The sequence below is a fragment of the Hyperoodon ampullatus genome, assembly GCF_949752795.1.
Source record: "Hyperoodon ampullatus genome assembly, chromosome: X".
NCBI classification, from domain to species: Eukaryota; Metazoa; Chordata; class Mammalia; order Artiodactyla; family Ziphiidae; genus Hyperoodon; species Hyperoodon ampullatus.
Window position 1 is genome coordinate 7,879,547 of NC_136913.1, and position 1,152,970 is coordinate 9,032,516.

A 1,152,970-nucleotide genomic window follows, 5' to 3' on the forward strand; every position below is an offset into this window, starting at 1 on the left:
GGGACCCAGAAGATACTAGAAGGGTGGAGAAACGTGAAAACTAGTGCAAACTTTTCCTATTTCAAATACTTGCAAGACTGGCCTGTTACCAAGAGTTTGGCAACCCCTTCTCCTTCTATGGTCCGTCCTGTAGAACATGGAAGCATGTCCTCAAAATGCAGAACTTAATCAGATTGGTTATTCTTTTTTCCGTTATTTTATTATTATTATATTTTTTTGCGGTACGCGGGCCTCTCACTGTTGTGGCCTCTCCCGCTGCGGAGCACAGCCTCCGGACGCGCAGGCTCAGTGGCCATGGCTCACGGGCCCAGCCGCTCCGCGGCATGTGGGATCTTCCCGGACTGGGGCACGAACCCGTGTCCCCTGCATCGGCAGGCGGACTCTCAACCACTGCACCACCACGGAAGCCCCAGATTGGTTATTTTTTTAAATAGTGTTTTAGTCTCAATCATTGCACCACTTCTCACTGGAAAATGTTCTGGGTTTCAAACAACAAACTCTTAGAGCATAAGCATTCCTAGACTGGGGACTGCCTATGAGTTATTTTTTTCTATTGAGAAAAATTAATTGACTATTTACTAATTATGGTAAATTTATTTAAACTAGGAATTCATAAATTCCTACAAATGGATATGTGGGTAAAAATTAACTAAATTTCACAATTACAAATCATTTCTCAAGTCTCAGTTCAGGAAAGTTTTGGCTACCATCAATTTATTAAGCAGATTCTTATCCATATAAATATAGCTGCAGGGACTGTATCAGAATCACGTTTGCAGCCCCAAGGTGGCCTGACGTATAATAATCATTTAGAGTAGTTTTACTGAATTAACTAAGGAATATACTCATTCTGTAAGTAGTCAGTAAATGTCCTTGAATGATATAAGAAATGAAGGAGAGCCTTTGTATTATTTCTCCTTTTTGACTATTTCATCATAAATATTTGACTGTATGTAAAAATCTACTACTAATGATCAGCACCTCTTCCTTTTTTTTTTTTTGGTTGCCGTTTTTACTTAGAATTCTCTTTCATAGCACAAAGCACGTAAGTTCTTAGAGTTTTGTTCTGTTTTGTTTTGCTTTAAAGAAAGTCCCTGCTAAGCATTTTTTTTTCAGTGCCTCAATTTTCTCACCTCCTTAACGCCACGTGACCTTCTGTAGGCCATTAACTAGCCTGCTCTGTGTCAATGGACTATCTTCCTCTGGCAGGGAAAAAAGATCTTGTGGATCTGGAAGACTCCCTAATATTTTGTCCTTTCATTTAAAGGAATTTCTAGAACCTGCCAGTTCATAAAACTAGGCAAACAATCTTCTACAACAGAACCCCTGAGATGAGTTTCATGTGAAATAAAAGGAGTTAGTAATGAGGCAGAAAGCATCCTGTCGATAAACTGTCCCATATCTTAATGGAGATTAGATTCCTGTTTGACCTGGCTTTGTGGAGCCCTTTCTTTAATCTCAGTGTATTTGATATTCTCTTCCTTGAATGAACTCCGTTTCACTGTGGCTTTGGTCACAAGATTAAAGAATCACTAACTAATTGTTCCAAATAAGCAGAGCAATTCTCTCTGATTCTCATCCCGGCTCCCAGCAGAGGCGTCCACCGCCTGGCCTTCCATCATAGACACTTCAAGCCTGACCTCTGCAGGTGGATAATTGAAATGCACACTGCCCAATCAGATCTGGGTATTTCTTTTTAAAATCCCACCAAGTTCTGAAAACACAAACATTCCTATGTGCAACAGGGAAACCGATATAATATGTTGGACTTCCCTTTTGTTTTATAAGTGGCTTTTTGAAAGTAGCAACCTCTTGATTGAAAAGCATTTAAATTACATCTGCAACATACGCTGGTTGTGGTTAGCCATTAATTCTTTTTGCCTACTGAGAAAAATCCAAATGATTTGGATGAACTATGATCCTCAAACCATGCAGGCTTAAAAGTGCCCTGATCAGCCCCACCTTTTTCTAATCAAACAAATTACTCTTTGTCCAGTGACCAAATCCCCCTCTTTCACCAATGCACGGCCCAGGTTGCCATAGTTACCTTGGATGTCTATTTACTACACGGGATCAAAGCCAGGAGACATAAACATACACACGTAGCCTTAAAACTTGCTGGAATGTCTGAGGATAACATGCAACTACCAATTAAAGGATTTGCTCGCGGCCTACGCGGTCCCAAGCCAAGCAAACTGTGAGTACAGGTCATAAGGAATGGCAAGGAAAAGCCAACTTGAAAAAACGATTTCCACACGACCAATAAAGATCTTTAATCTGACAGTAAGTCACGATTATAACATTCCCTGCCAAGGAGACACAGTAGGGAAGAAATGAAAATTCTAATGTGTGTTGAAGATACTGGACCTCCAAACCATGTGCAAAAACTTAAACCCCGTGCTATGCAGCAGCAGCTTCCCAGTAGCCATCCATTTTACATTTGGTAGTGTATGTACGTCAGTGCTACTCTCTCTCACGTCGTCCCAACCTCCCCTTCCCCCGCTGTGTCCTCAAGTCCGTTCTCTACATCTGCGTCTTTATTCCTGCCCTGCCACTAGGTTCATCAGTACCAGTTTTTTTAGATTCCATGTATGTGCGTTAGCATACGGTATTTGTTTTTCTCTTTCTGACATCAGCTTGTTCCTTTATGATGACCTAGAGGGGTGGGATAGGGAGGGAGGCTCAAGAGGGAGGGGACATGGGGACATATGTATACATATAACTGACTCATTTTGTTGTACAGCAGAAACACTATATTGTAAAGCAATTATACTCCAATAAAGATATTAAAAAATAAAACCAAACCAAACCAAAAAAACTTAAAACCCTACAATGTCTGGTGAAATGTCCGGTTAGTTTCAGTATCTTTCTAGTTGGTGTCATAGAAGCTGCCTAATCTCAGTGTCGGGACAAATGAGAACAGAAATGCCTTTTACACTTTTACACGCTTGACTTTCAAATGAAGGAAAACATAAAACATACTTGGAACACCATATGCTGGTTACAGAAGATGAGAAGGGAAGCTGTAAGAGCGTTCCCTTCTAATCCCTAGATTCCCTGTTGATTCTGAGCCTGTACAAGTAGCCTGTCTTTTCTGGGTGGGTAGTATTCATCTCGGACTTGTACCTAATTTGCTGTGTATCTCTAGACTTCAACTTTCTCTGCCTTCACCTCACCAGTTGTTCAATGAACATCAAAATGCCACCTCATTCTCTCCTGGGGACGTGGCAGAGAATAAATAGATCATGCTCGTAAAGGACTTTCTAATCCTCAAAGGAAAGATGACTACAAAGACGTTCATGATTAAACCAGATGGCCTTGGGCATTTTAATTCCAATCTGAAGAATGCAAAACGGGCTACATCAAACTGAGTCACAGCTTCGTCGTAACAGCAACATCCTAGCCTTGTAAGAATTCAGCAGCTGCTTAAAGCGCTGGCTCACCGCCTTATTCTTTGCCTTCACGCTCTAAGGCGACTGCAAGGATGTTTCAATCCATCAGAAATAGAGTGAGTACCCTCTTCTCTTGGAGTGTTTTTTAAAATCATCTGGATACTAAAAACACAAACTATATCTGGTAGGCAATTTTGTCTGAAGAACCTGATTTTTTTTTTTTCCGGCGTGAGAAAAGAATTATTTGTTCTCATTTGTATAGACAATGGGGGGCGTGCTATTTGAGGATATTTGCAGTTGTGGGAATGCCACAGGCAAACCTGTTGTTTTTGGCTGGACTGCTAGAACAGGTGGCCGTGCCTTTCCTTTTGCCTGGGAACACAGCAAATTCCTTCTCAAGGAAGTTTCAGAAGTTTCCCATTTATGATCAGAGGGCAGAGAAAGGTTGGCACACGCTTTAAAATTACTTCCTGATACAGGCAAATAGGGTTCAGCCTTTTCTTCTGGCCTAACTCAGCGTGACCTTAGGAACACTCAAAGAATACTATCCCTCTGCACCATTCTTTGGCCGCCAACCTAGCAGAAGGCAAAACCCCTCTGAACCTCATCGCCGGCCAGGCAGCTTTCTAATTCTGCTGGCCATTTCTGGCTACCCGCTGTGGCTAGTCAGGGGCGGGGGTCTCTCGGCTGCCACGCCATTGTTCAGCATTTGTGCAGCCCTAGGGACGGATCACTCCTCAGCGAAGAGATTGGATTTCACTGCTGAGCTGATGACACATGGACCCGTTTGATAGTTAACCCTGCAAATCCAGCTGGGGCTGCCGGGCTGAGATGACAAATTGGCTGGTAGGTGCAATTCACCCCACCTGGATGCAAGTTTTCCCCCAAGAGAAACTCAAATCAAGTTAGGATTAATCCAAGTCAATAACTCCACCATCTCCTTCCCCTCCACATTCTTGTTCTGGCTGTTGCGGAACAACGTGTCAGATTCCTGAAACGCTGGACTGCCTAGATTCTTTGGATGGGCCATGACTCTTCCCCCCTCCTTTTTTTCCCCACCTCCCATCCCACCCCTAGCCCACCCTCTTTTCAAGGACTGCACAGGCCAAAAGCTTATTGGACATACAGAGTTGTGGGATGAAAAGCTGCTGGGAGTTCCCTGGTGGCGCAGGGGTTAAGAATCCGCCTGCTAATCCAAGGAACACGGGTTCGAGCCCTGGTCCGGGAAGACCCCACAAGCCGCGGAGCAACTAAGCCCGTGCGCCAGAACTACTGAGCCTGCGCTCTAGAGCCCGCAGGCCACAACTACTGAGCCCACGTGCCACAACTACTGAAGCCCGCGCGCCTAGAGCCCGTGCTTCGCAGCAAGACAAGCCACCGCAGTGAGAAGCCCACGCACCGCAAAGAAGAGCAGCCCCCGCTCGCCGCAACGAGAGAAAGCCCGCAAGCAGCAACGAAGACCCAACACAGCCAAAAATAAATAAGTAAATAAATAAATTTATATTTTAAAAAAAGCTGCCCATTCATTAAATGACTAAGGAGTTACTCCATGTGTACCCTTAAAACTTCACTACCGGGCTGAATTCCAATTCACACGAATGCCAGAAGGAGCCAGGCATGGGAAAAATCATGCCAAGCTCGGGACAGCACGCCTCTGGCATCAAGCACAGGGAGTGCCTCCATTCCAGAGGAATCGTGTGGGAACAGAGATTCTGAAAAGTGAGCTCAGACACCACCGAGAGGACAGGTGGCTCCGCACTGGATCAAATGACTTCTTTGTTCCAGCCAAGGACCTTTGTCAAAAATGTTCTGCGTTCCTCTTTTTCCTTTTGCTAAATCCTTTCCATATAGGCTTCTCGCTTCTTTTCCCCATCCCATCGGATTGCTCGGAAAAAGAATGGGGTCAGACCATGAGTTTGCAGAACTTGAAACTGATCGGCGGCCCAGTCTCCAGCAAGGCAAGAGCACTTCACTGGAAACACACACAGCACTTGCCGGTCCAAGCGTGCTTTTCTGCGCTCACTGCCACTTGCCAAGCACACTTGCTTAGCGAGCAGGTGAGGGGGCAAGAAGGCAGAGGGTCTTTTCAAAACCTGAGCGTACGGTGAGGGCTCTGCTTCACCGCCCCCCCCCCCAGGCTGCAGGAAACGGACAGAAAGTTCTAACCCCCTCACTCCAGCCCCTACACGGAAAGTTTGCTTCCTATGCAAACCACTTCCCCCAAATCGCACAGGGTGGCCAGCACCCAACCCACTTAGAAGAAAAAAGTGCAGAGCTTGTCTGGGGGTAATATGGATGCTAACTTTTCCCACCCACATTTACTAAGAGCTGGCCAGAACAATATTGCTCCTCTTGGAATTCTCTGCCCTTGCCAGCCTGCTAGCATGTTTTTCCAGTCTTTCAGCCCTTTCTATGAGCACTGATCTTGATACTGAAATATTGACATAAGATTCTTCTATAACTTTGGTTGAGTTATAACTCACACGCTTTTCTTGGCTTGGTACACTCGCTTCTTTCTTTTCTTCCTGGCAAAGCTATAAACCTCGGCCTGGGCTGATAAGGCATTTTATCACCATGCCCCGCAGCCACAGAAGCAGCTGCTGGTTTAGAAGTCTTTTCAAAGACTCATGGAAGTCATCCCCGAGCCGTTTCTCAGCTCACTACTTTCAGGGCTGTCTTCTCGCGTCCAGAAGCAATAACAGTTTCAAAACTGCTAGAACATAAAAACAAATCTGCATTTTTCTGGAAGGACTCTCTGTACTCATTTCGGGCTGGTTCCGCCTTCTCAGCCATAAACACAGTAAGTGCTCAGGATGGGAAGCCAAAATGAGATATGAGGCCCCGTGTAATTCTCTTTCAGGATATTCAGTTGTCTTTATTCTCACCAAAAGCACAGGAGAGAGGGCTCAGAGCTCGAGATACATCCTGAACAATAACTTCCAGCCGCTGCAAACTGGAATTGATTTACATATTCTAAGAACCGCTCTTAAGCCCTTTACAATGACTGCCTGACATCACCAATTCCCATGGAGAGAGGTGGGGGGAACCTCAGGAAATCTGCTCCTTGGGTTCCTTTAGGAAAATGCAGCCCCGTCTTTCCGCCAAATGGAAGGACTGGGCCAGGCATCTGCTCATCCGGAGTCACATCCCAGGGGTCCCAAGCGGCGCCCTCCCTCTCCACCCACCCGTGCAGCCCCCCGGAGCTCACCTGCCTCATGTTTAGACTTCCATCACCCATCCGGCAGGGAGCGAGCCGCCTCGAAGCCCACGCAGCGGTCTTCCAGGGGGAAACACCAAACCCAACAGAAGCCCGCAAGACAAAAGCAACTCAGCGAGATCCCCCGGCAGCTGGGAGCACGTTTTCTTCCTCTTTTTCTTTGATCTGTTGCTACACGCACTCGGCCCAAGACAACGTCAAGTTTCTCAAGCTTTGCTTCCTAGCCTATGAAAAGTCGGGCGCAGGGAAGCGACGACCGCCTGGCTCTTATTTCAAATCGGGTCTCAGAGACGTCGTAGGTGGCTGGCTGGGGCCCCGGAGGAGTCTCGCCAATCAGGAGGAGGAGGTGGGCCCTGGGAGCCGGAGGGGCTGTCTCCGCGAGGATTCGAGAGCTTTCAGGATTGCAAGGATTGGAAGCAGCTGGAGACAGCCTCCGAGCTGAGCTCCCGAAGTACAACATGCGTTCTATTCTTATCTCACAGCTCTGGGTCTGCTCAAAGCTTAACTAGCTTAAGGCCTGGCCTTTTAAGAGCTCCGTAAAAGCACGCAAGCATTTGGAAGGGGGCAGAATCAGCCAGAAAAGTGCACACTCAGGGGTCAGACGGATTCTGAAAAGGGAATCGTGCCCCAAACACTGGGGAGGAAACCAAATTGTTACTCAGAACACCTGAACCGAAACCGGCACTCAGCGGAGGAGGGTGTCGCCCACCTGATTTCCATATAGATGAACTGTAGAGCCATCTAAGAAACACAGATCTTAACGGGAACGTGCACACAAATCTGAAACACGGCAAATGAGCAAGAATCTTTATCTAGTGACGGCCCGAGGCACAATTTTAAATAAAATTGTTATTAGAAAAACAGGCACTGATGTTTGGTTAAGAAGAAAAAAATTTTAAAGAAGTGTGTCTACCTTTCACTAAGGTTCACCTTACCTACAAGGTTGATCTGGTGAACTTACTAAAAGGGACGAACTGGACATCCTCTCAGCTGGATGGGAGGACAGCTAGCTGGCTTCTTAGCAAACTTAAACCCACACTTAAAAAGCATTTCCAGGGCTTCCCTGGTGGCGCATGGTTAAGAATCCGCCTGCCAATGCAGGGGACACGGGTTCGAGCCCTGGTCCGGGAAGATCCCACGAGCCGCGGAGCAACTAAGCCCCTGAGCCACAACTACTGAGCCTGTCCTCTAGAGCCCATGAGCCACAACTACTGGGCCCGCAAGCCACAACTACTAAAGCCCACCCGCCTAGAGCCCATGCTCTGCAACAAGTGAAGCCACTGCAATGAAAAGCCCGTGCCCCGCAACGAAGAGTAGCCCCCGCTCGCCACAACTAGAGAAAACCCACACACAGCAACGAAGACCCAACGCAGCCAAAAAAAAAAACAAACACAAAGCATTTCCAAAGTTTGCTTTCTTAGTTTCCTATAAACAGTAGCTCTTTTCAACTCTTAACCAATATGATCTATGGGAACCTGCCTTTTGGGTGGCAAAAAAGTGCAAGCCGAGCAAAGACTACTTTGTGTAGCACCAGTGATACAGCTTTTTCCCAAAAAAGTGGCCAAAATTTTGTGAGAATAATTCAAGAAAGAAAAAATTTTCGTATCAGAGAGGGGAAAACAACCCAACTTAGCAAATAATGAATGGGCAGCTTCAGGTGTGTCATCTGTATGGGTTCAATAGATGTCAGCTGTGCCCAGTGCTGTGAAAACTTGGCAGCCCAGTATCTGGACCTGGAGGTCTGTGACCCCGTTCCAGATGCCCCCCCCGCCGCTACCTTAGCAAGTTAAGGGACCACCTAGTGACACAAGCTGACTTCAGTCCTCCTCCTGTATTTACTACAGAGCCCTTGATTATGACCTAGACCAGGGTTTCTCAACCTCAGCACTACTGACATTTGGGGTGAAATCATTCTCTGTGGTGGGCACTGTGCTGTGCACTGTGGGGTGCTTAGCAGCATCCCTGGCCTCAGCCCACCAGATGCCAGGAGCCCTTTCACAGTCATGACAATCCATAATGTCTCCAGACATCACCAAGGGCAAAATCATACCCAACTGAGAACCACTGATGTACCTGCCTTTGAAATACTGGTTCTCAAACTTAACTGTGCAAAGAAACCTCTGAGGACATTGTGAAAAATACCAATCCCTGGGCCTCTTACTCCAAGGGAATCTTATCAGTAGGTCTGAGGAGGAGCCTGGGAATCTGCATTTTATTCCAGTGCCAAAGGACGCTGATTCACTTCAAGAAATACTGTACCTATTCCTGCCCTAGCTATGCCCTCAGCCCCAGGATACAGGAAACTACCCAGGGCTGCTGCCATTACATATCACTGGAGTTCAATCCCAAGGCATATCTATTTATCACCTTCAACAGAAGCTTCTCACGATTGCATTTGCCTTCAGCTGTCATCACCTCCAAGGCAAATATGAGCTGGGATTTCCTCCTGCAATCTCTGTGCCCTGTCAAAGTTTCATCCATCTTTCTTCTCCTTTGGCCCGTTCCCACCCCATCCTACAAGGTCAAAATGTCACCACTCTTTTATGGCTTCCCCAAACGCCCCAAGACAAAGTAATCCCTTCTCTCCTCTCTACAGTTTATAGACACTGAGTGATGTGCTGGTAAATGTTTCACAACCAGCTCTCAAAAAAAAAAAAAAAAGCCAAGATTTGTTGTAGCCTTTGCCCATTTCCACAGTGTTAACAGTCCCTTGTTTCCCACAGTAAGGACCCTAAACACAGAGGTGGGAAGAGCTGTGCTGAGCCAGGAGATGGTAAGCACCAGCTTGAGCAAACCGTGATACATCTCTGCTGTTTCACATCTAAGTTGTACCGTAACCTTCTATTCTTCAATTTGTCTCTCTTAGCAAACTATAAAACTCTCGACAGCAAGAATGGCATCCTATTCATCTTTGTAACCCAGCCAACTTCATCGTACCTACGCGCCCACAGCGCAGGAGGAAGTCAACAAACATGTGTGGAAAGAGAACGAAAGGCTTCTCTGAGAAAGGGACACCAATGTGACTGCAGCCAATGCCATGTTATGGAAGGGAAAAGAATCTCTTGGGAAATTAAATTATTAAAGTTACATTTTTACCATAATTTAATATCTATTCTGTACTTATGACAACAATAAGCATAATGCCATCTTTATCCTAACACTCCCACATCCAAGGTCAGAGTGCAAGAGAAGAGACCAGCCTCCTAAAACAGAACCTTACCTTTACCTTCATGGACGTATTTGTGAGACAGTCTATTTTCTACGTTTTCATATGAAGGCATCACACACTTCTGAATCTACATAATCTTATCAGCTATACATGACAAGATCTCTAGGAGGAATCTTATCAGCTATAGATGACAAGATCTCTAGGAGGAATACATATATGATCATCTCTGGGAGGTGCATGAAAGGGCAGTTCCCCTGGTAAGAGATACAGTGATGGACTGACGGTTCTCTCTCCCATCTTCTCATTATGCATAAGGGCAGGAATGCCTACGGTGGGGTTATTAACAAACACTACTTATGAGTACCTACTCATATCTACTACATATGAGTATGAGCGAAGCATTTTGCCAGGCACTTTACAAATATGCACCATTTCATCTGCACCAAAATACCAAAACATAGACGTCACCACTATCAGGCTAAGAATGAACACACAGGATCGTTGAGGCAAAGAACCCAAGGTCTGATAGTTATCAATTGCTGTACTAGGAATTAAACTTACGTGTTTGGGATGAGAATTACTCTGCTTTTTGTTATAAAATATGCTGCCTCCAGAAATGATTCCTAAAACTCTTAAGAAGGGGCTTCCCTGGTGGCGCAGTGGTTAAGAATCCACCTGCCAATGCAGGTGACATGGGTTTGAGCCCTGGTCTGGGAAGATCCCACATGCCATGGAGCAACTAAGCCCATGCACCACAACTACTAAGCCTGTGCTCTAGAGCCCGTGAGCCACAACTACTGAAGCCCGTGTGCCTAGAGCCCATGCTCTGCAAAAGACAAGCCACTGCAACAAGAAGCCTGCACACAACAACAAAAGAGTAGCCCCCGCTCGCCGCAACTAGAGAAAGCCCACGCACAGCAACGAAGACCCAACACAGCCAAAAATAAATAAATAAATAAATAAATAATTTTAAAAACTCTTAAGAAAAGGGAACAATGTAAATAAATGAAGTCTACTTTTTCATTTACAAATAACCATAGTTTTTCAACATTTCTAATTCAATAAATGGCCCTTTAGAGGTTGTCCATTAAGTGAGGATTAGATCCACTTATTGGAAACAGCGTAAGCAAGTAAACTGAAGCAAGTAAAGAAACGTGCTTCACCAAAGGTTCGGATGTTCTGTTCCCTGGTCTGTGATTAACAGCATTTGCAAATGTCAGCTGAAGGGATGTGGTAGTCTTGGCAAATCTTTCTTAAGACAGCAGCTGAGGTGATGATCCTGTGTAGTTAAGTGCAGGTTTGGTTATAAACAGACCTCCACAGCAAACATAACATGGGTTCCTGGGCCAGTGGTCTTGGACAGGCCCTACTGGACATGGATGGACACTGGGATGACACCTGAGAGGACAATTAGCAGTACCTGTACTACCTCTTTCGGTGTTCTGTTAGGTCAAAGCATATGGGATTATGTGTATATAAAAAATGGCTGACTATTAGTAACTTCCTATAGTTTACTGAAATATGTATCAGGACACATCATCAAAAGTCAATGAAGGGCTTCCCTGGTGGCGCAGTGGTTGAGAGTCCGCCTGCCGATGCGGGGGACACGGGTTCATGCCCCGGCCCGGGAAGATCCCACATGTCGCGGAGCAGCTGGGCCCGTGAGCCATGGCCGCTGAGCCTGCGCGTCTGGAGCCTGTGCTCCGCAACGAGAGAGGCCACAACAGTGAGAGGCCCGCATAGCACAAAAAAAAAAAAAAAAAAAAAGTCAATGAAAACCAAGCTGAAGTTGCCTACTCAGCCACCTGGAAAATGCCTGCTGCAAGGGCACAGTCTTGAGGGGCAATGAAAAGACATTTTATTCTCCCTCAGAAGTTCCAGAAATCCAGGTGTTTTATGCTTATGGCAGCCATGGAAAATCTGAGGTGATTAGTGTAGGTGATTTAAGTGGACAAGGACATGAGTCCCTACTTAGGAAAAACAAAAAGAAAAGAAAGAAAATCCCACCTATAGTTCTTATAGGATGTCATAAAAAAGAAACAAATTTCTACTCACTGGGTACAAGTACTCATTCAGTGAGTTTCTTTCAGTCGGTTAACCAAAGCAATGTGGCATACTACAAGCATGGGTTGCAAGTACGATTTGGAGTCCATTTTTGATGTTAATGTGGCCACAAAACTGGCTGATAGATGTCACGTAAACCAAATGACATCTCTAAGCCCAAGGTTTTTCAGGGGACAGTTGGGCAAATTAGGGACTGAATATTCACGTCCCTCCCCAGATTCGTATGTTGAAATCCTAACCCCCAATATGATGGTATTAGAAGGTGGTATCTTTGGGAGGTGATCAGGTCATGAGGGTGGAGCCCCCATGCATGGGATTAGTACCCTTGTAAAAGAGACCCCAGAGAGCCGTCTTCCCCTTCTGCTACCTAAGGACACAGAAAGAGGATGGCCGTCTGCAGCAGGAAGTAGGCTTTCACCACACCCAGAATCTGTCAGAACCTTGATCTTGGAACCCCTGGCCTCTAGAACTGTGAGAAATATATTTCTGTTGTTTATAAGCCACCCAGTCTATGGTACTTTGTTACAGCAGCTCAAATGGACTAAGACAAATGAAATCATATATGGGGAAGTCTTTTGCAACTATCGCTTACTGTATGAATTTGGATGACAGACTCTGGAAAGAAGGGAAGAAATGTGTGGATACAGAAACAGAACAAATAGACAGACCATGAGGAAACTTTTAGGAGAATATATCCTAAAGGGCAGACTTTCAGACAGGACAGGGCTGACTAGTCATCAGGGCTCAATTTTAAATAAATTGAGCTTGACATTTCATCACGTGAAAATTAAGGAGTTAAAACAATCATGTTACCTTAAATTTTAACTATAACTTACCATTTAATAATTCTATGCTTTTAGAGGTGAAATATTTTGACATTGTTTAGTTTTTGTTGATTAACTATGGCAATCCTTCGTTATTTTCCTCTTAACGATCTGATAAAGGTTCATGCATGAATTTAGCAATGGCTTTTGTGTAATTCCCCTACTGTCAAAAATTCTCTACACTCCCAATTGAACCTTCTGCTTCATGTCAACTTAATAATATCTTACTTCTCAAGAGTAATTCTTCAATTTCTGAATCATCTACTTTTTTTTACTATAATCTTACATTTAAATTTTTTTTTTTTTTTTTTTTTTTTTTTTTTTTTTTTTGTGGTACGCGGGCCTCTCACTGTTGTGGCCTCTCCCGTTGCGGAGCACAGGCTCCGGATGCGCAGGCTCAGCAGCCATGGCTCACGGGCCCAGCCGCTCCGCGGCATATGGGATCCTCCCAGACCGGGGCACGAACCCGTATCCCCTGCATCGGCAGGCGGACTCTCAACCACTGCGCCACCAGGGAGGCCCACATTTAAATTTATAAGAGAAAAATTATTATAATAATTTATCTTTTACTTGTCTTATTAACCACTTTTCTAGATTCTGAGGTCATTGAGGCCTTTATCAGTCTGGGTTCTTTAGAGAATCAAAACCAACGGCATATTTAACATATCTATTGAAATGTATTACAAGGACTTGACTTATGTGATTATGAGTACTGGTACGTCTGACATCCATAGGGCAGGTGGATAGGAGCTCATTCTATAGTTATCAGGCAAAATTTCTTCTTCCTCAGGGAAACCTCAGTTTTGCTCTTCAGCTGAATGGACAAACCCACCAACACTATCAAAGATAATCTCCTTTACTTAAAGTCAACCGACTATAGATGTTAACCACATCTACAGAATACCTTCACAGCAACACCTAGATTGGAGTTTGATTGAATAACTGTACTATAGCCTAGCCAAGGGACTGTTGTATGTCCCTTCTAACAAGTAGCACAGACGATATGATCAATCAGTCAATAAAAAATGTTCACTGAATTGTTGTGAATAATAGTAATAATAATAATTTAAAAACCTCCACTAGTAGAAGTTTCTCTTCTTTCTAAATAATGAAACTTTGCTCATAGATTTATTATACACTTATCAACTGCAACACTAGAAGGTAGGAGCTATAAAGTTTTGAGATAAAATATGACCTTGGGCTTCCCTGGTGGCGCAGTGGTTGAGAATCCGCCTGCCGATGCAGGGGACAGGGGTTCGTGCCCCGGTCCGGGAAGATCCCACGTGCCGTGGAGCGGCTGGGCCCGTGAGCCATGGCCACTGAGCCTGCGCATCCCGAGCCTGTGCTCCGCAACGGGAGAGGCCACAACGGCGAGAGGCCCGCGTACCGCAAAAAAAAAAAAAAGATCTCTAACTGATAATTGTATACCAAGTCACACAATTTATCAAATAGCAGGATAAAAGGCAATTATTTTCATACAAAGACTCAACATTTTTGCATCCCATGTATTCTTTCATTGGAATCCACTCAAAGATGTGTTTTAGCAAAAGGAGGGAATTAACCAAGAAAGATAAGACAATGGGAGTCAGAAAACAGAGAAACCAACACAAAGACAAAAAAGTCCAAGAGGATAGATGCAGCAGTCTTAGAAAGGCCCGAGGCTAAATTGTACCAGGAGGATGGAGGCTTCCTGGAGGTGGGTCACCAGGGAACAAAATGATACTGAGAGATCACATTTGAGAATGAACAGATATACATAAATATAAGCAAAAGGTGAGGCCATCATTAACTCCAGGAAAAACAAAAGAATGCACAAAAAAGGAAGCATAGCATAGCATACTACTGTGGCAGAGACTACGGGTGTTTATTTGGGGGCAGAAATGTGTTCAGCTGAAGAACATTTCCCAGCCTCCCTTGCAGGTACGGGTGGTCATGTGAAGCTATTATGACCTATGGAATTTTAATAGAAGCTGCTGCGTAAGGCTTCTGGGAAAGCCCTTTAAAGGAGACACAGACCGTATGCCCTTTGCCCTTCCCAGACTTCCTCACCAGGAATACGATTGCAATGCCTGATGTAGTGGGACAATTCTGTCGCCATGAGGATGCAATACATGGTAAACCTGGAAAACAGGAAAGGTAGAAGGATCTTAGATTGCTGATGACATCTTGGAGTCTCCTAATGAGCCCTTAACTTCACGTTTTGTGAGAAAAATAAACTGCTAATTTGTTTGAGCTAATGTTTTGGAATTTGTGTTACTAGATGAACACAATTCCTAACCGAAATGATTATATTAAGAGGAAGTGGGGTGGGGATGTGTAAGAGAGGTAATTCCTTTTTGATAGATGTAGGATGTTAAAGATAATGTCTAAAGTTCATAAACCAAGAAATAGTAGTGGGCTTCCCTGGTGGCGCAGTGGTTGAGAGTCCGCCTGCCGATGCAGGGGACACGGGTTCGTGCCCCGGTCTGGGAAGATCTCACATGCCGCAGAGCGGCTAGGCCCGTGAGCCATGGCCACTGAGCCTGTGCTCCGGAGCCTGTGCTCCGCAAGGGGAGAGGCCACAACAGTGAGAGGCCCGCCTACCGCAAAAAAATAAAAAATAAAAAATAAAAAAAAGAAATAGTAGTAAAAGTACATTATGGAAAATATGAAAGTACATACCAGAGGAAATTTTACAAGTTGAAAGTGATTACTCCTAGAATGGAGTGGGATGGGGTAGGAATAGCTATTCTTCATTACATGTCTTTAGTATATCTGTACTTTGAACATGTATTACTTTGATAAAAATTAAACTAGGGGCTTCCCTGGTGGCGCATTGGTTGAGAATCCACCTGCCAATGCAGGGGACACGGGTTCGAGCCCTGGTCTGGGAAGATCCCACATGCTGCGGAGCAACTTAGCCCGTGCACCACAACTACTGAGCCTGTGCTCTAGAGCCTGTGAGCCACAACTACTGAGCCTGTGTGCTGCAACTACTGAAGCCCACATGCCTAGAGCCCGTTTTCCGCAACAAGAGAAGCCACAGCAATGAGAAGCCCGTGCACCACAACAAAGAGTAGCCCCCACTCGCCTCAACTAGAGAAAGCCTGCGTGCAGCAACGAAGACCCAACGCAGACAAAAATAAATAAAATAAAATTTAAAAAATTAAACTAATTAAAAAGAAACAAAAAGATATTCGCTGGTTATTAACTCAATTTCCTGTCCTCAAATTCACTTCCTGTAAACTAGCAATATTTTATGATTATCTAGCCCATAGTAGACCAAAGAGTCAGAGTGAAGCTTTAGAGAAGTTACACGCCTGATGGCCCATTCTGAACCCGAAGTGCAATGTCACCGCCTCATGCACATATGATCTGATTGGCATTTCTTCTCTCTCCCACCACAGATTTAACATACTCAGAGTTTATGACTGATTTGCCATGTGTAGTGAGGAACACATATATGAGTCCTGATCCAAACTGTTTTCAACAAACCTTCTTCTAGATCTCCAGGAATGAAGATTCTACAAACCAGATGTCTTAATAATTCATTAGACTAATCAAAACCCCCATTTTCTTCTTACTTCGAATTGGCATCATTCTTGATTTAAATCCTTTTTGGGGGGGCTTAAGTATGGCTAGGAATAGCTGGTTACTGTTCTTCATATTATTACCATTTTACTCTTTATCCTTATTCTTTTATCGCTCTGACTTTTCTTATATATGAAAATGATTTCTTACTTTTATCATATATGAAGAGGATTAGTCTCTCAAACCTTTAACATTTTAATGCCCGAAGCTGATTTTTAAATTAGACATAAAGATTAAAAAGAAGTAACTTTTGTGAATCAGAGCTCAGTTTGCATATGTTAGAAACAAGCTAATCAGGCTGGTTCATTGATAATTACCTGGACAGAAGGTGAACAGAAATTTTAATCAAAAGAAGCTCCGAACAGGACTTGAGCTCCTTGCTTGTAAAAAGACAATACTTTGTCCCTTAGATTGGCACTTCTCAGACGCACAGAATGATCGCTGAAATTGCTGTATTTTTTGCTGATTGATGAAAACCCGCTCCCACTTCACATGTAATATCAATACTTGCTTTAAGATGGCTTTAAGATGGTAAAGATAAAAACTACGTAAGGATCATGGTTTACATGTCTCTTTCCTTTGCTAGACACAGATCAGGGGTATGTTTTACTCTTTTTTTTAAGAGCCAAGGAAATAATATTTGCCCTTATTTCCTTATGACTAGACAGCTCATCATGAGCTTTTCCTCTGCTGGAAACCACTATGAAAAGTCACACGTACTGAGGTAGGCTTTCCTATACTAGTCCCCTGATGCAAGCTAAACGTATAGAGTTATGGCAAGGAAACAAAAGCAGACGGTGAACACTAGTGCCTTAGCTTTCTCCATATTTATTAAAGAGTCCTAAATGTCTGAGAAACTGCATTCAAACGAGGCTTCATTGTACTTCTCCTTTAACTTACTAATTTACAAAAGGAAGGACTTATATTGCCTATTTTATAAAGTGTCGCTATTTGAAATCATCTTAATGGGAGTGATTCAAATAACATCATACAATGAACAAGATAACTATACTCTTATTCGTAGCATTATCTATGTTGTATCAAAAAGACCTACTGAGGGGCTTCCCTGGTGGAGCCGTGGTGAAGAATCTCCTTGCCGATGCAGGGGACACAGGTTCGAGCCCTGGTCCGGGAAGATCCCACATGCCATGGAGCCACTAAGCCCATGCGCCACAACTCCTGAGCCTGTGCTCTACAGCCCGTGAGCCACAACTACTGAGCCTGTGCACCACAACTACTGAAGCCCACACACCTAGAGCCCGTGCCTCGCAACAAGAGAAGCCATCGCAATGAGAGGCCTGCGCACGGCAACCAAGAGTGGCCCCAGCTCGCCACAACTAGAGAAAGCCCGTGCGCAGCAACGAAGACCCAACGCAGCCAAAAATAAATAAAATAAAAATAATTTTAGGGCTTCCCTGGTGGCGCAGTGGTTGAGAGTCCGCCTGCCGATGCAGGGGATGCGGGTTCGTGCCCCGGTCTGGGAAGATCCCACATGCCGCGGAGCGGCTGGGTCCGTGCGCCATGGCCGCTGAGCCTGCGCATCCAGGAGCCTGTGCTCCGCAACAGGAGAGGCCACAGCAGTGAGAAGCCCGCGTAACGCAAAAAAAAAAAAAAAAAAAATTTAAAAAAAAAGAAAGACCTACTGATATTTCCCCTAAACTATATCTATGTGGGGAAAAGATCATCCTGTTACGGTCATCTTTAGAAACCAACCAATTGGTGATACTTACCTTCGACTGGGCAAACTAATCTAACCCAACTAAAGGAACTTAAAACAAGCTGATACACCACACAGTAAGAGGTCTTAGTTAAACCTTAAATTAAAAAGTGGATACCTGCACTAGAGAGACATGCTATTTCATCCAATAAAACCCACCAGGAGGTATGTATGCTGAGTAAAAAGGGAGGAAACGAAAGGATCCCGTATCTATCATGGACCAGTGATGCATCAGGTCCTCTTGAGGATGCAGCCAGTTTATGGTTTGTATATGGGAAATCGGAACACATCTCTCTGACGCCAAAACCAATGCTCCTTCCAGCACGATGCTGCCACCTAGTCCAGATCCACCTCCCAAAGCTTCACACTGCACCTTCGAGATAAGCTAGGAGTTTACCATCACATTTGAAAACAAACTGAAGCATTTTCATGACTTTTTTTTTTTTTTTTTTCGGTATGTGGGCCTCTCACTGCTGTGGCCTCTCCCGTTGCGGAGCACAGGCTCCGGACGCGCAGGCGCAGCGGCCATGGCTCACGGGCCCAGCCGCTCCGCGGCATGTGGGATCCTCCCGGACCGGGGCACGAACCCGTGTCCCCCGCATCGGCAGGCGCACTCTCAACCACTGTGCCAACAGGGAAGCCCCACTTTCATGATTTGTATTTACCTTGAATGGTTCTCTAAATTTAGACTGTGTTCACCTGATCATTTGTAGTTAGGTGCTAAAAAAATATACATGTCTATTGACAGGAGATTCCTCATTGAAAAAAATGTCGCTGTTTGCGCCATGAAGGGTAGGATGTGGATTTTAGGGCTATTTCTTTAGGACTGTGAATGAGGTTTCCCTTCTCCATTCAAAATTCCCCAATGGATTTCCCGATGGAATACATTCCTGTGATTCATTTCCCCAGTTAGGAATGCAGTCCATGAAGTGTTTTTTTTTTTTCACCTCACTCAAAGCTAATTTGTACATTAATGCTTTAACCCTTGATTTCATTAGCAACACATAGTATCTGTAGATCTCTGTGAATGGATTTTCATCACTCTCAGGGCATCCAAAGATCTCAAGTGTAAAGACAAGCGCCTCCTGTAAGAAAAAGATAAAGCAGAAACTAACACACCACTGTAAAGCAATTATACTCCAATAAAGATGTTAAAAAAAAAAAAAGAAAAAGAGGCTGAGGGCTTGTACGCATTAACCTTGTGCTAACAAAACATGCACTGGTACGCCTTCCTTATGCTCGAACGGCCAATCACTCATCCAACAAGCATTTACTGAGTGCCTACTATGTGCCAGGCGGTGTTCCAGGCAGTGGAGGAGCAGGCAGACAGGTGCAGACAGGCTGAAGGCTGCCCTCATGAGCGTGCCTGTCAGTGAAGGGAGACAGAGGTCAGTCAACAAATAAATGTAAAGTGGGTCTGATGGTGAAAGAGGTAAAAGAGCAGGGAGTACTGGTGGGGTTGGGAAGTTGATATTTCATAGGGTGATATTTGAGCAAAGTTCTAAGGAAGGAAAAAAACCCTTTTCATGAAGATGGCGCCGAAGGTGAAGAAGGAAGTCCCTGCCCCTCCCAAAGCTGAAGCCAAAGCAAAGGCTCTGAAGGCCAAGAAAGCGGTGTTGAAAGGCATACACAGCCACAAAAAAAAAGAAGATCCGGACGTCACCCACCTTCCAACGGCCCAAAACACTGCGGCTCAGGAGGCAGCCCACATATCCTCGGAAGAGCGCCCCTAGGAGAAACAAGCTTGACCACTGTGCCATCATCACGTTTCCCTCACCACCGAGTTAGCCATGAAGAAAACAGAAGACAGTAACGCACTGGTGTTCATTGTGGATGTCAAGGCCAACAAGCACCAAATTCAACAGGCTGTGAAGAAGCTCTATGACACTGACGTGGCTAAGGTCAACACCCTGATCAGGCCTGATGGAGAGAAGAAGGCATATGTTCGAGTGGCTCCTGACTCTGATGCTTTGGATGTTGCCAACAAAATTGGGATCATCTACACTGAGTCCAGCTGGCTAATTCTAAATATAAAAGTTTTCACTATAAAAAAAAAAAGTTCTAAGGAAGTGAGAGAAGGCAAGACTTTCAGCCTTGACGATGGACGGGGAAGTCATCCAGGCAGAGGGAACAGCGACTGCAGAAGCTCTGAGGTCAGGGCAGAGTCAAGGCAACGAGCCTATGGTGGATGCAGTGAGTGAGGGTGACAGCAGTAGGAGCTGGGGTCTCAGGAATGTGTCTGACTGTGTGTGTGTGTGTGTGTGTGTGTGTTTTGGGGGGCAGTGTTTGTAGGTCATGTCGGGTCTAGCAGATCACGGGAAGAGCTTTGGGTTTCCCGTGGAGCAAGATGGGGAGGCGTGGAGGATTTGGAGCCGAGGGGTGACTTTTTAGAGTTCAGTGTGACTGCTGGGAGGACAGCAGCCTGTTAGACAGAAGGGAAGTCGCTGAGGAGGCTCTTGTGGTCACCCAGGTAAGCGATGGTGGTGGAAGGTGTAACAGTGGAGGTGGGGAGACCTGGCTAGACTCTGGATGGTGATTGTGAAGATAGAGCCAGTGTGATCTGCACACACAGGAATGTATCAGATAAACAGAGGAGACTAGGATGACTTCCAAGTTCTTCGCTGGAACTGCTGGAAGAATGAAGTCCCCACTGACTGAGATGGGAACGCCGTCAGGGGAGCTGTTGGAAGGAGAGGCCACCTCCCTGCCTCTGTCTCCTGTGGGAGGGGGAGTCCGGAGGCCGTGGAAGATGGTCCAGAAAGAAAGCAGGTCCAGGGATATATGAACCGAGCCAAAATGTTTATGCTACACATGGAAAAAACCACCGCCCATAAGTACTTGGTTTATTAATCCCATTCAACACAGTATAGTACACTGGCTACGTGCACTGATTCTGAAAACGGCCTCAGTCCAAATATCAACTCTGACACTTAGTGACTGTGAATATGGCCCATTGCTTATTCTCCCTCAAAGTTATGGTGATTTGAATGAGGCGATTTGTTTACAGTTAATGTTATTTAACTTTTACGGAGTGCTTACTAGATGCCAAGTGCTTGTGAACACGCTGAATTCTCCTTTGCCCCGAGGAGAACAGGCACTCGTATCACTATCCCCACTTTCTGAGAGAAAACTGAGGCACAGACGCAAAGTGTCTCCCCAAGGTCCCAAAGCTAAGAGGCCACAGATCCTGGTTTATGTCCTCAGGCTGACTAGCCCCTGAAACCTGCTCTAAATCACAGAACTATGAGAATGCAGCACACACTAATCGCCCACAAATCGTGGCTTGTATTACAATGAGGTGACTACCGAAACAATGAAAACACCCAATGGTCAGTTTGTACGACTCCACTTGTAATCATCATGTGGCTCGGTTTCTACCAGGCCTCACTGACTCCAGCTGTATTTTGGGTACACAGCCTGTGTTCTTCTGTCCATGGAACGCACAGATATGCTGAAGGCTTTGCTGAGAAAATCAGAACAAAGCATTCATCATTTGAAAGTTCCCTTTAAAACCCTCCTACACTGTTGGTGGGAATGTAAACTGGTGCAGCCACTGTGGAAAACAATATGGAGTTTCCTCAAAAACCTAAAAAGAGAGCTACCATATGATCCAGCAATCCCACCCCTGGTCATATATCCAGAAAAGACAAAAACTGTAATTCAAAAAGATACATGCACCCCAGTGTTCACAGCAGCACTACTTACAATAGTGAAGACATGGAAGCAACCTAAGTGCCCATCAACAGATGAATGGATAAAGAAGATGTGGTACATGTATACAATGGAATACTACTCAGCCATAAAAAAGAATGAAACAATCCCATCTGCAGCAATATGGATGGACCTAGAGATTATCATCCTAAGTGATGTAAGGCAGACAGAGAAAAACAAATATGATATTACTTATATGTGGAATCTAAAAAATAATACAAATGAACCCATATACAAAACAGAAACAGACTCACAGACATAGAAAATGAACTTACGGTTACCTAAGGGGAAAGGGAGGGGAGGGATAAATTAGGAGACTGGGATTAACAGATACACAGTACTATATATAAACTAGATAAGCAACAAGGATTTAGTGTATAACACAGGGAACAGTATTCAATATCTTGTAATAACCTATAATGGAAAATAATCTGGAAAAATATATATATCTGAATTACTTTGCTGTATACCTGAAACTAACACAACATTGTAAAGCAACTATACTTCAATTAAAAAAAAGTTCCCTTTAAAAACACCCATGGCACAGGAGTACTTAAGAGTCAGAAAACCCATCACAAGTGTGCAAATGTTGGTTTCTCACTGTCATTAATGACATTCAAGACTGTAACTTACTTGTGTGCTCCAGATATGGACTAGGAAACACTCGCTCAGATACACTGGCAAGTAGCTCCAGGGTAGGCAATGACCTTCAGACGCTCCCAGAGTTTTGTCCTCTCTCCGAATCTTGGAGGTCTGGCTTCAGCCCCAAAGTGCTTGCAGATGGGCCTGTCCTGCACCTCTGCACCTTATTTCTTCCAAGTATAGTTTCTAAAACCAGTTTTCATTTTATTGAGGGCATGTTTCCAGATGTGTTTTTAAATTAATCAGTGCTACTAATAAAAGACAACATGACCCCTGAAGCTGCTGGCAAATATATTCCATCACCAAATGTACTATTTTAAGTCTCATGTGTCTAAAAAAGCCTAAGTGGACTATGCCATACTTATTTTTTCTTGTTGCGTATCTTGGGCAAGTCAAACTCTCTGAGCTTCAGTGTCTTTACTTGTACAACGAAAGCATGAGTTGTCTTGTCTGCCCACTGAAATCACGGGGAGGAGATTTAAAAGATACTGGTATTGTCTTTCTCTTTCTGAGTTACTTCACCTAGTATGATAATCTCTATTTGCATCCATGTTGCTGCAAATGGCATTATTTCATTCTTTTTTATGGCTGAGTAGTATTCCACTGTATATATATGTACCACCTCTTCTTCATCCACTCATCTGTTGATGGACACTTAGGTTGTTGCCTTGTCTTGGCTATTGTGAATAGTGCTGCTATGAACATACAAGTACCATATGATAACACTTATATGTAGAATCTAAAATACAACACAAATGAACCTATCTAAGAAACAGAAACAGAATCAGGGACATAGAGAACAGACTGGTGGTTGCCAAGGGGGAGGGGGGTGGAGGAGGGACGGAGTGGGAGGTTGGGATTAGCAGATGTAAGCTTTTATATAGAGAATGGGTAAACAACAAGGTCCTACTGTATAGCACAAGAACTATATTCAGTATCCTATGATAAACCATAATGGAAAAGAATATAAAAAAAGAATGTATATATATGCATATATATGTTTAACTGAATCACTTTGCTGTATAGCAGTAATTAACACAACATTGTAAATCAACTATACTTCAAAAACAAAAACAAAAGATATTGGTGACTGGGTCCTACCCCCAGAGACTCTGATTTAATGGATCTGGGCTGGGCTTGGGCGGAGAGATTGTTAAAGAGCTCCCCTAGGGAACTAGAATGAGCAGTGGGGAACCAGAGGTCTAGATCAGTGGTTCTCAAATTCAAACAGGCATCAGAATCCCCTCGAGGGATTGTTAAAACACAATCACAGGGCCCCGCCTCAGAGTTTCTGATTCAGCAAGTCTGGGGTGCGGCCTGGAAATGTGCATTTCTGCCTAGTTCCCAGGTGGGGCCGATGGTGCTGCTTTGGGAACCACTTCTCTAGATCAGCCCCCTTCTCCAAACTCCCGCCCTCAGGCCAAATCCTACCCACCACCTGTTGTTGGATGGTCTACCAGCTGAGGATGGTTTTTAACATTTTCAAATGGTTGAAAAGAAAATCAAAAGAATTCTGTTTCCTGTCATGTGAAAAGTATATGAAATCCATACTCAGGGTCCATATATAAAGTTTTATTGGAAGGCAGCCACACATCATTAAACCAAGCTCGGGGTCTTGCGTGACTGCACTGCTACGTACAAAGTCAGCCCTGAATGACACTGGCTACTGCAAGCTCCAAGCCTGATGTGTTTACTGCCTGAGGCAGATCACAATATGCCACCCCCAAATATACCACTTTGGCATCAGGATTATTTTGGGCTGAAGGCAACTGAGAACCAAGAGATGTAGGCAGAGTTCTCTGCCCTCCTCTTACCTGTCTAAAATCAGGGCATAAATTTCCCTTTGAGTCAGGTCTCTCCCACCCCACCCCCTTCGCCAGGGAGAGAAGAGTGACTCTTATCATGGAAGACAGAGTGTTAACACCAACATGAGTTTGCAGAAACAGACTGCACGAAAATAGCCCTTATCTTCTAGGAGCCCCTCGATCTCTCTCTCCTAGTCACTTCCTCACATTTTATTGTTCCTTGAAGCCCAAACCCTCCTTTCTTTGTGAAAAGGGTCCATAAGCCCTCGAGTCTGACTGCTTCTTTCAGTTTTATTCCTTTTCTGTGAACTCCAGTGCACGTAAATGTTAACACTGTGTGTGCCATTTATCCTGTTAATCTGGCTTTTGCTAGTTTAATTCGCAGGCCCCAGTGAATAAACCTAAGAGAGTACAGGAAAAGTTTTTCCTTCCTGACACTCCTTACCCGAAAAATGGAAAAAGGTGAAGTCTGCAGGATCTCAGTTTGTCATCAGAGATGATCAAAAGGCCCACTCCTGACTTTTCCTCGCAGCCTATGGCACACAACGCGACCAAATAAAGGCCACTCCATCAGAGAGAACCTCTTGGAAACAGGATGACTTAGGTCAGGTCACCTCACAATAGAAAGATTGTGGACTTTTACATGATCTTGTGTCCTTTCTGGTAACAAATACCCGTGAAATGACCACCAAAGATCCAGATGCAGCAAAAGCCTCAGGCTAATACCCATCGTGTATGCTAAACGAAGGCTCTTTCTAAAAAATGGTAGGCATGCTATGGCCAGGAAGAAGATGGGGTCTGCTATTTCTTCTTAAATATCTGAAACCCGAAGTTATTTCATGGCATTTTCATAAAAAAATCCCATATGTAAGAACCCTTTGGTGATAAAGAAGGCATGAAAACACATTCTACTGGAAATAAGCACATACGTTGTAAAACTTTCTTAAAAGCCTTTCTCCTCCCGGATCATGCCCCTAATTAAATTTAAACCCAAGTAAAATCATCCACAGTTAACTAATATGGTTTTATTTCTCCCTGTTTCTTTGAAAAGATGTGTATCTTTTCAGGTAACTATTCCCTTGACAAAGAGGTTGCTATGGATACATTTTTTTTTTAATTGAGTGCTGGTATTTTAAAGCCTGTGCAATTTAGTGAAGTCTACCTGGCCTGAGGGTTATACTAATTTAAGTGCCTGCTTTAATGTTCACAGTTTTATCTTAATACAGCTGCTCTGTGCCTTTGACATGTGGTGTTCAGGAGGGGCTGGAGGCGGCGTGGGAGTTCCTTAAGGAAAAACCAGTAAGACAAATATCACACGACCCACCTAACTGCAGTTGAATAAGTGGATGTTTCACTTGCCTGGAATTTGTCTGTTCTCGGCACGTTTAATAATGAGTCACGCTCTGCATTTGCAAGGCGCCCAGGGCCCAGGGCCACGTGATGACTTTCTGTGCCTAAGTCCCTCGTCTTTGTTCAGACAGGCCGCTAATGCATCCCACAAAGCTGACCTAATGCTACTTCAGTGGGTCTCTTTTTCTTCGGCGGCTCAGCTTAAACGTGATATTTAGGAAGTCGATTGTCAGGCACGCAAATCGAGAGAAAAATATGCCACATTAAATCATGATGGTTTAATAAGGCTTTACTCATCGGCAAAAGACTGCTGGTTCTCTCCTTAGTTGAGGCAAGACAAAAAGCGGAACCTGCCACAGAGAAGGAGTCTAGCACTTTCACTGGAGTTCCGCCTTTGTGGAAGCATTTAGTGAAATAGGACCCAATTTGCATATTGTGGCTGTCATTATTCTACCCGAAAATATAAGCGACTAGGTATCCTACTTTAGTCATGAACTTATTAGGTGAGGATCGCTACCATTATGATTCAACTTGAGGGGAAACAGCAAACATTTCTATGAATATAATGGCACCAAACATTCAGGAATGCTTCCTGGTACCTCAAGAATTTCTTTTCAGAGCAAAAGAAATCTTGAAACTTTCATCTGTTACTAAAAATAGAAATTAATAAAATACATATTCATTTTCCTTCAAGTTCAATTGGTTTTCTTCTGTAGTCTATAGAAAAGGAAGCACATGTAAGAAGACATATACTTAAATGACACCCTTTTCAATCAGACGTGGAATCGTGCCAAAAAAAAAGTCTAGAATTAAAGAATTGCAGTGTTGAAATTCTCCAGATCATCTATACAGTGATGACTTTGCCTGCCACAGAACTATTAATTCGGTATTTGTCAGGGCTGTAAAACTTTACATCTTTATGTAGTAACTTGCTCTCATGGAAGTATACTAATTAGGGTGACATGCAACAATAACATACAACCAGTTGCTTTCCATGGGCTGATGGGTGCCTACCACAATCGTGCCTTTGCTCAAGAAGACTGAAAGCAATTTCACATGAAGAAACTGGTTTCATTCTTCAATTAACAATTGAAATCAGTGCTTAGTTGTCCAAGATTAAATACAAAATACATTACAGGCACCGAAAGCATTTTTAATCCTTTGTCCTTAACTACAGATACTCCTTTGTTTAACTTTTGGTTTGTTTTGTTAGATAAAGAAAAAGACTTAAAGGAGAAAGACAGAGATTTAAAAAAAAAAACAGAGGGAACAGCATGAAAGCAACTACACAATGTTGGTAAAATGTGGGAGAATAGAAACCATGTGGAAGTATGTATTGTGGAATAAAGTTTAAAAAAAAAAACTTCAGAAATCTTCTTTGAAAAGACAGTAACAGAGGAAAACACTGATGAAAAATTAGCAAGCGCCTGTAGGAAAGCCTTGCCCAGTTCTTTTTTACTTAAAAGAAAGAGATCAAGATGAAGAGTTTAAAAATAGAGAGAAAAGCAAAACAGTAGAGTTTTTGTCTTCCTCAGTTCCTCCTCTTTACTGTCATTAATCAACTACTCCAGCAGCTGACCACCAGGGAACTGCACTGAGTGAGGACAATTCAAAGCAATGGAAGCCAAATCTGTCCTTACAGGTGGCCCCATTGGGATTTGGACCCAGAGTGAAATGAGGATAATGATCTCAGAGCAGCCTCTGGTGGCTGAATGTCAAAAGCTCAAGAAGTCAGAGGCCACCTTACTGGTGTTCTTGAGATTTTGTGCAAATGGAAGCTGCTAACTAAACAACTTCAAGGCAGTAACCCAGAATTGACTTGGTGGAAATTGAAATTAATTCACTAGTCTCAAAGACTCTTACAGATGATGGGGAGATTAGATGCTGACAAACTGGGCTATTCTGACAAGAGGTAGAGTTTTCCTTATGTTTGCTCATCAACTAAATTAGGAGCTTGGCATTTACATACACACACTACCATATGCAAAACAGATAACCAACAAGGACCCACTGTAGAGCACAGGGAAATCTACTCACTATTGTGTAATAACCTATATGGTTAAGGAATGTGAAAAAGAATGGATACATGTGTATGTGTAACTGACTCACTTTGCTGTACACCTGAAACTAACACAACACTGTAAATCAACTATACTCCAATAAAATTTAAAAAATAAAGTGTTAAATACAAAATTACCTCCAACTTTCCTAGTATTTCAAATAAAGGATGGACCAGAAGTGACTGACACTCGAAATTTTAGTTTTAATTTTAAGCAACGGACGTTTAGGCAATCCAGATATTTTCAATTCTTAAAAAGCTCTGTGTCTGTAGGAGGGAGGGAGGGAGTGAGTGTGTGTGTGCAGAGATCTGTCCATTAGAAGCATTTGGGTGCATTTTCTTGTCACAGCTGGAAAACATCTGTTGAGGACAGAGGCTCATAAATTCCATCTGGTAGGTTCCCATTGAGCTATCTCATCTGGGATGTTTCCAAGGGCCCCTTTTCAAAATCTTGAACCTTACAATGTCACCTGTGTCAACTGTCATGTCCCAAAGAGTGTTGCCATCTGTGGCATCCTGTTTCTGAGCACATCACATTGACACAGCAGGTTAGAAGGTTTTGCTCAGAAAGAGATGTTTTATGTTCTCAAAAAAGGCTTGAAGGTTTCCAACAGAGCTAAGGTGAATATTCAAACACATATTTTAAAACTGGTTTCAATAGGGGTCAGCTTTACTTACTGTTAGCAATAAACCAGCAGTTTCCCAGCGCTGCTAGAAGCCATGGAATTCTCGTAAGACTACGTCAACCTGACAAAAACCCATGGTAAATTCTGTGTGTACAGTGTTGAAACTATAAAGCCCACTTATTGCTCATTCCCAAATAAGTATCCCAGTTCAAATATCACCCTTTGAATGACCTGGGCTTGCCAAAACCGGGTAAGATGGTTCTTTGGATACAAGTTCACCATCTTTTTAAGTCTGCTGGCTTTCCAAATAAAGTCTCTATTCCTTGCCCCACAACCCCCAAAGAATGATCTGGGCTCCTAATTAGTGCCCCCAAATTAGACAGCATCTGTTTAAAAGTACACAGAATTAACAGTAATGTACCAATGTTAATTTCTTAGTCCCGATGAATGTACCATGGCGATGTAAGATGTTAACATTAGGGGAAGCTAAAGACTTCCCTGGTGGTCCAGTGGCTGACACTCCGTGTTCCCAAAGCAGCGGGCCTGGGTTTGATCCCTGGTCAGGGAACTAGATCCCGCATGCATGTCGCAACTAAGAGCTTGCGTGCTGCAATTAAGAGTCTGCATGCTGCAACCTAAAAAACAAAACAAAAAAGATCCTGCATGCCCCAGTGAAAATCTGCATGTGGCAACAAAGATCCCATGTGCCGCAACTAAGACCCAGCACAGCCTAATAAATAAATAAATATATTTTTTTAATTAGAGGAATCTGGGTGAAGGGTATGTAGGAACTCTCTACACTATCTTTGCAACTTTTCTGTAAATTTTAAAATGTTCTGAAATCAAAAGTTTATTCTTTAGAAAGTACAGAAATTAATATGGGCGAATACACTGAGGGGAAGTGGTAAAGGATGGTCAAAATTCTCTCACAGGAAAAAGGATTACTAATAGGCAATCATTTATTGTTGTCTGTTATGTACCGGGCACTAAACTATATGCCTTAACATTAAGTCGTTAAAATGGGGCCCTTTAAGCACACTGATAAAGGAATACTGTTGCCTACTCTGATTAACAAGAGAACCAGTTCTTAAGGAAAAAATCCCAGACACGTGATGTTTAGCTTTCAGGAGGAGAACCTTCCTTTATCCTTCCTCTCTGTAATCTCCCTGTTTCCTCCTTCCCTGGGGTTTTAGGCCCACTTCAAACCCTATCTTTATTCCTTCCCTCCATGACATTTCTTTGCTATTACTCATATGCTATTACTCAACTGTACGGAATAACTGAACGTCCAATTATTTCAATAGTCAAATGTTTGAATTTAGAGACAATAAAAACCAATACTCAAATATTTAAACTGGGAGATCTCTAATACATATTATTTTCCATATGAGAAAGCAAGGATGTGGTCGACGTGTTAACCCTAGTTAGAGCCAACCTCAGTCTGGTCACGAGGCCCCATTGTGAATTCTCTGGACTTGATGAGTTCCTTTTCAGCATTTGTCGAGTAACCTAATTAGTATCTCAGCTATTCTTAGCTCCAGAACAGGGTCCGAAGTTCCCATGACAGTCACACAGCACAATTTTCAAGCGTGACACAAAAACAATATTCCCTTCCATACTCAGAAAGTGAAAGATGCACAGATTACAAGCGTCAACAGTAGGTCTCCAAAGCCCAGTTTCCTTTTAGATCTCTCTTGCCTTCCTTGTAATTCCACTGAGACTGTCTGTATCACTCTTTTTTTTTTTTTTTTGCGGTACGCGGGCCTCTCACTGTTGTGGCCTCTCCTGTTGCGGAGCACAGGCTCCGGACGCGCAGGCTCAGCGGCCATGGCTCACGGGCCCAGCCACTCCGCAGCATGTGGGATCTTCCCGGACCGGGGCACGAACCCGTGTCCCCTGCTTCAGCAGGCGGACTCTCAACCACTGCACCACCAGGGAAGCCCGCTCTCAGGCTTTTTAACCAAAGCAAGTACGGAGGTAAGGCAGTGCCATGTGGCTGAAAGCCCCAGGGAACAGGTAGTCAGGAACGCTGTCTCCAATTCTTTCTGCCACCAGCAAGCTTTGGGCATCCCAGGGCAACCTGGCTCACTTCTCAGAGCCTCCAAGTCCTCAGGGGAGCAGCAAGGGGTTGGACTTGACTCAGATAAACCACTAGGGTTTACTGAGCACCGTACTGGACGCCTCTTGGGCACCATGTCATTCCTCTCATTGCCCCCTCTTCCTCCAGCCCCTGCCATGGTGACCATTTCTACATGGGCTTCAACCAGTTTCCCTTGCATGTAACAGATGGTGTCTTGCCTCTGGGTGTACCAAGGGCCTCTTGATTCCTGCCTGAGGGCTTTTCTGACTGGGCATGGGACTCCTGTATCTCAGCTCTTCTGGATACACAGATGGAAGGACAGGGAGGCAACTCTCACAGGGCCACACAAGACTGCTGGGGCACAGGAGCCTCTTGTCCCACAGATGAGTTCTGAGACGTACTTGATAAGCAACTCAAAACACTCCCTGGGATAAATCTCCTTTGCCCATGGGAGAAGCAAACTTGATAATGCCCTTGGCCCAGCCTTCCCACCATCTCTGTGACTCCCCAGTCGCACAGTGCTGCCCCCTGAGACCACTTCCCATACAGACTTCCTGCAAGTAGACTGTGCTTCAGGATCCGCTCTGGGGGGTATCTAGGCTAAGACACCAGCCTACCCTACATCAGACACTGTCATCCTTTTCTGCTCTAAATTTGGATGGTTCTGCAATTACTTGCTGGAAGATTTCAGTTCTGCCCAGTGGTTCTTATAATGAGAACAGGCTGGGAAGAGGCTGAGTGGCCAGGATAACTGAAAATTACTTCCAGCTTTTTGCCTGACTTCGAGAGGCCACCGGGCATAAGGTTCTGGTACAGTCCCAGGGTGTATTTGGCTACATCACGTGGTGACCTAATATAAGTGGAAAGGAAATATAACAGAGAGTAATTTAAACAGAAATAGGTTAATGAGAAAGACCCAGAAACGGCTCCTCTTTCTTCCAGTCCCTGATGTTAAGCAAAATGTTAAAGGAAGGACATTTCCACCTGCATTTCTGCTCAAAACGGAAGTTTTTAAGTTCAGGAGAAAATTTTCTAAAAAAACACATTTTTGCAAGTTGCCAGAAAATGAGACAAGTATGTCATCTCTCCCTTTAGAACAGAACGAAGGGACATTAACCCTTGTTGCAAGGGGAGGGAGAGTATTTTTGGTAAATCAAGTTTGGAAAATAAGTTAAGCAGGCTCTCTCTTTTCTAGATGGCAAGTTTTCTCTGAACCTTGAAAATAATATATATTGTGATTCTTTGAGAGGGAGACTCAGAAAGCATCACTTCCCCAATTTATTTTTCCACAGGTCATTTTCCAGGACAAGAAGCTGTGGAATAGGCTTAGAGAAATGAAAAGAAGGCTGTCTTTTTTGGCATGACTTGAATGTCTTCATTGGACGATGTAATAGGTAAATACTTGAGGCTTCTTCTCTCACTATGATCTTGATATAATACTACTAGATAAGATGTACAAATGACCTGGGCTTTGTCTGGTGAATTAGGCTTTATACAGCATTGCCTCACCTCACCTGCACCCTTCAATCTAAACAACAATCCGGGAGGTAGGCAAAACAGGGATCCTTACTATTTAGCAGAGGACATCAATGTTCAGCATTTGCCTACGTTTACTTTTTTTTATTATTTTTTAAATTTTTGGCTGCGATGGGTCTTCTTGCTGTGCGCGGGCTTTCTCTTATTTCAACTTCAAATGGCGAATTAAACTGTAGAAGTGTTGGCGTAAAAAAGTGCTACTGATTGGAACTAAGATGGCGGAGCAGAAGGACATGCTCTCACTCCCTCTTGCGAGAACACCAGAATCACAATTAGCTGCTGGACAATCACTGACAGGAAGACACTGGAACTCACCAGAAAAGATACCCCACATCCAAAGAAAAAGGAGAAGCCACAATGAGACCGTAGGAGGGGTGCAATCACAGTAAAATCAAATCCCATAACTGCTGGGTGGGTGACTCACAGACTGGAGAACACTTATACCACAGAAGTCCACCCACTGGAGTGAAGGTTCTGAGACCCACGTCAGGCTACCCAACCTGGGGGTCCGGCAACAGGAGGAGGAATTCCCAGAGAATCAGGCTTTGAAGGCTACTGGGATTTTTTTTTTTTTTTTTTTTTTTTTTTGCGGTACGCGGGCCTCTCACTGCTGTGGCCTCTCCCGTTGCGGAGCACAGACTCCGGACGCGCAGGCTCAGCGGCCATGGCTCACGGGCCCAGCCGCTCCGCGGCATGCGGGATCCTCCCGGACCGGGGCACGAACCCGTGTCCCCTGCCTCGGCAGGCGGACTCTCAACCACTGCGCCACCAGGGAAGCCCGGCTACTGGGATTTGATTGCAGGACTTTGACAGGACTGGGGGAAACAGAGACTTCACTCTTGGAGGGCACACACAAAGTACTGTGCGCATCGCAACCCAGGGGAAGGAGCAGTGACCCCAGGGGAGACTGAACCTGACCTACCTGCTAGTGTTGGAGGGTCTCCTGCAGAGGTAGGGGGTGGCTGTGGCTCACCGTGGGGGCAAGGACACTGGCAGCAGAAGTTCTGGGAAGTACTCCTTGGCGTGAGCCCTCCCAGAGTCTGTCATTAGCACCACCAAAGAGCCAGGTAGGCTCCAGTGTTGGGTTGCCTCAGGCCAAACCACCAACAGGGAGGAAACCGAGCCCCATCCATCAGCAGTCAAGCAGATTAAAGTTTTACTGAGCTCTGCCCACCAGAGCAACAGTCAGCTCTACCCACCACCAGTCCCTCCCATCAGGAAACTTCCATAAGCCTCTAAGATAGCCTCACCACCAGAGGGCAGACAGCAGAAGCAAGAAGAACTACAATCCTGCAGCCTGTGGAACAAAAACCACATTCACAGAAAGACAGACAAGATGAAAAGGCAGAGGGCTATGTACCAGATGAAGGAACAAGATAAAACCCCAGAAAAACAACTAAATGAAGTGGAGATAGGAAACCTTCCAGAAAAAGAATTCAGAATAATGATAGTGAAGATGATCCAGGACCCCGAAAAAGAACAGAGGCAAAGATCAAGAAAATGCAAGAAATGTTTAACAAAGACCTAGAAGAATTAAAGAACAAACAAACAGAGATGAACAATATAATAACTGAAATGAAAACTACACTAGAAGGAATCAATAGCAGAATAACTGAGGCAGAACGGATAAGTGACCTGGAAGACAGAATGGCGGAATTCACTGCTGCGGAACAGAATAAAGAAAAAAGAATGAAAAGAAATGAAGACAGCTTCAGAGACCTCTGGGACAACATTAAACGCAATAACATTCACATTAGAGGGGTTCCAGAAGGAGAAGAGAGAGAGAAAGGACCAGAGAAAAATATTTGAAGAGATTAGAGTTGAAAACTTCCCTAACATGGGAAAGGAAGTAGCCACCCAAGTCCAGGAAGCACAGAGAGTCCCATACAGGATAAACCCAAGGAGAAACACACCGAGACACATAGTAATCAAATTGGCAAAAATTAAAGACAAAGAAAAATTATTGAAAGCAGCAAGGGAAAAACGACAAATAACATACAAGGGAACTCCCATAAGGTTAGCAGCTGATTTCTCAGCAGAAACTCTACAAGCCAGAAGGGAGTGGCATGATATACTTAAAGTGATGAAAGGGAAGAACCTACAACCAAGATTACTCTACCTGGCAAGGATCTCATTCAGATTCCATGGAGAAATCAAAAGCTTTACAGACAAGCAAAAGCTAAGAGAATTCAGCATCACCAAACCAGCTCTATAACAAATGCTAAAGGAACTTCTCTAAGTGGGCAACACAAGAGAAGAAAAGGACCTACAAAAACAAATGCAAAACAATTTAAGAAAATGGTAACAGGAACATACATATCGGTAATTACCCTAAACATGAATGGATTAAATGCTCCAACCAAAAGACACAGGTTTGCTGAATGGATACAGAAACAAGACCCATATATATGCTGTCTACAAGAGACCCACTTCAGACCTAGGGAAACATACAGACTGAAAGTGAGAGGATGGAAAAAGATATTCCATGCAAATGGCAATCAAAAGAAAGCTGGAGTAGCAATACTCATATCAGATAAAATAGACTTTAAAATAAAGACTGTTACAAGAGACAAGGAAGGACACTACATAATGATCAAGGGATCAATCCAAGAAGAAGATATAACAATTATAAATATATATGCACCCAACACAGGAGCACCTCGATACATAAGGCAACTGCTAACAGCTATAAAAGAGGAAATCGACAGTAACACAGTAATAGTGGGGGACTATAACAGCTCACCTTCACCAATGGACAGATCATCCAAAATGAAAATAAATAAGGAAACAGAAGCTTTAAATGACACAATAGACCAGATAGATTTAATTGATATTTATAGGACATTCCATCCCAAAATAGCAGATTATATTTTCTTCTCAAGTGTGCACAGAACATTCTCCAGGATAGATCACATCTTGGGTCACAAATCAAGCCTCAGTAAATTTCAGAAAATCGAAATCATATCAAGCATCTTTTCTGACCACAATGCTATGAGATTAGAAATGAATTACAGGGAGAAAAATGTAAAAAACACAAACACATATAGGCAAAACAATACGTTACTAAATAACCAAGAGATCACTGAAGAAATCAAAGAGGAAATCAAAAAATACCTGGAGACAAATGACAATGAAAACATGACAATCCCAAACCTATGGGAAGCAGCAAAAGCAGTTCTAAGAGGGAAGCTTGTAGTGATACAATCCTACCTCAAGAAACAAGAAAAATCTCAAATAAACAATCTAATGTTACACCTAAAGGAACTAGAGAAAGAAGAACAAACAAAACCCAAAGTTAGCAGAAGGAAAGAAATCATAAAGATCAGAGCAGAAATAAATGAAATAGAAACAAAGAAAACAATAGCAAAGCTCAATAAAACTAAAAGCTGGTTCTTTGAGAAGATAAAAATTGATAAACCATTAGCCAGACTCATCAAGAAAAAGAGGGAGAGGACTCAAATCAATAAAATTAGAAATGAAACAGGAGAAGCTACAACAGACACCGCAGAAATACAAAGCATCCTAAGAGACTACTACAAGCAAGTCTATGCCAATAAAATGGACAACCTGGAAGAAATGGACAAATTCTTAGAAAGGTATAACCTTCCAAGACTGAACCAGGAAGAAATAGAAAATATGAACAGACCAATCACAAGCAATGGAATTGAAACTGTGATTAAAAATCTTCCAACAAACAAAAGCCCAGGACCAATTGGCTTCACAGGTGAATTCTATCAAACATTTAGAGAAGAGCTAACCCCCATCCTTCTCAAACTCTTCCAAAAAATTGCAGAGGAAGGAACACTCCCAAACTCATTCTATGAGGCCACCATTACCCTGATACCAAAACCAGACAAAGATACTACAAAAAAAGAAAATTACAGACCAATATCACTGATGAATATAGATGAAAAAATCCTCAACAAAATACTAGCAAACAGAATCCAACAACATATTAAAAGGATCATACACCATGATCAAGTGGGATTTATCCCAGGGATGCAAAGATACTTCAATATATGGAAATCAATCCATGTGATACACCATATTAACAAACTGAAGAAAAAAAACCATATGATCATCTCAATAGATGCAGAAAAAGCTTTTGACAAAATTCAACACACATTTATGATAAACACTCTCCAGGAAGTGGGCATAGAGGGAACCTTCCTCAACATAATAAAGGCCATATACGACAAACTCACAGCAAACATCATTCTCAATGGTGAAAAACTAAAAGCATTTCCTCTAAGATCAGGAACAAGACAAGTCTGTCCACTCTCGCCACTATTATTCAACATAGTTTTGGAAGTCCTAGCCACAGCAATCGGAGAAGAAAAAGAAATAAAAGGAATAGAAAATGGAAAAGAAGAAGTAAAACTGTCACTGTTTGCAGATGACATGATACTATACATAGAGAATCCTAAAGATGCCACCAGAAAACTACTAGAGCTACTCAATGAATTTGGTAAAGTTGCAGGATACAAAATTAATGCACAGAAATCTCTTGCATTCCTATACACTAGTGATGAAAAATCTGAAAGAGAAATTAAGGAAACACTCCCATTTACCACTGCAACAAAAAGAATAAAATACCTAGGAATGAACCTACCTAGGGAGACAAAAGACCTGTATGCAGAAAACTATAAGACACTGATGAAAGAAATTAAAGATGATACCAACAGATGGAGAGATATACCATGTTCTTGGATTGGAAGAATCAATATTGTGAAAATGACTATACTACCCAAAGCAATCTACAGATTCAATGCAATCCCTATCAAATTACCAATGGCACTTTTTACGGAACTAGAACAAAAAATCTTAAAATTTGTATGGCGACACAAAAGACCCCGAATAGCCAAAGCAGTCTAGAGGGAAAAAAACGGAGCTGGAGGAATCAGACTCCCTGACTTCAGACTATACTATAACGCTACAGTAATCAAGACAATATGGTACTGGCACAAAAACAGAAACATAGATCAATGGAACGAGTTAGAAAGCCCAGATATAAACCCACGCACCTATGGTCAACTAATCTATGACAAAGGAGGCAAGGATATAAAACGGAGAAAAGACAGTCTCTTCAATGAGTGGTTCTGGGAAAACTGGACAACTACATGTAAAAGAATGAAATTAGAACACTCCCTAACACCATACACAAAAATAAACTCAAAATGGATTAGAGACCTAAATGTAAGACTGGACACTATAAAACTCTTAGAGGAAAATACAGGAAGAACAGTCTTTGACATAAATCACAGCAAGATCTTTTTTGATCCACCTCCTAGAGTAATGGAAATAAAACAAAAATAAACAATGGGACCTAATGAAATTTCAGAGCTTTTGTACAGCAAAGGAAACCATAAACAAGACGAAAAGACAACCCTCAGAATGGGAGAAAATATTTGCAAATGAATCAATGGACAAAGGATTAAGCTCCAAAATATATAAACAGCTCATGCAGCTCAATATTACAAAAACAAACAACCCAATCCAAAAATGGGCAGAAGACCTAAATAGACATTTCTCCAAAGAAGACATACAGATGGCCAAGAAGCACATGAAAAGCTGCTCAACATCACTAATTAGTAGAGAAATGCAAATCAAAACTACAATGAGGTATCACCTCACACCAGTTAGACTGGGCATCATCAGAAAATCTACAAACAACAAATGCTGGAGAGGGTGTGGAGAAAAGGGAACCCTCTTGCATTGTTGGTGGGAATGTAAATTGATACAGCCACTATGGAGAACAGTATGGAGGTTCCTTAAAAAACTAAAAATAGAATTACCATATGATCCAGCAATCCCACTACTGGGCATATACCCAGAGAAAACCATAACTCAAAAAGACACATGCACCCCAATGTTCATTGCAGCACTATTTACAATAGCCAGGTCATGGAAGCAACCTAAATGCCCACTGACAGACGAATGGATAAAGAAGATGTGGTACATATATATGATGGAGTATTACTCAGCCATAAAAAGGAACAAAATTGAGTCATTTGTAGAGACATGGATGGATCTAGAGACTGTCATACAGAGTGAAGTAAGTCTGAAAGAGAAAAACAAATATCGTATATTAACACATATAGGTGGAACCTAGAAAAATGGTACAGATGAACCGGTTTGCAGGGAAGAAATTGAAACACAGATGTAGAGAACAAACGTATGGACACCAAGGGGGGAAAGTGGCAGGGGTGTGGGGATGGTGGTGTGATGAATTGGGCGATTGGGATTGACATGGATATACTGATGTGTATAAAATGGATGACTAATAAGAATCTGCTGTATAAAAAAATAAATAAATTTAAACAAAAGATAAGTAAGTACTAGGGAGGTAATATACAAACGAGTAATATAATTAACACTGTTGTATGTTATATATGAAAGGTGTTAAGAGAGTAAATCCTAAGAGTTCTCATTACAAGGAAAACATTTTTTCTTTTTTTTTTTTTTTTTTACTTTAGATGATGGGATGTTCACTAATATTACTTTGGCAATAATTCCATGGTGTATGTAAGTCAAGTAATTATGCTGCATAACTTAAACTTAAAACTCGTATGTCAATTATATTTCAATAAATCTAGAAGGAAAAAAATTAAGTGATGGGCTTCCCTGGTGGCGCAGTGGTTGAGAGTCCGCCTGCCGATGCAGGGGATGCGGGTTCGTGCCCCGGTCTGGGAGGATCCCACATGCCGCGGAGCGGCTGGGCCCGTGAGCCATGGCCGCTGAGCCTGCGCGTCCGGAGCCTGTGCTCCGCAATGGGGGAGGCCACAGCAGTGAGAGGCCCGCATACCGCAAAAAAAAAAAAAAAAAAAAAAAATTAAGTGATAACAAAAATTAAAACAAAAAAAAGTGCTACTTTTTTTTTTAGAAAACCTTAAACCCAAATGGTAACAGATGATAAACTGGAAATGGATGAATCAAAGGCATTTAGTACCCATGTTACCAAAAAGAAACAGGTTATAATTTGGGGGGGAGGGGTGGTTGTAGGCTTAAGAGGCATCTGATTCCATGTGTCCAAAGCATGTAGTGAACCTCAGCAGAACAATCCTGTCCCTTTGTGTAGGTAACTATGGAAACTACAGTCAGTGCCATTCAAATGTGGTCCTGGATGAAATCACTGAGCAGCAGAATGGTCTTATGTGCAGGTAAAAGAGAAGTAGAATTATCACAAATGACTCAGCCATGTTCTTCATTCCTCATTTTAGGGATCTCCTCCAGTTGTCAAAAGTTACTTTTCCTTTCATCTTGTACACATCACTGTGTGCCTCTCATCTTTCTGAAAAAGTATTGAACAAAATTCCTCAGTAATCTCCAGCCACAGGTTCTAACTATTCCAGTTATGTTTTATTTTTACCTTCACCTCTGGCAGAAAAATATGAGACTCCACTGCCATTAGCATTTCTAAGATTTCATACAGGTACTTATGAGCAGCATAAAAAAAGATTTCTCTGAAGCTTTCCCTCTATTGTATATCTGAGCATATGCTTTTGTAGCTATGCTTTTGTTACAATGCCTCAATGACCATGTAACTTTGGGTAAGTCCCAAAACTGCTTCAGTTTTTTCATGTACCTCTAGGCGTTAAGGTAAGAATTAAATACAACCAATCATTAAGTAGGGTACAAACATGAAGTCTACTATTCTTTTCTTTTTTACGTAAGTGTAGTTGATTTAAAATATTGTGTTAGTTTCAGGTATTCAGCAAAGTGATTCAGATCTATCTATCTATCTATCTATCTCTATATCTATTCTTTTTCAGATTCTTTTCCCATATAGGTTATTACAAAATATTGAGTAGAGTTCCCTGTGCTATACAGTAGGTCCTTATTGTTTACATATTTTATATATAGTAGTGTGTAGATGTTAACCCCAAATTCCTAATTTATCCCTCCCCCCTACTATTCTTGAATATAGGACATTGTGCTACCCACTGGAGATTCAAAGCTCAATAAGAGGCTCTTTTCCCTTGACAAGTTGAAAACCAAAACCCAAAAACCAAGTAAGCAAGTACAATGTATCATAATATTGTGATCAATAGTCTATTGACTATTAAGCAATGATATGTACATTGGCCATATACTAAACTGGCCATCAGAAAATTCACTTTTAGTCCTACCTCTACCCTTATCTAGCTGTGTAAGCTGGAAAAACCAGTTAACCTGTTTGGGACTCAGTTTATCCATCTGTAAAGTAAGGGATGAATTAAATAATTTCCTAAGTCCTTTGATTCAAACCTATGCTCGAGCATTTCTCATTTTATCTCTCATTTCTAATACTTATTAGAGGCAAGACTGTATCAGGAAGACACTTGTGGTTGACCGTCCTATAGCCATTGCCCCTTAATCTTGGCTAACAGCACCCTCCCCCAAGGCTTGTCAGGTCTGGGGCAGCAATATATTCAGGGAGGTGTGCTCTCCTCAACTCCACGTGATGATGTGGAACTGTCAAAGCCACAAAAAGGGGGGATGTGTGAAGAGTAACTCTACTTCCTGCCTTTGGATATGGGGGAGTGAGGAGGTGATACCTGGAGCTAGGGCAACCATCTTCCAACCACTTGCTGATGTAAGTCTACTCAGTGAGGACGCAGAATGGAAAACTGAGACACATCAGGATTCTTTTTTTTTTTTTTTTTTTTTTTTGCGGTACACGGGCCTCTCACTGCTGTGGCCTCTCCGGTTGCGGAGCACAGGCTCAGCGGCCATGGCTCACGGGCCCAGCCGCTCCGTGGCATGTGGGATATTCCCGGACCGGGGCACGAACCCGTGTCCCCTGCATCGGCAGGCGGACTCTCTACCACTGCGCCACCAGGGAAGCCCCATCAGGATTCTTGATGACACTGTCATTCCAAGAAATTAATCAATCCTTGAACTGTGCTTGAATTTGTGTGTGAGAGATTTTTTAAAAAAAGAAGAAGAGGGCTTCCCTGGTGGCGCGGTGGTTGAGAGTCCGCCTGCCGATGCAGGGGACACGGGTTCATGCCCGGTCCGGGAGGATCCCACATGCCGCGGAGCGGCTGGGCCCGTGAGCCATGGCCGCTGAGCCTGCGCGTCCGGAGCCTGTGCTCCGCAACGGGAGAGGCCACAGCAGTGAGAGGCCTGCGTACCGCAAATAAATAAATAAATAAAAGAAGAAGAAGAAGAAGGAAAAAAAGAAAATCTCTGTTGTTCAAGCCACCCAAAGTGCCCAACTAAAGACATGCAATCTGAAAAGCTGAGTTATGGTACTTTGAAATGTTCACTAACCACAAGCCAAATTTAATACTGTAAGAAAGAGAATTCATTTCAGACCAATAAGAGGATACGATGAGTGATTCAGAGAAAGAAAAGCCCCTTAACAAATCTGATCTTCAATTTCCTCATCTGTAAAATAGAATCTAACGTATGTCTACGTCATTGAGATGGTAAGGGCATAGTAAGAATCCACTAATTATTGTTAACTGTTGTATTATACATGAGAAATCTGGTATGGCAGAGATTGCTATATGGCCACCAAATCGTGTTATATTTTGTTTTTCTTCCTGGACACACAGGAAGACCATTTCCCCCCAGTTTCCCACATGAATAGGTCTCGATCATGTGACTGAATTCTGCGTTGTGGGAAAAAGTGATGCAATCCGCCTGTGGCTGGGCTCCTGTTAATAGTCCACGTGATCCTCCTGCTGGCTCTCCCAGTATCATATTACTGTTGAATTTCAAGGCATGAGACCAAGTCTTCATATTGGCCACTAGATGGACATTGAGTAGTTTTATTTTATTAAAATATCTAACAAGATTTACTTAAACTTATGATGATCTCCTTTCACTCATGTTTTCTATTTTCCATTTTAAAATGAAAGGCAAGTTAATAGTTAAGAAAGCTAGCTCAAAATCTATATAAAATTAAATATGGGGAAATGGCTTTAAAAATATCAGGTAGGGGCTTCCCTGGTGGCGCAGTGGTTGAGAGTCCGCCTGCCGATGCAGGGGACACGGGTTCGTGCCCCGGTCCGGGAAGATCCCACATGCTGCGGAGCGGCTGGGCCCGTGAGCCATGGCCGCTGAGCTTGCGCGTCTGGAGCCTGTGCTCCAAAACGGGAGAGGCCACAACAGTGAGAGGCCCGCATACCGGAAAAAAAAAAAAAAAAAAAAAAAAAAAAAAAAAAATATCAGGTAAAGTTTGCAAAATCCATGGACAAATTCTTCCCAGGGAAACAAAGCAGCTACCCCTCTAAGTAGGTGCATATAAGTGGTATTATTTATACCTAAACATCGACTAGGAAGAATGCCCGTAAAGAAAATGATGTCCTTAGGCACATACATTTTTTTACCCTTTTCTCAAGCACAGCCTAGACATCTTATCTTCTCCTGCAGCTTGTAGCACACACTCTGCATTTCCACTCTGTCTGGCAGGGCTGGTTTTAAAGGAAGATGTGGGGTTGTGAGAAAATGCCAAAGGAGAAATCCACCTCTCCTTGTAGTTGAATCGCATTTACCACGAGATATGAGCAAGTAAATGTGTGTGCCTGCAAATGGCAACATAGTTTTCGTTTTATGAGTTGTATCATGTTTATAGCAACTTCTTCTTTTTGTAAGCAGGCACAAGAACAGAATTACAATTTTTATCCATCTAAGTAAAAAAATGCCATGGAAATAATTTCTATATATGTTACCTAGAAGATAAAGTCGTCTCCAGCATTTCCCAAAGAACTCTAGCTGGCATTACAATTTTTTAACGTGAACCATGTAATGTGGAATACTATTAACATAGGAAATGATTTAAAAATTTTAGCTTAATGAAATGGAATGTACATTCTCATTCGAATTTGGTTTTGCATTTCACTTGAAACAGGGCTTAAATATGAATTTACTGATTTCGATATAGCTTGACTTTGAAAATGGTAATTTTTGAACACTTAATCCTAAAGGGTCCACCTCACTGGAAGATTGAAAAGTAACAGTCCTCTTCAGCAATAGTATGCACTTCATAACTTTTAAAAATGTATAGTAAAATAAACTGATATATATTAAAAGAAATATATATTAAAAGAAACAGAAAAATACAGAGACTGCATACATGTTTAAGATAAGATTATGAAAACAAAAGATGTCAAAGAAAGTTCACTGGAAACTAAACCCACTGTCACTAGGGGGTGAAACCTCTGTGTTGATAGGGATACTTTAGTGGAAAATTTTCAAAAGCACTACACTACTTATTTGCTCAAGTCACTTATCTCCAGCTTGATTTTTGCCTCAAGAGTTTCACATCTAAGTGAGTGTGCTTGAACACATCCAGGGACAGGAAACTCATTCCCTTCCTTGCAATCCCTTCTACAGTTGGGCAGCTCTATAAGTTAGAAGATATACTGTCAGGGTAAGTAAATCTAGCTGTTACAACAAAAGACCCCCAATTCTCCATGGCTGGACACAATAAGAATTTAGTTCACGTTCATATCACAGTCCAACATGGAGTTGCTGTCCCGATTCCTCTCACGCACCCTGGCTCCCAACCACCATCTTCTAGGGTCTCAGAATTTTCCCCTGGGTCTTCTGCGCCTGGCTGGCTGGCAAGCAGGCAGGCAAGGGAACAGAGAGCATGTGGAAGGTCTCAAAGGAGGCTCTAGAGGTCAGGCCTAGAAGTAGCGTACATCAATCTCACCCACGTTTTATTGGCCTGACATAGGCCAGTGGTCCCACCTGACTTACAAGGGGGGCTAGGACATATAGCGTGTCAGGGTCCCAAGGCTGGAGATGAGCTCACAGACCTCTGAGAGCACTAGCTGTGTCTGTTAAGGAAAGCTATCCTTCCAATGAGCTAAAGTGCTTCTTGCAGTAGCTTCTCCCTACAGAACCCAGCTTAAACTTGAGTCATACTGACTAAGTTTAATTCTGCTTTTGTACAACAGCCCTACAGATATTCAAAGACAGTCGTCATGCTTCTTGGTTCACTTTTGTTTTGGGGCTACTCCTACAATTAGCCAACTTGTTCTCATATGGTCTGTTTTTATGTCCCCACATGATCTTTTGTTTTTCTTAGCTCCAGTTGTTCTATAGCTTGAGTAAAAACTAAATGATACTGCAGTGCTTGCTTCGGCAGCACATATACTAAAAACTGGAATGAGATGGAGAAGATTAGCATGGCCCCTGTGCAAGGATGACAGGCAGATTTGTGAAGTGTTCCATATTTTTTACGTGGATGGGCCTAGAGACTGTCATACAGAGTGAAGTACGTCAGAAAGGGAAAAACAAATATCGTATAATATTGCTTATGTGTGGAATCTAGAAAAATGATTCAAATATTTGCAAAGCAGAAATAGAGAAACAGATGTAGAGAATGGACGTATGGATACCAGGGGGAGAAGGGCGGAGTGGGATGGATTGGGAGATTGGTATTGACATATATACACTACGATGTATAAAATAGACAGCTAATGAGAACCAACTGTATAGCACAGGGAACTCTACTCAGTGCTCTGTGGTGACCTAAATGGGAAGGAAATCTAAAAAAGAGGGGATATATGTATACGTAGAGCTGATTCACTTTGCTGTACAGCAGAAACTAACGCAATACTGTAAAGCAACTATACTCCAATAAAAATTGATAAAAAAATACTGCAATAGTGATCCCATGGCTGCCAAGCTACATTTCTTCCTTTTTGCACTTAGTTTAATGATAGAAGGACTGACATCCTATTCATTTCACGTTGTTGGATTTGAATACTGTGACTAGCCTAATCCAAACACATTTGCTCCTATCTGTTCCATCTCTGGCCCTTTAAATATGTGACATCCCTAAAAGCAACTGAGCATTTTAGAGCCAGCCATGAACACAGCCAGATGCTCAGACCAAAATCTTTGTAGTTATCCACGGTTTGTTTCTTTCTCTCAAATCTGACATCCAATTCATCGGGAAATTCTGTCAGTCTCACCTAGAATCTGATGACCCCTCACCACATCCCACTGCTCTGGTCCAAGGCACCCCCATCTTTTGATTGCACCCCTGCTGTAGCCTCCTAAGGCGTGCCTGCTTCTACCCTGCATTCGGCCTGCACCCCCTCCCCAGCCTATTGAAAGCTGTCGTTCTATTGAACTCCTCTGCTCAAAACTCTTCAATGGCTCCCATTTGCACACGAGTAAAAGCCAAAGTTCACGCAACACCTACAAGCCTCTACAAGGTCATTGCCTGGCAATCCATGACACACACCTCATGCTCCCGTGTCAGGGCCTTTGCACTTGCTCTCCTCTCTGCCTGGGATTCTCTCCCCCAGGAGGACAGCATGATTTGCACTCCTTTCGGGTCTCTGCTCAACTGTTATCTTTTCCAAGACACTTCATGTGACAAGACAACTCCCTCACTCCTCTTTCTGCAGCCTTCTTTGTCTTCATAGCATCTCTCACTACCTGACATATTAGACACCCGTTGGTTTATTGTCTGTCTCTCTACATTAGAATATAAGCCGAATGAGGACAGGGACTTGTTTAATTGACTTCTGTAGCCTCAGCATTCAGAATAGGGCTGCATACATTGTTGGTGCTCCGTAAGGTTTGCTGAGGGAGGCATGAACGCTTTACTGCCCTCAGCTTCCGGCTTCGCCCCCCGCCTGCCAGGTCCCTTGGCTTCATGTGTTCTTTTCACAGTGAGGTTACCTCCTGTCCCTTGAATTTGTACTTCAAAGTGTGAGCTGTTTCCCCAGCCTTATATATTACCCTTCAAATGTATAAATTAATGAATAAAATGTAAGCTTAATTAAGGCACTAAGTAGTTTCAACTCTAAGTTAACTTAGGCAAGACCAAGGCAGTAATTCTTGTGTTTTATTCCTGCCTTGTGACCTAGAAATCAACTCCTGTGCAATAACCAAAATTCTCTCTAAAACATATTTTCAGCACTAGGCATTGGTTTCTGTTTGTTTCTAAATTTATTTATTTATTTTTTATTTTATTTTATTTATTTTTGGCTGCGTTGGGTCTTCGTTGCTGCGTGTGGGCTTTCTCTAGTTGCAGCGAGCCGGGGCTACTCTTCATTGCAGTGCATGGGTTTCTCATTGTGGTGGCTTCTATTCTTGCAGAGCACAGGCTGTAGGCGCGTGGGCTTCAGTAGTTGCGGATCGCGGGCTCTAGAGCGCAGGGTCAGGAGTTGTGGCACAGGGGCTTAGTTGCTCCACGGCATGTGGGCTCTTCCCAGACCAGGGCTCGAACTCATGTCCCCTGCACTGGCAGGCGGATTCTTAACCACTGCACCACCAAGGAAGCCTGGCACTAGGCATTGTTAATGCAAAAATCAGCACAGCACATTTCTCAGAAAATATTTGCTCTTAACAATGGAAGACAAGGTCTATACCTGCCTTAACCTTTCTTTTATATCATCAACCAAAAAGGTAGAAATAGAAACCTACATTTCTTTAAAGAAAAAAAGGAAAACAGGGCTTCCCTGGTGGCGCAGGGGTTAAGAATCCGCCTGCCAATCTAAGCCCATGCACCACAACTACTGAGCCTGAGCTCTAGAGCCCGCGAGCCACAACTACTGAGCCCACGTGCCACAACTACTGAAGCCCGCATGCCTAGAACCCATGCTCTGCAACAAGAGAAGCCACCGCAATGAGCAGCCCCGGCTCGCCACAACTAGAGAAAGCCCACGTGCAGCAGTGAAGACCCAACAGAGCCCAAAATAAATAAATTTAGAAAAAAAAGGGAAACATTGTTTTTCCAATGAAAAATCCAAGAATTGAAACATGAAAAAGGAAATTATCAGAAAACTCCCCCCCAGTGTGAAAACATAACAAAATTTAATTATTTTGTTGATGGAGGTTAAAAAAGACAGTGATAGGTTTTAAGGCCTTTTGCCAAAATCTACTGTCATTCCTAGCCATACCTTTTAAGGTTTTCCTCCGTGGGAATGCAAAAGAAATTTATCAAAAAATGTCTGTTGTGTAAGTCGTCCCTGCCAAGCATTCTCCTTGAATAACAGAAAATTCTACCAATATTTTAAGAGAACTGTTCTTTAGCTTCAATTAACCACACTCCTTAGTGAAGCATTATAAAGATCTGTGTATCATTTCTACGGTCATTCAGACAATGAATATTTATGGAGAGCATGTTTTATATACAGAGTTTGAGAAGAGAAAAAGATTATTCTCGGGGAGGGTAAGAGGGAGTCCTGAGAGGGAGGGGATATAGGTACACGTATAGCTGATTCACTTTGCTGTACAGCAGAAACTAACACAACAATGTAAAGCAATTATAATCTAATGAAGATGAAAAAAAAAGATTATTCTCAGCAGAGATAGTTCTAGCAAAGATGGAATTTCTGCTGGGTCAACTGAACCTTTAGTGCATGTAGATAGAGACATTAATATAGTTATAGTTACATATAGATATAAATATAGCAGCAACCAAAAGGAATTTGGTCTTATTCTACCTAATGAATTTATTCATGTACTTCCTCTACCTTGAAAATATTACCTAAATAGGGAAAACACTTTTGTCATGAGAAGAATTTTCCCTTCCAATAGCATTAGCTACTTTTCCTTTCTTGGGTAAGTCAGTTATTTACTTAAGAACAATTTATGGGGCTCCTACACATGCCAGAGTGGGTAGGGCACTGGAGATATAAAAATGTATAAAATCCCCGAAACCCACAGTAGACATGGGGGTAGAGTCGAAGGGCAACAATAGGAGTATGTGCTACAGAAGGCTCACTCTGATACATTCATTCATTCAACAAATCTTTATGAAGTGCCTTCTATGTGCCCGGCACTGTTCTAGATGCTTAGGATACATCAGTGAAATAAACTGACAAAATCTCTGTCTTCGATGTGCTGCCATAGCATGACAGAAAGAAAAGAAACAAGAAACAAAATAAATTATATAGTATCTTAGAAAATAAGCCCTGTCGGGAAACAGAATATGGTAAGGGGCAGTGGGAGTATTGTCGGCAAGATATGGGGTTTGTAATCTACACAAGAAGTCAGAGAGGACCTCTTAGGAAGGTAATATATGATCCTCTCAACTTAAGTAATGTACATTTGTGGGGTGACACCAGTATGCAGTGGAAAACCTTGACTTTAGAGTCCAGTTGGCTTGGATCAAAATGTGTTCCATGTTATTTAACAATCTGAGTCTGAACTTCCTCCTCAACAAAATGGGAACAATAACACTTCCATCACAAATTGTGGGGAAGATGGAAACAATATTTGCCAAACCTCTTTTTTAAAACATACACCTGAAGTATAGTAAGTACGCAATCACTTTAGACCCTGGACTTGCCCTACGGGCCATGAGACAGCCTGCTCTGTATGGCTTCCATCTGTGGAAAGAGCCACCCATCTTCATCCCCCAACACGCAGGCCAGGTCAGTCACCTTTATTCCCGGAATTTTCTTAATTGGGTCTAAGAGAAAAGAACACTTTTCTCTCAGGTTACGATGTAGTGAGGATGTGAGCCCAAGAGCTGAAAGTGACCAGAGAGCCCCTGTCTTGTCAAGACAGCTGGCCCAAGAGATTGAAGTGGGTAGAGAATGAATAGAAAAGACAATAAGCAGAGGCTGTATCCTCTCATTGTTCTATTCCTAATTCTGTGGGTCCTCAGCTGCGCTTCTCTAGTAGATTGCAAAATGTGGCCACAAATTCCATCAAAAAGTAGAATCTATCCACTCCTTGAATCTGGGCATGGTTATACAGTTCTTGTAGGTCAACAGGACACGAGCGAGCGTGAAGCAAGTAGAGGCTTAAAAAGTGTTTGTGCTTTGGGAGCTGCCCTCTCTTTTTTTTTTTTTTTTTTTTTTTTTTTTTGCTGTACGTGGGCCTCTCACTGTTGTGGCCTCTCCCATTGCGGAGCACAGGCTCCGGACGCGCAGGCTCAACGGCCATGGCTCACGGGCCCAACCGCTCCGCGGCATGTGGGATCTTCCCAGACTGGGGCACGAACCCGTGTCCCCTGCATCGGCAGGCGGACTCTCAACCACTGCGCCACCAGGGAAGCCCGGGAGCTGCCCTCTCTTGCTGCTGGGTACCTTTCCATTAACCTATGCAATGGTCCAGGCCAGCCATCTAGAAGATGAGAGACATGGAGAGCATAGATCATATAGACCATGTAGAAGCATCATAGCTGATGCTTCCTAGACCAACCAGTCCGCAGACGACCTGCCAGCTGACTACAGACACGAGTGACCCCAGGTGAGACCAGCAGAAGAATCACCCAGCTGAGTCCAGGTAATTGCTGGCCCACAGAATCATGACCTAATGATTGTTGTCTTAAGCCACTAAGTTTACAGATAGCTTGTTATGCAGCACTGGATAGCTGATACACTCCTCTCGCACACACACCCAACACAAACAAACTTTCCATTTCTTTCCCTAAAATAAAAGATTTTGTCTTTTGCCATTTACAACCAAAAGACATCTGGACTAAAACGAAAGGGCTTCCTGCGTTCGTGTCAGTGCCTTGATGTTCTGTGCATTCATTCAGTTTATTCTGTGACTCGAACTAGGCCCCTAAATCCCAAGCTTCTCCTCCCAACCCCCATGTTGCCATTACCCACACGCTCTGTCCTCACAAGTTGCCAAAGAACCATCTCCTCCCTTCTCTCCATGCCCAACACCTGCAGGTTGGACCCCTCCCCATGGCCTTGGCCAAGGGTCTGTACCTGCCACTTCCTGTTGGCTCTTCCCAACGCCAACTGCTTGATGATGCGACTCTCCATCTGTTACTGATCATCGGACCTACGGCCACCACGCGTCACTTGTCTGTGCAGACCTCCTCCTGCAAAGAGGAGAGCTATCCGCCTGCCAAATACTGACAGCCAGCTTCCTCCTTGGATGTTCTGTTCCATTAGGCCCAGATTCCCATGCTCTTACTCTTCTGGCTTATGCTCTGTCTGAGATACAGCCGGGCCTGGCATGTTAGGTGAATCTCCATGAGCTCTCATATCCAGATGATAAATTGTAAACAACAGAAGTAGATGGTGATTTGTAAAAACAAGTCCTAAGGAAATACTCTTTCTTTCTGGTGAAAGAATATTGACAAGGCTGTTGCAGGGACCTATGGAGTCTGTGTGCTGCCTTTGGGGTGCATAGACAGTGAAGATGGTTCCGAAAAGTATGAACTGGATAGGTCAACGCTCAACTCATATTCCCTTAAGCCTTTCCATTTCTGTGCCTGGTGGCCTGACAACTGCCAGCCCCTACATCTCTTTGCTAGAGAGCTTTCTCCCGTGCTAGAAGCAATGTTTGCTTGCTCTGGCAAGGTCAGAGGTACTGGCGAATTCAAGTCTCCCACCTCTGGCCCTGTGCAGTCCTTACCTAGTCAATGACCACAGTTGGGGTATAAATACCCCAACTCCCTTGTCACTTGGCTGGGATACCTCTGAAGAGTCTGTTTGACACTGCTCCCAGAGTTCCCCAGTAGGATTAAGCTTCAGGTGCCCACAGTGATAACTTACTTGAAACACATTCTTTATTGGTTTCCTTCCCTCCTTTGTCTCTCACCTCCAAATAAATCACTTGCACTTGAAATTTTGTTTCAAGATCTACATCCAGGAGAACCCAAACAAAGACAATAACCCACCTATTGAATGCCCTGAAGGACAGGAGTTGGATCTATGAAGGTGACGGCAACAGTTTAGGGGGAAAAGAGCCTAACGATGTGATGATGGACAGAACCAGCCACTTGGATGGTAAAGAGGCCAAGAGCTGCCACTGGGCCCCATTTGCCCTCTGTTCAAGAGTCTGGGTGATTTTCCTGACAGTGGAGTAACTGAAACAGGCTGAATATAAGGGAAAGTTTTGGTTATAACCTGCTTCATCTATAACATGGGCATCAGTCACTTTGCCCAGTATCCACAGGGCAATAAACTTGTGGCATTTAATTTCTTTTCATGTGGAGCTATTCAAGCATTACTCTGCAGATTTTTATGGGAGAGCGATACTCTGATATGATTCTTTGTCTAAGAGCAAAGTACAACTGAAACAGATAACCAGGGGTGTTCCAATAACTATGTTCAAATATTTATGCAACATTGACTTTTGGAGCACACAGTTAAATTGCTTAGTTCTTTTGCCAAATGCCTTCAGACTTCATTGACTTTTTTTGGAATTAGTACAAAAGCAGAGATTATATCCAAAACTTGTACAAGGATTCTGTGTGGTCCAGAAAATGATGAGTCTTTACTGGTACATATGAATTAAATATTGAACATGTTTACTTTTCATCTTTTGGGACCAAGTGAGCAACCAAATTGACTGAGGAAAGGCTGCTACGTACATACATCGTGGACCTATTCTTCTACCAAAGAGCAGAGAAATGCTTAATAGTTCTGAATGAGGAACCGTGTAAGAAAAAAAGTGATTTCAGCATCTGGGAGACAAGGCTGACCATCTGAAGAGGGCTCCCTTTGCTCGCAGCCAGTATTGTTGTCACTGCTTTGTCAAGAATTCTGAGACCCTTCGAGCGTTGACAGGGAGGGTAGGAAATCAAATCTCTCTACTTAACAGAGAACGTATTAGAACCGCTTCAGAATTAGCCTTGGCTTGGCTTTAATGAAATTTCCCTATTGTTCAGCAGTGGCCCACCAGATCCACAGCATTCAAGTGGTAGCCCTTTGCCTGTAAAAAGCCTCGCAAATCAGAGAACCTACAAAATGAAGATGATGATTCCTCTTCCCCGGGTTCACAAAAAGACTCAAACCTGCTCAGCCTTTGGAGTAGGCTAAGTATTCGAGGCATCCCGACTCACGAGGACACGCTTTATTCTCCAATGCACAATTTAACGTGTAAAATGCCTATGATATCGAGCCAGAAATTTCTGCTATGAAACTCACCAGCCCTGCTGTGCTCGAGAAATCAGTTTCAAGAATGGCAGAGTAACCAAGAGACGTGAACTGGAGTCACTCGTCTCTGGTGTCGCTGAAGTGTCTCCAGTGGGATTTTACTTGGAAGGTCTTCCCCCTGAGGACTTCTCCCCAGGTCTGGTTAAATTAATTTGCCTTCACTGGCCTGAGATAAGAGAATTATAATTGCTTCTCCACTCGTCAGCCCTTTCACTCTGCACCCACACACAATCTTTGTGTTTCCAACCCTCCTGAATGTATCACTGCAATATCCACATGACTTTCTAGTTGACACCAACATGTGCATAAAATCTGACCCTCACAGCTCACCTTTTATGAGTGAGTACACACTCACTCTCTTTGTATTCACCTCCCTTTGGCCTAACAACAGTGTGCCCAAACTTACAGTCTTCAGGGCACCGGTCAGTGACGCAACGTCGCAAACAAAGGATCTCTTGATTCAGATTATACCAATGTCAAGTGCTGAGGTGTGTAAATCATTAACTGTGTTTTCACTGGTGAGTCCAGTTTGATCTTTCATTGCCTGGTGACCCCTGGGGTCTGCGGCTCCCCAAGAAGCAGGGACGTTTAGGATTTTTTATTACCAGCTCATAACTAATTTATAGATTACTATGGAGTCAGGTGCACAGATTCAATGCCTCATCTATCACTGTAAGTAGCTCCAGTGTTAAGGGCTGGCTACTTCCCAGCTATCAACGAAAAGAACAGAGATGAGGACAAGGGACAAGACCCATATGCCACAGAAGGGATATCTTTCCGAAGAAGCACGAATGTCTCAAGGTACAGAATTTACTACTTACAAACGACCAAGCTCTCTATCTCCTAAAGGTAAAACCCACTGTACGTCGCATAGTAAAAAAAAAAAAAAAAAAAAAAAAAAGATCATTAAAATTATGTTTTTCCTCTCTGATTTGCCTTCTTCAGTGCAGTTTTTACCAGAATAGCTGCATTAGACTCAAACTTGTAGGAAGTAACTATTGCTTTTTAAATAAGAGAGGGCTCTTTCTTAACTGGAAAATTTTATCATGCCAGGAAATGACCTTGAAAGAAAAGGAAAACACTGAAGCCTAATTACAGCTTTGATAACACATGTGCTATGTCTTTTGCACAACAGCATTGAGCGTAGAGTTTATTTCCTTATGATTTTCTAAAGTGTGGTATTATGTGCACATGTTGATATGTGACAGAAAGAATTGAAAAGTGCAAATGCTAAAAGGGCTGTTTACTACATATCTTCAAAGAAACCAGCGACCTAGGGATGTAGAGTACATTCCTGAGCTCTACGTGGTTTCCTCGACAGCATTAAGAGTTTTCCGCGAAGATACTCTGGAATTCCATCTCCATCACAGCCAAGTATATATTCCCACCCTCTGACCCCTCAGTCACGTCCACAACTTTGACACACAAAGCTCGTTCTCCCAGAGCAAAGGAAAGATGGGCTGCGTAAATAAAACCTAAACCCAGTGGCATCTGAAACAAGGACTAGTGGAATAAAGAAATCTCTGAACATATTCATAAGTAGGGTTCCTTTATGGTATTTTCTCTGTCTCAGGGACAGCACCGAAGCTGTGCCACATTCTGAAACTGTTGCTATGGCAAAAGCGTCTTGTTTTATTGACTATGGAGCACATTGTTATGTTTAAGTCATGTAAATGATCAGGATACAAAGGAAAGGGCCTCGGCTGCCCCAGCTCAATCACGACAGCGCTGGGGTCTCTCCCCCTTGACACATGCATTTACACAGCCTGGGAAGGCATTTCTTTCAGAAAGCCTCACTTGCTGGGTGTTGCTAACTGGTCTTTGGAGACATTTATGAGATCTCCATATCTTTGAGAATTGATTCTGCAGGGGAAAAAGAATTCACAATGATGAAGCCCTTGCTTTTGTTTTAAGGCCAGGATCTTTCTATAGAAAATTTGCATTCTCTACCTATGAACACATTTTTGTTTCCAGGCTGCTGGTCTTGTCTAATACTTCAACTTTCTATCAATTTCTGTCACTTAGAAGCAAAGTAGGAGAGTTTCTCTTTTGTTCCCCACTTATCTCTCAAATGTGTGTTTTTAATTAAGTATTTTACTACAGCATCAATTCACACTGATTAGACATAATTACAGAAACAAAATATGCAGAATACATTTTAATAATGCCTGCCACCTCTGAAGAAACAATGAGGATCTCATTTAATGATCTAAGTGTTGTTTGAAAGCAATGCAGAGTTAAAAAATAGTAATATATTTTGAAAAGGAGCTTAATAGTAATTTTGGATACAAATGTAATCTAAAATGCACCATTATCTGGGGTTTCAATACATGTAATTAAAAAAAAACCATTGAGGGCAACATTTGTTTACATGAAGAATCAAATGACACTCTTTAATAATTAAAAGCTTGATCCAATGAAAACAGTTTCAATTGTGACACTTGAGACAAGCTGTGATAATTTGCAGCCCAATTTCTCAGGGAAATTTTACCACTATGAAAATCGATTTTTGACAGTATTCTGTCAGTGTCGATTTCCAGGGTTTGACACTATATGCACTTATGAAGAATGTTATCATTGGGGGAAGCTGCATGAAGTGTACATATGAATTCTCAGTACTAGTTTTGCAGCCTTTTGTGTCTTAAACTATTTCACACTACAAAACAGTTAGAGCAAAACTCCATTTTTGATGCCGAATAAAAATGTATTTTTCCGACTTGTAGAAAAATGTGCTGTCTCACTAGAGCTTAGATAATTACAATTACAGAGCCATATGACATATTACTCCCAGCACTTGTGTAGGGGTCTGGAGTCAAAGGAGTTTTGGACAATAAGTTAACTTTCTCAACAAAAATTCTATTTACTCCACATTTTCAATTCACTCAGAAAAGAATTCTGTAAACAATTATAAGTGAGCGCTCTATTTACTTTTACTGCTTCAGATGTCCTTCCACAGTAGTTATTAAAACAGTATTTACAATTCCCATAAACCTAGTTGTGTCACTGGATCTCTCACTTTAACTTTGTTGTTCTCTTTTTAAAAACTTGGTAGTTAAAATCCTAGTTTTGCATTCCTCCTCTTCAGGAGTGAAATTCAGAGATCAAAAACAAAGAATATAAAACATAGCACAAACCAAGATTATACCTAATGTAAACGTCTGTTCATATTTCACTTGGGTGTAACCGCGTGTGTCTGTGTATGTGTGCGGAGGTGTGTAATCATACAATGTCAGGATCAAGAGAATCATAGGAATCACCTAATTCAACCTAAATATTAACATATTAAACATACATATATTTGATATTTATAATACATACTGCTGGTTATATAATAAGTCTTTGCCTTTCCATGGCATTCTTTAAGGGGCCATGATAGCACACACCTAATTTTATCCTAATATTATTCTGTGAACTTACTACAGGTCGTTACCATTCTTCTCACTGAGAAAATGGGCAGCTAACTTCTAAAGAGGTCCAACCGCTAGCTTACTCTTGCAAGGCATGCTAAGGTGAGGTTGGGAATTAAAACCCAGACTCCATACTACTCAGCCATCAACAAGAATGAAATAATGCCGTCTGCAGCAACAAGGACAGACCTAGTGATTATCATACTAAGCGAAGTAAGTCAGAAAGAGAAAGACAAATACCATACGATATCATTTATATGTGGAATCTAAAATATGACACAAATGAACTTATCTACAAAACAGAAACAGACTCACAGACATAGAGAACAGACTTGTGGTTGCCAAGGGGGAGGGGGTTGGGGGAGGGATGGACTGGGAGTTTGAGATGAGCAGATGCAAATTATTACATATAGAATGGATAGACAACAAGGTCCTACTGTAGAGCACAGGGAGCTATATTCAATATCCTGTAATAAACCATAATGGAAAAAGAATATGAAAAGGAATGTATATACATGTATAACTAAATCACTTTGTTGTACAGTAGAAATTAACACAACAACTATACTTCAATAAAATAAATGAAAAGAAAAACAAAACCAGATTCCACATCCTTGCTCAAGGTACTTCATTCTGAGCCACAGTCTCTAAAGCCAGGGTCATGATTAAATTATCTTGTTTGGCATCTCCAGTAGTGCCACTTGGTGAAAATATTTAATTAAAACAATAACAGGAGTTAGTTATCTTTTTTTTAAATTTAATTAATTTATTTATTTTTGGCTGCGTGAGGTCTTCGTTGCAGCGCACGGGCTTTCTCTAGTTGTGGCGAGTGGGGGCTACTCTTCGTTGCCGTGCACGGGCTTCTCATTGCAGTGGCTTCTTTTGTTGCGGAGCACGGGCTCTAGGCGCGCAGGCTTCAGTAGTTGTGGCGCACAGGCTCAGTAGCTGTGGCACGCAGGCTCTAGAGCGCAGGCTCAGTAGTTGTGGCGCACAGGCTTCGTTGCTCCGTGGCATGTGGGATCTTCCCGGACCAGGGCTTGAACCCATGTCCCCTGCCTTGGCGGGCAGATTCTTTTTTTTTTTTTTTTTTTTTTTTTTGTGGTACGCGGGCCTCTCACTGTTGTGGCCTCTCCCGTTGCGGAGCACAGGCTCCGGACGCGCAGGCTCAGCAGCCATGGCTCACGGGCCCAGCCGCTCCGCGGCATATGGGATCCTCCCAGACCGGGGCACGAACCCGTATCCCCTGCATCGGCAGGCGGACTCTCAACCACTGCGCCATCAGGGAGGCCCTGGCGGGCAGATTCTTAAACACTGCTCCGCCAGGGAAGTCCCTCTCTTTTTTTTTTTTTTTTTTTTTTTGCGGTAGGCGGGCCTCTCACTGTTGTGGCCTCTCCCCCTGCGGAGCACAGGCTCCGGAGCACAGGCTCAGCGGCCACGGCTCACGGGCCCAGCCGCTCCGCGGCATGTGGGATCCTCCCAGACCGGGGCACGAACCCGCGTCCCCTGCATCGGCAGGCGGACTCTCAACCACTGCGCCACCAGGGAAGCCCAAGTCCCTCTCTTTTTAACTTATAATAAATAAAAGCATTTTGGAACACTGGGCTCTGTATCATAACTCCTTTTCTTTCCCTAACAGCTTCACTGACATACAATTCACATACCATAGAGTTTATTCATTTAACGTGCACAAGTCAAGGTTTTATCTGAATATCCACAGAGTTGTAGAACGAGCAGCACAATCTAATTTACAGAACAGGCTCAGCTCCCATAAAAGAAACCTTGTATCCATTAACAATCACTCCCTACTCCCCCCACCTTCCACTCCCAGCCCCTAACAACCACTAATCTACTTTCTGTTTATATGAAGATTTACTTAATCCGGACATTTCATACAAATGGAATCACAGAACATGTGATCCCACATAACTGGCTTCTTTTACTCAGTGTAATGTAGCATGTACCAGTACTTCATTCCTTTTTATTGCTGCGTAATATTCCATTCTATGGATTTGCTACATATTATTTATTCCTTCATCAGTTGATGGACATTTGGGTTCTTTCCACTTTTTGGCTATTATGAGTGATGCTGTTATGGGCATTTATGTACAAGGTATTGCGTGGACATATGTTTTCATTTCTCTTGGGTCTATACCTAGAAGTGAATTGCTGGGTCATAAGTTAACTTCATGCTTAACTTTCTGAGGAACCGCCAGAATATTTCCAAAATGGCTGCACCATTTTATATCCCACCAATAATTCCTTTTTTTAACCTGAGCTAACGAAGTCACTCTGAGGGCTTATGTTTTGACTGTTATTAGTAAACTCCAAAGTCCCTTCTTACACTGGCCAGTTGAAAGATGGGAGAGTGTATTTGCCTCACCATGATTTCAGAAAAGTGATCAGGAATTAGAATGGGAAGCAAAGAAATTAAGGATGTGTTTATCAATTCTACATCTAGAGTGTGAATTACTTTTCGGCAAGGAAAATTAAAATTTTAGATGACAACAAATACACATCCACACAAAATTCAATTACCCTACAAAAATAAAAAGAAACCAAATCAACCAACCAGTCAAACAGAAACTCCCAATGTGCAGGCATTTGCTTCTTTATCTCCTGAAGAATTAGGAGATATCTGAACTGTTTTTACAGTTTTGTAGTTTTCAATAGCAAGAGATATTTTGGGCTATAAAGACATCCATGCAAAAGCCCTCACACCTGCTTCCTGCCCACAGACACACAACTATGAAAAAAAAATCTCCAGAGATGCATGAATAAACCTTTTATAATCTCAAGGATTCTTAAGTTTCTAGACAGGGATCAATACAGACTTTGGCTTTTCAGACAAGCTTGGACACCTTCTGGAATTTAAAACACAGGCTTGGCCCCTGACAAATCAAGTAAGAGTCTGGAGGTGAAGGAGGTTGCTTCTTTTGTGCACAAACCTATCAATGCTCTGACTAGCTCTTTTTGTGTGGCCAGAAAGGTGCGTGCCAGAGAGGGATGCAGAAGTCTCCTGGCTGGCACTGCTAGGCAGCTGGGGCTGAAGTGGCCATTTTTCCTCCTTCTTCTTGATTCTTATAAGATCCATCAGTTGGTGCTTTTGACTTGTTCCTGTCTGTGAGCTATGTGGCTGGATTTCAGCGAAGCCAGTGTGTCACTCGCAACCATGATAAGTAAACAAACGTTCTGGCTGGGGAACCATCTCCAGCAGGGAGAGCTGGAAGGTGTTGAGCGAAAATGGAAGAGAAGCAGAGGAAGAAGGGATGAGTAAACAGAAGAAAAGAGGAAAAAGAGAGCGTGAAATAGGGAAAAGTGCGTCCTGGGACAAAGGTCAGAAGGGGGGAAGGGTGGCAGAGAGCAAAAAACCAAGAGCTAGGAGGCGTCCTTGGGCTGAGGGTGTTGGCAAGTACTATTCTCCTGGGATCATCCCTGTTCCCACTGAGGTCTTCATGCCCTTGGTTGGTACAGTGATTCACTGGTAATGCCCAACTTGAGTTTGCCAATGACTTCAAACCTCAGCAGGAGTTACCAGTGGTTTATAGCTTTGCAAACTGAAATTGACACTCAACATGCCTTTGATAAACTGCAATATTACAAAGAACAGAGAAGAAATCCCCTCTAGGTTATAGAATAGCACAAAAAGAGAAAAATCAAATTTTTTTAAATGGGAAAGGAATAAACAAAGCTATCCAGCTACCTAATAGCAAGCGCTGATTGTAGAAGTAAGGTGAATATGGAGATACACTAAAGTATTAGCTACCCAGCCTGCAGAAATCTGGCCATTCAAACTATTTCAAAGGTACTCTGCCTATAGTTCCGAGCGCCACAGTTAAAGAGGGGTGTGGAAAACTTGGCAAGACTTCGGGGGAAAGCCACAAAGAAGATCAGAGAGTTGAAGAGAAGGGGTCTGAGAGGTAAGAGTCAGGGAGCTGGAAAAATTCAATCTGGAGAAGAGAAGATTAAGGACATAATTGACTTCTGGTCCTCAGCTACTTGAGGAGCTTTCCATAGGCAAGTTGGCCACCTGCCCTCCATCGCCACTACGGACGGACAGAGAGGCAAGAGGCTTAAATAGGCAACATGGGGGATCTCAGTTAAGTTTAAGGAATTCCCTGACATGAGAAACGGCAAATAATGAAATGGGCTCCTGATCATGGATGGGAATAAGGAATATCCTCTAGTGTCTTAAAAAAGAAGTAAGACTCTCCTAGGTGTGGGATGGCTTACAGACCTTGCTACCTAGAGCTGGCGGTGGGATGATAGAGTGGGTCTATTCTAACATTCTAGAACACAATCTGGTTTGACTTCAGACTCGTGTATTCATCATTTGCCTGACCAAATTTCTCACATTTCTAGGGCTTGACACAAAACACCTTGCCTGGCATACTACTTTGAGATATAACCATTTCATCTGTGAAAAAGGACACTGGAAAAAAATCTTTGAAGAGTGGGAATTTGTTGAGGGAAACAAGTCAGCTAAACAAGACTCACCAGGGTGGGGGTGGGTAAGGCACCTCGGAGTGCATGCTGGGATTAGGGCTAATTAAGATGTTGACTGAATCTATGCTAATCATGTCCCACCAGACTCTGCTGGATTAGTATGTAAATTGGTAAACTCTGTTCTGAAATTGCCCTACCAGCTGAGGTCTAATTACTGACTAGACATAACAAATAATAATGGGATTTGTATTTTAGGATGTTTAATTATGGAAATACACGTCTGGAAAAAATACCAGTTGTACTGCACAGAAAGAGAATTCATAATGCTTTACCCAAAGTTTATGAAATTTTACACCTTTAATAAGAGCACCGTGCACTAGGATGGGTGGGGGACTCCTTTCAGAAATCTAGCATCTGGGAAGGGAGACCAGAATCCCAATGATTAATTCGCTGCTTGAGTAATTTCCCCAAAGCTTCTCAAAGACTAATTGTTTCATTGCTGATACACAGCATCTTGTGAGCTTTTAGTTCTATCACCAAAAGAACTGGAACTCATCCATGAAGAACAACCAAGACGCTACGGATTTAACTCAACTACTCCGTAGCATGCATTCGGATGCAATTAAAAGCAACAGGCCAACAATATTTGTAGGAAACGAAACCCCGAACATAGTTTTTCTTCCCAGAAATTATTCTGTGATATGGTAATCATTAAATTTATAAATCAGAAAATCATTAGTCCAATTCTGAAGCAAGAGTGTGTATTTCATGGTTTCAGAGAAAAGCAGCTTAGGTCTAGAATTCACTGAATGGGTACCTCGGGACACAAACTTCTTTGCAACTATTCACTGCCTCATTCTGTGACCCACCCTTTCCAGAAAATAACTCACATAGGAACAGTTATAAACAGAGTTTTAGACAGAGTTGTGATAGCTCTGTGTGCCCACCGTATTGCTATTTCTCCCATAATTTTAAAGGCACATGGGTGATCATTAAATCTTTATTAGGCTTTACATCATGAAATAAATTATTCATGTTGTGCTAATACATTCTGATATCTTTACAGCCCTTCTGCCCACATTTAGCTAAACAAACCTCATTTGCATAACATTTTTATTTTAATTTAGGACAGTTTTGTTATGAAAATATAAGGCTTAAATGCCTATTATGTCCCAATTACGTGCCAATTTCCCACACTTTTCTTGGGTCCATACGGTGCATGACTAATGAGGGAAAGTTCACGTAATTAACAAAGACGGATGACTTCCTTTCACTCACAAGAAGTTTTAGAATGTTTGCTCTTGCTGTTACCTGGCAAGAGGATGGGTATTATGAAACAGATTCGGTGAGTAAGCTTGTGTTTACAGCAGCTTCAAGCCTCTATATATTTGAAGTCACACAGGTATATGGAAATTAAATGTGTTGAGCACCTTAATCTGAATTAGTGAATATAAAGCGTTAACTTATCTCTGTGGGGCAGAACCACAGGGAAGAATAATACAGTATTACTGTGACCTGAGGATCTCTGAACTCTGAATGGAAATTCATTGAACACAATAATTTTTCATTGAGGGATCAGGCTTTGCAGATCTTACTGGCATGTTGATAACTGTATTTATTTAGGTTGCAATTATGGATTTTAGCTTCTCTGCTCATTAGTTTTAAAAATATAAGACACGCTAGGAGATGTTTGATTAGCTAACGGTGGATGCAAAAAATCTGAACAAACTTTCCCTTTCGATAAGATACTGAGTTCTCACCGTCAAGCAGTGCTAATAAGTATGCATGATGACATCTTCCTGTAGGCAATGTATCACTGAAACATTATTTTAAGTGCTATTTCCCAATGCCCAAAGGCCCCTGTCAGCAATTATGTATTATTTACTATTAAAACTAATCGTGACCTACTCTCAGCATTGATCCCAGGGTCAGGTACTCTGGGATGATCATTCTAACTTGGTCCCCTCCTTGTCAGGAGTTTTGGGAGAAGTCAACATGGGGTTAGAACATTTGGAAGGTTCACAGAGAGTGTTTTGCCAACACGTATGTAAGCAGAGTGTAAGCCTGAACAGATGTCATGTTGAATGTAAATCTCTCAGCCACTGGCTAGCAAGCTGTTGGGTAAACCTCCTATTTTTTGGAATTCTCACTTTGAAGCAAGTTATACAATTGTAGAGCGTTATCCTTTCAACAAATGGGCTTTGAAATCCTCTTTCAATAAAGCAAGCTGCGGATTATTTTGATAAATAGGACTATTGATCCCCAAATGTGGCTAACATGGGAATAGGACCAAACTCTCCTAGTCTGCTCTTCCAAATGAAGAAACATCATGGGGTCCTTCTCCGGCAGCTCTGAGCACCCAACTTAGCTCAGTAGCTTGAGAGGCATGAGAGCCAATCTTTCGGGCTAAAGGGCAGAAACCAGGAGTTCAAGTCCGGCTGTGCCATCTCCAAGACTCTCTTTCCTCCCCTAGAAAGAGGAGCCTTCTGAACAAGAGTTGCAGGGAATAAATGAAAGCAAATGTGTGCCCAACACACAGTAGATACCAAATCATTGTTTGTGAAATAATCATCCAGTAGAAAAGGTTAAACACATCTAAAGAGCTTCCCTGGAGGCGCAGTGGTTAAGAATCCGCCTGCCAGTGCAGCGGACACGGGTTCGAGCCCTGGTCCGGGAAGATCCCACATGCTGCGGAGCGACTAAACCTCTGTGCCATAACTACTGAGCCTGCGCTCTAGAGCCCATGAGTCACAACTACTGAGCCCACGCGCCGCATCTACTGAAGCCCGCACACTCTAGAGCCCGTGCTCCGCAACAAGAGAAGCCACCGCGATGAGAAGCCCACGCACAACGAAGAGTAGCCCCTGCTCGCCACAACTAGAGAAAGCCTGCGCACAGCAACGAAGACCCAACACAGCCAAAAATAAATAAATAAATAAATTTATAAATAAATAATAATTTTTTTAAAAAATTAAAAAAAAATAAAATAAAAAATAAAGACCACCTACAGTGAGCGATACTCAAATCTTCACACACACAAGGCAGCTCTACCCAACAGACTCATCAATGATAACGATACTGAAGAAGAACCATATTACGGACCAGGGCTTTTCAAAAGATCTAAACATTATTTTAGAATTCCTGAGGCATTTAAAAATTGTATTTCAAAGTCTGGTATACTGAACCCAAAGCCTTTAAACACACACCAGCAGAGTGAGAAATGAGACCTTGGGGTCCAAATGTTACTCTGGTACCTCTCTCTGCCTAAATTTCCCCATCTATAAGGCCAGTAATTTTATAGCATTGTTGTAAGGATTAAATGGAAGAATGTACAGAAAGTGCATAGCACATGGAGGCATTGGCATAACACCCCTGCATCTGACCGTCTCAACCTTCTCATCGCCTTGCTCTTTCCCACTTCCTTTTAGAAGAAGACTATATCCTTGTGGCAGATTTCTCCAGAGGGCCTTGGGAGCACTTCGTTTTTGATCATGTATTTTTTTTACGATTGCAATATGGTTTTCTCCATGTGGACATAAAGTCTCAAACAGCAGGGAAATAGGATCTTTCTCTAAGGTTGCCGTTATGCCTAGTTCAGTGATCCATACCAATATTTTATTTTATCACGCATCACATCCTATCCCCGTGGCCTTCCCATGGAAATGTACGGATAGCTCTCATACTAAACAGCCCATAAAATTAAAATTAGTTATTAAGTGAGGCAGTAGAGTGTTATAATTAAAACCGTGGGCCCTGGAGCCAGACTACTTGGCTTCAACTCCCTTCTCTCCCCATGCGAATTGCTCAAACTTGGGCAAAGTATATAATCTTTCTTTCTCTCAGCTTCTTCATCTGAAAAATGGGATGATAATGATACTAATATCTACCTAAGAGGGTTGGTATAAAGAGTAAATATAAGGTGCTTGGAGTGAAATAAAGCACTCAATAAATATGAGTTCTTGTTAAGACCATCACTGGTATCTTCATAACTGGGCTTTTTTTTTTTTTTTTGCAGTACGGGCCTCTCACTGTTGTGGCCTCTCCCGCTGCGGAGCACAGGCTCCGGACGCACAGGCTCAGCGGCCATGGCTCACGGGCCCAGCCGCTCCACAGCATGTGGGATCTTCCCGGACCGGGGCACGAACCCATGTCTCCTGCATCGGCAGGCGGACTCTCAACCACTGCGCCACCAGGGAAGCCCCATAACTGGGCTTTGAACTACATGAGCAAAGAGGTATTTCTGGCCACCACTGTATTCCCAGCACCCAGCCCAGTGTACACACATCTTCTCAGAGTCACCCACCCAAGTTATCCAAGTCACAAACCCTTTCCTCTCAGCTGTCCTGCCGACACGCTCTTTTTATCTCTCAAACTCTTCCCCGTCCCCTCTTCTACAACTCTTCTGTCCTGCATCCTAGCTGGCATCTTAGTTGGGCCTCCATTGCCATAGGACTCTCTCTGTAAGCTTCCTAACAAGGAAACCTGATTACTTCACCTTCTCCACTTGAAATGTTTCCGTGGCTCCTCCTTACCTACAAGATCACAGAATAAATAAATATCATGTAGCTATAAAGAAATATTCAAAAGGGTGGGAAAATCAGAATAATGTCTCCCCAGTGATGTCCATGTTCTGATTCCCCAAACCTGTAAATATGTTATATGGCAAAGGAGACTTTGCAGATGTGACTGAGGATGTTGGGATGGGAAGATTTCCTTGGATGAGCCTGGTGGGTCCAATGTAATCACAAAGGTCTTTTTAAGGGAAACAAGGAGACAAGAGAGTCGGTGTCAGAGAAGGAGACGTGACGATAAAAGCAGAGAAGTCGGAGGGGTGTGAGGCCACGAGCCAAGGAATGCCGGTGGCCTCTAGAAGCTGGGAAAAGCACGACACAGATTCTCCCCTAGAGCCTCCAGAAGGAATGCAGCCCTGCTGCCATCTTGGCTTTAGACCACTTCAGGCTTCAGACCTCCAGGACTGTAAGAAAATAAATTTGTGTTGCTTTAAGACACTAGATTTGTGGTAATTTGTTACAGCAGTGACAGGAAACAAATACACAAGGCAGTTGGATAGACAGTGCTGACTAAATAAATGTGTTGAGGTCAATCAATGACTATACTATGGGTGCGCCAGACTAAGGCACCAATACACCTAGAAGTCTTTTTTATTCACGACATGCCACTGTTTCCTCTCTCTCAACTCACTGCTTTAGAAGGGGGCTGGGATGCATTTCCCAGGTTTCTACAGCTGTGTCCTTTCCTCAGCTTCCCTGCAGGAGGCAGGAAGTGAGGCCTAGCGGGGTGGGAAACCCACATGTCTATACAGATAGAGGAGGAGACCCACTTGCCTCCCAGCTTGCCTGCTGAGACCCCTACTAGATATATGGTGAAAACCAGGGTAGGTGTGGCCAAAAACCAAACCAAATTGACTCATTTCCCCTAACCAAGCAAACCTAATATGCTGCCTTCTGCATTTTAATATGCTGTTTCTACTTTGACGTTTCAAAAGCAGTTTTTACACGTAAATACACACAGCACCTGTCGAATCCCTACATACATATGTTGGCTGTCAGCTCATAAAGGAAGCAGGGAACAGGGTGAAACTGTCAAGGGAGATTCTCTGGAAGCATTAAGTAAGCTGTAGGGAATGATCAAGTGATCTGGGATCTGGGAAGAAAGACATGGGTGTTAAGAGAGTGACACAGAAGTGACTAAAAAGTACCTTTGTGGAGCAAGGGACAGATCTGGGTTTGTGACCTCGGTAGTCACGTGACATGATTTCATTCTTAGTTCTCTGGGTCTCAGCGTCCTCATCTTTAAAATGGGCATAATAATACCTATTTTGCAGCACTGTTGAGAAGATTAAATGATAACATGCTCGTGAAGATGCCAGGGCAGTGTCTGCTTACATGGTGGATTCAAGAAAGGTTCCTTTCTTTCCCATGATGCCCTTTTCCGATTGATATTATTGTAAACAATGTACTTTATTATAATATATCACTTAACGAGAAAAACATTTCACAAAAACCATCTAACAGAAAAAAAGCTAATAAGTCAAGATAAAAAATGAGAAGGAACAGTCATTTATAAGCTGTAAAGATTAAGCTTGTGAAAATGTTTTGGTCCATATTTTCCCAACTTGCACCATGACCGGATTAATTCACGAGAAACCTGACTTTTGAATTCTTGAAATGCCCAGCCGTGAGAATAACACACAGTGGATCTTGTGCAGTGTGAGAGGATTATTGATTAACTCAGCTCCCGGATTCTAAGTAGCCAGTAATATATTTTAAGGCATCAATAATTCAGAAGAAGGAGCATTTTCTGTGGTTGCTGAAACCACATTTGCACTTGAACCAAGCAAACAATTGTCAGAGCAGCAAAAGTTGGTCTCTTCCCTTCTAGCCGAGGCCACCTCTGCAGGGAGCCCCAGCAAAATACAGTTTTTATCTCTCAGAGCAAATGTGGGCCACAGGGGTGACACCCAGACACTCAATAAACAGAGGCCAGATGAATGACAGTTGTGTAAGGTCGTAGTGAAAAATGACCAGCAGAAGTATTTTAAAAGATCAACCTGGAAAGAAAATCAATTCTAATAAACTCGACACTCTCGGCTCAAATATCATGAACCTAAATAGTCCTTGAAACTGCAATGAGCAAGCAGCAGAGAAGAGTAAATAACATTGATCAAACCTGAAAACCTCCCAGGCACCCTCTGAGTTCACAGATAAATTGATTAGCTGTTATCTCACACCCAGGACCCCCAAATTAACTGCCTGCATTCCGTAAATAATTCCTAGGCAAAGATAAAACTGTTTGGTTAAATTAGCATTTTCAGCTGAAGAAGGATGAAAACAGAAGAAGAATGAAAACCAAAACTGAAAGGGAATTGGCTTTCATTTTTTTAAAGAAAGCATATATTTTTCAGGCATTCATATGAATATGCGTGCAAAGAAACTTTATTTCAATAGTTATATACTTAGAAAACCTGATTGCTCTTAATGAAATAAATGCCACACATGTTCAATTTTTGAATACTCTAATAATCGGGTCATTTTAAGATGGCGCAGAATGAAGGAGACAAAACTCTAGGGGCCTAATCTCAATTGAGGTTAAAGTTGCAGACCTGTGTAATGACTTGCTGCTGAATCATTTTACTTGAGTATCGTTTTCATGATGTACAGATTCAGCTGGAATGATCATAAGTGTACTGTTTGGTAAATGTTAAGTTTAGAAACTAAACATCTACTTTGCAGAACTTTGCACAGCTTGCGAAATTTTTAGTTTTATTTTAATGAGGAGGGGAAAAAAGGCCGTCAGCTACATCAGGCAGCAGCCAAACTTTGTCAGGGAAAAAGCACCACAGCAACGATGTCCACCCCTCCTGTGCTGTGGACAGGAGAGGCAGCAGGGTTTGCAGGAATTTGGTTCTCAGCTCTGGGGACAGGCTTCTGGGCTTGTCCGTCACAGAAACAACAGCTGTCTGTCACTTATATCTTCCCCATGCGTACACCAGCTTGGAGGACTTCAGTAGTTTGTTTGAGGGATAAATGGGCTCCAGCTGAATTCATATATTTCTAGCTCAAGTTTACCAGGATATATTAAAAGGAGATATATATGTATATATATCTGCCCACAAATACCAAAATCAATTCTAAAAATAACAGAATGGAATTAGGGAGTAAGACATAACGTTTGCCAAATAAGGCCACGGGAGCGGGCTGATTCCTTGAAAACGCTGAAGGAGCCTTGCTACCTATTCTTTCTGATTCTGGGGCAGCTTTGTCACTGCTTTCCGATTAGAACACCGGCTGAGTAATGAATAGAGAATGTAAGTTCTTCGTGAGTGACTCAAAATTCCATTTTCCTCATTTTAGTGGGACCACTGTCCCCTTATCTCACACTGTCTAGAACTTACTCTTGGGACTGTTTGCTTGATCAGCAGTGGTTTGGGTCCACCCGGCCCTAGTTACAAAACAGGTGAAATGGGTGTCCTCAGAAATGGGCGTCCTTCCTTTCTAGAAAGGCCTGATTCTTCTCCCACCTCCGTGCAGTTATATCCTCAAACGAATCCAATTTAGATATAACTGCTTTAAAAATACGATTATCCTATAAATAGCTGCATTCCGATACTGAGTATAGGGTCTGCGTGTGTTTTGTTTAAATCAGTTGCTCAGAAGTGATGCTAGTCAAATTTGGGAAAAGTCAAATTATGCTCTGGCTACCGGCCCTTTGTGCAGGAAACAGCGCCTTTCTCCTACGTTAGCCAGAGACAATGCAGGCTATCCCCCAGAATCGCTAACCAATTTCCCTTTCTTCCAACACCGGCACTTTAATAAAGCAGTTAGAGTAGCATCCCAAGAGCAGTAGGAAAAAAAAAAAAAAAAAAAAAAAAAAAAAAAAAAAAAAGGAGCCTTACCAGTTTCTCCTACGGTAGACGAGAGAAAACCACCCCCAGCTGCTCTAGGCCGGGCAACTGGGTTTCTTAGAGTCACTTGACTGAGGGGACCAAGAAGACGGAAGTCTTCCTTCGCTCTGTTTGGTTTCTCCCCGGCAAGCCCTCCCAGGATCTTTCTCACAAAGCGCTCTGCTATTCTCTAATCCCCTCACAAGGAAAACCGGCACACACACCAAATGACCTCTGCAGAAGCGCCTCTCCTGGGGAGTGGGAGGAGACGGGGTGAAAGGGGGTGTTTGCTGGCAGTGATTCCTGCGAGGCGGATCCTCAGACAGGCGTGGGACCCGGACAGCAAGTACGGAGCCCGGGAGCGGGATGGGTCCCGGGCAAGCGTGGGGATTCGCGTTTCCTCTTTCTCGGTTCCCTCGGAACGCTCAGGGATGGGCCAGGCAGCTCGCCTAAACCTTCACCTGACTTCTACACTCGTTTCTACTCCCTCCCAGGACAGAAGAATTTCAAACAAGGTAGGTAGAAGTCGGCTAGAAGCTGCCCAAATCTAGCTAGCACTTTCAAAGCCCTTGACAGTGTACAGCAGCTGCTTGTTTCTCATGTATCCCCAAACTGAAAATAAATGGAAGACATCGAGAAAAGGCAGAATAGCAACTAGGAAAACATGGATGGACATGCGCTAGCGAGGATCCTGAAAATGACCGTTCTGACCAAAATGCATTTTTTTAAAAATCATGTTTTAAAGATAGTAATGAAAAGTCAGTTGCTAAGTTGTAAGGCAGGACCTGTTTTAAGATCTAAAGTTTACCTTGTCTTCCCAAGGACAGGGGTCACCCTGGTATTTCACAAAAATTTTCGCCCCTTACAACTCCAAATCCCCTTCTAACCGAAGACAAATAGCTTGCATATATCTCAGAGATGCTATAATCAATCTGGAATTCCTCCCTTTCCCCTCAAGTTTTGAAAAAGAAGACTTACCTTTCTAGGGTGTCATTTGAAACCCCGAAACGAATAAATCAACGAGCAGACGAGCAGATGGCACCCTCTACACTTTGCAGTGAGGGCTGTCTGCCTTGGGGTCATTATTTCTAAGGAGACGCTGCTGCGCGGGTGCCTCTGCTCGGCAGCATGCCACTCGGGCCTTTGAAACAAAATGAATCGGCTTCACACCACCAGCTTTACTACATACTAACACTCCAGAATGCCCCAGCTGGGGCGGGCTGCCTCTTTCCGTAGTGACCCTGCACAGAATCAGAAGTGACGGTTTGATGGATGAGTTTCCCAAGAGACAATGCAATCTGTGACATCACGGTTCTGTGTGCACCCCCTACCCCAGGCCCCGTCCAGCCTCTCCTCTCTCGATAGAAAACTGCCCCTGCTTGGTGCCAGTGCCATCTCAAAAGCAAAAATGAGCCCGGGGTGCAAAACAAATGCTATAACTTATCTGTCCTTCTCCACTTCAATTTTCTGATTCCCCTTGGCTGGGGAAATGAAAGGAAGACTGAGATATGAATGGTCTGGGGAGAAAATTCAGACAAAACCAAACAAAAGCGCAGAATTCAATATTCTAGAAGTTTATCACCTGACAGCAAAATAGTAACCTTCAAAAGGAACATTTTATTTTTCCTACCACTATTGAACACTTCCACAGTGACACTGATGTCCTTCTGTTACACGTGATTTAAGAGATTTTACAATGAAATTATATACAAACAACTGCAGAGATATTTCAAGTTCTGTATGAAGACTTTCAGACTTAACCGCAACTCACTTAATACCACATTTTTCTTGATTATAAAAGATTTTCCTCTTCCTCACTCTCAAGTAATATATAACTCTTGAATTAACCTTGGCTATTCGCTCTATTCTGTGTTTTAGTTGTTCTCTGAACCAGTAAACGTCACCAGTCTTAACATTTAAAGTAATGCTTAGTGGCTGTATCAATGTACATTCCCACCAACAGTGCAAGAGGATTCCCTTTTCTCCACACCCTCTCCAGCATTTATTGTTTGTAGATTTTTTGATGATGGCCATTGACACAGCCACTATGGAGAACAGTATGGAGGTTTCTTAAAAAACTAAAAATAGAACTACCATATGACCCAGCAATCCCACTACTGGGCATATACCCTGAGAAAACCATAATTCAAAAAGAGTCATGTACCACAGTGTTCACTGCAGCTCTATTTACAATAGCCAGGACATGGAAGCAACCTAAGTGTCCAGCGACAGATGAATGGATAAAGAAGATGTGGCACATATATACAATGGAATATTACTCAGCCATAAAATGAAACGAAATTGAGTTATTTGTAGTGAGGTGGATGGACCTAGAGTCTGTCATACAGAGTGAAGTAAGTCAGAAAGAGAAAAATAAATATTGTATGCTAACACATATACATGGAATCTAAAAAAAAAGGTTCTGAAGAATCTAGGGGCAGGACAGGAATAAAGACGCAGATGTAGAGAATGGACTTGAGAACACGGGGAGGGGGAAGGGTAAGCTTCCCTTACGAAGAAGTGAGAGAGTGGCATGGACATATATCTCTACCAAATGTAAAACAGACAGCTAGTGGGAAGCAGCCGCATAGCACAGGGAGATCAGCTCGGTGCTCTGTGACCACCTAGAGGGGTGGGATAGGGAGGGTGGGAGGGAGACGCAAGAGGGAGGAGATATGGGGATATATGTATACATATAGCTGATTCACTTTGTTGTTATACAGCAGAAACTACTACACCACTGTAAAGCAATTATACTTCAATAAAGATGTTTAAAAAATAAAATAAAAAAATAAAAGCAAAAAAAATAATTAAAAGAAGTAATGCTTAGTAAGTCCATTTGAACTTCTAATACAAACGTACTTGCAAATAAAAGCTCTAATATCTTTGCCACTCTCATCATTGCCCTATTTTTTTTAAAGATAATTTTAAAGATAATTCCTTTTCACCCATTTAAATTTCAGATGTGTGGCACAGGACAATAAAAACCCCAGAAGATATCTATATCTATATTATGTCTGTCTCATCTACCTCATCTATTTATCTATCAATCTATCTCATCTATATCTCTATCTGTATCATCTATATCTATACTCTTTTTCTAGCTTATCTATCTATCTACGAATGATCGGTAGATCTAACTATATAAAAATCAAAATCTTTGGTGTGGCATAACACAGCATAAGCCAAGTCAAAAGAAATGAAGAGCCGGGACGGGGGCCTCCCTCCTTTATGCTTAACAAGTGGTTCAACTTTGAAAAGAGAAAAACCTACCACCCAAAAGAAAAATGGGCAAAGGTTATGAAACAGAGGTGACATATAATTGGTCCTTAAATGTATGGAAAGATGTTCTTTCTCACTTGCAGGAAGAAATGCAAATGAAAACTACACCAACATATCATTTGTCACCTAATAGAGTAGACGAAATCCAAAGGTTTGGCCTCATACACCCTTGGAGAAACAGGTACTCTCATAGGTTGCTGGTGGGAGTACAAAACACTACTACAAATATGGAGGGGATGTGGCCATAAGTAACAAATTTAGAGATGCATGTACCCTTCCATCCAGCCATACCACTTCTAGGCATCTATTCCACAGAATCACCAGTACAAGCATAAAATGTCATACGTTCAAGCAAAATAATGGAAAGCCCAGCAGTAGATTGATTATTCCATAGTACGGCTACATAGCAAAGTTCTGAACAACTGCAAAAGGAAGGTCAGATCTCTGTGTACTAGGGTGACGAACACCCAGGTCATTGAAACAAAGTGTAGGAGAGGGCATGGGGCTGTGAGAAATAAGGAAGGAGCAGTGGGAGGACTAAAAGTCCTAACGTAGGGCAGGCTAAACTGTGGTGTCTGGTAGATTAGGTATGTTAAATGCATTTTTTACTAACGATATTTTCAGCTTACATTGGGTTTATCAGGATGTAACCCCACGGCAAGTTGAGGAGGATCTGTAGTGTGCCAATCCCAGACAGAAAAGGCTAAGTAAACACCGAGGAATCTCATGTCCGTTTCTTCCCTCCTCCCCCTCCTCACTTCCTTTCTCTATAAAAACCTATTTTTATTAGATTTGTATTTATCCTTCCAGAGTTACCTTTTTTTTGTAAATACAGGCACAGGCATATAGAGACTTTTAGTCCTACAGTTGGCCAAAATCATCTAACACCAAGTCTATATTATAATAAAGTATTGAATATCTCATGTAATGTATTGAATACTGTCCTGAAAGTGAAAGCCAGAATGGTTGTCTGGGTCCAGAATGGTCGTAAGTGTATGGGTTGTTTCCGCTCATGATCGTGGGGCTGAGTGCGGTGGGCCGCTGGCCAGCATCACGAGAGACAACTGGACTGCATATCGCTTGCCCGGGAAACGATCAAAGTTCAAAATTCGAAGCACGGTTTCTACTGAATGTGTATCGCTTCCATACTACCATGAAGTCAAAAAACCATGGGACTTCCCTGGGAGTCAAGTGGTTAGGCCTCCATGTTTCCACTTCAGGGGGCGCACGTTCGATAGTCGGGGACTATCTGTATAGCCTAAGGACCCCAAAGGCCCTCAGCCTGGTTTTGAAAATAAAGGGTTATTAGAACACAGCTATGCCCATTCATGGCACGTTGTCCACGGCTGCTTTCCTGCTACAGTGACAGAGGTGAGTAGTCACAGTAGCGGACTGAATGGCCCACAAAGCCTAAAATGTTTACTAGCTGGCCCTTTACAGAAAAAATTTGCTGATCCCCACTCTGTGTGATGAGATGACTTTTAGCATACTGCAAGGGACAGTCTTAAGAAGATGAGGTAGATATCCCTGGTTTCTACTTTAAAAGATGTTAAATGGAGATCAGAATACTTGTGTTCAAGTCCTGGATGTCTCTGTCTGGTTACTTAACTTCCCTGGACTTGTTTTCATCATGTGCAAAGTGATGACCCCTGGCTTTGTTGTGAAGATTAAATAAAACAATGAAACAGGGCTTCCCTGGTGGTGCAGTGGTTAAGAATCCGCCTGCCAATGCAGGGGACATGGGTTCGAGCCCTGGTCCGGGAAGATCCCACATGCCATGGAGCAACTAAGCTCTTGCGCCACAACTACTGAGCTCATGAGCCACAACTAGTGAGCCTGCACTCCAGAGCCTGTGCTCCGCAACAAGAGAAGCCACGGCAGTGAGAAGCCCGCGCACTGCAACGAAGAGTAGCCCCCGCTTTCCGCAACTAGAGAAAGCCCGCGCACAGCAACGAAGACCCAACACAGCCAAAAAGAAATAAATAAAATAAATACATTTTTAAAAAAACCAATGAAACAAATATGAAAGCACCTTGTAAACTCTCAACTACTATACTGACCTAAGATTTATGTTTAATATTATTATATTAGAAGGTGATAGGTAATACACATATACACACATAATCAGTATAGACAACTGATATTAGAATAGCCATGACATTTAAAAAATTTGCAGCACTTAACAAGAAAACATTGCCTTTAAACTTTTCTCCACTTAACATTTCTAGGTAATCTTATACTTATATCAGCCATGGTCACAGGATAACTCTCAGCTCCCATCTGTTCTCCACAACTAGTCAAGTCATTGCATCTGATCATCTGACAATACTGACTCACAGGTAAAAGCCTACTCAGGACAAGGTCTTCAGACTGCAGTAGAATTATTTGGTTTTCAGAAAGCTCTCGAAATTTTGAGACTTGAAGATATCTTTAAGTTCTAGTAGTTAAAATTCATCTAACAGAGGTTATCTTACTATGAAGTATGGCATACTAAGTGTATTTGGGGTCCATCTGGGGACTATATGTGACAAATATGTACTCAGATTTGAGGAAGAGACTCCCACCCTCAAAATTCATGTTTGCATAATCACTTTTTCTTCTTTGAATGTATTATTTAAAGAAATTTTTTAAAAATTTTATTTATTTATTTTTGGCTGCATTGGGTCTTCATTGCTGCGAGAGGGCTTTCTCTAGTTGCAGTGAGCGGGGGCTACTCTTCGTTGCAGTGCGGGGGCTTCTCATTGCAGTGGCTTCTCTTGTTGCGGAGCACAGGCTCTAGACATGCAGACTTCAGTAGTTGTGGCTCGCGGGCTTCAGTAGTTGTGGCTTGCGGGCTCTAGAGCACAGGCTCAGTAGTTGTGGCGCACGGGCTTAGTTGCTCCGCGGCACGTGGGATCTTCCCAGACCAGGGCTCGAACCCATGTCCCCTGCATCGGCAGGCAGATTCTTAACCACTGCGCCACCAGGAAAGCCCCTGAATGTATTATTTTTAACATAAAAACTAGAACTTCTTTTTGTTAGAACTATCAGTGGTTTTTCCTATACTCAATGATCTCTCCTTTTCAGTTAACGAATTTCTAGTAACTGATTTTGTCAAAGTATTTTAACTATTTCTAAACCATACATATCTGTGAGCCTCTAAAAAGTGAACTCCTCCCAAATTGCATCAAAAGCCCTTAAAATATGCACATCATTTGACATGCACCTCTACTTTTGGGAAATAATATTGAGGAAATAAGGCTACACATACCACTGTGTTCAGAGATATACATACAAGTGATGTATAAATTAGCAAAGCAACAACATCAAAGTACTAGTAAAAAAAGAAATGTCCCAAAAGAAGAAATCAACTACAAAAGTTGTGGTATGGTCATTCAAAGGAATATTGCTATTCCTGCTATCAACTCCTATATAACAAACCACCTGGAAACCTAGTGGCTTAAAACAAGCCACGTGCACCGTGCCCACAAATCTGTGATTTTGGAAGGGTCCAGCGTGGACAACCGCCTCTTCTCTACTTGGCATCACCTGCTGTGGCTTGAAGGATGGAGGCTGGAGTCATCTAAAGACTTGCTTACCACATGGATAGCAGTTGACAGTGGGTGTTGCCTGAGACCTTAGTGGGGGCTGGTGGCTAGAACACCTACATACAGCCTTTCCTATGTGGCGTGGGCTTCCTCAAAATATGATGGCTGAGTTCCAAGGGTGAGTGTCCGAAGGGAGGACTAGGTAGAAGTCATATCCCCTTTTATGATCTCTCTTGGAAATCTTATGGTGTCACATCTGCTGGATTGAGGCGGTCATAAAACTTCACCCAAGTTCAGGGTAAGGGGACGTAGACTCTACCTCTTGCTGGGGCATGACAGGTCCAAAAAGCGAAGGGGTGATGGAAAGGTTGTTGTCATCATTTGGGAAAGTATAATCTGTCATAATTATGCAGTCATTAAAATGATACAGCAGATCCAATTTATTGACATGGAAAGACATTCAAATGATACTGGATGCTGAGTTGCTAAAATAGCCAATATGGTGCCATCCACTAGAAAGAACACTGGCACATAACTGACACTCAACAAACACTGGTTGAAGAAACTGTTGTATACAAATGAATTATGTTTTATGCTTGCATCTATATTGAAAACATTCTAAGAGAAGCTACATCAAAATGTGAACATTGGTTATATTTCTGTGATGGGATTACAGTTTCACTTTTTTAAGATAGTGAGTTTATAATATTGTTTTAATGAATGTTCATAGAAAATTAAAAGGTATTTCAAAATGAACCTCAGAGGACAATAATCTGAGTTGATGGTCAGAAGGGTTGCCCTATTTTTTTTAAAGATAATTGAAAGCTAATTAGAATGCTCCCTGCCAAGCACTTTTTCTTTTTTCCGCTTGTTGGAAGAACTGATTGTTTAGCTATCTGTAAGCATTTAATTGATGTAAAGTATAATATTTAAAGAATTTAAGGGACGTAAAAATAAAACTTTCTCTTTCCTTTGTAATAACAAAAGAGCACCAGGAACATAAAATACAATTATTTCAAAATATAAGATACCTCATTACAGTAATTTGTCTCCAAATTAGTCATTGGTGAGAATAACAGTAATCAATTCACATTTTCATCACTGAAATAGTAGGCTATAGTTCAGTGGGGACCAGGACATCAAAAAAGAAAAACTGTGGTGTGCATGTAAGGCACCATGTTACACTATCACTACCTTTTTCTTGAACATTAATATTTTTAAAATATACGAAAATAGAACTTATTTTTGGAAGTAAAATTGCTAACTTCTCATATAGCAAATACTTTGAAAGCGCTGCTTAACCAAGATGTTAGAAATGACACATGAACCAATGTGAACGTACAATTTTCTCTTGTGGTGGGAGAGCGAAGTGTCAAATTTGGGCAATGGATGAAGCTGGATGAAACAAACAATCCTGACAGAATGAGAGTCATTTGTGTGACACCAGAAGAATATAGTTTTAGCTGAACTCATAAACTGGTTTAATAGTCATCAGCTTTTAGTAAGCCTTGTCATGTTTGTATCCAATTGTAGTCATTTCCTTTTACTTGACTCCAATTGAAATCTCTAATATTTTATGCTAGAGCTCTAACTTCATCCCTTGAAAGGTCACTCCTCTGAAAGAATGCATGGGTGAACTCAGCTCTGATTCTCTAGAAGCAAAAAAAGTTCCACGATCAACTCTTAATGACGAAATCATTAACATCCTGAATAAACACAGTTCATCTTGTCTCTGGAAGCTAGGATCTCTGAGCCTCCTTTTCAGAATCGGATCATTAATCACTTGAATCACAGGCGCGCACACACCCACACTCACACCCACCCCCTCCCACCTCCAACTCCCACAGGCAAGACATTATTCATCCAAAGAGTCAATCATTTCGTCTTTCCAAAGAGTTTTTGTGTTTTGTTTTTGTTTTTTCAGTTTGTAAGTTAATTGCTTCAAGTAATAAATGCTCAATGTGGAACTGTGGATATTAAAAAAAAATCTAAGAAAAAAAATCACCTATAATTCAAAACCGAAGTGATAACCACTATTAAAAGTTTGCTATACATATTTATAGATAGATGGATGATAAATGCTAGAGATAACAAATTGAGTTCATACTGGATATATATATATATATACATATATACATTTTTACATTGTGTTTTTCAAAAAATGTCATTATTTTTGAATCTTTAACAGCTTTACTGAGGTATAGTTTACGTATCACAAAGTTCACCCATTTTAAATGACTTTTAGAAAAGTTATCAAGTTCTGCAACCATCACCAAAAGTCCTTTTTAGAGTATTTGCATCACTCCAACAAGACCCCTGTGCTTCTTTATAGCTTATCCCCATTCCTACCCCCAGCCCCAGGCAACTACTTCCTATTTCTATAGATTTGTCTGTTCTGGATACGTCCTATAAATGGGGTCATACAATACGTAGGTCTTCTGTGTATGGCTTCTTTTACTAAAAAAATTGTTTTTGAGCATCATCCATGTTGTAACATGTACTATGACTCCACTGGTTTTTATCCCTAAATAGCATTTGTAGCTCTTCATCAAACCTAGCAAAAAGACACTCAGGTTTAACCACTCTTTGGGTCTTCATTTCTTTATAAGGGCTCTCGTGTCATGTAAAACTTTTGTCAAATAAATATGTATGCTTTTCTCTTGTTAATATGTCTTTTGTTACAGAGGCCCCAGTCAAGTACTTAGAAGCGTAGAAGAAAAAGATATTTTTCCTTTCCTCCAAGAGTTGGTTGATTCATTCAACAAATATTGATCAAGTGTCTACTATGTGCCAGTCCACTGTCCTAGATGATGAGTTCACACTAACATACAGGAAACACAGTTGACCCTGCTTTCCCGGGGGTTAGAGTCTATTTGGGAAGAAAAACACTCAACTTGAGGGGATAATACAGTGAATAAGAACTATAGAACGAGAGGTACAGGTAGCATTACAGCATGGAATAGCAAACACCTAACCTCTTCTATAGTTCTGTGAGCCCGCACTTGGAACGCCAAAGTTGGTATAAAGATTATTTTAAGATGATGACATTTGAGATTCAACAGATACAGAAAGAAGTCTTCTTGGAGTTTCCCTTATTTGACTAAAAGCAGAAACTTAGGAGAAATGAAGACTACCATAAATTCCCTCTTGAGGGTGGCTTCTACTCCCAGGAGACAGACCAAGAGTAAACCCAACATAAATCCCCTCTTGGGGGGAGTTCGTAGTCATGCATAAGCAAACATTATCATAAACTTTAAAAATCTCCCATTTGTTCTTCTAAAAACCCATTTGAGTTTCCAAAAAAGACCTATTGGTTCTTGCCCACATATGTCTTTACTCCCCACTCCATTTCGCCTACTAAATTAGGTATATAAGCCCCAGATTTTAACCACTCCTTTGAAATACTCATCACCAAGCACTCCCATGTATGTGCACAGCACATGTATATGAAGTTTGTCTGTTCTCCTGCTAATCTGTCTTTTGTTAGTTTAAATTCTCAGATCCCTCCCAATCACAAACCTAAGAGGGCAGAGGAAAAGTTTTTCCTCCCCAACAGTTTTTTTTTTTCCCCCAGAAGAATCAACTTTGGTGATGAATAAGTAGGAATTAGCCAGGTAGGGTAGGAGAGATGATGGAGCGTGCTCCAGGGAGAGACTTGCACAAAGACCAAGAAATAAGAGAGAACAACACGTGGGCCCACAGAAGGAAATTCACCAACACTGGAATGTGAATTTCACAAGGGAGAGTGAAAAAATAGATGGAGTCCAATAGATAGACAGGGGCTAGACTGCGCTGTCCAACAGGACAGCCATCGGCTCCACGTGGCTAACTGATCAACTAAAATGCAGTGAGTCTGGCTGAGATATGCTGAAGATGTAGAAGTACACACCGGCGTTCAGAAATTTAGCATGAAAAAAGAATGTAAAATATCTCGTTAATAATTTTAAAAACACAGATCATATGTTGAAATTATAATACCTTGGCTATATTGGGTTAAATAAAATATATTATTACATTGAGTTTTATTTGTAATGTTGCTACCTGAAAAGTTTTAATTACACATGCAGCTCACGTGATATTTCTACTGGACAGCGCTGTTCTAGACCAGGGAGGCCCTGAAAGCCAGGTTAGGATTTGTTGGTATATCGAAAAATAACATCGGCTCTAAGAGGTCGCTAGCAGCAATTTCGCCCAGCTACATCCTGGCTAATAACTGTGTTGCCTGGAACAAACAGGAGGCTGACCTTTGCCCATAATCAAGCCAAATGTTTTTTTAAAGAACAGTTTTTTGAGAAGTCATTACTAGAACAATTCCCATCGACCTTTACTTTCTTATACATTTGCTACTAACTCCCTCTGTTTCAAGAAGCATAGGGCCTGGGGATACCCCCCAGGTTTCCAGTACCATTTATCCCATTTATAAAAGAACTGGGAGATTGGGAGACTCCATTTATTTCAGAAATCTACCAGGTGGTTTTGCTTTTCAGTTAACAAAAATCTGCTACTTCCTCCAAGAAATAGAAACAATGGATTAAGAGGGCTACTCTCAGCGGGTGAAAATGCTGACTTTATTCTACAAAGGGACACCACAGCCAGCTCTTAATGGCCCTTTAATGATCCATCCAAGGATCAACATTCAAAGGACTGGATCCCAGAATGCCTCAGGGGACGTTTCCTAAACTCAAATTACAAGTCCAAACAAAACCCAAAGAAACACTGAAAGAAACCTACAGAAGCTTGGAACAGGGGAATTTGGGGATGAGAATTGTCTCTCAGTATGCAGAAGCTTTCAAAATAAGGCGAGAGAGATGATTTATACGGGACTGCCTGTGATCACTCATCACTGATGAGGTTTTTTTTCCATGACAAATTCACTTTGAGTCTAATAAAAAAAAAAGAGAAGCTCAAATATCTTTCCTGATGATTCAGTATGTTTGTTTAAAAACACATAAGACTCTTAAGAATTGATTGAAGGCTTTGGTCTCTTTCTACATATCTGGCATGGTGTCTGCGGGTGTCCTGTGCTGGTGGTTTGTTTTTGGAGCCATGGCTGGGAGGCAGGGGGTGGGTGTGCCCTGACTTGTGCCACATGGTGATAGAAAGCAGGTTTTCTCCATCATGACACTATTGACATTTGCGGCTAGATCATTCTCTGTCCTGGGGGCCGTCCTGTGCATGATAGGATGTTTAGCAGCATCCTTGGACTCGACTCACCAGATACCAGTAGCTTCCACCACATCCCGCTGCTAACAACCAAAAATGTCTCCAGACTTTGCCACATGTCCCCTGGAGGTCAGAATCGCCTTCCCCCACCTCCTCTTGAGAACCACTGATGTAATCCCTTAAAATACAGTATTTATAGAGACATAGACTTCAAAGCATTGATGTGCATTTTCCCGGTTTTTTTTTTTTTTTTGATGCAGACCTAGACATGTGTGTTTCTAAAATCTTTCTAACAAGTTGGACAGTGTTGGAGAGAACACGTTTTCCACTGAACCCTGACCCTGTCAGGCGAGCTGAGAGTCCAGCCTCAGTCTGCAGGGATCTTTTACTGGGGAGGCTCCGGTCACACGTCGACATTCTGTTGTGGCGAGTCCTGCCCCCATCCTCTGCAACGATCCCAAAGAAACAGAGAAACAAGATAGTCTCATAACCCCAATTTGTGTTCACCCTTAAATGAAATAAAATGGCCCATCTTAGTGTAACACGGAAGAGCCAAATCTGACTACATGTTGGATGTGTTTCTTTTACTTTAACCTTTGCTTCCCGTTGCTTTGGTTCACTAAAAGGATACTGTCTATACATGATGGCCTGCCTCGGGGAACCCCGCCCCTCCGCCTGAATGTTAAACTAAAGTGCCTTTGTTCAGGGGAACATCCAGACCCTGTCCACCTGTGGATGGCTGCAAGAAAGAAGAAATGAACACATCCCCTCCCCGAGGCTGCCCGTTCCAGGGGAAGTTTGCAAATCTTACGGCCTTTTTACTTTACTTTCTCATCTCCTCCCCCTCTCTGCCATAAAAGAAACTGGCATCCAAACCCCGATAAGATGGTTATTTTGAGACTCTAGTCTGCCATCTTCTCGGTCTGCCGGCTTTCCGGAGTCTTCCTTGTCTCAACACCTCACCTCTTTATTGGCCTGTCCGCGAGCTTGGACTCGGTAACATTAGTTTTTCAAAAATGGATCTCATTTAAATGGACAACCAACATCTTGACAAATGCACAATTCTGGTTAAGAGCACACATTTAATAGTAAGGTAGACTGAATTTATATGGGTGTGCTCTTGTGAATGTTGTCCTAAAAGTGATTCAGAAAGGGTAAGAGCGGGTATAGCTCAGTGGTAGATCATTTGACTGCAGAAAGGGTAAGGGGTGCCATTTTGTACTAAGGGGGTCAACATCCTGAGTGTCCCCCCCTATTCACTTCTACAATCATACACCCATTGAAAAGGAGCCGAATATGCTATCCCAAAATATGCCGCTTGGGCATGATGATGACTTTGAGTCAAAGGCAATTGAGAAACAGCAGAGAGAGAAAAAGCTCTCTACCCTCCCCTATTTGCCTAAAGGCAGGGCATACATTTCCCTCTGTGAAGATGTCTCCCCTCCACGCTCGGGTATCAAGAAGAGGAGACGACTTACCACTGGAGATGGCAGTGAAATCTGCATAAACAAATCTTACTGAAATAATCCTTATCTTCCATTAGTCTCCTCCATGTGTTCCTCACAATTTACCGTCCCTAGAGTCCTGAAACCCTTCTCCATTGTCTTGGCACATCTCCACCAATTTATAGCACTTTGTTAAAATAGTAATATAAGCCTCTAGGTCTGATAGCCTCTTTGGGGTTTTCACTTCATTTCTGTGAGCCCCCCATCTGCATATTTAATAAACCTTTTTCTCCAGTTAATCTGTCTTTTGTCAGTTTATTTTGCAGGGTCCCAGTCACTGAACCTAAGAGGGTAGAGGAATAAGCTTTTTTCCCTCCCTGACTCCATGTTGGCACCTGGAAGAGGCCTCCCATGTGGACATAACAGGTCAAAACAACAGGTCATGCTGCAATTGTGCAAATAAGGGGGACTGATACCTCCTATCTAGAACAAGTTTTACTACCACTTTTATCCCACCAGTGGGCCTTGCCAGTTTTAACCATCACTAAGTAACTAAATCCCTGGACCATCCTCCCCCACCCTCCTACAAAGAGTTGCCCTTTTGAGAAGCAGCTCCATTGCAAACTGGAGTCTGCAGCTTGGGGCTCTACCCCTGTGACTTATGCTCAGAGGCTCCCATTAGACCCATCACTTGTTTCTGTAGTCCTGTTTTGATAGGTGTGGCTGGTCTTTCCCCAGAGCAGTGTCCTGCATTTGCCCCTACCCTCTGAGGAACTGTACTTCCTAGTGGTGCCACACTCAGTCTCCGTGAGGCAAAATAAATTTCTGGACACCACAGAGTCTATAATTTAACTCAAACGACCACAGATATACTCTTTGAATATGTTAAAGAATTGCCTAGATCTTTTCACTTAACAGCATGCAGTTTTTAGATAGACTCCTGGATGCAGACTAGGTAAAGTGACTAACTCGGTACTTTAGTCAAGTTTTTTTTTTTTCGGTACGCGGGCTTCTCACTGTTGTGGCCTCTCCCGCTGCGGAGCACAGGCTCCGGACGCGCAGGCTCAGCGGCCATGGCTCACGGGCCCAGCCGCTCCGCGGCATGCGGGATCCTCCCGGACCGGGGCACGATCCCGTGTTCCCTGCATCGGCAGGCGGACTCTCAACCACTGCGCCGCCAGGGAAGCCCAGTCAAGTTTTATTGTAATGCAGCTGAAAGGTAAATTTATCCCACGATGTAGCAAAACACCATTATACTTTTCCTCCTTTTTAATATATTGTACATCTCATGGACTGTGTGAAATATGAGTAATAGAAATTGGGGTAAAAAGACATTTTTAGAAAGTTCTTTACATTTAGGAAAGTGGGATTTCAAGTAATGGATTACAGGGCAAAATCTTACATAGTAGCAGAGCAAAGAAAGAGGGAGGTAGCTTTAAGGTATCTTAGGGAAAGAATTAGACTTGCCTTGGATAGATAGAATTAAAGGAGAATCAATATTTTTGACTAAATAATTTAAAAAAACACAACAGGTCACTGTTACTCTGTGATGCTGTGAAGCCTACCCATGCAATGGAAATGTTCTTTTCCAACACTGGTGGGAAAGTAAATTTGTAGACTTTAGCAGTTTTTTAATGTCATCTACAAAAAACTTTTTTGAAACTATGGAGACAAAAAAATCATTTTTTTAGACAACTAAAGAGAGGCTTGCAAGCCTGAACACAAACCATTAAGAATGCAGTGCTGGAAGCTCTGTTTTTTGGGGTTTTTTTTGCTTTTTTTTAATGTAAAATCCAGAACAGGCAGACTATCGAGCTGGAAAAAGAAATTAATATAACCTCACAGGCAAGAAGAAAAGCAAATACTCATTCTAAAGCAGCTGCTGTTCATGCAAGCAAAGGTTAGAGCAACAAGGCTATTTTCTAACAAAGTGTGAATCCCATTAGTGCTGAAGTGTTATCCACTCCTTAATCCTTACATCTTAGCCTGAACAGATTTAGGATTTTACTTCCATCATGATCTCGAGACCGGTAAATAGGACCCACAGAGATGTGCAAAAATGTTGAAACCATTCAAAAGGCATTTTCGTCTTAGTGTAAGACTTTGACATACACACAATAGGCAGTGGCCAAAGTCTGCGCAAGTACCTCTTTAGCATGCTTAGGTGGACAAAGTACCGAGCTGTGCCCACCCCCGTTTCCCAGATTCCCTTGCGGCCCCCATTGTCTCTTCCCAAATACACAATGATGCCATTTCATGATTGGTACATTAGATGCGGAGCACTTGGAAAAGTTTCTCTGGGGAGCTCAGAATTTAAATTTATTTCATTTAAAGAAGAAGAAGAAGGAAAGTAGAGGAGTTGCGGCAGCAGCTAAAAAAGTAAAACATCTGGAAATTATCAATGACTTACTTAGTTGTGTGCCCAATACCAAGGTGATATACTAACTTTAATATTGCAGTCCAGTGGACATTGATTGTTTATTACAGCAGTTCATCTGCAAGGATCTGAAATCAAAATGCTTGCATATGACTTTTTTTTTTTCTGTATCAAGATCTGTCAAGTATGTCTCCTAAGCCAGACTGTGTCATCGAGCAGAACCAAATAAAATCACAAAATGAAGTTACCTATTCTCGTAAAGAAAAATCCAATGTAAGAAAAGCTCATACCTTGGCAAAGATTTTCAACATGGTTGCAATCAAGTCATTTTCCAATTTTATAAGTAAATAACATTGACCACATGAAATATTCTGCCAGAAGTATACATAGTCGCGATGACTTTTCTTTATTAAAGGTGTAAAGCTAAGTGTTCAAATTTAAAATTATTGGACTTGGGTTTCAGCACTTAAATGTATGCGGTGAATGGGTAGGATAATTATACCACGATGTGTTTAACACAAAGAACATTTCTATCTTGAGGAAAAACTTTCTGATTCCCAACTGCACAAAGCTGTACCAACTTGCCAAGAATGAAGATATAAAAAAAAAAAGCTTACTGGAAATAACATTTGGTTGTTCACATTAGCACTGAAGACAACTGTGGTTTAGAAATTTCCCCTTTTTTAATTATAGCAAGTAAACTATTTTGCCAACTCTCTTTGGGCAGCTCAATTTTCATCCTAGCTGACTAGCCTGAAAATGAAGCTGTCAAGAGCCCTAGGTTAAAATTGTTTTTCTGAAAAGAATGTGTATTATATAGCATGTCTCCAAAAATTGTGGAGAATCTGTTCAGAAAGATACGTCGTCTTCAAACTGAGTCTGATGCATAGTTTTATTGCTTAAGGTGAAGAAGATCCATATGAAAAGTTCTTTTAAATAATTTAAATCATATATACATCAGGACTTATTTTAGGTATCTTACTTACTTGCCTTTAAGTACACACCATTTTCAGAATCCATGACTAAGCTGAACACATGCCATTGTGGTTTTTTTGAAAGCAAACTAGGTTTGCACCAATACAAGTTCTTTCCCGACATTCACTTAATCACCAGGAAAGTTCTTTGGTAGTTATGAAAAATTCTATAGGACAGTTTACTCTTTCCTGCAATTAATGAATGTTAGGAACTGAATGTCTGTGTCTCCCCAAAATTCATATATTGAAACCTTAACTCCTAATTTGACTGTATTTAGAGATGGGATCTTTCTGGAATTAATTAAGGCTAAATGAGGTCATACGGGTGGGGCCCTGACCCAATAGGATTAGTGTCCTTATAAGAAGAGACACCAGAAAGCTTGCTCTGTTTCCACGTGCATGCACTAAGGAAAGCCCATGTGAGGACACAATGAGTAGGCAGCAGTCTGAAAGCCAGCAAGACAGCCTTTACCAGAAACCTAATCAACTGGCACCTTGATCTTGGACTTCCCAGCTTCTAGAACTGTGAGAAATAAATGTCCGTCATTTAAGTCACCCAGTCTGTAGTATTCTGTTATGGCAGCCCGAACTAATACAATGAACAACACAATTTAGTAGCACAAATATATTTTAGTTAGAATCTTGTCATTACAGTAGGATTCCTGGAGCAAGCACAAAGGATACTGGGATTTAAGAAGGAAAAGTAACCGAAAATCACACCATAAGCATCTTTAGCCTCTAATCACTTTTACTGCTTCACACTCAAACGGTACAGTTTGCAATATCCACACAATTAAAAGTGATATTTACCTACCAGCTTATACGGTCTCACTAAGCAACAGCAAAACATAAGGAGATAGTCATAAGTTCATTATACCCAGAGTCAGGATTTTGAGCCATTGAAGGCAATGTTTAATACATTCTTTTTGCAACACAAAATAAAGGTGATGGATAATTCACAAAATAAAATAAGACGTGGCCTAAGAATTTTAGAGGTGTTTTGAATCCTCTCTTCCAATATAATTTTCTCATTTTAAAAATGAGAAAGACCAAAAAGTAGAAACAACCTAAATGTCCACCAACTTGTGAATGGATAAATAAAATGTGATCTATCCATGCAACGGAATATAATTCGGTAATAATAAGGAATGAACTATTGATATACACAACAATATGGATGAACGTTGAAACATTATGGTAAGTGAAAGAAGTCAGTTACAAAGGACCACATATTGCATGATTCCACTGATAGGAAATGCCCACAAAAGGCAAATCTCTATATACACAAAAACAATTAGTGGCTGCCTGGGGTGGGAGATGGAAACAAGGAGTGACTCAGTGGGCAAATGGAATCTTTGTGGGTGATGGAAAATTTCTAAAGCTGGATTGTGACGAAGGTTGCACAACTCTGTACATTTCTTAAACTTATTGAATTGTACATGTAAAATAAGTGAATTTTACGGTCAGCAAATGATATTTCAATAATGCTGTTTTATAAAAAACGAAGAGAGGGGGCTATGAAATGCTGAGAAACACACCCGCGGTCACCCATCTAAATGAAAACCCAGGGCAAAGCCTCAGAAGATTCAGATCTTCATTTAGATCTGTCAAAACTTTAGATGTATTTCGACCTAGTCTATTAACATACATTCTTGATCTCTCTAGTCTTCAACTGGAAACCGAGTTAAGGGAAAACAAATACAGTGGGTGGTTCTTCTAACTCTGAGTTTTCATTCAGTAACTCTAGCATATATAACATCAATTTTTTTCCAAATTAGAGTAAATATTATTTGAGATGGTAAAATTGAGATCAGAGTGTTCTATTAAGAAATTACTAATACAGGTAGGTTACCATTTTTTTAAAACAAATAACCAAGTATACATTCTTTTAAGATTCCAAGACTCTGAACAAACTTTGTGGAGGCTTTTCAAATATCCATTAGTACTAGCATGAAAACGGAGGCCACTTTTCTTTCTTTATATTGATATGACACCAAGTTGCTTATACTGCACTCTCACCCCCTTCCAGTGCATGTACACACACACACACACACACACACACACACACACACACACACACACCCCTCAGGCTGACTTTTCCCTTCAAACCTTGGCTGGCCCCTCTTCCTTGAAAGCTATAACCATCCCTTTCCCACCTCGCTTTCCTCCTCCGGTCTGGGGAAATCCGCCTTTCAGATTCAGGTCTGATCTTGCCTGCTCCGGAATCCTGCTCCTCTTTCCCATCCACAACCCCACTCTTCTTCCTCGTAGCACGTTAAACACCTGTCCTCGAGGTATCACTCACATTAGACTGTGCTGAGATATGGAACTGTCTCTGCCTCTAGACAGGAAAGCGCAGGGATAATAAGATCTTAGTCATATATGGATGTTAGGGTCGAGGATAGAAGTTAACACACCGTAGGTATTCAGGAAGTGTCACAAAAGGGAAGGAAGGGAAGGAGGGAAGGAGAGAAAGAAGGATGTGACGGAGTAACTCGTGCATGGCTGCCTCAAGGATTCTCTCCATTAATGCGCTTATTTGTTTTGTGCACTTATAGCTCGACCCTTTGTCCACAGCCCTGATGAGCCCCAAATCACTTCCTGTCCTGCACCTCAGGACCACTTCTCCTGCCATTGAAGGGAAGAGGCTCATGACTCTGAGGGAGAGAGCGCCCTCTTGGGAATCCCCATCAAATCAGAGGGGGATCTGGGGCCCCAACGACTCTGAAAATACTTTAGAATCTTCTCAACTTAGGCAGCTCGGAGGTTTACAAGTGGGCGCAGCAGGGAAAGTGAACTTCGGACGCTGTAGGCACGTCCCGAGTTTAGCCCAATTTCCCGAGATCCTAAGGGACAACCTCAGTGGAGTGGGGGTCCTGATCAGCATCACAATGGTGATAGTGACAGTGACAGGAATATATAGTATGGGCTACTGATTACGTAAAGGTTTTACACAGCTTACCTCACGGGACCACCCAGAATAAATACAATTTTGGGTACAATTTGTTCCCATTTTATTGCATTTATTTTTTGTTCCCATTTTCAAGATGAAGACACAGATTCGGGTGGGAGATGTAACCTGCCCAAAGTAATAGACTCAGCAAGCGATACTTGAAACGCTCTTCTCCCAGATGGCTGCTCCCTCTCCCACGTTTCTTTACCTCTTCTCCACTGTCTCCTTTCTACGTGGCCTCACATGATCTCCTTATTTAAAACTGCAGCCTCCCCCAAATGCCCTCCTTGTTTATTTTTCTTCATTGCACTGACCACCTTCTAATCCTTACGGAGTTCACACATGTATTTTTATAACGTCTATTCACAAACGTTCCCCTCCACAAGATATAAATTCTTCAAGGACAGTCATCTTTCTCTCTCTCTGTGTTGAGGGCTCTATCCCTGGCACCTAGACCGGTGGCCCGGCATACAGAACATTCTCCAGTATCTGTTGAATAAATGAATAATTCAACAAGGATTTTGATGCCTTGTTGTGCCTTCTCAATGATTTTTCCAAAAGATATTACACCATTTCACATTCAACTTGTTAATTGCATTCCACTTTCGAGCTTTCACCATTTCCAATTGGTAAATTTAAGTGTCCTACAGAGAAGTTCGCTGAAGACAATACTGGTGCCTTCAGAAGGTTAAATTTGCAGAGAACTTAATAGTGTGAAAATAACTGTTAAAGCCTGACAGAATATTAAATGTTATATATGCAGGTACACTATCAAATCTGGATTTTCCTTTTTCTGAGAGTTAAAGATGTGATATACTTAATCTAATTAACATGAATACTCCTTTATATATGTATTATATATTTTAGGGGCTATCTCCATTGAAAAATGATGTATTTGTTTATCTCTAATTCTATCTCTCTGCTAGGCACAATGATGACGCACCCTCAGTGTCTGAACTGAATATAAGTTAAGTTCTCTGGGGGTAGAAATAGTTGCCCCACCACTTTGCCAAATGCAGCAGCTTCTAAAGTATGCTTCCTTGAGATGCTTCTCATTAAGGATGTCACTAGACCATGAACGTCTGCCATCATAAAGCCTCTGGGAGATCTGTACAAAGACACCTGTATAACTTCGCTCAAGTGTTTCCTCAATTTATGTGACCATGGTACCTACTGTGTGTGGACATCTGGAATAACTCGCTTTGAGAAAGCTGGTTAAAAGCAGTTACTTAAAATGCCTTTATTACATCCTATACCAAATACCCCAACCATTCTCATCTCTGAGGGAGGGAGAGAGCGGGGGAGAAGCGAGAAGAAAAAGGAGAAGAGGACGGCTTAAAATCAGATATTTTGTTCATAATGATTTTTTCTGTCCCTTTGGTGGGTTCAGAATTGTTCCTTTTTCTTTTAAAATCGATACATAAAGACTCAATGCCAGTTTTATTTCATCTCCAAGTTCTGAAGAATGGAAATGAGATTTATTCTAATATAAATCACTAAAACAAATCTATTGCCAAAACATCTCTTAAGTACATGTTGGAGAGCTTTTATAATACAATCTGTATTGTGAGACCAGTTATTGCCTGTTGTACTAAAACCATATGGTGTTAGTTTCACAGGAAAAGAAGATGTAAAAGAATGCTTTCAAACCAGTGCCTAGTCAAACACTCGGCCCCATCCCCTTTCTTCCCCCAGTGCCTTGTCCAATAGACGCAGTAAGCTCTCTATCAGTCATCTCACTTTTTGAAGTAGTCACAAAGTCTTTCCTAACTGTTTATACTTTAGTTATTCTACATAATTATGACATTTTAAAGACGCATTTAGCTCTAAGCTTCACTTATTACGTCTTTAGCAGCTCAAAGTTTTCCTATGAATTTTATTCTTAAAAAAACGCAGTTCAATGAAAGCCCAGAGACCACTGCATCCCACCACTCCCATCACCAGTAGCTTTGTCTCCAGAACCTTCTAATGGTTGTTGTGATTTGCTTTTGTGAAGGCAGCAAAGCTCTGTCAAGCTGATATAGCATGTGAATATCAGTAAAAGTAACAGAGAATCCAAATGCTATTGTACTGACAAATATTACTGAAAAAGAAGATAAGTTGAGAAATATTAAACTCAAAGAATTAGAGAAAGAAAGGAAGAAAAAAAAAGAAAGGTTATAATCACCTAGCTTCCTTTCCTTTATGATTTTGTTTTGATTCTCAAAACATTGTTAAATTTAATTTGCTAAATCTTGTTAAGTATTAGATGAATGTTGGATAAGCTTTAATAAGAAATTTGAGGCTTCATTAAATCCCTTTGTTAGCATGAACCCAATGGAAGTTTTATAGCACTCTGGGGTGACTTTCTTGCACCTTAAAAATTGAGACAACTATGAAAACTGTACCTAAGTGAGTAAACGTGATTTCTCCCAGGCAGTACGGCAGTTAAGTTTGCTCTGAGAAATCCATACTCAATCCTTGCCAGGAGCATTGATGAGGTATTACCACAGAAGAAGCAGAATACAGTGCATGATTTTAAGAAGCTTAGAATCCAGTTGATAAACAGGGAAGGAACAAAGTTACAGTATTTGCAACTTTGATTTACAAGAAATGGTACAATATGGGATCAACGATTTTATCACCTGCTAAATGTGCTGGCCAGAGTTCATTATATGTTAGATGAAAGCTCTGGAAAGTGGGATATTGCCACCTAGCTCAATAAACATTGTCAATACCACATGAGAGGAACTTTGTAAAGCCCAAGGGGATCACTTTCACACCCTCTGATTTTTTTTTTTTGGCTGCTTTTTGAGTCTTCGTTGCTGCGCGTGGGCTTTCTCTAGTTGCGGCGAGCAGGGGCTACTCTTTGTTGCGGTGCTCGGGCTTCTCGCTGTGGTGGCTTCTCTTGTTGCAGAGCACAGGCTCTAGGCACGTGGGCTTCAGTAGCTGTGGCACATGGGCTTCTGTAGTTGTGGCACGCAGGCTTCAGTAGTTGTGGCTCGCGGGCCCTAGAGTAGTTGTGGCACACGGGCTTAGTTGCTCAGTCTATTAACTCACTGAACAAACTTTCTTTCTTTCTTTCTTTCTTTGTTTGTTTATAGCTGCATTGGGTCTTTGTTGCTGCGTGCGGGCTTTCTCTAGTTGCAGTGAGTGGGGGCTACTCTTCGTTGTGGTGTGTGGGCTTCTCTTGTGGTGGAGCACGGGCTCTAGGCGCACGGGCTTCAGTAGTTGTGGCTCGCGGGCTCTAGAGCGCAGGCTCAGTAGTTGTGGCCCATGGGCTTAGTTGCCCCACGGCATGTGGGACCTTCCGGGACCAGGGCTCGAACCCGTGTCCCCTGCATTGGCAGGCGGATTCTTAACCACTGCGCCACCAGGGAAGCCCTGAGCAAACATTGCTAAGTACTCACTTTATGAATGGCTGAAGTTGCAATGATGAAGAAAACAGACATGGCCCTTGCCGTCATGGAGCTCACAACCCAGCCTAGGGTTTCTCTTCTTCAGTGTTGTTGACATTTGGGGCTGGACAATTCTTTGCTGTGGAGAGCTGTCCTGTGCACCATAGGATACTGAGCAGCATCCTTGGCCTCCACCCATTAGATAGCAGGTTGTGACAATCAAAATTAAGTCTCCAGACATTGCCATATGTCTTCTGGGGAGGAAACTGCCCTGAATAAGAACCACTGCTCTTGTGAATACAATATTAAGAGTCTTGTGCTTAAGGAACTAGGAAACTCCTACTGAGCCTGAGGCTCTTTTAAGATACACACTTTGTCTTTAAAAAACAAACAAAAAAAACGCCAGACAGAGAGGGTGTGGAGAAAAAGGAACCCTCCTACGCGGTTGGTGGGAATGTAAATTGGTGCAGCCACTATAGAGAACAGTGTGGAGGTTCCTTAAAAAACTAAAAATAGAACTACCATAAGACCCAGCAATTCTACTCCTGGGCATATATCCGGAGAAAACTCTCATGCAGAAAGATACATGCACCCCTACGTTCATAGCAGCACTATTCACAATAGCCAAGACATGGAAACAACCTAAATGTCTGTCGACAGATGAACGGATATAAGAAGATGTGGTACATGGATACAAGGGAATATTACTCAGTCATAAAAAAAAGAGTGCAATAATGCCATTTGCAGCAACATAGATGGACCTAGAGATGATCATACTAAGTGAAGTAAGCCAGACAGAGAAAGACAAATATCCTATGATATCTCTTATATGTGGAACCTAAAAAAAGAAAGATACAAATGAACTTATTTACAAAACGGAACTAGACTCACAGATATAGAAAACAAACTTATGGTTATCAAACGGGGAAGGAGGGGAAGAGATAAATTAGGAGTTGGGGATTAGCATATACACACTGCGATATATAAAATAAACAACAAGGACCTACTGTACAGCACAGGGAACAATACTCAATATTTTGTAGGAAACTATAAGGGAAAAGAATCTGAAAAAGAGTAGGTATCTATAACTGAATCACTGAGCTGTACACCTGAAACTAACACAACACTGTATATCAACTATACTTCAATTAAAAAAAAAAACAAAACTCAGTCATCTGCCATAATGCAGAGCCTGACATGTAACTACCACCTCACAAAAAAGTTTCACATTCCCCTATTGAAGGCTTTCTTGGTGGAACTATCTCTAGTTTGGAAAAAGAAGTCAATAAGATTTGCTCCATAGGGAATTCCCTGGCAGTCCAGTTGTTAGGACTCTGCGCTCACACTGCTGAGGGCCTGGTTTCAATTCCATCCCTGGTTGGGGAACTAAGATCCCGCAGGCCACAGGGCACAACCAAAAACAAAGAAATTTGCTCTCTAGAAATATGTTTCATAGTCAACTTACCTGAAACAGAGTATACCATAAATTAATTACTATGTTTCCAAAAACATTGAAAGGGCTATACAGACATAGTGACTCATACTATAGTTGGGGCTAATTGTAGTTTTATAATTGGGCAGCTGAGGAAAGCATTGAATTGGGGGGTGCTAGGTTCAACATTGTCAGATTTATCCCAGAATTTTCAGGTTGCTGGTGGTATTAGCCCTGGCAGGTTAACTGTTGCAATCCAAAAATGACACAGTGAAAACTTAGTTCTCTACACCAGCAGTCCCCAACCTTTTTGACACCAGGGACCAGTTTCCTGCAAGACAATTTTTCCACAGACGGGGTGGCGAAGGTGGGGAGGTAGGGGCGGGTGGGGGGATGCTTCAGGCGGTAATGCAGGCGATGGGGAGCGATGGGGAACGGCAGATGAAGCTTCACTGGCCCGCTGCTCACCTCCTGCTGTGCGGCCTGTTAGGAACCGGGCCGGTCCCCTGCTCCACACTAAGACTCAGGGACCCAGGCTTCGATAGTGTGTGGATGGGGATGGAGGTTTTTACAGACTGTGACTAGAATTCTGATACCGTAAATCCCTTACATATGAATGAGTTCCATTCTGAGAGTGCGTTCGTAAGTCCAATTTATTCATAAGTCCAACAAAGTTAGCCTAGGTACCCAACTAACACAATCAGCTATATAGTCCTGTACTGTAATAGGTTTATAATACTTTTCACACAAATAATACTCTGGCTTCTGGACATCCTGGGCTTGAAATAAAGATACCGTACTACTGTACTCTCTACGGTACTGAACAAGAAAGTACACAAAAGCACAACCACTTGTAGAGGATGCACGCACGTGACGATATACACCAGACACGTGAATTAACTTACGTGACTGGACATGTGAACGCACGTTCCCATCTTTGAAAATTCGCAACTTGAAGTGTCATATGTAGGGGACTTAGTGTATTCCATTGGTAGGAATTCAGGTACATGACTACTGCTAGACGCAAGGGAGGCTGGGATATGGAGTCCCACTACGTGTCCAGGGCGGAAAGGAGAATTGTTTGGTGAACATCTAGCCATACTTGGCCCATATGGTCAAAATCATTTTCATTGCCCAAGAGCCATACATTGTCTCATTTTCTGATGTATAAAATCAGAATATGATATACTTTATAAAGATTCTGTGAGGACTAATGAAAGATGTGTAAGCATTCTTCACAAAGATTTTTTGCTACGTGTATATCTGATATCTAGAGAATAATACGCTATGCTAATTTATAGCCCCATTATGAATAGACACATTCTTAATCCCTGGCAGACATCCTGATGTGGTCAATCCGTTATCATTCATTACAGAAAGGAGAATGTGCTATGCCGTACAAGTTCATGTCCCTAAATGATACTGTAATATTTTCTTTTGCTCTCAATGTGTGAATTATTAAAAATAAGCTAGCTACAATGTCATCATTTTTGATTATATCAAAAACAAAGGCAGAGACAGGACTGCTTCCAATCTGTGAAGTTATTTAGCATTTAATATTCCCTTTGGGAAATCAATATGGTTTGGAGGAGATTATTTATATACCACTAGTCAAGTGTGGTTTAAATAAATGCAGCATATTGCTAGTGCTCTGTGAATGAATCTTTCAATGTCAAGACCTCACTATTGAATAAAGAGATATATCATAAGTCAGCTAACGGGGAAATGGTTAGCAGAAATTATCTGGTCATTTTACTGATATAGATGAATATCTTAGGTTCTATTTTTCTCGGATTTAGTCAAATCATAAAATAATGAATGTCTGGGCATTTCATGCCAAGCTATTAACATGTATTCATTATTTAAAATGTATGTTCTATGAAACTAATTTTATTTTAGGGGAGTGAAATGTAGGCTGCTGGTTCACACATGAATAAATAATCATGCTTTTCTTTTTATCCCACGAGGTAAAAAAAAAAAAAAAAAAAGAATTAATTGAATGACAACAAAATAATTCCTAACCTTAAGTAGTCAGGGTGCACTCTGCATGATTCAGGATACAAATCAGCATCCTGACTTCAAGCTTCATGCAAATGTGGGGCAGAGGAGGATGGTTAGCAGGGCAGAGGGAAAAAGGGCGATGAAGAGAAGTCTCAGGTCTCTGAGCTAAAGCACGTGTTGGTTAATTTCTCCTTAGGCTGCTTGACTCATATTAGGAAACAAAAATTCCTGGGAGAAATTGCAACTAAAAAGAAAGTGCAACTAAAGAGATCGACTTTTCCAAAGCAATCCTGGGGGGTATTTTTGGAGTGAGAACCCACAAACCTCAGTGTGAACAGAGAACCAACACTGGCTTTCCCTTTCCCCATTTATCTGATCTCCATACAATGAGTATGCCCTGCTTTAAGCACACAGAACATGGAACCGGAGGGAAAAATTCATTTATCATTATTAAATTTACAAAGGGATACCACTCTACTGCAACAGTCACTATAAAATGTATTTAACTAGTGACTTTTCCCCGGAGCCCATAAAAAACACTGTGGTTTATAAAAGTTATTTTCACATATTTACGTTGAACAGTATGAAATGGTCACTACCCAACCATTCTGACTGGCAAAAACGGCAGTTTCTTAAGGTCCAGCAATCTCAACATTTAGCTTTCTGAGAACATATGCTTTATAAAAAGTAAGCGGTGTCCTGCTGAGAAACCCTACAACACACTGGATGGGGAAATACTTAATGGAGTAAAATAATTCAAAGGGCATTATTTTGAGGTAATTAAAAATCCTCAATATTCTGACCTCCAACAGTCTCAAAGTATTGGAACATGACACTTTAAGTGTGGACCAAAACACTCAAGGAGTTCTGAACCTAAAAACTGACACTGTCAAAAAATCAACACTGTCCAACAATTGACTGATTGCACCGGTTTGCAGGAGGAATAACCAAAAAGACAGATCAGTCACTGGCGTCACAGAAGAAAAGGAAATTGTTGGCTGATGGTATCCTTCCTTTTCCACTGTTATAAGTATCGTGTGTGCAATGCACTGCATGGCTGATATCACAAATCTGAGTCTTTTAATATCGGGGAGAGACAGAACAGCAGGCTGCAGGCGGGTTAGGCGAGTTTTGCCCTTTCTGGCTCATTTGTCTAAGAAAGAATTTGGTGAGTTGACAAGTTTCTGAAAGTAGAGGAAAATGATTTGAGTGAAGGCAGCCAGAGGCAGTTAGCGAATTCTGACCACCATCATAGTTGTCACCCACCGAAATTTAAACTCCAGTCCAAATTTATACAAGTGGATTCACTTACGTGGTACAGAATTCACGTGCTATTTATTAACCATCACTGGGTCCTTTCTTCTGAACCCTGTACATTTTTGGATGGCAGGCCATTTTGGAAGCTGTAATCCCCTTGTGACAGATTATAAGAGCCAGGTAAAACTTTCGTATTTTGTTCTAACTTAGTAGACTCATCTTTAAGCAATGATGATTGTGATTCCAAAGACGAACTTCAGGAAAGGAAGCGAAAAAGTCAGAAAGTCTGGAGAAGGTGGGAGGAGGGAGTGTGTGTGGGATGTGTGGGGAGAGAGGAAGACAGCAGATTCTTCCCTTCTTTTTAAAAAAGTGATTTTTCACTTCTAAATGAGACAGCTCAATTTAACTGCCCCGAATTTATGGGTCTAACCATTGGGAAAGATTATGTGTCTGGAGTCCTCTGGGGAAAGGAGCTACCTGGCGGTCCAACATTCATGGTCAATTGTTATTACAGGTGTGGGAACTCATTGCTGGCAAAGAGAGAATTTCTAGGGCAGGAAATTTAGGTGGGGTTCTCCTTGATGGGGCGGTGGGAGGCAGCCAAAGCTGTGTGCCAGTTAAGGGTATAGGTAGCTACTGCAGCTAGGATTTTCTGCTCTGTACTTTAGAATTTGGGGGCGACCCATGATTTCTCTATAGAGATGCACGACCGATTTTATGTGTCCACTGACTTAATTTTGCCCAGAAGTTACACTAAAACAAGAAGCAGCCAAGTTTTTCTCTTTTTAGAGTGATAAGATTATCTTTTATAGTTTTAATTAGTAAGTTACATAAATTAACAAGTACGTTATTGGGCAACAATCATGTCTTTGCGATCAAAACCTGTGTATAGTGAACTGACCTAACAAATGCATGAGTCCCTTAGAATAACTCTGGAAAAAAGCTGTCACTATATTAACCAATTAACCAGTGAGTGATCAGGATAAATTGATGAAGTGAACACACACTGAATTATTTTTAAAATACTTTTTTTCTCTGAAAATTACTCAAGTAATTCATGGTCACTATAGAACGACTGGGTTGGCCAAAAAAATTCGTTTGGAAAATCCGAACGAACTTTCTGGCCAGTCCAATACTAGAAAATCCAGAGGAGTACATCAAAACCACTTATGAGCTAGCCCACCTTCCAAAGTCAACCACTGGTAGCAATTTATTTTGTAAACTTCCAGAGTTTTTCCCATGTAAATATAATATAATATAATATAATATAATATAATATAATATAAATATTTTTTAATATAAATATTTTTAAGTGGGATTATTCTATATATACCACTCTGCAATCTGCCCTTTTAATAGTATCATTATCATTTTTAACCACTATGTAATATTCCACTGTATGGATATGTATATACCATACATTATTTCAACTAATCCACTTTTGTTGGTCCTTTAGATTGTTTACAGTCTTTTGGCTTGAATATGGATTATTGTTATCAACATCATTTTATATTCACATTAGCAATTTGTCCAATTACTTCCTTAGGATAAATTCCTGGAAGTAGGATTGACTGGTAATAGGATATATTTTTTGGTGGACGTTTTAATAGAGAGGATGAAGTGCTTTCCTTAAAACTTGCATTCACTTGCAATCTCACCAACCGTATGAGAGTTATTAGTATGTTTTAAGAGTTTCCAGCCAGGCCATTCTCGACTTTGGAGGAGAAAAGGGCATATTTCCTAATTTCCTACCTTCTTTCCTTCTCTCCTTCTATTCCTCCCCCTGACAAACACTGATCCATCACCTACCACTTTCAGGCAGGGGACACCAAGTCTCCGATCTCATGAGCCAGCATGATCTCATCTTTTGCCCTCTTATGGAATCCACATAAATATCACTGAAAATTCCAGCATGTCGACCTCCAATCTCCCTTTCCCACATGGTTTTCACATCTGGAAGTAACACACATCCTTGATTTTATTCTGGAAATACTGTCCCTGGACCCGTGGGGGACAGAAACCAGCCATGTCCCATCTTCCAGCTGACGGCTCAACACATTAAGTAGCTCTTCCTCCCTTCTCCTCCTCAGTGATGATTCTATGGTGTCTCTTCACCACATCCCCACTCCCCAGGCCCAGCTCCAAAGCAGCGCAGAGACAAGAGTGCACGGGTTAAGCAGAGGCATCTGTCAGTGCCCTTCCTCCCTTATGCCAGACTATTACACTAATGAGCTACTTTCATGATGCTCTAAGAAGCCAGGATGAACAACAGTCTTTTTGCCAAGGAAAGTGACAGTTAATGAGAGTTTTCTGTATCGTTGTAAGTAGAAAGCCCCTAAGTAACTTTTAAATTAGTGAGAGGAACTTCAGAGCTCCCTCTATGCCCAGAGTGCTCTGACAAGTTTCAAATCCTTAACGGACCGCTTTCAAGCCCTTGTGATGTTTGGGCTTTTACAATGACTACTAAAGGCCAACAATCCACTCCAATAATTATAAATTAATAAAACACATTGAGCTGTACGTGACGTGAAACATGATTAAAACACTCCCAACCATACTGATCCCATAGACCATACTAGGAGCTTAGGAATTCTGGCCAGGCCTCTTTCAAGTGGTCCAAAGTAAAATTACACTGTTTTTTACTGGGGGTTTTCTTCTCTTTTCAACTATTTCCCTTCATGTAGAGAAAAAGAGAGAGCAGGGCATTCCCTGGCAGTCCAGTGGTTAGGACTCAGCGCTTCCACTGCAGGGGGCACTGGTTTGATCCCTGGCCGGGGAACTAAGATCTCACATGCTGTGTGACGTGGCCAAAAAATTAAAAAAATTTTTTAAAAAGAAAGAACAAATGTTAGGATCATTGAGTTGATGAGGCAAAGGGTTAAGATGCAATAGACAGCGTATGAAGATTTGCACTGGCCAAATGTTCAAAGTGAAGCTCAAGTGAGTTACGGTGGCATGTTCTTACGAGAGTACCTTCTAATTCTTTTCAACACTTCAGTGATTTTGTGAATGATTTAACTTAGTGGTTCTCAACCAGGGGTGATTTTACCATGAAGGGGACATCTGACAATATCTGGAACATTTTTGGTTGTCACAACTGGGATGGAGGTCTACTGGCATCTAATGAGTAGACACCAGGGATGCTGCTAAACGACCCTACAAAGCTTAGGACAACCTCTCACACCAGAGAATTACCAGCCCTAAATGTCAATGGTGCCAAGGCTGAGAAACTACGATTTAATGTACTTCAAATTCAGTTTGTTTGATTCAAAGTTGATATGTGAATAATTATTTCAAGCCTTATCAGCTGTGACAACATGTGATCTTAAAATTCAACTCTAGCCAAGATTATAGGTAGAAGCCTTCATTTTCTTTTTTTTTTTTAATTTTTTTTTGTCCATACCCCATGGCATGTGGGATCTTTGTTCCCCAACCAGGTATTGAACCCACACCCCCTGCACGGGAAGCACGGAGTCTTAACCACTGGACCACCAGGGAAGTCCCAAGCCTTCATTTTCATATCAGGAAACTTCTGTAGAGGGGTAGCTAGTGCCTCATTAACATTTGAGTTCTTCTGAAAGACCATTGTTGGGGAAAGAAAACCGTGAAGAGGAACAATGAGAAATGTGCCTTTTCTCTTTAAGAAACTACTGGATACATTTTTAGGTTCTAGAAAAAATCATGTAAAGTTTGGCTACTTTCCTTTGTAAACTCGTTCTAATTGTAAGGTGAGGGGTTAAGGAGGATTCCTATTGAAGGTAATTCCTTCAGATCAGCTGAAATCTTCTGCAAGTCCTGAAAGAACAAGAGACCACTATACGATGAGACTGTAGCTCAGTGGTTCTCAAAGTGTGTTCCCTGGATCTGCAGCAGCCACAGCAGCATCACCTGGGAACTTGTTACAGACGTAAATTCTGAGGCCTCACCCGGACCTACAGAACCTGAAACTGATGGTGTCTCACTGTGATTGACCACGTCTTCCAAGTGATGCTGATAACATGCCCAAGTTCAAAACAACTTTAGCTAAAAAAAAAAAATGTTGGCAAGATAGAGAAGACAGAGAAACAGAAAATTTCTTAAGGAAGATCTAGGTTTGTGTTACTCAAGAACGAATCAAGATATTCTCTTAACCTCAACAACTTTTTTTTTTTTTTTCCTGGCCGCATGCACAGCTTGCAGGATCCTAGCTCCCTGACCAAGGATCGAACCTTGGGCCCACAGCAGTGAAAGCTCATAGTCCTAACCAATGGACCGCCAGGAAATTCCCTTAACCTCGACAACTTAATTTAAAAGTACAAAATCTGAGTTGGGGTTTTCACTTAGAATCTCATTTCCAGGGCAGCCTGTGATGTCATGGATATGTAGACTTAAAGCTCATGAGCTGAAACCTGATAGGTGAAAAATGATCTCTTTATTGTATTAATTTGTATTTCCTTGATCACTAATGAAATTGAATACCTTTTAGGTGTAGGTTATTTACATTTTTTATTTTGTGAGTTGTCTTTCATATCTTGTATGTACTCTTTTATTGATTTATCTTGTTTATATGAATTCTGTCATATATACATTGTGAATATTTTCTCATTTGATGTTTGTCAGTGTTTACCGATTACAGTCGTAGAAATTTACAAATTTTATTTCATCACAAAAAAAAAAAACAAAAAGCTAACGAGCTGAGATAGTCCACAGATCTTTAGAGCTGAAGTCTTGCCACTTAGTAAGTTTTAGGCCAGGGGACGATAGGGGATACTCTCCTGATGACATTCCTGGGCACATTCAGGCTTTTCATGATTAAAGCTGGGGAAGAGTTCATACTTCCTATCACATCTGCACTCATCTCGGTTTCAAGTTTTGAAAAAAATGTCATCATTCATGTTGGCAGTTTTGGGCCCTGTGACAACGGGATTCAGGAGGCAGAGAGAAGAAAATGCTCAGTTTCCAGTTACTATTCTAGCACTGGCCTGGTTTAATCATTCTTTCTTCCCAGGTGCACCACTGTACTTAGAACACCTGGAATTTTATGCTCTGGCAGAATTCCCTCTTACAGACTCCATAGCAAGATGTTTTCTCTTTCCATTTTGAAAAGATTACCTTTAGAAGAAAATGCAAATACAATGAAAGGGTGAGAGGAAAGCCTTCTTTTGTGCCAGTCCTTGGGCACCCAAACAACCAGAAACACTCATGATCATGCCAGCATCCCAGCCTAGGGAAGAATCATGCCCTCCTGGAGCACAGCTTAAAGTGGAGCCCAGGTGAAGGTTGAGCAGAAGAGGGCACAGAAGACCCTCAACTCCAAGGGAGCCCTAAGTGAGGTGACTGTGGAACCTGGAAATCTATACAGATCCTGGAGCCTTCATGCCCAAATGAAGAATTCCTCTTCTAAAAGAAGTAGCACAGATTCATCTTTGACACTTGCTGATCTTGTGTAGAATTAGCACAGTCTGTTTATAATTCATGAGCAATCTATCTTTGTTCATCGGATCTGGAACATTCTAACATGGTTTGTGTTTCAATTGTCTTAGCGGCATTGCTGACTTAACTGTAGCTCATGCTTCCAGATAGCCATGGATAAAAGTCAGTCACAGGTAACACACCAAACAGCTTCATTTATAATACTCCAAACATTATGAAAAGAGAATGAAAATGAAACCATGTCTGGTAGGGCTTGAAAACATTTTATATCCAAGAAGTCTGCCAAGATGTGAACATGAGGGAACAATATCATCAGACCTAAGGGGGAAAAATGCTACTAAAGCAATTAGTGATAATACGTAGAATGCCAAGCTTTCATTAAATAAAATTCTACCGTTAAAATACAACAATTTCGGGAGGGAGACGCAAGAGGGAAGAGACATGGGAACATATGTATATGTATAACTGATTCACTTTGTTATAAAGCAGAAACTAACACACCATTGTAAAGCAATTATACTCCAATAAAGATGAAAAAAAAAACACGACAATTTCCCGAAGTGCTTATTGTTCTAATTTTATGTAATCAAGATATAATATTCTCTTTTGTATACTGTACATATTGTAATTTTTAAAGAAATAATTTAATCGGCATGCATTAGAAAGTCAGTTTTTTTCTCAAAAATGAAGTTAGATGTTGAGGTTTTCTTGTGTTAAATAGGATATTTTCTCTCTGTGTGTGTGTATATATATATATATATATATATATACACACACATATATGTATATGTATATATATATACACACACGTGAATAGATAGACTTCTCTATAATCAGAACTAAAGGACAGCTTTCTACAGTGTGAATTAAAGAGTAATTAATCCAATGCCATATACACAGGACTGAGTAATAACAGATGTACAAGGTCTGTATGTTTCAAACTCGGAGACAAATTCATATAAAGTATATTTTTGTGAGTTTCTGGCTTATCAGATCTAAAGATACAGCCCTCTTTGCTAATGTTTCAGTGACATCAATCAATCAACAAATATTTTCCATGGTCATTCTGTGCCCAAAACACAGGATCAAATTTCCCATCACCCAAAGTTCAACTTGAAACATAAGGATTATAGGGGCAAAAAAACTTCCTTAACAAATGATGCTAGCAAAAACTAAGAACTGCTTTCTTCGGCAAAGGAGATTAAATCTAAAAACATTTCTTTCTGAAAATTAAGGCCAAATCAATAGTTTTGCACTTCAAACAGAATACTTTCTTTTATAGGGTACAGGCTTGCTATTTTGGGGATTATGCAAAGAAATATTTTCAAATTGCCACACACACAGTTCTTTGGCCATATCTTTACACCGCTGAGTTAGGAAAAACATTTTATCCTACGCCAGGTGCAATTTTAAAAGTAAGCACATGGCTGCATAAAAATCATATCATAGATGATGATTCTTGTCCAGAGTTGGGAGAAAGGGGACACAAATTTCTCAAAAGCCCCTTCTAGTTCTCGTATTTTCTTTTGCCATGTAAAAGGATACACTCTGTTGGCTTATCCCACGGAAGTTCATACTGCTATTATAAATATATAGCAAATTATATAAGCAAATGTGAATTTGGAGTCTCAAAAATTCCTTTAGGAATATATGATATGATCTGGATTTTTAGTAATGCTGGCCACTTATTTATTATTAATCAACTGGAGATGATAAATCTTTAAATAGTCCCCGAGGACACAAATGACCATTCCAATGGGGGGAAAAATATGAGACAAACAGGAATTAGTCAATTGTTCTCTCCCACCAAATGAACCATGAAAGCAGCAAAAACACCTTCCCTGGTTGAGAAACATCCTGTAATTTAAGTTGCAGGCTTAATGAATATCAGCCCTCAAGGGGAAAACTGAAATTTATCTCATCATGCTAGTTTTTTTTTTATTATTTATTTACTTATTTAAGCAGAAAAGGAATTTCTGAGATGACTGGAAATCTAGCTCAGAAAATGCACAGGAACAAAGGGAACCTAGGCAGTCAGAAACGCAGCCCAAATCACGTTTTAGAATTTAGTTTTTCTGAGGAGAAAATCCCTGTAGCAACCTCTGACACTGAGAGCCCCCATTAGAAACGCAGAAGCTGCTGTTTCTGGAAAGTGTAACTGTCCCTTTCTTGCTGGTCACCCCCTCCTGCCAACCTTATCAGAAAGACTGTGTGTCGGAATTGAGGATCTAAAGAACCTCTTCTAGGGGGTCGCTTAAGTTGAGCTGGTAAAGAATGGATGGAGGTGTAATGGTGCCCTCTGCTGGAGAGACTCAGTAATGCTTGCTGCCCAGTAAGTTTCTACTGGGGCTGAAGTAATTTTGGGGGCGGGGGGTGAAGGGCACAAGGGTGTTTCTGGAACAAAAAGTCCTGAGAAGTACTCTGCAAAAAAGTAGTTGCAAAACCCCAAACCACATGAAATTAGCTTGATTCTGAGTTGACAGTAGAATTTGAAACCAGCTGTATTTCATCCTAAAATGTTAGCACTATAAACCCTTCATCAAACCTGGAGACAATTATTTTCTCACTATCTGGACAAGACCACATTTGTAGCGGCTGAATTTTTCCAGGGCAGACTTTGCTTTCCCATTTTCCTTTTGCAGAGCTCCCCTCTCACAGACTTGCATAAACAAGCCTCACTCGAGAATGAAGGATGCTCTGAGGTACAGCCTTGCTCGACCCTCCGTGATTCCCCTACTAAAAATCATCAAAGGAATTAGTTATGAAAGCACACATCACAATGGCCTTCCCAGGCTTCTTAGAAATACAGAGGAAGGCCACAGACTGATTTTAAAAAGTCATTTGAGAAAGTTTAGGAAAACAGTGGTATTTCATTCAAGGAGTAGTTTCTTTACCTCATTTACCAGTTCTGGACGCACAGTTTACATACTTAAACTACCTATCATTTAAAATAGCTAAAAGTAAATACGGGAAAGTAAAAGGAGACTGTCAAAGTGCACTGCATGCTGACCAGACTTTTGGTAATATGCATACGGTCGGCTTGACTACCTTCAATGATGTCTGCTAACCTCTGAGATACTAAGGAAACATCACTTAAATAGAAGTGATGAGTAAAAGAGACAAAACAGAATTGCTTCAAGGAATCGCAACACTTTGTCTCCTGGCTAGTGTGGCTTTTTTTTTTTTCTTGTTGTTGCTGTTTGTTTTAAAACTGAAGCCATGACTAGACACCCGAAAACCACGGCTTCGGTTGGGTAAGCGAACGGCTGATGGATTCATTCACTCAGTTACACACCTGTGAGGTTGGCTTCATGGATGTGCAACCTGTGTAGCTGCACAGGGCCCCGTGCTTTGAAGAACCGTGAGCGTGGTCTAATGCTCTACTGTCACCATCTTGAAATTCTTATAATTTGTAAACCAAGGGCCCCGCGTCCTCATTTTGCACTGGGCTCTGTGAATTGGGTAGCCTGTCCTGTACATGAGCTTATTCAGCAGGTAGTTTTGAGCACTGTCTGAGGCTGACCTTCCTCGAGAACACGGTGATGTCCAAAGTATGATGCTCTTGTCTAAGGAGCTTATAGTCTAAGAAAGGAGATAAGACAAGTCCAAGGACCATGAGAGCATGCAGCCGAATATAATAATTCAATAAAAGAGGTCTGGGCGCTCTGTAGTTCAGAGGATGATGGCCAGATCATTTCCAGCTGGGAAAACCCGAAATGCCTCATGAATGGGGTGTCATTTGAGCTGAGCCTTTCGAACTGATTCTTTAGTACTTATTTCTCGGCAGGAAAATAGAAAAACAAATAAAATAAATAGAGGAGCTTTTCCTTTCTGCCATCTGGTCCACTTTGTGGTTTTACTATTTTTCTTAGTCACCTTAGTTGACTTTGGACTTTTAATCACAGGCTTTCAGTGTTTTTGTACTCATAAAGTGTGGTCTTCCGTAGAGAAAAGAGTTTTAATTTTTAAAAATCGGGGGACGGGGTCAATTTGTGTGCCTCTCAGCAAGCTTCGTTGGAGATGTCATACGGAACCAATGGGGGGGCCTTCATTTTCCATGGAGGTTGCTCCGTTGTTATAGCCTCATGGCAATGGCTGTGAACTCAAAATGTGTAGTATTGTGTAAGCGATTCAGGGAACACTTCCCCACAGGGGTATAAATCTTATCATCTCGCTACAAAAAAAAAGGAACCCTCTTCTTCCTTCCAGGGATGATGTCACTGTGACACTGATGGTGCCAAGCCTCTATCTAGAAAGCCAACTACGTCCACTTTAGGGCCCTAAAGAAGCTCAATAAATAAAATCAGGCACCAAAGCAATAATTCGTTGTACCCAAACGTCCAGATCGTATCTCTCTCAACTTCCACAAGCGCCTTCCCAGCAAACTCTCTGCTTAAGAGAGATTTGGTTTTGAGGAGAGCAAAGAGAATACAAGAGTATTCTCTAAGATCTGAGGTAAAAATTATACACGTAGGGATAAAGCTGAATGTAACAATTAAAAAAAATTATTTTTAGGATATACTGGCCACGTTAAATATTAAAAGTGAATTAAAAAAATCTTCGTACATTAGTGGACGTAACCACATGCCATGCTTAGGGTCAACATCCTTAGAAAAAGAAGAATGTACTGCCTAAAAGAAATAATACCGTCAATGAAGTTTGCAGAGTATGCAAATATTTTTTCTTTCCTGCACTGTTTCATAGTTACTCTTAATATGTTCTATAATATATTCCTAGAATTTAGCCTCTTTAATTCTTTTTTTTTTTTTTTTTTTTTTTGCGGTACGCGGGCCTCTCACTGTTGTGGCCACTCCCGTTGCAGAGCACAGGCTCCGGACGCGCAGGCTCAGCGGCCATGGCTCACGGGCCCAGCCGCTCCGCGGCATGTGGGATCTTCCCAGACCGGGGCACGAACCCGTATCCCCTGCATCGGCAGGCGGACTCTCAACCACTGCGCCACCAGGGAAGCCCGCCTCTTTAATTCTTAATGGAACAAGGTAGAAGTTAAAAAAAAATCCACTGCATGTTTTTAAGCCTCTCATTGTGGATAAAGCTATGTAACCAAGGTACGATCCAATACATTATATGTTCTGACATTTTTCTTTCAGCCTTGCCTTATCTAAGCTTCATTTCTCACTAGATATTTACACCAGAGCCAGCAGCAGATAGTCTCTGTATATCGACGAAGCAGCGTTTGTCATTTCTTACAAAACTGATCATTTTGGCTTGCCCCATATAATACAATTCAGAGAGAGCTCTTAATATTTTAAGAAGCTAATAATCTAATTCCCTAGGAGGGAAAAACAGTAAACATTTAAATGACATTATTTACTTGTACTTTGTGACAAAATCGAGACAGAAAAGTAGGCATTTTTAACACTGTAGGTTGTATGACTCAGGTTAAGATCTAAGGTCAGGGATTTTACGTATTCAGTCTGTAACATAAAATTTAGTTGAGTGTTTCTTTCTCTGAGAAAAGAATACTAAAGATACATTTGACTCAAATTCAACAGCCAAGCCTGCTTGAATGAAACCACTGTCTGGCAGAATTTATGAGAGCAAAAGAAAACCGTGTAAGCAGCAGTTGGCTCTAGAAAGGGGTGGCATAACAGAAGCAAATCCAAGAACAGCAAGGTTTACCTTTGCCCTCATTTCCCATTTTAGGAACTGTGGCAGCATCACATGTTTCCAACTTGAGCCTTCTGGTCCTTATAACCACTACGCTTTGGCATTCTGGCAACTCGCTGACCCACATTTTTGGTGGCCCCACTGTGGTTCGTGTGGGTCAGGGAGCCAGGAATTGCTGACTAAACGCTTTCTGAAGCTTGTGGCTACACAGGAACCAGTGGGCAACGGTTGGATTCCTCTTCTGTGCCCGGAGCACATGACATAGTGGGACTGGGAAGGGGTACAATTAGCAGATGTCGCAAGACTGCTTTCTGGATCCCCATGGGATGCTCAGAAGAGCTGGAGCAAAGAAATAGGTCTGCAATCAAACCTCCATTTATGTAGTGTCTCTGTCATGTGACAGAATGAAGATTCATGCTGTGTCTATTTCACTGCTATTTCTTTTTCAACTCTGCCTTTGACTTATGAAGAACAGGCTCATCAGAGCCATGGGTGGATCCAAAAGAAATGAAAATTGGTCTTCATTCTGCTCAAGTAGAGGGTATTTTGTGACTTTTTTTAAAAGTTTTTTTTTTAAGACTTGAGAGCATCGTTGTTCTGTCGAAAGAAGTGGTTCTCAAAGTGTGGTCCCCCGCCAGCAGCAGCAGCGTGGGGAGGGGTTAGATGGATAGAAATGCAGCAGACTCCCGGGCTCCATCTCAGTCCTACTTAATCAGCATTCTGAGGCTGGGTCCCAACAATCTGGGTTTTACCAAGCCTCCCACGTGATTCTACCGCATGCTCAACTTGAGAACCGCTGATCTAGGGAATCAGCGCGGAGGTGACTTCTATGACAGTTAAACAGTGTTGCCCTCCCCCTGGGAAATGGGCTGCCTGCTAATGTGTTACCAGGGGCACTTCAACTTTGTATTTTGTCCATGACATCAGACCACTCTAGTTTAGCTGAAGAAAATAAGCCACCTGCTCCGTCAAATACTGTCATTTGGCTGGTCCAAATTCAAATTGCCCAAGGTTTTCCTAAAAGCCCAAAGCACAAAATATCATTTGTATGATTGAATAGTCATTCTTTGGACCATTCTCCATATATTGTTGTTGGTTTCTGTCCAATTAAAACGCTTATTTTCTCTCTGAAATAAATTTTTCACAATTTATAGGCTCAAAGACTTTTAGAATTGGAACGGATCTTTAGAATTCGTCAGCATATATATATATATTTTTAACCCAGGGAGAAACTCAGGCCACAGGATGAGGACTGTGAGAGGTGATGCAGAGGAATCTTCACGGGTTAAATGGGAGTAGGTGGCCAGCAGCTAAGCTATAAATTCCTCTACTGGAATCTGAAATCAAGGACCACATCGTATTCATTTCTCCTCTCCCTTCCATATCGCAGTTCTTGGAACAGCGTTGGCACGGTTCCATCAATGTTTGTTGAAAAACGATATGAAATAAAACGTGTGTTGCTTTTTTCCCTGCTCCTACAGGGATGAGGGAAGATGAAAATTACTTCAGTTTCTATTAAATAATAGGTTACGTCTTTGAAGTTACCAACCTAGGAGGCTGTGATCATATAAAATGGATTCTATTAACAAGAGGCCCAGGACAATGAGCGGGAATTACCAGGACTGAGATCTGTCGGAAAGGCTATTTGGAGATGTTTGCACAGCACAGGCTCATTACTATGTCTGGCTCAGGTCACTTTTATTTAGCACCATGAAAACAGACTTAGCTTATGATATTTTAAGCGTTTTAAACAAAGCGAGACTTATGCTATGGGGTGTGACTTTGGACCTTCCACTGGACCAGGTTTTCCCCAGATCTGCAGAGGCAAGAAACTGTTTCTTTATGCATCACGAGTGCAAAGTGGGAAGCCCCCTCCTTCTCCCTTCTTATATCACCAGGAATGAATAGGCAGCGTGTTTCCCATAATTCAGCAATAACTGGGCTATTATTCTTTAATGCCTCAGTTTATTAATGTAACCAGTATCATTCCTACCATGCCCATGTAATTAAATTACCCCACAGACATTTGATATGAAGCTCTCAATCCCCACAGAAGCCCAGGATTTCTATGCCCCTTTGTGAGTCCCTAATGAATGAGTGGCACAGACACTTCTGTCATCCACGTTCACTCACTGTCCCCTGACTGCTCTCCTGTGTCGCACGGCCTGGCTCCTGAAGACAAACTGGGGACCGTTCAAAAGTAGAGGAGGGTCACGTTTCTAACAGCAACAAGCACTAGGTATGCTATCACCTTCCTTTCTGTTTGTCCGGCTAAACCAGAGGCTGACCAAATTAAATTCTGAAACCACTGCCTGGGTGGATCAATGGTACATTCTTTAACATTGGCTCCTGAATGCTAAGCCTTCCTTGGGTCATGAGTATAAAGGGAAAATCAACTGAAAAAAAATTTTTTAAAGCAACCATTGTGTCCATCCAAAGGTATGTCACCTTGTGACTTTGTGAAAAGGAAAACAAATAATTTTACTTAATAATTAACTGTTTGATTTTAAAATTTTGCAAATGGAGCTATAATAATGAAGCTTCCTCAATGCAGATGCTATCCCAATCCAGTCTGTGAAAAGGTACCTGGGATTATTAATAAAATAATGGATTTTTCTTACACCAACTGTTTATTTCAAGCTATTAATTACAAAACACAAATCACGTGAAATGTTGTAGAACTTGGACATGAATTCTTTAAAATAATCAAAAGAGACAGTACAGTAGGAATGCCTTTATTCCTAGAAATGGCACTTTAGAGACTCTAGATGTTTCTAAAGACTTTTTAAAAACTGGTATTTTGCATTTAACAAAATGTAACACGATTATCTTAGTATATATTTGTTATGAGGAGACAGGCAGATTTGAATGCACACCTTGACACCTGATTTTTGAATATTTAATTACATACTTTATATATGGCAGGAAGAGTATAAGGAAATATAAGTGTAGAGGAATAAAAATTGAGATCTGATCTCAAAAACAATTACTTTGCTTTTACATGAAAGAAGCATCAAATCAAAGTATATGATGCCCACATTAAAGAGATTAGAAATGTTTCCAACCAACCAACCAACCAACCAACCAACCTTTTAGATCGGCTATTTGAGAGAAGAAATCACATCTTATTGGAATCTAGAAAATTTAAATGTGGCTAAAAACTGAGTAAAAATTACTCTCTTACTTTGACTGTTCTTTAATGTTAAAGTTTGTTTATATATGATCAACATAATTTTAATTTATGTGATGTCTCAACTGCACAGATACACAGAAAAAATATTAAATTTAAATCCTGAAAATATCTGAAGTGAAAAGAATACTTATAGTTATTAGTAACTATTCTGTTAGTCTCAAAAGAATGCAATAAAGGTACAAGAAAACATCTAAAACATACACCTGAAACTAACACAACATTGGAAACCAACTATATTCCAATAAAAATTAAAAAAAGAAAAGAAAACATCTAAAACAGAGGGGACAAATAGAAAACAAACAACCAGGTAGGAAACCTAATCTTAACAATACGAATAATTATATTAAGCATGAAGGGACCAAGCACTCCAATTAAAAGGCAGAAAGTGTCAGACTGCACCTATAAATATATATATATATAATTAATTATATGCTGTGTAGAAGAGACACACTTTAAAGATAAAAACACAAAAAGATTAAATGTAAGAAGACAGAAAAAGATATACTATGAAAACACTCAGCATAAAAAATTAGCCGAGCTATAATAATGTCAGATAGGATAGTCAATGAACATTTGTCAGAGACAAATAGGAACATTTCATAATGACAAAAGGGCAAATCGTCAGGATGACATAATGACAATAAATGTGTATATATTTAATAATAGAGCTTCAAATTAAATGAAGAAAAAGTGCCAGAACTAGAGAAGAAAAAGACAAATCCATGCTCCTAGTTGCAGATTTTATACCTCTATTTATTATTTACTTATTTATTTTTAACCATTTTTTTAAACCATTTTTAATTCAAGTATAGTTAATTTACAATTGTGTTAGTTTCAGGCATACAGCAAAGTGATTCAGTTATATATCTATCTATCTATTTTCAGATTCTTTTCCATTATAGGTTATTACAAGATACTGAATATAGTTCCCTGTGCTATACAGTAGGTACTTGTTGTTTATCTATTTTATATATAGTAGTGTGTATATGTTAATTCCAAACTCCTAATTTATCTCTCTGCCTACCTGCCCCTCTGCTAACGCCTTCCTAACCATGTTTGTTTTCTGTCTGAGTCAATTTCTGTTTTATAAATAAGTTCATTTGTATCATTTTTTTAAGATTCCTCATATAAGTGATATCATATAATATTTTTTTCTTTTTTCTTTTTTTTATCATATAATATTTGTCTTTCTCTGAGTTAATTCACTTAATAAGATAATCTCTAGGTCCATCCATGTTGCCGCAAATGGCATTATTTCATTTTTTTTTTTTAAACTTTTAATTTTATATTGGAGTATAGTTGATTAACAATGTTGTGTTAGTTTCAGGTGTAAGGCAAAGTGATTCAGTTATACATATACATGTATCTATTCTCTTTCAAATTATTTTCCCATTTAGGTTGTTACATAACATTGAGCAGGGTTTCCTGTGCTACACAGTAGGTCCCTGTTGGTTATCCATTTTAAATATAGCAGTGTGGACACGTCAATCCCAAACTCCTTAACTATCTCTTCCCCCCACCCTTCCCCCTGGTAACCGTAAGTTCGCTCTCTAAGTCTGTCAGTCTGTTTCTGTTTTGTAAATAAGTTCATTTGTATCATTTCTTTTCAGATTCTGCCTATAAGCAATGTCATACAATATTTCTCTTTCTCTGTCTGACTTACTTCACTCAGTATGACGATCTCTAGGTCCATCCATGTTGCTGCAAATGGCATTATTTCATTTTTTTTAATGGCTGAATAATATTCCATTGTGTGTGTGTGTGTGTGTGTGTGTGTGTGTGTGTATACACACTGTATCTTCTTTATACATTCATCTGTTGATGGACATTTAGGTTGCTTCCATGTCTTGGCTACTGTAAATAGTGCTGCAAAGAACACTGGGGTGCATGCATTTTCTTGAATTAGAGTTTTCTCTGGATATATGCCTAGGAGTGGGATTGCAGGATCATATGGCAACTCTATTTTTAGTTTTTTAAGGACCTCCATACTGTTCTCCATAGTGGTTGCACCAATTTACATTCCCACTAACAGTGTAGGAGGGCTCCTTTTTCTCCACACCCTCTCCAGCATTTATTATCTGTAGACTTTTTAAAAAAATTGGAATATAGTTGTATTTGTAGAGTTTTTAATGATGGCCATTCTGAACAGTGTGAGGTGACACCTCATTGTAGTTTCGATTTGCATTTCTCTAAAATTAGCAATATAGATCAACTTTTCACGTGTCTGTTGGCCATCTGTATGTCTTTTTAAAAAAAATTTATTTATTTTATTTATTTATTTTTGGCTTCATTGGGTCTTCGTTGCAGTGTGCGGGCTTCTCATTGCGGTGGCTTCCCCCGTTGCTGAGCACAGACTCTGGAGCGCAGGCTCAGTAGTTGTGGCACATGGGCTCAGTAGTTGTGGCTCATGGGCTCTAGAGCGCAGGCTCAAGTAGTTGTGGTGCACGGGCTTAGTTGCTCCGTGGCATGTGGGATCTTCCCAGACCAGGGCTTCAGCCCGTGTCCCCTGCATTGGCAGGAGGATTCCCAACCACTGTGCCACCAGAGGAGCCCCATCTGTATGTCTTCTTTGGAGAAATGTCTATTTAGGGCTTCTGCCCATTTTTTGATTGGGTTGTTTCTTTGATATTAAGCTGTATGTGCTGCTTGTATATTTTGGAAATTAATCCCTTGTTGGTAGCATTGTTTGCAAATATTTTCTCCCAGTCCATAGATTGTCTTTTCATTTTGTTTATGGTTTCCTTTGCTGTGCAAAAGCTTTTGAGTTTAACTAGGTCCCATTTGTTTATTTTTGTTTTTCTTTCCATTACTCTAGGAGATGGATCCAAAAAAATATTGCTGTGATTTATGTCAAAGAGTGTTCTGCCTGTGTTTTCCTCTAGGAGTTTTATAGTTCTACAGTATATATGCCTCTATTTAACTAACAGATACAACAACTAGACAAAAAAAGTCAGGTCTTGAAAAAAACCCAAAATATTTAAAAAGTAAATAACACACTTCTAAATAATCCATGAGTAAAGGAAAAAATCACAAGGAAAATTAGAAAGTACTTTGAACTGAATGAAAAACAAAGCTCAATATATCAAAATTTGTGAGATGCAGCTAAAACATTGCTTAGAGGGAAATTTGTAGAGTTAAATGTCTATAAAAGAAGGAAAGTTTAAAATCAGTGATCTAAGTTTATACCTTAGGTAGCTAAAAAAAAAAAAGCAGCAAATTAAATCCAAAGTAGTGGAAGGAAGGAAAAGTAATACATCACAAGCAGGAATATAAGGTTAATTTAACATTCAGAATCAATCAACCAATAAAATGCACCACATTAAGAGGAAAAAGGAGAAAAATCACATGATCATTTCAATAAAGGCAGATAAGGAGTTTTATAAAATTCAACATCCATTCAATGATATAGAACTCTGGGGGCTTCCCTGGTGGCACAGTGGTTAAGAATCCACCTGCCAATGCAGGGGACATGGGTTCGAGCCCTGCTCCGGGAAGATCCCACATGCCGCGGAGCAACTAAGCCCATGTGCCACAACTACTGACCCTGCGCTCTAGAGCCCGCGAGCCACAACTACTGAAGCCCGTGCTCCGCAACAAGAGAAGCCACCGCAATGAGAAGCTGGCGCACCACAGCGAAGAGTAGCCCCCGCACACCACAGCTAGACAAAGCCTGCACGCAGCAACGGAGACCCAATGCAGCCAAAAATAAATAAATTAAAAAAAAAAACCTCTGTAAACTAGGAATTGAAGGCAATTTTATCAACCAAATGAAGAGCACCTATGGAAAAACCTACAGTTCACATCATACTTTATTGTGAAAGATTGAACACTTTCTCCCAAGATCAGGAACAAGACAAAAATGTCTGCTCTAACCACTAATATTCAACAATGTACTGGATACTATAGCCAGGGCAGTAAAACAAGAAACGTAAATAAAAAGACACAAAAATTTAAAAGGAAGTAAATCTGTTGTTTGGAAAAAAATTGCATGATTGCTCATATAAAAAATTCTGAGGAACCTACAAAAAATTGCTCAAAATAATAAGTACATTTAACAATGTCACAGAATACAAGATTAATATAGAAATCAGTCATATTTTTTATAATTGCAGCAGGATAAAATACAGGGAATTGATTTAAAGATGTGCAAGACCTCGACTGAAAGCTATAAACTATTGCTGAGAGAAATTTTAAAAGACAGAAATAAATGGAGAGATATACCATGATTATTGCTTGGAAGGTTCAATATTGTTAAGATGTCAATTCTGCTCTAATTCATCTATAGATTTAATGCAACTCCTGTTAAAAGCCTCAAGGCTGTTTTGTAGAAACAGACAAGATGATTCCAACATTTACATGAAAATGCAAAGGAACAAGAATGGCCAATCTTTAAAAAAATAACAAAGTTGGAGAACCCACCCTACTTCATTTAAAAACTAATTATAAAGCTACAGTAGTCAACACAGTTTGTTTCTGGCTTAAGGACAGACTGAGACCAATGAAACAAAATAGAATCCAGAAATATATTCACATATATATGGTCAGTTGATTTTCAACAAAGGGGCCAACGTAATTAAGCGGGGAAAGGAACAGTCTTTTCATAAAATGGTGCTGGAATAACTGGAAAATAGTGTAAGAAAAAACAAACTTTGACCTCTACCTCACATTACACAGTCATTAAATCAAGATGTAGCATAGATCTAAACTTGAAAGCTAAAATTGTAAAGATTCTAGAAAAAAATCAAAGGCAAACATCTCATAACCACAAAGTAGAAATACATTTTTCACAGAAGAAACAAAAAATAATAAACATAAGAAATTGAAAATTGTGCTTCATCTAAATTTAAAAGTTCTGTTGGACTTCCCTGGTGGCGCAGTGGTTGAGAATCTGCCTGCCAATGCAGGGGACACGGGTTCAAGCCCTGGTCCGGGAAGATCCCACATGCCACAGAGCAACTAAGCCCGTGCGCCGCAACTACTGAGCCTGCGCTCTACAGCCCGTGAGCCACAACTACTGAGCCTTCGTTCCACAAATACTGAAGCCCGCACACCTAGAGCCCATTCTCCGCAACAAGAGAAGCAGCCACCTCAATGAGAAGCCCGCACACCACAATGAAGGGTAGCCCCCACTCGCCGCAACTAGAGAAAGCCCGCGCGCAGCAACGAAGACCCAAGGCAGCCAAATAAATAAATACATACAATTTTAAAAAAAGGGGCTGTAAAAAAAAAGTTCTGTTCATCAAAGACACCGTTAAGAAAATGAAAAGATAATATATAGACCAGGAGAAATATTTTATCTATCCACCTAGCCATCCATACACACACACACACACCTGACACATTAATTGTATCCAGGATATATACTGAGTTGGCCAAAAAGTCTGTTCACTTAATGAATACGTTGTTCAATAAAGTTCTTGGTGAAAATGAAATATGTCTTTTATTTTTACTTAAAACTGAAGGAACTTTTTGGCCAACCCACTATAATACCCCTCCAATTCAATAATAAAAAGATAACCCAATAAAAATGGGTAAAAAATGTGAAGAGCAACTTTACAGTGGAAAGCATATGAACAGAATAAGTACAGAAGAAAGGTTTTGAACATCACTGTTTATCATCAGGGAAATGTAAATTAAAACCTCAACAAGATATCATTTCATACCCATGGGAATGGTAAAGATTAAAAAGACATCACCAAATGTTGGTGAGGATGTGAAGCAACCAGAAGAATCTTCATACACTACTGGGGCGAGTGTAAAATGGTACAAGCACTTTGGAAAACTGTTCTGCAGTTTCTAGTACATATACCTATGCTGTTCCCAGCAATTCTGCTCTCAGGTATTTACCTAAGGGAAATGAAAACACATGTCCTCACAAAGACTTACACACAAATGTTTAGAGTAACTTTATTCATAACAGCTCCAAACTGTATATAACCCAAATGTCCATCAGAGGTGAATGGATAAATAAATTGTGGTATGTTCGTGCAGCAAAATACTACTCAGCTATAAAAAGGAACAAAAAATTGATGTAGGCAACAACATGGGTGAATCTCAAAGCATCATGCCAAATAAAAGAAGTCAGACAAAGAGAGTTCACAAGGCATGATTCCATTCATACGGTGGTGAAAGTGAGAACAGCCAATGCCTATGGGAAAGGGCCTGAAGGAACTTTCTTTGGGTGCTAACAGTGCTCTAGTGGTTGGACTTGTGCTTCCTTGGCATATGCATTAATAAAACTCATTAAATTGTGCCCTTCTGATCTGTGCAGTTCACCTTATGTCAGTTTTTACCTCAATTAACAAGTTTTGGTGATTCCTATCTTTTTCATAGCAGTGGTTTGTCAGTCACTGCTAGCTTATTTGAAATACAACATAGGAATCTTGGGGGTCAATTGCTAATCAAGGTCACTTCCATTTGGTATCTCTTCCCCTCTCTTTTCCACCAAGAGTCCATCCGACATAGCAGGGATTGAGAAACACAAGCACTAACATCATAGTAGCGGCCTCCAATTACATCCTAGTTTCTCTCTGTCTTTACTGCTCTTGTTGTTTATACTGTATGCCCTTTTTTCCCCTACCCTAAAAGAAAATCTATGATCTGTTCTCTTACAAGGTTAGGGGATTTTTGTTGAATTTTAAGTGTAGGTGAGTCTCAAGCTGAAGTTCTGTTTAAATTTCTTATTCTTCAAACTTCAAAGTATTCTGCCTTTAAAGGCAAGGGATTCCTGCCTATAATTTTATATACTTATTTATGATTCTTGAGGTACACCGTCAGGGTGTGCTACCTTCGAATATTTTTCTAACCTCTACCATGGAGTACATATTACACCTGAATTAAAATCAGTTGTCAAGGGTTAGCTGTGATATCCTTACTCTAAAATTGTTGGTTTTACCCTAATTATGATTCTCACACTGAGTTTGAAATCACAGGGCTTTTTTCTGAGTTGGGTGGGAGAGGGTGTTGTTAAAGCAGCACTTCCTAATGGCTCTATTATTGAGTTTTTCTTTGGAAAGAGCAGAGAATCATTTTGTCCTCGATATTCATAAGCCATGTTTGCTGCTGTTCTTGTTCAAGACTCCAACTCCCTCCCTTCCCCGAAGAGAGCCAAGGATGAGGCTGTTCACAAGTGTTACGGTTTGACGATGGAGGTGGAGTGTTGTTCTCAAGGTCACCAGGCCGTCTTCAGCCCCTGAACATGTGGTGGAAAGCAGAAGACATGCTGGCGTGTGAACTTCGTCCATTTGTGACCAGAACATCAGACTTCTGAATTCCAACGTGTTTTGATTTTGCCAGGGCGACCTCCTTTTCCCTGCTACCAAAGAATTCTTTGAGGTAAGGCTCATTTCCTCTTACACTTATTTGTGAGAGCTACTTAAGATATTTTGGTAAAATGAAAGTGCTTAAACCTAATTTCAACTTCAGCCAAGAAGTGGCATAGTATCTCTACATAAAATCAGAAACCCCCAGTTCCTCATTCTTTCATCCCTAACCATGGTTCGTGATAACATCCTAAACAGTCTTTTTGTATAATCAAGTATTTATATACAACCACAGGCTTTAGAGGATTTGTACATATATGTGTATAGTATAGATTCCCATTCAGATACAGTTTATATATATAAAATATATTTTGAAGAAATACATGTATAGAGTGATTGTATTTACATTGTATATATACGTGTGGGTATATATATATATCCTCTCACACAAATATGTAAGCACACTTTTATTTCAAAATAGTCCCTGCATTTCCCCTCCAGATTTGGGAAATAAAGAGTCTAAGAATATTGCTTTTCATTCTCAACAAAGAAGTGGGGAAGGGCTTATGAAAACCTTATTTTGAACCCTTCAAAAACATGCTTAGGAACAAACGTAAGCTCCAAGGATGAGAGCGACTTGACAGAATCGCGATTCTCAGAGGGCAATTTTCTCAGAATTCTCGAACAACTGGCTCCTACAAAGGCAAGCAAACACATCAAACACACACACACACACTGGGGCCCTTGTAAATGAGGCCCTCCCTATCGATGCTCCAGGGATGCTAGAAACTACTCTGTCCCTGGTTTCAGTAAATCTGCTCTCTGGATGGATCCTGCAGCCCCAACTTAAGCAGGTTTGGTGTGTAGATTGGGGCCAACCCCTCACAGAAAATGTCGCTGTTCCCAGTGGCAGAGCCTGGAAGGAAACATATCACAGAAGGTCCCTGCCACAGTCTCAGAAATTCCTCCCCTGTAGAGTGACGCTGATGGCAATGCGTGAGACAGACAGCGGGCAAGAGGCAGAAAGGAAGAGAGGGGGAGGGGCCGGGAGTGATGCAGTGGGGGGGCGGGGCGGGGGCTGACGGGACCGGAGGGGAGCGGTGTAGGACAGGAGAAGTGGAAAGGGACCTAGAGACACTAAAGATAGACCAAAACAGAACAAAGGGAGGGCCGCAGGGACAAGGACACACTTAAAGGAGAAGCAGATAGAAGGATAAAGGGGAGAGGAGGTGCAGATGTGCAGAGACACAGGGAGGGACAGAAGAGGGTCTGAGGGAGGCTGTGCAAGACGGGGTGTTGGTCTGTACCCTGCAGGTCTGCAAGCCCTGTACTTGCCCAGCCTTGAGACCAAGGAAAGAGCCCGGAGACAGCAACAGAGACATCAGTGGTCTACTGGATAGGGATCTTTAACACGCGAAGCAAGGTCCTGGAGTCTGTGTGCAGCAGACGGCGGGCAGGACATGGCAGCAGCCTTCACTACTCAGGAGAGAAGGAGGCTGCCCTTTATAGGGGGAACGGACGCCAGCTGGGCTCAGCAGTTACCCGGGACGAATGAAGCCCTATAATTAAGAGGGTTGGACAGTCCCACGAGTGAAGCAGGGACTGCTGAGCAGGGGATGTACAGAGAGCAGGAGAACAGCCATCTGGAATGACCTAACCATACGGGAGAGCACGCTGGCAGCTAAGCCACCAGACAAGGCTGCACCTGGGAGCAGCATGGGCACGGCCCAGCTGTGTGGTTGGACACCCCTGTGACCCATCCCTTGGACCGCTTCTCTCAGGAAATGCAAAATCTCAGAGGGCCGAGTCCAGGGAGCTTCGGGTCACCTCTCCAACCACCAAGCTGTCCTGATCTCATTGCAAACCTAGGTATCACCACTCCGGCCTTCTCAGTGTCTCGATGAGTTACAAGAGGCATTCTCTTTTCCCTCCCCAGTTATGGCTCAGAAGAAGGTCACACACATAACAGGAAATGCTAGAGTAAAGCCGGGGGGGGTGCTGGAGGGGGAAGCAGAAGCTGTAACCCTAGGTAGAATCACCCGCAGCAGGTCTCACTGCCTTTCACAAGGTCATGGGCAGATTTTACCAGTCATACCATCTCCAGCTGGTAAACAGAGGGAGGCCCTGCCCAGGAAGGATTAAGACCCAGACCCGAAAAGCAAATGAGAAGGTCTCTGGGATCAGGATACTTTGTCTGGAGCCTTCCTTCTCCAAGAAGTCAGTGGGCATTTCACCCAGAATTACCAGGTTTAGCAAATACACAGACAGATGCCCAGTTCATTCTGAATTTCACATAAACCATAAATAACGCTTTAGTAGAAGTAACACCGTTTGAAGATAAATATATCACACACAGAGAGGGAGAGAGAGACATGACACACTGAAAACGGGGGTGAAATGGGAAGGGGGAGGAGAGACAGTGGCAGAGACAAATGCAACATTTGGGACACACTGATACTAAAAAGTTATTTGTTGTTTGTCTGAAATACAAATTGAACTGGGCATCCTGTAGTTTATCTGACAACCTTGGTATCAGGTCTGTTTTTTCCCCTGTTATTTTCTTAACCCATTTTCACTAATTCTACTGTCTCATCCATCCCTTTTTTTTTTAAATTTTTTTTGGCGTTACGCGGGCCTCTCACTGTTGTGGCCTCTCCCGTTGCGGAGCACAGGCTCCGGATGCGCAGGCTCAGTGGCCATGGCTCACGGGGCCAGCCGCTCCGCGGCACGTGGGATCCCCCCGGACCGGGGCACGAACCCGTGTCCCCTGCATCGGCAGGCGGACCCTCAACCACTGTGCCACCAGGGAAGCTCTCTCATCCATCCTTTTTATATCTGTGGTTAATGACATCTATTATGATTTACCCTCACAGTGTAGCAATTTTCTGCTAAATACAAAAAAATTTCCTAAACTTTTGTCTGACGTGCCAGGGTTTTCTTTTGTTTTGGTTTGCTTTTCATTCTAGCATCTTTTTTTTTTTTACATCTTTATTGGAGTATAATTGCTTTACAATGGTGTGTTAGTTTCTGCTTTATAACAAAGTGAATCAGTTATACATATACATATGTTCCCATATCCCTTCCCTCTTGCGTCTCCCTCCCTCCCACCCTCCCTATCCCACCCCTCTAGGTGGCCACAAAGCACCGAGCTGATCTCCCTATGCTAGCATCTCTTTTGATTCAAGCAACATTTTGTCAGGAGAAAAGACAATGTGTTTACTTCTTCCAATAGCAGAAAACCTGGTATGGGATGGGAAGGACGTCAATAGGTTGGATAAGTTGTTGAGTGAAGATCCAGTGAACGGAAATAAGATTGAGGAGATTGAATTGCACAATGAGACATCCTGTTCCTGTGTGTGGGTAGCAGGGACTCCCTGTCCAGGAGCTATATTACTGCCTTCCTGTAGGAGTGGTGGGTGGGAAATGAGAATAAATGACCTCTAAGATTCCATCTAACTGGGACTTTTCTGGCATTGATTTTAAAAATGGGCCCATGTGTACTGTTAAGAGTCTTCAATCCATTGAAAAACTCTATCATCGAGCCTCATCATTCTGTGAAACACCTCCTATTTGCCTTTAGAAGAAATGAGCATAGAAAACTTGGGAACCCCCCAAAATGATTAAGCTAAAGTTTTAGCCTTCCCATCAAATATTCTCAGAGAATATCAGGGCGCTGCATGGACTCTGCGATGATCCCAGCATGTCTTGGGGAAGTGCCAGTGGGTGGAGTAGAATGTGGATATTGCAAGCGAAGGATAAACGTATGAAACTGTGGCAGCAGAAGAGTGAAGAATGCAAAAGGAAGATTAGAAACAGTAACTGGGACAAAGGGGACTCTGACCACGGAGAAACAAAAACCCTATTCAACTTGTTACTTGAACATGGAGTGCAGTGTATGCTGCAGCAATACTCTCCCTATCCCCCCGTGTCCTAGAATGTAGATTCTCTTTTCTGAGCATATATAGCCGCAGCATCGGAGAACTCAGGAGAGAATTAGCCAGAGGCTAGGTCTTGGAGGATAGGTTGCATCTGTTCTGAATATGTTCACGGCCCACGTGTGGGCACTGACCTCCTGTCAGAGAGGCCTCTGAAGTGCAACCCAAGAAGATGTGTTGACCCAGAAAATGTTTATACAAAGCTTACATACTTGAAATCTTCTGTGCCTTTGGCACAGCAGTTAAAGATATTCTAGAACTGTACCGCTATCACCTCTTTTTTTTCTTCCTTAATTTTAGAACTGGGATGCTGTAAGGCCTAAGGGGGAAAGATAAATGGAGAAAATCCAATATATGAACAGATGTTAACTTACATTTATGGGGCACTTCAGACTTTACACAGGGCTTGGGGTTGGCTATATGCTCACATGGGACCCTCCCAACACTGCAGTGAGGTAGGAATTATTGATGGCATTTTCAAGATAAGGAAACAGTAACTCAAGAAGTGAAGGTCCAGCCAGGGACCAATATCAGGGCTTTAAATTTTCAAGTTCCATGCTATTCTCGCTAAACCAGAGGTACCTTCCCCAATGCCATATGATTGATATGAGGTAAACTGACCTTTATGATCTTTCTTTGTGTCCAGGCAACTTACAGAGGTTAATGAAAAGAGAAAGAAGGGTAGTATAGTGATTAATTACTGAGTCCTGGAATCAAATCTCTGTTCCATCATTTATTAGCTGTACATCCAAGAGCAAGTTTCTTTCCTTTCCCAGCCTTAGTTTTTCTAACAGTAGAATAGGTTGAAAAATAATATTTTCTTCACTGAGTCATTGTGAGGATTAAATAAGTTCATATGTGTAAAGTCTTAGCATAGAAAATGCCCTCACCTGCACTTCCCTGTCAGTCCAGTGGTTAAGACTCCGCGCTTCCGTTGCAGGGAGTGAGGGTTCGATTCCACACCGGGGAACTAAGACCCAGTGTGGCCAAACAAAGGAAAATGCCCCCACCTGCACATACTGTTGTTAGAATGATGATTATCTCAAGGTGTGGATTATACTCTATCCTTCAGTGTTGACTTGCCCACCAATCTAGGATGTTGCTTGTGGAGTCTCGTTTTGTGGGCTTGCTCTAAGAGCATCAGGCATTTTGAAAGAAGGGATTAAGAGCTCCACCAAAAAGTAACTTATCGGGGCTTCCCTGGTGGCGCAGGGGTTGAGAGTCCGCCTGCCGATGCAGGGGACACGGGTTCGTGCCCCGGTCCGGGAAGATCCCACGTGCCGCGGAGCGGGTGGGCCCGTGAGCCATGGCCGCTGAGCCTGCGCGTCCGGAGCCTGTGCTCCGCAACGGGATAGGCCGCAGCAGTGAGAGGTCCGCGTACCACCAAAAAAAAAAAAAAAAAAGACAGCAGCCTTGGGCTCTCGGCTACACCCTGAATCACTGTACGTGGTAACAAGGTAGGACAAAGACATGCTTTCTTTTCTTTTCTTATTTCTCCCCAATACACTCTTTCTTTCTTAGGTGATTAAGAAGATTTCAGTCTTTGAAAATAATCTTTGTTCTTTTTACAGCTGTTAAGAATCTAGAGGAAGGTAGTTGCTCCAAGCCTGTCCACTGGGGGAAGGAGACAATTGTTCATAATCTGCTGAGCTTGCAGTAGGAACACCATAAAATACAGCCCAATGGAAGACTGATTCCACTGTTGGGAGTGGGGAGACATTCTACTGAAGGAGCTGTTTGTAAAATGAATTGTGTAAAATCATGTCTCAAGAAGAGGGGGGATTTAAGAAGAAAACTAATACCAAGTGACATTTAATTGAGATGCTTTGCCTTTCCAGGAAAATTAGTTGATGAATAAATATACTCAAGGTTACAATTGAGTGGAATGTCTGGAGGAATAAGTGGCTAAAACTAGCTATATTCAAGGGAATGAAAAAAGCATGTTATATTTCTATAAAGCTCTTGGTAAAAAAAATAAAAAACTGGAGGAATAAGCAAACGTAGGAAACATTTTGAAATAAGATGAATTTGATATTGAGGCCTCAGTCTTCCAACTTAGTTCCCTTTCCCCCTGTTCGGCTCCTGTTGCTACTAAGAGACCTCGCCCCATCTCTCTCTGTGGCCCAGTGCCTTCATTTCTCCCTCCCTCCTGTATTTTTTATATCAATTCCTGATCTCAGATGCGAGTCTGAAACCCTGGCATTTAAAGTTATAAAAACTGATATGAGATGACCATATTTCACCTCCTCTTTTCCAGAACTGCATTTTAATAGGGATCAAAGATTAATGTTAAAGTAATGATTTTACGTGGCATTCAAGACTGTGGCCAGAAAGTGGGAAGAGGGAATAAGGGAGTTGGAGGACGAAAGGACCAAAAGAAGGGTTTTCGTGAAAACACACTGTGTTGAAAATAAGAATCCCCTCTACACACGTGGAGCAAGGACCTGCCAAAGGCATTACGTGCTTACCGTAGAAGGTCGAATTGAGCCCTTCCAACAACCAACCGAACTAAATCTACTTTTCTCAGAAAGCAAAGAAAGGGAATATTGTGCAATACCTTATTATGACTTTTCTTTGGTAGTAACGTAAAAACACTTTAAATGGTAAAGACAAATTGCTTGTGGTTTAAACATCCAGAGGGCAAGATACTTTATCCCTGACTTCTTGATTTCTTCAAATAATTACAAATTATTCTCAGTAGAAAAATTAGACTCATTTTCTTCGCAAGTCTATGAGATTTTCACGTCCCCATCCTAACATAAGTGGCCCTGTGGCATTTCAAATCTCCAGTCATTGGAAAAATTGGTTGACTTTGGCAGTCTCTATGACTAATGCGTTAACTCCAACCCATCAAATGAACTAAAACCGAGTGTGTTTGAATATTTGGTCTACAGATAAGCCTATAGGGGACATTCAAACAAATGAGGTGAACTTGACTTTTCTGGTCCTTTCAAGATTACGTTCAGGGGAGAGGTTACCCAACAGTTTAGTAGAGCCAAGCCAAAAACATCCACTTCCAAAGCCTTCCTTTCAACAATCGACTGTCTTTGCATTTTGCTAAATTTTGTTACTTGGAATTAAAAGCTTATTAGAAGCAACTCTTCCCTGCAAGCTAACATATTCAATTACAGTCATCTGTTCTAGAGAACAGACTGCGTCTAGACAGAAGAATACCACTGTGGCTTAGAAGGAACATGATGCGTTACAGAGGCTGAATTCTAGGGCTGGGTGACCGTTTTTACGATCTGCGCCGGGAACACCGTTTGATAAACTGTTTCACAGCTTCCCAAATGCACGTCGGTACAAAACGACCTGAATGGCTACAGCTGAGAGCAAAAAAAACCCAATGAGATTAAATGACGAAGATTTGGTGGTGATGGGAGAAGAACGCGAAAGCCGAAGAGAAATAGGAAACAGAGCATTAACGATGCGAAATAAAAGCAAGCAAACAACACCAGATCAATAGAAATGAAAGCCAAGATTCCAAGCTTTGCAAGAGAAAAAAATTCTAGTTTTTGTTGCGTGTTCCAGGATCTTCACAACTGTGTTTAGGGCGGGGGTGTGGGATGAGTTATTATTCCCACGTACGTGGAATAAGAACAAGCAGTTGGCTGGCTATAAGAAATTCAACATCTGTCCTGGGAAGCTTCCTCCCAAACAGAACCATACTGAGTGCATACCACAGGCAAAGGAATAGGCTAGGGGAACTGGCTGCTCCTGATAGAAACTTGTAAGAAAGCAGTCTTCATGTTTTGAAACGTTTAGGCTTACATGCATGTCTAGCACTTCAGCGACTTAAAACGCAGTGGACATGTTTGATCTCAGGAAGAATCTCAGTTTAAATCAATTTTCCTAGGATGCGTTTACACGCGCTATAAATCATGCATGCTTTGCAAACCATTGCCGATAGGTAAGAATGGGATTCTGCTCCCCGAGGCACCACCCCTGGCCCGGCCCATGAAATTGATCATCATTTTGAGAGACTGAAAATACAATCATTGTCAGCTTTCTGGTTTCCAGGGCTTAGAAATCTGAGAAGGCAGGGCTTCATTTCTTACTACATTTGCCCCCTAGGTTGGAGAAGGAAGACGCAAATAAAAGGGAGGGCATGACGTACGGGTGGTTGCTAAGAAACATGCAACTGAACACAGGCTGCCACTTGATAATGGCCAGAGGGGGTGTGAGCTGTGATAACATCAGCCGTGATAGCGCTGCCTGTCACCCCAGCAGGGGCCAGTGCGGTGGGGAAAATGAAAAGGAAGGCAGTCTTGTTAGGGAAAATGTAAGAAGATCTGGAAAGGGAAATGAAAGTCTGAGGCCCTTCTCATACTGAGATGGTGCTACGGGTGCCTTGTGGGTCAAGGTTAAGCTTTGTGCTATTTTCTACTAGTAATGAAGGTGGACGGGATTAGGACTGATTCCCACTCTGCTACTTGCTCACCTGGTAGCCTAGAGCTCTTCTTTGAAAGACCGGGGCCCTGTGAGTTCATTGCTCAGGACTCCAAGAACCAACGCACATTCCTGACTTGATTAGCCCCATCAAAAGGAAAAGGGGACTCTAGCCCTGAGCGAACTAGCTACCTAGCTCCAAATAGCCATAGGACAGACATACTGTATCATGCAACTGCCATGATCAGCACAGCCCAATGGTCCAGAGTATAGCCTCTGGAGGTCTGGCTAACCTGGGTTCAAATTCTGATCCTTTCGCCTGGTGACCTGGGGCAAGTTACACAAACTCAAGTCTAGGACTACTCACTGTGCTTAGAGGTGCATAATAATATGCAGAGGCTAGTTTTTAGCCCAGCACCACGTGCCCCTTTTCTTCCAGTAACGGACCTCCCCTGCGCTTATTGTGGAGAAATCCCCAGCCAACGTAGGCCCTAGTGGGGTTACAAGCAAGAATACCAACACCTGCCAAACCCACCCCTGTCTCAGCTACAGTAACTGGCACAAGAATTTGGGCAATGACTCAAACCAGGTGGACCAGAATCTTGCCACTGGGATTTTAACTAGATCAGGGCATGGGGTTCACATATGTCCAGGGCAAGATCCTTTCTGTCCAGTGGTGAAGCTGGCAGGGCTACTGGCAATCACTTTTCCCATCACGTGGATAAAGCCGGTCTACGGAGGGAATGACATTGACAAGCAAAGACATGCACAGATGGGAGAAAGAAGTGCCCCAGGCCATTTGAATACCTGGCTCTAGTTCCTGAGTTCCCTGAGACCATCTTGGTTCCCACCTACCACGGATCTAGGTGACAGTTAGATGAGAAAAAAATCTTCAGCACAGTGCCTGACACAATGTATTCCATAAATGTTTATATGAAGACTCTCTCACGCCCGGGTGAAGAAGTTCATTGAACAGCTGCTTCTCACCCCATTTGTTAACTGAATCCTATGGAGAGTGGCCTGTCCAGGATGGAGGCAGGAGGACACGATGTGACTGATGTGACTGCAGAGTGATGATCTGCTGTGGAGTGGCCCCGCTGACAGCGATCACCCCCACTGTACCCCCCGACTCACTGAACCAAGTTGCTGCAACTGTCCAGATGTTCCAGCTTCCAGATGGACTTATTCTTAGTGGCCAAGAGTTCCTGGTTTTCACCAAGTTAAATGCAAACAGCTAAACGAAAAGGGCTGCACAAAAACATGACAGAGACTAGATCCTGGCCCCGATTCTGCCATGTGTAAGTTTAAGACTAAGCATCGCTTTGGGAAGGGGTGGAAATTAACACGTATAAGCTCTAGAGAGTCTGAGAACATGTGGAAGAGTTATGAATATTTTCCTAGAGGGCAAGAGAACTGGTATTGTGACTAAGGCCATTTCTACACATGCAAAGGAGGGAGAAGAAGCAAAGATTCAGTCCAGCAATTAACGCACTGAGCATCTTCTGTGTGTCCGCACTGAGGTTAGAGAAATTAACCACAGCTGTTATTCTTATGGTGTTCACAGTCCGACCCCTGAAACAGACCCAGAGACAAGGACTAAGAGAGCTGTGAAATCCCAGAGGAAGACGCAGTGATTTACATCTGGAAGAAGGCCAGGGAAGGAGACACAAAAGAGATAATGTGTGATCTGAGTTGTGACATTCAACAGGCAGAGAAGAGCTGGGAGGTCTTCGTGAGCAGAGACAACGTGGAGTCAGGGTGGCGGGACGGGGCAAGGCATGCTTGGGAAGAGCCGAAGAGGCAAAAAGGACTGTGGCTGGAACACAAGGTACATCGGCACTGATCTCCAGCTACGCAGATGAGGGAGCCATTGAAGACTGCAGAGCTTGGGAGGGAGGTGCTCAGTCTGTTAGTGGGCTCAGCGTGGGGACAGGGGAAGGCTGGAAGGGACAGGGGACACTAGAGGAAAGAAGAGCCATCCTAATCGTCGAGAACAGAGTTGACGAGGATTAGCACGACAGTGAGAGTTCACTTAGTGGCAGCTGGGATACGAAGGGGTTTTTTTTTTTTTTTTTTTTGGCTGCGTCGGGTCTTACTTGAGGCACGCGGGATCTTTCGTTGTGGCGTGCGGGCTTCTCTCTAGTTGTGGCGCGTGGGCTCCAGGGCACGTGGGCTCAGTAGCTGTGGTGCGTGGGCTTAGCTGCCCCGAGGCATGTGGGATTTTAGTTTTCCGATCAGGGATTCAACCCGGGGCCCCTGCATTGGAGGGTGGATTCTTTACCACTGGACCACCAGGGAAGTCCCTGTTTTTTTTTTTAAAGCAATCTGTGAGTCAGAGGATTCCAAAACATTCACAGTCTGTTTTAAAACTCAAAATATTTGTGAATTTCAAGTGAAAGCAAATCTTCAAAAATTGCAAATTCAAGACCTCATTGACCTGCTATATAAATTTGCCTAATTAAGGCAAGGGCTGCAGATGATAAGACAATAAAATGATCATTTGTGTGTGTATTAAAAATGTTTTCTCTAGGCTTTAAACTCATTTCTTCATGGAAAGCTTTTTCTCATTACCTTCCCTCTTCTGTGTATTTGGAAGCTACCCATTAAGTAGTAGCTTTGAACCCCAAATTTGTGGGATTTATTTTATGAGAAGACGTTTATGCATTTAAGATCTGCGCACACCTTTTAAAAATTTTTTTTTAATTTATTTTTATTTATTTTAATTATTTATCTTTGGCTGTGTTTGGCTCTTCGTTGCTGTGCGTGGGCTTTCTCTAGTTGCGGCGAGTGGGGGCTGCTCTTCGTTGCGGTGCGCAGGTTTCTCACGGCAGTGGCTTCTCTTGTTGCGGAGCACGGGCTCTAGGTGCGCGGGCTTCAGTAGTTGTGGCACGCAGGCTCAGTAGTTGTGGCTCACGGGCTCTAGAGAGCAGGCTCAGTAGTTGTGGCACACGGGCCTAGTTGCTCCGCAGCATGTGGGAATCTTCCTGGACCAGGGCTCGAACCCATGTCCCCTGCATTGGCAGGCGGATTATTAACCACTGCGCCACCAGGGAAGCCCGCGCACACCTTTTAAAAGTTCCTCACACTCTACCTTTCAAAACCAAAAGCTTCAGACATTAGGCCTGATCTTGCAGGAAAAAAAAGGAGGAATTTTTTTTTTTTTAGGTGTACCAATTCTTTAAGCTTCTGGGATCCATTTAGTGAGCTGGAGATAACAATGGTTCATGAGATTCTAGTGGCCCAAATCGTGAGGAACTTATACAGTCTTGCTGCCTCCGGGAATGATATTCATATATTTCCGTTGACAACTGGCTCCAGCTTCTCCCACCTGGCTGGCCTCTCCCCTGCTTGCTGTCCACAGGGCCCCTCTTCAAGCAGTCCCATTGTTCTCCGGCCCCCGCCCATCGAGTTGGCTGTCATGATGCTAAGATACAGAGCCAGCAACGGCAGGGCCAGGGCTTCACGGTCCCAGGCCCAGGTTCAATTTATAGCCCTTTCCCATGGGACAGAAAACAACTAAATGTGAAAACTCACCTTTGATTTATGAGGTGCACTTTGTGAAGTCTGAAATTAAACAGCAAGCAAGTTGAGATCATGCTGGTCAATGTTGCTAGCCTTAAAGATTTATATACTAGCCTGAACAACTCAGAAGGAGGTCTGAGTTACAGAGGAGTGCGTATTTATAGGTTATTGATGCCTTTACATTGAGAAAAAACTTCTCTTAATTTATAGGAATTGACTATAATGTTGGGTAGTTATCACCTGAGTAATTTATTGTTATGAATTAACCCACCCCCGAAAGCCAGTAGGAACTATAATAATTACAATGAAGTGAATGAACGGAAAACAAAGTAGGGTTTAGGGAGATGTAAAACCGATTTCAGGCTTATCAATACACACGTTGGTGGTCGTGTAGCACGTATGCCATGTCACCCAGAAGAAAAATGGCTTCATCCACAGTGTACAGTAGACGGTGGGTTGTAAGATAAGCAGGGGTCTGACCGCTGGTACTTTCAGCCTCGTTAATTCAATGTGCCAGAGAAACGTGTGACAGGGCATGTCGGTACCATGGGGATGGGGCTGGGAGGTACACTCTGGTGCTGTCATAAGGCAAGAGGGTCTTTGCTGCCGCTGCTGCAAGAGCCCCTCCTTTCTACTGCTCCTCTGCAGTCAGCTCTGGGGTCATGCATATTTTTCACTTCTGCAGAGCAGATTATTTCTGGAAGGTTCTGACCCTATCCTCATGCATAGCCACACTATGTAATGTGGAGTGTTTCTTATACCTTCACTGCCGGAAATGCCTCTGCTAATAGTCCACCACTTCCCCATCCTCTCTTTCAACTTTATCTGAAGTTCCCATCATAGGGGCCCTTCCTCAATGTTCGATTAGGCCTGAAAGAGCACTGTCTCCACAGGGCACTGATCAATTGCAGACAGTCTGTGAAGAGGAAGGCACAAAGGGTCCGAGCAGAGACGTCATCACCAGAAAGGGTAGACCAGGACCTCACTACTCCCAGCGCGGTCCATGGACCAGCAGCATTAACATCTCCTGGGAACTTGGTAGAAATGACGAATCCTGGGCCCCGCCTCAGACCTGCTGAGTCAGAGTCTGCGCTTTAACAGGATGATGGGACTGCACATTACGGTTTGCACTGACCTTGAAGAAAGAAGAGCAGTGTTGTTTGGAACGAGGATGGCCAAACCAAGGTGACTAAAGAGATGGTTGAAGATAAACTCGCTATTGTGCAAGGGAGCAATATTCTACCCAGTGATTACCGAAGCAGCGTGAGTATCTGACTATTTACAAATGTACATTTCCAGATCACGTTTCAGAGATTCAGGTTCTATTGATCTGAGGAGGTGCCTAGGAATCTCCATTTTTAGCAAACACCTGCGTGCTTCTCCTGGAGCTGGTTGTTTTCGGATCTCCTATAGATCACTCTGTGTCCCAACTAGCTACTACCTACCACTGCTTCTAAGCCACCATCGTCATAACTTCATGGGCATCAACGTCAGGATCTGGTCGCTGAGTAACCTGGGACCACTCTCAAGTCCACAGCCATCTTCAGACTTCCTGACCATGAAAACTTGAAATTATAGACCTGCATTTGCTGTTGGCCTGACTAGAGTTATCCAAGACAGCTGATGAAGTGTGAGTCTATATTTAGAAGCGTACTAGTGAGTATACTTTTGTTGAGGGGAAATGCCAGTGATTCCAGATGGGCAGTGGACATAGGGTTGTGTCCTCAGTATCACAGTCACGCCTGCTGCTGATGCTGTCACTTCATCAGAAAACGATACAAAGTCAACGCAGGATTTCTCTCAGTAATTTTCTCATTTAAAACAAAGGTCTCTACTTCCTGAAATAAGAAGGGAATTTCAGGCCTGATGCTTAATCAACGGTCAGCATTTGCCCTCCCTGTCCCCTCCTGAGGCTTCAGAAGAAACACCCGGCTCTCCACACGGGGCCCACTTCTCTCCTGGAGTCATAGGAAGTGCTGGCTTCTCTTGCAAAGGATTTTGCCTCACAGGGCAGCAGTTTGGAAAGAGTCTTCTCTTCCCTAAAAATGCCAACACAGGGACTTCCCTGGTGGTCCAGTGGTAAAGAATCTGCCTCGCAATGCAGGGGATGCAGGTTCGAGCCCTGGTCAGGGAACTAAGATCCACATGTCACGGGGCAAGTAAGCTCGCGTGCCGCAACTGCTGAGCTCGTGCGCCTCAACTAGAGCTCACGTGCTCTGCAACCCGTGCGCCACAACTACAGAGCCCACGCGCCCTGGAGCCTGCACGCCACAACTAGAGAAGACAAAACCCGCACGCCACAACTAGAGAGAAGCCTGCATGCCGCAACGAAAGATCCCGCGTGCCTCAATAAAGATCCCGTGTGCCGCAACTAAGACCCAACGCAGCTAAAAAACAATAATAAAATTAAAAAATAAATAAATCTTTTAAAAAAAAGCCAATGGAAGGAGTATGGTGCAGGGACCAGGAGTGTGAATTCTCTGGCCAGTCTGCCTGCTTCAAGTCCTACTAGTCTCTTACAAACGATGAGACCTCGGGCAAGTTCCCCTGTGCCTCAGGTGGGCCCCTAGAAATACCTCTGTCACAGAGCCGCTGAGAGGATTAAATGGGAAAATGTAAGGCGATGGACCTAGTAGATAGCATTGTCAACCTGCTCCCCAAAGCCCCTCCACCTAGAAACTTGCAAGAGCAGATGGTGGCCAACTGCCCAGACCCCTTCCTCCATGGCCTCCTGGGTACCCAGATTTCTCTGTCCTCTGCAGGGCAACTGGCACCCAAATGGGGACATTGTTCTCTAGGGCAGCCCATCAGATGAGGACATGTTTTTCTGCCTTTCTCTTGTTCCCTTCACCTTTCAGAGTCTAGAGTCCACTACCGCATGCTTCATTTGTTTCTTCAAAAGAAACATCTGCAAGGGCTTCACTCTAACAGGCCCAGTGAAAATGCACCTGAACTTCCAAAGGCCCTGCCCCACGCTCTCACCCCCGCCAAGGCCCCTTTCATGTGGCAGTCTCTAATCTAGAACCAGTTAGAATGAACAGACCCTCCTCCTCTGTAAGTCCTGCCCTTTTCGGCAGATGCCTGCCGAATCTGGCCCTTGTTGCCTCTGTTTGCTCAAATGGCTTTTGTCGTATTGAGGGGAAATGGGAATAGGACATGTGGTGGGAAGGGGTGGGTGGAAACAGAAATCTTCAAAGACAAAACAAATGAGCGCTGAGCCCCCAGTTCCACGTGTAACATCCGTGGGAGTCACGAGGTTGCCGAAACGGTGGCAGTCGTCCGCTAACTAGGAGGGTGAACGGTATGCGGTGCTGGTTTGGCTGAAAAGACTGTCTTCCCCAGTAAGCAAATTATTGATTATAAACTGTTATGATTCCATCGGAGCCGTTGTGGCCAACTGCATTATTCCATCTGCCTTAAATGTCTGCTGTGTTCCCATGCCAAAACCCTTATGAAATTTCCACTGGAAAAAAAAAATGAGTAGCAAATTCGGGTCTCAGTGCTCATATATAATTTCAGATTTCATTAATGGTTATTAAATATATGCCCTGAGGAAGGATAAAGTTCCTCATATGAATGGAAAGAGAATTGAATTTATAAATAAGGTGACTCTGTTTTCAAGGACTGTTCATTAGACATATCCAGGACATACTTTTTAAAAAAAACCTTTCAAGTGAAAGGTGTTTAAAATCTCACAGGATAAAAACGTTGGGAAAATGCAGTCTTGCTCAAAAAATTCAAAAAACCTCTAAGTCTGAAATATTGTTCTTTGCCTGGAATTTGAAAATGAATTTGGGGGAAATTTTTTTTTTTTTTTTTTTTTGTGCTATGCAGGCCTCTCACTGCTGTGGCCTCTCCCGTTGCGGAGCACAGGCTCTGGACGCGCAGGCTCAGCGGCCATGGCTCACGGGCCCAGCCGCTCCGCGGCATGTGGGATCCTTCCGGACCGGGACACGAACCCGTGTCCCCTGCATCGGCAGGCGGACTCTCAACCACTGTGCCACCAGGGAAGCCCCATGGGGGAAATTTTTTTTTAAATTGTAAAAATATTTTCATATTGGGGCCAAAAGATATCCACATTTAGGAAATATGGATGTATCTATTGGTAGGTGGAAAACTGGACGCTAAATAGAATGTTGAAATTTAAAAAAAAAACTCCTTTTAAGAACCACAATTATAAAAAGACGAATAGAGGCTATTTAAGTAATTTTGACTAAGTGAAGCCCTTTGAAGCTTTAGGCTACTAAAGCCACGTAACCTGGACAACATATTCTTAGGAGGAGTTGTCAAATGCCCAAGTAAGAAATTCAAATCCTTTTCAGACCTGTTGCAAATCTCCCTGAAAGCTGTACAAATGGCACAGTTTTAGCTTACAGTGAATAAGTAGACGGAGAATGTTTTTTTAATCTTATGAGTGCAAGTGAAGTATTTGCCTGAGTGCTAAACTCCTAAGGAGAGATACTGTTGAACTCAAGACATTTGTGTACCAGGTGAATTTTCTGACATCTATTTACACTGAATTGTCTTATTAGCCAAGAAGAGAAAAGATCATTTTTTTTTTGTCATCAGCTGGCCTGCTGCTGCCACATGAAGTATCATTAGAGATAAAATATACAGAAGGTCTTCAAGAGTAGTGAGTTCAAATTTCAGCTCTTCTCACTCAGAAATGAACTTGGTGTTATTTTCCAGCCCAAAAAAGAGCTTTTATAAATAACCTCAACACAAATAAACTGTTGATGCAATGAAGACAATTTTTCTATTTGAATTGTATGTCATGAGACCCCCTGAAATGGAATTTTATCTTTGAAAACAAATAATTCCCAGAGAGGGGCTGAGATAAATAAAACCTCCCTCCTGCCCTATCTGTGTTCATTTCTTGAGTGAGGTGCGTGTGCTGTGTGACGGAGCAGATGTGATTAGCCCGACCTGTGGGACCAGAAGGCCATTTTCTATTGACCCTGTAATCTCTACGATCAGTCTCAGATCTAGGGAACATTTCCCTCAGAAAATTCACATCATCGCAAATGAAAAGTCTCATTATTCAAAAACAATAATTATTCAGTTGTAGAATACATCAAACATAATTCTTATTTTTACTGTTTTCTAGGTATCCAAATTCAAAGAAGTTGGCCCCAAACATATGAAAATGTTGAGCTTTATATTATCCTAAAAGTTTTTTTCTTCTAAGTTTGATTCTAAGATACAAGTTCTTTTTTTTTTTTTTCCCTAAACCAGGCTGTTTCTCATACCAGAAGTGCAACGCCAGAGAACTTGTGGGAAAGGTTTGAAAAAGCCGTCTTAAAGTGACATTTATATAAGGGGATAAGCACGAAAATGCTAGTGTAAATCCTATCCAGCTGGTTATAAGGTGGACTGTGGTTGACGTTTGTTTGTAGATTGAAGATTTAAACAGAAATGCTTTGGAAAAATAAGCGAGAAGAAACATGAATGCAAATATGCCCTCTATTAGGCTACAGAGCAGTAAAAGGAATTCCTAGAGAAGATTGTAGAAAACAAGAATCAACTTCCCTCCCTGAAACAGTTACAAAAAGTAGAAAGTAGAAAACAATGAAGAATATTGAATCATTTCCACTGTCCAGTGTACAGATTTTTTTCAAGAGTTGCTGATAGGAGATGGTGGCTAATCTGGCAACGGGCACAGAAAAAAGAATTTTTAAAACAGACAAACTAAATGTCAAATGGTGCTTTCATGGAGCAAGGGGAGACCTGTCATTTCAGAGGGAGCACGAGAAAAAGAACAGATTTATCTGTTTCTCAGCAAAGCCATTTGGTACAAGGCAGACTAGAGCCTGGCTAAACCAGAATCTCGGCAACCCCCAAGCCAGGGGTGCTTATCGCCCGCATAAAAGCTCAGGTGGCAGCTGCGGAATCTCAGATGAACTAATAAATATGGAGCGAGCGAGCTGAGTTTAGCGGGAAAGAATGTCAGCAATTTACCAGTGGACGCCTTGGAGCGTGCCGTAACCGTCTTGTTACGGTTTTCAGAGAAACGAAGTTCCAGAAATTTCAGAACGGCAGAGAGGGCCCACTGAAGTCAAGAAATTCAAGGACAAAATTGGGGTGGGACAACTGGTGAAAAGGGGACATGGCTTGTTTTCATTCTGTTGCTAAACGCTTTCCCATGCTTGCACCCCCAAACTTACTACGAGAAAGCAGAAAAAGGTGTACTTTGTAAACAGTTTCTAATGAATTGACTTCCACTATGGTGTGAATCTGTCACTAATTTTCTTGGTGACGTGACACCACCTTAAGAAATGAACAAGATGTCCAGGAGATAACCCTGTTTCTCTGTTTATGCACACACTCAAACATAAAGTCTCAGAGGGAAGCAAAATTAAAAGCATACAGCAAACAGCCATTTATAACATAGAAGGTTTCTGTAGTCCGTATAAATAAAGCTTCTTTGGAAGGAAAAAAAAAACCCACGCTATGTATTTATGCAGGTGTTTTCAAACAAGTTTTTCAGATTATTTGATAATTATAACGTTATCATCTATGAACGAGCAGTGAAATTAAAAATCAGGGCATTGCATGTGTGGAGCAAAGCAGAGAAATTTCATGAGGAGCTTTTAATTCTGGGAGGAATATTTTGAATAGAGTATTAAGATTGATTGTATCTAATTAAGATGCTAAATCATATAGTGAACAAAAACAAGGGAAAACACTAGGGTCTGCGGACTTGCAGCGAAGGCCTTCAGGAGCCCCAGCTCCCTCCCTTCACAGACGAGGAACCTGAGTTCCCGGACATTCCTACCGTGTGAAATCACACACACAAGCTCGGGTCAAGGCTATGTATGTCCAGTCGTTTATTCATGTATCAAAAGGGGGAGATATGCACACATTCAAACACATAGAGAAAGAAAGGATGTGAAAACAATGCAGTGCGCGGTTGTGGGAATGTATCATTCCCCCAGGAAGAAAACACACACGCTTTGCAGAGAAAAGGAATTCATCAAAGTCGAGCCTTCCTGTTGTGCGCTGAAAGGTGGGGTGGCAGATAGGGACTCAGATGAAGTGAAAATGACAAGGGGGTCCTTAAACTTGAGCGTGCATCAGCTTCACCTGGAGGGCTTGTCAAGGCAGTTTGTTGGGTTCTACCTCCAGCGTTCCTGACTCAGTCTGGGGGTGGCCTGAGAACCTGCATTTCTAACAATTGTCTCTGTGGTGAAGCTGCTGGTACACAGACCACACGTGGATTTAGTGCCCTGCACTAGCACAACTGAGGTTGGGTGAAACTGGATTACTGAACTGATGGATGAAAATGATGCTCTTTTACGGGATCACATAAAATATGGTGTGTGCATCTATCACCTGCAAATGAAAGCAGTGACAAAGCCTGAGGTTTGTAGCAGTGCCATCAGGAAAATATTGACAAGCAACCATTAAAAAATTTTTCCAAGGAGGGGTTTAAATGATCTCCGTATGCAAGATCAATGGGATGGAACTTAAAAACACAGCTGTCTCAGTAATAAAAGCTAAATGAGTAATTACTGTAGTTGTGGAGGTGGATGCACGCAGTTCTAAGAAGTGTGGGAAATTTTTATGTCATTTTGGGGTTAAACTAAGTATTTCTGAAACTACTTCATTAGAAAAGAACTTTTTCATTACCGCAACTTTACATCCAAACTCTTCCTTTCTAAAGAAAAGTATTACGGAGTTTAAGCTGGACAGTCTTATTATTGGATTTTACTTTTCAGCAGAAAATGGAACTCTATCAGAATGAAGAAATTAATGTTCTGTTCAAGCCTGCTATTCAGAACAATGTAGTTATTTATAAGTCAGGTTTTCTATTTTGGCTAACTTAATATGTACAAGAAAGAAAAATAACAATCATTTAAATATAGATTTGGGGGCAACTCAAAAATGTATTAATCATCGTAATGGTGTTAAACCGTATTAATGTACATCAACTGCTCTCATAATTCACTTTAAACTTTGCATTAAAGACCAGTTTATCTATCAAGACAAGATACAAAGCTTCTTTGTTCTAAGTTGGTTTATTTCTTCTCTTGATTAACACTCATCTGAATCTGCAGGCCGTCGACAAAGAGTTTTGTTAGGTCTCCAAATGGCTGTATGTCTTCTTGAAAACAATCTTTTTTTTTTTTTTTTTTTTTTGAGGGGGATTGAACCCGTGCCCCCTGCAGTGGAAGCGCGGAGTCTTAACCACTCGAATGCCAGGGAAGTCCCTGAAAACAATCTTTAATAGTACTTTTTACCATGTCACGCTCCTCCACATGTAATTAAAATAGAAAAGCTGCAAAAATTTAAAGAATGCAAATCACAAACTATATCTGTATAACAAGCAGATGAAGTGAACTATTGAAAATCTGTACGCAGTTAATTAATTTTGCACTGGCCGGCAAATGATTACAGATGTTCCCCACACGTAACCTTTCCCATTTTGCATCCTTCATCCTGTAAAACGCTCATTTCTTTCTCAGAAGCTCCCAGATAGTAAATACTCCATTTTCAAGGGACGTGGACAACATATACATACATCATTCTAGTTGGGCAGTGAAGAAGGTGCCTGAAATCGTGTAGTATCTCTAGTCATTTTACCTTTGCAGATGGGTGACAAGACATTCCCATAGAGTCAACCTCTGCAGCACTTCCTCCTAAGCGCTGTTGCCCGGCTTTGGGCCCGGCTTTGGGCCTCAGCCGAATACTAGAGGGAGAGCAAGGGAGAGCAAGGGGGTAGGCTCGACTCGCATGTGGTGCCTCTAGGCTGTGGGGCAAGTGGCCTTAATGATTTGCAGAACTTCCTCCTGCAGTGTGAAGGGTTGGAAACACAGATACATCAAATCTGATTTCCCAGGTGATGTGAGATAAGGAAGACTTCTAGTGAACGATGCCCACGGGCAAGATCACCTTAGTCACTTTCTGCTCGTCTGCGAAGCCACCTTCCTTTACCTGCTGCCTTGGGAGCACCCGTGCAGTCTCCCTGCTCCAGGGAGTACCTTCACCTTGCTTTCCAACGCCCCCTCCTGCCCCCCCGCCCCCGGTTTCTCCTTAGTCACTTTTGTCACTGACATCACTGTGTCGCCCACTTGATGGGTGCGATTCTCTGCACCCATTCCATCTGCCCAACTTTCCAGGTTTAACTCCTCTCTTCTGGGCCACCTCCGCACTCAGTCCTCTAATAAAAGGAGTATCTGTGTGGTTGGTAAAGCGCAACTTAAAAACCGATATAAAAAGTATTCCAGGGACTTCCCTGGTGGTCCAGTGGTTAAGACTTCACTTTCCAATGCAGGAGGTGTGGGTTCGATCCCTGGTCCGGGAGCTAAGATCCCACATGCCTCGTGGCCAAAAAACCAAAACTTAAAACAGAAGCAATATTGTAACAAATTCAATAAAGACTTTAAAAATAGTCCACATCAATTAAACAAAACAAAAAAAAAAGTATTCTAGGCAAGTGAATTCAGCTGCCAGAAATATTAGACAAGAGTAAGCCTAATGGCACTGTTGGTGGGAATGTAAATTGGTGCAGCCACTATGGAAAATAGTACGGAGGTTCCTTAAAAAACTAAAAATAGAGCTACTATACGATCCAGCAATCCCACTCCTGGGCATGTATCTGGAAAAGAGGAAAACTCTAATTCGAAAAGATACATGTACCCCCATGTTCATCACACCACTATTCACAACAGCCAAGACACAACCTAAGTGTCCATCGACAGATGAATGTATAAAGAAGATGTGGTACATATATCTATAATGGAATACTACTCAGCCATAAAAAAGAATGAAGTAATGCCATTTGCAGCAACATGGATGGACCTAGAGATTATCACACTAAGTGAAGTAAGCCAGACAAAGACAAATCTGAAATGATATTGCTTATATGTGCAATCTAAAAAAATGATACAAATGAACCTATTTACCAAATAGAAATAGACTCCCTGACATAGAAAATCAATTTATGGTTACCAAAGGGGAAAGAGGGGAGGAGGGATAAATCAGAAGTTTGGGATTAACAGATACACACCACTATATATATAATAGATAAACAACAAGGACCTACTTATAACACAGGAAACTGTATTCAATATCTTGTAATAATCTATAATGGAAAAGAGTCTGAAAAAGAATATATGTGTATGTATAAATGAATCACTGTGCTGTACATCTGAAACACTGTAAATCAACTACATTTCAATTAAAGAAAAAGAGAAGGCTCAAGGGGAATCTGGGTTGGACCCTCAGCTGACCCACAAGGACACTTCTTCTCTCCAATGTGCTCCCTCACGGTGCTGCTGTGCCTGTTTCCCACAGGACTCCCCTTCCAGGATGCCCAGCCTCAAGGGTACAGTCCGCACACCATCCTGGGAAGCACTTTTCCAAACCAGTCTGCTTTTCTTTCCTTTTTTTTTTTTTTAAACATTTATTTATCTAGGCTGTGCCGGGTCTTAGTTGCAGCATGTGAGATCTCTAATGGCGGCATGCGGGGTCTTTAGTTGCGGCATGTGGGATCTAGTTCCCCAACCAGGGATCCAACCCGGGCACCTTCACTGGGAGCAGGGAGTCCGCTCCACTGGACCACCAGGGAAGTCCCTGAAACCAATCTATTCTTCGAATTGAACACTTTGCATTAAGTCATCCACCAACCACAGCCCTGAAAGATGAAGGTTCAGTGCATGACAGTGATGTGAGCCCTGGATAGTCAAGGGCAGGTGAAGGCTTTCGTTCAGGGGCAATAAAAGCACACGCTGTCTTTCATTAATGTACAACTGCTCACTCTCCTCTTCATTCTGCTGACTTACCTAGTTAAGTCCCCCTCCCCCTAAAGATACGAGAAGAATGGAGTATCACTATATACTTCATTCCAAAACTGTAAAATGACTTTTATTTTCTTGGGTATGCCTCAGATAACAAAGAAAATTTTAAAATTTACATTTCCTTTTTATGCTGTCCGCATACACATCTCATGTGCTTTTGTGACTGCATTATGTGCCGGGGGGGTGGGGGGTGGAGAATGTTAATATGAAGTTGTCTTTGTCTTGTCAAAAAATACAACAAAAACAAAGGGCTTCCCTGGTGGCGCAGTGGTTGAGAATCTGCCTGCTAATGCAGGGGACACGGGTTTGAGCCCTGGTCTGGGAAGATCCCGCATGCCGCGGAGCAACTAGGCCCGTGAGCCACAACTACTGAGCCTGAGCATCTGGAGCCTGTGCTCCACAACGAGAGAGGCCACGACAGTGAGAAGCCCGCACACCGCAAAGAAGAGTGGCCCCCGCTTGCCACAACTAGAGAAAGCCCCTGCACAGAAACGAAGACCCAACACAGCCAAAAATAAAAAATAAATTAATTAATTAAAAGAAGGCTCAACATTAAAAACAACAACAACAACAACAAAACCAAAAATAAACAAAAAAGAAAACTGGACTCATCTTGAAAAAACTGGGTTGCCCTAAGCTTTGGGTAATCATTGGGAAAAGTCCAGAATTATTTGCTCTTCCGGCAGAAGAATCTATAGAATATTCACACCAATCAATAATGCCTGCCTGGAAACTAACTGTCTAAGCTTCACGATCACTTTTATTTTCTGTTAATGACTGTGTAAGTACCTGAGAACGAACGGCAGGAAGTTATCACACAGCCGGCATCAACCATCATCTCTTACTCAGAGCAACTAACAGTAAGGAAATCATTCCTTTTACTAAAATACAGACTAGGACTTTCAAGTAAATTGTTACACAAGTCTAATTATGTAGAACCTGCATTCCATTCTTTCATTCCCCACTCCCCTTTCCCCCCCTCTAGTGTGCACACACGTGCACACACACACACACACATACATACTACACTTGTAAATCTTCTATAGATGGAGAAGATGCTGCTTTCCTTAACCGGTAAAGACCTATTTTATTTATTTATTTATTTTTTACAAATTTATTTGTTTATTTATTTTTGGCTGCATTGGGTCTTCATGGCTGTGCACAGGCTTTCTCTAGTTGCAGTGAGCAGGGGCTACTCTTCGTTGCGGTGCCCGGGCTTCTCATTGCGGTGGCTTCTCTTGTTGCAGAACATGGGCTCTAGGCACACGGGCTCAGTAGTTGTGGCTTGTGGGCTCTAGAGCTCAGGCTCAGTAGTTGTGGCGCACGGGCTTAGTTGCTCCACGGCATGCGGGATCTTCCCGGACCAGGGCTCGAACCCATGTTCCTTGCATTAGCACACGGATTCTTAACCACTGCACCACCAGGGAAGTGCCGAGACCTATTTATTTAATCAATGGTAACGTGCTCCACCAAGCACTGTCAGGGGCTTATTCTCTAACCAAGTACAATGAAGTGCTGGCTACTCTCGGGGCAGAGTTTTGTATAAAGTAGGACTCAGGTGGTTGAAAAGGGTCCAAGGAACTCTGTGAGGCTGTGTGTCCAGAATCCTCCACGTGCACCTCAGATGTTCCTGTCATGAGGTCTTGGTAGAGAACACTAGTTGGCTGCCTCTTTGGTTACAGGGTAATTACAATTGAAAACAAGCATAATTCTGGGCCTGGCTTTCAGATAATTGGAACTTATAACATTTGGAATAAAGTCCTTTTACTTTTCATCAATCTATGAGTGGAAGATTGGCTCTGATCCTTCACTTCTCCCCGTGTCCCAGCCGTGTCCCTGTGTCCCTGTGTCGCCATGGTACACCATGAGCAGGCTGTACTTCTCTGCCTCTTGACTTGGCCACGTGACTTGTTTTAGCCCAAGGAATGGGGTCGAAGTGGCACTGTGCCAGTCCTAAGCCCAGGATTCAAGAGGCCTTGTGTGTTTCCACTTGCTCTTGCAACTCTGCCATTGCCAGGAGAATGAGATGCCTGGGCTTGCCTACTGGTCCCAAGAGAAGAATGGGAGGCACTTGCAGCAGAGCCCTCCTCAAGCCAAGACCAGATAAGCCAACCCTCAGCTGATCAGCAGACTTGGGAAACATCATAAATCATCCCTGTTCTAAGCCACTACACGTGGGGATGGTTTGTTATGCGGTATTAACTAACTGATATATCATGAAATCAGTATCAGGCAGGTTTGGTTTACGGCACCAATTGGTAGTGGTCCATGTGATTATTTTTAAATGTGACATAACAATACGATCATGTTACTTGATATAATCTGGAGAGAATCCTAATAGAAACAGATTAGCTTTTCAGTCGAATGGCTCTATATTCATTCAAAGGGAATGTTCCCTCATTTTTCAGAGCCTCAGTTTGGGCATTTGTAAAGCCAGGATTATCACACTTACCTTGAAGAGTAGGAGTTAATGGGTAAAGTATGTCGTTTACCCAGCATATGGTAGAACAGTAAATGTTAGCTTTTTTTTTTTTTTTTTTTTTTGACCATGCTGTGCGGCCTGAGGGATCTTAGTTCCCCGACCGGGGATGGAACCCGTGCCCCCTGCAGTGGAAGTGCGGAGTCCTAACCACTGGACCGCCAGGGAAGTCCCTTAGCTATTATTTTTATTCAGTACAATGTGCAAGAGAAAGTCTATTTTATACTTGAGTCAGTATTTGTATTCCATGATTTTTTTCATCTTTTAATTTTTTGCTCATTTTCTTCTGGTTTCACTTACATAACTCCTCTCTTTTCCTTGCCTTAGGTCTTTTGAAAAATTCAAGTACAAAATCTGCCATTCTTTTTGCCCAGTGCCCAAAAGGGATGATTTATCAAAAGCGGTGAGTCCCACTGAGCTATTTATATTGCTCTGGACACAAGTTTCATGTTATGGACAAATTTTCAAACATTAAGTTCTTTTGAAAGAAAATCAAGCATAGAAGATCATTAAATGTCCTCCTTAAAAAGTGAACTTTTTTTTTCTCTCCCCTCTCTTCCATAAACTCCTTCAAATAAGTATTTGATATAATTGAGATGTTTTCTAATTAAACCCATCATCCACTCTGTGTAAAGCAATGACAACAAGAAAATGCTTGCCTTCCTTTCTGTTGTAGCTACAGAAGTTATTTCACTTTGCAAAGGATCGTCAAATGATTTTGCCAGGAGCAAGCAACCTTTTTCTGGAAAGGGCCAGATAGTACATATTTTCAGCTTTGTGAGCCATATGGTCTCTGTTGCAACTATTCAACTCTGCGGCTGTAGCACAAAAGCAGCCATAGACAATATGTAAACGAATATGTATGGCTGTGTGCTAATAAAAGTTTGTATACAAAAGCAGGTGGGCCATAGTTTGCAGACAGCTACTATAAACTATAAGACAAAAGTCATGCTGATATTAATGCAAAATGAGCCACACTAAAGTTCAGATATTTTCTTTACTGTAATATCCATACTATATGTAAATAGCTCTTGGGTTTGCTTTTAAATATCAGAACTTTTTAAAGCTTTTGTGTAGGATAATCATAAGGTCGGGTTTTATTCATGGTATCTATCCTCATGGTCCAAAGTTCCCCAACATTTGCAGGACAGAATATTTTAGCTTCAATCCTGCCGGCAGGCTGATTTAATTCAATTTCATTCTAATTATTCTGTATAGGACATTCATTCCGCTATTTCCACAAAGATCAACATTGGGTCTATGTAGCACCAATGTAATAGTATTTCCGTCTATTTGCACGTTGCTCAGTCCTGTTTTAAATGGTGACCATATTAGACAATACATTTCTTGTTTTCCAAATAAGAGCCAACAGGAATATCAAAGGAAATACATGTCTCCCCCCACCAACCAGCCCAATTTCATGTGGAATCTCCCTCTCGGCTTCCCAAAGCTCATCATTAAGGTGCACTGTGACACCACTTTTATTTAACTCCTTCTCATGTTAACAGGATCTCACACCAACCCAATAATCATTCTGGTTCACCCCCGTGAAGACTGGCTAACTAACATGCTCAGCCCATAAGAAACAAGTTAAAGAAAGGCACGCACGTCCACAGAGTTCACACGAACCCAGCTGCCCTGACACGCTATGGAAGTATTCATGTGCAAGCCGAGTTTGGTGTGCAGATGTTGGTGAACGGTTCATGAAGACGTCCACGAGAACATCAAGCCTGCCGCCCAGCGAACGAGCTAAAGGTGAATTTCTTCCAGGTTTCCATCGTTAAAAACGTTTCATTCACTAAGATGGGTTTCAGCAATCTCACAGTGTGACCTTTATTTTATCGGGTAATTTAATCTGCCCTTAGTGTCAAAGGGTGGTATTCTGAGATAAAGCTAGACTGCGCCGTGTATCCCTTTTGTGAAGCAAGATGCAGGTTCCTCTCGTCTTCAAGAAGAAATGATTTATCACATAGCATGTGATAGATCAAGCCATAAGATTCCCTTTCATCTCTGAGCCTGTCTATAGTCCCAGTTTTTAAGACTCTGGAGTTTCTCTGACTGCCCGGATTTTGATTATTTTTGGTTTCAAACCATTCTAACCAAAAATGTTGCCAAGGTGGGCTTTGAAAAAAAAATTCCAGTTCATCACTGTTAATGTAAAGAAAGATAGAGTCAAGAAATTCATGTGAAACTAGAGTCCTGGTTTGGACAATGAGTATGTGTAGAAACATCAGTGTTTCTAAAAGCTCACTTCCTGATACCGTATGAAAATAAACGGATGTTTTTAATAGCAGAATTTGTGTAACGATTGTTAATACAAAGCTAAAAGCTGACACGGAACCCTTTCATCTACGAAGCATGCTGCCTAATGTTGTGCAGGCTGAAAGACAAAGAAAAAAAAATCAAAACCCCCCCAAAAACGGTGCTCAATTCCCCAACGCAGATCTTCCTGCCTTAGGGTCCGAGCAGGGTGCAGACACTCAAAAACCCAAGGGGAGGCGGACAGGGCGCAGACCCGAGGGCACTGATAGGTTATGAGGAAAAGAACGACACAGTCATGGCACAAATGGTCCTATCGCTGTGTGACTGTGTTTGGTGGACAGTCTGTTGCCCTGAGCCAGTGGTTCACAACGTGTGTGTGTGGGGGGGGGAGGTGATTTTGCTCCCCAGAGGACATCTTGTAATATCTAGAGACACTTTTGGTTGTCACCACTAGAAAGGGGTGCTACTGGCATCTAGCGGATATAGAGGATGCTTAGGAGGCTACTACACATCCTACATGACACAGGGCAGCCCCACACCAAAGAATGGTCTGGTCCAAAATGCAGTAGTGCTGAGACTGAGAAACCCTGTCTGGCCTTGGAGGGTATCTGGGGGGCCTGTAGTGAACTGGTAGAGCACCAGCTCTCTCTAGGGGCAGCAGCTCGAAGGTTCCAGCTGATGTGGGCATGTGGGAACCTTCCATGCAGGAAGAGAACCAAACAAAGGACTGAGATTTATTCAGGATATGATGGAATGACTTCAAATTATCTTTAGAGCCAGATGAGAAGAATTAAAATATCTTAAGACTTGCTGCCAGAAGGACAACACAAAGAAAGCCAACTTCTTTCAACCTAAATCAGATGAAAGAAATAGGTAATGTAAAGGGGAGAGAAGAGGGAGAGGGATGCACTGGGAGTCTGGGGTTGGCAGATGCAAACTATTACCTTTAGGACGGATAAACAACAAGGTCCTACTGTAGAGCACAGGGAACTATACTCAATATCCTGTGATAAACCAGAATGGAAAAGAATACAAAAGCAGAATGTCTCGATGTGTAGAACTGAGTCACTTTGCTGCACAGCAGAGATTGGCACACATTGTAAATCAACCATACTTCAATTAAAAAAAAGAGTGATTAAAGAAATGTGTAATGAAATGGATTCAGGGTCACAGGTTGACACAGTGATTCTAAAACAAAGGATATCCATGGAGGCGCAGTGCATACACCCTGGCTGATAGCAGCCTCCCTGTCCTACACCCTGGGTCAAATCTCTAACCCAGAAGCTACCATGTTAACATCCTCAGTCAACCCATGATGGAAACTCAGTTGAGTTAATAAATGAATTTCATAACGTTCTTTTGTTTTAAATTTAGGAACACATTTAGTAACTGTAATGACAATCTGGGTATGTGATTGAAAGCATTTTTAATTTTTTTTTTTTTTTTTTGGCAGTACGTGGGCCTCTCACTATTGTGGCCTCTCCCGTTGCGGAGCACAGGCCCCGGACGCGCAGGCTCAGCGGCCATGGCTCACGGGCCCAGCCACTCCGTGGCATGTGGGATCCTCCCGGACCGGGGCACAAACCCGCATCCCCTGCATCGGCAGGCGGACTCTCAACCACTGCGCCACCAGGGAAACCCAACATTTTTAATTTTTAAGAGTATTTTGGCATTTTAGAAAATGGACATATTTGCTTAGTCAGTAAATATTTGTCAAATGATTAAATGTATTCGCCTTTTAAAAAAAATGATTTATTTATTTATAGCTGCGTTGGGTCTTCGATGCTGCACGCCAGCTCTCCCTAGCTGTGGCGAGCGGGGGCTACTCTTCGTTGCGGTGCGCAGGCTTCTCATTGTGGTGGCTTCTCTTGTTGTGGAGCGTGTGGCTTCTCTTGTTGCGGAGCACAGACTCTAGGCGCCACAGGCTTCAGTAGTTGTGGCACGTGAGCTCAGTAGTTGTGGCTCGCGGGATCTAGAGTGCAGGCTCAGTAGTTGTGGTGCATGGGCTTAGGTGCTCCGCGGCATGTGCGATCTTCCCAGACCAGGGCTCGAACCCATGTCCCTTGCATTGGCAGGCGGATTCTTAACCACTGTGCCACCAGGGAAGTCCCCGTATTAGCCTTTTGATTCAAATTTTAAACGTGAAATTGACTTTAGACTTGTGATTGTAAATTGAAAAGTATAACAGAATTTAACTGTTTGGTAAATAGTATTGGACTCTTAAGGTGAGCTTTCAATTCTCTAAATAAGTATGGATACTCCAGATATTTAACAAACTCAACCACTGAAATGTTTAAATGGTAAAAGTCTAAATATTTTAAAGTTTTAATGGTAATAAGTTGAAACATTTAAAGTTATAGTGGTAATGAACTTGAATAAATTATTGCATGTATTAGATTTACAAAAGTTGTTTAAGTTTTTAAAAAAGATTTTGCCTATTAGGGTTGTAAGTTTGCCCAGTTAGATAGATACTTGAATGGTTAAACAGAAAACAGAATATATTAACTTTATAAATGTAGATTACAATGTATAAAGAATTTTAGCTAATTAAATTTAGAAACGAGAGCAATTGTTTGAGTTTAGATTGTTTAACTTAAATTAATTCAACACTAATCAAAACCCTCTGTAAAATTATTTGTTCTTATTATATACAAAAATGTTACTTGAATTATAAGCAGAAAAAGAATATTTGTAAGTTGAACTTAAAGCTTGAGGGATATTTTGATTTTTGTCACTTAAATAAGTTAATTATCAATTTAAAGCCTACAAAACTGTATATAGCCCTTTAGGGTGGGAGGGAGGGAGACGCAAGAGGGAATAGATGCGGGGATATATGTATATGTATAACTGATTCACCTTGTTATAAAGCAGAAACTAACACACCATTGTAAAGCAATTTTACTCCAATAAAAATGTTTAAAAAAAAAGAAAAATGCCAGCCTTAGACATTTAAAAAATCATTAATAACAACCCAACTTGTCTTTTAGCAATCAAGAAATAATGTTAAATATTGAGCAAAGGTGATATGTCAGAAAGGTGCAGAACTTTCCAGGTTCCAAAGGTACAGGATTTCTGGAGCCAATCCTATGTACCCCATTTGCCTCAAGGAAACTGCAAAGCAGAGTTTGTAGCCCCTGGACAGATAAGGCAATGGTGCTGACTAGAATCCTTTCTGGAGGCTCTGTTACCATTAAACAGAATATAAGAATGTTAGTTCTGAAGGACCCTTAGAGATCCCAGGCCTCACCCTCCTCCTCACTTCTCCCCAGGGCTGAAATGGCCAGGACACCCACTGTAGAGGACGTTTCCAACAGGGTTACTCATACACCCTCCCCCGTCTGTTTATTTGTTAGCGTTCATTCTACAATACTTTCCCATTTTTATATAGCAGTTTCTACAGACCTCAGTGAGTTCCTTTTCTGCATGAGTAGATAAGCAAAGAGGTGCCATGAAGCAAAGTATATGGCGACAACGCACTTATGAGAACTGTCTGACAGTGCTGGGTAGGGGAGCGCGTTTTTGAGTACAGGGGGGGAAAGTGAAGGCTGGCATCTACTTTTTCCTCTAATTTCCTATCATTTGAAAATGATTCAAGACTATGTTCTGCAGTTCCATGATGTGCAGTTATTAAAAGAGGCATATGATTTTCTTTTCTTTTGTTTCCTGCTCTGAATTTAGACAATGTATCAAGATGATCTATGAGGACACCTCATAACAGCTAGAATCGGTATTTAGACAGAACTGATGACAGGATAGTAAGCTGAAAATAAAAGCGAAACCCTTTTAATCTTATTACCTAAAAAAAAATAAAACAAAACAAAACCCAGGAAGCTCTCATTTAGCGCTAAACCAAACAGCACCATCTGCTGGCTGTTTGCTAATAAGTGTTATCTAATCAGGGCCGCCGAACAAAGGTAATGGATAGGAGAAAAGGGAGAAGCGGGCTCCCTCCCCACTCTTAACTTGGTGTCCTGGGACTCCCTGTCACAGGCCCTCTGCAACACAAAGATGACAAGGCTTGCTTCTAAGAGCAAGCGTCCCCATTTCCGCTGGGACCCATTTTTTCCCCTTTCTTTCAATGAAGGACACAAGAACCAAAAATACCTTGGATTCAGCTTGGCCATCAACAAATACATTTCTAAGCAAACAAAGATTATGCTTAACTTCCTCATTTTCTTTTTCCCCCTCCTGTTCTTTTCAGTAAAGAGATTAACTACAAGCTCGCCAACCAATCAACGCAAACACACTGAGACTTTGACTCTTTCACGGAAGCTCCAAAAGGAAGGCCTGGGTGGAAGGAGGTGAAGGTAACTGAGGTGCTGCTAATCTAGCACCAAGCAGGCTGTTTCTACCCACTGGCTTCATGTTTCAATTCATACGGCATCAGGACTAGCTCTCAGCTGAGATGATATTGCTGGGCTTTTTGACTGTCTTGCTATTTCCATAGATGAGCTGGCCTGAACAATATTTATATTTTAATCAAATACAAATCCACATGAAACCGTCTTTTTCAGAGTTTCTTTTCCTGTGTAACGAAGTGAAATGAGGGGAAACACTGACCTGACTAATCAGATTCACCACTCCAAAGAAGCTCAAATGTCATCACTATGGCAACAGAACAGTCAGGGTCCACCCTCTCTCTTCCCTCAGACTGGAAACTGCATAGCGCCCTCACTAATGAAGGAACGTGGTGAACACACAAAAAACAGTGAGTTTGGGGCTATGAGGAAGGGTCTTAAGACTGATCAGCTTCACGAAACATTCTATCCTGTTTTTAGTTTTCTTTCTCCAAATTAAATTAGCCTCTGAGGACCTGCTTTGCATAAAGGATTTGCTCACTTGCTGGCTTACTCTGTGCTTTCAGAAGGATCCCATGTTACTGAGCCCTTTGTTCTGGGAAATGACAGGGATCATTTCTACTCTGGAACCCAAACTGGGCAAATCTCAGGTGAAGTAATGCAGAAGGTCAGTCCAGTGTACACATCGGGGGGGTAATTTTAACATATTAAGAAGGTATGCAAAAGACCTTCTATTCGTTAGAAGATCATTTATTGAAAATTCTGAATGAGTTTCTGACTAAACTCTTCCAAGGCTGGTGTTTATGTAGGCAATCAATTAGCTTTAGAACTCAGGAGAAATATCCCTTTCATCAATTATGTGCCTGATATTTGAGTTCCTTTTGAGGGAAAATTAACCTACACAGCTAGTCTAAACCCCTTCATTTTATCATAATTAACCATTTCTTTTTATCAATTCTTTTTTTTTTTTTTTTTTTTTTTTTGTGGTACGCGGGCCTCCCACTGTTGTGGCCTCTCCCGTTGCAGAGCACAGGCTCGATCAATTCTTAAAATTGTAGAAAATGGCTCAAAACTATCTTCCTTAAGATTCTTTTTACGTCTTAAAAACCTAGCTTTCACACAAGGAGGCCAATTTGCCAAAAGCTAATTTTCCAAGAAGCCAAATACATCAAATCTACCCATTGTAGGTTTAATCACTTTAATCGTTTTGAGTGGAATGTTGGATTTTAGTGATTGATATATATTTTCTGAAATGTAAGTAAATTAAGGGCAGCATAAGAATTCTAAAAATGCTAAAAGTCTGGCAAAAGAGAAATACTGTAAAATTCCCATATGGAAAACTATTTTTAATTTAAAAATTGGCATTTTTTATATATGCCAATATATATACTGTTTCAGCTACTTCTGATTTCAGTCTGTATGTTTTTAAAAGACACTCCCTGTTTTTTTCTAATTTAAACCATTTATCTAGTTTTTAATGGACTATCAGTCTTTCCCTACTACATCTAGCAATTAAAATTTTTTTAAATTGTAAATTAAATTAAATAGAAATTAAATTAAACTTTAATTAAATAAGTACAAGTAAAATTTAAAATACAAATTAAAAGGCAGATCAGATAAGTCAGCATTTAAAATTAAAAATGAAGTTGAAATTTAATTCAAAGGATTGACATTTAAATCCAAAAGCAAATATTCATAAATTGCCAAAGAATTCTATCATAGGTTTTGATTATACACACACACACACACACACACACACACACACACACACACACACACACATAATTTTCTTTAAACAGCTGAGATTTGACATGGGAGGTAAAATCATGTAAAGAAGTGGAAAGGGGGTATGGTGGTAACCCAGGAAGGACATATGAAGAGTTGAGTGAATGGTACCTCAATTTTGAAATACATTAACTATAAATATGTAATTGGACATGAAGGATTACAAAAATAAACTGGTTAAAACAACTAAAAATGCTGAAAGATGACCGCAAAACCAAAATATTTAATTTAAACTGAAAAATGACCAATTCTGATATTTTGATTATTGATAATGAAATAATACATTTCTGAACATATTATATTTTATTAATTATTAAATTATATAGAAAATGTACATCTAACCCATCATCAGATGCTACGGTTGAATAGTTGTGTTAAAGCTGTTTAGATACTCCTTGGAATGCTCTAATGCCATCTTTTAATAAATCAGGACATTTATATATTAGCTTTAGGTGAATGGACTGAGAATCACTGTGTGTGTGTGCATACATAAGTATGTGCGTATTTATGTGTGCAGGTTTTAAATTTAGCTATTTCTTACCTCTCCTCCTTTAATCATTGTGTTCTGACCAGTGCAGAGAATAGCAACTCTAATGATTTTTCCATTTTAGATGCTATGATTCTGCTAATGCAGCCTCAGAGTACATTGTTTAGTCCCAAAGTCACACTGTACCTCCTATCAGAGCTTTTAGTCAACTGATACCGCCAATTATTTTTTGCTAGAACTGATGTAAATTCAAATCGCCCTGATTCTACTGTTGTGCGGTTGAACTTTCTTGAACTCAAGCACTAGATTTTTTTCCTGGTTACACTGTATCTTGTTTTACACACTACATTGCATTGTTTGTTGTGTATTAGTTAAGTCTGTGATTTCTACCTCCCCCTCAGTCCTTTGCTCCATTTTGGCCTAAGGTAGCCTATGTAACAAATCCGTCACTGAAGAGTGATACATACTTGCTGAACACACTTGTCCTGTCCCCAGAGCAAATACTTCTAATACCTTCCAAGATTCCATTTATCCAACCCTTTGAAATTAATATTTTCATCTCTCCTGCCCTCATTTATTTGAAGTTCAATTATTGAAACATAAGAAAGATGCACTTACAAATGGCATTTTAGTAAAAACTTAATTAATGAACAAACTATGCCAAGTTAATTAAAAACTGAGATGAAAACAATCTGATAAAATCATTAATCTTCCTTAAAGTGTTTAATTAAAGCATAGAGTATATCTTCATTAATATGAATGTCACAAATACATGTTACAGTGATAGCTACACATAATCAACTCTAAGTTTTAGGCAGCTATCTAAAATAACAAAAAGAAAGTTTAAATTATTTGGGTATATTTCAATGGTGCATATATCCAGCATTCTGAGAACTCACGCTCACTCTAAACAAGATAGCAATAAAGAATCAAACCATAAAGAGAAGAAAACTTCAAACCCTCAACAATAAAGAAGAGACAACTTCTCTTCTTCAACTCTTGAAGAAGAGAAGAAATCAAAAGTTTTAAGTGACCTTCCCCATCCCAAACTCAGAATTCTAAAGGACACGAAGAAATTACGGATTTACTGAGGGAATTCTTCTGAAGTCTCTTGAGTAGCTCTTCCTCATGTTACCAAAATCTTTCTTGGAAATAATTATGGCCTCAATTATAAAACCTGATAAACTTAAGAAAAAGTTTTAGTGGCCAGTGTCACTCATAAACTTCAAAATGAAACATTAAAATAAAGTAACAAATAGAATCTTGTAATGCTTTGAAATAAAAATAATCCCCAATCCTGGATGATCTCTTTCAGAAATATTAGGAAAGCTCAGTTAATGGAAATCCATTGACGTAGCATTGTATCTTCTAATGAGAAAGAGATCATGTGAACATTTCAAGAGATAACAAAAGATATTTGATTAAAATGAATGCTTACTTCCTTAAAGAATTAAAGAAGAATAGAAATAGTGCCCATTAAGATGTCACTGAAGACCCGTCTTACCCTCAAAGCTAACAGCCACGCCCTAGTGCATCACTGTCTAGAGCTTTCTGTGATGACGGAAATGTTCTCTACCTGTGCTGACCCATATACTAGCCACTAGCCACTTATGGCTACTGAGTACTTGACATGGACATTGTGACTGCAGAACTGAATTTTAATTTCATTTATATCCATTTAAAATTAAAAAGCCACACGTGCTAACGGCCATTATAAAGCACAGTACAGCCCTAGGGGGTGTTTCTTTGTTCCAGGTGGGAGGGAGGGCAACAATGTACAGTGTAACCGTTATTTTTGATAGTTTAGCAGTTGCTGTTATCAATTATTAAGACATTTTTAAAAAATAAATAAATAAATTTTTAAAAGCTATAATTTTATGTAGATAGTATAATTTTCTATCTAAGCAATTAAAAGGAGTTACCTTTAAAAATATAGCCTTAATTAGGATTGGGTAAAAGGGAGAGAGAAAAGGTAAATTTCCAAAAGTCTGTAGCACTGATCTCCAACAGCAATACTGACACGCTGAAAATGGTGGAAAGGGAATGCCATTCACGACAGCAGCCAGAAAAAAGAAAAACCACCCCTATGTATTAGAGAACATGAGAAGAATATAATATGGCTTATCCAGAAAACAAGAGCATAAGTCTATCAAAGAATATCCTACACATATCTTGGGGGGCGCTTTTCTTCCAGATTTTCAGACTAACACTAACCTTTCAGGCCACAGAAGAAGAAAACTAACACTGAGTTTTGCTAGATGTTTTCTCTGTCGCTGCTCATTATAGCAGAACAACTGGATTCAATACTTACTTTGCACCTTATTTTATTTATTTTTTGGGGGGGGGGCGGTACGCGGGCCTCTCACTGTTGTGGCCTCTCCCGTTGCGGAGCACAGGCTCCGGACGCGCAGGCTCAGCGGCCATGGCTCACGGGCCCAGCCGCTCCGCGGCATGTGGGATCTTCCCGGACCGGGGCACGAACCCGCGTCCCCTGCATCGGCAGGCGGACTCTCAACCACTGCGCAACCAGGGAAGCCCCTGCACCTCATTTTTATGGATAAAGAAACTGAGGCACAAGACACAGAGCTAATAAATGGCCAACCTGGGGCTTAACTCTTTTTCCAAAGCCAGTCTCCACGGCGTGAAAACACATCTATTCTCTTTCTCACCTTTTCCCCACAATATCTGTCCTATTTCTTTCAGATATCTGCACATCTGATTTTTTAAATTTTTATTTTATTTTGGAGCATAGTTGATTAACAATGTTGTATTAGTTTCAGGTGTACAGCATAGTGACTCAGTTATACATATACATGCATCTATTCTTTTTCAAATTCTTTTCCCATTTAGGTTATTACAGAATATTGAGCAGAGTTCCCTGTGCTATACAGTAGGTCCTTGGTGACTTTCTGTTTTATGTATAGTAGTGTGAATATGTTAATCCCTAACTCCCAAATTATCCCTCCCCCGCCACCTTTCCCCTTTGAACCATAAGTTTGTTTTCTACGTCTATGAGTCTGTTTCCGTTTTGTAAATAAGTTCATTTGTATCTTTTTTTTTAGATTCCGCATATAAGCAATATCATATCATATTTGTCTTTCTCACCTTTTCCCCCCAATATCTGTCCTATTTATTTTAGATATCTGCGCATCTGATTTAGAATGCCTCATTTGGGATCACAGAGGGCATGAAGGCATAAAAGCAAAAGAAACTCCTATAACTGTTGCAAACATTAATTGAAAAAAGGAGTTTAGTGTTGATGCAGGGTATAAGCAGGCCCAGTTCACATAAAGGCCAATAGCCAACGCTGAAGCTGGTTTTTTGGAGCAGGGAATCCATGTTCCGTGAAACACCAATTATACTGAAGACATAGAACTCCGAGCGTGATTATTAATGCACGTGCTGGAACCTACATGTCTAAGAGAGTGCTGGTCCTTGGGAAGAGCCATCTTGGAAGTGCAGGTGTAAATTCTAATTAAGCTAAACTCATTCAAGAATTTCTGAATTACTCTTTTAAAAGTTCCTCCAGAGCCAGTGTACAAGTAACAATAAAATTAGCCTTATAGATTTTCTGTGAGAAAATAACAAAACCAATATCGTGAAGAAAACAAATAAAATTTATGAGGAATACCTTAACTTGAATTCTGGTACTCCCGGAAAAGCAGCTTTGATTAGAAGAGGAAATGGAGGCAGTCAAAGGCTTTCCTCCAATTCGGAAGGGGGCTTCTAGGAGCTTTCATGGGCTTTAGAGATTGGTGGCTTTGGCTCTTGATTACATCTAAGTCCACTTCAAATCTCAACAACTTTTATTTTCTTTGCTAAAGTGGTATAATTCTAACTACTCCTCTATTTGGCGTGGATGGTCTTGAAACTGTCTTCCAGCTCTAGAATGCTTTGAATCTTAGGAAGAAGCAAACTGCAATGGGAGTTTTTGGAGGTCCTGAATGGCAGTGAGCAGTGGGGCAGGGGATGGGGATGGAGCAAGGAGAAAATGAAAGAGAGAGGGAAGTGGTGGGGGGAGGGAGTGAGAGAGGGAGAGGGAGGGGGAGGGGAGGGGGAGGGGGAGGGGAGGGGGGAGGGGAGGGGGAGGGGGGGAGAGAGAGAGATGGGGGGAAAGATGACCAGGCAGGAGTTGGGAGTGAGGAAGGATAGAGAATGGGGATTATAGAGCATATGCGTATGAGAAGAGATGATCTATAATTAACTGAGCTGTAGGAAGGGCTAGTTGGGTGGGGAAAGAAGAGCAAGGAGGATTGGAAAGAAAGGAGGAAGAGGGAGAATGTGGGTCAAGAAACCACGCATTAGACATTTCCCGGCACTGGACACCAAAGACTACTCGACTCCGATGTGCTTGACTGCTACGTAGTGTGGGGGAGGGGAGGGGAAGGGAAGCAAGGAGGCAGGGAGTATCCGTGCATTTTCATATACTGGTCAGGTCCAGTACTCATTAAACTGAGTCATGAATGAATGATTTGCTTTGACATATCACACTGAGATCCGCAGGATGGAAGCACAGCATTAAGTGTTATAAAAGAGAATATTTCTGACATTAATGAAGGCCCTGCATCAGACAGAGACACTATAAATTTCCTTCTACCTGTCAGGGGAGTGTCCCATATGAGACCCTGCAAGGGAGCCTTCTTGGCCTCCCTGAAGACCAGCAATCCTCTGGATTCCTTATTGTGGATAATGGGACCCAATAATGCCAGCCTGTATATTCAGGTTGATTCAAAAACAAGTGACCCCAGGGAAAGAGAGATGTCTTCTGCTAATTTAATCAGCAATAGCTTCAAGGGTTCTTAAACCTCAGGCTCCTACACAAACAACTCCTGACAGGTAGACAATGGAGGAAGCCTATTCTCTTTTGAACAGTTGTGAGTTAGAGGGCCACATGGAAGGAAGACATTCAATTCCCACAGTAATTGTCCGGATTATCTAAAGGCGTTAAGGCTCGTCCTCTATTCCTTCTCCATCAGCATGAAGAAGGATTTCCAAGAGCCTTAACCCCCAAGACAAAGCAAAACACCAGTTTTTTCCCAAAGCAGAAAGCCAACAATAAATTGCACTCATAGAGCGATTTTGCCTTTTTTCAAGATGCCTTTCTACTATCCTGTTTGATCTTGGTAATATCACGAGGTAGGCGCAGGCCAAGTTATCAAAATGAGGACACAGATGTTCTAAAAGGTGAAGTGATTAACCTCAGGCCACACCAAACAAGTTAGTTACAGAATCCAGACAGAGCTCAGAAGGCTTGAGGTCTATTCCAATACTCGTGACAGCCAGAATATCCAATGTCCGGCTTCTCACCGGAATTAAACTTTGATTTAACTTTATTTGAATTAAGTTCTTGCAAAGGTGATGAAAAAAGAGCAACCAATTTAACCCCATACAATTACCGAGCACCTAGAATGCTCTAGATGCTACTTTTGTGGTTAGGTTACAATAAACTAGACGTAGTCCCTATCTTTAAAACATACTGTTTAGCCTGGGAGACAAGAAAACAGGGAAATAAACAATTAAATGAGTTAGATTTTTCCAGGTGGAGAAGGTGGCAATGGGAATACCAGTCCATTCACTTTTTTTCAATTATATACTCAATAAACTTACATTAAGCGGTCACTATGTGCCGTGCACTGTGCTGCCATGTGCTGAGCACACAGAGATGGAAAGGTACATGATTCCTTCTCTCCAGAATCTAGGAAATACATATGTAACGGCCAAACGCTGTGCAATGAGGTTATGTCTAGGGCAGAGATGCACATTTGAGAAGCAATGGAATCACAGAGAAAGGAACTGAAAATCTACCTGGGGAGTGTGAGACACTTCTGCTGAGCATGTGTATGAGTAGAGATCATCTATACTTAACTGAGCTGCAAGAAGGGCAAGTTGGGTGGGGCAAGAGCAAGGGAGATTGGTTGGAAAGGATGGGAGAAGAGGGAGAGTTTGGAATCTGACTCCGAAACTCCTAACACCCCGTCCTGCCCTTATGAAACTTATCACATAGCCAGAACAGGCCATATAAACAGAGAACCACAGTAAACCGTGGTAAGTGCTGCTGTGTTTGCGAAGTGCTGTGCTAACACATACTCTAGCAACTCCTTCTGCGTGAGCACGTGAGGAAGCATCGCAGTCCGGAGGACTGAGCTGGCCCTTGCAGCACGACCAAGTCTATCAGGGGGAAAAGGCAGAAAGCCATTTCAGGCAGATGAGAACATAGAAACAAAGTCTCCAAAGCATGAACATGCTTGGTAATAGGGATTGGGAAGTTTGGAAACAGGATCTGAGATTCGATTGAATAGAAGAACAGGACAGGAGGCAGGAAAGCGAAAGCTGTAGAACATATGGTACCTGGGAAATTGCAATGTAAGTGAAGAGAGAGGGGCGGAAGATGGCTCGGAAGTTTCTAGCTTCACTGGCTGAGCGGCTGGAGAAGCATTCATGGAGGTAAGAGACACAGAGAGGAATGGTTTGGGGGTGTGGTCGGCAGAATAATGGCCCCCAAAGGTGTCCATGCCCTCATCCCTAGAAACTATGAGTATGTTAGCTCGTATGGCAGAGGGGGTTTGGCAGATGTGATTAAATTACGAATATTGAGATAAAGAGATTCTTTTGGATTCTGGAGATTATTCAGATGGACCCAGGTGTACTTACAAAGGTCTTTGAGGAGAGAGGTAGGAGAGTCAGAGGTGGGGAAAGAGATATGATGACAGAAGCAGAAGTGAGTGAAGGGGGGGAGAGAGAGAGAGAGGGAGAGAGATTGATTTGAAGATGCTTTGCTGCTGGCATTGAAGATGGAGGAAGGTGTCATGAGCTAAGGGACCCAGGTGACCACTAGAAGCTAGAAAAGGCAAGGCAACAGGTTCTTCCCCAGATCCTCCAGAAGGAAGGCAGGAATGATGAACCATTTTGGAGTTTTTCCATTGTTTTAAGCCACTAAATCTGTGGGAATCTGGTACAGCATCAGCAGGAAACTAATATGGGAACAAATACGAAGATTAAGAATTCAATTTTACGACTGCTGAATCTGCGTACCTGGGTGCACCTACTTGGAATTCACATGAAAGCTAGAGTAAAACACATTGAATTGGGAGTCTGCAGTATATAGGTCACGGTGATGCCAAAGGGCTGAAAGGGGTTATCACTAGGAGCGAGAACCAGAAAGTGGCTGGAATTACACCCTGGCAAAGAGCAACCTTGAAGGATTTCACAAAGGAAAAGGCATCAGCTACAGAAATGAGGAGGTGGTGGGAGGGAAACTTCGAGGGCGCTGTGTCACAAAAGCCTGGGTGAGATGGCTAGCAAGGCAACTGTCAGTGAAGTTAAAGTCTATCTGAGGCCAGGTGGGAAGAGCTCAGAGAAGAGGGCGCTGGACTTGACAATATGGCAGGTCTTCGGTGACGGTGGCAAAAGTAGCTGCAGTAAAGCTGTGGGATGGAAGCCAGATCAGGTGGAAGAGTGAATGGGAGATGGGGAAGTAGAGACAATGGCAGTCCATGATTTCTAGGAGGTTCTCCTGAAAGTTGGGTGAACAGCAGGGTGAGAACTGGGTGGCTTGAGGGAGAAGCATTTGAGTACTTGTTTGCTTGCTACTTTTTGAAGTTGGGGGCTATCTGAGCATGTTGTAGACGGAGGGGGAAGATATTAAAGTGGAAGAAAGAAGAGGGAATGATGGATAAAGGCTGAATTCTCTTCTCTGGAAGCCTCCATTTTAAGAGTAACAATTTCAAGAGAGCCCATCTTTATTCATGTGTTTACTGTGAACACACAACATGAGACCAACTCCCAACAGCCTTTCAAATGTCCATTAGCTGAGAAAGTGAGATGTCTTCACAATCCTGTAGTTTTCACAACTTATCTCATGAATTTCTACCCATCACCAGGGCTCTGATGGTGGGAGGGGTGGAGAATTGACAGTAGGGTTTTTATTTGTATATGTTGCAGGGAGCATTAGAAAGAAGTAAAAAAAAAAAAAAAACTTAATCCAGGGGCTTCCCTGGTGGCGCAGTGGTTGAGAATCTGCCTGCCAATGCAGGGGACATGGGTTCAAGCCCTGGTCTGGGAAGATCCCACATGCCGCGGAACAACTGGCCCCGTGAGCCACAATTACTGAGCCTGCGCGTCTGGAGCCTGTGCTCCGCAATGAGAGAGGCCGCGATAGTGAGAGGCCCGCGCACTGTGATGAGGAGTGGCCCCCGCTTGCCACAACTAGAGAAAGCCCTTGCACAGAAACGAAGAGCCAACACAGCCATAAATAAATAAATAAATAAATAAAATTTAAACAAAAAAAAGGCAAAATTCCTTAAAAAAAAAAAAACTTAATCCAGGCACTTGGTCCTAAATAGAGAGAGAAATCTTCTACTTTGTTTTGGGAGTTATACTAAACGAATTGTTGAAACATTAATTTCAGCCAGGAGCATATTGTTAAATACAGCTTGGGAGGAGAGAAGCAATGAATCCAATCAGTCTCAAGGAAACACAGATGAAGGAAGTAACAATAAGTTCCCGAGTTCCTTTATACCAGGTTGAGTGTTTATAGTTTAAGCTGAGAACTGAATATTGAAATGGCCTAAATAAGTAAAAAAAAAAGTAGTTTTTAAAAATATCAAATCTCCTTTAGTTTGTGAACATAGGAGTTTTCAGTGATGTAAAATATAAACAGTACATTTTTCACTTTTTGAAAAATGTAAGGAGTAAGAGTTATATTTGAAAAATGAAATTTCCTTGCCTATCATCATAGAAATTTGCCCTAAACACCCAGGACAGTGATACCCTGTGATGTACAGGTCCATTAAAAATAATACTCTCAAGATGGCTGCACTGCTGTTTGTAGGTTTAAATCTGATGGATGTGTTACGCATCTTGAACAAGAAAGGGAACCATCAAATTCCTTTTAGCGACCTGAGGAGATTTCCCAGAGCCTTTCTAGTGCATTATATGACATTCATTTGTTGTTGCTAAAATTCCCCAAGATTCCATAACTCCTGTTAAATTCAAAGGTAAAGTCACCATTTGCTTTTGTGGGCTTAAAAGAGTTTCTATCTACACCTCCATATGTACATGGTATTGAGGATGATCTTTTGCATAATTAGTAATACTTTCCATTAAGTTTGGTCAGTGTTATCCATTTTTCCTGGAAATCTGATTTTTTATATATAAAACAACAATACAGAGGGAGGAACCAAGATGGCGGAGTAGAAGGACATGCTCTCACTCCCTCTTGTGAGAACACCAGAATCACAACTAGCTGTTGGACAATCATCGACAGGAAGACACTGGAACTCTCCAAAAAAGATACCCCACATCCAAAGACAAAGAAGCCACAATGAGACGGTAGGAGGGGCGCAATCACAGTAAAATCAAATCCCATAACTGCTGGGTGGGTGACTCACAGACTGGAGAACACTTATACCACAGAAGTCCACCCACTGGAGTGAAGGTTCTGAGCTGCACATCAGGCTTCCCAACCTGGGGGTCTGGCAACAGGAGGAGGAATTCCTAGAGAATCAGACTTTGGAGCCTAGTGGGCTTTGATTGAAGGACTTTGACAGGACTGGGGGAAACAGAGACTCCATGCTTGGAGGGCACACACAAAGTAGTGTGTGCATCGCAACCCAGGGGAAGGAACAGTGACCCGAGGGGAGACTGAACCTGACCTACCTGCTAGTGTTGGAGGGTCTCCTGCAGAGGCGGGGGCTGGCTGTGGCTCACCGTGGGGACAAAGACACTGGCAGCAGAAGTTCTGGGAAGTACTCCTTGGCGTGAGCCCTCCCAGAGTCTGTCATTAGCCCCCACAAAGAGCCCGGGTAGGTTTGCCTCAGGCCAAACAACCAACAGGGAGGGAACCCAGCCCCACCCATCAACAGTTAAGTGGATTAAAGTTTTACTGAGCTCTGCCCACCAGAGCAACAGTCACCTCTACCCACCACCAGTACCTCCCACCAGGAAACTTACACAAGCCCTTAGATAGCCTCATCCGCCAGAGGGCAGACAGCAGAAGCAAGAAGAACTACAGTCCTACAGCCTGTGGAACAAAAACAACATTCACAGAAAGATACAAGATGAAAAGGCAGAGTGCTATGCACCAGATGAAGGAACACGATAAAACCCCAGAAAAACAACTAAATGAAGTGGAGATAGGAAACCTTCCAGAGAATGAATTCAGAAAAATGATAGTGAAGATGATCCAGGGCCTCGGAAAAAGAATGGAGGCAAAGATCGAGAAGATGCAAGAAATGTTTAAAAAAAACCTAGACCTAGAAGAATTAAAGAACAAACAAACAGAGATGAACAATACAATAACTGAAATGAAAACTACACTAGAAGGAATCAATAGCAGAATAACTGAGGCAGAAGAACGGATAAGTGACCTGGAAGACAGAATGGTGGGATTCACTGCTGTGGAACAGAATAAAGAAAAAAAAATGAAAAGAAATGAAGACAGCTTCAGAGACCTCTGGGACAACATTAAACGCAACAATATTCACATTAGAGGGGTCCTACAAGGAGAAGAGAGAGAGAAAGGACCAGAGAAAATATTTGAAGAGATTAGAGTTGAAAACTTCCCTAACATGGGAAAGGAAATAGCCACCCAAGTCCAGGAAGCACAGCGAGTCCCATACAGGATAAACCCAAGGAGAAATACACCAAGACACATAGTAATCAAACTGGCAAAAATTAAAGACAAAGAAAAATTATTGAAAGCAGCAAGGGAAAAACAACAAATAACATACAAGGGAACTCTCATGAGGTTAACAGCTGATTTCTCAGAAGAAACTCTACAAGCCAGAAGGGAGTGGCATGATATACTTAAAGTGATGAAAGGGAAGAACCTACAACCAAGATTACTCTACCTGGCAAGGATCTCATTCAGATTCCATGGAGAAATCAAAAGCTTTACAGACAAGCAAAAGCTAAGAGAATTCAGCACCACCAAACCAGCTCTACAACAAATGCTAAAGGAAATTCTCTAAGTGGGAAACACAAGAGAAGAAAAGGACCTACAAAAACAAACGCAAAACAATTTAAGAAAATGGTAACAGGAACATACATATCGATAATTACCCTAAACATGAATGGATTAAATGCTCCAATCAAAAGACACAGGCTTGTTGAATGGATACAAAAACACGATCCATATATATGCTGTCTACAAGAGACCCACTTCAGACCTAGGGACACATACAGACTGAAAGTGAGGGGATGGAAAAAGATATTCCATGCAAATGGAAGTCAAAAGAAAGCTGGAGTAGCAATACTCATATCAGATAAAATAGACTTTAAAATAAAGACTGTTACATATAACCAAGGGATCAATCCAAGAAGAAGATATAACAATTATAAATATATATGCACCCAACATAGGAGCACCTCAATACATAAGGCAACTGCTAACAGCTATAAAAGAGGAAATAGACAGTAACACAGTAAGCGTGGGGGACTTTAACACCTCACTTACACCAATGGACAGATCATCCAAAATGAAAATAAATAAGGAAACAGAAGCTTTAAATTACACAATAGACCAGATAGATTTAATTGATATTTCTAGGACATTCTATCCAAAAACAGCAGATTACACTTTCTTCTCAAGTGTGCACGGAACATTCTCCAGGATAGATCACATCTTGGGTCACAAATCAAGCCTCAGTAAATTTAAGAAAATTGAAATCATATCAAGCATCTTTTCTCACCACAAGGCTATGAGATTAGAAATGAATTACAGGGAAAAAAACGTAAAAAACACAAACACATGGAGGCTAAACAATACGTTACTAAATAACCAAGAGATCACTGAAGAAATCAAAGAGGAAATCAAAAAATACCTAGAGAAAAATGACAATGAAAACACGACGATCCAAAACCTATGGGATGCAGAAAAAGCAGTTCTAAGAGGGAAGTTTATAGCTATACAAGCCTACCTCAAGAAACAAGAAAAATCTCAAATAAACAATCTAACGTTACACCTAAAGGAACTAGAGAAAGAAGAACAAACAAAACCCAAAGTTAGCAGAAGGAAAGAAATCATAAAGATCAGAGCAGAAATAAACAAAATAGAAACAAAGAAAACAATAGCAAAGATCAATAAAACTAAAAGCTGGTTCTTTGAGAAGATAAACAAAATTGATAAACCATTAGCCAGACTCATCAAGAAAAAGAGGGAGAGGACTCAAATCAATAAAATCAGAAATGAAAAAGGAGAAGTTACAACAGACACCGCAGAAATACAAAGCATCCTAAGAGACTACTACAAGCAACTCTATGCCAATAAAATGGACAACCTGGAAGAAATGGACAAATTCTTAGAAAGGTATAACCTTCCAAGACTGAACCAGGAAGAAACAGAAAATGTGAACAGACCAATCACAAGCAATGAAATTGAAACTGTGATTAAAAATCTTCCAACAAACAAAAGTCCAGGACCAGATGGCTTCACAGGTGAATTCTATCAAACATTTAGAGAAGAGCTAACACCCATCCTTCTCAAACTCTTCCAAAAAATTGCAGAGGAAGGAACACTCTCATACTCATCCTATGAGGCCACCATCACCCTGATACCAAAACCAAAGATACTACAAAACAAAGAAAATTACAGAACAATATCACTCATGAATATAGATGCAAAAATCCTCACCAAAATACTAGCAAACAGAATCCAACAATACATTAAAAGGATCATACACCATGATCAAGTGGGATTTATCCCAGGGATGCAAGGATTCTTCAATATACACAAATCAATCAATGTGATACACCATATTGACAAATTGAAGAAGAAAAACCATATGATCATCTCAATAGATGCAGAAAAAGCTTTTGACAAAATTCAACACCCATTTATGATAAAAACTCTCCAGAAAGTGGGCATAGAGGGAACCTACATCAACATAATAAATGCCATATCCAACAAACCCACAGCAAACATCATTCTCAATGGTGAAAAACTGAAAGCATTTCCTCTAAGATCAGGAACAAGACAAGGATGTCCACTCTCACCACTCTTATTAAACATAGTTTTGGAAGTCCTAGCCACGGCAATCAGGGAAGAAAAAGAAATAAAAGGAATACAAATTGGAAAAGAAGAAGTAAAACTGTCTCTGTTTGCAAATGACATGATACTATACAGAGAGAATCCTAAAAATACCACCAGAGGGGCCTCCCTGGTGGCGCAGTGGTTGAGAGTCCGCCTGCCGATGCAGGGGATACGGGTTCGTGCCCCGGTCTGGGAGGATCCCATATGCCGCGGAGCGGCTGGGCCCGTGAGCCATGGCTGCTGAGCCTGCGCATCCGGAGCCTGTGCTCCGCAACGGGAGAGGCCACAACAGTGAGAGGCCCGCATACCACAAAAAAAAAAAAAAAAAAAAAAAAAAAAAAAAAAAAAAAAAAAAAAAAATACCACCAGAAAACTACTAGAGCTAATCAATGAATTTGGTAAAGTTGCAGGATACAAAATTAATGCACAGAAATCTCTTGCATTCCTATACACTAGTGATGAAAAATCTGAAAGAGAAATTAAGGAAACAATCCCATTTACCACTGCAACAAAAAGAATAAAATAACTAGGAATAAACCTGCCTAGGGAGACAAAAGACCTGTATGCAGAAAACTATAAGAGACTGATGAAAGAAATTAAAGATGATATCGACAGATGGAGAGATATACTATGCTCTTGGATTGGAAGAATCAATATTGTGAAAATGACTGTAGTACCCAAAGCAATCTACAGATTCAATGCAATCCCTATCAAATTACCAATGGCATTTTTTACGGAACTAGAATGAAAAATCTTCAAATTTGTATGGAGACACAAAAGACCCCGAATAGCCAACGTAGTCTTGAGGGAAAAAAACAGAGCTGGAGGAATCAGACTCCCTGACTTCAGACTATACTACAAAGCTACAGTAATCAAGACAATATGGTACTGGCACAAAAACAGAAACATACATCAGTGGAACAAGATAGAAAGCCCAGATATAAACCCACGCACCTATGGTCAACTAATCTATGACAAAGGAGGCAAGGATATACAACGGAGAAAAGACAGTCTCTTCAATCAGTGGTGCTTGGAAAACTGGACAGCTACATGTAAAAGAATGAAATTAGAATGCTCCCTAACACCACACACAAAAATAAACTCAAAATGGATTAGAGACCTAACTGTAAGACCAGACACTATAAAATTCTTAGAGGAAAACATAGGAAGAACACTCTTTGACATAAATCACAGCAAGATCTTTTTTGATCCACCTCCTAGAGTTTTTGATCCACCTCCTATGGAAATAAAAACAAAAATAAACAAATGGGACCTAATGAAACATCAAAGCTTTTGCACAGCAAAGGAAACCATAAACAAGACGAAAAGACAACCCTCAGAATGGGAGAAAATATTCACAAATGAATTAACAGACAAAGGCCTAATCTCTAAAATATATAAACAGCTCATGCTGCTCAATATTTAAGAAACAAACAACCCAATCCAAAAATGGGCAGAAGACCTAAATAGACATTTCTCCAAGGAAGACATACAGATGGTCAACAAGCACATGAAAAGCTGCTCAACATCACTAATTATTAGTGGAATGCAAATCAAAACTACAATGAGGTATCACCTCACACCAGTTAGAATGGGTATCATCAGAAAATCTACAAACAAATGCTGCAGAGGGTGTGGAGAAAAGGGAACCCTCTTGCACTGTTGGTGGGAATGTAAATTGACACAGCCACTATGGAGAACAGTATGGAGATTCCTTAAAAAACTAAAAATAGAATTACCATATGATCCAGCAATCCCACTACTGGGCATATACCCTGAGAAAACCATAATTCAAAAAGACACATGCACCCCAATGTTCATTGCAGCACTATTTACAATAGCCAGGTCATGGAAGCAACCTAAATCCCCATCGACAGACGAATGGATAAAGAAGTTGTGGTACATATATACAATGGAATATTACTCAGCCATAAAAAGGAACAAAATTGAGTCATTTGTTGAGACGTGGATGGATCTAGAAACTATCATACAGAGTAAAGTAAGTCAGAAAGAGAAAAACAAATATCGTATATTAATGCATATGTGTGGAACCTAGAAAAATGGTACAGATGAACCAGTTTACAGGGGAGAAGTTGAGACACAGATGTAGAGAACAAACCTATGGACACCAAGGTGGGGAAAGCCATGGTGGGGTGGGGATGGTGGTGTGCTGAATTTGGCGATTGGGGTTGACAGGTATACACTGATGTGTATAAAATTGATGACTAATAAGAACCTGCTGAATAAAAGAATGAATAAAATAAAATTCAAAAATTAAAAAAAAACAACATTGTGAGATCTCAAAACTTTAAAAACAACAACGATGACAACAATACATTTTTCTAGAACTGGTTATAATTTGACTTATTGGATTCAGACAGTACTCTGGTATCTTTCACCGCTTCAATGTTGTTGTTATGAGCAATTGTCATTTTTATATATAGTACTTTAGACATACTAGGGTTGTACGGCATTCTCTAGATGTTGCTTTTGTACAAAATAAATTCCCCGTGTCAGCTTGAAAAAAAAAAAAAAAAGAGAAGAAGATGTTGTATAAAGTCCTCAAGGTGTTTCAAGAACTCGGAACCATTTAGAATGAACATATACACACTACTATATATAACAGATAATCAACAAGGACCTACTATATAGCACAGGGAACTCTACTCAGTATTTTGTAGTAACCTATATGGGAAAATAATTTGAAAAAGAATGGATATATGTATATGTATAATTGAATCACTTTGCTGTACACCTGAAAGTAATGTAACATTGTAAATCAACTATACTCCACTATGAAATAATAATAATAATAAAAAGAACTCTGAACGACTCCTAAATCTGCGAGCTGCACAGTACTTTTCCTAGGTGCTTTGGATTGCTAGAACATTGTTTATCTGTGCCATTTTAAATATCCATTTCACACACACACAGATAATCATCCTATGAGTCGCTCACCCAACAGGATGCTTTTCTGATGTGTGTGTAATAATGACTTATAAAGTACACCTCTGAGACAAGAGTCCACTAATATCCTAAAGAAAAAGCACAGAGATGAACGCAGCTTCAATCTGATCTGAGGGATAACAAAAAGGGTTTATATCGGCTTCTCGGTGGAAAGTGATGGGGGCGCCTTTTGTGTTTCCTGTTTTGGTGAGTGCCATTGCCGCTGCTCCAGTTCCTCAGGATCGAAACCACAAAGACATCATTACACCTCTCCTCTTCCTCACACCCCGCAGCCAATTAGCTGCCCAATCCGGTTGATTCTATGACCTCAACGTGTCTGGCATCTGACCCCTCCTGTCTGCCGCCCACAGTTCCTTCTGCCTGGATTCTGTCATGGCTTTGGTATTGGCAGCGTCCTTTCCCCATCACTCCTCTCTACCACCACCACATTTCTCTTCCTATGATTTGGATGATATAATTTCCTGGCTTACAAGCCAGGAGGAATCACTATTACAAACAGCATGAAGTGCAGGATCCTCAAGCTGATTCAAACTATATCAGTATGGCCCAGGGACCAGTGCGGTTCACCGTGGGGGGACAGAGACAAATAGGGAGTAATGATTGAGAAACCTCTCTAGACATTCTTTCCTGTTTTCCTATATTTGTTCTGATTCTATTCATTGAAATGTAATTATATATCTGTTGAATCTGCTAATTTAGTTTTCAAGTTTGTAAATTTAAGAAATATTTTAATACCTTTTTTGTAGTAACTCAGTTTTACTCTTGAAAAACATATGTATCAACAGAACACACACTGACAATTTAAAACTGATTGTGAAGCACTGTTCTACAATGGTGTTACACCAACTGTGGTTCCTGAACTGGCAGCATCCCCATCATCTGGGAGCTGGTTAGAAAAGCAGAATTTCAGGTCCCGCCCCAGACTTACCAACTCAGAATCTCTGGGAGTGGATACCGGAAGCCTGTGTTTTAACAAGCCCTCCAGGTGTTGACTAACATTTGAGAGGCACTGATTAACAATCTTTCCACTGCTCCTTCAACCCCCTGTAGCCCCTGGTGGCTATGAAACACTTCAAATGTGGCTACTACAATTGAGAAACTGAATTTTTAACTTTATTTAGTTTGACTGAAATCTACATAGCCACATGCAGTCACTGGCTGCCATATTGGACAGCACTGGTCTATTCCCTATACTGTATCCTTAAATGGACAGCTGCAGTGCCACCTCTGTGCCGTAGTTTTAAGCTTTTCAGTCCATCGAGGAAGAATTGTTTTCCAACCCCAGCACTCTCATAGTAATCTATTAAATTTCACCCATCTTTCAATATTTTCAACTCTTCCAAGAAGACCTCCAGGATCTTCCTTACTTAACTTAACTTCCCTCCTTGTTTTCTTTTTACGGTGTTTTTCTTTTTAATTCTCTTATAGAACTTATTACTCTCTGTTTTGTGCCCAAGTTACTTAGGGACGGGTTTGTCCTCCCCCAGATGGAGAGATGCTGGTTTCATCACCTTTTATCCCACAACAACGCCTACACGTTACTTTGCAAATGGGAGACATTCATCAACCATGTAATTGAATTAAACCTCTATGAAACCAGAAAGAAAAGTCTTCAACACCCACAATGCATCCTAGTGTTCTTAGAAGTCAAGACAGGATGAACTGGGAGACTGGGATTGACATATACAATAATATGTATAAAATAGATAACTAATAAGAACCTGCTGTATAAAAAATAAATAAAGTAAGATTCAAAAATAAAAAAACATCAAAACAAAATGTTAACATATACAATTTAGTTTAGAATAGGAAAAATGTTAAAGTCATGGTGAAGCATTTGTCACAGGATCAAAATCCATTGTTATAAAAATAAACACAATGCCTGCCTCATCATTTCTTTAGCAGCAGGAAAGCATTTTCCCTTGGCCTCCATCCTCTACCTCCATCAGAACTGTTCCTTAACTAAATTTGAGATTAGAAACAGACTCGTAGCTTTTTAAAAAAAATGCCACTGCCATATTCTTGGTGATATAAAAGCAGTTTTCCTATCAATTTCATGAAAGACTTTAGACTTCTGAGTGGATCAGCATTTTGCTACAAATAAAAAAGGTAATCTTTATCTTTACAGAAAAGGTGAGGAGAAAACACAATTAATTCTGCTTTATTTCAGAGTTCTATACTTGGTCCTGTTCTTACAAAGCTATAAAATTAAAATACAAGAAATTAACCACACCAAGCCAAACGTTATGGTGGTTAATAATTAAGTATATTCTGCCATCAATGTAATGAACCTCAATAGACTTTTATATGGATTACATACCCACAATGACTCACAAATACAGCACTGCAAAGAACTTACACTTCACAATGCCCTCACACAAAAGTGAATAGGAAACGCATGTTACTTTCTAGCAATGGGAATTGGCAGCATTCATATTAGATTTGAAAACCTGAATGTCAAATACAATTGACAGTTTTTGGTGTGCCTTTCATTATGGGAACTCACCAACTAACATCAATGCCAACTCCCCTTACAAGTTGTATTTTCAAAATTTTTACACTGTCTGATTGTGCCATGGTAGAAAAGCCCACGAATCAACAAGCTCCAAGTGTCCACACGTGACACATTTGATGCTCTTCTCAACCTGTTCTGAGAAGCCTGGAAGAATGCAGGTTTCTAGGCAATACTTTCTAATTTATTGTGGGCACTAATTTAGATGAAGAATAGGCTGGTAGTCCAAGATAAGATAATATATCACAATAACCCACCATTTATTAGAACATAATGGCAAAAAATATTTCAAGACGTGAATTAATGGAAAAAAAAAGATATCACGGTACAAAAAATATATTCCTAGCTATGTAAAAATAAAGTAAATATATGTGAAAATACAGAAAAATAACTCCAAACTGTTAAAACTGGTTTCCCTTGAGTAAGTAATGGTGGTGGGGCAATGAGGAATATACTTTTCATCAATCTACTTTATGTATTTTTGCTAGTTTGAATATTTTGTAACAAGAATGTTTCCGTATACTACGTGTATAACCAAAAGTAAGAATTATTTTAAGAAAATAACAAAAACGTTCTATTTAAAGAAAAGCAAAAGAAATATTTCTTTTCCTGACAGAAGATTTTTTCCTAAAATGTAGTATAACCCAAAGCAAGTTTTTTAAAAATGTTTTGTTAGGAAAACATAATAAAAAATTAAACAGGGCTCCCTAATGAACTGTGATTAACTCTTCTTAATGATAATGAATATTTATATAGCGCTTTATAGTTTAGAAATTACACTTTACATTCATTATCACAGTTATTAACTTAATGGTGAGACAGATTTCACCGTCATCATTTTACAGATGAGGAAACTGAAACTCAGGGATGTTAAACTATTTGGCTGTTACCACCCAGGTCATAAGTGGCAGGTCCAGATTTTGATCCAAATTCTGACTCCAAAGCTCAGGTGTCAGCCACCATACTCCCTCAACTCAAGGAGATACAGCTCAGAGAAACTGATTAACTGAACCTGATTAGAGAAGTTAAACAAGCGAATCTAGACAATTCATGACTTTGTCGAGTTTAATGGATTTATTTGAAGCAATTCTGTATGAAATAGTAATATTTTATACAGCCTAAACAGTCTGTAATAACTTCCCTCCATACTCTTTCTAGCGATCTTTTCTTTAATTAGAAGAACCAGCAGTGGGAGAGAATGACTTAAGTTTCCCTGGATCCCAATCCCATGCTCATGGTTGTATCACATTTTAGGTCCATTCACTGTTCATTCACTTGTTCCACAAATATGTATTGATCTCCCAATGTGTTGCTTATTATGTGTGCAGGAAACGGTGTCAGGGAGAATGAGGCATCATCCCTGCTTTGGGGGAACCCCACATTCCTGGGAAAATAATAACCCCATGTGAAAGAAAGAAGGGCAATACCAGTGTATGTGCTGATCTGAAGTAGTTCTCAAGAGGGGTGACTGTGCCACCCGGGGGATATTCAACAATATCTGGACACAGGTTGGTGGTCACACTTGGGGAAGTAGCATGTAGTAGGCAGAAGCCTGAGATGCTGCTAAACATCCTATAAAGCACAGGACAGCCTCCGTGGCAAAGAACTATCTGGTCCAAAATGCTAACAGTGCCAAGGTTTAGAAATATTTTGCTATAGCATATTACTCTTACCAGATTTTAAGTGAGGAAATTTACACCAGCTAAACAGAGGAATTTATAATTCCACAATAATGAGTGCATTAAAAATGTAAGTCATCTATTCTTGAATAAATGCCCTAATCCTATCTTTATCCGTCTGTGGGATTAAGACAAAGAATAACTTTTCTAGAAGTGGGCTAATAATACATAAGAGGATTCTCCATTTTTAAGGGAATGAATTCCTATTCCTTTGCCCCACCCTTGGCCAAGCTCCCATCATCTCTCCCTTCTGAGACTGCTGTGCACCAGGATCAGATTGTCTTCTGTTCAGCCCTCTTAACAGATCCCCACTGCACTGGGGATAACATTCAACCTGGCTTCAACACCAACAAGGTGCCTGTGACCTGGACCCCGACGACCTTGCACCGCCACCTTGTTCCCTCTGCTTTAGCCACAATGATCCCAACTCAGAGGCTTCACATATTCTGTTTCCTCTAAAGCTCCTCCCCCACCACTAAATCCTCAAGTTTCACATCACGACTTAAGCAGCATGCCCTCAAAAAGGCTTTCCCTAACTTCCCACTTCCTTTCATCCTCCCTTTCCTTATCCATTCTCCCTGCTTCTCCACCCTACTCTGTGCTCCTTGCCCCTGTGGCTCTGTATAACTCAAGCACCGTTGCTAGCAGGCTCCAGGTTGGATTCAGCCAATGGGAAGCAGCAGTGAGAGATCTGAGGGCTGGAGGAGATGGACATCCAGCTATTTCAACCTCCTTTCCTACTTAGGTGCCATTCTGGGAGAGCTCCTCCTGCTAGCACCCCGGGTCCTGCTCTCATTAAGCCCTGGTGCCACATCCTGTCCCCTTATCCGCTTTAGCTGATATGAGTTTCTGGTTAAGGTGGCATCGCTCCTGTGTCCCCTTCACCGCCCTCACCTCTGCAAGTGGGCCCTTCATTAACAAATTTTCCTCTGCACCACCTAAAGTGAATTTACTTACTGGCCAGCACTTGGACATTCATACACCTCAATCTAAATCACTACAGATTCTTTGGATTATTTTTCATACAGCTACTTCCACAGCCCCTGGGCATTTCTCCTCTGAGCTTGTATCATTTTATCAATGTGCTCATGGGTGGTTGTATTTTGATTCTTTGTGTACTATCTGCTGCGTGACCCAACACAATTACGTATGTTCTACAGGGATCATGGCTGCTTGGTTAATGACAGTTGAATGGATGAATTAAATGGCAGGCCATGTGATCACTGAAGACAGACACCTGAAACTGTCAGGAAATAAATCACTATTAAAAAACAATGTTAATATAAGGAATTTATGGATGAATAAAACAACATATGTGAAGGAAAACGCTTGAAGCTTTAAGTACATTCATGCACGCAGTCAACTGACATTTATCCAGCAACTTGCAGTGCCACGTTCTTCACTAGCCATTGGGAATAGAGGCATGAGAAGGAAACAGTCTGTTTTCTCAAAGGCTTATAGGCCAGTGGGGAAGACAGAAATGTAAAGGTAATGGGGCACCTGAGACACTTGAGCCAGGGGCACAGTAGGGTCAAGAAAGAGACTGCTATCAAAGGGGGGCGATTTACAAGGGAGGCATCTGGAAATAAAAAAAAAAATTAAGAGCATGTTTCAATTTTGTTCAGAAAACACGATGGCTCATATGACCGTAAATTCTTTGTTCCTCAAATTCAGGAAGGAAGAGAAGGAAGTAACATCCATGCCAAAAGGTTGCTTTGGGGTAATGTCTCAGCCCAGATAAAAGGGTCCAGTTCACGTTGGCAGGCGAAGATGCAACGACATGAAAATTGCCTGCGTTTTACTACAAGACTCCAAACATGTGGGTTCTGATCATAATGGAAACCCAAATGATGCAATCGTGGAAGCCTCCAGCTAGAGTTCCTGCATTTTCTGAGCTGAGAAAGGTTTACGTAATTTACCCGCTGTCAAGTTTGATACACATGTGTGTGCCACTGGGTGGCATGTATGGGTGTGTGTGATTACAATATGACATTTATAATCCTCAAGGTAACAGTTATGTTCACTAACATTCTTTCTGTCTTGAAATATTAAGAAATAGTCTAACATCTTTTTTCACTGAAGGAATACTTTTTTTTACCCTCCTGTCTAGAAGAAAACAATTATATCAACAAATGATTTTCTCATCTTCATGACTTTTGTCGATGAGTTGCCCCAGTCCAGAGAGGTCACGATGAGTCACAAATCATTCTGATTAGAAGCAAATAAACACTTAGGTCCTGTCGTCCGTCAGACGTTAGAACAGGGGTTGGCAAACTTTTGTTATAAAGGTCAGCTAGTAAATACTTTAGGCTTTGTGAGCCATATGGTCTCTTTCAACAATTCAACATGGTCATCATAACATGAAAACAGCCAGAGACAAGATGTACATTGAATGGGCATGGCTGTGTTCCAATCAAACTTTAGTTACAGAAAGAGATGGCAAGCCAGATTTGGCCTCTGGGATACAGTTTGCCAGCCGTGCACCAGAAGGAAAGGAAAGGGAAAAAACGAACTGGGAACAAGGGAGACAGCTCCAAAACAAGTGGGAAAAATAGAATCATTGATGGAAACACTGCAGTGGTACCAAGGAGAGAATGCTCTAGTTGTAAGATATACTAAGAGAATGATAATAAATCAATAAACTCTGACTTGCCATGTGAGAAAATAAAACTAATTGGTAGAATTTCCGACCAACTATAACTACTGTGCAAAAAAATCCTATTTTGACAAATATAAATAAATATATAGCTCAGACATAGGAGCTAACTATAACATAGATAAGCCTTGAAAACATGATGCTTGGTGAAAGAAGCCAGACACAAAAGGCCACATATTGTACGATTCCACTTAGATGAAACGTCCAGAAGAGGCAAATCCATAGAGACAGAAAGCAGATTAGTGGTTGCCAGGGGCTGGGGAGGAGGGAACGGGGAGTGACTGCTAGTGGGCACAGGGTTTCTTCTGGGGCTGATGGAAATGTTCTGAATTAGAGAGTTGTAATGGTGGCACAGCTCTGTGAATGTACCAAAAAACCCACTGAACTGGACACTTTAAAGGGTGAACTTTATGGCATACGAATTATATCTCAATTTTTAAAAAGGGAGCATGACATTCTCACTGAATGCCTCCATCTTTCCAGAAGGCAACATGAGGCAATATATTGGGCTGGCCAAAAAGTTTGTTTGGGTTTTTCCGTAAGATGTTACGGAAAAACCCGAGCTACCCTTTTGGCCAACCCAATATATTAAAAGTCCTACAAATGTGAGAAGCGAAAGAGAAAGAGGAGCTAAGAAGATGTGGAAACGGAAAAGCAGCAAATCAATCAATCAACCACGTCAGCAACTGGGATGGTCCTCTGTATAGCAAGTCGAACACAAAAGGGCGTCCACCACGTCCTGAGAGCAATTAAAAGGTAATACTTTACCCTTCCACCTCCCTGGAAAGTGGCCATGGATGTGTGATCTGTTTACCTGAGTTAACAACAGATTTGCTGGGACATAAGGTGATTATCGCTGGGCACTGGGCTGGGAGCTTTTCAGGCTCTGTGGATCCTTCCCAGGGTTCTGCAGGGTATGCGTTCTAAATTCCATTTCGCAGATGAGCAAACGAATTGTCAAAGGCCATGCTCTTTCCCCCATCCCTCCTGATTTCGCAGATCTCACGTGGGTGGTGCCTCTAGCAGGAGGTGGGTATCAGCCTGCCACTCACTTCCTGAATGTTCCTCAGTTGTGTTCCTTCCCCGAAGGGGGGTGCAGACGAGGCCCTGCAAACCAGTTCACAATATCGCCATCTGGTGCTCAGCAGCGGGCTCGCAGCTGGCCTTCCTGCTCTTTCCCCTGCCCGTAACTGCCACAGGGATCTATTTAAACCTTCAAACAACCCAGTCCAAAAATGGCAGAAGGCCTAAATAGACATTTCTCCAAAGCAGATATACAGATTGGCCCACAAACACATGAAAGAATGCGCAACATCATTAATCATTAGAGAAATGCAAATCAAAACTACAATGAGATATCACCTCACACCAGTCAGAATGGCCATCATCAAAAAATCTACAATCAAAAAAAAAAAAAAAAATCTACAATCAATAAATGCTGGAGAGGGTGTGGAGAAAAGGGAACCCTCTTGCACTGTTGGTGGGAATGTAAATTGATACAGCCACTATGGAGAACAGCATGGAGGTTCCTTAAAAAACTACAAACAGAACTACCATATGACCCAGCAATCCCACTACTGGGCATATACCCTGAGAAAACCATAATTCAAAAAGAGTCATGTACCACAATGTTCATTGCAGCACTATTTACAGTAGCCAGGACATGGAAGCAACCTAAGTGTCCATCATCGGATGAATGGATAAAGAAGATGTGGCACATATATACAATGGAATATTACTCAGCCATAAAAGAAAAGAAATTGAGTTATTTGTAGTGAGGTGGATGGACCTAGAGTCTGTCATACAGAGTGAAGTAAGTCAGAAAGAGAAAAACAAATACCGTGTGCTAACACATATATATGGAATCTAAGAGAAAAAAAAAAGGTCATGAAGAACCTAGGGGTAAGACGGGAATAAAGACGCAGACCTACTAGAGAATGGACTTGAGGATATGGGGAGGGGGAAGGGTAAGCTGGGACGAAGTGAGAGAGTGGCGTGGACATATATACACTACCAAATGTAAAATAGATAGCTAGTGGGAAGCAGTCGCATAGCACGGGGAGATCAGCTCAGTGCTTTGTGACCACCTAGAGGGGTGGGATAGGGAGGGTGGGAGGGAGACGCAAGAGGGAGGGGATATGGGAACGTATGATTCACTTTGTTATGAAGCAGAAACTGACACACCATTGTAAAGCAATTATACTCCAATAAAGACGTGAAACAAAATCTTGAGTCATCTCATGTCCCTGTCCCCCCACTAACTCCAGCTTAAAAAGTCAAGCTCTTCACCGGGACTTAGAAGGGCCCAGACTCCCTGGTTCCTTGGCTAATAGCACCCGTGCCGCGTCCTGCCCTTGCCCTTGGTGCATCAGCCTATGGGCCTTCCTTCACGTCAAGCTTCAGAGGCTCTGCCCGGCTGGTCCCTCTGCCTGGAATGCCCTTCCCACACTGCGTCCTCCTTCAGGTCACCTCCCACAGAGACTGTCTTTGTCTACTGTGCCCAAGTAGCAACAACTCTTCAATTCCTTTCTTCTTTCTTGTTTCCTCTTTCCTTTCTTTCCTTCCTCCTTCCATAGGGTGTAAGCTCTATGAGAACGCACACTCTGTGCTGTTCACTGAAGGATCACCTGTCCCAGCCCATTGAAGGCACTCAATTATTTGTTGAAAGAATTAATGCATGAGGATGAAACCTGGCAAAGGTCCTATGTTTAGCTAATGATTAAAGATGGAAATCCCACAGCACATAGCCTTGCCTCTGCGGAGCGCTAACCAATAAATGGGGGTTCTAATGACCACAAAGTTCCATGTCTGAGACAAGTTTCTGCTGGGAGAGAGTTTTTTTTTTTACAGACTCATAAAGCCCTGAATCATGTGGTTTACAGGGCAAGTGCTAATGCAGTCATAATTACATTGGTGTGAACACAGTGTCATAGAAATGTAGCAAACACAGACACAGGCGTTTAAGAGAAATCAGCTGCTCCCAACACAAGATCAACTGTCACATAGAAACCAGTCAGCAGGCACGCAGCTAAGGAACTTGAACTGAGTGACTGAAGGTGACAAATCCTATAAATCAGCGAGTAAAATGACAGCTGGCACTGACACCTCAGCATAACCAACTCACTACCCAGAGAGCTATGCATTTGGGGGAAATCTAGAAGTCATGGATACCACGTGCCCCGATACGGTTACTGCCATTCCTTTTTTGTTTAATTAACCCAAACACAAAAGAAGCATAAACATCAGTCTGTGGGTGATTTCTTTCTTTTCTCTTTGGAAGCAGATCAAGAAACAAGAAGGGACATGACTTCATTATACATTCAGCACTTACCTATTTTTTTTTCCCTTTCTAATCTCTGAAATAACCGTTGATCCATTAAGAGACTTGAAGGTGAAAAATGTCAAGCCTTTGACCTTTTCTTAATTCACACACATACTGAGCCAATGAAAACATACCCACACACCCACCCAGTCCATCTGCCCACAATTAGTAATTTCCATGGACTCCCTGACCATTCTAGAGCAAGGTTTCTCACCCGAGGCACTGCGGACATTTTGGATCAGATAATTCTCTGTTGGTGGCAAGGGGATGGGGGAAGGGGAGATGTCTTGTGCATTGTTCAATATTTAGCAGCCTCCCTGGCCTCCACCCACTAAATGCCAGGAGCACCCACCCGTCAGCTGTGACAACCAAAGATGCGTCCGGACATTGCCAAATGTTTCCTGGAGGGCAAAACCAACCCAGGTTGAAAACCGCTGTTCAACCAACAAGGACCTACGGTATAGCACAGGGAACTCTACTCAATATTATGGAACAACCTAAATGGGAACAGAATTTGAAAAAGAATAGATACACATATATGTATAGCTGAATCACTTTGCTCTACACATGAAACTGTCACAACATCGTTAATCAACTATACTCCAATATAAAATAAGAAGTTAAAAAAAAGCGACTGTACATAAAAAACTAGAAGAAAAAGATCAGCAAATGTTCTCTAATTATTTTCCTCTTTCAACATACGCTGACACATTTTTATCTCTTGGACACTATAAACTTATCAATCCAGAATGTGTACGCGCACTGCCCCTGTATCATTTGTTGCTGAGTCGTGGGCATTGCTCAGCATCTTACTGAAATGCCAGAAGGCCAGGACTGCTCTTGGAGGAAGACTCCCTGAAATTCAATGCAGAATGTTATGCCTTCATCGAGAACTGTATGCCAAGATTACACTTTTTTAAAACAACCAGGGCCTGTAAATGCCTCTAAGACTCGGCAGTATTTGAAATTGGTGGACGGATCTCACAACTGGTTTCAAACCAGACATTTAAAGATCATAATATTTGTACGAAGAGCTCTTTAAAGGGAAAGAAGAGAGCTGGTTTTAGTTTGAAACCAATGTAGAAATAAGTCGTTTGTCTCTGCCTTTTGCTAAAGTAACTAACCTCTCTTAATGACGATGTATTTAGATTAACAACAGAAAGAGCAGAACTAGCCCTGGTATCGGCCTTACAAGATTTTACATTCTGAAAAGGCCATTAATCAGCAAACAATCTCTAAAGACAACCTAAAGAAAATGTGTTCCAACTGCCTCATTCCCTTGTCTTGGTTATAATCCAAGGGTAAATCCTCCAAGTCTAAATCTTGCTACCCATAAAACTTCTTATCTGCCTTTACTCAGTAAAGGCCATCAACCAAATCTCTGTACACTGCTTTTCCCATGGAGGAATGAGGCTGTAAGTTTGTTCACTAAAAGGCACTAGGTGGAAAGAAAGACTAAGCAAGAAATCTGCCATAAATCTTCATCAGCCTTCTTGTGTAAAGCTGACATGGATTTAGACAAAGCTTTTCTTCAGGGTTTTCATAAACTTTATTATTTGCCCAGGAATAATTTATCTTAATTGGAAAAATGCATTTTAAAAGCTGTTGACAATCGTACATGGGTTATTTCACATTACACAGGAAGCTGACCAATGTAACACTTCTGTGGCATCGTCACACTATCGAGGGATTTTGTTTGCTTTCACAATTTTCTTGTACGATATTTTATGGGTTTTGATTTAGCGCCAGATGCACATTTGGTATGAATGGTATAATTTCTTTAAGAGGGTGTTTACAGAGAGATGAAAAGTAGATTAGTAGCATTTTTTAATCTTTATTTCCTGATGGGTTAATGATATGCACGGTGCAAACCCCACATTTTTATTGGGGCTGAAGAGAAATATATTTGACAGAGTCCATCTCAATCTAACTTGTGGTTTTGCTTTAAGCCCTCGATGTGTAGCTTGCATCTTGTGATCTATTTAATACCTTGCCTTTCTTATTAACAAAACCGAAACTAGGCCATGTTCAGGGTGGTCAGCTGGAAAGAATGTGGCTCATCAGAGAGGGCGGGTGTGTACCCAGCATTCTTCTTGAGGAACAGCAGGGCTCCCCATAAATGTGGAGCGTGGGAGGTCTGGGCCCCAAGTCTAACTCTGGACTAGGGGCTGTTTGAACTTTTATTAATGACAACTTAAACACCCGTCCTTTCTATAGGTCTCCCATCAACTAATTCAACAGCTGTTTGGGGATCATACTGGCATCACAGATGCAGTTTAAGAGGAGTCTAAATGCTTCCAAGTCACCTTCATGTAATTTCTAGAATAACCGATCATGAATAATGAGCATCTTGTAGTTATAAATCAAGGAAATTAATGATTTGAATACTACCTGAATAAAGTGTGCTATTGTTTTCCCTCTCGTCCCCCCATTCAATGGAGATGCATCTATCCATATACCTTATCTGCAAAAATGTGGTTGCTAATTTTCAGGTGACCTAACAGAAATTCATCCATGTAAACTACTGCACAGTGAAATGTCTTATGGGCCAGGCATTCACTGTATTCTTTCTATTTTCAGATGTTAAATACTACTTAAAAGCTAACCATTTAAGAAGTCTGAGGATAATCAGAGTTATATTTAGAGTGGGACCCAATAAATCAGGGCAGAGCATTTCTCTTCAGCTTGGCTAACTGTTTGCAGAGTGATTCATGGGGGTTTAACGATCCATTTGTGGATTTCAGTGCCAATATCAGCTCCCTTTATGAAAAAAGCCAAATTGACCAGCACCACCAGAATAGAAACCCTACAAGGAGCACTCCTATTGCATTATTTTATTCAGTTCTCCACTCACTTTACAAGGAAGGTGCAATTTCTCCCATTTTACTGAGAGGTAAAGTGATTCGCCAGAGTCGTGTAGCCAGCAAGGAGCTGAGACAGGCCTTGAAGGTATCTCCACCCAAGCATGTAGTCAGTGCTTTCCCCCCCACGGGGAAGAGGAAGTCATCGCCCTGAGGTGGGGAGCTGTTGGCTCCCACTGCGAGGACGTGGTGAATGGAACCACTGGTACTCCCATGCCAAACCAGACACGTGTTTGATAGGACACCAAAGCATTAAGGGCATCAGCAGTCAATATTAGTACCTGTGACTAAGTATCCTTCCTATATGTTACTCCCTCTCTGAGACAAACCAATATGCAAAACCCCATGCTGGATGCATTGCTTAGTCCTTAAAAATCTCACCCGTGCTGTCCAGTCAATCTGTTTTCTTCTCTAGCCTTTACCCATCAGCTGTTCTTTATTCTGCCGGCACTTTAAATGGCCAGAAAGCAGGCACTGAGCAGGGGCCTGGCCTTTGGAAGTGCCTTCGAGTACAGTAACAGAGCTGCACACTGGGGCGGTGGGTTCTGAAACAGCAGTTTTGTTTTGTTTTGTTTTTAATTTTATACCTTATTTATTTTTAAAAGAATTTTTTTGATGTGGACCATTTTTTAAAGTTTTTATTGAATTTGTTACAATATTGCTTCTGTTTTATGTTTTGGGTTTTTGGCCGCGAGGCATGTGGGATCTTAGCTCCCCGACCAGGATCGAACCTCCACTCCCTGCACTGGAAGGCAAAGTCTTAACCACTGGACCGCCAGGGAAGTCCTAACGGCAGTTGTTTTATGGTTGGCAGTGCCCGGGCTCCAGAGAGCATAGCAGGTGCTGCATCTGCGGTGGGCTTTGCAGATGGGGCCTTGCCAGCTGTGGCTGTGACCTAGAGAATTAATTCCTTATATTCTCCTATTAGAGCAGTTCTTCTCTACGTCTCCCCTCCCCACAGTGTGTCCCCTACAGGGTCCTTCTCGATTTGCTTTGTCACCTTACATTAAAACGTCCTGAATCATCTGTCTTGGCCCCAGGACTTGGAGCCCCTCGAAAGCAGATACGCTGCTCACTGCTGTGGATTGCTTAGTGTCTAACAACCGTGCCCGGCTCACGCTGATGCTCCCCGCCCCCACCCCGTCTCCTATTTTGGTTTCTATCTCCTGAAAGTTCTCATCTGAATGCTTTAAACTTCACTGACTCAAGCTTTACAACGGCACTTGACCACTTTGATTCCTCACTGCATTTTGCTTCTACTACTGATTTATTTTCCCTTAGATTCCTAGTGCAAGTCAGAAAGGTGAAGAAGACACATTGCAGACTCTGGAGTCTCTGGCAAGCTATGTGGTGAGAAGTACCTTTAATCATTCTGAGTTTACCATGATCCTCATTCCTATTTCTCAGGAGAGAGTGGAGTCAGGAGAAGGGAGGGAAGGGAAGAAAGGGAAGGAAGGAAAAGAAGTAAAGGGAAGGAAGAAAAAAAACAGCAAGGAAGTCCATCGGTATGGTCATTGTAGGAGCTTTAGAGACTGTGTTTTGTAAGCACCTGACATTTAACAACCATTTCTTAGTTGGCAGCCATTTTTGTGTCCCTGAGTCTAACCATGAATACTCCAGGGCCAAACAGAAGACACAACACATATTGGAGTAAGAGAAGATGTGCCTTGGATTGATTTTTTGTCACCATGATGGTAACTGGGTGAATTTTCTTCTTATTGGTGAATATCGTTGGAATTTTTATTTATAAGGTGAATTCACATTACATTTAGTTCTTGCTGGTGTTGGGATCAGCCTTCTAAAATACCTAATATTAGCAAGCAGCACTGAGATGAGGTCATCGGATCAACATTCACATCAGAGACAACCCCTCTCCAAAGCCCTCTCACCCACCAGGCCACCATTACTAAAATTACTGTGATGTGGCCACCTCCACCCTGCTTTCTGCAGACAGTTCTTTAACACAAAGTTTGTCCTCCTTCCTTTCTCCCCCTCTCAAGCAAATGTCAGTGAGGAATAATGGACAAGTAGACAAGCACTCAAAAAACTGTTTTAAAGAGAAATGTATTGAATTTGGGCAAAATGATCAATTATTGACCACCATGCAGAGTACGATGAGGGGCAACAGATACTGTAATTTGTAGGAAGCTTAGATTTCTAACCATGCATGTAGGCCAGAGCATGAAGGTAGCAGGGAAAATCTTATGAGAGTAAAAAGTCACAATCAAATCCCTTGGGCTATTTTATGAAAATATCATAAGTGAAAACCATCATTACCAAAAAGCATTCATTTACTGAGTTAATCAGTATATGGTTTGGGTGAGATATAACAAAAATCATGACAACTCAACAGACTTCCAGAACTTCCAGGAAGTTTAGGGTGCGGTTGAGATACCAAACAGACTGATTAAAGTCTCATTTCGAGCCATGAGGGAAGTGAAGAGATAGTAGTATGCCATGAACACTTTCACCCACCAGATGGGAGACCAGCAGGCACTCTTCCCACATCTTCACAACTGTTAGGCAAAGCCAGTATGTTTATCTCCATATTTCTCAAAGGAGAAATTGAGACCTAAAGAAGGCGAGAAACTACCAAAGTCCAGACTTATTGAAAGTAGCTGAGCTGGAATCTAAACTCTTTTCTGGAGCTAGAAGTCTTTTTGATCAGGCACAATAGGGTACCTAATTATACTGTCCTTCAAACCACCAAAAGTACTATGGTAGGCACCTCTAAGATGGTCTCTGATGGTCTGTACCTGCTGGTACTCATGACTTGGTAGCTACCTTCCCTTAAGTAACTTGCCTCTAACTAATAGAATAGGGCAACATCGAGGGAAGTCACTTCCATGACTGGTCAAAAAAAGATTGTGATCTCCATCTTGTTAGCAGACTCTCTCCCTAGTTGGCTTTGATGAAGCAAGCTGGCATGTTGGAGAGGCCCACATGGCAAGAAATGGAGCGTGGCCTCTGGCCAACAGCCACAAAGGAAATAAAGCCCTCAGTCCAACAGCCCTCAATGAACTGAATCCTGCCAACAACTACACGAGTGAGCTTGGAAGCATATTCTTCCCCAGGTGAGCCTCCAGATGAGACTTCAGCCTCAGTGGACACCTTGATCACAGCCTTGTGAGACCCTGAGCAGAGGACTCAGCTAAGGTATGCCTGGACTCCTGACCAGGAAAACCTGTGTGATAATGAATGTGTATTGTTTTAAACCTCTAAGTTCTGGGGCAATTTGTTAGGCAACAATACACTCCTAATAAAAGAGCCTCACAGGAAGGCCAAATAAAACCAATTGGCTTGACACATGTAGCTACCAGTTTGAGACCCACGGAATACAGTGATGCTATTTTTTCAAAGTGACAGATAGCTGAACTCCTCCACTAGGTCATACCCCCAAAATGGGCTAAAAACAATGCAGTGAACACATTGCCTCCTGGGCCTAATACCTTTGCTTAACTCCTGTGTCAAAAGTATAAAACAGAAAGGGTGCAACCATTAAGCAGAAAAACAATCAACGAATACATACATGTAATGAATTAATATAAATGAACAAAGAACAAGTACATATACTGAATGATGGAAGTTGTAGAAATGACTTTAACCAGGCTGGAGTTACAGAGAATTCCAACCTACACTGAGATTTAAAACCAGGGGATGGCTGAGTCATCACCTAAGGAATCATTTTGGTAACCTGGCTGGTTAGGCTAGCTCTGTTTGGTTTAGCTTCATCAGCAGGGAGCAGTCCTTTGGATTAGAAAGTTTTCATCTTTTTCGGAGCTTTTATGTTTTAATAAATGAATAATCAAGACTCAAATTCAAAAAATTTCTGGCCTGATTACATTTAGTAATATGAGAAATTAAGTAATTTCCCTTGGCTTTAAAAATTAGTCAAAGCTCATTTGGAATTGTTAAAATTCCTATTTATTTGATTTTGTTATTCTCTTCATCTATAGATTAGCCTTTATGTTCAATATCAGCTCCTTTGTATAACTATTAGAAGTGACAATTTATGTTTGACAATTTCCATACTAATGGGAAACCACAGCTCTAAACTTCATTATCAGAATGCAGACATTTATAACTTTCCATTCTGATGTCAATATATATTCATCATACTAAGTTATGCTCCATCAGCACTATTTCTTAGTACTTAGAACAGTCTCAGTTTGAATTCTTGTCAATTCACTTTCTAAACAAGTAGTCTTAACCTCCTAACTCTCAGTTTTATAATCTGTAAATGGGGATGAATATAAAGTCCTTGAGATGGAGATTTCCACATAAATTAAGTGACATAAGTAAAATGCTTATATTATGCTTGGCACATAATAAGCAGCTGTTACTGTATTTTAAAGATTTTCTCCTTGTCTTTGGTTTTCTGTGGTTTGAATATGATACGGCTAGGTACAGACTCTTTGGTATTTATCCTAGTTGTGTTTCACGAACTGCCTGGATTTATGGTTTGGTTTCTGTCATTAATTGTGGAAAATTCTCAGTCACTGTTACTTCAGCTATTTTTTCTGCTCCTTTCTTTCTTCTTCTGATATTCCCATTATGTGGATGTTATACCTTCTGCAATTGTCTCACAGCCTTTGGATACTATCTTCCTTTTTTTTTTCCTATTCTTTTTTTCTCTTTGCATTTCAGTTTTGGGAAGTTTCTATTGGCATATCTTTCAGCTCATGATTCTTTCCTTGGCCATGTACAGTTTACTATAAGCTCATCAAAGGCATTCTTCATTTCTGCTACAGTATTTTTGACTTCCAGCATTTCCTTTTGATTCTTTCTTAGAGTTTCCATTTCTCTGCTTATGATACCCATCTATTCTCCCATGTTGTCCACTTTTTCCATTAGAGCCATTAGCATATTAATCACAATTATTTTAAGTTCCTGGTCTGATAATTCCAAAGTCTGTACCATACTTGAGTCTAGTTCTGATGCTTGCTTTGTCTCTTCAGATTGTGGTTTTTCTTGCCTTTTAGAATGGCTTGTAATTTTTTGTTGAAGGTTGGACATGATGTGTTGAGTAATAGGAACTGAGATAGGCTTTATGCTGATCTGCCTAGGAATCAGGCTGTGTTTGTTGTAGCTGTAGGTATCAGAGGCTTCAACTTCCTTGAGTATCCTTGTTCTGTTTTGTGTTGTTTCTTCTCCTGTGGTCTTTGTGTTTCCCTAAAAACTCCTGCTTAGAGTCTGAGCATCATAGTTATTTCGCTTGTAATCCACTGTCATTAGACAGGAGCCCTATTAATGCAGTGGTAGAGTGGGGGGGGCATTCTATAATCCTATGATTAGTTCTTAATTTTTTACTGTGCCTGTGCCCGTGGGATGTGATCCTCACAAGCACTTCTTAGCTTTTGCTGTTCCCCTCAAGCAAGGTAGGAAGGCTAAAGAGGGCTGAAATTGGGTAATTTCCCTTCTCTCAAGTCAGATAAAGCTCTAGTAAATTCTTTTCTCTTGCTGGTGAGGTTTTTGTTGTAAAGAATGCTCTGGGCTTGTTTCAAAATAGTTACTTTTCCCCTGAGCTTATTTCAAAACTGTATTTCAGAACGGGTTCTTTCCCCCTCACTCTGCCCAAGCACAAGAGGATTTTTCTCTGATTTTCACCATGAGAATTTGGTGAGAATCCTAGAGGTGAAACGCGCAAAAGTATGGGGTCCCCACTTAGACTGAGCCTCCAGCAGTTTTTAACTCTCAAGCTAGTCGATGCTCAGCCACCAGCAATTCACTGAAGTTCTGGTTTAAGTGTTACTACCAGCTACTGGGTCCAGTGGCTTCCGCTTTAGGTAAACTGATTATAGTCTCTGTATTTGCCTGTCTCTCCAGTTTTGAGGATGGCACTTTGTCTTGTGAGTTCATTCTCTGATGGAGCTCAGTTACTGATTTTCAGTTTGTTCAGCCTTTTTCTTGTTAAGAGGGCAGAAGTGATGGTTTCCAAGCTCTTTACATGCTGGAGTGGAAACCAGATGGTTCTGCTGTTAAAATATTTTAAATTTATGAACGAGTTACACTCTTCTCAACTAGAGAGATCTATAAATCTAAAGATCTAGAAATCCAATTGTCCAAACGTGTTTCTATCACGGCACTCAAGTTCCTCACATTATCAACCATATCTTATTACATGAAACAAATCAGAAACAGGAAAACAATTGCTCCTTTTTCAAAAGTACAAACATTACCACAGTTCATTTTGAAAATATATTTTAAGTAATCTAACTGGCAATTAATGATCTAAAATAGGAAAGAAAAAAATTCTCTCAAATCAAAGGGGGAGGGATGGGGAAGGAATTCTTTTCCTACTTAGAACTGAAAGAAAAATATTTAGTTAGAATGCTCATTAAAAGAATCAGTTCCAGGAACTTATAAAAAAGACTGTGATAAATGACATATTAGTTTTCTACTGCTGCATAACAAATTACAACAAATTTAGTGAATTAAGACAACACTTTTTATTATTTCACAGTTCTGGAGGTTTGAAATCTGGACAGGCTCTCTTCGGTTCTATGCTCAGGGTCTCACAAGGCTGAAATTAAAGTGTTTGACAGCTAGGACTCTTATCTGAAGGCTCTGGGAAACAATTCACTTTCAAGATCATTCAGATTGTTGACCAAATTTAGTTCCTTGTTGTTGTAGGACTGAGGTCTCCATTTCCTTGCTGGCTGCCAGTGAAGGGTTGCTCAGCTCCTACTGGCTGCTCTTCCATCTGTACACATGGCTCCTTCCATCTTCAAAGCCAGAAATGTTGCATCAAATCTTTCTCATGCTTTGAATCTCTCTGTCTTCCTCTTCTGCCACCAGCCAGAAAGTGTTCTCTGCTTTTAAGGGCTCGTGGGACCAGATCATGCCCACCAGATAATTTCCCTATTTTAATAGGGAATAACATAACGTAGTCATGGGAGTAATATCTCATAACATCACAGGTTCCAGGGATTAGGGCAGGACATCTTTGGGGGGGCATCCTAAAAGTTCTGCCTACCACAAATGGGTATGCAGAGGGTTCTTAGGATGGGAAAAGTCAGAAATATTCAGCACATTGGAAATTTTTCTAAGAACTAGGCCAAGTCAGTCTGCAGAAGACAAGAAATGGGTAACAGGTTCTACATTTTTCAAAGGGCATGTGTAGAAGAGATGGTATATATATAGTCACCCCACAAACAAGAACGGGTAGCTACTGTGTGCCGAAGTATGTGTCAGATGTTGAAAAAGTAAAGATGAATAAGATCCATCTCTGGTCTCATGGAGCTCACAACCTGATGTCCAGAGAGGAGAAGCTGACACGAAAGCTTCTAAGGCGTTCCTGTCTGACAGACTTCTCTAGGATGAGCCTATGTTCCTTCTCTCTATGATGAACTTACATATGATAACCATCAAAACTCCTTCCTATGAGATCCATCTCTGTAATGACCTACCATGATGTCCCTTTTTTTGCTGCCGTTATCTGTGATGGACCTCTCTATGATGCAGTCAATCTACGATGCCCTTGTCTATAGAGCCCCTTCTGTGGTATTCCTCTTCATTACGCCTCTCTCCAGGAAGCCATCATCTAAGATGCCTGTTTTTAAGAAGCCCATCTCTGAGAAGCCATTCTCTTTTATAAACTATTTTTTTTACAGTGGTAGAATATTCATAACACAAAATTTCCCATTTAAACCATTTTAAAGTGTACAAGTCAATGGCATTAAGTACATTCACAACACTGTATTACCATCACCACTATTGACTTCCATAAGTTTTTCATCCCCCCAAATTGAAACTCTGTACACCTTAAATAACTACTCCTTATTCCGTCCTCTTCCAGCCCCTAGTAACCTCTATTCTCCTTTTTTCATTTTATTTTAAAAATTTATTATGCTTCTTTTTGACTTCGCTCCCTCAGCTTTAATGAGGTACACTTGACAGATAAACTTGTATATATTTAAAGTGTACAATATGATGATTTAACATATGTGTACATTGTGAAATGATTACTGCAATTAATGAACACATCCACCACCTCACATGGTGACCTTTTGTGCATGTGTCTGTGTGTGCATGGTGATAATGCTTAAGAGCTACTCTCTTAGCAAGTTTCAGATATATAATACAGTACTGTTAACTATAGTCACCATGTTGTACATTATATCCTCAGAACTTATTCATCTTAGAACTGAAAGCTTGTACCCTCTGACCAATGTCTCCCCACCCCTCAACCCAACCCCTCTCCCCAACAACCACCATTCCACTGTTTCTAAGAGTTTGACTTTTTTTGTTTTGTTTAGTTTCCACATACAAGTAATACCATCCAGTATTTGCCTTTGTCTGGCTTATTTGACTTAGAATAATGTCCTCCAGATTCATCCATGTTGTTACAAATAGCAGTATTTCCTTCTTTCTATGGTTGAATACTATTTCATTGTATATGTATATATATACACTATATATATGTGTATGTATATATATACACTATACATACACACACACACACACACACACACACACACACTACATCTTCGTTATCTATTCATCTGTAGGTGGACACTTAAGTTTTCTGTGTCTTGGTTGTTGTGAATAATGCAGCAGTGAACATGGGAATGCAGATGTCTCTTTGAGATGCTGATTTTACTTCCTTTGGATATATATCCAGAAGTGGAATTACTGGATGATATGGTAGTTCTAGTTTTAATTTTTGAGGACTCTCCATATTGTTTTCCATAATGTCTGTACCAATTTACATTCCCAGCAACACTGTACAGAGATTCCCCTTTCTACACATCGTGACTAACATTTGTCATCTCTTGTGAAACATAAGGATACAGTTTCATTCTTTTGCACATGAATGTCCAGTTTTCCCAACACCATTAATTGAAGAGACTATGCCAATTGTGTGTTCTTGGTGCTTTTGTCAAAGATCAGTTGATCATATATGTGTGGGTTTATTTCTGGGCTCTTCACGCTGTCCCATTGGTCTATGTGTCTGTTTTTATGCCAGTATCATACTATTTTGTTTAGTATAGCTTTGTAGTATAGTTTGAAACCAGGAAGTACGATGCCTTCAGCTTTGTTCTTTCTCAAGGTCGCTTTGGCTATTCAGAGTCTTCTGTGGCTCCACACAAATTTTAGGATTGTTTTTTTTCTATTTCTGTAAAAAATGCCACTGAAATTTTATAGGAACTGCATTGAATCTGTACACCACTTTGTGTAGTAGGGACGTTTTAACAATATTAATTCTTCCAGTCCAAGAACATGGGATATCTTTCCATTTGTGCCTTCGTCAATTCATTTAATCAGTGTCTAACAGTTTTTAGCACACAGGTCTTTCACCTCCTTGGTTAAATTTACTCCTAAGTATTCTATTGTTTTTGATGCTATTGTAAATGGGATTGTTTTCTTAATTTCTCTTTCAGATAGCTTGCTGCTAGTGTATAAAATCACAACTGAATTTTGTGTGTGGATTTGGAATCCTGCAACTTTAGTGAATTTATTAGTTCAAACAGTTTTTTGATGGAGTCTTTAGGATTTTCTTTACATACTTTTCCTCTCTCTAGTGTCCTTCTCTATGGCACCCTTATCAGTGGGATAAAATGTCCTTTAGGGGATGATATCCTTTTCTTAGAGGCATTTGAGTAGAGGCAAGATGGCCAGCAGTCATGGATACCATAGAGGAGAATTCTGAGGTCACTTCTGACTAGGATAGGACAGCAAAGTCCATCTCTGCATAGTGGCTTTGAGCTATTATTTCAGCATCTGTGATGTATTTTCACTGACTCATCCAGACACCCTCCATATTCATCCTTTCCTACGGCCAGTGGCACACTCCATGAAAAAATGACAGGGCACAGTTTGGTGTGCTGTTTTTCGTGAGGTAAATTTTTTTCTTTTTTTTTTAAAACCTGTTTTTGCTTCTATTTAACCATAGCTTTTATAGTGGTTACTCTGAGCCAGGGACTGTTGTAAGCACTTTATAAACATGAACGTATTAAATCCAGTTAATTCTGATTTTACAGATGATGAATTGAGAACAGAGAAGTTGAGAAACATGTCCAAGTTAACACAGCTGTTAAGTAGAGATGCTGGGATTCAAACCCAGGCAGTCTGGCTAAGAATCTATACTCTCAAGCATTGAGTTGAAAGGTTACTAAATTTATTTTTGAAGATTGACCAGGTACAAAACAAAGAGACAGTTCTTGTGCTTATTAAGGAGTCAAATCAAGTCCAGAGAGGGAGAGAGGCTTCCATTGATGGTGATTTTGACACAGAGAGTACATGAATGTGAGTGAGGAAAATTTGGGGTGGGAGGGTAGGCAAGGGGCTAGATCATGAAGAAGAGACTTGTCAAGGCTATTGAAATTTGAAACCATGAAGGATCAGACTAGGACTGATCCACAACGAAGTTTCATATGAAGAGTAGTGGAATGAAGAAAATGTAGATAATCTAATAATTTGTTCATAAAGCTAAATTTATTTAATATAAATGACTCCTCTTTAAGATTACATCCTGCTTATATTTTTTGATGGTAAAATGTCCATTTTTTGAATATTTTGTACGTAAGAAGGTTTTTTTTTGTTATTGTTATGTCATTAGTGGCAAAATTTAAAGTCAACAACTCATATTAGTCCCCTGACATTAAAAAAAAAGAATAAAATACCTAGGAATAAACCTACCTGAGGGAGGCAAAAGACCTACTCAGAAAACTGTAAGACACTGATGAAAGAAATCAAAGATGACACAAACAGTTGGAAAGATATACCATGTTCTTGGATTGGAAGAACCAATATTGTCAAAATGACTATACTATCCAAGGCAATCTACAGATTCAATGCAATTCCTATCAAATTACCAGTGGCATTTTTCACAGAACTAGAACAACAAAAAAATTTAAATTCGCATGGAAACACAGAAGACCCCAAATAGCCAAAGCAATCTTGAGAAAGAAAAACGGAGCTGGAGGGATCAGGATCCATGACCTCAGACTATATTACAAATCTACGGTAATCAAAACAGTATGTTACTGGCACAGAAAGAGAAATATAGATCAATGGAACAGGATAGAAAGCCCAGAAATAAACCCACACACCTATGGTCAATTAATCTATGACAAAGGAGGCAAGAATATACAATGGAGAAAAGACAGTCTCTTCAATAAGTGGTGCTGGGACAACTGGACAGCTACATGTAAAAGAATGAAATTAGAACATTCTCTAACACCACACACAAAAATAAACTCAAAATGGATTAAAGTTATAAATATAAGACTGGATACTATAAATCTCCTAGAGGAAAACATACGCAGAACACGCTTTGACATGAATAGCAGCAATATCTTTTTGGATCGATCTCCTAGAGTAATGAAGATAAAAACAAAAATAAACATATGGAACCTAATTAAACTTAAAAGCTTTTGCACAGCAAAGGAAACCATAAACAAAACAAAAAGACAACCTACATAATGGGAGAAAATATTTGCAAATGATGTGACAGACAAGGGAATAATATCCAAAATATACAAACAGCTCATGAAGCTTAGTATCAAAAAAACCCAAACAACCCAATCAAAAAATGTGCAGAAAAACTAAACAGACATTTCTCCAAAGAAGACATACAGATGGCCAAAAGGCACATGAAAAGATGCTCAACATCAATAATTATTAGGGAAATGCAAATCAAAACTACAATGAGGAATTACCTCACACCAGTCAGAATGGCCATCATTAAAAAGTCTACAAATAATAAATGCTGGAGAGGGTGTGGAGAAAAAGGAACCCTCCTATACTGTTGGTGGGAATGTAAATTGGTGCAGCCACTGTGGAGAACAGTATGGAGGCTCCTTAAAAAACTAAAAACAGAGCTACCATATCATCCTGCAATTCCACTCCTGGGCACATATATGGAGAAAACCATAATTCAAAAAGATACATGCACTCCAATGTTCATTGCAGCACTATTTACAATAGAGATTTATACATTATAAATATTTTATAAATTTTTACATTTATAAAATGTATAAATTTATTCATTAATAGGCAAGACATGTAAACAACCTAAATGTCCATCGACAGATGAATGGATAAAGAAGATGTGGTGTATTTATACAGTGGAATACTACTCAGCCATAAAAAAGAATAAAATAATGCCATTTGCAGCAACATGGATGGACCTCGAGATTATCACACTAAGTGAAGTAAGTGAGACAGAGAAAGACAGAGACAGTTTTGACAGAGGAAAGAGGGGTGAGGGGCAGGTTACAGTGGGATAGATAATTCTCATTTATCTTTAGGCAACTAAACTTGAGTGACCACACAGAAAAAATATATTTTGGCTCCTTACATGCATGTAGTTGCATTCTGCTGGTTGTTAGGTTGCCATATCTTTTTTTTTTTTTGCGGTACGCGGGCCTCTCACTGTTGTGGCCTCTCCCGTTGCGGAGCACAGGCTCCGGATGCGCAGGCTCAGCGGCCATGGCTCACGGGCCCAGCCGCTCCGCGGCATACGGGATCCTCCCAGACCGGGGCACGAACCCGTATCCCCTGCATCGGCAGGCGGACTCTCAACCACTGCGCCACCAGGGAGGCCCAGGTTGCCATATCTTTTAAGACACATGGGGAAGAGGAGTGACATAAAGAAATTAAGTAATTTTTTTTTTTTTTTTTTTTTTTTTTTGTGGTATGTGGGCCTCTCACTGTTGTGGCCTCTCCCGCTGCGGAGCACAGGCTCCGGACGCGCAGGCTCAGCGGCCATAGCTCACGGGCCCAGCCGCTCCGCGGCACGTGGGATCCTCCCAGACCGGGGCACGAACCCGCGTCCCCTGCATCGGCAGGCGGACTCCCAACCTCTGCGCCACCAGGGAAGCCCAGAAATTAAGTAATTTAAGCCACAGCTCTGAAGCAAAAATACTGGCAGCTCCAAAATTACTCATTTGTCGCAGTGAAAAAATCAGCCATCAGCTTTTTTACCACCCCCTCTCTTTCAGTTATGCCAAACTAGATAAACATCAGCATCCTAAAAATCTCCTCCCTGAGCATCTCTATGAGGGATCAAAGTAATGACCAGGGATGCATGTCTCCATCAGCAAGTCAAGTCATTCCAGTCCTGTTCTGCCTGTTCCGGAGTTGGGAGGACACCTGAGACTGGATTTTATGTCCTTTCCAGAGTGTGTGTGGCAAAGAACACAGGCCTCCCAGCTGCCAGCCTGATCTGCTCTAGGAGAACTCATGTGGGAAGCATGCCCAAGTCCCCCCTGAACCAACGGGGAGAGTTAATCACAAGCCAGGGCACTGTAAATTGAACGTTCACCTGTGATGACCTAGCAAAGCCAGTCTCCCTGCATGCCTCCCTTCAGACTACACGATTTCAGTGAGAAGGTTGTCTTTACAATCTGAAGGCCTGGAAACATTAAAAAATAAAAACCTGAATTGGCCTATTCCTGGAGACTAGTGCTGAGCCTACTGGGATAACATCCATCTGCAGGTTTCCCCCAGCACTGAAGACATATTTCATCCTATAGTTGAAAAACAGACTTGATTTAGATTCCATTGCATCAGAGCTTACACTTGGGTCTCTTAGTGGAGAGGTCTGGGCAATAGGGAGACGGTCTCGTTCTGAAAAAAAGACACTCCATAGACACTTGTGGGGAACGCTGCAAAAATGGAGCCAGGGTGATGTTTGAAAAAGGATTCTGAGACCTCTTGGTAGATTCTGGGGTTAGATTAAGGGATGTGAGGCACGGAGAGTCCAGACACGAAACAGAGCACGTAGTGGCCTCCCATCCTGGAACTAGCATTTGTGGAGTCCCACTGCAGGCTAGGCACTTGACGTATGAGTTCACTGAATCCTCTCCACATCCCTGAGACTGCTTATCATTACCTCTATTTGAAAGAAGTGTAAAGAAAGTCCAGAGAGAAGGGTAACAGAGCTGGCAAATGACCCAACGATGATTTGAATTGGAACCCAAGTCTGTCTGGCTCTGAGATCATATTGTTTCCTGTGCTCCACAAGAAACCTCGTTCCTTCCCTCTGAGCAGACGCCTATTGTCCTATGGGCTGAGTTTGGAAAGTTATGATGTTTTTGCCAGAAGGACAAAGCAACATAACCCAAGATCACATGCTATCAACTCAGGCATTTTCCTATGGAGTTTATGTTGTGAACTGGTAGCATCCTTTTCCTCATTTTCTCAGGGAATGCCTGGAAGTCACATGTCTCTGCTCAGGGTTACTTTAGGAAACCCAAAGGACAATGGGAAGCCCTCAGAGCCTGGCAAATTCTGGGCAATGATCCCTCTCATGCAGAGGTGGATCTACTTTTCCTGAAAAGGGTTGGTGAGTTGATGTTTTAGGCTTTATGAGTCAGTCTCTGTCGCAACTACTCAACTGTACTGTTGTAGCCCCAAAGCTGCCATGGATGATATACATCAATGAACAAGTGTGGCTATGTGCCAATCAAACTATTCATGAATTTCATATAGTTTTCACTTGTCACATAATATTATTCTTCTTTTGAATTTCTTTTTAATTAAAAAAATGTAAAAACTATTCTTAGCTCGTGGGCCGTACAAAAACAGGTAGAGACCTGGATTTGGCCTGTGGGCCACAGTTTGCCAATATCTGCTGTAGAGGATCATACTTTATTGTTTCATGTATGTTCCATAGTTTACTTCTAGAAAATTTACAAAAGTAGAACAGAAGATCTGCTTACAGCTAATTAACGAAAACTACTAAGTGTAACTAGGCATTTTAAATCATAGTAACACCGTATATGTATAACAGATTCACTTTGCTGTATACCTGAAACTAACACAACATTGCAAATCAACTATACTCCAATAAAAATTTAAAAAAAAATCCTAGTAACACCAATTTTGGGTTTCTAGAGTGGCTCACGGAAAATGAGGTTCTGTATGACTCTTTAAAAAAATTATCTCCTTAGGTTCTTTTAATCCAAAATTGGGGTTTATTATTATTATCTTTTTATTGGAGTACAGTTGATTTACAATGTTGTGTTAGTTTCAGGTGTACAGCAAAGTAATTCAGTTATACATACCTCCATTCTTTTTTAGATTCTTTTCCTATATAGGTTATTACAGAATATTGAGTAGAGTTCCCTGTGTGTATGACTTTTTTAAAAGCTATTTTTTACTTGAAATTTTCATTGAGGTAAATATAGATTCACATGCAGTTGTAAGAAACAACACAAAGAAACTCTTTGTACCACTTGCCTAATTTCCTCTTATGGTAATAATTTATAAAATGATAGTATAATATCACAAGGAGGATACTGACATTGATATAATCTATTGATCTTATTCAGATTTCCCCTGTTTTACTTGTATTGGTGTGTGTGTGTGTGTATTTAGTTCTATACAATTTTATCAAATGTACAGATTTGTGTATCTGCCACCAGGATCAAGATGCAGAATAGTACCATTGCCGCAAGGATTCCGTGTGTTACCCCTTTGTAACTACATACATCTCCCTCCATCCCTTCCATCCCTAACCCCTGGCAACCACTAATCGGCTCTTCATTTCTGAAATTTTGTCTTTTAAAGAACGTTATATAAATAGAATCATATAGTATATAACCTTTGGGGACTGGCTTTTTTTGACTCAGAATAATTCCCTAGAGATTCATCAAGGTTGTTGAATGTATCAGTAGTTCATTCTTTTTTACTGTTGTGTAGTGTCCCATGGTGTAGATGTACCATAGCTTCTTTAATGCTCTACCTGTTGAAGGACACTTGGGTTCTCTCCAGGTTCAGGCTAACATGAATAAAGTTTCTATGAATGTTTGTGTACAGGTTTTTTTTTGTGGTACGCGGGCCTCTCACTGTTGTGGCCTCTCCCGTTGCAGAGCACAGGCTCCGGACGCGCAGGCTCAGCGGCCATGGCTCACGGGCCCAGCCGCTCCGCGGCACGTGGGATCCTCCCGGACCGGGGCACGAACCCGTGTCCCCTGCATCGGCAGGCGGACTCTCAACCACTGCGCCACCAGGGATGCCCTGTGTACAGGTTTTTAAGTGAACATTGCATTTCTCTGTAATAAATGTCCAAGAGTGCAATTTCTGGGCTATATGGTAATTTCATACTATTACTTTTTAAAACTTCCCTTTGAGGGCTTCCCTGGTGGCGCAGTGGTTGAGAGTCTGCCTGCCGATGCAGGGGACACAGGTTTGTGCCCCGGTCCGGGAGGATCCCACATGCCGTGGAGCGGCTGGGCCCGTGAGCCATGGCCGCTGAGCCTGCGCGTCCGGAGCCTGTGCTCCGCAACGGGAGAGGCCACAACAGTGAGAGGCCCGCGTACCACAAAAAAAAAAAAAAAAAGAAAAAAAAAAAGCTTTTTAAACATTATTTCAAAAATACTCAATAAGAAATGACGGCATGGTAAGGCCCTTTAAAAATTTCCTGCCGCCTTGCATTCCCATTTTATAGACCCAGGAACTCCAGACTAGAGGACTAAACTGACCCCAAAAAGTCACAAGTTACAGAATGGTCAGTGCAGGGTAAGCCAGGACAAGAACTCGCTTCTGTCTTGCCATTTAATGCTCTCTTCCTATCACACTGCACCAGTGAAATTACAAATGGAAATGGCCAAAGGTGGGATGTCTCTCATCACAGAAGAAAGGACATAATTTTCTTGGCCCTTGGGGATGTTGTGAGCTCACATCCAACCATCCGTCCTTGACACGGCCCCACTCAATGGGATCTTGTGTGGCTTCTCCACTCAAAACTTGAAACTGCCTCAACGGTGTGGGCGAGTGATCAGGGACAGCAAAGTGTGAACATTACAACAACGTTTAATAATTCTCCCGGGTGTGTGCGTAAACTGGAAACTCGAATGCTCTGTGACCACAGCGAACAAACCCTTTTCATCAGGCCCCCAGGGGTTATGCAGCTGCTGATTCTACTGAGTAGAGAAGGTTGAACTAGTTTGGATAAGTTAACAATTCCTCCAACCTAAAGCCTTACCGGACAAGTTCTGAGGTCCTGAACGGTCCAAAGAAGAATTTATTTCATTTCTACATGAGTTGGGACAATTGGTTTTTTCACTCCAATGGCCATGACTAGAACTGCAGATTCCCTACATTTTCCCCTCTCTCCTCAGAATCTAGGAGGCATTGAAACAGTGTGTCCATATCTTAAACTGGTTCTCCTCAAAATACCTTCTTTGGACCAGCAGCATCACCTGCAAACTTGCTAGGAATGCAGACTCTCAGGCCCCGCCCCAAGACCGGTAGAATCAGAATTGCTGCAGGTAAAACCCCAGCCATCTGCTTCTTTACTAGAGCTTGCCTGGAGATGCTGAAGCTCACTAAAGCTTGAGCAGTGGTACAACTACTTCAAAACTATATTTCAAGTAGACAACGGAAACAGAAGCCATAGCTTGCAAATAAGTTTTAAAAGAAAACAGCCAACAAAACAGTTTCAGTCCTTTTCTGTCAATTACAGTCTTTACGAGGTCAATATTGATATAAGCATAAGCCAGAGTTGTTATTTCTGACACTCAACAGATCATAGCTCTCTTCACACATGCTATATGTACATTGTTTCTAATGAAAATGTGCAGTTTGTGCTTCTACTTAGCACCTATTTAAAATTCTTTATCAAACTGTAATTTCCTTGAGGGCAGGAAACGTGTGTCTCCAGAGCCTAATAAATGGTTGTTGAACAAATGAATGGTTTGTGCTTTCTATTATAGTGGTTTCGTCCTCCACTGAACAGTGCACTTGAAGGTTGTAGAAGATTCTGGAATTGCGAAAACATTCTGACTATCCTTAAGTATCCAGCAGATTTCCCTGAACACAAAGGACTTGCAGAAATTGTTGAATAAACAACCACCACCACCAATGAAATCACATCTTTGGTGTTAGTGCATTGACTCCAAATAATTTTACCGGGGACATTATTTCCATGTGCATGTGGGAAAAACTAATTTCATCGGTGCCATCTGGAATATTGTTTAAAAAATATTATTACCTACAAAATGGAACTTGAGAGCATGTCTGGGGAGGCTTGTGAGTAAACAAAGGTGCCCTGTGACAGAGGTACCTTCTTTCAGAAGGGTCACTCATGGAACAATAAAGCTGGCAGGCCCCAGCTTCTGCTTCTACAATTTTTCTAGTTAAGAAACCAAATTACACAGTCCTACCAGATGATCCAAATTCTGGCATTAAGGTTGGGATGTCTCAAGCTCTTTGTTTGAAGTGGAACCTTTAGACTGTTCTGCCTGTTGGTTATTCTGTCAGAGTAACTGACACGACCACAGAAAGGTATTATGACAAATAAGCACTCTTGAAGGATCAGATATGTGTAAAGGAAAACACATCTATACTTAAGGATCTGAGACCACTTAGCAAGGAAGATTTGCGCTCTTGAATTTTCATACAGCTCATCTGAAGGACGGGAAACTCTAAGTGTTCTCCTCAGTGCTCTTTTTTATGCAACACGACAAGAGCGATACAAATTTTGTAAACTGCCTTTCAGTAAAACAAGCACATAAATCATTCATCTGTGCCTAGGCATTTAAGAGGAGGAAAAAGTGAAATTGCGCGTTTATGAGAAGACTTCAGCAGTGAAGTACTTTGGAAATCTACAATTATTAACAATCGTAGGATGACTTCAACATGGTTTTCTTTCCCATCCAAAGAACATTTCCTTGAGAGTGACAGGAAGAGGAAATGGCTACAGATATTCATTTCCTTCGTGCAATATTGCTACCATCTTTGCCTATTTATAGGAACAGGATTTTGTTGTTGATTAGGGTTTTTGCCCTCTTGAAATGGGTCTTCAGGACATGTAGATTTCTAAAAGGACTAACATGCTGCTGATCCAAGAGGAGATACAAAACCAGTCTGGGTAAAATATCACCTTCCAAACAAATTTTAACTTTGTACTTAATTTGTTCAAGTATTTCACAGAGAATGTGTCACCAGGCAAAACTCTTAAAAACTAGTTTGGGGGCTTCCCTGATGGCGCAGTGGTTGAGAGTCCGCCTGCCGATGCAGGGGACACGGGTTCGTGCCCCAGTCCGGAAAGATCCCACATGCCGCGGAGTGGCTGGGCCCGTGAGCCATGGCCGCTGGGCCTGCGCGTCCGGAGCCTGTGCTCCGCAACGGGAGAGGCCACAGCAGTGAGAGGCCCACGTACCGCAAAAACAAAACAAAACAAAACAAAACAACTAGTTTTGAGCCAACATGTGTTACAAGAGTTGTTGGCAATCCCTGAATATTTTCGCAGCGTTAGTTCAAATATACTGAGTAACGTTTGATATACAAAGCTTCAGGCTGATCTAGTCTCAGGAAGATTCTTTAAAGTTATAAAGCTGTCCATTGTGAACTGAATGGACAGGGTGGTAGAAAATGAACGTCCACCTTCAACTCTGGCAGGTCCCTGTCTCAACATGCTATCAAGCCTTTTCATTAGTTATATTAACAAAGAGATCCTAAGTCCCGCCTAAGTCCATGGACCTCTGAAGGAAGTCTAAACAATTCTGAGCGATTTGGAGTAAAAGCAGTATTAACCAACAAAGTCAAAAGCTTGTTAGTGGGCACCCTCTCCCCCAGAGAAATTTGTTCTCCTAACCTCTATGCCATTTTGCACTTCCTAACAGGGCATTAACAGCTCGTGATGGTTCTTCAATGTGGGTTCTTCTTTTCTGTATCTTTCCTTAGCTGGGATGGGAAGCAACACTTATGTATTAGTTTTATTTTGGTTTATTTATAGGGGAATAATTTGCATCATGTGCACATCTGTGTGTGTGTGTGTGTGTGTGTGTGTGTGAGAGAGAGAGAGAGAGAGAGAGAGAGAGAGAGAGAGAGAGAGGGGGAGAGAGGGAGGGAGGGAGGGAGGGAGGGAGGACAGGAATACTGAGAAATATTGAAAAAGTTTGAAGACCACTCAGCTAGTCTTTTCAACTAATTAAATGAAATTAATTTGAACTCTAATTTATCTCCCTTCTCACATCCCTCTATTTGTGACTTACAGAACGCTATATTCTTTTTCTTAAACACTCCATTATAGTTGTTACATTTACTCTATGCAATGGCCTCAAATTTCTCCATCCCATTCTTCTTCTCTCCCCAGGCATGAGGCAGTGGGCGTGTTTTTTCCCACCCCTAACTGCTTCCCTTTGGTACACACTCATTTCCTCCCTTCCATTTTCACAAATTCAGTATTTGGAACCCAGAAAGAATAAGAAACAAATAGAAATCATTACAACCTAACATTTCCACATTTGTTCTGTCTGGTCTCTCAGAGCTCCTAATTAGTCTTGTCTTAATTCTTTGGCAAATTTCAGGAACTTTCACAATCTTCAAATTATCATCTTCCAATATTCTCACTTGGGAATTCCATGGAAACCTCCTGCCTCCATGCAATCCTAGGATTTCACTAAGAGCCATATTTTATGGAATGCCATGAGAGCTCTCACCTATCTGGCCTATTTTGTAACATTCTACAAGTTACAGGACCCGGTATGTACAGACATGTCCTCCCAAGCCTTTCCGATCAGTGGGCTAGGGAGAACCATTATAGTATTCATTATACCTTCTGCCAGTCTTTTTTCAAATCTGGGATCATAATTGATGGGTTTTATTTATCCCATTGGTAGAGCCTTTGTTTCATGGATCTCATTTTCTTGAGCAGTCCCACTGGCTTCAAACCCTTACTTGCCATAAAAGTAAGATAAAATTGCCCACCAAGAGGCCCTGGAATACAGCCAGTGTGTTGGAATTTAAGTGACAGTCCTTGCTGCCCTGAAGCTTATCTGTGCTGGACACGAGCATAGCCCGGAGGGCAAACAGATTGCCTGGCACACATCAGGGTAACATAAGTATGCAGGGGAGGAAATAGCGAACCCTTGCGGGGCAAACTGAACTGGGCAAATCCACAAAGCCATGGTCGGTGAGCACAAACCAGTAGGTCGGCTGTCCCATATTCAGTAAATGAAAATGTGAGGTTTCTTTTGACCTCATGTGCAGATGTAAACCTACGGTGCACACAACCCCCAAAGACAACGCATTCCACAGCAGGCCAGGGTCCTTGAGTCATAATGTCATCCTTGAAAAAGGTCAGGAAGGTAGAAAATATGATCTTTACAATTTTTGTGTACCTAAAGGGTCCGTGATCTATTAAACAAATGTAAACAGTGATGTTTTCAGGGAAACACTAAAAGAGTCTTTAAAAATAGTCAGTTGATTCCAGTGATTTACGTCATCAAGAAACAGACCATCTTAAGTAACACACGGGCAATAAAAGCGAGCAGATGTTTGTATTCTAACCAGGGCACTAATGGAGGTGCTACTGCACGGTATCAAAGTAAAGTCTGCCATCTTCAGAACTGCCCACTGGGGTTTTAAATTCAGCTGTGTAACTTTGACTCAACAACCGGTAAGCTTTCCGGGGCCACTCTGAACATCATGCCCCGCTGCAGGTAAGAATGAATAATTCACCGCTAACATGCTATGTCAAACTCATTTCCTGAAATGGACCTTGAAGCGTGTGATTGACTGTAAGATCCGAACGTGCCATAAAGACAATTCCTCGGGTTGCTGAATTACAAATATAAGTTATTATGAGCGAAGCACAGTAAAAATAAACGAGCGAGTCCAAACCCACAGGAGACTGGATCTGGAATTTCACGCGCAGGCTCTCTAAGCCTCGCAGTTAGGGAGTCAAGCATCGGGTACTTGGGTAAAGCTTGATAGTAGAAATGTATTCAGAAAAGACACCCTCTCCCTCCCACTCCCCTTCAGAAATTGAAAGTGTTCAATAAATATTAAGCCAGGTTCTTCTGGCTCAGTAAATGACTCCTGGGAGTATGGAAGGCATTTGGAGGATTAACTCTTTAGGCCACCAGGCTAGAATAATTCTAGGGCCACTGCCCTAGAATAATCATTTATTAAATCAGAAATAGCCAATCAGCTCTGGAGCACCTCAGAGCTAAGGAGCCGGGATTCCTGCTACTCTGGCGTTTTTTGAGTAAGGACATTTAAAAAGCAAATTGTGGGGACTTCCCTGGTGGTCCAGTGGTTAAGAATCCATCTTGCAATGCAGGGGACGCCGGTTCAATCCCTGGTCAGGGAACTAAGATCCCACACGCCGCGGGGCAACTAAGCCCGTGCGCCACAACTAGAGAGCCCGCCTGCCGCAACTACAGAGCCCACGTGCTCTGGACCCTGCGTGCCGCAACTAAGAGCCTGCGCGCCGCAATGAAAGATCCCGCATGCTGCAACTAAGACCCGACACAGCCAATAAATAAATAAATAAAGCAAACTGCGTTCACACTACTATTACAGAATATGACTAATTACAAAAACCAGACAAGCCCTGCCATTTCTAGCGGTCAGTTTCACCGGGATGAACCCCGCCAGGACGTTATTCCGCAGCCAGTCTCTGGCACCTACCCCTTGGCTGGCTGTCTTGTCACGTGGAATAGTGCCCCTTTCACCTGATTCCTGCTGTCTTCCATCACTTGCCCGCTTTCATTTCTGTGCCATCGAATCCTCTTTTTTATCAAGACGCCTAGAGAACAATGTCTTCTCAGCCCCACCGACTCAAGCACAATGACCATTTTTGTCTCGTATCATATTTCTTGATTTTTTAATGTGACCTCCTCATTTCTTACTTCCTTCTGTAGTTGGCTTTTCCTGCCCGTTTGCTTTAACTTTGCAAGCATTTCCCGTGAAGTTTCATTCTCACCCTTTCTTTTGTGTTTTCTTTCTCTCTCTCTCACTCTCTCTCTCTTTTCGGTCCCCAGTATTTTCTAGCATTGTGTGGCTTTTGCCCCTTCTTTTCTTGATCCCTTTGTCTCCCACCTGCTTGTTTGCTAGGCTTTTGTTTATAGATGGAGGGTGGACTTGGCTGGGGAGGGGAGAGCAGATTTTCGTTGCTTTGAGACCTCCTTTCCTCTATCATCTCCTGCTACTCTTTTCTTTTCCTTTCTTTGTTTTACCCCTGACCTCTTTGGACTTCCACATAACTTTTACATCATCATATTTGGTCTTAAAAAAAAAGTGACCTTTTCTTTTCTTATGTTTCATTCGACTTAAAAAAAATCAGTCAACAATGGCTACAGCTTATCCAAACTTTCAAAGGGAAACATACATTTGTATACACGTAACATACACAGATACATACACAGACACGTAGAGTGTCGCTATATCATCCATCGTGACTCTGATAGATAAAACAAGAACTGGGTGTACTAACAGTAGTATGTGGAAATATTCTACAGGAACTATGTAAGCCCTGAAAAGGTCTTGGAAGTAGCAATAAAAATTAATTTTATGATAAATATATTTTGGCATATAACAATATTCATGTTTCATTGGAATTACTACTGTTATGTATTGACATCTAAAGTTAACTGTGAAACTCCTGATCAACAGCAATAAGTTATATACAACACACACACACACACACACACACACACACACAACTGTTCTTTTCCCCACAGAAGGCAGGTCATTTAAAAATAAACTTTTGTATAATTTAAAACTCACGTATTGACTTATGCTACCAAAATACAGCCTGGAGTAAGCAGAGAAACAAATAAATCAAATGGACAAGTATATACAAAATAGAGTGCTTCAGAGATAACACGGGACAGATTTTCCTAACTAATTTATGACCTACAATCTGTTGGCAGAGACCTTCCTCCTCCGCAATTTCAGTCTTCCTGAGCAGGATAAACAGATCAGAAGGCCTGATGGTGTGCAAAGCTCACATCTTTATCTTTGCAAGGCCTTTATTTGGGGGCCTGGAAACAGAAGTTCTCACCATTTTTCATTCACTGTAATGTCTGATGTGCTTTCTCTTTGCTGCAACCTTCACTTTGGATCATTCTATCAGGTTCCTTCTTTATCTTTGAACCATTGGCAAATGATTTACTATTGGCAGGTCACTACATGCACAGACAAAGTGAACTCTCTCTGGTTTGACACTGTCTAGCTCCTGCTATTGCACTGTGACTCCTCAAACATCCAGACCTGGAGCAACTACTATTGCACATGTTAATTCGAAGTTTCTACCGAGTGCTCCTGCTTTGAACTCAGCAAAACTAAAGCCAAGTGGGTCTTTATGAAGTGAGAAGGCAGCTCCTCTGGGAGATACAATTCGGATTTAGAATCGCCTTTTTACATTGCTCTTATACCTTGAAAGGCATTTGCATCAAAATGGACCACACAGAGAAAAAATTATAAAGGCACGGAAGGTAGTTGAAAGAGGAAGGTCTTAAAAGCATGCCTAAGACTTCTAATTCAGATAACAGCTTCCACTCCACTTCCTTCTCCACTCCTCCCACACACCCAAATCCCTGCCGGGGTGCATACAGTAAACTCTCAAATATCCAGATGGAGGGGCTTCCCTGGTGGCGTAGTGGTTGAGAGTCCGCCTGCCGATGCAGGGGACGCGGGTTCGTGCCCCGGTCCGCGAAGATCCCACACGCCACGGAGCGGCTGGGCCCGTGAGCCATGGCCGCTGAGCCTGCGCGTCCGGAGCCTGTGCTCCGCAACGGGAGAGGCCACAACAGTGAGAGGCCCGCGTACCGCAAAAAAAGAAAAAAAAAAAAAAAATCCAGATGGAGAACCAAGCACAACTTGGTTATCCGAAAAGTCATACAAATGTGTCACATTCTTCCACCCAAACAAGTGAAATAACTAAATAAAATGCCTCCCACTCTCTCCCACCCGTTTTTCTGTATGAAAATAAGTGTTCCTTGCATGGAAAAATAACTGAATGGAGTCTGGATGGGACACTTAATCTTTCTGATAATTCAGTGAGAGATAAATGTGGCTATAAAGAGACAAAAGTGGGTCAAGAACAGAGGGAAAGAAGTGCAGCCAGGCAACAGGGGGAGACTTTTCGTAGTGACTAGGAGCCTGCAACACCAGAACACCTGCAGAGAGGGACGCTAATACCTGGTTTCCACGGGGGGCTTAACCCCTTCTGCCGTTTCACCTGCTCACTGTAGCGTTTTCCTAACCCGATGGCTGCAGCTTTCACTGTCTAATGGCTCCCTTTAATGAGGGAATATTTGGAAGCCAGAATGGAATTCGCTGAGGTCACTCAAGGGCAGCGGAATTACATATGTCGTATAAAATGCTCTCGCTAAACTGATGCTAGAAAAACAGAATGGGAAAGCCTTCACCCAAACCCTACAGGGAGTATGTAGTTAATCGACTGTGATCATCTGTTAGTGCAAACTCTCGGGTTACATTTTCCTAAATCCTATAGTCCTCTTACAAGTGATAAGGGATCTCAGCTGAGAAAAGCAGTGTAGCTTATTCCTGTATGGGATCCCTTAATCCAGGCTGAGAGAGAGGAGGAGAGGGGGTTGGAACGAAATAGAAGGAATTCGCTGGCCAACTGAAGCCAATAGCTGCCCTGTACATTATCAACAAGGCGAAACTTCACTAAGGTCAACTTACAGAGTGTTGAGACCTCAGCTGTCAAAACTCTCACACCCCACCCCACCCCCTCGCAAGTTCTTGAAAATAGCCACTCTTCCTCTAGGCTTCATTGCTGGTCCATTTTGGAATAATAATAGTAACTCATGTAGGTAGGACCTTCGATCGTATCTGAAGTTATGGTGATTATCCCAACAACCCTGTGAGGTGGATGTTTACGGCCTCATTTTCTTTTTTTCTTTTTTGGCCATGCTGCACGGCTTGCAGGATCTTAGTTCCCCGACCAAGGATCGCACCTGTGTCCCCTGAAGCGGAAGCGGGGAGTCCTAACCACTGGACCTCCAGGGGATTCCCCTCATTTTAAAGATGGGAGAACTGAGGTTCAGAGAAACTTAGCATCACAAAGCTAGTAAATGGATGAGCGAGGACTTGAACCCACGCCAAGACTTTCGGCCCCAAAGCTTGTGCATCTTCCACTCCATCAGGCTACAAATGATTCCTCTCTCTACTGTCAAACCAGGTCAACTTTCATTGTTCCCTACATCATTAATGACACCACTATTCCTCGAGTTAGGTGGACCAAATTCCTGGGAGTCTGCCTTGACGCTTCCTGGTCCCTCATCATTGCTCATGTCCCATGCATTACCCACTGCTGTCTATTTCACCTGTGAAATATAACTGAAATCCACCCACTTCTCTTCCTCTCTACCTCCAGGATATTAGTATAAGTTGACGTCATCTTTCCCTGGACTCCTCTTTTAGGCTCACACACCCACATTCACTCTGATGCCCTCCGATCTAGTCTCCAGGATGCTGCCAATGTGGTGTTTCTGAAAGACAAATGTCACCCCTTGTTGAAAACTCCCTGATACAGTCTGGCCATTTCCCACCCCTCCAAACACTGACTCACATCCCTTCCTACTACCTCTCAGTTGAAGCACCCCTTTCTTGGGGAAGCTTTCTCTGACTTCCCTTTATTATCTAAATCTTCCCAGTACCATCTCATGGCAACATCTAACTATAGAGCTTTGATTCTAGGCAGACGTTTACTCTTGTTTGCATGATATGTCATCAACGCTTGTCTCCTACACTAGACTGTTATGTACTTGAGTGCAGGCACCACTTCGGTCTTAGCATGTAGGGTGATGCCTGGTTCAAAGCAGGAATTTGATAAATATTGTTGAATGAATGTTGAGCTTCTCCTTTTTTTCTCTTTTCCTGCTTTCTTTCCGTTCCCATATCCTCATCCCTATCCCATTCCTTGTCCCATCGTCACAGGCTCTTGCTTTCTTACTTCATCTTAACGGGAAAGAAACCCACGCCAAAGCAGTAAATACGGCAACTACAATTGTTGCTCTCTCCAGAGCCATTAATTTCTACTAAAACACTCTTGACGCCTTAAAAGACAATTAAATCATTCTATAATGCTGAGATTTTAGGCATCCCTGTGGGATGGGGGAGATACACTCTATTTCCTGAGTTCTCGGGGGAAATGCTTTCCAGTTTAACAAGGCTGACATTGGGATGTATCTTACACTTGTTGCTGCCCAGGGAGTAGTCATGATACAATTGTCATTGCCCACCCATGAACCTTCTTGGTCATAGAAGTTCATATTTTTGTCACTTCTATTGAGTTCTAGGCATTATTTGAAACAAGCCCCCCACATTAGGAGAAGAGAAGTCACATGCTTGGCAAAGCCTCTCAAAGAAATGAAAAGGAGGAAGGGTTTCCCCCAGGCCAGAAGGAGATCGTCTTAGGGCTCAGGTGGGACTAGAGGAAAGCCGTCTGGACAGGCACCTAGGAGATCAATGGAACCCAGCAAGAGTGCTGGCTCTTAAAACATTTGTGGAAATGTGTCAGAAGGGCTAAAGAATGAGCGCACTGACAAGTGTAGTCTCTTGGTGGATATTCCTGGGGGTATGAAGGGATAACTGCATTCCCAGGTAGGACCATTTGAGGAAGGAACATAGTTCTGCTTGTTACCTTTTGGTAGAGACTCAGAGACAGTAGAGAAGCTCTTTAAAAAGAAATGCTGTGGGGCTTCCCTGGTGGCGCAGTGGTTGAGAGTCCGCCTGCCGATGCAGGGGACACGGGTTCATGCCCCGGTCTGGGAAGATCCCACATGCCGTGGAGTGGCTAGGCCCATGAGCCATGGCCGCTGAGCCTGCACGTCCAGAGGCTGTGCTCCACAACGGGAGAGGCCACAACAGGGAGAGGCCCGCGTACCGCAAAAAAAAAAAAAAATAAAGAAATGCTGTACTTTGGCACAGAACATGATGGCGTCGTGCAGAAAAGCACACACGACAACTCCAAATGAAAAGTATTTAGCAAAGTTGGAATCTTAAAAAGTTTATCCTGACTATATTTTCCATTTTATGTACGCACAGGAGGAACACATGATTTTTGTAAAACATTGCTCTAAATAAGCCTAGAAGAATTCTTTCAGTAAAAGTAGCATAAAATGTTTCAATGCTAAGAAAACACTGTTAGGGTCTAAATGGAAGAATGTTTTTTCCTTCTTAATGCCGTATCTTACAATAGAGGTTATCTCAAGTTCAATGAAAATAAGTCAGAAATAGAGAGTCACTTGATCTACGTTTTGATAAAGCCACTTCTGTGGACTGAATTGTGCCCCACCACCACCACCAAGTTCATATGTTGAAGCCCGAACCCCCAGTGCGGTGATATTGGAGATGGGGCCTTTGGGAGGTAACTACGGTTAGATGAGGTCATGAAGGCTGGATCGCCATGGTGGGATTAGTGCCTGTATAAGAAGAGGAAGAGAGAGACTGCTCTCTCTCCATCATGTGAGGACACAGTGAGAAGACGGCTATCTACAAGCCTCCAGAACTCTGAGAAATGCATGTCTGGGATTTGACCACCCAGTCTGTGCTGTTTTGTTATAGCAGCCTGAGCTGACTCATACACCTGCCCTGTTTCCCCATCAAACCAACACCGTATGGTCCCCACTTGCCTTAGCCAGGAGTGAACTTTGGCAGGGCACATCAGCCCACAGGACACATCCCGTCCACATCATAGGAGCGACATCAGATTAAATGTTATATTCCACTGGGGTGGGATGTGATGGGTGGGGAGTGGGAGAAAGAGTGGGATCTGAGGATAACCTTGGGGGCATAACACCTTAGAGAAGTCCATCCTCAAGACCCCTGGAAAACCACTGTTATGAACTGAAGCCAGGGAGATTTCTACTTATTGTTAATAAAACAAGTGGATCTTATCAATGAACTTACTAGCCCAGTCCCTCCCACCACTCCTGTTGGAAAGCTTTCAAGCTGTCAAATTAATGCATACCAAATGAGTATTTTTTGTTTTGCTTATAAAACGTGTTACTTAGGGGAAAACAGCTTAAAAGGGGGAAACTTATGTCTGTCTGAGATAACATAGATTGCTACCGAAGCCTTTAGAACAAGGGTCTCAAACACAAAACCTACAGGGGACAAACAGGTAACACAAATTAGAAAAGAGGACCTGGTACAAGACATTAGAAAGTATATCATGCTTCACTGAAAAGCATATTTTAAATCACCGACTGGGCAAAATGACATATGGGACACCAGTGTTCGTCTTCTACTTCTTCAACCCCTTAATTGCCTTTTTTTTTTTTTCCCCGCACGTGGGATCTTTTGTTGCGGCATGCGGGATCTAGTCCCCTGACCAGGGATCGAACCGGGGCCCCCTGCATTGGGAGCTCAGAGTCTTAACCACTGGACCACCAGGGAAGTCCCCACCCCTTAACTGTTTACTCGAGGATGCCTCATCCACCCCGACACATTTCAGATCCAACTAATATTGATTGGCCTCCTGCCCAGCACTGTGCTAGGTGCTTTCAATACTCATAACTGTCCAGTGAATTGTGTATTTATGTCTCCAGTGATAGATGAGGAAATTGAATCCCAGAGAAGTTTAAGATGACTTAGCCAAAGCCACCATCCACTACTTTGGAAGAAACTTGGGAAACACGGCTATTGTTTTGGTTCTTCGCTTTAAGCCAAGTATATCAGTTCGAATAAACTTGTTATCTGTTCTCTAGTAGTTTATGTACTGTTTTGTTCCCCAAGGCAATACATGATGACTCTGTCAGTACAGATCGAAATAGCTGCACAATTAGATACTCATGGGGGAGGGGGGAATAATTCTGGTTTAAATAATCAAGGTCTCTGTTGCAGAACAATAGCTATAAATAATGCAGTATTTCCTGGCTCGAGCTCTTTGACCAAAATTCCAATTCTGTCACATGTTAAAACTGAAACTGTCAAATTGAGGAGGTTCTGCTTAATTTCATGTCTGTCTCAAGTTCAGACAAGTGAAGAGCAACTCACAAGAGAGTGCGCACGCAGTTGGACCCAATCTCTATGCAGATCCAGCTATTAAGCACCCAGCATATCTGAGAATGCTATATTCCACAAAGCACTGCTATCCATTTCCATTTTCCTTTATTTATTATTTTTTTTTTTGTGGTACGCGGGCCTCTCACTGTTGTGGCCTCTCCTGTTGCGGAGCACAGGCTCCGGGACGCGCAGGCTCAGCGGCCACGGCTCACGGGCCCAGCCACTCCGCGGCATGTGGGATCTTCCCGGACCGGGGCACGAACCCGCGTCCCCTGCATCGGCAGGCGGGCTCTCAACCACTGCGCCACCAGGGAAGCCCTCCATTCTCCTTTTAAATAAAAAATAAAATTAACTGAACCCTGGGCAGTAATACATAAAGTAACTCAATTTCTCTGAAAGCTTCACTCACAGAAGATTCCCTTACATGTGATTTGCAAGCAATTAATTAAAAAATGGAAATGTACTTTTACATTTAACTAGAAGTCCTAGTCTAGTCGTGTCTATCACCTCGCCAGCCAAGCTTTCTTCAAATATAAATATATTTTAAATTGGTTTTGCCAATGTCCTAGATACTTCGAAAATCCTACTGGCGCAAACCAGTTATTGATTCACAGTCCCTGATTCTAAGCCTCACATCTACAACCCTAGAAGTAACAGCAGGTGCTCTTGCCAGCCTCATAAGAATTGTCACTGGACAATTAGTAATTTCCAGTGGTTAAAAGCCAGTATAAAAGCTCTCGAGTTACCTAGTACTCTGGAAACCTCTCTTCTTAATGCGGTGCCCTGGGAAGCCCTGACGATCCAAGAAAATGTGGCCTTGAAGAATACATTAGCAAAATATAAATAGGTATCATCCAGCTCCCTGTCATTTAGAGACGCTCTGCAGGGCATCTACCGGACACGTTCTGACCTGGAAATCATCTGGTCACTGAAAGCATGAACATCTTGACCTGTGTGTAACCTGTTTTCTGCCCACAAGTTGGAAAGCTCTGACTTCAACAGTGCCCCTCAGGACGATCAGCCAAAAAAGTGAGTGGTCGAGTACGTTTATAGCAAATCATATTTCAAATGCTGCACACCGTGCAGGCAATGAGACTTCTCTTTGCGGAAATGCTATCAGTTGCATGAAGATTTGGTTTAAACTCATCTGTCTCTTGTGTACCCGCTTTTCCTCCCGAGTACTTAGCATAGGACTTCAAAAGGCACTCAGTAAATATTTGCTGAATGAATGTAACAGGAATTAATAACACAAAATGTTTTTGAAAAGGTAATTGATGTCAAATGGTAGGCAGAGAAAGCCAGAGAAAGTTCACCAGGGATAGGAATGCTGTGTACAAATTTGGTACAGGGTCTAAGGAAAGAATTTACAATTGATAAATAACTTTTGAAACCAGGTTCTTTTATGTCATTGCCTCTGGACTAGGCCACACTGGCGGCAGGAGAATCTCAGCCAAACACACTGTGATAGCAGTTTGAGAAAGGGAAGAACAAATGATAACAAAACGTTAGAAAGGATGCCAGGAGGAAACACTTTGCCATCAGCTTTCCAGGAGATCTTTAAGAATAGAACAACAATGACAACGACAGCAACACCCGCACAAAGACTTATTTAAATTCTTTATAGAATAAAGGGGGAAAACTGGATGACATACAGAGGACCTTGACATCCCCACCGTAGCATGAAAGATGATAAAAATGAGGGTATTTTTCATCACATTGAGCCCCAAAGCTTGGGTTAACACAGTGTAGTTGAATTTTGACTGGCTCTATCTGTATTCTGGGCCTGGATTGTCAAAGACAGTTTCCTGGCTTTTACACATCATGACAGATATAGAAATTGACCCTATCTGTACAACATACTGGGGCAAATTGAGGAAGCTATGTGGTCCACGAATAGCCTTCAGGGGGATACGCCCAGCCCAGGCACAGCTAGATGACCCAGATGCCAAGAGGGGTCAAGTCCTGGGCATGTCTGCAACCCACTGATCATCTCTCAGTATTCTGTGGCCCACCTCTTGGGAAGCTTTGCCTTAGAGAATGTTCCTCGGGACGATCGGGCAAAAATGGGGCCATCAGGTAAATCTGCAGCAAACCATACTTCATACGCTGCACTTTTTCGGGGAGCCACAACACACATTAGCAAAGGACCGCACGGATGCTCCGTTACTCTCTTTTTCCGCCCCCAGGACTTTTCATCCTCCTTCACCAGGACACTTACTAACATCTCACAGACCTAAGGAGGCTGCCGAACGGTTCCAGCGTCCACACAAGCACGCAGCGCCAGTGACTCGAAAACGGCTAATGCAACACCACCACATCCTACCTGCCTTTCACTGCAGGATTAGTTCTGACACTGAAATAACTTAAATCTTCAAGAAGGAATCTTCCTGGAAGTCTATTAATGGCAAAGTGTTAAATACAATAATCACTATTACTGCCCCCAAATGAGCTACCGAGCAGCTAAAGGTAAGTAGATTCAGGAGTCAGGGCTCCCAGTCATTGACAGTAATTCATAAGACACTGGCAATGGGGAACTGTAAACAGGAGATCCCAGCACTCCTCACCCTAGGAGGCTTATCTACCTTTCTGGTTATATATTCCTTTGGCTGTTGATGTAATTACTGTATAATAACTGCGTACATATCAACTCACAGAAAAAATGGCAGACGTGCTAGTTGATTTGGCTTGGGGCCATCTCTTCGGCAGGGTGAGACAACCCGGTGTAAACATCTGTTACTAACCGTGTATTTTAACATAGAGTTTTGTGTCTCCTGGGTTCCTAATTCCCATCAAAAGCAACACAATATCAAGACTCCTGTTTTTCTGAGCAGCACCTAGCAGATAGCAAGCTTTAAAACATTTGCATTAGTCTTCTCAGTTCTGTTGCTTGTGTTATTCATTTTATTTACTAAGACATCTACTGTATTACACACACTGCTTTTCTCGGTTTCATTCCCACTGAGGTGAGCAGGTTTCATTTAAACTGTGTCACCGCGAACAGTAAGGCTTTTTCAAGTCGAGAGCGCTAACTAAAACTGGCCATAGCTTTTGTTTTTATGAATAAGCAGTTGCCAATCCCTGTATTAAACCAATAGCCTCACTAGGGAATGGACTATGACTTGTAATTTTTAAAAAAGGGGCCATTCTCTCAAATCTGCTTGTTTGCGCTGATTACTTTTCTCGAAATTAATTTAAAAAATAATTTCTTAATATGAGAAATTGGAAATTGGGTCCTTGTGCCACTTGCCTGCTCCCCAAACCCTTAGGATTAAGTCGCTGCGACAGAAAACGACAATATTTCTCTGCAAGATGAACAGTCAAATCGTTCAAACAAGCTCACTCAATGAATAAAACCACCTTGCCATAAAAAAATAAAAATTTGTACCCAATTCCAAAATCACTTTGGGTGGCTATACTATTAAAAAAAAATCGATTTTCTTTTCAAAAGTTTTACCTACGCCCCAGAACTCAGCTGGAATAGCTTTTTCTTCTTTCCCACTCAGTTGCCTCTGATAATTGACCATTCCCGAGTATTACTAAAATTCCCCTGCAAGTCTGTTAAACACTTTCACATTTCCATGTTTAATTACATTCAGATTTCAATTTTTGTCTACATACAGAATAGAGCCAAAATTTAACTCAATCGACTGCAATGTCTTTGACATAAAGACTTTATTCATCATTCTTGCCTTATGTATAAATAAGACACACGCTACTTGTCAAAATACAAGAGTGGGCTTCTTTACATTGTCTAGAACAAAGAGCCCCGCTCGGCTTCTTTCTCTCCTCAGTGTCTCAGAAGGTGTCCTTTATTACATGTGCAGGATGCAAGGATTTTGCTGCCGCATGAATGAAAAATGATACCTTCAGACTGCCTTTTTAGTGACAAATTGCACTTCTGCAGACTATCACACTGCCTGTGGTTTTAAGAACCCCACTTAGATTTACTATTACTTCCTTGGGGAACTCAGCCTTCTCGCAAAGCACCCCAGGGCTCATTTCCACTCTTTCAGAGTGCAACAAAGATGAGAAAGTTTGCTCATCGCGGTGGGAGAGACACTCTTGGCTAGTAAAAAAAAAAAAAAAAAAACACTCTCTGGAATGTCTAAGGAGCGAAAATCACTGCCTCTGTGGATTCTTGGGGTACAAAACAGGCAGGAAAAGTTGTCTGGAGGTATTTGCGAAGCATTGTGTTTGTTCAGGAAGGAGCTGTGGAGTTAGAGGCTGAGCGACGCCTCTCCCTTTGCTTCCTGGGTGAGAGCAATGAGGCGTGCCCCTTAGCAGAAGCAAGCAGACAGAGATCGGTAAGACTCACCGGCTTCCCCATTTTTCCTAGGACGGGGTTTTTGTTCCTCAACTGTGATCTGGAAGAGGCAAACCTGTAGGTCCTCCAAGCAGGCTGCCCGGCTCAGCTGAATGACTGGGGCGATCAGGAAGCTTGCTCTGTCCAGCTCGGAATCACTCCCCCTCTCTCCGGGCTGTGTGCTTCCACGCCTCCCAGTCAGCGCAAAAATCCGCCAAACTCAGGTCAGCCTAACAGGTTTCCTTATATAGGTAAACACGAATTGCATTCCTGGTGAAAGAAGTTAACTAGGAAGCCCGGTAACCTGGTTAACTCTACACACGCCAGAATGGCTCACAGTCAGCCAGCCTCCGTATGGTTTGGTTGCAGTACAAAGGGATTTGTGCGATTTAATTAAAATCATCTTTATCCCGGCAGTCTGTACAATTGGCTCTTCTAGTGTGAGTCAACAGCTAGTATTTTATATCATGAGCTACGACCGACCTTATATTATAAAGGCACTGTAGGGAGAAAAACCAAAGCATAGGATATAACTTGTCTCGAAATTATTTTCAAAGAAGCAAATAGAACATGTGATGGAAAATAACACGAACAAACCTCTGTCAAGTAAGACTCCAATGCCTTATTTGAGCAGAGTAGCTAATAGCTATTCAACTTTCCCAGGCCTTTAGTAGATAATGCAATAAGATCACTTTGAGTTTACTCCTTTTACAATGCAGTAATTGCTACTGTTTTTTTTTTTTGATGGGCGAAATGACACATAATGACATCTATTTATTCCCCGAAATAACCCTCCTGAGCACACATATTGAAGTGTTATTTGATGGTTTCAGGAAAGAAATCTAAGACTTGTGAATTTGCATAATTACATGGAAAAATGTTAAACAACCTCCTAGACTTCAGAAGATAAGAAAATGTATCTTTAAAAGTACTCTGCGGAAGGTCTAACTCTAGGCTCAAAACAGTATTTAAATGTAAGTGTGTAACACATCAATTGTCTAATAATTGGCCCTTCCCCCCTACATTTATCTACCATGGAGGAAAGTAATAATTCTTTTCAAGTCTAACCAATTCCACTGAAGTCTCAATATGAAGTACAGACCCAAGACTTAGTACCTGAGTGTTGGAGGTGAAGACTGCCTGCTAAAAAAAACTGATCTTAAAATGAATCACTTGTTCCTATTTCATCCACTGGTTGACTGCTCCTTGAGGAATGCCAACCTTAGCAAAAATAGCTCCGTGTTGCGTTTTAGGTCTCTGCTTGAGAAAGGGGAGAGAATGAATGCTTACACACTACGGAAGCCAGCACCAACACAAGCCAATGATGAAGGGCTTCTGCTAAGAGCAGGAGAGTGCAAAAACCACGGGGCAGGAAGAGTAACTACTCTTTGATTGCATTTTCCACCGGGTAAAGACTTTTCCATACAATTTCTCTTCATATCGCCACAGGAAGTGTGTGTTATTACTTCCTTTTCACGACAACAAAACTGACTCACAGAGATCAAGTGACTGGTCCAAAATCTCGGGATCCACTTGTGGCAGATCCCAAATCCCAGATCTTCTAGAATTTACTTCCAAGAGAATTTTCAAAAATCAAGTCAACTTGAAGAGAGAGAAGAACATTAAAATGGCAGTTTTCCACGTTCAAATATAATTTTTAGGAATCACATGCCCAGAGAGCTTAAAGGCAATACACAAACTGATTAAAATACTCTTTATAAAGTCATAAATTACTGCTAAAATGACTGCCTTTACATGACTCCAGAATGATCCTAAAATGAGATATTAAGTGTATTTCTATTGAATACAAATTTGGGTTAAAAAATATTATGAAAATATAACTTTGCAAATATTGCACACTTTCTTCTGCTCACAGTACACACATTTCTATTATATCAAGTTAAGACTCATCTTGACTGCCCAACTGGAAGGAATATTAGTGTTTTCTACTTATTGGGTTTTCACTAATCTTAAATAAAACTCTGTGTGCCATGCTAGGTAAATGGCTTTCACTAATATAGTCCATTTATGATCCCGCAGCCTTTAAGTTCTCATAATTCCCGCGGAAGCAAGTTCTGTTTGTGCAGGAACTTTAGACTTTATTAACATGTCGATGCAAGACAAAGAATGCATTTTTTTTACAGGGCAGGCTAAACCTTTAAGTGCCTTAAGCTGGCCTCCAAATTTGTTCTTACAATTCTAAGCAAACAATCATTTAGGCTTTAAACATAAAATGTCTTAGGCTATAATTATTGAATTGGAAGGTCAAAACGAAATTTGGATCTGAAAGGAGCCTGTTTCAAAGAGGGAATATAACCCTCTGCTAAATCCATTTTGGATGCCTCAAGAAATGGTTTGGGAAAGACTGGGTCACGGAAGCAGCATGAATTCAACCTAACCATAGAGGACCCCAATGAGAGAGTACTTACAGCTGAATAATTACACCATGCCAAAAAAATAGCACTTATGGGAAACTAAATAAAATACAAGACCGATTTGAAGGGCAGAAAATATCATTGTGGTTTAAAGAAAACATCAGGGGACAGATTTGAGAAATTCCCAATGACATATAACTAATGAGTAGTTGAGCTATAATTCAAATCTCGGTCCATCAGACTCCAGAATGTTCACTCTTTCTACTGAACCCTGAGTGTACCACACTAACCAAGAAAGAGCAAATGCCTTAGAGGCAGAAGATGCTTCCATTCTGGTTCCGTCCCTTGGTTGTGTGACCTTGCATGAGTTACTTATAATGTTTCTGAGCCTCACCTCCAAAATGGAAATAAAAATGGGTGCGTGTCTCACAGATGACGGAAAGTCATCGAATGCGGTTTTTAAAATCCTTCCACATATTTATTGATGCTTCTACGGTCCGGGCATTCTGCTAGGTTCTAGGAATACAACCATGAGCAAGTGAGGCATGTCCCCCATTCACGAAGCTAACAATCTTGAAGAAAAGCCTGTGCACATCTATATTATGGAAGGTGAAACTCTAATGGTTCCCTAAATTTCGTATAACACAAACACGTTTCATTGAAGTTCCACCTCAGTATAGAAATACTAATAGGCAAATGTCCAAGCTAGTGCTCTCACTATAGTTAGTGCAAGTTACTGTTACTGACCAGAGGCTGGCCTTACCATGATTACACTTGTTAGACCTGGGCTGAGCCAGCATGTTCAACTGAAAAACATCTTGAAGATACTTAGGAAGCTGGATGTACATGGAGTTATTTTATCATTAGTTCTGTATACATGAGTGGGATGGAAAAGCATAAAAAAGATTCCCTAAATATGTTAGCCAGCTATCTATCTATTAATCTATTATTCATTCACTTCTACGCACTAAACATTTAATTGGTGTGCCCAATGGATAAGGTTCTCTGAGGGATACACACAGAAAAGGATGCATAGAAAAAGAATGGTCCCTAGCTCTAATGGAGATTTCTAGAAAAATGGCACGGTGCTCAAGAGCTCTATCAGGCACAATGGGTGAGGTTATGCTCTGGTAACAAGCAACCCCCAGATCTCAGCAGCTTACAACAACAAAGGCGTGCTTCTCACTCACGCTGCAACTTATGCAGATCACTAGGGAGGGTTCTCCTATCCATAATCACTCAGGAACCCAAGCTGACGAAGGTTCCTTTCAACACGTACTTCCACGGCTGCTGAGACAGGAAACAGGGACTTGGTGAATCATGAAGTGCCTTTCAAAACTTCACTCCATAAAGGACACAAACTTCCAGTCACCTTTCATTGGCCAGAGCAAGTCCTCTGGCCCTGCTTAACTTCAGAGAAAGACAGGAGAACTAGAATACATGACGAAGACATGACAGCTATGGCAAATCATCCGGCTGGAGGGATGGATCTATTCAGTAGACATATTCATGACCCCTATGGCATAATGACTGGCACTTGAAGTTTGGAAATCACTGACCAGATCCAATTTCTAGAAGAGTGTGGGCTTAAAGGTGGACTCACAGATTAGCAGTGGTTCTGGCTGAACCTTGAGGGAGAGAGTGACATTTTAAAAGGATGTCCTGAGGCAGGCTCTTCTTAATATTTCTATCAGTTCCTTGAGTGGTGACATAAAAGGCAAGTTGATTTAATTTGCAGATGGTGCCAAATTGGATAGCTAACACCTCAGAGGATTGTATTATAATTCAAGATGACCTTGAAGAGTTGGGGGAAAATGACGTTAAGAAAGAAGCTTGTGTTCAACAGTGATAAATAGAAGACTGGAATGAAAGGTCTACAAAATGGATGGGAGAAAAAACATATTGAGCTAATACTAGCCTATAAGTTGAACATGTTCTGGCAGCTTAGCACTTTTACTTGTAAAGCCTTTGGCATGGTGGTATTAGCCTTGTAAGCACTGGAAAATAGGTGTTCTCAGAATACTACTTCACTGGGGATCCACATTTTCAGAAAGAAGAAATCAGAGCAAATTCAGAAGCAAAAGCAGAAACTTCCAAGAGACTAACTGCCCTAGGTCAGGAGTGAGCTAACTGTTACTGTGAGCAGAGAGATAGTAAATATTTTTCAACTTCGCCAGCCATAAGCTTCTCTGTTGCAACTACTCGATTCTGCTACTGTGGTCCGAAACAGCCATAGATAATATGTAAATGAATGGGCGTGACTGTGTTCCAGTAAAACTTTCTTTACAAACCTGGGCAGCCAACCCTGGGCTAAACTTTGCAGACCCCTACTCTCTACATGATGAGAACTGTCCCAGAATGGCAAGGTACTCACATTTACTGCAAGTGCCCAGAAGGCAAGAGGGACCCTATTTTGGCCTAGTTCGCTTAATATTGCTTTCCACACAGCTGCTAGTGAATAAATTGGTGAAATAAATAAAATTAAATTAGCCAAAAATGTTACTACACTGGTCTCCTTATTAAATATTCAAAAAGAATTGGACTACGTAATTCTTGAAAATGTCATGGAAATAAAATCCAAAATATAATTTATCTTCTCAATTTGTTAAATATTTATCAATTATATTGTCTTTTAGGTATAAAAATATTACTGGTGAAAAATATGATAAACCTTGAAAAGAAGGATTACAATAATGAAATTAAAGGGAAAAAAACTTGCAAAGCAGAATATACGCATAGAGCCCCTTTAATTTTTTTCCCAAGTTCTTTGTAACTAGCTGAGGTTGATAAAGCAGATGTTGTCTTAATTAGACACAGGTGAAAATGGAGACAAGGAGAGGTTAACTCAGTTGTCTAATGTCACCAAGCTAGTGATGATGGAGAAGAAAATAGGAGCCGGGTTCCCTGGGTTTACAATTCTAGACCATGATAAACACCAAATGCATAGGAACTCGGAAAAGAGAGCCAATACGAAATGCAATGAAAATCCTGCAGCGTGTCTTTCTGGGTGCCTGGAGGAAAGCCCAGCGCTCTAAATATCACCTCTCCTTCCCTCCCCCAGTGCCCCGCACCCCCTCCCTCTCCAATCTAGTCTGCTTTGCAGTCAACCCCACAGCCTATCCCTCCTTTGATAAAGCCCTGAAAGCTAAAGCCTAGTTATGGGTGATTGTGTGTCCAAACGCCCCTGAATCCTGATTCTGACGACTTCTTTCTACCGCCTCTGACCCTTCCAGTTTCTCAGCCTCTGCACTAGAGGGCGGGATCATTCTTAGCAATGGGGGCTGCCCTGGGCATTGCAGGATGCTCGGCAGCATCTCTGGCATCTTCCCAATGGATGCCAGTGGCACTCTCTCTCCCCTTAACCCCAAGTCGCGACAACCCAAAGTGTCTTCAGACATTGCCAAATGTTCCCTGGGTGCTGGGTTGGGGTGCAAAACTGCCCCTGGTTGAGAACCTCTGAACTAGATCACTGTAGTTGCTTTTTCTTTTAGGGGGATTTTAGTTCCCCGACCAGGGATTGAACCCGGGCCCATGGCGGTGAAAGCGCCGAGTCCTAACCACTGGACCGCGGGGGAATTCCCCATAATTGCTTGTTAATTGCTCTCCCTATTTCTGCCCTTGCCTCTCCACAGTCTATTCTTCACAGAGCATCCCAAACCATCTTGTAAAAATATACATCAGATCACGCCATCCTCTGCTTAAAACCTCTAGCAGAGGACTTCCCTGGCGGTGCAGTGGTCAAGAGTCTGCCTGCCAATGCAGGGGACACGGGTTCCAGCCCTGGTCAGGGAAGATCCCACATGCCGTGGAGCAACTAAGCCCGTGCACCACAACTACCGAGCCTGAGCTCTAGAAGCTGAGCACAGATTCTCCCCTAGAGTAATCCAGAAGGGACGCAGCCCTGGAGACACCTTCATTTTAGCCCAGTGAGACCTGTGTTGGACTTCTGACCTAAACACCTGTACAAAAATAATTTGGGCTGTTTTAAACCACTAAGCTTATGATCATTTGTTACAGCAGCAATAGAAAACAGACACACCTGGCATCTTCACGGCTAACCCCTAAAGCCTCAGAATTTATGCAAAAGTTTTCTCCAGGAAGAGGCCATCCATGATAAATGACGATCCGAAAGGACATCACCACCCATCCCACATCCAGTGGTTCCATCTCAATTGTCCTATTTTCTCAGCTTCATAGCTCTGATCACTATGGGACATTACCAAAAGGCAAAAACGATGACAAACTAAAAAAAAATAATAATAAATGGGGTGGTCTTTTTATCTGCCTTGGAACAGGAATGTTGGAGAAAGAACCAGGTTTGGATTAAGTGAAGAACGTTTATGTTGGATGAAAAGACATTCTTGACGGTAGTTGGAGTAATTGCACAACGAAACAGGCTGCCAAGAAGGGCCACGGAGGACTAGATCGTGGCAACACTTGCAGAAGAGATGAGATAACTCAAGTCGGGAGAGTAGGCGGAGCTCAGCCGAGAGCATTTACTTGATGACCTGCTTGTTCTTCCTCCAGCTTGAAAATGTGTGGAGCACAAAGCAATGAATCACAGGACAACATCTGCATGTAATTGCATTTCTGTTCCAATAATAAATGTTTCAACTGCTATGCTATTTATGAAAGCTGTTATCCTAAAGAGCCAAGTGGGGGAAATTGGAAACACAAACGCTTATCTTAAGAAACCTTTCCCTTGCAATTCAGCGTCCAAGTACCCAAACACCCAATTTGCTCTAGTGTATGAATTGTCCCGGGGAGTTGCTTTTCTGAAATTCGATTTGAAAGTGATTTTTAGGTGTCTAAGTCCCTGTCAAAGCCCTTTCTGTCACCCATGGTTTTTGTAATATTTTTTTGAACCCGAAGAGGAACAAAGGCTAGAAAATGGTTCATTATTTCCCGCACGGACTCATCGTCTGAATTTTGGGCCCAGGGTCGATGGGGGAGAGAAGGTGTTTTGCACTTTCTTTTCAGTCAAGATTGTTTACTCTCAAAACAGAAAATGAGAATGACAGATTCTCCCACCCACCTCACTCCCACAAACCTCCCCACCCTCCAGGATTTGGGGCCTTTGAATAACTCGCGAAATGCCAAGACAGTTTAAAATGATGAACCACCAATACAGAAAGGAACAGGAAATAAGAGAAACTCTGATTTCCTCGGATCAGCCTGCCCCTCGCCTCCCCACGGTGGCAGATCATTTTCCCATAGGCCCTGGTCCAGGAGAACCCGGCTCCTTCATTCAACAGTCCCCACGCCACCAGTGCCACCAGCAAAGGCTAGCAAGCATTCTGGCCTTTTAAACTTAGCTTGCAGGGAAGGCATGGTCCGCAAAATCAAGCAAGCTGAATCTGTAAACAGTTCGCTTTACTTGCAGTTGCGTCTGTCAGTTTGGGTAAAGCATGAAAACTCGGTCAAGCCACAGAGAAAATAAAGCCAGAGCTCTTAAAAGCCTGCCTCTTTGCATTTTGCTAGGCAGGTGTTTCAGGATGATGTCTTTGACAGTGGCTCTTTTAATGAGATGGCAAAACACCATGCAGGAGGGAAAATCCTCAAAGAGCAATGACCATGAGCAACTGCACAGTAATAATTCTAAACTGCTCCCCCATTTCCCAAGGTCTATCTCTTAACTCCTACCTGCTTAGCTCTCACTATAGTAGCACCGTTCACAACACCACAGTTGAATATCAGAATCAAAAGAAAACTTCGCACATCCGTTTAGGAGGACAAAAATGTATCACAGCTTTCCGAAGTTAGTTTTCATTAACTCTTTAAAACCCAAATCGATAAGAGTGGCTGCACTATGGAGTGGTTAGTATCTAGGCTGCCTAAGATATCTCTTTTTCCCACCCAGGGACCCTGACCTATGGTATAGATGAGGTTGGAGACAGGTATAGAGATTTTCATTCACTTACCAAGTAAGACTGATTAAATACTATGTGTCAGACACACATTCATATTTGGGGGTAGACAACAGCAACCTAACTAAAGGTTGGAAGAGTTTCAAAAGTTACGTTATAGTGAAACATACAAAAGATTGTATTTTCTTGTTTTTACATTAAGAGCAATGTGCATTTAGTGGCATTAGAAATCAACAAGAACACATAACCAGTGATAAGTGATGTGGATAGCACGTTACGATGTGATGAAAAGGGCACTTCACCTCCTTGGTATCCTTCCCCAAACCATGACCCCAGTCTAATCATGAGAAAACAAGAGATAAACCTAATGTCTTAGTCCATTTGGGCTGCTATAACAGGATACCACAGAGTGGGTGGCTTTTATAAACAACAGAAATTTATTTCTCACAGCGCTGTGGGCTTAAGCCCAAGATTAGGCTGCCAGCATGGTCAGGTGAGCACCCTCTTCTGAGCTGCAGACTTCTTGTAGCCTTACCTGGTGGAAGGGGCTAGGGAACTCTGTGGGGCCTCTTTTATAAGGGCACAAATTCCAATCATGAGAATTATACCATCACATTGGAGATTAGGATTTCAACATATGCATTTTGGGGAGACACAAACATTCAGACTGTGGCAGCTAAAATGAGTGACATTCTATAAAATACCTGACCAGTACTCCTCAAAACTGGGAAGGTTTTGAAAAGACAGAGAAACTCACAGCCCAGGGGAGCCTAAAGAGACATGATGACTAAATATAATGTAGTGCTTTGGATGGGATCCTGGAACAGAAAGAAGACATTTGTGAAAAAACTAGAGAAATCCAAATAAAGCCTGTAGTTTAGTTAATAGTAATATACTGGTGTTGGTTTCTTAGTTTTGACAGAAGTGCCATGGTAATGTAAGATATTAACATTAGGGGAAACCAGGTAAAGAGTATAAAGGATCTCTCTGTACTTATTCTGAAACTTTTTTGTTAACCTAAAATGATTCCCCCCAAAGTTCTTTAAAAACAAAACAAAACATGAACAACAAAACAACACACCACATTCATTTTACACTGTGGCCAGAGAAGGAAAAACAAGATTGAGAAAAGATCCATCCAAGAAGGACAGAGACCAGAGGCAGGGACGTACAAAGAGCAACAGACAGATACAGAAAGAGACGGGTGGGCTCCAGGAGAGGGTTAGAACTCCACTGCCTTGTTATGCGGCTCTCCGCTATTCTCTTAAGCTACAGGGATCAGAGAAAAGGATCATTCTTTAAAAGAACTGAGAGATTTGACATAGTTTGGAAACATATTAGCATACAGAGAATCTTCGCTGCCTTTTTCTATTTTTAAACATCAGGTATAGTTTTTTCTATGTGGTTCTGAAGGTTTTGTAGCTGTGTCAATGAATAGCTTTGGTTTACCAAGTTTTTCAGGAACCTCGGAGAGACTGATCACCAAACTCTCAACAATGAAAGCTGGCATTTGCCAAAGAGCTGCTCTCTGAGAATGCCACTCTCCCTAGTGTCCCAATGCCACCAGGGATACATTTAGAATTGGTATTTGACTTAGTCCTAATAAGCACTTCTATTTAGAAATCAATCTAGTTCTTGGTCTACTTGGGAATATATATGACGGGAAGCAAAGAAAGAAAAAAAGATAGTAAAAAAAAAAATCCCTAAAGTTAGGTTCTGTTTTTTTTTTTTTTTTTTTTTTTTTTGTGGTACGCGGGCCTCTCACTGTTGTGGCCTCTCCCGTTGCGGAGCACAGGCTCCGGATGCGCAGGCTCAGCAGCCATGGCTCACGGGCCCAGCCGCTCCGCGGCATATGGGATCCTCCCAGACCGGGGCACGAACCCGTATCCCCTGCATCGGCAGGCGGACTCTCAACCACTGCGCCACCAGGGAGGCCCAGGTTCTGTTTTAATGGTTGCACATATGAAGTCTTTGGGGTTCTCTTCTTAGAAGAGTTGTCCCAGTATTTCACAGGGGTTTCCCCGATCATATAACCCCACAGTTGATCTGAATTAATGCAGTATAAGAATTTCTGCTGACCAGTATGCACTCATTTACACTTTCTATGGTATTTGCTAAAAAGGACTTGAAACAGTATTAACATAAGTGAGGATAGTCTTGACCAGGTTAAGTGTGAGATATTAACAGCCAGTCAAAAGTATTTCATTAGTGTGCGCCCTGTATCAGTCCAACCACATATTTCGTGGATGGGCTACACACACCTAGGTCTCCAAATCTTTTATTGAGCTTGATCGGAGAATCCACATACATATTACATGGAAGAAATCTCTATCTACAAACTGACTGAGATTTTGGTAATGGTTGCCATGTTGAAAATGGGAGAATAGGGAGATAAGACCTGGGAAGACATCTCAGGGGACTGCATATTTCATCTTGAATTAATTTTATATCATAAATGTGAAGTTCTTGTGAGCTTGGATTTAAACTTTAATTCGGCAAATTACATAAACTCTTCGACAAGAGCCAGAGTTCTAAAGTGCTCGCTTATATTTGTTTTCTTTTTCCCCTTAAACAGCATACCAAATCTGAATCTGATTAAGTCTGCTGAATTTGTTATCAGTGCTAGGAACTATGTATTCTGTACAGAAAATTAACTTCACTTAGAAATGCATGTTTTGGTGGTTTTACTCCTAAAAAAATGCTGATTAGAAAAGCAATAAATCCTGGGAGAGGCCAAACTTCATTTTTCCCAATAATGAAAACAAGGCTGGATTTTGAGGGATGAAGACACAAAATGACTTTACATTAAATCTGCTGTCAGTAAGGGATGTCCTGGTTACTCTCTGCTGAGCACAGTACATGGCACTTAGTATATATCTAGCTTTCTTCCTATGTATCTACCTATCTATCTGTCTGTCTGTCTATCTATCTATCTCAAAGTTTCTCAACCTCAGCACTACTGACATTTTGGATCAGACAATTCTTTGTGTGTGTGTGTATGTGTGTGTGTGGCGAGGGAGCTGTCCTATGCACTGTGACAGCCAAATATGTGTCCAGATATCACCAGCTATTCTGGGGTGGAGGTGGGGCAGAACCTCTCTTAGGTAAGAACCACTAATTATTTCTATCTCTATGTACCTACATACCTATACAAAAAAAATGAACAAACGGGTTTTAGAGTAAAACATCCAGACTTCAACCTGGCATGACCAACTAAGAAGGTGAGGAAGATTAGTGGGATTTATCTCATATGATAAAATGCATAATATATATCTATTATAAAAATAAACTATAATACTATTGGGTTGGCCAAAAAGTTCACTCGGGTTTTCCCATAAGATGGTGTGGAAAAACCCGAACAAACTTTTTGGCCAACCCAATATGTAATAAATGCAAGACAATATTTTGGGATTCCCGTATGTTTCCCTCCCCTATGCCTTCTATCTACTACTCTTCTGCGTAACAGGTGGCAACACACTTTTTCTGTGCACACTGCTTTCAGATATAGCTTAGAACACATAAGTCAATTGTTTTGCAAAATCAAGTAAGTAAAGTCATAGCAGATCATAATAATCTGAAAAGCAAAGCTCATTTGATATATAAAAAGTAGGCTTTTGAGGGGAAAAAATGGGATTTTTTTTTTAATTTAAAAAGTTTATCTTTAAATATTAAGAGCCAGGGCCCCAGCTGATTCAGACCACAGAAATTAAAAAACAAAACAAAAAAAACCTGACCAAAGAGATTTGATTTCTGAAAGCAAAGACAGTACTATCCTATTTCCCATCTAAAAGATGAGGAAAAGACAACTTTACGGGGTACCCTGCCCACTAACCCAGTGGCTTGCACACGGTAGGTACTCAATCATTATCATCTAAAATAAATTATGGCACATTTTAAAGAACATATAACTGGTATATCAATACTTCATTCTAAACTTTAATCATAAACAAGACCATAATTAGAATAACTTGGATCACTTTCTTTGAATCAAAAGCCCAGGGTCTGCATTTTCATAATGCACCAGACTCCTCCATATACCACAGCTGAGTAGAACACAGACATTCAACTAGGAAGTAGACAGATGACCTTGGGTACGCCATTAAAAACTCTTTGAGGCTCTTTGATCCCATCATCTATAAAAAGGGAGAGAGCACAATTTCTACCTTTCAGGGTTTCTCTGAGGATGAAATGAGATCAATAAGACCAAGTGCCTTATTATAAACATTTAGTCATTTGCTTAACGCCCCTGGAGACTGGCTTCCGTGGTCAACAGCTTTGAATGCAGTACCGAAATTAATGTTCCTCCTGTGCTTGAATCAAGAACATATACGTGAAGCCTGCTGAGAAGAGTAAAATACATTTATACATGATATAAATGTAGATACAGTGGCAGCAGTGTATGCCTTACTCTTTCAAGGTAACTCTTCCATCCTATCCCTCCTTAAACTGAAAGAGGATGCATTTAAAAATATATGACTCCTTTTAACCCTGACCATTGTTTAAGGGCCCGCAGGACACATAATCCCAGGAGGTGGACAGAGAGGAGACCAGCTTCAGCTTAAAGTCAAGACTGAACTGTTTGTCCAGAGCTGCCCTGACTGACCCAGCTTACTGACCCTTGTCTAATTTCCAAAACATGGTGGATTTGACTATTCTACTCTGGGTTGGGTGACCACCGTTAACTCGACCCCTGGTGTAAGTGACCTCCATGGCCTCATTCTCTCACTGCCTCATTAATTCACTCGTTCCTTCTCTGATGAACTATATTCAAGTTATAGTTAAACAGTGACACTCAGTGTTGCAGAAGATCAAAGGATGATTCAGGAATTTACTGTGTGAACAATCTGCGCTCATGCATACACATATACACATAATACGGATGTATGTGACATAAGAAGAATCCAACTAATATGTTTCTAAAATTCAATGAGAAAAAGACTACAAATAGAGGCGTATGCAAGTCTTCGTTGAAGGGCATCTAATCTGGTCTTTGAGGCGTGGACAGAGTTTGGTCTTAAGGAGAGAGTGACTATATAGGTGTTCATTTTATAAAACTTTGTTCAGCTGAACATATACGCTTAACTTTAAAACATTTTAGCAGACTCTCTAATCATCATGTTTCTAAAGTTTGCACTACATTCTCTGCTCTTTTGACCATTCCAAAATATGGTATCTGAAATCTATATTTTAATTAGGCTAACAAAATTATTTTGTCAAACCACTTCTAACAATAATTGGGGTGTACTGATGAAATGGAAAACCGGGATTGGGATTCATCCATCTAAGTCATCTAAAACCCTGAAATCAAGATAATTTTCCCAAAGAAATAGAATCTATAGTTCTCTTCGCTTTCCTTGACTGAATATTTCCTCTTGTAACATATGGATAAGATTATTGGTCTCCCTGAGGTGTGTGGCTATTAATGGGAGTTACTAGGGCAATTTGTTCAAGTACTTTAATGAGCCCAGTGTATTTGAGATCAGTTCAGGATATCTTTCTTCCATGGGCAGACTGACCAAGGGTTCAGGAACTAGTTCATCCATCTCAGCATAAAGGGCCTTAACAGAATCTACGTAATGGGTGGAGGGTGAACTACTTACCCACAGTCCCCTGGGGGAAATTCACAATTAGATTGGTAAGTGGCTTGGAGAGCCAGGGATGGCTGTGGGAAGGACAAAGAAGAAGAGGTGGAGTAAGATATAGGAGAAAGTCCAACTACCGAGTGAGAAAATGTTTCAGTCGCTGGTGGCCTTGGAGGGTAAGAGATTACGAATCAGGGGATCCAGGGGTTAAGCTTAAATATGGGGATTTGTATATTCTAGTTATGTTTCAAAATCAACTTATAATAAATGACACAGACAAAATAGAACTGTTAAGGATAAAAGAGTAAGAACAAAATAATGAACAAAAGGAAGCAGTTGGATTAGAAAGCAAGCCAGCACAGTTATTACAACTGAATACAATTATTAGCTCTAAGACCCTGGTAGCCAAGGAAGAAAGGGAAACGAGACAAATTACACAGTTCATGTGACATACAGAAAGAGACAACCATTTCACCAGCATCAAGACATAGATATTTTATTCAACGGATCTTGTGGTAGACAGAATAATGGCCTCCCAAAGATGTTCATGTCCTAATCCCTAGACCTGTGAATGTTACCTTACATGGTAAAAGGGACTTTGGAGACATTATCAAGTTAAGGGTCTTGAGATGGAGAGGTTCTCTCACATTACTGTTGTGGACCCAATGTAATCACAAGGGTCCTTATATGGGAAAGAAAGAAGTAGGAGGGGCATAGTCAGAGAAGGAGATGTGATGAGAGCAGAAGAGGTCTCAGTGGTGCCACTGCTGGGAAGAGCCCAGGACCCAAAGAATGCAGGCAGACTCTAAAAGCTGGAAAAGGCAAGGAAACAGATTCTTCTCAGAAAACTTCAGAAAGAGCTAGCCCTGCTGAAACCTTGATTTTAGCCTAGTGAGATCTATTTTCAGACTTCTAACCACAAAATTGTGAGATAATAAATTTCTGTTTTTTTCAAACCACTAAACTTATGGTAATTTGTTACAGTGGCAATAGAAAATGAATACAGATTGTTTTTTTAATGGATCAAGAGAAAAATCATTAAAATATAACTTTTAGCTCACGTCTGTTGGAAGTAAAAATAATATGGCTGAGTTATATAACTTTCTGATGAGGCTGTAGGTATAAGAATCAAGACTAGAGACTTTGGAGTGATTTCTAAACCAGGTATACATCAGAATCAGAGAGGATGATGAAAAATTCAGATTCCCAAGTCCTCCAGTCTTGCTAAACAGACTTTGTGGCTAGGACCTGGGACTCTGTATTTTTAACAAGCATCTATAGTAGTTGTCATTATTGCAAACAAATTACTACACATTTAGCAGATTAAAACAACAGACGTTTATATTTCCCAGTTTCCGTGGGTTAGAAATCTAGGCATGCCTTAGCTGGTTCCACTACTTCAGGGTCTCCTAAGGCTGCAGTCGATTCATCAGCTGGGGATGGGGCCTCATCTGAAAGTTTGACTGGGGAAGGATCCACTTTCAAGCTCACCCAGGTTGTTGGCAAAATTCAGTTATTTAAGGGCTGCTGGACTGAGGGTCTAGGTTTCTTGCTGGCTGTTGGTTGGAAGCTGCCCTCAGTTCCTTTTCAGACAGACCTCTCCAACATGGCAGTTTGCCTTATCAAAGCCAGCAAAAGAGAGAGTCCACTACAAAGGCAGGGATTACAATCGTAGTAATGTTATCATTGAGGTGACATCCCATTACCTTTGCCATATTCTATTGGTTAGAAGCAAGTCACAGGTCCCACACACACTCAAGGGAGGGGATTACACAATGGTGAGAAAACCAGGAGAAGGGTTCACTGTGGGGGTGGGTCTCCTTAGAGTCTTTCCACCGCAGCATTCTGGATGATGCTTGTGTACAGCCAAGTTAGGAAAAGGACTAACCAAGGAGAATAAATGATTAGAAGGAAACAACCACTTCATTTGGGCTTTTGACAGGAAGTGGACATGAAACAATTCAAGACTGTGGGCTCTGGTGATATCTCAGCTGTGTCCTTTACGTAAAAAAAAAAATGTTATGGGTTAGCTCAGTGTCCGGACCTTGGAGACAGTCATTATCATTACCCCCAGGCCCCTCTCTGCTGCCAGCTCAGCTGCTCACTGTCTCTGAGCTGACCTCAACATCTCAGGGTAGCAGCTTAAGTGGGAGGGAGAGAGATGAAGGAACGAAGGGAGATAAACTGACATGGTAATAGTGGGTCTCTGAAATTCATGAGTTTTGATTGTTTTTACTTTCTTGTCAAAAAAATGTAAATTTTGCCCTGTTACAATATAAAGAGAATCCCTTTCACAATTTATGCAGTCGATTTTAAATACTAATCCTATTTCAAGCTCCATCACATTTTCCTCAAATATTGAAATGATAGTCTGGCAGAAACACTGGCATGCGCTTGCCAAGCCCTCCTGGGCACAAAACTAAACAATATTTCCCAGCCCCTTGCAGTGAAGTGAGGCCAAGGAATGGAGTTGGCCTGTGGCAAATGGCCTGCCTCCTCAAGCCTCCTGCTTGGTCCGTGAAACACTCTCTTCACTCACCCCTTGGCCAGATATTGAGAACACAGCCAATGCCTCTGAGGCCCCAGTAGTGACGGAGCCACTAGAATGAAGGAAAATGGATCCCCAGACAACTACACCCTTTCTACTGTCATTGGCCAACTGCGCTGGAGTCAAATATGAGTAATCAACAGTTGTGGGAAGTTACTGTTCATTTCAGCAGCTGACATTACTTACCCTGACTAAAACCGTTGTATTATTTTCTTTGTAGGACAAATGTCACACGCTGGGTATAGAGGGACAATGTAACAGAATAGGTCATGAGGGTGGCGATGGAGGCATACACCCTTTGTGTTCTTCCCTTCTAAACTACACATTACCCTGGATCATGCTACACATCAGTTCTCTGTCTGTGGAAAATGAGGTCTTTTCTCAGTGAGTCTGACAGAGTGGGGCCTCCTATTCTGACTCAGACACTGATTCTAAGGGGGCTGACTGCCTGGAATTGACATACTCCCACCCAGCTGACTTGAAATCATGACACTACTAGAAGCCCCTGCTTCCAACCTGTGCCCCCAGACCAGAGAGCTTTTGTGTTAATGCTAGTCTGGCCCAAGCAGAGGTTGGCTACAGCCTTTGCACACCCTTTGTGTAGTGGAAAGTTGGCTTCCACTTGAGGGTCCAGTGATGGCTCAGGCCCAAATGAGCTGGCCGTTGCTACATTGACACACAAGCCTGTGCCATTAAGGTACCAGCCTGTCTTGTGTCAAGATCCAAGACTTAACGTTTTTTTTTTTTTTTTAATTTTTTGGCTGCATTGGGTCTTCATTGCTGCACGCAGGCTTTCTCTAGTTGTGGCGAGCAGGGCCTACTCTTCGTTGTGGTACGCGGGCTTCTCATTGCGGTGGCTTCTCTTGCTGCGGAGCACAGGCTCTAGGCACGTGGGCTTCAGTAATTGTGTCACACGGGCTCAGTAGCTGTGGCTCGTGGGCTCTAGAGCGCAGGCTCCGTAGTTGTGGCGCACGGGCTTAGCTGCTCCGCAGCATGTGGGATCTTCCTGGACCAGGGCTCGAACCCGTGTCCCCTGCACTGGCCGGTGGACTCTTAACCACTGCGCCACCAGGGAAGCCCAAGACTTACATTTTTATTTTTTTTTTTATTTATTTTTTTTTTTGGTTGTACGCGGGCCTCTCACTGTTGTGGCCTCTCCAGTTGTGGAGCACAGGCTCAGCGGCCATGGCTCACGGGCCCAGCCGCTCCACGGCATGTGGGATCTTCCTGGATCGGGGCACGAACCCATGTCCCCTGCATCGGCAGGCGGACTCTCAACCACTGCGCCACCAGGGAAGCCCTAGACTTACATTTTTAAAAAGAAGAAAAAGACCATTGAAGCCAACTAGTAGCAAAGTTCTCGCTTTGCAATCATGAAGTTCTTGGAGGAAGCAACTGTTGGAAAATACACTGCTTCCCACTGAGTTTTTTAGAACAGTGATAATCATGACCATGGGCATAGCAACTACCAGGATAATAATGCCATTTAATATGTGTGAGGCCTTTGTGCTCAGTATATCATGTTTTGTACAGTTTTATTTAAACTTCTGAGATAAAGTATCAATATTAGTATAATATTGCCGTGTGCTGATAAGAAAAGTGACTTGCAGAGAAGTTGCCACACAGCTAATAAGTAGGAGGAGCTGGGATTAGGAGGCAAACCTAATTCCAAAGATGACATTATTAACTCTGTGTGTGTGTGTATGTGTATAATGAATAGATTCTATAATGATTAGACTTTATATATACACACACACATACATATATGTGTGTGTACTGAATAATATTTAAACCATATAGATGTATGTGTATATATGTAATGAACAGACTTTAAACCACAGTTATATGTATGTATGTACACATATATGTATTTAATAGAATTTAAACCATATATGTATATACATCTGTGCATCGAATAGACTTTAAACTATGTATTGGGTTGGCAAAAAAGTTCGTTCGGGTTTGTAACATCTTACACACCCGAACGAACTTTTTGGCCAGCCCAATATTTATATGTATGTGAGTGTGTGTGTAATGAAACAGAGTCCCCAAGGAGGGAATGCTTACTTTGCCAATGCCCCAAAGCTAGTGACCTAGGTAGAAGTCTATCCTGAGCTCCCCCCATCTATAAAAGGGACCTTCCTGAAGTCTAAGTGTTAATCTTAAAGGGTAACTTCTAATAATTTCAGCATATGTTTGAAATGCTTTGCAAAGGGACAGAAATATGCATCTCCTGCATCATGCCTATAGAAAAGGCCATGAGATAGTCTAAAACTGGAGTGTCCTATGGATTATAATATTAAAGATTATTTCTAGCATTTATTATAATGTTGTATTTAGAATGCCTGGATTAAAAAATGAACACATGATATCTCATACAACTAATTCAGAACTTGTGGAACTTGTGAATTAATATGTATGCTGATTTTTAAAAGTATAATTCTTAAGGTTTTTTGATATAGAGGGTTTAAAAATGTGTAACATCTTTAACTTTAGCCTGCACATATACAGAGCTTCGGAATATCATCTCCCGTATCAGTTATGAACAATTATTTGGTAAAAATACTTAGGGCTTAGGCAGAAAATTCTCTTAGTTGATATTCAACTAATGCTTGCTTACTTATTTACTGAAGGAATAAATGAACAGATGACTGATATGAGAATCACACTACTGAACCTGATGATAATTAAAGGTTATAAAGTATATGCCACAGATTTTCCTGAGTAAAACAAATCAGACAACACTATTTGTCACACATACAAGACAAATGTCAAGTTACTAAAGGGAATCCTCCTACACTGTTGGTGGGAATGTAAATTGGTACAACCACTATGGAGAACAGTATGGAGGTTCCTTATAAAACGAAATACAGAACTACCATATGATCCAGCAATTCCACTCCTGGGCATATATCTGGAGAAAACCATAATTCAAAAAGATACATGTACGCCAATGTTCACTGCAGCACTATTTACAACGGCCAAGACATGGAAGCAACCTAAATGTCCACTGACAGAGGAATGGATATAGAAGATGTAGTACATATATACAATGGAATATTACTCAGCCATGAAAAAAGAATGAAATAATGCCATTTGCAGCCACACAGATGGACCTAGAGATTGTCATACTGAGTGAAGTAAGTCAGACAGAGAAAAACAAATATCATATGATATCATTTATATGAGGAATCTTAAAAAATGGTACAAATGAACTTATTTACAAAACAGAAATAGAGTCACAGATGTAGAAAACAAACTTATGCTTATGGGGTGGGGGGGAGGGATAAATTGGGAGATTGGGACTGACATATACACACTACTATATATAAAATAGATAACTAATAAGGACCTACTGTATAGCACAGGGAATTCTACTTAGTACTCTGTAATGACCTATATGGGAAAAGAATCTAAAAAAGAGTGGATATGTATATGTATAACTGAATCACTTTGCCATACAGCAGAAATGAACACAATATTGTAAATCAACTATACTCCAATAAAAATTTTTTTAAATGTTAACTGATGATAAACTTGGCAGTGTGGTTGAAAGTATGAATTAAATTCTGATATGGGTCCCTGCTGCATATTCCTCAATTTGAGGACTGTCTTATGCCAACTCAGGATGCCATAACAAAACACCATAGACTGGGTGACTTAACACAAATTTATTTCCTCACAGTTCTGGAGGCTGGAAGTCCAAGATCAGGGTACCAGCATGGTTGGGTTCTGGTGAGGGCTCTCTTCCTGGTTTGCAGATGGCTGCCTTCTCACTGTGTGCTTACATGGTGGAGAGAGACCAAGTTCTCTGGTGTCTTCTTATTAGGGCACTAACCCCATCAGTTGGGCCCCACCCTCATGACCTCATCAAAATCTAATTACCTCCCAAAGGCCCCTTCTTCAAACATCATCACATTGGGGGTTAGGGCTTCAACATATGAATTTTGAGGGGACACAATTCAGCCCATAGCATAGAGTAATGAGGTCATGATTTAATTTTTAATTTTCTAACAAACAGTTGGTTACATTCTAGAATTCTGTTACACTGACCTCATATCACAAGCCCGTCACTATCATGGTTGTGTGACAGTGTTTCTCAACTTCACCACTATTGACAGTAGGGGCTGCTGTCCTAGGCCTTGGAGGATATTTGACAGCATGCTTGGTCTCTACCCACTGGATACCAGTAGCCTTTCCTCTAGTTGTGACAACCAAGATTGTCTCCATTCATTACCACATGTCAACTGGGGCGGTTGGGGGGGCCTCAACTGTTCTGCTTGAGAACCACTAGTGTAGAAGAATGATGATCATGTGTGGGACGCCTTCAGCAGGGAGCTGTAACCCCATGACCTGGATTCACTTGCAGGTATCAACATTTATCTGGGTGGGACTCAGGCCATTGACCTTCCTTTTGACCTTAGTCGGCTCCAAGCCTCTTTACAGGTATTCTGAAGTTAACTGGTGACCTAGTCCGATCTCTCCACCCAGTTTAGTTTTTATTGAGATATAATTGACTTATAACATTGCGTAAGTTAGGGTGTACAATGTGTTAATTTGATTCATTTATATATTACAATACAATTACCACTGTAGCATTAGGTAACACCTCTATCACGTCACACAACTATCATTCCTTTTTTTTGTGGTGAGAACAATTACGATCTACTCTTCTAGCAACTTTGAAGTTTATAATCCAGTATTGTTGACTATAATCTCTATGCTGTGCATTAGATTTCCAGGACTTATTTATCTACTAGTTGCAGGTTTGTGCCGCTAAACTACATCTCCCCAATTCCCCCACCTCCATCCCCTGGTAATCACCACTCTACTCTCTGTTTTCATGACTTTGGCTTTTTAAGATTCCACATATAAGTGACATCATACAATACTTGTCTTTCTCTGTCTGGCTTATCTCACTAAGCATAACGCCCTCAAAGTCCATCTATTTTGTTGAAATTGGTAGGATTTTCTTCTTTCTCATGGCTGAATAGTATTCCATTGTGTGTAGGTGTCTACACACACACATACATAACACCGTTTTTATCCATTCATTTGTTGTCAGACACTTAGGTTGCTTTCATATCCTGGTTATTGTGAATAATACTGCAATAAACATGGGAGTACAGATATCTTTTCAAAATCCTGTTTTCATTTCCTTTAGATATATAGCCAGAAGTGGGGTTGCTGGATTGTACGGTAGTTCTATTTTTAATTTTTTGAGGAATCTCCAAATTGTTTTCCATAGTGACTGTACCAATTTACATTCCCATCCATCCAGTTTACATTCTGGCCATATGGATAGAACTTTTTTTTTTCTCGTCAAAATACCTAAAGTTTAAACTTTAATTCTCACCTAACTCTCCTGGGATCTGGCAGAGTTACTTCAAAAAAAATGTACTACTATACAGGCTACTTTTAAAATTACTTAGATCAGAACAGATATTAAATATGATACATTTCACTCTCTTGACATTGACAGCTATTAAAAAAAATTTGAGGAGCATAAGTGTTTACATGTATCTTCTTTTTTAACAGAATCTCCAAAGCAAACAATCTCTTTATGGACACTTAGATGAGGTTTTCATAATGTTTCATTAAGATCTCCATAAGACTTGTAGCGACATTTACATTTTGTTTCAGTGCTACAGGAACGAATTGTTTTTCCTCAGGGGAACAAGGCTTCCAAAAATACCTTAAGGGAATGCTTAAGGGAAACAGACACAAATGCTAGTTTCCTATTGCAGCCCGGAGATAAACTGAAGAACCTCTCTTATCCAAAGAAGCAAACGGAGTTAACTCTTGAATTTGCTACCAAAAATATATTTTCACTGATGCTCCTCGTGAGTTAAGTCAATCTCAAGTCCCCCCCCACCAAAAGCATTATGTAGTAAGTGGGCAGGTGTAGTTTAAACAAAGAAATACAAACAATTATGCCTCTACGTGAAAAGAAAAGTTCTCCAAGTCATCCTTGGAGGACACTCAAGGGTTTCCTCACTGTGACTCAAGTTTCCTTCAAGTTTCTGGGTCAGACTTGCCAATGCTATTGTTGACAGAGTCCTCTCAAAACCAGAACATAACATTCTATGCTTATTCTCTCTTGGTCATTCTCTAATAAATTTATTTAGAACCAACACATGTTATTCCAAGCTGCAAGGTCCTCAACACAGCAGGAGAAATCTGGGTTTTCTTCCATCTGCCCCTTATATCTTTCCTCTTAATAACAGGCCAGTAATCCGATGTGAGCTTGCATTTTACTCGGGACTCTATCAGGCGGCAGAGAATTCAGTTTGCTCACTTGCTTCCCAAGAACCCAGGCTGAAAAGAAGTCTTGTCATTGTCAAAGCAAACCACGTACTTTGAAGACTTGTAAAAGGCATTAAAAGGATAAGAAAGAGAAGGAGGTCCTAGTCCTCCAACACGTGATCTCTCAGTTTTTCCTCTTCAGTGGGAAGCAGAAGGTGACTTTGTTTTCACTACAAAGTAGAACTTAAAAAGAAAAACTTCTGTAAATAAGGAATTTTCTCAGTTGCCCCATGGATGATGTTCAAGGGTACAGGAAAAGCATGTGTTACTACCGAGAGGATGTATTCCTGATCGATAGTTGGCGCAAAAGCTTCTTTCTTGTCACCCCAACTTGCCCACGTTAAGCCTCACAGCTAAAACCACACGAGAGTGCCAGGATACATTTATCCCCCCCTATGCACAATTCTTAGCTTATACTGTTGGTTCAGATCATCTCCCTCAAGATATTTTAACCAGAAGAAGTATTTTGCTTTAAACCAAGAGTCCCAGGTCTCGGCTTAAAATCTGTAATGTGCTCAGAACATTCTGTGGGGCAGCATTTTGCTACATCTGCCTACCAGCTGCCAGAAACGTAAATACATAGAGCAAATCTCCTATCAGAGATGCAGGTAATTTTGATATCTTAGAGGAGAAAAGGTAACGCAGAGAAAAGCTGTCGAAACAGAGCGGGAACTTCCCCTTCTTACCTCGCCCTAGACACCCCTCAACCCTATCCCATGTTTTTAAAAGTCATCCTACAACTCAGAGCTCGAAGCTCAGACTTCTCATGTTCTTGTTGTGGCTTCTGACCTTTCAGCTGACCCACTGATAACCCAGCATAAGAGAGATTAACTAACCATATGCTGAAAGGTTGGACCATCCCTTAGGGGGTATCGAACTACACGGAGAACTCTATGTCCTGGCAAGAGAAACACAGTCTAACCCAATTTTTTTTTTCACCACTACATGCATTTCATGGGCCTGGGAAAAATGGATCTTCTTACTTGTTTAACCAAACTCCATCAAAACAAGACTGGGTGTCGCCCAAACAACTAATCAGAGCCTGGATTTTATTGTGGCTCGAGGGGAAAGCAGAAAGATCATTGACATTTTCTTGGCTCTCAAGCTACGTTAGGGGACCTCACAACCCAAACATTCCTCAAGGGATACCAAATGTCACTATAATTGATATGGAAAGGGGTATTAACTCAAGAACCCAGATATCCTCGTTCTTGTTTTGGCAAATTGATTGACATAGATGAGGGTAGTCATCTACAAGGACATCGTGCTACACTTGCTCTTAGTGCCTTCTTAGAGTTCAGTCCAAAATACTGAGCTAATTCTCAAAACCTCGCCTCTGATGTCAGAAAACTTGCAAGAACTCTATGCATTATTATCAGCAGAGAGCTACCGCTCAATCACAAGGCAAGGCCTGCTAGGTAACCTCCCTTCCAGAGTTAGAGATCACTGTCATCCAACAAAGTAAACCTCCAACACGAGGAAGGCAAAGAGCCATAGTTCCTTTCTTCAAACCTGTAGGTCAAGGTGCCAAATTTTCCAGCCATCTCGCCCAATCATAGGTGGCATTCCCAGTTTCAAGTGCTTATCTAATTTTTATCCCCACCGCCCCTACTTTGGTTCAAGCCATCGTCTTCCTTGCATAATCACATCAGACTGTTTTGTTTTGGTTTTGTTTTGGCAAAAGTTATTGAGGTATAATTTACATATTACAAAACTCACTCCCTTTATGTGTACATTTCAATGATTTTTAGTAAGTTCACCAAGTTGGACAACTATCACTGTAACCCAGTTTTAGAACATTGCCATCACCCCCAAAGAGATCCCTCCTCTTTGCTATTTATGGTTAATCCTTGTTCCCACTCAGAGAGTCCTTGGAAGCATTAAATGTATTACAGTGTGTGAAGCCCTTAGGACAGTCCTCACTGAAAGTTAGGGATGACCAACGAATTCTTCATGTTTTGCCTTAGATTTCACTCTCTTTTAGAAGCTGTCTCTGATTCCATATGTATGAGCTTGCTCCTTTAAATCAATGTTTCCATAATACTTTGTTCTTGTTGTATCATGTTATCATTGCCATCATATCGCCATTTACTGGCCTGTCCCCTGGCAGCCTCTGAGTTTTGGAAGGCAAATTAAACCGCTTCGATCACTTCTACCACATCTATCTCCCAGAGCATAACTCATAGTAAGTGCTCATTAAAATATTTGCTGAATTGAAAAACTGTGCTAGATGTTCTCTATATTCCATCCGTTCTCACACCTTTCTTTGTCCAGTTTTCTCTGCCAGAGAGACCTCCATGGACTGTGGTATCCAGACTACTGACCAGCTGCAATTTGGTTGGGTTTGGCCAAAAGGAGGATCTGGCAAGACTGAGCGTGTCATCTGATTCCTGTTGGGACCCTACATGGTACAATGACTGAGCATAGCCATTATTACACAATTCACATTCCTGCTGGGGGGTTCAGGTGGCAGAGGTTGGGGGGTCTCTGCTGTATTTTGTTGGAGAGGTGGTGGTGCGGGAGAAAATTATTTCATTATTAAAATAGCCTGCAATGTTTATAGTTTTTATTTTTACATGTATACATGTCATTTGCCATATGCCAGCATATGTTATTGCCAATGGTTTCCATATGGATTGTTCTTAAAGCATTTTACTGGTGGATCTTGCTACAGTGCACTCTGCAGTGAAGACTGGGTAGTAGCATGTGATTAATGGAAAATCGTAGTCCACCCAGAGTGCTAAGATTCTTTAAGTATCATGATTCTTTCTGGATCCAGCTAACGGTACATTTCCCAGGCAATTACTTCTAGTTCCATTTGAAAAACAATGCTGATATGTGACGCCATAAGTTCCATTACAGCAATAGGCTGTAGACAGCCATGTATCAAACTCTGAAACCAGGGAAGATCTGTAGGTCCAAAGACCACCACCCACACACCTGTGTGTCTTATGTTGATCTGTTAACATCTGTTGAGCACACACTCCTTACAGAGCATGGTCTTATTTGCTCAGTTCCATAGAAATAAGAGGCTTGGACTGAACATTAAATAGTTTATCATCTAACTATGGCTTTCTGTCAAGGAGGTGTCTTTTATATGCATGCATATGAATGTAGAGTTATAAACAATCACCCACAAGGACCTGGCATTATCATCCCATTTGCATGATTTAAAATGTTTCTCTAATATGATCAAAGCTCAGATTTCAAAAGCCCTAACTAAACTCTTTTGTTGAAGCCATCAAAATGTGTCACACATTCAATGTGAGAGGCTACACAGAGGAATTGGTGAATTTATAAAACTGTGTACTCTAAAAAAAAATAGCTGTGCTACTTTCCTATGGCTGCTGTAACAAATTACCACAAGTTTAGTGACCTAAATCAAAGCCAACTTATTATTTTACAGTTTTGGAGGTCAGAAGTCCAAAATGGGTCTCGCTGGATTAAATTCAAGGTGTCAGTGGGGCTGTGTTCTTTCTTCAGGCTCTGGGGGGGAATCCGTTTCCTTGCCTCTTCCAGCTTCTAGAGGCTGCCTGTGTTCCTTGGCTCGTGGCCCCCTTTTCCATCTTCAAAGCCAGCGATGGCTGGCGAGCCTTTCTCACATCAATCATATCACTCTGGTGCTGCTTCGTCCTCACGTCTCCTTCTCTGCCTGTCCTGTCTGCCTCTTTCACTTAAAGGACCCTTCTAATTACACTGAACTCACCTGGATAATCCAGGATCATCTCCCCATTTCAAGATTTTAACTAAATCACATCTGCAAAGTCCCTTTTGCCATGTAAGGTAACATACTCATAAGTTCCAGAAGTTCGGATATGGACATCTTTGGGAGCCGTTATTCTGCCTACTACAGCACCTATTAAATAATTATTTAACATTTTAGAGACCTTTGCCTTTGCAGTTATAAATAATGAAACGTGGTGGAAATTAAAACTATTTTATAAGAGTGTTTTAAATTTTGCCCTATAGACACAAAAAAATCCCTAGACACATTCTGTTGCTTTGATGTCTTTACATATTAAATGAGTATAAAAAGAACCACTTCAAAGGGTTTAGATTTTTGAATTTTAAATGAATAATGCAGGTAAAGTTACTGTTATAGAGAAAGTGCTTGAAATAGTCCCCAGTCATTACACACCATTTTAATACATATCATTTTCCCTGAGTTAGGAAACACAAATATTTCAGTAGTAATAATGATAACCATTTAGGTTTCAGATGTCATTTTGTGATTTGGAAAGCCCCATGAAACGATTTCAGTTTGTATCCTCTCATCTTCAAAATTAATACAGGAGAAACACAATTTTTGAGTCTACATATAATTTTTACTTATATGTAGTTTGGGGTTTGGCTTTCTACAAGATAGGAACTAGAAAAATTTTTTGGTTTCTGTGGTCGAAGCTAGGAATTCTTCCCCCAAAATAACAAGCCAACGATCATATGTGATTATCCATTTGAGCAACTGAGAAGGTAATTGCAAGATTTGAAGGTGGCCAGGTTGGACTTAGCACCGTGAAGGTTATCATAGCCGTGTATTGTACTGAAAACAGTGAAGTAAATGGTTATCCAACAAAACTTATATTGATCAAAAGGTTAACTGACACTTAGGTTGCTTCCATGTCCTGGCTATTGTAAATAGAGCTGCAGTGAACATTGTGGTACATGACTCTTTTTGAATTATGGTTTTCTCAGGGTATGCTAACACATATATATGGAATCTAAGAAAAAAAATGTCATGAAGAACCTAGGGGTAAGACAGGAATAAAGACACAGACCTACTAGAGAATGGACTTGAGGATATGGGGAGGGGGAAGGGTAAGCTGTGACAAGGTGGGAGAGTGTCATGGACATATATACACTACCAAACGTAAAAGAGATAGCTAGTGGGAAGCAGCTGCATAGCACAGGGAGATCAGCTTGGTGCTTTGTGACCACCTAAAGAGGTGGGATAGGGAGGGTGGGAGGGAGGGAGATGCAAGAGGGAAGAGATATGGGGACATATGTATATGTATAACTGATTCACTTTGTTATAAAGCAGAAACAAACACACCACTGTAAAGCAATTATACTCCAATAAAGATGTAAAAAAAAAAAAAAAAGGTTAACTGATTTCCTGGTTAAGGACAAGGGTGGTGTAAACAGAAAGGGCGCCTGCTTTTGTGGTGCCTACATTCTAATGGAGGATAAGAGGGAAATAATATACCAAAAGATAAGTGAGCCAATACAGGAACAATATAATTCCAAGAAGGGTAAATGCTATGGTGACGGTGACAGGATGGGCTGTGTTTGCGGGACAGGGGAGGCAACTCCAAGGGAAGATGTCTCTGGAGAGGGGACATTTGAGCTATCATTTGATGACAAGCAATTCACGCTGTATGTTCTTAAGAGCCTGGATCCCTACGGCCCCTCTCTTCATCTCCAAAGTGAGGTGTGTGTCCTACTGAGAGTGAGCAAATTAATCAGTTGGAGTACACGGGAGAAAGATGAAAACATCTATTTGTATTTATTTTAAAATAGAAAACAAGATAGAAATTAAACATTGGGATTATTTAAATTTTTACTTTGGCACCCTACACTTGGTCCCTATGACAGAGAGTCACTCTCCCTCTGGAGTATTTCAATGTATTACATTTTATAAGACCCTATTAAGTGAACTTAAAATGGTATTGTCTAATTTTAACTAGAATAAACCTCACATAATGGACCAATGGTCTTCAAAGTTTTCTGTAAGGAAACCATGGGTAGAGGTAATACTATTAATGCAATTTCAAGCTAATAAGAAGAAAATGCCAGAAGCAACTCTTTTTCTCCTCCAAGTAGGCCACCGTCAGCCACATTATGACTCTTCATTCAGAGCCAAAAAGAACTCACCCACAAATATTTAACGTTATCAAGAAATCCATATAAAACATGTACTGACAACCACTTCCATTGTAGACAAACCATACCCAGCCTTCCCGTAGGATGAAGCCATCACAGTGAGCAACACATCTCAAAATATACTGGTTCCTGATTCATGTGTATAACATAAATTAATATACATATATTTAGGTTTTGTGTGCATTTATTTTTACTTCTAGACTCGCATAATCAAACATGCTTTGTGATCACTGTCCCAAACTATTTGATAGTTTATGGCCCTTGTCAGCGACTGTCAGCAGCCATATATGGGACAACCCAGCTTTGAACTCTGAAACGAATTTTCAAGATGGTGTGAAGTTTTGAGCGTAATCAAAGTGCCAAGAATCACATAATCCAGCAGAATCTGGGTGGAGCAGCAATTCCCTAGTGCTTCGGAAGGAACATTCCAGTTCCAGCTAGAAGCTGTAGGGAATCTGAGCCAATCCCTGAGGCAGTGCTCTAATTCCTATGCCTTCAGTTCATACAGGATATTGGCCAAGATTCCTCTGTAGCTCCATTCCTCAAAAATAGAGTTCCGTGAGTCTACACAGGGTCTGATCAGTGACAAGTTTTATGTGAGTGAGTGTGCGTTTGTGTGCATGCACGCACACACGTGTACCAAAGTGAGACCAACCAGGGTTTCCTTTGACTCTGTGATTTTGTCAAACACCGTTGAGATACTTTGATGCTTGGATGAAGTATTTCATAAAAGAGGTTGTTACTTTCTTTGGTCAGTAGCCAAGAAAATCTAAACTGTAACTATAGGCATGTTGACCTAAAACAAATAGACTGCCAGATATTTCTCTAGCAAAGATGGGTTTATTTGGATCAGCAGAGAATTGCGATTCAGGGTCTGCAACCATGGTGAGCCTCGTGCAAGTCCCCACATGGCAAAGGAAGAAGAATGGTTTCATAGAGGGAAAAGGAAGTTGGGAGGGCTAGAATAAATGAAGAGTCCGTGGCTTTTCATTGGCTCAACCCTCGCCATGAAAGAAGAGGAATCTTTCTTCTTCCTGCTGGGCTCTGCTATAGTCACAGGGCATGAGAGCGCCCCCTTTTTGTCTCCCAGCTCTATTTAACTGAGGTTTCTGTTTATTACTTTTACAGACACCAGAGAAAACCATACTTCGAAAAGACACATGCACCCCGACGTTCACTGCAGCACTATCTACAACAGCCAAGCCATGGAAGCAACCTAAACGTTCCACGACAGAGGAATGGATAAAGAAGATGTGGTACATATATACAATGGGATATTACTCAGCCATAAAAAGGATGAAATAATGCCATTTGCAGCAACATGGATGGACCCAGAGATGATCATACTAAATGAAATAAGCCAGAGAAAGACAAATATCATATGATATTGCTTACATGTGAAATCTAAAAAATGATACAAATAAACTTATTTACAAAATGGAAAATAAATGGTTACCAAAGGGGAAAGGTGGGGGGAGGAATAAATTAGGAGTTTGGAATTAACATATACACACAACTACATATAAAATAATCAACAAGGACCTACTGTAGAGCACAGGGAATGCTACTCAATATTCTGTAATAACCTATATGAGAAAAGAATCTGACAAAGAACAGATATATGTATATGTCTAACTAAATCACTTTGCTGTACACCTGAAAGTAACACAATATTGTAAATCAAATATACTCCAATATAAAAAATTTAAAATTGCATTAAAAGGATGTATGGACAATGAAAAAAAGTTAAATGTATTTTTTTGCCAGTTTTTATCTTGTTCATTTTTTTAACATCTTTTTTTTTTTTTTTTTTTTTTTTTTTTTTTTTTTTTTTTTGTGGTATGCGGGCCTCTCACTGTTGTGGCCTCTCCCGTTGCGGAGCACAGGCTCCGGATGCGCAGGCTCAGCAGCCATGGCTCACGGGCCCAGCCGCTCCGCGGCATATGGGATCCTCCCAGACCGGGGCACGAACCCGTATCCCCTGCATCGGCAGGCGGACTCTCAACCACTGCGCCACCAGGGAGGCCCCTATTTTTTTTTTAACATCTTTATTGGAGTATAATTGCTTTACAATGGTGTGTTAGTTTCTGCTGTACAACAAAGTGAATCAGCTCTACGTATACATATATCCCCATATCCCCTCCCTCTTGCATCTCCCTCCCACCCTCCCTATCTCACTCCTCTAAGTGGTCATAAAGCACCGAGCTGCTCTCCCTGTGCTATGCGGCTGCTTCCCACTAGCTGTCTATTTTACATTTGGTAGTGTATATATGTCCATGCCTCTCTCTCACTTCATCCCAGCTTACCCTTCCCCCTCCCCATGTCCTCAAGTCCATTCTCTACGTCTGCATCTTTATTCCTGTCCTGCCCCTAGGTTTGTCAGAACCAGAGTTAAATGTATTTTTAAGTTATGTTTCCATTTTACTCTAATGGTATTGATGAAATAATTTGCAGTTTTGTTTGTCCTTAAGTATAGGAACTAAGTACATCATGTAGCTGAGTCCTTTTTTGCCATGAATAAAGAATCAATGTAGCTGACAACGGCCTATGATATAAGGCAACTGCTAATCTTTAAGGATTTCTTCATGATTAGATTGTGGGTGCTTCAACATGTACAACAGAATGCATTCCTGGGAGAAAAAGGACAGTAGCAATTCAAAGGTGCCCCAGACCTACCATGTCCTATAATTCACATTTATCAAATTACTAACTGTCCTGTCATAGGATTTTTCTCTCACTCCCTTTGCCTGTCCCCTTTGTCCCCTCTTCAGTAAGGCAGGTACACCCACTTTTGGAATACAGATTAACTCATCCCATAAATACGAGCAGGGTAGAGTCACCTAAGCCTCAGCTGGTCATGGTGCACTTCATTCTCATTTTTCATCTATATCTCTACCATCCCATGCTCTGAAGTGTAATACTACAGGAAGAACATTAATAAAAGCATCTTGTGCATGTAAATCTATGTGTGAGTGTGTATGTTTTGGTCACGGTGACCACTATCTCTGAGGAGACAGATAACTTCATTTGAGCTTTGATGGTGCTGGTACTGGTGCTAGTGGTGGGTGAGCATGTATGCATGCACAAACACTGGCAGAGGGGAGGGAACAGGCTTTCATAGAAGACCCTTTCCCATACTGTGGGAAAGAAGATAGAGTCGAAGCCTCTTGAATTACTAAACAAATACCACTTGAGGGCCCATCCCAGGCAAAGGAAACTTAGGAAACTGGCTTGAATGATCCATGAAAACTCTATATTTGGACCTGATTATTTGTTCCTTGGAAAATCTCTTCTGTCCCTTTCTTATTATTTTTTTTAAATTAACTTATTTTTATTTGTTTATTTTTGGCTGCGTTGGTTCTTCACTGCTGTGCGTGGGCTCTCTCTAGCTGTGGCGCATGGGCTTCTCATTGCGGTGGCTTCTCTTCCTGCGGAGCATGGGCTTCAGCAGTTGTGGCTCTCGGGCTCTAGAGCTCAGGCTCAGCAGTTGTGGCGCACGGGCCCAGCTGCTCCACGGCATGTGGGGTCCTCCCGGACCAGGGATCGAACCCATGCCCCCTGCATTGGCAGGCGGATTCCCAACCACTGCACCACCAAGGAAGCCCCATGTCCCTTTCTTATTTTTACCACATCTGCCCTGAAGGTAGATTCTGGACTTTAGGTTCAGGGAATCTATGAGTTCCAGCTCGATTTTAATAAAAATATTTCTAGTTCTAAGCAATTTGGGGGTCAGTGACAAACTAGCCCCTATCTGGGGGAAGTGGCCAGCTCAGAGGGAACCTCACAGATTTGATCACCTTTGAGAAGGAAAGGGGTGGGCCTGGAGTCTCTCAATCACCTTGGCCTGCACTTTCTTCTCCACAGAGATCTACTTAGACACGTCCATCTTTGAATACTGAGGTCGTAGTGGATTTCCTCTATAAAGGTCAACGTCCCACGGGGCTTCGAAAGCCCAATGTCCTAAACCAAAAATACAGAAAACCAAACACCCCGCTGCTCTTGTCGTCACAATAAACATGTGCCACAATAGGATGGCTTAAATTTTTTTCCATGTGGAAGATTTTATTCAGTTTAAAGTAGACTGGGTACACAGTTCTTTCCTGCAGCTGCAGTTTAGGATGAAGGTAACCCAAAACACATGACCACATGATAGAACAATGTAATGCAGCGCTTCAAGCATTCCGAGTGGACGGAAGGTTGGAAAGCGATCCTCTGTGTAAATGAGAGCTGTGGCCTCACATAACGGTGGATACTTGTAGATTTAAAAGTCCAAAGAAACACGCACTTTCCCCAGGATGTCATTCTCAGGATAATAAACACGATTCCAAATGCTTTCACACAAATATTGTCATGTGAAGTGCCTGGATGCCCATCACTCTCCAGTACTATCTATGTGAACAGAATGTCAACCTGGAACTCTCGGGAGGGGCTTTTTATTTTGATGAAAGTAAATTCAAAAAACATTCCAGCATTTCTCTTTCTTCTTGATCTTGCTGTCAGGTCACCTACCAACTTGCTTCTTTCTGATGTTAGCCCAAGTGAAAGAAACTCCTTAGATGACTTTTGCAGGTTCCTCATTTCCCTGCAACCCATTGCCTCTTTTCCTGGCCAGTCCAGATACATGTCTTCAGACCCTCCACGGAGGTACAGCTTGTAGCACTGCCCCTTCCACTACCACCAGCGACCTGCTGCAGCACTTAGGAAACTTTTGCAGAATGTTCTTTCTTGCTCACAAGTATCATCCTCTCATAATGCATGAAATATTAAGAGATAAAAATAGCATTTTGGAAAACATTTTGGATGACATCGGCAGGACCTGGACTAAGCATGAAATGGTGTGATTTACTGGAGAGAAGACATGCTCATCAGTTAGTAGCCTTGATTCACGGCACTCACTCTGCCATTCACCAGCTGGGGGAACTTGGCCAAGTCATGTGGCCTCTCGAAGCCTCATGATCCTCCTCAACTTAAAAGGGACCAAGAATCTCTCTCTTACCAACCTGCAGGGTGTTTGTAAGTATTGGATTATTTGTGAAGTGCTACAAATAAGTGGGTTACTTACTGGTATTCAATGACTGGTTTCTGTGCTAAAGAGAGTTAGAGGTACTTCTAAAGCTTATTTGGTAAAACCAGTTCATTTTCTAGATGAGTGATCTGAGGCAGAAAAAAGAGGAGAAACTCAAAGTTTGGCATGGTTACCTAGTAGATGTGTTTTCAAGATACACAAGAATAATACCAACAATTGTGTCGCCCTGTGTACTCACTCACTGCAATAATTTCCACGATATCTATTCAGAACCAATTTAGAGAACATGACAAGAACATTTATTTTCCAGCTACTGCTTTCAAACATTCTCTGTTCCAGCTCCCTTCTCCTTCCTCCAAGATATCCCGGGCAGATCCTTTAGTTGCCTGCCTATTCTGATATTTGAAAATGCCTGGGCCAGTCCAGTTTAAACTTCAATCTCATTTTCAATTTATCATGAACTTTTTCTCTGGGTGCCCAGTACGGGGCCTTGGCCTGAAGGGTTTTGAACAGGGGGAGAGATTTCTGACTTCTTTCATACTGCCCTCTTCTGGGTTCTTTCCTCCTGTTCTGTATCAGAGCCTAGGGAGAAGGAACAGGGGTGGTGGTACCTGGGGCAGACATCCCCGATAGAAGAGGGCTTTTGCAGTCTTCTCTGTTGACTATTCCCGCTCCTCCTCAGGGGCCTCGTGCATGCATGAAACCAAACACTCCCTCTGACCTGAGGCTCATGGATATATTTTTCTAGAAGCACCTTGGGATGGATCCTCCCACCACACAGTTCTCATGCATGAAGCATATACTTCAGCTTGAACCCACCGCAAAAATTGCCCCTGGCCAAAGAGGCAGCCATCATGAGGTGATGACTCAAGACCAAGTACATTTCTTTGTGTCTCTTTGACTCGTGGGAAACCCAAATGTCCAGGTTCACCCAGAGTGAGGGCTCCTTAGTCTCTGTTTTGCTATCTCTCTACACTGATTGCCACGCTCCTCAGTCCCAGAGAAGAAATCAGCAAGTCCGTTACACAGGCAAACAGCCAACTATGGAATTAAATGCCATCCTTCATCTCTAATAATGATGCTCTAGAACCTTCTCCAGCACTTGATCTAAAATTTAGAGATGTTCTCTGATGATTCTCCAGTGTATTCGCAGTCTTCTACCCATACAGGTTGAGGGAAGTGGTGAGGAAATTGCAGCTATTTGGGCCCCCCAACTCTCATTGAGTTCTATGGACTTTGTGAATTGAAAGTGGGAATATTTGGTGCCTGCTCTTTCCATTCTGGTGTCTTTATTTGCTCAAATCTGTTAAGCCCCTCTAGTAAATCTTTCATTTCAGTTATTATACTTTGCAACTCCAGGTTTTCTATTTGGCTTCTAAAAAATAATTTCCAGCTCTTCATTAATATTCTCTATTTGGTGAGATATTCTCATACTCTTCTTTAGTTCTTTAGACATGGTTTCCTTCAGTTCTTTGAACATATTTAAAATAGCTGATTTAAAGTCATTGTCTAGAGACTTCCCTAGCGGCACAGTGGTTAAGAATCCACCTGCCAATGCAGGGGACACGGGTTCGAGCCCTGGTCTGGGAAGATCCCACATGCCGCGGAGCAACTAAGTCCATGTGCCACAACTACTGAACCTGTGCTCTAGAGCCCGCGAGCCACAACTACTGAGCCAGCGTGCTGCAACTACTGAAGCCCGCATGCCTGGATTCCATGTTCTGCAACAAGAGAAGCCACCGCAATAAGAAGCCCATGCACCACAAGGAAGAGTAGCCCCTGCGCACCGCAACTAGAGAAAGCCTGTGCAGCAACAAAGACCCAATGCAGCCAAAAAAAAAAAAACAAACAAACTAACAACAACAACAAAAAAAAGCCCTCATTGTCTAGTAAGGCCAAAATCTGACTTTCTCGGGGACAGTTTCTATTGACTGTTTTTTTCCCCTAGTGGATGGTCCATACTTTATTATTCCTTTCTATATCTCATAATTTTTTGTTAAGAATGAGACATTTAAAATAATACTAGGTAGCCACCCTGGAAACCAGATTCTCCCCTTTTCCTAGAGTTTGTTGTGATTTTTTTGTTGTTATATTTGGGTTTTGTTCCTTTCTTTCTTTTTTTTTTTTTGGTGACTTTCCTGAACTAATTAAGTCTGTATTCTTTGTCATTCAAGGCCACTAAACTCTCTGCTCAGTTAGCCAAATAGAGCTGTATTCACTTTTCTCATACTCTGTCAAACTACAAGAGAGATGAGTCATCCAGGGAAAGGAGGGAATTAGACCCAATGATATATCTACATATGTGTATCTATATCCTTTAGGCTGAAGGCTGAGAATGTTCAAAGAGTGCGTGACAGCAGTAATTCTAGAGATGTCATACCAGGACCTTGATTCCATTACTGGTCGCTAGGAGCCAGGGACGACTTTGGGCAGATCCAGAAGAAAACTTTGACTAAGTCTAGACCTATCCTGCAAATGCAAGATGATGCCATTTCCACGAGTGACCAGTTTAATAGAGTGACAAAAAGTACATTTCAAAACTATTACAGTGTTTGGATGAAGTATAAATATGACGCTAATTAATGTATTTGCCTCCTAGGTCAACCCGTGGGTCTGGTATGAACGTTCTAAGGATCTCAAAGTTCACCAAGAAGGATTACTGTCTTAATCAAAGACAGTCCAAGATGCAGTTTTTTTCCTTAGGCCCTGAAGGATGACTCCAAGGTAGAGAAATCACAAGGGCTGTCGTTCCATCAGATCCCAGCTCACTGTTCTTCCAGCCTGCCTTTGCTTTCGTTCTGGTGGTAGAGATTTCTCCTGTTCACACATATGTGCGTCTCCTCTCCCCTAGGGCTATGTCCAGTTGTTCAGAGTCATGTGACTAGTAATAGCCAATATGCTGTGGGAAGAAGTGACTTGTGTCATTTCCCAGCTGGGGAATTTTATTGTCATTGTGAGACCCTGCAGCACTCTCTTCCGACTGCTGTCACGACTGGTGATGTCCCGTATGCTGGTAAGTCTATTAGCCTGGGTTCCAGAGGCAGAATGACATAGAGAAGCACCCTTTACAGACAGCTGCTATTTATCACATGTGATTAAAAAAATAAACCTCAGACAAAGCAGAAGTACTGAAATTGAAACTGTGATTTAAAAACTCCCAACAAACAAAAGCCCAGGACCAGATGGCTTCACAGGCAAATTCTATCAAACATTTAGAGAAGAGCTAACACCCATCCTTCTCAAACTATTGCAAAAAACTGCAGAGGAAGGAATACTTCCAAACTCATTCTATGAGGCCACCATCACCCTGATACCAAAACCAGACAAAGATACCACAAAAAAAAAAAAAAAAAAGAAAATTACAGGCCAGTATCACTGATGAATAAATATAGACGCGAAAATCCTCAACAAAATACTAGCAAACAGAATCCAACAGCACATTAAAAGGATCATACACCATGATCAAGTGGGATTTACCTCAGGGATGCAAGGATTCTTCAATATACGCAAATCAATCAATGTGATACACCATATTAACAAATTGAAGGATAAAAACCATATTATCATCTCAATAGATGCAGGAAAAGCTTTTGACAAAATTCGACACCCATTTATGATTAAAAATCTCCAGAAAACGGGCATAGAGGGAACCTACCTCAACATAATAAAGGCCGTATATGACAGACCTACAGCAAACATCATACTCAACAGTGAAAAGCTGAAAGCGTTTCCTCTAAGATCAGCAACAAGACAAGGATGTCCACTCTTGCCACTTTTATTCAACATAGTTTTGGAAGTCCTAGCCGTGGCATTTGCATTTCTCAGATGATTAGTGATGTTGAGCTTCTTTTCATGTGCCTGTTGGCCATCTGTATGTCTTCTTTGGAAAAAATGTCTATTTATGTCTTCTTCTGCCCATTTTTAATCAGGTTGTTTGTTTTCTTGATATTGAGTTATATGAGCTGTTTGTATATTTTGGACATTAACCCCTTCTCATGAAATTCTGCCATTTGAAATAACATGGATGGGCCTAGAAGGTGTTATGCTTAGTGAAATAAGTCAGACAGAGAAAGACAAATATTGTACGTTATCACTTATATGTAGAATCTAAAAAATAAAACAAACAAATGAATATAACAAAACATAGACCCACAGATACAGAGATCAAACTGGTGTTTACCAGTGGGGAGAGGGACAAGATAGGGGTAGGGGACTTAGAAGCACAAACTCCTATGTATAAAATAAGTAAGCTGCAAGGATATATTGTACAGCGCAGGGAAATATAGCCAATATTGTATAATAACTTTAAATGGAATATAATCTATAAAAATATTGAACCACTATGTTGTACACCTGAAACTAATATTGTAAATCAACTATACTTCGATGAGAAAATGATAAATAAGTACTAGGGATGTAACGTACAACATGATACATATAATTAACACTGCTGTATATTATACATGTAAGTTATTAAGAGAGTAAATCCTAGTCCTTTCCCAACTGGTATCTTACTTCATTTCGCGATTTTAAGCTTGACCCACCTACAGTCCTCTGGTTTGGCCCTCTGCACTATTTTTACCACATATGTCGTATTCATCAGCTTCCTCATGCTTATTTGAGACAGTGAAGGGAGGAAAAGGGTTCACAGTTTTTTTCTTTTCCTCTGAGCCTCCCACTAACATATGAAGTTATGACACAAACCATAACAAACCAGTCTGTTCTATATTTAACTAACATTCTCGTTCTCTTTCTCTCTCCCCCCCACTCCTTCCCTCTCCTGCTCTCTCTCTCTGAAAGACAGATTTGACATGGAAGTCAACTGTCTACAATTAACTGATGAGACTACACACATACTCAGAGTTCCAATGCCTCATTATAACTTCAGCAAACCACCATCGTCTTGGGTTTCCTCTTGCTGCTCTGTAAAGCAAGGACAAGAGTGGTATTTCCCAAGGTGGTTATGAGAGTGAGTGTGTGTGGGTGCGGGGGGAGTGTTAGGGGAAATGTGGTGTATTTTGCATAACGTGAGCTATAATTGAAACAGGCACTCCATTCTAAGGGAGTGGTCAAGAGAACTAGTATGGGCCTCCAGAGCATGCTGGAATCTGTTTTATATTTTCCCACGTTTGTTTCATGCTAAACTGTTTGGGTCCCCATTCCCCATTGAGATATCTGGCCCCAACGAAACATGGAATTGCTACACTACTGACTAATTTAAGAATAGTAGCCAATCCAATAGGAAGAAGAATCATTCTTGTATCAGTCTGTGGGGTAGGAAAAAATTGTGTTTCTGCAAATTCTAAATGCTTTCATTTTTAACTTTTTCTCATTTTGATTATAAAATAACCGGCCACTTCTCATTAAAAGATTAGTATGCTTATACAATGTTGACATAATAATTAAGCCTTATCAAAGGATATGCAGGGTAAACTACATTTCATTTTTACCCCAGGCATCCAGGTTCCAGTCCTCCCCAGAAGCAACTCTTGTTACTGTTATATATTCTGTGCATACACAAACATAATATATGATATATACAATGTATAAAACCTACCCCTCCCCATATTTATCAACAAAAATGGGAGCAGACTGTGTATACTGTTCTTAACCTTGCTTTTTTTTTTTAACTTAACAAGGTTATCTTGGCCATTGTTCCTCTTCCATCCACATAGAATGACCCACTTTTTCTAATGGCTAAGTAATATTTCATTGTACATTTAGGACTTGACTTGGTGCAGTTGGCCAAATCGGAGGTCTGTAGGTGGGTCTAATTAAAAAATCATGAGATGCAGTAGAATATGCACTGTGATAGCACAGGTTATGCTGCATTAACAATCCCCAGATGGTGGACATTTATCTTGTTTTCAGACTGACTATTACAGACAATGCCATGAAGATCTTGTTTGACCACTGCATACATGTGCAAATATATATGAAGGATATATTCCTAGAAGTAGGGTTGCTGACATAAGGGGTGTGTACATTTTCTTTTGTTTTAAATAAACTTTATATACAATCACATGCATCCTTTTTAAATGTGCAGTTACCACCAACACAATTAAGATATTGAACATTTCTGTTTTAATAAGCTTTATTATCACTGAGGAATGGTAAGGCCAACAGATCAAGAGATGACTGCTCCCTCCCATCTTTTCGCCTTTGCCTCCCATCATTAAGCTAAGACTTTCCCAGTCTTCCTTTCAGTTGTGTGCTCAATATATCACAGTTCTAGCCAGTAGGGTATAAATCAAAGTCTGTTGGGACCTACCTAGGTATGATTTTATTTACCTAATAAAGGGATGGATGTGCCAGCACTGCTCCCTCCCTCTCTCCCTCCTCGCTCCTTACTGACTTGATTGCAGACATGGTTCCTAATGCTATGGTTCGGGGGCTCTGGGTTGCCAGCAGCCACCTACCTCCAAACTTCAAATTATGTGAGAAAAGTAAACCTGGACTTATTTAAGCCATTGTGCCCCACATATTTTCTTATTTGCAGGAGATCAGACTAACATTCCTCATGTTCTTTATTATTCATCTAAGCAATAGCAAAGGGGATCGCCAGTTGACATACCTAGTGAATGAGAGTGTCTATTTCCCCACATTTCTCCTAACACATGGTGTGGTTTTCATCTTTACTCTTATGTTGTTTTAACAGACACTCACTTAATCATGGCAGAAGTTGGAGCCTCATTTGTTTAAAAGCTATTCATTGTTTTTTTTCTGTGACTGGCCTGTACATGTCTTTTGGGTATTGATTTGTAAAAACTCTTTATATCTTAATAGCATCGGCTCTTCATCTGTCATATTCGTCTTTTGTCTTTCAATTTTCTGCATGGTAGTTTTTTCACTGGTCAGAAATTTTTACTTTTAATATAATGGTTTTTTTGAAATGAGATGTCCTGCATTCAGCATTAGGTCATCATTCTAAGGGAAATGACAACTGAAGTTTCAGAGAAGCCTGACTTTCCTAAGTGTGTATCCTTCCAACCTTTGTGAAAATGTCACTCCCTGAGGCCTTCCTGTGTAGGTTATATACAGATAAGTGGATCATCTGTCTAAGAGAAGTCCTACTTAAAGCACTGAAAAAAATTGGCTTTCTCTGGTTTATGGAAAGATGTACTCACACTTCCAATCTTTTCTAAAAAACATGGCTCCTCTATGACTTCAGCTGTATGATATGGATAGCTACATGGTAGGTCCAAGTTGGTCTCCCAAGATCAAATTTTATCTCCCTTTTGATGATCTCTACTAAAATAATTTGTTTTAGTTCATGAAATCTTCCAATGTCATTATCAATCGAGTGCCAAAATATTATCAACAATTTAGATTATTATTATTAACATAAAAAATTGAAGAACCATGGACAATCAGCTTAGTGTGGGCTTTTCTTTCCCTCTATGGCTATATAAGGGTGGGTGTTCGTTTTTTTTAACCTACATGAAATTAGAATTTTACAGTACATGCCAAACAAAATCAGCCTTTTCCTCAATCCCATTTCAGTTTTAGACTGTGATTTTGCTTTGGCTTACATTTTAATAAAGTTGGCATTTTTACCTCTGCTGCATCTGGAAATTCCCAACTGGCTTTGTCACGATGCAAACTGAAATAGTAATTCAGTTGGACTGAATTTGCTTTGAGGAATGAACCACCACTTTTTACATTTTTCTCCCCTATGATTTATTGATTTGAAAGATGTGCTATGAAATATACATATGTGTGTGTATATATATATATATATATATATATACACACACACACACACACACATATACACACACACACAGAGACTGAAGTTAAAAAAGAGAAGCAATGCGTGCATGGTTCAGCTTACTGCTAATTTGATTTCTTTGTTTAGGGCAGCTCCAAGGAGTTAGAAGCTGAAAAAAAGTGAACTCAAGAGAGAGGACAAACAATAAATATATATGTAGATTGTTGAAAGTACAATTGTTTCCATCCCTTCACTGCTTTTGGAAAATAAGCAGTATTGTTTTATGTGTTCAGTATTTAAGAAGAATATATTCTGATAAATCAGTAACTACAGGCAAATCCACTAGATACCCTAAACCAGTGTAAGTCTTAAATGTTTGAAATATTGTGACAGCAATCAAAGATGTCTATAGAGTCCTGCTTTTTCACCATCTTTGAAAGTAAACAGGAGTGTAATTTGCCAGCCAAGAATGGCCAGCTGATGATGGCACTTTCTTTTTTTGTTTGAGGTTAAAAGCAGGTGACCAGTTGTACCATTTACCCAGATTGGGGCGGTTCCCAAGATATAAGACTTTCAGTGCCTGGGAAAGTCCTGGGAAACTATGACGAGTTGGTCAGCCTAGAGAAGGGAAACCTGTCACGGGTGTTAAAACTGTACCCATCTGGGTTTGATATTGGAATACATCACTGTCCTTCATGCGCCCAGAACTGACATCATCCCTAGGACACGCTCATAGCATCAAAATGGAAGAAAAAATTCTGAAACCACAGTATTAAATGTTTTATAAGTTTAAAATGAATGATTTTTGTAGTTTAATGTCTCCAGAGTAATCAGGATATTGATATAAACGCAATATATTCTAAAACAAATTCAGTTAGAGAAAAACAACCTTCCCTAAGATAAACGTCAAGTCTAAGATGTACATCAACTTAGTGTTTCGCTATGAGGGGAAGAGGGACATTTACGGTATGGGTGGAAAGGCAATATTATGTTCAGAAAGCCATTTAGAAAGCCGCTTCTTTTATCGTTATTAACATTGGACTCTCCAAGATAATGGAATGCCCATTTTATGGGGAAAAAGTCGCCAGTGGCTGACATTTTGGTGGCAACTTTAAAAAAAAAAGCTATACCTGAATCTGCCACTGTCGTCCACATTCAGCTAGGCACAGAATTGGGGACCGTATCTAAATGCATCGGATGTGAAGCAAAGACCTCTGAAAAGGAGCTATTAACACTCCCAGATTATATATTAAGTAGTTTACAAACAACTAGACACCTCTCTTATCTGTCCTTCACAATCGGCCATTTTGTAGGAGGTGTTTTGGTTGAGGACTTTTCCATCTACTTTTGAGTTGATGGCTAGACAAAATGCACAGATGAGGGATGAGACCTGGCTGAACTTTTTTATTCTTTAAGAAGACTCAGGGTGTAACCCAGATGTCAGCCTAGCCATGCTTTCCCTTTCGATTCTCACTAAATCAGGTGTTACCTCCATCCCAACAGCAGTACAGATCTTCCAGGGATTCATGGGGGCAGGTGGGGCTTGGACTTCTCCTAGTTGTTTTTGACTCTATTTCCTTCTTCTGATGAATTAGTGGTGTTTGGACTGCGTCACCCTTTTGAGCTTATCTTTTTGGGTGGTCATGGGGTTGTACCAGTCAGATCTCCCTTCAAGACAATTTGCTGCCGGGAATGTGGTTAGCAGACAGCCACCAGGGGCTGTACCTACAGATATGCGATGACATTTATGCCATGGCTACACTGCCTCAGGGCCACTCCCAGCCAAAGAATTAGCAGGAAAGGAGACTAGAAAGGAGACTAGATCCAAGTCCCTATCTGACGTGGATTCCCTAATGGGAGAGCTTTGCTTCTCAGATGACCTGAATTGACACATAGTTATTCTTACTGCCTTATGCTAGATGCCACTCAAAGTACCAAGGACACAAGGCTCTGTGTTTAGCAGTATTTTTACTGAAGGTTGGAGGCAAAGGATGGCATTTACCCTGTAACACACAAAATGATGTAAGACTGCATCTTTAGCATCCTTGTCCTCAAAATCTTTTGTTTACACCCCATCTTAGAATTTCCCATCAACTCTTTTCCCATAGGCTCCAACCTCTTGCCCCATCTTTCACATTCCCAGCCTTGCCTCATTTCTTTGATCTCCACTCTGCACTCAATATTTGCTATGCCCCCTAGATCTTTGTTAACTTCCCCCTTTACAAATTATGTAATTGGGATATCACCTGCCACAGTTCAAGCAGTTTATTATTTCTCTTCCTAAAAGTAACTATGAGGCCAGGACAAAAAAAATAACATTTTTTTCAAACTCCACTATGCATACCATGAATGACTAAGGATAAAGGACCACAATTCTCATATTTACAGATGAAAAGAGAGATAACTCTACCCAACCCTATGATATCATGAGAAATAAATGAAGGGAAAAAAGAGTTAAATTGGGTCAAACCCATGGTATTGTAATAATGTTTTACACATTTGGGATTTACTGTAGAATATTCTTATTTGCCATAAAACCACCTTAATTTCAGCATCCACTGAGAGTCACTAATTCTAATGACACAGAATGTGGAAGAGATGAACTAGCTGTTTGCTAAACCCATTTTCCTCTTTTGTTGGGCAGTTCGGTGTGATCACATGACAGAGTGTGGCCAGTGAAACATGGGCAGGAGTGATGTACACCACACACCACCAGGCCTGGCTCGTAAAACCCCTCATTTGTAGATCCTCCCTGCTCTTTCCCCCTTTTCAACAATTGTGGAAGACAGCAAACCCACATGATGGAAAGGTCCTGGGTCTCTGAAACTAGGTATGGAGAAGAGCATCCTATCTATCAAGAATTTTGCCAATTGCTGGTGGGAATGTGAATTGGTACAGCCACTATGGAGGTTCCTTTAAAAACTAAAAATAGAACTACCATACGACACAGCAATCCCACTACTGGGCATATACCCTGAGAGAACCACAATTCAAAGAGTCATGTACCACAATGTTCATTGCAGCTCTATTTACAATAGCCAAGACATGGAAGCAACCTAAGTGTCCATCATCAGATGAATGGATAAAGAAGATGTGGCACATATATACAATGGAATATTACTCAGCCATAAAAAGAAACGAAATTGAGCTATTTGTAGTGAGGTGGATAGACCCAGAGTATGTCATACAGAGTGAAGTAAGTCAGAAAGAGAAAGACAAATACCGTATGCTGACACATATATATGGAATTTAAGAAAAAAAAATGTCATGAAGAACCTAGGGGTAAGACAGGAATAAAGACACAGACCTACTAGAGAATGGACTTGAGGATATGGGGAGGGGGAAGGGTAAGCTGTGACAAAGCGAGAGAGAGGCCTGGACATATATACACTACCAAACGTAAGGTAGATAGCTAGTGGGAAGCAGCCGCAAAGCACAGGGTGATCAGCTCGGTGCTTTGTGACCGCCTGGAGGGGTGGGATAGGGAGGGTGGGAGGGAGGGCGACGCAAGAGGGAAGAGATATGGGAACATATGTATATGTATAACTGATTCACTTTGTTATAAAGCAGAAACTAACACACCATTGTAAAGCAATTATACTCCAATAAAGATGTTAAAAAAAGAATTTTGCCAATTTTTATTGGGTGGCTCTTTTTTTTATTATTAAATTTTGACAGTTGTCTTTATATTCTGGATACAAATCCTTTATCAGATATATGATATGCAAACATTTTATCCCAGTCCGTGCTTGTCTTACGATTCTCTTAACAGTGACTTTAAACAGCAGAGTTTTAAACATTTGATCAAGTTCATATTATCAATGTGTTCTTTTATAGATCATATTTTGGTGTTGTATCTAAGCAGCCTTTGCCTAATCCAAGACAAAACATTTCCCTGCTATTTTCTTACAGAAGTTTTATAGTTTTAGGCATCACATTTTGATCACAGATCAAATATGTTGTGTATGTCATAGGAGATAGAGATCAAAGTTTCATTTTTTTGGTTTATGGATATCCAGTTGTTCCATCACCATTTTGTTTTTGCAAAGATTATCCTTTCTCTACTGAATTGCTCTTGCACCTATGTCAAAATTCAGTTGTCCATATATACGAGCATGTATTAACAGGTTCTCTGTTCTATTCCATTGATATATTTGTCTATCTTTATATCAATACCACACTGTCTTGATTACAGGAGCTTAATAATAATTCTTGAAACTGGGTAGTGTTATCCCACCTTTTTTCTACTTTTTCAAGTTGTTTTGGTTATTCTAGCTTCTTTGCATTTCCATATGAATTTTAGAATCAGTTCGTCAATATCTATTAAAAAATCCTACTGGGATTTTGACTAGAATTGCACTAAATCTATTGATCAATTTTGGGGGAAGTGACATTTTAACTACATTGAGTCTTTTGCCCTTTGAACAAGGCATATCTGACTTTTTATGTAGGTAATTATTTAATTTATCTCGAGAATGCTTTATAGGTTTACCCGTACATGTCTTTTACATATTTTGTCCAATTTATCCCTAAGCATTTCACTTTTTATGCTATTGTACATGGTATTTTAATTTAATTTCCTACTGTTCCATGCCAGTATATAGGAATAGTTATTTTTGTATATTGATCTTGTATTTTGCAACTTTTCCCAACTTGCTTACTAGCTGCGGCAGCTTTTTAATAGATCCAACGTATTTTCTACATAGGCTATCATGTCATCTTTGAATTTAGACAGTTTTACTTTTTCCTTTCTACTCTTTAGTTCTTCTCCTTAACTAATTTCTCTGGCTAGCCTATCCAGTACAATTTTAAATAGAGGTGATGAAAATGGACATCCTGATCTTGCTTCTTATTTTAGAGAGAATGCTTTCAGTCTTTCACCATAAGTATGACGTTAGCTGTGGGTTTTTCATAGACACCTTTTATCAGATTGATGAAGGTCTCTTCTATTCCTGTTTGCTGAGAGGTTTTGTCAGGAATGGATGTTGGATTTTGACAAATGCTATTTTCTGTGTATATTATCACAGAGTTTTTTTTTCTTTTTTTTAGTTTGTAAATATAGTGAATTAATTGGTTGATTCTCACATTTTATGCCAACCTGCATTCCTGGGATTAACCACACATGGTCATGATGTATTATAATTTTTATATATTGTTGGATTTGATTTGCTAAATTTTTATTTAGAAGTTTTCTGAGAAGCAGTGGTCTAGCACATATTAAATATTCAGAAAAGGTTAATGACCCAACTGCTCCAATGTACATACCCCTTCCACAGTTGCTATTTTTCGGGAGTGAGATAAACAAAACTACAAAAAATATACCCAGTAGTACATTTAAGCACCTGGGCAAATTTAATTAACTTGTTAGGAGTTGTCATAGGAATTTAGGTTAAATTACATTTAAACCTAAGTTGAACTTCTATTTCTTAGCTACATGAAAATAATGAGCACATGTCCCTTCCTGTCTGTAACAAAGGGTCTCTGGAGCTGAGGGTTTACTTGCAATCTCAAATTTCTCTCTGGCTTTCTACGTTCAGTTTCAGACTTATACAAGCAGCAGAAAAGCCCACCGTTCAAAATCATGGCTAACAGCGTGTCTTTACACCCACACAGGACAGTAGGGTCAGGCTTCCAGTAGAGAGAACCGGGGAAGCCATCCAAATACATTACGCTCTGTTAAATCTCACACTTCAGATCCATTCACCCCTGAGCACACATTATGTCCAACTCACATTCTATATACACAAGGCTATTATGCAAACTGACTGAATTCCAGTGCTTGTAATCTTCTACCCCATTCTTACACGTCAAGCAAAAGCAAGGACAACCTGATGCAAGAGCAGACACCTCGTCTTCAGATCTAGTCCTCTGTGTCATCACCTTCCAACATTTCCTGGGTTAGTGTCATGGGCTGCGCAACACAGCCATTCAAACTGCCCAGACAAAGGAAAAGTAGTCTGTTCTGTTATCACCTATAGACTGTTTACACAACAGCTAGATGTGGACCCCTGTCCCTCAACCCCGGGTAAGCGGCTGAGTGTTAGGAGGCCTTGGAGAAGGGAGATAGCAAAAGAATCAGCAAATGTTTGTGGGTATAGGTGGGGCTGTCTGTTGGGCCATAACATATAATGTAATACAATCTAAAATCTCCACATAGCAAACAATGGTTTACAGTCACATTCCATACTAGGCTGAAGCATTCAGGGTGTGGAAGCAATTTAATCCCAGTGGCCTCAAATACCTGTAAGGCAGGCTTGGTGGGTCTTCCAATTTGTCTTCTGACTATCTTCTGAGTGATCCCATTTGGGGTTCAAAAGTGACTACTATAATTTAATCTAGTATTTTGTAATCAACTTCAGGTATGGTGGAGTGGAAGTATATTTTTTAAATGAATCATAGCCCTACTATTTACCTAATTTTTCCCCTTCTCTTGTTCTCTATTTGCTATTATTATATTCTAGGCAAAGATAGGATGGTAAATTAGTAGAAGTCTTGTTTACTGGGAGATATTGCTAAGAAAGCTCTGAGCTATTTCTCATGAGCACATATTTCTAAATTTTAAGCACTAAGTGAAAACGAAGCAGTTTTCCCTCAATTTCTTCTGACCAACTTATTTGGAATGCATATTCTTTCATTCACCTTTTTTGGGAATGCTGTCTGGGTGCCCAATGCAGTTTCTGATTTTAAAATAGTAAAGCCTTTGTGTGCAAAGATAATCTCTTATATTTATTTGTTAGATACCAGCATATCTAACACAATGCAAGTCACATTATAAAACTTCCATAAATACTTACAAAGAATTTGAAAAACTGTGTATTTAGGGTAACACTTTTTGTTGTTTGGGCATTTGGTCTAGTGGTTTCCTTAACTCTTCCTTGTTTTTCATGATTTTTATCATAGACAAATCCTTCTTTCACTCTAGCAGGAAGTAGATTTTCTTTTTAAAAATACATAAATATAAAAATTTATATATTCTATATTTGTATATTTCTGTATTTCTTTATGTATTGATGTATTTATTTCCTTCTGAAAACATAATTGGCTGTAAGTATGAAAGAAGGATATTGCCAGAGACCACACTGTGTGTGTTGAACAATACTTTGGCAAGACTTTGTGAGCTACAACCTCCCTGGAAGAAGGAAGCACAGAGTGGCAGATATGCTGAGCTGACACTGCTAATGATGGACATCTTCTTCAGATGGACACCACCAGCAATACCCCCTCCTCGCATCATCACCACCAAGCTGCCATCTCTGTCCTAGCTCTATATTTAGGTTTAAACTCTAGGATTTTCCGTGTCTACTGTGTGTTTTGCTAGTCTTTAGGGCAGAATCCCCTCAGGGAATGGTGGTCTATCATATTCTAAAGACGAAATCTGCTACGCATTCCATCCTACTGGTCTACCTAAAATTGTGTAGCCTGTGTTTGTCCTTTCAGTCTCTTGTCTTAATTGGATGTGGGGAGGAGGGAAGCAACAACTCTTCCTTATGGAAGAATTCCAATTAATAAAAGTAGAAAAAATGATGGAAATCAAAAATAGAATTTCTAAATAAAACAGTTGTAAATGAATTTGAAAACCACAGTGATAACTGAAGATCCACCAATGGATGCTTCAATGAGCGGGTAATAGTCTAAGAAGAAACAGGATATTTGCTTCAACAGTATCTCTCCCAACATATTTAGTAATTACAAAGGGAAAAAATAGTAAGTTACAGTGGAGAATCCTGGCAGATACCACCTTAGCCACGTGATCAAAGTTAACATCACCAGAAATACCTGTGGACACCATGCACCCCCAGATATGGTACCCTCCTCGCTTCAATAGTATTCTTGCCCCTAATGCATAACCTCAGTCTGATCATGAGAAAACATCAAACAAATCCAAATTGAGGGGCATTCTAACAAAACAAGCAACCACTAGTCTTCAAAAGTGTCAAGATCTGGAAAGAAAGAGAAACTCTCACAGATCAGAAGAGACTAAGGAGAAGTGACAGTTGAATGCAATGTGGAATCCTGGATTGGATCCTGGGACAAAAGAAGGATGTTAGTGGGAAAACTGGTGAAATCTGAATAAGTTCTGTACTTTTGCGGGTAGTTTTATGCTGAAGTTAACTTCTTAGGTGTTAAGAATAGGGGGAGCTGGGTGAAGGGTATATGGGAACTCCCTGTACTGTCTTTGAAACTTTTCTGTGAGTCTACAATTATCTCCAAAAGAAAAGATTAACTGTTAAAAAGAAATTACATCTTAGGTCCTAAGGGGTACCTTGTAGCAATCATGTTTAAAAAAATTAGCTCCAGAAGTTCCCTTTTAATCCCTTTTTACTTCCCAATACCTCTATCCTTTTTGCTACTTCTCCAAATAAAAGATTCTCAAGGTTGACCAAATGATTAATTAGTTCCATAACCTGCATTGAGATGGCTTCTTCTCTCTAGTGTGAAGTGTCCAGTGCCCAGTAGTCAGTCATGAGTCTTCTCCTTTTTAGCAAGATTCGCACATTTTCCACTCAGAAAGATGGCCCTTGTAGAGAGTTCATTCTAAACAGACTCAGGCTCCAGGGGGTGGCGGACCAAACAGAAATGAAAATATATTGGGCAACCACATCACCAGTCAGAAAAGTACTTGGTGAAGTTTGGGAAGATAGTTCATGTCTTGGACAGAAAACCTAAGGAGCTATTTCACACTGCAGAAAATACTGGAAGGTGAAGTAGAATGATCGCATCTTCTAGAGAAGAGCCTCTTGATTTAAACCCTGTTGGGGCTTTTAGGACAAATTTCCTGCTCTCACCTCTGACTATTTTCAAAGAAAATTATTTGTTTAGTTTTAGATATTACTGTTAATGTTCCTTCCTTCCTCATTCAGTGGGTATTTGGGCTTCTCCCATGTATAGGGTGGATGCTGATCAGAACCCTGTGGCCAGTATTAAGTGATCCCATGGAAGAAGCCTGGGACCTCATGTTGGAGGAGCTGCCTTGCAGTTCCATCTCTGGCTCTGTTGGTAGATGAACCTGAGGTGTAGAGCTGCAGTTCCCCTTAGAGAACTGGCTCTCCAAATTTCTTAGATGTTTAAAAAATACAGATACCCAGCCCACCTTTGGAAATTCAGATTCAGTAGGGTTTTTGTTAGGATTCTGGTGTTTTCCAAGAAACAAGAAGATTTGTAATGTGCAGCCAAGTTTGAATTTCCCAAAGATGCTTGATCATAAGCCTCACCAGGGAAACATTTCAAAACACATGGGCTGGTAGAACTCAAGAATCACCATTTATTCCAAGTTCCATGGGTGATTATTATCCTAAAGTTTGTGAAACACCGATCAAGAGACAGAATTGGAATGTAGGCTTAAATAGCTGGAAAGTATGATACACACGTAGATTTTGTTATCTTTCATTGTATCCACGGATGACGTGTTTAGCATGACACAGTTCCAGAACAAGTGATGACCTCGACTGAAAACAGTATTATATTCATTTGGATCTTCTGAGCTTATAGAGGCAGGAGGAGCCTTCCCAACCCGCAAAATTATCACGATCAACCCTAGGGATTAGAGCACCGACATTTGACAGCTACCACTGCCTTCTATGCAGACCATCTGAGTAGAAAAGTAATTGTGTTCTCATGAGATTATGACCCCACTTTACAGGGTAAAATCAAGAGATTTCAGGTATTCCCTCTAAGATAAGGTGTCCCAAAGTACCTATCGTAGAGCATTAGTTCTGTCTAGGGATCACAGTTCTGTGCAAGAGGTAATTCCATGAAAAAGGAGTTGTGTGGACAAGTGGTTGGGGGAAATGTATTTTAGATTAATCTCTTGGAGATTCATAGCACACATTAGCATATTTAAGGCTCTGATAAATCCTACATGCCTGATTAACATTGTTTAATCCAATATTTTAAATTAACTTTAATATAGAATTCTTTTTTTTTTAATAGGGATACCTAGTCACATCTGGCGAATCTGCTCCTTGAAGAAACCTTGAGGAACATTGTTCTAAGGTACTAATATTGTGCCGACACCTAGGAGAATTATTTATGGGATTTAATACTGATGACAAGGAACAGACATTTTCTCTGTTCTCAGAAGATGCAGTTAAACAAAAAATTGGGTACAAATGAACAAATGCATTTTTTTAATAACTGATGGAAATAACCACACAGAAAAAAGAAATGTTCTGTTTTATATGTCTGTTTATATTGTGATATTCAGGGAAACAATCAAATTACGGGTTACCTAAGTTCGAAATCAAATAACAGGCATGTATTAAATACTACAATGGTTATTCTTTGCTGTTAGTTGCTGTGGACACTACGAAGTGATATGGGACACAGATTTATAATCTCTATTTATAGATTTATAGTAGATTTGTCATATTAATAGTGAATGTTTACTGAGTCTCTAATATATGCTGGGGTCCAGTCTAGTGCTTTACATATATTATCTCACTTAGTCCCCACGATTGCCATATAAGGTAAGTACTGATATTATGCCCATGTTTTTTGAGGTCTGGATCTTCTCTAAGTCATACTGATATTTAGTAGCGAACCTTGTGTCTAAGGCTTGAAGGTTTCACTCTAGAAACTCCAAGCTTGACCACTACATGGCCTCCAAACCATGTGCATGGGTCCTTGCTAGCTAAGCATGTGGAAGAAAGGATTCCTGGGCTTGGAGGCTCATCTTAAAATTCCCCACTTGCTGTGGCCTTACTTTAAAATCTTACCTTTGTTTGATTTAAAATGTTTTAAAATTTACATTTATCTTTTAATTTATTTTAAAACATGTAAGTATATTATATATATATATATAAAATATATATATGTATGTATGCAGTGTGTATCCAGTTTGTACTATCAGGTTGAATCAACATACAGTACACACAATCAATATACATCCGGTATATCCCAAACATTTGCTTTAACGTTCAAGAAAGCTCCTATCCCTTGCTCTTGTAGGAACTAGTGTTTTGAAAAAAAAGCTTCACCAAGTTCATTTTTACCATCCTACTTCAGTGGCAGGCCACATGTGAAATTTCAGCCTTGTTTGGGCTCTGCATACGGGCAGGTTTCATAGTCTGTCATTATTTCTCAGCGACATGGAATTAAAGGCCTTTCCTTGTGTCTGTTGGCAACTTTTGGTTCCTCGATCATACTGAGGTACTATAAGCATGAATGACCCTGCTGGGTTACCAGGAGTTTTAGTCTAGCGTACCAGATACGATTTCAGGTCAGCACTACTTGTTCGTTTTCTCTTGGTTGAATTTGGTCTTCTCCTATCCCTTTGGGCTTCTATCTTTGGATATTTATTTATGCTTCTGTTGTTTTAGAATGCAGCTTTCTCGTTCCATGGGATCCTTTCAAAATATTAAGTCAACCACGAAGATGACAAAACACTCTCATTGCATTATCTTTTCTTGTGTCGCCTTATTCCCTGCAGTTTCTTGGTGGGAGGCTAGGGCGAGACTTGCTCCTGACTGGGTGCCAAGCTGTTCACCGTGTCGTGCCTTTTGAATGTGCACATGGCGACAGCTCATGCGCAGGCCCAGAGGCGCCCTTGGATGAGCCCCTTCCCTTCCAAATCCCTTCTAGGATGACTTTCCCACTTCCTGTCCTGCTGATTGCACCCTTGGAAGGGGTTTGCAGTCTGGAGAGGCTTTGATGTTCTCTTCTGTCCGTGCCAAAGCCTCCCCAGGAGACGACAGGCACTCTCAAGCCTGTGCAAATGGGTTTTCAAGTCCGTGTGTCTGCCAAGCTGTTGTGTTTCTTTGCTGTCTCTTTGATGTCTATCTAGCATGGTGCCTCGTATGTCTCACCCAGTGCCTGGCATGGAACAAGTCCTCATTACCATTGGCTTGGTGTGGAAACTTGCACGGAAAATATTCCTGGAACTCCCTCCTTACCCATCCCAAGTGTATTTCCTTCTTCCCGTTCCATCTCCTTCCCTCTCCCCTCTACCATACACACGTTTGCCAGATGTGAAGAATTTTCAATACATGAAAGTAAAAAAACCAAAACAGACAAATAAGAAAAACCAAGAAGAGATAAGACTGTGTTCCTTTAAATAACAGACTGCAGGATTGGCATAAATGTGTCACTTGACTCGTACACTGAGAACCTACGGTTTCAAGGCTTCAGATCTTCTGACAAGGCTTTGGACTCATCCAGTTAGCCCAGTTTAAATATATTCCTTTCTTGGTCTTTCTGAGGTGTGAGAAGGGTATTTATGGAGGGGCTGATCCAAAACTGAGGTGTTAACAAATCAGACAATAGCTTTCACCACCTACTGACACATACATGAAAGTCTACTGACAACTTTCACCATGTTCATTTTATTTTATGCTTACTAGTTGCTTTCCAAATGAAATTTTTTACCCTGAACAAACTAGTGAAATAAAACACAAGGGATACAACTTTAAAGGATGCTATGTTAAATTTAGAAGTTGGATAAGCCACTGACATCATTAAAAAATATATATATATGCGTATATTTCAGTTCCTAGACTTTCAGTCATCAGAATGTTCCAGTGTAACTCCCTGGGAGGGAGTACAAAGGAGGACATTGAGACATGGCGAGGTTAAGGGACTTGAGTCCAAGGTCATTCATTGAGTCATGTTTTCTCTCAAGACTTTCTTGAAGCATTCTCTTCTCTTTCCTCCTGATGGATTATTCCAGGTCTGCTCCTTCTGGGAATGTCCGACATTTTTCTTCCTTTTCAACTTGAATTGTTCTACCTGGTACATATCATTCTTTTGTATTTGGTGTTTCCGTCCAACAATTCCAGCAGATGCTACTCCTCTTTCCTTTCCACCTCTCTGAGCTTCTGACAAGCGTGCTTATCTCTCCTTCAGTCTCTGCTGTCTTGCTCATCTTGGTTAATACCTGAAATGAATGACTTGCCAATTGTAGATTATTAAGACTAGTCTAGTGTTGGCAGACTTCAGCCCTGGGAGTGTTTCCCAGGGGACTGGTCAGGCCAGATAGAGCCATAAGCTTGGCAGCATTGTGTTGCTTCGAACGATAATAAATAATACAAGGAAAGGGGCAGTGTTTAGGTGAATAAGGGCAGAAATATTACTTCTGTTGGATCTTTATTAACTATGGAATGCAGAGGAACAGAGGCACAGATAATGCAGATACCTAAACACGATATTTGTATGTGGCTTCATACAGCTCCTTTTGCAGTGAAACTTGAATACGAGCTTTTTGACCTTCCAAACATTCACAGTTTAAACACCAGGGGTGTCTGACCACTGGACTGAGGCACCGGGCAATTGGTCCAGATTATTTTTCCTGAAATCCTCCCTGCAAACCTCATTTGCTGAAGATGGGCTGCTTCCCATTTTCTGTGCTTCTTGTAGACCAAACTGTTCTGGTTGAAGATACGTGTTTGCACAGTTCAATTTGCCTTCCATATGCAGGAACAAAAGACTTTCTGGGGTTCAGAGAGTATAGGCAGAACAGGTTAAACAGTTTGATGGCAATTGGATGCTTGGTCAAAACACAAGCCATTACCAAGAGAGTTCAGACAAAAGGTGGCAGGGCCAGTGAAGAAATTCTAGAAAGAACATAGGCCAAGATCTCATGAAGATTAGGACTGGGAACTGTGGAATCTGGGTGAAAGCAAGGAAGCCAGGCAAATGTGATATAATGGGAACATAGAAAAGATTAGCTGGTATCGTCAGAACTGTTCTCTGCAAAGGGCCAGAGAGTAAGTATTTTGGGCTTGTAGGCTACAGGCTCTGTCCCACAACTCACTTCTGCAGTAGCTGCAGTGTGGATGCAGCCACAGACAGTACGTAAAGGAATGGGAATGGCAGGATTTGTCTTGCTGTGAGTCACTTTGGCCTGTGGATCATAGTTTGCCAAGCATGAGGCACATAGAGCCAATAGCACACTTGGAGCCAAAATGTCCTTTGGGTTCTATACGCAGTACCTCCTGGTTGGTCCTGTCTTCACTTAAAAACCTCCCCAAGGGGCACAGGACTAAACAAATGACTACAGTCACTTCAAACAAGGCAGAATCATTTGGAGGATTCTTGAGAACGAGGGGTCAGAGTTCCTCTACTTATTGCTCTATATCTAGATAGAGGGGTGAGCATTACCTTGGAATTGAACCCAATTACTTCTGTTTATAATACATTCCCCCCAATTAGATACATTAAATACTTTGATTTGGAAGTTAAATTTTAGACGTGCTTTATGTTGAGGTTTCTTGAGCTATTTTGAACCAAAATTAAATATAAGCCACTATTATTATTATTAAATGGCCTCTTAACTTGAAATTTTATGATATGAGTAATTTGAACCAAGTTCTTGCCTTAAATTATTTCAGTAAGCTGAAATAAAGGAAACACTAACATTCTCTCCATCCTTTGATTCATCTCTGGCCTAGTGTTTTGTTTAATGTTCTCCTTAAACATTATACCTTTGAAATACAAGCTTTTAGAACATAATGGTGGCTAAATAGAGGAGGATGAACCAGAGGAGAATTTCAAATCACCTTTTGCTCTAGGAGAGTTAGAATATACAGAAAACATTAAACTAACCCTTTTAGGAGTAAGATATCAATTCTATTTTACTTGTACCCTCCGGGCTTTTCTTGAATCTTTGAAATCCCTTCTCTATAACTGGAATCCCTGTGAAGATATTTCTGTATATTTATTCTCAAGTAGCATTAAAAACACTTTAGAATTCCTTGCTAACTTAATTTTATGGTATTTTATAATTTTATCAGCCTTGTAAGTTATCTGAATGCAAACATAAAGCAAGATAGGCAAAAGGCATAGCTGCTCATCTGCGGGATGGATAAAGAGAGAAAAATACCTTTCAATATTTTCAGTTTCCATAATGTCTTATTAGTTCTCTGGAAATTTAATTTCAAGCCTGTATCATACTTTGCAGATTTGATTTGAAGTAAAAGAGCCAATTTCAATAAAATATCAGGAAGATGTTTTCCCGTTTTAAATTTCATTAGACTGAATAGTGGTGTAAGACACACTTGGACCCATGTCTCAATCTACTACTTTGTAACACGGGAGCTGAAATATTAAGCAAATTGTTTTTCATGTAAGAAACTTGTCAGCAATTTGCTTTTACCTTGTGAAAAAAAATAATAGTCTCACATCCAAAACCAGTAAACAGACTATAGAATCATTTGAGTCTTAGGGCTGTGAATATTCTGATTATTAAATCCATGCATTCCTTTGGGCATAAATTAAGTAGGCCACAGGGCAGCTGGAGGGTGACCACAGCTTGACCAACCTTATGGTTCAGCAGATGTGGTTGTAAGATATGGCTTCACTGAAAAATATTCACCACTAAGCAATTTTAGAACTACACTCTGAGGTTTTGATTTAAAAACCTGGAATTTCCAATAGAAAAGGAGGGGGTTTATATCATATTGGTCGTGGGATACAAAAATACTTAGTTGCCTCAAGTAAGCAGTAATGTGAACCAACAGAGTATTTCAAAGTGCAATATTTCTACAAAAGTGTAAGTCATGAGCTGAGAAAGGCTTTCAGCACAAGCAATGACCCTATTTCAGTTTCTTTTTGTTGACTTCCAGATACCCAGGGGCTTTTCGTGGTATATATATTAGAAGCCTTCATGTGGATCATTTGCTTTAAAAGATCAGCTCAGTATTTGAGTAAATTACTTGAACAGTGTATTCTCTGATTTGGAAAATAATATGTGTATTCTCACGTAGGTGTAGAATTATTGAAATGTTCCAAGATTTTAGAGGAAATATCACAGCCACAATCATTTCCTTGGCTGTGGAGCTGGAAATATCATTTATAATATACACTATCATTTATAATATACATTGAGAAATTCCATAAAATCATTTATAATATACATTGAGAAATTCCATACAATCATGAAATGCACAGGAATCGAGTAAGTACCTAGACGTGCGGGAGAATAGGAACGAAGAAACTTCAGAAACAACCTAGTGTCAACCTCATGCTTCCAAGGTTTGGGTTAATAAGAACTGAGTCAGACCAGCAGTACTACTTTGATCTAGATCGAAACTTCCCACTCTAATTCCCTGGCTATGAGAGGAAAGTGGATTTCCAGATTTCTCTTTGTAAAGGAAAAAAATAAACGTGAAAGATGCTGACATACTTCTTCAATGGTTTTAAAACTTGTGGTTAAATTTATGAAACTCAGTAAGTTACAATCCAACATTTACATAAAACAGGAGGGGGCTGATGAAATTAACATGTCCAAAAGTTACAAAGGAAACCTCTAAGACAGGGCGGGATTGCTGTAAAATTTCCTTAACTGGTGCTGGTTCCCCACCTGGGGGATAATTCCTACTAGGTGAAATACTTAGTGCACAGAACCTCTTGATTTGTTCCAGTTCCTCGCTTACCTTCCCATGGAATATTCAGAGTATTTACTGGTTTTATTAGTCAGGACTCTTTGCTTTTCCAATCCTAACAATATTTATTTTAAAATATTCCTGTTTATTTGTACTGTCCTTGAAAATGACCATATAAAACTTCACTGCACTAACTCCTACAGATGAATGAAGACCAAGAAAAAGAAAAGTCGTGTTCTCATTGCCTAAGAAGTTGACAGTGTCTTCTCACTAGACTGTAAGTTCTGTGAGGGTAGGGATATTAAGTAGTTGTCCTTCATGCGCTAGTTATGTGGTTTGTGCATAATAGAGCAAGTCAATCAATATTTCAGTTTGATTGATTACACCTGGTGTTATCAGCCCCCTGTGCAAAGTGTTTCCTCTACTTATTACCAATTACACTTCACAACGACTTTTCTAGCTAGGCAATATTATCCTCATTTTATAAAGTCCCAAGATCACAGAGCAGGAAAGCAAAAAGAATTGGGATTAGATCCTAAGTTTCTTATTCTAAGTTTATTACTTCCACATCAGCTGCCTAAAACAGTATTCAGTGGACAGAAGCAGTTGCAAAATCTTTCCTCATCCCAGCAAATAGAGGATAATATTTGATTCTTCTCATTTTTATCTGAATATCTGATATAGGTATCCTTAACCACAGAAAAGGAAGCGTTTTGAAGTTCATTATTTCTTTCAATTGTGAGGGAACCAAAAAAGTCATCAGTTAACTATTCAGAGAAAAACCTTCCCCATTCCGGTATTTTCCTAATCACGTTCCTGGTTGGAACACAGGCACTGAATTTGGAACCTGAAGCCCATTTCCTGTCTAAAATGGTTTTCATTCATTGAATGTGAACGCTTGTTTTTTATTGCAAAGTTGTTTACAAAGCTTGAGTTGCTGGAATTCGTTTCTTTAATGAACAAAAGAGTGATGGGATATGGAGCTGGAAGGAATTCACAGAGGGCTGCATTCAACTGGCAGCGTTTTAAGGAGAAGTTTTCAGTTCTAATGGAGGCTCCTCAGTCCAAACTGGAGGAACATTCAGGTAAAATTCTTTTAATGAAAGAAATGAATAACTGAGAAAAAGGAAGTTGGTAACCTCTTCAAACTAAACAGAGCTTGTTCTCATCCAAAAGAATCATTCATTCAGTAAATATTAATGAACATAAAATCCTTGCTACATGCCAGGCATCAGGATACAAAGTTCACTAAGACTGATCTGTACTCATAAAAGGTAACCAGTAATTTTATGTTTTTATGAAAAGTGGCAAATGACTGCTATTCTTAAAGGCAATTCGTTGAACTGAGAGCAAATTATATTCAGAACCCTAACAGGCAGAACAATAAAATCAACACATAAGGCTGAGATCAGCTGGAAATACAAGTCCCCTTCAACACCAAAACTTGATAGATAGTTGACTTATAGAATATATGCATCAAAAGAAAGCATTCTTTTGTTTTTTAATTTTTTAAAAAAATGTAATCAAAACAAAATTAACAATTCCTTAATGTTCTCTAATTTAAATTGAGATACAATTCACATGCCATAGAATTCACCATTTCAAAGTGAACAATTCAGTAATTTTTAGTATATTCACAGAGTTGTGCAATCATCACCATTACCTAATTCCAGAACACTTTCATCACTGCAATGAGAAGACCCTGTACCCTTTAAGCAGTCACTCACGCTTCCCTCCTTTTCCCAGCCCTGACAACCACTAATTTACTTTCTGTATCTATGGATTTGCCTATTCTGGACATTTCATGTAAATGGAATCATACAATATGTCGTCTTTTGTGATTAACTCCTTTCACTTAGCATTATGTTTTTGAGATTCATCCACATTGTAGCATGAATCATTTCATTCTTCTTTATAGTTGAATAATATCCCATGGTATGGATAGACCACATTTTGTCCATCTATTCATCAGTTGATGGGCATTTGGGTTGTTCTCACGTTTAGGCTATTATGAATAATTCTGTGATGAACATTGATGTACATGTTTTTGTGTGACCATGTTCCTTTCATGGTCAACTTAGAAACAAAGAAAACCAAGAGTCAGAAAGGTACCCAGCACTGTGCCAATGACAGCAAATGTTATCAGTAGTCTGTTCCTTTTGTTGCTGAATAGTATTCCATTGTATGAAGATATGACTATTTATTCATTTACCAGGTGTTAGGATGCTTGGGTTGTTTCTAGTTTGGGGTAATTATGAATAAAGCCAGTATAACACAGGTTTTTGTGTGAATATAAATTTTAATTTCTCTTGGGTAAGAATCTAGGAGTGGATTACTGCATCATATAATTCTACACTTAACTTTATAAGAAACTGCTAAAATCTTTTCAAGGAAACCCAAGCCTTTTTCATTTCTACCAACAATGTATGACTTCCAGTTGCTCCATATCCTTGCCAACATTTGATATTGTCAGATTTTTATTTGTTTCATTTGTTTTTAACCATTCTAATAAGTGTACAGTAGTATCTCATCAATAGTTTTGATGCTCTAAATCATCCTAGGTGGGTTTTTTAATACTGTTTTTTATTTGGCAAGCATTGGGTTGGCCACAAAGTTCGTTCGGGTTTTTCTGTAAGATATTATGGAAAAACCCAAACAAACGTTTTGGCTGACCCAATAACTTGTTTTGTTGTTACTGTTGTTGTTGTTTTTCTCCCTAGCGTTGGAAAAAACTTGCACAGACGTAGAGAGAACAGTATAATAAATCTGCATAAACTGATTACCCAAGGGTCAATGATTATCAACATTTTGCCAATTAGTTTCATCAAGCACTACTACCATTTTCTGTTTTTTTCTGTAGTTCTTTAAAGCAAATCTCATACTTTATTTCATGTCACTATTAAATATTTCAATATGAATCCCTTGAGTGACTTTAAAAATAAAACAAAATGTAATCAAAACAAAATTAACAATTCCTTAATGTTCTCTAATATATAGTCTATGTTCAAATATCCCCAATTGCCTCAGAAGTGTCTTTTTAAAGGTTATTTTAAATTTAATTTCCTTATGACATTAAGTGGAAGCTAAAAAATCCGAGGTCCTACTATCTCCAGATGATTGAGGTTCCACTGAATTTTCAGAAATAGTTTGAAGTTAGTTCAGATTTTACCCAAGTTATAGTTTAGCTATTCCAAATTATATTTTTATTGCACAGAAGTAGTTGGGGATTATAAGGCAGATATTAAGAATACAGAATCGGTGTATCATTTAACTCACAGATCAAAATACTTAAAAAATGACTGCTACTATTAAACAGTGCAGCCAATTGATTCTGTTGGCAGTGAAAACATGGGTTGGCATTACCAGCCCAGGGTAGGGCAGAAAGGACAAGTACAGAGGCGGGGACACAGGAAGGGGTTCTTTATTTGGCCACCAGACAGGAAGACTTGCTTCTCTCACCTGGCACTGTTCCATACAAGGCTTGTTCATAGTAGGCCCTCAAAACAACTGGAGAATTAATTAAACATCCTATCAAGAGGTGTATCAGGGGCTTCAGCCAAATAAAATTTTGGTTTTGTTTTGGAATAAAACCCAAGTAAGAAAATTTTAAGTCATGTCAGTTTTAACTTTCACTTCATTTAATAAGCAGACAATGTTTTATTTGGAATTAGTTCCACTTTAGTTCACAGTTGAGTCATACAAAAATCCAGAAATCACTATGTAGATTTGAAGATAAGCAACTTGTTCTGTTCTAATTTTTAAATTAATATCTCAGTTTAAATTCCTGGTGGTAACAAGACTTTTCTTCAGTGCAAACTGTCGTGCTGTGTTATATGGCTCCCTACATCCCCTCAGCTCTTTTTTAGAGTTTGCACAAATGTATTTGCTAGCTCTATTACTGTTTGGTCCAGATAACAAGGCTCAAGTAAATGTAGCCTGACAATAAGAATATAATTGCTGTTTAAAATCAAACTTCAGAGCGGGTCAACATGGCATAATCTGCCTAAGTGATCTGTAATTCACCTCTCTAGAAAGTCACCACGGCCCTGGAGCAGTTTAAAAGGTAGTAGCTGCCAAAAACTGTTTACCATTAAACAAAGGTTTGCTTTTCTTTTATGTGGCAGAAACAAGGCTGCACTTCTAAATCTGTGTCTGAAAAATGTGTAGGTTTCAAAGACTCCTATCCACTCTGTAACTCTTGACCTTGGTATCCAAAACAAACCTTTTAAAGTGTTCTGGGGGTTTGGGTTTGTTTTCTGTTTTTTTGTTTTGCCTTGGTTGGGTGATCTGAGCGAAGTTATGTGGGTTTTACTTCTGGGGGCAAAGTTGACATAAAGGAAACTTGGAAAACCCAAAAGAGTCCTGAAAGGAGGGTGTATTACACTGAAATGTATTCCAACAATTGCCAGAATATTTAATAACACTGAGTCATCATGATGGGGAATGTCCCCTTCATGAGGACAAAGATGAGTTTTCATCATGGAGAATATACACCTCTCTTATTGAACCATGGTGCAATTTAGCAGTCCATATACTTGCCTTTCATGGTAGCTAAAAAGTAAACATTAGCATTTTTGTTCACTGTACAATTTCATAAAGTTAGCCCACTGTACTGCTTCCATCTTCAAAAACGTCTAGTTTCGGGCTTCCCTGGTGGCGCAGTGGTTGAGAATCTGCCTGCTAATGCAGGGGACACGGGTTCGAGCCCTGGTCTGGGAAGATCCCACATGCCGCGGAGCAACTGGGCCCGTGAGCCACAACTACTGAGCCTGCGCGTCTGGAGCCTGTGCTCTGCAACGAGAGGCTGCGATAGTGAGAGGCCCGTGCACCGCGATGAAGAGTGGCCCCTGCTTGCCACAACTAGAGAAAGCCCTCGCACAGAAACGAAGACCCAACACAGCCGAAAGTAAATAAATAAATTTTTAAAAAAAAGAGTTCCTATCTTATTAAAAAAAAACAAACAAAAAAAACGTCTAGTTTCATTTTCAAGGCAACTCTAGAAGACATGACATTTTAAGCACTAGGGGACTCGACATTCATACATACATAGCCTCTCATGGATTCAATTAGTCACCATTAGAACCTGAAGATCTAAGTTTCTGCTTAAGGCACGTCTCCCCCAGGGCATTGTGCTCTGTCACAGTTACATTTGGTCTCTGCCAAGTTCTCTTTTTGGAACTTAGATTGTCTTTTTAGACCTTCACCAGTGGAAGGACAATGCCAGGCTTTTCATTAGTGTAATGGACCCATTTGCCAAAGCTAATGGAATATGATGTTACTGATTAAATTCCTTAGAGTAAACATGTTGGCAAAGTCATTGCTTGATTCTACCTATTAGAATTGTGGTTTTCTTCCTTTCTTTTTTTTCTTTTTTTTTTTTACTACCAGATGAAAGAGAAAAAGATAGTAATGTTTTATAACCAGCGTCTTTCAACCTCCTTGGCACTATGAAGATCTGGGGCTAGATAGATCATTCTTTGTTGTGGGAGCCGCCCTGTGCATCGTAGGATGTTTAGCAGCAGCCCTGGCCTCTACCCACTAGATGTCAGTACCCGCCCCCACCCCAGTCGTGACAATCACAGATATCTCCAGAAACTGCAAAATGTCCCTTGGGGGACAAAATCATCCCCTGTTGAGAACCACCATTTTATAACCAGCAAGACAAGTGTCTATCTTCTGTCTTTTGAATTACTTATTCATTGATACATTCCACAGTCAACTACTCTATAAAGAATGGTGCTGGACACTAGGTGGTACTAGACATGATCTTCGCATGATGCTTATCTTCACAGAGTTTACAGATTAGCCTAGGAAGCCCACAGTCTACCCTTGTTCCTAACATCCCCCTAGCAAGAGCCCTGAACCACAGTCAATATAGGCTAGGACCCATTCTGTGAACTCACATCTAGCCTTGGCTCATGACCTCCCTATATGCCCCCAAATCCCCAAAGCACAGCACCTGTGTGGCCTCAGTGACCATTCCAAAGGATGATCCCACTCTCTTTTGAGCTGTTTCACGGTACTCGGTTTGTACCATTCATGATCTACTGCCTGGTTTATAGGCGCTATGTACAACTCATCATTTTCTTATAGCACCCCCCTTAGATGGCTGGTTGGTTGCCTGGATGGATGGTTGGGTCAATCACTGTGGAGCACCTTGGTAGCCAAGCTAAAGAGTTTGGAGACAAATTTTTTTCTGAGTATGAGAATGACATGACCAAAACAATTACTTAGAAATATCATCATGTGACACTGTGCTAGAAAGATTGGAGAAGGGAAAACCTGAAGGCATGGGGATAGTAACAAAATTATTTTATATTCTTCCTATGGATCAATAAAGTACATCAGCAGAATAATGGCAACGCAAATGACGAACAAAGGAACAAAAAGGAGAGCTATTTTAAATAAAAAATAAATAAGATCTTGAAAGAGGAAGTGATCATTACAAAGGAAATGGAAGCCAAAGGACTCTGAAGTTTGGAGCGTGGGGATCTAAAAATATGGCTTCTTCATTAAATACAGATAGAAGTATTGAGATGAGCCAGGGATGTTCTGATGGACTGAGGTCATCATTCTTCATGTAACTTCCCTCCTTTGAAAGTAATATTCTTATGAATATCCTACTCTTAAAGTCAGCAGTAATCTAAGAGCAACCAAATTAGGGAGTCAGATGATTCACTCTGTGAACATCACATGGAAAACATTGATGAGCAAAGCAACACAATATGGATAAGAGAGGACTTACAGGATCCCTCCACTGCTCTGAAGAGAACAGACTATGGTGGGTCTAGGGTAGAAGCAGGGATATCATTTAGAAATCTATTACATTAGACTCCGGTGGCAGGGATGGGGACTATGAGAAGCGGTCAGATTAGAGATACATTATGAAGACTGAGCCAACAGAGCTGTAGATGAGTTCAATATAAGAAGTAACTTAGGGACTCCCCTGGTGGCGCAGTGGTTAAGAATCCGCCTGCCAAGGCAGGGGACATGGGTTCGAGCCCTGCTCCGGGAAGATCCCACATGCCGTGGAGCAACTAAGCCCGTGCGCCACAACTACTTGGCCTGCGCTCTAGAGCCCGCCAGCCACAACTACTGAAGCCCGCGTGCCTAGAGCCCGTGCTCCACAACAAGGGAAGCCACCGCAATGAGAAGCCCACGCACTGCAATGAAGAGTAGCCCCCGCTCGCCGCAACTAGAGAAAGCCTGCGTGCAGCAACGAAGACCCAACGCAGCCAAAAATAAAATTTAAAAAAAAAGAAGTAGCTTAAAAAGCAAACAAACCCAAGTTTTATGGCATGAATTACTGAGTTGAGGAATTTAGGGAAGTAGCCAGTTTGGGGGGATATCAAAATTTCATTTTTTGACATGGTAACATTAAGGAACTTGTTAGATATCCAAGGACAGATGTCAAGTAGCCATTTGGAAATATGAATCTAAAGTTAGGTGCTTGGCTGGAAATAAAAACACGGGAATGGTATTGCACAGAGTTCTTAATTGTAGACAACAGAATCCACTCTTGCCAGTTTAAATAGAAAAGGGATGTTACATAGCTCCAAGAATTTTGGGGTGAGATGGAACAACACTTGGATGTTATGCAGCCAGAAACAATGCAGCCAGGGCAAATGTCTAACCACACCAGGGGAAAGTTCTAATGGAAACACCACTGTTGCTACTACCCACTGTGATGTTAGGAACTGGACATTGGAAATCTATCTGACTTGCCTCAGACAAGGCAGACACCTCAGCCAGCATGAAAGGTGACCCTGTCTCTCCTAGGCATGACTGCACCCGAATCTAGCACTTCAGTGCATTTGAGTCATAGAAATTTGGTCACGTGTTTCCATTCTAGCTACAAGCAAAACGTACAATTTTAGCTTTACAAGCTCTCCGTTACTGGAAGGCAAGCTAGAGGAGTTTGTAATGAGTGTTGAATAAGTCAATTTGCTATATCTGCTTTAGGGAGTCATTGGTGTATAGGCGGTATTTACAGTTTTGGAAATGGGGGAGGCCACCAGGGGAGAGAAGAGGGACAATGCCTGGGATGAGTCCTTAGGCACCCCAATACTTAGATGTCCAGGAAGGAGATTGAGAAGGGTCAGGTAGTGAGGAAAGGAAGAACTAGGAAAGTGTGGTATCCTAGAAGCTCAAGGAGTAAGTGATCAACTGAAGTGAATGGTGCTTTGAGATAAATTAAGGACAGAGAACTGCCTACTGGATTTGAAAACACTGACGTCATTTGTGACTTTGACAAGAGGCATTTAAATAGATTGATTAGAATGGGTGCAGAAGAGCTCTGGAGAGGCTGAAGTGAAGACAATGTGTATAAAGGGGCAAAGACGTGTTGCTGGGAGTTAGAGGTGAAAATGGGACCAAGTGAAGATCTTCTTCCAAGTGGGAGATGTTTAAAAATTTTAAATGAGACTGGACAACCTTGTCTTGTTCCTGATCTTAGTGGAAATGGTTTCAGTTTTTCACCATTGAGAACGATGTTGGCTGTGGCTTTGTCATATATGGCCTTTATTATGTTGAGGAAAGTTCCCTCTATGTCTACTGTCTGGAGGGTTTTTATCATAAATCGGTGTTGAACTTTGGCGAAAGCTTTTCCTGCATCTATTGAGATGATCATATGGTTTTTCTCCTTCAATTTGTTAATATGGTGTATCACATTGATTGATTTACGTATATTGAAGATTCCTTGCATTCCTGGGATAAACCCCACTTGATCATGGTGTATGATCCTTTTAATGTGCTGTTGGATTCTGTTTGCTAGTATTTTGTTGAGGATTTTTGCATCTATGTTCATCAGTGATATTGGCCTGTAGTTTTCTTTCTTTGTGACATCTTTGTCTAGTTTTGGTATCAGGGTGATGGTGGTCTCGTAGAATGAGTTTGGGAGTGTTGTGATGAGTATCAATAGTTTGTTCCTTTTTATTGCTGAGCAGTATTCTATTTTATGGATGTACTACCACTTCTTTATCCATTCACCAAAGATGAACATTTGAGTTGCTTCCAATTTTAAGTGATTATGAATAGAAATGCTAATTACTTTCAGTTTTTTTGTGTCGACAGATGAAGAGATGTCTTCATTTTTACTGGGTAAGTATGGAGTGGGGCTGCTGAATTATAAAATAAGTGTATGGTTATCTTTTTCTCTACACTGGTGTGGTAACCATTTTATATTCCAACCAGCAATTTATCTCATATCCTGAGAACCACCTAAACTCATTTATTAGTTCTAATAGATTTTTTTGCAGATTCTTTCAGATTTTCTACAATCATTTTGCTGAAAAAGACGGTTTTACTTATTCCTTTCTACTAGGTCCCTTTTTAAAAAAACTGCCTTATTTCACTGGCTAGGAATTTATATTGACTAGAAGTAGTGAGAATAAACTTCCTTGCCTTATTCCTAAATCTTGGGGAGAAAATATTCAGTCTTTAACAGTAAAGTATGATGGATGTTTTTGTTGATGCCCTTTATCAGAATGAGGAAGTACTTTTTTTTTTTCATGATGAAGAGATGCTGAATTTTGTCAAAGTCCTGCTTGGTCATAACTTATTTTTTTCACGCATTTTATTTGCTAACATTTTGTTAAGAATTTTTATGTTTACGCTCATGAGGGATATTGGTCTGTTATTTCCTCTCCTTTAAATGTCTTTGTCTGGTCTTGGTTTCAGGGTAATACTCGCCTCATAATTTGAGTAGGAATGTGTTTCATCTTCCTCTATTTTCAGGATGAGTTTATATAAAATTGTGCTATTTCTTCTTTTGATGTTCATAAATTTTGCTGGTGAAGTCATCAGAGCCCAGAGTTTTCTTTGTTCGAAGGTGCTTAAATACAAATTTAATTTCATTATTTAGTATAGGATTATTCACATTACCCATTTCTTCATGGGTGAACTTGAGTGTTATGTTTATGACCTTTGAGCAGTATTTTTCATTGCACTTACGTTATCAAATTTATTAGTATGAAGTTGTTCATAATAGTCCCTTTATTCCCCTTTTGGTGTCCTTAGGATCTTTAATGATGCCTCCTCTTTTATCTGGAATACTGTTAATTTGTGAGTTCTCCCTCTTTTCTTGAACAGTTTGGCTAAAATTTTATCAATTTGATTGGTATTTTTCAAAGAAACATTCTGGGGCAGAATGGAGGTTTTGTGAAGTCAAAGGTAGGAATGCATAACATGCTTTGAAGACAGACAAAGGCCAAGCCAGTGCTGCAGGCAGTCATGACTAGAATTCTTAAGCCCTGTGAGAAATCAAGCTGTGCATAATTCTGTTCTAGTACTGGCTTCTCTTGGTTGCATTAAGTGACCACTTAGAGTGAAAGCAAAGTTTAGCTCCCCATGCTGAGCTGTACACCTGAATGCTCTGGAAACCTGTCCTTATTTTATTCTCCTTCAAAACCCTACAGCCTGCTGACCAGGTGAAAGAACAGAACATATGGTCTCTATTTAATTCCTTCGTGCTTAGCGCCAAGACAAGAGGAGGTTGAAGAGTGAAGATCTCTTGGCTGTCTCCAATGCTTTCCTTTAATCTTACTTTATTTACTAAGAGCTAATAAAAAATCTGAAGTGCTTAACTCTTGAGTGTTGTTTTTCTTCTGGGCATTGGTATTTGATTTGTTGCTTGGCCTGAACCCCCTACTCTTTTTACTGCTGAATGTGCCACTGTGAACCTCCTTTTTAAGGCTCTTTTCATTCTCCTTTCTTTGATGTATTTTTCAGCTTCTCAAAGTTTGTCTTTTCCCACTCATTCAAATGATTCTAAGTTATTTAAAAATATAATAATATTGGGCTTATAAAAGTAACAATCTAATTATAAAAGTAATAGTTACATGAACAATTTTGGAAGAGAGGAGAAAATCATTTATAATCTTACTGCCCAATTGCAGTAGCTTTTTATTCTCTTTTAATATACGCATTGCATTCTGCAAACTGACAGAGAGTGTACAGAATTCTTCCCCACATGTCTTTCATTCCATATTATCCTATCAACACGGTTCTCTGTTTGCTAACTCTCCTTTGTAATTGCTAGGTTGGATATTCAAGTGACATTGCCTCAATTTACTTAGCCATCCTGCTATCAATGGGACATTTAGAATGATAATATCTGTTTTTAAGGCCGTGTTAAAACTGACAGGAGCTTTGTAAAGCAATCAAACCTGCACAAAATTAACATGTAAGGGCCAATAATGTGTGACATTTTAGATATGAAAATGACAAGTTGTAAAAACTTTGTGACAAATAATCAACAAGAACAATAATTCTTCTTGTTGAATAATAATAATTATTATTGTGACAAATAATTCTTCGGTTATTTTCAAGACATATAGCTGTAGATGGGGGATGTGAGCACAGACATGACTGGAGTATCAGCATCCTTCTTAGAAAAGGCGAGGATGGTTATTAATGTAATCATCCATCCCCACAGAGCCAATTGCCTGCCATATCATTTCTGAAATTTATCCTTGAAAATGTGATCCTTGATACTATATCCAACTCCCAGGTCAAACTAACTTTTACCTTTAATATTTGTACAAGATAAATATTTATTTATCAATTATGTAGTAAGTAGCTTTTTAGTTATCTTCCTGATTCTAAGAGTCACATCTTCTAATATTTTATTTGGAGCCTTTAAAAAACTGAATTGTTCTTCTCAGGGGTTCATATTTCTCTATAGGCAATAAAAACTGAGAATAAGAGCTTAAGAAACCCGAATGCATCGTTACTATTAAGCCTGATCACCTTGTTTTCTGAAAACCAGGAAATTGTAAAATAGACAGAAACGTGCTCTTACCCTTTGTAAGTTACTCACTGTTCTACCTCTTTTTAAATATTGTGCTTCTTAGTATATCAGCTTCTTTTCTTTTTAAAATTATTTTAACTTGTTAATAAAATACTTAGGATAGGGTATTAAGAGGTACAAACTATTATGTATAAAATAAGCTACAAGGACATATTGTACAACACAGGGAATATATAGCCAATATTTTATAAATACTGTAAGTGGAGTATCACCTTTAAAAATTGGGAATCACTCTGTTGTACACCTGTAAAAAATTTAAAAAATAAAATACTTAAAATGTACAGAAATCCTTGAGATTCTTGATATGATCAACTCCTAGTCAAACACATTTTACCAATACTAAAAAAACCCTTTAATACTTATTAGATTACTTTTTCCTTACTCATTCCATTTTTAATAACTTTTCCCTTTTTAATACATTTTAAATTCTATTTTGTAATACATTAGTATGCCTGTTTTTCTGTTTGTGTGCACACATATGTGAGATTTGATATTTCCCTGGATGTCCTTTTTTTAATCCCTTTACTTTAAAATATTTTGTATCACTTTGTTTTATGTTTCTCTTGTGAGCAGCATATATTTTATTATTTATCCAATCCGATAATCTTCATGTTTAATAAATATATTAATCTTTTTGCATTTATTCTTACTGACAAGTTAAAATTTATGTAACCTTTTACTTTTTTCTTTATTCTCTGCTACTATTTTTGTTTTCCTTTTTTGACTTCTGTTGGATTAATAACTTTTTCTGTTCTTCTTTTAAAAAGATATCATTTGCATTTATATTACTTCAGCGGCTCTTCATGTTAACGTACATTGCAATTCTACAATTTTCTAACAACTTTAAGGTTATTTGATGGTCCCACTCTTTTCCAGGACAAAGCAAGTACTTTAATGCCTTAAATTCCATAGAAAATTCCACACCCTCTCTTTTTATTATTGTTCATAATTTTACTTTGTTCCCTTTCAAAAAATAAACTTATTTCTTGTCAGAGTTATGTCCATTTACATATTTTATTAATTTTATGCTCCCCTTTTTTTCTTGTATCCCACATTTCCTCCTGGGTGTACATTTCTTCGTGCAGAAGCCCCTCACTCCTTGGTACTTTAGTGAGAGTCTCTTGGGGGTAAATTCACTTAGTCTTTGTGAAACTGAAAACGTCTTTATTTTGCTTTTGTTCTTGAATGACAGTTAACTGAGTATAAAACCCTAGGTTGACATTTACCATCAGCACTTTGAGGCTATTAATCTTACATTATCTTCTGGCATCTATTTCCAATTATGAAGAAATGTCCTGGGAGTCTACCTGACAACAGTCCATTCTCTGTCTTTCTCTCTCTGGCAGCTCTTAAGACCTTTTGTATACTACCCTTCATGTTCTGTAGTTTCATTACTATGTGTCTAGGTGTAGATTTATTTTCATTTAACCTCCTTAGTATGGGGGGCATTCTTTTAAATTGAGGACTCGTCTTTCTCCAATTTAGATATATTTAAGCTATTGTAACAGTCATTTCCTCTAATCTGACACCACTTCGACCAGTTAGGGGGTTGAGGTACCTCGTCCCAGACTCGAGAGGGTGGAAGTCTAAGCTCTGCACAAGGGTGGTCATGCGCCTCCAGTCTTCTCTGTGGTGTTTGACTAGAGTGGTTAGTATCTAAAAGTTCTTTATGTTGCTAGTCTGTCCTTTTCCTGGTCCTTTAGCTAGAGAGAGATGGCTTTTCTCAGGTGTTTGGGTTTTTTTTGTTTTTTTGTTTGTTTGTTTGTTTTTGTCTGTGCCTGTTAGCATTTCCAGGTATCCAGTCTGGGGCATGTGATATACAAAGGAAACCTCAGGTTCCAAGATCCCTAGTGGGTCTGCCTTCTTTTCTACACCTCTCTAAGCATTATGTTTGTTTTATGTATTGTGTTCAGAGTTTTTAGTTCTACCTACTCGGAGAAATGGGGAAAAGTATGTCTACTGCATCTTCTTGGAAACAAAACCTATGTATTTTAAAGTCTTTGTCAGACTCCTCTATAAGTTAATTTTAAGTGGGAAGAACAAATAATTATTTAATTATCAATATTTCTGTCTATGTTTCTTGCATTAGATTTGTTCACTTGTTTTTGCATTTTGGTTTGTAAGATCATTTGAAGAGGAAAGTCTTACTTTATTTCTCTTTCTCCCTCTCTTTCAATTATCACCCATCTCTTTCTAGTAATTTTTGTTGTTTCTTTCTCCAGACCTTAGACACCAATTCTAGAACCAGGTTTAAAATGTAATTCAGGGTCTCTGCTCTTTGAACTAAGCAAGAGTTATCACAGACCCGGGTCCCGAGCCATTTGGTGATTTGGTTAAGCTCCTAGTTAACCAACTATGCCTGAGGTTTCCCACAGGCTTGGCCCATAGGAAACTAACTCTGAGCAGGGTCCCGGGCAGTGAGTGGCAGCAGGTTTCTCAGCCTCCTTTCATTCGTGAGGTAAAAGTAAGTCCCATCTGAGCCCCAGCTTTAAGTAATGAGCCTATCCTAGTGCATCTCGAGTGGAGATGGAGAATCAGAGAGTACTTTAGTTGCTCTTACTTTGCAGAAGTCCAACTACCTGCTATCAGACTCAGATTCCAAGAGGTCGCTTGCTTCACCACTGCCTGCCATTTTGCTCTTCTGTTATATTTCTGGACCACAGAACTGTTTAATTACACGCTCTCTAAAAAAATCTTGTTGATATCTCATCGTCATGTGCTGGGCGCACAAACTGTATACCAAAGCGTGAACTTACTGGGTCATCTAGATGGAGAATCTAAACTTCTCTTAAATACGTTTTGGAAACACTTGGAGGAAATAGTTTATATAAGATAACAAGCTCCGAAATCCAAAACCGTCTTTAAGTTTGTTTCATAACAGAACCCGTTTTTTAGAAGAGCGACACTGTCTATTTATTAGCCATTTTGATATGTAATTATGCGGTTCTCTTACATCCCCCCTTTACCTCAACCTACTATGCAAATATGGGGAGATGGTAACTTTCTGCTACGTTGTTACTGAACATTATTGGGTAAATATAAGCCAATTGTTTACCATGATTAAATTAACTTTCTTGTACACTTTATTTTCTGGTGCTAATAACTGTCTCATTTTCCTTTGCTTCATTGTCGTTTTACTTATGGTTAATTCTTCCAATACTGTAAAATATTATGGCAATGCAGATTTCTACGTGATCGAATCTCTCAGTCCCTATACCCTTTTCTCCTTTCTGACTTTCTTCTTACACTCTTCATCTTCTTGTTTCATTAGGACCAGTTACTTTCTTGGACTTCTGACAGTTGTCTTCTTGAAACTTCTCTTTCCCATCAACCTTCTCCTCTTTCCTGTGCTGCATCTCTCATTTTCAAGACTTGAGTTCTTCTTTCTTGGTTTACTATAGTATGGCCCATGCTCCAGGAACTTCCTAAGATGCACTAGAAAAACCTTTAAATATGTCTGTGCTGCTCTCATAAAATGATGAGTTTACTCTCATAAAATGATGAGTTTAGCTAGTACAGCATTCTCGGTTGGAAATTATCTTCCCCCAGAAGTTTTGGAAGTCACTGCTCCATTGTCTTCCAGTTAACAGAGTTACTAAGTCCAAAATAGTTTTCATTCCTGATCTTTCATATAGGACCTGATTTTTTCCATGGAATATTTTAGGATCTTATTTATATTCTGCAATTTCGTAACTGATGTACCATGATGTGGGGTTTTAAAATTCTTTGAATTATGCTCTTGGTGGGTCTTTTCAATATGGTTATTTATGTACTTGAGTCCGAGAAATTTTTCTTGAGTTATGTGGCAGAGACACCTAAACTCCCATTGGAATGTTGTTTTTCCCCTTTGCTATGCTCTGAATGTTCGCATCCCCTCAAAATTCATGGGTTGAAATCCTAACCCCAAGGTGATCATGAGGAGGGAGGGGCTTCGGGACGTGATTAGGTCATGAGGGTGGAGTCTTCGTGAATGGGATTAGTGCCTGTATATAAAAGAGGCTCCAGAGCACTTGCTAGCCCCTTCCACCATGGAAGGACATAGCAAAAAGTTGGTAGTCTGCAACCCGGAAGAGGGCCTTCAACAGAACTTGACCATACCGGTAACCCTGATCTTGGACTTCTAGCCTCCAGAGCTGTGAGCAATATATTTCTGCTGTTTATAAATCACCCAGTCTATGGTATTTTTGTTATAGCAACCTGAATGGACTAAGATAGAAAACAGAGTTTTGTTTTTCCCTCTCCAGAGTCCAGCCCCCTCCTTGTATCCAGGTAGGCCAGATGATAAGTTCTCCCCAGTGAAGTGGGAGAAGAAGTGACATGTGTTACTCTGGGCCAGTGTAATGAGGAAGTTGGCAGATTGCTCTATTCTCTTTTCCTCCACTTGCCAGTGAATATGAAGGTGCAAATATCAAGGTGCTGGGATGGTAGAGCCACAAGATAGAAGGCTCATGGGTCCCTTAGTCATCATGGGGAAGAAGCAGGTGGTAACCAGTAACCAGGAATGTTTACCTGTTGTGTGAGTGAGAAATGTCACTGTAGTTTTATTAAGCCACTGATGTTTAGAGCTTATTTGTCATAACACTCAGTGCTCCCTGACTGACACATTTCTCTGAAATATTCTCCCAACTGCTTTCTCTGCTCTCAATTTCTGGAATGTCGATCAGTAAGATATTAGACTTCCCAGATTAATCTTCTAATTTTTAATCTTTTTTTCACTTTGTATCTCTGACTTTTTTCTTTGTCACTTCTAGCGGTATTTATTTGAAAACTTCTTCCAACCGTTCTATTAAAAACATTGGAGGGGAGAGGGAGAGGGAGGGAGCTATCATATTTTTAATTTCCAAGAGTACTTTCCTTTGATTCCTCTTCTTTTACAGTGTATAGTTTGTGTTTGAGTCAATATTTTCCTTATCTCTGAGGATAAGAATTATAGCTTTTAAAATTATTTTCCTGCTTTTTATATCCTTTATTTCCTTTTTGTATGTGTGTATTGAAAGCTATTCCTCAATGTCTTATGATCCAGGGTAGCCCTGTTTCTTTAGATTGAAGCACTAGAACTGTGATTGAAAGTTCTATGTGTGGCGGGGGGGAGCGGTGATGGTCTTGGCAACTAGTGGGCTTCCTGTAGGGCAACTGGATGGCCAATAGCTTCTTCATTGGGCCTCCAGTTCTGTGCCTTGGGTTCTCAACTTGGCCCTGATATTCTGAGAGCCATGCAGGGGCAGGAGGCTGGGTGCGGGTGTGGAATGAAGTTTCCATAACGTTTTCTGCACACTTGCATTTCACCCTCCCGTCCACCTTAAGATGCGCCACGTGTTCCCCCCCACCCAATCCTCCCGCAGTCTGAAGCCTCTCTAGTTCAATGTCTCCATGGAATAGGACTCCTGGCCTTATTACAAGGATTAAGGAGAAATAATTACCAGATAAGAAAGCTAAGGCTGGATTGTGGAAGCAGAGCAGGATTGCCCAACTGGGACAGTCCAGAGTTTTACAGGTCAAGTAGCGTACTAATGATTATTTTGGCCAGGATACGGGCAACACAGGAGACATAGTAAGTGGTGTATGGTTTGGGGTCCTATCTGATTGGCCTTCCTGTAGGATAGAAGGATCCCAGCAATGATAACCTGGATCATCAGCATATCTCACTGTGGGGTTTTCCTAAAAACAGAGCCTGAGATGATGACTTGAGTGAATTTGGCACAGGATATTTGAAATAGAACTGAGGGAACAAGGAGAGTGAGACAGGAAGGGAGAAAAAGCCACAAAAGACTGAGTTACTGATTTAATAGAGTGTGGGAAACTGGGGCTCAAGCCCAATCAAAACCATCTGAAGAACCAGTAAAACAGACCTCAGAAATGTCACATCAAATGAAATGGAAATAAAGTTATTTGTCTATTGTCTCTCACTGCCCCTCTTATCAGGGTCACCCCTGGGAGCATTAACATCCCCCTCACACTTCAGAGCAGTGGTTGTTTAACACCTAAAGAGTCTCCCCCTGCTTTGGAGAGAGCTCCCGGCATCCAAACAAAGAGCTGCTGAGAAGGAGATGCTGCAAGCTGGCAGAATGCACCGAATGTTCATCCCAGCTGCACGGAGATCAGTTAGACTAAGAGCACATAGTGAAAGACACCATGAGGATCTGCTACACATGGGTGGTGGAAGATGATACAAGTGACCAAACAAAAGAGAGAAGCACCTGCCTAGCTCAAGGGAATCAAGGTCAGAGGGTTCAAATAGAGATCCTCCAAGGAGCCCTCAAAAAGGCCCACATGAAAAACAAACAAACAAACAAACAAAAAAACAGCTTGAAACAACTGTCAATCACGGCAAAAGCAAAGCCAGCTCAGAAGGGACCAACGCCATTCGTTCCCTCTTCCCTTTCCGACTCCTCCCTACGTGCAGACGCTTGAGCCATCCGGTCAACAGGCTGGAGGATTGGGGAAGAGGAGAAATCCAAGTCCATGCCTCCTTTCTCCACTGGAGGCTTCAAGCCTGGGGAAGTGATGAAGTGCTGCCTTTAAATCAAGTTCAGAGTTTTCATTACTATCCTGGACCGGACACTGATTTGTGAACCAAGACTGTTTGCAACTCTCTATAACCGTAAGAGCTACATGTGACCTAAGAAAGAGCAGAAAAGTTTCCATCCTGGGGCAGGGGACGTTCAACCCTTGCAAACAAAGTTCTATGGGGGATGTGGGAGATCAGTAAGATTGCATTTTGATTGCAGCATCGGTTGTCCTTATATGATCTAAATGTATCAGGCCATTTTTATAAAATAAAATTCATCTTTGCTTTTATTTCTGAGTGACCATATTTCCCGAAATGAAAAAGGTGATGAAGGATCTGACAGACAGGAAGTTTGCTTGAGGCTGTAAGAATCCAAATCCTTTACCATTGCTGATAAGGCCTGGTGTGGTCCTGCGTCTGCTTAGCCCTCCTACTCGTAATACCCTCTTCTCTCAAATTCTGTATCTACCTGTTTACTTTACAGGGCACACTCTCTGCCCTCACCCACTACCACAGTCTCTGTAGGAGGTCGTCTGTCTGGTTCACATCTGCAGCCCCAGAAATTAGCATAGTGTCTGGCATATAGTGGAAACGCTTGTCAAATGAATTAATTTCTATGTGCATGTTCATAAAACATCTGACAAATTAAGCCACAGGTTTTTAAAAAATCAGCTTTGCAGGAAAGAAGAAAGTGACAATATATTGGAACCATCCTGGAGAATTCAGGATTTATGGTGGCTGTATATTATATCCCTTAAGAGAGAGTGAGTTTCTCAAAGTGTGGTCCCTGGACCAGCAGCATCACTGGGGAACTTCTTAGAAATGCAAATTCTCGGCACCTCCCCCCAATCAGAAACTCTGGGGGAGGGGTCCAACATGTGTGTTTAACAAGCCCTCCAGGGTACACTCAAGTTTGAGAACCACTGCCCTAAATGCCCCCTCCCCCAAAAAGCACTTAAGTCATAGTTGGAAGGAGGAGATGGTGTCTATTAAACATCCCTGAAAATCGAGACCCATGTGACCTCCTCCTTCTTGATGCCATTCAAGTTAACCATCCAAACTAAAGACCTCCCCACGCAGTCCATTACCCGAGGACTCAGCTGGAAAGGATTACATGTGAACAGCACTGTCAACGTCTACAAACGGGGTCCAGGTGCGTGCATCTGGTACTCCTGGCTAGGAAATCACTGGATTACTTGCTTCATTTAGTTCTACATTTTAACGGTCTGACATTTTAAACTGCATGGCTGAGTTTTTAATCAGATGGGCCTATATCTGTACCTATCTTGGCACGATGACTCACTTTGTGGGAGAGTTGAATTAGCAAGGGCGTTAAGCCTCAGGCTTGGCCAAAGGGAGAGGAAGTGACACTTGAAATGTTTGGCTGATCCATACGTGACCTCGAGATGTGAGATCAAAGCCTCCAGGTGGAGAACAACAGTGAAGAGCCACATAGAAATCAACCAGACCCTGCAGTGAGTATAATATGCTGATTCCTTTACCCAAGAAGGTTGTATATTCTTAAAATCCTATCAAGTTCAGGGAGGGGGGAATTCTTGTACCTTGGATCACATTCTGTTTTATCCATGAGGGCCACCAACAAGACCAATGGGACAGACCTAAGACATAGGAAGGAAAGTAAGTTTTTAAATGGGGTAAAAAAAAATAAATTTTTAAGAACCGAAACACAAACAAAAAACAAAACTAGGAGAGTGAAGGGAAGGAAGGAAAAAGAGTGAAACTTTTTCAGTTCAGGTTAACAAAAACCAAAGACTAAATAAATAATGTGCCAGACACTATGTAGAGGAGGAAAAAAAGAAGAAGAAAAATGCTCATCATCTTAGCACCAAAGGTGATCTACTTATCCTCTAGAGCGTCTCTGTCCATAAGGAAACTGGTAGTCACATGAAGCTATTTAAATGAAAATCAATTAAAATTAAAGAAAATTTAAAATTCAGTGCCTTAGCCACACAAGCCACATTTCCACTGCTAGTTAGTCATATGTGGCTATCATACTGAACAGCACAGATTAGCACATTCCCATCACCCTAGACGGTTCTACTGGACAATGCTGCTCCAGAACTTACTCTAAGGTCCAACTTCCAAGGATACCCAAATTCACAGAATATGTAAAATCAAAGGTAGATGGTCAAGGATGTAAGTAATTTTGCTTTGTTGATGAGTTAGAATTCTCCCTGAAATTCAGTGCAAACGTGGCCTGATTTGTTTAGCTACACATCTCTCAAGCATATACACAATTCAACACAACGAATGTTAACTTGAATGCCTGCTCTGGGCAAGGCACTGCGTTGGGTACCACCTGAAGAGTCAAGAGGCACAGAATGTAGTTCAGGTTCTCCGGGGTCATATTCAACAGAAAATGTAAGACCAGGACACAGTTATAAGAAAAATAGGTACATTGGGAGAGGTATAAATTAAGGTGTGGGTCTCCAGCGTTGCTATGCATATAATTATAGTCTTGTTAAAAATACAAATGCTCCAGCCCCATCTGAAGAGAGAGGCTTCCAGCATCAGGAATATACCTCCTTCACAGAAGCAGACACCTGCAGGATGGCTGTTGGGTATAAAGAGAGAGGGCAGTGTAGGAGAATGGGCATTCTCCTATAGGCCAAGAGAAGGAGGATTTATAAACTAGCTTTGGCACAAACCTTTGTGTGTTTTTGACCAAACCACTTCAGCAACTTAACGAGTGACTATTGTCAAAACATCCCATCACGATTTGTTTTTGAATCTTCAAAAGCCAAAAGGACAGTTTGAATCCTTGAGTAGGAAAATGATCTCAGGAATTAGTGAGATCTGAATGGAATTAACAGGGAAACAAAGTCCTGAAGTCACCAGAGCTATTCAAAGGCCTTAAGCCAACCTAGAAGACAATATAGCCTATCATTTGGGGACAGATGAGTCATCTGTTATACTTAACAAGCTATTAATTAATCTAGGGGCATCAGCAATCCTTAAGGGAAGCACACATTTTTTAAAGATAGAATAACTTTGGATTCTAGGAAAGCATCCCTGGGGATTGCAATATGTAAAGCTGAGAGCAGCTGGCAAATATGATGCCCCAAGATGCTGGGCTTATCAGATGACAAAAACTCTGAGGTTCTTAGCCAGGGAGTAACTTTGTGAGCCTACGTTATCAATAGCTATCTTCTGGCCCATCCCTCGGCAGTAATGGCTTTAACATCAATGGCTGACTGACTTGGGCCAGTGAGATGTACACCTGCCCTGTGTTTGAACGAAACCAGAGAAATCAGCATTATGTTTGTAGTTGACTTTGAGAGCATCATAATCTAAAATCATGTATTAAAATTTTAACTTTTCCATTCTCATCCTGGTTTCATTTTCGTTCTTCTATTCTGGGATATTGCAAAAACTCATCCCTTCTTTTTTCTCTTTCTTTTCCTTCCTTCCTTCTTGCTCCTTCCCATCTTTCTTCCCTTTTTATTTTTTAAAGATTGGAGATGAAGGGGACTGCTCTTTCTTAACAGGATAAAGCAGGTAAAGAGCAAGAATGTTGATTCACTCAAGGCTGTCTTAACTTTCTTTGTCTGAACATATCCTGTCACCACCACCAGAATGCCTTCTTTAATGACAATTTCCTGTTGTACCAGATTCCAAGACTTTAATCCTTGTGAAGGGCCATGCAAACGTTAGATTTGTAAGTCATGTGCAGTTGTTCCAAGGAATTTTTATTGAGTTACATTGGACATGCAGGTTAAAATGAAATTTCTGGCTTTTATTAAACACTAAAAGTCTATGTTTCAACTAACTCAACAAAGAAAATTGTGGGAGCGATACATAGCACACGGGAAGACCATTAGGTAAGGCTGTACTGGTTGTACACTGCTCAACTCCAGGGAGAGCCATTCACAGCCTCTGAAGTGAACAGTGTCCCTGGGAGTTGTACAGTGTACAACCTGCTCAACTGTACACAACAGCCTTAACAGGAAGCTTTCTAAATAATTATCATAGATTATTTGTTCACTCAATTAAGTATTTATTGGGTGTTTATCATACGTAGGCTCTGTACTAGACCCTGGTGAGCAAGACTGATTGAGTCTCTCGCTTCATGGAGCTCACACTACACAGGCAGACCTCATTTTACTATGCTTTGCTTTCCTGCGCTTCACAGATACCGCGTTTTTTATAAATTGAAGGTCTGTGACAACCCTGCATCACGCAAGTCTATAGGCACCATTTTTTCAACAGTATTTGCTCGCTTCATGTCTCTGTGTCACATGTGGTAATTCTTGCAATACTTCAAGCTTTTAAATTATTATATTTGTTAGCGTGATCTGTGGGTCGTGATGATCTTTGATGCTACTACTACAGAAAGATTACTGCTTACTGAAGGCTCAGATGATGGTTAGCATGTTTTAAGCAATAAGGTATTTTTAAATTAAGGTATGTACATTGTTTTTTAGACATAATGCTATTACACACTTAATAGATTATAGTTTAGTGTAGACACAACTTTCATATGCACAGGGAAAACAAAAAATTCATCATTTGTTTTATTACAATCTTCACTTTATTGTGGTGATCTGAAACTGAACCTCCAATATCTCCAAGGTATACCTTGGTGAGTCAAATAATTAAGGAGAGTCAAATAATTAGGAGAGTCAAATAATTAAGCAAGCACTCATGATTAAAGCTGGGATACAAGACGAAATACATGGTGCTGTGGAGCACAGAGGATGGAGTCCCTTTGGGAAGGGGCCAAGAGAGGTTCTTAAAGGAACTGATGGTGATTTCAAAATACTAGGAATGAATAGAAATTCGGCCAAGTGAGTGGATATGGTTGGCTTGGGGAGGTAGCAGGGGATGCTGAGAAGAGAATGTTCCAGGAAGAACATTATGCATGAAAAGGACAGAGCAATGTGTGTCACACTGAGTCATCAGCCACTTCCTGCTGCCACTTTTGCTGGAGCCAAGTGTACTTGTACTCTCAGTGGCCAGGGCAGAACCGAGCCACGGGTCCTGCTTGGGGAAGCCGTCATCTCTACGCCATCAGCTGGACAGCTGTGTTTTGCCCCTACTTAATGACACTTGTCTCTCATCTTATGCTTTGTTTCAAAGTAATCCGAGTATTTTACTCCCCACTTGACTGGGGGAGCCCACTGAGAACAGGGTGTATTAGCTCTCAATGTCCTGTTATTCTATCTTTGCATGTGGTAAGTATCCAATAAATATTGGGAGAAAATAATTGAACCATCATCTAACTTATGGTAAATCCATGTGAGATAAGGACTTGGAACCTTTGTTTTTCCTTTCCCCAAACTTTCAGTTAAGTTAAACCAACATAGATGTCTACCTCAGGCAGTCTCTGAGCCTGGTTTCTCTGATTTCAATTGTGCCATTAGTCAACACATAAAGTGCAGTTTCCTGATATTGTAATATGACAGAAAAGGACATTTAAACAAGTAATGATATTTGCAGCAAAAGACTCATGATCTCATGTTTTGATTCCAATCTTATAAACACTTGAAAGTAGCTTTATAGGTGTCTTGGGCTAATCCTGAGAGAGCGTATAGTTCTTGTGCAGTCATTGGAAAGAAAACACAGTATCCTGTTCCAATAAAAGTTTCAGACATGGCAGTAAATCAGGCTCTCCTTTCAGAATACAACATTAGGCCATTGGTTTGGGCATAACATTTGGTAATATCATTGAGACACTGAAGGCAGTCGTCACAGCCCACATATATCCCCAGTTCCAAGGGCAGCTTTATACTGAAGCCAGAACATGACGTTGGCATGTGGTTTTTAGCTGGTATGGAGAAGACCACAGAGACAGCCTGAAATCCATTAACAAGATTAATCTTTGCCTTGACACCAGGGGAGTAGCTTTTCTGAAAGCTCATCAAATATTTCTGTGTCTTCACTAATAAGTGTGCAATAACAGTGGGAGAAAGTTCTAATTCATTTCATTCAGCTTAGCACTTTTAAAAACATGTTAGATTGCAAATATGTGCACTGACCTAACTCAGTTGCACCATTCCTTTCCCTTGCTAGTGACAATGTACAGTCACAGTGAAGATAAGTGATCTAAAGAAGTGGGTTTTCATAATGTGGCTTATATTTTCAGCTCGCATTTAAATTAGGAGATTTTACATCTAATTTTCTCCTCGTTTGCGGACTACTTTAATTTCTCACAAGATCTGATTCCAGGAGAGCTGTGCCAAATTTGATCAGCCATGACAGTGGTAAAAGTTAGAGAAATACTGACCTCCAGATTTCTTTGGAGAACAAATTCAGATTTAATGCTGCCAATACTCCATATTTCTTGGGAGAAATATGCTAGAATCTTTGATTTCACCTACAGGGATACTCAATAAAAATGAATAAAGTTACTCATTTAAAAGCCTCCCATCTACTATATGTTCTCATTACTTTAAATTCTGATGATCTTGGATTACACTGGGCTGTTTCAGCACTTAATTTTTCAGTTTCTTGAGACTTTCAAACAAAGCAAATAATTGATACGTTACAGCATAGATATAAACAGCTTTACAACTGAGCATCTTTCCATATTTGCTTTGCACATAGTTGTCCGGTGATTTTTTAAATAAAAGAATGAATAATTCTATCAATATTTCTCCAAATCAATCAGCCAAAAGATGTTAAGGCCAGACTGTGACTTGGATAATTTTCGAACAATATACTTCCAATTGCAAAATACAGTGCAAACCGCTCAGCATGTTCAGTGCACTATTGCTCTGGTCCCTAGGTCTATGTTCTCTCACAGGCCAGCCCAGCTCCCAGGAATAGCCAGGAAAGTGACTGTCCCAGAGTCACCTCAGTGGGCGGCCCCATTCTCCAGGCCACAAGAATGTTTACCTTGCTCTGTGGGACCCTCAGTAGCTCCATTCTCTCCCAGAGCTGAGGCCTCAGGCTTCCTACAAAAATCCTTCTCATAACTGAAGGTTCAATCCTGTGCTAGTTTCTGGAACCAATCTTTACCTTCGTTGGAAGGATTTCAGGAACTCTTTTTAGTATCTAGAACACCCTTTCATACTCTCTTGGTGCTCTTGTAACTGGAGGTCTTCTTCTTCGTCCCCACGATAGCTACCTCCCCTGTGGCCTCCCAGCTCACCCCTTGGGTTCAATCTGTATCTTAGGAACTGGAATGAGCTCAGCATCCTTAGGCATGTAGTGTCTTCATCCCTTCTAGGTACCTTGCAGTGGTGGAGGACTGCCTTCTCTTGCTCCCCATCAGCTCGGGGAAGGACACTCCTGCAGTCTCCTGCCTGCCCGGTGCGGGCGTTGCTCAACACCCACTCTGGCTCCCGAATTTTCTGCCAAGGTGTTACTCCCACTTGCCAGACACTCCACAAGATCTTCTAACCCCTGTTTACTGTAGGCATGATGGCTGGGTACTGTGATCCACTTGTGTGTTAGCCCACATCCTCTGAGAAGCAAGTGCTGAGACACGACGAAGTGCTCAAGGATTTCATTAGGGGGCAAGCCTGTGTGAAAGGAACTAGGCTGGGGAATGGAGAAGGACGGAAGAGCAATCAGACCGTGACACACAGTGACTTCCAGTGAAGGGGAGAAGGGGAGAAGCTCTTAGTCGGCCCATCAGTCTCAGGAAGGTTCGGAAGAGCTGTCAGGGCATCTCAAGCAAAGTCACCCATCAAAGGGGTACTGTGTCTTCTGGGGACGGGCTTGCCTTGCTATCCCCTCATCATGAAGCCACTGGCAGGGAGCAGCCTGTGGGGGGGGGCGGGGGGTTGGCACACACACCTCATGATGGATTGCACGGGGCAGCAGCTGGGGCCCTTGGTCGGTTCCCTGTCCCATGGTCACAGGCCTGCCAGGTGCACGCTCAGGACCTTCACAACCTGCCAGGCTGGATTTTCTTCCAGCACCTGAAGCTGGGTCTGTACCCTAGGAGCTAGCCCCACCCTGGCAAGCATGCTGTTTTATCTCCAGGACCCAGCCTCTCCCAGCCTGCTCAGGGCTTATCACAGGTAGCCCTTTCATGTGTGAATTCCCTCCTGGCATTTCTCAGGGAATTTATGTGTGTTTCTAAAATCCAAATTCCAAAAAAAGAAAAATTAGTTGAGACATCGAGGAAATAAGAAAAGCTGTTATAATCATTCTCCTCCGAGAATTAAGACTGAACAATGAACATAGAGACATAACTGGTTTGACGAAAGTCACTGACACCAAGTCAAAAGAGCAGGAAACTCTTGACACACAGAGTCAAAGAACAACGTCGGCATTTCCAGAACTGGGACAGGAGCCCAGAAAAGAAGTCATGAGCCAGTCAGTCAGCCTTGCTTGCCCCTGTTGCTATGTTATACATGTGTGTTCATGCAAATAAGATAAATATTAATAAGTTTATATGCACAGTATACTTTATACAAATCATATCACTGGTGTTCAAAAAAAGGCAAGTTTTTGAAGCAAGGTAAGTTCTTCAATTGGCCATTTCCACGTGTAACTCTGGGTAGCTTTGTTAATCTCATAAGGACACCTGAAGGTAAGGTTATTCGGATACCACCCAGTAACACTTGCCAGCATTTTCCAGTCTTTGAATATTTGTTATAGGTCACAATTCTCTGTAGATAAGGCTAAATCGAAAATTCCTTATTCAACAATTTTTGATATCCATAATTCCTGAAGAGCATGAAGAATGCTGGAAGTATTTGAACAATAATGCATAATAGAGAATAGCTTATGAAATTCCCCAGAATTCTCCTTTCTTGCTCTGAGGCCTGAAGATTGGAAACACCGAGAGAGAAGACTTGGGAATTCTCCAGGAATGAGGAGAGAAATGAAGATGACTAAAATGAGCCTTTGCCAATCAGAATTCAGCGCTCTTAGCCAAGCAGAACTTTAACCTCACTGCTCTGTGAACCTAATTTAACTGCTCCTTCACAATAAGGAAAATAATCATATCATACAGGCTTCAATTGTGAATCTTTCCATTTCAGAAAAAAATAAGAGTTTTCTTGTAAATTATTCATCCTCTATACGGCTTGGCAACCACATAGCGAAGATGGAAAGAGATACTCCAATCTAAGAAAAAGAAAAGCACAGCCTTTCATTTATGATATTGCTGCAGATGGTTTCATACACTGGATCCTTGGTGAACAGCTCTGAAGAGCTGTTCCTGATTCTACTCCAGCATCTTGGTTTGCTTGGAATGCCATGACAAAATACCACAGACTGGGGGTAGGGGTGGGGTTCAACAACAGACATCTATTTCTCCCAATTTTGGAGGCTGGCAATTCCAACATCAAGGTGTTGGCCAACTTGGTTCTTGGGGAAGGCTCTCTTTCTGGATTGCATTTTGCTGGGTCCTCACATGGCAGAGAGACACAGAGAGACAGCAAGCTCTCTGGTGTCCCGTTTCGAGAGCACTTTTCCCATCATGAGGACTCACCCCCATGACCTCATCTAACCAGAACGACTTCCCATCTCAAATACCATGACACTGGGGCTTAGGACTGGAACATATAAATTTGCCCAGGGGTGGGGGGAAAAACATTCAATCCATAACATCCAACACGGCTTCCTGACACCAGTACCAGATCATGCAAAAAGGGGTCCAATCCTGGAAGGGTGACTGGGCAGTTCTCAGCCCGTCCCCTTGGTGCTCCTTACTCCCCTGCACGAACCAGTCACTTAGCATCCTCCTCGGGTCCCTCTCTGGGATCTGGGCAGAAAGTGAAGGGGGCACTGCGCTCCCATATATTGAGGGCAGACCATGTGCAGGGGCTCCACAAACATCATCAACTCCCATCCTTCCAACATCCCTAGTGGGAGCCCTCCTCCGTTTTACAGACGAGAGACATTTGGGGTTCAAACAGTTTCAGTAATTCACATGTCCATACCACACAAACAGTAAGGACTAGACCTAGTTTTTAAAAGATATACCATACACTATAAAATTCACCCTTTTAAACTGTACAGTTCAGTGTTTTCTAGCACATTCACAAGGTAGTACAACCATCGCTACTATGAAATTCCAGAACATCTCGCCATCCCCTCAAAACACCCCTTACCCGTTAGCAGTCACCCCTCACTCCTCCCTCCCCCAGCCCCTGGAAACTGCTCATCTGCTTTGTCTGTATGCAATTGCCTACCTACATCGGACATTTCATATAAACTGAACCATATATGATGTGGTCTCTTGTGCCTGGCTTCTTTCACTCAGCATAATATTTTCAAGGTTCAAACACGTTGTAGCATGAATCATTACCTCGCTCTTCTTTAGGGCTGAATAATATTCCATTCTATGGACTGCACACATTTTGTTTATCCATTCATCAGTTGATGGACATTTGGGTTGTTTCTACTTTTTTGGCTATTATGAATAACATTGCTAATAACATTCATGTACAAGTTTTTGTGACAACATATGTTTTCACTTGTCTTGGGCATATACCTAGGAGTTGAACTGCTGGGTCATACGGTAATGCTATCTTTAACTGTTTGAAGAACTGCCAATAGACCTAGTTTGGAACTCTCTAGTTTTGATCTGTCTGGGTTCCTCCCACCACATCAAGCAATTATCACAGTTCCTCTTAATCTTGGCTACACATTCCAAGCACCTGGGGACCTTTAAAATATACTGAAGCCCAGGTATCTTCCTGCAAGAGAGCCTGACTTAATTGGTCTAGGGTGGGGCTTGGACACTGACATTTGTTTAAAGCTCTGAGTGGATTCTAGTAGGAAGCCAGGGCTGGGAACAATCACATTATGCTTTACATATTCAGGTCTGTAGACCTTTCAGCTGAGGTTGGCCTCCCTACCGTTGATAAAGAGAAATAACTGGCTAAAGCAGTCTGTGGAATTGTTGCCTGTCTCTTGACCACATCATGCTTTAAGAGAGTAAAGAGGCACAGGTCCCTGACAGAGGATCAGACGTGTCTTGGAAGCATGGTGAGACCACAGTGGCCAGCAGGCCTGCTGGGGCCCAATGTACATCCATGGAAGTCAGGGCACATCCCCTTTCTTGAGCTTCGGGATGACATGGTTGCCTATCAACCTCACAACAGCCCTCTGAGGTGGTAATGGCCGTGATGCCCATTTTATAGACCAAAACTCTGAAGCTTGGAGAGTCAGCAAACATCACCCAAGGTCCCCAGGGGATAGAGCTGAGATTTGAACCGAGGGCATCCGGCTCCAGAGCCCTCAGTCTTAACTGCTTTGCGATGTTGACCCTGACTCTGTTCTAATAAACAACTTCATCGGTGATGAGAAATATTTCTGTACCTTAATTACTGCACAAGTATCACCAAACACAGTACACTCTATGACCAAAACCCAAACACTCTGGTGAGAAATGAACCAAAGAGTATGACATTTGGCCAAAGGCACTAAGAAAATTGATACTGATATCAGAAAACTTCAGATACTCTGGCTTCCAAACTTGTGCACCTGACCCTAGGGCACAAGATCTTTTTTCTCTGTACCCATGATGGAAATATTTAACGTTTCTTTTCTGCTCTGAGGATGCTCTGCTAAGGCACCATGCCTGATAACATCGCCCTGAATCTGGGAGGAGTTTTGAAACGTTGAGAAGTTTGCTAAGCATTTATCAGCACAGTGCAGCCTGGGCTGCTGTCTCCTTCTACCAACCAAACCATATCAATTTCCAAACTGTCTCTCTCAGTAGCCTCTGGTTTTATTTAATTTACTGCACTTGGAATTTGATAAGTTCCTGGCTAGCTTTCGCATTCTTTCGCATCCTCGTAATTCGCATATTATCTTTCAGTTTTCAGTTTTTCGAATCTTCTAGTTACTCCTGAAGAAAAGCTGCTGTACCGTTTTATCTGGTTAGTGCCTCAAAAACGTAGTCAAACACAGGGACATACCATTACCCAGAAATGTCACTGTTGTCCAGACACTCCTCAATGTCTGACATTTTGGGAGGTCCAATTTTGTTCACAGGCCCCATTAGGGTTCTACCGATGAAAAAGAGTGCTCCCATTCTACAGAAGCTCACACTTTTGTGGGAAGGACAGACAAGAGCCAGTTACAAAATAATAGAAGCATTCTGACCGGTATGTCCGTGGTGCTGCTCATGCCCGTGATTGCAGGAGCCTGCACAGACTGTGGAAGCCAAGGAAGTTCTAAAATTGGAGGCTGTAGAACATGATAAGTAAAGAAGTTCCGGAAGGCTATGAGAGTGCATGTGATTCAAGCACAGATTTGGGGGCAGGGAGCGAAAAGACATAAAAATGGTTAATCCTCATACAGTTTTAATACACACCACACGTAGTTCTTCAGCTTAATAACTCCCAGTAACCCTCACAGCACTTGAGAGGTAGCTATTACTATTTGCCCATTTTTGAGATGAGGATACTAAGGTAGAGAGCGGACACAGTGCCCAGTAAGGGATGAAACTATGATTTGAACCCAGGTAGCCTGGCGTCAGAGTCCACGGTTTAATTCTAACAGGCTGGTGTGGAGAGCGTGTGTCAAATCCCGAATGACTTGGCCAGTTCATCCCATTCATTTGTTCATTCATTTGTTCAACACATATTCCCAGAATGCTGCTATATGCCACGCATGACAATAGGCTTGAGGACAAAAGAGACAAGGCCCTTGAATTCTACCCTCAACGCAGTAGTGTAGGCAGGGCAATGGGCAGGCTGCCATTTAATTAAGATGGAACAGAATAATAATACAACACGGCCTCTCTGGGTGCCAGAGTCCAACAGGAGGAAATGCTGTAAAACAGGAAACACTCCAGCAAATAACCTCAGTCAAAATCATGAAAAGAAAATTTAGGCTCAACAGTAGACCTAATAAAGGTAAATCTTATCATGTGTAAGTGGGAAAAGACTAGTAAAGAAAATACTGTTTCATGCAGAAGAGAAGGAATACTGTCCAGAGACAGCTGATGCCAATGGAGAGGGAAGACAGTTTGGTGTAAGGGGGTCACATGGAGCAGAGGGCAGGGCAGGCTTGCTGGGCTGGTACGTAGCACCTGATGCACCATGAACAATGCCTGGGTCTCTATCCAGATCCATCATGGCTTCTCCCAGAACATCCAAGGATGCTGCTAGCACATATTAGCATCTGGAGGCAAGCCTTCATAATCTCTCTGGCTGGCCAAGAGGAACGCTCACCTCAAGGAATAGAGTTCTGAATTCTTCCGGAAACACACTCAATTAGAACACTCTGCTCTCAAGCGATAACGACTTGAGCAGACTGGGCACAAAACATAGGATCTCGCCAACTCCCCACTGCCTGACTTGCTCCAAAGTGAGCCTCCCTCACCTCCCCTGCCTCCTCCAGAACTTGAAAGTGACAAGAGGGAGGCAAACTACTGGGCTTAGAAAGTTTTCCTCTGAAACTCCTTCTTGAACTGAAGCAGGGACAACACTTTGGGAAGCTCTTTCCAAAGCAGATTTTTCTGCTTGACCAAAGATATAATTTTTCCTACAGGAAGTTAAGGCACCTCATGCTGATGTAATTGAGTTTCCCTGGGAAGAAGCTGCTGCCCCCTGGGTGGTCACTGCAGCTGAAAAATTAAACGCAGATGTTTGGCGGGTCGCCTCCCCATGCATCCTGCTCTTTGTGTTTTTCCTCTTAGAGAGATGGGAGTGGGTTCAGGATCTCCCTAATGCTGGCCCTACGTACTCATCAACAATATGTCCATGCAGTTGGCTGTTCTACAAACCTCTGAAATTAATCAATCATCCAGTGACTCCAGTCACCTCCCATATTGTTTATCCCTTCTCCCAGCCACTGTCCTAGCAATGGACACAGCAGTTGTATCCCTTTAATTTGAGGAATGATTGTGGGAAAACTCACAAATTTGCGAACTGTGGATTTTTAAAGCTGTGTTCTTATTTTAGAAACAACTGTCGATGATTTTAACCTTTCCAATGAAGGTAAAAAGGGTAATGGTTGCTTTCCTAACATGGCACTGTTAGGCAAAGGTGATGGATATTGATTTGCTAGTGCATTCACTTATTAATAGTAATTTTTGAGAAATTATGAGTTGGGGAAAAGAAGAGGTTAAACTTTTAAAACTCACTTTTACAAATATCCTACTATTTCTTCTATTACAAAAAACATATTTATTCCAATCCCCCTCCAGTTACTCCGCTCTTTATTTCCTATCATTTATAACACAACTCCTTTAAAGAATTGTCTGTCCTCCAAGCCTGATGTCTCTTTTCCTACACGTTCCATGTTACTTCAATTTCTTCATCTCACAACAAAACCCATTCACTTGAAAACCTTCCAGATATAAGACAAGTCAGCTCTGCTTTGAGGCTGAATCTCATTTTCTTTCCAATCCTCCACTCTCTCATTTTAGGACCCTGTTCTAATTAGGCTTGTGCATCAGTTCAAGGAGGGCTTCTTTTTAGCTCACGGCTATGCTCTCCAATGGTGGGTCCTTAAATAGGCCAATAAAATCATAGTGAAAACTCTAAGACTTCATTCTACAGCACAAATATTAATGTATTGTCAGCTATATTTGCAGGCAGCAGTATTTTCTAGTATCAACAAGCCTGTCCAAATCTGATACAATGCCCCCAAAAGCATTATGATATACAATGAAAATACTATGTTTCCACTCTTTTTAGTCAGGGCCATTAAATAGTGTGTGTGTCCACGTGTGTGCTATGTAGCCTAGAAGTACACAAATGCCACTCAGTCATCTTGCACTTCTATCATTGTGCTCACCGAACGTGTTTCTTCCCAAAGTGATAATAGTAGACTAGAGTAATGGATTGGTTTGCAAGTACATTCACCCTTTAATGGTAAACCCTGACAGCAACTTTTGAGTAATTATCGGGTGGAAAAAGGAGTAAGTCACAGTTTTCAAAACACACCGTTATTTCTTCCATCACTCAATCCTTCTCCAGATACTGCCCATTTCCCGATTTCCTTTTACAACAGGAGTCCTTCAAAGTGTTGCCTCTACTTCCGGTTTCCAATTTCCTGGTCGCGTGAATTTCCATCTTGTGAACTTCTTCTGATCAAACTTTTGCAGTCAGCACTCACCAATGCTGTTCTGCTGAAAGATCGCTAGTTAATTCCACATTACTAAATCCAACCTCAATTCTCAGTCCCTTTCATGTGGGGCTCATTAGCAGCATTTTCCAAACTCATCATGTCTGGACATACAACATGTCCAAATCGGAACTTTTCACACTCTCCCTTACCTGCCATGTGCTGCCAATCCTGCTCCTGGTTTTTCAGTCTCAGTTAATAACAACTCTATCTATCTTTATGCTTTGGCCAAAGACCTTAGAGACACCCTTGACTCCCCCCATACTCACATTTGATTCTCCAGCAAATCCTACCATCTCCGCTTATCACCTCTACTCTGACCACCTAGGTCCAAATTACCTGGTCTAATCTCTTCTAGATTATTAAAATGGTCCCCTGGCTGCTGGTCTCTCAGCTTCTGGCAAGACTGGGTTTTATATATATATATATATATATATATATATATATATATATATATGTATATTTATATATATATTTATATATATGTACATACACACAAAATACATTTATAAATGTATATTTTATATATATATTATATATAAGAACATCAACTCCTCAAGACTCTCTCTTTTTCGATGTTTTCACAAACTGTTAGTCTGAATCTGATTATAAAACATTTTTGGGGAAAAAAAGAACGAATACAGCAGTCTATATACAATAGTCACGCAAAAAACAAGTTTTGTGGTGGGGGACAAAAGCATTATGACCTTCCAGGAGAAGTTTAAGTCTATCCATTATCATCTGGTGAGAACATTCTCGACTGAAATAAGGACGGAAGAAATGACTTTGATTTATTCATTTTTAAAAGTTCTTGTATTCTGGTTTTATTTTCCTTGCTTCCAACTCTTAAGGAAAAAAAACATCCACATAAATTAAGTTTTTAGATCTACTCCAAGGGAAAGGAACAAGTTCTTCTTTGTGCAATTTTGAGAGTAATCTCCCTCCATCTATTTTAATATATGGACTAACTCCCGATTCCATGCCCAGCTCCTATTCCATGTATATGAATTAGCTCCATGTTGCCTAAGAATTTAAAAGGGCAGTAAATTAACTCTACTGAATCCCATTCACAAATAGAGGATAGCAAAGTAGCACTGAAAGCTTAAAGCAGGGTTCAGTTAGCATCAAACTGTTTTACTTGTCCAATGGATAATCATGTCACTATTATTTAAGAAAATAAAATTTGTGATGTAATATCACTGTCAACTTATTTCACTATAAAGCTGTGGTTTTCAGCTGGGGGCAATTCCTTCCCCCCTCCCTGGGACACTTGACAATGCGTGGAAACACTGTTGGTTGTTTCAACAGGGAAAGCGGGGGAGCTACTGGAGTCTAGTGTGTAGAGCCCAGGGATGCTTCTAAACATCCTGCAATGCACAAGACAGCGCCCCGCAGCGAAGAAATACCTGGCCCAAATGTCAAGAGTGCCAACTCTGAAACACTGTCATTTAAAGTTAAAACAGGGCTTCCCTGGTGGCGCAGTGGTTGAGAATCTGCCTGCTAATGCAGGGGACACGGGTTCGAGCCCTGGTCTGGGGGGATCCCGCATGCCGTGGAGCAACTGGGCCCGTGAGCCACAATTGCTGAGCCTGAGCGTCTGGAGCCTGTGCTCCGCATCGGGAGAGGCCGCGATAGTGAGAGGCCCACGCACCGATGAAGAGGGGCCCCCGCTCGCCGCAACTAGAGAGAGCCCATGCACAGCAACGAAGACCCAACGCAGCCATAAACAAACAAACAAATAAATAAATAATAAAAATAAAAAATAATAAAGTTAAAACATTTATCACTCTGTCTGACCATGGGGTATAAATCCAATTAAAATAGATTTAAATTTTATGAGCAGATTTTTGGTTTTCAGATTTTTGGTGCTTTTCATTGAAGACACAGCGTTTACACTTTTATGTAAGTCACCCAGGTGGCACCAAAGTAACTTCTGGAAATACTCTGAGAAGAACTCAGTGGCAACTGATTTCCTGAAGCACTGATCTGGCACCAAACTGACACTCCAGAGATGAATACAAAAGCATGAAGCAAAGTACATTGCACATAGTAGGTGTTGACAGTGTCTAGTGATTTATTGACTCTCATTCAGAATGTGTTTGCAATTCAAGTTTCTGGATGGTTTGTTAGTATCTACATTTATCAACCTGATATGGTATTCAAATACTTTGGGGCCCAGTAGGGTCCCGCAATTTCTATCAACGAAGGTGATGTGAGATGATTTAGGAAGATTTTACTCTAAAATGCTCAAATCAACCTCTATTTCAAGTATAGGCATATGTGTAGGTTTTGATATACCTCTGTAACCACTGGGGACATCTTATATTGGAAATCCCGCAGGTACTGTATTCTCCACTTTTAGAGACTAACTGAAACATTATTAGCTTCCAGAATGTGGATACCTGAAGGACTAATAAATATCTAGTGCAACCACACCTCTCTCATTACAAATGAAAAACGAGAAGCTCTCAGAGGTTAGAAGACTTTTCCAAGGCCACAGAGCTGGTTAGTGGCCAATTGTGGACAAAAGCTCTGCTCTTCTGTTGCAGCATTCTGGGATTTTCCCAATAGACTAACCTTTCTTTGCTTGACTTGTTTGGAATCAAACTTTCTAAAACGGCTGTATAAATTTGCGTTGTCTAGTTTATTTTGAGTCTATAAACTTGATATAAGCCCCTGAATAAGTTATTTATCATTTTTCTAAAGTTAAAATCTTTCCACTAAGTACACAGCACAATTCTTCTTTAAAGTGAGCTGAAAATTATTATTATACAGACCCAATAAATGCAATATATAATACATAATACTTAATACACAGTAACTGTCATTAATAATTTTTTTGCCATAACGGCTTTTGAAGAGTTGTATCACCTTGGGGACAATTCCTTTTTTCCCAAAACATCAACTTTTTAACCCCCAAACACACTAAATAAACTATAAGAAGTGATATGTCAACGTATTAATGTAGGCAATGACATACCAATTTACCTGACACAACAATTTTTAGTCAGAAAATTCAATAGTATGGAACAAATCTCAGGTACACCGTGTCTGAATAAACCCAAAGAATTTTGTTTGGTCCTTACACCACGCAAGCGGGATGAACAGGTTGACGGCTGTTGGCCACATGTGCCATTTCTACATTTTTAAGCACAATCATATTTAACCTTAATGTTTCTCCAAAAGTAACTTTCTGTGCTACAACTTCATTTGTAAGTTTGAGTATAATGTAACCATAAGCCTTAAAAGGTTAAAAAACTGGTAAGGAAAACAGGTCAGAAAAAGAAACGACAACAAACCTTCAAAACATTATATTTTACATATAAAATCTATTTTAAGTATTTACCTATTTATGTAGTATCTAATTAACAAAAGCTTTTTTAAAATTTAATCGTTTTCAGGAATAAATTAAAGTTAAGCAAAGATAGAGTTGAAAGTGATTGGGATTTTTATCATAAATCCGAGTAGTCAAGCACCATCCACACTTAAAATTCTACAGGTCACCTTTCCCTGTTCCCCAGTAGAACAAATTATTAGAATATTTCATTCTAGATCTTCTCTTTGCCTACCTTCTCTTTATATCTTTTCCTGCCAGCTAAATACTGAAGCGTTGTAACAGACACTTCAAAAATGCCTGGAGTCAGGCATGTGACTTTAATAGGAGGCTCTGGCTAGAGCTTTTTGCAATGAAAACCAATTAATTCTGCATTCAAATGGAAATGGAAATATTTCATCCCGAATTATCTTTACAAGGTGATTCCAGCTTTTACATATGAGAATAACAGTTCAGATTTTTATCTGTGAATTTCTCAGGAGCTCCATTTTCAAACTATGTGGTCTATTTTAAACACACCATATGGATTATGTACTCTAAGAACTACTCTGGGCTAAAAAAAAAAAACAAAAACTGTGCAAACACAAACCACCCAGTTCTAAAGTCCCAGCTGGCACTTCTGTTACCCATAAGTGCTCTTTTCTGTTTATGTCTCTTACACCCACATGTATATATGTTTACAGTTGGAATCCTTCACCCTTGTCTCTTGAAAATTCCTTGAGCAAAAATGCAGCTCAGACTGGGACTTCACTCCATTTCTGCAGGTCAATATTCCCCCCAGCAGTGTGGACAAGGCTCAGGCTGCAGGGGGAAGGCTGCCAGGAGAATGCATGGTCCAGAATCTTCTCCGCCCCCTCTTCCATTCTAATTTGCTTGTCTGCTGTTCCATTCACTTGAGGCTTAAATATCTGCTTTTGCAGATGCCACCCAATCTGATGAACCAGCACTTCCCGAAGTATGAGCCTTCCCGGCTGTTGACAAGACTCCCATGGAAAGAAGCGTCCCACGGCAAAAGTGTGGGGACTGTCCCAAAACCTTTTATGCCCAGAGCTTTCCATGTTAACGTTCATTGTAAATATTCATTGCGATGGGTCAGCGGAGTACAGGCTATCTTACAGTCTGTTTAAATATGGAACTCTTCCTTCTCTCCTGGGTGTCCTACAGGAAGAATATTCCACAGAACTCATTTTGGGAACTACTACCAATGTTACCAGCTAAAGGGAACTTCTCAAGCTCTAATACTATATCCCAGGGCATGAGTCTCAAATAGGACATGCAGGCCTCCTAGATGGCTGCTGGGAAGCTATTTTTAAATAAGTGGCACTATTGGCACATGTCAGGACCCACCACACAAGTGGTTGACTATTTCAGCTCTGATAATGTACTCCCCTGTGACACAGTCACGTTGTCACACATCTAGGAGTGATAGCAATGATTTCAGGGAAGATGAGACACGTGAGGCAAAGCAGAAAAGAGAGAGAAATTGAACTGTGTCATTTAGGGTTTATGAATTACAAGTAGCAGCAATCCCTTTCGTCCTTTCGTCCCCCACTACATGATGATTACCTTGAGAGCAGGGCCAGGCTGTCCTCAGCTGTTGTCCTGGCACATACGTGCAATCAGTGAATATCTGCAGCGTGACTCAGTGATCACCAAATTTGGGCATTCTGCTTGGTTTTCACATTTCTCCCCTCCTCTCTGCAATTTCAATACCCGTTTTTCACAGATGATCATGGGAACCAGTAGACAGGGGAATCAGAGAGGACCTCCAGGCAGTTGTTTGTCCCCAGTCCAAAGTGACCTACACTGGGTGAACAATCAGCTGTCTTGTATTTAAAAACTCCAGTAAAAGAGGCTTCAAGGCATCCTTAGTATTCTGCTCCAGAGTTGCATGACACTCACGGCTAAGAAAATCATCCTCAGTCACACCTTCTGTCTTGTGCAACTGTCTAAAAGGCACTTGAGGGATGGTGGCCATTTCCCTGGAGGTGTCAAGTTCAACCACACTGCTTCCCTCAACACTTTCACAAAACTACCAAAGAACAAGATTTTTCTTGCTGCATGAGTAGATGAAGAACAGTCTCTGGAATCTTTTCCATTCTCACCTTAAAATATTCACACACACACACACACACACACACACAAATATATCTGTATGTATGTGTGCATTCACAGATGTGTGTTTGCATGTACTAATATCATCTGCCTAATCCTATATGTTCAAAACTTCAGCCATTTTCAGGTCCTCTTCCTCCTGTGAACTTTGTTCATTTAATCAGCCATTGCATTTGATCCATACTATTCCTGAAAGGACACTCACATTCATTGGATCGTCTCCAAATTTCTACCATTAGTTCTGGACTTGCTTCCCTTTCACTTACACTGTGCAGTAGGCTCCAAACTAGTAGAGAGATATTTTCAAACTCCCATCCAGTATTGCATTTTTATGGCCCTTTATAACTGCTAAAATGTCTTCCAATATATTATTTAATGCTTGTGACAGCCTATGTGTGCAGATGAGGTCACTGTGGATGGTAAACAATAAGCTCGGGGTCCCACAGCTAGTAATTTATTTGTCAACAAATCACACTTCCCCCCAACCTTGCTTTCTCCTCATGGACCTTTAACAGTTTTAAAAACACAATTAAAAAAATTTTTTTAAATGACTGCCAAATAGGAACTTATTAAGCAGGAAAAGACAGAATTTGTCTTTATGTATCATTAATAAAGTTATTAGCCCTTAAAATCATAAAATAAGTAAGTACGGATCAAAATTAAATATATTCTACTTAAAGCTAGTTAATTTACACTATGAAAAAATGACGAGATACTTTTTTTGGTTAATACCTAAGGGCATGTGAAAAGTGGTATGTTACCATGAAAGTGCTCTGATATTCCCTAATTAATTGTTGGGGTTTGTGGATCTTGCCAAGTACAACGTACAGCATATGGTGGGTGCATACACTGTGTTTGTCTATGCTTTTCTCCCAGCATAGGCTGCCTCTTCCCAGTATCCCCAACCTGCCAAACCCTGCCCAGCCTTCGAGCTCCCGCTCACAAGCCACCCTTCCCTCTGCAAGTCTTCTCTGCTGCCCTAGGTTGATGCTTTTAACTCCCGTAAGGTAGTCATCAGATCCTAGCCTATACCCTGGTTATCTAGGTACATATCCTCCACCCTTAGAGAATAATTCATTCACTTACTGATTCAACAAATAAGGCTTCAGCGCTGCTACCATGCCAAGCGCTATTCTGGGCTCTGAAAACAGAGAGTCTTAAGAAATAAATTCTGCCTCAGAGTGCAATCTTGGGCAAGCACCTGCCATCTCTGTTATGTCACATATGTTGATGAATAGCGCTGCTGTGGCTGGTTCAGCATGTCTGATCGCAGACTCCAGTTTACAGAGAACTGTTTACTCTTCCCCTCTCTGGTGTAGCCTGAGACTGTAAATCCAACAGAAAGACATCTTGCATTTCAGCCTTGCATTTAGCATCTAATAGCTGACTGCACTTCAAACAGAACGGTGCTTCTATTGAGAAAGAAGTATCCCTTACATGAGCCCGGCATTCCATTAACCAATCAAAGAAAGTGTTGTTTAAACATGCCATTTCCCACTGAATTCTTCTCTTAATTATGTAGCTCAGAGCAGTAACAAGAGTGCAGAAATCTGTCCCAGCCAGGGTTCTTTTCCACTAAGGAGCTAATTAGAACTTCTTTTTTATATTTATATATCAGAGGGAGTTAATTTTGCAAAGTGTACCGAGTTCAACAGTGATGAGAAGGGTCCATGGCCTCCCTGAATAATTAGGAACAATCGTTTCAGTGCTTTGGTGCTAATTATAATTGTCAGTTCATCACCTATATAATAAACTCTTCTAAGGGCCTCTTTCCACAGCCAGTGTAAACGAATACACTGAGGAAAACAAAGAGAAACTAAGGGAACAAAGGGAAAACAACTTTCAGAAGTTTCGGTAGACCCTAGAAATTACAGACTCCATCATTACTTTATATCTTGGTGAACTCTTTCAAAGCAGAATTTGAGACAGTTCTTAAGTAAGTACATAAATTCCGAATAAAAATAGGAAGCTGAGGTCATGAAAGGATGTAGAAAGATGTACACTCATACATTTGATGAAAATAACAGGTGTAACTCTGAGCTTCCTGTTGGCCAAGGCAAAAAGAGAATAATGACCAGTAACTAGACTTTCCTTAGCAGAATGGACCACATATATGTGTTTTCTCTTTGGCTGAACACCGCAATTGAGATCAGATGGTACCTTATTCATCTTTGCCTCCCAGTTTGTTAAACGGGATCTCCCATCCCAAGTGGAGGTCTGGGCTACATTAAATTTGACTAAGGTTCCTCTGTGATTGAAGATAGTATTGTATTAAGAGCTTATAACTGGGATGCCTGCCTTCCCTCCTGACTCCCTGTAATCCATTCTTCAGAGAAAAGTTAGAGTGATCCCTCAGGAACGGAAATCAAAGCATGTCTCTCACATGCCTGCCGTCCTCCCAAGGGTTTCCGTTGCATTTAGCATAAAGTCTAGACTCCTGTACTCTGACACCTATGGCTCTGTAAGATCTCAGCTCGTACCTCCCTTCCTTTCCCTCAACTCAGCTTGAAGCACTGTGGCGGGGGAGGGGGGTCTAAGCTCCTGCCGTTCCCTCTGCCTGGAAAGCTCTTTCCCCTGATTTTCACATGCTTGCCTCTTCATTCATTCAGCTTTCACGCTAAATTCTCAGGAAGCATTCTCCTGACCACTGCAGAACCAGTCTGCACGTGACTTCTGAACACATTACTAGGTCTTACTTCCTTCACCTTGCTTACCGTCTGAAGGGATCTTAGTGCCTGTCTTTGTTTTCTTGTTTGTCAGTGTCCTCACACCAGCACATAAACTCCTAAGAGAAGAGCCCTGGGTATCTTGCTTCCCTCTCCATCCCAGGAGCTCAGAGCCACGCATGACACATGGTGGTGATAAACCAAGCAATCCATGAAAGACAATATACTCTAAATTGATTTTATTATAAAATGTACAAAATGAAAGAGGTATGTAACTATATCATGGTTAACTCCCTTCCCAAACTATGGGGTAAAAGTCCAAATCAGTGTATTTATTTAATGCAGGGATCAGCAAACTTTTCTGTGAAGGGCAAATATTTTAGGCTTTGTGGGATATACTGCCCCTGCCTCAACTACTCAACTCTGTCTTCGCAGCACGAAAGCCACCACACACAACACGTAAATAAATAGGTGTGGCTGTGCATCAATAAAACTTTATATGCAAAAATAGGCATCTGTTGGATTTGTCCTGTAGTTTACTAACTACTGATATAATGTGTAGATCACAATTAGTATCAGGAAAATAATAGTTAAAAGTAAAAAACAGGGCTTCCCTGGTGGCACAGTGGTTGAGAGTCCGCCTGCCGATGCAGGGGACGTGGGTTCGTGCCCTGGTCCGGGAAAATCCCACATGCCGCAGAGTGGCTGGGCCCGTGAGCCATGGCCGCTGAGCCTGCGCGTCTGGAGCCTGTGCTCCACAACAGAAGAGGCCACAGCAGTGAGAGGCCCGCATACTGCAAAAAAAAAAAAAAAAAAAAAAGTAAAAAACAAACAGAAAAAAAAATCAATGTTAAAAAATATCCAGAAACAGTAGAGTGAAAATTTGTATGTCTAGAAAAATAATGAAACCAAGTAATAATAAATGAATCCATGATAAGAATAGTAAAAGAAAGACCAAATAGTAGCAATGCCAATGGCCACATCATGGTTTAGGCCACACTCACAGGCTTCACTCTGTGATTGTGAAGAGATAACCCTCCCTCTCGAGAAGATGCTGATGAGATCACACTTGGAAAAATGGAGACAGGTCCAGGCACTTCATTAAAGAGAAAATGGAAAAAAATGTCCAAAAAATTGGAAAGCTTTAACAGTCACTGGCATGCATTCAGAGGCACACACCAAGAAAGAAGGCTCAGGAAGCTAATGGTTGGAGAATAATTAAAAAGACCCCAAGATCTGTAACAAGGTGGGATAAATGAAGACGATAGAGGACACACCAAAGTGCTCATGTAAGAACATTGCAAATACTGTACAAAGAAGAGGTATATGCTGTTCATCTATCTGCAGACTTGAAAACATGAAATAGAATGAAATTCGGATAATACATATTTAAGCCAAATTTTCCTACCAGTGTTCAGAATAAAAAATCTTAATATCTAGATCTTTTTTTCAGATTTTTAAAGTCTCTTCCAGTGATCCCAGAAAATGTTTCCAAGAATATGAGTATTTACATTTATTTAACACTTCACAGTTGTCCAGATACATTGGATACTCCATTCCAATTTGATCATTAAGGCAGGCCGGAAAAAATTTATTATCCCCATTTTGTAGATGAAGAGACAGAGGCTCAGAGAAGTCACTCATTAGCTAGTAAGTAGTGGTAAAAAGCCCAAGTTCTGAAGATCTGAATTCAAATTACTCAAAGTCTGATTTGCCCATTTACCAGTTTAAGAAAGAACTTACTCTAAACATGTACGTCTTCATGGAATCAAAGAATGTCACACTTGGAGAATTTCTGGCTATACATTAGATTTAATGGAATGATTATTTTTAAGTGTAGCAATGCCTGGGCCCCATCCCAGAGCAATTAAATAAAAATTTCTGGGAGTGGGATTCAGACATGAGTTATTTTTAAATGTTCTAAGGCATTGCCGAAGTTGAGGATCACTGATCAAGTACAGAGGTCGGCAAACGTTTTGTGTCAAGGGCCAGACAGGAAATATTTGAGGCTTTGCTGGCCATATGGTATCTGTCACAACTACTCTGCTGTTGCACCGTGAAAGCAGCCATAGATAATATGTAAACAAGTGGGCATGGCTGTGTTCCAATAAAACTTTATTTACAAGAACAAGTGATAGGCCAGATTTGGACCAAGGGCCATGGTTTGCTAACCCTTGATCTAGAACCTTTCTGTGGAAGAGAGGCCTAGAGATGTTAACTATTTTACCCAAGGTCTCATCATTCATCAATAACAAACGCAGGGCTGGGATTCTGCTCTTCTCTCGCTGGCCTACTACGGTCCCACTACTAGCTTGCTCTTGGTCTCTCAAACCACAACTCTGGATATGCTATGCTTCATTTTCCACAAGCTTAAAACATCACTCTCAGAATAACATATCATTTATTGGGAAGAGGGCTGCCTTTGGACATAGAGAGCTGTGGTTTTGAGTTTCAGCTCTTCCACTTACTAGCAGGGGAACCTCTGGCAGTTCCCTCAAATCATCTGGAGTGTCTGCGTTATAACCCAGGGACGAGATTCCCAAAGGAAAATGTCTGTATGGATTAAATGATTACTGAATGACCTGGTACCATGTGTGGCACATAGTAAGTGTTCAATAAATATTTATTACACAACCTGAGGACTTTTACAATTTTAAGATTCATTTTTTTGTTACTTCATGTGGAAAAAAATTGGAAAAACCTAGAATATTAGGAAAATAGAAACATTTCACCAAAATTTCCTCTCACCATTGGAGAGAGGAACAGGGATGTATGAAAAAAGGGATGGGAAGAAAGGTAAAGGAGATATGCAAAGAAGCTCCCCCAAGAGATTCTGATGGCCATGGTCCCAGCCAACCTCACGACCAACTGAGAATCAGTGCCCTAAATTTTGACTAATTTTCAATCATCCTAGAAGTTGAGAGGAGATGACGAGAGTGTGAAGATTCCATGTTTTCATTCAGAGATATAAGATTTGGGGTGGGGGTTTGTTCACTCCATCCTCCTAAACTTGGCTAGTTGAATATGAACGTAAATCTCCCAATCCATTATTTGCCACTGAACATGAGAGACAGGGTTAGCCAAATTATGAATTCAGGATTTACTTGACATGATATGATTGATTTAAACTTGATACCATTAGTGAATTTACTTTTCAAAATATCCTGGGTAACCATCAAGCTACCTATTTTTCCACTGAAATTTATAAGATTTCTATGTCATATATTCTAAAATATTAGGATGGTCTATAACCAGGAACTGTTGGTTGACTGTACAACATACATTTCCTTACCTCCTTGCTAAGGGATTCCTATTTCATTCAAACATACCTTATTCGAGTGCAATCAAATGTTTCATGCTAGGGAGTCTGATCCTATTTTCAGCTCCACTCGTGGATCTGATTGATCTAGGGGTAATAAAGGAGGCTTCCCACCAGTGATTGGACAGAGAATGGGTATGTCACCTTATTCTGGCCAATGAGAGTTGAGAAGTCAGGGAGGGGCTTCTGAAAAAGGTTTACCTAATTCTCCTGAGAGGGCAAGAGGAGAGACTCTCTCTCCTCTTTCCCTAGAAAGTACAGTGTCCACAGGCAATGCCTGGCACCTGAGCTGTCATCTTATCTGTAGTTAAACTAATCATAAAGATGACCCAGGCAAGTGGTGTCCAGAACCTGCATCCTTGTTGATATCATTAAGTCACAGAATCAACCACCCTGAACATGCTCCATCTATGCATGTTTGTTTATGTGAGCTAATACCTCTCCTTATGGTTTAAGTCAGCTTGATTAACAATATCTTGATTCTGAATGCATGCTACTGAAACCTTTTATCTGATGCTATTTTGTGGATATGTTTCTCTCCCATCTCTTCTAAAACCGCTTTTCAACTTACATTTTCAAAATACAAAAAAGCAGAGAGTGAGGATTGGTTCAAGATGGCGGAGTAGAAGGACATGCGTTCACTCCCTCTTGTGAGAGCACCAGAATCACAACTAACTGCTGAACAATCGTTGACAGGAAGATACTGGGACTCACCAAAAAAGGTACCCCCACATGCAAAGACAAAGGAGAAGCTGCAATGAGACGGTAGGAGGGGTGCAATCACAATAAAATCAAATCCTATAACTGCTGGGTGGGTGACTCACAAGCTGGAGAACACTTATACCACAGAAGTCCACCTACTGGACTGAAGGTTCTGAGCCCCACATCAGGCTTCCCAACCTGGGGGCCCAGCAGAAGAGGAATTCCCAGAGAATCACACTTTGAAGGCTAGTGGGATTTGATTGCAGGACTTCAACAGGACTGGCGGAAACAGAGACTCCACTCTTGCAGGGCACACACAAAGTAGTGTGTGCATCGGGACCCAAGGGAAGGAGCAGTGACCCCAGCGGAGACTGAACCAGACCTACCTGCTAGTCTTGGAGGGTCTCCTGCAGAGGTGGGGTGTGGATGTGGCTCACCACGGGGACAAGGACATGGGCAGCAGAAGTTCTGGGAAGTACTCCTTGGCGTGAGCCCTCCTGGAGTCCACCATTAGCCCCATCAAAGAGCCTGTAGGCTCCAGTGCTGGGTTGCCTCAGGCCAAAGAACCAACAGGGAGGGAACTCAGCCCCACCCATCAGCAGACAAGCAGATTAAAGTTTTACTGAGCTCTGCCCACCAGGGCAACACCCTGCTCTACCCACCACCAGTCCCTCCCATCAGGAAGCTTGCACAAGCCTCTTAGATAGCCTCACCCACCAGAAGACAGATAGCAGAAGCAAGAAGAAATACAATCCTGCAGCCTGTGGAACGAAACCCACATTCACAGAAAGACAGACAAAATGAAAAGGCAGAGGACTATGTACCAGATGAAGGAACAAGATAAAACCACAGAAAAACAACCAAATGAAGTGGAGATAGGCAACCTTCCAGAAAAAGAATTCAGAATAATGATAGTGAAGATGATCCAAGACCTTGGAAAAAGAATGGAGGCAAAGATTGAGAAGATGCAAGAAATGTTTAACAAAGACCTAGAAGAATTAAAGAACAAACACACAGAAGAATTAAAGAACAAACAAACAGAGATGAACAATACAATAACTGAAATGAAAAATACACTAGAAGGAATCAATAGCAGAATAACTGAGGCAGAAATACGGATAAGTGACCTGGAAGACAGAATGGTGGAATTCACTGCCACAGAACAGAATAAAGAAAAAGAATGAAAAGAAATGAAGACAGCCTAAGAGACCTCTGGGATAACATTAAATGCACGAACATTCACATTATAGGGGTTCCAGAAGGAGAAGAGAGAGAGAAAGGACCTTAGAAAACACTGAAGAGATTAAAGTTGAAAACTTCCCTAACATGAGAAAGGAAATAGCCACCCAAGTCCAGGAAGTGCAGAGAGTCCGAGGCAGGATAAACCCAAGGAGAAACACGCCAAGACACATAGTAATCAAACTGACATGAATTAAAGACAAAGAAAAATTATTAAAAGCAACAAGGGAAAAACGACAAGTAACATACAAGGGAACTCCCATAAGTTTAACAGCTGATTTCTCAGCAGAAACTCTACGAGCCAGAAGGGAGTGGCACAATATGTTTAAAGTGAAAAGGGAAGAACCTACAACCAAGATTACTCTACCCGGCAAGGATCTCATTCAGATTTGATGGAGAAATCAAAAGCTTTACAGACAAGCAAAAGCTAAGAGAATTCAGCCCCACCAAACCAGCTCCATAACAAATGCTAAAGGAACTTCTCTAAGTGGGAAACACAAGAGAAGAAAACGACTTCCAAACACAAAGCCAAAACACTTAAGAAAATGGTAATAGGAACATACATATTGATAATTACCTTAAATGTGAATGGATTAAATGCTCCAACCAAAAGACACAGGATCACTGAATGGATACAAAAACAAGACCCATATATATGCTGTCTACAAGAGACCCACTTCAGACCTAGGGACAAATACAGACTGAAAGTGAGGGGATGGAAAAAGATATTACATGCAAATGGAAATCACAAGAAAGCTGGAGTAGCAATACTCATATCAGATAAAATGGACTTTAAAATAAAGAACGTTACAAGACACAAGGAAAGATACTACATGATGATCAAGGGATCAATCCAAGAAGAAGATATACCAGTTATAAATATATATGCACCCAACATAGGAGCACCTCAATACATAAGGCAAATGCTAACGGCTATAAAAGAGGAAATCGACAGTAACACAGTAATAGTGGGGGACCTTAACACCACACGCCAATGGATAGATCATCCAGACAGAAAATTAATAAGGAAACACAAGCTTTAAATGACACAATAGACCAGACAGATATGATATTTATAGGTCATTCCATCTGAAAACAGCAGATTACACTTTATTCTCAAGTGCACATGGAACATTCTCCAGGATAGATCACATCTTGGGTCACAAATCAAGTCTCGGTAAATTTAAGAAAATTGAAATCATATCAAGCATCTTTTCCAACCACAATGCTATGAGATTAGAATTACAGGGAAAAAACATAAAAAACACAAACACATGGAAGCTAAATAATACATTACTAAATAACCAAGAGATCACTGAAGAAATCAGAGGAAATCAAACAATACCTAGAGACAAATGACAACGAAAACACGATGACCCAAAACCTATGGGATGCAGCAAAAGCAGTTCTAAGAGGGAAGTTTATAGCAATACAATCCTACCTCAAGAAACAAGAAACACCTCAAATAAACAATCTAAACTTATACCTAATGGAACTAGAGAAAGAAGGACAAAACCCAAAGTTAGTAGAAGGAAAGAAATCAAAGATCAGAGGAGAAATAAATGAAATAGAAACAAAGAAAACAATAGCAAAGATCAATAAAACTAAAAGCTGGTTCTTTGAGGAGATAAACAAAATTGACAAACCTTTAGCCAGACCCATCAAGAAAAAGAGGGAGAGGACTCAAATCAATAAAATTAGAAACGAAAAAGGAGAAGTTACAACAGACACCACAGAAATACAAAGCATCATAAGGGAGTACTACAAGCAAGTCTATGCCAATAAAACGGACAACCTGGAAGAAATGGACACATTCTTAGAAAGGTATAACCTTCCAAGACTGAACCAGAAAGAAATAGAAAATATGAACAGACCGATCACAAGCACTGAAACTGTGATTAAAAATCTTCCAACAGGGCTTCCCTGGTGGCGCAAGTGGTTGAGAGCCCGCCTGCTGATGCAGGGGACACAGGTTCGTGCCCCGGTCCGGGAAGATCCCACATGCTGTGCAGCAGCTAGGTCCGTGAGCCATGGCTGCTGAGCCTGCGCGTCTGGAGCCTGTGCTCCGCAACGGGAGAGCCCACAACAGTGAGAGGCCCACGTACCACAAAAAAAAAAAAAAAAAAAAAATCTTCCAACAAACAGAAGCCCAGGACCAGATGGCTTCACAGATGAATTCTATCAAACTTCTAGAGCAGAGCTAAAACCATCCTTCTCAAACTCTTCCAAAAAACTGCAGAGGAAGGAACACTCCCAAACTCATTCTACGAGGCCACCATCACCTTGATACCAAAACCAGACAAAGATACTACAAAAAAAGAATATTACAGACCAATCTCACTGATGAACACAGATGCAAAAATCCTCAACAAATTACTAGCAAACAGAATCCAACAACACATTAAAAGGATCATACACCATGATCAAGTGGGATTTATCCCAGGGATGCAAGGATTCTTCAATATACGCAAATCAATCAATGTGATACACCATATTAACAAATTGAAGGATAAAAACCATATTATCATCTCAGTAGATGCAGAAAAATCTTTTGAAAAAATTCAACACCCATTTATGATAAAAACTCTCCGGAAAGTAGGCACAGAGGGAATTTACCTCAACATAATAAAGGCCATATGTGACAAACCCACAGCCAACATCGTTCTCAATGGTAAAAAACTGAAACCATTTCCACCAAGATCAGGAACAAGACAAGGGTGCCCACTCTCACCACTATTATTCAACATAGTTATGGAAGTTTTAGCCACAGCAATGAGACGAAAAAGAAATAAAAGGAATCCAAATTGGGAAAGAAGAAGTAAAACTGTCACTGTTTGCAGATGATACGAATTTGGTAAAGTAGCAGGATATAAAATTAATGCACAGAAATCTCTTGCATTCTGATACACTAATTATGCAAAATCTGAAAGAGAAATTAAGGAAACACTCCCATTTACCACTGCAACAAAAAGAATAAAATACCTAGGAATAAACCTGCCTAAGGAGGCAAAAGACCTGTATGCAGAAAACTATAGGACACTGATGAAAGAAATTAAAGATGATACAAACAGATAGGCAGATATACCATGTTCTTGGATTGGAAGACTCAACATTGTGAAAATTATTATGCTACCCAAAGCAATCTACATATTCAATGCAATCCCTATCAAACTACCCATGACATTTTTCACAGAATTAGAACAAAAAATTTCACAATTCGTATGGAAACACAAAAGACCCCGAATAGCCAAAGCAATCTTGAGAAAGAAAAACGGAGCTGGAGGAATCAGGCTCCCTGACTTCAGACTATACTACAAAGCTACAGTAATCAAGACAGTATGGTACTGGCACAAAAACAGAAATAGAGATCAATGGAACAGGATAGAAAGCCCAGAGATAAACCCATGCACATATGGTCACCTTATCTTTGAGAAAGGAGGCAAGAATATACAATGGAGGTGCTTACTTACAGGTGCTTACTGCATTTGGTCTCCTTTGGAGGTACATCCACTAAGCCTGACACAGGAAAAAGTTAAAACTGTTCTGAATGAGTAATCCCCCTACCCCACCATCTTTTAACTATGATTTATTCCTAAGCTGAAAGTATTTGGCACTAGTTGAGCTAAAATAAACTAACTCTTATGACATATCAGTAAATTACTGGCTGAAATAAAATCTAAAATTCCTCCAGAGTACTTCACATAAACGTCAGCAGAACAATTAAGTTGAGGTAAAATATTTTGTTGAAAGGCCCCCCTCCCAAAAAAATTCACCTGAAGGAATTTGTTTCCCTAATCTCTGACAATGTTTAATTTTCTTTTCACGATAATTACAGAAAAAAATCTCACTTGGATGTAAAATCCCCTCTTCTCTCAATTCTTCTTTGCCTCCCTTCCTTTTCCATATCTTTCCCAGGAAATGGAAATAAAAACATTAGGAAAATGTTTAAACTCTTAGCTAAATGATAGCCTCTCAAGATCTGGCTAAAAGAAATTATGCATTTACTCAGTATTCACAGCTTCTAGGTTAAAATTCTAGAAAGACAGAGTGTTATATTTCCAGTCTACCTATCTGATTTTCCTTTTAGTTGGCCCAAGAACAGGCTCAATTACTCCAAAGACTCCGTAACCAGGGCACATTTGGGAGAATAGTGATTTCTCAGCCCCCAATTAAATAGCCTTGAGGAACACACACAGACACACACACACACACAAACACACCCCACTCAGTCACTGCACTTTTGCCCATTCAAAAACTTGTAAGAATGACTTCAGCTCCATTTTGCTTGGGAGTTTGTCCTGCCTTTCTGTCACTTGAAATTCCAAAATGATATGGTCATTTTAGAAGCCAGAACTACAGTGTCCACACCACATGGAAAATCTTTAGGCCAACTTTTTCTGGGTTTACCACGAAACGAACAAGTCAACAAAATGTTGGGTGGCTCACAAGGCAATAACTTTTTCCTCTAAGATGTTGTGGTATCATTTTCATATTCTTTTTTTAAAAATAGATATTCATTGGAGTATAATTGCTTCACAGTACTGTGTTAGTTTCTGTTGCACAACAAAGCGAATCAGCCATATGCATACACATGTCCCCATATCCCCTCCCTCTCGAGCCTCCCTCCTATCCTCCCTATCTCACCCCTCTAGGTCATCGTAAAGCACCAAACCAATCTCCCTGTGCTATGCTGCTGAAGTTTTTTAAGGGAAAAATATCTCTTAACTGCCTCCTCCTTTTGTTGAGAAGCAATTTTGAAATTATCTGGTGGTTTGATAAATTTCCCTTATTTTTCTCAACCTTCCTTCAATTGTGCCAGTATTTTTCAGGCCACTCTCCTTTCTAGATGCAGGAGAAAAAGAAAGATTGCACTTGGATTAGGAAAATCAGGATCAACCCCAACTCTGCATTTATTAGCCACGTGGACCGTGGCTGGTCCTGGAGTCCCTTTGAGCCCAGTGGACTTATCTGTAAAACAATGACATAAATAACTATAGCATGAGTAGAGGATCCAAAGAAATGGGGGTTTGTGAAGAAGGCTTTCTAAGTGCCAAGATGCTGCACATAGGTATTTTTTTATTCAGACACATCTGTGTGATGAGGAATATTTGGCAAAAGAATGCACTGGCCTTCTTCCTCTAGGAAGAAAGGGTGCTGTCTCATTTATCAGCACTCCGTGCTATAAGGACAAATGTCTTCCCACTCGGATCTCCAGAAAACACTCCTTCTCAACATTCAGAACCATCCTAGTCCAGTTCCCAGAAGATAGCGCCACTCTTACCATTTTTGGAGCTCCATCTACTGGTAACATCTCCCTACCACTTCATTTTCTTTCATCTCTCTGCCCCTTGTCTTGTTCTCCTCTGCTTCTTATCATTAAGGCTCCATCTCCTGACCAAAGGAGGATAGGCTGCTCCTTGTCACACCTCCCATGATTTGGGGGTAGGGTAGAATGACTAGGAGGTGATGAAATACTCTCTACTCTCCTCTGCAGCTTCTAGGCTCCTACCCCACCAATATGCAATTATACTCTTAGTTTTTAAGTCTTTTTCCATATGCGTATGCCTCTCTCCTTTGCCATTCATTGTTGTTACATCCTGGGACACTTTCCCAGGACCTTTAAGACCCTGAGCATCCAACCCAATCTTCCCTTTCAGTGGTTCATCCTTTAAGGCTCTAACAACCCTATCGAAACCCTTTCTGACACCACACCTCCCAGATCCTTGTCCTTTAGGGCACTAAGAACTCATTTCTTTGGCACTTCCCCTCTAAGGAAGCATCACAATACACTTAGCCATCGATTGCTACCAAAATCTCAAACTGTGAGAGTCCTCGAAGAAGTCACAACCTCCTGACCTTTCAACTCTTCCAAATCCTAACTCCTCCTACAGCTCTTTCCTCATCATGACACCCACTTCTTGACCCCTCCCTGCTTTCCCAGTGGATCACCATCTGTGGTCAAACAATAGGCCGTGAAAGGTGTCCATGGCCTAATCCCTGGAACCTGTGAATATGCTACATTATATGGCAAAAGGGATTTGCAGATGCAATTAAATTAAGGATACTGGGATAGAGAGAGAATCCTGGATTATCCTGGAAGGCCCAATGTAATCATGAAAGTCCTTATAAGAAGTAGGTATCAGGAGCAAGGCCAGACAAGGCGATATGAGGATGGAAGCAGAGACTGGAGTGATGCAGCCACAAGCCAAGTAATGTCAGTGCCCTCTAGAAGCTAGAAGGGGCAAGAAACAGATTCTCCCTTGGAGCCACCGAAGGAACCAGCCCTGACACCATAATTTCAGCCCAGTGAAACTCATTTTGGACTTCTGACCTCCAGAACTGTAAGATAATACATTTTCAATTTAATCCCCTAAACTTATGGTAATTTGCTACAGCACTGATAGGAAACTAATACACCACTCACACAGCTGAATGCCCTCTTAACCCAGTTCTGAGAGTGCCAATAGTCAATAATTTCAGTTTTGTCCTTATCTTCACCCTAGAATTCCTCTTGTTTGGGGCCTTCCTGGATTCCTGCCCTGCCATTCTCCAACTCTAATTGACTTCTATCCTAATGATGAACTTTTTTATTCCTGCTCATCAGTTTCTAAATGATGTTGGAACAGATCCCAAACTAGTTAATTGCGGTCATTTATAAATCACTGGATTTTAGATTTTTTTTTTCTTTAAGATTTCTCACTAGTGGCTTAGTAGCAGAAGGTACAAGTATTTCTCCTCTGCCTGGGATCCCAAATCCATCTCCTCCAACTTCACTGTTACATGAACTCATCTTTTCTGAGGTTAAGATCATCTACAGCCTTTCAACTTTGCTTCTATCTTTACTACTTTTTCTTCTCTCTTGTCTCAAAATCAGTACCTTTTCTCCTTCTCCAATCCACATCCTCTCCATGCCACCTGGATCTCATGCCATCCCACATATTCCTCAACTTCACTCCACCCATTAGCTTCTGTCATTGGAACACACACGGAGGGGTAATTAGCTCCACTCCTCTGTGCAGGAAAGCAACATCTAAGCCATGCAGCATAAATCATTCTCTAGCTTTTTCCAAAAGATCTCCAGAGCTAGAAATCCGTATCTTCTTTTACTTCCCCTTCTATTGTTTGCTTGCCTTAAAAATCAAGAAGTTCTTGGGCTTCCCTGGTGGCGCAGTGGCTGGGAGTCCGCCTGCCAGTGCAGGGGACGCGGGTTCGTGCCCCAGTCCAGGAGGGTCCCGCATGCCGCAGAGCGGCTGGGCCCGTGAGCCATGGCCACTGGGCCTGCGTGTCCGGAGCCTGTGCTCCGCGGCGGAAGAGGCCACAGCGGTGAGAGGCCCATGTACCGCAAAAAAAAAAAAAAAAAAAAAAAAGTTCTCAAGTGGGAAAGAATATTCAGTTGTTCAGCCTTTCAGAGACACACAGGAAAAATGGTAAACATAACGACATTAATAGGAATTCTCTGAGATCATGCAGATTGAAAATTTCTATACCAATGTCTTCATAAACATAAAATGATTCTTTGTTTTGTTTTGGAAAATAGAGGCCCTCTTCCCGTGAGTCCTAAAGAACTTTGTGTTTTATGTAATAAGCACTAGCTGTTTATTGAATTAAATGGTCAAAGCAGCTCATTGAAATGGAAATTTTCCATGAGCTGATCATCACGGGCCATAGAACTCTTAGCCCAAATAGCTGGATCTGCCTTCAGGTAAGAATCTCTCCATCTCTGTCTCGGTAAGTTGGTTACAAAATATCATTTTCCTCAATGTATAACCTTTATCATATGGCCTCCCATTGTTGAAAACAGAATTATGTGCTTTCTACTGCTGACACTATTATATTCTTGTTATAGGTTTCAAAAACCTCACGTAATAGTTCAAACAATTTTTTGCTGGCAATTGAAGCCCATGGATGAAGAGAAAGAAGCATAGAAGGGAAAAGTTATTTTAGAAAAACAACTGACTTTATGTAGACGTTAAAGATGCCAACATTTTTGGGGAAAAAAATCTTGCTTATTTTAAAATGTCTAACATTATTCTAGCCAAATAAATACAGAACTAAGCTCTTGTAGAAATATAATCCTTGTGGAAAAGATATAGATTTTTTTCATATAGCTATTTACTTTTTCCTTAAATGAATTGCATGTGTATGTAAAGTCCACAGACCTATATTTAAAAAACATATTAAATATATTAACCTTCTCAAATATTATATTTTCAATGAATTTACATATATGTGAAATATGTAAGCCATTTCAATGACAGTGTAAGAATATGTTAAAAACCCAATTTATGAAAATATCTTTAAAAAATTATGAAGTGTAAAAAAGAGAAGCAATATGGAGTAGCAAAAAGAAAGTACATGTATAAGTCAAGCTGAGCTGGATTTGAATCTTTATCACTCACTATATAACATTTAACAAGCTCAATCCCATTAATACCCAAAATTGGGTATAATAAATTCAGAAAATATGAATGATAGACATCATTCAGTACGGTTAATATATATATAATAGGTTGATATTAAGAAACCTTCCAAATGTATCTCACCCTGGTTATAAATCAAAAAGATAATTGTTCAGGAGATGTACAATTGTCTGGAAAGTAAAGCCCTAATAAAACCCTAACGTAACAGAAAAATGAATTGACATGGATAGGTCAATAGTGCTATAGATATAAAATACAGATCATTGATGTGTTTGCCTTAAAATAATTTGGGCTAAAAATGAAGCTGTTTTCATAAAGTGAAGCTTAGGTATATTTTTACATTTGACTCTGTCATCATTATCATATGGTATTTGAAGAGAGAAAAATAGGTATATAATTTTGAAATAAGGAAATGAAAAATTTTTTTAAATGGGGAAAATAATAACGTAATTCTCATCTTCCAAGGCTATTATGGCGCTTAAATGAGTCATAGCTTCTCCGAAAACCTGGGTTTCCCCTCTTCCGTTAGATAGGAATAATTCTTTCTTCCTCAAGAGTGCCCAACACAATGCTTTGAACAAAGCAGACATTCAATAAATGTTTGCTAAGTAAATCAATGCCTTGAAAATCATTTGACAATGTATAATATCTGCTTTCCTCCACACTGAGAAAGAAACCCCTCAAAATCAATCAGGTTACTCATTTCCCTTCACATAAGAACTGCATCTCAATTTATTTTGGAGAGCCTTACATTTTGAGTTTCTAAGGTTTTCATTCAAATTATTTATCTTATATGGGGCTTCGGAACCATGTGACTAAAATAAAAAAAGAGATATCAAACTTTAAGGAAAAGAAAAGCACATCATCTTATCCATGCTGCTTCTGCAGAAGATTTCATACACTTGGCCTTTGATAAACATGTCTCTCCAAAGAGCTATTCCTGATTCTACTCTAGCAAGCCTTTCCCAAGACCAGAACCAGCTCATGAAACAGTCCAATGAGGGAAGGCTGACTGGGCAGTTCTCAGCCCTTCTCCTTGGTGCTCCTTACTCCCCTGCAGGAACCAGTCCCTTAGCGTCCTCCTCGGGCCCCACTCTGGGATCTGGGCAGGGACTGAAGGGGGCATCTACCTCCCATGTACTGAGGGCAGACCATGTGCAGGGGCTCCACAAGTATCATCAACTTCCATCCTTCCAACATCCCTAGTGGGAGCCCTCCTCCATTTTACAGATGAGACACATTTGGGGTTTAAACAGTTTCAGTAATTCACATGTCCATGCCACACAAACAGTAAGGACGACAACTGCTTTTTTCCCCCCAAAGATATAGTTTATATACCATAAAATTCACCCTTTTAAAGTACAGTTCAGTGGTTTTCAGTGTGTTTACAGTGATGTGCAACCATCACCACTATCTAATTCGAGAACATTTTCATCCCTCTAAAGAGAAACCCCATACCCAAAAGTAGTCACTTCTCACCTCTCCCTCCAGCCCTAGGCAGCCACTATTGTACTGTTTGTAGCTTTTCTATACCTTTCATATAAATGGAAACATACAACATATGGTCTTTTGTGACTGGCTTCCTTCACCTAGGATAACGTTTTCAAGATTCATCCATGTGGTAGCATGCATTTGAACTTTGTTCCCTTTTCTGGCTGAATAATATTCCATGACAGAAAAATATATATTTTTAAGCATTACACTGTTAGACAAAAACTGTTTGTGGTCATAAAGTTCAAACACCATGAGGCAGAAAGATATAAAAAAGGAAACACCATTTCTCAACTATCAGATTGGCCAAAAGCTAAAAGTTTTATAGTACTCTGTGCTGCCGAGGCTGTAGGAAACCAGCATTCAAGTGTTTCTAGGGCAAGGATGATAAACTGGTTCATTCTTTATGGAGGGCAATTTGGTAATACCTATTAGAATTACAAATTCCCCTTCTGGAAATCCATTCTATAGATACATCAGCACATATGTGAAACAATGCATTTGTTTCAACATCATTTGTTGTAGCAAAAGACAGGAAGCCACCTTACAGTACACTACTACTGAACTGGTTAAATAAACGATGGTATGTCCATACAGTGCAATACTCTAAAGATTGAGAAAGTTCCTTACATACCAATATGGAAAGTTCTCTAAGATACTGTCATACCTGAAAGAAGAAGGTGAAGAACACTACATATAGAAGGTTATTTTTTTTAATAAAGAAAGGGAGTAAAGTCGAATACATATATTTATACTTTATATGCATGAAGAAACTCTGGAAGGATAACAAGAAGCTAGTCATTGTGCTTACCTGTTTTGTGGAAGAGGTTAGAACATTATGACTGGGGAATAAGTTGGGAAAGACTTTTGGCTGTGCATATGCATGCCGTGGTAGGCAAAATTCTAAAAATGCCCCAAAGCTTCCTGTCTCCTGACTACTTACTCAAACACTCACCTAGATACTGCTGTGAAAGGACTGTGCAGATGGAATTAAGGTTGTGAGTCAGTTGATCCTAAAGTAGGAAGATTTTCCTGGAATATCTGAGCAGACCCAATGGAATCACATGAGCCCTTAAAGGCAGAGAGGAAGGCAGAGGAGTCAGTTAGAGAGATGACGAAAGGGGGTAAGAGAGACTTGACCCATTGTTTCTGGAGGGGGCCACTGAGAAAGCAAGAGGAAGGATGCAAGCAACTGCTAGTAGCAGAGAGTACTCCAACTGACAGCCAACAAGGAAACAGGGACCTCAGTACTACAACCACAAGGAATCAAACTGGCCAACATCCTGAATGAGCTTGGAAGCAGATTTTTCCCCACAGCCTCTTCAGGAGAGCCCAGGTAGCTGACAGCTTGCTTTCAATCTTGTGAGCCCCTGCGCAGAGAAACCAGTCAAGCCAACTTGGACTTGTAACCCACAGAGCTCTGAGATTTTGTGGTGTTTTAGGCTGCAATGTTTGTGGTAATACGTTACAGCAGCAATAGGAAACTAATACATATATGGCTGTACTGCTTATCTTTTTATGATAAATAAAGAGTTAAAGTTAAAGAAAATCCAAATAGACCTCACTAAGATAGCTGAAAATAAGGTTACCTTTCCAGGAGCATAACTATCAAGTCAAAAGTTCATGGTACTTTTCTTTGTTTTGTGTGCCTACACTTAAATAATTTCAGTCTGAAATCACAATTTTGATAAAAATCCCCTGGGCAGCAAGTCTGTCTTATAAAACCTGAATGGTAGGCTTGCTTTCCCAAGGCCCTCTGTCTCCTAAATCTAATGTCTTCTTTAAAAACTAAAATGCCAGGATATAAACACAGTTTATTTAATTCTTAGTTAGTTAGAACTGATAAAATTAAATTAATAGACTCTAAAGAGACAGACACTTGGCTTAAGGGAGAATGTTTGCCTTCTCTAATTGAAATGTCTAAAGGTTAAGCCTGCACTTTGTCTAACATTTAACTACACGTTTCTTCCCTTTGGTATTGGGTATGTTCCAGAGTTTTGTTAAAGGAGTTTATTGTTCCTCCATGGAAAAAAAATGGTCAAATAAGTGACTTTAATACAGAATTAAGATGAAAGCTCCAAGGACACCAGTTCTCTTTATTATCATTTAGCTCTTTATAGCTAAAAACTTTGTATGAAAACAAAAACCTTCCAAAATTAACTACCTTCTGTGAGAAAAAGCAAAAATCGATTTCCTTTCTAATTTGTTAGAAGTTAAATTAATCTCACTGTTGAGAAAAACCTACCAATTAATGTCATTGTTAGGGAAAATCTACTTATTTTCAAAACTGTCTCTCCTCTTCTAAGACCTGCGTCTACTTCTTGCTACCCACTGTTGGTCAACATCTATCACAGTGGTTCTCAACGAGGGGCAATTCTGCTCCATGGGGCACCTTTGGCAATGTCTAGAGATATTTTTGGTTGTCACAACTGGGGGGTGCTACTGGAATCCAGTGGGTAGAGGCCAGGGGTGCTTTTCAACATCCTGTAGTACACAAGACAGCCCCACAACAGAGAATTGTTTGGCTTCCAAATGTCAATAGTGCTGACGTTGAGAAATCCTGGTCTAGATGCATCTAGAAGGATGGCTTGGTAATGAATAAAGATGTGAGGTTCTCCATTTAGGAGAAACAGGGAAAGCCATGTTAGTACAGGATGGTCATAAAAGGGAGAAAGAAAGAAAGAAGGGAAGGAAGTTTTTTCCTTCTAAGTTTCCCCAAAACTGAATTGAGTATCATTATTAAATTTAAATTTATTAAAAAGAAAGTCAAATTTAAAGTTCAGTGCCTCAGTCACACGAGCCACACTGCAAGCCACATATGACAAGTGACTACCAGGTTGGGAGCATGAATTCAGACAATATTCCTGAGACATAGTTCTGAGGAAGGCTTAATCAGAAAGGTTGACTGCTATGAAACAAGACTGCTGAGAGATCACTAAGGAAAAGGACATGACTTTCTTACTAGTGTATCATGGGTGACCTCTGAGATACAAGCTTTCAGTGAACAGAACTTTAAGGAAGATTTCAAGGAAGATTGTTTTGAAGGAGTAGGAACAAACGTTCATTTTTATTTACTTATGTTTATTTCATTTGTTTGTTTTCTTGCCTTTTTAGGACAAGGAAAAATGGATGGTTATACTAATAAAATGTGATTATACTAATAAAATGACCACCAAGCAGTCTCAAGTCTCTTTGTGCAAAAACTTCTCCTCTGAAATAATTAGAACTTCAAATAATTTCAGAAAATTTTCACAACTCAAGCAATCACATAGGAAGGGGCATTATCATGTAGGACCTTTAAAGTGAGGTATAAACTGTTTCATGAAAGAAGAAATGATCTAGCACAAAAAAGATATGCTTCTCTCCTTGTTCCTCTTATACCCAGTTGTAAAGTCCAGTTCATGAAATATATAAAAAACAAAAGGTGATTAAATCTAAATAATCAGCCAACTGGGGTGAAGGGAATGCAGAAAGGACACTGTTTTGGTTACACTGGTGTCTGGCACGGAGAGAATCAATTGGTAAACTGATTCGCTTTCGTTTTTTCACTTTTCAGCAGCTTTTTCTGAATGGTACAGAGAGCTTAAGTCTGATTTCCCCATTTGAAACCAAAATGGATTGGCATGACAACTATTTCTTTGAGTGAACCACAAAAAAATAATCTATTCAACTGCTTGCTTCCTCCATCCTGGACAGTTGGTTGCCATCCTGGACTGTGAACTGTCATTCTGGACCTGAGAAGCCCTTCCTTCATGTGGAACCTGGGCTGCTCCTGTGACGCCACACGGCCCTTGAGGGGCACGTTCTGTGGCTCCTTGGAAGGGATATGCAAGATGGAAGGTCGCTACGGAGCAGCAGACATGAGTCACTCCCTTTTGGAAAGCTCAACTGCTGTAAACAACCATAGATTGCAGATTTCTGGGAGGGAGTCTGCTCACCCAGTCTCTAAAAAGGGAACACTTTTGCCCAGACCCTTGAGAGCATTTGGTTCTAGCATTCTCTTGGCTTTGGGTTAGAGAATCTAGCTGAGTAAGGTCTAATCAATATCATCATGCATTCACTCTCTTTAAAGTCACTGACACGCCAGCCTGGGGGCAAGGATTGAAGCCCAATGCCACATGTGCTTCCGCCTCTGTAGGTTGGTTAGCTTTGCCTTATGTCACACCGTCGCATGCTAAATAGGTCTACAAAAGTCACGTGGATAGGTCCGCATGTTCTATGTAACTACCGGAAAATAAATAAGACACCATCTTCCCGATGTGAGACCTACAGCATCTGCCGTGTAAAGGGAGAGCCCTCTATTATTCTTGGTGATAAAAGCAGATATTACATAGAAGATATTCACATAAACAATTCTACTTCCAATTCATTAGTAGCTGAATTCTCCCGCCAGGCTATGCTCTCCCGCTGATTTTGCAAGTCAACAGCCCTCTATCTGTCTCTCCAGTCCCCGCCTGCCCCCCTTCAAGACTTTGACTCGACACAGACTTCTGTCTCTCTAATCCCTGCCCATCCACCACCTTGTCCAACATTTCAGAAGGACACCACAGGATCTTGGCACTGAGCTTGTGAAAAGTTGCCAGGCCTAACTGTATCAATGCCCCTACTGAATGTTCATACAATGAAATTATAGTTTAGTACGAAAAACCCCATCGCTTTCATAAATGCTGCGATAACACTCATTACACCAATACAGAGCAAGAGAAAGGTGCTCAGACTTAATCCGTTTTAATCTTAGTTATTTCCTAATATAAAAGACTGTGGGACTTTTCACATTCTTTTGGAAGGATTAGTGAAGGCAAACATGAATAACAAATTGACATTTCTGAGTTCTGGAAGAGCCAAAAGCAATACAAAAGGAAGGCAGACAGATCAAATTTCTGAGCAGAATTATTTTTCTAAGCAGAGTTTAACAGTTAACATTAGGAACAAATGTTAAACAGCTCTGCACAGTTATTTTTCTGTACCTGGAACACATTTTGCCAAACAGTTAAAAAGACAAGTTTGAAAGACACATCTTGATGTCATAGAGACAAAGGAACTTCGTCTATGTGACAGGCATGAGAGAATTTTTTTAAAAGAAGGGTTTCTTGGATAACAATTTTTATATTCCTTCAGTCACTTAGTTGTCTGAGATATTCCAAAGCTAATGGTGTCTATTATTTTTCTAGTGAAGAATATGTTGATTCCTTTCAAATCACTGAATACTGGCATTAAGAGATTTTGAAATAATCTACTTTGGCCTCTTCATTTCATCGATGAGGAAAGCAAGATCTACGAAGAGTCTCCAAGCCATCCAATGTCACAAAATCAGAGATCCATGACAGTTTAGGACTAGTACGCCGTTTTTTGATGATGCATTCCATGATCTTTTCTCATTGTCCCTTTCCTCGAGAACATTCTTTATTGTTATATAGTATTAACTTCCTCCTCCATTATAAACCCATTCCAATTTGCTTCAATGTATCTTGAATCAAAATATCAAGAACAAACTGGTTCTTGGGGTTTTGCTTGTCTTAATGCCCCCACTGAGGGCACTGAGAAATGCTGTGAGGATGGGTTCCACCCAAGCCCTTTGAAAGCAATTCATGTCTAACTAATAGAATTGTAAAATGAAAAGATCCCTAAGGGACTAGTTCCAAGATGGGATTCTGGGTCTTAACACACTCCACCTTCACTCTTAATCCTAGATGTGGGGTTCAGTCTAAAGCCGGGTTTCTCAACTCTAGCCCTATTGACTTTGGGGGCTGGATGAGTCACTGATCTTGAGTGCTGACCTGTGCATTGCTTAGGAGGCTTAGCAGCATCCCTGGCTTCTACCCATTGGATGCTAGTAGCACCCTACCATTGAGTGGTGATAACCAAAAATGTCTTCAGACATTCTAGATGTGCCCTTAGCGGGGTGTGTGTGTGTGTGTAAAACCACCCCAGATTGAGAAACACTGGTCTAAATCCTGCAGCCCCTATATAAACCTTGACACAAAATAGGAACAAAAGCCGAGATGAAAAGTGGGATAAAAAGGAACTCACTGGCACCTTTGGCTATGAACCTTCTTTAGCTCTAAAGCCACTTAAATGTTTTGGTGGAAAAAAAGGAAACTTGTTTTAATCAACCCTATGCCTTTCCTCGCTCCCCCTACACTTCTGCCTTCAAAGTATATTTTTGTTGCCATGAAAACAGAGCCTGCCTGTTTGTAATTATAATATTACTCTGTAGCAAATTTCAGAAAGAGCCAATTGGTGCACTTCCAACCTTCAATTCACTCTCTCCTCTCCTCCGTCCCTTAGCGGGGAGTTTGGAGAGAGGGGAGGGATGAGAGGAGAATGCTTCCGTCCACTCAGCTCTGGGCTCGTTCTGATGTCTACACTCAGTACCAACCTCCCAGGTCTCCAGGACCTGCCCACCAAGCTTCAAGCATCACCTTGGCTCTGCCCCAGATTCATGCCACGACAAGCTTCTCATCTGCTCAGCATTTTCACCCAAGACCACAGAACTTTGGTGAGAGAGGGTCAGGACTCAACCATACGGATGTGATGAAGGAAGGGAGGGAACAGGTAGATAACCCATTCCTAATCAAAATGAGTTAGGATATTTTATTCGTAGCTTGGGTTACTTCTTAGAATATACCAATGATAGGCATGCTGCAGAAATTTAATAGACATGTTTACTAGATGTGGTGCTTACATAATTTCTTCTCTGGCTTTTCACAGATTGAGATATAAATAATAAAATGCTCAAATCTGAAGTGTAAAGCTCCATGACTTTTTACATATGTAAACATTCATGTCACCGCCTCCCAGATCAAGACCGCGTTACCCTAGGTTTCCCTGCCTACAGTTAAAACCCACCCGCCACCTCCCAAGGCAAGCAATATTCTGATTTCTATCAATGAAAGTTAGCTCTGCTTTTTTTTAGAATTAAGTTGCACAACATGTACTTTGTAGCTTTTTTCCCACATAACGTTTCTAAAGTTCATGCATATAGTTTTAAGTGTCAGTGGTTTGTTCTTTTTTGTTGCTATGTAGTATTCCATCATGGAAATATACCACAGACCCTGTTAATGGATATCTGTGGGGTTTAAAAAAATATTTTGGGACCATTCGTAAAGAAAATGTATGGAAGGCTTTGTTTGGATATATGCATGTGGTTCCCTTGGGTGTATAACTAGGAGTGAAACTCTAATATTAACGAATAGAAAATATCAATCATTAAACTGAAGTTTTTATATCAGTATAAAGACTTAAAGGACACAACGATCATCACTCATTTATTTTGCATAAAGGAAAAATAGATGAACTTTTAAATTACGTATCAAGAAAAAGAGATACTAACATAGCTAAACAGTAGGGTGAACACAGACTGTGCCTTGAAACTGGGAAACTTTTCAGAGTACAAAGGGCACTGTTAATATTTGCACTGGGGCCATTTAACCCGGAGTTGCCTGAGAAAACTAAATCTTCTGCTCATTCAAGCTAATTCTGACTGAGAAGATGAAAGCTAGGGCCAGGTATCTGATGCCAACTTCAGAATCAAGTTCCTTTTTCGACCTTGGCCAACTTGGTTAAACCCTTGTTCTTTAACCATGACATTGGTCAGAATCTTTTCCACTGAAATTTTATAAATACTTCATTAAGTGGCAAGTCATAAATCATAAATCTCAAAGCCAGTAGAGCTGTCTAGGAAGGACTGAGGGCTGGAATGCAGACTTCCAGGGTTGACGTATACGCTTTCAAGAGCTTGGCTATACCCGCATCTAAAGTGCCACTCAACTAATTTATGAGGTTCTCGCTTCTCTTTCATTTTCTCTTTCAGTTCTGAAGACATTCTGACTTAAAAATAAGTTTAGTCTAGCCACATATGCTGTATGTTATTTCACTGAAAAGAAGTGAACTGCAAATTACATCAGCGGTTGCTACGCATTTGGCAGTATCTTTCTTCTTCATGCTTCAGTCACTGGACTTACTGTGTGATGAGAATCCCAGAAGCCCAGTGCGACAGTGCCTGAAGTCTTGACTAAATCAAATACCATGAAATTGTTTCATCAAGCTGATTCTCAACATTGGATGGGAGGGGGTGAGAGTCACCCCATTGAAGCTGATGTTCTTAGGCTCCCATGACAAAACAATGCTTTATTTCTACAGTGTTTAAAAGTGTGAAAGCTACACAAGACAATAACCATAAATTAGCAACGCCTTTTGAATGTGAAGGACTGCCAGGTTTTACAGGCATTTAAAACTACATTTGTTGAAAGATGGAGATAGAAAACGGAAAACTAAAATGGCACCCCTTGAAAGGAAAACAATGTATACTGGCCACATTTAGAATGTCCTCAGATTTGCTGTACCAAAATGATTAGTTGAATAGAAAGAGTAAATTTAAGTGGAATAATGATGATCTGATACTAAGGAAACTGTGCTTCCTACTACAGAAAAGCAGCCACTCCAAGTGAATTCACCGGCAGTCGGAGCCTGTTACAAATTTACAGGTTAGAACGAGGACTAGAAACACAGTACGAGATTAGAAAACTGAGATAATACTTGTAAGATGAATTCCTTGTGGAACAAGCCTTATTTTATAAAATCATTATTATCTTAATGTTAAGTTCATCTTTTCTAACATTTTTGGCTGAGTCTGTACCGTTTAAAAATTAACCAATGTGGTCACATTTTTGCATTAAAAAAACCCCCTATCTACAGTAATATGCAACCCAGTAACCATACTCCTGGGCCTCTATCTCCAAGAAATGAAAATTCATGTCCACATAGAAACCTATACACAAATATTCACAGCAGCTTTTCTGGTATTAGTCAACAACGGGAAGCAAGGGCTTCCCTCGTGGCACAGTGGTTGAGAGTCCGCCTGCCGACGCAGGGGACACGGGTTCGTGCCCCGGTCCGGGAGGATCCCACATGCCGCGGAGCGGCTGGGCCCGTGAGCCATGGCCGCTGAGCCTGCGCGTCCGGAGCCTGTGCTCCGCAACGGGAGAGGCCGCAGCAGTGAGAGGCCCGCGTACAGCAAAAAAAAAAAGGGGGGGGAGCAACCCAAACGTCCATCAACTGATGAACAGATAAACAAACTGTTATGTCCATACCATGGAATACCACTTAGCAATAAAAAGGAACAAAATCTTGATACATGCAACAATTTGGATGAGTCTCCAGATAATTATTCTAAGTGGGGGAGAAAAGCTAATCTCAAAAGGCCATGTACTGCATAATTCCATTTATATAAAATTATCAAAATAGAAAAATTATAGAGCTGGAGAAGAATCTAGTGGTTGCCAAAGGTTCGAGATGGTAAGCAGGAGTGGGTGTGACCATAAGCGGGTAGAGCACGAAGGAGCCTTGTGGTCATGGAACAGTTGTGTATCTTGACAGTGGTAGTGGCTACACGGATTTACATTATGTGACAGAATGGAACAGGACGATACCCACACATTGCACCAATGTCAATTTCATGACTTTGACACTGTAGTATATAGTGTCAAATATCTATATACATAAGATATAACCACTGGAGGAAACGGGGTATATGGTACATTGGATCTCTGTATTATTTTTGCAGCTGCCTGTAAATCGAATTATTTCAAAGTAAAATCTTTTGAAAAAGGTACAGCCACATTTATGTCTGAACACATACACACAGGTCTTGACCCCTACCTTTTGAGTCATTACCTCCTAGAAAAAAGTCCTTCCTAAGGTCAATTTTCATAAGTAAGAAATAAAATCACCATTAAGAGCAAGGAGGAAAGTTTTCACGCATTTCTGACACCCAAAAATCAACCGATTTATGCTAAGGCAACACTAAGTCACATTAAATGAACCCAATCATGTCAGTATTGTACCCAAGTTGTTATAACATAACAAGGAAATGGTCTTTAATTTCTCACTAATAGAGTTGTCTATCCGTACGTGTTTCACTCTTTCCCAGCAGTTATGTAATGTGCATGTAAGTCTGTAATCATAATGCCTGCACTTGACACTGACTGTTAAGCAATTGTGCATTTAGTGAAAAAAATAAAAAGAAGAGCAATGACAAAACCATCAGTGATAACAATACAGATGGGGCCTGAGATCATCATTATTTGAAACAAGAGAGCCAGGCATTTTCTTGGAGGAAGAGGTGCAAGATGCCATGTGCCTGTTCCCTTTCTACGGCACACAGCTGCCCGGAAGGCAGGGTGAATCTAGCCCATAAATATAAGTAGGAATATTAGACCAAACTGCCCTGAACAGTCCAATTCTTATAACCTGAATGGCATAAATTGAAAAGAAAGGCTGAAATGGTATATGACTAAATCTTCAAGGCAACTTGCAACTGGATGTTAAAATTATGAGGAAGTTTGTTTCTCATATTTTCTTTTTACACTTTCCACATTCATATTTTACTTCTAAAATCAATTTTTGAAATATACGTAACTACTGTATAGCACAGGGAACTATAGTCAATATCTTGTAATAAGCTATAATAGAAAAGAACCTGAAAAATAATATTTTCTATATATATACACATATATATGTGTAATGGAACCACTTTGCTGACACCTGAAACTAACACAACACTGTAAATTAACTATACTTCAATTAAAAAATGGTTTAAAAATGTACATATCCACATACACATTGCTATGTATATGTGTACACATATCTGTGCGTACACACCTATAAATGTCAGTGCTCACCAAGGGTCCTTGATCTGAGATGGAATGGTGGCAGACACGTGCTCCCTCCAGATCCCCTGAAGTCCTTTTCACTCCTTCTGGGCTACCTCCCCTGGTTTTGGTACATTTTGGCCTCCAGCGACCGCACGTGGCACTGCCCTTGGACTAGGGGAGCAACTTCAACTACACCACATCCTGACATACCTGGTAGTTGACCCTCAGCTCATGACTAACAAGAGGGGAGCATGTAAACACACACAACTCCAAGCACCAGAGGAGGCGGCAGCCTGTGAGGTGTAAGTTGCTCTTGGAGCTACCCTGCGGCCCAGCAGAAGCAAGATGCAACTTTGCTTGCCATTGCATCCCTGCTTGGCTTCAGCCCTGGCTGCCTGCTCCCCCAATCCCTTCAGCTGCATCACCTGCAAGCGTTTTCTTTATCACTTGCATATAAATCCTCATTTCAGAGTTTCTGGGGACCAAACTGAAAACAAGACTACTTTTCACATTAAAAATTTTCTGGGGCTTCCCTGGTGGCGCAGTGGTTGGGAGTCCGCCTGCCGATGCAGGGGATGCGGGTTCGTGCCCCGGTCCGGGAAGATCCCACATGCCGCGGAGCAGCTGGGCCCGTGCGCCATGGCTGCTGAGCCTGCACGTCCGGAGCCTGTGCTCCGCAACGGGAGAGGCCACGACAGTGAGAGGCCCGCGTACCGCAAAAAAAAAAAAAAAAAAAAATTCCTGAAGCCAAGGCGTATCTTACAACTGAAATGAACATTTAATGCAGCTTTTGTTCTTGAAAAATCTATTATTAAATCGATGTTGCATCCTATAATTGATGGCATCTAAGATTATAAGCTGTGTGAGGGCAAGGTGGGTCGATTTTATTCTCCACTGTGCATCCAATGCCCCAAACATTGCCTCAAACATATTTCACTCATTAAATTTTTGTTGAATTAATAGATCAAAAAATATAGTTTTATAATCTGTCTTGTATTATTATTCAAGTGATGAATTTTCTTGATGGTAGGGCATGAATCATGTCTGTATTTATGCTTTCCATAATACTTAATGCAAAGTCTTGTCCAAATTCAGCACCAACAAATGTTGACTACAATTGGAACACAGATACAAAAAAATTTTACAGAGGGAAAAACATGTATAAACTAGGAAAAAGCAGGAGAGAGAAAAAAAAGAAAGGGAAAGGAGTTGGGGACAATAGGAATAAAGAAAGACTAGAGGGGTGAAATCACAAGAAATGACAAGTGGCAGGTCAACTTTCAAGTGACAACAAAGAAGAGATTACAAAAACCATAATGCTGGGAATAAGATGTGAACAGGAGGCATCTGATCTACATTGAATTTAAGCAGGAAGAGTAGACACTTTTTTTTTTTCAAGACCAGAAAATTAAAATGTGGAATAGATCTCCCAGAGTATGCAAAATTCCCCATCCAGCAACTATGGACAGGAAGTAAGACGACGCCCCAACACAGCACCGTAACACAATGGTTTGTAGAGCTCACCACAATGGCAGGGACTTCTAGACACAACCATAATATGAGAAGACTCTGAAAGCCAAGCTGGCAACAGTGGGCCTCCATATTCTTTGGGCCAACCAACGAGCACTCAAGTGCCCTTTCATCTGTCCTTCACCAAGGCCAACCTTCAGGACTGAGTCATCCTTCTCTAGTATTCTTTAAAGACAGCCGAGCAGACATGGGGGTGCTATTTGCAGTTTGGTGAGGACCTGATCAAAGGTAAGGTGACTTTTGAAGCTGTCCTGCATTAAGAGGTGTCTAGATAAGACAGTAGTGTAGAGGAACAAAAATACACTATTTCAGTGGGAGCAAAAGTACCGTTATCTGTGTTTGTGTTAAAGCACACATGTGTCCATGTGTGCTGTGATGTGTCTAATCACAGTTGGCAAGTACTGCTGTGGAATTTGCTGAGTTAAGGGAGTTGGTATCACTGGGAGGGGATGAAGTCAACGTGAAGGATATAATGCTTCCTGTGATACACAAAATTCATCTCATTCTGATGAGTCTCCCCTTTTACCTGGCATGCCCAAACTCTCCAAGAAGGGGCAGAGAGCAGCGTAAAGGTGAAGGAGACAGGAAACACAGGGCAGGGGAGACCCAGCAATCTGAAGCAAAAATTCAAAATCTATTCAGGATGGGAATGGGAGAGGTGCAGGTGTGGGCAAGGCCTCAGCGGCACCTCCACTCCCACTTTCTTGCCCCCTCAAGGAGGGAGGAAGCAAGAAGAACAGCACTGGAGCGTCAGCCTGTCGTCCCCAGAGGCTCCCCCATCCATCCCCACCTGGCTCATCGCTCATCTCGCAGGGCCGTCGCTTTCAGCCAGGCTCTGTCTGGAGCACGGGTGGTGGCTCAGCCCAACCTCCTTTACACACAGGCTGCTATATCCTCGTCTGCACGGGGCCACCCATTGGCACAGCAAATGTGGCTACAGCGAGTAACGAGGAAGTGTCAAGAGAGGGGAGCAGAGAAGCGGGGTCACCTAATAAGAGATGCCTTCCAACTGGAACCCCTAAAAATTCGTACTTCTCAACCGAGGGCAATTTTGCCCCTCCCCCCCCACCAGGGAGCACTGGGCAACGTCTGGAGATACTTTTTGTTGTCATGACTTGGGGTGGGGATGCTGCTGGTTTCTAGCGAGTAGCAGGCAGGCATCTTGCCAAACATTATATAACGCACAGGACAGCCTCCAACAGCCAAGAATTATGTGACCCCCAAATGTCACTAATGCCATGGTTGAGAAACCCTGGCCGAAAAGAAGCCAACCCCAAAGGTCAGCTTGGTGATGGAGAAGCAGCCAGATTACACGGCCAAGGACAGAGTTGGAGAGAGCCAGGCAGGGCCCCACAGTCACAATCCAGAGCCCGCCTCTTCACAGCTGCATGAGCTCAGGCAATTACTACACATTTCTCAGTCTCAGTTTCTTCATCAACAAGACCTGGGTCCTCACAACTGCACAGGTATTTGCAAGGGTTAAAGAACATGTTGGCCATAAAGCACTTCTCAGCGGGCCCTCAACAAGGAGCACTTCCCTTCCCTTTTCTGGCTCCAGATAATTTCTGGAATGAATGCCACAGAGGTAGAGGGAGGAAGGGGACGGTCCGACCCTCTTCCCACAGCCTGACGTTTTCAGGGTTCCTTGATCCTCCTTCACTTCTCCTCTCTTTTCTTTCTCCTCTACCTCCTTTTGAGAATTGAGATTTCCCATCCATCAGTGATCACAGACTCAGGCAGGGGCTTGAGTTACCACAGTTTTCACCTTGTGGCTCAGGAGGATCCAGCCGAGTGAACTTGCCAGGGATCCAGACACAAAAGAAACCAAGAGGCCTCTCGGAAAACTCCTCATCCTAAGAGAGCAAAGGGTCAACAGCAAAAGTGCGTTTCAAAGACAACAGGTGAGCTTTGAAAGAAAGGGGTCATCCTGAGCACAGCATAGGTCCTATAACAGAACTGTTTCCTCGTTCAGTCACTGTGGAGTCACCCTGAGTCTCTGGACAAAGAAACTCTAATAAATAGCTACTAGAAACCAAAATTGTTTCTGCAAAATTTCCGAGGGCTACTGAAAGTGCAAAGGAACAGAAAATCTGTGATCGTGGAGGAGTTGGCACTGGAGGAGGCAGTGATGGCAGTGGCTGCTTCATTCTGATAACCATACCGGTGACATGGTGGCCACCAGACACACTCTTGACAGAGGGCATCGGTTGCAACTGCAGCAGCAAGGCCCTCGAGAGACATCGGCAGTGGAAGTAGTTTCTTTGGGGTCATTAAAAGCCATCAAATCCCTACCCAGTGGACTTCCCTGATGGTTCAGTGGTTAAGAATCCACCCGCCAAGGCAGGGGACACGGGTTCGAGCCCTGGTCTGGGAAGATCCCACATGCCGTGGAGCAACGAAGCCCGTGCGCCACAACTACTGAGCCTGTGCTCTAGAGCCTGGAGGCCACAACTACTGAGCCCACGTGCCACAACTACTGAAGCCCGCGCGCCTAGAGCCTGTGCTCTGCAACAAGAGAAGCCACCGCAATGAGAAGCCCGCGCACCACAACGAAAACTAGCCCCTGCTCGCGGCAACTAGAGAAAGCCAGTGCACAGCAACAAAGACCCAACGCAGCCAATAAATGAACAGCTAGCTAGCTACATAATTTTTTTTTTTAAATCCCTCCCCACAGAGACCCAGAGGAGGGGAGGGGAGAGATAGCAGGCACTTCCCACAACATCGGGAAGGAAGTCACCTTGTGAGTATGGGGGCGCATCCCCTGGAAAGCCCCAGTGCTCCAGAGGGACCACTCAAGCAGTGGAGGCAGACCATCCAGATAAACACCGGTGGCTGTCACTGGCATCTTCTTCTCTTCGTTGTGTCAGAGGAATAAATATACTTTAATAATTTACTGATTACAAAAATTAACACTCATTTTAGAAAGGCTGGAAACTAACAACAAAAAAGAAACATGGCAATTGTCAATCATGCCACTGCTCAGAGATGACCTCTTGCTGAGGTTGCAGTGCATTTGCTTTGGTCCTTTTCTTTGCTGCGGGTATTTTTACATAGTTGGGAACATGCTGGATGTCCATTTCCATGGCCATCTTTTTCTTTCCAGCTCACATGGAGATGGTCTAAGAGGTCGAAGCTGTGGGAAGACTTACCACGGCCCCTACCCACCCAGCTCCATGAGGGGTGGGGAAAGTGAAGTTACTATTCTTATCACTTACCTTATCTCCCAGCAATGCTTATAGGTCGCTGTACCCTCACTTACCCATTTCAATTAAGAAAATATGTTAAGTTCAAATCTTTCCCCTTAGGGTGAGGGAAAGGGAAGCCAAGGTAGCTTGACCTGCCTGGCAGCGTGTTAGGAGACAAAGGAATACCCAGGAGCCCTCCCTCACCCAGACAATCACGGCACAGTCTCCCCTGGAATCAGACAGCCTGGAACACATACAGTGTAAATAAAGACCTAAGGAGGAAATAAAAGCCTGGCTCTCTATGATATATTAGAGGAATGCAAAATACTAGACCTAAGTCATTCACATTCAATCTCTTACATTCCATTATTTGTATCCGAAGCTCCTTTCCTTGTTCTTTATGTCATTTTTTTGACAGGATGTTAATCCTCAATCAAGATTGTAAAATTAAACCATTTAAAATATATGCATGCTTAGCAAAAGGATCCCAGGGTTTAAGAATCATTTTTAAAATTAGATTTTTCAATTCCGTTCAATAAACATGTATTGGATGTAAGCCCCAGAGTCTCCAACTCCATTCACTTGCAGGCACGAAAGGCCCCCAAGAGGCGAGCCCACTCTAGTCCAACCCCAATTAATCTGTCCTCCAACCAGTAATACTTTCATTGAGAGCTTCCTATGTGCTGAGGTACTGGGCAAAGAGGTGTTCGAGTTCTGTATCTAATATGTCTACAACCAACACACATTTCTGTCTTTACTGTAGACAAGAAATATTTCACTTTCCTCTTAACTCTCCTATAGGTATATATGTATAAATGTATATAACTCTCCTATACAGTAAGTCCCCTACATACGAACCTTCAAGTTGCGAACTTTCAAAGATGAGAACGTGCCCCTGTACACCAGCTGGCCAGCTGTTGTACTGTGCTACTGTACTTTTCAAGGTACTGTACTGTAAGATTTAAAGTGTTTATTTTTTATGTTTGTTTTTATGTATTATTTGTGTGAAAAGTATTATAAACCTATTACAGTACAGTACTACATAGCCGACTGTGTTAGTTGGGTACCTAGGCTAACTTTGTTGGATTTAAGAACAAACTGGACTTAAGAACACACTCTCAGAACGGAACTCGTTCGTACGTAGGGGACTTACTGTAGACACATTTTACATATACATGATAATAAATGGCACCAAAGTATGGCTTCAATGTTGGGAGGCAATAGGAAACACTGGGAACTATGGCGACACAGAGTGCTCATTGTCCACCTAAAGAGAACAGTCACGACTGATCCTAGCTGATTGATGCCTGTGGGTTCGTGGGGTCAATGTCAAGTTTTTCAAGAAAACCCCAATATCTCAGTTTTTAAATTAAATCTCCCTTTTCTAAAAGTTCAGGTATTTTATATACTGTGTAGGCCCGAAAGAAAATGACTAAGATGAGGAATGTACTCTCATACATTATGAGAGTGTGCATACATTGGTTCAACCTCTATGGAAGGCAGTTTGGAAATATCTGTCAAAATTAAAGTGCACATTCTTTCTGCATCAGATATCCCAGTCCTAAGTATTTATCCTGCAGAGATACTCTCACATTTGTGAATCACATACATGCCCACCAATGTAAAACGAATTAAGTAGATACAGTACACCCATACAACAGAATTCTGTCACTATTTAAAAATTGAAGTAGCTTTGTATAGAATGATTTCACAGATAGAATGCCAAGTTGAAAAAAAAGAAACCCACGAAGTGCAGAACACTATATACATATTCTAACATTTGTGTAAAAAAAAGATGTACACATATATAACTGTCTATGCTTCAAGATGGCCAAGGGCCATTGAATCTCCCTCACACTTGCATGAGAGAAAAAATAAAAATCTGTATGACTCTGGATTCACAGCTTTTGGCCACTCTTCCACGGCCTTGAGGCAGTTGCTAGGACCCCCCCCCACACACACACTCATCCTCTTCCATAATCCCCAGTCCCTGTTTCCAGATGGGCACTCCAACTTCTCAGGGCAGCTGGAGCCCGGCCCTAGACAGCTAACAGAAACTGTGATCATCAGACTTTACCATTTCTCGTTCCCTGGGTGGGACACTGCCTCTGGCCTTCCCTGGCCACTCCTTCCCTTGCTGCTAAACAGTACCCGGGATATGGGCAGCGCCCCCAGAATGAGCCCTCCCTTTGCCATGCCTCCACGGGTATCAAGGAATGGACTACTGTCTCTCTCTTTTGAACTGAGTCCTTCTATGCCCTGGGTAGAGCAGCAAGTCCAGGTGTATTCCATGGAGCACAAGAATCTCGTTACTTATATGGTCAAATAAACCTTACAAATGCCGCATACACTTGCATATTCATAAGCACACTAACATGATAATGACTCTGAAGACTGCAGTGTAGAAAAAGAGTTGCCTGTTGCCACCCGACAGTCACCTGAGCTTATGTGATTAATGACTCTTCCCTCTTTTTGTTCAATGCCTGTGAACATCATGCAAAACTAGTGTTTCCCAAGCATAACACACTTGGGAAAATCTATTCTAATCCAAGTCCAGCTTCCATTCTTTTCTCCAGCTTGTCCTTTATAAAAGAGACTCCAGTGACCTTCCCAAACAAAGCCACAAGGGTTACGGTCAACTACAAAGAAAAGAGAATAAACAGGAGAGGAAAAGAAACCCAATAAGGAGGAAATTTTCAAAATTAAATGTCTAATTCTATGATTTCATGGTTACGTTCATTTCATACAGAAAATGAACCAGATCATGGAAAGTAAATAAATCAGAAACCAGAAGGCAAGCAGGCGGGAGGACAGGAATGTTGAAGGTCACAGCAGGCAATGGGTCATAAATCAGGAGCTAAGAGAACACAAATGCCTAAGAGGAGGTCAAGGTCAGTGGTTCCACTCTGGGCAGCCCATCAGAAACCATTAAAAAGCCACCAGAGTGAAATGGGTAATAGACTCTTCCCCAAAAGAAGGTTCAAAGATGACTACCTTAGGTTTGATTGATCTGAATAGTTAGAGGACAACATGATTCCTCACGTTGTATACGTAAAGGAAACCATTAAGATGGCAAACACTGTAGATTTGTATATTTATTGCCATAATTTTATGGCAGACTCCTTCTAGCAAAATTTTTATATTATGACAATCTAGAAATAGATTACATTTCTCCTTCATGTGAAGGTGCCATATGAGCTGCAGCAGCCCTTCCCCAGAGATCTACTCAGTCCAAAGAAGGCCATGGGGCACATGGCAGGATGCCAGCTCTTCAAGTCAAGTGACTTGCCTCCTACACCTGGCTCCACTGGACAGTTTCCTTCACCTCTCTAGGTCTGAATGTCCTCATCAGCTAAATGAAATTTGGTACTAGATGATCTTTCAGTTATGTGAATATACTACGCACTTTCCCACCTCTGATTTTTCACACATCCTGTTGTTTCTACTTGAAATGCTTGTCCTTCACTCATTACCAGGCTGACCCTCCAAATCCTTCAGGTGTCAGCATAAATACCAAATATTCTGGAAGACCTTCACTTCTACCATGGTTAGGTCCCCTACTGAAAGCTTCTTCTATCATCCACCAACATAATTCACATCAGATTTTACCATAATTATTTATTTTGGTGTTCGTCTTTCCCACTAGACTTTAAACACTGCCAGGAAGGAAAACATCTCTTTTGTTCAGGGTTATCTCTTCACTACCAAGCACACAGTTAGATGAAGACATGAATGATCTCAAAATGGAAACCACCAAGTCTCATTTTTAAGGATTTTTTTCTAGATCTAGTATACCTCTCCATTTAAATTTAGCAAAATAAGTCAAATTCACTAGTCTCCTGCTTTAGAAAGTCAATTCTTGAATCCTGATTTCTTATCTAGACATTTGCTTCTAAAAATAAAGTGCTGGGCTTCCCTGGTGGCGCAGTGGTTGAGAGTCCGCCTGCCGATGCAGGGGACACGGGTTCGTGCCCCGGTCTGGGAAGATCCCACATGCCGCGGAGCGGTTGGGCCCGTGAGCCATGGCCGTTGAGCCTGCGCGTCCGGAGCCTGTGCTCCGCAATGGGAGAGGCCACAACAGTGAGAGGCCCACGTACAGCAAAAAAAAAAATAAATAAAAATAAAAATAAAAAAAAAATAAAAATAAAAATAAAGTGCTATACAGGTTCAAATACATTCCTGTAAAGTTGTATATGTTTTGAGTATGTGAAAATTGGTTTCTATTTTAATTATACTCAGCAACTTAGAAAAGGCTTAGAAAAATGCCTACCATGCAATATATGTTGGATATGACTTTTATTATCTTTAGCTCTCTATTCACGGGCGGGGACTGGGAGGAAGCTGCTGCTGTAAGGTACAGAGTACATCCGGGTTCTCCAGCGCAGTCCGAGGCAATTGATAAAAATTGAAATGGCAACATTTCTTTGGGTCGGGTAGCCCAAAAGAGCCGAGGTCATTTAGAAGTCCCATGAGAATCGCTTGGGATCCTCCAAATTCTCTCACTTCGGTGTGGGCAGTGGCAGCACGGGAGAAGACAGAAGGCAAGATGGAAACACCAGTTAACGCAGGGAGGGTGACAGGATGAGAAAACACCAGTACTCAAGAAGCAGAGATTGGAAATGCCAAGAGACAAAGATCATTAACGTCCCTGGTCAAATGTTTGCCAGGCTTTCCTTTTTAGGTGCCTTCAGAAGGACAGGATAGCAAGTGCCTCATGGTAGGAGGCATCCCAAGCCTAAAACCTTTACAATTGTCCTCCAGTTCTTTAACTTAACATGGAAAATCTCACTGGACAACACAGAAGCGCTGAGCTGAGAGAAAAAAAAATTAAGTTTCTCCATCAATAAATAATTTGTTAGCCTATTGTTCTCATGTTATACTTTTGTACCATTTCCTGCCATGAAATACCAGAAACTAATTTTCACCTAAAACTGTATAAAGCTTTACATCTGGGCATTTAGAGACTACTGATTCATCACTAAGTTGTCACAAGCGATGTATATATATTGGCCTCTCTCAAGAGGTCATTTACGAGAGGAAGACACTATCATTAACTTCACTTCCAACACCTGGCCTATTATAATCTGGTTGTTCCTTTCACAAAGCATCTGTGACATTGCTGGAACTTGTCATTAAGTCCCTTGACAGCAGGCTCTACCTCTAGTCTTTGCCGGGCACTGGCTTCTTACTGCCCTGTTTTCTCACCCAGCTCCACATGCTGTAACTGAGGACTGTGGCTGGGCTTGCATGTGTAATTAGAGTTGGGCCTCTTTGCCAGGTGGTTTCTCCCTTCTCTACTAATTAGTCCAGTTTTCCCTTTAAGTCATGTAGGAACTATCAGTTGAGTCAAATGAAAACAATAGGCTGGGTGATGTCAGTTTTTAAAACTGTGGATCATTTTCCATATTATATCATATGGTCATGACGATTACTCTGCACTTATGGGTAAACTATTCAGCTACTCATTAGCTCAGTCCAGACACATCGAGGCTTGTCCTGGTTAACTAACGTTTTAAGCCATGTGACACGGGAAAAACAAATCCTTCTCCAACAGGTGTTAAACGAAATATCGCACTAAGACCTTCCTTTCCTGGTGGCTTTTCTAGTAATTTTTCTCACAACACAACAATTCCAAAGACAAGGATTTGGAACAAAAAGCAACAAAATAATGGTATCTTGAGTATCTCTTAAGAAGCCAGAGTCGTATTTTGCAAATGTATCATTGGTCCATTTTTCCAACGGGGTGACAACAGAATTAGAAACTTCCTGGCAGTAGCATAGGTTGTTCCAACACTTCCAACTCATCGAGTCCGTAGGTTACCCTAGCACGAGGACTAGTAGCTTTCAGATGTTAAGTGTGGGGCATGTGTTCTATACTCTTACTTCCTTCTCCAGGAGTTCTCAAAAACTGGTCCAGGGACTGGCAACGTCAGCATTACCTTGGGAATTTGTTAGATGGGCAACTTCTTGGGACCCATCCAAGACACAGTGAATCAGAAACTCTGGGGGTAGAAGACAGCAATCCAAGTCTTAAGGAACTCTCTGGGTGATTCTGGCACATCTCCCTCAGATGGAGCTCCACTGCTAATCATACGGCCAAGCAGATACGGGCAAAGCCAGTCTGCACAGATTTTGGTGGAATCCTTAAAGCTCATCCTGTTACTATGCATCTTAGATCACAGAAAACAGAGTGTTAGGATCATTGTTAGCCCTATGAAGAAAAGGAAGAAGGAAAAAAATGTACCAATTTCCTGGTAAATTTCCCCAATGGTTTTAACAATCTTTACCATATGCAAAGCATAATGTTCTCAAAGATTAAATACCACTCTTGGGACTTAAAGAAAAGAGGAATAGAAGACCATACTTGGGGAAAGAAATTTCTCTCTTTCCTGCTATGAAGAAATATAACACTTATTAGGTCATTCCACAATCTACTGCACTGGTTTCTAAGACAAAGAAAACTTTTAAGACAGAATGGCCAAGACGAGTCAGAATGCCTTCTGTAGTGACTTTTCCAGGGCTGCTGACACACAACTTCTCCGAAGAACTTTTTCCTAAAGAGAGTAACCTAATTACTCAAGTTCTCTTTACTGCACTGACAAAGGAAGGGGGAGGGGAGTTCAGGTGAAATTGCCTTGAAATCAGAGCCCCAGACTTACGTACATTCTTCACATTTGTGGCATTCTTGAGGCCACTGGACCACCCCTAATGACACAGAAAAGACGACTGACTGGAGGCAACACAAACAGCAATTATTAAAGCCATTTCCAAGTGGGTAACTCATGAAAACACATTTCTTTATAGCCATTAAGTGGCAGTAAGGGTAAGGGAGGGCATGCCAGCTAATGTAAGAGTGTGAACTGAGCAAGAGCCTTCCTGAACTTATCAGCAGGAGAAGGCTTTGAGGGGATGGAGATGCCTGTGTGCTGAGGTCATCTCAGCTCTAGCAGCTACCCCACCACTTCCCAGTGCTGTCAAAAACCAACTGTTTATTTGGATTAGCTCTGCCAATTTACAAGAGATGCTTCAAGGAAATCTAAATAATTTATTGTGCTAAGTGAAATTTTAGGACCAGGACTACCCAGGTCATTTAACCTGGAGGCGTAGCCACTTTGTTCATTAGCACTGACCTTGGTCAAGTTATTAAATCCCTCATTGTTCCAGCGACCATATGAGTCTAGTGGGAATATTACTGTCATCTCGTTACTGGATGACTCCTGAGAGAAATGGATGAAAAGAGCTGGGCATTCTACAATTTTCTAGGTATTCTTATTTTTATTTTGAAGAACCAATTAGAAGTGGTCCATATTCCAAGTCTCTGTCACTGAAATTGAATGGGAAATTACTGAGCCAGTGGCAGTCATACTACTGTGCATGACGACCATTAAAAGGAGATCAAATGTTTAACAGCAGAGCTTTTCTTCATTCAGAGTGAGTGTGTCTGTGTGTGTGCACGTGCACACATGTGCACGTGCACACACACATAAGAAAGAGTAATTTAAGACAACTGAAAGGCTGATTGTCAACAGTGCCTAGGAGTCTGAGAAGTTTGGGATAAGCGACAGGGACATAAATACCACTAAACACTGATTCTTTTGGAATAAATATTCTAGAGCTATCTGGCAATCCAAGCCTTCAAATGAGGAAGTCGCTACACCAGCAGGGTAGATGCCATAGTTTCGGCCTTCAAGGTGGCCCTACATTCACTATCTGCCTACTAATGGCATTTCTTTGAGCTACCTCTGAACCCCTCCCTAGGTAGCACCAGTCCTTCAGGCTCAGCCAGCTGGGGTTGCTGTGCCATGGCCCAAGGGCAGGACAATTAAAATTCATTATGTCAGATCAAGGGAAGAATTCCAAACACTGGGCCCTCCACCAAGAATGCAGCATCCTGACCCTCCTACTTCAAGCCCTGAGAAGTTTTCAGTAAAAATAACCCTAGCTAATCATAACTCCTGGGGAAGATAAAGATAATCTCCATGAGGTCACAAGGAGCTAAAAAAAAAAAAAAAAAAAGTCTTTAGAGATCAAAGAGTTATACTAAGAAAGGGTCAGAAAATTCAGGATATAATGATTTATCTTATATCCTCCTGCTCTTTCTGAGCCTCAGATGGGTCTGGGATGCTGGGATGAGGCTACCTGTCCCACAGGTAAAGCCTTATGTTGAATCAATTCCTATTACTTCCACACTGAAAAGAAACCTCATTTTACCTTTTCAAATAAATGAGTACTATGCAGCTAACTAACGTTCAAAACAGAGAAAGTCATCATTGTGACAGACTTGTAAAAGGCACTTGCAGGAAATTGCACAAAATAAGCAGAATAAATATTACTGAAGTGAACTGGACGCTTTGTGTAACAACCGCCTGAAACGCCAACTTTCTTTCAAATTTCACTTTTCCTCCTTTCTCTTTTTTGCCAGATGAATGTACTTCCAGCTGGACCAAGGAGAAGCAACGGTGTCAAACAACGACTTGTTAAGAAATACACACCTGTCATAAATGCAAGATTCTCTCAGGGGATATATTGAATTGCATTCCCTGCTTCCTATGAAAAGGTGCAATGAAAAAATGAATTAACTATCAACTACCAGATGTTTCTAGCATCTCTATTAGTTTGAGAAAGATGGAACAATTGCTGCATTGTACAGATGTATAACTCACATAAACATAAGTATTTAGGATGTGGGAAGAAGGCTCAACTAAATGCGTCTTGAGAATAATTGATCTTTTCTTTTTGGCAATGCTTCATAATAACAGGAAGAAATCTCTTCTCCTTGAATTGACACATCTTCTACCAACACAAAGAATAAATGGGCATTTTTCTAAGGGCACAATCATACAGATAGGCATTTTTAGTTTGACTTTGCTTCACTGCATCAATTATAATTAACGTGAATTTGCTGGTGATTCTCATACATGTACATTTCATGATTTGAAAGCTGTCTAGTTACAGAAAGTTCTAAGTACTATAAATCCCATTCTCTAAATAACAAGAATGGATTCTAGTGAGGAGAGACATTGTGATCAATGGTGTGGGAAGCACAGAGCTGCCTGCTCTGTAAAAATATTAAAGGAGAATATATACAAAATGTATCAGTTCCTTTCGACTTCACCACCATCAGTTCAATGTTCAAGTATGTGGCACAGTCAATGTGTCATTTAAGGGAAGGGATGGAAGTATATCATGACAACAGCCTCAATGTTTGCCTCTGGCTCCATATTACTGCGTCTCCCAAGTGACTGGGCTTTGGATTCAGTCCCCTGCCATCTCAGTTCCAAAGGAGAACCATAAAATGGAAAGCAGAAGGGGAACACCATTTTGTGTCACATAGTACATGAGTCACAAACAGAAGTCACTCACACTTGGCTCACATGCCAAAGCTGATGGATTTTCCCTAGTGGCTGCAGAGGCCCTTTCTGAAGGATTCTGAGATCATATCTGGGCAGAAAGAGGGTTGGAGTCTCTTAGCAACATCTGACAGTACTCCAGAAAGACAGGGTGTCAGCTCTTGGGCAGGAATTTTCCAGCTTGGAGCCTGGTAGCAGTTAAGGCAGTGGGCTTTCTGATCAGCCAGACCTTGGTTCAAAACCACAGCTCCACTACTTACAAGCTCAGACATTCTCGGAAATTTACTTCACCTCCCTTAGATTATTATCCCTACTTGAGAAAACAGGAAACAATGAAAATTACCCAAAAAGGCCATTGTAAAGATGAAATGAGATAATGTATGTAAAGATTCACCCATTTCATGCCACAGAGTAAGAGCTACAAGAATGACAACTGTGGTTACGACAGTAATGGCTGCCCTAACAGCAGTAATAGCAGCAGTAACAGTCTAGTAGTAATGGTAAGATAGGAATAGCAGTAACATTACTTAGTAGTTTAAAGACTCAAATGCGAAACATTTCTGGTATGGATCAGAGATGAAAACTATATCAAAGGGGAGAGAGGGAATGGGAGGGAAGGAGGGAGGGAGAGAGAGGGGGAGAGAAAGAGAGAGAAAGATTGAGAGAGAGAGAGACTCAGATTGAAAAAGAGGTGTTCTGACTAGCCAAGTAAACTGGAACCTGAAATCATCTCTGGAGATCATACCGATGGTCATCATCCTTCTATTGAAGTGACCCCCTCAGCCCCAGTGAGGTTTACCCTTCTCTCTTGGGTGTTCTCATAGTGTGACATGTGCCATATCTATCGGACTAAAACTGTCAGTACCTCTGAGGTGAAGGTTATGTTTTGAACTCTCTGAGTAAAGTGAGTATCAACCAAGAAGGAAGTGAGGCAATGACTGGTGGTCAGGTGCTACTGAAAATCTTGAAAACATAGAGAAAACAGAAATGGAGGGAAAAGCCACCATCCCTTGAACTAATCCTTCATCCCACTGGTGCCAGTTCTTAGGACTCTGCTTTCTGAGTGGCACTCAAAGGTGAGTTATCAGGTGGCTTGGAGAGTTGAGAGCATCTGTGGATGAGTAAGAAAGAAGGAAACTGGTGAGTAGTTGAATGCTGAGAACACAGGTGGTGAGCATGTGCCCTCTGGATACTGGAGCTACTAACTGTAGCAGGGTGGGTTTGAGAGGATCAAAGACTATCGGTGTTTTACAAAGGCAGCATGTTCCAGTAAATTTGTTAGAGAAATAATGGCCACCCTCCAGACAAATAGTGAGAAAAGGAAAATTCAGAGGGAAGAGTTTAAAAGAATTTTAAAGAGCAGTGTTGGTAGAATAATAAAGAAATAGTAGCTATAGATCATAGACTTTATTCCTGGAATAAGCCTTTGAGACCATTTAATCTAATCCCATTACTTATAAATGAAGAAATATACACCTTATGAATAACAGACCTGTGGAAATAACCTATTAAAACCACGGGTTAGGGATGCTGGTGGAGAACCCTGACACCCAAGGAGACGGGAAGAACCCCCAAGTGAACCAGATCTTGGTTCACGAGCCGGGAGTCAGGCCAAAGCTCCTGCGGTGGGAACTCCGAGTCCAAACCACTGGACTAACAGAGAACCTCAGACCCCAGGGAATATTCATTGCAGTGAGGTCTCCTGGAGGTCCTCATCTCAGCACCAAGACCCAGCTCTACCCAGTAGCCTACAAACTCCAGTGTTGGAAGCCTCAGGCCAGACAACCAGTAAAACAGGAACACAATCCGACTTGTAAAAAAAGGAACAAAAAAATGAGATGGTAAAAAAATATGTCACAAATGAAGGAGCAAGGTAAAAACCTACAAGACCAAATAAATGAAGAGGAAATAGGCAATCCACCTGAAAAAGAATTCAGAGTAATGATGGTAAAGATGATCCAGAATCTTGGGAATAGAATGGAGGCACGCACTGAGAAAATACAAAAAATGTTTAACAAACATCTAGAAGAACTAAAAAACAAACAGAGATGAACAAAACAATAACTGAAATGAAAAATACACTAGAAGGAATTAATAACAGAAAAACTGAGGCAGAAGGACGAGTAAGTGAGCTGGAAGACAAAATGGTGGAAATAACTGCTGAGAAGCAGAATAAAGAAAAAAGAATGAAAAGAATTGAACACAATCTCAGAGACCTCTGGGACAATACTAAAGGCACCAACATTCGAACTATAGGGGTCCCAGAAGAGGAAGAGAAAAAGAAAGGGTCAGAGAAAATAGTTGAAGAGATTATAGTGGAAAAGTTCCCTAACATGGGAAAGGAAATAGTCACCCAAGTCCAGGAAGCACAGAGAGTCCCATACAGGATGAACCCTAGGAGAAGCACACCAAGACACATATTAATCAAACTAACAAAAATTAAATTCAAAGAAAAAAATATTAAAAGCAGCAAGAGAAGAACAAAAAATAACATACAAAGGAATCCCCATAAAGTTATCAATTGATTTTTCAGCAGAAACTCTACAGGCCAGAGGGAGTGGCAGCATATACTTGAAGTGATGAAAGCGAATAAACTACAACCAAGATTGCTCTACCCAGCGAGGATCTCATTCAGATTCGAAGGAGAAATCAAAAGCTTTTCAGACAAGCAAAAGCTAAGAGAATTCAGCACCACCAAAGAAACTTCTCTAGGTGGGAAACACAAGAAAAAGACCCACAGAAACCAACCCAAAACAATTACGAAAATGGTAATAGGGAAATACATATTGATAATAACCTTGAATGTAAATGGATTAAATGCCCCAACCAAAAGACACAGACTGGATGAATGGATACAAAAACAAGACCCATATATATGCTGTCTACAAGAGACCCACTTCAGACCTAGGGACACATACAGACTGAAAGTGAGGGGATGGAAAAAGACATTCCATGCAAATGGAAATCACAAGAAAGCTGGAGTAGCAATTCTCATAACAGATAAAGTAGACTTTAAAATAAAGAATGTTACAAGAGACAAGGAAAGACACTACATAATGATCAAGGGATCAATACAAGAAGAAGATATAACAACTATAAATGTTTATGCACCCCAAGTAGGAGTACCTCAATACATAAGGCAGATGCTAACAACCATGAAAGGGGAAATCGACAGTAACACAATAAGAGTAGGGGACTTTAACACCCCACTTACATCAACAGACAGATCATCATCATCCAAACAGAAAATAAGGAAACACAAACTTTAAATGACACAAGAGACCAGATAGATTTAATTGATATTTACAGAACATTCCACCTCAAAGTGGCAGAATACACTTTCTTCTCAAGTGCACATGGAACATTCTCCAGGATAGATCACATCTTGGGTCACAAATCAGGTCTCAGAAAATTTAAGAAAATTGAAATGGTATCAAGCATCTTTTCTGCCCACAATGCTATGAGACTGGAAATCAATTACAGGAAAAAAAAACAGTAAAAAACACAAAAACATAGAGGCTAAACAGTGCAATACTAAATAACCAAGAGATCACTGAAGAAATCAAAGAAGAAACTAAAAAAAATGCATGGAAACAAATGACAACAAAAACAAAATGACCCAAAACCTATGGGACGCAGCAAAAGCAGTTCTAAGAGGGAAGTTTTTAGCAATTCAATCTCACCTCAAGAAACAAGAAAAATCTCAAATAAACAATCTAACCCTATACCTAAAGCAACTAGAGAAAGAACAAAGAAAACCCAAAGTCAGTAGAGGAAAGAAATCATAAAGATCAGAGCAGAAATAAATGAAATAGAAACAAAGAAAACAATAGCAAAGATCAATAAAACCAAAAGCTGGTTCTCTGAGAAGATGAACAAAATTGATAAACCTTTAGCCAGACTCATCAAGAAAAAGAGGGAGAGGACTCAAATCAATAAAATTAGAAATGAAAAAGGAGAAGTTACAACAGACACCACAGAAATACAAAGGATTATAAGAGACTACTACAAACAACTCTATGGCAGTAAAATGGACAACCACGAAGAAATGGACGAGTTCTTGGAAAGGTACAATTTTCCAAGACTGAACCAGGAAGAATTAGAAAATATAAAGAGACCAATCACAAGTAATGAAATTGAAACTGTGATTAAAAATCTTCCAACAAACAAAAGTCCAGGATCAGATGGCTTCACAGGTGAATTCTATCAAATATTTAGAGAAGAGATAACACCAATCCTTCTCAAACTCTCCCAAAAAATTGCAGAGGAAGGAACACTCCCAAGTTCATTCTACGAAGCCACCATCACCCTGATATCAAAACCAGAAAAAAATACTACAAAAAGAAAATTATAGACCAATATCACTGATGAACATAGATGCAAAAATCCTCAACAAAATACTAAGAAAACAGAATCCAACAACATATTAAAAGGATCATACACCATGACCAAGTGGGATTTATCCCAGGGATGCAAGGATTCTTCAATATATGCAAATCAATCAATGTGATACACCATATTAACAAATTAAGGAATAAAAACCATATGATCATCTCAATAGATGCAGAAAAAGCTTTTGACAAAATTCAACACCCATTTATGATGAAAACTCTCCAGAACATGGGCATAGAGGGAAGCTACCTCAACATAATAAAGGCCATATATGACAAACCCAGAGCAAACATCATACTCAGTGGTGAAAATTGAAAGCACTTCCACTAAGATCAGTAACAAGACAAGGATGTCCATTCTCGCCCCTATTATTCAACATAGTTTTGGAAGTCCTAGCCACAGCAATCAGAGAAGAAAAATAAAAGGAATATAAATTGGAAAAGAAGAACTAAAACTGTCACTGTTTGCAGATGACATGATACTATACCATAGAAAATCCTAAAGATGCCACCAAAAACTACTAGAACTAATCAATGAATTTGGTAAGGTTGCAGGATACAAAATTAATGCACAGAAATCTCTGGCATTCCTATACAACAAAAATGAAAAATCAGAAAGAGAAATTAAGGAAACAATCCCACTTACTATTGCAACAAAAAGAATAAAATAAGTAGGAATAAACCTGCCTAAGGAGGCGAAAGACTTGTACTCAGAAAACTATAAAACACTGTTGAAAGAAATCAAAGATGACATAAATAGATGGAGAAATATACCATGTTCTTGGACTGGAAGAATCAATATTGTGAAACTGACTATACTACCCAAAGCAATCTACAGATTCAACGCAATACCTATCAAAGTACCAATGGCATTCTTCACAGAATTAGAACAAAAAATGTTACAATTCGTATGGAAACACAAAAGACCCCGAAGAGCCAAAGCAATCTTGAGAAAGAAAAATGGAGCTGGAGGAATCAGGATCCCTGACTTCAGACTATACTACAAAGCTACAGTAATCAAGACAGTATGGTACTGGCACAAAAACAGAAATATAGAACAATGGTACAAGATAGAACGCCCAGAGATAAACTCATGCACATATGGTCACCTTATTTTTGATTAAGGAGGCAAGAACATACAATGGAGAAAAGACAGCCTCTTCATTAAGTGCTGCTGAGAAACTGGACAGCTATATGTAAAAGAATAAAATTAGAACACTCCATAACACCATACACAAAAATAAACTCTAAGTGGATTAAAGACCTAAATCTAAGGCTACAAACTATAAAACTCTTAGAGGAAAACACAGGAAAAACACTCTTTGACGTAAACCACAGCAAGATCTTTTTTGATCCACCTCCTAATGAAAATAAAAACAAAAATAAACAAATGGGACTTAATGAAACTTCAAAGCTTTTGTACAGCAAAGGAAACCATAAACAAGATGAAAAGACAACCCTCAGAATGGGAGAAAATATTTGCAAATGAAGCAACGGACAAAGGATTAATCACCAAAATATACAAAGAGCTCATGGAGCTCAGCATCAAAACAACAAACAATTCAATTAAAAAATGGGTGGAAGACCTAAATAGACATTTCACCAAAGAAGACATACAGATGGCCAAGAGGCACATGAAAAGCTGCTCAACATCACTAATCATTAGAGATGCAAATCAAAACTACAATGAGGTATCACCTCACACTGGTCAGAATGGCCATTATCAAAAAATCTGGAAACAATAAATGCTGGAAAGGGTGTGGTGAAAAAGGAACCCTCCTGCACTGTTGGTTGGAATGTAAATTGATACAGCCACTATGGAGAACAGTATGGATATTCCTTAAAAAACTAAAAATAGAACTACCATATGACCCAGCAATCCCACTACTGGGCATATACCCTGAGAAAACCATCATTCAAAAAGAGACATGTAACACAATGTTCACTGCAGCTCTACTTACAACAGCCAGGACATGGAAGCAAACTAAGTGTCCATCAACAGATGAATGGATAAAGAAGATGTGGCACATATATACAATGGAGTATTACTCAGCCAAAAAAGAAATGAAATTGAGTTATTTGTAGAGAGACGGATGGACCCAGAGTCTGTCAAAGTGAAGAAAGTCAGAAAAAGAAAAGCAAATACTGTATGCTAACACATATATATGGAATCTGAAACAAAAAAAAAAGGTACTGATGAACCTAGTGGCTGGACAGGAATAAAGACGTAGACATAGAGAGTGGACTTGAGGACACGCGGTGGGGAGGGGGAAGCTGGGGCAAAGTGAGAGTAGCATCGACATATATACAGTACTGAATGTAAAACAGATAGCTAGTGGGAAGCAGCAGCATAGCACAGGGAGATCAGCTCGAGCTTTGCAATGACCTAGAGAGGTGGGATGGGGAGGGTGGGAGGGATGCTCAGGGGGGAGGGGATGTGGAGATGTATGTGTGCATGTGGCTGATTCACTTTGTTGTACGACAGAGACTAACACAGTTCTGTGAAGCAATTACACTCCAATAAAGATCTATTAAAAAAACATGAGTTATTGTATTAGAAAGAGGAAGAGAGTACAGAAATGGAGATGCAGACTTAGGAGTCATCTAGGTACATGCAGCAATTGAAATCATGTATGATGATACACTTCACCCTAGCAGAGGGAAGAGATGCATTTCAGCTTCCAAGCAAAGCACGTAGAGAGTGCCACACCCATAATGAAATAGCCAAATGGGAAACACGCAAACAAAGAAAACTCTATGGTCCAAACCATGTGACTCAGAGGGAGCTGGACAGTTATAGTTCATAATTTTTTGGCATATCAGTTGAACTTTATTTTTTACTCTTGGGATGATTCTCTGCTTCTCAAAGATTGTTAAGGAAATAAAGGCAGATTCAAACTTTACACAGTGTGATACTGTTTGGCTAACAACTGTAAATATGTAAAGGAAAGAGAATATAAGAAAGACCTTTTGTCTGTTGTTAAGCACTGAAAATATTTAGATCGAAGGTGAATCAAATACATATGATTATAGTACAGAATGCAAAATAATTCATCATTCTTGAAAGCAAATGTATGAGTTAAAATAGTTTCAATATTAAATAATATGGCTCTACAATCTCAGACAATTCCAACAAAAATCATGAACTGCATATACACAGGGGAGGGGAGAATAAAAGCAACTAATAACCTCATCTTACATGGAATACAAATAATTATATTTCCTTTGTGAAACTGACAATTAGAGATATACAGGCTGTATTTTTTTAATTTAATGGTAACCATTATAATGAAAATACATTCAGTGTTTCCACAGGAAAACAGCCCAGGAATTAACTAATAATAGTTATATACTATTTACTATATGCCAGGTACATTCAAGGTATTTATTCATATGGCTCTCAGAATAACCCTGTGAAATGGGTACTATTTTTATCCCCACTTTACAAATTTTACAAATGAGGACATTTAGGTACAAAGAATTTAACAGCTACTGATTCTTGAAAAGTTGAAATGAGAGCCATGCTCAGGAAGGCATATGCTTGAGCTAATGGTCTTAACTCATATGTTACACATGCATCAAAAGATGGAAACCAATAGGGACAACAGAAAAATATTTTTAAATGTAAACCAAGATGTTAGAAGATCAAATACATTAGCATAAATATAAACACAAACTTGTTAAACTAATTTTTTAAATATTTAAGTATTTAATATTTAATAAGACTGATTAAAAACCCGACAAAGAAAGATTAAAGAGAAAATTATAGCCTAAATCATTCTTAAATACATAAGCAAAAATCAACATTGAATAGAAGCAAATCAAGACAGTGAATTAAAACAACTGCTGTGTATTATTAGAATGACACACCTTAGAAACATGGGATTTATCTAAGATTTACTGCTAGGAATTTTATTATTTTGATTGAACACTTAAATATGTCAGAGAAGAAAAACGTTATTTCAAGTACATCTCAGAGGAGTATTTTGTTAAATACAATACTTGCTGCCAATTTCTTAAAATTCTAGAATCCAGAAATATGACTATTTCCATATCATAATAATTAACGTCTCTGCTAGGAAAACAGTATCACAGTTCAATGTCAGCACAAATGCATTCTCACAGAAATCAAGAGCAACTCAGGATGCCCAATATCACCACATTTCCTGAAATTGTCCTAGAAGTTGTAGCCAACGTACTAAGACATGAAAGAAAACATTTATAGTTATTCCCATAGAAAGGGAAAACTCTTACTTTGTGACTGATTTTTATCTATGCAGAAAATTTAAAAAACAAAACAAAGCTAGTATTGGTATAAATAACAGTAAAGTACCTCAACATAAAAATATAGAAATATAAAATATTATTCTATATACCTCTAGTAATAATATAATGACATAAATATTATAGTCACAATATGAGGAAAAAACCCTAGATTTAATCTAGGATTAATAGGGAATGTAAAGAAATTGTTAAATCTATTGTGAGACTTAAGATTCAAAAACTTGAAAAGGCATTCCATTTTCCTGGATGGAAAGACTAATGGGTAAGACATCAACAATTCTTCCCACATAGTAAGATTAACCTAATTCCAACTACAATTCCATCAGTGCATTTGAAGAATCTTTAAAAAGTTATTCAAAATTATATCAAGAAGATTAAAGGGATATCATGTAAAAATAAAATTTTGAAAGAGAAGAAGATAAAGTGTGAGAAAGCATGATCTACCAAATATTAAATTATATGCATGCAAATTTGATACATGCGAGAATTTATTATATATTATATACTTATATTTATTGTATATTAATAACTTATTAATGATAAAAGGCAAATTCATTAAACAGTACTGTGACAAAAGCACAGATTTTATCTTCACGACTATATATATTCCAAAGTAAATTTCAGAAGAATTAAAGATTTAAATATAGGAAACTTCCAGCTACAGCAGCATTGACGTGGTGCTACTACAAATGCATATAAATGCTGGATACAATAAAAAAAAATTAGTATACAGCCGACCTTGAAAGAAGGAAAGGAAAGAAGGCAGAGAGGGAGGGGGGGAGGGAGGAAGGGGAAAAGAGAATAGAGAGAAGAAAATCCTCTCAAAAAAATAAACAGATAAAAAGGGAAAAAGAAGGACTCTGAAGCCAGAGTAGTAAATGAGTAAACTGACACCAAAGTGTCCCAAGAGGACATGGACCTTATTAAGACTGGGGTCTGTTCTGCTTTGGCATGTGGGTGGTCTGGGAATGAATTTATAGGAGCCTGTATTATGGAAATACCAGTCCAACAAATTATATGAGCCCCCCTATTGAAAGTCACACAGTAAGTCCTAAGGAGGAGAAAAATAAATCCATAGACAGGGAAACCACACAACACGAAAGACTACTAGAAAAATTTTAAAGCAGCCAGGGAGAAAAGACAGATTCCATATAAAAACAAACAAACACAATTAGACTTCTAGCAGACTTCTCAACAGAAGTGGAAGATAATCGCTTAATATCATCAATGTGCTGAGGATAACCGTCAACCTAAAATTCCATACACAGAAAAAATATCATTCAAAGTGGTGGGAAAATAAAGGTATTTTTCAAGCAAGACTGAGAGACTTTCCCATTCTCAGACCTTTAATAAAAGGACTGCCAAAGCTTAGTTATAACTCAGGAAAGAAAACTGACATGAGAGGCAAGAGTGAACAAATGGAAAAACGAGATAATAAATGTAAACCATCACTGCTTGTAACTGATAACAATGAACATTACAATAATGCTGACTAATGGGTATAGTTACAGTAAGTTGGAACTAAAAATCCAGACCACAATAACATCGATAGGGCAAAGAGAATTATCAAAGTTAAAGAGTTCTAAGGTCTCATATTGCTTGGAAAGAGGCTGACTGTAGAAAATGACCGAGACCTTTTGTAGAGTCACAGAGGCACAGTCATGAGCATTATGTGAAAGAGAACACAGAAACCTATCTGGGCTGCAGACAGGCAGCAGGCTGGAACTGGGCTCCACATGAAGTACTAAACAGCTGGAACCCGAGAATTCCTATAATCAACTGGCACCCCAAATCTAGATAGAAAACTCAAAGCAGCCTGTGTGTTCACCCTGATTGCTGAGGATGCTTTCCATGCTGCCCTGTAGCAAGGGAGAGGTTCCATGCTGCCTTGGAGGAAGGGGCACATTCCCGCTACCAAACACAGGCACATACTGCAGGCTCAGCAGCACCATGGGCCCAATACAGCTCCCTGTAGGATGGTGGATTGAAGGGAGACCTGCATCTTCCACTCTCTTGCTTCAATTACCCCTATAAAAGCCCCTTCTTTAAAGAGCCCCATAAGCCAGAGTGGACTTTGCTCCAAATCCAGAGGCATAACATGTGGTGACCCAGAAGAAATCCACCTGGCATAAAAGTCATATATGCTTTTTTAATTTTAAGGCTAACATTAAATTAACAGAATGCAATAATTCCAACCAGCAGAGAAATATAGGGAGATAAAAACAACTCAAACAGAAAAGTGAGAAAAAATTGGAAAAAAGAAAATGAAAAATAAAAGGGCAGAAATAAATTTATATATCACAATAATCACAAAAATATAAACAAATTAAATCTACTTGTAAAAGGATATTCTCCAATTGAGTAATACAACAAAACTAGTTTTGTGGTGTTTATAAGAGACATAACTCAAAGACAATCCACAGACTTGGAGAAAATCATTGCACATCATTTATATGATAAAGGGCTTGTATCCAGAACACACCAAGAACTTTCAAAACTCAGTAATAAGAAAACAAACAGCCCAACAAGATAAAATTGTGCAGATTTGAATAGACACTTCAAAAGATATACATATAGAAAAAAAAGAAAAACCACACGCACACGAAAAGATACTCAACATTAGTCATTAAGGAAATACAATTTAAAATCATGAGATACAATAACATGCCTACTAAAATGACTAAAACTTTAAAAATTAACCATACTAGGTGTTGGAAAGAATTCAGAGGAACTGGAACTCTGAGACTGCAGGTGGGAGTATTAATTGGCACAACCACTTTGGAAAACATTTTGGCAATTCCTTAAAAACTTAATTATATACCTCCTGTATACTCCAGACATTCCAATAGAATACATACTCATAACAAATAATTGCACATAAATTATCATACCAATTTGTAATAGTCCAAAACTGGAATCAGCCTAAATGTCCATCAACAGGTGACTAGATTAAGAAAACTGTGGTATATCCATACAATGGAATACTACTGAGCAATCAAAAAGGAATGAGCTACTTATACATGCAACAATGTGGATCAACCCAAAATAATTATGCTGAAAAAAGCAAGACTAATAAAAGTATAATTCAAACTATAGTTCAATTTACATAAAACTCTAGAAAATGCAAACTAACCTATAATGACAGAAAGGAGATTCGTGGTTGTCTGGGGATAGGAGATGGCAAGGGGCCGGAAGGAAAGGTTAAAAAGGGACACAAAGTAACCTTGTGGGGGGGGGTTGATGGATATGTTATCTTGATTTTAATGATGGATTCACATGTGTATACATTTGCCAAAAGTTATGAGATTGTACATTTAAATATGTACAGTTCATTATGTGTGAATTATACTTCAATAAAGCTGTTATTATATAATGACATACAAAAGGTTGAAGTAAAAGAATGAAAAAAATATTTAAGAGGCACATTCCAAAAGAAAGCTGGTACACGTTAAACAGAATAGATTTGAGAGAAAAAAAAATTTTTTAAAAAAGGTTTTAAGGTGAAGAGGATCTTCATAAAATGCTAATTGAAAAAATTCACCAGGAATATGTGAAGATCCTGAACATGTGTGCATCTGACAGTGTAGGCTCAAAATATATAAAGCAAAAAGTGATAGTAATATAAGGAGAAATGGTGAAAATGATACTCATAATAGTAAACTAAAATAACTCTCTCAGAAATCAAGTATAGGACTTCCCTTGTGGCACAGTGGTTAAGAATCCAACCTGCCAATGCAGGGGACAGGGGTTTGAGCCCCGATCTGGGAAGATCCCACATGCCGTGGAGCTACTAAGCCCGTGTGCCACACCTACTGAAGCCTGTGTGCCTAGAGCCCGTGTTCTGCAACAAGAGAAGCCACTGAAATGAGAAGTCTGAGCACCGCAAGGAAGAGTAGCCCCCGCTCGCCATAACTAGAGAAAGCCTGCGCATGCAACGGAGACCCAACACAGCCAAAAATAAAATAAATTTATAAAACAAACAAAAAAAGAAACCAAGTATATAGCAAGGACAAAGAAGATTTGAATGACACAATTAACAACCCTGAACTAAATGAATTAGAAAATTCCCTGCACTCCACAATATCAGAGAACTGATTTTCACGTATTCATGGGACAGTTATAAAAATGACCATGTAATAGTTCACAAAGAAAATTTCAACACCAAGGAGTATCATACAGCCCATGTTTTCCAATCGTAGTTACGATACAGCTATAAATTAATCTTTAAATGATAAAAAACATACAATATGAACTAACAATCACACATCTAACTTCCAATGTCACACGTCAACCTGGATATGCATGTTTACCTCTACACCCTCCCCAGACTCCACTAAAATTAGTTAGAAAAGGGCCAGGGGCTTCCCTGGTGGCGCAGTGGTTGAGAGTCCGCCTGCCGATGCAGGGGACACGGGTTCGTGCCCCGGTTTGGGAAGATCCCACATGCCGTGGAGCGGCTGGGCCCGTGAGCCACAGCCGCTGAGCCTGCGCATCCAGAGCCTGTGCTCCACAACGGGAGAGGCCACAACAGTGAGAGGCCCGCGTACCGCAAAAAAAAAAAAAAAAAAAAGGTGAAAGCAACCAAGTGACCATCAACAGATGAATGGGAAGACAAAATGTAGTCTACCCACACAGTGGAATATTACTTAGCCTTAAAAAGGAAGGACATTCTGACATATGCTCCAACAGGATGAATCTTGAAGACTTTATGCTAAGTTAAGTAAGCCAGACACAAAGGGACAAATTCTGTATGCTTTCACTCATATGAAGTACGTAAGAGTTGTCAGAGTCATAGAGACAGAAAGTAGAATGGTGGTTGCCAGGGCCTGGAGAAAAAGGGGGAATACAGAGTTATTGTGTAGTGGATACATGGTTTCAGTTTTACAAGACGAAAAAAGTTCTGGAGGTGGATGGAGTGATGGTTGCACAACAATAAGGATGTGCTTAATGCTACTGAACTGTATATTTAAAATGATTTAAATGGTATATTTTGTTACGTATCTTTTACCACAATTAAAATTAAAAAAAAATAAGGTATTAAGGAGTTGTGGGAAGTTAAACATTTAAAATTTTACCTTTTCTTTAAAAAGTAAAAAACCTTTGATTCAACATTCCCAGCCACACATGTATGGATGTATACATACATACAAACATGTATGTGTGTATCGCACTTTTCATTTAATATTTAACTTAAAAAATTTTTTTATTGGAGTATAGTTGATTTACTATGTTCTGTTAGTTTCTGCGGTACAGCAAAGTGAGTCAGTTATACATACACATAGATCGACTCTTTTTTAGACTATTCCCATATAGGTCATTGCAAAGTACTGAATAGAGTTCCCTGTGTTATTCAGTAGGTTCTTATTAGTTATCTATTCTATATATAATAGTGTGTATATGTCAATCCTGATCTCCCAATTTATCCCCACCTTTCCCTCCTGGTAACCACTAGTTCGTTTTCTACATCTGTGACAACTTCTGTTTTGTTAAGAGGTTCATCTGTACCATTTCTTTAGATTCCACATATAAGCAATATCATATGATATTTATCTTTCTCTGTCTGACTTACTTCACTCAGTATGACAATCTCTAGGTCCACCCATGCTGATGCAAATGGCATTATTTTGTTCTTTTTTATGGCTGAGTAACATTCCATTGTATATATGTGCCACATCTTCTTTATCCATTCCTCTGTCAGTGGACATTTAGCATATTTAACGTTGTGTCTATACTCATAACTGATCTAAAGTACACAGATCTTCATGTAGATAATCACATGACTACAGTTAATCAAACTGTAATTTTACTAAAAATTGTTTTGAGTTCATGGTAGTCATAATTATGCTCAACTTAGCATTACTTGCCTTAAAATTAAATGGCTTAACATAAAGAACTAATGTGCAGAAATATTTTTTTAAAAGGAAAAACACAGAGTGGGTGATCATAGGAGCTTTGCATTCTTTAAAGAGAATGTTCCAGAACATTAAATTTATAATAGTGTACATTCAAATACAGAGGAATGAAAAAGTGTGCCTCCTTCAGTTTTCTGCTGAGATATCTCTTCTTATTTTTCTCCTGCCCTCCCATTATCCTCTTACCAGGTTAGAAACGAACTTTAAAATGCTACCTTCTGTATATTAATTTTCTATCCAGCAACTTTACTGAATTCATTGATGAGCTATCTGTTGCTTTTCTATACACTAACAGTGCAATATCAGAAAGAAATTAACCATTTACCATCGCATCAAAAAGAATAAAATACCTAGGAATAAACCTACCTAAGGAGGCAAAAGACCTGTACTCCAAAAACTGTAAGATGGTGATGAAAGAAATTAAAGATGACACAAACAGATGGAAAGATATACCATGTTCTTGGGCTGGAAGAATCAATATTGTTAAAATGTCCATAATACTCGAGGCAATCTACAGATTCAATGCAATCGCTATCAAATTACCAATGGCATTTTTCACAGAACTAGAACAAAAAATTTTTAATTTGTATGGAAACACAAAAGACCCCAAAACAATCTTGAGAAAGAAGAACAGAGCTGGAGGAATCACACTCCCTGACTTCAGATTATACTACAAAGCTACAGTAATCAAAACAATATGATACTGGCATGAAAATAGACACATGGGTCAATAGAACAGGATAGAAAGCCCAGAAATAAACCCATGCACTTATGGTCAATTAATCTTCGACAAAGGAGGCAAGAATGTACAATGGAGAAAAGACAGTCTCTTCAGTAAGTGATGCTGGGAAAAATGGACAGCTACATGTAAAAGAACAAAACTAGAACATTCTCTAACACCACACACAAAAGTAAACTCAAAATGGATTAAAGACCTAAATGTAAGACTGGATGATATAAAACTCCTAGAGGAAAACATAAGCAGAACACACTTGGCATAAATCACAGCAGTATTTTTTTGTATCTGTCTCCTAGAGTAATGGAAATAAAAACAAAAATAAACAAATGGGACCTAATTAAACTTCAAAGCTTTTGCACAGTAAAAGAAACCACAAACAAAACGAAAAGACAACCTATGGACTGGGAGAAAACATTTCCAAACGATGCTATCAACAAGGGATTAACTTCCAAAATATACCAACAGCTCATACAGCTTAATATCAAAGAAAGAGCACAATTAAAAAATGGGCAGAAAGGGGCTTCCCTGGTGGTGCAGTGGTTAAGAATCCACCTGCCAATGCAGGGAATATGTGTTCAAGCCCTGGTCCAGGAAGATCCCACATGCCGTGGAGCAACTGAGCCCATGTGCCACAACTACTGAAGCCTGCACGCCTAGACCCCGTGCTCTATAACAAGAGAAGCCACCACAATGAGAAGCCCGCGCACTGCAACAAAGAGTAGCCCCCGCTCACGGCAACTAGAGAAAGCCCGCGTGCAGCAACAAGGATCCAACACAGCCAAAAGTAAATAAGTAAAAATAAATTTATTTTTAAAAAATGGGCAGAAGACCTAAACAGACATTTTTCCAAAGAAGACATACAGATGGCCAACAGGCACATGAAAAGATACTCAACATCGCTAATTATTAGAGAAATGCAAATCAAAACTACAATGAAGCACCACCTCTCACACCAGTCAGAATGACCATCATCAAAAACTCTACAAATAATAAATGCTGGAGAGGTTGTGGAGAAAAAGGAAGTCTCTTACACTGTTGGTGGAAATGTAAATTGGTGCAGCCACTAGGGAGGTTCCTCAAAAAACTAAAAAGAGAGTTACCATATGATCCAGCAATCCCACCCCTGGGCATATATCCAGAAGAAACTATAATTCAAAAAAATACATGCACCCCAATGTTTGTAGCAGCACTGTTTACAATAATCAAGACATGGAAGCAATCTAAATGTGCACTGACAGATGAATGGATGTGGTACGTATATACAATGGAATAGTATTCAGACATAAAAAGAATGAAACAATGCTAATTGCAGCAACATGGAAGGACCTAGAAATTATCATACTATGTGAAGTAAGTCAGAGAAAGACAAATATGATGTGATATCACTTATATGTGGAATCTAAAAAAATGATACAAATGAACTCATTTACAAAACAGAAACAGACTCACAGACATAGAAAACAAACTTATGGTTACCAAAGGGGATCATGGGGAAGGGGGATAAATTAGGAGTTTGGGATTAACACACTACTATATATAAAATAAATGACAAGGACCTACTATATAGCACAGGGAACTATACTCAGTATCTTGTAATAACCTATAATGGAAAAGAATCTGAAAAAGAATCAGTTTATATATATATATATATAAATATATGTAATTATACATATATATAATCACTTTGCTATATACCTGAAGCTAACACAACATTGTAAAGTAACTATACTTCGATTAAAAGGAATGGTAAAAAAAAAAAAAAGTTAGCTTCTACTCCATCTCAGTCAGCCTTGAAGGAAAGTCATTGTTCCACCGGCACTTGCTGAGTATGCATCTATTTATGGTCTCTAAGTCAGAGATTTTACGAGCTCCCTGATAACTCAGATCTGTTTTAACTATCTCTTCTCTTAAGTAATCAAAGTTCTTCATTTCTTTCCTGCTTTGCCTTTATTGGAAAAAGACAGTTGAAATCTGTATGATTTAGATTCAAATCATGTTTTAATGTGGTCACTGAAGAAATATTTTAAAAGTAGATTAAAGCTTTATAACTATAGTCTTATATACTATATGATGCCATTTATGTGAAATCCAAGAAATGGCAAAATTTTAGTGACAGAAAGACCAGTTGTCTGGGGCTAGGGGTGAGGAGAGGGGACTCACGGTGAAAGTTGGGATGGTGATAATCAACTGAATACCACAATTCACTATACTATATACTAAAAATGGGTGAATTTTATCGTGTATAAATAATACCTTAATTTTTTAAGTGCTTTTTTAAAAAGGAAAAACAAATCCAGCCTGTAGTCTCACTACTCAAACACAACCACTATTAATCGATGTGTTCCCTAATGTTTATCATACATTTTTTCTTCATTTATAAACATAAATGGGCTCATATAGCCTTTTTGCAGCCTGTTATTTTAACAATTTAATGTATTTTCTATATTACATGGTCTTTGAAATCACCATTTTCACTACCTAATATTCAATCAAGTGACAAGAATTACTTAACTGTGAAAACTATTTAATCATGTGTCTACTGTTACTCATATTGGTTCTTACACATTACTTATTTATGCAAACATTACTGAGAAAAATTTTTGTACATAAAGTTTTTTCCTTCAAAATTTAGAAATATTTTTTAGACGATATTCCCAGAAGTATAATATTGAGCCAAACAGTATAAGCATGTTTAAGGCTCTTGCCAAACTCTAGATTCTTGCCAAAAGAGCCATACACATTTTTACTGCCTCCAGCAATGCTTAATGCCCTTTTCACCCATCCAGAATCGGTTATTACCATTTTTTACATCTTAAAGACTTCCTAAGGAACCTCTCCCCACAGCCTTTCAGCCATAATGAACTCCTGTAACCTTTTTTGTGTCAAGCTTCTCAAAATATCTTTTTCAGACCCTGAATAGCCAAAGCAATCTTGAGAAAGAAAAATGGAGCTGGAGGAATCAGGATCCCTGACTTCAGACTATACTACAAGGCTACAGTAATCAAGACAGTATGGTACTGGTACAAAAACAGAAATATAGATCATTGAAACAGGACAGAAAGCCCAGAGATAAACTCATGCACGTATGTTCACCTTACCTTTGATAGAGGAGGCAAGAATATACAATGGAGAAAAGACAGCCTCTTCAATAAGTGGTGCTGGGAAAACTGGACAGCTACATGTAAAAGATTGAAATTAGAACATTCTCTAACACTACACACAAAAATAAACTCAAAATGGATTGAAGACCTAAATGTAAGGCCAGACACTATAAAACTCTTAGAGGAAAACATAGGCAGAACACTATGACATAAATCACAGCAAGATCCTTTTTGACCCACCTCCTAGAGAAATGGAAATAAAAACAAAAATAAACAAATGGGACCTAATAAAACTTAAAAGCTTTTGCACAGCAAAGGAAACCATAAACAAGACAAAAGACAACCCTCAGAATGGGAGAAAATATTTTCAAACGAAGCAACTGACAAAGGATTAATCTCTAAAATATACAAGCAGCTCATGCAGCTCAATATCAAAAAAACAAACAACCCAATCCAAAAATGGGCAGAAGACCTAAATAGACATTTCTCCAAAGAAGATATACAGATTGCCAACAAACACATGAAAGGATGCTCAACATCAATAATTAGAGAAATGCAAAAATGCAAAACTACAATAAGGTATCACCTCACACCAGTCAAAATGGCCATCATCAAAAAATCTACAAACAATAAAGGCTGGAGAGGGTGTGGTGAAAAAGGAACCCTCTTGCACTGTTGGTGGGAATGTAAATTGATACAGCCACTATGGAGAACAGTATGGAGGTTCCTTAAAAAACTAAAAATAGAATTACCATATGACCCAGCAATCCCACTACTGGGCATATACCCTGAGAAAACCATAATTCAAAAAGAGTCATGTACCAGAATGTTCATTCCAGCTCTATTTACAAGAGCCAGGACATAGAAGCAACCTAAGTGTCCATCAACAGATGAATGGATAAAGAAGATGTGGCACATATATACAATGGAATATTACTTAGCCATAAAAACAAATGAAATTGAGTTATTTGTAGTGAGGTGGGTGGGCCTAGAGTCTGTCATACAGAGTGAAGTAAGTCAGAAAGAGAAAAACAAATACCGTATGCTAACACATACATATGGAATCTAAAAAAAAAAAAAACGGTTTTGATGGACCTAGGGGCAGGACAGGAATAAAGATGCAGACGTAGAGAATGGACTTGAGGACACGGAGAGGGGGAAGGGTAAGCTGGGACGAAATGAGAGAGTGGCATGGGCTTATATATACTACCAAATGTAAAATAGACAGCTAGTGGGAAGCAGCCGCATAGCATAGGGAGATCAGCTCGGTGCTTTGTGACCACCTACAGGGGTGGGATAGGGAGGGTGGGAGGGAGACGTAAGAGGGAGGAGATATGGAGATATATGTATATGTAGAGCTGATTCACTTTGTTATACGGCAGAAACTAACATTAAAGCAATTATACTCCAATAAAGATGTTTAAAAAACTATCTTTTCCTTTTTGTTCCTGTCTTCATTCCCCATTTTCTCTTCCTTCTTCCCTTCTCTCATCCACTGCATCCCGCCCCATTCCCAACGCAACTGTAATTGATATTTTGCTTCTTTATCAAACAGAACACCTGTTATAATATAAATCTGAGAAGGTTTCGCCTCAGCCAGAACAGAATCTAAGGCACGGGAATAACAACAGCTCTTCGTGTAACCCAGTGCAGAAGATACTCAGAAAAATCAAACGCATTTCAGAGACTGGAGTGTCAGAGGCCAGAGACTGCAGACCTTCTTAGTGATAGCGAGTCTAGGAAAGCAGAGTCAAGGATTCGGGCTTGAAGGCTGTCATCTCCTTTCTTAAATCCTTCCTTAACAAAGCAGAAATCTGGGGACAGAAGAGTCACTGGGACCTGGTGAGAATCAGGCACATAGTAATCAGCTAATGGTTGAATAATAAACCATTGTTATTGATCAGAATCAATAAACTCATCAACTGCCCTTCCCAGTTTGGACTCTAGGGTCAGTCATTCCCTTGGATCTCCTGGGAACCTTCAGTTTGTCCACTATGCCTCCCTGTCTCTCTCTCACACACACACGCACATGGTCCTTTTCTTGTAAAGTCTCAGTCTTACTCTGTATTTCTATTCCCTTCCCTTGCCACTCATTGACCAGTGGTGTACCAGAAGGGCGGGGAGGGGAGGTAGTGGTATTTTATCACTGACAGTGTTTACAATCACAGGTGCATGGTAATATTGAAAATAAGACCAACTTTCAGCCAGTTTTATTAGTCTTTTAAAATTATCTGTATACGATATACTTCCTTCTCTCTGGACCCAGGGTGGACTGGCCCCCTGCATACACTGTGGCTGGTATATTCTTTTCCCCCACTTCATTTATCTTTTCATTACCTCATAGTTTCAGCTAACTCATGACTTGTGAATCCTCATAACCACAGCTTCTCTGTTTCATTGCCAAGGTTGCCATACTTGGCCACCCAGGTTCTGTACTGCACAACTGTGGGAGTCCTCATGGCCCTCCCTCTACCTTGCTACTTTTTACCTTAGGCTTTTGATCTCTCCTAAAGAAGAGCTGGAAGGAAAATCCAACCCTTCGTTTTGCACGTCCTAATTTAAATTTCCAAGGGGCAGGAATCTGACTGGCTTGACTCGCCTTTCCATGCGAGGCCACGTGGGAGGATCAACTCCACTGAGTCATAGACACATCTTGGATCCAGTAGACGATCACCCTGCTGCATCCTAGACCAATTCCTGTGGAGCGGAAAGTTGCACTTCGGAAAGGGAAGAATTGGACTTGCAGGCACCGGATAGGCATACCTCATGGAAAAAAATCCTGCCTTACTTACAGGGTATCAGTAGCTCACACAACGTATTGAGTGGTATTAGGAAATGTACAGAATCTCCACAAAAACCAGGGACCAGTTGGTTTACTCGGAAGCCAAGAACAATACCCAACCACTCTAGTCTCTTCCAAATGAGGCCAACATCACAGCTTTCCCACCCTTGTACAGCTCACACCAAAACTCTACTTGTGTCTTCAGAAGGCAAATCCCATACACTTACATTGCTCATTTCTATATCAATGTCTCCTATGGGTGCCTTTGACTGCTGAAATCTAGGTCATGGGCAAGTGTCTGGCTCCAAACGAGGCTGTGGGAGAGTTTTTTGCCTTCTACTTTGGGAGGCAAGAAGTTTCCCACTTATTACAAGAGTGTTTAAAAGAATCTAGACAACAATCATCCACTATATCGTTCCTTCTTTATGAGCAAATTCATAGCCTCCTCCTAAGACACATCATCAGATTCCCTCAGGCATTGGGCTCGCAATCTCATGGAGCGTACCTATACTGTGGCACGCTGTACTGGAATTATGCATTTTTGTTTCCCTCACTCATAAACTCCATAAAACCCATGAGTGTCATGGGTGTGCCTTCTTTGCATTATTCTTCTCCCTATTTAACATGTAACCAATGTCTGGCATATGGTAAGCACTTAATAAATGTTCCTCTTGGAAGACTGAGTAAAAACTGAAGAAATCCTAATTCAAATGTTCTTTATCTGCAAATAGTTCAGTGATACACCATTAGCTGAATTCTTTGACTCAATACCCCCAATTCAAGGGAAGATTTTAAATCCTGATGGAATAATATAGCATTGTAATGTACAAAGTGCCTAACCAACACTAAAAACCTTTTAAATAGTTTGTGGTTTTCTAATATGCCCAAGGGAAATTAGAACACTAGCATGAGTCTTCCCAAAATTAGCAACACACAAGCAATTTGAATTCAGGACCCCATGATATTACTAACAAAGATGTGACTTTGAAATGGAGACATAGTAGTGAAGAAGAGTCCAGAGAGGGGACCTCAACTGTAAAAGTCATTTAAAATGAGTTCCGTTTGTTTTGTTAATAACCATGGGATCTGCATCAATGTTACTCTGCCTTTACTTTGACATCATAAAGTGGTCTCCATGGACCTGCTGACAGCTTCATGAGCTGATTGTGACAACAGTCTACGTCCAGTGAGAGGAATAGGCAAGTAGGGAGTATATATTTTTATAAATAAACATAAAGGGAACAGTGAATAAGCAAGTTCCCTTTCTATGTTTGAAATGTACATGCTTAAAATTTTGAAAAAGAATTGGTCACTTGGAGTCAATTCAAGGAATTTAACGTCGATCTTTGATAGCCATTTAGTTGAAATTGTTATGAATCAGTTCTGCAAGTAGGACAATTCACCGAGTACCTGAATGGTAGATCCTCACCCCACACCCCCAAATTGTACAATTCCATGGCCCTGGAGCCCTGCAGAGTAGACAGTGTATGCAGGGGATGAGAGTGAGGTAGGCAAAGGGGAGAATTAATGCAACATATACCAAATGTATTAGGAAACACTCAAAAAAGATACATCCTAGAGCTACCCTGATCACTGAGAATAAAGGTAGAAAAACAAAGTCAATTTTAATACTCATTTCCACTCTTCCCTCCACGTTTTTAAAGGTAACAAAATAAAAAGAAAATGAGAAACTTGATCCTGAGCCTAAGTCATCCATTCCCTCTTGCTTAATGAAATTTCTTTGATAGGAAAATCACGCGAACTTTCCTGTGCTAAATACATTCACTGTTTTCCTCAATTTTTTGTTAAAGAGGAGAAAGAATCCAGTTACAATTCCTACAGTAGTATGTTTATTATCTCAGGTAGTATACAGGGCTACTTTAAACATATTGAGAGCATTTCAGTACAATATAGATAATTTACTTTCCAATTATGACAGGCCAGGTTCAATTTCACGGTAGGCTTGGCTAGCAAGGAAGGATGGACTAGCATTCATCTGTGGTCTCCACATAGTTCTTGGCTTAATTTCAGCAATATACAGTATGAACTATGAGGGACCATTAATTACAGTCCAAAAGACGAAGTGGAAGATGGATGTTTATTCGACGCAACTACTATTTTCTCGGTCTGTTTCTACACTGTGCAAATAAGGATTTTCTCCATCAAATGAAGAAAATAAAACATTTCAGAAATGTATTTCCAAATATTAGGCTGAAATTCAAACGCTTCTAATAAATTTTGACAGCGTTTATACATGTTTTTAATCTAATCATTTATATATTCTTTTTTCTTCTAAAATGATTAATCTGTAAATGCACGTGACTTTGGCAAATAGTAGAATTGTGTTTTTCACTATGGTCTCAGCAGTCATGACTTCTTTTTCCTACAATACTTCACTACTAGATTTCTCTTCCTCACACTTTCATCCACCATCCCTTTTTTGCTCTATTTTCTTTCTTCTCTTGCCCTTCCCCTCTTCTGTCTTTCTCCATTATGTACTGTAGGAATATAGAACTGTGATATATTTTTATTTATAAAATATCTTGCACTTTAAATAAAATAATGCTAACACTAACTTCATTGGGTTCTTGTGATGATTAAATAAGTTAATGTAAGATTGGGATTAACATACACACACCACTATATATAAAACAGATAACTAATAAGGGCCTACTGTATAGCACATATAGAACTCTACTCAATACTCTGTAATGACCTATATGCGAAAAGAATCTACAAAGAGTGGATATAGGAATATATATAACTGATTCACTTTGCTGTACACCTGAAACTTACACAACATTGTAAATCAATATGCTCCAATAAAAAATAAAAAAATTAAAATACAAAATAAAAGAACTGGAAAAAATAAATAAGTTAAAGTATGCAACATGCTTAGAACATTGCTGGGTACATTTAAGTTAGCAAATGTCATCTTTATTTTTGGTAGCTATTGAATTTTATAATCCTTGTTCTTAATTTCAAAGCAGATGAGTGAAATGTCTAGCATTTCTCTTAAAAAAGCCATCTGAATAACTTACTCTTTATTTGTTCTTCAGTCTCCTCTCCTGCTTTGAGGAATTCCCAGCATCCCCAACTTTTTAGAACAGTGGTTCTTCATCTTTTGGGGATGGCAAGAGAAGCTCTAGCCTTCACCCCCAGAAAACTGCCCATACACTAACCCAACACTTTGCACACTACTGGGGGTTTCATTGCCATCTTTAGTTCATCTACCGGTCGCTTAGTGGTCCATTAACCTTATTTGAGAAACTGCTCCACAGAGAAGTTTTCCTACCCTGACTAGTACCATGTTACATAAATGAAAAACAAAAAGCATGTGCTTATGACAATACCTAAGCGGGGTCGGGGGGAGAAAGAGGGGATGGGGTGCTCTTTGAAAATATTTGGTTACTGCTATTTCCATAGTAACTAAACATAATATTAGCCTTGGGAAAAATGTAAAACCTCATGGGACCTCTTTGCACTTATTTAGGCTTTGGCATTATTTTATTTTGCATCACGTTGGAGGAATTCATCTTTGTAGGTGTTGGGACCGTGATCCACGCATCTTGCCTCAGGACTAAAAACAGTATGGTCAAGTGAAGAGAGCAGGGATTTTGGAAGTTTATGTCCTGGAGTTTGTGTTCTGGTTCTCTTCTTTCATTTCCTTGCTTTGGATGAGATACTACATTTCTCAGAAGCCTTGTCTCTTAAGGTTTTAAGAAGGTAATACCACCTAGTGCACAGGCTGCTGGAGAGAATATGAGATTGGTGTGTTAAGATTCATAATGCTTGTAGGCCCCCTTTCCTTGGATTTTTAATAGTTAAAGTTTGCTGAATGAACAAATGATAGTGAAGCCTGTTGCCCTTATTGTTTTAAGAGCAATTTTAGGGCTGTCACACCATGATCTCCATGCCTTACTGATCTTATCTGAGTGACAGATTTTGCTTTTGTTGGTTTTACTGTAAAATTTGCATTTAGAAACATAATTGTGGCATAGTGTTGCTGTTTTGAGGATGGGACATCCTTAAACAACACAGAGAAACTGTCCATGTGCCTATTTTCTTTGACTTTATAAGGGAAGGTATAGAGAAAAAAATGAGGAGATAAGAATGAAATGGTAAAAATGGGTGTGAAGTATCTGTATTCCTTTACATATTTTATAATAGAAAACAGTACAATTGGTATTAATCCTCTGATACTTTAAAGTTTCCATTTTAAAGACAAATTCTTATTCTTTTACGCTTATTCATGTTTTTCTACTTGCTTCATAGTCTAATAGGTGAAGAAATAAAAGATCACACCTGGCAATGGTTTTTCATGGCAATATTCTGTTCGGAGTATAAACTTCTTCATGCTATTTGATAAATTAAGAATTGTACGCAAATTCCATCTGCTTATGCCATGTGCAGTAATTAATCTATTGTAAGCAAAGCAATTTTTCTTAACTTATAAAAGAATTTCCACTGAGAGAAAAAAGTAATATTTCCTTAATTCTTTCCCATCCACATCTTATGCAAAAAGTACACTTTTTTCTGTACACTTAAGTATTGCTACAGGGACTTCCCTGGTGGCACAGTGGTTAAGAATCCGCCTGCCAATGCAGGGAACCCGGGTTCAAGCCCTGGTCCGGGAAGATCCCACATGCCGCGGAGCAACTAAGTCCGTGCACCACAACTACTGAGCTTATGCTCTAGAGCCCGCGAACCACAACTACTGAGCCTGCGCGCCACAACTACTGAAGCCTGCATGCCTAGAGCCCGTGCTCCACACGAGAAGCTACCACAATGAGAAGCACGTGCACTGCAATGAAGAGTAGCCCCTGCTCGCTGCAACTACGAAAAGCCCGTGCGCAGCAACGAAAACTCAACGCAGCCATAAAAAAAAAATACATACATATATATATATATATAGAGAGAGAGAGAGTTACAAAATTCACCGATCAAATATCCACTCAGAAAACCTCAACGTTGAGATGGATACCTCTGAAAACAACTGTCCGAATAACTTTTGAATTTCCATGCTACCAGGCATTGGGTAAATGTAAAACGTAAGAGGCAGATATTTGGGTAGCGTGTGATTTTCCTTTGAGAGACAGAGGCATACGTGCAGAGGCTGAATGACGCAAATAGACTAGCATTTGGAAAATCATCCCTTTAAATCTATGTATCAGGACTTTTTCTTCCTTTTTCCCTTCCTAACCTTGATGGTTACTGTACTTCTCTTTTCCTATTTCCCCATCCTTCCTTTGATAAAAGCAAAGACAATACTTGCTTTTTAAAAGTTCCATATCGGAAGCACTCTAAAAGAGACAAGTAAGTTCTCCTCCTTTTTTTTTTTTTTTTTTTTTGGTTTTCCTTCTTTATTTTTTCTTCCTGTGGTGGAAGGATAGTTATTAAATGATTTTTTGAGATGCTGAATTTATAGAGACATGAAATTCACATGAAATACCAACCATTTCCACCAATAAACACTTACTGAGCACCTACTATATGCATCAACATTAGGCACTGAGGACACAAACATGGCTCAGGTATAACTGGGGCCCTTTACACGGGAGCTGCCTATTGGGAGAAACAGATGCTTAAATAAGTAATTATAAAATAGACATACTCTCTAATCAAGTACGTGCCCAGGAGTTTGCTGGCACAGAAGATGACAGGACGACTTGTGCCTAGAAGGAAGGGGTATCAGAGACACAACATCACAGAGGAATGATGTGGGCAGGGATTTGAAAGGTGAAGGTTCCAATAATGGTAGAGCAGATCACTGGAAGCACCCCTACCTGAAGGAAAACTGGACGAGATATTTAAAATAGCTCATTTATGGCATTAAACAACAAGGAAGGAAGCCATTTTATTTTATTTTTATTTATTTTTTTAGACATCTTTATTGGTGTATTAAAGCCAAGGAACCGGAACCAGAATCACAAAGAGGTAATCCTGCCATTTGGGTGCCCCTTCTCCCTGAGGGAGATTTGTCAAGTCCAAGAGAAGGGAATGAGAAGCAGAGAAGTTGAGTAGAACTTCTGACAGTCTCCTAAGTCTAGGGGAACAGAATTGGGAATCCGGGATCACCAAAGTGAGTGGGAGCCTGCTGACCACGCGAGGCTGTGGAACGGGACCGTGAGGGGCTGGCGTGGAGGAGTCAGGCTGCTGGAAAAACATCATCCCTCACGAGCAACTGCTGACTGACGAAAAGATCAGACCTGTCCATCAAGGGGGTGGTGGCCCCTCTCTTTGCCAGCTGCCCCATCAGAGAGCGTACAGTGGCTTGATGGCTATGTGGCAGAGGCAAGGTGGGGCGGTGTGGCCCAAGCACCAAAAGAATGTGAATCCACAGAATTGGGGTTCTCAAGTAGGAGGATTTAAGGCAAGAAAAAAAAAAGAGTGGAAGAGACATGCATCTGGGACCACCATCTCCAGCCAATTATGTCCCATTTGGAACATTAAAATAGAGAGAGTGGGGGCTTCCCTGGTGGCGCAGTGGTTGAGAGTCCGCCTGCCGATGCAGGGAGTGCGGGTTCGTGCCCCGGTCGGGGAGGATCCCACATGCCGCGGAGCGGCTGGGCCCATGGGCCATGGCCGCTGGGCCTGCGCGTCCGGAGCCTGTGCTCCACAATGGGAGAGGCCGCAGCGGTGAGAGGCCTGTGTACAGCATAAAAAAAAAAAAAAAAAAGAGTTGGAGAGAGGGACAGGGATGGGGACGAGGAGGTGGGAAAATAAGCCAGTTAAAAAACAGGGGGAAAAAAACCCATTCTATTATATAGTGATCATAGTTTCCTACAATTGCATAGAAGACATATTCCTTAAATCCACCATGATATTAACTAATTATGTTAACATCAATTTCACTTTGCACCATATTGGAACTAGTTTTATTTCAACTGTGGTTTGTGGACAGCTGTGATCTCTCTTCATTCCCAATCCCCTTCTAGATCCCCCGTATTTAATAGTTTGAACCTCCAAATAAAAATTTCTTACCTTGTTGAAATTTTTTTCTAAGTTCTAAAAACTTCGGGTTTCATGTTGACCACTCAGAAGAAGTGGGAGTTGTTCAAATTTGTGCACACTTCTTGAAACAGAGTTGTGAGTGAACAAAGGCAAAGTTTCCATTTTGTAGCTCAGTGATAAATGAGGCAAGTCTAGCATGGCTCTTGTCCACAATACAAAATACAATTTGTCTTTCTCTTCCTCTCATTATGCTTAGAAGGACCAGGTGACTGCCCCACAAAGTATTTATTCCAACAGCAAACGTGGTCTTATTGAACTGTTTTCTGTGGACGCCATGTGTTTATAAATCTCCTTATCCTGTTACCTCCTCTTCTCTCAAGCTGATACTCTGTATGGTACGCACTAATGCAAAATTGTTTAAAGGGTGAAAAATCAAAACTCAGGAAATTTCTAGTTCAGGATCTTACGAGCAATGAGAACTTGGCCATATTATATATTCTGGGTAAATTATGACACGGTTTTTACCACATGAACAGAACTGAACTGAAGGTATAAGTTTACAAGGGAGAGAGGAATAGAAAAATTACATTCAGGCCACAACACCCACGTAATTGGGCTGTAGAACTTTTGGAATTTCCTGACAACTGTTCTAAAAATTGGACTTTGCACGTTGATATTGTGGTAGCAATATTTGTGTTTAGTTTCCATGGGCTTATTAAAGGAAGAAAGCATTCTAGAGAAATCTTCAACTTAGCAGTCCCTAACCCAAAAGTTCTTAATTCTTGTGTCTTCATGGGATTGCAACGGAACAACAATAAATCAGAACAAAAGATTTAAATGTCTTTATGAATTCTTATTCTTTACGTTTGTATTAAGAATCTTTCCTGAGAAATTACCATTCTGCTAAAGTGAACTTTTAACAATTTATCATTCAGAAATATCAAAGCACAGGTATCTGTGCTTTAAAATTTGTTTTTGAGCGAGAAATAAATGGGTAAAAGTGATGGAAAAGCTGAACTGGGGAACTACCATTCATATTCATTTCCTCCCTCCCTCTCTCCCTCTTTCCTGACCACAGCCTTAATAACTAAAGAATCAAGTCTTTTTTTTTTTTTTTTTTTTTTGTGGTATGCGGGCCTCTCACTGCTGTGGCGTCTCCCGTTGAGGAGCACAGGCTCCGGACGCGCAGGCTCAGTGGCCATGGCTCACGGGCCCAGCCGCTCCGCTGCATGTGGGATCTTCCCGGACCGGGGCACGAACCCGCGTCCCCTGCATCAGCAGGCGGACTCTCAACCACTGCGCCACCAGGGAAGCCCAAGAATCAAGTTTTAACAAGGATAAATCTTTAGCACTTCTTCTTGCTTCATATATGCAAATAGTAACCACAGACAGTAATGTGGTTTTCTAGATAAGATCAATTAATCCTTTGGTATCTGCTAAAAATTAGAAATCAGTGGCTATGTAAATATAATTTCCTTACCAACTTCCTGAAGGGATTGAGGATTTTAAATAAAATTTGTTATTAAATTCTAAGTGTAAAAAGTTACATCTTTCATGAATGTAACATCAAAAGCTCTTTTGAACTGCACAGATTCTAACAGTTGAAAAAAAGAGTATGTGAATTACCATGCTTCCTAAGTTTAATTCAGTTTCAGAAAGAGGGTAGAAATACATCATTTATCTCCTGGATTGGGTGAGAAAATTCCACAAACAAAATTGAAAAGCCTCTACTGGATTAAAGTTAGAATTTCATTCTTAAATTTACGGAACACGAATATAAACGATTATTACTAACAATTCTGTTCCCAAGTAACCACGATAACAGCAGCTAACACTTGATTTCTCACTTTGTGTGAGTCACTGTGCTAATAAACCCTTCACCCCCTTATCTCATTTAAGCCGCTCAAAAACGCTATACCCAAATATGTATAAAATAGGTAACTAATAAGAACCTGCTGTCTAAAAAAATAAATAAAATTCAAAAATTCAAAAACAATTCTATATCCGAGATGCTATTACTATATCCTTCAGATGGAAATGACAATAGCTGCTTAACAAGGCTTAGGAACTTGCACGGCAAGAGCATGTCTGGCAACAGGTGCACACCGCTGGTGCGCAGCTAGTGAATACTATTCAGTAGAAAGTACAGGAACAACCGCAACACGTGGCCTTCCAGAAGCTGAATCACAGCTTCTGGAGAGTGCAAAGTGAAAAAAAAAATGAATTTACAGTCCTGCTATTCTGAACAAGAAGTTGACTGCTGAAGAAACAGACACTGAAGAAGTGTTCCATCTTTCACCGGGGGTGTTAATATATTACAAGTATTTTAACTATTCTCAGGAACAAACCGGTAAACAGAGACAGCCCCCTTAACTCTATGATGTGCTAAAAATTGAGAAGTGGCAGCTCTCGTTTATTTGGTCAGGTTAGCTTCTTGAAGGTCATTTTTCAAGGGCAATGTATGTAATCGGGAGAAAAAGAAATTCTTTTATTTTGTGGCACTTGTTCACACATGGAAGAAGCTAACTGAATTTTACCGTTTATAATCTTGTTCATTTATCAACAGCCCAAAAGGGAGAGGGATTTGAAAATGCAATTAAATGAAAATGTCATCTCAAGAACCAATCTTTAAATTCATCTATTGAACTTTCAATTCTTTGTTTTAGATTCATCTTGATTTTTGTCCCATCTATACAATCACATATTTTAAAGAGTCAAGTACTTCCACAAGGTTTTAACAAGGTCCCTGATCCATTGAAAAGTTACCTGTCCCTCGACTCCAATGTTCCCCGTCCCATAGACACTATGATAGACATATATTGCTACTTCTGCCTGTTTCCATTCTGGTCATTACCTATTACTTCTACTATGGAAGACAAAGGTTTTGCTTCTTGTTCCTCCTCACCCCGACTCCCCACAGACATCTCTCATCTCCAACCCTCCTAAGTACTGACGGGGTTCTGGACGTGCCACCCCCAAATACGGCACCTTGTCGTACTGCATTTTTCCAGCTGAAGGAATCCGAGAAAAGGCAGGTGTGCGAAGGACTTTCTGACCTTCTCCTGAAGCAGGTCAGAAACCCCTCCGTGAGAGGTGCCCTCCCCACACGGGGAGGAAAGGAGCACCCTCATCTCCAAAGTCAAAGGGACAGAGAGAGGAATCTGAATGAACCGGTCTTGCTGTTTCCCTCACTTCACTCTACTCATTTCATACCCTTTGTCCTATCGTATTTTTCCACGACTTTCTACTCTTCATCAAACCTGGCACAAAAACACTCACGTTCAGCCATTTCTTTGGGTCTTCATTTCCTTATGAAGGCTCCTGTGTCACATAAAACTCGTGTTAAATAAATTTGTATGCTTTTCTCCTGTCAATCTGTTTTTATCAGTCTGATTTTCAGACCCAGCCAGGGACCCAAAGAGGATCAAGGAAAACTTTTTCCTCCTTTACAGTATTCATCCTGTAATTTTGCTTAGGCTGTCATTTGCTTTTTACATTATTATGACTCTGTAAATCCTATTTATAACTGAGTCATGTTATATACTATGACTGTTTTCCCATGCAACATTTTGTTTTTCTTACAGTTACCAATGATCTTGTGTTTGATTGCTTAGTTTTCTATGTACTTATTACCAACACATTTTCCAATTATCCTCAAGTTGTGTACATCTTTCAAGACATTAGGACACATTGACACCTCTGGATAAATCCAGAGTCTTCTGATAAATCTGATACATGAGTCTTCAATCAATCTGGATTATCCTTTATACCCACATTAGTTATCTACTGATATAAATTTAGTGGCTTAAAACAATACTCATTCATTATCACATTGTTTCTCTGGGTCAGGGGTCCAGGCACGGCAGAACTGATTCTCTATTCAGAGTCTTACAGGGCTGAAATCAAGATGATGGCCAGGGATGCATTCTCATCTGAGGCACGGAGTCCTCTTCCAAGCTCATGCGGCTCTTGGCAGGATACAATTCTCTGTGGTGACAGAACTGAGGCCCTCAGCTTCTACAGACCACCCACCATTCCCTGCCCTGTGATCCTCTCCATAAAATGGCTGTCTGCTTCTCTAAAGCCAACAGGAGAGAGTATCTGCTGCTTCAAATCTCTCTGACTTCTTCACTCTATGATCTCTGGACCCTCTTAAAGGGCTCACCTGATCAGGTCAGGCCCACCAAAAATAATCTCCGGTTTGATGAACTTAAAATCAACTGGTTAGGGGCTTTAATTACATCTGAAAAATCTCTTCACCTTCACCATATAACTTAACTTAATCATGGGAGTGATATCCCATCGTGTTCACAGACCCTGCCCAGACACAGGGGAGGGGATTATTCACAGCATGTCTATCAGGGATTGGAAATCTTGGGGGCTGTCCTAGAATTCTGCCTACTACTACACCTAATAACTGGAAGTCATCCAGGAATCTTCTTTCATTACTATCATGGGGATTCCCTTAGCCTTTCTCTTCGGTTGGAGTCCCTGTTTCCTGGACCCTATGTCTTCTTTCTTGATTAACTCCGTAATTTTGTAGAAGCACATCTCAAACAGCTTCCTGAAAAGGGCAGCATGGGAAGCTAAGTTCTGTTTTTAGACACTGAATATGCAATTCTCAGTTTGAAGGGTTTTTTCCTCAGAATTTTCAGTGTGTGCTGCTCCATTCATTTCTAGTTTACACTGTTGCTACTGATAACTCTGATGTCTTCTAATCCTTGATACTGTGTATAAAACTTGCTTTTTTCCCCTCCTTCAGAGTTCGTAGAATCTATTTTCTGTCCCCAGCTTTCTGAAATTCATTGATAACATGCCTTGGAGTGGGTCTACTTTATCCATTGTTCTGGACACTTAGTCATTCCTTTCTATTGGAACATTCATGTTCTTCGATTCTGGGAGATATTTTTTGAATTATTTTATTGATGATTTCCTTTTCTCTGTTATCTCTGTCCTCTATTCATAAAACTTCAATTATACCAGAACATTCTAGATGGGTCTTTTTTTAAAAAAAATCTTGTCTTATTTTCCTCTCTATTTTCTATTCTACTTTCTGGGCAGTTCCCTTAATTTCGTCTTCTAACTGTGTGTTAGCATGCTTTTCATGTCTAAGATTTTGCGTTCACTGAATTTTTTATAGTATCTATTTCTTGTCTCACAGATTCATATCTTCTCTGAAGATATTAATAAAAGTTATTATGCATTTTTTTCTTTCCATTGGTATTTCAAGTTAGTTTTTGAAAAATCAGTGTCTGGCAGTCCTTGACTGTCTGGTCATATTTAAGGGTGAGGCACTAAAAAGATGACTGGGAGCTCTTGGGGCAATGCTTGTCAATGGTGCTTTTCTCTCTACGGTGATATTTGGAAGACCTCCAATTCCAGTATCTTCTGCTCATTTCTTTTGGAAGATAGGTTTTCAGAGAAGATACTTCTGACCTCTTGCATTGAAAGTACATGTCGGGCTTCCCTGGTGGCACAGTGGTTGAGAGTCCACCTGCCGATGCAGGGGACACGGGTTCGTGCCCCGGTCCGGGAAGATCCCACATGCCGCGGAGCGGCTGGGCCCGTGAGCCATGGCCACTGAGCCTGCGCGTCCGGAGCCTGTGCTCCGCAACGGGAGAGGCCACAACAGCGAGAGGCCTGCGTACCGCAAAAAAAAAAAAAAAAAAGTACATGTCTGGCTGCCAAAATTCTTGAGCCATGGGAGGGGAGAAGGCTGGAGATCTCAAGTCTCATATATAAGGTTTATCTTAATCCCCGTGTTTTCTACTTGGTCTCTCTGTTTTAGCTGCGCCTCATATTGTCTCGTTCAAAGATCATCTGTTTATCCTCTTTACAGAGCAAACCTCAAGCCTCTGGCCAGAATAGGGGAGGGCTGTTTGCTCAGCTGCCGAAATTTGGAATGGAGATATGAGGGGCTAAATTCTTAAACAGACTTTCAACCAATTCTTCCACCTGCCAAACTCTGCTCCTTTGGAGGATTCTGCAATGGACATTAGGTCATTTCTCCCCTTTCCCAACTTCCAGCTTAGGATTCAGCTTTCTCATGTCTGTGAAGTCATTTAACGCCCATCTACCTTCATACCAACCTCTAAGATTTTGTCACTGTTGTCTCCTATCTCGTTCTTTGTCCTTGTCTATTTATGTCTTCTTTTCACATTCCTTTACTCTCATTTAGTGGGATTTGGGGAAGAAGAGGAGTTCAAGTACTTATATGTTCAACCTGCCATTCTTAACGATTTGCATAGCAGACAATCAATCAAAGTTTTGGGGGGTAATCTCACCAAATGATTTGACAGCCTGCCTGGAAGAAAGGTGAGAAAGCCAATAGACTTCTGGACAAAAATGATGATGAGACATTTCTCTAGAAGATATTAAAATATAAGTACATCATTACTAAAATGGAGTCATTCTAGTGGTTACAGACAGATACGTTAATGGAGCAAAACACAGCAAAACCAAATACATAAAAATATTTAGTATATGATAATGTACTAACTCAAATGGTGAGAAAAGGATTAACATGCAAATTAGCCAGTCGACAAGTGACATTATAACAAACAACTAACAATTTTCATATACATATGTATAAAGCCTTCATCAGAATAAATTCTGAGAGTCCCTACCACCTCCCAGGATCAGAAAAGGGTCCCAGGGGCTGACAAGGATGCCAAGCATGTCTTTCAGTATTTGCTTATATCTCTGCCGTTTCTCTTTGCTCTGGCTCTTGTGGGCCATCTGAAGGCAGCGGGCTTTCCTGACACCACCTGCCCACTACACACACATGCACACCCTAAGGGATCATGACAGCCTTTCCCACCACTCCCAAGATCACTGAGCTCAGTACTTGGTCCACAGGCTCCCACACGGCCAGTCCTGCCTGAAGTTCTGCCGCTTCCTTAAGGCCCAGTTGAGAGTGGGACACCTTCTCCACTGCTCTCAGAACCCCCAGCTCTTATCCATGGGGCTTGGGAATTTTGCTCCTTAGGGGCTGCGACTGCTGCCTCACTTCTTGAACTCTTTGAGCCCTGCTCTTGTTCTCTCTGACCTCTGAAAACAAGGGCCCCTTACCTGTCCCCTGAAGCAAAAAACTATACATGCCTCTAGACAGGAAGCCCTGGGGTTCCACAATTCTGTCATCTTGATTAACAAATCACCCCCCAACTTTGCACCTCAAGCAATAACATGAGGAGACATGTTTTGCTTGAAACGCTGCAACCTGGGGCTGCTCAAAGGCTGAGGACTGGGATATGGAATTATCCGAAAGCTAGTACACTAACATTTCTGGTGGCTGATCGTGGCTGCCAGTGTGGGAGATGGTCTCCGCTACTGCTGCCAAGTCAGGAATGAACACATGGTCTCCTCATGTGGCTGAGGCTTCCTCACAGCATGGTGGGTGGACCTCAAGGATAAGTGTCCCAAAGAGAGAGCGCATCAGGTACAGCCAGAATACTACTTACGACCTGGCCTCGTAAGTCATACAGTGTCACTTCCACTACATTCTATTTGTTGAGCCCATCCCAAAGTTCTACTCAGGCTCAGAGGAGGAGAAATGGATTATACCTCTTGATAGGGTTGTGGCATGGTTCTAGAGGACCATGTGGGACTGGATATGTTGCTGTGGCAGTTTGAGAAAATATAATTTGCCATACCTGCCTTCCTAAGTTAAAGAAGAAGAGGAAGAAAAAAAGTTTCCTTTATCTGTGTGTGAAAAGCCCACAGGCAAGAAAAAATACAGTTAATTTCTCAGTTAAGTTACCCTGCCCATCTGGTTTCATGGTTGAGATACAAGTGCTAACAAATGCTTCCCTACATCAATTAACTCTGCTTTGCTCCAAGGTCATGGAATAGCTCCTTAACTAGAGCCAGTCATCTTGAAAATATATGATACTGCTAACAAGCGCAACCAGACAATAAAAAGAATGGCTCAGTGTAACTCCATTTCCACTAGCACATGATATATTAAAGATATATCAGGAAAAAAAAGATATATCAGGACATCTTCTTTGCCTAAATAAGGGCAGCCTATAAACATTTACAGTGACAGGAACAGGAAATCATCTTCTGTTTTCTTTCCAAGTAAATTACTTGTACATTACTGCTCTATTGAACTCATTTATAGAAGAACAGATCACGTTTTTGTTTTTGTTTCAACTAAGAACAAGCCACGTTATTGCTAAAATGCAACATTACTGTCTTGGCAGCCACATTTAGCTAAATCTCTGTAGAGGTTCTGTCATTTGATTTTCTATCATGACTACACTCTTTGCAAATGTACCCATGAAAAATTAGCAATTGCCTTTTGCAGTGTTTTTTTCTTTTAGGAATTAGGCAATCTGCTTAGAGATTTCTAACATATAGAATAACTGCATTTCCTTTATTATTATATTATAAACAGTTAATAATCTAAACCAAATTCCTGGTTAGTTTCACTAAATGACATGCCAAAAAGTTGCCTGAGGCTAGATTCTAAAATTCATAAGCGATATATTTGCATCTGGAATAGGGTGAGGGAGAAAGTTTGATTTGCTTATATCCTTTCTTGTTTCAAATAAATAAGATTTGAGCTAAGTAAGGAAGCTTTGTCCCATGTACTGAGGGTCTTTCTTAATAAATGAGTCAAAAAATAATTTTCTAATGACCTTAAATCTAATGTGAACCAGAGACATGGCCTATTTAACTCCCAGATCTGACTTTGATCAATGGAATTTCCTGGGAGACTTGTTAGAAATATAGATGCCTAGAACGACCCTTAAGAATTTGCTTACGTCTGGTGTAACACCCCAGAATCTGCATTTTAAACAATGCCCCTATTTGGAGACTGATACAAATGGACCGACTAACCCAGATGACGTTTTATTGTTAGTTTTGACAATGTAATAAGAGAACTCCTACTCTATGCCAGCCGTGGTTCCAAATGCTTTACAAATATTAACTCATTTCATCCTCATAACAAGCTAATGACGTAGGGGCTACCATCCTCAACTTACAGATGAGCAAAATGAACGACAAAGAGGTCAAGTAACTTGTCTAAGGGCCCACTATTGAACCCAGGCAGCCTGGCTCCAAAGTCTATGCTCACATTCACTATGCTTTGCTGACTTCTGGGAGACTTAATCACAAACACATACAAAGTATTTGTGGCCATGGACCTATAGGATCAAAGACCAATAGACTGGAAGTCATCAGCTTCCCTTTATCTCAGCCCATTGTAGCTGGGGTTACCATGGTGGGCTCGACGCCATGGGGTTTCTGTAACAATGTAGACATGGAGTACCAAGTCCTACCACGAGGAGGAGACAGTGCTACCCAATTGTTGGCCATCCTAATTCCCCTAATTCCCATTATGGCAATCATCTTTATCCTCTGGGTTGTCCACTGGGACGGCCTGGAACTATCCTGCCATCCCTAGCCATTCCCAACTCTTGCCAACTTTGTCCCTTGAGTGACCAACTGATGGGTGCCATTATCCATAAACCCACAGCTACTGCCTGAGGTCCTTCTCTGAGGGACTCATTTACAACCATAAAGTTTGTCCTCCCAGTGACTACCACTCTGACCCAGCAACCAGATCACATTATCCTGGACACATCGGCCATCCAGAGCCAAGCCCTCATCTTTCCCTAGGCCTGGTGTCTTCAGCCTCACCCTAGCCCATGCCTCAGAGCATTCAAATCCAGAAATAAAATACACAGCTCCCCAGCATGCTTTATGGGGTATTCCACATCCCCATATCTGGAAATAAGCTGATAGCTCAAAACAATACTTACAACTTGCTATCCCAACTCATTCCTTCCCTAAAAATGAGGGCAATCCAAAAATCACACTTTAAAAGCTTTAATTTACATATAAGTAATTTATGATGCCTCTGAATTAGACATTTTCAACTTTTGCCTTAAAAAGATGGGATCTGTCAGATCCCATAATCTGGTTGTAGAAGTTTAACTCTACGAATTGACTCTATATAAAATATTTAAAACATAAGAGATGTGTTGTAGAAGTTCATTATGGTCCTTTTTTAGCTCATCAAGAGGTACATTAAGATAACTAGGACTAGTTCTTAGCTGCACATGCAGTATGAATGGGTATAAGGCTCAATTTTTCATTCCTAAGCATTTGGGTCATACATAATCAATGTGATATTGTGTGTTTTCTTGGTTTTATCTCTTAACTGTATTTATGTACCACAGGAGGCAGCAGAAAGAAAATGTTAACTATCCATTCTTAAAATAAAATTTGAAGAGAAAGATGATCTGTCAAGGTAGCATGGTATGGTGGAAATATTATCGACAATGGAGTCAGAGCAATCAGGGCTCAAATTCAACTCTGCAACTTCCAAATTACTTAGCTTTTCAAAGTTAAGTAAAGGTTCACGGCCTTATACCTTGCTAGAAGCCATGCCAGTAGAGAAGCTGACAATGCAACAGGACACAGTGAAGAAAATTAATTGGTTTCTTAAAAATGTACTTTGAACCTTAGAAAGGAAAGGAAGTGGGTAACACATCAACCCCACCATGGGCCTTTTCCAAATGTCTGAATTATATCATTTTATTAAGTTGTTTCAGGGATCTGGTAAGTTGAATTGGGTGGTTTTGATATTTGAGGTAGTGTTAGGTGAGCAAAAGGGAGAGGGATTATACCATGGACGGTAAATAAAGGGGTTATAGAAGATTAGTTCAACTCCCCTCTCATTTCCTGGCATTCTCCATCAAGAGGTCACTGGGGAGATGACAAGTTGTCTTGGGTGTGAATTGCCAGTTGAAACAATTAACTCCACTGAAGTGTCCTGCCTAATTCACAAAGCTTCAAATGAGGGTCACAGAGGAGCACCAGAATACTAAACTGGTTGCACTGAAGGGGTCACCAAAGGAAGACTGCATGCGAATACTTATCCTGCAGGCAGAAATCAACAAAGACAAGGAACCTAATGATGAAGAATCAAGTTCTTGCTGTGACTGAGTATTCAATTCTCTCTTAAGCTCCTGGTTTTTCACTTCACTTAAGTCTACTTAAGCAACTGACCTTTTATCAAAGGTCACCAATGAAACCCTGGCCACCAGGCGCAACAAGTTTGTTTCAATCTTTCCCTTCTTTCGATTCTTCTGGGTTGCCCCTACTGGACACATCTTCTTCCCAAAGTGTTCCCTTGATTCCAGGACAGGTTTTTGTTTGTTTGTTTGTTTGTTTGTTTTTCTGGTGTTCCCACTTCTTCTCTGTCCATTGCTTAATTTTTATTCCTTTTTTTTTCCCCTCCTCAGGCTCCTAAATGAAGGCATACGTCACAGCTTAATTTGGGGCCTTCTTTTAGTATTTCCTCTTTTGGTTAGTCTGTTCACTCCTTCGGCTCCTATTTTTCTATCTCAAACCCTGATCCACTTCTTAAGCATGGTTCTACATTTCCAAGTTGCTTGTACACATCGTTCGTTACCACGTACACATCGCTAACAGGTGACTCACCGACCGCCGCAACTTTACATCATGCTTCTCTTCTTACGTTCCCTGCCCCGGCACCCTCCAATTCCCCAAGATACCCCCTCTTTGTACCTTCCTCTCAAGCTACCCAGGCTCACAAACTTGAGGTCACCCGGGACATCCCCTTCTCATCCGCCCTTGTACCTTAACAGATGGTAATTACTACAGATTTTGCCTCCCCAACTCATCCAGGTCTCTGTCACTCCTCTCCTTCCCCACTGACACTGCGTTACACCCCCATTACCTCCTGCCTGGAGTTAATATCAAGAGAAATACAAGGCAAGTGTTCAATTTGTTCAAAGATTATTAAATCTTAAATGGATTATTCACATATCTGTTCCAAATAACACAAGGCAAAAAACACTGGATGACGATCAATCCAGGGAAAATAACCCAAAAGGCTAAAATGAATGCTGTGTCTTTAGATAGAAGCTAACTGGTGTAGAAAGAATTAATATTTACAAGGGGCAGGGCTCCTTTTTAAAGTAGACAAAGCAGACTCCGTGCTCCCAATACAGGGGGCCTGAGCTCAATCCCTGGTCGGGGAACTAGATCCTACATGCCACAACCAAAATAGACACAGCAAAGGTAAAAATCCATAGTTTCTTCCCTCCTCTAGTCAGTGTATAATACAGAGATGATGGCAACATAAGGATGTATATCAGTCTTTCCAAGTGCTTTTTATAGACCATCTGAATCAGGATCATCTGTTCAAATGCTGTTTCCCAGGCCCCATACTTTACCCTTCTTTTGTAGTGTACGTAGAACATCCTTTTAAAACAAGTTCTCACTATGATTCCTAAGCACATTAGAGTTAGGGAACCGCTAAAATCTAACAAGAAAAAAACTTATAAAACTTAGATAAGAGTATTATAAATTACATTCATTTTCCTTTTTATACTTGTCTCTCTTTTTCAAAGTTTATAGTTATATAAGAAAAGGAATGAGTGATTTTAAAACCAAATTTGTAGACTATCCCTGAATTTTGCCTACATATATCAAGCAATAACTCATAGATAAATTCTTTCAAAATACTAGGAGGATTCTGTAAAAGGAGAAGAGATTTGAGGCAGAACTTTTCCATATATTCTCAAAAGTACAATGAAACTCAAGAGTGACTTAAATAATCTAATGGGATTTTTTTATTCAAAAAATTTTTTTCAAAATTCCAGATGTGTAGGAAAAAGATAATAAAATTATAATACCATTGTTCTTTTTTTAAAAACTCAAGTTCTCTTGCTAATAGTTAAGAATACTGATTTATTTAAAACATAACATGTTTCTGCTTCATAACAACATCTGTATTATTTTACATTTTTATTGGCAACTTTCACTGTACCCTGGTGATTTCTAAAAATCCTCATACTTCCCTGCTGGTCAAAGTTTCCAAAAAATAATAAACAAATGATTATTAACTCTGATCTTTTTATTCCATGACCATGTATCCCATAAGAAACACTTGAGAAAGCTGAGCTATTAACTTTGGGGAAAATAAGGTCCATATAACCAGATCTGAACTGTAGAGATTATTTTGAGGTGGGCAGATCATCAAGAGTAGATAGTGAAATACCCACCACAAGTGCATTATTCCCAAGAGAGGGTGTCAGTATCTGGACTTCCATTAGCATTAAACACACTCCTAAGTTTTCCTCCTCCCAAAAGCAATGTCCACTGCTCACAGAGAAGCTGCCATCATGGCAAGTGTTGCCTATTGCTAAAGTTTCTAGCCAAGTTGTTCTCGACTGGGAATGCTTTGGACCTCTAGTGGACATTTGGCAATATCTAGATATTTTATTGGTTGTCAGACCTGAGGAGAACGATTGGTATCTAGTGGGTAGAAGCCAGGGATACTGCTAAACATGTATCAAGCACAGGACAGCCCCCATAACAAAGAATTGTGAAGCCCGAAATATCAATAGCACCAAAGTTGAGGAACCCTGGGTTAAACCCACAGTTCCATAAATTAATACCCACTACCATAAAGTCCTAGGCTCTGTCTGTTCCTGCTTCCAACCTTCCCCCGTAATAACCGTCATCTGAATCAAGCACCTGGGCTTTGGAGTTCTTTATACCCTCATATTAATGGTTACTAATCTCTTTGAAGCCTTCCTTAATCCATGACCTCGCCCCTAGCCCCTGAACCAACTCTGCCCATCAGAGAGTTTAGATCCTTCCGTATCCCCTTAAACTTCTATTAGTACTATTTGCATTGGAACTAAAGGTCTGTCCCTCTTGCTCTCAAGAATCATCTTCTTGAGTGTGAATTCTTACCTAAGTCTCCCTAGCATTCAACACAGTGCCTTAAACATAATAGGTGCACAATAAATATGTGTCAAACTAATGAAATAACTTTAGACTTGCGTTGTACCAAACATGGATGATGATTCACGGAATACAAAACATAACCTTTGCCCTCAACTACTTCCATTTTGGGGTGAAGACACACACAGGAAAGCATAGCTGGCAAGGTAAAACAGGATCTAAAGAGTAGCAGACGTATAACTCAGATAAGAATTACTACAAAAGATTTCTGATGAGTGTGAATTCCCTTAGAATCCAGGTAAGCAGAGAGTGCCTCACGAAAGTGAAAATTTAGGTATACCTCAAAGGATGAGGCTATCTTTTGTGAGTTACTAAAAATGAGGAGGCCATTCCATGCTGGTCGGAGGTGGGTGTGAAAAACGGAGCTTGAGCAAAACTTGTCTTTGCAAAAGCATTTTGCCAAACAGAACTATGGCCTTTGAAAGCACATTTTTGGGCTCCTCTTTCACACTCCTTCTCATACAGTATTCCGAGGAGGTAGGGGTTTTACAGAAAAGCAGTGGTAGAGGCCTAGGCATTATCATCTCCGAAAGAGAACTTTGCATCTGATTCTACTTCTTAGGGATAGATTTCTCTAGTGTAGTAGATGCTGCAGTGTGCTACTGAGACCCCCAATTGCCGTGCATATTGGATAGGGATGACTCACAGCTGAGTTCCTCTCTAGGAATTACTCATCGCTTAAGACAGCCACCTCACCCTAGTTTATACCCCCCTCTCTGAGTGCAGCTTGCATCCAATGACTGTTCAATGGAGAGGGATATAAAAGCCTGGGCCCCTTGTCTCAAGGCAGGACAACTCTGAAGATCCATCAAAGCTCTAAATCTTCCTAACCCATGACCATTTCAACTCCTCCCTCTCTCTATCCTACTTCTATCATTCCTCCAAAGGGGTTGAGAGCACTCTCCAATAAATTATTTGCATGAAAATCTCCATCTCAGAGTTTGTTTTCTGGAGAACCCAACTAAGACTGCAGGAGAGGAAAAGAACCAACACCACCAGTGGTGGCAATGAGAAAGGATGGGGTCCAGCAGATTTTAACACTGTCCTTCTTGGGCAATCAGCACTTAGGCCACTGTAGGTAGGTAAGGAATAACTGGTCAACCACCTTGCTCACCCTGCAGTATTTCATTCCTACTACCGAGCTGGTACCCTGGGAATTTTTCCCACCTACCCTCAAACAAGACCTGCTTTCAAAGCCTCATCCACGTGGGAGGTTAAATGACTGACAGTATTTTAAAGTCTCACCTAACAGAAATCAGTGTTTCCATTTAACCTCGATGCAAGCTAAATCAAGGAATCAGCTTGCCGTAGGGGAGTGGTTGGGAGACATCAGGAGCCTTGACGGTACCTTTGAAATCATAGCAGTCAACCTGTATGGTGGCAGAGTCAAGGCCACGAACTCACCAAACTCCATTTTCTTAACCACCTAGGCTCCACGTTATAGATTTCCCAGCCTCCTCTGTGATGCTGCCGGGCCATATGAATGAATCCTGGCCCACATAGTGTGGGTGGAAGTGATGGCTGCCCACTGCGAGGCCAAGTCCTTAACTACCACCACCACCCCCGAAAAAAAACAGACAGTTCTCCATGCATCCTCTCTTCCTTTTTCTACCATTTGGTTGAAAATAATCCAGTCAAATTCTGAGGCCTCAGGGGAGAGTAGAGCCATAAAACGTATGGAACCTGGGTCCCTGAATGGCTGAATGTAACACAGCCTTCCGACGCACCATATCAGCCGTGCTTGGGTTATGCCGTGGAGATTTACAGGTCACTTATCACTACAGATAGTTTTGCTTACCTTAACACATTTGAATGCAGTCATAAGAGCTAGGTTTGTGAGAAGGTTCCTCGATATTTGAGGAAACTTGTCTCAGAGAAGCCCCGCACATAAAAATATCCTAGAAAATTCAGGAAAAAGCAAAGACTTCTTTGCCATTATAGGCTTAGCTAGTGGAGATAATTTAATCAAAGGCATAACCACTTACACACCAACAAACAACCGGCATCCTGTATTCATCTATGGAAGATATAAATGGATCATGTAATTGCATTCACCCATACATATTATACACATCACTGATTGTGTGTTAATGTGTTTAAATTTCGTTTCAAAAACAAAGTACCCTGTCGGCAAGCTCTGGGTAAACAGACTCTTAGAAAAAGTGATGAACAATGTCTGGGAAGAGAGAAGGAAAACTTGAGGAAAATGGACTAAGATTTTCACTTTTAAGAGAAAACTTGGATAAAATATAAGGCTGGTTGGGTAAATATAGAAATTATACAAGCCAGAAATTTAAGAAATGCGTATTTTAAAAGCCAAGATAAACAAAACATGATGAATATTAACTCACTGTTACCCTGCTTTCTAGATTCCTATATTCCATATTTGGAAGAGAAAATAACCAAGTGAAACAGGATGACTTGCTTTTCTCTTTTAAGTGAATTTTCTATGTTGAGGGATTTGGCTATGCTTCAGTTCTCCGGAGGGACTATTTTTTTTTTAAAAAACACAGATTGTTATCTTTGAAACCATCTTCACAAAGGGCTCAAATTTGAAGTAGTAAGAAACTTTGGTTTCAAACCTAGAAACGCATCTGATTTCATTTTATTTTAAATTTTATCCTCAAAGAGCACATTACGTATTTACGTACTTTAAGTCACTCTGGAAGGGGGCGTTCAAAAATCTTTCAGTTCACAAGAGTATTCACTAGACTGCAACATTTTCGTCCAGTTACTAATGTCTGAACACCTCTAACACTCATTGCTGGTTCAATCCACGGTATAGGTGTGTGCGCGTGCACGCGTCCACACAGGTCAGTTTGTTGCATCAGAGGCACTTTTAAGTTTCTTTAAATGTGGGATCACACTGCTTCAGGGAAAAATGCATTAGACAAGATACAATGAATGGATATTCAAGCAGCTACACACATTCAACTTGAACAAATTTGAGGAAACTCAAATTTATGCTTCTGGTACTAGAAGTCTGTGCACTGTCAATACAACATTTTGACAAATTATATTTCTCTTGATTTCAATCAAAAATGCAAAAAATGACATATTTATAATTAGGTTTGCAGCACTGAGTATATTTCTGACTGGATAGGATTTCTAGTTTAACTAGGTATCAACGAGAACTAAATCCAATGCATATAATTTTACACATCTGTTGATTAGCAAAAATGTCCATAGACTGACTTCTGGCTTCATACATTTCAAACCTTATTGTTTTCCCCACTATCTACATACTTTTGTGCCACATCCCACGGGGCACACTCGTACCCCAGTACAATCTGTGGTCCTGTGCTTCAAGTCATAACACAGGGTGAGTCAGCAGAGTGGACAGAAGGAGTCTTCGTGGAAGCCATTCCTACACCAGAACAACTAGTGGTAATGTACACAGGAGAGACTGATAATAAATATATTCCACCACTAATTACGGGGGTGTCAAAGTACATGTAACAGCTGGGAATTTTATATCTGTATTTTTCATTCATGAGTAAACATACCAAAAGTTAGCTATGTGTATCCCCAACTCAACTTTCCCTTAGCTAGATTCCCCAAAAGCCCACGGCCTCTCAAACACCCTGAAGAGAGGTATAATGGAGGGGACTTTGAAATGAGAAGAGATAGCAGTTTTAGCCCACTGTAGTTAAATTATATTACTTCTGCAAATTTTACAAAAACACAGAACATTTGAAAACAGGGTCTCCTCCCAGCATTCTAGAAGGGACCCATCCAGTGGCGGGTCCTCAGCTTTAAGCTTTATTAGCTTCAGCATGTTTCTACTTCTACATATTTCTTTTTTTGCTCCGTAAAAACTCTGTATATGGAAACTTTCAAACATATACAGAAGTCAGGAGAAAATATAATAACTCACCATGTACTCATCACTGAGTTTCAGGAACTATCAGCTCAGGAACCTTTCTTATTTTCCTCCATGTACCCTTACCCACTTTTCCCTCTCCTCCTCACCGTGGCTTATTACCATTTCACCTACAATTATTTCTATATATACATATACGTTTAAGTTTATATTTCTTGTGAGATTTTATGCCAATTTTATCAATGGCTATAATTAAACAAACATTTGTTTTGACTTCTGCAGGGAGAATTACCTCTATTTCTACTATTTTCGTAACACAGACTGAGTCTGTTCAACACTACTCATTTTAACGTTTGCAATAAAGACGAGATGTCATTTGACCTTAAACTTACATAATGTTATGTGTCGATTATATCTAAATAAAGCTAGGGGAAAAAAAGATTGCATTTGAACTGACAATGACCCTTCCTTAATAATAGAGCTGTGAATGAACTTTGCTCCAAGAACTCCCACATGTTCCATTTTTCTTATCTTTAATAATAGTCATTAATCAATCATCATATATGCATACACACAAATACACACAGAAAGACACATGTAATTTTTCTTCCTCTATCACATTCTTCTAGCCTAAACCAGATTTTTTTTTTGGTCACGGGGAAAATAGCTATAAATAAGATGTTAAAGAAGTAAGAAAAATACATGAAAAGTCATCTAACATGTTAACACAGTTAAGGAAATCAATGCCACACCCCATTCCACAGATTCCATGGGCAGATTTTCCTATCACATTTTATACCATAGTTATATACAACTTCACATTATCATAAAGCATGCCTAAAATTAAAATACTTTAAAATCTCATTACTAGCATTTTAGTCAAAGTCAAAAGAAGGAATTTAAGTTGGTGCCTTTAGTTCAAGAAAAAATTTGTAAGATTTTACTATTCTCGTTATTTAAAATAAAGGCTGTTGGAATACAGCACACCTTGGGGAATTTTCCTTTAGAGCCGTAAATGTACTAGCATGAGAAAAATAGTATATTAGTAGTATATTAGTACATTAAAGAGTGTTGGTACATGCCTTGGCTCTAAACCGGTCTAATATTAAAGAGTTATGATAAATTCCTTCATAATTTGAGAGATTCACCCTGGGCCGGAAGCCAAGGATTCTGGGATTAACAAGACGAGCACAGTCCCTACCCTCACAGAACTCATGATCTACTGAAAAATACAACTACCCGAGAAGTCACAATCGAGTGTGACACTTGTTATGACAGAGGAATTACAAGGGGCTTCAGGAGGGCAGAGTAAGGGAGCTGAACCCAGGAATGGCCTGGGGAAGTGATGTGTAAGCTGAGACTTGCAGATGCTTCTTGGTGCAGTTTTATTTTATTAAAAGTTTGGATCTATGCAGAGTGGAAAAGAGATTGGAGAAGACAATATGGGGGCAGACAGAACAGGTAGAAGACCACTGACACTGACATGGACAAGAGAAGATGGCATCCTGAACCAGGACAATGGCAAGGACAACAGGCAGAAGTAGACAGATTCATGAGCTATTTCACAGCTAATATCCACGGAGGTTAGTGATGACTTAGTATGAGTGGTAAGAAAACAGGGAGAATTGGGAATGTAGCTGAGAATGGAAGGTGATGGTTTTTGTTTTGTGAAGTCGGACAAGTTGAGCTCTTTGGCTTCAAGATTTCTATTTTAGTTGATTCTCCAGAGACAGACGCAAACATCTCAAATTAGAGCTTGGCCTTGTGATTCACGAAATTTTTAAGAATGTGCATGCGTGGTGTAATCACTGCTATAATTGAACGGGGCTGCTTTGTGCCCTAAAGCTGAGAAGCAAGCATACCTTTGTGTGTTCGGAATGTTAATTGAATTACCTCCGACTTTAGTTTATGTTCCTTAGGTACAAGCTCTTAAGTCAGGCAAAAGGGATCACAGTTATGTAGTACCATACTTAACTATCCTTTTTATAAGCAAGGATTTTTATACCGAAAATAAACAGAGGCATACAGACATAAACCCATAAATTATGTGGGCAAGCACTTTAAAGGAACATGTATTTGCACGAGGACCAAGAGAGCTTTCCTAAAAGGGACTAGGTCCTGGGAATTCTCTCTAAAAGTGATTTATTTCTGTCAACATTCTTCTTCAGTTTAAACATATGCATTCACATATATTTAAATTTCTCCAGACATCTGACTTTAAAGCTTTACTTCTGATGTCCTGAATAAATACATTTAGCAAAGAAGCAATAAAGTAAGTTAAGTCAGCTTTTCTTTTTGAATCTACCTTTCTTGTACAGATCTTCCTCTAAACACCTCAAGATTATTTGATAATATTTCTTCAGAGATGGTTCTGTATATATGTATATGTATCATATATACATAATACATATCATACACACGTATGTTACAAACTATTGAAATGTTTTTTATTGCTTTGAATTTTTTTCTTACAGAAGAGTTCTCAGCTTTCTGGCAAGACAGATGTCAAACTTTATAAATGTATTTATATAATCACTTTCAACAAGCATTTATTAAACATCTACTCTGTATAGGTGGATGTGCTGGTGTGTGTCAATGCATATTATCATCATAATAAGTCAACTGTCAAAAAACAACTAATAAGTAATAATGTTAAAAAAATTCACAGCTACAGGTAAAAACAGACATATGCAGCAATTTTCTACCTTTCTAGTTTATTAAGGGACAAGTGAGAATAAAACAAACTTTTATGAAGCTTGGTCCCTGGTGTACGGTAACAGGAATTGTCCTTTCTCCAGCCTTGATAACCCGTTTGCCATAGAATCCGGACAATCACCTTCAACAGATAGATACTGCACACGGCCAATGGCACAGGTCAAGTTATTTCACATTCTAGGTTATTACTCAGTGCCCAGAAAGGCTTCACATTATTTCTCTTTCCTGTAAAATAATCTTGAGTTCCCAGGAGGAGGTCATTTTGCATTAAATGATGAAACTGCACTTTCGAGTTCTGTATCCTCTTAGCGTGTATCGTATTAGTACATTATCCGTACTAGAAAAATCTCATCTGTTAGTTTAATGCAAAGCTTTACTTTCCCCTCACTTATAACTTACAGAAAGACATGTTGAACAAGTTAGTTATGTCAATACATGTCTGTTAAGCCCATGAGCTGAATTCCAAAAGGACTGGAGGAATTTTTTTAAATGCTCTGCTTACACTGCTGCTACGTTAACATCGCTGACCCAATTAGAAACATACATGGACAGTTCTGTATCTGTAACATTCTGTATGATTTAAATGACAAGGTACCTTAAAATGGAGCCAAAATGTGTGTTTTGATGTTCCAGAAGAGATTCTCTCTGGCAGAGGGAATGTGACTCTTCAGCTAATTAGAGAGTGATCTCTCTTTAAGTCTGGAGTTGGAGATCCCCAGCATAAGAAAGAGAATGGGCACAAAAGTTACCCAGAACAGAGGGAATTTTTGTATCGTTCCTCAGGCCTTGAGCTACCAAGGAATTTTGCTGGTGTGAAGACGGGTACATCCAAAGAAAAAACGCTCCAAGGAGGTGCTGACTTGCCCTGGGTAGCCCACCACACACCCAACGGCTGCCCCTGAGATGACCACGCCTTGGCTCCCCCTTTGCTATGTAATGAAACATCACGGACAGACTCTCTTCCCTGGTTCCAGGGTTTGTCCCTCAGTTGCTGCTCCATCACTGCCTTTACTCAGCTCCGAACCTTTGGCTCTACTTCCTGCCTCTGCCTGCCAGTCCCATACTTGATCTTTGGACAGATTTGGACACACGGATATTTGGTACCTTGTCTGAACATGGTTTGAACTCACTCTCTGGCACCCATGTCTCTGGCTACCCCTCCATCCGAACTCTGGTGTCCAGCGCATCCACTAGACTCAATCCTGCCCAACGAGAGCAAAGCAAACAGTCTCAATTGTCCTAAGAGCACTGCATCAGTCAATCGGGACAGGCTTAGTGACGCTTAGGTAACAAACAGCTCCAAATTCTCCACTGGCCAAAGCAGAGGTTTATGTCTGGCTTATTCTACACATCCATCGTGGCCCAGCTATGATTCCGCTCCAAGATACCTTCGCTCAGAGGCTCCTCTACTTGGAACATGCCCGGTCCCCATGGCTAGGGGAAGAAAGCACGATGCGGTGCAAATGAGCTCTTAAAGACTTATCCAGAAGCAATACATTCCCAGCCACATTTCATCGGCCAGCACAAGTCATGTGGCCCTGCCTCATGTCAAGGGGGCACAAAGGTACAATCCCACCCAAAGGCAGGAGAACCAAAGATATTGCTGACTAATATTGACTCTTACCACAGGCATCAATTTTGAAGCCACAGTTTTCTGATCTCTTTGTTCACGGAAGTGGAATATGGATTCAGTGTTGGTCGGCTCTATCTGTTAACTCTTAGTAATCCCTAGAGAAAGTTTGATTTAAGGTTTAATTAAGATACAAAAGGGATTGGCTGAGAGGAAGTAAGTCCTTGATAAAAAAAAAAACGTCCAATGCTGTAACTACTAACTGTCATTACTCCCAATGTATTAGTAACAGCTAGGGTTTCCTTTATCAGGCATTTGCTATATGCCTCTAAGCTCGTTACATATATTAATTTGTTTAATCCTCCAGCCACACCATGATGCAAGTACCCTTTTTATTCCCATTTTATAGACAAGGAAACTTGACACAGTGACGTGCTCAGGGTCAACAGCTGTCATGGTTTACTGGATGCTATTTTAATCTTTAAAATATTAACACCAAAGTATAATATAGTTTGGCTCTTCTACTGTACTAACTCCAGGGTTTCCACACTGGGTTACTATAGGCCTCCTGGCTCACGATTTCTAAAGCAATGTCACAGTCTTTAGGCTTTAATCCAAAGAACATTTCTGGCACATCACAGCAAAGAATGGAGTAGGGGGGAAAGTGCAGGACTTGTGATTGTGGCTGGAATGTACAAAGTCTTAAGGGAGCATCATCCTTACCCCAACCACCAAAATAAGCCTGATAAGCTACAAAATCAAAGTTTTATAAACTCTATCTAACAGTGGGGTATGCAAAGAGCCCTAAATGAACAAATTTCCAGAAAACAATGAGCCTGTCCTAGGTGAGAAGAGAGCCGTAACCATTCTCACTCAGAGCAGAAAGATGAGTGGAGAAGAAATTCACATGGAAAGGATAAGGAGAAAGAAGCCAAGACTGCAGTGAAAGTTCAATGGTCACATGTGGTCTGGCAGGACAGAGGACAACACCAAGGGTTCAGCCACAGAGCGAGTCTATGCTGACCCATCAAATCATTCCCACGGCTTGTCACCAAGTTCTCAGGGGTATTCTGCCAAAGGCTGGGACAGGACAGAAGACGGATTTCCCCATGAGAAGAATAGGGCCTTTCCCAACTGCACGGCAGCCATCTCCCATCTCTAAAAGCAGAACGGAGAAAACTGCATCAGTGGCCCTCTGGGCTCTGAGGTACCAGAGGCGTGGGGCTTGTCAGTTGAGAGAAATCCATCTATGACACTCCTACAAGTCAGCAATAAGAAAACAGTAAGAATGGACAAGTTACCAAGGAAATGCAAATTAAACCCAAATTTAAGAGACAGACATCAAATACTGGTGAGGATATGGAGCAACTAGAATTCTCATACATTTCTGGTCAGAGTTTAAAATAGTACAACCACTTTGGAGAACTGTTTGGCAGTTTCTAACAGTTGAACACATACCTGTCCTAAGAACCAGCATTCCACTCCTGGGTAATCATCTAAGATTAATAAAATACACGTCCAAAAAAAGATTTGTTTACCAATGACCAAAGGAGTCTTACTGATGAGCTCAAAACTGGAGACTACCTATGTGTTCATCAACATGTAAGTAGATAAAATTTTGTATGTTCACACAATACAACACTACTCAGCAATCAATCAACAATACGAATTACCAATACAATCAAAAACATAGATGATGCTCAGGAACATTATGCTGAGGGAAAGAAGCCAAGCATGAGAGTACACATGTATGCATCCATTTATATGAAGTTCTAGAACGGGCAAAATAAGGCATGGTGATGAAACCCAAGAGAGTAGCTGAATTAACCAGAAAGGGGCACAAGAGAGCTTCTGGCAGAGTGGAAATGTTCTATTTTTTGGCTTCGGATGGTTAATAGATGCAGTTGTCAAAATTTAATCGAAATGAATTTTTGTGCAATTTACAATAGCTTAATTATACCTCGCTTTTAAAATGTACAAGGTTAAATATCATTCTTTCAGAATACTGTAATGAGTCAGCTCCAAACTGAGTCCATGGTACAAGAGTAAAAGCCAGGTCCTGTAGGCCACCCAAGGTCAATATAAAACAATCACAGCACTTCTCTTATTCAGGGCATTTAACAGTCGGGTGCAGACACGACGGAACTTGCTATAAAAAAGGCACAACCCCACACCTCATGAGTGATCCTATTCTTTCATCTGTTTCTATCCAGTGTTATCTCATGCTGATTCACCCAAAACCTGCTGATGTGTCACTGCCATAATCTCTCAGTGTCAGCCTTTAATTGTTCAAGGTCAGCCCTTAAAGCACTGGGGATTCCCACTCTCACCACGCAGAGCTTATCAACGTATGGCTTGCTAGAGCTCTACCATTAACTGCTTGATTATTTTGTTGTTGCCATTTCTGATCTTAACTTCTCCATACAAGCCTGTGCCAACACTTTCCTGTGAGGCTCCTTCGACACACTCAGAAACAACTACTCCTATAGAGAAGGAAAGTGGTATTAGACAGTAGGGTGACTGTAGGTGAGAAAACACACATCTTGTCTTAATACTTCCTAAAATTGCACTTCTCACACTTGAGTGTGCAGAGGAATCACCAAGGAATGTTGTTCAAATGATGATCCTGATTCAGCAGGTCTGCAGTGAAGCTCCACATTCTGCATTGCCCACAAGCTCCCAGGTTACGGGGTGTTGCTGGTCCACGGACCACAGTTTGAGTTGTAAGGACCAAGTTTTCTTTTCTCTAGGGTTAAGTTCTCTGTTTCTCGGAGGTGCCTCTCTCCCCATGTGTGAATTCTCAGTCCAGGCTTCAACATGTGACTGCTTCAGGTTCAAACATGCAAGCTAGGGTCCCAGCAGTGGACCAAGGATAGCTTTTGGAATTCAAAATCAACATTCTGGAAAGGCATTTTAATTTTCATGTATTAACTCAAAATTAATATCAATACATCTCCTCTGATGTATTCCCATCATCCATCTGACAGCCAAGGAGGGAAGGAGGGATGCAGGTCAGTAAGTCCCTCTCTGGAATGGCTCAGAGCCTGCTTCCATAACCAAGCGGGGAAACAGCTTCCTTCCCCAATGACTCTGCTGAGTACAATGTTGCTGCTCAGAGGGACACAAAGGAACACAGATTTTGCCTCAAAGTGACCTTCTGGTAATAGCATTACAAGAGATGGTAAGATTATAATGACAGTATGATACTTGGCATCCAAGTCTTAAATCTTTCAAAGAATATTTAAGATATTATCTCTACACAAGAATTCCAGACCTCCTCTTTTATTTTTTTTTTTAGAAAAATACACTTGGGTCATTGAATCGAAATAATTCAGAATATTCATAAATCCTCCAACCATTTTATTTAAGCATTTGATTTATCATTCAGAACAAAACTTTATATGTAAAACAAGAAATACTAATGCTTAATGTAATATGATATACAAGAGTTATTGCAACTGATCAGGTTTAATTGGATTAGTGGCAGGACTTCCCTGGTGGCACAGTGGTTAAGAATCTGCCTGCCAATGCAGGGGACACAGGTTCGATTCCTGGTCCGGGAAGATCCCACATGCTGGGGAGCAGCTAAGCCCGTGCACCGCAACTCCTGAGCCTACGCTCCAGAGCCCGTGAGCCACAATTGCCGAGCCCATGTTCCACAACTACTGAAGCCCGTGCGCCTAGAGCCCATGCTCCGCAACAAGAGAAGCCACTGCAGTGAGAAGCCCGTGCACTGCAACGAAGAGTAGCTCCCGCTCGCTGCAGCTAGAGAAAGCCCGCGCACAGCAATGAAGACCCAACACAGCCAAAAATAAAAAATAAATTAATTAATTTAGAAAATTGGATTAGTGGCATTAGTTCTTGAGCACACAAATACTGTGTCAAAGAAACACAAACAACTAAAACATATGTGCACACACAACATGGCAGCAAAAGAAGTCTTCAATCTGCCCATAGTTTTGCTAGTTTAAGAGGATGAGCCCATCATAATGTGATGAAAGTTTAGGAGTTCTAAATTTTGCATAACGAGCTTAAAAATGTATACATAAACCCTAAATGGAGGCAGCCAGTTAACTGCTGCCTCTAACGTTCAGGAATCCACCTATATACAGAAATCTGTGGATTTACTAAGAAACAAACACTGGAGGAGTTCAGCTGGGATTCCTGGTACTCAGCAAGACAACTACATAAGCAGATACCAACAGTCAACTATTTTATTTTCATTGCTTGCCTTCCCTTAAAGTCTTCCTCTGCCATCGTAGGACATTTTATGACAGCGGTTCAAGGTTGTGGGAGTGTCTATTCCTAAAAAGTAATTCTGCGTAACTCAACATTGCAATACTAAAGCACTCACCTAGCAGTGGCCCAATACTTTGGTAGCAATTATAAAATGGATACTCTCAGTCAAGCCTAGTTTTCCTAACATGGCTTTAGCTGAAGCATCCGGATTTCTCTCCACACTGAAAATGAGGAGTGATAAAATCTGCAGGTGATCAGATATCTGAGGATAATCGGAGGTAAATTGAATTATTACAGAAAAGCCTTGGGTTCTTCTGCAACATAGTATAATCACCCCACCACCACCACCTGCACTACAATCACCACTGGCACCCTTATCACTATATCATGACAGTTACCATCACCATTACTGCCACCATCGTATACTAGTAATGGTACAGAAAACTGTAGAAGCCTTATTGAAAATAATTTTGGCAGTAACTATTAAATCTTAAAAATTCATATCCCACTTGCATCCTATAAAAATACACATGCAAAAAAAAGCATAGAAAAACTTATAAAAATGTCAGTTCTCACCAATAAAATTCCAAAGTCCCAACAGGATTATTTTTAGGCAAATTGGCAAATGGACTCTAAAATTTACATAGAAACATTGCTTGAAACAAGGAAAAGTTACAAATGCCCTAAGTAATTACAAAGGCAAATTTATTTACCAAATGTTTATCAAGTGGTTATTACGTGCCAGGTGCTGTTTTACCCAAAGGGATGACTAAATAAAATCTTGGTATGTTCCTATTACAGAACACTGGGTTCATGTAATAAGAATAAAAGACACCTAATCAACTAATGTGGAAAAATCTACAAGACATATTGTAAAGTTAAAAAAAATCATGGCACAATTTATGCAGTATAAGGCTGTTCCCTAAAAATCATCTCGATCTGGGCATGTAAAAATATAACTGCATAGAAAATAATCTAGGAAGATATCTACTAATAGGGCATGGATGATTACTTCTGGAGAGGAAAGTGGGATTGAGTCATGGACAAATTTGGCTTTGTGTAATATTTGAATTCTTAAAAGAAGAATGTGTTTATTACATGCATACCTAAAATCTACCAGGCTACCTGAAAAATACTGATGAAGTATTACTTGTCACAATCTAGTCTAGAATAAACTATACGTAATAGAATGTTTTCAAATACCCTTGCTGTTGGTCACTTTTCTAGGAATTCAACTTCCGTAGGCTAATAACGGCAGACAAAGTTTATTTTTGTTTAAAGAAAAGGCAGGAGGGCAGATGGTAAGAGAGAGAACATACCAGGATGGTGCTAACCATCAGTTAAACGTAGATTCTAATCCCTATTCTAGTACCTGACAAACACGTATGTTGTCAGAATGTATGCTTTCAATAACAAGTAACATGATATCTAACAAAAAGTGGCTTAAACAATAGGGATTTCTTCACTCACACAACCAGAAATCTAGAAACAGAACAATGCCAAGGAGGACAACTGCAATAGTTCTCCCTTGGCTTTTACCTCATAGTTGCAACATGGCTGCTGCAGCTCCAACAAAACACCACATCCGGGGCTTCCCTGGTGGCGCAGTGGTTGGGGGTCCGCCTGCCGATGCAGGGGACACGGGTTCGTGCCCCGGTCCGGGAGGATCCCACATGCCGCGGAGCGGCTGGGCCCGTGAGCCATGGCCGCTGGGCCTGCGCGTCCGGGGCCTGTGCTCCGCAACGGGAGAGGCCACAACAGTGAGAGGCCCGCGTACCGCAAAAAAAAAAAAAAAAAAAAAACACCACATCCTTACAAGACAGCAGTCCAATGTAAGAAGGAACGAGGTCTTTTAAATATGCAGGTCTCTATTAGGGAGGATAGCTTTTCACAGCAGTCCCCACAATTTCCCCTTACATTTAATTGGCCAGAACCAGGTCACATGGCTACCCTCAAATGAATCACTGGGAAAGAGAATAACATTTGACTTAAGCCCAAACATATTTCATATCCCGAGACTGAGCCCTCCTTCCCTGGGCACATAACTACCCGCTACCTGCAGTAATTCTGGGTTCCTCCGTTAACAAAAGAATAAAAAAGAAATCACCACTGAACAGCCAATGAACTGCTACAATAAGTGATTAAAGATTCGGTTTGGTCATCTGTAAATTGAGCCAAATGACCTATTCTCATAACTGTCTGGTACGCTAAATGCGACAGTATATGGTGAGCACTTGCCTTACACTAGCTGCTTGATAAATGTCACTTTTCTTCCTCAAGCCCTTCCGCATCAGTAATTACAGCATTATTTCCATACGGAGCCTTTTAAAAGATAGACATCAAGAAAACTAGAAGGTGAAGTATCTAGATATAGTTCTCCATTCCTTGCATTTAGGTAGTTCTATGTACAAAATACATTTATATTCTGCAACCAGAAATGTCACTACCTGTCTGAGGACTGTCACCTAAAATGCCCAATTAGTTTCTGCAAAGAGTCCTGCAGCAGCACAACTAAGTGATAGAAGCCATTACAGGAGATATACCATCAGGGAAAGACTTTTTCAATATTAATTTCAAGTTTATGTCTTGAAGAAACAAGGGATCCATATAAGTGCTAACTGGACACGATAACCTCATGTGGCGGAAGGGAAGAGGGAGCTAGGTCTCTGGGGTCTCTTTTATAAGGGCGCTAACCCCAGACTCCCATTCCTCTCTTCACAACTCAGGATGACACATCTACTTTCTCATGAAAAACATTTCCCTGCAAACTTCAAAACAGTAACACCCAAAGTCCTTTGCACATGAGGATGATTTAAAATTATTCCACTATGAACAATTTGATGACAAACTTGGCATTTTGATTTTAGCCACAGCAGTAAGGGGAAGAGTAAAAGGGCTCAGAGTTGGGCTTCTCTCCATCCACGTAGACAGATTTACCTTGAGCAGTAGTTCTCAAGCTTGAGTGTGTATCTGAATCACCTGGAGGACTAGTTCAATCACAGGTTCTGGGGTCCTGCCTTCAGTAGGTCTAAGGTGGATTCCAAGAATGTATAGTTCCAACAAACTCCCGAGTGATGCAGGAGCCATGAGCGTGAGTGATGGCATCAGTCTCTCCCTGAATCCTCACCTGTGAACTCAGGCTCATCCCCAGACAAACAACAAGGGAGAGAAGAGCTGTGAAATGTATGACATTTTTGAATAATTTCAAATTATTTCCAGGCTGCAGAACTTGAGACTGGAAGACTTCATTTTGGGGTAGACCCCCTTCAAGTAGGCTTGAAAGGAGAAGAAAAAGGCCACGTATCAAAGTAAGCCAGCTTCTTACTATCTCACCTGCCAACTTTCCAACAAAGAGAGAACAAAGTAACACTCAAATTCTAAATGCTTTCAAGGGTTTGCAAGTATTTCAAGTAAATTATCCTTTCTTTCTTTTAGGCCTCAAGAATTTAGGGCTTTTTGCATCTCTGCCATCACAAAAATCTGAGATTGGCTTGGGCTCCATCACAAAATCCAAGAGCGTGGCCCAGACAAACTGGCTAGATGAGCCTGCTGTCAACTGCTTAGCCAACAAAGGACCAAAGAACTGGATTAGAAAAAATTTTTTCTGTCATTTGAGGCAACAGATTTTTCCAAACAATATTTTAATTTGCATACCAAGCCAAATTCCCTCTCGGAGGAGGGATAGAACACATTCCACTGTGTAAGATAATACTCATTCCCACACGGTGATGTCAGGGCTCAGCGAGCAATGCTCTTTCTGAGATCCTTTTCCTTGCCATTAAGGTTCCTATTATAAAATTTTAACCACTTCAGAATCGAGCAAGATGTTGCAAATCTTTCTGTTAGCGTTTTGGCAAAAGCGAAAGAGACAAGGCTGTCACCAAGTGCCTCATGCACAATTATTTAATGACTTTTCCCTCATGGTATGAATAGGATTTCTGAAATCTATCTTCACCTCCCAGGACTTTCTTCTCGTAGGAATACTGATTTGGGTAGTTTATTTCTGCCAGCTTTTGACGTTCAGGGAGCAGTCTGATTGTTTGCTAAAATGATAGGAGGCCTTTCAGGGCTCTGAGACTAAATCCTGGTAGGAATTTTGAGGTTAATGGGAAACACACTGGGCATTTTGCTAGTTAGGGGAATACTAGGGCACAGGGAAGATTAAGGACAAAACGCTCTCTAACACATAAATGAAATAAAATGGCATGAAGAAGTACAGCACAGCAGGCAGATTTTGGCAAGAGCCTGTTCTTATGATTACTTGAAGAAACACCAAGTTAAAAAAAAAAACCACAATACTTTATCTACTAACTATGTATCTGTCTTTTCTATCTGCATACATATCCCATAATTTTAAGATTAAAGAAAAAATTGGATTTCCATTTGAACTCCAACCATGTGCTACTTTTTAATTGTGAAAAGCTTAGAAAAAAATATAGAACAGTGAAGAAAATACAGTATCAAGCAGCCTGAAATAACGGTCGTTCACTTTTAGCCAATTTCACAAAAGCTAATTGTAAAATGAAGAAAAGGAGAAGAGCGACAATTGAAACCCCCTTGGACTTCTTTCCTCGGCCTCCTTGCCTCTCACTATTGAATCTGTTGGGAGCCCTTCCAGTACATGGGTTTGTACTTTGATTTTATCTACATAAAATAAAAATATATATTCCAAACATATTGGAATTTATTATATATTCCAAAAATATATTCCAAAAATAATAAAAAAAAATATATTCCAAAACAACGCTGAATATAGTCTTGTATGTTTTCTATTATCTGCATAAACGCTACCAATACAGTACGTATGATGCTGAAACTTTTTTTTTTTCCAGTGTTATACATCTGAGCCTATAGATCGAGGTCATCTTTAACGGCAGCATCACATTCCTTTCTATAAGTACACTACAGTTTGTCTTTTAGCCAGCCAACAAAAGCTTCCACTACTGTTGGAAATGGTGTTGTCCATTTGACAATTACAAACAGTGCTACAAGGAAGAGTCTTCTCCATGTTTCCAGAGGCTAGAGTCGAAGAGTTTTTGTTGTGACTCCGTGGAGGACACAGTGTTGGAACGTCTCCACGCTTTCAGCCATGTTAGATACCATCAAAATGCTCTCCCAATGGGTGACTGCAATTAGAATTCCAATCAGAAGCACTGACAGTTTCTGTCTTCCCTCATTCTGGCCAAAACCCCAACTAGGCCATTCTTCAGTTATTCCACTCATCCAAGGATCCCTGATCAGCAGGCAAGATGAGTTTTTGGCCCACAGCTGGAAGGAGACGACTGTGGGCACCTCTTACACCTCTACCCAACGGCATCCCGCATTTCTAGAAACAGAGCCTCTCTTTTCTACAGAGAACTGTCCTCCTACCCAGTGGGCTGTTGGTCATAGTCACGAAGGAGCTTCTCCCTAGATATAATGACCCATCCAGGGGTGGAGAACAGAATATGAACAACCAGAATTTCTCTTTAGTGGTTAATAGGGGCTCTGAAAGAAAAATCTCGAGTTTACTTGATATTTTAAAGAGCTTGAGGAGTACAGAATAAACTGTCTTTATCTGCCTAAGGATAAGGGAACAAAAAGGAAAGAGGAATCAAGATTAAACAGATAGAAATTCCACTCCTAGGTATACATCCAAAAGAACTGAAAACAGGGACTCGAACAGGTATTTCTATACCGATGTTTATTTTAGCATTATTCGCAACAGCCAAAAGATGGAAATGCATGTCCATCAACAGATGAATGAATAAACAAAATATGGTATATCATACAATGGAATATTACTCAGCCATAAAAAATACAGTACTGATGCCTACTATCGCATGGATGAACCTTGAAAACCTTATGCTATGTAAAATAAGCCAGACACAAAGGGACAAATATTGTTATGATTTCACTTATATGAAATATCTAGAATAGGTAAAGACAGAAAGTAAATTAGAGGTTACCAGGAGCAGGGGGGAGAGGGGAATGGGGAGCTACTGCTTCACGATTACAGGGATTGTTCAGGGTGATGGAAAAGATTTGGAAGCAAATCGTGGTGATCTTTGTACAACATTGTTAAGGTAGTTAACGCCGTTGAATTACACGCTTTGAAATGGTTACAATGGCATATTGCATGTTACATATATTTCATCACAAAAAAATTTTAAGAACTACAAGACCTTTGAGAATGAAAAAAAAGATTAGACATATAGACAGACCAAAAGACACACATATATATCTCCCAATGACATTGTTAGGCTCCCTGGACCCTGCCATGCCTGAAATCAGAACTAATTATTTTCTCTCTTAGTTACATAAATCAGTATGTTCTATTTTTTTCTTTGTCTAGTTTGAATTGGTTTTCTGTCACTAGGAACTGAAATCATCCTAGATCAGGTATAACAGTGTATGGTCGGAAAGGAGCAAAGTATGATCTTCAAATCCACTTAGGTTCTAAACATTTTATTTAAACGTCTGCTGTTTGCAGGCAATCATTCCTCTTATTCTAATTGACGGTTTGTTTTGTTTTGTTTTTTGCGGGCTATTAGAGGAGCTGGTAATAGCTTGAATAAACATGGCAATTCCATAATTTCACTTCACTGCTTGATACAAGGTCTATCCCAACCCAATTTTTTCCAGATACATTTCTCCTCTGGTTAATGTGCTATGGAGAAATGAATGACATGCTGAAGAGGATACCAAGGAAAAAAAGAGTCCACAACAGTGAGAAGATGGACATTAAAAAATGATTCTTTACTGCCAAACAGAAATGATCCAAGATCCTAAGGCAAAAATAATTCTCACATTTTAAGCAATAATATTGACCTGGAGAGCGGGTGCTCCCTTTTCAGAGTCACCACCCCTTCTTGGAGGAAGCAGGAGTTCCCTCCTTTTGTGTAAAGGCAACTAAGGATTCTTGCCTTGATTTCACCTGCTCTTCAGTAAGGAAACTGACCAATCCTCACTGGCAAAGAAGAAGGGGAGGAGGAGAAGGAGAACTGCTTCCCCTTGGTTTATCACTTTGTTTAGTTTGATGTTTCTAGCTTCACAAAAATTTAGCAACAACATAAATATAGCAATATAAAAATAACGGGAGATGCGCAAAACTAGATAGGTAATTTTAGACCTTCATAAATTCATGGGAACAATTATACTTTGAATCCAACAGTTTCCCCTTTCTCAGAAATTACACATACAGCAAACCTGGCTAACTTGACTGTAATCCTGCTCCTACTGTGATTTTAAATGAAGCAAAGAGTAAAAGAAATCCATTTGCAAAGAGACAAGCTGTAAGATTAAAAGTATTATTTATTGTAGAATTTCTTAAGGACTCAAACATGTGAGGTGTACAACAAAATTGTCTAAGATTCCAAAATAAGTAACAACTGTGATAAAAATCCTAGAAATACAAGTCTTCCAAACGAACAAGAAAGGGAGAAGAGGTTTGCTTGTGCAGAGTAGGGGAAGGGAAAGCACATCAACAGTAAACTGGCAGACCCTAGAGACTGCAATAGGCAAAATCCAAGTATCAGTAAGAGGGTAGATTGCTTTATAAGTGTTTTCACAGTGGTCAAGCACTAAAATTGCAAATTCAAACGGAAATCAGGCAAGTAAACCTAGTATCTGTTCAACATGAAAAGAAAACCACAAAGATAGGAAAGGAACACTACAGCATATGGAAGTTTTTTCCTCCCATGGTTCTTTTCTTCTTCTTCTTTTTTTTTTTTTTTTTTTTTTTTTCCTTTTTTTGGCCCTGAAATAGCTCCATAAGGACTGGAAGGAGGGGAGAGCAAAGGAACCAGGGAAACTCCTTTAGAAAAGCAAACAGGGTTTCCGAACTCCATTTATGCTGCACTTCATCCAGTTTAGTCTGTTTCTTTCTCCTCTAAATGCTGACGTGGGTGCTTTTTCTGCCTGGTATTCATAAGCAAGACATTTTTGAAATATGTAGCTTCATACCAGTAATGGGGTGGGGTGGGACACCACACAAAGGAGCTTGCCTTCCACATATTAGCACAAAGAACTGTTTCTTGAAATATGTAACATTTCCAACTCTGGGAAGGCACTGCTGGCTAAGGAAGCAACACAAAAGGACTACAATGTATAGTCCATATCTCATTATAATACAATCAAAAATATGAGCTGCTATTTCCACTTCTGACTCCATGTGAGTTTTTAGTCTGTTTCTCATTCATGGAGGTTCAGTTGAATGAATAATGCCATAGTTAGAGGGAAAAATTATTTGGCAGAAAGGAGGGGCAAGGAGGGGACAGGAGAAATAATGGACATGGCAAGTCATCCGATATTACCAGCTCAACTCCAGAATTGGGGTTTGGAGGATAATTCCAAACAAAATCCCAGACATTGGTTTGGAAACTGTTTCTCTAATCTGTGTTCTACTTTTGTGGCATTCCAATGAATGATATCCTCAAATTTTAACTGTTTTCTTCAAACCGAATTTCCTGTGAATTGGCAACAATGTAATTGGATTGAAGAAAATACGATTAATGTTGCGAAGGACATATTTTCTGTGAATCTTTTAGAGGAAAATCTATTCTGTTTTGGTCAAAGTACGAACCATAGTTATAAATAATTCATGATACAGTTCTATGATAAATTTGAGGGCTTACTTAAATACTGACATTTTCTTTGTAATGTTAGGCTATAATAATTAAATGTATCACAGGGAGTTGGATTCTTCATTAAAAATCCGTTTTACTAGTGGTTACCAGTGGGGGTGAGGGGCAATATAGGGTGAGGGAGTGGGACGTATAAACTACTGAGTGTAAGATAACGCTACAAAGATGTATTGTACAACACAGGCAATAGAGCCAATATTTTGTAATGACTGTAAATGGAGTGTAACCTTTAAAACTGTGTAAAAATTAAAAATAAATTAAAAACCCATTTTAATTCAAGGCCAAAGTCTTAATTTCTTTCCTACAGTTTTTTATCTTCTCATTTGTGCACATATTTCCTTGCATCCATTCATTGGCTCACTCTAAAAGCTGAGAGCTGTAAAATTGTTGCATACATGTTAATAACTATCCTTTATTAAACAGTAACTGTAGTAACTATATGTTACCTAATTTAATCCTTGAGACAATGTTTTCATCTCCATTTAACAGATGAGAAAGCAAGTCCCTGAGGTGTTGGATAACTTGACCATGGCTGCATTTAAATGCAGACCTAACGCCAAAGCCTGTGCAGTTTTTAGTATGCTATGCTACCTCCAACTGAAAGAAGATGGCAATACCGCCACAAAGGGGGCTATGTTAACATACCAACTAAATGTTTATAGAGAATAAATAGAACAATATATCAGAGAAAAGACCTTTTCCAAAATATTAGTTATAAGAGCTCTAAAAAAATTCTAGAACTACATCCCCTTAATCCCAAATCATTAGTATTACTCCATTATTTACATTTATATTACTGGAAATTTAATGTTTTTTGAAAGATCTTAGTCAACTGCTTGACAGTATTTTCATCACTACAGCATTTACTACTTAATAAAAATTCAAATTATACACCAACTCAAATTTCTCAATAAAATACTTCTATTGGGTTTGAAAACTATTTCCTTCAAGAAATTGGCCACAAGGCTTCCCTGGTGGCGCAGTGGTTAAGAATCCGCCTGCCGATGCAGGGGACACGGGTTGGAGCCCTGGTCCGGTAAGATCCCACAAGCCGCGGAGCAACTAAGCCCGTGCGCCACAACTACTGAGCCTGCGCTCTAGAGCCCGCGAGCCACAGCTACTGAAGCCCACGCGCCTAGAGCCCATGCCCCGCAACAAGAAGCCACCGCAATGAGAAGCCCACGCACCACAACGAAGAGTAGCCCCCACTCGCCACAACTAGAGAAAACGTGCCCAGAGCAACAAAGACCCAACTCAGCCAAAAATTAATTAATTAATTAAAAAAATAAAAGGAAATTGGCCACACTCACATCATCCTTGTGCCTATCTTCCTCCGTACTGCAGAGAGACGTGACAATTTATCACCAGACAAAACTAAGACAAAGGAGAAGTGATGCTCAACCAGAGAATAAATTATCACTCTCCTGCCACCACTGTCCAGCAACCCTACTGCCATCCAGAGGGAGTTGCAGGGAGTATTTTAGTTAAGTTACCTAACGTGGCTACATTGTATCACCAACTCATAAAAGCTGAATTAGTTACCTCACCCCTCTTTCCAGTATTTCACAGAGGTGAAAAGTGAAAATGAGATGGACCACATCTGGGAGAGAAGGGAAGGACTTGTACACCAACTTCCGAATCTAACATCTATTTTTGTTAAATAGGGAGATATGAACATATGTATAAAGTAACATTTTCTTATGTGCTTGAAATATTAACTGTCATTGGAATGCAATGTGGTGTCTTTTTACCAAATAATAACACATTTGAAACAAGGTTTTCCAATGCTGTGGTGACTTACATAATTCTAAGAATGAAGGTCTGTTATGAGTTCCACCATACATGTTTCCCATCAAACTAGCCCCAAAGACAATTTGTAGCAACATGTAGAGCTGACCATAGATAAAATGGAATAAAGTCTACTTTTTCTATGTAGCCCCGAATCCACCCCTCCGTATTTGTGTGTATGATTTATATTATCTTAAATAGATCTTAAGACTATAAAGTAACATGATTTCCTATAATGATCATATAATACTAAGCTATATATATATAAATAATAATATTCTAACTCTTTCCAAATCTCACTATTTTGTTAACAGTTTGGTATATACCTTTTTACATCTTTCTTAGGCTGACTGTAATGTGTACCTATTGTCTTTTTTTTTTAACATCTTTATTGGAGTATAATTGCTTTACAATGGTGTGTTAGTTTCCGCTTTATAACAAAGTGAATCAGCTATACATATACATATATCCCCATATCCCCTCTCTCTTGCGTCTCCCTCCCTCCCACCCTCCCTATCCCACCCCTCTAGGTGGTCACAAAGCACCAAGCTGATCTCCCTGTGCCATGCGGCTGCTTCCCACTAGCTATCTATTTTAAATTTGTTAGTATATATAAGTCCATGTCACTCTCTCACTTCGTCCCAGCTTACCCTTCCCCCTCCCCGTGTCCTCAAGTCCATTCTGTACGTCTGCGTCTTTATTCCTGTCCTGCCCCTAGGATCTTCAGAACTTTTTTTTTTTTAGATTCCATATATATGTTAGCATACGGTATTTTTCTCTTTCTGACTTACTCACTCTGTACGACAGTCTCTAGGTCCATCCACCTCACTACAAGTACCTACTGCCTTTTAATTTTCTTCCAAAAATAGGATTATATTACTCTACAATTTGCTTTTCTCATTTATCAATAATCAGTATTCCTCTGCTTAATACGTGAAAACATGCATTCTATTTTAATAGTTGCATAATGCCTCATAGTATGAATATACAATAATTTATTCACCTGTTCCTATTTTTAAAAATTTATTTATTTTGGCCTCGCTCTGAAGCATGTGGGATCTTAGTTCCCCAACCAGGGGTCAAACCCGCGCCCCCTGCATTGGAAGCGCGGAGTCTTAATCACTGGACCGCCAGGGAGTTCCAACTGTTCCCATTTTTAAAGCCACCTTGGCTATTTCTAGTCATTTGCTTCTTCGAGTGATGCTACAGTAAACATCCCTCTGCATATGTTTATCTATTGGTGGTTTTATTTCTCTAGAATCAAGTCTCCAAATTGGGAGTACTGGGTAAAAGGGGATGTTCATTCTAAAATTAAGTAGATACTGACAAAAATCAATAGCTTTTCATGTTTAGCTTAATGTAGGAACAGATATTCACATATAGAAATATTTATTGATATGTCTGTAAATTAAGCTATGTGAATGCACAGATTTCCTTACTCTGTCAACTGAGAGGACCTACTAGCAACAAGCCCACTTCATACCCAGATCTTGGATTTTAATAACATTCTCCAGTAAAAGGAACCAGAGAGCCTTGTAGTGATGGCTAAGTCTAGGGCTAGGGCAAGCAATACACAAAATGAGCCTGGAACAATGTGAACAAAAAAATGAATAAAGTAGTTTTGGATTATAACCCTAAACAAAATAATTATCCATGAGTCCATACTGGTAGAAATAAATAATTGAATAAATAAATGGGGGAGACCAGACATATCTTCCATGCAGAAGACTTCCAAATAATTCATGTAGATCATCTGCCCCCAAGGAGGTAGAGGATAATTCCTCATTCCTTAAATATGATCTGGGTATAGTGACTTGTTTCCTAAGAATGTAGTACAGAAAGGGGTTAAAAAAAAACAGTAATTTTACAGTGTAGAAACTTGACAAACACTACCTCAGTCAGGTGATAAAGCTCTTCATCAACAGTGATAAGACATGTTGGCAGTATATACTGTTGATAATGTGATGAGAATGGAATTTACCTCTGTGGTCTTCCTCTCAAGAACCCACAACCCAGTCTAATTATAAGAAAAACAAATCTCATTAGTGGGGTATCCTACAACATACCAGACCAGGACTCCTCAAAACTGTCAAGGTCATCGAAAACAAGCAAAGTCTGAGAAACTGTCACAGCCAAAAGGATGTTAGCTAAAGAGACATGATGACTATATGTAAATCAATGACTAAAACAGTTTCTTGGATAAGATCCTGGGACAGAATAAAGACATCAGGTAAAAACTAAGGAAATCTGAACCAACAATGAACTTTAGTTAATGATGTTTCAATACTGGTTCATTGGTTTTGACAAATGTACCATACTAATGTAAGATGTTAGTAGGGGAAACCAGGTGTGCAGTATATGGGAACTCTGTACTATCCTTGCAACTTTTCTGTAAATGAAAAGATATTCTAAGATAATAGTTTTATTATTTTAAAAAAACAATAGCTCTTAAAATACCAATTAAACTGGGGAGTGAAAGAAAATCATAATAGCAAGAAATACAAAATACTTCAAAATACATTTTTAAAAGGTATAGAACCTACATGAAGAAAACTACATCAAAATTATTAAAACAAGATCTTCTAAATGTAGAGAAGTACCAGGGTCCTTTTCTGGAAGACTTAATAAAAAGGTCAATCTATTGGTTTAATACTATTTCCACAAGAAGCCAAGTGAACTTTATTTGGATTGTTGGACTTTTTTTTGAGGGGGGGTAGGGGGGTGAAGAATCAGATGAAAATGGTTATAAAGTTTTATGAAAATAAGAAATTTTTGAAATGTAATAAAGAAAGATTTTCTCAACGTTTTAAAGCATATAATAAAATTACTATAATAAAAGGGTATGGCATTAACATGAGAAAAGACGAAGAGAGTCAAATATATAAGAATTCAATGTCTGTTAAAGCAACTGTTTCAATTACAAAGGGAAAAAATATATGATGTATTTGGAAGGGAGAAAAGGAAGGAGGGGAATGGAACACTGAAAGCAAAACTAAAAAGCAGAAATGCATATGACATGTTGAAAGGATTCAATGAACTCAAGCAGGAGTACAAGGGAGTAGTTGGGGATTAGGGAAAGCAGACAGGAGAAGGTTCGGAGAGGGCCAAAATGTCAGGCTGTATTTAGGCTTTATCCAACAGTTACAAGACTGCTAAGGAAACGTTGGAATGAGACAGAAAGCTGGTGGGGCAGGGGGAGAAGACTAACATTTATTGAGTACTGACTGCTGTCCAAGGTGTTATTCTCAGAAATTGACATAGATCATTAAATCCGCATTGCAACCTTATGAATTTGGTATTTTTCAATTAGTAGTTTGTCGTTCTGGTTCACCCTGTTGTTTTATATTTTGTATTAATATTTATATTGTTATTTTGAATTTTTTCCTGTAGTATAAAGCAAACAAGTATACTATTAGTATTACAAAAAGATTTTCCATATAAGAGAACAAAATCATAATTGTAAAATTAAAGCAGAAAACTAGTAGTGTTAATTGGAGTTGGAAATATGTATTATTAATATGAACTCATAAGTTTTAAAAATACATACTTTCTGGTTCTGACAAGTAAAATAACCAGTAGAAATGAACGCCCAAGCCCTTAGATTCTGGCCTCTAATTCCATTCCCCTCTGAAAGGTATCAGAGTTTCTTGGAGAAACGTCCAATTCAAGATCTGGTTCAGTGGCAGGGAAGATACAAGATGAACCTGGGACATTTTTGTAGTGCCAGAAATCAAGGAAGATTTTAAAGACAAATAGAATCATTTCCAAAGGACACTGGAACCAGCTTAAAGAGGCTCCTATTAGTCAAATCTATGAAAATCTGGGCATCAAACAGTAATTGCAGTTCAGTATCCACATCTTACAAGTAGTAACTGTAGAAACTCAGGCTGGGGGAAGTGAAATACTTTGTCCAAGAATATCCAGCCAGTAAGAAGTAGAGTCGATGCTGACTGAATTGTCATGACTCCAAAGCATTGTTTCTACCATACGCCATGCTCCTTAACCAAAGCAATGCTTAACTGAAGAAACAAGTGCAGAAGTGAGGAGCCTAAGAGGAGACAGTTAGGAAGAGGCAAGTAAGGAAACCTGAACTCAGTTTTCATTGGAAAGGATTTTCTACTAACTAGCTCCATCCAACACTACAAAAGAATGACTATAGATACCCAAACACTGGCTGGATAAGATGGCATATTAGAGAAACCACTCAAGTCCTTCCAATAGTGGAAGAAGTCCTGCCTCATGGTGACACTTCCCTTTCATGTCCCTGTAATAGTGGTCAAATACCCCGCCCACGACACAGGATGTTTTCCAGCCCAGGTATCTCTGATATGGAGATGCCTAAAGACGTGTTGACTATTCCTTCAGTTCACCCTGGTGCCGCTGGGGGCTACAGCCAGTCCTGGAATTCAGCGTCTGATGGTCTCCTAGCCTTTTCCAGCAGGCTGCAGTAACTCTTCTCACCACTTTGCCCCCAACAGGGACCCTATCCCTCCTTTGATTTCACAAAGAACTACTAAGACCAGGCCCTAGGATTTAATCAATTTTTGCTGACCACATGAGGCTAACAGGAGAAACCTATAATGCAGAAGAGAACATTTAAAGCTAGATATGAAATAGTACAGCTCCTGGTACCCACCATGTTACAGCGTAGAGCCCACCTCCCATTACCTACTCCTCCTGGGAGGGTTTTTGACCTCTATCTCCCCCATACCCAAACTCTCCTGGGACCTAGAGAGAGAAAACACTAGTTTATCCTTGATTACCAGCCTCAGGTTCCCCTCCTGTGAGGGTCCAACTCTGGCCTACTATGAAGAATTATTAGGCACATGGCTTAGAGTTACAGCTTCCCTTTGACATAACCAAGAAGTTTACTGTGGGCATTTTTCTTCCCACAACTGAAGAGCAATCATCTTCACAGTAGAATCAAGCATCCATCTCTAGCAACAAAATAAACCACAGAAACTGCAACACTAGCATGTCTTTTTCTCCCAAGGCTCAAATATCCCGGGACTAATTTCTTCAATTAAGGTCCAGATTAAAATTCTGGGACTTTCTTTCATCTAGATTCAGAAGTCTCAGTGAAAGAAAAGCCGTCTCCAAGCATGTGACCTAGGATGAAAAGAGCACCCTTGATATGGGGGAGGGGGAGATGGGAAGGGAAGAATGCAAATAGGTACCCATTTCCTTCCCAGAGCGAACACCGAGGAGCATATTACCTCACCTCCTCTCACCCATTTTATGATTCAACTAGACCCAAGAGTTTCACTTCATTCTACATCTCAACTAAGAAGGTGTAGTGATAGACTGTGACCTCGGGGTGCTACAGCGTAGAGACATGCAAGGTGGTCACAGCTCTCACTTGAAAACCACCTCGCCACCTCTTTCCCCAGCCCTCACCGGCTGCAGTCCAGCTGCCTGATGCTTGGGAAGGGCAGGCAATGCCCCTCCCTCCCTCCATCCCTCTCTTCAAGCTCTCCACTTCTCCCCTTCCCCCTCTCTTTCTCTGATCTCCTCTGCCTACTGACAGCTGAAGCTTTGGACCCCACCCAGGGAGAAGAGAAGATCTGCACACTCCACTCTTGGAGCCTGGCTCTGGACCCCTGGGGGCTGACCTCTATGGACTACATGAATCAGCACCCCAGCGGGAAGTCCTAGCATTATATCAGAGAGAGCAAGAAGACTGAGTTTGAAGCAAGAATTCCCCCAGCGCCCTAGCTGCAGGGTCATCTGAACCAGGCTCTGTTTGTTGGCCGAAGGTCACAGCCTAGGCAGCTGGCCTCCTTGACTGAGCTCTCCTTGTCTCTGGGTCCTGGAAACTGTTCTCTCCCCTCCACTCTTCTGGCTGAGGATGTAAACAGCATCAACTCTTACTAGCCCCAGGGTACTGGACCCTCTTGAGGCTTCCACACCTTTGTCACTAGACCTTTAATAAAATCTCTGCAAATGACTCAACATGAATGTGCAGTCAGTTTCCTGCTCATACCATGACTCATCCAAGTGATCAGGAAAGTTGTAACTTAACTCATACCATCGTGAGATGGATTTATGCTGAGACGGCTGCTTTTTTGAGGCAGGTACCTACATTCTCAAGAGATCTCTCTGACTGCAATCGCTGTGACAAGATATGGCCTTTCCTCTGACTCACTGTTCCCAGTCCCCTCTGAGCTTCTGCCCCCAGCAGCACACACACTTGCCTCATAATGCTGAGGTACCCCTGCTCGGTATGATGGGCGCTGAGATGTGCTATCCGGATTCCCACTCAAGGAAAGCCTTGTTGCCCCAGCTGCTGAGAATGCCACGGGCCAAAAACCTTCAGCTGGCAACTTAGCAGCAGAGGGCTGCCAAAGTCAAGGTCAGGTCCTTCCCAGGCTGGCGTACACCCGATGACCACTGGTCAAAGCAAAGGTATAAAATCCCCGACTTTTGGCCTAAAGCAGGACCACTATAATGGGTAATTTTATACCAGAGTTCCCCACAGGAATGGCCAAGGCTAACGAGGCCTGCATGGCAGCTCAACTTCACCCTCTACACGATCCTGCTTCCTTCCTCTCCATTTCCCAGGTGTCGGCCTCAAGGGCATCCCTATTAGACATGCACACACCAAACCCCCTCTCATGGTGTGCTCCCTGAAGAAACCAACTCACAGCACTCGGCTGCAATATCCTTGCTCAAACAACCCTCGGCCAATACTCCCACCACAAACTCCGCAGATGGTCTCCAGAATCCATGCAACCTACAGGGAGGGCGCTTTCCTTCCAGAAGAAGCCCCCTCCCTCTGCATAAGCCATCTGGGCTTCCTCAGATGAGTCAGACACCAGTCCCAGCCCTCTGGGGTCCTCGGATGCAAAGGACAGACCTCACATGTCTCAGCACAGACCTCACATGTCTCAGCACAAGTCCCACAGGTGCTCTCCTCACTGCGACGGGGGTTAGGGGTACAAGTCCCCTGCCCTCATTCTTGGAGGGTGGGGGAAATGGTGGGCCTCTCAGTGCTACTTCCTCCAAGGAGACCCCGTCACAAACACATCCTTCTTCTCTATCCTCCTGACTCATCCTCCATGTCAGTGAGTCCTCTGTTCAGGTTTTCCATGGCCTACTTAAAGTGGCTGTCCTGGTGGTCTCTTGGAACGTGGTGTCCCTTGTTTTCATTCCTGAGCCAAAAATGACCCTGGAAGAGTCCCATTTTTAAAATATGGGACATTATGGAAATGCTTGAATATGGTAAGATTATCTTTTCAAAGAATTCCAGTGGTGGTCTTCCCTGAGGAGGGAAATGGATGGGCAAAGAAGGACAGAACTGAGACATACTTTTCATTCTCTTGTTTTTGGGGATTTTTGTACCATGTACATGCATGTCATACCTATTACATTGAACCTAATGAAACTACCAATGTTTGACAACTTTTGATCTACAATTTTCTTATTACCTTGTTTGTCCTCAGCATAGTCAATTGCAGGAAACCAGAGGTGAATTACTTGATGTTTCCCCCACCATCCAATTATGACAACTGTTAAGTGACCTAAGCTGTCCCTTATCTCTTGCTCTCAAACCTTGACCCCGCTATATAATTCTCCTACTTCTATCTTCTACTCTCGAAGTTTGCTTCTGGCAGCTGATAGGAGCAGAATGCAACCTTAGGAAGACAGGAACACCCCCACTCTGTCACTACCCTGTGTCCAGTACTGTCCCCAAGGCCCCAGATAAACAACCCTCTCCCAAGACTCTAAGACACCACCTTCTCCCTCTAGTCTTCTACTGAATTTCTTCTCACTGCCTACAGCCCAGTGAAGAGAGACTGGCCATTCCATGGTACTGGCCATGCCTTCCCAAGGATCTCTCATGGTATCAGCCTCATGTGTAGACACAGCTGTCTCCTTCATTACACTATTCATTTTTTTTTAACAAAAAAAGTTCAAGTCTTTATCCCCCAAATGAGAACAGCACCAGGATCAGAACAGCAGGTACTCAATAAATGATTACCGAGTGAACGAACGACCTCATTACGAAAGCTGGCATGATTTCATAGCATAAATGAACTCAGCAAATACTTTACGCTGTACACTCCTTATTCTGGTTTCAGTGCAGTATTCTGTCTCGATGTGCAATGGGATACAACTGTGAATCATTAGCATATGCAGACTCAATTACTCAATGGTCCGTGTATGATAGATGTCTTGGATACACAGTCCTAGCACACAGAAACACAGTCTTTCTGAAAACATCCCTTGACAAGAAGGGTAGCCAGTAAGACCCTGGCTCCTACAGACGATAATTCCGTTATGCTTCAGAGCCTCCAAATTTCTATCTTGCTTCTAAGTGATGAGGAATTTCAAGTCTCTGAGGAGTACAAATAACAGGAGAAAACTTTGTCAGGAAACTACAGGCCCCCAGGGCCAGAGTTTAGAAAACACTCACGCAGGTGAGGCTGCTTTCAAGAAGTTTTGACTATATAAATTCCTCTTTGTCAGACTTAACCATGTATTAGTCTAAGACAGTTATTATATTTTCTTACTATAAGTATGCACTGTGTCCTGCACCTGGAGCTCTTGCCAAATTGTAGATTTATTCCTCTTTCTATACATCTGTGAAAAGAATGTGTGTTCTGTTTCATCAGGGAGTTACTCGAAGTCACAGGTTGCTAATTCCAAATGAACAGAAACAGTGATTAATCTGGGAGATATGAGCTCGCCACTATTCATGTAACAGATGTCCATTATGATGAGTTACACATTTGTTCCGTGTTTACACTAAGATACAAAAGAAGACTCAACTATTTTGTTAAAAAATAAAGAGAGAAAAGAATGAAAGGGGGATGGGGGAAAGTAGGGAATTAGAACATACTGGAAAATGTTTATTCAGGCGCCAGGTTAGATGCGATCGACGTGCGGCACGCCCGCAGGGTGGCAGGTAGAGAGGCAGAGAGCGAGGGGAGCGAGGGGGAAGCCGGGGTAAAGGTTCCTGGCTTCACGTCAGGCTGTGGATATTAACTCGGTTCATCTCGCTTGGCTGACAGAAGCGCTAATGCCAAACCCGGCAATTTCATCGGCATCAGCTACGCAGAAGATGGGATTTCAGAGGGAGGCATGAGAAAAGGAGACTGATGTATGTAATTTTATTCAAATAATTAAAAACAAAGTTGGCAGTCTATCTTCCTGTCAAGAAGAATAAATATCAGACTCCGGAGTTGGAAGGCCAACTTAACTTTCGTCCAATACAAACTTTAGAGTTGATTCCTCACAAAAAAATCCATTCAAAGTGATCCTTCTATGTGCTTTTGCAGTTACTCTGCGTGCAGAGCTGACGTAGCAAGAGGACAGAAGCCAGGAGTAAGTGCGGAGGAGGCCGCCTGACTGAGCCACGCTAGAGCTGTTAGCCTCACAGCCATGAATACAGGGTTTGTAGAACTGAGCTATTTCTCCAAAATCGGATGAGCCCAAGAGAAGTTTCCAGAACTTTCCTTTCTCTCATTATTTGCCTCCTGTCCTCATAAGCCCAGGAACTAAAGCAGGGCCTGGCACACAGTAGGAACTAAGTATATACATATATACACTTTTTCTTTGTTTCTAAACAGCCAACCATCATGACTTTTTAAACATCTTTATTGGAGTATAATTGCTTTACAATGGTGTGTTAGTTTCTGCTGTATAACAAAGTGCCTCAGCTATACGTATACATATATCCCCATATCTCCTCCCTCTTGCGTCTCCCTCCCACCCTTCTAGGAGGTCATAAAGCACCGAGCTGATCTCCCTGCACACACGCTTTTTTAAATGAGCTAATTGAGCATGGGCTGGACTTAATGAATGACACGTGCACACAAATATTTATCAACAGATTAATGATCTTACAGATTTGCAGCCTCACTGGATTATAGCACAGGCAGTATCACAACCAAAAGCTAAAGAATCTTCTTTGCATGTCGTAACAGGGCTGTAGCGTGTCAAACTCTCTCTCTCTCTCTCTCCAGAGTTTCTCTTTAACAGCAAGACTTTTTAGAGAAGAGGGCAAGCTCCATTTTGTCACTTAATAAAGAGAAGAAATTAGCATGGCCAGCTGGTAAAAATGAGTAATTGCAACAGACTCACTGAGGGTTTTGCTTTTAAAGCATTTTAATAATCACTGTTCCTCTCTCTTTCCAGTAATGTATCCAATGTCTCTTCAGTTCCTCGTCACATGTTGAGTTTTTTTTTTTTTTTTTTTTTTTTTTTTTTTGCGGTATGTGGGCCTCTCACTGTTGTGGCCTCTCCCGTTGCGGAGCACAGGCTCCGGACGCGCAGGCTCAACGGCCATGGCTCACGGGCCCAGCCACTCCGCGGCACGTGGGATCTTCCCAGACCGGGGCACGAACCCATGTCCCCTGCATCGGCAGGCGGACTCTCAACCACTGAGCCACCAGGGAAGCCCACATGTTGAGTTTTAAGATGTGAAACACTCCACTTTTACATCTAAACCCTTTTTATTATTTGAAGATTATGACAGAGGGGAGCAATCCTCCTCGCAGCTGGGACACAATTCCAGTTAGAGAGCAAAGGTAGCCTTCAGAAACGTCCTCGTGCTGATGAGACTTCTGGGAACCATGGAAGGCAGCAAGAGCCCATTCGTTTACCTTAAGCAATGCAGGGAGAGACACACTGCAAAGGTAGCCAGAATGCTTAAGGAGGAACTCAGCTCAATAAAAATGACGTGTTGCAATGCCAAGTTTGAAGTGTTGGTAAGTGGGTACTTGGAGCCAGGTGTAAGATTCTGAAGACATCCTCAATCTCTTTGCCAAAAAAATTTATGTTTTTATTTAGTCCAGTCCCACCAAGTGAGCTAAGTTCATGATGACAGAGGAAAAAAGCTTCCATTTTTGAAGGTAGTAGGAATTAGGCGAATAGTGGGGTCAGCAAACTTCGTGTAAAGGGCCAAACAGCAAACGTTCTTGGCTTTGTGGGCCACAGGATCTCTGCTGCAGATATTCAACTCTGCCATTATGGGGAAAGCAGTCATAGTCAAAAAGTAAAAAAAGAAAAGAAAAAAAAAAAAGGCAGAGCTGTGTTCCAATAAAACTTTATAAAGGCAGGTGACAGGCTGGATTTAGCTCACAGGCCATTTAGCTCACTTACCCCTGGGATAAAACATACATGTTTCTCCAAAACAGACTGAAGATGCCAATCTTTAGATCCAGTTGAAAATTATAGTGTTTTTTCATTCCCTGTATTTATTTTTATTTTTTTTCCATTCCCTGTATTTGTAAAACATGCCCAGCACTACCTACGATTCTTGGGTGCATCTTCACAGTGTTCCAAGAGCATGTTCCTTAAATCAATCATTGCGATGCACTTCTCAAACTATCTGCGTAAGCTTAGATTCAATCAGGAAAATAAAGGCATTCTAAACATCCCAGGAATAAAGAAGTCAATACACAAATTCGGGCTTATATCAGGGTTGGAATATCTGGGAGAGTGCGATCAAGCAAGTCGATTCCAAAATGGAAAAAACAAAAAAACAATAAAAAAAGAAGGTCACTGCCGAAGAGCAGGGAAGCAGGCACCGAATCCATCAGCCCATCACCATAGTGTGGGTGGTTATCAAAAGCACTACGGGAATTTTTCCACTTTGCAAGAATCTATGAGCAACCTCTCAGCAACTGTGTCAGTCTGCATCACCAAAGCATCTTGGTTCTCCAATCACTCCCTGAAAAGCCACCGTGAGTCTCCTGCCTGCCCAACATCCAGCTGCAATCACCCCTGAACATAATCGCTTCTATTCCTTTCACGTGAAAAAAGGCTTACGTTACTCTCTTTGGCAAACTCTAACTCAGGACCACATAGGGAAGGAGACTGGAAGGGATGTCATGCCCACCTGGCTTCTCAGAGATGTAGAAGAGATCTTAGAAGGGGAGGTAGTGATACCTATTGTGCTTGACCATGGCTAAGCCACCACATTCCACCCCTTGGTCAATGTAGCATCCATACAGTCTCCCTTTACCCATTTTTAACTTCCAAATAAACAACATAATGCTTCTGTTCTACTTGATGCAAGGATTCCCTATCCACTGCAAACTCACTCAAGCTTTCCCCCCAAGTGGAGCCACCAAGTCCTGTTTGTTATTTTATCCATAAGTGGTTGATGGTTGTCTTCCAGCTCAGTCACAATAGCTCTTTCCTACTGTGCAATTTAAAAATTGAAATACAGGTTTAACTCAATCCTTGTATTACATAATGCAGGGAAGGACACATTTTTATTGATATATACAGATATCCATATCCAAACTGGAAGAAAAATGCCTTAATACAATCCTCATTTCTACAACTGGTCACATGACCATTGCTAGTTCTTATACCTGTCTTCTTTTATTACTCAAGGGGACCACAGAAACCCAGAACACTCGAATGGGATCATCACGCATTCTGAACACCAAGCTGGGATCTGCCACCCAGCAGTCATCGTCAGGTGACCCGTGAGCAGTAGTGCAGCCTAGGTCTCTCCAGCTCCCAGGGCCCCAACAGACCCCAAGGTCTCACCCACTCTAGTGACCCACTTCTTGGCAACTGCCTGGCTCAAGGGAGGCAAATAGATCAGGGTTGGCCGTACCAAGGAAAGGAATGGAGCCCATGTTTTAACCTCTAAATCTGGTTCCTGGTCTTCTCAATGGATACAAAATTTAACTTCGCCTTCAATTAATATCATCTCCTTCTCTCTTCCTCTCTCTCTAAAATCTAGATTTTTAGAGATAATATCTTCATTCAAATTGCACCTAAAAGGCATGTATTAGCTCTCTGTGATCTAAGCTGAGTTGATTATAGACTAGGGTTCATGGATTTCGATTCTGCATGAACATATTTTGCTTTGTACCAAGGAAAAGCCTATTTCAGGACTTCAAAGTCCAACTCCCCTAGCCAGCCAGTTCTCAAATGTGTGCTGGTGGTCAAGGGCAAGGATAATATGCATGATGTTTCAGTGCAAGCCCTACCTCCATCCGTAAGAAGCCAATTGAGAAGCATTCTCCTTAATGACAGTTGTTTTAATGGGCAAAGGATAATGAGGTTTCTTTTTAAAAAGAGGAAAAAAAATGGTCAAAATATTATCATCTGAATAACCTTTGCCAATAAAAGCCCCCAAAATATCCAGTTAGAATACCAGTTTCCAAACCCTCTCTCAGTGGACTTGAGGACATGGGGAGGGGGAAGGGTAAGCTGGGATGAAGTGAGTGAGTGCCATGGACATATATTCACTACAAATATAAAATAGATAGCTAGTGGGAAGCAGCCTCATAGCACAGGGAGATCAGCTCGGTGCTTTGTGACCACCTAGAGGGGTGGGAGGGAGACGCAAGAGGGAGGAGATATGGGGATATATGTATATGTATAGCTGATTCACTTTGTTATAAAGCAGAAACTAACACACCATTGTAAAGCAATTATATTCCAATAAAGATGTTAAAAAATAAAAATCTTACTGGGGTACTAACCTGCCTACTGAAGAGTTAATTACCCAGGGAATGTACTAGTGTTCGACTTTCTTTTATTTGATTAGAATTCATATGCTCTGAAGTCACATGTTAATGCATAGATTTTTGTCCAGTGGTAAAGGTAACCTCAAAGGTTGTAGTTTTATTGCCCTGTAGCATGTTAACCAGTTTTGAATCTATCCTAGCAATATTATTCCAACACACTGTTTTTCCCCTCAAAATGTCTACAAACACCAAATTCTTCAAAATGCTCTTGGCATCATCTTAACCCTCTTAGGGTTTCCATTAATTCCATTAATGAGCTGAGTACATTCCTGACATGCATTCATTCTCTATTTGTGTGAGACTCCTGTTTTTAGCTCTTTAAAAATTATACTTTGACAGTACCTACATCATGAAATTATTACGAGAATAAAATAATGCAAATAAAGTAATTAAGGCCGTGACATTTTAAGCAGTTAATGAATATTAGGTATGATTATTAGCTATAATTAAATGCAGTTTGATGCACAGGAAATAAAAAATGTAGCATACTCCTAACTTGACCCAGAGATACCCATGCAGTTAAACAAAAATAAAGAGAATATTCATTTAATATTCAGCTCCACCTTGATTTCCCTTGGGACTTTTGACTCCTCTTGAATCTAGCCCAGTGAATTAAGCTTTTGAATTAATAGCCATTTTCATGGATGATGCCATACCTTATAATTATTGAGATCTGTAACTGTTGGGATCTGTAAGGGTATACAGAATAAAGAATCTATCCCATAAAGAAAAAGAACTTCCCCACTTCACATGACCAATAGTAGATAATACAATTAAAATTAGGATTAAAGTAAAAAATCCTGCTTTGAGAGACCCAATTATTATTCCTCATTTTATTTCCTTCAATTTTAATGGGTTATCCTCTGGATTTTTCCCCCGAAGTTTTTAATAGCTACGTTCTTCCTATCTTCCTTTGTCTGAGTTCAGAAAGAAACTAAAGGACAATAAAGGGAGAAGCATGACCAATTCCTCCAATTTCACTATGATTTTCATTGCTATTTATATTCAGATAGCTTTCTCAGATTATAAATCCTCAAAAAGAGAACTCAATTTTAGTTTTTGTTTTTCGGATTTTTTTTTCTTTTGTTTATGTTTTTTTGGAACCTGGCATAGGAGTTAAATCAGCTTTGGCTCAAATAGGCTTTGGCTCAGAGGAACCAACTGAATTGAATAATTAAATACATGTTGAAACAACACTTCAAAAGTAATACATAACCTTTCCATACTGATGTCTAGAAAAGAATAAAAATCATCTGTAGAAATAAATACAAGTACCGAGGCACACAATTTCCATGTACAAGCACAGGGGAAGCAAATGGAACTGGGATTTACTCTGCACTGTACACAAAACCACAGAGAGCCTGGGTCATCAAATACTTTTTAACTAACTTCAAACACTGAAACACAATGCAGAAACCTACTGCACTCATTTAAAAAAGAAAACAAAGGAATATAGGGACTTAAATCAAAATTAAACATTCAGCTGTTGTTCAGTTCCAGTGAACCAAAGAAGATCAAGTTGAACGTGAAAGAAAGTGAAGGAGACAAATAACACATGTAGTACTCAAGTGTTCCTTCTCTTTGCGGAGCTTATTTGTGCGTCTAGACACAATCAGACATTTTATATATATATATATAAATATATATACACACACACATATATATACACACACACCTATGTATATTTCAGATACATAATGTGTATGTATGCCTACCTGTCTGTTTCATATATATTCATACCAACACACATTTCTTAGCCTTTGAAATAAAAGAATACCACTAAGCAAGTGGAGAAATCAGTTGAGGCGGCCCTTATTCAAGATTACTGTAGTCCCTGGCTACTCAAAGTGTGGTCGCAGGATGAGAAGCATCAGCATCACCTGGGAGCTTGTCAGAGATGCAGAGTCTCAGGCTCCACCCCACATCTCCTGAATCAGAACCTAGATTTTAACCACACTGCCTGGTGATTTGTACGTACAAATTCAACTTTGAGAAGCACTGGCCTAGATCCGTGCTACCCACTACAAAAGCTATTAGCCACTCGTCTATTCACCTGACATGTGATTAGTGAGACTGAGAAACTGCTTTTATTTTAATTATTAAAATGTGAATTTAAAAGCTAATACTTGATTCCATTACTGGAATACTTCTAAATATGTTGGGAACAACTCAGATATATGAATCTAAAGACAGATCAAGTATTTCTGGTGAAAATTTACTATCTGAATTGAGAAAGTGCTCTAAGTGTAAAATACACACCAGATTTCAAAGACTTGGCATGAAAAAATGCATGCAACATATCATTGATAATTTTTTAGAATGATTACAGGTTAAAATTTCAGATATGCTGAGTTAAATTTCATACATTCTTAAAGTTCATGTGCTTCTCTTTTACTTTTTAAAAATATGACTACTAGAAAATAATGCCTCATGTATTATTTTTACTGGACAGTACTGCTTTCGAGCCACAGTTCTCCAATTATAAAATTACTGGTGCCTGGGTTCCCATCCCAGAGATTCTGGTGAAGTTGTTCTGGGGTGAACCTGGACATTAGGATTTTTCAACTCTCCTTGGTGATTCTACTGAGCCGCCAAGGTTGAGAGCCACCCCCGCAGGTTAATACAGATTCATTAATCACACCTGATACATAATGACCTCCTAAAGACCTTACATCTTTTAAGAGCTCCCATCATTCCTCAGCTCAAAGGTGGAACTGGAGAAGTAGTGCGTATTCCTTACCTAGAGGGCAAAAGCACCCCACTGATGTTATCAGGGCTGGAGGCTGGGTGATATTATTCTACTTCAACTCCAGGCAAAATCAAACATACCAAAACAGATGGAAATCGAGGTTTTCTCAGTGTCTCCAGAAACCCGTCCCCAACAACGTCAGCAATTCGTTCCCATATCCGACGCAGTGGACCTCCAACTTCCGTATGTTTAACAAAATAACCCCTTGCACAGTTTGTTTAAAAGCAGATTGCTGGGCCCGAGCAAGTCCCAGGAACGCTGTGGTAGGGTGACAAACCATCCTGGATTGCCTGGGCTGTCCCGGTTTGGGTTTCAGCACCACATCCTGGGAACGGGTCAGTTCTGGGCAAACCAGGCCAGGTGGTCATCCTACCCCGGCGAAATGCGTGTTTAACGAGCAGTCCAGGTGACCATCCTGGGCGCCAGGTGAGCACAGTTTGAGAACCACGCCTAGAAACACAAGTTCTTTAATACTTTCTAGTGACGTTCCTTCTGGATTAACCAAGCGCCCTAAGAAAGCAGCCACTGAAGCAACACAAATAGTTCAGCAAATAACTGACTGGAGAAATGTTCGAACCTAATTAAACATACCAGTAAATTGCTTAAAACTGTATGCAACAACAGCTACAAAAAGGATCACCCTGGTAGCCTTGAAGGGCACTATTTCAATGTCAAGAATTCAGCAGATAGGAGCTGGGGAGGCCAAGTAAGTGTGTGGCATGAGGTCATGTCAACCTTGAGTTTGACCACTGCTTCTGTCATTTGCTAGCTGTGTGACTTTGGGGAAGTTCCTTGACCTCTCTGTGCCTCAATATTTTCATCTGTAACAACGAAATAATTTATACCAACACTGAAGCTTAGCCATCAGAGTAAAATACAATGCATTACATCAGAATGATCCCAGTTGAGGGATATTTTACAACATACCTGACCAGTCCTCCTCCAAACTGTCAAGGCCTTGAAAAACAAGGAAAGCCTGAGAAACTGTCACAGCCAAGAGAAGCCCAAGGAGACAGGATGATCCGCTGTAATGTGGCCTCCTGGAAGGGATCCTGGAATAGAAAAAGAACATTAGGTAAAAACTAACAAAATTCCAATCAAGAAGGAAAGTTAATATTAATGTATCAAAATTGGTTTATTGCTTGTGCAAATGCACCATGCTCATGTAAGACGTTAGTCATAGGGTAAACGGAGTGTGCAGTGTATGGGAATTCTCTGTATTGCTTTGCAACTTTTCTGTAGATTTCAAACTACTCTAATTTTAAAAGTTTATTACAAAAAATGCCTAGCAGAGTAGTGCCCAGGTCAGAAGTACGCAGTTAACAATAGTCATTACTATTATCGTGAACTGTAGATTATGGATGATACCGAAGAAAAGAACAGCATCCTGATTCAACATTTTCATGAGAAACTAGGAGCTTGAAAGCCTTGGAGATGAGGGTTGAGGGAAGAAAAGATGAGAGGGAAGCCGAAGAGGCCATAAAGACTGTTTATTTCGCCTACAGCCAGTGCCAGGCCTGTAACTTCTGTCACATGACCCTGCTGGTTTTCTCCCTGGCATTGTTCAGAGTCTGTAATTATTTTCTTCATTCAGTTGTTCTCAGTTCTGAGCCCAACCTCCCTTACCTCTCTACCATGGACTAGAACCAGAATCCTTTTACGTTTTCTTCTCCTAGCCTCCTTGTAGCTCCCCTACCTCTCAAAAGATAAAAGCACGCAGGCAAATAAACACAAACACCACTCCACTGACCAAGTGGCCTTGCTTGGTGGGGAAGCCCTCAACATTTGAGTCCAGAGTTGCTAGGTTACATCTGCAAATATAGATGATTGAGCTTAAACAGAAACACTTTAATATTTGCTTGTACCTCGTGTTTTTGATTTAATTTAAGCTTCAGAAAAATTTTGTTGGATAAGCAGGGCAGATGTTTTTACCTCCATTTGAGTGATGTAAAAAATTTTACGGGCTTCCCTGGTGGCGCAGTGGTTGAGAGTCCGCCTGCCGATGCAGGGGACACGGGTTCGTGCCCCGGTCCGGGAGGATCCCACATGCCGCAGAGCGGCTGGGCCCGTGAGCCATGGCCGCTGAGCCCGCGAGTCCGGAGCCTGTGCTCCACTACGGGAGAGGCCACAACAGTGAGAGGCCCGCGTACCGCAAAAAAAAAAACAATTTTAAAAAGAAAGGAAGGAAGCAAGGGAGGGAGGGAGGGAAGAAGGAAGGAGAGAGGGAGAGAAGAAAGAAATTTAAAGTGACTACAAGATTCATACAGTTAATGTGTGCATCATTGTTTTAATTTACTGGGGCCGTCCTTACAAACCATCACAGACTAAGGGGCTTAAACAGCAGAAATTGATTTTCTTACAGTTGTGGAAGCTGCAAGTCCCAAACCAAGGGGCATCGGGGTTGATTTCTGATAAAAGCTCTCTTCCTGGCGTGCAGATGACTGCCGTGCTGTGTTCTCACAGGGTGGAGAGGGAAGGTTCTGGCGTTTCTTCCTCTTCTTATAAGGACACCAGTCCTATCGAATTAGCACCCCTCTCACATGAGCTCACTTAACTTTAATTACCTCGTTAAAAAAACCCTTCCCCAAATGCAGTCACACCTGAGGCTAGGGCTTCAACATATGAATTTGGCAGGGGTGGGGGTTGGGGAGGTGGAACCCAATTCAGTCCATAAAAGGAGGAGCTAACACCTAGAAAACAGGGTAGAACTACCAATTAGGCTAGAGGTAGCTAACTGTGGCTACGCCCATTCAGCCACATATTGCCCACAGCTGCAGAGCCGAGAAGTTTCCAGACAGAGACTAGGGCTCACAAAGCCCCCAATACTAACTCTCCCTCCCTTTACAGCAAAAGTGTGCCAACTCCCGGGTTAGGCCGGTATATGATAGTTGGTCCCATCCACAAGATGGCTCCGCAGGCTGGTATTCTTGCCACTCCACTGGGAGCAGAAGTGACTTCCAGATTCACAGCCCGCAGGGACGGAGCTCGAGAGAAGAACTCAAACACGGGAATAGAACATTCAGAAGGGTATCCTTTCCAGGCCACCCCACCGCAGGGCCTAGGGCTTTCCTCTTAGACCTTGCAACTGTGGGTGGATGTCGGCCCTCAGCACAATGGCTTCCGACAACCCTCTCAGCCTTGCAGACTCTTTTTGTCACTCAGGCCCAAATGCCCCGCTGTCTCCGATCACACCCTATCAGTGTTCGCTGTAAGCTATTTTAGGCGCTCAGTTTCTTGCAACTTTATTTTGTTTCAGTTTATGTTTTGCACCGGGGCATGTGTTTTGTATGATTAGGATTTACATAGAAAGCAGATCACTTGAATTAAGGGAGCCTTGCAATAATTATGGAGACCTTAAGGGGTTTCCAGGGATAATTTCAGCACTGTTAGTCCCAAATGCAGTTGTTGGTCCTTTTCGTTCTTAGACAGTATGTTCCCTTTTCTTTTCAGCATCCGATATTGAACTCATGGTGCTTTCCTTATTGTACTGGTTACAACTCAGGTTCCTTTTGATAGAGGCATTTGTCAATAGAAAACAGTTCCTAGATCCTCTTGGAATTAGTAGAGACATTCCTCAACTTACTTACTCAAGAATCCAGAGCCTTTTCATTAGGCCTATGGTAGAATTTAAGGAAGCAAAACCACAATTGGGATTAATTTTACTGTTGGCTAACTGATCTCATTATTATTTGACTTATTGATCTTCCTGTCCACACAAATTATTTGCATGTACATTCCTGCTGCTTTAGTCTGTCCAGCATCAACTCCTCTGAGGAACATCCTCTCTCCCATTTCATGTGGTCCGAGGTGGGCTATCAGTTACAACCCTTGGGGCCCCCGCAAATCATATTACCCTGTTCTACCCCTCAACAGAGTCACTGATCCGAAAGAAAGTATGTGACCTGATAGGAGCTAATTACTCAGGATATTAAAGAAATTGGGAGAGAGACTGTCACACAGATGGACACCGGGCTGAGAGAGGGAGGCAGAGCCCCCAGATCCAGCCCTTCCTGAAGCCTTCCCCACCGCTGGACTTCCTAGGGATGTGAACCAATAAATTCCTTTTTCTGCTTCACTAATTCAAGTTGGGCTTCTCACTCAAAACCCCAAATGTCCTCACTGATATAACATGCTTCCAGATAGACTTCTGAGTGTCCTCAGAAACATGCATCAGCAACTTCCAGAGGGCACCAGGCACTGAGCAGTGGGATCCATGGGTCCTCATCTGGGCTGCAATCTTGGAACTCCCAGGCCGTCCCTCTGCTAGGTTTGAGGGCTTTAGAAACGGAGAACCTAAGGGACATGGGGTGCAACACAGTCCCTTGGATATACTTATGCCTTCTCTTATGCACAAAAGTGCATTCTGGACTTGCTTTCTTAAGTTCTACTTCTCCCTGTCCTTTGGCCCTTCTTGGAGTGGAAGCAGGACAAAAATCCTTGCACTGCTGACACTGACGGTATCAATCTTGGGAAAGAAGAGAAAACCAAATAAGATCAGTGGACCCCCAACAATGATAATGCTGAATGGAGTGGGATGGCCAAAGTCTGGGGCCAGGTTTGGATCCCAGTCCGACCAGTGGTCCCAAGCACCACAGAGGTAACCGGGAAGGAGAAATAAAACCTACAGCCCACCACCAAGTGGCTGCAAAATTACCCATTCAGTGAAGACACGTTTTTCTCCTTTGTTTTCCAGAAGATACCTTTCTAAACCCCTCTAAACTCTGCTCACTAGATTCTTTGTCACCTGAAGTGTCAGCTATGACTCAGAGTTTCCTGAGATAGACTCTACAACCTCCCTCCTCCCCCAGGAAAGTTCCTGCCTGAGGCCCACCCACACCAGCCAAAACTCTGATCCCAGTGGCTGGGAGATACCTTATTGCCGTTTAAACTACGCACTTACATGTGTTTGCAGGTCATGATAAATAAGCACCCTCCTTTGTTGTCTCATTTCTTTGCAGTTTAACTTGGCTTCCTCTGTTTCTAACTGATGGGAACTAAAGTCAGTTTTTAAGACGCACAAGGAAGGAAAGCTCGTTGTGTTAAAGGCGGTCCGCCAAGGTGCTAATTCCATCTTTGGTAGGTTTTTCCCAGGACTGTGTTCCTTATCCAGGAATTTCCCTGAGCTTGGTGGTTCGCTAGTCCAAATTCCAGCTTTGAATAAATAAACCAGCTGAAGTGCTCCATTGCCTCAGGGACTAGCAGGGCAGTTTCTGAACTTCCATCGCCCCCCAGTGGCAATTTCCTAAGTCTTTTTTGTTAGTTACTCAAAAAGATTTAGTTATGATTCTTCCCTCCAAAGCTGTCTAAAATTTTTTTTAAAAAACTCTCACACTGAAGATTATGAAATGTGTGTGTGGAGGTGTGTTAGTAATTTTGAGTTTATAACTTCTGGGTCACAGGGTTGTAGGTTCATGCAATTGACAAGAATCATGCAACTGACAGATCGCACCAATCAGGATGCCCTTTGGAAAAAATTCCTACCTATCATAGCTGTAGAGTCCAATATTAAAGTGATTACCCCAAATGCGTCTTTGTTTTTAATTTAGAGGATCTAGATCAGGGTTTCCATTTTTCTGGTTCAATTAAATCACTGTCATTAACTATAATTTTTAAACTCATGCTACCCCTTTGTAAACTTTTCCACCATAAAATGTTTTGTAACATTGTCCGAGAAGGTGAGAAACCATTTAAAGCCACAAAATATGAAGGTTTATAAACCATGTATATAAAACTTTGTAAAAGCCAACATCAAACCCACACAAATAACTGGAAATGATCACTGTTAGGTTGTCAAAACCTGCAGCAGGTTAATACACAAAGTGGCAGAATCAAATGAACGAAAGTTCGTGATTTCACACTTTAACCAGGTGAAACTCAGAAATAGGTGACAGAGTTGCCCTGAGTCATCAGACAGAGATAGTTTAATGATACTGAAGAGTGTCTATGGTCAGTAGGAACTGATGTGCAACATTTAATTCATCCCCCACCCGTCCGCTCACCTATCATCCCATCCCCTTGTCCATCCTCCCACCCATCCATTGAGACAGGTTTAGGAAGATATCCTGTGGAAAACAAAAGGGAAAAAAGTGTTTCTTCACCGCAACAATAATTTTGCAGCCTGCTGGTAGCACACTGTGGGCACCTCCACCCCTCCGGCTGTACATGAGGTACGTGCCAGACGTCGTGTGAGGTACCAAGGAGAGAAGATGGGTGAGATGTACTACCTGCTTTCGTGACTCTGAAAGCAAAAGAGACTTTTAAGATTTTCTCAGTATGGTCTCTAATCTAAGGCTTCATTCTCAGAGAAGGTGCAAACAACCAGTACCAAATCGCCAAATCCAGAAAAGACTCAGCGGTCAGCATCAAGAGGGCCAGAGACCTAGTTGGCCTTGACTGCATGGGGGTAGGGATGAGACCTCATTCAGCCGCAGCCATTGAATGTTTTCTCTGAAAAGCAAAATGCAGGCTATGTGGGATTCCAAAAACACAAGCTATTTTCAGGGAGAGGGCAGCTATACATATGAAACAGCCAAGGGACACTTCTAGAACGTAATAAGATCACAGCCTCACGTTATATATTGTCAGTGCTTGTTTGCGGCTGGTGTTATTTCACCTCATTTTTGAGAAAAGGAGGAAGTGGAATTTAGGAAAGCAAGTCCAGACTGAAGAGGCTTATTTTCAACTCAGAAAGGGGAAGGTTCCTGCCTGCCTACCCACGATGGGGTTATTCCTTCAGCTTATTTTTCAGATCCCAGTAAATTCTTTTGGTTCACCACCTGCTAGACCCTGCCTCCACACCCCATTTAAATTGGAGGCCAGGCTTATAGTCCTTCAGATAATACTGACCTGGTGCTAACCTCCTACACCCCAAGCATTCCTGCCACTCCTAAACCCAAAGTGGAAATGTGTGTCCTTCAGCTTCCTTTACTCAGATCTTGACTCCTTTCCGGCTAGAACATTCTCTTCCTCTGACCACCGCTCTCCCCTTACCTTTGGAGGATAAACTTTATCAAATCTCTTTTGCTCAAGTATCCCAAATCCTGGTGGTCTGGGGGCCTCGTTATTAGTGTCAAAGTCTATCTTGTCTCTCTTTTTTCCTGTCTAGCATAATATCCTGCACATAGGAGGTGCTCAGTAATTTGTTAAAAGAAAGGGAAGGAGCAGTAGCGGGAGACAAGGACGGAAGGAAGGGGGAGAGAGAGGGAGAAGAGAGAACAATCAAGAAAGGAAGGAGAGGCAGAGAGAAGACTTCTCTTACAGGGACCTGCTATCTCCCTAATTAACACCACCCGCCAGTTACATGCTCACTTGTCCTTAATCAGTGTCCTCAGCACACTTTTGAAGTTTGTTTTCAGTGATGTGACTTTAAACAAATGTAATCTATTGGAGTTAATAGTTCACAGTGATGGTTTTCAGGGTTTTCCTGTGGTACTTTGGGGGCCAGACTGAGCTGTTCTCTGTTAAAATAAAATAATACCCACCCCACATACACACACACAATTTTCAAGAAACCTTTAAATTAACAGATAGAACATTCTTAAATTTAGCCCTTTTCCCACCACACAATTCTCATCTGTATCGTCAAGTGTTCGCAGAAAGCAAAGCATATGAACACAGAACAACACCACAAAATCCAAGGAAGTTCCCAGAAGTGGAAATTTCTTTTAAGTATTTAACCACTAGTATAATAGGCAATCAATTGTTTCTAGTTCACGTGATACAATAAAATATACATTTCGGGCTTCCCTGGTGGCGCAGTGGTTGAGAGTCTGCCTGCCGATGCAGTGGGACACGGGTTCGTGCCCGGTCCGGGAAAATCCCACATGCTGCGGAGTGGCTGGGCTCATGAGCCATGGCCATTGAGCCTGCACGTCTGGAACCTGTGCTCCGCAACGGGAGAGGCCACAACAGTGAGAGGCCCGCGTACCGCAAAAAAAAAAAAAAATATATATATATATATATACATTTCATGCTGTTTCCCACGGAGTAGTAGCCCATTTTCATTCTACCAGTCACTTTCTGGTACTAGAATTTCCAGCACCATAGCAGACTCACCTGAGGATAAATATATCACCTCGTAGGTGACCCTCAAACCGCATCAGTGCCACACAATCCTTTCTCACCTCAGGGGGCTCAGCGCTCCGTGCTACAACCCTGCAAAAAGCAATGGAATCAAGTATGAGGCCACTCTGAGCAATTACCAAGGCACTTTAAAAAATAAAGCAAGTATATTATTTTCATTGATAATTATTATTGAAATTATTCAGATAAAGCTAGGGGCTAATTATATTATGATTGTAAATAGTAGAATAGTCATACTCATCTCTTCTACCCCCTAATTATAAAGCTGAATTAATTTGGGGTAACTGAAAACTTTAGACAAATACTCCTGCTTCCACGTGAGAGAAGAAAGATAATCCATTTTCCCTCAAGAGGAGGTACTTTAAAGTAATGCTTCTGCAACTATCCGTAGTGAAGGACTGGTTGTTTTGTTTTGTTAATTTCTAATCAATTGCCCACCGATATTTTCGTAAAAACAAAAACCAAAAAATTACTAATGGAATGAAATAAAAAGCAAACGTTCAAAATGTACACCAAATTTCTTTATTCTCAGATTCATGAGACAGAAAATTACTCTCTTAAACTGCTACAAAAGTTTCTAAATGCTTCCTCTCAATCTCTGTATTTCTTTCTATGGACAACACATAGGGTACTCGGAAGCCTTGTCATCCAAAGTGTGCTCCTTGGACCAGAAGCGCTGGCATCACCTGGGTGCTTGTGAGAAATGCAAAAGCAGATTCTCATGCCCCATCCAGACTAAGCGAATCAGAATCTGCATTTTAACAGGATCCCTGAGGGATATGTACACCCAGTAAAGTATGAGCATTGGTCTAAACTAGAAAATCAAAAGCAATTGTACAGATACACAGACACACACATATAACTTTCAGACCACAGAATGTTTTATTATCAACTCACCACATTTTGTACAATATTTAATAGGTTCACCCTTAAGCAAAGTGTAAGCCTTTGTCAGCTAGGCCTGGCCTTCCTACCGCCTGGGGCTCAAGATCTGATTCACTTGAATCTCCAGGTCCTCAGAAGATCACGTTTCCCTAAGTTATATGGTGCTTCTCAGAAATCTATGTTCCCGTGGTCACTTCTGCCTCTGGACTCCTCTTTCTACCTGTGCTGGTTCAGTTCACATTGACTCAGATGAACAAATCAACCCCTCTATCATCTTCTACAGAAGCCCATTCACCAAAGCATTTGTTGATTTTGTTAAAACTCGGAATAAAAAGAGATAGATGGGTATTTCTTGAACATGTTAAAAAAAAAAAAACTATATGCCAATCTAAAAAGTTAACCCAATGCTTAATGGATAAATAACACTAGACACATTGCCACAAAAATTAGGAATGTCCACAACCACTTCTATTAGTTAATATTTTGCTGCAAAGTCCTAACTTTTTTGCAATTAGCAGAAAAAAGAAATTACAGGCATTAGAGTTAGAAATGAGGAGGTAAAATTATTATTAGTTGAGATTATATGAAAGAATCCCTGGAAGATCCAAGATAAAGAAACAAAAAATAAGACTAACGACAACACATGAAGTAAAAACATTGCAAAACGTAAGTCGAATGTAGTCAACAGCTTTCATAAATATACCAATAATAAGTTTGAAGATATAAAAAAGGAAAAGCTTTCCCTTACATTGCAAAAACAAAGCTTAAATACCAAGGAATAAACTCAACACTTTAAAATGATTTTAAGAAACACTTTAAAATTGCACTGAGGGACACAAAAGAAGACTTGAACATTTGGGGAGGGCACTGCATATTCATGTATAGGATGACACATTTTTCTAAAGAGTTCTAGTTTTCCTATATATATAAATTTAACATAATCCCAGTAAAACTACCATCCAGATTTTCAAAAAAAATACAAAAATAAAAAACTTGACCAGCCAACTCCAAATTTCATTCAGAAATATAAACAAGCAAAAGTATCAAGAAAAATTCTGAAAAAAGAAGAAGAATGAGAGAAGAATGACTTGCCAGGTGGTCCCAGTACTTTAACGTGGTATTGGTGTGTTGTTCATGGACATAATAATGGCTCGGAGTAAAAAGTCCAAAAATAGATCTGAGTATACATGGGAATTTCGTGTCTTAATAATGAGATGATATCTCAAATCTCTGTATGTGTGTAGGGGGATATGGGGGGATGGTTTATTGAAAAAATAGTCCTGAGACAACTGAGTAACTGAAAAAAACAGAGGGGAGATTAGAGCTGTACTTTATTCCTTACACCAGAATAAATTTCAAATATATCAAGGGTTTAAAGTAAAAAGGCAAAATTTTTATAAATTTGAAAAATCGTAGAAGAATTCATTTAGGACTTAAATGAAAGTAATTCTAACGACACCCTAACACCCAGAAACTATGTAAGACTGTGAAATTAAGGTGCATAACAATTACTCAAAGCAAAATTCACCACAAACAAAAACAAAAGAAAAATGACTGAGAAGATATTTCTAACTCATTGTTATGGATCGAATTGTGTGCTCCCCCTCCAAATTTGTATGTTGAGGTCCTAACCCAAATATGACTATATTTGGGGGTAGGGTCTTCAGGGAGGTAACGAAAGTTAAATGAAGTCTTAAGGGCGTGGCCCTAATCTGATAGGACTGGTGTCCTCTCAGAAGAGATACCAGAGAGCTCCCTCTCTCCACATGCATAGAGAAGAGGCCAAGAAAGCAGCTGTCTACAAGCCAGGAAGCCAGAAACCAACGCTGATGGCACCTTGATCTTGAACCTCTAACCTCGAGAACAAAATTAATTTCTGTTGTTTAAGCCACTCAGTCTGTGTTATTCTGTTATGGCAGCCGAAGCAGACTAACACACTCATATTTTGGAAAAAGAGTTAATTTCCTGGGTGCTTTGTGACTGCCTGGAGGGGTGGGATGGGGAGGGTGGGAGGGAGGGAGATGCATGAGGGAAGGGATGTGGGAACAGATGTATATGTATGACTGATTCACTTTGTTATAAAGCAGAAACTAATAAAAAAATATTAAAAAAAAAGAGTTAATTTCCTTACTATGTAAATAGTTCCTACAAAATCAGTAACAAAAAGAGCAGTACAATGTACTGATGAAGGTGTGAGGGAATGGGCTCTCTCATACATTCTGAGAGGGACTGGTACAACCACCTATGGAGGGTAATTTGGAAATGCCTACCAAAGATAAAAGCAACTTCCTCTTGAGCCAGTCATTTTGATTCTAGGTGTTTATTCCACAGATCTGCTCGCATGTGAGAAAAAATGTAAGTACAATATTATTCATTGCAGCATTGTTCGTAATGGGAAAGCATTAGAAGCAATTAAATTTTGTTCACTATTAACAGACCAGTTACATAAATTATATTAATCTATACAATGGGACAGTGTACAATTGTTAAATAAAAACAAACTGAAATGCTTTATGTATCAATATGGAAAACCTCCAAGATATTTTAACTGAAGAAAACAAGGGTGGAAACTCTACGTGAAGTATGCTACCATTTGTGTAAAAAAAAAAGTAGGCAGGGAGAGAACAGGTGTTATACTGCATCTAACAGTGTCTGATACACCACAATAACCCCCAGTTAGCCTTTAAAGGGCAATTCATGGTGATGTTTGTACAACATTGTCAATGTACTTACTTAATGCCACAAAATTGTACACTTAAAAACAGTTAAAACGGTTTTTTAAAAACTCAGTTCAGAGGTCATCTCCTCCAGAGTAAAGGCCATGGCTAAATACATTTTCTTTATCCTCCCACAGTAAGTTTATAAACTTACGAAATAAATGAAATTATCTGAAGATGTGTCTGTCTGACTACCTAGAGTATTGGTGAGGCAGCAGGGAACACGTCCCACCCATCCCATGGCCTCCGAGACTGGCTCCATATCCAGCACATGGTAGAAGCTCAGGAAATGTTTTCCCTACAGATTTCAGACTCAGGACTGCAATGTCAGCTTATTGCTGAGTTTCCAGCCTGCCGGCCCGCCCTGCAAATTTAATACTTGGCACTGCTCACAGTTGTGTGAACCAATTCCTTAAAATAAATTTCTTGATATGTGGCTAGCTAGCTAGATCTCTTGTTGGTTCTGTTCCTTTGGAGAACCCTGACTGGGGGCAAAAGAGCACTCCTCAGATAACCTCATGCATTAGGCTTCCTACTTACATGGCTGCCTCTGCTTCTGATGTAACATCAAGGAAAGTGCAACTGAAGAGGAGCTTGAGCAAATTAGTAGAGAGCTCCCAGAGCAGGGGGCAGAGTAGCATATCTTAGCATTTATGTTAACAATTTATTTCATGCTTTATAATTCACAGTACATTTCTTTGGCTATAAAGCCTTATATTGCCATTGCTGGAGAGAGAGACAGACTGACTGAGAGAGAGAGAGAGAGAGAGAGAGAGAGAGAGAAGAAAAATCCAAACCTTTGCTACACTCTGATTATATCTTTTAAATATTTGTACCAATAACTCTGTATTTAGAGCCTGTATATCTTTGGTTTTTAATGCATAAGGAGACCAAGCAATAAAATAATATCACAAACATCTGTTCCTAGGATTCAAGAGTTAAAGTATGAATTTTAATATCCCCCAAAGCATATTTCTTGGAAAACTGTGTCTGATGTGGTGGTGGTAGAGAATGGTTTGTCAACTTGTCTTTTGCGGCTTTAATTCTTCAATCCCACTTTAGAGTGAATCCAAACCACTTAAGAGAGCCTCCTCCCTCCTTCCCCTACAGCCACTCATAACTTACCTTCTTGATTTTCCTCCCATTTTAAATTTTCTTCTCTCCAATTTATTAATTCACAATGCTTACAATAACAAACAAAACTGCCAAAGAGGCAGGAATATATTTAGGTGAGCTACTCAAGCATTCCCTTCTGAGTCGGGAAACCCAACTAGTCCGAAGACTCTTTGGTAAGTATGGAATGATAGCAAAGAAGAACAAAAGCCGTGAAGGCTATCACCATTCCTCCTTGTGGTTTTACCATCCAACCACACCAGATGACTTACGTTTCTTTATTTGTAACCAGCTCTCACTTTCCTGAGTTTCAGTTCTGTGCTCTGAACTGCTTCTTGGATTTCACTGTTGATAACCATTCTCATCACAACGGCAGTGTTTCCAACAATGAACTCATCTTGCCCCTAAACCCAGACATTTCTCAAAATCAGCAGCCATTTCTTTTACTCCCTCTCCTCTTGCCTTCTTTATCTTAATTTTCTCTTTACACGGTTAAGTTGGTAGTTTCAGACATAGCCTACCATGTTGTTGTTCCCCTTCAAAAGAAAAATTATTTTGGATGGTCCTTGGCTATAGTTTATGCTTAAAAAGTGAAAGGCAAATCCAATACGTGCAGGAAATTTCATTAACATAACCCTATTATTGCTCCATTTCTCTTTAACTTTGGTAATCGTTAGCAAACCAGATCCATTACCAATTATTTCCACAGGGGAGAAAGGACGAAATCCTCACTCCTCTAGGCAAGACTATCCTGATGTTTCCTGCCTGGGTGGCTGGTAACACGTTGCTCTGCACAGCTTCTCTCCAGAGCAACGTGTATGTCACCCGTTGTGACCAGTGGTACTCCTGTCATTCTCAGTCCACCATGACAAATCTGCTCACCCATAAAGGCCCACTTGTGGTAACAACTGGCCTAATAAGTTAATTACAATAACATAATAATAACAACAACAGTTTACTATTAAACACTAGCTTTTCCCCCCATTTCAGCTTCAGAATAACTGGGGTGAAAATAGATAACCAACAAGGACCTACTGTACAGCACAGGGAACTATACTCAATATCTTGTAATAATCTATAAGGGAAAAAATCTGAAAAAGAATACATAGATAGATAGATGAATCACTTTTCTGTACACCTGAAACACAACATTGTAAATCAACTATACTTCAATAAAAAATTTTTAATTAAAAAAATAGGGTAAAAAGGAGGAGAATTAAGTTAAATTGTCCCACTGTAGTTACTTAGTAACTACACACACACGTACATGTCCATGTATATCTATATTATATACTGCCCAAGCTGAGGAGGTAGGAACCCATGCTCTAGCTGCCAGGTATCAAGGACAGCAAGTTTCTGGCCTTTGGTTTGCCTAGAACAGGGTCTCTCAACCTTGGCACTATTGACCTTTGGGCTGGATAATTCTTTGTTGTGAAAGCTGTCCTGTACATTTCAGGATGGTAAGCAGCATTCCTGTCCTTGATCCACTAGATGACAATAGCAATCCCTACTTCCAGTGTGACAGCCCAGAATGGCTCCAGACATTACTAAATGCCTCCTGGATGGGATGGGAGTAACAAAATCCCACCCCCACCCCCGCCTGAGAACCACCGCTCCACAGGGAAGCAAGCCCCCGCCTCCTATGAAACCTCATACACGATGGATTCCCAAACACAGTAAAAGGCTGGGCATCTCCCTGTCAGCATTCACCAGAGGACAAGCTTCAGTTTTCTGAACTGGTCCCACAGCAGGCCTGTCAGTGCCCTCCCAGGCCCACTTGGCACACATCAAGGAGTGTTCGGTCTTAAATAAGTTCAGCTATAAATTAGAGAAACTTCTTCAAACAGTCATGCCCTGTGTACATCTGGAGATATGGAACTAGGGTTCAGATAAGTTGAAAGTGACCCACAATGAAAGGCAGTTATCTATCATCAGTGAATTAAAATTAATTCATTGTTTTAGAGGTTTATGTTAAGAGACCCTGGTCTCATCAAAAAAATAAATAACACACACACACACACACAAGCTTGGAACTTGCAATAATATATTCTCTGAAGTTATTACAATAGTATTAAAAATACTAAACAGAATGATAACCTCCAGTAATTTAATTCTACTGGCAACAAATCCCTTGGAAGAACAGTGGCATTTACTGTATTTGCAAGAGTGAGACGCAGCCCTGGCCCTTGAGAGAGACACGATACAGACATGGTCCCTCTGCGTACCGACGTGGCGAGTCCCGGTGAACCCATGCAGACCCCGCGGAGCACTGAGCTATAAGGACGCCCGCCCACCGGCTGTGTCTTAGGAACTTGCCTTCGTGCATTCAGGCCTTAGCAAAGACTGTGAAGGTCAAAGGCAGCGCTGGCAGGGGGCCAAGTGAAGGTGTCCAGGCGTAACTGGAGAGCGGTGAAGAGTGAAGTTGAGAAAAGCAAATTCTCCCTGTTGTCAGGTCAGCAACTCTTCTCTTTAAAACCCTCCTATGGCTTCACATCTCACTTAGAAGAAAATGCAACCCCCCCCCCGAAGAAGCCCAGCGCGCTGCAGTCCCCACATCCTCTCCTACGTTCTGCCTTCACTCACTCCGGGCAGGCCCCGCTGGCCTTCCCCCGTTCATTCCCATCACAGGAAGCTCTCCTTTGCTGTTCCCACTGTCTGGACCGCTCTTTGTCCTGATCTTTACACGGCTGGGTCCTTCTCATGAGTCAGGTCTCAGCTAAGACGTCCCCCCCTTAGAGAAGTCTTCCTGACGACCACATCTGAGCTTGTATCCAGAGCTCTCAATCTGCACTGGGCACACGGATCTCCTGGGGAGCCTGTCACAATGCAGACTTGGACTCAGTGCCGGGGGGATGGTGTTGAAGCTGTAATTCTGCATTTCTAACAAGCTCCCAGGAGATGCGAATCTGTTGCTTCAGGGACCACACTTTGAGTAGCAGCATCACTGAGTAGCAGCATCACCCTTCAATCTCTCTCACACTACTTGTTTTTCCTTCAGGGTGTTTCTCACACTTTGAAATTATTTGTTTGTGTACTGGATTGTTCATTGGTTGCTTGATCTATTTGTTTACTTAGAAGGTAAATTCCCTAAGAGCAAGGGCTTTGTGCAGTGCGTTCACCTGTGTGTTCTCAGCACTTAAGACCTGGCACATCACAGATGCGCCACATGCACCGTTGAATGAATGATATTGTTCCAGATTCATTGACTCTTTTACCCTTCCAGTGCCTGCCTACTGACTGCTTCAGTGGCTGACAGTGCTAGCTACTCAAATGCCAGCCCAGGAATTGCTAGCTTCAGGTCCAAGCTGAGATACCAAGTTCGTCCTAAAATATAAATCTGCTGTCACTAAGCACAACTTGAGTTGACATGATGTATTTTTCATGGCAAGATTTTCTTGATGAAGGAAGCAGTGCCTTACTTCCCCTCTGGTCCAAGCTGCTCATCTCATGGCAGACTGATAAGTGTGTGAACTAGACCCACTTGGGTGACACATTTTGAGTAGCACTAATATAAGGGATAGAAAGCTTTAAAAATGTATTTTCTGATTTCAAATAACCATTGGTAGGTAGCATAAATATAATTTTAAATACACAATTACAAAATATTTTTGTCATGTACTGAAATAGAATATTGTCTCAGAGACAAGGAACTGACCCCCTGTCTTTCCTCCTTAGCTATGCCCTCCCAGGCCACCTGCCCTCCAGCATAACCATGACTTTTCCCACTTTTGCCCTGACAGAGTCATTCCCCTGCCACTTACACCACACTCTTGCATGTCCATGCCCACGCTCCTCCCCACATGGCCACGCCCCTCCTTTCTGCCTGGCCATACAGAGCTCAGCTGGGTCACACTCGTCCTGCCACACCCATTTTCCTTCTTGGCCACACCTATATCCCATGCAAAGCTAGCTATGTTCTCCTGCTGACACCCTACCTTCTGTGTCACGTCCTCATTCCCAGGCCACACTCTGTTCCCACACTCTGGCCATGCCACTCCTGAATGGGCCAAACCTTCTGTGCTTCCTCCACCCAGGGGCCTGGTCCTGGCAAACCCTGGAGATGGGCTCCAGGGATCTAAGAAATTTTGACAGAGAACAGAGAATGGCAGGAGAGATGGGAATTAACACAAGAAGAAAAAAAAGAATTATGGGAGAGAAGGGAGAATTCTGTGTGAGAGAGAATTGTGAAAGATGATCAAGTATTGTGAGAATGGAAAATTGTGGGAGAAAATGGGGAATTGGGGAGAAAAAAGAATTGGAAGAGAAACAGGAAATTATTAGAAAGAACAGAAAACTGTGGCTGAGTTGAATTCTGGGAGACAAGGGTAGTTGTGGGAAAGAAGAGACAATTGTGGGAGAGTTAGAGAACTGTGGGAAAAAGCAGAGGCTTGTGAGAGAAAGGGGAACTCTGGGGAAAAAAACAGAGAATTGTGGGATAGATTAGGAATTATGAGAAAAACAGGAAACTGTGGGAGAAAATTACAGAACTGTCGGAAAGAACGGAGAATTGTGCATGAAAGGGGAATTGTTGAAGTGACAAGGAATTGTAGGAGTGATAGGGAAACTGGGGGGGGGCACTGGGACATTGTGAGAGAAAAAAGAATTGTGAGAAAAAAATAGACAATTGTGAGCAAGAACAAAAAATTATGGGAGAGAAGAGAGCATTATGGGAGAAGAAAGAATTGTACACAAGAGAATTGTGAGAGAAACAGAATTGGGAGGGGCAAGGGGAATTGTGAGAGAGAAGAGAATTGAGGAAGAAATGGAGAATTGTGGGAGAGAACAGAGAATTGTGGGAGATGAGGAATTCTGTGAAAGAACAAAGAATTGTAGGAAAACAGAATTATGGGAGACACATGGAATTGTGGGAATGACAAGGAATTGTGGAAGAGAAGAGAGGATTGTGGGAGACGTGTGGAATTATGGGGGAAACCTGAGAGTTGTGGGAGATGGGAATTGTAGGATAGAATAGAGAATTGTGGGAAGAACAAGGAATTGTGGGAGTGACAGGGAATTGTGGGAGAGAATAGAAAATTGTGGGAGACACATGGAACTGTGGGAGTGACAGGGAATTGTGGGAGAGAACAGAGAATTATGGGAGGTACATAGATCTATGGGAGTGACAGGGAATTGTGGGAGAGAACAGAGAATTATGGGAGGCACATAGATCTGTGGGAGTGACAGGGAATTGTGGGAGAGAACAGAGAATTATGGGAGGCACATAGATCTGTGGGAGTGACAGGGAACTGAGGGAGAGAACAGAGAATTATGGGAGGCACGAAGAACTGTGGGGCTGACAGGGAATTGTGGGAAATAACAGAGAACTGTGGGAGAAAAAGGGAACTGTGGGAGACAGGCGGAATTGTGGGAGAGATAGAGAATTGTGGGAGTGACAGAATTGTGGAAAAGAGAGAACTGAGAGAATATAGAGAATTGTGGGAGTGAACAGAGTATGATGGAGGAGCAAGAACTGTGAGATAATGGGGTACTGCAAAAGAGAATAAAGAATTATGAGAAAGACAGGAAATTTAGGAAACAATTGTGAGAGTGGAGAATTATGGGAAAGAATAGAGAATTGTTGGAGACAGTGGGAATTCTGGGAAAGAACAGAGAATTGTGGGGGACAGGAGGATTCTGGGAGTGACAGGGAATAATGGGAAAGAACAGAGAACTGTAGGAAAAAGAGAGAATTATGGGAGACAAGAACCTGTGGGAAAGAAGGAGAATTATGGGAGACATGTGGAATTGTGGGAGTGACATGGGATTGTGGGAGAGAATAGAGAATTATAGGAGACATATGGAATTATGGGAGAGATGGAGAACTCTGGGGTAAAACAGAATTGTGGAATACATGTGGAATTGTGGGAATGACACAAAACTGGGGGAAAGAACAGAGAATTGTGTGCGAGACAGGGAATTGTGGGAATCACTTGCATTTCCATAAACTAATAATGAACTAGCAGCAAGAGAAATTAAGAAAACATTCCCGGGGCTGCCCTGGTGGCGCAGTGGTTGCGAGTCCGCCTGCCGATGCAGGGGACGCGGGTTCGTGCCCCGGTCTGGGAGGATCCCACATGCCGCGGAGCGGCTGGGCCCGTGAGCCATGGCCGCTGAGCCTGCGCGTCTGGAGCCTGTGCTCCGCAACGGGAGAGGCCACAGCAGTGAGAAGCCCGCGTACCGCAAAAACCAAAAACAAAACCAAAAAAAAAAAAAAAAAAAAAAGAAAACATTCCCATTTACAACTGCAGCATAAAGAATAAAACACCTAGGAATAAAGTCACCAGGAAGTTGAAAGACCTGAACACTGAAAACTGGTTGGCCAAAAAGTTCATTCGGATTTTACTGTAAGATATTACAGAAAAACTGAACGAACTTTTTGGCCAACCCAATACATGATTTTTATTAAAGAAATCAAAGAAAACACAAATAAATGGAAGGATATTCTGTGCTCATGGATTGGAAGGGTTAATATTGTTAAAATGATCATACTAACCCAAAGCAATCTACACATTCGATGCAATCCCTATCAAAATTCCAATGGCATTTCGGACTTCCCTGGCGGTCCAGTGGTTAAGGCTCCGTGCTTCCACTGCAGGGGGCACAGGTTCGACCCCTGGTAGGGAAAGTTCCGCATGCCACGTGGTGTGGCCAAAAAGAAACAGAAAAAAAATCCAATGGCATTTTTTCACAGAAATAGAACAAACAGTCCTAAAATTTGTATGGAACCACAAAAGACCCCAAATAGCCAAAGCAGTCTTGGGAAAAAAGAATAAAGCTGGAGGCACTACAGAGTCTGGTTTCAAACTATATTACAAAGCTACCATAATCAAAACACTATGGTACTGGCATAAAAACAGACACATAGATCAATGGAATGGAACAGAGTCCAGAAATAAATCCATGCATACACGGCCAAATAATTTACAGCAAAGGAGCCAAGAACACACAATGGGGAAAGGACAGTCCCTTCAATAGATGGTGTTGGGAAACTGCACAGCCACATGCAAAAGAATTGAACTGGACCACTATTATACACTATACACAAATATTAACTCAAAATGGATTAAAAACTTAAACGTAAGACCTGAAGCCATAAAACTCCTACTAGAAAACTCCTACAAGTTTACAAGGCAGTAAACTCCTTGACATTGGTCTTGGAGATGATTTTTTGGATTTGGCAACAAAAGTAAAAATAAACAAGTAGGACTACATCAAACTAAAAAGCTTCTGCACAGCAAAGGAAACTATCAACAAAATGAAAAGGAAACCTACTGAAGGGGAGAAAATATTTGTAAATCATATATCTGATAAGGCATTAATATCCAAAATATATGAAGAACTCAATAGCAAAAAACAAACAATCCAACTAAAAAATAGGAAGAGAAACTGAGTAGATATTTTTCCAAAGAAGACATATAGATAGCCAACAGGTACATAAAAATGTGCTCAAAATCTCTAATCATCAGGGAAATGCAAATAAACCCAGATGAGATATCACTTCACACCTGTTAGAATGACTACTATCAAAGAAACAAGAAATGAGGATGAGCGTGTGGAGACAAGGAAACTCTTGTGCGCTGTTGCTGGAAACGTAGACTGATGTAGGCACTAAAGAAAAAAGCATGAAGTTTCCTCAAAAAGTAAAAATAGAACTACCACATGATCCAGCAATTCCACTTCTGGCTATTTATGCAAAGGAAATGAAAACACTAACTTGAAAAGATATACACAGCCCCACGTTCATTAAAACATTATTTACAATAGCCAAGACATGGAAGCAAACTAACTGCCTATCAATGGATAAATGGATAAAGAAGATGTGGTATTTGTATACAGTGGAATATTATTCAGCCATAAAAAGAATGGAATCCTGTCATTTGTGACAACATGCAAAGACCTTGAGAGCACTATACTAAGTGAAATAAGTCAGACAGAGAAAGACAAATACCATGTGATCTCACTTATAGTAGAATCTTACAAAAATGAACTCACAGACACAGAGAACAAATTAGTGGGGCCAGAGGCTGGGGGTTGGGGGTGGGGTGAAATAGGTGAAGGTGGTCAAAAGATACGAACTTCCAGTTATAAAATAAATAAGTCCTCAGGATATCATATACAGCATGGCAACTGTAGTTAATGGTACTGTGTTGTATATTTGAAAGTCACTAATTGAGTAGATCTTAAAAGTTCTCATCACAAGACAAAATTTTGTAACTAAGTGTGTCATGGATCTTAACTAGACTTACTGTGGTGATCATTTCCCAGTATATACATATATCAAATCATTCTGTTGTACACCTGAAACTAATATAACATACATCGACTATATCTCAATTAAGAAAACAATTAAAACAACCCCTCCACCACAAAAACTGTGGGAAAGGAATTATGGGAGCAGAGGATTGTGGGAAAAGACAGAATTGTGAGTGAGACAGGGAATTGAGGGAAAGAATAAAGAATTGTGGAAGGCATGGGGAATTCTGGGAAAGAACACAGAAATGTGGGAGACACAGGGAACGGTGGGAAAAAACCAGAATTGTTGGGGGGAGGGAATTGGGGAAGAAATGGGGGAATTGTGGAAAAGGTCAGAATATTATCAGAGAACAGAGAATTGTGAGAGAGAAAGGAGAACTGTGGAAGAGATGGGGAATTATAGGAGAAATGGAATTATGAGAAAGGAGAATTGTGCAAGGGATGAGGAATTGTGAGGGCTCTGAGAACAAAAGCAACACTGTAAACGTAAGTAATTGCAGGTTTGGAAAGGAGACTAATTTTACCAGGACCAGTCATAAATTCTGTTTGTAACTCTAAAAGAGATTCAATTTTTCCTCTCTGCTAAACCCTGGGTCTGACAGCAGCAGTTCATATCACATTACCGTGGACTGGCAAACCCGTATACACTGCCTTGTATATGTGCATGTACACATACACACGCACATACTCACACACATATACAAACACACAAATGCACACATACACATACATAAAAATAAATACACACGTCTTGGAAATTTCATATATGAGCAGAAATAAACCTAATAAAATGGATGGGAAAATTTTTAAATATCCTAAAAAATAAAACAAAATGAAAAACTGATAGAAAATGAGAGAAAATGAGACTGCCAGTCTGGGAATCTGACATATGAGTAAAAGAAGTTACTTAAAAGAGAGAATGAAGAAAGAGGAGGGGAGCAAGTTATTAAGAAAATTAATAATTAAGATAATATCCCTAACATGAAGGATATGAGTATCCAGAATGAATGGTCCCTTCAGGTGCCAAGCCAGTGAAAGCAAAGCGGTCTATATCAAGGTGCATCTTTTCAGGCCACTGGAAGAAAAAAAAGAAATGACATCTGATGTCTCAACACCAACAGTGGAACTAGAAGACAATGAAGCAATCACTTAACAATTCTGAAAGAAACGTCTCTAAACCTAGAATTATATATCCAAGCTAGCAGTCAAGTGGGAGGGTAAAACACAGCCATTTTTTGATTTTCCAGACCTCAAAAACTGATGTGCTCCCAAAACAATGCAAAGAAGAATACACGGTATCCAAGAACCAGAGATCCAGCACAGGATAGGAAAAGGCTGACAGCAAGTCCCAGGAAGACAATGGGCAGAAGTCATTTCCAAACAGTCTAGAACTGGGCAGTGGCAGAGGTGAGGTGTTTATTCAAGGGTGAGGACCCAAGGGAAGAAAAAACCAAAAAAGGAAACATATAGAGTAGTTGATATATTTGAATGCATTGAGAGGAGATTTACAATGCTGATGGGTAATCATTTAAAACTAGACAAAGGGGAAAAACAAGGCAAGTATTAAATTCTAGTGGAAAAGTTGTACAAGAAAAAATTTCATCATTGGTCATTACGAAGATTTTTAGAGTCATAATAACATAAATACTAAACCTTGATTTATCCAAAATTGTTTATAACTATCGGCAGAGGGCAAGGATGTGTTTGTGTGTGCCTGTTTGTGTTAGCGTGTTACCTGGGATGTGGAGGGACAAACAAGAAGAAACAATTCAGAGAGTGGAAATTGGGGTCGAAGGTGTCCTGCCAGCCTTCTCACCCACCTACCACTCTTCCTGTAACACCCGACGGTAGCAGCTCCTTCTCTATAAAGCATTCTTGTCACTTACACTTTCCTTTCCACCCACTTCCTGCACATCATCCTCACAATAGTCACTTCTTCCATTCTGGCCAGGAATAGTCTGCACATACATATACTGAGATGTAAATATTGTTACTTGTTTGCATGCCTGTCTCTTCAATTACCAAAGGTTTTTGCCCTTTTGGTGCCATGTGACCCTTTGGCATCTGAAGGCTGTATCTTCTCAGAATAATATTTTACATGCATAAAATAAAATACAAGAAATTACAAAAGAAACCAATTACAGTCGCTCCTCGGTATCCGAGGGGGCCTGGCTCCAGAACCCACCGAGGATCCCCAAATGCAAAGAAGCTCAAGGCCATAGGCAACCCTGCATATCCGCGGTTCAACCAATCCCAGATGGTGTAGTACTGTAGTATTTACTGGGGGGGGAAAAACGACAACCCTGCATGTAAGTGGACATGTGCAGTTCAAGCCCGTGTTGTTCAAGGGTCTACTGTATGTTGAAATATAGTTATCAACGTATTTTAAAATACAGATAAGGCTAGGTTCCCCAGGAAATATACACCAATGTAATATAGTTTTTTTTAATGCTGTCTTGATCCAGTTTTGAGGCCCTAGCTAGAGGCTGGTCAGTTCCCCGATTTCAGCATCTAAGCTCACACCCCCCAATCACCTCCCTTTCTGGGATCTCGCACTCGGGGCCATTATCCACCTGCCCTAATCACCCCAGGGCCAGGTACCAAACAACTGGGGACAGCCCCTATGCTCCAGGGCTGCTGAAATTATTCAAATTAGCCAATTCTAAACCTGTTTGCCCTGCTTTGCCCATCCCTTCTTATGTAAACCATAATAAAGGTTCATGCCCACAGTCCGCTTCTCTCCCCCTGCCTCGTGATCAACCCCAGCGCCTCCTCGTGTGGCCCCCACAGTGTGCTGTGTCCTCCATCTCTTGGGATCTGTGAGTATAATAAACTACCTTTTTAATGGCAGCTGTTTCCCAATCTGTCAGCCTCACCAAACCTAAATAACAATTACACTTATTAAAAAGGCTGAGACTCCACAAGATTTGTGCATACAAATGTTCTCATGGGGCTTCCCTGGTGGCGCAGTGGTTGAGAATCCGCCTGCCAATGCAGGGGACACGGGTTCGAGCCCTGGTCTGGGAGGATCCCACATGCCGCGGAGCAACTAGGCCCGTGAGCCACAGCTACTGAGCCTGCGCGTCTGGAGCCTGTGCTCCGCAACGAGAGAGGCCGCCATAGTGAGAGGCCCGCGCACCGCGATGAAGAGCGGCCCCCGCTCGCCGCAACTAGAGAAAGCCCTCGCGCAGAAACGAAGACCCAACACAGCCAAAATAAATAAATTAATTAATAAACTCCTACCCCCAACATCTTAAAAAAAATGTTCTCATGAACAGCTTCGAGAGAGTGATAGAAAGACAGGGCAAAGGGAGAACTCGAGCTGTGACGCAGTCACAGTGGAAGCCTCAGCTGACCCTAGGAGCAGCTCTGAAGCTGGGATGGCCCTTCTGAGTTGTCCCGCTTGAGGCTAGGGGCCTGGGCCTTAGGTACCCTTGCAGAGACGACTCAGAGGCTGCAACCTGTCCCCAGACAGGGAATTTGATTTTGCTTGAAGCAGTTCTCTTAGGCAGAGGGCGATTCCTGGAAAGAGACTTCACAGACCCACTACGGTGATACAGAAAGACATATGCTTCTTATTAACACTTTAAAAAACAAGATAAACTTACTTTAATTTCAAAGTAGTGATGAATAGTATTTTGAGACAGAAATAACAATCATATGTGACATTATTTCTCTGTGAGGGCTATCAGTGCCACATACAGCTAACACTACTAGGATTTGTTGCCTGCCTTCCTGAAGGAAAAAAAATGCTAAATTTCTGTTACAGGCAAGTGAAAATACAAACCTTCAAATCCACACACCCAGTTAAGAAGACCTGGGGAGCCGGGACCTTGTTTTGTTCATTTTTAGATCTCCAGAGTCGGCCACACTTCTGCACACCTACTGATGTTTCTTGAGTCATTACTATAATTTAAACTGACGGGATACAATTTAAAAGATAGAAATTTTAAAACGAACTCTTCCAAAGCAACGCCTCCGCAGCCTAAGGCAACGACAGCAGAGAGCCTCACTCTACGTACGTTAAGTCTCTGGCCCAGCCGAAGCTTCTCTCTGCCCGCTCTGGCCAGGAGGGGCGGGGCTAGGGACGGACCCTCGCACTTATAGGCCGAGGAGGGAGAGGGCGGGGCCTGCTCCCCCGTGATTGACGGAAGCCCTTCCCTTTCAGCCCGCGTGCCCGCCTTCCACGCGCCCGGAAGTTCCGCCTTCGGAAGAGGAAGTAGCGGCGCGCGAGAGAGCCAGCGGTGACCGGGGCAACGAGCGGTGACCGAGCGAGGGGAAGGTGGTGCCGGCGGGTCGCTGCCACTCCGCGCCAGAGTTGGCGGTTAGAGGCGGGGCCGGCAGCCCGGGACCGGAATCAGGTGCGGAGGAGCGGGCTGGCTGAGGCCGTGGGGGTCTGAGATCCTGGGACTCGACGGTAGCACGCGCGGGGACCGTGCGAGGAAGACTCTGGCCGCGCCTTGCCCTCTACTGTCCTTTCCTTCCTTCCTCTAATCTTTTTTTCTACGCCATACCCTTCCCAGACCCCCAGACCCTCGCTGAGCTCCAGGGCCGGGGGTCTGATCTGGACTCAGTGGGCTTCCTTTCTCCCATCGGATCACCACCTAGCACCCCCTTCCCCCCATCCCCGGGCCTACACCCCCTCGCTGTGACATAACTTCTCAGGGACCTCCTCACGTCACCCTCAAAATCCGCACACCCTTAGAAACGTGTCCCCAAAGGTGGTGTAGATTTCACACTAGTATTTCCCAAAGTGGGTGATATGTTAAAGCTGTCCCTCGAAGTGGAGGGCGAAGTGGCGTCCCTGCCCAGCACATTTCCGTAAGGATGACGAGGAGGAGAAACAAGCGTTGGCCAGATTAAGAACACTAAGGGAGTAGTTGGAGCCCAGGCATCAGCATTAATCTATCTCTTTGCTCTGGCACCTGTGAATTTAGAATTGCTTGGATTCAACACCGCGATTCCAACCATGGGTTTGTCTGTATCTACCCCTGCTGTTGCAGTTCAGACCTCAGATGCTTCAGATCATCAGACAGCAGCCCCGCCTTCGGGATGCCCAATGCATGAAGGGAAAATGAAAGGTAATCTACCATTTGTCTAGGAAATAAAAACAAAGGAGAATTCTCAAAAGAATCCTCAGGAGGCAGTACAGCATGCTAGTGAGGCTCCTAGGCCTGGGAGTGAGGCGACCTGGGTTCACTCCTTAGGTTGTTACTTACAAGTATGTGACTGTAGACAAGTTACTTCTCTAAGTCTCCACCCATCATCTGTAAGCTGAGGATATAATAATGATATGTCACGGGGTTAGTGTGACGATGGAGATAGTGCATGAGAGTGTAGGAATTCTTCCATACATCAGCCCCCACCCCCCAAAGTTTGCCGTTGTCTACTTCAGCGGTTCTCCCCGCCTCACCCCGCAGGACACCTGGCAATGCCTGGAGGCATTTTTGCTTGTCATAACTGAGAGGAGAGGGTGCGTCTGATGAGTAGAAACCAGGAGTTCTGCTAAACATCCTACAATGCACAGTGAAGCCCTTAAAACAGAGGCCCCAAATGTCAAGAGTGCCCAGGCTGAGAAACGTTGGTCTAGATCTCGCTGTCTTTCTTTACCGAGACAGCTTTACTCCTCCATCCGTTGGAGTACTCTCTGTGTAAAACTAAGGCATTGCCGGGACTTCCCTGGCAGTCCAGTGGTTAAGACTTCACCTTCCAATGCAGGGGGTGCGGGTTCGATCCCTGGTCGGGGAGCTAAGATCCCACATGCCTCACGGCCAAAGAAACCAAAACATAGGGCTTCCCTGGTGGCGCAGTGGTTGAGAGTCCGCCTGCCGTTGCAGGGGACACGGGTTCGTGCCCCGGTCCGGGAAGATCCCACATGCCGCGGAGCAGCTGGGCCCGTGAGCCATGGCCGCTGAGCCTGCATGTCCAGAGCCTGTGCTCCGCAATGGGAGAGGCCACAGCAGTGAGAGGCCCGCGTACCGCAAAAAAAAAAAAAAAAAAAAAAAACCAAAACATAGAACAGAAGCAATATTGTAACAAATTCAATAAACACTTTAAAAATAGTCCACATCAAAAAAAAAGTCTTAAAAAAAAAGTCATTGCATGATGGACTTGCTGTTCATTTTTTAAGTGCAAAGGGGAGAATGGAAATGCTTTCATTTTTAATCGGTCCACCTTCCGCTTTAGATTGTCCATGTAAAAGTATGGCCTGAATTCACCTGACGTGTGACTTCTTGTTTCAAGGTGTGAGGGCAGGAAGCCGTGTTTCATGCTTGCCGAGTGCTGACACTCCCTTGTGTTATATCTGTTCATTCCCTCCGTCAGTCAGCAAGGATGTGCTCCCTGCCCACTCTGTGCCAGGCACCGATGGGTTTTGTGTGTTTGCTTTTGCACCGAGAGAACAGCAGTGTCCGAAACAGACAAAAATCCTTTGCCCAGTGGAGTTTCCATTCTCATCCTCATAATCCTGCATGGTAGGTTTTCCCCGTTTTATAGTTAAGGAAACTTACAAGTCACACAGCTAGTAAATGGCAAAGCCAGCGAAAATTCTGGGACCTTGGATAAGGACCAGTCCGGTGCTCTTCTGGGGTTTCTTCATAGAGGAGAGAATGGAGGCAGACCTGGGCTTACCAGGTGTGTGCCTGCTCTGAGCGTCCCCGGGACATCCCAGAGCCCTGTGCACGGTCTGATCTCATTTGCTGTGTATCCAGGAGAGCCGTCAGCTGACTTTGCACTAGGGAAGAATGGGGGTATCTGTAGGAGATCGAAGGGGCTAGTGCTTATATAATATGAAAAACGTAAACAGGATTTTCTCTCCAACACCCAGCTGGGACCAGCGACCCAGAGAAGATGGGCACTTGGAATGGTGGTGAAGAGAGGAGATAGAACAAGTCTCCCTCTACCCCTCAGTAGACAGCTGTACAGGGTCCTAGGGAGTGAGGGTCTGGGAGGAGAAGCAGAGGAAGGGAACTGAAAGGAAACTCATCTTTTTTCGTGTAGCGCACCCAGCATTCAGTGTATTCCTGGTGCTAACTGCTGCTGCTTAAGATAAGGGTTCCTTTACACAAGGACTGTCTTCCTGGACCGTAGCTCTCCCAGTGCCTGCCCCCCACCTCCTGAGTCTACACTGCCTTCTGGGTCCGCACACTTGCTTCCAGCAGCACCCAGGATCCTTGGGCGCTCACTACCCTGCCTGCCGCTGTTCCTGCAGGTGCAGACCTTTCCTCTTAAGTGGCATCTGGATCCTACGTGGATTGTGGAACGTTTTCTTTAATGTGTGTCCTTGCTTGATAAACTTGCTATCTACTGACGGGGAATAGAACCCCGGCCAAGTGGTAATTTTCTGTGCCCTGTTTTAGCCCTGGAGCAAAGCGCAAGCGGAGTGGCATTCCGACTTGCCTCCAGTCGCCTTTCTGAAGGCTCCTTTGCTCATTTTTTATCTCCTGTCCCCAGTCCCTGAGAGGAGGCATCAGTAATGAAAGCCTGGCCTCCTGTGTCCTGGCTGGGGTTGGATCTTGTCTGGAATTTGGGAACAGAAAGTCAGGGAGACCCAGTCACATGTGGCCCCGGCCCCACGGAGGTTCCTCTGTAGCAGCTCACAGCAGCTACCTTCCACCCCTCACTAAAACCCTGGTGTGGGCAGTAGCTTCTCTTGCAAATGCTGAGGCTTTGGGGTTTATTTTGACCAGGGGAATGACACAGTAAGCCAGTGGGTACCCGTTTCTCTTTCAAGGGGAAAGTAAATTTCTCGAACCTTTTGCTGGTCTTTAGGGTGTTAGAATGTTGACTAGCTTAACTCTTGGCAGCTGTGAACAGTAGAAACCTGGCTTTGCCTGTGCTGGTGGGTCACTGGTCAGACATCCAGCTCTTCAGGGCCCAGGATGAGAGAGACAGATGTCCTGCCTTTGTGGTGGCACTGTTTTTACCCTGCATCTCTTTCAGGCTCTGCAGTGAGTGCCGAGCCATCCGACCCAACCTGTGGGAGCAAAACGAGCTCTGTGCCTGCACACCAAGAACGCGCGTACGAGTACGTGCAGTGTCCGGTCACCGGCGCGATGGCTGAGAATAAGGAGAACCTAGATCCTTCTAACCTGGTAATCTGCGCCCGGCCCCTCTTCCTGAAGTTTTTATGCAGAGATGCTTTTACAGACTCCAAGATAAACTGCTAGGATTGATTCTTCTGTCCTTTTAAAACAAAGAAGTCTGATATTCCATCCACAGTGAAAATCTAGAATGTGTCACTTAGTTTCAGAGAGCACCTGAGAAAGCAAAGGGCCATCCCGAAGCCCCCGAGTGGGCTGACCGGGGATAAGTCAGGCCAGAGGACACTGCCTTTGGGGATAGAGTTGTTAGGAGGGCAGGAAATTCAGTTAGGAGCACAGCTAGAATTCGGAGAGGTGTTTGTGGTCTGGGGAAACCTCGTAGGCAAGCTGCAAGATTGGGGCGCCTCTTAAGGCACACCTGGGTGCCAGCCTGTACGGCAGTGACTAGGGTGGTGCGGTGTCACGTGGCAGCCAGCAGCGGAATGCCATCGAGAAAGCAGTGGTATTCTGCTATCTGTCTATCTATAATACACACATACACACACACGTGTATATACATAGCCCCACCTTCTCTTTTGCAGGAATTTGTAGCAGTGCCTGCCCATCATGGTATTAGTTTTTACTTTTTAATCCTTGAGAAGAAAGAGACTAAATTTTTAACTACAGCGTGCAGTTACCATTTATGAGAACTCAAAACAACAAGGAAAAACAGCCAAATGACCTGAGAGGTCTGAAACTTTGATGTCGCTGGTTTAATAGGGAACTTGTGCTGTGTTTGTGATTCCTTGCTTTCTAGGAAGTAGTTAATTATATTGTTTCAACTTTATATCTCTAACCTTTTTTTTTAAAAACCCACTTATTTTATTTAGATGCCACCACCTAATCAGACGCCGGCCCCCGATCAGCCGTTTGCGCTATCTACTGTGAGACAGGAGTCGTCTATTCCGAGGGCAGATTCAGATAAAAAGTGGGTTTATCCTTCCGAACAGATGTTCTGGAATGCGATGTTAAGGAAAGGGTGAGTGAGTGAGCACATTACTGAGGGTGTAAATTTGCTCGTGAATCTAACCCCTTTCACATTTAATTCTTAGATGAATTAAATGTGAAAGAGGTTTTTAATCCCCCAGACGTACAGTAAATGTTTATAATAATCAACTGATTTTTCAGACTCATCAGAATATAAGTACAAGGCCAATGTGTTAGGATTCTCCAGAGAAACAGAACTAACAGGATGTGTATGTCTTTCTGTACGTATAGAGAGATTTGTGATAAGGAACTGGCTCACAGTTATGAAGGCTGAGAAGTGCCACAATCTGCTGGGCAGGCTGGAGACGCGGGAGAGCCGATGTTTCGGTTCAAGTCCTAAGGCAGGAAAAGAAACCGATGTCCCTGCTGGAAAGCAGGCAGGCAGAAGGAATTCCCTTTTACTGGCAGAGGCTCAGCCTTTTTGTTCTGTTTCAGCCTTCAGCTATTAGATCTGGGCACTCTCTGCCCATTTAAATGTTAATCTCATCATAAAATTAACCCATCGTAGCCAGTAATAGTTTAAAAAAAAAAAGGTAACACTTCTATATAAAATACTTGGGAAAGGTAGGGAATCCGTGATGCTCATTGAAAAAGTGTCACCTTAAAAATAGATGGATCCTTGATATTTGGGTAAATCTGATTTTTGGTGACTCAATGAAATGAATACACGGCATTCTCAGTAATATTTGTCAAGTTTTACCAAAATGTTCTTTCCTAGGTGGACATGGAAGGATGAGGATATTAGTCAGAAAGACATGTATAATATCATTAGAATTCACAACCAGAACAACGAGCAGGCCTGGAAGGAAATTTTGAAGTGGGAAGCCCTTCACGCTGCGTAAGTCTGTTTGAAGTCTTAAAAAAACATCCTTCCAGCATCTTCCTAACGTCATTGCCACTTTCTATGAAAAGAAACAGAGAAGCATTTTATTCAAACGATGTGCTATTCTGATAAAACATTTTAGGTAGTAGGCCTGTTCCAGACCACCCCGCTCAGCCACGTGAAATGGCAACTATTTACTTTTGCTCGTGGGTTTGGTGAGTCCCAAGTACAGACAGGACAGAGCAGGGATGGCTCGTCTCTGCTCCCTGATGCATGGGGTCCCGGCCGCCAAGACTCAGCGGTCAGCGGTGGCTTTGACAGCCGTGGGCTGCAATCCTCTGGTGGGTGATGCCAGCTGTCGGCCAGGACACTTGCCCATGGCCTCTAAATGTGGCCGCTTTGGCTTCTTCACACCATGGTGGCTGGGTTCCCAGAGCTAGAGTTCCAGAAAGCGGCAGGGAAGCTGCCTCTCCTTTGATGACCGCCTGCCCAGATTCAAGGGGAGGGGCCGTAGACCCCAGCTCTCAACAGGAGTGTCGCAGTCCACTGCAAGCAGAGCATGGGGGTTGGGAGATTCTAAAATGCTCTCTGCCCGAAGGGCGCTGGGAAAAACAGTTTTGTTTGTTCACTCAGCAGCGTTTATTGAATCCCCATTAGGAGCACACATCAAGAGGCATCTCTGCACATGGTCCTTTTTCTCAGGGAGACTAGCCAAATGCAGCTGTGAGTTAGTGGCGACGGGCCATCGGTCTGTTCAGAGCCGCGGTCCTCGTGCTTTAGCTGCATCAGCATCACCTGAGGGTTTGTTAAAATACCGAGCGCTGGGCCTCACCCCTAGGGTTTGTGATTCAGTCAGTCTGGGGTGAGGCCCAAACTTAGCTTTTCCAGAATAATGGCGGTTTGAGGGCTCCCCCTGGAGAAGCGTGGGGCGGGGGGTGGAGTCTCCACGGAGCCAGATTTTATCATGGTCGGTGGCTAATATTTTTAATTCATGGCAAAATGCGAGTGATTCATTTCTTGGGTAAAATCCACTGAATGAGTTTTAATGTGCTCTGTTTGTGTTTTCATGCTTGGACTCTGAAGTTCATTAGTCACTCCCTGGGTGTCACTTGGCCACACTCCCCGTCTCAGTTCCCCGGGACGGGCAGGCGTCATCCTCCTGGCTGGCTCGTGATGGGGGCTCCGAACGTCTGCAGCGATTTGTGCTGAAAGTGTGCTGTCGTTAAAGCCGAGAAGGGAAGGAGCTCGGCTAGTCCTCGCCTGGGGGCCCGTCACACTCGGGGTGCTTTGCTGCCTCCCAGTTCATTAGAGAGACCCGTCCAGGCCGAAGCCTGTCTCAACAATGACAGCAGCTGCCAAGACAGGTGGCCTCCGGGAGTTCCCACTCCCCCCACAGGGGACACTGCTGTGTGCCTCGTGCTAGGCCGACCGTGAGCCTCCCAGTGCCAGGGCGTGGGCCGGTGGGCACCTAGGACGTCCAAGCCCAGGGTCTTCCCAGAGACTGAGTGGATTGTCTAGGCAGGACCGTGCCCTCCGTCAGCTTGTATGCAGTTACTTAAAGAGATGGTCCAGCACTGATCACATTAGTTCCTAGGGAATCAGCCAGCATTTTTCTTTCTTCATGAAGGCTGTTCATTGGTTTCAAATGAGAGAAGAGTATAGGATTTTCGGATATTCGTCTGAAAAAACCCCAGCTGCTCTTCGTGAAAGCGAAGCGTGACGCCCGAGGCCTCACGCTTTTCTTCCCGAGCGTGTATCCCCGCCCCACGTGGAAAGGCCCTGTTTCCCTACCCCTGCCGAGAGCAGGTCAGATGTATGGAGGGAAAGGCGGGGGCAGTGAAACGTACTTGGTCCAGAGGGAAAGCAGAGTTTTTAACGAACAGGGATATTTCTCTGAATTTTTTCGAAGTTACCTTTCTCTGTAAATGTGATACTATGTGAAACGCCTACAGAAAAATGTGTATTATTGAGAAACTGCAACACCCTATTTTTCAAGGGAAAGAAAATATTTTAATAGACTTTTCTTCCTTGGGGGTTTCTAGGGAGTGTCCTTGTGGTCCATCACTGGTCCGGTTTGGAGGGAAAGCGAAGGAGTATTCACCAAGGGCGAGAATTCGTTCCTGGATGGGGTGAGTGTCAGTGCAGAAACGTTCTTTTCTGTTCCTCAGGTCAGGGTCTGCTTTCTCTTGGCACCAGAACCAGATAGTGGAAGAACTGCGGTGCCAACTTCCAAAACGTCCTCAGCGTCCAGCTGTAGCCCTGCGCTCCCGCAAGGCGGCCCCTGGCGGGCAGATTGCTTAGGGTGCCGCGGGTTGCTGCCTGTCTCACTCTTACAGGACTGAACCAGGTCATCTTCTGTGTCCTCGCAGCTGTCCCCTCTCTCCTCCCGCGCTCCATCTCTGTCCACCTGTGCCGTCAGCGCTCCTGTCGTGGTCGGATTCGCCGCTCACACCCGCATTTCTGCAGGACCTCAGCTGACCTCCCAGGCCTGGGCGTCTTTCCCGCCGTTGATCTTATTCCCTTGTAGCAGATAAGCTGTCCTCTGATCGGGGCTCCTCCAGCTCTCCAGCCCCACCTGCCTTCAGCACTGTGGACTGTTCTGACCTCCGAGTCTCACCTCCCCTTAGACGTGGACTCCGAGAGCAGGCCTCCCCACGAGCGGCCTCACCGCCTTGCTCACCGCCTAAACCCGAGCTGAACACCCCACCCGCGTTTTAACCCCCGCCGGCATGTTTTCATTGCAGGTACGAGCTGCCTTTTGACAGGCACGACTGGATCGTCAACCGCTGCGGGACAGAAGTCAGATACGTCATTGACTACTACGATGGTGGCGAGGTCAACCACGACTACCAGTTCACCATCTTGGACGTCCGGCCGGCTCTGGACTCGCTCTCGGCCGTGTGGGACCGGATGAAGGTCTCTTGGTGGCGCTGGACTTCCTAACCACTGCTTCGTCACACATGGCAATATATAAACTGCTTGTTTTTCTGAGCAATACATTAAACTACTTTCCCCAAACTGAATTGCACTCCTGATATAATGGCAATGTCAAGGGGGTCATCACACCTTACATGTCACTTAGCAAAGGGCGCTCTGCACGTGCTCGTCTGAGCTCCGTTTCCACCTTGCAGTTGATAGTGCATCATTTTAAGTTTTCTTCCCATTTAGAGAAGTGGGAAGCACTCCCTTAGTTTTTCCTTTAACTGTAGTATTGCCTGTGTATTTAATCTAGAAAAGTCTGAACAACCTCCGAGAAAGACCTTTGCTTGAAATATGAAGAGAGCTGCTTTTTTCCTCCCTGTTTTCTCTTAAATACTGACACGTAGATCTGAAAGCCCATGGGATGCTCAGGAGCTCTGACCTGGTCCAGTGTTTCAATTAAAAGTGTTCTGTTATGCTTTTTAAAAAGTTACCAACATTTCTAAAGTCCCTGCACTATAGTAGTGACCTGTGAAGGAAATGCAGTCACACACTGGAAATGCACTCGGCCAAACTGAAGTGTGTCTTGGCTCTACAAATTTTTGCTTATGTGAATTTTTCACACTGGACCTTGATCTAGAATAATTTCAGCTCCCCCATGACTTGATGATGCACGTGCATTGGAGTGTGTGTTTTAAATTTTTAAATTTTTTTTTTTTTTTTTTTTTTTTTTTTTTTTGCGGTACGCGGGCCTCTCACTGTTGCGGCCTCTCCCGTTGCGGAGCACAGGCTCCGGACGCGCAGGCTCAGCGGCCATGGCTGACGGGCCCAGCAGCTCCGCGGCATGTGGGATCTTCCCAGACCGGGGCACGAACCCGTGTCCCCTGCATCGGCAGGCGGACTCTCAACCGCTGCGCCACCAGGGAGGCCCTAATTTTTAAATATTTTTGGTTTAATTCCCATTGTTCTGATATGTAACTCTGCCGCCCCCCCCGCCGCCGCCCCCCGCAAGCAGGCCTCATTCTACTGGCATTTGACAGCTTAATCCCACCCTTGAGTCCCATTCCTTCCCCTGCCTGAAGCCTTTCTCTGCTTGGCCTCATCTGAACCATGAAGGTCTGGCTGAAGTCACAGTGCTAGGGACAGTCCCACTCTAAAACACAATTATATTTTGTCCATTGTTGTCAGAATTCACAAGGAGAATATTTTTCCCAGATGTAGAATGGTTGCATCGACTCACTGTCTCCGTCACATGTTTTTTAAGGGAGCTCTAAGTTTGCCATTGAAATTCTTTAGACCAGTAATCCATACACTGGTTGTTCAACTTATAGCAGCATGTTACAGATGACTGGGGGTTGTTGTTTTGGGGGTTTTTCTTAAGTGTTAATAATATTAACTCATTTGTCCTGAGTACTGTAGTGTTAAATTAGTAGATGGACTTAGCAGTCTGGAGTGATTCATTTGGTATGAATTTCATTTGTTGTGTCTGTTTTGTGTGGAGTTTTAAAAATCCAACAACCCTAAACTCTTCTACATTTCAAAATACTTGTGTATTTGCAAAGAAAATAAAGCTGATAGTTAACAGGTTTTGAAAATCTTTTAAGAGTAACTTTACACTTATTTCGTCAGACAGATGAAATATTTCTAATCTGAGGAAAATAATTACTGTTGGCATGTGTTTAGGTCCTAAGTGTCATTGAGTAAGTATAGGTTAAGGCATTATTATGAGAAACCACGTGTTGTAACTAGAAACTGAAAATTGAGCCGCGGGCAGGGAATCACCCCTTCTACCGGGTTCTAGTATTTCTTGAGAAAAACCACCTCTAAAGTAAACCGTCAGGTGGACCCGATGACAAGATCACGTTTGTACACCATTCCTCCACTCCGAGAGAAGACTAGAACCCTGGATATAAGAGCTGCTTGGTGTCCAAATTATACTTGATTGTATCCAGGGATCAATACTTCTCTGCTCTGATGGGAGATTTCATTTATAACTTGAAATCAGTTTGGATATTCTCCAGGGTTTTAAACTAAGTCTTTAGTCGTAGACTCTTCAGAATCAGAACAAACTACTGCATCTAAGGCTAAGGATTAGCAAACGAGGTGAGGGTTTAAACTGGGGCTGCAGATTAAATTGCAGCAGTATGCCTAGTGGATAAAGAAAACGTGAGGGAGAGAGAGGGAGATGACTCTTATTCCGCCATAATAAGGAATAAAATCTTGCCATTTGCAACAGCATGGCAGGACCTGGAGAGCGCTATGCCACGTGGAATATGTCAGACCCAGAAAGACAAATACCATATGATCTACCTTACACGCGGAATCCAAAACAGCCACCAGCACCCAAAAACCAGCGCTCGTAGATAGGACGTTGACAATGATGTTGGTGCTTGCCCGAGTGCGGGGCAAACCTCCAGTTATAAAGCAAATAAGTACAAAGTGCAGCGTGGTGACTATAGTTAATAAAACCGTAGTGCACGTTTGCAAGTTGCTAAGAGAGTAGATATTAAAGTCACCACAAGAAAGGAAAAGAAAATTTCTAAGGTGACAGGTGTTAACGCCTTGTGATGATCATTTTACAACGTATACAAATATCGAACCATCATGTTGTACGCCTGAAATTATATGGCAGTATACGGCAATTATACCACAATTTTAGAAAAAGAAAAAAAGAATGAGTGTCCTGGAGGCAGACGGCTGGCTTAGAGCCCTTCACTCATCTCAGTATCTCTGGGCCTCAGCTTTCTTGGCCATAAAAAGAATTAATAGAACTGACTTTTTTGTTTTCGTTTTGCGGTACGCGGGCCTCTCACTGCTGTGGCCTCTCCCGTCGCGGAGCACAGGCTCCGGACGCGCGGGCTCAGCGGCCATGGCTCACGGGCCCAGCCGCTCTGCGGCATGTGGGATCTTCCCGGACCGGGGCACGAACCCGCGTCCCCTGCATCGGCAGGCGGACTCTCAACCACTGCGCCACCAGGGAAGCCCGAACTGACTGTTTTTGTTTGTTCACATGGCTATTACAAATACCATCAGCTGGGTGGCTTATAAACAATAGAAATTCATTTCTTACCATTCTGGAGGCTGGAAAGTCCAAGATCAAGGCACTGGTAGATTCGGTGTCCGGTAAGGAGGGCCGGCTTCCTGGGTCAGGGACGGCGTCTTCTTGTTTTGTTCACGTGATGGAAGGGCGAGAGAGATGGCTGAAGTCTCCTTTATAGGGCATTAATCCCATTCCTGCGGGCCCCTCCCTCACGACCTAATCACCTCCCAAACCACCTGAAAGCGCTTAGAGCCTGCAGCGGGGAAAGGCTTAATGAATGTCAGCCATCGCCTCATCATCACCAAGGAGGAAAAGGCATGGATAGGAAGAAAAGAAGGACTGAGAAATAATACCCACCCTCTGACTTCTCCCAGGAAGAATCTGTCTAGAGGGCGGACGGCAGGGCCTCCTCCTGATTTGGAGGATTAGCAGGTACTCAGGTCCTTGCTCTAAGCGAGCTCATGTTATTCAAAATCGCTAAAGGGAAAAGACAGGTAGCAGTCTTTGACCTTCTAAAGAATATAAACACAACAGGGTGACATTTGGTTTACTTAATATGCCAGATCCACTCGACAAAAATAAAGATTATAATTAGGCCCTTGTGCTTCGTAATTTGAAATCTAGCTCATTGTGTCCTCAGGATCACAAAGGTATCCCCTCCATGGAAACAATATGTATCCAGATTCAAAATGGATTTACAGCGTTATGTTTACTGCAAGTGAAATGTACCAAAGATCATTTCAAAAGCAACGTATTCCTCCTTAAGGTAAAATTTTCAAAATTACCTAATTTCTTAGATATATAGTATATTAAAGCAACGTATCTCAGTTATCCACCCACCACCCCAATAACAGAAGTAACACATTTTATTGCTGCAATGGAGGAGAAGCCATAGTATCTTAAATAAAATTCTCGGCCATTTGTATATGTGGAAAACATCTAACTTCATGCTTCTGTACTCTACCTCTTGCTTTGAAGAGAAAGCTGACAGCACTTTCTGCCAGGTTTTTAACACACATCACATGGCAAGCATTCCACTGTTTTGTGAAATCATAGCAGGTACTGGAAATTAAAGTTTCTAAGACAAGTTTCTTCTTGGGGAGCCTATATCTATTTGGGGGATGAGGCTTACATTTATAATTAGCTTTTACTTAATGCTTTAACATATACATTGTCACATGTGACAGGGGCTGCAGAAACTATTCATGTTGAGTGGTATAACCTAGGAATTGTGAGAAGAGAGACCATTTCACAGTAACAGTGGAGTGGAGTCCTGATGGATGATTAAAGGTTATTATTTTGGAGCTCTGTGCAGAATCGTCTTTTATACACATTGCTATTCCTTCTACATTTAGGATCAGTTAGTGTGATGAGTTCCTGTGGCTCTTCAGTGGCTGGGTATGGAATGTTATCAGGATGCTTTTGGCTGCAAGGAAGAGAATCTCTGCTGGGACTCACCACCATAAGTGCAAGATTGGGCATGTGCCTGGTCGATTTCATCTCTCCCGATGACTTCCTTGCAAGCTCAATTTCAACCTCATCTCAATTGGCTGATTTCTTTCATCATCATCAGATGGCTTCTAGTTGCTGTCTGAGCTTTCCGAGCCTTATTTATGGCCAGTGGATATGAGGCGGGGTGGGAGGGGGAAGTCTCCCACAGCCAATGGAAAATAAGTTTTCTCTTTAATCAATGTGGGCCAGTTTGGCATTAGGCCCGTGTCCTCACACCCCTCACCTTTTACATTCCCAGGAGAGTGCCTCATGCTTAGATTAACCCAGACGGATCATTTGGAGAAAACTGCAGTGCCCACTAGAGAATTATATCACTAATGAATTTTAAAATCCCATCCTTAGTTGTCATTTCATTGAAGTATTTTTTCCTTCACTCTCTTAGGTTGGCATTTCAAATCTGGAGATGGTGGCTAGTGGAATGGAAGAAGATGGTATTGGGCGTCTTCATTTCTAGACTGATTCTCTGCATTGGCTAGGGGATTTTTTTTTTTTTTTTTTTTTTTTGGTGGTACTCGGGCCTCTCACTGTTGTGGGCTCTCCCGTTGCAGGGCACAGGCTCCGGACGCGCAGGCTCAGTGGCCACGGCTCACGGGCCTAGCCGCTCCGCTGCATGTGGGATCTTCCCGGACCGGGGCACGAACCCGTGTCCCCTGCATCGGCAGGCGGACTCTCAACCACTGCGCCACCAGGGAAGCCCTGGCTAGGGGATTTGAACAATCACTTTAGGTCTATAAGCCTCACTTTCCATAGATTTTCTTGAAGGTTCCTTTCTGACCAGAATTCTAGGTTTTATGTGGCCTATTTCTCTCACGTTCGATGGACTGAGTTATGCCATGTTTTATGCTGAAAAATTTTAAGCTCAGGGAAAATAATGTGGTTTGAAAACCTACTTCAAACTAGTTTTTACATAAAGTACATCAATGGATGCACTCTTCTTTTTTAACATCTTTATTGCAGTATAATTGCTTTACAATGGTGTGTTCGTTTCTGCTTTATAACAAAGTGAATCAGTTATACATATACATATGTTCCCATATCTCTTCCCTCTTGCGTCTCCCTCCCTATCCCACACCTCCCTAACCCACACCTCCCTATCCCACCCCTCTAGGTGGTCACAAAGCACGGAGCTGATCTCCCTGAGTGGAGGCACTCTTAAAAGACTACATTTCAGATAATTCCTGGTTAACCAGTGCTTTCCTTTTCCTCTATAAAATGTGCTGGCTTAGAAACAACCCAAAAGTCCATCAACTGATGACTGGACAGACAAATTGTCGTCCATCCATACAATGGAATCTTATTCAGCCATAAAAAGGAATGAAACACTGATATATGCTACCATGTGGATGAATCTTGAAAACATTATGCTAAGCAATACAAAGGGCCAAATATGGTATGATTCCATTTATAGAAATGTCCAGAATAGGTAAATCTATAGAGGCAGAAAGTAGATTAGTGGTTGCCACAGTTAGGGTGAGAGAGGAACGGGTGTAGGGTTTTCTCTCAGGGGTGATGGAAATGTTCTAAAATTGATGGTTGCACAGCTCTGTGACTAGATTGGAAACCACTGAATTGTACACTTTAAACGTGTGAAGTGTCTGGTATATCCTTATAGCTCAATAAATGCACTTGAAAGAAAGGAAAACAATGTGCTGGCTGATTCCTACAGCTAACAGATGCCGCTCTGCTGCTAGTAACTGAGCAGTCAGTCTACCAAGAGTCAGTAACTTAATTATCTTAATTAAGCAAAACAAAAGACAATGCATAAACCAAGTCTGTACATACTAAGGCGTGATTAAGAATGGTTTAAAGGAGAATCACTAAAACTACTGCCATGAAACTGGAAAGGTTTGGGGACATACTGTAAACATCCAGAAGAATTCTTTGCTCACTGCTTCGCAGTGGTTTCTACACTTTGCTGCAAGGAAACTGGAAGTGGGATGTTAGACGATGGCCGTGGATGAGCTAAGAAGGGGGAGGCGGGCTGCTGGCCCTCCTGCATCCAGAGAAAGAAACAGCCTCGGCTCCACGTTGGAAGCTTAGCAAATGGTGTCCGTTTATGTGCTTTCAGTTAAAACGTAAGGCAAACTCATTTTATGATTTCCTGTTTCATCTGACTTAAAAAAATATGTGACCACCTAGAGGGGTGGGATAGGGAGGGTGGGAGGGAGGGAGACGCAAGAGGGAAGAGATATGGGAACATATGTATATGTATAACTGAGTCACTTTGTTATAAAGCAGAAACTAACACACCATTGTAAAGCAATTATACTGCAATAAAGATGTTTAAAAAATATGATTCGATACTGTTCAGACAAAGTTTTGCATTAGGGCAGCATTTTGGATCTTGCTGCCTTTCCCCACTCCACCTCTCCCCATTCTGTGGTTTCCCCAGCTAGATGCCCTACCGCTAGGGCCCAGCAATCTGCATTTTAACAAGCCCACGAGATGCTGCTGTTGCTGACCCCGGGGCCAGGGTTCGAGCTTCCCGTTCCTCCTGCATCCTTCAAATCCTCTGCACTTCCACACGCCCCATCTTTGCGATGCATTTACAACTGCCATGTATTTACACAGCCGTGGGTCAAAGTTCCAAGTAGGAAATGTGAAAGCAAATGTCACATGCAAATGTCACTTGTCCAATGTGGCTTATTCCCAAGTCGTCCTTGAAGTCCTCCCGCTCCCCTCAGTTCTAAATGTTGCAGAATTCCACCTTTCTCTCTCTCTTTTTTTTTTTGCGGTACGCGGGCCCCTCACTGTTGTAGCCTCTCCCGTTGCGGAGCACAGGCTCCAGACGCGCAGGCTCAGCGGCCATGGCTCACGGGCCCAGCCGCTCCACGGCATGTGGGATCCTCCCGGACCGGGGCACGAACCCGTGTCCCCCTGCATCGGCAGGCGGACTCTCAACCACTGCGCCACCAGGGAAGCCCTGTCTTGTTTGAATAACGAAAACCTTTCCTTTGAAAGTTCATCTCACATCGCTTTGGTAGGTGATGATGGGGGCGGGGGGAAGGTGACAATGGGGTGAAGACAGTGCCCACCCAACGGGAACACAGAAAACCCCTCTGATACTGGGTACTTCTTCTATGTGAATCGTGGTCTCAAAAGGCAAACGCTTTCCCGGTGGCCGCTCCCCTGAGCTGCAGAGGTGTTCTGGGTTGTCTCCGCTCCTTGAGCTTTGTTCACCATATTCGCTTGCAAGGGCGTAACAAAATGCCACAAACAGAGTGGTTTAAACACGAGAAATGTATTCCCTCCCAGTTCTGGAAGCTACAAGTAAGATCAAAATGTTGACAGAGCTGTGCCCCCTCCGAAGGTGCTAGAAGGTCTGTTCCGGGCCTCTCTCCCAGGTTCTGGCAGTTCTTGGCTTGTGACAGCAGAACTCCAGTCTTCACAAGGCGTTCTCCCTGGGTATGTGTCTGTCTCTGCGTCCAAACTTCCCCCTTTTTATTAGGGCAACAGTCATGCTAGATTAGGGCCCACCCTAATGACCTCATCTTAAGTTGATCATCTGCAAAGACCCTCTTTCCAAATAAGGTCACTCACAGGTACAGGGGGTTAGGACTTCAATATCTTTTCGGTGGTGGACACAATTCAACTCGTAACATTCATGTTTGCAGAATGGCTGTGAAAAACCTCACCGGGGTCAGGCCAGCTTGTCCCTCTGGCGTCTGAGCTCTGTCACTGCTGAACTGCTTCTTTGTTTGCACATTTTGCTCGGCAGCGACATTGCAAACCAGCACTGCCTTGGTCCCTAGCAAGTCTTTGCCCTCTGCCAAGCTCAGCTGTGCTCATGGCCACAATGGTATCCGCCCTTCCAGATGGGATAAGCGGCTGGTGGCGGCCAGCTCACCTCCTGTGAAGCAACAGGAAGGAAAACCAACCAGGCGACTCATCTGCCCTCAGGTGCCCCTCATGACTGAGTTTCCCAAGCAGATTCTGGACCCAGATCCTTGGTCTTTGACCAAGTAAAGTGATTTTACTTTAAGAAGACTCTGACCACTGAGTTGCCATGTTTCTTTCCTGCATGAATAAGCGTGTTTCTAATTCCTTCTCTAATTCATTTTACCCTTGTGAAGACCACTCAGAATCCCAGACTTGGCATAAAGATGGTTTTAAGCCGAAGACATTTGAGATTCAACAGATGCAGAAAAAAGCCTTCCTGAGCTTCCCTTATCTGACTAAAAGCAACTTCTGGGAAATGAAGCTACCATAAATCCCCTCTCTGGGGGAGTTTTATGGTCCTCATGGAGACAGACTGATCATACCTGTATAGACAACCATTATCAAAAGTCTGCTCTCCTAAAAACCCGTTTGTTTTTCTTAAATAAACCTATTTGTTTTTCCCTTAGAAGCTGTTTCTCCCCACTCCCTTTTCCCTGCTAGGTTAGGTCTGTAAACGTTTAACTATTTAAGGAGCCAGATGATTCTTTTGTTGGTTCCTGTATGCATATGAAATAAACCCTTTGCTCCTGTTAAAGTGTCTTTTGTTTAACTGGTGATTCAACACCTACACCCTCTAAGCAAACGTAGGCATCTTCTTTGTAAGGAAACAAGAAACAGCTTTGCTCCCCCTAGTGGACAGCGGAAGGTTCGGTCCAAACAGCAGGTCCGCACACTTGGATGGCCCGCCACCAAATCCTGGTTCTGCTACCTTCCAGCTATGCGACCTTGGGCAACCCATTTGAGTCTTTTGTGCCCCCTGGAAAATGAGGATAGTCATGGTTCCCGTCTACCGCTTGTGGGGGATGAAATGAGTTAATATGAGTGAAACTTAGACCAGAGCAGGTGTCGTTAATAAACGTTAGCTCATCGTACCTGCATTTCGCAGCAGAGGGCCCCAATTTATTTTTTTCTAAAGTGATCTCACATGGGACACCAATTATACTGCCAGTTGTTGAATACGTGTTGTATGGCTGCCGCAACTCTAGGTATTTTCTCACTTAACCCTCAGAACAATCCTGGGAGTTGGGTGTTATTATGCTTCGACTACTCTGAGAAAATGGACAATTAGCCACTTAAAGTAACTGGTACCCAGCTAATGAATGATAAAGCCGGGAGTCAAGCTGTGTTCTCTCTGACCCTGAAGCCCACACTTTGAAACGTCACTGTTTCTTCAATCATTCAATACTTATTGAGCACCAACCAGGAACCATGGAAATACACATGTGCTTCTCACGTTTACTATTAAAGTTTAAATCATAGGAGTGAAAAGGTGATGCATCACAGGCCGCCCGCCCGCCCTCTTTGTCCCCTGCAGTACAGAGCTGCAGCCATGTGTCTCTGTGGGGCAAAGCTGGTTAGGAGACAGTGTCTCCATCAGCTTCTCCCCAGACTGTCTCCTCCTTTCTTTTTTTTCTTTTCTTTTTTTTTTTTTTTTTTTTTTTGTGGTACGCGGGCCTCTCACTGTTGTGGCCTCTCCCGTTGCGGAGCACAGGCTCCGGACGCGCAGGCTCAGCGGCCATGGCTCACGGGCCCAGCCGCTCCGCGGCTCGTGGGATCCTCCCGGACCGGGGCCGAACCCGTGTCCCCTGCATCGGCAGGCGGACTCTCAACCACTGCGCCACCAGAGAAGCCCTCCTCCTTTCTTTAAAAACCTCTTTATCTGGAAAATAAAGTCCTACCTTTGTACTTGCCAGAAGGTGGACGGCCTTGTACGTTTTCTCCACTGCGTGGTAAACTGCTCGATCGTATTTATACGCATATACGTTCAGCCAACATTTATCAAACGCCAACTCTATGTCCGGTCTCCGCCCGGGCGTCCCCGGCGTCAGGGTCGGAGTGGGAACGACCTACAGATAAAAATGTACGGCCGTACCCATAATGCACAGCGGGGCTTGTTAACACGGTCACCTGCGCCAAATGCCAGATTAAGCGGCGATTCAGCGTGTTTGCGGGAGGGGAGGAGTCAGGCTGATTTTACAAGAAAATTAGCATTTGACTGAATAGGAAAAACAAGGAAGAGCACTGGAGGCCCCTGGGACAGAGGCAGGAAAGCGTGTCCTGTCCGTGGGAATGGGAGTTTTCTGCACGTGGCCAGAGGACGGGGACAGACGAGATGCAGACGGCAGATCGAGACCAGATGGTGGAGCGTTTTGACGTCATCATGAAGGATGTGGACCTTGTCCTATAGGCCAGAGGGAAAAGCTGGCCCTGATGTTTTTTAAGCAGGGACGCGCCTACGACAAAATGAGTCAACAAACCTGGGATCCCAGGGAGGCTGCAGGTGAGACTCCCTGGATGGAGAGGTGGGTAGGGGCTGGAGACCACGTGGCTCCACGTGGAAGTCGAGGCTGCAGTTGGTCGTTCAGGGCTGTTGAGGCACCGTGGGGCGTTCGATGTAGATGTCAAGCAGGCTGTTGGGGACCTAGTGGCTAGCAAGGCTGCAGATCAGGGTGGCCACACTTAGCAAATAGATGCTCAGTTCAACTGGAATGTCAGATAAACAGCAAATCCTTTTGCAATATTTGTGTGTCCCATGCAATATCTGGGACAACGAATCTTTTAAAAGTGTAAGTATATCCCAAATGGTACCTGAGATACACTAAATTAAGATTAGTCATTTATCTGACATTCCAGTTGAACTGGGCTTCCTGTATCTTATCTGGCGCCCCTACCTGAGAGGTACCGAGGTGGCGCGCTCTGGATCCTGGCCCCTTTCCCTACCATGCCAGGATGTGGAGCTTTTATTACTAAACCTGGGATGGCCCAGGCAGACTGGGATGAGTCTGAGTTGCTCACTCAAGGCTGAACAGATGTTGGTCAAATTGAATTGAGAGAAGTTTCTGACCCTTCTGAAACCTCTGGGGGCCTTCGGTTGGGGCTGGTGCTCTGTACACCGTGACGAACCGCAGACCACGCCAGGCCAGGGGTCCACACCCCAGAGACCACTGTCTGCAGCTCCACATCTTCACGACGTCATCCGCTGCCTTGACGGTGCCAATGAATTTCAACTTTATTGGAATTTTCCTGTGGTTTGGATTTTTTTTCTCGAGAAGAATATTTGCTACTGATTTAGTCCTGTTTTAAAATTCTGTCCGGTCGAGATGTTGTCCTGTTTTCATCTCTGTGTGACTCTTCCTCAGTCATTTCCTTTCTTCTCAGTTCACTTGAGTCCACCTCCTGCAGTTTGCTTATCAGAGCGACATACACCACAGGCCTGGACTCGGTCCTGACATCTCCTTAGATTTAATCCCAATGCTGTTTCTCTGTCAGGCAGATGTGTATTAAAATGTGCATAAGAAAAGAAGCAAGCTGGGCTTATTTAGAAATTTCTTCAATTTGCACAAACTCCATTGGTAGAAGAGATTTTTTTTTTCTATGAAAACCCACAACAAACGTACGTTAATAGCTTCTTAGATCAAGACAGGTCCCTGTTTGCCCATTCCTGCCATCATTCTGCCCCATTGGCAGAGACAGAAAGACGGTGACTGAGTATCAAAGATGCAGAGACATCTGTGGCACGTTGGAGCTTTTTTCTTTTCGATTTTTTTTTTTGTGGTACGCGGACCTCTCACCGTTGTGGCCTCTCCCGTTGCAGAGCACAGGCTCCGGACGCACAGGCTCACCGGCCATGGCTCACGGGCCCAGCCGCTCCGCGGCATGTCGGGGCATGAACCCGTGTCCCCTGCATCAGCAGGCGGACTCCCAACCACTGTGCCACCAGGGAAGCCCCTGGAGCTTTTTTCTTGATTGTAGGATCTCTTTGCTCCCAGGAATGAGTAACTTCAACAGCCTGTTAAATGGTTTTGTCCAAATTGAAAGAGTTTGCTTTTTTTTTCTTGTCAGGTATTATAACATTTACAAGGTGTTAGAAATGACTCCAATTTCGACTCAGGTCTTTGGAGCTTGTGTGTGTGCTTTAAAACAGCTTATTTTCAGGCATAGAAAACAAACATATGGACACCAAGGGGGGAAAAGGGGGGTGGGATGAATTGAGAGATTGGGATCAACATATATACACTATTGATACTATGTATAAAATAGATAACTAAGGAGAACCTACTGTACAGCTCAGGGAATTCTACTCAGTGCTCTGTGGTGACCTAAATGGGAAGGAAATCCAAAACAAGAGGGGATATACGTATATGTATAGCTGATTCACTTTGCTGTACAGTAGAAACTAACAACATTGTAAAGCAATTATACTCCAATAAAAACTAATTTAAAGAAACAGCTTGTTTTCAATGTGATAAAGGCATCTGAGAAACAAGCTTTCACTCACTAAGCTAAAGATAGGGCCACTGGGCTTAAACCATCTAAAGAGAAAGGGAGAGTGAATACTGTTCATTACATGTACGTACATGGGCATAAACAGGCACAGCACACACACACACACACACACACCACAATTTAATTATATAAAAAATATTCTGAGCCAAGTTTTCTGGACTATTCTAGATCTATTAATAGATAGACATACTTTACCTTTTGTGACAAAGACGTCAACCTCAGGGCCATTTGATCTGGCAGCTTAAAACATAGGACGATTAGGGCAAGAACCTGGTGTGGGGGGTCCCATATATCAGGCAGTTGAGTCCAGAAAGGAGACAGAGAACTGGCCAGACTGGTGTCAAATTGAAAGCCAAGAAAACAGAGTCAGCGGGAGGAGAAAGAGAAGAGGTGGCACAGGAAAGCAACCTGTGGCCCACAGTCAGACAGCGTTTGCTCTGGGTCTTGTTGGCAACTTTGGGCTGTGTGTGGGCAGCCAGAGGAACCAGAGGCCGGCAGGCGAACCTGAGAGTGGCAGAAGTGCTGGACCCAATGACAGAGCTTGAAGATACCCTTATCATGCCCCCGATAAGAGGCATCAGACAGCATTTTTAGACTTCATTATTTCAGCCCTGAAGCAAAAGGAGCATCTAAGGCCTATAGTGCAGATGTAATTTACAAGCATTGTGTTGGACAACACCTGTCCAGCAGGTGGAAAACCTGAGTTCCCATCCTGGAGCAAACCAGTTCCTCATCGACAGCTGAGTTTCAAATGAGTGACAATCAGCCTTCACTTGCTTCAGTGTCACCGGGTTACGTCCCCAAGCCACCTGATAGTTCTTACTAGCTCTTTAGCTGTGTATGTATAGTACTGCCATTATTTATTACACTTGGACTTGGGGATAGGGAAGTGTATGTTTGCAATGGGGTGCGAGTTCATTCACTAGATTTAATGCCAGGGGACGAAGGCTTTGTTTAACTTTTTATTCATTATGACACAAGTAAGAACTTTAGGAAACACCACTGAAAATGTCATCGCCAATATGAAAATTAAGAGTAGCATGTTTTATAAAAAAAACCCCATCTTTTTCTATAATATACATTCCCTTATGAAGTGAAAAAAATTTTTCATAAAATACTGAAGCGAATTGCCACCTGCTGGTCAAAAATGGTTTTGCAGTTGAAACACTTCAAATGTACTACTGCACCATGGTAGGAACACTTTACACGACACATAAAATTACCGAAGAAAACATTTCCTCAGCCTTTGGCACAATGTAAATACAGAGCTTAATCTTTTTCCAAATACGATTTAGTTTACAAAGCCCTGCATATAGTTTGGTTAATACTGATTATGGGGCAAAAGGAAAAACCATGTTCTGTAATTTGAATACTCTCTTTTGACCCTCAAACACTTTATAGCTGGATTCCAGTTTGCAGTTTTGAAAAATACATAAAAATCGTACATTATAAATATATATTATATATGGTCTATATAAAATTGAATTTGACCTAAAATGGGAAGGACAACTTCTTAATTATTCTTTCTTTGTCAGGCACGGCCTTTCTCTCTGAATTCTTTCTAAAGAGATTCTAAAAATATATTCCATAATGTACCAAATTTAATATTTTCCTTAAAACATATTCAATATGAAAAAGCATTCAGTGACTATATTTTTTTGTATCTCACTACTATAGAAAAATATGGCTTCTCATATTCTGTTTTATTTTGTTTTGTTAGTGTTTTCCTTAGGCATTGAAGGAAGGGCTGTCCGCAGTTAAAAAGCTATGGCCAAAGCACAGAAACCCGCTTGTGCGTATTCTAGAACACTCTATAGAATCTCATTACTTAGAATAAGTGATTTAAAAATGTGTTCCTTCTGTTTTCTGTGAATATAACATATAGGATTATCATACATAATCTGTTACAGAATATACAAGAGTCAAAACTGAAGACACATAAATACAATTAAGCTATACCAAAGCAAGAGTTTTATCTTATACAGAGCCAATGTGAATAGCTTTTAGATTGGATATTAGCATCCATCTCTGTTTTTCTTTTCTCTGAAGGCTGGCTGTGCAACAGAATCTTATTATAAATGGCCAGGGTCCTGGTGCTCTATGTCTTTAAGTGAACTGACTTTTCTCGTGTTGTTGTTTTTTTTTAAGTGTAAAAGAAGAAAAACAAGTAAGTGCCCAATTGTCCAACACCCACTTTTTCCCCTACCGAGTGGAAGAAGGCTGTTTGGGACGTGAGGGCTGAGCGTGGAGGGCTCATCTCATACCAGCGTCTCCGGGAGGGCATCGGGGTTGTCGGTGGATAAGAGCTCCCAGATCTGCCACCGTTCCCTCTGCCAGTCGAGCCAGTTGGGCTCCCCCAAGGCCTTACTGTTCCGATCGCTGGCGGGACTGGGGTACGCGCTGCTCGCTTTTTGCTCGGCGGCCTGATGATCTCGCTCGGCTCTTTGGCTTCCCTCTTCCAAAGCTGTTCCGGAGCCTCCTTCTGGCCTCTGAGGCCTCCACAGCGGCGGCTCCGCGGGCTGCTGGGCCGATGCTAGGGCCTGCTTCCCTGGACCAGGATACGGAGGAGGAGGCCTCTTGTCGTGCCTGGCACCCTCTGCAGGTCTCTGGTGCAGAGGCTTGGCTCTCCTCTGCAGCCAGGCCGCCTCCGGCTCGCGCTCCGCGAGGTCTTCCGTCCAGCACGGCTCCGGCCTTGGCCTTGGCGCGCGCCTCCCGTCCCCGCCGCCCTTGACGGGGGGCGTGCTGCAGACGCGGGCCACGGGGACGTGCACCCTGCACTCGGCGATGGTGCTCGTGGTCTGAGTCCTGGCAATGACCTGCGCACTGCTGTCCAGTTCCATGGGGCTCCCCTGCCACCGGGGCCAATTTGGGGACAGGTTCCCTTGAGAAAGAGAACACGGCCCCGGTCGGAGGGAGCTGCTTTCAAAAATGTCTCCGTAGGAACCTGGGAGCCGGAGAGAAGGAGGAGAGATGGAACTGGTTTGTAGAACCCCCGTCGGGATGCCCTGTTATTTCCTTCCTACCGCCAACTTCAAAAACTGAAGAAGTGCGGACACGCTTAGTCGTTGTTGCCTAAAGTAAAAGACTTCCTAGTAAGAGACATGAGCAGTGCTTTTTGGTTACTGGCACAATTCGTGAAGCAGCTCCAAAGACAGATGCCTGGACTCTGACAGGTTAGCTGTCAAATGCAACTGAATAGTCCTTGGCCCTAATTTATGTTGTAGGAAAGCCCCCTTCTGCGTGGTTATGAAAACTTTTCTGAACCTAGAAGGTGAAAGGAACATTCCCTTCCTGTTCAGTGCAACTTGCAATCCAGAGGAGACACAAATAATGTTTCCATGTTTCTATTGTGTCAATTAAAGCTGTAGGAATAAATGAAATGAATCAAAAATGCCTCATTTGGTGCCAGAAGATAATGAAGACAGCAGTTGCTGTGTATATTCCACCACCACCACCACTGTGGGAGGGACTGGCTCGTTGTTCACCAAATTGTCCCCTTTCCTTACTGGATGACATTTCCCAGCCTCCCTTGCAGTTAGGAGGGCCACATAAATGAGGTCTGGCTAACACATGTGCAGAGGTGTGATGTGAGCCATTTCTAGGCCTGGTCTAGTAAACAAACAAACAAACAAACAAAAAACAAAAACAAAAAAAACCCAAATGCACTCCTAGTCTTTCCTGCTTGCTTCCTTCCTTTAACTTCTAGCCCAGGGTGGAAAAACCATGGAAGACTCCAAAGCCTCTGAGGATGGGGGAGCCACTGGCTAGATGGAACTTGAGCCCCTGAATGACTCTGTGGAACGGAGCACTCCCACCCGTCACCGCCCTGCACAACCCACAGTGGACTGGGCGGTGAGGGAGAAATCAACCTGTGAGAGATTAAGCCACTGACATTTAGGGGGTGTTTCTTACAGCAGTTAGCCTTCCCTAACTGATACAAGCTTTCCTCAGGAAATTGAAAGGAGAGCAAAACAGTGCATTTCACAAGCGAATGAGGAGCCTATGTCCTCAGGCTGCCTTTTTCCTATGGATTTGCCCTGTCCTCTCATTTCTTTCTAGTAGGCAGGAAAAGAGAGCACATCATTTTGGGGAGAGAGGGGCATATGAGCATTTATACAGGGACAGATCAGAGTTGAAACAGCGAAGGAAAACAGAGCAGAATATCGTGGAATAGTTTATCCTTGGGGGGAAAGGCAGTAAAGCACTTCATGGGATACAATGAGATGTATAGATAATGGATCAGTACTCAGGTACTCAAACTGGATTAGGGGCCATTAAATTAAAAACGTACCATGCTTTAAAAATGTAATATGGGAGGTATTACAAAACAATGAGAAAGGGAACATATACACACATGTACACACACATATACATACATACATACACACACATTTGGGAGAAACAATAAAACAAAACAATTTACACACTTCATGCAATATATTAACATATATTCCAGATGGATTAAAGAATTAATGGTTAAAATAATGGAATACTATGAAAGGGAAAAGTGCATAGATGACTGACTCTCCAATGCTTAAGTAAAAGTAAAGATTAATTTTGTGAAATAATTCACAACAAGAGAGAGTGATAGACCTACTTATGTAAAACATTTAAAAAAATTTCAGATATCCAAAAAGGGGAAAAAACTGCAAGGGATAATAATATCAGGGGCAAACAAAGTGGACAAAGGGTTAACGTCTTTATGATAGGAAGAGTTTGTAAGAATCAATTTTAAAAACACTAGCATACACCAATAGCCAATGACATAACTGATAATCAGTGGGGGAAATTCAGCTGATTAATAGAAAAATGGAAAAACACTGGTGAGAAAGAAAGGCAAATGAAAATAATACAATTTTGTTCTTTAAAGAAGCCAAAATGCAAACGCAGTGATTTGCAATACCAATGAGGTTACAGTGACACAGACAGTACACTGAAATGGCACTGCCATCTACAGCTTATGGAGTATAAGCCAACGCATCTTCTGTGGAATGTGAAGTGACTGTACCTCTGAATTCTGGAAAACGTTCATCATTTTTGACCCACTTTCCTATTCTGTTCTTTTGTTTGTTTTGTTTTTGTTTTTGCTGCACCACGCGGCTTGCAGGATCTTAGTTCCCCAACCAGGGATTGAACCCAGGCCCTCAGCAGTGGAAGCTCAGAGTCCTAACCACTGGACCGCCAGGGAAGTCCCCCACTTTACTATTCTGGATTTGTAACTGGCTTTCTGAAATTTTGTGAATTTTTTAATAACTTAAAATACCAAAAAAAAAGTTACATAGAAGAGGTCCCTGACATCGTAACTTATTACAACATCAATAAAAAATGGAAACAACTCATTGTCCCAGCATTGGGCTATAAACTACGAATATGCATCTGGAATACTACATGGCTCTTAACAATAATAATGGAAAATAACTGGAGAATGGACGGTAAACGAATCATATAAAGGTACACAGAGAGAATGATTGTAACTATCTTTAAAAACGCAAACGAAATGAAATAAAGTCAGAGACTGATGTACTTTGGTGGAAAGGGTAAGTATAGCTTTATCCCCTTTTTCTGTTTCCAGCATTTTCCAAATAATATTTGACAAACATGTAATATGATGATAGTAAGGTGAAAATGAAAGGAAATTAACTTAAAAAGTAAATGAAATATCAGTTTAAAAAAATTATCCTTTACCTGTCATTCCTGGGTCTTTGGATCCACTTTTCAGTGTTGAATGCCAAGTTCCCCAGATATTGAAAGCCTCCTCTGCCATATCTAGGAAGAAGTGTATAAAAAAGGTATGTAACTCACAATCAAACTGAAGAGCAAAAAATCAATAAACAAATATGTTTATAACATCTCTTTTGCTCAAAGTACTATATTCGAGACTGTGATGGATACAAGACAGAATACAATGCAGACCTGCCTTTTAAGATGCTTATTCCATTTGAGATTTACAAAAAGGCTCTTTCTCTATGATGGCTGTGGTAGACAGAATAAGGACTCCCACAAAGATGTCCGTGGCATGATCCCCAGAACCTGTAAAGATGTTACATTCAAAAGGGACTCTGCAGGTGTGCTTAAGTTATGGATTTTAAGATGAGGAGATGATCCTGGATTATCCGTGCGAGCCCGATCTAATCACAAGGGTCTTTATAAGAGAGAGGCAAGATAGAAGATGCCACGTTGCTGGCTTTAAAGATGGAGGAAGGGGCCGGGAAGCAAAGAATGCAGGCAGCCTCTGGAAGCTGGAAAAGGCAAGGAAACATTGTTCCCTAGAGTCTCCGGAAGGAACACAGCCCTGTGGACCCATTTTAGATTTCTGATGTCCAGAACTGTATGATAATAAATTTGTGTGTTGTTTTAAACCACTACGTTTGTGGTCTTTTGTTACGGCAGCCATAGGAAACGAGTACAATTGTGATGGGTGGCAACAGCTCTGACCGCATTAACATAGAGACAGAATAATAGTTATAGTTTCTTTATCTGGCGGCAGCAGAGTCAGTCCTGCATGTATTTATTCATACATCCCCTTAGTCCGTCTGTAAATATTTACACCTACCTTAGGTGTTTTCACCATCTCATTTAATCCTCACTACAATCCTGCCACGAGATAATAATGACTATTTCTAGAAGCAAACGTCTACTGGATGCTTCCCTGTGTTCCACAGTTCATATGCATTCTCTCATTTAATCCTGAAGAGATGACCCTGAGTCCATTTTACAGATGAGGCAAGTACTTTCGCATTTTAAAAATAAATTTTATGCCTGATGGGAACATGGCTTACTGTTTTCATTGTAAATTTAAAAAAATTTTGACACGAATATTTGTAAAATTAAAAAAATTAAAATTAAATTAAAATTAAAAAAAACCTGCTCTGATTAAAAACACCAAAAAACGCCTTTCAGAGTGGCTCTTCAGATTAAACTATAAATTTGAGATAAAATAGTAAGAATTTGCACTGTCTTCCAATTATTACTTTAAAAGTGTCCTGTTGAGTCCTGACCCTGAGGAATTACTCTGTGGAGGGAGAGAACAGGACCAAACATTCGGTGGTCAAATGAATTTGAGAAAAGCTGCAACCCATACCCTCGCTCCCATTGTGGAAATTCATGGTGCCCCCTAGCACTTTAAAGAGTTTGAGAACTTGTACAGTAGAGAGACCGTTAGCTTGGTTAACCCAATATTTCCCAAATGTATTTGACCATGGAAACCTTATTCTGCCTTAAAACGTCACCTCCCATGGAGACCTCTTTGGAACATGCCAGCTTGTTATATAGTAAGTTCAGCTTGTTCCCTTTATAAAAGTTAACAGCAATGGTTCGGTGACATCTTAGCCTAACAAATAGGCACCCAAACCCACAGGCCAGGACACATAAAGTTCCTCGGATGCTGGAGCAGAAAAGTCAGCTGGGAACGTCAGGGGCTGTCAGAGCTTGAGACTGCTTCCCAGCTAGCTGGGTCTGCAGGGACTCAGACTCAGAGTCGGTGTTTGGCAGGTCCTCAGTAAATGCTCATTGAATTAGAGAAACGTGAAATGGTGAAGGGATGGAGAGAAGGTCCCAAGCACCCATATCAGGCCACATGCAAATCAAAGTCACTGGTGGAGTTACCTTTCCCAAGCCTTGGTCCAGGAGAACTCTCCCTCGACTTCGAAGATGGCAAGTGGCCCACCCGCACATACTGCTCTGGCCCTTTGTAAAGCTTCTCTGAGCCCCCCGGGGCCACGTCCTCTTGCATAGCCAGCAGGGAGCGCTCGGACAGCACTGGGGAGTTGTTGTCATAAGGGGAGAGGTCTCCGCTGGAGGCCTTGTTGGAATCTGTGGACGAATGCCTTCCTCCCACGGGAAAGGAAACTTCCGACCTCAGCATGTCAGGGCTTCTGGCACAAGGAGATAATGACAGGTGCGTAAGTGTGTTAACAGTGACTGACCAGGTTCAAACAATCCGACGGTTTCACACGGGACAGGAGGAGAACGCATGGACACGGGCTGAAACAAAGAGAGCTGCTGAGTGAGGTTCCAAGACTCCTGGGTCAATAAGGTGAAAGCGGTTCTATGAAATGGCCAGCAGATGGCAGTAAAACCCAACAGATGTTACAGGAAACAGCAAGGCGAAGTGGGGCGGGGGAGGGTGAAACACATGGACCCCTGTCGTCTCCAGGTGCATCACTGAAATGCCTGTCGGATCAATGCCTGTTTCCATTTAAAAATTAAAGTCTGCTGCTCACTATCTGTTAAGTAGGGGAAAACTGTAGATAACTCTTTTACTTTCCTCAATATCCTGAATTAAAAATAATTCAGATAAAACTATGATGAAAACTTTACGCGTAATTCATTATGGCTTTACGGACACCTTTTCTGCCCGCACTCAAATACGTAGTGTGAGTGAATCCATCCTTCCTGAGGACAACAACGATGATGATGATGATGACGATGATGATGCTGGTGGGAATAACTGTTTCATGGTTAAAACGGTGGCTAAAAGGATAAATATATGACCATCACTAGAGTCCATTGTATTTAAATACACCTAAAAAGAGTCTACCAGGCACTAGTGCTTTTACACGTTGATACAAAATGTACTAATTAGCATATCCATTAAGGTTGATATGTGCATGAGTTGTCACAGCAACAGAAATAACAGTGAAAACAGTGAGCGGAACGGGAAGATGAGAACATCAGGAACATGACAAGAGTGTTGGAAGTCTTACCTGGGAACATCTGTATTTTCTACCTTCCTCAAAACAGTGGCCCTGACATCTTAAAGGGAAATGATCAGAGATTGATGAAAAGTTCCCAAACCTGCTTCTGTTCCCCCCACGCTCCCCCACTTCACTTCTCTTTACTTGTCTTTGCTTTCTTTTGGTTTAATTTTTCAGAACAAATCCTTTGTGATCTTAAAGAAGGTAAAACCCATGCCTGAGCAAGCCTTTCCTAACCAAAGCGTTCTGTGCATGCAACACGGAGGAAGGACGCTCTCAGGGGGTCTGGCTTCACGGTGGTCTCCAGCAGGGGTTAGTGCCAGGGGGAAGCATCTCAGCAGCTGGGACATGCTTTCCCCGTCACCGTCACCGAGGCAGCCAGAGGCCCAGACACTTTTTGTTGAGGGAATTTCTTACCCACATGGAATAAACAGTCCTTTCCTTGCCTCCGTTTAAACCGATGACTGATAACCTCATGGGAAAGAGCCAGAGGACAACCACGAGGATGGTTCTCCAGAAACTTTAGGCCTCCAGTGAATGAAGGAAAAATAAAAGGAACTTACTACTTCTGCTGGAAAGTGGGGGAAGGAAACGATTTAACCTCCACTATTTAATTAAAGGGGGAAGCCTCCCTAATTCTAGTGGAGGGAACACAAAACAAAACAAACGGACACTTGTCTGTCGTCGTGGGGTTCGACTCTCCTTGAGGATGCTCTACTATGAAAATGAGAAAACACGAACGTGTTGAATTGGTAGCAACACAGAGCTCAGCTCACAATCAGGGTCCTACTTTCTGACCAGGGCTAGATATCAAATTGCTGGGCTACTTTCAGTTGTTTTCCCTGTTTAGTTGACATTTTTCCATTCATTAATGAACATGTCTTATGTCTACTCAGCAAGAATAAGTCACAGTGTTATATCGATAAGAGTGGGCACATAAAGCCTTATTTTATGGGCTGTTTTAAAGAGAGTCAAGTCAATTCACTTGCCAAAACAAAATTAACTATCAGGGCTTCGAATGCTTTTTGGCCCCTTTACAATAGGAGGAAAGTTTTGGAAAGGTCGTATTGTAGCTCACGGAGACCACAGTAGTTCAGTCTCATAGCTTGCTCTTCTGTCTTACAAAACATACAGAAGAGCATATACCGAGCAAAGTATTATAAGTTGCAGATTCAGCCAACAGTTATGTGCATAAAGAAAAACACCTCATGAAAGAAATTTCTTGAACATCTCAGTACTAGGGACATTTGGGTTTCTCCCAGGCCAGCAGGTTATTTTTACCTACTTGGAGGTAAAAATTATTTTTCCACATAGAACCACGGGTCATGAGATAAAGAACGTATCTCTCTTTGCAGTGACCGCTAAAAGGCTCTGAGGAATTGGGGCTCCACTCGAGTTGGCGTATTGGAGCTTGTGTGACATTGGAGCTTGTGTGAAGCCTTTGTGTGTTTCACACCCCAACTTCATCTTTTACCTTATCACTCTTCCACTGCTTTCCTTTCCCTGGTCTTTCAAATTACTTACTATGATACTGTTCCACTTTACATATTTTTGCGAGCTGCTTCAATACATTGGTTTTGGACTGGTGTAAAGACAGGGAAATCAAGTCCATGCTGCTGGGGGTATTAAAAAGGCAGCATGCTTCATGAGAGCATTCAGTTTGGTTAAAACAAAACAGAGAATAACAGCAATAACCAAAATAACTGAAGCTGTCACATTGTTTTTTCCTCCATGATCATGGCTGTGATTGGATCTGATCCAGCAGAGGTGAGAGAGGAGGGGAGGTGGAGAGCCACTGTCCTCTTCCTCTGCCTTTGGGCTGACTCTGCAAAACCTCACTCAGTGGTTCTGATGCGGCCGCATCGCTGTCACCTGGGAAATGCATTACTTGTTGGAAATGCAAATTCTCAAGCTCCATTCTGGACCTCCTGACAAGACTGGCCACCATATGCAGGGCCCAGGGCAAAATGAACATGTGGGGCCCCAAGATTAAAAAAATGATTAGAATTTCAAGATGGTGACAGCAGATCACTAAGCCAAATGGGTGCTGCTTCTGAGTGCAGGGCTCAGCCCATGAAGCTGGCTTGGCCGATTGAAAGGGAACCTCTGGGGGCAGGGCTTTAAGAGCCCTCCAGGTAATTTTGATGCTTGGGGAAGTTTGAGAACCCCAGATACCAAACCTACCTGCCTTCCCTCAACCCACAGATGTGACCGTGGGCTATGGATCTAGTAAGTGTCAAATCAGGAGGGAAACCACAGACAGTGGCCAAAACCTCAGCCCTGGCTGGCAGCGGGGGTAAATGTGGTGGTCCTGACCTTGAGGTGGCTGGCGCCACAACTGAGTAGAGGAGAGGGAGTGTGCCCAATCCAGCCAGCTCCGGTCTGCAGGATCCGGATAACTGAACGTTGTTTGGTGATGGATCAGAACGTGTTAAGGGGGGGGGTGGGCAGGAGGGGCCAACCTGCCTTTCTCTGCTCTTCTGTGTCATTCTCCTAAGTCAAGCCACCAAAGTCACCACAGCTGTGGCCCCAATCAGGGGAGAAACTGGAGGAGGGGGCTAGAGCTAATCCCTGGAGGTAGAGGTGAATGAAGCAGACACAGACCACGAACCTCCTCAGGGTGGCTGGGGTCACAGCCAGGGACACGGGCAGGTGGGGAAACCCCATGAGAGGTGACACCTCTTTTCCCAGCCAGCGTACTTGCCCGTGGAAGCGGATACTGATTGAGTGCCCATGGCAAACAGCTTGTGGTATATACACTCATGTGAAGTAACGCCTTGGCCTGAGAGAAGCACAAAAGTTGCTATTTGTATAGAGTCCATTATGTGGCAGAAATTGTACTAAGCTACTGTTAACAACTCGCCTTGTTTCTGATCACAAGTCTAGAGACGAGCCAAAGAAATGAGGAGATATCAAAATTACACGTCTTTCTAGCAGTACCGGCATTAGGGGTTGAGACTCCTTAAACTTATTTCATAAATACTATTCAAAATGATTAAAAATCAATAGTAAAATGCTTGTTTTATGCTTAGAGTTGGTGGCCCTTTTATATGTTTAAAGTATTTCCTATTTATCATTTTATTTTCTCGGCAGAGGTCAATAAGATGGTGGCCAAATGTACCTAAGAACCCATGCCCAAGAACTGTCTTTCCACACGACAGCCCACCAATTAATAAACAAAATAAACAAAATAAAACTCCTCAGAACTCTCACTATAACACTGGCAGTTCAGAGTTCTAAAAAATTTGAGTGTCATTCCATCGCTTTATCATTAAATCAATTGGAAACAAATCCAGGACCCTCCCTCTGGAAAATGAGACAGGAGCCACCAACGTCTTCTCTAAGATTTGCCTCTAAAATGATTCTACTCTAGGAAGACAATTTGAAGTTCAACGCTCCAAGTAAAGGCAATAAAATATTCATGCATTTATCTAAACTATTTATGCTAACCCGTGATTCACTAGATGAGAAATCGTTTAGAAGCACAAAATGTTCCCTCGCTCTATGTCTTGGAATTTCATGGGTTTGAGCGGATACACTGCCAGTTGACATGGGTTTGCTTCCATGAATGGAGAGCTTTCCCATGAGACCTGAAAGCCCCGGGACCATCCACAGCATGCATGGCCAGTCTCAGCCAACCAACCAAGCATGAGATGGACGCGGAGAGCGAATCACTTTCTCACCCTTAGCTGGTCCCTTCAGGTCAGGGTGTAAACACGCTGGCAGGGTACTGTGGGCAGGCCTGTACTGCAGCCGGAAGCACAGAACTTGTTCTGTGGATAAACGGAAAACTCCGGTTCAATCACCGGAAGTGGCCAGCCCAGCCCGTCACTGAGCAACCCCAGTGAGAAACACCTTTGGGGATTTTGAACTTGCATTGGCTTCGTGCTTGGCTTTGCCATGAACGGATAAACCTCAGTCTGTTGGAACTCAAAGCACATAACCATCTCGGACACCGTTAACGGTACCAGGAAAGGAATCCACTGCCACAGTAGCTCTGGACTTATGGAAGGTTTTCACATTCATCATGCTCAATTCTGCAAAGCATCCCTTATGCAGAATCCTAGGGACAAATGCACCCTGCTCTACAGAGAAGCTGACACGGATCCAAACTCCCACCAGGAGATAAAGCCAGCACCCTGGATGTTAGAATTCGCCCAGGTCTTTTAAAATTTTTTGATATTCTGCTCATCAGAGATTTTTGGTGCTAACTTTGATTTTTAAAGAATACTACACTTCAATATTGTTCATTTTGATGACCGTTTTAACACACCCTTAAAATCTGCACCTCACTCCCCTCAGCCTAGCCCCTGCCCTGCCGTGACACTGCACTTCTGCTCTGTTGCAAATGCCTGCGTTTAACGTACTTTGCCCTCTTTGACTCCATTCTCATCCCCTAGTACTTTACATCCCTAAATCAAGGGGGAGGGTCTATTTTAAGTATCTTTGAAGAAAAGAGCACATAATTCTAATAAATATACCAGACAAGCAATTAAAAAACTGGAAGTCTTTCATTGTTAGTAATATAAATCTCTTCTAATCTCCTCTTGGCATTCCATTTTAGTTGAGGCCAAAAATGTAAGTAGACAAGCACAAGAAGAAATAACGAATCCTCCTCTCACTCCCCCAATTCTCTTGTCGCACATAAAGAAGGGAAAAGATTCAAATCAAAACATTAAATCCCCAAATATCACTAAACGTTTCATCTTGCAAAACAGAAATTTTGAGGAATATGTTCTCGTTCTTGGTTTGACACTCTTTTGAAAACTTACTTGTCCACTCCAGATAAAATCTTGTGCAGTTTCCACGTGGGGCACAGGAATCTAAAACCTTATTTAGGTATGTGAACTGATGGCAAAGAACAGAAGCTTCAGGAAAAAAATCAAAGGGTCGGAAGAGAATAATGAGGCAGCTTGTGCGTATCACTGCACTTACGATCTTCATTTTAGAAGCTACTGTTGCTTCCCACTCTGTGGTCTTCCTGCGAATCCTTTCCATTCTTACCTTTCATAGCCCTCGTAGCTGAGTTTTCACTAAATAAGCTCTTCAGAACAAGAATTCTGTCCATTCCCATTGCGCCACAGCTTATCCAGGTTCTCGACCTCATGACCTGCAAACGCAATCGCTTCCAGTCCCTTCAGAAATCTACCTGGCCTGGTGCAAGCAGGTCACGTTCCCAACTTCAGTGCATTTCACCCTCACCCCTCTGTCTGTTCCAGAACTACGCCATCGTCCTGATGCCAATTAGATCAGGTGAGCTTTGCCTTTCAAGACAGTGCCACAACTTAACGTGGATGGGTTCTCTCACGCCATATTGCCTTCATAGGTTGCTAGCTCATGGACAGCAAGGTAGAATCTAGTGACACCCAAGTTTTTGGTAAGTTTTTGGTAAGTAGTTGTAAATGAACAGAATGGTGAAATTCTAAGTAATGTGATAATAATCACTAACAAGTACTAAGCATTTATCTAAAAACCAGATTCTGTTCTAATAGCAGAACAACTCCATAAAGTTAGTGTGACTTTTTATCCCTAGTTTACAGATGAGGAAACTGAGACAGAGAGAGATGAATTTATTTACCCAAGACCACACAGCTAATAGCAGTGGAACTGGAATTTGGACTCAGGCAATCTGGCTCTGAATCCAAAGCTCATAACCAGCACGTTGTATCATAGAAGGGTGTGCTATTGATGGATAATTGACATGTCAGTGTGGCCAGCACTGTCTGGCATTGGGGGTACTATAACTTGTCACCACTGTATTCTGTCACTACCATGATCTATCATCACTGTAATTCTTTGCCGCTGCTTCTTGATTTAAGCACCGCTGCTAAGCTTGCTATTTAAGGGCTTCTGCCCTCTGTGCTGGCCGGCCTCTTTATCGTGTCCCCAGCCAGCTGACATATTTACTTTTATGACCAGGCCCTGATTCAAGCTCCCCAAACATCCAGGCCTATTGACAACCTCTCCAGCCTACAAAGTTCCCTGCAAATTCTTGCTCTTCTCAGAAGATATCGAAACTCCACGTGGATCTATGGTCTGGAGCACTGGTTCCCTTCTTTGTCAACACAAAGACCCCTTTGGAGTGTAACAAATCACCTACCTCAAGTCCCCGGATGACAGTAAATATGTAGTATCTAACGGGGCAGCTCTCAGCTGGCAGTTCTTAGCCTGGCTGCTTGTGAGAAACACAGGGGAGCTTTAAAAAATCCCAGTGTCCAGACTGCACCCCAGAATAAATGAATCCAAATCTCTAGAGGGGGTGCCCAGACGGAGCTGTTCTTCAGTCTCCCCAAGTGATTCGAATGGGAGGCAAGGCTGAGAACCAGGGGCTCAGCACATATCATCTTCACCCTTGTAGGCCTCCTTCAACAAGTCTGCAAGTTCTTAAAGATGTAAGCATTTATACAGAGAATGGATAAACAACAAAGTCCTACTGTAGAGCACAGGGAACTACATTCAGTATCCTGTGATAAACCATAATGGGAAAGAATATCAAAAATGAATGTACATATATATATGTATAAATGAGTCATTGCTGTGTAGCAGAAATTAACAAAACATTGTAAATCAACTATACTTCAATAAAATAAATATTGAAAAAAGAAAAGAATATGCCTTGAGATTTTAAGCTTTTGCTACTCAAAGTTTGCATCGTGGCCCAGCAGCATCACAGCATCATCTGGGGGCTTGTTAGAAATGCAGTTTCTCAGACTCCCTCCCCTAGACCTACTGATTCAGAAAGAACATTTTAACAAGATCTACTGGTAATCTGGATGCATAGTGAAGTTTGAGAAGCACGCCTTTAAAGCACGAAGAGACTACCTACAGCGCGAGGGTTAGGACTTTTCAAGCCTCAAGAGGCCATTAAAAATAAATATTTAGGGCTTCCCTGGTGGCGCAGTGGTTGAGAGTCCGCCTGCCGATGCAGGGGACACGGGTTCGTACCCCGGTCCGGGAAGATCCCACATGCTGCGGAGCGGCTGGGCCCGTGAGCCATGGCCGCTGAGCCTGCGCGTCCGGAGCCTGTGCTCTGCAACGGGAGAGGCCACAGCAGTGAGAGGCCCGTGTACCGCAAAAATAAATAAATAAATAAATAAATAAATAAATATTTACTAATGTATGTATTTTCACTTCATCAACCTTCTGGGCTGCTACCTGACGTGTACCTAGAGGAAAAAACCAAACACTCCCTTCTCCTCCTCACTGCGAAAGTCTTCTCCAAATGTTTTCTGTTCGATAATGCTAGTCTCTGACATCTTCAGTGCTCCTGTGAGCTTACCTTCCTTTTCTTGAAGCCCTGACACTCACCTAAGATCTTGGTGTAGGGTCAGCTTGCCTAGGCCTTACAATTCTTATTCCTATAGGGACAGGGAACAGGAGAGGCTGCACCATTGTACAGTTTGGGATGGGCTTTAATATGTACGCTTCCTCCTTTTCCTAAGAGTAGAGAAAGAAAGGCTCACTTCTTGGCATTTACATGCAAAGATCGTATTGAAAACCACATAAGAATAACTTCTAACATCTATTCTTCCAAGTATAATATTCATATATTTTAAAATGTCATATAAAAGCAGAAATTCGATAAGTCAAAAATCAGTGGGTTTTTTAGGTGTGTGTTTTCTACCTTTCCCACAGAGAAGTGTTTTAAAGGCAGCTTAATGGGGGATTCACAAAGAGAAAGGCTGCCATGTCTATTTTCTTGCACAGGGGAGGGAAATAAGTGAGTTCCTTTAAATTCTGGTAACACAAGATCTCCTATGAAGAAAAGCCCTTTGTTTGTTTAAATTAGAATCTCCACCTTGATGATAGTTAGGAATCTAGGAACATTTTAAGTGAGCCCAATTCTCTGATATGAAAAGCAAGACCATGAAATACCAGCCCATGTATACAATCTGAATACATTTTTATTCCCTCGTGGCTCTCAGGGTTTGAATCCTGGCAGAATGTCTTACTTGAAGCAGAATTTATCTTGATAATGATTGGCACAGAAATGGATTTTTTAAAGTGCTCTTGAAAGGACGATCCACTTAAAAATTCTTCCCTGTTCTACAGAACATGGAACAAAACAATGTGCAACTGCTTTCCACCAAATTTCTCTAAAGAATGTAATTTTTACATACCTGAAATAGTTTTAAATGAAAATTAGTACATCAGGTTCGACATCAGTACAAAAGAACAGTTTAACACGTGTCCACGTTTCTGAGATACCATTGAATAAGACATACCATTACAGTATTTTATGTATGACTAGGAGGGGAAAAATGCTATGAATTAATTTAAGACATGTCGTTGATTATAAGATTAACCTCAGTTTCAGAGATGATAAAACATGGGGGAAAATGTGTCTTAGAACTGTTAAAATTCAGTAGATTAACAAGCACAGCATAAGATGATACTTTCACGAAGGAAACAACGTTTCCTGTCACAAATTTAAGGTTTGGTGTCATGGTGGCAACATCACTCCTGGTTCATGACGCAGTATTACCCCCTTAACTAGCTTTGTTAAAGTTCACCCCCATACACTCTGCCTCTATAGCAAATGGTTAAGATAAATCATAAAATCTGACTAATGGGAAAATTCAGTGCTTCTCCTTTGGGGGAAAAATGGTGGCTAACCGTAGCCTACAGCAAGGCTTCTTATTTTCCTCATTGCAAACACGGGTGCTTGTGTAGACCAGCGTGCATTTTTCTCAAGAGGATGCTAGCTATAAAAAGCGGGAGAGTTAAGAGGGTGAGCATCTCTAATTTCATGGGTACCTAGGCCTTGGCTGAGGCCTGTCTTGTGGTTTGCTAATGCATCTGTCCCGTTGGTAAGTTACACACGTAAGATGCATCCAGGCGCAGCCTTAGGGGCCCCTAAGCACAGTTTTTCGGATTCTAGAAGTGGAATCACTGATGCACATCACTGTCAGTTCCTGAGCTTCCTGCCAGTGTGATTTAGTAGGGTTTTTTTTTCCAGTAAACACAGTCAAAAGGACCTCAAGGGGCTAGAAAAAGAAAAATGAAACAGAAAAATCCCATAAAGCAGTTTCTAATTTGATAAGTGGATTGGTAAGACAAGCATTTTCTGTTTACGTGGATTGATCAGATTTGCCAGGAAGTCACCAAAATTCCACTCAAGTCACCCTGCGTGGAGTTATGTAAACTTTTCTAATTCTTTGGAAATGAAAATAGAAATCCCCAAGGCGGCTTTAGAAGATGGAAAAACTGGCATACTCACGAAGATTGGGAGGCCTTTCTTCTGAGTAAATAGTCCACCACATCGGGATCGGTCTCTAACAGGCTCATCAGCACTTCATTCTGGAGATCCGGGGGAACCTGCAGGGGCCAAATGTTGAGGCATAAATAAAACCACTCCAGCAAGAGGCGAACTACGGTCATTGGCAACTTGACAATAGCGTATAAAAGGGTGCCTTCAAAGTTGTAAGAAAACAGAGTGATCTGTTGGTTAAAACCAAACCTACACCAACCCATACAGCCAGTTTCATTCTTAGGACAAACTGGATGATTACCAAATAGTCATAGTCACTAGTCAATTCAATTCAAGTGGGGTGAATTGTCACCCCACTTGCGACTGGAGATACAGCCTAACCATTTGGGTACCTCTGTTGCTCAGACTCGATTTTCTTGGCTTTGAATAAGCAAAATATCACGGTTAAGCGGAATGGTGTTTGTAATTTATTGTCCAAATGGGGACACTTTCTAGAGTTCATATTTAGCACTATGCCAAGACAACAGGCATAAGTTAGGACCATCTCGGGCAGTTCTGGAACACAGGATCAGTTTATTGAGGACAGGCCCTGGAGCCGGAGACTGCTTGCATTTGAGTCCCAGTTCCACTCGCTGGGTGTGGGAATTCTGGCAAGGTATATGACCTTTCCAGGTCTCAGTGCCCTCATCTGTAAACTAGAGATAATAAGAGTACTCACCAGAAAGGGCTGATGTGGTGAGTAAAGGACTTACTACATGTTGAGAACTTAGAAAAGCACCTGGCAAATAGAAAACACTCAAAAAAAATGTTGACTAGTTCATCTGCACATGCCACTTTGTCATTCAGTGCCTGCCTTCACTCCTTTCTTGCCTCCTGGTCTATCATCAATTAAAAGTTTCTTGCTTCATAATTTGATGAGGCATCACATGAGTGTTATAGATGAGCTTCATGTGTTTCTCTAAGCCTAATCCTCAGTGCATTAGAAGATGACCTTACAATCCTAAATCACTCATGTAGAAGTTTTTTCTAGGAGAAAAGATTGAACTCGGCTCCAGTGGTTTTCTACTCTGTAGATGCTGGTAGCTCAACCAAAGGAAATTCAAACTGTTGAGGGAAAATACATTTTCAGTCTGATTCTCTCACATGTGGGCTCGGAAACAAGACTCTTAAATACTGTGGGGACACATCTTCTGAGAACAAGTGTTGGTGGAAGAATTGCCTTCTGCCTCTGGCAGAACTCAATTCTTCTTGAGCTCTAAGAAGCTGGAAACAATTTTATTAACAAAAACAGGGATGAAAAAGCAACAAAATGCTTTCCTCCTTTCATAAATCTATTCTTCCTACTTCATTCTGAATCGTCATTAATGACATTGCCAAAGCCTAGTCAAACAAGCTCAAAATCTGGGTTGGATTCAAGCTTCTCTGTGTCCTTTCCCCTCCATGTTCAGAGCTGGGAGATCTACTTGATTTCATCTCCGTGATGCCTGTTACTTCTTCCCTCTCTTTCCCATTCCAACTGCAATCATCCAGGTTTGAGCCTTCATTACCCCTTTGAAGTGGTCGTCTGTTGGCCATTACCAGCCTTCATTTCCCTCTTCTTATAACAGTCATACCCCAAGTTCCCTATGGAGAACTAACTGCTCTCCAACATCCAGCTGGAGGGTGAGGTGTAACCTAGCCTAAGAAAATGATCATTCCACTCCCAGACTACCATGGCTGCCTGAGCAATGAGCATGTGACTTCATTAGAAGCAATGAAAAGCTGTGAGAATTTCCCAGAGACTTCAGAGGGACAGGATACAGGGCCTGAGGATTGTGCTGACAATTGAAGAAACAATTCCAAGAAATGGAGAGAAAGTAAAGGGCTCTCTTGACATCACTTGAGTGCTGGGTAAAGCTATGCCTGAAGCCACATTTGCTCTGGATTGTTCAGCTGTGTGAGCCCCCAAATTCCTTAAGCTAGTTTGAGCTTTTAGTTGAAAAGAAAGATATATCCTTGATGAGGCTTTGATACAACAGCTTGCTAACTTGTGTACTATTTCCTTCAACTTGTACATCAAATTTCTCCTCTATGTGGTTGTCAGAATGCTCTGATCAAGACACTTGATCAAAACCCCTTTTTTTTTTTTTTTTTTTTTTTTTTTTTTTTTTTTGCGGTACGCGGGCCTCTCACTGCTGTGGTCTCTCCCGTTGCGGAGCACAGGCTCCGGACGCGCAGGCTCAGCGGCCATGGCTCACGGGCCCAGCCGCTCCGCGGCATATGGGATCCTCCCAGACCGGGGCACGAACCCGTATCCCCTGCATCGGCAGGCGGACTCTCAACCACTGCGCCACCAGGGAGGCCCTCAAAACCCCTTTTGATCAAAGCCACTTACTTGCTTGCTTGCCTCAATCTGTATTTCTCATCTTCTCCCCCAGCAGTCATCCTCACACACCCACAACCTCAGTACCACTGTGCTTCTCACTCTGACCTTTCCCCACCTCATTCCTTTAATTCGTTACATAAATATTTGGTGAGTGCTTACTGAGCGCCAGGCACTGGATGCTGGGATTCAGCGGCAAACCAAGCAGACAAGAATCCATGTCTCCTTGAAGCTGACAGTGAATATGGGAAGACTGGCATGAAACAAACAGAAAACATAGCATGGATCACATGGAGAAATATAAAGCAAAGAAGGGCAATGAAGAATCCTGGGCCGGGGGTGCAATTTAAATAGGATTGTCAGAGAAACTGACAATTTAGCAGATGAAGGAACTGGAGAAAATCATTCCAAGCAGAAGGAAGAAAGAATTAGCAAGATGTTGAATCAGGAGCAGTTTGGAGGCCAGTGAGGTTGGAACAGAGTGAGAGGAAGAAGGCAAGTGGTAGGAAGTAGGTCAGGTAACCAAGGCCAGATGTTGTGGAGTCTTACTCCATGATAATGACTTTCTGCTGTCAATCTAAGTGGGTGGGGAGCCACTGGAAGTTTTGAGCAGAGGACTAACATGACTTGTCATCACTCTGGCTGCTGAGTCACTAGGAGATTGTAGGGAAGCAAGGGGTAAAGCCAGGAGTGCAGATGGGGGCTGTCGATACATCCAGAAGAGAGATGATACAGGGCCGAACCAGCATGGTGAGCGGATGAGAAATATCTGGATCCTGGAGACAGTGAAGGTAGAGACGATAACATTAGCTAATTGAGTGGATGGAGAGAGAGAGAGAAGGAAGAGGGAGAGGGAGTGGGAGAGGAAGAAGAAGAGAGGATGACTTCAACGTTTGGGGCCTAGGCACCGGGAAGGATGGGGGTGCTGTTAACTGATGTAGAGAAGCTGCAGGGCGAGGAGGAGGCTGGGGGTCAAGATTAGGGCTGTGGCTTTGGTATAAGACGGAGAGGCCTGTGAGACATCCAAATGAAGGAAAGATCAAGTAGGTGATCGGGAATAAGGATCTGGGGTTAAAGGGGAGTCCTGGGCTGAACATAGAGATCTGGGGGACACATATAGATGGTATTTAAAGCTCTGTGACCAAATGCAATGGCCTGGGAATGAGAATGGAAGGAGAAGAGAAGGGGCAGGACTTTTAGGTCCAGGCTGAGAGATTGTTCTCTTACTATATTGACTACATTAAATAAATAAAAAGACTGATAATTTTGACAAACAACATGACCCAACAGATATACTTGATTACATCAGTTTTTCCAAAAGTAATATTCAAAGGGTGCAAATGAGAAGAGAGAGAGAGAACTCATTAAAAAAAAAAGAACAGCAAAGCAAAAAATAATATAGGCCAAAAATGTATATATTGCATTTTTTAAAAAGAATCTTCCATGAGCAAATTAGGAAGACTATTTCTATTTTTGTCCAGTTGGTTTAAAATTTCCTATGCTTAAATGAAGCAACTGACAAAGGATTAATCTCCAAAATTTATAAGCAGCTCATGCAGCTCAATAACAAAAAAACAAACAACCCAATCCAAAAATGGGCAGAAGACCTAAATAGACATTTCTCCAAAGAAGGTATACAGATTGCCAACAAACACATGAAAGAATGCTCAACATCATTAATCACTAGAGAAATGCAAGTCAAAACTACAATGAGATATCATCTCACACCAGTCAGAACGGCCATCATCAAAAAATCTAGAAACAATAAATGCTGGGGAGGGTGTGGAGAAAAGGGAACACTCTTGCACTGCTGGTGGGAATGTGAATTGTTACAGCCACTATGGAGAACAGTATGGAGGTTCCTTAGAAAACTACAAATAGAACTACCATATGACCCAGCAATCCCACTACTGGGCACATACCCTGAGAGAACCATAATTCAAAAAGAGTCACGTACCAAAATGTTCATTGCAGCTCTATTTACAATAGCCCAGAGATGGAAACAACCTAAGTGTCCATCATCTGATGAATGGGTAAAGAAGATGTGGCACATATATACAATGGAATATTACTCATCCATAAAAAGAAACGAAATTGAACTATTTGTAATGAGGTGGATAGACTTAGAGTCTGTCACACAGAGTGAAGTAAGTCAGAAAGAGAAAGACAAATACCATATGCTAACACATATATATGGAATTTAAGAAAAAAAATGTCATGAAGAACCTAGGGGTAAAACAGGAATAAAGAGACAGACCTACTTGAGAATGGACTTGAGGATATGGGGAGGGGGAAGGGTAAGCTGTGACAAAGCGAGAGAGAGGCCTGGACATATATACACTACCAAACGTAAGGTAGATAGCTAGTGGGAAGCAGCCGCATAGCACAGGGAGATCAGATCGGTGCTTGGTGACTGCCTGGAGGGGTGGGATAGGGAGGGTGGGAGGGAGGGAGACGCAACAGGGAAGAGATATGGGAACATATGTATATGTATAACTGATTCACTTTGTTATAAAGCAGAAACTAACACACCATTGTGAAGCAATTATACTTCAATAAAGTTGTAAAAAAAAATTTCCTATGTTTAGACATGTAATAAAAAATTTTGCTCCAAGCACCAATCCATTCCCACTAAGAATAAACAACTGGAGTGCATGGCCTTCAGAGTGGTGCACACATCACAATATTAGTTCTCTGAGAGTATATGGTGTGTCTAATGATAAATTATCAACTCAGATACATTATTAGAATAGGTTACAGGAAGGATCATTATTTGAAAATAACTTGCCATAAAGTTTTGCAGAAATAGCATAATTTCTGCAATTCAGAGTTTTTACTCATTCAGCTAGGCTTTATTCCCAACCAATTATAATTACTGAGGCTTATTTTCTGTAGCATATGTGACCTTTACTTGGTAACAAATGCAAATAGAAAGGGTCAGTGCTATAAACCTATCAACAGTTTCTTTTCAAAAGACTCATGATACCATTTTGGCTTGGAGACACTATTTACAAATAAGTGAAAAAATATAGCTTAAAAATGTGGATCCATGTATTGCAGGAAGAGTAGATAATATTTTCCTATGCATTATGCAAGACTGACTACAGTGTACATAATCCATTATTCTAATTAGCTTATTTATAGCCCATTTTGATTTAAGGCAGCTTCCAAAATTCATACGATAAAACCACATTTGTTTTTGTTTTTTAATAAAGGAATTGTTCAGAAAATTGGAACCAGTGGGAAAATGAAGGTAGAGAATTTGAAACGATGCCTGGAACTGACTTTTAATATTCATACTACAGCATCCAGTGCTGTTTTCCCAATAATTCCTGTCATCTTTGTCCACATTTGCACATTTCATTTCCAATTATTTAATAAAAATTTCAAACTACTGGCTCAGTTCAATTGGATGAGCATTCATTTTCTATTAATTTAGATACTTAATAGAGAAACTAAAGTCAGGGGAATGAGCTGAATAGAAACAGCAGCTTACAGTAAGTAAGAAGAAACATCCACGCAGACTATTCACATATGCATTCCTTTTCAGTAATTAGGATGCTGTCGAAAGAATATCTGACCAAGAATCGATAGTTCCCGAGGTCCCGTTTTGGCTCTGCTGCTTATAATTAATATAAACTTGGACACATCGACCATCTTCTTTAGGATTCTATTCCTGAATCTGAAAATCCGGGCATATCCTATCTGTCCCTTTTGCCTTTATGGAGATGTTATGGGGATCAAAAGGGCTAACAAATTTGAAAGTACCTGACTAGTTGCAAAGAACTTTAGAATAAAAGATTTTATTGGAAATAGACAAAATAATAAGTTAAACACTTAAAAGAAAATAATAAAAGCAGATAACTTGGAGATGGTCAATGTTTGTTCTGAGATTTCTTTCTTGACTAACAGCCATCAATTTCCACCTTTTATCCTGTGAGCTTGCAAAGAAACATCATTCTTCTCTTTTGCCTAACACTTCTGGTGGGTAACTAAGTTATGGGATTTCCTCTCGATATGTCTCCGTTCTTGACCACCCCTTGATTTCTAGAGTTACAGTGTATGATCTCTTGGCACCTCAATTGCAATGGTCTTGAAGCCAGACTCTGTGTAGCTTCTCCATTTTGGCTTTTTCTCCTGTGCCAGACCTCAAGTCTTTGGGCTGGTCACATCATCAGAAGGCAGGGATTATCTGACTTGACCACCTGGAACTGATAGAGGGTCCTAAGGTTGCAGTTCTCTGTCAGCTGGCCTCCTTCACAGCTAGGCCAAGATAATATGAGCCAATCCTGGCCAAGGTACCCTAAGTGGGAGGGTCTTATAGAAGCTTCTGGAAAAGGTTCTCCTCCATATTGACAAGAGATGTAGGAGAGGAAACATCTCTCTTTGTGACTGGATGTGATAATGGCTTCAAGAGGTGCTGGAAGTGACTGTGGTCTCTTGCAGCTAAAGATGGCGGACCAGAGAGAGCATAAGTGTGAGTGAGCTGCTAAAATTGTGCCCTCAGACTTCTTATTATGTGAGATAATAAATCCTGATGTTTGCCACTGCCTATAGTTGATTGTTCTCCACCTTGCAGTTGAAACTCCTACCTGCATATCTACAACCTTTCACCCACTCACTCACTCACTCACTCAATTTTATACTCTTCCAGAACACAGGGTAGGGTGGTGCCTTCTATGCAATGGATGCTGAATAAATGTTGGAATGGCTACAAATAATAATAAAAAATAACCCAGAATTATTGGTCTTCATGGTGTATACTGGTTATGTTGCGTTTGTCTAGATGCTTCTCTCTACTTATAAGTAGTACCCATCCCAAAGGGCTTCTTCCCTTACAATTTATTGTTTCAAATCAAAATCTCTACTGTGTTTCATGGCACAGGGAGACCAGCTCGGTGCTTTGTGTCCACCTAGAGGGGTGGGATAGGCAGGGTGGGAGGGAGACACAAGAGGGAGGAGAAATGGGGATATATGTATACGTATAGGTGACTCACTTTGTTATACAGCATAAACTAACACACCATTGTAAAGCAATTGTACTCCAATAAAGATGTTAAAAAAATCTACCGTGTTTTAGTCAGCTATTTAGTAACTTCAGATAATTTCTAACGGTACCATTTATGGTTGTTTTTATCTGGAGACTCAACTCCTTAGCTTTTCATATATTCCTTCAAAGGATAATGCTATTTCAAAAATCAAAAGAACTTTGGACTGTCCTGCTTCAGAGAAAAAATGTAAACACTGCACATATGAAGGAATAAAGCTGTCATAATTAAAATCCACCCTATCAAATTAAAGATGAAGCCTTGAATGATTGCCTAGGGTATAACGGCTATGATGTATTTTATTCCATAAACCAGAGAGAGTGAAAAATGGTTTGAGTTTTCTCCATTTACTAAGTCACCATAACAAACCACTAAGGGCATCTGAAAGAGCACTTCCCAGGACCCAATCCTACTGTACTGTACTTGTGTAGGTGTTTCACACCAGTCCACCACTTGGCACTGAGCCAAGAAGGATGCTTTGCATTTAAAACTCTAACAGTCCCCAGCAGAAGTAAATGTCATTGGAAGTCATGATGATATATTTTTTTAAGCTAACAAACACACCGAGAGAAATCACTTTGGCTATTTATGGGAGCAAAAGCTCAAACTTGGACAGGCCCAGCCTAGAACTTCTGTGTAGCTCTGGTGTGGAGGATGGCTTAATATTATATAAGGAGGCCTCAGTGCACTTAAAGGGCCAGAATGCGTTAAGTTCAAGAAATTTTTCTCACGTGCCTGACACATGCCAGGCAGCGTTTTTGGCAGTTGGGGCACATTATTGAACAAATATAGTCGAAGAGCCCAGGACTCATGGAGCTGTGATGGGGGATGACTCGAGGAAGGTGAAGAGCTTCTGCCCCTCTCCACCTGCGTGTGTCACCAACAGTGCACGCATTCTGTCACTACAGACAGGGACAAGGTGAGCGGGCTTTCACAGCCATCTGCTGGCCTGGACATCAAGTGGGTCGGTGTTATGATCAGTCCAGAGGGATTAATGCTGTTGAAGGTCCCCTTTCTGCCCCATTTTCAAACTGGTTAAAATACTCTCCCCCGTCCACCCCCAGCCAAATGAATTCCATATCTGAGACGTCACGTTAAAGCACCTCGTCTTTTGTGAGGGAAGGCATCACACTGTAGAAATAATTCACTCAGTCGCCGCATCACTTAGGCGAACGATCTTGGCTTGCTCCTGGTGAAATGGTGGTGCAATTGAGAATAAGCTGATGATGTACATAATGACTAACCCGACCCCTGGCACACAAACAGTGGTTATTTTAAAAACAGTGGTTACATAAAAAGGGAAATGGAAATCGTATATAATTATCTGGATGGGGGTGGTCTCTTGTTTGATGCCCTGGATTACTGCTTGACTCCTTTTGACTTGGCATGTGAGAGAAGCTTTAAGAAAATGTAATTTGTGCCGGGAAAGAAGAGAACACAGAGCAAAGCCTGGCTTCTGAGCTTGGAACCCTCAACACAGCCTCTGACCCTTGCTCCCAGCACTTCTCATTCGAAATTTCCCACGTGCGCTATGCTGATCCCCAGCTCAGGCTGACCAATCAGCAGGGTGGGAACGCGCCGCCGTTCCCACGCCTCCACAGCACCCGGCACTTTCCATCAGCCCACAAGGGTGGTGCCTTCTCCTCTTTCCCTCTCTCCAAAAAAGAAGCCCTAGTAGTATCAGCCCTGAGACTGAGCTGACTGTTTGCTCCACTCTGCTCTGAAGCTCTTAGTAATTCCAAGAGCCACGATGAATTTTCTCTGGCATTTCCGACATCAATTACAGAAGCCACAACTTGCAGAACAATTAATGTGTTCATGATTGAGTCGGTGAATGCTTTCTGCCTCACAGTGATAACACGGACCATTTCTAGATACGCATGATTCTTCTCTTTTATTTCTGGTGTTCCCAGAGAGAGCATCATTTTATGTTTTCCAATTTTTAGATAGTTGTTGATATCAGAAATGGAGGGTTATGATTTAAAGTTTGGGGGAATCTAAGGAGTATGGGCACCAAACCAAAAACAAACAAACAAAAAAACTGCATTTTTCTCTAGCAATGCATTATCGCAGTATGTTTTTTGTAACAAATACTTACCGAGCACCCATTTGGCAGAAAGCACACTTTCTGCCAAGTACTTTCCAGGTGCTGTGGATATCAGTGAATAAAACAAACAAAAATCCCTGCCTTCATAAAGTTTGCATTCTATTAGGTTTCAACAAGCATAATAAATAAATATACAGTGAGCTGAAGGTGATAAGTGCTAGAGCTAAAAGAAAGAGAAGAATAAAGACTAGGAGTATATATGTGTGGGAGCAGGTCGCAGCGTTACACGGCGTGGTGAGGGTAGGTTTTACTGCGAAGGCGACACCTGGAGGTGCTTTGATAGGGCAGGCACCTGATCAATTTCTTATAATAATAGCAGTGATCTCTCTCTCTCTCTCTCTCTTTTTTTTTTTTTTGGAGTCCCTAGTATATGTCAGTTCCTGTCCTAAGTGCCTTAGGATGTCATTTCTAATTCTCAAAATAATCCTGTAAAGCTTCATCTCATTTTTTTTTCAACAGAAAAAATGGAGACTTAGGGAAGGTAAGCATAGGGCCAAGATCACATAGCAAATACATAGCTGAGCAGAGATTTGAATTCTGGGAGCTGATTCCAAAGCTCACGGTCTTCCCACCATCTTGGGAGTTTCCCAAGATGTGGTTAGGAAACTATCAGAATGCCCTGGAGGTATTCATTAGAAAGTACACAATTCTGGGCCCCATCTCAGCGCTACTAAGTTTGATCCTCTAGAGTGCAGCCCAGGAATCTGAATATCTGACGAATTTTTCTTGCAACTGTTGCATGTTCAAGTTGGTGAACCACGGTTATGATCTGCTGCCTTGGTCTCTTGCTAGAGTGATCATGATGGCTGTTATCATGACCTCTTTCCAGCCCTAGGTTTTCTAACCCAGTGCCTGAAAAGCAAACAACTGGTAAAAAGACTGTCCTAGCCACACTCTCGAACTGTGTGGCAGCCTCTAAATCTGGTTATCTTTTCTGTATTACGGGACCAAGCCAGGTTCTCTTCTGTCCTTTCCCATTAACTCGGACACTGGCCACTTGGGACAGGGAGTCCAACATGAGGAAATGAAGGACATTATAACACTCAGAACAAGCTTCGGGTCCTTGCCAGGCCTCTGTGGGGTTTTATATCCCTTCCATCAGTTCTTCAATGGCATCGCTGCTTCTAGGATGCATTCTGCCTTCAAGGACAAACTCACAGCCACCTTTTCTAACAAGTCTTCCTTTCTGATGCCAACGGGAAGCGATGCCTCCCTCTCTGAGCTTGTAAACCCTTCCAAGGACTGTGAAACAGCACAATTGCTAACCACCTTTAACCATCAGGTCCTGTCTAGCTTCATCCTTCCTTGTTGGGAATTACTGTGCTAATTCTGAAAGCTTCTTAATACAAAACAAAATGAAACAGCTATCTACATGATTGAATTTTTGTCCATCCACACAGACCTGCTTTGCCAACCAGCCACCAGCTTTGGTATAACAAACTAGATTCTGAAATGCCAAATATGCCAAAAGAATCTACAAAATGATGTGATTGATTAAAAAAAAGAGGTGGGGTTTCCCTGGTGGCGCAGTGGTTGAGAGTCCGCCTGCCGATGCAGGGGACACGGGTTCGTGCCCCGGTCCGGGAGGATCCCACATGCCGCGGAGCGGCTGGGCCCGTGGGCCGTGGCCGCTGGGCCTGCGCGTCCGGAGCCTGTGCTCCGCAACGGGAGAGGCCACAGCAGTGAGAGGCCCGCATACCGCAAAAAAAAAAAAAAAAGAGGTGAAGCTAGGTCTAGGGCATAGAACCATGCAGATTTTAGAACTAGAAGGGATCTTGGTTATCATTCATTCTAACCTAGTCCTTTGATAACTAAAGAAATGGAAATCTAAGAAGATGAGGTCACACAGCTAATGTATAGTAAAGATAGGACTAGAGCAAAGTTTTCTGGTTCCAGAGCCCGTTTTCTTTTTTCTTTTTTTTTTTTTGCGGTACGCGGCCCTCTCACTGTTGGGACCTCTCCCGTTGCGGAGCACAGGCTCCGGACGCGCGGGCTCAGCAGCCATGGCTTACGGGCCCAGCCGCTCCGCGGCATGTGGGATCTTCCCAGACCGGGGCACAAACCCATGTCCCCTGCATCGGCAGGCGGACTCTCAACCACTGCACCACCAGGGAAGCCCCAGTTTTCTTTTTATTGACACAGGCTTGGGATCTTTGTCCTAACTCTCCTCCTACTTCCTTGTCCCTTTCCTCAACACATAATTCTCATAATCTGTCTAAGGAGATCAAGAATGCTTACGTTAATGGTTAACTTACTCTGAGAAAGGTATCCTTAATTCCTCCATGCTCAAACCTTTTGATAAGTATAAGGAGTAAGGATTAGTAATATGGAAGTCATACGTCACACAGCTACCACTGAGTCCTTCATTAATTCAACCAATATTTCTTGTGTTTCTACCATGTACCAGGCATAGGGGTAATGCAGTAAAGAAAGTTAGGTGGGGCCTCCCTGGTGGTGCAGTGGTTGAGAATCCGCCTGCCAATGCAGGGGACACGGGTTTGAGCCCTGGTCTGGGAGGATCCCACATGCCGTGGAGCAACTGGGCCCGGGAGCCACAACTACTGAGCCTGTGCGTCTGGAGCCTGTGCTCCACAACAACAGAGGCCGTGATAGTGAGAGGCCCACGCACCACGATGAAGAGTGGCCCCTGCTCGCCGCAACTAGAGAAAGCCCTCGCACATAAACAAAGACCCAACACAGCCATAAATAAATAAATTAATTAATTAAAAAAAAAAGAAAGTTAGGTGGAAATGAGCAAAAATTCACCCTGTCAGGGAGCTCGCATTCTAATAGGGAAACACAAACAAAAGAAATTAGTAAAACCCTTATTGGTAATGGTAAGTGCTAAGACGAAAAGGCGGGGAAAGGGAATAGGAAGTGAGGATGTGTGTGTATGGCGGTGGTGTGGTAGGGGGGCTGGATTTTAGACAAGGCGACCAGGGAAGGCCTCGTTGAGAAGTATAGATCACAACTGGGGAACACAAATATGAGCTATTACCCAAGAGAATCTCGGTATCAGGCTCTACAGGGAATGGCAAACTAAGATCAGATTTGGAAAATGTTGGACAAGATGGAGCATTGATGTTCTTCTACTGTTCTTAATAATCCAGGCAGCAGGAAATGGAAGGAGAGGAATGGCACAGCGAAAATGGCAGCAACTGGACTTTCAAGGAGGCCAGGAAGAGATTTGTTAGTATCTGACGTGAAAAGAAATGCCTGATGGTTTAGTTTCATATAAAGAACTTTGTTTAGAATACAGAATTGTGAGAATGGAATTAAGATTGACAAGAGGTATTTTGTCTTAAAAAAAAACCTAGAGAGCATGAAGTATGCCAAGACTACTTGGCAAGATGATACACGACTTAAAACTTGATGAAAATGTTGAAAAATTCAGACATCTGATTCATCCAAATATGTAATTAATTATGAGGATTGTGGCTGAAGGGTGAAATTTATATAGAGTTCATGAAAATTTCCACTTTTTTTTGAGAGCTTACTGCATGCAACACATGGGCAGTGCCTCAAATACTCAAAGAGGAGCAAGACCCCATTCTACCTCGTGAATTTTTCGCTGTGGAAAAATCCATTTTCACTTCCTCCTGGGCATCCAGCAGGAATACATTTCTCAGCTTCCCTTGCAGTTAAATGTGGCTTGTGGCAGAGTTCTGTCCAATGGGACTGGAGGGGGCATGATGGATGTCCCTTCTAGGTTTGGCCCATAAAGTCCTAGGGGACTGAAGAGTCTCAAGATGCAAGGAGCTGGGGTCCCTAAATCGCCACCTGGAACGCTGTCCGCTAAACATCTGATTAAACCTTATGTGAATAAGGTACTTATGACTGTTGTGCTGAAGTACTACGATTTGAGCCAACTTGTGTTGCCCAACTAATACAATTGTTAATTAACATTTGCATAGAATTTTGCAGTTTGCAGAATGCTTTTGCATAGCAAATGATTCTGGGAACCACCCCAGGAAATGGGTCATATTTTAATTTTTTCCCATTTCACAAACGCTGAAATTGATGCTTACTGAATATTGAATTACTTGGTCATGATCACAAAGGTGAGACAGAGAGGGCAAATATTCGAAACTACTGGCTCTCAAATGCACAAAAAAATAACTGATATAAGACAAGGACAGAAATAAATCTAATGCAAGGCATTTGATAAATATAGACAAAATATTAAGGAAATTCAAAAGAGGGAACTAGCATACTTGGTTGAAGAAGCCACAAAAGGCTCTAGTGGAATAGGTAAGATTTATGGTGAGCATTTGTAAATTCAAAAGAGAAATGGGAGAAGAATCACGGAGAAAGTTCCTGTAAATTCTGACATGCAATACGAGTGGTGAATAGACATGGAAGAGAGTTGGCATTTGTTCTAATGATCCAAGGGAAGTTGGAGCAAGCAATGCAGTTTTTTGAAGGAAAACAGGAACTGGTAATTCAATACAAATCAAAAAAGTATTTACTGAGTGCCTGTCAGATGGAGAGCTTTCCAAAAGTGTACAGAGGATACAGAGAGGAGACAACAAGGGCACAGCCTGTGTTTTAAATGCGTTTGTGATCTACTAGGAGAAATAGTCAAAAATGACTTCAACACAATGTTGAATGAGGTAAACATCAATAGGAACAGTAATAGGGTTCAAGGGACCGAGAAGTGACATGGCAAAGTGACTCAAGAAGGACAAAGGAAAGATAGGTAAAGCTTCATGCAGGACGCAAAATGTCCGGATTGACCTTGGAGGAGGTGCCATTGCCGAGGATGGTTATAAATACATGAATTCACGAGGGCCACGTATAGCTCCAAAAAGAAGAGTTTTATCAATTTTGGGGGCAAGGACACTGCTATATAAAGAATTAAATGATTCCAAAACGTGACCATTGTTTAGGGGACAACAAAATGAAATTTACAATTTGGATATGTTTGTTTAAACATGGAATCACAAACTTACAGTGACATCATAGGTATGTAAATTTCTATTAACTGCCTGGCTTCCAACGAATTCAGTTAATGACCAGCACTATGGACCAGAAGGTGCTGTGCCTAAGTTTCATTATGCCACCAAGAGGCAATCAATAGGCAGTTGACTGAGATGTCTTGCCAAAGAAGGGCCACTTACCATGAACAGGGCTTCATAATTTTCTATCATTTTCTGCACCACGGCAATGATGGCTGTGCTCTCTTCAGCCCGGGCTGAACTCTGGACCGAGAATTCCTTGTCTGACGACTTCTGCTTGTGCAGCAGGTTGGGTCCAAATATGGTGGCCAAGTTTAGAGACGTCATTTTGTTCCCAGTGACCTATAGAAGCAGAGAATACAAGGACTGTTGTGATTTTTGCTTTTGAAAATGCCAGGTGGTTCAATCATCAATAGAATATTTTTACTTTCTCTCTTTTTTTTTTCTGCAAGGACTACATCATCTGTCAGAATCCACGAAGAGCATCATCATTTTCCTTTTGCTTCATGTCTTGAATTGAAGCTCATAGCTCAGTGGTCATCTCAATAGCATACTGAGTAAAAGTTATAACTGTTACTTTTGTGAAACTGGTACTATATAAAATTTCTATCCTGTCTGCTCTTTAAAAATATTGATGTCCATCCATCCAACTGACCATCTTATCCATCCCTCTCTCTATCCCTCATCCATCTATCCATCATCTCTCTATTAATCCATCCACTCAGCACCTACCATAGACTAGGCATTTTTCATGGATTCTGATTATTCTAAAGTTTTTCCCACAATGATCACAAACCAGCCCTTATTTTAAAGGGTTCACATTCTAGAGGATAAAGAAAATGATCAATTACAAGCATTGAGTACAAAGTATGAAACTAGCAACTCTGGAGGCCCCCGGGACACTCCAAAGAGGTGGGTGGCAATATTTGCACAAAACCTTGAAGGAGAATAGAGTTTGCTGGGCTGAAAAGCAGAGGAACTGGCGCAGCAGGCACCTTCACAGTGGTGAGAACACGATATGCAAAGACAGAAACATGTAAAATACGCCAAGGCCCGCCAGGAAACTCAGCATGGCAGAAGGTCCTGCAGGAAAGGCCGGCAAGGGCCAGGTGAAAGTCATTGCTACATGTCCCCTGTGGGGCAAAACTACTCCTGGTTGAGAGCCACTGGTCTAGACCAATTTTTATTTCTCTTGTTGAAATCAGTTGAAAATCTACGAATGCCCAGAAAAGCATGGGGACTGTGGCTGCTTGGTGAGGATCCTTTGCCTGGGAAGATCTGCACAGCCTTCAAGAGGCAGCTGGATGCACAGCATAAAATTCCTGACTCACAGGTGAGACGAAGCCTCCTGAGTCCCGACCTTGTCCCGTGGAGACCTGAGCTGGTGGCTACCCAGGCCTGCAAGCCCAGCATGGCACATGGGGTGTATTATTTTTAGAAGGCGAAGCTGTTTTCAGGTTTGCTGCCAAGTGAAATGATTTCATGTGGTAAACACTGGGAATTTTCAAAAAAGTGCCCTTAATGTACGACTGTTCAATTATGTTTTTTCTTTGTTTCATTTCACTGATACAAAACTTGACAAGTTTTCATGTTATTTTTCATTTCTCTTCCTGGAAATTCATGGCTGAGGATAAAATCAAATATGCACCATTTTCAAATTCATCCCTTTAGAACTCAGAGACATTTGGAGTATATCAGGGTTTTCTCATTTTTTTAAAAAAACATGATCAAATGGAAGATTTTGTTTTCTTTGAAAAGAATGTTTAGTACAAGGACAACCCAGAACTCTGTTTCCGCTCTCCTTCTCCTGTTGCTATTCTGGGAATGCAATACAATCCCTCTGTAAAACTGCACAGAGATTCCAGCTGCAGACCACGCTGCTGTGGTGTGTTAACACCTTTTTGTTTCATTTTGGTTTTATTTGATTGTTTTTTAATCTGGAAAGGAGACTTGCTCACAGATGGCTTCTACCCTTACCCCTCAAGTTTCAGCATACCTATCTATCTATCATCTCTCTATCTATCATCTATCTCTATGACTGCCCAAGAGTGCACAATATAATGTGTACTTGGGCTTGGTTCATTATTTAATTGTCAGCCAGTGTTATGTTTCCAAATGTTAACAGGAAAACATTTATTCCTACTAAATAAGCATCCTAGATCATTTCTGATCCGAATATGAAGCGCTCACATTTATTGATATTAGAAGTTTAGCATGTAGGTGGGGGAGGGATAGATTGGGAATTTGAGACTAGCAGATGCAAACTATTATATAGCGAATGGATAAACAACAAAGTCCTACTGTAGAGCACAGGGAACAATATTCAATATCCTGGGATAAACCATAATGGAAAAGAATATGAAAAAGAATATATACATATATATACACATATATAACTGAATCACTTTGCTGTACAGCAGAAATTAACACAACATTGTAAATGAGCTATACTTCAATAAAATAAAAATTTTTTTTAAAGTTTAGTGTGTAGACTCACTGGGCTAGAGGCTTTCCACAGGCTGTTTCAATTCCCTCTCACTATATGCTTCAGGAGCCGCTGCTGCTGTCATCCTTATATTACAGACGAGGGAAGTGGTGCCCAGAGCCGGGTTCCAGGCAGCCCCCCGCCGCGCACTCTTGCTGGCAGAGCTGGCATAGCGGGGATGTGGGAACACTGGCTCCAAAGCTGGGCCGGGACCAGGGTGAGGAGAGCGAGGCACGGGTCCTGCTACAGTTCCAAAGCCAAACTCGCACTTGCTAGAGGCATGCACCTCATCAAAGGTCAGTAATCCCAGCCTTGTGTCGGTGGTTCATAACTTCTTTTTGCCTCATAGACTCTTTGAAGAACTGGAGGCCAGCTATGGACTCTCCCAAAAAAGTGTACATTCACACCACATATTCCATGCCATGCTGGGGGGTTCTTAGACAACCTGAAAAACCACTGCTCAAGAGGTTTCAATGATGTCCCTGCAATAGTCTTTCTAGAGGAAATGAAATCTTTCTTACATTTGGGAATTTCTCTTTTCCCCTAAGGAGCAAAGCAAATAGCAAACTAAAAAAAAAAAAAAAAAAAAAAAAAAAAAAAAAGGAATAAAACAAACCAAACACAAGATAGCAAAAATATTCAATAAAATACCACTATTTTCCCCTCCAAAGGCATTCACCGACTAGTCAATTTTTCTCAATGTCTTTCTTTTAGACATCTTTAAGATCCCCATTAGTTAGTGATGCATTGAAGTTTAAGCACTTGTTAGAAAAGAAATATTACATTCATTTTATAGAGGAGGAAGCTCAGACCTTCCCCTACCCCAACTCTGTTTTCCATCATCTTCCTCTATTTTACAAAAACAAGGTCACATAGCAAGGTGCTGGCAGAGCCTGGGTGAGCCTCCAAGCTCCTTGACACTCTGATTCAGTTTTCTTCCTGTTGCAGCCCATAATAACTACCCAACAGATACGTAACACATCTAGCACAAACTAACAAATAAGTAAGAGAGAAACTTGAAAAATTCTTTGTTTCTTGATTATATTTGACAATTGAATTTTTGTCTCACTCCAATCTGCCCACTCTGAATTCTTCACCTGCTCATGCCAAACCAACTTAAAAAATCGTGAGCAAAAAACCTCTCTCTCGTTCCTCTCCCTCCCCTTTTCACTTCTACCAGAAGGGGTTTTCAGCTAATTCCCATCCCTATGCCATGCTTATGCGGTCCACTTACTCAATCCCGACACACCCTTTGATATGTAGTTTAAGTTCAATCTCCCGCACAAAGCCATTCCTAACTTTTCTGCTCCACGTTCATCACTTTTCTGAAGTTCTGCAGTGACTCTGCGTTGTGTTCTCTAATTCTATATTTGCCTTGTGTTTTTCCCCCCTCCACCTCCTAGATGCCACAGCATCCTGGGAACGGTAATTAGACAATTCCTGAACAATGCTCACTGGCTTAGAGGAACAGAGAGTAGGAGCTCAGAACATACGTGATTCAAATACCAAGGCCATTCTTACACGGAAACATTTATAACGTGAATTGCTGTTTTCCATATTGCTATTCCTACAAAACCTTTCTAACTCACCCTCCTCCTGTCTCTAACCAATCTAAAACACGGATTATATCACCTTAGTTGAATCCTTCCGAAGATTCATGGCTTAAAAGAATCAGCCACCTTCCCCTGACAAAGGCATTCAGTACTCTGGGAACATAGTCCAATTTCCCCTCTGACCTCATCAGTACTTTCCCACACTGCAGCCTTAACTCTAGTCCAAGATGGCTGTGTGAGTTACTTGTTTTCCTGTAACCTCTAACCATTTCACGGAAGCAGTGCTCTCCTCGTATTTCCCCTGTTGCTTTAATTTTTGGTTACTAGTCCTTCGTTTTGATTCAAGGTTTAGGTCAAGGATGTCTAGAGACCCTTGTCATCTCTTGCTTCCCGTACAACTTTGCTGTTACCAGAATATTTTTATATTCCTTGTAATAAACTAGTTTTCTCAATGACTGTGCAGTGCCAGTTGAAGAAATTTTATCTCCAAAGTTCAGATAAGGAAACCCAGGTTTAGGAAGATTAGTAGATTTGTCCAAGAACACATGATCAGTGAGTTGTAAAGCTAACAAGTGTTCTCACCCAGGGGTGACTTTGAGCTTCCCCTCCTTCCCGGGGAAACCTGGCCATGTTTAGAGACACTTTCAGCTGTCACAACTGGGGCAGCATCATGGGCCGGGGGGAGCTGCTACTGGCATCAAGTGAGTAGAGGCCAGGCATGCTGCTAAGCATCCCACAATGCACAGGGCACCCACACAACACAGAATTACCTGGTCCCAAGGGTCAATCGTATGGAGGCCGGGAAACTGTGAGCTAGACCCCCAGCAGAGTTGTTTCTTCCTACTTGCTATTCTATATTTCTGTTCTCCATAAGTCAGACTGGTTTGGGTTTGAGGCACAGCTGGGACTTTGCTAGTCAAGGGACCGAACCTTCCTCAAGATATTTTACCGCCATCTGCTGGGATATTGTCCTAATATCTCTGCAAATCTGCACTGACTATGGGGGACATGGCACCTCGCCCAGAGTCATGAATGCACAAATGCACAACTTGCACAAGCGTTAAGTGGAGGCTCCCTGGGGAACACTGGGTAAGTTACGTAACCCCTCCAGCCCTCAGTTTCCACCTCGGAAACACAGGGACGACGATCTCTCTCTTGCTCAATGGAGGATTAGCTATAATATATGTATAAAGGCCCAAGCACACGGCCGGCACATGGTAGGAGAGACATAAATGGCAGCTAGTGTTCCGGCATGCTAAGTTCCATTGGTACCTATCCAAGAATATTTTCTCCTCTTTGCCACAGGCAATGCAGTCTTGTTCAGCATTTGGACCAAAAGAATGTCCGCAAATGATTTTTAAAAGGCACGAGTGAGTTCAACTGGACATTTTGCTTTCCTCAATGCCTTCTTAATCACCTAAGACCCGACTTTCTTCTCACATAGTACTTAAGAAACGTCAGAGAGGCAACTGACATACCTAGGAACCCAGACAGGGCTCTGTCTTGACCCAATGATTAGGCAGATGATTCTACAGCTTCTCTTATATCTATAGTCAATAAAGGCTGACACCCAGACGGGTAATATAACTACTTAACAATTATGAGAATTACAGTATATCCTTTGAAGAGCTGTGTCTGCTGAAAGAAGGTGGCAGTGCCATATTGTGAAACCTGAAGCCAGCAGAGGTTTCACTAATAACTGCTATAGAGATAAATGGATAACTCAGGAAAGTTCCATTCTCACATTGGTAGGGAGGATGAGGATAAGAAAGGGAGAACTGCCTTTCTGGAAAAAAAATACATATGACCATGGCCTTTGGGAAAGAAATCTGACAAACGCAGAAATGAATCCACAACACAGCTGTGTTCTGCTTAACAGGATTTAAAATAAAAGCTTCTGGGATAAGTAAGCTTGGAATGCCTTTGACTCCTTCTTATTGATTTACAAGGCATGTTAACATATTAAAGGGTCTGAGGTCTCCTGGGGAATCCAAGGTCAGGGAGAAGTAGGACTGCATGGTTTCAAGAAGGGAAACAGATCTCTTGTTAAGGTAAAGATTAAATAGGTTGCTTGCCAATAGGTCACTTAAAATTGTCCAAGGGAGAAACTGGAAAACACCTTGAAGCACAGGAGTATGACTAAAGAGAACCAGAGCCCAGGACCTCAGATGGGGGGCCAGGTCCAACAAGAACATCCCCAAAGGGTCCAGAGGACTGTGCAGAACCTGTCTTTAGCAGTTGGTACCATGTGGCATTGAGATACATGGCAACAGTCAAGAGATCTGACTTTTCAGTTCTTTCTCCACCTGGTTTTGAAGCAGGATCCACCCTCCATTGCACTGAGCCAGTCCCTATTTTGGGGGGAGGGTTGAAGGAGAGAAAGGACCTCTAAAAAGGAAGATCCTAGACTTCTAGCCATAGGGCACATGGGTGCTCCAGAATAAAATGGAAGAATGAAGAGGTGACATCATATCTGGGCTTCAAGTTAAAGAGGCAGATCAAATGAGTTACAAGGACAGCCATCTCCCCCCACCTGCATTACTCCATTTTTCTCATGCTTGTAAGCACCTCTGTAGCTCATGTTCGTCTCCTTTACACAAATGGAAATTCAGGGTCTTGAGTAAAGCATCATCATGGAAAATGACAGCCTCATTTGGAAGCGTCCTTGAAACATACAAGGAAGTTAATGGCCAATGCGCTCTTAGGAATGGTCCCTCCAGAGGGGGGAACAAAAAGCCTGCATTAGTTCTCTTCCTACATAGACACATAGGCCAGGAAAGGGAAGCTTCAGTTTCTCCAGGTGAGACATCTGACCAAATTGGTAGCTCTCTCTTTTTTTAAAAAAAAAAAAAGTTGAAGTATAGCTGATTTACAATATTGCGTTAGTTTCAGGTGTATAGCATAGTGATTCAGTATTTTTACAGATTATATCCCATTATAGGTTATTACAAGACCGTGGGCATAACTGCCTGTGCTACACGCTATATCCTTGTTGCGTAGCTACTTTATGTAGTCGTTTGTATGTGTTAATCCCACTACCCTAATTCATCCCTCCCCCCATCCGTCTCCCGTTCGGTAACCGCACGTTTGTTTTCTACATCTGTGAGCCTGTTTCTGTTTTGCACAGACACGCATTTGTATTATTTTTGAGCTCTCCCTTCTAAACCGGGAAAAAGGAAGAATGAGAGCATCTGTCGCGGTGGCGATGGGGGACGCACCTCTTGCCCGTCTTTGCTGACGCTGTCCTCAGCACGCCTGGCCACGATGGAGAGAAACTGCAGCAGCCGGTGAAGCGTGTCGCAATTGCAGGGAGGTAGAAGGTAGATGAGGAGCTGCAAGGTGCCCAGCTGTTCCTCAGGCTCCAACACTAAGCAAGGCAAAGAGAGGCGCTCCAAGTGAGTCAAAGGGGGAAGTCATGCCCTTCAGGCTCAACGGCCTTCAGAAAGGGACTAGCAAGGCAAGGCCCATTTCATTCCTTCCCCGACTCTCCCATTGCTTTAGCAATTTAACAGTAAGGTTCCATGATGGATAGAAAGATAAATTCGACCTGGGAAAATGTAACATCCAGAGAAATCATTATAATCCAGGTTAGAAAGGTAACTTCATGTCCCTTACTTTCTTCTCCCTCCTTCCCCTGGTATAAATCATCACATACTTTATGGATCACAGTCTTTCATGGTTGTTAACTATTTGCTAACAATGACTGAGAATCTGTGAATGTTCTTAAATTTGAGTTTAGAACACATTTGAGGCCCTTGTCTGTTGAGCAATGTATAAGAGGCAGACTTTTTGTTGGCAATAACCAAGACACAGCCCAATGTCAGTGTCTTCTCTCTCTTTTGTGATCCTATCTTAACTGCAGCATGGATGAAAAATTTCATGGAGGCTGAAACACTTCTGGTTGTTCCTCTTCCCTCTCCCCGTCCTTTTCTCCACTGTGGGATCTGTGTCTCTAGCCCTGAAGCAGCCACATTGAAAGTACTGACGCTGGGCTATGCCATCCTGCTTTCCCTGGAACGTTTCCTGCCCCCGCTTTCTCACTCTAGGTTCCAGAAATGCAAACTCATTTTTAGGCACAGACTCAATGTGAACTCTCTCTGTTCCTCCAAAGCATCAATTTATAGCAATTTCTACTGTCCTAGAGTCCTTTGAAGGCATCCCAAATTTTTCTTGGCTACTTCCATTTGTTTTATTGCAACTTTCTACTTGCTAATTCTCCCCAGGGTAAATCTCAGAAACTTCCCCAAATAGCCCGCTCATTAGAGACTGATAAATAAGGGCAAAAAAAAAGCTATTAGAAAACACATGCATAAGGTTTTGATGAATGAGTGGGACATCCCAGTAACCCAGGAACCCATTCCTGCAAATGACTGGATTACGCACAGAGGGTATTGATGAAAGCTGTGTACAGCTCCCTGGTGAGAAGGGGGTCCGGCATGTCCCTCAGGAACTCCTTCAACAAGGCAGCCACGTCATGAACGCTGTGCTCTTCCTCCAGGGACACGTCAACACCACGGTCAAATTCCTCACGTAACTGCAAAGACAACGGTTCAAGTGGCAGTCTCAGAATACCATACCTCAATGTTCAGCGCCCAGCAAAAGAAGTGCTATGACATGCAGCATCTGGTATTAAGTTTACCAAGACCCCAAGAAGCAGGAGCAAACAACATGTCGCCTTGATCTACAGAGTCTATGCAAACCCAGCCATGAATATATGTATGTATATATATATATATATATTTGAAATGAATTATTAAATAAAAGTATCTGTGGGTTTACTGTTAATGATGCAAGCAGAAGGGCTTGATAATGACATCCAGAAGGTTGGGAGGAAGAGCTAAGGGGTTAGGTCAATTCTAACTGTGGGAGGGAGGAATTAATCTATGATACAGTGGTTTTGCATGTCAGCAAATTTACCATGTTGGAATTTTGACATTTTCCAGAAATACTCGACAAAAAAGCAAAGAGATATTTCTGCAAACAATGAAATTAAAAACCCTGATAGGGGCGGGCTTCCCTGGTGGCGCAGTGGTTGAGAGTCCGCCTGCCGATGCAGGGGACACGGGTTTGTGCCCCCGTCCCACATGCCGCGGAGCGGCTGGGCCCGTGAGCCATGGCCGCTGAGCCTGCGTGTCCGGAGCCTGTGCTCCGCAACGTGAGAGGCCACAACGGTGAGAGGCCCGCGTACCACACACACACACAAAAACCCCCTGATAAACCATTTGTGACTAAGCCTTGAAAGATGACAATACCTAAGTAAAATCTACCTTAGATTTGCCAAAGTAGCCTTATTAACATTTTCCAAGAAGATTTCCTGCTTTCATCATTATACTCAGTCCTTTAGCGTTTATAACAGTAGGAAAACACAATAGCAAGAAGGGAGTCATAACTCTACACCCTATTTTCATCTCCGACAGCTCAACTTCTCTTAGATATTGCTTGTTCTCTGCTGTTAAAATAATTTTGTGAGTTCATGAATGTACTCTAGGCAATAAACTTCTGTAAGTGTTCATTTGCTATGTCATTCATTCATCCACTCGTTCAACAAAGATGTACTGCACACTTAAATACCAGGCCTTGTTACAGTTCCTCAAAATACGGTGATGAGTGAAGAGGCAAAGCCCTCCTCCTCCTCCAGCTCTCAGGATGACAGACAGGTGATAAATTAGTAATCCCACCAATGATTAAGTGGCTCTTTATACTGTGACAATTGTTCTTAAGAAAAAGTGTAGGATGCTAAGAAGTGATATAACAAGATCAAATGGTGAGTTAGGGCCTATTTCACAATTGAAATCTAACCACTAATTCTATACATATTTTTGAGAATCCTTCCGTAAATCTCCATGCAAAGGTTTTCCTTTTAGTGGATCCAGATATAACTGAGGAATAATTTCTGTCACTAGCCACCCCGCCACCTGACAAGAATGCCTGTTACTGTCCCGAATCGCACATCAATTCCAGGCAACTCATCCTTAGCGTGCATCGGGCAGCCAGAATGCAGAAGGCTTCCATCAGCACCAATCCTCATTGTGATCATCTAAAGACACCATGTTTTCCTTCTGAGTGCACATGCACGCGCGCACACACACACATGCAGAAAGAACGGATTGTGGGAAGAGCTTGGTCTAAACTGTGTGATCTTGAATTAAATTTCTTAATCTCTCTAAGCCTCAGAAGAAGTGGGTGAAAGGAGCTTGTCTCCCAGCCGGTGGGCAGATTCAACGAGATAACGTTGATGAAAATATTCTGTAATTCTGCACAGGTGAGAGGCCTAAGAAATGTTATTACTATGCTAACTTTCTTCCTGCTAATCCTATTGTGAAATGTTAAATGTTCAATAGTATCTTATGCGACTATTACAAATAAAACCAACCAACCAACCAAACAGAAAACATACTTCTTTTGAAAACCCCTTTTGTCTTGACAAAAAAAGAAAGACATTATGAGGAGACATTTATTTCAGTTAGTTTCAATAATATGAACAAATATCGTTTCTTCAGCTTCATCCAACTAAAAATTATTTTCATTTGGCTTCATTTTTGAATTGCTGGGTTTCTTACTTCTTTCTGTTGGCACCAACAGAGGGAAAATAACATTTTAATTTTCTTTTAGCCAACAAATGAATTCTTTTCTCAAAGGATGGTTTGCCTTTTATGAAGCCGTCATGAACACAGATACCTGCCTGATCATAGGAGCCTATTCCTGAAGCTCTCATATCAAACTTCGTTTGCAAGAATGCTGCAAAGTGCAGAAGGAAACTGAGGGGTACAGTCCCCACATGGAAAATGAATTGGGGAATCAATGGTACCATGGAAAAGTAATACGAATTATTTATTTTTGAGAAAGTAAAGCTATAAACATAGTATTTTAAAAGAAGAGATATTAATGGCATTACTCATATCGCATTTTAGTAAAAACGGGTGCTGTACAATTGTTTTCTATTTATTATCACTTACTGATCAGGTACTCTCCGAATCTCCTACATTTACAGTGTCAATAAGATGTTTATAAATTAGTTTCATTTGGCTGTACATGCTGTGGGCACGTCCAGATGTTTTGCTTTCAGCTGTATGAACCTAACTCTTTCACAAACTTTCTGAGATTCTGAGTTGTTGCTTTTTACTTCTTGGGACTCAATTATACTCTAATAGGTGGGAGGGTACATAAAAGATATTCAGAAATGAATTTGCATGAGCTTGAACTTTATACGACGTAATTCAACTAAAAGTCAGGTGAAACGTACAATATAATCTTCACTTTTCACTTACTTGTCTCACTCTCTTTTTTGAGCTTCCAACTCGGAATATCCCCACTGTCTGGAGGCCTGCAAATAAGCAAACAAAATCATCAGTCCTGTTTTGTGGCTTGAAACTGGAGGAAATCAAAATAGATATAAAAGGGAATGCCAGCACCACGCTGCAACATGCAGGGCAATATAGTAACTTGACAGCGTGCACTAATGCTTATTTATCCCACGCTAGATTCACCAGGTACCTAGAGGTTAGCCCCGAAAGTACCAGGATCATTGTACGGTAAATGTTTCTGATGAAAAAATGTTCTTGTGTTATTATGTATTTCCACACTTTCTCCATATGAAAAAAACAATGTAACATTTTCTTCATCATTCAGAATAAACATGAATTTTCTATGAATTTCCAGCCCTTTATCAATTTTAAAATAGATATTTCTTGTTTTACTGATCATAATTAAAACAGGTACTTATTAAAGAAAATCTATAAGGTGCAGAAAAATACAAAAAATAATATACTTTAAAAAATACCTGATGCAGAAGTAATGACTTAATATTTTGGTTTATTTCTATCCAGTCTTTTCCCCATGAAAAAAAATATGGGGGGTAGAATGCTGCTGCTTTTACTCAATATTATGCCACAAGAATTTTTTATGCCAGTAAAAATTCTGCATCAATGTCATTTAAAATGGATGCAAAATACTCTATTGCGTGAATGTGCCACAATTCACTTCATATCCTCCTCTGAATGACAATATAGCTCCCTGCAACATATATGCACTTGCTTTGATACCATAACTAGCCCGATTAGGAACAACTTTGTACATAGGTCTCAGTTTACATTTCTGATTCTCTTAAGATCATGTTGTGGAAGTGGGATTATGGGGCCAATGCATGAAAAAGAGTTATCCAGCCCCAAATGTCAGTAGTGCCAAGGTTGAGAAACCTTGCTCTAAAAAATTAGGTCTCTTAAACATAATCGATCACAAATTAGAAATTTCAACAATAGTTCCTTAATATCATTAAATATCCAGTCAACATTCACATAAGGTTCACAAACTGTGATAGGCTGGCGTGCCTTGTAGTCTCTTAATGTGTTTGTTTCCCCCTCTCTGTTTATATGATTTCCTCGTAATTGGTTTGATGAAGAAATAGCATTGATTTCCCACTGGAGATTTTCCCACTGCCTGGATGTAGACACTCTGTGGTGTCATTTATGGGTCCCTTTCTCCCCTTTATTTCCTCTAAAGACATAGTTAGAGCCAGTGTTTTCTCTGATTCAGGTTTGAATTTGGGGGCAAGAAGACTTCACCAGAGGTATTATGCACTTCCTTAAAGTGGCACAGAGTGTCTGAATGACTCTCCTTTCCTATGCAAGCCATTAATCACTGCCATTGATGATCATCGTCTACGTTTAGTGTTTCATTGGTGGCTCATTTTCTCTTCATTTGGGATAATCAGTTACAAGGGTAATGCCAGATTGTAGCTGCTAGTGGTGGCTTGTAGCCACATGAAGAAAGCTGGAGTGGGAGTCAACAGACCATGAAACATAGTCAACACTCCAGCAATCAGGCTCATGCTCTCATGGCATCATTTGCATCCTGAATCTACCTGTTCCTGAATCTAGATATAATATTCATACTTCCAGTATGTAAATGGGAATTTGGGGGGCTGCTTTGCTTAATCTGCTTTTATCTGGGTTCTTCTCCCTTGCCACGGAAAGAGTTCTGACTAGTCCAATATTTAATTATATTGGAAAGAATTGAAATCTTTACAACATTATTTCTTTCCATCCAGAAACAAAGTAGATATCTTAATTTATTTCTTAATTTCTTAATATTTCTTGGTAAAGCTTTGCAGTTTTTGTCACAGAAGTTTCTTACTTCTTATTACAGATATTCTAGGTAACTATACGTTTGATATTAATATAAATGAATTATTTTATTGTTATAGTACATAACCTATTATTGCTCTTATATAAGACATGGATATCTTTTTGTATATTTATTTTATGGTCTTGCCACATTGTGTATTGTGTATAAGACTTTTAAAGTTGGTTTTCTAGAATTTTTCAGTTAGAAATGATAATATCCATAAATATCCCATTTATCACTTTTATATCTTATGAGTGTTACCCTGAATTTCCAGAATAACTTGAGAGAATCATGCTGAGAGGCTAGTTATTGCTGACTTGCATAAGTACGTCTTGGTGCTTTGCACTTGGGTGGAATTTTGCTTTGCATCTATTCTCAAAAGACTTGTGTGCCTTCCTTGTTGCTGCCATCAATTCATCTGCCTTGTAACTGAGTCCAACCCCCAGCCTAATTTATTGCTTCTACCTCTCTGGGAGCTTGAAAACAGGATAATCAAGGTATTAGAATCAAATACAGAATTATATTTCTTCATCTACAAAATGAGCATAATAAGTATCCACCTCAAAAGTTGTTCAGTGATTCAATTAATTAATGTATATTAAAATACTTAGAATTGTATCTGGCATCTACTATTATATATAGAGATATAGGTCCTAACTGAACGAAATGAGGCTTTTTGTGCAAAACAGAAAACTGTAATATAATAGTAGGTCTCAGCAATTTTAATTTTGGCTGCATTTATTTTCTTGTTGGTCCGATGGTTTCCAAATGGCTGAAATTTCTACATAAGTGAGATATCACATAAGGGCACTTTCTTCCCAGGTGGGACTATTCCTTTGCCTGAAGTCCTCCATTCTGTTCAGAAATGTCCATTTCTGTGTCATTTTTTCCTAAATTATAGTATTTTTCCACTCAGTAAAAGTGACTGTGATTTCAAAAATAACTAGCTAGTGGGGCTTCCCTGGTGGCACAGTGGTTGGGAGTCTGCCTGTCGATGCAGGGGACACGGGTTCATGCCCCGGTCTGGGAAGATCCCACATGCCGCAGAGCGGCTGGGCCCGTGAGCCATGGCCGCTGGGCCTTCGCGCCTGGAGCCTGTGCTCCGCAGCGGGAGAGGCCACAACAGTGAGAGGCCCGCGTACTGCAAAAAAATAAAAATAAAAAAAATAACTAGCTAGTGATTGATTGCTATAATTCCTATGTATCAATGGATTATAACCTGTTTTAAGTTTTTTAAATTAATTAATTAGTTAATTAATTAATGAATTTTAGGTTGAGCCGATGACAGCCTTCAGACAGCCAATGCCATTCTCTGACATAAGCCTTAGAGTCATTTTCCTCAAAGAGAAGATACAATCTAGGCATTCAGCAACCTTGACTTGAGACAGTCACTGATAAAAACAGGTGTCCATCAAAAAAGGCATAGATCTGGCAAAGAAATGTGACTTTGCTGTACCCTGTGCCAGAAATGGATATGATCACCTTTCTCTCCTTTTTGTCAGAAGCTGAAATGGAAACGAGAACCAGGGCACCTGAATCTCAGGCTTAGGGAATTCAAGTAACGAGGGCAGGCATAATAAGCAGAAGGCCCCACCCTAAAATCAGCCTAAATCCTTTAAGCAGAAGAGAGTTTGACTCTTTGTTATATTGTCTGGGTTTTTTTTTTTTTTGTCGTTGTTTTTGTTTGAAATGTGTGCTTTGGGGAAATTAAGGATGCTTAAGGAATTTTGGCCTAATAGTGGAGAAAGCATTTGCGTGAAGTAAAAGTGAGGAAGGGTGGGGTACACGAATACATAGATGGAGTCAAGATAACTGTCCAAGACCAATTGTTTTTGTTTGTTTCTCTCTCTCTCTCTGTTTTGTTTTGTTTTTGTGTGTGTGTGTCCAAGACCAATTTGGGAGAGAATGAAAAGGTCTTTGACAAACGTCTATAAAGCTAAAGTGAATCAAACTCTCTGCTACCCATTTCAAACACTGGCAAATAAAGTCTTACAAAAGAATTGTCTTTGAAATTTGCTCTTTTTTCATTGGTTTAAAGGGACCAAGATTAATATCTGTTTGAATGTGAACCTATCTCTTATTTTTCCAGAGCCATTTGGTCTAAACATCATGGAAACTCGGAACAGAATCAGGGCCTTGAAAGATCATGTAGGTTATCTTCTTTCCTTTAGGCCCTAAACTGCATTGTAACTATTTCCCCCACACCCCCCCCAAAAAAGTGAACTTCCCTGTTTTTTAGTAATCTTAAAGGAAATGCTATTTTACAAATTATAATTCATGAAAATTTGTTTTCAAAAAGAAAATACAAAGACATGCCAAGTTTTCTTTCACAAAAGCAGTTACTCAACCTGGCACTGCATTTTTCCATGGTTAGAGTAGAATTTTCTCATTTAGAATTCTTTAGAGTGCTACAGTTCACTCTACATTCTTTATAGGGAAAAATTATAATTATAAAAGTATGAGTCGCTTTTCCTACCTCGTAGTAAAGTTTAGGCTGAATGTAAATATTCATGTAAGTTCTTTAGGTGTTAAAAGCAACTAAAGAACTCTTTAGTTGCTAAGCTATTTTGAAAAATAATTCTGTTCAAGTAATACTGATTGAAACATTTACATTGTGTTATCATGATACTAAGTATTGGGAATTCAAAATGTCTAAGATTTTTTTTTTTTTTTTTTTTTGCTGTACGCGGGCCTCTCACTGTTGTGGCCTCTCCTGTTGCGGAGCACAGGCTCCAGGCACGAAGGCCCAGCGGCCATGGCTCACGGGCCCAGCCGCTCCGCGGCATGTGGGATCCTCCCGGACCGGGGCACGAACCCGTGTCCCCTGCATCGGCAGGCGGACTCTCAACCACTGCGCCACCAGGGAAGCCCTCTAAGATATTTTTATTGATGTCCAGTTTACTTTCCAAGGAGAAGAGTCAGATAAGAATGTACACTCATACACATAAATATACACATTAAAATTTTGTATAAACAAAGTTTCAATACATACTAATTATATTAAGTCACCCATATGTTATCTAGTGATTTCCATATATAATGAACTGATTAAGAGACCTGGACATATCCTAGTAATTTTTATAAAGTCCCACTTTTATTAGAAAGAAATAGATGAGAATGTTAAGAGTAGTTATGTCTATATGATAGCCTCAGAATTTGCTTTTCTGTTTCTTTTTTTCTCTATTATGATGTGTACATTATTTTTATAGTAAAAAAGCAATTACAGTGATGTATGTCAATTATTTCTCAATAAAACTGGAAAAAAGAAGCAATTATAAACTCTTCTCATGTCCATAAAATGCATGCTAACATTATAGCAAACAAATTCAGATCCTAGACGTGGCTGTTTGATGAGCCAAAAGTCTAAAGTTCAGCAAAAATTTTAAAGAACTGTACATTGTTTTAAAGTCAGCATATTAAGTGGAACTGAGTTTCCAAAACGGTCACTATGAAGAAATTTTAAGTGGACAGCTTTCCAGAAAAATGCAAAGAGCAATATAGAAACCTATTGTCCCAAACTATGTATTTTCTATTCACTTAAGGAATGGTTTTCTAATCTTTTTTTTTTCTGTAAGAAGCTGGACTATTATTTTTTAAAGGAAGCCTTGTGTAACCTCAATGTATAAAAAAGATAAAAGTGGCTCTGCTTTGTTTGAAGGGGGTCCTGAGGATAGTCCCAGCCCAACAGACCTTGCCCTCCCCTCAATTCCTTGATCTCCAGGGTCACTTCTGAGGACTATTTAGGGCTGGGGAGTCTGAATACCATCAAGTTGATTCCTGCCACCCCAAATCTTGTGTAGCCCTACTGGGGTTAAGCAAACGCTCATATTTGTAAATTTTCTTTGCAAAGGAACTTTCAACCTAGAGCCTGATCAAATGAACATAGAATTGGAATCGGGTGCTTGAATGATTGATGCCTGAATACGTGAAAGTCTTTAGTACTTGACTGCTGACAAACAAGTTTGCTTACCATATTTTTCTAGATGTTGACAGCAGCTGTCCACCAGCCTGGGGACCTGTCTGTAAATGGGATTCAGACTGAGTTTCTTATCTCTGGCTTTTTCTTTTTTATTCTGAGCTTCGGCAGGCAAGGAGAGTTGTAATGCTTCTAGCAGTCGAGACTGATTGTCATCAAGATCGGTGATAGAATCCACTGACATTGCACCCTGCAAATTATACACAGACGTGAACACAGAGTGCAGATGGAGAAAATAAAAACCGCTTCCCCCAATGCCATCCAATAAATCCTTTTGCCCACGACTACTAATCACACTCGAAATAATACTGTTTAATTGTGCAGTTTGTATTTTAAAAGGAAAAAAGGTTAGGAAACCTCCACAGCATAGGGTAAGGTAATGACAGTTACAATTTCAACAATAGACAACTTTTTCCAAATGGAAGACAAGAGATGGCAAACATACAATTAAAATATTTTGACCCAACCACTTCATTCCTTGAAACAAGAAAAAAATCACATACTTGACGAATGAGGTAAAGTCAGAGAACTCTTGTGAAAAAAAATTAATAATAATTCAAAACTCGAAAGTAGATTTTAAAATAGGAGGATTCCATAAACAGTCTTAGTTTAGTTTCCCCCAAGACGTGACACAATGAACTTTATTAGGGGAATAGTCCCAGGAGACAGCTGTAGGGAAGTAGGGAAATGAGAAAGGGAAGTGAAGGCAGCTAATGAAGGGGGCATCACCAAGCCTGTGACAAGCCTGTGGGCCGCTGGGGCCCAACTGCCATGGGGACCTGGGAGACCGTGTAGATCATGCACCTCAGAGCTATTCCTGCTAAGGAGTAAGGGAGTTGGGGGTATTTATACCACGAGTCTCAAGAGTCATTGATTAAAGACAAGTTCTGGTAGGGGTAGGGAGGTGAGATTAACGCTTTGCTACTTGCAGCCTGTCATCTCTATGGGTGGGTGACTCTGGCCATCAGAGAAAGCCCCCAGCCAAGAGATGAGGTAATGACAGGTGGAAGGAGGGCTGGCACGCTAGGAATGGTAAAGGCTGAGGGTAAGGGTGCAGGGCACCACTCATGCCTGTATGGCCACCCACCCTTTGATGAAGCATAGAGGAAGAAGTTGGCTGCTAGCAAGGCCCGGCCAGAGGGGAGGGCATTTGGGAGGCCCATCGCCTGGGCTCTAGATTCTCAGAAAGCTCATATGTGGCATCTTGGTGTTATTGTCATATAGGCTTATATAAAGAGTGTGAGAGACTATGCCAGGATTGGAAGAACAATTCTGTCATGCAAATTCAAATATTCCATAATGCTGTCATTTCTTCAGCTTTAAACACAGTGAATCCCTGTAAACAGTGGTGGGTGGCTCAGGTGCCCCTGAGTCTTGGAGAGGTTCTAAATGTTGGAGGCTGATTGAGAACTGCGGATTTTAACTGGGAAGTGCCTCAGGTTTTTTTTTTTTTTTTTTTTTTTTTTTTTTGCGGTACGCGGGCCTCTCACTTGTGGCCTCTCCCGTTGAGGAGCACAGGCTCCGGATGCGCAGGCTCAGTGGCCATGGCTCACCGGTCCAGCCGCTCCGCGGCATGTGGGATCTTCCCGGACCGGGGCACAAACCCGCGTCCCCTGCATCGGCAGGCGGACTCTCAACCACTGCGCCACCAGGGAAGCCCGTGCCTCAGGTTTTAACTAGGGCAGTAGTCAATGGCTGGAGGTGACAAAGATTTGGGCCTTCAGGTGAAAGGCAAAGGAGAGATCTCCCAGTGACCTAGGAAGTTTCAGAGATGCTTATCACCTGACTCAGCTAATCACCAACCAATTTGCCTGGAAACTCAGCTTTCCTGGATTGAAATTTGAAATGCCAAATAATAGCACAGTGCCTGGAACTTAGTACTCACTTAATAAATGGTACCATATTATAACAGTATTGATTTGAAAGAGGACATATGTGTGTGTGTGTGTGTTTCTACAGTTATGTTTCAGAAAAAACCCCATGTTCCCGTTGGTAAAAAAAAAAGTCTCAGTGCTTATGAAGACCAGCAGCAAATTCACTGGGCCAGGCATAGTTCTTGGATGAGATGAAGAGATTAACAAAAACACCTGGCCCTGCCCTCAAGCCTCAAAGTCTCATGGGAAATTCTGGTAACACGACAGAAGGTTACACTAGAGTAGGATCAGTGGTGATGTTGTAGAATGTTCTGGATATCACGGGTAAGCAAGGAGAGGCACCCAATATCTTTGAAAGGGGTCAGGGAAAGGCTGTGAGGGGTGTGTCAGGTGCCTCGGGGCCAGTGCAAATTCTCCCTGAATGGGGTTGTTGACAAATACCTGGACACAAACTGCATTTCCAGTTTTCACATGAGCCAAGACTCAGAGAATAACCTTAGAACTCTTCCGTTGTCCTGACATCAGGGTCAGAGGAAACACTGGTCAACTCACCCTCCTCCTGGCCCGAGGAGCCGGCTCCGGGGTACTGGGGGACGTTGACTCATTTGGTGTTTCCGAGGTGGAGCTGAGAGATGAGTTACTGCTTGAGAGTTCTTTGTTTTGTCTTTTATTTCCAAATGGGAGGAGGGAAGCCACAAAATCGGATGCATCCTTCTGCTCGCCCCTCTGTGAGTCCTGCTTGAGTTTATAGGCCCGGTCGTTTGCGATGACTTGGGATAAGGGCATTCCAAATGCCTGTGGGATGAACTCTGGAATCAAAAACCAAACATTCACTTTCAGAGAAAGACTGCACCAGGGAAGACTCTCAGTCATGTTGCAGATCAAAGGGCAGACAAATTCAAACGACTGTTTTCTGAAGAACTGATTCACCCATCAATATATGGAGATGGGGCCTCCCTGGTGGCGCAGTGGTTGAGAGTCCGCCTGCCGATGCAGGGGATGCGGGTTCGTGCCCCGGTCTGGGAGGATCCCATATGCCGCGGAGCGGCTGGGCCCGTGGGCCATGGCTGCTGAGCCTGCGCGTCCGGAGCCTGTGCTCCGCGGCGGGAGAGGCCACAACAGTGAGAGGCCCGCGTACCACCAAAAAAAAAAAAAAAAAAAAAAAAAAATATATATATATATATATGGAGATGACTTTTGAGTTGGTCAGAGTGGCTGAAGTTTCTGTCTCAATAAAGAAAGCTAGTATGTATAAAGAGCGTGGGTTTTAAAAATCTAAGCCTCGAGTTTTTCTCGACGTATCTCAAGTATGTTTAAGGGAAATAACTTTATAGAGAAAGGTGACATTTTTTGATAGGATGAACAGAACACTTCATCCTCATGAGTAAACGGTTTTACAAAATGTGTCTTTGATTGATGTCTCAAGAGCCCCCAAAGCTTACAAGGCCTGAGAAGACTCTGTGTGTATACATTCATTCAACTGTCACTTACTAATACCTACTATGTGCCGTGTCAAGGTATGCAGTGGGGAGTACAAAGCTTACAGAAGGTCCAGTCCTCGCTCTTGAAGGGCTCAGAGTGTGGGGTGAGGTGGGGAGTGGAGAATCAGATACGTAAATAATTGTAATTGTGTCTATCATGTGTGTAAGAGAGATGCCCAAAATTACTGAAATTCAGGTAAGTGGCTACACTCTGAGGTTCCCAGTCAAAGAGGTTCCAACATGTGAAATGACAACTCAAGGGACAGACAAGCAGCTTGGGAATAAGTTTGTTCTTTTTTACTTTGTGTTCTTTGTCCCCACATGCTTCCTCCAATTGCTGGGTTAGGGCTGTCACGCTCATGATCTATACTCAAGCCACTCTCCTGGCCACATGCAGAAGTGGATTCTCACCACTGAATATCCGGTGAAGAGCCCAGAATATAATGATTAAATCCTCTAGTAAGGACAATTTTGGGGAAGGAGCATAATGCAGAAATCTACGGCTTTACTTGGAGATGTATACACAATTGCATTGTGGATCTCTATAGTAAATCCACTTGTATACACGTACATTGTAAGCACGCTGATCCTTAGGGCCATGCATTTTATTGGTAATATTTTAAATTCATGCTGAAAAGCATTAATAATTATATTAAATGCATTATTTCTTTGAGACTCAAAATTACATCTCCTAGCAGCAGAAAACTGGAGTCTAGCCTCTCCCTTGTTTTTATAACCCTTATGAATAAAACCAGAATGAGCAAGGGAAAACAATTCTAAGGTTGAAAAAGCTAACATTAAATCAGGTGGGAAGAGGCTCTAAAAGATTTTCCTCTTTGATCCACGGCAACATTTTGAACATCCCTGGGCCAACAGTCAAGTCTGCATTTAAAGCAGAAATGGCACTTGAGGGGTTCCCTGGTGGCGCAGCGGTTGAGAGTCCGCCTGCCGATGCAGGGGACATGGGTTCGTGCCCCGGTCCGGGAAGATCCCACACGCCGCAGATTGGCTGGGCCCGTGGGCCATGGCCGCTGAGCCTGCACGTCCAGAGCCTGTGCTCCGCAACGGGAGAGGCCACAACAGTGAGAGGCCCACGTACTGCAAAAAAAAAAAAAAAAGAAAGAAAAAAAAGAAATGGCACTTGAAAAGCCTGAACCTCTTGTTCTATCAAAACATGCAATTCATTTTGAAGTGAAAAATCAAAACTTCAGCATTTCGGGATTTTTCAGAGGATGCTTATCATCCTCTATAAGTTTGTTAACTAGTCGGCATACGTTAATGCAAAAAACAATTCAGGCATTTGTTTTTAGGGATCAATGTGGACAGTGTAGCAAGATCCAATACTCACTACTGATAAAAGGTCATTTCCACTACTAGCAAAATTAGAAACCAAAGGGGACATCTCAGGATTTATTGTGTAAATCAGTGCTATCTTGTCTATGGGAATAATCAAATAGTCTTCCTTCAAAAAGCTTGGGGAAAATCTAGGAACATGCGTATGGCAAGGCTGATAGCTACTCGGAATATATAAAAACTGTTGGTGGGTAATGATAGCAGAAAGGACATTGACAAATGTATCAGGTGACCTGTGTCTGCTCAAGTAGGCATACTCATAGCAGAGATTTAATGTGACATGAGGACTATTGATTCCTCTCCTAGACATTTTTTCCACATAAAGGAAACCAACCAGACTCGGCTAGAGATCTCTAATATCCTTGGAAAAAAGAAGCAAGATGGTTTCCTTTGGTATCTGTCATTCTTAATATCTAAACGTCTGCCGCTCTACTTGTAAATTGGAATAAATGAATAGAAATTAAACAGATGGAATACATGAAGTCATTCTCCCCAGATGACTCTTTTATTTCTCTTTTCTTATTTCTGCTCTTCTCTAATAGGCTTTCTTTCCTGGCTGAGTTTATTTATTCTTTCAGTGGTAGTGTTTTGATCTAGTCTCTTTAGTTTCTCATTGCTTTCTCCAGAGAACTCTCTCACAAGCTTCAGAAAGGAGACAGATCTCTCTATGCTCTAAACTTGTGTCACAGTGTCTAGTCCCTGGAAAATTCTAGACAGGGTTCCTTGAATGTCATTGCTTCTCAAAATATGGGTATTGTGAAATTGAGGACTCAGCCCAAGGCTGTTGAGCAAAACCTTCCTTTCTGTGTAAATAAAGTGTTGGGCACACATGCTTATCTGTGGGTTCAAAGCTCTTCTGTTGGGGAGGAGAAGGGAACCTACAGACTCTGTGTTGATAGCAGCTAATAAACTTGATAATGGGTGTTTAAAACCATAAAAATATTACCCAAGACTCAGTGTTCTGGGCCCAGGGACTGTGTGTATCATGTTCTAATCTATAGTATGTGTTTACTAAGGAGACTGCGTCCCCTGCTGTCCTCATTGGTAGAGGCTGTCTCCGCTCCCTCCCCATGACCCTCAGGGCCAGGAGGTGGTGTGCTGGTCGCTCAGTTCCGTGCTTCAGCTTCCAGATCGTCCCCCTCCTGCTGTGTGGCAGAAACCTGGTGCCACTGCAAGCTTCCCCTGCCCCCCTGCTCATTGCTATCTTCCATCATCACCGTCAGAACCCCCATCTACCATCATCCCGGGTGACGCGGATGTCTACCCAAATGACCCATCTGATTCTCTGTCCTCACATCTCCTTGACTTTCTCCTCTCCTCTTACTTTTCCCTGCAAGCTATCTTTTTCACCAACTCCCTCGGTCCCATCCTGGACCTATCCTCACCAGAAGTGATTTGGCCCCTGGAATCAGGCTTCCTTCCTCCACCGTGGTCTCACCTCCCCACCCGAAGTTCATGTTTTACACTGCAGTGTGGTAATCCATTTAAAGACACCATTAAGCCACCCCATCCTTAATTCACTTTGATGGCGTCTCAGTGTTCTTAGCATGCAGACCAGAAGCTGTGCTGCGGCCCACCCAGTCCTGAGCGAGGCGGCCCCTCCTATTCTTCCCTGGAATCACACTCCCCCTGTTTCTCTCATCTTCAGTAACAGCACTCAATACATTTTCTTTGAGAATTTCTAAAGAGTGATAACTGATACTTGATGTTTCTACTGTTATTTAACATGACACAAAATAAAGTTGTATCAACTATTCCTATGTAGTGCTACTTCACAACTCACATATATTAACCCATTTAGACAGTGAGGAACAATAAAACATGGCATGATATAATTTCAGCACAAAGAAAGGCGCTAGACCTGAACTATCACCAGAGTTTATGTTGATAAACATTTCATCATCTGAAAATATCCTATAGAGAGGGGACCTAGCTCTCAGACTTAGGCCACAGTAAAACCTATTTCCCTTGTGCTCTGATTAGGAACCACAATAATTGGCCCAAAGTAGCCATTTTAAAACCTTTCCCCAAGAGTGATTCTTTTTGACACAAGAAAGAATTTTTCTGAAGTTCTGAAAGTTTAAAAAATACTTTTTGGTTGCCAAGTAATTTAACTAAGAGAAATGAAGAACCTGGAACTATTCTGTATGAAAATAAGTTTTCTGAACCAGTATCAATCCTGAATTACTTTCTGTATGGAAATCAAAAGTCATATGGGCACTGCTTAAGTGGCAGGCGGGACACAGAAGTGTCACATGATCTGCTGTATATTATGTGAAGACAATTAAATAAAACAAAGGACATGCTTCATTCTGATTGAATCAATCAATATAGCAGCACATCAAACATTTAATGAATCGCTTTATTGGGAGAGCAAGTCGATTCTAAAAAGCTGCTCCTATTTATTTTTAGATGACCTAACCCAAGAAGTCATCTAGAATTTCCTGTTTTCCTTCTTTTACTCTTGGATTCAAATGATTGTCATTTTTCACATGTGCAGCTGTTATGAACCCCGATGCTAATATTCAAACGGAAGAAAACAATGTGAACTGATCACAATTATGCGAGACCTGCACACTGCCTCATCACACCCTGGTTCCCAAGACATCCGTGTACTGGATGTGTGGACACACACAGGACTTTATGTTCAGAAAAGGTGCCATGCAATTAAGCTTCACTTAAGCCTAGGACATTATCTTTTTAACTATCAAAGCTATATTTTTTAAAAAAACCCTCTTTTGCCACAAATCCTGCTATTTTTCTCCTTAGTTGGATGGGTGATGTGTTTTTTCTTTGGAGCCACCAGGACCTGCCTTCCTTTTCCCAGCCAGCACCCCTGTGCAACCTTACAGAACGCTGCCAAGTTTTCACTGAGCCTATATAATACATAAATGTGATTTGGTCTAAACAATGTATAATAGTCCAGTGCACAGTGGTTGATTACTTCCCCTGGCCCTTCTTGCCCTACCTTACTTCCTGCTGTTTTCTTACATAAGCAAGCACACATACATCTCCCTCTGTTGAGGGAATTCAAACATCTGCAAAAAATGTTCCTTGTGCTTAGTTTAGCCGGAATGGGCACTTCCGAAGAATCACCTCAAGTCTACATCACGAGTGTTCAGATCCTAGTACCATTATCTTCATCCTAGAATAAACAGCTTTAAAGATAACACATTACTAATATCAGTCTGAATGATCCCTTTAATAACTCTATAAACAATGAGAATTCTCACGAATTCTCTAAGCTCACAAGATAAAGATGGTCCATGGTCCAGGAATAGAATGAGTAAAAACTCTAGTTTAATAAAGCTACGCTGGCTACTAATGTTCCTCTAAAAAATAAGGGTAAGAACACATGAACCCATTAAACACAATACAATTTATCAGACAATGATAGGTAGCTGGACAAGAGTTAATGTCTTTTGCATTCATTACGCCAGCAGTAGATTCTCCTGTGGTAGAAGGTGCCCTGGGGAGTATACTGGTTAGTATGGACCAGAGTTCTCATCTTAGAAGGTGCACATTAGTAGTTTATAACATTACTCATGCTTAGTACCCCTACAGACCAACGGGATCAGATTTTCTGGGGTGGGGGTCTGGGCACTGGAATTTTTAAAGGTTTCAATAATTATTCTGCTATGTAGTCACAGGTAGGGATCACTGACATTTTCATGTCCTTTTCTTCAGTTTGAGGTAAACATTTGAAATGTCTGGAGATATTTTGGTTGGGGGCAGTGCTACTGGCATCTAGTGGTAGACAGCAGGGATGCTATTAAACATCTCAGACAATGTACAGGACAGCCTCCACAAAAAATAATTATCCAGTCTAAAATGTCAATAGTCCCAAGGTTGAGAAATCATGCTCTAAGGGAAGTAAAACATTGGCTTTCCATTCTTTAGAATTCTTTAATCCCTTTTTAGTCCAAGAACCAGATGTCATGACCCTTTAGGCACAGTTCAAGATATGGGTGTAGAGTCTCGGATCAACGGTGTGTCTCGGTCTTGTCTAATACTTACCACAATGCATTTATTTTTATACCTTCAGTTTCATTGCCTTTTATTACTTTTCAAGCAGAAATTCAATCATTAGATAAAAGAACTCCAAGGTGAGATATATGGCTTTCCTGACTCCTACACTCATTCCCTATGTCATATAAAATGGAAATACATTCATATGCCCACACCATTCAGCAGTCATTTCATATGAACCCATAGAAACAAGCCACAAAAAGACGTACTGGGTTAATGAGGCCCAGGTGCCCATTATGCAGGCTCAATGAATATTAGTTAAAAATGACCACAAATACCTCTGAAAGAGTGGCTAAACTATCGGTTTCCTAAATAGATATAGAAGGGGACAGTATGAAGAGAGTCAACAATTCCCAAAACACACAGGGCAAAAAAATAAGCGTGCTGTGATCTAACATTACAATGTTGAGAATGTCCCATCTTCAGTAGCCACGAGGGTGAGACTGTTTCTTTCCAGTAGTCATGGCGGGGGGATCCAAACTCTTTCTCATTCAACTAGCCCTGCCTAACTATCTGGATTTGCCAGACAGCTGGTTAGCGTTAGAGATGCTATCCATGGCTGCTCAACCTGGTTTTCCTTATGCAGTGCTGATTGGCTAGCATCATAATTGGAACCATAAGCTTGGCAGAAATCACATTTTGCTCAAACCAGTTGAACTCATCAGTTCAGTACAGGGCCAATCCAACAGCCTTCAATGACATTCCATCGTAGAAATCCAGTTTACATAATAGAGTTGAACCACATAAATCAATGCAATTCAAAAACCCCACCAAATTCAACCATTAGTCTCCATGGGAGATGCATTTGCTTTAGTTCATTCTGTCCTTTACCTCTGTCTTTGTTTTTCTCCTTCCCTAGTGAATCCAGTTTCTTTCTCAAAGATTTCTTTCGCTTTTGTCCATCTGTAAGTATTAAAAGAATGAAAAGTTGTAAAAAAAAAGCATATAACTGACATTTTACATTATGAATAACTACATTTGAGCAAAAGCATGACTTCTCACTTTACTCAGAATTTGGCATTTTAAACAGAGTACTGGCCCTGAAAATACATGAAAATCCTTGACTTGGATTGCACACAACCAGAATCTTGGTGTATGCCCTTAAATTGTGTTTCAATCATGGGAAGTACAGGAAACTTACCTCCTTCAGAAGTCATTTAGTTTTGACACTCAGATATGTTTGCTTTTTCTATTACATGAGTCTCTTCCTATTCTTCATGTTCACGCAAACCAATGTTATCTCAAATAAAATCTCCATGAGAGGGGAGCCGACAATACATATGGCTTTGACATTCATGAGCTAGCAGGCTGTAACTGGATAAGGAAATAAATTCGGGGTCCATAGAACTCAAACCTAATTATTGCTGCACCATTTACTTATTATGTGACTTTGGACAAGTCTCAGGGTCCTCATCTGTAAAATGGGAATTTTGTGGAGTTGTTGTGAGAATTAAATAAAATGATTCATATAAAGTATTTAATGGGGAGCCTGACACATTCCATAAATTCAGATCTACTTTCTTTTGGGGAGTTTCATAGTATTCCATAGTATGCCTATACCATAATTTAATAAACCATCCCCCCCACTGATGGACACTTGGGTTGTTTCTAATTTTTTACTAGAATAAGTAAGGCATTTATCCTCTTAGCATCTTGCACTGGCAACAAATGTACTTAACTGGTTAACTCACCAAATAATATAGAAACCTCTCATATCAGTAGCCAGCTGCAAATGAATTCCTAGGATATCATAAAATATTGGCAGTCATCATTGCAAGAATGTGTTTTGGAATAATGCAGCTGTCAGCTTAATGTGCGGGAAGTGCAAATCGGGAATCCACACAGCTACCAATCAGGAGGAATGCAGCCCATGCTGCAAGGAAACTTATGCTTAAAAGGGGGATTAAGAATTGTCTTTTTTCATAAGATATACTTAAAAGTGTAGTAAAGAAAGAGATTCAGCCCGGTAAAACTTAAAGGCAAGACTCTGATATCAGGAAAAGACAGACTAAGCATTCTTCAACAGAAATGAGCATTCCTGGGATCCTCATGGGGCTGCAGATGTTCCCAACGCCTCCTCTCTGAATTTTTGGAGGCAAAAGACATCACAGCATAATCACCAGGCACACTCAACCCCTCCTTCCTTTCAAAAAGAAATTTTTTTTTTTTTTTGCGGTACGCGGACCTCTCACCGTTGTGGCCTCTCCCGTTGCGGAGCACAAGCTCCAGACGCACAGGCTCAGCGGCCACGGCTCACGGGCCCAGCCGCTCCGCGGCATGTGGGATCTTCCTGGACCGGGGCACGAACCCGTGTCCCCTGCATCGGCAGGCGGACTCTCAACCACTGCGCCACCAGGGAAGCCCCAAAGAAATATTTTTAAAGTGATTCTCCTCCCATGAAATGGAAATAGTTCATAAGAGTCTTCACTCTTGCAGTCGTGAGATTTGTATAGATGAAAGTTATGTAAATCAGTTGTGATGTGGCAAAGAGCCGTCAATCTCTTTTATCATGTGTATGTTCTTATCTTCAGTGTCTAAACGATGATCTCACCATAGGGCCTTACATGGCTTGTTACATAGAGACAGACATTAAACATACTAACTGCACAAGATTCTAATCTGTTCTTCAGATAGGACTGACAGGTCTTTTACTTTGTAATACTTTGTTCATCACTAGTTCATATAACCAAATATATTTGACTATAGCAAGAGCATATTTCTTTTAAAAATTCTATCATTCCTTCATTTTAATATTTAGTTGACCCAGAAGAATAACTAAACCATATATTAAAGCTTCAGTGGGGGAGGGGAGACCATCAAGACGGTGGAGGAGTAAGACATGGAGATCAGTTCCCCCCCGCCACAGATACATCAGAAATACATCTACATGTGGAACAACTCCTACAGAACAGTGACTGAACGCTGGCAGAAGACCTCAGACTTCCCAAAAGGCAAGAAACTCCCCCACGTACCTGGCTGTGTGGCTGACATGGTCTTGGGGCTCCAGCCGGGTGTCAGGCCTGAGCCTCTGAGGTGGGAGAGCCGAATCCAGGACAGGTCTCAGCCACCAGAGACTTCCCGGGTCCACATAATATCAAATGGCGAAAGCTCTCCGAGATCTCCATCTCAACGCTAAGACCCAGCTCCACTCAATGACCAGCAAGCTCCAGTGCTGGACACCCTATGCCAAACAACTAGCAAGACAGGAACACAACCCCACCCATTAGCAGAGAGGCTGCCTAAAATCATAATAAGGTCACAGACACCTCAAAACACACCACCAGACATGGTCCTGCCCACCAGAAACCATAAAACAGGCACTAGTCCCCTGCACCAGGAAGCCTACACAACCAACTGAACCAGCCTTAGCCACTGGGGGGCAGACACCAAAAACAACGGGAACTACGAACCTGCAGCCTGTGAAAAGGAGATCCCAAACACAATAAGTTAAGCAAAATGAGAAGACAGAGAAACACACAGCAGATGAAGGAGCAAGGTAAAAACCCATCAGACCAAACAAATGAGGAGGAAATAGGCAGTCTACCTGAAAAAGAATTCAGAGTAATGATAGTAAAGATGATCCAAAATCTTGGAAATAGAATGGAGAAAATACAAGAAACATTTAACAAGGACCTAGAAGAACTAAAGAGCAAACAAACAATGACAAACAACACAATAAATGAAATTAAAAATTATCTAGAAGGAATCAATAGCAGAATAACTGAAGCAGAAGAACGGATAAGAGACCTGGAAGATAAAACAGTGGAAATAACTACCACAGCAGAATAAAGAAAAAAGAATGAAAAGAATTGAGGACAGCCTCAGAGACCTCTGGGACAACATTAAACATACCAACATTCGAATTATAGGGGCCCCAGAAGAAGAAGAGAAAAAGAAAGGGACTGAGAAAATATTTGAAGAGATTATAGTTGAAAACTTCCCTAATATGGAAAAGGAAATAGTCAATCAAGTCCAGGAAGCGCAGAGAGTCGAACACAAGGTAAATCCAAGGAGAAACACGCGAAGACACATATTAATCAAACTATCAGAAACTAAATACAAAGAAAAAATATCACAATCAGCAAGGGAAAAACAACAAATAACATACAAGGGAATCCCCATAATGTTAACAGCTGATCTTTCAGCAGAAACTCTGCAAGCCAGAAGGGAATGGCAGGACATATTTAAAGTGATGAAAGGGAAAAACCTACAACCAAGACTACTCTACCCAGCAAGGATCTCATTCAGATTTGGTGGAGAAATTAAAACCTTTACAGACAAGCAAAAGCTAAGAGAATTCAGCACCACCAAACCACCTTTACAAGAAATGCTAAAGGAACTTTTCTAGGCAGGAAACAAAAGAGAAGGAAAAGACCTACAATAACAAACCCCAAATAATTAAGAAAATGGTAATAGGAACATACATATCAATAACTACCTTAAATGCAAATGGTTTGAATGCTCCAACCAAAAGACATAGACTGGCTGAATGGATACACGAACAAGACCCGTATATACGCTGTCTATACAAGACCCACTTCAGACCTAGGAACACATACAGACTGAAAGTGAGGGGATGGAAAAAGATATTCCATGCAAATGGAAATCAAAAGAAAGCTGGAGTAGCAATTCTCATAACAGACAAAATAGACTTTAAAATAAAGACTATTACAAGAGACAAAGAAGGACACTACATAATGATCAAGGGATCAATCCAAGAAGAAGATATAACAATTGTAAATATTTATGCACCCGGGCTTCCCTGGTGGCGCAATGGTTGAGAGTCCGCCTGCCGATGCAGGGGACACGGGTTCGTGTCCTGGTCTGGGAGGATCCCACATGCCGCGGAGCGGCTAGGCCCGTGAGCCATGGCCGCTGAGCCTGAGCGTCCGGCGCAACAGGAGAGGCCACAACAGTGAGAGGCACGCGTACCGCAAAAAAAAAAAAAAAAAAAAAAAAAAATGTATGCACCCAACACAGGAGCACCTCAATACATAAGGCATATACTAACAGCCATAAAAGGGGAAATCAACAATAACACAATCATAGTACGGGACTTTAACACCCCACTTTCACCAATGGACAGGTCATCCAAAATGAAAATAAGGAAACACAAGCTTTAAATCATACATTAAACAAGATGAACTTAATTGATATTTATTGGACATTCCATCCCAAAACAACAGAATACACTTTCTTCTCAAGTGAATCATGGAACATTCTCCAGGATAGATCATATCTTGGGTCACAAATCAAGCCTTGGTAAATTCAAGAAAATTGAAATCATATCAAGTATCTTTTCCGACCACAAAGCTATAAGACTAGATATCAATTAGAGGAAAAAATCTGTAAAAAGTACAAACACATGGAAGCTCAACAATACACTACTAAATAACCAAGAGATCACTGAAGAAATCAAAGAGGAAATCAAAAAATACCTAGAAACAAATGACAATGAAAACATGACGACCCAAAACCTATGGGTTGCAGCAAAAGTAGTTCTAAGAGGGAAGTTTATAGCAATACAACCCTACCTCAAGAAACAAGAAACATCTCAAATAAACAACCTAACCTTACACCTAAAGCAATTAGAGAAAGAAGAACAAAAAATCCCCAAAGTTAGCAGAAGGAAAGAAATCATAAAGATCAGAGCAGAAATAAATGAAAAAGAAATGAAGGAAACAACAGCAAAGATCAATAAAACTAAAAGCTGGTTCTTTGAGAAGATAAACAAAATTGATAAACCATTAGCCAGACTCATCAAGAAAAAAAGGGAGAAGACTCAAATCAATAGAATTAGAAATGAAAAAGGAGAAGTAACAACTGACACTGCAGAAATACAAAGGATCATGAGGGATTACTACAGGCAACTCTATGACAATAAAATAGACAACCTGGAAGAAATGGACAAATTCTTAGAAAAGCACAACCTTCTGAGACTGAACCAGGAAGAAATAGAAAATATAAACAGACCAATCACAAGCACAGAAATTGAGACTGTGATTAAAAATCTTCCAACAAACAAAAGCCCAGGACCAGATGGCTTCACAGACAAATTCTATAAAACATTTAGAGAAGAGCTAACACCTATCCTTCTCAAACTCTTCCAAAATATAGCAGAGAGAGCAACACTCCCAAACTCATTCTACGAGGCCACCATCCCCCTGATACCAAAACCAGACAAAGATGTCACAAAGAAAGAAACTACAGGCCAATATCACTGATGAACATAGATGCAAAAATCCTCAACAAAATACTAGCAAACAGAATCCAACAGCACATTAAAACGATCATACACCATGATCAAGTGGGGTTTATCCCAGGAATGCAAGGATTCTTCAATATATGCGAATCAATCAATGTGATACACCATATTAACAAACTGAAGAAGAAAAACCATATGATCATGTCAATAGATACAGAAAAAGCTTTGGACAAAATTCAACACCCATTTATAATAAAAACCCTCCAGAAAGTAGGCTCAGAGGGAACTTTCCTCAACGTAATAAACGCCATATATGACGAACCCAACATCGTTCTCAATGGTGAAAAACTGAAACCATTTCCTCTAAGATCAGGAACAAGACAGGCTGCCCACTCTCACCACTGTTATTCAACATAGTTTTGGAAGTTTCAGCCACAGCAATCAGAGAAGAAAAAGAAATAAAAGGAATCCACATTGGAAAAGAAGAAGTAAAACTGTCACTGTTTGCAGATGATATGATACTAGACATAGAAAATCCTAAAGATGCTACCAGAAAACTACTAGAGCTAATCAATGAATTTGGTAAAGTAGCAGGATACAAAATTAATGCACAGAAATCTCTGGCATTCCTATACACTAATGATGAAAAATCTGAAAGAGAAATTAAGGAAACACTCCCATTTACCATTGCAACAAAAAGAATAAAATACCTTGGAAGAAAACTACCTAAGGAGACAAAAGACCTGTATGCAGAAAACTGTAAGACACTGATGAAAGAAATTAAAGTTAATACAAACAGATGGAGAGATATACCATGTTCTTGGATTGGAAGAATCAACATTGTGAAAATGACTCTACTACCCAAAGCAATCTACAGATTCAATGCAATCCCTATTAAACTACCACTGGCATTTTTCACAGAACTAGAACAAAAAATTTCACAATTTGTATGGAAACACAAAAGACCCCGAATAGCCAAAGCAATCTTGAGAAAGAAAAACAGAGCTGGAAGACTCATCCTCCCTGACTTCAGACTATACTACAAAGCTACAGTAATCAAGGCAGTATGGTACTGGCACAAAAACAGAAATAGAGATCAATGGAACAGGAAAGAAAGCCCAGAGAGAAACCCACACACATATGGTCACCTTATCTTTGACAAAGGAGGCAAGAATATACAATGGAGAAAAGACAGCCTCTTCAATAAGTGTTGCTGGGAAAACTGGACAGCTACATGTAAAAGAATGAAATTAGAACACTCCCTAACACCATACACAAAAATAAACTCAAAATGGATTAAAGACCTAAATGTTAACTATAAAACTCTTAGAGAAAAACATAAGCAGAACACTATGACATAAATCACAGCAAGATCCTTTTTGACCCACCTCCTAGAGAAATGGAAATAAAAACAAAAAGAGACAAATGGGACCTAATGAAACTTAAAAGCTTTTGCACAGCAAAGGAAACCATAAACAAGACGAAAAGACAACCCTCAGAATGGGAGAAAATATTTGCAAATGAAGCAACTGACAAAGGATTAATCTCCAAAATTTATAAGCAGCTCATGCAGCTCAATACCAAAAAAACAAACAACCCAATCCCAAAATGGGCAGACGACCTAAATAGACATTTCTCCAAAGAAGATATACAGATTGCCCACAAACACATGAAAGGATGCTCAACATCACTAATCATTAGAGAAATGCAAATCAAAACTACAATGAGGCATCACTTCACACCAGTCAGAATGGCCACCATCAAAAAATCTACAAACAATAAATGCTGGAGAGGGTGTGGAGAAAACGGAACCCTCTTGTACTGTTGGTGGGAATGTAAATTGATACAGCCACTATGGAGGTTCCTTAGAAAACTAAAAATAGAATTACCATATGACTCAGCATTCCCACTACTGGGCATATACCCTGAGAAAACCATAATTCAAAAAGACACATGAACCCCAGTGTTCATTGCAGCACTATTTACAATAGCCAGGACATGGAAGCAACCTAAGTGTCCATCGACAGATGAAGGGATAAAGAAGATGTGGCACATATATACAATGGAATATTTCTCAGCCATAAAAAGAAATGAAACTGAGTTATTTGTAGTGAGGTGGATGGACCTAGAGTCTGTCACACAGAGTGAAGTAAGTCAGAAAGAGAAAAACAAATACCGTATGCTAACACATATATATGGAATCTAAAAAGAAAAAAAAAAAGGTACTGAAGAACCCAGGGGCAGGACAGGAATAAAGATGCAGATGTAGATAATGTACTTGAGGACACGGGGAGGGGGAAGGGTAAGCTGGGACAAAGTGAGAGAGTGGCATGGACATATATACACTACCAAACGTAAAATAGATAGCTAGTGGGAAGCAGCCGCATAGCACAGGGAGATCAGCTTGGTGCTTCGTGACCACCTAGAATGGTGGGATAGGGAGGGTGGGAGGGAGACACAAGAGGGAGGAGATATGGTGATATATGTATATGTAGAGCTGATTCACTTTGTTATACAGCAGAAACCAATGCACCATTGTAAAGCACTTATATTCCAATAAAGATGTTAAAAATTTTTTTAATTAAAAAATAAAAACTGGAAAGAAAAAAAAAGCTTAAGGGATTTATTTTTCATAACCAGTGGACAGATCCTAAATTTCAAACAAGTTGTCAAAGAACCAGAATACATGTAGGATAGGAGACATTTTCTTTTCTTTTCTTTTTTTTTGCAGTACGCGGGCCTCTCACTGCTGTGGCCTCTCCCGTTGTGGAGCACAGGCTCCGGACGCGCAGGCTCAGTGGCCATGGCTCACGGGCCTAGCCGCTCCGCGGCATGTGGGATCTTCCCGGACTGGGATGCATCGGCAGGTGGACTCTCAACCACTGCGCCACCAGGGAAGCCAGGAGACATTTTCTTTTAAGATACAGTAGAACAATTTTTTTTTTTAACTAGAGGATGTATGATATATGTAGATGTGTATAAATATAAATGTACAGTGTAAGTATTAATGAGGAAGTCAACTCTCACATAACCAACAGCCAAGTTCAGATGTAGACTACAGCTAGTACCCGAGGAGCCCTCTGTATGCCTCCCTTCCTGTCACCCCTGGTAATCTCTGGACTGACTTTTGCAGTATCAATTATCTGCTTTCCTTTATAGTTTTACCATCTATATATGCATTTATAAAGAATATAATTCTGTTTTTATCACTTTCAAATTCATAGAGATGGAATCATACTGTAGGTATTCTTTCTTGCCTCATTTATTTCATTCATTAACACTTCCTAAAATACACCTTGTTGAGGCAGGTAGCTGTAGGTGATTGCTATTCAGTTTTTTCTTGAATGAATATACCACATTTAGTTTTCCCACTGAACTGTTGATGGAAATTTGAGTTGTTTCTAGCTTGGGACTATTAGGAACAATGTTTTTGTTCATGTCTTCTTATGTACAAAAATCTCTCTGAGACAGCAGTTCTTAAAGTGTGGTTCTAGCACTAGTAGCATCAGTGTTACTTGGGAACTCGTTAGAGATGGGGATTCTATGGTCCCACCCCAGACCTACTGAATCAGGAACTCTGGGGTTGGGGCCCATTGAGCCCTCCAGGGGATTCTGGTTCACACTAAAGTCTGAGAACCACTGTTCTTGGATATATATGTAGAAGCTGCACATCCAGGTCAGTGTGTATGTAATCCTAGGCTTTTAGGAGGTAACAATGAACTGTTTTCCAAGTAGTTTTCCTAATTTATATTCCCACCAGTATGAGAGTTTCCATAGTTCCACAAGGATACTATGTATTTCAAACTCCAGAACTCTAAACAATATCTTGAAGCTTCCTTATAGGAAAAATACGATCTTTGTGAATATTGGTCTATCATAAAAAAATGCTTAGCTATTTACAACAAATATTATACCTTTCACTTAATTAGATAGAGGTGAAAGTTATTAATAGGCAACTAGACAAAATGATGGATGATGTGCAATAATGTGTAAGGAGGCATTGCTTTAGCCATTTTCTCATTTGAAATCCTCAGGAAAAGAAAAAGAAAATAAATAAAATAAAATCCTCAGGAAAACTGACCAGAGCTGTGCCATAAAACTGGTCACTCCCCTTCTCCCCTGTGATCGACCAGTGGTTTGTTGATTGAGTCTCCAGTTTTTGAAGAATGTCTTTTGTTTCCATAGAGCGTAGACAACCTGCTCAAGAGACTGCCGTATTATGTGCTTGCAACCATACAGAACAGTTTATGTTCAGCCAGTTCCTCGGATGCCAGTAAGTGGGTTAAGGGCCATTCCATCTTTTAAAGAAATTCAAGCTTCCTAACTATCCACACTGCACAGCAATGTTTTTATAATGCAAACAGTGATGAGTGTACTTACTAACTGCTCTCAGAGTGGCCACTGTCTTATGGACTACAGAGACCTGGAGAGAAAGCTGGGGTCGCACGTCCTGATCAAAGGCATCTTGGAACAAGCCCTTGAGGATTGCCCTCCACGTGCCTGTGGGAGACCACATCCTAGATGGGCAAGCCCACAGACAGACACGACACAATAGCAGACGGCAAGACAGGAAGCCTTCCACATCCGAGTGACCACAAAGCAAAGGAATCATCGTTATGGAGTGTGGTTAATCTAGCCGTCTTGGGGGAGGCCAGTACCAAACAGGGTCTCCAGGAGGGCTGACAACAAGAAAACACGAGCTTGCTGCCCTAGGACAAGTCTTTTCACGGCCTCACTCGCTGTCAGCTAGTGTTCCAGTTTAAGGCTTGTTGGTTTCTCTACCTAGACGAGAAGCTCTCTGAGGGTAGCACCATGTCTCCGAGGCTTTTGTCTCCCTCCAAGTAAAGAGCACGGGGCAAGGCACGCCATGAGGAATTGTCAGCACTGTCCATGGCCAGAAGTCAAATGGAAGTTTGGGGCTGGTTCCAAAGAGAACCCAGGACCACTGAAGTACACAACTCCTAATTTTAATCAGATCAGATCAGATTCAGAGAATACAGGTTATTAAAAAGTATGTTCCATATTAAGTTGATTCTAGAGATAATAATGATAAAAAATATTGTCCAAAGAAAGACTTATTTTTGGTGATAGTTGGAAGAGTAAGGGTTACTTTGGGGGCATGGCTCTTGCCTGCAAGGGGGCAAGAAGAAGCCTCCTGGAATACTGGGAATGCTCCCTTCCTTGATCTGGTTGTCGGGTACATGGTCCATGCATATTAAAAACCCATTGAGTTGGGGCTTCCCTGGTGGCGCAGCGGTTGAGAGTCCACCTGCCGATGCAGGGGACGCGAGTTCGTGCCTTAGTCCGGGAAGATCCGACATGCCGCGGAGCGGCTGGGCCCGTGAGCCATGGCCGCTGAGCCTGCGTGTCCGGAGCCTGTGCTCCGCAACGGGAGAGGCCACAGCAGTGAGAGGCCTGCATACCGCAAAACAAACAAACAAACAAACAAAAAACCCATTGAGTCGTACGTCTGGACATTCATATTTATGTACATTACTATATATATGTTATTCCTCAGTAAAAATAACAAAAGACTTTGTCATTTTTACAGAATGGCACCAACATAAAAATTGCATTAACTGAATGGGGCTGAAAACTCAGCAAGAAAGTCCTGCAAAAGAAAGTTCTCCCGTCTCTAACTTTTCTAAATATCTGAACGCCCATGATCTCATCCAGCTACCACAACTTCCCTGTGACACAGGTATACAGGAACAATGAAGCACTAGTGGTTTTTGAGTATGTATCAATACTAGAAGCTTAGTATCTACGACCTTATTACATCCTCACAGCAGCTCTACAAAGCCCACACTATTGTATTTTGCTATTTTATAGATGAGGTTAGGAGAGGTTAAGTAACTTGTCCAAGTGCAGAAGTTGGTAAGTGGTAAGTTTAGAACTTGCACCCAGGACTAGCCAACATCCAACTGGTGCTCTTAACCTCTACCTGTGCTGTAGGGAAGAACATGTGGTGTCTACTTGAGGGAAGTGACGTTAAAGACCAGATATAGGGACCAACATGCCCAAGGTAATACAGAGTTAGAGAGGAAAGAGAAACGAACAATACTGAGCTCTAAATTTTCACCAGGATTCGCATGACTCATTTTTGCATATATGATATTATCTAATACACATCAACATACAATCCACTGAGGTAGCCTTTTGATTTATTCATTTTACAGTTGAGAAAAATAAAATCAGAGAACTAAAGCAAATTGTCCCCAAATCACAGGACTGGTAGGTGGTAGAGCTGGAATTCAAACCCAAATTGTGGCTCTTTCCAAAAAGCTTGGCTCTGTCTTGAGAGGGGTAGCTAGGAGGAGAACCCAGATACCTGTGACGAGGAGCTGAAAATCCTTTGTTTAAGGTCACTTTGCCTCTGCATCACGAGAGATGGTTCTGGAGGTGTTTGTAAAACAGTGCATGTTCATTCGTAAGGGTCATTTAGACTCCTCCCTCCCAGAAGCCTGGGCGATGGACAAGAATACGCTAAGCCTGGTTCCTTAGTGAAGCAGTCACAGAGAATGGGTGTAGACAGCTGAAATTCACAGGTGCACTTGGATATGGGACAGGGCATCAACATTTAAGCCCCTTTAAATCCCTTCAGTTGCAGAGTTCTGCAAAGATCACATTACTGGAAAGAAGAAGAAATTGCCTGTGCTGAGACACGAAATGAAGTCAAACAGAACTTACTAAGTGCAACTCTGGGGACAAAACCCTCTTCTGATGCCGCCATAGAGCTAGTCCAGTGGGTACGACATGACCACATCCAGCCCCCCACTGTTCAGGTGGTGTTTAGCCCACACAGTGATTGACTGATTGATTGATTTAACTGAAGTATAGTTGATTTACAATGTTGTGTTAGTTTCAAGTGTACAGCAAAGTCATTCAGTTATACGTATATATGTGTGTGTGTGTGTGTGTATATGTATAAATATATTCTTTTTCAGATTCTTTTCTCTTATAGGCTACTACAAAATATTGAGTATAGTTCCTTGTGCTATTCAGTAGGACCTTGTTGATTATTTTATATACAGTAGTGTGTGTATGTTAATCCCAAACTCCTAATTTACCTCTCCCCCCACCCCCATTTCCCCTTTGGTAACCATAAGTTTGTTTTCTATGTTTGTGGATCTATTTCTGTTTTGTAAATAAGTTCATTTGTATCAACTTTTAGATTCCACATAGAAGTGATGTCATATGATATTTGTCTTTTCCTGTCTGGCTTATTTCACTTAGTATGATCGTCTCTAAGCCACACAGTGATTTATAAAAACTTGAGCTCTAATGTGAAATCTTGGTAAGTTCACATACATATCTGGATTTCTAACCTCTTGAGAAAGGTGGGAGACCTGATAGCACTGGCTCCCACATTCCTCACACTCATCCCAGGCCAGCACAGACACCTAACCCTGGGCCACTTGCACACCTGGCAAGCCTTCGAGTCTGCAACTCCATCCTAGCCTAAAAGGAAGGTTCTAGCTTGTTTCCAATCTTCAAAAAAATTCCTGCTGAGAAAAGTTTGAAGGAATGCTTTTTGGCACCACCTGTCCTGCTTTTCCCAACCACAGCTGCCTTGCTATTTACTTGGACCAGAAAAACAGACTCAGAGAATGCAAACCAAAGGAATTCATAGGCGGTGAGGGGAGCTCAGTAACAAAGTGAGGAAAAAAAGATATAAAAGAAACACTTGGTGGCAGAATGGGAAGTGGCCCTTTAGAAACTGCATATAACTTATGCCACAGTTTCTCAGCCTTGGCACGAGTGACTCTTCTTTGTGAAGGGCTGTCCTGTGCATGGTGGGGTATTTAGCAGCATCCCTGCCTTGAACTGAATAGATGCCAGAGCACCCTTCCCTGTTGTGACGACCGATAATGCCTCTGGACACTGCCAAATGTCCTGCAGGGACAAAATCACTCTGGTTGGGAACCACTGGTCTGTGCATAACTCTACCTAGAGAACAGCTCTGGGCTCAAACCATGTGACATCTGAACTATAAAACATTCACATTTTCCCACTTGTCACAATACTCAATTTATACCCCATCTCAGTGTTTGTTTTAAAGAGAACAATATAAAAAATGTTTATGAATTGTTGAGCCTTTATATATAATGTTGAATTTTGGACACAGTAACAATTCCCTTCAATTTATAAAGAAATGTGAGTCTGCCTATAGCTATCTTTATACCAAATTCCTAACTACAGGGAGGGGAATATAGCAAGTTCCTTGAGTAAACAGCCTTCTATTTCTTTACATGAGTTCTTTTTCTACTTTGATGATGGTGATGATGGGGGGCAACACCAGATCGAGTCGTCTGGCACCTGATGGTGAACAGTTGTGTGAGTGGAGTGTCTTTAGCATTCAGGGAAGACTCAGTGGACACCATTTCTTCTTCTTCTTTCTGTTTTTTTACAGAGGACTAAACATGGTGAATGAAGAGACCTACTGGCCAGCCCTCCATTGGCCAGAAAAAGGATTCAGGAGGAATTTGCAGAAAGACAGTTTTGTCAACAAATGGAACTCTTCAGCAATGGAATGAGCTGCCTCACAAAAAAAGCACTGTTCACTGTGGCCTCTATCTTGGATGCTCTCTGTCTTGCATCCCTCACTCTGGTGGAAGCCATGGCATGAGAAGCCCTTTGCAAAGGGCTATGTGGTGAGGAACTGGAGTCTCCAGCCAGCAGTCACGTGAGTGAGATTGGACACTGATCCTCTGGCCCAGTCATGTTTTCAGATGATTGCAGCCCGGGCTCAGGTTGACGGCAACCTCATGAACCAGAACCTGAACCAGAACAACCAGGATAAGATAGTCCCAGAAACTGTGTGAGATAAGAAATGTTTGTTATTTTTTTAAAAAAAGATGCTCAGCTAAATGCATGTAGTATCCTGGATGGGACCCTGAAACAGAAAAAGGATGTTAGTGGGGAAACTGGTGAAATCTAAACAAAGGCTGTAGTTTGGTTGAGAGTAACATACCAATGTTGGTTTCTTAGGTGTGATAAGTGTACCAAGGTTATAAAAGATATTATCATTAGGGGAAACTGGGTGAGGGGCGTATGGGAACTCTGTATTATCTTGATAACTTTTCTGTAAATCTAAAATGATTCCAAAATACAAAATTTATTTTTTAAAAAGCCCTTTGTCCCAGGCACTGAATGTATTCAAACAAAGGTTGAAGACTCATTTGTCAAGCATGTGAGAAAGTGGAGGCTTGCAATGCTCACTGAAGAACTTCTGAAACACGGATTTGGGAGCTGAAATTTACGGTAAGAAGGTGACTCACATGCCAGAGTTTCTGACCTGGCTGAAACTATTGGAATAATCTTCCTATTCACATCTCCCAGATCTGAAAGAAAACATGTGTCTAGGCCAATATAAAGCATCCATTATATCTGCCATTCTGTGTAGCATGTTTTCTGGAAAGGGAGTGGACAGTTGAGAGGCTTGACCAGATTTGTTTTTGTGGCTCTGGTGATGTTTTCGTATGTGGCTGATTAGATTATCTTCAGATACCTCCTATTTCTTGGGTTCTCTAAATCCCTTTTCTGCTTAAGTTATCCAGACTTTGTACCCATCACTGGCATCCAAGAACACTGCTTAGCACAGAAATCTGTTTATTTTTCATGTTCTGACGCCTATCCTAATAAACCGAAATATAGTTTTTAAATTATATATATGAAAGTACATTAGGTGAGTCACACAATCTGTGGATGTCTTATAAAAGTGTTTACTAAAACTATTTAATTGTTTACCAAGACTAAAATTCATTCTTTAGTCTCATCTATATTCCCCTTTTGATGGCTCTCAAGCCAGAGACCTCCCCAAAATAAAGCAAGCAGAAGACTAAACCAGATATTTTATTTCTAGTTTGGAGCAGATTTGTCAAAGAAATAATAATATTATTTATGGCTCCTGGCACTTGAGGGCCATTCACTGGGCCCACACTCCAAGTCTAGTGCTTTCTAATAATTAATCTCATCAATGTAAGTTAACTTGGCCAAATAAATCAACATTGGAAAACACATAGGGACTGATGAGAGCTGGGCAACCAAAACCCCAGTCAAAATCATATCCTAGGGCTTCCCTGGTGTCGCAGTGGTTGAGAGTGCGCCTGCCGATGCAGCGAACACGGATTCGTGCCCCGGTCTGGGAGGCTCCCACATGCCGCGGAGCGGCTGGGCCCGTGAGCCATGGCCGCTGAGCCTGCGCGTTCGGAGCCTGTGCTCCGCAGCGGGAGAGGCCACAACAGTGAGAGGCCCGCGTACCGCAAAAAAAAAAAAAAAAAAAAAAAAAAAAAAAAAAAAAAAAAAAAAAAAAAATCATATCCCAGGAAAAGTCGGGCTGGACATTGGAGCCAGTTAATGCCATACCCATGCTCAGTGGAATGAATTCAAAATTACCTCTGCTACTCTGAGATGCCTGCTCCCTATTCAAAGTGCATCCCAAGAACAGGAAAGCAGAGCAGCCCTGACAGGAAGGAGTAGTAGTTGCCAGGAAAGTGGCTACATTTGCTTCTTGGCAGGAAATGTGGCAACAATCCCAGGATAGGGGAACCAATAGGACCAGTGCATTACTCTGGCCTACGAGTTAAACTGGGATTAACCCCAGAGATTTAGGACACGAGCCAAAGCAGGGCTCTCTCCTCTACTCTAAAACAAGTAATCTCTATTAAGGGATGATGTGCCACAGCACATAATGAATTCCTTGGCTTAGGAATATTATGTATACTACAATAGTTATCCATTTAAAGTGCATCTTCCCCCTAGAAAGCGGGCTCATCCTCCATAGATCGATCCATCCATGGCTCCATCTATCCCTCCATCCAACATTAAGGATGAGACAGAGCTAGGTGTTAGTTATGAACCCAGATGAACAAGCATTGTCTCTGCTTTTGAGAAACTCAGAGTTTAGCCCTAAAGACAGATACATGGAAACCTCATTAACACAACATGAAGAAATGCTTCAGTGGAGACGGTTACCAGGTGGTAGATCAGAAGCGAGAAGGCTGTCCTTGACTCTGCTTGAGAAGGCTAATGTTCAAGTTCAGTCTCTTAAAGGATGAAGTTACCCTTCTCAGGGGCCTTTGAATTTTGCTGGGGATTTCTCTCAATAAGTGACATGGTGACTGCTTAGTCTAGGAAATCCTTTCCTATCCTAAGCTCTTAATGTTTTATTCCTAGCAATCCAAACTTTTATCAAGCAAGCATTCTACTGGTGAAAAAAGATGAGAACATCACAAATTCAGGAGTGGATTGATAGTTTCTTTAGTGGGAACTAGGGCTTAAGAGAGTGAAAAATAAGAATCCTGGAAGAACACAATCTACATGGAAAAAGTGGAAAACAATGTACTCAAGCCCAAAGTGGTCCTGCCTCTCAGCCAACTTTGAATCTCACTATGTATCTTCCATGCTCTAGACTGTTGGTTATTTAATCAAATCTATAGGTCAAAATTTCCATTTATATATCACCTCATCCTTAGCAGTTTTTCCATTAACCTTGATTGAAATAGAAAGCAGGTAGAAACAGGGTGATTGAGTCATTCTTCTTGGTTTAAATCCCAATGAATCAAACACTGTTTCTTCATCCTGCTAGCACCTTGTGGATTAGATTTTTCAAAATCTGTTTCCAAAGTGTCTATGTTTCTTGGGGAAAGAAATATTTATGGTATTCTTAAGCAATGCAGATGCCTCTCCTTAGAGCCGAGGCTCCCCTAACTACTTGAGAAATGTAGTAATCCCCACAGTTTACATGTTGAAGTGGTGGTGAAATTATCAAAGCTGTGGTCAGAAAATAAGAACATTCTGTGAGTCTCTCACTGTTGTAAGAAAGTCAGCTCTTGGAGGTCACCATGCTTCCAGCTAAATTAAACACTAAGAAACCTTTCCCGTTTTCTGTAAATTATTTGGCAAGGTAATTAGTTCTGCAACTTTTTCTCCAGAGGAAAAAAAAAGACCTTGTAGATTCTTGAACCTCTAAACAAGTGTGTTTCTATTACAGAAAATCATTGAGATATTTGATTTGTTGAGCATGTTTCCTTATTCTATCAAAACGTGAGGTAGGGAAGTTGTTTGCATGGCTTGGATGCCATGGGCTTAAAAGCTCAACTATGGTTTTTCCTTAGCCAGGCATTCTTTGTAATCACTGCTTACTGTAATAACTGGTCGTGAAGAAATTATGCCCTAGAAGGATCTTTTCCTTTCTGTTGTTTTTGCCACTTTCAAGTGTTAGGAGTTAAAAAAAAAGCATCTCTTATCGTACATACCCTAAGTTGAAAACAGTATTTTTAACTTAGTCTATGGAGGTCTTGTATTTGCAGAGACAGAAGTTTCCAAATATCAGAGCAAGAAAAATGGCTTTTGGCAAACCACTTCCTTAAGTTATATTTATTTCCTGGAGCGTGAAGGAAAGAAAGCAGGTGGGAGAACAAAAAGACAGAAAGCACTCATCCCAAAGAAATGCCCTGGATTGTTAACTCAGGGAAATTAATTGCAATTTAGAGGAGTTTCATCATTACTCATTTTAAAGCCAAAGCCTGCAGGTCTAGTTGAAAAGGTAGAGTCAGACAAGGGTATTGACACATGGTGTGATTTTTGACCTGCCTAAGGGGCTAATGCTACCTACCTTCTTTTTGACAGATATCGTTTTATAATGAATAAGTAAGAAGGGAATCAATTATCTTTAAGAAATAGACTTTAAGCCTTGGAAACTCCTCAAAATTTCTGCTGGTTGCTGCCATGAAAACAGCTCTCATAGATTCAGTAACTGGACAGATGGTGCAATTGGATGAAAACTGTTAGGCTCCCCATCCTTTCCCATTCTTGTGTTTGGTTATTCTTTGAGCCATTTGAAACAATTCTTTATGATATAGAAATACCATAGAAATAAATGTGCTATGATTGGATTTTTAATCCTTTCCATTCAATTTCTTAACAATTTCCTGAGCAACAAAAGCAAAGCACTCTGTCAGACATTAATGCAAATCAATATACAAACAGTTTCCTCCCTGTTGCTTGTTTGCAATGGCAGAAAAGGACACTGCTATTATGTACACCAATGATTACTAATCTAAATCCATCTTTATTCTACTACACCCCCCACCAGCCAATTTTTTCTTTCCCTATTTTGTTAGGTGCTCACCCTCCATGTGGTCATGCACCCTGGGATGAGTCCTTACCCCAGGCTCAGGAAAGGAAACTTAAGTCAAGCTAGTTCTTGTGATCTCTTTCTGCTTGCTGTATTGATTTGGGCACTGGCGAGTGTTGCGATTCTAGGGATGGAGAAGGGAGGGAAGTCTGCCAGGAGGCAGCAGTGAAAATCCTTCTCTACTATTAAAAAGATACTTGCTGAAGAGTCACTGCTCTTCTCTGCCTCTTCATGCTGCCATAGAAGCAGTGATGCCGGTGGCTGCTGCAGTCATTTTGTGACAATGAGGGAAGCCAGCCAAAGAACAAAGTGACCCATGATTATGGCAGAGAAAAAAGGTGGAAGGCCACTGAATTTATGAGTCCTGGAACTAGCCTATCTGTGGGCTCCTAGTAAAGTAATATAATCAATTTCTTTGTTATATAAGTCACTTTTGGTTTGGTTTCCATCATTTGCAGCCAAAGCATCTTAACGATGCACAAGCCAAAACTCCAGTTGCGGGATGTGATTTTCCTACTTATATTTGCACCAGTCTTGTCATATAATGCTAGATAGCTCTAAGAAAGACATCCCTAGAAGATCTGAATTTGTGTGTGTTGGGTGGCATCTAAGATAAGGAAGGAGGGTAAGAGCAGGAAGATCAGATTACGAAGAACTGTAAATCTGTAAATAAGTAAAGTCCTTAAGGAGAAAGACAGTTAAATTCTCAGTTATTAAAGCAGATAGTAATAATAAAGCTAATAATCAACCCATATTGGAGACTGACTTATTATTAAAGTCACCCATCTGATGCATAACTGACATTCCTATAACCTGCATGGTGGCATCAGTTGTTTAAGCAACTCATTAAAATATTGACATTTCTTTCTTGTTTAGCTTCACCAAGGGAATTTATTGCTCACTTTGAAAAAAATTTTGATTACATATAATATAAACACTAAAACATCTGAGAGTTATGAAAGTGTGATAATTAAAAAACACTCAATTATGGAAGAGTAAAACTAAGATAGTGAAGAAATTGAAATGAATAGGATGGTATAGTTGATCAACCACATGGATAATAACTGTAAATTACTATATCAAATTAATATTAATCTCTTAAATCAGAGGTCAGCAAGTTTTTTCTGTAAAGGTCCAGATAGCAAATATTTTTGGCTTTGTGGGCCATATGGTCTCTGTCAAAACTACTCCACCCTGCTGTTGAAGCACTAAAGTAGCCTTAGACAATACAGAGACAAATACATATGGCTGTGTTCTAATAAAACTTTATTTACAAAAACAGGCAGTGGGCTGGATTTGGCTTTTGGGCTGTAGTTTGCCCTCTCCTATCTTTTTTTTTTTTTTTTTTTTTTTTTTTTTTGGCTGTGTTGGGTCTTTATTTCTGTGTGAGGGCTTTCTCTAGTTGTGGCAAGCGGGGGCCACTCTTCATCGCGGTGCGCGGGCCTCTCACTGTCATGGCCTCTCTTGTTACGAAGCACAGGCTCCAGACGCGCAGGCTCAGTAGTTGTGGCTCACGGGCCTAGTTGCTCTGCGGCATGTGGGATCTTCCCAGACCAGGGCTCGAACCCGTGTCCCCTGCATTAGCAGGCAGATTCTCAACCACTGTGCCACCAGAGAAGCCCTGCCCTCTCCTATCTTAAGTGAAGACCACCTTAAACTACTTTTCCAGAGCTTTCCACTTATAAAAAACTTTATAAACACCCACTGATTGAATTTTTAAATCATCTTGAGGGCTCAATTTCAAATTATCTAGAAAGCTTGATTGGTTTAAAAAACACTTGGTATTTAATTTCAATTATTACTGTTTGCCTTTGTTTTTGCCCATGGAGAAACAAAGAAAAAAGCAAAAATGGAAGCTCCTATTCATTTCAAGGATGGGACATTCTTTGTAATTATCAAGTTTACTTTTGGGCCATGATCCCAACAGAGAGAATAGTGTAGTCTTGAAATCTTTGAAAGGTGCCAGAGTATTTCAGAAAGTGCAATGACAAAAGTTTTGTTCAAGATGCCAAAGCCTTGTGCAATAATAGCTGCTACTCCAACAAAGATACATCAGTATGTGTAAATGTGATCAGTAGGGACAAGACCTCAGATAGAAAACTATATTGTCTAAGAACATAAAGGAAACCATTTGTGAATATGAAGGAACAAAACATATGGCTTAAATAACCACAGACTATTGTACTGGCTTGCCTGCTTGGCACAGAACAGAATCATACAGCAGCACACACTTGAGAACTTGACATGGTAAAAGCCCTGGGGTACAGAGGAGAGCACCCAAGAAGAAAATTTCAACAAAAACCTGCAGGGAAACCTCTCTGTCATTCCTGGGTTTTATTGGAATAGGTAGATGAGGCAGCTTCTGTCTGTAAGGGTCACCAAAGGTAACTTGGACAGGATGATATCCACTGCTCTGTTTTAATACAATTGATGTGTCTCTGTGCATTCTCTATTGACGGACTAAGAACTCCTTGAGGATGTGGACTGCTTTTGACATGAGAGCAGTGAAGCAGCATGGGAAGCCCCTGGATGGCATGCCAATGTTGGGCTCTAGATAGAGAAGGTACTAGATGCTTAGGCCAAGGGTCTAGCCTAGGTTCCTTTCTGTGGCCCTAGGGAAACAATGCCCCATCCACCTTACCAAGGCCCTAAGAGCCACAGCAGTGAACAAGTGAAAGGTTTCCATGCTGCCATTTTTGTTCTTTTCTTCTTGATCGCCTCTTTTCCATTCCATCTGCCTTTCAAGATTGCTTTATTCAAACTGTGGGTCATAACTTATTAATGAATCATGAAAATTTAGCGTGTCATGACAAGTGTATTTTAGAAAATGATATAGAATCAAATAGAAGACAATAGGAGAGAACATTATAGAGAATATCAAAGTGTATCTCAGATAACAATAAACACCATTTGGTTCATGTGTTTGCTGGGCTGAGATGTAAAATAAAAGATACAACTAGCTCTATAGCTCACACACTAGAGACATTTGTTGAGGGCCTCTGAGCCCAGTGGTCTAACATTATTCTTTGATCACCCTATTTGGTGATGTTTGTTTCCTATCAGCATTTCTACCTACACTGAAGTTTGTGGATTTTACCCCAGGTTTCAACTTCATTTTTACTTACACAAAAAGCTTTGATAAACAGTTCTCGCGCTTCACCTCTTCAAATGGAGAATGCCAGCAGGGATAACATAGAAATTGGACAGCTATAGTTTCTGTCTAGGGTTGTTGCATGAACACCCAAGCTCAATTTCCCTGCCCATCAGGTTGCCCTTATTTTTTAAATCAACATTCGAATCACAAACCAAAGACAGCTGCAGTGTTAGCCAACCAAGAATATCATTTTCTTGATTTCACTGAGTTGTTTACTTGGGTTTTATACAGCCTGAGGGACAATGGTGAGGGACCACTTTATATGGAAGCCATATAACAGCAATTTTGAGGCATCAGAGTACTCTTTTATTAGACTATTGCCCACATTTGCTTAAACCATCAGCTATTCCTCATTCCATGAGATGGTTTTTAAAATACATAAACGAAGCCTTTCTCAATTGTGATATCAGAAATTAAGTGAAGAAAAAAAGAGCACTAAAGAAAACTTGAATATGCATTTCTCTCTTATGAAACCATTCCACTTTAAATACTTAGTTTCCATTATAGTGAGATAAAGGCTACACTAAGCTGCTTTACAGATTGGGCATAAGTCAGTCACTTCCTTTTATTTTACCTTAGACCAGAGGTGAGCCATTTTTTCCTGTAAAGGCCCAGATAGGAAATGTTTGAGACTCCCTGAGGCATATGGACTGTCACGACTATTCAACTCTGCCATCGTTGCTCAAAAGCAGCCATAGATGACACGTAAATGAATAAGCATAGCTGTGTGCCAATAAGATTTTATTTACAAAAACAGATGGTGAGCTGGGTTTGACCAGTGGGCCAGTTCACTAACCCCTGCCTTAGACCATTGGTATTAAAATGCTATCAAAACAATATTAATTGAATCTGATACATAAACAATACTCCGTTGATGTGTTCTGAGTAAATGAAAAGTTCATGAAGGCCATTAGGCGTTCCTTAATTTCTCAACCATGGTCTCCGCGTTTGTTTCCTGGGTCTGCCATTAACGAATGAGCCATTTACAGACTAAAAGTCTGATCCAAGAGCTTATGCAAATGTATAAATGTGCCACATCTTCTTTATCCATTCATCTGTCAGTGGACACTTAGGTTGCTTCCATGTCCTGGCTATTGTAGATAATACTGCAATGAACATTGTGGTACATGACTCTTTTTGAATTATGGTTTTCTCAGGGTATACGCCTGGTAGTGGGATTGCTGGGTCATACGGTAGTTCTATTTTTAGTTTTTTAAGGGGTGGGATAGGGAGGGTGGGAGGGAGGCGCAAGAGGGAGAGGATATGGGGATATATGTTTATGTATTGCTGACCACTTTGTTACACAGCAGACACTAACACACCACTGTAAAGCAATTATACTCCAATAAAGATGTTAAAAAAAACGCAAAGAGCTCATGCCAAGAGCAGCCTTTGACAGGTAGAAACATTCCATGGTCGCCTCCATGGGGCAAACTCAAGGTCACAGGGAAAACTCTATTGATAGATCTGATCCCTCCCATCGAAAGGCCTCCTGATTTCTACCACTAGGTTCTCTATAGCATCTTCAAAATTCCCTTTTTGAAATATCAAGTTTAGAAGGGGTAATAAATTAAGCTCATCAGTCATCTTAGAAGGTTTATGTAAATCTTATTAGCTTTTATTTTGCTTGTCTCCTGGTTGAATAGATATAGAGGAGGGAGGAGCCACAAGATTGGAGAAACCTAGGTTCCTGCATAACTGTGTGGAACACTCTCCCCTCCCAATCCTCATGGCCAACCTGCAGTGGATGGTGCCTGAGCAAGAAAGAAACTTTTATAGTATTAAGGTACTAAGCGGTTAGCCTATCTCGACTAATACAAGTATATATCTGTGAGATACATTCCCAGAAGTAGTATTATTGGGCCATTTAAGAGTTAGATGTTGCCAAATCGCCTTCTAAGTTGCTGCAACAATTATATTCCTATCAACAGTACATGAGTGTCTGTTTTCCCAGAAAGTATACCATCCAACTTTTGGAGCCATTCCTATCTAAGAGAAAAAAAAACTCCTTGTCATTGAGCTTGCATTTCTTGAATGAATATGAGGGTGAGAGCATCTTTACAAATATTTATAAATCATTTGAATTTCTTTTTCTGTGAGCTGCCTATAATTTGTCCACATTTTAATAATCTTCTTTCTCATATTAATTTGTAATAAAGCTTTGTATCGTAGAGAAGTTAACCTTTAGTTTGTGAAATGTGTTGTAAATTTCTACTTTATTTATTTACTTATTTATTTGCCACACAGATGATTCTATTTTTTTTTTAACATAGTGAAACAGGTCATTCTCTTTAAGATTTCTGGGTAGTGCCTTCCTCCATGTAAAAATATATTAATATCTAGCTATGTTTTGTTTTGGTGCATTTATAGTTTCATTTTTTAAATCTTCAAATCTTCCTTCCACATCAATTTATTTGGATGTAAGGAGTAAGGTCAGAATCCCGATTTTTCTCCTCAGTGGTTGTCTCACTGTCACAAATACAATACTAAGCCATCATTTCCCCCGACAAGAAATGCAATATTTATGTCATAAGTTCTCATTTATTTTAGCTCAATTCTGAACGCTATTGTCTCCCATTGATCTACCTACTGTGAAGCAGTACAATATTCTTTTAACTGCTTTAGTTTTATGACATTTTAATAAATGGATAAGGATAATTTCCATTTGACCTCTTTTTCAGATTTTCCCCTGCGTACTTACTCTCATATAATTATTCGCCAAGATGATGTTTAGATCAATTTAGTGATATTACAAAAACAAATTCTGTCGGTATGTTTTTTGGAATCACATTCTGTTTATAGATAATTTATGACATAATTGACATCTTTATATTATTGATTCTTTTTATTCAAGAAAAATATAAGTCTTTTATATTTATTTCTAACTTCTCATTCAACTTAGAGTCCATGGTCTGAGATTATAATAATTCCCTTGGATACTATATTAGTTTCTTATGGCTGCTGTAACAAATGACCACAAACTTAGTGGCTTAAACAACTCAAATTTATTATCTGACATTTCTGGAGACAAGAAGTCTGAAATGGGTCTCACTGGGCTAAAATCAAGGTGTCAGCAGGGTTGCATTCCTTTCTAGAGACTCTAGGGACAATCTGTTTCCTTGCCTTTTTTAGCTTCTACAGGCCTCCTGCATTCCTTGGCTCATGGCCCCTTCCTCCATCATCAAAGCCAGCAACACTACATCTCTCTGACCATTCCTCCAAAGTCATATCTCTCTCAGATCGGAAAGTTTCTCTGCTTTTTAGTACCCATGGGATTAGTTTGGACCCTCCCAGATAATCCAGGATAATCTTGCTGTCTCAAGGACCTGAGATGATCACATCTGCAAAGTTCATTTTGGCATGTGAGGTAAATATTCAAAGGTTCCAGGCCATCTTTGAGGGGTGCAGTATTCTGCCTACTATAGATATACTCTCAACTGCCATGTTCCTCTCTACCATTATTGAACTCAACCAGAAAATCCTAACTCTACTGAGAGGAAATTTGGATTAAACAGGGCTGGGAAACTCAAACTACAAAATGGCGTGTTTGCTTTAGCAGTGTTTAGCTGCCCAGATGTTTATTTTGCAATTTAAACTCCCAGCTACTAACCTCAAATAGACCTTTAGGGCTGCTCTGCAATCCTGCAACATTGCTGGTCCATCAGCTTCCCTCTTTTCTATTCCTCTCCTCTTTCCTCAAACCTCCAGGACCTCCTTCCCAGCCCCACTCGTAGCAGATGAAATTGTTTACTATTTTGCTGTGAGTGAAGAGGCAATCTGGAGTGAAATTCCACATGCTCTCCCATCATCTTCTAATCTACCAACATCTGTACCCATATAACCAATATCCACCTACTACTAAAGCTCAGGAGGAGGTCAAACTCTCTACCTGTGCCTTGGATCCCACCACTGGGAATAACCCCAGTAATTTCCCAACCCACCAATCTTCTGTTCTTCCCTCTCTATGGTGAATACCAGCAGCTGATGAATATGTTATATTATCATTCATCTGAGCCCTGGAAGCACCAGTCTCATAGAGGAAGAGGGTCCTCCAAACAGATACCCGTAAATAAATTCCTACAGTCATCCTAATGTGTCAAAGAACAAAAATGTGAGCTTGAGTATGTTTCCATTTTCATTGTACTCACTATCTCACTAGGCTTGGTATCATTTCTTTAGGTTCTAGGCCCCAGCAACTATTTATTTTCCTGAGTAAATTATGCATACAGTGAATATGAACCCTGTTTAGAACCTCCACTTAGGGGTTTACATGGAACCAAGTGGCTACCCTTGGACCAAAGCTGCCATCATAGCACTCAGCACCGGCCATGCATTTGAAAGATCTTGGTAAATATTCAATGTCTATAATCATCTGCCCAAAACAATAGTTTCAGAACTCTTTGGTGATGTCTGTTTTTTTCCACCCAGCCACACAGTTCCTTCTCTCCTTCGTAAGTAAGAAATTATTTGTAAACTATTAGCTCCTACTTTGATGGAAAATATCAAAATAACTCCTGTAACCCAAACATCTTTGAATATCTTGATAGAACAAATCTTTCCCTGAATGTACTAGGACCAACATAGTCTCATAAATAAGCAATGGAGACAGAGCTTCTAGCAGATAAGTTTTATAAAATTCTCTGTTTGGTAAAGGTTATTTATTTAGTGGACTCTATAAAAAGCAAGAACAAAGAGAAACATCAAATTAACTGGATTTAAAAACAAAGCTACAAAGAATATTTTTTCCTTGGTATCTCATCTGATGTGCATCCAATCTGATTTTCACATAACTTTTTAGAGTCATCATTCCCTTCACTATAAATTTGGTTTGCCAGAAACATTTCTATTAAAAATTTTTCTTAGGAACTGAAAGAACATCTGTTCTTGTAAAAGGGATACAGGACGATTGGGCCCCACCTGGGCCACCTTGTGAGTTAATGGGGAGGCGAGGGCAGGCCTCATCTCCACCCTAAAACCAAACCAAGACAAGATGAGGCAGAATGAGAAGGTCTTAGGGAGAAGCAGCAACCTGGCCTGATGGTGATTAGCACTCATTTTTCACCCACTGCCAAAGGGATTTTCTTCTCACTTTACCTGAGGATCTCTGTGTTACATTAGTATGAAAAGATATAACAGGGGTAGGAATTTCCTCCTGGAAGGAACTGGCTGTGGTTGTGGTGTCAAGTAGCACATGATGAGAAAGCCAAGGGAGCCAGGCATCCGTCAGTGAAATGTGCCTGTCCACCAGCCTCTTGGCCTAACCTACCTCTCCCTTCTCCTGAACTCTTTCATGACCTCCAGCAGAGTCCGAGATTCCAGCTTAAAGAATGAAAGTGGCCCCTCTAGCCACTTCTATTTAACACAATATTGGAAGTGCTGAACACAGCCATCAGACAAGGAAAAGAAATAAAAGGCATCCACATTGGAAGGGAAGAAGTAAAACTGTCACTATTTGCAGAGGACATGATATTTTATACAGAAAACCCTAGGGACTTCCCTGCTGGCACAGTGGTTAAGAATCCTCCTGCCAATGCAGTGGACACGGGTTCTGGCCCTGGTCCGGGAAGATCCCACATGCCGCGGAGCAACAAAGCCCATGCCCCACAACTACTGAGCCGGTGCTCTAGAGCCCACGAGCCACAACTACTGAGCCCGTGGGCCTGGAGCCTGTGCTCCGCAACAAGAGAAGCCACCACTATGAGAAGCCCGCACACCGCAATGAAGAGTAGCCCCTGCCCACTGCAACTAGAGGAAGCCCGTGTGCAGCAATGAAGACCCAATACAGCCACAAATAAATAAATAAATAAATAAATAAATAAATAAGAAACCCCTAAAGTCTCCACCAACATACTATTAAAATTAATAAATGAATTCAGTAAAGCTGCAAGATACAGTATTAATATACAGAAATCTGTTGCTTTTCTACACAGTAATAACAAACTATCAGAAAGAGAATGTGAAAATCAATCCCATTTAAAATCACATCAAAAAGAATAAAATACTTAGGAATAAACTTAACCAAGGAGATGAAAGACCTTTACTCTGAAAACTGTAAAACACTGGTGAAGAAAATTGAAGATGATACAAAAAAATGGAAAAATAGCCTGTGCTCTTGGATTGGAAGAATTAATATTGTTAAAATGGCCATACAATCCAAAGCAATCTACAGATTTAATGCAATCCCTATCAAAATACCCAAGACATTTTTCACAGAACTAGAACAAATAATCCAAAAATGTATATGGAACCACAAAAGACCTGGAGTTGCCAAAGCAATCTTGAGAAAAAAGAACAAAGTTGGAGGTATCACTCTCGCAGTCTTCAGACTATACTACAAAACTACAGTAATCAAAACAGCGTGGTACTGACACAAAACCAGACACATAGAGAGAGCCAAGAAATAAACGCACACACCTCTGGTCAATTAATCTCTGACAAAGGAGGCAAGAATATACAATGGAGAAAAGACAGTCTCTTCAATAAGTGGTGCTGAGAAAATTTAACAGCTACACATAAATGAATGAGATTAGAACATTTCCTCACATCATATACAAAAATAAACTCAAAATTCTGTGTGGTCACTGTTTTTGTGCTACTCTTTCTAGTCAACAAAACTGAGCCTCCTACTACAGAGGTAAATTGCCCAAGCTCACATGTGGAGGGGGGAGGGGGTGACCGGACAAGTCCTCATATTCTGGTCTTCAGACTCCCAAGCCAGTGCCCTTTCCATCAGACACAGGTGAGCCCAGAAAATACTGCACCAACACTGCTGTTAACGGAATGCAAGCACATATGTTCATGTGTATATTAAGGTTGCTCAGCCTCTACACTTGGGCCCTTGGGCGCTGACAATGCTTGCTGTGGGGGACTGTCCATTGTATTGCAGGATGTCTAACAGCATCCCTGGCTTCCATCCAGTAGATGTCAGCTGCATCCTTCCTCCAAGCTGTGAAAACTGAAAGTGGAGCCAGACATTGCTAAATTTTACCTAGGGAATGGGGGAAACCCATCCCTGGTTGAGAACTACATATCTATGTGTATGTGTGTATATATGATATGAATGATTTTATGAATATTCATGAAGCATCCCCTCAACTCCCTAAAAAAAGAAAACAAAGGAGAAGTTCTGCAGATACTGAAATCTTCCAAGGCAATCTTCTAGCGTTCAGATGCTTGCTATCGCTCTCCTGCCTCCCTTTAAGTTTTAGGCACAGCAGCCAATGTTGCATTTTTATGGCAGGTTTACTCTATTTGTATAACATCACAACTTTTCACTTCACCTCAAATTACCTTTCGGCTACACACTAATACACATTAAAAAGTACCTTTATAGGAGATAGTCAACATTCAGAAACAGGCTTTACAGATCAAAGGATTTCAAATACATGCTTCTCATCTTTACCAGAATCAGGATCTGTGTTTGTAAAAACATCAGACAACCAGGCCTGCCCTGGCTCCAGTGTCATAGTGGTGAACCCCAACAGAGACAGGCCAAGACTGGATAAAAATGAGTTAACATTGGTATAATCACTGATCCTGAGTTTGCATAAGGTCAAATGAGAAGTTTAACAGACTGTTAAAACATTCTTTTCAACTGCTTATTTTGAAATCATGTTGAGATAGACATGGTTTTTCTTCTAACCCTTTAAGTTGACCTTTCTGAAACTTCTTTTTAATTGGTTGTGCTGAAGCCACGTAGACCGCTGAGATACACATGGCTTTCCCCTTTAATGCCTCAAGTTGATCTTCCCTTTAAATACACATATTAGTCGACATGTAAACTGCCCCACTTGAACACATCTTTCAAAATGGTTGCCAGTGCCAGCCAGTGACCCAGAAGCTATAGCTTCCTTCCTGTGTTAATAGTGGGGTTGAGGGGACTCGGCAGCTTGGGGCCCTGGCAGAGCAGGTGTTTGACTTCCAGCATCCCCCATGTGATGGCAGATGGGGCCTTACCTTTGGGAATGGTGATCTGACAGCTCAGGTCACAGTCCTGCTGCAGCTGATAAAAAGCCACTTCCTGCAGCCGGGCTCGCTCCAGCTCTGAGAGGCTCTGGATGGGGACTGACCTCAGCCGCACGCTGCGACCCGACATACTGTTCCACGTGAAGTCACCCTGCAGATCAAGGGGAAGAACATCAAGGGTCACACAGTAATCTTGGCACAAGCCTCAGCCTCTCTCTCGATCGGTCATAAAGTCAAGCAAACTTCATTTTTATGTTCCCAAACTGGCTCTCAATCTCTAAAATCGAATCCACTCTTACCTAACTGTGGATTTACTCCATCCATTGCAAACATCAAAATCTGGAGTATCTGCTAGGTCATCTGATCCCATAAAATGATGCAAAGAAAACTATGTGGAAAGCTGCTTCAGGGGTCCTGCCTCCTCTCTTTTACGGGAACACATGGGAACTTTTTGGTTTTTATTTCTCAGTACCAGGAAAAACTACTGCTAATTGCCATTGTGCACACTAGACATAGGAGGGTAAACGTATATTGATAGCCTACCATGTACCAGCAATGTGCCAAGGGCTTTTTAGTTACTTCCTTTATATAATAATACAATCTAGTATATTTATTATATATGACATAATATATTATTATTATATATACTTCATACTTACGATACATTATTGTAATATATACTTAGGATATATTATGTTGATATTATAGCAATGTATAGTATATATAAATATAATATAATATAATATAGAAGAAATTGAGGCTTAGGAAGGTTAAGTAATTTTCGCCAAATTGTAAAACTTACAAGATTTGAAACGAACCAGGACTCGAGCTAAAACATCTTAGGCTTTTAAATTCTATGCTAAATTGTAACCACTGAGTTTCTATTTAGAGCAGTCTAATGAGCTATTTTGATCACAGTAAGTATAGAGATATGATCAATAAAAGCTACACATATTTATAGAGACGTTTCATGCTAAAATACTCCACATCAAAGAATCAAAGCAAAGATTCCCACAATCCTGAGTCTATCTGTGTGCTCACATACACATCTCTGATTTCACACCTATGAGAGTGAATATCTCTACCCTTGATGCAGACAGTGAGAAAGCGATGACCTAAGAAACAATACTTCACCATCCTCTGAAGCCCAATGTCCCCTCACTGAGGAGGAATTCCTACGAATCACAGATATCAACTAGTGCACAACAGCTTTGAAGAGGTATCTACTGTTTCCTTAACAATCAAGAAAAATTCTGGGAGAAGGAATAGTGCTGGGCCCTATAGACACTGCCAGGGATTTCTTGTGGATGTGGGGAACATTTAAGGAATCCCAGAAGACTTCACCATCCTCATTATTCACCTTAAAGAAGAGAGACAGAAAGGCTGGCCCCAGAGACTGCTAAGACACCTGTGTTCCCTACTGGTAGCAAATTCCTGCCTAGAAGGTTCATTCCAAAGAGTGAACGGCACTATGTTAATTCTTTGCTATTTTTTTCCTCTTTATCTGGGATTTCATTGATTTATTTATTCATTCATTTAACAAATGGAGATATCATACTCTAGTAGGGGCAGAAAATAAACAAGGGTAAGTAAAGAATGTAGCGTGTTAAGTAATGATAACTGCTAAGGAGGGAACAAAAAGCAGGGAAGGGGCCAGCAGTGTGAGCAGAGGACAGGGATTTACACTATTAGATGGAAGTGCTGGGAAAGACCTCACAGGGAAGTCCAGGATTGAGCAGAGGTTAAAGGAGGTGAGGAATTTTTGTTTGTTTGCCTTCACCCCTGTGCATCTGCATCCAGTGGGTGAGGAGGACTGCCAGGGACCCAGGAGGGGCACAGGGAACAGGGTGTGGGAATGGGTCAGGGCCGAGGAGTGAGTGCGTAAATCTAGGCAAGGCAGGTAGGCTGCAGTCACATTTGGTGAACTGAAGAACATTCTTCCAGGCCCAGTGTATTTTGGAATTTTTTTCTTTTTTTTTTTTTTTTGGTATAGCTGGACTAACCATAAGTTTAGACAGGAACTGGGGACTTAAGTGTTGGGTGTACCTCTCACTCACACCCTTTAAGCTTAGGGCACCACAGGTACAATATCAGTGAATTGCTTTCCCCTCACCCCAAATGGGAAGTTCCAGATGAGTTGGTGATTTTTAAATATGAAGTTTAGGTATCTAAGGGAGCCCGCTGCTACTTGAAGTGTCAAAATGGAATTACATATCTATTCTTAAATGCATTTAAAAATATGCCCTCTGATGGGCTCTAGTATCTGTAGCAGGGGTTGGCTATCTTTTTCTGTAGAAGGCCAGATAGTAAATATTTCAGGACTCGTGGGCCATGTGGTCTCTGTCAAAACTACTCAGATCTGCCTTTGTGGCATAAGAGCAACCATAGACAGTTTATGAATGAATGGGTGTGGCTGTGTGCCAGTCACACTTCATTTACAAAAATAAGTGGAAGGCTGGATTTGGACAGTGGGCTGTAGTTTGCCAACCTTTGAACAATAGCTCATGACTGAAATGAAATAAATCAATCCCTAGAAGACACATTTTATTTTTATTTAGTATGACCTCCTGCATAATTAATTCAAGCAAAATTCAATGAGCACCTATTACATGCTAAAAACAGTACTAGGCTTGGGATTATCAAAATGACAACACAGTCCTTGTTCTTTTTTTTTTTTTTTGTAACCAACTGACTCACATTGTAGTAAATACAAAGTAAAGCAATGATCTTGGCTTGAGCTGTCTAGTTCCGTGATCGGGTGGAACGTCACACACAAGCTCAGTCACTGCAAACAATGGTTTTCTGGCTGTGACCACCAGCTGTCACTTCTAACATAGTAGAATCATGTTAGGGGGAATGGAAAAAGTGAGCACCACTTCTTACCATGTTCTCCCTAGTACTGCCAGTCTCCCTCTGCCCCTGTGTTGGATACAGCAGAGATCACCCACCAATCAGCCCAAGGCAGGCCAACAGGGAGGGGCCAATCACTCTGTTCTCCAACTACAGCCAGACTCACCTCCACAGCAGTACCTGTGGCTCTAGCCTGGACTCCTGTACAGGAGTCTGGCTCTGGCAGTGGCAGCTGGAAGAGGGTAATAGGACCTCCTGCTGAATGAAGGAAGTTGGGTGAATGAATGGGTCAGCTGCAGGGGTCACTTGCAGAGGGACTGGAGTGATAAGAAAACAACTCATTCAGGCAGATACTTCTGATATCTCCCAAACCTGCCTGGGGCAGGAGGGGAAGCCATCTCCCATGGGAGAGAAGTCAATGGGGTGGAAGGCCATATTCTCACTACTGAGTCTTTCCAGGAGCCAGTGCTTCAAGGCACAAGGCTCCTGTTTCCTTCTCTCCACGCCCCCCCCCCACTCTTTCCACTCTCACTCCTTGTGTTTCTTCTTCTTTTTCTTCTTCTTTGCTGCCTTGCTCTCTTTTGACGTGTGCCTTGCCCTCTTGCCTGTATCACTCTCAGAGTCTGAGCTGTCAGAGTCAGATGACTTCCTGTCTCTATGTTTCTTTTTCTTCTTTTCCTTCTTTTTCTAGAAGAATTTCTCGTGGGGTCAGGCTTTTCAAACTCTGCTGACTTTGCCTCTTCCTACTCCTCTTCCTCATCAGGTATCAGAGAGTACTTGGTCCCACCTGGTTGCATGAAACAATCCTTTGCAAAGTGGCCTTTACAGCCACACTTCTTGCAGGTAGTGGTCAGGACAGCCTCGAGGGTGATCTTCTGCCCAGTGTAATCCTGGAAGGACCGCCTCTGCCGCTCTTCTTCTTCAGTGATAACGTTGTTGGGGTCAAGGTCCTTCCCAGCCCCTTGGTTGACAACTTTCATGGAGAGGGATACTTTTATCCTTTCGTTTTTCATCTCTTGTCCAATAAGCTTCACCCACACTTTGTCTCTGACATCTACTATCTCAGAGGGCTTATCCACGCGACAGGATGACATGTGAGTTCGATGGACCAGACCTTGTTTCCGACAGCCTGGGATTTTGATAAAGGCTCCGTAGTCTGTCACCATAGCAACCTCTCCTTGGAAAACAGTGTAGAGAGCAGACAAGTTCTCCATGGTCTCGGGTCTTCCTGAATTCATCCTTAATGTTCTATGGTTCCTCCATTTCTCTTCTGCTAAAGCTAATTCAAGTGTCTCGGTGTCAGCGTCTGGTCTCCACACTGCAGCCAGTCCTTGTTCTTAAGGAGTTAAATTTTGGTAGGAAGAACACACTCGGTCCATGAAATACAGAGATTATGATACTAGGAGTAAGTACCAAATGCAATGGGATGCCTAGGAGAAAAGGCTTTGACATCTATCTGGGGATCAAGGAAAGCTTTATAAGAAGGCAGTGTTTCACAGGAGACCCGTAAGTTGAATAAGAGGGGTAAGGGTTGGCTCTGTAGAAATGCAACACTGGAAAAAACAGTTGGTGCCAAGGCAAATGAATTTGACAGAACGGCCTTGTTTGGGGGAAATTACAAGGCTAGAAGGAAGGAAAGAGCAGGAGGCGAAGCCACGCAGAAATCAGGGCCATATCCTGGAGGGCTTTCTCAGCAGGCTTTGCAAAGTAGATTGGATTTTATTCAGCAGGTGATGGCTAGTCATTAAGGAACCTTGAGTAAGAGAGGAACATGATCAGATTTGCATATGGGAAAGATGACTGGAAACACATTTCTAAGGGAATTGAGGGAGGGCGCAAGCCAAAGATGCAGAGATCAGAAGAGACACTGGGCTAGGTATGATGCTGATTCAAATTTGAACAGATAGGGAGATACTTAGAACCACAGAGATGCTTGGGGACAAACTGTATGTAGTGGAGGGTAGGGAAAGGAGTAATCTAGGATGACTTAAACATTTCAGGCTTGAGCAACTGGGAGGATGGTACACTAAATCACCAAGATGAGGAAGGGCAGAAGGGAGAAGAAAGATGTTCAAATTTGACATTTTGAAAGTGATATTTTATCTCTAAGAAAGAAATAAATAAAACACATTACCAAAGCTGGCAAAATAGAATCAGGCCAGTATACATCTTTCTTGAGCCTTCATTTTCTTCTCCCAACGCAATCAAGTAATACATAGTTCTGGAAACTGTTGACAAATGACTACACTTAGCATAATAAAAAAGTGAAGTGTGATGCTTTAAATTTCTCTGATTCTGTTATACATCATAGCCCATGACTCTTAACTTCGTAGACTTTTAAAATTCTTTGGGAAATTTGGAATTATCAGCCAAAAGAGAGAAAAGGCTTGGTCTATTTGTAATGACTTGAATTTATGGAGTTGTTGTCTCCTAAGACTTTAGTTCTTATAGCAGCTGATGGCTCAGGAGAAGGCTACAGCCAAATCCCAGAAAGAGAAAAGAGTGTGGCGCTTTCTTGAAAGCAGGGCAGCTGCATTGATCAGGCTTTGAAAGAGTCATTTCACAAAGGAGGTAATACTGTCCCCAGAGCCAATTGGTTCTTAAACCCATCCTTAGCACATGGCTGAAAAAACAATTTTCTTGGGAGAGAAGGTCATCAAATAATTAACACATAGGGACTTCAAAGATATATCCAAAGCTACCTATTATCAAATGTGTGGCATCTTAAAAAATATCAGTTACATTTTTGATTATGGGTAATGGACCAAGTTGCTTCATAATCCATTTTATACCACAAACTTGAATAACTGAAGGCTGAAGTGTTCATACAAACCTGGAAAAGTCTGTGTGGGCCACTCCAGTTCATCACCCTCCACCCTCCACCATCTCACTGTCTTTTGCCACCTGCCAATCAGCAGTCATGAATACATCAGATAATCTGCATCTTCCCCTATGTCCCAATTTTCTCACCGCTCCCAATCTATATTTCTACCCTTGTGAATTTTAATGATTTTTTTCAGATTAAGCACATGCGATTTCAACATGTTTTTTAAAGTTGGAAATATGTGAGGCCCATTTTTGGGAAATTATAAAATTAACACAATGAACTGACAGGTTAAAACCATATTCCTTCAGAGTATCTTGGGATAAAGTCAGGAGGTATCAGTGACTGCCCTAAATTACATAGAACAGTGTTCTTCATTTTTATTTTTATCCTTAATGCAATATAGACATTTTGAGAATCAAGAGGCCTAATTTCAGAGCCAAGCGCACATACAGTCAAGGAAATATCACAACACAATGGCTGGGAAACTCTGAAAACATGTCTTAAAACTACAGTTGTATTGCTTTTTAAGGCGTGATAATTTAGTGTTGGCTCCCAATAAGTTACTTGGTCGAATGCATCCACATTCCTAATTTCAGTCCACATCATCTTTTAAAATTAATTTGTTTAAAGAGCCCTTTCTCAAAACATTCACCCAAGATTTATCCAAATTATCCCAAGGTTCAAATCAGAGTATTCGCAATGAAGTACCTAGAAGTCTAATATCTAAAATCAGCCTGTTTCTCTCCCGCCTTCTCACCTCTCCCTTCAGGTTGCCACAGCTGAGGACGGAGTCCCCAGATGCGGCACCCGTGGGAACCACACAGACCAGACTTGCGAGGAGTCGCCGAGCAAATCCATGAGGTTTCCACATCTCCTCAGTTGCCTCTTTCTAGAATTCCTAGGGGTCACAGTGTTTCTGTGCGTAAAATATGTTTGCCTTTATATTACGAAAATTGTCAAATATGAGCAAAGAAAGAGATTAGACTAATGACCTCGCAAAGGTTCTGAGGCAGGGGTCTGCTCTGCAGTTGAGCACCCGTTTTTTTGTTTTTTGTTTTTTTGGTTTCCTGATTGACTGACCCATGCAGCCAGGATTGAGAACCACTGCACTCAAGGATTGATCAGATTCAGGTTGGGTTGTAGTAAGTCTGCCGTTCCTAGAAAATTCAAGAAGTTCACCACCAAAGAAAGATGCAATTTTACCACAAGATGTTACTTTTTGAAACAAAATGTGAGCTTTATGACACTCAGGAGTAAGCATGATCTGCTTTCTTTTATTGAACAACAACAACAACAAATGACTTGAAGCAGACACTCAGAGTCTAAAGCCTATCCTCTTAGCCACTACAATATCCAGGCTGGCGGATACAAGGCTTGAGAGATGCCCTTCAGCCTGCATGTTGTTCTGCAGAGGTAGAGAGAAGTATAGTGTGGAGATACTGGATAGAAGGTGTGGTAGACGGAACGATAAGATGGCCACGTCTTAATTCCTAGAACCTGTGAATAGGTTACCTTACCTGGCAAAAGGGACTTTGCAGATGGGATTAAGTTAAAGGATCCTGAGATAGGGAGGTTATTCTGGATTATCCAGACGAGTCCAACCTAATTGTAAGAGTCCTTACCAGAGAGAGGCAGAGGTGGCTGTGTGTGTGTGTGTGTGTGTGTGTGTGTGTGTGTGTGTGTGTGTGTGTGTGTGTGTGTGTGTGTGTGTGTGTGTGTGTGTGTGTGTGTGTGTGTGTGTGTGTAAAGACGGAGGAAGGAGCCATAAGCCAAGAAATGCAGGCAGCTTCCAAAAGCTGGAAAAGGCAAGGCACACATTCTCCCCCAGAGCCTCCAGAGGAATGCAGCCTTTGATTTTAGCTGAGTGAGACTGACCTCCAGAACTGTAACACATTAAATTTCTGATGTTTTAAGTTTATGGTAATTTGTTACATCAGCAATAGGAAATGTAACAGAGAAGCAGTAGGAGACAGCATTAGAAGAGAAGGTTGGGGAAGGTCAAGGGGACTGAGTTCAGATGAGGATAAGCACCCAGACACTTAAGAAAGTAGGTCTTGACCTCCCATCAGAGTTTTATCTCCCTCTTTCCTGGTGCTACACTGCTGCTTCATACTACAGGTACCACCACCAATGGTTTGAACTGGAGAGGTTCCAAGATTGGAATTTTGAAAGCACTTTCCCCACTAAATAGAATTTTAGAAAGTTATACATAGTAAATATTTCAGGCTTGTGGTTCACATAGTCTTTGTCACAGCTACCCAGTTCTGCCAATGTAGCACAGAGGCAGCCATAAACCACAAGTAAACAAAAGCTCCAATAAAATTTTACTCACAGACACTAAAATTCTAATCTCATCTAATTTTCAAGTCACAAAATATTATTCTTTTTTTTTCAACCATTTAAGAATGTAATAACCATTCTAGGCACGTAGGTCATACAAAAACAGGCAGCAGGCTGGATTTGGCCTACTGGCTGCAGTTTGCCAACCCTTGATATAAAGAGATTGGGATCATTTAGGACCCTACACATATTTATTTAGCATCTACTACCATGTGGCAGAGACCCAGTCCCTAGCATTCTGCATCATGAGCTACATACATCAGCTAGATTCATGAGGGCAAGAACCTTGTCTGGTTTACTGACCTGGGTGTCCCCAGTATCCAAGATAGTACCTGGCAATTAATTATCACCGAAGAATAAATAATTCACAAGCAATAAATATTTGTCAGTCTAGGGACTACGTGAATCACGTACATCATGAGTTCAATAAGAAATTGGAAACTAACCAACTCAGGTAATATCGTATCTATGAGGGAAAATGTCTTCTGGATTTGAATAAACTGCTAAGAAACAGTGTTTTGAAACAGAGCCTGCTGATGAGCCCCAAAATGCCAGTATATGAGGGCAGAAAATATGCGTAAAAATATCGGACCTGAGGAATAATGAATCTATCACACTCATATATCAGATCTCTTATGAGCAGGAAGACACAAACACAAAGGTCAATGTTGCCCTGTGACCCACATGGGCCACGAAGTAATAAACAAGCACCCAGAAGCGCGCCAAAGCCCACCAGCGCAGCCTAGGATGTGTTTCTGGCTGTTCCTCAATTCTCAAATACACATTCCAGTCCAGCATTTTTCTTTGCTGACTGTTTATCTCATAAATGGATGACTCATTTTAAGGCTCTCTGGATCCAGTTTTTGAGTGGTTGTCATAGGACTTTTTTTTTTTTTAGATTGAAAGTGGATGATTTCTAATTTGTTTCAATTTTATAAATGTGAGGTTGAAAGTGGCCCAATGTTTCTGGATAGACAAAAGCCCTTGAGAGTTATAAAAATATCCTTTTTATTTTCGGGTACTATGGGACAGCATTAATAAAAGGTAACAATATGATACAAAAGGATATAGCACAGTGGTTCTTGGGGGTGATTTTGCCCTCTCAGGGGACATTGGCAATGTCTGGAAACATTTTTGGCTATCATGACTCTAGGGTGGGGTTTCCTACTGGCAACTAGTGAGTAGACATCAGGGATCTGCTCAACATCCTACAATACATAGGACAGCCCCCTGTGCCTGCAATAAAGAACTACCTGCCTCCAAATGTCCACAATGCAGAGATCGAGAAAACCTGGCATAGCGTAAGTTGGGTCTGCTGTTAGGCCCAAATTACACACAATCTCCTCAAAATGATGGTGTCAGAAGACATTAACACTCATATGAGTTTTGTTTATCATCAAAGGCATGCACCATGCACTATATACTCTTATGCGTGCTATGCATGATTATGTATATTATACATGTATTATTCTGTATATTATGGAAATAAATAAGAAGAATCATAGAAGTTATTTAGAACTAGCATTAAGAAGCACAAACAACACAAACCAATTTAAAAGAGGCACACAAAAAGAGCCTCAATACAATAGAATCTTGATTAACTGGAGAACAACTCACCGAAAGCATTAACTAAAGAGATTTCCTTCCCACCAGAAGTATATGTCTCCACATTTAGAAAAAAAAAAGAAGCAAAAGGCAAACTGAAAAGCCAACCATCTAATATCTGTGATTTATTCAGAAAGGTCATTCTTTTGAGCTAAATTACATCTTTACAAACAGACTTGATTTTTCCCATGAAATAAACTTGATTGAAATACTTTTGGTTTTGGTGTACACCACATTGTTTTATTATGTCCTTGAAACTAATCTCTAATTGCAGCATCTCTTTAACCTCATCCCACTATAAACTTCCCAAGGTCCAGTGAGCCAACAAGAAGTGATGCAAGGCTGCTCACAATATGGCCTGCAGACAATCGTTGTAAACGTGCAGGTTTCTGGGCTCTAAGGCAGATTTAGGGAACTAGGGTCACAAGGAAAGGGGCCCAAGTACCTTCATCATAAACCGGAATCCTCGGGTGATTCTTATCTTTGCACAATAAAGATTGAGGCCCACTGGTATGGTAGTAAAGACTTGGATTCAAATAGCTATGAGCTCTTTGGCAAGATTCAGATTATCTCCAAGCCTCAGTTTTCTCACCAATAAGATGGAGCAAAGAAAAAGACTTAACTCCCAGGTTTGTAGTGATGGTATGAGACAATGCAAGTGAATTTCTTGCAGAGTGCTTATTAGCTCCCAGCAAGCCCTGAATATATGGTAAAGTTATAATTAATTTTAATCATCATTCCTCTAAATTTGCCTCCCCTTTTTAAACCTGGCAGTTTTAGTGACACCAAAAACTCTTAAGAAATGTGTGTTGAATTCATGAATAAATGGTTCCACTATGCGTAAGATGCCTGTTCTACGTGTTTACAAGCCAGCCAGCTGGATTGTGGTTCCATATAGGTGAGAAGCAGAAGCAAAGACCAGATCAGTAAGTTAAGGTCTGAAAAATGGCATGCCACTTAGATAAACCATGCCAGGGGCTGAATTTCTTTTGTTTTCTACTGTGGCCAGCTGTCATTTATTAATAATTAATAATTGCTGAAGCATGGCATAAGTTTAAATACCAGGCTCACAACCAACATGTCTGAAAAGGGCTGCCTAGTTCTTTGTAATTCCAAAATAAACACATCTCCAATGACAAGGAACTCCTTTCCTCATAAGCTTCTGGGCAAAGCCGAGGGTATCTGCATAGCTGTCACACCCCTGTTTGGACTCTTAAAAGAGGTTATTCCTTTATGAACTCAACAAAATAACATTTGCTAATTCTCCTCTTGATTCTTCAAGCACTTCTTCTCAACAGATCTTTAGGAAGATTTAATACTTCTATATTGTATATAGTTTTTGTTTTATTTATCTATTCTGGTCCTTTTTTTTAAAAGCAGAAATTTTAGAAAAGTCTGAACGCTTGGTTGGTATAGCAGTCCATTTTAACCTTTTGCCTTAGTATATTTGCTATCGATTGCTACATAAGGGGTACCAAAATATGTTAGAGTAACATGATGGAAAAATGCACCTCACTCATTCAACAAAAATTTAATCGGCACCTTCTACGAGCCAGGCACTATTCTACATACCATGGATTTATTGGTGAACAAAACAAAGAGCCCTGCCCTCCAGGAGTGTCTAGGCCAGTAGGGGAAACTGATAAGAAACAAACATAATAAATGAGTAAATTACACAGCAAGTTACAAGGTGATAAGGCCTAGAGAAAAAGAGAAGGTAGAGGAGTGTGAGGGGAATCAGGAGTGCTGGGAGGGTTTCCAGGGCAACCTTACTGTGAATGTGATATTTGAAGAAACTCTTATGGAGGTGAGGTAATGAGACAGGCAGATTTCAGGAGATGAGCATCCCAGGCAGGGGTGAGTTGACACGGGGGCAGCTTGGGGCAGTGGCTAAAAGCAAAGGTTGGCAAGCTAGGCTGCCTGGGCTTGAATCCCAGTTCTGCCACTTTCCAGCCATGTGGCTTTTAGCAAGCTTATTTTCTCTCCCCATGCTTTGTTTTCCTAATCTATGAAATGGGGATGATGACAAGCCAGGGCTTGGTAAACTACTGCCTGTGAGCCAAATCCCATCTACTGATTGTTTTTGTAAATAAAGTTTTATTGGCATATTGCCACAACCATTTCTTTAGGTATTGTCTATGACTGCTTTCATGCTACAGTGGAGGAGTTGAGTGGTTGTACCAGAGACTGTCTGGCCTGTAAAGGTGAAAATATTTACTATCTGGCTCTTTATAGAAAAAGTTTGCTGACCCCTGTACTAGACTAAAAGTAAAGGCACATCTATGATTAGGATTTGTCTTTGGGATCAACATTTTCCTCCTCTCCTAAGATTTTGTTTCTCTGGGCAACACCCCAAAGAACCTGTAAAGAGATCACATGACACAGTAAGACTTGGGGATATTGTAAAGTATGTAAAAGCTAGGGCGAAATAAAAGTGGTTATCTGCAAATGGCCTATTTATCTGGATTATTGATAAACCAAAGTAGAAATGAACATTGTCAAACCCAGTGCTGTGCTACCACCACTCAAAAAACAAAAAACAACACCAAAAAAACCCAGACATCACTCGTCACACACATCTTGTTTCCAGTGGAAAGAACCTTTCCAGTGGTTGGCATAGACGGGAAAAGAGCCACATATTCAAAGTTCCCAAAGGCAAAAACGTCAGAACAAAAGGCAAATTTCATTCCTGTGTATCCCTAGCTGAATTGTGGACTTGTCTACCAGCCACCAATTTAATTTTGAGTTTTATGCTTCACTTGACTCTTGGATGGGGAAGAGGTAAAAGAGCCTGCACAGATCCCAAGAGCGAGGAAAAGGGAAACATTTACAAGAATTAGAAACTTCTCAATGACAGCTCTAGCAGCTGATAGTTTTGCTTGTCTTTCTATAATTAAACTTAGTTCACTGAAATGAGAACGACAGACCTCCAGAGACAGACTAGACCTTGGAGATAATTGCTAACTACTCTGCTAGCTACTGTTCTAGGTCCTTTATTTATATTAACTCATGTAGTTCTTGCAGCGACTCTAAGGACTATGTTACCATTATTACCCCCATATTTCAGATGAGGAAATCTTAAGTGACTTGTCAAGATCACACACCTAGTAAATGGCAGAATTAGAATTTGAAGCATGGCTGCAGGTTCCAGAATCTAGACAGTAACTATCATAGGTATTTCACCACTTCTCCTGATAAGTCAATCCAACCCCTACCTTTACAAAGGAGCAAAGCAAAATCCAAAGAAGTTAGGTGACTCTGCAGTAGCAGAGTGGGATCTGGGTGGTAAGGGTCACATTCTGCCTTTTCCCACCACCGAGTCTTTTCATTCTGAGACATAACCTTATAATAGGGTAAACCAGATGATTTAAAAATCCAGAAGCTTAAGGTTTTCCTCTTTTTTAAAGCAGAGCACGTTCGGTTTATGATTAGCCTTATCTAATATCTGAGCTGTTCTCCAAAGCCCATATTTATCAGAGCCACGGCAACTAAAATGTTGCCCCAAGTTCAAGAAGTCTAGAGGGGAAGATAAGCCACTTTACCCTTTCAGACCTGAAAAAACAGCCTGCACTGAATCTTTGGAGAAATCAGCCCAGTTCCGTTTCATCACGGCATGCTGCTTCCTGGTCCAGGTTGCTCATTTCAAGCTGCTCCAACATTGTCATTCAGTCTAAAAATAACGTTCTCATAAATCTCTATTGGCACAGACAGTACTTAGCTGTCACACATCTCAGACACTGATCAATCCACTTTTCTTCCCACATCACAAGACAAAGGTGGAACAATCACAACATTTTATCACAGTAATCTGGAAAAGAAATAGAAGTATAGATATTTATATTGCTTACCCATGAATTATATTCAGCTGTGTCTTTGCTGTCCTCTCTAATTTCACTGAACTAAGCTTGTAGTAGGAACTTGAGTCTGCTTGAAAAAAATTATTTTTTTTGGTGAAAACTGCATCCTGAAATGGCAGATTGCAACGAGTGTCTGAGAAATGGCCCAGCTGGCATAGCTGTGACTCCCACGATACCTTCTGTTGCCAGAGACCTCCGCTACCATGAGTCTTGGGGCCAAAAAAATGCAATCTTTTCATCGGACCATTGAGAAGTTCCTGTCCCTTCAGAACAGAGGCAGGCTGTGCCGCTGAGTGAGTGAGCATGTGAGTGTGTGTGTGTGTGAGAAAGGCAGTGCTAAGGGGGAGGGACAAAAAGAAGGCAGAGAAATTGAAACTGGATTTCCTGCTTTTTATTTTCATAGGACTATATTGAAGAGATATTCTGGAGTTCCAAAAGGATTCCTCTTCAAAAACAAATCCCCTTTTCCACAGGGATCTACACACGGTAATTGGATTGTAACTGTGTAAACTGTCCTTATTAGGAATCAACCAAAGAAGGACGGAAGCCTTGGGTAAAACCCCTGAGAGCATGATAAGGCACATAGGGTGCTTTCTTTGTTTAGGATAAATTCTCAATTCTTAAAAATTACATTTTAAAAACACCGCCTTCTTCCTTTTTCTAACACTAGAAAAAACCATTAAAAAACAAAATGGTTTCATTCTCCTTTATTCTCAAGTACAGCCCATGCTCTGAATCTTACACTCTTTGTGGAACAATAGTCCTTGAGAAATCGTTCATTTCCTGAACAGAGGGTATAGAGGTCAGAGTGGGTGTAACCACGTGGCCATGTTTAAGAGGGTGCAGGTTGCCGGTGGAGGTGGCGGGGAGATAGTCATGAAGAGCGGAGAGAAAAGGAAAGATTTAAAACATATCCTGACCACTAATTACCTTGATCTCCATGTGTTCCACATGGCGCTGAACCAAAACTAACTCAAAAAGACATCTTTGTTTTCCAGTCAATATGAAGTTATAGTCCTCTTGTGGACTCAAGTGAATTCCAACAAAAGAACCACTGTGATTATAATTGACAGACTGAGAAATGATTTCATGGAAGACCTTACTGACTCAAAATTTAGGGACTCGGTCCGTTTTTTTTACTAGGATTCTGTGAGGTGAATCATCTCTTGATGTAAGCCACACATAGCTTCTGTTGCTGCTGGTATTTAGTAAGAGGAAAGAATTTAAAAACAATAAAATACGTCAGATGGTTTTCTTTACTAGAACAATTACACTTAAAGAGAAATTCAGAGTAAAAATTTTCCTGTTACGGCATATACCTTCGCCTCCACTATCCCCAAAACTCAAATGCTGAAAAGAGTCATCATTCCAGCAGATAATCAATATGGTTCATGTAATCTGGATACTCATTTATGGAATTTAAACCCTCAATTAAAGTTATTTAATATAATATTTCACATGAAATTGATAAAAACCTGGAGACAACACCTCTCAGAGCCACATGTGGTACTCCCAGGCATGGACCACACCTCTCAATATTCATGCCCTAGTGTCCCCTGCTCTTCATTCCTGACTGGCTCTGTGATCTGCTTTAGCCAATCAAATCTGGCAGAAACGATGGTGAGGTAATTCTGGACCTAAGACTTAAGAAGGCCTGACAATTTCTGCTTTTCCATTCTTGGGACCCTTGAACCACCACGTCATAACTGTGGCTACTATACTGGACAGACCACGTGGAGAGGCCACATGGAGAGTGAGAAGAGCTTAGCTGCCCCAATGTCTCAGCTCCCAGACAACTTCCCAGTGGAGTGAAGCCTTATAAGCGACCACTGTCAAGGCCAGCAGAAGTGTCCAGCTGAGCCCAGGTCAGATTGCAGAACCGTTGGCAAATAAAACGGTGGTTGTTTTAAGCCACCAAGGTTGGGGTGGTTTGTTATGAGGCAGTGAATAACCAAATCAACATCTTCTTGTGTTGAAGGTAGTGGAGCCACAGGATAAAACAGCCTGGGTCCTTGAATCCTGGTTTGGAACACAGCTGTGCCACCAATCGTAGACACTATGAAAGTATGAGTGAGTAACAAACTGTATGGTGAGATTTGGGGATGTACATGATATGCCAGTCAACCTCACCTCCCTTTACTTCTTTTGTGCACACAGATCACAGTTCTAAACGGTTTGAATCTGGAGTCCTACCCCTGGGACCTCTCGTGTACTTCTCCCCACTGAATGACATGGCAGGTCATTCCTTCACTTTCTACGTTTTCACGTGGAAAGAGAGTAGCTGCTCAACCAGATGATAAAATAAAAACTATTCTTTATAGGTCATTTTGCAGAACATGTAGAAACTCTTTTATGAACAAGAGGATAAATATATGTTTAATGACATCCTCCAGGTTTTAAATAATATATAGTCAATATTTAGAAATAGGTGATGCTTTTCTCTTTCAGAATTATGACTTAATCTGATAAAATGGCAGAGTGAAATTTCATCTAGATCACATTTATTACTGATAAAACTTTTGTTGGTCCAATTACCCTCTTTTGACCGGTACCATAGAATTGGCACTTGAGGTGTTGCTATTTTTTCTGATTGTACATAAAAAAAGTGAAAAATTGTTAAGGACATTTCAATCCTTCTGATACCGTACAGACTGCAGTGAAAATCTGATCTTTTAGTTTAATTATCAGGCTCTACTTTTGTATCGTTCAGAACTTTCAGAGGTGAGGTGACAAGTAAAAGCACAGAAGGACGATTCTGTATTCTCTTCCCAGCTGTCATTTGCTTCCCTAACCATAGCTGTCTGTCCTCTCCCCGCCTCCAGCACTTGACTTTGGTCTAAGTTCTAGTATCCTCCTGCTACTACTGTAACCCACTTGCAGAGAAAGTAACTTTTAGATCCTTTAGATCTAAATATCTACCATCAAAGCCAAGTATTAGGTAACTGTAAACTGTTTCCAAATGCCATAGGTTTAACCCTTAGGCTGTATCACAGCATGCCAATGACATTTTCTTCAATGAGTCCCTTGGAAGACACGTGTGCAAAGTAAGTAGGACACAGAGCACCCGACAAGAATTGGAAGGCCTCTCTGTAACTGGGAGAAATCTGGTAAATGCATGGAGGGCAGCTGAGTCCCCAGAGCCTTTACGGAGCAGAGGCACAGAGATGTGCACAAATAGAGGCAGGGAAGCAGGAGGAAACAAACAGAAAGCTGATGGGCAATCACCTCCGGGAGCAAGGGTCAGGGCACTGGTGTTTGTTTGAAAGAAAGAGAAATAGTCATTTTAGGAAACCTCCCAAGTGTCATACCCTTTACAAGTAGGAATATGCATGCTAACTTTTTGGGTAGAGGTGTGACACAATGAAAGGGGTGTTTTAGGAAAGATGAATGATGCAGCGTGTTGCAGAACAGATGGGAAGGGGAGCGCAAGAGGACGTAAACATAGAGGTCTACGGGGATGCTTTTTTATTTTTTTATTTTTTGCGGTACGCGGGCCTCTCACTGTCGTGGCCTCTCCCGTTGCAGAGCACAGGCTCCGGACGTGCAGGCTCAGCGGCCATGGCTCACGGGCCCAGCCGCTCCGCGGCATGTGGGATCCTCCCGGACCGGGGCACGAACCCGTGTCCCCTGCATCGGCAGACGGACTCCCAACCACTGCGCCACCAGGGAAGCCCTACAGGGATGCTTTCTTTATGAGAGCCCCTCAGTTTGTCCAATAAATCTGGATGCCCAGAGAGTCAGATCCAGTATTATACTTGGAGAAATACCTTCAGGGGTATAGTGAGATGTTCGTATCTCATTTTATGTGTTGGGGAGGGTAGACCTAGAAAAGATCATTTTCTTCTGATTCTCATAGAGATATATGGGTGTGACGTCACTGGTTTCAATATGATGCAGAGGATGGCACTTCTTGTGTAGGCTGCTCCTTCTACCCACATTGACAGGAAAGCTACTATAAGGATGGATACTGCAGGTTTCACCCAAGAAGGACACTCAGATGAGAGGACACTCATTATGGGTAAGATGTCAGGTAAACTCTCTGAAGAGCAGGTAATTTATTCAGATGTGAGCAGATTCACTGCTCATTAAATAAGAAATGGATTTTAGAACAAGATTATCTAAAAGATACAGGGATACTGAAGAAATGTTACCCCAAATTGGAGAACTCAACCCCAAATTAGATATTTACAAATAAGCAGGAAGTAAAGCAAACCTTAAGGAAAGATGAATATCATATTTAGAAGACGGAAAAATCTGTACTGAAAACTCTTAGGCAAAACAAAATAGGCAACAATAACAAAAAACACCAAAGTGAATTCCTTTCCACTTTCTCATTTCAATGCTACGTTTGACAACGTTTTGTTTCATCAATTGCACTTAACAGTTTGCAAAAGTCTCCCCACATTGAGGTTCCTCTCTAATAGGAAAGGAAAACAACTTCCTAAAACTTACATTAGACTTAATCCACTTATTACCTTAACTAATTAATTTTGAGTATCACCAAATGCATAAACATCAGTCACCTCTAATCTATTGCCCAAGATGTGAGATGTTGACAATAAAACTTTCAGCTTCAGTTTAAGATAATTTATCTTATTAAACTCCTTCAACAGGTAGTTCAAAATCGGCATGAATTGTTGTAATACTTCAACCTAAGTGGGAAAAGGCAACTTACACATTTTCAATTGAAGGTTGGTAGTTAACTCACCTAAATCTTTACTCCTATAGCAAATGAGCAAGCAAGCTGTTTTAAATAAAAGTATATGCCTCTACATTACTTGACTGCAGAAAAAAAGTCTAGTTTTAATAATATCCTTGGAATAGTTGCTTCAAAAGCAAAATCAGTTCAGATGCAGGTGGTGATAAATTTTAGAACAAAGTCTACAAGGACCAGCCGTTCTCTATCCTGGTTGTGCATTAGAATTACTCAGTGCATACCTCAATTAAAAAAAGAAAAGAATTACTTGGTGCGGTTTTAAAAAATTCTCATGGCCGTGACCCCCTCCAGAACAACGAGGTCCAATAGACCTTTCTGCGATTATGGAAATTTTTGTACAGTCCGATATGCTGGCCACCAGCCACCCATGCTAATGAGCACTTGAGATGGGGCTGGCGAAACAGAGTCATTGAATTTTTAATTTTATTTAATCTTCATTGATTTAAATGTAAGTAGCCACTGTGGCTACTGGCTATTGTACTGGACAGTGCAGATATAGACCAAACCAGTAAGACTCTTCAGGGTTGGGGCTTAGGCATTGGCAGCTTTACAAAGCTCTCCAGGGGATTCTAATATGCAGTCCAGGATGAGAACCACTGTAATGACCTGGAATTAAGGAAATCATCAGGGGTGGCAAATTCCTTGCACTTTTTCCATAAGGCATTACTTTTCTCCAAATTCCACTAAGCATGTGCCATGCACCTTTGCCTCTCTCGCTCCTGTCTCCATTCCTCCCTTCTCACATCCCACCATACTCCCACGTGAAAGGTGCACTGTCTATCTATTCCTCTATTTATTGACCCTGCCAGATTTCTCTGACACCAAGCGTAGATTCTGATCCTTTCCCCTTCTCTTTCAGGAGCAGCAGAAATAAAATCTAATAATTCTACCTATTAAGAATTAAATCCCCTAATTTGTACGCCCATAATTTGAAACTGTTTTTCACTTGCACGGGCTTGATCCAGATGCCACTTGCTATGATTTCTGCCATGGATGTGATGGGGAATATTTCTAACCGTAGCACAGTTAAGTGACCACAGTCTTTGGGATGGTGTGATAAGTGGGTCTCATCTGCTCATTTGCGGCTGTTTCCTTCAAATGGGATGCGGTGTTACAGCACAGTGGTTGCAGGGCAGTTTCTGTGGCCCTACCACCTGGCTTTGAATTCCACCTAAGTCCACAACTAGCCATGTGAGTATCTAACCATTCTAAGCCTCAGTTACCTGCTCTGTAAAGTGGAGATAAAAAGAGTCCTGTGGGAGATGTAGAGAACAAACTAGCAGTTACCAGTGGGGAGAGGGAATGGGGGAGGGGCAATACAGGGGTAGGGGAGTAAGAGGTACAAACTATTAGGTATAAAATAAGCTACAAGGCTGTATTATACAACACGAGGAATATAGCCAATATTTTATAATTAACTATAAATGGAGTATAACCTTTAAAATTGTGAACCACTATATTGTACACCTGTAACATATAATATTGTACAGCAACTATACTTTAATTTAAAAAAATAGCCCTGTGGAGAGGATGGAGCAATGCATGTAATATGCATGATGAATGAGACATGTGCTACACACACACTCTCCTAGACCCAGATTTTGACACACACACACCCACCCCCACAAAACATACACACAATTTTGTGGTGAGTAAAGCATATGGCAGGATAAAACTTTGGGGAGGAAGTCATGGAATTCATAAAAACGTGTTCCAAACAATGACTAATTAATGTGGCAATATGAAGACAATTTGGAAAATGGCTACAAGGAAAAGTAATATGATACTGTGATTTTTTAAAAATATTGAACCTATTTATTCTAATGAGTCTTCATTTTGATTGATTTCCATACCACCAGTTAATATTAATGGGACAAGGAAGTGTGTGCTAATAAACGTAGATAAACACTTTATGCATAAAAATGGTTAGACTCAGCATTCCAGGGGATTTAGATAGGTGACTAATAACTAACATTTCTTGTGGATGTAAATATGTACCCATCATTATTCCTAGCCCTAATTATGTACTCCCTGCTTTAATCAGTAAACAATTTTATGAGGTAAGGTATCTTAATATGTACCCATTTCACAGATAAAGAAAGAAATTAAGCCCTAGGAGATAACTTGTCCAAGGAAACAGATTGTAAGTGACAGAGCTGGGATTCAAACTCATATGGACCTTAACCCCAGAGTGTGGGGTCTTAACCTTACCTCGCTATGAGTACCAAGCCTTTCTCTCAAGGTATGGCAGGGTATGACTCAAAGAGTACATCAGAACGACTGTGTAGGGTGTCTCTAGGCTCATCTCAAATCCTCTCTCATTTAGTTCTCTTACAAAATAAAATTCTGAAGTCTCTAAATTATCCATTATCAATAAGAAATTACTTCTAACATCGATTGAGGCATGACTTGACCTTGAGGTGGCAACTGTTGATCTAGAGCACAGGTGCACAGACTACAGCCCTGGCCATATCCAGCCCCTGCTTGTTTTTGTAAACTAGAGCCCAGCCAAGGCCCATTCATTTCCACCTTGTCTAGGGCTGTGTCCTGATACAATGGCAGAGTTGAGTGGTTGCACTAGAGACGTTTGACTCCTAACGCCTATAATATTTACGACCTGGCTCTTCACAGAAAAGGTCTGTTGATCCTGTCCTGGACCCACGGAAAACAAATCACCAGACATGTAGCACAGGAAACGACAGAGTTTCAAAGGAACCACATCTTTTTATGGCTACCATTGCGACATGTACATATGTATGAGCAGATGAGTCTATAGAGATTGCTCAATAGCATATTTTTCCTTTATGTTTCTTTTGAGGCGCCAAATGACCTAGACACTTTAGACATGGAGGGAATAACTTGTGATGTCTCACTATGGAGGGAAGAGGAGGATTGGGACTGTTTAGATGTCAGATATTTTCCCAGAAAACTCTAGCTTCATAGGACCCCTCCCTCCTCTGTTACCGTCACACTCACCACCCCACCCGTCACCTTTCAGCTAGTTTCTTGACTTATTTAATAACATTGGAAATCTATTTGATTCTTTACATTTGCGCCATTTCACTCTCGCTAGATTGTACGTAGAGGAAATAGCACTTGTGCTTTTGCATATTTGTTGGTTGAAAGAAAGCTTTTGGGAAAGTACACCTCTGAGTTTATACTGAAAATCATTTGTGTCCATTAGCGTGGAAACAACAAGACCAGCTGGTAATATTTATATTTAGGACATTTGTTCCGAAGTAGCTAAAATCACTTCCAGTAAAAATGAAAAAAATCTTGCTTCCTGGCTTCTACTATTAAGTGTCAAAACGTGTAAAAGGGGCAACTGAACAGAGAGAAGCTAATTTGCAGGATGACATAAAATGCCAGGTATGACATAAACAAACCATCTTCACTTACTGGCACAGAGCTGATGTTTTAGTTGCCATTTTTCAGACTTTTTTCCCCCAGAAATGTTTTCTCTTCAATATGCTATGCTTAAAATGATAAATTAAAAAGTGTTTCACAGACCTGGCTAAATAGTTTTGCTTTGATATAAGGAAAATAATGCTTCCTTTGAGCAATGAAACATACAGAAAATTAAGTTTAAAAAAGTAAATTATAGTAAATTACTCAGGCTTGGAGAGTTATAACTAATGGGTGCATTTTTATTTATTTATTTATTTTTATTTTTTTCTGTGTTGGGTCTTCGTTTCTGTGCAAGGGCTTTCTCTAGTTGTGGCAAGCGGGGGCCGCTCTTCATCGTGGTGCGCGGGCCTCTCACCATCGCAGCCTCTCGTTGCGGAGCACAGGCTCCAGACGCGCAGGCTCAGTAGCTGTGGCTCATGGGCCCAGCCGCTCCGCGGCATGTGGGATCCTCCCAGACCAGGGCTCGAACCCGTGTCCCCCGCACTGGCAGGCAGACTCTCAACCACTGCGCCACCAGGGAAGCCCATGGGTCCATTTTTAATAGACTTGATTTCTTAGAGAAGTTTCAGTTTCCTAAAAAACTTGAGCAGAAGGTTCAGAGATCTCCCATATACCTCCCGCCCCTACTCATGTATAACCTCTCCCATTACCAACGTCCCCACCAGAGTGGCACATTTGTTACAATGGATAAACCTACACTGACATATGATAACCATCCTAAGCCCATCGTTTACATTAGGATTCACACTTGGCATTGTATGTTCTACTGGTCTGAACAAATGTGTAATGACATGTATTCACAATTGTAGTATCGTACAGAGTAGTCTCACTGCCCTAAAAATCCTCTGTGCTCTACCTATTCGTGTCTCTTCCCCCAGCCCCTGGCGACCACTGATCTTTTCACTGTCTCCATAGTTTTGCCTTTTCCAGAATGTCATCTAGTTGGAATCATGCAGTACATAGTCTTTCCAGATTGGCTTCTTTTATTATGCATTGAAGTTTCCTTCATGTGTTTTCACAGCTTGATAGTGCATTTCTTTTAGTGCTAATAGTCTGTTATCTGGATGCACCACTGTTTATTTATCCATTCAACGACTGAAGGACATCTTGGTTGCTTCCAAGCTTTGGCAATTATGAATAAACATCCATGTGCAGGTTTTTGTGTGGCTATAAGTTTTCAGCTCCTTTGGGTAAATACCAAGGAGGGTGATTGCTGAATTGTATAGTAAGAGTATACTTAGTTTTGTAGAAACTGCCAAGCTGTCCTCGCCAACAATGTACGAGAGTTCTTGTTGCTCCACATCCTCATCAGCACTTGGTGTTGTCAGTATTCTGGATTTGGGCTACTACAGTAGGTGTGTAGTGGTATCTCTTTGTTGTTTTAACTTCTATTTCCCTGGTCACATATCATGTGGAGCACCTTTTCACGTGCTTATATGCCATCTGTATATCTTCTTTCGTAGAGTGACTGTTACGGTCTTTGGCTATTTTTTAGTAGGGTTGTTTGTTTTCTTATTGTTGACTCTTAAGAGATCTTTGTATATTTTAGACATCAATCTTTTATCAGATGTGTCTTTTGCAAATATTTTCTCCCAGTCTGTGATTTGTTTTCTCATTCTCTTGACATTGTCTTTCACTGAACAGAGTTTTTAATTTTAATGAAGTCCAGCTTATCAGTTATTTATTTCATGGATCATGCCTCTGGTGTTATATCACCATACCCAAGGTCATATGGGTTTTCTCCTGTGTTAACCTTCTAGGAGTTTTATAGTTTTGTATTTTACATTTAGGTCTGTGATCCACCTTGAGTTAATTTTTGTGAAGAGTGTAAGGTCTATGTCTAGAGTCAAATTTTTGTTTGTGGATGTCCACTTGTTCCAGCACCATTTGTTGAAGAGACTCTCTTTGCTCCATTGTATGGCCTTTGCTCTTGTGGCAAAGATCAGTTGCCTGTATTTATGTGGGTCTATTTCTGGGCTCTCTATTCTGTTCCATTGATCTATTTGCCTATTATCTTGCCAATACCACACTCTCTTGATGACTGCCATTTTATACTAAGTCATGAAGTCAGGTAGTGTTAGTCCTCCAACTTTGTTCTTCTCTTTCAATATTGTGTTGGCTATTCTGGGTCTTTTGCCTTCTCACAGAAACCTTAGAATTAGTTTGACAATATCCACAAAATAACTTGCTGGGATTTTGATTGGGATTCCCCTGAATCTGTAGATCAAGTTGAGAAGAACTGACATCTTCACAATAGTGAGTCTTCCTATCCATGAACATGTGCTATCTCTCCATTTATTTAGTTCTTTCTTGATTTTATTTATCAAAGTTCTGTAGTTTCCCTCACATAGATGGTATACAAATTTGGTTACATTTATACCTAAGTATTTCCTTTTGGGGGGTGCTAATACAAATGGTATTGTGCTATTAATTTCAAATTCTACTTGTGTATTGTTGGTATATAGGAAAGTGATTTTGTATATTAACCTTGTGTCCTACAACCTTGCTATAATTGCTTATTAGTTCCAGGGTTTTTGTCAATTATTTTGTTTATTTATTTATTTTTAATTTTATTTATTCATTTGGCTGCATTGGGTCTTCTGTGGGCTTTCTCTAGTTGTGGTGAGTGGGGGCTACTCTTTGTTGTGGTGTGTGGCCTTCTCATTGCGGTGGCTTCTGTTGTTGTGGAGCACGGGCTCTGTGCATGCGGGCTTCAGTAGTTGTGGCACGTGGGCTCAGTAGTTGTGGCTTGCAGGCTCTAGAGCGCAGGCTCAGTAGTTATGGCGCGCAGGCTTAGTTGCTTCGCGGCATGTGGGATCTTCCCGGACCAGGGCTCAAACCCGTGTCCCCTGCATTGGCAGGCAGATTCTTAACCACTGCACCACCAAGGAAGCCCTTTTCGATTATTTTAGATCTTCTGCATAGATGATCACAACATCTGTGAACCTGGTAGAGATCCAAGAGGTAAAACTTGCAAAAGTGTGGAGGCCTCCTGATGACTGGGTTTCCCTGGGGATTTTAACTCTCAGAGTGGTCCACGCTGACTCTCTAGCAATTCATCAATTACAGTTCAGGTTTCCCTACCCCAGCACTGGTTCCCTTGGAGACTGCTGCTCCAGTAAGTTGTGATTCTCTGTATTCACCTGTTGGTCTCTCCAGTTTTTGGAGGCATCAGTATGTGCTGTGACCTCCCTTCTCTAATGGATCTAAGCAGAGTTTTTTCAGTTTGTTCAGACTTGTACTTGTTAGGTGGAGTGGTGTCTTCCAAGCTTCTTACATGTCAGACCAGATACGCAAAGTCCTGATGCAATTTTTTAAAGATAATATTTACATACCATAGAATTTACCATTTTATAGTATATGATTCAGTGTTTTTAGATATATGCAGATATATGCAACCATTACCATTATCTAATTCCAGAATATTTTAATCACCCCCAGAAGAAACTCTACTAGCAATCACTCTCCATTCCCCTCTCACCCCCGGCCTTGACCACCACTAATCTACTCTATGTCTCTATAGATTTGCCTATCTTTGACTTTTAATATAAGTGGAATTATATAAAATGTGGCCTTTTGTTTCTGGTTTCTTTCTCTTAGCATGTTTTCAGGGTTCATCAATATTGTAGCATGCATTAGTACTTCATTCCTTCTTATGGCTGAATAACATTCACTGTATGGATATACCAACTTTTGTTTATCCATTCATCAGTTGATGGATATTTGGGTTGTTTCCACTTTTTGGCCATTCTGAATAAAGCTGCTGTGAATTTTCATGTACAAATTTTCATGTGAACATGTTTTCAATTCTCTTGAGTATATGCCTAGGAGTGGAATGGCTGGATCATACGATAACTCTACAAACAGCCAAACAAAGCCAACAACAAAAACTTAAATAATGTGAGTTTGAACACCAAGATTTTAAAATAATTTCAGTGCAAAACTCATTTTCCACTTCATTCCTTTCATGTGAGATAAAATATCAAGTACAACCAAACCCATACAATGCTTCCACTTCATATAGATTGGCTTTTGGAGCTTTTACCAAGCAGTGAGAAAGAATACAATTCTTCAGGTTCTTTTCTCTTCACAAGCTTATGATCAAGAGTGGCTTGAAAAATTTAAACATTTGGAGTGTTCATTTTTTTAAGAAACTGAGCCAGGTAATGGCTCTACCAAAAAGAGCAAGTAAACTCTCTTAATCCCTTTATGTTCATATTTTAATTCCAATGACTAAGTGTTGATATCTAGCCTGGCAATTTTACATGTTAAAAGAAAGTACAGTTCAGATCCCAGTTCCTTTCAAGGAGATATTCTTGTCTATATAAGGAGAGAAGCTAAAAACAAAATGCTGCACAGAACAGTTCAGTAGCCTTGTTTTAATTACTCTTGCGTTCTTTGATTTTATTGCTCTTCAGGTGAGGAAAAGCCAGAAGAGCTTAATACCTCCTGCAAGATAGTCATTCCATACTGCAATGCTTAATAGGGTCAGAAGCAAATAAACAAGAAAGATCATCACCCTAGCTTCTTTCTGGCTCTACAGAATAGTCCCTCACAGTCTCCACTGTCGAAAAATGGAGAAGGGCTTCCCTGGTGGCGCAGTGGTTAAGAATCTGCCTGCCAATGCAGGGGACACGGGTTCAATCCCTGGCCCGGGAAGATCCCACATGCCGCGGAGCAACTAAGCCCGTGTGCCACAGCTACTGAGCCTGCGCTCTAGAGCCCTCAAGCCACAACTACTGAGCCCACGTGCCACAACTACTGAATTCCGCATGCCTAGAGCCCGTGCTCTGCAACAAGAGAAGCCACCGCAATGAGAAGCCCGTGCACCGCAACGAAGAGTAGCTCCCACTTGCTGCAACTAGAGAAAGTCCGCGCACAGCAATGAAGATCCAACACAGCCAAAAAGAAAAGAAAAAAGAAAAGAAAAATGGAGAAGCCACTGAGACAGATAATGTGGTTGGCAGAATAATGGCACCCCCAAAGACGTTCACACCCTAATCCCTGAAAACTGGAAGTACAGTTGACCCTTGAACAACATGGGTTTGAACTGTGTGGGTCCACTTATGTGCAGTTTTGCCCCCCAGTAGTAAATACTACAGTACTACACGTTCTGCGGTTGGTTGAGTTTGCGGATATGGAAGCGTATATGCGGAGGAACACTGTTTACTGAGGGCCACTGTAAGTTACATGCTAAATTTCAACTGTGCGGTTTGGGGGGGGTGTTGGTGCCCCTAACGACACCCCCCCTTGTATTGTTCAAGGTTCAACTGTATGTTGCCTTACATGGCAAAAGGGACTTTGCAGATGTAATTAAATTAATGACTTTGAGATGTGGAGAGTTCCTTGGATTACCCATGTGGGCCCAATATAAATATATGGGCCTTTGAAATAGGAGCACCTTTTTCAGCAAAGTTCAGAGAGGCAAAAATGTCTACGGAAAATTGGTCAGAGAGACGCAATATTTCTGGCTTTGAAGTTGGAGATAGGGTGCCCTGAGCCTAGGAATGTGGGTGGCTCCTAAAAGCTAGAAAAGGTAAAGAAATGGATTCTTCCCTAGAGCCCCCAGAAGGAATTCAGCCCTGCTGACACTTTGATTTTGGTCCAGTGAGACCTGTGTCAGGTTTCTAACCTACAGAGCTGTAAGATAATGTGTGTACTGTTTTAAGCCATTGAGTTTGTGGTAATTTGACACAGCAGCAATAGAAAATGAACACAGAGGGAATCAAAATTTCTATGCCTACAAGGGACTCATAAACTATTTAATGCAGGATTTCCCAAACTGTTCCATGATCAAGTAAGTCTGAGAAAGTTGTTCATGTGAGCCCCATCTTAAAGAATCACAATAACTATAACTAAGGAAAACTTGAGAAGCCCTGCAGAGGGAACACTGTAACTCAGAGTATCTTCTAAATACATTTGCTATAATCTCACCTCCTTTTCTTTTTTTCTTTTCAGAACATGTCTTCACACCCCTCAGATTCCTCAGAACATAGTTGGGAAACGCTGAACTAATCCTACCTGCTCAGTAGAGAACCTGAGACCCAAAGGGAAGAAGTGACTTGCCAAGATGGCACTTTGGCAACACAAAGACACAGCCCTGGCCTCACACTTCTCATCTAGAACCCTGTCCAGAATGCCACTCTGTCCCACTGACAAGAAGACAACATTTCCCGGCACCCAGGTTTATCTAAGTTAGACCTCTGGTGGGAGAAGATGTATGAGGAGAGAATCGCCACAACAAAACTCACAACATAAAATTCTCTACCCAATAATATCAAAAACAATATGGCTATTTTAGCACTGAACTTATTTTATTGTTTAAAATAAAAGTGTTTACCAAACTACTGAAAATTTACTAATTTCATATTAACAAGAAGAACACGATGAAATATATACTTTCCCACGGTGATTGAGCACGTTCCTAAAAACGCCCAATTCTGCTGCCAAAGTCCATTTTCCACAAATTCTGGTTTCCATAAATGCTAATTTGAGAAGGAACAGAGGTACAACCAAATGCTGCTGTTTTCCTTCGTAGCATTTAAATAATGCTTTCTCCACATTTCCCACTGCCTGTTCCAAGAACACTATCCTTTGATGTCTTTCAGATATATATTATCCACATCCTTTTTCAGAAACTAGATACTTTTTTCCACCACCTCGGTTTTTAAATAATAAGGATAGTAATAATAATAAAGATTACAACTAATAAAGCTAACTACTTGGAATACTTATTTTGTACCAAAGACCGTGCTACGTGCTTCACGTGAAGAACCTCATTTAATCTTTAGAACAACGGATTAAGGTAAGTATCACTACTAACATCTCTATTTTACAGATGAGGCAACTGAGGCACAGAGAATTTGGGTACTCTGCCCAAGGTCACACAACAGGAGTGGTGGAGCCAGAATGTGAGCATAATTTGATTTAGAGCCAGGGCCCTCTGTAAGCAGTAGCCCAGTGGTCCTCAACTGGGGGGTGACTCTACCTCCCAGGGGCCATGCGTCAATACTTGGAGACATTTTTGGTTGTCACAACTGAGGGGTGGAGTGCTACTGGCATCTAGTGGACAGAGGGTAGGGATGCTGCTCAACATCCTACAGTGCCCAGGACAGCCCCCCAAACAAAGAATGATCCCACTCTAAGTGTCAAGAGCTTCAAGATTAGGAAATAGTGCCCAAGTCGAATGCCTCTCAAGGAGAGGGCATTTTGAATGGGCCAATTGTTGGTAAGATATGTGCTTCTCATTTCCAGGTTAGAATCTCTATCTGGGAAATGAGGTAATCTCAACCGGGGGTAGAGGGCACTTAGAGCCATGGGGTCCGTTTGGTGCGTCTTCTCATAGCATCCATTTACTCAATAGTTTCAGTTGGCATTTTCTCGCTATGCCCTGGCACCCTGGAACTCTAGGTCATTAAAATTTTTGTCCTTCAGTGGACACATGGGAGAGGCAGTAGCCCACTAGGAAGTGTCTAAAAGGGGCCAAAAAGAAGATTTTGGTTTTCATTAGCCTTGCCTCATAGCCCAGAAGACACCACAGCAGTGTCTGTGTCACAGATAATGGCAATAGCAAAGGGACGCAGTCACAGTGGGTTGTTCGGGATGTAGTTAAAATATTTTTGGAGAGCAGGTCTGCATATCTACTCAGAATGTAACTGTGCATACCATCTGACCCACCAATTCTACTTCTAAGAATGTATTTTATAGAAATACAGAAGGTGCAAGATACATTCACAAAGATATTCACCTCAACACCATCTCTGAGAGCTAAAAAAAAAAAAACCAACATAAAAACAACAGAAATGCATGCCTATGTTCACCAAAACGTGCCCAAGAATGTTCATAGTGGCACTATTTGCAACAGCCAAAGGCCGTAAAGTACGCAAACATTCATCAAAGTAGAATGGCTGAATTGCGGTATACCAACACAGTGGAACACTGTGTAGCAATGAGAATGAATAAACAAACTCCGCCCACCTACAACAATATGGATGAATTCCACAGACACGTTGAATGAAAGAAGTTTGACACAAAAGAGAACATACTGTATAAAACCATCAATGCAAAGTGTAAAAATAGGCAAATCTGTGCTGTGAAAAGACAGATTAGGAGTTACTGTCGGGGAGAAGTGACTGGATGGACGTTCAAGGGGGGCCCAGGGTGCTGGTCATGTTGTTTCCTCATCTGGCATAGGTGTGTTCACTTTGGGAAAACATTAAGTTGTAAGCTTATGTACGATTGTATGATAGGTGCACTTTTCTACATGTGCATTCTATTCTCTCTCTCTCTCTCTATATATATATATATATACACACACACACACATACATGCATATATAAACATCAACAACCTAAGTATCTATCGGTGGGTGACTAGCTACATAAACTACGAAATGGGATATCTACTCAATGGAATTCTATGCAGCCAGTAAGAAAAATGAAGTAGCTCTCTCTGTATAAACTTGAAAAGATGTCCACTATATATAAAGGTAAACAAGGAAGTGGCAGAACAACATGATGTCTACTATAATTTTTACAGGAAATATATGTGAGCCTAAGCACAGAAAGAGCAGAAAAAATATTCTCAAATGGTTAATAGTAATTATTGCTTTACGAGGGGATTCTTAGGGGTTTTAACATTCTGCCTAATGTATTTCAATATTGTTTGAATTTATTTACCAACATGTATTATGCTTGTACTCAGAGAAAAAGGACATAGAGAAAATTAAGATGAACAAAATATGCCTTACATTTGAGATCATTATTATTTCATCACTGAGGAAGATGAGGGATTTTGCTGGATGAAGGAAATGATAATGGAATAAACCTAGTGCCTCGCCTGCAGGATTGCTAATTGAACCCAGTGAGGGTGGTCACATTGGTTTGTTGCTAGCAGTCTTAACACTTGATTCAAATTAGCACTTGTTGGGGGCTTCCCTGGTGGCGCAGTGGTTGAGAATCTGCCTACCAATGCAGGGGACACGGGTTCGAGCCCTGGTCTGGGAAGATCCCACATGCCGTGGAGCAAATGGGCCCGTGAGCCACAACTACTGAGCCTGCGCGCCTGGAGCCTGTGCTCCGCAACAAGAGAGGCCGCGATAGTGAGAGGCCTGCGCACCGCAATGAAGAGTGGCCCCCGCTTGCCGCAACTAGAGAAAGCCCTCGCACAGAAATGAAGACCCAACACAGCTAAAAATAAATAAATAAATAAATTTAAATTAACACTTGTTTGTTGGGCTGCCCCACATTCTAATCTAGTTGTGGTGTGACCACCGCAAACAGGATTTTTGGCCACACAAAGAATGTGTCTACAAAACGGCAAAACACCGAGTGCTTTGTGAGCACCTAGAGGGGTGGGATACGGAGGGTGGGAGGGAGGGAGATGCAAGAGGGAAGGGATATGGGAACAGATGTATATGTGTAACTGATTCACTTTGTTATAAAGCAGAAACTAATACACCATTGTGAAGCAATTATACTCCAATAAAGTTGTAAAAAAATACTTTACTGCTAAAAAAGGTTAAAAACAAACAAACAAAGAAACAAAACTCAGTGGGTCCGATACTCCTATTTTATAATCAATTGCAAATGCTACTGTGTTGAGTGTACTTAATTCCACTCATGGCACTAAATGGAACTTCGCTTAAAAGAAAAAAACCCACTGATTTGGGCAAAGTTGATAGAACTACAACTTTTCTTATACAGTAAATGTCTAAGAGACACATATAACAATTCATACAGTGGAAGAGATTGTGTCCCATGGAGTTCAACCGTGGTTGCACATTATATTCAACTGAAATAGAATTTCTAGGGAGCGGTACCTGGCCGTCAATATTTGTAAAAGCTCCCCAGGTGTTCAAAAACATTGTGTTCAAAAACACAATGAATTGGAGCCATTGCTCAGACCAATTAAATCAGAAGCTAGATGGAATGGGACCCAGACAGGAGTATTATTTAAAAGCTACCCAAGTGGCTCTAAAGTGTAGTCTGCATTGGGACCAATTTCTTCTAAATTTATATTATAAAAGAAGTCAGAGGTGGCACTTCAAGAAGCATTTTGTAAAGGGACCCAATATTACGTGGTTTCAGCTTGTGCAGTTTTATGAGAAAATTGATCACAAGGTGATATTCTACCATGTTATGGTTTCAGATGTTTCAGCTAATGTGTATATATTAGCTCCCAGCTTCTTAAGTGCTTACTAGGCTTAAACACTACTCCACATACTTCATTGAGATAATTTCACCTAATCCCCATAACAATTCTGTGAAGAACTGAGTGGGAACAGATCTTTCCAGATGAACCACCACACGGGTGTGGTGTGTTTTTTTTCCCAATAGTTTTGCTTTTACTCAATTTAATAGCTGATCTGTGAGACCCAGACCCTTTCAGATTCTCTACCTATTCCACTTCCTAATGGACGGGGTGGGAGAATAAGTTAAGGAAAAATCTAAATATGCACACTTAAAATCTTGAAAATATCTTTGGATGTTTGTTAAACAAACTTTTAAAATAATTTTAAGTCAGCATGAGTTTAAGGCATTCTGCAATATCCCTGATACAAACAAGAGTGTTAAAAGCAACATTCTGGAATTGCTATAGTCTATGAGAAATAAGAAAATTCACATTTTATATTCACAGAGAAGCCATTGTACAACAGCAACGTACTCGTAAACACAATTCGAGTTTACTAACTTTAGTCTGACAGCACTGCCATACACAGGGCATCAACTCCTAGGCAGTCAAGGTTACACAGACTAAGGCAGTATAAGAAAACACTTCCTTAAAATTGAGAGCAGGAAATGGGCCAGTTATTACCTCCATAATTTTAAGGTTCCCACTCTGAGCAGGGCAGATCTTGAGAACAAGAACAAGCCACAGACACAATTTCCTTCAGCCCATTCATTTATAAACGCGTTACCAGGGAGGAAGAGGGCCTCCTCCACTCACGCATTTCTGAATAGAAAAGAGGTCACACTTATAAACGGACGTTCTAAAATGTACATATTTCTGAATCCTACATGCTTCCTCTCTTTCTCCCATTCCATAGACTAATTTACATGAGTAGGATATGATAAAACTGCGATTGCCCGCTTGTTTTCATTAGCCACAGCATAAATCAAATCTTATGCTTCTTTTTGCTGCTCAAGGGGTGCTTATAACCTGCAGTATAATTTTTTTTAACATCTTTATTGGAGTATAGTAGCTTAACAATGTTGTGTTAGTTTCTGCTGTATAACGAAGTGAATCAGCTATACGTATACATATATCCCCATATCTCCTCCCTCTTGCGTCTCCCTCCCACCATCCCTATCCCACCCCTCTAGGTGGTCACAAAGCACCCAGCTGATCTCCCTGTGCTATGCAGCTGCTTCCCACTAGCTATCTATTTTACGTTTGGTAGTGTATATATGTCCATGCCGCTCCCTCTCTTTGTCCCAGCTTACCTTCCCCCTCCCCGTATCCTCAAGTCCATTCTCTAGTAGGTCTGCATCTTTATTCCCATCTTGCCCCTAGGTTCTTCATGACTTTTTTTTCCTTAAATTCCATATATATGTGTTAGCATAGGGTATTTGTTTTTCTCTTTCTGACTTACTTCACTCTGTATGACAGACTCTAGGTCCATCCACCTCACTACAAATAACTCAATTTCGTTTCTTTTTATGGCTGAGTAATATTCCATTGTATATATGTGCCACATCTGCTATATCCATTCATCTGTGGATGGACACTTAGGTTGCTTCCATGTCCTGGCTAGTGTAAAATAAACAGAGCTGCAGTGAACATTGTGGTACATGACTCTTGTTGAATTATGGTTTTCTCAGGGTATATACCCAGTAGTGGGATTGCTGGGTCGTATGGTAGTTCTATTTGTAGTTTTCTAAGGAGCCTCCATACTATTCTCCATAGTGGCTGTATCAATTTACATTCCCACCAAAAATGCAAGAGGGTTCCCTTTCCTCCACACCATCTCCAGCATTTATTGTTTGTAGATGTTTTGATGATGGCCATTATGACTGGTGTGAGGTGTTACCTCATTGTAGTTTTCATATGCATTTCTCTAATGATTAGTGATGTAGAGCATCCTTTCATGTGTTTGTTGACAACCTGTATATCTGCTTTGGAGAAATGCCTATTTAAGTCTTCTGTCCATTTTTGGACTGGGTTGTTTGCTTTTTTGATATTGAGCTGCATGAGCTGCTTGTATATTTTAGAGATTAATCCTTTGACAGTTGCTTCATCTGCAAATATTTTCTCCCATTCTGAGGGTTGTCTTTTCGTCTTGTTTATGCTCTCCATGCTGTGCTAAAGATTTTAAGTTCCATTAGGTCCCATTTGTTTATCTTTGTTTTTATTTCCATTTCTCTAGGAGGGGGGTCAAAAAGGATCTTGCTGTGATTTATGTCATAGAGTGTTCTGCCTATTTTTTCCTCTAAGAGTGTGATAGTGTCTGGCCTTAAATTTTTAGGTCTTTAATCCATTTTGAGTTTATTTTTGTGTATGGTGTTAGGAAGTGTTCTAATTTCATTCTTTTACATGTAGCTGTCCAGTTTTCCCAGCACCACTTATTGAAGAGGATGTCTTTTCTCCATTGTATAGTCTTGCCTCCTTTTTCAAAGATAAGGTGACCATATGTGTGTGAGTTTCTCTCTGGGCTTTCTATCCTGTTCCAGTGATCTCTATTTCTGTTTTTGTGCCAGTACCATACTGTCTTGATTACTGTAGCTTTGAAGTACAGTCTGAAGTCAGGGAGCCTGATTCCTCCAGCTTTGTTTTTCTTTCTCAAGATTGCATTGGCTACTCAGGGTCTTTGGTGTTTCCATACAAATTGTGAAATTTTTTGTTCTAGTTCTGTGAAAAATGCCATTGGTAGATTGATAGGGGTTGCACTGAATCTGTAGATTGCTATGGGTAGTACAGTCATTTTCACAATGTTGATTCTTCTAATCCAAGAACATGGTATATCTCTCCATCTGTTTGTATCATCTTTAATTTCTTTCATCAGTGTCTTATAGTTTTCTGTATACAGGTCTTTTGTCTCCTTAGGCAGGTTTATCTCTAGGTATTTTATTCTTTTTGTTGCAGTGGTAAATGGGAGTGTTTCCTTAATTTCTCTTTCAGATTTTTCGTCATTAGTGTACAGGAATGCAAGAGATTCTGTTCACTAATTTTGTATTCTGCTACTTTACCAATTCATTGATTAGCTCTAGTAGTTTTCTGGTAGCATCTTTAGGATTCTCTATGTATAGTATCATGTCATCTGCAAACAGTGACAGTTTTACTTCTTCTTAACAATTTGGATTCCTTTTATTTCTTTTTCTTCTCTGATCTGATTGCTGCGGCTAAAACTTCCAAAACTATGTTGAATAATAGTGGTGAGAGTGGACAACCTTGTCTTGTTCCTGATCTTAGAGGAAATGGCTTCAGTTTCTCACCATTGAGAACAATGTTGGCTGTGGTTTGTCATATATGGCCTTTATTAGGTTGAGGCAGGTTCCCTCTATGCCTACTTTCTGGAGGGTTTTTTTTTTTATCATAAATGGGTGTTGAATTTTGTCCAAAGCTTTTTCTGCATCTATTGACATGATCATATGGTTTTTCTCCTTCAATTTGTTAATATGGTTTATTACATTGATTGATTTGCATATATTAAAGAATTCTTGCATTCCTGGGATAAATACCACTTGATCAAGGTGTATGAACCTTCTAATGTGCTGTTCGACTTTGTTTGCTAGTATTTTGTTGAGTATTTTTGCATCTATATTCATCAGTGATATTGGCCTGTAGTTTTTTTCCTTTGTGACATCTTTGTCTGGTTTTGGTATCAGGGGGATGGTGGCCTCGCAGAATGAGTTTGGAAGGGTTCCTCCCTCTGCTATATTTTGGAAGAGTTTGAGAAGGATAGGTGTTAGCTCTTCTCTAGATGTTTGATGGAATTCGCCTTTGAAGCCATCTGGTCCTGGGCTTTTGTTTGTTGGAAGATTTTTAATCACAGTCTCAATTTCAGTGCTTGTGATTGGTCTGTTTATATTTTGTTTCTTCCTGGTTCAGTCTCAGAAGGTTGTGCTTTTCTAAGGATTTGTCCATTTCTTCCAGGTTGTCCATTTTATTGGCATAGAGTTGCTTGTACTAATCTCTCATGATCCTTTGTATTTCTGCAGTGTCAGTTGTTACTTCTCCTTTTTCATTTCTAATTCTATTGATTTGAGTCTTCTCCCTTTTTTCTTGATGAGTCTGGCTAATGGTTTATCAGTTTTGTTTATCTTCTCAAAGAACCAGCTTTTAGTTTTATTGATCTTTGCTGTTGTTTCCTTCATTTTTTTTTCATTTATTTCTGCTCTGATCTTTATGATTTCTTTCCTTCTGCTAACTTTGAGGGTTTTTTGTTCTTCTTTCTCTAATTGCTTTAGGTGTAAGGTTAGGTTGTTTTTTTGAGATGTTTCTTGTTTCATGACGTAGGACTGTATTGCTATAAACTTCCCTCTTAGAACTGCTTTTGCTGCATCCCATAGGTTTTGGGTCATCATGTTTTCATTGTCATTTGTTTCTAGGTAGTTTTTGATTTCCTCTTTGATTTCTTCAGTGATCTCTCGGTTATTTAGTTGTGTATTGTTTAGCTCCCATGTGTTTGTACATTTTACAAATTTTTTCATGTAACTGATATCTAGTCTCATAGCATTGTGGTCGGAAAAGTTACTTGATATGATTTCAATTTTCTTGAATTTACCAAGGCTTGATTTGTGAACCAAGATATGATCTATCCTGGAAAATGTTTCATGAGCACTTGAAAAGCAACTGCATTCTTTTGTTTTTGGATGGAATGTCCTGTAAATATCAATTAAGTCCATCTTATTTAATGTATCATTTAAAGCTTGTGTTTCCTTATTTATTTTCATTTTGGATGATCTGTCCATTGGTGAAAGTGGGGTGTTAAAGTCCCCTACTATGATTGTGTTACTGTCGATTTCCCCTTTTATGGCTGTTAGCATTTGCCTTATGTATTGAGGTGCTCCTATGTTGGGTGCATAAATATTTACAATTGTTATATCTTCTTCTTGGATTGATCCCCTGATCATTTTGTAGTGTTGTTCTTTGTCTCTTGTAAGAGTCTTTATTTTAAAGTCAATTTTGTCTGATATGAGAATTGCTACTCCAGCTTTCTTTTGATTTCCATTTGCATGGAATATCTTTTTCCATTCCCTCACTTTCAGTCTGTATGTGTCCCTAGGCCTGAAGTGGGTCTCCTGTAGAGAGCATATATACAGGTCTTGTTTTTGTATCCATTCAGCCAGTTTATGTCTTTTGGTTGGAGCATTTAATCCATTTATATTTAAGGTAGTTATCGATATGTATGTTCCTATTACCATTTTCTTAATTGTTTTGGGTTTGTTATTGTAGGTCTTTTCCTTGTGTTTCTAGAACTTCTAGAGAAGTTCCTTTAACATCTGTTGTAAAGCTGGTTTAGTGGTGCTGAATTCTCTTAGCTTTTGCTTGTCTGTAAAGGTTTTAATTTCTCCACCAAATCTGAATGAGATCCTTGCTGGGTAATCTTGCTTGTAGGTTTTTCCCTTTCATCACCTCAAATATATCCTGCCACACCTTCTGGCTTGCAGAGTTTCTGCTGAAAGATCAGCTGTTAACCTTATGGGGATTCCCTTGTATGTTGTTTATTGCTTTTCCCTTGCTGCTTTTAATATTTTTTTTTGTATTTAATTTTTGATAGTTTGATTAATATGTGTCTTGGCATGTTTCTCCTTGGATTTATCCTGTATGGGACTCTCTGTGCTTCCTGGACTTGATTGACTATTTCCTTTCCCATGTTAGGGAAGTTTTCAACTATAAACTCTTCAAATATTTTCTCAGGCCCTTTCTTTTTCTCTTCTTCTTCTGGGACCCCCATAATTCAAATGTTGGTGCATTTAATGATGTCCCAGAGGTCTCTGAGACTGTCCTCAATTCTTTTCGTTCTTTTTTCTTTATTCTGCTCTGCAGTAGTTATTTCCACTATTTTGTCTTCCAGGTCACTTATCCGTTCTTCTGCCTCATTTACTCTGCTATTGATTCCTTCTAGAGAACTTTTAATTTCATTTATTGTGTTGTTCATCATTGTTTGTTTTCTCTTTAGTTCTTCTAGGTCCTTGTTAAACATTTCTTATATTTTCTCTATTCTATTTCCAAGATTTTGGATCATCTTTACTCTCATTACTCTGAATTCTTTTTCAGGTAGACTGCATATTTCCTCTTCATTTGTTTGGTCTGGTGGGTTTTTACCTTGCTCCTTCATCTGCTGCGTATTTCCCTGTCTTCTCATTTTGCTTAACTTACTGTGTTTGGGGTGTCTTTTTCACAGGCTGCATGTTTGTAGTTCCCATTGTTTTTGGTGTCTGCCTCCAGTGGGTGAGGTTGGTTCTGTGGCTTGTGTAGGCTTCCTGGTGGAGGGGACTGGTGCCTGTGTTCTGGTGGGTGGGGCTGGATCTTATCTTTCTGGTTGGCAGTGCCACAGCTGGTAATGTGTTTTGGGGTGTCTGTGAACTTAGTATGCCTTTAGGCAGCCTCTCTGCTAATGGGTGGGGTTGTGCTCCTGTCTTACTAGTTGTTTGGCATGGGGTGTCCAGCACTGGAGCTTGCTGGCCGTTGGGTGGAGCTGGGTGTTAGCGTTGAGATGGAGATCTCTGGGAGAGCTCTCATTGATTTATATTATGTGGGGCTGGGAGGTCTCTGGTTGGTCCAGTATCCTGAACTTGGCTCTCCCACCTCAGAGGCTCAGGCCTCACACCAGGCTGGAGCACCAAGACCCTGTCAGCCACACGGCTGCAGTGTAGCACAAACTCTGCTTGAAAGAATAGTTTATCTGGACCATCTCTGCTAAAGATGGAGACCCCAGGCTAACCACGCCTCCTCACTGGGGAAATCTGGTTATAGCATCCAGGCATGCAATATGAAGGATCTGCGGTTCGGCTCTCTGCAGTTTCGGTTACCCACGGTCAACCATGGTCTTTTTCTTTTCCTTTGTGCTTAGTCTGGTTTCACTGGCTCACAGGGGCCCGCATACAGAGGCCTCACACCTGGTGCCTGGCACCTCAGACCAGAGTTTCTGGCGCAAAATGCTGCAGTATAATTTTAAAGCTGAGTTAAGCAAAACTCTCTGAGAACCATTAATACATTTTTGTGGCTGTAGCGGAGAACATGCCAAATCCAAACTGATATACTTTTTGAATTATTGGCACCATGGTTCCAATGCTTCATAATGAACGTGAAGACCACTGGCACATACAATTTTATTTTATTTTTTAAATAACAATTTCAATTTTTTTTAATACTCTGAAAAGTGGATGGTTTTTCCCACCAGATATTTTTTTGAACATCAATTTAACCTAAATAACTATTGTGCTCCTTTCCCCTATTTTTTTTTTTTTAGATTTGCCAGCTGCATTTTTCTTTGGGGGGGGGGGCTGTGTTGTATCTTTGTTGCTGCGCGCAGGCTTTCTCTAGTTGTGCCGAGCGCGGGCTACTCTTGGTTGTGGTGTGAGGCCTTCTCACTGCAGTGGCTTCTCTCACTGTAGAGCACGGACTCTAGGTGCACAGGCTTCAGTAGTTGTGGCATGCAGGCTCAGTAGTTGTAGCATGCAGGCTCAGTAGTTGTGGCTCATGGGCTTAGTTGCTCTGCGGCATGTGGGATCTTCCCAGACCAGGGATCAAACCCGTGTCCCCTGCATTGGCAGGCAGATTCTTAACCACTGCACCACCAGGGAAGTCCCTCCTTTCCCCTATTTATCTCTTCACTATTTTCTAAAAGCAATCAGAATTTTAGAACTCAGGGTTCATCATTCAGATCTTCAAGGACCCTGAAACAGTGGTTTTTCCACCACAGATGCTGGATCCAGGCACCCCCCGCACTTCTACACCTCTACACACAGCTCAGTTCTTAGGTAAGTGTAGATCTGTGGTTCTCGACTGGGAGAAATGCTGTTCCCCCTGTTCCAGAGGGAACATATGACCATGTCTGGAGACATTTTTCGTTGTCACAACTGGGGGAGGAGGTGTTACTGGCATCTAGAGGGTAGAGGCCAGGGATGCTGCTAACATCCTACAGTGCACAGGACAGTTCCCACAACAAAGAATTATCTGGTCCAAGTGCCAAGAATGCTGACTCTGAGAAACCCTGCTGTAGAGGTTCTCAGAGATTCATTTTCCAACCACATATTGTATGATTCCATTTTTATGAAATGTCCAGAATAGACAAACCCATCGAGTCAGCAAGAAGATTGGTGGGTGTCTAGGGGTTAGGTGAAGAGAAATAGGGAGCAGCTGCTAATGAGTATGGGATTTCTTTTCAGGTGATGAAAATGTTCTGGAACTAGATTGTGGTGATGGTTACAAACTTTGTAAAGATACAAAAAAACATACTAAAACCCACTCAATAGTACACTCTAAACAGGTGAACTTTGTGATATGTAAATGATAGAGCAATAAGGTTATTAAAATTCTTTTTATAGACCTTTCATTAAGTAGTTTTTATTTCTGACTAAGCAAGAGCATTTTTGAATAGCTCTAGGTTTCGCTGGAGAATATTCTGTGGCAACACTTTTTAAATGCAACATTATATTTTATAGGAAAGACATTAAAGACTTTTCCTTTTTAAATTAATCTATTTCTAGATGTTCCCATAATGTTATTATTTGGTCTGGGGCCCTGAGATATACTGCATTCATCTGTGAGCTAAGAGGTCAGGAGGGCCTGGGATAGGGTGGGTACCCAGGGGTCTGGCCTCTGCTCTGGCTCTCATTGTGATGTAAAGATGGCCAAGTCATCGGGCCACTTCCTGCTTCAACTTCCTCATTCCTGACGAACTTTCTTGTTAGAAACCCAAGAAAGCAAGGATGGTGAGAGCAAATGCTCAGTGCTTTACAACCGCCAACTGTACCCAACTCACATTCCTTGCCCTGGTATCCAGGGTCTCTCTCTTCCCATCAGCCACCTGCATCACTACTTTTCGATCTAAAACCTCCACTCCTGCCCAGCTGGCCTCCTTCTGCACACCCAGACACGCTCTGCATTTTTCCATTTCTGTTCTTTCCAGTGACAAAGCCCTATGATGGAATAGCCTCTACATCTATCCAAATCCTTTGCATCCCTAAAGCCCAGACATCATTCTACCTTTTTTCCAAAGCCTCTGGTTCATGGTAAACGATAGCAGTTATTTTAGGTGACGAATTGTACATTTAGTTGCTAAGAGCATGGAAGCACTACAAGATGTCACCTCTGGGACCTCTTCTCGTACTACAGCCTTGACCTCATACCATGACAGCAGCACTGGCTTCCTGCCTCCATGTTGTACGCCTCCATGTTGGTGCCTTTGTGCTGGCCCTTTCCCTAGAGATGCTCAGGTTTTGCTTAAAACCAACCACCCTATTGAAACTTGCAACTCAGCACTTCTAATGCCCCTTAGCCAGCTCTATCTTTTCCTTTTCCTTAGCCTGTCTCACCTTTTAAAAAAAATCTCTAACAGTATTTTATTTTATTTTTTATAAACCTTTATTGGAGTATAATTGCTTTACAATGGTGTGTTAGTTTCTGCTTTATAACAAAGTGAATCAGCTATACATATACATATGTTCCCATATCTCCTCCCTCTTGAGCCTCCCTCCCACCCTCCCTATCCCACCCCTCTAGGTGGTCACAAAGCACCGAGCTGATCTCCCTGTGCTATGTGGCTGCTTCCCACTAGCTGTCTAGTTTACTTTTGGTAGTGTATATATGTTGATGCTTCTCTCACTTCGCCCCAGCTTCCCCCTCCCCTCCCCGTATCCTCAAGTCCATTCTCTATGTCTGCGTATTTATTCCTGCCCTGCCACTAGGTTTATCAGTACCTTTTTTTTTTTAGATCCCACATATCACCTTTTAACATATCATTTATTTATCATATCTATTGTTCACAGTTGCTCTCTGTGAGACTGTGAACAGGGATCTCTGGCTTTTACTCACTGATACACTCCATGAACGAAGAACATGCCTGGCATGTGGAAAGTAACCAATAATTATTTAAACATGTAAAATGCTAGACCATCAGATGGCACTTAATAAACTTTAGTTTCATCATCATAATTGTCATCATCATCAACTGTATGATCATGGGGCAACTCTTGTACTATTATTCCACACCACTGCACTGTCTTTAACCTTTCCTGTTTCTATATTTTATATAATGTATAAAGCTGGTAAGCTTCTGCAGTTAGAGACCAATGACGTGTATATATTTTTGATATGTCTTTTTTTAGATTGAGATATAACTCACCTGCCATAAAATTCACCATTTTAAAATTTACAAATGAGGGGCTTTTAGTAGAGTCACATGGTTGTGCAACTATCACCACTAATTTAATTCCAGAACGTTTCCATCATCCCCTCCAAAAAAACCCCAAACCCATTAGGAGTCACTCCCTATTTCTCTCTGCCCCACCTCCTGGCAACCATGAATTTAATTTCTGTCTCTGGATTTGCCTATTCTAGGCATTTCTGAAATGGAATCATACAATACATGGTCTTTTGTGTCTGGCTTTTTTCACTTAGCATAATGCTCTCAAGGTTCATCCACATTGTAGGGTGTGCCAGTACTTCACTCCTTCTTATGGCTGAATAATACTGCATTGTATGGATAACATGCCATCTATTTATATGTGTGCTATGCTTTGGATATTACAGATACTCAATAAATATTTTATCCCAGTGATTTAAAAATTTTGGAGATATATGGCATGCTACTGAGAAGAGACTTAGCACATGACTATGATTCTCCTAAGAGCACAATGATGATGAAGATGATGCATTAGGTAATATAAAAAAGAGAGATTTTATGATTCTCAAGCTACTTTAGCATTATACTGGGGAAAATGTCATCTATAATTAGAACAAACTTGCACTCAGTCCGTAGAATTCTGTGACAGGTGACTGCATCTCTTTAATTTCATTTCAAGTAAAAATTCCTATGATAAAATGGATGTGAGTAGAATTGAATTCAATTCTGGTATTCCTGCTCATCTATTTCCTCAGAGTTATATCAACTTCAGATCTAGTTAATACTCCAAACAGACATACCATTCATGATGTGACTTTTTAAATAGAGGTTTGGAAATAATTCTCAACTACTATCACTGAATTTTATATAATTTAGGGATGTGATGAAGAAAATACTAGCTGAAAAGCTGCTCAGGGAGCTGTCCATGTTCAAAGGGCCATGAGCTAAAACAATAACTGGAATGGATAACAGGAATGACAACACAGCCAGAACTGGGGACATGGTCCGTACTTAGGTCTTACCATATATTTCTTGTTCCCTGTAGAATTAGTAGATGATGTTAAAATAGTATTCTGACATTTTACATTTATGTCCCTGTGGGTAATTCCTTAAGAGATGAAGATGAAAGGTATCCTACTAAACTGTAACAATATAAGAATTTTCTGTCCGAGAACAATAGAAGAAATTCTGCGTATCACATATGTGAGAACGATCATTTCCAACCTTTTGGGTGCTGAACTATTTCCTTTGTTTCTTCAAATTTGCTCTCTTTCCTCCTTGAGCAATTACTAAAACCGTCACTCAATATTGGAAATCATGCTAGGAAGAGTCAAATGTATGCTGAAGACATTACTAGCTTCCCCTTAATGGTGTTTCCCCATTTTCCAGGCAGTAAGGTAAGTGTACAAGAGTCAAGAACATTCGCTCAGGGGTCAATGGCCCAACCACGATTCTGACCTATGCTGTCCTTTGCCAAAGACAAGTTCTCTCCACCATGGCATATTGCTTTTGTTTGAAAACTACCGGTCTGTGTATGTGTACATTGAATCCCATTAGGAAAGTGCAACTTACTTTGGTGTATTATATTTTGCTCAATAAGCAGAAGTAAAAACGCTGGTTCTTACATTACTGTGTTATGTCTGTTAACACAGACGTAACATTTTCACTCCCGACACTTACCAGTTAATTATAACCCAAACAACATACTACCCATCTGCATATAATTTCCCTTATTGAAAATTGCTCCACCAGATACTTAGCAGATGCTTACAGACCCTTCAAATTACAAGCTGTATGAGCTCTCTCTATGAATGCTTATATTATTCAGATATTCTTTTACTAACGATCTAAAAGGGATCCTATCACTTTCTAAAAATCATTTTTTTGTCTTCGATTTTTACGTTCAGCTTTTTCCCCCCTGAGAATGAACATTAAATAAACCTAAGGCCTACAGAAGATCCCGCACTATCACTCATCACTTTCACTGAACATGAAGGAGAAATATTATACCCTAAACTTCTTTTATCTCCCCTGCATTTGTTCCATTCACCAATTATTTAAAAGAAATAAAATCTTGGTTTCCCAGAGGCTTTCAGGAATGAGTCGCTTAGATAACTCTTGTTAATATTATGGTGAATATCTCCCCAAATGGAGAGAGGGAGGGAGGAAAACAGGAGCGAGAAAGAGGGCAAGGAGAAGGAGATGGAGGAAGAGGACGGGGTGGGGGGGGGAGGAGAATCATTTCAGAGCAAGAAGACTGTAAAAATCTATTTTTTCCAACTTAACTATGTATCCCAAACCTCTTTCTATGCCAACAAATACAGATTGATACCCTTTATATGTGCCATAGTTGATTTGAAGCAGTCACCTATTGGTAGACATTTTGCTTTAGATGTAGTTCATAAACACTTCTATCTACTTTATACTGTCCTTGGAAACAGCAGGCACTGCCTATAATCTAATCTTTCCCTGATGACTCAGTGTGTACGTATCCTTTAAGGTACAGTCCCTGAAGAAGCAGAAAGTCCAGGACATTAGGCTGAAAGACTGAAGTGGGCCTATATACAATTAATATGCCCCTTCCCAGTCCAGCCAAAGAACTATCGGAATACTCTAGAGGGACCGCCTTTCCCATAGTCCCCACGTCTTCTGGTGTCACTGCTCTCCCTCTCCGCCCTCCTCACCCCTTTCTCCGCCACAAACCCAGACATAGGCAGAGAGTGTGTTAGTCTCCTGAAGTTGAGAAGGAAGATTTGTTCCAACGCCCACCCCCAGCATTCTCCACCCCAACTCCAAGTGGAGCTTTCTTTTAGAATCTGGGAGCAGTTTGAGAATCGGGTCACTGTCATTCATCTTTTTACTCCAGCACCAATGACTGTGCTAGGCACAAACTAAGTGCTTGATAATGGCTGTTTAACTTAGATCACAGTTTTGGCCGTTAAGGGATATGTTCAGAGCTTATGACCCTAGGACCACCTCCCTTTACTGCATAGCTGTTTTATTTCCTACTGCTTCAATAATGTTTCCTTTTTTCTTTTCAGAACTCTTGCCGCTTGCTTTGATCACCATCTTGAATACCATCACAATGCATTTCCTCTTCTTATATGTGCCTTTCTTCTTTCTGGTCCCTTACCTCCATTATTGCTTTTCTTACGCTTTTTATTCCAAGTCTACTCACTTATTAAATGTTGTTAGCCAGTAGAAGATTCCTCTTTTTTTCCCATATCTTCAAATGACCAGCCATAAAACATAGTTAATTCCAGCATATTCTGGAATATGTACTGATGGTTTGCAATCAATAAAGTACGTGAATGTGGGTGAGAGGGTTTTTTTTTGTTATTATTCTTTTCAAGTTACACCTTGGGCTGAAGCCTAAGAAGCTAATAATAATAATACAACTTTATTATATTAAGCAAATAAACTCAGTCCCAAATAAGGAAAAAATCAATCATATCTATCATAGTATATTTGCTTATAATATATTACAATTTGAACTAACAGGTCAGAGCCAAATGTAGTAACGATGTTATGATAATAGATTCTAAACCTTTTACAGCATCTCCCTTTTTAGGTCCTTATCAGAGGCTATTTGTATGAAAGTCCAAAGGAGCAATTGACAGCAATGCTGAGTAATCGCTTAGCTGTTTAAAAGGCCCATCTAAATCACTGCAAGATTTCTTTGTCTGGGGAGATTCCACGTAGATCAAGGACATTTTTAATATTTTCATTATGTCATGGATAACTTCTCTATATTTTCATCAATTAATTGGCACATTTATCCAGCACCTACTTTGTAAAAGAGATTTTTCTAGGTACCAAAGAGCTCCCAAGGAAGTATAAGACACAATACCTGACTTCTAAAGGTTGCAAAGGGAAGTCAGTGTGTTTATCGGAATCAATTGGTGGTGATGTCCCTGAGTTCAGAAGAGGGTACAATTCCACTCCAGCAAAACAAACAAAACAACCATCTTGGAGAATGATATTTTCTTCTAAGTAAATGTCTACAGAAGAAACATTTAAAAGCTGACTTTGGTTCCAGCTACTTAAGAAAACCTACTCATAAAATTGTTCCAGAATACTAGATAGTCGTAGACCTGCTTTAAAAGAAGATTCAAGAGTTGAGCTCCTATAGATGATAAGAAAGGCTCCTGGAACTCATAACACCTCACTTATTCAAAGATCACCCACATATCTCGACCACTGCTGAAAACCAGGAAGTTGAGCAAAGGGGGAAAAGTCCAAAACAAAACAAAACATCCTCTCAGCATTCGAAAACCAAGGCCACAAGACTGAAAATTTTGAGCTTTTCTCAAAAGTGAGCCTCCCAGGCTACCTCTGCTTAGAGCATCCCTTTACTTACAGTCCACACATACTTCTAACAAGTTTGGGCACATGATTTTCCAGCACACTGTAAATCAGAAGCAGCAGATTAGAAGGGGAGAAGTTGCTAGCATAAGCAATGTGAGAACAGCAAAATGTGATGGGCTGTAAGTCAGGAAAAAGAATAACTACTACCAAAAAAATGGGCAAAAGAACTTATTAAAAAATTATAAAGCACCACATAAAATTTTTCTATATGTATAAAATTTGTTGTTGTTGAGTGCCTACTTTTTGTCTGAGGCCAGGCATCGCAGGAGGTGAAGACATTTAAAATATGCTTCCTCTCAGAGCTCAAGGGTGCTTTGGCTCTTGACTACCATGGCTTCTCTTTATTAAAAGCAGTTGATTGGGACACAGCAAAGAGGTGTCACAGCAGTAGGTTAGATTCTAGCTGCCTGGAATTAACCCATGCTTTCCTCATCTCTGACCACTGGCAGGCAGGGACCATCTGGTTCCTGATTTGTGCCAAAATCCCAGCCTGAGGTCCTTCCATATGAATTGCATGTTTTGCAGCCCTGCTTGATCCTACAGGAATCAGGAGGGAGTTAGAGCAGCTGTTTCGGGGTCAGAAGATGTCTGAATGTAATATTTTCTTCTTTTTTTTTTCTTTCTTTTTTCTTTTTTTTTTTTTTTTGTGGTACGTGGGCCTCTCACTGTTGTGGCCTCTCCCGTCGCGGAGCACAGGCTCCGGACGCGCAGGCTCAGCGGCCATGGCTCACGGGACCAGCCGCTCCACGGCATGTGGGATCTCCCCGGACCGGGGCATGAACCCGTGTCCCCTGCATAGGCAGGCGGACTCTCAACCACTGCACCACCAGGGAAGCCCTGAATGTAATATTTTTATAACCCTTTCTTGGACCTTCCTTCTTCCCATTAAGCAAGAATGGGAACCTATAATTCATAAGGGCATTTCTTCACTCATCATTTTGGAGAAAAGCTTTTAGAAACAGCAATAAAACCATGCATGTATTTGTCTCCTAAGTAACACAAATGGTCTTAGGTTCATAAGTATTCAACATATGTATTTGAAATGAATGCATAAGTGAATAAAGACACATTCTGGGGTCATTCTGCCACAGATATTCCAGAGATACTGCCATAGAGGAAAATATTTTATTCTTGTGATCCATTTTTAAAATACTGATTAAAAAAAAAGAAAATATTTGAGATCAAAGAGTAAGAAAAACAATAACACAAATCCTTTGGAAATGTTATAGTCTCTACACAACAAACTAAGTAGCCAATCTAGTAAATTCTGTTTTATGAAGTCAACTTACTCATAAATGAAACAATAGCTTATAGGAAAAAATTTTCAATTGAATTTTTCCCCCCAAAACATTGACTAACTTTTAAATTGTATATGTGGGACCTACATTAGTGGAAGAGATTTCAAGCACAGAGATCCATATTTTAGTACCTTGTGACTCGGGATATGCAGTGGGGGAAAATAAATAGAAAGAACCCCATCATTTCTATTGTATTTGCCGTCACACTGAACAACTGCCCATAGTGAATTGGCAATGACTCACTATCCAATGGACCGGAGAAATTAATGCCATAACAAAGGATCATTTCATTGATCCTTGAGGCCAAATATATGACTCTCTCTCATTGTCGAAAGGTAAGGCAAAGTAATGAGATGAATTTTGTAAAACCACAACACCACTATTTGTTCACCAATGACTTGTCCTTAATTTTTTCAAGCACTTCAATATATGTAGTTAAATAAAATAGGGCAAAGGATTGCAAAAGCATATAATATGATCTACATTTTCCTTCCTCTCCCTCCTACTCGCCCTTACCTCCTTGCTGTGCACCCCCCAACCTCTTCTCCCTCCACGTAAGCGGATAGCAATTCTCCTAAAATCCATTTTGCAAGTTCATTCGAAAGGAATCCTTCTTGCCTTTGATATACAATAAATATACCCATAAATAAATGCAAACTATGGACACAATTGGATTTTAGGACCATATTCTATGTTCCCTTTCATTCATACACTTTACATATCATAAACTTCCACGTTCTTTTTTGTAATTTCTCTCTCTCTCTCTGATTGAAAGGTCTACCTTACTTTCTTCACGATGGCTATTCATTCCCTACTGATTCATCCTCAGAGATCATCTGAGAATCTTATTTGTTAGCATTTTTTAAACATTAACCGTGTGCCAAGTGATGGAGTTGGGGAAGGTGATAATTTTCCATTCCCCCCAGAGATGTCTCTCATCTAGTTTTCACACTAATCCTTTTAGGTAGGTTCTATAATTACCTTCATTTTACTGATGAGAAAACTGAGGCTCAGATAGGCTTAGTATCTTGTCAATCGTCCCTAAACCCTCGGTGAAGCTGGGTTCAGGACCCTCATAATTCTAATCTCCAGCTCTTAATAATACTACATTGCCTTTCATGGATATTTTCTCCTTGAATTTAACTCAGCCAATGTGGAGCATCAATAAAAGAATATATGTACATGAACAAACTTTAAAAGTATTACTTAAATAGTCAAAAAGTTCCGGCTATACTGGCAATAGTACCTGGGTATGTAATGAGTATTTATTCTATTGACCTAATATTGATAGACTACTCATCAGCTACCTCTTATCACTGGTCACAAATTTTGCTTTTTAATTGATCATATGTTACAATAAAATAAAAAAATCCATATGCTTTACTAAGGTAGAGGTGTCAAAGAATTTAATAGCTAGATCGGAGGTCCTCTCAGAGAGAGCAGGGCTTTGGTTTGTTGTTCAGGCAAAGGAGAGGCTGCTGAGAACATGGGGACAAGACAACAAAAGGGACAGTAAGGAGACTCTGAAAAAGAAAAAGAGACTAGAATTCGGACTTGCTTATTAGAGAATGTGGGGTTGTGCCTGAAGGATGCAGGCTAAGAAGGGTCATCATACTGACAGAGGCTGAGCTGCTATGTGGGGTTTGGGAGCCAGGGCAATGCTTCCTGTGATACACATTTGTTGTGTGTGTGTGGTGTGGTATGTGATATGTTCCTTGCCTTGTCTTTCAGATCGTGAGTGAAAGTTTGGTTACTGTGATAACCTTGAGTTCATGGGTGCTTGGATGGCAGATGGGTTGCAGGATGGGGCCAAGGAGAAGGGACTTTATCCTCTTTTGGTGGACACCAGAATGGTGATAAAGGAATAATCACAGGGAATGAGAAAATACCTTCAATGCAAGCAGAAAATAGAGCAGTGGTGATCCTGAAATTATAATCTCTCAGAGAATTACTGGCAAGAGCTTTGGGATTTTACCAGAATGGGGATTTGAATCAATTTATCCTGATCTGAGGGCTAGGGAACGCTACACTTTGATTACACTTCAGAAACTCAACCATCTAACATATTTTTGGTAAAGAACAATGTTATGTTTGTTAGAACCAGGGAACAGACAATGACATAGCCACTTATTAACAGTAAATTTGAATATATCAGCATGTGCAGTCAACTAATTTGCTGACTTAAAGACAGCCTGATGAAATTTTTGCCCGTTAAACCTATTATTGCCTATAATGAAAGACTCTATATGCACTAATCACAACATACAGCCTTACATTTGATCACAGCTTCTAAAAGTCATGATGCAGGGATTTTTAGTTATACTCAACACATTTTTCTTTCAGAAACCTGATTGGCTGTTCTAGATGCCATGAATGGTATATAATGAGCTCTTAGTTGGAAGAAATCTAAAGGATCAAGCAGCATCCCTGAGTTTCAGACAGAAATTTACTCTGAGTACGTGTATTCAAAGGTATGTGGATTTTATTCATAATTTGGTATTCTATCATACTTATTCTTTTTCTGCATTTCATGTTCAAAAGATGCCAATTAGACTCTGATTACTTAAATGAGTTATATTACTTTCTAATGCAACAAAATGCTTGTCTATATTTCTTTAAATTTTAGGTCCAGAATCCCAAAGCACTTTTCAGGGCCAAATTTCAAAGCAAAATATTTATTTTAATTACTTATCAATTAAGGTAAAAATAATTTTTCACAGGCTGTGATCCATTTCTTGGAAAAACATTTCATTTAATTCCATCAAATAGAACCATCAACTGAATGATTTTCTTCATTAATTCAAATTTTAAAAAACAGATTTAGGAAGTAAAAATGTCAGTGTACTTCTCATAGCCAGCATTATTACACTTGATATTCACTTCCTGTTCAAAATTTAAGGCCTTTCTTCTGATAGTTCTCAAAGTTAGTCAATAATTTACACCACAAAGTAATGTATTTTAGGATGGCTTATTTTGCTTCATGTTCCAAGGGTCTTATTTGCGGAATAATTACAGTGCAGTGTCAAACAAAAGGAAGATGTCATTAACTAAATATGGAATCTTTCAAATAAAAGTCATTCAAAATTCATGGAATAATCACAGAATATTAGCACCGTCCTCTCCCTTCCATTCAACCACATCTTTTGCTCCACATCTGGATCTCAGGGATATGTTACCTGAGGGTCTTGCCTGAGGTCCTATGGGTCAGAACACCTGAAACTAAATTCCACTGCTTCCTTATTCTATTTTCTCAGATGATTGGTCTTTGTGTGGACGGTACCAAAAAACATTTCTGTGCCTCCTGGTTCTAAAAGTATCAGATACTGTGCACCTTGGTGATCTCCTCAACTTTTAGAGCCAACTCTATTTTTTTAATCATTAATTATAAGCTACATTTAGCTTCTATGACTCTACAGGCTATGTAGGTATAGGAAAATGGTATGCAAAGTCATGTAATGATAGATTATTTATGTCCCTACAACTTGTCCAGCTCTCAACCTAAATGAAAAGCATCTTTATTACCACTGTAATTCCAGAAACAATAAAATGGGTTCAGAACTGGAAATCATATAGGAATGAAGTAACCTCACAAGGAATGGTCCTATCCTTTTTACTAGCAATAGACTAATATGGGTTATGTGGGTTTTATGAAGCATTAATTATGGCCATATTTGAGAAGAGGTAAGAAAAGTGGGTGTTGACTTATATTTCAGGGCCATCAAGAAATGGGGACCTGGATTTTGTTTGCCTGCCTCCTGGGAGCAGCCTTCTCTATGCCCGTGAGTAAAACACCCCCTTCATAAGTCAATGTCCAATTTCATAAGCTTGGAAATAAAAGTCTGCCCCACAGTTGGTAAACGTTAGGGTTTAAAACAGTACAAGATCAGATATCCTCAAATGTCTCTGTGTTTAAGAAACACTATGAAGAACTTGTAAGAAAAAAAAATGGATTCCCAGATGCCAAAGATTCCGATTCAGTACAGCTGGGGTGGGGACCAGGACTCTGCATTTTCACAAGCACCCCAGGAGATTCTAATGGAACACTCAGCTTGTAAATAACATCACCCATCTCTAGATGGAGGAAACTTTTGGAAGGGACCCTTGAAAGGCCTCCACAGAAAGTACTTAATTGGCCTAAGGCGAATATTACAAAAATGTCAGTTTTCTCTAAAACCCAATTTCTCACGAGATCCAAATATTTTCGTGCTCTCCAAACTCCACTGCCGTTGTCCTTCAGAGGGTAAAATTTTGTGTTAGGAATTCCTTTCTTGACCCACCTCTCTGTTCTGAGAGGCCTCATCTTTTTGGGTGCACCTGTTAGGCACATGACTTCCGTGTGGTTGTCTGGAATCCAACCTATGCTCAATACATATGGATCTATTTTACATTCAAATGTACCAAGGACCAGGAAGTCTGACCAATTCTCTCTAAACACAGACACAGAAGAGGTTAGGTCACATGCAGGCAAGGCAGGATCCATCTGCTTTTCGGTGGCCTAAAGAGCAGTTGATACAACCAGAAGCCAGCAAAGCTTGAATATCTACTTCCTCTCTTCCTCTCTCACCCATAAGACCAAGATTCTGTGCTCTGCCTTCCTGAAATCCTACATTGTGGCAATTCCTAGTCCCCGGAGGGCCCCTGCATTACAAATTCAGTCCCTTTTCCACTCCTCAGTTCAACACCCCTATTCTCTGAGGGCTTATATCAAGAAGATAGAGTAAAGGCAGTTAAGTACAACTAAAATAATTCACATTCAGATGAGAGGAATAAATCCTCTTATGAAATATGAGCATTTCAAGAGAATAGAGCCTTAATCAACCCGCTGCCTGCAGGGGGATGATCTGCATGATTCTCTCTCCTCTCCCTCTCCCACACTCCAGGGCCAACCAGAATTCCACGATGCAGGTATCAATCACTTGGCCTTCACTTGTGAAAAGACAGAGAGTCCTGGTTTAGATAATTATTCAGATTGTTCTTTATTTTGAGCTTTAAAATTTTTCTGCCATAGAAACATTGACAGAATAATAAAAAGATGACAGAATAATAAAAAGAATGGGCCAAAACTTCATAAATCAACTCTTTCATTTTCCATGGGATTTATAATGTTTCCACTTTACCACACCCATCTTGTTTTCACATTCATCGATAGTTCACACTTAGTTGTTTTGTTGTTGCTGATGTGCTATTTACTTTGCATGCCAATTATGAGTAACCTCGTTGGTACTTAAGCACTTATCCACCTCCTGATCTAGAAGGGAAGGTTTGTGAGACAATTCTCTTCTTGCTGGTATTTTGTAATTGTGTAAGAGAAACATATCATTCTTCCCAACATGGACTGAGTCTTGAGAAATGGAATACTGCCTGCCATATCAGTAAACAAAGGATGTCACAATCCTCAGGGATTGCAGCCACCGCCATGGTGAGCTGGTGAGCCCTGAGGGAACTCAGGAAGGGAAGAATACCTGCCATCTAGCAGCCATCAGACTGCAGCCACTCCCTGCGGTGAGCCCTGAGCAAACTCAGGATATGAAAACACAGGATAGATACTGGCCCCAGACTGCTGAGGTGCAGATCAAAGGAAGCATTTCAGTGAGCCCAGACTCCTGCATCTTCCCATACATAGAAAAGCGCTAAATTCCTTAACTGGAGATATCTGGTTTTCGTTAATTAACAATAATCTTCTGACGTTCAGACTACCTGCCCTTTGTTACAAAACTTCTATATATCCTGGCTCCACCCTCGCCTCCTTGGAGCAGTTTTCTCAGGGTTACTTGAGATGCTGTCTCCTGGGCTTGAAGTCCTAGACATTTCTGCCGAATACAACAGAACTCTCAACTTTTAGATTGTGAATATATTTTTAGTCGGCAGTTTCATCAAGAAAAGAAATGATGGGTGGGATAGAGTAGGATTAATTGACAACATGGCTGGAGGGGTGTCTGGAGATCACTGGAGGATAAATGTGTGCTGGTTTCTGCTCCCAGGTCATTTAGTTGTTCTGGATCTCTTTAAAAAAAGAGGATTCCTCTCCTACACAGCGTACATGTTCAAACTAAAAGTAGACCTCAAATATATTCTGCACTATATAGATTTTTTTAAAGTAGCTTCAGTCTGTCTTAATGTGAAAATTGCATATTGACTTAATCTCTTCCTCTCTCTCTCTCTCTCTCTCTCTCTCTCTCCTTCTTTCTCTCCCTCTCCCTCATTCTTTTTCTTCTCCTCTCCCCCTCCCTATAAAAGCTACCACCTCATCCTGGGCACCCTGGTTATATCAACTTCAGCTATGAGGTAATTTTTCTCTTTACTACTTTTGACCATTGTTTGAGTTAACGATGCCCTGGGCTCTGTAAAGAACAGTGTGTTGGGCCTCCCTGGTGGCGCAGTGGTTGAGAGTCCGCCTGCCGATGCAGGGGATACGGGTTCGTGCCCCGGTCTGGGAGGATCCCATATGCCGCGGAGCGGCTGGGCCCGTGAGCCATGGCTGCTGAGCCTGCGCATCCGGAGCCTGTGCTCCGCAACGGGAGAGGCCACAACAGTGAGAGGCCCGCGTACCACAAAAAAAAAAAAAAAAAAAAAAAGAACAGTGTGTTGATTCTTCATTCAAGATGTTTCTCAGTCCCACTTTTTCAGTTCTCACTACCAGCTTCCTGGTTTAAGCCCTGATGGGTCACCTCAAGCCTGCATTGCCCCAGAACACTCCTACCTGGCCTCTCTGACTCAGTTTCTCCTCTTATATGGCTATAAAATTTATCCATCATGAACTACCACTCAGGGGGACTGCATAGTAGGGCAGAAATGAACTCTGGCTGAACAGCTTTGTTCTATCCCAGCCTGTAAAACATGGGGAATCAGGTAAGATGTTATTTAAGATCCTTTCCAGCTGGAAAACTCCTGCTTCTAAGATGTTCAACTCTATGCGTCTCCCTCATTTGTCTTTACTGAAATATTAGTGACCAAGCGGTCTGTGAGACATTCTGTAGAGCAATGGAAAGCATATGAGATTTCTGGAAATCGGGTGTGAGGCCCTCCTCAGCCCCATACTAAGCATGTGACCTTGGGCAAATCATTTTCTCTCTCTAGAACTTTAGCTTCCTCATCTGGAAAAGGGAAATGAGAATAATACCCACACTTCAAAATGTTGTTTGGGGAGCAAAATAATTAAGCAGTATAAAAGGTGCTTTGTTAAGTATAACTTGAACAAGGTTAAGAATTGTTCGTTGTATTGATACCAAATGTTTTACACGAAGCAGTCCCCGGGCCTGACGTGAACTGAATACATAATGTTTAGAAAGGAAGGAAACTCTTCCTTCTTTCATAGGTTCAAACGACAATCCACGAGTTTGTTTACTCATACAAACTGAGGAGAAGTGTCAAAAAAAATTTGAGGCAAGATTTTCTGTTAAACCTTAACAGGTTGACATATTTGACCTGAAAACCTGTATTTCTAGGATGAGGGACAGTGTTTCTGCCTCCTTTATCTTTTCCAGTGTGACATCAAATCAAAAAAGTATATAATTAATGTTATAGGACATTAATTTTCCATTTTGTTTTTCTCTTGCAAAGAACAGCAGGAGCTGGGGAATTAAACAGATTTATTACTTTTGTAACCTCTGTCAAGCTCAGTGAGCCCCTTTAACTCTCCATGACCTTGTCTGTGAAAGTGAGGGTGATGATACTTGCCTCAGAGTATGTGGGAAAACATGAAAAATGTGTGTCATGGATGTAAGGTAGAGCCTCACACATAGGGAGCACCTGACAAATGTTTATCTTATCCTTTCTTCGATAGAGCTCATATTTTCAGGTTGTCCGTATTGACGGGACTGCATCAGTGAGTGTATGTTTCATGTAACTAAATTAAAAACAAATGTATTCTAATGTCTCTTTCTCCTAAGGTGCTTACCCCTCTGAAGTGGTACCAGAACATAATAAGACACCCGGTACGTAGATTTTTTTTTGTTCTTCATTCCCTGAAAATATCAAGCATGCATTTCAATTCCCTTTTAAGTGAGGTAACATACTATGCCACATATAGACACTAATGGGAAATCTAGTTTGTACAGGGTCATATCCGTATACACAGTTAGAAGTTCTTGCACAGGAAAAAATGAATAAGCGTTAATATTGTCACAATGACAAAGAAAACATTGCTACTTCTCCAGCTGGAAGTGTTGACTGAAAAAAAAATGCAGAACACGAGTGTTGTGAGTTCATTTTTATTTGGAACAAGGTGAGAACTATAGCCCAGGAGACACATTTCAAATGGCTCTGAGAAACTGCTCCAAAGAGGTAGGGGGGAAGGTCAGTATATATGTGATTTTGGTGAAGGAGGAGTACATGCAATCGAGCACATAGTTTTTGCAGAAGGTTGCTGCAAGTCACGACTAGATGTGAGGAGACTGAAGAACTGGGCTCATAAAATTGTCTCCTGAAAACAGCTAACCATCTGAAAACCTGTTCTGCCAGTTTTTCCCAGAGCACAGAGTGGCTCATTCCTGACCTCCGCCCTGAACTTCTTGCAGGGGGTGTTGAAGGTCAGAAGCTGCAGTGGCTCATAATTTAATCCTTGTAGAGGTAGATGGCAAGTGCCAATGGCAAGTGCCAATTTGTAGGTGACAGATGTCAATGGAGCTGATGGTAAACCCGACTCTTTGTTTCTCACCAGTACCAGTCCTACGGTTACGAACCCATGGGTGGCTGGCTGCACCACCAAATCATTCCCGTGGTATCCCAGCAGGCTGCCCTGCAGCCTCATCACCACTTCCCCATGGTGCCAGCCCAGCAGCCTGCGGTCCCCCAGCATACCATGATGCCACTTCCTGGCCAGCACTCCATGACTCCAAGCCAACCCCACCAGCCACACCTCCCTGTGCCCGCCCAGCAGCCCATCCAGCCGCAGCCTCACCCGCCCCTGCTGTCCCAGCCGCCTCTGCCTCCGATGTTCCCCATGCAGCCCCTGCCCCCCATGCTTCCTGACCTGCCTCTGGAGGCTTGGCCCGCAACAGACAAGACCAAGCGGGAGGAAGTGGTGAGTACACTGTGAAGTCGCTGCAACACCTATGAAAATGGGAAAGCGAGACTAGCCCCCAGAGTTCTCAATTCCCACACAATCCAAGGCCTAAAGTTTCAGTAGCAACAGTTCGATGATTCTATGAGTCCAAGACTGTACTGTAAGTTTCTATTATAAATGAGTTTATCTACATGGCTTAGTAATTAAGACCGTAGCTTTCACAGTGGGTTTAAATTCTATAATTACTTTGAATTCCTACCATAATATATATTATTGAAATCTGTTAATTTTAAGGACAACTCTATAAGGGAATATTAGTTCTCTTTATCTTTCAAAGGTTTGACCATCAAGAATAGGCTAGAATTGCACTGAAGATTTTTTAAAAGGGTAATTTTTGACAGTGAGGGGATGCAAATATTTGAACAGGTAGGTGGGAAATCTCTTCAAAAACCTAAAAGAAAATTACTTGTCTAAAGTGGTTTTTAAACCAACCTGGAGGAAGCTAAACTAGACACATTGCTAGATTCCTTTTTCAGTGCTGGGATTCTATAGGTTAAGCTTTTAGCAAGAAGTCTTCACAATTAAATACAAAATATCCTTTCATTACAGAAAGCTCTTTGAAATGAGTGGGAAATAGTCAATAAAATAAGTGACCCTTATCCGTATATATAAACCCTTACTTCTGTGTATATGAGATTATAAATTCTACTGCATGTATGAATTCAAATGTAATTCCAAGTTATAAATGCTATCGATGATCTTCTACTGAGAAAGTGAGGAGTGAGGTAGAAATGACCTGGATGGGGAGCCAGGATATCTGGGCTCCTGTTCCGGCTTTGCACCCAAAGAGGAGATGGTATTGCACAAGTCACTTCAAATTTATGGGTGTTTTCCCTTCTTTAAAATGAGAGAAAGCAACTAAATCAGATAATTTTCAAGCCTCTGTCTAAGAACAAATACCATAGTTTTCCAATAAAATTATATGTTATATATGGCTTCAAAATTATGGGCATATTTGTGGAGAATACAGAGCATATTTGAAAATTGATTGTATCCCAAATAAGCTGGTGCCAATAGTTGATTATTCTACTCTAAGGTACATGTTCCCTCTTTGTCTAGAAAATGCATTTATTTATCTCTTTATTAATAGTTAAGGCCATGAACTTTATAAACCTTGCCACAGCTATTTATGGAAAGGTGACTTTGGGTAGGTAGTTTGAACTCTTTAAAACTCCCATGTGAAATTAGAGTATAACAATAAATGCTGGAGAGGGTGTGGAGAAAAGGGAACCCTCTTGCACTGTTGGTGGGAATGTAAATTGATACAGCCACTATGGAGAACAGCATGGAGGTTCCCTAAAAAGCTAAAAATAGAACTACCATACGACCCAGCAATCCCATTACTGGGCATATTCCCTGAGAAAACCATAATTCAAAAAGAGATATGTACCACAATGTTCATTGCAGCTCTATTTACAATAGCCAGGACATGGAAGCAACCTAAGTGTCCATCGACAGATGAAGGGATAAAGAAGATGTGGCACATATATACAATGGAATATTACTCAGCCACAAAAAGAAACGAAACTGAGCTATTTGTAGTGAGGTGAATGGACCTAGAGTCTGTCATACAGAGTGAAGTAAGTCAGAAAGAGAAAAACAAATGCCGTATGCTAACACATATATATGGAATCTAAAAAAAAAAAAAAGGTTCTGAAGAACCTAGGGGTAAGACGGGAATAAAGATGCAGACATAGAGCATGGACTTGAGGATACAGGGAGGGGGAAGGGGAAGCTGTGACAAAGTGAGAGAGTGGTATGCACATATATACACTACCAAATGTAAAATAGATAGCTAGTGGGAAGCAGCCGCATAGCACAGGGAGATCAGCTGGGTGCTTTGTGACCACCTAGAGGGATGCGATAGGGAGGGTGGGAGGGACACGCAAGAGGGAGGAGATATGGGGATATATGTATATGTATAGCTGATTCACTTTGTTATAAAGCAGAAACTAACACACCATTGTAAAGCAATTATACGCCAATAAAGATGTTAAAAAAATAATAAAATAAAATTAGAATATAAATAGTGATAGTTTCTTAGAGTTGTCTTATGGAAAATAAAATAAAGTGATGAGTTCAGCGCCAGGCATGCAGAAAGTACTCAACAAAAGGCAGCAATTGTTATTTTATTATTGAATAATAGTTTTAAGTGTTCTGAAGGCAGGGGCCTCCATCCTGGACACCTCTTATCTAAAGACAATGAGATAACAAAGAAAGTTTGAAAATTATAGAGTTCAACTTCAATGGCTGTAATATTGTTTTGGCAAAACTGAAGCCATATGTGTGACTGTACATGATACTCACTAGGAATATTTGTAAACTGTTTTACTTGCTCTTTTTGCTTTTTTTCCCCCCAGGATTAAAAGATCAGAAAATGAGAAGAGAACTGAAGTAGGTATTCCAGTTGCTTTCAGAATGACACAAGAACACAACGATTTGTTCCTACCATCACTTAGCAAATTCTGTAACTGAAAATTACCATTAGCAAACAATAAAATGTTTTAAAAACCATTCATGTCTTTGTGTTGAATTAAACTTAAAATTTCACGTCACTTGAAAGAAGATATAATAAATGGCTCTTCTTGAATAAGATAGGAACTGCTCATTTACACCTACAAATTGACCATTCTGCAGGCAAATGAGGACTATATTTCTTTTTGGAGAAAATTAAAATTACACCATCTCAAATTTTTTAAAAAACAGAAGTTTATACTGTAGCTGTAATAGTTGATAACGTGAAAAATTATGAACACGTATAGTCACTGAACCTGAACCAAAAGAAGGGAAGTTTATCCGAAGAATTCTTTACATTAAAAAAGATAAGATTTTGGGCTTCCCTGGTGGCGCAGTGGTTGAGAGTCCGCCTGCCGATGCAGGGGACGCGGGTTCGCGACCCAGTCCGGGAAGATCCCACATGCTGCGGAGCGGCTGGGCCCGTGAGCCGTGGCCACTGAGCCTGCGCGTCCAGAGCCTGTGCTCCGCAACGGGAGAGGCCACAACAGTGAGAGGCCCGCGTACCGCAAAAAAAAAAAAAAAAAAAAAAGAGAAGATTTTGAGAAATATTTCTATTACAAAACAAATTAAAACTTGGAACGCTGGCTTTACACTTCACACCACATTAGTAACCAAACTCTGGTCTTGTGATCTCATTCTACTGGAAGTGATTTTTTGATGAAATTATGTGGTACGAATAATAATGTACTGAATTTTAAATTATTGAGGTAGTTTTCCTAAGAAAACTTCTATGAAATGGAGCTTTAAATAGAGAATCACAGTGATTTTATATACAAGTCATTTCTTTCACTTCATAATCTTCAAGATGATAAATTCTACTGTATAGTCTTCAAAATGTTAACAGATGCATAAAATGGACTCAATACAAGTTTTCTTTCCCACTTATATTTATATTTGAATCCTTTTTTCCTCCTACACCCAAACAGAATTGTAAACAGTCTTTTTAGGGTTTATATTACACAGTACCCACAGTAACTTTATTCCAATACCTTTATGATTAAGGCCCCTTAGTCATTTTCTGGAATGAATAAACATAACTTTACTGGGAGGGTGTTGATATTCAAACAAATAACTTGATTTTAAAGAATTTAGAGTCAATAAAAAAGTAGGAAAGCTTTTAATCAATTGGCATAGGCCAATTCTAATCAATTTAGTAAATATTTATTAATCACCTTTTAGGGCAAGGCACTATTCCATGTCCTGATAAAAATGGTAAGTCCCCATCCTTAAGGAATCTAGAATCTACCAAAGAGATAAATAAGCTCACAGATAATGATAAGAGAAGGCATAATAATATTAACACTATGACAGAAGTATCGTCAAAATGCCCTGACAAATGTGGCAGACATCGTTAGCTAGGTGTCCAACAGCTTTCCTCACCACGCCTTCCTTGTTGGCTGTGCTGGAATTAATCCGAGCATCGGGCCTTCCACAAACTCAGGAGAGAGGAGCCCCCTCCCCTGTCCCACGGAACGAATGTTCACTCCTCCAGTTACCATAGCATATCATATCCATACCAAATGTGGCATCTATTTCCCTTGCTAGTGACTGATTTTAGGGATTGGTTGTGGTGGAAATTAAACAGTGAATGAGGCCAAAAGGGAAGTCTAGTAGGAGAGGAGGAGCTTCTGGGGAAAAGAATTACCCTCTAATTTAAAATGTATACATACATGCTAGGAAAAAGTGCTGTCCGTCTTTGGATCTATTTGTTTGAGGATGTGATGCCTAGAGTTGTGTCTGCCATCTTGTGACCAGGAGGGGCAAGTGGCAAGGCAGAAAGCCCCTAGGTCACTGGTGGCATCATCGTGTCCCTGAATTAACCAACCTTGGAACCATCTATCTCTAGATGAATGATACACTCTATTTCTATGCTAGTGTCTTTCAATTGTGGGTCACAATTGATTAGTGGGTCATGACATCAATATCAGGACCCCTATCATTTATGATATGCCAGCAAACTTTCTCTTCCAACAATGTAAAGATTCTATGGCCAGGACTAAGGAGAATTATTTTGTCAATGACTTTCCTGAAAAAAACAATCCGATAGGAAGATAGATAGAATTATATATCCTGGTGTATTCTCCAAAATATATGCCTCCATCATACTCTGCCTTCCACAGCTCACAAAAATGTTGCCATTATGTTTACTCCTACTGAGAAACATTTTAAGGGTGTAAGGAATGATGTTACTTGAAGACTATGTGTGATACTGGAAAGAACACAAACTTCGGAGTCAGACTGGAGTTGCTTTCAATTTTTCTGCTCTAAGAGGATTCTCTATTTAGGAAAGCCATGGACAAAATAATTCTTTTATAATATTTCAAATTATATATATACATATATATATATATTCAAATCATTTTTTGAATTACAGGGAAAATGTCAGGTTTTGGACTCTGAAGACTACTCACTGTGGTAGGAGATGTACTGCATAAGTTAATTTTAAAAGAAACTGAAACTTGTGTATTAAATGCCCAAACACGTGTTTTAACATAATCATCTTCATCATAGTCTTCTATAATGGACGGGCATATTAATCACAACATAGCATCTGTTTGATGGCCCAGAATGAGACTTATGGACACCCATCAGTGAAGTGTGTTGTCTTGGAAATTCAGAGGTAATAATGCTGTTATGCCTGTTTTAAATTGCCCTATATTGCTTTGTCTTTCTAACCATTCCTTTCTGCTCCTGGCTATCCCTTCTTCTTTTTGTTAATGTATATTTACATCTTCTAATATGTAGCTTACTATGTATATATATTCTTCCTAACAAAATAAAGTATGTTGACCTTTGGATTGTTATTCTGGAAGTTCCACAGTCACTCTGAGACTATTTTATTTCCTGATTGCCTAACTGTGGCAGGTGGCTGCAACGGACAAAATACATGTAGATGTATGTGGCTATAACTACATAGTGTAACAAAGCTGATAAAAATTGAATAAAAAGAGCATTTCTAATTAATTAAAACTCACACTTAGTCAGCCACCCAATGCTGTACGTTTCTGAATCAAATATGGAAGGAAAATCACTAGATACTAAACACCAAGACTCAAAGTACTGGTTGAAATAAATAGCAATACTGATCATAAATGCACTAATAAACCCAAACTTATACATAAAGACTTCTTAAATCCGTAAAAAAGCAAAAGTATATTATTTAACAAGCTGTGCTATGACTTTGAAATGAAGCTAAAAGACACAGATGAAGTTGAGTAGAGACCACCTCAAGGAAATCCTCATCTCACCATAACCACTCCCATGTCACTAACACATTTGAAATCTGCTCTGCTATCATTCACTGCTTGCTAGTGAGACTTCAATATGCATAATTTTTTCCAGGGTGCAAATACATGTCTAGGAACTACCCCTAGAGAGTCATCAAAATGCACGGAAAGATATGTTCAAAGATGTTGATTACAGCATTATGTATAACAGGGAGAAACTGGACCTCACATAAATTTTCCTATATGTATCTGAAGGAATTCTGTGATAAAAAGGATGCTCTAGAAGAAAATTTATTAGTGGAGAAAATGTGATAAAGTAAAATTTAAGACCAAGACTATATCATATGTGGCTATTACACATCACCACAACATGTAAATAATTTACACACACATACATAAATGTGCATAGAAAGAAACTAGGAGGAAGATACATCTGTTTGTATGAAGGTCCAATTTTTCTACAAAAAAACATAAATTACTTCTGTAATCAGGAAAAATTTAATTTTTTTAAAGTTTGTTTTCCCTTTCTTCTGCTTTAATCCAGACACACCTCCTTCCTTCAGTTCCCTTTGATGTGAGTTTTGATCTTGGTGGGCCCCCTGGAGGTAAATTCCAAGCGGAAATCAGTTCATATGTACTTGATTTTTTTGGAGGAATATTTGGACCAAAGAAAGGGGAAGGGAAAGGGGCAACTGGCTTTAGCAGGAACAAAAACGAACAATACAGTCGAACAGCAAAGAAGACACGAGCCTTATAAAGTTAAGGAAAAAGACTTAGAAACAACAAACATAAAATAAAATAGAAATGACCATCGAGTCAGCTCCTGCTGAAATTCTATCAAAGATTAACTGCATTCAAAGAGCAGGCAGGTCAAAGAGAAAACTCAATGTCTAAGCCCTAAACCCTTAAAGAGAGGGGGCTTGTGGTGACTTTCCAAATTAAATGGGTTCTCTTTTGATTCAAATAATACCTGAACTATTGTTGACTTAAAATTAGTTCATTATCTAATTTTACTTTTGGGCTTCAACTAGCTATAATGTACATTCTTCTCTCCTATGCTTAGTTACATTGGGTCTGAATCATCTGAAGAGCTCAACCTCAATCAATAACAACTCCAATTAACCAGAAAATGCACACAGTTCACTTATTAGAAAAGGCAAAGGAAAATGCAATCTAACAAGCTAATTTCCAGGCTGCATTTTCATAACCACCTATCTTCTTTTTTTTAGGTGAAGTTTGGTTTTATTAAATTGAAAACAATTTGAAAGAAAACTCAAGGTTGGAATCTTACTTATTTAAATTAATGAGTAATGCTTATTACTCATTGCCAGATATATGGCTCTCGGATGATGAGCTGTTTGGAAGGCAACAGGCTTTTAACAAGGCTGTGCAGCAGCAGAATTAGAAAAAAAAGTGTGAAGTGTTACTATAATATAAAAAATGTACAATTAGCATGCATTGAGGATGGGAATCAAAGGATTACCTGGAGGTAATCTTCACTTAGAGACAGTAATAGTTGTCACATTTTCCAAATCAAAATTTAGATATGTAGGGTGATAATATAATGGAATATTTAAAATCAGAGACATACACCGACTGGCAATTATGCTCTACACTTGCACCGTTCAGTATGGATCCTCACGCGGCTATTCAAATTTTTAAAAATTAAAATGAAATAAAATTTAAAATTCAGTTCCTCAGTCACACTGGACACATTTTAAGTGCTAAAAGGCCACATGGGGCTAGTGAACAGATACAGAACAGATACAGAACAGATACAGATACAGAACATTTCTGTCACCACCGAGAGTTTTACTAGACAGCGCTGCTCTATACACTGCTTCCTGAAGTAGAAAAGCAACTCTCACGAATTCCAAGACTTTAAACAAAAGATGAAACAGAACAGATTTGCTGGTTAAAACTGAACATCTCAAGCCACTTTCCAAGCATTCCAGGAATCACGATCTTGTACGGGAATTTTCGAAGAACTGTAGAAGCGCCCTTCTCTTTGTCAGGTCGAATCACACACTCCAAAATGGTTTCCCCTCTAGTTTTCTTTTAAAATAGACAAATCCAGAGTTCCACTAAATTAATTTTTCTGCTTGTAAGAGACACTAATTTAGTTCCAAAGAAATGGTCATTTATTTTCAGGCCGCTACCAGCCACGTCCACACTGGCGGTACGAGGCGGGGGCTGCCCTTGACCTAGGGCTTCACTGGAAACAGGCCAAAGTGTAAGCTGATGGAAAGATAAAAGAAAAAACTAACAAACTTTTGTCCATCCCTGAGGGTGGCTGACTGCCTGTAAGCGTTGGAAAATATTTACATTCTTTTCTATTTTGTGGTTCAAACCAACAGCACAACATAGGACAAATGGGTGCGTAAACATACACACACACACACATACACGCATACATGCCAAGTGAGTTTACCTGCAGTAAAAGGACATATGTGGAGACATATATCATTTGAACAACTTGAAATTTTAAATAAAACTTCTCTCCACTCTAATCATTTAGAGACTGAGAGACTGTATGGCTATTGTATTCGTTATCATCACCAAGGCACATTATACTTCTTTCAATACGAAATTCTATCAAGAGAAAAAGGTTAAGTTGCTCACTTTATTTACAAGCAATGTCAAATTGACCACTTCCTCTCCCAACTCAACACAAAATGAAAACACTGACTTTTCCCCTAAATCTGAAGCGTGCCCCTTAGTAGTAAACGCTTGCGAGAAATACTAATACCGAGTTTAAGGCCAAGACTTTAAAAAGAATACAAAATAGCAAGGAACTGTATTAATTTTTTAAAAAAGAGATCCAACTGTGAATGGCTTAACATGGAAATCACAAGAGAAAAATGATTTCAACCAATTTCCCACATTACCAGAACAGAGTGGCCTCTAGGTGGGTTCCATATTGCTTTAATAAAATAGCCATCCGTCTATGTTTGTTGTGCAATTTTTGTTAATCAGAATTTTTACTTACTGTTTTGTGATTTGGCTTCTAATTCCTTTTGCCCCCATTTGGTCTAGAGCCTTATCAGCAGGGGTCATTGGCTGAAATTTACTTATTCAAAAACACTTCCCTGCTGGGAAGAATTCATCCTGGCTTCATCTGAAACACCTGACTCTTCTGAGAAGCTAAATAATACTTGAGGAATAAGACAGGGCTGGGAGTGGTGAGGAGAGAAGGGGTTGAGGTAGGAGGAAAGAAACGGTCATTTAGGTCCCAAAATATTTGCCTCGATAAATCACACCTGAATCATCCATCAAAAAAAAATCAAGCTCAGTGAAGCCCCCTTGCAAATGACATGCCCTATGGTCAACAAAAAATAGCCCAGGGTCCAGCATTTATTTTCTTTTCATTAATCAAAAATATTCACAACAATGTTAAATATCTTCCTCAGAACAGCCAAATCTTGTTTTCCTTTCCAAAGAATTTTCCACGCTTCGAATTTGTCTGTGGAATGCGGGGGCTCTGGGGTCAGTGAAGTGTCCACACAAGGGCAAGGATGGCTTCCCAGTGGGGTGGGCAGGCTCAGCAGCCAAGCTGTCTGGGTTCACAATCATGACCTCTTTGCCTACCTGCTGTGGAAACTTGGACAAGTCTCTTAGCCTCTCTGTGCCTCAATTTCTTCATCTGTAAGTCATACTAACATCCATCTCTGGGTCCTCCAAGTTCACTAAATGTTGGCTACCACTCTTATATTCAGAAAGGGAGCCTTCTCCTGGCTCTGTAGACCCACAAAGGGAACACTACACAGTTGGAAGCAGGGATGATACAGGATTTGGAAATAACATGAAAGTTTTCTATGCCAAAGGCTCCAAAGTCGAACACATCTGTCAGGTATCAATGTGCCTTCTCTGACATATAGCCACCTGAACACCTCCCTTACTGATTGCTACACTGCATGATCCCTGCACTCTCCTATCTGACATCCCCCGAGGCTGTTCTTCGCCACCCCCAAGGTCACTCTAAGGGTAGAAGGACAGTAAATCCACCAGGAGGGTGGCATGGACTGCACAAGTCTCACTGGAGGCCAAAGCATTAGACCTCCTCTCTCTGAATGTCTTCCTTTCACCTGCTTGGTTAGGCCTGGCCCCCGTGTATACTGACTTCCAACTCTGAACCTTCCCTTGTCACTCTGGCATTGGTCACAGCTCAGCTAATTCCACTTTAGGGATTTCTCTACCAAACTGTTTTTCACTAGAGCAGTGGTTCTCAACCAGGCGGCTGTGCCTTCTAGGGGACATCTGGCGATGTCTGGAGTCATAGTGGGGTTGTGTGTGGATGGGGGTTGAAGTGGTACCATTGGTATCTAGTACGGAGAGACCAGGGATGCTTCTGATCCTCCAATGCACAAGACAGACCCCACAACAAAGAATGATCCAGGCTTGAATGTCAACACTGCTCAAGCTGAGAAACCCTACTCTGGAAACAATGCCATTGTTGAATCATACTGTGTGTTCAGAACTTAACATACAGAAAGAATGAGACTCTAAACAAATGTATGAGTCCGTGTGCAGTTTTAAAACGTCATTGAGAAAGAAAAACCAAAAGCTCACATCTTAAAGTTAGTAAACTTGATATAGGATCTCATACAAAGGGCTTTTCACTTCTTGTACGCATTGCATCAGAAAAATCTAAAGAGCTTGGGGAGTGACCAGGCTATTAAAGAAAACTTGCAAGATGAAGAGACGGTCACTCCAGGGTTAAATCAGCTGATGTCTCTAAATCAAAGCCATTCTGCAGAAATTAGAATAGTTACTTGCTTCTTCTGAAGTTACATAATAGTGGTTGCATTACCTGAGTAATAAAGAGGAGAAAAATAACCAGACCGTGAGTCATTAGAGTAACTACTGAATTAGAACGCATTGAGTTTGTCTGGAAAGAGTCCTGTTTCAGGATTTACTTGACTTTGGCAGAGTAATGAGAAATAAGTAGTTGTGTCCATAGAGTGGGCAGGGATTTAAGATGCCTTGATTCTCATGATTTTCAGAACCATCACTCTCCAAATATTTGATGAATATAATAAAGTTTTTGTTACAAAATTATTACCAGAAAACCTCTGACAACCATGGAGAATATAAAGCAGTGTGCTTTAAGTAGAGGAGACCTACTTTGATTGAGGGCAGACCTCGGGCAATCTACAATATTTGATGGACCCAAGACACAGAACATCCTATCTGTTCAAATACCAAAATCGAGACACTTCCAAGTGAGATTAACCCCCTTCCCCTGCCCCTGTACGCACGAGCTTCAGCTCAATGCCTCCTCATCCAGGGACTTTTTCTTGTTGGCCCACACGGGCTGGAGCGCTCAGGCCTCGAGGCTTCCCAGAATATGTTGGGCATGCTGCTACTTCAAGCAACTACTTGTTTCTACTTTGGTCTCCCCACTAGCTGGTAAAGCCCTTGAGGAAGATTTAGAAAAATACCTGGAGACTGGTCAGTGTGGTTAATATTTGCTCAAGGAACCATCATTAGCATTAAAAAGCCACCACACTGTCATGTAAAAGTAAAGGTAATATAACATTGAGCATTTACTGAGCTCTTGTTATATTCTAGGCACTGTTCTAAGCACATGACATGTATTAGCTCATTTAATTTTCACTACCTTATAGAGGAGAAGGTGTCTCTGTTCCCAGTTTACAGGATGAGGACTTGTCTAAACTTTAAACTTGAAAAAGAAATGAGGCATTTCTTAAAACACGCACATCCTGTCTCATGTTTGATGAGTGCCATTTAAAAGGTAAACTAATTTGTCATCTGCCTCTAGGATCCTAATTAAAACAACCTGTATCTATTGCTGACAGCAAATATAAATTCAACTTGATCCGAGTCATAAAGCTCGTCTCCTTTTGTCACTTAATTTTTCCTGCCCATTTGACCTCCCAAGGATGTAATAAGGAGCTAATTGTAAAGAAAGCTAAAGAACTCCTAACCCAGTAACTCCTCTGCAGTTTTGGTGAACCACCACAGATGGGGAGGAAAGCTCTGCAAATATGGACAAGTACCACCACACCAGGGCAGCACTGCCATGGCAACCAGGAGAAACCCATCCATTCCAGCTGTGGGTGTGAACCTGAGCATGACCAGCCTTCACTCCTTCCTTGGTTCCAAAAGATGGATTGAAAACAAACAAACACAAGTCCAGTCACTATAGGAATAGCAAGGTGCTGTCTTTCATTGACTCGTTCAGAGACAGCTACAGTGGGAACTAATGACATCTTAGAAAATTCAAGCCTTGACCCTACGTTATCTTCCTTCCCAGGAAGAGCACTGAACTCATGTTCAACACATATGGAAAGGCCATTTCAAGTGACATTGTGAAGTTCGCCGAGAATGGTCAGAATAGGAAGGCTGCTGATATACTCTTAGCATGACATTGAATCAGAACTGATTGGCTGGCATACTTTCTCTACCCGGCATCTGATGTCCAGATTAAAATATATGAAAAGGTTCAAGTATCTCAATAGCGTCCTGCACTGAAGTGTCCACAAATGCTAGCTATCAAGGTGGCAGTCCAAACTGGCTCCTTCCACCGGGTCCTGACTAGAGAAGGAAACATTTGCGAATTTGCACAGCTGCATGCAGTAAGAAACCTGGGCTTGGAAGATTTACAAAATCCAATTTTCACCCTGTGATGAGGAACTTGGGCTCAACCTGGTTTCCACAAATAATTTGTTCTTAATCTGAAAATAGGCACAAGGGAGCAACTTCAAAATCTTTTTTTAAAAAAAGACAGTGATGGATTTTTAAAAAGTATTTACTGAACGTTGTTTAAATGTGCAATTCCTATCAGCAAGATTTCTGAAGAGAGTTGGAAAATGAAAGGGGATTTACTGCCTTTGTGGCTTATTTTCCCACAGGTAGGAAACAAATGTTCCTGATGAACAGTGATAGGTATCCAGGAACCTGCAATCACTGCAGCCTGAAGCAGATTTCTCTTATAGTCGCTAATAACTATAAATAATCAGAATCGCTGTATTAAGTCTTTGCCCTCTTTCAAAATGGAATCATTCAACAGATTGTAAATGATGGGGATTTAAGAGCAGTAAATTTTCTCCAAAAGTAACTTAGTTTTTAACAAATTAAATAATTAATATATATTTAAACTGCTTTATACGGATAGTGGCAATGTGCACACGAGAGAGAGAGAGGAAGAAATCTGCAAATGAACTGAAGCAGCATGGTCACATAGTTTAAGGTAAGAGATGGCCGACCTGCAGGAAAGCCTGTGATTTCACCTTCTGGGTGTTAAAAACATTCACCAAATAAGCTAATGTTTCATATGATACCCTCTGTTCCTTTAGGAAGGATTCAAAGAAACCTTTACTTGTAGCTATATAAAACCAGCAAGTATCTAAGCTCTGTGAACACTTTGGTAATATTCTAAATTAATACTAAGAAAAGATGAATTTTGAGGTCTTTCTATGAAATCATAAAAAGCTGGAATCACAAAAAATAAGGTTTGTACGAGAGGTTGCAAGCAGCAAAACCAAGGCTTTCTGATTTTCTCCATCAATCATCTGTCTTTGCTGCGTGGAAGAGTCAGACCACATTCTGTGGTTTCACACCGGTACCCATATTGCTTGTAGATGTCATAGGATCTTGATCCTCCATCATACTGAGGGGAAGGGCAAGATGTGCCCTTGTCCCAAATTTTTGTCATTACATGGTACCCAATGATCCAGACCCAAAGAGAAGCTCAAAAGCAATGATGATTAGTCTCAGTTCTCTCATGGACTAGCCAGGTGACCCTGCCACAATGGGATCCACTCCTACACTCAGTTTCTTTATCTGTCTCAGAAAAATATTGCAGTAGAAGGCCACTAAGACCCATGCGACAGCAACAATATAAGGCAATGTGCATTGCTAAAGTCAAATTGCATCAGTTTTTTAAATACTGAGAAAACAGCCAAAAGGAAAGGTGCAGAAGAAATGGCAGGTCCTTACTGAGATTCACTTTAAGCTTTCAATAAAAATATGAGTGTCTTGGCAATGATATGTAACATTCCAGTCAGCCTGGCTCGAAGGCTCTGAACCTTCTCCTAAAGCAACAGGCAGAGACATCTTAAGTGTCATCTGAACCATCTGAACTTTGAAGTTGAAAGAGACTCTGGTGCTGGAACAAGCTGAGTGAACCCCTCCAAAGCAACTGCTCCCTCATTCTTTCCTGCTTGTGTCTACCTTCCCCTGATGCAGCTCCAGGATTACGACCCCATGAGTCGTCCATATCTTATTGGCTTGCGCCCTGCCTTGTTTCAAGCAAAAGGCACAAACACACAGAGACTGAAATGTACACACAGTATCTTCTTACCTCTCCAGGGTCCTTACATCTCAGCAGTAGCAGCAACTCCAGGCAGAACTGACTTCCCATCCTCCCCACACAGAGTCCCTGGCCAGTGTGGGAACAGAGAAGGAGCCTGGAGACAGGGATACTGCTCAGAGAGCTAGAGGAGCCGGGCAGGGCAGGAAGGCTCCCTGGCTGGAATGTGCAGCTAGAGGCCCTGGGAGGGAGAAGGCCTGGGGTCACTGTGACCCTCTGAGTCAGACACCCTGGGGAACTCTCAGCTCTGAAAGGCCTCCTTTGCAACATGAGGTGGAGAGGCACCGAGAACTTACTAGGGGTAAAATTCTAAAAGTTACAAAACTGAGGTACATGGTTATATGGATGTATACCAGTTTAAAGTAAATGGTAGAGATGCAGTACGAATGCCGGAGGGAATGCATGTAAATTAAATGCTAACTCATATACCTGATAAGGGGCTTGTGCCCAGAATACATAAACAAATCTTACAACTCAATAATAAAAAACCCAAATAACCCAACTTTTAAATGGGCAAAGGCTCTGAATAGACATTTCTCTGAAGGAAATATACAAATGGCCAAGAAGCACATGCAAATATGCTCAGCATCATTAGCTCTCAGGGGAATACAAATCAAAACCACAATGAGACACTACATTACACCCACTAGGATGGATAAAAGGAAGTGCTGGCGGGGAGGTGGAGAAATTGGAACTCTCATACAATACTGGTTAGAATGTAAATGCTTTGGAAAACAGTTTTTAGTTTCTCAAAATGTTAAACATATAGTTACCATATGACCCAAGAATTCCACTCCTAGTTATATGCCCAAGAGAACTGAAAATATTTGTCCACACAAAAACTTGTACGCAAAATTGTTCACAGCAGCATTACTCATAATAGCCCCAAAGTGGAAACAACCCAAATGTCCATCAATCAATGAATAATGAAACAAAATGTGACATATCCATACAATGGAATTATTCAGCTATAAAAAGGAAGGAAGAACTGATACATGCTACAACGTGGATGAACCTTGAAAACATTATGCTGAGTGTAAGAAGCCAGACACAAAAGACTACATACTGTATGATTCCATTTCCATGAAATGTCCAGAACAGGCAAATCCATAGAGTGGCAAAAGATTAGTGGTTGTCAGGGGCTGAGGCAGATGGGAGGACTGGGGGCAGTAATGACTAAGGGGCACAAGGTTTCTTTCGGGGGTGATGAAACTTTTAAAATTGACTGTGGTGATGGTTGCACAACTCTGACTATACCGCTAAATTACACCCCTTAAATGAGTGAATTGTATGGTATGTGAATTATACCTCAATAAAGCTGTTCCATTAAAACATGAAATGCTAATTCTTACTGCCTTGCCCCAACCCTTCCCCGATCACACTGGGCTCTTCTGAGATCACGCTCACTCCTGTAAATTCACCTATGTGGCTTGGCGTGGTGAGAGAGGGCTTCCCCAAGCACGGAACTGTGACTACTGGCCCCTGGCAAACCGGGACCCTTCTCCTCAGCTTCATTTCTAGGCCACTGTTGACAAGAATTCTGCTCCGGCTTCATGGTTTGGCCCCTCTCCGCCCCGACTCCTTCATTCCCGGGTGGTGACTCCATTCCCAGCACACCCATGGTTCCCATTTGTGAGAGTCCTTTTGAACCTACAGTTGCTCCTGTATCCCATGTAGCTGCCCTCTCCAAATAGATGACATGTGACTTAAGCACAGTGGCCCCTTACAGCTAAGTAACTTTCTCATAGCTGAAATTCAGTAGTACCTTGTTACCCTTCACCTTTTTTTTTTTTAAGGGAAAGGGGCTATTTTTTTGAGCATTTAAAAAATAAGGGTATTGCCTCTAGGCGCTATTGTGCATTTTTACAATTATAAGTAAAAATGAAATTAGCAGGTGATGCCAGTGAAGGAAGCAATTCAATGACGAGACTACCACAGTGGTCATTGGGTTAAAGAAATCCAACATTCTTACATAATTTTATCATTCACGAAGAGAACTACCTTAGAGTTACTGACACATTTTAATTATTGATACTCATTAGTATTATTTCTTTCCATATCCTTTATCTTTGCAAACTATTCTTGGGCACAATGTACCAATGCCTACGAAAATTGTTTTCTTGATGATAACTAGTTCCATCCTGTCCCATGCTCGAGATTTTGCTTGAGTCAGTGCATTCTGTTAGTAGGACTAGTCTTAAGAGAAAGGTTCACTAGTGGCCCCAATCAGTTACCATGCATAGTGTCTGGAATTTATCACATTTTGGACCAGCATGTAATTTTTGCCTATTCTGGATCTGTCTGAAAGTTTTTCAACCTTTAAAAGTCCTTAAAGTTATTCATTTTTATGCAGATGAAAACTACAATGAGGTGCCACCTCACACTGGTCAGAATGGCCATCATTAAAAAGTCCACAAATAATAAATGCTGGAGAGGATGTGGAGAAAAGGGAACCCTCCTACATTACATTGTTACTAGGAGTGTAAATTGGTGCAGCCACTATGGAGAACAGTATGGAGGTTCCTCAAAAAACTAAAAATAGAGTTACCATATGATCCTGCAATCCCACTCCTGGGCATATATCAGGAGAAAAAACAGAATTCAAAAAGATACATGCACCCCAATGTTCACTGCAGTGCTATTTACAATAGCCAAGACATGGAAGCAACCTAAATGCCCATTGATAGATGAATGGATAAAGAAGATGTGGTACATATATACGATGGAATACTACTCAGCCATAAAAAAGAATGAAATAATGCCATTGGCAGCAACAGGGATGGACCTAGAGATGATCATACTCAGGGAAATAAGTCAGAAAGAGAAAGACGAATATCATATGATATCACTTATATGTGGAATCTAAAATATGACACAAATGAACTTAGCTTTGAAACAGAAGCAGACTCACAGACATAGAGAACAGACTTGTGGTTACCAAGGGGGAGGGACAGATTGGGAGTTTGGGATTAGCAGATGCACACTATTATACATAGGATGGATAAACAACAAGGTCCTACTATATAGCACAGGGAACTATATTCAGTATCATGTGATAAGCCATAATGGAAAAGAATATGAAAAATAATGCATATATATGTATAACTGAATCACTTTGCTGTACAGTAGAAATTAACACACTGTAATCAACTGTACTTCAGTAAAATTAATTTTTTAAAAAATTATTCATTTTTACAGGTTGGTACCATTGCCCTCTGAAGGACGTCGGTGGAAGGAGGAGGCTTTCCCGTCTGAGGGATAAGCAAGGCTGCAAATGAATGCTCCCAACAGACCCCGCCTGTGTTCATTCTGTGCTGGAATGTTCATACAGGCTTTTTCTCAAACACACTTGAGTGCTGTGGGTAATAGATGTCAAATAATAAAACTCAGAGGCACATGCTATGTTACTTTTTAAGGGAAAAATGTGGGGGGAAATCAAAGGGTTTAACAATTTTATTCACTGGCTTATATTCAGCGACTCCGAAAATTTGGCCACTGCTCAGGTTTGTGAATTTCTATGGAAAATGAACTGTGCTTGGCAAGCTTGCCGAAATATGAGGCTGATAAAAAAATGTTTCATGCTTTCTCAAGACCTTATGCCACTAACTGTGTGGGATTGGAAAAACTGTTCAACTGTCAATTTAAACACTGTAAATAAATGATTTTCTATACCCATATGAATTAATATCATTCTGTTGATTTCAGAGCATAACTTGAACTAAAGTTTCCTTGAGTTTTAACTAGGAAATGTTTCATGGAGAATATGGACTTCAGATTAGACAAGTTGAGCTCAGTAGAGTTCTATTCAGAATCAGAAATGTTAATGCAACGCATTATCTTACACTGTGGAGAACTGACTGAAAATTCAATTGACACAAAGGTTGTTAGGAAACAGGTCCTGAACTCAAAAAAAGAGTAGGCCAAAAGAAATAAAACATTACTGTAACAGCCCAAACCATTACATAAAAGAACACTGTGGTGAATTCCATTGCAAAGTTCATGGCTCGTGAACATTATCTGCAAACCAGTCATCTCTGAGTTTTATAGAGTCGACTATCCAACTGCCTTCTTGACCCTTCCATCTGGTATCTCAGGGTCATCTCAAACTTCATTTATCCAGTGCTGAACTCTTGACTTTCCTTTCTGGCAAACGTCTTTGTACCTAAGCCTCCTACATCTTAAGAGGTGTTTATAAAGCATTTATCTCAGTGCCTGGCATGCAGACCTGCTCAATAAAGGTTGATGATATTGATGATGATTGATGATGAAGAAGATGATGATTTTTATGCACCCAATTAGTTGAGCCAGAAACCAAATGGTTTTTCTTAATTCTTTTCTTCACTTCATGTCCCACATTTAATCCATTCCCAGGTTCTGTCAAGTCTGCCTCCAAAAAAAATTAGGAATCCTACCTCTCTTCTCCAACTCTGCTTTCACCATCCCACCTCCAGCCTCCATCACATTTCTCCTGAACAAATTTAACAGCCTTCTAACCAACCTAACCATGTCCACTCTTGTCCTTGCCCAACTAACTGTCCAGAGAGGAAACCAGAATGATCTCCTTAAATACACATTATCAAAACATATATGATGCTTATCATGTATTTATTAAATATGTTAAACATCTTTTTGAAGCAGGTACTATTATTACTTCCATTTTACAGGTAAGGGCTTGAGCAAAGAGAGGCTGGAATATGTCCAAGATCACTCTACCTCTACAGGGCAAAGCCAGAATTCACACTCAAGAAGCCTGAGTCCAGAGCTGAATGGTCAACTGCTACACAAAATACCATGCCATACCCAAGCTTTAAAAATAACAAACAAGCAAGCAAAGACTGTCAATTCACTTCACTTAAAATAAAGTCCATCTGCACAGGATTTCCCTGTGCAAAAGGGTCTGGGCTGACCTCCTCGGCCTCCCCCATCATGCCTCTCTCTTTCCTCCTGCTCTCCTGACACTCATAAACAAGACAAGCTGGGTGCTGCATAGGTTTCTGCCCGTGCTGTTCCCAGTGCCTGAACTGTTCTTCCCAGGAATTTTCACAGGGCTGGCTCCTCCTTCTTTATTCTGTTTTTGTCCATGTTTTTATTTTATTTATTTTTAACATCTTTATTGGAGCATAATTGCTTTACAATGGTGTGTTAGTTTCTGCTTTATAGCAAAGTGAATCAGCTATACATATACATATATCCCCATACCCCCTCCCTCTTGCGTCTCCCTCCCACCCTCCCTATCCCACCCCTCTAGGTGGTCACAAAGAACCAAGCTGATCTCCCTGTGCTATGCGGCTGCTTCCCGTGCTATGCGGCTGCTTCCCACTAGCTGTCTATTTTACGTTTGGTAGTGTATATAAGTCCATGCCACTCTCTCACTTCGTCCCAGTTTACCCCTCCCCCTCCCGGTGTAATCCCGCTCCCTCAGTAAAGCCTTCCCCGACCTTCCCAATCTGAAATCAATGTTCCCTGGCTTCTCGATCTCAACATTCCATTGGTTTTCTTCTCAGCACTTATCTCAGTTTGTAATTGCTTTCATATGCTTGTCCACTTGTCTATCGACTGTCGCTCCCATTGGTCTGGAGGCTTCACAACAATAATATTGTTTACAACTGTATTTTCACCATCTAGCATGTTGCCTTGCACTTAGTGGGTGATGAGACAACTTGATAACTGTTTGGATGAAGACAAGAATGCTTTGGCGGTATGAAACATCCACTTAGACCTTTGGTTCTCCAAATGTGATTGGAATCACCTGGGGATGCTTTTAATCAAAAGTTGAGTCCCAGGACACTGTTTTTTTAAGCGCTTACTTTTGAGGCCTATCACCTAATTTTGTAAATAATTTTTATAATTTTGATTTTGACATGATTTGGCAATGAGTAACTCACAGCATTCTTGTCTGGCAGTTACTTTTAAGGAATCATGGTGTATTTTCAGGAATACTTGCTAGGAGAGAAAAATGTACATTATAAATCACTTTCATGTGTGATAAGATTGTTAAAAACACTGTCAATGCAATTGACATCCTATGTTTTAAGATATATAGCTAAGAATTTACATAATTACCTTCGGAGCCAATAATTTCCTTTTCAGCTTGTAGACATTTGTGTGGGCTCCTGGAAAGCTTGTCGTTCCCCCGCCCTGTAATCAGATAATGGTGTGTAATGAACAAAATGGACCAGCTGGAGTCCAGCCCCAAATCAACCACAAGAGGACTCCTGCCCAGGAATCTGCATTTCAAGAAACTTTCCAGGAAATTCCTGTGCAAATAAAACTTGAAAGCTATTTTTTTCTCTTTATTTAGACTTGCGTGTATTGTTTTAGAAAAATATACAACAGAAATCAGTGTCCACTTTTTAAATTTGTGGTTTAATTCTGAGAAATTCAAGATAATGTTTCACATAAAGGAAGAACATACACTATTAATTGATGTTAAGCTCACTAAGTGTCCAGAAATGCAGTTTATCAGCAACCTTTTCGGTAAAATTAATCATCTTTGTTAAATATCTTTTGTTAGCCTCTATGTACACATGGGATGAAAGGGACAGGCATTTCTCACCTTGGAGAGGAAGGATGAACCATTTGGCCAGATGGAAAGAATAGGAAGGTAAGTGCCTTAGCCCATAACTCAACTATGTTTTAGGCTATAAGTGGATAATGTTAAGAAAATAAAAATCGAAAGCCGGAAGAGGTTCCTTGGCTTGCTCAAGAGATAAAGGCGGCTGTTTTTTCTCTTTTAGGGAAAGATACCTAAATTCCAGAATATGACAGAAGAGCTCAAGTTAAAAACAAAAACAAAACAAGAAGACATCCAGCACTGTTTTCGATGTCAAATAAATAAATGTGGTAATAAACCGTGCCCTTGTCCAAAAAGCAAAGGCAAGCTTTGGTGAGGATCTCACCAGGTCTTGCTTTGTCTCTATCTCACCCACAGGTTTTCCCCAGTCTTCCTTGGCACCTCCAGGGCATTCAGCATTAGTGCTTAACAGATGCTGGAGATGCTTTCCTGCCTGGTCTGCTGTGACATTCCTCTCTTCACGTGGCCCTTCCCTGCTCAAAACCCTTCCACTGTTCTTCAGTCAGTTGAGACCTTTCGGCACAAGACCCCAGGCTTTCCATGACCTGACCCTAATCCATTCCTCCAAATCCTTCTCTCGCCCTTCTTCCCAGCAAACCCTGCACACCCTGCTCAACAGAACTGCTCACTCTCATACTTTTCAGATTCTGGCTTTGCTTTTGTCATTTGCTTTCTCCAGAGTTCCCCTCACCCTCTTATTTCACATTAAATATCCCATCCGTTATTACATCTTGCTTGTATCTTCTGTGCACTAGGTTCCATCCCCTTTTGCCTACTCAAGAGCATCACTCCAGCCATTCTCTTATACATCATTAATTTTCTCTTCTCAATTGGATGAGTCCCATTAAAGTAAAAGTAAACATTAAAACGTACTGATATAACTCCCACCAAACAAAAGTTCTTGGTCACACTTCCCTTTTTAGCCACCTCCTCATTTCTCTCCTTCTTTTTACAGAAAAAAAAGCCTTCAGAGAAGTGTTCATATACCCTGCCTTCCATTTCCTCTCTTCCCAGTCTTTCTTGAACCCACTCAGTCAGGCTTTTGCCCCCTCCATCCATCAACACTGCTCTTATTGAGGTTACCAGTAACCTTGACACTGCTCAATCCTCTGATCAATCCTCAGCCTTCATTTTACTTGACCCATCAGCAGAAAACCCCACAATGTATCCAAACCAGAGCTCTTTTAGGAGTCCAAGTGGGTGCTATTGACAAGTATGCTAATTGATAATTGTGCATTACCTAGGATTGTATCTGGCAAACAGACTTACTGTCATCTACTCATCGGAAGCATCACACCTACCTATCACAGCCCATTGTCCCCTCCCTTTAAAACACTTTCTTCTCCTGGCTTTTCAGATGCCACACTCTCCTGGGTGTCCTTCTAGCCCACTAGCCACTGATTTTGTCTCCTATGCTGCCTCCTATTTCCTCCTCGCCTCCCGGAATGTAACGTACTGTTGGCATTTCCCATAGTTCTCTTTGGATCTCCTTTATTTTTCATCTGCAATTACTCTATTGGTGATTTCAACAAATCTTAAAGCTTTAAATGACATCTATACACTAATCACCCCCTAATTTATATCTCCAACCAGGACCTTTTTGCCTGAATTCCCTGAGTTCTTCAACTTCCTCTCAGCCCACTCCTCTATGGTTTCCCCCATCTAAGTCGATGGCAAGTTCATCCTTTCAGTGACTCAGGCCAGAACCTTGACTCCCTATCACCTCTGACTACACATGGTACTCCACAGCCAGTCCATTAGTGAATCCTACTATTACTGCGTTCAAAACATGCCCGAATCTGACCTTTTCTCATCATTTCCACTGTTCCACTCCGGGCCAAGCTAAAATCATCTCTCACCTCGATTAATAATAAAAATTTCTAAATGAGTCAGCATAGAAAGTGGTTCTGCAAACCCTCCCTAAAATACTCATTTTTCCTCACTGAAGATAATTTTCCTTGAGAAAATCTTCGGATTGTCAGTGAGTCACTTCCAGTCTTATCTTTTTCTAGAAAGGTATTAATGCAGATGACGCAGAAGAAAAGAGAGGTGCAGAAAAGCTCTCCCAAATCCCACAGTGGGGACTTGGATTGCTACAGAGAGTGGTTTATGCTTTGTCAGTTCACAGGATTCTTACTGATGCCTGAATTACCCTTTCTTGCTCAGAACAAAATAGTACCATTCCATGATGTGTGTTTATTCTTCATGTGGACAATGTATAGAGTGGGCATTCCCATGCATTTTGGGGCTGAATGAGCTGATCTTGGTAGTATCACCCTTCCTGCCCATGACTGATCCTGGAACCCAGACCGAAAGCCATCAGCCTTCCTTACAGCCAGAGGCACGTGATGGAAAGGTGTCTGGAGGCTTCTGCAAAATGTTCCCTTGACTGTAAGCAAGAGACACAGGAAAAAGGAAGCCTTTCCTTCCTCTGTGCCAGGGTTTCTCAACCTCAGCACTATTGACATTTGGGGTCATCTGTTGTGGGGACTGTCCTGTGTATGAAGGATGTTGAGCAGTAACACTGGCCTCTACCCACTAGATGCCAGGAGCATCTCTTCAGTTGTGACAACCAACAATGTCTCCAGACATTGCCAGACATGTCCTGGGAGTGGATTACCCCAAGGTGGGAACCACTGGCCTAAATATTGTCACATTTATCCCCAAACTGCCACAGGTTCTCTCAATACCAGCTTAGAGATGCTTAGAGGAACACAAAGTCAAGAGAATTGCAGGAAAAAGACCAGAGTCACTGGATGAAACCCATTATACCTATAGATTTTTGGTGACACAAGCCTCTACAATTCCTAATCATTTAAGCTGGTTTAAATGGGTTTGGCAATTATTATCAGCCAGGGGCATCAAAGTGATCCAGGGTCCACCATCACAGTTCACAGCACATTGCTTTATTCCAGGGCATCCTATAGCTTGGAGAAATGAGCCAAGTCCCACCTTGGGGCACGATTCTATGGGTTCAGCTTTATGTGTAGGACAGAAATAAAATGGCTCATTTCCCCATTTGTTAATTGCTGCTTGTCCACACTTGTTCTGGAATTGTATAATTTCAAAGCAGGAAGTGATTTTAGGGAAGGAGAATTAAGCTAAAACCAACGTCTATGTTTATCATCAAAGGAAGGCTTTCCAAAGAGGATTAAGCCATGTGCCTGCAAATATCAGGAAAAGAGCCATTATCCACTTCAGAACACTTCCTGAGAATGACGAGTCACCATACATCTTGTGTAAAAAGAAAAGGGAGATGTGTTCTTATGGCTACATACACTTAAATAGTCCCTTCTCCCTAAATAGGAATTCTATGTGGTTTCAATGACTAAATCAATTATCCATCTACAGTGGACTTCCTGTCATTTCTGTGGGCAGATCTGTCATTTAATTTTACCATCTAGCAGTATTTTTTTAGTCTGAAAACTGATGAACAAACAGAGGTGGCATAATTGGCAGACTATTAAATTCTGGGTATAGAGGGGAGGGGGAGAAGATAAAAAATTATAATCTACCTCTTATGATTTTTATTTTTCATATACATATTAGTTTGTATTATCTTTCCTTATTATAAAAGCAATGAAAGCTTAAAACTAAAAAAAATCAGAAATATAGAAATAAGCAAAATGAATAATATTTAAATAATCTATAATCTAAGAATCAATCACTGTTTATATCTTAGTGAATATTCTCCCAAATATTTTTCTTGCATATTGAGATATTTCTTCCCAAATAGTATCATATTATTTTGAAATCTACTATAATGTATTTTAAAAGTTCCTTTTATCAGATGTTCAAGTTGTTCCTAATTCATCCCCATCTGTAAACAGTGCTTCATATGAATGGCTAGCTGAAAACAAGTCACACATGCTCAAAAACAAAAATGTAAGGGCAAAACACAAACGAAAAAAAATTCTGCAAAATTGCCCAAGGCTTAGGATATCATTGGCTTCAGAATTCTGCTACCATTCACTTGTACATCCAATCACAGAAACCAGCCTCAAAGGGGACAAAGGGGGGACTTCCCTGGTGGCGCAGTGGTTAAGAATCCGCCTGCCAATGCAGGGGACATGGGTTTGAGCCCTGGTCGAGGAAGATCCCACATGTCGCGGAGCAACTAAGCCTGTGAGCCACAACTACTGAGCCCGCACTCTGAAGCCTGTGAGCCACAACTATTGAGCCCACGTGCCACAACTACTGAAGGCCGAGCACCTAGAGCCCGTGCTCCACAACAAGAGAAGCCACCACCATGAGAAGCCCATGCACCGCAACAAAGAGTAGCCCCCGCTCGCCGCAACGAAGACCCAACGCAGCCAAAAATAAATACATCAATAAATATTTAAAAAATAAATAAAATTCAACTTAAAAAAAGAGAGGACAAAGGGCAGAGAAGAGCAACCAGCTTTGCAACAAAGGAAACTACCCCTGCGACAGACATGATAGGGCAAACGCTAAATGAACCTAATGGAGAAACATTCAACAAATGAATCCCAAGCAGAGTTTCTCAGTTTATAAATCATAGAGTCGCTGCCTAGAAAAAAACAGGTTTTCCTCAATCATATAATTAATAAAAATAAATAATTTGCTCCTCTACAAAAATCCTGTGATGCCAAGTCCAAATATCTAGATTTACATATATATCCACAAATCTGTATTTATATCTATATTTGTATTAATATCTGTATTGATACCTATACCTATGCCTATATCTATATACATACCTGCAACTATACCCATATATCCATCCATCCATCCATCTATATATCAGTGGTTCTCAGACTTGAATGTGCATCAGAATCCCCTGGAGGGCTTCTTATTAAAACAGATTCCTCTAACCCATCCCCAGTTTCTGATTCAGGATATCATTGACACAGTCTAAGAATTTGCATTTCTAATAAGTTCCCAGGTGATGCAATGCTGGTGGTGTGAAGTCTACACTTTGAGAAGCGCTGCCTATACTTCTACCTCTATCTTTATCTCTATCTCATTACCAATCTACATTTTAGTAAACATACGGCTATCCCCACGTACGTACTTTAACTTTCATTATCATCAATTGTTAATATAAATCATAGTGTTACATACTATACAAAAGAGATATCATGGTGCTTTCAAATTCTCTCCACTTAATTTAATAAAACATTACATAAAAATTATTACCATGTACCTTCTTCCACCCAGGATAATAGTTAAATCATGGTACATTTCTTGCTTTTACTTGGTTTTCACTGCCTTTGGCTTTTAACTTGATGTATTTACATCTTAATGATTCAGATTTATTTTCCAAACAGTGAGATGAAACAGGGACAACTCAAAGCCAGCTTCATTTTGAAACTGGCCAAGCTCTTGTAAACAAGCTCTTGACGGAGCAATTTATAATTCTCTAAACAGTTGGGGGGAAAATATCACACGGAAAAGCAGATGTTATTCTCCTAACTTTTTTTTTAGGTCTACAATTATTGTCTACAGTACTGAACCAATCATATTACTTCAGGTAAATTTTGGCTTTGCTGGATGTCAGCCATGTTAGCCATACTGAAGATGTGGTTCAAAGAACAAAGCTTCTCAGAGACACTTCTGTTGCCTGCTTCCTCATGTTAGTTTGACAGCGCTGGATTTAGGGGTTGTGTTGGCTCATGTGTGCTGCATGCAATGGGAACACAGTTCCCCAGATGCCAACCTTAACCTAAATAAAAGCTAGGCCTGCATCTCTTCAGGGTCAAGTTAAAGAATACGGGCTGTGCTGTCTCAGACCTCAGCGGGTACCAATTAGAGACAAGACGTATACACAAGGAAATGTAATCGGTAATTTTAATGGGTAAACAGTTGCAGGACTGAGAAAAAGAAAGTCACTTTGCGCTGGTGCAGTTGGGAAAAACTTCATATTCCATTTGTTCAAATCTTCGAGAAACAAACGTTATTTCTCCAGAAAGCGAAACACAGACATTGAAAAAGGAGGCAAATTTTTACAGATGAGGTCAAAGCAGAGGCTGTCTGGATGGAGGAGTTAATGTGTGACAAGACAGGGAATAATCCCAAGAATGATGGATTTCACTACTGAAATGATGATAAATTACAGGCCACCTGCAACCTATCCCGAATGTCTTTTATGGTGGGAGAACAGGAGAGATGGAAGAATGGGAAAAAAACGCGTGCCCTAATGGAGAAAAGGAAAATGTGTGTTTTGACCAGTTCAGAGAAAGTCTCTCTTTCCACCTTAATATATCTGAAGATGGATAGATGCGTGTGCATGTACACACTCACATTCAGACTTTACAGAATAATTCCAATTTAAATATAAGATCCCCTTGTTCCAATTAAGCATTCAAAATGCCCCGAACTGCAAACATTTCAGCAAATAGCCACTGAATAAATGATATAGTAAGCAACACTGAAATAAAATTGCCACTAAAAAAAAAACTATGCCAAAAAAGAAAGAACTCATAGGCTGTAATAATACAAAACTCTGCATTTTAACATCTACAGCTGTATATGTGTTAGGTGTTGGGGTTTTTTGTGTTAAAGATATGTCCAATATAAAAAGATAATTTATTGCAAATTGTGAAGAGAATTTACTGGAAGCATTACAATAGGAGAAATGGTGACTGTAAGAGTTTTCAGATGCAACAATTGGCCTGTAGTTCCAATTTGTTTAAAAATTTGTTCTATTAGGCACAAATTTAGTTGCAAAATGTTATTTTGAAGTAAAAATTAGTATAAAAGATGGGATAAGTGAACATTTTCCAAAATGAACATCTTTTCTAAAGAAATACAATATTATATATAAAGAACAGTGAGATAAATGCCACTCACGAGTAACTTCTCAATAAAATGCATGAACGCATGAATAAAAGAATACATTTTTAGAAATCTGTTGGTTCTCAGATTTTAGCTCCCAGAACTTCAACAGATATCACACACACACACACACACTCATTTTCAAATTGAACGTAATCCTATTAAAAACAAAATTGTGCCAAAAGAAGTTACAACTGCCCATCACACCGAAAGATGCACAGTTTAGCTATAGCCATTACAGCAGGTTCCACATTGTTCAAATTCCGATTTTAAAAGCACAATAACACACAAAGCAGTTATCAAGACAAGTTTGCATCAGAAATTCAAGAACATTTGTCACAGGAATAGGGTAAAACTTTTTACTCCCATCATTAATATAAACTGACCATAAATATCAAAGCTGCCGGTATCTTAGCGAGAAATCTTTATGAAGGAATTGCAGTTAAAAATGACAGCTCTGGCCCAGGGATATCAGCTCGGTGCTTTGTGACCACCTGGAGGGGTGGGATAGAGAGGGTGGGAGGGAGGGAGACGCAAGAGGGAAGGGATATGGGAACAGATGTATATGTATAACTGATTCACATTGTTATAAAGCAGAAACTAATTTTAAAAAATGACAGCTCTGGGGCTTCCCTGGTGGCGCAGTGGTTGGGAGTCCGCCTGCCGATGCAGGGGACGCGGGTTCGTGCCCCGGTCCGGGAAGATCCCACATGCCGCGGAGCAGCTGCGCCCGTGAGCCATGGCCGCTGAGCCTGCGCGTCCGGAGCCTGTGCTCCGCGACGGGAGAGGCCACAACAGTGAGAGGCCCGTGTACCGCAAAAAAAAAAAAAAAAAAAAGTGACAGCTCTGGAAAATGAGATAAGGGACCAACTAAGGGATTATCTTTTCTTTGTACTGTGATGAGATATACATGAGTAAGACTGAAACACTGATGTCAACTTTAGAGTTGCAAAATGTCTCAGGTCTGAGGAACATCTCAAGAAATTGTCGGAGAATAAAGAAAATATTTTAATTGATCATCTATAGTACAGAGCTTCGCAACCTTGGTATTCTTGACATTTGGGGCTGGGTCATTCTTGGTCGTGGGGGGCCGTCCTGTGCATTGAAGGATGTTTAGCAGCATCCCTGGTCTCCACCCCCTAGATGCCAGGAGCAAACCACCCCCTCCCAACTGTGACGACAAAAATGTCTCCAGACATTGGCAAAAATGTCTTGGGGTTGGGGTGAGGGAATTCTCCCAGTTAAAAGCACTGATAGCACACATTTACGTAAACGTCTTTGATCAATTATAGTAAATATTATAAAACTGTCCAAAAATTTATATTCATGCAGAACTCATTCTGTGAATTGTGCCAAAGTGTTGTATACAAATTTTCATATTTAATCAGAACACATTGACAAATCTGGAATGACTGCTTCTTAGGGATAAACATTATTAAAATCCACTAAAATACTTCTGATGATCTTATGAAAATTTCCAAGGATTCTCATCCAGAATTTGTGATTTGAGGCTTAAACCAACACATTATCACTGTTTTGCATAACGCTCTCTACAAAATGGAAGCACAGATTGTGTTATCATTGGAAACTGCATGGGAATGATGTTGCTTATGTTATACTTTAGATGAAGGAAAACAATCTGTTTCTCCTGTTTGAACAGAATCTCAGAGTAATATTACTGAGGATGGTACACCCTGAAATTCTAAAGATTTTTACATTAGTTATCACATTTATCTTAGATAAATATTGATAGTTTGCATCAATTACTCAGGAATCAACTGGCAAAAAAACCCTTCCTGGGGAGATTATTTCAGAAATATTCAACTGCAATAAGCATTTAAGTGAGATTTCGCTCTTAAAATTTGTCTTGGTAGAAATTGCTAGTAAAGTGAACAAAGAAAAAGTATATGCAGGTCAAAGGTGGTTGACTCTACTTTCAGTTTTTTATTCTGAGAAATTAATTTTCCAAATAAGGAAAATAGGCACATTTTCTTGGCTAAATTTATTTTAAAATATGTGACTACATCGTTTAATGATAATAAATCCAGAGATTGAAATGCTTATCAACAACTATTAAAATTATGATATATTCACTGACAATGCAGAAGAATTATTTAAATTTGACAAGAAATGTTGGGAAATTTTAAGAATAATTATTGAGCAAGTCAAGCGGAGACAACATGCTTACTTCAATAATAAAAGACGAAATATAAAAGCTATTACTATTTTTCTAAATTGTTTATTTCTTTCTCATTTCTTTTTATAATTTTCTGATGAAGATGATTCATTTATCACTAAAGGTAATCATATTATCATATCACCAAAAGACATTTCATATAATTAAATGCATGTAAGAAAAAAATATCTTTGTTAGTCTGTACATATAAATTATTCATTCAGAAAAAATTGTCACTGTTATTCACATTCCCATGCAGACAAACATCTCAAACCTAAATTTTGATTCTGTAATTATTTGACATTTATTATTGAAATTATAAAGATTGAAATTATAAGGATCTAAAATAGATCTCATTTGAAAAAGGAAAACATCGCAGATCAAACTTTTTTTAAAAAAAAAGTAGTTCTTGCTAGATTAATAGCTCTCCACTAGGGTGCCTTTCCAGCTCGTAGGAATTTGGGGATATATGGAGGCATTTTTGGTTGTCACAACTGGGGGAGGGCACTACTGGCACCTTCAAAAAAAATAATCTGGTCCCAAAGTTAATAGTGCTGAGGCTGAGAAACCCTGCTCTAGATAAAAGTATTTTCTGGTTTAACTTGTGCAACAAAGCAAGAAGCACCCAATTCAACTGTGATGAGAATTCCTTTTTGGAGAACATGTGATTACCAAAGACATTTTTTTTCTTCCATGGAAGGCAGAATTTTAACTATCCTTTCTTGCTATTGTTGGCATATTATGGAGCAGGAAACAAAAGGGAAGACTGAAGGGACAGTAGAAGCAGCCTCAAAGGAGCAGTCCTTGCACTGCTGTTCTCTAACTGGAGATATCTTATTTGAGCAGAAAGTATGTGCTTTGATACCAAGTCAATGCGATGCCCTCACTGCAAAACGGGAATCACTTGACATGATAAGAAAAACACATCATAAAAATTAATACGGCTAAAGCTTAAGCAGTGAGTTTGAATAACTGTCTTTTTCCCCTTCCTGATGTCAGCCATAAGTGATATTCTGTATTGCTTTAGGAGTCACTACTAAAATCAAACTTTTAACAGCCCTAAGTAAACATCTTCATTTTCCAAAGACCTAAGTGATGGCAGAGTAATATGATTGCTTACAGCTGCAAATGCCTCATTGTGAACTAAACACTTGTTAAACTTTGGCTAAAATTTCTCTTCAGTGGCTTATAGTGTCTTTTCCAAATAAAATCATTTTTAAAAACTAATTCACTAAATAATGCCATGGTAGACCCCTTAATTAAGTCATGAATAGATGATACAAATAATCCATTGATTACACAATAAATGCACATTAAGTTAAAACAAAACAACCTATGTTCCTAAATATAAATTACTTTATAATTTTACATTAGGGACTAGCACTGTGTAAATTACTCACGTTTTACCCCACCCAAAGGAAAGAAAAATAGAAAACTTCATGCTATGAAGGAAAAAAATATTTCCTGTGTGTTTACTTTTCCTGGGTGTCTGTGATATTCTTTAGATTATAAGTCATCAACATTTCAGGAGACAGGTGTCAAGATTCTGAACGGGTTAGGAACGAGAAGCTGAGGTAAGGGAAGGGAATCTGGCATTCATTCCTACTAAGAAAGAAACAAAGTCGTGCTCCCACAATCCATTGCAAAGACTTGGGGAAAAAAAGTTCCTCTTGAATTGCAAATAGTTCAGGACAAAACATACAGTCATTTACCCTTCAGTATGAATTACTTTAATCAAATTCTTTTGTTCTAAAGCCAAACTGAGTTCAGCCCTTTTAAGATTTGGAGAGACTTGATCTTGCTGGATGTTCTGCAAAGTACCAAATAATTTTGGAAATGTCAACACCTCTGGGAAGGGCACACCAAGTAAGCACCATAATCCAGAGGTATTATCACTACTGGTGAGTATAGAGACATTTGGATACCAAAAGAAAAGCAAGAAACATCACTTCACCAAAACATAGTGACGACTTACCAAGCCCTCTACTAGGTGCCAGGAATGCAGGTGCTGGTGTAAAAAGATAGGATAAACAACCAGGTCCTACTGTACAGCACAGGGAACTATATTCCATATCCTGGGATAAACCATAATGGAAAAGAATATGAAAAAGAATGTATATATGTGTATAACTGGGTCACTTCGTTGTACAGCAGAAATTAACACAACATTGTAAATCAGCTATACTTCAATTTAAAAAAAAGATAGGAATAGTTGAGACTGAGCCTTAATTCACACTGCTTCCTAGGAATTTTGACTCGAACACAACCTGCTTCTGGGTAATATCTTATGCTAAAAAGGAAAACAGACTGTGTTTATCAAGACAAAAAGACTTCATTTACAACAGGCTTGGTGACCACAGAAGTTAGCTCAAATCTTTGGTTAATCTACTCCGTTAGAAGGCACTTTACAGGGACGGCAAAAGCATGAAAACAGGCATTGCTGATTTGATCAGCACCTGGCTCGCTTCTGAGGGCATGCATTAACGTGGCACCCATTCAAACATGCAGTGATAGTTTACATTGAAACCCTGACGTTACAAGAAAATCACTTTTGTGTTGTGAATGCTGTTGTTTGGTATTAGATTGGTGATGATGTTCTTATTTTACTGAAGGAAGAATAATAACGTGTCTAAAGTCATTTCTGAACTTTGTACATTCAGCCCCAAACATCTGACTGGTATTGTTCTGTGTCATGGTATAGCTACGGCACACACCATGTACCCAGTGATTTGGTGGACGAGCATTAATAGACTGGATTGGGTGGGGAGAAGTACAAAATCTTTTTAGTGCAACTTATCTCCAAGTCTAACGTTATTTTGCTGCCCTGAAGTTGCCAAAAGGCACCTGAGGCTTTTGTGTACCAAAATTCCACTGTCAATTTAATTTTCAACCCATTCAATCCAAAGAATATTAACCCACAGCTAGATTGTTCTTCAGACCAAATAACTCAATGTTTTAATCAAATTCTCTCAGGGCTATAAAATAGCTAATTCTGTGAAAGGCAATTGATTTGATAATCATAGAGGCATGATGGGGACTCAACAGGCAAGCGTTAGAAAGGAGCTTTTCCTCTAAACGGCAGCTCTAGCATCTTTGTAATTCAACGAATCCCATTACACCTACACAAGAACAGATTCCTCACTTTAAATAATGAACTTCACGAAGGCTGACAAAACTGGGCACTGTTGACGCCAGGGTCATGAGCTCATTATGGGAAGTTCCTGGAGCTGGTGCTCGGAGAGTGATTCATTTGTTCTCTCTGTGATGGTAAAGGTTTTAAGGATCAACACTGGAGTAGTCATTTTTTTTCAACATTTCAATTTAGTAATTCAATAGTCTGACTAGCTAACCCTCATTTCTTTTCGCTATCTCATCTCTTTCCAGCAAGTTCTTCCAGAACTGCATGTGTGTTACTATATATTCTCAGGCAGACTCTGGCCATCGTTTTATAATCACCACCACCACAATGACAACAATAACAACAACAAGAAAAGGTAACAATTATTTAGCACTTACTACAGGCCAGCTACTGTCTACGCATGGTTCTAAGCCCAGGGTGCTCCACCATGCTGACTGCAAGTCCGAAGGAAACCCAGCAAATTTCTCAAGGGTTAACAAGATACATGTGTGTCTTAGAGTTCCAGAAAGCGTAGCAACTACCATTTTGGTATCTCTGAACAGGCTGGCCTAATGTTGAAAAACAAATAAGTGTAATCCTTCGTGCATTCCACAAATATTCACTGAGGGCCTCCTGTGTGCCAGGCTCCAGATATGCCCACTCATTCAGGCATCACCACAACACCAGTTTTCCCACTGTCCAGGCAGAAAGGTGGACAAAGTTGCCCACAGACCCACAGCTAGTAAGAGGCAGCATCAAAATGAAGAGAACAGATTTGCTTAATCATCCAAGTCACTTGACAAAGGGTGTCACCCTTCATCTCGGCACCCAAGCTAGAATGTTCAGGATCCCCCCTTCCTGCTCTCCCTTATTACCCCACAAAACTGGCCAATTCTCCTGAGTGGCTTCCCTGACCTCTTCCTTATTCCTCTACATTCCCACATCCTTGCCTTGGCCCTGGCCCATATAGGCTTTTTTTTTTTTTTTTTTTTTTTTTGGTTTTTTATTGAGGCGAAATCCATGCAAAATCAAATTAGTTTTTTTTTTTTTTTTTTTTTTGCGGTACGCAGGCCTCTCACTGCTGTGGCTTCTCCCGCTGCGGAGCACAGGCTCCGGACGCGCAGGCTCAGCGGCCATGGCTCACGGGCCCAGCCGCTCCACAGCATGTGGAATCCTCCCGGACCGGGGCACGAACCCGTGTCCCCTGCATCGGCAGGCGGACTCTCAACCACTGCGCCACCAGGGAAGCCCAATTTTCTGTATAATTTAAATTAAAGCTTGCACAGGTGTTTCAGTCTGCTAAATATTTTAGCCTGGACTATTTTAGTTCTAAATTATCCAAATAATTATCTCAAAAATGTCTATGTAATTTAGCATGCAGAGAATGCTTCTGTGTGAAGTGGCGGTATATTTTTCAATCAGATGTTATTTTTCTGCTAACACTATACCATTTCTACTAGTTCTTAAAGTAAGTAGTGATCATAATTATTGGGATTTAGTCTTCTGGCCATTTTCTCCTTCAGAATTTACAGGGAACCTATGAAAGCTCAAACACACTGTATTTTTGGCAAAGGTCACTCATACTTTGTCTGCATTTTACTGCTTCCTTTGCACCTGGGAGCAGCTATTTTAAGACTGTCTAGACAATCACCCCCAGCTTTTTCCTTTCTTTTCACATAATCACTGAGCAAGGAGGGTAGTAAATAGATGATGCTGGCACTCTCTCATCAAATATACTATACAAATAGAGTCAGGAAGAAGAATGCCTTTCATCTGGCTCACAAAATTGAGAGGCTTTAATATATGGTCCCAGACTTCTACTAACTGATCAATCTTTAAATCAGCAAGAAGGTCTCTCACCATCCATACCTCTGCATTGTAGTATCAGGATTATACTTTTTGGTTGAACTGTATGAAATGGTTAATTTTTTTTACTATTTTGGATCTATAAAAATGGCAATTTCAAATGATTCAACTCAAGAGATTTGGGAAGGAATCTGGGGATGGTCTGGTTTCACTTCCCTTCTCCAGTTCCCAGGAAACGCTCACCCCTGACTCTAGTAACGACCCAGAACGCACAGCTTCTGCAGGAAGCCATTTCTTGCCATTACAGGAAATAAAGGAACCAAGTACGATCCCTGGACATTCTCCACATGCTTGTTCTACTTAATTCCTCTGAGTCAGTAAGATCCCAGGGAGACAGCACAGAGTAAGTCTACTTCACCTCTTACAGTCCTTTCTTTCAAGAGGTGACAGACAGCTTTCGAGCTCTCCCTCCACAGGAACTCCTAGAGCGCACTGTCCCCAGGCTCTTTAATGGGTCCTGAGAATGCTTCCTGATGTCTGATCCTCCAAGGAATCTTCCTACCAGTAATCTCTGATAATCTGATTGCAGTATTTCTTTTTGGAGGAAAAAACTGTACCAGGATGGATATAGATAGACAGGCAGATATGGATACAGACACCTAACAATAATCAATTAGTTTTATTTGCTTCCTTATGTTTTATTATTAGTGTACTTATTTTTCAATAAGATACAGACACGTTATTTTTCTGCAAACACTATGCCATTTCTACTGTCACTTTCAAGCGCTTTCTCCACCCTTACCCCTGTTTTCCCCCACTTCCTCCACTGCTGATATGTGTAACCAAATTAGCTTGGGGGGCTGAAGTCAAAAGCATTTCTCCTGAATACAAATTGGAATGTCAGAAACAAGAGCAGCCCAAGAAGGCTGAGCTAAGAGTCTGGGATTTTCACTTTGATGCCACTCACGGTGGAGAACTTTACCTGTGCCAGGCACTGGGGTGAATGCAGTGGTGGTGGTGGGGATACAAAGTCGACAGACTCTCAGTCTCTACTTAAGCAGATTACAGTTCTGGAGAGGAATACAATTATAACACCAAGTGGAGCAAGCACAGCATAGCACCAGGTCAGAAGACATGGGTTCCGATTCTAGCAGCCGCCACTTACTAGCTGTGTGATTGGGGCAAGTTGCTTGACCTCTCCTACTTCCTCCCTTGAAAATCACTTAATAATAATAAGACTTGTGATCTTATTTTTGCTTTCGCTTAATATTTAGTAAGCAGTTACTTTTAATGAGGATTCATTGCATGCATATACTACCCCATTTCACCCTCAACAATCTCACTCTTAGAATGAATTATTACTTTCCTCCTTTCAGATGGACAGGTTAGGCTAAAAGAAGTAGATTAACCTCACCACTGCCACAGGATTCTTTCCTGCAGGACAATAATGAAGTCCCAAGCTGAAGGCATATTTCTCTAGAGTTGTCGGCAATTTTTAACTTTTGAATTGCCAATATCCTCTCACTTTCAACTTTTCACTTCCCAGTCACTCTTTAACACAACTCAAGTCTGTTTTCTACTCCCACTATTCAGAAAAAAAACTGGTCTGGTCAAGATCACCAATGATGTCATGCTGTAAAGTTCAAGGGGGACTGTTCTGCCTTCATTCTACTTGACCCCTCGGCACCATTAGTGGACCACTGACCCGGTCATCTTGAATCCTTTTCCTCTCTCAGCTTTTGCTTATGTACCCCACTTTCCTGACTTCTTCCTTCACTAGCCCCTTGATCACTAGCTTCTTTGCTGCTGCTCTTCCTCCTTTTGAGCTCTAAGTGATGGCATGCCTCATGGCTCTGTTCTAGGCTAACATCTCTTAAGTCAAACCTTCTCAAGATGTGCCCAGGATCTGTGAACCTCCTGAATCAGATTCACCAGAAACAAGCGCCACAAAGGAAGGAAACTTTTCACATTAATTACTGAATTCCTAGCACCTGGAAGAGTCCCAGGCATACCTTGGTGCTCAATGAATATTTGTTGAAGAAATGGATTGCCTGAAGGGCTTGTGGAAATGCATGCTCCTGGGATGTACTCTTGGACTCCTAAATTGAAATCACAGTGTATCTGACATCTGAGAACCCAAATCTAAATCGCTGGTCTTCTGTCACATGACCTTTCATCCATGCTCTTTCTTCTACCCAGTACCCTCTCCCCACTCCTCATTCTCCAGTGCTCTGGGAAGCCTTTCCTGAACCCCATCTCTACTCAGACTAAGTCAAATCTCCCTATTATGCCCTCTCACAGGACCCTCTCCTCTGCGGAACTTATTGTCACTCTAATTTTACATGTACATGTGAGACTGCTTAATGAAGTCCGGTCTCTCCTGCCAGCCTACCTCAGTCATGTAGGTTCCTCTTTACCATCATATCCCCTTTTCCTCATCTGAGTCTCACCCACAGTGGGCCCTCAATATATATCAGTGAATAAATTCATATTTGTTATATGGATTAATATAATATTAATGTTAACATATAAAATCATATTAATAATAAATATATAAATATGTTTAACTTATATATTAACAATATAATAAATAATTAATATTTAAGTGATGACACAAATTTCTCTTTCTAGCTCCAAGCTCTCTGAATTCTAAATATATGCGTGTGTGTGTGTGTGTGTGTGTGTGTGTATCCTTCTAGGGGCTTCACATCTCCATGTGGATGTCTAATGGGTTTCTCTATCTCAAACTGTCCCAAACCCAAAGGTTTTATTTTTCTCCCCACAACCTTGTTCCTCTCTCAATATTTTCTTCATGTCAGTAAATGGCATCATCTGCCCAGTTGCTCAAGAAAGAACTTGGAAGCTGAATTTAATTCCTCCTTTTCTTTCACCAGCCCCTTATGCCATATCCAATCAAACACCTAGTCCCGTTTCTTCTACCTCTAAAATATATTTCAAATCCAACCCTTCTTCATCTCCACAGCTGCTGCCCAAGCCTAACCCTCCATCAACAGTCAACTGGATGGCTGCCATGGCCCGGTAACCGCCCCGTGTGCATTCTCGCTCTGCAACGACCAACTTTCTACACAGAACTAAAAACGTCAATCGAATCATCCCGAGATACAGACTTATCCCGATGGTGTCCTGCTGCAAGGGAATGAAGTAGACACACCTTAGCTGGGCCCTGCCTGTCTGTCCACAGCACCTGATGCCATTGCTTCCTTCTCTCACTCGACTCCCAACCCTCCGTTTTGCGTATAATGTTCCTTCTGTCTGGAATGACTGCCCGTGTGTCCCCACCCCTTGCTCATTTCACATAGCTGGCTCCTTCTTAGCCTTCAGTGCTCAGATTTAATGCCAGCTTCTCAGAGCGACCTTCTCTAATACTCTACCTACAATTAGGTTCCATCTTCTGATACTTGTTATCATAGGAATCTGTTTTCTACACAGCATTTCCCACAATTTGGAATTACTGATTTACTTTGGTTCCTTATCTTGTTTCTGCATGGAAAGCTCCATGTTAGTCTTATTCACCATTTCCTCTTCCAGCACCTCAAACAGAGCCTGGCACATGGTAGACTCTCAGTAAATGGTTGTTGTAATGAACGAATGGAGAAGAAAAAAACAGCCAAAACAGAACAGCTCCAACAGATTTGTGGATGACAGGTCCTGGGGGTACAGGGAGGGGTTGACTACGAAGGCACAGCATGAGGGAATCTGTGGGGTGGGGGAGGTGACAGAACTCTTCCGGGTCCCTATTGTGGCGGTTAGACAACTTCATGTGTTTGTCAAAACTCAGAATTGTACCCCCAAAAGATGAATTTTACTGGATGTACTGAATAAATTAAAAATGAATTAATCAAATTGTATGTTTCTGAAACCTAAGTCAAGCCAGAATAAATCTAAGAATCCAAGCTTCACAGGTTCGGGGCTCTTCTGTGGGGTCCATTAACTGCCCGTGTTCATGGTCAAGTAGTGACTCAAACCATACTTCCCCAATTCTCATTTACCAGTTTAAAGAAAGGAAACCCGAAACAAAATAAAGATGTGGAGGATAAACAATACAAGAAAAGACACTGTGGTAAAATAATATTAAGAATAATCACGTGATAAAATGTCAGCATTTATTTGTGACATTTGGCTCTGTTTGTACTGGCTCACTCCAGTGGTGCCTCCTGTGTATACACCCACGGCTGACCTCTGCTTTGTGCAAGGGATAATGACTAAACTTCACATACTATGCTGGCATAATCTATCCCTTCCCTGGAGGGCTGTTACACACAGGGAATTAGTTTCACAGCCCAACAATGTTTCTTTCGCAAAATATACCATGGTCAACTTTCATTAGAACAAAGTTATGTGGGCTGATACATTGCTGTCTTTTGCCAAATTATTACTCGTCATTGTATATTCACCCAATATAAGCCACCGACAAACCCCATTCAATGGGGGGAAAGCAGGATACAGAGATATTAATAGATTCTTTAGACATGAGTTGCATTCTCTAAAGTAAGCACATGACATACAAATTTCATCTTGTGACCTTCCCCCACCCCACCCCCACTATTGACTCTTATCCATTAGAACATGTTGATGGATATACCATTTCAACATGAAATATTTGGATATCTGACTGATTTAGGGAAAGGGAAATGGTGAGCTAATTTCCTCTTTTATCAAGCTGAATCACTGAGCTCGCTCTGTTGCTACGCACGCATAAGTCAATGTCATAGCAACTTCTTGGTTTGCTCTTAAACACTGCAGCAGAACAATGCTATTGGGTACATTTTTCAATTCTTAGATTTTATTTGTTCTCTTAGAAGTTTAATTTTTATATTTTACAGTACAGGGTTATTTAGTTATCCTTTGGAAGTTTTATCATTTTTTTTTTTTTACATCTTTATTGGTCATTGTTGAGTGCCATATATCTCATCAATACCAATACAACAAGAAATGCTTACTTCTTGGAAAATTCTCCCATAGTTTCCCTTTATTTTTCTCAATCTCTAGTTCATAACTAAAAGTTTGTACTTTGGACAGTATAGACTGGATCCTCCTTAGGATCTTCTTTGTGAGGATCCTGAATTTAAATGAGACTGAAATATATGACATGAAATTCATGAAATACAGAAATGCATGAACTTCTCACAAACCCATTTAAGTAAATTCAGTGAAAGCCTAATTATCCCTTGGTATGTACTAGGAAGTGTGCCAGGTTCTAGAAAGAGATAACAAAATCTTCACTATCAAGGGATTCAGAAAACATCTAAGAGGCGGAGATAAGAGCATATTCTAGTTTCTATGAGCTCTTGCTGTAGAAAATAAGGGACGTGTACTCTGCTACTTCGGGGTTTAGGTTTTTCACCTACAAAATATGCTGTAATATCTAACTTAAGGCTAGTTTAAGAAAATCACAAGCCACATCACCTAAATTGCTGCTCTCTTTAAAGTGTCATTGGTTTCACTTCCAGATTTTTCATCATTAGTGTACAGGAATGATGAAAAATCTGAAAGTGAAATTAAGAAAACACTCCCATTTACCACTGCAACACAAAGAATAAAATACCTAGCAATAAACCTACCTAAGGAGACAAAAGACCTGTATGCAGAAAATTACAAGACACTGATGAAAGAAATTAAAGATGATACAAATAGATGGAGAGATATACCATGTTCTCGGATTGGAAGAATCAACATTGTGAAAATGACTATACTACCCAAAGCAATCTACAGATTCAATGCAATCCCTATCAAACTACCACTGGCATTTTTCACAGAATTAGAACAAAAAATTTCACAATTTGGATGGAGACACAAAAGACCCTGAGTAGCTAAAGTAATCTTGAGAAAGAAAAACGGAGCTGGAGGAATCAGGCTCCCTGACTTCAGACTATACTACAAAGCTACAGTAATCAAGACAGTATGGTACTGGCACAAAAACAGAAATAGAGATCAACAGAACAGGATAGAAAGCCCAAAGATAAACCCATGCACATATGGTCAACTTATCTTTGATAAAGGAGACAAGAATATACAGTGGAGAAAAGACAGCCTCTTCAATGAGTGGTGCTGGGAAAACTGGACAGCTACATGTAAAAGAATGAAATTAGAACACTCCCTAACACCATACACAAATATAAACTCAAAATGGATTAAAGACCTAAATGTAAGGCCAGATACCATCAAACTCTTAGAGGAAAACATAGGCAAAACACTCTATGACATAAATCACAGCAAGATCCTTTTTGACCCACCTCCTAGAGAAATGGAAATAAAAACAAAAATAAACAAATGGGACCTAATGAAACTTCAAAGCTTTTGCAAAGCAAAGGAAACCATAAACAAGACAAAAAGACAACCCTCAGAATGGGAGAAAATATTTGCAAATGAAGCAACTGACAAAGGATTAATCTCCAAAACATACAAGCAGCTCATGCAGCTCAATATCAAAAAAACAAACAACCCAATCCAAAAATGGACAGAAGACCTAAATAGACATTTCTCCAAAGAAGATACACAGATTGCCAACAAACACATGAAAGAATGCTCAACATCATTAATCATTAGAGAAATGCAAATCAAAACTACAATGAGATACCATCTCACACCAGTCAGAATGGCCATCATCAAAAAATCTACAAACAATAAATGCTGGAGAGGGTGTGGAGAAAAGGGAACCCTCTTGCACTATTGGTGGGAATGTAAATTGATACAGCCACTATGGAGAACAGCATGGAGGTTCCTTAAAAAACTAAAAATAGAACTACGATATGACCCAGCTATCCCACTACTGGGCATATACCCTGAGAAAACCATAATTCAAAAAGAGACATGTACCAAAATGTTCATTGCAGCTCTATTTACAATAGCCAGGACATGGAAGCAACCTAAGTGTCCATCAACAGATGAATGGATAAAGCAGATGTGGCACATATGTACAATGGAATATTGCTCAGCCATAAAAAGGAACGAAACTGAGTTATTTGTAGTGAGGTGGATGGACCTAGAGACTGTCATACAGAGTGAAGTAAGTCAGAAAGAGAAAAACAAATACCCTATGCTAACACATATATATGGAATCTAAGAAAAAAAAAAAGGTCATGAAGAACCTAGGGGCAAGACAGGAATAAAGATGCAGACCTACTAGAGAATGGACTTGAGGATACAGGGAGGAGGAAGGGTAAGCTGGGACAAAGTGAGAGAGTGGCATGGACATATATACACTACTAAATGTAAAATAGATAGCTAGTGGGAAGCAGCCGCATAGCACAGGGAGATCAGATCAGTGCTTGGTGACCACCTAGAGGGGTGGGATAGGGAGGGTGGGAGGGAGATGCAAGAGGGAAGAGATATGGGGACATATGTATATGTATAACTGATTCACTTTGTTATAAAGCAGAAACTGACACACCACTGTAAAGCAATTATACTCTAATAAAGATGTTAATAAATAAATAAATAAATAAATAAATAAATAAATAAATAAAGTGTCATTGGCTGATGAACCGGAAGAATAATTGACTTGTTCCTGAAACACTTGAAATAGGTTTCAGATTCCATATTTAACTCTAAGATTATTTAGCCGCCTATGCCAATATTCCAGTTCGTTAAGGAATTAATATGTTATTTTATGGATAGGCAATAAATTTCACTGAAATTTTAGATATCCATCCACCCTTCTACAATCATATGTTAATGTGTCCAAAACTAGTAAACTTTTGTTCATCAGTTTTGATTTAAGCATCTACTTATCATTTGAAGGATGTGCATCACGAACCTTAGAAAATATCAACGTTCTCTTTGCCCAGATGCTTTTTAAAATGTCTCAGGGAATTTTCATCTTTTCATTTCTGATCAGGTGGAGATCTGTACATTCATAACATTAGACTTGTTCTTGAACCAAGCTTACTGTAGCTAGCTCCTGTTGCTCTTAGAAGTGGGCGCAAAAGGTTTAATTCCATAGGTCTGTCCTGATTGTAATCATAGAACTGGAAGGTCCTTGTACTTATTGATGGATTATACTTTTAAGTTATGTGTATACTATGATAAATAGTGTTTGCATTTTTAGGAATATTAACTTGTTGCTTTAATAGATAGTCCTGAGGTTAATATGCATTTGAAAAGCTATTACAGAAACACACTTTACATCCATAATTCTCAGTGTGTTCCCAGGGCCAGAAGCTTCTGTCTCAGCTGGAAACTTGTTAGAAATTTAGAAATGCAAGTGCTTGAACCCCAGGCTTACGAAATCAGACCCTCTGGGGGTGGGGCCCAGCAGGCTGTGTTTTGACAAGCCCTCCATTGGATTTCAACGCATACTCAATTTTGAGGACCACTGCTTTATATAATTCGTATTTTTCAGGGGGATCATATATATACTTAAGTTGAGAAATAGCCCTGTTCTTCTTTTTGATGTTGTGTCTTTTTTTGTCCATTTGCTTGTTTTGTGTTACTTTTGGTATTCTGAGAAAAGTAGGATTCCTGCCTATCCTACTGCGGTTATGACATAAGACCACCTACCTGCTGAAAAAATTAAAAGTCATTGTAAACATTTCAGCTTCAAAAAGCAATCTACTTAAAAAATGCATTATTAGAGCAAAAATAAGAGGATGACGAATTTGAATAACCTAGCAGCTTGGGGCTGAAGAAAGAACAATGGCTTAGAGTCCGAGGAACTTCAGCCTAACGCTTCCAGGTTAAGCAGGGGTTTATCAACCTCAGCTTGGGGCCGGAGAGTTTTATGTTGGGAGGCGGGCCTGTAGGATGTTCTGGCAGCACCCCTGGTCTCTCTACTCACTAGAAGCCAGTAGCATCTTCAACCAAGTTGTGTCAATCGAAAATGTCTCATTGTCAAATGTCCCCCCAAGGTGGGGGAGGGGATAAATAGCTCCCATTTGAGAACCACAGGGTTAAATAATTTGGACCAGTTCCACTAGTCCAGCAGAAATTCTCAACCTTGGCTGCACAGAAGAATCAATAAAAATACTAATGCCTTTGGTCCATCCCAGCCTGCTTGTATCAGATCTCTGTGGGTAGGCTCAGGGATCCACAGGTACTTTTTCAAAGCTCACCCAGTGGTGTTAAGGGGCAGCCAAGACCTAGAAGCACTGCACTGACATCACTGTGCCTTAATTTCCTTACCTAGGAGATGAGTGCAATACTATTTGTTCTAACCACCACATAGGACGTTCCAAAGATTGAATGAGAGAACGCTTGTGAAAGAACTTGTTCCACAAAGCGTGAACTGTGTTAAGGGCAGCAGAGAAAAATAATGCATTTGAAAAAGTTGCTATGGAAATTAAAAGCTGTATTCAGCCCTTGGTTATGAATTAGGATGATTTATATTCACTGTCTCTTAGACACACATCTCATTTACAATAGGGAAGAGATATGGGGAATTCACAAAGTCTCTCTTGGAAGTAAACTCGTAGCATTCTTTAGTCCTGGATGGACAGAAAACTGTACCAAATCAGATCAAACTGGTCACACTGTGTACCAATGATAATGTGCACATCTAAGATCAAATCACTAATCTTTCCATCCTCTTGGCTCTCAAGAACTCATTTTAATAAGTAGGAAAAATACAGATCCCTCTGAAAATAAATTGCCTCTTTAAAAACTGTGAGAATGTAGAAAAATCATACACATTAAAAGTCTGGTATAGGAGTCAACTTTGTCCATATGTATTATTTCTTTTAAAAAGAAAGATTAAAATATCTAAAACAAACAATACCAAATGTTAACAGTTATTAAATGTGAGTGACAGATTTTTGTTTAATTTTTTTCTGTACTTTTCTTAATGTTTGAAATATTTGATTAAAACTAAAAGAGGATGCTAAAATCAGTTTGAACAAAGCACTAGAGAATACTCTGAAGGAAAATAAAGGAGAAAACATGTTTTAGTTGCTGTAAGGGGACGAAGAAGATCCCACAAGGATGGTGAAACCAGCTATAGGCAAAGGGGCTCCATCTCACAGTGCCTGGCTCCGTTTACATTGCTGGCATATGTAGGTAGGAGACGTCAGGCCTTTGACATTCAAGATCAGTTTTGAACTTGCCCAACATGTAAGGAAATCTTATTAGTTTACTTTTGTCAAATGTTCTACCAGGGTTTAAGCTAAGCAACCTATTATGAAATATCTGCTACTACCCTCCTGTACTCCTTTCTTATATTTCTAGAAACCAGTATGGCAGCAACTGTGACATCTTACATAAGACAGTGAAAGGACAGCCTTTTAGGCGCATCTTTTAAAAGAACCAATTCATGGGACCTCCCTGGCTGTCCAGTGCTTAGGACTCCACACTTCCACTGCAGGGGGCATGGGTTCCATCCCTGGTCAGGGAACTAAGATCCCACAAGCCCCGTGGCATGGCCAAAACAAAACAAAAAAACAAAAACAAAAACAAAAAAAGCCCAATTCATTTGAAGTCCTACTGTACACATGTGTGGGCTTGATCAGATAAGTAAGTAAAACAATTTTTCTCCTGGAGTAGGAATTGGGAAACTGCAGCCCGGGTCCAAATCCAGTTTGCTATCTGTTTCTATAAATACGGTATTAATTTGATACAGCCTGGTCTGTTCCTTTACATATAGTCTCTAGATGCTTTCAGTTATAATTTCAGAGTTGAGTAGTTGCAACAAAACCTGTGTGGCCTCGAAGTCTAACGTATTTACCATCTGACCCTTTGCAAAAAACTTTCATACCTCCTGTCTTAGAGTGTAAACATATAAAATTTTCCTAGAGATAAAAATAAGTAATTGGAGAGGGCAGACAGCACAAGCAAGAAGAACTACAATCCTGCAGCCTGTGGAAAAAAACCACATTCACAGAAAGATAGACAAGATGAAAAGGCAGAGGCCTATGTACCAGATGAAGGAAGAAGATAAAATCCCAGAAAAACAACTAAATGAAGTGGAGATAGGCAACCTTCCAGAAAAAGAATTCAGAATAATGATAGTGACGATGATCCAGGACCTCGGAAAAACAATGGAGGCAAAGATTGAGAAGATGCAAGAAATGTTTAACAAAGACCTAGAAGAATTAAAGAACAAACAAACAGAGATGAACAATACAATAACTGAAATGAAAACTACACTATAAGGAATCAATAGCAGAATAACTGAGGCAGAAGAACAGATAAGTGACCTGGAAGATAGAATGGTGGAATTCACTGCTGCGGAACAGAATAAAGAAAAAAGAATGAAAAGCAATGAAGACAGCCTAAGAGACCTCTGGGACAACATTAAACATAACAACATTCACATTCTAGGGCTCCCAGAAGGAGAAGAGAGAGAGAAAGGACCCGAGAAAATATTCAAAGAGATTATAGCTGAAAACTTCCCTAACATGGGAAAGGAAGTAGCCACCCAAGTCCAGGAAGCACAGAGAGTCCCATACAGGATAAACCCAAGGAGAAATACGCAGAGACACACAGTAATCAAACTGGCAAAAATTAAAGACAAAGAAAAATTATTGAAAGCAGCAAGGGAAAACCGACAAATAACATACAGGGAACTCCCATAAGGTTAACAGCTAATTTCTCAGCAGAAACTCTACAAGACAGAAGGGAGTGGCATGACATATTTAAAGTGATGAAAGGGAAGAACCTACAACCAAGATTACTCTACCTGGCAAGGATCTCTTTCAGATATGATGGAGAAATCAAAAGCTTTACAGACAAGCAAAAGCTAAGAGAATTCAGCACCACCAAACCAGCTCTACAACAACTGCTAAAGGAACTTCTCTAAGTGGGAAACACAAGAGAAGAAAAGGACCTACAAAAACAAACCCCAAACAATTAAGAAAATGGTAACAGGAACATACGTATCGATAATTATCTTAAAAATGAATGGAATTAATGCTCCAACCAAAAGACACAGGCTCGATGAATGGATAAAAAAACAAGACCCATATATATGCTGTCTACAAGAGACCCACTTCAGACCTAGGGACACATACAGACTGAAAGTGAGGGGATGGAAAAAGATATTCCATGCAAATGGAAATCAAAAGAAAGCTGGAGTAGCAATTCTCATATCAGACAAAATGGACTTTAAAATAAAGACTATACCAGAGACAAAGAAGGACACTACATAATGATCAATGGATCAATCCAAGAAGAAGATATAACAATTATAAATATATATGCACCCAACATAGGAGCACCTCAATACATAAGGCAAATGTTAACAGCCATAAAAGGGGAAATCGACAGTAACACAATCATAGTAGGGGACTTTAACACCCCACTTACACCAATGGACAGATCATCCAAACAGAAAATTACTAAAGAAACACAAGCTTTAAATGATACAACAGACCAGATAGATTTAATTGATATTTATAGGACACTCCAACCAAAAACAGCAGATTACACTTTCTTATCAAGTGCGCACGGAACATTCTCCAGGATAGATCACATCTTGGGTCACAAATCAAGCCTCAGCAAATTTAAGAAAATTGAAATCATATCAAGCATCTTTCCTGACCACAATGCTATGAGATTAGAAATCAATTACAGGGAAAAAATGTAAAAAACACAAACACATGGAGGCTAAACAATACATTACTAAATAACCAAGAGATCACTGAAGAACTCAAAGAGGAAATCAGAAAATACCTAGAGACAAATGACAATGAAAACACGACAGTCCAAAACCTATGGGATGCAGAAAAAGCAGTTCTAAGAGGGAAGTTTATAGCAATACAGTCCTACGTCATGAAATAAGAAAAATCTCAAATACACAATCTAACCTTACACCTAAAGAAACTAGAGAAAGAAAAACAAACAAAACCCAAAGTTAGTAGAAGGAAAGAAATCATAAAGATCAGAGCAGAAATAAATGAAATAGAAACAAAGAAAACAATAGCAAAGATCAATAAAACTAAAAGCTGGTTCTTTGAGAAGATAAACAAAATTGATAAACCATTAGCCAGACATATCAAGAAAAAGAGGGAGAGGACTCAAATCAATAAATTTAGAAATGAAAAAGGAGAAGGTACAACAGACACCGCAGAAATACAAAGCATCCTAAGAGACTACTACAAGCAACTCTATGCCAATAAAATGGACAACCTGGAAGAAATGGACACATTCTTAGGTATAAGCTTCCAAGACTGAACCAGGAAGAAACAGAAAATATGAACAGACCAATCACAAGTAATGAAATTGAAACTGTGATTAAAAATCTTCCAACAAACAAAAGTCCAGGACCAATTGGCTTCCAGGTGAATTCTCTCAAACATTTAGAGAAGAGCTAACCCCCATCCTTATCAAATTCTTGCAAAAAATTGCGGAGGAAGGAACACTCCCAAGCTCATTCTATGAGGCCGCCATCACCCTGATACCAAAACCAGACAAAGATACTACAAAAAAAGAAAATTACAGACCAATATCAATGATGAATATAGATGCAAAAATCCTCAACAAAATACTAGCAAACAGAATCCAACAACACATTAAAAGGAACATACACCATGATCAAGTGGGATTTATCCCAGGGATGCAAGGATTCTTCAATATACGCAAATCAATCAATGTGATACACCATATTAACAAATTAAAGAATGAAAACCATATGATCATCTCAATAGATGCACAAAAAGCTTTTGACAAAATTCAACACCCATTTATGATAAAAGCTCTCCAGAAAGTGGGCACAGAGGGAAACTACCTCAACATAATAAAGGCCATATACAAAAAACCCACAGCAAACATCATTCTCAATGGTGAAAAAGTGAAAGCACTTCCTCTAAGATCAGGAACAAGACAAGGATGGCCACTCTCATCACTATTATTCAACATAGTTTTGGAAGTCCTAGCCACGGCAATCAGAGAAGAAAAAGAAATAAAAGGAATCCAAATTGGAAAAGAAGAAGTAAAACTATCACTGTATGCAGATGACATGATACTATATACAGAGAATCCTAAAGATGCCACCAGAAAACTACTAGAGCTAATCAATGAATTTGGTAAAGTTGCAGGACACAAAATTAATGCACAGAAATCTCCTGCATTCCTATACACTAATGATGAAAAATCTGAAAGAGAAACTAAGGAAACACTCCCATTTACCACTTGCAACAAAAAGAATAAAATATCTAGCAATAAACCTACCCAGGGAGACAAAAGACCTGTATGCAGAAAACTATAAGACACTGCTGAAAGAAATTAAAGATGATACCAACAGATGGAGAGATATACCATGTTCTTGGGTTGGAAGAATCAATATTGTGAAAATGACTCTACTACCCAAAGCAATCTACAGATTCAATGCAATCCCTATCAAATTACCAATGGCATTTTTTACAGAACTAGAAGAAAAAATCTTAAAATATGTATGGAGACACAGAAGACCCCGAATAGCCAAAGCAGTCTTGAGGGAAGAAAACGGAGCTGGAGGAATCAGACTCCCTGACTTCAGACTATACTACAAAGCTACAGTAATCAAGACAATATGGTACTGGCACAAAAACAGAGATATAGATCAATGGAACAGAATAGAAAGCCCAGAGATAAACCCATGCACCTACGGTTAACTAATGTATGACAAAGGAGGTAACGATATACAATGGAGAAAAGACAGTCTCTTCAATAAGTGGTGCTGGGAAAACTGGACAGCGACATGTAAAAGAATGAAATTAGAACACTCCCTAACACCATACACAAAAATAAACTCAAAATGGATTAGAGACCTAAATGTAAGACTGGACACTATAAAACTCTTAGAGGAAAACATAGGAAGAAGAACACTCTTTGACATAAATCACAGCAAGATCTTTTTTGATCCACCTCCTAGAGTAATGGAAATAAAAACAACAACAAACAAATGGGACGTACTGAAACTTAAACGCTTTTGCAAAGCAAACTACAAACAAGACGAAAAGACAACCCTCAGAATGGGAGAAAATATTTGCAAACGAATCAACGGAAAAAGGATTAATCTCCAAAATATATAAACAGCTCATGCAGCTCAATATTAAAGAAACAAACAACCCAATCCAAAAATGGGCAGAAGACCTAAATAGACATTTCTCCAAAAAAGACATACAGATGGCCAAGTGGCACATGAAAAGGTGCCCAACATCACTAATTATTAGAGAAATGCAAATCAAAACTACAATGAGGTATCACCTCACACCAGTTAGAATGGGCATCATCAGAAAATCTACAAACAACAAATGCTGGAGAGGGTGTGGAGAAAAGGGAACCCTCTTGCACTGTTGGTGGGAATGTAAATTGATACAGCCACTATGGAGAACAGTATGGAGGTTCCTTAAACAACTAAAAATAGAATTACCATATGACCCAGCAATCCCACTACTGGGCATATACCCAGAGAAAACCATAAATCAAAAAGACACATGCACCCCAATGTTCATTGCAGTACTCTTTACAACAGTCAGGTCCTGGAAGCAACCTAAATGCCCATCGATAGACGAACGGATAAAGATGTGGTACATATATACAATGGAATATTACTCAGTCATAAAAAGGAACGAAATTGGGTCATTTGTAGAGACGTGGATGAATCTAGAGACTGTCATACAGAGTGAAGTAAGTCAGAAAGAGGAGAACAAATATCGTATATTAACGCACGTTGTGGAACCTAGAAAAATGGTACAGATGAACCGGTTTGCAGGGCAGAAATTGAGACACAGATGTAGAGAACAAACGCATGGGCACCAAGGGGGAAAACAGGTGGAGGGGGGTGGCGGTGCTGTGATGCATTGGGCGATTGAGATTGACATATATACACTAATATGTATAAAATGGATAACTAATAAGAACCTGCTGTATAAAGAAGTAAATAAAATTAAATTAAAAAAAAAAGATAACTTTTAATGGTTAAAAAATAAGTTATTGGACAAAATAAAATGTTTTACAATGATTTTTTATATTGTAGTCATGTGATAATATATATTTATACTATATTTTTCTTTTAATACCAATAAACCAATTATAAAGATTAAAGTATTAATTACCAAGTTTTCTCTTTCAAAAAACTGATGTGGTCTACCAAAAAACTTAACAGAGGATGTGTTGATTATTAATTATTAACGTGTTGTTAAAATATCACTGTTTGACCATCTCTCAAACTGGCCCTTTCCCAGAGTAAATTATTTTTCTTATATAGCTATTTTCAGCTTAATAACTGCATTATTGGTAAAAACACTTATGGAAATTTATTGACCAAGAATTTTCCCTTTTGAAAGAAACAAAAAAGTCATATTTGTATGCTAAATAGAAATATAAAGTAACAATTTCTTTCAGTCCTTTAAAAATAATTACCTTAATGGTGAGTAAAGATGACATTTATGTGTCAACATAAGTAATAGCCTATTTTTAGTTTATTTCACATGCCTGGACTTTCCAATGTTCGGGGAAATTTTAAGAAAAGGGGATACTTTTGTACTTACATAAAATTGTATCATTCCCAGAAGCCTCATAAACTGAAAATGAAACCTTAATGATATCCTCAAAATGACCTCAAAATAGGAAAATGGTAAGTAATAAAACAGAGTGCAGAACTATGGTTGTCAAGGCAACCATAATCGTAATTCCTTTGAACTTTAGTGAAGCATCCACTGCAGTTCAATATAAGATCGTGTTTCCTTAGGAAGCTTATATAAATTCAAAGTCATTATTATCTACAGCAGTATCATTCTAATCAAGCAGGTGATGACAGGGATGTAGAACAGGAACTGAAACGCCCATGGCATTCACATTATGGAAGAAAGATGGGAAAACTGCACTTGCTAGCCTATGCAATGGCCAAGAGAACATTTCTTTCCATTCAACACACACTTGTGGTACTATGCTAGCTACTGCCATGTATGGAAATGTGAGTCCCATACGTAGATAATGGAATAAACACAGATTAAATGATCTACAATCCCCTTGTAGATCCCCATAGCCTTAGAGAGCTATGAGAAACTACAGAATGGCTGGTATGCACAATCCACAGATTACGATTTGAAGAGCTTTTCCCTAAAGGTGAATATTTATGACCATCAGTTTGCCTTCATAGTGAAGAGAAGAAAATCTTTTCCATACAATTTTGAGGAAACTATTACTACTCATTGTATCTCATTTGATGCTGTCTTTAGGACTGAAGAGGATGTTGTTTATCCAAGGAGATGGTCAATATCTGGGAGGTTGGGCAGCCAGAGGTTGCCTCGATGGACCCTAAACAATCTCTGCTCATATTTTCCAACTCAGACACTCCCCAGTCTGAAAGTTTGTAAAGATGGCTGGATGTTTAAAGTCTAAATGCATTTTCCCATGGAAACAACGATATATGTAGTTGTTTTGGTTCCCAGGTCAGCTGATATGGTCTCATTTAACCCATAACACACTAGAAATGCAGAGTGGGAAATATTAATATAAATGGGAACACCATTCTTCTCAGACCCTGGAAAAGAGAGAAGATTGTCCATCATGGTACACAGGAATGAACACTGGGTTGGGGACAGAGGTCCCGGTATGTGCCTCTAGGTCAGAAACCGTGTCCGGTGAGTACTGCGGATTCTCCTGGATCCATCTCAGTAGCCTGACCCACCAGAAAAACTCCATCCGTAACTTGTTGGATAAATGAAATAATGAGCACCTTGCCATGTGATTCTGGGCTAGTCATTTCAGCATTTCTGAGATTTGGTTTCCTTCCCTATAAATTAGATGTTTGGGAAGGGTAGCCCAGGGACTATGCTTGTCTTGTTCTCTATTCATATCCCCCTAAGATTCATGGGCAACTCATTTTAACCCTGTTTTTTTTGTGTGTGTGTGGGGGTACTATAGGGATAACAATGGTTTCCACAAGGGGCAGATGGGAAGATGTATCACAAGGATGGAGACAGAGTTAGGATAAGCATTTTACCACAGGTGGAGCTTAGAGTATCATGGTTTTGGAAAGGAAACTGCTGAAAAAATAGACACCTACCAGCATTTTTTACTGAACCAATAATGCAATAACAAACACTCCCCAAATACACCCTCGCAGCAAAGTCCTTTTTGAATAACTCCCACCCATCTTTTGGGTGTCTCCTTTCCTTGATTTTTTTCTTTATTTCTTTATTTTTTGTTTCTAGGACATTTATCACCATCTCACTTACTTTATTTTCTGCTATTTATTGGCTGTCTCCTGACACAGTAGGATGAAAGTAACAGCAGGGCAGGGATGCATCTGTTTTGCTCAGAGCAGTATCTCCAAAACCTAGAATAGTGTCTGCTCGTAGTAGACATTCACTACGTAGTTACTGAATGAATAAATGAATAAATGGATGAATCACTGAATGAGAAAGGACTGTACTCTTCTTTAAATCTAAATAAAGGAGTTAGACATTTCAAAGTAAGTATTTTCCAAAGAAAGGGAGGTATTAATTGAAGACAAATTTTGGAATATTATTGAATCTAGTAGGAGAGGAATAATCATTTTTGCCAGAAAAACTAAGATAAGGAGACCCAGTACCCCAGACTACTACCCATTAAATTCAGCAACCAGAGTGGTTGCTTAGATAAAGATGCTCTTGACATAACACCTATACAGGGATACCTCAGAGACATGGTGGATGTGGTTCCAGACCACCGCAATGAAACAAATATTGCAATAAAGTGAGTCACACGAATTTTTTGGTTTCCCAGTACATATAAATGTTATATTTACACTATATAATGCAGTCTATTAAGTGAGCAATAGCATTATGTCTAAAAATGTACCTATCTTTATTAAAATATTGCTAAAAAGTGCTAACCATCACTTGAGCCTTCAGCAGGTCATAGCAGTTAACATCAAAGATCACCGATCACAGACCACCATCACAAATATAATAATAATGAAAACATCTGAAATATTGCAAGAATTACTGAAATGTGACACAGAGACACAAAGTGAGCCAATGGTTTTGGAAAAATGGTGCAGACAGACTTGCTTGACGCAGGGTTGCCACAACTTCAGTTTGTAAAAAATGCATTATCTGTGAAGTGTGCTAAAATGAAGCACAATAAGATGAGTTATGCCTGTAAACATGTATCACAAAGGAATGCTGCTTGGATTTTAGGCTATACTGAGGCCTGGGAGCCAACCTGGAACAGTGGAAAACAGCTCAAGACAGGAGACGCCAGACCTTCAGAATCAGAGGGGGTGCATTTGAATTCTTGCTCTGCCTGCTAATGCCTATTGACTTTGCGCAGTTAGAGAACCTCCCACGTTTCAGTTTTGTCATTTTAAAAACTGGAATATGATCCATGTCTTGCAAAATTGTTGTGAGGGTGAAATGAAGAGATGTAAGTAAACCCAGGAAATGGAGGGCCTTTAATAGGTGACAGACACTCTCACTGTTGCTTGCCATCACACTCCTAGCTCTGCCCTCACTAGCAGCAGCCTTATTCAAGTCCCTAAATCCCTCTGGTCTCCAGTTCCCTTTCCTACAAAATGAACAATTGGGTTAGAATGATTCCAAATAGATCTGCCACTCTGAAAACTCTGTACACTCAATTTTACTTCCCCAAGTATGTAATTATGGGGCTGGGTGAAATAGACATTTTAGAGATAATCTAGATCGATCTAGAGAGGCTTATTAAGTATTATGAGTTGTCTGTGTTGTAATTCTGTACTCATAACCTTAAAGTATAATTTTCCCTTAAAAAACCCTCTGGAAGAAAAGTTTTCCTTGTCTCAGCAATTCCAACTCCAGATAGTTTTCCAATGTTTGGGAGGGGCTGAAGGGGCCCAAAATTATAAAAATGTACTTGGGTGCTGAAATCTTCCTTTTGCATTTATGACTGTGTCTTGAAACAGAATCCTAGAAAAGAGAAGTGTGGTTCAGAAACACCAAGAGACCTCCTAGGAATCCAGCAGGATTTCATACACATTTCAGTTGATTTACACCGTAAATTTGTTACTCATTTGCAAGTTCCCACATTTATAATGCCCCAAACAGGATGAATCTGACAACCTGTGAATCATAAAAAAGGAAGAAAATCAAGTTACTAAACAAATTACTTTCCCTTTGGGTCATATGCACCTCATAAGATAACTTTGATGAAGCACCTACATCACAGAGATATTTACTTAGGATGAGCAGAAAATAATTTACTTGCTGCCATCTAGCCTTTAAAAATCCGTAAAAACTTTTTATATATTCAAAGAGCTCCCAGGGGAGAAAAATCTTTTAGGTCTATAACTTCTGCTTTAAAAAATGGCCTGAAATATTTCCAAATACACTAGTGAAAAAGAACTCTCTTGAGTACAAACACAATTTTGGATATCTTAAAGTATATATTGGTTTGAACAATACACCTCTGGGTCATATTCAAATTACATAACTTTGGTCAAATTCAAATCACACACACACACACACACACACACACACACACGCCACACGCCACACTGCCCCACCCACTTCTGTCATTTCCTCCTAATAACAACCAGAAAACGGAATGTTTTACCGCAACCATACACACCCTTTCCATTTGCATAAAAATAATGCCTTTAACCCATTAAAGAAGCACAAGAACATAATCAGGGCTGAAATTAGTCAAAATGAATACAAAGTTTTTAAAGTAAAAATAAACCTTAAATTCTAATGTAATTTTACCTGGATAAACAGCTACTCTGTTCAAATAAACATCTGTATCACACAATTAAATACAGGTGACCTAGAAACGCCCAACTTACAAATATCCTGTACATGGGAACAGCCAAGCCAAGCGAGAGGACGAGGACCAGGGCAGGCTCTCCCCAGCTTGAAGGTGGGAGAAGAATTCCCTTAGGATTCACCTTAGTCTCTTCCTGCTGGACACCGACGGTGGTGGTGATCAAAGAAGGGGGAAATGGGTAGCCGTGATTCTCATGCCACCACAGTACTCCCTTCCCACCGTGCTCACCAAGGAATCCATTTCCTATAAATGTTACAAAGAGTGCCCCGGTTCCCAGGCCGGTCCATCAGAAGTCCGCTGGACCCAAAGTGCAGCTGGAACTGTGCTATTAATACTAGGCTGACTTCCCATTTGGAAACCAACTCCGGCTCTGACAGTGCTCGTCAGCTCCGTTATGGTTAAATGGATTTGTAGGCGGTCCTGGGAGCCTGCCAGTTAGAACATCCTTTCTGTGGGAAAATTCCTGCCGAGGCCCAAACAACTCACTGACAAACACAGTTGTAGACCACACGTTGGGAGACCCTTAGGCACTGACAAATCACTCCTCACCTTCTCCTTCTGGAAATGCTTGGGTGATCATTATAGTAAACCCCTGCACATATAAACATGTGGCAGGTCCAACACTCAGCACATGACCTGCTCCACGGTAACTAATGGGTATTTTTGCTGTCATCATTCATATGACAACAGATCTACCCCTTCCCTCACACACACACACACACACACACACACACACACACACACATATACGTCCATATAGACACATTACATACATGCACACATACACACACTCCACCATACAATGCTCCATACAAATATGTTTTCATCTATACAGAAATGTCTTTGTCTTTTCTTGGGGAAAAGATGAACCATAATCAAGGCTTGAGCTCTGTACTCTAAATGTTGTTCTTTTGCTCTGGGGATCGATTTGTACTTGTTCATCCATATTCTCAACCGGCTCTCCCAGGCCCAAAAGATAACTGTGGGACAAACAGTCAAAGTATGGAGATGCTCAGCCATGGGACAGGAAGTGAAAGAATCGTAATCAAGATTAGACCTGGGACCTAAGTAACATCATGCTCAAATCAACTGAGAAACTCACTATTGCATAGTAGTCCTCTTAAATGAGTGAAACTTACTCGTGCAAAGGATACTGCTCTCACCAATGGCAAAGAGAATTTGGTACAAGTTGATGAATTACAATTTCAAATAGTTCCCCCCACACACACTGAGCTAACAAGACAACAGATGAGATGTTGGATGATTACACTAGCAGACTGTAATCTGCTAGGAAATGAAGGATATTCACAGCCTACGTGCCTTAAAAACACACACGGTTAACCAGTCCAAATGAAGCAATGGTTATGCTGAAGCAGGTACATCCTGTATACCCTCAGTTTATGGAGCAAAGGAAGCCAAGGCCTTTATTATTTACTTAAAGACAGCACAGGAACCACTGGAGACCAGAGTAGTATATGAAAGAGCAGAGGGTCTTGCAAATCTGATATCTTCTTAAGTCACTTGATCAGAGTCGTTAATTAAAGGGCAAAGGGCAGACAAGGACCAAGCTCACTATAGTGACTTGTCTTCCAGGGAGGGGACCAGAAGAGAGATTTCAGCACACCTGAATAAGCTCCCTTAATTCTCCAGTAGAGAGCCATAAATGACACTTCAGCTTTGGCGTTATATCTTTCTTACTTAACCATCCAAAGGATAAAATATTCTAGCACTCGTGGAGAATCTGAAACGAAGTGAAAGCAGATTTAGGTTTATTTCTTAAAATAAATGCCTGAGAATTGGCATATAAAATTTCAAGTTGGCATATAAAATATCAACATATCAATACATATGTAGGGACTTCCCTGGTGGTGCAGTGGTTAAGAATCTGCCTGCCCATGCAGGGGACACAGGTTCGATCCCTGGTCCGGGAAGATCCCACATGCCGCAGAGCAACTAAGCCCGTGCCCCACAACTAGAGAAAGCCCACACACAGCAACAAAGACCTAACGCAGCCATAAATAAATAAATAAATAAATAAATAAATAAGTTCATTTAAAAAATACACATGTATACTTCATACTACGTATACATACTATGTTTACCCAGATTGATGTATATATACTGTGTATATGTATATGTATACAGACTATTTTTTTTTCATACAATGTGGATCTTAACCCACTTGGAAAATGCCTTCAAAGTGTATTAATGAGTTCAAGCATACTCAGTTCCACATCCACTTGTGGGTAGCTAATTATTGATAGAAATTACTGCCTCACTAACATGTTTCCAAACTGAAGGTAAGTTACAAGTATGCACATCTGCTTTGGTTATGAAAAGCATGATCCTTTGCACCACTGCACAGATTTCAACAAAAATATGCCCTCCAGGGTAGCCACAGCTCCTTGGGCTATTCAGTCTGATCAATACACAGAGGTAAGCCCCCCCAAAAAAGCGTTCTCTTAAGGCACTTGGAAAGACGTCAAGAAAGAATTTCCCCATCCAAGTTAGGTTAACCTGCACGGTGTAGTGGAGATAGAAAAAGGTATTAATTCCACACAGTGCTTTCTCCCAGGCAAAAGTATTTTAAAATAAAAACAATGGGGAAAAAAGTTCTAATTTCAAGTCACTCTGAGAACTAAACTCCTTCTTTTCAGGGAATTTACCCATCTTGACCAGTGCTTAGAAGTCTTTAGTGCTGATGTATTTGCTGGGGTGTCCTCGTTTGACCAGAAGCAATCTGTCTCAGGCAACAGTAATGCTTACACTATACTAAAAAAAAAAAAAAAAATGGATGGCAGATATGTCAACCTGGGCTAAGTTGTCCCAAGGGCCACACCTATTTCTTGATAGTTGATCATACCCAGTGTAGGATGAGTTTGAATATGTGGCAAGTGGCCCCTCACCCCACATTTCCATCCCCTCTTCCCTAATTGTTCCACTTCCTTTCAGCACTTTCTGGTCACCCTCCTTGACCTCATCATCGAGGAGGGTGTGCCCATAAAGCGGCACACCCTCTCCAATGAAGTGCCTAGGATTTCTAATGAGACAATCATCTTTTGTGGCTGCATCAGGTAAACTTTTCATGCAAAGAGATGCTCAGAATACCTGAAAGGACAGAGCACCTACCATTTTTATTGTTGTTGTCAAGGTAACAAAACACGTTGGACCTGTGGTGCCAACCGGCTGATACATGGTTATATATATGGGAGAATTTGGTCTTCCATAAAAGCTGATAGTGATAATGCTGGAGCGGTAGGTAACCTTTACCATCTCACACTTCTTTAGTGGTTTCCGTTATCTACCAAAGAGAATCTAATAGTGGTGAAATGTCCATACTGGTTAGGGTCAGTGTACAACACCTAGCCCACAAGATTGTTGTGATGATTAAATAAGATAATAACTGTAAAGTGTTTAAGATAGAGCCTGGCATCTAGAAAGAGCCACCACTACCTCCACCATCACCATCAGCAGCAGCAGCATCATCACTATCATTATAACCATCATCACCATCATTATCACCACCACCACTACCATCACTATCATCATGACCTCCACCACCACCACCATCATCATCGTTTCTTGTGAAATGATGACTATTAATTACAGAATTTTAGTTAAGAAAGGAATGTGCTCTATGGTAGAGTAAACTCAAAGGTAAATACAGTAATATATAGTCCTTTTATATACAGGGATGCCCCAGTACTGTATCAGCCTCAATATGTTTTCCCCACAGACCATCAACACACTTTTCTCCCATTACCATGGAGCCTGACCCCAAAAGGTTTAGGTAAATGACCAATTTCAGTGAAGTAATGGACAAATTTTTCTGGAAACTTACCAGATGTAAAATGTAGCAGAAATGGTTATACATTCACATAGACTTAAGAACTATGAATATCAGGTACTAATTAACAAAGAGGGCAAAGCTACAATGGCAGGCACCTGGTCCCACCTGTCTCAACATCTTCATCAAAAACTTACATAAAGGTATAAGTCATGCTTATCAAACTTGAGGGTGACACTAAGCTAGGAAGAATAGACAATACGAGAGAGAATTAGAGTTTTAAAATATAGTTTAAACTTACATATAATAATTTAATTAGATCAAAAGTTTAGAATGAGACTAAAGAAAAAGATTCAAAAAATTAGAGAGGTTTGCTTTTAAATTGTAACAAAATTAATGTGAGATAGAGAAGCAACGTGAGGAAGAGGTAGAGCTCTTAGACCGTCCACTAAGCTCCAATGAAGTCTGACCAAAGTGCTAAACGAGGTAATGGAAACTTGGGCGGCATGAAAAGAACTTTAGAATCCAACTTGATAAAAATGATAACGCAGTGGACTCCACCCAGGTCAAAGCAAACTCTGTTCTGGAGGCCACACCTTTGAAAGATATTGACCCATCCAGCAAGCCCTGAAGGGAGCAGTGTGGATGGGGAAGGGAAGGTTCTGGATATCCATCATTTAATAAACCTTTGAAGTCCACAAGAGGAATCGAGGCTGTTTAGTCTGGAGTGGCAGAGACTGTGGGGTATGAGAAATGCTGACTTAAAATATCTGAGCGGCCACCAGGTGGATTCGGTAGTAGATCTGGCCTATCTTTCAACAGAGCAGATTTGAAATGACTGAATGGGAATTCCAGGGAGTAGGCCTGGGCCTTTCCCAAGGAGACTCTTTCTAAAGAAAACATTTACCCAAGGATAAGTGACTTAGGGGGAAGAGGACTCATTAACACTCAGAGGTTCATGCAGATAACCATTTGGTCATCCATTCCCAATAGGGAGAAAAAGGACTCCTGCTTTGGGTGAGAGACCAAATACATGACCTCTGAGGTCCCACCACTGTGATTCAATTCTCCTACATTGTTTCAGTGAAATATATGAAGAAGAAGCAGGGGTTCATTAAGGGATAAGGGGAGGCTTAGAAATGAGAGAGAAGTTTATTGATGGCTTTGGGTGGCTGAGGTGTGTAGCAGGGTGGTGTAGTCTCCATGATAAATGGATTCATGTTAATTAATAAAGGCCTGAACTAAACTTTAGAATTTTGTTTAAGGCTGGTCCTATGCTGAAGACAACTGAGTGGAAGGCAGTTTTGCCAGCACCCTATGGGCTAATCCATGCCCTCTGAAGAATAGAACGATCCCTTATGTTTTTTCACGTTCCCTACAACACTTTAGGTACTAGGTACATGGCAGGTGCTCACCAACCACGTGCCGCTTGGTTAACTTTCCACTTTTTCTCCAAGGGATTCAGGTTAAAGAATGAGGAATAATTAGCTAACAGTGGAAACTCTAGTTTGGCAAAGCAGCTGTTTGCTTGACTGCTTTCACTAGGGTACATGGCTCTAACCTGATTGGAAGTATTTTGACGTCAGAATGATAAAAATGGTTTTGGCTGTTTTATGGCAAAATAACACAGGGTCAATATGGGGTTTTTTTCTTAAATACTTTCATCACTGATGAGTTTTTTGTCTTTTGAAAAACATTGTTATACTTTTCTATGTCTGGTGGGACATTAATGAATTTTGCTAGACTGTGTTTCAATACTGTAATGATTTGATATAATTATTTGATATAATATTCTAAGATATATAGCATATATATTTTAATATGTGCACATTTTAATATCTAATAAAACTTTCCAGAAGATTTACATCCATCTAATCACTATATAGTTAAATTATACCAAAACAAATTGAGAATTTATCACATAATTAAATAACATAAAATATTCACGTTGCCTTGACCCAGAAATGAGGAAAATGATGCTACAGCATTAAACAAGTTTAAAACATTATTGCAGGGGAGTATATCTTCAAATATCCCCAGTGCATCTTTGTTGCTATGTTGGTAATGCACTTAGTACTGAGACTGTGCCTCTAATGAATTCGTTTTCACCTTTTTTTGCTGGGGAATTTCATCACAGCTATATTACCTGCCAGTAGATGATAGTTCAGGTCAACTGAGAATGTCACCACTTGCCCTCCTTCTGTCTCTGAGTATTTCACTGTGGATTTAACTTCAATGGTGTTGTGCTTATGACCCACCCCCAGACTGCACTGAATTGGGAAGTCATTTTCTTTTAGTCACCTTTTATAATTAATATCAAAATGACAAATACATACACAATGCATCATTCTTTACAGACATTAGTTCACCATTGGACGTAATCACTCCCAGAGCACTGGGGATGGATGAAATCCAAGGGGCTCTGATTCACAGGATTCCTGGCTTTTCTCCCATTCCGTCGGTGGGAAATTCTCTTTTCAAGTTAGATGAGGGATAGAGTTAAAGAAATCTGCACCCTACACTCTCAGGATTTGGCTCATGTCTTTATGGTTTCCAAATCTGATGTGTCTTTTGGTTAGTTGATCAGACTTCTAATTCTATCCATTGCATTCAAATAGCTGTAGTATTTTTTCTCCTTTCTTCCCCCAAAGTTGTAGCATTTTCAGGTGTGGGGTCTCTCTGGCTAGCTGCACAGGACTGCCTGAATGACACACAGCATCTCTCCACTGTGCTAAGAAGTCACTTAAAGCCCAGGGATTACACTGGGCATCCTACAAGTCATGACCAGCAGTGACCTAGGGGACACAGTGATTTTCTTAATAAATATCTGCTATGTGGACAGAGCAGCTAGAAATACCAACCAGGTCTGCTTTTTCTCAAACTTGGGTCTTTACTATGACTTTTTGAAAAATTGAGATAGTTCACATACCATAAAATTCACCGAAGTGTGCAATCTAATGGGTTTTAGTATATTTGTAGACTTGTGCAACCATCACCACAATCAATTTTAGAATATTTTCATCACCCCAAAAAGAAACCCATACCCAGTAACACTTACTCCCCATTCCAATCTCCCCCAGTCCCTGGCAACCATGAATTTGCTTTCTTTCTCTATGGATTTGCCTATTCTAGGTATTTCATATAAATGCAATCATACAGTACAGGGCTTTTGTATCTGGGTTCTATGCTTAGCATAATGTTTTCAAGTTTCATCCATGTTGTAGCATTTATCATTCCTTTTTGTGGCTGAATAATATTCTATTATATGCATATATCACATTCGCTTATCCATTCATCAGTTGATGGACATTTGGATTCTTTCCTCTTTTTGGCTATTATAAATAATGCTGCTATGAACATTCATATACGTGTTTCTGTATGGATATAGGTTTTTATTTCTCTTAGGAAGACATCCAGGAGTGGAATTCCTAGGTCATTTGATAACTCTATTCTTAACTATATCTTAATTGTTTTCCTCAGATAGCCATGAATGATCGCAATTCTTCTGTAAATTCTCCTACAATTTAGTAACTCTATTGCCTTTTTATAAGAGAAAAATCAGTTTTGGATATTTCATTCTATTTTATCATCATAAAGGTCACCCATTCATGTCTAGCAACAGTTTAATGCAAAGTCCTGCAGAAAGTCAAAATTAAATCCTAGGTATTTATCTTCCTAAAAATAAATTCATCTTAATTTAGAAAAATTCTGTATATAACAGAATGGGTAAATTCTCCATTGATTAATAATACAAATGGACCAATCTGAATTAGTGATGTGAGAAAAAACTTTTTATATGCAACCTTGCTTTAAAATATTCAGGAACACATAATCACTCAGAATAAAAGAAGAAGAAACAAGTAGAAAGTAAGAGGGACTTTTCATAATTAACAAATTAATTCTGTAAATGTCTCTTAAAGGAAGGTTAAAGGTAACCAAACGGTCTTGCTCATAAGTATTGTCAATATAACCTCCAAATCTCATTTAACCTTTATCACTAAAAGGCTTGTTCAAAATGTGTATCAGTACCAAACCTCCTATCACCATATTTCAGTGCATTCAAAATTCCTAACCACCTTAGCATAAGCAGTATTAAACACTGTAAGTGTGCCCTGTATTGCTTCACACTTTAAAACAATATTCCTTCCCCTGTCTTCTAAGAAGATGCTCTCCAAGGATATTATAGACTTCAGATTTGCCTTCTTTCTCCTGCCTCCTTCAGCATCGGTGAAATCATTTTGTAAAATGGGATCGAAGAGCATTAGCAGTTTATCAATCAGTCACACAGACAAAATTTGCCTTTGAATCTTACACAAATACCATCCACAAACACAAAATGTTTTTTCCACCTTTTTAGTTGACTAAGAGAAATATACAAATACATTGCCTCTGATACTTCACTTTGAAGGCCCTCTTAAAGCAAGAGGAAAAAACCATATAAAATAAAGTTGAGGTACAAGATTTTCGAGCAGTGTCATTCCTCCTGGCTTTGATGTTTTGACATGGCGACTGAGTTCCCCAAATTGCTTACGAGGCTATCGCCCTTACAACCCAAGTGCTACGCCTTATCCCCACGTGGCTGTTAAGTATGTTAAGGGAAGTGAAACTTCTAGCGTCAGCAGCAGGATGGTGTTGACAAGGAAAGCCACATGCATGGTGCAATGTGGGTTATTTTTCATACTGGCTCCAAACTTTGAAAAGCTCACAAACACACATTAGGGTTGCCTTCCTTCCACCACTCAAAACAATCCCAGTTCGCCCCCTCCTCACTCTGCTCAGTTCCCGTGCTTGGAATACATGCTATTTCAATATTCACCTCAGGCAAACAACATTAGCAAGGCAAATTTTTCTCACATTACTGCTTGGCCAAGTACAGAACTCTGAGGTGGTCCGCTCTGCCTGCCATTTTTCCATGTGCATGTAACATTTACATACATGTATATAATTCGCACCAATGCAGAGGTAACTGTTAACCATCTGTATCTTAGTAAGAGGAATTAATAAAGTAATAGATGTTGTATGAACTTCCTTTATAATATCAGTGACATACAAATTCCAGATATGTATGAATCTCCTTTATAATATCAGTGACAAATTGTGAACTTAACTCAGCTGCTAAAGATAAGTCCACTGAACTTGCTTTTAGACAACCCGAGTTGGAATTTTTCTTCTACCAATAACTAGCCATGACCTTGGGAAAGTTACTTAACTTGGTTAGCAGCCTCTGTTAGTTGCCGACCCAACAGTCATTTCCCCCTCCCTCCCTCCTGCTTCCTAACAGAGGTCTGATGTTGTTTGGCTATTCGACCCTCCCCCTTGTGACAAAGGGTAGATGACCTATCCCTGGTTCCAATGACAGATCCTCATTACATATCTTTAGTCAGTTGCGGTTATACTATTCCACTTGCCAGGACTGTTTTAAGAAGGGAAATGGATATCAGATTAAGTTCCATTGCATAACAATTAGAAAAAGAGCAAGAAATAAAAATAACAGTGGCTTTAAATAAGACGCAAGTATAATTCCCTCTGGGGGAAGAGAAGTCAGGTGTTAGGCAGCCTGGGGCCCTGCAACGGCATCAGGGCCGAGGCTCCCATGAGCTCACCTGACTGTCGTTTCGCTGTGCTACCTCAGGTCCCACATGGCTGCTTGGGCTCTGGACAGGACATCTGTACTTCAGCCAACAGGAAGCCCTCATTGGCGGGGACTTAGTCACATGGTCACAATTAGAGAGAAGGGGCAGCAACTGGCAGTCATTGCCACAGCATGTGACCCAATTTCAGCCAATGAGATATGCAGAAGCTTCTAGGAAAGTCTCCTGCTAAGAAGGAGACAAGGAAGAGGGGGCCTGTACTTCTTCCTGCGGTTCACTGTTGTATCTAAATATGATGTTAGGAACTGATGCAGCAATCTTGCTACTAGCCTAAGAGTAAAGCTAACACACAAAGCAGGACAGAGCCTGCAGGGAGAAAGACCTACCACTCTAATGCTCTATACAAGGATCCCACGCCACTCTGGATTTCTTATCATGTTAGGTTGCAATTTCATGGCTGTTTCATTCTGTTGGAGAGGGAGCATTCTGTTACTTGCAGCTGAATCCCTTCTAATTCATACAACCTGTCCAATAGGCTTTCCAAATTTGAAGATAGTTATTTCTCCCTCTTGGTCTATATTTTCACAAGCTAAAAATTCTAGACATATAAAAGACCAACCAATATAAAATAAAAGGCCAAAGTAACAGTGATTGTTTCAATCACCATTTCCAAAATACACTTTGGTTACTGCTAGTTTTATTTAAAAATGAATGCAGAAAACCATATTGCATTCATTTACTCAGGTATTCAAATGTTTCCTAAAAAAAGTAACAGTTTTGAAATCTTGGCTTCACCATTTCTGGCACGGTGGTCTAGAGCCAGTGATTTAGTCTCTGAGAGTCCCAGTTTCCTTATATGTTTTTTATAAAGGAGAAAATATCATCTCTTTTTAGGAGCACGTGAAGGTCAGACATATACATAAATGACATAATGTCAGATATACAGTAGGTGCTCAATAACTGGCAACTATTATATATCACGGCAGCCACTGAGGACACAAAGATAAAATGAGTACATCTGGTTCAAAGTTGCATTCCTCCCTTCTTTCCTTCTTTCATTCATTTATATACATGTACATACATATATATTCCACCTAGTTCCAGAAGGCACTGAAAGCAGCCAGAAGGCAAATATAAAAATTACAGCAATGTTTTAATTTATAGAATAACGTGTATATACCAAGGAACTATGAGTAGTCAAGAGCAGAAAGCAGGAGGCAGCAGATGACACAAATGAGCAGAAACCATGAGGGAAAGAGAAGAGTCAAGATATTAGAGCCTAGGGCTTCCCTGGTGGTGCAGTGGTTGAAAGTCCGCCTGCTGATGCAGGGGTCACGGGTTCGTGCCCCGGTCCGGGAAGATCCCACATGCCGCGGAGCGGCTGGGCCCGTGAGCCATGGCCGCTGAGCCTGCGTGTCCAGAATCTGTGCTCCGCAATGGGAGAGGCCACAACAGTGAGAAGCCCGCGTACCGCAAAAAAAAAAAAAAAAAAAAAAAAAGATATTAGAGCCTAGAGAGAAGAAATGGATAAAAAAGAGAGAGAGGATTGAGGGAGGGAGGGACGAAGGGAGGGAGAGAAAGAGAGAGATGGAAATAGTGAGTGAGTGGGTGAAGTTGAGTCTACAGCCTGGTAAATGTCCACCATCACTAAAGGCTCAAATTTTGCACAGTGATGAGTTTCTTCTGTGTCCTGCCTGGGGTGGTGTTCCAGTTCTCCCAAGGGCTAAGATGTTTTTCTCCTCTTACATTCCTTCTCTTGTAACTTTACAATGAATTTTTGCTATCTGAAATAACCAAGCATGCATCTGTTCTCTGCAACAGAAGAGATCCTGAAACAATGTAAATGGTAGCAGAATCCATGGAATTAACAACAGCGTGTACTGTATAGCACAGGGAACTCTACCCAATGCTCTGTAACGACCCATATGGGAATAGAATCTAAAAATGAGTGGATATAAGTATATGTATAACTGATTCACTTTGCTGTACACCTGAAACTAACACAACACTTTAAATCAACTATACCCCAATAAAAATTAATTTAAAAAAAACAGGGCCTCCCTGGTGGCGCAGTGGTTGAGAGTCCGCCTGCCGATGCAGGGGATACGGGTTCGTGCCCCGGTCTGGGAGGATCCCATATGCCGCGGAGCGGCTGGGCCCGTGAGCCATGGCTGCTGAGCCTGCGCATCCGGAGCCTGTGCTCCGCAACGGGAGAGGCCACAACACTGAGAGGCCCGCATACCACAAAAAAAAAAAAAAAAAAAAAAAAAAAAACAGGGTGAAGGGAATGTGTGTACAGTGATAAGTGAAGAGGGCTGAGATGGAAAGGTGTTTAAGAACAGATTAAGGAAAAGATGCCTGCAAAGGAGATCAAGATGTACTGCCCCGGGAGGTAGGAGGAGAAATAAAGGAGTTGCGGAAAACGGAGGAAAAGAGGCTGTCAGGGAGAAACAGAGCTGGATTCAAACAGAGCCACAGAGCTTAAACGCAATTAGGACTCATCTTCCTGAATTGGTAATGAGGTCGTCTGTAACCTTGGAAAAAGGAGATTCAGGAGAGTGATGGGGTGAAAGCCAGCTGGCAGAGGGTTGAGGAGTGAATAGAGATGAGTATGTGAGGTAGCTTTGAGTATAAACTACCTTTTTGCAAGGTTTAGCTATAAAAAACAGAAGAGGTGGCTTTCAGGAGAGGTTTCATCAAGGAAAGGTTTTGATATGAGCAGATAATTAAGTGTGTAGAGGAGAAGCTGAAGCTAGAGGAGAGTGAGATGACACTATTTGGAGTGGACCCTGAGGAAGCATGATTGCATGGGATTTGGATAGGAAGACATATATCTTTACCTCTGAAATGGGGCCTGTGCTGCTTATTCGAATCTCATTTGTGATAGATCTTTTACCACAGGACAATTTGACCCAGTACTTTCAAATGGAACTATCTGTAACAAAGGGATATTTCAAGCTTTAAATTAGCTTGTTTTAAGCGTATGAAGTATTATGTATAAACAATATGGCTGTCTATAATTTGCCAATTATTGTTACTTGTTCTGGATCATAAGCCCATTTCATAAGAGCACTGATGGGGCTGGGTTTCTGGAAGTGATAAATCTTATAGTTGTGGCTGGCCAATGATTCACCCAGGAAGTTTGGGAGACCAGGATGTTGTTACCTCCAGATATTGAAGCTTTCAGGCTTCCATCCTATCAGGCAGGCACATCTGCTTCTCCAAATGAAGGAAACAAAACAAGAATAGAAGAGACAGTTGGCAAAGCCACAAGGTCAATCTTTGCCCTCTCCTTCCTGGTTTCCTGTACTGATCTGGGACTATCTACGTGAGCTGCCTTGGAGCAATTCTGCACTCTGAGAAAAAAACTAAAATAGGAACGATGAATACTGCTTTCCTCTTTCAGCATCTCTGAAATGCCATTTGATTCATTTACTCATCCCGCAAATTTTAACTGACTTCCTACTATGTGCTGGAATTAGTTCTAGGTGCTGGAAAAGCATGGTGGTCATAAAACAAATTTCCTATGCAGTATACATGTCCATGGGTCTTGCATAAGGACTGATAATTAATAAGGATTCTTGTATAGCACAGGGAACTATACTCAATATCCTGCAATAACCTATAATGGAAAAGTCTGGAAAAGGAGATATATAGATAGATAGATAGATCTTAATCACTTTGCTGTACACTTGAAACTAACATGACATTGTAAATTAGCCAGACTTCAAAAAAAATAAGTAGAAAAAAAGTGGTGCTTCTGGAGAAGAAAAAAAAGGATTCTTATGGTTTATCTAAACGGATGCATCTGTAAATCTCACTAAGCATATTAAATTACTGTTTACAAAAGATGAGGTTGCTGTTTATTTTTCAGCACGAAAGATGCACACGTTGTACTTTTCATTTATGAGGTACAGGTCAGGGTAGACAAACTCTTAGGGTAAATACTCCATTCTGAAACCCACAAAAGGTAATGAATTCCAAAGCTTACATGTGTACAAATTGTCAGCATGGCCCATTTGGCCCACGGTTCCATATGTGCCGGAAAGTCCAGGTGATACGTTAGAGAGGGCAAGTTCATTTCCTTACCATCTAACACAGCATTCCTACCCTCCTCCAACACTAACTTCCGGACTTGCCTTAATTATCACATTTGGACTCACCTTCCATTAATTTGTTTAAAATTGTTTTAAAATTCCTAAGTTAAAAAAATGTTAGACTATATCACTTCTTAAGATACAGGATTGAAAAAGAACAAAGACGCTTTCAATTTATGACCCCCGCAAGGTTAGCTCTTATTCTAACATCATGTTTCCTGATACTGCTGTCGTCAAGCTGAAAGGGTACGGTATTACCTATTCTGTTAAGTTCTATGGTATCATGTCCACCTCCGGAGCCCCATAGGCTATAAAAGTACCTGACAGGAGCCCGAGGAGGAGCCGCCCGGGCCCGGCCGGGCCCCGCCGCCGGGCTTAGCCCCGCGTCCCCGCCGCCGCCGCCGCACGGAGACGGCCAGGGCCGAGCGGCGCCACCGGGAGCGGCTGCGCGTGCAGAGCCCGAGCTGCCCGCGCCCGAGCGGCCCGTGTCCCCGGCGGAGCGGCGCGCGCCGTGGACGGCGGCCGGGATGGAGTCTCCGGAGCGGGACGCCCTCCGCGCGCACATGGTCCTCGGCGAGTCTCAGGAGGGCCGAAGCCAGCGGGGCCCCTGGAGCGCCTGCCGGCGGCGCCCTCGCCCGCGCCCACCCCGTCACCCAGCCCCCTGGAAGACCTCGGCCTCCAGACCCGCACCTCCCCGGGACGCTTGTCCCCAGATTTAGCTGAGGAGCCGAGGTCCTTGGAACCATCTCCGAGCCCTGGTCTGCCAGAGGAGCATGGAGAGGTGGCCATGGTGCTTCTGGGCAGGCCTTGTCCGGGCGCCGTGGGCCCCGAGGAGTTGGCCCTGCGCAGCAGCCGCCGCGCCGGGCGGCCGGGGCGCAGGGGCCTGGCCCCTGGGCCCTCCTAGAGGGTCGGGCTGCCTCCCCCGACTTGGGGTGGGAGCCCTGCCACCTCCAACACCACCCTTGCCTCGAGTCCTTTAACCCGGCCATTAGCATTTTAAAGAGGTCCCCTCAGGAGTTCTGGCCGCTAACTGCCCCCTCCCCAGCCGGGACCTCCTGGCGAGACTGTTAGCTAGTGATGTTTGTACAACCGAAGGCTCTGTTTTGTGGTTTAAGGAGAATAACATTGACTACGTTTAAAAAAAAAATGACAGGAGGAAAGGGTTTAATAAATATTTGTGGAATAAAATAATTTACTAAACAAGTAATTGTCACCCTTTTAAAATCTGTAGCCTTGAAACTTCCCATCTCTCTACTTTCACTTTTTTACAGAATAGAGAATCCTAATATTTTCATGGATTCTTACCATAAAGACTTAGGTGCTATAATTGAGGTGACCATATGTCCCAGTTTGCTTAGGGCTGTTCCAGTTTATGTCCAATATCCCAGGGTCATTATTGCTAGTGACCCCTTCCCTTTCCTAAGTGTCCTGGTTTGAATGAAACTGTATCCACTATTCCCCTGGGCTCCCTTGAGCCGCTCTGTAATATTCTACATGTGGATTTCAGGAGCAGGTGAAACCTTTCGTGTACATTGCAGTTGTTTCCGTTTGTTTTCTTTCTCAGTCCCCTTCCTGATGATAAAGTGTTTCTATGTGTCTTCAGACTATTCAGTAGGGATTGTCTAGGAAAGTCTAAGCCAGCACTTTTCCAATTTTAAAGTGCAATGTATCCCCCGGGGCTGTTCTGAAAATTTGGATTCTATTCAGCAAGTCTGGGATGGGAACAGAAATTTTGCATTTTTAACTGGCTCCCAGGTGATAACTGATACTGTTGGTCTGATTGGCCACACATTGAGTGGCGAGGGTCTGCAAGTATTCCTAATTAACCACAACGTAGAGACCAGCCATTATGATACAATGTCACTTCGTGCTTATGAGCATGCACTTTGGAAGCCACAGCACTGGAGTCAAATCCTGCCTCTGTCACTTACTACCTGTGTGATCTTGATCTCTCTAAGCCTCAATTTTCTTATATGTAAGATAGAAAGAATAATATCTATCTCAGGGGAATGGTGTGAGGATGAAATGAGATAATAAATGTAAAAGAATCCTGTCCTCACCCATTGTAAATGTTAAAAAATGGTGGTAGTTGAAACTGTTGTCATCATAATCATCACAGTGCGGTTCGACTTCTTCCCCCTTCCACTCTATCCAGCACTTCCCTGCCATTTCCTCCATTTTATTCAAAGCTTAACAATAGAAGGTACTCCTTAAGATAAACATCAGAGGATAATGAGTACAGTCATACTGTGAATGGTTCCTTAAAAATGGACCTTTGGGTATGCTAAATTATCAAGTTGTCAGTACACGCAGGAGTTACAATCAGAGTTTGGACAGATCCACAGGAAAGCAGGAGCAAACATTTAGCTGAAAATTGGTGATAAACTCCAGTTCATGGGTGTTCAGTTGGCACTGGGTAGATTCCCCTAGTTTGCATGTGTCAACAGTGGCAGCCATGAGCAATCTGACTGTAATGCTATTCTAAAACCCAGTATTACCAGCAGAAGAAACAGTGAATATTAGAAAAATAGGGAGGTTGAACAAACAGACTCTTCAAACTAGGTCTTGGTTTAAACTTTGTCTCCTCTTTTTCCTAATTGTGTATCAGGAGGCAAAATTCCAAGTATTTCAGTTTCACTTTCTTTCCTTTAGCCTTTCAAAAGTCACAGAACCGGAATCTTTGTTTTAACTATTATAAAGTGATAGGATTGAAATAGCATTTTGTAAACAATAACTTGCTATTTAAATCGATGGGGGTCACAATCATTGTTGTACTCATCAAAATCATTATCCTCTTCCTCATCTTTAAGGTCGTCTCCAGCTATAAACATTTCCCTTTCCTCTGATGTCAGTCCTAATGTAGGACCAATGTTCTCTCTTTGGGTAAAGTCAACAATGGAAGGGGAAAAGTGAGATCAGAAACTTGGATAATTCTCTCACTAGAAAATTTATCTCTGACTATTTGGTCATTGTAAAACTGGATGTTGAGTTTGAAGTCACAATGAGCTGTATTTTTACCTCCTGCAATTCAAAGCTCACTGTAGACTGTACTTTTCTATCGATTCATTCATTGACTTATTTAACACCTGACGAGCACAGTAGCTATGGCATGAAGAACATAAGAAAAGGGCTCTCCCATTGAGTGCTCACAGAACTACCTGGGCATGTTTCCTGAGGCCCATCACTATCTACAGGCTAATCATGCTCCATCCTGAGATAGAGGAGCACCTTGGCACCTTGAGGACAGGTCATTTTCAAAGGAAATCTACAATAGAAAATATGCTCGTAATAAAGATTGGCCCAACTATCAGAATGACTGAAAAAGGGGGCATACTTATTAAGATAAGTAGAGTTAACATATTTTTTCCACCAGGGTTTCACTTGGCACTGACAGATCTTATTTGGTGCATAAATCTCAAAAATTCCTTAAGAAGGTCTCCATGTAGACAGAGAGAAATCTCCAGCACATTTCCATTACCTTATTGGAGGGATGGCTGTTTCCTAAAGAATGGGCAGCAGGGACATGGGCAGCACCAAACTTTCTGTGTTCACTCAGGTGTTCCTCTCAACAAAGTCGTTCTACAGGCACACGGCTGTTTATCCCCTAAACTAGCAGCTGGCAAACCAGGACCCATCAACCAAATCCAGCCCATTGCTTGTTATTGTAAATAAAGTTTTACTGGAACCAGACATACACATTCATTTATGTATTTTCTAGGGCTGTTTTTGTGCTAAAATGGCAGAGTTGTAACAGAGGCCATAAGCCCAGAAAAACCTAAAATATTTACTATCTGGCCCTAACTAATTAAAATATTATGTACTTTACAAAAAAAAAATTAAACTTGCCCTGACAAATAACTGATTTAATTTGAAGAATTCATAAACGACTTTAATAATTTAAAATAATTATAATCCTTAATAGAGGCATTAAAAGCTAGTACAAAGAAGTTTTTGCTAAAATTTTCTCTACTGATATCCCTTTGGTATATAGTTAATCACTAACAAATGAATCAAACATTATTTATGAAAAAGACAATGCCTAGTTTTACATATTGGAATTCAAGTGGGAAAAGACAGGTAGTAACATAGATATTCAATATCTTTGATTTCTGCAAGTATATCATAAAGTAAATACTAGGACTTGAGGTTATGCTCATATCCTAAGTACCTACATAATAATTTGGAATAGACGAATTCATCCAGAAGACTCCTCTGTAACGTAGGAAATGCCCCTGTATCATCTTAATTTAGATTTAATGTACCTCATTATATATTTTTAAACAATGCAAACGTATAATTACTTGAGGACCTAGAGCCAATAAGGAAAAATTGTATTTAAATGGAGAGAAGAGTTATCTTTGTGTCCTGCTTTTAATTTTAAGACATGAATACTTACATCTGATAAAACAAAAAGGGAAACAAGACCATCTGCCATAAGTAATTTGCAACTTACGTCCAAGCTACTTTTGAAATGTCGCTTCTCTCTCCTTCCAAAGGCTCTCAAGTATCTGCTATAGCTTTATTTTCAATATCTAGATGCGCCATTAAAATCAGACGGGAAATTCAACAAAAGTATATTTTTCTAGGTAAATGAAGTACATAAATCAGAAAGTATTTTAATATCTGTATTTATTACCACTTTTACTACCTCTTTCCAATATGTACAACTAGACATTATTTTTCTTACTACAAATACTTTCTGATTAATGAATCAGTGATTAACTATACACTACATATAACTATATAAGTGGGTAGTGATAAAGAATTTTATTTTTTAAAATCTCCATGTTTAGAGTATTAATCTCATATACCTCATTTCATGTGCATCTTAAATAATAGTTAGGAAATTATTAATAAGTTAATTAGAGCAATGATTTACAATTCTAATTGTACTGAAAAGCTAAGGAAAGACTTTGGAAATTCAAAAGCCAAGACAGCTCATGTTGCTTTATTCCTTTCTTCCTTAACAGGTGCAAAAAAATTACTCAAGAAATGCTTACCACGTGGAGATACTGAAAAAAACTATTTCATACAAATTCCTAAACGTGAAACTAAAGGTTCTAATGTTCTGAATTTTTATATGAATGTTTTCTAATTTTTTTACTTCCATTTATTTTTTATAATTAGAATGCTAAATCTCTGCCCATCAGTATTGACCTTTTAAAGAGCTGTGGTAGCCAATCCTCAATCCCAGGATACTAGAATGTTAGTAGGTGAGAAACCAGCCCAACAAATTCCTGCTTGATAAGTAAAATAAAAAGTAAAATGTAAAACAAGAGATCATGTTTTCTCCACTTTGGGGGGGAAAACCCCACATCAGTAGCCCTCTCTTGAGTTTATAATAAAGACAGTGTTGAAAAAAAAAAAGAAAGAAAAGGAAAGAATAAAGTGAGAAAGAAAAGAAAATGGTGGCAACGTTTACCCAGATTTCTAAAACACAAGGGTTAGCATTTGACCAGAGAACTTTAATTTTGAAAATTAAATCCTTGTCTCTGGATTTGGAAAACAGAAAGCCTATATTTCAAGCATATAAATAACATAAAGGAATTGTGCTTTTACTATGAAAAGCTACCTACCAAAAAAAAAAAAAGTGACATTCTGAAGGGCATACTTTGAGGATGTTGGTGAGGTAAATTTGATTTGTGATTTATTTCCTTTGCAGTGGGACTCTGAATGATGACAAATAAAACACAGTGTTTGTAACCAAACTTTCCTTTTCTCTAGGAAAGGCAACCAGGATTAAGTTGACCGGCATTCGACAGAAATAGCAGCACCAGGGCTTCCCTGGTGGCGCAGTGGATGAGAGTCCGCCTGCCGATGCAGGGGACACGGGTTCATGCCCCGGTCTGGGAAGATCCCACATGCCGCGGAGCGTCTGGGCCCGTGAGCCATGGCCGCTGAGCCTGCGCGTCCGGAGCCTGTGCTCCGCAACGGGAGAGGCCACAACAGTGAGAGGCCCACATACCGCAAAAAAAAAAAAAAAAAAAAAAAAAAAAAAAAAAAGAAATAGCAGCACCCGCCCTTCTGATTAATGTTCCAATGACCAAACAATTTCTTGTTATTAATTGAGACCAAGCAATTATCTGCCTTTCAGCTATATAACATAAAGTACCAGAATCAAGGCCAATAACCCATGGAAATTATCCAAAGATATAAACACAAGCCTGAGGAGACATCTCTACGGCTTGGCCTGCTGAAGCAAAGGACTGGGGTTTCAAGAGAAGCCCTTCTTCACAGAGTCACCCCCTTCGTGGTACCAGGCATGGAGTGAGCCCAAGACAGAGCAGCTGTAAAATCCAAAACTGGATCCAGGAGGACTGCAGCTTACTTGGCCAGGATCTTGGGAGCCACCATTTAGATCTTAAGAAAGCCTGTCTCTAGGGTAGAGATTCGGTCTTTCCGGCCCTTGGGGGGTTTCAAACAATAGGGGCTTGGTGGCTATAAAGGAAAACCTCTAAGGAAGATTATTCACCAGGACAGAGAAAACAAAAAACACTTCCAGCATCACAAACATTGCTACTGGACAATGCCGTATATCTAGATGCTGTAAAAAATTTAAGGTGTCAGATTTTTAAAATTTCCTTTTCAAACTTTATCTGCAATGATTTCTTCTGTCAATTCCCCAGAATTGGGCAATCTAATACCATCTTTGGAGCTACGGTTTCAATGGCTAATCATATGTTTGCTTAGTCAAATTGGAAAACCAAATAACTTAGAAAGAGTATGTCTTCCCCGAATGTGCTAATTTCTAGTTACTCATGGCTATGTGTAAGAAATTAAATTAAAACCTGCTCTTCACATTAACAGACAAAAAGGGCTTTGTCTAACTGTCTAAACTGACTTGCCACACAGGAATCTAAGTGATAGCCAGATGTTACAACGGTTGACTCAGCCTTTAAATATCAGCTCCTCCATTATGTCATATCTCTGATGAAATATCACCTCTGAGAAAGCTTCCCCTACCATCCTACCAGCTCCGCTCCATCATTCTGTCCTCTTACTTGTTACCATCTGGCACATTACACATTTATTGATTTGTTGTCACTCTCCCCGTTCTGTGTAATCTCTAAAAAGGACGTATTGAACTATTTTATTCACTGATGTATCCATCATGTCTAGAACAGTACTTCTGTTTTGTTCATTTTGTATATGCTCAGTAAATACTTGTAGAATGAATTTATGAATGGAATCTCCTGAAAATGGATATAGAATTTTGTGCATGAGCATTTCTATGGAGAGAAAATGTATAACTTAGATATTATTCTGTATGGATTAGGTCTGTGGTCTAAAAAGACTACGAACCTCAGTTATACATGTATAATGCCATTTCATTATCAGTAACATTATTATCGGCAATATCCATAAATGAAAGTTCTGCAGCTGATCGAATGCTCACTTTACTAGAATTATACAAAATAAACAAACATAAATTGAGAAAACAATGATGTAGACTGTTTATATTTTAAAAGCTTGTCATTGTTGTTGTAAAAATAGTAAAATCTACACCAAAAATAATTTAATCCATACTAAATAATTCAGATCGCTCCAAATTCTATTCTGACCCTTCTTATCGAACACGTGGATATATTTACATATGTATAATCAATAACTATGTACTTTTTGTCTGTCAAGGTCTCCCTAAGAGGTTTCAGCAGGAGCTCCAGAGGGTCAAGTTTGGACGCAGAACTTGGGGCCTTCTAAGGCAGACCTATACAAGCCTAGGTTGTAATTCTCAGCACCAATGGCTTCTCCGTGTTATGTCTGCTTCCCCACCTATCCTGTCTGCTAAGTATAAACTGCACAGTCAGGGCTGAAGGAGCCACAAAAGTGAAACAATGTGTGTGCATGGAGATAAGAATTCTGGATGAGAGCAAGGGTTAGGAGGGGAAGTTGAAGAAGGACAGAAAAAGATTGGGTCAATGATGTACAAAAATAGAGACCAAAAGGGCTTAAAGGAAAGTGATAAGAAAATTAAATTACAGAGAAAAGAACAGGAAGATAAAACAAGTTCAAAATAGCCAAATGGATAAGAAATACAAACAAAATGTTAAAGAGAAGGGGAAAAGAATTATAATAATAAAGGAAAAAAATACATAGCAAAGGGAAAAGAGAACATAAAAAAGGGATAAATAGTGATATGTCATGAAAAGAGAGAACAAAAGTATATATATAAATATAGAAGGAAGAAAATAAAGAGATGGTCCTGTGCACATACTCACAAACCTGGTGGAGGGTAGTGGGAGGGCAGTACCAGAAACTCATCTGTTGACTAATACGATGTAGTAGGCACAGTAACAGCCCTCCAAAGAGGTCCACACAGTAACCCCTGGAACCTGGTAGAAGGGACTTCGCAGGTGTGATTAAGTGTACGGACTTTGAGATGGAGACATTACCCTGGATTATCCAGGTGGCCCTAATCTAATCCCAAAAGGGTCTCTAAAAGCCAGAACCGATGGAAGGAAGGCACAAAGAGATGCAACATTGCTACTTTGCTGACTGTGAATCCCCAATTCACATTATCTTCTCCCACTCCCTGCCTTGCCTTCAACCTTGATCCTTGCTTCATATGAGGCTCCAACCCCCAGAGCTAAAATCACATTACGGCCGTCTTCATTTACGAGTGAAAAGAAGGAAATAAGTATTACAAATATCAGAAATCTTAAGAAAAAAAAAGACACAGAGAGGTGATCAGAGAATTAAAAGTATGTTGAAGCATGCCTTTTGTTTTTAATTTCCTGAAAGTGAGCATTAAAAGGAATCAAAGGCCTTCCTTCTTACCTCAGTTTTGTCACTTACTAGATGGGGTGATCTTGGTAAATCCTTGAATCTCTCTCTTCTGTAAACAGATGCTAATAATGCTTGCTTGCTCTCCTCACCCCACAAGGCAGGAATAGTTTCTACGACTGACTCTACAGCCCTGTACAAAAGTAAAATTAGCTGCTAGTCATTGGTTCTAGATCATTCATTCACTGTCCTTTTGCCTTAAATTATAATATTCAGAGACACTGTACCTTTACTATAGATCGATAAGCATGAAGAACATTTTAGCATTCCTTTTTCCTGCTTTCCAAACTCTACACAGATGAGCTGCTGGACTCTAGTGACTTACTTGAGGATTGAGGGGAAAATGTGTCCTTGAAAAAAAGTGAGTGACTCCTTTTAGTAAAACAACAAAACATCCATCTATCTTTCTCATAAATTCTCCATGGATTAACTCTCTTAAAACATGTCCCACCTGTGTACAAGTGGCCTCTGACCCAGGGTTCATGATAAGTTCCATGTCATGTGTTGTAGAGCCTTTGAACGCATAAGATACTGAAAAGCTCGTGGGGAAGTCCTGTTTCATTGCCATGATACCCCTGACCCAATGCACTGTTTTTACACTGGAGTGATGACCTAAACAGACAAGAGCTCTTAAGAATATTCCTTGTTTTTCTTACTCTGTCACTTGGGTTCCCCAGCATTGTCTCCTAGTCACTGCTAAGCATGGCATAGGAAAAGATAAAGTATCCCAGACTCTGGAGTCTACAAGAATTCTTCAAAAATGACAAGGAGGAATCTGCAAACAAATTAGGTTCTTGAAGAATTCACAATTCTGTGAATTCTCACCAAAAATAAAAATATGTGCCATGCGACTTAACAAATAAAATCCTTTAACAACAAATAGCAATATTTATTCCTTTGGGCGCTTGAAAAAACTATGACTGAAATGTCTCCACGTATTTGCTTGTCTGTCATGTAGGAGCTTGAACTATCCAGAAGAGAATCTCAACTCCGGAAGTAAACCCAAAGCTTTCCAATGAACTTTCCTCTCAAGATAGGGAAGCTCTGAGACTCCCTCTGGCCAGAGGTGACGAGCTTCCTATCGTGTTTCTAACTAAGGTTACTTAATGAGCACGGTTCTCTGGTTTCCTGTGGCCTTAAACTCTGCCCTCAGAGCCAAGCAGAGGAGTCTGTGAGATGGGCTGGAGGACCGCGAGGGATGAGGGCAAAGAGGAAAACCGGTTAGAGGAGCTGGACTGTCCAGAGCCATTTGGGACTCTGCAGACATTCCTACACACCTCGAGACTCTCTGAAGACCTCCCAGTTACAGCAGAATTTGCTCAGTACAGCCACAGTGGAGAAGCAGATGCCTAGGGAATAGAGACACATCTTCAGAGGCCTCCGTGTTCAGAACGGCAGAGCAAACTCTACCCCTCAGTCTGCTGCTCTGTGACGAGGGGCTCACACAGCACTCTCACGCCCCGAACACGGGCCTCTCAAAGGCCGGTCGTGGGTGGCTTAGTCATGGCTCTGCCCAGCTCTGGCTGGAGGGTAGATGCGCAGTGCTACTTCTCAAAACGACACTTCACACACTTTTAGGTTTCTACACTAACAATTTTGAGGAAAACGGAAGTCAATACGTACAGGGTAAAACTTCATTTATCTGGAAAACTTTTGCATCTATTTCCCAGCCTTCCTTAGCAGTGCCTGATCAACGATCATTCTAGATTAAATTAATCAGTGATACTGCTATCCCCAAATCCTCAGGCTGCGACATGGTCTGGCCTTTTTTTTTTTTTTCCCCCCCCACTTAGCAAATCACAGCGACCTTGCACAGAGATGATACAAGTGACTTAGTGAATTAATTGTTTTATCCTTTATTCACTTGTTAAATCCTTTATTCAATAAGGATTTATCTTTATTGAACTTCTACATATATGTTAGCCTGTGGGTTCAATGATTTATACTTTTGACCACTTAACAACAGTATAAAATATTTACAATAAATACTCTGCCACCAAAATAATATAACCATAACTAAGATGCATCAGTTTGATTCCTTCACATTAGGAAATTATTGATGCTGAAGACTCATGCTCTAGTGCTAGTTCCTAAACTTAGCTGTTTTAAGAAATATGGTTTCACCCAATACTCTATAATGGCCTATATGGGAAAAGAATCTAAAAAAGGGTGGATATATGTATATGTATAACTGATTCACTTTGCCGTACACCTGAAACTAATACAACATTGTAAATCAACTATACTCCAATAAAAATTTTTTTTAATATGTGGTTTCTGCATAGCACAGGGAGACCAGCTCGTTGCTTTGTGACCACCTAGAGGGGTGGGATAGGGAGGGTGGGAGGGAGATGCAAGAGGGAGGGGATATGGGGATGTATAGTATAGCTGATTCACTTTGTTATGCAGCAGAAACTAACATAACAGTGTAAAGCAATTATACTGCAATAAAGATGTTAAAAAAAAATATGTGGTTTCTGAGCATCCCAGATACTCAATCTAGATCCCAGTAGAAGAGGATCAGGGAATTCGTCTACCACCCTGGATGATTTCAATGCAGCCAACCTTTACAAAATACTTTAGGAGAATACTCATTTTTTTCTAACCGTAATATAGATGGCGAAGAAAAAAATAGACAAGTTAGAAAATCTTCTCTAGGTTTTACAAAAATTTTAACCTTCTGAAATCAAAGGAGTCAATCAATATAATGACTCAATTAAGGGATATTGTTTTTTTCAAATTTTAAGTAAATGTTATTCTTTAGGTTACAGCAGTGTTGTTTAAGGAATGAGGCAGAGAATGGTGTGGCACAAACTACCTGAACATGTACGTTTTCTCTGACATTTTTATTCTTTACAATACATTCTTGCCTGTAATGTATTCTCAACAAAAATCACATAAAATACCAAGTAATGAGCAATTTTTTGAAGAGACACCCAGATCAAAATAATTATTCCACTGGCTCTCAGAAAAACAATTCATGATTCAAAAAACGCACATACAAGAGTAGAAGATCTGTTTGGGGGCTGTCAGTAAATCAGAAACTCAAAGTAATTTGCAATTTAACACTTTGTGGCTCTTATCCTCTTCAGAAGGGTTTTACTAAATTCAATTATAAGTCTAATTTTAGATAATCAAACCCCAAACCAAACCAGTGCCTAGGTTGACATTTTTTTTTAACCTGGACTGAGTCTCCAAGACTTCCCTCCTTAGGCTGAGAAAACAGGAAAAAAAGAGCCCCCTAGACTTTCAGCTGGGCATGGTTCCTGGGTTTGTAACTGTGCTGATTTCCCCATGAGTCACACTTGTTCCTAGTAAATGCCAGGCTTTCCCCTTTTGGATGCCTGAAGAGAAACTTCTATTTGACAATGGAACACTGGAAAGTGATGAGGAAACCATACCATTGTGTCCAGCTCAACGCGACACAGAATGGCCTGGTGTTTTAGAGCACAGCTTGTCCCACTTGAGTGTGCCAGAAGGATCTAGAAGGCTTGTTAAAACACATATTCCTGGGCCCTACCTCCAGAGTTTCCTGTTCACTAGTTCTGGGATGGGGCCCGTAATTCTGCATTTCTAACAAGCTTCAAAGTGATGCAGATGCTGCTGGTCCATGGACCACATTTTGAGTAGCACTAGTTTAAGGCAAGTTTCCTCTGCCTCAGCACTATCGACTTTTGGAGCCAGATAACGCTGTGTTGCCAGGCCGTTGTGTGCCCTTTAAGATGCTTAGCAGCATCCCTGGTCTCTATCCACCAGATGCCAGTAGCTGCTCCCCAGGTGTGACAACCAAAATTGTCTCCAGACACTGCCCAGTGGCCTCAGGGGGCCAAACTCTCTCCATTGAGAACCACCATTGAGAACCAATGGCTTAGAGGATGCGTCCTGAATAAAAAAAGATCTGAGTTGGGGGTGGGGGAGGGATGGAGTGGGATTTGGGGGTTAGCAGATGTAAACTATTATATATGGAATGGATAAACAAGGTCCTACTGCAGAGCACACGGAACTATATTCAGTATCCCGTGATAAACCATAATGGAAAAGAATATGAAAAAGAGCATATATATGTATAACTGAATCACTTTGCTGTACAGCAGAAATTAACACAACAGTATAAATCAACCATACTTCAATTTAAAAAAAAATCTGAAGTTGGCTGAACCATTTTACTACCCATGTGATTCACGGTAGCAGTGACCAAATTGTTAAATCAAGAGTGGGACTGTCCTTCCCCCACAGAGCTGTTGTAAGGACTGATTGAACCAGGATGTATGTGATCGTGTAGCATGGGGCCTGGCTCCCAAGCTAGGTTCGATAAGGGGTAGTGAGCACGCTTTTTAAAAAGACGGTCTTTGTATGAGCCAACATCCTCCAAGCTCTGTTTATCACAGAAGGGTAAACATCTGTCTACTGAGTTAGAGAAATTAGTGTTCAGAGGCAATAACAACAAAATAAGCCCAACATCTATTTCTATAGTCACGAGGCTTAAAATCTAGTTCTGTGACTAATATGCTGAACATATTGCTGTGATCCTGAAATCATCTTGACTTAAGACATACTTGTGCTTCTCAAGTTGTCTCTAAAGCAAAATGTTATGCCCGTTTGTCAAATCTCTTTCATCCCAATGACCTTAGAAAATACAAATCACTTGTTGTCCGAAAAGCAAACACAACCTGAGGGGTTGAGACAAAAATTTCACGAGAAACTGGCTAAAAGGGTAAGGCAACATTTATGTATCTCATAACCTATCAACACTCTCCTACAAGGAACTCCATTGTTAGTTTTTCTCTTTTGCCACCAGGAGGAGTACAGAACTTTCTCACACAATCACAAGCATTTGTCAGATATGCATTACAGAGGCTGGCGGAGTTGAATAATGCTTTTAGTTACTTCCTAACAGGATAAAAATATCTCCTGGCATGAATTCAGCAGAGAAGGCTGTACGAACCACTTCTGTATATAAGGTTCTTTTAAGCTTTTCTATTCCAAACTCTGCAGCAACAGTTATTTTTAATCCTGGGAGGCAAGAGATGACAAAGTTAACTGTCTCCTGGTGCTCTTTATTTCTTTATGTCTAAGATAAAGAATTAGGAATAAGACAAGTAAAAAATAATGTTACATAAGAGAAAGTTCTGCAATTTAGAGATTAAGTGTATGGCCAGTGACCAATAACTTATTATGGGTAAGAGGGTAGAAAGAGGTGCACTGAAAGAATGTAGACAGAAATGGCCACATGGCTCCCTTTAGCATCCCTGAACCAAGTATTAGGACGACGCCATTCACATCCCTACCCAGTTCTTTCCATTTTTATCTATTCCACCAGCAAGTAGTGGACACATGTTATCAGTATCTTGGTAATGCTGTGAGCAAAATTTCTTAAGGCTTTTATTTTTATAGTGTGATTTACCATCCTGTTATAATCATTGGTATGGCTTTTCAATGAATATTGAAGTTCTCCAAGACAGAACAACAAACGTTTAAGCAGAGGAACCACAAAGGTTTTCAGATAATCCCTATGTTCATAGAATCATTTGAAATGGCTTTGAATGTCTCTGCCTGCAGAAGGTAAAATAGTAAGACTTATGATGGTGATGACGATGGTGGTGATCGTGTTGGTTGTGGTAGCGACGGTGGTAATAATGAAGAAGATGATGATGGTGGTGAAGGTGATGGAGATTTTAGCTACATTTCATGAAAGCCTACCACCAGAGGAAAGATAATGGGCTAAGCAATTAACATCAGTAGCTAATTAAAACTTCTCCCAACCGGAGGAGGAAAGAACGGAGCTGTCTTCATTTACTTGTTTTAAAGCTGGGACATGCAGATCATCCTCAAAAACCTTTCAGTGCCCCCAAACACAAAGATAAATAAGCAAACAGATAGATATAAAGGTTTTTGTTAACTAAATACTAAATTAATGATTATTATATAGAGAATGCTTTTATGTTCAGACAAAATTCCATAGAGCTGTACTTGTGAAGGCTGGCTCTTCACTGGTGAGTTACTGGTGCATTTTCACTGATGTCCATATACAATAAGGCAGGAATACACATATCATATGGATCCTGCACAGAATTTTTTCTTACTGCAATGCAGTCTTTTTAATTTTTTCTACCGTTGTGACATTTTTACAATGAGCATGTGTTATATGTACAACCAAAGCCAACACAGCTTTGTCATCTTAGAACAAACAAAAGATGTAGCTTCCAAGGATATTCTCAGAATAATCACTTGTGTTTATGAATCTGAAACATGGACGTGCATAGTTATTAAACTGTTTCCTAAGTCACTAAAGAGTCACCGAGTTTTTACCAAAACAAATCAAAGTACAAATGAAACTAACCAAAAATACTAATGAAAACACACCTGTAATAAAAGTCAAAAATAGTAAGTCCAAAGAAGCTTATACTTATATCAAATTTCACTTGGATCTATCTGTTAGGAATTTACCTAAATGAAGAGGTGGGTGTGGCATGTGTAGTCATATTATTAGCAACAGTAATTATTATTTTGTGTCTGGATATGTAAACTCTACATTATTTATTAGATTTTCTATTTCCTCTTGGCTAAAATCACTTTGGGGCTTGAGCCAAAGCCACCCCTAAGTAAAAGACATGAGTCAGATTAGCATTTACCAGAACATTCCAAAATCAATAAAGCATGTATTTTTAAGAGGCTTTTTTTGCAGGCTATCTTTAGGTCAGCAAAGGAAGGAGTTCTAAAAAACCAGGACTGGGAGTTCCACAAATAAACAGCCTACTTCATGGTTCCTTGTGGAGAAAAATCTGGAAACTCTCAGGGGGATTTTATTGCTGATCTAAAGTGACTTGACAAAACTCAGGATCTCAAATGAGGGAAATCCTTTGGATAGTGATGGTTTGCCTACTGTCTTCTCAGAGTGAATTCTAAAATCAAGACTTATTCTAGATTTACTGTATAGCACAGGGAATTATGTTCAATATCTTGTAATAAACTAAAATGGAAAAGAACCAAAAAAAGAATATATATATATATACATATATATATGTACAAGTGAATCACTTTGCTGTACACCTGAAACTAACACAAGATTACAAATCAACTATACTTCAATTTAAAAAAAAGACTTATTCTAAGATCAAGTTAAGAAGACTGCAAAAAAGGGCTTTCCTGGATATTACCTCTTTCTTCCTGCACCATCTCTACAAAACAATCCAGGGTGAGTATGAAACTCACTGAAAATAACGTTTATGTGGTTCTACTATTGATTCTTGTTTGTGGTCCTTGCATTAGTGGCTGTGCTGTTCTGATCCCAAGTTTCTGAGCCATATCCTGAATCTGTAACTTCAGACACAAATGATCAGCCAATATGATGACTGAAAGGGTAGTTCTGCTCATTCAACTCCACCTCTCTTAAAATGGTAACAAAATAGTTACTTCCTCTCATTTCAGAGGAAGGTCCACTTTCCACTTTGTGTATAAAATTCAGTTGGCTATGGCTTATGAAGAAATAGGCTGAGGAGGGACAAAACTTGAGAAAATATGAGGACTGGAGAAGAGAGACATTATCAAACTATAAAAGGAAATAGAGTTTGGGCCTGGACAAGAGAACAGGGTGTTTCCTCTTGCCTCTCAGCATAAATTAGAAAATACACGAAGCCTACTCACATATTTTTCTGATTCAAACAGAGATGAAATTTGGAAAGATAGTAAATAAAGGAGCAAAGGAATTTTAATGCTTGAAAAAAGTGCAAGGAATGTTGTAACATCAGTTTGTAGGAAAAAAAAGATAAAGATAAAAAAAATTATAAGATGGCCAATGAGATATGCAAAAACCATGAGAGAACTAAGGATTTCAATCGCAGAGATGGTCATGAGTCCAAGATCTAGCTGCTATCAGTACTTCTGTAAAACAACCTGATGTGCACTCCTGTAGCCAAGATTTTGTCTTGAAAACTCTTCCCACTCCAAAGAACCAGGGATCCTCGGAGAGTAACTGAATCCATGGCATGAAGCAGGAAAAAATCAGGATGGATCTCCTATACTTTGCTGTCACTGGGAAACATGAATGCTTTCAAGGATGGTGCTAAATGGGCAAATAAGGCAGCTTAAAGGAGTTCTTACTGACGAAGGTGTGACAGTTTAAGTATCAAAACAAAAAAATAATAATTTTGTGAAAAGCCATGAGAACACATGAATACTCAAAAACAACAAATAACATGATATGCTCAAGAAAGCTGTACATTATTTCCTCCTGGAATATTTACTGGAAATGCTATACATTGATGAACCCACACACATGCTTATCAAATTCAAGATTTGCTGAATTCCATTAGGTCAAAAGTGAGCAGTGAGATGTTGCACAAGGTGTTTCCAACTGGGTAGAGACTGCAGAACAGTGGTTCTCAACCCTGGCTATGTGTGACAATCACTTGGAGAGATTTAGAAATCAGAAGAGGGAAAAGGACAGAGCAGGCACAATGAATCCATCCTTAAGTGAATGAAAAGGGCAAAGAGGGCCCATACATTTATTGTGTTGTGGGAGCCTCCACTGCAAAATCACTGGGATGAATCCAAGGGGCCCTTTTTGCTGTGATTCAGATACTAGAATTAAGAGCATTTGGCATAAGTTTTAGCAACGAGGCAATTTATGAATTATTTTGGAAGAACTATCTGAAGAAACAAGATGAAAGCTGCTGGTGGGGTTTGGCAGAAATGCTTTCAAGCAAGTCAAGGATAAAGACTGTTTAGATTTTATTTAAAAGTGCTATAGAGACAACCAGGTATAGGCAGAGGCTGGCTCCTGGGTTATAAGGCAGGTGAACTTGTCTTGCGGGAAGGGGAGAGGTGAATCCAGACGTGACGAGATGCCTGAGGCCTGGGTTCGTTTCTCTGGCCCAGAGCCACCAGCCATAATAGGAACCTGGGAGCCCTGCAGACATGAAGTGTCACATTTAAATGCTCAGGTGGGGTAAACAGGGACATAAGAGCATACATTTTAAATAACTAATGCACAAACAAAACACACGGGTCGCAAGTTAAAAATAACAGGCAGGTGAGGATGCAAAATGCAAAGGGATCAGCGTCAAGTGAAACATACTCTCCCAGCGTCTTGAAACACACTAAAGAATTGGCAAAATGTGAGCATGTCGTTTTAAGGATGGAAACATGAATAAGAGGGAACACAAAGAAAAGAAAGAAAATTAAGCTCTAAGGAGAAAAGCTAGAGGCAAGTAATAATGGGAAACATAAATGGGAATTAGGGATAATGATCTGCTGGCCAGAGAAGAAATACCCGTTTTAAAACAATAAAGGTTTTTCAGGTGGAATGAGGTTAACAGTTGAAACGAAGGCAGCAGTCAGAAGAAGGTCATGGATTAAGTGGACCAGATTGAGCCAGCAGTTTCCTTGCAAGTCCAGGTCTGAGCAAAGGAAAAACACCGGGGAAAAAAATCATTTGGTTAAAAAAATAAGAAGAAAGGATAGGCAAAAGAGTTTGGCCAGCACGTTGCAGATAGGAAGAAAACAGGCCACAGGTAAATATGGGGAAGTGATGGATGAAGGCTAAAGGCAGCAAAGCTGTATCTTCTTACTTCAGCGGGTGTCAACCCTGGCTGCGCTCTGGAATCACCTGGGGCAGCTTGAAAAAACACCTATGCCCCACGCTTGACAAGTGAGTTGGCATCTCTGGTGGCTGGGGCCCAAGCATGACATTTCTACAGCTCCCTCATGACTCCAGTGAGCAGCCAGGGTGGAGACCCACTGCTTTGCACGTCCAGAGTGAAAGCCTGAGGTCCTCTGTCTTGAGATTAGCACGACAAAACAGCCACTTGCACCTGAAGCACTCCAATAATTGTGGCCAAAGTCATTTCCTTATTTGAAATTGGCAGATAAATGACTTGATTTTCCACTTGACTTAAAGAGCTTTAAAATTCAGAAAGAGGAAAGTTTTCTCACCTAATTATTGTAAGTATTTGTAACCATCTCTAAATAGAAATCCAATGTACCAATGCTCTTCACACTGCTAACAATTCACCCAGCCACAAAATAGAAACTAGCAACACTGAGAAATAAAGTGTCTTATTTAGATCATAAAATATCTATAGATTCTTTTTTTTTTAAAATGAAGTATAGTTGATTTACAATGTTGTGTTAGCTTCTGGTATACAGCAAAGTGATTCAGTTTTACATACATGTACATATTCTTTTCCATTACGGTTTATTACATAATGTTGAATATAGTTCCCTGTACTATACAATAGGACCTTGTTGTTTAGCTATTTTATATACAGTACTGGGTATCTGCTAATCCCAAACTCCTAATTTATCCCTCGCCCCTGTCTATCCCCTTTGGTAACCATAAGTTTGTTTTCTATGTCTGAGTGTGTTTCATAAATAAGTTCATTTGTGTCACATTTTACATTCCACATATAAGTGACATCATGTGGTATCTGTCTTTCTCTTTCTGACCTACTTCACTTAGTGTGATAATCCCTAGGTCCATCCACATTGCTGTAAATGGCATTATTTCATTCTTTTTTTGTGGCTGAGTAATATTCCACTGTATATATGTACCACATCTTCTTTATCCATTCCTCTGTCGCCAGACATTTAGGTTGCTTCCATGTCTTGGCTATTGTAAATAGTGCTGCAATGAATGCTGGGGGGCATGTATCTTTTCAAATTAGGGTTTTCTCTGGATATATGCCCAGGAGCGGGATTTCTGGATCATATGGCAACTCTATTTTTAGTTTTTTAAGAAACTTAGATTCTTTTTCTTTCATCTCTGCCCTACATCAGTGGTTCTCAACTAGGGGCAATTTTGTCCCCTCAGGGGACATTTGGCAATGTGTCAGACATTTTTTGATTTTTATAACTGGGGACATGCTACTGGCGTCTAGTGAGTAGAGTCCAGGGATGCTGCTAAACAGCCTAAAATGCACAGGAGAGCGCCAACAGCAACAAAGAACGATCTGGCCCAAAACATCAATGGTGCCAAGGCTGAGAAACCCTGCTCTAAACAATAAAGTTAATGTTTCCACAAATAATAACTAATATTCGCTGCCTTCCAATGTCAACACAAATAAAACAAGTTTCAACATGCACAAATTATATGCCAACTTAAAGAAAAATAAAAAAGCCTCCCACAGAAAAGTAAAACACTAATAACATTATTTTGTGGGTTTACCACAAGGAGAGATGGAAGACTGGAGAATCAGTATGCCGAAATGAAAACTGGGTTTCAAACTGAATTTGATTTTTGGAGTTGAGTTTACATTCAGACAAACTGAAAGTCCTTTAAATGAAGACATCTAAAGAGCACGCTTTATCATCAATATTTAACAAATGGTGCCTGAAATAATATATCCATGTTGAATATTACATTTTAAACTCCCCACATCATATATCTGTAGAAAAAATAGTTTTTTGTTTGTTTGTTTGTTTTGCAGTACGGGGGCCTCTCACTGTTGTGGCCTCTCCCGTTGTGGAGTACAGGCTCCGGACACGCAGGCTCAGCGGCCATGGCTCACGGGCCCAGCCGCTCCACGAAATGTGGGATCTTCCCGGACCGGGGCACGAACCTGTGTCCCCTGCATCGGCAGGCGGACTCTCAACCACTGCACCACCAGGGAAGCCCAATTTACTCACTTTATAGAAATCAAAACAAATGTGAGACGGTAAGATGATTTTCAGGACTGCAAAGCAAGTAGACAGTGAGAAATAATATGACTCCAAACATGGAAAGTGGGTGTATTAGAGCTGGAGAAAGAGTCTTACCTGGCTTAAAGGCAACGAAAACTAATCAGTCGTGTCCAGTCCCTGATCTGTGATAACAGTAATTTTAAAATGCAAACTAGAAGACTATTTTAGAGGAAGATTTATAAATTATTAAGATTATTTGTAATATGTGAGAAAACATTGAAACATGACTGGGAGTTCTAAAACAGGCAATTTAAATAATTGATGAAACCAAGTACTTGATAGTTATCGGTTATTAAGGGCCTATGAGTGGGAAAGACCGAGCCATTGGTTGTCAAACTTGGCTGTACGGTCTACTCTGATCAATTGAAGATTGGGGGTGCTTTTTTTTTTTAATGATGCCCAGGCTCCTCCTTAGACCAAATGAATCAGAATCTCCAGGAGTGGAGATTCTCCTGGGCTTTGGTATGGTATTGTACAGTACATCCCAAACTTCAATGTGTATGTAGATTATCTAAGGATCTTACTAAAATGTAGATTCTGACTGAGTGAGTCTGGATGTGCCTGGGGTTTTGCATTTCTTGATACCAACAGTGCTGGTCTAAGGGCCACACTTCGGAGAGGGAAGTGCCAAAAGCTTCCTGGATGATGCTAATTTGTAGCCAGCATTGAGAACCATCGATGGCTGAGCTCCTAGCTTTGGGTTGGGTGCTATGTGGGCATAGAAATGAAATAGAAAGTAAAAAGCAGCATTCCTCAAATAAGGAATTATTGTATCCTAAATCAGAGCTCTCACTGTCATGCAAGCCACATATCTTTATCTTAGCTTCCAGTGTGGACCAAAACAATCCTGGTTACTCCTTTGGAAGGGCAGCCCATTCCACGCTGATCTTAATTCTTCCACAGACTTAGCACTTGCTGTTCCCCCTTTTGGAATGCTCTGATTTCAGCAGAGGTCTGCATGGCAGGCTCCTTCTCATCATTCACGTCTTCTCCCAAGGTATTACTCTCAACACCACCCCATCACTCTCATTTCCTTATCCTGGTTTTTTTCTTCAGGTATTGATTATTGATTAACTAATCAACAACAATAAGTGATTAGTGAGCTCAAAGAAACCCACAGCCATTCCAAGCCCTGCTGAAACATGAAGGCATCCTGACTATTCATCAGTAGAAGAGTGTTTGGGGAGAGAAATCCTAAAGGGATAAAAAGTAATAAATGATTTTAGAAATCATACTGGCTCATATTTGGGGCGAGTCTTTACATTTATATAATAATCTTTCATCAATTATCTCATTCAATGCTTAAGAAAAACTTAGGAAGTAGGGTGGGGATTACTCCTATTCTCAAGGTGGGAAAACTGAGTTTTTGAGATGCCACGGAACACAAAAGTAACAGAGATAGGAATAAAGACAGGTCCAAGGGTAAGGTCCCTCAGCTTCACCTAGATGCCTTCTTTATTTTTTCAACATGGTCTTAAGAACCAAGGATGCAATCCTAAGACTATACATACATTTGAAATCAATATTCAGAGAGTAAATTGAGCCCACTACCATCTAGAATGGGAAAGTAAGGGCCAAAAGCCCAGTCTCACTGGTGTGTTCATCTCAACCCTTCACCTTACTTTCCCCCTGTGATTGCTGATGGGGGCCTTTCCCATTGCCTGAGCGGAAAGCACTAAGAATTTTCTGAAGAAGACACTGCCAAATTCAGGAACTAGTCAGTTCCCTTGTATTATCCATGATTTATAAAGCAACCACTGATCTTTTTATTTAAAGGAAATGGAATTTTTAATTTTTTTTATTCCAAAGTTTATAGAAGTTGAGTAACAGCAATCTAAGAGATCATATAATGATTACAAATTTATCAGAGAACAATTTATGTTTTTGAAATCTTGACTTTTTCCTACTTAAAAAATAATAATGTTTCTTTTAAAAAATAAAGCAGCAAAGAAAAGCAAAAACCAAAAAACACCAGAAATTTACTGTGTAAAGAGGAAATCAACTATAGTTCCACCCCCTAAAGAAAGTCATTGTAAATAATAATGATAGGGCTTCCCTGGTGGCGCAGTGGTTGGGAGTCCGCCTGCCGATGCAGGGGACACGGGTTCGTGCCCCGGTCCGGGAAGATCCCACATGCCGCGGAGCGGCTGGGCCCGTGAGCCATGGCCGCTGAGCCTGCGCGTCCGGAGCCTGTGCTCCGCAACGGGAGAGGCCACAGCAGTGAGAGGCCCGCGTACTGCAAAAAAAAAAAAAAATAATAATAATAATGATATAAATAATGATATAGCTTTATAAGATAAATAAATTACGAGGCCCTAATGTACAACATGGTGATTACAGTTAACAATACTGTATTGTATCCCTGAAAGTTGCCAAGAGAGCAACTCTTAAACCCTGTTGTGGTGATCATTTCACAATATATGTGTGCATCAAATCATCATGTTGCACACCTTAAACTTATACAATATTATATGTCAAATATACCTCAATAAAGCTGGAAAAAAATAAAAAAACACATGTAAAAAATAATACAGCTAATATTTATTGAGTGTATAATATAGGTCACATAATGTGTTACTGATTCTTTTTTATTTTCAATGTATATACTAAAACATATGCATATACATTATAGCTTATTTATAAAACTTTGATCATATTATATGACCTATTCTATTTTGTTGTGATACCCTACCAAATGGTGGTAGATGACAGATAGAATCATCACCCTCATCATCATGGCAGCCAACATTTAGTAAGTGTTCTGACAACAATTCTATGAGGTAGGGTCTAATATTATTTCATGGTCTAGTTTAGAAAATTGAATCCTGGAGAGATTGAGTAGCTTATTTAAGGTCACAGCTCTGAGTAGCAGAAGTAGGACTTCAGCTGAGGGCTGTCAGAGTCCGGAGTCTGAATTCTAATTCATGGTATTTTTACTTTGTCTTTGAGCTAAGAAAAATGTATTTTTAATGTTGATGAACATTAACTCAAAAAAGCTTCCTTATAACTGCCAGAACTTTACAATTGAGTGATAATTCCAGAAAGTGTACTTGGTAATAATTGAACTCAAATATCAAGCTCATGTAGACCTTCAGAAATAGTGTATAAACTTTCTTAGGAGGTGGAGTGAATGGTGGATCTGGAGGTGCCAAATGGTATGTGGGTAGATGCTGAAAATGGGGATCCTTTACAATGCAATTGGGGTTACCTTTCCATTCTAAATGGAAATTTGAGGTAAAATGAATGTGTACTCACAGATAAGTAAGTATAGTAGGTGAGTATTATTTCTCCTGCACAAACCTCACACATCCTATGAATCTTTGCCTAAAAGTGTACATTTACGTGCCATGTCATGGATGAGCCTCAAAAACATGAAACTGAGTGAATGAAGTGAGTCACAAAAGGTCACATATCGTATGAGTCCATTTATTTGAAATGTCCATAAAAGGCAAATCTACTGAGATAGAGAGTAGGTTAGCGGTTGCCAGGGGCTGGGGGTGGGAAGAGGGAGTGAATGCAAATGGTCAGGAACAATCACGTTGGGGTGATGGAAATGTTTTGAAGCAGATTGCAGGGATATCTGCACAACTGTGTACATTTGTTAAAAGTCAGTGAATTGTACGCTTAAACTGGGTGAATTTTGTGATATGTAACTAATATGTCAATAAAATTATTTTAAAGTATGCTTTAAGAGAATCAAAAAGTACTTACTTGCAAAGGAGGAAGTGAAATCAGTCTTATACACTCAAACTTAAATTATTTAACATTGTATCTTTTCTTAGAAAAATCAAAATGTAATAAATGAGAACACCACCATTTTTTTTACTACTTACTCAGGATTCACAGTGATCTGACCAAGCACTCATCTGTGGTTAATATAGAAACATCCCACTGATCTAGACACCAGACTTCTAAGAAATTCAACTTTCTAAAATCAGAAGCAGAAGAGACATCTGCACAACTATCAAGACTGCCTACATAATTTATGGAGCCCTGAGCAAAATGAAAATGCAGGATCTCTTGCTCAAAAAGTATTCAGAATTTCAAGATGGTGACTGCAGAGCATTTAACCATGCATGAGGCCCTTCTGAGCATGGGTCCCTGAGTGACTGCACAGATCTGATGCCCATAAAGCCAGTCCTGGCAACCAAACTAGTTGTCATAAAAGCTCTGGGTCAAGGCTATGCACTTTATTCAAGAACTTTATTCTGTTATAGAACTCCACAAACTCTCACTGTTTTTCTTCTATATACATACCTAGTGGACTTGGTTCTCTAAGTCGTGGGCTGTGGGCAAACAGAGTCAACAAACGAGGAGTGAAGGCTTTCTGAAGGAAGAAGCCTCCTTCCGATGGGAAACACGAAGAAAGCAACACTAAAAAGCAGACGCAGGTATATGAATTATTATAATGAGACCAAGAAAGAGTAACTTTTTCCATCACACCCTCTGTTTGTAAAAAGGTTGACATATAATACATTTTAGAGAATATTTATCCAAAAAAAAGTGAGGACTGAATGGGGCAGTAGTGTGCTGGTGAAACGCTTAATAATTGACTCCGGGGGCCGGGGGAAGCCCTGATTTGCAGCCTTCGTCAACTTCCACGGTGTAAATACTCCCATTGTGGCAGACTTCAAGGTACTAAGGTGGGGAAACAGAAAATGGAGCTGGAAAGAGGTGCACACAACTGGTTTTCCATCCAGTGCAAGCCACCTGCAGCACACTGCTGAATTGGGGGAAACATCAGGTGCTACAGAAAGTGAAACTATAAGACAGGCCCAAGGCTCAGGAGGAGAAATAAAATTCAGCTCTGTTTCCTAATAAAACATTTTGCTCTAAGGGTTAGCAAAGACAGAAGGTAACTGTTGCTATTTGCTAAAATGGGACTTTAATTCCAGTGGCAAAATCATCATGGATAATCTAAAACTGACTACATAATTATTTCTCTTGTCATTTTTCTTCCCAAAATAATTGTCTCTGAATGTTTTCAGTTAAAGATTATATGCTTAAAGACAATCAACTGTGAAAAGAGCTGAAAACTATGGCAGTGATATGGTTTTTTTTAAAAAATAGTAATATTTGTTTTTAAAAAATAGGGCATAGACAAGTAAAAATACTTCCTCTTTTCTATTCTAATGGTTTAACCTATGAACCACCTTGTAGGAGTATTATCATACCAGAGACATGGGACTCCTACTCTTTATAGCAAAAGCATAAGACTTCACTATCAGTTTTAGTGTTAGTTTAATTTTAGCTTCCAATAGAAAAGAGGGTAAATGGGATGTTGAAATGTAAACATTTCAAATCACAATAGGCTATGTTGAGAATCACTAACCCACACTACTGCTTCCACCTTAGGAGAACTTTAGAACCTCTTAAAAGTCAAGGAATCAACCAAATTCTGGCTATGGGCATGACATCACACAAGACACTTCCCAGATGGTATCTAAGGTGGCAGCCATCTTGCTCACCCAGCATGCCCCTCATTTCTCCAACCCCTTCTCAGTTGGCCTTCTTTTACTTAGAGGCATCAAGGAGAGGTCTGGGGTGATTGCCCCTCTTATAGTAGCTGCTCCCTTCTCCAAAGTGAGCAGGGGTTAAAGTTATCTGATAAAACTGTAGCCAGTCCACTTATTTTTTCAAAAGCATATATTGAGTGCTTATTATAACTGGGCACTGTTCTGGGACTCATAATTTTGTCATTCTTGGTAGGTACTGGTCCAAATTCAGAGACAGCTCTTGGAAGGCAAGTTAATATACTGTGTACCTAGCAGCCTGTTTAAAAATAAGTTCTGGAATAAATGCCAAGATGAGGAACAGTGACATATTAAAGAAGCCTATACAACTATGATTATACTCATTATATCTATTTAACATAAGCTCTATTTAAAAAAAAAATCTGAGAGCCTGTATGGAAATTATTAGTTTTAATCCAGTGTCTTCTCTGCCTTTATAACTTACTGTTATGAGCACATGTGATGTCCTACTTAATTTGACATCCTTTAGGCATGGAAGATTTGATAATACTCATTATTTGGGCCCACTAACACACACACACACACACACACACACACACACACACACACACACACACACACCCTAAATGATTAGATGAGGGGCAGCTACTGCCAGTAAGAGCTGCCCATAAATGGGGCCCATCTTTGGGAAGCCACTGCCCAGTAGATAAGTACAGGTTTGTCATTCTTGGGAGTAGCTGATATTACAAGCCACTGTCATGAGATGTCCCCTGCATGTAAGAAGCATGACAAGAAAAGCTGCCTCCGGAGCAGAAAAGTTAGTGTCAGGTTGCCCAACTGTAGACATGTCCGAGGTCTTTGGACCTCTCTTCCATGATCCAACCTTGGTGTCTGGAGAAAGATGGACATTGTTGATCTTTCAATACACTCCTCACCGAGAAGAAAGAATAATAACTTCCAAGAATACTAGTAACATTGCAGTTACTGAAAGTTTGAGAAGGGAGGGACAGGGATGGAGAGCCCACATCATTATCTAGGCCATGGAGGCACATGGGAAAGGATAGTCTGCAAGGGGCTAAGCATGTATGTGTGTGTAGAATATATACATATACATGCATATGTGTATAACACACAATATTAATAAATGTAATAAGAAAAAGGTAACATATGAGATCTATAATGTAATACATTACAATGTGTAATATATTTTCTCTCACATACTTAATTTCATTGCTGTCCTAGGCTGTATGAAAAAACCTGCAGCCAGTTGCCTTCTGAAACCTGGAATAATGTCAGGCCCAAATGAATCCCTACCTTTATTCAACTCAATGATCGTGTTCTTTGAGAGACAGACTAGAGTAAGCATTCTAGTGACAAACTGCACAGAATTACACTACTTATTTGGGTGACATCAGGCAAGTTACTGAAACTCTCAGTTTTCTCATCTATAAAATGGGGACAGTAACTGTGTTCTCTAGGGTTTTATCAAGATTAAAGAGGTTAGTATTTGTGAAAACCCTAAACCAGTGCTTGGTAAATAGTAAGTGCTTTGTAAGTGCTTACAAAATCTCTAACCCATGGGAGAATCTTATTTTTCTCATGTGTTCACAGAGTCAATAGGAATTTCACTCATTTATATCTAATATGAACACACAATTTGCTCTTAGTTTCTTAGTTTTTCTTTAGCATAAAAAAACCTCTTTTCAGAGTCCAAAACAAATCACAGAAGAATTAAGTCACTTTTAAAATTGACGTGATTTACAAACTGGAATAAAAGTGCCATTCCCTTGCCTTGAATGCATCAGGTGATCAATATCTTCTTCCCAAATGCAAGCAAGTTCCTTATGTACCTGTTTTGTCATTGCTGATGTTGACATTTTTATGTTACGTAATTAAGAAATCAAACGAAAACAGTTCGATACTACTGTTAAATCACTAAAAGGCACACTACAAGATGTAGTTTAATGATCATATTCTTAATTTGGATAATTGTACTTTCATATGGCATAACAAGTCTTTCACTTCAACAGTCCGTCGTTTGATTCTTTTCATTTTTCTTGACTTGGTTTAGAGATTCCAAATATCTTAATTTCACTTGACCACTGACCGGTAGTTGAAGAAAGACAAACATGAAACCAGACTGACTGCTGGGGAAAGCAACATATGGACAATTTAGTTTTGAGTCCATAGGAATTAAACTTTTAGAAGGTTTCTTTTCTCTCTTTAGCCTAGAGTCTCAATCAGCTTTTATACTTGCAAGTCAACAGATTAACGTTCTCGATGATTCACTGTTTCAAAATAACACACATTGTACTTCCAAAGTTACTGCTTGAAATATTGCTGGCATTTATTTTCTTAAGCATATTTGCTAAGTGGTACTGAAACACAAAAGCCCAAGAGAAAAATCAGACCTTCTACATTTGGACAAAAGGAGGACACACACAGAGATCTGTTCTTTCTCGAAACTATGACGGATTAAAGAGTAGGCTTGAGTGGTGTTTGTAAGTATGACATTGTGGGAGGGAGACAATCAATATGAATTCTGAAAAGCAATGGCTGTTTCTTGAATAGGTGGTCATTGCCGCACCTGTCACTCAGAAATGGGCTGTTGTTTGTGACCCCCCTAGAGGGGTGGGATAGGGAGGGTGGCAGGGAGATGCAAGAGGGAGGGGATATGGGGATGTATGTATACGTATAGCTGATTCAGTTTGTCATACGGCAGAAACTAACACAACAGTGTAAAGCAATTATACTCCAATAAAGATGTAAAAAAATAAAAAATAAAAGAAAGAAATGTGCTATTGTGATTGTATGTGCCTCCTCCACTAAACAGAGCTTTTTCATATTCATAGCCTTGGCACTTAGTAGTTCCTGGCACACAGTAGGAAATTAAGAAACATTTGCTAGGATAAAGACTGAACAAATGGGTCACTGTCTTAAGAAGCTTGTAGTCGAATTTGGGAAGTGAGACTAACTAACATGTGTGACGTAATTCATCCTGAAGACAAATAATGATATCAACAGACTTGTGCAGCTCAAAATGTCAAAGCGGATGTGGAGAAATCAGAACCCTTATATGCTGCTGGTGGCAATGTAAAATGGTACAACCACTTTGGAAAACAGTCTGGCAGTTTCTTAAAGGGAGAAGCATAGAGTTACTGTATGACCCAGCAATTCCACTCCTAGGTATATTTCATCTCAAGAGAATTGAAAACATAGGTCTATACAAAACCTTGCACACAAATGCTTGTAGCAGCATTATACATAATAGCCAAAGAGTGGAAAAACCCAAATGTCCATCAAATGACCAATGGATAAACAAAATGTGGTATATCCATACAACGGAAGGTTATTCAGCCATGAATAGAAATGAAGTTCTGGTACATGATACAACGTGGATAAACCTTGAAAACATTATGCTAAGAGAAAAAAAGGTAAACATGTTATATGTTGCCATTTACATGAAATATCTAGAAAAGGCAAATCTATAGAGGCAGAAAGTGGGTTAGTGGTTGTCAGGGGTGGGGGTGGGAGTGTTGAAGGGAAATGGCAGGGAGTTGACTGCAAATGGATGCAGCAGTTCTTTCTGAGGTGATGAGAAAATGTTCTCAAACACGTGGTGATAGATGTACAACTCTGTGAGTGTACTAAAACCCGCTGAATTGTACACTTTAAGATGGTGAATTTAATGGTATGTGAATTCTATCTCTATTTTTTTTAAAGATGCCAAAGAGACATGGGTACAGGAATTCAGTAGAGAGAGAAATACTAATAACGTTTAGAAGACCTTCAGAGACTTCCAGGAGAACGTGAGAGCTGAGCTAGATCTTCAGGAATGCATTGGATTTAGGTGGGAGGAGGGAAGGCATTTTGGATGAAAGGAAGAAGACAAAGTGAGGCTAGTCATTGTTCCAACCATGAAAAGAAAGGCCAACATATGTTGCAATAGGATTGTCAGTGAGCTTGTGCTTTCCCCTGCTAAAAAGTATATCTGCCTCTGCTTCAGGTGAAATTCACAGCTAAAGAACAGGCGGCCAAAATGCAAACCATATAAGCCTCTATTTTCACTCCTGTGGCTTACTATTTTCCCTTTAAGACACTAACTTTTAGATTTCTACATTAGACTCAATGTTTAACACTAGCCTAGCTTGACCTTTCACTGTATAATGATACTTGTCCTATGACTGTGCAGTATTCTATTTCTTTCCCAATATCTGAGGGTCTGAACTTCAAGAAGGGGGATGTCTATGTATCTAGGGGGACAGCAGTGGCAGCTCCTAGTCAACTGAGTGGATTTGGAAACCCCTTGCACTGTTTGTTTTGATAAGTTTTCAATAGTTTACTATTCGACATTAGAGGTCATGCCTCCACTTGGGATTAGCTCCATTCAGGAGACTGTATCATGGTGTTGCATAGCAGAATGCTATTTTAAAATAACATTCTCAGCACATTCATCAACATTCCAAAAATACTCCGCTTGGCTCTGATGGCAGGATCTGAGAATGGGCTGGTCATGATGACCACAAACTTTGCGGGGGATTCTTCCTGAAACACAGCTCGGTGGGGGCAAAAGAGAGAAAGCATCGGATTCTTGGGATCAGAAGGACATCTAAGGGAAGCTAATCCAGCCTCCCACCCATTACACAAATTCCCTCTGACAACCCTTATAGGGAGGTATCACCTTGACCTTAACACTCACAGTTTTATGTCCAGCTAGCTCGTGACTGGACAGTTTTTACCTAGATGATCCTAATAGCCTAGCCAAAACCTTGAATGAAGAGAGACTATATAAACTCTAGGAAAATACATAACGCTTGGAGTAGGTTCTTCAGTCTCACACTATTGCCATTGAGGGCTGGATAATTCTTTGTGGTGGAAGCTGTCCTGCGCATTGTAGGTATTTAGCAGCATCACTGGTCTTGATCCATTGCACACCAGCAGCACACCACCCCAACTGCACCACTGAAAACCAAAAATGTTTCCAGACATTTCCAAGTGTCCCCTGGGGGGCAAAACTGCTCGGGTGAGAACCAGTGGTCTAGTGTGTAAATGACATGGGGGGAGCAGATTAGGCATGTATTATTAATACTCAACAAATTATTCTGACACTCTACATTTTTTAAGTGGTTTTTCAGGGTATTTCTCTATAAGCTGGCATACTATGCAATGCTGATGCCCTCTCAGACCACAACCAGCAACTGTTTCTATAAGAAAACTGCCCTGGCTGCAAAAAGGCAAAGTAATCAACATTTACCTGCACGTGGTGGAATTATCATGGGTTTTGTGTCATCCGTACACATGAACATTGACACTATGGGTAGTCATTATGAATAAGATAACAATAAACAGGCAACCCTGTCTATTTCAAAATTTCAAAAAATTTTTCAATCAGTTCTTGAGAAACTCCATAAACAGTTTCTCTTAAAACTTTATGGTAAAAGATTACCATCCATTTTGATTCCAACTTCTCTGAATGTTTTCCAAACATTAAAGACTGTGAGTCATGCTTCGAGCCCATGTCTAATTTAAGCAAAGCTTTATATAGCAGATGAATTAACAAAACAGAAGAGTTCTCCCTCCATTTTACATGAGGAAATGCATCATACAACTTGGGCTTTATCACACAGGAGTCGCCTCTCTTTTAGAATGACATTGTCTATGATTTTGCTTGTATCAAGAGGTCTAACAAGCACTGGCTCTCTCTGTGAGCATCAGCTCCAAGATGCTGCCCTGGCAACCAAGCCACACTCGCAATGTAACAAACCCTGAAACTGGAAGCAAAAAGAGTCTTGCATCTAAACGCTGCATCTAAATGTTTCACATGTGAGCGACGTTTGAACTATCCCACTTTTGCCTGCCACTTCCCTTCTTCCCAGGACCCTATTACATAAAGGTTTAGGTGTTCTGGGGAATAATTGGGCGTCAATGGTGGCAGCGTGTGGGAGGATGCCTAGGTTACCTCCAGTATTACATACTCTACTTAGGAGGTGGGCAATTCCTATTTATATAATCCCTGATGAAGATACACCCCAGCAATTTGGGAGGGGGACTGCCAAAACAAGTAGGTAATTTCACTTGAACACCGTGTACTAAGTGCAAATCTGATTTACCGCCTTCATCTTCTTAGAAAGGAACAGGTATCATTGCAAACAATAGTTTGCGTGGGCTGCTCAGCGTGGGAAAGCCGGGGGCGGGGGGCTGAAATTCAAAGCCAAGTGAAACACCAGCAGAGAAGAGCAGCTGGATTTTACCACGCAGCAAGAAAACATGGCTCCGCCCCCATCCTACCTATCGAGATGCTAGATCCTGACTACTTCAGGGGGAGAACAGAAATGCAGTCCTGGGGTGCCCAGAGCTGAGCTACAGGCATGGCAGAGAGTGAAGAATCTCACTAATTGATATGAAAACTTGCGCAGCAGAGAACTGAATCGAATCTGTTGTCTTTTGGCTTCGAATTCAGTCCTCGAAAGCCTTGTGTCAAACACAGTAGCCTTTGTGGCTACTGAGTGTTTGAAATGTGGCCAGTTGGAATTAAAATGTGGTGTATGTGCAAAATATGTGCCACATTCCAAAGACTTGAAATGAAATATATATATATATATACACACATATCTCCAATAATTTTTTTGACTGCATATCAAAATGGTAATATTTCAGATGTATTAGGTAAAACAGAATATATTACTGTTTCTTTCTACCTTTTTTAGAAAACTTATTTAAACATGAAAATTTTAAACTACCTATGTGGTTTGAATTACATTTCTATTTGACAGTGCTGGTCCAAAAGCTGAATGTTACTTTGAGGCATGATTTATATTGAGCTCAGAGATGCTTATGTAGGCAAGTGTTGCTTGACTGAGCTTGTCTATCTATTGCAAAATGTTAACTTCAAACATCCTTGAAAACTAAAATTTCATTCACTGCCTTCTTGGCAAAATCTGTTGGATAAACAAATCTGCTGTTTTGAGACATGAAGGCGATGGTTAACAATGTAAGTAAATTTTCTTCCTTTGCAGACATACTTAAACCATGTTAAAGCAGAGATGAAACAGGCTCTAACATCGAAGCAGACCCATAATTAGGTGCTAATGCTGAATATCCTGCAATGTTTCAAAAAGACACATAGATGGAAAAAGGCCAGACCCGCACAAGGCAGGAGAGAAGAAAATGTTGAATATATAAATGCAAATATGTTACAGAGATCTGAGTCCCACTACTCTGTGCTCTCCAGGTACTACTTGCTTTTCAGCATCTCCTCTCCATTTTCACCACCACCACCTGGCTGATTCACGGGGTCAGAGGCAAAGCCACCTTCTTCATCTCTCTGATGAGCCTCTCCACTCTATGCATCTCCCACTGTTCAGCTGTCTTGCACCCCACCGACGGAAACCATCCTAACATTTGGCTCCAGAACCTGCCATAGTCACAAGGGGAATTCAGGTTGGAAACAAGGTCAGCCTTGCATCAAAGCCTTAAAATTTAACTCCACATAACCCACCCGAGCAAGAGTCCAAAGATGAATGTTAGACTCCTTAAGAGTCAAGACTTCCAATCTATTCAAGTCAATCTTCAGTCCTTTTAATGCAACATATAAAGTAAAATATAAAAATAATCCTTTTCCTTTGCATTTGTTCAATTTGTCTAAAAACTATTCCATGTAGTTAGAACTCAATGAAAGTAACAGTGCCTGCCAACAGGAACTGAATTTTCAGTTCATGAGTTTTATGCCCCTGAAAGCCTCTTCTTAAGAAATTTTGTATTTGTGGGTGGTTATAGGTTTTTTCTAATCTAGAGCTCAAAGAAAATCTGGTCAAAGGATACTGCTGTGGGTAACCTCAGGAAGGAAAAATGGCTCCAAAAATATTTTTAAAAAAGAGAAGGTCGCAGCTCTGAAGGCTCAGTATAGCAAATCCTCAGCGACCCTGGATCATCTGGGAATGAGTCATTCTAGATAAGCATACATCCTGGATAGCCCACAGTTTATGCTCTAACCATCTTATTGTAAGAGCTTTTATTTTTCTAATGGAGTCATTTCCTTATCTTTTTAAACCATTGAACCAGTTAGTCTTATAGGCATAATTATAGGTGAAAATGCAGATCAAGTACAGAGCTGAATGAGTCTGTCACAGTATAACCACACAAAGTGAACGTGTCTCCAGCCATCCACAGTGACAATTACTGTGACTGATGTCTTTTCAATGTGGTGATCAATGTCCTTAGGCCAGGTGGGAGGGGCTGCTGGCTGCCTCTCCTGTGAATGTTAGAGTGGTTCTTGGTTCTACCTTTTCATTGCCTTCTCTCTTTTCCACTGTCAGCAGTATGGGAAAATTGCTATCCCACTGTTGATATTCACCTGTACCACCAAGAGGCATGGAGGCTCACCCCAGAGTCCCAGGTGACCAGAATGTTGCCACCACGCAATCTCTACCACCCTTCTCCTCTTTGCTTCCCCTTCTTTGTCTAAAATTGCTTTTTCACACTTAAGAGCTCTCAAGACGAGCTTCTCATGCACCTATTACTAATGGGTTAGCATGTCTCTTTCCTTCTATAAGACACAATCCATGAAGGATGACACCACTGGGTAAAAGCACGTGCTCTCTGGACCCTAACTCTCCTTCTCAGGAGAACTTCTTTTCCTCTTCTCCCTTTCTCTCTCTCTCTTTCCTTCTTTCTTTTTCTCTCTCTCTTTCTTTCTTTCATTCTTTATCATTAGTCATTTTTGCAGGCTGGTATCCTAAAAACTAAGGGTTTACTGTACAATTTTGTATAATCACAGGGAAAAAACCCAACTAATTTTAGAATTTGAATGGTTATGGTCTGGCAAGGATATTGGAAATCCTTGGTTGCTACACTAAATACTGAATTGCTATAAAATCAATTTCTAGTCAAATAATCAATTTCTGCTTCAGTTTTATTAATGGTTATAATTAAGTCAATAGCAAAAGAGTAAAGGGTATCATTTCCCCTTGGAAAGATGAAAAACAGCTTAAGATGAAGGAGTCTGAATATGAACTTTGGAATCAGTTAACATAAGTTCAAAACCTAGCTCCACCATTTAATACCTTTGTGACTTTGGGAAAGTTACTTAGCCTCTGCAAACCTCAATTTCCTCATCTATAAAATAGGATAAATAAGCCCCACTAGAGAGTTGTTCTTAGGATTAGAAAGTACACATATAAGGCATAGAGTAAAATGTTTGATATAGAGTAAGTATTTCGGGGAAACATCTTTTTCCCATTTTGATCTTCTGGCAACAGGAGACTAAACCGGGCCTCAGCAGGGGAGAGCAATCCTTGAACAATTGAGAGCAAGCAAGAATGCGTTTTCCAAGATATTGATCTTCCTTCCTTTTTAGAGGTTCACGGTACTGTTTGGCCTTAGGGCATTCTGACTGAGCTTACTGTAAACACACACACACAATGTAAACACACACAACCCCCCCCACACACACACACCCCATCACCACAACTACCACACCAGTTAAACAGATTATGCTACATTTGCCTACAAATGTCCACATAAAATGCATCTTACTTTCCTGTGGTTGGCAGTCGTGATTGCTCCCAGCATGTTGGCCCTGATTAATGTGTGGGATATGTGGGTTTGGGGCATTAAAATACACCCGAGTCTTCAGTGAAAGGCCAGACTATGCTCACGTAAACAGTCCTTGCTCATTCTGTTTCTGTTTCCCATGACATAAAATAAACTAGCTGTCACATATATATTGTAAGTAAACTGAGAAGTTTCTTAAGTACATATATGGCAAACCAACTCATAAATAGATAACCAAGGAGCTTTTGTTTCATAAGTCAATGTGCTTAGACAATTACCTTACAGTGGAATACACCATTCAAGTCTAGCATTGGTTGACTTTATTTTTTTATAACTACCTTATTAAGATAAAATTCACATACTATATAATTCACGCATTTAAAATGTTTAATTCAATAGTTCTTAGTATATTCATGGAGTTTTGTAACCATCACTACAACCAATTTTAGAACATTTTTATCACCTTGAAAAGAAACCTCATAACTATTAGCAGCCACTCCCCACTGTCCTCTACACAGTCCTAGGGAGCCACCAATCTACCTTCTGTCTCTATGGACTTGCCTACTCTGGACATTTCAAAATAAATGGAATCATACAACATGTGACTTTTTGTGTCTGGCTTCTTTCACTTAGCATAATGTTTTCAAGGTTCATCCATGCTATAGCATGTATCAGTATTTCACTCTTTTTATTGCTGACTAATATTCCATTATATGGGTATACCACCTTTTATTTACTCATACATTGGTTAATGGACATTTGGGTTGTTTCTACTTTTTGGCCATTAGGAATAATGTTGCTATGAACATTCATATACAAGTTTGTATGTGGACACACATTTCATTTCTCTTGCGTATATATCTAGAAGTGGAATTGCTGAATCATATGATAATTCTATATTTAACTTTTTGAGGAACTGCCAGACTCTTTTCCAAAGTGGCTGCACCATTTTACATTCCCACCAGCAGTGTATGAGGGTTCCAATTTTCCCATCTTCTTACCAACACTTGTTACTATCTGTCATTTTGACTATTACCATCCGAGACGGTGTAAGGTGGTACATCCCTGTGGTTTTGATTTGCATTTCTCTGATGGCTAATGATTTAGAACATGTTGTCATGTCCTTATTGGCCAACTGTATGTACGTTACATATGTTTATTGGCCATTTGGAGGTAAATGTGGTGTAGGTATATGATGGAATTCAACAGAATTGTGAAGGAATCCCACAGTTCTTTTCTTTTAATTTCTGCTAACACAATGAATGTCCTAAGGAATTTGTGAGTAACTTTAATCTTGAGACTGGAATTTGTGAGCTAACCATAAATCACTTAACCAAAACATGATGAAATGCTTTTCAACAAAACGCTGGAGGAAGCAGTAAGATTAATAACTAAAGAAAACAAATGACTTCAATAACAGAACTTTAAAAAACTATGAAAATAGAGCTATAAGTCATCCATCCATTGGTCAAAGGTATTATCACTGGTTCTTGTGTCAAAGATTAAGACCCCAAACTGGTAACCTGTCAAGCAGAGTCTACTTAAGTGATGTGTGTACGTGTGTGGGTGTGGGAGGAATGGGGTGATTAATAGCAAAACTAGCAACCAACTTCTCAATGCACACTATCTGACAAGCACTGCTGTTAACAGTGAGGCAAGCATTGTATAAGTTTCACCTACAATATCTGTTATCCTCGCCACAACTCTGCAAGATTTTGTTGTTGTTGTTGTTGCTCTTGGCAGTGGTTTGCTTATTTGCTACTGAGAAGGGCAACAAAATTCTTTCCATGCCCACATTCACCTCTTGCTGAGGTTAACAGCCACTGGGGGCTCCTTGAGCATAAAATTCCATCCAGGTACTATAAACCCACCCTTACCCGTAGCTGATTGGCCCAGGGCTGGTGACTGATCCGACAGTCACCCAATCAGTAGGGGCCTACGAGGAGGCATGCTGAGATAGTTCTCCCAGCATGGATGCCACTACCCAAACTGAACTAATGGGATTCTCTCTGTTGCTAGTTAGCTGAGAGATGTAGTAATTGCTGTTCAGTGGGTGCTGGAGCAGAGGAGCCAGGAACAGTCAGAAGCAGATTTTAAAGTAGTAGAATCCACCGCAGTCATCCATGAATTCTTCCTATGAGGGTTGACAAGATATCCAGGGCTGGAGACCCTATGGGTATCCTGGCAATAAAGGACCTCTTATCTTGAGTAACCAAAAGGCTGTAACACAATTTCATCATGTCTTTGTTTATGGATGAGGAAATTGATCACAACACACACACAGACACGCCCCATCACACTGTTTAAAATTTTTCAATAGCTTCTTCTTGCTCCTAGGCTACAATCCAATATACTTGCTGTGTGGCTTTCAAGACCCTGTCATTCTTCTGCCCACCCCACCCATTTCTCCAAATGTTTCTTATGCCCTCTCCCCCTCACTCACTCTGAACTTTCTTCATTAGGTTATTGGAACCTGCTGTTCTTTTTTTTTTTTTTTTGCGGTACGCGGGCCTCTCACTGTTGTGGCCTCTCCCGTTGCGGAGCATAGGCTCCGGACGCGCAGGCTCAGCGGCCATGGCTCACGGGCCCAGCCGCTCCGCGGCATGTGGGATCTTCCCGGACCGGGGCACGAACCCGTGTCCCCTGCATCGGCAGGCGGACTCTCAACCACTGCGCCACCAGGGAAGCCCGAACCTGCTGTTCTTTGTTCCCCAGGGACTTTGCACAAACTATTCCTTCTTTCTGGAGAGTTTTCTCCCTCTCTTCACCAACCTAATGCCTCTTCAACCTGGGTACCTTGCCATAAACATTACTTCTCTAGGCATAAAAGATGCAACGAGTGCCACAGCCTGGTAGATCTGATTCCACAGCCCTCAGGAAAGGGGAAGGGGGGGTGTCTCTGAATTGCACCCCATGATTCATTGGATATCTATGTCAAGTGTTCACCCAGGAGCACACGCGGGGACGTGTAGCCACACACCCTCTGGACTTCTCAGAGTGTTACTGTCAAGTGGCAGGGCTGAGAGCTGTTGAGCTGGAGGACCCCTGCCACATCCTCCCAGGAGGACTGCAAAGGTAGCACTGGGCCTGCATACTCACAGAGACACACAGTCCTAGGCAAGGAGAGGAGAAGGGACCCTTTGGTGTGCACTGTGCTTTTTGTAATGGATACTGCTGGAATGTGCAGACTGCAGCGGAGTTCTTTTTTAAACGATACTGTGGTTTTTTGGTTTGGGGGTTTTTTGTTTGTTTGTTTTTCTTTTTTCTTTTATATTGGAGTAGAGTTGATTAACAATGATGTGTTAGTTACAGGTGTACAGCAAAGTGATTCAGTTATACCCATACAAGTATCCTCTTTTTCAAATTCTTTTCCCATTTAGGTTATTACAGAATATTGAGCCAAGTTCCCTGTGCTATACAGTAGGTCTAAAGGATACTGTTTTAAATACATAGGTGATTTTGTGAGTTTAAAAAGAGCACTACAGAAAATAGTGTTGTAAAGCAAATAATCACCTTCTAATGTGCCTTTCTTTAAAACCGAAATTATAGCAAAACTGAGATGGCGCTTTACTTAGAAAGTTGAATTTCTTAGAAGTCTGGTGTCTAGTTTGGTGGGATGTTTCTGTGCTAACCACAAATGAACACTTGGTCAGATTTCTGTGAACCCTGAATAAGTAGTAAAAAATCGTGTTTTGGGCTTCCCTGGTGGCGCAGTGGTTGAGAGTCCGTCTGCCGGTGCAGGGGACACAGGTTCGTGCCCCGGTATGGGGGGATCCCACGTGCCACGAAGCGGCTGGGCCCGTGAGCCATGGCCGCTGAGCCTGCGTGTCCGGAGCCTGTGCTCCGCAACGGGAGAGGCCGCAGCGGTGAGAGGTCCGCGTACCGCAAAAAAAAAAAAAAAAAAATCGTGGTTTGTCTCATTTATTACATTTTGATTTTTCCAGGTGGGTGGTCGAGAAGGGAAAAAAATATACGATAATTTTACTAATGTATTTCAAGTTTGGTTGTGTAAGATTGATTTCAATCCTTCATTTGCAAATAAATACTTTCGGATTCTCTTATTAAGGCCTACTCTTTAAAACGACTTTATTGAGATACGCTTTGCATATCATAAAATTCACCTAGAAATTTACCAAACTGTGCAACCATCACCACAATCCAGTTTTAGCACATTTCAATCACCCTAATAACATCCCTGGTGCCCATTAGCAGTCATTCCCTTCCCACTCCCAGCCCCAGGCAACCACTAATCGACTTTCTGTCTCTAGAGATCTGTGGAAGTCATTATATCTTCACACATACATATGAAATATAAATCAAAAATACATCTCTCCTTTAACAAAATCCTACTTCTACAGCAAGATTTTGGTGTCTGTGATGTTTAATAATTTTAAGGAACAAATAAATTAAATGTTGCAAAGAAACCTCTGAAAAACAGTCCTACAAACGACATTTTTTCCACTGTAAAATACTATTTTAAAGCTTATGACAACCAACCAACAGACAGCATTTTTCCATCGTGCAGTATTTTCCTCATTAAAGTCAAAAGTGTCCATTTTACTCTCTTCCAGTACTACCCCTACCCGCCCCCCAAATCAAACTCTTAACAGGTTAAAAGAGTTATAGCACATATTCTCAACTTTATTTGCAGACAAAACCCTGGAGAGGTTTAGTCTCCTCCAAATTTGGATCACGAGCTGAAGCAAGCAAATGAAACTTCCCCAAATGACATCCTGTTCCATAGCTTTTTAAGGGTTATGATAAAGTTTCTAGACTCTCTTTAAAGATATTCTGGAAATTCATCAGACTAGTCAAAAAGCCACTAACTTCCTTAGCAACCCAGTAATACTGTGAGCGTTCCCCAGTTAATTATAGATCTGTTATTTTAAGGAACAATCATTAATTGAGGTCTCTTAATTTAATTAACAAGGGGATATTATATAGCTTCTACAAAATAACCCTTTGCTCCTTAACAACCAATGGAAAAAATTCTTATCATGGTAAGTTAGAAGTTGCCTCCGCCATATATACATATACCATAGTTCTCAAGAAAATATTCTTCCCAAATTGCCTTTCTCTATTAAAGAATTGACTATTGGTCAACATGACAAATGTATGAAACTGAGTCATTTCCGCATAACCCTCCAGCCCAGCACGACTGTGAAAGTAGATAAATCATGTTTCATTTGGGTTGGTACCACCCAATTTACTGCACTAAAACACAACACCCTTGTTCAGGCCAATTCATGGACTTCTGATAGCAGCCCTCACAGGCTCCACGTTGCCGGTTTCTGAGTCTAGTACGCTGCCTCGCACAAGGGTGCTGGCCCGGTTTCTATTTTCAATTGGAATTTCCTCCTCTGGGGTGATACGATCCCCACCCTCAGGGGCATTTGCCTGGTTCTCTGTTCAGCGCCTCGCGTTGCCCCTTGCTCTGGAACTGAAGGGAATTCCAGGCTCACCTCCTGCAGAGTCCAGTGAGAAGAAGACTCACGGACATTACGCTTCACATATGGTGGGAACCAGGTCTTGTGAACCTCCCAAGCTCCTCTTAGGAGACACCAAGGTGATATTTACTCAGGAAGTTGCTGAGATCTAAGACAAGACCTGCAGGAAATGATAGCGGGAGGCCAGGTTGTAGGGCTAAAGCTGTAAAGACATCTCCATTCAAAGGGTCACAAGAATGCGGAAGAGTCAGCCAAAAGAAACATCACAGAGTGTAAGATGGGGCCACGTCCCTTGGCAAAACACGGGCTGCACTGCCAGGACCAACGGCTCTCTCACGGCCCAGCTCTTGTGGCTGAGCGCTCAGCAAGCTATAGAGAGTTTAAAGAAAAGGGCAGTGATGTTTTTAGGGTCAGCCCTTGGAGGCCCTTTACATTCTTTCCTCTGAGGGAGTTCTGGACAACTAATGTAAAAATCTCAAATGCAAAACAAGAACCAGCACTTTAAACCAATGAGTAAATGATGTGTTTCAGAGTTCAACTCTCCACTTTGAACTGGTAAGAATAGCAATGCTCACGAAAATTATTCTGCCTAGAATATTTACAAAATAAGCTCTGAAAAAAATACAAATTTTAACTTAAAAATTGCCAAGGATTTGTTTTCTGGTGACTTAGAGAAGGAGACAAGGAGGATAGGTTTCAGACACTCTAAGCCATATGTGGATGCATCTTACTTTTTATTCAAGAGGAAGCCTGAGAGTAGAAACTAGATATTATTCTTTTTTGAAATTTTCCTTTAGCACTGGACACACACCCAGTTCTCCACACATACTGGTGAATAAATGAATGTTCAATGATATTTTGCCCTTATCTGAACATACTCAACTTTCTTCTCCATGCTAACCATGTGTGTCCCCTTTCTTTTGCCCTCATTCTTATATAACAGTAGATCTATCTACAGCATCTGTGGTCATCTGGACATAGCTTTAGACCAGAAATCCACAAACCTTTTGGGTAAAGAGCCAGCTAGTAAATATTTTAGAGTTTGCATGCCATATAGTCTGTCACAACTACTCAACTCTGCTGTTGTAACATGAAAGCAGCCATAATTGATATGTAAATGAATGGACACAGCTATTTCCACGGACACTAAAATCTCTATTGCATATAATGTTCACATGTTGTGAACCAGTCTTCTTTTGACTTTTTCCACTGTTTAACAATGTAATATTTATCTATTCTTAGCTTGCAGGCTGTAAAAAAAAGAAGCAGGCAGTGGTCCAGATTTGGTCCATGGGCCATAGTTTGCTGACCCCTGATATAGACAATTGAGTGACTGCGATATGGTAGGTGCTCTATTAGGAGTGAGCACCTACAGAACAAACTGAAAAACAAAACCGGATTTGGCAACTGTCCAATCCGTTGATTCGATAGAGGAAGACAGGGCAAAGGTTTCAAACTTCAGAGAGGAGATTTTTGCATGTGTGCATTATTTTTAATTTAGCTTATCCATTTACATGTCAAAATTGATCAAACTCATCAGCTAATTTCCAAATGTTGGCTCTGATTTGTTTGAACTAAAGGATTAATATATTTTTCTTCTGATTATAAATGACCTCGTCCACAATTTCAGAAGATGGTTTTAAAACAGGAGCTAAATTTATAAATCTTTCTAAAGTAGCACTAGTAAATTAAAGCTAATTAAAAAATGTCCTGGGAGGTGAATTTGAATGTTTTCCTCTTGATATATTGAGGAACCAGAGCTGCTAAGCCCAAGGAAACAGGAGAAGACTGTGATGATTCTGTTTAACTGTTAATATATTCAGTCTATTTCTATAATATTTCCTTGATATCTATTCAGTTATATCCAATCAGTGAGGATTTGTGGGTACTGGTATCAGCGGGATGGCCCCATCATCCTGCCTTTGTTGTTTAATTAGGTCATAAGGAGATATGTATTGATATCCATGACAGGAAGAACTCACTGACCAAATAGGGAAAAAATTGAGATAGGTTTGTGCCTTCTTTAAAATGTCAGTATTTTCCGAATTTGCTCACATACTGTGGTAAAGTGAACGATTTGCCCTATTTCTTCACCCCTTACTGCACTCACACCCTTGCCATGGCCCCATCATGGAGGAAGTGTACTTCCCTACCCAATGACATTAGGCTTGGACGTGACTTGCCTTGGCCAATGGCAGGTAGGTGGAGATGAGAGTGTGCCAGAGTCCAGACTATGCATTAAGTATTCGTAGTCGATTCCACTTGTCATATCGTGCCTCTGCACTTCTCCAGATAAATGCTGCCCCACCAACCTAGACCCTAGAATAAACACATGTAGGATGGAAATGACCAAGGAGCCAAGCCCTGTAGGACTGGCAGCTTGACCTCGGGTCAAACAGCTGAGCTCTGCCCGATAAGCCAACCCCAGCTGACCCACAGATCCACGAGAATAAATGATGGTCGTTTTAAGCCACTGAATTTCAAAGTAGTTTTTTATGCGGCATTCGTGTGGCAACAGCTAACTGACAGAAACACCATTCTACATTTTAGACAACACAGCTATAAAGCACCATTTTGTGTGTCTGTGTGCACATGTGTACGCATGCCAAGTGTTCTATATTTCATTCTTTTTAATGATATCCAAAATTTAAAGGTGTCCCCCAGGGCAGAATTCTCATGGAAGGCCCCATGGTTCTTTACACCCGGGTTCTCCCTAGACACCCTACAATGGGTGATATGAAGTACCTACATGGTAATGATGGTATTCCTTGCCTACCTAATTAAAAGCAATAGGTGGTCTAAGAATGTCTAGGTGTTAAAAAACATCCTCCCTTTCTAATAAAGATCAAGGCAAATCATATAGTAAAACTGAGTACTAATTTAAGTATCCAATAAGAGTGTGCCTATGTTTGCAGCATCAGACAGCATCAGCTCTTTTTACACCTTTTTTTAAACAGTGGGAACCAAATAAATGCAGGAAGTCTTTATAACTGTGTCCCGATGATAAGGTTTCACTCCGCAGCCATCCTGAATAAAAACAGCTATTACGGGTTTTTTGAACCAGCTAATCTTGATAAGGTTCAAACATTTCCCCAAGAGAGGTCTATGAACTGCCACTCCCTTCAAAATGAATGAATAAAAATGCATGTGTACCATCAACTCCAGGGTTTACATAACCCTTGCGCTGCCCAGAGCACGACTGGGTCGTGGCTACCTCAAATACATGTGGGACTTGTGTTTATCCTTGTTCATAAATACTTTTGGACGGCAGAGTGCCAGCTCTCAGGTACCTTTTCCAGGCGGCTACAAGTTCAACCATGCGGCCGTCATTCCTGAAATGGATGTTCCATTAGAACAGCCATGCAAAGAGGGAGCATGGAGCATTCACGCAGGAGCTAAATTCTGTGCTGTTTCAATTAAAAGCACTTTGCTAGAGAAAACACAAGAGTTGGAATTACAAAACTACCACAACGCTCAGCTAAAAACTACCAAACAGGACGTCTTTATTTGTGGTTGTGTATGTTACTAACGACAAGAACACCAAAATCCTCTCTGATCTCATTGTCGATTCACCTCAATTTTCTCCTGTTAGGTCTCTGGACGTTTTTGACATAAATGATCAATGGAGACAGGAATGTTCCCATTGTGCCGGAAGGACAGAGGAAGCAATTTAAAAGGTGTCATTTTACGCAGAACAGGTCAGTGGTTGCCCGGATTAGAGTAGGCGCCAGAGGTAGGATGTAGTGTGGGTGTGACTACAAAGTGGTAGCCTGAGGGAGCTTTTTGGTGGTGATGGAACACTCCTGTATCTTGAATGTGGTGGCAGATATGCCAATCTAGACACATGATAAAATTGCCTGGATCTCTCTCTGTGTCTGTCTCTCTCTCTCCATCTCTCGGTCCTTCCCTTCCTCGCTCACACATACACAAAGGAATGCATGTAAAAAACCGGTGAAACATGAACAAGGTGTGTACTCAAGTTAACAGTATTATACCGATGTCAATTTCCTGGTTTTGATATTGTTCTGTAATTATGTGAGATGCTATCATTGAAGGAGGCTGGATAAATGGTACGTGGAATCTCTTGGTTCTACTTTGGTAACTTCCTGTGAGTCTAGAATATTTACAAAATGAAAAGCTTTTAAGAGTGTCATCTCAAAGGTAACAAACATCTCAAGCCAATGCCATTTTAACAGTCAGCCACTGTGCAGTGGTTCAAGCACTGAGACCTGGCAGTCAAACCGACAAGGATTTGAATCCCAATTCTACTACTTACTAGCTGTGTGACCTTGAAACAGATCTAAACTCAGTGCCTTGGTTTCCTCATCTTGTAAATGGGGATGATAGTAGGACCTAGCTCACAGGGTTCTTGTAAGGATTAAATGAGATAATATATGTAATATGTCCAGGGCTCATGGAAAGCATTCAATAAATATTGGCTATTATTATTATTAAGACTGCAGGTCAGCCTAAATATTTCTAAGAGCTCTAAGTTATTAATTTTGCTGACATTCAAGCACATGCTGTCAGGCACATGCTCCATGTGACCAGGGATATGGCGTCTAGACATGGGCCCTGGTTCTGGCCTCCGCCCCTTTGGATTTTTCAGTTCTGTAATGAATATGGTCTTTAGAGGTGCAATTACATGCAAGATGGATGTTATGAAAGTGGATGCACAGGGGCCTCGAGGAGGAACTAACTTAAGAATGAGAGTCACTTTCTGCAGTCAAGGTTGAAAAGGGAGTTTTTCTCTCTGCTAAGCTCACTGGAGTACAGGGTGGGTCAACTGCAGTCCTCAGCTGCAACTCCTTTACCAACAGATATAAATGAGAATAAAGCACAGGTTAACCCATCGGCGCTGATGTATAACTTTCAGCGTCAAAACTCTTTACCCACCAACCAGAAAAAGAGGTAAACTGATTCTTCCTTTATCATTGTTTGGAAAATAAATTACATTAGACGATCCTATGGGGCTTAGGGGGGAAAAATGTATTACAGTTTGAATTTGCATTAATACATTTAGACCAAACCATTTCTGAATTAAGCATGGAACTTCTCGATATTAAATTAATTACAATATCTATGTAAATATATACTGTATAATACGTGAAGAGTAAGTACTTTAATAGGCTTGTGATGTGAATATTCTTAAAGACATGCACATCATATGTAGATGGAGTTGGTCTGACACATTACTAGTTTAAATGTGGTAATTAAGATAACCCACAGGGGAGAGGAAAGAGACATTCTAAGCAGTTTGGGAGTCCTCTATATTCTCAGGAATTTAGGGTCTTTCGTAAAGTAATTAAATCCCAAACAAGACTGAACGTGCATATGATGAGCTTTCTGTTTGCCAACTCTCCCCCACTTCTGCCAAAACAAGACAAAAATTCCTGCCCTTCTCTGTGTTGGTCTGTGCCCTCTGAGACTGACCTCAGTGGATTTGCTGGGTTTGGTACTAGAAGGAGATGAATGAGCTGGAAGACCAAGAGGTCAGGGTATTTACCTATCATCCCACGCCATCCCTGCTTCTTTATATTTTGCCCCTGCTGCAATCCTCGCTGGGTACATTTCCAGGGTCCCTTCTAGCGAGGTTGGCAGTCATCAGGTTCTGGTAACACTGGCCCCTCTCTGTGCCCACGTGGTAACAGCGTCCCCGCTGCTAATTGCTGTGTGCCTCACCACCCCTTATTGATTCTTGTAAACCTGTTGACACATCCATAATCGTCCGTTCCTTAAGTTAGGCCCTTTTGAGTGTCCCATCTGTTTCCTGCCACATCCTGATGGATACAATGCCCTTGCCCGTGAGTCAGCAGCTAAGGTGGGAGAATACCTCATCTTTTGAGACCCAAGTTAAGACTGTGTTTTACATTTTGCTTAGACAATCAAAATGACATCATAATGGCACTGTTACAGGTCATGTGCATAAAGACTTACAAAAATAATACTATGTGTGACCATTTTCAAATTCCCCCAGCAAACTTGACATTCCATTTTCTTGCTAAACGATTATTACTCTGTGGATCGAGTTAAAATGGCACCACCAAGTACAGAATCCAGAACGATGTCCGAGAGACCTGTCCACGATGGGCGGCACCCACCTGGCACAGGGGAGCTCAGCAAATACACAGCTGAGGCACTCCACACACCGGTGACATGCTTCTAGTCTCTTCATTTCACTTGGATGGACACCTTTCTTTACCAGAGATTTCAGTCAGCTACAGAAAGGGGTCATTCAAAAAATATTTTTAAAGTTGATTCATCTGAACATCTTTTGCTGTTTCCATGGCAACTTTTCCCCAAAGCCATAACTCCAAATTCTTCTGAAAACTTCATCTCAGAAATCTAATGGATTTGGCACTCCTAACACTCAAATTTTACTATAAAAATTTAACTTAGAAGAGTTCTAAGAATGTGTCAAGCAACCAAAGAAATGGGGAGAAAATCCTGACTGGTTTTCATTTCAAAGGGTTATGACATCTTTCAAGGAAAGAGCCTTTAGTAACACTGATCATATTTGAGTGAATAAAGTAGTCTTATACGTTGTGTATAACTTATCCAAACAGAGATGTATCTCATAGCCACAGCCAAGCAGTCACCATAAAGACAGAGAAAGCAGTACCATATAAAGATGGGTGGCAGTCCTTATTGTTTCATGTGATCGATCGTTAAGTTTTGAAGTATTCAGAAAGTATTTAAGAATAAAATATATCAGAATAGTTGATCTTTTGAAAATAAGGTTAGAACCAGAAAATCTGAGAAGGTACATTATACTAAATTAACTGTATTCGTTTGTAAATGTTGGTGATCTTAGTCCAAAATTTTGCAAGCAACTAAGACCTTTAAATCTATTTACTCCCCATCATTTTGGAGCTTACAACCTAAAACAGGCCGTGCTAATGAACATTCACTGATGTGGCCAGGACTTGAGAAAGGGCTCCACAATCCTTGTCAGTGGCAGATAGGCCACTAACACAACTGCCACCCTGGGCTGATCGGGAAGTTGTTTTCGTTTTTTTTTTTTTTTTTTTTTTTGCAATTGACATTTGTTCATTTATTTACCCTTCATCGTGCAAACCCCACTCCTGTTTCAAGGCAATATATCATTATATAGAATTATTGGCCCATAGTTCACGTCTCCCACTATGAACTCCCTAATGGGAGATCTTCCCTCTCCCCGTTAAAACTAACATGAAATCATGTGACCTGTTCCAGCCAATCAGATGCTCCCATATAAGACTTTGCCACTCTAAGAAGTAATACAGAGATGCAAGGATAGTTAGAAACCATTTAAGTCTGAGTACAAATGATAAGACGATGAAGATCATAGCAAATTTCTCTAATCTTTAAAACTTGAAAGCAAATGAAGCACTTATTCTTTTAAATCCAATGCCTTCGAATCCAGTTTGCCTCCTTAGCAATAGCAGTGGGCGATGACTCAAACCTGACTGATCTTACCCCTCTGTCCTCCTGGGTGGGCGGGGGGCCCACATTGGACCAATAAGGTGTGTCTTGACTGGGAGATCTTTAACCAGGATGGAACTGAGAAAGAAGAGCTGGGAGACGCTAACTTCCTCCTCCTTCCTTTTGTTTTTCTTTCAGTGCTTTTGCATTTCCCCCAGAGCAGGTCAGTCCACATCACGTCCTCAAGGACTGACTGCTGGACAGAAGCGGGCCCTAGCTCCTTACTCACATACAGCCACAGGTCCAACATCCAAGCACGTGGGCTTTCTGAGAATCCCTCACATCCTAGCTGGGAGATTATGATTCCTGATATTAGAGCCAGGACTATCAGATTTAAGAAACTGGTATTCCAGCTACATCAGAATAGAGGCAGTGAATTGAGATAAGACCATTAGACATTAATAAATCAAGAAGTCAGCTAAGGTCTGACACAAGAGAGAAGATAGGAAGCGTTTAAAAAACAAGATCCAAGATTACAAAGGGCATCGGAGTTGAGGAGTGAAGAAGTAAAAAGTCCAAGGCAATGAGGCTTCTGGAAGGGCCACCATCACCCTTCTCAGAGTAATCTCCCTCTCCCCCGCAGTGTGAAACATCATGTTCATAACCATGACTCACATCTGGAACAGGTAACTCACATTTTGTCCAACTCTTAAATAGCAGGAAAATATGTATAATTCATTTTAGAGAGCACTATACAAAATGAATCTCAAAAAGAGTAAAGATTTTGATGTCTACAGAGATCTAGCTAAGGCAAGGTTTCTCAATCTCAGCACTATTGACATTTGGGCTGGACAATTCTTCGTTAGGTTGTGCTGTGCATTGATTAGGGTATTGAGCAGCATCTCTGGTTTCTACCTACTAGATGCCAGTAGCACCCCTGGCCAGTTGTGACAACCAACAATGCCTCCAGACATTTCCCAGTGTCCCCTGGTTGAGAATCACTGGCTTAGATTACCTAGAAAATGGATGCTGAGGGACGTATTGCCAGACCATGCTATGTAAAGGAAGCATTATGCCTATGCCTCTTGTATCCTTAGTGGGTTCAGCTGAAATGAATACTAGGTTACAAAACAAAAGACCTCTCTGAAAACTTGTACTCCATTACCTCAGGGTCACCTCAGATGAAGCACTGGATTGAACTCTCTGGATCACTTTGCCGCCAAATCCCAGGCTTTGTAGAGGCTTCTTGAACAGTAAGTGGTCCACCATGTAAATTAATGGGTGGTTTCCAAACGTGGCTGATATCAGAATCATTGATTCCAAGTCTAGGCCTTGGAGATTCTCATTGAGTGGAAATTGGGTGAAACCCTGAAGCCAATATGTTTTGCAATCATCAGATGATGATGAGTGAAGTTTTGAACCCACTGGTATAATCTGTTATAGGTAAAAACACCGAGGCAGCCAGATTCATTTCCTCATAGATATTTATTTTGTGCCTATCCTGTACCAGGACCCATTCTAGGCAGTGGGGATATCGTGGGAAAAGAATGATTAGGTCCCTGCCCTGAATAAGCTTACACATCAGTAGGGAGAGTCAAACAATGTATAATGTACCAAGTAGTGGAGCAAACAATGAAGGCAGCATCTAGTGTGATATGATCCATGGTAACTGATGGGGTCAGAAGCACTTTGGAGAGAGCGGTCGGGGAAGGCGACTTTCTTTCCTGCAACTTGTAGGATATAAAAAACAGCCACGCAAAGAACATCTGAGGTGGAAGAAACAGTAGGAACAAAGGTCTGGGGCAGGAAAGAGCCGGTCACATTTGAGGAACAGAAAGTACACTAATGTGGCTGGGCAGTGGTAAGCTGAGGGAGGGTGTTAGGAAGCAGGGAGAACTATGTAGGATGACTTGGAAGGCCAAGGTCAGGGATGAAGGTATTAGTCTAAGTGTAATGGAAACCAACCAGAGAGCTTTAAGCACTGAAATGTCACAACTTCATTTTCTTTTTAAAAGGTCTCAACTGGTCCCAGGACTGGAATACAGGGTTACCATGTTGTCTTAGTGAGGACAATGGATGCTGCGGGTTTGGATTTAGGTAACAGCAGTGCAGATGGAAGGAAGAGGATGAATTTGGGGAGTGCTGTGAAACAGACCTGGCAGGGCTGGCTCAGAGATTCAATGTCAGGGGGTGCAGGAAAGGGAGGACTCCAGGATGACCCCTACGTGTCTGGCTCGGGCAGCTCGCCAAGTCGCCAACCATTTACTGTGATGGAAAAGACCAAGAGTGATACAGGTGAGGGACAAGTGAGGAATCAAAAACCCAGTGAAGAGTGCATATGACTGGACAATAATATCACAGTCAAGTTGGGACTCAGGTGTATTTGGTCCAGGGTTATCACAATGCGGGGAAAAGGAAAAGGAAATAATAGAAGTTTATGATCAGAAAGGACCAGGCAAAGGGTAGCATTTGTTTTCTTATTATTGATAGATATCTCTTCCATGCACCATCCAAGAGGAATCCGATTGTTTATCAACTAGCAGTGGTGCTTAAGAAGTGCTTGGAAGGATGGGATAGGTAGCTTCCTAAGGTGGTGAGAGTTCCAGACCAAAGAGGCCACATACAGAAAAAACTGAGTGCAGCAGAAAAGAATGCACATTGGAAGGTGGGGGCAGGTGGTGGGAAAGGTACCCATGATTAGCAGAGGTGCTGATTAAGGTGATTCAATAATCTCCCACTTATCTGTAACTTGCAAAATTTTGGCTTTCGTGAGGAGACAAATGACTAGCAAACAGTGTTATAAAAGTGAATTCTGAGCTAGGCAGCAGGTCAGTATAAGTTCCGCTGAACTTCCTAAGATGTCTACACTGGCAGAGCTGATGGATGATAACGGATTCATATCATCTCAGCCCTGCAACAGTGCCCAGTTCTGGGTGTCTTCAGAATTACCAAAGAATATCCTGTAATCAACACCACTGAATTATTAAGTGGACTTAATGACTTTATAAAGTCTTTCAAAATCGAATGTTCATAGAAAGCAAACTTAGAAACTATCATATTAAGGTCTCAACTGACTTGGGTGAAGAAAGGCTCCCTGGCAGGGTAAGCAGCTTAGCCCTTCCAGTGGGTTCCTTAGGGAGGAGGAAACTTAAGCAGAGCAAGGAAACAGTTAGCATTTAATGATGAGGCTGTGGTCAAGAGCACAGATAGTAGGGCAACTGCACCAAACAGGAAGTGATGTCAGCAACAGAGAAGCTCAGAAGTAGACCGGTCCAAGGGACGAAAATGGCTGCATCCTGACATCCAGACTCCACGGGGAGATATCCCAAGTCAGAGTCTAGGCCCCCTGCTTTTTGTCACACCTCCATGCACAGAACACATCACCCATCCATAGATTTATCTTAGCCAGCGGCAACAGGAAATCTTCTTGTTTCCCTTTCAAAAAAGGGGGTGAAAATAAGTGTGTGCCTCCAGGGAGATGCTGGGGATAATAGTATTCATAAACTGTTCCAAAATGCCTCTGAAGAGAAAAACAAATACCATATGCTAACACATATATATGGAATCTAAAAAAAAAAAAAAAAAGGTTCTGAAGAACCTAGGGCCAGGACAGGAATAAAGACGCAAATATAGAGAATGGACTTGAGGACACGGGGAGGGGGAAGGGTAAGCTGGGACGAAGTGAGAGAGTGGCATGGACATATATACACTACAAATATAAAATAGATAGCTAGTGGGAAGCAGCCGCATAGCACAGGGAGATCAGCTGGGTGCTCTGTGACCACCTAGAGGGGTGGGATAGGGAGGGTGGGAGGGAGATGCAAGAGGGAGGGGATATGGGGATATAGGTATACGTATAGCTGATTCACTCTGTGATACAGCAGAAACTAACACACCATTGTAAAGCAATTATATTCCAGTAAAGATGTTAAGAAAATTAAAAATTAAAAAATGAATAAATTAAAATAAAATAAAAGATAAAAAAAGATGCCCGATAATTTGTTCTAAAACTAACACTCATTTGGGACTTCTCTGGTGGTCCAGCAGTTAAGACTCTGTGCTTCCAATGCAGGGGGCGTGGGTTCGATCCCTGGTTGGGGAACTAAATAAGATACCACATGCCATGTGGCGTGGCCAAAACATAAAAAAAAATTTTTAAATTAAAACTAATACTCAGCGCAGTAATTCACCTGAAGAAGTCGCCATACTTAATTGCACAGCTTGTCATGAAATTAGACTTTTGTCACATGATCTTGGTAGACAATCAAGGTTTGTAATATTTTGTTTGTGGTTAATGGAAGAAGGTATACGAGGACTGTTGGGAAAGGTAGGCTATGGTAATCTTTAACCCAGGCCAAGTGACCTGACTTTTGGGGGTCAACAAAAGTGGGAGAACATTGTTAAAGCCGTGATCATTGAAACTGGGGTGACTCATTATTCTACGCCCAGCACTTGCGCTGTGTTTGAGACTCTCTCTGAACCTCTGTGTTGGTCTCTTTCTAAAGTTTTGCATGTTCATTGTATAGCATATATATATATATATATATATATATATATATATATAATACTCAGAACATTTACTGTGTCTTCTCTTTCTCGATCTTATTACACAGTAAATGTCACATCTTCTTAGAAACATACATGAAAATCAGATAGACCAGGGGGTCTCAGGCGGGAGCAATTTTGCCCCCCAAGGGCCATACGGCACTGTCTGGAGATACATTTGGTTATCATAACTGGGGGTGGCGTGGGGCTATGGTACTGGCATCTAGTAGGCAGAGATCAAGGGTGCTGCTCAACATCCTACGGTGCACGGGACAGCCACACAACAAAGAACTATCCCGCTCAAAATGTGCATTTTGCTGAGGCTGAGAAACCCTGAGAAAGACAAAGTTATGGCATTGAACTTAATGGATATTTAAATTTTGCATTTTGTCTATACCAGTCCAATTAAAGAGCTATCTGGTCGTGTAATTCAACAACATGTATGGTTACGTTAAGTCACTGAAGGTACGATATTTGATTGTTGGTTTATTATGGTGACAAAAGAGGAAGGGGCGAGGATAATGTGCCTCATCTATCTCAGTTCTCTAAATGAGTCAGATGAGGTCTGTGGGATCACGGTACCTGGATAAAATTCCCCGTTCTGTCACCAACTGCACCTGTGCCACCTTGAACTCCACTGCTCTAAGCTTGGATTTCTTTAGCCACAAAATAGAAAACCTGTCTAAGCCACCAGCCGGATTTGAGGCTGAAAATGACACAGACTGTGTCCGAACACTTTGCAACTTGTAGAAGACAATAATAATGAGAAACTGCAGTTTCTCTAGAAGTGCTGCCAGGCAATCATTGATCTGTGCATGTCACCCTTGACCCTCATCCTCTAGCACCTCTGCAGCCCATCCAAATGCAGGCTGGCTGGTTCAGCGTCCTAAACATCTCTCAACTATGCTGACTGCTCTCAACCTCCAGACGAGCTCGAGTGTAGGTCACCTCCTCTCATCTCTCCCTGGCCCAAGTGCCAGGATGCACTCTACCTTCTCCCCACCCTCGACTCCTTCCAGGGACCAGAGCAGGATTTTCAAAATACAAATCTGACCAAGTCACCAAAAGGCGTCAAGGGCGACACCCAGCTGGGAGGACGGAGTCACCATAAACTCCACGTGGGAAAACCGGGGGAGGAAAGGTTGGGAGGAAAACATTAGCTGCATTTTTGTTATGATGATAAAACAAGACAGTTTTGCTATACTTTGGGAAAGTGTTAAGTGATTTTATAAATGCAGGATGCTCTTATCTACTTAAGTGTTTGTATTTCTCTCTTTGTGACCATTAGGACCATTTAAAAAGATGAGTGAAGAGTTCATAACAACTCTTAACATTTTCACTATTTAATCGTCTTTGGAAAAGTGACCAAATAGCTGGTACAAAATAGGCACTCCACAGATGTTTGGTGAACGAATAAAATGTGAGCCATTGATTTCTTCTATGCAATCTCACCTTGGACAAATGAAAAAAGCACTGAAGGAAGAGTATTATTATATACTTGCCCCTGGATTATATTTCAGAGGAGGCAAGAGGTACTGAGGGCACGTGGAGGATAATTCTTTTCGAGGAAGATACAGACACAAAAAGCCCGCAGGACTCCAGGACGATACACAGTGGGGCAAGACCAAGATGAGCAAAGTAAGTGGAATATTTATGCTAAAAGGCAAAACAAGCTCTTGGAATTACCTAAACCACTGTAGGGGAAGCTGAAGAAGAGTGCAGCGTTAGAATAGATCTTAAGGCACAGAGAGTTATGTTAATATGAAAAACAATGGGTCACAATAAAGAACATTCTTTTGACTTGTGACTGATACCGTGCTGCTGAATGCTGCTGCTTTATCATTCTAAAGTATGCATAGGAAACTTCAGAGGACGCAGGTGACTTCTTCCAACTTGAGAACCAACATATTCCCTCTGGAATCTTCCTTTTAAGAGTCTTAAATCAGAAAATATGTATGTGGTGATCTGTGCTAGGATAAAGGGCTATTTCATCAGCATATCTTCAGAGTGCAAGAGGAGACATTAACATCAGTTTGACTCTAAGTTTATGCTTTTAGGAGAATGAGACAGCTGATTGAAAATAATTTTTAAATTGTTTTGTGATGCATTGGATGTATTTGCATAATTGAGGCAATAATCATTCATAGAATGAATAGACTTTTTTTTTTAAGGAGCCACGTCTCACCTTTCCTCCCTCACCTTGTAAATGACATTGACACCTCAGATTGCAAATTAAAGGGCACCAGCACACGGTTCAAAATCTGAAAAAGGTAGTGCAGTGAAATGCTGATTAGACATAATGAGCACAGACTCTAGATCCTTCAGTGCAAAGAGACCTCTGCCGAAAATGGGTTGTCCTGAATACCGCTTTAAAAGGCAAATCGCTGAGCCATTTGTGTCTCAAAAAAAAAAAAAACAAACAAAAAAAAACCCACATACAAGTATTAGTAACTTACTAGTGTCTCACTGGGCGTTTCAAGGCAAGTAACCCTGGCAAAACTAGAGAACGAGCCATCATACGTTCCTAGAACGCGTGCGTGAGAAGGAACCTTAACGATTTTCTAACTCAGGCCCTCTTTTTTTCCAGCGCAGCAAAGTGAAACCGCAGAAGTTCGCAGCAAGCACAACGGCCCACCCCCGGCTGATCCCGGACCTCACTCTGCGCCCCGGGAACCAGTTGGGGCAGATCGGGGACCTCTGCACCTACCACCCCTGTCCACCTCGACTCCTTCCGTGTAAACTTTCCTTTTTTTAATGTGGCGAGTGCACTTTGGAGGACACGAATTCCAGACAGATAACTGTCTCTGCCTTATTATCAATGTTCATAATTGAACATTCATATTATCAATGTTCATAATTCTTGTCTTAAGTTTCTGCCTGCCTCCCAGTTTTGAAAGTTGGCACCCAGCATGTCCAATCTCAATAGTGAAAATCATGTCAAGGAAAACTCAGTAAAGTAGCAGATGCCAGAACAACTACAAGGCTCCGCGTCAAAACGACACATCTTAGAAATGTTCAAAAACTGGAGTAAACTAACAAGGACGCCTGCCGGCTTCCTGGAGGCAGCGCTCAGAATCTTCAGAAGTAGTACTCATTCCTCAGAAACATCTTTATTTTCATTCTACTTTTTTTTTTCTTAAGTCTTTTCTCTTTCTCAAAAATAGACTCCATCTCGAATCTGGATTTGGTCAGTCGGTCGTTAACCTTGAAATCTTGACTCCTCCTTTAAAGGAGGCAAATCCCACGAGCTTTTTGTCCGGTGTGTCCTGTGGTCCCCAGCGGCTCGTAGTGCCTGGCATACAGTAGGCCCCCAATAAATGTGGAATATTTGAGTCAACAGGGAGAAGAGAGGTCACCGACACAAGACCCCCTGCCACCTTCTTGTATTAATCAGAAAATGTGCAACACTGTGTCCCGCTACAAACTCCCTGGGAGTTTGCTCCCTTTCCAAGGAGCAAACCCGCGGCATCCCGACCCGCCCTGCAGCATTTCTCCGGAGGGTCCACTGGCCACACGCTGCCATCACCAAGCGGCCCCTGCCTCCCGTCCAGTTCTGTGTCGGTCCTTGCAGGGTATGTGACCAAAGGTTGAGTGGGCAAACCTGGGCCCAGCCCTGGGAGCTCCATTTCTTAGCCCTGGCCAGCGAGGCGGCGGCAGGGTACGGCCCCCGGCCCCAAACGCAGTGACCACTGTGCGGGGCAACGGACCACGGGCTCCGGGGATGGGGGCTCCCCTTCTAAGGGGCACCTGAGTTTCTGAGCAGATGACACTCGGGGTGACGCACGCGGCACTCTTCACCCACCCACCCGCCATACACACCGAGGACCTCTGGGGAGCCACGGATCCTTTCAACCCCGCGCTGTCGCCTCCCAGGCCGGCCAAGTGGCGCCCCCTGTCGCCTCTGAGCGCGCCGGGACACTCACCGCGTAGTGCAGCTGCGGTTTCTCGCGGTACACCGGGTCCCCCATGTCGCCACCGGGGAGGAGTGGCGGGCTCCCGGGCGCAGCCTGGGGTCGTGGCGCCTCTCCGGGGTCCCCTTATTTTACCGCCATCCTGGGGCAGCCCCCGGACTCGAGCCCTGCTGCCTGTGCCCGGAGCGCGGTGCAAAGCGTCCCGGGCACCAGCGTCGCGCCGCGGAGCCGGCGGGGACAGGCAGGAGGCGACTGCGAAGGGGAAGGAGGAGGAGGAGGAGGAGGGGGAGGAGGGGGAGGAGGGGGAGGCCGAGTCAGATTCGATGGGCGGGCATTTAATTCCTTCCGCTCCTGGCTGGCCCCAGTCGCGCCCGCCGCCGCCAGCTGTTGGGGGCTACAGCGACCGAGCGCGCCCACGACAGGTGTCAGGACGGCCGGCGCTCCTAACTCCTGCCACCCCGCCCCTGCCCAGGTCCGTGGGACCCGGGATGCCAGGGCTGGGGCTGCTAAAGCCTTCAACACCAGCGAGAGGGCGAGCTTGGGTTTCCAAGAAAGAGAGACCTTGACTAACTTTGAAGGAGGTGTGGGTCTGATGCCGAAAGACGATTCGGAACCAGCCCGGCGAGGATGCAGTTTCAGTCTTTGGTCTTCGGAAAGCCTTGCTCTGGGAGAGTCTCAGGGGCGGGAACCGTAGGAGGGGGCAAGCGGAGAGGGACCAAGTAATGCTGCTCGAGGGAACTGCTGAGGGGGGGCGGCAGGGCTGGAGGCTTGCGGGGCCGGGCCGCTTTGGGCAAACTGAGTCTCAGAGGGCTTGCAGGACCTGGGCGTGTCTAGGGAGCCGGGCTGGAAGGGGGAGCCCTGGAAAATCTGCCCGAACTCTGCTGGAACTGAGGACTAGGGGTGCCAGGCTGGACCTGAGTGGGGGGCGGGGTGCTCAGAGCCCTCCTTTCTATGTCTTAGCAAATCGGGAAACAACACAGCAAGGTTTTGGAAATAGAAGAAACGTCCACTATGTGCAAATTCTGCCAGATAAACCAAATCATTCTAGCACACACTGGAGATTCACAACACCACCGAAAACTGGCCTCTGCTCCACAATCCCCTCGTGGAAGCCTACACTTTAAAACATCGTGAAGAGTGCCAAGGTCCCTCCCCAGGCCTGATAGTCTGTGATTTACCTGCAGCCTCTCACAAGCTGCATCCAGACAAAGGTAGGGTCTGGGGCCGGAAGTAGAGACTCCAGACCCTGTGAAATCAATCAATCCAAGCCCAAGAGGGGTGGCGATCAAGTGGAAGATGGATTTGTGGGTGGCTTGTGTCAATTCTTCAGGGTCCCACTATACTGGACTCCCTGGGTGACCCTCCACCTGCTGGGGAGAGGGCTAGGAAAATAGGCTGCAGCCCCTGTGTTTGAGTCCTTACAATTTGGTTGGGCGAACCACCCACTGGCATAGAAGACTTTAAAACAGTTGGCAGCATAGTTGCAAACAGCAGTGAGAATGTGAAGCCAGGGGTGCAGGTATCCTAAAGAATCTACTACTAGATATCATGACAGTTCATCTGCCTGGAAAACTGTAATATTATATCTACTAAAGCTGATCATACGCCTACCCTCTGACCCAGCAATTCCACTCCTAGATATATAGAGAAATGGGTGCCAATGGCCTTCTCATGTACAAGAATGTTCAAAATATCTTTAAGCAGAATGGCCAAAATGGAAACAATCCAAATGTCCATCAACTGGTGCGTGAAGGGAATACATACTGCTTAGTGGTGAAAGGAAAATGCTACTGATAGACACAAAAACATGGAGTATTCTCACAAATGCTGTGTCCAGAGAAAGAAATCAGACTCAAAAGAGGACGTACTGTAAGATTCCATTTATTTATTATGGAGTTGAAATTCAGATGTTGAACTGAAATAGGCAAGTGTGAGCTATGGTGATAGAAGCCAGAATCATGATTACCAAGATGGGGAAGTGGTGCTGACTGGGAAGGGGATACAAGGGAACCTTTTAGGGTTCTGGAAATGTTCTGAATCCTGATCTGTATGACAGCTACCCAAGTACACCCATATGTAAAAGTTCACTGAGTGGTACAGTTCAGATTTGTGTAATTTACACCCTTCACTATGTGTATTTTACGCTGCAATAACATAAAAATAAATTTAAACTCAACCCTCTGCCAAAACCAGGAACTTCCAGCCAGAGTGCTACCTGTCTTAAGAGAAAGTCAATTTCACCATTTGCCCAAGTCTCCTCCCTGCAGCCTGCCTTGCGCAGATCACCTTTTCCTCTGCGAAGTGGGAGCGAACCCCTTCACCTCGGAGGCCCTCCCTGCTCCCCGACACGTCCAGGCAGAGCTGGAAAAACAACACACTAAAGTCCGCTCTTCACTTTCACTCTGCTCTGCTGCCGAAAGCAACCTTTAGAGCTATGTCCTCAAAGACCCTCAGAATGAGGCACAGAACCAGCACAAGCTTCGCCACACAGCATCCTTAAGAGAATGCAGCTGGAGCAGCCAGAGGAGGGCATGCACACACAAATGCCCCCATTTGGGGACCTCTGCTTCCTGCTGCTCTATTTAGAAGGAGGAAGTCTCCAGCCTTAGGAGAGTTCCTCTGTCACACCTGCCATTAAGCCCTCAAAGCTAAAAATCCCTTTTCCTACAAAAACTATTTCATTATTAATACATATACACAATACAAGGTGGGTCCGTGGATTTAGAAAAACCTTATATATAATCCTTTGATCATTACCCTTGAGTATGTCACCTCCATGTTAAAATTGGGTCATCTTAGATTTTGGTTTGTTTGTATTCTGCCTTTGAAACTTTTATGAAGTCACTAAACGGCATTATTGTAAGCCAAAAATAATCCATCGCTCCCAAACTGTGTACTTATACTTTGGGAATGACTACTGCCTGCTAGCAGATTTCTTGCTAAATTGTCATTGCTAAGTTGGAGTTAAATTTTCCAGGGCGATAGGGTTGCGTTTTTCTGTGTTTGAAAGGTTTGAGGAGATAGGACAAAGCATTTAAGAGAAGAAGTCATCAGTTCATGCTGCAAGACTCTTCAGTTCACCTCCGAGTGAGTCACACACCTCTTCAGTTCTCAGTCCATTTGTTCAAGACTTGATAAGGGATCTAGAAGATTGTGCAGAACTCTAACAGGTCTGTTACATCTTAAACAATTTAGTCATATGATAGCGCTTGTATGTGGAGTCTTAAAATAATGATACAAATGAACTTATCTACAAAACAGAAATAGAGTCACAGACATAGAAGACAAACTTATGGTTACCAAAGGGGAAGGGGGATGTACATGAGGAATTGGGGATTGACAGATACACGCTACTAAATAGAAAAGAGATAAACAACAAGGTCCTACTGTATAGCACAGGGAACTCTATTTAGTATCTTATAATAACCTATAATATAAAAGAATCTGAAAAAGAATACGTATGTGTATATATATATGTGTGTATAACTGAATCACTTTGCTTACCCCTGAAACATTGTAAATCAACTATACTTCAATAAAAAAATCTTAAACAATTTAAATTCTGCACATTATTTTTATCTGAATCTATTTCAGGGTATATTTTATTTATTTATTTATTTATTTATTTATTTTTTTTTTTTTGCGGTACACGGGCCTCTCACTGCTGTGGCCTCTCCCGTTGCGGAGCACAGGCTCCGGACGCGCAGGCTCAGCGGCCATGGCTCACGGGCCCAGCCGCTCCGTGGCACGTGGGATCCTCCCGGACCGGGGCACGAACCCGCGTCCCCTGCATCGGCAGGCGGACTCTCAACCACTGCACCACCAGGGAAGCCCCCAGTATATTGTATATTTTAAACACCACTCTAATAACAATTTCTTTTTTGTACCTCTCTGCTTCCAAGTATCCTTCCCATGTTATTTAACTATTCACTAGGTTACTTACTCAATAAATATTTTTAAGTGCATACAATTTGCAGGTATTGTTCTAGGTCATTTAAACTATGCATTAAATGGCAGGTGGTTTTGCAATTCAGGTGTGATCTTTTGGGGTGATGGAGGGAGATAAAGAGAGCACATAAAACCTCACTTCAGAAAAGGTTGAAGTTCACATCATTTACTGGTTAGGTTAAGAGCCTGCTTGGCTAATGTTCTCTTTTGGTCATTTTTTAAAAAATAAATTTCTCTGATGTTTATAATTTCCCCCAGAGAGGATTCAAAAATAATCTCTAGGAGTTCCTCTACTAGCATCACTTTTAAGAGAAAATATGTCATGCTAACCGTGGCATTTCCATGACTTCCTGTCCCCAAATATTACAGCACTTCCAGTACTGAAGGCTGCCCTTGCTGCCAGGGCATTTAAATTAAAATCCCTGTTTGTATTTACTCTGCCTGCCTATAAGCTGAGTTAATATTTTCCACATTTCGTGACAACCCAAGGGTGATGACTTTTTTTAAGGAAAACTTTACCTAAATCCATGGAAGCAAATTCAACTTCAGGGTGTAGCAGGAGCTGAAGGCCCATGTGAGAACTAAAACGCACTGAGATCAGAACACGAGGCCCTTCTTGCACACCCAGCCCTGTCACTGTTGACAGAGTGGCTACGGGACCCTCTTGGATGGGGAACCTCTTCCCCCAAACCCACCTCCTATACTCTTCCATCCTATTACCTTGTCAACCCACCTCCAAGAGTATTTTTAAATTTTTGAAACAGGAAATTTGATAACATACAATGTGCAGCTAAATGAATTACTGCAAAACATACACCCATACACCCATCTAACCATCACCAAGGTCAAGGACTAGAGTATTGCTAGTGTGCCTCAGCTGCATTATAACACCCTCCCCCGCGACCCCAACCCAGGGGCAGACACTGCCCTGTCTTTATAGACTTCACTTATTTGCTTCCCTTTTATAACAGGGTTTCTCCATCTCAGCACTACTGATACTTGGGGACAGATCATTCTTCTCCCCGCGCCCCCAGCTTTACTGAGCTATAATTGACATACAGCATTGTAAAAGTTTAAGGTGTACAGTGTGATAATTTGATACACATACATATTATGAAATGAGTATCGTAATAAGATTAGTTAATACCTCCACCACTTCACATAGTGAACATTTTTGTGTGTGTGATGAGAACACTTAAGATCTACCCTCTTAGCAACTGTCAAGTGTACAATACTGTAATGTTAACTATACTCACCATGCTGCACATGAGACCTCTCGGAATTTGTTTATTTCATAACTGGAAGTTTTTACCCTTTGACAAACATCTCATTACCCCACTGCCAGGCCCTGGTAACTACCAATCTATTCTCTATTTCTGGGTTCAGCTTCTTTAGATTCCACAAGTAAGTGAGATCATACAGTATTTGTCTTTCTCTGTCTGACTTATTTCACGTAGCATAATTCCTTCAAGGTCTATTAATGTTGTCTCAAATGGTAGGAGTATTTATGGCTGAATAACGTTCCACTGTACATATATACACCACATCTTCTTTATCCATTCATCCATAGATGGACACTTAGGTTGTTTCCATATCTTGGCTATTGTGAATAATGCTGCACTGAACATGGGAATGCAGACGTCTCTTGGGGATCCTGATTTCAGTTCTTTTGGATACATACCAAGACATGAGATTGCTGGATCATGTGGTAGTTCTATTTTTAATTCTAAATTTTTGAGGAACCTCCATAATGCTTTCTATAATGGCTGCACTAATTTACATTCCCACCAACAGTGTATAAGTGTTCCCTTTTCTCCACATTCTTGCCAATACTTGTTATCTCTTGCCTTTTTGATAATAGCTATCCTAACAGGTGTAAGGGGATATCTCATTATGGTTCTTATTTGCATTTCCCTGATGATTAGTGATGCTGAGCACCTTTTCAAATACCCGTTGGCCATTTGTATGTCTTCTCTGGAAAAATGTCTATTCAGGCCCTTTGCCCGTTTTTTATTTTTTTAACATATTTACTGGAATATAATTGCTTTACAATGGTGTGTTAGTTTCTGCTGTATGACAAAGTGAATCAGTTATACATATACATATGTTCCCATATCTCCTCCCTCTTGCGTCTCCCTCCCTCCCTCCCTATCCCACCCCTCTAGATGGTCACAAAGCACTGAGCTGATCTCCCTGTGCTATGTGGCTGCTTCCCACTAGCTATCTATTTTACATTTGGTAGCGTATATATGTCCATGCCACTCTCTCACTTCGTCCCAGCTTACCCTTCCCTCTCCCTGTGTCCTCAAGTCCATTCTCTGCATCTGCGTCTTTATTCCTGTCCTGCCCCTAGGTTCTTCATGACTTTTTTTTTTTAGATTCCATATATATGTGTTAGCATACGGTATTTGTTTTCTCCTTCTGACTTACTTCACTCTGTATGACAGACTCTAGGTCCATCCACCTCACTACAAATAACTCAATTTCATTTCTTTTTATGGCTGAGTAATATTCCATTGTATACATGTGCCACATCTTCTTTATCCATTCATCTGTTGATGGACACTTAGGTTGCTTCCATGTCCTGGCTATTGTAAATAGAGCTGCAGTGAACATTGTGGTACATGACTCTTTTTGAATTATAGTTTTCTCAGGGTATACCCCCAGTAATGGGATTGCTGGGTCATATGGTAGTTCTATTTTTAGTTTTTTAAGGAACCTCCATACTGTTCTCCGTAGTGGCTGTATCAATTTACATTCCCACCAACAGTCTTTGCCCAATTTTTAATCAGATAATTTGATTTTTTGCTATTGAGTTGTATGAGTTCCTTATATATTTTGGATATTAACCCCTTATCAGATACATGGTTTGCAAATATTTTCTCCCATCCTTTAGATTTCCTTTTCACTTTGTTGACTGTTTCTTTTGCTGTGCAGAAGCTTTTTCGCTTTATGAAGTCCCGATAGTTTATTTTTACTTTTGTTGCTTGTGATTTTGGTGTCATACCAATAATTCTTTGTTGTGGAGGCAGTTTCCTATGCATCATAGGATGTTTAGCAGCATCCCTGGCATCTACCCACTAGATGTAAGTATTATCTCCTTCCCCCAATTGTGACAACCAAAAGTATCTCTAGACATTGACAAATGTCCCCTGGGGGTGGGGAGGCAAGATCACCCCTGTTTGAGAACCACTGCTTTTTAGGAAGTTATGTATCCACAAATCTTAGAGCTTAGTGTTGCCTGCTTTCTAACTTCATATAAATGGATTCATACGTATGTTTTTATTGCATCTGGCTTCTTTACTCAACTTTGTGTTTCTAAGGTTCTTCCATGTTATCATATGTAGCTGTAGTTTGTTCATTCCCATTGCTGTCTATTATTCCATTGTATGTGTTTACCAATATTTATCCTTTCAACTGCTGATGGACATTTGCATCCTTTCCAGTTTTGGACTACTGAAAACCACACTGCTTGAACATCATTATACATATCTCCTTGTACACATGTGCTTGCATTTGTATAGGGTGCAAACCTATAAACAGAATTGCTGGGTCATAGGCATGCATATCTTCAACTTTACTGGACAATGCCCAACCGTTTTCCAAACTGATTGTACCAATTAGAATCTTTATTTACACTAGAGTATAAATAGACTGAACATAGTTTATATAAAGGCTGAACATAGTTTAGAATTGTCTCTCTTCTAGGTTTTCTCATGGGGCTACAAAGATAAAATTCAGGAAATCAAACTGCAGGATCAGGAAGGAGAGATGGGGAAGAAGTTTAAGGTCCTCCTTGTCCAAAATCATGTCTCTTATAAGTGAAGAAAGACCTACCAGCCCTGCTAGGGTCATAGCACTGGGAACACCAGTGCTGAGTCCGTCCACATGTATGGGTAAGAGCAATGGATACATCAGTTATGCTTCTGAGGGAGGACATATTTTTAGGCAGAAGTCCAGCGTATAGTGTTGGGGGGGTGAATCTCAGCAAACTGTAAACATAAGTGCCCCTTAAGGAATTACCATTTTGCTCTACAGCCATAGTGCACTCCCCCCTTCCTTTTAACCTTAACAGGGATATGGGGATGGGATGGATCCAAGGAAGAATGAAGCGTCCCATTCCTTTCTCCAGGTATATTAGAGAGAGAGAACCCCCAGGCTGAAGACACCCCTGGTCCAATGACCAGTGACTGAGGCATTCCTATGGGTCCCAAGAATGGTGCCCGGTGCTCTGGTGACAAAGGACAGAGAAGAGAGTGTCACCTAGAACTCCTGCCCTCAGCCTTGACCCCTACTGTAAAGAATATCAAGAAGGTAGACATCAACAACTACAACTAAGAATCTGATGATCTATGGATGCAGGGAAAGAAGGGGAGGGAGACAGGGTGAGAATAAAGTGACCATTACAATAGGTTCAGTTTAGCATCACTGGTTTGTCCTTTTCTTGCCATTTTGATATCTTCACTGGAGAACTGCTACTCAGTGCCTTGGAGCCAAGGAGAGTGCCCTACAAAAGTATCCACAGAGAGATGTTTCTAAAATAAATTTTCTATTTCAGGCTCATTAGGCAAAAAAGCAGAGACTGTATTCCCTCTAGTTATGATTTCCCAAGAAACAGTTGGAGAATCAAGAAGCTACTTTTCACCGTCTCCATAATCTAATGTTAGGCTGTTGCCTCTACCCCACCACTTACAACCTCCTTTCCTCTGCGTGGTGTTGCAAGCGTGTAAAGCCTGCGGAACACTTGTGACACCACCAATGCTGCAGGTGCTGAAATGATTATCTGGAATGATAACGATTCCACTAATCACTGAGCACCTATGTCACTGGCCCTTTGTCCAACTAGATGCTTTGCAAACAGCAAATCTGGATCCTCGGAATAATTGTGGGAGGAAACTATGATTATCTCCATTTTATTCATGAGGGTAATTCACTTGTTTTGCACAGCCGGTAAATGGTGAAGTTGAAGTGTAAATGAAGTTGGGTCCAAATCTCTTTGCAGGCCATTCCAGTATGTTTCAAAGTAGAGACTCTTTCATTAGATCGCTGTGGTGCCTTCTTATGAAAGAGGTAGGCAGACACTGCCAGTGCCCCACCTATATCTCCTAGGCCAGTGGTTCTCGACGGGCACAATTTTCCCCCAAGAGGACACCTGGCAATGTCTGGAGATATTTTTTACTGTCACCACTGTGTGTGGGGGTGCCACTTGTATCTAGTGGGTAGAAGCAAGGGCTGCTGCTAAACACACTACAGCGCACAGGACAGCCTCCCACAACAAAGAACTATCCTGCCTAAAACGTCAAGAGTACAGACGTTGAGAAACAAACCCTTCGTAGACATAAGAAATTCACCTTCAATAATTTCCACTTAGGAGTACAACTCACATCAGCAACACATTTTCCTTTAGTGGAGTGGGTCTTGCGCCAAGGAAAGAAACAAGGAGAAATTCCCCCAGAGCAGAATGGTAGGGTCGAGCTTTGGAACCTACATGCAAGTGGGTTTGCACCCAACATAGCATGTCAAGAGGCTAGCAGAGAGTGCAAAAACTGGCCACTGGTGTGATCAACACTAGTAGCTATGGAGTCATTTGGAGCACTTGACTAGTCACCCAAGGAAACCACTGTTACGTCCTCAAAAACCTCTGGTTTTGGAGGCTCAGCAGTGTTTGAATGACGACACCTGACATTACTCTAGTGCCTGGAGCATTCCAAGCAATTTCACATGTAACAGTTCTCCCCTCCCCAAATTAATCTATTTTGTGATTATGATTTCCATTTTTATAGGGAGCAGAACATATAAGACAAACGTTAAGAATTTGTTGTCAGGGGTGTAATAAAATGAGAATGAAACAGAGTGTCCTTTGTTTGCCAAGTCACTTAACCTATCTGTATCCCATTAATCCACCAAATACAGAGCATGGGCCAGAGAGTTCCAGATCCCCAAGGAATGCTTGGCATATAAAGGTAAACATCAACAGTTCAGCAGGGCCTTCTTTGCCTTGCAGTGCAATGGAACCAAGCCTGATTTCTTGACTCTTGTTCTCTGGGACCATGCTGTATGAAAGTGGTTCTCAACCAGGGGTAACGTTGTCTGCCAGAGGACATCTGGCAGTGTCTGCAGACACACTAGGGGCTGTGCTATTTGTGTTTTGTAGGTAGTGGCTACGGATGCTGCTAAACATTCCACAGTGAACAAGCCAACCCCTAACCCCCCAACACACACACATACGTAACAAAGAATGATCTGGCCCCAAATGTCAAGAGTGCCAAGGTTGAGAAACCCTATTTTATGGAAAAAATTGTTCTTCTAGTCAAAATAATCCTAACATATCTGAATCTAAGCATCACACGAGGACTTTTGTCTGTTTCAACTTTGGTTGCCATCATGCTTCACGTGCATACACACCACGTATTATATGATTCCATTTATACAAAATGTCCAGAATAGGAAAATCCACAGAGACCAAAAGTAGATCCATGGTTGTGTAGGGCTGGGGAGATGAGGGGCTGGGGAGCTGAGGAGGTGATAGCTAAAGGGTATATAAGGTTTCTTTTTGGGGTGATGACAGTGTTCTAAAATTAATTGTGGGGAAGGCTGCACGACTCCGAGTCTACGAAAACCCACTGAATTATTCACTTTAAATGGGTGAATTGTATGAAATGTGAATTCTACCTCCATAAAAGCTGCGAACCAGAGAGACAGAGAGAGAGAGAGAGTAAGGAGGGAGGGAGGGAAGGAAGGAAGGACAGAAGGAAGGTCTTTATGATAAACTGAGTAGTGCAAGCGAAGGAGGCAGCTATGCTGGGGAGTGCTGATGTCTTCTTCCTGGCAGTTGTTAGGATGATCATCAGCTAGAGAGGCGGCACTATGTAAGCAGTTTCACTAAAGGACCTGTAACTCTAAAATGTCATAGCTAATGTTTTATCTCTTTCCTGTTTCCCTGACTACAACATGTGTGGTTCAGGCTAAAGACTGGCTTCTACTAATGCATTCAGTCCATTCTTTCATTCATTCTTTCAATGCCAACTGAAGGCCTTGTGCTATTTCTCTCTCTGAATAATACAGTTGCTTCTTGCCTTAGGTAGCGTTCCTCAGAAACAGAGACTAAGATAAGGATTCATGGGCAAGTGATGTATTAAGGACATGTTCCCAGGAGTGACTGGTAAGGGGTAAGCGTAACAGGGTAGGAAAAGGGAGGAAGCCAAGTAATGGTGTGATTTCTGGCAGGGTCTCAGTCTCAGCCTGATGCTGAGAGGAGCTCTGGAGTTGCCCCACCTCGAGCCAAAGGAGTTGACCTTAAATATTCTCACAGCCACCAGTCATGGGCTACGGGAGGCCCCAGGGTGATGTAAATTCCCAGGCACTTCTCGTTCTTTGCGGGTGCAGGGAAACTGCTCAAGAACCCCAAGGGAAATCCTCTGAAGATGTTCACAGATGTTGGTCATTAGAAGCAAACCACACAGAAGCTGGGGAATGGAACTGACACACAGAACTGGTCAAGATCTGAGATATTCTGGGCAGAGTACCAACAGCAAGTGTCCACTACACTTTTTGCTTGAAAACTTATTAAGCTCTAAAGGCTGTTTATGACTGTTTCTGTGTCCAGATATCCTGAGCAGGGTAGAAGCTTGCAGCCCCCAGATGTGTTTCCAGCAAGGTGAGGTATGAATTGATCTTCCAAGACTCTACACTACAGCTTATCCCCTTCCTTGCTGATAAATGCTTTATCTGGCATCTTTGCCCACAGTAGACCTATTTCATTTCATATGCTGAAAATCTTCTGAAGTGGTTAATCTGCCCACAAGCACTAGGGGGAATTTCTCAGCAGCTTTAGCATCTCCAGTGGTCATTTAGCCACGGACTTTAAGTTTGGGTAGATTCCAAAAGCTGCAAACCCGTGGAACCATCCACAACTAGGTTACTTTACTTACTGGGTTTATTTCCTTCCCCTGGATTATCATAAACAGGTCTAACATGGAAACAACCTAAATGTCCATCAACAGATGAATGGATAAAGTATATATATATATATATATATATATATATACACACACACACACACACACACACACACACACAATGGAATATTACTTAACCATAAAAAAGAATGAAATAATGCCATTTGCAGCAACATGGATGGACTGAAAGATTATCATACTAAGTGAAGTAAGCCAGACAGAGAACAATAAATACCATATGATATCACTTATATGTGGAATCTAAAATATGACACAAATCAACCTAACTACAAAACAGAAACAGACTCACAGACATAAAGAACAGACTTGTGGTGGCCAAGGGGAACGGAGGTTGGGGGAGGGATGGAGTGGGAGGTTGGGGTTAGCAGATGTGAGCTATTATGTAGAGAATGGGTAAACAACAAGGTCCTACTGTAGAGGACAGGGAACTATATTCAGTATCCTGTAATAAACCATAATGGAAAAGAATATGAAAAAGAATGTGTGTGTGTGTGTGTATATATATATATATGAATCACTTTGCTGCACAGCAGAAATTAACACAATGTTGTAAATCAACTATACTTCAACTAAAAAAAATAAGTCTAAGATGTTGATCCCCAAACACACAGTTAAATTTTTCTCTGCTTCATCAATCATTTTATGACATCATTTGTTGATTATCATCTTTTTTCTGGGGATTAAATTAGTACGCAAGTGTGTGTGTGTGTGTGTGTGTGTGTGTGTGTGTGTGTGTAGCAGTTAGAACCTTACTGGGCATATATAAGCTCTATATCAATTTTTGCTATTATCACACAGGTACAGAACTCTCAGGTTGCATGATGAGGTCTTTGTCCTCAAAACTATTCTTCCTGCCAAGGGACTTGCAACAATTTTTCTGGCCTACTTGGATTTTGAAAAATTGTTTCTATCTTGCCTTCCTTTCTGCTACTTCCTTTTTTTTAAAATGTATTTATTTATTTATTTGGCTGCACTGGGTCTTCGTTGCTGTGCACAGGCTTTCTCTCCTTGCAGTGAGTGGGGGCTACTCTTTGATGTGGTGTGAGGGCTTCTCATTGTGGTGGCTTCTCTTGTTGCGGAACCCGGGCTCTAGGCGTGAGGACTTCAGTAGTTGTGGCACGCAGGCTTAGTAGTTGTGGCTCGCGGGCTCTAGAGTACAGGCTCAGTAGTTGTGGTGCACGGGCTTAGTTGCTCTGCAGCATGTAGGATCTTCCCGGACCAGGGCTCGAACATGTGTCCCCTGCATTGGCAGGCGGGTTCTGAACCACTGCACCACCAAGGAAGTCTTCTGCTACTTCTTACTAGCATTTTCTCCTTCATTTCCTCTGAGGTTATCATACAAGATGGGGTTAATGGCACAACTCCTCAGCACCAAACAGAAGTACTGTAAATATTAGATAAACTGAAAAACAAGGGGGGAAAAAAAGCAGAAACAGAGAGCTCCCAGAACCTCTTAACGCATGTTTTGACGGTGAAGAGAAAGCCAGAGGGCTTTACTCCAGAGTATGGTTTTGTTTGTACCTATGAAACTGTACAAGTTGAAATTCCATAAATGAGGAGCTTCTATACCACTTTCTATTGCTAATATTTTCTTTTCCCCTGAAGTCTGTCCCCAGGATTTCAGTTCATGATGAGCACTTAATATACGCATGATAACTGATGTTAGAAAGTGCTACAGGGGCCCAAAGCATTCTATCAGGGGCATAAAGCATTCGAGAAAAATCCAGGAAAATACCAAAGGTGACAAACCATCACTCAAATAATTTACAAAAAAACCTGAAAAAGAAAGCATGTTGTACTTCAACTTTGTTTTGTTTTGTTTGTTCTAAAAGAACAAATGAGGAGAGATGTTTGTCTCAGATCTGGCATAGGAGTAAGAATGGTTTTTACATTTCTAAATGGTTGAAAGAAAAATCAACAGAATAATATTTCATGACATGCAAATTACGTGAAATTCACATTTCAGCATCCATACATAAAGTCTTACTGGAGCACAGTCACATCCATTCATGTATGTATCTGTCTATGGCTGCTTTCAACAGCCTAAAATATCTGGTCTCTTGCAGAAAATGTTCGCTGACCCCCGATTTAGAAAACTAACATAGCACTTTATTTCATTTGATTTTTTTTCTACTTTTGGTTTTCATCTTCTCCCTCCTGTAGGAGTTCTATAAGTCCAAAGGAAAAAAATATATCTTCCATATATTCGTTTCTATTAACATCTCAATTATTTTGTTTCATTTATAGACCTGAAACAGACAGACAACTGGCCTAAGATAAAGCAGCCTGTTTAGGGCAGGCAGACTTCCGAACTGGATTCTGTTTTTCCACATATCTAAGCTTTTAGAGACATACCTATGTTATTTCTAGAAGTCTCAGGTAAACGTATGTGGGATTCATTTGGGCTGTAGAAGGCAGCCCCACCCCCATTTCTTCTAGAGCAATATAAATCATAACCAAAAGCCAACATTCCCTTGTTGTGTTTGTATGCACTAGTCTCAAATCATTTGTCAAGGTATTTCTTTCTCATTGATTGGTGTTTTCTAAGTCTCATCGAAAGGAAAGCTTTCCCTGTGCCCTCAGCTTGCAAGTGTAAACCTGCTTTTGGACACATGCTGTTCCTTGGTATCCATCACTCCAAATCTAAATGGAGTTTGCACACATCTACACTGGATTCAATTACACAGCATGCCATGTGCTCTGAGACCAGAAAAGCAGAAGATTCTAGAACATCCATGTCTATATTTGGCCCTTAGAGTCTGACGATTTTGTCCTGTCTTAAAAACCTTATGTCATTCAGAGGGAGCAAACTTGAATTGTTATTTATTTTTATGGCATCAACTTTTCAACAGGCTGTGACTTCGAAGTCATGCCATACTGTAGAGACAAATGTGTATATATAAAATTTCCAGACTGGTTGAGATTCTGGAAGGTATTCAGAAATTCAACCCATTTTCTACAACTAGCATGATGCACAGAGCATCCTCTTCACATTCTGAACATCCCAAATGCAGCCATCCTCCTTCCTGCCTCCTTGCTGGGGGAGATGCCCTTTGAAATTCTAAGTCACATACTGAATATGAGTCATTTGTTTTCAAGGGGTAAACTCCCTCCACCTGTAACACACTTCTTTCTCCATCACATCCACCAGTTCCCTCCCCCCACACCTTCCATTTCTCCTTGGCCTGTATAACTCCCACGAGCCTCTCTAGATTTCCTGGACCTTACAGACCCACCTCACCACCCTGCAATAGGAGGCTCTGCTAGCCTTCTGGTCATACCTCTATCACAGCGACCATCTTTTCTGTTTCCTCTTGAAACACTGCTCTCATCGAAGATAGGGACTGTCATAGTCATATTTTTACCCCCAGAGCCTAGTCCCATGCCTACTACACAGCAACCACTGGAGAAATATTTGTTGAATACTGTTATTAAATATGATTCCAGAAGATGAGAACAATCAGCATTTGGTAGTTATAGCACCAGCAAGTCTAGAATCACTACAATGGCAGCGATTGCTGCTTGGAGTAACTTGGTGATTTATCCAACAGAATCATTTCCTTGGACCAGTCTTGACTCCCATGCCCAGATGTTGAATGCTGCAAATGGCTCGCACTTATCATCAAGACACTATGATGTGGTATTGAAAAGTAAAACCTTTTAAAATCATAATTCTGGCCCTTAGGAAAGAAGAAACCACTTCTCCAGAAAAGGAAAGTCCACAGGAAATCACAGGGATGCTGTCCAATCTCAGGGCTGCCATTTTAGGTTATAGAATAAATATATTCAAGGGCTTCTCTCAAGGGAGTTCAACATGACCAAGAGGTGAACGTGGCTCACAGAACAGGGGAGCTTCCCCAAAGCATAGCAGTTTATGTAGGATCTAGGAGGTCAGGCTCTTTACTTTGGTTTCTCAGGAAACAAGCAGAATCCACTCAAAATCCCATGAAAAGGCTGAGCTTTGACAAGTCTGAGTCCCATCTTTGCACATTCACCCTTGTTCAAATCTGTTATCAGACACTGAGACTTAGTTCCTTCCTGGTTCAACACTGAGGGACCGCCAAGGGGCAGCATAATTTACTTCTCCTAAGATGAGGCTCTCCAAATGCTTTGGCCCACAAAGCAAGGCGCCCACTTAACTTCTGATCACAAGAGTTTGGCAACGGCACCCTTGTTCCAACAGCCCAGCCCCCTAACTCCACTCTCCTCCTAGGACTGCTAAGAAGAAAAGGGAAGGAACATGGAAGTTATTTCCTTAAAGAGAAACCCCCTTGGAAGCAGCAGTAACCCAAATATTGGGACCAAAGCAGTTGGGTGGGTGACTCTTTCCCTTGTAACGGCCAGATCTTAATTTCCACAAAAATGCAAGTTATGCAATTTCTCTGGGGTTTCTGCTAAACTGATAATTGGATTTTTTTCCAAAAAAATTATTCTTTGAGGTGCTACACCAGACCTGGGAAGCGGCATCAAGATAATCTAAATCTTCAGAAAGTCTCACAAGCAGTTGGCTCCAGTTCTTTCTCATCAATTGCCAGTTGTTTTTTTCTTTCCTTTGGGGGATGGTAATTTTTTTAATGTCATGAATGTCTACACATATGTATTCAAATATATATACACACATATATGTGATTATATATATTTATACACACATACATAGTCTCAAGTCTCTGTAAGGTACATAAAATGATGTCTTTTTAAATTAAATATTTTGGATAATTATGAGATATGAAAAGAAGTACATCTTTGTACAAAGAATGTACACGTACATTATGTACGTGCCAGAACTTTTAGATTGAATATCTAGATTTATTTACAACTATTCAATTAGTTAAATAATTTATATATAGGGCTTCCCTGGTGGCGCAGTGGTTAAGAATCCACCTGCCAGCGCAGGGGACTCGGGTTTGAGCCCTGGTCCGAGAAGATCCCACGTGCCACGTGGAGCAACAAAGGCCATGCGCCACAATTACTGAGCCTGCGCTCTAGAGCCCGCGAGCCATAACTACTGAGCCCGGGTGCCACAACTACTGAAGCCTACACACCTAGAGCCCGTGCTCCACAACAAGAGAAGCCACCGCAATGAGAAGCCAGCGCACCGCAACAAAGAGTAGCCCCCGCTTGTCGCAACTAGAGAAAGCCCGCGCGCAGCAACAAAGACCCAATGCAACCAAAAATAATTAATTAATTTAAAAATAATGATTTATATACAAATATTCAATTCTTTAAATAGTTTATAGCAGTGCCTTTTTTAAAAAAAAGTATGGCTATCAATTAGTCTAATGCTTCGATTATTACATCCCTTTTATTCATTTTTAGCATTTAATATTCTCCTTTGTTTTATAGTTTCTCACTTGCATCCATGGGAGGGAATAAATTTAACTCAATGTATCAGCGAGAAGTTTGGGTAATTCTTTAAAAAGACCTGGCTATTTCTTCTGAACTTCTCTTTTAAAAGCTGCCTCAATTCCTGGCTTTGGAGGAATAATACTTTAATCCTTTTTAAAATCTAAAATTGATGTTTTGGAGAAGTGCACACATCTTAAGCAACTTCCCACACAAGACTGGGCAGCCCGCCAAAATTCAAGAGTGCAATTGAGGCAGACAACACAGCATACAAACAGCTCCCTCAGTCTCCAGCGCCTCTTTACAACTTCACAACGTTAAGACTAAACAGAAATGGGGGGGAAACCCTCCTTCCAAAATGCCTTCTTAGGATCCATAAATTCCATATTCAGCTGACCTTGCAGCCTTCACTTTCTCCTTTGGCCAGAAAGCCCAGTGGTAGGGGTCTGCTCAGTGGGTTAATCCACTGCAGCTTAGATACAACCATCTTATCCTCGTCAGGGGCTGCTTGGAGCTGAGACCACCTAGGTGGCCACACTGTCAGCGGGGATGGAGTTTAAAGCAGAAAGCCGGAAACAGAAAATGTGTTCCATTTGTTACTGAGACTAGAATGCAAACATAGTCTCAAACAAAGGGCCAGGCCTGTTGTGTAGCCTTCTGTGGTTGTATTAGGAAGAACACATCATCAGAGGCAACATTTTTAATAGAAAACTGGCTGAGAGCACCACTGCAAGGTTTCCAACATTAAAGAGATATGGATTCTTTTTCTTTTTCTGGGGGAGGGGAGCTCCTCATTGAAGTACAATTTAATACATATACAAGCTGAACAGTACTGAATTCATAAGTGTACAATTCAGTTCATTTTGCCTAAGTGAACATCCCTGTATAATGACTACCCAGAACAAGAAAAACCCTCTCCCAACTTTACCTGGTAAAAGTAACCACTTTTCTGACCACCACCATCATAGATTTTGTTTGCCTTTTTCTGAACTTTGGATCAACAGAATACTGCAGTGGACCATGTGTTTTTCATCTGGTGTCTTTCATCACTACTGCACGTTATAGCATGCAGTACTTCATCTTCACTGCTGAGAAGTATTCCATTGTATGAATAAAACATGATTGTTTTCCTTTTCCACTGTCGAGAGACATTTTACCAGCCTGGGGTTATTAATAAATAGTGCCAATATGAACATTCTAGAACATGGTTTTTGGTGAACATAGGTAGGCATTTCTGTTGGGTATATACCTGGGAGTAGAATACTCCATTGTAGGGAGTACATATATTCTGCTTTAGTGGATACTGCCCAATAGTTTCCCAAAGTATTTGTACCAACGTACACTGCCAAAAGCAATGTATGAGAATTCCAGTTGTCTCATATTAATGCAATACATGATATTGTCAGTTCTCTCTCTCTTCCCTAATTAGAGCCATTCTGATGGGCATTCAGTGGTACTGCACTGTGGTTTTAATTAACATCTCCCTGATGAGTAATGAGTTGGAGCACTTTTCATATGAAAAGTATTGGTCTTTGGAGATCTCTTTTGTAAAGTGTGTGTTCCAGTCTTTTGCCCATTTTTCCATTCAGTTATCTGTCTAGAATTGGGGTTGGCAATGTTTTCATGTAAAGGGACAGATGGAAAATACTTTTGGCTTTTTAGGCCAGACAGTCTATGTCACAACTCCTCAACTCTGCGGTGACAGTGCAAAAGCAATCATAGACCACACATAACTGAATGGGTGTGGCTGAGTCCCAATAAAACTTTCTTTACCAAAATAGTCAGTGGGCTGAATTTAGCCCACGGGCCATGGTTTGTTTGCCTCTGGCTTAGAAGAACTACGTGGTTTTGATATTTAAATATTAGCAAAAGTTGAATTGTATACCAAAGCTTACTAATTGTCTATCCAACATCTACTCTTCTATTATTTACTGGCACCATAACGATGGAGGAGGTGCCATAATACCTGGCTGAAAAAGTTAAAGATATCAGAGACCAAGTGTCGGGTGGAAGGCTTCTAGAAAATTGTTAAAGGGAAGCTGTCTCAGCAAGGATGACACTCTGAGTTCCCCTCTTCCTTATTCTTTCTGTCCAAGACATGGGCATGATGGCTGGATATGTAGCAGCCATTTTGTGATCATGAGACAATCTAGAATAGGAAAGCAGGCACTGAGAATGGCAAAACAGAGAGAACTCGAGACACTAATGACATTGTTGAACTGCTATATTAGCCCAATCCTTTCATTTGTTTTATGTGTGAGAAAACTTACCACCTACCTTGTCTAAGACACTCTTATTTCAGTTCTGTTTCTGACAGCCAAGTGGAATTCTTAATGGATAAAAGAAAACTCCCATCTTGTTTGATTATATTTTTATTCCTACTAACTCCTTACTGGAATTTTAACCTTCAGCTTTATTGTTTAGCTATTTCATCCATTGTCACTGAACACTTAGCACATGCTCTTTTATCTTTTTGTGCTTTCCCCCTCACTGTTTCTGTCCTGTTTCCTCCCCTTGGTCATGTACTTGTTCATCGAGAAGAAATACCCATATTTCTCTGTGCCCACAATACTTCAGAGTAAGTTCATCATGTGTAGTCAGTGCTCCAAAAAATAGTTCTTTGTGATGAGAATGTTTATGCTAAAGATGATGAAGAACATACTTCATTAGGCAAAATGATAGCATATTTTTGGTCAGAAAGACAGTTAAAGAAAGGTGACTTTGGAGTCTGTAGGCAAAGGGCAGGGCTGGGTAGCCTCTTAATAGGCATAGAGTCCTATAAGACTAATGCTCTAAATTTAGGCAACTCAAAGTTACACTATTTGGGGCATTGTTTAGTCTTCTGGCACACTAATGTGAGACTGATTTCTTATATTCTGAGTGCATTTACGTTGAGGTTCAGGTGAATCTCTTCTCACAAACGATGCTCTCTTACAAGGCAGAGTAGAGGGGCTCACATTTCCTGGTTGCTGTCCCTTGCAGTTCTATAGAGCCAAGGTCACACCCTCCTAAAAGACTATATCCTAAGACAGTATTCTATGTAACTTGGAAGTATGAAATAGACTTTCCAAAGCATAACCTAATTCAATGATTTAAAACAGCCACTTCTATCATATTCTCTAGAGTCAGTTTCCCTTAGTTTACAAGCGGCTATTTATTTTAAGCTAAAGACCAGTTTTAGAGGTGATCGCTTCAATGGAAGGCTACTGGACTGAGAACCACAGGGAAATACAGCACAGTTGCCAACTCAAATTTCACAGCCAAGAGGGAAGAGCAACAAGACCCAGGAAATACCTGAAAAATCTACTGAAATCCATTGGAGAGAAAGACACAACCTTCAGTGTTAGAGACAACAGCCATTACAATTTTGATGCCAGGTGTACCCAGGGAGAAAAAAACATCACAATGTGAAGTCAAGGAGATTGGGACAAGGAATTGTCAGTAGGTGAAGCCAACTGGCCTCATTTTTTTTTTCCAGTCAGGGATCTGTAACTTTGGCCCTCCAGACCCAGAGGGTTTTGTCTGGGCTAAAGAGAAGATAAAGGCTCTAGGAGGATGACAAAAGAAGAAAAGTATGGGGAAGAAGGGAGATTATATGTCCAACATCTCACATAGATTCCATGAATCTGTATTACTTTAAAAATCAAATCTCAGCTGGCATTGAGTTACAGATAACCAAATTAATGCTGACCTTTGGAATGGAGTGTTCTCACATAATTATCTTGCCTTCACTATGGGTTGAAAATCTTGTCATATTTTCAGGTGGGAGCCCGATTCTGATTACAGGTTAGAGTGCATATTACTACCTGGAGATTTTCTGTGCGCTTCTTTTTAGCAAAGGTACATGCCAGGAACCACACAATCCAAACGTCCACTCAAGGCTTTCACAAGCAGTCTGTTCTACATGTGACAGGATTTATTGAGGAATAAAAAAAAAAAATGTTTTTCCTTATTCTTAAGACCAAAGGAATGACTGCTTTTCAAACTACCTCTGATTTCTTCACCTCCCTTCTATTGTAGCCCAGTCTGTTCTAAACTCACTGTCTTCTGTCTGAAGTATTGCAAAGCACTTTTCCAAACAGGAAGCCTGACCCCAGTAATAGTGTGATTGTAAAAGCCAGTATAAAAGCCATTATAAAATCAGTAGCAAGTCTTTCTTTACTTAGAACTTTAAACTGTCTCTACGGAGAAAAGAAAATTCTTTTAAAAGCACTGTTCTTTTCCCTATTGTCTGAGCTCACTTTGCCTAGCTGGTCAAAAACTGAAGTCATTAGGAGTTAAGGCTCAAGACTTGAGTATGTAGTCCATACGGGCATGAAATGGTTAAACTTCCAGGCTCCAAAACAGGACAGGAAGGAGTCAAAGACTTCTGTAGAGGAAGAGAGCCTCTTGAGATTGTAGGAGCCCTTAAAACTCATACCCATTCTCCAAAGCCAAAGTGCCCCGAATTTCAAGGGAGCTGGATAATTTTCACCCCTATTCAGACACTCTTTAGGGTGATGTTACTTAATAATCACATCCGGGCAACAGACAAAAACCCAGTTATCCCGGACAAATCTAGATGTGTGGACACCCTACACATTTAGCCCCTTCCTTCCACCACTCAATGCAAAGCAGGGATCAAATATGCAGAAAGAAGCCTATGCTTGTGGCCAATGCTTTTTAGAACATCAGTCAAACGATACCAAACCAAGGGCTGTGCGATATCAAATTAGAGCAGTGTTATTCAACCAGGGCCATTCTGCCTCCCAGGAGACACTGGGCAATGTCTGGAGACATTTGGGTTGCAATAACGGGGAGGGGGTAGTGTGGGAGAAATGGAGGGGCGCTCCTGGCATCTAGTAGGTGGAGGCCAGGGATGCTGCTAAACATCCTACAGGGCCCAGGACGGCCCTCACAACAAAGAATCATCTGGCCCCACATCAAAGGTTGCTGAGGTTAAGAAACCCTTACTTAGAGTTGAGCGGAAGCTAGAGAAATACCTAGGATGGGTCATGCCCATCCCAAAGCACAATGGCATGAGATTTAAAACACATGCACTACCTGCTATGCTCAGTGAATGTGTGGAAGGGAGATCCTGTCACAAATTGGGCAGAATTAACTTTTCATCACAGCCTGTTAAGGGTTCACCAGTTGCTTCATGCAGAGGGATTAACAAATTGAGTGTCAGCCTCTCATGATTGTATATGTTCAAGTAACATGTCGAAATAAACTGTAAATCTAATTTATTCCATCCAGAAGCTAATCATTCTTAATGAATTCTTTTGTTTTTACTCTACAATCTGGGATAAAAGGATCCCTTCAGATATTATTCCCTGAAGTTGCCCCAACTGACCATTCTGATGAGAACTCCCATATTCAGAGTGAGAAAAGCAGATCATGCTTTCTGCTATCTTCTTTCACAGTGAGTCCTGAATAAGGCTCATTCCATCTGGGCATGTTCCAAATGAACAATTCAAAAATTCAGTTTTGCTTTAAAAAGAAAAAAGCAGTAACCAAAAATGCTACTTGGTACCCATTTTCCAGTGGGAATAGGGTGAACATGGATGTAAGCAGGTTTTTTTCTTCTTAACTGCTTTTCACTTCTTTTTTGATGCCTTCCTAAGATAAATTCTCCATGTGACTCACACTGAAAAGAAAAAATTTTCTTTCAGCCAAAAGAGTCGTTGGCAGAAAGTTGACATTCCATTCCTTTCCTGTCCTACCAATGTACACACATTTAACTCCAAGGAATGCCTGATCAAAAACAGCCCTTCAGGGCCCTGATTGAAACATCAAACCACCTCAGAGAGTGACAACCTCAGTAGTAAATATTTAATAAGCCTTAATACTAAGTATTTAAGTATATTCATGGGACAATGAAACAACAAAACTCTGATCGACATTTTAAGGAATATCTGTTTGTGGAGAAGTATTCTCCTACTTCACTATGTCTGCTAAATCACAAGAGGAACATTAAGTCTTGACATCTTGTCAGAGATATTTTTGGTCAAGCTACATTTTACTATCAAAAAAAGGTGCTTATTAATAAAGAGTCTCTAAAACCTGGGAACAGATTTTCAGTCCAAGACGCCAAATTTCCATGAGAAAATATTTTAGAATACAGGCATCTGTACAGCAAACACTGAATTACACCGTTTGGCTTGTGCCTATGGATTACATGGTTGAAGGGAATGGCACTGCAGTGCCAGATACTTACATTTCTTCAAGACCAGGGAGGACATGCTTGAGTGTTCAAGGAAGCAAGTTAAGATGACAAACCTGATGACTGTCTACAACAGACTACCATGACCTATTAGGTTTCCATAAACCCATCCATAGTTAGAACCTTCCATGTGTCATCATCATTTACAAGTTATTTCCCTTCTATAGAGTCATAACAAACTATGGCATAAAAGTTAAAGTCAACATTGAAAAGTCAAACCAAGGACTTCCCTGGTGGCACAGTGGTTAAGAATCCACCTACCAATGCAGGGGACACAGGGTTGAGCCCTGGTCCGGGAAGATCCCACGTGCCGTGGAGCAACTAAGCCTGTGCACCACAACTACTGAGCCTGCGCTCTAGAGCCCATGAACCATGACTACTGAGCCCATGAGCCACAACTACTGAAGCCTGCGTGCCTAGAGCCCATGCTCCGCAACAAGAGAAGCCACCACAATGAGAAGCCCGCGCACCGCAATGAAGAGTAGCCCCCGCTCACCACAACTAGAGAAAGCCCGTGTGCAGCAACGAAGACCCAACGCAGCCTAATTAATTAATTAATTAATTAATTAAAAAAATAAAACCTTCATACAAAAAAAGTAAAACCAATTAAAATCTGTACTTGAGGAGACTTTCTCACAAAATTACACAACCTACTGGAGTCTTTTACTATCTTAGATCAGGGGTTAGCAAACTACAGCCTGTGGGCCAAATTCAGTCCATTGCTTGTTTTTGTAAATAAAGTTTTATTGCAATGCAGCCACAATTCGTTCATATATTGTCTATGTCTGCTTCTGGCCTAAAAAGGCAAGGTCAAGTTTTTGTGACAGAGACCTTCTGGCCTGAAAAGCCAATAATAGTTATTCTCTGGTCCCTTACAGAAACAGTTTGCTAACTTCTGCCTTAGATCTCTGGCCTCTTTCAAGTGGACACTTTCACAGAGGGTATTTGTATATATAATTAATAATCTTCAAGAAAGAATGTTATCTACAGACTTAGCAAAAAAAAAGAACATGCAAACAATCACAAGTCAAAAATACATTGTTCTACCAAGAAAGATGTTTCTAAAGGATGCTAACTCTGCAAAGCATTCGATTGAAGCAATGCAATTTACATAAATGATTTGTAATTGACATAAAGTGTTTGGCTGATATGTACATTTCCCAATGCAAGAGTGAGGGTTTTTAATTTGCTGTGGTGAGTGCTTTTAAATAATGGAGATATATCTACTCTATAGAACATAACTGTGCTAAAATGTTTCAAGGTCACTGTGAGATAGCTCTTATGTTAAGGGAACTGGCAATAACCAAGACAAACTTCAGAAGAAAGGAGTACAAGAGGAGTGAACACGTATTTCTCCACACATATGCTTACCACCTTAACTGCAATGGTTTTCACTTCCAAGCAAATCCAGCCACCCTCTCTCATGCCTCCACCCTAATTGTACTATTTTGGAATCTTAAACTCAAATATTCCAGTCTTGGAGCACCCCCTCCTTCCTCCTCTCTTGATTTTCTTCCAGATAATCAGCCCGCTCTCAGCTTCAGATAAGGACTCACCTTCCTCACCTAACCTGGATACCGAGGTCGGCTGCAGAAATTCTTCTTGCCCTCCCTTTGTCTTCTTGCTGTGTGATTCAGCAAAGTCCACTCCTCATCAAACAGACCACACCCCCTCCTTCAAGTTGGATATTAAGTACACTGGGAAAAAATCACACTAATGTGCAGACTTCATTATGTTAAGTGAGACAAGTGAGACAGAGAAAGACAAGTACCGTATGATCTCACCTATACGTGGAATCTAAAAAACAAAAACAAAAACCAAGCTGATACAGAGAACAGACTGGTGGTTGCCAGAGGTAAGTGGTAGGGGTGGAAGTGGGGGGAATGGGTGAAGGCCGTCAAATGATACAAACTTTCAGTTATAAAAATACAGGCACATCTCATTTTATTGCGCTTCACAGATATTGCGCTTTTTTACAAATTGAAGGCTTGTGGCAGCACTACAACGGGCAAGTCTACAGACACCATCTTTCCAATAGCATTTGCTCACTTTGTGTCACTGTCTCACATTTTAGTAATTCTCACAGTTACCTTTTCATTATTTTTATATTTTTGTTGGTCGTCTGTGGTCGGTGATCTTTGATGTTACTACTATGATTTGCTGAAGGCTCAGAGGCTGGTTAGCATTTTTCTAGCAATAAAGTATTTTTTAATTCAGGCATTTACATGTTTTTATAGACATAATGCTATTGTACACTTAATAGACTACAGTATAGTGTAAACATAACTTTTATATGCACTGGGAAACTAAAAGATTTGCACGACTCACTCTATTGTGATATTCGCTTTATTGCAGTCGTCTGGAACCAAACCCGCCATATCTCTGAGGTATACCTGTAAATAAGTTGTGGGGATGTAATGTACAGCATGGTGACTATAGTTAATAATATTATTTTTGCATATTTGCAATTGCATATTTATATTACATTTTTGAAAGTTGTTAAGAGAGTGAATCTGAAGAATTCTCTCAAGAAAAAAAATGTAACTATGTATGGTGATGGATAACTAGACTTGTGGTGATCCTTTCAAAATACATTCATTGCAGCTCTATTTACAATAGCCTGGAGATGGAAACAACCTAAGTGTCCATCATCGGATGAATGGATAAAGAAGATGTGGCACATATATACAATGGAATATTACTCAGCCATAAAAAGAAACGAAATTGAGCTATTTGTAATGAGGTGGATAGACCTAGAGTCTGTCATACAGAGTGAAGTCAGAAAGAGAAAGACAAATACCGTATGCTAACACATATATATGGAATTTAAGAAAAAAAATGTCATGAAGAACCTATGGGTAAGACAGGAATAAAGACACAGACCTACTAGAGCATGGACTTGAGGATATGGGGAGGGGGAAGGGTAAGCTGTGACAAAGTGAGAGAGAGGCATGGAGATATATACACTACCAAACGTAAGGTAGATAGCTAGTGGGAAGCAGCCGCATAGCACAGGGAGATCAGATCAGTGCTTTGTGACTGCCTGGAGGGGTGGGATAGGGAGGGTGGGAGGGAGGGAGACGCAAGAGGGAGGGGATATGGGAACAGATGTATATGTATAACTGATTCACTTTGTTATAAAGCAGAAACTAATTAATAATAATAATAATAATAAAATACATACAAATGTTGAATCATTATGTTGCACACCTAAAACTAATATAATGTTGTATGACAAATATAGCTCAATAAAAAACAATGTGCAGGCTGGACAAAAATCCACGGTTTTTAGCTGAGACGGGCGCAGAGCACTGCGTGGCCATCAGTCTACTGTGTTCCTCTCTTCTCCAGTCCCTTCAGCTCTTAGCCTACAGTCCACTTCCCTTCTCAAGCCCTCACCCAAACTTGCACCACTTGAAGTTCCCTCTTCTCTCACTGAGAAACCAGCATGATTACTGAGAACTCTTCTTCCCTTAAAAGATACAGATGTCTGGGTCTCATATAATTGGTCTCGGGGCCAGCCTGGGCATCAGGTTTCTTAAAGGCTCCCCAGGTGATACAGTCATGGCTGGGAACCATGACCTAGACTGGAATTCCTCCACAATGAACGTGTTCATCCTGGCCCTCTCTCCTGAGCTCCAGGTGATCTACCAAAAAGTTCCCTAGACATCCCCTCAGGATATTCCTCAGGTATCTCATATTTACCACGTGAAATACCAAACACTATCCACGCACCTCTCCCACCACAAAGTGTCTGCTTCACTGAGAAGCCTCACCGTTACTCAGTTTTCCAAGCCAGGGGCCAGTGATGCCTCCAGAATTGTATACACAGCACTTTGGTTTAGGGTGGGAGACTGGGAGCAAGCTATTTTGACTTGGTTTCTATGCTTATCTGGGGTGGTTGGGAACAGGATGCTTTTGAAGATTATGAGAAGCCAGATGTTCCACTAGACTAGTCCACTTCCAGAACTATCTTTCTAAACTGCTGGATAGACCCGTCACATCCCATTAGCAATGGGATCCAAACATCTGGGCAGCCACTGTGCATTGATTGTGAGCTTTTGGAAGACACCACACTGTTCTGTTTCCACGTCTGCATCTCACTCTTCTCTCTACCGAGGTACATTGTCACTGGGCTTTTACGGTGAGCTCCAAAGTCAGACCTCCTCTGAGACTCACAGGTCCACGTACCCCTCCCTCCCCGGGCTGGTCTTGCCCCTGTCCATGCTTTGTCTCGGATGGAAATTCATCACTTATTCTCCACACGCGCTTTCCTATCCTGACCGGGTTCTCCTGAAAGCAGAGATCGCAACTTCCTGATTTCTAGATCTGCATCCTGGAGCCCAGGCTCTGGCACACCACAGGAGATGTGGTCATAAAGGCTTAGTGAATTGATACGAGAAAGTCCAAGGATTCAGAAGGATTCCAGGACGATTTGTATGTGACTGACATCAGTGACCGCAAATGCCGTGGGCAGATCTGCGAGTAGAAGCTCATGGACGGACTTGTCTGGAAAGCCTTGTCTCAGAGAAAGACAGGCTGTAAACTCGCACAGTGCCGCTGGGAAACACTTGAAGATGCTTACACAGGTGTGATATCATTTCCCTGTGACAGGAGAGGTATTCACTCTGACAGCAATGGCTGATGGGTGAGCACATTCCAGAGCTGTGTACACTCAGCTGTCATCAGAGCGGTCCCCAGATACCAACAGCAAGGAAGTTTGTTCTTGCCCCTTTAAGTGAGGTTTTCCAGAATATTAAGAAGTAGGCTGACGTGTAGTTGATATTTACACAGAGCCTGATAAGTCATTTATACTCGAAATCTCCTTTCTAGAACAAAGAACAAGTTTTTGTGTGTGTACATGTGTGTGCATGTTTGGGTGTGTATGTGGTTTTTTTTATTGAGGTATAGTTGCTGTACCATATTATATAAGTTTCAGGTGTACAACATAGTGATTCTCAATTTTTAAAGGTTATACTCCATTTATAAATATTATAAAATATTGGCTATATTTCCCATGCCGTACAATAGATCCATGCAGCTTATTTTATACCTAATGGTTTGCACCTCTTAATCCCCTACCCCTATCCTGCTCCTCCCCCCTTCCCTCTCCCCACTGAGAACCACTAGGTTGTTCTCTATATCTGAGTCTATTTCTGTTTTGTCATATTCACTAACTGTGTTTTCTTTTGCTATCTCCTGTGTGTTTGATCCCAGGTTGATGAGAAGGTGATGAATGAAATTCCCTGGAAAAGAGCTTGCTGCTCTTGCAGCCATTTCAACACATGGTGTTGAAACAAAGTACAACAAACGTGTCATTTCCATGTGCTCTGCTACCTACATGAAATTCTAAACAAGTAGTACAGTGTGAGGCAAAGGGAATTTACTTCTGGAATTGAGCACCTAAGCCTCTCAGGCTTCTGAGTCATGCAAGCTTCGAGATGAACTCTTCACTGTGAGGCTCTCAAGAGGCCGCCGTTAGTAACATACATTCTTCCAGGGTGGAGCGGCTCTGACCATCCCCTGAAGAGTCCAGAAAATTCACCCTGAAGAAATCCATTTCAGGGCATCATATTCATACACTGACTATTCTTGCATCCTGAATGCTAGCCATTCCAAAACCATGAAATTCATGATCTAAAGTAGGGTTTCCCAGCCTTGGCACTATGGACACTTGTGGCTGGACAAGTCTATGCGGTGGGGGCCTGTCCTGTGTACTGCAGGATGTTTAACGGGATCTCTGGCTTCTACCCACTAAATGCCATTAGCACAACACCTCCTCCAGTGTCACAACCAAAAATGTCTCTAGTCATTGCCAAATGTCTCCTGGGGGGCAAAATCACCTGCCACCCCCCCCACTGAGAACCACCAAAGGACGGCATCTGGCTGGGGAATCATCAAGGAGGCTGTTGGTAGAGACCCCAGGTGAGAGACTCAAGCATCCCCACTCATGGACCCAGCCGTGCAGCACAGCTCACCCAGCAATGATCAGCCCTCCTGCACCCTATATGCATGTCCAAAGTTTTCCTAAGGCCAGTGTCAGGCAGAGTCTCAGGGAAGATTTATCAACAATGGTTGCCCCTTCCAAAAGTCCGTTCCGATATCATTAGTAGATGCAGGGATATAATTTAGCTGTTAAATGCAGAGACAAAAACCAAGATATTGCCTTTATTGCTTTCTCAATTTTTTTTTCTTAATCACCCCAAGAGAAAATGATATCACTATGGCCTATGCTGGAACCAAAAAGCAGGCTCACCACTGGTTGCCATAGCAGCAGAGCCAAGGCGCATTTCCTGTAACCCACTGAGTTCACAGTGCAGGCTTCCAGGGCTATCTGACTTGATTTTCTAATTGCTTTAATAGAGGAATCAGTACACTCATGCATTGCAATTCAAGAAATAGAACTTCATTTAAAAGTGATGATGAGCATTCGAATATGTGGCTCCTTGCCCTCGTACATTGCTGGTGGGAATGTAAGTTAGTGCAGCCACTGTGGAGAACAGTATGGAGGTTCCTGAAAAAACTAACAATAGAGCTACCATATGATCCGGCAATCCCACTCCTGGGCATATACCTGGAAAACAAAAATGCTAATTCGAAAAGATACACACACCCCAATGTTCATAGCAGCACTATTTACAATAGCCAAGACGTGGAAGCAACCTAAATATCCATCAACAGATGACTGGATTAAGAAGATGTGATATATATATATGAATATTACACAGCCATATAAAAGAATGAAATAATGCCTTTTGCAGCAATGTGGACAGGCCTAGAGAACACTATGCTTAGTGAAATAAGTTAGAGAAAGACAAATATTATAAGTTATCACTTATATGTGAAATCTGAAAAATAACGCAAATGCATGTCTATGCAAAACAGACTCACAGACATAGAAAACAAACTTGTGGTTACCAATGGGGAGAGGGGAGGTGGAGGGAGAAATTAGGAGTCTGGGGTTCACAGGTCCAAACTACTACACATGAAACAGGTAAGCAACAAGGACATAGTGTATAGCACAAGGGATTACACCTATTATCTTGTAATAATCTATAATGAAATATAATCTGCAAAAATAATGAGTCACTGTGCTGTACATCTAAAACTAACACAATACTGTAAACTAATGACAGTTCAATAGAAAGACATGTGGTTCCTGTAGCTGAAAGGGGGCTCTTTCCAAGAATCTGGCATTTGAATTCATTGGAGTATTTCCTACAGTAAGCTTCCATATGAAAGGGGGAGATCAGCTCAAGGGGAAGCACCAACTCTGGAGGCTCTTTGTAGATTTATGACTTCAATTCTGAATGAAGGCAGAATCTAGGAACCCAAGTAAATGTTCTGAAGAGCAAAATCCTGGCGACTCACAGCCCCACTAGTTTGTCCTCTCAGCTCAGCTTTCACACCGGAGACCTCCTTCATCCTGTACAGGGGTCACCTCCCTGAGTCCCCAGGCTAATACGATGCCGCTTCTCCCTGACCCCATAGCACCTGTTCAGAATCTGCCCCATTGCAGGGACATTCTTTAACATGCCTGAATTCACTGCTAGATGGGCAACTCCTAGAAGGCAGAGATGATATCTTCCCTGGCATTTAATAAAGGTTTAATAAATGGCTATTGAAGTGAGGGGATTCTTTTGTTTGACACTTAAGAAAAGATGAAAATCAAAGGATAACAAAAGAAACTCATACAAGGATTTAGAAAAACAAGAAAAAGAACAATTATGAACCTTCCCCCCCACTCAACTCAGACTTCTGGCAGGAGATTTTGGTTAGTAGAGATGTAATCTGAAATTCTAAATTTTCCTTTGACTGGGTTTAGAGTACCTACCTATTCATTCAGCCATCCGTTCATTCAAGGAATATCAACTGAACGCCTACAATGTCCTAGGCACCCAGCAGGTGCGAATAATAATGTTTTATACTTACATAAGGTTTTATAGTGTATGTAACAGTTTCATCCACATAATCTAATCACAGGAATATCCAGAAACTCCTTGAATGACTGTGTTTCCTAAGATAATACAAAGTGAGAGACCCGCCTCTCCTGACTAAGGCTATGCTTAGTGTTCTTTCTATAGCTATTTACATTCAGAATAACACCTCTGAAGAAGTTTATGCTTGTCAATAAGCAAATAAATAAAATCCCCAATCTTCAAACTTTCAACATTCAGTTCACACAAGAATCATGCTAGTTAATCAGAGTTCTACTCTAAGGAGATTTGTCACAGGAGCAGCAATTTGCACACAAGAATCTCTTGTCCCCTGGGCTTTGTCCTAAAGCAGGAAGCTCACTTAGCTATTAAGATAAATAGCAAAGGGAAGCTAAGAAGAAGCTAAATGAATTCTACATTTTTTCTTAGCCTTGCAAAGTTGTCAAAGCCAAGTTTTCTGAAACTATTCCTCACCACTATGCTCTGAAAGGTTGACCCAGGGGCACCTTTACATGGGCGTTTATAAAAGCCCCTATCCAAAATAAGGTAATGTTAGTGTGGGTTTTGAAAATCCAGAAATAATTAGATACACTTGGGTCACTCAGAACCTAGAAATGGGCAAGCTACAATTTCATTTGAGATGTATTAAATTTATTTGCTGCAATTTTATGAATATGTGGGATAGGCTAAGTATTTTTTTTACAAAGTTTTAAGAGTGTTCTTAGATATTACCTTCCCCAGCATGCTAAAGATCTTGTGGCTTGTCCAGCTTCAGTATGCACCTGCCCTGGCTTCTGAGGGGAATTCAGTCTCACAAAAATGGTTATTGAGCATCTGAGCACTTGAAAGTGGCATGAATCTGGTTATGGTGCTTGAGGATGGTGGATGGGGAAGGAAAAAGACACTAAGCAGTATTTCTGGATATTGAATATTTATTTCCAAGAAGTTCAAGTAAATTACTTGAGTTATCTCAAAATTACTTCTGGTTGTACCAACAGCATTCTTTTTACTCTTCCAAAACTGAGCCTCATATGAGTTACATGACATATCCCCAGCCCTCTGATGGTATGTTATTGCTCAGCAAGGCTCATAAAAGCCTGTCAATCCACATTTTTACTTTAGTATTTCCAAAAGAAGAGTAAGCAAAGTAGCAATGTAAAGCGTATGTGTCAACTCTCATTTTTGATAATTGTTTCATTTTAATGTGCTTTAATTATATATTAATATCTTCCTGAGCCATCTCCTGTGATTTTGCACTTCAGGTGTGGTTCACTGTCTTTCCTTGGTTTTGTCTCATGCTGTCCCAGAATCTAGAAAAAAGGTCAGTCTCGGAGGTGAGCTCTTTCTTGAAGGTTCAAGAAATGAGTGGGCTTTCATGGAACCTTCCATGATGAACGTCCTTTTTTAATAAAAATCACACTTCTGAAATATAAGCTTTAAAATACTTTCCTTGAAGCATTCAGAGTACAGAAAAAGAGAAAGGATGCCTAATTTGCATCCCCTGAATTAAAACTAAGGGGATCTTTTTTTAAAGGAAGTAACTGCCTGAGTAAGAGGGATGTATTTTTCTTAAGGAGGCTTTCCAACAATCTGGCATTTGAATTCTTTGGAGTATTTCCTACAGTAAGTTTCCATATGGGGCTGCACTGGCAAGAATCAAGAAGTGTGGTTTTCAGGCCTTGGAGCTGATTAGGTTTATGCTGTGCTCTGTTTACCGACTGTACAGCCGATCTAGTCCTGCCTTATTGTGAGTCACAGCGGCAAGTCCTGCTTACAAATTCTCAATTTCCACTACCATGTGAAACAGATGGTTCAACTGGGGAATGTAAGAAGTCCTTTGTCCACACTGGGCACTTTATTTTTTTTTATTATTATGATTTTTTTTGCAGTACACAGGCCTCTCACTGCTGTGGCCTCTCCCGTTGCGGAGCACAGGCTCCGGACGCGCAGGCTCAGCGGCCATGGCTCACGGGCGCAGCCGCTCCGCGGCATGTGGGATCCTCCCGGACCGGGGCACGAACCCGTGTCCCCTGCATCGGCAGGCAGACTCTCAACTACTGCGCCACCAGGGAAGCCCCACACTGGGCACTTTAGATAGCATTTGGTGTGGGAGGGACTTCATGACACAGGCCACATATTACGCAAAATATTTTTTATTCAGTACATACACCTCAATCCGGTTTGGCCTCATGATTGGAATTATTGCAGACTATAGACCAATATTGTACTACCTTGGAATAGGAGCTCTCAATATTTGGTTTTATAACAAATCACAGTTTTTTCAAGCACAACTTGGGGAGATGCCAGATCTTTATTGTAAACATGGAAACCAACACTTAATTTTTCATGAGTTTTCCTGAACTCTATTTCCTCATTATTCAATGGGCAGATTCTAATATATCTTCTTGACATTGGAGAAGAAACATATTCTCCAAGGCAGTGGAAGAAATTCTTATATTTACCAAATGGAAATTCCTCCATTTGCTTTCCAGGCCTCTTTTGAAAATAACCAAAGTAAGAAATGGGATATACTCTTTCAGAATCCAGACTCTAAAGTACTTTTGCAGATTCTGAAGAGTGAAGACAAAAGAAGAAATTGTGACCTTCCACCTGGAATAATGGTTAGGATGATATAAGCATGGCTAGACTCTCTGGTGACATCTTGGTCATTCTCCAAAGCATTATGAGAGGCAGAACAGTTAACGATACCAGTCCCTGCCACTTATGAAGTGACCATCTGAAACTGGAGCAGCCCGATGTTGCCATGGTTGTGTAAATGCAGCCAAGGACTTCATTAGCCCACTAGCACTGGGACAAAAGTGAAATGTTACAGTTTTAAACTAAACATAGCAATGATATTAAACCTGGCAAACTGGGGGGAAAAAAAAAGAGCTTGTAGGTCCCTATGGTCAATACATCAAGACTTGGCCAATTCATTATATTTTGATGTTCACATGGTAACTGAAATTATTTTCCTCTTTTTCATCTACCTTCACTATCTGTGACTTCTCTCTGATTGTAATTTTCATCTCCTTTTCATGGTGAGTGATTTCAGGAGGCATCATATTACATTAAAATAAGAGGACAGGAGATTAGATCATTCGACTTCGGTTACTTGATATCTATGGCAGATCACTTAAAACCTTTGGATATATTTCTTCATTTCTAAGATGGGGATAATAAATATTTGCGCTGGGAGAATCAGATGGCATAATATATGTGAACGTGTTTGAAAATTCTAGCTTGCTGCGTAATCTGCAGATGATATAACCACCTAGATAGGTAACTCAAGAGACTCCACAGATAAATTATTAAAATTGACAGGTGGCTGCAATAATTTCAACATTCAATATGTAAAAACAAATCACATTTTGATAAACTTGCAGACAGCAGTTATACACTGTAATATTAAAAACTGTGCCATTTATAATTGCAAAATAATATATAATGTACTCAAGAAAAAAACTATCAGAATATGCAAGACCTTTATGTGGAAAATTATACATGTTAATTATTGAAAGCCGCTAAAGAAGTCCAAAGTAAATGGAGAGAAATACCATATAAAGACAAAATATGAGTAAATATGTCAATTTTCCCCAAATTTTAAAATAGGTTTCAAGTAATTCGAAGCAGAATCCCAACTGACTATTTTTTTATGGAAGTTGATAAGAAAAGGCTCAAGAATGGCTGAGATTTTCTTTAAAGGAAAAAAAAAAACCAGGTAGAGTGACCTGCCCTATCAAATGTCACGGAGAGGGTGTGGCAAGGGTGACAGAAGAGACAAAGAAAACTTTGAAACAGAACAGAATTCAGCTACAGACTCACATATTCACGGAATTTTGATATATGGCAGATGTGGTGTCTTGGAATAGAGAATTTCAACTACCCTGTCAATGTGACAAGAGGCAGGGGCTGGAGGTGGGGTAAGCCCATTGATGTCCCCTGGGACCCAGCCAAAGATGAACCTTCTTTGCATACCACAGAACATGAAAGCACTCCTTGAAAATGGGAACAACATAAAACCTTCATTACGAAAGACAATCTTGGTAATAATATGTTCAACGTAATTCAGAAAAAAGAATAACTATGATGTTCACGAATTAGTGAATCTATTCTATACAAAACTAGAAGAGGCATCTCACCTTGAAAAAATGAAATATGTAATCAGTATTCAATAGGCAACATGTTTTTACCTGTTCAGAGGTTCCCCCAATATTATTTTTGTTGTTGTTATCCTTAAAAAGGGACTAGTACTACTTAGGAACACAGTGCTTAGCTCTGAGGCTCAGTCAAACATGCAGAACAAAATAGAGATTTAGTACTACCAGGTTAATACCACTATCAATACAGAGAAGTGCAGCACGCAGTAGTCACAGTCGGAACCCTGTCCATATCCCCGAGAACCACCTTGGAGATCTTCAAGAACTGAGAGAGGTCTGAGATTTTACCCTACTTGCAAGCTAACAAGTCTTTCTGCCGCAGTTTCACGGATGCTGGCAGAAGACATGAGACGTGAGTCAGAGACTCACAGCGTGGAGATGTCATGGATAGTTTATTCCTCACAGCAATAGTAGTAGCCAGAGTATTGGCACTGGCCCCAGTTCCTCTTCGCACCAAGTCCCCACAAGGACTAGAGAGATTCAGCTGACACCTGCACACGTAATGGGCTGAATTGCAGGAGAGGAACCCTGAGCTTAGGGAACATACATTTTTATAACGGGCAGTAAGCCTGCCTGACCTTTGTCCCAGGAGGAGACCTTACGTTTATGACGCTGGACCACAAAGAGGCCTGCCCTCCACTCTAGAGGGAGACGTGGCCTTCATCTCTCAAGTATGTTCACTATACAAATATTTTTGAAAAGAATTCCAAAACAAAGGTGTTTTGCCCCTACTCACAAGATGTATGAAATATGAGAGACACAAAGAGATCAGTCTTTCAACAGTGGTCACCTGCATACAGTTTCCTACATTCAGACGGCCTCCTTTGTCTGCCTAGAGTGTGCTGGATCACTTGCACGGGCAGACGGGAAGTTCAGAGTGGCTAACGGCCCAGAAAAGATTACTGAGGACGGTATACATACCCGCAGCTTCATCAGGACCCACTGGGACATTTCTGAGGTGTGTTCTATAGTTTCTCAGCAGAATTGAGTGCCAAGTTCCCACACTAGTGATCAGTTCATTAACGTATTATTTACTGGCTTTTCCCCTTTCCCTGTATCATGTCCCTACTCCCTCACTGTGCTCCTGGCATCATCTCCCAAATAAACTACCTGCACTCAATTCCTGGTCTCACTGTCTGGTTTTGGAAAACCCATACCAAGACAAATAGAGCAAAGACATAAACGCATACTGAATTTTCAGTGTCCAGAAGTGACATCTTTACTTTGTGATGTGTAGACTTTACACATCTCAGTATGAAAACAAATTCTTTCCCCTAATAGCATGGTCCCTGATTCACAGCATTACTATGATGACTCAAATCTTGATTCTCCTGAGGTCCCAGTTGTAGTAAAGCAAGATAATCCTAAACTTGATGCAGTCCAACCTTCTGCAATAGATTTACTGAAGACTTTGGCAAGGCTGCAGGCCAGGGAATGAGCTCATCCTTCAGAAAAATGCCTCTGCCTCTTGCCACTCTGGTATTTTGAAATGTGGCAGGGCAGGGATAAGGAACTGGCTTGGCACAAGAGAGTGTATCTAAGACCCAATGTGTGTAAACATACAAATTGCTTGTGGATTCCTAGAGCTGGGCAGTAATCCCTGACTCATCACATCTGCCCTAAGGCTCCTCCATATGGCACACTACGGCTAAAAGAGTATATTTTGGAGTTGTACCAACTAAATTGTGTATCTTTTGGCAAGCTACTACACCTCTCTAGTATTTGCTTTCTTCATTTATTAAATGGTGGTGATAGCATCTACATCTCATGGTTTTACTGTGAGAATTATATGTGATAATATATATAAAGCTCATACTACAGGTATCCATTTCTTTCATTCACCAAGTATTTACTGAATGTTGTTTATGTGCTAAGCATTGTTCTAAGAGGCTGGGATACATCGGCAAACAAAGTAGACAAAGATTCCTGTCCTGGTGGAGCTTACATTCTAGCAAAGAGAGATAGACAATAAGTAAGAAATATAATACACAATTATTTAGAATATTACATGGTGGTAAATGCTAGGGAAAAATTAAAAGTTCAACAGGGCATGGAGAGGGTGTGGAGAAAAAGGAACCGTCCTACACTGTTGGTGGGAATGTAAATTGGTACAACCACTATGGAGAACAGTATGGAGGTTCCATTAAAAACTAAAAATAGAACTACCAAATGATCCAGCAATCCCATTCCTGGGCACATGTCCAGAGAAAACTCTAATTCAAAAACAGGGAGTTCCGTGGTGGCGCAGTAGTTAAGAATCTGCCTGCCAATGCAGGGGACACAGGTTCGATCCCTGGTCTGGAAAGATCCCACATGCCATGGAGCGACTAAGCCCCATGTGCCACAACTACTGAGCCTGCACTCTAGAGCCCGAGAGCCACAACTACTGAGCCCGTGTGCCACAACTACTGAAGCCCGCGTGCCTAGAGCCTGAGCTGCGCAACAAGAGAAGCCACTGCAGAAGCCCACACACCACAACCAAGAGTAGCCCCCGCTTGCCGCAAGTAAAGAAAGCTCGTACACAGCAACGAAGACCCAACGCAACCAAAAACAAATTAATTAATTAAAAAACTAAAAAAAGGATACATGCGCCTCAATGTTCATAGCAGCACTATTTACAATAGCCAAGACATGGAAGCACCCTAAATGTCCATCGACAGAAGAATGGATAAAGAAGATGTGGTGTATGTATGTGTGTGTGCGTGTGTGTGTGTGTATATATATATATTTATATATTCATATTTCTATATACACACACACAGTGAAATACTACTCAGCCATAAAAAAGAAGGAAATAATGCCATTTACAGCAGCATGGATGGACCTAGAGATTATCATACCGAGTGAAGTAAGTCAGACAGAGAAAGACAAATATTATGTGATATCACTTACATGTGGAATCTAAAAAATGATACAAATGAACTTATTTACAAAACAGAAACAGACTCACAGACGTAGAAAACAAACTTATGGTTACCAAAGGGGAAGAGTGGGGAGGGATGAATTAGGAGTTTGGGGTTAGCAAATATAAACTAGTATATATAAAATAGATAAATAACAAGGTCCTACTGTAGAGCACAGGGAACTATATCCAATATCTTGTAATAACCTATAATGAAAAAGAAAAAAATATATATATATATGCATGTATAACTGAATCAGTTTGCTGTACACCTGAAACTAACACAACAGTATAAATCAACTATACTTCAATTTTAAAAAAGTACAGCAGGATAGATAGGGAGTCATCAGGAGGGAAGAAGTAAGGGGGAGCAGTTTGCAGTATCAGATAAGGTGGTCAGGGTTCTCAACAAGAGGTTGAGATTAGAGAAAATAGCAGGAGGAGAGGAGGAAGTTAGAACATTGATATCTGGGGAAAGAGTGCTCTAGGCAGAGGCATAAATATACTTTAATGTACATTAAATATCTTCCATTAGCCATATTTATAAGTGGCTCTTTAATTAAAGTTAGCAGTACTGACAATAACAATAAAAGGAACACAGTAAACATTTATTACTCACTGTGTGCCAAGCACTATTTATGCTTCTAATATATTAACTGAGTTGGTTCTCACTGCAACTCTTTGCTATAGCGACTATCTTTGAGAGAGGTACTGTACCATTTTGAGATAATAAAACTGAGGCAGAGGGAAATTAGTAAATTGTTCAAGGTCACAGCACGTAAGTGGTCTGGGGAGGAATAAAAGTATTCTGACTCAACTATTGAGCACTCAACCGCTACCCCATACTGCCCTTATTTAATGAATAGTTAAAGGGGTGCTGGACAGGTTTCCTGGGGTAGGAATTGGGGGTGTGGAGAGAAGTCCAGATGGCAAAGACGTATGAGGGGTGTTTTGGGGGTAATGGAAATGTTTTGCTATTTTTTTGTGTGATGGCTGTTTCACAACCATCATCAAAGCTTATCAAAATGTACTCCTGAAACAGATGCAGTTTATTATACATAAATTATTTCTCAATGAAATTGATTTAAAAATTAGTTTTGCATATCTTGAAACCACCAATTCCATTCACCCCTGTTACCCTACAGAACATTTCTCTTTATTTAACCATGTTTCTAATGCGTGGGCTGAGTGATTTATGTATTTTCTCTTAACTCCCTTATTTTTCCTTGAGGTAAAACTTGTATAGACTATTAAATTTGAGTTTCTCCACAGTAGCCAATGAATCTGACTGACCAAAAAAATGTATAACAGCTTCTCTTTGTTTACTGCTTGTGGTAGGCAGAATTCTAAAATGGCCTGTGAGATTCCCACCACCTGGTATATATACCCTGTATAACTCCCTCCCCTTGAGTATGGGCAGGACCTGGAAATATGATGGGGAATACAAGGTAACCCTTGATAAGTTACCTTATATGGCAAAGATGATGTTACTCCCATGATTACATGATATTATATAAGACTCCATAGTAGCAGATGAGAAATTCTGTCCCTTGCTGGTCTTGAAGAAGTGAGCTGCCATGTTAGCCAAGGGCCTGTGAGAAGGCCATGTGGCAAGGGACTTCTGGGGGCTTCTAGGAGCTGCGAGCAGTCCCTGGCTGACAGTCAGTAAGAGGGACCTTAGTTCTGCAATGACAAGGAACTAGATTCTTCCAACATGAGTATGGAAGAGGATTCAGAGCACAGGATGATACCTTCTTTGAAGCCTTATATGATCCTAAGTAGAGGATCCAGTTAGGTGTATCTGGACTCCTGACCCACAGAAACTATGAAATAATCAATGGGTGATATTTTAAGCCACTACATTTGTGGTACTTTGTTACCCAGCCATAGAAACGGAACACACTGCTCCTTAAAAAGATTCACTCGTTCATTTAATATTTTTTGAGCCCCTGCTGTGTGTCCTGCCCCAGAACAGCTCCCTCAGGCTGGACATTTCCACCATTCTTCTCTTGCTTTAACCTACTAGTTATATTTAAGTGCATCCTTCTGTGCTCCTTGTGCAGCTTATCATGGGGGTTAGAGCACCGTCCTAGGAGCCAAACTGCCTGGGTTCAAACCTCAGTTCGGCCCACTAGCTGTGTGACCTTAGGTAAATTATTACCTTTTGTACCTCAGTTTCTTTGTAATAGTTTCTACTCCATTCAAATGGGCCATATGAGTCAGAGTAGGTTGGGGCAACAGATCAACCATGAACCTAGTGGCTTAATACAATGAAAGCATATTTTTTACTCATGCTAGGTGTTCAACTTGGGTTTTCCGGGGGCTCTGCTTCTCATAGTTACTCATGGAGTCCAACTGATGGCAGGTCCTCCAAATTGCGTCGCAACCATCTTAGCATATGGCCTAGAGAGAGCTGGAGGGTCATTTACCACCTTGGGCATGTGGTAACACACGTTACTTCTGCTCACAGCCCGTGCTTTAAAACCAGTCACCTAGCCCCACCTAACTCCAGTTGGTCAGGAAGAGACTTGAACACAGAAGTAGCCCGCCATGTGGAAATCCTCCCAGGTAGAGAGAAGAGACAGTATAGAGGCTCTGAGGAAGGAAGGAATGATACAGTCAAGGAGGAATAAGAAGCCCACCGTGACAGCTGTGTGGTGACTCAAGCTGAGAAACACTGGAGACGCAGGGGTCAGGGAGGGCTGAGATCACACAGGGTCTCACCATGATTCACAGGGCAGCAGCTCATTCTTCAGAAACAAATCTCCATCTCTGAGAGTTTTTGTTGACTGTCTTATCTAAAATAGCACCCCCCTTTCTCCAGCCACCCTCCATTCCTTAGCCTGCTTTAATTGCCTTCACTGTACTTACATGTAATTATATCATGTATTTCTTACTGCTTCCCTACAGTCTCCCCCTACTAGACAGTAAAATAAGGCAGAGATTCCTGTCTTGTTCACTCTGTTCCCAACATTTAGTACAGTACCTGTACCTAATAGACTTAAAAAATGCTCACTGAATGACTAAATGAACAAATGAATGAATGAATGAATGTGTAGTTTGATTTTGCTTCAGTTAAGGAACACAGGGTCTGCCTCAAAGGCATTCCAAGATAATTTTTCCATTTAGACCCTGTAGGAGTCAATTATTGGGGAAAATGCTAGTTCCTCATTAGAGCTGACGGCAGGAAACACATCTGCAACCTACTTCTGAAAACCACGGTGATTCCAGCCCAGATAAAGGAACAGGCCTGCACAGGAGTGAGTGTCACTTGGCTCTTTCAGTGGTAGCCAATCATACCGAGTAGGGAGGGTTTCTGAGGACAGGGGCTGCTCTGGAAGCCACATCCATCCTCAGGCAGGCCCGCCCTCAACAAAATGTAGATCCAACTCCCGTGAGTATCTGGAAATCCAAACTTTCTTCCCTTAGAGTCTTTCAAACAGAGTTGCCCAAATAAAGCCAGGCTGCCTACAATCGGCTTAGTTTAAATTAACTTTCCTAGAGTAACATGTATGTATTTTTTGTCATTAAATATCTTTCAGAATAACTTCTGAAAGCCTTATGTACTTTATTTTTTCAAGTAAGTTTTATTTTTATATTTTTTATTGAGACATAATTGATATACAACACTATATATATTAGTTTCAGGTACACATCATAATGTTTCAATATTTGTATATATTGCCAAATGATCACCATGATAAGTCTAGTTAACGTGCATCACCACACAGAGTTACACATTTTTTTTCTTGTGGGGAGAACTTCTAAACTCTACTCTCTTGGCAACTTTCAAATATGTAATACAGTATTATTAACTATAGTCACCATACTTACACGACATCCTCAAGTATCATGTATGGGCCAGGCAATCAACAAATGATTTACATTTGCTCTCATGATAATATTGACTATAGGTATTACCATCACCATGTTATAGATAAGGAAACAGATCAAGAGAGGTAAAGCCATTTGCCCCAAGTTCATCCAATCACTAAGGAGAGAACAAGAATTTGAACATGTATGTTCAGATTAGTGCTCATCCTATATTCTATGACTAGAGGTAATAAACTGTGTTACGGAGTCCTGATTGAATCTTCCTGCCCTTAAATCACTCACTTTGTTATAAATACTTGTTTAAATATCTGTATCTCACCTAGCAATTTCACTTCTAGGTATTGCTATGATAAATGAAAACGTATGTCCTCCCAAATGTTGGTACATAAATGTTCACAGCAGCATTATTCACAACAGCCAAAAAACCGGAAACAATCCAAACGTCCATCAACTAGTTACTGGATAAACAAAATGTGGCATGTTCATACAACAGAATTCTACTCAGCAATAAAAAGGAATGAAGTACTGATACATGCTACAACATAACAAACCTCAAAGCTTATGGGAAGTGGGAGAAGCCAGACAAAGCGTATCATGTGATGCATGATTCCATTTATATAAAATGTCCAGAACAGACAAATCTTTAGAGACAAAGTAGATTAGTGGTTGCCAGGGGCTGGGACGAGGAAAGGGGAGAGACAGGTAATGAGTGTGGGGGGATGTTACTGGTGTGACAGAAATGTTCCACGATTGAATTATAGTGATAGCTACACAATTCTGTAAATTTACTAAAAATAATTGAATTGTAAATTTATGAGTGAATTTTACAGTATAGATGTTATACCCTAATAAAGCTGTTTTTAAAGAGAGAGAGAGAGAGAGAGAGAATATGTCTGTGTTGCCTCTTAGACTATTAACTATGAATGCAGCAGGCATCTGTATTTTTCACTTCTATACCCCAAGTGCCTAGCACGTTTGCTGGGCACAGAAAGGAAACTCAAAGAAGCTTTGCTTACTGAATGACTAAATGAATGAGGTGTTGGTGTTGACAGATGTGCCTCACTGAACTTTCTTCCCCAGATCTCTCCAAGGTACAGATTTCTTTGTAACCATCACAACCAGGCTTTGGAAACATATCTCAGGGATGATGAAACAAACAAATTTTCTTGCGTGCAGGACAGCTCAGCAGAATGTTATCAAGGGAACCACATGCCTATCTTGGAGGCTAAGGATGGAGCTGAAAGATGTGACTGGAGTTTAGACTTCCTGCAGGCAGAAAATCTTCCCTGCTGCAAGCTCTAGTGGCTAAGAACCAGGGGCCAATGTCAAGGAGAAAAAGATCAGACCTGACCAGAAACTGGTCAGATAGGATGCCCTGCAGACTGCCCACATCCCAGAGCTAAGAGGAAGGCTGGAGGAGGGACAATAGCATCTCTGGAAGTAAAAATATTTTCTTTTACCCAGTTGCCAACTTGCAGGGAAGGAAGTTAAAGCAAAGCTGCTTTCCCAATTTAGGGCAAGGATATTTTCCATATCTTCATAGAAATATTTTATTTATGAGACACAAAATGAACCAGGGGCAAACAGAAAGCAACAGTATGGCCTTTTAGCACATGGTGGGCTCCACATTTCCTTCTTGTGCTTTTTAAAGCAGTTTAAAAAAAGAAAGTCCAACTTGTAAAATCACACACATCTAATTCACTCTGAGACTTAAGGCCAAGAGATGTGACCTGAGCTGAGTCACAGCTGAGTCAAAGGGAACTGTCTCATCTCTGCTCCACCCACAGCAGTGTCCTCTCCATAAAAAAATATCAAACTGTGTTTGTCCCAGAGTAAGATTAAACCTTGAGATGATGTGGGAAAATGACCTTTTGCTTTATTTGTATGGCGTCCTTGTGTTTCCTCCTTCCCAACCCTCTGAAAACACTTTCCGACCTTACTTTAGCCCTGGTCAAGGAACAACACAGTAAGAATATAGCAATTTTGCCCTTTTAATGACTCAATCAAGAAAGAAAACATTACCACCATGCTGTGTTTTAAAATTCACTCCAAACTGATTCATTGAATTTTTATGAGATTTAGGATGACATTCTGATCTCCCAAATCTTAGAAAGCAACCATTTCTTCCCTGAAATCAACCATAACAGCTGTGCCAGGATGGGATTCAAATTTACAGTTTTGTGTGGCAAAGACTCCACATTATATTTTCTCCCGACTTTCTAACTAAAATCCTATGGTGACATAACAGAAGATAAAACACACAACACCAGCAAGTGTTGGACCCAGGCCGGTGCCTTGCTGAACTTGCACAGGTAATTCTACTAGCTGCATGGCTGATTGAAATGGCTTCTTTAACGTGGTGGTGAGGCCCTTGGAAGGATGCGGGAACATGCTTCCCTCTCTCCCCTCCTGTCTGCTCAATGGTTGAGAAATTCATGTCCTGTCCCAGCCTGCAATCTGGGCAGATGTGTCTCTTGTCAGTGGCGTGGGTAGATTTCTCTCTTCCTGAGAGATCTCTTTCTTCTCTTTTCAGAGAAGGTTCAGTTGAGTTGGTGACAGAAGGTGAATGAGCACTAACCAGTTGAAGCAGGGGGCACACTCCCAGCAGGACGAGTGGCATATCTGATGGCCTTTGGTGCACTTCAGGGAGTTCAATGTTTTCAGTGGGTCCTTAATTCTTCAGCCCCCAAGATCAGCATAGAATCAGAAGCTTTGCAACTGAAAGATTCTCTGAAGGAATATACTTTTGGAACAAATGTTCAACTTCAATTAATGAATAATAGAAGAGGATAGAGATTCAACCCTTTTTAAAAATCATCTACTCATGTTGCTACACATATATCCAGCCGGGCACTTCTAACTGCTGCATCGTGTTTCCTATTGTGCGTCTAGGACATTTAACTTGCCCGTTCCCCCAGCGATAAACACTGATTGCCTGCAACTCCCCACTGCCACGAAATGCTGCGATGAACGTCTCTTGTGTTGCCCTTTATGGACCTGTGTAAGAATTTCTCTGGGATATATATATACTCAGGAGCAGAAGTGCTGAGTCACAGGGTAAGGTACTTGAATTGGACAAAGGATTACAAGATTGGCTTCCAGAATGGCTGCACCAGGCTATACCCTGACAGTGCCTGAGAGTCCCAGATCCACGTGTCCTCACCAACACTTGGCATTTTTCAGCTTTCTAACTTTTGCCAATATGTTGAATTTAAAATGATGTTTCATTGTTGTTTCAATTTGCATTTCTCTAACAACAAATGAGCTTGAGGATCCCATCATGTACTTAATAATAATAATCTCCCTTCCATTCCCTTCCCTTCCCTTCCCTTCCTTCCCTTCCTTCCCTCCCTTCCCTCCCTTCCTTTCCTCCCTTCCCTTCCCTTCCTTCCCTCCCTTCCTTCCCTACCCTTCCCTTCCCTCCCTTCCCTCCCTTCCCTTCCCTCCCTTCCCTTCCCCTCCCTTCCCTTCCCTCCCTTCCCTCCCTTCCCTTCCCTTCCCTCCCTTCCCTTCCCTCCCTTCCCTTCCCTCCCTTCCCTCCCTCCCTTCCCTCCCTTCCCTTCCCTCCCTTCCCTTCCCTCCCTTCCCTACCCTCCCTTCCCTTCCCTTCCTTTCCTTCCCTACCCTTCCTTCGCTTCCCTTCCTTCCCTTCCCTTCCTTTCCCTTCCCTTCCTTCCCTTCCCTCCCTTCCCTTCCCTCCCCTTCCCTCCCTTCCCTTCCCTCCCCTTCCCTCCCTTCCCTTCCTTCCCTTCCCTCCCTTCCCTTCCCTCCCTCCCTTCCCTACCCTTCCTTTCCTTCCCTACCCTTCCTTCCCTTCCCTTCCTTCCCTTCCCTCCCTTCCCTCCCTTCCCTTCCCTCCCTACCCTTCCTTTCCTTCCCTTCCTTCCCTTCTCTCCCTTCCCTTCCCTCCCTTCCCTTCCCTTCCCCTCCCTCCCCTCCCTTCCCCTTCCCTCCCTTCCCTCCCTTCCCTTCCCTCCCTTCCCTTCCCTCCCTTCCCTTCCCTTCCCCTCCCCTCCCTTCCCTCCCTTCCCTTCCCTCCCTTTCCTTCCCTTCCCTTCCCCTCCCTTCCCTTCCCTCCCTTCCCTTCCTTTCCTTCCCTTCCTTCCCTTCCCTTCCTTTCCTTCCCTTCCTTCCCTTCCCTCCCTTCCCTTCCTTTCCTTCCCTTCCTTCCCTTCCCTCCCTTCCCTTCCCTACCCTTCCTTCCCTTCCCTCCCTTCCCCTCCCTTCCCTTCCCTCCCTTCCCTTCCCTTCCTTTCCTTCCCTTCCCTCTCTTCCCTTCCCTCCCTTCCCCTCCCTTCCCTTCCCTCCCTTCCCTTCCCTCTCTTCCCTTCCCTCCCTTCCCCTCCCTTCCCTTCCCTTCCTTTCCTTCCCTTCCCTCCCTTCCCCTCCCTTCCCTTCCCTCCCTTCCCCTCCCTTCCCTTCCCTCCCTTCCCTTCCCTTCCTTTCCTTCCCTTCCCTCCCTTCCCCTCCCTTCCCTTCCCTCTCTTCCCTTCCCTCCCTTCCCCTCCCTTCCCTTCCCTTCCCTTCCTTTCCTTCCCTTCCCTCCCTTCCCCTCCCTTCCCTTCCCTCTCTTCCCTTCCCTCCCTTCCCCTCCCTTCCCTTCCCTTCCCTTCCTTTCCTTCCCTTCCCTCCCTTCCCCTCCCTCCCCTTCCCTCTCTTCCCTTCCCTCCCTTCCCCTCCCTTCCCTTCCTTTCCTTCCCTTCCCTCCCTTCCCTTCCCTCCCTTCCCTCTCTTCCCTTCCCTCCCTTCCCTTCCTTTCCTTCCCTTCCCTTCCTTCCCTACCCTTCCTTCCCTTCCCTTCCTTCCCTTCCCTTCCTTGCCTTCCCTTCCTTCCCTTCCCTTCCCACTCTTCCCTTCCCTTCCCTTCCTTCTCTTCCTTCCCTTCCCTTCCTTTCCCTTCCTCTCCACCTCCCCCTCCCTCTCCCTCTCCCTGTCTCTTCTTGTTTGTTTGTTTGTTTGTTTCTTCCTCCAGGAACTGACAATTCATATCCTTGCCTGATTCTTCTGTTGGTCTTCCTGACCCTAGCATTGCTGCTGAAACCCAGGTTGAGGCAAAGCGATTCTAGAGACTGTTAGCCACCTGGGAATCAGCATAGGGAAGTGCGGGGCAATACAGCAGAATGATAAGGACATGGACTTTGTAGCCAGACTGTTGCCCTGATTCAATTCCTACTTCTACTCCTTATAGGTGATTGACCCTGGACAAGTTACTTAACCCCACAGTGCCTCAGTTTTCCTATGTGTAACCTAACTCATAGGGTTCTTGTGAAGATCAAACGCATGTGTACACATAAAATGTTTAAACCAGTGCCTGGCATGTAGGAACTATATACAAATGTTAGCTATTATTATTAAACTACTGTCTACCTCCTACTTAGCCGTGATCTGTACCCCTAAAAAATATATGCTTGTACCAGCAGGCAGTAGAAACAAAGGAGAGAGAAAACACCTCTCAGCCTAGGATCAGAGTTCTCTATTCGTACTCACATGTGTAAATCCTGCCATGGTCTTGGGCTCTGGACCTGGCTTCTCCTACCTGGCTAGCCTGTTTAAAGAACCTTCCCAGAAATCTACCAATACTGCCACTTCCCACCCTGCCTGTGATGTGTCCCCATAATGCCGCCACAGTAGCCGTAGCAGTCATCTTAGACCATGAAGTGCCTTTAAAGAGAAAGACAGGTGCTGGGAAGACAGAGGAGGGAGACTGAAGGAACATGGGGCCCAGGCAAATGTAAATCCACCATCTCAGCCTCCCTTAAATAATAAAAAAAAGAACCTCCTATCTTTACAAGCTATTGTTATCTTGAGTTTTTTTGATATATTCAGCTAAATCTCGTATTCATTTATCCACTGTTTAAATGTAAAATTAATTCCACCTTGAGATATAAAAAGCATGCCCTCTTTGTGGCCAAAGACAGTGGGAGTTCACAGTGGAGCTTTCACCCAAAGAGGAATATTTACAAAGTTATTGTTTTACCTCCAGATAAGCATGAGTTATTTACTTTTCTTTATTTTGAAAGAAATCACTGTGCATTCAATTCAAATATTTCTTGTTGAGCTTTTTGTGTTTAGCATTTTAAGACCATGTGATTAATTTTACTGATGTCTAAAGCACATAGACATGAAAACTGAAACTAAATCACAGATGAACAAGGAATACACATAACAATATATTAAAAGGCAAAGAGACAGATGTCCTAACACCCAAACAATTATTCATAAATTATAATTAGAGGGGAAAAGGCACAGGATGTTCCTACCTGTTCATAAAAATTAACACATCTCACCCAAATCCTCCTTCTTTTCCTTGTCTCCAGTAATTGTCAAGCAAGTACAACTGCAAAGCTAAAGAATTTGCCAATCCTTTCTTTCACAAGTTTACTCCTCTCTGTATACACTGTTCATTTTCTTCAATATTTCATCAGAAGACCTACCTTTAGAGAAATTGCTTCTTTTTATTTAACCACAACGGATCTCACATACAAAGCAAAGCTAATATTTACGAACAATTTACCTTCCACTTTCTTCCACCAAATTAAGCAACTGGCCCCAAAGGAGTGCTTCATTCTGTAGACGCTAAAAAGAGGCATGGCAGGTGAGCCCGTTCTCCCACCCTTGCCCTGTCTGGTCATGGCAAAGTCCAAAATGCCTTCCAAGCCTAGAACAACCATCCAGTTCCACCACGTTCATGGCTCACCTGCCATCTTCTCTCAGCTTTCTCAATCCTATTTGCCGATTCACCATGCAGTACTCTCTATTACTCACTGGTCCGTCTAACAACCCAAGCCACTACATCTTTTATAAAGTCAGGCAGTCTTATTGTTGCCCCCTTTTCTGCAGAACTTGGCTCTCTTCCTATTCATCTCTTTAAATAGAAGAATAATGACACCCAGTTACTAAGCCAGTTGTTACTCTGTTTACATGGGCTTTGCTTTCAAATCTAATTTTGCCCTCTCAATACTTCTACGAGGTAAGAACCATAGGAGTTAAGGAAACTTAAGCCCAGAGAAGTTAACTTGCTAAAGTTCTCAAGACATTCCCACTTTATGCTCCAACCTTCCTCTGTCCAATAGAAATACGATGCAAGAGACATATGTAACTTTAAATGTTTCAGTAGCCAGATTTAAAAAGTAAAAATAGACAGGTGAAATTGATTATAATGATATATTTTATCTGACCCAAATATCCCAAATAGTATCATTTCAACATGCGATCAATGTAGAAATAATTCTTAAGATATTTTACATTGTTAGAGCATATCTCAATTTGGACAGTAAATTTTCATTAGAAATACTTGATGTGGATTTAGATTTCATAAAATATACAGTTGAAAGAGTCGACTCACATACCCAAGTTGTACCAAACATATTTAAAAGTTTTACGAACACTGAACATAGCATCAATTCTTTTTAGTAAAGTTCAAATTTAACTTCATTATAATTACATAAAATTAAAATCAGTTTGTCAGTCGCCCTACCCACATATCAATTGCTCAACAGCCACAGGGGGTCAGTGGCAGCCATGTTGGACAGCACAGCTCTAATCTAGGAATATGTGCTTACAGACAACTCACCTATATGCTCCCATCTGAGTTCATGCAGTAACTATGTCTCCTCTTTCTCCAAAAGAAAACCTCATCACTGCCCACCCTCCAAGGCTCAGCTCAGATCCTCCTCCTACACGGCGACTTGCCTGACCCACTCAAAAGGGATCCAAAACTCCACTCCTCCTCCAAACTTGCAGAGCACTTTCTCCGGGCCTCCTGAATGGCAACCATCATATTTCTCTTTGCATAATCGATGTTTCCTTTTATTCCTATCTCTTTTACTACCATCTTTGGTCTAACTCAAAATTGTGTAAAAAACAGCTCCTCAAAAATATTTTTTGCGTGAATCACCCAAAATGATTTGTGGAGGAAGTATTAAAAAGAAACAAGTCTAAACCTTTGAAATGAACATATTTATCCTCACAAACAAAACCAGAAGAAGAAGAAAATGATTTCAGCAAAAAATTATAATCTCTTTGGTGTCCTTACATAAGTTGAGAAAGAAGATGGATAAAAGGAATATTAGTGTACCTCATTTTTTGTAAGCTTTAGAACAGACACATTGGTCTTGAAAACCAAGGGGCATTTTAGACATACATATTTATATATGTTTCTTACAGTAAAGCAGAATAAATATCCAACCTTCCACGGAAAACATCTAGGAACGCTGGATAACATATTTAAAATCTGTTAAAGATATGCCTGAGTAGACAAGAAAATAAGAAACACCTAGGTCTCAAAATAACCAGAGAGGACATTGTAGCTCTACAGCTACTGTTTGCCTGGAAGGCATTTGTTGAACCTGGTGAACCTAAATTCTAGTGTTCCTGGCCTCACTGATTCAGGGGATGAAATGCAAATTCCAGGGTCTGCCCAGGGTGGCGATTTGAATAGGACATTCCTTCCCCTAAAGCTGGAACTCCAACAGTATATATTCTTGTGGCAAGGGGAAACACCCCTCTCTCCAATCATAAAGCAGGAGAATTTCCTACCTCAAACCTGGCCAGTGGAAACAGCTCCAGTGTACATCATCAGGAGAATGGGTACACTGTGGTATACACGTAGAAGGAAGTGTGACAGAGCAACAAGAAACAATAAACTACAGATGGATGCAACACCGTGGATGAACTCACAAATATAATGATAAGCAAGAGGACCAGACACAAAAGGATACATACAGTATGATTCCACTTAAATAAAGTACAAAAATGGGGAAAGTTAATCAATGGTTATAGAGGTTAGAATATAAGTTACCCTTGGAGAGGGTGGGTTAGAGACCATGATTAGTTATCAACTTTCAGCAGCACTGTATTTTGAAGCTTGAGGGCATGATGTCTGCTTGTAGTATTTACTCATAGATGTGTATGTATTTATATATATAATATATATTAATTATAAATATATACCATTTATGTTTTAAATGTATTTAGATAGTTATATATAATATATATTATATATATTTAGTTATATATAATTATATATTTTAGTTATATATAATTACATATTACATATATTTATATAAAATTATATATATTGTTATAAATAATTATATATATATTTAATTTACTCTTATATCCTCTCCATAGAAAGCTGATATAGCCTCCTAAACAGTCTCTTGCAGACTTCTAGCAATTCCAGTCCACTAAAACACAGCCCGAAACTCTGAGTGAGTGACCTCTTTACACCCCAGGACCTAGGGTCCAAGGGTGGCAGGATGTAAGGTATGAGGTCTGCACACCAGGTGCACACAGAGCATACACACAGAGAAGGGAATGATGGCAGAACAAAAGGCTCTCTGGTGCGATGCTCAGCAGTCACGTGCCTGTTTGCTCTCAGTGGAAATCAGTTCTCAGAAGCCAGTGGAACACCACCTGTGCATCAAAAGAGAGGGGAGAGAGAGATGGGTGCATCTCTCCTAATCGATGGCATTCTGTTTCATAGAGGAGCCAGCGCCTGTGCTGTAGAAACAGGAGAAAGCAGTACCAGATCCGGGATGCCTTCTCTGATGTGATGACTAGGACATCAGTGTGCCTGACTGGAGGTATATAGCTCACACTGTGGATCAATCTGGGTGTGCAGCTACCTGGCTAGTTCAGCTAAGCAAATACTACAAGTGAGCATCAGGCCCTCAAATTTCAAAATACAATGCTGCTGAAGGTCGATAAATAAATGATGGAGCTAAACCAATTTCCAGCTGTGTACTTCCCAGATGCTTTCAAAATCCCAGCTTCCCAAGAGCTTTCATAGTTCATTTCCTCATAGGTATTTTTGTGATTTCATCAGAAATGACTGGCTGATAGGTTCCCTTGTGAAAGTGCCCCATTTGGACAAGTTAAATGAGTAAACCTGGTTAAAAAAATATATTCACCAAGGTACAATTTCCAAGAGCCCAAGCATTCTTGGCTACTTGCAAGTATTATTGGAAGGCGCTCAAAACAAACACTCCATTTGCCTGATCTTCAGCAAAGAAAATATCAGCCTGTGTGAGCTAATGTGGATGTTATTTTAGAATTAGCTTCACTGCCATTTCAGGGTAGCTAATACAATTGTCCTCACCTCAAAGTCTTTTGAACAGAGATTTAGAAGGTGGGCAAGCTACAAAGCTTGTGACTTTGAGTGTGTTTCTAGAAAAACCCACATATGAGTAGATTTGGCCTGGTCATGTAGAAAATTTTCCTTAACCTACTAGGTATTGGGACCATGGAGGAAGTTGAAATATTGGTAGGAACAGCAAGGGCTGGCTTCATGGGTGTGCAACCCGGGCAGTCACCAGGGTTTTGCACTGCAAAGGGCCCCACAATTCGTTTAATACTCTGCTGCTGCCATCTTGAAATTCCTAATAAGTCTTGAACAAGGGGCTCAGCATTTTTATTTTGCATTGGGCTTCCCAAATTATGTGACAATCCTGGAAACAGCAGTGCAGCTTTACTTCCACCCCCTTCCTAGACATCTTTCTTTCTTGTCATTTGCATATACAATATTCTCTATTCACACTAAATTAAAAATTTACTTTTAAGCGGTTGGGCCTCTTTGAAGGGTATGTCTCACCAGAAGGATGAAAAAGAGGATCAAAGAACAGTAATGTGAAAAGATAACATCAGTGGGAATGGAAACTGGTTTGGGACATACGGGAATTCTCTGCACAATTTTTGCAACTTTTCTATAAATCTAAACTTATTCCAAAATGAAAACACCAGCTCATCATAAATTTACAAGGTAAAATAAGTAGTTTTAAAAAGACAATTGTAAAATCATAAAAAAATAAAAATAAAAAGCAAGCCTCTCATACCTGAAAATTAAAATAAAAAAGAAAGAACAACATTATTCTAAAAAATTACTGGAGCGGGAGCGCTTTCCAAGGACTCAGCCTTGAGGACACAACAGTAGTTGGGACCATCTGGATGGTTACATGTGACTGAACCTCGTTAAGGCCTCTCTATAAACTCTGGAGATCGGGGCTGGCGTGTTTGGAGATTTACTTGTCTCGTGGCTGCTCAAGACAAGCCTCCGAGGAAGTCATATCACTTCTGCTCATCTGACATGTTGAGGACTCCGTCGTGAGGTCCGCATCAGCTACGAGGAGGGCTGACAAATGCAGCTTGGTGGCTGCAAAGAATCAGATTGAATTAGAATGGCTACCATAACCGGCTAGAGGTAATGAACCAAAAAGATCATGTCTGAAGTACGAGGAACGGTTGAGTTTTCTATAGAGCTACATAAATTTTAAAATGTGGATCTCTTTCAGAGAGGCTATTTTCAGATCCGAGTGACCTTGAAGGTGTCCTCAAGGATCCCCCACAGACTGAGTGCCTCCATCGTTGGGCAGACAACCGTGTGGCTGACAGGGTATTGGGGCTCCAGTCAGGGGTCAGGCCTGTGCCTCTGAAGTGGGAGAGCTGAGTTCAGGATATTGGTCCACCAGAGACCTCCCGGCTCCATGAAAGATCAAATGACAAAAGCTCTCCCAGAGATCTCAATTTCAACTCTAAGACCCAGCTCCACTCAACGACCAGCAAACTCCACTGCTGGACACCCCATGCCAAACAACTAGCAAGACAGGAACACAACCCCACCCATTAGCAGAGAGGCTGCCTAAAAACATAATAAGGTCACAGACACCCCAAAACACACCACCGGACGCAGTCCTGCCCAGCAGAAAGACAAGATCCAGCCTCATCCACCAGAACACAAGCACAAGTCCCCTCCACCAGGAAGCCTACACAACCCACTGAACCAAACTTAGCCACTGGGGGCAGACACCAAAAACAACGGGAACTACGAACCTGCAGCCTGTGGAAAGGGGACCCCAAACACAGTAAGTGAAGCAAAATGAGAAGACAGAGAAACACACAGAAGATGAAGGAGCAAGGTAAAAACCCATCAGACCAAACAAATGAAGAGGAAATAGGCAGTCTACCTGAAAAAGAATTCAGAGTAATGATAGTAAAGATGATCCAAAACCTTGGAAATAGAATGGAGAAAATACAAGAAATGTTTAACAAGGACCTAGAAGAACTAAAGAACAAACAAACAATGATGAACAACACAATAAACGAAATTAAAAATTCTCTAGAAGGAATCAATAGCAGAATAACTGAGGTAAAAGAACAGATAAGTGACCTGGAAGATAAAATAGTGGAAATAACTACCACAGAGCAGAATAAAGCAAAAAGAATGAAAAGAATTGCAGACAATCTCAGAGACCTCTGGGACAAAATTAAATGCACCAACATTCGAATTATAGGGGTCCCAGAAGAAGAAGAGAAAAAGAAAGGGTCTGAGAAAATATTTGAAGAGATAATAGTTGAAAACTTCCCTAATATGGGAAAGGAAATAGTCAATCAAGTCCAGGAAGCACAGAGAGTCCCATACAGGATAAATCCAAGGAGAAACATGCCAAGACACATATTAATCAAACTATCAGAAGTTAAATATAAAGAAAAAATATTAAAAGCAGCAAAGGAAAAGCAACAAATAACATACAATGGAATCCCCATAAGGTTAACAGCTGATCTTTCAGCAGAAACTCTGCAAGCCAGAAGGGAATAATAGGACATATTTCAAGTGATGAAAGGGAAAAACCTACAACCAAGACTACTCTACCCAGCAAGGATCTCATTCAGATTCGGTGGAGAAATTAAAACCTTTACAGACAAGCAAAAGCTAAGAGAATTCAGCACCACCAAACCAGCTTTACAACAAATGCTAAAGGAACTTCTCTAGGCAAGAAACACAACAGAAGGAAAAGACCTACAATAACAAACCCAAAACAATTAAGAAAATGGTAATAGGAACATACATATCGATAACTACCTTAAATGTAAATGGATTAAATGCTCCAACCAAAAGACATAGACTGGCTGAATGGATACAAAAACAAGACCCATATATATGCTGTCTACAAGAGACCCACTTCAGACCTAGGGACACATACAGACTGAAAGTGAGGGGATGGAAAAGATATTCCATGCAAATGGAAATCAAAAGAAAGCTGGAGGGCTTCCCTGGTGGCGCAGTGGTTGAGAGTCCACCTGCCGATGCAGGGGACACGGGATCATGCCCCGGTCCAGGAAGATCCCACATGCCGTGGAGCGGCTAGGCCTGTGAGCCATGGCCATTGAGGCTGTGCGTCCCGAGCCTGTGCTCTGCAACGGGAGAGGCCACAACGGTGAGAGGCCCACGTACCGCAAAAAAAAAAAAAAAAAAAAAAAAAAGAAAGCTGGAGTAGCAATTCTCATATCAGACAAAACAGACTTTAAAATAAAGATTATTACAAGAGACAAAGAAGGACACTACATAATGATCAAGGGATCAATCCAAGAAGAAGATATAACAATTGTAAATATTTATGCACCCAACATAGGAGCACCTCAATACATAAGGCAAATGCTAACAGCCATAAAAGGGGAAATCAACAGTAACATAATCATAGTAGGGGAGTTTAACACCCCACTTTCACCAATGGACAGATCATCCAAAATGAAAATAAATAAGGAAACACAAGCTTTAAATGATACATTAAATAAGATGGACTCAACTGATACTTATAGGACATTCCATCCAAAAACAACAGAATACACTTTCTTCTCAAGTGCTCATGGAATATTCTCCAGGATAGATCACACCTTGGGTCACAAATCAAGCCTTGGTAAATTCAAGAAAATTGAAATCGTATCAAGTATATTTTCTGACCACAATGCTATGAGACTAGATATCAATTACAGGAAAAAAATCTGTAAAAAATACAAACACATGGAGGCTAAACAATACACTACTAAATAACCAAGAGATCACTGAAGAAATCAAAGAGGAAATCAAAAACTGCCTAGAAAGAAATGACAATGAAAACATGACGACCCAAAACCTATGGGATGCAGCAAAAGCAGTTCTAAGAGGGAAGTTCATAGCAATACAATCCTACCTCAAGAAACAAGAAACATCTGAAATAAACAACCTAACCTTACACCTAAAGCAATTAGAGAAAGAAGAAACAAAAAACCCCAAAGTTAGTGGAAGGAAAGAAATCATAAGGATCAGATTCATTGGAGCTCTATTTACAATAGCCAGGACATGGAAGCAACCTACGTGTCCATAGACAGATGAAGGGATAAAGAAGATGTGGCACATATATACAATGGAATATTTCTCAGCCATAAAAAGAAATGGAGTTATTTGTAGTGAGGTGGATGGACCTAGAGTCTGTCATACAGAGTGAAGTAAGTCAGAAAGAGAAAAACAAATACCGTATGCTAACACATATATATGGAATCTAAAAAAAAAAAAGGTTCTGAAGAACCCAGGGGCAGGACAGGAATAAAGATGCAGATGTAGAGAATGGACTTGAGGACACAGGGAAGGGGAAGGGTAAGCTGGGACAAAGTGAGAGAGTGGCATGGACATATATACACTACCAAATGTAAAATAGATAGCTAGTGGGAAGCAGCCGCATAGCACAGGGAGATCAGCTCGGTGCTTTGTGACCACCTAGATAGGGAGGGAGGGAGGGAGACGCAAGAGGGAGGAGATATGGGCATATATGTATATGTATAGCTGATTCACTTTGTTATAAAGCAGAAACTAACACACCATTGTAAAGCAATTATACTCCTATAAAGATGTTTTAAAAAAGCATAATGGAAAAGAATATATATATATATATATATATGTATAACTGAAGTCACTTTGCTGTACAGCAGAAATTAACATTGTAAATTATCTACACCTCAATAAAATATTTTTAAAATGCTAAAAAAAAAAAGATGTTAAAAAAATTACTGTATCAGGGCTTCCCTGGTGGCGCAGTGGTTGAGAGTCCGCCTGCCGATGCAGGGGACACGGGTTCGTGCCCCGGTCCGGGAAGATCCCACATGCCGCGGGGCGGCTGGGCCCGTGAGCCATGACCGCTGAGCCTGCACGTCCGGAGCCTGTGCTCCGCAACGGGAGAGGCCATAACAGTGAGAGGCCCACGTACTGCAAAAAAAAAAAAAAAAAAAAAAAAAAAAAAAATTACTGTATCAAAGAAAAATTTTTAATGGAAATTATAAACGTGACAATATAGTAGTAATGTTATTTTTAGAACTGTTAAAAGATTTAATTTAAATGTTTAGATATAGCAAAACTATGTTTAAATATCAATAGTTTATTAAACTAGCAACAATAGCAAAAATGAAAATCCCTTTTGCAGTTGCCACAAAAACTATGAAAGAGCTATGACTCAATTTTGTAAGAAATTTTCATTGACAATTACATGTGTGTGAATGGACAATAAAATTTCATGAAAAGATACTAAAGAAGACCTGAATAAATGAAGAACCATTCACTATTTCTGGATGGAAAGATTTAATTTTGTAAAAACTCAGTCTTCCCCAAATTAATACATAAAAATAAATTCTCTAAGTAACTGGGGAAAAAAAGAACACAGAGAAAACTCTCTCTACCCCCTTAAGGGGTGGGGGTGAAGGAAAGGATCCTCGGGGGAAGGGCAAGGTCACAGTCTGAACCCTGAGCCCAGGGACACAGAGCTTGCCTAAGACTGGAGCTGAACTAGGTCAACGGTGGTCTAATACACTTAGAAACGCATTTAGTTGAGTGCTTCTTGTGTGAGCGTGCTCTAAGAAAGGTGTTACGGTTTGCAGTAGGAGGAATATTCCCTGTCCTTGTCTCTAAGTAGTGTGCCCTTGAGCAGGAGAGAGAACTTGACCATGGCTACAGAGCTAAGGCAAAGGGAGAGGGCAGAGCTGAGATGGCAACCTGAGGCCAAGGTGAGCAGGAGAAGAACGTTTTCTTTTGTAAGCATGGGAAAGGAAAAAGGACATGGAAGCAAAGGTTTAGGGCAAGGGGCACGTGGCAACAGTAAGAGCTCCTGTGAACTGAGGGCTCGCTACTTACCAAGTGTGCTGTTCAGTGTCTTAGAAGCACTTTTCTCAGTCAGTCAGTACAATAACTCTAATAAATTAGTCACCTTTATGATCTTTATTTTAGAAATTTATTTTACAAATGAGGCAATTGAAGCTTGGAGCAGTGAAGCAATGTTCCCAGGCTCAAAGAGCTAGTGAAGGCCAGATGCACAGCTTGAAGCTACTCATTCTTTTAACAATCAATGATTTTTTGAGCTCCAGTCATGGCCTGGGCATTGTTCTGGGGACCAGAGATAGAGGAGTGAATAAAACACAATCCAGAACAGGTCTTTGCTGTCTTGGGATGTACATTTAAAGAGGAGGTCAAACGTAGAGAATAGAAAAGCAACAAATATATCAGAGTTTCTCAACCTTGGCACTACCTTGGCACTATTGACATTGGGGTCAGATAAATCTTCACTGGGGGCTGTTCTATGCATTGTAGGATGTTTAGCAGCATCCCTGGCCTCTGTTCCCCAGGTGTGGTAGCACCCTGCCCCCACTCCCAAGTAATGACAACCCAAAACATCTCCAGACATGGCCAAATGTGCCTGTGGGCAAAATTGGTCCAGGTTGAGAACCACTGAAATAGACGACCTTAATAATTTCAGATTGTGATAAGAGACAAACGAATTAAAATTGGATTGTGGATGGAGAGTGATGGGGAGGCACCACTTTAGACTGAAAGATTACAGAAGGTAACTCCAGGGAGTAGAGGCCGAGAAGCAGACATCAACATGTCAGGGAGAGTTCTAGGCAGTGGAGAGTTGCAGAGAACCAGAGAGTTCCAGGTGCAAAGGTTGTGAGGTTGCTAAAAGAATGTAAAGAAAGTAGAGTGGCTGAAGTGTAATGACATGGGATGGGTGGGCAGGGATCAGATCATACAGCGACTTGTGGTTTATGTTTTAAAAAGATAACTTAGGGCCTCCCTGGTGGCGCAGTGGTTGAGAGTCCGCCTGCCGATGCAGGGGATACGGGTTCGTGCCCCGGTCTGGGAGGATCCCATATGCCGCGGAGCGGCTGGGCCCGTGAGCCATGGCTGCTGAGCCTGCGCATCCGGAGCCTGTGCTCCGCAACGGGAGAGGCCACAACAGTGAGAGGCCCGCATACCACAAAAAAAAAAAAAAAAAAAAAAAAAAAAAAAAGATAACTTAGTTGCTCTGTGGAGAGCAGTTTGGATGGCAGGAGAAGAAGAGGGAATTGGTTATCTTGGAGAGAGATGGTGGAGGCTGGAATAAGACTTCAGTGGAGGAAATGGGCAGATACTGGACGTATCTGGCACAGGGAGCTGTAGAGCTGAGAGGCCGGGCCTATAGACTGGGTGTGAACAACAAATTCCCTTCCCTTCTGGGTGTCTGCCAAGGTGGGCCCCATTTTCCATATTCCTGGAAATCTACCCCTGCTTCCAACTAGGGCAGACTTGCTGCATTTCTGTTCGCTTGGACTCAATCTCTTGAGTTCCTCGTCCCTCTCTGTACCTTCGTCTTCCACCACGTTGCCCCTGGACCCGCGCCTAGGTCAGCTCCATGCCCAGGGGCCTCATCTTCCCTTAGCGTCCCTGCCCTTCCCTCACATCCATTTTCCCTCCAAACATTGCCAGAATTCTAACTCTCTTGGGAGCTAAAGCTGAACATTCTGTTTCTATGAATATAGAAATGCACGAACTATCTCCATTACAAATTCCAGAGAAGGGCCTAGGGGGTTTCTCAAAGTCATCTTATGAGCTAAAGATATAGGAGATGTAGGGGGTCAGAAATGCGATAAAGAGGAATGACTTTCAGCTTAATGGTACAACGTAGCAGCCAAGGAGCGATATTTAAAGTGATTTTTCTACTGCATATGCTTCTAGTGGATTGAATTATATTCCCCCAAAAGATATGTTCAAGTCCTAACCCCCAGTACCTGTGAATGGGAACTTCTTTGGAAATAGGGTCTTTGTAGATGGAATTAGTTAAGATAATCACTTTGGATTAGGGTGGGCCCTAAATCTAGTGACTGGTATCCTTATAAAAAGAGGAGAGGACACACACAGACACAGACACACACAGGGAAGAAGGCCATGTGACAATGAAAGCAGAGATTAGAGTGATGCAGCTACAAGCCAAGGAACACCAAGGAAGCTGGGCGCCACCAGAAGCGAGGAAGAGGCAAAGAAGGATTCTCCTCTAGAGCCTTCAGTGGGAATGTGGCTCTGCTGACACCCTGATTTTGGTCTTCTACCTCCAAAACTGAGAATAATGAATTTCTGTTGTTTTAAACCACCCTGGTTGCGGTCATTTGTTTTGGCAGCCCTAGGAAACAAATACAACACTCCAAATGCTCATTTGGACAATTTGGGCTAAAAGGTACATTTTATCTACATGTGAATTTTCTGCTGAAAAGCTGTAACACAGAGTATTTGAAAGATGAAGATCAATATGATGGAGAATTCCAGCATTTGACCTGAGTTCGGGTGGTAGTTTACACATGTGACCTGATTAAACTGCCTTCATGATACTCCCTTTAGCTGTACAACTGCTCCACTAGACACAGGCCTCGGGGGTCCAGGTCTCTCCTGCTGGGTTCTTTGTACAATGAAGTTCAACGCATACCCTCAGGGCCCTGAAACTGCAGTAGTGTGGGTGAAGGTGCCTTGGTAAAGGTTGACCAAGACTTTGCACATTCTGATTACTCTTTCCACAAGCCATTAAGCTTGATATAGGCCCGCATGACTCCAAAAAGACCTGGGCAGAGTCTTCTAAAATTGTCACCCTTGCACCATACCTGAGTCAGCCTTGGCAAAATGCCAAGGAGTACACCCTGGTTTCATCCCCAAGTCCATCTACAGCCTTGCCTATTGGTGCTCCTTTGCTTTGGACCTGCATACCTCCCTCCCTAGATCAGGTGTTTCTTATTGACATCTACTTCCATTTCCATCCAAAGGGAATTTAAATGGAGATATAAATCTCCCCAAATTATAAATGACCCAAGGCATTGTAGCTCCAGTGACAGAGTACTAGGCAGTAAGAGAAATGTTTTGGATGGTAGCACTTCTCTGTCGTGCTTTCAATTCATAGACAGGGGACTAGCTGCCCCTTTTCTTAGTCATACAGAAGGATAAAGACATGAAAATCAAAGGAACAAATTAAAAGTACAAAAGCAGCAAACAGATGGCAATTTAAAACATTTTATAGCATGATACAAAAGTTCTCATTGTAACACATTCACTCCCAGTTATCATTTACCTCAATGTTTCTCCTGCCCTCACACTCTCTGTTCTTCTAAAGTCAAAATTTTAAATATATAAAAATTTCCTGGAATACATCTGCAATGTAAGAACTTTAGAAACACAAGTAAGCACAAAATCCTAGGGTAAGAATGTAGGCATTTATGTGTGTGCACACAGATGAAAAGGTAATCAGCCTATAAGCTCAGTTTTATAATTAGTCTTTCATTCAAAAATGTATACGAATATCATCCATGGCATTGAATATTCTACAGCACCATCTTCAATGGTTAAACAGTGTTCCATAATAGTGGTATATGATACTTTAAACAAATCACTATTATAGACTGTTTCCATTCTCCCTTGGCCCTTATTTTTTTTTTTTAAAAAAAGGCTGTGATAATACATGCTTGAAGCTAAATTTTGGCACACATCTAGGATTATTTCCACAGAATAAATTTCTGGATCTGAAACTGAAGTCTCAGGAATTAACATTTTTAAGACTTTTGATTCCTACTGCAGAATTGCCCCCCTTCACACACCGAAAGACTGCATGCATTTGCAACTCCAGCAGCATAACTGAGTGCTTCTTTCCCTACCCAATCACCAACATTATGTATTATACATTTTTTATCTTTTTCAAATTTACCCACTGAAAAATGGTGACAAGTCATTTGAATGTTATGTAAATTAAAAATGCATATATATAGCTTTTTCAAAATAAAGAATCATAGATCTAATTGTAAAAGGCAAAACTTAAAAGCTTCTAGAAGAATAGAAGAATAGAAGCTTCTAGAATATCTTTCTGACTTTGGAATAGGCAGACAATTCCTAGGACAGAAAATCTGATAAATTTGACCTCATCAAATTAAAAAAACAAACAAACAACTTTTGCTCATGAATAGACACCACTGCTGAAGTGAAAGGGACACAACACAGACTAGGAAAAACGTTTACAAAACATATATCTAACAAAAGACTTGTATTCAGATATATTTTTTAAAAGCTCCTGCAAGTAAATAATGAAAAGAAACAATCCAATAATGAGTGTAAAAAATATATAAACAGGAAACTCTCAAAATAAAATACTCAAATGGTCAATAAATATATGAAAAGGCATTAAACAAGGAAATTAATAGTAAAACCATAGTGAGATTCAAGAGGTCCTAGATAGTGCTACAAGACAAGCAAAAGAAACATGTTGGAAACAAAGAAGAAAGACTAAGTTTATTCCCAGAAAACATAATCATGTATTAACTACATAGGAAGAAAATCTAGAAATCTACCCCAAAAAGCTACTAGAACTATAAGTGGATTTACCAAGATCTCAGGATGCAACGTCAATATACAAAAACAGCTGTATTTCTATTTGCTGAATGAAGAATTGGAAAATGAAATTAGGAAAACAACATCACTTAGAATTTAATCAAAATTATATCCAAAATGCACAAAGCACTCAGGGATAAATGTAACAAAATATATGCACAACCTAAAAACTCAAAATTAAAAAATATTGCTGAGAAAAGAAATAAGGCATAAATAAATAGTTTAGTTCAATAAAATCCCAATCAAAATTCTAGCATCAGTTCTTGCAGAAATTGACAAACTTACTAGAAAATTTTATAGAAATGCAAAGAGCCAAGATTAACTAGTACATTTGAACAGAACAAAGTTAGAGGGCTTATATTACCTGATTTAAAGATTTACTATAAAGCTACAGTAATCAAGATAGGGTGATACTGTATAAAGAAAGATATAAAGAACAAAAGATCAGAATAGAGAATCCTCAAACACAAACACACATAATGCAGTCAATTGATTTTCAACAAACTGTCAAAAAGTAATTCAATGGTCAAGAATAGAATTTCAATAGATGATGCTGGAAAAATGTTTTTTTAAAAAATGAAACTGGGGCTTCCCTGGTGGCACAATAGTTGAGAATCTGCCTGCCAATGCAGGGGAAACGGGTCCGAGCCCTGGTCTGGGAAGATCCCACGTGCCGTGGAGCAACTAGGCCCGTGAGCCACAACTACTGAGCCTGCGTGTCTGGAGCCTGTGCTCCACAACAAGAGAGGCCGCGACAGTGAGAGGCCCGCGCACCACGATGAAGAGTGGTCCCCACTCGCCACAACTAGAGAAAGCCCACGCACAGAAACGAAGACCCAACACAGCCAAAAATAAATAAATAAATAAATAAAATTTTAAAACATTAAAAAAAAATGAAACTGGCCCACTTCATGTTATATATCTATATATCTATACATATATATGTATAGATATATAGAACACAGACCTAAATGTAAATGTTAAAACTATAAAACATTTTAAAGAAAATACAGAAGAAAATCTGCAATCTTGTGGTAGGCAGATTTCTTAGGATACAAAAAGCAATGAGCATGGATGAAAATATTAAAAATTGGATTCCATCAAAATTAAATACCCCTGCTCCTTGAAAGATATTACCAAGAAATAAAAGGGCAAGATACAGACTAGGAGAAAATATCCACAATACTTATATCTGACAAACAACTTGCTCCCAGAATATACAAAGAGTTCTTACAACTTAAAAATAAGATGACAAACTATCTAATTTTTAAAAATTGGCAAAAACTTTACAAAAGAAGATATATGAATGACTGATAAGCACATGATAAGATATTTATCTTCATTAGTCATCAGGGAAATGCAAATTAAACCACAATGAGGGTATCACTATAAGCCTACTAGAATTGAAACATATTGTATGATTACAGTATTGAACAACAAATGTTGGCAAGAATGCAGTACAGCTGGAACTCTCATTACCTTGCTGATGGGAGCGTAAAATGTGACAGCCCTTTAGAGAACTGTATGGTAACTTCTTACAAAATTAAACATACACTAACCATATGTCATTTTACTTCTTGATATTTACTTAAGAGAAAGGAAAACATGTGTCCCCCCCACCCCAAAATTGTAACAGTGTTTAAAGTAGCTATATTCATAATTGCCAAAAACTGAAAACAACTCAAATGTTCATCAACAGATGCATAGGTATAACATATTATGATACGTTCATATAATGGAATATAACTCAATAATAAAAAGAAACTACCGATATACACAAGAATATGCATGAGTCTCAAAAACATGCTGAGCAAAAGAAGCTAGGTTAAAAAGTGCACATACCATATGATTCAATTGTAAGAAATTCTAGAACAAGCGAAATTAATCTATAGGGTCAGAAAGTAGATCAGTGATTGCCTAGTATGAGGGGAGAAGGCACTGACTAGGAAGGGCCATGAAGGGACTATGTGGTGACAGAAATATTTGATATCTTGATTGGTGGGGTGGTTACATGGAGATATATATATCATTAAAGTTGATTTAAAAAAACATAATGAGATACAATTACATACTCCTCAGTATGACTAAAATTACAAAGACCGACGAGATCAAGTGTTGACAAGGATATGAAGCAATTGGAACTCTTGTACCTTGCTGGAAAACTTTTTTTGCAGTTGAAGTTAAATAAACAGCTTTTCTATGAGCTAGCAATACTACTCTTAGCCTTATACCCAAGAGAAATTATTACATATGTCCACAAAAAGATATGTACAAGAATGTGTGTAAAAGCTTTATTTGCAACAGCCAAAAACTGGAAACTACCCAAATATCCATTGACAGGAGAAGAGATAAACAAATCATTGTATGCTCATACAATGGGAAACTACTCAGCAATAAAGGAACAAACTAACGATGCCCACAACAACATGAACAAACTCAAAAAAACACGTGTTAAATGAAAGACACATAAGAGTACATACAAAAAAAAAGAGTACATACAGTATGATTTCATTTACATACATTGCAAAAACAGGCAAAGGTAATCTATTTGGATATAAATCAGAATGGTGATTGCCTCTGGGCAGGGGAACTAACTGGAAGAGAACAGAAGGAAACTTTCTGGGGTGATGGTGATGTTTTATATTTCAATCTGGGCAATGGTTGTGTACGTTGCTTAGAATTCATCAAGCTGTATACTCGAACATTGGTGTATTTTACTGCTATAAATTACACCTTGGCAAAGTATAAAAAAAACAAAAATAAAATCCAAAGCTAGGAAGATTTGGGGGGTGGAGAATTCTTCAGAACTTCTGTTCACTTGTACATATTTTCTCATTTTCTTAGAGATTCCATTATCAAGAATATCCTTCACAAACAACAAATTCCTCTTACGGCAAAGTGACACACAGCTCTAGTCCTCTGAGGTCCCAAAGAAACAAAAACAGGAGCCTGTTGAGATGTGGAAGCCCCAAATCTTTGAACTCACAAAAGAAGGAATTCTAAGTTGGGAACCGAAACATTTTGTTTCCTAGCAAAAACCCTCATGCATGCAAAAGCTTCCAGCAGGCAACAAGGCTATTGAAACAACGATCTGGTCGTCACGATATCTTAAAAGGCTTTCAGAATCAACTTCAGTGCCCACTTTAAACAAATGCAGCTTTCTCCCAGAGTTACTCATAACAACGCGCGCACTCTGCGGTCACAGTTAATCTGACTCGCAGGGTCCTGAGCTTGAGGGTCATGTGTGTCGGAAGATTCCTCATATGCTTTTGGACAGGCAGAGCTTGTGCGTGACTGGACAAACAGCAAAGGCCTTCCCAAACAAGGGCAACATCACAGTCCAGCTCTTTGCACCACAGCTCCAAAGATTCAGCCAAAGAGATTTACTACTGGAGACACCTCGTTGCACACTCATTTCAGACGTTAGCAGCCCTCAGATCAACAGGTCATGGTGTAAGTTCAGTTGCTCAGGAAGCATCTGAAGATGTGTAATTCTGATTTTAGGGTGGTACCATATGACAAATGTAATCTACAAATTCTCAAACTTAGAAGAACTCTATTCAGGGCCAGCTTCATGGGAGTAAAACCTGTACACAGGGCTCCACGCTCAGAAGGGCTCTGAACATGGGTGAATGCTCAGCTGCTGCCATCTTGAGATTCTAATAAGTTTTCAAAAGCAGCCTCGCATTTTTATTTTGTATTTGGCCTACTGCAATTTAACTCCAAAATAGATCACAGACCTAAATGTAAGAGCTAAAACTAGAATTCTTAGAAGAAAACAAAGGAGTAAATTTTCATAACCTTGGATTAGGCAAAGCCTTCTTAGATATGACACCAGAAGCACAAGGAACAAAAGAAAAAATAGATAAAATGAACTTCAACAAAATTTAAAACGCTTGTTCTCAAAAGGCATCAAGAAAATGAAAAGATAACCCAAAGAATGGGATAAAAATATTTGTACATCATATATCTGATAAAGAATTTGTGTCCAAAATATAAGGAATTCTTGCAATGCTATAATAAAAAGACAAATAACCCAATTTCAAAATGTGGAAAGGATATAATAGACATTTGTCTAAAGAAGATATACAAATGGTCAATAGCATGTGTAAAGATTCTCAGTATCATTAGCCATCAGGTAAACACAAATCAAAACCACAATGAGCTACCACATCACCCCTACTAGGAGTGCTGTAATCAAAAAGACAGATAATAACAAGTGTTGGCAAGAAGGCAGGCAAATTGGAACCCTCATACACTGCTAGTGGGAATGTAAAATGATGCAGTCACTTTGGAAAATGGTTTGGTAGTTCCTCAAAATGTTAAACATAGAGTTATCATATGATTCAGCAATATCACTCCTAGGTATCTATCCAAGAGAAGTGAAAACATATATCCACACAAAAACTTGTACATGAATGTCCACAGCAGGATTATTCGTAATAGCTGAAAAGTGAAAACAACACAAAGGTCCATCAACTGATAAATGGATAAGTAAATTGTGGTACACATAACAGAATATTATTTGACAATAAAAAGAATAAAGTACTGATGCATGGTGCTACATGGATGAACCTTGAAAACATGATGCTAAATGAAAGAATCCAAAACCAAAACAATCATGCACTGTATGATTCCACTGATACAAAACGTCCAGAATAAACAAGTCCATAGAGACAGAAGTAGATTAGTAGTTGCCCAGGACTAGAGGTAGAGGTGGCGGAAATGGGGAGCAACAGCTAATGGGTATGGGGTTTCTTTTGGTGTGATAAAAATGTTCTAATGATTGTGGTAAAGGTTGCATAATTCTGTGAATATACTGAAAACCACTTAACTGTATACTTTAAATGGGTGAATTTTATGGTGTGTGAATTAAGCCTCAATAACGCTGTTTCTTTTTAAGTAATGTTTAAGTAGTCATTAAAGTTTTAGCACAATAGCTGCTTTTTTCCCTCCAGTCTTTTTTAGTTGAATGAACCAAGATACCCAGAAAGAACACAGCAATACGTACACTCTAACCCCAGCCCAAATTCCCCTGGGCCACTAAAGGAACAGACATGATTTATGTGAATCACTTGGATGGCACGGGATTCCCATGACGCTGTCTCCTGCATCGTTGCCCTCAGCTGTAGTTCCCTTAGCCACCAAAAGCTCACCACTGTCCTTTCTAACACAGGGTTAGCAAGTCTAACGGAGAGGACAAGCAAAAATTTTTTTTATTTTTTGATTTGCTTTATTCAAACGACTCAAAATTCAGCTGCTTCTTTAGGCCATGATAGTATTAACAACCAAAATCTTTTAGAAAAATCATCCGAAGTATGTGCAACATATCAGAGGTTAACTGCATCTGGTCTTTAAAAATACAAACTACGAGGATGGGCTCCGGAGGGTTATTATTTACAGACGATTTTTTCCTCTATTATTTTTGTGAGTATACGGACTGGAGGCTTTCAGAAGAGGGGCTAGTGTGGAATTGTAGAGAATTCCTTCCCCAGGATCCTCCGTGACTGTATTACTCAATTATTCCATTCCCATGAGCTCCTCTTAGGGACAGTAGTTATTTTCTTCTCACACACATGCACATCCACACACAAGCGCATCAGGCCTTAAAAACCCAAGACCAGGGCTTCCCTGGTGGCGCAGTGGTTGAGAGTCCGCCTGCCGATGCAGGGGACACGGGTTCGTGCCCCGGTCCAGGAAGATCCCACATGCCACGGAGCGGCTGGGCCCGTGAGCCATGGCCGCTGAGCCTGCGCGTCCAGAGCCTGTGCTCCACAACGGGAGAGGCCACAACAGTGAGAGGCCCGCATACTGCAAAAAAAAAAAAAAAAAAAAAACAACCCAAGACCATTTTGATGAGTTGGAGGAAGGTCACAAAAGCTGAAGAAGGAAAGGACAGGCGACTGTGGGAAGTAGCAGCAATGATTAAAGTGTTGTGATGGAAACGGTCTAAGTGGCGAGGTTGCAGTAAGTAGAACAGAAACTAATTAGGCATCAGAGCCGGGATCCCATGGTGAAAGGATAAGCCGAGTGCACCAGAAGTCAGTAACAGCAGGCATTTTTGTGGTGGGGGTCCCTGCAGGAAGAATGTATCCAAGTACAATTGTCAGATAAAATACAAGACACCTAGTTAAATTTGTATTTCAGGTAAAGAACACATACTTTTATACTATAAATATATCCCCAACATTGCACAGGATAGATTTATACTAAAAAATTATTTGTTGTTTTCTGAAATTCAAATATGTTTGCTAAATCTGGCAATTCTAATTGCAAGGGAAGAAAGCCTCAGCTCAGGCAATGCCAGTAAGTGTGAGTGGGGAGAGGAGATTCTGACTATAGCCACAGCACTCTTCCCTTAGCACAGGACAGACGAGACACAAATACAAAATTAACTCACTAAACAATAAAGAATAAAAGAGTTGTGGCACTGGGACTTCCCTGGTGGCGCAGTGGTTAAGAATCCGCCTGCTAATGCAGGGGACACGGGTTCGAGCCTTGGTCCAGGAAGATCCCATGTGCTGCGGAGCAACTAAGCCCGTGCGCCACAACTACTGAGCCCGTGAGCCACAACTACTGAAGCCCACGTGCCTAGAGCCCGCGCTCTGCAACAAGAGAAGCCACCGCGATGAGAAGCCCGCGCACTGCAACAAAGAGCAGCCCCCACTCGCCGCAACTAGAGAAACCCCGCATGCAGCAACGAAGACCCAAAGCAGCTAAAAAATAAATTAATAAATAATAAATAAATAAATTTATTTTTTTAAAAAAGAAAGAAAGTTTGAGTTGTGGCACTAAATCTGACAAATTCACACGAAGTTCATAGAGTTCCACCTCTTGGAGGACATTCTCCCCAGGATAACAGGTGAAAATCTGGACGCCAGAGTTCCAGGGGGCCAGTGTTTGAAGCCAGTAGTTCTCAACTGAAGGCAATTTTGACAAGGTCTGGGGGACATCTGTCACACGACGGGGGGAGGGGTGATGGTAGAGGCCAGCAATGCTGCTAAAATGTCTAGAGTTCACAGGACAGCCCCCCGCAATGAAGTATGATCCAGCCCCAAATATCAATAGTTCTTGGGGTTGAGAAACCCCACTCTTAACTAAAGAGAGTCAGAAGAACCTAAATCAGGAAGAGAGGAGCTGCAGTAGAAGGCATCCCTGACAGCTCGGGTACCCGCAGCAGCAGGGTTGAAAGATGAGACTCGGGCTGACCCCACAGTACCTGCAGAGCCAACATCTCTGTTCACGTGTAAGACCCCTGGAGGTGCCTCATGAGTTGGGGGAATGTGCAGAGAGCTGACGGCGGGGGTGTGTGTCCTGAGATGCTGACCTCTCAGCACTCGTCTTTCTGTTGGAGCCACCCTCTCATGCCCAGATTGTTCTAGTTCACTTGGCCACAACCGAGCAATGCCCACCCACTATCCGGCCCTGGGGTGCAGACTTGGTGCAGGTCTGGACTCTCATGGACCCTGTGGCAGATGCCCTCAGGGCTCTGCTCACACCCCCTCCAACCTCTTCCCCACTGTTGTGCTGGGTAGCTCTGGAATGCTGTTATTCCAAACAGCCAGTCTTGTGTCTCCTAGTTGGAGGACCACGCTCGAGTTTCCGCAGCCATCTTTGCCTGCACACGTGGAGAGCACAAGGTGCCTGGAAATTATATTCCCTCCCCACAGGGTTGGGGGGCACAACCCTGAGGGGACAGCAGTGCTGAGTGAGATCTGCACTGTTCCCAGTGCTCCTCTGAGGGGTTGAGCTAAAGTTACTCTCTGAAGGGGACTTTATGGAAACTTGAACCCTTGTGGAGACTCCTTCCATTCTTTATCCCACTTCCCTTACTGTTTTTTCCTGAGAGTATTTTCTGATCAATCCCTTTCACATTAGTTTCAGAGTGCACACATGGGGAACACACCAAAGGCAGAACTCATTCACTGTCCTCAACAGATCTGAGGGATGGACATGAGACCAAAGCAGGCTGCGGCTGATGTTGGCCATCACCTTACCAACAACCATCTGCACGCACTCCCTCCTGCCCTGCCCAGAGAACCTGCAATGTGTTCAGGTCGAAGGCCAGAAACCATTGATATCAGGGAAGACTGTGCCTTCCCTTAGCCTCAGAGGCTGAGTCATGACTGCTTCAAGCTGCCCATGGTAACCCCATCATTCCATGCCACTGGCTGGTCTCAGATGGACATATGACCCACTTTTGGCCAATGAGATATAAAGAGAAGTCTCCAGACATTTTAGAGAGTAGAGATCTACTCCCCAAAATAAGAGTGTTGTAGAAAGAAGGACCCCTTGACTATGCTTCCTTCCTCCCTGTGACTCTGACATGCAGAAGTGATGCTTGGAGCAGCAACAATCATCTGCAACTATGAGCTTAAACTCAAAAGATTCACAATACACTGCCCAGCTCCTGATTTAACTAAGTTACCGAATCAACCAAAGAGCACCCTGCCTTCAGACTTCTAGATCTGTGAAATAATCAAATATTTTCTGTTTGCTTAAACCACTGCTGATTGCTTGCCAGTGACAGTCTTCCCATGAAATTGGTCCAGAAACTGGATGCCGTAATACAGAGGGTTCCACTTTCTTTGGGGCCATGAGCCATAAGGATGGATGTTTTTGTTGGCCAGTGATCATCTTCCATGATTACAGGGAGAAAGACATCTGTAGTAGGAGAAAACAAACCCTCAGGAAAGGAAAAAGAACTGAGACACTGCACCTACAATAAAGTTAAATCTTAGAGTGACACAGGCTCCAACTCCCTCATCTGTAAACTGGGAAAAATAATCCCTACAATGCAGAGAATAATTTGAACTAATAATTTGAACTAATAATTATATGAGAGTAATTTCAGAATAATTTGAGAATAATTTGAACTAATGAGAATAATTTGAACTAATGATTATAAAATGAGAATAATTTGAACTAGTAATTATAAAATGCCTGGTTCCACTTCCCTTAAATTTAAAAACCTTGGATAATGAGGTATTCCAGCCTTATCTGCAAAGAAGCTTAATGCTGTTATTTGACAGTGTTTGAGGTGCATCCTAGAAGTCGGGTGTGCCTGAGCTTGAAAACTGGCTTCCCTTGAAAAAGACTTTGGCACCTGATCCAACTTTGCCTTGGTTTGTGCAGCAGCTGTGCTCAGAGATGGCAAAAGTGGGGGTGGGGTAAGGAGGGAGGGAAAGAGAGAGATGGTGGCAGGGGGAGAAAAGGAAGAAGATGGAAGGAGGCAAGGGAGGGGAGAGGGAGAGAGGGGAAAGAAAAAAGGAAAAACGTTTTATAACAGATTGGAATTCCAAAAAGCTTCATGGAGTTTCATTCATCAAGGATCTGTTGAGCCCCATTCCATTAAAAAAAAAAAAAAAAGCTAAAATTTTACTGACTGCTTCCTGTCATAGAAACCCTCTTTAGCATTTGATTTTCAACATTACATTTAACACTCAAAAAGAAAAAGCTATTAAATAGGGGCTTTTATTATTCCTATATTACATTTGAGAAAACAGCAGGTCAAAAAGGTCGTATAAATTGCCCAAAGTCACCCAGCTAAGTGGCTCAGGAATTCAGCCCAGGTGTGCCTAAGTCCACAATTCTGCTCTTAGCCATTCTTCTACAAAAGGCCAGTTACTAAAAATGAAAAGACACATAACACATCACTCAGAGTGTCATGAGCTAGCCAGTGTGATTACCTCAATTCCGTACCCTTGAGACCATTAACATAAATACAATAAAACAAAATGAAATGCAACATCTCTCCGTCTGGAAGTTCACAGCCCATGGTGGAGACAGAATGTAAATACATAATTTCATTGCATGATAATTGTTCTAAACTCGCTGGAGAGCTGTCGGAAGTTTCATAGAGAAAATATTCTTCATTACAGGATGAGTGAGGATTTATCAGGGAAAAGTCTTAGAAGAAAAAGGGGGAGGAAAGAAACAAAGCTTTCAAAGGGCATGCAAGACACAAGGTGTTTTGAGAGAGGTGAGCAGTTGAATGCATTCGAAGTAAAATTGTAGAAAATGCCATTTAAATTCCAAAAATATTCTGAGCCTACATAACATTAGTCTCCCTTCTCAGTCCTTGAAGCGGTTCTTAGTTAAGATACAGGTGGGGCTTCCCTGGTGGCGCAGTGGTTGAGAGTCCACCTGCCGATGCAGGGGACACGGGTTCGTGCCCTGGTCCGGGAAGATCCCACATGCCGTGGAACGGCTGGGCCCGTGAGCCATGCCCGCTGGGCCTGCGCGTCCGGAGCCTGTGCCCTGCAACGGGAGAGGCTACAACAGTGAGAGGCCCGCGCACCGAAAAAAAAAAAAAGATATAGGCATTATTTTTAAAGGCCCATCCACCTTTTCTCTCTTCCACACACATAAGTAAAATAAACTTTGAAATTACACGGTATTTTGTAATATTTTAATGCAATTGTTAGGGAATTTGTTATAATGCTAAATGAAAATATACTTTTTAAATTGCAATTCACACACATTGCTTATTTTCCTTGTGATGACTTGGGGTGGGGGTAGTGAGCATAGCTGTTACATCTCCCCAGTTGGCAGGTTCAAGAGGAAGGGGTTTTTCCACAAGAGTTTACCTAGCTGGTGAAAGGGTGAGAGTGCGCCCCCGACCCCTGGGTGCATCTGGATGCCTTACTGCCCCCTCTCTCCAACTCATTATTCATACCATTCACAGAAGTGGTCCTCAATTCTTTCTCTTCATGTGTAGAAGCAGCTTTACTGAGCAGATGTGTTATTTGATAACATTTTGATTCTGAGACAGAAGCAGCAGTTGATTTTGATTGATTCTGATCTCTGTATATCGAAATGGCCATTAGGCATACTATGAAGCCTGCACATGGGATGGAAGCAGGAGAAGCTTGGGAGGCATGAAATATGAGCCCAACACAAACACACGGGCCACCTCCTAATAAGGAAAAATGATGTTTTAGCTATTCTCTTGCAAGGAAAAAAAGGCTGGGTTGTAGTGACCTGAAAATAAACTTGCCCAAACATCATGCTAGGTCAAGTAGGAAACCCAAAACAATCACTGGGTTACCATGGATGAATTCTACAAGATTCAAATGAGTTCAAGTGATAAAAGAAAAGAAATTTTTAAGGGTGTTAGGATTTATTTTCAAGGGGTGAACAAGCTTAAGTTTCCATGTATTCATTGCTCACTCATTCACTCACTTATTCATTCAAGGTATGTTTGAGTGCCTATTTCAGGGCAGGCACTGTTCTAGGTCTTGGTAACATACCAGTGGATGAAGCAGATTAGAGGGGAAAACAAAGAGAAAGTAAATCAATTATAATTTCACATGATGAGAACCTGAAACGCTTCCTTCCCTCTTTCCTTCCTTTCTTTCTAAATATTCCAATCTAAGAGCCATGAGGTGGGCCATGCAGAATAGGTATCTGCACAGGGTAAGGTAGGGATGGTGACCCAGCAAAGTGTATCAGCCCAAGTAAGTTAAACAGGGCATTTGCTCAAGGTGGCCTGCTGCCGGAGGTTAGACCTCAAGTGGCATGAGGAAGGCATCCACACAGGGAGGTAACAGTGCTGGCCTGGTATGGGTTTCTGGAGCCAGAAAGGGATGAATAGGGTGTTCATGTGCCACACGGCAGAAGTGGCAGTGGAAGCAGCTTGCAATTGGGGTTTTGGAGACAAAGGCAGCAAGAGACAGGCCAGTGTGGGCTGTCAGAGGCCAAGAGAAGTGAGAAAGGCATCCATGTAGAGGTACAGGGGTTGGTGGTGACAATGGGAGATTGAATACGTATTGGGGAGATTGATCCATTACGTTTATATTGATGTTGGGAGGACCAAATTCCTCACTGTCAGAGAAGTGGAACAACGGAGAGAACTAGAATTATCCATGTGGTACTGGATTGCAATTGGGGACATAGGTGTGAACTCATGGTTTTCAATATATAAAAATAGATATAGAGGGGACTTCCCTGGTGGCACAGTGATTAAGAATCTGCCTGCCAGTGCAGGGGACACAGGTTCAATCCCCGGTCCGGGAAGATCCCACATGCCACGAAGCAACTAAGCCCCTGTGCCACAACTACTGAGCCTGTGCTCTAGAGCCGTGAGCCACAACTACTGAGCCCGTGTGCCACAACTACTGAGGCCCGCACGCTCTAGAGCCCACGTGCCACAACTACTGAGCCAGCGTGCTGCAACTACTGAAGCCCATGCGCCTAGACCCCATGCTCCACAACAAGAGAATCCACCACAATGAGAAGCCCACGCACCACAGTGGAGAGTAGCCCCCGCTCCCTGCAACTAGAGAAAGCTCACACATAGCAACAAAGACCCAACACAGCCAAAAATTTTTTTTAATTTTAATTTTATTTAAAAAAATATAGAAATTAATACATATGTAGATATAAGTAGATATATGTATACATATATGTATATGTATATATAGATACATGCATATATTCCCCTAGATCTCTCCACTGAAGAGGTCTAGGAATTATGACACTCAATAGCAATGAGCACACTTTGTGTCAAGATCTTGGTTTCTAAGTACCATTTTATACTAAACAGAACCAGTGGTTGATGCAAGTGTTAGAGCAGGAAAGTACAAGATGATCCTGGAATATCTTGTTAGGTCAGAAAGCAAGGAAATGACAAAAGAATGACGGGGATATAATGGAAAGACAAAGAAAGCACCTTGAAGGGGCTCCCACTTTAGGTTTGCCAGATTCAGCAAATAAAAAATGAGAATGCCCAGTTAAACTTGAATTTCAGATAAACAGTGAATAATTTAAGTATGTCCATACAATATTAAGTATGTCTAGGCAATATTTCAGACATACTGAAAAATTATTCATTGTTTATCTGAAATTCAAACTTAGCTGAGTGTCCTGTATCTTATCTGGCAACTCTATCCCACTGGTAAATGTGTGACTCTTTGAGCATTAAAATAACTGAGAGTAATGGATTATAACCCACTGAATAAAACAGGAATCCATCAGTCCATGGTGATATAAATAAGCAAATAGGAAGAGTAGAAAGCTTTTCCTTATGGTGGAATGCCAAATAATATTTGTAGAAGGAGTGATGGAGACAGAAAGTTATCATGTGGCAATTATCACAGTAATAATTTAGCCAAGAAACATCAATGGATGCTGAAACTAGTGGGTAAAAGTTTGATGAGGAATGAGATATTTACACCTCCTCAAATGTGATGTTTCTGACAAAAACCAATAACCTGAACCTAATCATGAGGAACCATCAGACAAACACAAATTTAGAGATATTCTACAAAACAACTGGCCTGTACCCTTCAAAAGTATCAAGGTCCTGGAAGTCAGAAAAGACTGAGGAATTGTTCCAGATTGAAAGAGACTAAAAGACATGACAACTAAATCCAACTCATGATCTTGGACTGGATCTTTTTAATACAAAGGAGATTATTGGGACAGTTGGTAAAATTTGCATGGGGTAATCCTACCACTTAGAAGTAACTGCTATTAATTTACATGTTGATATTTAGCCTCCTAGTCTTTGTTGTGTATTTACATAATGTTATTATAAAAATGAAACCATCCTGTGTTTATTGTTTAGTAACAACTTTACCAATAAACATACACAGGCAACATGCTTGCATTGTTAAATATTCTTCTAAAACACATAGGTAATTTTCTTTGGTTGAAATACGGTTGATTTACAGCATTGTGTTCGTTTCGGGTGTGCAGTGATTCAGTTATATATACTTTTTCAGATTCTTTTCCATTATAGGTTATTACAAGATATTGAGTATAGTTCCCTGTGCTATACAGTAGGTCCTTGTTGTTTATCTATTTTATATGTTGTAGTGCGTAACTTTTAATCAAGCGCTGTAAAATATTGGACACTGAACGTAAGTGAAACTGCACTAAGTTTGAGAAGAGATGAGAACAAAACAATAAATTGATTTTTGTCTTGAAAAAAAAACGTGCATGGGGCCCAGGGAATAAATGGAAGTAACATATCAATGTTAATTCCCTGATTTTGATTATTGTGGTCATTTCTTAGAGGAATTACACACTAAAGTACTAGGAATGAAAGGGCACCACGTCGGCAACTTACTCTCAAATGGTTTAGGGAAAAGTTTTTTGTACTATACATCATTGCAACCATTTTTGTATGTTTCTATTTATTTAAAGTAAAATTTTAAAAAATATCACCACCATTAGAAATAACATAAAATGGAGCAAAGCTTTATTTTTTTTAAATAGTAAGGCAGTTTGTCACACAGACCTACCAACAGTTTTTATTTCCTACACCTCCTTTCCAGCTCAGTCTGATGCGAAGCATTTTACCAGATGCAAAGCATATGACACACTTCTTTTGTGCAATGAGCTTACAATCTACAGAGGAAGGCTTATATAGGGTAAGAGAAAACTATTAAATCTGTACAATTTATGAGAAGTGCTAAATGAATCACCCCTAACACAGGTAAAACTGGGTAAAGTCTCTGAGCTAGTGTTTTCCGTCAGCCTGCCTGGGGAAGATGGGTTTCTATTAAAGAGCATAGGTAAAGAGAGAGAAAAAAGAATTTGAAACCAGATAGGGAAGAGCCTCTGATGCCCAAAAAATAGCAGTCCAACAAAGGCTCCAAAGGGGAAGAGACCTAACTAGCTTCTGGGTCCCAATTAGGAGACGACTCTGTCAATCCAGGTATATGACAACAAGAGAGTCAACTAGGGTGAGTACTGGCCAGAGTAATGGGTTGGAAAGAATGGGGGTTACTGGAATTTTAAATGACAAAGAAACAAACTTGGTCCTCTTTATTCTAGAGCACAGGTGGGCAAATGTTTTCTATAAAGAGTCAGATAGCAAATATTTCCAGCTAGTAAATATTTTCAGCTTGGTAGGTCAGTCTCTGTAGCAACTACCCAACTCTGCCATTGTAGTGCACAAGCAACCATAGACAGTACTTAAATAGGCATGACTGTGCCCCAGTAAACCTTTAGGTATAACAACAGGCATGTGGATCAGATGTGGCCCACAGGTCACAGTTTGCTGACCCCTGGTTGAGAGAAGTCCAGGATAACTTTCTGGTTTTCTCTTCGGGTGACCTGAAGAATGATCACACCACTGAGATGAGTAGAAACGTTAGAAGGAGGAGGTATTCAACATAACAGCGTCAGTTTGATTTTACCCATGTTGTGTTTGAACACTAAAAGGAGGACTAAATAGAACACTAAAAGGAACACTAAATGGGGTCAAGGGATCAGTGACTTGACCACAGAGAAGAGAAGATCATGAAGACAGGCAGAGGGATGCATTTTATGGAGGTGTTGGAAATTCAGGGTAAAAGGTAATCAGGAAGCAGGTGAGAACTCAGATACTGTGTGGACCAGACAGGTGGAGGTTTGAAACCAGGCACCTGACAGGCATCAGAGGAGCACTGGAGATTAAATGGAAAGAAGGCAGTGAGTTAAACCACAAAAGCAATGTGGCAGACACAGCCTCAGATGACCCCTGATGAGTCACACCCTTGTATAATCCATTCCCCTTGTGTGTGGGCAGAACCTGGGACTTACTTTGAACCAACTGAATATGACAAAGGTGATGGGATGCTACTCCCATGATCATGTTCCACTATATAGAACTCCACCTTAGCAGACTGGAGCAGCAGACTCTCCCTTGCTGGCTTTGAAGAAGTAAGCTGCCATGTTAGGAGGCCTGTGAGAGAGTTTGTGAAAGAGCCATGTGGCTGCACTCCAGAAGCTGAGCATAGTCCCTTGCAAACCACCAGCAAGAAAACCGGGAACTTGGTCCTACAACCACAAGGATCTAAATTCTGCCATGTGAGTTGGAAGAGGACTCTGAGCCCCAGAAAGAAATGCAGCTCAGCGACACCTTGACTGCAGCCTTGTGAGACCCTGAGCAGAGGACCCAGTTAGGCCATGCCTGGACTTCTGACCCAGGGAGACTGAACTAATAACTGTGTACTGCTTTAAGCCTCTAAATTTGTGGTAATTTGTTATGCTACAATAGGAAACTAATACAGACGATTTGGAACAAGTTGTCCCAGATGGTGGCAGTGTTTCAGATAGCAATTGATGTCCAGGTCTGCTTCTGTTTGACAGTTTATGACTATTCACAGCCTTTGGAAGACCCAAACCTAGAAATGCCTATTACAAACTTTTTACCTTTTCTTCTTTCTTTTAAAATGATTGGTAGAGGTGGAAAGAAACCATACTAAAATTGTTTTGCTTAAGCATGAATTCGACTTGTCAAAATTCATACATAGAATATCAACATTGAGATCAAATTTTCAAAAAAGAATATTTAACGTTAAAATTGTAATGCCAAAGAAGAACAGTGAAGGGCGAGGATGAAGCAGTCAAGGTCAGAATTGAAATGGGCATTATGTTATTCTTCAGCCATCCTCGCCTCTTCTAAGGTATGTCAACAGTGTAGAAGCAAACCAGCAACAGACATCACAGGAATTTAGACTTGTCTCCAGTTCTTGGAAAATAGAATACAATGTGCTATGTATCATCTTAATTACCCTTGTTACTTAACAGTGCAATAATAAACAGAACAAATGAACAATTCTTTAATATGTGATTTTGGAGAATTACAAAGCAAACATTCTATATCAGAATGCAAATTTCTATACTAGAAAAGAATGACTGAAGAAAAGAAAACCTAACCAGTCACTCAAAAAGCACTAATATATGTTGGCCAAGTCCTATATGTGCTGAGCATTCAATCAACAGTCAGACTGAAGGGCTCAAAAGAGCCCCTCCAGGGGGAAAAAATTACACACTTGCCTCATGAGAATCAAAAATACACAATCCGTGCATTCAAGTTACTATAGTTCTTTTAAAAAGAGGCATCTTTATATGTATTAGCATGGACAATGTTCAAGGTACAGTACAGTTTTTACATAATGTGGTCCTATTTATGTTGAGAGAGAGACAGAGAGAAACAAAGTGCCCAACTACACTTCGATTCCTGGCTCCCTTTGCAGTTAGGTATGGCCACGCAACTAGGTTCTTGCCCAAGCCTGTCCTTTAAGTTAGGTCGTGTGCCTTCTTCATGCTGCATTTCACTCTTTCTCAGTAGGTGGAATGGTGACTACCAGAGTGACCTGGAGGACCACGTGTTGAAGATGGCAAAGACACAGTCATCCTGGGTCCCCAAATGACTGTCTAGAGCAGAGCTGCCCACCAACCTGGACTACACATATCAGGCCTTGACATGAAGGAAAAATAAATCTCATTATTCTTTAAGCCACTGAATTATGGGAGTATCATTACAGCTTAGCCAACCCTAACTGACATGTACATTATAATATAAAAAGTATATCACACAATAAATGTCTGTACATGCATTGAAAATGTTTGCAAAAATAGTCAACAAACTGTTAACAGTAGTTATTTCTGGGGAATCGACATGGTGATGAGGGATGGGAATTATTGGGTGGATTAAGGATATGAATCCCCTGGTCTTAGAGCCCATCCCAAAAGCTCAGACTCAGTCATGGGAACTAGGCTTAGCCAATCAGATGATCCTGACCAGCACTCTGAATCTGTAGAAAGTGACAGAGGATCACAGGGCAATGAGGGATTATTCATGGGGGCAAAAGCAGCACTGAGTCCAGCAGGATTGGTGGCAAGTGTCCACAGACGCCTGACTACTCCTTGGTGTGACCTGTCTGTGCTCTCAACTACCACTGGTTTGGGTTATGGAGAGGAGAGTCAGAATCCTGAGGGTGTTGGCAGGGAGTTCAGCTATGGGGTCCAGATGTAATAGCAAGAATTGCTCAAGAGAGAAATGAGACAAAGATGTGGGAAACTGTCAAGACGTGGGCTCTACATTTAAACATAAAAAATATTTAATAGAAATTCATATCAAATTGACCAAATAAGGCTGTATAAAATTTCCCATACAAAACTAGATGCCATTTCTTAAATTAAATCAAGATTTCTCAACCTCGGCAGTATGGACCTTTGGGGTTGGCTCATTTTTTGTTGCAGGGGTGGTGGCATCCTGTGTCCTGTAGAGTATTTATCAGCATCCCTGGGACCTATCCACTAGATGCCAGCAGCACAACCTCCCTCCCCATTCTAACAACCAAAAATGTCTCCAGACATTGCCAACTGTCGTCTGGGGGGCAAATTCTCCCCTCCCACCAGGTTGAGAACCACTGCATTAAGTGAACTAATAAAAATCACTGCTTTCCCTCTAGCGTGTTTTCTTTTAAAATCCCACAAAATGGTCAGACCATTTGGGACATAACTGAGCACTGGCTCAGTCAAATAATATGCCTGGACATGCTTTAAAAGCCTGTGGCTGACACAACGCTGAGCAATACAGTAATTAAGGGAGATTACAGAAGCAGGATTCAGAAGGTCATCGCAAATGGGCCTAATAGATATGACTCCATTCGAAAAGGACAAATAGAGCTTAGTCAGAGTCCAGACCACCAACAGCAAATTATAGGGTGGAAAGAGACATGATTTAGCTTCTGCAAGTGTGAAAGGAAGTTCTGCAAGAACAAACTGCAGTGTGACTACCAAAGGGAGTGGTACTACAAAAGGAGTGCAGTCAAGCTCCTGGGGGTCAGCTAGGTTGGCTGGTCAAGTTGGCTGGTCATATGTTCGCCTGTGGGAGGTGGTCACCAGGATTTGAGGGACTTGCAAGGAGGTCTGGAAGGTGTTGATGGTCACAGGCTCCAGCTCTGATTACAGAGGAGATTTTTTGGTAACGAACACACCTTTCGTGCACTTACCTGGAGGCTTTGGCTGAAGAGGTAGGAGCTGAGGGTAGAGCAAAGGCTCATACTACCATCTGTACTTTTCTTTTAATGATTATCTTTGCATGTCTAAATAAATGGCTTAGATGATTGAAAGTTAATGGTCCATCAAAGAACCATTTTTGTGTGAACTGACAAAAAAACAGACAAACATTTACAGATAAGAAATCTGAGAAGAAGAATTTTATAGCTAGCTTAATAATTTATTTAAGAAACATTGGGTTAAAAACAATCATAATGATAGGGAACTTTGGGCAGCTTCAGAACCTATGTTTGCATTTGTTTTACAATAATATTTGAGCCAACTAAAACTACTATGACATCACAGCGCGCTATATGAATAAATGTCTCAAGCAAGGAGACCAGAGAAAAGAGGCAGAGAATTCAGCCATTATGTGAAACGGGACCACTGACACATGTCCCTGAAAAAGCCTGTCCCTTAGTAACTGGTGCCTATGGTAGACATTTACTGCCTCCTCAACAGCAAGTCCCCAACACCTGTCCTCCACATGCTTTCCTTGCTGGCAGAGACTTGTCTCTGCTAAGGGCAAAAATGCCACATACTCACACTTAATTTCCCAGACTCTTTTGCAATATAAATATGGGCACATGACCCAGCACTGACAAATGAGACCTGAGGGGAAGTCTGCTAGGAAAGCCTGACTTTCTAATAAAGGATTCCTGTCAAAATAGTAAAGGTTTAAATGTCCTCTTTCATTCACTGAGTGTTCTGAGGTGCCAAAGAAGCGAGGATGGCCTCTGGTCGGCTGCCAGTGAGAAACTGAGGCCCTCAGTCAAACATCCCTTGAGGAACTAAATTCTGCCAACAACCAGAGTGAGCTTATAAATGGATCCTTCTCCAGTTGAGCCTTCAGATAAGACCCCAGCTCAGGGTGCCACCTTGACTGCAGCCTTGTAAAAGATCCTGAAGTAGAGGATTCAGCTAAGCTGTGTCTGGACTCCTGACCCACAGAAACTGTGAGATAATGAATACATATTGTTTTAAGCCACTAAGTTAGTGGTAATTTGCTATATAGTAATAGATAACTAATACAGTGCCTAGGTGAGATTAAAAATGTCCTTACTGTTTAAGCAAGTTTCCGTCATATATTCTGTTACGTGCAGCCAAAAGCAGCCTGGATGATACACAGGGAGATTTCTTATGCAGATCCTGTCTTTTTGTACTTATAATATTTCATTATCATAGTAACAAGTTCTGCTTATTATAAGATTTATTATGTTATATCTGCTATTATAAGATTCGTAAGAAAGCTACTGTGCTAACTTTATATTCCGACAAATGAGTGAGATTCACAGAATCACCATGTGCTCTTCATTAGCATTGACATTTGAGAATGATTCATTCTGGTTAAATGCATTCTGATTATCTTGAACTAGCAAAAATTATTATACGTATTAATACCATTTTTACAGCATTCTTACATGAACAGACATCTACACTTGTGTTACTGAAACCAAAGCACATAAATGGACCCAAGTCCAGTGGGGATGTCAAGGTAAAAACACCGTGAGACCCAATTTAAGACCTGTCTGTACTCTCCCTGCCCCAAGACCGTAGACTACTCATTTCACTCCTTGGAACGCTATTTCATCATAACCATAGCGCAGTAACACTCACCCCACAGAGTAAACAATAAAAAGTAAACCAAAGTTTGATTATATTGAAGCATTTGTGGGGGGAGGATAAATCTTTTAAAGGTAATATATTGTCCCAGCTCTCAAGGAATATTTGGTTTTGTTGAAATAAAAGCAGACATACATAGAAAAAGTGACCCCAATTATTTCTGGCCATGTTTAGTAGCCATTTGGTAAAACAGCACTTTCTGGAAGCATTTTAAAATGAATATACCTAGCTGCATTTGGTCAGGGCCTCTAGCAACTTCTGGTAAACATTTTAAGATTTAAAGATTTTACCCATCAACTGAGCTATATGTAGGAATGCACTTGTCCCTATCCCTGTCCCAGTAACTAAAATAACATCTTGGAAGGAGATATTTCTGTTGTCGTAATATATTCTGGCTGTGTCTACAGGTTGGCAAAACAAGTGGAAACTAAAACATTCAGGCAAAGCAGGTACTTGGCACTTTAAGAATTGGTTGTTTTATTGACTTAATCTTTTCTCCCCCTAATGCATTGAGTCAGGCCGACTTTTGTGTGTAGACATAACCTTAGTGTTTATAGTCGAATTCGGGACCATTCATCTTTAGTCAGTCATGCATTTGATCTGAAGATATTTGCGAAGTTTATATTTATGAAAATGTTTCCTTAAGTTCATCAAGCAGAGTTTTTCTTCCTTCTAAACATATCATAGGATTCTTTTTCTATTAATTCATTTATCTTCAAAATAGTAGTCCTGTGCTTCTACACTACTTTCCTTTCTTAAACAAAATGGCGTGTCCTCATTCTCCTTCTCAATGTCCCTTCCAGGGGCCTCCAAGATTCAGAGATCCTCTGACATTTTTTCCCCAGTAATTCCTCTCCTGAGAGCAAAGGTTCCTCTTTTAGGTGTTTATAAAATGACCCATTTTCTCACATCTCCTTGCTACCCTGGGCTCCAGGATCCCCGACCTCTGGTTCCCAGGGTTAATAGTCTTGTTTTTCCTCCATCTCATTCTTACTGCCTGAAGGGACTCTGATCCCAGCCTCTCCCAGGCACTGCTGGATGCAAACGGGAAGGGGAAGGAGCCGCATGGAGGTCTGCCCCTGGACAAAGGCCATCTTTACATTCTGAGGCATCTGGCTTTGCCAAGCATGACTTCAGCTGGAAACAATCTTGAAGCAGGAAGATTTACTGAGCTATATTCTGCAGTTTATGTGTGCGAGCACCAGCTTTCTCCTCAAAGACTGATTCAGACCTAGGTTGTTGTGGTTTGTTTTGTTTTTCTGCTTATAATTTTCTCATTAGAAGAGTAACAGTATCTCCCAACAAAGTCTTTAGCATAGGAGGATATCTGAAGAAGGGAGAAAATCGCCTCATCAACTGTAAAAACTTCCCTGTAGGTGATTTTACAAAATGAGACAACTTGAAAGGGCATTAAGAGTCACCTGGTCCACCTTGTCTTCTTTTTATTCAGATAATAAATATTTATTGGGCCCTTTCTTTCTTTGAAAGACACTTCCAAGACTCTCCGTCATCACTGCCGTGGTCCACCTGCCTCATCTATGGGGGCTCCCTCTCTGTGTCTGTGTCCCCACTATCACCTGACTAGCCTACTATGCTGTACCCCCCTGAGAATAAAAATATCTTTTTCCTAAGAACATTTAAAAAACTTTTTATTAAACCCCCCCAACTTAAGATTTGGAAGCAAAAATAAGCATTTTTTTTCAAAATATATATGTATACTAAGCCTCAGCAATTCCATTTCTAGGTATATACACATGGGAGTATATAAATGTGTTCACTAAAAAACACGTACAAGAATACACATAAAAGCACAACTTATAATAGTCAAAAACTAGAAATAAGTTAAATGTTCATCCATAGTAGGATGGATAAATAAATTGTGGTATATTCATACAATGGAATACTACACAGAAATGAAAATGAATGACTTACAACTACAGATGAAAACCTGGATGAATCTCACGAAAATAATGTTAAAGCCAGACACAAAATAACATGTAACATGCGATTACATTTATATAAAGTGCAAAACTAATCTATATGGTTAGAAGTTGGGACAGCGGTTACTTTTGGGGGCAGATAATTACTGGAAGAGAGGGTGTGAGGGGTTTCTGGGGTTCTATTTCTGGTGATGCTCTATTTCTTGATCAAGTGCTGGTTACATGCATGGGTCCACTTTGTGAAAACAGAGCCAGGGATGCATTATGATTTATACACTTTTCTGCATGTATTTTATATATCAATAAAATGTTTATAAATAAACTCTGTGAAGACTTCTTCAGTAACCCACACAGTTCAAATCTCACTTCCTCACTGAACCTTCCCCTGCATCCCTGGGACAGAACTCATCACCTGCTCCTCTGACTTCTTATGGCACACTGCACATCCCTCTACTATGTGTATTAATTCATGATTATTTATAGATCTTCTTGCCAGGGAAGAAGTCTAGACTCTTTGCTGCTTGAGGACAGGGAGCACATTTTAATCACCTTTGTGTGCCCAAACACTAACATACTGCATGATCCAAAGTAGACCAAAAATAAATGCTACTGAATAAGCTCAAGCAAGCACTTTGGGTGCTCATCAGACAATTCCATCATGAACTGATTACTCTTTAGCCCTTACCAAAAACTCATTGAAGTCACTTGATAACCCAGAGAGAGAGTCCCAGAGTCTGATGGAAATGTCAGCCATCTCTCTCTCGGATCTTCAGAGACTCTACCCCTGATTTGTTAGATCACAAGCAAAGACAATACCCAAATGATATTTGGGTTCAGTTGCTCAAAGAAATGCCTTTAATTTCACAAGACTAATGTCATACCCTCTGTTATTTTTTGGTAAAGAGCTGAGACCAGAAATATCCATTTGTGCATGCACACACACACACACACACACACACACACACACACACACAATCCGTGTCTTTGGTAAAACCACGGTTGAAAATATGTCTATGTTATTACACAATGTCCCATACATAAAACCCTACAAGATATATTTCTCTTTGAATTCGGGGGCGAGGAGGTGGTCTTTGCTGACTAACTTTTATATTAAAAATTGCTTTTGGAAACCCAAGAACTCTGTTTCTGCCCCCCGCCTTTTTTTTCATTTGTCACGAAATTCCAAACTCAATCAAATGTTTAGCCCAAATGACTAAGTCCCTTCAAGACCATGGTGACATCTATGTTTCTGCTCCTTTTGTTTCAGTTATACTTTTATTTGTAATTGCTTTTTGTCTATTATGTTTACTTTGTTAAGCCTCCTTGGGAATCAGGTATACATCTTAAATCAGGATTTCTCAATCTCAGTACTATTTACATTTGGGGATAGATAATTCATTGCTGTGGGGTTGTCCTGTGCATTGTAATATGTTAAGCAGCATTCCTGACTTCTACCCACCAGATGACAGTAGTACCCCACTCCGAGTTGGGACAACCAAAAATGCCTCCTCCAGTTAAGAACCACTGTCTTAAATATATAATTAAATATTCTAGAACTCTTTTAAGTCCTTGTATCTAAACTTGCTTATCAAGTAGCTATTAACAAGATGCAATCCAAAGTATTGATTAAAACCCAACTACATCCTTCACAAGATGTAGTTAAGTGCTGTACAAGTAAGTCTTTAGCCAAATGAGGAAAACACATACACGTTCATTGCTTACTTAGCCAGGAGACATAAGGCTGAAGAGAGATTCAGTAAAGGCCAGTGAATGGGGGATAGTGGTTTCATGCCTTTCCTGGAGGTAAACATATAGTGAAAAAAAATGAATGGAAGTGGTTAACAGCCACAGACAAAGTTAAAGAGATATTTCAGATGCCACACTGGGAAAGCCCTAATGGGAAGAGTAAACCCCAAAGTTAGTGGGTGCTCTTTTTCATACTTCTCCCTAGTCCTAGTAAATGAAGACATCTGGAAGAAGGTTGGATTTATTTTTTTCAAAGTAGAAAATGACTGATACGTCTGGATGGCTTTTATTCAACAAACATGGAAGCTTCCCTGAAATCTTCCCCCTAAAAAGCAACACATGAGGGAAGGACTAATGGAGGTGACCAGCCACTCAATAAGAACTCTACCCACCACTGTAGTGCATTCTACCTACGAGCTCTCGTTTCACTGTAGGAGGTAACCTGGACAAGTTAGAGTGCATTACCCTCAATTTATACTTGGGTAAGTCAAACATATAAATGGAACAGAGTCATGAACTTGAGAATACAGAATAACCTGAGTGGGGATTACATTAATTCTATGCAACCTAGAAAACCCCAATCCATGCCTCTTCCTCCCACAATTCTCCCAGGATTACCCACAGCCCTCAGTTGGAAGTATCAGTTCTTCTCTTTAGCCTGTGTCTTTCGCTCTTTTATTAGCATTGTCTATGTGTAAGCTTTTTCTCCCTACTCTAGCAGAATGTGTCTTTAATCATCTTTGTTTTCACCACTGTTTTCACCAAGCACAGAGCCTTGTAGGACTCAAAAATACTTGTTTAATTGAGCCTCATCTATTAATATACTCCTGAATCCCTACCGGTTATTCAGTGGTGAAAGTTGAGTATAAAAAGCCTCATCTTAAAGGGGAGAGGAGTTCCTGAGAAATGTCTGGCAGTCTATGACTCAGTGTTCTACTACAAAGGAACATGAATGTTTATGATCAGGGAGGGGGAGCTGACAACTGCTCTTTACAGGGTGAATTCTTCACCTACACTCTACATCCCATGTGACCTTAGGGTGGCACATGGGATGTAGAAGGCAGCACAGCTTTTAAGCAGTTACTAGAGGGTACACTCAAGCGTGAAAGATTCTACATCTTACTGTACACATCTTTAAAACCAGGGATATCTGTCCAGTTGACAGGGATATTTATGTCTTGGGCCTCTACTATTCCTATGGTATGGAAATTTGCATTTGTGTCTTTAAAAAGCACAGCATAATTATTTCTAATATGCATTTTCACTTACATGAATTCTCAGTCCTTCAGAGTGCCCACAAGTTAGTGATTTTAACCCCCATTTTTTTAGGTGAGAAACTGAGGCTCACAAAGGTTGAGGACCTTCCTAAAGTCACTCAGATACTTAATGACACAGCAGGCCATCTGATTCTCAGTCTAGGGCAGTGGGTCTCAACCAGGAACGACTGTGCCCTTCAGAGGACACGTGACAATATCTGGAGACAGTTTTGGTTGCCTCCAGACACAACTGGTGTGTGTGTGTGTGCGTCAGGGGTGGGTGCTTCTGGCATCTAGCTGGTAGAGGGCAGGGATGCTGTGAAATATCCTACGGTGCACAAGGCAGCCCTACATCAAGGTCTTATCTGCCTCTGAGCGTCAATAGCATTGATGTTGAGCAACTTTGGTCTAGATCAATTGACCCCCCCCACACACACACACACTGATAATCTGGGTGCAGCATTGACATCTGTACCATTTAAGCCACCTGGACACAACGCATTATACCACTGCAACCACACCCTGTAGACTCACCTGGAAGACCCATAAATCCAGAGTAAGTCTTGAGGCTGCATGGTCCCCCACCCAACAATGGTCACCGTATGGAGCAGGGAGTATGGAATAAACAGGGATATCAACCAATAAGTCTCTTAAAGGTCCTCAGGTCAAATTCTTTCACCCTATGATAGTGGCCACCATTTTCCCAGTCTTCAAATCTTTGAATATGTAGAGTCAGGTTAGGAATATTTTTCTACCAAGAGTGGCTATAAAGGTGTCATTAGACAAATTTCAACGATTTAAAAATTATTCCCCCACCCCTGTGCCCAATGCTCACAACTGAAACGATCTTGGCATAATACTTCAAGCTTCTGGGTACCAATATCTCTATATATTTTCTCTCATTTTTCATTTTTCTTACCTCTTAAAATATTTAGGATCATTTATCCTTTGCCTCCCACTTAAGCAAAACCTTTTATTTTAAACCATAACCAATGAGACCTAACAGCATTGTCCAATGGGCTTTTAGGATCACAAAAGATCTTTTCTAGTCTTGGAATAAGCCACTACACAGATCTAGTCCAACTATTTCTAGACAGATGAAGAAGCAGGCCCCAGGAAGGGGAGGTGACTTGATGGCTCAAGGGCAGCCAGTGGCAAAGTTACAGCTGACACCCAGACACCTAGGCTACCCACTCTCTACCCCTCCCTTGCCTCTATCATGGTCTCACCATTCCTGTCTTTGTGGGAGAAATAGCAAGGTTTTCACAGAATCCCCCAATCCCATATAGGAGTTACCACATAAACTCCAAATGCCTCCCCCACACTTTTTCTCTAGTTTTGTTTGTATGGATGAATACATTTCACAGCTCTCTATGCTTAATTTTATTCTATTTATCAAGCACTGAGATCATGCACATTGTGTGTAATATACCATTCTAGATATTTTACAAATATTAATTCATTTAATCTGCATAGCAACCTTATGAAGTAGATGTAATTATTTCCCCCTTTTTACAGACCAAGCATAGAGAATTTGGGCAACTTGCCAACTCACACAACTAGTGGGAAGGAGAGCAAGGATCTAACTACCCTACGCTCTGGCTCCAGGGTTTCCCCTCTCAACCACCATGCTGCTTTCTTGAAGGTTTAACTACTAAATATATCACAAGAAGTCTTGCCATAGTTGTAGCTGTATATATTATCTAGATCAAAAGGGAAAGTATACTTTCTTTTGGATTTCTTCTCCATGACATACCCAGTATCATGTAATTAACTATGAAAATGTAAAGTTAGGGGAATGTCCCCTGTCCTCTGTGTGTGCACACAGAGAGAATGAGAGAGAGCAAGCTCGCTGATGTTTCTTTTTATAAGGACACTAATCCTATCGGATCAGCCCCACCCTTATGACCTCATTTAACCTTAATTACCTCCTTACTCCAAATACAGTCACACTGAGAGAACTTCAACATATGAATTTGGGGGAGACATACATTTGTCCATGAGAAGCTCATCAAAGACTCATGTCACCTTACCAGCTAAAGAAAATAAAATTTGAGATTTTGGTACCTAGGACCAGGAAGGGTTGGCAGTAGAAAAGAAGGGAAGAACCTGGGGGATCAAGAAATAATGTTTTTTGGTCCAATATATGGCCTATATCCAGATGATAAAAATAATTTCTTGGAATTTTTATCTCAAATGCTATATAGAATTTCAGTTTTGTACTTTTTGTGGCACCTCAGAATCACATAATTTCCAAGTTGGGAGTGACTTTTATTTTCAGATGCAAACACTGAGGTCCTGCAAAGCTAAGTGACCCTCCCAGCCTGGCAGGTTGACTGTTCACATTCTTAGTCCTCCTTAATGTTTTGCTGCAGGGAGATGATTGTTCATTGATTTATTATTTTTAAAATTCAGGGTGCATGCTAAAAAAAAGTGGTGCTGTTTTGAGAAATGTTCTATTCAGGAATTTAAAGTCATATGTCTAAAATCCAGAAGATTATCAGAAAAGAAATCCAGAAAGTAAGAAAGGTTAGAAAAATATAAGACACATTGTCCTGTGTTAAAAGTTGCATCAACAAATGGTGAAGTGGAAGGAATGTGGCTAAAGGCAAAAAAAAAAAAAAGCTGTGTGAAACAGCCCTCGGCTAATGACGTGGGTACAGCCATTGCAGGAAAAGGTCCAGTGGTTTCATAGACCCCAGTTCCAGGAATAAACTCCTCTCACCTCCGGCGTGCAGAACAAGAAGACCTCTGGGGTAACGGGGAATCTTAAGATGCTAAACAAAGGCTATTCACAGACAGCAGTTGATGGTTTGAAATCCTCTCACAGAAAACATTTGGTTGACCTTTAGTGTATCAGATTAGGCCATGGAATGCCCAGTCAAAACTGTGTAATGTGTACTTTCCAGTAAAAGTGATATCAAATGAAGGCAAAATTATAAATGGCATTTTCCTGGAAATGATTAAGAGTAGTAGTCACAGGAAGCTATTCTCTCCAGAAAGGATCTAAGATGGATTATTTATTCCTTTTTTTTTTAATGTAACAACTTTATTGAGATACTATGCACATACCATACAATTCACCCATTTAAGTATAAAATTCAATCTTTTTTTAAAGATATTTATTGGAGTATTATGGCTTTACAATGGTGTGTTAGTTTCTGCTTTATAACAAAGTGAATCAGCTATACATATACATATATCCCCATATCTCCTCCCTCTTGCGTCTCCCTCCCACCCTCCCTATTCCACCCCTCTAGGTGGTCACAAAGCACTGAGCTGATCTCCCTGTGCTATGCCTCTGCTTCCCACTAGCTAGCTATTTTACATTTGGTTGTGTATATATGTCTATGCCACTCTCTCACTTCATCCCAACTTACCCTTGCCCCTCCCCGTGTCCTCAAGTCCATTCTCTACATCTGCATCTTTATTCCTGTCCTGCCCCTAGGTTCTTCAGAACCATTCTTTTTATTAAGATTCCATATATATGTGTTAGCACACGGTATTTATTTTTCTCTTTCTGACTTACTTCACTCTGTATGACAGACTCTAGGTCCATCCACCTCACTACAAATAACTCAATTTCGTTTCTTTTTATGGCTGAGTAATATTCCATTGTATATATGTGCCACATCTTCTTTATCCATTCATCTGTTGATGGACACTTAGGTTGCTTCAATGTCCTGGCTACTGTAAATAGAGCTGCAATGAACACTGTGGTACATGACTCGTTTTGAATTATGGTTTTCTCAGGGTTTATGCCCAGTAGTGGGATTGCTGGGTAGTATGGTAGTTCTACTTTTAGTTTTTTATATTCCTTTCTTTTCTGTCTTGAATAAAGTTGGAGGAAAAATAAGGTGGAGATCATTACACCTTTCAGTAAAGAAAAGGAATGTAGATCACATTAATAGCCCCATTTCTTCACAGTTTCCTGAATTCACAATGTATGGAGTCGCTCTCATTAAAGAATGTATTTTCCTGCCTGTTGATTTCAAATTCCACCACGTGACTTGTTCTGACCAGTGGAATGTTAGCCTGAATGAGGCAACTAACACGCCTGGGTGACTAGGCTTGCTCTCTTGTGCCATGGCCATGGCCATGAAAAGAGCCTCACTCAGGAGCTTTTGCCACTAAGCCTGAGTCCCAAAATGAACACACAAATGAGAACATTATCCTTCACCTGGTGAGAAGCCAAGACTGGCTGGATCCAGAGCCTGAAGCAAAGTCACTGGGCACAAGCTTACATCAGCCCACCACACCCCTACCCACGCTATACCATGCACAAACCTGAAGACTAAAAAGTGGTAATGATGGTCCTTTTAGGCCAGGAGGCCATGAAGTATGGCCTGCAGACCAAAATCCAGCTGCCACCTAACTCATCCACCAGCCAGCTATTTATGGATTTTAGATTTTTAAAGGGCAGGAAAAAAACACCATAGGAAGATTTTGTGACACATAAAAATTATATGAAATTCAAATCACAGTGTCCATAAATAGTTTCATTGGAACACAGCCACTCCCATTCATTTATGTATTTCCTAGGGCTGCTTTAGCACTACAATGGCAGAGGTGGATAGTTGTGATAGAGATCCTATGGCCCACAAAGCTGAAAATACTACCTGACCCTTTCCAGAAAGTTTTTTGACCTTGCTTGGAGCCACTGAGTTTTCTGGGGGGTTTTTTGTTTGTTTTTTGAACTTTTGAATTTTATTTTACTTATTTATTTTTCTATACAGCAGGTTCTTATTAGTTATCTATTTTATACATATTAGTGTATACATGTCAATCCCAATCTCCCGATTCATCCCACCACCACCACCCCTGCCGCTTTCCCCCCTTGGTGTCCATCCATGTGTTCTCTACCTCTGTGTCTCTGTTTCTGCCTTGCAAACCGGTTCATTTTTACCATTTTTCTAGGTTCCACATACATGCGTTAATATACGATATTTGTTTTTCTCTTTCTGACTGACTTCACTCTGTATGACAGTCTCTACGTCCATCCATGTCTCTACAAATGACCCAATTTCATTCCTTTTTATGTGGAACTACTGCGTTCTAAAGTGGCTTACTATGTAGTAATATGTAAGTGATTCCCCTCTCCCAACAATAAACTAGTAAATAATTAGTAGTAATTTTATCACAGGGAATGAACATATTTAAAATAATGCAGAAGTAGCAGAACCAGAGGATCTCCTGCGTTGGGCTATACAAGCCTCATATTGCCTTATCTTGTCAGGGATTCTTAAGTAAACTGATTATTTTTCCTGTGCTTCTGTGGATTAACTTGTGTTGAAATGCAGTTACTAAAGCAGAGGAGGAAGACTATGCAAAGCTTGCAACTCCGGAAGAGATTGGCACTTGCCTCCTTGCCTTGCGTTAGACTTGACACTGGGCCAGAAAAGAGACCAAAGTAGGTGGATGAGAGTTCCTTCCCTAACCCCAGGGAGGATAAGGACCAGGCCTTATACGTCCTCTACATCACCCTCAGTGCCTTGCACATTTCAAGACAAACAGTGGGCACTTGATAAACATGTGTTGACTGGAGACATATCTTTAAAGACAACATGGTTTTATGGAAAGTGCATGGGATTGAGAATCAATAGGCCTGTCTTCTATGCTCAATCCTGCAAATAAGTGGTGAGAGTCACTGGACTCATTATTATTTCGGTCCACTACAGAACATCCTAACCAGCCCACCCTGCTGCTGGGTTATAGATGTGTAGAGGTGGGAGGACTTCAGTCCAGCCAGGTGGGACCTGGGGTAGCCAGAGCCCCCAAGGCTAGTGCCCGCAACCACAAGCAGCCTTGTCCTTTTACTCCAATGTGCCACAAAATTACAATTATTTTCTCTACATATCATGACATGAAAATGGTTAGGATACACCCGCGGCAAGGTGAGCCAGGATTTAACATATAAGGAGATTAGCTTAGTCTGAAAGATATTTATTTTTAAAGTGCAGGGAATACACTAGAATTTTAATTAATTCTTTACAAATCAAATAATAAAAATGGTTTTGAAATTATTCTAAGAATCTCATCTATTATCCTGGAGATCAGGATGCTCAAAAGTGAACAAATCAAGGTTAGTGTTCCCTCTTTCCATACTATGTAGTAACCTCCTTCCACACTGTGACTGATTGATTTTATTTGATGGTGCTAATTAATAGACTCTCCATATCCACACACTTTGAAATGTGACTTTGCAACTACTGCCATCAAGAGTTGGGTCTATTTCCCCACCCTTGAATATGAGCTGGTCTTGTACGTTGTTTTGGCTAGTAGGCAGTGGCAGAAGTGATGAGACCAGTTTTAAGCCTACACCTTAACAGGTCTTGAATGCATCTACTCTCTCTCATGGATCCTTGCCCATACCATGAGAAAAGCTCAGGAGAGTCTGATGGAAACCATACATAAAGGAACCCAGTTTTCTCACCATGACCACCCTAGCGCAGCCAACTTCTAAACATAGGAGAGAGGTAGCCAAGATCAGCAAAGCCACCTCCAGGACCCACAGCTGACTGCATATGCACGAGACAGCCCAGGCCAAGACCAGAAGGACTGCTCAGCTGACTCGCAGGTATATGACCAATGGTCAGTGTTTATTTTTGGAAACCACTGAGGTTTGGGGTGGTTTAATATGCATCAATAGCTAACTGATACACAGATATATTAGCATCAGGTTTCTTTCCATTGTAATAAAAGGGAAAGTTATTCTTTTCCTCATTTCTAATATTGAAACATACATTGACCCATGCATTCAACAAAATATTATTAATCATCTATTCTGTGCCAGGTTCTGAACTGGGCTCCAGGGATATAGCAGTGAAATTTGCTCAACTGATAACTGTTGCCAAAACTACATCTCCAATGCTGTACTCTTATCTAATATTTTAGGGTCTGGTTCTATTAGAACATATTACCATTACTGAAAACTCACCATGTTCTATATCTTAAATCACCATTCTCTCCTCCAGGAGACCCCAGTAAGAAACAAACCAACAACAATAACAACAACAACAAAGGCTTTATTCTCACCTTCTTTATTTCTACACATCCATTCATTCATGCAGTGAACTATGCCCAAGTGAGTTGAGACTTCAAAGAGGAATAAGACTCGAGACCACCTTCAAGGAGACCCAGTTCTTCTTCTTGGGCACAGAGCTAAACCATACTTCTTAGCCATCTTGCATTTAGGTGGGGCCATATGACTAGTTCTTACCAAAGGGATGTGAGTGGAAATGATGGGTCACTTCTGGTCCTAGGTATGTAACAGCAAGTGTGACTTCTCTACAAACACAATCTCCTACCCCTTCCATGACTCCCTTGGTGCCTACATATAAAAGACAATGGCTTTACGCAAAGTTAGGTGCCTGGATCCCTGAGTGTCTACTTGAATGAGAACTCCCAGGATTGCCACCTGACCTAAACCACTTGCTTTGGTCTTTTCATGAGCATGATAGATATTTGCTGAGTTAAGTCGCTAAGATGTGGGGTTATTTCTTACAGCAGTTAGCCTATATCAGGGTTACCAACCTCAGCACCACTGACATTTTGGGCTGGAAAGTTCATTGTTGTGGAGAACTGTGCACAGCATCATAGGATGTTTAGCGGCATCCCTGGCCTCCACCACTGGACACCAGTAGAACCACCCCCTCCACTAGTTGTGACAACCAACAGCGTCTCCAGACATTACAAATGTCCCCTGGGGGACCGAATTGCCTCCATGTGACACCCACTGTCTTATACTGCCGAATATACCCCATTTCTCATCTCTTTGGTGTGCACAGGCTTCTCTCTTCTAGTGTATCATTTCTCCATCCTTATCACCAGAAACCTAAAGTCCTCTGTGTGATTTTTGGTATCTTCTTAATTTGATCTACTCTTATTTTCCAAAGTTCTTTTTTTTCTAGATTCCATTCATGCATGATGGATACTTAGGTTGTCTCCATACCTTGGCTATTGTAAACAATTTGGCAATGGACATGGGAGTACAGGTATCTCTTGGAGATATCTGTTTCATTTCCTTTGGATATATTCCCAGAAGTGGGAATTGCTGGATATGGTAGTGCTATTTTTAATTTCTTGAGGAAGCTCCATGTTTTCCACCAAAGTTCTTGATAATTACCACCCAATTCATCAACTGAGTCTCTGTAATATTGCCCTCTTATCCTTTGTGTATGTATTGCACACACTCACCACACACATTTCCACCTCTGTGTATCCTACTATCCACTCCCACAAGACTTTCAATCCCACCCTGACCTCTTTCTCCCTCTGTAAATTTCCATAGCCACACAGGTATCTAACATGGGGTGAACAATGGGTTTCATCTCACTGGAAAACTATAACTAATTGACAGTGGCTGCTTGGAGCATGGCACTGAGAAGGCAAGGGTATTACACAGGCTCAGCAGCAGGACATTGTGATCAATTAGTAATATCTACCATGGACCTGAAATAGAATGGTGCTATCCATGCCATCCTAGATATTGTCTCACATTGCTCTCTGTTGGCTTTTCTTAGTCCTATTAGAATTTCCTAAAAGGCGGGACCAATGTTTCACACAAGAGGAAAAACCCTCTCAGGTCCTCAGACAATAAAATATTAGTTCATAGGTCAGTAAGGGCACAGAGAACTTCTTGAAATCATCCCTAAGCCTTTTACTAATGCATTCATCAAGAAGAAAAGGGGCGTTCTGACGCAGTGATCCCCTAGGCTCTGTGTTTATCACACTGTCAGGTTAGAGAGTTGTATTTTAAAGTCTTCAAGTTGTCAGTTTGAGTAGCAGCTATATAATATATACTTATTGGGGCATAAAAATATACCTCCTCCTTTTTTGATAACCAAAGCTCTCTCTCAATAGTCTTGGCCAAATTTCTGAAATAAGGTAAAAAAAAAAAAACTTTAGGCCGTGGAAATTTATACCTCTTAAAATATTTTTTGGACATCTGCTTGCTAAATGTTTCACTTTTATTTTTCTTTTAAAGTATATTTTGTATTAAAAGAATAAAACAAAATCATCTTCTTGTTTATTAAAAAGTGATTCATACAAATTAGTAATGGAAGAAATCTGTCCCCTTCCAGGAGCAGTAAACAATTTATTTGCCCCAAACATCCTCTAAAATTTATTTGAGCTAACTCAAAACTTCATATGATTCATGAAATTTTACTGGTATTTCTAAAACAACAAATGAAAACTAAATGATTGAGATGGAGTCAAAAGTCCCCATGCGCCTCTTCATTGCCAGACCACCCCCAAATATGAAATCCCTAATGGAAACTAATATTTTTCCTGTTAAAGTTGATTATCTATGAGTAGACATAGACCATCCAGGTTACCTGTAAATCTTATGTGGCTATTTCTAACCCTACTGCTGGGGAACTCTGAACTCTCTCTGCACTCACATCTTCACTTACAAAAACAGCTCTTGAGCACTTACTATGTCTCAGATCTAATACTCACTGGTTGAGCTGCTATCCTGTGGATGCTACATCTCTTATATCCGCCTGCTCCTTTCCCATTCTCACTGCCATCAACCTGGCCCGGCATCTCTTGACTTCTACGCATACTTCTACTTCCCTGGGTTAGAAAGTCTAAATAAGCTTCGCCTATTTCTCCCCAATGACAAAAGTATGACCAGCAGATCGTGGGGGCGGGGCTTACAGAAAGGCAGGTTCTGGTTCAACAGAAGAAATAAAAACCAGAAAGGAGAAAACGAGAATGGCAGTAGAATGAGTAGAGTTCAGATTGTAACATCACACAGCCTGGGTTCACAACTGGGCTCTGACACTTACTAGTTGAATACTTCGGAGAGATTATTTAACCTCTCATGACTCAGTTTCCTGAAATGTAAAATGGAGATAACAACAAGATGTACCCCATTAGGCAGCTGGGAGAATTAAATAAGTAAACGCCCAAAAGGCATACAAATTCAGAAAACATATGAGTATTCAACGACTAAGGACATTATTATCAGTCTCATTTTTATGATGAAGGAAGTGGTGTGGTTACCCATTAGGGCAGAGAGGGCTAACTAGACAGCGATACACTTTCCTCTTCTTTCTGGGTAAGTAATTAGTCCATACCTCTCAACCTGCCTTGCAGTTAGGAGTAGCCATTGACTGATTTCTAGCCAATGGAATATAAGAGGAAGACCTGTGTGTTGTTGTCAGATTTGGCCCATATAAACCTCCCACATGCACTTCCATACCATTTCCCTGTTCCAGCCAGCTGGAATGGAGGGACCCTGGTGTGGTCTTGAAAACAATATGCTGAAAATGAGAAGAGCATCATCAGAAGGTATCTTACATGCAGAAGAACTGGGTCCATCCCCTCTGACTCCCTCAACTCCATCCTAGTCTAATTTGAAGCACCGTAAACTGATATGGAAGCAAAAATAAATAAATCTCTATTGTTTTGAGCCATTGGATGCTTTGGTCTATGTGTTAGCTTATTCTGGCCCAGGACTTCTCAGCCTCGGCGTTGATGACATTCGGGGTCTGAGAATTCTTTGATATGGGGGCCGTCCTGTGCACTGTAGGATGTTTAGAAGCATCCCTAACTGCTAGGTACCACTAGCACTCCTCCTCCCCACTTGAAGCAAGCAAACATGTCTCCAAATATTGCAAAAAGTCCCCTGGGGAGCAAAAAATCACCCTAAGAACCACTCTTCCAGCCTATCCTAACCATATACCTATCTTCAGAGGTATTCAAGATACTGCAAGCATGACCTCTTTCCAGGGCTGGTTGAGCAGGAAGGCTTGAGATGTTGAAGCCTGCCCATGATCTAGCATCCTTTCAATTCTGCAGTTTATACTGGGACTTTTATTGGTGCAAGAGATCATACACATTTACTGGGGGATGAATTCTTAGAGATTATTCAGTCCCGAAGGGAAATAGGACCTGGAGATGTTACAGGACTTCCCAAGGTCATGCAGAAATCAGGGCTGCCAACTCCCAGTTTAATTTCACTTTTACTACCCCACACTGCCTGGCATGGGACTGAATGCATACATTGTTCTGTTTTATTATTACACCATGTTTTCACCAAATAAAAGCATCGAATTTTTCTTTCATAGTTTAAGTTCAAGGAAAATGCCCAAAAAAGATGCCAGGAGGGAGGCACTGAAGGACACCAGTTATCTACTATGTACTACATTTTAAAAATCTGTCAATTCTTTATTTACAATGACCAAAATTTATAGAGGAAAAAAATCTGCGCAAGAATAATTGGCGTCAGGCTCTATTTGCATATGTTGTTAGTAACTACATGGGCCCCTCTGTCCAAAATTAATATTAACCAGGCTCACCGACCTCCTAACTCTCAAAAGGCTAGACTCGTTCTCAAGGCACTGAGTATCAGAAAAAGAACTGAAGCTAATCTTTTCTAGTATTGGTACCTATGGCAGACTTTGAAAATATAAAAAAAAAAACCTTTCTAATCCATACCTTAACCTTGGATTCTCCCAGAAGCAGATAGTGAGATCAGAATGGATGCAAGTACTTTAATTGCGAGGTGGTCCCAAGAAGCATTTAGCGGGGAGGGGAGAAGTGAGACAGGAAAGGGAAGGTGGCCAGTTCCGAGTGCATTAATGAGCAGGGGACTACTGTGGGCAGCTGGGGCTCAGCCCTGCTGGCCCAGGGGACACTGTGGAAGGTCTGACTCTCAATCTTCCCATCCAAGAGGCAAGGAAGGTCATGTTAAGGGTTTCTTCGTGGCTGGAACTTCCTGCCATTTCCAGACTCGCTTGTTATTAGCTGAACACAAGAAGTAGGGAGGGGTGGCAGAAAAAGCCTTCTAGTAAAGTTTCATGTGTTTGCAGTCTAAAGCCTCCAGGTGGGTGTGGGCAGGGCACCAGAAGCACCTGCGATGGTCCAGAATCAAATCATGGCCCTTGCATTCCCCCACGCCTCGCATTTCTCCCCAACTCTAGTAGTTTCTTTTCCATTGAGCTCCTCTCTGCATTCAGGGAAAGGAAGCTCATTCATTCTGGGTCTATCTCTAAGATTTAATTGCTGTAGTTTAAAGATTCCCAACAAGTGGGACATAGACGCTTGGAGGTAAGAGTGAGGAGAGCCTCAAATTATATAAAGTAACCCTCAAAACTCTTTTCTCACCAAACACCATTTGTAGAATAAATAAGTGATCTCAAGATACATATATTTTTTTTTTACTGTTTTTCATATGTTGTTTGCTGCTACTGTGAAAATCATATGTGAATCCATTTTAAAGCACAGCTTACTTTGTTAATTTCTGTCATTATGTGGGGTTTTTTAGACAACAAAAATTAAACTACCACAATTACTCCTTTGAACCATGAGAAATTAAAATGAGGGAGGGGGATCCTCCATAATTGAAAAGTTTGGAAACCACTGATTTCATGGTTGGAGAATACTAAAGAAGAATTACTCCCGATGATGCTTTGCTGATGTGAAGGTGTGTGTGTGTGTGTGTGTGTGTGTGTGTGTGTGTGTGTGTGTGTGTGTGTGTGTGTGTGTGTGTGTGTGTCTTTTAGTCCATCTGCTTCCAAAGTATTATTAAATGCCACTTGGACTACACTGAAGTATTTGAGTCCAGGGCAAAGTTAAATGTGAGCTTGAATACTAGCTCTATGACTCAGTAGCTGTTTGACCTTAGACAAGTGACTTAACTTCTCCAAGCCTGAGTTTCCACATCTGTAAAATAAGTTTTTTAATGCTATGTCTTTCTTCTATGAGTGTTATGAAATTTAAATGAACTATATGTATAAAACTCTCAATTCAGAACCTGGTAGATAGTAAGTACTCAATGCCTGATCGTTATCTTAGCTTAACCACTCTCTTCTGATGCATCTTTTTATCTGTTCCCACATCTTTCTATCAATAACACTAGGTACATTTGAATTTCAGAAAATCAAGGAATATTTTTTATTATAAGTATGTCCAAAATATTGCATGGTTCTAGATGGGCTGGGGGCAATATTCTTTTTAGAAGCCCTGGAATTCACAACCTCATTGTCCACCGTGGTCTTTTCAAAGCATTGCCTGAGGCATACTTATACTAAATACCAAATATTGCGTGGGATATAGTTATACTAAAAAATAGTCACTGTTTTACTGAAATTCAAGTTGAACTGGGTGTCGTAGATTTTCATTTGCTAAATCTGGCAATGCTACGTTACATGAATATGCCTGATCACAGAGGCATAAAAGCCTTAAGGATTTGTGGATACGAGTTTCAGTTCAGTTTTACAATTTGTATTAAAAATTTTGAGAAGCATGGCTGGATTTCTCTCAGGAGCCTTAGTCTAAAGATTCATATACTCATATGAGTAATCACTGCACAACCAGGGCCCTGAATTCTGAATCCCTGTTTGAGAAGAGATGGCCTCTTGGGCTATTTATTCTAGTAAGACAGTGTTTATGTTTCCTTTCTATGACATATTTATATAAAATATTCACTAACCCTTCAGCACAGAGTGAGATGAGACACTGCTAGTGAGATCTAGCTTATCTAGGACACATCTTCCCATTCCATTCAGGCATACATCTGAGTTAGTGCAGGCATGACGTAAGCTCTACAGCTTCTCACGTTTCACTGCCTGCGTTTTACTAGCAGGGTTGCCCAGAATGGTCCACAGAGCTTCCAAATACAGGAAACTACATAAGAGGTTGCCTGTCCTTTTAATCTATAGAATGTTATCAATGCACATTCTTCAGATGCTTTGAAAAGACCACAATGGACAATGAGGTTGTGAATTCTAGGGCTTCTAAACAACATACTGGCCCAGCCCACCTAGAACTGAACCAGCTACAGCAATATCTTCATGCAACAAGACCCAGATCCTGGTCACTAATGCCTTTGTCCCAGGGTCAAGTACATCAGGTTTCCTGAAGCAAGAGGTTTTATTAATCTTTTGAGTTCTCACCAGGTCTCCAAGGCATATTTAAACAAACAAACAAACAAAGTAACCTGGAACTCTTAGCCTTTCCTGTACCCACGTATGAGTTTAATGGTTTAAATTCTCAAAACGTTACTAAAACCAACACAGTATTGAGAGAGAGAGAGTGTTCAAATCAGCATAACTATCAGTGGAGTGGTTGGCATTCTAGACTTTCTATAGGAAAATATTATCCCTAAACGAAGTCTGACTGGAGCACACCAAGAAACACCTGAGATTTTCATGGCACCTCCTCTGCCCACCATACTTTTACTACTTTTACTTTTTGGATCCCTTACTCTAAAGAATATCTTTCAAGTTTTTAGCATAATGTCTAGAACATAGTAAGTGCCTGATAAAAATCAGCTCTCAGCACTATTAGCAAGTACTGCCACCTGCCTGAAGCTTGAGGCTAGTGGACTCTAAGCTAAATCTTCAGTGTCTCTGATAGTTCAGACTTTGTGGGACTAAAGACAGTCCACAAACCACACTGTAGAGCAATGTTCCTCACATTACCTGTACTGAAAGACCAGGGTTTGGTTTATTTTGTTTTTTCAATCCATTGCAGACTCATACTTTTGGAAAATGTAATAAAAATAAAATAAATTACATATAAAATTATGCTGTCAAATTTCTATGAAAGTTTCTAAATGTGTGTCCTCTCACTTGATTTGCTTATCTCACTGCAGACCTGCAAGGACTGTGCAAGGACCAGCACTGGTCTAGGGACCACACTTTAAACAGCACAGATCTAATCGTCATTGCATACACATTTCACTACTAAAAAAAAAAAAAAAAAAAAAAAGAGACTCTCGCACTGGAAGAATATTATTGTTTTAATCAATGAGTTGACCTGTGGTTTTTTTACTAATAAGAAAAGAATAACTCTGATAAGCCAAGATAACATGTTGGGTTTGAAATTTTATCTAATAATATTTTTGGTGGTAGATTAAATTTCAATTATATATAGCATTTAGGCTAATGTTAAAATCTGTATTTTCCTGTGCACACAGACCGTCAACAGGTGGAGGTCTGCTCAGGGAATATGACTTATTTTGTTACAAATATATTGTGAGTAATACAATATACATACAGTGTATAATACTACTCAAAGGAGAAAAAACCCTAGAAAAGCTAAAAAGAGTGTGGATTTATTACTTCAGAAAGCCACTATTTTACCTGAATATGGCACACTTAAGTTTACAAGCCCTTTTCACCAAGCCCTGCTGTGTTACTGTTTGGAATACCTTTCCCACTCCCATCTACCAAGCAAAATTCTGCTTATCTTAGTCGATCCAGATCAAGAGTTGCCTCTCCAGTGCTTTCTGAGCATTCATTCATTCATTGGTCATCCATTCATTCATTCATCCAACAAAGGCACGTTGCCAGGCACTGGTCTAGGTGCTGGAGATACAGCAATGAACAAGCCATCGTTCCTATCTTCTTGGAGCTTGTGTTTTAGTGAGGAAAAAGGAGAAAAAAACAAATGAACAAATATATTCACAATACAGTCTCTGGTAAGTGAAGTTTTATGAAGAAACTCAACCACAGACTCAACTTCCTTTCCTCATCAGAGCACAGAAAGTGATTTGTGAGACTCAAATTTTCTCAATTTTTCTAAAGATGATGCATAACTATTATCATTCTAGTCACATAGGAGACAAGTTAATTCATTACACACAATGGATGCCTTAGGGAATGAGGTCTTAATTCTCAGACTGAGAGAGAGTGAAATAGAGAGTGAGATGCTATTTTAAATAATGTGCACAGCGGACCCTCTCTAAGGCTTGTACAGGTGAGAAGAGGTCTAAAAATCAACCCCTAACAGTGAGTCATGTCGGTGCTTTGTGACCACCTAGAGGGGTGGGAAAGGGAGGGTGGGAGGGAGACGCAAGAGGGAGGAGATATGGGGATATATGTATACATATAGCTGATTCACTTTGTTATAAAGCAGAAACTAACACACCATTGTAAAGCAATTATACTCCAATAAAGATGTTAAAAAAAAAAAAGAGTGAGTCATGTGGATAACTAAGGGAAGAGTACTCCAGGCAAGGAATAGGACATACAAGTCCCCAAAGAAGTAGGGAACTTGTTGAGTCAAACAGCTGGGAGACCTGTATGATTGGAATGGAGTGAGTGAAGGGCAGAGCAGTGGGAGGTGAGGACAGCAGGGCGGGGCTATAAAGCAGACAGGTGCCTCAGGAGCCTATTGCTTTGTTTGCAGCCCCGTCATAGCACCACTGTCCTATCTCTATTCAGTTAGCAAAGCATTGTTTGAAGGCGGAGTCCGTGTGATACTCATCTTCAGATTTTGGCATCCAGAACTGCAACATATTAAGCCTTAAATGCACTGAGTGAATAAGTGAAGAGATGAATGAATAAATGAACACAGGGCTTTCACGAACATCACTCCATTCATTATTTGCCACACTTTGAGGAGGCAGTTCTGGTATTATTATATCTATTTTGCAGACAAAGAAATCTTCTAGATGTTCATCAACTTGCCTGCAGACACAGAATTGCTGAGATCTAGGGCAAAGATGTTCCAAATTCAGATTTGTTTGTTCGACTCCTGGTTTAGTGCTCTTTGTATGCCTCAAGCTTCCAATTATGGTCATTAGAATGGACAGCTGGTGTAAGCTTTAAAAAAAAACCTCGTGTATTACACTTTCCGAAAATGGTAGATGCAGACTTGAAATTTCATTTGTTAGGTGGTTTTCAGTGTGGGGACTGGCTGCCCTCTCCTGGCAAGGTAAAAAATAACATGAAATAAAAATCAGCATTCTCAGGCTTCCCTGGTGGCGCAGTGGTTGAGAGTCTGCTTGCCGATGCAGGGGACATGGGTTCGTGCCCCGGTCCGGGAAGATCCCACATGCCGCGGAGCGGCTGGGCCCGTGAGCCATGGCCGCTGAGCCTGCGCGTCCCCGCAATGGGAGAGGCCACAGCAGTGAGAGGCCCGCGTACCGCAAAAAAAAAAAAAAAAAAAAAAAAAAAAAAAAAAAAAAAATCAGCATTCTCTAGTTAGGCCAAGACATCCCATCCTACCCTGCACCACTCTCGTATCACTCAGTTTCCTTTCTTTCCTGGATATACTTTTTATTCATATTTGTCAAGTTCACTTAATGACAGGGGCTACTTTTTTGTGTTATGAGATTTATTTTAAAACCTGAACTGCGTCAGATATTTAATTCCCATTTGTCATTTTTGCTTTAAAATTTGTTAGAATCCAAAATTACCTGAATATTTTAGGAAAGTCTCATGCTTTCATTTCTCTCTATCTTTAGATGGAACACATCTTATACTAATTTCCCTTCAGTTATAAGTCTGCAATGTACAAAGACCTTCTCATATGCATATAAAAGTTGTTTCCCCTATGACCATGTGTCTTCATTAATTTCATGTGTTGTGAGTAGAACATCTGCTATGATATTATGGCTTTTGGTTAGAAATTATTTTTAATATCCATGAACATTATTAGGCATTGGTAAATATACCTAGATGAACATCAAGAGCAAATCATTCTCCACAAATATATCACAAACTCTGGATATTGTTAGGATTTTGACAATCTATTAGGTTTTCTAGCGCTTCTGAAGATGCCTATATTTCATCTAAAAACATCCTAAGTATTCCCCCAAATACTGAGTTAATTATTATAGAAACAAGAAAGGGACAGTGATACAGTAAAATTCATTCTTGAAAAAGATCTAACTACTAGAGATTATGGTAACCAATGAAAATGTACAAATATGAGAAGTATTTAATATGCTCATTCTGTGGGATAATAATGCTACAATATACAATAATTCTTGCTTTTCAAATGTCCCAAAGTAGACATCATCAGGAAAAAGCAGAGCATTTCATTAATTCTGTCTGATCATTTCAGTGATATTAAGTTGGGCTGGGCTTTTAAAACTCTGTAAGGCAGCATGAAGAAGGCTAAAGAAAAGACTGGTTTTTCTCTGGCAAAAAACACAATAGTAACTATCCCAAGTTTTGAGCTTCAGTTCACAATCCCTTTTTATCCCCATTTTGTCCAAAATCCAGAAAGCTGCATAGGGTCCCAGACATTAAAGCCAAATGTATATAAGATTACTGAGATGAAAAAAAATCTAGTCTTATGAGCACAGCACTCTAACTCTTACTACTCAAAGTGTGGTCCCCAGACCAGCAACAATACCAACACTGATATTAAAGATGCAGAAGCTCAGGCCTCCTGCAGTGCTGGTAAGATACCCCAGGTGATTGTATGTACATTTACGTTTGACAAACACTCCTCCTACTAGATGCTGTGAAAGCACTGACCTGCCTTGAGCTGACATGCGGAGGTGAGTAGGCATTAGAAAAGGATTTGGTGAACACCTACCGGTGTAGCCACAATCTCTGTTAGAGTTCACACTGTTTCTTTAAGAATACAATTTCATTCATTCATTCATTCATTCATTTTTTATTGTTTGATGCCATTTCTTAGCCATTATAAATATTTGGTATTTATAATATAAGTGTGTTCCTGAACATATTCACTTTAAGACCTTTAGTCTTTAAACCCAATACATATAAAAGGATTACGAAGAACATGGCTAAGAAATGGCATCAACTAGTAAAGAAAGAAAGAAAGAGAGAGAGAGAGAGAGAGAAAGAAAGAAAGGAAGGAAGGAAGAAAAAGAAAGGAAGAAAGAAAGAAAGAAAGAGAAAGAAAGAAATTGTATCTTTAAAGTAACAGGGTGAACTGTATTAGAACTTGTGGCTACACTGTTATCTGTTCACCAGAACCTACTCCCTCTCCGCCCTGGCTGTGGTCATATGACTGGGTTCTGGCCAATGATGGAAGCAGAAGGGATGGTGCACAACTTCCAGGCTAGCCCAGGAAAATCTCCCATTTAAGACCCTTCTCCAACCTCTGACTGGAAGTAAAGGATTCCTCAGCCCCTGGGCAGGGGTCGGCAAACTACAGCAGCCCAATGGTTCTGTACTGCCCATGAGCTAGGAATGGTTTTTATATCTTTCTGGTTGAAAAAAATTAAAAAGGAAGAATATTTCATAAAAAGTAGATGAAATTCAAATCTCAGTGTCCATAAATAAAGTGTTATTGGCACACAGCCATGCTCATTCATTTACATATGGTCTACTGCTGCTTTCACACTCCAACAATGGAGTTGAGCTATTGCGACAGAGACACTACAGTTCACAAAGCTTAAAATACCTTCACAAGGAAAGTTTTCTGATCGCCGCCCTCCTAGGGCTGAGCTACCAGATGGGAGGAACCCGGGTCCCTGAGGCACCGCAAGGAAGGCTGCTCACCAAATATCCTCATTGGACGGTGACATAAGAGAGAAAGAAACTTGCATATTGTTACTTCACTCAGATTTCAGAGTTCATCCTTTTCAGGACATACGCTCACTCCAACTAATACAAAGGTTTTTTTTGATGCCTAGGGCAGGAGGCGGGGGCGGGGGCAAACATATGAATGAGACTACATCAGGTAAACTAAAGAAGATGTAAGAATGCAAATTTTTAAGGAGATACCATTTTGTGCTTTATATTCACAGGCCTTAAGTCATGCTGGGGCTACCGAGGTGAAGAGAACACATTTTCAGTACAGGTATTTTAAAATATATATTGTATATTGCCTCATCCCCACTAGGTGGCGCTTAGGAGCCTTTATACTTTCGAAACTAATCTATTTCAGGATCGTCACAACGGTTGCAACTTCATTGATAGCTTGTATCTAGCAAAGCCTACAGTGTATCACTGTTATTGCTGGAGATACAGAAAAAGATATAAATCAGAGCTCCTTCCTCCAAGTATTGATCATTTGTAGGTTTCAAGTTAAAAATGTTTAAAGTAAAACATAAGTCGTCCTAACCCCAAAGTTGGAGTCTTCTCATTTCAACACACTTGTTGCTGGTTTGATAATTATTTAAACCTTGTAAACGTGCTTTTACCCAAATGGTTATGGGTCTCACTCTACATGAGCAAAATACTGCCCCCAAAAGCTTTGTTTACAGGAGAGAGAGCTGTCATTAACCCCTTCCGAGATACATTTCTATTAGTGACAGTCACATAATACTGTGAAGCGAGTTTTTGGTTCTTACCACACTTAGCCTCAAATCCACTGTGCAGCCTTAAGAAAAATTCATTGAATCTAAATCATAGTTTCTAGCCCATGACAAAGAATATGGACTGTATCCTAAGGGTAATTAAAGAAATATTGAAAGGTTTGGGGTTTGGGGAAAGGTCACTGTGGCCTGAAGAGAACTGGAGAACTGAAGTGGTCAGTACTATTAGAAATCAGTTAGGTGGCCTCGACTAGGGTAGTGGGCCTCCTGGTGGGCGGAAGGAAACGGGGTCTGGAGACCTGAACTTTATCTAAGCGCTTACACTCCTCGTCTCTATGGTGGATAAAGCGCATGCAGTCTGACTCCCCCCTTCCTAAATGCAACAGCTCAGCCAAGTTCCTTGAGTCCTATGAATCGCAGGCAATTCAATCAGTAAAACGGAGGTACTGTCCACATCACTAGTGCTCTCATGGGGGTTAAATAAAAGAACACCAGCAGAAGGTGCTCAGTGTACTGCCCGGCAATTCACAGATGTGCAGCAAAGGATGTTATTATGGGTCCCACTGTCTCCACTCTAGAAAAAACCCTTACACCCTCACACCTATGTTGAAACTGTTGCCCGCTGTTGGGTCTCCCAGCACCCTATAGTGATGGCATAGGGCAGGGTTTCCCAGCCTCAACACTAATGACATTTGAGGTTGGATCATTCTTTGTTGTAGGAGGCTGTCCAGAATCTTGGAGTTCTTAGGATTTAGTAAGATAACTGAAGCAAGATACTTTTGCATCGTCTAAGCTAGGGTGTCTCAAACTCGGCACTGTTGACATTCAGAAGTGGGTCCTTCTCTGTGGTGAGGCTGCCTCTGACTGTAGGGCGTTGAGCAGCACCCCGGCCTCTATCCACGAGATGCCAGTGACACCTCTTCCCTCCAGCTGTGGCGACCCACGTGTCTCCAGACATTGCCACATGTCCCGTGGAGGGCAAGAATTGCCCCCACTTGAGAGCCACAAGGTAGAGGACATGGTCTAGAACAGCCCTGTTCCATAGAAATATAATGCAAACCACAACTGAGAGCCACTATGTAATTTAAAATGTTCTAGTAGCCAGATTTAAAAAGTAAAAAGAAACAGATGAAATTAAGCTCAAATTACATTCGTCTTAACCCAATACAGCCAAGATACTGCCATTTCAACACATAATCAAAAAAAACACATGATCTACATAGAAATTATCAATGATATATTTTATATATTTTTTCGTATTAGTCTTTGAAATCCAGTGCACCTACTTAACCCTTACAGCACATCTCCATTTGAACTCACCACTTTTTAACTGCTCGATAGCTATACGTGGTTAGGGGCTACTGTACTGGACAGTACAGGTACAGGATCTTACAGTGTGCACTTCTATGTACTTATATCCTGTTATTCCCTTCCCCCCATTTCCCCTTCATGTCCTTCAATCTTATTAGTTTTATATTTTTAACCACATACTGGAGATGTTCCCACAAGTGTCCCATGGCTCCTTCTCTACTTCAATGAAGCATGGTAGAAATCAACTCTAAATAAGTGGCCCCTCTCCTTAGTTCCTCCATCACCAGCCACTGCTACCCTCTCGTGTGCTGCCTCCCGCCCCCGCCCTCCAGCGCCCACTGAAGTCCTTATCTCTTCGTCATGGCCCTCTGCTCACGGACCAACACTTGCTTTCTATTGATAGAATCATTCCCACTTACATGAGGCTCAAAGTAGCCATACTGTCTTCTCTAGTAAATTGTTTAAATCTTCTGAGGAACAGGTCAGCAGGCTTTAATGTGATGTTCTGCAAATAGTGTGGACTCAACAAGTATCTGCCAGTGAGCACTGGGTCTTTACGTGAGGCTATTTGGTTTACTTATGCTCAAAATAATAAGCATTCTTTTTTTATTATTGATTCAGTCTGCTTTTATTATTTTGCTTTCTTTTCTTTTACTTTATTTCAACTCTGTCTTTATTAATATATCCCTTCCACTTTCTTTAGCTTTCTTGGTCTTCTCCTTAACTTTTAAAGTTTCTTGCTTATACATATATTTTCCTTTTTAAAATTAATACAAAATGTTAACAGAATAATATAAGCACAAAGATTATAAAATCAATTATTACTAAAAAGTTGAGAACCAAGAAAAAAAACAAGGAACAGTTACCTGCCCCACTCCTTCCCACATTCCACTTCTCTTTTTTGTTTTTTAACATCTTTATTAGAGTATAATTGCTTTACAATGGTATGTTAAGTTTCTGCTTTATAACAAAGTGAATCGGTTATACATATACATATGTTCCCATATCTCTTCCCTCTTGCGTCTCCCTCCCTCCCACCCTCCCTATCCCACCCCTCTAGGTGGTCACAAAGCACCGAGCTGATCTCCCTGAAACCAGCAGGCCACAGTGGTCCACCTTGGGCCTTTTCTCTTCACTGGCCAACAGCTTTGATACACTATAAAAGGAAGCTTTTAGGGCATGCGTCCTTCTTCAGGTCACCATATTGTTTCCCCACATTCCAGAAACACCCACCTTCTCTCATCTCCATGCCCATCTGTGTTGAAGCAGACACTGACTCTGAGGCTGCATTCCAGACACTCATTAACAGAGGTCTGGCTTACATCTGACAGTAAGTATGGTGCAAAGATGTCCCTGATTAATGTCCTAGAGGGGATGGATCTGTGATATGTTCAAGTCAAACAACAGCAAAAACATTCAACTTCCCATTGCTGTTCTGCAGATCTCCTTTGGGCTGGAATTTTTAACTCTCTTGCTATGGTTCTTGCAAACTAGCTTCGTATTTTTGTTAAATTATGTGTCTTCGTGACCATCAAGTTGATGAAATTTGCTCATTTATTCATTACGCAAGTATTTTGTCGGCATCCTTCTGAGGTCCTGTTTCAGCTGGTTTTCCTTTGCTTAGCCAACCTCAATAATCCCACAACATAACATACAACAAGGCTGGTGGGCCAGAGCCTGGTGAGTGAGCAGAGCCAACTAACCAGCTTACAGGGTGGAGCAGACGCAGTCAGTGCCCCCCCCACACATGCTCTAAGCATTGACTGTTTCAGTACATATCAATGGCATCCTACTGCACGCATATGCAGCCGTTTGCCTAAGGGCTATCTCTTAGCCAGAGAACATAGGGCAGGCCAGAAATGCTGGGGAGCTCATGTCCCTGGATGTAGCCCTGAGCCAATGGTATATGGGAGTTGGAGGATAAATATCCCAGCTTCCTTGCCCTTGGGTGGGATAACTCTGATACATGTTCTACACTGGCTCCCAGGTTCCCTAATGGGACTGTAGTCCATTGGCTAAAGTGGAATTTGTTTGATAGTACACTATTTATTGGATTTCTTCCTTCTCTGTCTCATCTGCTTCTTCTCTACTCCTCTAGTCATATTCCTCAAATAACCCCCTTGAACTTGAATCCTAGACTCAGATCCAGCTTCTGGAGAACCTCACCCAAATCATGCGAACTGTCATTGAGACAGAGATTTTGGTTCTTGTGAACAACGACCATTAAGAGAGAAGATAAAATCTTAATGAAAGTTGAAAAATAATTTAGCTTATGGTGTGAAAATATGCACAAGAAAACATATTTCTGGACCAAAATGTGACTAGGAGAAAGCAAAGAACCTGTACAATTATTTTCATATTTGTTTCTGATATTTGAATTTTATCTACCAAGGATAAATAGTGTGTTTTAATTCTCCCAAATAATAGCATAACAGGATTTTTGTACAAAAGAAAATTACCAGTTAGAAATGTTTCTAAGGAAGAGCCTCCAAATTTCTAGCCCTAAATACTCCAGTAAAATCCAATGACTTGTTTTGCCTTAAGGTGATAGAATGTGCTATCACAATCACAAATATTTCAGACATGAATTCTCTTTTCATACATGATGGAGACTTGGAGCTGTCCCCCAATATTTGTTCTCTTCTGACACAGTAATAGAGGATTCAGTGTAAGCTGGCATGTACCCAACTAGAATAAATATCATGTTACCCAGCCTCCCTTACAGTTAGGAATGGCCACGTAACTAAATTCTGGAAAATGGGATGTAAGCAGAAATGTCCTGTTGCAACAACAGAAAATTGCCTTAAGAGACAGTCCTTCTCAACTGTGGTAATTTGCTACCCAGGGGACATTTGGAAATGTCTTGAGACATTTTTGATTGTTACAGCTGGAGGTGCTACTGGCATCAAATGGGCAGAGACCAGGGCTGCTGCTGAACATCCTACAATGCACAGGGCCGCCCTCACAGTGAAGAATGATCCTGCCCCAAAATGTCAATAGTGCCGAGATGCTGAAACTCTGAATTAGACACTGGATTTGAAACAACAACTCAGAAACAACTGCTTCTGGTTTCCTCAAGCTCTGCACAGAATCCAAGTGCCTTTTGCTTCCCTGATATCTACAGAGCAATACGAGATGATGCTGGCTCATGCTATGAGCCATGGTATTTGAAATATTCTGAGTCCTGAATTTTTGTTTAACCTGATTCATGTTCTCTGTCATTCACTAAAGCAGTGGTTCTCATAACTTTCTGGTCTCGGGACCCCTTTAAGCTCCAACAAAGTACTGAGGGCTCCAAATGCCTGCATTTATGTGGTTTTTATGTACTGCTATTTGCTGAATTAGTAATTCAAATTGAAAACGTTTTAGAACGTAAGCACACATTCCACTAGCAGACAGCATAATGACATCATCAATCATCACACACCACGTGATCTTGGGAAAATTCTACCACAGACTCCTGAGAGAATGAGAGTTAAAAGCACACAAATAATGTCTTCACATTATAATGAAAATAATTTTGACCTCAAGGAACTCCTGAGACTCAGAAACCCTCAAACGTTCCTCAGACCATACTTTGAGAACCATAGGACTAAAGAACCCACTTTAAAGACATAGATAAAAATAAATATTCTAGTATCCTTTGTGACAAAAAGGGGACTTTCTCCTTGTAAATATATGCTCATCATTTCCAAAAGGTACAGAGTTCTTTCTCATAGCTCTCTAAAGCCCAAAGTATATACAAATAAAAGAGACAAAACATTAATTTTAGCATGATAACAGTGACTTTTGACATTTTTAATATTGAATACATACGTTGAACTGGCTCACTGGTCTTGCAGATCACTTGAGAAAATGAATCAGTCATTTTAAATTTCTGCTAATGCGAGATTTCTGAAACTATCAGAAGATAGTGGTTTCATGTTTAAAGAGTCCAAACCCAATTAAATCTGGTAGTGAGGGCCTCCCTGGTGGCGCAGTGGTTGGGAGTCCGCCTGCCGATGCAGGGGATACGGGTTCGTGTCCCGGTCTGGGAGGGTCCCATATGCCGCGGAGCGGCTGGGCCCGTGAGCCATGGCTGCTGAGCCTGCGCATCCGGAGCCTGTGCTCCGCAACGGGAGAGGCCACAACAGTGAGAGGCCCGCATACCACAAAAAAAAAAAAAAAAAAAAAAATCTGGTAGTGAAAAGGGACTTTGAGATCTTGAATTATATTTCTCTTTGCTTTTCCTAGCCCTTTGCAGTTGAGCACCTCCCAATAAAATTTATCTCTAGGAGAAGAGCAACACAATCTATTCCTCCCCAAAAATCAACTGCCCAGAGAGGAGACCCAGAATGGCTTTTTAAAAGAAGATTGTGAGAGAACTCAATATTTTTGTAACTTTTTTTCTCTGCTTGTTAAGAGTTAACTCCTCAAGCGTGTACAGTAGTAACCAATGACTGAATTTCTTATAGACAGAGCTATGTATATAATCTCAGTGGTAAGACATCAGTAAATAAAAACCAGTTGGCTTTTCAAAAAATGTTCCTAATTTTTAAAATATTAAAGTAATTAATTTTTAAACAAGCATTTTCTCCATGTCTTAATATTCTGGACACTCGATTTTTAGCATAGATTCCTGGAAACGAGTCTTCTACATTTGCTTGTTCTGTGTAAATAAAGATCATGATTTCTCAGACTTGGCACTATTGATATTTGAAGCCAGGTAACTCTTTGCTGTATACACTGCGAGATATTTAGTAAGATCCTTGGCCTCCACCCACCAGATGCCAGCAGCACTCCCCGAGTTGTGACAACCAAAAATGTCTCCAAATATTGCAAAATCATCCTCGGTGGAGGACCACTGATTCAGGTCCACCAATTTACCATTCAACTGCATGAGAAGTGAGTCATTGAGACAATTAACTTACGCAGAACAAGCAAACGTAGAAGACTTGGGAATATTACTCTGTGCTTTCTTGGCAAGATCCATGTAAGAGCTTTGTTTCATTTCTATGAATTCAACTTAAAACTATTCCATTGATTCCAAGAAAGTTAATTGATCTGTGATTGTGCAGAGCTGCTACCCTACTGAACAGATGACCCCTTAGCCACCCACATGGACATAAACTCAGACATTTGGGGGTAAACATTTTCTTCCCATCCTCTCAGGAAATGTTTCCCAGAGACCCAGACCACAACTCCCACTTCTGAACTAGCGTAGGCGATCTGACATCGGGAAACACCCGCATTCAATTAACTTTAGCAGAGTGCCTAATCACTGACTGTTTAGGTGCTGAGGATACGAAAAGGAATGTGACTTTATCCCCACTCTGGAGAAAAACACAGACCTATAATCACAGTGTACATATCTTCACGCTTCCCCCACACTCTGTTCCCAGCCACCAGCCCTTAATTTTGTCTATAAGATGATCTTTTAAACTTGTGTAAGATGAAAATCAATAAGCCTAAGGGAGTTGACTAGCCAGGGTAGATCAGTTAGCTCTAAGCTTATTGGGTATCTAGGGACAAAAAAATCAACAAGTCCAATATTTAAAAGAATTAATTTAGAAAATTTACCATGAGAATCAATATTATAGTTTTAGAGAAAAGCTAGTAGAAAGAGGAAGAGGCTCTCTGCTACGAGAAACCTTAAACTTCCTTCTACTCTTTCACCCAGTTCTAGAATCTTCTTTCCAATAATCATGGTAAATGGTCCCCTTTTAGCATGTTGGGGGAGTTCCACAAGCTAAATTACCCATTTGACAGATCACTGTCTTTCCTCAGCCAAATGACTAGTCCAGCTCAAGAGCGTCTTAGATCCCACTCAGAGGTCTCTAAACGTGACCAGCCCCCACCCAGCGGCCACCAGTGGCTTTCATTGTTGGAAATGGCTAATTGACACCAAGATGGCCCTGAGAGAATGCACATAAAGTTCAATAAAAACCGTTTCTTGGGCTTCCCTGGTGGCGCAGTGGTTGAGAGTCCGCCTGCCGATGCAGGGGACATGGGTTCGTTCCCCGATCCGGGAAGATCCCACATGCCGCGGAGTGGCTGGGCCCGTGAGCCATGGCCGCTGAGCCTGCGCGTCCCGCAGCCTGTGCTCCGCAGTGGGAGGGGCCGCGACAGTGGGAGGGGCCGCGACAGTGGGAGGCCCTCGTACTGCAAAAAAAAAAAAAAAAAAAAAAAACCGTTTCTTTAAGCGAGGCACAGTGCTCCTTCACATAAGGAAAGGACAAAGCAATCACATGGTGTTGGAAGCAGTTCATAAGCGGTACTGTGTAAGCAAATTGATGGTTTTATGGACTGCAATTTATGAACAGTATGCAAGTCGTCTGTCACACTCACACAAACCAGGCCAGCGGGGAGCCAAATGGCTGCTGTGGACCGGCCATGGCATAAGAACACGTATTGCCATTGAAAAAATAGCTTGTTACTCACAGTTCCCAAGAGTAGGAGGCACGCCATGTCACACAGGGCCACATGGGGAAACACTAGGGTCGGTCAGGAGGCAGAAGAGGAAGCGGGAAACATGGGCAAGAGGCTTTATTGTGGTTTCCAAGGGAAGGAATAGGCGAGGCACTGTAAGCAGGCTTAGAATTGGCTAGTGTGAACAGGCTCAGGGATGCAGGGGCTGTCTCTAGTGTTTGGTGCCTGCCCTGGGGTGATTAGGGCAGGGGGGTACTGACCTGGAGCACCTCTAAAGGAGGTGGTTGGGATATGAGCTCTGGATTGGCTAGCTTGCATATGAAAGGCATGCCTGCAGGTGAGCTGTTTACTATGACCAGGAACTGACTAGCCCTGGGAGGGGCATTTCCCTCCAGAGTCAGCAAGGCTCCAGAGGTCAAACCACCAGAAGTACAGAAAATAAAAAGGCATGATTAACAGCACTTCACCACTCCATCACAGACTTAACAATTTAGAGGTCTCCCCATGAAGCTACAGGCTTCTTACTTATCTTTGTTATACAGGACTTGTCACATCTGGTAGCTGCTCAATAAATATGACTCCTGGGGCCACCATTTACTAGCTTCATGACCTTTGGCAAGTTACTTAACCTCTCTGTGCCTGAGTTTCCTTATGAGTGAAATGAGGATAATAAATAATAATAATACAAACCACATATAATTCATATGAGGATTGAACTGATTAATATTTATTAAATGTCTATAAACACCATATAAGTGTTTGGTTTTCAAAATGTCGATTGAACGGAACTGAAGGCATACCAATGGGAATGATGAGCTGTTTGTGAATGATGTCTATCTTCTAGGGTTGTGAGGCTTTTCCCCCACTTAGATTTCAATTGCATTTGTTTTGGGAGCTGTAAATAATGGTTGGGCAGATCACTACTTTTTCCCCCAAAGGGAGAAGACAGCTCTGCTCAAATAAATTCTATTCCTGTCAGCTCATTCCCCAGAAGCTGGTCCTCATGCCGATGGAATCAGAGGAGGGAGAATGGGGGAGAGAGGAGGGGAGAGGTGGGAAAAAACCTTCTGTGGTTTATGGACAGATCATTCCCATACCCTCACCCCCAATTTCCCAGTTCAAGCAATCTACCCAACTTCAAGTCTCAGTTTAGGGCTTGACCTTCAGAAAAGTGTGATGGAAAGGGATGAGAGCTGACTTCATTTTCTGAAAATGGGTTTGATTTCTCCCCTCCCCTCTCATTTCCACCCCAAGAATACACTATCTGTCACATCTCGGACCTGCAGTTAAGGCTGACGTGGAAACGCTCTCTTTGAGGTTGAAGAGTCTTTGAGTCTAAGATGCAAAGTTAGAAAATCCTCTAGGCTTGCTGGAGGGCAAACTCAAGGATCAACTAGTACACATTAATCTTTTTAGCAGCCACCTTATTTACCGTAAGTCAACACATAGACACAATAGGATATGGGGGTAGAAAGGGTCTCTTCCAGGTAGGAAAGAAAGTATGTATGGGGGGGTAATAAAAAGGAATAGCTTTGGGGCTTCCCTGGTGGCGCAGTGGTTGAGAGTCCGCCTGCCGATGCAGGGGACGCGGGTTCGTGCCCCGGTCTGGGAAGGTCCCACATGCCGTGGAGTGGCTGGGCCCGTGAGCCATGGCCGCTGAGCCTGCGCGTCCGGAGCCTGTGCTCCGCAACGGGAGAGGCCACAGCGGTGAGAGGCCCGCGTACCGCAAAAAAAAAAAAAAAAAAAAAAAAAAAAAGGAATAGCTTTTACTATCTGGGGTTTCAAATGAGAGATGAAGCAATGACTTGAAAAATGGAGCTGGTAGTGTTTACACAGGGATGATTCATTTGAGATACTAAAAGAATTTCAGGAGGGAAGGAAATGTAGACAGAAGACCCTCGGGGCTCTTAAAGGGGCTTGTGAATGCCCCTCCCCGATGCAGCTTCTCAGCTCCAATGTCCTTAGTGGCTTGATTCATTTCAAGTTTCCTTCTCTTCAGAGTCTTTGAATGGCTAAAAATTAATTTGCTTTACCAAAAAGGGCAGTATTTTGTATATTTCTAGCACAACAGCTCGCAACCTGTGGCAATTTTGCTCCACAGAGGAGATCTGGCAGTGTCTTGAGACATTTTTGATAGTCACAACTAGAGGTGAAGGTGGGGGGCAGGCGCTCCCGGCATCTGGTGGGTGGAGGCCAGGGATGCCGCTCAGCATCCTACAGTGCCCAGGATGGCCCCCACGACAAAGGCTAATCCAGCTCCAAATGTCACAAGTGCCAAATTTAAGAGATCCTAGTTTAGAAGATGCATAAGTATTTTGCTCAAATTATCTCATTAAATCCTAACAACTCTAAGAGGTAAGTATTATCCTCCCCTCCTTTGCTGCTCATATGAGGATGGGAGCCTGCCAATGTCAAGAGTGGGTGACAGAGTTGAGTCTAACCCAAGACTGCCTAACTCCAAAGACAGTACCCCTGAACAGTATGCTAGATGCATGGTCCAGAAACCCTATAAATAATTATGTGTGTGTGTGTGTGTGTGTGTGTGTGTGTGTGTAGAAAGGGGAAGGGGAAAGTTTACATTCTAGTGCTAATTTTTAAATTTGCTTAATTTTAAAAATCTTTGTTGAAGTCAAGATTCCCTAAGGAACAGAGCAATGCAGTCAAGGCCATATACTCATAGATGGATTACCGATTTTCAAAGAATAAGAATACAGGGAAATTGCCTTAATGCTAAAACCATATTCAGTGTAATTCAACCTTTAATGATTTAGAAGTTTCCTTCAGTCTTAGGGCTCCCAACAACCCTTTCCTTGTATCTAGGCTGGTTTAAATAGTTTCAGGCATTTGGCTTTATTATGAAGCATACAAAGTGACACATAAAGCATGTGAAAGGTACACTTTCCATGCAATGGATAATGCTCAGGAAGAAGGGAAGAGAAAGAATAAGTTAAATGATAAAAAGTGAATATATGACTACAGGATATACATCAACAGCAGGTGTCTATAAGTCTAATTCATGTTTATTTAGGAGAACAGAAAATGTTTGAATGCTTAAAATCCATGTACGGGGGAAGTTCCACTGGCCAAACTTTAGTCAGAAGTCAGGGATTTACCGTATGTGGGACAAAATGGAAAATGTTTAAAGCATGCCAAAACCCTGAGTGGCCTTAAGAATATGACCAGGAACTTCCCTGGTGGTCCAGTGGTAAGGAATCCACCTTACAATGCAGGGGACGCGGGTTCCATCCCTGGTCAGGGAACTAAGACCCCACATGCAGCGGGGCAACTAAGCTCGCGTGCCACAACTACTGAGCTCGTGCGCCTCAACTAGAGCCTGCATGCTGCAAACTACAGAGCCCAAGCGCTCTGGAACCCGTGCACCACAACTAGAGAAGAGAAAACCCACCCGCCACAACTAGAGAGAAGCCCGCGCACCACAATGAAGAGCCCGCACGCCGCAACTAAGACCCGGAGCAGCCAAAAATAAATTAAATAAATAATAAATCTTAAAAAAAAAAAAAAAAGAATATGACCAAAGTTCTAACCAGCCCTAGAGGCTGGGTTATGCCTGTCATTTTGAAATTGGCTTCATGACCACGTATTTTGAGGCTGAAAAATCTGGCACCCAGAACAAGTGTCTTTTTAAGTTTTCATTATATTTGTTGGTAACCTGTTTGGAATGGGGTTCACTCCGCCATCCATCTTGTTTATTTGTTTCAAGCAAGGGTCAATATCATATTGTCAGTTCTCTGGTGGAAATTAATTTCACTCTGACGTCTTGGTCATTTGAATAGGGTGATTTTTGTCTTGTGAATAAACTGATTCTCTATCAGCCTTTCTGAACCCAGCCTGTTCCTATGCAGTGGTAGGATCAAACATTTCAGCAAATAGAAGAAATGATAAATATTTCATGCTAGACTTACATAAGGCAAGTTTTCCAATAGGGCTGAAGCTATTTGGCAGAAATTAAAACATTATCTTAAACAAATAAACAAGCAAAATCTTTGAAGAAATGATCTCATCACCCTGAAACTTCCTACCAAAAAATATGTAAATAGCTCATGATTCCATTTACTGTTCAGCTGGAGATCGATCCATCATAGTATGGAATACACAACCTCTCAGGTATAACTCATCTCACACGCTAGCAAGCTGTGTGACCTGGAGCAAATGCTTTTCCTTCTCTGATTTTCTCATCTATAAAATGAAGGAGGAGGGGAGTACTCTACATGATACAGGAAGTTATTCTTGACAACTACAAATGGCCCATGAGTCTATTATATAATTCTCAGGAATAAGAAAAATCCTATTTGGCAAACTAAAGTTTAATTCTCCAAACTATAACACCTTTCAACAATGTTGACTTCAAGTAGACATTGTGCTTCTTATTTGTAAATATCAAATTGAATAATAGTCCTGTTAGTTTCAACAACCCTTAAATTTAAAATACAAAAATTCAAGTAGCTATATAGTTTATTTCCTTCAAACTTCTGTGCAGGAGGAGCTAATTCTCTCAGATAAAACTATCAGACTTTTTAAAAACAGATTTGGGTTTCAAAATGGCCCATCAACTGACTTCCAGATTAGAAAACAGTGTACAAGCCAACATTTAGAAACTTAAGCATGGGAGTCAAATGGACACCCTGACTCTATCCTTCATTTTTAGCTGAGATCTGTTGAAAATTATACCTTAAACCTTAGTCTCAACATCTCTCAAATAGCAATAAAAGTTGCTCTGAACACTACATGAGCTGATGTTGGCTCAAGGTAACACCTTCAATTGCAGTTTTTAATAATTTTATTATTCAAAGAGTATCTTACCATCAACAGCATATTTCCTTCCAGTTTAAAAAAGTGAAGTGGACTGACATATATACACTAATATGTATAAGATGGATAACTAATAAGAACCTGCTGTATAAAAAATACATAAATAAAATTTAAAAATAAATTAAATAAACACATAACACAGGGAGATCAGCTCCGTGCTTTGTGACCACCTAGAGGGGTGGGATAGGGAGGGTGGGAGGGAAGGAGACGCAAGAGGGAAGAGATATGGGGATATATGTATACATATAGCTGATTCACTTTGTTATAAAGCAGAAACTAACACACCATTGTAAAGCAATTATACTCCAATAAAGATGTAAAAAAAAAGAACTAAAAATACAAAAAAGTGAAGTGGAACAAAGTAATAATGGATCACGGTTTTGTGAAAAGATATAAGAATTCCCAATTTAGGAAGGTAAACATGGGTGACACCCATCTGGCTATGCAAGAATGGAGCCACTAGGGCTTCCCTGGTGGCGCAGTGGTTGAGAGTCCGCCTGCCGATGCAGGGGACACGGGTTCGTGCCCCGGTCCGGGAAGATCCCACATGCCGCGGAGCGGCTGGGCCCGTGAGCCATGGCCGCTGGGCCTGCGCGTCCGGAGCCTGTGCTTCCCGAGCCTGTGCTCCGCGGTGGGAGGGGCCACAGCAGTGAGAGGCCCGCGTACCGCAAAAAACAAAAGTGCAAGCGCAACAAACTGGCGCCCGGCGTACGCTCCACTACCCGCAAGTGAGAGTAAACAGCAAAGAGGGTACGCCGCTAATCAAAGTTATCTACTCAATATTCCCTCCCGCAGCATTTCAAACCTATCTCCACCCCCACCCCCCCCAACCTCTCAATTCACGGACAAATTCCAGGAAATTCACTGGCTTTTCATCGCTGCCTTGGCAACTGATTCTCCAGGAGAACAAACATTAAACGTACTGTTCAAGAACAACTAACTGATAGACTTCTCGAGACAGTGTATATTCAGACATATTTATACAAACACAACTTACTCGGCTTTTATCTCTTACAGAAAAAGCCTGAGAGAAAAATCAAAATCTGAATTACCATGCTTCCTCTGGAAACAGGAGAACATATAGGTGTCAACTCTTTTTCCTGAGGTATAAAATATTCTTTCCTCCCTAAAATGCCGAATTCCTTACCTTATTTTGTCCTCGTCTTCAGAAGTCCTCCTTCCGCGTCTCTTCAGACGACCGCTAACTAAACTAACGGTCGAGAGCAAGCGCTTTACTTATAGAAAGAGGCTAAGGAACCAGATGTAGCGGTGGGTGGGGGAAGGGATGAGCCGCAGGGGAGGTAGGGAAGATGGAAGATGTAGAGGCGGGGGAGGGGTGAACAGAGAAACTCGCGAGAGAAACTCGCGGGAGAAACTCGCGGGAGAAACTCGCGAGAGAAACTCGCGGGAGAACTCGCGGGAGAAACTTTAAAGAAAACTGCAACAGCAGAATGTGTTCTCTACTTTTTTACTGCATACTTTTCCCAGTTGCTTTAATTTAATCAATGTAAAGGAGAAGGGCTTCCCTGGTGGCGCAGTGGTTGAGAGTCCGCCTGCCGATGAAGGGGACGCGGGTTCGTGCCCCGATCCAGGAGGATCCCACATGCCGCGGAGCGGCTGGGCCCGTGAGCCATGGCCACTGAGCCTGCGCGTCCGGAGCCTGTGCTCCACAGCAGGAGCAGGCACAACAGTGAGAGGCCCGCGTACAGCAAAAAAAAAAAAAAAGAAAAAAAAAAGAATGGGGCCACTGTGATTTGCCCTGCAGCCAACCTTCTGTTTTTATTTCTTTTGAAGTCCCGCCTTCAAAATAATAAAGAAAAATATGAAACATGAGCCTTCTCCTAGTGGGAGAATTCAGAAATGAACAATGATTTAAGGACTATTTTGTTGTCTTCTGTGGGACTCCTGATTTATATATTGTTTTTGCTTTTTATGCTGGGACATTATCTTATTTATATTTATATCCCTAATGCCCAGCATTTATTTGGTTTACCATAAAAGATTACTAATTGTACTTAAATGTCTTTCTCCATCCAATAAGCCCTTTAAAATGATCATGGTGGGAAGAATTATGGTAGCAAGAATCTTTCAAATATGTATCTTTAAAACGCTAGAAAATGTAACAGCACGAGGATTAAGAAACTATTAAACCTAAACTCACATCTGTTTTTTCCCAAGTTCCATCAGAGTGTTGTTTAGTGTTCAGAGGGTTACAAAGCAAGGGGTAATGATGCACATTTGGAAACCACTTTCGACATTCTATTAGACTTAAGTAATTTTCTTCTCCCATGGCCTTTTTCTTTTCTTTGATGGACCATGTGTTGCTGGCTGTTTTTTTACACTTGCTCTTCCAGTCTCCATGGACTGGCTCAGGTGGCTGCCTGTTTATTTGTTAATCACTTCCTGGCAGCTTCCAAACTCCTCTAACAGAAATTGAGGAAACTTGAACCTCCACCACCCCCTCTTTGTTCCAGGTCTACATCCAGTGTTCTTTCCCATCTCAAACCCCACGAAAAATGTGAGATAGAGATGATGACCATCCATAAAATGTTATGCATATAGAATCCATTTCTGGTTCTATTTCTCTGATAAAACAGTGCCAGGAAACATGACATGTCTTTGTAAATGAAGAGGCGGGGAAAGCACAGCTTATGAAGTGGGACATAGTAATACACGGGTTTCTTAATAAAACAGGGCTGAACTCAAGCATAAACACCCAAGACCTTTTTTTTAAAACATCTTTATTGGAGTATAATTGCTTTACAATAGTGTGTTAGTTTCTGCCTTATAAGAAAGTAAATCAGCTATACATATACATATATCCCCATATCTCTTCCCTCTTACGGTCTCCCTCCCTCCCACCCACCTTATCCCACCCTCCCTATCCCACCCCTCTAGGTGGTCACAAAGCACCGAGCTGATCTCCCTGTGCTATGCGGCTGCTTCCCACTAGCTGTCTATTTTACTTTGGGTAGTGTATATATGTCCATGCCACTCTCTCACTTTGTCCCAGCTTACCCTTCCCCCTCCCCGTGTCCTCAAGTCCATTCTCTAGTAGGTCTGTGTCTTTATTCCCGTCCCCAAGACATTTTTTGAAAAGCCGGGGTTACAAGAAAATCTAAAACATATTAGCCTCACGCTTTTTGAAGTCATTTGGGTAGTAGAATCTTTGGCCTGTCCACAAAACCTAAAAATAGCTTGTGGCTCGACATGATGGCATCTAGGTAGCGACCTTCCAATAGAACATGTCACAACAGTTACACTGCAGTGTGAAAATGGATGTTTGAATTCTCACATGAAGAATGTGCCTAGAGTCTTGGTGGTCTTCCCTCTGTGGCAAGCCCATCTTCCATGGCAGCAGAAGGAACAGGGGCATTATGAAGCTGTTCCAGAAAGAAAACTCGGTCTCTTACAGACCACCACTTCTCAAACTTCAGTGTGTATAGGAATCACATGGGTATCTTGCTGATTCTGCAGGTCCAGGTCGGGGCCTGAGATTCTGCATTTCTGATGATCTCTTAGATGGAGCCGATGCTGCTGGTCCATGGCCCAGACTTGGAAGAAGATAATGGAGTATTTCTAAGTGGGGTTGATTTTCCAGTCCCTTCTCTTTGTTTAACCAATTGGTCCACTGAGCAATTTGAGCTTACAAGAGTAGAAACTGAGACACTAAAATGTTCAGGTGAGTGGGCACCAGAGTGGACCTCTAATAGGCTTTCTCCTTGTGCTTCTCTTTTTATCAGGGAGAGGGCTCCTCAGCACCATGCCCTTACGTCTTATTGGCCAGAACTGGGTCACAGGGCCATTTTTAAGTCGCGAGGGAGGCTGGAAAAGACAGTATCTGGTGTTTCCAGACACTTTCCTGGGGGGCAGAGTCTGCCATTAGGAAGAAGAAGGAAAGGGATGGCTGCTGGTCTCCACTCCAGTTAAATGTGTGCGGTGTGCTCCAGTGCACACTCCCGGGATCCACTCTCGTTAAAAAGACACAGCCTTTGAAACTACATTTTAAAGATGAACCTGTTCAATTTCACAAACTGTTATGCAAAGTGAGGTGGAGAACCACTGACCCAAGCAGTGCTCTTAAAACTGCCCACCACACAATACCCTGTATTTGGCCCTGAGTTTCCTAAGATAAGGGAAGGAAGTGATAAATGGGTCTCTGGGAACCTGAGCTGATTTGAGGGTTAAAGCAATGGGTTAACCACTTTCCAGGGCCTCGGAGATTCTGGACTCACTCAGCACTAGTTCTCACCAGGTGTTTCTCAGAGTCACCCGGGGACCTTTAAAAAAAAATGCCGATGCTTGGGTGCTAACCCCAGAGGTTTTAGTCTAATTTGTCTGGGATACGGCTTGGGCAGTGAAATTTTTTAAAGTTCCCAGATAAATCTAATATGCAACCAAGGTTGAGAGCCACTGCACTGGAACTGTGCTTCTCGATCTGTAATGTGCACCAAAATCACCTGGGGATATAGTTAAAATGCAGATTCTGACTCAGCAGGCCTGGGCTTCGGCCCAAGTTTCTGCATTTCTCAGAAACTGCTGGGGACGCTGATGCAGCTGGTCTGCAGACCCCACTTTGTCTGGCAAGGTGCTAGAGCGGAGGTACTCAAAGCGGGATCCATGCACCACTGCACTCTGAAAACTACTCACCGCCATTCCATGAGAAGTGAAGAGCTTGCGAACACTCAGTTAGAAACTTTTATTCAACATTGCAGAGACACCAAAGAGCCTAATTTTGTATTTCCAAAGGTAAAACAGACCGGAGCAAAATACCTGGTCCTTGCACTGAAAATCTATAAACTGCCAGCCTAGAGCACAATCCCCTCCACCAACATATAAACTTAAGGGTGGGAATGCCATCTTATTAACCACTGAATGCCCAGTACCTGGCCATAAAGGGTACTTGGTGAATGTTGGTCAAACGAATGAATGACTGAATGAATAAAATGCTGGCCTTCTGGTTGTGGTTATGGGTATTTTCCAAAAGGAGGTAGGCCTAAGTTTACGTGGACTTCAATGTGCAGAGAAAAAGGCTGGAAAGTTGTGGGTAGCTCAAAATTTAATTTGGTTTTTAAACATTTGCTGAGAGCCTCTACAGTACATTTTGGAGACACAAAGATGGGCAAAACGTAGTCCTGGATCTCAGAAAGCTCAATTTATCACCCCGCTACTCAAAGTGTAGACCAGTAGCATCACTGGTTGTTAGAAATGCAGAACAACAGCTGGCTCCAGACCTGCTGAATCAGAGTCTGCTTTTGAACAAGGCAATTACTGTATACATTAAAACTGGAGACGTGGGCTTCCCTGGTGGTGCAGTGGTTGGGAGTCCGCCTGCCAATGCAGGGGACACGGGTTCATGCCCCGGTCCGGGAGGATCCCACATGCCACGGAGCGGCTGGGCCCGTGAGCCATGGCCGCTGAGCCTGCGTGTCCGGAGCCTGTGCTCCGCAACGGGAGAGGTCACAGCGGTGAGAGGCCCGTGTACCGCAAAACAAAAACAAAAACAAAAAACTGGAGATGTGTTGCTCTAAACAGGTGATTCTCAACCTTGGCTGAACATCAGAATCACTTAGGGAGTTTTTTAAAATTTTGATGCACCCCAGACTACTTATATCAGAACCTCTGGGAGTGAGATCCAGACATCAGTAGATTGTAAATTTCCCCCAAGTGGTTTCAATGTGCAACTAGGGCTGAGAACCACTGGTTTGGAGCTTTAGCAGGTAGATGAAGGTGAAATGTCAGGCTGAGGAATTTGCACTCATTGAATGAGCAATGGAGGGAGGGACCTTGATGAATTTTGAGCAGTAAGTTGAATTTCCAGAATTATACATTAGAAAAATGATTCAAATAATTGAAGCTTAATCAAATCAGACAAGGTTGAGACTAGCCATGGAAAAGGTTGTCTAGAAGACTATCAAAATACTTAACTCGAGATGACAATATATTCTCTTGTCAAATTCCCCACTTTGTAGAGAAACTAAGGGAGCCTATTCTGTGTGTTGGTGGGTGGACTTGTTGGCAGTGGTGACATGTCAAAGGGCTGACTAGGATGGCCCATCCAACAACTTGATTTGAATCAGGGAGAGCCAGTAGAGCATATCTAAGACAAATTCTTTAGGGGAGGGTGAGTGGAGAAATTCAGAGAACAGATACAAATGGCCAAAAGCAGGAGAGGGATGCATGATTCAGGAGCTGGAGGAGCGGTTAGAACAAAAGTCACGGATAATGTCAGGGTATCTTGGTTTTGCATTATGGGCAGGTGGCTTTGTGAAATGGAATGTGGGCCTGAATGCAGAGTACGAGGTCAGAACGGAAACTATAAACTAAACTGAAAGTCTGTCGATACTCAAAATGTCAATTATGTATACTCTAATGGAGGAATCAGAGCTGGCATCTCACAATGTCATTTACAGGCTAATTCTCAGTAAATTAGGAAATTCCATCTGTTACAGCCTTTCATCCTAATCAGGTGAAGTTTTACGGTATCTAGAGAGTCACTGTTAAAGATCTGATAAAGAAGAAAATGGGTTCCTTTTACTAAACCCAGAGTTTCAGTTTTCAGAAGATGAGTGTTAATGGGTTGTACTAAGATGTGTTGGAGTTCTTACCCCCAGGACCTCAGAACGTGACCTTATTTAGAAATAGGGTCTTTACAGAGGTAATCCAGTTAAAATAAGGTAATTAGGGTGGGTCCTAATCCAATATGACTGATGTCCTTGTAAAATGGGGAGATTTGGACACAGAGACAAATTTGCATAGAGAGAACACCATGTGAAGATGAAGGCAGAGATAAGGCTGATGTACATGCATGCCAAGAGATACCGAAGATTGCCAGCAAACCACCAGAAACTAGGAGAGACACACGGACCAGATTTTCCTTCACAGTCCTCAGAAAAAACCAACACTGTTAACACCTTGATCTCAGACTTCTAGCCTCCAGAACTGTGGGAGAATAAATTTCTGTTCTTTTGTCCTATTTTGTTACAGCAGCCAGAGCAAACTAATACAATGAGCTAAAAGAGAAGATAATATAAATAGAAGCAAAACCTGGGGAAGTTTATTTGATGTAAAATTAAGACAGTGCTACTAATGAAAATGACAACTATTTGTTGAGAATATGTTTTGTGAGGAAGGATGTGAGAAAGTATGTTTTCAAAGCTTTATTTGTGAAAAATCAGGCTTCAGCGAGTAGAAAAATCCAATCTTGAACAAACAAACAAAATACTTGCTGAGAACTTTTTAAAAGAAGAGAGCTATGATAGAACAAGATTCTCAAGAAATATGGAAAACAGTCCTTTCTGATTAGAAATGCAGAGTATTTTTATCCTTGAGGCAATTTACCACTAGGTTTACTAAAGCAGATCATAGATTCCAAAAAGCCAACGGGGGAGGGAATAGAGGGAGTCGGGAAAGGAGGAAGGAGCCAAATGGATGAATAAGGGAAGGAAGAAGCACAGAGAATATCAACATGTATTGCACAACCAGTTCTTGAAAAATGTGTCAGCAAATACCAGGCCAGCTGCAGCTGGCAAGTAAGTGGCCAAGCTCCTTTGGGTAAGGGAGGTAGTGATAGCAAGTTCAGCGTGAATATCAACATGGGTCAAACTATTTCAGAAAGACATTTCTGGGGCGCTGAGTTTGTGAAAATGTACTATATTCAAAAGCTACTCAAAATGTTAAAAACCATGGCAAAAATCTAAATATAACGGCCTAAATGTAATCAGTCAGAAGTTCCTTTTAAGAATCATCCTATTCCATTTTTTGTAGTTAGGAATTAGGGTTTTTTTGAAAAAAGAGAACCTGAATTTCCAAAAATAGAAAAAATACTCTCTGACTTTTATAACCTTCTTGGTAGTTAGTCTTTGGTGAGGTGGTATGAATAATACAAAATTAAGCCCGAGTCCACCACATTTATTTGAGAGTAGAGGTACAAATGCTTTTGTATAATCTCCCTCTCCCATAGATAGCTACAATGAAAACATGTACGATGACATGTCAAAAACACAGGAAGGAAAACAAGGAGACTGGAAAATGTGGTGAAGCAGAGCAAGGAAGAAGGGCAATCCTCGTAAGCAGGGCCTTTTAGGCAACCTATCGATGAATAAGAATTCACTGAACAACTACTCTGCAAATGATTCTGCCCTGGGCGCCACTGGGGACAACAGAAGTTTCTGATGGGATCTGTGTCCTGACGACGGAGGGGGTGGTAAGAAGGACAAACCTAGAAAGGTATCTAGAAATACAAGCCTGTTTGTGAAACATGCCTTCTGATGGTAATGAACAATTCATTAATTCATTTCAAATTCACTTACGAATATTTACAGACCCATGCCTATGTACCATGCACTGCTCTGGGTTCTGGGGAAATAACTCTAAAGAAACAAAGCAGTTGCCCTCATGTAGTTTATATTCAGTGGAGACACGGTGGGAGAGAAAAGGCAGGCAATAAATAAAATACATAAATAATGCATAATATGTAAGTGTTACAAAGAAAAATAAATCCAGGTATCTCAGTCAGTTTGGGCTGCTATACAAATACCATAGACTGGGTGGCTTAAACAATAAACATTCATTTCTCACAGTTCCTGAGGCTAAGAAGTCAAGATCAATGCCAACAGATTCAGTGTCTGGTGAGAGCCCTCTTCCTGATTTATGGACAGCTGTCTTCTTGCTGTATCCCCATATCCACATATTGGAGAGAGAGATCATCTCTCTCATGTCTTTTCTTATAAAAGTCCTATCCTACTCATGAGGGCTCCACCCCCATGACCTAATCACATCCCAAAGGCCCCACCTCCAAATATCATCACACTGGGACTTGGGGCTTCAACAGATGAATTTGAGGGGGACACATTTGGCCCACAGCTCCAGATAAAGGGGCGTGGGAAGGAGGCAGGGGTGATGCTTTTTTATACATGATGGTCCGGGGAAACCTCTCTGAGAAGGAGACATTTGAGCAGAAGGTTGAGGAAGTAAAGGAGTGAGCCACATTGATATTTGGGGGAAAAGCATTCCAGGCAGATGGGAGAGTATGTGCAGAGACCCTAAGATGGGAACATATATGGATATTTGAAGAAAAGCAAAGAAGCCAATGTGTCTAGGAGTGCTAAGAGTACAGTTCAGAGTGATATGAGAGGAGCGTCAGAGGGCATAGACCAAGGCAAGAAGTGTGGGTGGCAACGCTGATGAAATGGGAGTCTGTTGGAGGGTGTTGAACATGAAGGGTAGCATGCCCTGTGTTACCTTTTAAGAGAGAAACTGCCTGTTCATTCCATCCTTCAACAAATTTTTTGAAATTACTACTCTGTGCCAAATGGTAGGCATGTAAGAATAAGTAAGGAACAGTCCCCACCCCATTAGTATTGTTATCCCACATCCTAATCATCAACATCACGAGCAGCAGGGGCACTACCAACACTATTGTCAGTATCATCTCCATCATCACCATCATCATTATCAAGATCGCTATCATCACCACCCTCCCACTCTTCCTCCTCCTCTCCTCCTCCTCCAAATGCTGTTACTAGATAATAGGTGCTCAGTATACTTGCCTGAGTAATGGGTTAAGATCCAACACCTTTCTTTCCAGGAGAGGAAGGTGCATGGAGTCAGTTACATCTGACCTCCATGTAGCTCCCAGGGCTCACAAAGTGATTTGAGTTGCGAGAAAGACCCAAGAGGCTAGGCCACATGCCAGTGCAAATTGGCCAACCTGCGCCATACCACAGCAAGGCTGCTATCTAACTGGCCAACACTCAATTGGGCAACTTCCTGCAACAGACCCATTCTTTGTAGATAGCAGAGTTTCCAAAAAAAGTCCCACACCACCCCCGGAAACATACAGTTTCTTATTTCGGTTTTCCCACGAAGGTAGGGCTTTTTGAGGACTAAAGCAAAGGAGTTTCTCCAGAACAGGACATCAGTTACTATTAGGATAACAAACTATATCCAATTGTGCTATGGTATAATTCTAAGGTTGCCCTTATTGTCATGAATTTAATTTTAGAACCTGAATTTCTTCTCCAAGAAATGGCTCTATTTTCAGAGTCTTTAGTGCTTCCAGAATATCCTGCTTATTGCTTCCTATATTATACTATATTTATATGACTGTCACCCTACTAGGTCCTAAAATTCCCAAAGACAGAGACCATGTCTTATCCACATCTGTGCCCCAATAACTTGCTCAGGGTCTGGCACATAGTAGGTGCTCATCAAATCTTCATCAAAGTAAGTTGCTTTTCTTGCTTCTCCCCCTACAACAACAATCACACTTTCTACACTAGGACATTGTTACTGAAAAGAACAAAGACACTGTGATTAAAAGGAAACATGAAGTTCTTGCAAACCAAGCTTTGCTAATAGAAAAGGAGGAGGAGGAGATGGTGCTTGATGTTTTGCTCCTTCCAAGAAGTTAATACCTGTTATTCGGTTGACAGTTTCCTCTATAAATCCTATCACCCATGTAAAAGTCCTTTCTGGAAGCAGATCAAAAGTTTTGAAATTATGCTGTCAGAGGTAGTATGACAGCTATGAATAGAATGTAGCATGAAAGCTAGATTACTTATGATGAGAAAGATAGCAGCCCCAATCCTGCAACAGAAGTAAAACACTAAGAGCTTGCAGGGGTCACAAATGGTACCAACAGACTGCAAGTTTTACCCCCCATAGCCACAACAATCTCTTGAATTTTAGCAGTTTCTTCTTTATTTTTACTGAAATACAAAAAGTATACAGAAAAAGACACACAAAAAAATTCCATGAAAAGAAATGAATAGAGATATTACAGGAGCCAAAGCATGAACAACATCCTTTCAGGAATAATCCTTTAAAAATGGGAAGGAGACTGACTTTTTTCAAAGATGAGCCTTGTGATTCAACCCAGGGTTAACTGTCATGGAAAAACCCGTAAGCACGAGGAACTTCACCCCAAATCCATCCCCATGGTAGGTAACATCACGTCATCCTTAATTAGAAAAATGTCATGGGTACCACAATATAAACTGGGAATTTGGGATCAAATCACAAGAAAGGAGGTTTCTAACCTCCGACCTGTTAATCAAATCCAGGCTTGCTTTTGAGCAAATCTTAACTCGCAACTTATACTCAAGGCTAACTTGGTCTCCAATGACTTGCATGGATGAGAAATAACCCAGACTGGGAGCAGACTCACTAAATCACTCTAGACAGAAATGGCTTGTTGACCCACCACAATGCACACTCATGTCACCAAGTTAAAGAAAGCTGTAATGGGACCATCACCAGGAATTACTGGGATGGAGCTACCATTCCCAAGCCTGTGTGCTCCATGTTATTTGCTGCCAAAATTTAAAAAACCCAAGCAATCTGCCTGGGGAATAATGAAGCCTGACTATCAGGACACTTTAGAGGGGGCCGCAGCCTGACCTCGAGGCATTATTTATTATTGGTGTTTGCTTATTTTCCCCCCAAAGGCTGTGGTTTATCCACAACATCTGGGCTTCATCGTTGATTGGAAAGCTTATGAGGGCCCTCGTGCCGAGTGAGGCAATGGAAACAGAAAATGATGTCGGAGGATTGTCAACAGGCCTTTGGACATTGCCAAATGGCATGTTCTTTTCCAAGGAACATTCAGGATGCAAATAAAAATCAAATAACACTTCTTCTTGGCAAAAGAATGGGCTTAATTTGCTTTTGTTTCCTTCTCTCTTGTTTTTAACTTGAACTGGGCTGCAGAGGGTCAGGCAGACTTTATCAACTCTACTTGCTCTCCTAAGATAAAGAGCTTTAGCTACAGTTTGAAAAGGAGACCAGTTACTTCCAAGAAGATGCCCCCCCTCGACCATGCAGAATTCTAGAGTAAAATCATGCAAACTCCCTCAACCTCCAGGTTAACTACTTTGGGGATGTACTGGGACCTGTCATTTTGCCTCTGGCCACTTGTCTGCTCTGGCTATACCTACTTTTCAGCTGAAGAAACAAATCCTTATCCTCCCTTCCTTTGAAGAGTTCAGCCATGGCAACAGCTCCTCCAGAACATCAGAGTCCTTCACGTTCCAGCAATTTCAAGGTCACAATCCCCTGATGGCTAGTGGTAGTATGGAAGAGGAGGCAATACTTTCACCTCACTCTTGCATCACCCATGCCCTTGGTCCTTTTCCTTCTCTGCCATCTCTTCTCGCATGACTTCAGGCTCTTTAGAGTGGCTTAAGGCCTCAGCACCTTTGCGCACGCTAAGTGTACACTCTGCCTACCTGGAATGCCTTCCTCTTGCTTCTTTGACCTACTCCAACTCATCCAGCAAAACTTAGCTCAAGCTTCACCTTCCTGCATTGGGAAGACTTCACTGTCTTCCAGGATAATGCAATGTCTCTTCCCATAGCAGTCCCTTCACACTTCTGTCACTTAATATAACCACTGATTTATGTATCCGTGTCAACCATCAGGTGCCAAGCTTTTTGGAACAGGAAATCAATCTTATTTACCTTTGTATTTCCAGGCTTGAACATAACAGGTATTCAAAACTGTCTACTCAATAAACGAGTAGTTCACTGTGTTGAAAAGACAAATCAACCAAACAACCATGCTTGTTCTTTAAAAGCTAAGAAACAAGCCTATTTCAAGGTCTCAGTCCTAAAAAAACAGAAGTAGTCCCCCACAACTTTACGGCAGCAAGTGCCAAATTCTCAGGTGAGAATAGTACAATGTAAGAGAGGATTTTCACAATGAGGTATCACCTCACAGCGGTCAGAATGGCCATCATCAAAAAATCTAGAAACAATAAATGCTGGAGAGGGTGTGGAGAAAAGGGAACCCTCTTGCACTGTTGGTGGGAATGTAGATTGATACAGCCACTATGGAGAACAGTGTGGAGGTTGCTTAAAAAACTAAAAATAGAACTACTATATGACCTAGCAATCCCACTACTGGGCATATACCCCGAGAAAACCATAATTCAAAAAGACACATACACCCCAATGTTCGTTGCAGCACTATTTACAATAGCCAGGACATGGAAGCAACCTAAGTGTCCATCGACAGATGAATGGATAAAGAAGATGTGGCACATATATACAATGGAATATTACTCAGCCAAAAAAGGAATGAAATTGAGTTATTTGTAATGAGGTGGATTGACCTAGAGTCTGTCATACAGAGTGAAGTAAGTCAGAAAGAGAAAAACAAATACCGTGTGCTAACGCACAAACTGGTCATCAGTTGTCTCTGGGTAAGTAAAATGTTAGACTCAGGATTGAGATGGGAGGGAGACCTTTAAAAGGCACATACTATTTTGGACCATCTCAATTATTTTAACCATATATACATATGAGCTGTTCAACATTACTAAGTATATAAAAATGAAATAATATTTTTTAAAGTTGATATGTTAAATAAAATCAAGCTGGCTACTCTAAGGGAAATAAAGTTATATTTGGCCAACCCAAATTTCCTACCAGCTCCGAAAAAACATGAAGCGAAATCTCTTCTTTTCTTGCCACTCAGATACCAACAGCGACCTTCCCTCTGGCTTCCACCTTTGAAATGCAGTGTCACTCAAGGTTCACTGACTATTTTGAGTATAAGCAAACCTAATTACTCAAGACTTTTGCAAACTCACGCCACCCAGAAAACGTTAATGCCTTTATGTTAATTTGATTCACTTTCTATTTTTGGAACTTTATTACTTTGAACACATGCCAACTGTCATAATTCTAATTTAATTGCTTAATTGTGAAATTTCTATGCCATGTGTATTGGACTGACTAATTTCTGCTTTGGGGAGAAAACCCACATCAAGTAAAAGTTACTTAAAAAAATGTAATGACCATTGAGCACCTGGGATAAATGCATCTTTATGGCCACATATTAAGATTATTTTTAAAAGGGATTGAGCTAAAAAGAGAGAAGGAAGAGAGAAGAAAGTGCTCTTTTATTAGAAAACTCGTAAGAAAACAAAAAAGATATGAAATGAACATATTATTTTAAATAAGTAATTTCACTACTAAAATTCCTTGAAGAAATTAATTACCAACTGTAATTAAATGAGCCAAGAGTTGGAATATCCTCTTATTTTAAAAATCACAAGAGAACCCAGTTTAATAATAATAAAGATGTTCAGGTATATAAATAACATGGGTCATAGAGCAGGCATTATGGAAATGTGTCTTGAAGAAAACTGAGTGTTATTCTTCTCAGCTAATTTTCAGTTTTATGAAATCCCACAGGATGTATATAATCAGAAGCACATTAACAAAGAAGAGTGAGTATTTCTCTCTTTCTTACATGCATGCACACACAGATAAGTACACACCCACTGATTAATCAGAAAGATACTCCCATGAGCCAGAACAATAATGCATTTATACAAAGACTGGAAACATACTTTGCACATATTTCTCATTTGTAATAGTTAGGAACTTGATTAGTTACCAGTTCCTAATTTCATGTCACAACTTAAGTCTAAAAGGAACTGGCATAAATTCACTTTTATGTTTACACATTAAATCAAGGTGAAGTTAAATTCTGGAACAAATACTGATATTCTTGGCTTCTCCTACAACTGAAAAATAATACCCTTTGATAAGTCATTGTTGATTAGCTTAGAATGATTTCCTGTGGGCCTTAGTTTCTGTAATACGTCTCTTAGCATTCTTATTTGTGACTAGTCTAAAGGTCTAAAACATCATTTTTTAAAGGTCATAAAGAGTCAGATGCAGCCCCCAAACCTACTCTCTTATAAAAAATTTTGTTTACATGTTATCTTATCATTGTCAACAGAAAAATCATATGAAGCCAAAGGTGTTTTTACTTAAAGAAAAAATATAAGATGATAGATAGCAAGAAAAGACAATAAACCAGTGTTCAGTGCAACTAAGGGACACATCTCCAATATAGAGAGAGAAGAAAAAAATACAGCTTCCAATTAATTAACTGTATCTACTTTGGAAAATAGTCTTAAATTTTAATACTTTCATTATTGTTGTTATGCCTTTCTTTTTTCTTTGCTAATCGTTATCAAAGAAACAAAATTTCAATATTATATATATATACATATATATATATCTGTGAAGTACTTTGCAATCAGAATTTTTTTAAATCTTCAGAATAAGATTTATTATAATTCTAATACAAATTTTCTATAAGAAATAGAGTAGAAGTATTAGATATCAAGGTATTCAGAATATTTGAAGTTAATGTTTAGTTGGATTAAATCAGGAGTCCCTAGATGCTTAGGTAGAGTACCTTTTATTTGGCTTATACAAAAGAACAATTTATTCTTACAGAGTTCTGGTTTTATAATGTGCTCTCAAGAAAAAAAAATATCATAGTTGATGTTTATTATTAATTCATCTAAATAGAGTAAAGTTCCTTCACAAAACCTAACCATGAATGTACAAAGACTATTTTACATTGTGATGAATAGAAAACTGACTACTAGCATTCTATGAGGAATAAATCAGACTGTATCAGTTGTAACATGCAGTAACATTTTTAAACAGCATTAGGTCAATTTCATGGATGCTTCAGTCTTCCAGTCTTGTACCCAGGCCAAAAGCACAGCTTCTGGAAGCAAATGTTGTGAATCAGATGACAAGTAGAATATACCACTAAAAACATCCCCAACAATGGTTCTACTGGCCAGGTCCCATACCCTGTAGGACTGGTTGGATGGAACAGGGGTCCGGGGATGACCCTCTGGCCAATTCTCATTGCCTCTTGGAGACTTTTTCCAAGGCCTGTCCCTGGATGAGCAGACTTATCCAAGATTCTGACCTCAGCACACAGGAGTAGAATAGACACCCAGCCAGGTGATTAAAGTGCACAACATATTTTACCAGAAAGTAAGGAAATTTCAGAGTACAACTATACTATGCATAGTAAGGACATGGGTACAAAGTTGCCCAATTTTCCTGGTAGCTCTGCTTGAAGCATAAGTCCCAGTATATTCCTATTTCACATCAACAACTATTACAGAATCTTAATTTTGAGGGCCACCATGTCTCTAGTTGATTTCTCCCTTTTTTCTATTGGTCTGTCCCAGATCATAAATATTTTCCTTAGCACCTTCAATTTTGGAGAAATAACATTCTTTGAATGCTCCAGGCTAACAAATCAGCTTCAGGAAATTTCTAGAGACAGGATATGGCCTGAACTATCAGTAAGCTACTCAGTAACATGTTCTTTCTTTTATGCTGTTCCTTGTATCCCAGGGGCTAGAAGTCTGGGAGCTACAATTTCTAGACTCCCTGACATCACAGTTCAGAGTGGGTCACACAAATGAGACACACTCACAAGGCAGAAAAGAAGCCAAAGCCCAGTACCTCCATGAGCATTATACAAAGCCCTGCACTAAACAAAGGAAGTGGCAAGCAGGTGTGTAGGCTTTGGCAGATGCCAACTGGAGGTGTTGCCAGGTGCTTCCAGGTACAGCGGGTAGCTGAGATTGTCAGTGGTGCTTTCTTATAGGTACTATCTTCCTAATTTCTAGAATGCTACTTGCAGTCCTTTTCAATTCTTTAGTAAGCATCTAACTCTTGTATTAAGTCACTTTCTTTTTGAAATATCTAAGGGTTTTCTGTTTTCCCACCTGAATCCTGGTTAGTGCAGAATGGCTTAGTCATAACTGGGGTTCCTTGTTGGGGGAAGGACGAAGCGAGTTAACTGAGTTCCATAGGGGCAACTTGGGTACCAATAGTGAGCAACAGCCAAAGGTTCAAGAAATCCAACTGAGCTCAACATCAGGGATGGCAACTGTCCGTGGGGACTCAGACTCAGAGCTGGATATCAGTGGCGAGATTCAAATCACTGAAAGGAACAGAGTCTCCTAGCCTCGGACCTGACCTCAAGATCCAATGTTGATATTTTAAATAGCGATGCCCTTCCTCTTCACCCCAGGTACAAATTTAATGCAAGCAAGACAGTGTGCGAACCAACACAGTGGTGCCTGTGGTCTCCTGGCTGGTAATGCAGAAAAGATGGACTACAGCTTTAATGATGCTGAGAAGCCACTGGAGACTGAAGGCAATAATGAAGGAGATTTCCGGGAGGTGAGAAACGCACGTGGGAAAATGCTGCTTTAGTCTCTGACTCACTAGCGTTCATTTTATCAAAGCGGGCTAGCACAGAGTGCTTGCTTCTCTCCCCTCCAAGAGAATATGGCCAATTAAAAAACTGAAAGGAGACAAGATCTAGGGCCATGGCTGAGGTCTATATCCTTTCACCCCCAAGCTCCCCACATCCTACAGCTTTGCTAATATACATCATGCTTCCCTTGGAGATTACATTCTCCTGCTTTGCGTCTTTGCAGAATGCAGATTACATTAATGAAAGTTTTATTTTAATTCAGGACTAGATAAAGTACTAAACAGAAACTCCCTTGAACTCTCTGGAACCTGGTTTCCTCTTTCATTAAACTGTGACGATAATCCTATTATTCAGGGTATGTGTGAGAATTAAATGAAACATTATATGTATAAGAGCTTTAGAATGCAAATTATTACCAGTAAAAATTCATTGCAATCATATCCATACAAAAATGTCTATGAAATATCTCCATGAGCATTATGCAAAGCACTAAACAAAGGAAGTTAAGGCCTTTAGGGCAGAAAAAGATTGCAAAGCATAACAAAAGCCAAAATTAAAAACAAAACAAAACTGTTTTTGTTTCTTTAAAAATAATATCACCAGCCAAACTGTTTGACTTTCAGAGTCATGGCTTAGAGCATGCTCAAACAATTTCTAAAATGTGGAAACATTTGTGGAACTTGTGGGAAAACACAGTTCCCAAAAGCTTTACTCAGAACAAACCCACGAGAAATAACAATGTCCACATCATCAGAGACATACACATCGGTGCACACCCGTCCCCAGTGCAGTCTGGCCCACCCAGAATGTAGGCCTTAGAGCGCTTGGTGACAACACTGATCAACAGCGTTTCATGGGCAAATCTCTGCGAATTAGCTCAAGATTTCTCTAAACATATTGAATTGCCATGTTTGGAACACAGAGTCTCGGTTTGGGTTCCCCTACAAGTGGACCCTGAGACAAGGATTTGAGTGTAAATAGTTTATTTGCGAGGTGAGTCAGAGAAGGGAAAGAAATCAATAGAGGTGCGTTATCAAACCAGTTACTCCTGTGGGCACTGGAGCTCAATCCCACTGGGCAATGCTGGGAGACAGTGTAAAACATTCCTCAGAGTTGTTCCAGTTGAGGAACTAGGACGCTGGAGCAACCATCCACAAACTCCCCATCCATCACTGGTTGAGGGGTGCCTTCAGAGCCACTAACTCCCCAGAACTTCCCATTGTCAGAAAAAAAAGCCCTCAGGTGCAGAGTTTCAGGTGTTCCCAATAAGCAGCCTTCAGGTGTAGAGTGAATGCTGAGCGGGCAACAAAGAATTACCTGGACCCAAATGTCAACAGTGTCACAGCTGAGAAACCCTGTTTTAGACAATGAGAATAGTAAAAGGTTAACTTGTAAGGCAAAAGAGGCATGTTACTTTGTAAAGGAGGTCCCAGATGGCTAGTTTAGGTGTTGAAAGAAGGTGGCAAGGCTAGAAGGATTTCAAAAGGTTTTGTTAATTAGAAATTCCTGTCCTCTTACATTTTAATAACACATGGAAGCCTCGTAAGGTGATCAAAGTCAAAGCGCTGACTCTGGCACCAATTGTAACACTATTGTACCACTGAGCATGTCTACTGCTGACTTCCACAGAAGTTGGAATGGATGGATGTCTGCACCATGGTGGCCTCTCCCAACCACATCCTCCATCCTAATTGAGGCCTGGGTAGCCCCACATTTTCTTTAGCATATGTTGCTTATAAACAGTCTTGGGGGTTCCTCCCGGTATCTCTGTCCTTCGTAGTCCTTCATTCAAATGTCTGCTTAAACCATCCAGGGGTCTCAAGCTCCCTCCCACAGAGGACTCAACAGGCACTTCTGTTGGCTGCCACAAGTCTTCATTCCATGACATTTATTTCTCTCACATTTAAAAAGTTGGCTTAACAGAAGCTTAGGAATGTGGTGGAAATGCAGAAAAGAAAAGCTCTGAATAAAATGCAGAGCAAAAAACTAAAAATGAATTTCTTGTTTACAGCAAGCTCGAGTCTGGAGTAAAAGTAAAATGAAACATATGTTAGAGACCTTCCAATAGTGGGTCTTGCATCAAGAGGGAAAAGGAGAAGGGCAAGGTGAGAGGAGGGCTCTGAAAGTGACAATACGTCTCATGAGTTTTGACATGAAATTTATATCCATTTAAGTTATTGGCAGAATCAGAACCAAGTGGACAAACTCTAAATTACAGGAAGAGCAGAAAAAACATATCCTCCTCTTTTATTTCTGAGTCTCTGACAGACCAAAAAATTACCATCTTACATTTACTAATCTGCAACCGAGATTTCAGAAGCAAATGCAAGCTAAAAATGAGATCATAGGCATAATAACTTTTTCTGCTCATTTGATAAAATGAACATGATTTATTTTATGTTATTGATATGAAACTGTAAATACTGGATAATATGTTTAATACATAGTTGCCATCTGGGCTGAAGGTTGGTGATGGCAACACCATGACGATGATGATGATGATGATGATGATGGTGATGGTTAGCAACTGAGTGTTTACAGTGCCTCAGGAACTATGATAAACATTATGTAAGCGTCACTGTTTCAGTTCTCAATGTGATTGTAAGATACTATTATTATCCCCATTTTACAGTGCAGAAACTGAGGCTTAGGGTTTCTGAGTGAGTAAGTGGTAGCTCTCGGAATTTATCCAGATCTATGTAGCCCACACTCGTACCATCTCTCTGGTGGTGGCATTTTGGAAAGAGCCAGTATTACTTTGACACACAGTTTTAAAACATTGAAGCTACAATTTTAAATGTAAGAATCATTTAAATTATATGCCTCTAGGTTAGGAATTGGGCTTGAGCTTTCCTTCTAGGACATTCTCTTTGGGTATTTTCCACGACTCATTTCCGGAGAGGGGCAATCTGCTAGATGGAAAAGGCATAGACTTTAATGCTAGATGGATTGAGTTCCAAGTCCTTGCCTCCCAACTCTCTAGCTGGGAGAACTCAGGCAACATAGTTACTGTGGCAGGCAAATCCTAAAGATGGCTCCCCAAGATTCCCAACCCATGGGTAATCTAGATACTACTAAGAAGGGATTTTGTAGATGTAAATTAAAGTCCCAAGTCAACCTCAAGATATGGAGATTATCTGGATGGGCCCACTCTGATCACATGAGTCCTTTAAAAGGCAGAAGAAGTCAGAGAGACCGGAAACATGAGAAGGGTTTGACTTGTAACTTCCGGCTTTGAAGATGGAAGGACCACAAGCCAAGAAATGCTGACGACCTCTCAAAGCTAAGAAAGACCCCCAGGCCACAGCAAGCAAGGCAACAGAGGCCTCGGTCTTATAACCACAAGAAACTGAGTTCTGCCCACAACCTGAATGAGCTCAGAAGTGATCCTCTCCCAAGAGCCTCCAGTACAGAATACAACCACAAGTTTGCAGTAATTTGTCACACAGCAATATAAAACTAATATAGTTACCCTCTCTGCGTTTGTTTTCTCAATAAGCAAATAGAGGTAACCACGCATACCTTGTAGAGTTATCAGGAGGATTAAAATGAGAATGTACTTAACATGCCTAGAGTGTACCTGACATAGAGTACGCAGTCAGTAAATGTCACTAATGACCCTGGAAGTCAAGGTTGAGGGACAATCACACTTTAACACAGACAGGACATGAAATTACATAAAACCACATGTACAAATTTGAATTAAACTATGATACAGGAGAAATTAAATCAAAATGAACATGCACTCTACAAAGCTTACAGAGAAAGCTACTACCTTATGAAGTTAAGTTCCAAGAGCTGATTTTAGGCCAGAGGTTTGGAACTGGGTAGACATTTTTCCATAAGAACAGGGTTAATACCTGATGATTAGGGCTCAGGTCCATTAAACCCCATTAACTTATTAGGTACCTAACTGTCTTCAGGAGAACCCAACCATAATGGGTAACAAGGTTTCTCTGAAGAAAACAATCCTTCTCATTTATGCCACACTTCGTACTCTAAAAGGAACTTCCATCTATTTTGCACTTTAACCCACACAGCAACATTTTGAGGAAAGCACTTGGAGGCAGAGATGGCAAGCTGATGACTAAGAATCTGTGCTCAGCCAGGGGTCCACATCTCCCGAACCCACCCCCACCTGGCAGCTAAGATGGGGCCACATGACCGAGTTCTGGTCAGTGGAATGGAGGCAGGGCTGATGCGTGTCACTGCCAGGTCAGGATCATTGGGATTTGCCACTCTCTCATGCCACTCCATGGAGCACACAGGTTGAACATGGAGGTACCACCAGGTGAAAGAAACCTGAGTCCTCGAATGCCTGCATGGAAGTCTGCCCTTCAAGTGCCCGAATCAATTCCAATGCCAACCAAAAAGATAAACTTTTGTTGTGTTAAGCCACAGAGATGTTCAGGTTGTTTGTCCTAGCAGGTAGCTTTTTGTTACAGCAATTACCCAGCCTAGTAGAGATATATGGACTTTACCGTGAGGGGCTGCCATAACCGAGACCTGATACTATAGTGTGTAGAATTGGCTTAGCCAGCAGGTAACAGGCAGAGAGCTAAAAACTATCAGTGGTTGGAAAAACAAGCGACATGTTATGCATCAGTGAAACATTTACTAAAGTTTACACCTGTGATGACCTGGAAGGCAGACCATACACCTTTAGAATCAAAGTGTTAGCACATGTTGGATACTTTTGACTGCTTCTTCTTTTTTGCAAGAAAGAGGAGGGGGGCTGGGACAGAATGTCAGTTATGCCCGTGGAAACGAAAGGAACAGGATTCCAGAATTTGAGCCTAAAAGCTTGGAGAAGCTTACTCTTCTAAATGACCGACTGTATGAAACACAGAAAGGCCTGGAACATTAGTATTTGCTGGCCTCCACAGGCCAACTAGCTTTGGAGGCTCCCATCACTATCCTCATTTCACAGATGCAGTTCAGAGCAGTTACATTTTTGCCCGAGATCACATGACTTTATGAAGTGACAGATCCAGAATTTGAACTCATATCTGTGCATCCAACTTCAACTTTCAATACGTTTCACAGCCAAAATGCTGCAGTGGATTATAATTTCTTAAATGTGTTGGTGGTTCAGGAGCTAAATAACAGTGAATTTTCTTGGGAACAAAATTAACTTTCCATGCTTTTTATGGGAACTAGAAGGTGAAATCAGTGCTTCAGTTTCCCTAAAATGGGATCCCTGCATTGTTTTCACTTAGAACTCCTTGTTCTCCTTTTTTTTGCCTACTGACAAAATGAGATTGGCCTCTTTTAGGGGGATACTGTCATTTTATTGAAAATTAGATTTGAGAATTTGCTTTTTTTGTTGGCAACGACTATGGCATATATGTATATATGCTATTGCTCTGATCAATATTCATAGTGAATGCTTAATAAATACTTATGCTTATGAAAAGAAATACTTATGGTTATGTGACTATTGAGAGAGAAAGCACTAAATAGGCACATGCTAGAATTATTTGTAGCTTATTTCCACCATTAGATTGTAAGCTCCTTGCAGGGAAGAGCTGAGTTCATTTCATCTTTATGACTAATCTTAGAGCAACATCAAGCAGAGAGAAGTACACAATAACTACATGCCCACTGAACAACTGAAAAGCACTGACATTTTAAGTGAAATAGAAGTAAGCATACAATGTGAGATTGGGAAGTGTCTTAATTTGAGTTACCCCAGAAGTAGAGGCTGAAGCAAAGATTCATGGGCAAATAGTTTACTTAGGAGAGTTATCAGTTTCCTATTGCTACTGTGACCAATTACCACAAATTTAGTGAGTCAAAACATTACACAGGTATTATCTTAAAATTCTGGAGGTCATAGTACAAAATGGATCTCACTGGGCTAAAATCAAGGTGTTGGCAGAGCTGTATTCCTTCTGGAGGCTCTAACAGAGAATCCATTTCCTTGCCTTTTCCAGCTTCTAGAAGGTCACCTGCATTTCTCGGTCTGTGGCCCCTTTCTCTGTCTTCAAAGCCAGCAGCATAGCATCTTCAAAACTCTATTTCTGTCATCTCTCATTTTCTGATTCTGAATGCTCCGCCTCCCTTTTTCACCCATAAGGACCCTAGTGACTATATTGGGTCCACCTGGATAATTCAGGCCACTCTCAGCTCAAGATCCTTAATTTAACCCACATGTGCAAAGTCCCTTTGCCGTGCAAGGTAGCATATTCACAGGTTTCGGGATCAGGACACAGACATCTCTTAGGGGCCATTATTCTGCTAGTGCAGGAGGTAACACCAGAAAACACTGGTAGGGGAGAGAAGAAGTGGGACAGGGAAGGGAAAGAAGCCAGTAAAGTGTGAGCTCACAAGGCAGACACCACCAAGGACAAGCGAGGCTCAGTCCTGCGGGGAGACTCTACGATACAGGGCAGATATGCTTCAGACTTATCTCAGAAGACAGGTGACTGCCTACCAACTGGCCATCCATCACCATCTGAGGGCAGCTCCCGTAGTCACTGACACCTCTGGCTCGCCCTGTGATGTCAGTGTGCTCCCATGACCAGAAAAAGAGCACTAGGAAGAGAACTGCAGGTGTTCTCAGGCACTCGCTGTGAGGAGGAAGTGGCTTCTGGAATCATCTTATTCGACCATATCCCTTTTCAGAAAAGCAGAGGCCCAGAATGGTGGAGAGATTACCCAAGGTCACATGACTAAAGAAGAGCACTGATGGTGGCTTCCATTTAGTTAGCATCTCAGGCTACTATGTGGCAGGTGCTGTATCCAGGGCCCGACATGTGCTTCCACATGTAATCTTCATAGTAACCCTTTGACATGAGTATTAATATCGTCCTAACAACCTTGGCCAAGATCACACACCTAGAAGTAGCCTTAGATGTAATGAGTGGCTGTTTGGTGGAATGGAAGTCTATGGAGCATGGGTTGGCAAACTACAGGCCACAGGCCAAATCTAGCCTTCCCCCTGTTTTTGTACAGCTCATGAGCTAAGAACTAAATGCATTATTCTAATTGTAGTCTTAACCAGCCTAAAATACAGCAGGACTATCACCTCCTTAATTCTAGACGCTATACTTCTGTTAATGTAATCCAAGAAAATTTTTATTCTTTCGGAAATTGCCTCAACAAGTTAGCTTCTACTGCCAACTTATTCTCAGTTGAAACACATAAACATACTTATATTTTAACTTGTATGCCCTCTATCCAGGTGGTTTTTCTGCATTTACCTTTAAGAATTTTTATTTATCCTTGTTATAATTCATTTTGTTAGATTCAGCCTATTGATCAAGGCAACCCAAATCTTTCTCTAGCTCTCAATCTCTCTTTTCAGCTTTACAGCAACCTATGAGGCACCTTGTTTTTATTTTTTTTTAACATCTTTATTGGAGTATAATTGCTTTACATTGTTGTGTTAGTTTCTTCTGTATAACAAAGTGAGTCAGCTATACGTATACATATATCCCTATATCTCTTCCCTCTTGCGTCTCCCTTCCACCCTCCCTATCCCATCCCTCTAGGTGGACACAAAGCACCAAGCTGATCTCCCTGTGCTATGCGGCTGCTTCCCACTAGCTGTCTATTTTACATTTGGTAGTGTATATATGTCGATGCCATTCTCTCACTTCGTCCCAGCTTACCCTTCCCCCTCCCCGTGTCCTTAAGTCCATTCTCTACGTCTGCGTCTTTATTCCCGTCCTGCCCCTGGGTTCTTCAGAACCTTTTTTTTTTTTAGATTCCATATATATGTGTTAGCATACGGTATTTGTTTTTCTCTTTCTGACTTACTTCACGCTGTATGGCAGACTCTAGGTCCATCCACCTCACTACAAATAACACAACTTCATTCCTTTTTATGGCTGAGTAATATTCCATTGTATATATGGAGGCACCTTGTTTTGAATGGCTCCCCGGATCTTAAAAATCAATGCAGCCAAAATAGCACTCATCATCTTTCTGCCCACACCCGCATTTCCTCCTTTATGGTCTACAGCTTAATGAGCATCTCGAGGACCACATCATGATCACCGTCTCAAGGGAACAATATGTTCTAATGTCTGGCATGTTCTCTAGCATGTATGAGTGTACTCACTAAAATGTGAAGGAAAAACAGAAAGAAAGGAAGGAGAGGAGGGAGCAGAAGGAAGGGAAGGAGGACAGGGCATTTTTACATTTTTAAAGGAAGGAGTGGAGGTTCAGTATGAAAAAGATATAAAGGTAGCACTGCTGTGCTCAGGACAGAGGAGGTCCTAGGGTCTCAGCAGCCAGGCATGGGCGTTGCTGCCTCTATCTCCAATCTCCTAAGGCCAGCTGGAGAATAAGAATGTGGAGATTCCACCATCTAAATAAGGAGATAGTACTTCACAAATGGAGGGTTATCACTTCAGTGCTGACTGTGCATATGGAAGATCTCTTTTGCTTTCATGATTGAAGATGCCGCCTCTATTCGAGGGGACTTTCCTTAGAGAAACATTTGGACAATCATGGGCCCACTTGGAAAAAGTAAACAATTTCAAGGACTGATTACGGAGCATCTGTACTTGCCTTCTAAACTAAGAAATAAAGACAAGGTTACAAATCCTTAGCCTCACAGTATTATCTGTATAGTAATACTATAGTGTTACCATAGTATAACATTATAAATGAAAACTTTATTATTTAAGCTAAATTTAAAAAGTATAGTCATATTACTTCAGAGTAAATATTTTCCAATTTCATCAATGCGTGTACAATAAATGTTAATTATTAAAACGTCCCAGAAATAAGATCTTGATTAAGGAACTCTATAAATGAACTCACCTTCCACAGTCCCTCTCACCTAAGGACATGGCAAATTCCCAAAGGCCTAACGCCCCTAAACCTACAATCCAGAAAATTCCCAGTGCTTCCAGCTGCCTAAAAGGTATCTCTAGATAAATTATTATGATTCTTCACAGCTTACGGGTTTAGCTGTATTTTCAGAGAGAAATCTCAAATTCCGAAGAAGATTACTTCATCTGGGCAAATATTTTACTGTAAAAGGTACGAGACTCAGCACTTGTGAAAGCCTCTTTCAAAACTGTGTCAGGAGACAAAAGCTCCCCCAAGGAGGGCCAGAGAAGAAGATGCTGACAGGTCTATTATGAGCTCTAACCATGTATGTGCATTCCCAGAGAAACCATTCCTGGCCTCATTTTTTCCATTTTAATGTCTCAACAGCAGAATAGAAAGCGCCTCCAAATTATACCACCAGCCGCTGCAACTAGCCTTAACTGCTGCTACGACACATTACACGCCAGAAACGTCCCCTCGGAAGTGAAACCGTATGTCCTGTAGGGTAAGTGAGGAATCTATAAGGGTGGTGGCTACCAAAAAAAGCAACTCATTTGAACAAACCCCTAGTGTTCACAATTAACCTCATTAAATAGCATTTTTTTCATTTCCAGTTTCCTTTCCGAACTTGTGTTTCCTACAGCTCTTTCACGCTGTGGAGGAAATTAAGCCCCTGGAAATAATATCTTTGTTTTATACTCAAGTGGGCTCCATGGACAGCAAAACTAACCACCTAGGAGCTAATGGGAAATATAGACTCTCAGGTCCCACACGCGACCTAGTGAAGCAGAATCTGCACGTTAACCAGGGCCCCAGGGGACCTATGTACGCAGATGTGTGAGCAGCAGTGATCTATCAGAGGGTATGAGCTCAATAAAACTGATCAGTTGTTGCAACTCAGTAATTGAAAAGAACTCAATTTAAAAAAGAACGGAATCTGAATGGACATTTCCCCAAGGAAGATATATAAATTGCCAATAAGCACATGAAAAGATGTTTGACATCATTAATCATTAGGGAAGTACAAGTCAAAGCCACAATGAGATACTACTTCACACCCACTAGCATGGCTATAACAAAAAAGATAATAATAAGTGTTGGTGAGGATGTGGAGAAATTGGAACCTTCATACACCGCTGGGGGGAATGTAAAATGATGCAGCCACTGTGGAAAATAGTCTGACAGTTCCTAACATGGAATATGAAGCAACAACTTCACTCTTAGGTACATACCCAGGAGAACTGAAAACATACGCCCACAAAAACACTTGTGCACAAACATTCACTGCAGTGTTATTCCTAATAGCCAAAATGTAGAAACAACCCAAATGTCCATTAATCGGTGAACTGATAAAATGTGTTACACACACACAGTGGCATATTATCCAGCCATAAAAAAGAACGAAGCACCGATACTTGCTACAATATGGATGAATCATGAAAATATTAAAGTACATGAAAGTAGCCAGTCACAAAATGCCAAATATTATATGATTCAATTTATATGAAATGTCCAGAATAGGCAAAACTATAGAGACAAAGTTGATTAGTGTTTACCTAGGGCTAATTAGGTGGATGGGATGTGTGTGGAGGGAGGTTGAAAGCTAAAATGTGTGAGGTTTCTTTTTGAAGTGATCAAAGTGTTCTAAAATTGATTGTGGTGATGGTTGCATGTATCTGTGAATACTGTGAATATACTAAAAACCATTGAATTGTTTTGAAAAAAAAAAAAAAAGAACAGTGAATTCCACGGCCGCCAAACTTCCATATATAACATGAGCCTAGCTGGAGATATGATGACCCCCTGAGTAGAACAAAGAGAGCTGATAACAAATGCTTTTGTGTTAAATGACACATCACGGATTGAGCACTTCCTGTGCGCAGGGTCCTATGTTGGTCCTGAACAGGAATTTTCCCTTGAAATTCTCCCCACAGCCCTGAGAGTTAACTACTATAATCATCACCATTTTACAGATAAGAAAACTGAGGTGTTGGAAACATACTCAAGGTCAACTTGCTGGTGAGCAGTGGTGAAGCTCAGATCTGAACCCAGGAAGTCAGTCTGGGAACAGAGCCTGCACACAATCTCAATCTCTTAATCTCTCTCTCTCTCTCTTTCTTTCTCTCTCTCTCTCATCACCCAAAAGATACTTTGGCTAAGTGTTACCTATCCTAGTCCACACATAGGTGGTAGAAGAGGCTTCCTGGGAGCAGTGAGAGGTGAGGTTATCCCTTGTCACTCAGTACTCATCTTCTCCAAGCCCCCTTGCTTGTTGATTATAGGTTGCCAGTATTTAATGATTTTTCTCTTTGTATCAGTAGATAGATTGGCTTATTCTGATAATCAGCTTCAACCTCATTTTTCTGAATTTTCCAAAATGTAAAGTATTTTGGAAAAATCAGCCAGCCCTTTTTTATTGGAAAAACACTTAGTCAAACAAAACTGCCTATTTTCAGAAATGCCTTGAATGAGTAAAGGACTAGTCAAATTCCACATGCAATATGTTTCTATGAGTCATATATAAGAAAAAAATTTCTCATGTGTGATCATAAGATACTGGTATCTGTAGCAAAACTCCTGCCAAATTAACAAGTCTGATTTGATTATTTAAAATCACAGCTAACACATATATTACTCACCATGCTCTGAGTACTATTTTAAGTGTTTTATATTTACTCATTTAATATTCACAATAAGCCATAAGGTGTTTTAAAATGTCCCATTTTTAAAATGATGAAATGAAGAATTAAGGTTTTCACAGCCAGTTAATGGCAGAGCTTGGGTGTGAAACCAGACAGTTGATATTCTGAACTACAACACCTTCCTAACTACTCTTGGCGAATAATCGAAGAAAAAGCTATAGCTTCTGCATTTGGAGATTACTGGGCAAAGATTAATGCGACACATTTAAATCAAGTAAATTTCATGGTTATAATCATTTCTACAAGCTCAGAAGAGAGTTTTGTCAGTAAGTGATGCTTGTCGCAACTTAGGTGAGCTTGAACAGGTTGTTTAAACATACAAAATAAGCCATACAGGCCACTCAATGTTAGACATCCAATGAATTACCAGGAAAAACATGGTCTACAAAGCCAAGAAATCATTCCTCTTTTACAATCTCATTCTACTGCTCATGTCTGCATGGAATGTAATTATTCAGAAGAAAAGTGAACTAGCAAACTAGTCTATTTGTATTTCCTGCTAATAATTTCAAACAACTTCATGGTTCATTAGAAATTTTTGTATACTCAGCCAATAAGTATTTTTTAATGGAGAATGATTGCAAAGCTAAGTAAATAAAAAACTCCATAATAATAAATCATGATCAAGGAGGCTTTATCCCAGGAATTCAAGGAGGTTCAACATTAGGACAGCTATTAATGGAATTCTCTATGTATTTATATTAAAGGACAAGGAAAATAACATTGTCATCTCAACAGATGTTAAAATATATTTTACAAAATTTCAAAGACTTCCCAGATTAAAAGAAAAATATAACTATTAATAAATCAAGATAGAAGGAAACTGCTTTATATTGGTCAAGGGTATCTACCAAAACTTGCTAGAAATCATCCTAGTTTAACAGTAGAAAGTTAGAAGTGGTCCCATTATTCCCAGGAGCAAGGCAAAGATGCCCATATTCAACACTGTACCAAAAGTCTTCGTCAATACATAAGACAAGAAGACAAAAAGGAGCCTTAAATATGGAAAAGGACTGCCGAACTGCTATTATTGGCAAGAAATGCTTTCCTACCTACAAGTACAACCCTCTGAATTTAAAGTTTATTAGAATTGATACCAAAAAAGCAATAGGGTTACTGGATATGAGAACAACATACAAATTAATAGATGTCCTGTATGCCATCAATAACCAAATTGAAAACATGATGGAAAAGTAGATTTCATCTAGATAAGGAAAACAACAAAGAAACAAACAAAAATAAATCTATAAAGTACTGAGGAATAAAATTAATAAGAAATGTTCCAGGTACTTCCCTGGTGACGCAGTGGTTAAGAATCTGCTGCCAATGCAGGGGACACGGGTTCAAGCCCTGGTCCGGGAAGATCCCACATGCTGCAGAGCAACTAAGCCCGTGCACCACAACTACTGAGCCTGCGCTCTAGAGACTGCAAGCCACAACTTCTGAAGCCCGTGTGCCCAGAGCCGTGCTCCGCAACAAAGAGAAGCCACCGCACTGAGAAGCCCGCGCACCACAACAGAGCAGCCCCCGCGCACAGCAACGAAGACCTAATGCAGACAAATAAGTAAACAAACAAACAAACAAATAGAATTAGAAAAATATTAGCTGTTTAAAAAAATGTGCCAGATCCATATAAGAATTTTACAAAAATGAAAGTCTCTTAATTGTGGTGATTATTTTGATGAATAATCATTGAATGCGAGCATGTCAGCCACTAAAACCCCAAAAAAGAGAGATGCTGAATTACTCACTTTGGCTATTCAGGTCTAGTTTGCCAAATAATTGATATTTTGCCAATGTGACCAGCTTCAGAGGCAAAAACAGATTCCATCCCTTGGGCATTTATCCTCATCCTCTGGAGTGTTTATCAGCCCCTTAGAGAGTAGCAGGCCCCAGTGATGCCTTCCTGGCCAGCATACTGTCATACCCCATACAGTACCCCAAAGAGGAGGGTGTGTCCACATGCTGCTGTGTGAGGGAGTGTTGTGAACTGCCTTACTGTTTCAAGGAATATAAACAACTTCATTTATCAAGCAAGAGCCCACCTGGGTCTCTTATACATTCAGACCATTTTGCTGTCAAAACTGCTTTGTGGTGCTGATCCTTTGTGTGTACAGCTCCAAAATGTTATGATTATAATGACTGCAGATGTAATATAAAGGCATAAAATTACATAAATTTTAAATCAGTGTGTTTGGTAACCCACATGAAGAATACATGCATGTCAAAGAGAAAAGAATTCTAGATAAGAATTTGTGCTGGAGAGGGTGTGGAGAAAAAAAAACCCTCCTACACTGTCGGTGGGAATGTAAATTGGTGCAGCCACCATGGAGAACAACATGGAGGTTCTCAAAAAACTAAAAATAGAGTTGCCATATGATCCGGCAATCCCACTCCTGGGCGTACATCTGGAGAAAACCATAATTCGAAAAGACACATGCACCCCAACGTTCACTGCAGTGCTATTTACAATAGCCAAGACATGGAAGCAACCAAAATGTCCATTGACAGATGAATGCATAAATAAGATGTGGTACATATATACGATGGGATATTACTCAGCCATAAAAAAGAATGAAATAATGCCATTTGCAGCAACATGGATGGACCGAGAGATGATCATATGAAGCAAAGTAGGTCAGAAAGAGAAAGATAAATATCATATATCACTTATATGTGGAATTTAAATAAATGATACAAAGGAACTTATTTACAAAACAGAAATAGACTCACAGACATAGAAAACAAACTTATGGTTACCAAAATGGATAGCGGGGGCGGGGGGGAGATAAATTAGGAGTTTGGGATTAACATATACAAACTACTATATATAAAATAGGTAAACAACAAGGATCTACTATAGAGCACAGGGAACTATACTCAAAATCTTGTAATAACGTATAATGGAAAAGAATCTGAAAAAGAATGAATATATATACATATATGTATAACTGAATCACTTTGCTGTATACTTGAAACTAACACAAAATTATTAATTATACTTCAATTTTTTTAAATAAAGGGAAAAAAGGAATTTGTAAGATAATTATAGGCCTAGAGGGTAACCTGAAAGAAGACCCCACATCAAGAATGATTAAAGGGTTCCAAGAACTACAGCCAGCAATAAAGAATACTGAGATTGGCATAGAAGGATGGGAGACAGGAATGCAGTTATAAGCATAAGTAATTGCACGGTTCTGAGCCATCAGTTCCCAACGATTTAAAACAGGAAACAAATCTGGGATGTTTGCTTCAAGAACAGATTCCCATAGGGTCAGTCCTGAGAAGAGATCTGCAAGGAATAACTGCAGAAGGGCACGTATGCTGTTGAGGGGCTAGAAAAGTGAGTCTTTCAGCAGAAATGAATTTCCTGAAAACACTAACCCCTTAATATGGAGAACACTGTAAAAATCTATGGGCCACAGGATTCTTCACCCCCATCAAAAGAGCAAATGAAGAACAGTTAACTATATTTAACAGAACAAATCCTTATAGTACCATGATTTCAATGGCATGATGTTTTCTATATATTTAACCCGTCTCCCTGATTTCCACAGTGATATGTGTTCACTGTATAAAGAATTAACCTTTTTTGTTCTTAAAAACAGAAGTGTGATTTTTACAGGTGTGTTTTTCCATTTATGGAACTGCCCTTGAGATGTTCAGAGTCTGAGGTAGACACACCCATTACCCCAGGTAACGGACATTCTTAAGGAGTGCTGGACATTCTTAAAGGAATCTGAGAGGGCTTCATTTCTGGGATGATCTAACATTTTGAAGATTATAGGATTGGTTTATTAGGCAAATTTTTTTAAGCTCTCTGGGTCACCATTTCCTTATCTACAAATGTAGGTAATCATCACTATCCATGATTATTGTGAGTTTAAGAGGGTGCAGGCACTTTGCAAAAATGGTTTGCCAGTTAGTTCCTACAAAACTTAAACACAGAGTTACCATACAACCCAGCAATTCCACTTCTAGATATATACCCAAGAGAAGTGAAAGCAAATGTCCACACAAAAACTTATATACTAATGTTCACAGCAGCATTGTTCTTAATGGCCAAAAAAAGTGGAAACAACCCAACCATCTGCCAAATGATGAATCAATCAACAAAATGTGGTAGATCCATACAATGGAAGAGTATTCAGCATCGAAAGGAAATGAAGTACTGCCACATGCTACAACATGGCTGAATCTTGAAAACATTAGGCTAAATGAAAGAAGTCTGTCACAAAAGACCACCTATTATATGATTCCATTTATATGAAATGTCCAGAATAGGCAAATCCATAGAGACAAAGTAGGTTAGTGGTTTTCCAGGGCTGGGGAGGACAGGAGGAATGAGGAGTGACTGCCAAAGGACACAGTGGTTCTTTTTGGGGTGATGCAAATGTTTCAAAATTAGATAGTTATGACAGTTACACAAATCTGTGAATGTACTAAAACCCCCTGATTTGTACACCTTAAAAGGGTGAATTTTTGGTATGTTAATGACATCTCAATAAAGCTGTTATTAAAAAATAATCCTGTATTCTGTTGTTTATCTGTAATCTTATTGTCAATATCTGTATGTAGGATAATAAGATATATTCATCTGCTGCACTGAAATTTATATTGGTTTGTTTTACCATATTTTTAAGTAATGAAGAACTTTTATAACCATTTTTGCAGCTTCTCATGCACAGATATCAGGCAGAAGACTGCATAGAAAGGGACACGCTATGTTTCTAGGACTTTGTGAATAGATTAAAATACCAAAAGCCTGGGCAAATACACTCACTTGGAAAGTCTGCCTCTGAGAAGTATTTCAGCAAGCTCTCCTTGTTTTCTATAAAAACAGGGAGCTTTTCTGAGTGAAGGAAAGAAGGTATTTAGTTACTATCTGCTGAAATGCTGAGTCTGAACAAAATTATCTAATGAGGAACCTGATAGGCTGGTTTGGAGGGGAAAGGTTGATACATGAGAGTGACAAAATCCAGACCGGCCCAATCATGTGGTGATGTCTCATTAAGAGACTGCAGAAGAAAATTTACCTCATTGCAAAAACTTTTGCCCTCACTTCCCAAGTCCCCCTTGATCTGTGTGAACTCTTAACTTATCTCTAGCTTATGAGAACCCAGTACATCAGCCTGAAATCCAGCGATGAGACACACTCAAAACGCTCCAATGAAAATCTAAAAAAGTAATTGGCTGCTGTTGAGAAGGAAAAAAAATACAAGACTAATCAGGCATGCTTTTAAGAATCAGCCTTATTTTGGAAGAAATAGCGGGGCTGATAGAGAAAAGAGAATCAGAGGGAGGGTGAAGACAAAATAAGAGAAAACACAAATTATACTGGCTTTCTGTGTTCTGAGGTTTCTAAGGCCCTGGATGGGGATCTGATATTTTAAAAATACAATGCAATGATAATAAGGAGCTTTAAAAAATCCATTCAGATTTTAGAAAAATTTAGATCACACTTCTACAAAGACAGAGTCCCTCAGAGGTCAATTAATATATTATAAATCTTTGCAAGGATGTGGAGAAACTAGAACCCTCATACACTGATGGATTGTAAAATAGTCCAGTTGCTTTATAAAACATTTGGGCAGCTCCTCAAAAACTTAAACACAGAGTTACCATATGACGCAGAACTCCTAGGTATATACCCAAAAGAATTGATAACATATGGCCAAAGACTCGTAGCTGAATTTCATAACAGCCTTATTCATAACAGTCCAAAAAGTGGAAACTAGAATGTCCACCAACTGATGAATGGATAAACAAAAGGTGGTATATCCATACAATGAAGTATTATCTGGCAATAAAGAGGAATGAAGAACTGATACATGCTACAACATGGCTGAACCCCAGAACCATTATGCTAAATTAAGGCAGACACAAGAGACCGCATATTTTATGACACCATTTATATGAAATATCCATAATGGGCAAATCCATAGAGACTGAAAATAGAATGGTGGTTGCCAAGGGCTGGGGTGGAGGAAAATGAGGATTAATGTCATTTAAATGGGTATGACAGGTCTTCTTGGGGTAATGAAAATGTTCTAATACTAATTTGTGGTGATGGACAGACAACTTAGCAAATTTACTAAAAGCTCATTGAAGTACATACTTGAAAGGGTGAACTATATGAGATGCAATATATGCCCCAATAAAAATATTTTTATTCATAGAAAAAGGCTGACAGTGAGTGTCTTGGGATGGGAGAATGGTGTGTGATTTCTTTTTTTTTTTTTTTTGAATTTATTTTTTATACAGCAGGTTCTTATTACTTACCTATTTTATACATATCAGTGTATGTATGTCAATCCCAATCTCCCAATTCACCCCCTTACCACCCCCACCCCCCGCTTTCCCCCCTTGGTGTCCATACGTTTGTTCTCTATATCTGTGTCTCTATTTCTGCCTTGCAAACCAGTTCATCTCTACCATTTTTCTAGATTCCACATATATGCATTAATATACGATATTTGTTTTTCTCTTTCTGACTTACTTCACTCTGTATGACAGTCCCTAGGTCCATCCATGTCTCTACAAATGACCCAATTTCTTTCCTTTTTATGGCTGAGTAATATTCCATTGTATATATGTACCACATCTTCTTCATCCATTCATCTGTCAATGGGCATTTAGGTTGCTTCCATGACCTGGCTATTGTAAATAGTGCTGCAGTGAACATTGGGGTGCATGTATCTTTTTGAATTATGGTTTTCTCAGGGTATATGCCCAGTAGTGGGACTGCTGGGTCATATGGTAATTCTAATTTTAGTTTTTTGAGGAACCTCCATACTGTTCTCCAGAGTGGCTGTATCAATTTACATTCCCAGCAACAGTGTAGGAGGGTTCCCTTTTCTCCACGCCCTCTCCAGCATTTGTTGTTTGTAGATTTTCTGATAATGCCCATTCTAACTGGTGTGAGGTGATACCTCATTGTAGTTTTGATTTGCATTTCTCTAATAATCAGTGATGTTGAGCAGCTTTTCATGTGCCACTTGGCCATCTGTATGTCTTCTTTGGAGAAATGTCTATTTAGGTCTTCTGCTCATTTTGGGATTGGGTTGTTTGGTTTTTTAATATTGAGCTGCATGAGCTGTTCATATGTTTTGGAGATTAATCCTTTGTCCGTTAAATCATCTGCAAAGATTTTCTCCCATCCTGAGGGTTGTCTTTTCCTCTTGCTTATAGTTTCCTTTGCTGTGCAAAAGCTTTGAAGTTTCATTAGGTCCCATTTGTTTATTTTTGTTTTTATTTCCATTACTCTAGGAGGTGGGTCAAAAAAGATCTTGCTGTGATTTATGTCAAAGAGTGTTCTTCCTATGTTTTCCTCTAAGAGTTTTATACTGTCTGATCTTACATTTAGGACTTTAATCCATTTTGAGTTTATTTTTGTGTATGGTGTTAGGGAGTGTTCTAATTTCAATCTTTTACATGTAGCTGTCCAGTTTTCCCAGCACCACTTATCGAAGAGGCTGTCTTCTCCATTGTATATCCTTGCCTCCTTTGTCATAGATTAGTTGACCGTAGGTGTGTGGGTTTATCTCTGGGCTTTGTATCCTGTTCCATTGGTCTATATTTCTGTTTTTGTGACAGTACCATATTGTCTTGATTACTGTAGCTCTGTCGTATAGTCTGAAATCAGAGAGTCTGATTCCTCCAGCTCCAGCTCCCAAGACAGTGAGAGTCTTGGGATGGGAGAATGGTGTGTGATTTCTTTCTTGTTCTTTTTTTTTTTACACCTTCAATGATTTGCAAATTTTTTACATGAGCAAATTCTTATACTAGGTTCCCCAAAGTAGACCTGAAAGGAAGAACTGTGTGAAAGTGATTCATAAGTAGTATTCCCAGGATGAATGAAAAGCGAAGTAGGAAAGTGAGACTAGGAAAGTAAACATGCCAAGGAAATATGTGGTACCAGGTCAAGATCCTGGGAAGGTTAAGTGTGGCTCAATCCATAGTAGTGGGGGAAGTTGGGGAGATAGTGTGGGTCCCACATGACTCATCTGACCAGGAAGCTGGAATATTTATAACAACACACACACACACACACACATATGTATAGCACCACAATGCCAATCAGTCACTGGCTGTCCCCACCATGCCCCACCCACCTGCCACAAGGAGTAAATTCCCAGGAGCTTGTGGTTCTTCGTGTGCCAGCTAAGTAGTGGGACCCAGAGCCTAGGGCTAGTCCTCCAAAAAAGAGGCACATGTACTGGCTGTTGAGTATGGAAGCCCCCAGGAGCCGGTGTGCACAATAATTGGAACAAGGATGCCAAAGAATATGGATGAAATCCTGGCAACATGCAACAAGCATGTTTTAATTGTACAGGGAGAAAAAACACTCAGAACTATTCACAGTATATAATATACACAGAAATATAGTATATGAATGATATAATCCACATGCACATAATAATAAAGGCTTGACAGTATTTCTGACACATTCTATAAAATTTATAGAAAAGCCAAAAAAGACGTGGTTGCTGCTTTCTTTGAAGAAGAGAGAATTAAGGTCCAAAATGGCACAGAAAGCAAGGAGTCATTAGCTTAAGGGAAACTGTCAGTGGAGGGGGATGCACTTTGGGAGAAGCATGACTTGAAGAGCCTCTGGTAAATTTGTGGTTAGGTAGAAGATGGTCCTCAATGGCAACAAGCATCCTGTTAGAACATATTTGCACCTTTAATCTTTGTCAGACCCCAGAAGTGATGTCACTAAGTACAAATGTTTAGCATGCACAATAATTTTACTGTCTAGGATCTAAGGAGTTATATTTAATATATATCTTTGGCGAGTAGTTTTCTAGAAGTTTAGTTCCTTAGGATCAGCAATGAATGACTAGCTGGTTGATAAGATCTGGCAACTCTGTAGATACCGTGAACTAATCTGGAAACACAAAACTGCCTAAAGAAAACGTCAGGATAAAAATTCCCACCTCCATCCATGCTTTCTTCACATTATTGCCCAGGAATATCATGCCACTGGAGTGTTTATTTGTCCTCTAACCCTCTAAAGTTGATTGCTCCTGAAAAACTTCCTGTTCCCACAGTTATTCCATAAGGAGTAGAAACGCGACCTTTGGCACTTATAGAGAGTGGCGTGTAGAATTATCCAAGCTGGACAGGGAAAAAAAATTAGTGAGAAAAAGCCAACTGAAAAGGCTACATACTATAAGTTTCCAATTCTACGACATTCTGGAAAAGGCAAAACTATGGGGACAGTAAAAGGATCAGTTGTTGCCAGGGTTTAAGGAGGGTGGGGAGGAAGGGATGAACAGGCAAAGCACAGAGGATCCTTAGGGCAGTGAAACCACGCTGTATAATACTATAATGGTGGATACATGTCATTATACGTTTGTCAAACCTATAGAATATACAAAAGCAAGGGTGAACTCTGATGTAAACTATAGACGTTGGGTGGCGATGTGCGTGTGAAGATACTGTAACAAATGTGCCAGTTTGGTACAGGACGTTGATAGTGCGGGAGGATGTAGGCAGGGCAGGGGGTCTGTGGGGAATCTCTGTACCTTCTCCTCAGTTTTGTTGTGAACCTAAAACTGCCCTTATAAACAGTCTATTTTTTTTTTAAAGCAATCAACAGAAAAAAAAGGTCCTCTCAGCTCTCAGTAGCCATGAATTCACTATGCTCCATTTACCTGGAGCCTTGGCCAGGGCCAGCTAGGTAATTGGCAGGGCCCAGAAATGAAAATACAGGGCCCCTTGTTCAAAAATTATTAAGAATTCCAAGATGGCGACAACAGAGCCTTAAACCAAGTGTGGACCCCTCTGAACACTGGGTCCTCTGTTACTGCACAGGTCACATGCCAATGAACTGGCTCTGGCCTTAGCTTACGGTTGCCGTTCTCCTGCTTAAAACACTTAAGAGTCCCCTGTAAACAATGAGGAAGATGTCCAAAGTCCTTAACCAGTTCTACATGCCCTTCAGGATTGTACCACCCCTCTTAAGCTTCATTTCTCACAGCCCCACCTTACTTTATGTTCTAGTCACCTAGAACTTCCTTTAATTTCTTGAATGTTTCACACTCTCTTAGCCTCAGGGTCTTTGGCTGTATTTCCCTTACCTGGACTTTAATTCCCCAATTTTTCATCACTGTAACTGCTATTGATCCTGCAGGTCTCAGTTAAGCAGAGAAGTGATAGCTAAGTAGATCAGTGTTCATATTATACATCAAATAATATTTTTTAAATTTAAAACTATTTAAAGTGCTGTTTTAAACACTATTTAATTTAGGAAAGAAATATATCTTTTAATACAAGAAATAACCTTTGAATTTTTTGTATATGTAAACCTGTATTTTCACAAAGCAGTTTTACATAAAATAAGGCAGCCTGGTAGTTTTCCATATAGCTTATCATATTGCCAATTGTTGAAGAAGCGCAAGTTTCTGAATACTTGCTTTTGTTTACAAAATAGAAAACAAAGCCTGCAATGATGTTGTTTTCTGGATGAATACAATTTCCTGCCGATTCCTCCATTCTCTTAGAAATGAAAGGTCAAAACAAAGCTTAGACTATTCCTCCAAAAACATCACTTTTATTATATGGTCATTTGGGTCAAACTTGTCCAAAATTATCTAAACTAGCCAAAATTAGCACCCAAGCACTTAGCGAATAAGGTCTGGCCCCTCCAGGTTTGGAATTTGGAGCGTGTTCAAATTGGCCTCTTAATTTTCTGGTCTCCCGACCTACACCTATCTTCAAGCCCAGGTAATCTAGTTCTAGAGACACTCTTTAAGGTTTCACACCACGTTGACTTTGATCATGTTATTTTCCTGGCTTGTGAGTGTCTTGATATCTCTTCTCTGCCCACATGATCCAAGCATTTAATAAATCATTTTTTTCTCAAAACTAACTGTGTGGTACTTTCCATAAAATGGAGTCACTGTGAACCCATATTCTGATATGTAGCTAGGTGATCAACCCATCCTGGTTTGCATGGGACTTTCTGAATTTATCACTGAAAAATTATACATCTCAGAGTCCTCCCCTTCATCCCCCAAGACTGGGCAAATAGGGATGATTGGTCATCCTGTAAACTCTGATGTAGATTATGAGCTTATCTTGCTTTTCACAGACTTAACACAGGGCTTCAAGTATAATGTTTACTCAGAAATATTTCTGATTAATTTCAATTGCATGCATTTCTGTCCCTGTTTTTTAAGCAGCCATTTTCACAAGTCATTTTCTGTAAATTCATCATAAGGTCCAAGTACTGTTATAATTAGACAAAATGGTCTGTCAGTTTCTGGCAACCTAGACATGAAGAGAAAAAGAGAAGTTCGGAGCCAAAATGTTAACAGCTTTTGAAAATATGGTAGAGCTAGGAAAATCCATGTTAACTTAGTCTACAGCTCGCCTGTGACCACTAAGAAATACCTGAGTAGGATTGAAGTTTATGGCCAATTAATATAGCTGATTAACATCTGTTCTACCACCTTTAATCTTGGTGGTAATGGTAGGGTATTGAATCTGCCTTTTTTTTTGTTTTCAAACATATTACATTAAACATTACTTTGAATCCCCCTGGGGGAAGCAAGTATCATTCTGTAAGCTGTAAGGAATTATGGAGTTTATCACTGTTAATATAAAAAGCAAAGCCAAAGTCAACATTTTTAATCAAAAACTGACATCGGGTCAGGGCTTGAACTTGGCTCTTGAGAAAAGCAAGCAATCAAGACTAAGCAATAATGTTCCAGGCAGAGGGAAGAACGTGTGTAAAGACTTAAAAGTGAGAGACCTCAAAGGGTATTTAAGGAGCTGAAGAGTTTATTTTGTTTGAGACAGAATTTGAGAAGAGGATAGATAGTGATAGACTAGTGATGAAGAAGTAGAGAGGTGGATTCAGATCCCCAAGGGTCTTACAAACAAGGTCATGGAGTTTGGACTTGATTCAAAGAGCAATGGAGAGACATCAAAGCATTTCAATAGGGAAGTGGATGTCCGATTTTCATTTTCTGACAAACCACTCAAATAACAAAAGGAGAGAGTGCACTGTTGATGGGTCAAGTTGGAGGCAAAGAGTCCAGTCCTGAGGTTGCCACAAGCCGTGGTGTGATTGAATATAGGGCAGTGAGGGTGGAGAGAGGGAGACTGAAGAGACATTTAAGAAGTAGAAGACACGTAACTTGGCAACTGATTGGATGTGGGATGGGCACAAGGTAGAGAAAATGGCTGAAAGTGACATTCAGGAGTCTGGAATCAGCAACCAGTGGGCCTGGTGCTCTTCACAGGTACGGGAACCCTGGAAGAGGGTTGGGTGGGGGTAGGGGAGACAATGAATTCAGCTGCTTTATACGCTGATTCCTCAACTGACAAAAACTTAAAGGGAACACCAACTTATAGTGCCATGCTTAGCATCCAAATAGATATGTCCATTTAAGAAACACAGCCCCACAATCGAATAGTTTCAAAACAAATGTTTCCATTGTGAAAAATAAAGAATGCAGCAAGTAAATGGAATAGAGGTGTCAATTTGTAATAAGTCTAGGCTTTTAGTGATAAAATGTCCTGTGGCCTAGCGCAGCTTTTTGTTCTGTAAACTTTCTCGTAGGTAGATCGCCAAGATACCGTGCAGCACTCTCAAAAGCCATTTGACGAACACAGGCCAGGGTGCTGCCCATGCATGAGTTCATGAGAATCCAAGGAAAGTCAAAGGAAAATAGTATCCAGAAGGAGAGTTGTAACTTTTTGTTTTTTTTTGGAGAGTTGCAACTTTGACTACATAATCCCAGAGCATATCTGGAAGATAACGTACCAGCTCAATGAGTTTGTCAAAGAACTAGATGTTCTCAGTATTTAATGCATTCTACTTCAAGACTCTAGGCCCAGAAACAAACAGTAAAACCCCTGTGTTGCAGCAATATAACAAAATCTTGTACAAAATTTAAACCTGTAGAGCAGATATTGGGTTTTTTTAAACATCTTTCTTGGAGTATAATTGCTTTACAATGGTGTGTTAGTTTCTGCTGTATAACAAAGTGAATCAGCTCTACGTATACATATATCCCCATATCTCTTCCCTCTTGCGTCTCCCTCCCACCCTTCTAGGTGGTCACAAAGCACTGAGCTGATCTCCCTGTGCTATGAGGCTGCTTCCCACTAGCTATCTATTTTACGTTTGGTAGTGTATATATGTCCATGCCTCTCTCTCACTTCGTCCCAGCTTACCCTTGCTTCACCCTTGACCTTGACCTTCAACTCTGCCTGTCGAAGGCTGCCTACCAGGAACACCTGTAAATCTCTGCCTCAGGGCTTTTTTTCTGGCTGAAGGAGCAAGACTTCCTCGATCAGGGCAAGCTGGAAATACCAGAAAGTTAATGCCCCTGGAAGCACCCCTTACTGATGACAAATGAGGTGTTGGGGGGCAAATACATCAATCTCCTGCGCCCCCAGTTGGGATAACTCTGAGGGGTGTTCTACAGTCTCCAAAGTCTTCTGGCAGGATTGAGCCCAGTTATGGGTAGTGGGCAAGCAACTGAGTGCATGTAGTTTATTTTGGAGGTGTTCCCAGGAAACTAGTAGAGGAGTTTGAAGTGAGATAGGAAAGGGAAGGTATGCAGTAGTGCAGATTAGCAATGTGGGCAACTTGGGTTTGATCCCGCTGGGGACGTCTGGGAGACAGTGTAGAATATGCCTCAGAGTTATTCCAACAACACTACGGAAGTTGGTGTGTGTATGTACTAATGCCCATTGGTCATTAGGCTAAGGGTTGCTCCTGGCAGATGTGGACTGCTTGGCACTTCCAGTCTGCACCATGCAGAGGCCAAGCAGACTGCAGTGTCCAAAGAGGCAGAGAGCATGTGTTGGTAGATGGAAGGCAACAGGTCACAGTGAACAGGAATGGCAAATGTTCAGGGGCACTCACCGCATCTGCTACAGAGAAGCACAAACCTCGTAGACTGTGCGGGACTGATGGAGGTAAGTTCTAAAGGGCAAGTAGGAGCTAGTAGGGTTCAGGAAAGGGCTGTGGGACTGACAAGGCAGTAGGTGGGAGGAGGGTCTGTCTGAAGGAGTCCCATTAGGTGGGAGGCTGTTGGACCTACGCAAAAGAGAATTGGTGCAGACTTGATGCCAGGAAGAGAAAGTAGAGCCGGAGAGAGATGGAGTCAAGAGGACGTGATGACTGATGTGAGGGTTAAGAATCCTGAAAAGAAGGTCATTCTTAGACATCTGCCTCAAGAGACCAGATGTCTGTACTATTCATTATGCCAGAGACACAGAAGGACAGATCATTTATGCTCTGGAGTAAGCATCATAATTTAATTTTTTTTAACATGTTGAGTTTGAGACCTCTGGAGAATCCAAGTAGAGATACACTGTGAATGTTACTGGTCAGGAACTCAGAAGCAATCCGTGCTGAAGGTAGAGACTTGATATCATCAGAATATATGAAACAAAATTAATTCCACAAAGATTTTTTTAAGATATCTACTTTGTGCTAGGTACTGTGTTAGTCTCTAAAGATATGTAGAGGTGAATATGAAGGAAGAAGTCCCTTCCCTTTCGGAGCTTTCAGTACAGTGCAGTTTTCACCAACCATAGATGTTGGCAGAAACCACGGTGGCTGATAAGATGTCCAGGGAGAGTGTCAACATTGAGAACAGAAGAACTCTGAACAATTCCAATATCTGAGGAACAACCACAGAATGAAAGCATTTGAAAGAAACCAAGTACATATGTCCAGTGGAGTAGAAAAAAATATGAAGATGATCAATACTGAAAAGAATCTACAATAACCATGTGGTTTTGCTGGTCATAGTCATGCTTGTGTATTGGGTTGGTTGTGGTTGGGGGAGGCTGCTGAGCAAAGATGTAAAGGTAGTGAGTTCAAAAAGTTATTAAATATTTAAAAAGAACTGGAGCTATTTATATCATGAATGTGTACATCGTTAAGTATTCCCTATTACTAGATATTTTGCTATAACATTAAAATGTAATTGATACTCTAAAAAAGTCTAATCTTGGATCCTTCACAAATATTTCTAACTTGTTCCTTAGATAATGACATATCGCAATAAGAAAAGCAATACCTCACATTAGTACGGTGCTTTAAAGTTTATCAAACAAAATGTATGTCTCGGTATCTGCCAGGATTCTTGGTTGCAAGCAACAGAAATCTGACTCTAACTTTTAAAAAAAGGAATATGTTGCAATATATTGGAAGAATATCAGTGTTTTCTGGGGAGTCAAGCTTGAAAAATGCACAGGAATGAAGGGAGGCTACGTACCAAAAGTGTCTATCCTGGATCCCTGACAATGCCACAGTGCCTGTGCAATGCCACTGCCATGGGACCCAGTGCTCCTCCAGCCTGCCACTCATCTCCAGGCCTCTTTGTCTCTGCATCATTCACTAAGGGGAACAGCTCAGGCAGAAGAATCTGATTAGTTGAGTCTAGGTAACATACCTTTGCTATGCCTACCTGGGGGTGGGAGAGGAAATATCTGTCCCTTCAGGCTCCCACAGAGGAAAGTGCGAATCTGCTTTACATCACAACTCACATAATGGGTATCACCCAAATCTAGGGAAGGGATGCTCATGTGGCATCACCTACTGTCTACAATCTTTTGGTTTGCTTATCTGTCAGCTCCACGTTCAATCCCGACACTCATCATCTTCTTTCAGCTTTACTAAACTTCTATGTGGTGAATTATCATTGTCCCCATTTAACACTGGAGGAGACTGAGAATCAGAGCAGTGATGTGCAAGCATTTGCACCAAGATTCAAATCCAAGTCCTCTAGATCTAAGTAGACATTTCTCCAAAGAAAACATACAGATGGCCAAGAGGCACATGAAAAGCTACTCAACATCACTAATTATTAGAGAAAAGCAAATCGAAACTACAATGAGGTATCACCTCACACCAGTCAGAAGGGCCATCATCAAAAAGTACACAAACAATAAATGCTGGAGAGGGTGTGGAGGAAAGGGAACCCTCCTTCACTGTTGGTGGGAACGTAAATTGGTACAACCACTACAAAGAACAGTATGGAGGTTGCTCAAAAAACTAAAAATAGAACTACCATATGATCCACCAATCCCACTCCTGGCTGTATATCCAGAAAAAACAAAAACTGTTTAAAAAAGATAAATGCACCCCAATGTTCATTGCAGCACTATTCATAATAGCCAAGACATGGAAGCAACCTAAATGTCCATCGGCAGAGGAATGGATAAAGATGTGGTACATATGTACAATGGAATATTACTCAGCCATAAAAAAGAATGAAATAATGCCATTTGCGGCAACATGGATGGACCTAGACATAATCATGCTAAGTGAAGTAAGTCAGACAGAGAAAGACAAAAATCATATGATATCACTTATATGTGGAATCTAAAAACTGATACAAATGAACTTATTTGTGCAACAGAAACAGACTCACAGACTTCAAAAAATAAACATGGTTACCAAAGGGGAAAGGTGGGGGAGAGGGATAAATTAGGAGTTTGGCATTAACATATACACACGACTCTATATAAAATAGATAAACAACAGGGACCTACTCTATAGCACAGGGAACTCTACTCAATGTTCTGTAATAACCTACATGGGAAAAGAATCTGAAAAAGAATGGATATATGTATATGTATATCTGAATCACTCTGCTGTATACCTGAAACTAACACAACATTGTAAATCAACTACACTCCAATATAAAATAAAAATTAAATTTAAAAAAATCTGAGTCTTATAACATCGAGTTGCAAAAATTCCCACTGATTAGGGTTAGCTCAATTCACCTGAGTATTTATGGACTCATACTTTGCCCAGAAAGTCAGGATGCATGTAAGAACAAAGAGCAATGTGTATAAAGATTCCCAGTGACTGAGAGCCACTGAACTGGCCCACCTGACTTTATAATTCTTCCAGGGTCATAGAGATTGCCATTATGCACGTTCATTGTAGATTTGATTGGGGCTGTGTGCTCAAGAAATGACCAAGAATATGGTCTTGGATCGGAAATATGGAGTGAAGTTCCTGCCCCGGAACTTAACACCAAATTTGTCCAGTCCATGCCACTGGTAGTGGCTCTCAAGCAGTATTTAAACCCTGAGCAGAAACTGTGAAATTCCTAAATCAGTTCTCAGGTAACTTAATCCCCTAAGAGTATAATTTTTATACTGGGAAATAGCAAATGCTATTCAGATGAAGAGGATCTATAGATGTCTATAGATGTGAACATTCCAGTCCTGTTTTTTTAATTGGCCAAACTTCGATATGAAAGTCTTTTTGTATCTCATATAAAACAAGGTACAAAGAATGCTCTGGAATGTGTCTTATCCTCAGCCAGTTACTGCTTTGGCTTACAAATACATGGGGGGCGGGTTGCGACGTTTATACACCTTGTTTGTGTATATGTGTGTGTGTTGGGGGGATACTTCAAATACATCAGACTTGAAAAATCAAAGGGCCAGTGGTTTCTGCAACTCTAATATTAGATGTTGTTTGATTTATTAACAGGACTTTTTTTTTGCCTTATTCACAGAGTGGGGAAAGAGGATTACACATCTGAATATAGTTTACCAAGAAAAATAATGTGATTTATACTTAAAGAAGAAAACAGAATTGTGAGTAGAGAACTTAGGTTTATGCATAAAGAATAAAATCATCTTAAAGGTATACTTTCTAGTCTGTATACATACTGTCTTACTCCATTCAGGCTGCTATAACAAAACTACCATAAATTGGGTGGCTTATAAAGAACAAACATCTTCTCACAGTTCTGGAGACTAAGAAGCCCAAAGTCAAAGGGCCAGCAGATCTGGTGTCTTGTGAAGGCCTGCTTCCTGATTCATAGATGGCTGTCTTTTTGCTATAACCAGGGATCTTTCTGCGGTCTCTTTTATAAGGGCACTAATCCTATTCATCTGACCTCATGACCTAATCACCTCCCAAAGGCTACACCTCCCAATATGACCACCTTGGGGGTTAGGATTTCAACACATGAATTTGAGGGGTAGGGGGGACAAACAGTTTATGCTTTATCATATTCCTCTGATTTAACAAGTTGAAAGAATATGATAAATCAAAATGGAAATGAAAAATATTCACAATTTGTAATGGATGAAGCCATTAAAAATAATAACCTAAATCACTGAGTTGCAGCTATATATTCAGCAGTGACCAGCCTTATCCAATCCCTATAGTGATGTTAATGAGATGGGCTCCTATCCTGGAAAGTAGCACTGAGGTTGTCTAGCCCATCCCATTGGTAGTGGCTCTCAAGTGGCCTTTAAGCCCTGAGCAGAAGTTGTGAAATTCCAAAATCAGTTCTCAAGCAATTTAAGCCATTGATTTAAAAAAAATTGTTTTTTGTCCTGGGAAATAGCAAATGCAATTCAGATTAAGAGGATCTATGCCAATGAACATTTGATGTGAATATTGTCCTCTTTTGACTAATACTCATAGGTGGAGGAGACTTGCTTAAGAGTACAGTGTTCATTTCCTTTGTTGTGCAATATCTCCCTATTCCCCAGTATGAGATGAAAATCAAGAAAAAATGTTTTCCTTGAATGTTTTTTCACCTTTTAACTTTGGATCAACTACTCCAGCTGTCAACCAAAGTTCTTTTATGTTAAAAGAACTCTAACCAAGTGGTATTAGTGTAATCATTTCCTAAACTGCACAGAATGACAGCAGGAGTGAGAAGCACAGGGGTTTGCAGCTACCACTCGACACCTGAAAGCCCCACCCAGCACCCCCTCCACACAAATGGACAATGGAGGACCCTGCTATCAAGTAAGGACCCTTAAATCCTGGGGTACTCTTCAGCCCCTACATGGAGTTGACAGGCCTATAGAGCTCTGGGGGTGAGCAAGGATGCTGAAGTAGCTCTCACACCAACAGCTGCCATGGACACGAAGCTCAAACTCCAGAAACCTCTGCATTATCAACCTTTTGAGACTAACACTAACATTTTAATTCAAAGTCTAAGATAGCGTCTTGGCCCTTCAAGTGAATGACTCCTGTCTACAACCCCTGCTCAGGCACATAGCTTAACCAGGCTACTTCCTGACCAATAACACTGGTGACCCATCCTGGTCAGGCTTCAGATTGTGAATCCCCAAGCATTTACCACTAACTTCTCCACCTTTCATTCATGCCAGTATCTTTCTGTGTCACTTTGTGACTAATGGCTGCCTCCGAGACTAAGCTGTAAACTCCATGGTAACAGGGATCCTGACTGCTTTGTTTATCACTGTATTCCTCAGTGCCTAGCACACAGTAGGGGCTGATTCAATGTTTCTTAATGAATCACAGGACCTGAAACATTCTTCATCTTCCCTGACTTACTCAGGTATCACTTCCTGCATAAAGTTTTCTCAGCCTGCGCCAACCCAAATGACTTTCTCCTTTATCCCTTTTTTATGCCACATGAAGCACCATCAAAATACATGGAAGTACAACAGGGAAAAACAGGGCTTTGGGGGCTCAGAGGCACTCAGAGTATGAACCAAGGAAAAACATAAAGTTCAGAAGAGGAAAAGGATGAAACAGGAGAAAGATGGTAACCTTGGTTAAGATGAATTAAGCCAAAGAATGTGAAACCATGGGTCAAAAAATAATGATATTTATTAGTCAGCTGTAGCTGCAATAATATTACATGACAAACAACCCCAAAACTCTGTAGCTCACAAAAATAAGCATTTTCTTGCTCACATATCTTAGGTGGCTCTGTTATAGGCTAGAGTCAGCTGGGTTTGGCTCTAGGCTTCAGGTCAGATCTAGATCTGTTCTATGAAGCCCAGGGTAATGGCTACCTGGGGCATATTCTAATCACCGCAATGTTAAAAGACCAGAGGCCAAGCTTAACCATGCAATCATACATAAGAGTTGTACTTGCATCACATCTGCTAACCTTCCATTGGCTAAAGCAAGTCATATGGCTCAACAACAATAGGGTGTGAAATATACTCTACCTACTCTAGTACACTGCAAGATCACACTGCATCAAGGAAATGGAGAATTGAGAACACAAGCTATCACATTGTACAAAGAGCCCATCACTATGACCCAAAAGAACAAAAACACTCAAGCATTCAAAACACATTCTGATGAGGAATAACCATGGAGAAGGCAGAAATGAATGACCTATTCACTGAGTTCACCAACAGTGGGAAACTTCTGCTAAATCACAAAGCAGCTCCAAGTTTCATGTGTGAGTTAGAAGGCTATGTTCTACAGACATCTAGAAATTTCCAGTGTTCACATGAAATCTACACAATCCATGCAAGATACAGCTGTTATTTATTGTGTGACTAGGCTCAAACCTAGCTTATTTGGAGCCTCCCGCCCCCCAGGTCTCCATCTTCAACAAATAGCACCATTTGTGGTAGTCTTAGGATTATGTTCCCTAGAAAAAGACTCTGAGCCAGGGAGCTGCATGCAGAAGGTTTATCAGAGAATCCTCCAGAGAGATGAACCTATGAGGAAGTGAGGAGGGAAGGATCAGACAGAGGGAGGGGTGGACCCGCAATGCAGGTAACCAGACAAGGAGCTTGAGCTGGGGTGGCCCTTCAGAGGCAAGGGGTCCAGGCTTTTGTATGCCCAGATCAGCCAGTCAGTGGCTGTGGACTGCCCTCTCAGAGGGAGTGTAACCTTGGGAGAGTCAGTTCTATGGGGCAGAGGACAATTCCAGTGAAAGGCACAGCTGTCAGCCTTCAGCAGGCACCATTCCCAGCAGCTTGGGTTGAGTGAGTTGTCCCTGAAGAGGACAGAGCCTGGACAGAGCACCATAGTATCCACTACAACTGGTGTCCATCAATCTGCTTAGGAATCTATGCTAAGTAACTGGGGGGAGGAGAGAAGAGTTAGTGATTGTACACGAGGGAGAGGAGAAGGGACGAGGAGAATGGGGGGGAACAGTCTTCATTTGGGCCCTGGGATTGAGTTTGAGTTCTGTGGTTAGAGCCCTTAAATTACCACGAGAGACTCCACGTCCGAGTGTCAAGTCAAAATGACAAATGTTGACCCAGAGGTAGGGAGCTGTCCATTTTTCCCCACTCTGCCATGGAAACCAAGAGCGTGCTTGGAGAGTACAAGGTCTGGACATCGTTTGTGTTGATCTAGATAATGGAAGGAAAGGTGACGTGAATGAAGTCCAGAGAAGACAGAATGATCTACATGACACCCAAGAGCAACCCCAGCCCAGGGAGAAAAGAACAGAATCAGAAAGGAGTTGGGGGTGTGAGGGTGGCTGTGCTGTGAGAGACAAGATCCTGCGTAGGCTGAGTAGGAAGAGGAAAAGGAAGAGAAGGGAGTGAAAAGACGAAAGTGAGGAGAGACAGAAATTAGGCTGTGATGAACGGGATTTAGGGATGCTTAGGTCACTGAAGATCTTCTGTGTGCCATGGAATTTCATTTCACTTTAATTCTTTAAAGAATAACAAATTCTTTAAAGTGAAACTTAATTCTTTGAATGCAACAAAGATTTAAGTTGCTTTTCCACTTTTGGAGGTTGCTGCACTTGTGTTTATTTGAATGTGACACGCAGCTGGACTGGATAGGAAGTGGATATATAAACGAAGTCAGGGAACTAATCAAAGTGTGCAAGAATGGAGGTGCAACACTTAGTGGATGTCCTTGTGATGGTTTGCAAAGAGTCGCTTTGCATTCCATGAAGCTCCTTGCTGTGTTATTGACTTCTGAGAACCCCAAGAAGGGGCTGCAGCTTCCACTTATTCGTACTGTGTGCGTGCTTTAGGATCTCTTTGAGGGCAAGGGTTGTCCATGTAGATCCAAGGTGATTTGCAGACCTTGGAGAGCACAGGATCAGTGAATGAAATCCGACAGGATGAGTGGATGGATCCCAATGGGGTCACATCATCAGCTAAAGTGAAAATGAAAACAATTACCAGGATCTCCCGTAGGCAGCCCAGGAACACTAGGCGGAAGTACAGTGGGAGCACCTTTTCAGTGTGAAAGATACCACCAATTTCTCAAATTGCTTTTAGACCTCTGAGCCTCGGTTTTACTTTTTAAAATCTTAAAATCTCCATCTGAGCCCAAGTAAGTTTAGTCGTTCTTTAATTTAGGTGTCACTTTCACTTTTGAATGAAACCTGTCTATCAGTAGTAATTTAATAGCTTAAATATGTTAGAAAGACACTTAGCAAAACCTAAATGTTGCTCAAAATACAGTGATTAAAAACGCCAAATTGTGAAATCACCTCATTCAATGCTTCATTCTCTCCAATCTGTTTCTTATTTCCTTTGTTCTTCTATTTCCCATAATAAGATGCTCAAATACTCCTCCCTCAGTAAGTATTAATTTGATTAAGTGGGATTTTGTTCTTAGCGTTGCTAATTCATGAAGTATATTCATAATTCCTATAATTTTTGTGTATTACATTTAGAACATTGGAGGCATCTTCATTATGATCTTTAAACACTTGTAGCTGTCACTTACAGACAGCTGATATTATAATCTGTATAAATGTGTTCCTGGCAGACTATGGTTTTTTGGGGGGGTTTTTTTTGCCCCTTTGCATTTTGACAATGTACAATCCTTACCTCTTCCTGCATTCAGTGCTGCTTTCTAAAAAACCTTATTTCTGTTATCATAGTTTCCAGCACCTTAAGTGATAATATCAACAGAAGTCTAAAGAGACGGCAGACAGTGAATATGCACAATTTACAGAGGTCACTTATAGGCAGCATTTTCTGACCAGAGTTCCCTGAAAAAGTCAGATCTGGAAATGAGTGGATATAAAAGGAGGATCACTGGTGGTGATTACAGCACAATAGATGGTTCCACACTCTGTTTAAATAAAAGCAAGCAGGATATTCCCACCGGTATTTAGTGTTCAGAGACAGGTCAGGTGATGTTTGAGTTGCCCAGAGGAAAAATTCATGAAGCTAACAAAATTAGAATTAAAGGCAAAGTAACTGACAATTTGAGGTTATGTTCAGGGTTCTAAAATCTCCATTTTCCTTTGTAAATATATATTTTAAAAATAGCTATGAAGGAATGTACTCTAGTTCTTATTGCTGGCTGCTTGGTTACTGTTAAATGAGGTATGAAAGTATACTTGTCACAATGACCTTATAGTCTACCTTAAATTTATGTTTAATCGTAGCCCCGAAGCTGGGCTAATAAATAACTTCTAATCTTCTGGCTTCTTTCAACTAAGTTTTGAGTGAACCAGTACAAAAGCTTAACAGCACAACCGACACTACAGGCTACAATGAAAAATAAGGGAATATAATCACATTTTGGCTCTTCTTAGGGTATTTACTTCAAAAACACTAATTCAATAATTAAATCTGCAAGCTGTATGAAATCATATTTTGTGTATAAAACAGACTATTATTTAGAGATATTTTGTCCTCCTCACTGGAAAAAGATAGATAAGCCTGGTTTTCATTAATCTCCCATTTACTACCATTTCATAAATAAATTTCAGTTTTATGAAGTGATATTTCACAGCTAAAACTCTAGAGAAAGTAATGGACTATCAAGCAAAAGTGGCAGGACTGTGTGAGCAGAATGACTGAAATGATACTCTTCCTGCAATATAAATAAATGTAAGTAACAGAACAATAATATAAATGAGAAAGTGATGCTTCTGGTACATTTCAGTGTTCAGAATATAAAGAGAAGTTATTTTTCTTTTCTATAAAATTGAATTGTGAAATGTATTAAATATGAGAACATGGCTATGGTACACTGGACACTGATGCACTAGTAGACCATGACCATCAAAGCCGCCGCCACCATCATCAACATTATCACCATCATGATCACCATCATAAACACCCAGGAGAAGCATGGGGTCCTAGGAGAAGGGACCCAGTCTTCAGAGCTAGACAAGTCTGTCTGTGAGACATCATGATTTCCTGTGCTTTCATCTATGTGGTTTTTGCTCATCTAGGTCACAGCTGGATATCTATGTGGCATCATGAATGGCAGATTCCATAATAATTAAGAAAGAAACTCCTGGTCTTTAATAGTAGTCATGGTAATGGCTGGAAGACAGAATGCCCTGTGACCAGGTAGACCTGGGCTGCAAACCTATCTTCACTATTTATAGCCAATGGGCCTAGGGCAACTTCCCCAATTTCTCCCAAACCTTAGTTTTTGCATTTACAAACTTGTTATCTTAATTTGAGTTCCACCAAAAGAAGACTCTGGAGAAAAATGGGGATGCAGATAGTATATATGGGAGGTGACCTCAAGAAGCCCTAGGGAGGAAGTGGGGAGAGTAAGGTAGAAAAGGCAGAAAAGCCAATGAAAGGTGCATCAACAAGTGGGTCCCTGTTACAGACTGATGGGGCTCAATCTTGTCGGAGACACTCTGAAAACCCACAAGGAACACATCTGAGAATCACCTCCTACAAAGGGGAAGACTGTAGCATTTTTCTACTTACTTCTATACACCACTGATTGAGGGATGCCCTGTGGAGTGTCAGTTCCCCCTTGGCACGTCCAGGTTGCATCCACATGCAACAAAACAAGCTCGAGGGATGCTAAAGGAAGCCCCCCAGCAGATTTCAAGGAGGAGGAAAAAGAGAGGAGGAGACGACAAAGATGACAGTGGCAGGCCCTTGCAGTGAGAACCTATCAGCATGCAAACTGCACAAGCTACAAACTGCGGGTAACACCAGATGGCTACAGAGGACATGGGGAAGGGCACGACTGCACCTACTGTACTCAGGACAACGCAAGTTATCTTTCCAGGACATTGTGAGGATCGGCGACAGGAATGTAAAGTGCTTGGTTCATAACAGGGACTCAGGAAATGGGAGTGACAGTGGCAAAGATGCCCTACAATAGGAGGATGGGCATTACCAAACTGAAAAGCCTGCCAGTAACCTTGTCTGGCCAATCCAGAGCTCCTCCTCACCTCTAGGTGTGTGCAGGTGAGCTGCTCTGCATAGGCTGCCTACACTGTTGATAAATTGTTGGTGCCATTTTAGAGGAAGGTTTTGTTGAGTTTTCAGAGCAATAATATAGACCCGGCCTGTGTCTCTGAGTTGCCACATTCAAGTGCACACAATGCGTTGCACGGGCCCCTTCCTCCACAAAAAAATATATAACACATATTTTATGACCACACTGGTATAAAATGAGTATACTAATATTATACATTAAGACATTTTCGGGCTTCTCTCGTGGCGCAGTGGTTAAGAATCCGCCTGCCAAGGCAGGGGACACGGGTTCCAGCTCTGGTCCGGGACAATCCCACATGCCGCAGAGTAACTAAGCCCGTGCATCACAACTACCGAGCCCTCGTGCCACAACTGCTGAAGCCCACGTGCCTAGAGGCCGTGCTCCACAACAAGAGAAGCCACCACAATGAGAAGCCCGTGCACCGCAAGGAAGAGTAGCCCCCGCTCGCTGCAACTAGGGAAAGCTCACATGCAGCAACGAAGACCCAGCACAGCCAAAAATAAATAAATTAATTAACTAATAATTTTTTAAAAAGACATTTTCCTGGACCTAAAAGTACATTTTTTTTCTTTTGAGCAAAAGAAATTAAAACATTCTGTGGGCCCCTGAAGTACTGCGGGCCCCAGGCACTGTGCCTGCTGTACCTAATGGATCAGTTGACTTTCACATATTATTTCATTTAATTCTTACAAAACCCATGCAAAGATGATTTCTTATACCCATTTTTCAGATGAGGAACTGAGACTAAGAAAGGTGAAATGATCCATCCAAATTCACACAACCAATGGCAGAGCCCAGGATTCTTACACACATTCTGAATTCCTCCAGCAGTCATATGGAATAAAGGCTCACTATAATGATTCTTGCTGCTTTTGCCAATATCAGAAAGGTCTCAAATAGATGTAAATATATGCACACAGAAACATATAGATAGACACCCACAGAAATATGCTTTTAATTTTTTAACAGCTTTATTGAGGTATAACTCACATATGATATAATTCACCCATTTAAAGTATACAATTCAGTGGTTTTTAGTATAGTCACAGAGTCATGCCACCATCACCACACTCAATTTAAGAACGTTTCATCAACCCAGAAAGAAACCCCAAACCCATTAGCGGTTACACCCATTCTCCCATGCACCTCTCCCCAGCCCCTGGCAATCACTAATCTACTTTCCATCTCTACGGATTTGCCTATTCTGGACATTTCATAGAAATGCAATCACACAATATGTCATCTTTTGTGTCTGGCTTCCCTCACTTAGCATCATGTTTTCAAGGTTCATCCATGTCATAGCATCCATCAGTACTTCATTGGTTTTTATTGCCCTATAATATTCCATTTCACAGATGTATCACATTTTATTTATCCATTTAGCAGTCAATGGCTATTTGATTCCCAGAAGTTATTAATCTTATAAGTAGAAATTTGTACACTTAGACCAACATCTCCCCATTTCCCCCACCCCCAGCTCCTGGTAACCACCACTCAACTCTGCTTCTAATCCTTCTGCATTCTCACTCATTCCCCTTTGGATCTACAGGAGGTATGTTATAAGAATTCTGGTTTAAGAATTAAGAATGAAGTCTGCAACCAAAACTTAAACTCAAATCAAGTTATTATTCCTTGGTTACGTACCAACCAACTAAGCCTACCAGCTGTAGGCTTAAAACAAGGAAAGAACATTGTGTAAATACTAAAGTTTCCATTATTCAAAATGCCCATAATTTCCTGAAATTGAATGGTTTATCCCAGGTGAAAATATCAGTGATCACTCCCTATAAGCAGACACCTTCGGGAGCCAACAATCTGTTATTTTCTCTGGGACTTACCAACTGCTCGCCTATGCACCTCACTCCCACTTCAGGAGTTGGCCTCCTGCAGCCATATTTGTTTGGTTACAGCTGACCAAATTGGAGCATTCACTCCACCTAAGCAAGGCCAATCATATTCCTGCATCTGGGAATAGGAACTGCAAGGCTAAAGGGCTATTATCAGGTTCTGTGGGGCAGCTGGGCCCATCTGACATAACCTCTGACAGTAGGCTACCTTTTGGCCACCATCAGTACCAATAATCTGAGAAGGATGGTGAACAGAGAAAAATGAATGAAGCAGATGTCAGAGGTGAGAGTATCCAGAATAATACATGTATAATTCTAATTTTAGGTTCCACCCTTTTCCTGAGACCTGGCTATATCCCTGCTCTTGGGATCCAAAGGTACCCCTATATACTTTTACGAAATGTCCTTTAGCTACTTCAGTCAGCTTAGGTTAAAAGCAACCAAAATCCTAACTAACACATAAAGTTATTAGAAGGCCTAACAGAGCTTCTTATAGTGGATAATAAAGGATAAATTTGAGGGTTCCCTACACTTCTTAATTGGCATTTCACTATCTATAATTAAACTAAAAGGCTTTTGAGCATCAGTCCCATCATATCAATACTTCTGGCACTATAGTTTGTGGCCAGGGTGCCATTCTTTGGAAAACAGGAAACAGAATAACACTTTTAGGAAGAATCTATGGTTGCTGGTGTATGATAGCTCTGGGCTAAATCCTGCCTGCCATCCACCTCCATCCCCCACTTCCAGGTTTCGGAGAGAGCTCCAGGCATGAAGAAAAATAGCAGAAGAGAAAATAAGATGGTACTTTTTATTTTTAGTTGGAACTGTTTCTAATACCCCAGATGAGGCCAGGAGTACTTGGCAAGAAACCAGAAGGGTTTTGGTCGCAAGGGCAGCATGGCCCCTCACCCATGGCTCATGTACCACGGGCACACATGGTCCATTTGAGCGCAGGAAACTTTGCTGGCAGCACCCACTTCCCTATATGTCAAATTCGGCAGGCAGAACCTTCTACATGGCCCACATAGCCAACTAGACTCCAACCCCTACCTCAAGGACCTGTTGGGCAGACACAAGGCATACAAGCAGAATCACAGTGCCTGTACTTCTCAGACTCTCCAGTTCCATTCTTTTCCCTCAAGGGCTGATAAAGGGATTGTTTTCAGGGCAGCCCCTGAAACACAACATTGTTGCTAAGGCCTTTATGAATCAGGGGAACCAAGAAGAAGAACACACTTCATAAGTGATGGGTTTAGTGCATGCATTCTCAGTGGGGCAACATCGTCACCAAGGGGGTAAAAATTGATTTTGGAGGGAGAAGAAAACTTACTCTTTGTTATGTATAAAGTGAAGATATACATATACTACATAAATAAATAAACAGCATATCTGTACTACTGAAATTTCTTGGGGGGGTCAATTAGGGAAAAATGTCTAAAAAAGGCCCCACTGAATCACTATGCTATACACCTGAAATTAATATGATACTGTAAATCAATTATACTTCAATAAAAAAATTTTTTTATTATTTTAAAGCCTCCTTAGAAAAAATGGCTGAGAGACATCGGAGCCTATAGCAGATGCTGTGGTACCACTTCCAGGCTCCTTCGCCCTGGTCAACCCATTCTCAGCTCTGTGTGCATTGACTGCTAAAAACTCCCTGTTAACTCCTCCTGAGAACTGCCCTTTCCAGAAGGGGACCCACCTTTCCCAGGGAGACTATGCTCCCACCTTCTCCTTTTCTATTTCTTTCCTCCATACTATGCTCCCTTTCTGTGAATGTTGATCTGGTCCATGCATTTTTTTCATTCTGCACCCTTCTCAGACCTTCCTGCAACTCACTGTTTGTTTTGCAAACTCAACCTTCTCTTTATATTCCCCTGACTCTTTTCTAAGCACTTCTGAGTACTCTTCAATAGTGTCAATGCCTTTTCTTCTACTCCTCTTGTAAGTACTCTGAGGGATATAACCTTGACTCATTCTCCTTTCTACTCCCAGGACCTAGCACTGTTCCTAGCAGGAACAGATGTTGAATAACTGCCAGACTGGTCAAAGTAATTTACAGAACATCTTTGCAAGTTCTTTGGGTAGGTTGCACCCTGCAAGTACTAAGAAGGCCACAAAGCAACTTCTGGTTATTTCAGAGATGGTCCTCCACTAAAAAGACCCAGTTCCACTTATTTTTGCATTCCTACAAGCACCAATAGCCAAGAAAAAAAAAATACCTAAGACATCCTTTTCAAGCTATAAGCCAAGTGTCATAAATAGAACATTTTTAAAATAAGTCAAATATGATGAGACAGTGTATCAGTACTGAAATAGCTATACTTAAGTTCAAGTGCTAAATATAAATAAAATATAAACAATGCTGACTTCTTCTTGCAGAATATCTATAGTTTACAGACTTGTTTTATCTATACTGTCTCTTTTGAGGCTCAGGCAGCCTAAATAACATTTTACTCATTTTAAAAAGGATGAAAATATTTTAACAGGTTCAAGAGGTGCCCTCAAGGTTGCAGAGTAATGTATGGAGAACGGAATTCAAACCCAAGCCTTTGATGCCTACCTAGTCCAGTGGTTCTTAAGGAGGGACAGGGAAGTTTTGCCCCCGAGGGGACTTCCGGCAATATCTGGAGACATTTTCTGGTTGTCACAACTGGGGTAGAGGTACTACTGGCATCTAGCAGGAGAGACCAGGAATGCTGCTAAACATCCTACTATTTAGAGGACAGCCCTCCATAACCAAGAATGAAATACCTGGGCCAGAATGTCAGTAGTGCTGAGGTTGAGAAACTCTGGTCTGGTCTAACGTGTTAGCCATAATAATACATTCCTTTGAGTGGACAACGTGGCTCTTAAATGGGCAGGGAGCTATAAAGGCTTTGGCCACAGAGCTGCCGACACCTTAGTTTTAGCCCATTGATCCCCATTTCAGATATCTGACCTCCAGAACTGTAAGATAATAATGGTCTTAAGCCACTAAGTCTGTGGTAATTTGTTATAGCACCATAGGAAACTAATACAGCATTACGCACACACATAAATGGATTATGTTGCACATCAGCTTTCCTTCAAAATTGGAGATTCTACCAAAGCATATGACTCCATCTTTATAAGTAGAAATCTACACAATTATGATAAGCACACTCACTGATAGCTGAAATATTCTGGGGGTTTATACCATCTCCACATTTATAATATCATGTATTCTCTAAAACACTTTACCCAATGAATTATTGTGTATTGTAGTGGGCCCATGCATGGTTAATTGATATGCACAGCATACATGGTGCCACCAGTAGAAATCACTAAAGAGAAAAAGAAGAGGAAGCAAAGAAATATAAAATGATTGTCCTATATAACATACTTTCTTCATACACAATATTATGTCCCATGGATAAATAAATAGATGGCCATTACGCAACCCATGTTATTGAAATTCCAACGTAAAAGCAAATTGCTATGAGTGAACTGCAATTACATATACAAAGAAGAAGACATTTCATCTACACACCTAAGTGGAAGTACAAGCATTGTCATTGTAAGCCCCTCTACTTCTCTATAATAAACTCATGTGATTACCAGGCAAACAAAGATTTTCAAAATGCAGACCATCCCTATTCACAATCCTCTGTGTTTGAGTGCATAGCTGGAGGGTTAATCCTTTGGATAATATCACTTTTCAAGGAAGGTGGGCTTTAGTAAAGAATTTTTTTAAATAGGAGGGATTAATAATACACTAATCTCCTTAGTAACTGAAGCTAATTTATGAGAACTATAAACTTTAATCTATTTCCAACTTTAAAAGCAGAGAACATAAGTCAACCAGAAAAGTATTTATGGCTAGTGACCAAAATTAAAATTGCTTCTCTTTTGGGCAGAAGTAGCAAGAGCTCTGGATTAGGGGGAGTACAAAGGATCTAGTCCCTGTTCCGGAACCAAGATACTATGCAGCTTTAAGAAAGTTCCTTGGGCTCTCAAATCTTGGTTTTCTCCTCTACAATATCGAAATGTTGGATCAGTTATGTGTCTCTAAGGCTCTTTACAGCTCAAAAACAATCTATGCTTTAACAGCAATGCAAGATTGTCTTATTAACTTCATTTTGTTAACATATAAAAGCATAATTTATAAAGACATTTAAACCTTAGGTTGTATCCATGACAATGTATGTCTGGTGACTCAATGAAAAAGAGCAGCATGATTTGTCCTATAGTTTATTCAGTCTTTACGGATTTGATGTCTTCACTTGGCTTGTAGTGAAAATGTTGACATGGATTACTGCCCTCTAATAAAAATAATTTTCATTATGTTTGGCTAGAAATCTGTGTGCGATGAAGGGTAGGGTCCAAACAACAGATCAGCATATCAGCTTCGGCAGCTTTGCCTCCCCACTTCCTCCTAGAAGTCCCCCCCCAACCCTCCTATCCTTGTCCAACATCAAAACCAAGGCTTAACTATAAATAGGTGCTGGAATTGACTTAACTAACTTTAACATAGAGGGACAGCGCCTGAGTAGGTTCCAACTTGGCTACATTTTGCTTCATTCCTGAAGATTTTCCAGCAAGGTCTAAATCTCCCGCTGCCCTCTTCTCCCTCACAGTCTTCAATGTCCTTCTGCATTATAACTACAGGCAGCACTTTCCTTTACTCTACTCCTTACTTTGTAGGACAATCTCCTCATTTTCTTGATTTGCAACATGCAATGCCTATGCTCGGTCCCAAAGAGATAACACATAAAGTCATAGAGAGATGTCATACAAGTCATTAAAAAAATGTCTAGAGGTTTCAGTTAGTCTGAGCAATACTCCAAATATAGGATTTGGCTAAAAATAAAGCAGGTTTATAGTGGCTTTTGTTGTAAATGCCAAAAAAAAAAAAGGACAAAATAAAATCATTGCTGAGGCAGGAAGGTAATTTAAAAAAAGCATCTAAAGGAATTAAACTAGCAAGAAAAAAAACCTCAAACTGAATGAAAAAAATCTCAAACATTTTTTGTAAAACCTTCTATGACTTCTGGATAAGAAAGAGTTTTAAGTTTATGCTGTAATGTGTCCCCTCTGTTCCATATATGTAGTTATGATAAGTGAAATATAAAAGAAAAACACCAAAAGACAACAGCAAAATACAAACTAAGATGTACATCCTCAGGAACCAGTAGCAGTGAGTGTGAAGTCACAGCCTACTGGATGCTGGGCCCTTAAGCACTGAACCTGGGCTCTAGGTGTAAAGCTGGACAGGATTTGGAACACTCTGATTTTTAAAGGAAGTTAAATCAATTATTGCCAATTGATTCCAGGATTTACAGGTTATACCACTGGTTATCAAGGAGGAGGATATTACTTTGTTCCTCAAAGAACATCTGTCAATGTCTGGAAACATTTCTGGTTGTCCTAACTAGAGAGAAAGAAGTGCTTCTAATGAGTATCTAGTGGGTAGAGGCCAAGGATGCTGGTAAACATCCTACAATGCACAAGACAGTCCCTCACAACAAAGAAGCATCTGGACCAAAATGTCAAAAGTTTTCCTATTGAGAAATCCTTGGTTATATCAAGCTGAAGACCAGTGGAAGCAGATGGCATCAACACAGTCTGCCTAGACCAAGATCTGAACCAAGCTGCTACTGGCTTGGAGACTGGCTCTGCATTATTTCTAATTTCATTACGGGACAGGAGTTTCAAACCATCATACTAAATGTGGTTCTGTTCTGGGGGACCAGGTAGAAGTCAACTGAAAAATGCCAGACACAAAGAGATGCCCATAAAAAACAGAGAGAGACAGAGTAAAGAGAATGAAAGTACAAGAACAAATGAGCAAGAGAGAGTCAGAAAAACACAAACAAAAAATTCCACTCAAAATTAGCCTATGAACCAAAATTATGAAACATGTGAAGAAATATAACACTGAAAAAGACAGCCAATAATATAAATATTCAGAATACGAATTCACTCGGATGAAATTAATTTTATAAAATAGTTTGACAAATACTTTAAAAGAAGTAAGTTTTAAATGTTCAGGAAAATAATAGATGAAATCACATCTGCAAAAATAGAAGAAATTATGACATATAATCAGGCAGAAGGGAGGAAGAACAGGTAAATATAAAAAGAAATCAACTAAAAATTTGACAAATATATAGTTTTTAAAATTAAAAATTCAAAGGATGGGATAATCTTTAGACCTGAAATAGCTGAAAAGTAAATTAGTAAATTATATTTTGGTAGCAAGTAATTTGCCCAGAAGCCAGAAGAAGGAGAAAAAAAATTAAAACTTGTGAAAGACCATTTAAGAATCAGGGCAGATGGTTTGAGAGTCTCCAACTTCCGAGGCTTATTAGAGATTTAGAACCTTTTATTAGAGATTCCAAAAAGAAGGCTGGATCAAATAAAGAGCAGCATTTGTACATAAATATACAAAAGTTTTCTTTCCATTATCAAAGAAAAATGAAAATCCTCAGCTGAAAGTGCTCTGTAAGTATTCAGCAGCATATATACAAATAAATCCCACACCTGGACATATTTTAGTAAAACTGAAAAATATGACCTTCAAAAGCCAGTAGAGACAAATGGTAGCTTAACCTAAAAATAAGTGACTATCAGACTCAGAGCAGATTTCTTATCAACAACAAAAGTTAGTAGAAGACCCTGGAACAATACCTTTAAAGTGATGAGGAAAGATAATTATTAATATAGAATTTTATTCCCAGATAAACTACCATGCCACATTGAAGCCAAAATAACTATATTACAAAACATAAAACTTTTGGAGTGTTTAACACTCACAGGCAGTCACTAATAAGAATTAATAAAGGATTTCTTCCAGCAAGAAGAAATGTGAATTCAGAGGAAAGGCATGGGGCAAAGGAAACAAAGCATTTGTGTTTCTTGTCAATGAAAAACAAGTAACATTGCTGTGGTGGTTAAGCCGTACCACTTTCAAAAATGCCAAATGCCCTTGAGTTCAGTAATCTTAATATTTCATCTCACACTCTCTACTTTAATATACCGCTTTTAATTTCACTAAAGGAGAAAATTCTATTCTCAAGTACAGAGACCAAAAAAGTTTTTGGCAATAACATGCTTATAGAAATTTTAAATGACCAGAATAAATCAATTATATATAGACACAACGTACCAGAGAAACAAAAACACTCTTCAAAAACATAGCTACCAAACATCAGGGTTGGGAGGAGAAGGTAAAGGAAATAGAACCATTAAAAAATTGGGAATGGGGAGAACTGCTGTATCCTGGACGCTGCTCTGTCACAAAACCAAGAGCACTTCAACTTCTTAATCTACAAAATAAGGGATTGAGGGACATCAACATCCTTGTCCCTTGACCAAAGGAGTTGTTAATCTAAAAGATCATTAAGGTATCTTTTTGCTCTATTATTTACCAAAAATTATATAGCAGCCACAAGTGTAAAACCTTAGCCTTGTAATATATTATGAATTAAAGTTTTAACTGTTCCAAGAAAATATTTGACATTTTCTCCATGGCTCTCTGCCAAGTTTTTCAAAGTAGTTATTCAATATAGACAATGGAACCAAAACACAGAATTTATCAAAAGTCCAGATAAAATCTTAATATTTATAAGCCACAGAAACATATTCTATGCTACCTTTGACATTTGTTGACAAAATTGCAGAGGAGTCATTAAACCTGGAACTACACAATTTCCAATAACTCCTAAAGTTTTGTACTAATTGTATGCCAGATATATCAATGGTGTCTGACCCATGATATATTCTCAATACACTTTCAAGAATAAATAAAAGAAAATTACAGGAAAAAATAGACTATAAGAGAAAAGTAGAAATTGATGAAATAGAAAACAAGATATAATTAAAGATATGTAAAACCAAAAGTTCGTTTTTTACTAAAAAACAAACAAATAAAACGGAAAATCTTAAGTAAGATATACCAAGAGAAAATACACATATATACAATATTAATAATACAAATGTTAATAATTAATAATATATAAAATTAATAATACAAACAATAATTAAATACAGTAAAGCTTTTAAATCATGAAAGAATAATATAAACATCATGAAAGAAATTTTAAAATGTGGGTAAAATGGATAATTTTAAAGAAATGTATAAATTATGAAAATTGCTCAAGAAGAAACAAGAATCAGAACAAATAAATAACTGTTAAAAAAATTTACTTGGCAATTAGAAGTGTGCCCTTGAAAATGACAATCAGGCCCAGATGGTTTTGTAGTTTGTTCAAACAACTTCAGAAAATCGGAAAAATTACCCAATTCTCTGAATGAAGCTAGAATATTTTTTATACCAATTTGATAGGGACTGTATGAAAAATCAAAATTGTAGACCTACCTGACAATGAACATAGATGCCAAAGTCTGAAAGAAAATATAGCAGAATTTAAAAAATCTGGCATGTATATCCATAATGCAAGGATGGTTCAAAATTTTTGAAAAGCTAAAAATATAATATACCATATTAATATATTAAAGATGATATATTAATACAATGAGATGCAGATATATTAAATATCTGCATCTCACTGTATTCAGGAAAAAATCCATAAAATTAATCACTCGTCCATTATTTTAAAAACTCTTAGCAAACAAGAATTAAAAGACACCTTCTTACTCTGGTAAGCATTAAAAAAACAAAACCTAGGACAAAATGTCAGATCACCACTGTCACTCCAACCATTTAGAACAAAGCTACTATTTCCACAAAATTCAAATTCTAAAGATTACTTTTCCAGTCAACTCACTGTCTTTTGTTTCTATTTTTAGACCCATAGGTAAACTTTCATTAACAACGTGATATAAAAGTGTACTGAATGTCACTGTAAATTTGAGGAAAAAAATGAAACAAAGTTGAGCCATTTTCTCTGCAATAAATCACTTCGCTATCCAATTGTTTATTAAGCCACAACTTTTGAAAAGGACTGGCTCGTGTAATATTTGAGATTTTAGAGGAAAACAAAATGTACTAGATGGATCCGACTGTCACCTAAAATGTTTGACATAGGGGAAAATATTATGATTTTGCTGTCTTGGCTAAGCTTCTGAAATAGAAATCACAAAATTATTTCACAGACAATTATTTGAAATCTAGAGCAAAAGTTATACTACTGTTACAATGGAAAAGCAACTGTCCCCTAACATCATCTTCTGATTTAGTAAAGATATAAGTAAATCTGTAAAAATGGAATTGCATTATTGTCTACTATTGAGGATTTAAAGGATTTCTTATTGAAAGCCTTACGAGTCTCTTTTTACAAAAGCTTCCTTTTAAAATAGCGATATTCTTTGTATATTCCGCATCTGTGCAAACAGCAGCAAGACTATTACTCTGCAGCAAGCTGATTATGAGAGCATAAAGAAATTCTAACCATACGCAAGTTTAGGTACCACTGTGAACTGGAATAATGATAACCATTTCCTCCAAAACTCCCCTGAAAATGTGAACAAAAATATGCTACATCAAAGCAAGCAGGCAATGAACAGATGAACTCCTCTTCCCTAATATGGAGGCTTTTTAACAAAATGGATATAAAGATAGTTTGGTAAAACTAGAATTGTTTTTTCCCTGTTTAAATACTTCAGATGTGTATAAATATTTTCTGTTTTGCTATCAGCAGAAATAATTATGTGTACTAATCATTCCATAGCTCCCAACCATGGCTAATTTTGGTCATTTGCCTACAATGAGTGTTTAACTATTATTATTGTCATGTGATCATTTCAGATGTTTCAGACACTACAGTGTGTGTGTACAAGTTGGAGTGCAGGTCTTGCAGGTCTTATATTTTTACACATCTATACAAAATTAGTCGATTCAGCCCAAGAGAGCTAGGAAAGGAGGGAACTTGCCTACTTTCCTCTATCTCCACCTCCCTCTTCTCTGCCATTACCTTTAATGATTTCAGCATCGGTGCAGCCCATAACCTCATAGTTCCTCAATTTCCTCTGGTCCAGAAAACTCTGTATTTACTCCAAGGTCACCTCACCTTGGGTATTTGTCATCTTTTGGGAGCGCTTAACCTACAAATGTTCTCTGACTACAAACTTCTGTTCTTCCAGTTAGCATATGTCCTTAGTCTTTCTAAACCTTCTCTTTATTGTCATTTTTAATTCATTCATTCAACAAATATTTATTATTTATGCCAAGCACTGAACTTGGAGCTGGGGCTACAATAATGAATAAGACCAACATGGTCACTGAACTAATAAGGCATTTATGAATATATATATATATGTGTGTGTGTGTGTGTGTGTGTGTATGTATATATATATATATATATATACATATATATATATATCTCCTCTTTAGGACATTGAATTCTGGGAAAAAATTGCTACAAGTCACTCCTAACTCCCAAAGGCAGCATTTCATTATTAAAGCACATACTCCCACAAATTGGAAGGCAAAGTCATTCTTTCTGTGCCCAGGAATAAGCTACTCCCCAAGGTACCAAGTGGCAGCAGGATGCTGGGTTGAGGTTCCCCTTCACACACCCTTAAGTGTTCCCTGCCAAATCTGACCTCATGTTTCAACCACAAACACACAGCTAATAATAGCTTCTGCTCTTAACTTACAAAATACAATTCTTAAAGGCAGTTTTTGAGAACCAGCCAAACGTCTGAGAGGAAAATTTACAGAGCCTAACCAGTAACTACTACCAAAACAAAACTTCTCCCAGCAGCCACACAGCATTTCCAAGTTTTACCAGCAAAGTTCTTTGAAAAGAATCTGAGGCTCCCACAACCAGTGTGTATGTCTGTTCAGCCTAGAGGTCAAGTCTTTTAATTACCCCCTGCGAGTTTCTGTTCTCTCAAAACAAGTAACAGGTGAACATATTTTGGGATAGGCTCAAGAAAAATGGATAAGCAAATATATATGTGGTGGGTAGTAGAATTTGGCACGTGTCTGGTAGCTCTGAGGGAAATATTTATGTAAGGTGTTACTCTTAGTTTTTTAAAAACTGATGTCTGGTATATTTTTCATCCTCTAATTAAAAATTAAATTATAACATCTTCATTCCACTATTCAGACTATTTGTAAAAGCAAAATATCCAAGAAGTCCAATTCAAGTGACTTCTGAAAGGGCAGGTGGTGAACTACGCCCACATCAAACTCCACATGTGATGGGGATGCCTGGGCCCTAGAGATCTGTGGGCAAATAAAACTCATCCTCCATGTGGTTCTGTAGGTAAGAAAGGACTGTAACCTCTATGAGGACAGGGACCATGTCTCTTCTGTTCACAACTGTATGCCTAATGCCTCGTGCAGTTAGTATGATGACTGGCATGGACTAGGTACTCAATAAACATTTGATGTTTGAATTAATGGTGAATGAGAAGATGGATGGATGGATGGATGGATGGAAAGATGGATGAATGCATAGATATTGTTCTCTATTTGGATGGGTGGAGGAAGAGTTAGGGGTAGAAAAAATGAGTTGGGGAAAGATTTCTGACCCATATTAATGACATTCTTCCTTTGGCAATAAGACAAAATACTCTGGGCAAAGCTTTGATATTAGGTGAATTGAGGTGTAGATCCTGGAGTGACCTCTGATTAGCTATGCAATCTTAAACAAATAACATCACCTTTTGGGGCCCATTTCCTCATCACTAAAATTGATAAGAAAAAGTTATTTGGGTTGTTGAGAGGATTAAATGAAATAACAATGAAAGAGCTCATTGAACTACCTGGTACTGTGTTTTTTAAATGCTGGAAACAGATAAATTGAAGAGAGCTGATGACGACCTCTGTGCTAAAGAACATGTTACTCACATACAGGGAAGAGAGATAACACTTCAGATAATTCTGGCCCCTGGAAATCTATGATCACTTTAAAGATGCATAGATAAAAGATCTTATGCTGTGTCTGTGTTGTACCATTATGTCTCTAAGTAAAATGCTCATCAAGATAAACTGTAATCATCTCTTCCCTAAAAAGGTAAAATGAATTAATGAATTTTACTTTCACATTGCATGATGCCCCGTGTTGTGTGTGTTCTAGTGCTGTTTTAAAGGATCACAAAATATGGACAAAGGGAGGCACAAAAGTCTAGAGCAGGAGTCAGCAAACATTTTCTGTAAATGATCAAATAGTAACTATTTTAGGCTTTCAGGGCCGTATGGTCTCTGTCACAACTACTCGATTCTGGTGTTATAGCACAAAAGCACCCAGAGACAATGCATAAATAAATGGGTGTGTCTGTTCCAATAAAACTTTATTTATGGACACTGAAATTTGAATTTCATGTAATTTTCATGTGTCACAAAATATTCTTCTGGGTTGTGAAAAAAAATTGCATGAAAGGCTGAATCTGGCCCATGGACCATAGTTTACTGACTACTGGTCTAGAGCAAGCAGTTACTTTAATACCTGACTGGAGTCCTCTAATGAATCAGGAGTATTTACTTTAAATATGAGGTTGATATTCTCCTGATGATCCAATGTTAAAGGTTAAAAAAATTAATATTTAACTAGAGATGAAGCACTATTTTCAAGCTACTCAATTAGTGAAGTTTGGGAATACTTAAAATATGCAGACATTTGCTGCTGGACACATTAGCTAACATCTATGTTTTCTAGCAAAGACAACAAGTTAAGAAAATAAAAGTAAGAGAAAACAATTTTCTTCTGGTTTTGCTTAGTTGATTGTTGAAGTGTGTTTTAGGGTGATAACAATTGGAAAGGCATATTTCATTTCCTAATATAATACATAGCGATTTTCTATCCTGCTGTTAGAAAACCTTTGGGATTATTATTTCTGTGACTTATTAAAACCTGCCTTTGGGGGCAGAGAATTGAAATGCCCCAATCACAGGTTAACTATTATCATTTGCAAAGCTCCGATTTGATTTGAACAATAACCCTCTAAGTTACAGACTTGGAATTACTTATCTTCTTCTTTATTTTCCCTTAGAAAATTGTGTTTTTAATTGACCTAAATCTAACTCCCACAGATTCTGCATAAATGATCACAGTGTAAAGAATTAAATACAATTTCTCCACTTCTGTTTGGTACATTAAGACTCAGCAGGAACTGCAGCTCAACTATCAAATTAAAAACTCTGCCAGTCTTCACAAATACATGGAAGCAGTATTTACGTGGATACAATTCATTCCCTTGATATATTGTTGCTATGGACTGAATGTTTGTGTCCCCCGCAAAAAATTCATATGGTGAAGTCATAACGCCCAGTGTGATGGTATTTATAAGTGGGGCCTTAGGGAGGTAATTAGGTTTAGATGAGGTGACGAGGGTGGGGCCCCCATAATGGTAATAGTATCCTTAGAAAACAGGAAAAGACCAGAGCTTTCTTTCTCCACCACATGAAGACATAGGGAGAAGGCAGCCATCTGCAAGCCAAGAAGAGAGTTCTCACCAGTAACCAAATCTACCTGCACCTTGATCTCGGACTTCCCGGCCTCCAGAACTGTGAGAACTAAGTGTCTGTTGTTCAGCTACCTAGTCTATGGTATTCTGTTGAGTAGCCCAAGCTAAGACAATTGCATTGCTAGGCATAGTTTAAAACATGCTTTCTCTAGCTGTGCTGCCCTCAGCAAGTTGCTCATTGCCTATTTTCAATAACATGAGGATTATAGTGGTACCTGACTTGGAGTTGTCATGAGGATCAAATAAGTTAATATTCATAAAGCATACAAGGAACACTTTATAAATGTACACTTACAAACTTCCTCATGTTTATATACGTATTTGTACATCTGGTGGCTTAAGCTATATACGCAGGCAATTATTTTTATTTAAATGTTGAGTAAGCTTTAACCAACTAATAGTCGTGTGAAAATATAATGAGATAAATAAAAATTAAAATAACAAAGTGATACTATTTCTCAGGTTGGTAATTTTTTAAAACTATTTGGTATTGCCAAGTGAAATACTCAGAGGCATGTTTAATGGCCTAACCTTTCCTTAACGTTACTCACACCCTTTGAATCATGGATTCCTCTTTTAGCAATGCTTCTTAGTGAAATAATAAGATGTGGAGCCGAAGATGGATATATGAGGATATTTACCATAGCATAATTTACAGTCAACTACTCAACAAGAATTTCCTCTCCCCTCACTTTGGGCACTGCAATGTCATCAGTGCTTCAAGGAGACACAGTCTTTGTGCTCAAGAGGGTTACATTCTAAATGGTAAGAGAGCAAATACACATGAAATAACAGCATGTAATTCTTTTCTTGAGGTACATAAAACACTCTAATTTCTGACATGCTTGCACCACTGATGTCTCAATAATTCAGATAAAGGAAGGCCAAAGTACTACAAAGATCCTTCTTGGAAGAGAGTTGATCTGGGCCTTCCAAAGTGGGTAGTACTTGAATGCACATGGAAGGGAGAACAAGACATTCCAGATGAGGTTTGACCAGTACAATTTTATGTTATGCTTGTTACTCTGGTGTAATTATTAACAGTGCCCCTTTTCACATTCCAAAGTGTCCCAATTTTTACGATAAATTATATGAACACCCTAAGCAAAAATACCCTAAGTAGAGGGCATTCATGTTCACTAAATTGAGTCAATCAGCTCAACAGATAATAATTTTTACCAGCACCAGCAAGAGAACATTTGTTCATTCCGATTATTTGTTCATTTATTCAATGTGAATTTATAAAAGGGTAATTTGCTTTAACTTTTTTCTGTCAGTGCAGTATGAGAGCCAATTATAGGAATGGACTGTAAATGAGAGTGCCTTTTTTTTACTTTTTTTTTGCATATTTTTTCCCTTTTTTTTTTTTTTTTTTTGTCCTTCTGTACAGCTATCAGGATACTAGAGGAGATATCAGAAAAATTCCTAAAGCTTCATGGTAACAGGCATATCTAGAATTTGTAGAGTGAACAAAGGTCCCCAGTGGCTTAGGGAAGAAGATTATGTAGATTTTCCAGGATTCTCCAGGACAGGGATTGAGATAAGGATTTTTTCCCCAGGTTTCTCCTTAGAACTAGAGTTTAAGGCTCACAGAATTAAATGACTTGCTGGTCTGAAATCAACTGAGATTTGGGGAAGGGGCTGCCATCTACATACTCGTCAAACCAAACCCCAGTTGGGCATCATCATTTCTCCACACAATGTGAAATTGGAAGTACTAAATCATATGAATGGCTGGCACCAGATAAAAGCCACAATCATTCAGTATTCTTGCACCATCATAAGAAAATCACAGCTTGTTACAGAGAGTTCACTAGTAACCATGGAATATGAAATCCAAATTTTAGACCAAATTTAACAATAACTTTCGTCAGCCAAATATGTTACAGAACATTTTAAGCCATGATCAATTTGATAAAAATATCTGCATAGGGCTTCCCTGGTGGCGCAATGGTTGTGAGCCCGCCTGCCGATGCAGGGGACACGGGTTCGTGCCCCAGTCCGGGAGGATCCCACATGCCGCGGAGCGGCTGGGCCCGTGAGCCATGGCCGCTGAGCCTGTGCTCCGCAACGGGAGAGGCCACAACAGTGAGAGGCCCATGTACCGCAAAAAAAAAAAAATATATATATATATATATCTGCATAATTTCCCTTTATGCAAAGTGAAATTAAAAGGCTCTATAATACCAAAATTGAACTACTTTCTAACAAAAAATGTGGCTTCAAGGTAGTGCCTTATTAATAAACTTATAAGCTGTAACTTTAAGCAGAAAAATTTGACCAAAGGGAAAAAAATAATCAATTAACAAATATGCAATCAACAGTTAGCAAGATAGAGATTTTTCTGAAGAAGAAAAGTCACTTTTAAAAAGTCCTTATTGCATAGCATTCATTACTCAGTACATCATGGGTTTTATCATGGTCTGATTGTGCTGGCAGCACACCTCAAATGTAAGAGTTGAAATAGTCAACTTAATGTTTAGGGCAGGCAGTTCCATTAAAATATGACAAAAAGCAACAATGATAATATTTTTTTTTTTTTGCGGTACGCGGGCCTCTCACTGTTGTGGCCTCTCCCGTTGCGGAGCACAGGATCCGGACGCGCAGGCTCAGCGGCCATGGCGCACGGGCCCAGCCGCTCCGTGGCATGTGGGATCTTCCCGGACCGGGGCACGAACTCGTGTGTCCCCTGCATCGGCAGGCGGACTCTCAACCACTGCGCCACCAGGGAAGCCCGACAATGATAATATTTGATGCAAAATCCTGCCATCATCCAAGATTCTGCTGGGGTCACAAAAATTAATTTTAACAATTCTGACCTTTAAAAAGATTATTCTAAATTTTGCTTTCACTTTCATTCCATCTGGATTTTTCCTCTAATAATGTATGGAAGCAAAAATCGTTAGGCTAATTATTTGAACTCCTATTCAACAGAAAATCCTATTACACTAATAGAGAAAAAAGACAAAACTAACTCTTGATAATAAGCAGACTTTTAACTCAAATGTCTCAGTGTGAAAGGCTCAAAAAGTCACTTCACTGAGTTTAAATATGTTTGTTTCCCAAGTTCTTCCCAAACCTAATTAAATTTTTCTGTAATTGCTTTTACCCTTTCCTATGAAGTATTAGCTATAATAAATGCCAATTTTGATAATGCTTTTATTGGCATTTTTTAATCTTCCTTGTCACCAGCGCTGGGTGGCTTAAATTAAAATGATTCTTTTGAGACTATCTGAAGTTAGTTTTTGAGTAGTTTCGTCAATGTTCAGGTAATAAATAGTGATTAATTTCTCCTTACAGAGAAAGAAACATGACAATGTTCAATAATACAAAAAAGGTTGTTTTCCTGTCAAAACAATATGGCCAGAGCTATAAGAGCAACAATTTTCAACGAAATCAGGAAAAACCTATTCTTAATTCCCATAAGGAAGCACACCAGAGGATAAGGCAGATAGGGACAGTTATTAGCACCAAGTTTTTCAGCTACTGAAAGCAAAATACAAATAAGTACAATGAGAAAAAAACAAAAAGTGGGAAGGAGAGCCTGTTTTAGGCAATTGGTATCTAAGACTATCTACTCCAACACAAAATAAATCCTGAATAATGTTTACAGTTGGATTAAAGAATATGGTAAACTCAAAAAAGCGCAAGCATAACACTGAAAAATACAGACAGAAGCAATGCAAATTAAGTGGTCTGAGGCAAATCTGCCAGAACTAAATCTTTGAAAGTTGTTGGCAAGTTGGCTTACATTAAAAACTGAGGCTTGACATAATGTTCTGGCTCTGTGTGCAAATAACCAAATTTCAGGCATTAAATGAGTTATCTACATGACCACACAACTAATTTGACTGAACTGTTTAGATATTTTTAGTGATTATCGTCATCTAAAATTCATTCTGTACCCTCCATTAAAATCTCCACTTGTTTTCAGTTGTAACAGTAACTCTTCCTGGTTATGTGTCCAGTGAACGAGTCAGCTGGCAGACAGAGAAAACAGGGCCAAAGTACTACTCCCCTGATATTAAATTCAAGTTTCAATTCCCAACCCAAAAGAAGAAAATATTCATTTTCAACAGATGAAAGAAAAATCATATGTAGCCCCAGACTAACTAACAGACTTACATTTTAAAATTGAAAATGTTATTAGCTAGTAAGAAAGAAAGGTTAAAGCACTAATTTGGTATACTAGAATGAATACGATCTAATGGATAACAAAAACTATTTTTAGACAAACGTTAGGCTGCAGAGGAATGCCACACTTGTAAATGGGAAAGTTGATAATTTAGCTATTCTGAAAATTAGAGGTTTCAGGAAGCATGAATTGAAAGTCTCATCTGAAGGGATTTCTGACTGCCAAAAATCAGGAAGGGAACCCAGAGTCTAAGAAATGTGAAAGGGTAAAAGACTGACAAGGCAGCAGGAGTGGAAGGGAGCAGAAACATAAGACTGAAACAAAAAGAGGGACATTGGTACAGATTATAAAAATTATATAAATTATTTTTTAAGATACTCCTTCTGAATTAGACAACTGTATGATACTGTGGCTTAGAAATAAATTTTCACAGGATTTTATTTTTGTCGTATATTTTAGAGTGTGTGTGTGTGTAAGAGCGAGAGCAAGAGAGAGAAAAGGAAGGGGAGAGATACTGAGAGAGATCACCACCAACCTGCTGCACCACCAACTCCCAAATACCATTGAGTTTTAAAAGTAGATGTGAAGCATAATTAACTTTTTTTTTTTTTTTGAAGTACGCAGGCCTCTCACTGTTGTGGCCTCTCCCGTTGCAGAGCACAGGCTCCAGACGCGCAGGCTCAGCGGCTATGGCTCACGGGCCCAGCCGCTCCGCAGCACGTGGGATCTTCCTGGACCGGGGCACGAACCCGTGTCCCCCGCATCGGCAGGCGGACTCCCAACCACTGCGCCGCCAGGGAAGCCCCATAATTAACATTTTTAAAAACCTCCTTTTAAGTTTAAGCCAATTTACATTAAAATTTAAGTGATTTTTTATAAGCAAGAAGGTCATTCCTACAGCTACGATTTTATGCTAGAAAAAAATACACGTTTGGATGACTGCTGATATTAACAGAGGAATGAATCCTGTCGCCACTATTTTATTCAGTGTGTTCTCTTACAGTAATATTTTTGATAAGCTTCTGAACCCATAATTTTAAAATCCAATAAAATGTAAAGGAGACCAGAGCAATGCCCTGGGAAAGCGAAAGTCCATATTCCACTCTAATCCATCCTCACTGCTCTCTCATCAGGCTAGAGCTGTTGATTCCACATCCATTGCTCAAGAGAACATAAACCTGTCATCTGCATTATCTTCTAAGTTTGTGTCTACATTTTGCTTCCCATCTGAACATAACAAAAACCTAAAAAGACTAATCTTTTCATTGAATCGAAGAAGGAAGCTTCTTCTACGCTGGAATTGGGTGTTTATCCCAACTCTGCTTTTGTTTGCTTCATGGTGTTTTTAAAATTGAACGCATAAATGCAAACATGGTGAAGAACAGTGCTGTCCTTGCCTTAAAGGACTTTCTATTATAAAGCATGTGATGGGGCAAACAAGGAAACATCAAGAAAATAAAAGGTTTGCTCGGGTGCTTAAAAACTAGCTTTCTTTCCTGCTTTATCCTATAACTGAGACTCCGATCATAATCTCACACATGCACTGACTGCTTCTTCCTTGGAGCTGTTGTTTAGACTGCTTCTCTCTCTCTCTCTGAGCTATTCATATTTCTTCCCCAACCTCAGATGCCTGGAAGAATCTCTACACCACGTATTGACAGTCTATGTTCTTCTAGAGCCAGTTCAAGGTACCCGACCCCCACCCCCCAGTGTCCTATCCAACTAGAACAGTAAGCTGCATGAAGGCTGAGGCAGTTTTTTTTACATCACAGGATTTTGGACAGCGCCAGAGGCATGGATGTTTGACAAATATTTGCTGGTAGATGGACTGATGGATCAGTTCTTTTCTTGGCTGGTAAGTGGAAGAAAGTACATGGAAAAGACCTGCCCTTGGGATGAGCAGTCCCCTAATTATCTGACTTCACAAAGGATTAAGGCATAACAATCACATTATGCCTAGGAAAGGATAGGCCAAAAGGGGCCCCTTGTTTTCACATTTACCACATGCTTCAAATTGGCAGCGCCCCTGAATTAACAGCCACGGCAGGGACTTGCTGAAACTATACTCACAGGCAGTATTGGGAGAGGGGAGAGTAAAACCTATTCCCGTGCATGGAAGAAGGGGGCATCTGTGGCTCCGAGAAGATTGCCCAGATGGGAGAAAACTTCCAAAGCCGTTTATCTTATTCTTTGGCAACAGCAGCGCATAGCCTGGGATTTGACACACCGACAATTGCGGCAAGTAGCTCAAAGCCTCGGCATTTAAGAAGGAGGAGAACCTTCTAGTTGTGATATGCTGAATGGTCGCTTTCAGCCTGAGGAAGGTCACACCACATGTGACATTTTAGTAAAGTAGCGGATGATGCAATAAATTTGGTCTTACAGACATTGAAAAACTTCAGACAGAAACAAAAATGACAAAAGCACGCATTTAAATTATGTGAATAAACTAATGTGTACAATATAAATATTTCCATGGCCTGTCTTCGGAGCATTTCAGCAAAACATGCATTCTGCATGCTTGAATAGACTCCATAGTCAGAACAGGGCAATATTCTCCTTGTTCAAATAAATGCTCTTAGGCTGAAGAATTTTAACAGCCCACAGGGAGAAAGCCTAGAAACTGCTGAAGCAGATTCTAAGCATGCCCACGTGGTTTCTGCTCAGCTGCAGGTAATTATCAATCATATCATTCTGGCAAAAGCTTGACAACATCACTTGCTTTCTCATCTTTTTTTTTCATTATGCTTTTCTCCCTATAGAAAACTACCATTAAAAAAAAAATCCAAATCTTTCCTACATTTCTTGACAGGCCAATGGATAGTTTATAACTTTACCCTTTCTTTTACTCATTTTCAGTCCATGGGCACAGAGCCATTTCATCTTTTCTAATTCATCATGTATGCATGATAATAACAAGTATATGCAATATACCATACATTCGATATTAAATATAAGATTTCCTTTCTTATATATGTAGTACATCTTAGAAACAAGTGGCAGGATTTGCACAATCGCTTCAGATATTCACCTAAAGATGATGAGCACCTATTCCAACTTTGGTCCTGTTGCTCAAAAGCATCTGTAGAGTTGCTTTTTGGAAACTCTCCTCAGATGTTTACACATAACATGCCGTAGAGTCACACCTTGGTTAGGCAAAAAAATTACATTTCCAGCAATATCCACTGTCATATTTTCCAACTGAGCCTAAGCAGTGAATTTTTTAAAACCTTAGTGTACCCAGAAATGCCACTTCTAGATATATCCACACACAAAGACTTGTAAAGAGAATCCACTGCAGCATTATTCATAATAGCCAAAATGTGGAAACAACTCAAATGTCCATCAACTGATGAAAGGATAAACAAGATGTGCTCTATCCGTACAATGGAACATTATTCAGCAACAAAACGAAATGAAGTCCTGATACATGCTACAACATGGGTGAACCTTGAAAAAATTATGCTAAGTATTGAATAAAGGAAGCCAGAGATGAAATGCCACATATTGTATGATTGCATTTATATGAAATGCCCAGAATAGGTAAATCCAAAGAGACAGAAAGAGAAAACAGATTAGTGGTTGCCAGGGGCTTGGGGTAACCACTCATGGGAAGTGACTGCTTAATGGATACAGAATTTCTTCTTGGGGTGATGAAAATGTTCTAAAATTGATGGTTGCACAATTCTGTGCCTGTACTAGAAACCATTGAATTCTACACTTTAAATGGGTGAACTGCATCGTGTGTGAATTAAATCTCAATAAAGCTCTTTCAAAAAAAATTAAAGGGAATAATGGCTATAACTGAAATCTCCTTAATAAAGGGATTCTCCTGTTGTACTCCCCTACTTTTGTTTTTGTGAAGAACACATTTGAGATTTTCCAGAAAGCACTGAGAAAGAAAAGCGGTTTTCTTAGCTATTGCCTTAACTACGGACCCACCATCCAGCCATCCATCAACAAGAGTCAAACAGAACAGTCCACAGCACAGAGTTCCTTCTACCACATGAGTCCAGTCTCCCAAACTTAAGAGCTAAGAGGAAAATGTCTTCCCTTCTACATTCTTACTTCTTGACAGCTACTGTGAAAAATAAGTACAAAAACTCTTAAGGTTTGGTTTAAAAGCAGAGGTTCCCATACAAAAATAGTGCATTTAACATTTTACACCAAAAAATTCTGAACAAGTTTACCCTCCAGAGGGCTATTATTTACAGTTCTTGCTATTTGGGAAGAAATGTTAGTACCTTCTTCAGAGACAGAAGTAACCACTCTGTCTTTTATGCTCCTAACACACTTTTAAAACAGGTACATACTACTATATTTAAAATAGATAAAAAAACAAGGATCTACTGTATAGCACAGGGAACTATATTCAATGTCTTATAATAACCTATAATGGACAAGAAACTGAAAAAGAATACATATGTGTGTGTGTGTATAACTGAATCACTTTGCTGTACACCTGAAACTAACACATTATAAATCAACTATACTCCAATAAAAAATTTTTACAACTATTGTTTAACTTATACAAGTAATACCTGTTTATTTGAGAAGAACTGAAAATACAAAAATGCAAAAAGAGGATTTCAATTCATCTGGAGAGATTATAATTTAATATTTTGATATATTTCCTTCTGAATTCTCTTTTTATACACACTTACTTCAAAATTCCAAATCACTTATATATAAAGTACATTGATTACTGAATTGGGCCCTTACAATGTGGCAGAAATATCCATTAATAGGTGGAGTCAATGCCCCCATTCTTTGAATCTGGGCTGGCCTTGTGGCTTGAACAATAGTAGACAGCATAAGTGATGGTATACAGTTTCCAGACTATGCTTCAAGAGGGTCTGGAGCATCTTCTCCATCTCTTACAACCCTGCATCTACCATGAGTACAAGCCTGGGCTAGCCTGCTGGAGAATGAGAGACTACATGGACCCGAGATGAATTATCTTTTGCCAATATGCTACATGACCACATATGCATGAGCAGCCCAGTAGAGATCAGCCAAGTTCCGCCCACATCAACTGTACTCCACCAACCTACAGAAGCATGTCCAAAAATAATAATTCATTGTTGTACAAAGCCAAGTTTTGTGGTTGTTTGTTACACACTTTTATTCTAGCCATAGATAACTGATACAGTATATAATTCTTGTCTAAGTTCTTAGAAGCTGACTCCAGCTAAGCAGAAAGGGAGTTGGGCAGTTAAGGATCATGGAGAGGCTCAGAACAAAGTTTCCAGAACAATTTCCAAGACCACATCGTAGAGCTGACCTAATAATTAAACTGCATTTGACCCTTCTCAAACTCCAGATGCTATCATTTATGTTGCCTCCAAAATCTCAACTTTGCTACAACCGCACTATCATCAGACAGACGTCACTCTCACCAGAAGCTCAACCCTTCTGACACTGCTGCCACCAAAAGCTAGAAGCTTCTGGTTCCACTGTTGCTAGAAAATGGATGCTTTCATTATGCTCTTACCTAGAGAAACCTAGGAGCATTTTCTCCTATAAAAATTATATCTAGCTGATTAAAAAAATAGTCAAAGGACTTGAACAGACACTTCACCAAAGTGGATATAAGGAGGGCCAAGAAGCATATGAAAAGATGTTAAACATTATTAGCTGTTAGGGAAATGCAAATCAAAACCATGATGAGATACCACACTGCCCCTATTAGAATGGATAAAAATGGAAACCACCACCAATACCAAGTACTGACAAGGATGCGGAAAAACTGGAACTCTCACACATTGCTGGTAGGAATGCGAAATGGTACAACCACTCTGGTGGATAGTTTAACAGTTTCTCATAAAGTTAAACATATATTCACCATGTGATCCAGAAATCCCCCTTCTGGAATTTATCCTGGAGAAATGAAAACTCATGTTCACATAGAAACCTTTACACAGATGTTTATAGTAGCTCTAGTCATAATCACCCAAAACTGGAAATCACCCAAATACCATTTAACAGGTCAACAGATAAACTATGGTACATCTATACCATGAAATTGACTCCTCAGCAATAAAGAGGAACAAAGTATTGATAATGAGTGATGACTACAGGTAGAGTCTATATGACATGATATTTTGTCTTGATGGTAACAGGGACTGCAAACAGGAAATTAAATGATGATATTAGTGCTTAAGGAAGAAGAAAGTATGAATTAAAATGAGAAAAATCTGTCATTCAGGAAACTAGTTAGAAGGCCCAGCATGAGAGATGAGGGTCAGTGCCAGGATGGACAGAGAGAAAAAGATAAATATGATGACTGTGTAGAAAGAGGGATAAGTCTTCCCTCATACGGGGCCGTATGTATACAGAATATAAAAAAGAAGGAACAGTCAAAAATATTGTCAAGGTTCTGAGGCTGCAAAAAATGGTTATCATGGAAGAAAACAGGAAAGTTTAGAGAAAAAGCTGGTTGTGATATGCTTATTCATTTATTTTCCTTTCAGGGAGAAAAGATCATTAATTATTTTGAACATTTAGAGTTTGAAGTGAGATGGAACCTACAAGGAGAACCATCCTGTAGGCAAATGGAAATATGGGACTAGGGTTCAGCTGAGGAGGGAAATAACAGTTTGCATCTCTAAAGGATAGAAGTGATAGCTGAAACGAACACACAGTATTAGCCAAGGGAACAAAATGGTGAGAAAACGCATTTCTTCCATTTGACTAAAATTATATTTGACAAACATGAATATCCAATTTAATCTACAAATTTCTATCATGAAAGCACATTACAAACATCTGTTTTAGTACTGTTCAGTTTTAAAAGAAAACGTACATTAGATTTACCATCTAAAAGATAGTCAATATCATAGGAAATAATGACATCAACTTTTAACCAAGAGAAATATTTTAAGTGAAAATCAAGCTCAAATGTAACAAGATCAGTATATTCAAGGAATGCAGTATAAATCAGGCTTATTCTGCTTTTCTTTGCAAAGCACCTCCCAGATCCATACTTCACTCTCTGGAGATATTAACGTAATTGCTGAGGATGCTGGCCAATGGTAATTTTTCCAATGGTATTTATTATAAAACAATCTTGGCAAGTGAAAGAAAACAGCACACACTGCTAATATTTTGGTAGAATTATGTGTTTATTCTAGCACGGTTAACAAGAGAGAAGTAAGCACTGAACAAGTACAGAGGAATGCTGCTGATGTAAATGAATATTTATTCAAAGCTCAACTCTTCCAACCCCCTCTGATAGGGGGATGACAAAGAGCATTTTGATCTTGGATTTCTCCCAGCCTCGCACGCCAACAAATGCAGCACCCAAAGAAATGCTTGTTGATTGCCCAGGGTGGCAATAAAGGCAGACAAAACAGTACCGTATGAGAGAGTTTCTTATGTGATGGAGAAGAAGGGTGGGAAAATCCAAATTACAGAGAGAGAATCTGGCTGAAGGGCCAATCAAGTCAGTTGGTTGCTAGTGCCATCACTGTGATGAAGTGGCCTTCTTCAGTGCCTTAGCCACAGTCTATACCCTCAGTATTGCTTCTGCTCAACAAGCACATGACCATGCTACTACACAGGCAGGACAGGAGGATGTGGCTGACTGGGTGAAAAGTATCACCATTAATGGACACATATTTTACTAATGTAGATAAACAGTGACACTTGGTGTTCAAATGATGTTGCATGTATTCTTCCCATCACCCCATTCTAATCATGAGAAAACATGAGACAAACCAAACTGAGGAACATTCTACAAAATACCTAGCTGGTACTCTTCAAATGTGGAAAGGTCACAAAAGACTGCTTGGAAGAAACTAAGAAGCCATGCTAACTAAATGCCATGTGGGATCCTGGATGGGATCTTGGAATTGGAACTGAAAAAGAACATTCATGTAAAATATGGTGAAATCCACACTACTATATATAAAACAACAAGAACCTACTGTATATCACAGGGAACTCTACTCAATATTCTGTAATAACCTACATGGGAAAAAGAATCTGAAAAAGAATGAATATATATATATATATATATGTATAACTGAATCACTATGCTGTACACCTGAAACTAACACAACACTGCAGATCAACTATACTCCAATAAAATTTTTTTAAAAAAATAAAAAAAAATTTTAAGTACATACATTGATAATATTTTAGTAGGTATTGCCAAATTACTCTATGAAGTTTGATACCAAATTATAAGGTGTTTATTTTTCTGCCAACTTACTAACTTTGAGAACTGATCATTTTTGTCTTTGCCACTTTTATTGGGGAAAAATATGAACCCACTAGATTGACATATATACACTACTATATATGAAAGATGACTAGTAAGAACCTACTGTATAGCACAGGGAACTCTATTCGGTGCTCTGTAATGACCTATATGGGAATGGAGTCTGAAAGAGAGTGGATATATGTTTATGTATAGCTGATTCACTTTGTTATACAGCAGAAACTAACACACCATTGTAAAGCAATTACAATCTGTTAAAAAAACAAGAATTGAAAATCATTTGGTACATAACCAGCTTGGTTATTTTTTTTAAACATTTTTATTGGAGTATAATTGCTTTACAATGATGTGTCACTTTATAACAAAGTGAATCAGCTATATGCATACATGTATACTGATATCCCCTCCCTCTTGTGTCTCCCTCCCACCCTCCCCATCCCACCCCTCTAATGGTCACAAAGCACCGAACTGATCTCCATGTGCTATGCAGCTGCTTCCCACTAGCTGTCTATTTTACATTTGGTAGTGCATATATGCCCATGCCACTCCCTCACTTCGTCCCACTTTCCCTCCCCCCTCCTCGTGTCCTTAAGTCTATTCTGCACGTCTGCGTCTTTATTCCTGTCCTGCCCTTAGGTTCTTCAAGACCTTCTTTTTTTTTTTTTAGGTTCCATATATATGTGTTAGCATACGGTATTTGTTTTTCTCTTTCTGACTTACTTCACTCTGTATGACAGGCTCTAAGTCCATCCACCTCACTACAAATAACTCAATTTCGTTTCTTTTTATGGCTGAGTAATATTCCATTGTATATATGTGCCACACCTTCTTTATCCATTCATCTGTCGATGGACACTTAGGTTGCTTCCATGCCCTGGCTATTGTAAATAGAGCAGCAGTGAACATTGTGGTACATGACTCTTTTTGAATTATGGTTTTCTCAGGGTATATGCCCAGTAGTGGGATTGTTGGGTCGTATGGTAGTTCTATTTTTAGTTTTTTAAGGAACCTCCATACTGTTCTCCATAGTGGCTGTATCAATTTACATTCCCACCAGCAGTGTATGAGGGTTCCCTTTTCTCCACACCCTCTCCAGCATTTATTGTTTGTAGATTTTTTGATGATGGCCATTCAGAACCAAACAATAAATGCTTGGTTATGTTAATCGCTTGATGTTTGGGTTCCACGTAAGTTAAGCGAAAAAAGCCTTGACCGTAATTCCACATGAGATTCTCTAGTGAAACGTAACAAAAACGTTCTGTTTTTAAAACAAATTGTGACGAGAGATGAAAAGTGGATACTGTACAACAATGTGGAATGTAAGAGATCGTGGGGTAAGTGAAAGGAACCACCACCAATCAAACCAAAGGCCGGTCTTCATCCAAAGAAGGTGATGTTGTGTATATGGTGGGATTGGAAGCGAGTCCTCTACAATGAGCTCCTTCCGGAAAACCAAACGATTAATTCCAACAAGTACTGTTCCCAATTAAACCAACTGAAAGCAGCACTTGATGAAAAGTGTCCAGAATTAGTCAACAGAAAATGCATAATCTTCCATCAGGATAACGCAAGGCCGCGTGTTTCTTTGATGACCAGGCAAAAAACTGTTACAGCTCGGCTGGGAAGGTCTGATTCATCTGCCGTATTCACCAGACATTGCACCTTCGGATTTCCATTTATTTCGTCTTTACAAAATTCTCTTAATGGAAAAAATTTCAATTACCTGGAAGGCCGTAAAAGGCACCTGGAACAGTTCTTTGCTCAAAAAGATAAAAAGCTTTGGGAAGATGGAATTATGAAGTTGTCTGGAAAGTGGCAGAGGTAGTGGAACAAAATGGTGAATACGTTGTTGAATAAAGTTCTTGGTGAAAATGAAAAATGTCTTTTATTTTTACTTAAAAACTGAAGGAACTTTTTGGCCAACCTAATAATAACAACTCATGGAGTTGATATGAGAACTAAATGAAGTCATGCAAATAAAGTAATTCTAAGAGAGTTTGACTCAAGTAAGTGGTCAATAATTGTTAGCCATTATTATGGTTATTACGTGTCCCCCTAGATTGAGGACCTTCAGAACAAGGACCACATGTTATTTTCTTTTCTGGGTGGAATTCTCAGAGCTGGATTTATTTATTTATTTATTTTACATCTTTATTGGAGTATAATTGCTTTACAATATTGTGTTAGTTTCTGCTGTACAACAAAGTGAATCAACTATAAGTATACATATATCCCCATATCCCCTCCCTCTTGAGCCTCTGTCCCACCCTCCCTATCCCACCCCTCTAGGTGGTCACAAAGCACCGGGCTGATCTCCCTGTGCTATGCGGCTGCTTCCCACTAGCCATCTATTTTACATTTGGTAGTGTATATATGTCAGTGCTACTCTCTCACTTCGTCCCAGCTTCCCCTTCCCTCCCTGTGTCCTCAAGTCCGTTCTCTACGTCTGTGTCTTTATTCCTGCCCTGCCACTAGGTTTATCAGTGCCATTTTTTTAGATTCCATATATGTGCGTTAGCATATGGTATTTGTCTTTCTCTTTCTGACTTACTTCACTCTGTATGACAGACTCTAGGTCCATCCACCTCATTACAAATAACTCGATTTCATTCCTTTGTATGGCTGAGTAATATTCCATTGTATATATGTGCCACATCTTCTTTACCCATTCATCTGTTGATGGATGCTTAGGTTGTTTCCATGTCCTGGCTACTGTAAACAGTGCTGCAGTGAACACTGTGGTACATGCATCTTTTTGAATTATGGTTTTCTCAGAGCTGGATTTAAATCCTACCTTTGCCATTTATTGGCTTTGGACTTCCCTGGATTATTTTGAGGATTTAGTGATCCATTGCTTTTTAAAGCATGTAGTAGGATAGCCAGCTCAAGGCAAGCATTCAAAAATATTAATTGTTATAATTATCAGCTTGCTAAACCCAGAGTTTGACACTTAAGATATGCTGAATTGTTTGATGAATGAATGAGTGAAGTAACTGGTGAGAATGAGCGACACTACTCCAGCAGCTGATATCAATTATCATTATCAACTAGTGATATCAAAAATTAAATTTCTTCATTTGCCACCCCATGCCTCTAAGCTTTAGAAAGCCAGTTCTAACCCAAGATACTTGTTTGTGTTGCTCTGTTTTATTAACATCCAGTCATTTGGAAGGATCTCCATGGAATAGACTGAAAAGTTCTAAGAACAAGTTGTTTTGCACAATGATACTTCAATAGCCAGTGGGGGTTATGAGCTGCAGTTATTGCCAACTGAAGAATATGTGGAAATTCCCTAAAGGTGGCAGATAAATCAATGTAATAACTCTTACCTAATGAACAACTACTATAGGATTGAATGTATAGTCAACTTCTGTGCCCCAACTCTGCATAAAAAAGGGCTTATTTTGCCATTTACTCATGGGTGTATGCATGTGAAATTTGACAGGAAACAAACAGCACTGTTTGATACAATTTAAACTATTGTACACAAATCTTAAAACCTAAAGTGTAGAGGAAAAACTTCACTGTATCAGTTTCCTCGAGTACTGCATATTTTCCTTAGAGTTTAAAAAGCCTAAAATTGTGTCTTAAACAATAGTTATTTATATTTACCATAGTATTGTTGCCTTTTTTCCTCTGAAAGCATTATAAAATCTATGTTCATCTGCCTATGACAGCATTTTAGAATGAAGCAGATGGGGTACTAAATAGACACCTCTGCATGACACCTCATAGCCCATGGGTCCTAAGTGCATTCACCAATTGATTTCACAACCTCCTACAAAGTGAATACAATTATATTCCCTTTAAAGGTGAAGAAACTGAAATTCACACCTTATAAGTAGTGGCTCTGGGATTTGACCCCGGGCTAATACACCTCCAAAATCTATGATTATACCATCCTTCAGTTATGCTTTCGGTTAGCTAAGATTGTGGGTGACTGATCCTAAATGCTGCCCCCCATGAGCCTGTGCTAAAATTTTTGAATTCAGCTAGAAGTGTGCTGGAAAGTTCTGTTCAAGCTCACACCGACCTTTGCGCGGCTAGTGATCCATCTCTGGTGAACGCTTGGTCATGTGAAAGAGGTTACAAGGTAGTTAAAAAGCCTGGAAGGAATTTCAACCAATGGAGGATGGAAACCAATGGAGACATTCTCCAGCTCCCCATATTTTAGCTTGTGACAGATCAAAGAAGGCCACAAATAACTTTTGCTTCTCCCATCAACAGGTGGAATCTATTTCCCTTGCCCTTGAATCTGGGCTGGCCCTGTGACTCATGCTGACCAAATACCATGAGATTACCATGCAGTGAGGAAACCCACGCCATCCTCTTAGAGAGAGGGGCCACATGGAGGATCACCAATGCACCAGACATATAAGTGAAGACATCCTGAACTTTCCAGGCCTCCCAGACACCAGCTAAAAGCATCCAAATGAGTGAATCCAGTTGATGCCATGTGGAGCAGAACTGCCCAGCTGAGCGCTGATCTAATTCCTGACTGACAGAATCATGCCACTAAGTTTGGCGGTTGTTTGCTATATAGCAGTAGATAATGGAAACATGGGTAGAAGATCCTCAGAGGCATTCTATGTGTTTCCCAGTGGTCCTGGTGGAAACTTGGTCATTCCTTTGTCCACAGATGTGAATTTTATGACACAAATTTATAAAGGCGTTTCGTTCTTCTTCATTCCTGCTTCCCGGATCACCTCCCAAATAAACTGCGCTCACCCAGGCCCCTCCTTTGGAGGAGGAAGTGTCCTCAAACTAAGACACAGAGCTTGTGCCCTTCCTACAATTTTTTCATGAAATTTTAAAAGCTTTTATTTTCATAAAAATAATTTATCCATACCGTTCCAATTATATATGATAACATCCAACCAATCATTTTTATTTCTAAAGCAAGATGTTATCATGAATTTAAAAGTTTATGAATAGACATACAGTCAGAAAAATTACACTAATAGATTGTGGTCTAAAACTGCAGAAGTCATTCCAAATAAAAGAAAAAAATTAATCTTTCTGTACTGTAAAAATATTGCATAGAAACATTTAATTAATGACTCAAAGGGAATCTTTGTAGGTATGCTAAGTTAATTTTCTTCTTGACCAGTCAACTTTCTTATTCAGTGAACTTTTAAAAAAATAATTTTACTTTTTAAGAATGGTTTTAGATTCAAATCAACATTTACATAAGCTATGTCTTCCATATCTTTATATAAGTTAGAAATGATACCTTACGGGGACAGTAAAATACATAGCATAATTTTAGACATTTCCTATAAAAGGGATATTTCTAGATGAGGAAAGGCAAATTAGACAATTGTGACCCATTGACTCTTCTGCATCTAGCTCCCATCTCTCTCCCCCAGGGAGAACCACAACTCCGAATAATACTGCAAAGAGAGATAAACTATTTCACTTTCTAAAAAAACTTGTAACTCTGAATAACCCATTTCAATTAAAAGAACCCCAAACAAGAACCTAAATATCTGATCGTTTGCATAACACTTTACTGATCTTTAACAGTGCACTTTCAGTTATACAGGAAAAAGTAATTTATTTCCAATTTAATCATAAATTAAAAGATTAAAATATTGCCATTGCAGCAGAACGGCAATATATTTGCTGAGTTCATGACTCAGAGCTTCTGAAGCTGGTCTGAGACTCATATCACACTCCTTGACCTTCAAGCCTGCTTACCATCTCCATATCGCCTTTCACGGTTATTTTCTTGGCATTTTGACAAACACGTTCTGACAACACCGTTTTTTGACAATATATTACCATGAGAAGCCAGATTCAACGTGCCTCTTTGGGGGCTTGCAGAAAGACCCAGAGCCATCCTCTGTGATACGATATGAAAACTGCACCTGTCTTTGAGCTCTCTTATAAATCATCAGAGGAAGAAACCTGACTCATTGGGTCAGCGGCAAGAACCTAGAGACAGAAAGTTCTAATCCTGGATTTCCCTAAGTAGTTTGCAAGATAACTTCGGGTCCATAGTTGAAATTTCGTTTAAACTGTTCCTCAATTCTGGTTTAATATATTCATAATTTTTCTCTGCCAAAGAGAAAATATGACCAAACTTTGTGTGGACGCTCAGAATGAAAGCTAAGCTAACCCATACTTCCTTACTGACAATAATAATGCAATATTGGTAAATATCTGTATGACAGGAGAGGCAGAATTCATTTGTAGCATGATAAAAGTCCCAGGGAGGCTTGTTTTGAACACAATTCCAGGAAGAATTTCCATGTCCATTATTATCTAAAGGCAGAAATGTGAAGGTCTCCATTGCGGGGCGGGGGGCAGTGCTGGGCATAAACTGGGGATGTCGTAGGTAGGATTTAAGTATCACAGGGATGTCTGGACTAGAGAGAAGACCTTTAAGGACTTTTCCATCCCAATATTCTGTTTTGTTCATAGAATGCTGAAGTCAGACTAGAAGTGAAATGGGAGTTATGGTTAGATTTTGAGCAAAAAAAAAAGCATCTGAGTGTAGATGGTATTGTTTCAATTTAGTGATGCTGCCTTGTTACCCTGAAAAGATGTTGATGAGATTAGCCATGAACAACAGTCAGCTTGATCTCACAAGACAGTGGTAGTATAAGGAAGTGAGAAGAAAACCCGGCTTGAAGTGAGAAACCGCACTGCCATTTGCCAGCTAGAGAACCAGGGCTGGACTGGGAGCTATCCAGTTCCCAACAGGCTAAGGATTCTCCAAACAAAAAGTGTCTGATGCAATGAAGTTACTGTGACGAGTGTGTGGGAATGAAGGTTACCCCCTGGCTTGTTGGCATGTCTTGTGTTACACCAAATCCACAATGCAAGTCTGGTAAATTCCTGTGTTCCAAGTCACTAGTCCAAATGCCTGGGGTGACAGCCTGCTGTTGCTCCAATGCCTACCATGAAAAGTATACCTTACTTAACAGCTTGCAAAATAAATTTTCAATTGCCTTCTGCTGTTGTCCAAATCAGCCAGGTCTATTCATTCACTTGATCACCTAAGCCCTCTTTGAGTGCCTCGGTGGAAAGACCAAGGTTCCTGGCACACAGAGTAGGTGCAGAATAAATATTTTTGACTAATACTTTAATTCAAGTCCTACCTTTGTTGCTTCCTAGCTGTATGACCTGGACACGTCTTCCATTTTATTTAACTTTTACTCTGCTTAGTATCTTTTATTACGTCCTATGTGCTGGGCACTTTCCAAGTAATCAGGTCACGAGGTCCTCACAAAACTCTTTAAGGTAAGGACTTTAATTATCCCCATTTGACAGATGAGGAAACTGAGGCAGAAAGATGCTTTGTAATCTGTTCAAGGTCACAGAGCAGAGCCTGGATTTGAATCCAGGTAGTCTGGATCAGAGTCCAGCTCTAACTCATTCACTTCATTTCTTCTCCAACTAAGTCTGGCTGCTTCTTAATCAGAGTCTCAGTGTCCTTACCTGCAAAATGAAGGATGATACTATCACCCCGCAGAGTTGTTGTAATAACAAAAAACTGCTGAGCATTCTACAAATACTAATTGTTATTTCGCTTATCATTATTATCATCACCTATCAACTGAAATAAGTGGGCAAGGAATCAATCGGACGTTCCAATATAAGCAGAATGCTACTTTGTTCAAAAGCCAGAAAACCTGGTGGCCCAGTTCAGGATTTCCATGGACCAAATTATTAACTAGAGTAGAGGCCTTGTTATAATAAACCCCAACGCAACATGCCTACTGTCACCTAAGGTTTATCTTTCCCCTTCCCCATCCACTTTTGGGTCTCAGTACCAGCTTGCCTAACTGTTTCTCAACCCCTGAGAGATGAGGTTATTGGCAATGCAAGCTGAGAATTGAACTGATGCTTATTCACACTTCAGATCCTATAGGTAGTATTAATTCACCTGTTTCCATGAGTGTCCAGGTATACAGAAGCAAAAACACATTATTTTCCTTGATCCATGGGTCACCCAACTCAATTCATTTCCAATTCCTTCAAAGACATTCTAAGCTCAGCCTTCTCCTCTTGGGTCTATCAGCACATGACTTGATGGGTAGTTTCTCAAGTTGCTTTTAGTTCTCATGGCTCCTGAAAATCTTTGGCTATTTAATAGCTCTGGTGTGATATGGCCAGGCAATTTTTCAAGATTGTAAGTACTTTTTAAAGTCTCTGCCTATTCTGAAAAACAATCTCTTTAATAGCTTCTCTGCACTTGCTTCCAAAGCATAATAATCAGGACACAGAATATCCACAGTAACCAGTCTCAGAAAATCCCAGGCTGGCTGTTCTCTCCTCCATTGAATCTGCCAGAGTCATTACTACCTCCTTGTTGCATCTTCAAGGACAGCATTTAATATACATTAGGCCTGGGCCTACAACATAGCTCTGCTCATCTACATTTATGTTTATGTTTTACTGAAAAGATGATGTAGCAACAATATTGATATATTTTCTAAAAGTCATAAACAGTGTTCTTTTTTAATTGATATTAAAATTCACATACCAGGCTTCCCTGGTGGCACGGTGGTTAAGAATCTTCCTGCCAATGCAGGGAACACGGGTTCAAGCCCTGGTCCGGGAAGATCCCACATGCCGTGGAGCAACTAAGCCCATGCGCCACAACTACTGAGCCTGTGCTCTAGAGCCCGCGAACCACAACTTCTGAAGCCCACGTGCTGAGAGCCCATGCTCCGCAACAAGAGAAGCCATCGCAATGAGAAGCCCACACACTCCAGCGAAGAGTAACCCCCGCTCGCCACAATTAGAGAAACCCTGTGCACAGCAACGAAGACCCAATGCAGCCAAAAATAAACAAATTAATTAATTAATTTTTAAAAATTCACATACCATAAAATTTACCCTTTTAAAGTGTACACGTCAGAGGTTTTCAGTATATTCTCCAGGCTATGCAACCATCACAGCTACCTAGTTCCAGAACATTTTCATCCCCCCAAAAAGAAACCAGGGGCTTCCCTGGTGGCGCAGTGGTTGAGAGTCCGCCTGCCGATGCAGGGGACACGGGTTCGTGCCCCGATCCCGGAGGGTCCCACGTGCCGCGGAGCGGCTGGGCCCGCGAGCCATGGCCGCGGAGCCTGTGTGTCCGGAGCCTGTGCTCCGCAACGGGAGAGGCCACAGCAGTGAGAGGCCCGCGTACAGCAAAAAAAAAAAAAAAAGAAACCAGGTATCCATTAGCAGTCACTTGTCATCACTCTCTACTGCCATCCTCTGGCAACCACTAATCTATTCTCTGTCTCTATAGATTTGCCTAATCTGGACATGTCATATGAATAGAATCATACAATATATGGCCCTTTGTAACAAGCTTCTTTCACTTAGCATAATGTTTTCAAGGTTTATCCACGTTGTAGCATGGATTAGTACTCCAGTCCTTCTTATTGCTGAATAATCTTGCATTGCATAGGTATACCACATTTTGTTTACCCATTCATCTGTTGATAGACATTTGGTTGTTTCCACCATTTTGGCCATTATGAATAATGCTATGAACATTCACTTACAAGTCTTCGTGTACACATGTATTTTCAGTTCTCTTGAGTAGATACCTAAAGGTGGAATTGCTGGGTAATATGGTCAATGTTTAACTTTTTGAGAAACTGCCAAACTATTTTTCAAAACTGCTGCACCATTTTACATTCTCACCAGCAGTGTATAAGAGTTTCAATTTCTCCACATCCTTGGCAACACTTGTTATTATCTGTCTTTTTTATTATAGCCATATATATGCTATGGTATAGCCATATGAAGTGGTATCTCATTGTGGTTTTGATTTGTATTTCCCTGGTAGCTAATGACAACATCATTATTTACTAGGTAACACAATAACTAATTCTATTTTTTCACACATTACATTCCATTTTTTTGCCATGTTGTAACATAGTTGCAATCATAGTCTCAGTCTCTTGATCATAAGCAATGGCCCAGAGAGGATGCAGTAAAATTTAGACCAAGACATCATGCCCCTTACAGAAAGGGGAGCAAAGGTAAGAATGACTTTTGTCTTCCTGTCTGCAAAAATTAAAAATAAAACATCTGAAACAATCAGGGCATTGTTGCATAAATTCCTGTTTGTCCCCTAATGCAGATTTTAATAAAACAGAACTAATTTAATCTACGTGTGTTAACCTGCTCTGTGAATGTAGAAAGTTACAGAAAATTGTAACCTTCTTTTGACAAAATAAAAGAATACCTACTCAGGAAAAAAATTTTTAAAGACATCATGCCCCAAAGGTGTAGCCCCAGGATTTGGAAAACCACTGTCAGAACACAGATTCCCTCAGTCATCGAATGGAGTCTGATATAAAACACTTTCCCTTATGCGGACACCAGATTAGAAAAATCAGAATCTAGCTATGGAAAGCTGAGCTCACATTTGCGTAAATCATGAATATGTCATGACATGTATGATAGTCAAAACATTTCTTTGAATGTGATATCTGGTTGAGCCATAAAGTATGGTGGAGTTTTCTCAGATAGATATGGGACCAGGTGATCAAAAGCAGAATGAGAAGAGAAAAAAATCCCTGCCGAGAACCTTTACGTTACATCAAAAAATCCTGAGCTGTATCATGAAGCCCAAGGCCCAGTCACACTTATTCTTTGCCATCATCCTGCTCCTATAGGTGTTTCCAGTTGGATTTCTCTAAGTTCTTGAAGCATACTACGCCCCTCTTAACTACAGGCCATTCTTCCTACCACCTCCCTTCTTTTTGTTTGGCAAAGGCCTCCTTACCCACTGGCTTCAGTTGAGACATCCCAGACCTCCTTAGTCCTTGTATCAGCTTCCTATGGCAGCTGTGACAAACTATCACAAACATCATGGCCTAAAACAACACTCACTTATTCTGTTACAGTCCTGGAGATCAGAAGTCTCACTGGGCTAGGATCAAGATGTCGACAGAGCTGCTGTCCTTCTGTAGATTCTAGGGGGGAATCTGTTGCCTTGCCTTTGCTAGCTTCTAGAGGCTGCCCTAATCCTTGGGTCACGGCTCCTTCCTCCATTTTCAAAGCCAACAGTGTAGCATCTTCAAAATCAATCTCTGTGCGTGTGGCTCTGTGTCTCTCTGTCTCTCTGTCTCTCTGTCTCTCTCTCTCTCTCTCTCTCTCTCTCTTTCTACATCTGTCTGTCTGTCTCTCTCTCTGGCTGATTCTGTCCTCATATCTTCTTCTCTAACTCTGAACTTCCTGCCTCTTTCTTATAAGGATCCTTGTGATTACATTAGACTCACCCAGATAATCCAGGATCATCTCCCCATCTCAAGATCCTTAACTTAATCATATCTGCAAAGTCTCTTTTGCCATATAAGGTAACATATCCATGGGTTCTGGGAATCAGGACATGGACATCCCTGGGGGGGGGGGGCATTATTCTGTACCACAGTCCTCCTGTCATAGTGCCACAGCATTCTGAGGAAGTGCAGGAATTTATTTACTGGCAAGTGTTGCTTTCACAAACGGGTAAGCACCTTGTGGGGCCGTGCCTGTTTACTCTGCATACATTCCCCAGTGTCTACTGCATAGCCAGCACTTGATAAATATTTGATGACAACCTGGCTGAGTGGCCAGTTTGGTTCTGTTGGACGAGAATTCCTACGGAAAGGGGAGGAGGTCAGCTAAGATTATAGCGTGAAAGGCTTTGAAATGACTGGCTAAGCAGTTTGGATTTCATTCTGTACACACCGAGTGCCAGCAAAGGTTTTTACTCAGGGAGTTAACGTGATCACAATTGTGTCTTTGGAGTAGAAAGCCCATAAGCCAGATGGGAAGAGGGGAAACTGAAGGCAGGGTGACCAAGCAGAAGGCCACAGCAAATGAGGACCCAAACTAGGCAGTGGCAACGAGAAGGAACAGCTGGAGAGAGATGTAAGAACTTGGACACATTCCTCTTCAAATCCTTTCTAGAACGGAGCGAATGAGAAGTAAACACAACAGGATTTGATAACTTATTGGAGACGACAGGAGAAAAAAAAAAAGAGGGGGAAAAGTGAAGACATTCTGGCCTGGTAAAACGAAGCCGGCCTAAGAATGGTGACACCAACCAGAAATAAGGAATACGGAAAACGGGATGTGCTCAGAGGAAAGGGGGACTGATTCGTTCTGCCTCAGTCATGTAGACGAGGAGGAGCCCAGTGCGCATCGTGAGCAGATGTCTTGCAAGAAATCAGAAATAGATGTTAGGAGCTCAAGCACACGGAGTTACGAGTGTCCCCAAGAGGGATGACAGCTGAAGTCGCAAAAGGGAACGAGATCATCACGGGAGAATTATCTGAAGGAAAAGCACAGAACTGTAGGGATGCATGGACGACAAGCACAGAAACGGAAGAGCGGGAAGAGCTATTACAGACTGAGAAGCAGGCAACGGGGAGGGAGCTGACACTGTTCTGTGAGTGCTGGGGAAAGGGCGTGGGGACGGTGCGGAACAGTGCTGTCAGTTCCGCCCTGAAGTCCAGCCAGAGGAAGTCTAAGAAAGTCCTGGGATTTGGGCATCTTTGAGAAAATTGTTTCAGTAAGTAATGGGGATAGAAAAAAGATTGCCAAGGTTCTAGATGTTCATGGTCGCTTACTTTTTCCAGAAGTTTTGCAGTTAATATTGAGAGTCAAGGAGGATTTCAGGGTTGGTTCTGCCCTCATCTTGTTGTCTGAGTTTGGACTTAACCCTTTCAGTCCCTGTCTTTAACTGTAAAGTAAGGAGGTTGCAACTAGATGCTACCTGAGGTCCTTTAAGAGTCTAAAATTTGCTCATGCCAACCCTCAAATCCCAAAATCCTGGTGGAAGCTCAATTCAGTCTGACAAGAAGTTGTCTTCATAGTATTCTCTATTTAAGTGAAAAATTACCTTAGAGATTAATCTCCAAAATTTACAAGCAGCCCATGCAGCTCAATATCAAAAAAACAAACAACCCAATCCAAAAATGGGCAGAAGACCTAAACAGACATTGCTCCAAAGAAGATATACGGATTGCCAACAAACACATGAAACAATGCTCAACATCATTAATCATTAGAGAAATGCAAATCAAAACTACAATGATATATCACCTCACACCAGTCAGAATGGCCATCATCAAAAGATCTAGAAACAATAAATGCTGGAGAGGGTGTGGAGAAAAGGGAACCCTCTTGCACTGCTGGTGGGAATGTAAATTGATACAGCCACTATGGAGAACAGTATGGAGGTTGCTAAAAAACTAAAAACAGAACTCCCATACGACCCAGCAATCCCACTACTGAGCATATACCCTGAGAAAACCATAATTCAAAAAGACTCATGCACCACAATGTTCATTGCAGCTCTATTTACAATTGCCAGGACATGGAAGCAACCTAAGTGTCCATCGACAGATGAATGGATAAAGAAGATGTGGCACATATATACAATGGAATAGTACTCAGCCATAAAAAGAAATGAAATTGAGCTATTTGTAATGAGGTGGATAGACCTAGAGTCTGACATACAGAGTGAAGTAAGTCAGAAAGAGAAAAACAAGTACTGTATGCTAACACATATATATGGAATCTAAAAAAAAAAAAGGTTCTGAAGAACCCAGGGGCAGGACGGGAATAAAGATGCAGACCTACTAGAGAACGGACTTGAGGATATGGGGTGGGGGAAGGGTAAGCTGGGACAAAGTGAAGGAGAGGCATGGACATATATACACTACCAAATGTAAAATAGATAGCTAGTGGGAAGCAGCCACACAGCACAGGGAGATCAGCTCAGTGCTTTGTGACCACCTAGAGGGGTGGGATAGGGAGGGTGGGAGGGAGGGAGATGCAAGAGGGAAGAGATATGGGGATATATGTATATGTATAGCTGATTCACTTTGTTATAAAGCAGAAACTAACACACCATTGTAAAGCAATTATACTCCAATAAAGATGCTTAAAAAAAGTTTTTTAGTAAAAATAAAAATTACCTTAGAAATGAAATGAAGTGTAGCAGAGAAATACTCCAAGAGAAAGCATATGAAAACCGAATAACTATTTTCCTAAGTTATAAATTCTTAGGCCATTATACTGATTACAGACATAATTCCTTGTAAAATGTCCTTTGTCAATTTCCTGTTTGAAGCCATCTTACTCTAATTACTTCCTCTTTGGTGACATGGGTGAGCCTCTATTTTTAATCACAATATTCCTCTCTGTCCATGTTTTAAATTTTAATTCCAGTTTCTGTCATTACATATTTACAATTCACTTCTTTCTTACACATATATTGAGACACCCCATATTTTTTTCCTATCCTCAATACCTTTCAAGAAGGTATTTTTTCCAATTCAAAGTCTTGGTTGACATATACCAGGAAAAAAGAAAAAACGACAGAGTAAAGCCAGAAACATGAGAGCAAATGGTACCAGAAAGCAAAACCTAGAATTCAGTTTCTTGTATAAAGTAAGAAATTATATAGCGTTTCTCAACCTCGGTGCTGTTGAAACTCTGAGCAGGATAATTATTTGTTGTGGCGGCCTGTCCCGTGCACTGCAGAACGATTAGCAGTATCCCTGGCCTCTATCCATCAGATGCTGGTAGCACACACCCCCTGCCTCAACTCTGGCAATCGTAAACGCCAACAGGTATTGCCAAATGTGTCCAGGCTGCAAACTCACCCCTTGGTTGAAAACCAGTGGTCTATAGACACCAACCTATTCGAAGTAGTTCAACAGTGCAAGAAAACAATTTGCTAAAGTGGAAAAGTAAGAAATACAGAAGTATTATGTTTCTATGGCAACTCCCATTTGTTTGCAGGATGCTTGGCATGGTTTCCCCATGCCTACCTCCTCTGAGTATCTGTCCTCCTGCTTGTTTCACGTTACTGATGCATGGCCCCCACAGACGCTAGAGTGATGTCTCTAAAACACATATCCAATCTTGTTACACACTCAGGCTTAAAAATCACCAATTTACCCCATTCTCCACCGCAGGGTTTCTCAGCCTGGGCACTATTGACATTGAGGGCCAGATAATTCTTTGTTGTGGGCGCTGTCCTGTGCCTAGTAGAGTGTTTAGCAGCATCCCTGGATTCTCCCCCACTAGATGCCACTAGCACCTCCCCTGTTAGTAGGCAGAATAATGTCCCACCAAAGATATCCACGTCCTAATCTCTGGAACCTGTGAATATGTTAGCTTACACGGCAAGGGGGAATTAAGGCTGCAGGTAGAATTAAAGGTTGCTAATCAACTGACCTTAAAAGAATGAGATTGCACAGGGAGATCAGCTCGGTGCTTTGTGACCACCTAGAGGGGTGGGATAGGGAGGGTGGGAGGGAGGGAGACGCAAGAGGGAGGAGATATGGGGACATATGTATATGTATAACTAATTCACTTTGTTATACAGCAGAAACGAACACGCTGTTGTCGAGCAATTATACTCCAATAAAGATGTTTTAAAAAAATGAGATTATCTTGGATTATCCAGGTGAGTTCTATGTAATCACAAGCACCCTTAAGAGAGCCTGAGGGAGAAATGACTGGAAGAAGAGTCAAAGAGATGCAACATGGCTGGCGTTGAAGATGGAGGAAGGGGGACACTGGAAAAGCAAAGGAAACAGACGCTAGCGCCTTCAGAAGGAACACAGCTCCGCCAACACCTTGACTTTAGCCCAAGGAGACCTATTTCAGACTTCTGACCTCCACAAGTATAAGATAATAAATTTGTGTTGCTCAAACCCATATGTTTGGGGTAATTTGTTACAGCTGCAAAATGAAGGTATACATCACCTCTCCCAGTTGTGACAACCAAAACTGTCTTTGGACATTGCTAAATGTCCCCTGGGAACAAAACTGTCTCCAGGTTGAGAACCACTGCTCTACAAAATGGGGTCCAAACTCCTGAGACATGCACAGTGGGGCTCTTCATAATGAATGCTACCCAGCCTGTTGAATACTATTACCCAACACACAGTGAGATGCAGCCGATGCTCCATGGCACACCAAACTTCTAACTTCAAAAACATTCTATCAATATATCCTTTCACTTCCCTGCAGATTTGATGCCAAGAGGTGCTTTGGTCCTCCTGCCATTTTTACCTGAGCTTATAGTTACTTATTATTCCACAAACAGGTGTCTAATTTCTGGTTTCATTAGGTTGTTATATAAAAAGCCATGTGGTTGCTACATACGTTAAACTGCAGATATCTTAACCTCCTCCTCCAAACAAATGATTGCACTTAAGCCCCTCTAAGTCCTCTTTGTTGGAAACTCTAGCGTCACCAACACCTCTGTGCCTTTGCAGGTCCACTCCTTTCTATTTCATCAAGGAATCACTTCCCTTCTTCTTCTTATAAGTGGCAGTCACCCTTGAGGATCAAGTTCAAGTGTTCTCTGCACAGTGAAGCCTTTCAAGACTCCTCAAAGCACGGAGAATCACATCCCCCAGTCCCTCATTGCACTGACCCTCTGGACTGCAGCTATTGGTTGACTCATCCATCCTCCTCCTTAGACTCTTTAAGGGGTGACACCATATTTTAGCCTCTCTGCATTCCTGGTACATAGAGAAATGCTTGTGCTTAAGAAGTTCTTGGGGTGTAAATGAAGAAAAGAAGTCATGAAGAGAGAAATAATTTTAGTTATGGGTTTTCGAGGCTGGCAAACTCTATGTCAGCTATGAGCATAATCTCAGCTCTGATCCAAAAGAATTAGGAGAACCCCAGAGTTAGAATGAGACCTTACTCCCTTGTTTGTGATCCGAGTCAAGGACAGAGCCTGGCTGCTAAGAACAAAGTTGAAAAGTATATACCAATTGTGTTACCATCTACCATTTATCCCTTTGTCTTCTCCCTTTTTCTACTCAATAGATATTCTACCCAGCATGTCCATGAATCAGATTTTGTTAAAGCAATCCTAAAACACGTAGTAAGGAAATACTGAGTTGTAGCTGATAGTTGCAGCTGTAGCTGTAGTTGTAGCTTTGTCTAACACCTCCCGGTTTTAGGCCATAAAAATGCCATTTGTGAGCTTTGAGTGAGCACAAGGCATAGACCTACAGGCATTTATGCGAGTCTTGGGAGCAGGTGCCCTTGTACGAACAATTTAGTTTAAAACCAGAGAATCTGCTGAAAGAACTAAGTAGAAGTGGATGTGATCCATTACTGGCTACACCTGAACGAAGGTGAATTCTCAGGTTTGCCTATGGATTCAATGGAAGAGAAACTGAAAAGTTGAATAAACCATAGGAGATCCGTGGAATCTGCAGGCAACACTCAAGAGGGATCCACATGCTTTTGGAATGGGAAGACGTCCCCAAGGAAACTTTCTGCCAGCTGAAAGCACTCTGTGGGCTGTCAAGACGGCCATAATGGGGGGGCTACATTCAACTCACTGGTGTAGTAGTTCTCAGCTGGGGCAGTTTTGACCCTCAGAAGACATCCAGTAGTGCCTGCAGACACTTTTCATTGTCACACTGGTGGAGAGGCTGCTATTCGCACCTAGTGGGCAGAGGCCCAGGACGCTGCTGAACTTCCTACAATGCACAGGACAGCGCCCAAAGCAAAGAATCGTTCAGCCACAACTATCAACAGCGCAGAGGCAGAGAAACCCCGAACCAGAGCAACCAGGAAAAGCATAAGAACCAAGTCTGTACGATCCAAATCTCCCCTCCAGGGCCCATAAGTAACCTTGCAAGGTGTTCATTTGCTGGACTCTTGGCATCATTAGTAAAGATTCTCTTTTAGGACAAAGGACCTAGCTTGCTTTCAAACGAGAAGGACAAGCACTGCTCAATAGGATGAATTTCCTTGGGTTTTGAGAGGGTTCCAGGGCATGAAACCTTTGAAAGGTAATCCAGGCCATTACATTCCAGACCCCGGGGTTATGTTAGGATATCCGGGACTCTATTACACAAAACCAGCCTTGGACCTTCATGCCAGGGTTCCATCCAGTCATTCCATGTCTGCCTCAAGAATAAAGGGATTGGGCTTCCCTGGTGGCGCAGTGGTTGCGAGTCCGCCTGCCGATGCAGGGGACACGGGTTCATGCCCCGGTCTGGGAAGATCCCACATGCCGTGGAGCGGCTGGGCCCGTGAGCCATGGCCGCTGAGCCTGCGCGTCCGGAGCCTGTGCTCCGCAACGGGAGAGGCCACAGCAGTGAGAAGCCCGCGTACCGCAAAAAACAAAACAAAACAAAACAAAACAAAAAAGAATAAAGGGATTACACACACACACACACACGAACATTTTATGAGAAAATTTTGTTCTTTTGCTAGATGGCTATGTACTTAGTTTTAACCACTGCAAAAGAGGTGAAAGTCACAGTAGGTGAGCTTGCAGACTGCCCCTATACTGCACAGAACAGTTTGAAGCCACCCAGTATTGATGAAGTTCAGGTACTTGTCCATTAATTATGAAATTTTAATGGATAAGAAGAAAATTTCTAACCAGTTGTGATCATCTACAGTAGACTGCCTTTCGGTCATAAGAGCAACAAACAGCATCTATATACTATATTCCAAGTATGTACAGTTGCTAAGAAAAGCAGAGATGTTCTTAGCGATGTAATTGGTTTAAACATGAATGTCAGTGGCTATCCAGTCCAAAAACTTGGCTTGCTTTTGCATTTCTCTCAACTCCTACAGATTGATCGGATAACGTGTGCTTCTGATATAGAGTAGGAATCCAGGCCCTTCTAAAGACCAACAGAAATTCAACATTTATTCTTGACCCTCTTTCTAATGCTAAGTTCCCTGGTTTGGAGAGAATCTCTTGCTTCCTACTTGACTTTTCTCTCTACTGCCTATCTTCCTCAAGAAAATGGGCAGAACAGTCAGCAGTGTTTGTTAGTTGTTGTAATCCATGCTCCCCACCCAACAGCAGCAGTTACTTTGACACAGTAACTAATATTTTACTAATATGTGATGCGAGTATTTCTGATAAATACTGCTGATTTTTCTAAGGCAGTCTAATAAAAGCCAAAATTTCACAGTCATCTCATGTTAACAGAGCAAGGTATGATGTTGGATACTATTTTCTAGCTGTTTTTCTTGGTTGTGTTTCCTTTATTTCGTCTAAATCTCCAGCAATTACATGGTATTTCATTTCATTTCTGTAATTCTAACTGTACTTTAAAACATTTAATTACAATGGATGGAATCTCTCCTTATGGAAACAGATCCAAGGCAAATCTATAGAGTTTGTGGACTGAAAGAGATTAGGAGTTGTTCATTTTAAAAACAACTAGTATTTATTCTCTCAAAGCATGCAGCGTTCCAAGTACCCATCAACCACAGGTTCCCATTAGCTCTGTTCTCCACGCTTCTAAACCAGAGAGCAAACGTTTTGAAAGGTACCAAATACCTCCCTCGGAGTTCCCTATTTACTAATGATTCCTGATTCATGTACATTTCACTACTAGTAGCCCTTAGTGGAATCTGGGCATATTTCCATGATCTTTCATAGCCTTAAGCAGAGATTTTTTTTTCTCCAGGATTAAACTAGTACTCAGTACCATAGATCTCCTAAATCAGACCTTTAGGGAGAAGAAACTATCAAAACTAGAGAATTCTAGTAGTTACTCCCCCAAACACACAGACCTACACACACACATATCAACAACACCCTCAAGAACAATGTTCCTGAATTCTCTGTAAAACAAGCAGATGGCAGAAACATTTCAAAATATATTTCCTTCAATCCTGACAAACAGCTTGGAAATAGATCATTTGAGTTCCAAAAAAATATCAACTTTGGGTGAAGGGATAAGATGACCCTTGGAAATCACCTGCAGCACAAAAAGGAAAGCACCTCTTCCTCTAGCTCCTACCACTGCTCCAAAGTGGAGCCAAGAAGTCCTAACAAGACACGTGTGGGTGGCCACTGGGGACGTCCCATTTGCAGACACCATTTAACCAGCCAAAGAGGAACAGCCACACCAGGAAAACCCCTCAGTGGGTCCCTGGCTCTGTAAATGAGAAGGAATTAAAGAACTGCCCAGGTGTCCAGCCTTGGGCCATGAGGACACGAGGCACCGGACCCTACCTCGGACTTCCACACGACATAGGGTTGGCCGTGGCTTTCGGGTGGGGACTGGAACTTTCTTTGCTGGAGCCACCTCCTGGGAGAAGCGAAGATGCCGTTGGGGCCTCCCCCGGAGGAGCAGAGGATGGTGCTGCGGCCGCTGCCCGGCCCGGCTAGGACTGAAGGCAGGTCCCATACCATGCTCTTCTTGAGGCCGCTGCGACCAAGGGGGACCTCATAGTCAAAGTGGAAGCTGCCAGAAGGTGACTTCTCCAGCGGGGTGCTGGGTGTGGAGAAGGACGAGCAGAGGGGTCTAGGGGACGGGAGTCGGTTGGCCCGGGGAGGCGGGCCCCGCGGAGAGGACACCAAGCGAGAGCCGAGACCCTCGGCCAGGGACAGCGGGGAGCAGACGCGGCCCCCGGTGGCCCCCCGCGAACCGCCCTCTGAGCCCGCCTCGCCCCCGCAGCCGCCGATCAGAGCCGGGTCCAGGCTGCGGGTCTGGCGAAGCTTCCTCTTGGAGAAGCCCTTGGCCGAGGCCGCGCTGCCCGAGGCCGGCGAAGAGCAGGAGAAGACACTGTGGAGTAGGCTCTGCGCGGACATCTCGGCGGGGCTGTGCCTGAGGGCCACCCTCTTCCAGCTCTCGGAACTGCTAGCGCTTTGGGGCGCAGAAAGCAAGGGGGCTCAGGCGAGGCTGCCAGGCGGGGTCGGGCCAAGGCTCGCCGAGGCCGGTGGAGGGCAGTTCCCGGCTCACGCGCCAGCAGCGCGCTCCAAGTGCCCCGCCAGGGGCAGAAGCAGGAGATCCATCACCAGCCTTCTAGGAAAACGGGTGAGGAGGGAGGGCTCCTTCGGTCGCCAGAACCTTCTCCCAGAGCCTAAGTCACGAAAAGGGTAAGGAAGAGGAGGAGGAAGGTCAGGCGCTCGCTGGATGCCCAGCTCCGGCGGCCAGCGCCACTCCCCCTTCCCAGCTGAGGCAGGAGATGCCGCGCTCCCGCTCCCAGGCTCTGGACAGCCTCGAAGTCTCCAGCAAGCTCCTCCTCGCGCCCTAAGGACGGTCCCGAGGGCTGGGGAGGAGGCCTCCTGGGCGTGCGCCCAGGGCGCGTCCCTCGCGCTCTCGGCGCAGTGAGAGGGACTTCCTCCCGCGCTGGAGCTGGGCACCCGGGCTGCGCCCCCGTGCACCGTAGCCGTATCCGGGCCTCTGAAGCTACGCGTCTGGCCGCCACTTGGCTGCTGCGCCCACTCCTCTGACTGGCTAGACGCAAGAATGTCTCCAAGCTCCAGGTTCCCCCGAGGTGCCAGTCTCGCTACAAAGCGGGGACACGGAGCGCGCAGCGCCCAGGGCCTTCCAAGGGCTGAGCGGCTAGGGTGGGAGAGAATTCCCAGCTACGCTCAGGGAGCTAAGGGGACAACCACAGGGTCGGCTGCCCACGACCCGCCGGAGAGGGGCTCTTGATATTCTCAGCCCAGCCTTGGGCCCAGGGCAGGCGCGGAGATGTCCCCGCACGCTCGCGCTAGACGCAGCGGGAAGGGGGCGGCCCGGACGGGTAGGGCGGGAGGGAAGCCAGGTCTGGAGCTGGGGCGGAGCCAGGAGCAGGAGAAAGCAGAACGTGGAGTTCTCCAGGCACCAAACCTGGGAGCGGCGCAGCGAGAGCACCGCTCACCACCGGTACCGGGTCTCCTGGGGAGAAAGCCCCGAGGACGGAAGTGCGGACCTTCTCCCCCGTCTCCCCTCCCCCAAATCGAAGGGGGCGCCAGCTCCACTCACGTTTCTGGAAAGGAAGGGAAGTGTCAGATTGCACCCCACCCACTGGTGTCAGATGGATAGCCCAAGACGGCTGCTCTGAAGTTGGAGATAAATCTCCTGCCTTCCTTTTCTCCGCCCTGCTGTTTTTGTTTTTAAAAAGGAAGGATAGAGATTCAGTTCAAATGTAGTGGCTGCCGATGAATGGGCTGGAGATGGGGACCTACTAAGAAAAGGAGGGGAGGGGGAGGGGTCCTCGCCATGTAAGGGTCGTGCAGTAACTGTACTCGAGGAGGAGGGGTGAGTGAGGCCGAGCAGGGGGCAGGCGCCCGGCGCAGCGTCAGCCCAAAGGCTGCGGAGATTGGCGCTCACAAAGCGATCGGTCTCCGGGTTCTGCTGTGGGACGCCTTTGGGCGCAGCGCGCAGCGGCCACATTCCTGGGAAGCTGGAAAACGCTGGCGATGTCAATGTTCCCTGCTTGAAAACAAGTCTGGGAGCACCTTCCCCCGCTACTGTCCCACCCCTAGAATCTATAAAGCGCGAAGCCTCGCCCGCTTCTCGGAGGGCTTTTTGCCGTAACATGTAAGTTTTGCGACGCATCTCACAACCATGTCAGCAGCGGAGCAGAGAGAATGTTGGAAATGCCTGCGTACTTTATTGAACTGTGTTCGTGTGTCCTCTTTTACCACTTCTGGGTGAAGAGAACTTTATACAAATGTAAAGGTGACTTTCTTTTACCATTACTTTTATTAAAGAAAAAACAAAACTTACAGGGAACTTATAAATACAAGTGTTTGACACAAAACATTCGCCGTGCTGTGTATAACATCAGAATTGTCCAACTTTGATTTTGGAAGGCTTGTTTCATTCCCTATAAAGTTTTCAGGGGGAAATTTAATGTCTTTCTCATCTTACAAAACGTGTTCGACGGTCCTAGGTATTTGACTGTCTAGGAGGGGTCACGTCATGAAATCTAATTAACAGAAGAATTCGATACCTCCATAAAGGGCTTCATTCGGACCCCAGGATCTCTGACCTACCCGTTTTTGTAAACGCAGCGGGACCCACTGCGCGCAGGGAGTTCCCTCCTGTAACTTTATGACCTATCTGCTGCCACAAGACAAAAATGAGATGCAAATTTCCCATCACCCTCAATGCCGCCCATCTCTTCTCACCCTGAAACATAAGCACTCTTTCTAGTGGCTGACGATTAGATGTGCTGTGGAGAGACACAGCCTTTAAAATTGCTTACTTTCCTGCATGACTACACACACCAAATTACATTTGGGGGATTGTTGTCATTTGCTTTCTTCCCTCCTCAAACGAGTCACAGTAGAAGTGAAAGAGGGCGGGTCTTGCCTGCCCTTTCCTTAGTTAACAATATCATGTAACTTGTCACTAGTAAACACTTAATGTCTCTACCATTTGGATACCAGTTCATGGAACTGGTTATGCTTCACTGGATTTTGGCATTTGGAGTAGATGGTTAGCAAAGTCACACGTCACAGGACCACTTACAACTCAGGTGGTTAAGCCAATGTAATTTATAATTTATATATGTGCTATTTCTCTAAGCCCAAAAGATGACCATGGGGTTGAAAATGCAACCCTGCCACAATGATATGGGGCTAATAAGAATACCCTCCAGGCAGGAAGTCATACATGCTTGGTCATGGATGTTGGGAAGCCAGTGAGCAGAGGGACTGTTCTGTTGGCACTTCAGGCTTAGAGCAAACTCATCCAGTTCATTCATCATCTTATTTCCAACAGCTCCTGACTCTCCATTAGCCTGGAGCTTGCCTCAGCATAGGGAACAATGAATAAATTGTTTTGAATATCCATAAGTTAAGCTCTGGCTCCTTTTTAAAAACCTGCTGTAAGTATATATGCTTTTAAAACACACGGGGAAAATGTAATGGCACTTCTGGAAAGAAAGATTTTATAAGAAAATTATTTGGATTTTTTAAAATGATATTTTAAAAACGATTGTGAGTTCCAATCCGACTGCTATTAGGCTTATTTTGCAGTCATTTTGGTGTATGGCTTATTCATTCATTCCTATTTAGGGCATCCTATTTTACTGTTGTTTGTTATATAATCCCTTTGCTTATACAGACCCAACTCACATTGGCCTTTCTGACTGACTGCCATTTTATGCCAGACTTGATTAAGGAAGATCTGGGTTTCATTTACCAATTTCAAAAATGACTGGTTTTGTTATGTTGATCCCCAGAATCTTTCTTACAATTCATCAGCCTGCTTCAGAGGCAATATAACTGGTAGTCTAGAAATAAATGGTTTTGAATGCATATACTTTAAAAATCAGGTGTCTAAGACTTTGCTCCTTTATTAGGGCATTTGATGTTGAAAAGTAGTGTCCATATTTGGTTTTGGTTTTGTTTTTTTCCTCAGAGCCGAAGTTAATCAAAGCCTAAGGATACCTTTTATTAAAGGGCAGAACAGTGTGTTCACTGTTCATTCCCTGTTGTAATTATCCTAGAGATTCAGGATAAAAAATATATCTATTCCATCTGGTCATGGCACAAGAATATTCTAATGACAGTTCTAGAGACCTTGGTCTGACATCAAGGTATCCTCTTATCAAGGATCCTCGAAAATTCATCATTGTTCTTTCTATTCCCTTAAGACACTGTTCTACAAACACATACATCTTATTACCAAAGAATATATTCTGCTAAAACTAAATTTCCCTTTTCTTAACTTTATCCCTTGAAATTTTTCTTATCTCCAGCCAAAATTCCTCTTTCCCCTTGGTGTCTAGACCCTCAAGCTATCTGTAGATTTCTATCATGCCCCTTGGGTCTGATACACTATAAAGTTACACTATAAAGTTCATATTTTGCTTTAAAACCATCATTGTAGATGATCTCCTCTGGACTACCTCCAGTTGCTTATTTCTTTCTAGTCCTGAGGTCCAATATTCCAGGTTAGGGCATCCTATTTTACCCTTGTTTGTTATATAATCCCATTGCTTATATAGTCCCAAATCACATTGAACTTCCTGATTGACTGCCATATAATATTTCAGACTTCTATCTGATTGGCTCCCAAGTCAGGCAACATCACTGATTTTTGTTTCATCCTGCCCATGTCTCTCAAACTGATTGTGACCCCTCTGATATCATTTCTACATTCTTAGTGGTATCTGGGGTAAATAATGCACAGCATCTCACTCTCCCATAGAAGAAGTCAAAGGTTCTGCCTCCAAGCTACTGAAACATGAAAAGGAGGACATGATTTTAATCTGTGTGATGTGGAATATATGAGAAACGGGTGGAGAACTTTTACAGGACTTAAGAATTCTAATTACATTAAATAGCAATAGTGTCCCATGCCTAAACTACTTCTTGATTATAAGCTAGGAATTTTTTGCAGCTGAACCAAGAGTGTTTCTCTCAATTCCTATTCTAGGATCTCCCTGAACGAATATAATAGCCAAGAACTTAAATTACAAATGACGGATAACAGTGGAGGTAAATTTCAAGTCGCAGGATAATCCTGTATGAGTAAGATTAGCAAAAACTCACTTTGTTAAACACCAACCCAGCACTGAGGAACACTGATCACTTTCCAAAGACGGAAATGGTGTCATAGTTATTCTCTACATGGTGAATATAATGATTTGCAAGATAAAAGGGTATTTGAGAGATTGAGTCCTAACTGGTACTGTGATGTGAAAAGACTAAGATATAAGTTCAACTCTCTACCTTAGAGAACAATTTAATATTATAATACCTAAAGAAATATCCAGAAAAAAATATTTATGCCAACACTAAAGAGAAAAAGCACCGAACATGTCCACACCATTTGGTAACTCGAATTTAGTGTTGTCGTCAAGATTATCTACTCAAACAGCTTGGTCCTAACCCTTCAATCAATTGTTAATATGACAATATAAGAACAACTAACACTTGTTGGAACTTCCTATATGGCAGGCACTGGGCTGAAAATATGCATGCACCATCCAAATCAACAGATACACACACACACACACACACACAGAGAGAGAGAGAGAGAGAGAGCGCTATAATACTTAATCCCCGGTTCTACAGATGAAGAAAACCAAGATCTAGAAGCATCTAAACCCCTAGTTAAGTGGCAGAGCTAGTGTTCAGATCCATGTGATCTAACCTCGACTTCTAACTCTTGCAGGACTAGAATTGCAGATTAAGAAGCCGTTCAATTTGGAAGTGCTTTGGGACCATGTCTGAATGGATTTCAATTTGTTGATTTCTTATCTAGCTGTGTGACCTTGAGCACATCACTTCACAACTCTCATCCTCACTTCCCAGTCTGCGAAATCATGTTCACTTCAGAAGGCTGTCGAGATGACTAAAGGACCTAATGTATGCAGCATGCTTAGCACAGAGCATCCTGGAGAGAACAAGCCCAGTGATGGGAGTTATTACTATATTCTATACAAGATCAATAATTTTTAAATTACTTTATGAATTCAGCTACACTGAATGACCATCCCTAATGCGAGTTCACCTGGTCTTACACCCAAAAGATCTAGTCAAACCTTTCTAATTTGCTAATGAATCCTTTGTTTAAAACTGTTTGTAAAAGGCCCATGGTCGACGCAGTAAATAGTCTAGCTAGGATTTTCACCACCCTCCCCAAGTTTTAGAGGTGTTGTCAATACCAACTAAATAATACCAATACGTTCTTTCAAGGCAGGGCACTTTTTTGGGTCAAGTGAAAGACATTTTGGGATTCTCTATATTCAGAGCAGGGTGTAGAAAACTTTTTGCCCTCTGTTACGTTTATATACCAACAGGTCAGTTTTTTGACTAAATATTTTGGATCAGTTTCACATTGCCCAGAATTGGAACCATGAACTCTCTCTTTAAAGCAGGCACCAAGTTGAGGTTTTCATACTCATCTAGTTAACCTCAAGATCTGTGACAATTTCTTCTGGCACTATATTCAGAAACCTAAATGACAATCCTTATTCATATTTCTCACTTTCCCCCTACTTTGTGTGTCTAATTCCACCATCCCTTACCAATTATGAACTTAAAAAAAAACAAAACCAATGGAGAGAAAAAAAGTCCTGTTTCTGTGTTAGCACCTACAATGAACACACAAAAAGCCACTTGCAACACCATTCATTCTCTCATTTTCTGTGCAAATATTAGCAATGTCTTCTATGTTTTCTAGTGTTTCATCTTTATCTTCTCAACTTTAAAAAGCAGTTTTGCATACACACATTGTTCTACCCTATTACTTGTTTATTTTTCCAGCTGGTATGAGTACAGTATTTCTAAATATCAACTCTTCTGTCTTCAGGATACTCATTAGTGAGGCAGGTAAAAAGCAAGGTTGTATAAAAATCTTAAGCCAAGTTGCAGTTTCGATGTGCACAGCAGAGTTTCAGGGACCAAAGCATGAAACAAACAATTGTTGTTTACCTGCAGCCAGCATTTGAAAGAGTCTTCCAACACTAAATCCGAAATATGTGACCATCATCACTTTTGTTTTTGGCTTTGAAACTTGATCTCAAGAGACTTTTAATAATAATACAAGTTGGCTGACAACCAAATTTAATTTCGGTTTATAAACATTTTTGAACATGCATCTTGTGCCAGTGGCATTCCTTCTTTGTTAGTTTTACTTTCTTCTGTCTTTGTGGGTGAAGATGCACTTGGAGTCTCAAAGTAAGTTAATTTTTTCTGAACCTGGTACATGGTTCAGCTATACTTAGTTACTTGAAGTAGTTTTTAAAACCTTCCCATAGCGTATGTTTTAGAACTACTTTTGAGGATGAAGAATTATATAATAATGTAAACAAGCTTTAACATTTTGTTATTACTCTAAAATTTTCACAGTCTAAACATTTTTCAATATTTCTGATTTTTAAAGTAACTAAATAATACAGATTTTTTTCCTCTGAAAATTTTATTTTCTTCCCCAGAATCTTCAGTTCTCTATATTGAATGGAAATGGGAGAACCTATTTGCCCAGTATGTTTTTCTAATGACAAGATGGGATGGTATATAGAAGGGAGAGGAGAAAAGAAAAACAATTGGTACTGTGATTGGAGTATGCATTTTTTATCATCTACTTTATTGAGGAATAATCTACATACAATAAACTGTACCTGTGAGCTTTGATAGCTGTGTGTACCTATGAAACCACCACCACAATCAAGATACAGAACATTCCCATCGCATCCTGGGTATGTTTTATTAACGTTCCGTGAACATTAACCACTAGATTTTGCACTGTATAATGGTTGAAATGTGCATTCAGTCAGTATAGAAAGGGAAGGAGAATTAAATAGAGAGCAGGGCTTTTTACCTCTCATGCTGAGTTGAATTGTATTCCTCCCAAAAGATATGTCCAAGTCCTAACTGCTGTAACCAATGAATGTGACCTTATTTGGAAATAGGGTCCTTGAAGATGTAATGAGGTTAAGATTAGGTTAGACTGGATTAGGGTGAGTCTTAAATTCAATGACTGGTGTCTTTATAAGAGAAAGGAGAGGGCAATTTGAACACACACACACACACACACACACACACACACACACACACAGGAAAAGGCCATGTGAAAATGGAGGCAGAGGTTGGAGTGATGTGTCTACAAATCAAGGAACACCAAGGACTGCCAGCAACCACAGGAAGCTAGGAGAGGGGCATGAAACAGATTCTCCCTTACAGCCCCAGAAGGAAGCAATCCTCTTGACACCTTGATTTCAGGCTTCTGGCCTCCTTAACTGTGAGAGAATAAATTTCTGTTGTTTTAAACCACCCAGTTTGTAGAACTTTGTTACACTTCTTAAGCATAATATGTCACAGTTTGGTTCTCATTCTTTCTAACATTTTAATAAAACCCAGAGCCAAGAATTCATTGAGCAAAAAGCAATCCCAAAGGTTTTAAAAACAGGGCAAGAGAATGGCTAATGAATGCTTTTCAGTGTTTCATTGTAAAAGAAAGGAGAAGAACGGTCAGTGGCACAGCCTGCCTAGGTGCTAAGTATGCTGACATCATCGTCATAAGCAGCAGCTGAGCTGCAGCTGGGTCCCCCACATGGTTCCAGCCCTCCTTCAAGATGAACTTCACTTTGCCTCCTCAGGAAACTTCTGCCCTTCTGTGCATTTGTTTCATGAAAGGTACTTGGGGCTTGGTTTTGTAATTGATCAGCAACACAGAGAAGTGTATCACGGGCTCAAGCTAGAGAGAGACACTAAACTCCAGAGGGCTGTGATGCTTTAGGGTACCTTTTTTGGTGTTTAATTCACTCTGCATTAAAGGGGCTGAGCACACGCCTGAGGCGCAAATGCTAGAATGGACCTAAGAGAAATGCCTTTAAAAGGACAGATGGGGGGCTTCCCTGGTGGCGCAGTGGTTGAGAATCTGCCTGCTAATGCAGGGGACACGGGTTTGAGCCCTGGTCTGGGAGGATCCCACATGTCGCGGAGCGACTAGGCCCGTGAGCCACAACTACTGAGCCTGCGCGTCTGGAGCCCGTGCTCCGCAACAAGAGAGGCCGCCATAGTGAGAGGCCCGCGTACCGCGATGAAGAGTGGCCCCCACTTGCCACAACTAGAGAAGGCCCTCGCACAGAAACGAAGACCCAACACAGCAAAAATAAATTAATTAATTAATAAAGTCCTACCCCCAACATCTTCTTTAAAAAAAAAAAAAAAAAAGGACAGATGGGAGCTGATCAAACTCCTCAACAGGCATGGAGAACCAAAGCCTGGTAAGGTTTGCTCTAGAGAGAACCTCCAGGGATGTAGCTGAAAAAAGAGAGCTGCTCAGGTTCATAGCTGGATGCCCTTCGTTTGCCTCCTGTACGATTTATTGGGAATTCCTTGGGTATTTTTCACAGTTCACTGCTTTGTGGCGTGACAAAGATTAGAGACATACCAAAGAACTCCCACCCCCCTTTAAAGATATAGGAATGGAAATAAGACACTCAAAGATTGTAATAAGCAGGCTGTGAATCAGGGAGCCAAATTTAAGGGATTTCCTCCTTTTTAAAATAGAAATGGTTTTAATAAAGCAATGTCATGGAGTTGGCAAATGCAAACTGTCCAAAGTTGTTGAAGATTTACAGTGCAGTGAGGGAAACAGAGAAATTAGAATCATAGATCTCATTTTTAATTCAGGCTTGGCTACTAACTAGCCCAGTCAACTAACCCTGAGCAAAATAAATCCCTCCTCAACTTCCAGGTGTCAGCTCAGACTGAGACCTGGAAGCTGAGAAGCTCTCCCTGACTTCTCCTTCCTGGGCTAAATTAGGTAGATGTTGTATGCTTTCTTACTCTCAGACCTTTTCTTCATCGTAGCACTTATATATGGTATTTATTAATGCAATTATATATGTTTAAGCTCTGACATCGCCAAGATTTTAAGTTTCATGAAGCAAGAGCCATCACTGATTGGTTTCCTCTTGTATTCCCAGTGCTGAAACAGTTCATATCACATAAGAATAAGGGCTCAATCAATAATCTTAAATCCACCTCCCAGCCCCAGTCTCCTCATCTGGAATTTGGCTTTTCAGGTCCCTGCTGGCTCTTCCTTCTGTGTCTCAGAAAACTTGGAATTATCCTGAGGCACCAGAGGAAGGTATCTTTGTTGATTTGACTTGCTGTGGAAGAACTAAAAAAACAATAATGATATAAGCATCTGCTTATCAAAACTGTTGCTATTTCATTAAATGCATGGTCTTTGAGTTAGACATCAAGTTTGAGTCCTAGGTGTGTGGGTGTGTGTGAGAGAGAGAGACAGAGACAGAGACAGAGACAGACAGAGAGACAGAGACAGAAAGAGAAAGGGTGGGAGGGAGACCAACCAACCTTGGGTAAAGTTATTTAATTCTTCAGAGACTCATTACTTTCTCTGATACATGGACTTAATAGCTATGAGGTATAAAGCATTTAGTACATTTTCTGACATATAACAAACACATAATAACTGTTATCTATTATTAATAAAATTTATTAGCATGAAATATAGGAATAAGGCACATAGTATGGTTTGTCTATGGTCCTCACAACTTGATGAGGTAGCTATTATCGTCATTGTCCAAATGAGGAAACTAAGTCACTAACAGGTTAAAAACTTGCCTAAGTGATCTAGTAAATGGTAGACCCAGGACTTATACAAGTTCGCTTGTCAATGACGGAGCCAGTAAGCTAATCCCAACAGACAATACTAACTGGGTTTTTAAAATATGTTTTCTATGGAAGATGCCTGACAAACAAAAAAGAAACGCTAATCTCCTCATTCACACTATCTAGACAACGAAGCCAAGACTGGGGGTATCTGGGTGCGGGGGTCAGGTGTGGAAGAAGGGAGAAAGGAGGGCTTAACATTTCAAAAGCACCTATTCCATGTCAAGAACTTTACGCAGATTATTTCTACACAATATTGCTGTGACGTCAAAACCCATCTACTTCCCACTACACTTCATGAATATTCAATCTGGCTAAGAAGGACAAAAGATCACTGTCATCATAAAACATGAATAGGAATGTCATACATTTGATTTGAACTTGCCCCTCATACTTTCTGAATGCAGATGGGAATTAGGCAGCCAGAGCTGTGTTTCTTGTGTATATATTAACTTATTAAAACGGTTCTAGCCTTTTTTCTTCCAGGATAAATCTTTAAATTTCTTTCCCAACATCACTATCCAGTGCTTTAAACATGTGCTCTTGGGCACTTTCCACCTGCTGCATATTCCTCTTAACTTGTAAAGCCTGAAACTGGACACATCACTCTTATTAGAGACATAAACAAGCTGTGTTTAGTTTGATTCGTGTGTACTGAATAAGAAATTGAGTAGAAGGCCTTTATTCGCTTTCTATGATTTGCCTGATGTCCCTAGGGTGGTGGTAAGCTCATCAAATTCTTGTTATTTATAAAGTGAGGGAGGCCAATTCTAACAAACTGAGTTTTAAGGTTATGAGAAGTTACTATTACTAAATTCCCTTTTATTATTCAGAAGGGCTCCTTTTGCCCAGATGAGTTCTCATCAATGGAAAGTCAGTGTACTTGAGCCAGATGATGCTTGAGGCATTCCAATTGATGCTGGAGCAAATGGTGTCTTTCTAAATGGAGATTGATTTGATAAAGGAGGGAGGGCCAAGAAAGAATCTATTTGGCTCAAACGTGACAAAATGTGGATCATTAAGAAAATAGAAAAGAATATGCTTAAACTACTCGAGAGCTTGATTGAGGAAATAATCAACTATCACTTGATTGCATAAACCTTTTATTCAAAAAGTCCTGAATTCTTTAAAAAGCATAACATCCTTTATTGACAATAAACACTTAACAGCTCAGCAATGCCAAGGCAATCTTTTATGCATTCAGTACGTCCTCAGATCTGTGCCTTTGACCTAGTTGTTAGTATCTCCACCAGCAATGAGACTCATACAAGTAGGAAAAGCACAGTATCTAGTCCATTTACTTAAGAAATGGAGAAATCTGTGGCACAAAAATGACAAGTGACATGCCTATGATAAGAGATACTGCATTCTATTCATTTCTTATCCTCAGAATATTCTACAATGCCTGATACAAGATAAGCACTAATTAAAATGAAAAAAAAAAAGAATGAATTTGAGTGAATGAATGAGAGATTACTGGAGCTAGAATTCTTGCCACCTGACACACCGAGGTCATCCTCTATAACGTTGTTCTGAATTTCATCTGTGACATTAATTAGCTCAGTTCATTCTTTAAAACATCTTTATTGAGATATGAGTCACATACCATAAGAGTCACCATTTTCAGCTCAGTTCATTAACTCAGCTTAGCCAAATAGTGCTGAGTTATATATACGTATTTAAAGTCTGCTTCAAGATTTTTTTGAGAGACGGGGTCAATATACACAGCTAAAACTAGTTTTGGAATCCATCTCTTGATTTATTTGTTAATGTATCCCTTGAGACCACCAACTGAAAAATGAGTATATTTTCCAAAATATATACTGGCTATAGCTAAAAGAGGGGTGTTTTTTGGGGGGTACATTTTTAACTTAGTGGAGAAATCATTACAATGATGAGGAGATTGCTTTTTTTGAGTCAGAATCTTGCTAGAAAAAAAGAGCTTCCAAAAGAGAGTCATGGGATTTTCAGATGATTGACCAGATCCAGAGGCTAAGACTTCGAAGGAGAAGCCAGATGGATTTACTACTACCGATTTCCAGCAAGATAAAGTATTTGTTTTCATAGATTGCTTCAGTGTCCTGGTTTGACATTTACTCTTGTATTAAAAGGCAAATTAAAAACACTGGAGATGAAAGGGCCAGATAAAACATAATCCCAAACTACCCTGCAGGGACAGAGTAGTTGATGATGATGACTTAGAGCCCCCTTTTGCAGCCCTGGACAGCTAGCGTTCCCGAGCACTGTTTGGTTGGTGCCTCTCTTTATTTGAAAAGATTTAATCCATGGTCAACAAGCTTCTTTCTCTTCTAGAGCTCAAACTATTAGTCTAATGCAGAACATTATCACCTTTTTAAAGGTAGACATTGAACTCAATGACACTTTCATTTGATAAGATTGAAAGACAAATGAAAGTGACCTGCTGGTGAGAAAGACCTTTTCTCCTCCTCTTTTTTTCTTTTGTCAGCTTTTTTGTTCTATTGCTAACAGAAATGAAACTTCTTCCAAAATGTAGCCCCTTTTGTGTGGCGATCACAGGACACCTTGGAAATACTGATTTTCACACATGATCTTTCTAGAGAAAGAAACTTCGGCGCAGATCTCTTGACTGACCTGTCTCAAATTAGTCAAATAGTTTTCAAACTCAAATAGTTTTCAGTAGGTGGGTTTGAACCTTCAAGTTCTAGTCAAAGCAGCTCTTGAGATATTTCACCCCAAAATGGGTGATCATGGCTTCATACCCATATTCAAACAGTCAACAAATATTTATTGAGCAACCACTTATGCACCAGGAATTCTCCTCTGTGCTGGATATACAGCAGTAAACAGAAAAGAGCTTACCAAATTGTGGAGGGAGGCACATGGCAAATACATAAACAAGTTAATATATTGATAAAATTTCAAGCCATGTGCTATAAAGAGTAGAAAACAGAGGGAATGGTGGGCTGCTTTAGCTACAGTGGTGAAAAAAGACCTTTCTGAGGAGGTGGTAGCCGATTTGATATCTATTTGCCTGTTAGAGAACTCAGACTAAGACAATAATCCAAAAGGCAAATGGTGGTGACCTTAAATACTCTGAGCAACCAAGGCAAATATTAATAGACCTGAAGCTTTCCCAAAGGCTCACTTCACTGTCCTTATAAGAAAAACAGAGTCTCGCTTCTCTTAAGGGACCTGTTAGAGGCTTTAAATAATCAATTGCCTTGATTGGCAATGGCACTTACCTTCAGGGGGCCAGGCATTCCAGTTCAACCCACAGATCTATAATCTCTCTGAAAAGACAGTACTTCTGTGATTTAAAAAATGTCTTTGTAAAAGTACTTCACTTACACTCAAATTATAGTTTCCAAAACTAAATATAATTTTGGCACATATGCCATTGGCTGACTTCCCTGCATTGCATTTGCCTTTAAGGGCATGTTCACTTTCTAGTTCTCATGCTTTCAGACACTGCTGTCAGTTGGGTTCACAGCCCTGCAGGGGCAGTGTTTCAATGACCTCCCATGTTTTCATTAATTCTTAAAAAACCTTACACAAACATTTCTCTTCATATTAGGTTTTGCAAACCTTTGCCCTTGTGCCTTTTTTTCTTTCATAAAACCCTAAATTTGGTGCTTAGACTAATTTGCCCTCAAAATATATCATCTTTTAAATAAACACAAGACTTGACAAGAGCCAGAAACTGGTGCTGAAATGGAAGTCAGGATCCCCTCCAGTTTTCTGAGGCCAGGTCAACAGAGCTACAATTATCCCAATAGCTCAACAGGGAAATAAAACACTCTATTTGGGATAAGGAAAACAAACAAACATTCAAGGGAGTATCTATTTGGGGGGGGGATTCATTATAGAGATCTCGATGAGTGTTACCTGAATTCTTCATCTGCCCAAATCTTCTGAGGTATTTTCTAGAGCCTATTTCACCTTGGCCTATGAAGATCAGCCCCAATGTCACAATTTCTTGGTCAGAAACATCCAAGAGAACTCAAACGATCAGCAGTAGATGCACTAATAAAACAGGACTCCAAGATTCAAGGACCTGCTCCGGACTCCAACTATGCTACCTTGGTCAAATCTCTAAACAATTGCAGTCCTTTAGCTTGCTAGTCTGATGATGTGGATGGTGATAAAAATCCACTAATGTGTCAGGCATCTTTTCTCACTCGCTCATCCACAATGAGTGAGTGCTATGTAAGTATAAAATGACAATGCCATAGTAGTAAAATCAGTTTTTAAAAGAAAATAAACATGTGTCTTACAAAGCAAAGCTCAAATATGTAACTTTCATTACTTGCTAGGCTTTGAAGGAAATTTTGTAGAACACAATTTCCAAGCCGGTTGCCTCATTATTTCCACAGAAACCACAAGGGGAATTAACTAGGAGAGCTGAGCAGTTATACAAATAACTCACATGGAAAAATAGCAGCTTTTTAATGAATTTCCTGAGTATTGCAGCACTGTAGAGATGATAGAAGAATTCTTTTAAAAAGTGGGGCTGAACCACGCAAGATTAATTAAGATACTAGCTCTTGGAACATATAAAGTTTATGCATATCAGTGGATACTTCCTGGGACCAGGTTCTTTAGCCCGATTATGTATGAGACTCAAAGATAAATTCATCATTCCTGGAAAGATAATAGTTTAGAATCAAGACTGAGAGCTGAGGGGGTGGCAGGGGGGAGAAATTCCATCAACCCAGATTGTTTCCTCTCTGCCCAGCTGGGTTTTTAGGAATAGAAACAGGGGAAGGGAGGGAAATAAAAAGGGTGGTGGGTCAGAAATTGCAGACTGACAGGTTGCGAAGGGATTTGCAGCCTTTCAGGAGGGGTATGGAGGGATGCAGGGAGAGATGACAAATAAGAAAGCTCTTTCAGCTCCCCTGTTACAAGCACTGCTGGCTATCGAATACTGCAGTGCTAGGGAGATTGCATTGTTTTCTTCTTCATAGGCTACCATCTAGCAAATCATGCAAATAGCAAAGGCATATCCAAGAGGCAAAAGAGCAAAGGGTGAAGAGCACAGATGCTAGAATCAGGGCCGGGTTTATTTTCCGGTTCTGCTTCTTATCAGCTCTGTGCCTCCATTTCCTCCACTGAAAAATGGGACAATAGTCATCTTGGTTTCTGGGCTGTTATGAGAATTCAATGAGTTAATACGTGTAAAATGCTTAGGATTGTGCCTGACACATTGTGAACACTCAATGAGTGTTTTTTAAATTAATAAGTACAGTTGCACCTAACACTTTTTATTCTGTGTTTTGGCAGGTGTATCAGCTGACAGAAAACAGGAAGTATTTTGATTGCTCATAATTTATACTTCTATTTCTTTCTTTCCAAGTGTTTCTATTTATAAAGAACAGCTCGTTGTATTTCCATTTATTTTTTTCAATTTTTTAATTCTGGAAAAGTTCTCTAATAGAAATTCCCACCCCCCCCAAATTTTTTTTCTGAAATGGAACTGGTCTTCAGAAAGTTGATTAATCCATCATGGCCAACCAACATTTTTTCCTTCATAACATGTACACACAATGCATTATAGGGACTGAAAACTTTTCCTCCTCTGTGAACTGCCTTGACTTTTTTTCACACTGGGGCTTTCAAAGAACCCGTTTGTGATTTTTTTTCTTTTTCTTTTTTTTTGGCTGCATCGAGTCTTAGTTGTGGCACGCAGGATCTTTCATTGCGGCATGCGGGCTCTTCGTTGCGATGCATGGGCTTTCCTCTAGTTGTGGCACGCGGGCTTCTCTCTAGTTGTGGCATGCGGGCTTCTCTCTAGTTGTGGCATGTGGGCTCCAGAGCGTGTGGGCTCATTAGTTGCAGCACTCAGCCTCTCTAGTTGTGGCGTGTGGGTTCCAGGGCACTTGGGCTCTGTAGTTTGCGGCAGGCGGGCTCTCTAGTTGAGGCACACGGGCTCTCTAGTTGTGGCGCGCAGGCTCAGTAGTTGCGGTGCGCAGGCTTAGTTGTCCCACAGCATGTGGGATCTCAGTTTCCCAGCCAGGGATCGAACCAGTGTCCCCTGAATTGCAAGAAGGATTGTTAACCACTGGACCACCAGGGAAGTCTCCTATTTGTGATTTTACAGAAAGTTTTCTAATGAATAGTGCTGTCTTGAAGTTGAATACATTCATTCCGTGGAAAATGTAAGTAACACGGCATGGAGAAGAGCAGGAAAATTTTGAGAGTAAACCAAAATATTTATATATTTGTCCATAAAAGATGTGCACCAGTGATCTTAGAATATATAGGAAAATGAGCTTTGCCCTCGATGCTAAGACCTACCTCCATTTGCAACAACCTAAAGGATGCCGTAAGCTTTCCTTTGTTACTGGGTCACCACAAAAATGTGAGCTGAGTGAACTGAGTGTGTTCTTAGCACTAACTTTAGCATCAAGTCTGGTGGTCTTTCTTGGAGCCAGACTTCTCTTGTTAACTCAAAATTGTTTTGGCAAAATGTAAAATAGCTGCTTTATTATTCTTTATGTTTTGGAAAATATAGTTTCAACTTAATACTACTCTTTGAAATTATCCTGTTTCTTACACTACCTCACTTTTATCTAGTTGCGCAGCATGCTTGCACCTTCAGTTTGAATATTCTGTTAATGATTTACATTTGATGAATTTTATTTCCTCACACATACTTTAATGCCAATTTTTCCCCCAAAGAAAGTACTTTGAATGGAATTGTACTAAATTTCAGCAAAGGAAGTGAACAAAATAATTGTCTCGCTACAATAATTTTTTACAGATTAATTTAAAGGAATTTAATTTACAGGTTAAAGAAAAAAATAATATATTTCTCTTCTAAATAATAATCTATAATGTGTCCCAATTATTTTTATGAACATCCATCAGTGCATATAGCAACAGTTGCGTTCTAGGGAATATAACTACTAATGGGAATTACAGATGTTAAATAAAAGTATGTTTTCTTTCTACCACTGGCTAGAAAAGTACCAGCAAATACTTTTCCTCTATAGCTATTTTTTTTAATTTTAGAAAATAAAAGTAGTACATATTTTGCCCATCTCACTTTTGGCACAATGAGAAGAGACATGAGCTTCACGATAAAAGTTATTTTGAGAGCAATCTCAAGTCCGCAATTAGGAATAAAAAGCAGTAGCCCCAAATGACTGGAGGAAAAGTAAGTGGTCAGCCTAGAGAAGGTGCAAAGGAATTCCAAGATTGTCATAGGGGAGCACAATCCATTTAAAATGGAACCGAATGGGGAGGTATGTTCTTTATTCTAGAACTTACAAGGCCCTGGTCAGCGCAGGGAGACATGCCTCTCATGGCAAAAGGAGGACTAAATCCCCTCTAGCTATGAAGTCGACAATTTAAGCCATTCTGAGGTTCTCAAAATGCAGTATTTCCTTCTCTGTGGTTGCATAAAAAATTTCAATTGATTGAAGATTTGGGGTGTTAATGAGGTACATTCCCCCATTTAAGGGAAACAAGGTATCCCTGGAGACCTCTCCAAGCCATCCCCTCCTCCACAGCACTGCTGCCATTGCTGTCAGCCAGGCCCTCACCATCTCACCCTTGACTCTGACCACTGCCTCCTAAATTTGTCTCCCTGACACCAGCTTCTTCCTCTTTCAGTTGCATTTACCTGGCCCAAAGTTTTATTCCAAAAATTCAGAATTTATCAGGACCCTCTCCCAGTTAAGCACCACATGACCATCACCAGCTCTCGGAAGCATGTGGTCTTAACCAGTCACAATCTAGCCCTGACTTGGCATTTCATCCTCACACCCTCCCCTTCTCCTAATGGCACCGCCTGGCTGCTATTAAAACACACCTCTTGTCACATGTTGGTATCTTAAAGAGGCCTTTTCCTCTTTTTGGAAGGTGACCTCTAACTTCCTTAAAAATGTCTAACACTTACACCTGCTTCAAGAATCGAGGCCCAGCTTGAACTTCACTTCTATGAAGTCTCCTTCATGGTTCTCACAGCCTTCAGTACATGCCTTCATTACTGCATTTTCCACATTATGTTGTTAGTGTGGAAGTGTCTCCCCTACTAGACTCTAAAGTAACAAGGAACACTGGCTTCAATTCATCTCACTTTCCTAGTACTCAGCATGATACTTAGCTCTGAGTAGGTGTTTGAGAAATATTCATTTAATTGAATTGAATACTTAGCTTTAGTTAGCCATATGAAGAAATAAAGCAAGATATTTAAGCATTTTAAATTAATTTCAGGGCTTCCCTGGTGGCGCAGTGGTTGAGAGTCCGCCTGCCGATGCAGGGGACGCGGGTTCGTGCCCTGGTCTGGGAGGATCCCACATGCCGCGGAGCGGCTGGGCCCGTGAGCCATGGCCGCTGAGCGGGCGCATCCGGAGCCTGTGCTCCGCAACGGGAGAGGCCACAGCAGTGAGAGGCCCGCGTACCACAAAAAAAAAAAAAAAAAAAATTAATTTCAACTTAAATTTCTTTAAAATAAGGGAAGAAAGAGGAGCCTGATTCATTGCATTCCAAACCAATGACAATATGTTTCAAAAACTGGCTCTGGGCTTCCCTGGTGGCGCAGTGGTTGGGAGTCTGCCTGCCGATGCAGGGGACGCGGGTTCGTGCCCCGGTCTGGGAAGATCCCACATGCTGCGGAGCGGCTGGGCCCGTGAGCCATGGCCGCTGAGCCTGCGCGTCCGGAGCCTGTGCTCCGCGGTGGGAGAGGCCACAGCAGTGAGAGGCCCGCGTACCGCAAAAAAAAAAACAAACAAACAAACAAAAAAAAAAAAACTGGCTCTATTTATGAAGAAAAATAACTCGGACCACTATCTCAAACCATTGTGTAAAAGTGGCCTCAAAATGAATTAAAAACCCCATAATGAAAGTCGCCCATGGAAAACAAAGCAGTGTTTAGAAGCAATGAACTGATAGTACACAAAAATAGATAGATCTTAAACATGTAGAGTTAAGTAAAATCATAAGAAACAGAATCAGATCTTGCATGCAACAGCATTTATATAAGTTAAAATCTTAAATATAAAAATGCAAAATAACAATGAATATTTTCCCAGAACACATTCTTCTTCAGAGACATATATTAACCACGTTGGGGTGTATGCACGCCTAAGGCAGGGTTGGGAATGAAGAAGAAAACTGACAAAATAAAACAGGAAAGAGACATCACTTGGGCGGATGATAACAGTGGACTATGACAGAGGATTTTTCAAGGGTATATGTCTATGTAAAGACATCTACTGAACCTGTCAGGGTAGTGTAGTGTGAGAGGAAAATAAAGGGAAAGAATAAATTTTTTAAGTGGGTAATGAAGAGGATCACGTATTATGCACTGAGGAATATAAGTAACTCATTTGTGGATTTAAGGTCTAAATAATGAAATTAAAAGCCTAAAAAATGCAAAAGAGCATTCAAAGTTTGGTCTCATAAAACAATGGATGTGTAGGGCAACAGAGCATCCGTCTTCATGGTGTGATATCACATTGCTGGTTCCTTTCTGAAGGCAGTGATGTAGAACAGGCCAGGGGTGGACAAAGATTCTAGTTCCTGGTCTGTCTGGGACTTGCTGTGTGATCCCAACAGGCCAGTCCACTCCTCTGAACCTTATCAGAACGTCATAGATAATGATACCACAGAGGGCTGTGAGAGAGCAAGCAGAAGGGACTCCATCTTACAAATAACTCGTTTCCCTCCAGATATTAACTACAATAAAGAAACAGAAGGGGTGCCGGCTCCCAGGTGGAAAGAGGTGCCTGCTACTCATTGTCAGAAGCCCGCAGCCACTGTGTTGGATTTAGGGAGGGAGGGAGAGTGCTAGGGAAGAGAAATGGCCAACCCATTGAGCCCACGTAACTGTTGTCTTTGGATCTGTTGAAGCTCACTTAGCCAGCTGTGTGTCTTTGGGGGATCTTCTGGATCCTGCATATTTATGGTTAATATAACCTGGACCTTCTCAATTACTGGACACCCTTGGTCCCCATTTCATCTCTGGAGAGTGGGGTTGGATGGTGTTCATGTGATAACGGCCTGAGACCTACATTTCAAAGGCCTGAGGACAAGATGGTCCCCATGCAGGAGGGTTGCCCTCAAAATTCCCTTCCTGTTTTGATTGAAGAGAAATTGTTAACTGCTTTTGTGGGACCAAATGGAAGGGTCACCTGTTTCGCTCATCTGCCAACATAAACAAGGAAAATCTTCATTCTTTTATGTGAAACAGCACATCTGGACTTATTAAATATTATTGCTATTTTGACACAATGTATAGTTAGCATGTCCTACAATTTAGGCTGAAGGCAAATATTTATAAAATGTGGAAAATTGATTGTTTTTAGACTCCAAAATTACTTGTATTCAAAGAGAACAATACGTTTTTTAACCATTAATAGCTTGACCTGCTGTGTTAAAAACATGAACTCTTCCAGACGTACACTGAAGAAGACTGACACCGCAGTCTTTTCATGAGCTATTACTGATGATGCCTCATTCATTAGCTTTCTTCCTGGAAATCTGGCACCGGTTTCACACCGTATTTTTTGTGGGGGCTGGTGAGTGACCGGTGGAAAAAGTCTTGAAAGAAAGAGAACATCAAATGTTGAAATTACTTACAGGACACATTTCAAGAGTCGGGCCTAGAACTCAAGCCTCTGACTTGAACTTAGAAACCTGGGTTGAACTTGTTGCTTCACGATACCAATTATTCTGTCTATGTAGGAACAAAAAAAGGTTGATGCAAAAATTCCCGATGGGGCTAAACATGTACTCTCTTGGCTTGTTGCTCTTTTGTCTTTGAGTGTGTGTGTGTGTGTGTGTGTGTGTGTTGTGATGCAGTTCAACAGCGTTCACAGGAAGATAAAGCAAGGAGGAGGGGGCTAGCAAGAGAAGAGAAGTAACTTTATCTTTGACCTATTGAGTGGCTTTTTGAAACCTGAGTCATCAGTTTGGTGTTGTCCCGTGGGAAAGGGCCAGGAAGCAATAAACAAAATAAATGATGGAATCCAAATGGAAAAGCACTGCTCTGTAAGCTATTGGCTGCATAAAAAGGAAGATGGGATGCAAATGCTTATTCTACCAACGTGCATATGGTACCCCAACATATCAGTTTCTAGACTGAATATACAATCTTGTGATGCTCTGTTCACTCTTTCTGTGCACAAGCCTCATAATGCCATAAACTTAAACTGATTAACAGACCTGCTATTTTCCACTCAATTTACACAGTCACATTTTGACGGCAGAAAAACATTTTTGTACTATAAAGCGTCAGGAAAAGAACAGTAGTGACATAAATTGAACTAGATAAATCTAGGGCTCTAGTATGACTAATGTTATTCCTTGCTTACCATCAGTATGAGGCACACTAAACCCCCAATTCCCAGTTGAATTTAATTTAACTCACTGACAAGATGTTACCCAATTCTGGGAAGACAACACAGGAAAAGCTCATAATAAAGAACAGTGGGATCAATCATCTAACTGAACTTAGAGAATCTTTTGATTATAGGTGTGTACAAGCCTTTAAATATCACTCAGATACTAAATCTTAAATAGTTACTAAAGATAACAATGTATACCCCAGTCTATTGCTATTTTTGTTTAATGGATCATTGAGAAATATACTCTTCAGAGTAGGAACCATATGCTCTCTTTAACATATAATATGTATTATAGTAAAGATATTAAACATTGATAAGTAAATGGGTTTATTAATCTGTTTCCTCAATCCAAAAAACATTAAACGAGTAATTATCCTGAGTGAAGTAATTCGATTTTCTTTTTAGAAACCTGCCAGCTGAGTGAGTTCTCCAACATAACCACCCACAGAGGTGGTGCACATTATGTTGTTATTGCTTAGAATATGTGAAAATCCTTTATACAAAGGGTGTCTAATGCTATTTAAGAAGCAAATAGCACTTGTTTCTGTAAAGTTACGTATTATTTTAGTTCAAAATATATGTTTTTCACCTTGACCCATCTTTCTTATCACGGTTGATCCAAGTGGCTTTAACCCAAGTCAAAAAATTAAATACGTTCTCAAAGCACTCAGCACAATGGTGCTAAGCATGAGAGGGGTTGCCCAAATACTCTGGGCAAAGGCTGCGTCACTGCTAAGTTTAATGCCTCCAAAGTCTTTGTCAAAGGGGATACTTGTACTTCTTTTCAGAGGAGTAAATTCTGGTGAAGATGTATAAAAAAGATCACTCACAGTGATTTGCAGGATAGTTAGTGAGCTATAAATTCCCTATCTGCCTTCCTCATTCTCACTGAGGTCCTTGTTTCTTATTTCACTGAGAAAACCAGCAGACTTCCTCTTTTCTGCCTCAGCACTAAATCTATTCCATGTACTCTTCTTTCCAACCTCTCTTGCAGAAGAGCTGTCCACACTCTAATCCAGGGCGTCTCATTAGCTTTTAAATCTCTGTGGCATCTGTAGTTAGTCCTTTTTATATTCCTAATAGTGTTTTGTGGGGTTTTGGGTTTTTGACTTCTCTATTTAATGAGTTTTGTAAGTTGTATGTCACTACTCTTAATCTTTTAAAATAAAAGATTATTTGGCTTTTAAAATAAAAAACTACTTGGCTTTTATTTTAAACTACTCTATTATATCTTTCTTTCAATTTATGTTATCTTTATTATTCTCATCCTTCTACATTCTCTGAGCTTATTCTGTGTTTCTCTCTAGCTTTCTAATTTGGAGGTTTCACTTATTTTTAGTCTTCTAATATAAGCATCTGAGTCTATAAACTTCCTATTAAATACCACATTAGCCTCATACCCCAATTTTTTTTTTTTTTTTTTGCGGTATGTGGACCTCTCACTGTTGTGGCCTCTCCCGTTGCAGAGCACAGGCTCCGGACGCGCAGGCTCAGCGGCCATGGCTCACGGGCCCAGCCGCTCCGCGGCATGTGGGATCTTCCCGGACCAGGGCACGAACCCATGTCCCCTGCATCGGCAGGCAGACTCTCAACCACTGCGCCACCAGGGAAGCCCTCATACCCCAAATTTTATATGTAGTATTTTTAATATCTTTAAGTTACAAGTATTTTCAAATTTCCAATGTGATTTCTCCTATGAATTGTATATATATTTTGATTTTTCTTAAATTCCAAAAGTGTGGGGTACGTTTTTGTTTTCTATTATTTTGTTTGTTCTTGATTTCTAATGTAGTTGTGATCAGAAAAGATGAGATATATGATAAAGTTTTTTCGACATTTGTTGAGATTCTTTTATGTTCCAGTATATATTCAAATTTTATAAGGTTCCACATGTGCTTGAAAAGAATATATATTGTACAGTTGTTTTGTATAATCAATCTTTCCCTCTCTCTCTTTATATATATGTATATACATATATACATGTATTCAGGTTTGCTTATGACATCTTCTATATCATTGTTTTTCTTCATCTATGAATTACTGAGAAGGAAAAGTGAAAATGATTCCTCTGATTGTAAGTTTGCTATTTCTCCCTATAATTTATCAATATGTTTTACAGATTTTGAAGCTATGCTATACAACTTTTAAACTGTCAAAATTTTTTACTCATTAAACCTTTTATTAATATTTAATGATCCTCTTAGTAATATATTTTGCCTCAAAGTCTATTTTAAATGATGTTACCATGGATATACCAACTTTATTTGGATTAATATTTATCTGATATAATCTTTCTAATTATTTTACTTCCAACACTTCTGTGCTCTTTCATTGTAGATGTTTCTTATAAACAATATAACTTAGAAAAAGTTTTTTTTTAATTCCAGCTGCTAATCATTGCTTCTTCTTTTTTTTAAAATAAATGTATTTATTTATTTATTTATTTATTTATTTATTTTTGGCTGCTTTGGGTCTTCGTTGCTGCACGTGGGCTCTCTCTCATAGTGGCGAGCGGGGGCTGCTCTTCGTTGTGGTGCACGGGCTTCTCACTGTGGTGGCTTCTCTTGTTGTGGAGCATGGGCTCTAGGCCTGCAGGCTTCAGTAGTTGTGGCACGTAGGCTCAGTAATTGTGGCTCCCAGGCTCTAGAGCACAGGCTCAGTAGTTGTGGCACACGGGCTTAGATCCACGTGGCATGTGGACCTTCCCGGACCAGGGCTCAAACCCGTGTCCCCTGCATTGGCAGGGGGATTCTTAACCACTGTTCCACCAGGGAAGTCCCTGATCATTGCTTTTACACTAGAGAGTTAGTTACAATTATTATGATTATAAACTATTTGGGTTCATTTTTCCATCTTATTGTATGCTCTTCCTTTGTCCCAATTTTTCTTTTCTCTTTTTCCCTTTTCTCTATTCCTGCTGTCCTTTGGATTAAGTTTCTTCTCTATTTTATTTTTCCCCTCTCCTAGAGTCTAGTGTCCGGTCCTTCCAGATTGCTGTGCATTGCCCTAGAGACCTGCACACTGGCCACAGCTTCTGTTTCCTTCAGTTTTCCCCCAATAAACAGTGCTTCAGCAGGACTGGGGTACGTCTGTTTGGACAGTGCTCATGTTTGCATAACAGTAATTCTAGGTAGTTGGATTATTAGTTCTCTGAGGTAAGGACCGTGTTCCATTCACCTTCACGTTCCCAAAACATAGCACACTGCCTGGCACATAGTAGGCTCAATAAATGCTGACTGAACTCATAAATGAATGAGGAGTAACGAGAAGGAGCGTCACTGCAGTGAAGGACTATCTAGAAGGGCAATGGGATAGGGCAATGTTGACGCTGGGAGGACAAAGCCTTAGTTTGACAGGTGTAGAGAATTGTGTCAGTTAGAAGTAAATTATGACACTTCATAAAAACCAAGCCTAGAATTTTATATTTGAAAAGTCTTAAAACATGGAATCAGTAAGGACAGAGGAAAAGAAAGGGTGATGAGAGAGGATTTTAAAGATGAATTTTTCATTCAAGCACAAGACTTAGAGATTTCTTCTGCAAATAACTGCCATAACTGCATATCAAATATTAATCATATCACTGAGTTACAGGATTTCTATAAGATGGGTGCTCACCAACTCATACTTTTTTATGTACAATCAAGTCTTTACCACGAGGGCTGGTCTAAACATGTTCCCTTACTTTTAGAGTCCCCATTCTACACTATATAAAACATACTAAAACAGGACTTCCATGGTGGCACAGTGGTTAAGAATCCACCTGCCAATGCAGGGGACACAGGTTCGAGCCCTGGTCCGGGAGGATCCTACATGCTGCGGAGCAACTAAGCCCATGCGCCACAACTACTGAGCATGTGCTCTAGAGCCCACGAGCCACAACTACTGAGCCCATGTGCCACAACTACTGAAGCCCACACGCCTAGAGCCGGTGCTCCGCAACAAGAGAAGCCACCACAATGAGAAGCACGTGCACCGCAACAAAGAGCAGCCCCTGCTCGCTGCTACTAGAGAAAGCCCAGACGCAGCCACTAAGACCCGATGCAGTCAAAAATAAATAAATTAATTAAATAAAATAAATAAATTTATTTTAGAAAAATACTAAAACAAACCCACATCCCAAAGGAAGACTAATTCATTGCTGCAAAAAATTTAAGGATTTTATAATTACGTTTTACGATATTTGGCTACAAGTAACTTCTGATTTATGAACTGGTTATAATTTCTCAGCAGTCCTCATGCATACACACCAACTCTCAAAAAGTGAGAAAATATAACTTACCGATGGTTTTCAAATGTAATGAAATGTTTATAGATACTAAATTTATTAATTATTGAAGTTGACATAATTTTAGGCTTTGTGGACATTTAATTAAATATGTATTCATTTCTATTTTACAGTTTTCACTTTATATTCTTGAGCCCATAAATTTTATTTCATGTCTTGAATATTTTTTACATCTCTGAAAAGCCCCAAAGCCTTAGTCACATGCTCATAGGACATAATGAATAAATTGGCCCTACCTCTATCCCTTGCCTGCTTTAATGCTGCATCAAAAATATGATCAATCATTTTTATGACTTTAGAATTAATGGGAAACCATGATCACTGTATCACAGAAAAATAAACCAGCCTCTGTGATATTGCTATAATAGTGAATGTGTCAGCTTTGCTCCAAAACATCAAGTAGGAAATTGCTTCTCATTTCCGCAGTATTGGTACACCCATTTTCTTTGGAAATGATCCTTGCTGTCCAAATTCTCTCTGCTATAAGACTTCTTAAGTTCAGACACTAATTGACATGGATTTTTGAAAATATGTTATTCAACGAAGTATGAAGCAAAACCAGCTGCCCTTGAGCCTAATCAAGTCTATGGAATTCAACAGCTCTTAAGTATCCGCACTATGGCAAAGTTTGCTAAAGGTTGAGACTTTCAAAGGATCAAAGAGTGAAGAATTATAAAATCATTTACATTTGCTTTTGGGTGTTATTTTAGTCTTTATTTCAGATGTCCTGGGGACTTATAATACTTTAAAATAATGGAGTCACCCTGTTAGGCTCTCATGGTGTTGCCTACTATGCTTTCCCTCAAAGCACCTTTCTGATAGTCTAATATCAGAAAACCAAGCAAAAACAGAAAGCAGAGTGCATGTTCTCTGAAAGGTACAGAGAAGGAGAGAAGAAAATGTGAAGGCCTGCTGCATGCTTGACACCTTACCTACATCCCCTCATTTCACTTTCAGAACAATCCTATGTGGTCAACGCTGGCAATAGGGTGTGGAAATAGTCTGGGGCAGACAGCTGAAGAGGTGGCAGATGCATGTTTTAAATCCAAATCTGTATCTAAAATCAAAGCCATGTCTTTGCACATCATCTCTGGAAACGGATTTTTTTTTTTTTGATTCATGCCATCCTAGGACACAGAGGTAATTACGCTGACTTAAAATTTTAGTTTACAGTCTCTAATAGACTAAAGATCTCATGTATATGGACTGACTGATTCATTAAAGAAAGTTGGTGAAAATGTCAAATAGTCTTGAATAATTGAAATCTGATTTTACTGTTGACATTTAATACTAATTAAAATTAATTTAATATTATTATTAATTTTGTTTCTCTCATTTCCAGAGTTTGCTCAATTTTCTTACAAAGTAAATCTGCTCGTCTTTTCATATTAAGAATTATTTTTCATGCAATTTTATTAGACATCCACTAATTTATTTGCCACTAAATACATTACTATAATATGCATAATTTCTTAAAATAGAAGCTAGAGTTATTTTTGCTAAAATAATTCCTCCTTAGAAGCCTCATTTGTAAAAGTCTATTTCAGACATGCCTTTTGAACTTAATTTTGATCTGTGTTTACTGTATATCACTAGTCTTCTATTTATAGTCAAGAGATTAACATTCCCATGTTCCCTTTGACCTATTATTCCTAGCATCTAATTCCTTCACTGAGACCTAATTAAATGTAACTTAAAGTATTTAAGAGTCCAAATTACTTAAGTGATGTGGTCTATGTTCCATAAGAATCTGAACATTTTCTTAAAGAATTGAAAGCTGACTTTTTTTTACTCACAATTATATCTTGTTTAATATTGAAGATCATATTAGATCATATTAGTTATAAGAGCTATAAAAAAAACTGACCAATTGGAGCAGCTAGGTAAATCTTCAAAGAGTTACTGTCTTAGTGCTTTAGGGCTACTATAACAGAATGTCTTAGACTGGGTGGCTTACAAACAACAGAATTTACTTCTCACAGTTCCGGAGTCTGGGAAGTCGAAGATCAAGATACCAGCAGATTCAGTGTCTGGTGAGGGCCAGCTTCCTGGCTCATAAATGGCCATCGTCCTGTTGTGTCCTTACACAGTGGAAGGAACAAGCGGGCTCTCTGTGGTCTCTTTTATAGGGGCACTAATCCCTTCCATAAGGGCTCCGCCCTCATTACTTAATCACCTCCCAAAGGCCCCATCTCCAAATGCCATTACATTGGGTATTAGGTTTTAACTTATGAATTTCAGGGGAACACACACATTCAGTCTATAGCAGTTAGTATATGTTAAGTACATGTTAAGAGGTTAGGTGTCAGAGAAGAGCTATATAGAAGTTATTTAACAAAGGTAGGATGAACATAGATAGAGCAGACTCTGCTAGTTGCCCACTCAATACCCACTCTCTCCTTCTTCCCAGAAGACTCATTTTCCCAGTCTGTCTTGGAGCAAGTGTTGGCCATGTGACACCAAGATGATACTTGTAACATAAGCCAAAATTTTCAGAGAGTTCTGAAAAGGCTTCTGCTCTCATGACTAAAGAAAACACCTTGGCACGGGGCTTCTCCCTTATTAGTGCCTTGAATGTGAATATGAAGTGTGAAATAGCAGCATCCATTTTGTAGCCATTCACGAATAAACATGAGGGGAAATCAAGATACCATGGAACCACAAAACTAATGCTAGCAGCAATCTGCCACCTCTAGATTTCTTGGTGTGTGAGAACAAATCTTGGTAAGACATTCTTAGCTGTTGTATTACATGCAGCTGAATGCAGTCCTAACACCATTCTTGTCAACTTTCCTGCTAAGAGTTTGCCCCTCAAAGTGTGGCCCATGAACCAGCAGCCTCAGTGTCACCTAGGATTTGTAAGAAATTCAGCATCTCAGGCCCACCTCAGACTCTCTGAAGCAGAATCTGCATTTTAACAAGATTCCCAAGTGATTTGTATGCATACTAAAGTTTAAAAATCACAGTTCTAAGACATTATGGAAACAGGGAGAGAAAAAATATCCTGTATATACATATAGAATAACAGTAATTTTTCCAAACAAGGAATTATAGGGGGAATGGGGGGAATGGGAGGATTAGTTTCAAACATTTGTCTGTATATCATCTCCTAAGTGCAAGGCATTCATTCATTTATTCATTCATCCACTCATTTATACACACACATACACACATGTACACACATATATTATATGTACTGCAGTTTATATTCATTATATTATTTAAACTTCAGATACGGTAATCGTTTAGTCAGTGATCCAAATGGAAGAGGAAATGAGGCTTAAAAAAGTGAAATGGGGCTTCCCTGGTGGCACAGTGGTTAAGAATCCGCCTGCCAATGCAGGGGACATGGGTTCAAGCCCTAGTCCGGGAAGATCCCACATGCCGCAGAGCAACTAAGCCCGTGTGCCACAACTACTGAAGTTCGCACGCCTAGAGCCCGTGCTCTGCAACAAGAGAAGCCACCGCAATGAGAAGCCCGCGCACCGCAACGAAGAGTAGCCCCAGCTCACCGCAACTAGAGAAAGCCTGTGCTTAGCAACGAAGACCCAACTCAGCCATAAATAAATAAATAAATAAATTAATTAATTTTAAAAAAGTGAAATGATCTCCAGAGCCATCCAGACAGAACTGTCTTATGAACCTAAGTCTTCCAGACTTCAAAGTCTACCTCTTTCTGCTATACTACACTGACTTACTGGCTACAAGTTGAAAGGAGGTGGAAAATGAATAAAACTTTTGAAGGAAAAGAAGATGTGCTTTAATGGTTAGGGACCGATAGAACAAACTGCTGGAATCTGCATCTTCAAGCAGAATTTAGGAGATTAGGGAGATCAAAGGCTCCTGGAGGAAAAGAAAACAAGATGGGGAAATATGGGGAGAAGGGAGTTTACATTGTGAATGGCAGTTTACAGGCAAGGATAAAACAGCAACCGACATTATGAAATTGACTTGCTTTAGAAATCCGCAGCCAGAATTCTCAACTCACGCAGTTGTTTTCTGGCACAATGTCCAGGAGATCGTTTCTTATCTGAAACACTCATTTATGTTCATATTCATAGGCAGTTTTGCTGACCATGCTGTTGGCTTAGCATTGCACATCTGGTCGCAGGGCAGGGGGCTCATCTGGGCAAATCTGAACTGCCTAAAATGGTGTTGATTCACATAACCTGTGCAAACACAGACGGAAATCAACAAGCATTAGGAATATTTATTTTTCCTTAAGAATGATCATGTTCAGTGGAAATGACCATAAGGGAACATGGACAGTAACTGACGCTGTATGGATCAAGGGAAGGCCCCTTTTCCGAAGAGCGCTGGCCCCTTCAGCAACATCAACGTTAACCAAAACCCCAAAAGAAACTTCCTGTTGACCTAATTTGGGAAGGTGACAATTTGCCTTGAACTCACTATTCTTCTTGGATCAAAATCTCTATCATTAGAGATCTTCTTAATTAACTTAGAAAACCAAGTTGAAGAACAGTCCCCAGAAAAGCTCCACTCAGTAAATGTTTTATAAAACTCAGAAGAGGAGAGGAGGCCAGGAAACTCCTCTTTCCCACTGGTGTTTGCATGTTTATCAAGCCAAGATAAACGGAACTTCCTAAGACATTATTTTGATAGTGTTACTTCCCTGCTTTAAAGAATATATATTATCCAAATGTGTCCCCAGCCCTCAGTCATCATCTTTCTCATCATCCTGTTTCATTATTTTCACCATGATTTTAGTAGCTAAAATGATCTTGTTAATTTGCTTTCTGGTTTATCTTCTATCTTCCCCTTCTACAACGAAGGCTCCCGGGCAGCAAGCGTTAGGAGCATCTTAGTCATTGCTTCATGATCAGCTCCTTGGGACTATGCCCGGCACTCCATAAACACTTGGTAAATGAATAAATGGTGTCCAGCATAGAGAAAATAAACTGCAAACTCGTCCCTATTTTCAAACTCAAGACCTTTCATAGGCTGACTCCAAATTCAGTTTCCCAGGCTTGCTATTTCCCTCCTTGCACATTTGACCCGTCACACTTGCTCTGTCATTGGCCCCCAAACAGAAGGACTTCCTCCTCACCAAGGTTTCTTACTGAGTATCCCCATGCCTGCTGACCTGCTCACCCAAATTCTGTCCATGGCCTATTGCTGTCTTTCCTTCTTTGCGAAGCCACCCAAACTACTCCCACCCATACACACCTTCACACCTTGCTCTTCTCTGAACCCCGCATGGTACCTGTTCACTCCGTGTACTGGGCAATCATATATATTCTGCTTGCATTCTCCTTCTCCTCTTATATTGGTACACTTTGTATTATCCATTTAATATGTTATTATATAAATTTTCATGTGTTTCTATTTTGTTTTATTACATATATACTAAGCGACCATACTTGCTTCACTTGGCTTCTCAAACAGAAAGTTGCACAGGGCTTTTCACAAAACAGACTTTTAGAAAAGATATAAATTGAATAATAGATTGAGTTAACTAATGAACATTTAGAAGGTACAGTTATAAGGGTCTGAGGAAGAAGTTCCTTGTGATATGAGGAATGTTACAAAAGCAATAAAAGAGGAACTTTTGACTGGTGTTGCTCTATAGACCAGGGAAAAAATAAATTTCCTTTCAAAGGCCACATTGAGAAACAATTCTCAAAAACAACTTCTCATGTCATTTTGCTAAAAGTAGAAAAATCAATTGCATTTAAAAATCAAGCTAGAAAAAATTAAGTTAAATTTAAAAAATAAAAAAAATAAAAATCAAGCTAGATTTTAAATGAGATTATTCCGGTGACTATCAGAAATATTTAAAAAGTCATACATGCCATGCTTGGCCCCCAAGACTTGCCAATGTGATACTACATGGAAAACAACTAACAGACACTCAATTAAATTGTAAAAGATCCACTTATGATCGTCTCACCCACTAGCTCACTGGAAATGTATTTTATTATAGATAATAGTTACTCAAAAACCCATATTAGCAAGATCAAATCATTCATGCTACTTAACAAATATCTGAACGGATTGTTCCTTCCAGCACATCATCTAATTTATTGATTGCTCCCCACATTTCATTATTTTCTACACAACAGGATATAATTTCTAAATGTATAAATGATATAAAGTCAGTGCTTTTTATCAAGATGAATAGGAAAAGAATCTCATGTGCTGACTTATAATCTCTTGGCTTTTTGTCAAAGGTTGACATCTATATCTCAGCTTTGCTACAATGTATGAATGCATGCAAAACTGTTCACTTGGTTTTTAAAATTGTGGATTTTTTAAATCTAGGATTCCTTCGAATAAGACTTCAAAATTAAATATACTATCAGAAAACGCTTTTGACTTTTTCCTATTAAATGTGAAAGTAAAAAACTATCTCCTTTTGCATGATTTGAACTTTAAGCTGATGTTGAATATTTCTACCTTGCTGCAATCTATGAAAACATGTTGCCTGTGTTTTCAACTTTTGACAGAAACCAAGTATAACTCTGAATAAAACTTCAAAAAATAAATTTTCTATCACAAAATGCTTTTAGTTGTTTTACTATTAAATGTATGGAAAGAAGGTAATTTATCCCCCCAGAGCTATTCCATATAATTAATAAATTTTCCATACAATTCTGTACAATTAATGAAGCTAATACTAACAGTCATAAATAGTTTACTCAAAAGCATGTCTCTATTCACTGATGGTGTTAAAATAGTTTCTGTCCAAGGAGATTTGGTCTCTCCCTCTTTGTTTTCCTCCTCCCCCCGCTTTTGTACTGCATAATACATGCTCAATGTGGAAAATTTATAAAATAACCAAAATAGAGAAGAAACATCTCAAAAAACAGACAACATTTTAGTGTATTTCATTCATTATAGCATTTTTTTTCTCCCCACTATTTTTGTCAATGCATTCATTTATCAGAAAAGCATAGCTATTAATTGGGATCATACTTTTATAGCTGAAATTTTTATTGAACATTATATCACACACATTTTCTCAAAGGGATAAATATTCCTCAAAAAGATAAAGTATTCTGAACTTGTTCATGTTGGAGTAATATTATGCTTAATTGTGTTTATGGGATTTTTTTCTAAAAGCATTAGCACCATGGAACTAAGCTTCTTTGATGATTTATTCAGTGTTTCTATGATTTTCAAATTAAGTTCTAAATTTATTGTAAAAAAAAGTCTTGAATTTTCTATTTCCTATATTCTCACCTCTATTTTCTACATGAAAAGCAAAGCTTACAGTTTCCCTGGTGGTGTAGTGGTTAAGAATCTGCCTGCCATTGCAGGGGACACGGGTTCGACCCCTGGTCCGGGAAGATCCCACATGCCGTGGAGCAGCTAAGCCCGTGTGCCACAACTACTGAGCCCACGTGCCACAACTACTGAAGCCCGTGTGCCTAGAGCCCGTGCTCCACAACAAGAGAAGCCACCACAGTGAGAAGCCTGCGCACCACAACGAAGAATAGCCCCTGCTCGCCGCAGCTAGAGAAAGCCTGTGCGCAGCAATGAAGACACAATGCAGCCAAAAATAAATAAAATAAGTAAATTTTTTAAAAAAGATTTGAGCACTTCACTATGCATAAATTATATCTCCGTTAAAAATTTAAAAAAAAGCAAAGCTTAGATCTGGGAATTTGTAAGTCACTCCTTGCTATGTATCTGTGATATAAAACACTCCTGCTCATATAAAGTGATTATCACGGTACTTGGCACATGGTCAGATTTCACGGAAAGTTAGTCAGTGTTATTCTCAGAATTCTCAAGATTATTCTATTTGAAACTTCAGCTTTGAACATGAAGCAAATGCCATAAAAGGAGGACCTAAATATGAATTATTTTTACATGTGTTACCCTAGGTCAGGTTTTCTCAACCTCAGCATGACTGAAATTTGGAACTGGGTAACTTCTGCTGGCGGATTGGCCTGTACATTGTAGCACTTTTAGCAACATGCCTGGTTTCTACCTACTAAATGTCAGTGGCCCTCCTCCCACAGCTGTCACAACCACATCTGTCCCTGGACACTGTCAACCTCCCCTGGGGAAGGCGATGCAAAATCACCCCAGGTAGAGAAATTCTGCTCCAGGTAAGCTGTCTGGACCAAAAAATATATACATATATATTCCTTTATAAAGACCTTCTGTCATCACCAAGCCTTTGGGCATGAGTGTTTTATTCTAAAATCTCCATACAGGGGCGAGATTGCCTTTTCTTTTGAGCAGTCTCTTAAGCTTCCTCATGTTCTTGAGATCCTAAAATGCAGATGGTGCCAAAACTAGTCACCAGAGATGTCTGAGCCAACAGGATTGAACAAAGGGGCATGTAATAAAAATATCTGAAAGGCTGAAAGTCTGTGCATTTGGAAGTTAAGACATCCTTCCGTTCGCATCCAAAAACCAGGACAGAACCATGTGATGTTGGAATGATGAATGAGAAGAAAACACCCATGAAGAACACACGCCTCTTCCATCTCCGTCATCGTCTCCTTATTTGTTCAGTATAATGACCGTGAGTTACTTCACTATTAACAGCAGTATAAAAGTGATCAAAAATTAGTTTTAAATTTAAATTACTTAAATAACGAATATATGTGGAACACATACAGACTTTTTACTTTGGGGGAAACTAATTATATCCGCAATGACTATTTCTAAAGGTTATGTTCTGAGGTACTAGGTGTTAGAACTTCATCATATCTTTTGGGGGGGACACGTCTCAACCCACAGCAATTACTAAGTCTTTTCTTTTTCCAAACTGCTTTGAGTTAAAGACATTTATTCCTTATGGCAGGATGCTAGCTATCCACCAACAATTGTGCTCCCTTTACAGCATGAGGTGTGACCACTTCAAGGCAGCTGCCCCACCTGGCACTATGTTTTCCGGCTGCCCTTGCTTCAGATGTGGCTACGCCATGAGTTCTCACCAATGATATGTGGATCGAACTGAGTGTGTCAGTTCAAAGTAGGTTTTCCTTTCACTACATTCTCATGGAAGTTGACATTCTGGTAAATGTACCTTTAAATTCCAAACTGATTTTAAGCTAATAATGGAAGGAAAGCAGTATATGTGTTATCTCAACTTTGGACAAGCTATAGGGATAGATACTATATACTATGGAAATAAAGACGCAGGAATTATTAACCAAGAAGTGAGCAGTGAAGTAACGCAAACCTCTCTATTCCCTATGCTCTTGAAGGAAATGATGTGAAAAGAAAGATCAAGGAGACAAGAAAAATATTGGAGTTTTTTCCTTTTAAAATAGAACTTTATTCTTTATTTTAATGGCCATTTGTTGAGTACCTATATCAGTTCCTCACAGTGGTTCTAAGATAGAAAATCTAGGATCCTGCTAACAAAAATCATTTTGAAATGTCTCAGACCAGGTGGTTAAAGGGTTTGTCCTTGTTTTGGAAGCTGCTTTGAATATTAGATTTGGAAAAGAAAGAAGGCACTTTGGTGGACCAATATATGTGCAGTATACAAATTTGTGCCTTTACTCTTCACTTTATAACAAGAGGTTACATAGATTTTGGAGTTGATGTATTGTTTTAAATCAGTAAGGTGAGAGAACAGAGAGAGAAAAGATCCATTAGAGTATCACAAGTGAAACAAAAAACCTACCAGGAAGTTTTGCTCCTGCATCTCTCATCTTAAAGAGTTAAAGGAACTTCAAGATTCAGGCTGCTAGCTCTGCCTTGCCCACCCCTACCTAGGCCAGTCTTAACTTAGTCTGTCACCACATGGGCCTAGGATGGCTCTTGCTGCCTCTTCATGCCGAGGTCCTCAGTCTCTCTAGCATCTCCCCAAGTTATGCCCCATCCACAGTTCCCCTCTGAGAGTGCTGCCTGAGGACCATTCCATTTGGATGGGGCCTTGACAATCCTTTCAGTCCCTCTCCCTGGGCACTGAAACTTGAGAGGAATCTTTCTCCACTCCTGCCCCCAAAGTTGGCCCCGAGGTCCTTGTTCCCCATTGGATCTTATAATTTGGATAATCATCCATCCTTCTAGTCGGGCATAAAAACAAGAAATCTCCCCAAATTACCATTTAAATCTGTGGTCCTCAGACAACCCACATCAGAATCAAATATAGCACTGGTAAAAAACGCAGGGTCTTCAAACTGCTGATGCAGACTTGCTAACAGTGTGGCCTGGGGATAAAAATACTTTTTAGCAAGTATTCTAGATGATTCTTCGTACATTATAGTTTGTGACCACTGCCTTAGATCAAACATAGATTACTTACTCCTGGGGTGCTCCCACCTCCCCCAAAAGCTAAGACTTGGACCTAAGCCTGTTTCCCCACAGAGGCTATACTGAGTTTGGTATGATTTAGCTCATATCTAAATTCAGGCTGTTCACAAAGTGTTCTTTATAAGTAGTACATAAGGTATCTTATAAGAAATGCAGATAAACCTTTGAAGCATCATTGGAGTCGCCATCTGGTGGTCACAGTAAGGAATGGCACGTTTTCCTAAGGAAATGATAGTTTGTAAAAGTGGGAGGGTTTTAAGTATTTCCTTGGTATCTTAAGGTATTGGCAATCACAGTCTTTCTTTTTTATCTTGTGTGCTCTGAGTTTTTCTTTACATAAGCTGAGAATTTTGACATACACCTGTGGAGTGTACTTTCACTTTCAAACAGGGATGATCTTGCCCGGCAAACGTTTTCTATAAAGGGCCACGTGGTCTCTGTTGCAATTTCTATTTATTATCTATAAATACTTTAGGTTTTGTGGGCCACGTGGTCTCTGTTGCAATTACTCAACTCTGCCATTGTAGCTTGAGCGCAGCCACAGACAATATGTATACAAATGGGCATAGTGTGTTCCAATAAATCTTTGTTTGTGGAAACCGAAATTTGAATTTCATGTCATTTTCACGTCATAAAATATTATGCATTTTTCAACCATTTTAAAATGCCACAACCATTCTTAGCTCATGCAACTTGCAAAAACAGACAGCAGGGAGAATTTGGTCCATGGGTCACAGTTTGCCAACTCCCAGTCTAGCCTACAAACCACTTTCATAGTCTCCCTTCAGGATGATTATGAAGGATACCTACTGCATACTTGCCCTGGGTGTTTCTTGTTCATGTCTCCACGTACTAAAGAAATGTAGGGCTGTGAGACTAACGTTCCATCTGGACCAGAAATTGTGCACCCTGTACAGCCCTGACAAAGACAGCCACAAAAGGCAAATAATAGGCTGATAAAGGACCCCTATAGAAGATCATTTCTTCTAAAAATGAGCTCACAGATAAAACTTACAAAGCATGTGAGGAAACCAAATTCCATGAGAAATAACAAGGATAGATAATAGATGAATCTGATTTGATGATTAAAATAAAAGATTCAGTAAATAAGTTGAACAGTAGGGTGGATACAGCTGAAGAGACAATTGTGAATTAGAAGAGAGAGCTAAAGAGCAGATCAGAGAGCAGAAGGATAAAGATTTGCAAATTTCTCAAGAGGAGCCAAGAAACCAGACAGACGAAATGGTGAGCCCCGACGTACAATTAATAGGAGTTACAGCTGGAAAGATGGAGAGAAGGGGAGAGAGGCAATAACGGAAGGGATAATGGCTGAGATTTTTCCAGGAAATATTCTTGCAGCCATGTGTGAATTTAACCTCAGTCTATTTGGGGGTTTGAAAACATGGGCTTTGGAACCAGAAAGATTTCGGTTTGATAGTGATTCCATATTTGAAACCTGAGGTCGTGGGCAAATAGCTTAAGCCTTTTTCTCATCTGTCAATCTACGTTCCACAGGAAGATAAGGTAGGAGGGACTTATCAGAGGGCCTGGCTCTTGTTAGCCATCACTATTACTGTAACTGGGAAGCACAGGAAAGATCTCAGCTAGGGTGTGGAACTGGTTTAGGAACTAAGGTGGCACCTTGGATTTTTCCACTTCAGTTCTTGAAGTGCTGTTCTTCTCCTCTACAATGCTCCTGCGTAAATCATTTTTATTTGTCTTCATTTCTCTCTCTCTCTCTCTCTCTCTCTCTCTCTCTTCTTTCGGAGGGGGTGTTTTGTTTGCTTTTTATTTTCCCTGCCATCTCACACTGAGTTCCCATCATGGCCAGGTTCCCTCGTGAGAACTGTCACTGTATCATAACTGAGGTATTCATTTGGATCCTCCAATGCCACTTGGATATCTGGCATTTCATATGTACAGAGTTCTTTTCTTTGTTACCCTCTGGTCTTGAAGTTAGAGCCCCCTGGGACCTTTAAGAAATAAGAAGTCCATGTCACTTAGCCATCCCTAGGACAGCAATTAAAAATAAAAATAGATTTCTTTGAACACCAAGTGGTTTCTCACTCTTAAATGACTTTCCTATTTTATCTTCTTTTTAATGGTGCTTGGGGTAATACTACTTTATCTTGTTCTCACAGATTTCAGCAGGAAAGGATGCCTGGCTCACACGAAGGAACTGGCTGTCCTATGTCATGGTCCCTGGATTAGCACCTCTACTTTGATCCTTCATGTTCACTGCCACCCCATCCCAAGGTCTTCTATAAATCAAGATTATTGTTTTGCAAAAAAAATCAACTAAAGTTTTGTAGACTGATAATTAGGAAAAAAATCTGTGCCATAACAGTCCAATTCTAGCTGATAATGGTGACATCAGTTTGGGTAAAACTGACACCAGTAAAAACCTTTGTTCATTACTGAGAATCAAACCAGCAATTAATGGCTTTGGTAGACTTGGGCCACAATTCTCCTTGGCTTCACTTCTTTGGCACTTCACTGCATATGGAGCTGAAGCTGGAGAAATCCTGAAAATCATACCTTCTTCGTTCCTTGCTTTGCAAACCAGCCAGTAGAGGCCCAGAGAGAGAAACTGAGCATCGCCTCCCATCTCTTCCCCTCTGCACTTTGGCTGCTTTTCCTCTGCTCCTGTCTTCTTCTCTGAAGACAGCATATTTAGATATTTAATTAGTTAAGAGTATGATTTGTCAGTATTTAACAAAATAGTGATTTAGTCTCACCTCCCCACTTTGACAGCTGTGGACTTTGGGGTCCACTGAAATGAGGTGGATACTTATAGCAAGTGCATTAGCTTCCTATGGCTGCTGTAACAAATTACTGCAAACTCAGTGGCTTAAAACAACACAAATTTATTATCTTACAGTTGTAGAGGTGACAAATCCAAAGTGGGCCAGTAGGACTGCTTCCTCCTGGAGGGTCTAGGAGAGAATTTGTTTCTTTGCTTCTTCCAGATTCTAGAGGTCACCTGAGTTCCTTGGTTCAGGGCCCTGCCTTACTCTGATCCACTTCACTCCTCACATCTCCTTCTGTGCTTCTGACCCTCCTGCCTCCATCTTAGAAAGTTCCTGTGATACCACTGGGCCCACCCAGATAATCCAAGATGATCTCTCCATCTCAATAGCCTTAACTCAATCATACCTGCCAAGTGTGGTTTGTCATGCAGGGTACCATATTCACGGGTTCCAGGGATGAGGATGCAGACATCTTTTGGGGAGGAGGGGGGTGCATTTTTCTGCCTAGTACGGAAGTATTGGCTGTACTTGTCACCAATGACATGTCTTGGTGTATAAGAAAAATATTCTTATTGCCGTCTAACTTTTTCAAGTATGTCTTCTTGCCACCATCACTAATGGAGTTTCCTTGAGAGTAGGCTCTTTCTTAGGCATCTTTTGCCCCCTTCCAAGGTCAGGACTTCATACATGATAGTTGCCTGGTAATGCTGATGCATGCAATGTGATTTTGTCTATGAGTACACTGCATTAGAGGATGATCCAGGTGTAGGCCCCTGATATTTTCTTCCATAGAACATATGCATCAACTTCAAAAATATGTATAATGGATAGTGCCAACAGAACACTTATAAAATGATTACTGCAGATAAAGAACAAGGCACAAAATAAATATTTAATCCTCCTTATTAAGCTGCTTGAAATCTGTAACTCTCCCTTCTTCATTCTTGCGTGTTTCCTCAATATTCTTCTGCATTTCTTCTGACTGGCTGACTCTAAGTCATGAATAAAACCCTCACACGGGGGAAAGTTAACTGTCATCTTCACATACTGAAACTTAAGTGCTGCTTTATGGGGATGATGATGTATGACTGAAATACAATATGACAATCGACATGTGCCAACTGAGTAGCTTCCATTTGTGAAGTTTCCACATTATCAATGTTACTCATGACCCCCTTTAGTGTTCTGAAATAAATGGGAGAAAACGGAGTCTTAGAGGTGATTGAAAATGGCCCCAAAGCTTGCGCATATGCAAAATGGATTCCTGAACAACCGCCAGTATTTGGAGAGCCAGTGAGGAACTGTCTTTATACTCAGGACACCCCAATATCTCACTTCTACCACTTTTTTTTTTTTTTTTTTTTTTTTTTTTTTTTTTTTTTTTTTTTTGCGGAGCACAGGCTCCGGACGTGCAGGCTGAGCGGCCATGGCTCACGGGCCCAGCCGCTGCACAGCATGTGGGATCCTCCCGGACCAGGGCACGAACCCGCGTCCCCTGCATCAGCAGGCGGACTCCCAACCACTGCGCCACCAGGGAAGCCCACTTCTACCACTTTGATAAAACTACATGCAGCATTTGCCAGACAGACTAGCACCTAGATAGATTCTTGGCTGCTTAGCATTGGGGCTGGTAGAAACTCACGCTGACCATCTGTCTCCTTTGAGAACCATTTTGGTATATTAAATATATATAAGATGTCCTCCCCTTTGTGTACGGAGATGCATTTACCCCTGTCACCAACACATCAGTTGAGGATAAGTGGTGGCACAGATTCACGATTGTCTTCTTGCTCCTTCCCATTTGTTAACAAAGATACGGGTTTTTCAATGATAAGCTGGGATCCACAGGTAAGGAATAAAGGGAAGTATACCTGGCCCTACTTGATATCAAATACAGACCTTTAAATTCACCAATACCTTAATAAAATGTAAAACAGAATATGAACAAAGGGATGAAAATAATGTTCAAATTCATCTGTTAGGGTATATAGTGTGTGTGTGTGTGTGTGTGTGTGTGTGTGTGTGTGTGTTCGCATGCATACACGCATCTCACAAACCAACTCAAAAACTAAATTGATAAATTTACAGGGTTCTATCTATTAATCTTTGTAGATAATACAACCAAGAAAGATGACAATGATGCTGATTCCATCTGTATGAATATCTGTGCATATTAATGGGCTTAGTTATAGAGTTCTCCTCAAGTTGCTTCAAGTGTCCTTAGCTCTGGCATGACATTACTCAACATAATTCACCCCTTTCCTGATGAGTCCTTTTATTTTAGGATACCAGATCGAGTTCCTGGGCTGTATATTATAATCTCCTAAGAAGAATTAGCCAGAGGTCAATAAGCACCATTTTGATAGCCAAGTACCTGACACAGGTATGTTTTGCTTTCCACTGAATTAAATAAGAGGGAATTTTGAATAATTCAGGGCCCTTCCTTCTTACAAATAAGTCTGAATTTTGAGGAAAATGCAAATTAAGGCAGTTTTTTCTGCTATCTATTTTCGGCCAGATTTCTTTTCTCCCACTTCTCTTCAACTCCCGAGCTGTGTTCCATTCTATTCTGGTTCATCTTCCATGTTAACTAATAGAGTTAGCTGAATAAGTTACTTAAGGAGGAACCTTGAATAGAATGTTTGTGTCATAATAGGAGGCAAAACTTCTGAAGAAGGTGGCCATTATGGTGAAATGACAAGAGTTAGGGTGGACAACAGGGCCTGGAGTCCCCCCAGGACCCCTGAAACCACACCATGTACACCACCTGGTAGTTGTCTCTTCCACTGGTCCTAGAATATGGTTATCGAAAGCTGGACTGTTTTTATTTTTAATGTACCTCTAGGAACATCCAGTTAGAAGAATTACTTTCTTCTCTGACTTATATTTTTAAAAATAAAGGAAAATGGGCAGTTTTATACATTTTTTAAAACTTTCAGAATTCTTTCTTTGTTCCAACTACCTTCCTCATTCCCTCATTGGACCTACATTTTTCTCTAAAAGAGAATGATGTCTGTAAGACGGACTGGTTGCCATATATAGATTCAAACATCTGGATGCCAGAATGGAACAGACTTTTCTTATGGATCCTGTTCTGTAGCAAACTCCAGACCAATTCATTTGAAGTAAATTGAGCAGAAGACCCAAGAGGAACACCAGTTGAGGGGCACATGAAAGTTCACAGCAGAGGTTAAATGTCTTCGTTTGCTGTTCTCGCCTATTCTCTCCTTCTCCTTATATTTCTGTTGTTCTTCTGTCTCTCCTCCTTCTCCTGTTCTAGTTTTAGATCACCTTTATTATAGTGATAATGAAATACTTTATTCTACAAATGATTTTTTCAGACAAATGCTTTGTACAGAACATTCTTCTCTTATGAATTTTTCCCTCTTGTGCACTTCAGAGTACGATTTAGAACAGGGTTTCTCACCTTGGCACTGTTGACATTTGGGCTGCAAAACTGTGTTAGGAAGCTATGCTGTGAACTGTAGGTTGTTTAGTGGCATCCCTGGCCTTGTCCCATTAGATTCCAGCTGCACCTCCTCCCCAGATGTGACGAACAAGAATGTCCAGATATCTCCAAATGGCCCCTGGGGGTTGGGAAGGAGCAAAATTGCCCCCAGTTGAGAACCACTGATTTTAAGGAATAAGTTTTTATTTCTCCAGGGTTAAAATAATTAAAAATATAAAACTTCTACTAAAGGTCTTGTGCTGTAGCTGGCTATTTTTATTCTTAATCAGAAGGGGTTTCATATCATTTCAAGTGTCCTTAACAGTCTTTCTAGTTTAATATGTAGGCCTTATAATGTTAAGAGATTGTCATATAAAGTTCACGTCACCATCAAGCTTGATGCTCTTGTACAGTGAAGCCATAGTCTTAATCACTGTTTCTCCTGTAGCTCGTACTTGCACACCAATCTATGTCACAGTCACAATGGCAACATCTGGACTTCTTCCCCTGCTCTTTGAATGTAACCCCATCTTCTATCTATTTTCCATTCTGTCTTATTCTAAACTTTTTGTTTTGTTCTCTAGCCAGTTTTTCCTTTTCCCATGGTTCTATCAAGAATCCCTGCTGTCTTGGGTTTAAGCAGCCCATTAGATGGAACGTTATCAAAGGCTTTCTGAAAATTGAGATTATCCATGTTGCATGCATTACCGTTCTCCGATGTGTCTGTAAGCTGCTCCAAAGTATACAAAAGAGCCAGTGAAGTTAGATAGATAACATCTTTCTACATAAAATCCCCTCGCTCTGTCTTCTTGAGGCCAAAACACCCATCTGAAAGGGAGAAAAATGCTTGTCGAATATGTTTTGAATGCAGTCCAAATATTTGGATGCTTGGCATCATATCGACAGCCATCTGGCAGGCTGATAAAATTTTTCTTCTAGATACTTTGGTGGTGTGTAGCCAGAACTTCTGAGTCTTCTTGGAATACTAGCGATTGTAGCTGGTTCAGAGTTAACTAACATTTATTGAGCCCTTACTATAAATATCACACATAAAAAACTATTTGATCCTCATGAGCATTGCATAAAGTATGTGTTTCTGTTCCTATATGACAAATAAGAAAAATTGGCCTTAAAGACTGAGGTCACAAAATAAGTGGCAGACTCAAACTTGAATTTGGGTGTCCTGATTCCTACTCTAGTCTCTCTCCTCTACAACATAGAGGAAGAGCACAGAGTCCTGTGCCCAACAGACGAGTTTTGATTCTCATTAAGTAACTTTCCATTATCATTGCTCAAAATGCAATCCTCGGATCTGCAATGTCAGCAACATCTATGAGCTTGCTAGAAATGCAGAATCAGGGGGTCTAGTGCAGACCTACAGAATCAGAATCTGCATTTGAACAAGATCTCTAGCTGATTCCTTTGTACATTAAATTTTGAGAAGTGATGCTCTTCGGCTCTGTGAATATGGTAAGGCAATCACCTAGTTGGATACTATGCTGTGTCCCTTTGCAATACCAGGATGACCAGCTACTCAGCCTCTTCCTGTTGCCCCTGCCTACGTTCCTTGGCTATGGTACCCTTACATCCTCCTGGACATGGTAAGCGGCTTCAAGTCCTTTGTCAACACCAATGAATATGCAGTGGTTTCCTAGAACTTTGCGTTGAGAAGGATTCTGAGGCTCTATCAGGCTTAAACTGGTAAGAGTCTGATGTTGGCCATAGGTGTGGGAAGTGAAAGAGGAGAACACACATGACTTAGATTTGTCATTCTTATTCTACACATTCCTTTCCTTGTTCTCACTATCGATACTTATGCATTTATTACCTCATTGTTGCAACACAATTCTAAGTAACTGCATAGAAAATCTGATGAGACAATTCCAGCTAAAAGTTGATCAGTGATAATGAATTATTTATAATTCTCAAGTAACTGTGCATTTTCATAGGGCCCTTTAATTATTTGAAACAAAAGCATAATGAATGGCAGGATTAGGACTCATTAGGCCTTTGATCATTTTTCAGTTCAATAAACTTAGGATCACAATATGCTGGTGGGCACCTCAGCTTCCCCATCTTCTTGTAAATTGGCAGCATTGATGAGGAAGGACACATTGTAAGAGAATATAAAGGACCAGTTCACGTCCATCTACACCACCAAGGAGAAAGAAGTACGACCTGCTTAAGGGGAACAGAATGAAAGGCTGTGTGGGACAACTGACCCAGCTTCAGAAACTGGACCCACCACGAGCAGTTCAGGAACTCACACTCAGCCACGAAGTACACTAGCAAGTCACATGAGACTGAATACCATAATTACAGATCACATTTGCACAAAGGGCTACCATGTCCAAAATACTTTCCCATTTTCTCTACTGATTGATCCTCTCAGTTCTTTTTTTAAACCTTACTTTGTAATCGATATTTTTTTTCATAAGTGTGTTATTAGGGTTAGAGTCAGTATAACTGAATGTGATTCTTTTAAGGTGTGTTTTTATGAAATAAATAAAAGGATTCATTGAGAACCTGATTCAATTCTAAGAAGTGAATGAATAAATGGTATGGGAATAGTTAATAGACACACAGGGGCCACAACGACTATAAAAGCACAAGTAGTATTTATACATCCCTTCTGTATTGGTCAGGGTTTTCCTGAGAAACAGAACCAATAGGGGAAATGGATATGGAGATATATATGTAAAATTTATAATAAATCTCATTCTAGATATCTATCTATCTCTATTGAGAGAGAGAAACAGCGATCTAGAATGAGATTTATTATAAGGCTCACGTGATTATGGAGACTGAGAAGTCCCATGATTTGCTGTTTGCAAGCTGGAGACCCAGAAATCTAATGGTGTAAATTCCAATCTGAGTCTGAAAACCTGGGAAACAAGAGTACCTATGGTGTAAGTCCCAGTCCATGGGCAGGAGAAGACTGATGTCTCAGCTCAAGCAGTTGGGCAGAGAGAGAGAATTCAACCTTCCCGTACCTTTTTGTTCTCTTCAGACTCTCAACTGGTTGGATGATGCCCACCCACATCAGAGAGGGCAATCTGCTTTACTCAGTCAACCAATTCAAATACTAATCTCTTCCAGAAACACTCTGACATACACACTCAGAAATAATGTTTAACCAGATATCTAGGTATCCTGTGTCCCGGTCAAGTTGACGTATGAGATTGCCCATCACAAGTCCATGTCTTGTCAGCTTGACACTGATATGCATCTCCTTAAACCACATTTAATCTCCAAATACAATAACAAAGTCATAATTCCACCTAACATGATACATCTCTCCTGTGTACAACCAAAAACATACTAACTCCTTCCCCAGAAGAGGAGGTAAGCCCTTAAGTGATGTTTACTCTTTCCCTTGAGATCCCATAGCTTAAATACTATGATGCAGAGTCACTATATCATAGGTTACATGATAACAGAATAAGAGAGAAAACAGATCTACTGTGTGTGTGTACATGAGGGCATGCACAATTACAAGGAACTGTTTTAGGACCAGAGCCCTGACTCTGCTCCAGATTCTTCTTCTTTCATCATCTTAATGTCTAATGTTTCTCTTCCCCTTGATAATCCACATCCAGGCTGATATGCAGGTCCATGTAAAGACATTTACTTCCTTTTATCTGGGTTGATTTGAGTGCTCAGTTTTGTTGTTGTTATTATTGAGTTGTTTTGGTCTTTAGTTCCTCAAAATTCAGCTTCTCAAGTACAGACATTTTCTTTACAATTTTATTTTTAATTATGTGATGACTACATGAACACATTTTCACTTGTAAGGTGATCAACCATACAGCTCCAATCAAAGTCACCTTTGGTATTCTCAAAAATGCTTTCCTTGACTACAGTTAGAGAATGATACAACTCTCTGGCTTAAAGGACCAAGGGACTGGGGGTAAGGGGAGATATCTTCAGAAGCAAGTGTTGCCTGAAGGTTCTCCTTTCCTATAGCCTTTGGAGGAGATGGGGCTAAGCTATACCAGGTGCCCAGTCTCAAGAGCTGGGAGGTATCTTAATCTGTTCAGGCTATTATAACAAAATACCACAGACCAGGCATCTTATAAACAACAGAAATTTACTTCTCACTGTTCTGGGGGACTGCAAGCTCAAGATCAGGGTGCCAGCATGGTCAGGTTCTGGAGAGAGCCCTCTCCTGGACTGCAGACTACCAACTTCTCCCTGTGTCCTTACATGGTGGAAGGTATGATGGAGCTCTCTGGAGCCTCTTTTATAATGGCACTAACCCCACTCATGTGGGCTCTGCCTTCATCACCTAGTCACCTCCCAAAGTCCTCACCTCCTAATAACATCACTTTGGGCATTAGGCTTGTAAAACATGAATTTTGAGGGGGCACAAACATTCAGACCATAGCACATGCTAGATTCAAACCTGCCTTGGCCAATGTTTCTCCCCCTTTTTTCCTCCAGCCCCAAGTTAAACTCAGTTCCAGTTCCCTAATGCCCAATGTTTCCTTACCTTTGGGCATGCCTCGCTGCCATTTTCCCTTTTGCCTGAGAACCTTTGCTTACATTTTTTTCCCTATTTGAGAAACAGGACATAACAAGAAATTTCACAGAAGGACGTTTTATACCAAAAGATACTGAGAATCTAAAAGACAAAGAAGGTAAGAGTGCTAGATGGGAACAAAGAGTCAAGGTTGTACTGGCAGGCTTGTTCCTTCCATCTCTTTCAGTAATGCCCCAGTCGTTTTCAATTTTAAGGTAATAGGAGAGGGCTGGTCTGCAAGTACATTGTGTTTTTCTTTCTTTTTACTCTAAAAAACTTTATATAAATGTATCCTATTAAGATGGGCTTGGATATTATATCATTTTTTTCTTTTTTTTTCATTTAACTTTATAAAACTTCATATAAATGTATCCTATTAGGTTGGGCTTGGATACTGTATCATCTGGGCCCATGATAGCAGCAGTTATGAGACTAGCAAATTTGTTAAATTCCTGGAGCTACTTTATTGCTGAATTCCCAATGGTATACCATATATTAGCTTCCTATTGCTACTATAACAAATATCCAAAAACTTAGTGGCTTAAAATAAGACAAACAGTTCTGGAGGTCAAAGTCCTACATGAGTCTTAAGGAGCTAAAATCAAAGTTCCTTTCGCAAGGCTGATTCCTTCTGTATGCTCCAGGGGAGAATCCACTTCCTTGCTTTTTCTAGCTTCTAGAGGCCATCTGTGTTCCTTGGCTCCTGGCCCCTTCCTCCATCTTCAAAGTGCATCATTCCAACCTCTACTTCTGTCATTCCATCTCGTTCTTCTTTGACCTTCTTGTCTCTCTTATAAGGACCCCAATGATTACACTGGGCCCTATCCACTTTGGTATGCCCATGTCTGTAGGTAAAGAGAAGGATCTGACTAGACACTTGGGAGTAATGAAGATACAGAAAGTAACTGAAACCATATCGGGTGATGGGACATTGCATAGAGCAATGGTTCTTAATCTTTTTTTTTAGAATCTAAAGGACCCTACAGATCTTTGTTTCAGAAAAATGAAAAATCATACACAACTCTACATGCAATTTCAGGGCTTTAAGTGCTCTCTACACATGCATGAACGCCAGGTTAAGAACTCTTGATGTATAGTCATCTACACTAAATATCCAGTTGGGTCCTTACTTCATACTTCTCACCAAAATACATTCTGATAGATCAAAGATTTGATTCTCACAAAAGAAAACATGGGGGGGGAGGAATAAATTGGGAGATTGGGATTGACATATACACACTACTATATATAAAATAGATAACTAATAAGAACCCACTGTATAGCACAGGAAACTCTACTCAATATTCTGTAGTGACCTATATGGGAAAAGAATATTAAAAAGAGTGGATATAGGTATATGTATAACTGATTCACTTTTCTGTGCACCTGAAACTAACACAACACTGTAAATCAACTATACCCCAATAAAAATTAATTTGAAAAAAGAAAACATGAGTTTTTAAAATAACCTCAAGGTGATAAAAGCTTTTCTAAAAATAAGACAATAGGGCTTCCCTGGTGGCGCAGTGGTTGAGAGTCCGCCTGCCGATGCAGGGGACACGAGTTCGTGCCCTGGTCCGGGAAGATCCCACATGCCACGGAGCGGCTGGGCCCGTGAGCCATGGCCGCTGAGCCTGCGCGTCCGGAGCCTGTGCTCCGCAACGGGAGAGGCCACAACAGTGAGAGGCCCACGTACCGCAAAAAAAAAAAAAAAAAAAAAAAAAAATAAGACAATAATCTCCAACCCATGAAATAAAAGATTAACAAAATCAGCCAGATAAAACTACGTGTGTGCGTGTGTATGTGTGTGTGTATTCTGTGTGGAAATTAATCCATAAACAAAAAGGCAAATGACAAAATGGGGGAAACATCTGCAAAGATAAAGGGTTAATTTTCTTCATGTTAAAGACATTCTTAAGTTGTTAAGACCAGTAATTCAATAGATGTATAACGTCAGTTCAAAGAAATTGATATAAAATCATTTTATTTAATTTGAGAAGATATTCAGTTTCATTCGTAATAAAAGAAATGCTATTTTCAAATGTTAATTTGAAAAATATTAAGAAGACTGAGCACAGTTTTAGTGAAGGTACTGGGAGAATGCCATACATATATTGCCACTGGGAATTCAATACGTACAACCCCTATTCCAGGGCTTATCAAACTGAAAAGTGTACACAAATCACTTGGGAATCTTGTGAAAATGCAGATTCTGGTTCAATGCGTTGGAGGTGAGGCCTGAGATGTTGCATTTCTAACCAGCTCCCAGGTGACGCCAACACTTCTGAACCACAGGCCACACTCTGTGTGACTGGCAATGCTTAATAAAAAATTTCAATGCACGTATCTCTTAAACCAATAATACAGTTCCTAGGAATTTATCCTACTTATATTATTGCACATGTGGGACATGGTGTGTGTGCACAAAATACTCCTTGTAAGACTGGGTGTAATAATGAAAGACAGTAAGCAACATAAATGTCTGTCATAATAAGTGTGCTAGCACAGAACTTTCTCATGCCCTTCTTTGTTCCTATATTGTATTCATGGGGGGTTAGAGGACTGAAAACTATATTTACCAGACTCTCATACAGCTAGTATTTGTGACATGATTTAGATGTCATCAGTAAGGTGTATGTGTATGAAATTTAAAATAAAAAGAGATATCTTCCTGATGCTCTGAAGTCTGCAAATTGAGGTGGACATGAGCATTTGCAGTAGCTATACACCCCACACCCAGGGTCTGCTCAGGAGCTCCATGAGTAAGGGGCTCAGTTATGGTGGCAGCAGTGACAGTAGCAGCTTCCTGACTTATTAATCATAGCGATTATGGTGTGACCTTTAAACCATTAGCCCACTAGTTACCCCCTGAATTTAGCTTCTGACTTGCTTCCAATGAGTTTTCAAGCACCTAATTTTCTGTAGCAAATCCCTTTCCACTTGCAACATCTAGAGTGTTTTGTAGTTGTTGTAGTTTTCTGCATGTAACTCTGACTAAAATAGTATTTCACACCAAGATGGAGAACTGGGATAAGATATCTAACCTGTTGGGTTTTCACGGCCGTGATAACTTCATCACCAAACTGGCTTATATCATCCCACCATATACATAATCCCAACCAGCTGAAATACTATTCAAAGGCAAAAGGAACATGGAATGCTAAATGAAGAAAGATATTTGTAAACACCAAATATAACCTCATGATTAGTTGTCAAATTGAGGAATATAATAGCTACAGATATTTTTTTCCTTGTTATTTTATGTATACACCTTTATAAATTAACCAAATTCCTTTTTCTCTCTCCTCTTCCTACTATTATTTTTTAAATAAATTTATTTATTTTATTTATTTATTTTTGGCTGCCTTGGGTCTTCGTGCTGCGCACGGGCTTTCTCTAGTTGTGGTGAGCAGGGGCTACTCTTTGTTGCGGTGTGCAGGCTTCTCATTGCGGTGGCTTCTCTTGTTGTGGATCATGGGCTGTAGGCACATGGGCTTCAGTAGTTGTGGCACGTGGGCTCAGTAGTTGTGGCGCACAGGCTTAGTTTCTCTGCAGCATGTGGGATCTTCCCGGACCAGGGCTCGAACCCATGTCCCCTGCAATGGCAGGCGGATTCATAACCACTGTGCCACCAGGGAAGCCCTCTACCACTATATTATACCAAGATGTATAAATCGTGGTTGTTTTTATCATTTAGTCCTTGGGTTACATGATATAAAAGTTCAATTATGGGCTTCCCTGGTGGCACAGTAGTTAAGAATCCGCCTGCCAAGGCAGGGGACATGAGTTCAAGACCTGGTCCAGGAAGATCCCACCTGTCACGGAGCAACTAGGCCGATGTGCCACAACTACTGAGCCTGCACTCTATAGCCCACGAGCCACAACTACTGAAGCCCACATGCCTAGAGCCCGTGCTCCGCAACAAGAGAAGCCACTGCAATGAGAAGCCTGCGCACCGCAACGAAGACCCAAGGTAGCCAAAAATAAATAAATAAAAATAAATAAATTTATTTTAAAGAAAGTTCAATTGTGACTAATTTTAAAAGACCTTGTACGAGCTGCAAAAAGTTAGACAGACAGGCATGAGTCCGTGTGGCTGCTGGCCTCCGTCTCCTAGGATCTACTCTCCAGCTTCACATGTATGAATCAGCAGTGACACTTGCGGCTATGGCAACCAAAACTTCTGCAACTCCAGATAATGTCTATGGTTGTGTAACTCTCAAATTAGTAGTACAGAGAAACTGCATGACTTTCACTCCTCCATCCTTTTCAATTATTTCAATTGTCACCTAAATCCCTTTATTAAACCTCTTTAGGCCAGAAATAGGGTCTCTCAAGATTCGAACCATTTTGGAGCCCCATACATACTGCTAATACATATATACTAATAAACTGCTGTGATTAAAATACCTATATACTGCTTGCTAAATGAAATTAAGTCACTTAGGCAGGGCAGTCACATTCAGTGAAATTTAGAACATACCTAACATAGCTTCCTAGGAACTAGCTTGCTTATCCAGTAGGATCCTAAATGTCCATTGACAGATGAATGGATAAAGAAGATGTGACACATATATACAATGGGATATTACTCAGCCATAAAAAGGAACGAAATTGAGTTATTTGTAGTGAGGTGGATGGACCTAGAGTGTGTCATACAGAGTGAAGTAAGTCAGAAAGAGAAAAACAAATACCGTATGCTAACACATATATATGGAATCTAGAAAAATGGTACTTAAGGACCTAGTGGCAGAGCAGGAATAAAGACGCAGATGTAGAAAACAGACTGAAGGACACAGGGCGGGAAGGGGAGGCTGGGACGTTTTGAGAGAGTAGAACTGACGTATATACACTACCAAACGTTTTTCAGATAGCTAGTGGGAAGCTGTTGCGAAGCACAGGGAGATCGGCTCGGTGCTTTGTGACAACCTAGAGGGGTGGAATAGGGAGGGTGGGAGGGAGGTCCAAGAGAGAGGGGACATATGTATACATATAGCTGATTCACTTTGTTGTACAGCAGAAACTAACACAACATTTTAAAGCAATTATTCTCCAATAAAGATGTATAGGGCTTCCCTGGTGGCGCAGTGGTTGAGAGTCTGCCTGCCAATGCAGGGGACACGGGTTCGTGCCCCAGTCCGGGAAGATCCCACATGCCGTGGAGCGGCTAGGTCCGTGAGCCATGGTCGCTGAGCCTGCGCATCCGGAGCCTGTGCTCCGCAACGGGAGAGGCCACAACAGTGAGAGGCCCACGTACCGTAAAAAAAAAAAAAAAAAAAAAAAGATGTATAAAAAAAAGTTGCGTGGAAAATGTTATTAAACTAATAAAAGTGAATTAATATTTAGGTCTAGTTGAAATGACACAGTTTAAACAACGAGTAAAGAATGCATGACTTGTCCCAAGTGCTATTTTACAACATCAGTTTATTATAATCCTAAAAACTGTTTTTTAAACATTGCTGGATGAAAATTTTTAAAGATTTCCAAAAAAGGGAAATTTGATAGCACAAGTCTGTTTGGTCAGAGACACTGTGTTTACAGGGAATCCAGGAGCTTTCTGTTTATAAAATGAATCCAGTATTATTTGTATTTTTTTCCTTTGGGATATAAACAATGAAAAACTGCTAGAAAAGATTCAATACAGTAAACTATAAAATTATCATGTTTAATCTATCAATCTCAGTGAGAAGACCCAAAGATGTTCATAAGATAAGTGCCTTAGATCCGCCACAATTCAATATAAGCATTTAGGAAACACGGCAAGCTGATGTGATGTACTTGACCACAGTTTTTCATTGTCAACTGTGGTCAAAAAGGCCACGCTGGGCATCAAGCAACCCCTGAAGTGCTCTCTGATGTCCAGACTTCAAGCAAAGTAGGCTCTGGTCACATCTTCCAAATCTTTGCACGTGCTTTTCCGTTTAGCTCCACAACCAATGTTTCCCCTCCAATTCCTTCTCTTTCAGCACACAGTCTCCTTTAGAAGGCCCTTCTGTGACCTTCAGACATGAAATTGCTCCTCTGGCCCTCTGTATTTCCTTTACTGTTACATTTCTTTCCATTGAGTTTGTAAACTCATCTCTCTGTCCGACTTGTCTGTAGTTTCATGAGGCCAGGAACGTACTTCTGTGCTCTCATCTCCTTAGTCTCTCCTCTAGTATCTGGTGCATACTCAATTCTTCTTAGATGAATTAGTGATCAACAACCGCGTTGCGTAATCTCCCCTTTCCTACTCTCATTGTCTCTCCGTGGCTGCGTTTCTCCTAGGATGCACATCTCTTTCAAAATGCAGAATTTACACTACAAATTCACTGTGTAAAAGTACTGGGGGTAGAAAAGGTGAAGGTCTCTTTAGGACTCTCAAGCTCTGAACTGTGTGTCCTCTCCTAAACTTTTATGTGTTCATCTCAGTATTAAATCAGGAAAGTGTACAGGTGCCTTGTTTCACACATCTTTTGTGAGTCTGCCAGCCCATACAGTCTTGCAGAAAAGGAAAGTCTTGAAAATAGGTTCATGTCTATTTGCAGGGGGGATTACATTTGACAAAGCTCATAAGTAGAATACAGGCTCCACCTCTATGTGCCTCTCAGAACAGAACCCGGCGTACTGAGCCTTTCCGAGGCGCTGACCATGCTGTGTTTCTGGATCTCAGTTTTGGTTACCTAAGTGTTCGTTTCACAACAATTTGTTAAGCTGTATGTTTAGGTTTAATGAAGTTTTTGTATAAATGTAATATTTTACAATTTTAAAAGGCTGAAAAAGGAAGGGTAGAAAGATGGGAGAGAGAGGGAGGAAAAAGAACGACGGGGAGGGAGCAGGAAAGGAGGAGCCTGACAAAGTAAGCGTTGTGTAACTGTCAGCTATTATTGTCTGAAAACAATCCTCCATGCTTTTGGCTGTATTTTTGAATGTAGGCACAAGATATTGACCAATGATATATCAAGTCAAGTGTCATCAGCACAGATGTATAACCAGCTCTTTTTTTTCAGAGGGGCTTACTTTTGTGGAAAACGGCCCAGTGTTTCACCTCTTATTACAGTTAAAACTTCATTATGAAATATCTGAGATACACAGAAAGTTAGAGAAAATAATATAACAAATACCTGCACACTTACCACACAGTTTTATCAATTCTTTATATTGTATCCTATTTGTTTCACTTATTTTTAAGTAAAAATATAATTAGTTATACATTTATGCAACTGGAAACACCCCTCCCTTATATGTGCTCCTTCCCTCATCCTGTTTCTCTCCTTTCTTGGAGAAAGAACCATCATTATGAGTTTATTGTTTCTCTTTCCATGCATTTGTATACAAATATCATATACAATATTGTTTTACATGTTTTTTAAACTATATTTCACTAGTTATTATGGTTTTGATACAATGGCTCTATGTTATTTATTTTATTTGTTGTGTAGTATTCTATCGTATGAACATATGCTATATATTTTACCCACTCTCCATTTATCATGTATTTAAATAATTTTCATAAATTTTGCAATAACAAGCAATTCTATTAAGAAAATTCTTATACTTGTCTCTGCTATATAAAGTTAAGAATTTTTCTAGATATCTTCCTAAAAATGGAATTGGTGAATCAAAGATAGTGTATCTTCAACTTTACCATCTATGGTCAAATTGTTCTCCAAAGTGGTTTTTCCCATTTGTACTCCTACCAGCAGCATTTAAGAATTCTCATCTCTTAGTATCTTTACCAGAACTTTGTATTATCTAGACTTTACATTTTTGCCAACTTGAGAATGTGAAATTTAAAATTGTTGTTTGAAGATACACTTCCCTAAACACTAATGAGGTTATACATATTTTCAAATGCCAAGACATGGAAACAACCCAAGTGCCCATCAACAGGTGATTGGTTTAAGAAGATGTGGTGTGTATATATACAATGGAATGTGACTCAGCCATAAAAAAGAATAAAATATTGCTATGTGCAGCAACATGGATGAACCTAGAGATTATCATACTAAGTGAAGTAAGTCAGAGAAAGAAAGACAAATATTATACGATATCACTTATATGTGGAATCTAAAGAATAATACAAATGAATCTATATACAAAACAGAAACAAACTCACAGGCATAGAAAATGAACTTATGGTTACAGAAGGGGAAAGGAAGGGAGGGAAAAATTAGGAGCGTGAGATTAACAGATACAAACTACCATACGTGAAATAGATAAGCAATAAGAATTTACTGTATTCAATATCTTGTAATAACCTACAATGGAAAATAATCTGAAAAAATCTATATATATACATACACATAACTGAATCACTTTGCTGTAGACCTGAAACTAACACAATATTGTAAATCAACTCTACTTCAATTTTTTAAAGTAGAAAAAAAAATCACACCCTTGAGAGATTCATCTATGTTGTTTGTTCTCTGTGATACACTGTATTCTATTGTATTAATATATTACAATTTACGTATCCACTCTACAGTTGAATATTTGTATAGCTGACAGTCTAGGTGCTACCACAAAGAGTGCTACTATGAACATTCTCATACACGTCTTTTGGTAAACTTAGGTATGCATTTCTGCAGAGCATATAACCAGGAATACAATAGCTGGGCCATAGGCTATTACATGTTAAACTTTACTAAAGCCTTCCAAACAATTTGAAAAAGTAGTTGTTTCAATTTATTCTCCCACCAGTTGCTCCACAGCCTTGCCAAAACTTGGTATTATCTGTCTTTTCCATTTAAGGCACTCCAGGACATATAATGAAATCTTGGTAATTTGCATCTCCCTGGATTTACATCTTTGCTGAAGTCAATCACTTTACACATATCCTCTCCCACACTGTGACTTGGTTTTTCACTATTTTTATGCTGCTCTTTGATGAACAGGAGTTCTTAATTTCAACGTAGTACACTTTTTTTCTTCTTTTTTTTTGTGGTACGCGGGCCTCTCACTGCTGTGGTCTCTCCCGTTTTGGACCACAGGCTCCGGACGCGCAGGCCCAGCGGCCATGGCTCACGGGCCCAGCCGCTCTGCGGCACGTGGGATCCTCCCCGACCGGGGCACGAACCCGTATCCCCTGCATCGGCAGGCAGACCCCCAACCACTGCACCACCAGGGAAGCCCTTCTTCTTTTTAATTAGTGCTTTTTGTGTTAAAAAGTATTTTGCTAACTCCAAGGTCATGAAGAGATTTTCCTAAGATTTCTTCCAAATAGTTTATTGTTTTTACCTTTCACATATATGTCTACAATCCACCTCAGATTGGTTTTGCATACGGCTGAGTTAGGGGGTCAAGATACCTATTTCATACAGACATGCAGTTGACTCAACATCATTTATTACAAGGACTATCCTCGCCCCACCACAGTGGAGCAGCCCATTTCACATAATTCAACTGACATGTGTGGGTCTCTTACTGGACTCTCTATTCAAGTCTATTTGTCTACTTGTCTATTCTTACATTAATACCACAGCATCTTAAATACTGTAGCTTTATAATAAGGCGTGATATCCAATATCTTCTAATTAAAAGATGCAAAATAAGATTTATACTAGGGGCTTCCCTAGTAACACAGTGGTTGAGAGTCCGCCTGCTGATGCAGGGGACGCGGGTTCGTGCCGCGGTCCAGGAAGATCCCACATGCCGTGGAGCGGCTAGGCCCGTGAGCCATGGCCGATGAGCCTGCGTGTCCAGAGCCTGTGCTCCGCAACGGGAGAGGCCACAACAGTGAGAGGCTGGAGTACTGCAAAAAAAAAAAAAAAAAAAAAAAAAAAAAAGATTTATCCTAAGTATTTGACTTTTTAAATAAATTTATTTATTTATTTATTTAGGTTGCGTTGGGTCTTTGATGCTGCGCACGAGCTTCCTCTAGTTGCAGCGAGCGGGGGCTACTCTTCGTTGCAGTGCACGGGCTTCTCACTGCGGTGGCTTCTCCTGTTGAGGAGCACGGACTCTAGCTGTGCGGGCTTCAGTAGTTGCGGCTCACGGGCTTAGTTGCTCTCCGGCATGTGGGATCTTCCCGGACCAGGGCTCGAACCCGTGTCCCCTGCATTGGCAGGCGGATTCTTAACCACTGCGCCACCAGGGAAGTCCCAATTTGACATTTTTGGTGCTATTGTAAATGGTATTTTAAATTTCATTTTCACTTGTTTATTGCTGGCATATAGAAATAGAACTGACTTTGTATGCAGCAACCTTACTAAATGTATTTATTAATTCTTATAGCTTGACTACAGATAGAGCTTTAGATTTCTTTTTATATAGACAATGGTGTCATTCGAAAATAATGATAGTTTTATTTCTTACTTTTCAAACTTTTGCTTTATTTTCACTTCTTTACTTGCCTTATTGCTCTAGCTAGGACCTCAGTATTGTATAGGATTGAGGAATAGTGAACATCCTTGTCTAATTCCCCATCTCAGGGGAAAAGCTTTCCATAATTCACTGCTAAGTGCAATGTTCTACAATTGGTTTTTTTCTGCAATGATTGTTTTTATCCTTATATCTTTAATATTCATTACCTGGGTAGTTTGCTTCATTTAAGACTCGATCTCTCTTATTTTTATAAAAGGTAACCTTGGATTTTTTTTTTCTAAAGAACAGTCACTACTTGATAAATTTCTGGCATGTGATTTCCATTCTGAGTATCAATGTAACTTTTACTAAAATCTGTCTATCTCTTTTTTCTTGCTTGGGCCTTGCCTTTTTATTGCATTTTGAGAAATAAAAGGAAAATAAAAACACATAGATTTGGGTTTGTATCAAAGCTATTCAGGTCACTTGTCCACATTTTTAAAAAATTGTTAAAGTATAGTTGATTTACAACATTGTATTAGTCTCAGGAATACAGCACAGTAATTCAATATTTTTACAGATTATACTCTATTTGAAGTTATTATAAAATATCGGTTATATTCCCTGTGCTGTACTGTATATCCTTGTATCTTACTTATCTTATACATATTAGCTTATACCTCTTAATCCCCTGCCCTTATCTTGTCCCTCTCCCCACTGGTAACCACTAGTTTTTTTCCCTATATCTATGAGTCTATTTCTGTTTTGTTATATTCATTTGTTTGCTGTATTTTTTAGATGCCACATAGAAGTGATAACTTGTACTTGGCTTTCTCTTCGTCTTCCAAGCATAATACCCTTTAAGTCCATCCATGTTGACGCAAATGGCAAATTTTCATCCTTTTTATGGCTGAGTAGTATTCCATTACACATTTTCAATTTAAACTAAACTGAGATCAAGATGACTTTTGAAGGCTAAAGATCCTTTTTTTCTTTCATTTAACAAGCAGCTCTGGAGCAACTGTGCTGTACCAAGAATGATGCTAGGCTCTGAGAACTTTGAAGGCTGAATGTTCACTAATTAATTAACTGACTGGTTAGTTCACTTAACAAGCGTTTTTGGAGAAATTATGGTGTACCTGGAACTGTGCAAGGCCCTGGAGATACAGAGGGGTTCTCAAGGAGGTCCCACTGCACAGGAAGAGATGACAGTGGCTCAGACAAGGTGGCAGCAGCTCAGATGGAATAAAAGATAAATGCATTGGACAGCTATTTAGGTGCTAGGACTTGGTGCAGGATTACTGAGAGGGCTGAGAGAAAGGGGGTGTCAAGAATGACTCCAAATTTGAAGTTACTTAGGAAGTAGAATTGGCTGAAAGATCAGGTGAGAAAGAAAAGTTAATAGGTGGTATTAAGATATCTGATTTGAGTAAGAGGGTGGATGATGAATTAGCCACTGGGATTCACTGAGACACAGCAGAAGTTTAGGAAGAAAGGTGATGAGTTCCACTTGAACTTGTTGCATTTGAGACACTTTGGGTACTCCACAGATACGGGGAAAGCAGGCAGTTTAGAGACAGGAGTCTGACACTTGGGAGTAGAGTGTCTGGAGTTAGGATTCTGCAGGTCACAGTCGGCCCCATCAGTGGGACTGAGGTGGCCCTCTGGGGATATACCACCATTAAGAACTAGGGTTGCAGGTCTGACCATCTATTGCATTAAGTAGAGTCCAACCTCTTTTCAGTCACATGTTTACATAGCCACAAAATAATTCATATCTTGTCTGTGCAACTTCCCCAGGTGTGGTTACAGCCCTTCCTGGGTGGGTGCATAGTGACTGAGAATCAGATTCATTAGTTACTGTTTTTCTGCGATGGAAACCAAGTACTGAGTAAAGAAAAGCAGAAGAATTATTTTCACATTTTAGCTCCTTTTGCATCTTTCTGTTCCTACATGAGAACCTGTCTTTCACCATCCTTTCCAGCCTCCTACTGCAACATACCAACAATTACGTAACAGTACGCAAGTCACAAATGTGTGTAACCACACTCAGAAAACCATTTGCAAACCAAGGACGGATTAGAATACTCATTACAGCTAATATTTATTTTTCATTATTAAAACCTTAATTGGATGCCAATAAAATGAAAAATTAAATTTAGTGCAAGGCTTGTGGAATAAACCCTTTATATTATTTCAAACCCTGTTAAAAAAGTGTCTTAAATAACTTGGCTCACTTTCCCGCCTTTGCCACATACAAAATAGTGGTCACATCAGCAAGTACTCAGTATGTTGACAGTTATAGTCATTAGGACCCATGGTTGCAAGTAAAGGAAACCTATCTGAAAACAACTCAGAGAAAAAAGAATTTCTTGCCTTAGATTCAGTGAGCTACACAGCTATCATAGAAAAAAACTGCAGAATCTGAGAATTCAGGAAACATCACCATAAGGACATTATTATTATTGCATGTATTTAAAATAATATAGATCTTGCTTAAAAAACTAAAAATAGAACTGCCATATGACCCAGCAATCTCACTACTGGGCATATACCCTGAGAAAACCATAATTCAAAAAGAGTCATGCACCACAATGTTCACTGCAGCTCTATTTACAATAGCCAGGACATGGAAGCAACCTAAGTGTCCATCATCAGATGAATGGATAAAGAAGATGTGGCACATATATACAATGGAATATTACTCAGCCATAAAAAGAAACGAAATTGAGTTATTTGTAGTGAGGTGGATGGACTTACAGTCTGTCATACAGAGTGAAGTAAGTCAGAAAGAGAAAATCAAACACCGTATGCTAACACATATATATGGAATCTAAGGGGGAAAAATGGTCATGAAGAACCTAGGGGTAAGACAGGAATAAAGATACAGACCTACTAGAGAATGGACTTGAGGATATGGGGATGGGGAAGGGTGAGCCGTGACAAGGTGGAAGAGTGGCATGGACATATATACACTACCAAACGTGAAATGGATAGCTAGTGGGAAGCAGCGGCATGGCACAGGGAGATCAGCTCCGTGGTATGTGACCACCTGGGGGGCTGGGATGGGGAGGGTGGGAGGGAGGGAGGCGCGGGAGGGAGGAGATGTGGGGGCGTGCATTATGTGTGTAGCTGATTCACTTTGTTGTAGAGGGGAAACTAACGCACCATTGTAAAGCAATTATACTCCAATAAAAATGTTAAAAAGAAATAATAATAATAATATAGATCTTGGACTAGCCTGGTGGTGCAGTGGTTAAGAATCCGCCTGCCAATGCAGGGGACATGGGTTCGAGCCCTGGTCCGGGAAGATCCCACATGCCACAGAGCAACTAAGCCCGTGCGCCACTACTACTGAGCCTGTGCTCTAGAGCCCGCAAGCCACAACTACTGAGCCCACGCACCACAACTACTGAAGCCCACGCGCCTAGAGCCCGTGCTCCACAACAAGAGAAGCCACCGTAATGAGAAGACCGCGCACCGCAGTGAAGAGTGGCCCCCGCGAGGGGGAAGGTAAGCTGGGACGAAGTGACCGCATAGCACAGGGAGATCAGCTCGGTGCTTTGTGACCCGCTAGAGGGGTGGGATAGGGAGGGTGGGAGGAAGGGAGACACAAGAGGGAAGAGATATGGGGATATATGTATATGTATAGCTGATTCATTTTGTTATAAAGCAGAAACTAGCGCACCATTGTAAAGCAATTATACTCCAGTAAAGATGTTAAAAAAAAAAAAGCATTGCAACTTTGTAAAAGATTAACTACAGGGGCCTCCCTGGTGGCGCAGTGGTTGAGAGTCCGCCTGCCGATGCAGGGGATACGGGTTCGTGCCCCGGTCTGGGAGGATCCCATATGCCGCGGAGCGGCTGGGCCCGTGAGCCATGGCTGCTGAGCCTGCGCATCCGGAGCCTGTGCTCCGCAACGGGAGAGGCCACAACAGTGAGAGGCCCGCATACCACAAAAAAAAAAAAAAAAAAAAAAAAAAAAAAAAAAAAAAAAAAAAAAAAAAAGATTAACTACATGTAAAAGAGTAACTACAACTTTGTATCAGAATATTCCTTAACCACCTTCCTTAACCACAAAACACATTGTTAGAATGTAGGTCTGCATATCACCCAAGACAAAAATAACAAAAAAGTATCTAGTTGCAAGGTCAAAATCAGGTCATAGGCTGTTACAATTCATAAATGGGCTGTTCCAGAAATTCATTCAAAGTTTTTTTGTAACATAAAAGAGCGATTCCAGTTGAAACTGTATCATATATGGTCATTAGGTTTACCCTTCATTCACAAAGCCTAATTAACCCTGAATACATGTGAAGCACTTCTTGAAATTCACCAGCACTTGCGCCTTTACGTCCAGGTTAAAAAAGAAAATGCATTCTCAGTGGGAGGGCCATTGCACCGATAACACCAAAATGAGCAGTAAAGATCATGCTACGTGCCAGTAACTTAACTCTCTACAACTGCAGAAGAGGTGTGATCAGGGCAGTTTGGGCTGCACCAGGATTTATTAGACCGCATAACAGGAAGCCTGGAGTTCGGCAGCACGGTTGGTTAATTTCAGTGAGCCAGGGACGCACCAACGTATCAAAGACCCAGGCAAGCGTTCCCGCCGTAGCATTTTACACTCATCCTCAGAGCACCGAGGATGGCTGGCTGCAGCACTTAACCGACATTCCCACGCAGACAATAAAGACCGGTAAGAAAGAGGAGCGCTTATATCACATCCACCCCTTTCTGGGCGGAGAGAGGGGACTCTTTCCCTCCAGACGCGCTCGCCCCCGCTCTTTCCCCTCACCATGAAAGCTTCTCTCAGTGGCCGGGACTATATCACATGTCCATGCCTGAAACCAATCACAGCAAGAGGAATGGTTCTCCGGCCTAGCTGCAGATTGGAATCACCCGGGAGCTTTGGCAACAATGTTAACGCTAGGCAACAGTAGCTTTTTAAAGTTCCCCAGCTATTCCACATGTATACTCAGAAGCCACGCCTACGATCTCTTGTGGGAGGTCTACTCTGAGGACTTGGGAAGGCAAACACCTGTACAAAACTGGGGTTCTGCTAGCAGCCACGGACCTGGAACAACCAAAGCCCACGTGTGAACAACTAATAAGTTTGCCACATGGACATACCTTGCTATAGCCAAGAGAAGGGATCTCTGCAGGTCAGTCACCCACTAGAGGACCTATCACGAGAAATAAAAAAAGATTTCTGTTATAAGAGATTCGATAGCTATCTTAATCTGCTAATCCCCTGCAAAAAAAAAAAAAAAGTGGAGGAGGAAAATACCTTATAAACTTCAGCTCGAGTGTTGAATTAATTAAACAAGGAGGTCATTAGATGGAGGTGGCTCTAATGCCTTGGAGGCCTATATAAGCAAACCAGAATCAAAATCTAATCCTGTAAATGCCTCAAGGTTACCCAATTGAAACCTAAGGACGACCAATCCCAAACAGCCAACTACGCTTGAAGCTACATCCCATCAGTAATTTCCTTACCTTGGTTACGCCTTTTCTCTATAAAACTTCCCCCCCACCCAGTTCCCGTCAGCAGCCCACTCCTAACCACTTCCGGTTTGGTGCTGCCCAATTCTGATTTTTGTTCAAACTCTTAAGAATTTTTAATATGCCTCAGTTTATGTTTTCACAGTTCTGCTGCCAGAACAGGGAACCAAAGGAGCCCTCTGAGAGCCCCCAGGAGCACTGAGCAAACAAGCAGAGGTACCTGTGAAGCCCCTTGACCGGCTGCCTGCTCGCTGCCTCTGGAGGTAGGCGAGTCCCGCTCGGAGTCCGGATTCCAGCTCCGGCTTTTGCGTTATGAGCTTTCAGACTTCGAGCCTTTCTTTCTCCGGACTGGGTCCAGAAACCGGCCAGAATCAGACTTTCTCCGACTTAGAAACCGAACCGAGTCCAGGGACAAACTGTGTCCGATTTAAAAACTACCAGGACAGACTGAGTCCAAATGAGGTCCGATGACGAACTGAGTCCGACTTTGAAACTGGACCCGGTGCAGAACAAAGTGGTTCCGACTTGGAAACCGAAATGGGTCTGTGGACGGACTGGGTCCAACTTAGAAACCAGACCCGGTCCAGGACCTAGAAACCGGACTGGGTCCAGTATGAGGCCTCAGGTGAATAAAATTTTGTTTTAAGGTTAACCTTACCAAAGATAGTATTGAATTACAGGGGCCACAGTGGAGAACTTTTAACCACCTGAGATAACCTTATCCCCTTACGAGGTGCCCTAGAGAAAAGGGGTCTCAGCCAGGCACTCACTATGAAGGGCAGAGGGAAAGTTATTCTTCCTCCTCTACAGTTTCTAGTGACCAGGATGGGACCCACTGGGACACCCCACTCACTCCGAATCCTGCAGACGGCATCCTGGGAAAACGGGCAGAAGCCTGGCAAAAGGGTAAGAATTCTTACCAAGGTCAGCTCTCCAGGCTCTGTGGAGCCTGGTGGAGAGAGGAAGGGAAAATTTCACGTTGTCCCTTCCTTTCCAGTGTTTCTACATTGGCAGGAAATCACATTGGTTATCGATCCTTTCCCTCCCAGGGAGAGCTGTGAGATAAAAATGTTTTACCTGGTCTTCTCTAGGATGCCCAGAGGCATCTCATGAAATACAAACTCCAGGGAAGTCATTCTTATCAGGAAAAAATGAAGTGGCAGCAGCAGCTATTTGGAAATTGAGTGAATGAAAAATCTTAACACTTTTTTCCACTAGTATTAGTAAAATCTTTAACCATCTGAGCAGGTAAACTTAACTTATTCTCTCTGCCAGAAACACAATTTGAACCCAACCATTCTTTTATAAACCAGTGAATTTTGCATTATTGTATGTATCTCATGGCTCAAAAATTTAAACAATAGCTATAAGACCTCTGCATCTGTCTGTATGTTTATGTATGTAGGTGATAAATATGTGATATTCTTCTACCTTTGGATGGTATAGCCAAAATTAATTTGCAAAGAGCTCTATTTAATAGGCTGCAAAAACAAACATTTATATAAATCAAGCGTATGCTAAGAAATGTAGAAACCAACCCAAGTGTTTTTCAAGTTCACGTGATCTAGCATAATCTTTGGTGAATGAAACCTAGTTTAAGTCTGTTGGTTTAATTGAAACAGGCATGTCTTTAGAGTGATCAGTATTAAGTAGCATATTTTTATTCTACCAAGGTTACCTAAAGTCAAATATGCTTTTGCAATCTCTGTTACATAATTTGTCAGCAAGAACGGTAACTTAAGATGATGGCTGGCTGTTCAATGTCTCATGAAATTTTCATGAGTAATCTAAACAATTGTTAAGCACAAGTAAATTAAGGAGATGTAAGATAAAAATTTATGAATGTACTTCTCAACAATAATCATGCCTTATGGTATATTTGCTTAAGAATAGGTTCCAAACTCTTTTTGGTAACTTAAAACCTTAAAGTTGGATGAGATAAGTTAAATGAAGGCTAGTCAGTGAACATCTGGATCATTTCCAAGTAAGATAAAATACTGCAACATTAATTACTGAACATAGATTTATCCACGTTTGGCTTTCTTTGGCAGAGGAACTAAAGATATTTGGTTCTATCAGTGAGCATATTTTGTGCCACATTGAAAAATTACTAAGAGGAAGAATATACTTCTAGAAACTGTGGAAAGTATTTATAAATTTGCCAATCCACAGAATGCTAGTGTAACAAACAGTCCACACTGATTCTTAGTTTTCACTAGGAATAAAGGATTCTAAAAGGTCAAGAATTCTAATAAATATACGTAATTAAAGCCAGTTAGAAATAATAAAGGTGAGAGGAAAGAACTGTGTATCTGTAAACTGAACTGGATCCTGAGTTCTAGTTTCCTGAAATACCTGGCTACAACTCTCCAAACTAACGTTTCCAATTTTCTCCCACTCTTCTGATTTCGAATCATTAAGGATATGACTGCCCTTGAATCTCCTTGGAAGGGACGATACCAGGTCCTTCTCACTACCCAGATCACAGACAAATTTCAGGGAACTGAACCTGGGTACACATCCCCCAATTAAAAAGGGCTTCTCCAGACTCTTGGAACTGCACGCCAGCTGGAGATGTAAAATTGAAAGTAACTGGGGGGGGGGGGGGGGGCTTCCCTGGTGGCGCAGTGGTTGAGAGTCCGCCTGCCGATGCAGGGGACACGGGTTCGTGCCCCGGTCCGGGAAGATCCCACATGCCGCGGAGCGGCTGGGCCCGTGAGCCATGGCCGCTGAGCCTGTGCGTCCGGAGCCTGTGCTCCACAACGGGAGAGGCCACAACAGTGAGAGGCCCGCGTACGGCCAAAAAAAAAAAAAAAAAATTAACTAGGGAGGTTTCTCCCCAGAAGCATTTGGCATCTTGAAGTAAACAACTCTGTCAAGATCTTCATGCCCAATATGAAATCTTTATTCCTTTTGCCTTCTTGCTACTTGTGTTTTCTCTCTGTTAACGCATGGAAAGACAATGCTCCTTAACTCTGACCACTATCGCTGCATCTGCTGCTAAGGCCATAGTTACTCACCAGAAGTCCTGAGACTTTCTTGCTAAGGTGGTTTAGATAATACAGTTGCTTTAAAGTACTTGTTGCCTGAACAAGGAGGAGTCTGTGCCACAGCAAATACCTCCTGCTGTACCCAGATCAATATCTCTGGTACTAGAGCAAGTACAAGAAATTAGCAAATAAGCCACTTGGCTAAAACAGGTTGATGTCCCTTCAGGTACATTCTTTGATTTATTTGATACCAATTGGTTTGATCCATGGGGCCCTGGTTAAGGAGTATACTTCAGTCTCGTTGTATTATCTTCCTAATAGTCATCACTGTAGAGCCCCTGGTGTGCTCTGTTCTCTCAAAGGTCTTAAATGCATGGTCACAGCCATCAGCAGTACATCAGATGGTCTCACTGCACTTAGAGAAACAGAAACAAGATGAAAAACGAGATAAACAGCAAAAACAATTCTTCCACGGATCTGACATCAAAACCTATGTGAGTTTCACAATGAGACAAGAACAATTTTACTCTGTTGGTGACCGAGAGTGGCGCTAATACCAAAGTTTTGTTCAATCTCTCCCATATGAGAGGATGACCAAAAGGGGAGAATAGTCTAATTAATTAAACAAAGAGGCCATTAGACCGAGGTGGCTCTAATGCCTTGGCAGCCTAGGTAAGCAAACCAAAATCTAAGCCTGTAAGTTCCTCAAGGTTATGAAATCAAAATGCTAAGGACAACCAATCAGAAACAGCCAACTGGTCTTTATGCTGTAGCCAATCAACACTTGCCTTACATCTGCCTTTTCTCTGTGAAAGCCTCTCCCTGAGCTCCTCACAGTGTGGCACTCCTAACCACATCTGGTTGGGTGCTGCCGGATTCCAATAGATTTCTGCTCAAATAAACTCTTAAAATGTTTAATATCTTCAGTTTATTGTTTAACAAGAGCACTTCCACTCTGGAGCTTTTTCTGACACTCTCCCTCCTCCTAGGGAGATGTAAGCACTTGTGTCTGTTCTCTTCCGGGCCAGCTTTATCAGAGCACTCATGAGGCTTGCACTTGCTTGCATGCTGTGCCCCTCCTGAAATGTGTCCTCTTTGAGGCCAGGGGTAATATCTGTATCCTACTTTATGTGTCTAGCATCCAGCACACAGGAGGCTCCATAAATATTTGTTGAATGAATCGGGGACAAGGAGAAATGGTCAAGAAATGCCTAATGTTAATAGCAAGCCCTTACCCAGCACTTATGCCAAGTACTCCACAAGGGCATATACACTGAATAGACTGATTTATTCCTAAAACAACACTGAGGTAGAAGCCACTATTATCTTCACTTTAAATGTAAGAAAACTGCATCACAGAGAGACTGATCACTTGTCCAAGGTTACACATGAACTAGGAAGTGACAAGTGTGGGACTGGATCCCAGAGCCCACCATGTTCTTTACCTTTACCCGCAAGAGGCAAAGATGCTCCACCCACATTAGACATGGAGACCTCTCTGGTGGGTCCTAATCTGGATGAGGGCTGCAAGGGGTGTTCCCATTGGTGGGATTCGTAGCTTTTAGGATACTGAAGGCTCTTGCATTCTTGGACTTTTTAGGGGGACGGGGAAAAAGACATTGCTCAAGGACATAAGGGGTAGAAATGGAGAGAAACAAAAGAAAGCAGACAACGTTTTGCTGTGAAAGCCTAGAATCTGGAGGGGAAATCTCCATTCACCAGCAAGAAAAATAAAAACATTAATACTTGAGTTATGGCTTAACCATGACATGCAATTGCTTGTGCCCCAGAGCTCCCCCTGCCATTTACGGGGAACACCATCGTCAAAATCTCGTCCCTGATAAACCACAACCTGAAGAGGAATCATGACTCCAGTTCTGGCTTCTCCACTGTATTATCCCAGACACAGGTCTTCCGTGGCTTCCCCCAACCTCTCCCTCCTCTGATAGCCCTTATTCTGGCCAATGGACCTAGCACTCGCCCAACTCGTTATGCCAGAAAATCTGGAAGTCTTCCAAGATTCCTCCTTCACTTTCCACCTTCACATTCAATTGATCTCTGAGTTTTGTGGATTCTATTTCATAAATCCATAATCTATCCAATCAATCAATCAATCTTCACTGTGTGCTAAGAGTGTGCAATGATGAACTGGATGAGATTCCCTCCAGCCTTGCCTTCCCAAGCTTCAAGGAGCTGAGCATCTTAAAGAGGGCATTTTGCAAATGAACAGCCCTACAGCAGAGTAGTAAATGCAAGAAATGGATGAATAGAGGGCTGGGGCGGGGGGGCGCGGAATCCCGGAGGGGTGTGTCTTCATCTAGGGAAGCCTGAGGGGTTTTCTCTTGGCTGTGTCCAAAGTGAAGCCTGAAGGATGTATGTGTACCAGGAACCCAGTGAAGGCGGAGGCAAGTGCAAATTTCTGGAGTCAAGAACAGAGCCCAGAGTGTGGAGGACAGGCAACTCACCACCACCCCAGAGCCTCAGAGCTGGTCTCCAGTTGGGTCTTAATTCAGCAACTACACTACCTAAAGACTTTCCATTCCTCAAAAGAAAACAAACCCGGCACCATCTTTCCTGTCTGTAGAGGTTTGCCCTTCAAGAAGCGTCTCCCGGCATTTGTCATTCGTCCTGAGCATCCCCTCAGGTACCTGTTAGTACAACACCTCTCACCTGTAGGGAGTTTTCGGTGTACAGTATTGGAGAAGACAGACCTTGAGGGAGCATCTCTGCGAGTTCTGGGGGGTGGAAAACCATGGAACGACCTGGGAAGGACCCATCAGCCTCCCCGCCCACGGCTCACCCGCTGTCACTGGGAGCCTCCAGGCCCGCCACCTGCTTGTCCTGGCCCCGATACGTCCCAGTGCTTTATTCACTCTTCCACGACCCTTCGCCCCCCGCCCAAGGCCACTGCCCATCTAGACCCGACCCCAGCCCGACGTCCGCCGCGCGTGGCCACCGCGCTCTGCTAAGGTGCAGGATGCGGCGCGGCCAGGGAGCTCCCGGAAGGCAGCCGCCGGCCGGCTTCCCCACAGCCAGTGCCCACCCCAGACGGGCTCTCTCCTAGCGTCTCCCGTCCCCGGACCGGAGATCGGGTGTCCGGCGCGAAGACCCCGTGGGCCCCGCTTCGGCCGCCTTTCCCAGGAGGGCGCGAGGGGCCGCTCTGCGGGTAGATCTCGGCCGCAGGCCCCCCACTCGCAGCCCGGCGGGGAGTCGCAGGGGCGCGCTCGGTCGGGAGCGCGCGCGCCCGGCTGCTCCGAGGTCCAGCAGTGGCGCGAGGCGGGCAGAGGCGGAGCCGAGGGCGGGCCGGTCGCAGCCTCCGCCAGTCCCCGCTCCTTCCCCAGCACCCTAGCAGAGGCGCGCCACCTCCCCGCCCCCACTCCCCTCCCCCACCGCGCGCGCTCCGCCCGCCCCGGAGCCTCGCCCTCCGCCACGATGAGCAAATGAGCGCGAGTGAGGGCATGAAATTTAAATTCCACTCAGGGGAGAAAGTGCTGTGCTTCGAGCCTGACCCCACCAAGGCGCGAGTGCTGTACGATGCCAAGGTGCCGCCGCGGAGGGACAGGGAGGAGGCGCGGGCCGGGGACACCGGGACGGGAGGCGAATGCGGATGCGGGTGTGGACGGCGCCGCGGAGCTGGGGAAGTGGCGGGGCCCGGGTGCTCCCTGCTCGCGGCTCCTCGGCCTGCGCGGCACCACACGGGCTACAGGGGGCGCTCGCGGGGTACCGCGATGGGGAGTCGGGGCCCGGGCTCTTCCGCTTCCGCCCGGTGCCCGGGGTGCACTGGCGCCCTCGGAGCCTGGTGTGCCAAGTCGTTAGGCCGGGGAGCTGGCAGCGGGGGCCGCATATCCAGGAGGCACACAGCTTCGGCCTGACGGTTAAACCGCCCCTCATCCTGTGCGATCTAGTGCCGCGTGGGCTCCCGCGCCTCGCCCTGATCGACCCGGGCCAGATCCTAATCCATAGCGCCGCAGTACTGGCCGTGGACTGGCGATGTCGTTGCCCTGGGGCCCCAGTCGTGTCTAGGCTCGCCCCCTTCCGTAGGCCGCGACCCGCACCCCGAGGGCAAGGTTGCCCGGCTGTCATAGTCCTTCAGGGCCTTGCAACATTTAGATTTTCAATCTCCGTGTCGCGCCCCGTGCCTGTCCGCCTAAGTCTCCGGGGCTCGGGGGACGTTGAGCCACATCTGCAGCAGCTAAGGTCTGAACGGCCAGAGGGAGTTGGCCTCGCACTCCGGGAGTTGGGGGCTAGTCCCGGGCCCCAGGTGTGTCTGGGAGGTGCTGCCCTTTGGGGGATTGCCCAAGCCTTCCGGGCTCTACATTTTACTTTCGGACTTTACCCCCGCTGCCCCCGTCTCAGTTTTCTGTTTGCTGTGCTTCCTCCCTCCCCGCCTGAGTCTCCCCAAGGGTGACACGCCCCATCATTTGCCCCAGACGTTTTCCATGGGGCACCGCTGGGAGGGATGGCGTAAGCTGCGAGCCGAACTGGACCTGGACGCAGCGGAGCCCGGGAGACTACAACTCCCAAAGGTCTCTCGGCTGCAGCTCGCTTGTCTAGCCTGGACCCTTTTTAGTTAGTGACAGTTCGGCCGGCCAGTGGTTTCGGAAGCTGCACCCGTTCTCACACTCAGAGACCAATCGGGGTGGTTGGAGGGATGCTTCCTATTTTGAGGCATCCACTCAGGAAAAAAAATGGAATTGAAAGGAAAAATGTTTCAGTCCAGCTCTCTGTCTAAAAAAGGAGAGAATGCTTTCTTTTCTTTTACGAAAAGGTCTATGATCTAGTTTTCCTGATCCAGCTTCTAATATTCTCTATGCTCTATCGTTTGTGGACGATATTTCCTGGTTTCAGATTGTCGATGTTATTGTTGGGAAAGACGAAAAAGGCAGAAAGATCCCAGAATATCTGATCCATTTTAATGGTTGGAACAGAAGGTGAGTGTACTTGTTAAACCGGAATGAAAATTGATCACCTCTGCACAGGAACATTGCAAACTTCTTTGTTAAGTTCTAGAAACACTCCCAGGAAAGTTTCATTTCCTGTTTTTGCTTTTTTAAAAAAATCAAACCTTGCCTACTCTGAAGAATGATTATTTCTAAGTCGATTATATTTGGATTCTCTATGGGTAATTTTGGAAACCCCAGTTGCTTCTGTGTCTGAATGAGTTCCGTTTTCAGTTTACATCTTTTTTGTGATTTTAAAATATTTAAATAGTTTTCTAAAATGTAAGTAATTCTGAGACACATCTGTTCCTGTGAGGTGCTTTTAACATTGGTTTCATATCAAGCTAAAATAATGAATTTTACATTCTTTTCCTTTTTTGTTTGATTAGCTGGGATAGATGGGCAGCTGAAGATCATGTCCTTCGTGACACCGATGAAAATCGGAGATTACAGCGTAAATTGGCAAGGAAAGCTGTAGCTCGCCTGTAAGAATACAAAAAGCATATAAATGTTACTCAGTGTGTTTTCTTTTAGTGTTTAGAATTTTTATGGTATGAAAGTTTTAAAATCTGGTAAACATGGTTTCTTAAGTAATTTTACATTTTTAAAGTGTGTTAGCGCATAGTGTTTCTATTGTATTCGAAATAACTGCCGTGCTTTCAGAGAGGTTATTGTGTAGTATTCTGAAGTGGAGATTACCAGTTATGTTTTAAAGTTTAATTATATCTTAGGTACTTTATTATATCTTAAGTACTGTTATTGTGTTTGGTTTTTTTCCTCAAGACCAATATCAGTCATCGTCAGCATTTCAGTTGTGTTTGTTTCAGGAGAAGCACAGGAAGAAAGAAGAAGCGCTGCAGGTTGCCTGGTGTGGATTCTGTCTTAAAAAGCCTCCCTGCTGAAGAAAAAGATGAAAATGTTGAAAACTGTGAGTGGCTTGACTCATTTTCTCTGGTTAAAAGGAGTTTTACCTAGTTTTTTTTTTTTTTTTTTTTTTGCGGTACGCGGACCTCTCACCGTTGTGGCCTCTCCCGTTGCGGAGCACAGGCTCCGGACGCGCAGGCTCCGGACGCGCAGGCTCCGGACGCGCAGGCTCAGCGGCCATGGCTCACGGGCCCAAGCCGCTCCGCGGCACGTGGGGTCTTCCCGGACCGGGGCATGAACCCGTGTCCCCTGCATCAGCAGGCGGACTCTCCACCACTGCGCCACCAGGGAAGCCCTACCTAGTTCTTTTATACCGCAGGATGGAGGGGGAAGATTCATTCGAATTACAGACAGGGAAACATTTTAAGCTCATTACATAAAACGTTTGCCCCTTTTGTTTTTAACAATTAAAGTAGCAGTCAATAAGATTCTAATTAGACCTCATCAGCCTTGCACAAGACCACTGCCTTCTCAGCCAGTGTCTTTATACGGACCCCTCAGAGGTGCATTCTCATGTTTTCTTCTTGGTACCTTGCTCCACTTACGAATGCGGCAGGGAACCGTAGGATCCTAGGTGACTAAACACTTGCAGATCATTTACCTGTGTGGTTTTTGCATCCCTTGAAATTGGTGTTACATTTTTTCAAAATAAATTTCTATTCTGAAAGGTACAGTCATTGTGTTCAGCGTTTAAAATTTATGCAGGATAGTAGTTTATTATCACCAGCAGTAGGACATGCATGCCACCTTAAAGAATTGTAAACATAAGCGTTAGGGAAGTGTATAATGCAGGCTTGCCTGGTATTTTGTGTTTTACCTATAGCAATAAGCAGTTCTTCTGATGACAGTAGTGAAGAAAAGGATGAAGAAATAAGTGAAGAAAGTGATATTGAAGAAAAGACTGAAGTGGTATAAAGTTTTTATTGTAAAAACTCTTTGTCTTTGGCATATATTTTAGTGGTAAATTTCTAGTTGTGAAATGTTTTCTTTAACCAAATATTGTAAAATTGTACTTCATATATAAGGGGAAATAACCCTTAACCCTTACTTATAGTTACTGTAAGAACCTGTCCATGGCTCTTCGTACCCATAAAGTGTTTTCACAAATCGTAGTTACCTCTTTCTTTCCAGTGAAAGTGTGAACTTTTTATAATGCCGATTAAGTATCAGAGTTTGGCATCTTCTGTTTGCCTGTCTACAAAGTTAACATGAATCCCACCGGTAAAGTTAAGTTGGGAAGAAGCAAAATAATCATTTGCAATGTGGTTAGTGGCCTAAAACAAGTTAACTTTTGGCTTTTAATATACTTTTCATTAGAACACTTGGCATCATTACTGGTGTAAATGTCGAAGATTAACTGGGTTTGTTTCATTGTAGGCTGTCCTTATGTTAGTCCGTCTTTGGATATAGACTCTCTGTCTTAAGTAGCTAAAACTGGAATTGTGATGTTGCAGAAGGAGGAACCAGAGCTGCATGCAAAAAAGGAAATGGAAGAAAGAACAATAACTATAGAAATCCCTGAAGTTCTGAAGAAGAAGCTTGAGGACGATTGTTACTATATCAACAGGAGGAAACGGGTACACAGGGATAACATATAAAACATGCATCTGTAATAGAGCTTTCATTTAGCTGTATTTTGCAATCTTAAAAAGTTGAGAACCTTGGAGGAATGCAATTCATATTTTAAGTTTTGTACTGAGTCGGGTTTTAAACTTCTCTGACAGTACTGTTCTGCTGATGAAAGTGTGCAGTCTTTTCCAGCCCTGGCTGCCCATTAGAATCTTCTAGGGAGCTTCGCAAAGTCCTGATGCCTGGGCTTCAACCAAGAGGTCAAGGTGAAATTGATTCTTGGTGTTGGGGGTGGCAGCTGTGGATATCTTAGAGGCTCCGCAGGTGGTTCTAATGGATCACTAAGCTGAGAATCACTGCTTGCATTATTTTTTAAATTATTACTGTAATCTACATGGGGATATGATCAGTAGAAGAAAAAAGTCAAAGAGCTTCAAAGCACGTTTGCTTAAAAAATTATCTTCAAACACAGTTGGCTTTATTTTTGAGCTTCAAAAATGATGTAGACAAGACCACTGTTTCTTGGCGTATATGGTTTATACAATGGGATGTATACATCAGATGTTTATATTTTTGTTAACAGTTAGTGAAACTTCCGTGCCAGACCAACATCATAACTATTTTGGAATCATACGTGAAGCATTTTGCTATCAATGCAGCCTTTTCAGCCAATGAGAGGCCTCGTCACCATCACTCTATGCCACATGCCAACATGAATGTGCATTATATCCCAGCAGAAAAGAAGTAAGTAGGGGAGGGATGGTTGGCGTTTCATGGTTCGCTTCGGGTATTAGAGAAGTGACTTCCATTTAGAACAAGTAACATGTCTCTGTTTCAGTTATTATGAATTCATTTACTATAGCACTTGATGATTCACGTAATAACCAGTTTAATTTCAAAATATTGTCCCTTTTTTGGAATGTTCAGTAACTCCTTAGGTATGTGGTGTGGATCCATTGAGTATATGCACTGCCTCAACACCTGGAGTTTTTTTCAATGATGTAATTTAGGGAGATAACTGTTTTTTTTCCTTGAGAAGTACCCGAATGGGGGATGAGAATTTTATCGAGGCTTGTTCACAAACAGGTCTTTTTCCTAGTCTGAGTAATTGTCCTCATAGCTTGCCTTGCGCACATGAGCCAGCAGGAGTAGAATCAGACACGTAGATTGTTCAAGTTTAAACAGGTGTGTTAGTTCGTCAGGACCGCCCCCTTCAGCTCCCGGTGATTGGGGTCTGTCCACCTTCTGCAGCACAGACTGCTTGGGCTCCTTGTGTGGCACTGGGCATATTCATTTGTGTTCAGTGTGGTAAGGTAAAATTACTTATTGCACTTTATATTATAGATCTGTGTTCCCATTTAATTCTTTATTATTAGCATCTACAGGCTAACTTTATTTTTTACACACATAGGTGTAGTATATAGCATTTAAAACTCTTCCTTCTTAAAATGTGCAATTTCATTGTGACATTTTGGAAAGTTCTCTTATTTTACTGCATCTCTAATCTCTTTAATCCTTCCAGCGTTGACCTTTGTAAGGAGATGGTGGATGGATTAAGAATAACCTTTGATTACACTCTCCCATTGGTTTTGCTCTATCCATATGAACAAGTTCAGTATAAAAAGGTGACTTCGTCCAAATTTTTTCTTCCGATTAAGGAAAGTACCACAAACACTAATAGGTAAGTTAACTTGCAGTTCAACCATCAGATATCAGCAGTGAAATAGCTAAATCTGTTTCTGAAGATTTCTATTGGATGCTATGGGGCCAACGCATTTGGAGGAGGGAGTACATTGCAAAGCGCCCATACTGGTCGTTTTCTTTTTTCCTGGGTAAGCTAAGTCATCATTCACTTGCAAGTGGCTCTAAAAGGTTTTACCAAGTGAAGATTTCAGTGTAGAGAAGTTGGCTCTTGTGTAGCCAGCCCGTGCTTTCCAAAGACAGTGGGGTGAAGAGAGCACGGCCTGAGAAAGGTAGATGTGGGTTTGAATTTGGCTTCCCCACATATAGGTTGTGAGACTTGGGGGGGTGTCTTTTGAGCCTCTTGCTTTTGCCTCTGTACGATGGAGAGAACATTTGCTTCTGTAGGTAGTTATTAAATGAGGAAGTTCATGAAGGGCTGGCCACCTCTGCCCTCCAGGTAAGGTTAGTTTCCTTCCTGGTCTGCTGTGTCCCCACTTTCTTCCCTCAATGCCCAAGCATTTCCAAATATCTATTCTTTGGGGGGGTTGAAAGTCCCCCACCCTGAGTCTATGCCTACGTCTGTGTAAGCTACTTCCCTCTCTCCCCGAGGCCCGTCTTCCTGAGAGTGGTCTGTTCTCACGATTTCCACTCATCCATCTCTTCTTGCCTGTTCACCATCTGCCTTTGCACTTGCTGTGCCATGTGTCGGCCACCTTTCCCCCCACCCCGGGTCCTGTCTCCTGGTTGTCTGCCTCATGACCGTCTCTTCTCAGCCTGCCTTCCTTCCCCGTTGGTTCCACCCCGTTTGAGAGGCCTGTGTGACTCACTGGGGACCTGTGTTGATGTCCCCATGCCCTCCTCCAAACCTCGAGGTTCCCAGTGTCTGGGGTGGACCACGTGTTGCCGCAAAATTTGGCCGATGTTTGTGGTGTTTCTAGTCTTACCAGTAGTGACACTGTGATGAGATAATGTGGTGTTCTTATTCTCTCCACCAGGGTTTCTCAGCCTTGGCTCTACTGATGTTTTGAAGTGTATCATCTTTTGTGGTGGCACCGTCCTGTGCATTGTAGGGTGTTGGGCAGCCTCCCTGGGCTCCACCCATTAGAGCCCAATGGCCCTTTCCCCGTTGTGACAATCAAAACTGTCTCCAGAAGGTGTCAGTGTCCCCTGGCAGAGTAGAATCACTCCCAGTTGAGAACCACTGACCTAAGACAAGTATAAAAGGGCGTCACAATCTTTAATGCCAGTGTGCCTTGAGGAATTATTTAAAGGGTTAAAATGATTTAATATGTTTAGTTACTTTTTAAGAAAATATTTGGGCACATCTGGAAGTGAAAGTTTCTAAGCCTCCTGCAGTGGAGTGGAGGGCGTGTTTACTGTGTGAAAGAAGCCATTGAAGAACCCCTCCAGGTTTTACAGAGATCCTGTGGGCCAGACACGTGTGGCGTTGTCCCGTCTTCCGTAGGAACCCAGAGGAGCTCTCTCCAAGCCCACCTTTGTTGAATCCATCCACACCACAGTCCACAGAGAGTCAGCCCACCACAGGCGAGCCAGCCACCCCCAAAAGGCGCAAAGCCGAGCCGGAAGCCTTGCAGTCTCTGCGGCGGTCCACACGCCACTCGGCCAATTGCGACCGGCTGTCGGAGAGCAGCGCCTCGCCCCAGCCCAAGCGCCGGCAGCAGGACGCGTCTGCCAGCATGCCCAAGCTGTTCCTGCACCTGGAAAAGAGTAGGTCCACCCCCCGGGCAGGAAGGCTGCGCCGGGGAGAGCCGATGTGCCACTTCGCACCCCTGAAACGCGTCCAGCCGGCAGGAGGGGCTGGGGGAGAACAGGACGAGCACAGGCTCACATCCAGATTCGCCTGCTCGGCTCTGGGGATTTGACTCAGGAGTTCGGCCCGCCTGAGGCTCACGAGGCATTGTCCCTAACCTACCACCAGCTATAGCTAAGAGAAGGGAGCCCCCCACGCCTTCAGCTCTGCAGCGTGGATCCTCGGCGCTGACCGGTTAGAGCTGGCCGACAAGTCTGGTAGCAGTCCCTCCCCTCAGCCCTAATCTGCCGTACTGGGCACCCACTAGTCACTTCCCGTCCCTATGGATTTGCCTCTTCTGGGCGTGTATTCGTATCAGTAGAATCATACTGTATGTGGCCTTCTGTCTGTGGCTTCTTTCACTTAACATAATGTTTTCAAGGTTCATCACGTAGCGTATCTCAGTACTTGATTCCCTTGCTTTGCTTTTTCCCACCAAATAATATTCCAGGTATTGTCTTTAATAGGGAAGTCTTATCGTTAAAGATTAATAACATCTCTGCTGCTTGTAAAGGTCTTCCAGCAGTCTTTAATTCCGTAGCTGTGTGATTTACAAGTGAATAATGAACATCTTTTCCTTTTGAAGAGACACCCGTTCATAGCAGATCATCCTCACCCGTTCCTCTGACCCCTAGCAAGGAAGGGAGTGCGGTGTTTGCTGGCTTTGAAGGCAGAAGAACTAATGAAATAAATGAGGTAAAGAGTTACTGCCTGCTGTTCATCCCCAGTGAGTCCTTCCTTTTGTGGTTTCTTAAATCCTGCAGGAGAAAGTTGGGTTTTCTTAGAAGACACATTATGTTACTGTTGCTGCGAATGGTAACAGAATGGTTCATATGATTGTAACGTTGTATTTGTGGTTTCTAAAATGAGACAATGGTTAGGATTCCAGCCCTACACTTAACATTCATCTTTTATTTCAAATAAGTACAAGTATTGAAGTGTGATTATTTTCATTTTATGGAACGGTTATCAGCACATTTTTTCTGCAAAAGGCCAGAGAGTAAATATTTTAAACCTTGCAGGCCACACAGTTGCTGTTGAGACTCCCCAACTCCAAAGCAACCATAGGCACTCTGTAAATGAATGAGTGTGCTGTGGTCCAAGGAAACTTTATTTATGGATGCTGAAACTTTAATATCAGATAATTTTTCTATGTTATGAAATATTCCACTTTTGGCATTTTCTCAATCACTTAAAAATATGAAACCCATCCTCGGGACTTCCCTGGTGGCGCGGTGGTTAAGAATCCGCCTGGCAATGCAGGGGACATGGGTTCGAGCCCTGGTCTGGGAAGATCCCACATGCCGCAGAGCCACTAAGCCTGTGCGCCACAACTACTGAACCTGCGCTCTAGAGCCCGTGAGCCACAACTACTGAGCCTGCGTGCTGCAACTACTGAAGCCTGCGTGCCTAGAGCCCATGCTCTGCAACAAGAGAAGCCGCAATGAGAAGCCCGAGCACCGCAACAGAAGAGCAGCCCCCGCTCGCCGCAACTAGAGAAGGCCCATGCGCAGCAACGAAGACCCAACACAGCCAAAAATAAATAAATAAATAAATAAATATTTTTAAAAAACCATCCTCAACAGTAGTGCATTGTGCCAGGCGCTTGACCTAAATTACCTCAAGTTCTCGAGAACAGCCTCACCACCAGAGTTCCACTTTATGGATGGGAGAACTTCAATTTAAAACTATTTTTAAGGCCAGTTAACTGAGGTAGGTAGTGAGTGTTTCAGGAGTTCAGGAGATGTCTTAGTCCACTGGGATATTCTGTGAATCTCACCTAGGAAGTGGGATTTTTCTTGTTTCTGTGCATAGGGAAGGATGGCTTTACTAGAAAGAATATTTGATGACAGGGGTCAGCAAACTTTTCTTATAAAGGGTCAGATTGTAAATACCTTCAGGGCTGTGCACCAGCGTGAAAGCGGTATGGATAGTTCACAAATGAATGAGTGTGCAGTGTGCCTCCAAAATTCATTCACGCACGCTAGTAATTGAATTTCATATGACTTTCATATGTCGTGAAGTATTATTCATTTGATTTCTAAAAAACCATTAAAAACATAACCGTTCTTAGCACAAGGGGGTTGGATTTGGCCCAAGGGCTGTAAGTTGGCTGACCCCTGCTAGAAAACTCAGTTTGTGTTACAGTGATGTTGAGGGGAGATTTAGGAAATTCCTAGTGCAAGCAGTCCCTGATTTTCCATTTTTCAGACAAGAGGGCCCTGCAAGTGTTATTATTTAAGGGGAATCATGTTTCTTCTAGAAGACATCTGAATATTGAGGCACGGCCATTCCCAATCTGGTCACTGGTGCAAGGCCACCATCTAGTGGTTTTAGGTAGAGCTGCAAGCTCTAGTGAAAAAGTAGGATTTCTAGTCAGTGGTTGGAGTTGGGCAGACTCTCAATGATTCGTGAGACCTTAGTGCATTCCCCCTCCATAAGTGCGTATATTGCAGTATGTTTTCCCCAGGGCTCTGCATCCTGACCACCTGAGACTCACTCTCCCCATGACGTTCGCTGCCCCACCACATGGGGAGGGTCTGGACTCACATTCCTGCTTGAGATCACAGGTGGTTCCCGTGCACACCTCAGTTAAGAATCCTCCACTAGAAACCTGTTATTTACCCCCATAATGCCTCTTTGATAAATAGGAGATGAGTCACTGCACTGAGATGCAAAATTGAGTGAGGTAGACTGGCTTGCTAACTAACCAGATGAGCTGCTTTTGCACACGGGCACTTCATGCCTTCAGTGGTCTCAGACTCCCCTATGTTCACTTTTTTTTTTTTTTTTTTGCGGTACGCGGGCCTCTCACCGCTGCGGCCTCTCCCGCCGCGGAGCACAGGCTCCGGATGCGCAGGCTCAGCGGCCATGGCTCACGGGCCCAGCCGCTCCGCGGCACGTGGGATCTTCCCGGACCGGGGCATGAACCCGCGTCCCCCTCATCGGCAGGCGGACTCCCAGCCATTGCGCCACCAGGGAAGCCCCGCCTATGTTCACTTTGAGTATCATTGTCGAAAACAGTTCCCGAGCTTCAGCTGTGTGCACCACTGGGTTAGGTGCTGGGGAGAGTGTAAAGGTGCTGAAACTTACTCCTACCCTGAGCCTGGTACAGCACAGAAGGGTGGGGTCGGTGAGGCAAGGGCTGAAGCCCAGACATTCTGCATGGAGTTATATGGAACCATGGTGGTACTTGTTAACTTCTACAATTTCATTTGATCAAATTGACTACATCAGCCTTTCTCGGGTCGTTTTGGCATCCTTCTGCTTTGTCTTGTAGAGGGTTTCCTTTGACGCTATTTCCAGATTAAACTTGACAGATCTCAAAAAGCAAAACAGCAACTCAGGAGAAGCGTTCTATGATTTGCTGAAGTATTTCTATGGAAATTCAACTCTTACTTTAACAAAAGCCGCAAATCCACCCACAGTTCTGAAATTCAAAGTGAAGGAAAAGAAATCAGTTACTAGGGTTGAAGTCTATTTTCGCTTGATTCAATGGATGAAATTAGGTTCCAAAGTGAATCTAACATAGCAGAAAATTAGAGAACCTTGAAACAATGGTAACATTACTCAAAACATCTTTGGATCACTTTTTATTGCTTCACTGTCTAATACAGCAGAATTTTCAGTAAAAGAAAAGGGGCAAAATGACCAAAACAGTTACAGCTAATTTATAGGTAGTAGCTATTGAAAATTAGAAAATCAAATATTTCCCTAATCTAATTTTAAGTCTTCCTTCCTCATTTTATTTATTTTTATAAGTTTGTGTTATTTGATATAGTGGCATACTTTTTAAAATTTATTTTATTTATTTTTGGCTGCATTGGGTCTTCGTTGCTGCACACGGGCTTTCTCTAGTTGCAGCGAGCGGGGGCTACTCTTCGTTGCGGTGCATGGGCTTCTCATAGTGGTGGCTTTCTTGTTGCAGAGCATGGACTCTAGGTGCGCGGGCTTCAGTAGTTGTGGCACGTGGGCTCAGTAGTTGTGGCTCGTGGGCTCTAGAGTGCAGGCTCAGTAGTTGTGGCACACGGGCTTAGTTGCTCCGTGGCATGTGGGATCTTCCCAGACCAGGGCTCGAACCCGTGTCCCCTGCATTGGCAGGCGGATTCTTCACCACTGCGCCACCAGGGAAGCCCGAGTGGCATATTTTTTTCATCGTCATACAATTTGTCATAATTTTTAGGTGATTAGAAGTGTCTCCATGTTGCCAAGGAAGGTGGGATGGCTTTAGAACCTCCACATTGGTTTCTTGTCATTGTTTTGTTCCACATTTGGTTTCCTCCCATTTTCTGGTCCAGCTGTGAGGCAGCTCCAGAGGTGCCAGAGGGATGGGAAGCTTGGGTGTAGAAATGTGACACTTGATGGGTGATGTCTTTCTGCTGGCCTGAGAATGTCATTGTGTATGTGTTTGCCGGGATTCCAAATGTTCAGATCTGTTGGTAATGGAGTGTTAAGATATAACAACAAAGCATTCAATCTGCTTTTCCCAGGTCCTCTCCTGGAAACTTGTACCCGACAGTTACCCACCAGGTGACCAGCCACCTCCACCCTCTTACATTTATGGGGCGCAACACTTGCTGCGATTGTTCGGTAAGAAATCCTGGTCCCTGCTTTCTTCTTTCCCTTTTTATTTTCTTTTTTGATTTTAACACTTATAAGCTTATGTACATCTTGTGGTAATTTTGGGGTCTAAGAAAAATCATTAAATGTTGATCTCAAAAAAAGACACCAAATGGATCTTATATTTCATAAAAATTGTGTTTGTAATGTTTGTACTACTACTCTGTTTTTGTGTTCAGTAGGAGTTTTGGTGTTGTTTGGCAACATAGATGTTAATTTCAATTCAAATAAAGACACATGAGGAGCCAGAGGATCCTGAGTGTGTCCTACTCATCGCCAGATTCTGCCGATTGATTGTAAATGGTTTTGCTTTTATTTTTAATGCAGTGAAACTTCCAGAAATCCTTGGAAAGATGTCCTTTTCTGAGAAGAATCTGAAGGCTTTACTGAAGCACTTTGATCTCTTTCTGAGGTATTGTGATTAGTTTGTCAAAACTTACTCTGCCACCTTATGTATGACTTTTCTGAACTTGTCTTCAGCAGATGTGGAAGCTAGCTCTGTGGGTAGCAGTATTACCCGAGTATGGTTGGTTCTAACAGTAATTATAACATGGGGGTTTTGGGCTATTTTTTTCATAGTTTATCTGGTTTCTAAGTGAAGGGTATTCATTGTACGGAGGTAAAATTTTTTGGTGTCACTAGAAGAATCCAGTTAGATTCCATGTGAATAGAAAATTAATTTTCCATGTGAATAGAAAATGAATTTTCTAAAGAAGTGAGTGAGATTGATAATAATGTAATTCTATGTATTTTATGCAGGAGTACCCTAAGTATGTGACTTTTCTTTGTTGCATGTATATAAACTAACTTAAATTTACAGGTCTGATTTTGGTGTCTGTTTTGGAGTTAAGATAAATGTGCTGATAGTTTGTGAGTTCGGAGAAAGGTATTGTTTCCTTCACCTGACAGAGCCAGTCATTTTATTCGTGTCAGATCATTTGCCCCGAGGCTCTCTCCCCTCCCCCGCAGCTGGGGCTGTGGACCCCAGCCTCCGTTATGCCTGTGGCCCAACTCTCCCACCCAGATGTCTATTGACCAGTTCCTCTTGGCGTTCAAGGCTGGTTGTCACTCTGCCTCGCCCAACTTGTCATATCTCCCTGACCTGTTTCTTGATTCTCTTTAAGGGGGTACCTTTTCCCTGTATTTAGTCCCTAACCTGCAAGAGCTAATCAAGTAGGATTTACCAGAGTGGAGACCACTCCAGCCAGAGAAATGGGTCTTGGAGTTTTTGTTGTTTTTTTTTTTTTTTGCGGTACGCGGGCCTCCTACCGCTGCGGCCTCTCCCGTTTTGGAGCACAGGCTCCGGACGCGCAGGCTCAGCGGCCATGGCTCACGGGCCCAGCCGCTCCGTGGCACGTGGGATCCTCCCGGACCAGGGCACGAACCTGTGTCCCCTGCATCGGCAGGCGGGCTCTCAACCACTGTGCCACCAGGGAAGCCCTGGGTCTTGGACTTTTTAAAAGATATTTGTGTGGGTATTTTGAACAAAGTATCCAATGAGTGGAATTAGACTTTATAACATTTTATTAGAAACAAGTTTCAAAAACACTCTCTTCCCCTCCAGCCTCCCCCTCAAAAAAACCCCACAACTCTGTTTGGCATCAACATTTCGTTAAGCTGAAATCAAATAGTGCCAAAATGAGACAGCCGCAAGTTAGCATAGGAGATACTGCTAATTTTGAGGTATGCCCAATACGAAATAGAAATTAGGGTTTTAGGAGGTAACTTAGAAAGATTTACAAATAAATATAGTACGGTTGACCCTTGAACAACACGGGTTTGAACTGCACAGATCGACTTATATGTGGATTTTTAAAAATAGTAAATACTATAGTACTACATGATCCATGTGGTGGGTTGAGTCTAGGAATGTGGAAGAACAGTGGATATGGAGGGCCCAACTGTAAGTTATACAGGGATTTTCAACTGTGTAGAGGGTCGGCGCCCCTAACCCACACATTGTTCAAGGGTCAGCTGTAATGAAAATGTTTTGAAAATGTATCCAAAGACGTCAACTAGAGAATCAATGGATCAGTAATTGCTGTAGGAAGGGTACACTCAAAGAAGAAAGAGTTATCTCTCAAATGAATTTTGATTTGGTTTTTACTGAAGAAGGTATTGCAGCGGTTTATCCTTATCTTTTTAAGAATTTGGACAGGTGGGAAGAGGCAGAGGAAACAAATAAGGGGCTAATTACTTAGCTTACTAGCTAATGTGGCCCATGTGAGAATGTTTTAGCCATTCATGGGGAAATATTTGATACTTCAGAGTCAACGTAGTATCTCTATGTTGCAGATTCTTGAGTGGCTACATTTTAACATCCATCCATAGTCAGGCATAAGTCAGTCTTGCTTACCTATTTTGGTGGAACTGCAGCACCTTTGGCATGGCAAATTGGGACACAAAATGCTCTTCACTTACTAAACCATTCAGTTTTGATTTAACTTAGGCCGTGTAAGTACTGTGAATTTCTCAGGTGACATTTATTGAGTTTATAATTTATTTTTTATAGTTTTTTTTTATAGTTTTTTTTTTTTTTTTTTTTTTTTTTTGCGGTACCCGGGCCTCTCACTGCTGTGGCCTCTCCCATTGCAGAGCACAGGCTCTGGATGCGCAGGCCCAGCGGCCATGGCTCACGGGCCCAGCCGCTCTGCGGCATGTGGGATCTTCCCGGACCGGGGCACGAACCCGTGTCCCCTGCATCGGCAGCGAACTCTCAACCACTGCGCCACCAGGGAAGCCCCTATAGTTTTTTTTTTTTTTTTTTTTTTTGTGGTATGCGGGCCTCTCACTGCTGTGGCCTCTCCCATTGCGGAGCACAGGCTCCGGACGCGCAGGCTCAGCAACCATGGCTCACGGGCCCAGCCGCTCCACGGCATGTGGGATCTTCCCGGACCGGGGCATGAACCTGTGTCCCCTGCATCGGCAGGCAGACTCTCAACCACTGCGCCACCAGGGAAGCCCTATAGTTTGTTTTTAAAAGAGGAAAATGTGGGACTTCCGTGGTCAAGTGGCTAAGACTCCATGCTCCCAATGCCGGGGGCCCGGGTTCGATCCCTGGTCAGGGAACCGCATGCCACAACTAAAGGTCCTGCGAGCCTCCACTAAGACCTGGCGCAGCCAAATATAAATAAGTAAATAAAGAAATGAGGAAAATGTAGAAATAGTCACGAGGCCTTTTTGCACAGAAGTGATTATATAATCAAGACTGCCACCTAGTGGAGTTTAGGTTCTATTTCTATTTGTACACTTGATAGTGAAAGGATTCCAATGAAATAGTCATTAACGTCGAAGCCGGATATGTGCAATGAAAGTAATCAGTATATAGACATCAAGATTATATTCATTATTTTTTTTCTGTCTCATACAGAAAAGAGTGAAATGTTAGAGTGGTTGGAAGTTAAAATTTTGCTTCTTGGTATTTGGCCTTTATTGTGGTGATCATAGGGGCTATTTGTTTTCTTTTTTCCAGGTTTTTAGCAGAATACCATGATGATTTTTTCCCAGAGTCTGCCTATGTTGCTGCCTGTGAGGCGCACTACAGCACAAAGAACCCCAGGGCGATTTATTAAGGTTTTGATGGTTCTGGAAGAACAGCTTCTCTATCTAGCTTTGCACTCTCGATTCCCGATAAAGAACTGGGGAGTTGGCGGGCCTTCCTTAGAGGCAGAGCGAATGCGACACCCGCCTTGGGGGGGTGTGGCAGAGGCGGGCCCATTTGTTTGAGTTGCTTACCTACCGTAGTTATTTCTGTTAAGGATTACTTCCTAGGTACCTGAACGGCCTCCAACATGTGACCCTTGCCACGGTACATGTCATCTGTGACGGCGGGAAAAGAGCAGCTGTGTTCACAGTGAAATGTTCACGAAAGTGTGCGTAGGTTGGGCTGTTTCAGTAGACGGAGTTACTTTTTAGCAATAACCACATTTTTAAACTATTTGTTAGCATTAAACAAAATTGTTTTGCAAACCGTTTTCATTCTTGTGATGAGGCTGAGCAACAAAACATTAGTTTTGCTTGGAAACCGAAAAGTAGTCCCAGAATGTTTTAGAGGGGGTTGATATTGATGGCAAAAAGAAAATTTGCAGCTATACATTTGCTTGTTACAGTTCCTTTTCTATAAAACCTTATTTTTGGTGATCTAAATAAAGCATTGCCTGAATGTTTGAGATTTTATAGCTACACTTGGTTGTGTAATGTTATAGTTCCCTTTCTGTAGGATGTTATTTTGGGTGATCTCAAATAAATCATTGCCCATCTTGTTGGAAAGAACCAAGAGAGAGTTTTCACTCTGGTCTTGTCCTCTTTCTTCATTGTAGAAAAACAGCAAGGTAACTTTGATTCATAACTTTTTTGTGTTTTATTTTGTTTTCCCTTTGTGACTTTTTTATTAAGGACTTTTGCTTTCCTTTCCTTCTTTGATTTTGCCTGACTAGAAGGTGGTTACTGGAAGTTGGGACAGCTCCTTGCTGGTTTGGGGCCGACATATTTAGCCTCTTCCAGCATTACCAGCTGATGGTCTCTGAAGTCATCCTTCTAATCCTCACCTAAGTCTCTCACATGCCTGCCCTTTTCCTCAGGATATTTTAGAAAGTTCCAGCTCTGTTTGAGGGATGCCAGTACCATACAAGCCTTGAACGTAGCATCTGCATTTTCTCGTAGCTCAGTTTAGTTGACCTTAATTTCCAAAGATCACTGGACATGAACCACAAGAGCCACAGGGAGTTTCAAAAGCTCTCTAAATGGTTCCATCAAAGAGACTTCTGTATACACTGACCCGTGAGAATCAGAACCTCGAAGTCGAGTAATGTCCTCTTAGTGCACATAGTTGCTAAGCAAACGTCAGGTTTTGGCTTCTAACCTGGAGTAGCATTTGGGTTCATGCTAGGTTTCATCTCCATTTGGTTTATGCAATGCTTGTTTAAATCTGGTGCACCTGCAGTATGCTCTGAATTGTTGAAAAAGTTAAATCAGTAATTATTCATGGCCTGGAAAAGAAAAAATTTTTCTTTTATAAGAATCTACTTGTTAAATATCCCCAATGAAATGAACACAGACTGTCTCTTGGAACATTTATGTAGTTATATACCTTGAGTTTACAATTAATGCATTTTCTAATAATGAACAATTATTTTCTTCCCCTAAAGGCATTTTTGTGTGTGTGTGTGGCCATGTGCATGCGGGATATTAGTTCCCCGACCAGGGATCAAACGTGTGCCCCCTGCAGTGGAAGTGCAGAGTCCTAACCACTGGACTGCCAGGTTCTTAATCACAACTTCCCTTAAGCTGATTATTTGTACCTTAGGTTGATTTAAATAACTGTTCAAAGTATTATCCCTTTATTGTATATTGCTAATAATTTTTCAAATAATTCATCAGTTAAAAAAATGATTTAAATGTCTAGACTGGACTTCCCTGGTGGCACAGTGGTTAAGAATCCACCTGCCAATGCAGGGGACACGGATTCAAGCCCTGTTCCGGGAAGATCCCACATGCCGCGGAGCAACTAGGCCCATGCACCACAACTACTGAGCCCGCATGCCACAACTACTGAAGCCCACTTGCCTAGAGCCCGTGCTCCGCAACAAGAGAAGCCACTGCAACGAGAAGCCCGTGCACCGCAACGAAGAGCAGCCCCCGCTCGCCGCAACTAGAGAAGGCCTGCGCACAGCAACGAAGACCCAACGCAGCCAAAAATGAATAAATTTTTAAAAATTAAAATAAATTTTTAAAAATTAAATGAATTTAAATGTCTAGACCATCCTTATAAAAATTATGCATTATCGTTTTTTTGGTCAATTTTTATATTGTTACTTTCCTAAACTGCCAAATCTTGCAGTTAAGTATCACATCATTGGATTAATGTCTTCCTTTTAAGTTGTTTAAAGATGTATTGAAAATATTTCTATAACTTGTGTGTCATATCGGTGTACTAGGACTTTGAAAAAAACATGTGAGAGGGAAAAAAACATTTCCAAACAAGTAGATTGTAAAGCAGTTCATAGTACAGTGTATACAAAAAAAGAAAAATTTACCATTTTACAAAAGTTGACGTCTGTCATTAGATTATTTTATCAACTCTATAAACATTTGAGCAAGTGCAATTACCCTGTTTTGCCATTATTTTCTTAATAACTCAGTGGCCCCTGCCCTTTAACATTTAGCCAAAGGTAAGTTTATCTGAACGTTTATTGACAACCACCTAACTGGTACCAAAAACTGCTAGGTATTGAAAGATGAGGATGAGTAAGGCATTGGTGGGGGGATATAGTTAAGAGAATCTATACAGCCATACCACTGTTATTTTTACTAACCAAGTTAAGTTAGGAAATGTGTTACTTTAACCAGTTCTTAATTTTAAAAAGTTTAATGTAACCATAAATGGCAACATTTCCCCAAATTAAGCTTATCCAAGAAAGAATGGGTAACTCTTTTAACTGGTGTGTGGATGTCAGTTTAGGTGGGTTTGATTACTTAAAGTTTTCACTAGTTATAAAGTCTGGCAAGGTGCTGTTAAGGGACTTGGTATCCATTGGGAAAAGAAGTTTCAACAGATTAAAATTAAAAGCAGGAACGGGGAAATTGTGTTTATACCCCAATGAGATAAGACTCCCCAGTACACCAGTTAAATCTTTTTTTTTTTTTCTTTTTTAGGAATTGGAGAGACACTTTTTTCTAGCTTCTGCTTGTCTTATGCTTGAGCCAGATTCTTCCAGATGTTCATTTGGGACAAACCCTTAGATAGTGCATTTTTAAGCTGATTGAATTATGTTGGTTTTACCTAGTTTCAGTAAAAACAGGATGCTATTCTCTGTGTCTCTTTCTTGGAATACATCTTATAAACTCAAAAGTGAATTTGTAAACGGCCATTTCTTTGCTTCAACTTTCCCTCTGATTGGTGTAAATAGCGGGACCAATAAGCAGAATATAAGTCCCCAGTGAATGTTTTCAAGGCCTGGGATGATGTGCTTACCCAGCTCCACTCCCTCTGTACATTGACTGGTGCATCAAATAGGAGGCCGGCCCAGATCATCTTGCTGACATTATACATGTTGCCAATGTACCTCTGGCATCAAAAGCATACATATTACATCTGTCCTCAGCAAGGAATACAATTACTATAAATGAGTGAATAAGCAAGAGTTCATGTGTTATCGAACAGTCGGGTTGTGGACTCAAGGGGATGATGGGGATTTCTGGGGACAAAAGGAAAAGCAATGAAGGATCTGCTTCAGAAAAAGAGGATTGGGGCATGTTTGCTGGGTGACTTGTGGTGTAAGCCTTCCCTTCATCTCCGTAGGAGACCGCGGCCAAAATATCAACCATTCACTTCATGCCTGAGGAGATGGATTTGTGCTTTTGACCTTCTGTGGAGATGGATTGCCAGGCTGAGACTTGCCTCCAGTCAGGAGGGGAGAGAGCAAGGATACCCCAAGAGCCAGTAACATCAGGTTCCTGTGTTCTTTCACTCACCAAAAGGGGTCCAGGAGGAGACACACACAAATGGCCACATATTGTATGATCCCATTTATGTGAAGTGTCCAGAAGAGGCAAACTATAGGAACAGAGAGTAGATCAGTGGTGTCAGAGGATGGGGAGAGGACGGAATTGGAACTGACTGCTAATAGGTCTGAGGAAATTTCTGGAATTAGTTGTGATTGTTCTCCCACTCTATGAATTTACTAAAAAACACTGAATTTTATACTTTTAAAAGGTGAATGTTATGGCATGTGAATTATATCTCAGTTAAAACAGGAGATATAGGGATTGGCTGTGCCTATAACTCAAGAAAAATACACCACGGAAATCCATTTTTGAGAGCTGAAAGGCTGCTTGATCTAATACTCCGGCATGCCTTCTTTCATGCCTCATTGCCCGAGGCAGGCAAGGCTCCTTTTCTCACTCCACTGACTTCACACTTCACCTGAAGGTCAGAAGATCCAGGGCTGTGCCTTCATACAATGTCCTTCTTAGGCAAATAGAGAGTTGGCAGATTTCAAACTTCTTTGACTCCCAAATTCTTCTGCATGCCAGGGCATGAGGAATAACTATATACTGATATTCTGATATAAGCCAAAAAAGGTTAACAAACAGGGAGGTTAGCGACAGCAAAAGTCATGTGAATTAAGAATAATGCAAACCATAGCCAGTTCTTCTTTACAAGTCTTCCTGTTTTGGAGTTTCTTTGCAACATCAATCTTCATCCTTCCAGAAGGTCATAAAAAAATCATAGGAGGTAAAGTGCTCAACTGTGTTTTTCTATTGATTTGTACTTTTCTCATTCAGATTTACAACTTTCAGTGGAACGATTTAATAAGTCATTTAGGAGATCTGCTTTGGCACAAGGTAAATTACACCAGCCTGCAAGTTCTATTTACTGTTCAATCTTCACTATTGTAAAGGTGACTTTTGAGACAATTTCAGGTCATCAGCCTCTATTAGTTGCCCATTATTTTCCAGAAAATAATTCTGGGTGAGATTTGTGAGCTGTATAGAAACACACCTATTAGAGTCAGAGGATGAAGGCTGTTTAAATGTGTTTGGGTAGTACATAAAACGAAGTCTGAAAACCAAAATGCACTATTAGAGGGAAAACCTAGTAAGATTTTCTTTTGATATATGATAATCCATCTTACCTTTTATATTCTTTAGCACGTAAAACTTAACCAGTCATAGCATTAAAACCCTTTTTTAAATTTGGTGGTCCATAAGAAGCCGTGGTGTGGTAGACAGATTGAAAAATTTCTAAACCTTTACACACACACCATCTCCCTGTCCCTAACCCCTGAAATGTAAATTTGCAGTTTCTCTTATCAAGAGGTAGGATCTAACATATAATATTGTAACTCAACTCTACTTCAACTTTCAAAAAGATTTTCCTTCCCCCTTGAATTTAGTCTGGGGCGTGTGTGTGTATAAGACTGACTTTCAGTAGATCTCAGCAAGAGAGCTGCTTTGCTACATACAAAACCCCAACTAGTTTGGCTTTAGGACTTGCTTTGGCCAAGAAAATGTGCCAGGATTGATTCATTTCCCTTCTCTTCCTTAGAACCTTGATGAGATGTGGACAAGCCCGGGCTAAACTGCTGGAGAGACATGTTGCCTAGTTATTCTCATCACCCAGCCGACAGCCAGCCAACTGCCCAACATGTCAGTGAAACCATTTTAGACCGATGAACCCCCAGCCTACCTACCAGCCCACCACAGATGCATAAACAAGCCAGCCAAAATCTGCCAAGCCTATCCTAGGTTAGCAGAATCATCCAGTTGATCCATATATTATTTATTGAAAATAAATGCTAATTATTTTAAGCCACTGCTTTGGGGTGGTTTGTTACGCAGCAATAGCTAACGTCACAATGTGCCTTTGTGGTGTATATGTTTTGCACACTATCTATGGAACAGCTCAAACTTCATTGCCTTGGGTGAAATTGCTGAAACTCAGGTACCAAGGGAGAGGATGGAAAGAGGCAGCAACCCATCTTTGGGATCTTGTAGCTAGCATGACCTGGGGTTTATTTTGTAAGAAATAAAAGTTTGCAGAAAACTAGAAAGGAGAATATAAAATATGTTTTTGCCATAAAATTAATAACTGTTTTTATTTTGTAAGATTTGTTTCCAGACACTGTTTGAAAAAGAAGTAAAACATTTTGGATTTGGCTAAAGTTCTTTTTACCGTTACGTGGATCTCAATCCTTTGCCCTTCTCCCAGTGGCAGTACTATCCTGAGTTTGGGGTAGTGTGGACAAATATTGTGCACATGAAACTTCTTGCTCTTATACTCTTCATCATATTTTAACACATATAGATGCATATTTACATATACTTACATATACATATATACATACATGTATAAATATACATATGTACATAATGTATAAATATACATGTGTACATATACAAAACGACATCAACTTGTGTTTTCACATAGGCACACATTTAGTTCTAACTGCTGTATAAAAGTCTATCACGTGGATATACTACCCTGTATTAATTCCTTTACCATTCTTGGACATACAGATTGTTTCCAAGTCCCCCTTTTACTAACAGTGCTGCAAAGAACTAGCACTTGTACATAGTTCCTTGTATTCAAATGCCAGTCTTTCTCTAGGTCATACACCCAGAATTGTTGGATGGTCAAACATGTGGGGGTTTTTTCCCCACATTTTCTAGAGTCTAAAGTTACCCCATTAGAAATGGCTTTACAAGAGTTCCCGGGTGTTAAGTTTCAGGGCAGTTGTATTGCAAGACATTTGTAATACAGGGAGCTAAAAGAAGAGAAAAACTGGATGAAAACTTGAAATCGCTTTGAAACTTTCTCCACATTACCTCAACTCACATCGACCCTTCCCTAGCAAGAGTGTTTTTAGGCAGTATTGCAGATTGTTCTTTGATGGGCTCATAGAAATTAGAAATAAAAACAACTTCACAGTGGTAAAAAAGCAGGGTAGGAGGTGATGGTCTGCTACTTTGCTGACTAATTGGTTTCCAGGGCAACTATAAATGACATTATGGAAAGGAGTTGAATGGTCACCCAAGGAATATTTCAAATATTGTATTGAATGGGGCAAACGCACCCCATTAGATAATTTCTGAGGGGTCATGGGTTCATTAGTCCATAAGGCAAACCAGTTCCTTTGGTTTTCTCAACTGAGAGCTCACATTTAAAAACCTGCATTTTGGGATTCCCTGGTGGCGCGGTGGTTGGGAGCCCGCCTGCCGGTGCGGGGGACGTGGGTTCGTGCCCCGGTCCAGGAGGATCCCACATGCTGCGGAGCGGCTGGGCCCGTGAGCCATGGCCGCTGAGCCTGCGCGTCCGGAGCCTGTGCTCCGCAACGGGAGAGGCCACAGCAGTGAGAGGCCCGCGTACCGCGAGGGAAAAAAAAAAAAAAACCTGCATTTTACCATGCCAAGACGTGATATGGTAAACATACTATGGTACAATCAAGGTTAGGTCAAACAACATTCTCTCTGTAAACAGGAGAAAATCACTCTTGTTGCTTAAGGAGTAAGTAGCTAAATGTTCTTAGATTTTACACATCCTGTGTCAAAAGTGAATGAGCCTATCTTCCCCATAAATGTTCTTCTCAACAAATTGCGTGTACCCTTTGTCCTTTGGGTTTAGTCCAGACTGGTAGATCATGACAGGATGATGTCAACATAACTGTATTGCTTTCAATGTGTAACCATATCTGAGAGCCACCTGAGGTTTTTTGATTTATGTCAGGTTACATTATAGATGCTCCGTAATGCAGCTGCTCTTAGTATAAAATTGCTGATTTGTAGAAGTAATACTCTATCATGCATTTCATACAGAAAAACAAGGAGAAATAAAACTATTGGAAAACTACATCTTTGTCTTCAAAACTTCCAAGCCAGACCGATCACAGAATCATGATTAAAATAATATCGATGAAGTGAACTCCTGCTTGCTCCCAGAAATCACTCTAAAGGGAACACCTGATGCTGGGTTTTTTTGCTCTGCCCTCGCTGTTTGGAATCAAGGCTTTGGTTTTGGAAATATCCAGCATATTTTGTACCCTTAAGGGACATTTTATAAAGAGGTTTCAGGTGTTGCCACTTTTTCAGTGATTATCTGGCAGTTCCAAATCCACCGGTCTCTGCTCTGCTATGTTTTGCGGGAAATGGGGCTCTGCATACCACCTTTTTTCCTGTGCTGGCTTGCTTCCCGTTTCTGCCAGTAGAGGGCACTGGAGAGGGAAGACGGAGGCAGGGAGGCGGGGTTTCAGCCTGACGGGCTCGCTTTTCCGGTCCCGGAGGCGAGGGCACCTAGCCCTGGCGGTCGCAGCTGGTTGTAGCTTGCTCCTTCTTTCAGCACTTCCAGAAGCAGCCTACTGGGAGGCGCCCCCTTCCTCAGGAGCCCCTTCTCTAAACCCCTGGTCCCAGCGGCAGCGGGGTAGCAGCGCTCGCTCCTCCACAGGTATCAACACGTTTTACACATTTGGAAAGTTCTTGATACATTTGCCAAATTGCTTTCCAGACGAATTATTGTGATTTACACTCTCACTGGTTATGTGTGAAAATGCTTCTAGAAGGCCCACTCCCATGCATTGGTTGTTCTTAATTAACTCATTATTGTCTTCTACCCGCAAAGCCTAAAATATGTATTATCTGGTGCTTTATAGATAAAGTTTGCCAAACCTGATCCAGGTTTTCAAATATATTACAATTGTGGGGCTTCCCTGGTGGTGCAGTGGTTGAGAGTCCGCCTGCCGATGCAGGGGACGCGGGCTCGTGCCCCGGTCCGGGAAGATCCCACGTGCCGCGGAGCGGCTAAGCCCGTGAGCCATGGCCGCTGAGCCTACGCGTCCGGAGCCTGTGCTCCGCGGCGGGAGAGGCCGCGGCAGTGAGAGGCCCGCGTACCGCAAAAAAAAAAAAAAGAAAAAAAAATATATATATTACAGTTGTGCCTGCCTATTTTTTATATTTTCAGAGTTATTTTTCAGTAGCTGTTGTTAGGCCCATTTGAACCCTCATTACTGAGGCATTTTCCTCCTTTTTAATTGATTTTATTTGTCAAAGTGACCACTTTTATGGTTTTTTTCCTCAAGAAATTTGCAGTTGGATTTATCAATAAGGCTATGTTGTTGTTTTCTAATATATTTCTTTTTATGCTTTAATTATTTTCTTCATTCTGCTTAATCTTAAAAAATCATTTTCTGAAAATGTTAAGGTATTATTTTTATTATTATTAAACCAACCAACCCCCATTTCTTTTAAAAAATCACCATACGAACATTTTCAGCCTCCCCAAAGCTTTCCAAGTTAAAACGAAAAGGCACAGACACATCGAAGCACAATTAAAAAGAAGGGGGAAAAAATCATCCATCCTCCCACCACCATAGCAGGTGCCATAATCATTTTGGAGTTTTTTCTTATCTTCTCTTTGAGGCACGTGTGTTTCAAAGGTTAGTTGAAGTCCTTCTGTTCTCTGATATTTAAATTAAATTTGCCTAAGTGCCCTTTTCCACACTCTCTGGGAAATCTAATCCCCTGGTCCACGTTTCTGTGACTCCAATGGGACTTTTCTGACGTCTGTATCAGTTTCTTCTCCATAGCCTTCCTCTCCTCAACCATTTTCTCTCTCTTTTTTTAAAAATTAATTTAGTTTTGGCTGCATTGAGTCTTCGCTGCTGTGCCCCAGCTTTCTCTAGTTGTGGCGAGCGGGGGCTACTCTTCGTGTGGTGTGCGGGCTTCTTATTGTGGTGGCTTCTCTTGTTGCGGAGCACGGGCTCTAGGTGCGCGGGCTTCAGTAGTTGTGGCACGTGGGCTCAGTAGTTGTGGCTCGCGGGCTCTAGAGCGCAGGCTCAGTAGTTGTGGCACACGGGCTTAGTTGCTCCACAGCATGTGGGATCTTCCCGGACCAGGGCTCGAACCCGTGTCCCCCGCATTGGCAGGTGGATTCTTAACCACTGTGCGGCAAAGGAAGTCCCTCTTTTTTTTTCGTTTTCCTGGGAGGAGTTATCAACTTTGATCCTTTTATCCCTAGTCAATTACAAGTTGCTTCTCATCAGCAGACTTAAATTCAACAACTATAGTTTTTGGTTTCCAAGAAGTCTTTGTTTCTCCTGACCTGTTTTCTGTTTAATAAGACAAGTATTGATAGAATTGGGAAAAAATGCTTTCTTCAAAGATGGGATTCTGAAACCCCTGACACTGAAACCGTGGATTAAAAAAAAAAAATATTTCCAGAGGTTAGAATATGATTATATTTTGTGGCTTACTTCCGTTGCCAGATGATTTCACTCTTTCTTAGATGATTCTCCATGTCTTACTTGTAGTTCAGGAGAGGCATTTTTCATCCACCCTGCTCACACTGCCATCTGAACAGAATGAGGTTTTTTGCTTTGAAGCTATAAAAGAAGATGATGGAGTTGGCTTGTTTTAAAATTCTTTTAAAGTATCTTAAAGTTTTGAAATACTAAATGGGACATCAGAACCTTAAGTTGAGTGCATTTATTGCTGCGTAATGACAAAGCTTGGTGGTTTAAAACGACAGTATTCCTTTTCACTGCCCTGTCAGTTACCTAGACTGTCACGTAGTTCCCCACAGTGTTGGCTGTGGCCACTCCTGCGACTGTATTGAGCTGAGAGCTCAGCTGGGGCTGAAACGTCCCAGATGGCTTCACTCAAGACTGGCACCGCACCTGGGGTGCCTGCTATGTCTGGGGACTGGTGGGGACTGTCCAGCAGGGGACACAGACTTCCACATGGTGACTCATGGTGCCAAAAGCAAAGCAGAAGCCACCAGGCATCTTCCACCATATTCTGCTGTCAAAGCAAGTCACAGGGCCACTCCAGATTCAGAGGGAGAGAAAATAAACTCCATGCCTTGACGGAGAGAGCAGAATGCACCACAGCCAGGGGAGGACTCCTTGGCAGCCATATTTGCAGACAGTCTATCAAAACTTAATGTAGGGCCTTCCCTGGTTGCACAGTGGTTAAGAATCCGCCTGCCAATGCAGGGGACATGGGTTCTAGCCCTGGTCCGGGAAGATCCCACACGCCACAGAACAACCAAGCCCGTGCACCACAGCTACTGAGCCTGCACTCTAGAGCCTGTGAGCCACAACTACTGAAGCCCATGCACCTAGAGCCCATGCTCTGCAACAAGAGAAGCCACTGCAATGAGAAGCCTGTGCACCGCAACGAAGAGTAGCCCCCGCTCGCCGCAACTAGAGAAAAGCCCGTGCACGGCAACGAAACCCAACGCAGCCAAAAATAAATACAAAAATAAATAATTAAAAAAAAACTTTAATGTAAATCCCGTGAATTACATTCAGGAAAATAATCCCCTAGATGCTGAAAATTTACATATCTGGTATTCATTGTGCCATGGGACAGTGTGGATAAATAATTAAATGTCTAGTGCATCGGTCAGTAAAGGGCCAGGTAGTAAATAATTTAGACTTTCTGGGCCATACAGCTTGCACTGCAACCACTCAACCTCTGCCATTAGAGTGCGAAAGCACCACAGAAAATATAGACATAAATAGATAGGGCTGGGTTCCAGTACAACTGTTTTTACTAAAAGCAGGTGGTGGTCAGGATTTGTCCTGCAGGCTGTGTTTTGCCACCCCTGGTCTAGAGAAATCCTGTAGTGCTTTTCCTGCTTTGTAAAGGGATTTAAAATTACCTAGGGAGGAGATTTCAGATTCTAATAATACCCACATAAACTGTCTGAAACTAACTAAAGTTAATATAATAATGAACAAGTAGTGAGCTTGTACTTGTTATTTTTGTACCGTTAGCATCACCCCATGCTAATAGTATCAAGCAGCATTTGTAGAGTCTGTTTATGACTTGAGAGTGATGCATGGTGGTACATCCTTTTTCCTTACTTGATTACCATTGCCTTTTAGATTCTATAAAATCACTTAATGTCCTCAGAGAAAGGATATTTGATAATGTGAAATCCTATTTGGTAAGCAGAAGGCAAACAGTGGGATAGTTGCTATTTTCAAAATACATTTACTAGCTTTATGTTCCCGTGACTCCAAATATTTGAGTTCTTGGGCTCTTAATAATGAAGCTAAAGGAAAGTCATGATTTCAAAACCCTCTTGACCACTTTTTTGTAGTAAATGATTTTTTTTGACACCTGCACTTTTCTGTAAACTCTCAACATCTCATATTTCATTCGTGATACATTAGTACTGATAAATGGAATATTTCCTGCCGCATCAGCAAACAAAGGATGTCACAGTCATCAGTGATTGCAGCCAGGTGAGCTGGTGAGCCCTGAGGGAACTCAGGAAGGGAAGAATACCTGCCATCTAGCAGCCATCAGACTGCAGCCACTCCCCGCGGTGAGCCCTGAGGAAACTCAGGATGTGAGAACACAGGATACTGGCCCCAGACTGCTGAGGTGCAGATCAAAGGAAGCATTTCAGTGAGCCCAGACTCCTGCATCTTCCCATACATAGAAAAGCGCTACATTCCTTAACTTGACATATCTGGTTTTCGTTAATTAACAATAATCTTCTGATGTTCAGACTACCTGCCCTTTGTTACAAAACTTCTATATAACCTGGCTCCACCCTCACCTCCTCGGAGCAGTTTGTCAGAGCTGTCTGAAACACTGTCTCCTGGGATGTAGTCCTCATTTTGCCCCAAATAAAACTTAACTCACAACTCTCACATTGTGCATTTTTTTAAAAGTCAGCAGTGCTTTATGAGATCGTAGTTGGGTTTTTTTCACATCCACACATGCCCATATGTGGGTGGAAATTGTGGAGAGTTTTTTATTAGTATGCACACCATTTTTTTGTTTGCTTGTTTTGTTTGTTTTGCACAGCATTTAAAAGTACAAGATATCCCAGGGAAATTAATTTCCATCCTCAGCACGAAAGGTACTTCTTTTCATCTAGATATTTTTGTGTGTGAGCATTAGATAATTCAGATATGGCATTCTTCTCAGTGCTACAATATGACTTACATTAAATCCAAAGAGAGTATTTCCTTTTGAAATTAAAATAGGGACATGAAACAATATGTAATCTATGAAAAAGTAAATGTTTTTCAAACTTATAGTCATAGTATTGACCTTTACAACTCTCAGATATTACTCTGCTATTTCATTCCTAGTTACCATAGTTTATTTTCTACCTGCAAGTGAGACACCAGAACAGAAAAGCTCGTGCTGCCCTCTGGGCTTGGTTTTCTAGTCTGTAAGAGCTCAGGTGGAAACGTTGCTTTTTGTTGTCCTGTCCTCATGTTTTCCAGCTCGCCACCTGGGCTGTCACACCCCCAGCCCCAGAGGTGTGTGCCTATTGTATGCACGGAGGAGCTTGAGAAAACCCTCACCTCCCTGGAGAGTGGCTTTGACTAAGTGTCTGTTTTGTAAGTGTGAAGGGATTCCTTTTGCTTCTCCCATGGATCCCTTGTCTGTATTGCTCGCGGACCTAGACTCTGTCATACAGAGTGCAGTAAGTCAGAAAGAGAAAGACGAATACCGTATGCTAACACATATATATGGAATCTAAGAAAAAAAATGTCATGAAGAACCTAGGGGTAAGACGGGAATAAAGATGCAGATCGGGCTTCCCTGGTGGCGCAGTGGTTGAGAGTCCGCCTGCCGATGCAGGGGACACGGGTTCGTGCCCCGGTCCGGGAAGATCCCACATGCCGTGGAGCGGCTGGGCCCGTGAGCCATGGCCGCTGAGCCTGCACGTCCGGAGCCTGTGCTCCGCAACGGGAGAGGCCACAACAGTGAGAGGCCCGCATACCGCAAAAAAAAAAAAAAAAAAAAGATGCAGACCTACTAGAGCATGGACTTGAGGATACAGGGAGGGGGAAGGGTAAGCTGTGACGAAGTGAGAGAGTGGCATGGACATATATACACTACCAAATGTAAAATAGACAGCTAGTGGGAAGCAGCCGCATAGCACGGGGAGATCAGCTCGGTGCTTTGTGACCACCTAGAGGGGTGGGATAGGGAGGTTGGGAGGGAGGGAGATGCAAGAGGGAGGAGATATGGGGATATATGTATATGTATAACCGATTCACTTTGTTATAAAGCAGAAACTGACACACCATTGTAAAGCAATTATACTGCAATAAAGATGTTAAAAAAAATAGCATTGGGCATTCGGTGGCTTCATGCAGACAACACATTTTAGGTTGAAATTTTCAACATCACTAGAATAGCAGTTGTTGCCTGAGCTCCTCCTTCTCCTGCCACAGAAAGTTCCTTCTCAGCTCCTGCACCCACCATGAATCTCTCCAGGAACTGTCTCAGAAATGAAATAAAAATAAATAGAATCCGGGCTTCCCTAGTGGCGCAGTGGTTAAGAATCCGCCTGCCAATGCAGGGAACATGGGTTCGAGCCCGTGGTCCGGGAAGATCCCACGTGCTGCAGAGCAACTAAGCCTGTGTGCCCCAACTACTGAGCCTGCACTCTAGAGCCCACGAGGCACAACTACTGAGCCCGCGTGCCACAACTACTTGAAGCGCACGTGCCTAGAGCCCGTGCTCCGCAACAAGAGAAGCCACCGCAATGAGAAGCCCACGCACCGCAACGAATAGTAGCCCCCGCTCACCGCAACTAGAGAAAGCCCGCGCACGGCAACGAAGACCCAACGCAGCCCAAAATAAATAAATAAAGTAAATAAATAAATAGAATCCATTCCTCACACCTTTGTTTGGAAGTGGCTTTTGCCTTCTTCTTTGGCCCTTTCAGATTGATGCTTCTTCCTTTGTACTACCTTTTCATTTCATGATTTTTTTTCCTTCAACTCCAGAGCGCTCAGCCTGAAGACTGGCTCCACCCCTCCTACTGGGTGAGATCAGGCTTCTAGAACCCGGCACAGAGCCTGGATCTCTGGGAGGGGCTGTTTCTCTTTTCTGCTTCCTTGAGGAAAATCAGTGCACGGTGATGCACAGACCTTATTCTATTTCATCCACCAGCCAGCTGACTGGCACTTTTTTTAGACATATGAAGTTACCGTGCATTGGGTTAGCCTCTCTAAGCTTCCTTTCGAACCCATCTCCTTTGATTCTTGTCCTATTTCCTTTTCAACCATCTGTTGAAGTATCTTCTTTAGAGGTACTGAAATTCAGATATGAAATACGCTTGTGAGGTGATTCAGGGCTTGAGAGGGGAATCAAGGATCCACTATGAAACAGAAAAGCCCTTTTCCTATATTTTCTAAAAGGCACAGAATAGTTTGAAAGTGCCAGTAATGACTTTTTTTAAGACTTAGAAATGACAGTTATTTCATTTCGATTTCCTCGATTACTGTGGAAATTGCCACCTCATAAGGATGTGGGCCTTGGCAGGTGGAAAATGAACACTTTAATTTTCAGCCTAATTGCCTGCATAGAAACATCTGGATGCATTCCGTGGATACCTCACAGTATGTATTGTTGAGAAATTATTCTTCCAATAGACTGTTCAATACTACCAAACTGATTATTTTATCTTTAACGTCTCATTGTAAACAGTAATCTTAAGTAGGATATTCTTTTCCCAAGGATAGTATCCTATTTCCCACATTTCCTATATCTAAATGAACCAAATCTAATCTTTTGCAGGAACACACCACAAAATTAGCTCGCTATCAGGATGTGCAAAAAGAGTGGTATAATGCAAATTGTTTTCAGTGTTGATGACTGAATTGTGTATTTCGATCAAGTCAGCCAAAGAGCATCTGAGCATATTTTAGTCACCTTAAAATATGGAGTTATTTATTTATTTATTTATTTATTTATTTATTGCGGTACGTGGGCCTCTCACTGTTGTGGCCTCTCCCGTTGCGGAGCACAGGCTCCGGACGCGCAGGCCCAGCGGCCATGGCTCACGGGCCCAGCCGCTCCGCGGCATGTGGGATCTTCCCGGACCTGGGCACGAACCCGTGTCCCCTGCATCGGCAGGCGGGCTCTCAACCACTGCGCCACCAGGGAAGCCCTTATATTCTTATTTTAAAATTAAAACAGCAAATACTCACCTCGAAGTTTAAAAGTTTTCGTGTGTTTCTGAAAGGCGCACCTTTCCAGGGACAGATCTTTCATGTCAATCAAGCCATACATTCTGTTCATTTCTATTTCTGTTGTCAGGTCTGGCTACTTCTCAGCTCTGGGGGATAAAAATGAGAAAGGGTGAGGTCCAGGCCGTGGCTCCTGCTTTTACATCAGCTTATTTCTGTCAAAACTGGGATTTTTTCCACGGAGAAGCAGGGGGTAATTCTAAGACCATTCTATGATTTCTGTTTAATCCTTCACAGAGAGAACAAAGCAGGGCTGAATTATCTGGCAGGAGATTTTAGAAATTTAGAGGCGAGGTCAAGGAGCGAATCTTGGCTAAGTGCTTCCTGAAACGTGTGCCTGTGTGATCTGGCTGGAGGCTTGTGCCAAGAGGATGCGTGAGGAGGAGGACGAGCGCGGATATAACTCCTGCGCACGTCCTCACTTAAGGCGCGGGTGTAGCTCCTGCGGGCCAGAGCTTCCCGCACGTCCTCACATACGCCTCCCAACAACAACTCGGGGGGATCTGGGTCCCCATTGAGCTGACAAAAGCCTGAGACACACGGATAAATAACAGGCAGCCAAGAAGGGAAAGGCAGGGATCTGAACCCAGATCTGCCTCCCAGAGGTCATGTATCTCCCACTGCCAGGGCCCGTGATGCCTTCGTGGGCCCCATCTTCCACCAAAAAGTATTAAAAATTATCTTTTAATACTATTTATTACTACTACTATTTACTACTGTTTTGGTATAAAGACAAATCTAATCCAGGCTGGAGTCATTTTTATATGTACATTATTATTATACTCTTTTTTTCTTCTGATTTTTTAAAAAAATATTTATTTATTTGGTTGCACTGGGTCTTAGTTGCAGCTCAAGGGCTCCTTAGTTGTGGCTGACCGGCTCCTTAGTTGCAGCATGGGGGCTCCTTAATTGTGACATGCAGCCTCCTTAGTTGCGGCACACAGGCTCCTTAGTTGTGGCATGTGAACTCTTAGTTGCAGCAGGCATGTAGGATCTAGTTCCCTGACCAGGGATCGAATCTGGGCCCCCTTGCATTGGGAGTGCAGAGTCTTATCCACTGTGCCAACAGGGAAGTCCCCTCTTGTGATTTTAAAAGAAATGAAAATGCAAATAATTTGTGTGGGCCTCTAGACATACTGTGGGCCCTGGATCCCAGGCTTCTTGTGTCTAGTGGAGAATGTTGCCTGGCCCCTCTAACACGATTCTTCCTTCAGTTTCTTTGTTTTCTAGGAGAAGGGGAAGTTAAGGGAAGCCAGAGCTTTGGGGTCAAGAGAAGGGGGATTTGTTATAGAAGCAGAGAGTATCTGGCACTGAGCAGAGTTTGAAAGTCACTGTGATCAGTCGTTTTTCAAAACCTTTTATTAGTGCTGGAACCCTTTGTGGTAAAAAGATGCGTTATTATATTCAACGTCAGTACAGCTGGCCCTCCACATCCTTGGTTCTGCGTCAGCGAATTCAACCAACCATGGGTTGAAGATATTTGGAAAAATAATGTCCAAAAAGTTCCCAAAAGGAAAACTTGAATTTGCCACACACTGACAGCTATTTACATTACATTGTATTTATACCTATTTACATAGCATTTACATTGCGTTAGATATTATAAGTAATCTAGAGCTGATTTTAAGTAGGTATACAAGAGTATGTGTGTAGGTTATAGGCAGATACCATACCATTTTATATAAGGGACTTGAGCATCCTCGGATTTTGGTATCCAAGGAGGGTCTTGGAAACAATCCTCTGTGGATACCGAGGGACGACTGTATATAAAATTGGTCGAAGTGGGCGAGTGCTGGAGCTCTCATTCCCAAACACTCTGCCATTCCGAAGGGCTCTTGACGGACCCTCGCTGACCCTGAAGGTGCATTGGAACAAAATCTCAAACCTCACCTCTTTCCCAGGGCAGGTCAGTGAGGCTCAGAAAAGCTGAGCTGCTCACAATTGCTCAGTGGTTCAACAACACTTGGACCCAGGCCTGGGAATCTGAATCCTGAGCCTGGCCTGTTTCACTAGCCTCCTCGTCCTTTCATTATGCCTACCTGGTCCAAAGAGTCACAGCCAAATCCAGTTTTGACTTCTCGAAACATAATTCAACTGGAAGATAAGTGGAAATGATGATTGATTAATATTGAAAATGAATGAAAGAATGAATGGGGAAGACACTGCAACACCAGGAGAGGTTTGGGGGTTTTTTTTTGCAAGGTGTCCTTTGGCTTAAAACTCAGGCCATCAGGTCCTCCTCATCCTCCCTGTGGTGGGCTCAGTTGTCCCTGTGAGGTTTGCTCTTGAAGATCCTGGGAATAAAGGGCTGGAGAGGAAGATACCTCATCTGGGGAAGGGTAGAAGATTCTAGAGTATTTTGTGAGTACAGACTCATGCTTGTCCTTCCATGTCACCCTTCTGTCAGTGCTGCTTCTGCTCTGGACTTCATTCTCTTCTACATCTGGGGGCTTCTAAGGAGAAAGTAAGGTGTGAGCTTCAGAAAATAGAGGTTCGAATCCTAGCTCTGCTGAGTATCCTTGGGCAATTTATGTAATCCCTGGACATTTCTGTTGTTCCTTCTCTACAGTAGAAAACAATGATGCCTGTTAGCTCACAGCATTGCTTTGAAGACCATTTGTGATAATATCTGAAATAGCACTGAGTAGCCTCCCTCTTGGATATATATCTCAGAGAAATTCTCACACAGATACAGAAGGAACATTTATGAAGGTGTTCATCATGACATTTATAGTGGTGGGAGTGTGGGAGGTTATTAGTCAACTGTGGTGAAAGCATACTCTGGAATATCTCTTAGCAATGAGAAGGAACGTACACACTGGATTTGCACACAGCAACATGGGTAGATCTTGAAAACAGTGCTGTGTGAAAAAAAAGTCAGAAAGAGAATGCTGTGGGTTTAGAGCCCAATGCCATGCATGTAACATCAAATACATGTACACAAACACACCCCTAAATGCTATACAAGGTCATATACAAATAAAAGATACACGTCAAATACACTAGAGTGGTAGAGTGGGGGAATGGGGATAGAGAATAAATAAAAGAAAATCAGGCCTTGTAGAGTCCAATGATGAAAATGTGCCACAAACCAGGGAGTTCGATTAATTTAACCTTCTGCATCTGAAACCCTAAACTAAAATTGCTTAGCAGTGAGCCAGTCACATAGTAGGCCTGGTTATACCTAACTCTGGACCAGGATTTTTCAGTCTCAGCATGAGTAACATTTTGGATTGGATCACTTTGTCATGGGGGTGCTGGCTTATGCATTGTAGGACATTTAGCAGCATTCCTGGCCTCCAACAACTGGTTGCCAGTAGCATCCCTTCCCCAGTTGTGTCAATCCAAAATATGTCCAGACATTGCCCAAGACCCTAGGGGTGCAGAGTCACCCCTGGTGGAGAACCACTGACTTAGAGAGTAGTGATAGAGAAACCGAGGATGCACGACCAGAATAGTCTCACTGCTATGTGCTGGGTGAAGTTAGAGGTAAAAAAAATCTGTATTTGGTATGAGAAAGTTACATTCAGGCAGAGAAGCAAAGAAAGAAAGAAACAGGAAGAACAAAGTATCAACAACAATCAGACCTCCGTACCACTAATAGAATTCCCTTTGGAAAACACTCGCCATCAGAAGGCACAAGCGTATTTCAGTTGTAATGAAGTTAAGGAGAAGCACTTCACCGTTATGATGTTTGTGTATGAGTATATATATGCATATGTACACACTCACATGGTTGATTCTTTCTTCATTTAGTCATAAGACGATAGTATCCTGAATATTATTGCTTCTTCCCCTGTCGGTTCTGAGTACAATGAATTATTGTACTTTTCTTTTTGAGTCATCTTCTAAACAGATAGTCCATACTTTGACAGAGTGAAAGATTATTCATTCTTCAGGAGAAATGTGGGGACTTTCTATCATATAGTGAGTGTTCAATAAATACCGACTGGACAATATCTGCTTTGATTTTGTCTGCTCTGTGGTATACATTTTAATGCATCCTTGTGTACCTTGTATTCTGTCACTTGTAATTTATGTCCTCTTGGAAAGGTAGATCTTCAGTTTAAATATATTATTAGCATCCCTTGAAAACATCTGTTTTGTAAGCATCCCACCAATTCTGTTTCCACAACATGGTGATGATCATATTGGAAGATGTTAGAAGAGGTAAAGAAAAAGGGGAATGAGGATGTTATAGCTTTCTAAAACTCTGGCTGGTGTTAACTGAAAATGAGGGCACTTTTATTCCCCTTGTCATTTTGATGTATCTCCAAATTTTTGTAAACGGATTTTCTTTTAAGCTTCAAAGATTACAAGCTATGCAATATTCCAGCTCAGCTGCTGTAATTGATTAGCTGTATCTTCCATTTTAACAGTGTGGTGGCCAGGGTAAAAAATAATAGATGATAGTTTCAGCCTTCTAAATTGAACTTCAGTCTGTTGCATTTCAGCCTAGGACAAAAGAGTTTCCTTAGAGGGTCTAAGTTTCTCTTTGACCTCAGTGTTTTCAAGTGTGATGCATACTTAATTTTGCAGAAACTCTTCATTTCCGTCTATAAAGATGTGCTACTTGGGTTTTGCTATAAACTAAAGTTAGTTCCTACACTCAGATAGCTGGGAGGAAGACCAAAACAAAGCCTCTTTTAGACAGTAAGTTCACTCAGGGTCAATACATGGATCTGAAAGGAAATACTTTCTCAGATAACAGAAAAACTCGTCATTTTCTCAATCCAGTCCTTTATGTATGAAAATGTATTAGTATCCCATAAATTTGGAAATGTGTATGCATCACTACAGCATTTTAAAGAAAATTCCCATTCAGATGTATACCTCAAAACACTAAACTGAGAAAAAGGTTTCAATATATTAAAATTCCAATTTGAACTGCTTGCCCAAAGTTTTACATAAGGTAGGAATTTTTTCAACTACATTTACAAAATAGGGAAAACTGACTGGTAAATTTGGGATAATGTAAACCTGCTAATCTTTGAGTTCTTTAAACTGTTCTCACATAGAAGCTTCCTCATCAACAGATTACCACTTGCAACCATTTCTCAACCTCCATTCAGAGTGACCAGTGATAGTGAAGTGATGGCCCCGTACCTGGATCTATGGTTGGCCTTGTACCTGGACCAGGATTTGGAATCTGCAGGAACATGGGTTGCTGAGAGCCAGGTGGTCTGTTAAGGTCCAAGCCAATAGGGAGGCAGCTGAGAGTCAGACTACTTGAAGTTCCCCTCAAACAGCAGGGCCAAAGGCTTAGAGGGGAACTAGGCAGAGGTCAAGACTTCACAGTTCAGAGCCCAGTGGGGATAAAATCAGAGGTTTGGGGCAAGGCAGAATGGAGAAACCATTGTCAAAATAGCCCCTTGCATGCTCTCGAATTGTCCTCCGGTCCCATTTCATAGACATACGCCATAGTTGCAAGGAGAGGGGACTGAAAATATGAGTCTTTCTTAAGTGATGGGGAGCACCCATGTGCTGCTGGAAGACTAGAAGGCTTACTCGGATTGCCTGAGGGGGTCACTGAGGAGGCCTAGGTGGCCACCGGGCCAGTAACATTTTCAGAGGGGACCACGGCCGCCTGGACACAGAGCCCCACGGCGGACTCCTGAGAGCCACACAGCTGTCACAACAGAGCATAGACATAAGATACCATGACGTACGGAGCCAGTGGCACATTGATGAGGACAGGTGAGCTGCAAAGGAGGGATGCTCTTTGCTCTTCCTTATGTGACCTCCTGCCTGCATACTGTCCATGATGTTATGGCCCACAGAAGCATAGAGCAAAGGATTCAATTATTATCATTTCATTCTGCCTCTTTTATAGAAGCTAAACATTAGTAAAAACCATGTTAGAATAATTGCTGTCATTTCTTAGGCTATTGCTCTATTTGGAGCTTTTGAAAACAATCTAACTTACTTTCTAAAATCTTGACTGTCCTGTAGAGATCTGGAAAATTTCTTATGAATGGGGAAAGCAGGGAAACAGCAATGTATATTACCCATGAAGAAGAAAATTCTGTTGAGGCATAACGTATAGGCAGTAAAATGCAAAGATCTTAAGTGCGCAGTTCAGGGAGCTTTAACAGAGGAATACATCCATGTACCCATCGCCTCAGTCAAGATATGGAAGATTTCTATCTCCCCAGAAAGTTCCCTCATGTCCCTTTCCAGTCAAAACTCCCTCTACCTCTTCCACTCCCAACCCCAAGCCACTACTATTTGAATTTTTCACTATAGATGTTTTGATTGTTCTAGAAATGGATATAAATAGAACCATGCAATATGTACTCTTTCTCCATCTGACTTCATTCGCTCAACATACTATTTTGAGAGTCATTCATGTTGTTGCATGTATCAGTACTTCCTTTTTATTGCTGAGTACTATAACATCACAATTTGATTATCCACTCACTTGTTGATGGAAATTTGGGTGTTTCCAGTTCTTGTCTACTATGAATCAAGTTCCTATGAACATTTACATACAAGTCTTTCTGTAGACATATGTTTTCATTTCCCCTGGGTAACTACCTAGGAGTCTAATACCAGGATTAAGAATATGGAAACTATATAAGAAAGTGTCAAACTCTTTTCAAGCTATATCATACCATTTTATACCCCCGCCAACAATGTCTGAAAATTCCTGTTGCTCCATACCCTAGCTACCACTTGTTCATGCTAATCTTTTCATTTAAACGATCTTACTAGGTTCATAGTATGTATCGTAGTATCTCATTGTGGTTTTACTTTGCATTTCCTGATAACTGGTGATGCTGAGTATCTTTTCAGGTGCTTATTGGTCATCTATAATCTTCTTTTGCAAAGTGTATTTTCAAGTCCTGTTTAAAAATTTTAGTTGTCTTTTTTTTTTTTTTTTTTTTTTTTTTTTTTCCGGTATGTGGGCCTCTCACTGCTGTGGCCTCTCCCGTTGCGGAGCACAGGCTCCGGACGCGCAGGCTCAGCGGCCACGGCTCACGGGCCCAGCCGCTCCACGGCACGTGGGATCCTCCCGGACCGGGGCACAAACCCGCGTCCCCTGCATCGGCAGGCGGACTCCCAACCACTGCGCCACCAGGGAAGCCCTTAGTTGTCTTTTTATTATTGATTTGTAGCAGTTCTTTTTAGCATCTGGATTTGTGTACTTTGTCATGGATTATTGCAAATCTGATCATAGTCTGTGGGTTTTCTTGATGGTGTATTTTGGTGAGCAGAAATTTTTAATTTTGATGAAGTGTGGTTTATCACTTTTTATTTTATGGTTAGTGCCTTTTGGGTCCTGTTGAAAGACATCTTTGCTTACTTCAAGGTCAAGAAGATATTTTCCTGTGATTTCCTCAAGAAATATTAGGGGTTTTGCCTTTACGTTTAGGCCTATGATCCTATGAAGGTATTTATATCATTTTCTACTTATATACAAATCTGTCAGGGATATGAAAAACAACTTATATGACAAAACATCTCTTTGTGAAAATAATGGCATGCAAAGCATATGTCCTAAAAATAAGTCATTCATAGCGGCCGATTAAATTGCAATCATGTATTAGTAAGCAAGTGATTTAGAAAATCAGCTGCCTTTCATTCTATTGGGAGAGCTTACTAATTAATGTAAAACTCGCTTTGTAATAATATGGGAAAGATTATCTAGCTGAATTCAGTTTTGCTAACAAAAGAATGTGCAGGTTTTTCCATACTTTTCTTTTACACAGATGCATTTCGCAATTTGAAATAATTTCTTATCAATGCCATATTGTCTCTAGAAATCTCTTTCCTCAGCTTCTATGCAGAACAACTCATCATCCCCTTTCTTTTATGAGTGGCACATGGTGAGCCCTCCAAGAGGTGCTGAGGATGGTCTTTACCAGCAGCAAGGCCAGCTGGTACAACCTTCATCTCTATTTCCAAGCAGAAACTCCAGAACAGTTCAGTTTGCAAATGGAAATTCCTCCCTCCCTTTCTCCTTCTTCCATTCATCAAAAGTTTGAAACACCTCTGATTTACCTGGCACGAAGTGAGAGAGTGGCATGGACATATATACACTACCAAACGTAAAATAGACAGCTAGTGGGAAGCAGCCGCATAGCACAGGGAGATCAGCTCGGTGCTTTGTGACCACCTAGAGGGGTGGGATAGGGAGGGTGGGAGGGAGGGAGACACAAGAGGGAGACGATATGGGGATATATGTATACATATAGCTGATTCACTTTGTTATATAGCGGAAACTAACACAACATCGTAAAGCAATTATATCCAAAAAAGATGTTAAAAAAAAATTTAAATGCTGTTTAACATACTAAAGAGAGTCTAATCAACTGCATTGGCGATGGGAGCAAGCATTAATTAATGATCCCCCAAGAGTGATTATTAAAACTTGGTAGATTTATAAATATAATAATATGATTAGTAAATTGAATGTAAAAGCTAAGAGGAACTAGTTTTTGAATTGGAAAATGTAATTATTTTTAAATATCTAAGGTAATTTAAAATACTTTTTGTATGTAAATCTGATATAAGAAAAAGCAAAACACGTTTATTGACATTTAATAATTAACCTTACTACTGTTAAGTAGTCAGGAGTTACCCAAGGATTGTGGGTCGGCTCTTAACATATGTATGTGAACAAGAAGTTTCACTTAAATGGTCCCTCACACAGCAGGGTTGGTTGGAAGGACAAATAACTGTAGCAATTGAGGATGCAGATTTCTAGAAGTTTGGTTACTGCTTCTAATCAGCAAATGTTCAGAAATATTGAGACTGAGTCTTGGGGTGTCTTGCCATACTATGAAGAAGTGTTTTTTCTAACGGTGAGAAAATAATAACTTGTTTAACTCACCCACTAACCTTCAAAATAGGCACTGTTATTCTCCTCATTGTTCAAATGAGGAAGGAGAGGTGCAGGATGTTTACGTGATTTGCTGAACAACACAGCAAGCAAAGAATGGAACTGAGATTCACTCTCAGAGCTCCAGAGAATGAGATCTTAACTGTCTGCCTTAAGACTTCTCGTTGTATAGAGTGTGAAGCAAAATTACAGAAGTAGCTGATCAATTACTGAACAACTGGAAGCATTACCTGGGCAAAGTTGTGGGGTCACTGAAGTCCAGTCCTCCTTGCTCTCATCCTAACCTTTTTCTGTCCTGTCAACCTAAATAAACTTAAGAGGCAATAATCAACCAAAAAATGTTTATTTGGATCAAAGAATGCGATTTGGGGCACACAGATTTGGGTAGCTTCCCAAACTGTCCTGCTAGGGAGTAAAAGTCAGGGGCTCTTAAAGGCAAAGAAGAGAGGTTTGCATTACAAAGAATTTTGTAATTTTCAAGTTGGAGGCAGAAGCTAGTCTTGGCTAAACGTGGTTGAATACTAAGGCTGTTACTAGAGGGAGGTAAAGGTTCGTTAATGTGACAAGTTGCAGGTGTTCTTGTAGAGTCCTTGGAGTATTTGTGGTTTGGCCCAGTTCAGAAGTTCATGGTTCCTGCTGGTGAGGACGTGCATAAGGGTCACCTCCTTAATGGCCTCCCAGCTCCATTTTAAAACCCTTTGACATAGGTGACTCCATTTTATTTCACGTTTTACAGTCCTTTCTCCTAATTCTCTTGGAATCTGTCATCTTCCCCCTACGTGGCAAGGTTAAGTCTGTGATCTGAGACTCCCCACCAACTGGTTAGCAAACATTTCCATCTTGAGCTGTATTGGTGTTTATTTCAATTGTCATTTTCGTTGTTGTCTCTTCTCTCCAAATGTGGCTTTTGCCTCAATATTAAAACAATTCCAGCCTTCAGGAAACAGGTGGATAGATATTTGTAGAGTGAAAGTGTTCCTAAAAATCTCAGGTAATCCCTCGTTTCCTGCCAGAGGCTGCTCTAGCCCGTTCTAAAGGGTTATAGCTGGACCTCTTGGCGGTTGTCAAAAGGGAAATAGTTTGTATTGCTTGTCATCAGCTTTATTCAGAAAATGAAGTTTGTCTTAGGTCTACCAGCAAGCCTGCTCTGGTCTTTGTCTATTCTCTCTTGCCTTATGTGATGTTTTAAAATATGTCCACAAATTCTTTGACTCGTTCTTCAGAAAGTAGAGCCTAATTCCTCTCCCCTCAAGTGTGGCATTGACTAAATATCTTGCTTCTAATAAATCATGTAAGGTGGAAGTGATAATATATGACTTCTGAGACCACATCATAAAAGGCATTGTGGCTTTCCCCTTGCTCACACTTGGATCACTCATTGTGGAGAAAGCCAACTGTCATGTCATAAGGGCATCCAAGCAACCTATGAACAGGTCTAGTAGCAAGGAACTGAGGCCTCCTGCCAATAGCCAGCATCAACCTGTCCACCACATGAGCCATTTTGGAAGCAGATCCTTCAGCCCCAGTCAAGCTTTCAGATGATTGTAGCCCAGCCAATACCATGACTGCAGTCTCATGAGAGACTCTGAACCAGAACCAGTCCCCTAAGTTGCTCGCAAGGTTTTTACCCACAGAAACTGCAAGGTAATAAATGTTTGTTGTCTTAAACTGCTAATTTTTAGGGTAATTTGTTATGTAGCAGTAGATACCTAATACATTTTCCTTGGTTGAACCCCTATCTGGGCATCTTCACATCTTCACTTACTCCTAAATAACTCCTGCTCACACTGACTCACTCAAGGCTCCTAAGAACATATCTGGCTTTTCCCATCACCTTTGAACACCTTATATTTAAAGTAATATTTGTATCACAAACTCCCTTATGTCATGCCTTGGATTGAATTTTATATGATCAATGTTATATTTTCTTCAGGTATTGAAGCTTTAAACAGTGAAGCATGTTGGAAATCTTTATCATTCTTCACAGAAAAATTCCTGTAATTTTTGGATAGTTTAAATATATTATGTCTATTCTACATTCTCCTTCTAGGCATTAAGAGCTTATAGTCATGACTTCATTCTGATAAAGCCCCTTAGACATGCAGGGGTCTCATCCTCCTACTTTGTGGTCTGTGGTTAAGGAAGATGAGCAGATATGTTGTATGCTATATGCTCAAATTTTAGATCAGTAGTGCTCAACCTTGACTACATGGTAGAATCACCTGGAGCACTTCATAAAGATTTAAATCAGTATCTCTGTTGGGGTGAGGATAGGAGTCTATATATTTTAAAAGACTTCGATGTTTCTATTAGGCAGCCAAGTTTGGGGACCACTCCTTAGGTTATACCCAGCATAGAATTCAGTCTATCATTGACAGCTCTAAGGAAAACACACTGCTGGTGGTTCTGCTACTATTTAGCCATGTAATCTTAGGAAAGTCACTTTACCTCTCTGGACATCCATTTTCCATTACAGGATAGAGCAGTGGTTCTAACCCTTGGCTCTGGTGCTGGGGAGCTTCCTGATTCCTGAGTCTCATCCCCAGAGATTCTCATACAACTGTTTTGGGGTGTGCTCTGGGCATAAGGATTTTAAGAAGTCCCCACCATGGTGATTCTAAATATGCAGTCAAGATTGAGAACTAGTAACCAGATTACTGCTAAGATCCTTTCCAGCTCTGTTTTTATTTTCAGTGCCTGCGATTTGGGTTGACATGATCCATAATATTAAAATATTTTACACTCTTGGGGAGAAGGAATTCTCAAGCTACATAGTTGACTCTTGACATACATGGAGCATTATTCATGAGTTATTTGAAGTTATTCAATAAATAAAAGGTTTGGAACTGGAAAGGGTTAACCTTTGAACACTTTCAGAGGAGTTGAGTTCTTAGTAAAGTTTGGGAAGTCAGGGAGGACTATGGAACAACTAAGAGGAGTAGCTCTTCTGACACCAATGTTCATGGATGGTCCATGAACAAAACGCCAACTTACTCAATTTTTCCAAAACTAGACATTGACAGTGACTTTTTTATGGTTGTCCCCCTAACAACCTTATTGTCTTGATACTGCACCATGGCAACAAATAAAGTACACACCATCTTTTATTTTTATTCCTTAAATAGTGTGATGGAGGAAATGTTGTTGTGCTTTCATTTCTAGAAGCAGGAATAGAAACAATTCTGTGGTTGCTTCACAAAATTCCTCGTGCTGGTTTGAAATCAGTGATTTCAGTAAGGGCTGCTTGTGGGAGGTGATCTCTAAGATAGCCCCAGTGATTCCAGTATTCATGCCCTTGTGGAATCTCATCTTGAGTGCAGGCTGGACCTGGTCATATGCTTCTAATCGATAGGATACAGCAAAGGTAATTGGATGTCTCTTCTGGTTTTAAAAGACAAAATATTCACACACGCTCTCTGACTCATCTCATAGGCTGGCTTTTTAAAAATTTTATTGTATTGAAGTATAGTTGATTTACAATGTTTTGTTAATTTCTGCTGTACAACAAAGTGATTCAGTTATACATATGTATATACATTCTTTTTCATATTCTTTTCCATTATGGTTTATCACAGGATGTTGAGTATAGTTCCCTGTGCTCTACAGTAGGACCTTGTTGTCTATCCATCCTATATATAATAGTTTGCATCTGCTAACCCCAAACTCCCAATCCATCCCTCTCCCATCCCCCTCCCCCTCAGCAACCACAAGTCTGTTCTCTATGTCTGTGAGTCTGTTTCATAGATAGGTTCATTTGTGTCATATTTTAGATTCCACATATAAGTGATATCATATGGTATTTGTTTTTCTCTGTCTGACTTACTTCACTTAGTATGATAATCTCTAGGTCCATCCATGTTGCTGCAAATGGCATTATTTCATTCTTTTTTGTGGCTGAGTAGTATTCCATTGTGTATATATACCACATCTTCTTTATCCATTCATCTGTCGATGGACATTTAGGTTGTTTCCATGTCTTGGCTATTGTGAATAGTGCTGCTATGAACATAAGGTTGCAGGTATTTTTTTGAATTATAGTTTTGTCCGGATATATGCCCAGGAGTGGGATTGCTGGATCATATGGTAGTTCTATTTTTAATTTTTAAAGCAACCTGTATACTGTTTTCCATAGTAGCTGCACCAATTTACATTCCCAACAGTGTAAGAGGGTTCCCTTTTCCCCACACTCATGGGCTGGCTTTGATGAAGCAAACTGGAGAGGCCAGCATGGTAAGGAACTGAGGATACACTGTAGTCAACTGCCTGTGAGGACCTGAGGCTCTTAGTCTAACAACGCTTGAGGAGGTGAATCTTGCCAACAACCACCTGAGTGAGCTTGAAAGTGGATTCTTCCTCATCAGTCCTTCAGATGAGACTTAACACCTTGATCACAGCCCTGTGAGAGACCCTGAAGCAGAGGACTCAGTTAAGCTGTGCCCAGATCCCTCACCAACAGAAACCATGGGATAGTGAACGGGTGGTGTTTCAAGACACTAAGTTTTAGGGTGATTTGTTAGAGAGCAATAGATGACTAATACAGTGCTGATGGTGAACATGGCTGGAGAAAGGTTCAGGCCATGCTCTTTTTTGAGACTTGGAGCTCAGTGAAGGCAATGGTAACAGCTGAGTTCAAGCAGCATTCAGCCCTACAGAGGCTGACTTCAAGGATGTCTGTGCTCTGATCTTCCATAGGGTGTCTGCAGTGTTTGTCCTCCAGCAGTCAGGCTTCATGCCTCCTGGCACGAATGCTCATTTTGATAAGTCTGTAACTAGGGGAATGAATCTGCTGGTCAAGGACGAAGGGAAAGAAGGAAATGGAATACATGCTTGCTGAATGTAAGCATGTGCTCAGCACTTGACCCAAACATTTAGTCATAAGTGCAAGGTCAGTGTGGTTCTCCCATTTCACCCAGGGCGGCACAGGCTCATGGCAGTTATGTCATTCGTTTGGACCCCAACCTAAACTTTCCTAGATACGGTTTTTTTCCATTACACCAAGCTGTGTTTATAATTAATCATTGGGATCTGAATGGGTTATTCTCACATAATTACTGCTGCACAAATATGAAAAGTGACCTCCCTAACGCACACCAGTTTTTGCTGAGTTGTAATCATCATCCTCATTGTCATCATCGTGTCTGTCATTTCCGTGGAGAGAGCAAGAAGCAATGCAGCATGTTTTTTGGTTTTTTTTTTTTTTTTTGACTCTTAATTCCAACTTCAGTTGGAAATAGGTTTCATTTCCTTTGCTAGTGCCAATGGATTGGTAGTGATTGCTGGAGTTCAGTGTAAAGAAGAATCCTGGGGCCAAGTTTAGGCTCAGTTAGAAAAGTTGTGATCAATTAGAGATTAGTTAGCAGTAGAGTAGACAAGGATTTCCATTGTTTTTTCTTTTTTCTTTTTTTTTCTTTTTGGCCGCACCGTGCGGCATGCGGGCATCTTAGTTCCCTGACCAGGGATCAAACCCCTGCTCGCTGCAGTGAAGCGCAGAGTCTTAACCACTGGACCGCCAGGGGAGTCCCTCCGTTGTTTTTTTCTAATAAATGTCAGTCCTGACATAGGCTTCTAAATAGGATGACCAGTTCATCCTGGTTTGTGTAGCGCTTTCCTGGTTTTAGCCCTGAAAGTCCTGCATCCTGGCAACCCCCTCAATCCCAAGCAAAACAGAACTGTTAGTCACCTTATACCAAGGTATCTTTCTGGACGCCAGGTAGACTGGAAATTGGAGGTTTCGTAGTGCCTTGCTGCTCACGTGTGATCCAGGGACCAGCAGGATCAGTATCACCTGGGAGCGTATTTGCAACGCAGACTCTCAGGCGCCACTCCAGACCTGCTGAAGCGGAATCTGCACTTCGACAAGGTCCCCCAGGATTCCTGCACATTGAAGTGTGAGCAGCTGCCCTGGGGCATTAAGCCCTGCTGGAGGACCACTGCTTATCAATCAATGGCTCCAAGCCCTTTTCAGCGAAAACACCCAAGATTGATTGCTTCCCGCAAGTGACACAGTGTCATGAACACGCCCCATGCTCTGCAGAAGTGCGTGGGCACCGGCACCACCCTCTCCCACTTGAGCTCTCTTGCAACTGCTGTAACCGACACTGCAGTGACACAGCAGTGTGTGTGCGTGCTTTAGAGGGCAGCTGCTGCCTGAAACTGCTGCTCCGACCTGCAAGTGACTCTCAGAAGGAGAGGAAGAGGTCCATTTGTCCCCTCTTGCTCTGTGCTCACACTTTGGTCGTGTGACCTAGTGGTCTGTCCTAGGATCCTTTTCTAGATGCTGTGGGAATGGGGGTTGGGGTGAGATTTTTAGAGAAGCCTTGAGGTCTTGGGTACCAGTGATTCTCCAACTTGACTCACCTGGAGGGCTTGTAAAAGAGCAGATTGGTGGTCTCACCCCCAGAATTCCTGATTCTGTAGGTCAGAGATGGGACATGAATATTTGTATTCCTTGCAAGTTCCCAGATGACTCTACAAGCCAGCAGTATCAGCATCGCCTGGGAGTTTGCTAAAAATGCAGACTCTTGTAGATTCTCAGGCCCATTGCAGACCTCCTATCTCAGAGTCTGCATTTTAATATGATGCCAGGTGATGAGTGCACAGTGGGTCTGCAGACCATGAACTGTGAGTAGCAAGGGTCAGACAGCCACGAGAAGTTGTTTTTCCTGTTCCAGACTTGTTGGAGGTGACGGCAGCCTTTAGGTCTGTCTCTATCCCCTTTGACTGTCTGGTTGATTCAGCATCATGCCTGTCATCCCCGACCTGCACTCCCGTGCCTCAATGAGCTGTCTTCCTTTGAATAGTCCCCTCTATACCCCTGAAGGGAAATACTACTTGACTCTGCTCTGGAATATTAGTTTTCAAAAACGTAAAGAGGGTGAATGCTTAAATATCTGCCCACTTTCCCACTTCTCTCAAGGCGGTGGTGACCCACTCACTCCCCTCAATTCCCTTCCTGGGCTAGTCTGACCTCTCTGCGTGGCACTGTTACAGGAAGACTTCAGAATTGTATTTTAATACCCAGAAAAATGATGGTGGTGATGTGCACGTGCTGTGTAGGGTTTTGTCTGCAAAAGATTGTAGAAGTAATATAACAATGCAAAACGTTTGGAAAACAGCATAGAAAATATTCGCTTACTATCCCGACGGCCTAATACATAGTTATATTTTTATATATTTTCTCCATCTGTTGAAAACCATATGTGATAGACAGAATAATGGCCCCTCAAAGATGTCCATGTCCTAATCCCCTGAACCTGGTACTTTGTTAGGTTACATGAAAACTTGGAAATTAACATTGCAGGTGGAACAAATGTTGCTTATTGCTGATCTTAAATAGGGAGAATATCCTGGATTATCTGGGTGGGCCCAAGGTAATCACAAGGGTCCTTAAAAGTGGAAGAGAGAGGCAGAAGACAGAGGGAAATGTGACTTTGGAGGGAAGTCAGAGTGTGGTGACGTGAGGACTCAATTGGCCTTTGCTGACTTTGAAGATGGAGGAAAGGGCCACCGCGCAAGGAATGTGGGTGCCCTCTAGAGGTTGCAAGAGGCAAGGAAATGGATTCTCCAGTACGGTTTTTAGAAAAGGATGCCGCCTTGAGGACTCCTTGATTTTGGCTCAGTAAGACCTATGTCGAACTTCTAACCTCCCAAATTGTAAGGTAATAAATATGTGTTATTTTAACCAGCTAAATTTGTGGTGATTTGTTACAGCAAAAATATAAAAGTAATGCACCATATTCTTCACAGTTACATCAGGCCTAAATATTTTTTTAGTGTTGCCTTAGTTTTATAATTATTTGAATGGCCATCTGTCATTCCATGGAGCTGAAGTACTGTCATTCCTTAGCCATACCCTCTTTTGAACTTTAGATGTGAGAAGGGCTTTCTGCATTTTCCTTTTTAAAGTTTTATTATTTTTGGAGCATATTCTACCAGAAATTAAATCTTGTCTATATTTAACTTTTTAAAAAACTCTTATATCCACTTGAAATTTAACTTGAAATATGGCATAAGGCAAGAGTGCCTTTTTTCCCTAATTTGTTTTTTCAACAGCAAATGCTAAATGATTTTTTCTTTTCTGTTATTTTATAATGCTTTCTTTGTTAAATATTCAATTTTATATAAAAAAGCTCATTTTCTGGGCTACTGATTGTCTTCTACTGATTGATTTTTGTCTGTTCTTGAGCCAGTTTCACACTGTTTGAATTCTTGTTGCTTTTTAATACGTATAAGTTCCTGTGAGGACTACTCTTCTCCCTTATTGCACTTCTTTTAAAGAGTACACACTTTTAAAAATTATTTTTAAATTTTAATTGTTTATTGAGGTATAATTGACATATAACATTATATTAGTATCAGGCCTTATTGCACTTTTGTTTAATTTTTTAATTGATTTTTTTCAGATGAATCTTTTTATTTTATTTATTTATTTATTTATTTATTTATTTATTTTGTCAGTTAATTTATAATTTTATTACTTTTTTGAAAGAAAGGTGTGACTGATACAGTTTCTGCTCATTGGAGTTCACTGAGATTTTCTTCATGGTCTAATAATATTTGAGTCTGTTTAGGAAAAAAATAAGCTATCCTACAAAGTTAGCTTTATTAAATGTGCTTTACAACACACAATTGTTTATGCCAATGGGAGTAGGCAAAAGCAAAGATTATATTTTCTCTTCATTTTGTATGTAAACTATATTTTTACACAGAGAGCATGGATATATGTATTTTGCATTTATGTTGAAAGATTGCAGGTGGCTGGTTAATGTCTCTTATTTGTGTGTACTTTATATTTGTATGTCTAAAAATTTCTGACATATAAATTCAACAATATGTAGTTCAGCCAAATGTTTTTTTCTATGAGGATTATTTGCCCTCTTTTTTTTTTTTTATTAGTTTCTGCTTTATAACAAAGTGAATCAGTCATACATATACATCTGTTCCCACATCCCTTCCCTCATGCATCTCCCTCCCTCCCACCCTCTCCATCCCACCCCTCCAGGCGGTCACAAAGCACCGAGCTGATCTCCCTGTGCTCTGCGGCTGCTTCCCACTAGCTATCTACCTTACGTTTGGTAGTGTATATATGTCCATGCCTCTCTTTCGCTTTGTCACAGCTTACCCTTCCCCCTCCCCATATCCTGAAGTCCATTCTCAAGTAGGTCTGTGTCTTTATTCCCGTTTACATTAAAAAATTTTTTTCATTGGAACATAGTTGATTTACAATGTTGTGTTAGTTTCAGGTGTACAGCAAAGTGAATCAGTTATATGTATATATATCCACTTTAGGTGAATCTTAATTTATTGTTTCCAGCTCCTAGAAAAATCTCATTGAGTATCTGGTGTCCACTGCCTTGGCAAACACCTTCAGAACGCTTACTTAGACTTACAGTCAAAGCCCTCAATCATGTGACCCTACTTTTCCTATTTCCATTTTTCACGAACTTCAATTATAGTGAAGCCATTTCTTTTGTATCTTCCGTATGGATCGTTTTCCATTTTATGAGTCTTTGTGTATTCTTTTCTCAGTCCAGGTTGTACTTCTCACAGTGAAATTATCTGTGATTTGTCTTAGGAGCTCTTCTCAACAACTTGATGAAGAGTGTGAGCGTTGGAATCAGACAGCCCTGGGCTTGAATCTCAGCTCTGTTACTTACTAGCTTTGTGGCTTGGAATGAGTCACACACCCTCCTTGTGTGTCAGTTTCCTCTTTAAAATGAGGTTAACAGCATCTTCTTTGCCGGGTTGTTAACCGGATTATAGCTAATGTACACAAAGAATCTAGCGAGATCCCTGGCACATAGTAGACAATCAATGAATATCACATTCATCTCATGATTTTATTATCCACCCTCATTAAACCATAAATTCTTTTCGAATAAGGGCAGTTTACTATTTGTACATGTATACTCCATGGAACCTAGAATATAATAGGTGCTTAATAAACATTTACTATTTCAATTTCCTCCTCCCTCTCCCTGTCTTATTAAAATCCCTTTCATTCTCCAAGGCTCCTGCTGCAGCCCCATCTCCTTTCTGAGTCATCTTCACCACCTTCACTACACCTAAACTAGGTGGGTGAGTGCAATTGAATGATGTAAAATGGAGGACAAGGGAGAAAAATAAGGGTTCATGGGAGACAGTCTGTCAGATTTCTTCTAGCTCTAACTTCTTATATAATTTTGAGGTTTTATGGGGAGGGAGTTATTAATGAGTTCTTGTTAATGTGCCCCAAATGTATATGCTAGGGCTTCTTATCAGGCCATTTAAAACTCAACTCAAAATGAGAAAATATTTGCAAAAGACACATCTGATAAAGGACTGTTATCTAAAATATACAAAGAACTCTTAAAACTCAACAATCAGAAAATAACCCTTTAAAAAATGGGCCACGGCTTCGCTGGTGGCACAGTGGTTAAGAATCCACCTGCCAGTGCAGGAGACCCGGGTTCGAGCCCTGGTCCAGGAAGATCCCACATGCCATGGAGCAACTAAGCCCGTGCGCCATACCTACTGAGCCTGAGCTCTAGACCCTGCAAGCCACAGCTACTGAGCCCGTGTGCCACAACTACTGAAGCCCTCGCACCCTAGAGCCCGTGCTCTGCAAAGAGAGAAGCCACCGCAACGAGAAGCCTGTGTGCCGCAACCAGAGAAGGCCCGCGTGCAGCAACGAAGACCCAACGCAGCCAAAAATAAATAAAATTAATTAATTAATTAAAAAATAAAAAATGGGGGCTTCCCTGGTGGCGCAGTGGTTGAGAGTCCGCCTGCCGATGCAGGGGACACGGGTTCGTGCCCCGGTCTGGGAAGATCCCACATGCCACGGAGCGGCTAGACCCGTGAGCCATGGCCGCTGAACCTGCACGTCCGGAGCTTGTGCTCCACAACGGGAGAGGCCACAACAGTAAGAGGCCCGCGTACCGCAAAATAAATAAATAAATAAATAAAATTAATTAATTAATTTAAAATGGGCCAAATACTTTAACGGACACTTCACCAAAGAACACGTACAGATGGCAAGTAAGCATATGAAAAGGCACTCCACATCATATATCATCAGGGACATACAAACTAAAACAAGAATGAGATATCACTACATACCTGTTAGAATGGCCAAAATACCAAATGCTGACAAGGATGTGGAGCAACAGGCACTCTCATTCACTGTTGGTGGGAATGTAACGGTGCAGCCACTTTGGAAGACAGTTTGGTGGTTTCTTACAAAACTAAATGCACTCTTACCATACGGTTCAGCAGTTGCGTTCCTTGGTATTTATACAAAGAAGCTGAAAACTTACGCCTACACAAAAACCTGCACACAGATGTTTATAGCAGCTTTATTCATAACTGCCAAAACTTGGAAGCAACCAAGATGTCCTTCAGAAGGTGAATGGGTAAATAAACAGTGGTGCATCCAGATGGTCGAATATTCAGTGCTAAAAAACACTGAGCTATCAAGCCATGAAAAGCCATGGAGACACCTTAAATGCATATTACGAAGTGATAGTAAGCAATCTGAAAAGGCTATATAATGTATGATTCCAACTATACGACCTTCTGGAAAAGGCAACACTATGGAGACAGTGAAAAAAGCAGTGGTTGCCAGGGGTTGAGGGGAGGGGGGGATGAACAGGCAGAGCACAGAGGATTTTTAGGGCAGTGAAATTCCTTTGTATGGTACTACAGTGATAGGTACATATCATTATACATTTGTCAAAACCCACAGAATGTACAACACTGAGAGTGAACCCTATGGACCCTGGGTAATTATTATGTGTCCATGTCGGTTCATCCATTGCAACAAATGTATCACTCTTGTGGGGATGTTGATAACCGGGAAGGCTGTGCCTGTGTGGGGTAGGAATTCTTGTACCTTACTCTTAGTTTTGCTGGTAACCTGAAACTACTGTAAAAAAATAAAGTCTTTTTTAAAAACCCCAAAGCTCAACCCAACCCTCACCATATTATACTCATTTTTCAGACAAGGAAATGTAGAAACAGAGAAGTGAAGTGGCAGAATCAGGTCTTTTATCTCAATTCCTTTGCCTTCCAAGTGCATGATCTTTCTGTTCTGTCACACTGAAGCGACGCTGACAGTACTGTGCCCGTGACCTCTTGGTTCTCACCATTCCAGTACATGCTTTCAGCTTCTTCCCAGGAGCTCCTGTGCCTCCCCTCCTTCTTAGACTGCAGAAGTGTGCTTGGTTCCTTTGCCAGACAGGCCAGAAGGACCAGGAGTCAGTGTGTCGGGGATCAGCCCTTGATAATGATGGGCAGTGTCAGTGGATAACAGTCCCAGCCTCCTTACCTGGTAAGACACAAGCGGTGCCGTGAACTGTGGTGATGGCCTTGGCTGAGATCAAGGGCGTGACCTGTCTGTGATAAGTTAGGTGCAGAACTTCAGAGTGAGCATTTAGAAACATTGAAAGCAACTGGACCAAGATATTCTGTGTCTTTTGATTCTAATAGTTAAAAAAGACTGTACTTTGTATGCCTGTTTTTTAAATTTCACTTTTTCAGTGATTCATTTTTGTTGCATTTACAAAAGTCTTGTTTTGCAATGGATTGGGCATTTTAAAAAAATTGGTCCTTCACCACAGGAGTTTGAGAAACACTATCCTATAGCAAGGGGTTGACAGACTACAGCTGCCTATAGGGTTGGCTGCCCAGTTTTGTAAATAATGTTGTATTTGGAACACAGCCATACCCACTCGTTTACGTATTGTCTCTGGCTGCATTTTTCCTACAATGGCAGAATTTAGTCATTGTGACAGACGCTCCATGGCTCCCAGAGCCTAAAAGATTTACTCTCTGCCCTTTACAGGAAAGGTTGGCTGACCTCTGTTCTACTCTTGTCTCCCCCAGCTGCCCAGCTGGATTGAGCTGCAGGGCTGACTTGCTTGTTAACACCCTTTCTATTGCCTTCTTTCCCTCCCCTGTCTCATTTTCATACTCCCTGCCAGTGCTTCCTAGAGCTCCTTCCAAATAAACAACTTGTACTTACATTCTTGACCGCAGGTCAACTTCTGGGGGAAGCCAGAATGCACACATCATGTCCTCATTTGTCCTAATTGTCGGCCAGATTTCCTAGCAGAGTAGGGACCACTTACTAGCAGCGTCAACCTCAGCACAGCAGTTAAGCTATATCAGTCCCGTCTCTTCTACAGCACCGTGTGAAAATTCAGCTTTGTGGGCGTGCATTTTTCGGATTCATTTACTCTGTCTTATCAAGCGGGTGCCAGGGATGGTGGAGGAAAGGATAAAGAGGCGGAGGAGGAAAGCAAATCCCATCTTGCCCTACATAGGGATGCTCTCTTTTTACAACAGCAACCTGCCTGGAGCCGATCCCGAGGTGTCCGTGCACCTGAGTCTTGGCCAGTGGTTCTCAGCCTCACAGGACGTGGCCAAGTCATGGCTGACCCCCATGTTATTGCTGCTGCTTTCATTTGTCTCTGTCTGCCTCTCTTAATTACTTAGGTCACTTCAGGATTTAATTCTGTCTCCTAAAGTGTAACACTGCCATAATTAGGCCGTATGTTAATTAGCAAGATGACGTCTTGTCACTCATGAGAAATGTGGCTCATCCCAGAAGGTACCATAGAAAGGGCAGCTCGGCAGGAAGAGGAAGTCTAAGGAGGCTGGAAGTGACTCTCCGCTCAGCCCATAGTACCTGGAGAGCAGGAGAAAATGGCAGGATGCAAGAGGGGGAAAGGATGGGGTCACACAAAGAAAAAGAGCTAGACTTGACCTCTTTTCCACTCCAGGAATGAGAAGTAAGCCAGGAGGCAAGCCTGAGGCCGAGAAGCCCCCAGGGATGGCAGAATCTCCTGCAGGACTGGAGGTGGCCAGGGCTGAGGTTGTGGTCCTGGTGGCGGCCGCAGGCAAGGTGAGTGTCAGGCATGCTCCTGTCTCTTGTCTCGGAAAGCCTGTGGGATGCCAATCAAAAACCACAGCCCATCTCTGCCTCTGTGGCCACACTCAGTGCCCTCCAGGAAATCTGAAAGAGGGGGGTCCTGGGAGTTTGGGGACTGTTTCTACATGTTCTTCACTCACTTAATGTTGGTTTCCCCATTTTCTGTTAAGTAAACTTATTTTCTGACAGTCTTGGAATAAGAAAATTGGAAAGAGGATTGGGCAGGTCACGATGATTTCCTATTTCAGATAGTGTCACCTTTATCACTCAGGAGACAATTTTTTCCAGGAAACTAACTACTCAGGGAATTCATGATTGGGAGCAATGACATATGAATTATAAAGATATTAACCTCCCTCCAGTTTGCTGTCAAAAAACATAATGTGATGGGAACTTGTCCTGTTATCACCCAACTAATGGATGAAAAGGACTAGGATATTTATTTTAAGTTGTGTATTTGCCTGGATTTCAGAGAAGGGCATTTGACACAAAATCTCTCAAAGCATACCAAAGGGGTCATTTTGAGGGGTAAAGTGTGCGATAATAATAATGTGAATAAGTATTATTATTTTTGCTAATATTTGTTGAGTTCCTCCTACCATACTCCAGGCTATTACAGGCAGATTACTTCTAATACTCCTAAACAGTCCTTCAAGGAAAGTATTACTATCCCTGTTCAATATGAAGCTCATGGACATTGGATGACACTCAAAGATCACACTGCCAGCTGAGACAAAACTGAAATCCATGTTTGTTTGTTTGTTTTTTAAGTCTCAAATTTGGGCTCTTGTCAATGTACTGGGGTCACTAAATGTGTTCTGTAACGGGCGGGGCATTTTCAGCTTTGCTCGTCATACAGTGAGTGCTGCAACTTCTCGACTCAGCTCTCATAGCACTAAGGCAGCCATAGATGATATATTAATGAATGGGCGTGTCTGTGTCTCAGTCACACTTGATTCACAGACACTAAAATTTGTTTTTAAGATCATTTTCATATGTCATACATGATTATTATTTGGATTTTTCCCCCCAAGTATTTAAAAATGGTAAAATCATTGGGTTCATGGGCCATACGAAAACAGGTGGCAGCCCACGTTTGGCCCATGGGCTGTGGTTTGCTGAACCCTGCACTACATAAAGCTTTCTAACGTTGACTTATGAGAATATTGAAGAGAATGTAACCGAGCTATGTATTTTACCCGAGGGAGCCAAGTCAGCTCCGGGAAAGTTTATTGGACCCAAAGCTGTAGGAAATGGTCATTCTCATTCTGGCTCTACCATCAAGTTAAATGTGTAGGTTTAGAGACATCTCAAAAATTCTGGGTCTTGCTCTCCTCATCTCCCAAATGAGATCCCTCACAGCTCCACTGTTCTTTGATTCTAATCAGAGTGTGCCTGCAGAGTCAGAATTTGGATCTAAGATGACTACTTGCATGGTCCCATCATCAATACGGCGTGGACTAGGGGAGAAGTAGGTTTGTGGATGCCAGCAAGTTCAGTTGTGAACAAGTTAAGTTTGAGGCACCTAACAGACATAAGTGGAGGCAGTTGCATATAAGAACCTGGAGGTGGGGGAGAAGGCAGGACTGGAGACTGAAATTTGGGAGTCATTGGCACATAGGCTGAATCTGGGTATAGCGTGGCATTGAGTAATATCTTTAGGGCAAGACTTTATAACCTGGGCACTATTGACACTTGGGGTGGGATAATTCTTTGTTGCAGAGGCTGTCCTGTCCTATAATATACACTGTAGGATGTTTAGCAGCATCCCTGGCCTCTACCCACTAGATACCATTAGCACACCTCCCACCCCACCCCCAGGTGTGGCAACCAAAATTGTCTACACACAATGCCAAATGGCCCCTGGGCTGAAAATCACCCTTGGTAGAGAATCAGTGTTTTAGGGAAAAGGCTGAGGATGGTCCCTAAGGACTCTGGCTTTGGAGGTCAGAAAATTGAGAAGGAAATGGGAAAAGAGACCGAGAAGGAGTGGCCAGGGAAGTAGGAGAAAAACTCCTATGTGAGGTCCCAACTGTTTAGGCTGGACGTGGCCTAATGGTTGCAGAAAGGCAAAGGTGGAAATCAGACAAGAAGTAATGGCCCATAGCTGAGAGCGGAGCCCCAGCAAGCTCCACCGTATTTCCTTTATGCCCGCCGCCCCCCCCCCACCGGTGGTGGTAGGAGGACCAGGGGCACAGGAAGCATTAAGGCCATACATTTTCTAACTGCATGGAGCCTGAAGACAGTGCAGTGGACAGAGCGTTTTCTGGTAGGGAATAGTGGTTAAAATAAATAAGAGGTTAAAAGTAACATTTAGAAACCAAAGATAGAGACCTTTACGTCTTTCTTCTTCTTTCTCATTTTATTTTTAGAATAATCCTCAGAGGATAAAAACACCATTGTCTGGGTGAAGGAGAAAAATAAGAACAGAAATAGAGTTGCTGTGGTTTTGAGGAAAAGCAAAAGTGACTTAAGACCTCGGACTTTTGCCATCCTGAGCTGTAGGATGAACCCTCTTTGCTTTGTGATCTCTTCACTCACTTCATGCCTAACGGTAATATAAAAAAAAGTGAATAGATCGTGTGAACTTTTTAATTGGGGTAGAGTTGTTTTACAATGTTGTGTTAGTTTCTCCTGTACAGCAAAGGGAAGTAGAGTTCCCTGTGCTATACAGCAGGTTCTCATTAGTTATCTAGATCGTGTGAACTTTATACATTTGAGAATCGAAGCACTATGACTTAATAAAGGCCCAATATAAAGGTTAAAAAAATAAATCCCTCATATATTTTTAATTCATTTTTATTGGAGTATAGTTGATCTACAACGTTGTGTTAGCTTCAGGTTCACAGCAAAGTGAATCAGCCATACACATACTTTTTTTTTTCTTTTCTAATAGTTATATTTCTTTTAACCATTTCATGTGTCAATGTCTTGATTATATTTTCCTTTTTTTTTTTACATCTTTATTGGAGTATAATTGCTTAACAATGGTGTGTTAGTTTCTGCTTTATAACAAAATGAATCAGTTATACATATACATATGTTCCCATATCCCCTCCCTCTTGCGTCTCCCTCCCACCCTCCCTATCCCACCCCTCCAGGCGGTCACAAAGCACCGAGCTGATCTCCCTGTGCTATGCGGCTGCTTCCCACTAGCTATCTACCTTACGTTTGGTAGTGTATATATGTCCATGCCTCTCTTTCACTTTGTCACAGCTTACCCTTCCCCCTCGCCATATCCTCAAGTCCATTCTCTAGTAGGTCTGTGTCTTTATTCCTGTCTTACCCCTATGTTCTTCAGGACATTTTTTTTTCTTAAATTCCATATATATGTGTCAGCATACAGTATTTGTCTTTCTCTTTCTGACTTACTTCACTCTGTATGACAGACTCTAGGTCCATCCACCTCATTACAAATAGCTCAATTTCGTTTCTTTTTATGGCTGAGTAATATTCCATTGTATATATGTGCCACATCTGCTTTATCCATTCATCCGATGATGGACACTTAGGTTGTTTCCATCTCCGGGCTATTGTAAATAGGGCTGCTATGAACATTTTGGTACATGACTCGTTTTGAATTATGGTTTTCTCAGGATATATGCCCAGTAGTGGGATTGCTGGTTCATATGGTAGTTCTATTTGTAGTTTTTTAAGGAACCTCCATACTGTTCTCCATAGTGGCTGTACCAATTCACATTCCCACCAGCAGTGCAAGAGTGTTCCCTTTTCTCCACACCCTCTCCAGCATTTATTGTTTCTAGATTTTTTGATGATGGCCATTCTGACTGGTGTGAGATGATATCTCATTGTAGTTTTGATTTGCATTTCTCTAATGATTAAAGATGTTGAGCATCCTTTCATGTGTTTGTTGGCAGTCTGTATATCTTCTGTGGAGAAATGTCTATTTAGGTCTTCTGCCCATTTTTGGATTGGGTTGTTTGTTTTTTTGTTATTGAGCTGCATGAGCTGCTTATAAATTTTGGAGATTAATCCTTTGTCAGTTGCTTCATTTGAAAATATTTTCTCCCATTCTAAGGGTTGTCTTTTGGTCTTGTTTATGGTTTCCTTTGCTGTGCAAAAGCTTTGAAGTTTCATTAGGTCCCATTTGTTTATCTTTGTTTTTATTTCCATTTCTCTAGGAGGTGGGTCAAAAAGGATCTTGCTGTGATTTATGTCATAGAGTGTTCTGCCTATGTTTTCCTCTAAGAGTTTGATAGTGTCTGGCCTTACATTTAGGTCTTTAATCCATTTTGAGCTTATTTTTGTGTATGGTGTTAGGGAGTGATCTAATCTCATACTTTTACATGTCCCTGTCCAGTTTTCCCAGCACCACTTATTGAAGGGACTGTCCTTTCTCCACTGTACATTCCTGCCTCCTTTATCAAAGATAAGGTGACCATATGTGCATGGGTTTATCTCTGGGCTTTCTATCCTGTTCCATTGATCTATCTTTCTGTTTTTGTGCCAGTACCACACTGTCTTGATTACTGTAGCTTTGTAGTATAGTCTGAAGTCAGGGAGCCTGATTCCTCCAGCTCCATTTTTCGTTCTCAAGATTGCTTTGGCTATTCGGGGTCTTCTGTGTTTCCATACAAATTGTGAAATTTTTTGTTCTAGTTCTGTGAAAAATTCCAGTGGTAGTTTGATAGGGATTGCATTGAATCTGTAGATTGCTTTGGGTAGTAGAGTCATTTTCACAATGTTGATTCTTCCAATCCAAGAACATGGTATATCTCTCCATCTATTTGTATCATCTTTAATTTCTTTCATCAGTGTCTTATAATTTTCTGCATACAGGTCTTTTGTCTCCTTAGGTAGATTTATTCCTAGATATTTTATTCTTTTTGTTGCAACGGTAAATGGGAGTGTTTTCTTGATTTCACTTTCAGATTTTTCATCCTTAGTATATAGGAATGCCAGAGATTTCTGTGCATTAATTTTGTATCCTGCTACTTTACCAAATTCATTGATTAGCTCTAGTAGTTTTCTGGTAGCATCTTTAGGATTCTCTATGTATAGTATCATGTCATCTGCAAACAGTGACAGCTTTACTTCTTCTTTTCCAATTTGGATTCCTTTTATTTCCTTTTCTTCTCTGATTGCTGTGGCTAAAACTTCCAAAACTATGTTGAATAAGAGTGGTGAGAGTGGGCAGCCTTGTCTTGTTCCTGATCTTAGTGGAAATGGTTTCAGTTTTTCACCATTGAGGACGATGTTGGTTGTGGGTTTGTCATATATGGCCTTTATTATGTTGAGGAAAGTTCCCTCTATGCCTACTTTCTGCAGGGTTTTTATCATAAATGGGTGTTGAATTTTGTCGAAAGCTTTCTCTGCATCTATTGAGATGATCATATGGTTTTTCTCCTTCAATTTGTTAATATGGTGTATCACATTGATTGATTTGCGTATATTGAAAAATCCTTGCATTCCTGGAATAAACCCCACTTGATCATGGTGTATGATCCTTTTAATGTGCTGTTGGATTCTGTTTGCTAGTATTTTGTTGAGGATTTTTGCATCTATGTTCATCAGTGATATTGGCCTGTAGCTTTCTTTCTTTGTGACATCCTTGCCTGGTTTTGGTATCAAGGTGATGGTGGCCTCGTAGAATGAGTTTGGGACTGTTCCTCCCTCTGCTATATTTTGGAAGAGTTTGAGAAGGATAGGTGTTAGCTCTTCTCTAAATGTTTGATAGAATTCGCCTGTGAAGCCATCTGGTCCTGGGCTTTTGCTTGTTGGAAGATTTTTAATCACAGACTCAATTTCAGTGCTTGTGATTGGTCTGTTCATATTTTCTGTATCTTCCTGATTCAGTCTTGGCAGGTTGTGCATTTCTAAGAATTTGTCCATTTCTTCCAGGTTGTCCATTTTATTTGCATAGAGTTTCTTGTAGTAACCTCTCATGATCTTTTGTATTTCTGCAGTGTCAGTTGTTACTTCTCCTTTTTCATTTCTAATTCTATTGATTTGAGTCTTCTCCCTTTTTTTCTTGATGAGTCTGGCTAATGGCTTATCAATTTTGTTTATCTTCTCAAAGAACCAGCTTTGAGTTTTATTGATCTTTGCTATCGTTTCCTTCATTTCTTTTTCATTTATTTCTGATCTGATTTTTATGATTTCTTTCCTTCTGCTAACTTTGGGGTGTTTTTGTTCTTCTGTCTCTAATTGCTTTAGGTGCAAGGTTAGGTTGTTTATTCGAGATGTTTCCTGTTTCTTAAGGTGGGATTGTATTGCTATAAACTTCCCCCTTAGAACTGCTTTTGCTGCATCCCATAGGTTTTGGGTCATCGTGTCTCCATTGTCATTTGTTTCTAGGTATTTTTAAATTTCCTCTTTGATTTCTTCAGTGATCACTTCGTTATTAAGTAGTGTATTGTTTAGCCTCCATGTGTTTGTATTTTTTACAGCTCTTTTCCTGTAATTGATATCTAGTCTCATAGCATTGTGGTCGGAAAAGATACTTGATACAATTTCAATTTTCTGAAATTTACCAAGGCTTGATTTGTGACCCAAGATATGATCTATCCTGGAGAATGTTCCATGAGCACTTGAGAAAATGTGTATTCTGTTGTTTTTGGATGGAATGTCCTATAAATATCAATTAAGTCCATCTTTTTTTTTTTTTTTTTTTTTGTGGTATGCGGGCCTCTCACTGTTGTGGCCTCTCCCGTTGCGGAGCACAGGCTCCGGATGCGCAGGCTCAGCAGCCATGGCTCACGGGCCCAGCCGCTCCGCGGCATATGGGATCCTCCCAGACCGGGGCACGAACCCGTATCCCCTGCATCGGCAGGCGGCCTCTCAACCACTGCGCCACCAGGGAGGCCCAAGTCCATCTTGTTTAATGTATCATTTAAAGCTTGTGTTTCCTTATTTATTTTCATTTTGGATGATGTGTCCATTGGTGAAAGTGGGGTGTTAAAGTCCCCTACTATGAATGTGTTACTGTCTATTTCCCCTTTTATGGCTGTTAGTATTTGTCTTATGTATTGAGGTGCTCCTATGTTGGGTGCATAAATATTTACAATTGTTATATCTTCTTCTTGGATCGATCCCTTGATCATTATGTAGTGTCCTTCTTTGTCTCTTCTAGTAGTCTTTATTTTAAAGTCTATTTTTTCTGATATGAGAATTGCTACTCCAGCTTTCTTTTGGTTTCCATTTGCATGGAATATCTTTTTCCTTCCCCTTACTTTCAGTCTGTATGTGCCTCTAGGTCTGAAGTGGGTCTCTTGTAGACAGCATATATATGGGTCTTGTTTTTGTATCCATTCAGCCAATCTGTGTGTTTTGGTGGGAGCATTTAGTCCATTTACATTTAAGGTAATTATCGATATGTATGTTCCTATTCCCATTTTCTTAATTGTTTTGGGTTCGTTATTGTAGGTCTTTTCCTTCTGTTGTGTTTCTTGCCTAGAGAAGTTCCTTTAGCATTTGTTGTAAAGCTGGTTTGGTGGTGCTGAACTCTCTCAGCTTTTGCTTGTCTGTAAATGTTTTAATTTCTCCATCAAATCTGAATGAGATCCTTGCTGGGTAGAGTAATCTTGGTTGCAGGTTTTTCTCCTTCATCACTTTATTACATTAGGAACTCTTATGCTTGTGTCCAGGGAGGCTCCATCTTTTTTTTTTTTTTTTTTTCCGGTACGCGGGCCTCTCACTGCTGCGGCCTCTCCTGTTGCGGAGCACAGGCTCCGGACGCGCGGGCTCAGCAGCCACGGCTCACGGGCCCAGCCACTCCGCGGCATGTGGGATCTTTCCGGACCGGGGCACGAACCCGTGTCCCCTGCATCGACAGGCGGACTCTCAACCACTGCGCCACCAGGGAAGCCCTCCTTCATCACTTTAAATATGTGCTGCCAGTCCCTTCTGGCTTGCAGAGTTTCTGCTGAAAGATCAGCTGTTAACCTGATGGGGATTCTCTTGTGTGTTATTTGTTGTTTTTCCCTTGCTGCTTTTAATATGTTTTCTTTGTATTTAATTTTTGACAGTTTGATTAATATGTGTCTTGGCGTATTTCTCCTTGGATTTATACTGTATGGGACTCTCTGTGCCTCCTGGACTTGACTGACTATTTCCTTTCCCATATTAGGGAAGTTTTCAACTATAATCTCTTCAAATATTTTCTCAGTCCCTTTCTTTTTCTCTTCTTCTTCTGGAACCCCTACAATTCGAATGTTGGTGTGTTTAATGTTGTCCCAGGGGTCTCTGAGACTGTCCTCAGTTCTTTTCATTCTTTTTTCTTTCTTCTGCTCTGCAGTAGTTATTTCCACTGTTTTATCTTCCACATCACTTATCCCTTCTTCTGCCTCAGTTATTCTGCTATTGATCCCATCTAGAGTATTTTTCATTTATTGTGTTTTTAATCATTGCTTGATTCATCTTTAGTTCTTCTCAGTCCTTGTTAACTGTTTCTTGCATTTTGTCTATTCTATTTCCAAGATTTTGGATCATCTTTACTATCATTATTCTGAATTCTTTTTCAGGTAGACTGCCTATTTCCTCTTCATTTGTTAGGTCTGGTGGGTTTTTATCTTGCTCCTTCTCCTGCTGTGTGTTTCTCTGTCTTCTCATTTTGCTTATCTTACTGTGTTTGGGGGTCTCCTTTTTGCAGGCTGCAGGTTCGTAGTTCCCGTTGTTTTTGGTGTTTGTCCCCAGTGGCTAAGGTTGGTTCAGTGGGTTATGTAGGCTTCCTGGTGGAGGGGACTAGTGCCTGTGTTCTGGTGGATGAGGCTGTATCTTGTCTTTCTGGTGGAAAGGTCCACATCTGGTGGTGTGTTTTGAGGTATCTGTGGAGTTTTTATGATTTTAGGCAGCCTCTCTGCTAATGGGTGGCATTGTGTTCCTGTCTTGCTAGTTGTTTGGCATAGGGTGTCCAGCACTGTAGCTTGCTGGTCGTTGAGTGAAGCTGGGTGCTGGTGTTGAGATGGAGATCTCTGGAAGATTTTCGCCGTTTGATATTATGTGGAGCTGGGAGGTCTCTTGTGGACCAGTGTCCTGAAATTGGCTCTCCCACCTCAGAGGCACAGCACTGACTCCTGGCTCCTGAATTTGGGATGATTCGTTGTCTATTCATGTATTCCACAGATGCAGGGTATATCAAGTTGATTGTGGAGCTTTAATCCGCTGCTTCTGAGGCTGCTGGGAGAGGTTTCCCTTTCTCTTCTTTGTTCTCACAGCTCCCGGGTCTCAGCTTTGGATTTGGCCCCGCCTCTGCGTGTAGGTCGCCGGAGGGCGTCTGTTTTTCGCTCAGACAGGACAGGGTGAAAGGAGCAGCTGCTTCGGGGACTCTGGCTCACTCAGGCCGGGGCGGGGCAGGGGGGAGGGCGGGGCACGGAGGCGGAGCGAGCCTGCGGCGTATGACGCCGGCGAGACGTTGCACCGGCGTGACGTTGCACCAGCCCGAGGCGCGCGTGCACTCTCCCAGGGAAGCTGTCCCTGGATGCCGGGACCCTGGCAGTGACGGGCTGCACAAGATCCCCGGAAGGGGGGCGTGGGCAGTGATCTGCGCTCGCACACAGGCCTCGTGGCGGTGGCAGCAGCCCCAGCATCCCACGCCCGTCTCTGGGGTCCGCGCTTTCAGCCGCGGCTCGCGCCCGTCTCTGAAGCTCCTTTAAGCAGCGCTCTGAATCCCCTCTCCTCGCGCACCAGGAAACAAAGAGGGAAGAAAAAGTCTCTTGCCTCTTCGGCAGGTCCAGAGTTTTTCCCGGACTCCCTCCCGGCTAGCTGTGGCACATTAGCCCCTTCAGGCTGTGTTCACGCTGCCAACCCCAGTCCTCTCCCTGCGCTCCGACTGAAGCCCGAGCCTCAGCTCCCAGCGCCGCCTGCCCCGGGCGGGCGAGCAGACAAGCCTCTCGGGCTGCTGAGTGCCGGTCGGCACCGGTCCTCTGTGCGGGAATCTCTCCGCTTTGCCCTACCTAGGTACGTGGGGAGTTTCTTGCCTTTTGGGAGGTCTGAGGTCTTCTGCCAGTGTTCAGTAGGTGTTCTATAGGAGTTGTTCCACGTGTAGCTGTATTTCTGGTGTATCTGTGGGGAGGAAGGTGATCTCCATGTCTTACTCTTCCGCCATCTTCCCCGGAAGTTATCTAAATCCCTCATATTGAAATGAATATCATTAAACAGGAGTGCCTCAGCCACATGCCTGATACTAAAGACCAAAAGAAGGGGAAATGTCTGCTTTTCCCTTTTTATTTAAGTCTTCTTTCTCCAAAATGGGGATAATAAATTTACCTCATGAAGTTATTATATAAAAGTGCCTCACAGTGCCTTGTGCATAGTGAAATCCAAATAAGATTATTAGCTGAGTTAATGTCAATGTATTGTATCAATGTCAGTCACCTGGTCTTGGTTATGGACTATAGGTATGTAAGATGTTCTCGGAGAAGCTGGGTGGAGGGTACACGGACCTCTATATTATTTTTGTAGCTTCTTATGAGTCTTAAAGTATTTCAAATAAAAAGTATTAAAAATAAATAAGTAGATGTTGAAATAGATTGAAAACATGCCCTGTTTATGACTGTTGCATTGCTCAGCATCATTGGGGTTTTTGGTCACTTTTACCTTGTAGATTTATTTTTATTTTAACGGAGACTTGTCTCGTGAGTAAGCCCAGTTATCAGGTCTTACTTATAAATGACAAAACAGAATGTAATCAATATATGTTGATGCTAATGCAATAGGTTATAATCCAGGCCATGAACATAAATGGATCTCAACTATGCAGTCACAAAGCCCAATGATAGGGAAAAGTCTGATATGAAACAGGATTACTATTTATCTTTAGTTTTGGCACATTTTATCTTTGGATAGTCCAGAATTCGTCTAAATTTGCCAAAGATTGAAATCTTCACACAACACACCCTTCAGTTCCCTGAGAAGTATAAAGTAGAGATGGCTTGCCTACTTTTTTGGTGAGAATTTCTATTTCAGCAGACTTTGCGGAGGGCAAGCCTCCTCTGTCTTGCTGATATGCATAAGATGTGATCTATTTATATTACAAACCATATGCGGAGCCTGGCAAACCTCTCTGTAAATGAGCTCATCGACTCTGCCCTAAAATAGGAGGCTGGGAGGGGGGCGCCAAAGACATTAGGGACCTTTCACAATCATTATGCCTCTTGGTGCTGATTGAACAGGAAGGATGAACAAAATCTATGAGCTCTGATAGGAAGGATAAATAACAAATCCCTGTCAAGGAGAAGAAGATGCTCTCTTTGGTCTTCTTTGCAGGTCATCAAAGTCAAGTTCTTAAGATCTGTGTGCTTTTTAATGGGTTTTCCTTTTTTGTGTATTGTACAAATTGCAAGTAGAGATAATTTCAGATTTGTCTTCCTGATGGGCCTCCTTCAAAGTGTGATGAGTTTATCTAGAGCTTCATTCAAAGCAACTAGTATTTTTAGAATATTTATCCAGTGTTAAGTAATTAGATTTATCTGTAAGGAAATAGAGAAGAGCAGTTGCTGACCTTGAAAGGCTCCCAGACAAGTAGGAAAAGATGAGAAAACAAAGAAGTATATTACAAAATGACAAGCACAGCAAGAGAGGCACATACAAGGTTCATAGAAAGATCTAAGGGAGAGGTCATTAACTATTCAGGACAGTGTGACTTAAGCTGGACCTGAAAAAAGATGTGTTCTTGGGGTGTGTTGAGTTTACTACCAGAATTTAAAACTTTGTGTCTTCATTTAAATGGAAATTATATATTTATATATATACACACATACATATTTTTGCAGTTATCTGGATGAGTCTAACGTAAAAACTTTTTTTATTATAGTAAGAACATTTAACATGAGATCTACCTTCTTAACAAGTTTTTAAGTGCACAATACAGTATTGATAGCTCTGGGCCAGTGTTGTACAGCAGAGCTCTAGAACTTATTCGTCTTGTGTATTTGAAACTTTATATCCATTGAGTAGCGTCTCCTTGTTTCTCCCTCCTGTCAGCCCCTGGCAATCACCACTCTACTCTGCTTCTATGAGTTTCACTACTCTCAGTTCTTCATATAAGTGGGATCATATAATATTTGTCCTTTTGTGACTGGCTTATTTCCCTTAGCATAATGTCCTCCACGTTCATTCATGTAGTCCCATATTATAGGATTTCCTTATTTTTATATGGCTAATATTCCATTGTATATGTATGCTGCATTTTCTTTATCCATTGTCTGTGGACATTTAGGTTGTTTCCACATGTTAGTTATTGTGAATTGGTTGAGTCTGTATCTTACGGAATACTCATGGCCACATGGTTTTAGTGCATTTGCATCTATGTAGTGTTGCAATGAATGTTTTGCTTTAGTTTGGAAATAGATAAAATTGAGTCATTCCAGAGCACAGAGTAGTTGGGAACATGGAATTCAAAGAACCTGGACTAGAGCATTAGCGGTATATTCTGAGTTCCAATGGATGTTTTGCATAGATGCCATCTTTGTCCTAACAAGCAAAACTTCCCTAATAGGAAGTGTAGTAGTACATATTCAGTGAAAAATTTGTGTGCTCGTAATTTCAACCACAGCTGGATAAGATACCCATTTTGTGTCTGAATAATGCCCCAGTGCTGACCCTGCCTTTCAGTGAACACAAAAGCTGTGCCTGTGACAGACCCTTTCCCTCTTCTCCATATTCTTGTCATGAGCAAGGCAGCAGCAATTTAAATAGTTTAATGAAAAGGCCAAAAGAGCTATAGATGCACTGGTAGTGTATCAATCAGAAATTGCGTTCAGCTGCTAGTAATAAAAACCCATAAAAGGATGGCTTAAATTATGGTTTTATTAAGTCTAGAGTAGGTAATCCAAGTCTGTCGGGTGGTTATATGATTTAACCAGGGACCCATGCTCTTTTGACTTTGTGCTTTGTTTTCCTGATATCCTGTTCTCAAAATGGCTGTCAGTGCTCCAGCCATCATAGTTTCATTTTGGGCATAAAGAAGGGAAACAGCAAAGAGAGATGAAGGCATATGCCAACTGTGTAAACCCCTTAAAATTGCCTTCCTGGAAGTTCCTCTCAGTAACTTTTACTTACATCTCACTGACCAGGACCTTTCTCAAATACTCCCAGTTGTAAAGGAGACAGAAAATTTCATTTTTAGCTTGTTACATTGTCCTTTAAAATAATCTCAAGGTTCATGTAACTCAGAAAAGATAAAATAGATATTTGGGAGACAGCTAGTAGCATCTACAACACTGAGATCTTATTATCACTGAGCTCTTGATCCAACTTCAGCAACTACCCACTTCTAGTCGTCTTGAAATATAAGAGAAATAAACCCCTAATTGTTAAAGGTACTGTTATTTAGGTGTTTGTTATTTGCAGCTGTACACATTCCTAACTGAAGCAAATATAAACACTGCTTCTTGATGTTTAACTTTTAGAATGGGCTCATTGACCAGGAATCACAAATTCAAATATATTCAGAACTAGGTAGGTGATGTGAGTGAGTGATAGCAGTTGGGGAGGGGGCATGGCAAACTGGAGAGTGAGTGCCCCATCTAAAGTGGGCCACTGCTACTATGGAGAACAGTATGGAGGTTCCTCAGAAAACTAAAAATAGAGCTACCATATGATCCAGCAATCCCACTCCTGGGCATATATCCGGACAAAACTATAATTCAAAAAGATACATGCACCCCTATGTTCATAGCAGCACTATTCACAGTAGCCAAGACATGGAAACAACCTAAATGTCCATTGACAGATGAATGGATAAAGAAGACGTGGCACATATATACAATGGAATATTACTCAGCCATAAAAAGAAATGAAATTGAGTTATTTGTAGTGAGGTGGATGGACCTAGAGTCTGTCATACAGAGTGAAGTAAGTCAGAAAGAGAAAAACAAATACCGTATGCTAACACATATATATGGAATCTAAGGGAAAAAAATGGTCCTGAAGAACCTAGGGGTAAGATGGGAATAAAGACACAGACCTGCTAGAGAATGGACTTGAGGATATGGGGAGGGGGAAGGGTAAGCTGTGACAAAGTGAGAGAGTGGCATGGACATATATACACTACCAAATGTAAAATAGATAGCTAGTGGGAAGCAGCCGCATAGCACAGGGAGATCAGCTTGGTGCTTTGTGACCACCTAGGGGGTGGCATAGGGAGGGTGGGAGGGAGGGAGACACAAGAGGGAAGAGGTATGGGAACATATGTATATGTATAACTGATTCACTTTGTTATAAAGTAGAAACTAACACAACATTGTAAAGCAATTATACTCCAATAAAGATGTTAAAAAAAAAAAGAAGATGTGGTGTATATATACAAGGTAATACTACTCAGCCATAAAAAGAACAAAATAACGCCAGTTGTAGCAACATGGATGCAACTAGAGATTATCATACTAAGTGAGGGAAGTCAGAAAGAGAAAGAAAAATACCATATCACTTGTATGTGGAATCTAAAATATGGCACAAATGAACCTATCTACAAAATAGAAACAGACTCACAGACATAGAGATCACACTTGAGGTTGCCACAGGGGGGGGGGAGGGAGAGGGATGGACTGGGAATTGGGGGTTGGTAGATGCAAACTATTACATTTAGAATGGATAAACAATAAGGTCCTACTCTGTAGCACAGGGAACTATATCCAGTCTCTTGGGATAAACCATAATGGAAAAGAATATTAAAAAAAGAATGTATATATGTATAAAACTGAGTCACTGCTGTACAGCAGAAATTAACACAACATTGTAAATCAAGTATACTTCAATGAAAAAAATAAAATAAAATCGTAAAGTGGGCCACTCCTACTGCTATTGAACTGAGAGGCCTGTTTTCATACAGGATTGCCAGCCCACTGTTACTAGATAAAAAAAAAATTTTTCAAGAGAATCAGAAAGCTAGATCTTTATGCATATTGTGGGGTCAGAAAAATTTTTTCATACCACAATATAGATAGGAAGAAAAGAATCTCATTTCTTAATTCAGTCTGTAATTACAGCCTCTCCCAATCTCCCTCCTGCTGGTTAGAAGAAAAACACAAGAAAACACCACCAACATCTAAAAGTCAATCTTGTATAAGTGTTAGTCCACTCTGAAAATTTGGAAAATGTTGCTTTCTTCTTTTTTAAATCATTAAGGTATAATTCAAATACCATAATATTCACCCTTTGAAAGTTTACGATTCAGTAGTTTTTAGTATATTCACAAAGTTGTACAACAATTGCCACTATCTAGCTCCAGAACATTTTATCACCTGAAAAACAAAATTCATATCCATTAGGGGTCATTCCCCTCCCCCCAGCCTCTGACAACCACTAATCTACTTTTGGTCCCTGTGGATTTGCCTACTCCAGACATTTCATATAAATGGAATCATACAATATGTGGCTCTTTGTGACTGGCTACTTTCACTTGGTATAATGTTTTTAGGGTTTATCCATGTGTTACATGTATTAATACTTCATTCCTTTTTATGTCTGCATAATATTCCATTGTATAGATAGACCACATTTTGTTTATCCACCAGTTGATGGACATTTGGGTTGTTTCCACTTTGGGGCTATTATGGATAATGCTGCTGTGAACATCTGTGTACAAGTCTATATGTGAACATATGTTTTCACTTCTCTTAAGTACTTACCTAGGAGTAAAATTGCTGGGTCGTATGGGAACTTTGTTTTTAACTTTTGGAGCAACTGCCAAACTGTTCTCCAAAGTGGCTGCAGCAATTTACATTCTCATCAGCAGTGTATGAGGGTTACAGTTTCTCCACCTTCTTGCCAACTCTTGTTATTGTCTGCCTTTTTGATTCTAGCCATCCTAGTGGGTGTGAAGTGGTATCTTATAGTGGTTTTGATTTTTATTTCCTTAATGACTAATAGTGTGCTTATTGGCCAATTTGTATATCTACTTTGGAGAAAAGTCTATTTAAATCCTTTATCTATTTAAAAAATTGGATTATCTGTCTTTTTATTATTGAGTTGTATGCTTTTTATACAGCTTGAAATATATGCTATTTTCATATTTTGCAGGTTACAAATGGTTGAAAATTGCCAAATAATATGGTTCAAACTAATACCAAAATACCCAGTCTCCTGTTTTTCTCCCTAGAAGAGCATTGAGGTATGTGGGGTAGGGTGTTGCTTTTGTGACCTCCTTGTAGAAGGGAAGAGTTGGGCTCTTTGGATCTTCTTCTGAGCTCCTAAAGCAATGTCATTTGTCCACTTGGGTGCTGCCAGCTTGGCTGGCATTTGTGACTCACGTCTTTAATGGACAAACTTGTGGTCTAGCCACTCTTGGCTTTGTGAGGGTCCTGTGTTGCTCTGGTTGCTTTGACCTCAGCCCTACGTCTCTTGTCACTTCAGACCCCTCTGAGATCTGACCCTGACTTCCACTTGACCCTGTCTTACTCCATTTGGGCTGCTATAACAAAATACAGTTGGCCCTCTGTATCCATGGGTTCCAGATGCAGAACCTGTGGATACCAAGGGATGACTATACTACAGACTTGGTAGCTTATAACAACAGAAGTTTATTTCTCACAGTTCTAGAGGCTGGAAGTCCAAGATCAGGGTGCCCCCGTGGTCAGATGAGCGCCCTCTTCTGGGTCACAGAATTCTTGTGTCCTCACCTGATGGAAGGGGCTAGGGAGACCTGTGGGATCTCTTTTGTAAGAGCACTAATCCCATTCATGAGGGCGCCACTCTTTTGATCTAATCATCTCCCAAAGGCCCTACCTACAAATACCATCATCTATGGTGGGGGGTTAGGATTTCAGCATATGAATTTTAGGGGAACACAGACATTCAGACCATAGCAACCCTGACTCAAGTGGTCTGCTATAGAATCTTCAGTGGATGCCACCTTACCCCTACTATGACCGTTACAACCTCTACGTCTAGAAACTCACCTACTTTCCATAGTGGAACCCAGGGTAACTTGAGCAAGCTAGATTTTAGGGTCTCCTTTTGCACGACTTGGTTGTCAGGCAACATGATATGATTGCACTGCAGAGTAGTATGAGGACGCTTCATCTCAGAGTCCCAGATCTCTTTATTCCCTGCAATTTGTCCATCATGTCTCTCCTTTGCCAGGCATAGGCTAAGGAGAAGAAGTCAGGAGACCCAACTGCCCACTTCGCTCCCCTGCTTTGTTTTCTCTCTCCTTCTCACAGTTCCTCAGATTAGAAGAGAGGAGGGCATACTGGTTAGGGTTCTCCAGAGAAACAGAACCCCCATAGGATGTGTGTGTGTGTGTGTGTACCAAGATAGTTACTAGAAGGAAGAATTGGCTCACCCAGTTATGCAGGCTAACAAGCCCCAAGATCTGTAGTGTGAGTTGGCAGGCTCAACCAGGACAACCAGTGATGTAGTTCCTGTCTGAGTCTGAAGGCCTGAGAGTCGATGGTGGAGTGCCAGTCTGAAGGCCAGCAGGCTCAAGACCCAGGAAGAGCTGATGTTTCAGTTTGAATCCAAAGGCAGGAAAAAGCCAGTGTCCTAGTTTGAAAGCCTTCAGGGGAAAAGATTTCTCTCCTACTCGGGGGGAGAGTCAGCCTTTTTGTTCTATGCAGGCCTTCAGCTGATTGGATGAGGCCCAACCTCATTAGGGAGGACAATCTGCTTTACTTAGTCTACCAGTTTCAGTGTTAGTCTCATCTAAAAACACTCCCACAGAAACACTGAGAATAACGTTTGACCAAATATCTGGGCACCCCATGGCCCAGTCAAGTTGACACATAAAATTAACCATCACAGAGGACTTTCCCTTAACTTCCAATATAATTAGGATGACCATAAAATGTATCATTCGACCTGGGACACATTTGAGAATGAAAGGAGGCACTAGCTGGATGGGATGCTTGGACAAGTGTCAACTGGGACTGTCCAAGTCAAACTAGGCTGTATGGTATGTAACAGGCTATCATAGTTTGTGCCCACCTGGCAGAGATGGGAGGACACCTCTTGTCAGGCTACTGTAGAAATCTATGAGGCTGGGTCCTCGAAGCTTGTTCCTTGGCAAACTTAAGAGGGACTTAAGTAATCTAGAAAATCCTCTCTTAAGAAAAGAGCTAGTTTTAAAGGATTACTGTCTTCCTTCATAAGCCTATTTTTGAAGATCAGAAGATGAATATTCCCTTGGATTTTCTCTTCGAATTTCCTTTGAAATGGACTCTGGTTTCTCTCCAGGCAGCTGGATGACTGAGCATTCTAGGGTGAAGGTCATGTAACTGAGAAGGCATAAGAGTAAAGCCCCAAAGCAATATTAAGGAAACAGTACTTCCATTAGAGGGGAAATCTCTCAGTTTAAAATACAGGGACATGAGTTTAATTGATAAATTTCTATTTAAATCAAACAAAACACAGCTATGTCATTTTTCACTCAGGGGCCAACAGTTTGTGACTGGCTGGACAAATCACAGACGAGTTTTGTTCCGGATCAGGTTGGTGGGGACGGGAAAGCAGTAGTGGAAGGAAAAGAGAGAACATTACTGCTTCACTCCCCTGACAGAGTGAAGAGCCAGGAGACATTGCGTTTGGTGGAGGGAACATGAACTAGACACACAGATCAATGGAGATCTCAATCTGACGGCGTAAGTATGATACAGTGGAATATAATATAGTAGAATATATCCCCAAATATAAGTGGACCCTGAATATAAGTGAAACCATCATTTTCCTAAACGAGAAAGTTGAAAACAACTTCTGTTCTTTCAACTTGAAGATACGATATTTAGGGAAAGAGTCAAAATGGCCAAATGTCTACCTATCATATTTCAGTTAAACTTTAATTATATAAATACATATTTTAAACCTCATGTTATATCAAATATATTGTTTTACAAAATGGCTCTTTTTCTTTCTTTTTTTTTTGGCCGCGCTGCGCAGCTTGCAGGATCTTAGTTCTCCGACCAGGGATCAAACCTGGACCCTGGCAGTGAAAGCGCCAAGTCTTAACCACTGGACCGCTAGGGAATTCCCCCCGAATGACTCTTTTTCATGCTCACATTTCATGATCCATTTTTTGTTCAAACTCCCATTAATGCACACGGACCTTCACTTCTCCCTTAGCTAGAGCTGCTTGAAAACAGTGCCCTGCTTGCCTCCTATTGTTTGCAGCACTGTTTGAATCTGAGCTTGATGCTGCCAATAGATATTTGATCATAATTCACGTGTACCCATTAATGTGTAGTAAGCTCCACAACATAAGCATTTAATCTATTGTAATAAGCTGCTTTTTAAAAAAGGCTTGTACGCGGTGGCACCTAGAGCTGCAGTTTGAAGTCGTTTCTCCAGAAATGATGACTCAGTCTGTGTGAAATCGATTTGCCTTCCCCCATCAGGTCAAGTGACCTCTGTCAGCATTCAAACTGAGTTTGCCTGAGGTCATTTCAGGTTAATGTGTCTTCCCCACCTAGTACTTTGTTGTTCAGAATTAAGTAATTGAGAGACTGCCTGTCTTAGGAAAGGCTTAATAAGGACTTCATTTTTGATGGGATAATGTTGAGGAAAAATCTTGCCTGATATGTGGGTATGTGCAGAATTTTGGGAAGCAGGGCTACTGGAAATTTGGGTGAGGGAAGTAGGTTAAATCTTCATCTACAGTAGCAGAAAATTAATAGAAATTTGATTTTGATAAACCAAGAAATTGTGACATAAAGCATACTATCTGGAGATACTGAGGCAACTACTAGGTGGTCAAATACCTGTAATAGTTTGAGTTAGTAGCTTGTGGGGAGCTAGGCTGGGACAGGGCAAGACTGAGCCAAGAAATGTGTCATTCATTGTAAAAGTACCGAAACAATAATATATTATAATGAAAAAAATGTAAAGGTTAAAGCAGAATCTTACAGTAGTCCAAAGGAGAGATGATGAACCGTGTCACTGGTAAAGGAAGAAGCAGATTTCAGAGCTGCCTGGGGGTAAAATTCATGGGATTTCATGCCTAGATTATTTAAATGCATGGAGAGGGAAGAGTACAGGGTGACCTCTAGTTTCCCAGCTTTGGAGACTGGGAAGTATTGTGCTAAGTTGGCAATGCATGAACAGGGGAGTGAACGACAGTGGAATCCATGGGGAGCACACATACTCTTATATATCTGCGGCCTGTTCAGGTAGAGGTGGGAGCATAGGAGAGAGGCTCTTGGAGAGATACACATTTGGAATTTATCAACATAAGAGTGTAGATATAGTCATGGGAGTAGATAGATTGCCCAGCAAATGTGTTTTACGTAATATAACAAGGCTGGGGTTGGGCTTTGGGAAAACCATCACTATTAGAAAGGAAGGGAGAGAATCCAATGGAGGAGGCTGGGGCTAGAGGTAAAGAAGGTCAAGACAAGGAAGGGGCAAGTGTCAAGGAAAGAGTGTTTAGTAGTATTAGATTTCTAAGGAATATGAAGCAAAATAAGGAATGAGAAGTATCCGCTTAATTTAGCAAAATTCTTTTGTATTTCCTAAAGAAGGCTGTGAACTCTTTAGAAGATAGATCATTCTATCTGCAAACAATTTAGGAGAACCTCTTGGGGAAGGTACGATTTAGGAATGTTTAGTTGAAATAAACTCAATATTTACCAAGAGGATGATAACTCTGGCAAAAACAAATGAATGGGCTCTTTGCCCAAGTTTGTCTCTGGTTCTGCACAGTGATAACCTCATGAGCACCTAAACTGAGGCCCTGCCTTTGTCCTCCTTCCTGTGAGCCTGGCTTGCTGTCCATTTTGGATCTGTCTGCTTGTCCCTGATCCCTGCCTCATTCTCTCCCAATGCCCACCTCTATGGCAAGGGCTTCGCATTTACTGGTACCTCCAGACACCCACCGGTGCCTTTCTGGTTTCCCTGTTTATATCTAAAGGGTGGGAACTACGGAGAGACAGACTATCTCAATGCAAGGATGACTCTCAGACAAAGTGATTCAATGAGGTATTGAAAGAATTAATCAAAGAGGCACCCAATTTCCATTCTCTGAAGATCTTCCAGCCTAGACTAGATGACCTTTCAGCAGTCATGCTGAAGAGAAAAGAATTCATCCATCTGATGACTTTTAAAATCCTTTTCTGTCCTAGGAGTCAGTGGTCTCCCAACATCACAGCATAGAAATCAGGGAACCTCAGGGTTAGAAGGGACTTTAATAGGTCATCTGATTCACTTCCTACCAAATAAATGCATCCTTCTACTGCCGTATTGAAGAGGAGTGTCCCTACCTTTTTTTTTTTAATTAATAAACTATTTTTTCGAGCCGTTGTAGATTCACAGTGAAATTGAGCAGAAAGTGCAGAGAATTCCCATAGGCCTCCTGCCATTTGAACAGCCTCCCCCATTATCAACATCCTGCACTACAGTGGTACATTTGTTACAATTGATGAATCTACATTGATGCATCGTTATTACCCAAAGTCCATAGTTTACATCAGGGTTCATTCTTGGTGTTGCACACTCCATGGGTTTTGACAAATATATGATGTACATCCCCGCTATTGTAGTATCATATACAAGTTTCACTGCCCTAAAAATCCTCTGTGCTCTGCCTGTTTATCTCTTTCTCCCCATAACCCTTGACAACCACTGATCGTTTTACTGTCTCTATAGTTTTGCCTTTTCCAGTGTGTCATCTAGTTGGAATCGTACAGTATGTAGCCTTTTCTGATTGGCTTTTTTTCACTTAGTAATACAAATTTGAGTTTGCTCCATGTCTTTTCATGGCTTGAAAGCTCGTTTATGTTTAGTGCTAAATAATAATTCATTGTCTGGATGTACCACAGTTTATTTATCCATTCACCTAGTGGAGGACATCTTGGTGGATTCCAAGTTTTGGCAATTATGAATAAAATTGCTATAAACATCTATGTGCAGGTTTTTGTGTTGACATAAGTTTGGTATTTGGGTAAATACAACGAGTGCAATTGCTGGATCATATAGTGAGAGCATGTTTGGTTTAGTAAGAAACTGCCAAGATATCTTCCAAAGTGCCTGTACCATTTTGCATTCCCACCAGCAATGAATGAGAGTTCTTGTCGTTCCACATCCTTGCTAACATGTGGTGGTGTTAGTGCTTTGGATTTTGACCATGCCGTGGCTTCTGTTTGAATGCTCAAACAACAGTAATTCACCATGTCAGAAGTTCAGAACATATTTAATAGCTGGACAAGGAAGGCCTTATAGGGTAGTAAGCTGGAATAAAAAATGTTTGTGGCATCTCCGCCTGGACACAGAGTTCTTTCTCGGCTTTGGGCAGTGCACCCTCCTACAATGCTGACTATCCATTTCCTCGCCTGTATTTCCTAGCCTCTCTCGTAGTTAAGCTGGGGCCTGTGACTGAGCTCTGGCCAATGGGAATAAGAGAAGAGGTGAAGCCTCACTATAGGTTTGAGCCATTTAAGAGTCTGTGTGCCCCGGCCTTCATCTGTTCCTTATATTCAGAAAACTTGGAGCCTCTATGATCCAGATGAAGCAGCTACAAGGCACCAGATTTCTGTGAGCTTGGACCCCAGAATGACTGTGTGGAACAGAACTCCCTACCCGCCTGCATTGGGACATATAGTTTGAGCAAGAGATAAGCTTTGTTGTGTTAAGCCAGTGCGATTCCAGGTTAATTTGTTACCTCCACATAGTCTAGCCTAACCTAACTAGTGCACCTCTCTTGACTCACCTTTAAGTTCTCTCCATCCATTTAGAATTCCCTTCTGTGTCTGTGCTAAACTTTAGCTTCAGACCTCTTTAGTTTTATTTGGCCCCTGACCCATCTCAGCAAGGCTTTTGGAATCTACACCATGTCAATAAAGTTGCCCAGGCTCCCACTTCAATCTATGTCTTTGGACTTTGTGGGAACGTTCACTCTTCCATCCAGTCCTTCCATGGGCTCTCCACTGATTTCTCAGAGTCTCACCAGCACGAGGGCTCCAGTCATGAGCTCCTTCAGTGGCAATGCCCCTCACTTGACAATTACTGAATGAGGCAGCCCATTCTATGTTTAGAAGGCTCTAACTGATATCAAGGTTTTCCTTAAGTGAGTTTACTATGCCTGATGCAAATTATCTTATATTTGTTCAACTGCCATTATCTGCAGTTGTGAAAATATCTTCCCCTTCTATGTGATAGACTTCTAGGCAACTGAAAATGGGAAGCTGTCATGTTCCTCCTAATTTCTTCTCTATCTAGGGTGTCTGCTTTTATCCAGGTGAATATATACGTCTTTTTACAAAAGTGAAACCTTCCTGATGATAAGAAAATGGAACAATAAAAGGATATATATTTCAGTACATAAACATAATTATAACTAATATTATATGTTTAACACGAGAGATGAGCTTGTTTAAAAAACCATAACACATGCGTAGGCTGTATGATTATACCTATAACCCATCTGCTTTTTATACATCTTTCAGTTTTCTTGGTAAGATTTCACTTGGGGTTGAAACTTGGCAAAGCCTTAGTCTGACAGCAATTTTTAAACTACGGAATGTGAGAAAAGGAGAAAAGGATCTGGCATATTTTTCAATTACCAAAGCACTAAAGCAAGAATAGTTCCTTTATCTTCTTTTCCTTTTCATGAACTCAGAAAGTCAAAAAAGGGGACTTCCCTGGTGGTCCAGTGGCTAAGATTCCATGCTCCCAATGCAGGGGGGTCTGGATTTGATCCCTGGTCAGAGAACTAGATCCCACATGCCGCAACTAAGAGTTCTCATGCCACAGCTAAAGATCCCCCACACGGCAACAAAGACCGCATGCCACAACTAAGACCCGACACAACCAAATAAATAAATAAATAAAATTTTTTTTAAAAAAGAAAGTCAAAAAAGGGAAGGTTGGAAGAATAAAACCCTAGAACCTTTCAACTTAAAAAAAAAAACTTGCTCTAGATGTTTAAATGAGAGAAGTAACCAAGGACTTCTCAGAAGTCAAGGAGGCCACTGTAATTTAAAATACACTCAGAAGAGCCTATTTTGCCATGATATTTTCCCAGTGTTTCTTGTCTTCTAAGCAGGAAGGACTGTGTATTTCTTTCAAAGTTCAGAGGGGCTCTGGGAGCCTGTTCCTGCCATCTTGTTCCATTTAGCTCAAATGCTTTTTCCTATTTAATTCCATCACTGTTGGGCTTTCCCTCCCCCTCCTTTCTCCTCTCTCCTTATCAAAACAGCCAGATTACTCCAAGGCAGTATGACCAGGGGAACAGATATGTATATAAACAGAGCGGATGAAAACCAGGCGTGTCCAATGTGGCATCACAGGAAGTGGAGTGTGAGGTGGGGCGTTGGGAGGAGCGGCACTGAGCAAGGGTACTAGAGGGTCAGGTGGCCAGAGGAAAGGTCAGCTTGGGTCAGCCAGGTGATGTCTTTCTCTTCTGTCTGCCTTCCTTCTTCCTTTTCCTGTCTTCTTTCCTTGCCCTCCTTTTATTGCAGTTTCTCTCTTCCTTTCAACCACTTTCTCCTTTCTCTGCTTTCGCCAATTCTGATTACTCTCCTTTCCTGTAACTTCTGCCCTCTTTTCCCAGTTTATCACTTGCCATGTGTGCAGGGGAGAGTTAACATAGCAGGCCTGAGGCTGCTATCTTTAAATGGCCTTCTTTATAAGGTTGGCCCTTGGCTGGTACCTGGAAACTTTGCCTTTGAAACAGTCTCTAAGCAATAGGTTGTTTTGCCGATCTGGGCCACTGAACACCTGCTTCCTTCTGGGAATCTGGAAGTTCGGCAGTCGTAGAAGGTCAGTATGCCTAAGTGACAAACCCCGAATATAAACTCTGGACTCTGAGTCTCAAGCAGGCGTCACTGGGCAGAACGCTGCATATCTGCTGCTGCATCTCATTGCTAGAGAAAGAAACACATTCCTTTCTGGTGCCAGCGAGAGGATGGAGGAAATCTGGACATGGATTCCTTCAGACTCCTCCTGCTGGGTCTTTTCCCCTTAGTGATTACTGTAATACACTATAACCATGAGTCCAACTGCTTCTAAATCCTGTGAGCACTTCTAACAAATCACAGAATGTATGGGTGGTCTTGGGACCCCTGAAACACATACCAAGGCTTACGTTTTTCCTGGCCCATCTTTGCCTCCTTCAAAGTGGTATTCAAATGTCAGATAAAGATTGCTGATTTTTTTACCTTGTGAAAATTATTACTATTTCCCATTGGGAAGAGACTTATTTTATTTTATTTATTTATTTATTTATTTATTTTGCGGTATGCGGGCCTCTCACTGTTGTGGCCTCTCCCGTTGCGGAGCACAGGCTCTGGACACGCAGGTCCAGCATCCATGGCTCACGGGTCCAGCCGCTCCGCGGCATGTGGGATCTTCCCGGACCGGGGCACGAACCCGCGTCCCCTGCATCGGCAGGCAGACTTTCAACCACTGCGCCACCAGGGAAGCCCCAAGGAAGAGACTTATTTTAAAAGAAGAGGTGAGGGTGAATGGAGACTATTACACACTGGGCACTGTGCCAAGTGCCTTATATACATTGTGCCATTTAATCAACAACTCTGTGAGGTTGTTATTATCACTCCTACTTTGGATGTAGGAAGCTGACTCAGTGAAGATTACAAAGACGGGAGTTGGAGGAGGCAGGACATTAGTGGTTTAGTTCAGCTTAATGAACATTTATTGAGCAACTAATATATATCAAGCAGTGTGCTAGGCACAAGAGAGAAAATGATAAAGGATGCCAAGACCCAACTATAGAGTTGCTCACTGTTTAAGGAGGAAACAGACAGATAAACCTAATTGTTATGCTCTGGTGAAAGCTTAAGACAAATATATGACTGGGGTGATGTGAAATTTGAATCTAAATATTTTGATGGCAAAATTTGAGCTGTTCCTTTTTAAAATCCATTATTGATATAACCCCCCCTCCCTTTCTTTCAAGGGAAATACATATGAGGAAAATGAAAAAGCCCTATTTTGTTCTTGAATAATTTTATTAGGTTTTGAAATATAAAAGAAGTATATTTTCATGAAAAAAATCTGACAGTTCAAAAAAGTAAAGTGAAAAGTTAAAATCCACATCCATTTTTCAACAACTTCCCCATAGTATTTCCCGGAGAGAATCACTTTTCCATTTTCCCATTGTCCCACTCATTCCCTAATACTGGGAAATATCAAATAAAAAGATATGAGCCCAAGAATACCTAAATTTAATCCTTAAAATAATAAATCACTTTCTTCACAGCTTTTCTGGACAGAGTTTAAGCATCCTGACTGCCCATTGCCATGTTGGACTGAACTTGTGTTTCTGACTATGAATTATATTTCTGAATATAACTTATGTTACTTGGCTGTGAATTATATTTTAATTTATATTTCACTTCGTTTTTAAACTGAAAAAAAGAGTTGTATTTCAACACATTTCTTTTTTGTTAAAAAAAATCCTACTGGTCAATTCTTGAAGTTAGTAATCTCAAATATTTATGTTGATGTTGGATTTTGAGGAAATTATTTTGAAGTGTTCCTGGATTCAGTTTTTTTTTTTTAAGCTGAGATTTTGTTTCTTCTATCCTGGATCTGAAAAAAATCTTACTTTCCTAAGGATGTGTTAGAAGAAGAGTGTGACAAAAAAAAAGACTCATGCTCAACTACTACAGAAGTAGGTGATAGTGAGTACAAATGATAAATGACAGTCAGGAGTAACAGGGGGTTGTGATTTATGTTAGAACTTGAGGGAATCTTAGTGCTCAGCCAGCACGTCCCTTCATTTTATATATAGGACTCTCCATACTGCTAATGATGAAAACTAGAAATGAATATTAATTCACAGTGAGAGGAGTCTGTGGTTTGTTTTTTGTTTTCAACCTAGAGGCTATTTTTGGTTTGCCCCTGGATATGAGTATTCTTGTGTATGTTTGGGGAATTTGCAGTAGTACAAGCTGAGTAATTAATGAGTAGAAAAGCCAGTATGTTAGATCTGATTCAGGAGAATGGCTTAGTCTCACCACTCTTATTCTGATGAATTTAAATCAAGTCAGTTCAGTTCAAAGTAACTCATCAAGAATCTAGCACAAATTCTTGCCGTATATTCTAAGGCATATTCTTCATCCCATGGGAAATAGGATCCTCAACCTGAGAAATTAGAAAGCAATATCAGAGTTCAAATATGAGACACAGACAAAAGGTGCTAGAAGGTATTCATACCTTTTTATGGGCTGAAGAAGGCAGTTTTCTCATTTGTAAAATGAAGATTTTGGACTAGATTGACCCAATGGTTTTCTTTTTAAATTTTTAGTAAATTCATAGAACTGTGTAACCATCATCGCGACTTGTTTTAGAATTTTCCCATTACCCTCAGAGTTTCCCTTAAGCCCATTTCTAGTCAGTTTCCAGCCCTTTGTCCCCCACACTCACCCGCACCTCCACCAGGCCCAGGCAAACACTGATTTGCTTTCCATAGCTATAGATTTGCCCTTCTGAGATCTCTTATGCATGGAATCTTACGATATGCAGTCTTCCATGTCTGGCTTTTTTTTTTAAATATAAATTTATTTATTCTTGGCTGCATTGGGTGTTCGTTGCTGCGCATGGGCTTTCTCTAGTTGCGGCGAGCGGGGGCTACTCTTCGTTGCGGTGCGCGGGCTTCTCACTGTGGTGGCTTCTTTTGTTGCAGAGCACGGGCTCTAGGCACACGGGCTTCAATAGTTGTGGCACGCAGGCTCTAGAGCGCAGGCTCAGTAGTTGTGACGCACACGCTTAGCTGCTCCGCGGCATGTGGAATCTTCCCAGACCAGGGCTTGAACCTGTGTCCCCTGCATTGGCAGGCGGATTCTTTTTTTTTTTTTTTATTTATTTTTATTTTTTTATTTTTTTTAATTTATTTATTATTTTTTTTATTAGTTTCTGCTTTATAACAAAGTGAATCAGTCATACATATACATCTGTTCCCACATCCCCTCCCTCATGCATCTCCCTCCCTCCCACCCTCCCCATCCCACCCCTCCAGGCGGTCACAAAGCACCGAGCTGATCTCCCTGTGCTCTGCGGCTGCTTCCCACTATCTATCTACCTTACGTTTGGTAGTGTATATATGTCCATGCCTCTCTTTCCCTTTGTCACAGCTTACCCTTCCCCTTCCCCATATCCTCAAGTCCATTCTCAAGTAGGTCTGTGTCTTTATTGCCGTTTTACCCCTAGGTTCTTCATGACATTTTTTTTTTTTTTAAATTCCATATATATGTGTTAGCATACGGTATTTGTCTTTCTCTTTCTGACTTACTTCACTCTGTATGACAGACTCTAGGTCTATCCACCTCATTACAAATAGCTCAGTTTCGTTTCTTTTTATGGCTGAGTAATATTCCATTGTATATATGTGCCACATCTGCTTTATCCATTCATCCGATGATGGACACTTAGGTTGTTTCCAGCTCCGGGCTATTGTGAATAGAGCTGCAATGAACATTTTGGTACATGTCTCTTTTTGAATTATGGTTTTCTCAGGGTATATGCCTAGTAGTGGGATTGCTGGTTCATATGGTAGTTCTATTTGTAGTTTTTTAAGGAACCTCCATACTGTTCTCCATAGTGGCTGTACCAATTCACATTCCCACCAGCAGTGCAAGAGTGTTCCCTTTTCTCCACACCCTCTCCAGCATTTATTGTTTCTAGATTTCTTGATGATGGCCATTCTGACTGGTGTGAGATGATATCTCATTGTAGTTTTGATTTGCATTTCTCTAATGATTAATGATGTTGAGCATTCTTTCATGTGTTTGTTGGCAGTCTGTATATCTTCTTTGGAGAAATGCCTATTTAAGTCTTCTGCCCATTTTTGGATTGGGTTGTTTGTTTTTTTGCTATTGAGCTGCATGAGCTGTTTATAAATTTTGGAGATTAATCCTTTGTCAGTTGCTTCATTTGCAAATATTTTCTCCCATTCTGAGGGTTGTCTTTTGGTCTTGTTTATGGTTTCCTTTGCTGTGCAAAAGCTTTGAAGTTTCATTAGGTCCCATTTGTTTATCTTTGTTTTTATTTCCATTTCTCTAGGAGGTGGGTCCAAAAGGATCTTGCTGTGATTTATGTCATAGAGTGTTCTACCTATGTTTTCCTCTAAGAGTTTGATAGTTTCTGGCCTTACATTTAGGTCTTTAATCCATTTTGAGCTTATTTTTGTGTATGGTGTTAGGGAATGATCTAATCTCATACTTTTACATGTCCCTGTCCAGTTTTCCCAGCACCACTTATTGAAGAGGCTGTCCTTTCTCCACTGTACATTCCTGCCTCCTTTATCAAAGATAAGTTGGCCATATGTGCGTGGGTTTATCTCTGGGCTTTCTATCCTGATCCACTGATCTATCTTTCTGTTTTTATGGCAGGCGGATTCTTAACCACTGCGCCACCAGGGAAGTCTCATGTCTGGCTTCTTTTATTTAGCACATTTTTTTGAGGTTCATTCATTTTGTAGCATGTATCAGTAGTTTGTTTCTTTTTATTGCTGAGCAACATTCCATTGTATGGATAGAGCACGTTGTGTTTATGGAGTCACCAGTTGATGGACATTTAGGTTATTTTCACTTTTTGACTATTGTGAACAACGCTGTTATGAACATTCACATGCAAGGCTTTGTGTAGACATATGTTTTCATTTCTTTTGGGTAGACTCCTGGAAGTAGAAGTGCTGGTTTATATGGTAAATTGAATTTTTAAAGAAACTGCCAAACTATTTTACAAAGTGGCTGTACCATTTTACATCCCTACCAGCAGTATTTAAGGGGTCTCCTTTCTCCAAGTGACTAATGATGTACATCCTTTTATATGCTTATTATTTATTTGTGTATCATTTTTGGTGAAGTGTCTATTTAAGTCTTTTTAAAGCCATTTTAAAAATGGCTTGTCTTTCTATTATTGAGTTAGAAGAGTTCTTTATGTATTCTGGTTGCAAAGAACTAAGAAATGAATTGTTAATTTTTGAACTCTTCTTATGGATTTTGCTAACAAAGGATTTGGGGAAGTACTTGACTTTAGTTTGGTATGATAACAATAGAAATTTTTGAGAATGGCTAAACTGACAACTTGGAATGAGAATTATATGCGGTTTACCTACAGTAACTTAGATGTAAATATATACCAGAAACCCCCTCTAACAGATATACAATGAGATTCTGTTACCAACTTCTCATTCTTTATCACAAGGAAGTTAATGAAATCGCTTCATCTGGTATGACTAAGGAGAAAGTCCTTGTTTTGGTGGCAAAACTTGTTTCTTCATTGGATATTAGCTGAAAATAAGAGTCCAGCCCACTGGGCTGAAAAAATGGATGATGGGTGAGTTGGGGCTTGGGATATTCCCATTTAGCCACTTCGTGCCATCTGGGCCACACCATCACATCTTCTATTTGGGAAGTACTTATGTATCAGTAGGAGGAGGCACCAGGCTTTATCAGTAAAGTACTATGGCGAGTACACATTTTGTATGATTTCAGCCTTTTCAAATCTGGGGAGACTTGTATTTTGGCCCAGTCTATAGTCTATCCTATAGAATATTCCATGTGTACTTTAAAAGAATACTTACTATGAAAACTCTTATAGAATTAAAGAAGTTGATTCTGAAAATAAATATTCTGCGAAAGGTATTCTGAATCAGTTTATAATACCCTTGTGTAAATGAGGCTTCTTCCTATTCTGCTAAGGTATATTTAATAGGATAAGGCATATTTATAATGCAGATTATTAAGAAAGCAAATATACTTGCAGACATCCTTAAAATGTAGCTGTCACAATATTTTTTCCTATCCCTGGTTCTAATAAACAGTTGAAGGTGTGAAAATATTATTTGTTTCTTCATCATGTTCTTCAACATTTGTGTACATAATAGAGGCTTATTAAGGCCATTCCTATGCTTGAACTGAACTATTTGACATTTATTTAATTTAAAAAATCATTCATTTACTGCACATGGGAAGAAATACACAATTATCCAGGACATCAATTTTTATTCTCTGCAGTATGAAGTTGATAATAGCTAAAAAGCAGGAAGCACAAAGCAGCCAAGGACAGCATTATGCAATGTTTTGAGGTTTGTCATGCAGTTTTAAAAAGGAATTTCAGGTTTTCACATGATCAAGTTTTGCAAAATATATTTACTTCCGCTCCTTTGAACTTGGCATTATCATTTGAGGCAGAATTTTGAGATGAGGTGAACATTTTCTAGGATAATTTTTTTTTATAAATTTATTTGTTTTATGTATTTACTTTCATCTGCATTGGGTCTTCGTTGCTGCTCCCGGGCTTTCTCTAGTTGCCTTGAGCGGCTGCCACTCTTTTTTTTTAAATTTTTTTAACATCTTTATTGGAGTATAATTGCTTTACAATGGTGTGTTAGTTTCTGCTTTATAACAAAGTGAATCAGCTATACGTATACATATGTCCCCATATCTCCTCCCTCTTGCATCTCCCTCCCACCCTCCCCATCCCACCCCTCTAGGTGGTCACAAAGCACTGAGCTGATCTCCCTGTGCTATGCAGCTGCTTCCCACTAGCTATCTATTTGACATTTGGTAGTGTATATGTCCATGCCACTCTCTCATTTCATCCCAGCTTACCCTTCCCCCTCGCGGGGGCCACTCTTCACTGTGGTGAGCGGGCTTCTCATTACGGTGGCTTCTCTTGTTGCGGAGCACGGGCTCTAGGTGCACGGGCTTCAATAGTTGTGGTGCGTGGGCTCAGTAGTTGTGTCTCGTGGGCTCTAGAGCACAGGCTCAGTAGTTGTGGCGCACGGGCTTAGTTGCTGCGCAGCATGTGGAATCTTCCTGGACCAGGGCTCGAACCCATGTCCCCAGCATTGACAGGCGGATTCTTAACCACTGCACCACTAGGGAAGCCCCTAAGATAATTAAAAAAAAAATAAAAACCATGTTAGAACAATAGAATTCCTCCATTTTGCATAAAGTAACAAAGGCTTCTTTCCAAGACTATGAGTTTCTGCTTTTTCATGTTTTAGAGGCTGAACAGTGAAGATTGCTTTGTTATTCAGTTGATGACTATCTTAGAAATAATGTTGAGGTTCACGGTTAGGGAGGAATTACTGAAATTGTTTTTCCCACATATTTTAAGGGTTTTGCTTTTGGGCTTATCTTTTCTACCACCCTGCCTCTGTTCCTTGTTACATTAAGTGGTTTCCTGTGGTTTAGAGTACTTGCTGCTGCCACTTCAAATGAAATGCTCAGTTCTGATTCCTGATGTTGTTACTCTGCCTGTGTCCTTCTCCTACTTCGGGGATATAATATCCTATTGTTGGCTGCTTGTTCCGGTCTTTATGCTTGAGAATTTGAACTGTCACTTCTATTAACTTTGGTTAACTTTTACCTTGCAAACTAATAATTATTATTGTTGACTTATATGAGTCAAATTAACAATTAAATACAACAGGGACACTTCGCAGGACAATATAAAATTAAGAACACATCTGCCAGAACACTTGCAATCTACAACAAGAGGCGTATATTTTGGAAAGAATAGTTTCTCAGCTTATTGTTTCCTTTGAAGAAGGATTGCTGTGGTTCTTGACTGTCGAGTCTAAGCAAACTTATTACACATGGTTACCATCTCTTGGGATAATCATGTTTTGGAGACTGGGTCTAAGGAGAAGAACTTCTTGCTGGAGAATTGTCTATGGTATCTTGGCCTAAAGTTCAGCTTCTTCCAGGATATATCTGGACTGTGTGGTTGAAACCATACCATGACTCAGGTGGCATTTGCAATCCTGATTCATCTCTTGCCAAGTAGCTTATTGATGCCAGAGAATGCCTCTTGATTATCATCAAAGTTCCTTTTGCTTAGATATACTTGGTTTTCCCAGGAAAAAGAGTTGGCCACTTAGAGCCAGTTGGCACCTGACTAGCTATTAGTAATGTGTTCTTCTCCCTCTGGATGTCAGCTCCCTAAGGGCTCTGTGCCAATCACACTTTAATGATATTTGAAAGAGACGAATTGTCTTGGAGAAATGTTTCTGCCTTGGAAGTATCTTATGAGGTTCTTGAAACCTAATTATAAATGAACTCATGAAAGAGATAAAAGTTTATAAGTCAGTTGGATTTTTCCTACACCACGTTAGGAATAGATGATTCCTTCATTGCTGCAGGTGAGGTGGGATGAGTTTTATTTTATTTATTTTATTTCTTTTTGCGGTACGCGGGCCTCTCACTGTTGTGGCCTCTCCCGTTGTGGAGCACAGGCTCCGGACGCGCAGGCTCAGCGGCCATGGCTCACGGGCCCAGCCGCTCCGCGGCATGTGGGATCTTCCCGGACCGGGGCACGAACCCTTGTCCCCTGCATCAGCAGGCGGACTCTCAACCACTGCGCCACCAGAGAAGCCCTACTGCTGGTTGTTTTTTTTATTGAAAAATTTACAACGTTCTCTATTCACAATTAAATCTCTGCTATGGGACTCTTAAGCAACTTAAAGGCATTTAATGATTTTATTTCTTTGTATTAATTGTAGATATACAGTTGACCCTTGAACAACATGAGTTTGAGCTGTGTGTGTCCACTTCTACTGGATTTTTTTTCGATAAATACATACTACAGTGCTACACGATCTGCAGTTGGTTGATTCTGCAGATAAGGAACTGTGGAAACAGAGGGCCGACTGTAAAGTTATACATGGATTTTTGACTGTGCAGCACCCCTAACCCCCTCATTGTTCAAGGGTCAGCTGTATTTGGTACAAAGGCAAACAAGAGCCATAAGTTCCAATAGAAGGTTGACACTGATATCTGAGATAAGTGATACCTGAAGAAAAGGAGATAGATAGGTGAAGAGGTATTATTAGGATTGTTGAAAGATAAACTGAGGCATATTAAATTTTTTAAGAGTTTATTTGAGCAAAAATCAATTGGAATGGGGCAGTACCAAACTGGAAGTGTACTCCACCAACAGGAGCTTGGGAAGAGACTTTTATAGAGAAAATGGGGAAAACAAAGTAAAGAAAGTATTGATTGGCTACTGGTTAAAGCCTAATTGGCTGTTTGTGATTGGTTTTCCTTAACATTTTGATTTCATAACCTTGAGGAACTTACAGGCTTAGATTTTGGTTTGCTTACCTAGGCTGCCAAGGCATTAGAGCCACCTCAATCTAATGGCCTCTTTGTTTAATTAATTAAACTATTCCCCCCTTTTGGTCATCCTCTCATGCGGGAGATATTGACCAACAATTTGCTATTAGCACCACTCTCAGTCGCCAACAGACTTAAGTTGTTCTTGTCTCATTGTGAAACTCATAGGTTATGATGTCTGAACCATGGAAGAGTTATTTTTGATGTTAATCTCGTTTTTCATGAGACCATTTTCAGTAAGACCATCTGATGTACTGCTGATGGCTATGAACATGCATTTAAGACCATTGAGAGAACATAGCACACCAGGGGCTCTACAGTGATGACTATTTTCTTTTTCTTTTTTTTTTTTTTGCGGTATGCGGGCCTCTCACTGTTGTGGCCTCTCCCATTGCGGAGCACAGGCTCCGGACGCGCAGGCTCAACGGCCATGGCTCACGGGCCCAGCCGCTCCGCGGCATGTGGGATCTTCCTGGACCGGAGCACGAACCCGTGTCCCCTGCATCGGCAGGCGGACTCTCAACCACTGCGCCACCAGGGAAGCCCAGTGATGACTATTAAGAAGATAATACAAAGAGACTGAAGTATACTCCTTAACCAGGGCCCCATGAATCAAACCAATTGGTATCAAATAAATCGAAGAATGTACATGAAGGGGCATCAACCCGTTTTAGCCAAGTGGCTTGTTTGTTAATTTCCTGTATTTGCTACAATACCAGAGGTGTTGAACCGGGTACAGCAGAAGTATTTGCTGTGGTACAGACTCCTCCTTGTTCAACCAACAAGTAATCTGAAGCACTTCTTTTATCTAAACCACCTTAGCAAGAAAGTCTCAGGACTTGTGTTGTATAGTTATGGCCTTAGCAGCAGATGCAGCAATAGTGGTCAGAGTTAAGGAGCATTGTCTTTCCATGCGTTAACAGAGAGAAAACACAAGTAGCAAGAAGGCAAAAGGAATAAAGATTTCATATTGGGGATGAAGATCTTGATCCGTGATCTTGGGAGAGCTGTCTACCTCAAGATACCATCTGCCTCTGGGGAGGAACCTCTCTAGTCAATTTTAATTTTACATCTCCAGCTGGCGTGCAGTTCCAAGAGTCTGGAAAAGCCCTTTTTAATTGGGGGATGTGTACCCAGGTTCAATTCCCTGAAATTTGGCTGTGATCTGGGTAGTGAGAAGGACCTGGTATCGTCCCTTCCAAGGAGGTTCAAGGGCAGTCATATTCTTAGTGATTCGAAATCAGAAGAGTGGGAGAAAATTGGAAACATTAGTTTGGAGAGTTGTAGCCAGATATTTGAGGAAACTAGAAGAACTCAGGATCCAGTTCAGTTTACAGATACACAGTTCTTTCCTCTCACCTTTATTATTTCTAAGTAGTTTTAATTACGTATATTTATTAGAATTCTTAACCCTCAGAATCCTTTATTCCTAGTGAAAACAAAGAAGTAATCAGCGTGGACTGTCTGTTACACTAGCATTCTGTGGATTGGCAAATTTATAAACACCTTTCACAGTTTCTAGAAGTATATTCATCCTCTTAGTAGTTTTTCAGTGTGGCACAAAACATGTTTACTGATAGAACCAAATATCTTCAGATCCTCTGCAAAAGAAAACCAAAAGTAGATAAACCTATGTTCAGTAATTAATGTTGCAGTATTTTATCTTACTTGGAAACGATCTAGATGTTCAGTGAATAGCCATCATTTAACTTATACAACTTTAAGGTTTTAAGTTACCAAAAATATTTTGGAAACTATTTATTTTATTGATGTATAGTTGGTTTACAATGTTGTGTTAGTTTCTAGTGTATAGCAAAGTGATCCAGATATATATATCTATATCTATATATCTGTATAGATATATATATAAAAATACTTGTTCAGATTCTTTTCCATTATAGGTTATTACAAGATATTGAGTATAGTTCCCTGTGCTATACAGTAGGACCTTGTTGTTTATCTATTTTATGTATAGTGGTGTGTATCTGTTAATCCCAAACTCCTAATTTATCCCTCCCCTCCCTTTCCCCTTTGGTAACCATAAGCTTGTTTTCTATCTCTGTGAGTCTGTTTCTGTTTTGTAAATAAGTTCTTTTGCATCATATTTTAGATTGCACATTTAAGCAATATCATATGATATTTGCCCTTCTCTTTCTGAGTTACTTCACTTAGTATGATAATCTCTAGGTCCATCCATGTTGCTGCAAATGGCATTATTTCATTCCTTTTTATGGCTGAGTAGTATTACATTGTAAAGAAGATGTACCACATCTTCTTTATCCATTCATCTGTCAGTGGGCACTTAGGTTGTTTCCATGTCTTGGCTACTGTAAATAGTGCTGTTATGAACATTGGGGTCCATGTATCTTTTCAAGGTAGAGTTTTGTTCAGATATATGCCCAGGAGTGGGATTGCTGGATCATATGGTAACTCTATTTTTAGTTTTTCACAGAACCTCCATACTGTTCTCCATAGTGGCTGTGGAAACTATTTTTAAGTAGACATACCATAAAGCATGATTATTGTTGAAAAGTGCATTTATAAACTTTTATGTTACTTACATCTCTTTAATTTGATTGTTCTTAACAATTTATGTTTAGATTACTCGTGAAAATTTCATGAGAATTTCAATTTCATTGAACAGCCAGCCATCATCTTAAGTTACCCTTCTTGCTGACAAATTATGTAACAGAGATTACATGAGCTTATTTGACTTTGGTTAACCTAGATAGGGTAAAAGTATTCTACTTAATGCTAACAAATCTAAACACATGCCTATTTTAATTTAACCAGCAAACTTAAACTAGCTTTCATTTACCAAAGATTATCCTAGATCATGTGAAATTGAAAAACATTTGAGTTGGTTTCTATATTTGTGAGCATATACTTGATTTATATAAAAGTTTGTTTTTAAGCCTATTAAATATAGCTCTTTAAAAATTAATTTTGGCAATACCATCTGAAGGTAGAAAAATATCACACATCTATCACATATATACATAAACATACAGACAGACCCAGAGCTCTGATAGCTTTTGTTGAAAAAATTTAGCCATGAGATAGATACAGTAACACAAAACTTAATAGTTTATGAAAGAATGACTGGATCAAAATTTTCTTTCTGGCAGATAGAGTAAGTTAAGGTTACCTGCTCAGATGGCTAAAGCTTTTATTAATATTTGTGGAAAAAACTTGTAAGATTTTCATTCACCTAAGTTCCACATAGCTGCTGCTGCTGCTGCTTCTTCTTCTTTCTGATAAGAATTATCTCCCTGAAGTTTGCATTTTATGAGATGGCTCTGGGTTCCTAGAGAAGACCAGGTAGAATATTTATATCTCAAAGGCACATAGAAAAAAAAGAGAAAAAAAAAGAAAGGCACATAGAAAGGATGTAAGTTTCTCCAAGAAGGGCTTTTACTATTTAAATCAGATTTTTTAGAGTATCTGCAAGCCTCTTGGTATGAATAGGGGATGTTTGGGGATTGGTAAAAAGGATGGTTGGGCTTTGAATTGTTCCTAGAGCCACATTTCTGTTATTGTAAAGTCATAGTTTGTAAGAGAAGTACAGTTGGTTTCAATTCGTCAAAGAATTGGGTTGCAATCTGAATGACATCTAGACTTTGACCCAGCCATACAACTACACTAGCCTCAATTTGCTTCTTTACATCAGGGAGAAGATCTTCGACTAAGATGGGAATCAAAAGATTTTTACATTGTAGATTTCTAGCTCTGTGTCTTTGGGATGTTTTAGTAAACCCTTCCACCATGGCTTCAGAATGTTTTTCTTTCCCTTTAGGTGTATACTGCTTGGGCAGAAGGCCTTAAAATCGTTCCTATCAGGCTCTGAATATTAGCTTCCAATTTGGCCAACTTCTGACCATACAGCTACTTTAGAAAGAAAAAAAAAACCTTTTTGGGTATCTTGTCCGGTTTCAGCTGGTCAAACAGTAAATATTCCCAGCATATTGAACAATCCCATGGCTACAAGAGGGGTTCTCAGAGAGGGTGCAAAAAATACTACTCTCTAGAGATGCAGAGCCACTCCCAAAAATAACCAAAGGAAAGAGAGACTTACTTCCTCTGACAGCTGGCAACACTCGGTATTTGTCTGGCTATATGTTTGAGGTCCCCAACCTGACAGTTGCCCAGGCAAGTTCTCAGGGCACAAAATGAGACAAACAAGAAGGCAGTAGCTGTTCCTGGGAGGGAAAGGATTGATAACCAATGTGATTTCCTGCCAATGTAGAAACACTGGAAAGGAAGGGACAACGTAAAATTTTCCCTTCCTCTCTCCACCAGACTCCACAGAGCCTGGAGAGCTGACCTTGGTAAGAATTCTTACCCTTTTGCCAGGCTTCTGCCCGTTTTCCCAGGATGCCGTCTGCAGGATTTGGAGTGAGTGGGGTGTCCCAGTGGGTCCCATCCTGGTCACTAGAAACTGTAGAGGAGGAAGAATAACTTTCCCTCTGCCCTTCATAGTGAGTGCCTGGCTGAGACCCCTTTTCTCTAGGGCACCTCGTAAGGGGATAAGGTTATCTCAGGTGGTTAAAAGTTCTCCACTGTGGCCCCTGTAATTCAATATTATCTTTGGTAAGGTTAACCTTAAAACAAAATTTTATTCACCTGAGGCCTAATACTGGACCCAGTCCAGTTTCTAGGTCAAACCCAGTGTGTCCTGGACCAGGCCCAGTTTCTAAGTTGGACCCAGTCTGTCCCCAGACCCATTTCAGTTTCTAAGTCGGAACCACTTTGCTCTGCACCGGGTCCAGTTTCAAAGTCGGACGGACCCAGTTTGTCATCGGACCTGGTCCTTTTTATAAGTCGTCCTGGTCCTCGTCCCGTTTGTAAGTTGGACACAGTTCGTCCCCGGAACCAGTTCGGTTTCCAAGTCAGAAAAAGTCCAATTCTGGCCGGTTTCTGGACCCAGTCCGGAGAAAGAAAGGCTTGAAGTCTGAAAGCTCATAACGCAAAAGCCGGAGCTGGAATCCGGACTCCGAGCGGGACTCGTCCACCTCCAGAGGCAGCGAGCAGGCAGCCGGTCAGGGGGCTTCACAGGTACCTCTGCTTGTTTGCTCAGTGCTCCTGGGGGCTCTCAGAGGGCTCCTTTGGTTCCCTGTTCTGGCAGCAGAACTGTGAAAACATAAACTGAGGCATATTAAAAATTCTTAAGAGTTTGAACAAAAATCAGAATTGGGCAGCACCAAACCGGAAGTGGTTAGGAGTGGGCTGCTGACGGGAACTGGGTGGGGGGGAAGTTTTATAGAGAAAAGGCGTAACCAAGGTAAGGAAATTACTGATGGGATGTAGCTTCAAGCGTAGTTGGCTGTTTGGGATTGGTCGTCCTTAGGTTTCAATTGGGTAACCTTGAGGCATTTACAAGCTTAGATTTCAGTTTGCTTACGTGGGCTTCTACGGCATTATGGCCACCTCCGTCTAATGGCCTTGTTTAATTAATTTAACAGGACCCTATATTTAAACCTCTCACAAAATAGTCATTTACCGGGTCAACTTCCTCTGTCAGCTAATTTTACTGAGTGGATTTCTCTCTAACTGTAGCTATGCTTTCCCAGGTCTTTGGGGTTTTTTGCCTCAACTATTAGAATCAATATTACTTTAGGTTTAATAGTTTCTATCTTATAAAAATTTTTAAAAATCAACACAAACGTGAAAATAAGAAGGCAAGGAATAAAGAAGGTCTTTTAGCTTTACTTTTAGGCCTGGGTTGATAGATAGGCACCAGGCCGGAATTGGTCTTTCATTCATTCAGTTTACTATTTGCATAATATTACAGGAATACAAATTTGAAATATGTGCAGTCCTTCCAGAGGTTTGCTATGGCGATAGAACTTCTAACAACTAAAGCCCTTGGAAGTACTTAATACCCTAAATGCTGATGTCTAAGTAGGGGAAGTCCCATGAAGGTTCCTAGATGGGAGAGAGAACCTGTCTACTGGGGTTGGCTTAGAGCAGGTGAGGTGGGAGCAAGAATGTTGAGGATAGTCTTAGCACTTGATTGGCCTCTCATATGAGCCTAATAGAGTGGGTAGGGTCTTGGAAAGAGGGTTTGAGATGGAGAAAGTATTAGAGGGAGGAGAAAGCATGAGGGAAAGCATTTTGGTCAGCTGTGGGGCTCATATGCAGATGAAGGTGGTACCTAGATTACTGTAAAGGTGTCAGAAATGAAGTGCTAGAAATTGTTTGCACATGGGTTAGGTAGAGAGCAGGGAAAAGTTGGATGTGAGGCTCAAGATTTATTGTATAAGTACAAACTTTCTAAATTTCTGTGTAGGAGTGGTGCATTAGCCCTCAGAATGTGCCTCATAGACCTTCCTACACTGTGCAACAGCTGTCCCAGGGCCCCAGCTCCTACAGTGCAGAATCCACTGTGGATCTTGCTTCTCAGGGGCCGCTCCCCAACAATGACTGAGCAGGCAGGGGATACTAAGGCATGCTGTTCCAGGAGACACAAAGTCCTTTGTCAGTTGACCTTGGCTCAAGAACTCCCAGACAGCTTTGCTGAACCTTCCTTAGACATTAAGGGAGTCTGGGATGCTTCCACCAATGAGAAGGTGGGTGTGTCAGCTCTCTTAGCCTTGCCTGGCTCCATCCGTATTTCTCTTTGCACAAGCATTTTCACTAATAAAATACATTTAATCTCATCTTGACTTAGGACCAGGGCTAACTCAAAGTGTTTAAGGGTGGCAACCTGGTTGGAGGTGTGTGGCTTGGGAGATTGTCTTGAAGAGGTGTTTGTATGGCGAGCACATTGCTTTTGTTTCGATTTCATGGGTATCTGAGGAGACTTTGGTGGAACTGGCGAAGATTATGGAGGTCTATAGCACCCCCTAGGCTGCCCTGGGTGTTGGTAGTGGGGAGTCACAAAGTTTTTGACTTGTTACAAGAATGATGATACAGATTATTTCGTATTTCAGTCATATACTATGACTAAAATTGTATATATTATATATGACTAAAGAAAACATTATTTGAACTCTAGTTAATTCAATATAAACTCAAAATAATGAATAATAATAATTTGGGCCTCTAGTTCCGTGCTTCTGACTCAGAACTGATGTCTTAAGTCTCTGACAAAGACAGCTTAAAAATTCTTTTCTCCACGATTTTTTTTCCCTCAGTATCCTTTTAATACATTTTATCAGGAATTATGACATGGCCATACAATTTCTTAATTTATAGTGCTCCTTCTTTGTATAATTTGTGAAAGAACTCTTATGACACCCAGAAATTACTTTAACTCAGTTTAATATTAATAATATCAATATTAATAAAGACATATGTTAGAGCATGCACCTGTTCCTCAGCTTTGTGTTATGCTTTGTCTTGCATTGAAATAATTCTGTGTTTAGGAACTTGCCGTTGGTTGCCTTGGATATCACGGTACTGTCACAACTTTAGGCTGTGACTTTGCTGCAGGTGCTATTAACGGGAGGAGACAGTAGTCTGCCAGGCAGAAGCAGAGGAGGGAAAACTGGATTCCCACACATGCTGTGGCCTTGGCCACTCGCACACGTTATATGCATCTGTGAAAGTAACTTATACCGGGGCTACATGCAATAAATAAAGTAAGACTGCTCAGGAAGTTAACAAGAGTGAAGGGATGAGGCAGCAAGGGGAGGCTGGGTGCTGACTGAGGGCACCTGAAGGGCATTGCATTGGCAGCACTAAAGGGGCGACCAGGCACACTGCGGGGCAAGGACAGAGGAAGCCACCTAGAGGATCTAGTGCTCGTGAGAGTAAACCAAGACTCTGAACAGAGTAAGTAGAAGGGAAGGAGGAAATGGCCAGTGGTTTTGATCTGCCTGCACATTGGGAGAATAGGAGCGTTTAGTATCCTTTGTGGAAAGCACGCGCTTCCTTCTGAGTGACTGAGGGGTTATTTAGCAAATGCAAAACCATTCAGGCCTCTTGTCTTTACATGTAAAACTGTCCTGTCCTTGTTTTATTGCTCTGGGAATATTCTAGAAAATTGGTGCCTCATTTATCCATGAAGACTTCCATTCATCTGCTAAGCCCCTGAGCACAAAGATGCATTCCAGAATTGGAAGGGGTTTCATGGATACTTTCCGCTGACCTTACTGCTCTTCGATTTTGTTGGCAATATTGACTTCTGCTTATAGTAAAATGGGTTTTTCTCTAGTAAATGTTTGCTCTTGTGCAGAAAAATGTGAAAGAAACCTTGTAATTCATTGTTCTCAGTAGTTTCGTAAAGTTAGTCATTATTTAAATTGAGGGTGGTAGAGGTAGAAAAGTCTAAAGAACATCCATCTGTGACGTTCCCAGAAGAAGTATTCTTGCCAATGAGTAAAACTGAGTGAATCACACTGTTCTTTAAAAATGCATAACGCGTTCTGTGCAAGGAAGATAGTCAAAACGAGATATCATTTGTCTCATAGGTGGATGGAAACGAGACCAAGAGAAAAAAATAAGTGACTTAGTAACCTAACTTTGCCCAGAGAGTGGAAAATAAAATGCAAGATTTCAAACCCTGCCCTTCCGTTTCATCTTCATCTTCGAAAAATACAGGTGAGTGTTTATTCATCATTTTCAAAGTTGACCTAGTGGCTATGGAAACAGAAAGTGGCCAAGACAGCAGTGCTGATCTGACGCAAGATTGTTTTCTTCTTCTTGCAAGCATCATTAGGATGGTATTGTTTTCTTATTCATGAACGTGAAAATGTGACTTGATTTTTTTTTTTCTCTCGACAACAAAGAAGAATGGCGAGGGTGTGGGAGGTGGGCTGGGCTGGCTAGCTAGTCCGGTTTTTGCCAGCAATAAATGACCAATGCTTCCTGTAATTGAACTCTTCTGGGAGTTTCTTTCCAGTCCTTGCCTCTTCCCAGCCACCCACAGTGAATGTCTGGCCATCTGAAGGCCACCTGGCCTGAACACTGTGTTAAACCAGCTTGGCAAGATATGACACTCCCACTCCCGTGGTACGTGGTGTTGGGAAGAGCTGTTTGCTGCATTATTCTGCAGGATGGAGCACTGAGAGTGTACAAATCCGTGTGCTGGGGAGATATAGGGCTACACCCCCAATCACAGGTGACTAGTAAGCCCATCTGGCTGTCTCCACCCAGGTCTCCTGGGCTGGCCACTCTGTGAGCCTCTGGTAGAGGGCAGAGGGGAGCCATGTGTACCAGCAGTGGTCTCCTCTCACCTGCCACACCCCCCCTGCTTCCTCTGCGCTTCCAGGGTGCCACACTCATCTGGCCTTCCTCCTACCCCAGCCCTGTGCTTCTGCTCCTTCTCCGCCTCTGCCTTTCCCTCTGTCGGAGTGCCAGAGGCTGAACTCTGCCAGGTGGTTGGGGATGGCACTCACTACCAGGAGTCAAGACTTGAGAATTTTATGTGTGTGTGTGTATTATATATTGTATGTATTATATAATATACTCATATAGTATTCAAAGCCATATATATATAAACATATATACATATGTATTTATTTAAATTCATGCATGTATGTACACATATATACACGTATTTGTTTTTTTTCTTCCTTTTTTTTTTTTTCCAACTTATTGCCCTCACGGTCCATCTGTGTTACAAATGGCAAGATTCCGTTCTTTGTTATAGCTGAATAGTATTCCATGGTGTATATATACTCCAATTTCTTTATCCATTCACTCATCAATGGACGCTTATGTTGTTTCCATACCTTGGCTATTGTAAATAATGCTGGAGTAAACATGGGAGTGCAGATATCTTTTTGAGTTAGTGTTTTCGTTTTCTTTGGTTAAATACCAGAAATAGAATTGCTGGATCATAAGATAGTTCTATTCTTAATTTTTTAGGAAACCTTCTTACTGTTTGCCATAGTGGCCGCATCACCAACAGTTTACATTACCACCAACAGTATACAAGGGTTCCCTTTTCTCCACATCTTCACCAACACTTGTTGTTTCTTGTCTTTTTGATAAGAGCCATTCTAACAGCTGTGAGGTGGTACCTCATTGTGGTTTAGGTTTGCATTTCTCAGATGATAAATGATGCTGAGCATCTTTTCATGTAGCTGTTGGCCATCTGTATGTCTTCTTTAGAAAAATGTCTAGTCAGATCTTCTGCCCATTTTTAAATTGGATTGCTTGTTTTTTGTTTTGTTTTGTTTTTTGTTTTGTTTTGCTATTGAGTTGTATGACTTCTTTATGTATTGTGGATATTCGCCCCTTATCAGATATATGACTTACATATATTACTTTCCATTCGGTAGGTTGCCTTTTCATTTTGTTGATGGTTTCCTTGGCTGTGCAGAGCTTTTTTGTTTGAGGTAGTCCCACTTGTTTATTTTTGCTTTTGTCACTTTTGCTTTCTTGTGTCAAAAAATCATCTCCAAGACCTCTGTTAGGGAGCTTACTGCCTATATTTCCTTCTAGGAGTTTTATGATTTCAAGTCTTATGTTCAAGTCTTAATTCATTTTGAGTTAATTTTTGTTTACAGTGTAAGATAGTGGTCAAGCTTCATTCTTTTGCCTGTGGCTGTCCAGTTTTCCCAATACCATTTATTGAAGAGACTTTCCTCTCCCCATTGTATATTCTTGGCTCCTTTGTCATAAATTAATTGACCATATATGTATGGATTTATTTCTGAGGTCTCTATTCTGTTCCATTTATCTATGTGTCTGCTTTTATGCTAATACCATACTTTTTTGATTATTATAATTTTGTAATATAGTTTGAAATCAGAGAGTATGATACCTCCAGCTTTGTTTTTCTTTCTCAGGATTGCTTTGGCTATTTAGGGTCTTTTGTGCTTCCATACAAATTTAAGGATTGTTTATTTCTGTGAAAAATGCCATTGGAGTTTTGATGGGGATTGCATTGAATCTGCCTATTGCTTTGGGTAGTATGGACATTTTAACAATATTAATTCTTCTAATCTATGAGCACGGAATATCTTTCTATTTATTTGTGTCTTCCTCAATTGCTTTCATTAATGTTTTGTAGTTTTCAATATACAGGATTTTTACCTCCTTGGTTAAATTTATTTCAAGGTATTTTATTCTTTTTGATGCAATTGTAAATGGGATTGTTTTCTTAATTTCTCTGATATTTTGTTATTAGTGTATAGAAACACAACAGACTTTTTGTGTATTGATTTTGTATCCTGAAACTTTACTGAATTCATTTATTAGTTCTAAAAGTTTTTTTGATGGAGTCTTTAGGTTTTCTATGTATAATATCATGTCATCTACAAATAGTGATAATTTTACTTCTTCCTTTCCAATTTGGGTGCCCTTTATTTCTTTTTCTTGCCTAATTGCTCTGGCTAGGACTTCCCATACTATGTTGAATAAAAGTGGCAAGGGTGAGCATCCTTGTTTTGTTCATGATCTTAGAGGAAAAGCTTTCAGCTTTTCACTGTTGAGTATGATTTTTTTTAAAAGCACATCTATGTGAGTTGTATAAACTGTATGAAGGTGTGTTGCACAGAACTGAATCTCCACAAGAAAGTGATAGCCACAGTTTATAGAGTACTCATTCTATGCTGAGCAGTGTGCTAAAGTACATTCTATAGATTTTCTAATTAATCCTTATACAGGTTTCCCCTGCTATCCAAAAGTCAAGTGTTCCTATGGAACTTTTTGTAAGCTGAAATGATGTAAAGTGAAGAAGCAGTTACCTCAGGACACATCTTGCTAATGCGTGCAAAAATAAATTGAGATAAAGCACAGATGCTCACAGACATAGTTCAAGGCTGTGGTGGCTTGATGCTGAGGTGCTGTGTGTAGTTCCTGAGGAAGGAGCTTGGTGGTACCACTCTCACTGCTCGGGGTGCATGCTCCCTCTATAAGGGCTTGCTGCAAAACAAATGCTAAATGCTATTTTCACATTTTGCCTTTTTTTTTCATAAAAGCAAACATCCTCTTCATATTTCTTTAAGTTAGTGAAAACGGGTACTATTGTAGGTTTTTTTTTTTAGAGTAAAGTGGCATAAAGCAAACTTTCGAAAAGCAGGTAATCCTATTACCCCTGTAATAGGATTAATTAGAGGTACGTATTTTCACCATGGAAATGCTGGAAATATGGAAACTGAGGCCTAGAAAGGCTAAGACGTTGGCTGAGGTTCGTATGTCTAATATGACTAGTCTAGGTTTGTTTATCTCTCTCCAAATATAGTTCTCTTAACTAGAGCAGATTATGTAACTGATAGACTGAGTGGTGATTGGGATATACCAGATCCTTTCACACATTTGATTTTTCTAAAAGGATATCCAGATGGTAGAGTAAGTTGAAACAAAATGAGCCAAGTCATACAAGGCTTTGGCATGGGAATAACTACTATGTGGCCTGGTCTTATGATGTCTTGTGTCCATCAATTACTTGCTTTGGGGAAAAGGACTTCACAAAGTGGTGTATTTTCCAAGCTAGTAGTTCAGGTAGTAAAGGACTGCAAACATTGAGTTTAGACAATAATAGGAGAAACAAGGTGAAAAAGTACGGTTCTCAGTTCTAGGGTCCTGGGAATCCTCAGGTGGATACCGAAGGTCCAGGGCTGTGAGCTATAATATAATGGTGGTCTCCAAACTTATTTGTTTCCATAGCACCTCAGCAAGAAATGGTAAGACTATCCATATATGCCTGTGTCTTTGTATGTCTATACATGTTTACAGATTATGTACATATACTAAGAGATCTTTAAAGAGACTTTTAAGTTTAGTAAAATTTTGTGAAGTAATGGATGAGTGTTGTCTCATGGTTTTAATGTTACTGAAAAATATAGTAGTGGTTTGTTTTTGTGGTCTGGATATTTAGTTTTTTAAGTATTTTGCAAATTCTGATGACTTCATGCTACCATTAGCCAACTTCTAAGGGGCAAAATAGAGTTTTGTGGTAAGATTGATGGTTAACCGTAATGGTGTTCATCCATATTTAGGTAGAGTCTTAACTTGACTTTGTGTGGCTGATTTTTCCTCTGATCTGATTGTATCAGTATCTTTCAAACTGCATATTGTAACCTATTGGTGGATTATAATGTTAATAATAACTAATATTATTTAAAATAAAATATAAGAGAAAATATCAGAGTATATTACTAATAAGTATTGTTTTGAGAAACTCTTATTTCAGTTATATACCTATATCCATATATCTGTGTATAGTTACATGACTCTATATCTAAATACTGAACCATGATGTGAAATGTGGCATACAAACACTTTTGAAAATATTGAATTAGATCATTATTGTTTTTACCCAGGAGTTGTCGCTATTAAAGAGGTTATACTAGGGGAAGGAGAAACGTAAACTCTACCATTTTCTTGCCTTTCTCTTGTGCTTGTATTGCTTGCATTATTTTCAATCCTTGATTCCATTGCACAGAGCTTTTTAAGCCATTCACGTGTTCTATGAGGGTTCATTTAGTTACAACTAGAGAATATAATCTGTAAATTCACTTAAGGCACGTATCAACTGCAACAGAACAAAAATATTGCAGGTGCCCTACAGACCCTTTGAACACTCTTTTCCCTCGGGAAGTTTCCAGTAGCATACCTGGTTCATGACCTTCAGGCATCCTAAGAGAAAGCACTAGTGACAATCTTTATATGACCTATTAGCAAAGCTTAATTTCTTTCCTATTATTTTAGACAAATACATATATATATATATATATATATATATATATATATATATATATATATATTTAAAATATCTATTTATTTATTTGGCTGGGCCGGGTCTTAGTTGCAGCACGCGGGATCTTCGTTGCGGCACGTGAGATCTAGTTCCCTGACCAGGGATTGAACCCGGGCCCCCTGCATTGGCAGCGTGGAGTCTTAGCCACCGGACCACCAGGGAAGTCCCTAGACAAAAATATACTTAAATAAAAGTGCTGATATTTTTCTCACTCAGCCCAGTGGATCGCCTAGGGTCATGCCCCGTGGAGCATGTCCCCTACTTTGTAGACACTGACTCATAGGCATGGTGGCCAGGGTTTGCACCCCCTTCCTTCTGTTTTGACCTCATCTCACAGCATTCTTGTGCTTTCCTACCTTCTCTAGTCTAACCACACTGAACACACCAAACAAGTTTCTGCCTCAAGACATTTGAACTCAGGGCATTAAGAATCATGGTTCTTATTACCATGATCCTTATGAGGCTGTCTCCTTGTCATCATGTAGGGCTTATCCCAAATTACACCCTCTTTAAAAGGCCTTCCCTGATCACTGTAGTTTACATAGCCCCCTTCTTTCTCTCCACAGCCCCCATCCACTCTTTATTCAATTACTCTCTCATTTCTTTATTTGTTTTCACAGAACTTATCACTATCTGTTTAATGCCCTCCCAGTTCTCCTTTAAGCCCCTCTAGAAAGGGACTTTGTCTGCAGTTCAGCCCAGTCTGCTCAGAATGTTGCTGGGGCTTTAAATACTTGTGGAAAGCGTCAACAAATGGCTCAACATTTCTCCTGTCCCCCTGCTTCACTTGAGCCAGTCCCTTTGGATCTTCTCATTTGTCTATGAAAGCGGGTCCTCTCTATGATACCCTTTGGCAGAGACGGTGTATTACGAAGGAGGGGTTGGTTGTAGGGTGAGCCAGATTCTGTGAGAACTCCCTGGAAGGAATGTCCGTGATCCAGCGGGGGTGGGTAGGGGTGCTGATCCTGGAAATCCTAATGGCTCATGTCTGGGAACAGAACGATCAGGCCGCCTATGCACTGAGAACAGAGACCTACAGCCGCAGATGTATTATGCTGTTAGCTCTAGAGGAGATCAGATTTTCGTGTCTCATAGACAGTTTCCATGATCAGAAATTTGATCTCCAATTGAAGATGTTTTCTTGAGACACAATTAGTAGAGACTGCTAAATTTTATCCCTGTAGACAAAATATTACAGTCTTGATGTGGGTTATTCAACTGTAGCAGAATGTCTTACCATCCCACCTCAGGTCTGGCGCTCAGTATACTCTTAGTAGGTATTAGTTAGATGAATAAATAAACATAGCCACTCAATAGAAGCTGGGTCTGGCCTGGCTATGACATTATTCAGCTGTGCAATCTAGATCAGGGTTTGGCAAACTACAGCCCAGAGGCCAAGTCCAAGCCACCACAAGTTTTTGTAAATAAAGCTTTATTGGAACACAGCCATACTCATTTGTCAAAGTGCAGTCATCCCTCGGTGTCCTTGGGGGATTAGGTCCAAGACCCCCGTGGATACCAAGATCTGAGGATGCTCAAGTCCCTTATTTAAAATTGCATTGTACTTGCATATCACATACACACATCCTCCCATATACTTTAAATCATCTCTAGATATAATACCTGACACAATGTAAATGCTATGTAAATAGTTGTAAATGCAGTGTAAAGGCTATGTAAATGGTTGCCGGTGTGCAGCAAATTCAAGTTTTGCTTTTTGGAACTTTCTGGATTTTTTTGTGTGTGTGGATATTTTAGATCTGTGATTGGTTGAATCTGTGAATGTAAAAACCACAGATATCGATGGCCAACCATATTGCCTTTCACACGACAGTGACAGAGCTGAGTAGGTGTGGCAGAGACCATAGGGCCCACAAAGCCTAAGCTATTTACTATCTGGCCCTTTACAGGAAAAGTTTGCTGACCCCTGGGCTAGAGAACCTCACTTAACTTCTCTGGGCATTGATCGTGTCATTTGTAAAATGAGTTGAATGGACTCAGTGGTGTCCAAGAGCCTTTTCAGGACTCATGTCTGAATTCCTTGGAATTTAAGACACTATGTCCATAAAGGAAGCTCAGAGTGATACAGACTTAAGGTTACGTTCATTGTCTTCTTAGAAAACATGTGATTTCAAGAAGTAAAGTTCTCATGAAATAGACATAAAGATTTTACCACACATATCTTGAAGACATGCAGAGCATTGCAGGTTGAGTTCATTTCTATGGTTTCCCCAACAGCTTTACTAAAGTAAAGTGTCACTTTACTTTGTAAAGTGACTCTGATAAGTGGCTTCGCTTACGATCTGTAATGCTCTAAGTGTAGGTCTGGCATATTGAGTTAAGAGGTGAAAAATAATGTTAAATATGACATTAAGGTCCCAGTTGAATTTCCTTGACTTACTGTGAGGTCATTTATGGGCCAGATAAGGAAATTATTAGTTGCTACATATGGCAGGAGAAAAATTCTAAGTTAGAATCAATTACATTATCTTGATTGGTTTTCTTGTTTGGGTTTAAATTATAAATGCTTAAATAAATAAAAGCCTCATGGATACCTTTCAAAGACTATTAGATCTGTCAGAATTTTGTTCAGGTCATAATGTTTGCCTTGGGTAGTTTTTTTCCATACTTGCCTTCCTTTTCCTTAGCTACTCCTACTACTAATGGCTGCACCCTATATCCCAGGGCACAGAGTATGAACATCAGTGTCAAATCATGTAGTCAAGGGTTCCTAACAAACTGAGCAAAAAGTTGCAATTCAGGGACTCTGTCCCTCCTTCATTAAACATTTATTGAGCATCTATTATGTGGCAGTTCTGTGCCAGGAGCTGGAATATCTATTTTATGTTACCTTTTATAGATTGCAAATCTATAGATATTTAGAGATTTCACACCATGATCCCACTTGATTTTCACCCCGAATTTGGGAGGGAATCAGAACAAGAATTCTGTCCACTGCTAAGGTTTCTGTGGGACCGCTCTGAAGGAATACCGAAATGATGGAGTAAAGAGGTGAGCGTAACCTGGTACTCCTGGAGAGGTCCCATCTTCCCTCAGGCAGCTTTCCTTATATGGGAGCTCGGTATGATCTGGGGAAGGCCAAGCACCTTGTTGACCTGAGGATGGGGAACAGACAAAGGGTAGCGACCTTTCTCTAGGGCAGGGTGCCCTCTGCATAAAAGAGGACTGATTCCTAATTCGCACCCTACTCTGTTTCCCAGATCCAAGCAGGAGGCTGGGTTCTCAGCTCACAGTGGGAGGGGCCCTCTGAGTCTACGTAATGCCCAGATCACTTTGGTCCTTGCCTAACACCCCACTCCTGACCAAACTCAAAGAGCTTCTTCCCCTTTGGGTGTGAAGTGATAGGATTGAGGTCTATGAAATATGAAACTACTTTGCAAATCATCCTTCACTGTTTGATGGTGACCTGACAGTAATAGAAATAGCATCTTGGACCTGCCAAAGGTAACTCTTTCCTTTGGGTAAGAAATTCTCTCTCTATAAAAAAATAATAATAATAAATAAAATTAAATTAAAAAAAAAAAAGAAATTCTCTCTCTAACGTCCTGATCTGTGAAATAGGGAGTTGGACTAGATTATCTTTGAGGTGTTTCCCAATTCTTACTTGCCACAATTTTTGGACTTAGGTTTGATTCCCAAATTAACTCAGTTTATACAGAGCTCACAATCCAGAGATATCACTGTAACAGATGCTGTCACGGCAGTGCCTCTTCCTATCTCCTTGGCACTCACTGTCTCTGCTGGCTTTGCTGCAAGCACCTGTCACTCTCTGCCAGAGGCTTTCATCTGGCTGCCGAGACACACTTGGCTGGAAATGCAGGGGAGTTAAAATCCTCAGGAGTGATCCTCGACTAATGCCAAATGTGAGCTGAGGAAAGATATTGCAGCATTGTTTTCTCTTGGGGGAGACATCTCTGAAGAGGGTTCTCAGTTATCCACAGCAGTAACTTGTCGGTTAATGCACACTGTTTTGGATTCCTTCCCTTCCCTCTTTTATGTCACCTCCCAAATAAACCGCTTGCACTCAGATTCTTATCTTAAGGTCTGCTTCCAGGGGAACCCAACCTAGTGCCAGTCCCAAACAAGTTCTACTGTGATTCATCACGTTAATTCACAGTGTCAGTTTCTTGAGGAATGTATTTTATTTGCCATGACTAGGGTTGCCAGATCAAGCAAATAAAAATACAGGACTCCAGTTACATCTGAATTTCAGAAAATATCAAATAATTGTTTAGTCTGAGTATGTCCCATCCCAAATATTGCCTGGGATATATTTATACTAAAAAATTCATTGTTTATTGGAAATTCAAATATAATGGGAGTCCTCTATTTTATCTGTCATCCTTAATCCCAACTTTCATTGGGAGAATTGGGCATTACAACTAGACAGAGTTCCAGAGCTGAGGAGAAGGTGGAGGGTGACTGAGACTGGTTTGCAAGGTGCAAAATGTGGAAGGAGTGAGGCAGACCTGCATAGCAGTGCCCAGGGATAAAGCCAGGTCAGGAACCAAATAGCAGATGGATGTGGGGTGGTAGATAAGGGATTATCGATTCAAAGGGCTCAGGCAGGGAGACAAAACTGCAGGCAGCAGTCTCAAACATTGCGGGGAGGGGATGCTGAAGTCACTGCACTTGCCCAGACATTATTCATTTCTCTAGTCCTCCTGCCTAACACAATGCCTGGGTCACTCTTGGTACTCAGTAGACATTGAATGAATGATAGGGAAGGAAGATGGATGGAAATAGCAAATTCTGCCATTGTGAGTTTTATGGAGAATGGTGCCCACTGAAAAATGCACAGAACCTTTTTGAGCAATGACTTGCATCTGATTATAGATGCATAGAAAACATGAATTGCTATGTGAATTCTAAGTAATGAGCTTTTGTAATCCTTTCCTCATTTTTCATTGCAGGTAGAGTTCAACTTAAATCTTTCATGGCTAGACAGGTTTTTGAATGCCACTTGTATGTTCAAAGCTAATTTACTTAATAGCCGACTTATCTGAACCTTGAGCAATATTACTGGGAGCATTTAGATTGTGAGAAAGAGTTTGGGAGGAAAATTTCCCCTTCAATTTCAAAAGGCTGTAATCAATTTATGTTTTTAATGACATTTCCTTTTCTTTCTGCAAGAATGATAAAATCTCATTCTGTGTCAGTTATTTCTAACTATAAGTTCAAGGTTGAAAAAGACTGGTCTTATTCTCAGCAAGCTGTGTGATATTTTCCTTATTCTTTTACAGAGAAAACAAAAGAAAATAGAAAAATAAATGACAGTGTATAGATAACAGAAAACTAGTGCCGACATTTCCTCAATTTTCATTAAAGTCAGCTTTTATTGTTACTAGAGAAAAACATTTTTACAAAACACCAAGTAGGCTGCTCTCCAAAGGGTGATTTTAACTTAAAATAACTTATTCTGTGGATGATGTATTTTTATTTTATTTTATTTTTTTAAAAATAGATCTGCCTTTGTTTCCTTTTCTTTCTTCCTTCCTTTCTTCCCTCCTTCCCTCCTTCCTTTCTTCCTTCCTTCCTTCCTTTCTTTCTTTCTTTCTTCCTCTCTCTCTCTCTCTCTCTCTCTCTTTCTCTTTCTTTCTGCGTTGGGTCTTCATTGCTGCGTGCGGGCTTTCTCTAGTTTCGGTGAGCAGGGGCTACTCTTCGTTGCGGTGCGTGGGCTTCTCATTGCGGTGGCTTCTCTTGTTGCGGAGCACGGGCTCTAGAGGCGCGGGCTTCAGTAGTTGTGGCACGCAGGCTCAGTAGTTGTGGCTCGTGGGCTCTAGAGCACAGGCTCAGTAGTTGCGGCGCACGTGCTTAGTTGCTCCGTGGCATGTGGGATCTTCCTGGACCAGGGCTCGAACCTGTGTCCCCTGTACTGGCAGGCGGATTCTTAACCACTGTACCACCAGGGAAGCCCCCTGATGTATTTTTAGAGTTAACATGTTCATTTCATGTTAATACCATGTCAGCCACATGAGAAAGGCAGAAATTTGTTTAAAGAGGAGTACTAAAAATGAACCTAGGAATTCAAAATAATATATATTTTAATGTAAATTTAAAGATATACTTGTTCTTAGCATTCTATCAAAAATAAAAGTTCCCCCAGGTGCCGTAGAGCCAATGATATTACTTTGAGATTTATTGTACCAACTCTGTGTGATATTGTCATGGAAATTTGTTTAAAAAAAAAAAGAGTAGCAGGATTATTCAGACCAATTCTCTAGATAAAATACTTTTTTAAAAGCTTGAAATTACTGATGAGCTGACAAAAGTACAAAAGTGAAGGAAGAGGTAAAATAACAAGTGGTGGTGAGGATGTGGAGAATTGGAGCCCTTGTGCACTGCTGGGGGGAAAGAAAAATGGTGTAGCTGCTGTGTGAGATAGTTTGGTAGTTCCTCAAAAAGTTAAACCTAGAAATACCATGTGATCCAGCAATTCTATTCCTAGGTATATATTCAAAAGAATAGAAAGCAGAGACTCAAACAGATTCTTACACACCAGTATTCATAACAGCATTAGTCACAACATCCAAAAGATGGAAACAACCCAGGGGTCCATCAGCAGATGAATGGATAAACAAAATGTGGTCTATCCATACAGTGGGATATACTCATCCATAAAAAGGAATGAAATTCTCATACATGTTACAATATGGATGAACTTTGAAAACATTATGTTAAGTGAAATAAGCCAAAGACAAAAGAACAAATGCTGTATAGTTTCACTTATATGAGGTACCTAGAATAGGCAAATTCATAGAGACAGAAAGTAGAATGGTGGTTACTAGGGGCTGGGGGAGGGGGTGATGGAGAGTTATTGTAGAATGGGTACAGAGTTTCTTTGGGGGATGATGAAAAAGTTCTAGAAATGGATAGTAGTGCTGGTTGCACATTGTGAATGTACTAATGTCACTGAATTGTAAACTGAAAAATGGTTTAAATGGTAAGTTTTATGTTATGTATATTTTACCACAATAAAAGAAAAAAAAATGAAGGAGAAAATGAGAAAACTGGCAGGTAAATGAGCACAGAAACTGCTTTTGCCCGGAGGGCATGTGCCATTTCTCAGAAAATTAGGACCTTTTCTTTACAGCCTCCAACCGCAAGAGAGACAGAAATCAAAGCCCAGTGTCTTTTTGTTGAGTTTTTAATACCCAGCTTCATTAGTTTTATCCTGAATGTGTTCATGACGCTTTCTGACTCAGAGACAGACTGGCATTAGTGTTATTTACCTAATAGTCACTGCATTGGTCCCCTTGCCCCAGACCTTACCCCTGGGGCATCGCATGAAAGCCAGATGGAAGAGCCTCTTATGTGAGGGGCCAGATAATCCATAGGTGAGGAATGAAGAAAAATGGATTTTCTTTGCTTGTAAACAAGAGAAAGAGGCAGCTGCCTCCCCTTCTTCTCTCAAAAAGAGGGAATAAAACTTTGGCTCCTTGGAGACAGGATGAAAGGATCCTAGGTTCTTACCCTAACCTTTTGGAATGTAGTGAAATCTTTTCAGGGACCGCATAAGCCTGAATGTCTCTGGCTCTCCAAGGCCCTGAGCCTCATTTTCCCTTGAAATGTAAACACATACCCCCAGAGTTAAGTCCATCTGTCTGGAGTTCTCTCAGTGTGTACCTAGTTCTTAATTACCTTCCCAAGGGTCGCCCTTAGCTCAGGATCCCAAGTTCTCAGCAAAATTCATTCAGAAACACAAAAATATTTTCTCTACATCATACTCTGTTGAAGACCACATTTTAAAAATTTTGATAAAGTTCGGTTTATCAATTCTTTGTATAAAACTACTTAAGAATGCTTTTCCCATAAGGTCAGGGACAGGAAAGGATTTCCACTCTCACCACTTCTTTTCAACATTATACTGGAGGTTCTAACCAGTACATTAAAGCAAGGTGGGGGTGGGCGGTGTGGGGAGAAGGATTCGAAAGGGAAGAAGTAAAACTGATTTCATTTGCAGGTCACATGATCAGCTATGTAGAAAATCCTAAAGTGTCTACAAAAAGCATACTAGAATGGTCAGTGAGTTTAGCAAATTGAGCAGAAGTCCCTGCAACGGAAGGCAGAGTG

At 41.0% G+C, this 1,152,970-nt stretch overlaps 5 protein-coding genes and 1 pseudogene across 9 annotated transcripts; 4 read left to right on the plus strand and 2 right to left on the minus strand.

The window, feature by feature from the left end:
* Positions 1-19,479: 19,479 nt before the first annotated feature.
* LOC307069311 (large ribosomal subunit protein uL23-like) lies at positions 19,480-19,913 on the plus strand (annotated as a pseudogene). The gene has a single exon. The product of its transcript is annotated as a large ribosomal subunit protein uL23-like (transcript).
* Positions 19,914-459,315: 439,402 nt separating this feature from the next.
* On the plus strand, positions 459,316-467,980 carry HCCS (holocytochrome c synthase). Its single transcript, XM_079727626.1, has 7 exons — positions 459,316-459,438; positions 460,015-460,158; positions 463,019-463,170; positions 463,989-464,137; positions 464,864-464,983; positions 467,011-467,097; positions 467,713-467,980. The coding sequence occupies exons 2-7, from the start codon at positions 460,047-460,049 to the stop codon at positions 467,909-467,911; spliced, it is 819 nt and encodes a 272-aa protein (XP_079583752.1). The 5' UTR covers positions 459,316-459,438; positions 460,015-460,046; the 3' UTR covers positions 467,912-467,980.
* Positions 467,981-482,923: 14,943 nt separating this feature from the next.
* On the minus strand, positions 482,924-973,788 carry ARHGAP6 (Rho GTPase activating protein 6; the record flags this gene model as incomplete). Of its 2 annotated transcripts, none has more annotated exons than XM_079727900.1 (13): positions 482,924-483,609; positions 486,351-486,431; positions 488,271-488,539; positions 498,582-498,679; positions 513,210-513,389; positions 520,304-520,452; positions 521,469-521,619; positions 524,354-524,409; positions 530,179-530,374; positions 532,611-532,867; positions 539,753-539,824; positions 569,378-569,537; positions 973,210-973,788. In XM_079727900.1, the coding sequence occupies 13 exons, from the start codon at positions 973,786-973,788 to the stop codon at positions 482,924-482,926; spliced, it is 2,934 nt and encodes a 977-aa protein (XP_079584026.1). The 2 variants fall into 2 exon arrangements, with proteins under 2 accessions (XP_079584026.1, XP_079584027.1); XM_079727901.1 differs by lacking the exon at positions 973,210-973,788 and adding an exon at positions 751,506-751,550.
* On the minus strand, positions 572,777-573,474 carry LOC307069881 (zinc finger CCHC domain-containing protein 17-like; the record flags this gene model as incomplete). Its single annotated transcript, XM_079728194.1, has 1 exon — positions 572,777-573,474. The coding sequence occupies one exon, from the start codon at positions 573,472-573,474 to the stop codon at positions 572,980-572,982; it is 495 nt and encodes a 164-aa protein (XP_079584320.1). The 3' UTR covers positions 572,777-572,979.
* On the plus strand, positions 620,675-628,502 carry AMELX (amelogenin X-linked; the record flags this gene model as incomplete). The annotated part of the gene is made up of 5 exons (XM_079727396.1): positions 620,675-620,728; positions 623,187-623,234; positions 624,839-624,883; positions 625,609-625,971; positions 628,374-628,502. 5 exons carry the CDS (start codon positions 620,675-620,677, stop codon positions 628,377-628,379), a joined length of 516 nt encoding a protein of 171 aa, XP_079583522.1. The 3' UTR covers positions 628,380-628,502.
* Positions 973,789-1,042,873: 69,085 nt separating the features above from the next.
* On the plus strand, positions 1,042,874-1,059,013 carry MSL3 (MSL complex subunit 3). 3 transcript variants are annotated; one of them, XM_079727695.1, is made up of 14 exons: positions 1,042,874-1,042,979; positions 1,044,286-1,044,368; positions 1,044,767-1,044,862; positions 1,045,205-1,045,305; positions 1,046,125-1,046,210; positions 1,046,756-1,046,878; positions 1,047,454-1,047,614; positions 1,048,393-1,048,551; positions 1,050,019-1,050,281; positions 1,050,950-1,051,059; positions 1,054,854-1,054,953; positions 1,055,311-1,055,395; positions 1,058,456-1,058,556; positions 1,058,742-1,059,013. In XM_079727695.1, the coding sequence occupies exons 1-13, from the start codon at positions 1,042,878-1,042,880 to the stop codon at positions 1,058,553-1,058,555; spliced, it is 1,569 nt and encodes a 522-aa protein (XP_079583821.1). In that variant the 5' UTR covers positions 1,042,874-1,042,877; the 3' UTR covers position 1,058,556; positions 1,058,742-1,059,013. The 3 variants fall into 3 exon arrangements, with proteins under 3 accessions (XP_079583821.1, XP_079583822.1, XP_079583823.1); XM_079727696.1 differs by having other exon boundaries at positions 1,046,125-1,046,207; positions 1,058,456-1,059,013; XM_079727697.1 differs by having other exon boundaries at positions 1,045,208-1,045,305; positions 1,058,456-1,059,013.
* Positions 1,059,014-1,152,970: the final 93,957 nt, after the last annotated feature.

What these genes read in the sequence shown, in the direction of transcription:
- HCCS (XM_079727626.1), top strand. Translation starts at nt 460,047, where the DNA reads ATGGGTTTGTCTGTATCTACCCCTGCTGTTGCAGTTCAGACCTCAGAT. An exon ending in ACCTAGATCCTTCTAACCTG is followed by an intron (nt 463,171 to 463,988) that starts GTAATCTGCGCC and finishes TATTTTATTTAG; the next exon opens with ATGCCACCACCTAATCAGAC. An exon ending in TGGGAAGCCCTTCACGCTGC is followed by an intron (nt 464,984 to 467,010) that starts GTAAGTCTGTTT and finishes GGGGGTTTCTAG; the next exon opens with GGAGTGTCCTTGTGGTCCAT.
- MSL3 (XM_079727695.1), top strand. Translation starts at nt 1,042,878, where the DNA reads ATGAGCGCGAGTGAGGGCATGAAATTTAAATTCCACTCAGGGGAGAAA. An exon ending in TTTAATGGTTGGAACAGAAG is followed by an intron (nt 1,044,369 to 1,044,766) that starts GTGAGTGTACTT and finishes TTGTTTGATTAG; the next exon opens with CTGGGATAGATGGGCAGCTG. An exon ending in CACTTTGATCTCTTTCTGAG is followed by an intron (nt 1,055,396 to 1,058,455) that starts GTATTGTGATTA and finishes TCTTTTTTCCAG; the next exon opens with GTTTTTAGCAGAATACCATG.